The sequence below is a fragment of the Salmo salar genome, chromosome ssa10 (genome assembly GCF_905237065.1).
Source record: "Salmo salar chromosome ssa10, Ssal_v3.1, whole genome shotgun sequence".
Taxonomy (NCBI): Eukaryota; Metazoa; Chordata; class Actinopteri; order Salmoniformes; family Salmonidae; genus Salmo; species Salmo salar.
In genome coordinates, this window is record NC_059451.1 from 108,071,286 (window position 1) to 109,038,785 (window position 967,500).

The window sequence follows — 967,500 nt, forward strand, 5'->3', positions numbered from 1 at the left end:
GCGGGAACGTGTATACTCATCTTCTTTATTAAATTAAAAGAAGGAAAAACAAACAAATCACGTATACAAAACAACGAACGACACTAAACAGTCCTGTCAGGTGCACAGACACAAAACAGGAGACAACTACCCACAAATCCCATTACAAAAACACCCCTATACATAGGACCTTCAATCAGAGGCAACGAGGAACAGCTGCCTCCAATTGAAGGTCAATCCAATGAACTAAACATAGAAATAGATAGACTAGACTGAACATAGAAATACACTAACATAGAACAACAAAAAACCCGGAACACACAAAACAAACACCCCTCTTACATAAGTACATAGTCCAACAAACCCCGAACCACATAGAACAAACATGTCCTGACCAAACTACAATGACAAATAACCCCTTTACTGGTCAGGACGTGACAGATGCTCAGCAATTAGGGCTGTCAAACAAATTTAAAAAAACATAGTTTCTATGTTCTCGATAAAGTTATCACCAAGAAAGGTTAGTAGAAAAATGGGTGCCGGAGCTTTGCATTAGCTAAGCTGTAACGGGTATGGAGGATCACATATCACGTTACAATTCTGTATAAATCACAAGCTGCTACTGTTAGAATTGGGTTCGTTAGCTTCAATCTTTTGACCTTAGAACTACAACAAAAACAGTAACTAAATTAAATGGATGTCCTGTTGTGTTCTAGAGTTGAATCTAGAGGCATTCAGCCATTGCATTCTAAACATTCTCGTTTGGTTCGCTAGCTAGCATAACAAGCTAGCTACTTCTGTGCAAATTAAGTATTTGCTGTTATCTAAAGAAACGCGTTGGAATGTTTTTATGGATTAACTTTCTGTACGTTTTCCTTCAAATAATTGTTGCTCAAAGTTGCGCGCATAATGGTTGTTTTGGCACCACAGGGAGACAGACTGCTGCTACTTCCCAACTAACCTCATCCCCAGGCTATTGCACACACTGCATATAATCCTGGGGTATCAATGATTCAAAGTTTGCCTTAGTGGGAGTAACCATAGAATTCAATGGGGGTGACCTACTGAGTAAAGTATTAGTCATTTAATTTTAGCGAATCCCACAACTGTTGTGGGAGATGATTGGTTGGTATATTAAGGCAATGCCTATGTGCTGGGTGTTTCTCCTGTTCTTTCTGTATTGGCTAACAAAGTTAGACTTTTCAGTCTACCAGACTCTTTGCAAATTTGGGCTGAAGTTTCTGGGAACTAAATTACTTGCCGACCAACAGCAGAGCGCGTTGTTGCACTAATAGTGTCTGTATGGAAACCCTGATTTGTGGATGAAAAATGGATGTAATAAATGCGGTACTAAATTGACTCCATAATTATTTTTTTTTATAGTTAACTGTAATTAACGCATTAACTTTGACAGTCTTATCAGAAAAATACATAATTTACTACCACAGCTACTCCAGCCTCCGTCTACCCTACACAGACGGTTCAAAAAACGTTTTCAGAAGAATGTGTTGTTTTTATCTTCATATCAAATGCTCTCTGCTGAGAACTCATACTGATTTATAATACTGCCATCTAAAGATGCATTAAGTTTCCTATATTTTCAATTTGTGAACATTGGCTACCTACTGTGACAGAGCCAGTGCAAGGAATTGAGAATGATACATTGAAGAAGAAAAAAATCCCACCTTCTATTGTACCTTAAAATAAATAGCTATTTCATGAAAAACAGTGTGTAGACAGTATTGGTGCCTGTAACTTATGATTCTACTTTCAGACTAGCAGTAGATGGTACACAGTGTGACATTTCCAAGTTCATAAGCTCCCTGATTCCCGAATCGGAGCGCAGGTCACATAGGCCTCACATCCTTCAGTTTCTACTTAGGATAGCAAATCAATATTTGGGGTTGGCCTACTCAGGAGATTGAATGAGAGTGTTGTATGGAGAGGAGAGTTGGTTCGTTGCCAGAGGTAAAGTCCATCTCAGACCCTCTCCCCTGGGACCAAGGCAAGAGCACACTCCTGAGCACACTGGAGGAGCAAACACAGATCTTATGCACACAGAAAACGAATACCCGCTCATGTGGAGGAGTTGACATGTGCAAAAAGATGAGTGCAGGATAAACAGTCTGCAATAATTCATTCATATCGGAGTGAACAGATTAATTAGGAATCAAATTAAATTCATTATCTAAGGAATTTAGATTTAGGGCCTTCTGGTATTGGAGTTCAATAGTTAGTCTGGGCACAGCAGTCTGTAGCAGCATAAATTACTAGCTGCACTGCTGAGATGGAAATCAAATGTAATTTGTTTCAGACATAACAGCAATATGCAATCATTGAACTGTTTTGCATTTGTTAACCATTGTGAACCTGCCTTATGTTTTGCAGATGACAGCGTTATCATCAATGTAATATTTATAGAAACCCTTCTAATAACACATTGAAAAAATACAGTTAAAACATAAGTATACTATTAAAATGATCACAACAAAGCAATCTACTTTCAATGCTAAAATCTGCTTTATTTGGTATGCCAGTAAGGAACTTCAGCGGATCAGTCTTTTCTCAATCAAGTTGAAAGATAAAAATGAAACGCAACAGCCACAACATGGTGGGAACTCTGCTGTAAGGGATTACACCCAATCCCAATATATCCAATCCCCCCTCAACTTGGGCTAAAACCAACTTTCACCTGTGGGACCTCTGCCATGAGGTACACCTGAAAGACAATACAACCTTTTTATGAGATGCCTACAGTGACAACATGAGCCATGAAACGGACACCTGAATGATCTGCTCTCCATGTCTACGGCTCCTGGCTGTTTTGAGCCTGATGGCAGACAGCAGGTTGACACCATGACCAGTTTAGGGCTGGTGCTGGTCTGTAGCATGACCAGAGGCTGGTCCAGGGAGAAGTAGAGGAAATAAATCTTGCCCCTGACCAGCCAGAGACACACAGGGAACATGTTGTAGGAGCCAAGACATTTACAATTAATTGGGGTTGCTAAGAAAAAGTAGAGTCAATGTATCTTGCAGAATATTATGGACTTTACCTGGCCAGCGCTATCTCCTGAGGGTAGGTAAAAAATAGGGAAGGTGGGCAGGTACCCTTAGGAGTGGAAGCCAACGCACCCCTCTGCCCACACCAGATCCAGAGGCTTTTTTTAGCCAGATGGCTGGCTCCTCTCAGGATCGTGGAAGGCGATGAGCTGCCTGGTCTACCTCTATGTGTAGTGGAGTAATATTTATCATATAGCCTAATCATATATTATACTGTATATACCTCACATGTAACACATCATAAGACTATGTAATTTGTATGTTAAAGTCTATTGAACTGAATATCTGACTCCATATGATACTATAGTTAAATCATGTGCAATTATTATGCATTTAGCTGTGTAAGATCAAGGAATGGTCATGAGAAGCGAATATCAAAGTAGGCATTATTTAGTATCTTTGTAAAATGAATGGATTCACATAAATCAAATCAAATGTATTTGTCACATACACATGGTTAGCAGGTGTTAATGCAAGTGTAGTGAAATGCTTGTGCTTCTAGTTCCGACCATGCAGTAATATCTAACAAGTAATATAACCTAACAATTTCACGACAACTACCTTATACACACAAGTGTAAAGGAATGAATACGAATATGTACATAAAAATATATAAATGAGTGATGGCCGAACGGCATAGGCAAGATGCAGTAGATGGTATAGAGTACAGTATATACATATGAGATGAGTAATGTAGGGTATGAAAACATTATATAAAGTGGCATTGTTTAAAGTGGCTAGTGATACATTACATCAAGATGGCATAGAGTACAGTATATACATATGAGATGAGTAATGTAGGGTATGAAAACATAAAGTGGCATTGTTTAAAGTGGCTAGTGATGCATTTAATTACATCAAGATGGCAAGATGCAGTAGATGGTATAGCATACAGTATATACATATGAGATGAGTAATGTAGGGTAAGTAAACATTATATATATATATAAAGTGGCTAGTGATAAATTGATTACATCAAATTTTTCCATAGGCATAAAGCTTAAGTTACAAGACAATACTGACATTAACAAAGGATCTGTATGCTTAGATTGTGAATACTAAGGTTAACTTACAAGACAAAGCATGAACTAATCAGACCTACTCAGGCCATGGGCCTTACAACCTTATTCCATGGGCAGGATACAGGAGAAGAGAGAAGACTTTCATTCCATTTATACCAGATCTGATATGTTTGTATTCAAAATCAATTGTTGACCAATCCACAGACCAAACCAAAGGTAGCAAAAATAAGCATTGATGCACTTCAATCTCCTTGATGAGCTAATATTGTTCCCCTCTTCATTTCCGATGTCAATCTTCTTTGATTTTTAGCTTTTTGCCTTATGGCACTTGAAGAGCCCACAGAAGCCATGTTGACTGTTTGACTATTAAATCAACACTGCGCTCAGGAAGAGCAAGTTTAAAGTTTTGTCCAGTTCTGTGACATCATTGATGTCATTATGTGAAATATGGTGTAATAGGACTACCAACCAAGATGATGTGATACAGTAGTACAGATGGTGCAACCAACCTAGGACCAAAATTCAAAATCATGGACCAAGTAACAAACTAGCTAGATTTGCCATCTGAATAGCCACAGAATATGCAATATTAGATTCAAGACAACAGTAATAATGCAAAGTATCTTAAACATGATCCCTGATTTGAAAATGTAATTCCAATTGTTTTATGGTGTGTAAAAAGCAGTTTGACAGTGGCCTTATTTGATTCAATGTGATTCACCATTATGTACAGTGCCTTCAGAAAGTATTCATACCCCTTGACTTATTCCACATTTTGTTGTTACAGCCTGAATTCAAAATGGATAAAATATTTTTTTTCTCATTTATTTTTTTGCACATTTATTGATAATGAAATGCATAGATATCTCATTTACATGTTAGAATCACTTTGGCAGCAATTACAGCTGAGGGTTTTGGGGTAAGTCTCTAGGAGCTTTGCATAACCGGATTGTACAATATTTGCACATTATTCTTTAAAAAAATTCTTCAAGTTCATTGTTGATCATTGCAAGACAAGTCTTTCCATACATTTTGAAGATGATTTAAGTCAAAACTGTAACTAGGCCAATCAGGAACATTCAATGCGGTCTTGGTAAGCAACTCCAGTGTATATTTTGCCTCGTTTTATTTTATTTTCCTGCTGAAAAGTGAATTTGTCTCCCAGTGTCTGTTGGAAAGCAGACTGAACAAGGTTTTCCTCTAGGGTTTTCCTGCGCTAGCTCTATTCCATTTGTTTTTATCCTAAAAAACTCCCCTAGACTTTGCCGATGACAAGCATACCCATAGCGTGATGCAGCCACCACCATGCTTGAAAATATGAGGAGTGGTACTCGGGATATGTTGTGTTGGATTTGCCCCAAACACACGCTTTGTATTCATGACATAAAGTTCATTTCTTTGCCACATTCTTTGTAGTTTTACTTCTGTATTATTGCAAACAGGATGCATATTTTGGAATATTTTTATTCTGTACAGGCATCCTTTTCACTCTGTCATTTAGGTTAGTATTGTGGAGTAACTACAATGTTGTTGATCCATACTCAGTTTTCGCCTATCACAGCCATTAAACTTTGTAACTGTTTTAAAGTCCCCATTGGTCTCATGGTGAAATCCCTGAGCGATTTGCTTCCTCTCCGACAACTGAGTTAGGAAGGACGCTTGTATCTTTGTAGTGACTGGGTGTATAGATATACCATCCAAGTGTAATTAGTAACTTCACCATGCTCAAAAGGATATTCGATGTCTGTTTTTTTTCTCTCCCATCTACCAATTGGTGCCCTTTGTGAGGTATTGGAAAACCTCCCTGATCGTTGTGGTTGAATCTGTGTTTGACATTCACTGCTCGATTGAGGGACCTTACAATTATCTGTATGTGTGGGTTACAGAGATACGGTAGTCAGTCAAAAATCATGTTACACACTATTATTGCACACAGTCACTCACAGTCCATGCAATTTATTATGTGACTTGTTAAGCACATTTTTGGCTTGCCATTACAAAGGGGTTGAATACTTATTGACTCAAGACATTTCACCTTTTAATTTTGTATTCGTTTGTAAAAATGTTGACTAATTCCACTGACATTGTGTTATTGTATGTAGGCCAGTGACCAAAAATCCCAATTTAATCCCTTTTAAATTCAGGCTGTCAATGGGTGAGAATAATGTCTGAAGGCACTGTACCTCTTTTCTACCATAATAAAGATTGAAGGAATATTATTACTAGGGCTGTCAAAGTGAATTAACAAGTTACATTTAACTTTTGAACATTTTAACACAGTTAATTAGTTTGACGCCTTTAATAACATCTACATTTTTTCACCCAAAAGTCGGTGTTTCTGCACAGACCCTTTTAAGCACAACATACTCTCTGTGCTCTTGATGGCAGCTAGCATCAGCAGTAGAGTGGTCTGTCTCTCATGTGGTGCTAAAACATCCACTATGCCCGCTGTTTTGAGCAACAATTTTGATGGAAAACTTACAGAAAGTTCAACCATAAACACATTGCCAGGCCTTTCTTTAGATAACAGCAAAGACTTAATTTGCACAGACGTAGCTAGCTAGTTATGTTAAAGTTAGCTAGCTTGCTAACCAAATGAGAATGTTTAGAATGCCATGGCTGAATGCCTCTAGATTCAACTCTAAATTCCCACAATGAATTTAATCAGAATACGATGTCCATTCCACTTAGCTACTGTTTTTGTTGTAGTTCTCAGGTAAAAAGACTTAAGCAAATAATCCCAATTCTTGTAGCAGTTTGTGACTAGTTCATAATGAAGAACATGGGATAAGAAGTAGCCTACGTACCGTAAGTTTACTCCACAGCTAGTTTGAAATATTGCCGATGGAGCTATTGAATGAGATTTTTCATATCTCAAACGGTTTGTACTGTACGTTGTCAAGGAGGGCGGTTACATGTGTCTGCGAGCACAGGATCACTCATTCGAGCCCATTATGGGGACAGGGACAGTGGAGGAATCTATACTGTTAGCAACACACTGATGTCCGTTTCATTACTATACATCATGGTTAGGCTCGCTCACATTTGCTACTCTCATGACCTGCTTTTGCACAATCCCATCTTTCTCTCAGGCATTTACCTTGGAGGGGGCAGGACCAGGTACTAAGGATTTAAAGTTAATGTATTAACCTCTCTAGGGCCGGCGGGACGAAATCGTCCCACCTACGTAACAGCCAGTGGAATCCTGTGGCGCGTTATTCAAATACCTTAGAAATGCTATTACTTCAATTTCTCAAACATATGACTATTTTACAGCATTTTAAAGACAAGACTCTCATTAATCTAACCACACTGTCCGATTTCAAAAAGGCTTTACAACGAAAGCAAAACATTAGATTATGTCAGCAGAGTACCCAGCCAGAAATAATCAGACACCCATTTTTCAAGCTAGCATATAATGTCACAAAAACCCAGAAGACAGCTAAATGCAGCACTAACCTTTGATCTTCATCAGAAGACACACCTAGGACATTATGTTACACAATACATGCATGTTTTGTTCAATCAAGTTCATATTTATATCAAAAACCAGCTTTTTACATTAGCATGTGACGTTCAGAACTATCAAACTTCCGGTGAATTTACTAAAAATGTACTAAATTACTCAGGTTCACAAAATGCATAACAATTATTTTAAGAATTATAGATACAGAACTTCTCTATGCACTCGATATGTCCGATTTTAAAATAGCTTTTCGGTGAAAGCACATTTTGCAATATTCTCAGTAGATAGCCCGGCATCACAGGGCTAGCTATTTAGACACCCAGCAAGTTTAGCACTCACCAAAGTCAGATTTACTATAAGAAAAATGTTATTACCTTTGGTGTTCTTCGTCAGAATGCACTCCCAGGACTTCTACTTCAATAACAAATGTTGGTTTGGTCCCAAATAATCCATTGTTATATCCAAACAGCGGCGTTTTGTTTGTGCGTTCAAGACACTATCCGAAAGGGTAAAGAAGGGTGACGAGCACGGCGCATTTCGTGACAAAAATTCTAAATATTCCATTACCGTACTTCGAAGCATGTCAACCGCTGCTTAAAATCAATTTTTATGCCATTTTCCTCGTAAAAAAGCGATAATATTCCGACCGGGAATCTGCGTTTAGGTAAAAAGAGGAAAGAAAATAAAGCACGGGGGTCGACTCGTGCACGCACCTAAGCCCATTGTCCTCTGATCGGCCACTTGCCAAAAGCGTAAATGTGTTTCAGCCTGGGGCTGCCTCGATATCATTCAGCTTTTTCCCGGGCTCTGAGAGCCTATGGGAGCCGTAGGAAGTGTCACGTTACAGCAAAGATCCTCAGTCTTCAATAAAAAGAGCCAAGATGAACAACAATTTGTCAGACAGGCCACTTCCTGTACAGAATCTTCTCAGGTTTTTGCCTGCCATATGAGTTCTGTTATACTCACAGACACCATTCAAACAGTTTTAGAAACTTTAGGGTGTTTTCTATCCAAAGCCAATAATTATATGCATATTCTAGTTACTGGGCAGGAGTAGTAACCAGATTAAATCGGGTACGTTTTTTTATCCGGCCGTGTCAATACTGCCCCCTACCCCCAACAGGTTAAAGGTTTGTCTTCGTGATCTGAATGTATTCATGTAGATCTGAATGACATCTATATTGACAGCATTGCTTTCAAGTGAAACTCAAGGCAACAAAAAACTGCAGCGGTATTACACATACAGTACCATGGGAAAGTAGTTGACCCCTTTCAGATTTTCTCTTTTTGCATATTTTTTACACTGAATGTTATCAGATTTTCAACCAAAACCTAATAATTAAGGGAACCTGAGTGAAAAAATAACAAAGTTATGCATCACAATTTGGTTTCTTAAATAAATCAAATAAGTAACACCCAATGCCCCTGTGTGGAAAAAGGGATTGCCCCCTTTCACTCTAACTGGTTGTGCCACCTTTAGCTGCAATGACTGCAACCAAATGCTTCCTGTAGTTGTTGATCAGTCTTTCACATCGCTGTGGAGGAATTTCTGCCCACTCTTCCATGCAGATATGCTTTAACTCGGCGACATTTGTGGGTTTTCAAGCATCAACTACTCGTTTCAGGTTCCACATCTCATTCGGGTTTAGGTCTGACTAGGCCATTCCAAAACACATATTTTTTTGCTTTTCAACCATTCTATGTAGACTTGCTTGTGTGTTTTTGATCATTGTCTTGCTGCATGACCCAGGTACGCTTCAACTTCAGCTCACAGACAGTTGGCCTGACATTCTCCTTTTAGAATTCTCTCATTCATGGTTCCTTCAATGATGGCAAGATGTCTTGGTCCTGACTGAGGCAGCGAAGCATCCCCAAACCATGACACTACCACCACCATGCTTGACCGTTCTTTCTGCAGAAAGCTGTGTTTGGTTTTCGCCAGACATAACGGCACCCATGTTGTCCAAAAGGTTCCACTTTTGACTCATCTGTCCATAGAACATTCTTAAAATTAGATTTTGATTTGATTTGTCACATGCTTCGTAAACAACAGGTGTAGACTTAGTGACATGCTTACTTATGAGTCCTTTTCGAACAATGCAGAGTTAACATGAAATATAAATAGTGACCGAATAAATAAATACAGTGAATAACAATAACGAGTAAAAATAACATGGCTATATACAGGAAGCACCAGTAGCGAGTTGAGTCAGTGCAAGAGAGTTAGTGGGGGCTTCCTCTGACACAGCCTGGTATAGAGGTCCTGGATGGCACGGAGCTCGGCCCAATGATGTACTGGGCCTTACCACCCTCTGTAGCACCTTGCGGTTGGGTGCCTTGCAGTTGCCATACCAAGCGGTGATGCAGCCAGTCAAGATGCTCTCAATGGTGCAGCTGTAGAACCTTTGAGGATCTGAAGGGCCATGCCAAATCTTTTCAGCCTCTTTTGAGGGAAGGAGGCACTGTCGTGCCCTCTTCACATATGTGTGGACCATGTTAATTCCTTAGTGATGTGGACACTGAGGAACTTGAAGCTCTTGACCTGCTCCACTACAGCCCTGTGGATGAGGGCGAGCTCACCGTTCCATTTCCTGTAGTCCACGATCAGCTGATGCTGAGGGAGAGATTGTTTTCCTGGCACCACATTGCCAGGTCTCTGTCCTCCCTATAGGCTGCCTCACCGTTGTTGATCAGTCCTACTACCGTTGTGTCGTCAGCAAACTTGATGATGGTGTTGGAGTTGTGCACGGCCACAGTTGTCACAACGTGGCCCTTTTGGGGTGTATATCATGCCCCCCCCCTCACTCTCCCACCACAAGTTTTATGACTTTACGACAGGTCCTAAATTCCTGGCAGAGACTCTCTCCCCCAGGTCATGCAGAAAGAGAGGGGAAATAAACCTATGGAACAAAGAGCTCCTCTTTGTTCAACTCCTATTCCCCCAAATTGGAGGATTAAACAATATTTCTATTTTTGAGAATGTGGGAATGGTCTGTGGGTATTTTAAGAACAATCCTGTCTAAGTTTTATTTTGTGACGACAGGAAGGACGGTAGCACAGAATAATGGTCGTTTTGGAAGTGTACATTTCTGTTATTAGTTTTCTACCTGAATGTTGTGTAAAATATATTGTTGAATATGAAACTATTTGTGAGAAGATGTAATGTCATGTTGGCCTTCTAAATAAGATACTTGTTTTAGTTATAACATTTTAACTAGTCAGTGTCCACACCCCTATGAGCCCAGACATTACATCAGGGGTCATAGAACCGCCCTTTTCCACAGTGTGTTAAAACCCACTTCCTACAAAATATACATTAAGTCAGAGAATGCCGGGAAGGAGTCCCCACATTGGAATGGCTACAATTCTATAGGCCACGGAGACCATAAAGCTGTAGTTTTGGCTACATGGCTAGAAATGGTTAAACTCCGAGACTATCGATTCACTTCTGAAGGAGCAAATTCTAGACGACACAAATTACTAGTCTGCAACTAGAAATTACGTAAACCTAGAATGAGAATACCGACAACCACCGAAGCATCTATGAGAACATTTCCGAATGGTACTCTGAAGTAGCCATTCTAACAACCTACAATGACGAAAGACATTGTGACTTCTGGGAAAGTTAACCAGAGATTCTAATGAACTCTACAGGATAATCAAGTGTTTTCAACAGCGAGACAACAACGACATACAAGCATAAATATGCACATTGCAATTGCAATCTTTATGGTGGCCAGACAGTGGCCAGACAGAAGCCACTCCTCATTTAAAAGCCACATGACAGCCCACTTGGAGTTTGCTCAAAGGCACCTAAAGGACTCAGACCATTACAAACAAGATGCTCTGGTCTGATGAAACCAAGGTTGAACTCTTTGGCTTGAATGCCAAGCGTCACGTCTGGAGGAAACCTGGCACCATCCCTACAGTGAAGCATGATGGTGGCAGCATCATGCTGTGGGGATGTTTTTTTAGTGGCAGGGACTGGGAGACTATTCAGGATCGAGGCAAAGATGAAGTACAGATTGATCCTTGATGAAAACCTGCTCCAGGGCGCTCGGGACCACAGACTGGGACGAAGGTTTACCTTCCAACAGGACAATGACCCTAAGCACATACCCAAGACAACGCAGGAGTTGCTTCGGGATAAGTCTCTGAATGTCTTTGAGTGGCACAGCCAGAGCACGGACCTGAACCCGATTTGAACATCTCTGGAGAGACCTGAAAATGACTGTGCTGCAACGCTCCCCATTCAACCTAACAGAGCTTGAGAGGATCTGCCGAGAAGAATGGGAGAAACTCCCCAAATAAAGGCGTGCCAAGCTTGTAGCGTCATACCCAAGAAGACTCGAGGCTGTAATTATTGAGGTATCCGGTACTGAGTAAAGGGTCTGAATACTTATGTAAATGTGATATTTCTGTATTTTTATTTCTTATACATTTGCAAAATTTCTAAAAAGCTGTTTTTGCTTCGTCATTATGGGGTATTGTGTGTTGATTGCTGAGGGGAAAAAACGATTGAATCCATTTTATAATAATGCTGTAACGTAACAAAATGTTAAAGTCAAAGGGTCTCAATACTTTCCAAATGCACTGTATTCCTTTTGTCCAGGTGGGTGAGGGCAGTGTGTAGTGCAATATAGATTGCCTCATGTGGCTCTATTGGGGCGGTCCAGGGCGTCTGGGATGATGGTGTTGATGTGAGCCATGACCACCCTTTCAAAGCATTTCATGGCTATAGATGTGAGGGCTACGGGGTGATAGTCAGTTAGACAGGTTACTTTGTCATTATTGGGCACAGGGACTATGGTCATGTGCTTGAAACATGTAGGTTTTACAGACTGGGTCAGGGATGGGTTGAAGATGTCAGTGAAGACACTTGCCAGTTGGTCAGCGCATGCTCTGAGTACACGTCCTGGTATTCCGTCTGTGAATGTTAACCTGTTTAAATGTCTTACTCACACCGGCTACGGCGAGCGAGATCACACAGTTGTCTGGAACAGCTGGTGTTCATGGCTGTGTGGCTTGCTCGAAGCGAGCATAGAAAGCATTTAGCTCGTCTGGTAGGCTGACGTCACAGGGCAGCTCGCGGCTGGGTTTGCCTTTTGTAATCCGTTATAGTTTGCCAAGGCTTGCAATCTGTCTAGCATCAGAGCTGGCGTAGTAGGATTCAATCTTAGTCCTGTATTCACTCTTTGCCTGTTTGATGGTTTGTTGTAGGTCGTATCGGGAGTTCTTATAAGCATCCGGATTAGCTCCTGGAAAGCGGCCAGCCTTCAGCTCAGTGCGGGTGCTGCCTGTAATCCATGGCTTCTGGTTAGGGTATGTATGTACGGTCACTGTGGGGACGACGTCGTCAATGCACTTCTTAAAGATTCACTATGCAGAAATTGCTCCGCCAGTTCTTGGTGGCTAAAATTCTAATAGTTCGCCTAATTTCAGTTTGTGACAAAACAAGCAAGTATAGTGTGTTGATCCTTTATTTAATTAGACAAGTCCGTTAAGAACAAATTCTTATTTACAATGACGGCCTTCCCCAGCCAAACCCTCCCCTAACCCTAGAGAATCTTTGTACCATGTAAACTACTGTGAAATATATTTTCCACAACCAACAACATTGTATTTTCAGCTGTTTAAAGCTTATGTACTAAACTGAAAGTAAAACAAATCTTAAGAACAGAATGCATAGAAAGCGTACATAGAACCGATCTAGCGCTTTTCAGACTTGTTTTTAATGAGAATGACAGATCTATAACTCACATTTCTATGTGCTTTTTATCAGGTGTCCAAAAAAGTTATATATTGCAGCTTTAATGAAGCCGGTAACTGATGTAGTAAACTCCTCAACATTATCGGATGAACCCCGCAACATATTTAAGTCTGTGCTAGTGAAACAGTCCTGTAGCTTAGCATCCGCTTATGGTGTCAATATTTGATGTGTGTTCTTAATTAAAAACAATTGCAAAAATAGAAAAGGTCTTAACAGTAACGCAGTTGATAATGGCATGGATGTTTTGCTGTTGGATCCAGCCATGACGCACAGTGCTCATGGATCAAGAGATGTCCATTGTGCTGGAGAATCTCGTATTTAAAAACAAAATATTGGTTTCCCCCCCATTTTGTTTAATTTTATAAAAAACTAAGCATAGCCTACCCTCCCCTTAATCAAGGCTGGTTAGCAGATTTTTATCCATGCATAAGTGTGTTTTAAATGGTCTATTGAGAGTGCCTTGGAATGTTTGAGGTATTTATCCTCATGCTTTTTCAGGATTTACTATTCTCATACTTGCATACTTCATTTCGCTTGTTCAAATAGGCTATCCATCCCATTTTTAAAGCGTGTCCCACGTCTGATTACCAGATGCGCTCCTCTAAACTATTCAGTCCTCCTATAATGCCATATCAACAGTGGATTTCTTTGAGAATGAGCCTCATGCATCGGCAATGACGCAATTGACAGGATTATAGTATTTTGTATATATGCGTAAAGACATTTAGACCTACGTGTGCACACAATGCCATGGAACGAGAGATGGGAGTTGTGATATCATGCTTCTGACTCCATCATATTTAGAAATATTTTTTCTTTTAAAAACAGATTCCCTTTTTTTTCATTTGATTAACAAGCATAGCCTCCCCCTCCCCTCAATCAAGGTTGATTTTATTTATTTATTTATATCGGTCCTGCCCAATGCATTCGCCGAATAGCAGCCTATCAATAAAGGGTTTGGCTCGTGAGACTTTTAAATAAATATTAGTCACCAAAGCGTAAATAAAATATCAAGTTTGGGAGCAGCAAAACAGTGAGCGGGCATCCCCTTTTTCCCGTTATTATTTTGGATGTGCGTAAAAGCCTCCATAGTGTACCTTAATATTATCTGGGGAGCACAGGGAGCAATTATGGTGCCTGTAACTGTATTTAGACAGCCTATTTAAAACAAGTTGTTTTATTTTGATTAGAATATGATTTCAATTAATCACCCCTTTTTAAGCTTTAGCAATAGTCAGTTAGTCTTGCTTGTTGTCAATGTTTGGCATGTCCATGGCTCAGACATTTTGGTATTTTATTAGGATCCCCATTTAGCTACTCTTCCTAGGATCCACACAAAACGTAAAACATGACATAATACAGAACATTAATAAACAAGAACAGCTCAAGGACAGAATTACATACATTTAAAAACGGCACACAGCCTACATCTATCAGGCCTGGGCAATTATTTTCCATGGGGTCACATTAGAATATATTTTTGTCATCGCGGGCCAGAATCATATTACAGGATTTGGATTATACATCATATGTATGACTGTGTTGACAGATATATCGACTGTAAATCATGTCCAGATATGCTACTTATTTTACTTTTTTAACATGCACAGAAATAAACCACATCTATGTTCTCCTTTTGGTAGGTATTTTCATTATTAAACATGCAATTAATTACACGGAGGAAAAAGTGCTCTGTGCATTCAGCACCACGGACAGAACTCTTGTTAACGGGTACGCACAAAGACACGAGAGAGAGAGCTCAACATTACATTGAAACTACTCAGTGTGAGGAGTGAAGTCTCTGATGGGCATTGACTAGAGCAGTGAAGTCAGGTATAGTTTCTGACGCGTCGCTATGCGCAGGTTTGTTGGGAGGTGAGAGTCTGTAAGAGATGATCTGTGCCTTGACTTATATTTCATCACTGAACATGTCTGTTCACATACATAGGTTGACCCAAACAGTACAAACATCTTCTGAGCATGACTCCTAATCTTTGGAAAGTTTTGTTCATCGAGAGATGCATAGAAACTCATCAGTGACATTGTTTTGAATAGTTCTCCAATCCCTGCATCAGACTGAAGATCGATAAGCTCAAGTTGCAGGTCAGTGGGAGCGTTATCCACATTGAAGGTGAAAGGAGAGGAAACCAACAGCATGTCATTTTGCAACGCTTTGAAATCCTCAAAACAACGAGAGCTCACCGTTCAAAGCACGCAGCAGCGATGTATACTTCACCCGCTGGTCATCTGATAGAGAACAGACTAGTAGTGTTGGAAGGTGGGTGAGATTGTTGGCTTCTACTTGGTGGGTCAGGAGGAGTAATTTCCCTTAAAGGCTTTGACAAGGCTGTGCATCTGATGTGCAAAAAGGCCCTTCCCTTGTAGTTTGAAATACAGTTCATTCATGAGGGCCATGATGTCCACGGTGAAGGCAAAATCAGCCAACCATTCTTTCTTGCTGTTGAGGGAAATCTATATGTGAAAACTCAGCAATCTCCGACTTCAGGTCCCACACCCTTTTAAGCACCTCCCCCAAACTAATTAATCTCACGTTTGTGTGGTTGGGTAGATCTGCATGACCCGACTCTGTGTCTTCCAACAGTGAGACAAACTGCCTGTGGTTTTGCTCTTATTAAAGTGTACCACTTTTTAGTGACTGTATCCACAACATGGCTCATTTTCAGAACACATTTACAGAGCACCTCCTGATGAATAATGCAATACAGGAAAATCATTTTCTGATCTGGGTTCAGCTCAGCTACTTGATCTTGTATCCTTTTCAAAAGGCCAATGTTTTTTCCTGTCAAGTTTAGGCACCCATCAGTGGTCACACTATATAACTTTTCAAAACTCAGTCCCAGCTTTGCCACACACTTATTAACCTCCTCCAATAAATCTTTCCCTGTGGTTGTGCTCTTCATTGATTGCACTGAAGCCAGCTCCTCTTTAATTTCAAAGTCTGGGGTTATGCCTCATAAGAATATCAACAACTGCACCGTGTCACGTGCATCACTTCTCTCATCCAGGGCCAATGAGAAATAGTTGAAATCCTTTACCTTTCAACTGTTCCATATTCTCTGCGATGTCCTCAACACGCTGTGGTCTTGGCAGGAAAACATTTTCAAACTGCTCTTTCTCGTCAGGGCAAAGTATTGCTGCAGAGTCAATTAAACATTATTTAATGAATTCGCCCTCCGCGAATGGCTTGGGACAATATATGGCTAGCTCTTGCAATTCCATTGTTTGCTGAATGCAATTTTGTGAAAAGTCCTTGCTGCTTTTGCAATTGAGAAAGCAACTCTTTCTCACACTAAGCACACAGCTTTCCCTGATACCTCAATAAATAAATATTTCGATGTCCACTCTTGCTGGAACACCCTACATACATTGTCTACTTTCCTTTTCTTTGAAACCTTTGAAAAACTCATTTTTGCGCAATTTCTAGCTAGCTACTATTTGTAACTGTGACATGTGTCAGCCTATCAGTCACTGTCTGTTCTCGTGCAGTTATGTACATGCCTTCAAAATAAATGTCCCACAAGCGGTGGGAGTTAAATCATTACACAAATGCGAGTATTCATTGGGCTTATAATTTAAATAGCAAATCCGTTTTTCAAAACTTTACTATAGCAAATTCTTTGATCTGAGCATGATTCTGTGGAACGTATTGAATCAGGTCGTGGGCTGCATACGGCCTTTGCCCTGCTCTATATAATACTGTACGTTATCTTGAAATGTTTATGGATTTGGGGACTCTGAAAAGGCCCTTGGTGGCATGTCTGGTGGGGTAAGTGTGTGTGTGTCAGAGCTGTGTGTTTGTTGACTATGAAAACAATTTTGGAATTTTCAACACAATGTTTCTTTAAAAAAATAAGCAGTCAGTCTCTACTCAACTCTTAGCCAAGAGAGACTGGGATGCATAGTAGTTATTTATTAGCCCTCTAATTACAATGAAGAGCAAGACGTGCCGCCTGGTTCTGGACCAGCTGCAGCTTAACTAGGCCTTTCTTTGCAGCGCTTGACCACATGGTTGGACAGTAATCAAGATAATACAAAACTAGAGCTTGCAGGAATGTGGTGTCAAAAAGCAGAGCATCTCTTAATTATGGACAGACCTCTCCCCATCTATACAACCATTGAATCTATATGTTTTGACCATGACAGTTTACGATATAAGGTAACATCAAGTAATTTAGTCTCAACTTGTTCAACACCCTCATGGCAGACATAATGCAATTTACCGTAGGCCTAGCCCCTAAATCAGTGCAAATATCTAAAAATATTTTCCATAGCTAGCGAGCCAGCCAGCTAACATTAGCTAGCTAGGTAAACAATGAACCTAATCACAACTCATGATGTTACTACCCTGCATGAATATGCAGGTAACTTGGCTAACCGGTCAGATTCAATGTTAGCTAGCTAACATTAGGCTATAGCTAGCCAAGCAAATGGCTCTTGCTGTCAAAATTAGAAACATGTAATATCTAAAAGTGTAGCTAGCTAGACTATCTTACCCGTATACATCATTCATGGTTGGACGCGTCTCCTGTCAGATGCCATGGTCGCCCTTAGTTTGAAGATGTATTCCGGAGACAATTTCCTTAGCTATCATACTCGAAAAATAACTGAAAGAGGGCAAATACTTTTTCGGCACTGACCTTTCCTGAGCCCATGCCCTCCACTGACATTACGTTTGACATTTTAGTCATTTAGCAGACTCTCTTATCCAGAGCAACTTAAAGTTAGTGCCTTCATCTTAAGATGGCTTGGTGGGACAACCACATATCAGTCATAGGAAGTACATTTTTCCTCAATAAAGTAGCTATCAGCAGAGTCAGCTAGAAAGGGGGAAAAAGAGTCAAGTGCGAGTGTTAGTTCAAACATTTTTGGATGAATAGCAACACCAGCAGTGCTGCATCTCCCCTCATTCTGAAATGACACCTCTTCAGAAATGATATAGTCTACAATGCTCAGATTACCAATCGTTAAATAGGTAGCTAGGATATAAATTAGATAACAATTTAAAGTAACAGCAGTTCACTAATAAGTCAGTAAACACGATAATTGTTTTGACTAGCTTTAAATCTTAAATCTAAAGTAGAAATTGAAAATCGAGATAATAGATTAATATAATTAAGTTAAAAGGGTGAACTTCTATTTTGAAGGGACAATGACTTGTCAGGACACAAGTGAAGAGAAACTTGTTTGACAAGACGTTTAATAGCTCTGTCCTTCCGTAAACAGACGTTATCATCATTAGAAGAAAAACTTGCAAAACCTTTTTCTTATAATTTATTTATACAAATGTGCTAATTCATGTTGAATTCCTCTATGTTCCAGTACAAGATAGCATGACTAGCTGATGTCAGCATAGTTTTCCTTTTTGTGTATCTTTCTCTATGAAGGAAGGAAGGTCATGAAGGAAGGTCACTCACAACCATTATCAGACATGAGAAAATGGAACTCGCTGACTTCTAGTTTCAAAACCCCCAGATGTATAACAGGTCCTGCAGGAAGTATTGGAGACACTTGGAGATGAATTCACCTTTCAGCAAGACGATAACCTAAAACTCGCGAACAAATCTACACTGGAGTTGCTTACCAAGAAGATGGTGAATGTTCCTGAGTGGCCGAGTTACAGTTTTGATTTAAATCTACTTGATAATCTATGGCAAGATCTGAAAATGGTTGTCAACCAATTTGACAAATCTTGAAGATTTTTTTTAAAGAATGATGGTCAAATGTTACACAATCCAGGTGTGGAAAGCTCATTGAGACTTACCCAGAAAGACTGTACATTTACATTTACGTCATTTAGCAGACGCTCTTATCCAGAGCGACTTACAAATTGGTGCATTCACCTTATGATATCCAGTGGAACAACCACTTTACAATAGTACATCTATATTTTTTTGGGGGGGGGTTAGAAGGATTACTATATCCTATCCCAGGTAATCACTCCTAAGGTGTTTCTACAAAGTATTTCCTTTGTAGAAGTATGTTTTCTCCTTAACTAGATATATTGGTGTGCCGGCCCCCCCCCAAAAAAATGTAATATGCGTAGTGTCTTAACATTTTATTTTCCACCACCATGCTAGGGTGGCTAATGGTACTTCCGGATATTAAGCACAGCATTAAATATAGTTAAGGAGAAAACCAACACCTTTGCAGCCTAAATGGAGGATGTTTTATGTATGAGCTGGTGGCGGTGGGACACGAGTGGATAACCAGCTGGGCAGATCAAGCTTAAACATCAGAGGACAAACGACGTCAGGAATAATAGCGCCCTAGCGAATAATATCAAATTTCAAATTTATTTATAAAGCCCTTCTTACTGATATCTCAAAGTGCTATACAGAAACCCAGCCTAAAACCCCAAACAGCAAGCAATACAGGTGTAGAAGGACGGAGGCTAGGAAAAACTCCCTAGAAAGGCCAGAACCTAGGAAGAAACCTAGACAGGAAGGCTATGAGAGGTGGCCAGTCCTCTTCTGGCTGTGCCGGGTGGAGATTATAACAGAACATGGCCAAGATGTTCAAATGTTCATAGATGACCAGCAGGGTCAAATAATAATAGTGGTTGTCGAGGGTGCAACAGGTCAGCACCTCAGGAGTAAATGTCAGTTGGCTTTTCATAGCCGATCATTCAGAGTATCTCTACCGCTCCGGCTGTCTCTAGAGTGTTGAAAACAGCAGGTCTGGGACAGGTAGCACGTCCGGTGAACAGGTCAGGGTCGCTTGCGTCCCACCTACTCAACAGCCAGTGTAATCCCGTGGTGCGATATTCAAATACCTCAAAAATGCAAAAACGTCAATTTTTCAAACATATGACTATTTTACACCATTTTAAAGACAAGACTCTCGTTAATCTAACCACACTGTCCGATTTCAAAAAGGCTTTACAACGAAAGCAAAACATTAGATTATGTCAGCAGAGTACCCAGCCAGAAATAATCAGACACCCATTTTTCAAGCTAGCATATAATGTCACATAAACCCAAACCACAGCTAAATGCAGCACTAACCTTTGATGATCTTCATCAGATGACAACCCTAGGACATTATGTTATACAATACATGCATGTTTTGTTCAATCAAGTTCATATTTATATCAAAAACCAGCTTTTTACATTAGCATGTGACTAGCATGTGACTAGCATTCCGACCGAACACTGCCGGTGAATTTACTAAATTACTCACGATAAACGTTCACAAAAAACATAACAATTATTTTAAGAATTATAGATACAGAACTCCTCTATGCACTCGATATGTCCGATTTTAAAATAGCTTTTCGGTGAAAGCACATTTTGCAATATTCTAAGTAGATAGCCCGGCATCACGGGTTTCCACTAGGTAACACAGCCACAAAGTCTGTGAAGAGCAGGAGGTGTGGTCAGGGGTGACAGTAAGATGGTCCGGTACAGTGTCCTGGAAAAATAAATAGTGGGGTTACGCCATACCGGTAAAACATCACAATAATGTTTTTTAAATCAAGAACTGTAGGCTATTACACGATTATTTGTCATTAGCATATGTCAGAGGCATTAAAAATGAGCGAATGCACTTGAAAACAGGTAGGCCTATAGCCTACGCTCCAAAATGCAATGTGGTTCGAGAACACTAACATTTTGTAAAGGCAGAGATGAGTGGCCGTCACCGAGATGCACGTGGACAGAAATGAAAACATTAATTCTGGCCTAATGACAATCACCAAATGTCATTACACTTTTTTTTGCTGTTTTTTGTAACATGTCTCTTTCCATTCACCACTGTTTGGATTCTGGAAATAAGTTGCGAGTGGATGAATGTGATAATGTTGTCAGATCAGGGTTGACGTTTTTTAGCATCAGCATGGACGAGTTGATAGCTCAGTTCATCCGGGCCCAACAAGCATAACAGGCGGTTCAGGAACAAACGTTTGAGGAACAGTGGCTACAAAATGTCCGCCTCGTTGAGGAAATCGGAACGCTACAAGGAGGAGCGTCTACTGAATCGCATACAAACCAGTTTTTGATCAAGCTAACGGAAGACGACGACATCAAAACATACCTCTGCACGTTTTAACTGACGGTGCTACGGGAAGGATGGCTAAGGCCAAAGTGGGCAAGTCTGCTAGCCCTGTTCCTTTCCTGGGAACACCCAAAAGGCGTATTGGGACCATAATAACGAACAGGCAGCTAATTACAACGGTCTCAAACAGGAGATACTCAGCTGCTACGGGTACAGCCTGGACCATCGGGCCCAACTGTTCCACGACTGGAGGTTCGTAGCCGACACCTCCCCCAAGCCCAGATGAGCAAAATACTGCGCATCACCAGGGCATGGCTCCTATCCAACGTATCCACCCTCTATCCTAGACAAAGTGGTCTTGGATCGCTTCTTACGGGCGCTACCCCACGACATGAAGAGGGCAGTGAGTCTATGCGCCCCCCAGACCTTGAGGGCCTCCTGGGAGCAGTGGAGACGCATCAGAACACCGAGGCCCTGCTGAATGCGACCCAGGCTACGTCGGGGACCCATCCGAGGGGACGGAAGGACAGCCCCACCGCTGTATACCCCAAACCGACAGTTGGCAGGGTCAAAGGGACACCTGACCCGTGGAGAGACGGCTGGGAGAGAGTCGACCCGCCGACAATGACGCCAGGTAGATTGAGACCAAAGGAGGTGTTTTGAGCATCCGTGGGCACCTTGCCTGGAATTGCCCGACTCGAGAGGAGTTGATGCCATCAGCAAGCCCCGGAGGTGAGGTTGGCCATGCAGTGAACTACATCACCTCCTGTTGGGTGCACCACGAACCAACGGTACCCATGGTCTAGGTGAAGGTCGACGGACACGATGCGGGATCCCTATTAGACCCCGGGAGTGTGGTTACGCTCGTAGCCATGAGCCTGTTGGCCCAGGGGACCAAAAGTGGTAGGGAGATGTTTGTTTCCTGTGTCCACGGTGACACAAAGCGGTATGCAACCGTACAGGCCAATATCGTGACGCCACATGGGAGCTTCCAGATGATGGTGCATGCTGTACCGGAGTTGCCGGTACCCCTCCTCATAGGACGAGATTGTCCGCTGGAGGCACGACCTGTGGAAAAATGGTCCGAGACAGCGGAAGACGAGAGCGAGGACAACCTGTCGCCTGCATGGCCCGCAGGCATGCGGTTGACAAACCCGTAAATCCGATGTCAGAGTCCGAGGGGCCGTTGAAACCGAAACCCGCTGGTCCCCCTACCGATCATTGGGGTGCCCTTTGAATGCATCGCCATGGACATAGTGGGACCCCTGGTAAAAATGGTACGAGGACACCGGTACATGCTGGTAATAGTAGATTATGCCACCCGGTATCCCGAGGCCATTCCCCTATGGGCGGCGGTCTCCAAGGGAATCGCCCGGGAGCTGTTCCAACTCTTTAGCCGGGTGGGCATCCCAAACGAGATCCTCACAGACCAAGGTGGTGAGTTCATGTCCCGCCTAATAAAAGTGTGCTCTCCTGCAGATCAAGCAGATCCGGACCTCCGTCTTTCACCCGCAGTTCAATAAAACGCTCAAACAAATGCTACGGAAGGTCATCAAGCAGGACGGGAAGAACTGGGACCAGCTACTACCCCACCTAATGTTCTCGGTCTGAGAAGTGCCCCAGTCCTCTGCTGGGTTTTCCCCTTTCAAACTCATCTATGGGAGGAGGCCACGTGGCCTAATGGACCTCGTCAAGGTGTGGGAAGCCCAGCCGACCCCCTTACACAGCATGGTAGAACACGTGGAGACGATGAGGTTGCGGATGACAGCCATATGGCCAGTGGTAAGGGAACACATGGAGAAGGCCCAACACGCCCAGGTCTACAATCAGGGAACCCAGCCCCGAGATTTCCAGGTGGGAGACAAGGTGTTGGTCTTAATCCCCACAGCAGAAAGTAAGTTCCTGGCAACATGGCACGGGCCGTACGAGGTGATAGAGAAGCTGGGACCGGTCAATTACCGCGTACGACAGCCGGGGAGAAAACCCCAACAGATTTACCAGACGCCAACGGTTCCAGTGGTGGTCCTGAGCAGTGATGATCTCGACCCGGCCCAGAAGCAAGTGCTACGGGAGCTTGTCGATCAGAACACGGCGGTGTTCTCAGAGAAACCGGGCCGCACAACCCTCATTGAAAACCACGTCTGCACCCGGCCCGGGGAGACTGTACAAAAGAGGCCATATCGGATACCCGAGGCCCGAGGGAAGGCCGTGAAGCAGGAAGTGGAGGCTATGCTGAGGATGGGTGTCATCGAAGTGTCCCACAGCACATGGTGCAGCCCGAACGTGTTGGTGCCAAAACTGGATGGTAGCATGCAGCGGCCCATTTTTGGATGATATCATCATCATCCACAGCCAAGATTGGGAAGAGCACATGACTCACCTCCAGGCGGTGCTGGATGCGCTCAGGCAAGCTGGGTTGACAGCGATCCCCAAGAAATGCAAGCTAGGGTTCAAGGAGGTGGAGTACCTGGGGTATTTGATCAGACGGGGGAACGTCAAGCCCCAGGAGAGGAATGTCCATGCAGTACGTGACTGGCCCGTTCCACACACCAAGACACAGGTCAAGTCCTTCCTGGGACTGGCAGGATACTACAGCCGGTTTATCCCCAACTTTGCGGCTATAGCCTCCCCCTTACCAAGCTAACCAGGGCCCGCCTCCCGAAAACAGGGAAATGGACGGGCGAGATTCAGACGCCTGAAGGAAGCACTGTGCTCTCATCTGATTCTTGTAACGCCTGATTTCCAGGTACCGACGTTGGTCCAGACGGACGCATGGGACTAGGGGCCGTCCTGTCCCAGGGACACGATGGGGAGGAGCACCCCATCATGTACATAAGCAGAAAGCTGATACCTAGAGAAAAAAAGTACTCCATTGTCGAGAAAGAGTGCCTAGCGGTGAAGTGGGCGCTAGTCACTCAAGTATGATCTGTTGGGTACCCACTTCACCCTGGTCACAGACCATGCTCTCCTGGTCTGGATGGCCAGGGGAAGGGACACAAATGATTGGGTCACCAGGTGTTTCTTGCTTCTTTTTTTCTGTTGTGCACAGGTCAGGGGCGAAGCATGGGAACGCGGATGCCCTATCGAGAAGGGAGACATACGTCGCACTGACGACAGCCCCCTCCCCAACAGCCCTAAGGAGGGAGGGGGTTTGTGGCATACAGCAAGTTAGCCACCAGGGGGAGACCCGACGAGGCCTGGTTATCGACAGTCTACATCACGCCGCGATGTCTCCCTCTGCTGGACATGCCAGGTCTCGACGGGCTCTCTGGCTAGGACTAATTCGGACTGATTGTGGTCCCATAAAGCTGCCAGAAGGGCAGCACACGGGGTTGGGGACTGGGGGTAGAGAGGTTACTCCCGTATAGTCGTGCTCAGTTCCAGAAATAACGGAGGGAGCTCGGTTTTGTTCCCCACAGGATACAGCAAGACTCCAGAAGACGGTATCTCGGAGGAGGTCTCCTGGAGGAGACCCATTCTTTTCTCTTTGTTTGTGATTTAATAAACACCCTTGAAACCGAGCTAATACAATTGTGTCTGATCTGTGTAAACATCTTGACCAAATCCCATGGTCTTCCACAGCACACACAAGTCCCATACCGGGAAGAAATTAAATCTACTTTCACCCCTGGGTGTGGTTAACGTTAGCCAGCTTTAATAAAATAAATGTATAAGTTTGTAGTTAACTAGATCATGAATAAGTTACTAAGTCTTTGACTAAAGCGTGTTGTTACTTTGGAGAGTAAAAACTCATTCTTCCTACCCTTTTTAAATTGTGCAGTATTTAGCAATCATAGCAGCATTTGTGACGTGTATTTCTATGGGGGTCTGTATGGGTGTGTGCGTGAGTGCTAAGATGTGGCGAAACAGAGTAGGTGGGCAGTCCGGTTCAAGTGTTCAGCAGTCTGATGGCTTGTAGATAGAGCCTGTTGGTATCAGGCGCCGATACCGTCTGTCCGACTTTTAAGGGAGTGAACAGCTCTTGGCTGGGGTGTGTGGTCCTTGATGATGCTGTGGCCCTTCCTCAGGCACCGTTTCGAGTAGATGTCCTGGGTGGGTGGGAGTACGCTTCCAGTGATGTACTGGGCCGTCTCCACCATCCGCAAGAGGACCTTGCGGTCGTCGATGGACCAGTCAGTATGTGGATGGACCAGTCAGCTAGCTAACCAAACAACTGTAACAATGTATTTGAGAGACAAGTGCTCAATGTGCAAATGTATTTATTTTCAATAAACATTGGAGACTAATTATAGTTTACATGTTAAGTCCAAGGCAACCCTGTCTGTTTTGCCCCAGAGTTGCGCACAAGTCAGTTTTGTTGCTAAACAACCAACCTGTCTATAAATTGACATTATTAGAAGATCCATCATCTGCATTAATTTTACTGATATGTGATTACAGATGTACAACTAACTATCCTATGGATTTTAAATGGCCTCAATGGCCTGCCATTATGGTGGAAGTCGGAGCTCCCCGATGGACACAATGCATTTCAGCACAGTGAAATGACTGCATGACTCAACATTGTAATATGCTCTGTGTCCTATAGGGAGGCTCCATAGAGAACAGGAAGTCCAAGCATTGCCTGGAGCTAGTCGAGAGCAGTGAAACTGAGTTTGGCTACCAGCTGGCCATACAGAAGTGCTCTGGTCAGAAATGGACAATTACCAACCTACTGTCAACCTACACTCGCCAATGAGTAGATCCTGAGTCCTGCAGGGGAAAGAGCTGCCCATGGTGAACACTGGACCTGTGACTGACAGACATAGAAGCTTTGCTTCTTAAAAATATATATTTATTGAGGAAGGCAAGAATTGAATTATAAGTATGCAATCTCTTAGACTCTTAGACATAATAATTTGATCAATATTAAACAGTTCCTGGATTCATACAGTATGTGGGATTTAAGTGTCAGATTGTCTTTTGTTATGCTGAATTTAGGCTGGCATTGGCTCTAATATACATTATGTAATTTCTGCTACTGTGTAGCATGTGTTTGAAAAACCTTTCTTATTCTGGTTTCTTTTGTGTCTCAGGTTTGTTTGTAGACAGATTTTATTATAAGATCAAGTGGTTGGGTTCGAGGAACTGTCGCCAATATATTTTGAGCGAATATACACACTTTTTTATAAGTGTATATGCTGGATATTTATTAAAACCTTCAGTAAAAATGCTGATGAGAAAAATATATATTCTGTGGCTGATTTTCCATCCTGAGTCATTCCTTATGCTCTTGTGAAAGTCAATCAAGATGGTCCATCTCAGTTTTGTTTTTGTGAAGACACCTTAATAGTCTATTTGATACAATAATTATTTTTCACAACTCATAAAAATGTAGGCTTTTGCAAGGAATGCAATCATTATTTTCCCCATATCCTGAGAAATACAGGACTTGTTTACAGCAGCAGCTGGGTAATAATGGAGCATGATTGAAACGTCCAGTAATAATATCCTCTGTATGATAAAACAAATGTCCTCATATTATGTTATCTCTGTTATTACCAATATAAGGACACTAATTTCATTTACTTAATGTCCTGCGTATTTCACGTGGGAAATGAATGCTTTCATGTTGGTTTTCATATGTTGCTAATTAAAAGTACTTTGTAGAACTAACTCCCGTTTCACTACACTGCTTGCGTGTCCTACAGAGAAATATATTCTTAAATTATGACTTGGTTCCTGAAGAGGAGTGCAGGAGAGATGTTTTCGATTTAACATGTCAGTCCTCATTAGCTTCTAGAAATTGAGTTAAAGGTCATGAAAGATGCACGTGATGGCACTCAAAACGCATCACTCCGATCATGTTCATGCTTGTATCTGTCACATAGGCAATTTACACTAATTGTTGAAGCAGTGTAGGAAGCACAGCATCCACTTACACCACCGGAATTTCTGAAAACATCTGTGCTTCTATGGGACAGCACAGCCCTTTACACTCATACTTCACAGCACTGTATGGGTTTTGACTGACAGCCGTTCTGAACTTGAGCTAATGGGGCAACTTTTGCACGTTTTTTGTTTGAGTGCGGGAAATGCTGTAAAATAAGAGGACTTTATGTATTTTGAAAAATCCCTGGGAACACACTGGTTGAATCAATGTCTCAATAAAATTACATTGAACCAACGTTGAATTGACGTCTGCCCAGTGGGATGAGACGTTTAGGATTATAATAAATACCGCTTTGATGTCATCCAAACACCCGTGAGCCCAAATTTGCACTTCACATTTCCATAGCATAAAACTCATGTCATATACCGTGTTTATGATCAGTATATTTGATGTACAGTTACAAGATGACAATGCGTCACCCTGCGTTGTTCTGAACAGAATGAGTCTTGTCTATTGTAAGGAGAATTTACCGTGGCACACGCACCTGAATGTTTCAAGTTTTAATGTCGTATGCACAAGTACAGTGAAATGCCCTCATGATACCTTTCTATGCGCACCAAAATTATGATCGGTTTTGCTGAATTGCATTGTGAAAGCCTAACACTGTAATATTGTATTTTATAACTTAGCTAGTCATGTTTGCAATAAAACAATCTTTCAAATGATGCCCACCTGACCCCAATTGCATTTATAATGGACCGTTTTAGGATTGCATAAACAGTAATTGTGTGATGGGGTGGATGCAAGGTTGTTTTTCCAACCAAAACAACAAGTGTGCTTGCTCTAGTTCCTCAATGGCACAGCCAGGAAAGCTACAAAAAAGCACCATATAGTTGACTCTTCTTTGAGTCATATAAGTGCATTGAAATTACTTAGGAACTGTGCACATTTTGGAGAGGTGTATGCCTGGCCATTTGGAGACACTAGTTAGTCATCTCACACAAACCCTTGCAATTTTTGTTGGTCTTATGTTGCACCTACCCCACATTTTCCAGAAATATTCTTATGTTATCTTATGTTATCCAGAGTATTTTCAGATTTCATTTTCAACAAATGTGGTGAAAAGTACAGTAAATGTAAAATTCACATAAAATCAACAGTGTAATGTTTGGATTCAGTCTTGTCAGGTGAACTGTTGTGGCCACACCTTTGGTCTAATCATTTTTTCCATAATCTAACTATTCCTTTTCTATTGCTGGCATGGTTATGCATATGCTTTTCATATTTCTTCTGTAAGAAACATTTCAATTTTTCCTATCCATATAGGCCAATTTCCATGAGTGTAAAGGGTTAATGGAATGTAAACATCCAAAAAGTAATATTTTATTTCAGTCTTGTCAAACCACTCACATCACTCATAGAGATGCACTAACAGCACGGAGCGTTTTTTGAATTTCAGTTATTGCTGAAGTAATGAAGATGTGTTTGAATTGCCCTGGCAAAATATGCAGCTGTCACAGAAGATGGAGCTGAGTAACATAATTTGTGAGGGTGTAAACGGTGGGAGGACACCTTGGAAAGTGACAGCTCATTACTACTTGAAGCTCCAAAAGCTGGCACAAGTTGAATGTTTGGAATGGGAGAGAAGTTGTTTTTTTCAGTTTAGAAATGTATTTCCAACTATAACAACTAGTAGTATTAAGTATAAGACTTTCGAATTGAACAACTATCACTGTACTCACAAGACCCCTTATCCTTGACAGTGACTATTGAATAGTAATCCTTACTCCTTAGTCTAAACATCACTGGCGATCTGACTGTTACACAGGTCAGACCCTTTGAGCATGGCCCATTTTACAGTGTTAATGTACCGTGGTAATTGATGAACAATAACTATTTATTTACTAGTGATGATTAAAAGACTTAAAGGGAACAAGAGTCCTTGACTATGAAGACCTCACATGATGTAGTCTATTAGATTATTTCACTTCACACACCCTGCACTTGGTCCCTAACAGAAACCATTTTGGGTTCTACATGTTCCTGTTACTATGACTGCAACATTTATGATTTTATAAGCTTGGAAACCACACTCCATCTCCTTGGTCCCTTTTAAGATGGGTTGCACATCACTACACTTACTGAGCCACTGCAAACCATCCATAAAACATGTTCTTTGAAACTACAGTAACTCTTGTATTTCACTGATCCAGGTAAGCCTCTGAATGAAGTTAACAGAGGGGAGAGGAGCCGAGGGCAGATTTAATTAGTACAATTCACTTGACCCCTGAAATAAAGGAATTCATTAATGTATATAAATACATCTATTTCCCACTGCTAAATAATTCATTGCACAAACATTATTCTCCCCGTATCGACCCCAACTATAATTCCTCTCACTGACTCACTTTACCCCACTTACTTTAGAGCTGTGGCTGAGGACCTGTCACCAACAAGAATGTAGGGTGAAAAGGAACCCCTCCCTCCTTGCTGACCCTGGAGAGAGGTGGAAATTATATGCCTTTTAAGTCATGTAAGAGGAATTCCGGACATTAAAGCCATAATGCATAAAAACATATTCGGATGAGAAATCTATCTGAGGGCAGACTAATCTAGCTGCTCTGGGTTGGTGCCTCAGTAGGCTATAGTCAGGCAGATCCTTCAGTACAATACATACAGGCAAACAAAGTCAAATATACGTTTTCACGATCTGTGTTTTATAGACTGAAGCCTCTAAATGGCTGATCCAGTGGCGACCCATCATTCAGGGCAGGTGTTTTGAACCCCACGTTTTTAGCAAAAAATATCTAAAATCAAATGTTTTAGTTTCCTGTTTTGCACGTTATTTTGGCATTAATACGTGTCACATATCAGTTTGGAAACAATTAAAAAAAATATATAGAAATATATAGAAATTCATCGAGTTAATAAAGCCGCATAAAAACATGGTCTCTTTTTTGCTTTCTTGAGTAAGGAAGCTCCAGAATGCAGGTGTTTCAGTCTAGCTCAGTGGTTTCTGTGGTGGGCTAACCAGTGGAAAATACGGAGCGTAGAGGTTGGTAATGTTCTCTAGTTGCGCCGTGATTGGCTGTGTTCTGTTACTCATGGGGACACTAAGTCACCGCCAAATCTATGGGTAGAGCTCGAAAATGCAAGCCCCTTGGGTGCTGCCACAGAGTTACATTAGAAGTGCCCATCCAAGAAGGCTCAAGGTCATTGGCCACAGATACAATGACATCAAATCATGTTATATAAACAGTAGCTTTGATTGGACTGATTATGTCAACATCATACTTTCAAAATCTTAGCTAGCAGTCATCATCATGAATCAAGTCGACAATCTACTGGCAAATCCTTTTTAATCCTTGTCATAGGAAGAGAAATTATGGATAAAACGTATCGGTGCTCATCGGCTGTTGAACATAAACATTACACAAGTTGGAAATCGCAAATTCAACGAGTGGTTTGGAAAGAATCAGTGGCTAACTGCAAGCATTGCAAAGCAATCATTAGCCTGTTATTCAGTGGAGTGGCTGTGTGGTTCCAAGTCTGGGTTTAAGTGTCTCTTTTCCAAGCTTAAAATGATAAATATTCAACATTGGCCATGCTGTCAGTCCAGCATGATTTGTGCCGCACTCAAAACAACTGTTGACTCGGAACTGGGAAATCTGACTTCAGTGAGTTCAAGTCAACTGAGAACTCGGGGAAAAAACAAGTTCCGACTGGGAAAATACGTTTTGAACGGTCATCCAACTAAGTCGAGAACTCAGGCCTCTTTCTAGAGCTACGACCTGAATATCACTGACGTCATCATGATTCAACCTTGTTTTTTTATGAGTTCCCAGTTGTCTTGAAAGCACCATAAATCCAGAGAATGGCAGACTTTGATGACAAAGTTGGATGACAAAATTTTCCCACGAAGGACTGCCACGCCACCTTCCTTTTCAAGTGAGCACAGAAAACAAGGTGAGTCAAACAATGTCTTGTATGCTGCTGCATAAATGATGTAATATGCCAGGGAGATATGTATACTGTAGCTAAGAATGTAATACTAAGTGTATGTTGTGTAGCAAGCTGTTAGTTGCACATTTGCCTCAACCTAATATTTGGTCTATTTTCCCCTCTTAAATTCACCAACTGTTCTGACTTCATGGTGCACATGTAGTCTATAACCTGTTTTAGAGAAATGTAATAATTTCTGACTTGGTGTAGTCTAAGAAAGGGAAGATACCTAGTCAGTTGTACAACTGAATGCCTTCAACTGAAATGTGTCTTCCGCACATTCGGCGCCCAGGGAACAGTGGGTTAACTGCCTAGAATTAACTGTTTCGCTGCCAGACAAGGCTCCGTTGATAGCCAGGTGTAGCAGTGGTAAGGTGTTAGGACTGCTGTTGGAACTCTGCTGTTGGGACAGATTTATGTAGGCTCTAACAGTTTGTGGGCACCGTTTATCACCGTTATTGTGCAATTAATGTATTGTTTAGTGTTGTATTATGTAGTGGCTTTGCTGGCATGCATCCCCCCCCCAACAAAACAAAAAAATGTGTTTGCCCCACCAAGATTTACATACTAAAATCACCACTGGGCTGATCAAAGACAAGAAAGGTCAAACAAGTGTCTATAACCATAGCATCTCCTCCCATTAACACTGCTGCATTACAGCTCATCCAATTAACACTCAAAATGAATAAACACAACACAGTCACTGCTAAATACAGCCCAGTGATTTACATGGGCAATGAAGCACTTGGGGACATTGAAGGAACAGTAATGATGCAGAATGTGGGCCCTCTCACGCCTTGGTGCGTTTTGCTGCTGACTAACCATGAGATTTAATTTCAGGGTAAGCTTTGTTACTTCTGGGCATGGTCGTATATCAGGGGTATTAAGGCACTGCTGCAGTTCTCATTTTAATGTCTCATTGATGGGGAAGCTCAGGTGTTGGGGAGAGAAGAGGCCCATAGGGAGCTGATTATCAGACACAAAGTGTGCTGGGTTGGCAATACTTAAATAACGTGGAATTGGAAATGAAAACCCTGCTTGCAGAGAAAGACTCCTGTTTTAATCATCTCAACCCTATGCAAGGAATCACAATTGTGGTAACATTGTACCTGGGAACTAAATCTGTCTGAGAGTTGATGAGCTGTTCTCAAGCGTTTCAAACAATAATGAGGCTGTAATGCTGTCTAAATGAGAGCCCCTACATTTAATTCAAAGCTAAGAAAGTGAACCTCCTAATCCCATTTACTCTTGGTCATGCTCAGGAGCTGTGAAAGGTCATAAAGAGCTAATCTTTGATTTTTTAATTATCACAATGACGATATCGCTTTGGAAGTGTCTCATTCTGTCTTCTAAAAGCTGTTTTTTTATGTAAAACAATTTGGTAAACACTACCGGTAAAAAGTTTTAGAACACCTACTCATTCAAGGGTTTTTCTTTATTTTTACTATTTTCTACATTCTAGAATAATAGTGAAGACATCAAAACTATGAAGTAACACATATAGAATCATGAAGTAACCAAAAAAGTGTTAAACAAATCATATTCTTTATTTGAGATTCTTCAAAAATTCTTTGCATTGATGACAGCTTTGCACACTCTTGGCATTCTCTCAACCAGCTTCATGAGGAATAGTTTTCCAACAATCTTAAAGGAGTTCCCTCATATGCTGAGCACTTGTTGGCTGTTTTTCCTGCGGTCCAACTCATCCCAAACCATCTCAATTGGGTTGAGGTCAGGTGATTGTAGAGGCCAGGTCATCTGATGCAGCACTCCATCACTCTCCTTCTTGTTCATGTTCAAATAGCCCTTATACAGCCTGGAGACGTGTTGGGTCATTGTCCTGTTGAAAACCAGATGGGATGGTGTATCGCTACAGAATGCTGTGGTAGACATGCTGGTTAAGTGTGCCTTGAATTCTAAATAAATCACAGACAGTGTCACCAGCAAAGCACCCCTAAACCATCACACCTCCTCCTCCAAGCTTCATGGTGGGAACCACACATACGGAGATCATCCATTCACCTACTCTGCGTCTCACAAACACACGGCGGTTGGAACCAAAAATCTCACATTTGGACTCATCAGACCAAAGGACAGATTTCCACCGGTCTAATGTCCATTGCTTCTGTTTCTTGGCCCAAGCAAGTCTCTTCTTATTATTGATGTCCTTTAGTAGATGTTTCTTTTCAGCAATTCGACCATGAAGGCCTGATTCATGTAGTCTCCTCTGCAACAGATGATGTTGAGATGTGTCTGTTACTTATACTATGTGAAGCATTTATTTGGGCTGCAATTTCTGAGGCTGGTATCCCTAATGAACTTATCCTCTGCAGCAGAGGTAACTCTGGGTCTTCCTTTGTTGTGGCGGTCCTCATGAGAGACAGTTTCATCATAGTGCTTGATGTTTTTTGCAACTGGACATTTTCCAGATTGATTTACCTTCTTGTTGAGCTGTTCTTGCCATAATATGGACTTGGTCTTTTAACAAATAGGGCTATCTTCTGTATACCAGCCCTACCTTGTCACAACGCAACTGATTGGCTCAAATCAAATCAAATGTTATTTGTCACATACACATGGTTAGCAGATGTTAATGCGAGTGTAGCGAAATGCTTGTGCTTCTAGTTCCGATAGCGCCGTAATATCTAACAAGTAATCTAACAATACCCCAACAACTACCTAATACACACAAATCTAAAGTGGCGAATGAGAATATGTACATGTAAGTATATGGATGAGCGATGGCCGAGCGGCATAGTCAAGGTGCTATAGATGGTGTAAAATACAGTATATACATGTGATATGAGTAATGTAAGATATGTAAACATTATTAAAGTGGCATTATTTAGAGTGACATTGTATAAAGTGACTAGTGATCCATTTATTAAAGTGGCCAGTGATTGGGTCTCAATGTTGGCAGCAGCCTCTCCGAGTTAGTGATTGCTGTTTAGCAGTCTAATGGTCTTGAGATAAAAACTGTTTTTCAGTCTCTCAGTCCCAGCTTTGATGCACCTGTACTGACCTCGCCTTCTGGATGGTAGCGGTGTGAACAGGCAGTGGTTCGGGTGGTTGATGTCCTTGATGATCTTTTTGGCCTTCCTGTGACATCGGGTGCTGTAGGTGTCATGAAGGGCAGGTAGTTTTCCCCCAGTGATGCGTTGCGCAGACCGCACCACCCTCTGGAGAGCCTTGCGGTTGAGGGTGGTGCAGTTGCTGTATCAGGCTGTGATACAGCCCAACAGGATGCTCTAGATTGTGGATCTGTAAAAGTTTGGCAGGGTTTTGGGTGACAAGCCAAATTTCTTCAGCCTCCTGAGGTTGAAGAGGTGCTGTTGCGCCTTCTTCACCACACTGTCTGTGTGGGTGGACCATTTCAGTTTGTCTGTGATGTGTATGCCGAGGAACTTAAAACGTTCCACCTTCTCCACTGCTGTCCCTTCGATGTGGATGGGGGGGTGCTCCCTCTTCTGTTTTCTGAAGTCCACGGTCATCTCCTTTGGTTTGTTGACGTTGAGTGAGAGTTTGTTTTTCTGACACCACACTCTGAGTGCCCTCACTTCATCCCTGTAAGGCTGTCTCATTGTTGTTGGTAATCAAGCCCACTACTGTTGTGTCGTCTGCAAACTTGATGATTGAGTTGGAGGTGAGCATGGCCACGCAGTCATGGGTGAACAGGGAGTACAGGAGAGGGCTGAGCACGCACCCTTGTGGGGCGCCAGTGTTGAGGGTCAGCGAAGTGGAGATGTTGTTTCCTACCTTCCCCACCTGGGGGTGCCATTAGAAAGTCCAGGACCCAATTGCACAAGGAAAGGTTGAGACAGAGGACCTCCAGCTCGATGATGAGCTTCGAGGGTACTATGGTGTTGAATGCTGAACAGCATTCTTACATAGGTATTCCTTTTGTCCAGATGGGATAGGGCAGTGTGCAGTGTGATGACGATTGCGTCGTCTGTGGACCTGTTGGGGCGGTATGCAAATTGAAGTGGATCTAGGCTGACTGGTAAGGTGGAGGTGATATGATCCTTGACTAGTCTCTCAAAGCACTTCATGATGACAGAAGTGAGTGCTACAGGGCGGTAGTCATTTAGTTCAGTTATCTTTGCCTTCTTGGGTACAGGAGCAATGGTAGCCATCTTGAAGCATGTGGGGACAACAGACTGGGATAGGGAGCATTTGAATATGTCCATAAACACAGCAGCCAGCTGGTCTGCGCATGCTCTGAGGATGTGGCTAGGGATGCCGTCTGGGCCAGCAGCCTTGCGAGGGTTAACACATTTAAATGTTTTACTCTCATCAGCCACAGAGAAAGAGAGGGTGGGGGCACGGTCCTTATTAGCGGGCTGCAACAGTGCCTCTCTATTATCCTCAATGCGGGCAAAGAAGGTGTTTAGTTTGTCTGGAAGCGTCACGTCGGTGTCCATGACGTGGCTGGTTTTCTTTTTGTAGTCTGTGATTTCCTGTAGACCCTGCCACATACGTCTCGTGTCTGAGCCGTTGAATGGTGACTCCACCTTGTCCCTGTACTGGCGTTTCGCTTGTTTGATTGCCTTGCAGAGGGAATAACTACACTGTTTATATTCAGTCATATTCCCAGACCTCTTTCCATAGTTAAATGCGGTGGATCGCGCTTTCAGTTTTGCGCGAATGCCGCCATCCATCCACAGTTTCTGGTTAGGATAGGTTTTAATAGTCACAGTGGGTACAACATCTCTAATGCACTTCTTTATGAACGCACTCATCGAGTCAGCGTATAGGTCGATGTTGTTCTCTGAGGCTGACCGGAACATATTCCAGTCTGCGTGATCAAAACGACCTTGAAGCATGGCTTCCGATTGGTTAAACCAGCGTTGAATGGTTCTCGTCACTGGTACATCCTGTTTGAGTTTCTGTCTATAACGCGGTAGGAAATCTGCTTTGTTAAAGTCCCCAGCTACAATAAATGCAGCCTCAGGATATATGGTTTCCACTTTGCATATAGTCCAGTGAAGTTCCTTGATGGCCGTCTTGGAGTCTGCTTGAGGGGGAATGTACACAGCTGTGACTATAATTGACGAGAATTCTCTTGGTAGGTAAAATGGCCAGCATTTGATTATAAGGAATTCTAGGTCGAGTGAGCAGAAGAACTTGAGTTCCTGTATGTTGTTATGATTTCACCATGAGTCGATAATCATGAAGCATAGACCCCCATGTAACGTCTTGTCTGTAGTGTGGCGGAAAGAAGCGCAGGAAGCAGCGAACACTGTGTGGTAATTTTAATGGAACCACCAGTACAAAAATAAAAGGTCTCCCAACAACAGGGAAAAATACAATAGACAAGCACAGTCGAACAAACGCAGTCGACACACAGAAAAACAATCCCGCACAATAGGGTGCGGGCCAGCTGAACTAAATAGCCCTCTTAATTGCCTAACTCAGGGCAGGTGAGAAAACATAAAAAAAGGGAAAAACAAAAAGGGAATCGGTGGTAGCTAATAGGCCGGTGACGACGACCGCCGAGCGCCACCCGAGCAGGAGGGGGCGCCGCCGTCGGTAGGAATCGTGACAGTACCCCCCCTCCTGACGCGCGGCCCCTGCAGCGCGCCGACACGGAGGACGAGGCGCAGGGCGATCCGGACGGAGGCGGTGGAACTCCTTCAACATGGATGGGTCCAAGACGTCCTCCGCCGGCACCCAGCACCTCTCCTCCGGACCGTACCCCTCCCAGTCCACAAGGTACTGCAGGCCCCCCGCCCGGCGTCTCGAGTCCAGAATGGCCCTTACGCTGTACGCCGGGGACCCCCGATGTCCAAGGGGGGTGGAGGGACCTCCGGCACCTCATCTTCTTGTAGGGGACCAGCCACCACCGGCCTGAGGAGAGACACATGAAACGAGGGGTTAATACGGTAATAGGAAGGGAGTTGCAACCGATAACACACCTCGTTTATCCTCCTCATGACTTTGAAGGGCCCCACACACTGCGGCCCCAGCTTCCGGCAGGGCACGCGGAGAGACAGGTTCCGGGTCGAGAGCCAGACCCTGTCACCCGGTGCGAACACCGGCGCCTCACTGCGGTGGCGGTCAGCACTCCTTTTCTGCCTAGCACTGGCCTCCTTCAGTGAGTCCTGTACTGCTTTCCAGGTCTCCTTGGAGTGCTGAACCCAGTCCTCCACCGCAGGAGCCTTGGTCTGGCTCTGGTGCCATGGGGCCAGGACCGGCTGGTACCCTAGCACACACTGGAAGGGTGACATGTTAGTAGAGGAGTGGCGAAGTGAGTTCTGGGCTAACTCTGCCCAAGGAATATACCTCGCCCACTCCCCTGGCCGGTCCCGGCAATACGACCTCAGGAACCTGCCCACCTCCTGGTTCACCCTCTCCGCCTGCCCATTGCTCTCGGGGTGATAACCGGAGGTTAAACTGACCGAGACCCCCAGCCGCTCCATAAACGCCTTCCAGACCCTGGATGTGAACTGGGAACCCCGATCAGAGACAATATCCTCCGGCACCCCGTAGTGCCGGAAGACGTGGGTAAATAGGGCCTCCGCAGTCTGCAGGGCCGTAGGGAGACCGGGCAAGGGGAGGAGACGGCAGGACATAGAAAACCGATCCACAACCACCAGAATCGCAGTGTTCCCCTGAGAGGGGGGAAGATCTGTCAGGAAGTCGATAGACAGGTGCGACCATGGCCGTTGCGGAATAGGGAGGGGCTGTAACTTCCCTCTCGGTAAATGCCTAGGAGCCTTACTCTGGGCACACACCGAACAGGAAGAGACATATGACCTCACGTCCTTAGCCAAGGTGGGCCACCAATACTTCCCCCTTAGACTCCGCACTGTCCTCTCTACACCAGGATGACCCGCCGCAGGTAGCGTGTGCGCCCACCGAATCAACCGATCGCGAACATCGAGCGGCACATACATGCGCCCCACGGGCACCTGCGCAGGCGCAGGATCCAACACCAGTGCCCGCTCGATGTCCGCGTCCACCTCCCACACCACTGGTGCCACCAGCCTAGACGCTGGAATGATGGGAGTTGGATCGATGGGGCGGTCATCCGTGTCATACAGACGGGACAGCGCGTCGGCTTTAGTATTAAGGGAACCCGGTCTATATGAGATGGTAAACCTAAACCGGGCGAAGAACATGGCCCACCTTGCCTGACGTGGATTCAGTCTCCTCGCTGCCCGGATGTACTCCAGGTTTCGGTGGTCGGTCTAGATGAGAAAGGGGTGCTTAGCCCCCTCAAGCCAGTGTCGCCACACCCTCAAGGCTTTGACTACCGCTAGCAACTCCCTGTCCCCCACATCGTAGTTACGCTCCGCCGAACTGAGCTTCCCTGAGAAGAAAGCGCAGGGGCGGAGTTTCGGTGGCGCACCCGAGCGCTGTGATAGCACGGCACCCACCCCAGCCTCGGATGCGTCCACCTCTACTACGAACGCTAAAGACGGGTCCGGGTGCGCCAACACGGGCGCGTCGGTGAACAGGGTCTTCAACTTCTTGAAGGCTCCGTCCGCCTCCGTCGACCATCTCAAACGCGCCGGCCCCCCCTTCAGCAGTGAGGTAATGGGAGCCGCTACCTGGCCAAACCCCGGATAAACCTCCGGTAGTAGTTGGCAAAGCCCAAGAACCGCTGCACTTCCTTCACCGTGGTTGGAGTCGGCCAATTACGCACGGCCTTAACGCGGTCACACTCCATCACCACCCCCGTGGTGGAAATGCGATAACCCAGAAAGGAGACGGCTCGTTTGAAAAACTCACACTTCTCAGCCTTAACGTATAGGTCATGCTCCAGCAGTCTACCAAGCACCTTGCGCACCAGGGACACATGCGCGGAGCGGGTGGCGGAATATATCAGAATGTCATCGATATAGACAATCACGCCCTGCCCGTGCAGGTCCCTGAGAATCTCGTCAACAAAGGATTGAAAGACGGCTGGAGCATTTTTCAACCCATACGGCATGACGAGGTACTCATAATGGCCTGATGTGGTACTAAAGGCGGTTTTCCACTCATCTCCCTTCTTGATACGCACCAGGTTATACGTGCTCCTGAGATCCAATTTTGTGAAGAACTGTGCTCCGTGAAATGATTCCACCGCCGTAGCGATAAGAGGTAGTGGGTAACTAAACCCCACCGTGATCGCGTTTAGACCTCTATAATCAATGCACGGACGCAGACCTCCCTCCTTTTTCTTCACAAAAAAGAAACTCGAGGAAGCGGGTGAGATGGAGGGCCGAATGTACCCGTCCCAAGGATTCCGTGACGTATGTCTCCATAGCCGCCGTCTCCTCTTGTGACAAGGGGTACACGTGACTCCTGGGAAGCGCAGCGTTAACCTGGAGATCTATCGCACAATCCCCTTGTCGATGAGGTGGTAATTTAGTCGCTCTCTTTTTACAAAAAGCGATCGCCAAATCGGCGTATTCAGGGGGAATGCGCACGGTGGACACCTGGTCTGGACTCTCCACCGACGTGGCACCTATGGAAACTCCTAGACACCTCCCTGAACACTCCTCCGACCACCCCTGGAGAACCCCCTGTTTCCATGAAATGAGGGGATTGTGACCAGCCAGCCAGGGGACCCCCAGCACCACTGGAAACGCAGGTGAATCAATAAGGAAAAAGTTAATGCTTTCCTTATGATTCCCCAGCGTTACCATGTCCAGCGGCACCGTAGACTCCCTGACTAGCCCTGACCCTAATGGTCGGCTATCTAAGGAGTGCACGGGGAAGGGGGAATCTATCGGCACCCGTGGAATGCCCAGCTTAATGGCAAGTCCACGGTCCATAAAGTTCCCAGCTGCGCCTGAATCGACTAGCGCCCTATGCTGGGAAGAGGGAAAAAATTTAGAAAATGAAACAGGCAAAAACACATGACCAACAGGGGGTTCTGGGCGAATCTGGTGCTGACTCACCTGAGGTGACCGAGAAGTGTTCTGCCTGCCTTCTCGACTCCCAGACTGGCTCCTCCAGCACCGGTCGGCCGTGTGTCCTCTCCGACCACAGCTGGTGCAGGAGGAGCCACCTCCTCCGGTGCCCCTTGGCACGGCCCCCCCTACCTCAATAGGGGTAGGGGCGGGGGTGCACGGGGGTGGAACGGGCAGGACCCTCTCCGAACACCCGCGGGCAGCCAGCAAATTGTCCAACCGTATGGACATGTCAATGAGTTCGTCCAGGGATAGATTGGTGTCCCTACAGGCCAGCTCCCTGCGGACGTCCGCCCGGAGACTACACCGGTAGTGGTCTATGAGGGCCCTGTCATTCCACCCCGCTCCAGCAGCCAAGGTCCTAAACTCCAGCGCGAAGTCTTGAGCGCTCCTCGTCTCCTGTAGGAGCAGGTCTGACGGTGGCCAGGTACAACTCTAGCTGGAGAAGAAACCCCTTGCACCCAGCCGCCGTCCCATCGTACTCCTCGGGAGTGCCAGGCGAAGCGCGCCAGAGCCAGACGTCGTAGGAGGAGGAGATGGTTGTATCGGGGGTGTAGGTGGAGAGAGGATACCACTCCTCTCCCATCGGTCCATCCTCTCCATCATCTGGTCCATGGCGGATCCGATGCGATGCAGGACCGATGTATTGTGCTGGACACGTTCCTCCATTGAGGGTAGTGGAGTGCCCGCTGCTCCCGCTGATTCCATGCTCCTTCTGGTGGTGCGGGATTCTGTAACGTCTTGTCTGTAGTGTGGCGGAAAGAAGCGCAGGAAGCAGCGAACACTGTGTGGTAATTTTAATGGAACCACCAGTACAAAAATAAAAGGTCTCCCAACAACAGGGAAAAATACAATAGACAAGCACAGTCGAACAAACGCAGTCGACACACAGAAAAACAATCCCGCACAATAGGGTGCGGGCCAGCTGAACTAAATAGCCCTCTTAATTGCCTAACTCAGGGCAGGTGAGAAAACATAAAAAAAGGGAAAAACAAAAAGGGAATCGGTGGTAGCTAATAGGCCGGTGACGACGACCGCCGAGCGCCACCCGAGCAGGAGGGGGCGCCGCCGTCGGTAGGAATCGTGACAGTACCCCCCTCCTGACGCGCGGCCCCTGCAGCGCGCCGACACGGAGGACGAGGCGCAGGGCGATCCGGACGGAGGCGGTGGAACTCCTTCAACATGGATGGGTCCAAGACGTCCTCCGCCGGCACCCAGCACCTCTCCTCCGGACCGTACCCCTCCCAGTCCACAAGGTACTGCAGGCCCCCCGCCCGGCGTCTCGAGTCCAGAATGGCCCTTACGCTGTACGCCGGGGACCCCCCGATGTCCAAGGGGGGTGGAGGGACCTCCGGCACCTCATCTTCTTGTAGGGGACCAGCCACCACCGGCCTGAGGAGAGACACATGAAACGAGGGGTTAATACGGTAATAGGAAGGGAGTTGCAACCGATAACACACCTCGTTTATCCTCCTCATGACTTTGAAGGGCCCCACACACTGCGGCCCCAGCTTCCGGCAGGGCACGCGGAGAGACAGGTTCCGGGTCGAGAGCCAGACCCTGTCACCCGGTGCGAACACCGGCGCCTCACTGCGGTGGCGGTCAGCACTCCTTTTCTGCCTAGCACTGGCCTCCTTCAGTGAGTCCTGTACTGCTTTCCAGGTCTCCTTGGAGTGCTGAACCCAGTCCTCCACCGCAGGAGCCTTGGTCTGGCTCTGGTGCCATGGGGCCAGGACCGGCTGGTACCCTAGCACACACTGGAAGGGTGACATGTTAGTAGAGGAGTGGCGAAGTGAGTTCTGGGCTAACTCTGCCCAAGGAATATACCTCGCCCACTCCCCTGGCCGGTCCCGGCAATACGACCTCAGGAACCTGCCCACCTCCTGGTTCACCCTCTCCGCCTGCCCATTGCTCTCGGGGTGATAACCGGAGGTTAAACTGACCGAGACCCCCAGCCGCTCCATAAACGCCTTCCAGACCCTGGATGTGAACTGGGAACCCCGATCAGAGACAATATCCTCCGGCACCCCGTAGTGCCGGAAGACGTGGGTAAATAGGGCCTCCGCAGTCTGCAGGGCCGTAGGGAGACCGGGCAAGGGGAGGAGACGGCAGGACATAGAAAACCGATCCACAACCACCAGAATCGCAGTGTTCCCCTGAGAGGGGGAAGATCTGTCAGGAAGTCGATAGACAGGTGCGACCATGGCCGTTGCGGAATAGGGGAGGGGCTGTAACTTCCCTCTCGGTAAATGCCTAGGAGCCTTACTCTGGGCACACACCGAACAGGAAGAGACATATGACCTCACGTCCTTAGCCAAGGTGGGCCACCAATACTTCCCCCTTAGACTCCGCACTGTCCTCTCTACACCAGGATGACCCGCCGCAGGTAGCGTGTGCGCCCACCGAATCAACCGATCGCGAACATCGAGCGGCACATACATGCGCCCCACGGGCACCTGCGCAGGCGCAGGATCCAACACCAGTGCCCGCTCGATGTCCGCGTCCACCTCCCACACCACTGGTGCCACCAGCCTAGACGCTGGAATGATGGGAGTTGGATCGATGGGGCGGTCATCCGTGTCATACAGACGGGACAGCGCGTCGGCTTTAGTATTAAGGGAACCCGGTCTATATGAGATGGTAAACCTAAACCGGGCGAAGAACATGGCCCACCTTGCCTGACGTGGATTCAGTCTCCTCGCTGCCCGGATGTACTCCAGGTTTCGGTGGTCGGTCTAGATGAGAAAGGGGTGCTTAGCCCCCTCAAGCCAGTGTCGCCACACCCTCAAGGCTTTGACTACCGCTAGCAACTCCCTGTCCCCCACATCGTAGTTACGCTCCGCCGAACTGAGCTTCCCTGAGAAGAAAGCGCAGGGGCGGAGTTTCGGTGGCGCACCCGAGCGCTGTGATAGCACGGCACCCACCCCAGCCTCGGATGCGTCCACCTCTACTACGAACGCTAAAGACGGGTCCGGGTGCGCCAACACGGGCGCGTCGGTGAACAGGGTCTTCAACTTCTTGAAGGCTCCGTCCGCCTCCGTCGACCATCTCAAACGCGCCGGCCCCCCCTTCAGCAGTGAGGTAATGGGAGCCGCTACCTGGCCAAACCCCCGGATAAACCTCCGGTAGTAGTTGGCAAAGCCCAAGAACCGCTGCACTTCCTTCACCGTGGTTGGAGTCGGCCAATTACGCACGGCCTTAACGCGGTCACACTCCATCACCACCCCCGTGGTGGAAATGCGATAACCCAGAAAGGAGACGGCTCGTTTGAAAAACTCACACTTCTCAGCCTTAACGTATAGGTCATGCTCCAGCAGTCTACCAAGCACCTTGCGCACCAGGGACACATGCGCGGAGCGGGTGGCGGAATATATCAGAATGTCATCGATATAGACAATCACGCCCTGCCCGTGCAGGTCCCTGAGAATCTCGTCAACAAAGGATTGAAAGACGGCTGGAGCATTTTTCAACCCATACGGCATGACGAGGTACTCATAATGGCCTGATGTGGTACTAAAGGCGGTTTTCCACTCATCTCCCTTCTTGATACGCACCAGGTTATACGTGCTCCTGAGATCCAATTTTGTGAAGAACTGTGCTCCGTGAAATGATTCCACCGCCGTAGCGATAAGAGGTAGTGGGTAACTAAACCCCACCGTGATCGCGTTTAGACCTCTATAATCAATGCACGGACGCAGACCTCCCTCCTTTTTCTTCACAAAAAAGAAACTCGAGGAAGCGGGTGAGATGGAGGGCCGAATGTACCCGTCCCAAGGATTCCGTGACGTATGTCTCCATAGCCGCCGTCTCCTCTTGTGACAAGGGGTACACGTGACTCCTGGGAAGCGCAGCGTTAACCCGGAGATCTATCGCACAATCCCCTTGTCGATGAGGTGGTAATTTAGTCGCTCTCTTTTTACAAAAAGCGATCGCCAAATCGGCGTATTCAGGGGGAATGCGCACGGTGGACACCTGGTCTGGACTCTCCACCGACGTGGCACCTATGGAAACTCCTAGACACCTCCCTGAACACTCCTCCGACCACCCCTGGAGAACCCCCTGTTTCCATGAAATGAGGGGATTGTGACCAGCCAGCCAGGGGACCCCCAGCACCACTGGAAACGCAGGTGAATCAATAAGGAAAAAGTTAATGCTTTCCTTATGATTCCCCAGCGTTACCATGTCCAGCGGCACCGTAGACTCCCTGACTAGCCCTGACCCTAATGGTCGGCTATCTAAGGAGTGCACGGGGAAGGGGGAATCTATCGGCACCCGTGGAATGCCCAGCTTAATGGCAAGTCCACGGTCCATAAAGTTCCCAGCTGCGCCTGAATCGACTAGCGCCCTATGCTGGGAAGAGGGAAAAAATTTAGAAAATGAAACAGGCAAAAACACATGACCAACAGGGGGTTCTGGGCGAATCTGGTGCTGACTCACCTGAGGTGACCGAGAAGTGTTCTGCCTGCCTTCTCGACTCCCAGACTGGCTCCTCCAGCACCGGTCGGCCGTGTGTCCTCTCCGACCACAGCTGGTGCAGGAGGAGCCACCTCCTCCGGTGCCCCTTGGCACGGCCCCCCTACCTCAATAGGGGTAGGGGCGGGGGTGCACGGGGGTGGAACGGGCAGGACCCTCTCCGAACACCCGCGGGCAGCCAGCAAATTGTCCAACCGTATGGACATGTCAATGAGTTCGTCCAGGGATAGATTGGTGTCCCTACAGGCCAGCTCCCTGCGGACGTCCGCCCGGAGACTACACCGGTAGTGGTCTATGAGGGCCCTGTCATTCCACCCCGCTCCAGCAGCCAAGGTCCTAAACTCCAGCGCGAAGTCTTGAGCGCTCCTCGTCTCCTGTAGGAGCAGGTCTGACGGTGGCCAGGTACAACTCTAGCTGGAGAAGAAACCCCTTGCACCCAGCCGCCGTCCCATCGTACTCCCTCGGGAGTGCCAGGCGAAGCGCGCCAGAGCCAGACGTCGTAGGAGGAGGAGATGGTTGTATCGGGGGGGGTGTAGGTGGAGAGAGGATACCACTCCTCTCCCATCGGTCCATCCTCTCCATCATCTGGTCCATGGCGGATCCGATGCGATGCAGGACCGATGTATTGTGCTGGACACGTTCCTCCATTGAGGGTAGTGGAGTGCCCGCTGCTCCCGCTGATTCCATGCTCCTTCTGGTGGTGCGGGATTCTGTAACGTCTTGTCTGTAGTGTGGCGGAAAGAAGCGCAGGAAGCAGCGAACACTGTGTGGTAATTTTAATGGAACCACCAGTACAAAAATAAAAGGTCTCCCAACAACAGGGAAAAATACAATAGACAAGCACAGTCGAACAAACGCAGTCGACACACAGAAAAACAATCCCGCACAATAGGGTGCGGGCCAGCTGAACTAAATAGCCCTCTTAATTGCCTAACTCAGGGCAGGTGAGAAAACATAAAAAAAGGGAAAAACAAAAAGGGAATCGGTGGTAGCTAATAGGCCGGTGACGACGACCGCCGAGCGCCACCCGAGCAGGAGGGGGCGCCACCGTCGGTAGGAATCGTGACACCCCACCCTTTCTCTTTTCAGAGAAGTGTTTAGCTCTGTCGGCGCGATGCATGGAGAAGCCTGGTGGCTGAACCGATTCCGACAACATATCCCAAGAGAGCCATGTTTCCGTGAAACAGAGAATGTTACAATCTCTGATGTCTCTCTGGAAGGCAACCCTTGCTCGAATTTCACAAATTGACTTTTAACAAGGCACACCTGTTAATAGAAAGGCTCCAGGCTGTATAAGGGCTATTTGACCAAGAAGGAGAGTGATGGAGTGCTGCATCTAATGACCTGGCCTCTACAATCCCCCAACAATCACCCAATTGAGATGCAGCCAACAAGTGCTCAGCATATGTGGGAACTTCTTCAAGACTGTTGGAAAAGCATTCCTCATGAAGCTGGGTGTGTCCAAACTTTTGACTGGTACTGTATATTTATAATTTCCTCCTCTACCCTTTGAGGCATGTACTTCTCAGTACAGCTGAATGAATCATGTCACTCATGAGCTTTAAGGGTCACATGAAGAGACAATGTTTGTGTTTCTCTGCCCAGATGTTCCATCCATCAACCAATGGTTGCATGTCACATCATCGACTGTGTCATTGACAGACTGCTATAGCATATGATGTGGTTAGCTGATACGTAAAACACCTATCCAGGCATTGTAAGAGCTGGCAGGCATCAGCAAAGCCTGGGCAGGAGAAACGTGCCTGGATGAAAGAATGTCAGTTAGAAAGATAGAAGTGAGAGGCAAAGTGAACTTTATTGTAAAAAACAATTGCACTATCTGTTGTTTTTTTGTGAACATGCTTTTAAAGAGCTGTGGCCCTGGGCAGGTAGCGTAACCTTGCGTAACCTTGAAGTTTGTGATAGATATCAAATCGTTCTGAGAGATGGATTATTTTCTTCAGTATCTGCACACAGTGAACTGTAGTCTACGGTATAAATCAGAAATAGGATATCAGACTCCACTGGGTAGCAAAGTTTGATATTTCTTTATGGAATGTAATCAGAGAGGAGCCTCAGCCTCATCAAGTTATGTGTTCCTGCTTGAAGCGGAAGCTTGTCCTCAGGGTCTGTAATGATGGTAACGGTGAACTGGATACTCACAGGCTTCAATCTAATTACACTGCTGCAGTTTAGAGCCTGGAGGCATTCTATTATGTTAGCAGTGCGCTCACAGAACCTAAAACACTTGGATGCCTTACACTAAAAACTCTCAGAGCAATATCCGCAACTCTACCATAATACATCACTTTCTTCTTCCAAGTTTTTTAACCATCTCAATGTAATATTTGGCCTTTACTTTTTCTGTAGGCCTATGTGACTTTCATTAAAGCTGCATTTGAACAATAAAGGCTGTAATGACTTTATGTGCATAAAACATTATCTCTACTTGACTCATTTCCATATCATGTGTAAGGATATATCATGGGATAAATGCCCTAACTGTATGTCACTCTCTGGATAAGAGCGTCTGCTAATGACTAAAATGAAAAAAAAATCTAGCACAATGACCACTCAAAACCCGGCCACAAGGCTTAAAAAATAGCAACAAGAGTTGGCACATGAGGGAGAAGTATGTAGCCATCTCGTGCTGTCAGTTTGTTTATCTCACATCAATTGCCATGCCCCCAGTTGTCCGGGAAAAAATGGCTACTTTGAAAACGATGTCTTGGTTGAATATGTATTGGTCGCGGATTGCGGGTTTTTGGGCTACTTCTAAATTGGACCAAGCCGCCATGACATTTCTCTGAGAAAAGAAAATCGATTAATTTCACCTTTACCTGCTGCTGCTGACTATCAGGCAGTGGGGCAGGCTGTTACTGAGTGAACGAGCAAGTGGTGGGGAGGGCCGGAGGTGTGTGTGTTGAGAGAGCGCTGCAGGCAGCAGGGAGCTTAGTGAGTGAGAGGACAGCATCGCTGCTCTGCTCTCTATCACTCAGCTGTCAACACACACATGCACACACACACCCTTCCGCTCAGTACTCCCCCTCCCTCCCCACTAATCACTCTCTCACACAGCAACAGCCTGATTAACTTTCTGATAGTCAACAGCAGGTAATAGTACACAAATACAAATTGAAAGAGAAATGCCATGGCGGCCGCGGTGCAATTTAAAAGTTGGACAAAAACCCGTTATCCGCGACCAATAACTCTAATGAAACAGCAGGGAGCAGGCCTCGAACCCTCGACCTTCTTACCCGAAGTCCAGTGCGCTATCGACTGTGCCGCAAAAACATGCTCATGCGGCAGAGTCGATTTCCGCGCTTATAAACCCAGGGTCGTTACAATACATTTTCACCCACGACATTGTTTTCAAAGTAGACCAATTTTCGGAAAACTGAGGACATGGCAACGCTGATGTAAATAACCACACACTTTGGGCTTGAACGACATTGCCGCCGACAGTGCAGGCGATTTACCAATGACAGATTACGGTTTTGATCCTCTCGAACACGGCCATTATATTTGAGTAAAATACCTGTGTGAGTGTGTGCTACCATCTCGTGGTCAGGCATGTAAAATACTTGTCAAATCTGCACACTCATGTTTTATATTAGCCTGTATCAGTCGTCTGTAATATTCATATAGCTGCCAATTTAACACCGGCTCTGATTTTTTAAGTGCTTTTTAATATTTTCACTATTTGCTGTTGAAAATCTCAAATGTGCAGTTGAATTTCTAGAGGACGGAACTAGTTAATCAGGTACTGGGGACTGCATTTGTGATGCACCAGTACAATTTCGTGTGTTCTTCCTGCTTAGCTAGAGCTGTTGTTCATTGTGGGACACAACAACACCCTAAAAGGCACATCTGCTGGCTACTTCGGTCATGTTTCAGAATTCTTTAAGAAGATGAGTTAATGAAACTCGGAGTATTCAAAGGTTTGTCAAATATGTGATTGTTTTACGGGGCGTAGGACCTCTGCCTGTATCTGTAAGGCATTTGAGTTGTGAAGGACTTCGACACTTCCTTGCTCGAATTTGTTTTTTGGCCACTATCCCAAAAGCAATTGAGGTGAGTCATGTTATTATACATTACCAGATTTATACTAGTTTACCTAATCCAACGACGATCTTGTTTTGCTATGGCATAGCTGAGACAGAAACACCACTTTTTGTCTCAGCTGTATAGGTAGCATCAGCTAACATTTAGCTAGCTAGCCTAATTGTTGTACTTTCGTCTTATCACGCAGGTACGAGGTAAATACCAATGAACTCATCAACGAGGAGCTTGGCATCGCATACCCAATATGATGGGATTCCCAACATGGTTCCCAATATGCAAGATTGATTAAAAAAGAACCTGAAACACCAGTGAAACCAGCACAGCAGGCATAAAACACAAACAGTAAAGACTCAAGAAGATCTTGACCCAGAACAGTGTTTAAATTAGTTGTTGGCTAGAAGTCAAGATGTTATCTCTCTCTACCCTCACAGTACTGGTTCCTATAGTCTCCCTATTTGGACTTTTCTATTCTGCAACTGTGGATGATAATTTCCCTCAGGGATGTACAAGCACTAGCAGTGTGTGTTTCTACAGTCTTCTGTTACCAGTCACCATCCCAGTCTATGTGTTTTTCCATCTATGGAAGTGGATTGGAATCAAGCTATTCAGACACAATTAGTGTACGCTTTACATGAATAGTGTTTCAGTTGAATGATGTCACTAATAATAAAGGTTTTCAATTAGTGATGTGTACTGTGGTGATGGCGTTGCACATGAAGCTGCTATTGCTACCACAGCTAATGATCCACTAAATGATTATGTAAGAAGAAAATTACAATAAATTAAGAAACTTTATGTGATGAGTGACATGCAATTTCTTCCAGAAAATGTGCATTAATAAAAACATTTATTGAATGTGTTTTTAATTCAACTTGAAAAACATATAAACCTATAAAATGAACCTATTTTGGAAACCTGGGACAAAGAACACCACAAAGCAAATGTATCCTTGTGAATGACTATCACTAATAAAATTGTATTTTTTAATTTTTTTAACCTTTAGTTCTTGAGTGGAAGTTTGGGTTTGAACTTCACTTGTTACTTTTTTGTTTTCTTCCCACCACAGGCCTGTGTAAGTTTCATCAAGGGAGATTGTGGTCTTGGGGACTGTCCATCGCCCTTCATCTTAAAGAAAAAAGATTCATTCAGTCTCATCTGAACTGCCTTAACTTGACTCTTGCACCGCCAGAATGGGTCATTCTCCTCACTTGACGTTGTGTCTGACTTCTGGCCAAGTGGGAGGCTGGTTTCTTCTTCATTGGCCTTTCTTTGAGATGATGGGGGATGTATGCCCATCTCTGCCCTCATCCTGTTAGGGAAACTCAGGTCAGTAGGCTGCTCTGAGCACTCGGCAGCTCCACATGACTGGTGAAACCTGAGGAATGTGGAGATCTCTGAGGTAAAGAAGTTCTCTGTTTGAGTGGCTGTCTCATATGTTGACTTCCAGAGCAGTGGCTCCTCTTTTGGCTCTATGAGTGACTTGGTATGCCTGGCCAATTTTGTGGTGTTGGCTTCACCAGTGCCTCCACTGCTGGAGTGATCTGAAGATGTTAGTACTCTGAATCTCTTCTGAGTTATGAACAGGTCCTCACTGTTGGCATCTTCAGCAGTACTTTGAGAGTTGGTTTGTCCCTTTCCATACTCTGTCCCATTTTCTTGCCCCTCTCCCCACTGATAAGTCCCAGAAAAGTTGATCTCATTGTCACTCTTGGGGCTTTCCCAGGGAAAAGTGTCTTTGGTTGTTGAGGTGCAACACTTGACTACTTCTGGGTGTTTTGCTCGTATGTAATCAGGGAATAAATCAAATGCAACTTTCTTTTTTCTCTGGGCCTTCTTCTTGGGTACCTTCACTGAGTCACTAACCACTGGCACAGGTTCCTGTTTCTGAATGTAATGTTTTACAGCAAATTTTACAGTGGACTTTCCCCTAGACTTAATTGGCTTTATTGGAGAGTTTGGTGCACTGTTTCCCTTAAAAAGAAAATAGCTATCTTGTAATCCCAGGACTACTTTTCCCTTCTTTTTCTTCATCCTATTACCTTTGGCCTTTTTGGTTTTCTTTTTCTCTTCAATACCAGCCTCTTTCAACTCTGTCCTGTGGGTTTTGTCCTTTTTTAGACATTTGTCTTTCTTTGATTTTTTGATTTTTTTTCCTCTCTTGGGTGAATCCCAAAATGTGTCAGATTCTGTGTACTCCGTCTCTGCTCTTTCAGCCATCTCCATCTAGAAAAGAGAATGTGTGGAAATTATTATATATAATTATTCATAATCGGGCCTCTTGACATCAAAATAGAAATATGAAATAATTTACATTACATAGGCCTAATTTACACGTATGCAGTCTAGGGGCTGCCCCTCACAATGGATTTTTAAAATATGCTTTAAGGCTGTTTATCAAATGAGAATTCTCTCGGACTATAGCAATACTATAATTGATTGTCTTACCAGATATTCAAGACGCCTTCTGTTCCTCCAATGTTGGGGAACTGTTAACGTTACTTGTATCCTCTCTTGAAACCATGTAACCCAACAGCTGTATTAAACACATAGAAGAGCCTCATGCCGTACATCTTGATACATTGCACATCATCTCGACATGTAACATTTTGTATTAATGATGGAACTTGTTACAGTAGCCTGACTAGGCTAAATTTAGAAAATATCGGCGATTGCAGGCTGTGGTCTTCCAATACAAAGTAAGAAATATAAATGTCAACGACATTAAATTGAGCTAACTACAGGCCTTGGTCCTTAGCCTACCGACCGCAACAAAAAAAGGTTAGCATACACCAAATACTCTGGAATTATGTCAGATGTGGAACACTGAAATAACATTTTTAAAAATCTACATTGGTACCAAATAAAGTTTTAAGAAACGATATTAATCATATAGCGATGAATTACCTTCTCAAGTCATTCTCCGGCCCTGACACTTGACAGATTCCCGCCACCCACCTCTTCAACTTCAGAGAGAGCACATCTTTCTAGCGCGCATGCCCTTTCATTTGACAAGGCTACTGGCTGATCTCGTGACACACCTACTGTATGCGAATCTTGCCACCACTCACCTGCATCAACAAATAATGTTGGTCTACCAGGTAATTAACCTAAATGAGGATATTAAGATGCAAAAATAATATTGCCTAATGTAAAGTGTCAAACTGTTTAATTTTAAGGGGGTCTGTCTATAAATGTGTTTGGGACTGTTAGGACTACCATCAGCAATCTCAATTGGACCTTGCAAGATGTTGACATGGTATGAAGGTAAAGATAATATTCTTTGTCCAAAGATTAATATAGATCTCAATTCCAATTTCAGAATAAGTGAATACAACATCAAAATCCTAAATCACCAAAAAATGTACATGGTCAGTGTTTACTGTATAGGCAATCAACAGATTTTCCAGTTTTCCTTCACAGCGTTTTTCAGGGTGGTGAGTACAGAAGTAACCTTTTTACACCCATTCAGTCCTTTATGAGTCACCACCCATTGGGCACAGACGTCATTTCAAGGTACATTTGATGTACATTTGTCAACTAACTTGAATTCAAAGTGAAATCAACAAAACATTTCACTATATCATTGGATTTAGGTTAAAAAAAAATCCAATCAGTTTTCCACATTGATTCAACATCATCACATTGATTTATTGTTGTTGAAATGACGTGGAAACAACATTGATTCAACCAGTTTTTACAGTCTCAGATCAGGTGCAATAACATATACTTGAATTACAATATTTTGTTTTGCATCATAAATCTACTAATGTTTTATTAAACCATACATTTAAAATACATTTTATATTATAACACAACAAAGTACAGCAGACATTTAAGGTTCTTGAGTTTGCGTGACATTTTTGTTTAAAAGAAGATGCAAGAGATCTTTTGCAAGTTCAGTGGAGCAGAAATTCTTAAACTTTTGCCAAATATCCTGCTTTCCCATTTCTGTGATAGGACACTCGCCACCTATATGGTAAACCAAATTAGAACACTGACAATACTTTAGCCTACGCTGTGACTTTCTACCAGCTGGTCACAATGGTCACACATAGGAACATCCCCGCAACATAACATGGAAGGAAAGTATTTATATCTGAAACTAATGTAGTTGTTGAAGTGTTTATTGGAGTGTGTAGATTAGCTAATAGGCAGCGAAGGCTCCAGTTTTACGCTAGAATGGGCGGCTGACACTATGAGGTCCTGTTTGGATAAAAGTGTCTGCTAAATGACATGTATTATTTTAGTCAACAGCATTCATTTTCTGACATTGAGGCCATTACAACTTTGTTATTCACATTTACAGTGGCTGCGGCTCTGGTGAACAGGATGTATTGAACATGCAGTATTTAGACACTGCACATATGTATGGATGACTTCCAGATCGAGACTCTCATCTGTTTGCCAATCTTGATGCTCCATTTGTCCAAGCGCTTCATTACTTCTGCCTGTGAATGTTCTACACACCCAAGGGATTCGCTTTATCTGTGAAGGTATAATGAAGAATGTGTCAAAACCATGGGCTTTGCTTATTTTTGGAAGCAAACATCACCCCTTAAGTGTTAAAATACAAAGCACATAGCTACAGACCTTTCACTACCTCAGCAGAGGTTGCGAATATGGAAAGACATAATTCAATATATCGGTGACTCCAAACAAGCGAGCCCCTGCTATTAAAAGAAAGTGCTAATCTGCTAGCTTGTTAATGCTATAGCACATGATAATGTGAGTATACTCTTTGTCTTACTTGCTTAGTACTTAGTAATAACCAGTCAATTTATTGTGGTGGTCATGAGCCATTTCCGAGGTGGCATCGAAATATGCAGCGGAAGCTACAGCTCTACCTAGATCCCTGAATTACAGGGAAGGTCAGGGGTGCATTATTGTCAGATGCCTTCCATCATTTCAGTTGTTACACCCGCCCACGCTGTCTGGGTCTATGGGTCAGTCGACTTTCCGATGATCACTAAGGTATGGGACATTACATACATAATTATCCATGGTATACAGTAAGCCTTCCTGATGCTTCATGTGTCTCTGTGTAAAAATAAATCGAACTCGCACTACAACAGGCTCACACTGTGGAAAGACAAGATTGATGAAACACACAAGAAATGTTTGAGATCATTCATTGAGTCTAATGAATTCAAATAAAATAGTAACTTTCTATTATGCGATTCATGTGCTCATGTTTTTAGTTTTTATCTAGACTGCCTTGGCTTGTTCTGCGAACACATCTGGGGATACTGTTGTGTTGACATGGTAAATCTGTGGGTACAAAGGAAGCGTCGTATAACTTTTTGGAGCTTATATCAGGTGTGAAGGTACTGACTGCTGAGGAGGTGCTTGTAATGATGCGGCCACTACCTTTTCTCTTTGTAACATTTTACATGAAAGCCCTCAGCCGGTGACTGGATGCCAACAGAACCATGAGCCACACATGCTTCCCTGGGATAGCCTTTCAAAAGGCACACGCTTCTGTTGTCGTACAAGTATCAATCATTTAGACGTGAGAATAAAGTGGGTGGCAAACAGCTTCACAGTTGTGATTAATCGGTATGAAGCCATTGATAAATGGCATCACAGAGGCTGAGACGTTCTCGATAGTTCCAGTACACAATAGTGTATATCATACCAGAATGCCATCATTCCCTCCTAGATGTGCGGATCAGCCCAGAAGATTTCTTCAGGGTTATGCACTGACATTCTAAATTAACAAATTCCGTCTTCCACTCAGTTGTTGAACCCAAACCCTAGTCTGAGTCAAAGGAAGTGGAAGAGTTCAATGTCTAATGTTGTGCTTAGAATAACGTGAATCCTGCTGAAGCACAGCAAGTCTCTGCCGTCATTCAGATATCTACACAGCATGCTGCTGTTTTCATTTTGGATGGCTTTCGTAGATAAGGTCTTGGATATTAACGTTTTTCTTTCTAGTATGATTGATTTATTGGTCACATCCAACTGACACATTGTCGATGAGTCAGGCATACAAGATTTGTTTAGTGGCTCTGAAATAACTTGGACACTTGTTATCTCATCTTGCTTTATTATTGTAATCAAGTTGCATCAACATAGCTGGTGGGAAAGGTCTGGTCAAAAGAGCATTGATGAGAAAACACATGCCTGAGAATTCTCCTTACAGTGAAAATCCAGATGTATATGTTAATCATAAGCCATCATTTATATGTCTGTGTGTGATATGACACCTTTCCCCCAACCAGAAGCTAATGCCACGAAGATGAGATACCTCAAGCATACTCCAATCTGTAAGGTAATCGACATGCTTCTGTACACAACAAAATACCCATGGGGCTGCTTTACATGATTCAAAGCGTGTGCCGACTAGAGAGCACTGGATCCGAGATGGTGAGGAAATGCAGACCATCAACCAAAGTCAAAGCTGGCTTGCCATGAGTTAGAGTCCAGCCCATCATGGTGCTTTGCTCCAGGAGGATAGAAAGCCAATGGGACACTTCTGGGGGAAAAGTGCAGCCTTAACTAGAGCAAAAGTAATTTGGTGTCTGTAGTGTCAGATATAAGTGACTGTGCTTACGTCGAAAGGTTCTACTTGTTATACTTTTGCCTTGCGCTGCAAATCCTGAAGGTAGGCTATACTAATAAACATACAATACATGAATTACCATTTCGCTTTTTGAGTCATACAAATGCGTTCCATGTATACATTCTCCTATAGTTACCAGGGAGTAACTGCTTTTGGTTGTTTTTCAGGAATTTCCTCTTTCTGGTGACAACTTGGTGTGCCTGTGACGGAGTTAGAGAGAAAATCAGGTGCAATAACACATACTTCCATTACACTTATTTTGTTTGTAATCTTAAATCTAATGATGTTTTATTAAACCATATATTTAAAATACAGTTTATATTATAATACAACAAAATTCAACAGACATTTAAGGTTCTTGAGTTTGCTCCACATTTTTGTTTAAAAAAAGAACCAGAAGATATTTTTCAAATTCAGTGGATGTTAAAGGTGTGCGGAGTCAGGTGCAGGAGAGTAGAGAGTTGTGAACAGGCGCACACTTTATTTAGGCAGGAGAAACCAACAGACGGATGCAGGGCGATGGAACTCCCGCAGCAGTTCAGGGTCCAACACATCCGCCACCGGAACCCAGCACCTCTCCTCTGGACCGTACCCTCCCGCACCTCAGACTCCTGGAGCGGACCAACCACCACCGGCCTGAGGAGAGACACATGGAACAAGGGGTTAATATGGTAATCGGGGGGAAGCTGTAACCTGTAACATACCTTGTTCACTCTCCTCAGAACTTTAAATGGCCCCACAAACCACGGGCCCATCTTCCGGCAGTGCAGACGGAGGGGCAGGTTTCGGGTCGAGAGCCAGACCCGGGTTTGCACCGGGGCCTCACTGCGGTGACGGTCCGCGCTGGTCTTTTGTCGCAGCGCGGCCTGCTGGGGGTGACCATGGGTGGCTTTCCATGTCTCCTCTGCGCGCCTGAACCAATCGTCCACCGCAGGAGCTGCGGTCTGACTCTGATGCCACGGTGCCAGAACCGGCTCGTACCCCAATACACACTAAAAGGGGGAGAGGTTAGTGGAGGAGTGGCGGAGCGAGTTCTGCGCCATCTCTGCCCAGGGCACGAACGCCGCCCACTCCCCCGGCCGGTCCTGGCAATAGGACCGCAGAATCCTGCCCACATCCTGGTTCACTCTTTCCACCTGCCCATTACTCTCGGGGTGGAAAACTGAGGTGAGGCTGATCGAGACCCCCAGACGTTCCATGAACGCCCTCCAGACTCTCAAAGTGAACTGGGGACCTCGATCAGACACTATATCCTCAGGCACCCTGTAGTGCCGGAAGACGTGTGTAAACAGGGCCTCCGCAGTTTGTAGGGCCGTAGGGAAACCGGGCAGAGGGAGGAGACGACAGGACTTAGAGAAACAATCCACAACAACCAGGATCATGGTGTTTCCATGTGAGGGAGGAAGATCTGTCAGAAAATCCACCGACAGGTGTGACCAAGGCCGTTGTGGAACGGGTAAGGGATGTAGCTTACATTTACATTTACATTTAAGTCATTTAGCAGACGCTCTTATCCAGAGCGACTTACCTCTGGGAAGGTGTCTAGAAGCCTTACACTGGGCGCACACCGAGCAGGAGGAAACATAAACCCTCACGTCCTAAGCCAAGATGGGCCACCAGTACTTCCCAGTCAGACAGCGCACCGTCCGACCGATCCCCAGATGACCAGAGGAGGGTGATGTGTGGGGCCCAATAGATCAACTGGTCACGGACAGCAGACGGAACGTACTGACGCCCGACGGAACACTTTAGTGGAGCGGGCTCTGTACGCAACGCCTGCTCAATGTCCGGGTCCAGCTCCCACACGACCGGCGCTACAAGGCAGGAGGCCGGGAGAATGGGAGTCTGATCCATGGGCCGCTCCTCTGTGTCATACAGCTGGGACAGTGCATCTGCCTTCACATTCTGGGAACCTGGTCTGTAGGACAGGGTAAACACAAAACGGGTAAAGAACATGGCCCACCTTGCCTGACGAGGATTCAGTCTCCTCGCTGCCCGGATGTGCTCCAGGTTGCGGTGGTCAGTCCAGATGAGGAAAGGGTTTTTAGCCCCCTCAAGCCAATGTCTCCACCCCTTCAAAGCCTTAACCACAGCCAATAGCTCCCGGTCCCCCACATCATAGTTCCGCTCCGCCGGGCTGAGCTTCTTCGAGAAGAAAGCACAGGGGCGGAGCTTCGGTGGCGTGCCCAAGCGCTGAGAGAGCATGGCTCCTCTCCCAGCCTCGGACGCGTCCACCTCCACTATGAACGCCAAAGAGGGATCCGGATGCGCCAGCACAGGAGCCGAGGTAAACAGAGCTCTTAGGTGCCCAAAAGCCCTGTCCGCCTCAACCGACCACTGCAGACGTACAGGACCCCCCTTCAACAGTGAGGTAATGGGAGCAGCCACCTGGCCAAAACCCCGGAAAAATCTCCGGTAGTAATTGACAAACCCTAAAAATCGCTGCACCTCCTTAACGTGGTGGGAGTCGACCAATTACGCACGGCTGCAATGCGGTCACTCTCCATCTCCACCCCTGATGTGGAAATGCGATACCCTAGGAAGGAGACGGCCTGCTGAAAGAACAGGCATTTCTCAGCCTTGACGTACAGGTCATGCTCCAACAGTCGTCCAAGTACCTTGCACACCAAGCAAGGACACATGCTCGGCGCGTGTAGCGGAGTATATCAGAATGTCATCGATATACACCACTACACCCTGCCTGTGCAGGTCCCTGAAAATCTCGTCTACAAAGGATTGGAAAGACTGAGGGAGCATTCATCAACCCGTACGGCATGACGAGGTACTCATAATGCCCTGAGGTGGTACTAAACGCCGTCTTCCACTCGTCTCCCTCCCGGATACACACCAGGTTGTACACACTCCTGAGATCCAGTTTAGTGAAGAAGCGCGCCCCGTGCATTGACTAAATCGCCGTGGCAATAATAGGTAGTGGGTAACTGTACCTCACCGTGATTTGATTGAGACCTCAATAGTCAATGCACGGGCGCAGACCTCCATCCTTCTTCACAAAAAAGAAACTCGAGGAGGTGGGTGAAGTGGAGGACCGAATGTACCCCTGACGCAGGGATTCGGAGACATATGTCTCCATTGCCGCTGTCTTCGCTTGCGATAGGGGACACACATGACTCCTGGGAAGTGCAGCGTCTACCAGGAGATTTATTGCACAATCCCCCCGTCGATAGGGTGGTAATTGAGTCGCCTTCTTTTTACAGAAGGCAAGAGCCAAATCAGCATATTCTGGGGGGATGCGCACGGTGGATACCTGGTCTGGACTTTCCACCGTGGTAGCACCAACGGAAACCCCTACACACCTTCCCGAGCACTCTCGCGACCACCCCGTGGGAGCCCTCTGTTGCCAGGAAATAGTGGGGTTATGACGAGCCAACCAGGGAAGGACTAGTACCACGGGAAACACAGGAAAGTCAATGAGGAAGAGACTGATTCTCTCCTCGTGACCCCCCTGCGTCTCCATGGCCAGGGAGATGGTGACTTCCCTGATTAGCCCGGACCCTAATGGTCGACTATCCAGAGCGTGTACCGGGAAAGGTCTAACCACAGGAACAATGGGGATCCCTAAACTAAGGGCGAACGCTCTGTCGATAAAGTTCCCAGCTGCGCCTGAATCGACGAGCGCCTTATGCTGGGAATGCGGGGAAAACTCAGGAAAACAAACAGGTAAAAACAGGTGGACAACAGAGGACTCTGGATGAGAGTGGTGCAGACTCACCTGGGGTGATGCCAGAGTGCCCTGCCTGCTGCCTCGACTCCCAGAGGGACCAACCCGGCACCGACCGGCAGTGTGCCCTCTGCGGCCACAGATGGTGCACGTGAAGGCCCCTCCTCCAGCCTCCCTACGCGCAGCCCCTCCCAGCTCCATGGGCACCAGAGTGGGGGTGCTGGAAGATGGAACCGACAGAGCCCCCTCTGGACGTCCGCGGGTGACCAGCAGGTTATCCAACCGGATGGACAGATCCATCAGTTGGTCAAAGGTGATGGTGGCGTCCCTGCAGGCCAACTCCCGTCAGATGCGCAGGCTGCATCGGTAGTGGTCGATGAGGGCCCTGTCGTTCCATTCTGCTCCAGCGGCCAAGGTCCGGAATTCCAGTGCGAACTCCTCGTCCCCTGCCTCAAATGGAAGAGCCGTTCCCCCGCCGCTCTTCCTCCGGGTGGATGGTCGAAGACGGGTGAACTCCTCGAAGTGGTCCGACGCCCTGTCTCCTTCTCCCCATACGGCGTTTGCCCACTCCAGAGCTCTCCCCGAGAGGCACGAGACGAGGGCGGACACTCTCTCCCTTCCCAAGGGAGCTGGGTGAACGGTGGCCAGGTATAGGTCCAGTTGTAAGAGGAACCCCTTGCACTGTGCTGCCGTCCCATCATACTCCCTGGGAAGGGAGAAACGCATCCCACTGGAACTGCATCTGGACGGGACGGGTAGAGGTAACCCCGGTTGCACTGGTCGAGGCACTGGAGAGACTTACTGTCTCTCCCAGCGGTCCATGGTCTGGACAACGCAATCCATCATGGCACCGAGATGATGCAGCTTGGCTGAGTGTTCCTGGATGCGCTCCTCGACTCCTCTGACCGGGGTACCTGCTCCTGCTGACTCCATGGTAGGTGTGAGATTCTGTCAATGGTGTGCGTACTGGGAGCGGAGTCAGGTGCAGGAGAGCAGAGAGTTGTGAACAGGCGCACACATTATTTAGGCAGGAGAAACCAACAGACGGACGCCACTGCGTCGAAACCTCCAGCCAATTTGCCAAAGTGCAAAATGCACAAACAGTCACAATAATTATGTACAAATAAACATACCACGTGAAATAAAACACGGAATAAACATACACTAGAATAGCGCGTCAAAAATGACACGTAACATGAAACAATCTCACACAAAGACATGAGGGGGAACAGAGGAATAAATACATGCAGTGTGATTGGGGAATGAAAACCAGGTGTGCAGGGAACAAGACAAAACAAATGGATAAATTAAAAATGGAGCGCCATTGGCTAGAAAGCCGGCGAGGTCGACTGCCGAACGCAGCCCGAACAAGGAGAGGAGCCGACTTCGGCGGAAGTGTTGACAGTGGAGCAGATATTCTGAAACTTTTGCTTCATATCCTGCTTGCCCATTTCTGCAATGGGACACTAGCCACCTATATGGTAGCCAAAATTAGAACACTGACAATACTCTAGCCTACACTGTGACTTTCTACCACCTAGTCACACGTAGAAACATCCCCGCGATATGTGGCAATACATGTTATTGTGTGATCCATTGTGTGATCCATAAACCCCTACTTGATTTACAGTACCAGTCAAAAGTTTGGACACACCTACTCATTCAAGGGTTTTTCTTTATTTTTACTATTTTCTACATTCTAGAATAATAGTGAAGACATCACAACTATGAAATAGCACATATGGAATCATGTAGTAAGCAAAAAAGTGTTAAACAAATCCAAATATATTTGCCTTGATGACAGCTTTGCACACTCTTGGCATTTTCTCAACCAGCTTCACCTGGAATGCTTTTCCAACCGTCTTGAAGGAGTTCCCACATATGCTGAGCACTTGTTGGCTGCTTTTCCTTCACTCTGCAGTCCAACTCATCCCAAACAATCTCAATTGGGTTGAGGTCGGGTGATTGTAGAGGCCAGGTCATCTGATGCAGCACTCCATCACTCTCCTTCTTGGTCAAATAGCCCTTACACAGCCTGGATGTGTGTTGGGTCATTGTCCTGTTGAAAATAAATGATAGTCCCACTAAGCGCAAACCAGATGGGATGGCGTATCGCTGCAGAATACTGTGGTATTCTACAATGCAGAAATAGTAAGAATAAAGAAAAACCCTTGAATGAGTAGGCGTGTCCAAACTTTTGACTGGTTCTGTAGGTATTGCAATCCCAAATGAATCAGACTTTTGTCATTAGTTAGGATGTCAATACATACGGTTAAGTACTGTATGAATGGGTTGGACTCATATGATGGAGAAATTCCAAAACATACAACTATAGATCCTTTAAATTGAAAACTATCTAAATAATGTAGTGCATTTTAAACTAATCCATAATGTACTATTTTGATGAATTATGAGGAGTATTTCTGCTATGTTATGCATTAAGTCTGGCTCTAGCTTTTTTTTAATAGTCTATAAAACCAAAAAGAAACCCAAGAATAGTACTGTTATGCTACTTATTGATATTATTCACTGTATTGACTGAATTATTAATAAGTACGGGTCTGCTAGACTTTTGCGCACCTGATTGTCATTGTTGTAAGGGTAGATGTCATTAGCAATACCTTCTCTTTAATCCTGCGAGAATTCCCATCCACCCCAATACTGTCACATTGGACTACCACATGGCTTACATTGAGCCAGCATGAGGTAATGAGAACTACATGGTTTAGGATCTCATGCTAAGTTCAAATGTCATTTTGTTTGGTGGGTGTCATCTAAACAGGACATGCCCACTGTGGTCCATAATAGTATCACACGAAACCAGTAAAAGGGCAAACATCTTTAACATGCAGGTCAGCTTGGCCATAAATCCTGTTAAACTGGTATGTAAACAACTTTAATTGCCCACCACCTGTGAAGTTTGTTTTACAGGATGTAGTAAATCAAAAACAGGTGCAATGTGCAAATTCAGTTTCAGTCTCGGAGCATCATTATCAATATAAGCAGTTCAGGACATTGATTTGGTGATAGTTCATCCAACCAATAAGTCACTCACTAAAATGGATATGCCAAGCTAATAAAATGATTTACATTTTCTTAATAGGAAGAGTGCTTTGAAATTGCTTGAAACGTGCAGCTATGCATGAACAAAAGTGCATCAAGGTGCACCTTCAAACATATTCCAGAACTTTCCAATACCCAAAGTTGCATTGTTTCTCCACCATAGTGAATAGAAAATCTTATGTTCTTTGCCCAGAAGCACCTGAAAGTTGCCTATGTCCTCACATAACATCATGGACTGCCTACTCTCTGTCGTCATGTTCTTTTTGGAGGCATGCATGCCTGCAGCCCTGACAGAAACCCTAACCAGTCCACGAGGGAAGATCTATAGGTCGGACCTGTTTGGTTCCTCTCTGGGATGTATTCTCTGTGTCATGACATAGCCATTCCTCTTCCACATTTAGAAAGATTCCCGCACGGTTACCTAATGTGTCATTGCACGCCCTGTGCCCATAAAAGTAGGACGGGGTGGCTCACTTCCCATGGATCATCCTACACACCTGTGACCACAGCAGGAGATCTCAACTCCGGGGCATCAGGAAGAAAGAGATTTTACTTATGGCTATAATGACTTGTGGCTATTATATGGCAAAGCATGTGTCAATAGAGCTGATGTGTGGCATATCAGTTGGATAGATGAAGACCAATGGGGTTTCTTATGTCCATATATCTGGAAGGAGAGGGCCTATAGTTGATACTAGTTAGGGAGTTGACAGTCCACATCAATTACGGGATAGAGAGGGTGGGTGTGGGGGTTCTTCTTAAAATGTTTCTGTGGGTTTGTAATTCATATGATAGACTAGCCTTTGAAGGTTATTTTTCAATCACTTTTATGCATTTCTAGTACCCTATTATTTTATCATGGCTTACAGAAAATGTGACATATAAGACAATGCTTTTGAATCAATGAGGTGTGTGAGCCTACATTTGAGTGAACTTGCATTACAAGATAGGAAATTAATATATAACATTAGGCTAATCAATTTATTAGGCATTATGGTTTATTTTTTCATCCGAGCAATATTTGAATCCATAACAGTGCAACTATATCTCTGAGTTTGTCATGAATTACCCGATGTTCCACGGTGAATTTTTTCTGCTTCAGACAGCAACTGCACATTTTAAACTTGACAAAACATTAGGCCTACACTATGTGGATGATCAAACAAGTGCGTCGGTATTTTCCCGGCAAACTTTACTTACTACCGTTGAGCCCACTGGACATTAGTTACTGTGACGTCATTGTAAGTGGATAGTTGTTGGTATCCCAGGGAAACTTGATAATACCCTAAAGCCTAAGCTGTGGTCATAAATGTGTCTAAAGGCCTATTGCTAATTTCTCATTTGAATATTGATAGAAAAAAAAAACACGAAATGCCCCCAAATCATCCATCTATTTAGACTCATAAGGACTGGAAAAAATCCTATAGGCCTACAATAAATATACAATATATTTACAATATAAATATATACTTTATACGCTATTACTATACACAATTTGACAAAGCCTACCAAACCAATTTAATATAAAAAGGTACTGTATTAAAGGCTTCCACCCCAAAGTTGCAATATGTCAGTAATGTAAACATTCACTGAAAGGCTGATCCTAGTAGTCGATTATAAATATTTGCTATTGAAAATAGCGCAGTATCAGAAGCAGGGCAATTAGTTATCCCCGGGCAAAGGTGCTGAAAGCTCGAAATTGCGGAGGTGTTTTCATGCGAATGCCTATCCCCGTCAAGGCAAGTGACATCAACACCAATAATGAAGGTGGCTCATCAATGGGCAGAGGGCTATAAAAGGAACTTTGGGAGACGTACCCTAATCATAACTGATAGGCTGATCTACAATTCGGGGTTTAAACCCCTGCACTCCACATCACAACTTTCCAGAGAAGCCTGTCACACAAGAGGCAAGTTGAACTTCAGCAACTTTGCCATTATTTTGTCTGCATGACATGCCATGTCTTTTCTAAGTAAAATTGTGTAGCCTATTGAACTTTATTTGTAGTACAAATGGTTGCTTATCAAACATAGAAATTAAGTCTTATTTTACTTTATTTGGATTGAAAAATTGTGGTTTAGGAAACACAGAAATGTATTCCAAATATGAGTTTATGGTCTAAACTTTTGTTTATTTTTCTTTGACAGGTTATCAAAATGTTTCCCATCAGAGGTTTGGACATAAAAGTGGTACTCGTATCACTCTGCATTTTATACTATTCAACGCTATCAGAAGGACGACCATTGAGGTAGGTTTGAACTCTATATGCAGTGTTTGGAAATAACCTAATAGAATACCTTTATATTATGGGCTATATTATATTGTATTGTAGCATGATTGGATATGACAGGATACAAGTAGGCCTATAGCCTTGTTGTAAATTATAAAGTCCTGTTTTAAATCAGACACATCTAACTTACTATGTATTGTTTCCCACAGAAAGAGATCTGTTAGTGAAGTACAACTAATGCACAACCTTGGAGAACACAAGCACGTGCAGTTCAGGCAAGATTGGCTTCAGATGAAACTGAGGGACATCCATACAGCCTCGCTCCGAAATGCAGAGAGAGTGGAGAAAGTGAGAACCAGAAGCCTTCTTTCCGAGGATCTTCCGGATTTGGAGGAGTTAACGCCAAACGAAGTTAAATACATTTTGGAGAAACTCCACAACGCTCATTGAAATTGGATTGCTGCAGTTTGAGCGTCCAGCGTTGCGGACTGTAGGTCACCACGTTTGACATTTCATTCTATTTCATTATTTTTATAGTTTTTATTTTATATTTAAAAAACTCGTATTTATTTATAGGGCATGTGATTTAGAACATTTATTGGAGAAATAAAGTTGTGAGGAGGCTAAGCTTCCATGGTTTTAGCTTAAAGCACGTTTATTGTTTATTAAGTAGTTCAAGCTATTTCTTTATCCTAACCACATCAAATTAATGGCAAAAACTGTTTAGGACCAACACATTGTTTTTATTATTCGAAAAAGTAAGTGTTATACAATTGTTGATTTTACTTGATTATTAATTTGATGATATGTGCTGTCTATAAAGAAAATGTATATCTATATTTTCGTGTTCTTAATTAAAGTGCCATGCTATTTTTTATATGTGGTGGGCTGTGTTTGTATGTAGCAATTACTAGTAAAAATGAGTCATTGGGAATAGGGATCGTTACAGTTGAGCTATAACTGAGGAAAAATGTATGCACTTTAACTGTAGAATGTAACCACTTATATTTTTTACATCAACTAACTCCAGAAGTGCCAAAATTAATATATGATATGCCTGCATGTTTATATTGCTAATTAATGTATCAATCCTAATGTTTCCGAAGTTGGAAGCTTATTGTATAATTTTCACCTCAGACCAGGGCTGCGTTCAGAAATGGTGCTGTACTGACCAACCAGTTGAAAAAAGAGCAGGGGTTGGGTTGTGGGTTCAGAATGCACCGCTGCCCTTTAACTACGTCACTCATTGCTTCAAGCCACACCCCCGACCGGAGTTATTATTTTGGACGCAGTATTTGCAACATACTGCAGTTAGACTGCACTTGAACTGAGGTTATGCTGCATTGTACAGTCATGTACAAAAGTTTTGAGAATGACCAAATATTCTTTTTCACAAAGTCTGCTGCTTCAGTGTCTTTAGATATTTTTGTCAGATGTTACTGTGGAATACTGAAGTATAATTACAAGCATTTCATATGTGTCAAAGGCTTTTATTGACAATTACATGAAGTTGATGCAAAGAGTCAATATTTGCAGTGTTGACCCTTCTTTTTCAAGACCTCTGCAATCTGCCCTGGCATGCTGTCAATTAACTTCTGGGCCACATCCTGACTGATGGCAGCCCATTCTTGCATAATCAATGCTTGGAGTTTGTCAGAATTTGTGGGGTTTTGTTTGTCCACCCGTCTCTTGAGGATTGACCACAAGTTCTCAATGGGATTAAGGTCTGGGGAGTTTCCTGGCCATAGACCCAAAATATCGATGTTTTGTTCCCCGAGCCACTTAGTTATCACTTTTGCCTCATGGCAAGGTGCTCCATAATGCTGGAAAAGGCATTGTTCGTCACCAAACTGTTCCTGGATGGTTGGGAGAAGTTGCTCTCGGAGGATGTGTTGGTACCATTCTTTATTCATGGCTGTGTTCTTAGACAAAATTGTGAGTGAGCCACTCCCTTGGCTGAGAAGCAACCCCACACATGAATGGTCTCAGGATGCTTTACTGTTGGCATGACACAGGACTGATGGTAGCGCTCACCTTGTCTTCTCCGGACAAGCTTTTTTCCAGATGCTCCAAACAATCGGAAAGGGGATTCATCAGAGAAAATGACTTTACCCCAGTCCTCAGCAGTCCAATCCCTGTACCTTTTGCAGAATATCAGTCTGTCCCTGATGTTTTTCCTGCAGAGAAGTGGCTTCTTTGCTGCCCTTCTTGACACCAGGCCATCCTACAAAAGTCTTCGCCTCACTGTGCGTGCAGATGCACTCACACCTGCCTGCTGCCATTCCTGAGCAAGCTCTGTACTGGTGGTGCCCCGATTCCGCAGCTGAATCAACTTTAGGAGACAGTCCTGGCGCTTGCTGGACTTTCTTGGGCGCCCTGAAGCCTTCCAACAATTGAACCGCTCTCCTTGATGTTCTTGATGAGCCGATAAATGGTTGATTTAGGTGCAATCTTACTGGCAGCAATATCCTTGCCTGTGAAGCCCTTTTTGTGCAAAGCAATGATGACGGCACGTGTTTCCTTGCAGGTAAGCATGGTTGACAGGAAGAACAATGATTCCAAGCACCACCCTCCTTTTGAAGCTTCCAGTCTGTTATTCGAACTCAATCAGCATGACAGAGTGATCTCCAGCCTTGTCCCCGTCAACACTCACACCTGTGTTAATGAGAGAATCACTGACATGTCAGCTGGTCTTTTTGTGGCAGGGCTGAAATGCAGTGGAAATGGTTTTTGGGGATTCAGTTAATTTGCATGGCAAAGAGGGACTTTGCAATTAATTGCAATTCATCTGATCACTCTTCATAACATTCTGGAGTATATGCAAATTGCCATCATACAAACTGAGGCAGCAGACTTTGTGAAAATTAATATTTGTGTCACTCAAAACTTTGGCCATGACTGTACTGTAGTTATACTGCTCTCTGACTGCAATCTTTTTTTGTATGGGAAAGTCTGTTCAAGAATGTACAAGAAGGTTTTGGGAAAACGTATAAACCATTCCGCAACATAGCAAACGTTCAAGCGAACTGAACTCATCCCAGTATCTTTATGCCTCAGATGGGAGGTGATTGGTTGCTGAGGTTAGCTCCTCAGTGGTTGTCAATGTAGGCTACACACTGGGTGCCTAGTCTCTAATCATAGTGAGTAGCCTAGTGCCTATATGAAAATAGAACTTGATATAGCCAGCAGCATACCACCCTGCATCCCACTGCTGGCTTTACTCTGAAGCTAGTCAGGGTTGGTCCTGGTCAGTCCCTGGATGGGAGACCAGATACTTCTAGAAGTGGTGATGGAGGGACAGTAGGAGGCATTTTTCCTCTAGTCAAAAAAAATATATCCCGGGACAGTGACATTGCGCTGTGTAGGGTGCCGTCTTTCAGATGGGATGTTAAATGGGTGGTCACCAAAGATCCCATAGCATTTATTATAAGAGTAGGGATGTTAACCCTGGTGTCCTGGCTAAATTCCCATCTGGCCCTCGTACCATCATGGCCACCTAATCATCCTCAGCTTCCAATTGGCTCATTCATCCCCCCTCTCCCCTGTAACTATTCTCCAGGTTGTTGCTGTAAATGAGAATGTGTTGTCAGTCAACTTACCTTTTAAAATAAGGGTTGATAAATAAATAAAATTGTTATATACACATATATCAATTAATACAAATATTTAATTTCCTAAATGTTTGCGTGCTTGCTTGATGTGGTTTTTGGACTGCAGATTGCGCAGCCAGCAGCATCTATAACCTTCGTGAATAAGCCGGTTATATAGTCTCGTAATATGTCCTGTTCGTTGCTCAGCAGCATTTAAAACTGTCAAAACAAAGGATTACAGTTGCTTCCTTGTTGTAACTATCTGTGGGAAATGTCTGTCACTATTATTGTAATCAGTCGGTCACCAATCTAGCAATATTTATTAAGATTTTGTTTACTTTAACTTTTGAATAAAACTTAGACAACAATGAATCCAAAGAGGAGCGTCATTGTATAGCTAACTACTTCAGCAAGCTAACGTTAACGAGATTTAACGTTAGCTAAAGTTATCTTTTACATACAAAATGGGTTAGGTAGTCACCAGTACGTTTGATTTGCTGGTTAGAACTTTGTTTGATAGCTAGCTTTATCCGTTTTTTATTTTGGCTAAACCCTCTCAACACAGTCTTCATTGATTGCTAGCATGAGTCATAATGTTGATTGCTAGCATGAGTCATAACGTCATCATTTGCTAAGCAAATGTGACCACTGATTGTTGGCGGCAGGTAACCTGTTGTTATATTGTTGGGCCAGCAACCGAAAGGTTGTTAGATCAAATCCCCAAGCTGACAAGGTACAAATCTGTCATTCTGCCCCTGAACAAGGCAGTTAACCCACTGGTCCTAGGCTGTCATTGTAAATACGAATTTGTTTTTAACTGACTTGCCTAGTTAAATAAAGGTAAAATAAATGAAAAACATTTTAGCCAGCTGCAGTAGTTAGCCTAGCAAACTTCTAGCTAACTAGCCTACCACTAATGTTACCTAACAGTCTAACCAACGATACTTGGTTTCCACTAGATAACACAGACACAATGTCAAAATTCTTGAAAACAATGTGCTTTTTGGTCTTAATTTAAGGTTATGTTAGGCATACGGTTAGCTGACTAACCTCCATGGTGATGGTAGTTTTTGATAAAACCGATGTAAAATCAGTTTTAGCTAGCTAATGTACATTGTAGAAATAGGCGGGGTTTATGACTGGCTGTGTTAACTAGTGTTTTCACATTGTAACGTTTATAGTTAACGTTAGCAACTACTAGCTAACAGTTAGATAACGCTAATAGTTGCTAACTTTAACACTTAGCTAGCTAGTTACAATGTATCTAGCTAGCTACCTATATGCTACAATCAAGATGTCACATGTCTAGCTTGGTGGTAGCGTTAGTAGTAGCCTCGAACGATCTTCTTCTTCTATGAGGTTTAACGGCGGTTGGCATCCAATTTGTTGCATTACCGCCACCTACTAGACTGGAGTACAACTCCCTTATACTTTACTTGAAAAAGAAAAATGTACTAAATAAATACCCTGCCATCTAACACTATACAGTACTCACTCATTTCAAAATTATATAAAATAAAATGAACACCCCCCTACTCCACTAATTAAATGTATTTATTCCTACCTCATGCCATCACCCTGAAAGAATGGGACATCACCACTTAACACATCCTATAACTCTTTTGCTGTCAAGTCTCGCACATCCAAATACCTCTCTGCAGTTGCCACCACAACCTCAATTTTCTGAGACTTCCGATCCATCCCTGCAGTACAATTAATAACCATTGCTATAAATGCTAAAAATCCAATCTTATTGAAACTTATTTCACTTTTTGGCCGATCCCTCTGTACTGGTACATCTCTACTACTCTCACCACTCCTCCCCCTTAACCCATCTTCCTCTACTTTCTTCACTGCCTCAGCATATGACAACTTCTGCTTTACTCTAACCCTGGAAAACTCAACCTGCCTCTCTAGCACGGGACATTTCTGATCCCCAGCTCCATGGGCACCCCTACAATTAACACATTCCACTACTTTCTCCAGTACAACACATTCCTTTGTCTCATGCCCTTCTGCACATTTCTCACACCTTAGACCCCCCCTCCTACACACTGCTGCCACATGCCCATAAACTTGACACCTGTAACATCTTAATGTATTTGGCACATACACTCGTACAGGATAACTTATATACCCTAACTTCACTTTGTCAGGCAAAGACTCAGACTCATGACTTCTGTTTCCCCACACTCGCCACCCTGTCTGCGTCGCTTCAAACGACGAGCATCACATACACCGGGAATCTTTGCCCTCAGCTGGTCAACGTTTATATCTACTGCTACCCCAGTTATCACTCATTTCATTGGTGCCCTTTTCTTGAGAACGAAACAATTCACTTTTCTTGTTCCCATTCGTTTTACTCCGAGCACGTTCTTCCTCTGCCCAACAGAAACACAAACAATTATCACTAGACCACTTCTAGTTACCCTCACTTTTTTCACCCACATGAAACCACAAATGGATCAGCCAAAAGGCAAGAGCCCACTTTTTCCATAAACTTCACTACTACTGTCACAGCCTCTTCTTCATCCTGATCCTCGATGCATACCTCGGTCGCCGATAACTTTACCGCACCTACCACCTCCGATACTTCACCCACATTCACTTCCATTTCTCCTCTTGTCTTCAGCTCCCTCTGCTTACACTTTCTACCATTCTTCTTTAACAACCATCTCCCTTTTTCCCACCATTTTTATCCGACTCAAACTCACCCTCTTCTCCCTCTTTTTTTCACTCAATTCCTTCTCCGTTTTCCAAGTACACGTCTCCTTATGATAATAGTGCCGCTCCATCCTTGACACCAATCTTGTACTTGCTTTCTCTAGGGACTCCATTTTCCACTTCCGGAGTTCTGCTCATGTCCCCCTCTAGCCTCGAACCAGACTTCCCTGGGAAGTTTCATGGCAAAAATTCGCTAGAGTGGTTTGAACCAATGATGTGTATAAATCTTGCATGACTGACTGGGGGCGCTGTATTGAAGCCACTGCGCAGCCATTTTGTAGCCATTTTCTTATGTCTACATTTGTTTTTGACACGTTTATTCTATTAGACACGTTAATATAATTTAAAAAGTATGCATTATGTGAGCTAAACATAAAAAAAATTGTATCTATACACTACCGGTCAACATTTTTAGAACACCTACTCATTCAAGGGTTTTTCTTTATTTTACTATTTTCTACATTGTAGAATAATAGTTTAGACATCAAAATGATGAAATAACACATTTGGAATCATGTAGTAACCAAAAAAAGTGTTAAACAAATCAAAATAGACTTTATATTTGAAATTCTTCAAATAGCCACCCTTTGCCTTGATGACAGCTTTGCACACTCTTTGCATTCTCTCAACCAGCTTCACCTGGAATGCTTTTCCAACAGTCTTGGAGGAGTTCCCACATATGCTGAGCACTTGTTGGCTGCTTTTCCTTAAGGATCAGGCCCTTCTTTTCAATTTTCGTTGAAAATGACATACCCAAATCTAACTGCCTGTAGCTCAGGCCTGGAAGCAAGGATATGCATGTTCTTGATATCATTTGAAAGGAAACTAATTCATGTAGGAAATTAATGTAGGAGAACATAACACAACAGATCTGGTAAAAGATAAAACAAACAAGAAAACATATGTTTTCTATTTTTATTGCATCATCTTTGACATGAACAAGAAAAGCCACACATTCAGATAGGATGCTGGAGGTAATTTTAGATGGTGTCCACAAGAGGGCAACAGTATAAGTGCAAAGTTTCAGACTGATAACGCCAAGAATGAGTGATCTAAATGACATTAAGTATGACGTCACCCAGGTGTCCCACACGAGTTGCCCAAATGTGGCCAGATTGGTAAATTGATACATTTTCAAGAAAATAAACTATATAGAACATACAAAAATGCTATGCTAATAAAAAAAGACAAGTTTACACACTCCCAGGAATATCATAAATGATGGATCATTAGCTTCCCTGCATAAAAGGTACTAACGGGAGATGTGACAAGAATGCTGATCCATTGTCTCCAAACACAGAAGTGAAATATTTAAAATAAGGGCCAAGTTAGCAGCCCACAGTGATCTAATATCAGTGTTGTGAACACACCACTAACCACAAACAAAATAAAGATTTAATAATAAAAAATAAAAAATGTACACACTTTAGAATTACAGTACTTGGAAGACCCTCAGTCCTCTACACAATAGCGTGCTGCTGATGCCAAGTCCTATAGCACTCTCTCTGCTGTAAAGCAGAGGGTAACAGAACAAGTAGTGCAGGTGATGGGAGATTTATTGTGACACAGAGCACAACGACGCCTCCCTGCTGTGCCCTTTTGGCCCTGAGGCACATTCCTGTCTGCAGTTATGAATGTGAACACCACTGGTGGCAGGAGTAGAAGGAGTAGAATGGAACAGCACCAAACAGACCATGTGCTTGATACCATTTAACTCACCCCACCCCGGCCACCACTATGAGCCGTTCTCCCCTGACCAGCCTTAATTACCATTGTGTAACGCCCTGGCCATAGAGGGGTTTTTGTTCTTTATTTTGGTTAGGCCAGGGTGTTACATTGGGTGGGCGTTTTATGTTCCTTTTTCTATGTTTTTGTATTTCTTTGTTTTGGGCCGTGTGTGGCTCCCAATCAGGCACAGCTGAAGTTCGTTGTTGCTGATTGGGAGTCACACATAAGGAACATGTTTTTCCTTTGGGTTTTGTGGGTAATTGTTTCTGTTCAGTGTGTTTCCTGACAGGACTGTTTCTGGTCGTTTTTGTTTCGTTTTTTGTAAAGTGTTCTCTTTTTTTAATTAAAATTCTAATGATGAACACATCCTCTGCTGCGCCTTGGTCTAATTCTGACGACGGCCGTTACACATTGGTAAACACACACTTCACCATAGTGATTGTGTTCCCCCTAATCATTATAATATATATATATATATATATATAAATAAATATACCCACAATGTATAGCCAATATGTATTTTATTTAGACTTTTATAGTGCCTTGTTCGTTATTCATAAACATTTCATTAGTGATTTTATAGTAGCAATCAAAGGAAAAAAAATCTAAAAAATATCTCAAATGAATAATATTTTATATTTATTTCAAACAACGGCATTAGCATGAGAAGAACAAACGTATTTCACTCACCTGTCTAAAGTTATGTCCTCTCCAAATAAAAACATACCCTCAATTTTTTTATCAAAGCTATGTTCGCTCAATGACTCGTCCTGTACTGTATAACTTTCCCGGTCGATTTCTTCTATAATCTCGTTTAAATCTGTATACCTGGACTTTGATTTAGCTTTTCCAGTTTTAGTAGACATATTTTACTCTCTAGAATTGCAGAAAAAGTTGTTTACGAAATATAGCCGTGAGTAAAGCGCGGCGCTACTAACTCTGTCTGACTTTCAATGGAGAATGAATGGCTTTCACGTGTGTTTACTACTAAGGCTGGTCTTCTAACAGATAACCATTACATATGCCCATTAACCCCAGGTCATTGGCGATCTAGCTAGCTAGATTTCAAAACGATAGATGGTCATTGGGCCAAGATACAGTCAATCAAGTGAACACCGCTCGTCTCATTGGTGTCATAAAAACGTATTTTTTTCAGTCAATACGTACTGGATAAACATAGGTTTAGCGTGTCTTATTACTTTGAATGTTTTGTTGAAAGTTGAATGAGATGGAATTCACGACACAAGCGGTTTACAAAATGTTTTGTGTTAGGCTATAAAATCGGTTTTATCAAACAAAACAACACTACATTTTATCACTGGGACCCTCAGGATGACAAATCAGAGCAACATTACAGCATGTAAGTACATTATTTACCTTAAGATATGAATGTATCAAACCTGTCACTGTGCTAAAAGTGTTTTGTTGTTGTGAACTCTCCTCAAACAATAGCATGGTATTTTTTCTCTGTAATACCTACTGTAAATTGGACAATGCAGTTAGATTAACAAGAATTTAAGATTTCTGCCCATATAAGACACTTACTTGTACCAACATTTTTTTTTCTCGTTAAAAAGACGTTGTCACATTATGCTAATTGAGTAACAACTGTCCCGTAGACGGGACACCGATCCATAACAAGTTTTAAAGGAGTTCCCACATACAGTGCCTTGCAAATGTATTCAACCCCCTTAGCGGTTTTCCTTTTTTGTTGCATTACAACCTGGAATTTAAATTGATTTTTATTTGGATTGACATACACAAAATAGTCCAAATTAGTGAAGGGAAATGAAAATAATTATATGTTTCAAAAAATGTAAAACGGAAAAGTGATGCGTGCATATTTATTCACCCTCTGCTATGATGCCACTAAATAAGATCCGGTGCAACCAATTACCTTCAGAAGTCACAGAATTAGTTAGATTGCTCACAGGTGGACTTTATTTAAGTGTAACATGATCTCAATTAGAGGTCGACCGATTCATCGGAATGGCTGATTAATTACGGCCAATATCAAGTTTTCATAACAATCGGTAATCGGTATTTTAGGCCACCGATTTGCCGATTTAAAAAAAATACATAAATTAATTAAAAAAACATGTTTTCATTTTTTTTTACACCTTTATTTAACTAGCCAAGTCAGATTAACAACACGTTCTTATTTTCAATGACGGCCTAGGAACGGGGGTTAACTGCCTTGTTCAGGGGGGATTCGGGGATTCGTTTTTTGCAACCTTCTTGTTACTAGTCCAACGCTCTAACCACCTGCCTTACATTGCACTGCATGGCAGGCTGAAAACCTGTTACGTGAGGCCAGCAAGGAGTCAAGGTAAGTGGCTAGCTAGCATTAAACTTATTTTATAAAAAACTTTCAATCTTAACATAATCACTAGTTAACTACACATGGTTGATGATATTACTAGTTTATTTAACGTGTCCTGCGTTGCATATAATCGATGCGGTGCCTGTTAATTTCTCATCGAATCACAGCCTACTTCGATAAACGGATGATGATTTAACAAGCGCATTTGCGAAAAAAGCACTCTCATTGCACCAATGTACCTAACCATAAACATCAATGCCTTTCTTTAAAATCAATACACAAGTATATATTTTTAAACCTGCATATTTAGTTAATATTGTCTGCTAACATGAAATTGTGTCACTTCTCTTGCGTTCATTGCACACAGAGTCAGGGTATATGCAACAGTTTGGGCCGCCTGGCTCGTTGCGAACTAATTTGCCAGAATTTTACGTAATGATGACATAACATTGAAGGTTGTGCAATGTAACAGGAATATTTAAACTTAGAGATGCCACCCGTTAGATAAAACACGGAACGGTTCCGTATTTCACTGAAAGAAAAAACGTTTTGTTTTCGAGATGATTGTTTCCGGATTCTACCATATTAATGACGTAAGGCTCGTATTTCTGTGTGTTTATTATATTATAATTAAGTCTATGATTTGATAGAGCAGTCTGACTGAGCGGTGGTAGGCACCAGCAGGCTCGTAAGCATTCATTCAAACAGCACTTTCGTGCGTTTTGCCAGCAGCTCTTCGCAATGCTTGAAGCATTGCGATGTTTATGACTTCAAGCCTATCAACTCCCAAGATTAGGCTGGTGTAACCGATGTGAAATGGCTAGCTAGTTAGCCGGGTGCGCGCTAATAGTGTTTAAAACATCACTCGCTCTGAGACTTGGAGTAGTTTTCCCCTTGCTCTGCATGGTTAACGCTGCTTCGAGGGTGGCAGTTGTCGATGTGTTCCTGGTTCGAGCCCAGCGAGGAGAGGGACGGAAGCTATACTGTTACACTGGCAATACTAAAGTGCCTGTAAGAACATCCAAGAGTCAAAGATATATGAAATACAAATCATATAGAGAAAAATAGTCCTATCATTCCTATAATAACTACAACCTAAAACTTCTTACCTGGGAATATTGAAGACTCATGTTAAAAGGAACCACCAGCTTTCATATGTTCCCATGTTCTGAGCAAGGCACTTAAACGTCAGCTTTCTTACATGGCACATATTACACTTTTACTTTCTTCTCCAACACTTTGTTTTTGCATTATTTAAACCAAACTGAACATGTTTCATTATTTATTTGAGGCTAAATTGATTTTATTGATGTATTATATTAAGTTAAAATAAGTGTTCATTCAGTATTTTTGTAATTGTCATTATTACAAATAAATAAATAAAAACGGCTGATTAATCGGTACCAGGGGTTTTTGGCCCCCCAATAATCGGCATCGGTATTTGCGTTGAAAAATCATAATCGGTCGACCTCAAATCTCAATATATACTGCTCAAAAAAATAAAGGGAACACTTAAACAACACATCTTAGATCTGAATGAAAGAAATAATCTTATTAAATACTTTTTTCTTTACATAGTTGAATGTGCTGACAACAAAATCACACAAAAATAATCAATGGAAATCCAATTTATCAACCCATGGAGGTCTGGATTTGGAGTCACACTCAAAATTAAAGTGGAAAATCACACTACAGGCTGATCCAACTTTGATGTAATGTCCTTAAAACAAGTCAAAATGAGGCTCAGTAGAGTGTGTGGCCTCCACGTGCCTGTATGACCTCCCTACAACGCCTGGGCATGCTCCTGATGAGGTGGCGGATGGTCTCCTGAGGGATCTCCTCCCAGACCTGGACTAAAGCATCCGCCAACTTTCTGGACAGTCTGTGGTGCAACGTGGCGTTGGTGGATGGAGCGAGACATGATGTCCCAGATGTGCTCAATTGGATTCAGGTCTGGGGAACGGGCGGGCCAGTCCATAGCATCAATGCCTTCCTCTTGCAGGAACTGCTGACACACTCCAGCCACATGAGGTCTAGCATTGTCTTGCATTAGGAGGAACCCAGGGCCAACCGCACCAGCATATGGTCTCACAAGGGGTCTGAGGATCTCATCTCGGTACCTAATGGCAGTCAGGCTACCTCTGGCGAGCACATGGAGGGCTGTGCGGCCCCCCCAAAGAAATGCCATCCCACACCATGACTGACCCACTGTCAAACCGGTCATGCTGGAGGATGTTGCAGGCAGCAGAACGTTCTCCACGGCGTCTCCAGACTCTGTCACGTCTGTCACATGTGCTCAGTGTGAACCGGCTTTCATCTGTGAAGAGCACAGGGCGCCAGTGACGAATTTGCCAATCTTGGTGTTCTCTGGCAAATGCCAAAAGTCCTGCACGGTGTTGGGCTGTAAGCACAACCCCCACCTGTGGACGTCGGGCCCTCATACCACCCTCATGGAGTCTGTTCCTGACCGTTTGAGCAGACACATGCACATTTGTGGCCTGCTGGAGGTCATTTTGCAGAGCTCTGGCAGTGCTCCTCCTGCTCCTCCTTGCACAAAGGCGGAGGTAGCGGTCCTGCTGCTAGGTTGTTGCCCTCCTACGGCCTCCTCCACGTCTCTTGATGTACTGGCCTGTCTCCTGGTAGCGCCTCCATGCTCTGGACACTACACTGACAGACACAGGAAACCTTCTTGCCACAGCTCGCATTGATGTGCCATCCTGGATGAGCTGCACTACCTGAACCACTTGTGTGGGTTGTAGACTCCGTCTCATGCTACCACTAGAGTGAAAGCACCGCCAGCATTCAAAAGTGACCAAAACATCAGCCAGGAAGCATAGGAACTGAGAAGTGGTCTGTGGTCCCCACCTGCAGAACCACTCCTTTATTGGGGGTGTCTTGCTAATTGCCTATAATTTCCACCTGTTGTCTATTCCATTTGCACAACAGCATGTGAAATGTATTGTCAATCAGTGTTGCTTCCTAAGTGGACAGTTTGATTTCACAGAAGTGTGATTGACTTGGAGTTACATTGTGTTGTTTAAGTGTTCCCTTTATTTTTCTGAGCAATGTATATATATACACCTGTTCTGAAAGGTCCCAGAGTCTGCAACACCATTAAGCAAGGGGACCCACCAAGCAAGCGGCACCATGAAGACCAAGGAGCTCTCCAAGCAGGTCAGGGACAAAGTTGTGGAGAAGTACAGATCAGGGTTGCGTTATAAAAAAATTACCTAAACTTTGAACATCCCACGAAGCACCATTAAATCCATTATTAAAAAATGGAAAGAACATGACAGCACAACAAACCTGGAGGGCAGTAATCAGAGAGGCAACAAAGAGACCAAAGATAACCCTGAAGGAGTTGCAAAGCTCCACAGCGGAGATTGGAGTATCTGTCCATAGGACCACTTTAAGCCGTACACTCCACAGAGCTGGGCGTAAACAGAAGAGTGGCCAGAAAAAAAGCCATTGCTTAAAGAAATAAGCAAACCCAACACCTCTCATCACCCAGAGAACACCATCCCCACAGTGAAGCATGGTGGTGGCAACATCATGTTGTAGGGATATTTTTCATCGGCAGGGACTGGGAAACTGGTCAGAATTGAAGAAATGATGGATGGCTCTAAATACAGGGGAATCCTTGAGGGAAAACTGTTTCAGTCTTCCAGAGATTTGAGACTGGGACAGAGGTTCAACTTCCAGCAGGACAATGACCTTAAGCATACTGCTAAAGCAATACTCAAGTGGTTTAAGGGGAAACATTTAAATGTCTTGGAATGGCGTTGTCAAAGCCCAGACCTCAATCCAATTGAGGATCTGTGATACGACTTATAGATTGCTGTACACCAGTGGAACCCATCCAACTTGAAGGAGCTGGAGCAGTTTTCCCTTGAAGAATGGGCAAAAATCCCAGTGGCTAGATGTGCTAAGCTTATAGAGACATACCCCAAGAGACTTGCAGCTGTAATTGCTGGGAAAGGTGGCTCTACAAAGTATTTATTTTGGGGTGGTGAATAGTTATGCACGCTCAAGTTTTCAGTTTTTTTGTCTTATTTCTTGTTTGTTTCACAAGAAAAAATATTTAGCTTCTTCAAAATGGTAGGCATGTTGTGTAAATCAAATTATACAAACCCCCCAAAAATCTATTTTTATTCCAGGTTGTAAGGCAACAAAATAGGAAAAATTCCAAGTGGGGTGAATACTTTCGCAAGCCACTGTTTGCTGAGCACTTGTTGGCTGATTTTCCTTCACTCTGCGGTCCGACTCATCCCAAACCATATCAATTTGGTTGAAGTCAGGAGATTGTGGAGGCCAGGTCATCTGATGCCGCACTCCATCACTCTCCTTCTTGGTAAAATAGCCCTTACACAACCTGGAGGTGTGTTGGGTCATTGTCCTGTTGAAAAACAAATGATAGACCCTCTAAGCCTAAACCAGATGGGTTATAGTATCTCTGCAGAATGCTGTGGTAGCCATGCTGGTTAAAACCTGTTGTGGATAGGGAGCAGTATTTTCACGGCCGGGTGAAAAAAACGTACCCGATTTAATCTGGTTACTATCCTTGCCCAGAAACTAGAATATGCATATAATTAGTAGATTTGGATAGAAAACACTGTTTGAATGGTGTCTGTGAGTATAACAGAACACATATGGCAGGCAAAAACCTGAGAAGATTCCAAGCAGGAAGTGGCCTGTCTGAGAATTTGTAGTCCTTCTGTTGCATCTCTATCGAAATTACAGTATCCGAGCTGTCACGTGACACTTTCTAAGGCTTCCATTGGCTCTCTAAAGCCTTCAGAAACCGGATCAACGTGTCTCCTGTCTCTGGGCAGAGTACAGGAGCACAGTTTGTCAGTGCTGCCTGGTGACAGAGAGATTGGAGATGCGCGTTCACGAGACCTCGCCATTTTTTCTTTTCCTCTTTGAATGAATACAACATTGTCCGGTTGGAATATTATCGCTATTTTACGAGGAAAAATAGCATAAAAATTTATTTTAAACAGCGTTTGACATGCTTCTAAGTATGGTAATGGAACATTTTGAAATGTTTTGTCTCGAAATGCGCTCGCGCGTTACCCTTTGGATAGTGACCTGAACGCACGAACAAAACGGGGATATTTGGACATAACTATGGATTATTTGGAACAAAAACAACATTTGTTGTTGAAGTAGAAGTCCTGGGAGTGCATTCTGACGAAGAACCGCAAAGGTAATACCATTTTTCTAATAGTAATTCTGAGTTTAGTGAGCCCCGAAGTTGGCGGGTGTCTGAATAGCTAGCCTGTGATGGCTGAGCTATGTAGTCAGAATATTGCAAAATGTGCTTTCGCCGAAAAGCTATTTTAAAATCTGACATAGCGATTGCATAAAGGAGTTCTGTATCTATAATTCTTAAAATAATTTATATATTTTGTCAACGTTTATGATGAGTAATTTAGTAAATTCACCGGAAGTTTTGGGTGGGAATGCTAGTTCTGAACATCACATGCTAATGTAAAAAGCTGTTTTTTTTATATTAATATGAACTTGATTGAACAAAACATGCATGTATTGTATAACATAATGTCCTAGGAGTGTCATCTGATGAAGATCATCAAAGGTTAGTGCTGCATTTAGCTGTGGTTTGGGTTATTGTGACATATATGCTTGCTTTGAAAATGGCTGTGTGATTATTTTTGGCTGGGTACTCTCCTAACATAATCTAATGTTTTGCTTTCGCTGTAAAGCCTTTTTGAAATCGGACAATGTGGTTGGATTAACGAGAGTCTTATCTTTGAAATGGTGTAAAATAGTCATATGTTTTGAGAAATTGAAGTTATAGCATTTTTAAGGTTTTTTGTATTTCACGCCACGCTCTACCATTGGATATTGGTGAGGCGTTCCGCTAGCGGAACGTCTGTCCTCAACAGGTTTTAAGCGTGCCTTGAATTCTAAATAAATCACAGTGTCACCAGCAAAGCACCCCCACACCATAACACCACCTCCTCCATGCTTTACGGTGGAAAATACACATGCAGAGATCATCCGTTCACCCACACCGCGTCTCTCAAAGACACGGCGGTTGGAACCAAAAATCTCACATTTCCACCGGTCTAATGTCCATTGCTCGTGTTTCTTGGCCCAAACAAGTCTCTTCTTCTTATTGGTCTCCTTTAGTAGTGGTTTCTTTGCAGCAATTCGACCATGAAGGCCTGATTTCAAGCAGTCTCCTCTGAACAGTTGATGTTTAGATGTGTCTGTTACTTGAACTTTATGAAGCATTTATTTGGGCAGCAATTTCTGAGGCTGGTAACTCTAATGATCTTATCTTCTGCAGCAGAGGTAATTCTGGGTCTTCCCTTGCTGTGGCGGTACTCATGAGAGCCAGTTTCATCATAGCACTTGATGTTTTTTGCGTCTGCACTTGAAGAAACTTTCAAAGTTCTTGAAATGTTCCGTTTTGACTGACCTTCATGTCTTAAAGTAATGATGGATTGTTGTTTCGCTCTGCTTATTTGAGCTGTTCTTGCCATGGACTTGGTCTTTTACCAAATAGGGCTATCTTATGTATACCCCCCCCCCCCCCTCGTGGCTACTTTGAATAATCCAAAAATATATTTAGATTAGTTTAACACTTATTATTTTAGATTATTCTTAAAAAATATATATATATTACTTCATGATTCAATATGTGGTATTTCTTAGTTTTAATGTCTTCACTATTATTCTACAATGTAGTAAATACTACAAATAAAGAAAAACCTAATTGTCAGCCAATATAACATGCAAGGTAACTTATTTGAAAAGTCATTACTTTATTACATTGAGTAGCAAGCTACCGCGAGGACGCGCTCTATCGACTCTGCGGCGTGAGCATGCTTTTGGTGCACAGTCGATAGCGCGTGCAAGAAGGTTGAGGGTTCGAAACCTGCTCCCTGCTTGTTTCATTTGAAGTCGTGCACAATTATCAGTTTATTATTTGGTTTATATTGCCATTTAGAGAGTAGTGCATTGGGACCAAAAAGCGTAATTAGTGCTTGGTCGTTAGGGCAAATCTAGTCTGTGATAGTACGGGAGTTTTTCACACCTAGCTCGGCTATTAGACTATTCTTTAGTAAAGGTTGAATAGTCTATTGTTCAGCTATTAGCCCCCCTCCCCAACTTGCAACAAATGGATGTCTTTTTGTCGAGACAAAACTTTTCAATTTTAAATCAACAACAAAAAAATTCTCAAAGCAACTATTTTATTTTCAATCAAAAATAATTGTTCTGAAAGCAAAAACGAGGCTTCAAAGTAAAAAAAAAGTTGGCAATCAAATATTTTGTAATAGAGAGCAAAACTTTATGCATTTTATTCCCCACAAAAATTTAGAGAACAAAAAATGTCTTTGAAAACAAAACTCCAATTTAATTTCGCTATCAACCACCCTCCATTTTGGCCATTTTTTGAGTGTCAGTTTGGCTACAACCAATACTGTTAAGCCTTTCTTTCCGACACAAAGGAAGTCATAGTGAACACCTAACATGCTGACCAGACCGGACACGTCGCGTGCGCGAGCGTCGCAAAATACATTTAGAAATCCATGTTATTCAATTATTGCACCCACACTGCTCGTGCATGCCAACAAGCGTCTGCGTTGCCAAGGGCTGAAATAGAAGTGTAGTCAGGGTATTAGGGTGTCTTTGCAGCGTGTAGATGGTGCAGGTATCATTGCCAGAATGATCCAGCTCCTTTGCATTGCTCGGCAAAAATACTCTGTTCCTTCTCCCCTGTCTCTCGTCCACATTGATACAAATCATAAATTGATAAGGTACTAAGATGTATAACGTCTCCATCAAATCTAAGAAGTTATTTTAACTTTTCTATTCTTACTTATTCGTCGACAAACTTTCAATGATGTATGAAATTGGAGTTGTTCTTCATCAACTGGTAATACATAGATAATGAAGCAGGTTAATAGGTGAAACATTTAAGTATGTTATTTTGTATACATACTGCATATTTCCCATCACCTAATGAACAACCACAATACCAGTCTGGTGTTAAGCTTTCTGTGCTGTATTAACATATCCTGAAAATGACATCTGCTGCTTTAGATTGAATGGTCATATCTCAGTTATTGTTTTCATATCTACAAAAAATGATCTATTTTCTTTACTTTTAGAGTGCGAGCTGATCAAGGGGTCGAAAATGTAGATATTGCCAGATGTTCACTGTCTGAGGAACAGGCCGTGGAAGCTTTATTGCTGTCAAGTGTCCATAACCAGAGGTAATTAAACTGTTCTGTGTTATTTTTCTCGCTTCTTCTCTGCCTGTCTTGTTGTACATGGAACCTGTCTCACATGCACAGTTTGGAGGAAGAAGGATACCTTGACCTGTCGAATTCTATCCTCCTCTTCTGTGTGGGATATGTGTTCCTACCTCGTCTGCAGGCAGATCTGCAGCATTTCACAGAGAGTTGGAATAATCACCCTTTAATTAAGTACAGAGGCGAACCTGATACCTCACCAGCTGTGGCATATCGGAATGCTCCAAACACCTGTGCACATTTTTGTTTTTGCCTTAGCACTACACAGCTGATTCAAATGATCAAGTCATCATCAAGCTTCCAGTGGTATTTATGGCTAATAATGACATTATCTTCTATTGTTTGTCCTCATGTGTCTGTTTTTCAGCATAAAGTACTCTGTAGCCACTTAGTGTGGACAGCAGGTGAGACCACACACACACACAATAACAGTCTCTCTCCTTCACTTCATCCCTCTCCCCCTTCTCCCTAAATCCTCTAGGTTATATCAGCTGTGTTGGTGAACCCCTCCCGCATCTGAACTGGCTGACACAGAGGGCACAGCATGATCATAGGTGAGAGGTCACTTGGTCGGGTCAACAGGAAGTATTATTAAAGAGATGCTTTACATTTAAATACAGATAGAGATGTAGTAGTCCCAGAGTTAATGATCCAAGTTCAGTTTTGCATTTCACCTCCTGATTATGGTGACTCACCATGTTAGAATACAAAAAACAAGGCTTAATCATGCTCTATCTCTATCCATTTACTTAAATCATGTTTCTAGTCTATTGCATAGTTACAATTTATAATCATTGACGTCCCAGGTGCAGGAGTGGTAAACACTGTTGAAGTGTAATTGTAATAAACCCAGCAAAAAAAGAAACGTCCTCCCACTGTCAACTGTGTTTATTTTCAGCAAACTTAACATGTGTAAATATTTATATGAACATAATAAGATTCAACAACTGAGACATAAACTGAACAAATTCCACAGACATGTGACTAACATAAATTGAATAATGTGTCCCTGAAGAAAGGGGGGGGGTCAAAATCAAAAGTATCTTGTGGGACCACCAGCTGCGTTAAGTACTGCAGTGCATCTCCTCCACATGGACTGCACCAGATTTGCCAATTCTTGCTGTGAGATGTTACCACACTCTTCCACCAAGGCACCTGCAAGTTCCCAGACATTTCTGGGGGGAATGTCCCTAGCCCTCACCCTCCGATCCAACAGGTTCCAGACGTGCTCAATGGGATTGGAATCCAGGCTCTTCGCCGGCCATGGCAGAACACTGACATTCTTGTCTTGCAGGAAATCACACACAGAACGAGCAGTATGGCTGGTGGCATTGTCATGTTGGAGGGTCATATCAGGATGAGCCTGCAGGAAGGGTACCACATGAGGGAGGAGGATGTCTTCCCTGTAACGGACAGTGTTGAGATTGCCTGCAATGACAACAAGCTCAGTCCGATGATGCTGTGACACACCGCCCCAGACCATGACGGACCCTCCACCTCCAAATCGATCACCCTCCAGAGTACAGGCCTCGGTGTAACGCTCATTCCTTCGACGATAAACGCAAATCCGACCATCACCCTTGGTGAGACAAAACCGCGACTCGTCAGTGAAGAGCACTTTTTGCCAGTCCTGTCTGGTCCGGCGACGGTAGGTTTGTGCCCATAGGCGACGTTGTTGCTGGTGATGTCTGGTGAGGACCTGCCTTACAACAGGCCTACAAAGCCCTCAGTCCAAAGCCCTCTGCCCTCAGTCTCTCAGCCTGACAGTCTGAGCACTGATGGAGGGATTGTGCGTTCCTGGGGTAACTCGGGCAGTTGTTGTTGCCATCCTGTACCTGTCCTGCAGGTGTGATGTTCGGATGTACCGATCCTGTGCAGGTGTTGTTGCACGTGGTCTGCCACTGCGAGGATGATCAGCTGTCTGTCCTGTCTCCCTGTAGCGCTGGCCACATCTGCAGTCATCATGCCTCCTTGCAGCATGCCTAAGGCACGTTCACGCAGATGAGCAGGGACCCTGGGCATCCTTTTTTTTGTGTTTTTCAGTCAGTAGTGTTTTTCAGTCTTTAGTGTCCTAAGTTTTCATAACTGTGACCTTAATTGCCTACCGTCTGTAAGTTGTTAGTGTCTTAACGACCGTTCCACAGGTGCATGTTCATTAATTATTTATGGTTCATTGAACAATCATGGGAAACAGTGTTGAAACCCTTTACAATGAAGATCTGTGAAGTTATTTGGATTTTTACGAATTATCTTTGAAAGACAGGTTCCTGAAAAAGGGACGTTTCTTTTTTTGCTGAGTTTACAAACATGCAGACACAGCATCATTCAAATAATGGAGTTTGATACACCTGGTATTGGATATGACTGAAAAAGAATGTCTCACAGAGATTCATACCTGAACCACACCTTTATTTACCAAGGAAGAGTACATGATCTGTAACGGCCGTCGAAGGAAGTAGACCAAGGCGCAGCGTGTTGAGTGCTCATCATGCACTTTGAGATATCAGCTGATATAAGAAGGGCTATATAAATACATTTAATTTGATTATTTATTATACTGAGAACACATAAACAAAGAAACAATAACGACAGCCAAACAGTTCTGTCAGGTAAACAACACTAAACAGAAATTAACCACCCACAAAACCCAAAGGAAAACAGGCTGCCTAAGTATGGCTCCCAATCAGAGACAACGATATACAGCTGTCCCTGATTGAGAACCATACCTGGCCAAAACAAAGAAATACAAAACATAGAAAAAAGGACATAGAATGCCCACCCTAGTCACACCCAATATATTCAATGTACAGGCTACAATGTGGGGATCTCATGCGTGGTAATAACTACAGTACATGTATATAGGACTTGCATTACATTTTACATTTTAGTCATTTAGCAGACGCTCTTATCCAGAGCGACTTACAGTAGTGAATGCATACATTTCATTTTTTCTGTGCTGGCCCCCCGTGGGAATCGAACCCACAACCCTGGCGTTGCAAACACCATGCTCTACCAACTGAGCTACAGGGAAGGCATCCTTGACACAATAAAGTTATAATATTCTACTCAATCCATAGGCTTCATTAATGCCATTGAGACTTGAAGTTGATACAACAACTATGATAGCTGAGGTTCATAGATAGGTTCTGAACTAATATTCATACCAAACGTTTTTTAGGGTCCATACACAGATCGGCTACATACTGTAGCTAGCTACACATCCATAGGCATAGTTATTTCTATCCTCCACTACACAATAAGCAAGTAAATAGTTAGCTAGCTATGCTACTTTAGCTGCATTGCACGGCAAAGCAAGCTTACACAATTGTACATTTAATTTGCAGTAAATGCTTTAGCTAGCTAGATTCTTTACATCCACTATTTCCCAAGACGACTGCCTGGTTTGCTGGTTTTCTCAGGAGTCCCTAAACATTAAACAACACTAATTACAATGTCATACTCATGTCATTAGACCAGCTAACTAGCTGGCTAATGTTAGCTAGTCAGCTAACTTGCTAAATAGCAATTTTCGTAAATTAACTTTATGACAAAAAAATTGTTTGACTCATTAAGACGTTATAACTACTTAAATTTGCTTCCCTTGTAATGTTTTGTCAGCCATCTTTGCTGAAGAACGTTACCAGGGACGGGTGGCTCGCGTCAAATGTGTCATTGGAACCACTCGATATGATTGGTCATTTAAAAACCTTGGGACCCAAATGCATAATGAGTGCTCTAACTCCCCCTTGGTGGTGGTCTGGAGCAATGAAGCCGTGACGCTGGGTACCTCTAAGTCCCGCGGTGTAAGCTCGCAACTTTTAAAGGAGGAACCACTGTATATATGATTTTCCTTAAAGTATTTTTGTGTTGTTGCACTAATGTACTGTCCCCACTACAACAAAACAATACTTAAATAAATGTTATTTTGTCCTTGAAACATTTACTTGAAATATCGTAGAATTCCATTCATTCCTATGGAGGACTGCTCCTACTAGGGAGTTCCAATATGTCCGACTGGTGCCTATAAAGCCTCTTAATGGCCGATACATAGCGTCAGCAATCCACTGTCATTGGTCGGAACCGGTGTAAATCAGTGATGCCTCACGACACCTCAAACCAATCAAATGCCTTGCTTGGGCAGAACTACAAAGATGCTCACCAGATTAGTGCTATAGGAGCAACAGTGCATGAGGACTAAAAATATAATCAAAAAATATTTTAAAATGTTTGCAGCACGCTGGTTTTCACAGCATTCCTCTGTTATTTTGAGATTAGCTAAAGCTGCAGCAAGAGGGGGGAAATGTATCTACAAATATTTTAAATGTTGATGTTTCTGAACTGATATTTGGCTGTAAAGGCTACCATGAGGGAAAAGAAATAGCTAGCCACAAGGTTAGTTTTGAGAAGTCAGCTAACCTTGTAACCTAGGTATAACTAACTAGCTAGCTACTAGCTAGTTAAATCCCTCTCATGATTATAAAGCCAAGAAAATTGTAATAAAAACAGCTTATTATTGACTTAAAAAGTTAGCTGTGTTAGCCCAGTCGCTAGCTTATCCAGGGTCATTGATACATAGACTACATGGTTGCGCTATCGAGCACACAGCCATGCAATCTCCGTAGACAAACATTGGCAGTAGAATGGCCCGTACTGAAGAGTTCATTGACATTCAACGTGACACCGTCATAGGATGCCACCTTTCCAACAAGTCAGTCTGTAAAATCTCTGCCCTGCTAGCTCTGCCACGGTCAACTGTGAGGTTTATATGAAGTGGAAACATTTAGGAGCAACAACGGCTCAACTGCGAAGTGGTAGGCCACACAAGCTCACAGAACGGGGGGACTGCCAAGTGCTGAAGTGCTGTCCTCTGTTGCCACACTCACTACCGAGTTACAAACTGTCTCTGGAAGCAACGTCAGCACAAGAAGTGTTCATCGGGAGCTTCATTAAATGGGTTTCCATGGCCGAGCAGACGCACACAAGCCTAAGATCACCATGTGCAATGCCAAGCGTCGGCTGGAGTGGTGTAAAGCTTGCCGCCATTGGACTCCGGAAATGCATTCTCTGGAGTGATGAATCACACTTCACCATCTGGTAGTCTGACAGATGCCAGGAGAACACTACCTGCCCGACAGCAAAGTGCCAACTGTAAAGTTTGGTGGAGAAGGAATAATGGTCTGGGGCTGTTTTTCATGGTTCAGGCTAGGCCCCTTAGTTCCAGTGAAGGGAAATCTTGACACTACAGTATACAATGACATTCTAGACAATTCCAACAGTTTGGGGAAGGGCCTTTCCTGTTTCAGCATGACAATACCTCTGTGCACAAAGCAAGGTCCATACAGAACTGGTTTGTTGAGATCGATGTGGAAGAATTGTTTTTTAAATTGTATTTTTGTCATTTAGCAGACACTCTTATCCAGAGCAACTTACAGTAGTGAGTGCACACCATCTTCTTGTACTTTTTGTTGTTGTTGTACTGGTACCCCGTGGGAATCAAACCCACGACCCTGGCATTGCAAGAACCATGCTCTACCAACTGAGCCACATGGGACCTTGACTGGCCAGGACATGGCCCTGACCTCAATCCCATCAAACACCGTTGGGATGAATTGGAACGCCAACTGCGAGCCTAATCGCCCAACACCAGTGGCAGACCTCACTAATGCTCTTGTGGCTGAATGGAAACAAGTCCCCACAGCAATGTTCCAACATCTAGTGGAAAGCCTTTCCAGAAGAGTAGAGGCTGTTATAGCAGCTAAGGGGAGACCAACTCCATATTAATGCTAATGATTTTGGAATGAGATGTTCGACAAGCAGGTGTCCACATACATTTGGTTATGTAGTGTACATTGTCTACTGGCCTCATTTTAAATTGAGAACATATAGCTCAACATTTAAACAATGTGTGAGTTTAGCTATTTTCTGCTTCATGACAGATGCCCATAAGGCCAGTAATGCCATCATACTGTAGGCCTATGGCTGCTAATATGTGATTAATCAACATTGACACTAGTTCATTTTAAATAATAGTTTAACAATGAAAAATAAAAACGTAACTTCAAAGAATCAAAACTTTATCACTTCAAAATGTACAAATAAGATTACCTTGTATGTAAAGATTAGACATCTTAGTCTAAACAACAATAGATAATTGTAGGCTATTATTACTAAAGCATAATTTCAGGGGAACAAAAACAACTCCATACTAGCAGTGGCCAACCTTGCTCCAGTGATCCCTGATCTACTGGGTGAGCAGACTTCTATTCCAGCCCAACAAGAGCACACTTGATTATCAATTCATTAGATTTGATCAGTTTAATCAGGTGTGTTATTGCTGGGCTGAAACAGAACCCTTCAGACTTCCAGCAAAGTTGGCCTGCTCCAATTGTACTAGGTTTATATATTGTGTGTGATGTTTATTGATATTTTTGTATACAACATTTACTAACATACAGTACCAATCAAGTTTGGACACACTGACTCATTCAAGGGTTTTTCTTTAGATGTACTATTTTCTACATTCTAGAATAATAGTGAAGACATCAAAACTATGAAATAACACATGGAATCATGGGGTAACCAAAAAAGTATTTGTCACGTCCTGACCAACAGAGGGAGCAATTGTATTAGTTTTGGTCAGGACGTGGCAGGTTTTTGTGTGTTAAGTGTTGTGTTGGTGATTAGGACTCCCAATTGAAGGCAGGTGTGTTGAGTTGCCTTTGATTGGGAGTCCTATATAGTAGTGTGTGCTTTTCTTTGGGGTTGTGGGTAGCTGTTCTTGCATTGTGTTTTGTGTGCCTGCAAGACTGTTCCTGTCGTCGTGAGTATTGTTTTGCCTGTGGATGCTTTACTTATGTTTATTAAAAAACTATGAGTATCCACATTCCCGCTGCGCCTTGGTTCGTTTCTGAAGACGGCTGTTACAGAACTACCCACCATAAAAGGACCAAGCAACGGAAGAGGAGGGAGCCACAGGAGAACAGCGTGGATGGATGGACTTGGCAGGATGAGCAAAGATTCTGGGAGGACAAGTTAAGGGAGCTAAGGGAACCCGAGAGGCAGCCCCAATAAAAATGTTTTGGGGGGGCACAAGGGCTGTTTGGCGGGGCGAGATTGGAGCCCCAGGCCAGCTCCCCGTACCCTTGTAGGGCAGAGACAGACTGGACAGGTCCCGTGCTTTGGGGTTGGGGCTGTGGTGAGGCCTGGGATTTTCAGGCCGGTAGGCACAGTACCAGCGCCCCGCATGTGCCAGGGCGAGGTGAGCATCGAGCCGGAAGGGGTGATGCCAACCCTGCGCTCAAGACCGCCAGTGCGCCTCTACGGTCTGGTGTTTCCCGCTATACGCACTAGCATGGAGGTGCGTGTCTCCAGGCTGGCACGTCCAGTACCAGCCCCACGCATCAGGCGTCTAGTGCGTCAGCCCAGCCTCGCCAGTCAGGAGTCGCCAGAGCCGCCCGCCAGTCAAGAGTCGCCAGGGCCGCCCGCCAGTCAGGAGTCGCCAGAGCCGCCCGCCAGTCAGGAGTCGCCAGAGCCGCCCGCCAGTCAGGAGTCGCCAGAGCCGCCCGCCAGTCAGGAGTCGCCAGAGCCGCCCGCCAGTCAGGAGTCGTTTATTAAAAAACTATGAGTATCCACGTTCCCGCTGCGCCTTGGTTCGTTTCTGAAGACGGCTGTTACAGTATTACACCAATCAAAAGATATTTTAGATTCTTAAAAGTATGCCCCCTTTGCCTTGATGACAGCTTTGCACAGTCTTGGCATTCTCTCAACCAGCTTCACAAGGAAGGCTTTTCCAACAGTCTTGAAGGAGTTCCCACATATGCTGAGCACTTGTTGGCTGCTTTTCCTTCACTCCGCGGTCCAACTCATCCCAAACCATCTCAAATGGGTTGAGGTCTGGTAATTGTGTAGGCCAGCTCATCTGATGCATCACTCTCCTTGGTCAAATATCCCTTACACAGCCTGGAGGTGTGTTTGGCTTATTGTCCTGTTGAAAACCAAATGATAGTCCCACTAAGTAGTGTAAAGTGGTGGAGTGGTGCATCTCAGTGCAAGAGGCGTCACTAGTCCCTGGTTTGAATCCAGGCTACATCCGGCTGTGATTGGGAGTCCCATAGGGCTGTGCACAATTTGCCCAGCGTCTCCGGGGTAGGCCGTCATTGTAAATAAGAATTTGTTCTTAATTGACTTGCCTAGTTAAATAATGGTTAAATAAAAATGTAAAAAAATAAAAGTACAAACCAGATGGGATGGTGTATTGCTGCAGAATGCTGTGGTAGCCATGCTGGTTAAGTGTGCCTTGAATTCTAAATAAATCACAGACAGTGTCACCAGCATAGCACCATCACAAAGACACGGTGGTTTGAACCAAAAATCTCAGATTTGGACTCATCAGACCAAAGGACAGATTTCCACCGGTCTAATGTCCGTTGCTCGTATTTCTTGGCCCAAACAAGTCTCTTCTTATTATTGGTGTCCTTTAGTAGTGGTTTCTTTGCAGCAATTCGACCATGAGAGCCTGATTCACGGTCTCCTCTGAACAGTTGATGTTGAGATGTTTGTAAATTGAACTCTGTGATGCATTTATTTGGGCTGCAATCTGAGGCTGGTACAGTGAGGGGAAAAAAGTATTTGATCCCCTGCTGATTTTGTACGTTTGCCCACTGACAAAGAAATGATCAGTCTATAATTTTAATGGTAGGTTTATTTGAACAGTGAGAGACAGAATAACAACCAAAAAAATCCAGAAAAACACATGTCAAAAATGTTATAAAATGATTTGCATTTTAATGAGGGAAATAAGTATTTGACCCCTCTGCAAAACATGACTTAGTACTTGGTGGCAAAACCCTTGTTGGCAATCACAGAGGTCAGACGTTTCTTGTAGTTGGCCACCAGGTTTGCACACATCTCAGGAGGGATTTTGTCCCACTCCTCTTTGCAGATCTTCTCCAAGTCATTAAGGTTTCGAGGCTGACGTTTGGCAACTCGAACCTTCAGCTCCCTCCACAGATTTTCTATGGGATTAAGGTCTGGAGACTGGCTAGGCCACTCCAGGACCTTAATGTGCTTCTTCTTGAGCCACTCTTTGTTGCCTTGGCCGTGTGTTTTGGGTCATTGTCATACTGGAATACCCATCCACGACCCATTTTCAATGCCCTGGCTGAGGGAAGGAGGTTCTCACCCAAGATTTGATGGTACATGGCCCCGTCCATCGTCCCTTTGATGCGGTGAAGTTGTCCTGTCCCCTTAGCAGAAAAACACCCCCAAAGCATAATGTTTCCACCTCCATGTTTGACAGAGGGGATGGTGTTCTTGGGGTCATAGGCAGCATTCCTCCTCCTCCAAACACGGCGAGTTGAGTTGATGCCAAAGAGCTCCATTTTTGGTCTCATCTGACCACCACACTTTCACCCAGTTGTCCTCTGAATCATTCAGATGTTCATTGGCAAACTTCAGACGGGCATGTATATGTGCTTTCTTGAACAGGGGGACCTTGCGGGCACTGCCGGATTTCAGTCCTTTACGGCGTAGTGTGTTACCAATTGTTTTCTTGGCGACTATGGTCCCAGCTGCCTTGAGATCATTGACAAGATCCTCCCGTGTAGTTCTGGGCTGATTCCTCACCGTTCTCATGATCATTGCAACTCCACGAGGTGAGATCTTGCATGGAGTCCCAGGCCGAGGGAGATTGACAGTTCTTTTGTGTTTCTTCCATTTGCGAATAATCGCACCAACTGTTGTCACCTTCTCACCAAGCTGCTTGGCGATGGTCTTGTAGCCCATTCCAGCCTTGTGTAGGTCTACAATCTTGTCCCTGACACCCTTGGAGAGCTCTTTGGTCTTGGCCATGATGGAGAGTTTGGAATCTGATTGATTGATTGATTCTGTGGACAGGTGTCTTTTATACAGGTAACAAACTGAGATTAGGAGCACTCCCTTTAAGAGTGTGCTTCTAATCTCAGCTCGTTACCTGTATAAAAGACAACTGGGAGCCAGAAATCTTTCTGATTGAGAGGGGGTCAAATACTTATTTCCCTCATTAAAATGCAAATCAATTTATAACATTTTTAACGTGCGTTTTTCTGGATTTTTTGTTGTTATTCTGTCTCGCACTGTTCAAATAAACCTACCATTAAAATTATAGACGGATAATTTCTTTGTCAGTGGGCAAACATACAAAATCAGCAGGGGATCAAATACTTTTTTCCCTCAGTGTAACTCTGATGAACTTATCATCTGTAGCAGAGGTAACTCTGTGTCTTCCTTTCCTGTGGCGGTCCTCATGAGAGACAGTTTCTGTGACTGCACTTGAAGAAACTTTCAAAGTCCTTGAAATTTTCCAGATTGACTGACCTTCATGTCTTAAAGTAATGATGGACTGTTGTTTCTTTGCTTATTTGAGCTGTTCTTGCCATTTAATATGGACTTGGGTCTTTTACCAAATAGGGCTATCTTCTGTATACCACCCCTACCTTGTCACAACACAACTGATTGGCTCAACCGCATTAAGAAGGAAAGAAATTCCACAAATTAACTTTGAACAAGGCACACCTGTTAATTGAAATGCATTCCAGGTGACTACCTCATGAAGCTGATTGAGAGAATGCCACGTATGCAAAGCTGTCATCAAGGCAAATAGTGGCTACTTTAAAGAATCTCAAATATAAAATATATTTTGTTTTTGTTTAACAAGTTTTTTGTTAGTCTCATGATTCCAAATGTGATATTTGATAGTTTTGATCTCACTATTATTCCACAATGTAGAAAATATTAAAAATAAAGAAAAACCCTTGAATGAGTAGGTGTCCAAACTTTGGACCGGTACTGTAGGTAGGCCCACACATATAACACATGGCATATAGGATATACCTTTAGTCTCTTGGGACATTCATTGGGACCTCTCTCTTCATCTGAAACTGGCTTTCACAGCTTTTCAGATTTGAGGGCAGAACACATCACAACAAAACAGACTTCATTATAGTCAAATTAGACAGCACGGAATATTATGTTGCTATTATTTCTGTCCTAAAAGTTGTACCCTCTAGGGACTGGAAATTGATATTTCTTTTCCTTATGTCTTCCCACAAAATGATCTGCCCTATCCAGTATAGTAGTCTACACTCTCCCTTTACTGACAGCTGAAGCTGCAATTTCATCCTCTTCTATGGCTGTTATCTACAAATGCATGGAGACTGTTTTTAATTTACAATGATTACATCAAGATAGCTTGCTAATGACATTTAATTAACTTAGCTAAACAGTGTGTAAAGTTGGCTAGCTAGCAGCTCAGTTGACTTCGCCTACAAAGTGGCCTACTGTAGCTGGCTAATTAAATATTTTGCAACATAAAAAAATGTATTTACTTGAATAGGTTTACCCCCTGCCTCTGTTTTTTGGTTCCTTACAAAAACAAAATAATGGCTAATCGTCACAATTTTTTGTGGTTGCAAAGCGCAGCAAGCATTAATGTGGACGAATGGATACAAGGAATAAAGTGTGTTTGTCACCAAAGCGGTTTAGAACGTGTTGTAATGTTTGACTTTACCAGCGTAATCCAATTTCAATAAATATAAATCGCAGATTGTCGGCCACGCTTGAAAACGAACTACCCGGACCGGAAACAGTGACGCACATAACACACAGCACCACTTCCACCGGCGTGTGGGGGAGGGTTCTTGAAATGAAACATCCAATTAAAATCTACCCGCTGGGATCCGTTGGACCTTTCAAACCGTTTTTGCAATACAACATTCTCCAGAACTCTAAGGGAGGCATGACAACGATGTGATTTTGGAGGTATGGTAACGCAAGACTACATTATTTTTGTTGTATAGGAATTCTAACTCGCTAACGTTAGGTAGAGAATAAGTTACCTTTGCCAATGGAAGGCTCTGGTTGTTGTAATAATATATAGCATGTAATTTACGTTTCTTCAACTAATGTAGCATTTCCCAAACTCTTTCCTCGGGACCCCAAGGAGTGCATGTGTTGGTTTTTCAAATTTTCAAAGCTTGATAATTATTTGATTTATTTGAATCAAATGTGTAGTATTAGAGCAATAAAACAAAACGTGCACCCCTTGGGGTCCCGAGGACCGGGTTTGGGGAAATCCTGAACTAATGTGAAGCGAACAATAAACATGTAGGCCTATGTTTTCTATTAACAGGATGTCATAAGTGCTGGTGGTGGCTGATTCTTCATTGATTACCTACCTACCTACCTACCTACCTACCTACCTGTGATGGCTGATTGTCTGCATTTAGAGGACAACTCAAGCGACACTGAGAACTGGGAAAGTAGTCTTCACAGACACTCAAGGTGATAAAACTAGGATTTATTACTGAAGAGTACTGTATTGTTACTTACAGAAATAATTGTATAACAAGGACAGCACAGTAGGACTCATGAAAATGCTTGATTGTTCAGCATTCAAGACAGCTGCCCAATACCATTTTTACATATGAATAAGATTGTTTAGTTTCAGGAATTACCTCGCATTCTGAAGTGGCCATTATTTAAGTTGACAATGTTTTTTCACTTACATTCAGAAATATGACAGGCAGTTATGGCAATTCCAAGGTAATGGAATTATGATGAGACTCAGATTTGTCACTTTAAAATTTAGCCTATACCAAACAAAAAACATAGAATTCTATGGTTTGTTAAACTTTGAAATCAATGCACAAGAACTACTTTTAACAATTTCCACTGACAATTTTACAATAACACATTTACAGGAAAAACTGTGCAGATGCAGTCTGGTAACGAAATTACTGTAAAATCTCCCTTAGTGTTATTCTAATTCTGTTACCAAACTGCATCTGCACAGTTTTGAGAATTTTTGTTTTTATTTACTGTGTAAATTGTTCAAAGTAGACATTGTGCGTAGAGTTGCATGGTTTGTTAAACTTTGAAATCAAAAGGTTTTAGTTTGGCATACATTTAAAAGTGAAAAATCAGAGTCTCTGCATAATTCCGTTACCGTGGAATTGCCCTGACCTAGAAATGTAACAATGTGTTTGTTTCTTTATTGAATATTGACAGTAACAAACAAACAGTTAAATAATTTGTGCTGGTTCAATTCCATGTTCTTCCCGAGTTTAGGCCAAAAGGTTGATGATTGGTTGAGAGAGATCCATGACTCACATACCGTGTGCTGATAGCTTAGGGCCTCATTTTCAAAAGGTGTTTGGACTTTCTCCTGCATTGTGTGTTCTTATAAAACCAGGCATAAAGAAAGGATGGGTGTGCACAGGTTTGACATTTGCAGCGGGTATATTTTCTGCACTAGAGAACAGTATTTTCAATACGATGGCAATTACAGTTGTAGAACAATATTGTGGAGTAGGGTTTTAGTGTATCAGTGGTTTATTTGACAAAATCATACAGAAGCGTACCTGTAGACTTTCAGTCATTACGCTAACGCTTATTACTATTGGCTGGCGAAACAACTGCTAACTTCTTTCATACTGTATTAGGAGACATTAAAATGATTTCCACAAGTTCCTCTCACTCTGGGTAAGTTGCCAGAATCTCGCAGTATCCCTTTTAAGTGGAAGGTGTGATAACTGAGGTGTTTGTGGGGCACTGGGCAGAGACCGGAAGAGGAGCAGCTGACTGATACTGAATTTATAAGGGCACAAGGCGAGACCCAGACACAGGAGGCATGGTTAGAGTCCAAGATGTTTATTAACAATCCGAAAGGGGTAGGCAAAGAGTGGTCGTGGACAGGCAAAAGGTCAAAACCAGTTCAGAGTTCCAGAGGTACAGAATGGCAGGCAGGCTCGAGGTCAGGGCAGGCAGAATGGTCAGGCAGGCGGGAATGGAGTCCAGAAAAACAGGCAAAGGTCAAAACCGGGAGGAATAGTAAGAGAGAATAAAAAAGCAGGCGCACCGGAAAAATACGCTGGTTGACTTGAACATAAAAGACGAACTGGCACAGAGAGACAGGAATCACAGGGATGAAAACACCAGGGAAAATAAGCAACACCTGGAGGGGGTGGAGACAATCACAAGGACAGGTGAAACAGATCAGGGCGTGACAGAATTAGCCTATTATTACATTTTTACATTTAAGTCATTTAGCAGACGCTCTTATCCAGAGCGACTTACAAATTGGTGCATTCACCTTATAATATCCAGTGGAACAACCACTTTACAATAGTGCATCTAAGTCTTTTAAGGGGGGGTTAGAAGGATTACTTTATCCTATCCCAGGTATTCCTTAAAGAGGTGGGGTTTCAGGTGTCTCCGGAAGGTGGTGATTGACTCCGCTGTCCCGGCGTTGTGAGGGAGCTTCTTCCACCATTGGGGTGCCAGAGCAGCGAACAGTTTTGACTGGGCTGAGCGGGAACTGTGCTTCCTCAGAGGTAGGGAGGCGAGCAGGCCAGAGGTGGATGAACGCAGTGCCCTTGTTTGGGTGTAGGGCCTGATCAGAGCCTGAAGGTACGGAGGTGCCGTTCCCCTCACAGCTCCGTAGGCAAGCACCATGGTCTTGTAGCGGATGCGAGCTTCGACTGGAAGCCAGTGGAGAGAGCGGAGGAGCGGGGTGACGTGAGAGAACTTGGGAAGGTTGAACACCAGACGGGCTGCGGCGTTCTGGATGAGTTGTAGGGGTTTAATGGCACAGGCAGGGAGCCCAGCCAACAACGAGTTGCAGTAATCCAGACGGGAGATGACAAGTGCCTGGATTAGGACCTGCGCCGCTTCCTGTGTGAGGCAGGGTCGTACTCTGCGAATGTTGTAGAGCATGAACCTACAGGATCGGGTCACCGCCTTGATGTTAGTGGAGAACGACAGGGTGTTGTCCAGGGTCACGCCGAGGCTCTTAGCACTCTGGGAGGAGGACACAAGGGAGTTGTCAACCGTGATGGCGAGATCATGGAACGGGCAGTCCTTCCCCGGGAGGAAGAGCAGCTCCGTCTTGCCAAGGTTCAGCTTGAGGTGGTGATCCATCATCCACACTGATATGTCTGCCAGACATGCAGAGATGCGATTCGCCACCTGGTTGTCAGAAGGGGGAAAGGAGAAGATTAATTGTGTGTCATCTGCATAGCAATGATATGAGAGACCATGTGAGGATATGACAGAGCCAAGTGACTTGGTGTATAGCGAGAATAGGAGAGGGCCTAGAACAGAGCCCTGGGGGACACCAGTGGTGAGAGCACGTGGTGCGGAGACAGATTCTCGCCACGCCACCTGGTAGGAGCGACCTGTCAGGTAGGACGCAATCCAAGCGTGGGCCGCGCCGGAGATGCCCAGCTCGGAGAGGGTGGAGAGGAGGATCTGATGGTTCACAGTATCAAAGGCAGCAGATAGGTCTAGAGGGATGAGAGCAGAGGAGAGAGAGTTAGCTTTAGCAGTGCTGAGAGCCTCCGTGACACAGAGAAGAGCAGTCTCAGTTGAATGCCCAGTCTTGAAACCTGACTGATTAGGATCAAGAAGGTCATTCTGAGAGAGATAGCAAGAGAGCTGGCCAAGGACGGCACGTTCAAGAGTTTTGGAGAGAAAAGAAAGAAGGGATACTGGTCTGTAGTTGTTGACATCGGAGGGATCGAGTGTAGGTTTTTTCAGAAGGGGTGCAACTCTGCATCTGCTTACTTGCTCTTTCAACTACTGTGTTGTGTGTGTGCTTGATGAATAGCATTGCACATCTCACAGAAAGCAATGCATGTTCATTAAATTTTGTCATGTTATCCAAAAGAAGACAGCACCATTTTGATTTTTAACTTTCATTTGGTCATTATTACACTAATATCTTCATATTTGAACACTATGCTAAATACAATTTGCTGATCAAGTATTTGCAGTTATTGGTTTGTCCTTTGGATATCCGGAGACCTCTGATTTGGCCTTTAGGCCTACAAAAAAAAAGAACATTTGTTATACTTTTTTTGGTGGTGGTTCATGGTTATTGTCCCTAATTGTCGATTTTATAGGATTTATTGTGCCAGCCCTAGACGACGACAACAACAACCTAAAAATGTGTCTACGGCAGGCGTCAGCAACAGACGGGCCAAAACCGTCCCGGGAATCAGTTTTAAGCCCCCACATTTTTAGTTAAGAAATACACAAATCACCCGGAATGTAGCAAAAAATGGGTTACAAAGTGGGATTGAAATAGATTTAAATGTCATTTTTGGTCATTGATCTACACAATACAATGAAATATTATTTTTTTATACATTGAATTAGTAAGACATAGTCATTGCTTAAGTATTCTCCGCCTTTGTTTAGGCAAGCCTAAATTATACTGAACAAAAATATAAACGCAACATGCAACAATTTCAAATATTTTACTGAATTAGAGTTCATAGAAGGAAATCAGTCACAGGCCCTAATCTATGGATTTCACATGACTGGGCAGGGGCGTAGTCATGGCTGGGCCTGTGAGGGCATAGGCCTACCCACTGGGGAGCCAGGCCCAGTCAATCAGAATGAGTTTTTCCTCACAAAAGGGCTTTATTACAGAAATAAATACTACTCCATAAGCTTTTTGTGCGTATGGAAAATTTCTGGGATCTTTTATTTCAGCTCATGAAAAATGGGACTGACTCTTTACAGGTTGCGTTTATATTTTTGTTCTGTATAGTTCAGATGTAAGATTTGGCTTAGCATATATGGCATATATTGGCATACATGTTACAGTGCATTCAGAAAGTATTCAGACTCTTGACTTTTTCCAGATTTTATTACATTACAACCTTATTCTAAAATTGATTAACTTAAATGTTTTCTTCAAATCTACGCACAACACCCCATAATTACAAACAAAAACAGGTTTTTAGAAATGTTTGCTGGCCTGTATGCCAAGCGTCACATCTGGAGGAAACTAGCATCTTGCTGTGGGGATGTTTTTCAGCCGCAGGGACTGGGAGACTAGTTTGGATTGAGGGAGAAATGAACGGCAAAAAGTACAGATAGATCTTTGATGAAAACCTGCTCCAGAGCGCTCAGGATCTCAGACTGGGGCAGAGGTTCACCTTCCAACAGTACAACGACCCTAAGCTCACAGCCAAGACAACACAGGAGTGGCTTCGGGACAAGTCTGTGAATGTCCTTGAGTAGCCCAGCCAGAGCCTGGACTTGAACCCGATCGAACATCTCTGGAGAGACCTGAAAATAGCTGTGCAGCGACGCTCCCCCATCCAACTTGAGAGAGCTTGAGAGGATATGCAGAGAAGAATGGGAGACACTCCCCAAATACAGGTGTGCCAAGCTTGTAGCACATACCCAAGAAGACTCGAGGCTGTAATTGCTGCCAAAGGTGCTTCAACAAAGTACTGAGTAAAGGGTCTGAATATTTATGTAAATGTGTATTTAAAAAATGTTTGTCATTATGGAGTATTGTGTGTAGTTTGGGGGGAGGGGGGGGCGACAATAAACAATATTAGAATAAGGCTGTAATGTAACAAAATGTGGAAAAAGTCAAGGGGTCTGAATACTTTCCAAATGACTGTCTATGACCTCAGTCTGTGTGAAATATAAGGGGTTGACATGATTTTTTTTAATGACTACCCCTTCCTCTGTGCCCATACATAAATCTGTAAGTATTACATTTCAAGCACAAATTCAACTACAAAGACCAGGGAACAGTGATTGGTAGATGGGTAACAATAACAATCAGACATTGAATATATCTTTCAGCATGGTCCATTTACTTATTATTCTGTGGATGATGTATTAAACCACCCAGACATATCAAAGATGCAGTCGTCCTTCTGAACTGAGCTGCAGGAGCGGAAGGAAACTGCTTAGGGATGTCACCATGAGGCCGTTGGTGGTTATTTTTATTTATTTTTTAATAGCTACAGTGGCTGTGAGTTCAGTGGCTGTGATGGGTGAAAACTGAGTCTGGCTCAACACTGTAGTGACTCCAAAATGATTGAAATGACAATGAAAAGAAGAATGCAAATATACAGAATAAACATGAATATGTATGTTACAAAGCCCTAAAGTAATATTGCCCCAAAAAACACGGCAAAGGGATACACTTTTTTGCCTACATGAAAAGCCTTGTAAATTGAGATGGCGCTGGAGGAGATGGCTGCTGTTGTACTACGGGCTTCTAACAATTGTGCTATTGTGTGTGTGTGTTTTCGCATTATTTGTAAATTATTTTGTACATAATGTTTCTGTCACTGTCTCTTATGACTGAAAAGAGCTTCTGGATATCAGGTCAGCGATTACTCACCTCGTGCTGGGCAAAGATTCTTTCTTTAACGAGTCAGATGTGAAGGATTTACTTCAGACACCTGACAACGCCCAAATCCCTGTCATTCGCAGGAAGAAGAGACAGATATTGGGGATGTAGGTTGGGGTTCCTTGTAAGGATCTGACGACAAGTGGGTACTCCACCTCTACCATCAGTCCAATTAGCCAACGTGCAAATCATTGGATAATAAAATGGATGAGCTCCGATCAAGACTATCCTACCAACGGGACATTAACTGTAATATCTTATTTTTCACAGAGTCGTGGCTGAACGACAACATGGATAACATACAGCTGGCTGGGTTTTCGGTGCATCGGCAAGATAGAACAGCTGTCTCCGGTAAGACAAAGGGTGGTGGTCTGTGTATTTGTAAATATCTGCTGGTGCACAAAATGTAATATTATTAAGGAAGTCTCTAGGTTTTGCTCGCCTGAGGTAGAGTATCTCATGGTAAGCTGTAGACCACACTATTTACCAAGAGAGTTTTCATCTATATTTTTCGTAGCTGTCTATTTACCACCGTAAACCGATGCTGGCACTAAGACCGCACTCAATGAGCTGTATAAGGCCATAAGCAAACAAGAAAATGCTCATCCAGAGGCAGTGCTCCTAGTGGCCGGGGACTTTAATGCAGGGAAACTTAAATACTTTTTACCTAATTTCTACCAGCATGTTTCATGTGCAACCAGAGGGGAAAAAACTCTAGACCATCTTTACTCCACACACAGAGATGTGTACAAAGCTCTCCCTCGCCCTCCATTTGGCAAATATGACCATAATTCCATCCTCCTGATTCCTGCAAAAACTAAAGCAGGAAGTACCAGTGACTTGCTCAATACGGAAGTGATCAGGTGATGCAGATGCGAAGCTACAGGACTGTTTTGCTAGCACAGACTGTAATACGTTTCGGGATTCTTCCGATGGCATTGAGGAGTACACCACATCAGTCACTGGCTTCATCAATAAGTGCATCGATGACGTTGTCCCCACAGTGACCGTACGTACATAACCCAATCAGAAGCCATGGATTACAGGCAACATCCGCACTGAGCTAAAGGGTAGAGCTGCCCTTTTCAAGGAGCCAGACTTTAACCCGGACGCTTATAAGAAATCCCGCTATGTCCTCCGACGAACCATCAAACAGGCAAGGCGTCAATACAGGACTAAGATTGAATCATACGACACCGGCTCTGACGCTCGTCGGATGTAGCAGGGCTTGCAAACTATTACGGACTACAAAGGGAAGCATAGCCGCGAGCTGACCAGTGACACGAGCCTTCCGGATGAGCTAAATGACTTCTATGCTCGCTTCGAGGCAAGCAACACTGAAGCATGCATGAGAGCATCAGCTGTTCCTGACGACTGTGTGATCACGCTCTCCGTAGCCAATGTGAGTAAGATCTTCAAACAGGTCAAAATTCACAAGGCTGCTGGGCCAGACAGATTACCAGGACATGTACTCTGACAATGCGCTGACCAACTGGCAAGTGTCTTCACTGACATTTTCAACCTGTCCCTGACCGAGTTTGGAATACCAACATGTTTCAAGCAGACCACCATACTGACCCGTAGCACTCACGTCTATAACCATGAGGTGCTTTGAAAGGCAGTTCATGGCTCACATCAACACCATTAACCCAGAAACCCTAGACCCACTCCAATTTGCATACCACCCCAACAGATACACAGATGATGCAATCTCTATTGCACTCAACACTGCCCTTTCCCACCGGGACAAAAGAAACACCTACGTGAGAATGCTGTTCATTGACTACTCATCACTAAGCTAAGTACCCTGGGACTAAATACCTCCCTCTGCACCTGAATCCTGGACTTCCTGACGGGCCGCCCCCAGGTGGTAAGGATAGGTAACAACACATCTGCCAGGCTGACCCTCAACACGGGGGCCTCTCAGGGGTGCCCGCTCAGTTCCCTCCTGTACTCCCTTGTTCACCCATGACTACATGGCCAAGCACAACTCCAACACCATCAAGTTTGCCAACAACACAGCAGTGGCAGGCCTGATCACCGACAATGATGAGACAGCCTATAGGGAGGAAGTCAGAGACCTGGCAGTGTGGTGCCAGGATAACATAACCTCAATGTGATGAAGACAAAGGACTACAGGAAAGGGAGTCCAAGCACACCCTCATTCTCATCAACAGGGCTGTAGTGGTGCAGGCTGAGCGCTTCAAGATCCATGGTGTCCACATCACACAACAACAACAACCTATCATTTTTTTAAATTTACCTTTATTTAACAAGGCAAGTCAGTTAAGAACAAATTCTTATTTTCAATGACGGCCTAGGAACAGTGGGTTAACTGCCTTGTCCAGGGGCAGAACGACAAATTTGTACCTTATCAGCTCAGGGATTTGAACTTGCAACCTTTCAGTTACTAACCCAACACTCTAACCACTAGGCTACCCTGCCGCCCCAAGTAGTCCAAACACACCAAGACAGTTGTGAAGAGGGCACGACAACACCTTTTCCCCCTCAGGAGATTGAAAAGATTTGGCATGGGTTCTCAGATCCTCAAGAGGTTATACAGCTGCACCATCGAGAGCATCCTGATGGGTTGCATCACCGCCTGGTATGGCAACTGCTCGGCTTCCGACCGCAAGGCACTACAGAGTGTAGTGCATATGGCCCAGTACATCACTGAGGCCAAGCTTCCTGCCATCCAGGGCCTCTATACCAGGCGGTGTCAGAGGAAGGCCCTAAAAATGGCCACCCTAGCCATAGACTGTTCTCTCTGCTACTGCAATGCAAGCGATACCGGAGCACGAGGTATAGGTCCAAAAGGCTTCTTAATAACAGCTTCTACCCCAAGCCATATGTTTCCTGAACAGCTAATCAAATGGCTTCCCAGATTTTTGCATTGTCCCCCCCAGACCCATAGTCGCTGCCAAAGATGATTCTAACATGTATTGACTCTAATCAATGTATATTTAAGCAATAAGGCCCGAGGAGATGTGGAATATGGCCAATATACCATGGCTAAGGGCTGTTCTTAGGACACAGCCCTTAGCCGTGGTATATTAAAATCAAATTTTATTGGTCACATACACATGGTTAGCAGATGTTATTGCGAGTGTAGCGAAATGCTTATGCTTCTAGATCCGACAGTGCAGCAGTATCTAACAGGTAATATCTAACAATTCCACAACAAAACCTAATACACACAATCTAGTAAAGGAATGGGATGAGAATATATACAGTGAGCACCATAATTCATTGGACAGTGACCATTGTTTTGTTATTTTGGTTCTGTACTCTAGCACTTTGAGTTTGAAAGGATACAGTGACAATGAGGGTGAAGTGCAGACTGTCAGCTTTAATTTGAGGGTATTTTCATACATATCGGATGAACCGTTTAGAAATGACAGCACCTTTTGTACATGGTCCCACCATTTTAAGGTACTACAAGTATTTGTTGAATTGGCTTCACAGATGTGTGTCGTTAGGCAGGTGTATTCATTTGTGTCGTTAGTGAATGCAGGAGAGCTGTTCATGAATAGTATTGATTCTAGACTTTGCTATTGTCTTTGGAGGTTGTTGTTGGGGTGTGACAACATGAGGAAGACAGCAGTGTGGATGCAAATGAAGATGGCCGTCATAAGGCTCAGAAATGAAAATCAATCAATCAGGAACATTGCAAAAACCCTGGGCATGCCCAAGTCAACAGTTTGGGTCATCATTAACAAGAAAAAAACAACCGGTGAACTCAATTATGTCAAAAGACCCGGTAGACTGAGGAAGACCACTGTAGTGGATGACCGGAGAATACTCTCTATGTTGAAGAAAACCCCCCTGACAACAGCCCAACAGATCAAAAACACTCTCCTGGATGCAGGTATAGATGTGTCAAAGTATACCATACGTAGAACACTACACCAGCAGGACTACGGAGGGTACACTACAAGATGCAAACCACTGATAAGCCTGAAGAACATAAAGGCGAGATTACAGTTTGCTGAAAAGCACCTAAAAGAGCCCCAAGAGTTCTGGAAAAAAGTATTGTGGACAGATGAGACAAAGATTAACATGTACCAGAGTGATGGAAAGAGGAAAGTGTGGAGGAAAAAAAAGACATGCCCATGATCCAAAGCATACCACTTCATCCGTGAAACATGGTGGAGGGGGTGTTATGGCTTGGGCCTGTATGGCTGCCAGTGAAACAGGGAACTTGTCTTCATCGATGATGTGACTGCAGACAGAAGTAGAACAATGAATTCTGAAGTCTACAGAAATATTCTATCTGCTCAGATAAAACCAAATGCCTCCAAACTCATTGGACGGCACTTCATCATGCAACAAGACAATGACCCTAAACATACTGATAGAGCAACGAAGGGAATTTTGATGGCCAAAAAGTGGAAAATTCTTGACTGGCCGAGTCATTCACCGGATCTGAATCCAATTGAACATGCATTTTACATGGTGAAGAGGAGACTGAAGGCAATAAGTCCCCGAAACAAGCAGGAACTGAAGATGGCTGCAGTACACGCCTGGCAGAGCAGCACCAGGGAAGATACCCAGCGTCTGGTGATGTCGATGCATCGCAGACTTCAAGCAGTCATTGCATGCAAAGGATATGCGACCAAATATTAACAATGATTACTTTATTCTACATTATGTTAAACTGTCCAATGTTTTTTGATGCCCGAAAATGGGGGGGACTATGTACAAAAGCTTCTATAATTTCTAAATGGTTCATCCGATATGTATGTTTGTTTTGCTGACATTGAGTGAGGGGTTATTTTCCTGATACCACACTCCAAGGGCCCTCACCTCCTCCCTGTAGGCAGTCTCGTCGATGTTGGTAATCAAGCCTACCACTGTAGTGTCGTCTGCAAACTTGATGGTTGAGTTGGAGGCGTGCATGGCCACACAGTCGTGGGTGAACAGGGAGTACAGGAGAGGGCTGTAAACACACCCTTGTGGGGCCCCAGTGTTGAGGATCAGCGGAGTGGAGGTATTGTTTCCTACCTTCAACACCTGGGGTGGCCCGTCAGGAAGTCCAGGACCCAGTTGCACAGGGCAGGGTCGAGACCCAGGGTCTCAAGCTTAATGATGAGCTTGGAGAGTACTATGGTGTTGAATGCTGAGCTGTAGTCAATGAACAGCATTCTTACATAGGTATTCCTCTTGTCCAGATGGGATAGGGCTGTGTGCAGTGTGCAGTGTGATGGCGATTGCATCGTCTGTAGACCTATTGGGGCGGTAAGCAAATTGGAGTGGGTCTAGGGTAACAGGTAGGGTGGAGTTGATATGATCCTTGACTAGTCTCTCAAAGCACTTCATGCTTTCAGAAGTGAGTGCTGCGGGGCGATAGTCATTTAGTTCAGTTACCTTAGCTTTCTTCGGAACAGGAATAATGGTGGCCATCTTGAAGCATGTGGGGACAGCAAACTGGGATAGGGATTGATTGAATATGTCCGTAAACACACCAGCCAGCTGGTCTGCACATGCTCTGAGGACGCGGCTAGGGATGCTGTCTGGGCCGGCAGCCTTGCGAGGGTTAACACGTTTTAAATGTTTTACTCACGTCGACCACGGAGAAGGAGAGCCCACAGTCTTTGGTAGCGGGCTGTGTCGGTGGCACTGTATTGTCCTCAAAGCGCGAAAGAAAGTTGTTTAATTTGTCTGGGAGTAAGACGTCGATGTCCGACACGGCTGGTTTTCTTTTTGTAGTCCGTGATTGTCTGACCCTGCCACATATGTCTCCTGTTTGAGCCGTTGAATTGCAACTCCACTTTGTCTCTATACTGACGCTTTGCTAGTTTGATTGCCTTACAGAGGAAATAAGTACACTGTTTGTATTCTGTCATGTTTCCAGTTGCCTTGCCATGATTAAATGCGGTGGTACGTGCTTTCAGTTTTGCGTGAATGCTGCCATCAATCCACGGTTTCTGGTTACGGAAGGTTTTAATGGTCACAGTGGGTACAACATCTCCTATACACTTCCTAACCGAGTCAGCGTATACGTCAATGTTATTGTCTGAGGCTACCCGGAACATATCTCAGTCCACGTGATCGAAACGATCTTGAAGTGTGGAATCCGACTGGTCAGACTACTGTTGGATAGACCTAAGCACGGGCGCTTCCTGTTTCAGTTTCTGCCTTTTGAAGGGGAGCAAAAAGATGGATTCATGGTCAGATTTGCCAAAAGGAGGGCGGGGAGGGCCTTGTATGCATTGTCGAAGTAAGAGCAGCAGTTGTCGAGTGTGCTACTCGCTCGTCTACTGCAATCGATATGCTGATAGAATTTAGGTAGCCTTGTTCTCAGATTAGCTTTGTTAAAATCCCCAGCTACAATAAATGCAGCCTCAGGATGTATGGTTTCCAGTTTGCATAAAGTCCAGTGAAGTTCCTTGATGGCCGTCTTGGTATCCGCTTGCAGGGGGATATACACAGCAGTGACGATAACCGAGGAGAGTTCTCTTGGGAGAGAATACGGTCGGCATTTGATTGTGAGGAATTCTAGGTCAGGTGAACAAAAGGACTTGAGTTCTTGTATGTTGTTACAATTACACCATGAGTTATTAATCATGAAATGTACAAACCCGCCCTTCTTCTTACCAGAGAGATGTTTGTTCCTGTCGGTGCGATGCACTGAAAATCTTGTTTGCTCTACGGACTCTGACAGCATGTCCCCAGCTAGCCATGTCTCTGTGAAACGGAGTATATTACAATCCTGAATATCTCTTTGGAAAACAACTCTTGCCCTAATTTCGGCGACTTTGATAACTAGGAACGGGACATTAGCGAGCAATATACTCGGAAGCAGTGGGTGGTGTGTGCGCATCCGAAGCTTCAGTAGAAGACCGCTCCGGCACCCTCTCCTCCGACGGTGTTGTTTTGGGTCGGCCTCTGGAATCAGTTCAAATGCCCTGGGAGGTGCAGACAAAGGATCCGCTTTGGGGAAGTTGTATTCCTGGTCGTAGTGCTGGTAAGTTGACGTCTCTCTAATATCCAATAGTTCTTCCCTGCTGTATGTAATAACACTTAAGGTTTTCTGGGCTAACAATGTAAGAAATAATACATAAAAAAACGAATTACTGCACCGTTTCCTAAGGACTTGAAGCGAAGCTGCCATCTCTATCAGCGCCATCAGTATTGGCCATATATCACAAACCCCTGAGGTGCCTTATTGCTATTATAAACTAGTTACCAACGTAATTAGAGCCGTAAAAATAAATGTTTTGTCATACCGGTGGTATACGGTCTGATATACCATGGCTGTCAGCCAATCAGCATTCAGGGCTTGACCCACCCAGTTTATAATAGTGTTTATTTCATACACTTGGGCTCCCGAGTGGCGCAGTGGTCTAAGGCACTGAATCTCAGTGCAAGAGTCATCATTACAGTCCCTGGTTTGATTCCAGGCTGTATCATATCATGCCGTGATTGGGAGTCCCATAGGGCGGTACACAATTGGCCCAGCGTCGTCCGGGTTTGGCCCCCTGACGAGCCACTCTGACAAAAATTGGCCTGCTGCTGAATTTAGTTGTCTACCCCTGGTCTACGGCTATGGCTATTCCCTCATGTGGAAGAGATGCACAAAGGTCCACCAGTTAAGCCCAATGACGACAACCATATTGATGTTTCTTCTTCCACCTAAACACTCACTGAAAATCGAGCTTACACTTGCATTGCAAATTGCAATAATTGTAAACATGTACAGATTCAATCAATAATTTGACATCTGCATGCATTAACAGGCTTTTTGATAATGGAATAAGAAGCTGCTAAGTATATTTGGATACATTATTTTAATTCAGACAATGAAAAGTAGCCTATAGATTAAATACAAATATCAAAATAGTGTTATGAAGTGTTTATTAAGCAAGAGAATGACATGATTAATAGTCCACAATATGCACCATGTGTCAAAGCGTTGGGTATCATTTGATACATCTATTGTTGTAGCCCTACCTCTCTGGATAGACTACTCAAAAAATCCCCACACACCTCTGTCAATCATAGCCCTTATCTGTGGAGTCAATCATTATAAGAACATCTCTAGCTCAAATTACATCATTTAACATCAACTAACAGAACACATTTTAAGCACATATTGGCATATTCGTTGACAGCCAAGTCAAGTCCAGAGGTCAAATGGTGCTCTGTCATGTCCTTCATAAGCCAGCTATTTTATTTAATCAGCCAAGCCATGCTGCTTGATGCTGCTAAGTAGAATCGTGTCAACTCGGGCAGTATCAGGACCACTGAGGTATGATCAGGAGAGTAGACAGGGAGGTCGGGCTACGCCTACGTCAGGAGGGTTGCTCTGTGTGTGGCTCACTCGATTTCGTGGGAAAAAAAGCGCACAGCCATTCATATCTACGGGTCTCCCTGTCTGAATTGAATGACTGGTCCTCCTGTCTCAATTTTTTTGTTTGTTATTGGTGCGATCGAGTCTTTTTGAAAGAGAATTTTCAGGCTGTGCTCTCACAGCTAGAAAGTTGAATCGGAGTCTACGAAATAATGCTGAAGTTCGAAAGTAATGCCCAACTATGCTAAACCGGCTGGCAAGCCTGCATTGTTCGGAGGAGCCCAAGTCCTTTGTGCTTTCATCCCTCAGCTCATCCCGTGCTGCTTTGTCTTTAATTTGCCGTGCGATACAGACGGGTAGGTATGCTCATCATCCCATTCATTCTGTTTCTTATGGCATATGTTGATTTCCTATATTTTGTCAATATTAATTCGATGTGTTTGTTTTTTATGCGGCTTTTCCACGCATTCTAATGAATAGCAATGTGGAAAGGGGAAAATAAAGCAAGACTGAGTGTGTCTTTAAAAGGGAAGTGTCTAATTTCTTGGTTTGCCGATCAGAACGCATAGGGTTTATTTATATACCTTTTTGTAAAGGGTTAAACCCTCGACACTAGCGTGCATTCTTCTCTGTTTAACATCAAAGTAGCAGTGTCAGCACTCAGTGCTCTAAATTATTGATGGGACCTTTTTCTTTAAGTAACGGGACTCAATGCTGCAGACGCCTATAACACAAGTGCATCTGTGGATTTTTTTCTCTTATCACAGTCATATAATATTCAACCATGCAATTTGCATCCCAAGTTATTTCGTGGAAAAAAATGCTATTTTCAAGATTCTATGTGAGGTAATCGCGGGAGCCATTGATATGTGGATGGATATAGCTTTGTATTGCTGCATGAAAGATGAGATGAACGATATCGCTCTCACTGATCCATTGTTTGCAGATCGTGCTAGACTTGCCTGCTTCTTGCACTGGAAGAAGATTTGTTTTATACATTAAACAATCTGGTCAAAAATCCTTCCTGTTGGACATTCTACCCTATATTAAAAATTCTAATTATGCCAAACTATTGTAGATAATAGGTCGAGTAGATAGCCTAAAGGGGTTGATGCTGCTGTGTTTGCTGACCTGAATTTCTGCTGAGTGCAATAGGGGCACCATTCCATAACCAGCCTGTTATGGAATCCTACATTCACGGACATCTCCAATGCTGTCCAATGCTTTTAATCACATTCCCCAACCTAATGATTAAAAAAATTATTATTCAGATTTCTCAAAAGGATAAAGTCCACACACCATCTGGGGAAAGTCTACTCATTGTTTTTTGGTTCAGTTTTTGTTTACATGGCAGTGTTCTTTACTGGTGCAGTAATGAGGACAAGCTGCTCAAAGTGCAGGGGACTCGCATACTGTAGAGCAGGCCTGCCTGGCTCTGACCTGCATACTGCATGATGGGAGCTAGCATCCTGGACCACTGTTTAGCATCCATTCAGCCACTGCCAAAATATAGACAGCAATTATTTGGACACAAAATTGAATAACATGACATTCTGCCTTATTTTGCCGCATGAAGTAAGTTGGTTGTTCTCCACATGTAGTGAAATGACTGATTTCTGCTGCTCTGAGTCAGCCAGTCAGTCCCCCAGGTCTGTGATTTTTCTCATTCTCTGGGACTCCATCAGTGGAGGAGGCAGCGAACTCAGATGTCAGACCCTGTTACGGTTGACTGGACACAGTTTTCTATGGGGAACTAGAAGGTGGACGGACGTCATCCATTAGAGGGACTATAAAGCAGTTTCTTTAAAGCTCTCCTGTCTTTGAGGGTTCCTCAATGTGCTGCTCTCTCTAGTCCATTCTCTCCAAGGGCATTCACTTCAGCCTCATCATATTTCATAATCACGTCCCTGGGGCAGGAGCCGCTCTTTATTAGGGAGACCTTCTGTATGGCATGCTGGCCAGACTAGACAAACCAGACGGTGTGAGAGTGGTTTCAGAGGTAAAGAGGCTGCTGCAGATAACAGAACAATGCTTCCTGCTTCTGTCTCTGCTTGTCTCAATGGGATGACCAGTTTCTCAATTTCCCTGTAGAAAGGCTCTTCTGCAACAGACAGAGTTTAACGTTTAAATACTTCAATGGGAAATAAATATTATTTTTGAAGGTGTTTGGTTTGATTTATTTTTTATTTTATTTAACCTTCATTTAACTAGGCAAGTCAGTTAAGAACAAATTATTATTGGTACTTCAGGCATTGTGGGTAGTCTGTTTCATCAGTGTAATATTTCAGATTTTACAAAGGCCACTCAAGAGGAGTAATAGTCCAATTTATGTGTTGTCCCCACAGTTAAGTGGGGAGTTCAATGGGATTGTTTCACATGGATTCATTCCCTAATGTGTTTCTCAGAGTATAGGGCTCGAGCTGCAGGCAGCAAGCAGTAGTGTTGTATTGGCAATCTTTCTGCAGCGGTCAGCACTACAAAAAAAACATTCAACCTCTCACACAGAGGATTCACATGAGTTTACTGCAGGCTTTTACCCACTTTTCTCTGCAGAGAAGCATGCAAAATGTTCACTTTTCCCTCAGTGCTCATGTGTGTATCTCTGACTGGGTGTGTGTGATCTTCTCCTCTCTCAGTGCCCAGCCCCGCCTCCCAGCAGTCCCACAACTGGAGGCCGACCTAGTCGACATGAACCTGCATGGCGCCAGCGGAGGCCTCGACCGCTGCAGGGACAGTGACCGCCGGCGCTCCAGCGACCGCTCCCGAGACTCCTCCCACGAGAGGAGCGAGGGTCAGCTGACCCCTTGCATCAGGAATATCACCTCGCCCACCCGACAGCACAACAGTGGTGAGTAGCTTCCCAGTGTTTCATCTCCATCACTGGAACAACACCCTGGCTGTACCCGTTGCTCATTCTGTAATCCAGTACTGCTATGCGACAGAACCACACAGTGTAATGATGAGACACTGACGTAACAAGGCTGTCTCAGATGCCTCAGGTCCAGCTGTTAGATTGAGGCCCTTTCTAACTACACAAAATCAGTGTCTGAAGTAGTTTCATCACGTAGAAATCTTCTTAAAGCCTCACCCAGAGGCGGAGCCATGGTAGTCATATGACTGCTACTCAGTCTAGACCCACTCTGGGAATTAAGCCAATGGCCGAACTGAATGATGTTTAAATTACTACAGTAACAGTTGAATAATCAAGCCTTGAAAGGAAAGCATTTTGGCTCTTGCGAAAGCTTTCAATGCCTTTTTTCATCCTTATGGCAACCAGCAACAGTGTGATGAGACCGCAATGTTAGAGCCTTACCTACGGTACTCTGTCTGTTTGTCTCTTCCAGATCGTGAGCGGGGCGAGGGTGGTTCTTCCTCCAGGTCGTCAAGCCCTCGGCCGCCTAGGGCCATGATGTTGGTGGGGCCCAGTTGCATCGCAGTGAGCAGCAGCAGGAGCAGCCTGTTCAGCAAAGAGGCCCACTGTAAGGGCCTGGGCCACGGACACGTCCACAGCCCCTGTGACCTCATCTACGTCTATGAGAACGCCAAGGAGGGGGCGCGCACGTTACGGACGGCCGAGAGGGTCACTCTGATCGTGGACAACACCCGCTTCGTGGTGGACCCGGCTATCTTCACTGCTCAGCCCAACACCATGCTGGGAAGGTACAGCAAAATATTTTATCAAAGGGATATTACAGAAAATTAAAGGGATAGTTAATTTCAAACCAAATGTTTTCCTCTCTCGTAGAATGTTTGGATCCGGAAGGGAATACAATTTTACCAGGCCCAATGACAAAGGGGAATTTGAGGTGGCAGATGGAATCAGCTCAACTGTTTTCAGAGCCATCCTGGTAAGACTCATTGTGGTTTGATAATGTCATACAGTTTCACCTAATGTCCCCAGAGATGGGTTGGTATTGACGAAGTGAAGGATTACGCTGCTGCGTCATTAATGACTGGAATGGAAAATACGTTCTCTCATAGATCCTTCTATCCCCATCCCCTATATATTTTATTAAGAAGAAGAATAGGCATTCAGTGTTCTGACCTTTCTAAAACAAGCACCTTTTATTATTCAATTACCAGAGATTGGGAAGTGGCCAAATGTATAGGGGTCAATACATATTTTATTTGCATATGGTTGCAGCATAATTTCCATATTGTTCAAGGGCTTATAGTGCATTTGTATGCAATTACTTTCTAGTAATACCTTGACAAATAAGATTGTTCACAAACAATCTCTGAGGTTGTCCGTCTGATATATTGTGTATTTTGCGGAAGTGTGGAAATGCAGGGCAGATAATCAGTGTTACATAAGGCACATTGACCGGGATCAGAGATACTAATGCTGTACAACATGCTAGTGCTTTCATTTTTGTGTTTGTTCGCCCCGCTGTTCCACTTAACTCTCCAGAGACACAGGGGAGGAGAACAACCAGGTAATGGCATCTGTTTGTGTGCGTATCATAGGGTTTCTGGATGTTATTTCAGGCTCAAGAGCAGCTTTCTGTGTGACTCACAGGCTGTACGTTGTTCTCGCATGTCAGCATAGCAATTTCGCATCTCTATGCCTATTTGTATGGGGGGGAGAGGCTAATGTGGATAGTCGGGACTCAAGAACATGGTGAATGCACTTCTTTGTTTGATTTCAAGGCTTATCTTGGATTGTCAGTATTGAACAGTCTCGTTGTACAGATCTGTGCTCGGCATGTGAAGAGCTCTACCGCCAAAGGCGACCCGACTAAAACAGCAGGGAGAGAGGAAAAATATGGCTGGCAGCATTAGCATTCAGGGCACAGAGTAAGCTAACAGCCGTTTCAGGCACTATCTTGTGAATAGCCCAGCGTTGCTGCTGCAGCCTCCATCCATTTTCTTTTCAGTGTTATACTTGAATGATCTCCATGTTTCTCTGGCTGTAAATGGGTCTGTGGGGGTGGTAGGAAGGCAGTGACGTCACTGCCGTTTGCTGTTGTCTGAAGGCTCTGTTCTGTGTGTGCGCAGAGCAGCCTCCGTGATGGCTGCCTGTTGGTTTTTCCTGTGTGATTTTTAAATGGCAGGATTACTACAAATCTGGGATAATCCGCTGTCCTGATGGTATCTCCATTCCCGAGCTGAGAGAAGCATGTGACTACCTCTGCATCTCCTTCGACTACAGCACCATCAAGTGTAGAGACCTCAGTGAGTGTATATAGCTATATGCCATCAGACCCTCTTTTTCTCATTATAATGCCAAGATAAAAGACATGTAATATTTCATTCCATATCATTGTTCTGTATTCGATGCTAGGTTTATTTAGCCTGCTGTGTGTTTGGTGTTGTGGAGGTGTTGACATGTTGTGGGTGAGCAGGTGTCACAGCTCTGAAACTAAGTCAGTATTAGCTTACAGGTTTGATGCATGTCAGGTGATTGCAGAGTTTCCACAATGTGGGCTATTGATTGACATTGTTTTAAATGTGTATGTGTCTAGTTTTCCGTGTGTGTGTGTGTGTGTGTGTGTGTGTGTGTGTGTGTGTGTGTGTGTGTGTGTGTGTGTGTGTGTGTGTGTGCGCGCGCGCGCGCATGCTTGAGTGTAGTTCTCACCCTGAAATATAAGCTAAGTTTTGTTGTCTCACTCTACCTGCTCCTATTTTCCAGGTGCACTCATGCACGAGCTGTCCAATGATGGGGCGAGGCGTCAGTTTGAGTTTTACTTAGAGGAGATGGTGCTGCCTCTGATGGTGGCCAGCGCCCAGAACGGAGAGAGGGAGTGTCACGTAGTGGTCCTGACAGACGACGACGTGGTGGACTGGGATGAGGAGTACCCTCCGCAGATGGGAGAGGAGTATTCTCAGAGTGAGTCAGGTCATTCACGTCACTGGCTCTGTTGATATAGTAGTTTACAAGCAAGCCATTTCATCAAGTCACGCATGAGTGGTTTGTATCGCTGTGAAAAGAATTGCCCGAGATTATAATTGACTGGGATGACATGTTAAAGGGCCAGTGCATTAGTTCTGGGTAACAAGTTACTTACTGTGATGGTTTTTCATTAAAGTGGTAAAAAATAAACAAGTGTTTCATCAGCTGTTGTACAAATATGATACAAAACACAGGAAATAGACTGAGTGCACTGGTTCACCAGCTTTATCTGTATTGCTGAATGCCTGTGTTATTTTACATAGAATATGTATGACATTTAATTATATAAACTATAATACTTTTTCATTTTTCTTTACAGTTATATACAGCACAAAACTGTACAGATTCTTCAAGTACATAGAGAATCGTGACGTTGCCAAATCAGTATTAAAAGAAAGAGGACTTAAGAAAATCAGACTAGGAATTGAAGGTATGGTGGATCATCACTAAACTGCCTTATTCCTTGTTGCACATAATGTCAATCAAGAAGTTTTACTTTCATGTCTATACAATTTCTGATAACACTTAAGAGTAACACTAGTTACACTAGTTACTCTTAAGCCTGCATAGTAATCCTGTAATTACCAGAATCACTCATCCATTATTAGTATGTAATACTAACAGGCCCTATTACTATGTTACAGCATGTGACAATGTTGTTACTAGTACAGTAATAAACGTGTTATTGCAGGTGTAAGAGCAACTCAATATAGCCTAAAGGGTTACCCCAACTGGGTAAAAAATATTGAAGACCACACTTTTTGTATAAATATACTTCTAATACAACATCATGCATTTAATACAATTGTTTTATTAACCAATCCATTTTTTTTTTTATAAGATGAGAAGTATTTGAACAGAAAACGTTAATGTCACTAACTCCTAAACCAAAATGTCTGTTTTTATCCTCCCAGGTTACCCCACCTACAAGGAGAAGGTGAAGAAGCGTCCCGGCAGCCGGCCAGAGGTAATCTACAACTACGTCCAGAGGCCCTTCATCCGCATGTCCTGGGAGAAGGAGGAGGGCAAGAGTCGCCATGTTGACTTCCAGTGTGTGAAGAGCAAGTCCATCACCAACCTGGCAGCCGCCGCTGCAGACATTCCCCAGGACCAGCTGGTCAACATGCACCCTGGTCCTCAGGTGGACGAACTGGACATCCAGCCTCAGCCAAGCTACCACTACGAGCCAGACCCAGACGCCCCCTCACCGGCTGTCTGAGACTGGGCCCCCGTCCCCCTCCACTCCACCCTCTTCTCCCTCCACAGAGCACTGTAGTGACAAGGAAGTTGGGCAGCAGAAACCACATTGCCTTTACAAGCCTCAAAAGATAACTGGTATATACTGTCAATAGCCAAGGAAGGAGAAGCAAAGCACACAGTAAACGATTGCCTCATTGCACTGTCTGCACTGTTTTTTTTAACTAACCAAAGGAGATTTATTTTTATCAAGAATATTTGACGTATTCTTTTCATTTTGAAGGGGGAAAAAAGCAGATTGTATCACAATAAACTTGTCTGTGGGTCCTCATGTGATGAGCTGTGTGTGTAGTGCTGCTGTGTACAGTTACAGTACTGTAGTTCCTAAAGGGTTCCCTGCCCCTGGTCATGTGGTATGGCGGTGCGGATTTAGAATCTTACTATAGGTAGTCCACCACCAGGGAAGCCTCGCTGTGATGCTTTGGTCTCAGAATAAATACATTTGTATTCATCTCACATTCATCATTCATGACTCCATCAGTTCGATTGAGAATCGTATCCCAATTTGTCAATGCGTATAATATATTATTTAATTGTCAATTTGTTTTTCTTATCACATTGCTATACATTTGCAATGTCTGCTTGTGCTGTAGAGGACCTAAGCTAAGCTGACACGTTGTTCATTAGCCACTCCTACTTAGTCAATGGAGCGTAAAGATCCAATATGGTCCAACACTTGAAACTGGAGAGCAAGCCTAACATAGTCGCACCTTATCAGCTGGCTCAGTCATCAATAGCTTGTATACTGAACTTAAAAGGTCCAATGTAGCTGTTTTTATCTCAATATCAAATTATTTGTGGATAACTAAGTACCTTATTGTGATTGTTTTCAATTAAAGAAACAGCTTCTTAGCAAAAAGCTATTTCTCAACAATAAGTTTTGCTGGAAGTGGTCTGTGTTGGGAGGGAAAAACTGAAAACTGTTCTTGGCAGAGGTTTGGAACTCTTATTGGTCTAACTAATTTGCCACCTGGTGATGACACCAGGCAGGCCAAAACGCCATCCCAACAAAAACAGGCCGAAATGTCAGGCGGTCTTTCTTAACAGCTCTTACACTAAAAGGGTATTATAATTTTCACAATTTCACAGTATTATTCCAACCTATATAAAACACAGAAGTCACATTTGACTGCACGGGGCCTTTAAGTAGTCAACAGCTACTGTGTTGATGGTCAGCAGCTGCTGGATGTCAAGGTATCTAGCAGTGGTGACTGGTATTGCTTACACGTTGCATGAGTATCAAGCAGAACATACCTTTATTGAATGCAAGGTTCTCTAAAAATTCTCAATGTAGGAAAATGTGTCCTGTCCTCCAAAGCCAGATTCCTTAATCTTAAGGCTGTAACATATTCCTCATTCATTCAAATGATTTAAAACCAGTAACTGTTATATTGCTCTTTTAATATTCACATTTTCAAATATGATCTACAATCCTTGTGTGCGGATGAAATTAACTGGCTTCCATCAGCTCAGTTTGTCTTTCCAGGCGTTTCTCCTCACCACCACATTAGCAATGCAGTCCTGTTATCTCTGACTGACTGAATTTCTGCCACTGGATGGCAACATGATAAAAATATCCCAGCGTTGCACCAATATGCTCAATGGAGGAAATCTGTGAAATAAATTAATTGAATTGCTTCCGTTACATGCAATTCCCTGAATGATTCACTCACCCACCCTCGGATTCATGTTCAGAATGCTTCTGATAGTATGAGAGTGACATTTGAACATTGTTAACATCGGCCTGCTAACTGAATCGCCGTGTCCCCAGTCAGCCCAACCACTCACTGGACCCATATGTTCACTTGGCTACGCATGCCTCTCTCTAATATCAATATGCCTCGTCCATTACTGTCCTGGTTAGTGATGACTGTCTTATTTCACTGTAGAGCCTCTAGCCCTGCTCAATATGCCTCTCATTTGTTGACTTCTGTAACCTTAAAAGCCTTGGTTTCATGCATGTTAACATTAGAAGCCTACTCCCTAAATTTGTTTTACTCACTGCTTTAGCACACTCTGCCAACCCGGATGTCTTAGCCGTGTCTTAATCCTGGTTTAGGAAAACCACCAAAAACCCTGAAATCTCCATCTCTAACTATAATATTTTCCGCCAAGATAGAACTGTCAAAGTGTTGCAATATCATATGTGAATGAATTACCCCCCATCTGTCTTCTGAGCTCGTGCTACTAGGTGACCTAAACTGGGACATGCTTAACACCCTGGCCATCCTACAATCTAAACTTGATGCCCTCAATCTCACACAAACTATCAATGAACCTACCAGGTACAACCCCAAATCCGTAAACACGGGCACCCTCATAGATGTCATCCTAACTAACTCGCCCTCCAAATACACCTCTGCTGTTTTCAATCAAGATCTCAGCGATCACTGCCTCATTGCATGCATCCTTAATGGGTCTGCGACCAAACGACCACCCCTCATCACTGTCAAACGCTCCCTAAAACACTTCTGCGAGTAGGCCTTTCTAATCGACCTGGCCGGGGTATCCTGGAATGACATTGACCTCATCCCGTCAGTAGATGATGCCTGGCTATTCTTTAAAAGTGCCTTCCTCACCATCTTAAATAAGGATGCCCCACTCAAAAAATGTAGAACCAGGAATAGATATAGTCCTTGGTTCACTCCAGACCTGTCTGCCCTTGACCAGCACAAAAACATCCTCTGGTGTTCTGCATTAGCATCGAATAGCCCCTGTGATATGCAACTTTTCAGGGAAGTTAGGATCCAATATACACAAGCAGTTAGAAAAGCTAAGGCTAGCTTTTTCAAACAGAAATTTGCATCCTGTAGTACTAACTCAAAAAAGTTCTGGGACACTAAACTCCATGGAGAATAAGAGCACCTCCTCCCAGCTGCCCACTGCTCTGAGGCTAGGAAACACTGTTACCACCGATAAATCCACTATAATTGAACATTTCAATAAGCGTTTCTCTACGGCTGGCCATGCTTTCCAACTGCCCGGCACCCTCCACAGCAACCCGCCAAAGCCCCCACCATTTCTCCTTCACCCAAATCCAGATAGCTGATGTTCTGAAAGAGCTGCAAAATCTGGACCCATACAAAAATCAGCCGGGCTAGACAATCTGGACCCTCTCTTTCTCAAATTATCTGCCGAAATTGTTGCAACCCTTATTACTAGCCTGTTCAACCTCACGTATCATCTGAGATTCCCAAAGATTGGAAAGCTGCCGCAGTCATCCCCCTCTTCAAAGGGGGTGACACTCTAGACCCAAACTGCTACAGACCTATATCTATCCTACCCTGTCTTTCTAAGGTCTTCGAAAGCCAAGTTAACAGATTACCGACCATTTTGAATCCCACCGTACCTGCTCCGCTATGCAATCTGGTTTCAGAGCTGGTCATGGGTGCACCTCAGCCACGCTCAAGGTCCTAAACGACATCATAACCGCCATCGATAAGAGACATTACTGTGCAGCTGTATTCATCGACCTGGCCAAGGCTTTCGACTCTGTCAATCACCACATTCTTATTGGCAGACTCGACAGCCTTGGTTTCTCAAATGATTGCCTCGCCTGGTTTACCAACTACTTCTCTGATAGAGTTCAGTGTGTCAAATCAGAGGGCCTGTTGTCCGGACATCTGGCAGTCTCTATGGGGGTGCCACAGGGTTCAATTCTCGAGCCGACTCTCTTCTCTGTATACATCAGTGATGTTGCTCTTGCTGCTGGTGATTCTCTGATCCACCTCTACGCAGACAACACCATTCTGTATACTTCTGGCCCTTCTTTGGACACTGTGTTAACTAACCTCCAGACGAGCTTCAATGCCATACAACTCGAATTCCGTGGCCTCCAACTGCTCTTAAACGCAAGTAAAACTAAATGTATGCTATTCAATCGATCACTGCCCGCACCGCACCTGCCCGCCCGTCCAGCATCACTACTCTGGACGGCTCTGACTTAGAATACGTGGACAACTACAAATACCTGGGTGTCTGGTTAGACTGTAAACTCTCCTTCCAGACTCACATTAAGCATCTCCAATCCAAAATTAAATCTAGAATCGGTTTCCTATATCGCAACAAAGCATCCTTCACTCATGCTGCCAAACATACCCTCGTAAATCTGACCATCCTACCGATCCTCGACTTCGGTGATGTCATCTATAAAATAGCCTCCAACACTCTACTCAACAAACTGGATGCAGTCTATCACAATGCCATCTGTTTTGTCACCAAAGCACCATACACTACCCACCATTGCAACCTGTACGCTGTCGTTGGTTGGCCCTCGCTTCATACTCGTCGCCAAACCCACTGGCTACAGGTTATCTACAAGTCTCTGCTAGGTAAAGCTCCGCCTTATCTCAGCTCACTGGTCACCATAGTAGCACCCACTCGTAGCATGCGCTCCAGCAGGTATATCTCACTGGTCACCCCCAAAGCCAATTCCTCCTTTGGTTGTCTTTCCTTCCAGTTCTCTGCTGCCAATGACTGGAACGAACTGCAAAAATCTCTGAAGCTGGAGACTCATATCTCCCTCACTAGCTTTAAGCACCAGCTGTCAGAGCAGCTCACAGATCACTGCACCTGTACATAGCCCATCTGTAAACAGCCCATCTATCTACCTACCTCATCCCCATACTGTATTTATTTATCTTGCTCCTTTGCACCCCAGTATCTCTACTTGCACATTCATCTTCTGCACATCTACCATTCCAGTGTTTAATTTCTATATTGTAATTACTTCGCCACCATGGCCTATTTATTGCCTTAACTTACCTCATTTGCACTCACCGTATATAGACTTTTTGTTTTCTTTTGTTCTACTGTATGTTTTGTTTATTCCATGTGTAACTCTGTTGTTGTATGTGTCGATGCTATGCTTTATCTTGGCCAGGTCGCAGTTGCAAATGAGAACTTGTTCTCAACTAGCCTACCTGGTTAAATAAAGGTGAAATAAAATAAAATAAAAATTGTAAATATGGATACAATTTATTCATTAGCATCAATAACATACTGCATCAAATTCTGTTTATAGCTCAAAGTCTTCTGGAAAGAGATACAAAACAAACTTTTAATAAAAATATTTCACTGCTGATACAATACACACACCATATATTTTGCATAAAGTATTTTTTACATCATACTATTTAAAGATTTGATACAATTTTCAAATGGGGTTATCCAACAAGGGAAACCAATGTGTACTGTAGTGTAAAATCATCCAAACACTAAAACAGGTTTTCAATAGAAATCCCTGGTAGCATAATGCAGGAAAATAGCCATTGAAAAATGATGAATTATCCTGTGGTGAAGGTCAATGGAAGAATGTCCAGCAGCAAGTTAGGGAGGGCATATACAGGTATACTTTGAAATGACCTGTCCCAGTCCCAACATGGAGGTCTCGGCTCCAATAAGTCCCACAGTGCCATGGTTCCTGATGATGCCACTGCATCATCAATTCAGGGTTTTGACATAGTTCTGTGGACCTTAGCCCAAGAGCTCCAACAGCCCTGCTATGCCTCGTTCCTCTTGGGCCGTCATCACAAGGGCCAGGGTAAGTCACTAAAGTCCACAGGGCCCCCAAGGCCTGCGTCAGCCTCCAGGAGACTCATGATCACAGCCATGGCTGCCTCATCGTTACTGGGGCTACTGGAGCCTGGCTCGTCCATGATGTCAATGCTGAGATGAGAGTTGTCACCTACAGGGGTGGTGAGGGAAAACGCTGTAGTCAGTTACATGACTGGTTTTTGATACTGTACAGTCTATATTTTTCCCTGCACAAATACTACACATCTACTTGAATGGGGAGGATTCAGTGTTTGTAATATTAGTGTTTGGAACATTTGTTGAAAATGGTGGGCATGGTTACTTACTCATAATGGACTGGTTGGAGTATGGGTATCCAATGGAGTCGGATCCTCCTGGTAGCGTTCCTGCCGACAGAAGGTCTGGTGTTCCACCATTTTGAATCTGCAAGAAGAAATAGGTCAGTGGTGGTCTAGATAGAAGACCAGCTTTCAGCCACAGGACAGATGCCTGACTTCAAGTACCCAACAGACAATACTGGATCAGCACAACATCCAATCAGCGATGCGAGAAAAGTATCAATTTCTTGTACCAGACAGTTCTATTGGAGGTTCTTATTGTGAGTCTCCCTTAGACTTACCCTCTTGCCCCCTGGAGAGCAGTCTGGAGGGGGGGTGCTGATGTTCTGGGGGCTGGAGCCACAGCTAGAGGGTGTTGAGCCTCTGGTCCTGGTAGAGAGAAGAACAGACAATACCATTACACCAGGGTTCTGTGAGATAATAATCTAAAACACCTTCAGCTCCAGGTAATTCATCACAGCTGACATAGCCTAACTGAACAGATTCATTTGCAAGCCTGTACATTTTTGATGAAGGGTGTATCGATACCTGAGAGCAGGGGGACGAGTAGAGAAAAGTTATAATGGATCTGCAACTATTAATAAGGCGTCATCCATTTTCTGCCTAAACTCTTTCCATCGCTCACCTCTGAATCTCCATCACCTCCTCTGCGATCATACGGCCGATCTTGCCGGCACCTGCCCGTGTTCCGCCAGGGATGCCTGGCACCGTCTGAATAGCCCGTCTCCCTCCACCTGCAATCACACACATGACAATCACATTGCCTGCTCCTGGACTGACTGAGAACATTGCATTTTCACATTTGGTCCAATGCTCCTATACCGAGTCTTGTTGTGAGATCTCGACAGATGCTTTAGAATTTTGAAACACAGATTCACTACATTATCAAAAAGAAAGCTATTCATTATAGTTGTATGTTGGTGTACAGAGAGAATCAGCTGACAGCTCACATCTTGTTCCAAGGACGTAAAGAAATCCCTGCTTCATATGTAGAAAAGCATGCTTTCTTTCACAACATTCAATGTCACCTTCTGACGTCAGCACACTGTCCATAGAGGCTGTGGGGGAAGCAGCAGACTGATGATAGGGGTCTGCACCGTCTAGCATACTGCATCTAGAGAAGCATTCAGATAGCAACATCAGGACCAGGACCAGTGTTTCAAGTACTAAAACAGTACAGCCACTGAATAAACACTACCAGTTAGCTCTACAACAATCAATGAAGCACCACTTCAAATATGTACAGTATTCCTTCCCATGTAAACTTCATAGCTAGGATAGAGAGAGAAGGGCGACTTACGAGACCACTGTGTTTGTGGAGACAATGTACTCCACCTCTTTGGTCCAGGGATTCATGAAACTAAACCAGCAGCTTCTCAGCATGATGAAGGAGCCATCTTTAATCTTGAACTTGTAACAGTTTGTGCTGATCTTTTCTCTCATCTGCAGCACTGTGAAACAAGATACCCAGGTTCAGAAAACAAAATGTGGTGACTAAATATAGTAAGATGTAAATCACAAAGAAATGTGTCGTGCCGGACAGTTAATCCCATACCTTGTCTGTGACATTCTGCCAGGTGGCCAATATCATCCTGATGAAAATACTCATAGAAGGAGGTGCCTAGAAGCTCCTGGGGTAAGTACGCAAGAATGGCTGTGGCCCTGAATAGAGAAGATAAGAAACTATCTGTGCTTTTCTAATTGTTTTTGACAAGTCTTTAAAAATGGCACCGGAGCGTTTTCTATGAACATGAATCAGTTCACTGACATTTTTATGAAAGTTTGATTACCCTTCATCATGAGTAATAATGGCCTGTGAGGTGTCAAGCTGTTAGCAGGAGATTAATTCATCAAATATAGTGAGGCTGAACCTCACTTGACAAGCCCATGTAGGTAGGCTGGTGTAGATGGGCTATTTTGGGTGAAGGGTGGTTGAAGATGAGAATTTACATATGATTTGTTGCCTCTTCAAGTATTAGTTTAAACCATACTTCTAAAATGTGTGTTTCATTGGCCAACTTGATGAATGACTAGCACACATGTAATCATAAACCAAAAATGTCATAGTAAAATGAAGGCATACGCTCCATCAGCGTACCTCTGGTCGACAAAGACAAACTTCCCGTCGATGGCGTGGCGGGAGACGTATTCGGTAGGTTTGACGCGGATGTCCTCATGGGAGGGCTGGGGGATGATATGGGGGTGCAGCCGGCCGATGGCAACCAGGCAGCTGAGGTTACAGCCCTCGTTGTCGGGCTCGTTGTCATCGTCCAGGCCCATCTTAGTGGGCGGCCAGCTCTTCAAGTAGCCAGTACTGTGGATCGTGCAGAAGCTCTTACGGTCGGCTGAAGGTAAAAAACAACCATTATAAAAACATTTCCTCCCACACAATGGTAAGTTATCCATCGGTTTACATCGGTGGGCCATGACTTAAGGTCAAGTGTTAAATGACTGATTTAATGAGAAAACCACAAGTTAAGCAAACAAGTAATACTAGCCTGTATCTGAATCAAGGGTCAATCAAAGAGAGAATGTTTTCCTAGATAAAATATTAAATTAGCACTAGAATATTCAGCGAGAGCTCAACTGGAGATTTGCATGACCTACCCAGCTTTTCCTACTCAATGGTTTTAAATCGCAGCACATCAATATTTCTTGGCTGCACAACGGCCTTTTTTTCCTTCCCATTGTGTTATTGACTATGTTTGTTTATTTCATGTGTAACTCTGTGTTGTTTGTGTCACACTGCTTTGCTTTATCTTGGCCAGGTCACAGTTGTAATTGAGAACTTGTTCTCAACTAGCCTACCTGGTTGAATAAAGGTGAAATAAAAAATAATATTAAGTTCAACAATAAGCATATTGTTTATTAGCCATTTGGTACACAGTAGCATATATCCTGTGCTCTCATTGTAATGCTAGCATGATGCTAATGATCTGTGATGCCAGGTTTCTGAGTAAACAAAGTAAAGATAGCAGGGAAGGAGGCCTAGATCTTGAAATAGGAACCTTTCTTTTTTGAGCAGGTGGAGGGGAAGTCCTTGTCCTCTGTTTTGACGTAGGGCCGGTTACATTTCATCCGGCAGAAGAAAGAACGTCTGGCTCCGGAGCACAGTCTAGACGGCCCAGGGGTAATGTCAGTCTTCACTGGTAGGCCAGCTGAGGGAGAACAATCATATCGTATAAGACCACTGCTGAACATTGTGTGCTAATCATCCACAATAGCTTTAGAAATAACTTGCATACAATGTTAAAAGCATTCTACTCTTATAAAGGTACTCGTACATGGCCTATACATTTACGGTGCACAATAAATCATGCTGTTTACACACATAATATAGCAGGTAAACTGCCAGTATTTTGGCAACTGGCATCAAATCAAATCACATTGTATTGGTCACATACACATATTTAGAAGATGTTATTGCGGGTGTAGCGAAATGCTTGTGTTCCTAGCGCCAACAGTGCAGTAGTATGTGACAGTGCAGTAGTATCTAAAAACAATTCACAATATTATTTACATAAGGCATAAACCAGTATTTACATTCAGTATCTACTAAGACAGGAGGGAGTTTACTTTTGGCGTCGATGAGTCGCTCCCGGGGTGCTGTATCCGATGACGACAGTTGCTCCTTGACTTTGGCGATGTCTTTAGGATGCAGGTAATCAAACAGACTCTGGCCAATTAGGTCGTTCTGGGGAGAGAGGGATTGACTGGAAATTAACATTTGTGAGCTCAGATATGGTCTGACATAGTACAACAGCAAATATAGTATAACTGTAGGACATTGGACAGGAATGGAGACGTACCTGGCTATAGTTGAGGATCTTGTAAACAGACTCAGAGACGAAGAGGATCTTCCCACGATCGCATCCGACGACAAACAGAAAGCCATCAGCAGCCTAAAATAATTAGGTTTGTGTCATCAGGCTTACCCAGAGAGCAACTTAGCAGAGAGGAGTTAGAGGAGGGCTTGTACCTACCCTCAATATTAAGTGCTTCAATTCATCATCGGACAGGAAAGACGGCTTGTAGTTCGCCTCTGTGTATGGGTTCGCTGCGCCTGTACAGAAACAGAAAAAGTAGTATTTGAATTATTTAATGATCAAGTTACAACTTCTCTGATGTCCAATGATAATTTGCCTGCCGTGTCTTTGTCTGCATCTCACCTCGTAATGTCTTCATATGCTGGACAGCCATGCGTAGGACTGTGAGTTTGTCCAGCTTGCGGGACATAGCGTTGCAAGTAGGCACTAGCGCTGCCAGCTCGTCTATAAAGCTGTTCATCTTGTCTCTGCGCCTCTTCTCAATCTGACTGTGTGCCTCCCTATTGGCAGAGTAGCAGAAAACAAACGGTTAGAACACCTCCCAGTCCTTCTGTTACACAGTGCAATCTATAGACTATATAAAGTGCTTTTTCATCGATGGGACACGAGGCTTTCTCTGTCTATAATTAAAAAGGAGCATTTAATTCACCCTGGAAAGAGAGATTAGAATCTATTTTATCCTGGAGTTTAACCACGTGCCAGGTCAGTGGAAACACTATGCATATTCATTGCCAACAGAGACTTTTAAGTGAAACATTAGGAATCGGGATTGAGTCTGGATACCTGGCATTTTTGATCCGCCCCTGATGATCACCACAATCCCTGGAAGAAGGAAAAAAAGGAGAGACGTTTTAGGAGAAAATGTATCCCTTCGCCACTGTTCCACACAGGTTATGTAATGGTATATACACTGAGTGGAGTGTACAAAACATTAGGAACACCTGCTTTTTCCATGACATAATGACCAGGTGAAAGCTATGATCCCTTATTGATGTCACAGGTTAAATCCAGTTCAAATCAGTGTAGATGAAGGGGAGGAGACAGGTAAAAAAAATGATTTTTAAGCCTTGAGACAATTGACACATGGATTGTGTCTGTGTGCCATTCAAAAGGGGAATGGGCCAGACAAAAGATTTAAGTGCCTTTGAACAGTGTACAGTATGGTAGTAGGTACAAAGTGCACCGGTTTGAGTGTGTCAAGAACTGCAAAGCTGCTGGGTTTTTCATGCTCAGCAGTTTCCTGTGTGTATCAAGAATGGTCCACCACCCAAAGGACATCCAGCCAACGACAACTGTGGGAAGCATTGGAGTGAATATGGGCCAGCATCCCTGTGGAACACTTGACACCTATCCGAGTGGCGCAGCTGTCTAAGGCACTGCATCTCAGTGCTAGAGGCTTCACAACAGACCCTGGTTCGATCACAGGCTGTATCACAACCGGTCGTGATTGGGAGACCCATAGGGTGGCGCACAATTGGCCCAGCATCATCCGGGTTAGGGGAGGGTTAGACCGGGGTAAAATAAGTATTTGTTCTTAACTGACTTGCCTAGTTAAATAAATAACTTGTAGAGTCCATGACCCGACAAACTGAGGCTGTTCTGAGAGTAAAAGGGGGTGCAACTCAATATTAGGAAGGTGTTTCTAATGTTTTGTACACAGTGTATATAGCCCTCCACAATGTTACCATTGTCTCACCATGCAAATCCTATGAAAAAAGATTAACACCTACTCAATCTTGCAGTGAAACCACTATCTTAACCCAACATCTGTCTCCCCTGTACAATTTATAACCAATAACATGGCAAAACTAAGCTTTTCTTTATACTGTAATTCACGCTTTTTGCTGCCGAAACTCTTACCTAAGCTTATCCTTGTCTGTATCCATACTGCTCTCGCTGTGGAAGATAAGCAGATGCCATTAGTTTTACTGAACCACGTTAGATTACGAATAATGTTTAACAGTTTCCTACTATCCATTTGCACTACACTATTCAGTGTGTCCCCCATCAAAAAAAGAAGGTAAGCCTAACAGACAAAGCGTAAAAAATTAGAAACCGTTTCATACTTACTCGAAAGAAAATCCATCAATTCTATAAAGGAATAAAATAACGCATGAATCATTCTGTTGTCAGATGACTGTGGATCAGTAACAGATGGCAGGAAAATTACTGTGTAGACTTACAAATGAGTCAATATAGCACAACACCATTTTTTGAAAGGGTATTGCAGGATGTGTCCATAACTATGGCTAGCAAAGTCGGAGCGTTAATTACTACATCTTAACTGTAGAACTCAGTGAACCCATCATCTTCAGCACTGACTGGTGGGAGGCTGGGGGGAGACTAAGGTGACTGAGTGCAAGGCCACAATGATTTGACGATGATTACGGTAGGTGCTTACTGGTAGTCGGAGGTGCTGCCCTTCCTCTTGCGGGTGTAGTCCATGCCTTGGGTGTTGATGGAGCTGCTGATCAGCTCGGTGGAGCTGGGGGACATGAACTCATTCATCGTAGAGGTAATGTCCATTCTTTGGTCTGCCATTAGATAATCTGAAACATGAATTAGAGCTAGACTGTAAATCTCAAGCTGTACAGTTTACTTTGTACTTTGACCTATTTGGAGAAAGGATCATTCAAATGTATTCAGGAAAAATTCCTGACAAAGCAAGGCACAAAATGAGTCTCGCTCACCACAAATGTTCATTACAGCTTCTGGAATTTCCTTCCATCCATTTGCAATTGCTCCGCTCTGGAGGGGAAAATGTATTACGTTCATTCAAAATCAGAACACTGAATCTTTGGACATTTAATTTCTTCACAAAAACACAACTAAGTCAAGTTTGTTCTCCTTGTGAGAATAAAGACCGAGTGGGAATTTCACACTGTGCACTTGCCCCACCCACATGATTGTGGGGTCTGCTACAGACTAGACTGGTTGCCAGGATACCTCAGGGAAAACATGCCATTTAGGACATGTCTGGATTACTAATTGATCTTGGAGGAATAGGAATGGACAGGAAGGACAATTGTCTCACTGCATCAAAAAAAATGCAGTGTCGCCTCATTATCTAACAGGGGTCTTAAAAATGGGTCATACTGCGTCAAATGCACATCATACCATACCTCGCCCAACTGGCATTTTTCAATACATCAGTAGCACTTACGCAACTCTACCATCAAAGTGCTGAGTCAGTAAAGAGCAGACAGAAGCACAGCGACAGACCAGGGTTATCGATGGGTTTGCTGACAACGTCACAAAAATGATGCGCACGCATCAATGGGCCAGAAGTCGATGAGTTGTGATTCTGGATGGCCAGGTAGCTACCAACAATGACAAGAAACCTCTATGCGGGGTATCGCAAGTGACTCGATTCAGCTAATTTCATCTTGTTCTTGATACCATGTCTTGTTTTGAGGTGTTTTGACTGATTTCATGTCAATGCTAATATGGCAAAAATTCACTAGCTTCACTAACAAACAACTAATGACATATTTGAGAGCCAACAAATGCTCATTATGTAAACATATTTATGTTTTCAATCAACATTGGATATTAAATATAGTTTACATGTCAAAAACGTAAGCCAATCCTGTCTGTTTTGCCACAGTTGCGCACGCATCGGTTTTGTTGCCAAAACAACCAACCCGTCTATTAGCCTACCTACATACATACTAGGCTGCCTCATCTCAAGTTCAAATGTATCTTAAGGACAGTGTGCTTGTGTGTAATCTTCTCATCCCTGTCAGTCAGGTTATCTAAGTAAGAATGAGTCTTGTTAGGCAGTGAGTTCCAAGCCTCTCTTATAGTGAGTAGGGTGTCCAATCAAAAACACATCTTTTGACCAATGGGTAAAATAATGTTAAATGTGTAGATAGCTAATCCTCAAAGAAAACCAATGGTCCAAACTTCATGTCTATCATAATCCTTTCAAAAGTAACTGGAATTTATACCCTTGTAGGATGGCCAAAATTAGGGTGACTAAATCAATGGAGTCCAGAGGAAAAGAGTGGTAAAACATAAGGAAAAATGCACAGCATCGTGTTAGCTAAGCTGGATGCTGTGCGAGAATGAAGGCTACCCGACAACCCGTCTATTAGCCTACCTACATACATACTAGGCTGCCTCATGTCAAGTTCAAATGTATCTCAAGGACATCATGGCACTGAAAACAATGGATACACTCTATAAGAGAGCCAAGGAAATGGTTAGGTATGTGAAGGGTCATCAAGTTATAGCAGCAATCTACCTCACCAAGCAAAGTGAGAAGAATAAGAGCACCACATTGAAGCTGCCCAGCAACACTCGTTGGGGTGGTGTTGTCATCATGTTTGACAGTCTCCTGGAGGGGAAGGAGTCTCTCCAAAAAATGGCCATATCACAGTCTGCTGACATGGACTGCCCCATCAAGAGGATCCTCCAGGATGATGTATTTTGGGAGAGAGTGGTAAGCAGCCTGAAAATCCAGAAACCTATAGCAGTAGCCATTGCACGGATTGAGGGAGACAATGCCATCCTGTCTGATGTTCAGACTCTGCTTGCTGATGTAAGAGAAGAAATCCGTACTGCCCTTCCCACTTCACTTTTGCTCCAAGCAGAGGAAACTGCAGTTCTGAAATACATCAAAAAGCGCAAAGACTTCTGCCTGAAGCCCATACATGCCGCAGCGTACGTTGGACCTCAAGTATGCTGGCAAGAGCATCCTGTCTGGTGCAGAGATCAACAAGGCCTATGGTGTCGTCACTACAGAGTCCTGCCACCTTGGCCTGGATGACGGCAAGGTTCTTGGCAGTCTGGCGAAGTACACTTCCAAGCAAGGGCTTTGGGATGGAGATGCAATATGGCAGTCGTGCCAACATATCTCATCAGCCACCTGGTGGAAGGGACATTGTGGATCTGAGGCTCTTTCCCCTGTTGCCTCCATCATCCTCCATATCCCACCAACATCAGCCGCCTCAGAGTGCAACTGGTCCTTGTTAGGGAACACATACCAAAGCACACAACAGGCTGACCAATATAAGGGTTGAAAAATTGGTGGCCATCTGGGCAAATGTAAGGCTTTTTTAGCCCGACAACGAGCCATCCTCAACAAGGTTGGAAAGTGACAGTGAAGATGAGGCCTCAGAGTCTGATGTTCAAGAGGTGGACATTGAGGAGGTCCAGGGAGAAGACATGGAAGCCTGAGAGGAAGACAACCAAAGCTTTAGTTTCTGGACTATCATTTCATAGATGTATGTTGAAAACGTTTTTGGGAGATGCGATGCATCATTGGAGATCATTCAATATTCTCTTTCTTTCTTTTGTTGTTCAGTGAAATCCTCCCATGTGAAGAGTCAACTCATTTAATTAAAGTTCAATTCGTAACTAAATTGTTTAAAAAAAATTATATTGGAAGGATTTAATCATTTACAATTATGTCTACTTATGATATGGTAAAAGGTTCGTTTGTCTCCATATGATATTGTAAATATACTGCTCAAAAAAATAAAGGGAACACTTAAACAACACAATGTAACTCCAAGTCAATCACACTTCTGTGAAATCAAACTGTCCACTTAGGAAGCAACACTGATTGACAAATTTCACATGCTGTTGTGCAAATGGAATAGACAACAGGTGGAAATTATAGGCAATTAGCAAGACACGCCCAATAAAGGAGTGGTTCTGCAGGTGGGGACCACAGACCACTTCTCAGTTCCTATGCTTCCTGGCTGATGTTTTGGTCACTTTTGAATGCTGGCGGTGCTTTCACTCTAGTGGTAGCATGAGACGGAGTCTACATCCCACACAAGTGGCTCAGGTAGTGCAGATCATCCAGGATGGTACATCAATGTGAGCTGTGGCAAGAAGGTTTGCTGTGTTTGTCAGCGTAGTGTCCAGAGCATGGAGGCGCTACCAGGAGACAGGCCAGTACATCAGGAGACGTGGAGGAGGCCAGCAGCAGGACCGCTACCTCCGCCTTTGTGCAAGGAGGAGCAGGAGGAGCACTGCCAGAGCCCTGCAAAATGACCTCCAGCAGGCCACAAACGTGCATGTGTCTGCTCAAACGGTCAGAAACAGACTCCATGAGGGTGGTATGAGGGCCCGACATCCACAGGTGGGGGTTGTGCTTACAGCCCAACACCATGCAGGACGTTTGGCATTTGCCAGAGAACACCAAGATTGGCAAATTCGCCACTGGCGCCCTGTGCTCTTCACAGATGAAAGCAGGTTCACACTGAGCACATGTGACAGACGTGACAGAGTCTGGAGACGCCGTGGAGAACGTTCTGCTGCCTGCAACATCCTCCAGCATGACCAGTTTGGCGGTGAGTCAGTCATGGTGTGGGGTGGCATTTCTTTGGGGGGCCGCACAGCCCTCCATGTGCTCGCCAGAGGTAGCCTGACTGCCATTAGGTACCGAGATGAGATCCTCAGACCCCTTGTGAGACCATATGCTGGTGCGGTTGGCCCTGGGTTCCTCCTAATGCAAGACAATGCTAGACCTCATGTGGCTGGAGTGTGTCAGCAGTTCCTGCAAGAGGAAGGCATTGATGCTATGGACTGGCCCGCCCGTTCCCCAGACCTGAATCCAATTGAGCACATCTGGGACATCATGTCTCGCTCCATCCACCAACGCCACGTTGCACCACAGACTGTCCAGGAGTTGGCGGATGCTTTAGTCCAGGTCTGGGAGGAGATCCCTCAGGAGACCATCCGCCACCTCATCAGGAGCATGCCCAGGCGTTGTAGGGAGGTCATACAGGCACGTGGAGGCCACACACACTACTGAGCCTCATTTTGGCTTGTTTTAAGGACATTACATCAAAGTTGGATCAGCCTGTAGTGTGGTTTTCCACTTTAATTTTGAGTGTGACTCCAAATCCAGACCTCCATGGGTTGATAAATTGGATTTCCATTGATTATTTTTGTGTGATTTTGTTGTCAGCACATTCAACTATGTAAAGAAAAAAGTATTTAATAATATTATTTCATTCATTCAGATCAAGGATGTGTTATTTTAGTGTTCCCTTTATTTTTTTGAGCAGTGTATATCCAATGCAAAAACATCTACATTTAAATGGTATTAATATTACATTTGCATATATTTCAGATAATTCCCATGGAAAGTTTCCACCTCTGAATATTCCCCAAAATGTGCAACCCTAGTTGTGCATTGTTCTTACACAATATAATCATATACAATTTCAGTAGCATGTCTAAGACTGATGGACTGTGCCATCCCCACAGCCTCCACAATGGATCAGTCCACTCAGCGTGAATCAGACAGGTGTATTGTACTTTTCTTTGCTACTCGACCAACAGCCTATAAACCAAAAAAATCAACTAAATGGGGTCAGCCCCAGTAAACACATTCATTTCCCATTCTAAATTAAAACCTGCTGCTGATGGAGCTCATGAGCTGGGCCTCTCTGAGCTGGATCGGTCTGAATTGACTTCTGCGTGCGTGTGTGTGTGTGTGTGTGTGTGTGTGTGTGTGTGTGTGTGTGTGTAAAAAGTATGTCCAATGCATTGAAGGTCCCCAAGAACACAGTGGCCTCCATCACGCTTAAATGGATGAAGTTCGGAACCACCAAGACCCTTCCTAGAGCTGGCCGCCAAACTGAGCAATCGGGGAAGAAGGGCCATGGTCAGGGAGGTGACCAAGAACCCGATGGTCACTCTGACAGAGCTCTAGCATTCCTCTGTGGAGATGGGAGAACCTTCCAGGAGGACAACCATTACTACAGCACTCTACCACAAAGGCCTGATTGGTGGAGTGGCCAGACAGAAGCCACTCCTCAATAAAAGGCACAGGGTAGCCCACTTGGAGTTTGCCAAAAGGTACCTAATGACTCTCAGACCAGGGAAAACAAAATTCTCTGGTCTGATGAAGATTGAACTCTTTGGCCTGAATGCCAAGTGTCACGTCTGGAGGAAACCTGGCACCATCCTTACGGTGAAGCATGGTGGTGGCAGCAACATGCTGTGGAGATGTTTTTCAGCGGCAGAGACTAGTCAGGGTCGAGGCAAAGATGAACAGAACAAAGTACAGAGAGATCCTGGATGAAAACCTGCTCTGGAGCGCTCAGGACCTCTGGGGCGAAGGTTCACCTTCCAACAGGAGAACGACCCTAAGCACACAGCCAAGACAACTCATGAGTGGCTTCAGGACAAGTCTTTGAATGTCCTTGAGTGGCCCAGCCACTTGAACCCGATCGAACATCTCTGGAGACACCTGAAAATGGCTGTGCAGCAACGCTCCCCAGTCAACCTGACAGAGCTTGAGAGGATCTGCAGAGAATGGGAGAAACTCCCCAAATACAGGTGTGCCAAGCTTGTAGAGTCATACCCAAGAAGACTTGAGGCTGTAATTGCTCCCAAAGGTGCTTCAACAAAAGTACTCAGTAAAGGGTCTGAATACGGATGTAAATGTGATATTACAGTGTTTTATTTTTAATTAAATTGTTACACTCCTACTTTTCATATTAATGCAAAATGTTAAAACAAGCCTCTCTCTGAAATGTCAACGGAGCACTTTACATTTAATTCAGCTTGTGTCATACGAATTTAGCTTTTTGCGAACCTCGGAAACAACTTTGAAGACGACCATCACAACAAACCCTAAAAGGTTGCGGCGAGAAAGCTGCACCGCTCTGTCAATGGGCCTCGATGCTTATTATCAGATGTATTAGGTAGAGGTCAACCGATTAAATCGGAATGGCCGATTAATTAGGGCCGATTTCAAGTTTTCATAACAATCGGTATTTTTGGCCACCGATGTGCCGATTTTTAAAATTTATTTAAAAAAACTTTTCTTTCTCTTCTTTTTTTTTTTACACCTTTATTTAACTAGGAAAGTCAGATTAAGAACACATTTTTATTTTCAATGACGGCCTAGGAACAGGGGTTAACTGCCTTGTTCAGGGGGGATTCATTTTTGCAACCTTCCGGTTACTAGTCCAACGCTCTAACCACCTGCCTTACATTGCACTCCACGAGGAGCCTGCATGGTAGGCTGACTACCTGTTACGCGAGGGCAGCAAGAAGCCAAGGTAAGTTCCTAGCTAGCATTAAACTTATCTTATAAAAAACTATCAATCTTAACATAATCACTAGTTAAACTAGTAATATCATCAACCATGTGTAGTTATCTAACGTGTCCTGCGTTGCATATAATTGATGCGGTGCCTGTTAATTTCTCATTGAATCATAGCCTACTTCAAGCGCATTTGCGAAAAAAGCACTGTCGTTGCACCAATGTACCTAACCATTAACATCAATGCCTTTCTTTAAAATTAATAAACAAGTATACATTTTTAAACCTGCATATTTAGTTAATATTGCCTGCTAACATGAAATTGTGTCACATCTCTAGCGTTCATTACACGCAGAGTCAGGGTATATGCAACAGTTTGGGCCGCCTGGCTCGTTGCAAATGAATTGCCAGAATTTTACGTAATTATGACATAACATTGAAGGTTGGGCAATGTAACACGAATATTTACACTTAGGGATGCCACCCGTTAGATAAAATACGGAACGGTTCCGTATTTCACTGACAGGAAAAACGTTTTGTTTTCAAGATGATAGTTTCCGGATTCAACCATATTAATGACCTAAGGCTCGTATTTCTGTGTGTTATTATGTTATAATTAAGTCTATGATTTGATAGAGCAGTCTGACTGAGCGATGGTAGGCAGCAGCAGGCTCGTAAGCATTTATTCAAAACAGCACTTTTGTGCGTTTTGCCAGCAGCCCTTCGCAATGCATTGCGCTGTTTATGACTTCAAGCCTATCAACTCCCAAGATGAGGCTGGTGTAACCGATGTGAAATGGCTAGCTAGTTAGCCGGGTGCGCGCGAATAGCGTTTCAAACGTCACTCGCTCTGAGACTTGGAGTGGTTGTTCCCCTTGCTCTGCATGGGTAACGCTGCTTCGAGGGTGGCTGTTGTCGATGTGTTCCTGGTTCAAGCCCAGGTAGGAGCGAGGAGAGGGACGGAAGCTATACTGTTACACTGGCAATACTAAAGTGCCTATAAGAACATCCAATAGTCATAGGTATATGAAATACAAATCGTATAGAGAGAAATAGTCCTATAATTCCTATAACAACTACAACCTAAAACTTCTTACCTGGGAATATTGAAGACTCATGTTAAAAGGAACCACCAGCTTTCATATGTTCTCATGTTCTGAGCAAGGAAATTAAACATGGCACATATTGCACTTTTACTTTCTTCTCCAACACTTTGTTTTTGCATTATTTAAACCAAATTGAAGATGTTACATTATCTATTTGAGGCTAAATGTATTTTAATGATGTATTATATTAAGTTAAAATAAGTGTTCATTCAGTATTGTTGTAATTGTCATTATTACAAATAAATAAAAATAGACTGATTAAAATCGGTATAGGTTTTTTGGTCCTCCAATAATTGGCATCGAAAAATCATAATCGGCCGACCTCTAGTATTAGGTCACAAAAATCTGGATATAATGTACTGTTAATGAAATGTTAAGAGAGACTGCACTGAATGATTCAGAACATGAATAATCATATTTGTCTTGGTCCTCCAGGACACCTACAGCACCCGATGTCACAGGAAGGCCAAAAAGATCATCAAGGACAACAACCAACCGAGCCACTGCCTGTTCACCCCGCTATCATCCAGAAGGAGAGGTCAGTACAGGTGCATCAAAGCTGGGACCCAAAGACTGAAAAACAGCTTCTACCTCAAGGCCATCAGACTGATAAAACAGCCATCACTAACAGAGTGGCTGCTGCCAACATACAGACTCAAATCTCTGGCTACTTTAATACATTTAATAAAAGGTATCTTCATTAAATTGGCACTTTAATAATGTCTACATAACTCATCTCATATATACAGTCGTGGCCAAAATTATTGAGAATGACACAAATGTTAATTTTCTAAGTTTGCTGCCTCAGTTTGTATGATGGCAATTTGCATATACTCCAGAATGTTATTAAGAGTGATCAGATGAGTTGCAAATGAACTGAATCCCCCCAAAAACATTTCCACTGCATTTCAGCCCTGCAACAAAAGGACCAGCTGACATGTCAGTGATTCTCTCGTTAACACAGGTGTGAGTGTTGATGAGGAAAAGGCTGGAGATCACTCTGTCATGCTGATTGAGTTCGAATACAGACTGGAAGCTTCAAAAGGAGGGTGGTGCTTGGAATCATTGTTCTTCCTCTGTCAACCATGGTTACCTGCAAGGAAACACGTGCCGTCATCATTGCTTTGCACAAAAAGGGCTTCACAGGCAAAGATATTGCTGCCAGTAAGATTGCACCTAAATCAACCATTTATCAGATCATCAAGAACTTCAAGGAGAGCGGTTCAATTGTTGTGAAGAAGGCTTCAGGGCACACAAGAAAGTCCAGCAAGTGCCAGGACCGTCTCCTAAAGTTGATTCAGCTGCGGGATCGGGGCACCACCAGAACAGAGGTTGCTCAAGAATGGCAGCAGGCAGGTGAGTGCATCTGCACACACAGTGAGGCGAAGACTTTTGGAGGATGGCCTGGTGTCAAGAAGGGCAGCAAAGAAGCCACTTCTGTCCAGGTAAAACATCAGGGATAGACTGATATTCTGCAAAAGGTACAGGGATTGGACTGCTGAGGACTGGGGTAAAGTCATTTTCTCTGATGAATCCCCTTTCCGATTGTTTGGAGCATCCGGAAAAAAATCTTGTCCTGAGAAGACAAGGTGAGCGATACCATCAGTCCTGTGTCACGCCAACAGTAAAGCATCCTGAGACCATTCATGTGTGGGGTTGCTTCTCAGCCAAGGGAGTGGGCTCACTCCGCACGACCATCCTTCATCCACATATTATATGTACATATTCATCCCTTTACATTTGCGTGTATATGGTAGTCGTTGTGAATTTGTTAGATATTACTGCACTGTCGGAACTAGAAGCATTTCGCTACACTCACATTAACATCTGCTAACCGTGTGTATGTGACCAAAAGAATTTGAAAATGTATTTTATAAAACACAAGGAAGTGAAATTTCATCACCAAAGTGCATTTTCACCCACTCTGGGCAGAGTTGGTAGACACCCCATAGTGAATGATACCATACCTTGATTTGAGATGAAGAGAGAGAAACGCCTCCTGGTTGGTTGCCCTGGCTGCTATTCCTCCTCTGAGACACTGGGATAGGTACTCTACCTGTACAGAGAAGAGGACTGTCAGACGTCACAGAAACTCAAGCAGTAGGCTACTATGTTGGAAGGTCAAGGATCAGTGTTTTTCACTAGCGCCAGCTATTCAGCCGCTTACACTTATTTTCAGCAGGGTACTTTTTCCCAGTTAAATGAACTACTTTAAAAAAAATGTAGTACAATTAGCAAGTCAGAAGAAAAAGAAAAGTCAGCTGAGCCCGCTCCCACTAGAATGAACGATATGAATTAGGCTTGGGCGTTATACCGTGGTGTGGTTTTCCCAATACCGTTGAAACTATTTATTTTAAGTTGAATAAAATATCTGTAGCTACTTAAGTAAATACCTGCAGTCAACTTGTGCAATACGTTAGAAGATAAAGATCATTTTCTTCATTTCACCGGTCACAATCTTTCATTATGAAGCTTACCAGTAGTCCCCAGCCATGTGGTGGTTATTTACAAGCACACAATGACGAGAGAACAGAGCCTTGTGAGTCACTAACTGTACTGCAGCAAGTGCCAGGTGACCTAGTTACAGTATGGAATGTGCTAAAAGTTCTACAGTTGTGCATTTGGTTTGCTAATTTAGTAGCTAGTTAGCTACCTAGCTAATTAACCTGCCTGGGGTGTGTGGGACGCTAGCGTCCCACCGGCGGGACACACTGCCAACAGCCAGTGAAATAGCAGGGCGACAAATTCAAAACAACAAAAATCTCATAATTCAAATTTCTCAAACAGACAACTATTTTACACCATTTTAAAAAGATGAACTTCTCGTTAATCCAACCACATTGTCCGATTTCAAAAAGGCTTTACGGCGAAAGCATAGCATTAGATTATGTTAGGACAGCACCTAGACAAGAAAAATTGGCGTGTAATGTTCAGAAATGTTTTGCCTCCCAAAACTTCCGGTGAATGAGCACATCAATTGACAGAAATACTCATCATAAACGTTGATAAAATATTAAACTGTTATTCAAAGAATTATTGATACACTTCTCCTTAATGCAACCGCTGTGTCAGATTTCAAAAAAGCTTTACAGCGAAAGCACACTTTGCAATAATCTGAGTACAGCGTTCAGACACGAAACCAAACCCGCCATTTTGTGGAGTCAACAAAACTCAGAAAAAATATTATAAATATTCACTTACCTTTGATGATCTTCGTCGAAATGCACTCCCAGGAATCCCAGTTCCCCAATAAATGTTCATTTGTTTCGATAAAGTCCATATATATGTCCAAATACCTCCTTTTTGTTCACGCGTTCGGTAGAGTACTCCAAATGCGCTGTGCTCGCGCATTAACTTCTATGGGCTACGTGGGACGCTAGCGTCCCACCTGCGGGACACAGCCAGTGAAATATCAGGGCAGCAAGTACAAAAACAACAAAATGTCATAATTCAACTTTCTCAAACATACACTTCTCCTTGATGTAACCACATTGTCCGATTTCAAAAAGGCTTTACAGCGAAAGCAAAATATTAGATTATGTTAGGAGAGTACATAGACAAAAATAATCACACAGCCATTTTCCAAGCAAGGACATGTGTCAATAAAACCCAAAACACAGCTAAATGAAGCACTAACCTTTGACGATCTTCTCCAGATGACACTCCTAGGACATTATGTTACACAATACATGTATGTTTTGTTCGATAAAGTTCATATTTGTATCCAAAAACAGCATTTTACATTGGCGCGTGATGTTCAGAAAATGTATTCCCACCCAAGCTTCCGGTGAATGTGCACATCAATTTACAAAAATACTCATCATAAACGTTGACAAAATATATAACAATTATTTCACCTCTCTAGGGTCGGCGGGATGAAATCGTCCCACCTACGTAACAGCCAGTGGAATCCTGTGGCGCGTTATTCAAATACCTTAGAAATGCTATTACTTCAATTTCTCAAACATATGACTATTTTACACCATTTTAAAGACAAGACTCTCGTTAATCTAACCACACTGTCCGATTTCAAAAAGGTTTTACAAGGAAAGCAAAACATTAGATTATGTCAGCAGAGTACCCAGCCAGAAATAATCAGACACCCATTTTCCAAGCTAGCTTATAATGTCACATAAACCCAAACCACAGCTAAATGCAGCACTAACCTTTGATGATCTTCATCAGATGACACACCTAGGACATTATGTTATACAATACATGCATGTTTTGTTCAATCAAGTTCATATTTATATCAAAAAACAGCTTTTTACATTAGCATGTGACGTTCAGAACTAGCATACTCCGCAAACTTCCGGTGAATTTACTAAACATTTACTAAATTACTCACGATAAACGTTCACAAAAAGCATAACAATTATTTTAAGAAGTATAGATACAGAACTCCTCTATGCACTCGGTATGTCCGATTTTAAAATAGCTTTTCGGTGAAAGCACATTTTGCAATATTCTAAGTAGATAGCCCGGCATCACAGGGCTAGCTATTTAGACACCCAGCAAGTTTAGCACTCACCAAAGTCAGATTTACTATAAGAAAAATGTTATTACCTTTGGTGTTCTTCATCAGAATGCACTCCCAGGACTTCTACTTCAATAACAAATGTTGGTTTGGTCCCAAATAATCCATAGTTATATCCAAATAGCGGCATTTGTTCGTGCGTTCAAGACACCATCCGAAAGGGTAAATAAGGGTTACGCGCACGACGCATTTCGTGACAAAAAAAATCTAAATATTCCATTACCGTACTTCGAAGCATGTCAACCGCTGTTTAAAATCTATTTTTATGCCATTTTTCTCGTAAAAAAAGCGATAATATTCCGACCGGGAATCTGTGTTTAGGTTCAGAGACGAACAAAAATAAAAACATGGGGTCGACTCGCGCACGCACCTAAGCCCATTGTCCTCTGATAGAGCATTTGCCAAAAGCGCTAATGTGTTTCAGCCTGGGGCTGGAATTACATCATTCAGCTTTTTCCCGCCTTCTGAGAGCCTATGGGAGCCGTAGGAAGTGTCACGTTACAGCAAAGATCCTCAGTCTTCAATAAACAGAGTCAAGAAGCTCAAGGAATGGTCAGACAGGCCACTTCCTGTAAGGAATCTTCTCAGGTTTTTGCCTGCCATATGAGTTCTGTTATACTCACAGACACCATTCAAACAGTTTTAGAAAATTTAGGGTGTTTTCGATCCAAAGCCAATAATTATATGCATATTCTAGTTACTGGGCAGGAGTAGTAACCAGATTAAAATCGGGTACGTTTTTTATCTGGCCGTGCAAATACTGCCCCCTATCCCCAACAGGTTAAAGAATCATAGATGGACTACTCCTGGATGCAACTGCTTTGTCAGATTTTAAAAAAGCTTTACGGAGAAAGCACATTTTTCAATATTCTGAGCACATAGCTCAGCCATCACGGCGAGCTATTCAGACACCCGCCAAGTTCGGGGCAACCTAAATATTCTCTTACCTTTGCTGATCTTCGTCAGAATGCACTCCCAGGGCTGCTACTTCCACAAGAAATGTTGTTTTTGTTCGAAATAATCCATATTTATGTACAAATACCTCCGTTTTGTTCGTGCGTACAGATCACTTACCCAAAGGCATTACGCGCAAGCGCGGAACCAGAGACGAAAAGTCAAAATGTTCCATTACCGTACTTAGAAGCATGTCAAACGCTGTTTAAAATCAATCTTTATGGTATTTTTAATGTAAAATTGCGATAATATTCCAACCGGACAATAGCATATTCATTCAAAAAGAAAAAGAAGGAGGGGCGCGCTCACGGGACCGAGCATATCCAATCCCTTTGTTGCCAGGCAGTCCACTCAGAAACTGAGCTCCTATTATCTGCCCAGTGACAGGAGAATGCTCAAACCACTTTCTGAAGGCTGTTGACAGCCAATGGAAGCCTTAGGAAGTGCAACGTCCCCCACAGACACTGTAGCTTCGATAGAGAATCAAAAGAAGAACTACAAATCTCAGACTTTCCACTTCCTGCTTGGGATTTTCTCAGGTTTTTGCCTGCCATATGAGTTCTGTTATACTCACAGACACCATTCAAACAGTTTTAGAAACTTCAGAGTGTTTTCTAACCAGATCTACTAATAATATGCATGTTGTCATTTGAAAAAAGTGCCCATCACACAATTTGTTTGATTAAAATTAAAATTGACCTTTACATTTATTTTATATTTTCTGTTTAAATAAAATATGTAATTTGAAGAAAACACATAATTGTGGCAATTCATATCTTGCAGTAAAATACTTGAATCTCAAGAGAAGACAAGTTAAATGTTCTGCTACATAGAAAATAGTCCTGATGCAATAGGCCTAGACAATATCCCCCAAAATAACAATACACTTAATTCATACATTTTCAGTAACTTAGGATGGAAAAACAATAGCACACCAAAAAAATCCAATCTGGGAGGTAAACTCAATAAATTATTCAATATTTGAATACAGTGTGGCTCAGTTGGTAAAGCATGAAGCTTGCAATGCCAGGGTTGTGGGTTCGATTCTCAAAGGGGACCATTATGGTAAAAAAAATTATGAAAATGGATGTACTTGCTTCTGGATAAGAGCGTCTACTAAAATGTAAAATCATTTTGCTGTGTATTTCAGTTGTAATCAAGGCATTTGAATGTACCAGAGGCTACCAAAATAGAGTTTGTTCAGCAAAACAATTCTTAACCTGGAGGAGCAAGCCACCCCAGACCCACATGGCCTGGGGGATCCTGGCTGGCTACTCCATGTGCTTGTGGAAAAGACTGAAGGATGTGAGCATAAAAGCAATTTCACATTAAAGTGGTCTTGAACTGAACATGAAATAATGGTCACATAATATACTGTAGGTTATTATTAAATCAGGAGGGTTAGCGTCTTGATTGAATGGCTCATACATGCAAAATACTATTCCATTCATCTTATTCCATTGAGCCAACCATTAATTCATGGCTATTTTAGGCCTTTCGAGGTCACTCTCGACAGTAGTTTAAAAGGCTTGTGAAAGTAATTTCTTCCTGGCCTGAAAAAGAAAAGCACTTGTTGTTAGTGTTTTCTGAGGGAGTGGGACAAAGCACTGGGAAAACCACTGTGTCATGATCAACACAACGCGAAGCAGAAAACTGGGTCAGCCTCGCCGGCTCAATTTCTCTCCTTTATTGCATGCAGCTGCCTACTTACAGCATTGGCAATGGATAGCCTAGTTTGATTAAAGCATGGTCTCTGAAGATATAAATCACAGAATGGCTCCCAGGCGCTGCTGAGGACATAGTGTAGTTCCATTCCATAGAAAGCTTATTCCTTGGCCCATGGATTTTACAACCAACAGTCATGACAGAAGTCTTAGAAATGATCCATCATGCCAGGAACACTTCAAGGAACTTGTGAGGACATTCAATAAGCAAAAAGGCAGTTTGGAGCGTTACATGTGAGTGTAACATGTTACCAAATAAAGCAACGGTATTTGGACACAATGTTGGACCCTGCCAAAGTACAACTCACTGGCAATGAACAGACTTTAGGGAGTCAAAAACCTGTCAGCCAAAGTTGTCACAAAGCAGCATTGTTGGGTTAGGTACAGTACACTAGCAGTCATAGTCCACATTTGTTTTATTTCATCTTTATTCAACCAGGTAAGCTAGTTGAGAACAAGTTCTCATTTACAACTGCGACCTGGCCAAGATAAAGCAAAGCAGTGCGACACAACAACAACACAGAGTTAAACATGGAATAAAAAAAGCGTACAGTCGACAACACAAGAGAAAAAAAAGAAAGTCAATATAGAGAGTGTGTGTAAATGGCGTGAGGAGGTACGGCAATAAATAGGCCATAGTAGTGAAGTACTTACAGTTTAGCAAATTAACACCGGAGCGATAAATAGCAGATGATGTGCAAGTAGAAATACTGGTGCGCAAAAGAGCAGAAAAGTAAACAAAAACAATATGGCGATGAGGAAGGTAGATTGGGTGGGCTATTTACAGATGGGCTATGTACAGCTGCAGCGACCGGTTAGCTGCTCAGATAGCTGATGTTTAAAGCTAGTGAGGGAAATATAAATCTCCAGCTTCAGCGATTTTTGCAATTCGTTCCAGTCATTGGCAGCAGAGAACTGGAAGGAAAGGCGGCCAAAGGAGGTGTCGGCTTTGGGGATGACCAGTGAGATATACCTGCTGGAGCACGTGCTACGGGCGGGTGTTGTTATCGTGACAAGTGAGCTGAGATAAGGCAGAGCTTTACCTAGCATAGACTGATAGATGACCTGGAGCCAGTGGGTCTGGCGACGAATATTGAGAGGGCCAAACGACTAGAGCATACAGGTCGCAGTTGTGGGTGGTATAAGGGGCTTTGGTGACAAAAACGGATGGCACTGTGATAGACTGCATCCAGTTTGCTGAGTAGAGAATTGGAAGCTATTTTGTAAATGACATCGCCGAAGTCGAGGATCGGTAGGATAGTCAGTTTTACGAGGGTATGTTTGGTTGCGTGAGTGAAGGAGGCTTTGTTGCGAAAACAGGAAGCCGATTCTAGATTTCATTTTGGATTGGAGATGTTTAACACAGTGTCCATAGAAGGGCCAGATGTACAGTGAGAGAAACAAGTATTTGATCCCCTGCTGATTTTGTACGTTTGCCCACTGACAAAGAAATGATCAGTCTATAATTTTAATGGTAGGTTTATTTGAACAGTGAGAGACAGAATAACAAAAAAATCCAGAATCCAGATTGTAGGATTGCCGGGGTGTTAACCTGTTGGGTCTAGGGGGCAGCATTTGCACGTCTGGATAAAAAAAATGTAACCCGATTTAATCTGGTTACTAATCCTACCCAGTAACTAGAATATGCATATACTTATTATATATGGATAGAAAACACTCTAAAGTTTCCAAAACTGTTTGAATGGTGTCTGTGAGTATAACAGAACTCATTTGGCAGGCAAAACCCTGAGACATTTTCTGACAGGAAGTGGATACCTGATGTGTTGTATTGACTTTAAACCTATCCCATTGAAAAACACAGGGGTTTAGGAATATTTTGGCACTTCCTATTGCTTCCACTAGATGTCACCAGCCTTTACAAAGTGTTTTGAGTCTTCTGGAGGGAGATCTGACCGAACAAGAGCCATGGAACGATGATGGCCCATTAGACACCTTGCGCGCGAGTTCATGTTGGGTACCCTCGTTCCAATACGTTATAAAAGAGTATGCATTCGTCCACCTTGAATATTATTCATGTTCTGGTTAAAAAGGCCCTAATGATTTATGCTATACAACGTTTGACATGTTTGAACGAACGGAAATATATTTTTCCCCTCGTTCATGACGAGAAGTCCGGCTGGCTTACATCATGTGCTAACGAGACGGAGATTTTTGGACATAAATGATGAGCTTTTTTGAACAAAACTACATTCGTTATGGACCTGTGATACCTGGAAGTGACATCTGATGAAGAGAATCAAAGGTAATGGATTATTTACATAGTATTTTCGATTTTAGATCTCCCCAACATGACGTCTAGTCTGTATCGCAACGCGTATTTTTCTGGGCGCAGTGCTCAGATTATTGCAAAGTGTGATTTCCCAGTAAGGTTATTTTTAAATCTGGCAAGTTGATTGCGTTCAAGAGATGTGAATCTATAATTCTTTAAATGACAATATAATATTTTACCAATGTTTTCTAATTTTAATTATTTAATTTGTTACGCTGACTTGACTGCCGGTTATTGGAGGGAAACGATTTCCTCAACATCAATGCCATAGTAAAACGCTGTTTTTGGATATAAATATGAACTTGATAGAACTAAAAATGCATGCATTGTCTAACATAATGTCCTAGGAGTGTCATCTGATGGAGATTGTAAAAGGTTAGTGCATCATTTTAGCTGGTTTTATGGTTTTGGTGACCCTGTCTTTGACTTGACAAAACATTACACACAACTCTTGTAAATGTACTGTCCTAACATACTCTAAATTTATGCTTTCGCCGTAAAACCTTTTTGAAATCGTAAAACGTGGTTAGATTAAGGAGATGTTTATCTTTCAAATGGTGTAACATAGTTGTATTTTTGAAAAATTTGAATTTTGACATTTATTTGGATTCAAATTTGCCGCTCTTGAAATGCACCTGCTGTTGATGGAGTGCACCACGGGTGGCACGCTAGCGTCCCACCTAGCCCCAAGAGGTTAAGCATATCCAAGTTTAGGTCACCTAACAGAACGAACTCTGAAGATAGATGGGGGCAATCAATTCACATACAACTATTTTACACCATTTTAAAGATACACTTCTCCTTAATGTAACCACATTGTCCGATTTCAAAAAGGCTTTACAGCGAAAGCAAAACATTAGATTATGTTAAGAGAGTACATAGACAAAAATAATCACACAGCCATTTTCCAAGCAAGGATATATGTCACAAAAACCCAAAACACAGCTAAATGAAGCACTAACCTTTGACGATCTTCATCAGATGACACTCCTAGGACATCATGTTACACAATACATGTATGTTTTGTTCGATAAAGTTCATATTTATATCCAAAAACAGCATTTTACATTGGCGCGTGATGTTCAGAAAATGTATTCCCACCAAAACCCCCGGTGAATGTGCACATCAATTTCCAAAAATGCTCATCATAAACGTTGACAAAATATATAGGAAAACTCGCCTCCTGCGGACCTGGCATCCTTTCACTCCCTCCTCTCTACATTTTCCTCTTCTGTTTCTGCTGCTAAAGCCACTTTCTACCACTCTAAATTCCAAGCATCTGCCTCTAACCCTAGGAAGCTCTTTGCCACCTTCTCCTCCCTCCTGAATCCTCCTCCCCCCCCTCTGTGGATGACTTCGTCAACCATTTTGAAAAGAAGGTTGACGACATCCGCTCCTCGTTTGTTAACCTCTATGGGACCGGCGGGACGAATTCGTCCCACCTACGTAACAGCCACTGCCAGCCTGTGGCGCGATTTTCAAAATCTTAAAAATCCTATTACTTCAATTTCTCAAACATATGACTATTTTACAGCCATTTAAAGATAAGACTCTCGTTAATCTAACCACACTGTCCGATTTCAAAAAGGCTTTACAACGAAAGCAAAACATTAGATTATGTCAGCAGAGTACCAAGCCAGAAATAATCAGACACCCATTTTTCAAGCCAGCATATAATGTCACCAAAACCCAGAAGACAGCTAAATGCAGCACTCACCTTTGATGATCTTCATCAGATGACAACCCTAGGACATTATGTTATACAATACATGCATGTTTTGTTCAATCAAGTTCATATTTATATCAAAAACCAGCTTTTTACATTAGCATGTGACGTTCAGAACTAGCATACCCCCGCAAACTTCCGGGAATTCGCTAACATTTTACTAAATTACTCACGATAAACGTTCACAAAAAGCATAACAATTATTTTAAGAATTATAGATACAGACCTCCTCTATGCACTCGATATGTCCGATTTTAAAATAGCTTTTTGGTGAAAGCACATTTTGCAATATTCTAAGTACATAGCCCAGGCATCACGGGCTCGCTATTTAGACACCCGGCAAGTTTAGCACTCACCATAATCATATTTACTATTATAAAAATGTCATTACCTTTTGTTGTCTTCGTCAGAATGCACACCCAGGACAGCTACTTCAATAACAAATGTTGGTTTGGTCCAAAATAATCCATCGTTATATCCGAATAGCGGCGTTTTGTTCGATGCGTTCCAGACACTATCCGAAATAGTAAAGAAGTGTCACGCGCTTAGCGCAATTCCTGACAATAAAATTCAAAGTATTCCATTGCCGTACGTCGAAGCATGTCAACCGCTGTTTAAAATCAATTTTTACGTCATTTTTCTCGTAGAAAGCGATAATATTCCGACAGGGAATCTCCTTTTCGGCAAACAGAGGAAAAAATCCCAAAGGCGGGGGCGGTCGGGGTCACGCGCATAAGCTAGTGTCTCTTGATGGGCCACTTGAGAAAGGCGATAATGTGTTTCAGCCTGGGGCTGGAATGACGACATTCTGTTTTTTCCCGGGCTCTGAGAGCCTATGGAAGACGTGGGAAGTGTCACGTTAGAGCAGAGATCCTTAGTAAATGATAGAGATGGCAAAGAAGTTCCAGAAATGGTCAGACAGGCCACTTCCTGTAAAGGAATCTCTCAGGTTTTGACCTGCCATTTGAGTTCTGTTATACTCACAGACACCATTCAAACAGTTTTAGAAAATTTAGGGTGTTTTCTATCCATATGTAATAAGTATATGCATATTCTAGTTACTGAGTAGGAGTGGTAACCAGATTAAATCGGGTATGTTTTTTATCCAGCCGTGTCAATGCTGCCCCCTAGCCCTAACAGGTTAAGTCAAACGACACCGCTGGTCCACTTTCTACCACTGGTCCTGCTCACATTGCCCTACCCTATGCTTTGACCTCTTTCTCCCCTCTCTCTCCAGATGAAATCTTGCGACTTATGGCGGCCGGCCGCCCAACAACCTGCCCGCTTGACCCTATCCCCTCCTCTCTCCTCAAGACCATTTCCGGAGACCTTCTCCCTTATCTCACCTCGTTCATCAACTCATCCTTGACCACTGGATACGTCCCTTCCGTCCTCAAGAGAGCGAGAGTTGCACCCCTTCTCAAAAAACCTACACTCGATCCCTCCGATGTCAACAACTACAGACCAGTTTCCCTTCTTTCTTTTCTCTCCAAAACTCTTGAGCGTGCCATCCTTGGCCAGCTCTCTTCCTATCTCTCTCAGAATGACCTTCTCGATCCAAATCAGTCAGGCTTCAAGACTGGTCATTCAACTGAGACTGCTCTTCTCTGTGTCACAGAGGCTCTCCGCACTGCTAAAGCTAACTCTCTCTCCTCTGCTCTCATCCTTTTAGACCCATCTGCTGCCTTTGATACTGTGAACCACCAGATTCTCCTCTCCACCCTCTCCGAGTTGGGCATCTCCGGCACGGCCCATGCTTGGATTGCGTCCTACCTGACAGGTCGCTCCTACCAGGTGGCGTGGCGAGAATCTGTCTCCGCACCACGTGCTCTCACCACTGGTGTCCCCCAGGGCTCTGTTCTAGGCCCTCTCCTATTCTCGCTATACACCATGTCACTTGGCTCTGTCATATCCTCACATGGTCTCTCCTATCATTGCTATGCAGACGACATACAATTAATCTTCTCCTTTCCCCCCTTCTGATAACCAGGTGGCGAATCGCATCTCTGCATGTCTGGCAGACATATCAGTGTGGATGACGGATCACCACCTCAAGCTGAACCTCGGCAAGACGGAGCTGCTTTTCCTCCCGGGGAAGGACTGCCGTTCCATGATCTTGCCATCACGGTTGACAACTCCCTTGTGTCCTCCTCCCAGAGTGCTAAGAACCTTGGCGTGACCCTGGACAACACCCTGTCGTTCTCCACTAACATCAAGGCGGTGACCCGATCCTGTAGGTTCATGCTCTACAACATTCGCAGAGTACGCCACTGCCTCACACAGGAAGCGGCGCAGGTCCTAATCCAGGCACTTGTCATCTCCCGTCTGGATTACTGCAACTCGCTGTTGGCTGGGCTCCCTGCCTGTGCCATTAAACCCCTACAACTCATCCAGAACGCCGCAGCCCGTCTGGTGTTCAACCTTCCCAAGTTCTCTCACGTCACCCCGCTCCTCCGCTCTCTCCACTGGCTTCCTGTTGAAGCTCGCATCCGCTACAAGACCATGGTGCTTGCCTACGGAGCTGTGAGGGGAACGGCACCTCCGTACATTCAGGCTCTGATCAGTCCCTACACCCAAACGAGGGCACTGCGTTCATCCACCTCTGGCCTGCTGGCCCCCCTACCTCTGAGGAAGCACAGTTCCCGCTCAGCCCAGTCAAAACTGTTCGCTGCTCTGGCACCCCTATGGTGGAACAAGCTCCGTCACGACGCCAGGACAGCGGAGTCAATCACCACCTTCCGGAGACACCTGAAACCCCACCTCTTTAAGGAATACCTGGGATAGGATAAAGTAATCCTTCTACCCCCCCCCCTAAAAGATTTAGATGCACTATTGTAAAGTGGTTGTTCCACTGGATATCATAAGGTGAATGCACCAATTTGTAAGTCGCTCTGGATAAGAGCGTCTGCTAAATGACTTAAATGTAATGTAAATGTAAGCATTGAAAATGCACTTTTGGGTTGAATTATAAACTATATTACTTTCTTTAGGAGGAAAAGTTGTAAAAAATATAAAATAGTAAAAGTACAGATACCCAAAAAAACTATTTACGTAAAAATACTTTAACCTGTCTGGGCTAGGGGGCAGTATTTTCACGGACGGATAAAAAATGTACCCGATTTAAACTGGGTACTACTCTTGCCCAGAAACGAGAATATGTATATTATTACGTATATTATTATGTATATTATTGGAAAACACTCTGAAGTTTCTAAAACTGTTTGAATGGTGTCTGTGAGTATAACAGAACTCGTATGGCAGGCAAAAACCTGAGAAAATTCCAAGCAGGAAGTGGACTGTCTGAGAATTTGTAGTTCTTCTTTAAATTCTCTATCGAAACTACAGTATCTATGGGGTTACGTAGCACTTTCTAAGGCTTCCATTGGCTCTCTAAAGCCTTCAGAAAGCGGATTGAGGCGTCTCCTGTCTCTGGGCAGAGTATAGTAGCTCAGTTTGTCAGTGGTCTGCCTGGTGACAAAGAGATTGGATATGCTCGTTCACGAGACCACGCTGTTTTTTTCTTTTCCTCTTTGAATGAATACACCATTGTCCGGTTGGAATATTATCGCTATTTTACGAGAAAAATACCATAAACATAGATTTTAAACAGCGTTTGACATGCTTCTAAGTATGGTAATGGAATATTTTGCATTTTTTTGTCTCGAAATGCGCTCACGCGTTACCCTTTGGATTGTGACCTGAACGCACGAACAAAACGGAGGTATTTGGACTTAACTATGGATTATTTGGAACAAAAACAACATTTCTTGTGGAAGTAGCAGTCCTGGGAGTGCATTCTGACGAAGATCAGCAAAGGTAATACAATTTTTCTAACACTAATTCTGAATTTAGTGTGCCCCGAAGTTGGCGGGTGTCAAAATAGCTAGCCGTGATGGCTGAGCTATGTAGTCAGAATATTGCAAAATGTGCTTTCGCCGAAAAGCTATTTTAAAATCTGACATAGCGATTGCATAAAGGAGTTCTGTATCTATAATTCTTAAAAGAATTGTTATGCATTTTGTCGTTTATGATGAGTAATTTAGTAAATTCCCCGGAAGTTTTCGGTGGGGATACATTTTCTGAACATCAAACGCCAATGTAAAAAGCTGTTTTTTTTATATAAAAATGAACTCGATTGAACAAAACATGCATGTATTGTATAACAATGTCCTAGGAGTGTCATCTGATGAAGATCATCAAAGGTTAGTGCTTCATTTAGCTGTGTTTTGGGTTTCTGTGACATATATGCTTGCTTGGAAAATGGCTGTGTGATTATTTTGGGCTATGTACTCTCCTAACATAATCTAATGTTTTGCTTTCGCTGTAATGCCTTTTTGAAATCGGACAATGTGGTTAGATTAACGAGAGTCTTATCTTTCAAATGGTGTAAAATAGTTGTATGTTTGAAAAATTGAAATTATTGCATTTTTGAGGTTTTTGTATTTTGTGCCACGCTGTTCTACTGGCTGTTGAATAGAGTGGGACGGTGACGTCCCACTAGCCCAGAAAGGTTAAAGTACTACTTAAGTACTTTACACCACTGATTTTTGTGTCATTAGAAAATGTAGACCTGTAGCTTCAAACCTTGTTTTAAAAAAAAGTTGCAAATAATGCTCTCTAAGCAGGTAGCTAACCCCATTCCTTGAGCATTTAGTTAGTATGAACGATACTGATATAAAGTCGTTATAGATGTCATGGAATGCATCAGGTTCTATTTGCATGTGGGAATGTCATGAATGCATTCCTTGGAATATTGCCCCATTAGCTATTTTACTTTTATTTTTATTATTAGTTACTGGACCACCTCGTGTGTCACTTTCAGATAGCCAAGCTGGGTTTCCACTAGCTCACTCAAACTATTGGGGGCACTCTGCCTTCTCATTACCGTTTTCAGCCATTGGCTTTGCCCTTGACTGGCTCATGTGAACTACAATCCCGACGCTGTTTTAACGTCTAGAAATATCAATAATGATTGCTTGAGATATGACTTTCTAAACATATTGCCCTCATCTTTCATCCTTAAAATAAATAAAAAATACACTTACTGTTGCAGTTTTGCACAGATCTATACAGCTATGGTTGCCTCCAATGCCCACATGCAGGAACGCCCCGAATGGCAGGAACGCCCCGAATGGCAGGAACGCTCACATGCAGGAACGCCACGAATTACGGGCTGCAGTTCCACACTATTATTAACGAGCCCAGCTAGATCCAACTAATGACGTTCCCAACTGACGTCAGGATGCTACCCCCGTCCAGCAAAAAAAAAAAAAGCTAGACCCTAACTAACGTTAAAATTACTAGGCATGGATATTTTAGTCCACAACTAAAATACACTTTCATCTAAGACACTTCTAGCTACAGCGAAACGTTAAGTTTACATTGTCCTAACTTGGCTAGCCCTAAATCCATCTTGTTATCTAAGGTAACGTTAGTTAGCTTAACGTTAGCCAACTAGCAACGCGATATATAGCTAGCTATGCAACTAGCCATTGGTCATCACGACACATGCTGAAAATATTATGCAGCTACTTACATGAGATGAACTAGCTAGGACATCTCCATCTAATGGACCCCTCTATCTAATGTTACGTGAACTGTGATATAAAACGGTTACGTTACTCAGTCTGTGACCTACTTTCTCCCTCCGTCATGACCAGTGCTGCACCACTAACCTAGTTTCTCTAAACCAATTGCACAGGAGGACTACACTACGTATTTTCTCTCACCAACCAGACAACGATTGAGAACAGGAAAAGATGACGGACATACTGCCTTCCAATTACAGAGTGCCAATATTTTCCGAGGTGGGACCGGGCCGATGGCAATGGGCGGATTCGATTATGCTGAGCCGCGGGGAACCGGGCAAGGACCAGTTACGTCATCGGCGAAAGCGGGAAGGGAGCAGCGGTCTGGTCATTTTTTCAACAAGGCAGCATGGTGCATTGTCCAGAAACATACTTTTCCATAAAATACTGTTCTACGTCTCTTTTCCATTAAATACATGTTAGAATTGTCTAACTGGTTTTCATTGGGAAGGCAGATAAATCACTTTTGCATGTGAAAACACATAATTCTACTCATTACTTCACGTGCTCCTACTTCACGTGCTCCTTGAGCCGACATCGCTGTGAACTATGAATGGGGCACATGTCTCACACCCGGGAGGTAGCCCGGTTCCAAAACGAATGCAATTAACTTTCCCCCTTGCAAAACACCTACAACGGGCGCCAGGGTGATATTAATCGAACCCCCTCAGTGGAACGTCTTCACTGGCCTGGGCTGATCCTCGATGGTCTGGAAGGGCTCCCTCCCCTATATTCTCCTTCTTCCCATCTGCACATAACAGTTGAAAGCAAATACCTGGTAGTAGGCATCATTCACTTAAAGGGCATATTGCCACTTTTCAACCTCAAAGCATCCTTAGCCCATCCAACTACCTCATCCCCATACTGCATTTATTTACTTATCTTGCTCCTTTGCACCCCAGTATCTCTACTTGCACATTCATCTTCTACACATCAATCACTCCAGTGTTTAATTGGTATATTGTAATTACTTCGCCACCATGGCCTATTTATTGTCTTACCTCCCTTATCTTACCTCATTTGCACACACTGTATATAGACTTTTTCTACTGTATTATTGACAGTATGTTTGTTTATTCCATGTGTAACTCTGTGTTGTTGTATGTGTCGAACTGCTTTGCTTTATTCTTGGCCAGGTCGCAGTTGTAAATGAGAACTTGTTCTCAACTAGCCTACCTGGTTAAATATCAGTGAAATAAATAAATAATATTCATTATTTCTGGCAACATCCCAGTGTCTACAGTCATGGCCAAAAGTTTTGAGAATGACACAAATATTAATTTTTACAAAGTCTGCTGCCTCAGTTTGTATGATGGCAATTTGCATATACTCCAGAATGTTATGAAGAGTGATCAGATGAATTGCAAATAATTGCAAAGTCCCTCTTTGCCATGCAAATGAACTGAATCCCCCCAAAAACATTTCCACTGCATTTCAGCCCTGCCACAAAAGGACCAGCTGACATCATGTCAGTGATTCTCTCGTTAACACAGGTGTGAGTGTAGACGAGGACAAGGCTGGAGATCACTCTGTCATGCTGATTGAGTTTGAATAACAGACTGGAAGCTTCAAAAGGAGGGTGGTGCTTGGAATCATCGTTCTTCCACTGTCAACCATGGCTACCTGCAAGGAAACACGTGCCGTCATCATTGCTTTGCACAAAAAGGGCTTCACAGGCAAGGATATTGCTGCCAGTAAGATTGCACCTAAATTAACCATTTATCGGATCATCAAGAGTTTCAAGGAGAGCGGTTCAATTGTTGTGAAGAAGGCTTCAGGGCACCCAAGAAAGTCCAGCAAGCGCCAGGACCGTCTCCTAAAGTTGATTCAGCTGCGGGATCGGGGCACCACCAGTACAGAGCTTGCTCAGGAATGGCAGCAGGCAGGTGTGAGTGCATCTGCACGCACAGTGAGGCGAAGACTTTTGTAGGATGGCCTGGTGTCAGGAAGGGCAGCAAAGATGCCACTTCTCTCCAGGAAAAACATCAAGGACAGACTGATATTCTGCAAAAGGTACAGGGATTGGACTGCTGAGGACTGGGGTAAAGTCATTTTCTCTGATGAATCCCCTTTCTGATTGTTTGGGGCATCCGGAAAAAAGCTTGTCCTGAGAAGACAAGGTGAGCAATACCATCAGTCCTGTGTCACGCCATCCTGAGACCATTCATGTGTGGGGTTGCTTCTCAGCCAAGGGAGTGGGCTCACTCACAATTTTGCCTAAGAACACACCCATGAATAAAGAATGGTACCAACACATCCTCCGAGAGCAACTTCTCCCAACCATCCAGGAACAGTTTGGTGACGAACAATGCCTTTTCCAGCATGATGGAGCACCTTGCCATAAGGCAAAAGTGATAACTAAGTGGCTCGGGGAACAAAACATCGATATTTTGGGTCCATGGCCAGGAAACTCCCCAGACCTTAATCCCATTGAGAACTTGTGGTCAATCCTCAAGCGGCAGGTGGACAAACAAAAACCCACAAATTCTGACAAACTCCAAGCATTGATTATGCAAGAATGGGCTGCCATCAGTCAGGATGTGGCCCAGAAGTTAATTGACAGCATGCCAGGGCAGATTGCATATGTAACTTTTTGGGCGACCCAACCAAATTCATATAGAAATGTCAGTTATAAATCTGTCATTATCATCGAAAGCAAGTTTAAGAAGTGGTAGATCTGTTCTATATGCGCTATTTCTATGCTTCCCATTCTTAAATGTGTTTTTTTTTTGTCTTTTACATTCAGTTTTGTACACCAGCTTCAAGCAACTGAAAATACAATATTTTTGGTTATTGAAAAGATAATTCACAGTGGTTTAGATGGTACAATATTATCTACATTCTCTATGCTTGTTTTGTCACATAAGCTGAAATTAGGCGAACAATTAGAATTTTAGCAACCAGGGTATGGCGGAGAGATTACTGCATAGTCCACCTTTAAAATAAAAAAAGAATGCCACATTCAAAACAACCAGGAACTCGGAACTCAGAACTTGGATCTGACTTCAGTGCATTCAAGACAAATGGGAACTAAAAAAAAAACTAGCTCCAACTAGAAAAAATCATTTTAAATGGTCATCCAACTAGAGATTCCAATTCGGAAACCTGAGCATCATTCTAGAGCTTTGACTTGAAGATCACTGATGTCATGATTTGACCAAAAGTATGTGGACACCCCTTCAAATTAGTGGATTTGGTTATTTCAGCCACACCCGATGCTAACAGATGTATGAAATCGAGCACACATCCATGCAATCTCCGTAGACACACATTGGCAGTAGAATGGCCCGTACTGAAGAGCTCAGTGACTTTCAATGTGACACCGTCATAGGATGCCACCTTTCCAACAAGTCAGTTTGCCCTGCTAGAGTTTCCCTGGTCAACTGTAAAAGTGCTGTTATTGTGAAATGGGAACGTCTAGGAGCAACAACCTAGACATACGGCTCAGCCATGAAGTGGTAGGCCACACAAGCTCACAGAACAGGACCGCTGAGTGCTGAAGCGCATAGCACGTAAAAATTGTCTGTCTTCGGTTGCAACACTCACTATCAAGTTCCAAAGTGCTTCTGGAAGCTACATCAGCGGAAGAACTGTTCGTCGGGAGCTTCATGAAATAGGTTTCCATGGCCGAGCAGCCACACACAAGCCCAAGATTACCATGCACAATGCCAAGCATCGGCTGGAGTGTTGTAAAGTTTGCCACCATTGAACTCTGGGGCAGTGGAACACGTATGTTTGGTGGAAGAGGGATAATGGTCTGGGGTTGTTTTTCATCGTTCGGGTTGGGCCTCTTAGTTCCAGTGAAAGAAAATCTTAATGGTACAGCATACAATGACATTCTAGACGATGCTGTGCTTCTAACTTTGTGGCAACAGTTTGGGGAAGGCCCTTTCCTGTTTCAGCATGACAATGCCCCCATGCACAAAGCAAGGTCCATACAGAAATGGTTTGTCGAGTTCGGTGTGGAAGAACTTGACTGGCCTGCACAGAGCCCTGACCTCAACCCCATCGAACAACTTTGGGATGAATTGGAACAGCGACTGCGAGCCATGGCAAATCGCCCAACATCAGTGCCCGACCTCACTAACGCTCGTGGTTGAATGGAAGCAAGTCCCTGGAGCAATGTTCCAACATCTTGTGAAAAGCCTTCCCAGAAAAGTGGCTGTTTTAGCAGCAAAGGGGGGACTGACTCCACATTAATTCCCATGATTTTGGGATGAGATGTTCGACTAGCAGGTGTTCACATAATTTTGTATTTGGACAAAAGTGTGTGGACAAAAATATTGTATTGTGCTGGACATAATGAAAATGAGTTTGAAAGGTGGTGGAATTTCCCATTAATCTAGCCTGGGTTTCCAGATGAGTGCATCAGGAGAGGAGATGGAGAGAAATACACTTTTGACAATTGGGATGTAGAAAGGCTATAGCTAAATGGCTAGGTATTGGGCCACAACATGTGCTTGCGATCCGAGTTGCCCAGATGGACAGCCCTCTGAATTCGCTGCACTGGTGTGAGAAATGGGCTGGCATCACATTTACTGTATATCTTAAAAGTGTGTTTACAGGGTCAAAAATGTATGGGTTGGCGAGTGAACTGTGTTCAAACCCAGCAAGTGTAACATGGGGGATTTGAATTAGTATTTGAATACAATGTAGCCTTATTATGCCAACTTTTTTTATTATGAAGAGAGATCCCATGTCAGAGCTAAAGTAATAAAAGCACAGAGAGGAAGGACAAATCAGAGAACTACATCAGCAATGCTGCAATAATTTATTTCAAGTCTTGGTTTACAAATGCTAAAACAGATCTTCCATATTAAAAACCCATCAATATGTCAAATATGTACAAGACAATAGTTCCATGCGTTAACTGATGAAGCAATTGATTTAACTCACTCACAAACAAACAAAAACAATGTTTTGCAACACTCATGGGAATAGGTGGCCAGGAACAAGGAGAGAAGGTTTCTGTGGACTATACTTATGGGGAATCCCAAACCACCCCCTCACCCTTACCAACTCATTCAGAGGACCCTCTGTTATCAAGTGTGGCTGACGAAATGCTGACTTCCATCGAATGGCGAGGGGATCGATAAACCCATTAACTTCGGGACACACTCATAACTTGAATGATGCAATTCATATTCCACATTTCAATAAAATATGCATTAAATTCAAATTAACAATTTCCTGCTGTCATTTTGCAATGTGTCAATTTTAAACTGTCATTTTTGTTTTATGTCAAGCCTTGTAATCAGACACAAACAACCGTACATGTCATATAATTAGTCACTCCTCTCAATACTTTTGAATGAAATTGAGCAAACTCCAAACATATCACAGTGCATGTTGATGTTGGGATAGAACTTCACTTTGGAGCCTGCAGTCTTGCTGGCTAGGTCAAAATGGCTATCGGAGGATTTAATTAGCACCTATATCCTTAAAAAAAAAAAATATATATATATATATATATATATTATTATTATAATAATAATAATAATCATAATCATAATAATAATAATAATAATAATAATAATAATAATAATAATTCCTCAGCTTTGAGCCATGCATTACTACACATGCCAGGAAGATGGTCACATCTTCCCTAAACGAAAGGAAAAGTCTGGCTTTTATACTGCTGGAAATTTTCCCACCCTTGATTACAATTCACAACACCTTGGACTGTCAAAGGCCATAAGGGGGCATTCAAGAACGCCACCTTTTACACAAGGGTCATTGCACCGCCACTGTTTGCTACAAGATACAAAGGCTCAATTTATTTGATGGTATAGATACAATGTTTTAATTCTAACAAATCATCAAAATTCATCAGATATTGGCTTAATTCGGAGAAAACGTTGCTCAGTAGGCCACATATCAGAACTTTTGAAGCAGTTGTGGATCTTGAATACACCCCACTTTCATTTGTCAGTAGTGAATGACGTAAACCGAAATAACGGGCGCGGTGTTTGAACGTTGACAGTGTTCCAGAGAAACAAAGTAGCGAACCGCATAACATTTCATGCACAGTCCTTGAAACAGTTTCAAAGTAACTAATTTAGAATGGGTAGAAGAAGAAGCAGCACATTCCCAATTAAAAGACGCGCTACTGAGAGTTTGGGGTTTGACGAATTCGGGTTTGCCCAAACTAAAAGAAAGGACCAAAAACGTCAACACCGATGTCACGATTACAGGTAGGATTATTTACATTCAGTTGCATTTCATTAATGACAATCAAGGTTTAAGATTGGATGTAGGTTTATCAACAATGTTTTCTAGCCTGTTTTTGTTGGACAAGACTGGATGTTGCCCTTGATCACGACCCTCAGTTCCATTGTTCCATTGTTCAAAGGCGTATTCTGTAAGGGGAGTTTTAAGATCTCCGATGCTCGTTCTGAACATTGACTTGCATCACTTGCAGTATGGTTTAGGAAACATAAGAACCTTATCTTTCATATCAGCGAGAAATAATTTAAAAAAAGTTTATTAATACACACCTTGATAGGGTAAATCAAATCACATTTATTTATGAAGCCCTTTTCACATCAGCTGATGTCACAAAGTCCTATACAGAAACCCAGCCTAAAACCACAAACAGCAACCAATGCAGAAGCATGTTGGATAGGGAAAAACGCTCTTGAAAGGTAGGAACCTAGGAAGAAACCTAGAGAGGAACCAGGCTCTGAGGGGTGGCCAGTCCTCTTCTGGCTGTGCCGGGTTGAGATTATAACAGTACATGGCCAAGATGTTCATAGATGACCAGCAGGGTCAAATAATAATAATAATCATCACAGTGGTTGTAGAGGGTGCAACAGGTCAGCACCTCGGGAGGAAATGTCAGTTTGCTTTTCATAGCCGATCATTCAGAGTTCGAGACAGCAGGTGCGGTAGAGAGAGAGAGTCGAAAACAGCAGGTCCCGGACAAGGTAGCACGGCCGGTGAACAGGTCAGGGTTCCATAGCTGCAGGCAAAAAAGTTGAAACTGGACCAGCAGCACGACCAGGTGGACTGGGGACAGCAAGGAGACGTCAGGCCAGGTAGTCCTGAGGCAAGGTCCCAGGGCTCAGGTTTCTCCGAGAGGGGAGGCAGAGAATCCCGGGGGAGAGAGGGGAACCGGCCAGGCAGAGACAGCAAGGATGGTTCGTCGCTCCGGTGCCTTCCCGTTCACCCTCACGCCCCTGGGCCAGAATACACTCAATCATAGGACCTACTGAAGAGATGAGTCTTTAATAAAGACTTAAAGGTCAAGACCGAGTCTGCGTCTCTCACATGGATAGGCAGACCATTCCATAAAAATGGAGCTCTATAGGAGAAAGCCCTGCCTCCAGCTGTTTGCTTAGAAATTCTAGGGACAATAAGGAGGCCTGGGTCTTGGGACCGTAGTGTACGTGTAGGTATGTATTGTAGGACCAAATCGGCGAGATCGGTAGGAGCAAGTCCATGTAATGCTTTGTAGGTTAGCAGTAAAACCTTAATCTGCCCTAACCTTAACAGGAAGCCAGTGTAGAGGCTAGCACTGGAGTAATATGTAATACAAGTAATACAAGCGGTTCTGTGAAAATTGAATTTAATCAGAAGCCACTGACAGATTTCTGGATTGGACTGCGCTCAGAGTATCCTGCCTTGGCAAATCGCGCTGTTAGGACGCTAATGCCCTTTGCAACCACGTACCTATGTGAAAGTGGATTCTCGGCCCTCACTAGCATGAAAACTAAATACAGGCACAGACTGTGTGGAAAATTATTTAAGCTTGAGACTCTCTCCAATACAACCCAACATTGCAGAGTTATGTGCATCCTTTCAAGCACACCCTTCTCATTAACCTGTGGTGAGGTATTCACAATTGGATGAACAAATACAGTTTTATATTTAAGATGGTTAAATAAAGAGCAAAATTGATTATTATTTGTGCCCTGGTCTCTAAGAGCTCTTTGTCACTTCCCACGAGCCGGGTTGTAACAAACACTCATTCTTATGTTTAATAATTGTATTGCGTGTGTGTGGCAGGCAATGATGGCAAAAAACAACATTTGAGAGTGCTCTACCCCTGGTGCTAAAGGGAGTATGCAGCTGGAGGTTGAATGTTTGAAGGGGTACGGGACTATAAAGAGTTTGGGAACCACTGATCTTGGGTATTACACAAGGTTCAATTTAGTTCCTTAGTTAGGTGGTTAACCGGTTTTTGTCCTCTGACGTCCTTGGGTAGGTGGAGGGAGTCTGGAAGGGAATCTAGGAATCTTTGGGTTGTCTGAGAATTTATAGCATGGCTTTTGATGATCCTTGGTTCGCGTCTAAACAGATTATTTGTTGCGATTGCAAACGTAATAAAATGGTGGTCCAATAGTCCAGGATTATGAGGAAAAACATTAAGATCCACAATGTTTATTCCTCTGGACAAAACAAGGTCCAGAGTATGACTGTTGCAGTGAGGTAGGTCCGGAGACATGTTGGACAAAACCCAGAGTCGATGATGGCTCCGAAAGCCTTTTGGAGTGGGTCTGTGGACTTTTCCATGTGAATATTAAAGTCACCAAAAATTAGAATATTATCTGCCATGACTACAAGGTCCGATAAGAATTCAAGGAACTCAGTGAGGAACGCTGTATATGGCCCAGGAGGCCTGTAAGCAGTAGCTATAAAAAGTGATTGAGTAAGCTGCATAGATTTCGTGACTAGAAGCTCAAAATACGAAAACAGTCATTTTTATTTTTTTGTAAATTGAAATTTGCTATCGTAAGTGTAAGCAACTCCTCCGCCTTTGCAGGATTATCACATCAAAATTGTGATTAGTTCATTGACTATAACTGCCTTGGAAGTGAGGGATCTAACATTAAGTAGCTCTATTTTGAGATGAGATATCACAATCTATATCAATAATGACAGGAATGGAGGTCTTTATTCCAGTGAGATTGAGAGGTCCTGTATCAACAAACTCACTTCCTTGACAAATTCCTTCACAACAGCTCTGCGCTTCTGGCGCAAGAAGTATAAATCCCTGACTTCTACAGAGGTCACGTCAGAATGACCATGTAAAGCCTTTAGGTGTATTTTAATTTACGGGCTATGTGCTTCGAAAGACGCATCGAAAGCGGTTTTTATTGACGTTTCTAAAAGTTAAAACACAGCATCGGGATTGTAGTTTGTGGGCAAAGTTAATGGCTGAGAACTGTAGGGAGAAGGCAGACTCCGCCTAGAATTTTCAATAGCTAGACTGGATTGGACATGCGCATTCAAAGAAGAGAAGAATTGTTTCTTTTAACTGACTGTTTCTCCCCCAGTTACCCCCAACTCAACACCCGTAGGGTGAAGGAATTGTGTGAGCTTCTTAGTTACTGGAATGGATCCAGTTTCATCTGCAGAAGCCAGGTATGTTGTCCTACTGAATGTGTTATAGAACACCATATGCAACATATTAAATTAATAGGCTATGTTTAGATTAGACCTTCCTTAGGCAGTTGTTTGCCAAACAGCCTATGCATTATTTTCTTGTTTTAAATTGTGCACCTTCAAGTGGTCACATGACACAGTGAAAGTTTATCTTACAACAGACCTGGAACATTTCAGTTAATCACACTATTTTTAAACATATTTTGTAGGACATTGGCCACATTTCTTTCCCTTTTCAGATTGAACGGTTTATGAGAATGGGAATCCCTCCAGCTTTAAGAGGGCGAGTGTGGAAGTGCCTTCTCAACATCGACAAACTAAGAGAATCCAGTGCTTTTAACTATCAGGTGCAGTCCCATAACCACTGTACATATCATTTTCAAAAGTATACTCTAGACTGGCTCTTGCATTATTGAAAAGCAAAACAATTTTCCTCCTCCATAGCCTACTTCTACAGTGACACATTTAATAGACATTGGCCAATTGTTTTATTTAGTTGTGTATTCACTCAATGACAGAAATGTTTGGATGAGATCCGAGGGCCCCTGGTTGACCTGGGAGTTAGTGAATACGGCATCATCTCAGCCATAGCTACTTTGAATGACACAGAGAATGACCTGGGGTCCAACCAACTTCCCTCCCGCTGTCCCCCGGACTCGGCCTACTCCAGTGCAGATGTCACCATCTTTCGTCAGATCGCTCTGGATCTGCGTGAGTTATGGGATATTCTGTAGACCCCCTTTTCTCTGTACTGACAGTATGTTTTCTTTGCACATCTGGGATATGAATGGCTGATTGCATTTGACTCTTATCTTATCTTTGTACAGAGAGATCCTTCCCAACCCATCGCACCCTGATGGGCGAGAGTCCTGAGGCAATAGAAGGCCAAGCCAAGCTCTTCCGAGTCCTCATCGCCTACGCAAAGTACAACCCTAAGATTGGGTATAGCCAAGGTACAGTAAGGGGAGCTGACTGTTTGCAATCATGTATGCACGTAAGCACCAATTTGGAACGATGTTGTTTAAATATTGCTGGGGCTGTTTGATGGAGGCACAGATATATGTATGCAATAACTGTAGTTTTGTCATTAAACAAATCCATTTGAATTAGTTTCCAAGGACAATATTCCTTGTTAATGTTCTTTCATGACATCCAAAAACAATTCACCTACCATGCAGTTGGTAGTAACATTTTAAGTTCCATACTTCAGCCACTTGGGGGCAGAAGAGTCTAAGTAGACATTGAGCTGGTACAGCACCATGCTGCCAAGCTAATCACACAAACATTTCCAATAATTTACATTTTACATTTTAGTCATTTAGCAGACGCTCTTATCCAGAGCGACTTACAAATTGGTGCATTCACCTATAATATCCAGTGGAACAACCACTTTACAATAGTGCATCTAAATAATAATACAGAATGTGTTTAAAAATTATCTGCATGGTTGACATTGGTGTGTGTGTGTCCCCTTATTTTATCCATATTAGTAGCGCCTTATTATTGACTGTTCATATCTTTATCAGGAATGTCATACATCGCTGCAGTGCTTCTTATGCACCTAAGTGAAGAGGAGGCCTTCTGGGCCTTGGGAGTTCTTCTAGAGAAGCCTAAATATCTGTCAGAGCTGTTTGACCTCTCCGGGGAGAAGTGAGAATGTCCTTTCAATGCGTGTCACATTATGATTATTTTATTAATGACATGAAGCAGCATACTTGCTGAAGTACTGTATTTAACTGGTCTTTGCTTTCTAATGTTAGGATCCAGCATCAAGCGATGGTGTTTCACCAGTTCTTCAAGCACAGGAAACCTCAGCTCTCCAAGCACATAGTAAGTGTGAGGACCCAGCTCTCTGCGTACAACTTGTAGTAGCTCTTAGGCACAAATCTCATACTGAGAGGACTTAAAAAAAAACTGTTATCCAGGGATATCTGGAGGGGAATCTGCTTGGTCACTGAACATGCCTCAAATGTAGGGCTCTTCTCATCACTCTTCCACTGTGCATTCCTCTCTAAAATCCCATGGCTTTCCCACAGAGACCATCATCATCACTGCAGCACATTATCCTCAGGGACTGGGTTTTACCACTAGATTCGCAGCTGCTTCCCAGTAACAGTCTGAGCTCATGTACGGAAAGAGGGTTGGCCATGTTGGTGTCACACAGCTTTATCCTGGAAATGACAGCAGTAAAAGCTCTTTGCTTACAGATGCCTCCTGCTTTGTCAGAAGGGGGAAGCTGTGTGGCTATGATGTCTCTGAAAGCAGCTACCCCTCAGCACAGTTTTAGCTAAGTAATGAAATCTTGGTCTGTGAGTGAAATATGGAAGTTCCTTCACCAGCTTGGCCCATCTCATTGCTCTCAGCTCTCTTAAGTCCCACCACCCTCTCTCTTTACCTGCAGCCTTAGGCCCCTTTTAAATGAGAGAATAAACCTCTCTGCTGCTTGACTGTCTCTTGAGAGATTTTCTATTTCTCGGTGATGACTCAGCACGTCTCAGAGAAAAGCTGCCCATTCAGTGCCGGCGGCCTGCGCACCACAGCGGCTTAAATGCACTCGAGTGAATGTTTCTGATGCCTTATTTGAAGTACCAAGACCAGCATTTTACCACTGACTCTTGATAGAGCTCTGCTTAAAAGTTTATTTTATTATGGAACTCAGTCAATTTTCCATATGCAACTTTCTGTTCCTAAATTCTCTTCTTTCTTTTCTTTTAGGAGGATGTAAGGGTTTCGTCCATCCATTTTGTTATGCCTTGGTTCCTAACCCTGTTCACCTCCCTGCCCTGCTGGGACTCTGTGCTGGCTGTATGGGACCTCATCATGTTGCATGGTAATACTAACAGGGCGGTACAGACTTTTGGATTCTGTAAACACTTTGTCATTATGTACATTATTGTTATCATTTTTCACCCTACCTTTTCGCCTCTGCCTCACACTTCAGATTCAGGAGAATGGCTATGAGCTGTTCTGGCTTGCACAAGCTTAGAGCAAGGCCACCCACCTACATAATATAATATTTTATACAGTGCAAATTGCAATACAGCATATATAAAAATGGATGTGTCTCTTCACAGTCCCTGTTGTGCTGTAAGGTGTTCTTTTTATCTGGTTTTTGAATCTGGTTTTATTGCTAGCTTGAGTTACCTGGGGTGGCAGAGTTCCATGTAGTCATGGCTCTTTTTAATACTGTGCGTTTCCCAGCTTCTGGTCTGGACCTGGGGACTGTGAACAGAACTCTGCTTGCATGTCTTGTGTTGTACCAATGAGTATCTGAACTGTGTGCCAACTGCTTGAACAGACCGTTCGGTACCATCAACACCTCGCACAAAGACCAATAGCAATCAATCTTTCGTCAACTTTGAGCCAGGAGAGATTGACATGAATGTTACTAACATTTGCCCTCCGTGTACATCTAAGTGCTGCTCTATTCTGGACCAACTACAATTGACCTATGTCCCCCTTTATCGCACATGACCTACACAACTGGGCTATAGTCCAGGTGTGACAAAATTAGGACCTGTCTGGTCCACTGAGCTGTCAAGAAAGCAGAGCGACGCCTTATCATGAACAGACCTTTTCCATTTGAACAACCGTTAGGTGTATATGTTTTGTCCATGACAGCTTGCTATCTAGGGTTACACCCAGCAGTTTAGTCTCCTCAACTTGCTCAATTGCCACATTATTCAATAATAGATTTTAATGAGATTTTTGTGTTGAGCGCATGATTTGTCCCAATAACGATGCTATTCGTTTTTGTGATTATTTAGCACCAGACTATTGCTTGTTACCGTTCTAAAACTGACTGGAGCTCTGTTAGTGTCATTTATTTTACATTCGTAGCCAACGTGTATACTGTTGAGTCGTCAGCATACATAGACACACAGGCTTTAGTCAAGGTCAGTGGAAGATCATTAGTAAAAACAGAACAATAATGGCCCAAGCCGGCTGCCCTGCGGTACACCACACTCAACCGAATTTGCATTTGAGATGCGTCCATTAAAGAAAACCCTCTGTTCTATTAGATGGGTAACTCTCAACCCTTAAGGCAGAGGATGTAAATCCATAATGCCTAACTTTTCAGCAACAGGTTATGATCAATGACATCAAAAGCTGCACTGAAGTCTTACTAAACAGCTCCCTCAATCTTTTTACTATCAATTTCTTTCAGCAAATCATCAGTCATCAGTGCCAAGCATGTTCAGTCCCCTTCCCCATAAGCATGCTGAAGGTCTGTTAATTTGTTTTCTGTAAAATAACTTTTATTTGGTCAAGTTTGCTAAGCACTGGTAACAGGGTGTTTGAACCTTTTTTAAAGGGTTCTCTGCTACTCTTGGGCAGCGGTATTACCTTTGCCTCGCTCAAGGCCTGAGGGCGCACACCATCTTCTAGGCTTAAATTGAAGATGTAAGTCGCTCTGGGTAAGAGCGTCTGCTAAATGACTTAAATGTAAAAAAAAATGTAAAAAAGATGTGGCAAACCAGATTCGCAATGTATTCCGCTACCGTCTTCAGCAATTTACCATCCAGGTTGTTGATACAAGGTGGCTTGTCCAAAAATGTTTTCAACTCTTCCACATTCCCTTTGCGGAACTCAAAACTACAGCGACTCTTTCATTATTTTGTCTGTTATACATGAATATGACGGCTCAGTGTTTTGTTTTTTGCTAATCTTGTCAACAAAAAGTTAAAGGTTTGATTTATCTCACTATCTAGAGTTTTTATTATACTGACGGTCATTGACTAAATGGTCCCAGATCTGTTTGTGCTGTTTTGCCAGCTGTATTTCTGGTTCATGTTACTTTGTGTCCAGGCCTCTCTGCTGTGTTCCGTACTGGTCTCACCATCATTCAGCTGCTGGAGTCTCGGCTAATGAACCTGACTGACGAGGCTGCCGTGCTACCCCTGCTGCTAAGGGTACCTGTGGATGTGTGAGTGCTACGTCATCCTTATTCAAAAACAGAGACTTGGGCCCACACAGTAGTTTAAATCATCATAGGAACCATTATATACATTTTATTTTAGTGGACAGCCATTTTAGTTCCTATTTTCAATACAAGCATCTCTTAAATAGACTTGTCTCATACAAATCAGTCAATATAGCGTCAGTAGTTCAACATATTTTGTTGACGTCTAGCGGTCCCTATGGAAACATGGCAAGGGCACTGGTTTTGTGTGTATATAACAGTGGCTGGCCAGTTCATGATGTGAAGCAGTTATCGTATTTGTTTTAATATCTTAACCAAATCCTTTTAATCATTCTCTTGCCTGCCTCTCTTTTGAAGAAATATTTCTCTCTACAATGTTTACTTTGGCCAAAGAACTGTGGATTAGCCTCTTGTTACTGTGGGATGAACAGCATTGAGTCCCTTGAGCATGTTAATCAATGGAGTTTAAGAGCTCTTTGATTTCCAGGCTTTGTTTTATTGGGTTGGGGAGTCGTTATAGCAACGGTGCCTTGCTAATGTTTTGTTGGTGTCCTTGTAGGATTTAGATGGCATTTTAGGGACCTATTGGATGTTTTATTGATTTTGCCCAACTTGGGATTGTTGTAGGACTCGACTAGTATATTTAACTTGCCTTTCTATTAGAAGCATTACTTTACAAAGCAATATACAATTTGGATATTATTTGAGATTAGTTATGAAATAACTTCAGTTTCTTTGAGGATGTTCCCTGCAAAACAAGTCATTCATTTGTGGTGTTCACATTTGAATATTTTGCCTTTGTGACGGCAGGCACCGAGCCACATGCCACATTGAAGGGCTCTTGTTTCTAGATTGGCATCTGTGTGCCAGCCCAGTGAGGTCATGGCTAAGTGGTTTCTCTGTCTCGAACCAGGATCCTCTTACGAAAGGAAGAAACAAGCTCCCTGAAACCACAGCCTTTCTGGTCCGTGAGAGTGGGGGGAGGGGAAGCAGAAAAGTATAGGGTCAGAGAGTCATCTATACAGAGGAATTAGGCTATGAGCAGTCAGCCGGTTAGGATACAGCATAAAAACATCCTCTATCACCCCATTGAGAATATAATATTTTCAGGAGACCTGATTTAACCCTGGCTTTAACTCAAAATCCTTGGCCATGGTCAGGCTCTCCTATCTGTTTTAATACAGAGTGGAGTAGGTGGACAAGTGAAACGCCAATAGACAATCATCTGATTAATGAAGGACTTTCTTTCATCCATTTAATCTATTGGTTTCTGTCCATCACTGCCCACCCCTTCCCCCCTTATCTCCATTCAGGCCTATTGACACGTCCCTCTGCCTGAGGAGTTGACAGCTCATTTGTTTGCTACCTTTCACTGACAAGCCCACATCAATGTGGCCACTTTTTCACGGTGCTTTATGTAAGAGCCAGCGTGATGTGAAGCATAGGGACAAGCTGTGTCCCAGCTCCAAGGGCTTTTTAACTGGATGCTTTTGTAACCATGATATACAGTGCATTCGGAAAGTATTCCGACCCTTTCCCTTTTTCCACATTTTGTTATGTTACAGCCTTTTTCTAAAATGGATTGAATAAATGTTTTTCCTGATCAATCTACCCACAATTCCCCATAATGACAAAGCGAAAACAGATGTTTGCAAATTTATTTATTTTTAAAAACGGATACCTTATACACGTAAGTGTTCAGACCCTTTGCTATGAGACTCGAAATTGAGCACAGGTGCAACCTGTTTCCATTGATCATCCTTAAGATGTTTCTACAACTTGATTGGAGTCCACCTGTGGTAAATTCAATTGATTGGACAAGATTTGGAAAGGAACACACCTGTTTATATAAGCTCCCACAGTTGACAGTGCATGTCAGAGCAAAAACAAAGCCATGAGGTCGAAGGAATTGTCCGTAGAGCTCGAAGACAGGATTCTGTCGAGGCACAGATCTGGGGAAGGGTACCAAAAAATGTCTGCATCATTGAAGGTCCACAATAATACAATGGCCTCCATTCTTAACTGGAAGAAGTTTGGAACCATCAAGACTCTTCCTAGAGCTGGCCGCCTGGCCAAACTCAGCAATCGGGGGAGTAGGGCCAAGGTCAGGGAGGTGACCATGAACCCGATGGTCACTGTGACAGAGCGCTAGAGTTCCTCTGTGGAGATGGGATAACCTTCCAGAAGGACAACCTTCTCTGCAGCACTCCACCAATCAGGCCTGTATGGTAGAGTGGCCAGACAGAAACCACTCCTCAGTTAAAGGCACATGACAGCCCACTTGGAGTTTGCCAAAAGGCACCTTAAGGACTCTGACCATGAGAAACAAGATTCTCTGGTCTGAAGAAATCAAGATTGAACTCTTTTTGGCCTGAATGCCAAATGTCACGTCTGGAAGAAACCTGGCACCATCCCTACTGTGGAGCATGGTGGTGGCAGCATCATGCTGTGGGGATGTTTTTCAGTGGAAAGGACTGGGACACTAGTCAGGTTCGAGGGAAAGATGAACGGAGCAAAGTACAGAGAGATCCTTGATGAAAACCTGCTCCAGAGCACTCAGGACCTCAGACTGGGGTGAAGGTTCACAGGACAATGACCCAACAGGACAATGACCCTACGCACACAGCCAAGACACGCAGGAGTGGCTTCGGGACAAGCCTTTGAATGTCCTTGAGTGGCCCAGCCAGAGCCTGGACTTGAACCTGATCAAACATCTCTGGAGAGACCTGAAAATAGCTGTGCAGTGATACTCCCCAGCCAACCTGACAGAGCTTGAGGATCTACAGAAAAGAATAGGAGAAGCTCCCCAAATACAGGTGTGCCAAGCTTGTGACTTACCCAAGAAGACTCACGGCTGTAATCGCTGTCAAAAGTACTGAGTAAATGGTCTCAATACTTTTTAAAAATAAATTTGGAAACATTTCTTAAACTTTGTTTTTGCTTTGTCATTATGGGGTATTGTGTGTAGATTGTTGAGAAAAAAAACCGATTCATTTTAGAGTAAGGCTGGAACATAATAAAATGTGAGCGAAATCAAGGGTCTGAATACTTTCCGAATGCGCTGTATCAAAGGTTTGACTATTGCCATTGAGTCTTAAGGGCAATTCAATTTCGCATGTTTTTCTTCTTCTCCCACCTATAAAGCCAACTGTCATGTATTGCTTCAAACTGATGTGATGGCTGATCAAAGTTGAATGAGGAGGAGATGATTTAAGAACCTTTTCTGTACTAATGTAAGGCCCTTTCTGTCCCCTCCAGTGCTCAGCACTGTGTCCTGCTCCCAGCCCTGTGGAGCACAGAGGTACAGGAGTGGGAGATCAAGTGCATGAACAGCCTGGTGTTGGAGGAGACTGAGGGACACCACCCAGGTAACACACACACACACACACACACACACACACTCAAATCAAATAACATTTTATTTGTCACATGCGCCGAATACAACAGGTGTAGAAATGCTCACATGCCCTTAACCAACACACATTGTTGTAGTGGTACAATTAAATTACTCTACCGGACTTCCTCCTGCGTTATGTGTTTGACCAATGACAGGCCCTGACGCTGTAACGGGAAAAGTGGGTGGGAAACTAAAGGTTAAGTGGGAATGTCTGACAGAGTAACCTGAGATGGTCTTTCACTCTGCACAGTCCTCAGTGTCCAGGCCTTATCTGGTGGTCCATGATAGTCATGGATTTGGTTGGGTGAGTCTGTAAGACATTTGTTCATCCTGACTAAATGTCAGAGCTGTTTTACTTGGACCCTGGGGATGATTCACAAACCTCAATGTAATGTGTGCGCTTTGTTGCTAATTTTGTCAAGACCGATGATAAAAGTTGAAACGGACGATTCTCTGTCGTTGTCCTTTCTACCCTCTGTTTTTGTCCTTTTTGCTGTGTAGAAAATTGGTTGATACACCATTAAATCATCTGCTCACTCTTTGGAGTTCTTATTTTTTGTTTTCAGTGATGACTTAAAGCATTTTCACAGGAACTTTGGCATGACGACTCACTGCCTTGCCGCTCAGCCCTGTGGGTGGTGCTTTAACCCATGTTACTAATGGATGACAGTGATTTTAGCATTCAGAGATGAACTGGGTTAGGCCAGACCCTTTGTGTGTGTGAGAGATCATCATTCCCTCCCCTTCAGCTGCGATGACTAATGCCATCATCCTGGCATAGTCTCAGGCACAGTAAGTATAATCATTTCTCTGAGAGTGAAAGGGCTCCCTGATTAGCTGCTATGCGCTCTGTGCTGATCTGATTCCAGGTCTTACATTACCGTTGTCGCCAGCATGAGCAATACTTTAGAGAGCCTCCCCTCAGATCTTGGTGTCTGAGTCGCGTCACCGTGTTTGTGTCCACTCTCTTGGCAGACAAAAGGGGAACATATTTTGAGTTATTCAGTACCCGGCTCGACATGCCCCCTCCCTATGGTAGTTTTATCTTCACACCAGACGTGCTGGAATGCCATCTGACACGTGAGCACTGTCAGCTCTGAGTCACCGCCTGGCTCTGACTGGGAGAGACTCCTGGAGGCCCTGTCAGTGAGTCACATTATGGCTGCAAAATGGCTGCCGCAGGCCCTGTTGTCAGTGTGGATCAGTCTGGACCAGGGGCCCCACTGTAAAGCTAATTGAAAGGCTCAGCACAGCAGCAGATTTTACTATGTGAATCTCTCATCAGGCTGTTGTGTGAGTCTGGATGAGTCATCCACACTGCCTGCTGTTTAGCTAGCTGCCTCTCTTGCCCCAGGTGGAGAGGAGCTAAATCAAAACCCCCTCAGTAACCAGGCCTTCAGAGCCAGCCTCCTCCAGTCTGTAGTCCTTTTTGACAACCTACACTATAGATACTATGACACACTGAGGCCCAGTGAATTCCAAAAAGGATGGAACTGTTTTGGGTACACAAGAGTCTAGATTTTTCAGAACCAGTTACATTTGTTTTTTTTACTGGAAGTGTTAATTAAGGTTTGTTTTAATGATTAACAGCACTTGACAGGTCTGTCCATTCTAGAGTATGAGTATAGATGGATGGTGTTTCTCTGACGTGAGTTTTCAGCTGATGACGAGTACAGCGCTCTTGCTTTCTGTCCTCAATGAAGCAGTCATCTCTCTACCGCTATGAATTAATTACAACATTCACTTTGTCTCCTATCCTCACCAACTGTGCCAACACCTTTTATCGCCACTGATATCGTAGACATGAGATTCACCTCAAAAACAGCTTGTTTTGAAATATGCATTAAATGGCAGACATCAATATAGACTTAAAGATAAATCATTTAGGTAGTAGTGTGTTTTGGAGCTATGAGTTCTAGCTGCTACTTCCTGTGTTGGAGCAGGATTGTATTCTGCCTGTGTGAGCTAGCTTGCTCGCTGCTCTGGCCCTCTGGTCTGGTGCTAGACCTTTAGTCAGCACAACAGTGAGAGCAGGTGTCTCTTTTTCTCGTCCTCTCCCTCTCTCAGCATGTTGTTCCTCTGCTCGTGCAATGACTCAGCTGCTTTCTGAGGCTTTAATAAAAGTGTTGCTAGGGCCACCTTCACCCGTAGGACTGATCTGCACTCCGTTCACCTTCACCCGTAGGACTGATCTGCACTCCGTTCACCTTCACCCGTAGGACTGATCTGGACTTTGTTCTGTCTAAGCAAAGAACAGTTTTCCTGGGATATAATATTTGAGTCTGCATTATTGAGGTGTATTTGGTAACCACAATGAACATATTTAGCTGCAGAATTGTGATATTTTTCTATACGACTTCAAGAGGTCAGAATGTGTTTTCCCTGTGTTACCTGTGCATATATAAAGATTAGGCTTTTTTCGTAAGGTGACATCCATGTAGGGTTGTACAGGTGAATGAATGACCTCTGAGGACATTTCAGAGCTTCTGCATGACTGAGCTGAATGTTTGTCACCTTGGATAAAGTGATATGAGGGATATTTTTTTATCTGGTGAGGTTTGCGCTACACATGAAAAATGAGCTGGTTACAAAAACCTCTGTTTGCATTGTACTGTTCTGTCCCTGAGCTAGCAGTGGTATGTTTCTCTGTAACCGAGGAGGTTTGCTGGTTTCAGATCACAGGCCCCGACTCAAGTCAATGCAGTTATTTAGAACATTTCTCCAAAATTACGATATCTCAACTGCCCACTCAGCTAATCCATTGCCCCCTCCTCCCCTGGCCCTGCCCTGGCGCAGCATGGTTGTGATCGACCCCTGTTCAGCTGTGTCCTCATCAAAGTGGTGAGAAGTTGACCTGACGAGCAGTGGCCCAGTGAGGGACCTTTAGGCTGAAGCTCAATCAGGTTAGAAAGGTGACGTTCCTCCCTGCCTCCAGACAATGCAAGAGTGTTTCATGCTTTCCTACAGCCACATTAAAGCCACTAATGACCCATAGATTTAATTGCCTGAACACTCCTGATGGTCCAAGGATTGATGAAAATTACTCAAATGTTCTCTGGCTTTGTTTTAAGTACAACCTCTACCTCAACTGTCTGAAGGGACAGAACAGTGATCTGTGTCCCCATGGCTGGCTCATCTGCTTCATCTCAAACTCTAAGTGTCCTGGGAGTAACTGTCCTTTGTGTGTACTGTAGCCTTGTATTAGAACATCCTGAGCAGAGTACAGTTTTCTGAAGTTAAATTGGCGCAACGGTGCCATCTTTTAGTCCCCCCTCCCCAAGTACTCCTACCTTCAGTTCCTTGCAAAAAATATTCACCCCCTTGGCGTTTTTTCCTATTTTGTTGCATTACAACCTGTAATTTAAATAGATTTTTATTTGGATTTCATGTAACGGACATATACAAAATAGTCCAAATTGGTGAAGTGAAATGAAAAAAAAAATACTTGTCAAACTGCTATGAAGCCCCTAAATAAGATCTGGTGCAACCAATTACCTTCAGAAGTCACATAATTAGTTAGATTGCAGACAGATGGATTTTATTTAAGTGTCACATGATCTCAGTGTGTGTATATATCTAAATCTGTTCTGAAAGGCCCCAGAGTCTGCAACACCACTAAGCAAGGGGCACCATCAAGCAAACGGCACCATGAAGACCAAGGAACTCTCCAAACGGGTCAGGGACAAAGTTGTGGAGAAGTACACATCAGGGTTGGGTTATAAAGAAATATACCAAACTTTGAACATCCCATGGAGCACCATTAAATCCATTATTCCAAAATGGAAAGAATATGGCACCACAACAAACCTGCCAAAACAGGGCCGCCCACCAAAACTCACAGACCTGGCAATTAGGGCATTAATCAGAGAGGAAAAGAATCTGTCCATAGGACCACTTTAAGCCATACACTCCACAGAGCTGGACTTTACTGAAGAGTGGCCAGAAACAAGACATTGCTTAAAGAAAAAAATAAGCAAACACGTTTGGTGTTCGCCAAAAGGCATGTGGGAGACTCCCCAAACATATGGAAGAAGGTACTCTGGTCAGGTGAGACTAAAATTGAGCTTTTTGGCCATCAAGGAAAACGCTATGTCTGGCGCAAACCCAACACCTTATCACCCTGAGAACTTCATCCCCACAGTGAAGTGTGGTGGCAGCATCATGCTGTGGGGATGTTTTTTATCGGCGGGGACTGGGAAACTGGTCAGAATTGAAGGAATGATGGATTGCGCTGAAGACAGGGAAATTCTTCAGGGAAACCTGTTTCAGTCTTCCAGAGATTTGAGACTAGGACGGAGGTTCACCTTCCAGCAGGACAATGACCCTAAGCATACTGCTAAAGCAACACTCGAGTCGTTTAAGGGAAAACATTTAAATGTCTTGGAATGGCGTAGTCAAAGCCTAGACCTCAATCCGATTGAGAATCTGTGGTATGACTTGAAGATTGCTGTACACCAGCGGAACCCATTCAACTTGAAGGAGCTGGAGCAGTTTTGCCTTGAAGAATGGGTAAAAGTCCCAGTGGCTAGATGTGTCAAGCTTATAGCGACATACCCCAAGAGACTTGTAGCTGTAATTGCTGAGAAAGGTGGCTATACAAAGTATTGACGTTGGGGGGGGGGGGGTCAATAGATATGCACGCTCAAATGTTCTTTGTTTTTGTCTTTCTTGTTTGTTTCACAATAAAAAATATTTTGCATCTTGAAAGTGGTAGGCATGTTATGTAAATCAAATGATACAACCCCCCCCCCAAAAAAAATTCTATTTTTATTCCAGGTTGTAAGGCAACAAAATAGGGAAATTTCCAAGGGGGGTGAATACTTTCACAAGCCACTGTACATGTACAAATTACCTCAACTTTTTATTTTAACCGACTGCCTATCTGGGTGATGTTTTTTCCTCGCCTGACTGATCTGAATCTAGGATTACAGGGACTCTCTGCAACTATATTCAATGTGCAGGACAAAATTGAGGCTATGATTAAAAAGTTGGAGCTCTTTTCTGTCTGCATTAACAAGGACAACACACAGGTCTTTCCATCATTGTATGAGTTATTTATTTTTTGTGTACAAATTAATTCAAGTTTACGGACAATGTCAAATGTGATATAGCAAAGCACCGGAGTGAACAAGAGAGCCTCATCGAAATTGCAAGAAGCGATTCTGTGAATTTCATTTAATCAGAAGTCACTGCCAGATTTCTGGATAGGGCTACACTCAGAGTTTCTTACCTTGGCAAATCGCGCTGTTAAAAGACTGATGCCCTTTGCAACCGCGTACCTGTGTGAGCGTGGATTCTCGGCCCTCACTAGCATGAAAATAAATACAGGCACAGACTGGAAAATGATTTAAGACTGAGACTCTCTCCAATACAACCCAACATTGCGGAGTTATGTGTATTCTTTCAAGCACGCTGCTCATGAACCTGTGGTGAGTAATTCACAATTTTTGAACAAATAAGGGTTTATATGTAAGATGGCTAAATAAAGAGCAAAATTATTGATTATTATATTTGTGCCCTGGTCCTATAAGAGCTCTTTGTCACAACCCAGCTCGTGGGAAGTGACAAACTCACACTCATTCTTATGTTTTTAATAAATGTATCGTTTAGTGTGTGTGTGTGGGGGTCAGGCTTTCAAATGTTTTTTGCCATCATTGTGAGTGTGCTGACCCTGGTGCTAGAGGGGGTACGCAGCTGGAGGTTGAATGACAAAGTTTGGGAACTGCTGTCGTAGAGCGGTTAAGAGCTTGAAAGTAAGCATTTCATGGTAAGGTCTATACCTGTTTTATTCGGTGCATGTGACAAATAAAATTTGATTTTTATCTCCAGTCACTCATGTGGTTACCCCGGGGAGGACTGTCACAACAGGTTTACCAGAATGGGAGATCTTCTGAATTGGTGCACATGCAGGGGAACCAGCCTCAGCAGGAGGCCTCAATTATTAATATTTCCTTGATAATGTTTACTTATTGAGGGGTTAAGATGTGCTTGCAGTCCACCGTTTATGGAGCCAAAGTGCGAACTTGCGATAATGATCAGTCGTGTATGCTGGGCTCAGTACTGTATTTCTGTCTCCTTCAGAAAGTGGGACTTTATACAATGCAAAGGGCAGAGATTTGATGCAGTGGGTATTCATGTGACTGTCAGCCATCTGGAGAAGATAACCTGTTATTTTCAAGGCAGGGCCTGATCTTCTTGGAGCTGCGTTGCCTCATCAGGTCCTCGGAGGGGATGAAGCTGCCTCATATGTCTGCCCCCAAGTCAAAAACAATGCACTCACACACGACAATGTGCTGTGCAGTCTTATCAGTCTCCGAGTGAGAGGATAAGACCTGTGTATGTCACAGCCTGTCATTTCTTTCTGAGCTGGTGGTTGGAGACTGCTTCTGTCAGCGTGTTGCTATCATAAATGAAAAAGCTGGTAAAGAGGTTGAGTTATTGTCCGGGTCCTTTTTAAAGTGGCTTTTTAGAATGGAGAGAATGGATGTAAAGCAGCTCCCCTCCTTGGTCTCCACTAATACTTCTTGCCCCCCCCAGTCTGACCCTTGACTTTGCAGCAGACTTAGAGTCCTATTAAAACAGAGAGCAATGTTGGTTTATACTTGAGTGTTCTTATTTCTGTGTGGAGGAGTTGTTGGGAGTTGTTTAGCACCCTTGCGAAGTGGGCAGTTTTGGTAGCTTACATCTGACACGTCTGCTCGTGCCACTTTAATATTTGCTCAACAAACAGGCTGCCAGGAACATTAATGTGCAGAAAACAAATACATGATGGGTAATCTACCCTTGGATAATGACGTCTTTGCCTCATAACAAACGTCAGTCTATTATATGAAAGATATCATAGGTTTTGTGTTTAGATACTGTAACATCGGGAAACAGTAGCAGCTCTCCTCAGACACTTTTGAGAGCTTGGTGTAACAAGTATCAACAATAATTGATTGTGTGAGAATGCAATTTTCAAGGCCCTAGGTGTTTGTTAGGGCTCCAGACAGTTGACAATAAATCTGAGGAATGAGTGAATACATGCGTTGGAGAAAGGTGATCGAGACAATCTATTTGTCCCCCTCACTCAAGGTGATGGGCATCTATTAGACTACCTTCCTGACACTGGCCCATGTGTGATCTGTTCACAGGTTTCTGTTGTAACATATTGAGAAGCAGGGGGGATCGTCCTCCAATGCAATTTAGGACCAGGTTTTGCAATTGCCAGTTTATGCCTGGGTAAAGGGACTGTAATCATTTTATTTGAGTTTGGTCTAAGATTGGTGTTCACACAGGTGCTCACGGAGTGTGTGACATATCTGTGAAATGGCAGCCTATGTGGGCTTACGCAGAACTGCATTGGTGGGTCATCTCCTATGCTATAACAGCATATCAGTTGTAGTAGTGCAACTATCGTTGAATTGTTAAGTCTCACAATGTGCAACCTGACTCACATTCCTGAGAATATTTGGAAAAGGATTCCTATGAAAAGCTTACAGTCCTGCTGTCCAAAAGGAGGAAGCAGCCTGTTTGTATGCGTTTCAGTTATAACACTGTTTAGGTCTTGGCATGTAGGAAATTAAATTCCCTTTTGGTTTTCCCTGGTTTTTATGGAATTGATCCAGAAAGGCTATTATACAGATGGAAGGACGAGTTGACTATTCAATCCCTAATTTCTTAATCAGTCACTGAAGCAGTTGAGATCTCTCCAAGTGGTGTGCGTTACGAAAACGAATAAGAGAAATTTGAACATGCTGTAAGATGTTGACATAACTGACACCTTTTCTATTGTAGGCCTACTATAACTTGGGAGTAACTGGATTGCAAAGCAGTACAGCGAAACGTAGCTAGATAATCTTCATATAATCACTATACACCTCACTTATTCTGTGATGTCTTTTCAGTGGTAAAAACTGACCATGCATTGATACTAATGTTGCCTGGTCTTGTCTACTTTAGTTGTATTGTTTTTTTTTTATATAAGTTGACTCAGTTTATGAAAACAATCTTATTAAAAAAGGCATTTTTGTTACGAAGGTAACTACTTATTTGGTATTGTTCTGCTGTGTTCCTTGGCTCCGTCCCTGGCTGTTTTGTAGCCGTTGTCCTGTTTTTGAGCTCCTTTTACCCTTTATCAGGTTTCCTGCTGCTTTGGACCTCTGCCCTCTCTTCCACACCGCCACTTCACCTATTCCCGCTAGGAGATTTCAACAGCCTGTTTGTACTCTTCACTATCCAACCTTTAAAGTGATTTGAAGTTTCCCTAAGCTCTGCAAGGTGTTAACGTCTCATGTTTTGGTGAACTTAAGTGGTGTGCACTTCTCTAAACAACCTGATAACCGGAAGTTTTACTGGCTCACCTCTTTATCTATTAGCCTGCCAGCTGTCAGGCAACCTGTAGAAATGACTGAGTAATATGACATGAACAAGCTGCTGTATCTGTTCATTCAGGGGGTTTACCCTTGAATGTGGGCTTATTCTCCTCAAATATCTCCCTGACTCCGTTTCCCCACAGGCCAAAGCAGTAGTCTCTCTGTTCTCCTCTGTGAAGGTGGGCTTATTCTCCTCAAATATCTCCCTGACTCCGTTTCCCCACAGGCCAAAGCAGTAGTCTCTCTGTTCTCCTCTGTGAAGGTGGGCAGATTCTTTTGAATGAGGAATCTTTGATGTTAAGGAGATGAGCTAGACTGATACGATGTCTGCAAGTCCACACAGCTCCTGTAAGTTTGTCGTTAACCCTGACTGTGACCCAGGGCATAAATACAGGCTGTGTTCCCTCGTAATTCCACATCTTCAACTAGACGCCCATCTTTAAATGTTTTGCTTGTGGTCTTTGGTCTTTCTAGTGGTCATTTGGAATATAATTGACTGAACTTGCTCTAGTCTCTTAAAGTGATCTAAATGTTATAGCTCACTTGGCATTATACACACAGTAATGACTTCATGTGCATTGACATTTGTGTACACTGTCAAGTTCGCCAGCTTGTAGTCCTAAAAAAACGGAAATGAGTTCTCTGGTTAGTTCAGCCACTCTTATGGGGCTTTGGGATAATTGCCGAAAATAAAGTCTGAGGTTAACACCAGTTTAGATCTTATACATTTTGTTCTATGAGATATTAGTCCGTTGACATGGCCTTTTATGAAGCCTTTATGTGCTTGATGTGATTATAAATGCTTCAAAATTCAGAAAAGTGAAGTTAGCTGATTCTCATAGAACAAAGCGTATAAGGTCTCCTAAGCCTGTTTACTACAGACCTTATTTTTGTTATTTATCAAAAAAACATGCATTTCCTCATAGGCTTTCGCCAACAAGCCATGGCCCAGTCTCTTGCCTACAAAAATACGCCATTACTATTACTCTCTATATGGAATATAATGAATCCAAATCTCTTCTCTTACCTGTGGCTACAAATGTCTGTGTCTTTTCATGCAGTGGGCACCCTGTGGAATTCATATTTGTCTTTCCGTTTTGTGGCAGGTGAAGCTGAGGAAGGATATCCTCCCTGTCAAATGTGGTGCTACATGGTTATCGTGGGATCGTATGTGTTGATGAATGTTAGCTCTACCCCTTAGGCTGCGCTATATTGGTGATGTAAAGACCGACGGCACCAGCAAGTTCAGTTTAGTGAACTGCTTTGGCCTTGGGGCACTCCAGTTTTAGACAACACAACAACACCATGCTAATCATAGGACTAGAACACTAGGCTGTCTTAATGCTAATGCTGCAGCATGTGCCCTATTGGCTTGACTTTTACAGTAGATTATTTTGCATAATGTAAATTCACAATGTTGGTTAGGGCAACACCAGGCTTTGCTATGACTGTACAATGGCATGTTTCCTAATCCACACCAATGTTGCAGTTAATTGTGAGGTGTAAAGGCCCTTAAAGGTCGGTTGCCATCCGAACCTTAAGTAGCTACTTCGAGTAGTCGACTGTTAGTGCATGTGGAGTTGCTGGACATGCATCAACACAGACGGGCCTCGGGTTTAATCTGTCCGTAGGTGCCGTGGCAACAGGTTGCAGGGCCAACATTATGTTTCTCTGTGCATCAGAGAGGAAGTGGTTGCTATCAGTTTCAGGGCAGAAATGTGTTTTCACTGCTTATCTGTGGTGATGACCTAGCAGCTTTCGCATGAATTACTTTTGTCAGCCATTGTTATTATAGAACTAACTCTAGTTTCCTTGTAGTATCTCAGAAATGTAGGCCTATAGGTTTGATGCTTCGACATCTCTATTGGCTCTGATCTGTGATGTACCTGGGATGCACAGATACACTATTGGGAATCCTACAGAGGTTCTAAATCTTTTCCCCTGATTATACTAATCCACCACCAACATTCTGCCCTAAGATGAATACACTGATACAGTCATGTATTGTATGAAGGCAATAAAGCCACCATTAGGCCAGTAACCACACACACTGTACAGTACTTATAGAGTTATGTGCTAGATGAATTGGGATCATTAGGTTTGGGGATGAAAGTAGTCCTGTGTGCCTTGGAAGGCTGGAGTCCTGTAATGTCTTGGCACAAGTTCAGTTCATCACTGCTCTCCCAGAATGATGAAGAGGAGTTTTATCAATGTGTTCCTATTGATAAATGCATACTCTCATTTTAGTCTGTTTATAGTTGGTGTTTTGAAGTTGATCAGCAGGAAAAAGTCCCGTTGAGCAATATCAGACGAATCTGTTGAGGACTGCTGATTGTCTGCTATGATCCTGAGGGCAGCAGTTCTATAAAAAGAAAAACACAACCTTAAACTGTATGTCATCGCTAATTCCAGGGCAATTACGAATCGGCTTACTCACAGAGGATGTCATTTGAAACTGAAAGCAGTCATTCTTATAGCTTCTTATTAGGTCCAGAGTCAGACTCTGCTTGTCAAAGTCATTGGGGGTGAGCTCATTGACTGTGTGTGTGTGATTACTGCCTTGAGTCAGCAAAGGACCTGAGGGCAGATGAGGTCATTCTTAAAATCACAGGGTTAAGCCAAACAACCTTATATTATCCAGGCTCTGCCCCAGCTCCCTCCTCTGTGAAACTGCAAACATGGACTACATGTCCAGCAGACAAAGCCAAGCTGTACTGGGACATATACCTACATCTGGGAAACAAGTATAACGTACTGTACCATTATTTATAGCACACACTCTTCTTCCCCACAGTTCAAACACTCTAGTCCACTCTAAAGAGACCAGGTGTCCAGGGTCAATAGGAAGTGACAATCTTAGGCTGGAACTTCCTGGTCTTGTGAACTGAGCAGTCACTCTGGCTCCCACTCTTCCTGTGGAGAGTGGTGGAAGAAAGCCTTCCTCTGAAATGGCACAGAAAATCTTTAGTGGATTACCCAGCCTGCCTCTCATTATAGCATTAGTCTGCAGGGCTAAACCTTTATTTTTGCATCATCTGCTAATCTGTTTGGCTCATGCTCTTTGAAGCGGATGCCATCTTGCTGTGGTGTTCTGCTCTATTAACATCAACCGCTCTCCAAATACTGTATATGGACTTCCCTCAGCCTGGCCTATTTAGCTGATCAGCTCCTAGAGAAAATCCACAACATTTTACTTGGACCGCAAAGTCAACAATGGGAAATGGGCCGATTAGCTTTCTTTTGGAGTCCTGTCTTCCTTTTTTTAATGTTCCAGAGGATGTGAACATGCATGTCAATTCTTGTTATTGTTTGAATTTCACTGCAGAAGATAACTTAGAATCCACCTCTGGCACTGACTGATGTATTGAGGGCCAACATCTATGGATGTAAGGGTTGGTCAGGGGTAATAGAGATTTAAAATCAGATGACTCAATGGAAGGCCAAAACCTCAAATATGGCTTTATAGAGTAGACCTACAGTACATGTTATCACATAGCTGAGGTCTGACTTGATGACATGTACAGTACCTTCTTGCTCTTAGTAAATCAATCAAAGTGGTCTTGTTGGTAAGCTGCAGATGGCTAGCCTGTTTCATGCCTTGCTGGTTAAAGCCCCATCAATATAAAACGACTACAAAATATTTAGTGCCAATGTTACCAAGCACAAAAATTGTTTTGTCATTTTCTTCATATTAAGTGTGTATTCCTCTCATTGCAGGACAATTTGAGAAACCTATTCCACCACCACTGCCCACTAAGGTGAAGGAGCAGGAGAAGAGTGTGGATGGACCTACATTGGAAGCCAAGAACCCAGTAAGGAAGGGTGAGGCAGTTCATTATACCAGGGTGCTTATGGACCAGCTATAACCAGGCTAAATCCCAGGTACTATCCAGTACAACGGGTGAAGACTCCCTAGTCTCTCTACATTACTGGCACAGGGCACACATCTTATATGGCCTCATAAAAGTGAGATGGATGTACTGTCATAACTAATTCCCACATAAACCCTAGGCCACATTAAATCAAATATGCGAGTTGGTATTGTCAAGATGTGCCAAGGCTGCAAGTCGGCAGAAAACATTACTGCATGGGAGTTTTAGATTAATACAGTGATTAACCTGTTTGTGTTCTGGCAAAAAGCTGAGAAATGAAAGTTACCAATGCTAAGCCTGTGAAGTTGTGGTGTATATAACGCAGTTAGATATATTGTTTAATGAACAATACTTTGACGAGCAGTGAAATGGAAATCTCCCCAACGCGGCAGCTGTGTAAATTCTGATCTGTGAAAGGCGATCACAACCCCATAGGCTCTTGTCCTGTTGTTGAGATAGCCGATAGATTATCAGACTCTGCCATCTAGATTCCAGGTGTTCATACGTGTGGTTGGCATAGGGACATCTCCCCTGTGTGTTTGCCTAGCTCACAGCAGATAGACTATACCACCGGAGTCAATGCGACAGGCTGCTTGCTGATAACATTCATTTGCAGTACATGGGGGACCACATACAAACACACTGTAGGGGTATGACCATGAAAAATGCATGTTCATTTTGTAGTTCAAAGACACATTTTTGTCTCCAGTACTGTGTATGTTTGAGATTGTTACAACACATTAAACATACTTACACCATGTCATGGACTTTTCCTCATGTCCTGAATTAACCCATTGTGTCCCAATAGATTCATCGGTGTCTGGTGTTAAGAACGTGTTCACCCGGCTAGTGAGGATGGCCCAGCGCTACCTGCTGGATAAAGATTGTCAGAGTGGGGACAGTAAGCCTTCCCCATCCCGAGGCAGCTCTGCCAGGCGCCGCTCCTCCAAGGCCAGCAGGACGACGTCCTCAATCACACAGTCACAGGTCGGCTAGCCAGGGTCAAAACACAGGCTACGCCAACTCTCATTCACCTGTAGAGAAAGTACTGAAATGTGGGGAAGATCTCAATTGCAGATGCCTCGTGTCCTCTCTCTTCGTCTCTTTCTCAAAACTCGTTGGATGAGAGTGAGGTCCCTCCCCTCTGACCTACTCCTCCAATGGGTTTTGAGAAGGCGACGAGGACGCGAGGAGTCTGCAATTGAGCTCTTCCCTGGCTCTCACCCTTTTTCTAGCGAAACCATCACCTCTTCCTCCTCTCCTTATCTGTGTTTGTGGTTATTCTGCACAGTATTTGTACTTTGTAAAAATCAAGCTATTCTGCAGGGACCCTCAGTATTCGTCATCTGCAGATTTTCAGCATATTACTTTTCAACAGTGTTGAGTTTTCGTTAGCAATTATAGACTGTAACAAAGGGTTATGTGTTTATGACTGGCTGGATTTACACAGCCTCAAGACCCATTTGGACTCAGTCAGTGTGCCTTCCCAGAGGAACACAAAGCATGATGCCTGAAACGCTGTATGAGACTGGTCTGTGGCAGTTCTCCCAGGGCCTACAGTATTAGTTGGATCTTAGGCTTTAGTTTGACTTCTTGGGTTTCACACATGCATGCAGTTGCCATTCTCCGTTTAGAAAAAATGTCACATTACACAAGAGGAGGTATTTTACCCATTTACCTCTGAGAATTTGTAGAGGAAGCAGATTTTTCACACTGACCTTCTGGCTTACTGTAGGACTTTCATGAAGGGGCTCCGTCTGAATTAGAACCGGAACCTTCCCTTTCAACCAGATACTTGGAGGCCATTTATGACTCATTTATTAAAAGTATTTTCATAGGACTACGTTTTTGCTTCCTCTCAATTTTATATTCTGTCTATACTGTCTCAATTAGCTGAGACACTCAGTGGTTTTAGGTTATTGTTATGGTCTCTATCTCCCTCCAGATCAGAGCCAAGAGGAGTCAAAAGGGCGTGTCCCAGCAGGGAAGTGTGAGTCAGACCAGAGGAGGGACCCTTCCCGGTCCTACCCCAGACTCAGATGGGCCAGTCAAAGACAGGTTGGTCAGAAATCCCCTGTTAGACACATCTGTATTGTTCAACTGAGAAATGCACAGCAAGAGCAACATTTTCTCCATACTGCAATTCACAGCTTTGATTAATGATGGACCTTTTTTTATTTGGAATATTATCTGATTTGTGGTTACTTCATGTAGATGTTTTCACTAAGCAATACAATTTATGGCTCTGTCAATTTCTCTGAGAGGGCCCAAGAGAGTTGACTACTTTAATACGTTTATCGGTCAGCCAGAGGAGTTGGCTCACAGCCAGCAGAATGACTTTCCCACAGACTGCTGTTACATATGGGAACCTTTATGATCAACATGCATGTTCCTCATAGGGGCAAAGAACCTCAACAGGAAATTCAAGGTTGTAAAAGTTGCCACTTATCTAACTTGCATACCGTTTTTCCATTCATAGCATTAATTATGTGGTAGTCATGCATACAACACTGGTGGGTGGAGGTAGGCAATCCCACAGCCATGAGCTTCCTGTTTTTGCTTAAAATACTTCAAAACAAAAACAATTTTATGCGCTGTTAAATGTCATCGCAATTAGAACTTGAAGAACAGACTCTTGGAGGGCGGAAAAGATTGACATGAATTCTACTTTTTAATGGGCATAGGTTGAGGTTCCCGCCCCTCTACATCAACTCCATAAATCAATATTTTTGTGTTCTAATGACAAGCTGTTTTAATGGTCTGGGTGTAGCTGGTGCAGAGGAGTCAGGCACAGGACAGCAGAGATGAGTAATAAAAATAACTTTACTCAAAATCATCAAATACATGTAGATATACCAAGCCCCCACAAACGGACCGAAATACATAACAAACACGCACAAAAACCATGGGGAAAACAGAGGGTTAAATAAAGAACATGTAATTGGGGAATTGAAACCAGGTGTGTAAAACAAATGGAAAATGAAAAGTGGATCGGCGATGGCTAGAAGGCTGGTGACGTCGAACGCCGCCCAAACAAGGAGAGGGACCGACTTCGGCGGAAGTCGTGACACTGTTCCATGTCGTGTCTCCCTGGCAGGCAGGCCTCAGCCCGAGCCTCATTCTCATAACAAAAGCATATCACACATCTTTAAGCTGGGGCCAGTAGTCTGTGTGCATACCTGTCATTCCTCACAGATCCCGTATTAGTGTCAAGTGGCTGAAATCGCTGAAACGATGAGCGGGTCGCCCGGGGTCAATGAAGGGATTACGCTAATTTGACACAAGATTACAGAGAGGGCAGGGAGTGGATTTGACTCCTCTCAGCGAGTTGCTGAAAAGGTATGTCAGCTTTTCAACACTGACTGGGCCAGGCACCAAGGAGCTAAGGGCCAGTAGAGGCCAGGGGTTTTACAGCTGCTGTTGACTAGAGCACACTCTGGCTCATGTACAGAGTAAAGTGTCTGACTCTGAGCTCTGTTCCTCAGATCTTAGAGTAGAGGAGGTAGTCACAGCACACTGGATCTCCCACCAGTAGATTTCAGTCACTCATCAGCAGGAGATTGTAATATCGCTGTGTATTTAATATCTATATTCAAAGAATGTTGATTTCAGATTGTGTAATGTGAACTTTTTCCCCCTCCATAAGTTTAATTGTACTCATTTGTAGGATAGTAAATAGATCACATTTTTATTTTGAGCTACTGAAGAAATGTGGTGGTTATATTGTGTTGTTCCATAGAGTTTATGGGTTGGACCCCTGGCTGAGGTTGACCTGTATAGAAGGTCAGCCAGAGGTCATTCCACTAAATACAATGGTCACATGACACAATTACCAATTTCACCCAAGAATTTGGCCGATCAGGAATCTGAAAATGCTGAGCAAAAAGTTTGGTGGTTCCCCTTCCTCTGGAATTGTTGTGTGGGTTTTTAGAGCTCGTATGTTGAATCATTTAACATGCTTAAACAGGCTTAATATTATTATTTCATAGTTCTCAGGTATCTCAACCCAAATAGAAGATTTGTAATTTTTGTTCTATTCCTGTCTATACAGTACTAGGTTAGGGTGCAGTTTGCGCTCATCTAAAGCCATCTAGCCTCTATTGTCAGACTCCAGTCACCCAAGTCATAGACTGTTCTCTCTGCTACCCCATGGCAAGCGGTACTGGAGTGCTAAGTCTAGGTCCAAAATCCCCCCCCCCCTCCCCAAGCCATAAGACTACTGAACAATTAATCAAATGTTCACCTGGTCACTTTACCATACCTACATGTACAAATAACCTCGACTAACCTGTAACCCCGCATTGACTCGGTACCGGTACCCCCTGTATATAGCCTCATTATTGTTATTTTATTTTGTAAGTTTTTTTTACTTCAGTTAATTTTGTAAATATTTTCTGAACTGCATTGTTGGGCTTGTAAGTAAGCATTTCACGGTAAGGTCTACACCTGTTGTATTCGGCACATGTGACAAATGCAATTCAATTTGATTTTTTTGGTAGCTATGTTTGTAGTTACAGTATGTTTTGTGTCGGTAACTAAGCCCACATCCACACTTTATAGGTGTTAATCACCTGTTTGTTGGTGTAATGTGCAGAGGAAGGATGAGGGAATTCATGAAAAATGGCAGGTGTTTGGTGGGTGACTGGCTGGCTGGCTGCCACCCTTACACCCAACCCCGGTGCTGTTTTGTAAATGGTGTATGGCACAGGGAGGATATCTCTCACTCCCCCCCAGCCCTGCAGGTGCTTCCTCTGTTAATGCCCTACACCTGTGGATAAATCAAACCACTGACATTTATGGCATATTTATGAGCCAGAGAGGGGGAAGATGGGGGAGCGAGAGGGTCTACATACAGTACGTGTTTTTATGTAGCCCCTGTGTCAGTCAAGTTTCACACCAAGGTGTCACTGTAGAATGGTTATTAGACTTCTTGGTTATTGACCTGTGGCTCATGATGTCAGACTGAGCAGAGTACTTTTACTCCCCTTTCATTTTTTTGGAGCCTTTTCTATTATAAGATGTAGCTAGTCTAAATCAAAAGTTGTTAATGTGCATTCTGTGTAGTAATCTATAATGATCATGTCAACATTGGACTACATTAAACAGTTTTAAAGCGGAGCTGAATTAAACACTTGTGCATCACAGATTGGGGATAGCTGTGACATGAAAGTGAGTAACCGTTATTATGCTCCTGTTTCTCCAGCAGGCCAGAGCCAGCAGCGTTTAGGAGAATGGGTTCTGGTCTTGTAGGCAGGGTGGCCCGTAGACGCAGCAGTCTGCCCCCAAGAGTCGAGTCCCTCCGCCTGCTCCGGACCAGGACCCCCCAGTCCCCATCGCCCCCTCCCTCCAGCCCAGCCCAAACACTGACCCATCAGAGACGGAAAACAGCCCTATCCAGGTAAGCTGGAACCTACTGTCTACATTGTGTTATAGAAGACTGGATCAGGGTTGAATTCATTAGATTCCGTGGCAAAATACACTGCTCAAAAAAATAAAGGGAACACTTAAACAACACAATGTAACTCCAAGTCAATCACACTTCTGTGAAATCAAACTGTCCACTTAGGAAGCAACACTGATTGACAATAAATTTCACATGCTGTTGTGCAAATGGAATAGACAACAGGTGGAAATTATAGGCAATTAGCAAGACACCCCCAATAAAGGAGTGGTTCTGCAGGTGGGGACCACAGACCACTTCTCAGTTCCTTAGCTTCCTGGCTGATGTTTTGGTCACTTTTGAATGCTGGCTGTGCTTTCACCCTAGTGGTAGCATGAGACGGAGTCTACAACCCACACAAGTGGCTCAGGTAGTGCAGCTCATCCAGGATGGCACATCAATGCGAGCTATGGCAAGAAGGTTTGCTGTGTCTGTCAGCGTAGTGTCCAGAGCGTGGAGGCGCTACCAGGAGACAGGCCAGTACATCAGGAGACGTGGAGGAGGCCGTAGGAGGGCAACAACCCAGCAGCAGGACCGCTACCTCCGACTTTGTGCAAGGAGGAGCAGGAGAAGCACTGCCAGAGCCCTGCAAAATGACCTCCAGCAGGCCACAAATGTGCATGTGTCTGCTCAAACTGTCAGAAACAGACTCCATGAGGGTGGTATGAGGGCCCGACATCCACAGGTGGGGGTTGTGCTTACAGCCCAACACCGTGCAGGACGTTTGGCATTTGCCAGAGAACACCAAGATTGGCAAATTCGCCACTGGCGCCCTGTGCTCTTCACAGATGAAAGCAGGTTCACACTGAGCACGTGACAGACGTGACAGAGTCTGGAGACGCCGTGGAGAACGTTCTGCTGCCTGCAACATCCTCCAGCATGACCGGTTTGGCGATGGGTCAGTCATGGTGTGGGGTGGCATTTCTTTGGGGGGCCGCACAGCCCTCCATGTGCTCGCCAGAGGTAGCCTGACTGCCATTAGGTACCGAGATGAGATCCTCAGACCCCTTGTGAGACCATATGCTGGTGCGGTTGGCCCTGGGTTCCTCCTAATGCAAGACAATGCTAGACCTCATGTGGCTGGAGTGTGTCAGCAGTTCCTGCAAGAGGAAGGCATTGATGCTATGGACTGGCCCGCCCGTTCCCCAGACCTGAATCCAATTGAGCACATCTGGGACATCATGTCTCGCTCCATCCACCAACGCCACGTTGCACCACAGACTGTCCAGGAGTTGGCGGATGCTTTAGTCCAGGTCTGGGAGGAGATCCCTCAGGAGACCATCCGCCACCTCATCAGGAGCATGCCCAGGCGTTGTAGGGAGTTCATACAGGCACGTGGAGGCCACACACACTACTTAGCCTCATTTTGACTTGTTTTAAGGACATTACATCAAAGTTGGATCAGCCTGTAGTGTGGTTTTCCACTTTAATTTTGAGTGTGACTCCAAATCCAGACCTCCATGGGTTGATAAATTGGATATCTATTGATTATTTTTGTGTGATTTTGTCAGCACATTCAACTATGTAAAGAAAAAAGTATTTAATAAGATTATTTCTTTCATTCAGATCTAGGATGTGTTGTTTTAGTGTTCCCTTTATTTTCTTGAGCAGTATATTTTGTAATGCTTACACTAGGAACCAAATGGAAACAAGCGGAGAAAACGGGAAGGGCCTAAGTGAACTTGTCCAATAGAAACACTTGTTTTTGTTGCAAAACATTTTCAGTTTGGAGTAAACGGTTCCCGTTACAAAATGTTTTAGAACATACTAAACGTTTTGCTATGGAATCCGACAAATGAATACACCCTAGGAATTTAACTGATATGCAGACCATGTACTATATAATAGACTGGATCTGTTTTCTAGCTTGGGGCTTAGAGTCCCAGTAACTCATTCCAAAGAGTCTTCCTGACTTGAGTTTATCTGAAGGAGGTGAAATCAGATCCGTTCTCTATTTGCGTTGGGCTTGACAGATGTGATACCCGCTCACAGAAGTGTGGTTGTAGTGTTCTTTTTAATTAAAGGGATCACCACTCATATTGCGTAATCATGTTATAATGACATATTATTGTTCCTCCTGGAATATGAGGTATAGGGAAGTGTAACGATATAGTAATAATATACACCCCACATCAGAGATGAACCATGGAACAGTAATCTTCTCGTTGTGCAATCAGCTGTAACCACCTCCTGAACTGAGGACCCTCACAGCCCCACCCCACCATTTGAATGTGTTGTTCGCAGTAAATTATTTATTACCTTTTTAAACAGTTTTGCATTCCAAGCAGCCAGTCCCCTGCTGTATCTCATAATATGCTCCTGTCTGGCCCACCTATGCACAGTGCCTTGACCTGCCCTGAGAGACATTACGTTAGTGTTCTGTTTCCCTGTAGTGTAGGCAGGGCTGGGCCACAATGGTACCAAAATAAACCAGAGAGCTGCCTGCCTACTGCGTACTCTGTCCCTGGAAGTTCATTCAGTGTCTGCAGGCATCCTGGCAAAGCCAGAAGCTCTTAGGAGGAGTGGTGGAAAATGACAGTCAGAGTGCCTCTTTATCTACATGCAGGCCAGACCACTGCAGTGTCAGCTCCCTCCCTCCATAAACTCTGATCAGCACTACAGAGCAGATGTATTTATAATCGGGCACCTCTCTGGCAGCCCCCCAGAGCTCTCCCCTCTGACACACCAACCAACCTCACTTCCATTGGAAAGATCAGCCATGGTCAAAGACTGGAGCAGATGAGTCACACTGCAACTAGGAAAACGCTTGATTAGCCTTTTGGTTCAATCCTACAAAACTGTAGTAGTGAACAGATTGGAACTGCTCTATTTTGGTCTGGTATAGTGTTTATATTATAATGTCCACTCTGGACATGTGGCCCTGAACACTGTGACTGACTATAGAAATCCACATTGTGTTGTAACCTGATGGTGGATGCTGTTCCGTGGGATGATCTGAATAATTGGTGCTGTGATGCCTTGTTAGTCTTCATGTACTGTCCATGTGATCTAACTTGACAGATAAATGTGTCATCATTCCATCTGACATCTTGCCAGGGACAACCGAACTGCTAGTGAAGTGGAAAACTAGCTTGACAAGTGTTTTTCTCACCCGTACTTTGCCTACTGAGCAGACCGAAATAGAGAGGGGTGAGTTGGTGTTCTGTGTAATAGCTATTTACGTGACTGTTGGTTGTTTTCACTGAGCTATGTGGGGAAGTGTTTTATGCCAGACTGCGTGTGTTACAGAGTTCACAACCATGTGTTTCACGACTGAACAAGTTGTGCTTCCGGATCATTCACATTTGTTTTGTGACTTAACGGGTGTATGTAAATAAGACAAGTAAACCATCCCTCTCCAACAAAAGCAATTGAATTACGTAAATACAGTTGACATATTTAAGACTAACTTTATTCATGAAATGACAAGCAAAATATGTGCGGCAGCTATAACTGTCTGTTTAAATTGACATCTAACAAAGACACAAGCGCCATAGACTGGCACACTTGTTTGCCTCACTGACTAGTTAGTCAGCCCCACCCACATCACTGTATGTACAGTTGAAGTCGGAAGTTTACATTCACCTTAACCAAATACATTTAAACGCAGTTTTTCACAATTCCTGACATTTAATCCTAGTAAAAATTCACTGTCTCAGGCCAGTTACCACTTTATTTTAAGAATGTGAAATGTCAGAATAATAGTAGAGTGATTTATTCCATATTTTATTTCTTTCATCACATTCCCAGTGGGTCAGAAGTTTACAGACACACTAAATTAGTATTTAGTAGCATTGCATTTAAATTGTTTAACTTGGGTCAAATGTTTCGGGTAGCCTTCTACAAGCTTCCCGCAATAAGTTGGGTGCATTTTAGCCCATTCCTCCTGACAGAGCTGGTGTGAGTGAGTCAGGTTTGTAGGCCTCCTTGCTCACACATGCTTTTTCAGTTCTGCCCACAAATTTTCTATAGGGTTGAGGTCGGGGCTTTGTGATGGCCACTCAAATACCTTGACTGTGTTGTCCTTAAGCCATTTTGCCACAACTTTGGAAGTATGCTTGGGGTCATTGTCCATTTGGAAAACCCATTTGCGACCAAGCTTTAACTTCCTGACTGATGTCTTGAGATGTTGCTTCAATACAGTGAGGGGAAAAAAGTATTTGATCCCCTGCTGAGTTTGTATGTTTGCCTACTGACAAAGAAATGATGAGTCTATAATTTTAATTGTAGGTTTATTTGAACAGTGAGAGACAGAATAACAACAAAAAAATCCAGAAAAAACGCATGTCAAAAATGTTATAAATTGATTTGCATTTTAATGAGGGAAATAAGTATTCGACCCCCTCTCAATCAGAAAGATTTCTGGCTCCCAGGTGTCTTTTATACAGGTAACGAGCTGAGATTAGGAGCACACTCTTAAAGGGAGTGCTCATAATCTCAGTTTGTTACCTGTATAAAAGACACCTGTCCACAGAAGCAATCAATCAATCAGATTCCAAACTCTCCACCATGGCCAAGACCAAAGAGCTCTCCAATGATGTCAGGGACAAGATTGTAGACCTACACAAGGCTGGAATGGGCTACAAGACCATCGCCAAGCAGCTTGGTGAGAAGGTGACAACAGTTGGTGCGATTATTCGCAAATGGAAGAAACACAAAAGAACTGTCAATATCCCTCGGCCTGGGGCTCCATGCAAGATCTCACCGCATGGAGTTGCAATGATCATGAGAACGGTGAGGAATCAGCCCAGAACTACACGGGAGGATCTTGTCAATGATCTCAAGGCAGCTGGGACCATAGTCACCAAGAAAACAATTGGTAACACACTACGCCGTGAAGGACTGAAATCCTGCAGCGCCCGCAAGGTCCCCCTGCTCAAGAAAGCACATGTACATGCCCGTCTGAAGTTTACCAATGAACATCTGAATGATTCAGAGGACAACTGGGTGAAAGTGTTGTGGTCAGATGAGACCAAAAATGGAGCTCTTTCGCATCAACTCAACTCGCCATGTTTGGAGGAGGAGGAATGCTGCCTATGACCCCAAGAACACCATCCCCACCGTCAAACATGGAGGTGGAAACATTATGCTTTGGCGGTGTTTTTCTGCTAAGGGGACAGGACAATTTCACCACATCAAAGGGATAATGGACGGGGCCATGTACCGTCAAATCTTGGGTGAGAACCTCCTTCCCTCAGCCAGGGCATTGAAAACGGGTCTTGGATGGGTATTCCAGCATGACAATGACCCAAAACACACGGCCAAGGCAACAAAGGAGTGGCTCAAGAAGAAGCACATTAAGGTCCTGGAGTGGCCTAGCCAGGGGTCAAATACTTATTTCCCTCATTAAAATGCAAATCATTTTATAACATTTTTGACATGGGTTTTTCTGGATTTTTTTGTTATACTGTCTCTCACTGTTCAAATAAACCTACCATTAAAATTATAGACTGATCATTTCTTTGTCAGTGGGCAAACGTACAAAATCAGCAGGGGATCAAATACTTTTTTCCCTCACTGTATATCCATACCATTTTCTTGCCTCATGATGCCATCTATTTTGTGAAGTGCACCAGTCCCTCCTGCAGCAAAGCACCCCCACAACATGATGCTGCCATCCCAGTGCTTCACGGTTTGGATGGTGTTCTTCGGCTTGCAAGCCTCCCCTTTTTTCCTCCAAACATAACGATGGTCATTATGGCCAAACAGTTCTATTTTTGTTTCGTCAGACCAGAGGACATTTCTCCAAAGTACAATATTTGTCCCCATGTGCAGTTGCAAACCGTAGTCTGGCCTTTTTACCGGGGGTTTTGGAGCGGTGGCTTCTTCCTTGCTGAGCGGCCTCGATATTGGACTCGTTTGACTGTGGATATAGATACTTTTGTACCCGTTTCCTCCAGCATCTTCACAAGGTCCTTTGCAGTTGTTCTGGGATTAATTTGGACTTTTCGCACCAAAGTACGTTAATCTCTAGGAGACACCTTCCTGAGTGGTATGACGGCTGCGTGGTCCCATGGTGTTTATACTTGCATACTATTGTTTGTACAGATGAACGTGGTACCTTCAGACGTTTGGCAATTGCTCCCAAGGATGAACCAGACTTGGGGAGGTCTATTTAATTGGAGTTTTAATGACTCCAACCTAAGTGTAGGTAAACTTCCAACTTCAACTGTATGTCTGTGTGGGACTTGGAGGGGGTTTGTGAAACATTCTGTAGGATATCCCTTTAGAGAGGCACAGTGTTGATGCATGGGAAGAGCAGGGTATGTGTGTCATGATATGGCCAGTGGTGATTTTAGCATGTAAATCTTGGTGGGGCAAAATAAAAATGTGAGATGCATGCCACTACAGAACACAAAACAATACATGAATTGCACTATAACGGTGAGAAATGGTGCCCACAAACTGTTAGAGCCAACATAAAGCTGTCCCAACACTTTACCACTGCTATACTTCGCTATCAGCGTAACCTTGTCTGGCAGAGAAACAGTTCGTTCAGCCTCATTTATTGCCTTTTAAAAAAACGTCGCTGAAAAGGCTGGCTGACTTAAACAAATGTTGTTTATACTGACAATTCAGGTGGTTAAACTATGGCATAAGGGGACAACAAGCAGATAAGCGTAATTTTGATTAAGACATTAATGAGCGAGCTAGGACAGAGTCAATATAACTATTTTTTGCAATGATGAAATTTACAGCGACAGAATTCAGAACATGCACAGTTTTTTACGGTGTTCTCCCTGTACACCAAGTCAGAACCGTAGGATAAATAAAGGGGCATATTTAAAAAAAAAATTTTAACTAGGCAAGTCCGTTAACAAATTCTGATTTTCAATGACGGTCTAGGAACAGTGGGTTAACTGCATTGTTCAGGGGCAGAACGACAGATTTTATACCTTGTCAGCTCAGGGATTCGATCTTGCAAACTTTTGGTTACTAGTCCAACGCTCTAACCGCTAGGCTACCTGCTGCCCCATATAAGCAGACAATGAAAGCTTGATGATTAAATTTCTCCAAAAAACAGTTATAGGCTACATGTGCACCACCAAGTCAGAACATGAGGTGGAAATAGACCAAATTATTAGGGTGAGGCACACTTAGTATTACTTTCTTAGATACGGAATACATATCTACCTGGCATATTACATAATTTATGCAACAGCATACAAGACACTTTTTGGACTCACCTTGTTGTGCTGTGCTCACGTGAACAGGAAGGTAGCGTGGCGGTCCTTCGTGGGCAAATTGTCATCAAACTTTAATCAAAATCTGCCATTCTCTGAATTTATGGTGCTTTCAAGACAACTTTTTTTATATATATATATATATATATATACATACATACACAAAAGGTTGAATCATGATGACGTCAGTGATCTTCAGGTCGTAGCTCAAAGACAGTGTTTCCCAAATTTTTTATAGTACCATACCCCTTCAAACATTCAACCTCCAGCTGCATACCCCCTCTAGCACCCCTCTGTCACTTCCCACATCCCGGCTCGTGGGAAGTGACAGAGCTCTTATAGGACCAGGGTACAAATAATAATATAATCAAATAATTTTGCTCTCTAACCATCTTACATTTAAAACCTTTATTTGTTCATCAGAAATTGTGAATTACTCACCACAGGTTAATGAGAAGGGTGTGCTTGAAAGGATGCACATAACTCTGCAATGTTGGGTTGTATTGGAGAGAGTCTCAGTCTTAAATAACTTTTCACACAGTCTGTGCCTGTATTTAGTTTTCATGCTAGTGAGGGCCGAGAATCCACTCTCACATAGGTACGTGGTTGCAAAGGGCATTAGCGTCCTAACAGCGCGATTTGCCAAGGCAGGATACTCTGAGCGCAGCCCAATCCAGAAATCTGTCAGTGGCTTCTGATTTAAATAAAATTTTCACAGAACCACTTGTTGCAATTTCGATGAGGCTCTCTTGTTCAGATATCGGTAAGTGGACTGGAGGCAGGGCATGAAAGGGATAACGAATCCAGTTGTTTGTGTCATCCGTTTCGGGAAAGTACCTGCGCAATTGCTCACCCAAAGCACTCCGGTCCTTCGCTACATCACATTTGACATTGTCTGTAAGCTTGAGTTCATTTGGGGCGGCAGGTAGCCTAGTGGTTAGAGCGTTGGACCTAGGCCATCATTGAAATTAAGAATTAGTTCTTAACTGACTTGCCTAGTTAAGAAATTGCACACAAAACATCATAATGATGGAAAGACCTGTGTGTTGTCCTTGTTAATGCAGACAGAGGAGAGCTCCAACTTTTTAATCATAGCCTCAATTTTGTCCCGAACATTGAATATAGTTGTGGAGAGTCCCTGTAATCCTAGATTCAGATCATTCAGGTGAGGAAAAACAACACCCAGATGGGCAGTCGTGTGAGAAACTCGTCATCATGCAAGCGGTCAGACTAGTGAAAAATATGGTCAGTGAAACTTTCAGCTAGTCTCTCAATTAAAAAAAAAAGCGTGTCAATACTTTGCCTCTTGATAACCAACACATGTAAAAGCGTTACATGGTCGCTGCCCATATCATTGCATAGTGCAGAAAATACACAAGAGTTCAGGCACGTTGCTTTAACAAAGTCAACCATTTTCACTGTAGTGTCCAAAACGTCTTTCAAGCTGTCAGGCATTCCCTTGGCAGCAAGAGCCTCTCAGTGGATGCTGCAGTGTACCAAAGTGGCATCGGGAAAAACTGCTTGCACGCACATTACCATTCCACTATGTCTCCCTGTCATGGCTTTTGCGCCATCAGTACAGATACCAACACATCTTGACCACCAAAGTCCATTTGATGTCACAAGCTGTCCAGTACTTTAAAAATAGTTTCTCCTGTATCCTGGTTTCCAGTGCTTTGCAGTAGAGGATGTCTTCCTTAATTGACCCCCCCCATAAACGTAATGAACATATACCAGGAGCTGTAACGCATAGAATTTACTGGCTTGTATGCGAAGCAGTAATTGTTTCAAAATATTTCCTGCCATGTCACGGATGCGTTGTGAAACAGAGTTGTTTGATGAAGGCATTGTCTGTATAGTTTTTGGGGCCTTTTCCCCCAGCATTGTCCCAGCCATATCTGCAGCAGCAAGAAGAATTAGGTCCTCCACAATAGTATGGGGCTTGCCTGTCCTAGACACTCGGTAGCTCCCTATATAAAAAATGCTTCTAGCCCCTTCTTATTAATAGTATATGTTGCCCTCATACACATCTTACTACTCGAAAGTCGTCTTAATTCTCACTCAAACTCCTGTGGCTTATTTTCCAAATTGGCATGTTTTGTTTCTAAATGTCTGTGCAAGAGTGAAGGTTTCATTGTGTTGTGAGATTAGTACTTTTGCACATGTAACACACTGGCTGAGGAAAGGCAATACTCCCAATTTAACAATATCCAACCCCAAATCAATGTAGTTATCAGAAACTCGGGGAAAAAAGACATGCCCCTTTTTCAGGACACTGTATTTAAAAGCTAATTCGTAAAAATCCCAAACTTCACAGATCTTCATTGTAAAGGGTTTAAACACTGTTTCCCATGCTTGTTCAATGAACCATAAACAATTAATGAACACGCACCTGTGGAACGGTCGTTAGGAAATTAAGGTCACAGTTATGAAAACTTAGGACACTAAAGAGGCCTTTCTACTGACTCTGAAAAACACCAAAGGAAATATGTCCAGGGTCCCTGCTCATCTGTGTGAACGTGCCTTAGGCATGCTGCAAGGAGGCATGAGGACTGCCGATGTGGCCAGGGCACTATATTGCAGTGTCCATACTGTGAGACGCCTAAGACAGTGCTACAGGGAGACAGGGCGGACAGCTGATCGCCCTCGCATTGGCAGACCACGTGTAACACCTGCACAGGATCTATACATCCGAACATCACACCTGCGGGACAGGTACAGGATGGCAACAACAACTGCCGGAGTTACACCAGGAATGCACAATCACTCCATCAGTGCTCAGACTGTCTGCAATAGGCTGAGAGAGGCTGGACTGAGGGCTTGTAGGCCTATTGTAAGGCAGGTCCTCACCAGGTATCACCAGCAAAAATGTCGCCTATGGGCACAAACCCACCGTCACTGGACCAGACAGGACTGGCAAAAAGTGCTCTTCACTGACGAGTAAGGGTTTTGTCTCACCGGGGGTGATGGTCGGATTCGCGTTTATCATCGAAGGAATGTTTCACAGAAACATGGCTCACTCGGGATACGTTATCAGAGTCGCTACAGCCACCTGGTTTCTTCATGCATCACACCGACAGAAACAAACATGTCTCTGGTAAGAAGGTCGGAGGTGTATGCCTTATGATTAATGAGTTGTGGTGTGATCATAACAACATACAGGAACTCAAGTCCTTTTGTTCACCTGACCTAGAATTCCTTACAATCAAAATGCTGACCGCATTATCTACCAAGAGAACTCTCTTCGATTATAATCACAGTCGTGTACACAAAACTGAAAGCGCGAACCACTGCTTTTAATCAGGGCAAGGCGACAGGAAACATGACCGAATACAAACAGTGTAGCTATTCCCTCCGCAAGGCAATCAAACAAGCTAAGCGTCAGTATATAGGCAAAGTAAAGTCGCAATTCAACGGGTCAGGCACGAGAGGAATGTGGCAGGGTCTACAATCAATCACGGACTACCAAAACAAAACCAGCCCCATCACGCACCCCGATGTCTTGCTCCCAGACAAACTAAACAACTTCTTCGCTCGCTTTGAGGACAATACAGTGCCACTGACACGGCCCGCTACCAAAACCTGCGGTCTCTCCTTCACCGCAGCCAACATTTAAATGTGTTAACCCTCGCAAGGCTTCCGGCCCAGATGGCATCCCTAGCTGCGTCCTCAGAGCATGCGCAGACCAGCTGGCTGTTGTGTTTACGGACATATTCAATCAATCCCTATCCCAGTCTGCTGTTCCCCACATGCTTCAAGAGGGCCACCATTGTTCCTGTTCCCAAGAAAGCTAAGGTAATTGAGCTAAACGACTATCGCCTCGTAGCACTCACTTCCGTCATCATGAAGTGCTTTGAGAGACCTCCACCCTACCTGATACCCTAGACCCACTCCAATTTTCTTACCCCCCCCAATAGGTCCACAGACGCAATCGCAATCACACTGCACACTGCCCTAACCCATCTGGACAAGAGGAATACCTATGTAAGAATGCTGTTCATCGACTACAGCTGAGCATTTAACGCGATAGTGCCCTCCAAACTAGTCATTAAGCTCGAGACCCTGGGTCTCGACCCCACCCTGTACAACTGGGTCCTGGACTTTCTGACGGGCCACCCCCAGGTGGTGAGGGTAGGAAACAACATCCCCACAAGGGTGCATTCTCAGCCCTCTCCTTTACTCAGTGTTCACCCATGACTGCGTGGCCATGCACGCCTCCAACTCAATCATGAAGTTTGCAGACTACACTACAGTGGTAGGCTTGATTACCAACAACAACGAGACGTCCTACAGGGAGGAGGTGAGGGCCCTCGGAGTGTGGTGTCAGGAAAACAACCTCACACTCAACGTCAACAAAACAAAGGGATGATCGTGGACTTCAGGAAAAAGCAGAGGGAGCAGCCCCCTATCCACATCGACGGGACAGTAGTGGAGAAGGTGGAAAGTTAAGTTCCTTGGCGTTCACATCACGGACAAACTGAAATGGTCCACCCACACATACAGCATGGTGAAGAAGGTGCAACAGCGCCTCTTCAACCTCAGGAGGCTGAAGAAATTCGGCTTGTCACCAAAAACACTCACAAACTTTTACGGATGCACAATCGAGAGCATCCTGTCGGGCTGTATCACCGGCTGGTACGGCAACTGCTCCGCCCACAACCGCAAGGCTCTCCAGAGGGTAGTGAGGTCTGCACAACGCATCACCGGGGGCAAACTACCTGCCCTCCAAGACACCTACACCACCCGATGTCACAGGAAGGCCAAAAAGATCATCAAGGACAACGACCACTGCCTGTTCACTCCTCTATCATCCAGAAGGCGAGGTCAGTACAGGTGCATCAAAGCTGGGACCGAGAGACTGAAAAACAGCTTCTATCTCAAGGCCATCAGACTGTTAAACAGCCACCACTAACATTGAGGGGCTGCTGCCAACATACTGACTCAAATCTCTAGCCACTTTAATAATAAAAAATTGGATGTAATAAATGTATCACTTTAAACAATGCCACTTTATAGAATGTTTACATACCCTACATTACTTATCTCATATGTATATACTGTACTCTATACCATCTACTGCATCCTGCCTATGCCGTTCGGCCATCGCTCATCCATATATTCATATGTACATATTCTTATTCATTCCTTTACACTTGTGTGTGTGTGTATAAGGTAGTTGTTAAATTGTTAGATTACTTGTTAGATATTACTGCATGGTCGGAACTAGAAGCACAAGCATTTCGCTACACTCGCATTGACATCTGCTAACCATGTGTATGTGACCAATAAGATTTGATTTGAATGAGCTTTACACTAGGCCTGTACTCTGGAGCGGGATCGATTTGGAGATGGAGGGTCCGTCATGGTCTGGGGCGGTGTGTCAGCATCATCGGACTGAGCTTGTTGTCATTGCAGGCAATCTCAGCGCTGTGCGTTACAGGGAAGACATCCTCCTCCCTCATGTGGTACCCTTCCTGCAGGCTCATCCTGACATGACCCTCCAGCATGACAATGCCACCAGCCATACTGCTCGTTCTGTGCGTGGTTTCCTGTAAGACAGGAATGTCTCTGTTCTGCCATGGCCAGCGAAGAGCCCGGATCTCAATCCCTTAGAATTACTGATGCTAGCATTGGATGTGCTCGTGGAAGCAGAACAACTTGTCGTTGACAGGTGCAGGTGTAGTACTGCTGGTAGTAGCAGTACTACCAGTAGAGCTGGTATGTGTGTCTATGGACGCGGGCCTTACTTTTCTTTAACCATTTGTCAATTTTCGAGCAAATGGAATGAGCAGCAGCTACGTTTGGCTAGATAGGGACCGTTAGTGGAATTCCCGCGAGAGCGTAACGGTTCATGTGATTGGATGTTCATTATTTGACTAGGCTACCTGTATTTGACATTGTTATTTCACTGAACACTAGATGGTTGAATTTTATTTTTGGCAATGAAACAAGGCTACTCAGGCGGGGGGGGTTAAATGTCAATCACATTTTTATTTGGCGTACCCCTGACGGCACATTTTGTGCCGACTGCACAGTTCCAGTTTGGGAATACCTGCTCTAGAAAGAGGCCAGAGTTCCGAATTTACAATTCTGAGTTGGGTGAAATTTCAAAATGTATTTGTTTTCCCCCTGCGTTTCCAGTTGTCTTGAACTCACTCAGATTTGCAGTTCCGAATTAAGTTGTTTTGAGCGCGGCACAAATCATGCTTCATTGACAGCATGGCCAGCATGGTGAACTAGGAAAAGAGACCCTTAATCTACGACTTGATTCATGATGATAACTGCTAGCTATGACTTTGAAAGTATGATGTTGACATGATCAGTCCAATCAAAGCTACTTTAGATATGTGATTTGATGTAATTTTATCTGTGGCCAATGACCTTCTTGGATGGGCACCTCTAATGTAACTATATGGCAGCACCCAAGTGGCTTGAATTTTCTAGCTCTACCCGTCGGCTTGGCGCTGACGTAATGTCCTCCATAAGTGACTGAACACTGAGCCAATCATGGCGCAATGCTCTGTATTTTCTGCTGGCTGCCCCACCACCACAGAAAGCACTGAGCTAGGCTGAAACACCTGCATTTTGGAGCTGCCTTACTCAAGAAAACAACAGAGAGACCATGTTTGTATGCGGCTTTATTAACTCAATTATATATATTTTTTTACATTGTTTGCAAACTCATATGTGACACATTAATGCCAAAATAAGAGGCAAAACAGGAAAGCCTGTATTTATTTTTTTTTAAATCAAAAAATGTGGGGCTCAAAACTGCCCTGAATGATGGGTCGCAACTGGATATGGCCATATGCTGCTGTTCAGAGAGGTGGGTGCCCGTCTCCTCCCTCCCCTCTGAGCACTGAGGGAGGAGAGACAGTACAGGTCTACTGGGACCAGATTAGGACATGGCTGGCAGGGTGACTCAGTAGTGATATGCTGCTGAACATGCTTTAACTCTGGAACCTGATCACTCACTGTGTGTGGTGCAGTAGCACTCTGTAGTTATTTGTTCAGGTGTAAGGCTTATGTAACCAACAACAAAGGGAAATGGGGCATGGGATCTGTGATCAGAGCGCCAGCTATTTTATATATATTTCAGTGGAGCTCAATGGGAATATTTGTTTTGAGACGATGCAAACTGTGCAGGACTACCAGAGCTGTTTGTCAAGAGTTAAAGCAATGATTAAACAAACTGATAGCATTTTATGGATATGTATACTCTTAGCCTCCACCGCCATGCTCCTATAACACTGTATACAACAGTTGCCTTTCATTTTTCATGACATCACTCCTGATTTTCCAGCATTGGCCTGCTGTTCAGACGGGCTAGTGTTTCCGTGGAGACTAGGAACAGAGGGAAATCCAGACAGTGCACATGCTTGGGAAACATGATTCCATTTGAAGCTTGCAATGCGGATGTCACAGATGGATAAGTAATCCAATAAGTTGTCTACTATAGGTTTATATTCCTAGTATAACAGACAAGAAGAGAAGAAACATTTATTAAATTGACTCCTCAATAACTTCTTACCAATGCTTTGTAAGACTACAATGGAAGAGCATGTTGAGTATCACACCCACTTGTCTGTCTAGAACCCTCAACTGAACTCTGGACCTCAGTCAGTTTCACTGTTTTTTTCCCATTGGTTCCCTCTAACCAGGGACTGATTTAAACCTGGGACACCAGGTAGGTGCAATTAATTATCAGGTAGACCAGAAAACCATCAGGCTCTGGACCTCGTAGGGTAAGAGTTAAATATCCCTTGTCAAGAACATGATCAAAGTGTCAATGACCTACAGGTTAGTTAGAGCAGCAGTTAAGGTAGAGACCCTCTCAAAGGTCCTCAGACCTACCAATACCTTTGTCCCAGGCAGCACACCTGTATTCTCACTGGCCAACATTGTTTCAAGAGGATGAGAGAATTAGTCATTTAGCAGACACTCTTATCCAGAGCGACTTACAGTAGTGAGTGCATTATTTATTTTTATAGACCAACCTCTGTCCATAGGTGTCTTACTTGCTGTATTATGAGAACTCATTCCAACCGAAACAGACCCCCCCCCCCTCCAAAGGGACAATAATTATTATCAAATATGTGTGCTTGTGTAAGTGTTCAGTTTATATATACTGCTCAAAAAAATAAAGGGAACACTTAAACAACACATCCTAGATCTGAATGAAAGAAATATTCTTATTAAATACTTTTTTCTTTACATAGTTGAATGTGCTGACAACAAAATCACACAAAAATAATCAATGGAAATCCAATTTATCAACCCATGGAGGTCTGGATTTGGAGTCACACTCAAAATTAAAGTGGAAAACCACACTACAGGCTGATGCAACTTTGATGTAATGTCCTTAAAACAAGTCAAAATGAGGCTCATTAGTGTGTGTGTGGCCTCCACGTGCCTGTATGACCTCCCTACAACGCCTGGGCATGCTCCTGATGAGGTGCGGATGGTCTCCTGAGGGATCTCCTCCCAGACCTGGACTAAAGCATCCGCCAACTCCTGGACAGTCTGTGGTGCAACATGGCGTTGGTGGATGGAGCGAGACATGATGTCCCAGACGTGCTCAATTGGATTCAGGTCTGGGGAACGGGCGGGCCAGTCCATAGCATCAATGCCTTCCTCTTGCAGGAACTGCTGACACACTCCAGCCACATGAGGTCTAGCATTGTCTTGCATTAGGAGGAACCCAGGGCCAACCGCACCAGCATATGGTCTCACAAGGGGTCTGAGGATCTCATCTCGGTACCTAATGGCAGTCAGGCTACCTCTGGCGAGCACATGGAAGGCTGTGCGGCCCCCCCCAAAGAAATGCCACCCCACACCATGACTGACCCACCGCCAAACCGGTCATGCTGGAGGATGTTGCAGGCAGCAGAACGTTCTCCACGGCGTCTCCAGACTCTGTCACATCTGTCACGTGCTCAGTGTGAACCTGCTTTCATCTGTGAAGAGCACTGGGCGCCAGTGGCGAATTTGCCATTCTCGGTGTTCTCTGGCAAATGCCAAACGTCCTGCACGGTGTTGGGCTGTAAGCACAACCCCCACCTGTGGACGTCGGGCCCTCATACCACCCTCATGGAGTCTGTTTCTGACAGTTTGAGCAGACACATGCACATTTGTGGCCTGCTGGAGGTCATTTTGCAGGGCTTTGGCAGTGCTCCTCCTGCTTCTCCTTGCACAAAGGCGGAGGTAGCGCTCCTGCTGCTGGGTTGTTTCCCTCCTACGACCTCCTCCACGTCTCCTGATGTACTGGCCTGTCTCCTGGTAGCGCCTCCATGCTCTGGACACTACGCTGACAGACACAGCAAACCTTCTTGCCACAGCTCGCATTGATGTGCCATCCTGGATGAGCTGCGCTACCTGAGCCACTTGTGTGGGTTGTAGACTCCGTCTCATGCTACCACTAGAGTGAAAGCACCGCCAGCATTCAAAAGTGACCAAAACATCAGCCAGGAAGCATAGGAACTGAGAAGTGGTCTGTGGTCCCCACCTGCAGAACCATTCCTTTATTGGGGGTGTCTTGCTAATTGCCTATAATTTCCACCTGTTGTCTATTCCATTTGCACAACAGCATGTGAAATGTATTGTCAATCAGTGTTGCTTCCTAAGTGGACAGTTTGATTTCACAAGTGTGATTGACTTGGAGTTACATTGTGTTGTTTAAGTGTTCCCTTTATTTTTTTGAGCAGTGTGTGTTTATTCAGCTATTGTGGGAAAGTCCTACTGCTGAGTCATTCATTGACCAGGAAAAGATTTTGTAAAAGTCCCCTCCCTTTTGTGGTTTCTGCTGCAGTGAAATTGAATTTAAATTATGCATGCTGGGTGTCTGCTTGAGCAGAAAGACAAAAATTGCCTCCTTTGTCCAAAGTGGTGCCGCTCTCCTCGTGGCTGTAGGAGAACTGTAGAAACCACCATTCTGCTACTACATGACAGCTAGCCTAAATGTTTCAGTAGAGCAAGTAGCCACAGTCAGCCATTGTTAATGGAGTTTGTGAATGTCAATCACATTATATGTATTTAAAATGTATATTCTTGGCAAAGGAATTTCTTAGTGTTGTAGCTAACCCGGATCCTGTTGTAATGTTGATCTCAGTATATCAACTTAGCATACTGATCTAGAGTAGTAGACTTTCACATGCAGCATAGATTCTGCTCTGATAATCCTTCATAGAGGTCCCAGGAGCTGAAAGTTAATATGGGAGTGAAGGATTGCATCTGATTGCCACAGGTCTGTTTCACCTGTAGTCCTGCCCTGCCATCAGCACCTGTGATCGCTCTACTGCACTCTCACCCAGCCATTCACAGGCTTTCACGTCCGGGTCCCACACGGCCAGTGTTGCACTAGAAAAGGCCTCTTGGTATCACTGACAAAAGTGGCTTTGTTCACAGCAAGATGCAATATTTGCTCCTCATTGTGGCAGACTCTTGTTCTTTTGACGCATGTAGGACTTTGTGTGTGCCGTAGCAACCCCTGACATTACAAGGTTATGCTGAACTCCGATAAGATATCTTCTGGAGTTATATTTTATTATCTCTGTCTTGATGTATAATGGCAACTCTAATAGTGGTAGTACTGCCCATAGCCTCCATTGCCCTAGCCCAGTTAAAGATGGTGCTCAGTGTGTTTATTCTCACAAAGTTTTGTATGAACAGAGCGTTTCCCCATTCACACGTCAGAGGAGGACACATCCCAGAGGAGGACACATCCCTCCTCACTATCATTAGGCTACAGAAATAGCCTAACAATAGTTTTGTTTCGGGATGTCAATGTGTGTTTTGTCCACATCTACATTTATACTCTGAACATTTTAGAAAAATACGTTTTCAGAATAACTTGTTTGCTCAACAATCCAGATCTCCAGTCTCTTTCAGTATCTAGACTTAGAAAAATGTTTAGTGGCTAGCTTCAGTTGAATGCCGTTTGAAAGAACAGGGGTGCAGCGCCACGACACCCAGTCCTGTCAGCGCCACGACACCCAGTCCTGTCAGCGCCACGACACCCAGTCCTGTCAGCGCCACGACACCCAGTCCTGTCAGCGCCACGACACCCAGTCCTGTCAGCGCCATCCTTAATCTTCTTTCACTGGTTGATAATGTATTTTTTTTACTGATCACCCGCTCTCCACTTGTGTCATAGGGAACTGTCATCAAGATGTCACTGCCTGAATAAGACTTCCAACCCCTTAAGGAACACTCAGGAGTCCCAACTCATCTGAGGAAAGGAGAACCTGCACTTGATGGTACTCTTGTTTATCACAATGCCCTCAAAACCCAACACGGAGGACTACAGAGTAATGTCCCCATGAAAACCTTTTAAACATCACATGCAAGATCCAACCTTCCTGGATGTCTTAGATTAATCACTGCTCATAGTTGTGAATATCATTGTCCTAGGAAGGGCCTTCTGATATGGGGCATTGCTCCATATCCCCTTTCCAATGTTTGTCCTACCACTGCTACCCAGAGATTCAGCACTCGCTGGGTAGTAAGAACAGTGACTTTTCACTCGGCCCTCTGGTGCGACGACTAGGCTAAAGGTGGGATTTGCTGTGTATCATATTTTAGCACTGCATATTTAGTTGCGAATTCTACCTCTGGATTTCTGTGACGTCGCTCCAGTGGAGTTGTTTGTTGTTTTCATGTATCTTGTACTCATAGACATCAATGTTTTTATTGTACAGCTGTTTTGAAATAATAAAATATTAACCCTTCTAATGGTCAGTCATTTATTCACTAGAATGTTTCTGAGTGTGGTAACGTGGAGTCACCGCCTGCTCTTTGGTTTGCATTTTTTATGAGAAGCTCAACTCAATACAACTATACAAGAGATTAGAAACTTAACATCTCTACATAAAGAGGTAACGTTTTGTATTCTATGATGAACAGTGGTGATAGTGCCACTATTGTTGGATTTGACAGATTCCGTAATGAGTTAAATAGTTTTGTTGACTAGATAAATGGCAGCCAGTCTGAGCTAGTCTTTAGGCAGCTAGTGCACCATCCATTTACATCTAGACCCTATATGTTTGACCAGAGGCTCTCGTTCTTCTGTTTTTCTCCAAGTTGGTTACAAACATTTCACTGCACAAGCATTGTGGGTGATCATGTGTGTTTTGGGAGGCTATCTGCCTCTTTCACAACATTTAATGACAACCAGCCCCTGTAATTACCTGAGGTGTATGTAGGCAGCACTACACAACCACACAATTGTTCACTCTAATGGAACAGCTGCGTGACGTTTTTGTGGAATAGGCGGATTCTACTTTCCCCTACTTATGTAACTGTCAGAAAAGCACTGTAGTGGAGAAAGACTGGCAGACGAACAATACAGATTTAACCTGGTTTTGTTATTGTGATTTAGTGCTCTTAAATCTGTCAGCTCACAAGGAAAACTAAGTCAACTGGAAAAGCTGTGGAATGAGGGGAGTGTGCTTTAGGTCTTTTTTGATCCCACACACCGATACTTGGCTGGCTGAAGAAAGCGCTGTTTTATTTTAATGCGTTTTTGTTTTTTCTCTTTTCCCCTCCAGTAGGTGGATTTAACTAGCGTTGTTCTGTGATGATGCATGTTATCTCATTCTGCTTCTTTCCTGTTTTTTCTCTTGCTATTTCACTCTCACTCTAAGTTAAGGTAGTGACCTATTAAAAGCTCAGGAATGCTCAGTGGACCCTCTGACCTTGTAAGGCTGCGTTTAGACAGGAAGCCTGATTCTATTTATTTTCCACTAATTGGTCTTTTTACCAATCACACATCTTTTTCAGAGCTCATCTGCTTGGTCAAAAGATCAATTTGTGAAAATAAAATAACAGATTCTGTCTTGTCTAAACGCAGCCTAATGGCTCTGACCCGGTAGTTCAGGGTCAAAGGCAGTCCTCAGAACCTGGCCAGGACAGGGGAGGAAGGAGGGATGGATGGATGGATGGAGGGCTCAGGGGCACAAGTGCTCCCCATACCTGAAGCAAGAGTGGGAGTTTGGCGGTCAGCGACCTTTGTTTACATCCCCCAATGTCTCCCGTCTCACCTGCTTCCAAACAGGACATGGGTTAATGTTAGTGCATTTTCTCATCTACTGTAACAGTATGAGGCCGTGTGTGGCATATTAGATGATACATTTAAACTTTATCCAGTTTCACAAAACATATTTCCAAAGGTTAACACATACAAAACAAATAAAAATTCCAAAGTTTTCTCATAAAGTAGACAAACACAACAATTGTAGTAAAACATTTACATTCAAACTAGTTATTTTGGTCTCGTTTCCCAGAAGTCTACTGCATTCTCCTAATCCAGTCTTGTATGCTGTGTTTTTGTTTCAACCATACTTATATCCTTATGTGTCCACTCAACCTCATGGATAGAGCAGATACCTTTTAGGCAGGTACGTCCACCCACAGGATGCAATTTGTCTTCCAGTTGTTCTGGGAGATAAGCTCTGTCAGCTCTTGTTAAAGACACATTAACATCTGCATGAGGAGGAGGAGGCACACAGAGTTGAATTATTGACAGCACACTTTCTCTCACCTCTATTCCAGGTTCACTACAATCCTTTTAGCAGTTTCAAAATTCTTTGTGCTCTTTGATGTGCCCATGATTTAATCTTTATACATTCATGAAAACAGATTTTGATAGTACCTAATCTTACACGGGAGAGCACACAAATGACCTAGTTACACAGAGGTGAGAGAGCTTCAGTTTTTACTCATGTCAAAATGTTGCCCGCGCACACACACCCCTAACCCTAGTGTAATGGGAAGTGAGCAGGAAAGGGAAAGGTGCCGTCTGCTTCCTGGCATTCATCTGTTGGGATGAGTGGGACTAGAGTCAAAATGAACATCCGCCACTTCTGAACTGAACAGACCTGACAAACAGGTTATACTCATCTAGAAAAACACAATTTAAAAAAAAAACGTTAACGTTTATCTCTAAACAAGAACAAGAATTGCGTACAAATCAACTACTAAATGTTCATGTTTTTCAGCTAATAACCATGTCACTATATGTGGAAACCCTGACAGATGCAAGATATGCACTTGCCATTAGTCATCTTCCTGCTCTTTCACCCTTCATAGAGAAGCTATACTCTTGTTGATTTCCAATTTAATAATCATTGTCATTAACCTATCCAATAATGAATTAAAAGGAGTTCAAGACACTATTCCTTCTGACCTGCCCTGTGTGTCCACACAGTAAGGATGACCTACAGTACTGTAGCCTTCTCATCCACATAACCACTAATGAAAACATTGACTGGACTTCCGTTATTCTAAGTTATTGTACTGTGAGGTTTTTATATACAGTTATAGGATCTTAATTTGACATCTTGTCACAGCAAAATAATCCTGCAGCAACAGGATTTGAACGTTTAGTCTATAATGTCGCATGATCGATGGTTAGGCTATTTGGCTGAAAGTAGGCTACTTGAGAAATGCAATACTGTTAATATAACCGTGGGTTTTCAGTGAATTTATGTAAATCACGAAGCTCATCTGCATGTCCTGAAGTGCAAGAAAATTCTCAGCACCAAAAGAGTGATCAAATTAAGATCATGCACCTGTACCACTAAATTTAAATGGTGATGATCGCGAATTGCAAAATTATAAACAAACAAATCGTCAACTGCTGGTTTTGATAATTAGCTCTTCTGGTCAAGAGCATTGTTATAAATCGTCATGGTGATGTCTTTGCACCATGCCTGTTAGGAGCTGTGTTGTTCAGAGGGTAACATTAGAGGGCCCTAATTTATGACTTGCATAATGGATGAGTGTTGTTGCGTAGCACTAACATAACTCCCTGTTCAGCGTAAGTGTCGTGACTGGCTCCTGTGAGAACCTGTTTAAATGCTGTGAACCTGTTCTTTACTTCACCCTTTCCTACTGACAGACAACATAAAATATGCCAGCTCCAACCTGTTCACACCGATAGCTCTGATTGCTGCATGGGAATATTGGAAGTAGTAGGACTCGAGCATATGACTGTTGGTAATATATCATAAAAGCAGGACCTAGCTAATGGCTGGCCCACCAAACATGACCTTGTTTTGCCATTGCATGGTTGCATTATTGCAATGTAACATGTTTGATTTTTTTCTAGTTCAGTGCACGAATATGTTATGCCAGTTTGAAGGGAAGTGTACACACGTGTACACACACACACACAGGTATGTAGAGGGACACCGTGTCCTGTGCTGTGTGAGCCATTAAAAGGGGTTGACACACACAGGCATGTTTCGTCTTTGACAGGCCCGTGGCGATTGAGATCAAGGAAGCCTGCTGAATGTATTTACTATGGTAAATGTTTAATCCAGCCAGCCTTTCCAACTAGCTGGACGCCTGTTTGCCTGCAGCTCTGTGTTTCCCAGTCCTATGCAGTCGAAATCACAGCACAGCACCGCCAAGGTTAGGTTACAGGGAGATGTTGGAGAATTTGTGTTCACAGACATTAGGAGAGGAATGGTTGTGGTTGCATTCTGTGCTGTGCTAAACCATGCAAGTCAGTGTGATCTACACTGAGTGTCCAAAGCTTCCCACAGTTGTCAAGTTGTCTGGATGGCCTTTGGGTGGTGGACCATTCTTGATACACACAGGAAACTGCTGAGCATTAAAACAACTGCAGCGTTGCAGTTCTTGACACAAACCGGTGCACCTGGCACCTACTACCATACCCCGTTCAAAGACACTTAAATCTTTGTCTTGCCGATTAACCCTCTGAATGGGACACGTACACAATCCATGTCTCAATTGTTTCAAGGCTTAACAATCCTTCTTTGAACTGTCTCATCCCCTTCATCTACACTGATTTAACAAGTGACGTCAATAAGGGACCATAGCTTTCACCTGGATTCACCTGGTAAGTCTGTCATGGAAAGAGCGTTTTGTACACTCAGTGTATTCCCATGTTTGTCGCCTAACTCTAACATGGCATTAATTGGTCCTATTGGGCCTGCGTGTTAGAACAACAACATTAAGCTGCTTTGGTTTCAAAACTAGGAGCAGGAGGAATGAACCCAACCATACCCCTTCCTATAAATCAATATGCTGAGTGGCTCCTCGGGTTGAGTGAGTTATGACAAGCACTGTGAGAGGACTGAGTCTGTGAGTTATGACGGGCCCTGTGAGGGGACTATGTCTGTGAGTAATTACTCTCTCTTACATGGCACCAAACAGCCAGGCTGAGTTGTTGTCATCAACGATTCATAAGGCCACACCCTAGTCTTCATGTTCCATGTTCATCCAGCTAGATTGACTGATGAACAGAACAGAGCAGACAGGCTCATCAAGTTTATTAGGCATTTAGCTACAGTAGGAGCTCTGATAGGACCTCTGTCTCTTTCTATCACTCTTTCAGCGCCACATTCAGTAGGAAAACATTGTTAAATGTTTCAGATAGAAATTACATGAGCAGAGCCAACATGATTCCTTATTCTACATGTTAGAGAGGCATGTTCTGCAAAATATATTTCTATCTGATGCTCCTCAATGTTGTGCCCTGCTGAACATGCCCCAGGTTTCAGTATGACTAGAGGGTCAGCCCCTCCATCTGACAGGCCACTTGTGTATCAATTAGCTCCAGTGTAGAATAATCCCATACTAGCCTGTCTGGTCCATGTATCCTCCTCTCCAATGGTCTGGATGGGGGTGAGAGTGGTTGTCAGTTGGCACCTTGAGGTGTGTTGTGTTATGTTCTGACTCACTCACTCGTGGTTTGGTTTTATTGCCCCCCACTCATCCAGATTGTTTCCATGTCAGTAGTATTTCCTAAAGACAGACATCAGATGAAGAGAGGGTTTATTAGATCCCATATGGATATTAACTGCTGGGCTCATTCCAGCAAACACATAATGAGCCTGCATCATCTCATGTGAGTGGTTTTGTACTATGCATGTGTAGCATGCATTTCAATATCACTAAAGTCTCTTAAATTTGATTATATAGAAATATTGATGATCTCTTTGGGGTGAATCCTAACCGACTAGCCAGATGTGCAGTAGATTTTCACTTAGTTATTCAGTGATGTCAATGGGAGACTAAATGAAAATTCTTCTTAAGTGGAAGTTACGATTGGCCCCTTAATGTTTTAGAGGGCCAGTCTTAATTCAGCTGGCGTAAGAATGATTCCGGTCTTACAGGTTGCTGCTCTGTAACTATTTATAGATTTGCAGTCTCCCGCGGATACAGTTCATTACCTGGGTTTATGAATGATGAGGTTGATGACCCATGAGAACATCGCCAGGGCAGGGTCCCAATCATTACTAAGGGGGCATTGCATAAGTGGAATGGCGGGGGGGGGTTGAAGGGTACAGGAGGTCTCTCGGAGAGGTCAGTCTTTTCACCTTACAGTTTGTCTGCATTGTGCAACTCCATTATGATAACACCAGCCTGATAGCGTTATCATACCAACGCAACAGAAATGGAACAGGAAATCCCTGGAACAGCTGGTTACGCCTACGTTTTATTTTTAAAGTTTATAGTTAAGTCATGCTATTTATGGTAAGGGTGTGGCCAAGTTGTTTTTAAAGTGAAGTGGGTATGGTACAGTGTATGGATACGTTTGAGGTAAAATGGCTGTTTGAGGACAATGCAACAAGGTTGTGTTTCAGTATCTGTGACTGTTGCCAGGGTGCTTAAACGGTTAAATCGCCTTATCTACCCAACACAGCTACAAAGCCTACACAGCATATACACAGTTTCAGAGAGAAGAAGTAGCTGTGCCATCCAAGACAGCAGCTGCCTGTGACCATCTGGTGTTTCTCTCTGTTGGCTTCTCCTCCACACACACACACCACACCACACACACCACACACACACACCACTGACCAGATGTTACTCTCTGGTGTCCAATCCAAACACACTGCCGCTCTATTTCATGTACACAGGAATTTATGTTCTTGTTTGTTTGTCTGTTTGAAACATTTCCATTCAACCTTGCTGAATAAAGCGTTATCTACCCCCATCCTCCCTCTCTGTCATCTGGTGGGATCAGAGCAGGTGCTGGTGTTTGAGAAAGACTGGGTACAACCTCACTACTGTACCACTGATCCGTCTGTCTGTCTGGCCACAAACTGTACACCTCTGTGTGATCAATTTCATACAAAAGGCCGAAATAATCTCAGTAGTATAGAAAATTAACACAGCGTTAGTCTGGCACTGAGCTGTTGGGGACTCGAATCCTCCGGATCTGAAACACACACATCCCTTCTCAAACAGTCCCAGTCCATCCCACACAGTAGCACATGAAGCCTGACTCAGCCTTCATCCCTGACTTATGTAAACACCACTGTTTCAGCAGAGGGAGCAGGGCTAGGCAGCTGCTCTCTGGCCCTGCCGCCCCGTGCCAAACACAGCCCAGTGAGCACACAGTGGGCACAACAACACAACAACGACACGACACCCAGACACAGAAGCAGACTGGGTTGTATAAACAGAAACTGATTCTGCATGTCATGTTTCTCTCTCCTCCTCAATTTATAGAACCACAGTCTGAGTTGGGCAGTGCATAACCACTGCATTGACTTTGGGATGTTGTATGTCTCAGCTTTCCCAGGATCCATATACACTATTACTTGTCCTGATAAACCGATTAGAGCTCTCAAATGGTTGTCCTGACATAAACCATGCTGAGAACAACCGATCCATGAGGTTGATTGGCACAGCAGATTGTACTGTAACTGAATAGGTCATTGCCCCCAATAGGGCATGACCATCATGTTGCCAAGAAACCGGAGAGAAAGTGAGGATCAACTACATGGATGAATTAAACAATCACTGGATCAGGTGACAGCTAGTCTGAATTTGCATCAGCAGACTGGCTTTAATTTTGTACTCTCTGAATATGAACGGTTAGTAATGCATCAACAACATTCTCAAGAGAGAGGTTTTGTTCATTGATAATGTCCTTTGATATTTCTAGCAGTTACCATCTGGGAAATGCTACATCTTGGCAGGTTTGAATCTGGCACTCAGAGGTCCATAGTGTCACAGTAACAAAAATCTATAGGCCTAAACCGTGCCAACAGATACTGCCTTCATATTGATCAAATGCAGTTGCAGTTGTAGGCTTCTAACGCACTGGCTTCTAACGCACTGGCTTATTTATATCCAACTTTTTGAACACCCACCTCAAAGTACAGTGAAAAGCTTGGCATGAAAATTGGTATCTAAGCAAATACAGGGAATTACAAACTTAATAGTAAAAATGTCTGGAATTTCCTCGCTTGGTTAATAGTGAACAGTTTGGTCTGCTTTGCTGCTATATTCTACCTGTAAAAGCTATGCATTTACAGTAATCATCTTTAATGCAGAAGTTGATGCTCTGCTGTTCCATAGACTCCAATGAAATCCAACCGACCATGACAAGCACACATCACACACTGCAAGACATGGCCCCTAAAGAATGCAAAACAACTTTTTACTTTCTCATGAGGTGGGCCTAATCCCCATGCAAATAACATTTGTGAGTGTCCTAGCCAACACTTAAATACTTTTTCCAACTCATGCAAGTACTAAATCAAACAGATCATAATATGTTGTAATAGTTTATTTCCACAGTAACTTGTATGTTTATAGCTGAATGGTCATAGTCATGTGGGTCTTTGCAGTTCAATGCAGTTGTTGTTTTCCCTTGTTCTAATACTTGTGACACACAGAAACAGCAGAGCAAGCTATATCAATTTTCCATAACTTTTGTTAGGATTTCAGCACAATTGCAATATGATATATTGCTTGTTTATACTATTTACATTTTAGTCATTTAGCAGACGCTGTTTTCCAGAGCAACTTACAAGTGCCTTGCTCAAGGGCACATAGACATATTTTTCACCTAGTCAGGTCAGGGATTCAAACCAGCAACCTTTAGGTTACTGGCCCAGATGCTCTTAACCGCTAGGCTACCTGACGCCTTATAGATTTTAGGTGTCCATGCTTATGCCTTTTGGAGGAAAAGGAGAAACATATTGTTTAGTGTGGAGAATTTCACTGTCCCTGAGTTTGCATTGCATATTTTCAACAGTTCAATAAAGAGTTACACTAGTGATTCACAAAAAGGTGTATTGTCAGAGTCCTGGCTATGCATGGAGCTCAGCCCCGTGTCTGAGTCCTCATCATTCGTGTTGCTGGTATTGGAGAGACCTTTGGCCTGCTCCACCCACCCACTGCTCTTCTCCAAGGAAGGCAACATTTCAGTCTCAGTGACACCAGAGGGTTCTTTGTAATCATCGGGTAACTTCTCGTTATTTAAATCCATAGAGTCCATTTTTGCGAGCAACTCCATTAGTTCTTTTTCTTTTGCGTCCCACAGCTCCTGGCTTAAGTCCAAATCACCCTTAATAGTCTTTAAATCCGTGTTCAAACGAAGACCAATATATAAACTAGTATCCAGCTGTATTTTGATTCTCTCCTCCTCTAAAACCAAGTCGTTCTCTGATAAACTGTCCACAGTTGTCTTCTGAGCAGCGACGCCTGCCTTTGGAGCCATTGCAGACACGGGGATGTCTACAGGCTCCCCAATACTGTCGGTGTCTTTGCCCGACAGCTCATCTTGCCGTCTTTTCATCCATCTTTGGTTCAGTTCCTCCTGAATCTCACCTGTGATGATGTCCATGAGAGCTTCACGTTCTGTCAATTCCTCCTGAAGTCGCAGGACCTCCTCGCAACAGAGCGCGTACTCCTCAAACTGTGCGATAGCCTCCGCTGAACAGGGCACGTTCTCTGTTGGATCAGCCTTCGCGCTCGACTCCACCATGTATGTGTCCTGCACATAATTGATACCATGTTTCTTAATTCTGTCAAAATGCACTTTTGCCTCATCCCTCTCTATATCCCTATCTAATTCTTTGATCCTTTTGATCTGCTGGCGGATGGTGTGATCTTGCGATATAACCAAGTGCACCAACGTTTCCATTTTCTCCACTGAAGATGTATCCTTAGGAACAGTCTCCTCTTTCTTTTTGTTAATTTTGTCCAACTTTCTAAAAGCTTTTCTAACAATCCTCCGCTGCTTTTCTTGCGAGAAAGCCATTGTGGTCTTAGCTGCTCCCTTGAATACGCACGGACTGTCTTTGCTCTGAACGACCCGCGCCTCGGCGCTCCTGGGTCCGTTGTTCGGTAACGATGCCTCATTCTTCACCAACACAAACCTCACGTTTTCCTGCTCATCTCCCCAGGCGCTCCAGAGACGCAGGATTTTGGTTTTATTGGGTAAAATCCTCTCAAAGCCTCTCCATTTCTCCACTATGCAGTAAGACTGGGGGGTCCCAGATAGCATCACCGCTGACGCACCTTGCTTCAAGTTTTGGTCCTCCAGTAGAACTTTGACAACATCGGAGCAGGTGGTGCGCTTGGACAGCCCGGAGACCAGTTTCTCCTCCCGGCAGACCCATACTGATACCTTGCATTCTTCCTGCTCCATACTGGAAAAACCTTTAACCCAATTGCTGATTAAAGTTTCTGCTCTCCTTTCGACTCCTCGGGTCCACTTTTCAGTTGTAGAGAGAAAAGTGACACACACCTTCATTTAGAGCTGTCCTTATTCTCATGTAAGCATGTCATCATCATGAAGTAATAAGCGCAGTACTTGCCTCCAGTAGGACTTTTCCCGTGGCAGACTGAGTGAGGCACGCTGTGAAGTTGTTCTGCAGGGGATCACATTATCAGACTTCCATTTGGAACACTGTGCGCAGAGGAGGAACGGGCGTCCTTCCTTTCCGTCGGTATGCACTACTGTGGATACATTTCTATGCAAACACTAAAGTATATGCCTCCGCTCGCAATGGGACTCTCTCCACTCTTCGTTGATCACAACACTACAACTCTACTCCAAACAGAAGTTTTTGAATGTAACATTACCCACCCACTTTGTGTGCATTTTACGCACCAGTTTGCCTACTGTACTTTGGTCAAAACTACCATCAATCTCATGTCAAAGATTAAAAAGTGGACACATTTTAAAGTGATTGTTATATATGTCATTAAATGAATTCAAGTGAAATTGTAAAGTTAAACTATATAAATATTCTGATGCCTCAAGCTTATTCATCTACAAGGCCTTTTATTAGTTTATGTTGATGCACATAAAGACAAGAGTTAGTCAGGTTCCTCCTTGTTTCACTCCATTATTTCACATCTTGAAGACTTCTGAACTTGTCTTCTGCAGAAACAACAAAACAAGCGAAATAAAATAAAAAATATGAATGGAGCTGCTCAGAAGATCATTTATCTCTGCCCTCTATAACACCCCAACCAAACCACTTCCTGCAAAGACATATGAACGAAAAACATATTTTCATAAAACAAGGATTTGTCTGTGGTTATTGCAGAGGTCTTTAATGGATGAGGATTGTTGTCTGGGTGTGTATATGTTAATTCCCTACAGCCCTGGCTAGAATCACAGCTCGTCATTGGTCCCGGTCGGTTTATCCTCCTGTGATCCTGACAGCTGATAACAGGCCAAGTTTGTTGATGAAACACTACATAAAACCCCAGGCTGGAGGTTATAATCATGTCAGGCAGGGGATTCTCCAACATCAACATAGCCAGGAGCTGTATTGAAAGAGTATTGCCATATCGAAGCTCAAGAAAACAAAGAGTTACTATTTATTCTCATGTGAGTGAATAGGTCAACATTATCACAGGTTGCCAAGCCCGATTCTTTTGGATAGAGCTCCCCCTGTTGTGCATTAGGAGCATTTCAGAGCCGTTAATTGACGTTTGTGAGAAATTATGATTCATCATCATTCAGAAACAGAATTGAATATTATTTTAATTGGATATAATATGCATACAACATTTCTAGAAAGCTATAAAATATCTAACATTTTAGCAATGAAGAAAAACTTACAAAGCAAAGACCAGACCCAGTCCCAGTACAGTAAAAACAGTATTTTTCCATATTCTCGTCTCTTTATACAAATCACCTTTAACAATTCTCTGCACACAATGTTCTGAGGGTGCCATCCAAACTTGAGAAAAATTAAAGCCAATTTTGAAAAATAGATAGACAAAAAGGTACCAGTACCTATAGCCAAATAACACATAACCCAGATCTTAGCTGCTGATGTTTGTGTAAAAAAAAAATACTCCTTGTGTCCATTTTAAAATAATATTTTCCAAAAACCTATCTTGTGAAATCTATATTCCTTGTTGACAGGACTGACATACTGGGAGCCCAACAGTGAAACCAATAAGCTTGGCTCTGGTTAAACTGGAGTCATCACAAAAGCATTGTAAGTAAGTATAGCCTACATAGAACACACATTCAAACAGAAACTACTGTAGTGGTGGTCTGTGTTGCTCACACCATAATCTAGTCCCAATTATTCATCAATTAGAACACAGGTCAAAGGTCTTCTAAACATGACATGAACCCTGTCTGATCCATTGTCTTCAGCAACACTAACATACAAGTATACTGCATTATGTTTTATGGACTGTAATGTTAGTGTGCATATGGTATGATAACAGTTGATTTACTGTGACAGTGATATCAAATAAACCTTCGCAGAGGGATCTTTTGACCCATAACTATTGAAAACACTGAACATGCATCTAAGGGTACTATCTTTTCCCAAATAGTGTAATTGTTGTGGTAATGAATACAGTTCTACAGAGAAAGATATTGATAAAGGCATTCTGGTGATCTCGTCCGCCATTTCTTTAACTTTTTGGTTTTGCTTCTTTTAAACCTTTTCTAAGATGTAAAGTCATGACCAAAGGCACTTTATAATAGTGCAGGTGCCAAATGCACATCTGACATGTCTCCAGATTTTTGGTTTTTGATAGACAAGGCAAAGTTATTACTGCTATTACACATGGAACTTGTTTATTGTAATAATCAATGTATAACTTAGCATCATTATTTTGTGAAATGTGTACATGTAAAACTGACAGTTGTGTATCTATAATGACCAACATGAAACATCACTAATGTTATGCATTTCCATCCAAGCAAACCAGGTGCCATTGGGGAAAAATTACTAAGGCACTGTACATGCAACACTGGGATGTATGAGAATAACAGGGCTGTCCTCCAGCTTAGGAAAGAGCTCACATTTCGTGGTAGAGTTACAGTATCTGTAAGGATGCCATTCCCTACCGCCAAGGTTAAAGATGCAATCCACAGTAGGGGAAACAGCGCCAGTGTCGTTATTGTTTTTGTTTTGCTGACAAAGTGGAGGTGAGGAACGTCACGCATCCTGCAAAACATTTCTTTACACTACATATTCTGCTGTTCTATCGCGTGTGCAATGATGATGTGGTGGTGGTGGGGGGGGGGGGGGGGCATAGTTGTTTGCAGTACCTTCTTTGTTGTTGTTATATCGCAGACAGACGTGGCAGTTCCACTAATAACGAGTCCAGCTTTATTGTAGGCCACAGATTGACGGGCAAAATAAGGCTGAATAGCATCCAGAACACCCAAAGATGAATGTGTGGGAGTGTTTTGACTACTGTGTTCCTCAGTCACTGAGAAGTAAAGTTTCACTCTATCCCACATAACCATACAGAGGAACTAAGTGCTTTGGGATGGGGAACTATGGTAGTACAGTGCTTTCATTTTCAATATGTGTATTCTTTGCTTCATTGTCATACGGGGTAACACCTTAGCAGCTTAGAGAAAAGATAACTTAGGAGGAATCTCTGGTCTCTGCCATGAATTGTCTTGCTTTAGTGTCATCAGTGCTTTTTCTCTTTAGTTGGGCAGAGGGGATATGATGCAAAGTGGTACCTGAATCTTATTTATACTCTCAATGTCCCTGGAATTGTAACTGTAACCTGTCTTCATCATATAGTAGTTTAGCATTTGCTATGTTACCCAAAATGTAAAACCGTTTTTCTTTGGAAAATGTTTGTGTGATAGTGATATTCATTCGGAAAGTATTCAGACCCCTTGACTTTTTCCAGATTTTGTTACATTTGACCCTTATTCTAAAATTGATTAAATAAAACATTTTCCTCAGCAATCTACACACAATACCTGATAATGAATAGGCAAAAACAGGTTTGGCATTTTTGCAAATTTATTTAAAACAGAAATACCTTATTTACATTGGTATTCAGACCCTTTGCTATGAGGCTTGAAATTGAGCTCAGATGCATCCTGTTTCCATTGATTATCCTTGAGATTATTTTTCAGTCCACCTGTGGTAAATTCAATTCATTGGACATGATTTGGAAAGGCACACACCTGTCTATATAAGATCCCACAGTTGACAGTGCGTGTCAGAGCAAAAACCAAGCAATGAGGTTGAAGGTATTGTCCGTAGAGCTCCAAGACAGGATTGTGTCGATGCACAGATATGGGGAAGGGTACCAAAAAATGTCTGCAGCATTGAAGATCCCCACGAACACAGTGGCCTCCATCATTCTTAAATGGAAGACTTTTGGAACCACCAAGACTCTTCCTAGAGCTGGCCGCCCAGCCAAACTGAGCAATCGGAGACGAAGGGCCTTGGTCAGGGAGGTGACCAAGAACCCGATGGTAACTCTGACAGAGCTACTCTGTAGAGATGGGAGAACATTCCAGAAGGGCAAACATCTCTGTAGCATTCCACCAATCAGGCCTTTATGGTAGAGTGGCCAGACGGCAGCCACTACTCAGTAAAAGGCACAAGACAGCCCGCTTGGAGTTTGCCAAAAGGCACCTAAAGACTCTCAGACCATGAGAAAGAAGTCTGGTCTGATGAAACCAAGCTTGAACACTTTGGCCTGAATGCCAAGCGTCACGTCTGGAGGAAACCTGGTGGTGAAGCATGGTGGTGGCAGCATCATGCTGTGGGGATGTTTTTCAGTGGAAGGGACTGGGAGACTAGTCAGGTTCGAGGGAAAGATGAACGGAGCAAAGTACAGAGAGATCCTTGATGAAAACCTGCTCCAGAGTGCTCAGGACCTCAGACTTGGGCAAAGGTTCACCTTCCAACAGGACAATGACCCTAAGCACACAGCCAAGACAACACAGGAGTGGCTTTGGGACAAGTCTCTGAATGTCATTGAGTGGCCCAGCCAGAGCACGGACTTGAACCTGATTGAACATCTCTGGAGACCTGAAAATATTTTTAGAAATTAGCAACAATTTCTAAAAACCTGTTTTTGCTTTGTCATTATGGGGTATTGTGTGTAGATTGATGATGATAAAAACAACACTTTAATCAATTTTAGAATAAGGCTGTAAAGTAGCAAAATGTGGAAAAAGTCAACGGGTCTGAATACTTTCCGAAGTCACTATGTAGTAACTGTATGATGTTTTATATTTATCTAATTAAGAAAGGCTAAGATCTGTAATTGGTTCATAATTGTGATGACTACAGTATAAAATGCGGAAAACAGATAGCTTCCAAATGTAATCCACAGTACATCTTCCTATGTTACACAATGCCCCTTCATATGTACACATATGACCTAGTCTGGAAAAATGACACCACACAACTGTACCACAAATTGACAGCTGCACTCATACAAATATACATACAAAATACAAATATAATGATATTATCAATTAGAAACTTCACCCTAATGTAACCCAAGGACATTGTGGGTGGGATTTGTGTAGAGGCACAGCCACTTTCCATAAGGTTGTCTTTCTGAAGATGTGTTTCAATGGGCGATTGCCTCATGTCACTCTCACAACCAACCAATCACAACAGCGATTTATCTCTGTCAATTACTAAGAATTTGTCCTTCAATGTCTTCCCTCCATTCTTCAGAAGCTGTCCTTCAGGTAGATTGGTGATAGTTTGTCCCAGCACGTTTCTACTGAATCAGTCTCTTATTCCTTGACTAGCCGGTATATGTGATGTTGAGCTCCGTGTTCGCTGTTCGACACCTCAAACACACACGCCATGCACAGCATCGTCTCCTGTGTTTCTCTGTTAGTTACCACCTGAAGCACAAGAAAAATGCAGTGTGAGACACACACACACACACACAAACACTAGTATACAAGCAGACTGACTGAACAGGCTATCCTTACCAATAGGATAGTGAAGTTCTCTAGGACACTATTCATCATGTACTTCTCAGGCAGGTGTTTGAGTTTGTGGATAAAGTTGATCATGTATTCACACATGGGGGAGCGGCTTATCCTGTAGACAAAGCGTCCATTCTCGAAGCAGGCATATTCCGTCTGGGGGGGGGAGAGAGAGAGATCACCGAGTACAGCTCTTCACAAGAAAACAAATAAGTGGAGGGAACAATGTCCACCATGATCAAATAGGAGGTAAAACACAGCAATTATGAGAAACACAAATATAAAAGTAGGTAAGGATGAGTCGTGTAGTTTTTAAGTTGTTCTCCACCAAGCACACAGTGGTGTGTGTGCGTGTTGGACTAAGAGCTGGATTCACTTCGTATCACAGAAGATACATGTTCAAATTGAAAGGTTATTTCCAATTGAGCTGACATATGCAGCGTTTACCCGCAAACGTGGAACGTACCCTTTACATTTCAATCAAGCTATAACGTGGATCTTCAGCGTGATTTAAATTTAAAGGCAATGTTCCCGCTTTAGTGGAGACTTTATTCAGGGTAAATGCTGCATGTGTCATCTCAATCAGAAGTTACCTTTACATTTCTATCACGTAAACTGTAATGCTTCAGCTTTACAGACTGAATAGAGCCCTAGGACTGACCTCGACCTTCTCGACCACCTGCTTGCCGAAGGAGCACACCTTGGTAGAGCACGTGATGGTCATGTTCTCAGAGCTCTCATACTGGCTGCTCACACCGTAGAAGGCCCCAGAGTCATCCTGGATGTTACAGTTCAGGTCAGCCTGCATCAGGACAACACATGTATTTGAAAAATGATTGAATCTTTATTTAACTAGGCAAGTCATGTAGAGGATAAACTACATAGTCAAACAAATGTTGACCAACACCAGCAAAGCAATTAGTTAAATGTTTACAACAAAACACAAAAATGTTTCAATGAAAATAGATTTTCTTTAAGTCTCAAGAGGACTAATATAACTTGGCTGTACAGCTGGGTTATCTAACTGACGGCCTGCTGGTGATTTTATTTGCCCCCCCCAAGTTCCGTGCAAAAAACAAAAAAACGACATTTAAAATCATAAGACTGTAAAAACAAATCTGTTCCAAAGTATTCCCACGCATAGAGAGAGATACTCAGTGGCCAGTTTATTAGGTACACGACCCCATTCAAGAAAATGTGATCGTGGCTTGCATATAAAGCAGGCAGAGGCATTCAGTTACTGTTTGATTGAATGTTAAAATGGGCAAAAACAAGTGACCTAAGGGACTTTGTGCGTGGTATGAGCATCGATGCCAGGCACGCCAGTTCCAGTATCTCAGAAACGTCCGGCCTCCTGGGCTTTTCACACATAACAGTGCCTAGAGTTTACCGAGAATGTTGTGACAAATAAAAACATCCAGTCAGCGGCAGTCCTGAGGGCAAAAACTTGATGAGAGGTCGAAGGAGAATGGCAAGAATTGTGCAAGCTAACAGGCGGGCCACAAACGGGTAAATAACAGCGCAGTACAACAATGGTGTGCAGAACAGCATCTCAGAACGCACAACTAGTCGGTCCTTGTCACAGATGGGATATTACAGCAGACGACCACACTGGGTTCCACTCCTATCAGCTAAAAACAAGAAGAACTGGTTCCAGTGGGCACGCCATCACCAACACTGGGTTCCACTCCTATCAGCTAAAAACAAGAAGAACTGGTTCCAGTGGGCACGCCATCACCAACACTGGACAATTGAGGAGTGGAAAAACACTGCCTGGTCCAACGAATCCCGGTTCCTGTTGCGTCATGTGATGGCAGAGTCAGGGTTTGACGTAAGCAGCATGAGTCCATGGCCCCTTCCTGCCTGGTGTCAATGGTACAGGCAGGTGGCGGTGCTGTAATGGTGTGGGGAATGTTTTCCTGGCACACTTTAGGTCCCTTGATACCAGTGGCGGTCGGTAACGTTTAAGATGAGGGAGGACAATAATTTATGAGCATTGCCTTATTTCTATTAAAGCATATTGGATGACGGTCATTCATATTCCATTCACTCAGCTTAATGTAACATCAATAGGTTTTAGATAATACATGATACTCACATTTTCCCTATACCCATCATGAGGTTGCCACAACCTAGTTTATGAATGAAAGTTTACAATGTGAGAGAAATATTAGACTAATCAAGGTGACAGACAGTGACACATTCAATACCAGCATGCACACTCTTGCCTGCATCTAGCTGATACAGGGTGTAATCATTAGTCCAACAGTTACAAACGAGAGTTTCTATTGGACAAATTCAGGTATGTTTATCTCACCGATTGTGTTGAAAAACGTTCCTTAAACGGAAGCAAACGAAACGGGAATGAATACATCCTCGATCACACGCAAACACAGTTCACTTTCAGAGCAGCCACATACAAACAGCATGATCCTTTTGCTCATTATATAATTCCTTCTCGCATCTACATGCTCTCTTCCTCTCACCTTTTTCCCTTCACTTATGGACTTCAGTGCACAACACATCAGATGTCTGTGACCATAACCTAGCTGTAGTTTATGCTTTCATTCTCTGATCCTTTGATTGGGTGGACAACATGTCAGTTCATGCTGCAAGAGCTCTGATAGGTTGGAGGACATCCTCTGGAAGTTGTAATAATTACTGTGTAAGTCTATGGAAGGGGCTGAGAACCATACGCCTCCTAGGTTTTGTATTGAAGTCCATGTACCCAAAGGAGGATGGAAACTAGCTGTCCTCTGGCTACACCAGGGTGCTACCCAGAGCACTGTTGAGGATACTGTAGACCTTCATTGCAAAACAGTGTTTTAATCAATTATTTGGTGACATGTGAATATATTTTGTATAGTTTTACCTAAAAAGGATAACTTTTTTAATGTTTCACTATATTTATTTTTTTGAAATTCACTGAGGAGGATGGTTCTCCCTGTCCTCCTCTAAGGAGCCTCCACTGATTGATATCAATTGAGAAACATTTCCATGTCCACAAAAATTCAGTGTGTTCTGGAGGCAAAGGGGGGTCTGACCTAGTACTAAATTGTTTCAAACCCTGCTTACATGTACACAATCACATAGACTAAATGGCCAGTTTATTAGGTACAGTCATCATGCTTTAGTCAAATATTATATCCGTTTGGGCTTCTTGTGGTCAATTTGCAGTCTACATGAGTGGACAGCCCCCTGACCATCCACTCAAGAAAAAGAAATTGGCCTGTGGCTGAATTTAGTATCTTTACATCATGGATCATCAACTAAGGCAGCGAGGCCCTCTAGTGACTCATGGCAATACTTGCAACCATATTATTTGGCATGTGTGTATCTTGAGAATGGGTGGAGTAGCCATCTACCAGTAAGCACTGCTGTCCAATAATCTTTTGAGACCAAAAGAGGCTTTAGGAATATCGAATGGCACGGGATGTACTGTATCTTTAGAAATAGCCTGATAAGAGTCTATGTAATAAGAGTCCTCTGAAGAGGAAGGCTTGTTTCAAGAAAAGATTAAACCATAATTTGTACAAAGGAATACATAGCTCCTTCATTAAGTCAGCGTGTTATTAAGGCCTGTAATGATGAGAGGAGGGCTATTGTTTAGAGTGTGGGTGTCCATGTTTGAAATTCAGATGCAGTGGCTCTTCACGAATGTCTGAAGAGAGACTCATCCTCTTGTTTGCGTTTTCCAATTGAATTTTATTAATGTGCACGTCAATTAATATGGTCCCGTTTGAAAACATATCAGTTGACTGTAGATTATGAAAATATGTTTGAGTATCTTAAATAGAGAACCAGCATGCATGTAGCAAACAGAAGGAAACAGAGGTAAGGATTCAATTATTTGTAGTTCTAACATGTTAATGTTGCTTCTGAAACCAAATACTTTGGCCAATAGACTCTATAGGATGTAATAGTAAGTAAAGCTGTGGAGAATGGCACCAGTTGATATTTGCGCTTAGAGAGAGAGACTCCATTGGTAGGGAGCTGCTGCAATCTCCTTAGTTTGCCACAATCTCTCACACCTGTCAGGAGGTAGACAGGTGTTCAAACAAAGCCTCAATGCTACCACATCAGCCCCTAGGGATGCATTGTTGGGAAGGGCCCGTAAGTAAGCATTTCACTGTTAGTCTACACCTGTTGATTACGAAGCATGTGACAAATAAAATTTGATTTGATATGACGTGCACGCACGCACGCACGCACACACACACACACACTTGGTTTCACTCATGATGCATATCAGAAATGATTCATACCCCTTGACTTATTTCACATTTTGTTGTGCTACAGCTTGAATACAAAATGAATTAAATAAAAAATGTCACCCATTCAAACAGAATACCCCATAATGACAAAGTGAAAACATGTTTTTAGAAATGTCTGCAAATTTATTTAAGCTGAAATCCATAAATATCTAATTTACGTAAGTATTCACACCCCTGAGGCAATAATTTGTTGAAGCACCTTTGGCAGCGATTACAGCTGTGAGTCTATCTGGGTAAGTCTCTAAGAGCTTTGCACACCTGGATTGTACAATATTTGCACATTATTCTATTTAAAGTTATTCAAACTCTGTCAAGTTGGTTGTTGATCATTGCTAGACAGACATTTTCAAGCAGATTTAAGTCAAAACTTTAACTTGGCCACTCAGGTAAATAATTCCAGTGTAGATGGACCAGTACGGGAAAAAAAATAATAATACAAAAATACAAAAAAGTATGAAATGTATGCATTCACTACTGTAAGTCGCTCTGGATAAGAGCGTCTGCTAAATGACTAAAATGTAAATGTAGATTTGGCCTTGTGTTTTAGATTATTGCCCTGCTGAAAGGTGAATTAATCTCCCAATGTCTGGTGGAAAGCAGACAAACAGGTTTTCCTCTCAAATTTTGCCTGTGCTTAGCTCCATTCTGTTTTAGTTTTTTTTAATCCTGAATAACAACCCAGTCCTTAACAATTACAAGCATACCCATAACATGATGCAGCCACCACTGTGCTTGAAAATATGGAGAGTGGTACTCACTAATGTGTTGTATTGGATTTGGCCCAAACAATTTGTATTCAGGACAAAAAGTTAATTGCTTTGCCAAATGTTTCGCAGTATTACTTTAGTGCCTTGTTGTAAACAGGATGCATGTTTTGGAATAAGCTTCCATCTTTTCACTCTGTCAATTAGGATAGCATTGTGGTGTAACTACAATGATGTTGATCCATCATCAGTTTTCTCCTATCACAGCCATTAAACTCTGCAACTGTTTTAAAGTCACCATAGGGATTTCACCACGAGGCCAGAGCGGTTTCCTTCGTCTCCGGCACCTGAGTTAGGAAGGACATCTGTATCTTTGTAGTGACTGGGTGTATTGATACACCATCCAAAGTGTAATTAATAACTTCACCATGCTCAGAGGGATATTCAGTGTCTGCTTTCTTTATACCCATATATCAATATGTGACCTTTGCGAGGCATTGGTAAACCTTCCTGGTATTTGTGGTTGAGGGACCCTACAGATAATTGTAAGTGTGGGGTACAGCGATGAGGTAGTCATAAAAAAATTATGTTAAACACTATTATCGCACACAGTCCATGAAAATGCATACTCCTGAACTTATTTAGGCTTGCCTTAACAAAGGGGTTGAATACCAATTTACTCAAAAGCTGAAATGTCTTATTTTTAATATATTTATACAAATTTCAAGAAACATTATTCCACTTTGATATTATGGGGTAATGACCAAAAACAATACAATAATTTTATCAATTTTAAATTGTAAAACAACATCCTTTGGAAAATGTCAAGGGGTGCGTATCTTTTCTGAAGGCACTGTACTTGTAAACTCAGCAAAAAAAGAAACGTCCCTTTTTCAGGACCCTGCCTTAATTCGTAAAAATCCAAATAACTTTACAGATCTTCATTGTAAAGGGTTTAAACACTGTTTCCCATGCTTGTTCAATGAACCATAAACAATTAATGAACATGCACCTGTGGAACGGTCGTTAAGACAGACGGTAGGCAATTAAGGTCACAGTTATGAAAACTTAGGACACTAAAGCGGCCTTTCTACTGACTCTGAAAAACACCAGAAGATGCCCAGGGTCCCTGCTCACCTGCTTGAACGTGCCTTAGGCATGCTGCAAGGAGGCATGAGGACTGCAAATGTGGCCAGGGCAATACATTGCAATGTCCATACTGTAAGACGCCTAAGACAGCGCTACAGGGAGACAGGACGGACAGCTGATCGTCCTCGCAGTGGCAGATCACGTGTAACAACACCTGCACAGGATTGGTACATCCGAACATCACACCTGTGGGACAGGTACAGGATGGCAACAACAACTGCCTGAGTTTCACCAGGAATGCACAATCTCTCCATCAGTGCTCAGACTGTCGGCAATAGGCTGAGAGAGGCTGGACGGAGGGCTTGTAGGCCTGTTGTAAGGCAGGTCCTCACCAGACGTCACCTATGGGCACAAACCTACCGTCGCTGGACCAGACAGGACTGGCAAAAAGTGCTCTTCACTGACGAGTCGCGGTTTTGTCTCACCAGCGGTGATGGTCGGATTCACGTTTATCGTCGAAGGAATGAGCATTACACCGAGGCCTGTACTCTGGAGCGGGATCGATTTGGAGATGGAGGGTCCGTCATGGTCTGGGGCGGTGTGTCACAGCATCATTGGACTGAGCTTGTTGTCTTTGCAGGCAATCTCAACACTGTGCGTTACAGGGAAGACATCCTCCTCCCTCATGTGGTACCCTTCCTGCAGGCTCATCCTGACATGACCCTCCAGCATGACAATTCCACCAGCCATACTGCTTGTTCTGTGCGGGATTTCCTGCAAGACAGGAGTGTCAGTGTTCTGCCATGGCCAGCGAAGAGCCCGGATCTCAATCCCATTGAGCACGTCTGGGACCTGTTGGATCGGAGGGTGAGGGCTAGGGCCATTCCCCACAGAAATGACCGGGAACTTGCAGGTGCCTTGGTGGAAGAGTGGGGTAACATCTCACAGCAAGAACTGGCACATCTTGTGCAGTCCATAAGGAGGAGATGCACTGCAGTACATTTTCTTTTTTAAATGTAACCTTTATTTAACTTGACAAAGTAGTTAAGAACAAATTCTTATTACAATGACGGACTTGGAACAGTGGGTTAACTGCCTTGTTCATGGGCAGAACGACAGATTTTTACCTTGTCAGCTCGCGTATTCGATCTAGCAACCTTTCGGTTATTGGCCCAACACTCTAACCACTAGGCTACCTGCAGCTGGTGGCCACACCAGATACTGACTGTTACTTTTGATTTTGACCCCCCCTTTGTTCAGGGACACATTATTCCATTTCTGTTAGTCATATGTCTGTGGAATTTGTTCAGTTCATGTCTCAGTTGTTGAATTTTGTTATGTTCATATAAATATTTACACATGTTAAGTTTGCTGAAAATAAACGCAGTTGACAGTGAGAGGACGTTTCTTTTTTTGCTGAGTTTATGTATCATTAATGTTGTTTGTTTAGATGTCAATCATGCGTGTATTGTGAAGCCAAATTGTGTGGACAATAACGGCCAGGATTTTATTCACGTTATAGAGCAGCGAACTGGACAATGCACCTTTTACAACCATTCACAGTTAATGACCTTGTGCCATGAGACTCACCCAGAACTTGACCAGGAAGAAAGAGTTGTGAGGGCCCTTTCCAAAGAGCTCCTTCAGTCCTCCCTTCTTCTCTGGGAACTTGTCGTAGATCTGACGGATGTCCACAGCCTCCAGTAGGGCATCGCTGTACGAGTAGTTGGTCTGTCCAATGCTCACAAACAGGTGTTTGTTGTACTGATGAGAGAGAAAACAGCCAGTTTAGATAGATTACTTCTATTAGCATTATTTTAGTACTTCTCCATTACCCTAAGAGTTGGTTCCCCAGACACAGATTGAGCCTGGTCCTGGACTAAAAATAGTTTTCTATAGATGATCTCCATTGAGAATGATTTTTAGTCCAGGACTAGAGTTAATCTACATCTGGGAAGCCGGCTCTAAAACATATATTTTTTTAAATCTAAAAAACACTAGTATTGTGTTGTCATAACAAATGTATTAATATATATATTGTTGATGTCACGTAGATTGATACGTTTTAATTTATAAAGCCCTTTTACAAAAAGTCCTAACATCATTACTAAAATGTAGACATTCGAGTTACCACGCCCAGTCTCAGGGATGGCTAACCCTGGAAATTCCTTTGGTTCGCATAGCCTATTACCGACTTTTGGTCGACCAAAAGTTGTCTGTTCTTTTGACCAATCGATTGCTCCATTTTTAAATGTGTATTTTTCTATAAATAGACACACCCTATGTGTTTTAATGAAATCAACTATGTGAATTGATGCTTCAAGCTTACGGTTTGATGCCTCAAGGGGGTGCCAGAGATCTAGATAACCAGAAGAAAAAACCTGAACCAATTATTCTCCTTCTGCTCCTGCTGGCTTTCGCAGATTCTGCCATTACTCTCCTGAAGTTGCCGGTAATAGGCTATACGAGGAGTCAGCAACCTTTCTCATGTGGAATGCCAATTTATCTTACCATTTATCTACCGATCTGCGTGCCAGTTTCGTGAAACAGTTTCTCAAAATCATTGTCATGTGGTTAATCAAAATTCTATCCAAATCTTCTTGCGCTTCACGGAGCAGTGCATAGCTGTTGTCAAGGAAGTGAGTTTGTGTTTATACAAGATGTACCGCCCCCACCTACCTTCAACCAATCATGTTAATGCGGAGCTATACAAAGCCCTCCGCATTGTTACAAAATTTGGAAGGTGCATGGCTATGTAGTACAGAGCTCAAAATTTGAGCATAAATTGGCTTTTACTCTAGGCCTCCACAATGGATTAGTTCACTATATATATTATATATATATATATATATATATATATATATATATATATATATATATATATATACACACACACTACCGTTCAAAAGTTTGGGGTCACTTAGAAATGTCTTTGTTTTTTAAATAAAAACATTTGTCCATTAAAATAACATCAAATTGATCAGAAATACAGTGTTGACGTTGTTGTAAATGACTATTGCAGCTGGAAACGGCTGATTATTTTTTTAATAAATTATCATTTAAAAAAAAGTATTTTCACCCTTTTTTCTCCCCAATTTTTAGTAGTAGTTACAGTCTTGTCTCATCGCTGCAACTCCCGTACGGACTCGGGAGAGGCAAAGGTCAAGAGCCATGCGTCCTCCGAAACACAACCCAACCAAGCCACACTGCTTCTTGACACAATACTCATCCAACCCGGAAGCCAGCCGCACCAATGTGTCGGAGGAAACACCGTACATCTGACGACTGACGCCCGCCACAGGAGTCGCTAGTGCGCGATGAGACAAGGATATCCCTGCCGGCCAAACCCTCCCCTAACCCGGACGACGCTGGGCCAATTGTGCACCACCCCATGGGTCTCCTGGTCGCAGCCGGTTGCAACAGAGCCTGGACTCGAACCCAGAATCTCTAGTGGCACAGCTAGCACTGCAATGCAGCGCCTTAGACCACTGCGCCACCCGGGAGGCCCCCAAGGAAATGGCAGATTTTTTTAATGGAATATCTACATAGGCGTAGAGAGGCCCATTATCAGCAACCATTACTCCTGTGTTCCAATGGCACGTTGTGTTAGCTAATCCAAGTTGATCATTTTCAGTCTATTCTTGTTCTGAGAAATTAAGGCTATTCCATGTGAGAAATTGCCAAGAAACTGAAGATCTTGTACAAAGCTGTGTACTACTCCCTTCACAGAACAGCGCAAACTGGCTCTAACCAGAATAGAAAGAGGAGTGGGAGGCCCGGTGTGTATATATATATATTTGTTACTGCTCAACTAAAACAATCTTGGTCGACCAACAGCCTAACGAACAAACAATCAACCAGTCGACTAATTGAGGTCAGCACTAAATCAGCTTAGTTTTTTTTGCAACTTATTTGTTGAACAATCTTTGATGTTTTGTTGCCTCTAGGCCAATACAGAATGATAACATTTTTACTGATGGTCTTTGTTTTTCTTTCTGCTTGCATTTTGTATTTTCATTTTGACGTGTGTATTTTCTGTAATTGATGTAATTCAGGGCTCATTTGTAAAAGAGACCTTGGTCTCAGTATGACTCCCTGATAAAATAAAGGTTCAATTCAAAAAATATATTGAAATGATTTTACTTCATTGTAACATTGCCCAGACATACAGTGTCTTCGGAAAGTATTCAGACCCCTTGACTTTTTCCACATTTTGTTACGTTACAGCCCCTTACGCTAAAATAGATTAAATCGTTTTCCCCCCCTCATCAATCTACACACACAATAACCCATGATGACAAAGCACATTTAACCTGTTGAGGGGCAGTATTTGCACGGCCGGAAAAAAAACGTACCCGATTTAATCTGGTTATCACTACTGCCCAGAAATATAATTATTGGCTTTGGATAGAAAACACTCTAAAGTTTCTAAAACTGTTTGAATGGTGTCTGTGAGTATAACAGAACTCATATGGCAGGCAAAAACCTGAGAAGATTCTGTACAGGAAGTGCCCTCTCTGACCATTCCTTGGGCTTCTTGACTCTTTTTATTGAAAACTTAGGATCTTTGCTGTAACGTGACACTTCCTACGGCTCCCATAGGCTCTCAGAACCCGGGAAAAAGCTGAATGACGTCTTTGCAGCCCCTGGCTGAAAAACATTAGCGCCTTTGGTAAGTGGTCTATCAGAGGACAATGAGACTGAGGCGCGTGCACGAGGCGACCCCATGTTTTTATTTTCTCTCTCTTTGTACTAAAACACGGTTTCCCGGTTGGAATATTATCGCTTTTTTACGCAAAAAATGGCATAAAAATTGATTTTAAACAGCAGTTGACATGCTTCGAAGTACGGTAATGGAATATTTAGACATTTTTTGTCACAAAATGCGCCGTGCTCGTCACCCTTCTTTACCCTTTCGGATAGTGTCTTGAACGCACGAACAAAACGCCGCTGTTTGGATATAACTATGTGTCTAAATAGCTAGCCCTGTGATGCCGGGCTATCTACTTAGAATATTGCAAAATGTGCTTTCACCGAAAAGCTATTTAAAAAAAAAATCTAAATATTCCATTACTGTACTTCGAAGCATGTCAACCGCTGTTTAAAATCAATATTATCGCAAAAAAGCGATAATATTCCGACCGGGGATCTGCGTTTAGGTAAAAAGACGAAAGAAAATAAAGCACGGGGTCAACTCGTGCACGCGCCTAAGCCCATTGTCCTCTGATCGGCCACTTGCCAAAAGCGCAAATGTGTTTCAGCCTGGGGCTGCCTCGATATCATTCAGCTTTTTCCCGGGCTCTGAGAGCCTATGGGAGCCGTAGGAAGTGTCACGTTACAGGAAAGATCCTCAGTCTTCAATAAACAGAGACAAGAAGAACAAGATCTTGTCAGAGAGGGCACTTCCTGTAAGGAATCTTCTCAGGTTTTTGCCTGCCATATGAGTTCTGTTATACTCACAGACACCATTCAAACAGTTTTAGAAACTTTAGGGTGTTTTCTATCCAAAGCCAATAATTATATGCATATTCTAGTTACTGGGCAGGAGTAGTAACCAGATTAAATCGGGTATGTTTTTTATCCGGCCGTGTCAATACTGCCCCCCTACCCCCAACAGGTTAAAGAAATTAAATGTAACATTACATAAGTATTCAGACCCTTTACTCAGTACTTTGTTTAAGCACCTTCGGCAGCAAGAACAGCAGAGTCTTCTTGGGTATGACTTTACACTTGTATTTGGGGAGTTTCTCCCATTCTTCTCTGCAGATCCTCTCAAGCTCTGTCAGGTTGGATGGTGTGCGTCTTTGCACAGCTATTGTCAGGTCTCTCCAGAGATGTTCAATTGGGTTCAAGTCCGTGCTCTGGCTGGGCCACTAAAGGACATTCAGAGACTTATCCCGAAGCCACTCCTGTGTTGTCTTGGCTGTGTGCTTAGGGTCATTGTCCTGTTGGAAGCTGAACCTTCACCCCAGTCTGAGGTCTGGAGCAGGTCTTCATCAAGAAACTCTGTACTTTGCTCCATTCATCTTTCCCTCGAACCTGACTAATCTCCCAGTCCCTGCCGCTGAAAAACATCCCCACAGCATGATGCTGCCACCACCATGCTTCACCGTAGGGATAGTGGCAGGTTTCCTCCAGACATGACGCTTGGAATTCAGGCCAAAGAGTTCAAGCTTGGTTTCATCAGACTAGAGAATCTTATTTCTCATGGTCTGAGAGTCTTTAGGTGCCTTTTGGCAAACTCCATACGGGCTGTCATGTGCCTTTTACTGAGGAGTGGCTTCCATCTGGCCACTCTACCATAAAGGCCTGATTGGTGGAGTGCTGCAGAGATGGTTGTCCTTCTGGAAGGTTCTCCCATCTCCACAGAGTAGCTCTGTCAGAGTGACCATCGGGTTCTTGGTTACCTCCCTGACCAAGATCCTTCTCCACTGATTCCTCAGTTTGGCTGGTCGGCCGGCTCTAGGAAGAGTCTTGGTGGTTCCAAACTTCTTCCATTTAAGAATGATGGAGGCCACTATGTTCTTGGGGACCTTCAATGCTGCAGAAATGTTTTGGTACCCTTCCCCAGATCTGTGCCTCGACACAATCCTGTCTCTGAGCTCTACGGACAATTCCTTGTTTTTGCTCTGATATGCACTGTCTACTGTGGGACCTTATATAGACAGGTGTGTGTCTTTCCAAATCATGTCCAATCAATTGAATTTACCACAGGTGGACTCCAATCAAGTTATGGAAACAGGATGCACCTGAGCTCAATTTCAAGTCTCATAGCAAAGGGTCTGAACACTTATGTAAATAAGGTATTTCTGTTTTTTATTTTAAATAAATTTGCAAAAATGTCTGAAAACCTGTTTTCGCTTCGTCATTATGGGGTATTGTTTATAGATTGCTTAGGATGTTTTTTTTAATCCATTTTAGAATAAGGTTGTAACGTAAAAAATGTGGAAAAGTCAAGGGGTCTGAATACTTTCCGAAGGCACTGTAGCAGTATAAACACTGGTCTAGGATAGCTCACTAACCCAAGATAATGTCAGCTGTTATAAAACACAAGTAAAAATGCAATAGCTAACAAATAGTGACAAAATGACAAACTGGATATACAGGTAACTGCCAAAATAAAGGAAACACGAGTAAATGAGGGATACAAAGTATATTGTAAGCAGCTGCTTCCATACAGGTGTGGATCCTGAGTTAATTAAGCATTTAACCTCTCTAGGGTAGGGGGCAGTATTTTCACGGCCGGATGAAAAACGTACCCAAATTAAATGGCCTACTACTCGGGCCCAGGAACTAGAATATGCATATTATATTTGGATAAAAAAACCCTCGGAAGTTTCTAAAACTGTTTGAATGATGTCTGTGAGTATAACAGAACTCATATGGCAGGCAAAAACCTGAGAAAAATCTAACCAGGAAGTGAGAATTCTGGTGCTTGTAGTCCTTTCAAGCCATTGCCTATCGAACACACAGTGACTTAGGGTTCATTTTGCACTTCCTAAGGCTTCCACTAGATGTCAACAGTCTTTAGAAAGTTGTTTGAGGCGTCTATGATGAACAGAGGAAGTTGGAAGTTGTTGACTCAGGAAGGTACTGGCGTTCATTGACGCGCGTTCACGTGAGAGTTAGCTGTGTTCCAAAACGTTTTTCAAGACATTGCAATCGTCCGGTTGGAATATTATTGAAGTTCTAAGTGATAAAGGACCTAAAGATTGATGCTATACAACATTTGACATGTTTGAACGAACGTAAATATAACTTTTTTTTACTTTTCGTCGTAACATTTTCCATGCACTTCCTACACTTGGAGTAGCTAACTGAACGCGCTAACAACAAGGAGCTATTTGGACATAAATTATGGACTTTATCGAACAAAGCAACATTTATTGTGGACCTGGGATTCCTGGAAGTGCCTTCTGATGAAGATCAAAGGTAAGTGAATATTTCTAATGATATTTATGATTTTAGATGACTCCAAAATGGCGGGTATCTGTATTGCCTAGTGTATTTTTCTGAGCGCAGTACTCAGATTATTGCAAAGTGTGCTTTCCTAGTGAAGGTTTTTGAAATCTGTCACAGTGTTTGCATAAAGGAGATGTTCATCTATAATTCTCTGAATAACAGTTTAATATTTTATCAACGTTTATGGTGAGTATTTTTGTAAATTGGTGTGCTGATTCACCGGAAGTATTGGAGGCAAAATATTTTCTGAACATCACGCGCCAATGTAAAATGGGGTTTATGGATATAAATATGAACTTTATAGAACAAAAAATGCATGTATTGTGTAACATGATGTCCTAGGAGTGTCATCTGATGAAGATCGTCAAAGGTTAGTGCATAATTTTAGCTGGTTTTCATGACGCCTGTCCTTGCTAGGAAAATGGCTGTGTGCTTTTTCTTGTGTTGGAACTGTCCTAACATAATCTAACTTTATGCTTTCGCCATAAAGCCTTTTTGAAATCGGACAATGTGGTTACATTAAGGAGACATGTACCTTTAAAATGGTGTAAAATAGTCCTTTGTTTGAGAACTTTGAATTATGACATTTTGTGGTTTTGAATTTGGCGCTCTGATATTTCACTGGCTGTTGAATAGTGTGAACCGTGGGTGTTAACATCATATCATGCTTAGGTTAGGGTCTTGTATAAAAATGCCCAGTTGCCCATCATTTTGGTTACCATTGCTAGAAGAGATCTGTTATTTTGAAAGAGGGGTCTCAAAGGAGCATAGGGGGTTTAAAAGTTGTGTGTGAACACTTATGGGAGATTCTGGTGCTGTGCCTGAGACAGCGTTTTCCACCACCATCAATGATGGAAATTCTTGTGGAAGAATGGTGTCGCATCCCTCCAAAAGTGTTCCAGACACTTGTAGACTCTATGCCAAGGCACAGTGAAGCTTTCTGGCTCGTGGTGGCCCAACACCCTATTAAGATACTTTATGTTGGTGTTTCCTTTATTTTGGCGCTTACCTGTATGTTCCAGAGTCACTTTGGTATTTGGAGGGATTCTGCTTTGCTTGTTTTACGTTTTTTGTCTGTGAGAGTGTTTGAAGACATACACCAGTTTGAGGAAGTACGGTTGACCTCAGGAAATGGCACTAGTTTGGCCTGCTTTGGTCTGGTTTGGGATGCTGTCTGAGAAACAAGTACTAGTTTACCCAGGTGTGTTTTACTGTGTGTGGGAAGGAAGACAGTAGGGCAGGTACTCACAGAGTCAGGGTCTCTCTGCTGCTCCAGGAAGGCAGAGAACTCCACCAGTCTGAGTTTGGTGGTCCCGATGGAGCGTCCCTGCCAGGCCGGGGCTGTAGCCGTGGGGGGCTCGTACGCTGGGGGATTACACACAACACTGTCACCTCACTATCCACCGTTTACTGACACTAGGCAATCCAAGATGGCGTAGCAGTGCAGACGTGTTTTGTCATTGTCCCATGTAAAAAAATGTATATATTCAATATAATAAATCTCTTTTTCCATTTTTAAATTAAATATAGCTTCCGGCAACCCGCCTCACCCAATGTGATACGGATCTGCTATTTTTAGACCTTATAGCTAGAACCTCCATCAGAAGCTAGCCATCAGATGCTAACCAGCTAATTAGACCAGCTAATTAGCTACTAGCTATTTAGTCATTGTTAGCCACTGCTAGCGGCCTTTACCTTTAGCTCAGACACTAGCCGCTTTTAGCCTGGATAATACCCACCAGTCTGCACAGCGCAATATAAACCCTGAGCATATCGGACTGCTTTTCTCCACTACATCACCAGATTCCTGCCATAATCTCTGGACCATTACTCCAGATCATCGCAGCTAGCGAGCTGCTACCAAGTGGCCCAGCCCCGAAGCTGCCGTAGTAATTCCGTCCGACGTGCCCTCAACCGGCCTTTGTCGGACATCGGTGAAGACACTTCTGCTAGCCCCGGCCTGCTAACTTTATGAACGCCGTGTCCCCCGCTTTCAAGCGTAGTAACAACTACCTAGCGGCTTCCCTGTTTCATCAATTGCTGTTCACTGGACCCTATGATCACCTGGCTACATAGCTGATGCCTGCTGGACTGTTCATTAATCACGGTACTCCATTTTTGTTTATTTTGTTTATCTGTCAGCCCCAGCCTCGAACTTAGGCCCTGTGTGTAGTTAACTAACCCTCTCTGCCCATTCATCGCCATTTTACCTGTTGTTGTTGTCTTAGCTAGCTCTCCCAATCAACACCTGTGATTGCTTTATGCATCGCTTTATGTCTCTCTCTAATGTCAATATGCCTTGTATACTGTTGTTTAGGGTAGTTATCATTGTTTTATTTTACTGCGGAGCCCCTAGCCCCACTCAATATGCCTCAGATACCTCTTTGTCCCACCTCGCACACATGCGGTGACCTCACCTAGCATAACTAGTGCCTCCAGAGATGCAGTCTCTCTTATCGTCAATCAGTGCCTAGGTTTACCTCCACTGTACCCACACCCTACCATACTCTTGTCTGTACATTAATCCCTGAATCTATTCTACCACGCCCAGAAATCTGCTCCTTTAATTCTCTGCCCCAACGCACCAGACGACCAGTTTTGATAGCCTTTAGCTGTACCCTCATCCTACTCCTCCTCTGTTCCTCGGGTGATGTAGAGGTTAACCCAAGCCCTGTGTGTCCCTAGGCACTCTCATTTGTTGACTTCTGTAACTGTAAAAGCCTTGGTTTCATGCATGTTAACATCATTTTGTTTTACTCACTGCTTTAGCACACTCCGCCAACCCTGATGTCCTTGCCGTGTCTGAATCCTGGTTTAGGAAGACCACCAAAAATTCTGAGATTTCCATCCCCAACTACAACTTTTCCGTCAAGATAGAACTCCCAAACGGGGAGGACTTGCAATCTACTGCAGAGATAGCCTGCAAAGTTCTGTCATACTTTCCAGGTCTATGCCCAAACAGTTCGAGCTTCTAATTTTAAAAATGAATCTCTCCAGAAATAAGTCTCTCACTGTTGCCGCCTGTTATAGACCCCCCCTCAGCTCCCAGCTGTGCCCTGGACACCATATGTGAATTGATTGCCCCACATCAATCTTCAGAGTTCGTTCTGTTAGGTGACCTAAACTGGGATATGCTTAACACCCCGGCCATCCTACAATCTAAGCTAGATGCCCTCAATCTCACACAAATTATCAAGGAACCCACCAGGTACAACCCTAAATCCGTAAACATGGGCACCCTCATAGATATTATCCTGACCAACTTGCCCTCCAAATACACCTCTACTGTTTTCAATCAGGATCTCAGCGATCACTGCCTCATTGCCTGCATCCGTAATGGGTCCGTGGTCAAACGACCACCCCTTCACTGTCAAACGCTCCCTAAAAACACTTCTGCAAGCAGGCCTTTCTAATCGACCTGGCCCGGGTATCCTGGAAGGATATTGACCTCGTCCCGTCAGTAGAAGATGCCTGGTTGTTCTTTAAAAGTAATTTCCTCCCCATCTTAAATAAGCATGCCCCTTTCAAAAAATGTAGAACTAAGAACAGATATAGCCCTTGGTTCACTCCAGACCTGACTGCCCTCGACCAGCACAAACACATCCTGTGCCGTACTGCACTAGCATCGAATACTCCCCGCGATATGCAACTTTTCAGGGAAGTCAGGAACCAATACACACAGTCTGTTAGGAAAGCAAAGGCTAGCTTTTTCAAACAGAAATTTCAATCCTGTAGCTCTAACTCCAAAAAGTTCTGGGACACTGTAAAGTCCATGGAGAATAAGAGCACCTCCTCCCAGCTGCCCACTGCACTGAGGCTAGGAAACACTGTCACCACTGATAAATCCACGATAATTGAGAATTTCAATAAGCATTTCTCTATGGCTGGCCATGCTTTCCTCCTGGCTACCCCAACCCAAGGCCAACAGCACCGCACCCCCCGCAGCTACTTGCCCAAGCCTCCCCAGCTTCTCCGTCACACAAATCCAGATAGCAGATGTTCTGAAAGAGCTGCAAAACTTGGACCCCTATAAATCAGCTGGGCTAGACAATCTGGATCCTCTCTTTCTAAAATTATCCGCAGCCATTGTTGCAAACCCTATTACTAGTCTGTTCAACCTCTCTTTCGTATCATCCGAGATTCCTAAAGATTGGAAAGCTGCCGTGGTCATCCCCCTCTTCAAAGGGGGGAGACACTCTAGACCCAAACTGTTACAGACCTATATCCATCCTGCCCTGCCTTTCTAAAGTCTTCGAAAGCCAAGTTAACAAACAGATCACTGACCATTTCGAATCCCACCGTACCTTCTCCGCTGTGCAATCCGGTTTCCGAGCTGGTCACGGGTGCACCTCAGCCACGCTGAAGGTACTAAACAATATCATAACCGCCATCGATAAAAGACAGTACTGTGCAGCCGTCTTCATCGACCTGGCCAAGGCTTCGGCGATGTCATTTACAAAATAGCCACCAACACTCTACTCAGAAAAATGGATGCAGTCTATCACAGTGCCATCCGTTTTGTCACCAAAGCCCTATATACCACCCACCACTGTGACCTGTATGCTCTCGTCGGCTGGCCCTCGCTACATATTCATTGCCAGAACCACTGGCTACAGGTCATCTATAAGTCTTTGCTAGGTAAAGCTCCGCCTTATCTCAGCTCACTGGTCGCCATAACAACACCCACCCATAGCACGTGCTACAGCAGATATTTTGCATAAATGACAAAAGTTTATCTTTCGACGCTCCTTACACTTTCAGGTAAGATTTTACCAATTTTATTGCACGAGCAGTGAAGCAACCTTATAAAAACATTTGCTTACACTTTTTCCCAGTTTTTTTCTTTATTTTTCTCAGTTCTGTCCCCATCTCTTTTCCACTGCTCATCCCCAAAGCCAACACCTCTTTGGCCGCCTTTTCTTCCAGTTCTCTGCTGCCAATGACTGGAACGAATTGCAAAAATTGCTGAAGTTGGAGACATATCTCCCTCACTAACTTTAAGCATCTGCTATCTGAGCAGCTTACCGATCGCTGTACACAGCCCATCTGTAAATAGCCCATCCAACTTCCTACCTTATCCCCATATTGTTTTTATTTACTTTTTTGCTCTTTTGCACACCAGTATTTATATTTGCACATCATCATCTGCACATCTATCACTCCAGTGTTAATTTGCTAAATTGTAATTACTTTTGTTTATCCCATGTGTAACTCTGTTGTTGTTTTTTGTCGCACTGCTTTGCTTTATCTTGGCCAGGTCACAGTTGTAAATGAGAACTTGTTCTCAATTGGCCTACCTGGTTAAATACACTCACTAACATGATACCCATTAGCTATATCACTAGTAGCATTAGCCATGTAACAGTATTAATGCCCTGGTAATAGGTGCCATTGGAGTTTTGTTTGAGCGTTGGCCTCAGATAAAGTGAAATGAGCTGATAGAAATAGGGTGGATAGAGTAAAAGGGCACCCTCACCTGAGATGGTGGTCGTTACAGCTGTCTGGCTGGGGTAGGCCTGCTGGGAAAATGGCTTGATGCTGAAGATAAAAAGAAAGAATCAGGAAGTTGACCTGGTTATTGTAATAATACAAAAAATTAACTAGGTAGATAAGTTATAAAATCGAGCTAACAAATTAGTTAAGTTATTACTTCATCTTATATTATCAATAACAAGACAGACACATTAGGACGACTTACTCTTGTGAGGATCCAGGCTGGCCAGTGGATATCATACCCTGCCAAAACTAAGGAAGAGTAAATAAACGGACAATCAGGACAGCACAATGCACATCAAGTCAATTGTTACGAATTGTGTGTGTTTAGTGAGGGGTGTCTTACCCCTGTCGCCCCAGGGAAGGTGGGTCTTGGGAGGCCCAGCTTGTTGTGGATGGCAGTGGCAGAGACGATCTGAGCCGAGGACATGGAGGCCATACTCTGCAGTGCCTTGTCTTTCACACTCTGGTCCTTCAGCAGAACACAACACAATGACTCGAAGTGGTGGGACAAAGAACAAGCAACAACAACCAAACAAACTCACACACCCACACACATATACAGTGAGGGAAAAAAGTATTTGATCCCCTGCGTTTGCCCACTGACAAAGAAATGATCAGTCTATAATTTTAATGGTAGGTTTATTTGAACAGTGAGAAACAGAATAACAACAAAACAATCCAGAAAAACGCATGTCAAAAATGGTATAAATTGATTTGCATTTTAATGAGGGAAGTAAGTATTTGACCCCCTCTCAATCAGAAAGATTTCTGGCTCCCAGGTGTCTTTTATACAGGTAACGAGCTGAGATTAGGAGCACACTCTTAAAGGGAATGCTCCTAATCTCAGCTTGTTACCTGTATAAAAGACACCTGTCCACAGAAGCAATCAATCAGATTCCAAACTCTCCACCATGGCCAAGACCAAAGAGCTCTCCAAGGATGTCAGGGACAAGATTGTTGACCTACACAAGGCTGGAATGGGCTACAAGACCATCGCCAAGCAGCTTGGTGAGAAGGTGACAACAGTTGGTGCGATTATTCGCAAATGGAAGAAACACAAAAGAACTGTCAATCTCCCTCGGCCTGGGGCTCCATGCAAGATCTCACCTCGTGGAGTTGCAATGATCATGAGAACGGTGAGGAATCAGCCCAGAACTACACGGGAGGATCTTGTCAATGATCTCAAGGCAGCTGGGACCATAGTCACCAAGAAAACAATTGTTAACACTACGCTGTGAAGGACTGAAATCCTGCAGCGCCCGCAAGGTCCCCCTGCTCAAGAAAGCACATATACATGCCCGTCTGAAGTTTGCCAATGAACATCTGAATGATTCAGAGGACAACTGGGTGAAAGTGTTGTGGTCAGATGAGACCAAAATGGAGCTCTTTGGCATCAACTCAACTCGCCGTGTTTGGAGGAGGAGGAATGCTGCCTATGACCCCAAGAACTTCATCCCCACCGTCAAACATGGAGGTGGAAACATTATGCTTTGGGGGTGTTTTTCTGCTAAGGGGACAGGACAACTTCACCGCATCAAAGGGACGATGGACGGGGCCATGTACCATCAAATCTTGGGTGAGAACCTCCTTTCCTCAGCCAGGGCATTGAAAATGGGTCGTGGATGGGTATTCCAGCATGACAATGACCCAAAACACACGGCCAAGGCAACAAAGGAGTGGCTCAAGAAGACGCACATTAAGATCCTGCAGTGGCCTAGCCAGTCTCCAGACCTTAATCCCATAGAAAATCTGTGGAGGGAGCTGAAAGTTCGAGTTGCCAAACGTCAGCTTCGAAACCTTAATGACTTGGAGAAGATCTGCAAAGAGAAGTGGGACAAAATCCCTCCTGAGATGTGTGCAAACCTGGTGGCCAACTACAAGAAACGTCTGACCTCTGTGATTGCCAACAAGTGTTTTGCCACCAAGTACTAAGTCATGTTTTGCAGAGGGGTCAAATACTTATTTCCCTCATTAAAATGCAAATCATTTTATAACATTTTTGACATGCGTTTTTCTGGATTTTTTTTTGTTATTCTGTCTCTCACTGTTCAAATAAACCTACCATTAAAATTATAGACTGATCATTTCTTTGTCAGTGGGCAAACGTACAAAATCAGCAGGGGATCAAATACTTTTTTCCCTCACTATAGACAATATCACACACACACACACATATAGAGAACATCACACACACACACAAGGCCGCCTACTTGCCTGAAAAACGTGCTTTTAAGGGTACAGAATTCTATTGCTCTTAATATTTCTCTGAGACTGGTGAATAAAAACACAGAACACCCATTGTGTTGTTACTGAGTTTTGAATTGAATACCTAACCATTTAAACGAGTTTTTCTTCTAAGGGCAGAGCTTGTCTTCTATGAAAAAACAGTACATTACCCAAACAGATTGTCACAAGTGGCGCAACTAAGGGCTGGATTTAATCCATATTGCGAAGATCCAAGTTAAAATTCAAAGGTAATTTCTGATTGAGCTGACATTGGCAGCGTTTACTGCAGTCTACAAGAACGTTGGAACATTGCCTTTAAATTTCAATCGAGCTATAACGCGGATACAGATTGAATCCAGCCCTAAGTGATTGAAAGATTCCCACAACCAATGGACATCAGGGCAAGATTCTAGTGTATGCTGAACATTGGAAAGAAAGCACTCCAGTGCTTGAGTTCTCTGTAGAGAAGTGGCATTTGTGGGCATTTTATAAGTTGGACATTTTAATCAAATTCATGAAAAACATACAGTACCAGTCAAAGGTTTGGACATACAGTTGAAGTCGCAAGTTTACATACACTTAGGTTGGAGTCATTACAACTTGTTTTTCAACCACTCCACAAATTTCTTGTTAACAAACTATAGTTTGGCAAGTCGGTTAGGACATCTACTTTGTGCATGACACAAGTCATTTTTCCAACAATTGTTTACAGACAGATTATTTCACTTATAATTCACAATATCACAATTCTAGTGGGTCAGAAGTTTACATACAATAAGTTGACTGTGCCTTTAAACAGCTTGGAAAAATTCCAATGATGTCATGGCTTTAGAAGCTTCTGATAGGTTCATTTACATCGTTTGAGTCAATTGGAGGTGTACCTGTGGATACATTTCAAGGCCTACCTTCAAGCTCAGTGCCTCTTTGCTTGACATCATGGGAAAATCTAAAGAAATCAGCCAAGACCTCAGAAAAAAATTGTAGACCTCCACAAGTCTGGTTCATCCTTGGGAGCAATTTCCTAATGCCTGAAGGTACCACGTTCATCTGTACAAACAATAGTACGCAAGTATAAACACCATGGGACCACGCAGCCGGCATACCGCTCAGGAAGGAGACGCGTTCTGTCTCCTAGAGATGAACGTACTTTGGTGTGAAAGGTGAAAATCAATCCCAGAACAACAGCAAAGGACCTTGTGAAGATGCTGGAGGAAACAGGTACAAAACTATCTATATCCACAGTAAAACGAGTCCTATATCGACATAACCTGAAAGGCTGCTCAGCAAGGAAGAAGCCACTGCTCCAAAACTGCCAATAAAAAGCCAGACTATGGTTTGCAACTGCACATGGAAACAAAGATCGTACTTTTTGGAGAAATGTCCTCTGGTCTGATGAAACAAAAATAGAACTGTTTGGCCATAATGACCATCGTTATGGTTGGAGGAAAAAGGGGGAGGCTTGCGAGCCGAAGAACAACATCCCAACTGTGAAGCATGGGGGTGGCAGCATCATGTTGTGGGGGTGCTTTGCTGCAGGAGGGACTGGTGAACTTCACAAAATAGATGGCATCATGAGGCAGGAAAATGATGAGTATATATTGAAGCAACATCTCAAGACATCAGTCAGGAAGTTAAAGCTTGGTCGCAAATGGGTCTTCCAAATGGACTATGACCCCAAGCATACTTCCAAAGTTGTGGCAAAATGGCTTAAGGACAACAAAGTCAAGGTATTGGAGTGGCCACCACAAAGTCCTGACCTCAATCCCATAGAACATTTGTGGGCAGAACTGAAAAAGCATGTGCGAGCAAGGAGGCTTACAAACCTGACTCAGTTACACCAGCTCTGTCAGGACGAATGGGCCAAAATTCACCCAACTTACTGTGGGAAGCTTGTGGAAGGCTACCCGAAACGTTTGATCCAAGTTAAACAATTTAAAGGCAATGCTACCAAAAATTCAAATTGAGTGTATGTAAACTTCTGACCCACTGGGAATGTGATGAAAGAAATAAAAGCTGAAATAAATCATTCACGCTACTATTATTCTGACATTTCACATTTTTTAAATAAAGTGGTGATCCTAACTGACCCAAGACAGGGAATCTTTACTAGGATTAAATGTCAGGAATTGTGAAAAACGGACTTCAAATGTATTTGGCTAAGGTGTATGTGAACTTCCGACATCAACTGTACCTACTCATTCAAGGGTTTTTCTTTATTTTTACTCTTTTCTACATTGTAGAATAATAGTGAAGACATAAAACCTATGAAATAACACATATGGAATCAGGTAGTAACCGAGAAATTGTTAAACAAATCAAAATAGATTTTAGATTCTTCAAACTAGCCACCCTTTGCTTTGATAACAGCTTTGCACACTCTTGGCATTCTCTCAACCAGCTTCATGAGGAATGCTTTTCCAACAATCTTGAAGGAGTTCCCACATATGCTGAGCACTTGATGGATGCTTTTCCTTCACTCTGTGGTCCTTTACTCTGAGGTCAGGTGATTGTGGAGGCCAGGTCATCTGATGCAGCACTCCATCACTCTCCTTGGCCAAATAGCCCTTAAACAGCCTGGAGGTGTGTTTACGGTCATTGTCCCGTTGAAAAAGTAATGAAAGTCCGACTAAGCGCAAACCAGATGGGATGGCGTATCGCTGCAGAATGTTGTGGTGGCCATGCTGATTAAGAGTGCCTTGAATTCTAAATAAATCACAAACAGTGTCAACAGCAAAGCACCCCCACACCATCATATCTCCTCCTCCATGCTTCACAGTGGGAACCAGACATACGGAGATCATCCTACTGTGCGTCTCACAAAGACATGGCAGTTGTAATAAAGAAATCTCAAATTTGGACTCATCAGACCAAAGGACAGATTTCCACCAATCTAATGTCCATTGCTCATGTTTCTTGGCCCAAGCAAGTGTCTTTTTATTATTTGAACTCTGAAGCATTTATTTGGCCTGCAATTTGAGGTGCAGTTAACTCTAATGTACTTATCCTCTGCAGCAGAGGTAACTCTGGGTCTTCCTTTCCTGTGGTGGTCCTCATGAGAGCCAGTTTCATCATAGTGCTTGATGGTTTTTGTGACTACGCTTGAAGAAACTTTCAAAGTTCTTGAAATGTTCCGTACTGACTGACCTTCATGTCTTAAAGTAATGATGGTCTGTCGTTTCTCTTTGCTTATTTGAGCTGTTTTTGCCATAATATGGACTTTTATATGGACTCTTTTACCAAATAGGCCTATCTTCTGTATATCACCCCTACCTTGTCACAACACAACTGATTAGCTCAAATGCATTATGCATTATTCTACAAATAAACTTTTAACCTCTATGGGACCCCTTCCCGTTCTCATCCCGTTAACGGGATTGAGTTTGACAACAGCCAGTGGAAAATCAGTGCGCCAAATTTAAAACAGCTAAAATCTCATAATTCCATTTTCTCATACAATCAACTATTTTACACCATTTTAAAGATAAACTTCTCGTTAATCTAACCACATTGTCTGATTTCAAAAAGGCTTTACGGCGAAAGCATAAAGTTAGATTATGTTAGGACAAACTTCACAAGAAACACCACACAGCCATTTCCAAGCAACTAGATGCATCACAAAAACCCAAAACACAGCTAAATGAAGCACTAACCTTTGACGATCTTCATCAGATGACACTCCTAGGACATTATGTTAGACAATACATGTATGTTTTGCTCGATAATGTTCATATTTATATCCAAAAACAGAATTTTACCTTGGCGTGTAATGTTGAGAAATGTTTTCTCTCCAAACCTCCCAGTGAATCAGCACAATGAGCACACAGTATGTAAATTCTCATCGTAAACATTGATTAATATAGAAGTGTTATGCACAGAATTATAGATACACTTCTCCGAAATGTAATCTCGTTGTCCAATTTCAAAAAAGGTTCACGGCGAAAGCACAATTTGCAATAATCTGAGTACAGCCCAGATGACACTAACAACTAGCAAACAGAAAACTGCCATCTTGGAGTCAATAAAACTAACAAATTACATTATAAATATTCACTTACCTTTGATTATCTTCATCAGAAGGTACTCCCAGGAATCCCAGCTCCACAATAAATGTTTGATAAAGTTCATTTCCAAATAAATACATTTTGTTCGCGCGTTAGGTTCGCGTGCTTACTTAGTCCAGACGAAAAGTCAAAAAAGTTATACTACAGTTTGTAGAAACATGTCAAACGATGTATAGAATCAATCTTTAGGTTGCTTTTATCATATATCTTGAATAAAATTCCAACCGGACCTATACATTCTCTTTAGCAGTGAATATGAACTCAGCTCGCTCCCAAGTCATTGCCCGTGACTGAACCCATGCCTTATAATGGGACACCAGTTTACCACAGCTGGTATTCCCTTCAAATTCACCATAGAATCTTCAAACACCATTCTAAAGACTGCTGACATCTAGTGGAAGCTTTAGGAAGTGCAAAATGAACCCTAACTCACTGTATACAGTCAAGGCAATCACTTGAAAGGACTACAAGCACCAGACTTCCCACTTCCTGCTTGGATTTCTCTCAGGTTTTTGCCTGCCATATGAGTTCTGTTATACTCACAGACACCATTCAAACAGTTTTAGAAACTTCAGAGTGTTTTCTATCCAAATCTACTAATACTATGCATATTCTAGTTTCTGGGACAGAGTAGTAACCTGTTTAAATTGGGTACGTTTTTCATCCGGCCGTGAAAATACTGCCCCCTAGCCCCAACAGGTTTTTAACAAGGCACACCTGTTAATTGAAATGTATTCCAGGTGAGTACCTCATGAAACTGGTTGAGAGAATGCCAAGAGTGTGCAAAGCAAGGGTGGCTACTTTGAAGAATCTTGTTTTACACTTTTTTGGTTACAACATGATTCTATATGTGTTATTTCATAGTTTTGATGTATTCACTATTATTCTACAATGTAGAAAATAGTCAAAACAAAGAAAAACCCTGGAATTAGTAAGTGTGTCCAAACTTTTGACTGGTACTGTATGTATTTGTGTAAGCGTGGGTTAATGGTTTGCCTCACTGCCATTTGAATGAAAGAAGCCTTGGGAGAGGATGAGCATGCTGGCAATGACGATGCACTGAGATGGAGCATACGCAGTAGCTGCTGGTGATAGATACACACAGGACATACATTACACAGTACATAGGCCTTCCGCAGCAGAACACAACACTATGGGTCTAAGAGCAGGGACATCTTCACATCAAGCTGTACAGACGGGCCTGAAGCACAGCCAACAGTACAGTATATTGAGGGTGGTACTTACCATACATATGACCTGAATGCAAAGAGATGAGAGTGGTTTTACTCTTACAGGCCACTTATCACCTGTATACTTCGCTATTTGGACAAGGCTAACTAGTGTCTGTATTACAACATAGGATGATGATAATGTTCAGATAGTTAGAGATGAAATGGGAGGTATTGACAGTGGTATGTAAAGCATGACCTTGCAAACATAGGCCATGCAAGCCGGCCTGCAAGCTGAACCTGAACGAACAGCTTCAATGCTAAGCGATAATAAGGTCATAACTTCTGGCTGACTGCTAGCTCATCTACTGTACAATCAACAGCGAACACGTCCTGGCAGTACGCTGCCTGAATTTGCTGTCAGTAGCTTGCTGTCCTAACGTCATGCACTGAGAACATTGTGAAATCTATTTTCGGGATCAAAATGTATATATCTAAAAAAAAGTTGCAAGTTGACGGAAGAGATTTGCATTGTACAACACTGTTTAATGAAATATTATGAAACTGAACATACAATTAAATCCTTGATCAGTGACAAAGAGTGAAGAACTATCACATTGCAAAGAGAGTTCAGTTTCGCTATTATTTTGTTAGTTACAGGAAGCAATAAGAAACAGAGCACAACACGGGGAAGTCTGGGACTAGCCCATCGAATGCTAAACAGGAATATCAGATGTGAGGAATCTTAGATGCATCCCACCTGTCACCACGGCAACAGAAACAGGAAGCTACACAAACAGTGCAGTAGGCAGTAGCTCTTACCTTTAGCTTGGTGTGAAACTCCCGAGATTTCCGTCTGGCAAGAACCTGAATGTGACTGGAGACCTGTTGGGAGGGAGACAAGGGAACAGACTGTTACTATGGAGATGAAAAGAAAGCGGGCCTAACCCCGCCACTGGGGGCACACACTCCTCCCTTGACAACTGCTGCCAGCGCCCTGTATCCCTCCACATTTCTCTCTGGCTAAGATTCAACAGTGAAAAAACACCTGTGGTCTTTTGACATCAAGTGCTATGCATCATGCAAAAACATTCTTCAATAGGAGACCTGTTTTGATTCTATGCATAGCCACACAGCTCAAAGTGTCTGAGTTCGGCCTGTGGTGTCAGATGACCTGCATTCCAGCACCCTCTAAGGGCTGCACAGAAAATGGCAATGTGTGTACATCAGGGATTGGACAGTGAGTGAGTATGTACATCAGGGATTGGACAGTGAGTGAGTACTTCAGGGATTGGACAGTGAGTGGTTCAGGTTTCATTACACAGTACACAGCATATCTGAGTCAGTGTTTCCCCTATATTCATTTAGCAGCGGTGTGCAGCCATTGCTAAATCGTTGCCGCCACGGCAGAAAATGTGATAAATGTTTTAAGTAATACTAATTATATATATAATGTCCTAGGAGTGTCATCTGATGAAGATCGTCAAAGGTTAGTGCTTCATTTAGCTGTGTTTTGGGTTTTTGTGATGCATCTAGTTGCTTGGAAATGGCTGTGTGGTGTTTCTTGTGAAGTTTGTCCTAACATAATCTAACTTTATGCTTTCGCCGTAAAGCCTTTTTGAAATCAGACAATGTGGTTAGATTAACGAGAAGTTTATCTTTAAAATGGTGTAAAATAGTTGAGAGAGAGAGAGAGAGCGATAGAGAGAGAGAGAGAGAGAAAGAAAGAAAGAAAAAATAGGGTGGGTAAAACATTTTCAGTGTAAACTGAAATGTGTAGAATTGCAGGAAATTTGTTTTAAAATGGCAACATTTTGTCTCTGTGGCCAAGTGGAGGGACTCTGATATTTTGAGTTCGGAGACCACGCCATTGGCCACGTCCATACCATTCCCCCCTTGCCACAAAAAAAAAGAGAAAACTCATATGGGAAAGGCAGTCCTCTTACCTGCTTTCTTGTCCTTGTCTTTCCCGTTCTTAGTTTGATGTATCTTGCTATCAATTCGTTGCGACCTGAGGGAAGAAGCAAAGCACTAAGACAGCAGTCTGGGTGTGTAGGTAGTGGCCCCCTGACTTTTGTGTCCACTCTAGACAGGTGGGTATATGTGGAGGGGGCTTGGTGGGGAAGACTAACCCTAACCCTCGTTCACTTGGAGGGGACCATTGTGTTAAGGCCACACGGACAACATGTGACCTCGGCCGAACAAACAGCATCTGGGGATATAGGGGTGTGACCCTACTCCCAGCAGGCTCGCACTGTAATCTCCCGCCGCCCATGCTGGGGCCTCCCTACTCTCAATCGTGTACACATAACATGACAATATGGGCATTCATGCAGACGCCCAATCCCCAGATCAAAGGCCGCAAAACGGCCAGCTGTAAGCATGCTTACTGCTGAATAATTCATTCTTTTCACCAGCTTGCAAACACGCTCAGCAGGACTTGGCAGGCGTGCTAAACAAGAGAGAGGGAGAGAGAGAGAGGGTGAAGGAAAGAGTGAGAGGGAGGGAGAGAGCGAGAGGGATGGAGGGAGGGAAGGAGAAAGAGAGAGAGAAGATTAAAGGCCCTCAACCTAACAGACCAAACCAAGAAAATCCCTCCCCCATGATACTCATAAGATAGCCCACTATGAGTTGAGTAAGCTAATCTTTATTTTCAGAGCTAGACAAAAAGATTGCACTGCCAGAAAAGAGCCAAGACAGAGAAGGTTCTGCACTGATGGACATTATTATAGTCAAACGTTTCAAAGAGGTAACACTGCTCTATTTCACTCAGCTTTTTTCTGAAACCTTGTTCAAAATCAGGTCCATCACAAATCCCTGCTGTGCTTGTTTTCTCTGTAAAACCAGCCAATTAATGTCATTACTGCATGTGAAACATACATTCAAATTAGTTCTCTCTGAAAACACTTAGAAATAAAAAAAAGACCATCTTATTCAAATGCTTTGCAAATCCTTCAAGCAAATATCAACTAGACAATATCTCCTTCCATAATCCCTCAAAAGCAGGAGAAATGGTGGGGAACATATTGGAGCCTATTACTAGCAGTGTTAGACCAGAATACAATGGACGTCTACAGGTACTACTGTAGAGGTGTGACGTTTAAACATCTAAACGAATTTGGGATCGTTAACATTTTGAAAAAATCCCTAACTGAAAACGTTTTATTAAATTAAAATCACAGTGCAGTCATCACCAGACTACCACTAACAGATTGGTCCCGATCATCATCATCATAAAGGCAAAACAATGTTTTTACCAAAAACAGTGATGGCGCTGATGGAGAAATTGTACAATGATTGCTCTTGCAAGTACAAAGTGCAAGCTCTCAAACACCATACGTGGCATTAACAACAGAATGTTGGACGTCGATGAACATGCTGTCATTCCTCACATTTGTACTAGGTTTTAATCTTCAATCAGAGGCACACAACAGAGAACCTAAAACGCCGTCTGGATGATATACGATTAAGACTATCCTACCAACAGGACATTAAAAACTGTAATATCTTATGTTTTACCGAGTCGTGGCTAAACGACGACACAGATAATATAGAGCTGACTGGCTTCTCTGTGCATCAGCAGGACAGAGCAGCTGTAAATAACTGCTGGTGCGCGAAGTCTAATATTAAAGAAGTCTCGAGGTATTGCTCGCCTGAGATAGAATACCTCATGATAAGCTGTAGGCCACACGAGCCGTCTATTTACCACCACAAACCGATGATTGGCACTAAGACCGCACTCAACGAGCTGTATAAGGCCATAAGCAAACAAGAAAATGCTCATCCAGAAGTAGCGCCCCTAGTGGCCTGGGACTTTAATGCAGGCAAACTTAAATCTGTTGTACCTCATTTCTACTAGCATGTCAAATGTGCAACCAGAGGAAAAAAAACTCGACCACCTTTACTCCACACACAGAGACACGTACAAAGCTCTCCTTCGCCCTCCATATGGCAAATCTGACCACAATATCCTCCTGATTCCTGCTTACAAGCAAAAACTAAAACAGGAAGTACCAGTGACTCGTTCAATACGGAAGTGGTCAGATGACGTGGATGTTACGCTACAGGGCTGTTTTGCTAACACAGACTGGAACATGTTCCGGGATTCATCCAATGGCATTGAGGAGTATACCACCTCAGTCACCGGCTTCATCAATAAGTGCATCGACGACGTCGCCCCCACAGTGACCGAGCTGCCGTTTTCAAGGAGCGGGACACTAATCCAGACGCTTACAAGAAATCCCGCTAAATCCTCAGGCAAACCATTAAACAGGCAAAGCGTCAATACAGGACTAAGACTGAATCCTACTACACCAGCTCTGACTCTTGTTGGATGTGGCAAGGCTTGAAAACTATTACGGACTACAAAAGGAAACCCAGCCGTGAGCTGCCCAGTGACGCAAGCCTGCCAGATGAGCTAAACGCCTTTTATGCTCGCTTCGAGGCAAGCAACACTGAATTATGCATGAGAGCACCAGCTGTTCCGGACAGCTGTGTGATCACACTCACCGTAGCCGATGTGAGCAATACCTTTAAACAGGTCAACATTCACAAAGCCACGGGGCCAGACAGATTACCAGGATGTGTGGTCAAAGCATGCATGGATCAACTTGCAAGTGTCTTCACTGATATTTTCAACCTCTCCCTGACTGAGTCTGTAATACCTACATGTTTCAAACAGAGCACCATAGTGCCCAAGAAAGCAAAAGTAACCTGCCTAAATGATTACCGCCCAGTAGCACTCACGTCGGTAGCCATGAAGTGCTTTGAAAGGATGGTCATGGCTCACATCAAAACCATCATGCTAGAAACCCTAGACCCACTCCAATTTGCATACCGCCCCACAGTCACATTCACACAGTCACACTCCACACTGCCCTTTCCCACCTGGGCAAAAGGAAAACCTATGTGAGTATGCTGTTCATTGACTACAGCTCAGCATTCAACACCATAGTACCCACATAACTCATCACTAAGCTAAGGACCCTGGGACTAAACACCTCCCTCTGCAACTGGATCCTGGACTTCCTGACGGCCTGCCCCCAGGTGGTAAGGTTAGGCAACAACACATCTGCCATGCTGATCCTCAACACTGGGGCCCCTAAGGGGTGTGCGCTTAGTCCCTTCCATAGACTGTTCTCTCTGCTACTCCCTGTTCACCCACCACAAGGTGGCCAAGCACGACTCTAACACCATCATTAAGTTTGCTGATGACACAACAGTGGTAGGCCTGATCACCGACAACAATGAGACAGCCTATAGGGAGGAGGTCAGAGACCTGGCAGTGTGGTGCCAGGACAACAACCTCTCTCTCAATGTGAGCAAGACAAAGGAGCTGATCGTGGACCATAGGAAAAGGAAGGCCAAACAGGAAATAGAAAAGGAAGGCCAATCACCAACGAACTATCATGGTCCAAACACACCAAGACAGTTGGGAAGAGGGCACGACGACACCTTTTCCCCCCTCAGGAGAAAATATTTGACATGGGTCCCCAGATCCTCAAGTTCGAGAGCATCCTGACTGGTTGCATCACCGACTGGTATGGCAACTGCTCGGCATCTGTCCGTAAAGCACTACAAAGGGTAGTGCGTACGGCCCAGTACATCACTGGGGCCAAGCTTCCTGACATCCAGGACCTGTATACTAGGTGGTGTCAGAGGAAGGCCCAAAACATTGTCAGAGACTCCAGTCACCCAAGTCATTGACTGTTCTCTCTGCTACCGCACGGCAAGTGGTACCGGAGCTCCAAGTCTAGGACCAAAAATCTTCTCAGACTGCTATAAGCCATAAGACTGCTGAACAATTAATCAAATGGCCACCTGGACTATTTACATTGACAACCCCCCCCCTTTGTTTTTTACACTGCTGCTACTCGCTGTTTATTACTTTCGTTTACTTAGTAAATAATTGCTTAACTCTATTTCTTGAACTGCATTGTTGGTTAAGGGCTTGTAAGTAAGCATTTCACGGTAAAGTCTACACCAGTTGTAGTCGGCGCACGTGGCAAATACAATTTCATTTGGTAGGTAGCCAGGACTGCAGTAGATTGAATCGCATTGCCCCTAGCGGTCATACTGTACTGTATGTGACCATATCTGAATTGTGAATTCGCTTAATTTTATGTTGCTTTTTAATATGTTTAAATGAGAGAAAACATGGCAGTTTAAAACGTTAAGACATGTTTTATATTTGTTGCAGCCCTATACTACAGTATAGATTGGAGTTAGGGTTAACAAGTTGGAGTTGTGGGTTCAGTGGGTCAACGAGTTAGGGTTGGTGTATGGGTTGGACATGTTTGACAATGTTAGGTTGGAGGTTAACCTGTTTAGGATAGGGGGCAGTATTTTCACGGACGGATAAAAAACGTACCCGATTTAATCTGGTTATTACTCCTGCCCAGAAACTAGAATATGCATCTAATTTGATTTGGATAGAAAACACCCTAAAGTTTCTAAAACTGTTGGAATGGTGTCTGTGAGTATAACAGAACTCATATGGCAGGCCAAAACCTGAGAAGATTCCATACAGGAAGTGCCCTCTCTGACCATTTCTTGTCCTTCTATAGCCTCTTTATGGAAAATAGAGGATCTCTGCTGTAACGTGACATTTTCTAAGGCTCCCATAGGCTCTCAGAAGGCGCCAGAACGGGGAATGATGACTGCAGTCCCTGGGCGAAAAACAGTAGGGGATTTGGAAAGTGGTCGATCTGAGAACAATGACACGGGTGCGCGCGTGCATGTGAAGACACCAGTTTCTTCTTTCAGTGTTTGAACGGATACAACGTCTCCCGGTCTGAATATTATCTCTATTTTACGAGAAAAATCACATAAAAATTGATTTTAAACAGCGTTTGACATGCTTCGAAGTACGGTAATGGAATATTTTGAAATATTTTGTCACGATACGCGCCGGCGCGTCACCCTTCAGATAGTGTCTTGACCGCAAGAACAAAACGCCGCTATTTGGATATAACTATGGATTATTTGGAAACAAAACAGCATTGGGTGTTGAAGTAGAAGTCCTGGGAGTGCATTCTGACGAAGAACAGCAAAGATAATCCAATTTTTCTTAAAGTAAATCTGAGTTTGGTGAGTGCCAAACTTGGTGGGTGTCAAAATAGCTAGCCATGACGGCCGGGCTATCTACTCAGAATATTTCAAAATGTGCTTTCACCGAAAAGCTATTTTAAAATCGGACACGGCGATTGCATAAAGGAGTTCTGTATCTATAATTCTTAAAATAATTGTTATGTTTTTTTGTGAACGTTTATCATGAGTAATTTAGTAAATTCACCGGAAGTTTTTGGTGGGTATGCTAGTTCTGAACGTCACATGCTAATGTAAAAAGCTGGTTTTTGATATAAATATGAACTTGATTGAACAAAGCATGCATGTATTGTATAACATAATGTCCTAGGAGTGTCATCTGATGAAGATCATCAAAGGTTAGTGCTGCATTTAGCCATGGTTTTGGTTTTTGTGACATTATATGCTAGCTTGAAAAATGGGTGTCTGATTATTTCTGGCTGGGTACTCTCCTGACATAATCTAATGTTTTGCTTTCGTTGTAAAGCCTTTTTGAAATCGGACAATGTGGTTAGATAAAGGAGAGTCTTGTCTTTAAAATGGTGTAAAATAGTCATATGTTTGAAAAATAGAAGTTTTGGGATTTTTGAGGAGTTTGTAATTCGCGCCACGCTCTATCATTGGATATTGGCGAGGCGTTCCGCTAGCGGAACATCTAGATGTAAGAGGTTAAAGCTCTCATTACTCTGGTTTGCCTGATCAGCAGACAGCTGCAATACCACTTGACAGTTGATAGTGTGTGTGGGCAGTTCTGTGTTCCACTGACCAGGCTGATGGATGGAGCAGGACCCTGACCCACACTGACTCACTTCAACCCGGCCTCAGCCCTACTGATTAAAGCCAGGGAGTAGAGGTCAGGGCAGAAACACAACACCACACACACACAACATAACCAGAGAAAGGTACTTTATCATGACCCACCACTGACAACTGGCACATTCCAGAGAGCTTGATGCCTGTAGCTGATATGCGTCAAAGTAATTTTTGTTGGTAACAGTATTAAAAAGTGCTTTTCTTGTTTACAGCACGTCTCTCAGCTGAGATCTTTTTAACACTCATTTCCTTTCCCACACTGACCACACTCCCACGAGGCTCTGCAGTAGAACACGGTGATGTCCGAGGACCCCAGAGAACACTCTGGCATTCTGACAACATGAGGATCACTCATACACTCATTCACTGCACCCTTCATGTGGTTTTTACCATTAAACCTTACTCCATACATTTCTACTGCCAGGTAATATGAGCTGTTTCCAGCATCATATCAATAGATTTAAAGGCATTTCTCAGAGATGTTTGTCATTGTGAATCACAGCCATCAGGAAAGACAACTGTGATTTGGCTTGTTCCTGACTTAAAAATGGCATGAAAACCAAATAATGTATCGCTTATACAATTAAATCTTGAACCAATTAAAGTAGCTGCCCTCAGTATTGTACTGTTCCATCCGTTTGCTGCATGTTGCTATCAAGGTAGGGAGGCTAGCAACTTCAAACGTATCAAAAGTATTGACTCCCAACATTACAAATTACAAAAATATGTCCATGTACAACAAAATGCCTTGTCTCTTGGTCCAGTGCTCTAACTTGTCACAGCCACGCACCCTCCTTCCATAGCTCTCTGATTAGCCCATATTTACATAGCGACCGGCGCCCTAATCCTTTCCTCTTTACTCCCCCTTCCCAGAATGCACTGGGCCCCAGGCAGGCCCCTGTCTCCCGGCTGCGCGGAGTGAGTGCAGGAGAGACCCAAATCCTCTGGACAATAGCCTAGCTGTCCCGCCGGCCATGATGGATGACTCAAGGGTCTCAGGCTGACATTAGCATCACAAAAGCCTAAAGCCAGCCTTTCAGTGGGAGGTCCCTGGCTGGCTAGGGAGAGATGGGGGAGACGGGAGAGAAGCGCTATAACTACTATGCACTTGAACACTACCATGGCTAAAGTTGCTGTATCTTTACTCCAGTCCAGCTCCATCCCCTGGGCGCTGTCTGGTCTGGTCTCCATATTTCCACACACAAACACAGAGGGCTACCTTGGGATGTGGTCTGGTATGGGAATAATACAACCACCCATGTGATAAGAGACCTTAAAGCTTCAGAAACCTATGAAACAGGTGACCAACAAATGGCAAGTATGTTAAGACCATAATACGTATTGGATATTTAAAAAATACAGTGTTTACACGATCTTGTAGGTTACCAATAAAATGGGTGGATGGTGAAGTAGACATACTTGGTATTCACATCGAAAAAAATATAAATTCGCTTACCACAATTAATTTCAATAGAAAGTTAGCAAAAATAGATTAGATTTTGCAACCATGGAGAGGTAAATACTTGTATATTTTTTGAAAAATTACATTGATTAACTCTTTGGTCCTATCACAGTTTACTTACTTACTAATGACATTGCCTACTCCAGATGATTCGTTTTTAAAATCATATGAGAAATATATTTCATTTTATTTGGAATGCTAAGCCAGACAAAATTAAACGTGCCTATTTATATAATGAATATGAGTTTTGGGGGCTAAAATTATTAAATATTAAAGCTTTAAACCTCTCACGAAAAGTTTCACTCATACATAACATATACTTAAACCCAAAATGGTTCTTCAGTAGATTATTATGAAAAGCTAGTCCTTTGTTAACTTCATACAGATTACAACTTCTCATTTCTGACTAATTGAAAATTACATTTTGTTTAAAGTATTGTCCTTTCTTAAACAAGCCATACAAAGCAGGTTACAAATTCAGTTTAATCCTCCAGAAAAGATAGAACAAATATTACAACAAAAGTTATGGTTAAACTCAAATATATTGATTTTTATTATATGTATTAATGATATTATGAATAGAAATGGAGGAGTTATGTCACATTTGCAGTTATTGAAAATATATGGGAATATCTGCTCAATCCAAATTTACAACCAACTGATTGCAGCACTACCACAAAAATGGAGGAGGCAAGTGGAAAAGGGAGAAGGTAGGGAACTTCTTTGCCTGCCATATATTAAAGATACAAAATTGGCTGAAAGGAACTGGCATAAATAGAAAAATATACCAGTTTCATCAGAGGACAAAAATGTTGACAGCTGCGAGATTTTTTCGTTGTACCAATTCCATGGCACAACTGGTACAAAAAACTACACTTGACTCAACACTTAAGAGTTTTTCAATTTAAATGATTATATAAAATTCTTGCCACCAACAGAATGCTACACACAGTTGAAGTCGGAAGATTACATATACCTTAGCCAAATACAGTTTTTCACAATTCCTGACATTTAATCCTAGTAAACATTCGCTGTTTTAGGTCAGTTAGGATCACCACTTTATTTGAAGAATGTGAAATGTCAGAATAATAGTAGAGAGAATGATTTATTTCAGCTTTTGTTTCTTTCATCACATTCCCAGTGGGTAAGACATTTACATACACTCAATTAGTATTTGGTAGCATTGCCTTTAAATTGTTTAACTTGGGTCAAATGTTTTGGGGAGCCTTCCACAAGCTTCCCACAATAAGTTGGGTGAATTTTGGCCCATTCCTCCTGACAGAGCTGGTGTAACTGAGTCAGGTTTGTAGACCTCCTTGCTCGCACACACTTTTTCAGTTCTGCCCACAAATGTTCTATGGGATTGAGGTCAGGACTTTGTGATGGCCACTCCAATACCTTGACTTTGTTGTCCTTAAGCCATTTTGCCACAACTTTGGAAGTATGCTTGGGGTCATTGTCTATTTGGAAGACCCATTTGCGACCAAGCTTTAACTTCCTGACTGATGTCTTGAGATGTTGTTTCAATATATCCACAAAATTGTCCTGCCTCATGATGCCATCTATTTTGTGAATTGCACCAGTCCCACCTGCAGCAAAGCACCCCCACAACATGATGCTGCCACCCCCGTGCTTCACGGATGGGATGGTTTTCTTCAGCTTGCAAGCCTCCCCTTTTTTCCTCCAAACATAACAATGGTCATTCTGGCCAAACAATTCTATTTTTGTTTCATCAGACCAGAGGACATTTCTCCAAAAAGTACAATCTTTGTCCCCATGTGCAGTTGCAAACCGTAGTCTGGCTTTTTTATGGCAGTTTTGGAGTAGTGGCTTCTTCCATGCTGAGCGGCCTTTCAGGTTATGTCGATATAGGACTCATTTTTACTGTGGATATAGATACTTTTGTACCTGTTTCCTCCAGCATCTTCACAAGGTTCTTTGCTGTTGTTCTGGGATTGATTTGCACTTTCGCATCAAAGTACGTTCATCTCTAGGAGACAGAACGCGTCTCGATGGCTGCGTGGTCCCATGGTGTTTATACTTGCGTACTATTGTTTGTACAGATGAACGTGGTACCTTCAGGCGTTTGAAAATTGCTCCCAAGGATGAACCAGACTTGTGGAGGTCTACCATTTTTTTCTTCTGAGGTCTTGGCTGATTTCTTTTGATTTTACCATGATGTCAAGCAAAGTGGCACTGAGTTTGAGGGTAGGCCTTGAAATCATTCACAGGTACACCTCCAATTGACTCAAATGATGTCAATTAGCCTATCAGGAGCTTCTAAAGCATGACATAATTTTCTGAAATTTTCCAAGCTGTTTAAAGGCACAGTCAACTTAGTGTATGTAAACTTCTGACCCACTGGAATTGTGATACAGTGAATTATAAGTGAAATAATCTGTCTGTAAAAAATTGTTGTAAAAATGATTTGTGTCATGCACACAAAGTAGATGTCCTAACCGACTTTCCAAAACGATAGTTTTTTAACAAGAAATTTGTGGAGTGGTTGAAAAACGAGTTTTAAGGACTCCAACCTAAGTGTATGTAAACTTCCGACGTCAACTGTATATGGGGCACACAACAATCTCAGCTCTGTAGATTTTGTTTACGAAGAGACAGAATCAATAGATCCCTTATTCTGGTATTGTCCCTATGTAGCTTATTTCTGGTCACAGGTTCAGGAATGGTTAAAAAATCACAACATACACTTACAATTAACCTTACGAAAAGCAGTGTTGGGCGATCTGGAAAGCCATAGCCAATCAATAAATAATATAATAATACTCGTAGGAAAGGTTTTCATCTTTAGCTCACAATCTGTGGATAATATACGATTAGAAAGATTAAAAAATTTTGTAAAACATCACAGCACAATTGAAAAATATATGGCACATGGAAACCAAACAAGGGCGGTCTATGGTGATAGGTGGGATGGGCTGAGAGTGGCTGAGGGTTGGGATTAAAGAGGTTGTTTGGTAATGGGGGGGTGGAGGGATTAAATGGGGCGGCAGGGTAGCCTAGTGGTTAGAGCGTTGGACTGGTAACCGTACAGGTTGCAAGATCGAATCCGCGAGATGACAAGGTAAAAATCTGTCGTTTTGAGGCAGTTAACAAGGCAGTTAACCCACTGTTCCTAGGCAGTCATTGAAAATAAGAATTTGTTCTTAACTGACTTGCCTAGTTAAATAAAGGTAAAAAAAAGGTTGTTAAGACATATTAGGTTTATGTATTGCATCGAAAGAGGCATGCAAACTGTAAGATAAAGAACGAAAGAAACAAAAAGTATATTACTTCTGGACCTGTTAACCCTGAAAGGAAATAGACCTAGAGTTGTGAACAAAAAGCTCTAGCCTTGGCACTGTGTACCTAAACCAGATGGTGCTGCTCTGACCAATCCCTTAGCTTGGAGATAGGGAGCTTCGTCTGATACCATCTATAGCTCCAATGTAGGTGTTTCCCTCAGAGCAGTCAATGGGTGCAGCCGTAACTCCCCCTGACAAATACACACACACACACACACACACACACACACACACACACACACACACACACACACACACACACACACACACACACACACACACACACACACACACACACACACACACACACACACACACACACACACACACACACACACACACACACACACACACACACACACAGTCCTGGCAGACTGACATCTGACTCCATCACGACCAGCTGCCCATTGTAGATCGCTTAACTCGGTACATTATGATCCCACAGCACCCCCCACTCCCATTTAGAGAATGGGCCAGAGAAAGACTTCAAGGCCAAAGTCAGATGGTCTGACACCATGACGATGGCTTCTCTCATTATCAACATAGCCCTCCAGCCCTCCCTATGGACGCCTCCACTCTCCACCAATCACAACGCACTTCCTTATACAAAAGGAGCCACTGGTCAGCCAAACACGCACATGAGAACAAATGAATCAAATCACATTTTATTTGTCGCATGCGCCAAATACAACAGGTATTACAACTTGCTTACAAGCCCTTAACTTTCCTCACGCAATCTGGGAATATCAAACATCTCTTGCTTCTCTAATTGCTAATTTGGGGAAACCTTAGCACAGTAATGCACACACACGTGTGAAATGAAAGGCAGAAACATTCCAAAATTGTGATTAAGGCACGCTGTTGTATGCATGCAGGGATTTTGAGGATTTGTTAATAGAACCATTTCCATTTCAGCGGTACTTCCAGACCACACGGTTTCAAAATCAGATTAATGCATGAACTTCTAGGAAGGCTGCTTTACAGCAGATGCCGGTAGCCTCCACTCAAAATAAAGTACTTCAGTGGTTTTAGAATGACTCCAAACTTCAGCCCAGTCTATGATGAACTTGGAGTATACGCTGGGGAGGCCACACACCACGTTCTGGTTTATCATTCATCGCAATTTTCAAAATTAAAAAGCCTGTGTGTGTGCGAATGCAAAGTATATATACAGCAGACAGGCGCTCTAGGAAAACCACATTCCCTCTCTCCCAAACTGTGGTCTACTACTTCAACTCATGGCCCATCAGCCAACAGGTAAGGAGTGAGAGTCAGTGTGAGTGAATGGTGCTGGTTTGTGCAGCCTTTGGTTGGTTTTAATGGGAGTAATTAGCCATGCTTCCTGTGTGTTGGGTCTTCTCTGTGTTCTGACAGAGGCTTGGATGGAAATATTACACCAGCATGCTGGAAATCACACATGGAAAAATAGAAACATCCTCAAGTGACCTCCCTGCAGGCCTTACGATGCCTGATGAATGTGTTTACCTTTCAAGGTTTACTTCAACCAAAAATAATGTACTGTATATCGTACATTGTCAGTCTAAACAAATACTGTACAGTGATGGAGAGAATGAAAGAGAGTTGTGACCTCTCGCATATTCTCCTCCCATCTCAATGATACTTTCTGTTACCATTAACTCATTACCTGTCTTTCTGTCTCTGTGTGGGCCTTCACACCAAGTATCTAGCAGGTCTTTCAAAGGTACAAATTGTCCCTGGAATAAGAAGAAAGTTTAACACAACGACCTACAGATGAACACCTAGTGCTCTTTTCTGAACAAAACACTCTAGACATACACATGCCTGTGAGGAGAGAGGCTCTGTTTGGAGCACGTTCTACCTCTGAAGGCCATGGAGTCATTGGTAACAAACAAAGATGTGCCAAGAGCCTCATTCACTCCATTTTACCTTGAAAGGAAGAGAGAGAGAGAGAAAGAGAGAGGTCATGATCAGATGAGCTCCTGCATTTTTCAGCATGTTCTTTAAAAAAGATAGATTTTGAGTTAGATAAACTTGGATTTTTGTCAGGAACATATACAGGATGCTACCCTCCACAACATAACCTTCACTAAAAATCAAAACCTACAACCTGATTTTGGACGGAATTACAGAATCACCTGGAAGGCTTACAACTACCAAAGATTGTTATTCCAACGCTATACAGCAAATGCTCTGGAAAACAACAGAAACCTGAAAACACCATCCAACCTGGAACTGAGTGAGTAATGTTTCGTATGTATTTTATTTCCCAAAGCCAAGAAGAAAAATGCATTAGATTACATTGGGGGGAGACACTCTAGACCCAAACTGTTACAGACCTATGTCCATCCTGCCCTGCCTTTCTCGTCTTCGAAAGCCAAGTGAACAAACAGATCACTGACCATTTCGAATCCCACCGTACCTTCTCCGCTGTGCAATCTGGTTTCCGAGCTGGTCACGGGTGCACCTTAGCCACGCTCAAGGTCCTAAACGATATCATCGATAAAAGACAGTACTGTGCAGCCGTATTCATCGACCTGGCCAAAGCTTTCGACTCTGTCAATCACCGTATTCTTATCGGCAGACTCAACAGCCTTGGTTTCTCTAATGACTCTAATGCCTCGCCTGGCTCACTAACTACTTCTCAGATAGAGTTCATTGTGTCAAATCGGAGGGCCTGTTGTCCGGACCCCTGGCAGTTTCTATGGGGGTGCCACAGGGTTCAATTCTCGGGCTGACTCATTTCTCTGTATATATCAATGATGTTGCTCTTGCTGCGGGTGATTCTTTGATCCACCTCTACGCAGACGACACCATTCTGTATACATCTGGCCCATCTTTGGACACTGTGTTAACAAACCTCCAAACGAGCTTCAACGCCATACAATATTAATTCCGTGGCCTCCAACAGCACTTAAATACTAGTAAAACAAAATGCATGCTCTTCAACCGATCACTGCCCGCACCCGCCCGCCCGCCTAGCATCACTACATTTGACATTTTAGTCATTTAGCAGACGCTCTTATCCAGAGCGACTTACAGTAGTGAATGCATACATTTCACATTTTTTTCCTGTGCTGGCCCCCCGTGGGAATCGAACCCACAACCCTGGCGTTGCAAACACCATGCTCTATCCTGACTCACCTTAAGCATCTCCAATCCAAAGTTAAATCTAGAATCGGCTTCCTTTTTCGCAACAAAGCCTCCTTCACTCATGCTGCCAAACATACCCTCTTAAAACTGACTATCCTACCGATTCTCAACTTCAGCAATGTCATTTACAAAATAGCCTCCAACACTCTACTCAGCAAATTGGATGCAGTCTATCACAGTGCCATCCGTTTTGTCACCAAAGCCCCATAAACCCGCCACTGCGACCTGTATGCTCTTGTTGGCTGGTCCTCGCTACATATTCGTCAACAAACCCACTGGCTCCAGGTCATCTACAAGTCTTTGCTACGTAAAGCTCCGCCTTATCTCAGCTCACTGGTCACCATAGCAGCACCCACCCGTAGCACGTGCTCCAGTAGGTAAATTTCACTGGTCATCCCCAAAGCCTACACCTCCTTTGGCCGCCTTTCCTTCCAGTTCTCTGCTGCCAATGACTGGAACGAATTGCAAAAATCACTGAAGTTGGAAACTTATATCTCCCTCACTAGCTTTAAGTGTCAGCTGTCAGAGCAGCTTACCGATCGCTGCAGCTGTACACAGTCCATCTATAAATAGCCCATCCAACCAACTACCTACCTCATCCCCATATTTGTTTTTCTGCTCTTTTACACACCAGTATTTCTACTTGCACATCCTCATCTGCACTTATATCACTCTAGTGTAAATGTCTAAATTGAAATTACTTCGCCACTATTGGCCTATTTATTGCCTTACCTCCTTACTTCATTTGCAAACACTATATACAGCTTTTTCTATTGTGTTATTGACTGTACGGTTGTTTATCCCATGTGTAACTGTGTTGTTTTTGTCGCACTGCTTTGCTTTACCTTGGCCAGGTCGCAGTTGTAAATGAGAACTTGTTCTCAACTGGCCTACCTGGTGAAATAAATAAATAAAATACAACTTTTTAAGGACTGAATGCTAAATTAAGGCTGCCAAGCTTGATACAACTTCAATTAGCACAGACGTGTCAAGTGAGAGGTGTTAAAGCCCTTTAGCCCAACAATGGCAGGAGAGTCGCACAGTCTACTCCAACCAAATGGAGAGGCCTTAGAAGTTGCATCCCGCTGTTCAGATGCAATTAAAATACAGTACTCTGTGTATGTAAAGAATGACAAGGCAAGAAAAGATCACAAAATGAAGCTCCTTATGGAAAATCAAGAGACACTTTTTGCTGACTATTATAAAAATGGGAACATCAGCAACCTCATCTTCCACACAAACCATCCCCTGGCATGGCACAGTGCTATACTAGTACACTACCCCTCTGTTAAAAGGAAACTCAGGATACTAGACAACGAGGACTCTGAGTCAACTAATATAAATCTCTATAAGTCTTGAACAGTATTGGTACAGGGCAACCCCAAACAGTTTCAGATGGACTTTCACCTAATCAAATAATTAGCCCAGCAGGAGAAGTTCTTCCTTGAGAAAGATACCCCCACCCCGAACGTGTCAGACCAGACCTCTTCATTATATAACCGCACAGACGAGCAACCCCCAGCGGAAAGTCAACCTCCCAGCACAGAGTACTACTCCCTCATTGAAATGAAGGATACATTTACCCAGCTGGAGGTAAGGCAGGTGGAGCTGGAACAGCAGGTGATTACACTCCAGTCAGCACAGACCCAGACAACAGTCCAGCACAACAACACCCCCTTAACCAGACCCAGAAAGCTTGAGGTGGAGAGAGACATATCTGCACTCTGGATGGTGGTGAGACAACTTCAACAATATAAAAAGCAAGAGCAGGAGAAGAACAGAGCACTAGAGGAGAGGTTCAGACTGCTGGAGGAGAGAGTGAGGGGGATGGCGTGTGACAAAGAACAACCCACTAGAGAGGTGACCACCCACGCAGAGAAGCCAGCAGAACAGCCCACCTCAGCTCCCGACAAAAGTTTTTACACCACAGCAGAACAGTCCACACCAGACCCTGAGCATAGCGTCGACATCACAGCAGAACAGACAATTAAAAAACCCCAATCCCAGGGAATCTCACCCACTCTGAGCACCCCCCCGTCAGTCACCCTGATAGCCCTCCTGACAACCCCCCCACACCCACTGAGGACATACACAATACACCGATTGTACTCCTTATGGACTCAAATGGGAAATTTATACAAGAAAAGAAAAACTTTTTCCCAAACACAGTGTGTCTAAACTCTGGTGTCCAAACACCCAGCGCGCCCTAGACCTCCTGTCTGAGGACCAACTAGGTTCACCTAGCCATGTAATAATACACACAGGCACAAATGACCTGAGGACACAGCAGGATAGGGTGGCCACAGCACTGAAGGGAGTAATTGAAAAAGCTTCTACTTTCCCCAATGCACAAGTGGTTATCTCCACCCTGCTACCACGAAAAGACTTCCACCCTGCTACCATACAGCGGGTAAACGCAAGTATTTCCCGTGACTGTGCCTCAAAACCAAATGTTTTCCTGGCCCACCACTCCACCCTGGACTTGAACAGCCTCTTTGACCAGGTCCACCTATACAAGGTAGCAGTGCCCAACTTCGCCCAGACTCTAAAGGACATCGCTCTGAAACGCAGCCCAAACACTTCACACAGGAGCAACAGATCAATAGACACCCAGTCCAGACATGCGAGACACTCCCCGAGACCTGCGGGACAAACACACCCCACAGAGCCCCAGGACAGCAACACAATTAGACACAACCAAATCATGAGTAAACAAAAAGATAATTACTTGACACATTGGAAAGAATTAACAAAAAAACAGAGCAAATTAGAATGCAATTTGGCCCTGAACAGAGAGTACACAGTGGCAGAATACCTGACCACTGTGACTGACCCAAACTTAAGGAAAGCTTTGACTATGTACAGACTCAGTGAGCATAGCCTTGCTATTGAGAAAGGTCGCCGTAGGCAGACCTGGCTCTCAAGAGAAGACAGGCTATGTGCACACTGCCCACAAAATTAGGTGGAAACTGAGTTGCACTTCCTAACCTCCTGCCCAATGTATGACCATATTAGAGACACATATTTCCCTCAGATTACACAGATCCACAAAGAATTCGAAAACAAACCAGATTTTGATAAACTCCCATATCTACTGGGTGAAATACCACAGTGTGCCATCACAGCAGCAAGATTTGTGACCTGTTGCCACAAGAAAAGGTCAACCAGTGAAGAACAAACACCATTGTAAATACAACCCATATTTATGTTTATTTATTTTCCCTTTTGTACTTTAACCATTTGTACATATACACATAATATGACATTTGTAGTGTCTTTATTCTTTTGGAACTTCTGTGAGTGTAATGTTTACTGTTCATTTTTATTGTTTATTTCAATTTTGTATATTATCTACTTCACTTGCTTTGGCAATGTTAACATAGATTTCCCATGCCCATAAAGCCCCTTGAATTGAATTGAATACCACAACCTTTTGGAACGCTGAATAACAATCTCTATGCATTTTGTTTAAATTATTATTGTCATGATGTGGCCCTTTCTGGGTATAGATCAAATCAAATTTATTTGTCACATACACATGGTTAGCAGGTGTTAATGCAAGTGTAGCGAAATGCTTGTGCTTCTAGTTCTGACCATGCAGTAACTTAACAATTTCACAACAACTACCTTATACACACAAATGTAAAGGAATGAATACGAATATGTACATAAAAATATATAAATGAGTGATGGCCGAACGGCATAGGCAAGATGCAGTAGATGGTAGAGTACAGTATATACATATGAGATGAGCAATGCAGGGTATGAAAACATTATATGAAGTGACCATGTTTAAAGTGGCTAGTGATACATTACATCAAGATGGCAAGATGCAGTAGATGGTATAGCGTACAGTATATACATATGAGATGAGCAATGTAGGGTATGAGAACATTATATAAAGTGGCATTGTTTAAAGTGGTTAGTGGTACATTTAATTACATCAGATGGCAAGATGCAGTAGATGGTATAGTGTACAGTATATACATAAGAGATGAGTAATGTAGGGTAAGTAAACATTATATAATATAAAGTGGCTAGTGATAAATTGATAACATACATTTTTCCATTATTAAAGTGGGTGGAGTTGAGTCAGTATGTTGGCAGCAGCTACTAAAATGTTAGTGATGGCTGTTTAACAGTCTGATGGCCTTGAGATAGAAGCTGTTTTTCAGTCTCTCGGTCCCCGCTTTGATGCACCTGTACTGACCTCGCCTTCTGGATGATAGCGGGGTGAACAGGCAGTGGCTCGGGTGGTTGTTGTCCTTGATGATCTTTTTGGCCTTCCTGTGACATCAGGTGGTGTAGGTGTCCTGGAGGGCAGGTAGTTTGCACCCGGTGATGCGTTGTGCAGACCTCACTACCCTCTGGAGAGCCTTCCGGTTATGGGCGGAGCAGCTTCCGTACCAGGCGGTGATACAGCCCGACAGGATGCTCTCGATTGTGCATCTGTAAAAGTTTGTGAGTGATTTTGGTGACAAGCCGAATTTCTTCAGCCTCCTGAGGTTGAAGAGGCGCTACAGCGCCTTCTTCACCACACTGTCTGTGTGGGTGGACCATTTCAGTTTGTCCGTGATGTGTACGCCGAGGAACTTAAAAATCTCCACCCTCTCCACTACTGTCCCGTCAATGTAGATAGGGGGCTGCTCCCTCTGCTGTTTCCTGAAGTCCACGATCATCTCCTTTGTTTTGTTGACATTGAGTGTGAGGTTATTTTCCTGACACCACACTTCGAGGGCCCTCACCTCCTCCCTGTAGGCCGTCTCGTCGTTGTTGGTAATCAAGCCTACCACTGTAGTGTCGTCTGCAAACTTGATGATTGAGTTGGAGACGTGCATGGCCACGCAGTCATGGGTGAACAGGAAGTACAGTAGAGGGCTGAGAACGCACCCTTGTGGGGACCCAGTGTTGAGGATCAGAGGGGTGGAGATGTTGTTACCTACCCTCACCACCTGGGGGCGGCCCGTCAGGAAGTCCAGGACCCAGTTGCACAGGGCAGGGTCGAGACCCAGGGTCTCGAGCTTAATGACGAGTTTGGAGGGTACTATGGTGTTAAATGCAGAGCTGTAATCGATGAACAGCATTCTTACATAGGTATTCCTCTTGTCCAGATGGGTTAGGGCAGTGTGCAGTCGATTGCGTCGTCTGTGGACCTATTGTGGCGGTAAGCAAATTGTAGTGGGTCTAGGGTGTCATGTAGGGTGGAGGTGATATGGTCCTTGAATAGTCTCTCAAAGCACTTCATGATGACGGATGTACGTGGATCCCCCCCCTCTCTCTCCTACACCCAGGTTCTGTTATCTCAGGTCGTAAATTCCTGGAGGAGACTCTCTCCCCCTGGCCATGCAGAAAGAGACACATAGAGAGAACAAAGGATTTCACATGGCAAACTCCTAAATCCCCAAAATGTCCACTTGTGAGAATGTGGGAATGGTCCATGGACACTTAAGGGATGGGTATGACGAGTGTGTTTCATTTGGTGACCTCAGACAGGACAGGATACACAACTATATCTCTGAATGTGTACACTTCTCAATTATGGGGTTTGCGTCAAATTCTTGTATGAAATGAATGAGTAAAGATGAAACTATTTGTGAAAATGTAAGGTGATGTTAAACCTTTAATGAAAGAGAATTGTATTCTCTTTAAAGGTTAACCAAGTCATTGGCCCGCCCCCGTGAGCACAGACATGATCTGGTGTCATGAAACAGCCCTTTTCTACTGTTATGAATAAAAATCCCTCCTGAGGAAATCCTCGTCAGACCACGCGTACCTCGATGGACACCGAGGGGGCACAGGTTGAGTTTAGACCACAAAAACCTCAGTGTCCGCTAAGGTTACAATGGTAGTTGAATTCCTAACCATACCATGTGGAGCATTGGCTACACGGGTGGAGATGGTTAACTTCTTATGGCTGGGTGGCAGTATTGAGTAGCTTTGATGAATAAGGTGCCCAGAGTAAACTGCCTGCTACTCAGGCCCAGAAGTTAAGATATGCATATTATTAGTAGATTTGGATAGAAAACACTCTGAAGTTTCTAAAACTGTTTGAATGATATCTGTGAGTATAACAGAACTCATATGGCAGGCAAAAACCAGAGAAAAAATCCAACCAGGAAGTGGGAAATCTGAGGTTTGTAGTTTTTCAAGTCTTGGCCTATCCAATATACAGTGTCTGTGGGGTCATATTACACTTCCTAAGGCTTCCACTAGACGTCAACAGTCTTTAGAACCTTGTTTGAGGCTTCTACTGTGAAGTGGAGGAGAATAAGAGCTGATTGAGTGAGAGGTCTGCCAGATGGGCATGAGCTTCAGCCATGTGCGCACCCGTGAGAGGTAGCTGAGTTCCATTGCATTTCTAAAGACAAAGGTATTCTCTGGTTGAAATCTTATTGAAGATTTAGGATAAAAACATCCTAAAGATTGATTCTATACATCGTTTGACATGTTTCTACGAACTTTGTGATTTGGACATAAAGGATGGACTTTATCAAACAAAACAAACATTTATTGTGGAACTGGGATTCCTGGAAGTGCATTCTGATGAAGATCAAAGGTAAGTGAATATTTATAATGCTATTTCTGACTTCTGTTGACTCCAACATGGCGGATATATGTATGGCTTGTTTTTGTGTCTGAGCGCCGTACTCAGATTATTGCATGGTGTGCTTTTTCGGTAAAGCTTTTTTGAAATCTGACATAGCGGTTGCATTAAGGAGAAGTTTATCTAAAGTTCCATGCATAACACATGTATTTTCATCAACATTTATGATCAGTATTTCTGTAAATTGATGTGGCTCTCTGCAAAATCAGCGGATGTTTTGAAAGCAAAACATTACTGAACATAACGCGCCAATGGAAACTGAGATTTTTGGATATAAATATGAACTTTATCGAACAAAACATACATGTATTGTGTAACATGAAGTCCTATGAGTGTCATCTGATGAAGATCATCAAAGGTTAGTGATGAATTTTATCTCTATTTCTGCTTTTTGTGACTCCTCTCTTTGGCTGGAAAAATGGCTGTGTTTTTCTGTGACTAGGCGCTGACCTAACATAATCATTTGGTGCGCTTTCACTGTAAAGCCTTTTTGAAATCGGACACTGTGGTGGGATTAACAACAAGTTTATCTTTAAAAGGGTGTAAAATACTTGTATGTTTGAGGAATTTTAATTATGAGATTTCTGTTGTTTGAATTTGGCGCCCTGCACTTTCACTGGCTGTTGTCATATCGATCCCGTTACCGGGATTCCAGCCATAAGAAGTTATTAAACTCTGAGACTACCAATCCCGACAGAATAAGAGCAAATCTTAGATGCTAATTACAAGTCTGCAGCTAGAAATTATGTCAACCTGGGATGCGAAGACCGACAACCGCTGAAACATCTATTCTATGAGAACATTTCTGAATGGTACTCTGAAGTATGCATTCTAACCACGAAAGACTATGATCTTCAGAACAGACGAATGATCCCAACAGAGATCACGACCACACACTGAGCGTAAATATATATTGATTGTAGTTATTCCCAAATGAGTGAGCGTTCATGAGCAAAGGATTACCATTTCAATTAATATAATTATCAACTGTGTAGTGATTCCATTTTTTGTCTTTCGTGCTGTTCTCAGTCCACCCCCACTTCCCTTTTTCCCTTTGTCCCCCAGTCCACCCCCACCTCTCCTATCATTTCCTCGTAACCATAACTGTTGTTTGTTTATGCATTTCTGTGATTATTTAGTTAGTAAATAAATGATTAAGACAATTGGTGTATGGATGATTCATAGTAAAGGCTGGGTTTTTGCAGATAACCAACAATTTATGACGTTTGGAATGAGACTAACTTGAGGTAAAGAATAATTCATTAATAAAAAGACTAATTGAACAGATATTAAAATATCTGAAGAGTTATATTAGGAAAATTATAACTTTGTAATCTGAAGATTTTCCTTGGTGCCCCGACTTCCTTGTTAATTACATTTACATGATTAGTTTAATCACGCAATAATAATTACAGAGAATTGATTTAATAAAATAACAGTCTACACTTTAATGATGCCAAAGACACAACATTATTGTATTAAGATCGGTTTCTAATTCTGTTACTGTAAAAATGGCAGGTCTTTGTATGTCATGATATTGATATTTCGGTTTCATCACCGTGTGTGTGTGTGTGTGTGTGTGTGTGTGTGTGTGTGTGTGTGTGTGTGTGTGTGTGTGTGTGTGTGTGACGGCAGGCACAGGCCTGCCCTGCATGGTCACAACTTACACCCCTCTGGAGGCACACAGGCTCGCATTACTGAAGCATTCTTCCAAGCATTCCTACCCTTGCACACCAATAATAAAAATTAAAAAAGAAACAGTGGAGGTCTTGATTATCTTTCTCTTCCAATAACAATGTATTTAATATGAAAGTACAGTCTTTGTTACAGTACAGCAGCAGGCATCTCCATCTCTTCTGTCAGTGTCCCTGATTCAGGGTTGGAAAGGTAAAGGTTTCAACCAACACCACAATACACCCAGACCATTATAATGCTTCTCTAGGGCACAACACAAACAGTTTTGTTGCCTTACAATTCTCCATACATTTCCAGAGCACTTGTAATTTTAATTTTACACGCCTTCAATAAAACTCCCTGACCTCCATTGTGCAAAGTCAGTAACCTGCCTTTCTAACAAGACAAAGTCATGTCGCACCACTAAGGTCGTAAAATAACTGATCACAGCTCGCCTACCTAAAATTACCCTTCCAAAACATTTAACACCAGAAAAGACAACTCCCCTCTACTCATAATGCAGAAAATACAGCTGAACTATTGACTTATTTTACACAAAGCCTGTGCATCCATTTAGATCAGAGTAGTAAAAAGACATTGATAAGTGCAACTTCAGTGTGTTTCCATCCTTTGTTGAAGATAACGTGTAGATCGCACTATTTTCTCTCTCTAAGCATTATCTTGGCTCTCTAAGAAGCAGGATAAATTGTATGGGAAGTATGTAAAGTTTACAGAGAGGAGAACTCTGTGGAGCTGTTCCTCAAGGTGAGCCTTTCCCACAATGCCATAAAGGTCCATGCCAGGGAGAATGAGTGGCTCAGTGTCAATACCAACTCTGCCCGCACCACAGAGCTACTGTACTGTAGAGAGCAAGCTGGCATGGGCATCGACTGACAGACAGGCAGACCACTAGCTGTTTGTAACACGACTTTAAACAATCTCTTTGAGACTCGAGGACATTACAGAAACGCAACTTAAGCTGCTAGCATTTATAGTTGTATTTTTACTAATACAGCACCAGGCCACAATTATAAATGCTAGAAGCAGAAGTTGAGGCGCTGTACTGTACCCATCATAGAGTGAAGCATACTGTAATGTTACAAGTTACTGTAGCTTCATGACGTTGTATGTACCATACTGGGAGGACAGCCTGAAGGAGACCCCAGAAAGACTCAGACCCAGGCCACCCCAGCATGTTTCACCATTACCCTGAGGGCACGAGGACTGTATGTCTTCTCATACTGGGCATGCTGGCAGCTTGGATGCACAGGATCTTATCCACAATAGCTAGAAGGTAGAGATGAGATATTCTCATGTAAACCAAATCAATGCTCACCAGTACACAGTTTCCAATCCCTCGTTTATAAACCGTTTTTTTTGTTTTAATCATTTTAATTGAGCTATTTGTTGGTGACAGTGTCAATGCACTGGATTTTACATTTTAAATATCTCAGAACTTAAAAAGGGCCAAATCCAGTCACTACCTGCACCTCAGTCACTACCTGTTCCAGAAGCAGAGGGGGTAAATGGCCATGTCACTAATGGTGCTAGCTACATACTCCAACCTGCCTCTGCTCTGATCTCTCCTCCAGCTAAACCATGCTGGGATTTTTGGCCTGGCCAACAGAGTGACAACAGATTGCTATGGTCTAATGGTGATGAGGCATCAAGACAGGCCTCTCCACCCTCAGGATAAATGGTGGCAGAAAGGACTCTGCTGTGGGTCCAATCTGCTCCTCATCTAACCCAGCAGGAGACTGTCAATACTATTTAAAAACACAGATTTCTCTCTGGAGTTAATCGCTCTGACAAAAGAAGTGCAATGTGGCCTCTGGTGATGATGTCAGGAAAATGTCCCATTCTTCTCTGAATTGGATTACACTGTGGTGTGGTCGATAACGTCACAGACAACATGCATTAATACAGCATGTGGAGGAGGTATATGTGTTGTGATCAGTCAGCCCCTAGCAGTCCTAGGGTTCCTCAGAGACTCCCCCTAGCCATTCCCCTCAGCCCCAGTAATCCCTTCCCCAGCCACCCCCCCAGCTCCAGTCACTCCCCCCAGCTCCAATCACCCCCCCAGCACTAGCCACTCTCCCCCAGCTACCCCCACCTAGCCTGTCACTCCCCCCAGCTCCAGTCACCCCCCTTCAGCTCCAGTCACCTCCCTAGCCCCAGTGACTCCCCCAGCCCGTCACTCTCCTCCCAGCCCCAGTCAACCCCCCCCACCTGCCACAGTCACCCCCCCCGCCCCCCAGCCCCAGTCAATAAACATTGTTTAGAGTAAAACGGCAGTTGCTATAGAGACAGTTACTAATTAACTGCATTGAGCGGAGGGAGCAGAGGGCTGAAGAGAGGCACTCAGGAGGACCGGAACCTCGCTCTGCCTCACTCCGCCTCCTCTAGTGAGCAATCTAGGTCGCTCTGCGTCATTCCTCCAGTCTCTCAATGATCAGATTCCAACGCCACCCAACACGGTACCGCAACGTACCTCATCAAACAATGTCTCATGTCATGAGAGCTCAATCACTGTCTGTTGTCTCATAAGGATGCGACCCGGCGGACAGCAAAAGGAAGTTATTGGATCCAGGCCATCTGTGTGGTTCCAGCACTAACTAATGCAAACCATTGAATTTCTATCAACCAACCCACTTAAATCAGCCTAGAGCACCTCTCTGTTTGGGGGATGAGAGGGAGGGCTCACAGCATAGTGATCGTCAACAGGATTTAAAGGCAATGATCCCGTGTTAACGGAGACTGGATTCACGGTAAACGCTGCATATGTCGGCTCAATTGGAAATTACCTTTAAATTTCTATTGTGCAATCTGTAACGCTTCAGCGATACAGATTGAATTAGAGCCCTAAAGTGCCCTTAAGTGTTTTAAATGTTTTTTGAGTAAAATCCCAGAGAGATCATTCTTATGTCTACAGATAGTAAACAAACAAGCAACTGAGTCTAGAATATATCCAATACTGAGGACCTCTGCCCTACCCTGTTCTGATCCCACGCAATAAATCACAACCCTGAAGCAGTTGTGCAAAATTCAATAAACAAAAACTCAAACACGAAGTAGATTACTGTATTTGACTCCATTGTGTCAAGAGCCTCAGAAACAACCTGAATACATTATACAGCACAGCATGCATCACTGTTGAATTATACACAACAACGAATAGAAGTATACACACTTATAACCAGCAGAAGTTCACAAAAATCTCCCAAAAGTGCCACAGTGCTGTTAATTCTGAAATTAAAAATGTTTCTGGTTTCTCCATATCTTACATAAGATGTCTGACTCAGTAAGAGGCCTGAGTTTGAAACAGACTGTGAGCTTGGGTAGTGAGGTCACATGAGACCAGTGGCAACGAACCATATAGATTCTTCAAAGTAGCCACCCTTTGCCTTGATGACAGCTTTGCACACTCTTGGCATTCTCTCAACCAGCTTTATGAGGAATGCTTTTCCAACAGTCTTGAAGGAGTTCCCATATATACTGATCACTTGTTGGCTGCTTTTCCTTTACTCCGAGGTCCAACTCATCCCAAACCATCTCAATTGGGTTGAGTGATTGTGGAGGCCAGGTCATCTGATGTAGTACGCCATCACTCTCCTTGGTCAAATAGACCTTACACAGCCTGGAGGTGTGTGTTGGGTCATTGTCCTGTTGAAAACCAAATAATAGTCCCACTAAGCGCAAACCAGATGGGATGGCGTATCACTGCAGAATGCTGTGGTAGCCATGCTGGTTTAGTGTGCCTTGAATTCGAAATAAATCACTGACAGTATCACCAGCAAAGCACCCCAAACCATCACACCTCCTCCTTCATGCTTCAGGGTGGGAACCACACATGCGGGGACCATCCATTCACCTATTCTTCGTCTCACAAAGACATGGCGGTTGGAACCAAAAATCTCAAATCTGGACTCAACAGACCAACGGACAGATTTCCACCGGTCTAATGTCCATTGCTCATGTTTCTTGGCCAAAGCAAGTCTCTTCTTATTATTGGTGTCCTTTAGTAGTGGTTTCTTTGCAGTAAGTCAACCATGAAGGCCTGATTCACGCAGTCTCCTCTGAACAGTTGATGTTGAGATGTGTCTGTTAATTGGGCTGCATTTATTTGGGCTGCAATTTCTGAGGTGCAGTTAACTCTAATGAACTTATCCTCTGCAGCAGAGGTAACTCTGGGTCTTCCTTTCCTGTGACGGTCCTCATGAGAGACAGTTTCATCATAGTGCTTGATGGTTTTTGCGACTGCAATTGAAGAAACTTTCAAAGTTCTTGCAATTTTTCAGATTGACTGACCTTCATGTCTTAAAGTAATGATGGACTGTCGTTTCTCTTTGCTTATTTGAGTTGATCTTGCCATAATATGGACTTGGTCTTTTACCAAATAGGGCTATCTTCTGAATACCACACCTACCTTGTCACAACACAACTGATTTGCTCAAATGCATTAAAAAGGAAAAAAATTCCACAAATTTACTTTTAACAAGGCACACCTGTTAATTGAAATGCATTCCAGGTGACTACCTCATGAAACTGGTTGAGAGAATACCAAGAGTGTGCAAAGCTGTCATCAAGGCAAAGGGTGGCTACTTTGAAGAATCTTAAATATAAAATATATAAAATAACACTTTTTTGGTTTCTACAGTCATGGCCAAAAGTTTTGAGAATGACACAAATATTAATTTTCACAAAGTTTGCTGCTTCAGTGTCTTTAGATATTTTTGTCAGATGTTACTATGGAATACTGAAGTATAATTACAAGCATTTCATAAGTGTCAAAGGCTTTTATTGACAATTACATGAAGTTGATGCAAAGAGACAATATTTGTAGGGTTGACCCTTCTTTTTCAAGACCTCTGCAATCCGCCCTGGCATGCTGTCAATTAACTTCTGGGCCACATCCTGACTGATGGCAGCCCATTCTTGCATAATCAATGCTTGGAGTTTGTCAGAATTTGAGGGTTTTTGTTTGTCCACCCGCCTCTTGAGGATTGACCACAAATTCTCAATGGGATTAAGGTCTGGGGAGTTTCCTGGCCATGGACCCAAAATATCGATGTTTTGTTCCCCGAGCCACTTAGTTATCACTTTTGCCTTATGGCAAGGTGCTCCATAATGCTGGAAAAGGCATTGTTTGTCAGCAAAGTGTTCCTGGATGGTTGGGAGAAGTTGCTCTCGGAGGAAGTGTTGGTACCATTCTTTATTCATGGCTGTATTCTTAGGCAAAATTGTGAGTGAGCCCACTCCCTTGGCTGAGAAGCAACCCCACACATGAATGGTCTCAGGATGCTTTACTGTTGGCATGACACAGGACTGATAGTAGCGCTCACCTTGTCTTCTCCGGACAAGCTTTTTTCCGGATGCCCCAAACAATCGGAAAATCGGATGCCCCAAACATCAGAGAAAATTACTTTACCCCAGTCATCAGCAGTCCAATCCCTGTATCTTTTGCAGAATATCAGTCTGGCCCTGATGTTTTTCCTGGAGAGAAGTGGCTTCTTTGCTGCCCTTCTTGACACCAGGCCACCCTCCAAAAGTCTTCACCTCACTGTGCGTGCAGATGCACTCACACCTGCCTGCTGTCATTCCTGAGCCAGCTCTGTACTGCTGGCGCTTGCTGGACTCTCTTTGGCACCCTGAAGCCTTCTTCACAACAATTGAACCACTCTTTTTGAAGTTCTTGATGATCCGATAAATGGTTGATTTAGGTGCAATTTTACTGGCAGCAATATCCTTGCCTGTGAAGCCCTTTTCGTGCAAAGCAATGATAACGGCATGTGTTTCCTTGCAGGTAACCATGCTTGACAGAGGAAGAACAATGATTCCAAGCACAACCCTCCTTTTGAAGCTTCCAGTCTGTTATTCAAACTCAATCAGCATGACAGAGTGATCTCCAGCCTTGTCCCCGTCAACACTCACACCTGTGTTAACGAGAGAGTCACTGACATGATGTCAGCTGGTCCTTTTGTGGCAGGGCTGAAATGCAGTGGAATTTTTTTGGGGGGGGGATTCAGTTCATTTGCATGGGAAAGAGGGACTTTGCAATTAATAGCAATTCATCTGATCACTCTTCATAACATTCTGGAGTATAAGCAAATTGCCATCATACAAACTGAGGCAGCAGACTTTGTGAAAATTAATATTTGTGTCATTCTCAAAACTTTTGGCCACGACTGTACATGATTATTTCATAGTGTTGATGTCTTCACTATTATTCTGAAATGTAGCAAATAGTAAAAATAAAGAAAAACCCTGGAATGAGTAGGTTACCAAACTTTTGACTGGTACTGTATATATATTCTTTGCCTGTTATGTTGGCATTAATACGTGTCACATATCAGTTTGCAAACAATGTAAAAAAAAATATATATATATATATATATATCTATCATTGAGTTAATAGAGTCGCATTTGCTTTCTTGAGTAAGCAGCTCCAAAACGCAGGTTTCAGCCTAGCTCAGTGCTTTCTGTGGTGGTGGGGCAGCCAGCGGAATATACAGAGCATAGGGGTTGGTAATGTTCTCTAGTTGCGCCATGATTGGCTCAGTGTTCTCTCAATAATGGGGACACTACATCACCTTAAAACCTACAGGTAGAGCTCGAAAATTCAAGCCCCTTGGCTGCTGCCATAGATTTACATTAGAAGTGCCCATCCAAGAAGGCTCAAGGTCATTGGCCACAGACAAAATGATGCAAAATCACGTTATATCTACCGTAACATTGATTGGACATCATACTTTCAAAATCTTAGCTAGCAAGCTAGACAAGCTGTCATTATCATGAATGAAGACGACAATCTTCTGGCAAATCCTTTTCAATCCTTGTCATATGAAGAGAAATTATGGATAAAACGTATCGGTGCTCATCGGCCATAAGCATTACACAACAAGTTGGAAATCATAAATTCAACAATGAGTGGTTTGGAAGGAATCAGTGACTAACTGCAAGCGTTGCAAAGCAATCACTAGCCTGCTATTCAGTGGAGAGGGTGTGTGATCCAAGTCTGGGTTTAACGGTCTCTTTTCCAAGCTTAAAAGGATAAACATTCACATGCAACACCATTGGCCAGAAAAGGTTGAATACATTGGCCATGCTGTCAATCCAGCATGACTTCTTCCGCGTTCAAAACAACTGGAAACTCGGAACTAGGAAATCTCATACTTCAGTGAGTTCAAGACAACTGGGAACTGAAAAAAACGAGTTTTTTGCAATCATTGTAAGCCTGCCAGACACACACTATATGATACATTTATTAAACATAAGAATGAGTGTGAGTTTTTGTCACAACCCGGCTCATGGGAAGTGACAAAGAGCTCTTATAGGACCAGGGCTCAAATAGCAATATATTAATAATCAATCATTTTGCTCTTTATTTAACCATCTACATATAAAAGCTTATTTGTTCATCGAAAATTGTGAATAACTCACCACAGGTTAATGAGAAGGGTGTGCTTGAAAGGATGCACATAACTCTGCAATGTTGGGTTGTATTGGATAGTCTCAGTCTTAAATCATTTTCCACACACGGTCTGTGCCTATATTTAGTTTTCATACTAGTGAGGGCCGGGAATCCACTCTCACATAGGTACGTGGTTGCAAAAGGTATCAGTGTCTTAACGGCACGAAATCTCATACTTCAGTTAGTTCAAGACAACTGGGAACTGAAAAAAATGAGCTCCAACTGGGAAAATACGTTTTGAACGGTCATCCAACTCGGAATACCAAGTCGGCAACTCTGGCCTCTTTCTAGAGCTCCAACCTGAAGATGACTGACATCATGACTCAACCTTGTTTTTTCCCCCCCAGAGTTCCCAGTTGTCTTGAAAGCAACATAAATTCAGAGAATGACAGACTTTGATGACAAAGTTTGATGACAAAAGTTGCCCACAAGAAGGACCGCCGTGCCACCTTCCTGTTCAAGTGAGAACAGCATAGCAAGGTGAGTCCAAAAATGTCTTGTATGCTACTGCATAAATTATGTAATATGCCAGGTAGATATGTATTCTGTAACTAAGAAATGAGTACTAAGTGTATGTTGTGTATTAAGCTGTTAGTAGCCCATCTGCCTCACCCTAATAAGTTCTGACTTGGTGGTGCACATGCCTGTTTTATCGAAATATCATCATCGAATACTGTAAGAGCTTTCATTGTCTGCTTATATGCCCCCTTTATTTATCCTACGGTTCTGACTTGGTGTACAGGGAGAACACTGTAAGAACAGCCCATGTTCTGAAATATGTCCCTGTACATTTCAAAAGTGCTTAGCAAATAGTTCTATTGACTACGTCCGTCCTAGCTCGGTCATTAATGTCTTAATCGAAATTGCAGATTTACGCTCATCGTTCCCTTATGCCATAGTTTGTACATCTCAACTGTCAGTAGAAACCACATTTGTTAAAGCAAGTCAGCCATATCAGCTATGTTTTTTTAAAAGGCTGTAAATTAGGCTGAATGAACTGTTTCGCTGCCAGACAAGGCTCTGCTGATAGCCAGGTGTAGCAGTGGTAAGGATTGACTCCATGGTGCTGAAAATAAAGCTCTGCTGTTGGGACAGCATTATGTAGGCCCTAACAGTTTGTGGGCACCGTCTGTCGTTGTTATAGTGCAATGGTTCCCAAACCTTTTATAGTCCCGTACCCCTTCAAACATTCAACCTCCAGCTGTGTACCCCCTCTAGCACCAGTGTCGGCACACTCTCAAATGTTGTTTTTTGCAATCATTGTAAGCCTGCCAGACACACACTATATGATACATTTATTAAACATAAGAATGAGTGTAAGTTTTTGTCACAACCCGGCTCATGGGAAGTGACAAAGAGCTCTTATAGGACCAGGGCTCAAATAGTAATATATTAATAATCAATCATTTTGCTCTTTATTTAACCATCTACATATAAAAGCTTATTTGTTCATCGAAAATTGTGAATAACTCACCACAGGTTAATGAGAAGGGTGTGCTTGAAAGGATGCACATAACTCTGCAATGTTGGGTTGTATTGGAGAGTCTCAGTCTTAAATCATTTTCCACACACGGTCTGTGCCTATATTTAGTTTTCATACTAGTGAGGGCCGAGAATCCACTCTCACATAGGTACGTGGTTGCAAAAGGTATCAGTGTCTTAACGGCACGATTTGCCAAGGCAGTGGCTTCTGATTAAATTCAATTTTCACAGAACCGCTTGTTGCAATTTCAATGAGGCTCTCTTGTTCAGATATCGGTAAGTGGACTGGAGGCAGGGCAGGAAAGGGATAATGAATCCAGTTGTTTGTGTCATCTGTGTTGGGAAAGTACCTGTGTATTTGCACACCAAACTCACTCAGGTGCTTCGCTATATCACATTTGACATTGTCTGTAAGCTTGAGTTCATTTTCACACAAAAAAATCATACAATGATGGAAAGACCTGTGTGTTGTCCTTGTTAATGCAGACAGAGAAGAGCCCCTGTAATCCTAGATTCAGATCATTCAGGCGAGAAAAAACATCACCCAGATAGGCCAGTCATGTGAGAAACTCGTCATCATGCAAGCGGTCAGACAAATGAAAATTATGGTCAGTAAAGAAATCTTTAAATTGAGAAACAAGCTTCAAGTTAAGTGTCAATACTTTGCTCCTTGATAACCAGCGCACTTCTGTATGTTGTAAAAGCATTACATGGTTTCTGCTCATATCATTGCATAGTGCAGAAAATACAGTGGGGGAAAAAAGTATTTGATCCCCTGCTGATTTTGTACGTTTGCCCACTTACAAAGAAATGATCAGTCTATAATTTAAATGGTAGGTTAATTTGAACAGTGAGAGACAGAATAACAACAAAAAAATCCATAAAAACGCATGTAAAAATGTCATTAAATGATTTGCATTTTAATTGAGGGAAATAAGTATTTGACCCCTCTGCAAAACATGACTTAGTACTTGGTGGCAAAACCCTTGTTGGCAATCGCAGAGGTCAGACGTTTCTTGTAGTTGGCCACCAGGTTTGCACACATCTCAGGATGGATTTTGTCCCACTCCTCTTTGCAGATCTTCTCCAAATCATTAAGGTTTCGAGGCTGACGTTTGGCAACTCGAACCTTCAGCTCCCTCCACAGATTTTCTATGGGATTAAGGTCTGGAGACTGGCTAGGCCACTCCAGGACCTTAATGTGCTTCTTCTTGAGCCACTCCTTTGTTGCCTTGGCCGTGTGTTTTGGGTCATTGTCATGCTGGAATACCCATCCACGACCCATTTTCAATGCCCTGGCTGAGGGAAGGAGGTTCTCACCCAAGATTTGACAGTACATGGCCCCGTCAAATGATGCGGTGAAGTTGTCCTGTCCCCTTAGCAGAAAAACACCCCCAAAGCATAATGTTTCCACCTCCATGTTTGACGGTGGAGATGGTGTTCTTGGGGTCATAGGCAGCATTCCTCCTCCTCCAAACACGGCGAGTTGAGTTGATGCCAAAGAGCTCCATTTTGGTCTCATCTGACCACAACACTTTCACCAGTTGTCCTCTGAATCATTCAGATGTTCATTGGCAAACTTTAGACGGGCATGTATATGTATTCTTGAGCAGGGGGACCTTGCGTGCGCTGCAGGGTTTCAGTCCTTCACGGCGTAGTGTGTTACCAATTGTTTTCTTGGTGACTATGGTCCCAGCTGCCTTGAGATCATTGACAAGATCCTCCCGTGTAGTTCTGGGCTGATTCCTCACCGTTCCCATGATCATTGCAACTCCACGAGGTGAGATCTTGCATGGAGCCCCAGGCCGAGGGATATTGACAGTTCTTTTGTGTTTCTTCCATTTGCGAATAATCGCACCAAATGTTGTCACCTTCTCACCAAGCTGCTTGGTGATGGTCTTGTAGCCCATTCCAGCCTTGTGTAGGTCTACAATCTTGTCCCTGACATCCTTGGAGAGCTCTTTGGTCTTGGCCATGGTGGAGAGTTTGGAATCTGATTTATTGATTGCTTCTGTGGACAGGTGTCTTTTTTACAGGTAACAAGCTGTGGTTAGGAGCACTCCCTTTAAGAGTGTTCTCCTAATCTCTGCTCGTTACCTGTATAAAAGACACCTGGGAGCCAGAAATCTTTCTGATTGAGAGGGGGTCAAATACTTATTTCCCTCATTAAAATGCAAATCAATTTATAACATTTTTCACATGCGTTTTTCTGGATATTTTTGTTGTTATTCTGTCTCTCACTGTTCAAATAAACCTACCATTAAAATTATAGACTGATCCTTTCTTTATCAGTGGGCAAACGTACAAAATCAGCAGGGGATCAAATACTTTTCCCCCCACTGTACATGAGAGTTCAGGGGCCTTGATTTAACAAAGTTTGCGATTTTCACTGTAGTGTCCAAAACATATTTCAAGGCGTCGGGAGTAACTGCTTGCAAGCGCGTTACCACTCCACTATGTCTCCCTGTCATGGCTTTTACACCATCAGTACAGATACCAACATGAGCAGCAGCTACGTTTGGCTACATACGGACCGTTAGTGGAATTCCCGTGAGAGAGTAACGGTTAATGTGATTGGATGTTAATTATTTGACATTGTAGTGTTATTTCGCTGAACACTAGATGGTTTAATTTTATTTTGGGGAGTGAAACGAGGCTACTCAGGCGAGAAAAAAACCTGGAAAATAGAAATGGACTGTTTGAAAATGTAATTATTTTTTTTTTGAAGAATAGTGAATCTCATATTTATATGGCGTACCCCGACGGCATTGCGCGTGCCCTGTACACAGTTTGGGAGTACCTGTTATAGTGCAATTCATGTATTGTTTAGTGTTGTGGCTTTGCTGGCATGCATCTAAAACATTATTTTATTTTTTGTCCCAACAAGATTTACATGCTAAAATCACCACAGCATGAGAGCTAATCTCATTCCCAGACACTTCTGCCCAAATGCTCGAAGAGTCTGGTGGACCTACTTGTCAAACTTGGCCTTCATTAGCCAATACAGAAAGAGCAAGAGAATCTCCCGGCGCATAGGCATTGGCTTAATCTACCAACCAATCATCTGCCGTAACACCTTCCCCCCTAACCCTCACCATACCTCACAGTCATGTGATTCACAGAAATGTAATTATGACAAATACTTCACTCAGTAGGTCACTCCCATAGAATTCTATGGTCCCTCCCACTAAGGCCTACTTTGAATCATTGATATCCGAGGCTTATGTGCGCTGTGCGAAATAGCCTGGGGACGAGGTTACATGAGAGCAGACAGAAGAGAGGGAGAGTGAGGGAGTGTGTGTGTGTGTGAGAAACAGGGGAAGGGGGAGGGGGGAGAGTGTACGGCGCAGCTGGTGGCAGACATACGACCATCTGCTCCCCACTAATGGTTCACACTAGCTTTAGTTCTAAACCCCTGCCTCCCTCCTGTAGCACTCAAGGCCTCCAGCAGAGACTGACTGGTCACATCTCTCACTAACTTCCAGAAACACTGTACAGTATATGTGTTCCTTCTAATAATTCTAACTAAATATAGCTCCCACATTCTCCACTTCTGTGAACAATAGCGCAGTTCTAACAGCCTTCGTTGGAGTTCTTCTCCTCCTCCTTTCTCGTAGCCTACTCACCATACATCTTTCCCTCGTCTGAGAGGATAATTTTCCTGCGCCCACAGGGGGGGTAGATGGCCAGCGCCTCCTGGAAGCTCTGTTCGATGTCGGGGCTCCACACCCCCTCGGGGTCCCCGTCCATGCCCTTGTCGGCCTCGTCGCTCATCCTCTCCATGTCGTCTGCAGGGCTCTCGCTTCCGCTCCAGCTGCTATGGTCCATGGTGGCGGTGCGCTCGTCCAAGCCCAGGCCCTGAGCACACTAGGGGGAGAACATGGAGAGGAGCAGTGGAACAGACAGAGACAGTCAGTCAGTCAGTTAGTTAAAGAGCAGAATGTAAACAAATGATTTATATATACACACTAGATGACTAATAGATGGTGCTGTGTTGAAGCCACCGTGCCTCCATCTTGGCACTCCCCCAACATTGTAATTTCTTTGGGGCAAACTATAGAAATGCATTTATTAAGGTCTACATTTGTTTTTGCCACACATATTATATTACAGATACCTTAATGCATACTTTTAAACGATATTATGTGAACTAAACATAAAAATAAAATAAAACATTTTATATTTTCCCATGTAACTGGTCGAATCTGTGTTTGAAATTCACTGCTCGACTAAGGAACCTTACAGATAATTGTATGGGTGGGGTACAGAGATGAGGTAGTCATTCAAAAGTCAATATTTAACACTATGATTGCACACAGAGTGAGTCCATGCAACTTATTATGTGACTTGTTAAGCAAATTTTTACTCCTGAAGGTATTTAGACTTGCCATAACAAAGGGGTTGAATACTTATTGACTCAAGACATTTCAGCTTTTCATTTTAATTTAAATTGTTAAAATTTCAAAAAACATAATTCCACTTTGACATTATGGGGTGTTGTGTGTAGGCCAGTGACAATCTAATCCATTTTAAATTCAGGCTGTAACACAACAAAACGTGGAAAAAGTCAAGGTGTGTGAATACTTTCTGAAGGCACTGCATATGTGAATGCAGCGGCTTGCGAAAGTATTCACCCCCTTGGCTAGACAATCTGGACCCTCTCTTTCTAAAATGATCTGCCGAAATTGTTGCAACCCCTATTACTAGCCTGTTCAACCTCTCTTTCGTATCGTCTGAGATTCCCAAAGATTGGAAAGCTGCTGAGAGCCTCTTCAAAGGGGGAGACACTCTAGACCCAAACTGCTACAGACCTATATCTATCCTACCCTGCATCTCTAAGGTCTTCGAAAGCCAAGTTAACAAACAGATTACCGACCATTTTGAATCACACCGTACCTTCTCCGGTATGCAATCTGGTTTCAGAGCCGGTCATGGGTGCACCTCAGCCACGCTCAAGGTCCTTAACGATATCATAACCGCCATCGATAAGAGACATTACTGTGCAGCTGTATTCATCGACCTGGCCAAGGCTTTCGACTCTGTCAATCACCACATTCTTATTGGCAGACTCAACAGCCTTGGTTTCTCAAATGATTGCCTCGCCTGGTTCACCAACTACTTCTCTGATAGAGTTCAGTGTGTCAAATCGGAGGGCCTGTTATCCGGACCTCTGGCAGTCTCTATGGGGGTACCACAGGGTTGAATTCTTGGGACGACTCTCTTCTCTGTATACATCAATGATGTCGCTCTTGCTGCTGGTGATTCTCTGATCCACCTCTACGCAGACGACACCATTCTGTATACTTCTGGCCCTTCTTTGGACACTGTGTTAACTAACCTCCAGACGAGCTTCAATGCCATACAACTCTCCTTCCGTGGCCTCCAACTGCTCTTAAACGCAAATAAAACTAAATGCATGCTATTCAACCGATCATTGTCCACACCTGCCCGCCCATCCAGCATCACTACTCTGGACGGCTCTGACTTAGAATACGTGGATAACAACAAATACCTGGGTGTCTGGCTAGATTGTAAACTCTCCTTCCAGACTCATATTAAGCATCTCCAATCCAAAATGAAATCTAGAATCGGCTTCCTATGTCGCAACAAAGCATCCATCACTCATGCTGCCAAACATACCATCGTAAATCTGACCATCCTACCGATCCTCGACTTTGGCGATGTCGTCTATAAAATAGCCTTCAACACTCTACTCAACAAACTGGATGCAGTCTATCACAGTGCCATCCGTTTTGTCACCAAAGCCCCATACACTACCCACCATTGCGACCTATACGCTCTCGTTGGCTGGCCCTCACTTCATACTCGTCGCCAAACCCACTGGCTACAGGTTATCTAGAAGTCTCTGCTAGGTAAAGCCCCGCCTTATCTCAGCTCGATGGTCACCATAGCAGCACCCACTCGTAGCACACGCTCCAGCAAGTATATCTCACTGGTCACCCCCAAAGCCAATTCCTCTTTTGGTCGCCTTTCCTTCCAGTTCTCTGCTGCCAATGACTGGAATGAACTGCAAAAATCTCTGAAGCTGGAGATTCCCATCTCCCTCACTAGCTTTAACCTGTTATGGCTAGGGGGCAGTATTTTCACGGCCGGATAAAAAACGTACCCGATTTAATCAGAATTATTACTCCTGCCCAGAAAGTAGAATATGCATATAATTATTGGCTTTGGATAGAAAACACCCTAAAGTTTCTAAAACTGTTTGAATGGTGTCTGTGAGTATAACAGAACTCATATGGCAGGCAAAAACCTGAAAAGATTCCATACAGAAAGTGACCTGTCTGACAAGTTCTTGTTCATCTTGGCTCTTTTTATTGAAGACTGAGGATCTTTGCTGTAACGTGACACTTCCTACGGCTCCCATAGGCTCTCAGAACCCGGGAAAAAGCTGAATGATATCGAGGCAGCCTCTGGCTGAAACACATTATCGCCTTTGGTAAGTGGCCGATCAGAGGACAATGGGCTTAGGCGCGTGCACGAGTCGACCCCATGCTTTATTTTCTTTCGTCTTTTTACCTAAATGCAGATTCCCGGTCTGAATATTATCGCTTTTTTACGAGAAAAATGGCATAAAAATTGATTTTAAACAGCGGTTGACATGCTTCGAAGTACGGTAATGGAATATTTAGAATTTTTTTGTAACGAAATGCGTCGTGCTCGTCACCCTTCTTTACCATTCGGATAGTGTCTTGAACGCACGAACAAAACGCTGCTATTTGGATATAACAATGGATTATTTGGGACCAAACCAACATTTGTTATTGAAGTAGAAGTCCTGGGAGTGCATTCTGACGAAGAACACCAAAGGTAATAACATTTTTCTTATAGTAAATCTGACTTTGGTGAGTGCTAAACTTGCTGGGTGTCTAAATAGCTAGCCCTGTGATGCCGGGCTATCTACTGAGAATATTGCAAAATGTGCTTTCACCGAAAAACTATTTTAAAATCGGACATAGCGAGTGCATAGAGGAGTTCTGTATCTATAATTCTTAAAATAATTGTTATGTTTTTTGTGAACGTTTATCGTGAGTAATTTAGTAAATTCACCGGAAGTATGCTAGTTCTGAACGTCACATGCTAATGTAAAAAGCTGTTTTTTGATATAAATATGAACTTGATTGAACAAAACATGCATGTATTGTATAACATAATGTCCTAGGGGTGTCATCTGATGAAGATCATCAAAGGTTAGTGCTGCATTTAGCTGTGGTTTGGATTTATGTAACATTATATGCTAGCTTGAAAAATGGGTGTCTGATTATTTCTGGCTGGGTACTCTGCTGACATAATCTAATGTTTTGCTTTCGTTGTAAAGCCTTTTTGAAATCGGACAGTGTGGTTAGATAAAGGAGAGTCTTGTCTTTAAAATGGTGTAAAATAGTCATATGTTTGAAAAATTGAAGTTTTTGTATTTTTGAGGAATTTGTCACCCATCATTGGCTATTGGAGCAGGTGTTCCGCTAGCGGAACGTCTAGATGTAAGAGGTTAACCTCTTGACGGTCGCCTAGGATAGGGGGCGCCACAGCGCATTTTGAAAATAAATTGTGCCCATTTTAAACGGCCTACTACTCAAACTCAGAAGCTAGGATATGCATATCATTAATACTTGTGGATAGAAAACACCCTAAAGTTTCTAAAACTGTTTGAATGGTGTCGTGAGTATAACAGAACTCATATGGCAGTCAAAACCCCGAGACAGATCGAAACAGGAAGTGGAATTCTGAATTGCGAACTCAACTTCATCACGTTGCCTATTAATCACACCGTGAGCTATGGTTCATTGAGCACTTCCTATTGCTTCCACTAGATGTCCCCAGTCTTTACAAAGTGATTTGAGTCTCCTACTGTGAAAACTGACAGAATGACACGCTGTGGAACGTGGTCACACGGAGAGGGCCATCACCATTATGACGCCGGCGCCTCTGGCTACCCTCCCCTTTCGAAACGTCTATAAAGACAATGCAATCGTCCCCCTTGAATCTTATTGGAGCTCTGGTTGAAAAAGGCCCTAAAGATTTATGTTATACAACGTTTGACATGTTTGAACGAACCTAAATAAGAAAAAAAAGCATTTTGTTGAAAGAGTAGCCCCGCGCACGTCGGAACTTTTGGTGCAGCCTTCAGAACGCGCTAACAACAACAAGCTAATGGAACATAAAGGATTAACTTTTTCTAACGAAAATACATTTGTTGTGGACCTGGGATTCCTGAAAGTGCCTAAGGATGAAGATAATCAAAGGTAAGGGATTATTGACAATAGTATACAAGACTAGATTTGATATGCGATTGTTCCAAGATGGCGCTGACCTGTATTGCTAGCCTATTGTTCTCAGTATCGCATCCCCTTTTATCGCAAAGTGTGATTACCCAGTAAAGTTATTTTTAAATCTGGCATTACAGGTGCTTTCAAGAGATATTCATCTATAAATCTTAGAATGACAATATTACATTTTAAAAATGTTTTCGAATAGTAATTTAGTAAATTGTAGAGCTGTTTCATCGGATGCATTTGAGGGAAAAGAGTTAGTCAACGTTACGCACCGATGTAAAATGCTGTTTTTATAAATATGAACTTTATCGAACAAAATAATGCATGTATTGTGTAACATGATGTCCTAGGTGTGTCATCTGATGAAGATTGTCAAAGGTTAGTGCTGCATTTAGCTGTTTTTTGGTTATTTGTGATGCATGTGGTTGGTCGGAAAATGGCTATGTGGCTACTTTTACGATATACTCCTCTAACATAATCTAATGTTTTGCTTTTGCTGTAAAGCCTTTTTGAAATTGGACAACGTGGTTCGATTCAGGAGAGGTGTATCTATAAAACGATATAATTTGAAAAAAAAATTGGAAAAAAAAGTATTACATTTTGTTATGCTAATGGCGATAGGATTTTTCGCTGGATGTCCCGCACAGGGGTTCATTCCCTTATTTTACCTAATTTGCACTCACTGTATATAGACTTTTTTCTACTGAATTATTGACTGTATGTTTTGTTCATTCCATGTGTAACTCTGTGTTGTATGTGTCTAACTGCTATGCTTTATCTTGGCCAGGTCACAGTTGCAAATGAGAACTTGTTCTCAACTAGCCTACCTGGTTAAATAAAGGTGAAAAAAATAAAATAATACACAACCTGGAATTAAAATAGATTTTTTGGGGGTTTGTATCATTTCATTTACACAACATGTCTATCACTTTGAAGATGCAAAATATTTTTTATTGTGAAACAAACAAGAAATAAGACAATAAAACAGAAAACTTGAGCGTGTATAACTATCCAAAATTCCTGACAGTCAACTTCTGACCCATTGGAATTGTGATACAGTGAATTATAAGTGAAATAATCTGTCTGTAAACAATTGTTGAAAATGACTTGTGTCATGCACAAAGTAGATGTCCTAACCAACTTGCCAAACTATAGTTTGTTAACAAGAAATTTGTGGAGTGGTTGAAAAACTAGTTTTAATGACTCCTACCTAAGTGTATGTAAACTTCCGACTTCAACAGTATCTACCCATCTTTCAGTCAGAGGACTGCATGACCAAAGCTTACAGACTTACAGATCAACCCAGCTCCTATCACAGAGAAAGAGAGGGAGGGAGAGTGAGAAAAACTGTCACCATTCAGTCATGGAAGCCAACAGTAAATACCCTGTTGAACATAGCCAATCAGAGATTATGATTCACAGCTAATTCACAAGGGACATGTGCCAGCATGGCACTGCCTGGTTGGCATTACTCACCCTGGCCCAGGAGTAGGCCATTGTGGCAACAGGGATCCATCAATCTAATATTATTTGTCACATGCTTCGTAAACAATAAGTGTAGATTAACAGAGAAATGCTTACTTATGGGTCCTTTTCCAAGATTGCAGAGTTCAGATAAAGGTAACAAACAAACAAAAGAAAATGTAAATAGTGACACAAGGAATAAATACACAGTGAATAACAAATAACGATAAGTCAAATTTACATGGCTATATATACAGGCATTACCCGTACCGAGTCAATGTGCAGGGGTACAAGGTAATGGAGGTACAGTTGAAGTTGGAAGTTTACATACACTTAGGATGGAGTCATTAAAACTAGTTTTCCAACCAGTCCACAAATTTCTTGATAACAAACTATAGTTTTGTCAAGTCGGTTAGGAATTCTACTTGTGCATGACACAAGTAATTTTTCCAACAATTGTTTACAGACAGATTATTTGACTTATAATTCACTGTATCACAATTCTAGTGGGTCAGAAGTTTACATACACTAAGTTGACTGTGCCTTTAAACAGCTTGCAAAATTCCAGAAAATTATGTCATTGCTGTGGAAGCTTCTGATAGGCTAATTGACACCATTTGAGTCAATTGGAGGTGCACCTGTGGATGTATTTCAAGGCCTACCTTCAAACTAAGTGCCCCTTTGCTTGACATCATGGGAAAATCCCCAAAAATCAGCCAAGACCTCAGAAAAAAATTGTGGACCTCCACAAGTCTGGTTCATCCTTGGGAGCAATTTCCAAATGCCTGAAGGTACCACGTTCATCTATACAAACAATAGCACGCAAGTATAAACACCATGGGACCACGCAGCCGGCATACCGCTCAGGAAGGAGACGCGTTCTGTCTCCTAGAGATTAACGTACTTTGATGCAAAAAGTGAAAATCAATCCCAGAACAGCAGCAAAGGACCTAGTGAAGATGCTAGAGGAAACAGGTACAAAAGTATCTATATCCACAGTAAAACGAGTCCTATATCGACATAACCTGAAAGGCCGCTCAGCAAGGAAGAAGCCACTGCTCCAAAACCACCATAAAAAAGTCAGACTACGAGTTTGCAACTGCACATGGAAACAAAGATAGTACTTTTTGGAGAAATGTCCTCTGGTCTAATGAAACAAAAATAGAACTGTTTGGCCATAATGACCATTGTTACGTTTGGAGGAAAAAGGGGGAGGCTTGCAAGCCGAAGAACACCATCCCAACCGTGAAGCACGGGGTGGCAGCATCATGTTGCGGGGGTGCTTTGCTGCAGGAGGGACTGGTGCACTTCACAAAATAGATGGCATCATGAGGCAGGAAAATTATGTGGATATATTGAAGCAACATCTCAAGCCATCAGTCAGGAAGTTAAAGCTTGGTCACGAATGGGTCTTCCAAATGCACAATGACCCCAAGCATATTTCCAAAGTTGTGGCAAAATGGCTTAAGGACAACAAAGTCAAGGTATTGGAGTGGTCATCACAAAGCCCTGATCTCAATCCCATAGAAGATTTGTGTGCAGAACTGAAAAAGCGTGTGTGAGCAAGGAGGCCTACAAACCTGACTCAGTTACACCAGCTCTGTCAGGAGGGCTGAAATTCACCCAACTTATTGTGGGCAGCTTGTGGAAGGCTTCCCGAAACGTTTGACCCAAGTTAAACAATTTAAAGGCAATGCTACCAAATACTAATTGAGTGTATCTAAACGTCTGACCCACTGGGAATGTGATGAAAGAAATAAAAGCTGAAATAAATCACTCTACTATTATTCTGACATTTCACATTCTTAAAATGAAGTGGTGATCCTAATTGACCTAAGACAGGGAATTTGTACTGGATTAAATGTCAGGAATTGTGGAAAACTGAGTTTAAATGTATTTGGCTATGGTGTATGTCAACTTCCGACTTCAACTGTATGTCTGAACTAGGAAAGACCTTGTACTCAGACACATCCATTACTTTTTATTGTATTTTGTCATTATTGACTCGAACGGTACTTTCAAAGGGTGGATGGAGGGGGGGTATTGGACACCATACATGATCTGCATTGGCTGTGAATGACAATAAAAGAGTAAACAATTGTAATATTTGCACATTGTTATTTTAGCAGAACACTGCTACAGTATTATATGAAGGGTGGTTTATTTTACATGGAACGGAAACACCTGAAAGTTATAACATTTTGTTTAGAAATATGTTTAAGTTCAGAAATTGCATTCTTCTCATATTACTCTGTAGGCTACTCAGTATGAGAAGAGTGCCATCCTCCTGCATCTCATATCTGTCTATAGTTATTGAACTCTGCCTGCTGGACCCAAGAGGCAAACTCTGTCATATCTAGGATGGAGTGTCATGACCTCCATCTAACCTGCCAGCTGATTGTACAGTCGTGGCAAAAAGTTTTGAGAATGACACAAATATTAATTTTCACAAAGTTTGCTGCTTCAGTGTCTTTAGATATTTTTGTCAGATGTTACTATGGAATACTGAAGTATAATTACAAGCATTTCATAAGTGTCAAAGGCTTTTGACAATTACATGAAGTTGATGCAAAGAGTCAATATTTGTAGGGTTGACCCTTCTTTTTCAAGACCTCTGCAATCCGCACTGGCATGCTGTCAATTAACTTCTGGGCCACATCCTGACTGATGGCAGCCCATTCTTGCATAATCAATGCTTGGAGTTTGTCAGAATTTGTGGGTTTTTGTTTGTCCACCCGCCTCTTGAGGATTGACCACAAGTTCTCAATGGGATTAAGGTCTGGGGAGTTTCCTGGCCATGGACCCAAAATATTGATGTTTTGTTTCCCGAGCCACTTAGTTATCACTTTTGCCTTATGACAGGGTGCTCCATAATGCTGGAAAAGGCATTGTTCATCACCAAACTGTTCCTGGATGGTTGGGAGAAGTTGCTCTCGGAGGAAGTGTTGGTACCATTCTTTATTCATGGCTGTAGTCTTAGGCAAAATTGTAAGTGAGCCCACTCCCTTGGCAGAGAAGCAACCCCACACGTGAATGGTCTCAGGATGCTTTACTGTTGGCATGACACAGGACTGATGGTAGCGCTCACCTTGTCTTCTCCGGACAAGCTTTCTTCCGGATGCTCCAAACAATCGGAAAGGGGATTCATCAGAGAAAATTACTTTACCCCAGTCCTCAGCAGTCCAATCCCTATACCTTTCGCAGAATGTCAGTCTGTCCCTGATGTTTTTCCTGGAGGTAATTGGCTTTTTTGCTGCCCTTCTTGACACCATGCCATCCTCCAAAAGTCTTCGCCTCACTGTGCGTGCAGATGCACTCACACCTGCCTGCTGCCATTCCTGAGCCAGCTCTGTACTGGTGGTGCCCCGATCCCGCAGCTGAATCAACTTTAGGAGACGGTCCTGGCGCTTGCTGGACTTTCTTGGGCGCCCTGAAGCCTTCTTCACAACAATTGAACCACTCTCCTTGAAGTTCTTGATGATCCGATAAATGGTTGATTTAGGTGCAATCTTACTGGCAAGCAATATCCTTGCTGTGAAGCCCTTTTTGTGCAAAGCAATGATGACGGCACGTGTTTCCTTGCAGGTAACCATGCTTGACAGAGGAAGAACGATGATTCCAAGCATCACCCTCCTTTTGAAGCTTCCAGTCTGTTATTCAAACTCAATCAGCATGACAGAGTGATCTCCAGCCTTGTCCTCGTCAACACTCACACCTGTGTTAATGACAGAATCACTGACATGTCAGTTGGTCCTTTTGTGGCAGGGCTGAAATGCAGTGGAAATGTTTTTTGGGGATTCAGTTCATTTGCATGGGAAAGAGGGACTTTGCAATTAATTGCAATTCATCTGATCACTCTTCATAACATTCTGGAGTATATGCAAATTGCCATCATACAAACTGAGGCAGCAAACTTTGTGAAAATTAATATTTGTGTCATTCTCAAAACTTTTGGCCACGAATGTACATGTCCATAACCTGTAAAATATTACATAGATGGAAGGGACTTCATCACCTACTGGAGACTTGAAGACAAAACCTCACCTAGAGAGCTGTGCATATCAATGTGTTAGAAAGCTAAATCCTTATATTTGGGCAAATAGACCATAGGAATATACATTCCATTCTAGTTCTGGTTAGACAGCTGAAGTTGTACTCTACACACAACTTATTTTGATTTGTTAGGTGACGTGAAGGCATACTGTCTTTATAAGCCCATCAATATGATGTTTAATGCAGAAAATGTGTTGTCTTTGTAATATAATTTAACAGATAAATATCAGCTAGATTGGATTGCCAGCTGCAGCTATCACCAAGCTATACTAGCTAGCTTCTGTCAGGTTGGCTAAACACAATGTCAGCGCAGGCATTAGCCTAGAAATAGAACTGAATTAGCTGACCATCTTGAGATGGCGAGTCAGTCAGTAGCGGAAAAGTCATCAACTTCAAAACTTTATTCTCTCTATAGCAAAGCTAGTTTAGCTAACCTCACTGTACTCACTATTGCACTTGTTTGTTGTGATTGAATGACAAAGACAAACCCAAGAAACACCCACATTAAACCACACCCCCAAGACAATGCTCGTTTGCCTTCAGTCATGTCCGCTAGTATTTCTCATTGATGAAAAAATTTGTGCAATTGCCATTTCATAAGCATGGGGATTATTCCAATCAACATTTCTCCTCATTACTGTGTATGGCTGGATGGATCGTTACTGCTGTATACACCTGGTGAGAGAATAATGGGATCTAATCCCAAAACAAACATGCGGATACAATAAAAAGGCTATAAAATAAAATGGTGGAAGGAAGGCACAAGCCGAGCTAATAGAAGAGAGACCTTGGGAAGCATTAATCCACACCATCTGCCATCAACTTGGAAACCACTATCGGAGTCAGTCACTACTCAAAGGCAGTCTGTCAGGGTTGTCAACCAAGCTCTTTAATCTTGCTGAGGTTAATCTGGCTGGGGTTCATATAGGGAGATCGCTGTACAAAGGCTTCATGGAGCTCCAGAAATACATGTTTATATGCGACTAGTTTCAGGAAACTAGGTGTTTGTTGCCCGTCACTACCTCACAGGAGTGCCATTTGAATGTAAACGTTTTTTTATTTATTTTTATAAAAGTGATTTTTTTTGGGGCAGAAATGCCTTCTGGATCATGTGAACTTTCATGTGCCTTAATAACAAAGTTGTGAGCCATCTGTAAATACGAATAAAATTGTTAAATTAGGAACCTAGTTGTTTAGCCATGGAAAAAGGCAGCAACCTTCCTGCTAGCCATGATTGGTAAATAATAAGTGGGCTGGACATGCCTGGTGTAACGGTCGTCGTATGGAGTAGACCAAGGCGCAGCGGGTTGAGTGCTCATATTTACTTTTATTGAGACACTTAATAACAAAACAAGAAAACAAATGAACGATAAACAGTATGGCACGGTAAACACAGCAGTGCAAAAACAACTTCCCACAAAAGACAGGTGAAAAAAGGGCTACCTAAGTATGACTCCCAATCAGCAACAACGATGTACAGCTGTTCCTGATTGAGAGCCATACCAGGCCAACAAAGAAATACACAACATAGAAAAACCATAGAAATACAAAACATAGAACAATACCCGAACCACATAAAACAAACACCCCCTGCCACGTCCTGACCAAACTACAATAACAAATAACCCCTTTACTGGTCAGGACGTGACACCTGGACATGAGTTTGGATTGGTCTGCCATGTAGCACACTTCTGTCTATAACATGAGCTGGTCAATGTGTAGATAATCCTTTCTAATATATTTTGAAATATATCACGTAGTAGGACTGCATAAGTGTTGCTCTCCACTTTCTGGAGGACCCAGTTTTGAAATCAGTGGAATTAGAGTATGATAGCTAAGGAGATGGAGAAAATTCTGGGATTTGATTGCAAATATGCAGACAGAGTTGAAAAGAGAACACACAGAAGGCTGTTGTATAAAACACGTCTCTGGATTACATCTTCAAACTAAGGGCAACCATGGCATCCGTGACAGAGGGAGAAGTGTCCATCCATGTATACGGGTAAGATATTACACGTTTCTAATTTTGTCAGAAAGTATTTTTCATTTCAAGTTAAAGTGTACTGTTAGCTAGCTGGCTAGCTAGCTAACATTAGCTGGCTGGCTAGCTAGCTAACGTTACGTGTATGATCTGTGTAGTAATATTATTTGTATCTCAGAGCCCTTTGCATTGCTAGTTATAGCCTCATGTTAGCCAGCTAACATTGAACCTGGTTGGTTTGCTACCTGCAGATTCATGCAGGGTAGTAATGTTATGGTTCATTGTTTAGCTAGCTAGCTACATGTCTAAAAAAAAGACTCCACTATGCAAGTAACTATTTCAATAGAATGTTTATGATGTCACTGCGATAACTGTCGATAGACGTGGCTGGTAAATTCGCTCTGGCTATCTACTCCGATTTCAGAGCACTCTCGTCTGAGTGTGCCAGAGTGCAGAATAACTGACGAATTTACGAATGCTCAACACCTGTTGAATATGGCCGGTGTCAGTAAATGTTGGCAAAAAAGTGTAATTAAATTGGTGCCAGCAGCACAGTTGCAGAGACCAACGCTCTGGATAACCAGTTCTGCTAGGGTGAGTAAAATGGTCAGTGAGCTGTTCTCTCATTTGTGTCTGGAAGTAGCTAGCCAACGTTAGCCAGTTAGTTTGGGTGCTTGACTGCTGCTGTTAGGTCAGAACACTTGGATCAACCCTACTCACTCCTCGGCCAGAGCGTTCAGTGTGCGCTCTAAATGCTCTGTGAGCGAAATGCTCTGAATTTACGAATGGACAATCTGACAACGCTCTGAGTTTAGGAACGCCCAGAGCACACTCCGGCACTCCATAGTAAATTTACAAACACACCCATAGTATAAACCAGCCTGTCTTGAAATATTTGGTTGTTTAGTACATAGCCTCACATGTGAATCCTTAAAGAGATGGGTGAGGCTAAAGCTTAAGAGGGTGTGAAAGATGCTGAATGGGTGTAGACAAAGAAGAGCTCTCCAGTAGGTACCAAAACATTGGGCCATTTTCTCAAAAGTGAGGTTACAAATGTATCATCTTTCAAAGCAGAATTACTTTCCCATTGTTCCTCAACTGCAGTGTATGATATACCATTTTCTAGCTTTGAGTATCTACTTTTATCCAAAGTAAAAAATACAAATTCTAATTTTGCTAAATAAAACCGAATTGAGCCAGTCGGTCACATATTCACAATGTCCTATTCAAAATGGCATCAATGTCACTTTCACGTCTGAATAGAGTTACTACCCCAATTCTCATTGACGGGACTGTAATAGAGCAGGTTGAGAGCTTCAAGTTCCTTGGTGTCCACATCATCAACAAACTAGAATGGTCCAAACTCACCAAGACAGTCGTGAAGAGGGCACGACAAAGCCTATTCCCCCTCAGGAAACTAAAAAGATTTGGCATTGGTCCTGAGATCCTCAAAAGGTTCTACAGCTGCAACATTGAACGCATCCTGACTGGTTGCATCACTGCCTGGTACAGCAATTGTTCGGCCTCCGACCGCAAGGCACTACAGAGGGTAGTGCGAACGACCCAGTACATCACTGAGGCCAAGCCTCCTGCCATTCAGGACCTCTATACCAGGCGGTGTCAGAGGAAGGCCATACAAATTGTCAAAGACTCCAGCAACCCTAGTCATAGACTGTTCTCTCTGCCACCGCACGGCAAGCAGTACCGGAGCGCCAAGTCTATTTCCAAGAGGCTTCTAAACAGCTTCTAACCCAAGCCATAAGACCTGAACATCTAGTCAAATGGCTACCCAGACTATTTGCCTTGCCCCCCCCTCCCTCTTTACACTACTGCTACTCTCTGTTGTCATCTATGCAAAGACACTTTAATAACTCTACCTACATGTACATACTACCTCTACTAACCGGTGCCCCCACACATTGACTCTGTACCGGTACCCCCCTGTATATAGTCTCGCTATTGTTATTTTACTGCTGCTCTTTAATTACTTGTTAGTTCTATCTCTTATTCTTATCCATATATTTTTTTTAACTGCATTGTTGGTTAGGGGCTCGTAAGTAAGCATTTCACTGTAACATGACCTGTTGTATTCGGCGCATGTGACTAATAAAATTTGATTTGATCTACACTGATTGAAGTGGCTTTCTGGAGATGGCCACACAGCTGCCCCCCTCCCCTCATTCTCATCCAGTTGCCGAGCAGCAGTTGCCTTCTCAAACAAGATCCTATTCATGTAGCACGCTTTGTGGTAAAGAGCAACTATAGCAGTAACATGTTTCCTCTAGAATGTCAGTACACTAGAGGATCTTGTGTGTGTGTGTGTGTGCATGCGTGTGTGTGCGTGGGTGTGTGTGATTGATAGGGGTGGGGGCTGCTGTTAAAGAATCTCCCACAGAGTAGGCGTAGCTTTGACTCAATTAGTTTGTGTGCCGAGTGCTGACACGGCACAACTAACTCCTGCTATTGGTGGGGATGGAAAACGTTCCATTCCAATCACTAAATGAGTGGTCTTTTATTTCTCTCCCCCTGACAGAATTATGAACGGAGTTAGTAAATCACTTACCGCAGATAAATAAGGGTTATCAGATGTTGAATTAATCATTTAAAAATACCTTCTCCTTTCGTTAGTTTGACATAGTAGCATGATTTGAGGAGTAAATGACAGAGATAGTGGGAGAGGATTCAATAAGGTAAACAAAGAATAATGTTAACTTAAAGGGACTCTTTTGGCATTTCAGAATCTGTCGGCAGATATATTTATGGAAAGGACAAGAGAGACACTCAGAAGCGTTTTGGAGATGCCTAGCTACAATACTCCTCACTGCCCAGCAGGATATCAGGTTTTCCTCCACACTCCCACAAGTGTCTTTCCCAGAACCCATCTCTCTAGGAAGTAGAAAGAGGCTTACCGCACCTAATGTGATAAAATATTAAGCTCTTTCCTGTGGCACAGCAACACGCATATGTGGTACATACTGTACTGTACATATGTGTGTGACAACCATAGACATACATATTCACAGCCAACCAAAGTTCAAAATATAGGCATTTAGGAACACACAACGATGACTGCCTATGTTGTTCATTCTAAACCATAAAAATAATTATTTGTTTTGTATAATATATGAGTAACATATGCATTTAGTACTCATTCTAAATGAGAATTAGTGTGTGACACAGGGATGTTTTCTGTAATAAGTAAATCCCTCCAGATCAGCATTGTGGTGTTGAATTGGCAAAGAACAGAATCCTATGAGACTAGTCACGTCACTGTAATGAAAACTGCATAATTAACTCATCTGTTGGGTTTAAATGTATCACTTCCTTAATCTGCATCCAGAGCCTTGATTATTTCCAGTTCGTGTGGGCCGGTGGGAAAGCCCCCCTCGCAGACAAATACATCCCCCCCACACCTCATTCCCATTTCTCAATGATTTAAACCTGATCCAAAATGAAAGAGGAATCTGGAACAATACTTAGGCCCTATTTCATCAAACTGGTAACCTGATTTCTAGCATAGACCAACTATGCTTTTTATGAGCAACAAGAGGGCAAGTTTTTATATATAAGTCTGATGATATGTTTCTCAATGTTAACATTTTTGCTGAGTTTTTAATATCATAGTAGAAGAGTGTATAAATGGTTGAGCTCTTCCTGTGAGAAAAAAAACTAAACAGTAAGAAGAGAATCTGGATTTACTCATTTGGGTCTGATGTTTGGACATGGTTGCTCTGTTATGTTGCGATGGTACACAATGTGGGGCAATGTCTCAGCTCAAACAGTCTTTCTGCTCCACTGATTCTGTACTAATGCAGGGGAGGAGGGAGGGAGGGGGCAAGGGGAGCCAGAATGTTGTGATTGGTACAAATTGGCCGTGCTAGATGCTGGAGTGGGACTGCTTGTCCGAGGCCCCAGTGGCAGATGGGAGAGGGAGATTATTCATGCAGCAATATACTGTGGTTATACTTACACTGGACTTCATCCTCCAGGCAGGGACAGGGACAGCCTTCCAAACAAACGCCATGACATGAATGCGATTCCACAGAAACAGGGCGCATACATCCACACCGGGCAGCCGTCTCGCTCTGTCATTCTCTCCCTTGTCTGCTCTAATTCCAGCTCTTCTGGGGCTACCTCGATGTATGTGCAGGGAAATAAGGAGGCCGCCAGACAGTGTGTTGTAATGAAATGTAATGATATGTATGAGTGTTTGCATCACCAGGGGGTTGTGGTGCTACAGGGTTGATCATGTTACCGCTGTAACAGTAAACAAACACAAGCAGCAGTGTGGTCCTGACTGAGATGTTCTCTCCCTTGGAAGCTGCATCCATCTAAAGTGAAGCCAAAACACAAAACACTGCCTCCATGGCATCCAATCTTCTGCAATTTCTGGGAAGCTGTTCCCCACAAGGGCAGTGTGAAAACACTTCAACACAACATTACTAAATGGACATGGCCATGCCTGAAATGATGTATAGAGGGATGTTTCTCTATTAATCTGCCCATTGAACAGGAGTTGGACTCCCGAAAGAAATAGGGCTTTAAAAAAAAAAAAGTATCCATATAAACACACAAAGATGGCAGTTACAAAGCCTGTACATATTTCTGTGAACACCACTGACAAGGTTATTCATAATACAATTTTGCATTTTGTAATTATGAAATGAGACGTACGTGCATAAATAAGTACAGATTTAATACAAAAGGGTTAATTATCTACAAGAGGCTACAAACAAAGGATGTTCTTAGATCTTTTCCAACATATTACAAGCAAGCGTTCAGAAAAAATGCTTTTATCCCATGCTATTCAGTCCATTTCTACTGATAACATGAATTACTTATGCACCGCTATTAGTTTATGCGTCTATCATAAGGCTGGAAATTCAATTAGGAATGACCTGACAATCCCTTCTTTCATGCTTTTCTCTGTCAGAGATATCTTTGCATTTCAATAGCATGATGCATCAGTGAAAGAGTGTGCCCATCTTGTTCAGTGTGCCATTACAGCACTGGGCTAAGTGAGACATGGCTCCTTTATCTCTCTGGGGAGGCCTCAGCACAATGCCATTATTTCAATATCCCTCCACCTGAACGGGTCTATTTACTACCCTACTATGCCATTACACTGTACACATCCTTTGTTGCCTTCATAATTGGAGAAATGGAGAGGAGAGGATGCAAAAGCCGGAATATTTCTGAAACGCTGACTTCTGCCTCCTCATCCAAGTCCTGTGGATTGCACTGCATTTGATGCAATTGGAGTTACACTACATTCATAACAAGATGTGGGACCTAATCCTATGAAAAAATTGTAATTTAATGTCTGACTGATAGGAGCGTGCCCTCCTTCTTCCAACACCTGACAGAGAGAGATGTCCTCATTGCCAGAAGAGACTGGTTCTCAGTGAGCACAGCTGGATGAAGCTCCAGTCCATTCACAGCTCCAAATGACATGACAAATGATAACACCATCCTTAGAGGTGCAGCTCTCGGCTTCTGCCGCAACACCACAAAGACCACTAACCAACCCCCCAGTCCTAACCAGGTTGCTCTGTCCTGTAAGACAGCAGTAACAAGGTCAGTGATGTGGCAGAGGACTGTTGCAACACTTCTTAATAAGACAGACACAGGCGGAGACCCAGGCTATTCACAGATGTTCTGAGGTTTCTACTGAATACAAAACACACTGGCTAATTATCACTGACTGTGAGAGGAAATCAAAATGTCAGCCCATTCAACAGTTACCTAAGTCTGAGCAGATTACTACATACCACAACCCCCCTGACTGCACACCATGGAAATGCTCTTACTGGTGATATAAAGAGAGGGAGACGTAGGAACATGCGCCTCCCAGGGATTAGAAAGGGCTGGAGTTATGACCCTGCATGTTATAACATAATACAAGGAGGCTGCACACCCTAATGCAGGTCACTCTAAAGACTAATCAATTTAAGTGAATTTGACTAATATTAAACGTAGTATGTAGCTTCTTTTTGGAGTCTGACATCAATCATTGTCTATCTAGAGCTAAACTGAATTCCACCACGATGAGTCATTCAGTTCAAGTTCAGTCAATACAGATTACTAGTGACACCTTCAGATACATTTATTGTATGCTGGAAAACTGGGAACAAGAACATTAAATAGAAACCTTGTCTTAATTTTGTGTTAAATATTCAATGTAAAGATTGATTTAAAATAAATCTGACTATCACACATTCCTGAACCATTTCATTCTAATAATTGAAACGGGTGTATATAGAAATATTATTATTTTCATTCATCATACAATATTATTTGAAATCTGTAATAGCAAACCACAAAGAACAATTTCAATGTTCTTACTTATTGCTCCACCATGATGCAAAACACTGTGCCGCTGCATTTCCTTCAAAAACAAACCTAACACACAAATGGGAAATCAATTTTGACTGCATTAAAGCAAAAACATGTCGCTGTTTCCAGGCAACACCTTAATTTATGAATGGTTCTTGAAAGAATTATGTAAAAACAGAACATTTTGTTGAGGGAAAATAATATTCCGTTATAAAAAGCAACAGCCATAGTTGATCCACTTGTGCTCACACGATCCATGTATGTGTCATGTCTATAGTTTGATCTACAGTTCTGAACAGTTGACAATGTCCAGCTATCGGGCTCTGAAGTGATCAGTAAACCCAAGCTAACCTGGCAGCATAGTAATTCTTTCAGGATTCAGGCCCAGTCAGACAGCTACAGTAACAGGCTAGTTCACTACATGAGGAGAGCGTGTTTGTCTCCCCTCCAGCAGTGTCATCTCATCCTACCCACGTGCTAATGACTTGGAGGTGAAACACAACCCTCTGGAAACTTTTGTTTGCTGTCCAACTGCCAGCCAGTGCAGATTTCCATTGGAGTGGTTCAAGTGAGGCTCGTCTCTGAACTATGGAGGAGTCAACAGCAATACTATAGTACTGTACACTGAGTGTACAAAACATTTGCTCTTTCTATGACATACATAGACTGACCAGGTGAATCCAGGTGAAAGATATGATCCCTTATTAAAATCAGTGTAGATGAAGGGGAGAAGACAGGTTAAAGGATTTTTAAGCCTTGAGACAATTGAGGCTGTTCTGATAGAAAAGGGGGTGCAATTAAATATTAGGAAGGTGTTCCTAATGTTATGTACACTGTGTATATTCTGAACAGTTAAGGTTCTGTCAGAGAAATCAAAACTATTTGGTGCAATGTCCAGCTATAAACGACATTTTGTTGCTTAAAAAATACATTTATGCCTGGACAAGTTGGAAGAGTTAAGTATCGTCACTTATGTGATTTGTTTAAATATATATTTTTAAATCGGATTAAATGACATTGAACCAACTTGGAATAGACATTGAAATGACAACTGTGCCTAGTGGAGAAGGCATTGGTTGAAATTCTCCCGGAGAATCTGATGGTCTAGTCAGTTTGATCTCCTATAACACTAGCAAATCACGAGCCAATCAGCACAGAGCGTGGCGGTGTTCCCAAAGCATAATGTTGGTCCCACGTGGAGAAAAGAGTGTGCATCTCAGTAGGCTATGGATGGAGCCCAGTGCACTGTGCATGTATCTGGTAACATTTTTCCTGTGACAGGTACATTTGCTACAGCATAGCCTATATTATTAAACACAACAAGACTGATGGAACAGATCAAGACATTTAGTTTAAAATGTTGCTAAACTATTATTTCTTCAAATTATAAATTAAGCAATTTGCACACAGCAATACGTGAGAATGTTCCAAAATGTAGGTAGCCGGAAAATACCATTCTAACGTACACCACGTGCCAGTGGTTTGTATGACAGAGATATAAATAAATATCTGTTAAGCATTTTGAAAGATGAGAGATCTAAAGATGCAACAACTAGGATGTTACGCAGAATGCTAATTAGGCTAATCATTCATTGATCATGCGAGACATTGATTAAGCTAAACTTTATTAAAAGATACTGACTGGTGTTCTGATCCACGCCCCAAGCTTCCATGAGATAGTTTGACAGATTGTGAAGGAATTCTTCAGTTGTGCAAACCCACAGTTTCATCAGCTGTCTGGGTGGCTGGTCTCAGACGATCGCGCAGGTGAAGAAGCCGGATGTGGAGGTCCTGGGCTGGCATGGTTACACGGGGTCTGTGGTTGTGAGGCTGGCTGGACGCACGGCCAAATTCTCTAAAATGACATTGGAGGCGGCTTATGGTAGAGAAATTAACATTACATTTTCTTGCAACAGCTCTGGTAGACATTCCTGCAGTCAGCATGCCAATTGTACGCTCCCTCAAAACTTGAGACATATGTGGTATTGTGTTGTGACAAAACTGCACATTTTAGAGTGGCGTTTTATTGTCTTCAGCCCAAGGTGCACCTGTGTAATGATCAATGTTCCCTCTAAGCTGCATTCGGGCACACAATAGCCCCGAGGCTGCCGTGCAGAAGAAATATCAGCCCATGGAGAGAAGGACAAGATTGATCTTTACTCAACTTTTATGTTTTCCCTGTTAGTTAACAATCTCTTTATAAAAAGACTCAATCATGGACACTCTTACTGACAGTTGTGGCTGCTTTGCATGATGTATTGTTGTCTCTACCTTCTTTCCCTTTGTGCCGTTGTCTGTGCCCAATAATGTTTGTGCCATGTTTTGTGCTGCTACCATGTGCTGCTACCATGTTGTTGTCATGTTGTGTTGCTATCATGCTGTGTTGTCATGTGTTGCTGCCTTGCTATGTTGTTGCCTTAGGTCTCTCTTTATGTAGTGTTGTCTCTGTTGTCGTGATGTGTGTTTTGTCCTATATTTATATTTTATTTATGTTTTTATTTTTAATCACGCCCCCTCAGGAGGCCTTTTGTCTTTTGGTAGGCCGTCATTGCAAATAAGAATTTGTTCTTAACTGACTTGCCTAATTAAAGGTTAAATAAAATTTAAATTTAAAAAAAATATACAACAAAAATCAGCTCCTCCCTCGGCTTTCCGGCCAACCACCTACGAGTCGAGAGCGCAGATGATGGGTCTTGGGGGAGCGCACAGACCAGTCGAAAGCACCAAATATGGTGGAGTGAGCTGAGAATGGGTCCAGCGAGCGCACATGCAGCGGGGGTGCGCAAATTGAACTTGAGTTTCAAGTGTGACTTTGAGTGAACAGAACATTACTGCCGCACGCAAAGTATTAATTTGAGAGCAGAGATGTTTATTTTTATGGAGATACAGCTGATGTCGGAACTTTACATAGACTTAGGTTGGAGTCATTAAAACTAGTTTTTCAACCACTTTTTCAACCACAAACTCTAGTTTTGGCAAGTCGGTTAGGACATCTACTTTGTGCATGACACAAGTAATTTTTCCAACAATTGTTTACAGACAGATTGTGTCACTTATAATTCACTGTATCACAATTCCAGTGGGTCAGAAGTTTACATACACTAAATTGACTGTGCCTTTAAACAGCTTGGAAAATTTCAGAAAATTATTTAATGGCTTTAGAAGCTTCTAAAAGCTTCTACCTTCAAACTCAGTGCCTCTTTGCTTGACATCATGGGAAAATCAAAAGAAATCAGCCAAGACCTCAGAAAAAAATTGTAGACCTCCACAAGTCTGGTTCATCATTGGGAGCAATTTCCAAATGCCTGAAGGTACCACGTTCATCTGTGAAACAATAGTATGCAAGTATAAACACCATGGGACCACGCAGCTGGCATACCGCTCAGGAAGGAGACGCGTTCTGTCTCCTAGAGATGAACGTACTGTGGTGCGAAAAGTGCAAATCAATCCCAGAACAACCGCGAAGGACCTTGTGAAGATGCTGGAGGAAACAGGTACAAAAGTATCTATATCCACAGTAAAACGAGTCCTACATCGACATAACCTGAAAGGCGGCTCAGCAAGGAAGAAGCCACTGCTCCAAAACTGCCATAAAAAAGCCAGACTACGGTTTGCAACTGCACATGGGGACAAAGATCGTACTTTTTGGAGAAATGTCCTCTGGTCTGAGGAAACAAAAACAGAACTGTTTGACCATAATGACCATCGTTATGTTTGGAGGAAAAAGGGGGTCAACATCATACTTTTACAGTCTTAGCAAGCAGTCATCATCATGAATCAAGTCGACAATCTACTGGCAAATCCTTTTTAATCCTTGTCATGTGAAGATAAATAATGAAGAGAAATTATAGATAAAACGTATCGGTGCTCATCGGCCATGAACATTACACAACAAGTCGGAAATCGCAAATTCAACAATGAGTGGTTTGGAAGGAATCAGTGGCTAACTGCAAGCATTGCAAAGCAATCACAAGCCTGCTATTCAGTGGAGTGGCTGTGTGGCCCCAAGTCTAAGATTAAGGGCCTCTTTTCCTAGTTTAAAATTATAAACATGGCCATGCTGTCAATGAAACATGATTTTTGCTGCGCTCAAAACAACTTAACTCGGAACTGCAAAATCTGACTTTAGTGATTTCAAGACAACTGGGAACTCGGGAAAAACAAGCTAGGACTGGGAAAAATGTTTAGAACTTTCATCCAACTCGGAATTGTAAATTCGGAACTCGGGCCTCTTTCTAGAGCTATGACCTGAAGATCACTGATGTCATCATGATTAAACTTTTTTCTTCTTTTTTTTTTATTGAGTTCCCAGTTGTCTTGAAAGAACCATAAATCCAGAGAATGCCAGACTTTGATGACAAAGTTTAATGACAAAAGTTACCCACGAAGGACCACCGCGCCACTTTCCTGTTTAAGTGAGCACAGCACAACAAGGTGAGTCCAAAAATGTCTTGTATGCTGCTGCATAAATTATGTAATATGCTGTAGCTAAGAAAGTAATACTAAGTGTATGTTGTGTAGTAAGCGGTTAGTAGCCCATGTGCCTCACCTTAGTAATTTGGTCTATTTTCACCTCTTCATTTCACCTACTGTTCTGACTTGGTAGTGCACATGTAGCCTACAGCCTGTTTTTGAGAAATGTAATCATTGAATATTGTAAGAGCTTTCATTGTCTGCTTATGTGCCCCCTTTATTTATCCTACGGTTCTGACTTGGTGAACAGGGAGAACACTAAGAACTGCGCATGTTATGAATTCTGTCACAGTACATTTCAAAAGTGCTGAACAAATAATTATATTGACTACGTCCGTCCTAGCTTGCACATTAATGTCTTAATTGCCTCTTATTCGCTTGTCGTCCCCTTATGCCAGTTTGTACATCTCAATTGTCAATAGAAGCCACATTTGCTTAAGCAAGTCAGCCATATCTGTAGGGACTGACGCTGGGAGACGAGAACCAAGTACAAGGAGTGATACTACAACAAACCATGTGTTTGTTGTATTTGATACCATTCCGCCTATTCCGCTCCAGCCATTACCAAGAATCCATCCTCCCCAATTAAAGGTGCCACAAACCTCCTGTGGTGGTGCTCACCAGACCAGTGTTTAGAGGCAGGGATGGACTGAGATTGCCCCTCTATTCTGCACTCAGTGATGTCCAGTCCCCATAAACACTCCTCGACACGGTTAGTTCCCATTCCCCCATAAACACTCATCGACACGGTTAGTTCCCATTCTCTCACACACAAACACAGTTAAACACCTAGTGTTGAGATTCCATACTAAATCTTATTCCATCTTCTGTATCTTTCTGTCCTCTATATAGATTGTGCTGATGCTACACTGTGAGAACCTGGAAATCATCAGTGGTTCTGAGGGAGGCGACGTAGCCGCCAACAGTGCCTGGGACACGTTCCAGCATTACCACTGTCTGGAGAACAGCCAGAGTGTGATCAAGAGCCCCTCCACAGACATCTGCCATAACTTATCTTTAGCGTGTCAGCTCTTCTGCACTAGGGAGGTAAAGGTATGGCACTGCACTCACAACAGTCTTGGTACATCTATCTCATCATGCCCATCTAGTGTGGAGGTTGACGGGAGAATAATAACAAAACCAGTTGATATTGCCAATAATTTTGCAGATTGTTTTACAAAGAAAATAAATTTACTGAGCAACAATGTAAACATACATTCTTCCAAACAAGCTATTGTCCAATGGGTTGATGATCATATTATGAGCAACAAGATCTGCTCTTTTAGTCTGCAAATGGTGACAGTGGAGGTGTTAAACCTATTGAAGTCATTACTTGATGGTAAATCTACAGGTTATGGTCTTATGGACAATTTTTTGCTTCGCTGTGCTGCTCCCCAGATTGCAGTTCCACTGAGATACATATTTAATTGGTCACTGGAAAAGGGGATGTTTGCAAATGTATGGAAGCATGCGAAACTGTGTCCTATTCCGAAAGACTGCAAAGAACCCATTACTCCTGCCAATAGTCGACCAATTAGTCTACTCCCTACACTCAGTAATATATTGGAGGGTATTGTGAGTAGACAAATATGGGAGTACATGGAAAAGAATGATCTGATTACAGCCAATCAGCATGCTTATCGCAAAAAACATTCCACTACCACTGCATTGGTTGACATGACTGACCAGTGGCTCAATGCTATGGATAATATACTGGGCATTCAACTGAGACTGCTCTTCTCTGTGTCACGGAGGCTCTCCGCACTGCTAAAGCTAACTCTCTCTCCTCTGCTCTCATCCTTCTAGACCTATCTGCTGCCTTTGATACTGTGAACCATCAGATCCTCCTCTCCACCCTCTCCGAGTTGGGCATCTCCGGCGCGGCCCACGCTTGGATTGCGTCCTACCTGACAGGTCGCTCCTACCAGGTGGCGTGGCGAGAATCTGTCTCCGCACCATGCGCTCTCACCACTGGTGTCCCCCAGGGCTCTGTTCTAGGCCCTCTCCTATTCTCGCTATACACCAAGTCACTTGGCTCTGTCATATCCTCACATGGTCTCTCCTATCATTGCTATGCAGACGACACACAATTAATCTTCTCCTTTCCCCCTTCTGATAACCAGGCGGCGAATCGCATCTCTGCATGTCTGTCAGACATATCAGTGTGGATGACGGATCACCAGCTCAAGCTGAACCTCGGCAAGACGGAGCTGCTCTTCCTCCCGGGGAAGGACTGCCCGTTCCATGATCTCGCCATCACGGTTGACAACTCCCTTGTGTCCTCCTCCCAGAGTGCTAAGAACCTTGGCGTGATCCTGGACAACACCCTGTCGTTCTCCACTAACATCAAGGCGGTGACCCGATCCTGTAGGTTCATGCTCTACAACATTCGCAGAGTACGACCCTGCCTCACACAGAAAGCGGCGCAGGTCCTAATCCAGGCACTTGTCATCTCCCGTCTGGATTACTGCAACTCGCTGTTGGCTGGGCTCCCTGCCTGTGCCATTAAATCCCTACAACTCATCCAGAACGCCGCAGCCCGTCTGGTGTTCAACCTTCCCAAGTTCTCTCACGTCACCCCGCTCCTCCGCTCTCTCCACTGGCTTCCAGTTGAAGCTCGCATCCGCTACAAGACCATGGTGATTGCCTACGGAGCTGTGAAGGGAACGGCACCTCCATACCTTCAGGCTCTGATCAGGCCCTACACCCAAACAAGGGCACTGCGTTCATCCACCACTGGCCTGCTGGCCCCCCTACCTCTGAGGAAGCACAGTTCCCGCTCAGCCCAGTCAAAACTGTTCGCTGCTCTGGCACCCCAATGGTGGAACAAGCTCCCTCACGACGCCAGGACAGCGGAGTCAATCACCACCTTCCGGAGACACCTGAAACCCCACCTCTTTAAGGAATACCTAGGATAGGATAAAGTAATCCTTCTAACCCCCCCCCTTAAAAGATTTAGATGCACTATTGTAAAGTGGTTGTTCCACTGGATATCATAAGGTGAATGCACCATTTTGTAAGTCGCTCTGGATAAGAGCGTCTGCTAAATGACTTAAATGTAAATGTAAATGTAATAATAGCAAGTTTGTGGGTGTACTATTTTTAGATTTCAGTGCAGCATTTGATTTAGTGGATCATGAAATAATTTTGACAAAATTAATGCATTATGGTTTTAAGGAGGTAGCATTGAATTGGGTACAGTCATATCTAACTGACAGGAAACAGTCCAACAATATCAATGGTTCATTTTCTTCCCCTCATGTGTTAAACTGTGGAATACCGCAGGGCAGCTGCCTTGGGCCACTTCTTTATTTAATATATACCAACGACCTTCCCTATGCCTTAGCTGAAACTCAAGCTACTATATTTGCAGATGATACTACAATTTATGCAGCAAGACAATCGGTTCAACAGGTACAGCAAGCTTCACAAGGAGATTTTGAGAATATCAGGGAGTGGGTTTGCCAAAACAAACTTGTTTTAAACACCAAGAAAACCAAAGTTATGTTGGTCTGTTCCACTAGGAAGAGGCCAAAACAGCATGGGATACAATTAAGTATGGGAGGAGTACAAATTGAAGAAGTGGCAGAAACCAAACTATTGGGAGTGCAGCTAGACAACTACTTATCATGGTCGTCTCAAATAACAAATATATGTAAAAAAAAAAAACAGCATGCATAATCAGAAAGACAGCTAAATATTTCCAAGGAAAAATTATTCAGCAAATAACCCAAGCATTAATTGAGAGTCAGGTGAACTACTGTTCTGTGGTCTGGGGAAATGCATCATCAAGTGAAGTTAGGAGGCTGCAGATTGCACAGAACAAAGCAGCAAGGATTGTGTTAAGGTGGAGATATGGTTCTTCTGTTGCAGTCATGCGCAATGTTCTTGGTTGGTCATCAATCGACAAGATAATTGAAAAAAAACATGCTTATTTTATTTCATAATATATATCATTTAAAACAGCCAAGTTCTATTCACAACGGTATTCAGTTGGTAAGAGACAGACATTCCGTAAATACTAGGAATAGATTGTCCACCATCTATGCGTTATCCAGACAGAAAAGAGAAATAGGCAAAAGAACATTTCGATTTAGAGCAATAAAGAAATGGAATAAATGAACTGAGCAAACCAGAAACCTTTCAATATATAAATGTAAACATTATTTTAAAACGATTTAAATATAATACATAGAAATGTTGTGGGACTATAGTAGATAAAGAAAATAATATTTTTTAGATTGAGTATTTATTGGGTAATTATGTTAGTATATTATGTATGTTTGTAATAGTGTGTTATATGTGAAAATGTGTTTGTATTATAAATTGGATTTTAATGTTTAAGGACTCTTGGAAGATTAGTCCAAATGGGGACTAAAAGAGATCCAAATAAAATCAACAGTCATGTATGACTGCTTAAATATCCTTAAACGTACTTATGCTAATTTATGCGTTTCTTAATTAAAGGTCTAAGGAAGGTATCTTATGGCTCAATAATACTGATGAATGGCGTAGATTGTACACCTCTGCCCAGTCCCATATTGGGGCAAACATGCAACAGCTCTGTGCCATTTTATCTGTTCTCGATTTCTTGCATTCTTTTTCCGTGCCTCCTAAAACCCCATCGGAGGAGAGGACCCAAGGTTCCTCACCTCAGACCTCCAAAGGGGTTTGAAAAGGATGTGAGTAGCGAGGACGTGAGGAGCTGAGCTGAGATTAATTGGGACAGAGCTAACGTGATTGTTTTAGGTGGACTTATGTTGAATGATACATTTGTTATCTGTTTGCACATATATCTTTGTTCTACTTGTGCTCTTTCCACAAATAGCTCTGGCTTGCTGATAACATCTGATCTGATCAAACTCCTTATGCGATTTGACTCCTGTGTTACTGCCTGTACTCAATAAAACTTCCAATGCCAAATTGAAATAATTTGACCATGTAATTTGATAGACAATGGTAGCTTCCAATCAGACAATTACTACAAAACAAATCTGTTTTCCTTAGTTAAATGTTTGGTAAATGCAGGGCATTGCTTTGTCCTCTGTCCTCCTTTGAATACTGTGTGTACCATGAGTTTAGCTGGTTAAATTCTAGTTTACATTCTATTTGTTGGAACTGGTTAAGTATTGTTAATGTAGCAGGTTCTCCCCTTCGTGTCTCCATATAATTCAAAATCTCCATGTGCTGTGTATGTGTGTGCCATTGGGATAAAAAAATACCCTTAATATCGGATCTTTCATCTTTCATCAGGGTAGGTAGCATAAACGTAATCACATGCAAAACCATATGTTACATTAGTATACACATCAAAAGTCCCAATACAAAGTTACCTCACTTTTCTCTTTTTGGAGTTATTACATAAAACCGATCAGAATGCCGAAGTCATGTCAGAAAATGTTTTTCCAGGGTGTGATGTTATATGGAGGAACCGGCAAGCCAGCCTATTCCTTATTATGTAAACTCCAACAGAAATAACTTCAAAATGTATAACTTCAAATTAAACCAAATAGTTTGCACTCATGACTACTGGTTTCAATAACATTTTCAGCCTACTTACAAGCAAATATTTATGAATTTGTTACAAATCAACTTGTAAGGTTGCTAGCCAACTAGCCTGCTAACTTTAGCCCTACTTGCCTGCTAATGTTACGGTAGCACTGAATGAGTCAGCCAATTGCTATCCACACTAGCTTACAGCTATATTGAAGTAATCCAAAGTTTTGTAAATACATAACGCCATCTAACCAAATATCAAAGAATGTTAGCTATATGCCGTTAGCTAGCCAGCGTTAGCTATTTAGACAACTAGCTATTAGCCTAGCCAACCACCACGGTTATGGTCGTCAAAAGCAAAGAGGGAGCAGAAACAGATTGATGGCCGGGGCCATCCAATGGTAAAACTTTTAAGACTGCAGGCTGAGTTAGCTACCAAAGCGAGGGGGAGGTGGGTGCTTCACCAGGCCAAGGGAGTGTCAGGGAAATCAAATAGCTATATAGCGAGAAAAATCCAAAATAGATTGATTCTATTACAAAACTTCCGTAGACTACTTCAGAGAACATGCCGAAAAGTTGACAAAACAAAAAGGAGAACAGACGAAGTACTACACACTTAGGTACTACACACTTTATCCCACCGTACCTTCTCCGCTATGCAATCTGGTTTCAGAGCTGGTCATGGGTGCACCTCAGCCACGCTCAAGGTCCTAAACGATATCATAACCGCCATCGATAAGAGACATTACTGTGCAGCCGTATTCATCGACCTGGCCAAGATTTCGACTCGGACAATCACCACATTCTTATTGGCAGACTCGACAGCCTTGGTTTCTCAAATGATTGCCTCGCCTGGTTTACCAACTACTTCGCTGATAGTTCAGTGTGTCAAATCGGAGGGCCTGTTGTCCGAACCTCTGGCAGTCTCTATGGGGGTGCCACAGGGTTCAATTCTCGGGCCGACTCTCTTCTCTGTATACATCGATGATGTTGTTCTTGCTGCTGGTGATTCTCTGATCCACCTCTACGCAGATGACACCAATCTGTATACTTCTGGCCACTCTCTGGACACTGTGTTAACAAACCTCCAGACGAGCTTCAATGGCATACAACTCTCCTTCCGTGGCCTCCAACTGCTCTTAAATGCAAGTAAAACTAGATGCATGCTATTCAATCGATCACTGCCAGCACCTGCCCGCATCACTACTCTGGATGGCTCTGACTTAGAATACGTGGACAACTACAAATACCTAGGTGTCTGGTTAGACTGTAAACTCTCCTTCCAGACTCACATTAAGCATCTCCAATCCAAAATTAAATCTAGAATCAGCTTCCTATATCGCAACAAAACATCCTTCGCTCATGCTGCCAAACATACCCTCGTAAAACTGATCATCCTACCGATCCACGACTTTGGCGATGTCATCTATAAAATAGCCTCCAACACTCTACTCAACAAATTGGATGCAGTCTATCACAGTGCCATCCGTTTTGTCACCAAAGCCCCAAACACTACCCACCACTGCGACCTGTACACTCTCGTTGGTTGGCCCTCGCTTCATACTCGTCGCCAAACCCACTGGCTACAGGTTATCTACAAGTCTCTGCTAGGTAAAGCCCCGCCTTATCTCAGCTCACTGGTCAGCATAGCAGCACCCACTCGTAGCACACGCTCCAGCAGGTATATCTCACTGGTCACCCCCAAAGCCAATTCCTCTTTTGGTCGCCTTTCCTTCCAGTTCTCTGCTGCCAATGACTGGAACGAACTGCAAAAATCCCTGAAGCTGGAGACTCATATCTCACTCACTAGCTTTAAGCACCAGCTGTCAGAGCAGCTCACAGATCACTGCATCTGTAAACAGCCCATCTATCTACCTCATCCCCTTACTGTATTTATTTATTTATCTTGCTCCTTTGCACCCCAATATCTCTACTTGCACATTCATCTGCTGCACATCTACCATTCCAGTGTTTAATTGCTATATTGTAATTACTTTGCCACCATGGCCTATTTATTGCCTTACCTCCCTTATCTTACCTCATTTGCACTCACTGTATATAGACTTTGTTTTCTTTTTTCTACTGTATTATTGACTGTATGTTTTGTTTATTCCATGTGTAACTCTGTGTTGTTGTATGTGTCGAATTGCTATGCTTTATCTTGGCCAGGTCGCAGTTGTAAATGAGAACTTGTTCTCAACTGGCCTACCTGGTTAAATAAAGTTGAAATGAAATAAAATAAAAAAAAGAGCAACCAAGTTTGAAGGCACCAGAGCCTGCCATGCTAACGGGTTCCCACTAGATAACACAGCCACAAAGTCTGTGAAGAGCATGCGGTGTGGCTAACATTAGCCAGCTTGAGCTGGCGTATGAACTCGGTAGCAGACTAGATCCTACATATGACAATGAGCAACAGTGCATTGTGGGTAGTTTAGAAGATATCTGTAAATAAGTTAATAAATATGTAACAACCCAAAAACATAACTATGTTTGTACTTCTTGGTAACTGCCAGGTCGCAGTTGTAAATGAGAACTTGTTCTCTACTGGCCTACCTGGTTAAATAAAGGTGAAATAAAATAAAAATGATTGACTAAAACTTGGTTACTACGTTTTTGATCACACTGGTGAGTAAAAACTCATGCTTCCTACCCTTTAACTAGCCCACAAGTCCTTCCTTTCTTGCGACGTCGTGATCGTTATGCCATTATTATGTGTGTACCCACATGTTATTCTCAACAATGGAGTCATTATATTTAGCTGGCTTAAATTATGGCCAGGACCTAGTGTATGATGAATTCATTTCTTAGATCAGCCAAATTATGCCCATACTCCACCTATTCTTTAATACATTGGGATTAACGCCCTCATATCATGCAAACACATAAGACACTTGTGGAAAGGTGAAGAGAAACAAACTAGTGATGGACTATGGTGTTACTTAGCTAACAGACGAATGTTGCTGGCTAACAAATAATTAGCTAGCTAGCTAACTTTAGCAAGTAGATTCATCTCAAGGTATTGCATAGCCATTTAATTTATTTCCCAATGACTTTGTTTGTTTCAAGTTTCCCTAGTTGTTCGGTACTTACTGTTCAAGCTGGCTAGCAAACTAAACAGACGGCTCTGAAGTGCATCAGTTTGAGGTCATATGCACCCAAGACTCAACCAATCACACGACAACACTGGACTGGCCAAGGGCAAGCATTTGTTAGTTCGTCCATCACTCCAGTGAAAGTGACCAATGTAAGGTTTCTCGACATGCACCTGCTTCTAAGGCAGCCCCCCAAAAGCCTGAAATCCAATCGAGAAAACCACAGCCACAAAGCCCAAATAAAAATTCAAGAGAACAAAAATTTGCTTTATGGTCTTAATTTAAGGTTAGGCATAAGATTAGCAGTGAGGTTAGGTTTAAAATCACATTTTAACAAGATACATTGTAGAAATAGGTGGGGATTATGACTTTGTGGCAACTAGTGACGACCAGAAAAAGGATACATTGAAACCCAAAAGGTGCCAAGACTTGAGAGCGAGCAACTTGAGAAATTGAGAGTGTAAACTTGGCAAAGACAATTTGATGCTTTTTACACATTTTAACCATGGTTATTTGCTTAGGTTCATTTTTTTTTTTATTCAGACATTTTTCTTTTTGATCTGCAACAATGATGTTCAGCTCGCCCAAACTCACACTTGAACATCCTCTGCTCTCTCGACCAAATTTCTGCGCTCTTGACTGGTCTGTGTGCTCGCAGCACTCATCCTGGAATTTAGAGTCTGATTTGATGCGATATAGATTCTGCAGTTTCAAAGTTGCCGATCCTTGCCAAACATCTCTTAAAAATGACCCCTTGAGTGCTATTTCAAAATACACCTTTTACAGGATGAGAAAACCATATGCACTGGCGACACAAAGCACAAATATTTAAACTCAAAATGTGCCATTCTGTTATTTTAATTCATTAGAGTTACAGTGCCTTCAGAAAGTATTCGCAAACCTTGACTTTTTCCACATTTTGTTGTGTTACAGCTTGAATTTAATGATTTGTCACTGAAAAAAAATACAAAATTGAAGCAGACACTGAATATCCCTTTAAGCATGGTTATTAATTAATTACACTTTGGATGGTGTATCAATACACCCAGTCACTACAAAGATACAGGCGTCCTTCCTAACTCATTTGGGGGAGAGGAATGAAACCACTCAGGGATTTCACCATGAGGCCAATGGTGACTTTAAAACAGTTATAGAGTTTAATGGCTGTGATAGGTGAACTGAGGATGGATCAACAACATTGTAGTTACTCCACAATACTAACCTAATTGACAGAGTGAAAAAAAGGAAACCTGTACAGAAGAAAAAAACATTTTACAAAACATATATCCTTGTTTGCAACAAGGCACTAAAGCAATACTGCAAAAAAATTGGCAAAGCAATTCATTTTTGGTCCTGAATACAAAGTGTTATGTTTGGGGCAAATCCAATAAAACACATTAGCAGGTACCACTTCCCATATTTTCAAGCATAGTGGTGGCTGCATCATGTTATGGGTATGTGCTTGTAATTGTTAAGGACTGGGGATTTTTTCAGGATAAAAAATAAACAGAATGGAGCTAAGTACAGACAAAATCTGGTACAGTCTGCTTTCCACCAGACACTGGAAGATTAGTTTACCTTTCAGCAGGAATTTCACCTAAAACACAAGGCCAAATCTACACTGGAGTTACTTACCAAGAAGACATTGAATGTTCCTGCTTGAAAATCTTTGGCAAGACCTGAAAATGGTTGTCTAGCAACGATCAACAATCAATTTGACAGCTCAGTTGGTAGAGCATGGTGTTTGCAACGCATGGTGTTTGCAACGCCAGGGTTGTGGGTTCGATTCCCATGGGGGGGCCAGTATGAAAAAAAGGATTTTTTTTAATGAAAAATGAAATGTATGCATTCACTACTGTAAGTCACTCTGGATAAGAGCGTCTGCTAAATGACTAAAATGTAAATGAAGAGAATGATGGGCAAATGTTGCACAATCCAGGTATGGAAAGCTCTTATCAAATCAAGATATATTAGTGTTATATTTTCCATAAAAATTTTTTTTGCAAATGTCTTTCACTTTGACATGTGTATTTTGTATCGAGCATTAACAAAAATAACAATTACATCCATTTTAATCCCACTTTGTAACAATAAAATGTGGGCAAAGTCAAGTGGTGTGAATACTTTCTGATGGCACTGTAGATATGATGATTAAGTGCTAAGTACCCTCCTATATGCTGATGACATTATTTTGATGGCAGAAACTGAACAACAATTTTCAGGCCAATCAAAACTCTAATCCAGACATATTTAAAAGTCCTGCCACCCAGGCCCTGCCCCTTCTTTTCTGTGCGCTATCAGGATCACGACGGACTGCTCTAAATTGCTAGTTGGGTCATTGGGCGGGGGCATTCCGCTGAATTGGGTCTAGGGGTGTCTGGATCGAATCTGGTTGATTTAAATGGACCTTAAAGCAGACTCTGCTTCCCCCATGTATTGTCCATAGATATTTGGGCAGGTCTACTTCCTCCAGGTATTATGTTACTGCTGGGTTTCATATAAGCACAACACCTATTGTTCTTCAGGCAGCTATATCGTTGAGTCAAAGCCCTCTATTAGGTGTCATCTTCCTGGGGCGTCACTCGCCCTCCCTCAGCAATAGGGCTTTATAAATGTGATTGAATAGGCTCTACCAAGAAAGACAGGCCTGGAGGTTGGAGTAACATCAACATGCTCCAAGAAGTGTGAACTCCAGAGCAGCCTGCTGAGTGTTTGAGTAGGATCCTTCCTTGACACTCCGCAGGGTTAGGAGCACGTGGTTACAAAGAGGGCTGTGAACCCTGCGTGTCCCTGGGCTAAACACTGATACAACATCCGTTAGATAACAGTAACGGTGCTCAGGACGCAACAAATAGACTTTTTCAGCGCCGCATAATGAAATGTACAAAACCAATATATTCAAATAGTCAAAGACACCTTTTATTAACCGAAAGAAGTGCAACAGAGTGATGGGGGCTTCTTTTCTTTTAGACTACATCTGACCTCTTGTAAAGTAAATTTGTCAAAAGAGCTTAGATATCCACTGAAATAGTCTGATACCATATTCCTGTGTATCATAACTGTTAGTTCTGAACCAACGTTGCAGTACAGTAAAATAGTAGCATAGTGCCAATACCATTGCAGGAACCAAAAATTGTCCTCAATGTATCTGCTATAATAAGGTATTTTTCTTTACTTGTGGTATAAGCAGTGCATGCTGTCAATACTACTGTACTGTACTCAGTCCATGGAAAGGAAGTAGTTGAAGCCTGGATTTCCCATTTCAGAACAGGTCAAAAACTCTGATGTTTGTTTTAGCTTCATGCTCTGACTCACGCATTGACGGATGGTTAGCATATTGCTCTCATGACACATGGTTCGTGGGTCCCTACCATCTGTAGACTAAACAGCTAACAGGATCTATCACTCCCTCTCCACTGGGATTCTCTGCCTCTAACCCTATTACGGGGCTGAGTCACTGGCTTACTGGTGCTCTTCCATGCCGTCCCTAGGAGGGGTGCGTCACTTGAGTGGGTTGAGTCACTGACGTGATCTTCCTGTCCGGGTTGGCGCCCCCCTCGGGTTCGTGCCGTGGGGGAGATCTTCGTGGGCTATACTCGGCCTTGTCTAAGGGTAGTAGGTTGGGGGTTGAAGATATCCCTCTAATGGTGTGGGGGCTGTGCTTTGGCAAAGTGGGTGGGGTTATATCCTGCCTAGTTGGCCCTGTCCGGGGGTATCGTCGGACGGGACCACAGTGTCTCCCGACCCCTCCTGTCTCAGCCTCCAGTATTTATGCTGCAATAGTTTATGTTTCGGGGGGCTAGGGTCAGTCTGTTATATGTGGAGTATTCCTCCTGTCTTATCTGGTGTCCTGTGTGAATTTAAGTATGCTCCCTCTAATTATATATATATATATATATATATAATATATTAATTAGTGACTAATTATATATATCTCTTTCTCTATCTTCTCTCAGAGCACCTGAGCCCTAGGACCATACCTCAGGACTACCTGGCCTGATGACTCCTTGCTGTCCCCAGTCCACCTGGTCATGCTGCTGCTCCAGTTTCAACTGTTCTGCCTGCGGCTATGGAACCCTGACCTGTTCACTGGACGTGCTACCTTGTCCCAGACCTGCTGTTTTGTACTCTCTCTCTACCGCACCTGCTGTCTCTAACTCTGAATGATCGGCTATGAAAAGCCAACTGACATTTACTCCTGAGGTGCTGACCTGTTGCACCCTCTACAACCACTGTGATTATTATCTGACCCTGCTGGTCATCTATGAACGTTTGAACATCTTGGCCATGTTCTGTTATAATCTCCACCCGGCACAGCCAGAAGAGGACTGGCCACCCCTCAGAGCCTGGTTCCTGTCTAGGTTTCTTCCTAGGTTCCTGCCTTTCTAGGGAGTTTTTCCTACCCACTGTGCTTCTACATCTGCATTGCTTGCTGTTTGGAGTTTTACGCTGGTTTTCTGTACAGCACTTTGTGACATCGTCTGATGTAAAAAGTTCTTTATAAATTCATTTGATTGATTGATCAATCAGGATTTCTATTTTTGGAAAAGTAAGGGCCTTAGATTAAAGCTGTCAGATGCTTTAAATTACGCTGAGGCAGTGATTTGTGTCACTTAATTGTATATCAGTAAGAATTAAAGTGGTATCATTTTTTTAAAGCTTGTGGAGCAATATATATAATCCCATTGATTAAATACAGTGCATTCAGAAAGTATTCAGACCCCTTGACTTTTTCCACATTTTGTTACGTTACAGCCTTATTCTAAAATTGATTAAAATAACTTTTTTCCTCATCAATCTACACACAACACCCCATAATGACGACAGAGGTTTTTAGACATTTTTGCAAATGTATAAAAAAAAACAGAAATACCTTATTTACATAAGTATTCAGACACTTTGCTATGAGTCTCGAAGTTGAGCTTAGGTGCATCCTGTTTCCATTGATCCTCCTTGAAATGTTTCTACAAAAAAAAAGCCGCGAGGTGCCCAGTGACGTGAGCCTACCAGACGAGCTAAATGCCTTTTATGCTCGCTTTGAGGCAAGCAACACTGAAGCATGCATGGGAGCACCAGCTGTTCCAGACAAATGTGTGATCACGCTCTCCGTAGCCGATGTGAGCAAGACCTTTAAACAGGTCAACATTCACAAAGCCGCGGGCCAGACGGGCTACCAGGACGTGTACTCAAAGCATGCGCGGACCAACTGGCAAGTGTCTTCACTGACATTTTCAACCTCTCCCTGACTGAGCCTGTAATGAGCCTACCTGTTTCAAGCAGACCACCATAGTCCCTGGGCACAAGAAAGCGAAAGTAACCTGCCTAAGTGATTACCGCCCCATAGCACTCACATCGGTAGCCATGAAGTGTTTTGAAAGGCTGGTCATGGCTCACATCAACACCATCATGCCAGAAACCTTATACCTACTCCAATTCACATACCGCCCCAACAGATCCACAGATGATGCAATCTCTATTGCACTCCACACTGCCCTTTCCCAACTGGACAAAAGGAACACCAATGTGAGAATGCTGTTCATTGACTACAGCTTGGCGTTTAACCTGTTGGGGATAGGGGGCAGTATTTGCACGGCCGGATAAAAAACGTACCCGATTTAATCTGGTTACTACTCCTGCCCAGTAACTAGAATATGCATATAATTGTTTGATTTGGATGGAACACAACCTAAAGTATCTAAAACTGTTTGAATGGTGTCTGTGAGTATAACAGAACTCATTTGGCAGGCCAAAACCTGAGAAGATTCCAAACAGGAAGCGCTCTCTCTGACTATTTCTTGGCCTTCTTGATCATCTCTATCCAAAACAGGGGATCTCTGGCATAACGTGACATTTTCTAACGCTCCCATAGGCTCTCAGAAGGCGCCAGAACGTTGAATGGTGACTTTGCAGGCCATGGCTGAAAAACAGTAGCGCATTTGGTAAGTGGTCGATCTGAGAACAATGAGACTGGGGCGCGTGCACGAGCCGACACCATGTTTTTATTTTTTTGTCTTTGAACGAAAACATGGTTTCCCGGTGGGAATATTATCGCTTTTTTACGAGAAAAATCGCATAAAAATTGATTTTAAACAGCGTTTGACATGCTTCGAAGTACGGTAATGGAATATTTTGAATTTTTTTGTCACGAAACGCGCCGGGCGCGTCACCCTTCTTTACCCTTCGGATAGTGTATTGAACACACGAACAAAACGCCGCTATTTGGATATAACTATGGATTATTTGGAACCAAAACAACATTTGTTATTGAAGTAGAAGTCCTGGGAGTGCATTCTGATGAAGAACAGCAAAGGTAATCCAATTTCTCTAATAGTAGATCTGAGTTTGGTGAGTACCACACTTGGTGGGTGTCAAAATAGCTAGCCCGTGATGGCCGGGCTATCTACTCAGAATATTGCAAAATGCGCTTTCACCGAAAAGCAATTTTAAAATCGGACACCGCGATTGCATAAAGGAGTTCTGTATCTATAATTCTTAAAATAATTATGTTTTTTGTGAACGTTTATCGTGAGTAATTTAGTAAATTCACCGGAAGTGTTCGGTGGGAATGCTAGACACATGCTAGTCACATGCTAATGTAAAAAGCTGGTTTTTGATATAAATATGAACTTGATTGAACAAAACATGCATGTATTGCATAACATAATGTCCTAGGAGTGTCATCTGATGAAGATCATCAAAGGTTAGTGCTGCATTTAGCTGTGGTTTGGGTTTATGCGACATTATATGCTAGCTTGAAAAATGGGTGTCTGATTATTTCTGGCTGGGTACTCTGCTGACATAATCTAATGTTTTGCTTTCGTTGTAAAGCCTTTTTGAAATCGGACAGTGTGGTTAGATTAACGAGAGTCTTGTCTTTAACCTCTATAGGGTATGTGGGACGAAATCGTTCCACCTACTCAACAGCCAGTGTAATCCCGTGGCGCGTTATTCAAAAACCTCAAAAATGCAAAAACTTCAATTTTTCAAACATATGACTATTTTACACCATTTTAAAGATAAGACTCTCGTTAATCTAACCACACTGTCCGATTTCAAAAAGGCTTTACAACGAAAGCAAAACATTAGATTATGTCAGCAGAGTACCCAGCCAGAAATAATCAGACACCCATTTTTCAAGCTAGCATATAATGTCACATAAACCCAAACCACAGCTAAATGTAGCACTAACCTTTGATGATCTTCATCAGATGACAACCCTAGGACATTATGTTATACAATACATGCATGTTTTGTTCAATCAAGTTCATATTTATATCAAAAACCAGCTTTTTACATTAGCATGTGACTAGCATGTGACTAGCATTCCCACCGAACACTGCCGGTGAATTTACTAAATTACTCACGATAAACGTTCACAAAAAGCATAACAATTATTTTAAGAATTATAGATACAGAACTCCTCTATGCACTCGATATGTCCGATTTTAAAATAGCTTTTCGGTGAAAGCACATTTTGCAATATTCTCAGTAGATAGCCCGGCATCACAGGGCTAGCTATTTAGACACCCAGCAAGTTTAGCACTCACCAAAGTCAGATTTACTATAAGAAAAATGTTATTACCTTTGCTGTCTTCGTCAGAATGCACTCCCAGGACTTCTACTTCAATAAACAAATGTTGGTTTGGTTCAAAATAATCCATTGTTATATCCAAATAGCGGCGTTTTGTTTGTGCGTTCAAGACACTATCCGAAAGGGTAAATAAGGGTGACGAGCATGGCGCAATTCGTGACAAAAAATGTCTAAATATTCCATTACCGTACTTTGAAGCATGTCAACCGCTGTTTAAAATCAATTTTTATGCCATTTTTCTCATAAAAAAGCGATAATATTCCGACCGGGAATCTGCATTTAGATAAACAGACGAAAGAAAATAAAGCATGGGGTCGACTCGGGCACACGCCTAAGCCCATAGTACTCTTATCGGCCACTTGCCAAACACGATAAAGTGTTTCAGCCAGAGGCTGCCTCAATATCGTTCAGCTTTTTCCCGGGCTCTGAGAGCCTATGGGAGCCGTAGGAAGTGTCACGTTATAGCAAAGATCCTCAGTCTTCAATAAAAAGAGCCAAGATGAAACACAACTTGTCAGACAGGCCACTTCCTGCATGGAATCTTCTCAGGTTTTGGCCTGCCATATGAGTTCTGTTATACTCACAGACACCATTCAAACAGTTTTAGAAACTTTAGGGTGTTTTCTATCCAAAGCCAATAATTATATGCATATTCTAGTTACTGGGCAGGAGTAGTAACCAGATTAAATCGGGTACGTTTTTTATCCGGCCGTGTCAATACTGCCCCCTAGCCCTAACAGGTTAAAATGGTGTAAAATAGTCATATGTTTGAGAAATTGAAGTAATAGCATTTCTAAGGTATTTGAATATCGCGCCACGGGATTCCACTGGCTGTTGAGTAGGTGGGACGCAAGCGTCCCACTGGCCCAGAGAGGTTAACACCATAGTGCCCTCAAAGCTCATCACTAAGCTAAGGATCCTGGGACTAAACACCTCCCTCTGCAACTGGATCCTGGAATCCTGATGAGCCGCCCCCAGGTGGTAAGGGTAGGTAACAACACATCTGCCACGCTGATCCTCAACCCTCAGTGGTGCGTGCTTAGTACCCTCCTGTACTCCCTGTTCACCCACGACTGCGAGGCCAAGCACGACTCCAACACCATCATTAAGTTTGCTGACGACACAACAGTGGTAGGCCTGATCACCCACAACGATGAGACAGCCCATTTGGGAGGAGGTCAGAGACCTGGCAGTGAATGTGGTGCCAGGACAACAACTCTCCCTCAATGTGGGCAAGACAAAGGTCGTGGACTACAAAAAAAGGAGGGCCGAATAGGTTGAGAGTTTCAAGTTCCTTGGTGTTCACATCACCAATGAACTATCATGGTCCAAACACACCAAGACAGTTGTGAAGAGGGCACGACATCACCTTAATCCCCTCAGGAGACTGAGAAGATTTGGCACGGGTCCCGAGATCCTCAAAAAGTTCCACAGCTGCATCATCGAGAGCATCCTGACGGGTTGCATCACTGCCTGGTATGGCAACTGCTCGGCATCTGACCGTAAGGCGCTACAGAGGGTAGTGCGTACTGGGCCAAGCTTCCTGACATCCAGGACCTATATACTAGGTGGTGTCAGAGGAAGGCCCAAAACGTTGTCAAAGACTTGGTACCGGAGCGCCAAGCGGTACCGGAGCGCCAAGTTTAGGACCAAAAGGATCCTTAACAGCTTCTACCCCCAAGCCATAAGACTGCTGAACAATTCATCAAAGGGCCCTCCGGACTATTTATATTGACCCCCCCCTTTATTTTTACACTGCTGCTAATTGCTGTTTATTATCTATGCATAGTCACTTTACCCCTACCTACATGTACAAATTACCTCAACTAACCTGCACCCCCAAACATTGACTCGGTACTGGTACCCCCTGTATATAGCCTTGTTATTGTTATTTTATTGTGTTACTTTTTGTTGTGAGGGCTGTTGATACTGATGAGAAGGGATAATGAAAGCACCCTCGTCTGTCCTTACCCTTCTAACCCTGTGGTTTGGTGTGTCCAACCCTACAGTTACAGTGGTCTCAGTGTTGCTGTACAGGGCCAAAGTGCAGCCAGAAGAAGCTGGCAGGCAGAGGTTCCCTGCAGCTGCAGCTAGCGCTGGAGCAGATGCTCAGCTGTATGTTTTTAGGTGGCACCCACCATGTACCTTGTGGAGCTAAAAGTGCAGTGCATCAGACTGTGCTGAAACTCTCCCTTTGTGACACAGGGAATACCTCAGGGCACGGAGGGAGGCCCGGGGAACAGGCGGTTAGAGTGGCCGGCACTCCTGCAGCCAGGTCTCCGGAGGACGCCCATTGTACCCCTGCTCTCCAAACAAAGCATGGCCCCATGCCCCTGCACCAGCACTGCAACACACCAGCCCAGTGCACCACGCATTGTTGCTCTAACAAACCTGCTCCCAAATGTTTATTTCATATTAATTTTCTCTTTCTGTTGAATTGTCTCTCCCTCCCAAATTACAGCCTTCCTCTGTGGCCACCACACATTTGATTTCCTGCAACTATCACATAACACAGAATCTTATCAGGCCAGAGAAATGAGACCTCTCTCTCTCAGGCACTCTCTCAACATTCATTTTCACTACTCTGAGAATAACACGAGGAAAGGACAGAGGGACCGAATGACACATCGTTAACACTGACACCTAATTTAGTTTCCATGACTTCTAAAAATGTTTAAAATGGCCATTTAAGACTTTAGAACAGCAGAGGGATGCCCATTTTCAATCAGATGAAATTGTGAGAGATCTTGTTTCACACAGCAGTGCATCCTTCCCTCACTAAGAAGGTGAATCCCCTGTTCACCTGTTTCATAACACTGTGACGAAACCAATGGTTTTTAAAAGACATGGAAATAACATTTCGTTTTTGGGGATAAAGTCCAGGCATTTACATAGAATTAATTCTGACTCCTTAACATTTACTGTTGAAGAAAAAGCCCTTTATAATAAAGCCATAATAACATTTGCGATGTGGCATAGGCTAGAGTTGAGCAGAGGCGTTTTTAGGAACATTAGTTAGAAGGGTTCATAAAAAAAGTGCCCTTTAAAAAAAACACATTTCATGCAATTCTACGTTAAAAGAAAATCTTAAAAATGTTGTTTTTCAAAGTAGCTCATCTTGAGATAGGCTATTGCCAATAGGAGCGCATCGGCCATCACCGTGAGTATTAGCCTATGGCTTACAACATTAATAATGTCTATACTGTATTTCTGATCAAGTTGATGTTATTCTAATGGACAAAACAATGTGCTTTTCATTCAAAAACAAGGACATTTCTAAGTGACCCCAAACTTTTGAACGGTAGTGAATCTATTGGTTGTACAGACAGATTGGTCTTCTCTTTTCAGTAGGCAAAAACAATACGTTTTTCCCGCAATTGTATTTTGAAATTTGTAAATGGCAAACAGACAACCGGAACCAACCATATAAATATAATCCATAGATGGCAGTTCCCATTCAAGTCAGAACTGGCAGCCATTGCTAGTGTACCCATGAGTTTAATAGTCTAACTGCCAGGGTAAGAGGTTCTAAAACCCTTCTATGGATTATATGTCTATGACCACTACTGCAAAAAGCTGTACATTTGGCACAGATGGGCCTTCCCGACTGTAGGCAACCAACTGGTAACTGCCTAAATAAAAGGAAATATTTGAGTAAATGAGGGATACAAATAATATGTTATGGTGTGGGGTGCATTTTCCTGGCATGGTTTAGGTCCACTTGTAGAATCTATGCCAAGGTGCATTGAAGATGTTCTGGCAGGTCTTGGTGGCCAAAGACCCTTTTAAGATACTATGGTGGTGTGTCCTGTATTTTGGCAGTTACCTGTATGTGCTTGTGATCAAATTTAATCCACAGTTATTTTTTTAGAATCTATTGATCCTCTGTGGTAAAATAATGCTCTCTGGTGTATTTTGAACATTGAGAGTGGTGTCCTGTTGTTGGATAAGAAATTGGAATGTTTTACATTTCTTGCCCAGCCCTTGACTCACACAATATACCAGTCACATTTGATTTATTATGCAGTTTATTTTAATTTGTTTATTACTCAGTTATCCAATCAAGGCAGGGGCCCCCATTTATCGACGTGTACCCCCTACCACCTCTCCTCCCCCCATCTGACGAATAGCAGAAGCAGGCTGTTTATACCTCATTGAGAGCGGACTCCTGAATCCTCCTGTGGTTGGCAGTTGCATAACAAAAGGCATATATATATATATATATATATATATATATATATATATGCCTTTTATAAGAAATGTACATACACCATAGCCAAATACATTTAAATTCAGTTTTTCACAATTCCTGACATTTAATCCTAGTAAAGATTCCCTATCACCACTTTATTATAAGAAAGTTAAATGTCAGAATAATAGTAAAAGGGAATTATTTATTTCAGCTTTTATTTCTTTCATCACATTCCCAGTGGGTCAGAAGTTTACATACACTCAATTAGTATTTGGTAGCATTGCCTTTAAATTGTTTAACTTGGGTCAAACGTTTTGGGTAGCCTTCCACAATATTCCCACAATATGACGGATCACCAGCTCAAGCTGAACCTCGGCAAGACGGAGCTGCTCTTCCTCCCGGGGAAGGACTGCCCGTTCCATGATCTCGCCATCACGGTTGACAACTCCCTTGTGTCCTCCTCCCAGAGTGCTAAGAACCTTGGCGTGATCCTGGACAACACCCTGTCGTTCTCCACTAACATCAAGGCGGTGACCCGATCCTGTAGGTTCATGCTCTACAACATTCGCAGAGTACGACCCTGCCTCACACAGGAAGCGGCGCAGGTCCTAATCCAGGCACTTGTCATCTCCCGTCTGGATTACTGCAACTCGCTGTTGGCTGGGCTCCCTGCCTGTGCCATTAAACCCCTACAACTCATCCAGAACGCCGCAGCCCGTCTGGTGTTCAACCTTCCCAAGTTCTCTCACGTCACCCCGCTCCTCCGCTCTCTCCACTGGCTTCCAGTTGAAGCTCGCATCCGCTACAAGACCATGGTGATTGCCTACGGAGCTGTGAAGGGAACGGCACCTCCATACCTTCAGGCTCTGATCAGGCCCTACACCCAAACAAGGGCACTGCGTTCATCCACCACTGGCCTGCTGGCCCCCCTACCTCTGAGGAAGCACAGTTCCCGCTCAGCCCAGTCAAAACTGTTCGCTGCTCTGGCACCCCAATGGTGGAACAAGCTCCCTCACGACGCCAGGACAGCGGAGTCAATCACCACCTTCCGGAGACACCTGAAACCCCACCTCTTTAAGGAATACCTAGGATAGGATAAAGTAATCCTTCTAACCCCCCCCCTTAAAATATTTAGATGCACTATTGTAAAGTGGTTGTTCCACTGGATATCATAAGGTGAATGCACCATTTTGTAAGTCGCTCTGGATAAGAGCGTCTGCTAAATGACTTAAATGTAAATGTAAATGTAAATGTTGGGTGAATTTTGGCCAATTTCTCCTGACAGAGCTGGTGTAACTGAGTCAGATTTGTAGGCCTCCTTGCTCGCACACGCTTTTCCAGTTCTGCACACAAATTTTCTATCGGATTGAGGTCAGGGCTTTGTGATGGCCACTCCAATACCTTGACTTTGTTGTCCTTAAGTCATTTTGCCACAACTTTGGACATATGCTTGGGGTCATTGTCCAGTTGGAAGACCCATTTGCAACCAAGCTTTAACTTTAACTCCTGACTGATGTCTTGAGATGTTGCTTCAATATATCCACATAATTTTTCTGCCTCATGATGCCATCTATTTTGTGAAGTGCACCAGTCTCTCCTGCAGCAAAGTACCCCCGCAACATGATGCTGCCACCCCGGTGCTTCACGGTTGGGATGGTGTTCTTCGGCTTGCAAGCCTCCCCCTTTTTCCTCCAAACATGACGATGGTCATTATGGCCAAATAGTTCTACAGTGGATTTAAAAAGTCTACACACCCCTGTTAAAATGCCAGGTTTTTGTGATGTAAAATAATGAGACAAAGACAAATCATGTCAGAACTTTTTCCACCTTTAATGTGACCTATAACATGAACAATTCAATTGAAAAACAAACTGAAATCTTTGAGGGGGAAAAATAAAAAATAGAAAACTCACAATAACCTGGTTGCATAAGTGTGCACACCCTTAAACTAATACTTTGTTGAAGCACCTTTTGATTTTATTACAGCACTCAGTCTTTTTGGGTAGGAGTCTATTAGCATGGCATATCTTGATGTGGCAATATTTGCCCACTCTTCTTTGCAAAAGCGCTCCAAATCTGGCAGATTGCGAGGACATCTCCTGTGCACAGCCCTCTTCAGATCACCCCAGAGATGTTCAATTGGATTCAGGTCTGGACTCTGGCTGGACCATTCCAAAACGTTAATCTTCTTCTGGTGAAGCCATGCTTTCGTGGATTTGGATGTGTGCTTTGGGTCGTTGTCGTGCTGAAAGGTGAACTTCCTCTTCAGCTTTCTAACGGACGCCTGAAGGTTTTGTGCCAAAATTGCCTGGTAATTGGAACTGTTCATAATTCCCTCCACCCTGACTAAGGCCCTGGTTCCAGCTGAAGAAAAACAGCCCCAAAGCATGATGCTGCCACCACCATGCTTCACTGTGGGTATGGTGTTCTTTGGGTGATGTGCAGTGTTGTTTTTGCGCCAAACATACCTTTTGGAATTATGGCCAAAAAGTTCAACCTTGGTTTCATCAGACCATAACACATTTTCCCACGTGCCTTTGGGGGACTTGATGTTTGTTTTTGCAAACTTCAGCCGGGCTTGGATGTTTTTCATTGTAAGAAAAGGCTTCAGTCTTGCCACCCTACCCCATAGCCCATTCATATGAAGAATACGGGAGATTGGTGTCATATGTAGCGCACAGCCAGTACTTGCCAGAAATTCCTGCAGTTCCTTTAATGTTGCTGTAGGCCTCTTGGAAGCCTCCCTGACCAGTTTTCTTCTCGTCTTTTCATACATTTTGGAGGGACGTCCAGTTCTTGGTAATGTCTCTGTGGTGCCATATTTTCTCCACTTGATGATGACTGTCTTCACTGTGTTCCATGGTATATGTAATGCTTTGGAAATTCTTTTGTACCCTTCTCCTGACTGATATCTTTCAACAATGAGATCCCTCTGATGCTTTGGAAGCTCTCTGCGGATCATGGCTTTTGCTCTGAGATGCAACTAAGAAAATGTCAGGAAAATCCTACTAGAACAGCTGAACTTTATTTGTGATTAATCAGAGTCACTTTAAATGATGGCAGGTGTGTAATGACTTCTATTTAACATGAGTTTGAATGTGATTGGTTAATTCTGAACACAGCCACATCCCCAGTTATAAGAGGGTGTGCCCACTTATGCAACCAGGTTATTGTAAGGTTTTTATTTTTCATTTTTCCCCCTTGAAGATTTCAGTTTGTTTTTCAATTGTTCACATTATAGGTCACATTAACAGTAGGAAAGGTTCTGACATGATTTATCTTTGTCTCATTATTTTACATCACAAAAACCACAAAGACTTTGTATATCCACTGTATTTTGTTTCATCAGACCAGAGGAAATTTCTCCAAAAAGTATGATATTTGTCCCCATGTGCAGTTGCAAACCGTCGTCTGGCTTTTTTTATGGCGGTTTTGGAGCAGTGGCTTCTTCCTTGCTGAGCGGTCTTTCAGGTTATGTCGATGTAGGACTCGTTTTACTGTGGATATAGATACGTTTGTACCTGTTTCCTTCAGCATCTTCACAAGGTCCTTTGCTGTTGTTCTGGGATTGATTTGAACTTTTCGCACAAAAGTACCTTCATCTCTAGGAGACAGAATGCTTCTCCTTCCTGAGCGGTATGACGGCTGCGTGGTCCCATGGTGTTTATACTTGCATACTATTGTTTGTACAGATGAACGTGGTACCTTCAGGCATTTGGAAATTGCTCCCAAGGATGAACCAGACTTGTGGAGGTCTACAATTTATTTTCTGAGGTCTTGGCTGATTTATTTAGATTTTCCCATGATGTCAAGCAAAGAGGCACTGAGTTTGAAGGTAGGCCTTGAAATACATCCACAGGTACACCTCCAATTGACTCAAATGATGTCAATTAGCCTATCAGAAGCTTCAAAGCCATGACATAATTTTCTGGAATTTTCCAAGCTGTTTAAAGGCACAGTCAACTTAGTGTATGTAAACTTCTGACCCACTGGAATTGTGATACAGTGAGTTAGAAGTGAAATAATACTTCTTTAAACAATTGTTGTAAAAATGACTTGTGTCATGCACAAAGTAGATGTCCTAACTGACATGCCAAAACTACAGTTTGTTAACAAGAAATTTGTGGAGTGGTTGGAAAACGTGTGTATGTATGTAAACTTACGACTTCAACTGTATATACACACACACACACACACACACACACTACATATATAATATATACTGTATATATTTCATTAATGTATTTTTTGCTCCCTCTTAGGCCCCCCACTGGCCCAGGAGCTTCAGCCCCGGTAAGCCCCTGCATTAATCCAGCCCTGTTTCTAAGGCTGTGGAGACTGCTTTTCCCTGTACAAAGAAGCAAAAATAGCTGGCGACTCAAAAATCAACCATATTGTAATGCCATTGATAAGCTAAATGAACAGATAGCACTGACTAGGCACACAGGAGCCATATGGTGCTTCAACCACTAGCGCCTGTTTCTGGTATAACAATAGGCTGGCCTAGACAGTGAGGCAGCCAAACAAATGGTCGTTAGTCCCCATTTCCACTGCGCGGAGGGGTAAGCGCAAATGTCAGGATTTGCATTTTTCCCCCCTCTACAGGTGCATGAAGTACTGAAACCAGATGTCAACGGACTGGAGAATAGGACGGTTTGCCCATGGTGATTCAACAGCTCCATACACTCACAGCCTAAACACAACAAAGACAATAAAATACCCCCTTTCCATTCCTTCCTCCCCTTGTCCAATGTTCAACACAGTCCTCTACTCCCAGAAGTAACTAGTTTTGCACCTGCCACCATCCCTCTGATTTCAGAAGAGGTTTAATCTTCGACGTCCCTCTTGACTAGACAAAATATTTATTTCAAGCTTTATTTTAAATGTAACAACTAATAAAGTCTACTTTTAGGAAAGTGATAATCACATTAACTTTAGTGACATACCAATGGTCTGATTAAAAAACTGTTTCATAACACATCACGCAGGAAACAAATACGGACAAGTAAACCTGAATACTTGATGACATTAGATTCAAGTCAGTACTTCATTGAAGATATCGCTGAATTATCTAAATGAGATGAGATGTTTTACATTGTGCCAAAAAAAGTCTTAGAATTAAAATGAAACTTCAGAAAGCAGGTTATTAACATTTGATTAAGCATGATCAAAACCAACTTCTAATCCATGGGTTCATGGATTAATTGCTGGCATATTTTCTATGATGAGAGAATGGTGATTAATGCAGTATTTCATTGCATTTAATCACAGCACTGATAAACCAAATTACAAAAATATTTTCAGTTATAAGATGATGTTCAAGCGTCTAGTTTCTTGCCCAGATTCATGAAATCACATGAGGGTAAGGTGCAGTATTACACAAGTGAATCATTAACAAAGGCTACTCTGTATAAACTTTCTCATTCAAAACATAATACACCAGATAGTTAAAATATTTTTAAAAAATATGTTTATTTATATGGGAAATGTAAAACTAACTTTTAAGGAAAAGTCCTTCGGGGGTAAATATCATACCCAACAATAATTCCACACGCAACAAGTTACTGATAAGGATACAATATTTATATCAACGAAATTGTATATTGGAAGAATACAACGTATATTCTACTTACAGTTATCAAAGGGCCAAATGAAAACCCGAGGATGCAACAAGTCTTTCTGACTCGTATGCTTTGTTGCGCACAGAAAGCAAAATATCCCTGACGGCAACTCCCTGCCTGTACGGGGAAAAACACAAAGATAATAACTTAGACGCATGTAAAGTAAATCTATGTGTTCTACAGTACTTGGTGGATACACTGTTGCAATATCCAACATTTTCTTCAGGAAAAATGTAAAAAATGTCAAAGATGTTCATGCAATGTCGGACGACGTCTATGGACAAAGTGAAAGGCACAGCTCTCCGACGTAGGCTCCAGCCAGCCAATATGGCACGCTCGCATAGTTTCTACAATTTATTCACAAGTGTCTTAATTCTATTACATACATAAGATACATATTTGTGATATAGTAATCAACCTTCAATATTTATTTTCCAATTAAATCTGACCACTTTTGATTTTCCAGTAGTCTACTATACAAACGCACCACAATAACTTTTCGTAAAAAGTAGTAGCAAACTTACCTTAAACACCTCTATTATGGTTAATTGTAACAATTTTCGCTGTATTTCGGTTTTGCTGTAAGGGCTGAGATGATTTTTTTTTCTTCAGAACTGCCAAGGATTTTTGTTCTTCAGAGCAGCCGGCTGAAGTGTGTAAAATTCACTGTGCATCTACAGAGATGTGAAGTATGCCCGGAATGAGAGCAGGAATGAAATTAACGCAAAGATGGAGTTCGTGGGGCGGGGCGAGAGTGGCGTCATCATAAACTGTGATGCCACTGAGCCATACGGGTGGGAGGGACTGTACTTTTAACAAAACACTACTGCACCCAAACTCCATTCAAAGAAACGGAAAAGAAATCTGTGAGCATATTATAGTATATACTATCACTCTGTAATTTTTCTGTTTAGAAAAAAAATCACACGTAGATTCCAAGAATGATCCACCAACTAATAAGATTGTTGGTTGACAATATATTATCAATAAGATAAATGTCTTTCCAAACATATTTAGTAAAAGAAAACCTGGCTGTTGGAATTTATTATGTAGCCTAAGAGATAATGTTCCTGTCCAAGTTGATTTTCAAGTTGCCTAGCAATGCATCTGCATTGTTATTATCATGGCATGTTTGTTTGTGTCACTATAATCTTCCATCCTGCATCATCTCAAATCAAATCAAATATTATTTGTCAAATGCACGTGTTTAGCATTTGTTATTGCGGGTGTAGCGAAATGCTTGTCTTTAACTCCAACAGTGCAGTAATATCTAACAAGTAATATGTAACAATTTCACAACAAAACACCCAATACACACAAATCTAAAGTAAAGGAATGGAATTAAGAATATATAAATATTTGGGTGAGCAATGTCAGAGCAGCATAGACTAAGATACAGTAGAATAGGATAGAATACAGTATATACATATGAGATGAGTAATGCAAAATATGTAAACATTATTAAAGTGAGTAGTGTTCCATTATTAAAGTGGTGTATGTATGTGCTAGTGAACTGTACCTACAGCTGAGCCAACTTCTGACCTGCTCAACAAAGCATGGTTTTGACCATTGCAAAAGGCTGTAAGGTCATAAATGGACAGGGTGTGTTTTTACAACCACTTGTTTGCTTACATGTGTGAAAACAAACAACTCAATCAATCACAGGAAGACCAACCCACTCAAGTAGAGTATAGTGAAAAAAGCCTGTCACGATGTGATGCACCCCTCCTAGGGATGGCATGGGAGAGCACTAGCAAGCCAGTGACTCAGTAAGGGGGGTTTGTCACTCCTGTACCTTGCCGTTCACCTTCGCTCCCCTGGGCCAGGCTACACTCAATCATAGGACCTACTGAAGAGATGTCTTCAGTAAAGTCTTAAAGGTTGAGACCGATTCCGCGTCTCTTACATGGATCGGCAGACCATTCCATAAAAATAAAGCTCTATAGGAAAGCCCTGCCTCCAGGAACAGTAAGGAGGCCTGCGTCTTGTGACCATAACATATGTGTAGGTATGTACGGCAGGACCAAATGGTGAGATGGGTAGGACCAAGTCCATGTAATGCTTTGTAAGTTAGCAGTAAAACCTTGAAATCAGCCTTAGCTTTGGCAGGAAGCCAATGTAGCGGCCATTTCTTAAATCACTCACAGTGATACACACACATGCCTGTCACACACACACACACACAGGATAATGTGCTGCATTGCTAATATAACACACAAGCAGAAACATTTTTACAGAAGCAGAAACATTACAAAGTGTAATTTTCAAGCCCAGATACCCTTGCCTGTCCATAAGTGTGTAACCTGTTGATGGCTATTGTTTTTGCTGACTAAGGTTGACCCCCCTCACCCTGAGGTCAGGGGTTAAATGTGACCTCTACTAAGCCATGTTTTGTGAAGAACAGATAGATCATGGGAATTAAATACTTAATATAAAATCTGGATGGGGGAACTTGATATATGCTGTTGTATAATAAACATGTTATGGTGCTCTGCCTTAATTCCTTTTTCTCTGCCTTGGCCAGTGACAGTCCCATGGTTGCAGTATCAAAGTGTCTACTTGATTTGAACATCACTTGTCATTGAGAGAAGATCTGGAAAAGTAGATCTGTGTGTGAGCAGTCGCCCTCTTGTGGTCAGAGGAAAGCAGTGTTGATGGGGGTAAATAGAAAGACAGGAAGGGATGCGGCGATGCTTGAGCATCCAAATGCTTTCAGATCATTGACAATTGAGCCTCTGGGACAGTAAATTTCATTTGAGCCCTACGGTGATTGAGAATAATTTCATTTCTCATTTCTTCCAGGCAACATAAATTCACTTGCATTCATTATTACACTGTCGTTATACCAGGTCATCTGAGGAGACATAAATATGACAGTTATCAATGCAAGCAGGTTTAGGATTTTACGACATTTAAAGCTCATAGTGGACTAAGCAGGACTTCAGGTTAATTGTGTTAAAACGATCATATAACCCACTCTGTTTCTATAAGTTAGATGGAGTCGCATTCACTCTGCACATTCACGTATAACAAATGGTCTGATGAAAGAAGGGTATGTACATTCATTGGATGACTGTGGTTCTTCTCAGGGATTGTGTTACAGGATAACAGGTTAGCAGCAGGCCTTTTCAAACGGGACATTTGAAGAGGTTGATGTCACATTACACGTAAACACATGGATATGTTTGTGCACCAATCGTCTCTCTGATTCATAGTCCACAGGGCTGCCTGTAATGTTATGGATGAATGCCCCAGCCTTTGATGTTGGCCCTGGTTTCTTAAGAGCATGTGAAAATCCCAACAGAGTGAAGCCAGGTCACATGACCCATAACGAAAGCAGCCTAAAAGAGCAGACAGTGTGTCTATTTCGTTATCATGTTTAGCCTAGATGTGTTTAGCCATGTCCCAAAATAAATGATCAATCCTCACATGCAAATAAAAAGGGGGCCCAAGGTATCAAATTATTTTCTTTACATCTCTGCCAATGGTCCCTTAGCTCTCCTCTCCTGTGCTCTCTACATTATAATGCCTGCTGCTTGTTTCTAGAGGTGAGGTGTGAGAGGCAGATGCACAAACACTAGCTCTCTTGTGAGGACAGGTAATGAAGGAATAAAGGCAGAGGGGGATGTGGAGCGAGAGGGGTAATTGCCCTCTAACGGGGAAACCACTAGCATCCACGAGTCAAGACATCTTTACACGAGCAGTCAATTACTCTGGTGTTCTTTTCTGGTCGTTTCTCTCTATTGGGTGGTAGTGTACTCAAATATATTGCAAAAACTACAAAATAAATTACAGCTGTATTCTCTTCTTACAGTGACATCCAGATATCATATAGCTAAAAGGCACATGACCTAATACATTGGTACACCGGGTAACCTTCAAATGATAAAATACAGAAAGAACCTAGTTTTCCTGTTGTTTCCCAACCAGTGACCACCTGCTACCAACCTTTAATAGTATTGTAGAGGTCACTCAGCTCTATTTTAGAAACATATGACAGGACATTTTCCTGAAGGCTGAGACCTGCTACAAACACTGTTCTAATCAAACCCTCCAAAATATCATATACTGTTCTGAAGAGGGAGAAGTGAGTTCGAGACCTATGGTAACATGACAGTAATGGAATAACATTCAATCGGCACAATATCCACAGATTGATTGTTTTATTTCAGGATTAACAGAGAAGTAATACAAACTATGGATAAATTAACTCTATTAATGTACCTACAGTAATTCAAGTACAGTGCATATGGATTGTAGCGTATATAATTTCAAACACACATTGTTTGCACAACCCCAAGTCTGACAGATATTCACACCTTTAGACAGCTGCAAAAGGATAGCTTCAGTTTATAAAATTAGTGTTTTTACATTTAAACATTTAGGAATTTCATTTAGTTATAAAAAAATGTATCATATATGATACATGAAAAACATTTGAGACTAAGTAAAATAACTTATTAAAATCAGTCAGCATTTTAAGTGGTGTCTTCCTAGTAATGGCATACAGTATGTTTAAATGAAGGCACATCAAGGATTAAAAAGGGAAAGGGGGACACCTAGTCAGTTGTACAACTGAATGCATTCAACTGAAATGTGTCTTTCGCATTTAACCCAACCCCTCTGAATCAGAGAGGTGCAGGGGGGCTGTTTAATAGACAACCACGTCGTTGGCGCCCAGTGGAAACAAGTAATGAAAGTAGAAAAGGGTAAGTGAATGAAAACAAGTTCATCACTACATCAACCTTTTGAAAGATAACATTTTAAAGAATGAAAAAGGGCAATTCTCATCAATAAAAATAACAATAAAAAAACAATCATACAATGACTGTTTTACCTAGAGTTTTATGAACAAAATATACTGCTCAAAAAAATAAAGGGAACACTTAAACAACACAATGTAACTCCAAGTCAATCACACTTCTGTGAAATCAAACTGTCCACTTAGGAAGCAACAGTGATTGACAATAAATTTCACATGCTGTTGTGCAAATGGAATAGACAACAGGTGGAAATTATAGGCAATAAGCAAGACACCCCCAATAAAGGAGTGGTTTTGCAAGTGGAGACCACAGACCACTTCTCAGTTCCTATGCTTCCTGGCTGATGTTTGGGTCACTTTTGAATGCTGGCGGTGCTTTCACTCTAGTGGTAGCATGAGACGGAGTCTACAACCCACACAAGTGGCTCAGGTAGTGCAGCTCATCCAGGATGGCACATCAATGCGAGCTGTGGCTAGAAGGTTTGCTGTGTCTGTCAGCGTAGTGTCCAGAGCATGGAGGCGCTACCAGGAGACAGGCCAGTACATCAGGAGACGTGGAAGAGGCCGTACGAGGGCAACAACCCAGCAGCAGGACCGCTACCTCCGCCTTTGTGCAAGGAGGAGCAGGAGAAGCACTGCCAGAGCCCTGCAAAATGACCTCCAGCAGGCCACAAATGTGCGTGTCTGCTCAAACGGTCAGAAACAGACTCCATGAGGGTGGTATGAGGGCTCGACGTCCACAGGTGGGGGTTGTGCTTACAGCCCAACACCGTGCAGGACATTTGGCATTTGCCAGAGAACACCAAGATTGCCAAATTCGCCACTGGCGCCCTGTGCTCTTCAAAGATGAAAGCAGGTTCACACTGAGCACGTGACAGACGTGACAGAGTCTGGAGACGCCGTGGAGAACGTTCTTCTGCCTGCAACATCCTCCAGCATGACCGGTTTGGCGGTGGGTCAGTCATGGTGTGGGGTGGCATTTCTTTGGGGGGCTGCACAGTCAGCAGTTCCTGCAAGAGGAAGGCATTGATGCTATGGACTGGCCCGCCCGTTCCCCAGACCTGAATCCAATTGAGCACATCTGGGACATCATGTCTCGCTCCATCCACCAACGCCACGTTGCACCACAGACTGTCCAGGAGTTGGCGGATGCTTTAGTCTAGGTCTTGGAGGAGATCCCTCAGGAGACCATCCGCCACCTCATCAGGAGCATGCCCAGGCGTTGTAGGGAGTTCATACAGGCACGTGGAGGCCACACACACTACTGAGCCTCATTTTGACTTGTTTTAAGGACATTACATCAAAGTTGGATCAGCCTTTAGTGTGGTTTTCCACTTTAAATTTGAGTGTGACTCCAAATCCAGACCTCCATCGGTCGATAAATTGCATTTCCATTGATTATTTTTGTGTGATTTTGTTGTCAGCACATTCAACTATGTAAAGAAAAAAGTATTTAATAAGATTATTTATTTCATTCAGATCTAGGATGTGTTGTTTAAGTGTTCCCTTTATTTTTTTGAGCAGTGTATATACAGTACCAGTCAAAAGTTGACACCAACTCATTCAAGGGTTTTTCTTTATTTTTTACTATTTTCTACATTGTAGAATAATAGTGAAGACATCCAAACTATGAAAGAACACATATGGAATCATGTAGTAACCCCAAAACAAGTTTTAGATTCTTCAAAGTAGCCACCCTTTGCCTGGATGACAGCTTTGCACACTCTTAGCATTCTCTCAACCAGCTTCACCTGGAATGCTTTTCCAACAACCTTGAAGGAGTTCCCACATATGCTGAGCACTTGTTGCCTGCTTTTCCTTGACTCTGTGGTCCTTCCTCATCCCAAACCATCTGAATTGGGCTTAGGTCAGGTGATTGTGGATGCCTGGTTATCTGATGCAGCACTCCATCACTCTCCTTCTTGGTCAATTAGCCCTCACACAGCCTGGAGGTAGTCCCACTAAGCGCAAACCAGATGTGATGGCGTATCGCTGCAGAATGCTGTGGTAGCCATGCTGGTTAAGTGTGCCTTGAATTCTAAATAAATCACTATATTGTCACCAGCAAAGCACCCCCACACCATCACCCCTCCTCCATGCTTCACGGTGAGAACCACACATGTAGAGATCATCCGTTCACCTAATCTACATCTCACAAAGACACGGCAGTTCGAAACAAATATCTCAAATTTGGACTCATCAGACCAAAGGACAGATTTCCACCGGTCTAATATCCATTGCTCATGTTTCTTGGCCCAAGCGAGTCTCTTCTTATTGGTGTCCTTTAGTCGTGGTTTCTTTGCAGCAACTTGACCATGAAGGCCTGATTCACACAGTCTCATCTGAACAGCTGATGTTGAGAGGTGTTTGTTACTTGAACTCTGTGAAGCATTTATTTGGGCTGCAATCTGAGGTGCCGTTAACTCTAATTAACTTATCCCCTGCAGCAGAAGTAATTCTGGGTCTTCCTTTCCTGATAGCCAGTTTCATAATAGCGCTTGATGCTTTTTGCGACTGCACTTGAAGAAACTTTAAAAGTTCTTGACATTTTCCGGATTGACTGACCTGTCTTATAGTAATGATGGACTGTCGTTTCTCTTTGCTTATTTGAGCTGTTCTTGCCATAATATGGACTTGGTCTTTAACCAAATAGGACTATCTTCTGTATACCACCCCTACCTTGTCACAACACAACTGATTGGCTCAAATGCATTAAGGAAAGAAATTCCACAAATTAACTTTTAACAAGGCACACCTGTTAATTGAAATGCATTCCAGGTGACTACCACATGAAGCTGGTTGAGAGAATGCTAAGACCGCGCAAAGCTGTCATCAAGGCAAAGGGTGGCTACTTTGAAGAATCTCAAATATATTTTGATTTGTTGAACACTTATTTGGTTACTGCATGATTCCATATGTGTTATTTCATAGTTTTGATGTCTTCACTATTATTCTACAATGTAGAAAACAGTAAAAAACTAAGAAAAACCCTGGATTGCGTAGGTGTGTCCTAACTTTTGACTGGTACTGTATATTTAGTGTAGTTGCAGACAAATAAAAAATGACACATACAATTTATAGTTATTATTATGGCACATACAATATTTGGTACAATCTATTGCTAAATTGTTGTTTCATAATATAAATGCTTAATGTCTTGGATTGGTTCGTAGTGCTCTTGGCATAATTAAAATGCTTCCCTTGAAGCATGCAATTGTGAAAATTGCAATTGAATGTTTACCAGTAAAATGAGTGCCCACAACACCACATATTCAGTCCATATTTCTGTATCTGGTGAAGAGATTATACAGCACCCTCAGCATGGACTTGAGGTCACAGTTCAAAATATCTGGGAAATAAGAACATATGAATAAACACATACAGACAGCAGTCACTAAAAACATATTTTCGAATAGAAATCGAGGAGGATATGGCATAAAGGAAGTGTTTTGACCCTGAGAAAAGCATTCCGATTCAGAAATGACAAATCGTACTGCCAATGAAAAAGTACACTGAACATGAATGTGTGTTTCAACATGTAGTCATAGACACACTACTACATAATTCTAAGGACAAATTAAAAAACCCATTAATTACACACAGAACCCAAAAAGAAAACCTATTCACAAAGGGGCTTGGTGTGTGGTGCTTCTACTTCAACATAGTGTGACATTTGAGATTGACTGAATGGATTGGTAGAGTGAAAGAGCATAAAGACAAACTTCTTCCAGACTTGGTTGTATGTGAGAATACTGCTTTCAGGGCTTAGTGCCTGACAGAATTCTCATAAACAAATCATTTATTTAGAGACAGATACACTGACACATTGAATTATCAGGAGTTATATGTATTGCTCCATATGGCTTTGCACTAAATGTTCAGCCTCAGAATATATATAGAAAAAAAAAACATAATAATTGTCCATAGCAACTATATAATGACATCCTAAAAGAGAACTCCTACCTTCAGGCCTGGGTCTCTCCAGACCTCAATGACAGCAACATTACAAAACAGAAGAGCCCTGCAAAGGTAGGCTACAGTATGAGGAAACAGCTCTACAACGAACACACAATGCATACAATTCACACAAGTCATCACAGTTCCCCAGCCACATGTTCCTCGGTGTGGAAACATCAGCTCAATAAACCCATAACCCCTTTTCAGCTGAAAAAACCCCACTCATTCTGCACCAGCTAAAACATTAGATTAGAGGAAGGGGGAGGTGTTTCAGTCAGAATGTGGTTGTTGTTTGGTTGAGTTGGTTCATGTAAAAGTGTGGTACTGAGTGTCAGTGCAGCGCCTGGTAATTCTAAGAACAGATCAGCTAGGGGTTGAAGGAGATTTAGGAAATATGGAGGGCAATTAGTAGCCAAAGCTTGAGAGAGTGAGAGCAAGAGAGGGAGAGAAAGATCTCGAGACAGTGCTAGAGAGAGAGTGAGTGGGAGAGAGAGAGCAGGAGAGAGAAAGAGAGAGAGGGCGGTGTAGAAATCAAGCAAGATCAACCATTGGAGGATTCCTTCAGGCGCATAGAGGGCACTCCTTTATAGCGCCTGTCCCTGAAAGGACCCCTTGTCCCTGCTCCCCTCCCTCTCTCTGCATTAGTGCTAATCTCTTGGCCACTTATTGATTTCCTATGCAGGAGCAGATTACAGATGCTGCCTGCGGGTGGGTGCCCACTCTGCTTGGCACAGCACAGCCTGCAGGAGAGGACCCAAGCTCAGGTTTGACAGGGCGTCCCTTTAAAAAGCCTGCTAAGAATAGCTGTCAAGAGGCTTTGGGTTGCACATTGTCTGTCGGACAGTAAGGAATAATCTACATGATAAATACTAATATCAGCAAATCATTTTGAAGGATTATAACTCTTGAATTTAACAATGGTGCAAATGATTGAATTATGTTTTATTCCAATGGATTTTTCAACAATTAGGGCCATAAAATCATCATTTGCTGGAAATGTATGAAACTAGTGTGTTCACTGTAATTAAAGTGCACCACACATAGAACATATACAATTTAGCAAAATGGAGAGTAAATGTGAACATACCTTTTGGTCAAAGTTCTCAGGTGTCAGGAAGAAATTGTAGAGCGGAACAAAGTCGCCCTCCAGCAGTCCCAACAGCAGAACCAGGTAAACACCGTCAGCAAACTACAGATGAAAAAAACTAAAACATGGTTATTCTTATCAATATACAAGTTGAGGTATGATTCTCGTTAGATAATTCTAGTTCATATACTGTACCTGTGTGTCCAGTTCAGCCACCTCCAGATTGAGCTTGTTCAAGTGTTTGTTCACAAAGGTGATGAGAGTCTGTGGAAACAGCAGCCATTTACAGTGAGATCCTGAAGTATTCGGACTGTGACACATTTGTTGTTGTTTTGGCTCTGTTCTCCAGCACTTCGGATTTGAAAATGGTACAAGACTGCGATCTTAAATTGCAGACTGTCAGCTTTAAATTGAGGGTATTTTCAATTGGGAAATTAGAGCACTTTTTGGCCATAGTCCCCCAATTATAGAGAACCAAAAGTATTTGGACAAATTCAGTTATATATGTATTAAAGGCCCAGTGCAGTCACAAATGTGATTTTCCTTTGTTGTATATATATTTCCAGCCTAGGAGGTTGGAATAATACTGTGAAATTTGGAAAAGTATGATAATGCCTATTTAGTGTAAGAGCTGTTTGAAAAGACAGACATTTCAGCCTGTTTTGTTGGGATGGAGATTTGGTCTTCCATGGTGACATCACCATGCGGTAAATTAGTTAATAGACCAATAAGAGAGTTCCAAACCTCTCTGCCTATAACAGAACATTTTCAATTCCCCCTCCCCACTCAGACCACTTGCAGACAGTCCAAGCAAAATTATTGCTTGAGAAACTGCTCTTTGCTAAGAAGCTATTTTTATTTATTTTTGACTATTTTAATTGAAAACAATCACAGTAAGGAACTTAAATGTTATCCAGAAATTATTTGATATTGAGATTTAAAAAAAAGCGGCTGCATTGGACATTTAAATTATTCAAACAGTTTGTATTTGTTCCTATATTCCTAATGTGTGACTCTACAAACTTTTTGGATGCATTTGCAGTTGGTTTTGGTTGTGTTTCAGATTATTTTGTGCCCAATAGAAATGAATGGTAAATCATGTATTGTCATTTGAGTTGTTTACCATTAATTTATTTTGGACACTAAATAATCTAAAACTCAATCAAAACAAACTGAAAATGCATTAAAACAAGTTTGTAGTCACAAGTTAGGAATATGGGACCAAATACAACACTTTTGACTACTTTAATACACACAAAACTGTAAGTGAATTTGTCCAAATACTTTTGGTTCCCTAAATGGGGGGACTATGTACAAAATGTGCTGTAATTTCATAACTGTTCATCAGATATGGATGAAAATACCCTACAATCAAAGCTGACCGAATGCGCTTTAACCTCATTAATTGTATCATGTGGAGTAGAGCCAAAACAATAGCAACAGTACAATAAAACACTGCTGCAGTATTAACAATTAACACACAGTACCTATTTCATCCACATTGAGCTTGTCTGGAGCATGGTCAAACAGGGTGTGAAAACCATCTCGCTCTTAATGGACAGAGAGAACAGTCATACCGTTACTCAAAGAAACGATGCAAAAAATGTCACGGTAGTCAATGACAAGTACTGAAAACTGTGCCTTGAAGACCAAAAATGTCCATTTGCGACTCATGAGAAAATGCATCAGTAGAGAATAAACAGTGAATACGTACCATGTCTCCCAGACAAAGCCCTGAGGGAAACGAGAAGAAAACAAGTTCTAAACCTACATTTGGTCTGCAAGGACAGGTCACAAAGAACTGAATTCCATTTATATAACAGCATACTTCTATTCTACAAGTCCTATTGATACGTTTATGTCAAGCAGATAAACAGGATTGTTGGTGGTGAATACAGTAATGTTGATGGAGTACATAATAGGTTAACTTCGGTGAACATTTAACAAAATGGATGTCTCCATTGTGGTATTGTCAGAGCCAGGCATGTTGGGTCAAGGGGCTGCTGCAACATCCCAACAGCTATCACACAAAGGAGGCTAACAAGGGATGGCTTGGACAAACACACACACACACACACACACACACACACACACACACACACACACACACACACACACACAGCTCCTTCTCTTCATGGTGTAATCTCTAATGACAGTGGCAGCGCTGGGCAGCAGTCCAGGTCGTATGATAACAACCCTGTGACCATGACTATAATATGAGCGCACTGCCCGCCCACTTATCTCCCCAGCTGCTCTGGGCCTGCTGGACCGCTCCAACCTCAGCTGGGGCTGTGCTACACTGGCAAGGAACCACACATCCCTGTCCATACAATGGTCTACTGTGTTCATAGATGCTGGCGAAACAATTGTGCTTGAACACCTATAATAGAATGCAGTTATTTTAGAATATAGCCTTTCATAAAGGCTGCAGGAGGGATTGCATTTGAGAGTGGAAAATGTATAAGAACTAAATATTGGAAATAAGATGGCATTGTGTTTTTGGGAGGGGCAATGATATTATGTGGTGTACTAAGGTAAACCTCTCTATTTCTGACATAACAGACTGAGTGAGGAGTGCGAGTTCTATCAATGAGAAAAGAGGCAAGCTGAGAGCTGACATACCCTGTGTTGCCTGTGATCTCCTCCTGGATCTGGCGGGACTGAAGAATTCCCTCCCTTTTCTGAGAAAAAAGACAGACAAAATGCCAAATGAAACAGGAGAATCTGCCTTGCATTAAAGGGGCCTATAATTGTATCTAAAGAGTGGGAGTGTTACATTATTATTCATCACATTTATAAGCATGTATAGCAAAGTTATTTTCACATGTAACTAATATGCATAAGACTTCAGATACTTAGGCTATTTCAAATATCATCCATGTGTACTATATTTCAAGCCAAATAAGATGTACAGTACCTGAACCACCACTACTTGGATGGACACGTGGTCAGGAAGTCTGATTGGTGCTCTGAAGTGTTGAGACAGCGCCACCAACAGGTGAAGAATGGCCCCTATACTCTTAGCATGTACAGCTGGACAAGAGAGACAGAAAGGGGGATTTGCTTAAGCTTTGAATGGTTGAAAGAACAATCAATAAAGTAAACAAGGCTTTGATTTCTCCCTACTAAAATGCTAAATTAAAGGAGAGGTATCTAAAAGCCCTCTGATATCTGTTTGATCCTTTCAGGCTAAGTGGATCAGAACAGAGGAGTGTGTTACATCCCCCTTAAGTGTTTTTCCCCAGCTTAAAAGAATAGGTTGAAAGCAGGGAACAATTGCATTGATTCAGTTAGCACTTGGGTGACAAAAGTCTGCGGTAAATTTGATCAAAGACTCCTCCATCATGTCATACAATTGTTTCTCTTTTTGATGTAGTTATTTCATGCATTCATACTTCTTTCAAAACAAAACTCTTACCTTGAAGAATGTGTACAGTACCTTCAGAAAATATTCATACCCCTTGACTTACTCCACATTTTGTTGCGTTACAGCCTGAACTCTAAATGGATGAACATTTCTTTTTCTCCCTCACCCATCTACAGCTAGCCTAGCGGTTTAGCGCATTGGACCAGTGACCGAAAGGTGACCGAAATCCCAGATCCAGCAAGTTGTAAAAATCTGTCATTCTGCCCTTGAGCAAGGCAGTTAACCCCCAACAACAACTGCTCCCCCATGACGTCGTTTAAGGCAGCCCCTCACCTCTCTGATTCAGAGGGGTTTGGTTAAATGTGCAAGACACATTTCAGTTGAATGCATTCAGTATCTATCCCCTTTCCCGACACACAATACCTTGGACCGCCGAGTGCTGAAGCGCGTAGCACTGGCCCGGGTATCCAGGAAGGATATTGAACTAATCCCATCAGTAGAGGATGCCTGGTTGTTCTTTAAAAGTGCTTTCCTCACCATCTTAAATAAGCATGCCCCATTCAAAAGTAAACAACAGATATAGCCCTTAGTTCACTCCAGACTTGACTGCCCTTGACCAGCAGAAAAACATCCTGTGCCGTACTGCATTAGCATCAAATAGCCCCCGCGATATGCAACTTTTCAGGGAAGTCAGGAACTAATATACACAGTCAGTTAGGAAAGCTAAGGCTAGCTTTTTCAAGCAGAAATTTGCATCCTGTAGCACTAATTCCAAAAGTTTTTTTTGGACACTAAAGTCCATGGAGAATAAGAGTACCTCCTCCCAGCTGCCCACTGCACTGAGGCTAGGAAACACTGTCACCACTGACAAATATACTATAATCGAGAATTTCAATAAGCATTTTTCTACGGCTGGCCATGCTTTCGACCTGGCTACCCCTACCCCGGTCAACAGCTCTGCACCCCCCGCAGCAACTTGCTCAAGCCCCCCCCGCTTCTCCTTCACCCAAATCCAGATAGCTGATGTTCTGAAAGAGTTGCAAAATCTGGATCCCTACAAATCAGCTGGGCTAGACAATCTGGACCCTTTCTTTCTAAAATGATCCGCTGAAATTGTTCCAACCCCTATTACTAGGCTTTTCAACCTCTCTTTCATATCGTCTGAGATCCCTAAAGATTGGAAAGCTGCCGCGGTCATCCCACTCTTCAAAGGGGGAGACACTCGAAACCAAAACTGTTACAGACCTATATCCATCCTGCCCTGCCTGCCTTTCTAAAGTCTTTGAAAGCCAAGTTAACAAACAGATTACCGACCATTTCAAATCTCACCGTACCTGCTCCACTATGCAATCTGGTTTCAGAGCTGGTCATGGGTGCACCTCAGCCATGATCAAGTTCCAAAACGATATCACTGCCATCCGTATTCGTCGACCTGGCCAAGGCTTTCGACTCTGTCAATCACTGCATTCTTATCGGCAGACTCAACAACCTTGGTTTCTCAAAGACTGCCTCGCCTGGTTCACCAACTGCTTCTCAGACAGAGTTCATTCAGTGTGTCAAATCGGAGGGCCTGTTGTCCGGACCTCTGGAAGTCTCTATGGGGGTGCCACAGTGTTCAATTCTCGGCCTACTCTTTTCTATGTATATATCAATGATATCGCTCTTGCGGCTGGTGATTCTCTGATTCACCTCTACGCAGACGACACCATTCTGTATACTACATCTGGCCCTTCCTTGGACACTGTGTTAACAAACCTCCAAACGAGCTTCAGTGCCATACAACTCTCCTTCCATGGCCTCCAACTGCTCTTAAATGCTAGTAAAAGGTGCTGCCCGCCCGCCTAGCATCACTACTCTGGACTAGAGGTCGACCAATTGTGATTTTTCAACGCCGATACCGATTATTGAAGGACCAAAAAAAAGCCAATATCAATTAATCGGCCGATTTTTTTATTTATTTATTTGTAATAATGACAATTACAACAATACTGAATGAACACTTATTTTAACTTAATATAATACATAAATACTATCAATTTAGCCTCAAAAAAATAATGAAACATGTTCAATTTGGTTTAAATAATGCAAAAACAAAGTGTTGGAGAAGAAAGTAAAAGTGCAATATGTGCCATGTAAAAAAGCTAACGTTTAAGTTCCTTGCTCAGAACATGAGAACATATGAAAGCTGGTGGTTCCTTTTAACATGAGTCTTCAATATTCCCAGGTAAGAAGTTTTAGGTTGTAGTTATTATAGGAATTATAGGACTATTTCTCTCTATACGATTTGTATTTCATATACCTTTGACTATTGGATGTTCTTATAGGCACTTTAGTATTACAAGTGTAACAGTATAGCTTCCATCCCTCTCCTCACTCCTACCTGGGCTCGAACCAGGAACACATCGACAACAGCCACCCTCGAAGCAGCGTAACCCATGTAGAGCAAGGGGAACAACCACTCCCAAGTCTCAGAGCGAGTGACGTTTGAAACGCTATTAGCGCGCACCTGACTAACTAGCTAGCCATTTCACATCGGTTACACCAGCCTAATCTCGGGGGTTGATAGGCTTGAAGTCAAACAGCGCAATGCTTGAAGAATTGCGAAGAGCTGCTGGCAAACGCACGAAGGTGCTGTTTGAATGAATGCTTACGAGCCTGCTGCTGCCTACCATTGCTCAGTCAGACTGCTCTATCAAATATCAAATCATAGACTTAATTATAATAACACACAGAAATACGAGCCTTAGGTCATTAATATGGTCGAATCCGGAAACTATCATTTCGAAAACAAAACGTTTATTATTTCAGTGAAATACAGAACCGTTGTGTATTTTATCTAACGGGTGGCATCCCTAAGTCTAAATATTCCTGTTACATTGCACAACTTTCAATGTTATGTCATAATTATGTACAATTCTGACAAATTAATTACGGCCTTTGTTAGGAATAAATGGACTTCACAGTTCGCAATGAGCCAGGCGGCCCAAACTGCTGTATATACCCTAACTGCTTGCACGGAACGCAAGAGAAGTGACACAACTCCCCTAGTTATAAGAAATTCATGTCAGCAGGCAATATTAACTAAATATGCAGGTTTAAAAATATATACTTGTGTATTGATTTTAAAGAAAGGCATTGATGTTTATGGTTAGGTACATTGGTGCAATGACAGTGCTTTTTTCGCAAATGCGCTTGTTAATTCATCACCCGTTTGTCGAAGTAGGCTGTGATTCGATGAGAAATTAACAGGCACCGCATCGATTATATGCAACGCAAGACACGTTAGATAAACTAGTAATATCATCAACCATGTGTAGTTAACTAGTGATTATGTTAAGATTGATAGTTTTTTATGAGATAAGTTTAATGCTAGCTAGCAACTTACCTTGGCTTCTTGCTGCCCTCACGTAACAGGTAGTCAGCCTGCCACGCAGGCTCCTCGTGGAGTGCAATGTAAGGCAGGTGGTTAGAGCGTTGGACTAGTAACCGGAAGGTTGCAAAGTTCGAATCCCCGAGCTGACAAGGTAAAAATCTGTCGTTCTGCCCCTGAACAAGGCAGTTAACCCACAGTTCCTAGGCCGTCATTGAAAATAAGAAATTGTTCTTAACTGACTTGCCTAGTTAAATAAAGGTGAAATAAATAAAAAACTACACGGGAGGATCTTGTCAATGATCTCAAGGCAGCTGGGACCATAGTCACCAAGAAAACAATTGGTAACATACTACGCCGTGAAGGACTGAAATCCTGCAGCGCCTGCAAGGTCCCCCTGCTCAAGAAAGCACATATACATGCCCGTCTGAAGTTTGCCAATGAACATCTGAATGATTGAGAGGACAACTGGGTGAAAGTGTTGTGGTCAGATGAGACCAAATTGGAGCTCTTGGGCATCAACTCGCCATGTTTGGAGGAGGAGGAATGCTGCCTATGACCCCAAGAGCACCATCCCCACCGTCAAACATGGAGGTGGAAACATTATGCTTTGGGGGGGGGGGGGGGGGTGTAAATAAATAACAATATGGGTATGAGGCAGTTGGGTGTGCTATTTACAGATGGGCTGTACAAGCTGCTCTGGGCTGTACAAGCTGTACAAGCTGCTCTGAGAGCTGATGCTTAAAGTTAGTGAGGGAGATATAAGTCTCCAACTTCAGTGATTTTTGCAATTCGTTCCAGTCATTGGCAGCAGAGAACTGGAAGGAAAGGCGGCCAAAGGAGGAATTGCCTTTGGGGGTGACCAGTGAAATATACCTGCTGGAGCGCGTGCTACGGGTGGGTGCTGCTATGATGACCAGTGAGCTGACATAGGGCGGGTTTACCTAGCAAAGACTTATAGATGACCTGGAGCCAGTGGGTTTGGTGACAAATATGAAGCAAGGGCCAGCCAATGAGAGCATACAGGTCGTAGTGGTGGGTAGTATATGGGGCTTTGGTGACAATACAGATGGCACTGTGATAGACTGCATCCAATTTGCTCAGTAGAGTGTTGGAGGCTATTTTGTAAATAACATCTCCGAAGTCAAGGATCGGTAGGATAGTCAGTTTTACAAGGGTATGTTTGTCAGCATGAGCGAAGGATTCTTTGTTGAGAAATAGGAAGCTGATTCTAGATTTAATTTTGGATTGAAGATGCTTAATGTGAGTCTGGAAGGAGAGTTTACAGTCTAACCAGACACCTAGGTATTTGTAGTTGTCCACATATTCTAAGTCAGAACCATCCAGAGTAGTGATGCTAGACAGGCAGGCAGGTGCGGGCAGTGATCGGTTGAAGAGCATGCATTTAGTTTTACTTGCATTTAAGAGCAGTTGGAGGCCACGGAAGGAGAGTTGTATGGCATTGAAGCTCGCCTGGAGGTTTGTTAACACAGTGTCCAAAGAAGGGCCAGAAGTACACAGAATGGTGTCGTCTGCGTAGAGGTGGATCAGAGAATCACCAGCAGCAAGAGCGACATCATTGATGTATACAGAGAAAAGAGTCGTCCCAAGAATTGAACCCTGTGGCACCCCCATAGAGACTTCCAGAGGTCTGGACAACAGGCCCTCCGATTTGACACACTGAACTCTGAGAAGTAGTTGGTGAACCAGGCGAGGCAGTCATTTGAGAAACCAAGGCTGTTGAGTCTGCCGATAAGAATGCGGTGATTGACAGAGTCGAAAGCCTTGGCAAGATCGATGAATACGGCTGCACAGTACTGTCTTTTATCGATGGCGGTTATGATATCGTTTAGGACCTTGAGTGTTGCTGAGGTGCACCCATGACCAGCTCGGAAACCAGATTGCATAGCGGAGAAGGTACAGTGGGATTCAAAATGGTCAGTGATCTGTTTGTTAACTTGTCTTTCAAAGACCTCGGAAAGGCAGGGCAGGATAGATATTGGTCTGTAACAGTTTTGGTCTAGAGTGTCTCCCCCTTTGAAGAGGGGGATGACCGCGGCAGCTTTCCAATCTTTGGGGATCTCAGACGATACAAAAGAGAGATTGAACAGGGTAGTAATAGGGCTTGCAACAATTGCGGCGGATCATTTTAGAAAGAGAGGGTCCAGATTGTCTAGCCCAGCTGATTTGTAGGGGTCCAGATTTTGCAGCTCTTTCAGAACATCAGCTATCTGGATTTGGGTGAAGGAGAAATGGGGGAGGCTTGGGAAAGTTGCTGTGGGGGGTGCAGGGCTGTTGACCGGGGTAGGGGTAGCCAGGTGGAAACCATGGCCAGCCGTAGAAAAATGCTTATTGAAATTCTCGATTATAGTAGATTTGTCAGTGGTGACAGTGTTTCCTAGCCTCAGTGCAGTGGGCAGCTGGGAGGAGGTGCTCTTATTTTCCATGGACTTTACAGTGTCCCAAAAACTTTTTGGAGTTTGTGCTACAGGATGAACATTTGTTTGAAAAAGCTAGCCTTTGCTTTCCTAACTGCCTATAATCGCCGTCAAAGGTGCTTAGGGGTGTAAAGACTTATGTACATTTGATATTTCATTGTCAATAAAGTTGCAAACATTTCTAAAAACATGTTTTCACTGTCATTATGGGGTATTGTGTGTAGATGGGTGAGAGAAATATATTTAATACATTTTAAATTCAGGCTGTAAGACAACAAAATATGGAATAAGTCAAGGGGTATGAATACTTTCTGAAGGCACTGTATATTTCCTTGATTACTTCACTCCTCTCATTTTCTCATACAAACATGTTGCTAAAACAATTCCTAAGTGCTATTACCATCTTCTGGTTAAAAAGCTTTCAGAAAATAGGCAATAGGCAAAACTAAAGCGCTTCACTGAAATGTACAGACAGACATTCCTCTTCATTAGAGGGAAAACTCAATCGGAAGCAGAGAACTCAATGACCAGAGAAACAAGTATGAACTCTTTACTCGCTGAACATCGATCCAGTATCCCTGCAAATTGTAAATATGGTACTGGAACTGACCCTGTATATAGTATGCTTATTTACTGTATCGTGTTCTTCTTATTTGTATATCTTGTGTGTTTTTGTTCTACCTTGTTAATCTTAGTATTACATAGTTCTTGATTACTGCATTGTTGGGGTTAGGGAGAGGCATTTCACTGTAGTTGTCTATGTGATATTAAAACTTGAAAAATCACCCATGTGTTCTAGGGCTGTTATGATAACAGTATTGCGATACTCCTTAGTATCGTGGCAAAGAAACAAAACACGAAGCGGATGCAACTTCTTTTGGAAAACACCCATAATGTTGGAAACAAACATAATTATGTTGTCATCCAGAGTCACATTTATTTATTTTCCAAAATATAGCACACAATATTGTACATACAGCAGGTTTTTAAAGGACCAAAGAATTTGGTCTGCTTCGTGTTTTAATTTTTGCCTTGGAAAAAAAATTAAAATACTGTTATTGTCACAGCCCTATTAAAATCCTTTCATAAGATAGAGACGTCAAGGCAAAGCTAAAGTGCTTCACTAAAATATACAGACAGACATTCCTCTTCAGTAGAGAGAAAGCAAAGGGAAGCAGAGAAAACTCAATTACCAGTAAGCAAAGTATGGACTCTTAACTAGCTGAACATCACCCACGTACCCACGTAGTCTATCTGTTGGACCACTTAGTCTGTCTCTCCAGGGCTGCATTCATTAGAACCAAACAGAGGAAAACGGACTGAAACATGGAGGGACTAGCTGAACCTCCCACTCCTCTTTCTATTCTGGTTAGGGCCAGTTTGCGCTATTCTGTGAAGGGAGTAGTACACAGTATGTACAGTGGGGCAAAAAAGTATTTAGTCAGCCACCTATTGTGCAAGTTCTCCCACTTAAAAAGATGAGGGGCCTGTAATTTTCATCATAGGTACACTTCAACTATGACAGACAAAATGAGGAAAAAAAATCCAGAAAATCACATTGTAGGATTTTTAATGAATTTATTTGCAAATTATGGTGGAAAATAAGTATTTGGTCAATAACAAAAGTTTCTCAATACTTTGTTATATACCCTTTGTTGGCAATGACACAGGTCAAACGTTTTCTGTAAGTCTTCACAAGGTTTTCACACACTGTTGCTGGTATTTTGGCCCATTCCTCCATGCAGATCTCCTCTAGAGCAGTGATGTTTTGGGGCTGTCGCTGGGCAACACGGACTTTCAACTCCCTCCAAAGATTTTCTATGGGGTTGAGATCTGGAGACTGGCTAGGCCACTCCAGGACCTTGAAATGCTTCTTACGAAGCCACTCCTTCGTTGCCCGGGCGGTGTGTTTGGGATCATTGTCATGCTGAAAGACCCAGCCACGTTTCATCTTCAATGCCCTTGCTGATGGAAGGAGGTTTTCACTCAAAATCTCACGATACATGGCCCCATTCATTCTTTCCTTTACACGGATCAGTCGTCCTGGTCCCTTTGCAGAAAAACAGCCCCAAAGCATGATGTTTCCACCCCCATGCTTCACAGTAGGTATGGTGTTCTTTGGATGCAACTCAGCATTCTTTGTCCTCCAAACACGACGAGTTGAGTTTTTACCAAAAAGTTTTATTTTGGTTTCATCTGACCATATGACATTCTCCCAATCCTCTTCTGGATCATCCAAATGCTCTCTAGCAAACTTCAGACGGGCCTGGACATGTACTGGCTTAAACAGGGGGACACGTCTGGCACTGCAGGATTTGAGTCCCTGGCGGCGTAGTGTGTTACTGATGGTAGGCTTTGTTACTTTGGTCCCAGCTCTCTGCAGGTCATTCACTAGGTCCCCCCGTGTGGTTCTGGGATTTTTGCTCACCGTTCTTGTGATCATTTTGACCCCACGGGGTGAGATCTTGCGTGGAACCCCAGATCGAGGGAGATTATCAGTGGTCTTGTATGTCTTCCATTTCCTAATAATTGCTCCCACAGTTGATTTCTTCAAACCAAGCTGCTTACCTATTGCAGATTCAATCTTCCCAGCCTGGTGCAGGTCTACAATTTTGTTTCTGGTGTCCTTTGACAGCTCTTTGGTCTTGGCCATAGTGGAGTTTGGAGTGTGACTGTTTGAGGTTGTGGACAGGTGTCTTTTATACTGATAACAAGTTCAAACAGGTGCCATTAATACAGGTAACGAGTGGAGGACAGAGGAGCCTCTTAAAGAAGAAGTTACAGGTCTGTGAGAGCCAGAAATCTTGCTTGTTTGTAGTTGACCAAATACTTATTTTCCACCATAATTTGCAAATAAATTCATAAAAAATCCTACAATGTGAATTTCTGGATTTGTTTTCTTCTCATTTTGTCTGTCATAGTTGATGTGTACCTATGATGAAAATTACAGGCCTCTCTCATCTTTTTAAGGCTGAGAACTTGCACAATTGGTGGCTGACTAAATACTTTTTTGCCCCACTGTATGAGATCTTCAGTTTTTGGCAATATCTCACATAGAATAGCCTTCATTTCTCGAAACAATATAGACTAACGAGTTTCAGAAGAAAGTTGTTTGTTTCTGGGCATTTTGAGCCTGTAATCAAACCCACTAATGCTGATGCTCCAGATACACAACCAGTCTAAAGGCGGCCAGTTTTATTGCTAAAACGGACCATTTTTTTTGCTTTTCTTTCAAAAACAAGGACATTTCTAAACTTTTGAACGGTAGTGTATATCTCGACACAATCCTGTCTCGGAGATCTACAGACAATTCCTTCGACCTCATGACTTGGTTTTTGCTCTGACATGCACTGTCAACTGTGGGACCTTATATAGACAGGTGTGTGCCTTTCCAAATCATGTCCAATCAATTGAATTTACCACAGGTGGACTCCAATCAAGTTGTAGAAACATCTCAAGGATGATCAATGGAAACAGGACGCACCTGAACTCAATTTCGAGTCTCATAGCAAAGGGTCTGAATACTTGAAGGCATCTGTTTTTTATTTCTTATACATTTGCAAAGAAATTTAAAAAAAATGTTTTCGCTTCATCATTATAGGGTATTATGTGTAGATTGATGAGGAACATTTGAGATTTTATCCATTTTAGAATAAGGCTGTAACGTAAAAAAAAGAAGAAAAAAAAGTAAATGGGTCTGAATACTTTCCGAATGCACTGTATAACAGCCTCCACTCTTCTGGGAAGTCTTTCCACTAGATATTGGAACATTACTGCTTTGACTTGCTTCCATTCAGCCCCAAGAGCATTAGTGAGGTCGGCTACTGATGTTGGGCAATTCGGCCTGGCTCGCAGTCGGCATTCCAATTCATCCCAAGGGTGTTCGATGGGGTTGAGGTCAGGGCTCTGTGCAGGCCAGTCAAACTCTTCCACACCGAACTCAACAAACCATTTCTGTTTTTACCTGGCTTTGTGCATGGGGCCACTGGCATGCTGAAACAGGAAAGGGCCTTCCCCAAACTGTTGCTACAAATTTGGAAGGTGGAGGAGTGCAAGGTCTCTAACATCCACCAGCTCTGTGATGTCGTCATGGAGGAGTGGAAGAGGACTCCAGTGGCAACCTGTGAAGCTCTGGTGCCCAAGAGGGTTAAGGCAGTGCTGGAAAATGATGGTGGCCACACAAAATATTGACACTTTGGGCCCAATTTGGATATTTTCACTTAGGGGTGTACTCACTTTTGTTGCCAGCGGTTTAGACATTAATGGCTGTGTGTTGAGTTATTTTGAGGGGACAGCAAATTTACACTGTTATACAAGCTGTACACTCACTACGTTACATTGTAGCAAAGTGTCATTTCTTCAGTGTTGTCACATGAAAAGATATACTCAAATATTTACAAAAATGTGAGGGGTGTACTCACTTTTGTGAGATACTGTATATCTCCCTCACTAACTTTAAGCATTAGCTGTCAGAGCAGCTTACCGATCACTGTACCTGTACACAGCCCATCTGTAAATAGTGACATGGGGCTGTGTATTATCATGCTGAAACATGAGGTGATAGCGGGTGAATGGCACGACAATGGGCTTCAGGATCTCATCACAGTATCTCAGTGTATTGAAATTGCCATTGATAAAATGCAATTGTGTTTGATGTCCGTAGCTTATGCCTGCCCATACCCCCAGAATGAGGCACTCTGTTCACAACGTTGAACAGCAAACCGGAGGTCCTGGGCTGGCGTGGTTACACGTGGTCTGTGGTTGTGAGGCCGGTTGGACACACTGCCAAATTCTAAAACAAATGTTGTTGGAGGCGGCTTATGGTAAAGTTATGAACATTCAATTCTCTGTCAACAACTCTGGTGGACATTTCTGCAGTTAGCATGCCAATTGCACACTCCCTCAAAACTTGAGACATGTGGCATTGTGCTGTGACAAAATGTGCCAAAATTTTAAGTGCCCATTTTTTCTCCCCAGCACAAGGTGCACCGGTGTAATCATGCTGTTTAATCAGCTTCTTGATATGCCACACCTGTCAGGTGGATGGATTATCTTGGCAAAGGAGAAATGCTCACTAACAGGGATGTAAACAAATTTGTGCATACAATTTCAGAGAAATAAGCTTTTTGTGCGTATGGAACATTTCTGGGATCAACACTTTACATGCGGGGTGGCAGGTAGCCTAGAGGTTAGAGCATTGGGCCAGTCTTCACTGATTTGGGCCAGTCTTCACTGATTGGGCCAGCCCTCACTGATTTCTGAAAGGTTGCTGGATCGAATCCCCAAGCTGACATCTGTCGTTCTGCCCCTGATCAAGGCAGTTATCCCACTGTTCCCTGGTAGGCCATCATTGTAAATAAGAATTTGTTATTAACTGACTTGCCTAGTTAAATAAAAATATATTTCTGTTCAGTGTAGTTCTCAGCCTTTACTTACAGTCCACGTTCCATTTGATGCTCCTGGCGGAGATCTTGATGGAGTCGTTGATCCTCTCCAGAACCGTCTGTAGCTTCTGCTTCTGGGCGATCTCCGACTGGGTCACCTCAGCCACGTTCAGCTTCTCCCCCTCCAGCTTCTCTGAGACACGCATATAAAGACAACAGCATTCATTTGGTCAGTGGTCTTCTTTAGCATAAATAAAGACATTCCTGTCAAAGAGAGAAAGGCCAGATGGAGAAGGCGATTGGTAGTAGGGTGGAATTAGTGTTCCTTTAAGTTTGATGGAGAACCAATAGGGGATTTGAATTGTTCCTCATCAAAGAGTTTCTGCAGAACCTGCCCGTCGTATAGATCCTCAGCCAGGTCCTTCACGATGATCCTCTCTCCTACCAACACATCATTGATCCAGTCGATCAGCACCTTCTGGAGTTCCTGTAGTTTGCTGTCGTTCTTGGAGTTGGGGTCAACAATGGTGCGAAACTCATTCTCCTCTGCAGAAACAGAAAGAACGGTTGGGTTTAGCCAGTTTTAAGACCTTTCATAATTTATGACCAGGGCTCTCAGATTGGGATATATGCTGTACTTACCTAACACGGTGTCCTCTGGGTCCAGTTCATATTGGGTGGGGCTCAGGGGCAGGTTGATGGCGTTCATCCCTTCCTCCTGGAGCTCAGACACTGTAGGGAGGGAGAGATGGGAGAGTTCAGAGAGAGACCATACTACATCATTTACATTTTAGTCATTTAGCAGACGCTCTTATCCAGAGTGACTTACAGTAGTGAATGCATACATTTCATACCTTTTTGTCTCCGTACTGGTCCCCCGTGGGAATCGAACCCACAACCCTGGCGTTGCAAACACCATGCTCGACCAATTGAGCCACACATCATGTCACTCACAATGCATCCTCTCAACACTCCACCTTTCAGTGCAATAGCTATAAATTCACATAGCAAAGAGGCGGCACAAACAGTAAGCCACTTACAACTTGTGATGATTCTACGAATTAGGCTTTATACAATTTAGATGACTACTACTACATGTTTCTTTTTGCACTATTTTTAATGTCAGTGAGAATTCTGCAAGTATGAGCAATCCACCGGAAATAAGCGTAAAGGTCAGGGGGAAAATGAGAGGATGTTGTTAAGGCGGGGCACACGTGGGTTCCCAACTACTGGGATAAGGATCAAAATTGGCACCATCCTCTCTGAAGTGCTTCCAAACAGCACATGATAGCACTGCAATAGTGTTCCCACACCACTAATACACTAGCTAACTACTCCCACAGCCATTTGGTCCAAATAGCCTAGCATTAACAAAGGAGTAGAATTGGGTTTTGCTTGCTTTATCATGTCTAATATGGTATGTTATTGAGGAGTAGTGGTTCTTTCTGTAAGTGGTTTCCCTCACTGATTTCTCTGTCTTTCCTCAAGGAATATGGACTTTCCCCTCACCTACACATGGGAAAAACACAGCAATTTCATCTACTACTTAGTGGCCCTCCTCCGTCCACATATAGTCCTTCTCCCAATGCTATATCTCACAACACAGAGATGTTCTAAAGGGGATGACTCTTACTGTTCTTAAATCAATATTTAAAAAATCCTTAGCTCACTGCACCACCTCAGCTTTCAGTGTCACTGTTCCTAAATATACTTATCCGATCTGACACGGTTCTCAGTTAATCAAGACAATGTAATTTCCCCATCTGTTAGTTAGTCTCACATATCCCCGACCTTGGAGCAACGTAAGCCTATAGGCATTCAAAGATTGCGGAAGTAAGCCGTCTGGCTCGAGAGATCTGTTAGTAGTCTATTTGTCCCGCAGGTGTGATGTTCAGATGTACCGATCCTGTACAGGTGTTGTTACACGTGGAGTGCCACTGCGAGGACGATCAGCTGTCCGTCCTGTAGGCTGTCTTAGGCGTCTCACAGTACGGACATTGCAATTTTTTGCCCTGGCCACATCTGCAGTCCTCATGCCTCCTTGCAGTCCTCATGCCTCCTAACTTGGCAATATCTGTATGAACCTTGTATAGGCTACTTGCTCAGCCCGCAAATGAAAGATAAAATCAACTGCTATTGAAATTATACACGCATCATTAACTTTTGTCAGATCTTGACCCGGGCCAGTACGTTTTTCCATTTGGGTCAGTAGCTTTCAGTTTGCACTGGCAAGTTTACCTAAATGTCAAGCCTCGCTGTGTGCGGTGCGCATAGGGCCTATATGTGTAACACTTTGTGTAGCCATTAGCAGTGCTAATGATAGCCTAACTGTTTTTTGGTAGATGGAAAGGCAATTAAAAGGTAACTACAAAGTAGCCTATCATGATTATTTGAACCAATCCTGTGGCCATTTATTTTGAAATCTCCATCACAAGTGCGCTACACACAACGCCGCTGGCCAAACACAAAACTGGAGTAAATCAGTCCTTCACCCAACTTTGTGGTATCATTTTGGTATCAAGCATCGTTTTTTTTTTTTTTTAAATTGCAGAAAACATGGAAATTTGAAATCTGCAATAAATACATTTTGCACTTTATTTTAATATTATATTTTCTTTGCTGTTACAGTAAATCTATCCAAATCAATGTAACACAAGAGCATGCTAATGTAAAAGATAGCTAGTCATTATTATCCTGGTTCTGTATGGAATGCAGGCACATTATGGGACACAGGCCAGGTCATTATTAATAATAATACAAAAAGAGGCCTACAAGCCACAATGTCTCACACTTTGTTTGATGGTCACAAGCCATTAAACAAAGCCAAGCTGCTTGAATTGTTGCGCCGGGAGTGGCATAAAGTCACCCAAAATCAAATGTGAAAGACTGGTGGAGAGCATGCCAAGACGCATGAAAGCTGTGATTGAAAAACAGGGTTATTCTACCAAATATTGATTTCTGAAATCTTCTTAAGTTAAAACATTGGTATTGTGTTGTTTAAAAATGAATATGAACTTATTTTCTTTGCATTAGTCGAGGTCTGACAACACTGCATCTTTTCTGTTATTTTAACCAGTTGTCATTTTCCTGAAAATAAAATGGTCTAAATGACTAAATGTTTATTTGGAATTTGGAAGAAATGTTGTCAGTAGTTTATAGAATAAAACAAAAATGTTAATTTTACCCAAACACATACCTATAAATAGTTAAACCAGAGAAACTGATAATTTTGCAGTGGTCTCTTAATTTTTTCTAGAGCTGTATATACACTACCGGTCAAAAGTTTTAGAACACCTACTCATCGAAGGGTTTTTCTTTATTTTTACTATTTTCACATTGTAGAATAATATTGAAGACAACAAAACTATGAAATAACACATTTGGAATCATGTAGCAACCCCAAAAAAATTGTTAAACAAATATATTTTATATTTGAGACTCTTCAAATAGCCACAATCTTCCTTGATGACAGCTTTGCACACTCTTGGCATTCTCTCAACCAGCTTCATGAGGGAGTCACCTGGAAGGCCATCCCATCTGGTTTGCGCTTAGTGGGACTAGCATTTGTTTTTCAACAGGACAATGACCCAACACACTTCTAGGCTGTGTAAGGGCTATTTGACCAAGGAGAGTGATGGAGTGGTGCATCTGATGACCTGGCCTTCACAGTCACCCGACCTCAACCCAATTGAGATGGTTTGGGATGAGTGGGACCACAGAGTGAAGGAAAAGCAGCCAACAAGTGCTCAGCATATGTGGGAACACCTTCAAGACTGTTGGAAAAGCATTCTTCATGAAGCTGGTTAATTGAAATGCATTCCAGGTGACTCCCTCATGAAGCTGGTTGATAGAATACCAAGAGTGTGCAAAGCTGGCATCAAGGCAAAGGGTGGCTACTTTGAAGAAACTGAAATATAAAATACACTTTGATTTGTTTAAAAAAAAAGTTGGTTACTATATGATTTCATGTGTGTTATTCATAGTTTTGATGTCTTCACTATTATTCTACAATGTAGAAAGTAGTAAAAAATACATTAAAACCCTTGAATGAGTAGGTGTGTCCAAACTTTTGAGTGGTACTGTATTAAAAAACAATTGTGCGACCAAATCATGTGCTGGTGCTACCAATGGAGAAAAAAAGTTGGTGGTGGAAAAACTTAAGTGTAGAACCCTGCCCTAACCCAGCGAACTTTTGCCACAACAAATTGCAATTTGTAACATGTCATACGAATTGTAATTCATAACATACGAAATGGATGATGGACATCCACAAATTAATACATACCATACGTAACATATCATACTATTTTGAGCATCCCAGATATAGGTTTACTATGTTACATCTACCCCTAAATCCAGGTTGCAGCAGTAGTGTTCCCTATATGCCAATCGTAGCCTGCATCTATAGTAAATAACCCTACTGTAGTAAGTACTCTAGTAACTCTACTAGGCACTGCACTGTATTCATCCCCAGGCTGCCCTACTGGTCAAGAAAGTTTAAATAGAATACATTATTTGAGTGTAATAACTAGTTTACAGACAGGCAGTATTATGCATGTATCCTAGATAGGCCTCGAGGCTACTCCATTCTGATATCTTAAATGAATGTGCAGCGGGGAAAGCATGCAGGCGAATTCGTTATGGCTTTACCAGTAATAAATTGACAAAATCAGACGGAGTATACAATAGATTAGGTTGTGACTTCATTGCACAATGCATTTTCTGTAATAATTTGCCCCGCTCAGATTGAAAAATTGCTGTAGCTAGAGTTGAAATGGGCTACACTGTCGCTCCATAAAATACACGTTTTCTTCCTGTCCTTTTCTGTTGACAAACAACTGCTCGCAAATTAAGTTTAGACATGTTTTTTGACAGTATTGTTTTGATCTGAACTTTACCTTCTTTTGCTTTCTTTCTTCTTACTAAAGTTCCTCCAAATTTTCCCAGGAACGAGTCATCTTTTTTTCTGGAAGAGGGAGATTTCGGAGTAGTCGGCGATTTGGGAGAGGACGGCGAAGAAGCCATGATCACATTTAACCAAAACTCAAAGGTACAATCAAAAAGTAAAGTTACACGTTTAGTAGATCTCTGAATTAAATTGATATGTCACGTTCTGTTCGAATCAACGTTCACTATAACGGAAACGGAATTCCAAACATTCGTCCATCCCTCGAATCCTTTCCTTGTTCCCATATGTAGTTTCCTCCCCTAACTTGGGCTCCCGAGTGGCGCAGCGGTTTAAGGCACTGCATCTCATTGCTAGAGGCGTCACTACAGACACCCTGGTTCGAATCCAGGCTGTATCACAACCGGCCGTGATTGGGAGTCCCATAGGGCGGCGAACAATTGGCCCAACGTCGTCCGGGTTTGGCCGGTGTAGGCGTAATTTGAAATAAGAATTTGTTCTTTACGGACTTGTCTAGTTAAATAAAAAATAAAACATAATGGCTGAATACTTTGTAGCACATAGTTGGCGTCTGCATGCATTGACAAACACATTTTTTTTTAATTATCACTAAGGATGGATAGACATTAGACTTGATCTCTCTCAATATTATGTCATATCCATAAATCATGACCAAATACACTTCAATTCTCTATTAAATATCTTTATGAAATAAATCTAATTTTACAGAATAAAAATAAACAGCAACAGATCAGTCTGTCAGTTTAGGATTTAATAACTAAATTTATTGTGCTATGGAGACACCCCTAAACTCATATCAAACTAAATAAATTGAACCAACAGATCCAGTCATAATTTACATGAAAAAAGTTGGGCAAGGAGGACTCAAAAATGTGAATAAAATCCTGTTGGTTGTGGTCAGTACTGAGTAATAGGACAGACAACATGCAGGAATAATAGTAAAAAGTCCTGTGGAAAATGATCAACATTGACAACCATGACCACTGACACAGTCTCACCTTGGTGTATTGGTTGATTAAGTTACTTGGTATAGTGCAGATTAAGTTATACAACATACAGTAGTTTTTCCAGTGCTTCTCAACACAACAGCACATGAAAAGTAGAGACCTACAATAGAGACCTACACATACAAAATACATTTTGCTTTGAGAGGGAAAACATACTTGATAGGATGAATCTTTGGGTTTCTGTAGTGTTTTTAAGTGCTTTCCAGTGCAACTGACAAAGTAAAAAAAACTAAATAATATTTCATTTATTCCATTCATACGGCAGCATATGAGGTCTTCTTGGTTAGGCATACAGTAATCTCAGAAGGCTGTCAAGAGAGACTAGACATACAGACACTGGATGTACAACCCTCAGGTCTATAAGAGATGTGATCCTCAAGTAGGAATTGACAAGTACAACCTATATACATATTCAAAAGGTCATCATGCCACTTGAGGCCAAATCCAGTAGTGTAGTCACTTGTCGCCTCTACCCATAGAGCTGTATGGTACTGTTATCCTTTTCCCTGCCCCAGAGGGCTGCAACTCCTCAGGTCCAATGGAACTGGTAGCCCCTAGACAGCACCAGGCTCTCCAGGTCTCTGTCCTCAGCCCTCTCCTGCAGCCGCTGCTCCTCCAGCAGGCTGACCAGAGTGTCTCTCCTCTCCACCACCTTCATGATCTCGGTCAGCATCTGCTGCTCCTCCGCCAGCTCACTGGAGCTCTTCCTGGAGTCTGCAAAGGGCCATTGGAGAGGAGAGATAGTAAAATGGTAGAGGAGGAAAAGGAGGGGTGGAGACAGACAGATGGACAAAGTAGGACATGGTCATTTAGAACACATTCTCAAAAAGTTCCACAGATGAAGGACAAGTTCCACAGATAATGGGTCACGAATGTATTATAACTGGACCGCAAACGCATACTAGAATTACAGTGTGTGACCCGTACCGTCTACTGACATCCTGCGTCGTAGATCTGTCTGTAGTTGACTCTGTCTGTCCTCCAGCTCGAGTTCCTGAGCACTAACAGACAAAACAACCAATTTCAAACACACTTCACTCCATAAGATGGTCTGTGTCTGAGAATGCAGTGTGCCTCTCATCTTTTCCTACTTACAATATGACTAGCTCTTCCTCATAGCGTGCCAGTTTGTTCTTCTCCAGGACCAGCTTGAACCACATTTGGAGGAGCTCGTGCTCATCAGAGAGACCATCACCTTTGTCTGATAGAGGGAGAGAGCAAGATCAGCTACCCCAGATAATATAGAAGTTTGATCATCCCGTTTCTTCATTCCTCATTTCGTCCAAGGTCGACTAATAAGCTCCCTGTCACAAGGTTTTTCAGTAGATCTGGAATGACAACAGTATCACTTGTCTCCAGGGGTGTTTTGACTGTACTATGTGGGAGGTATTTGAGGACAGCAACTCTGATATTGATGAACTCACAGATGTTGTTTCAAACTATATAAACTTCTGTGGAGTCAGTTGTGCCTACTAAAACCTGTAAAATCTTCTCTAACAATAAGCCTTGGGTATCAAAAAATCTAAAATCACTACTTTATTAGGAAGAAGGCAGTTTATGCTGAGGTTGATAGACAGGCTTTAAGAGATGTACAACGTGAGATCAAAAGACAGATACTGGTGGACAAGGAGGTATGCAAGCAAAGGGTGGAGAGGAGCCTCTCCTCAGGTAACTCAAGGGTGGCCTGGCAAGGGATTAAATCCATGGCTAGTGCCCCCCCCACATAGGCAGGGGGAAAAACAATGCTGACCTTGGGAGACATGAGGGCCAGAACATGGCTAATGAACTGAATGTTTTCTTCTCAAGATTTGAATCAGACAATTTTGTGTCGGAGGTAAAACAAATGGAAGCATCATTACAAATGCTGATGATATGAAGTTGTTCAGGGGATGTAATGCACACAAAAGCCCAGGCCCAGACAAAATAAGTGGACGTGTTAAAGCACTGTGCTGAACAATTGGCTGGTGTTTACAGACATTTTACAATCCTCGCTCGACCAGCAACAAGTGCCAGTATTGTGGAAAAACTCAATAATTAGACCCATTCCTAAAGCATCTAATCCCTCTCTGCTGAATGACTACCGCCCTGTGGCCTTGACATCCTTAGTAATAAAATGCCTTGAGAAAATTGTGAAAAGTCATGTTCTCAGCACCACCCAGAAGCTCCTCACCCATTGCAGTTTGCATATCAGCCCAGCAGAGGAGTTGATTATGCCATTCTTACTCTCCTCAACATGGTCTATCGAGGGTGTACTCTCCTCAACAGGGTCTATAGAGGGTGTACTCTCCTCAACATGGTCTATAGAGGGTGTACTCTCCTCAACATGGTCTATAGAGGGTGTACTCTCCTCAACATGGTCTATCGAGGGTGTACTCTCCTCAACATGGTCTATAGAGGGTGTACTCTCCTCAACATGGTCTATAGAGGGTGTACTCTCCTCAACATGGTCTATAGAGGGTGTACTCTCCTCAACATGGTCTACAGAGGGTGTACTCTCCTCAACATGGTCTACAGAGGGTGTACTCTCCTCAACATGGTCTACAGAGGGTGTACTCTCCTCAACATGGTCTATAGAGGGTGTACTCTCCTCAACATGGTCTATAGAGGGTGTGCTCTCCTCAACATGGTCTACAGACATCTAGAGGGTGTGCTCTCCTCAACATGGTCTACAGACATCTAGAGGGTGTACTCTCCTCAACATGGTCTACAGACATCTAGAGGGTGTACTCTCCTCAACATGGTCTACAGACATCTAGAGGGTGTACTCTCCTCAACATGGTCTACAGACATCTAGAGGGTGTACTCTCCTCAACATGGTCTATAGACATCTAGAGGGTGTACTCTCCTCGACATGGTCTACAGACATCTAGAGGGTGTACTCTCCTCAACATGGTCTACAGACATCTAGAGGGTGTACTCTCCTCAACATGGTCTACAGACATCTAGAGGGTGTACTCTCCTCAACATGGTCTACAGACATCTAGAGGGTGTACTCTCCTCAACATGGTCTATAGACATCTAGAGGGTGTACTCTCCTCAACATGGTCTACAGACATCTAGAGGGTGTACTCTCCTCAACATGGTCTATAGACATCTAGAGGGTGCCACATCCCATGTCAGGGTTTTGTTTGTTGACTTTTCTTCTGCCTTCAACCCAATCCAGCCTTACATTCTTGCAGACTCATTCGGGACTTCTCCTTAGATGGGGAACTTGTCTTGTGGTTGTTGGACTTCCTGAGCCAGAGGTCACAGCGGGTCAATGTAGGTCCCCACGTGTCAGACATGTGCACCACATACACAGGCTCTCCTCAGGGATGTGTTTTGTCCCCACTCCTGTACATCTTGTACACTAATAGTTGTACTAGTTCCCATCCTGAAAGACACCTCGTTAAGTTTGCTGATGACATAGCCTTGATCAGCCTGTTGCATGATGACGAGGAACACCATGGCCCAGTCCTAAATGACTTTTTAGAGTGGTGTGACAAATCACACTTGGTCCTCAATACCAACAAGACCAAAGAGATGTGCATAGACTTCAGAAAGAGTACAACACCTAACTCTGCAACATCTATCAGAGGTCAGAAAATAGACATTGTAAAGGAATACAAATATCTGGGTGTCCTCTTGGACAATAAGCTTCAGTGGAGTAAATGTACAGATCTGACCTACAAAAACAGTCAGACTGTACTTTCTCAAAAAGCTGGGAACTTTTAATGTTGCCTGTACTATACTTATTCTGTTTTACAAATCTTTCATTGAGAGTATTTTAACTTTCTGTATTGTTTGTTGGTTTGGGAATGCCACTGTCAGCCAGAGAAATATGCTGAGAAGGATTATCACCACAGCAAGCAAGGTACTTGGAGTCAAACAGACAGGCCTGGATGAGAGCTTTAAGATCTTTAATCTCTGCAAGGCTCACAAAATCATTTTAGACCCAAGCCACCCCCTGTACCGGACTTCGAACTACTCCCCTCTGGGCGCAGGTATAGGGCACCCCTCGGCAGGAAAAAAGTTGTATTGTCAATTTGTTTTGCATTGTATTTAAACGCCACTTTAAATGTGTACATGACACTGCAACAAAATGTCCCCATGTAGACAATAAAGTCAGTAAAGTAAAAGTAGATGGCCATATACCTGCGCCCAGAAGGGAGTAGTTCGAAGTCCAGGTACAGGGGGTGGCTTGGGTCTAAAATGACAGGCCAGGGGTCCTGTAACCCCTGGCCTGTTGCAACAGAGTCTCTAACGTAAATACTGACTATAGACTTCATAAAACACTTTATAATAGAGATTCAAAAAGTTAACTTTGGAAAATGTAATAACATGACAGTGTAATGTGCGGACAACAGTCTAAAGGCATTTATTTAGACTGAATAAGTACATTCTCCCTGCTAGTGAGTTATTTAAACTATGGTAAAAAGAGGGCAGTCTAATTGCCTTCGTTAATGGGCGACTCTGGATCTGGAGCTAGCTTTGCATTTTATGTCACATATACTAACACTGAGCTTTACACTGACTACAGCTACATTATATGAAACAGACCCATTCGTAGAGTGTGTTTGATGGAAGGACAGCTCCTAATGCTTCTGATTCGTTGCTATATCTAAGCTTGATGCCCTCAATCTCACACAAATTATCAATGAACCTACCAGGTACAACCCCAAATCTGTAAACACGGGCACCCTCATAGATATCATCCTGACTAACCTGCCCTCTAAATACACCTCTGCTGTCTTCAATCAGGATCTCAGCAATCACTGCCTCATCGCCTGCGTCCGTAATGGGTCTGCGGTCAAACGACCACCCCTCATCACTGTCAAACGCTCCCTAAAACACTTCAGTGAGCAGGCCTTTCTAATCGACCTGGCCCGAGTATCCTGGAAGGATATTGACCTCATTCCATCAGTAGAGGATGCCTGGTTATTCATTAAGTGCTTTCCTCACCATCTTAAATAAGCATGCCCCATTCAAAACATTTTGAACCAGGAATAGATATACCCCTTGGTTCACTCCAGACCTGACCGCCCTTGACCAGCACAAAAACATCCTGTAGCGTTCTGCATTAGCATCGAATAGCCCCCGTGATGTGCAACTTTTCAGGGAAGTTAGGAAGCAATATACACAGGCAGTTAGGAAAGCAAACGCTAGCTTTTTCAAACAGAAATGTGCATCCTGTAGCACGAACTCCAAAACGTTCTGGGGCACTGTAAAGTCCATGGAGAATAAGAACACCTCCTCCCAGCTGCCCACTGCACTGAGGCTAGGAAACACTGTCACCACCAATAAATCCACGATAATTGAGAATTTCAATAAGCATTTTTCAATGGCTGGCCATGCTTTCCACCTGGCTACCCCTACCCCGGTCAACAGCCCTGCACCCCCCACAGCAACTTGCCCAAACCTCCCCCATTTCTCCTTCACCCAAATCCAGATAGCTGATGTTCTGAAAGAGTTGAAAAATCTGGACCCCTACAAATCAGCTGGGCTAGACAATCTGGACCCTCTTTCTAAAATGATCCGCCGCAATTGTTGCAACCCCTATTACTAGCCGCGGTCATCCCCCTCTTCAAAGGGGGAGACACCCGAGACCAAAACTGGTATAGACCTAAATCCATCCTGCCCTGCCTTTCTAAAGTCTTTGAAAGCCAAGTTAACAAACAGATCACCGACCATATCGAATCCCACCGTACCTTCTCCGCTATGCAATCTGGTTTCCGAGCTGGTCATGGGTGCACCTCAGCCACGCTCAAGGTCCTAAACGATATCACTGCCATCGATAAAAGACAATACTGTGCAGCCGTATTCATCCACCTTGCGAAGGCTTTCGACTCTGTCAATTACCGCATTCTTATCAGCAGACTCAACAGTCTTGGTTTCTCAATGACTGCCTCGCCTGGTTCACTAACTACTTTTCAGACAGTTCAGTGGGTCAAAGGGCCTGTTGTCCAGACCTCTGGCAGTCTCTATGGGGGTGCCACAGAGTTCAATTCTCGGGCCAACTCTTTTCTCTGTATACATCAATGATGTCACTCTTGCTGCTGGTGATTCTATGATCCACCTCTACGCAGACGACACCATTCTGTATACCTCTGGCCCTTCTTTGGACACTGTGTTAACTAACCTCCAGACAAGCTTCAATGCCATACAACACTCCTTCTGTGGTCTCCAACTGCTCTTAAATGCAAGTAAAACTAAATGTATGCTCTTCAACCGATCGCTGCCCGCACCTGCCCGCCCGTTCAGCATCACTACTCTGGACGGTTCTGACTTAGAATATGTGGACAATTACAAATACCTAGGTTTCTGGTTACTGTACACTCCCCCTCTCAGACTCAAATTAAGCATCTCCAATCCAAAATTAAATCTAGAAATCGGCTTCCTATTTCGTAACAAAGCATCCTTCACTCATGCTGCCAAACATATCCTCGTAAAACTGACTATCCTACCGATCCTTGACCTCAGCGATGTCATTTATAAAATAGCCTCCAACACTCTACTCAGCAAATTGGATGCAGTCTATCACAATGCCATCCGTTTTGTCACCAAAGCCCCATATACTACCCACCACTGCGACCTGTATGCTCTCGATGGCTGGCCTTCGCGTCATATTCGTCGCCAAACCCACTGGCTCCAGGTCATCTATAAGTTTTTGCTAGGTAAAGCCCCGCCTTATCTCAGCTCACTGGTCACCATAGCAGCACCCACCCGTAGCACGCGCTCCAGCAGGTATATTTCACTGGTCATCCCCAAAGCCAACACTTCCTTTGGCCACCTTTCCTTCCAGTTCTCTGCTGCCAATGACTGGAACAAATTGCAAAAATCACTAAAGCTGGAGACATATCTCCCTCACTAACTTTAAGCATCAGCTGTTAGAGCAGCTCACAGATCACTGCACCTGTACATAGCCCATCTGTAAATTACCCATCCAACTACCTCATCCCCATATTGTTATTATTTTTTTGCTCCTTTGCATCCCAATATCTCTAATTTCACATCATCATCTGCACATCTATCACTCCAGTGTTTAATTGCTAAATTATCTAATTTACACACACTGTATATAGATGTTTTCCTATTGTGTTATTGACTGTAAATTTGTTTATTCCATGTGTAACTGTGTTGTTGTGTCACACTGCTTTGCATTGTCTTGGACAGGTCGCAGTTGAAAATGAGAACTTGTTCTCAACTGGCCTACCTGTTTAAATAAAGTTTAAAAAAAATGTAAATGAACCATTATGCTCGGTCTTCATTGTCAGACAGTTGAGAGAAAACAGTTGAGGAAACCTTTTCTCTCCCATTGCCATATACTGTACAGCACTGTGACCCTGGCCTTCAAATACCCTTGCAAACATCCATAAATTGAATAAAGACAAATAAAGGGAGACTGACAAAAAAAATTCCTAAACTTTTTCATACTTAGAATCTTGCCAATCACATACACACAGGTCATTGTCTGACACCTACTCCTACCCTCTTGCTATCCAGTCGGAGTCTGTGAATAATATCAATGAACAAAGAGCCTATTGAGCCATGAGACCTTCGGCCTCTGCCTTAATTCAATTAACCAAACAAAGCCATGTAAACAGGCACAATGGTTGCCACTGCTGCTGCTGTCCTTCAGGCCTGCATCACAAGAGACACTCTCCCTGTAGTTTTTGAATCAGAATTTGCAAGGCCATTTACTGTACTCAATGGTACTTAGACCACAGACACTCAGTCTCTGAGGAGGCTTTTAACATTGCGCCTGACTATAGAACAAAACATGAATTCAAAAAGTTCTTTACACAGGAGATGTGCTTTCCATTTAACAATAGAAGGACACAAACTTGGATGAAACAACTGCATTACTCAGGGCTAAGTTTGTGTGTTTTTTATGCGCTGTAATTTAATTTAATGTAATTGTAATATATGTAACAGCTAATTATGGTTAAACTCTCAATCATTCTTTATCTGGAGAGTGCAGAAGCAACAAACACATTTCTAATTTACAATTCTGGCAAAACACAATTCACCTTTGAGGAATATGATTACCAGTATGAAAAGATTCAGTTTTAAAAGACTAGCAGGAATGACCATTTTTCATTATAAAGTAGCTGTCTTTGATGACTAACTTGTATATCACCATGTGCAAGGCTAATGAAACATGGGAAAGCTTTTCCCCCTCCTTCCTTTCTTCACAAGGCCAATTGCCACCGCAGTGATTTCTAAACAATTTCAACTTAAAATTGTTATTTTTGTTGAATGCAAATGACTATAATTTGGTTGTTTTTATTATGCATTTTCCTAGCAAAGGCATCAGAGTAGTTCTGACTGTAGACTTGGCCTACTCTAGATAAGGAAATTGAAATAATTATTAGAAAAGCATTGCCACTTGCAAACCTCACAGAAACAGGAAAACTATTCCTGAGCATAGGTCATTCTGAATCCAGTGTTTTCATGTCTCAACTATATGTACTTGGCTGACGTCAAACTAAGACAGTTCCATTACAAACAGTGCCTTTCTCCACTCTCTGTGCATAGCTCAGTCTTCATGTGCCATGTCACTGTGTGTTACCTTCAGAGATAAGGCCACTCTGATGTACATGACAAGACTCACTTACTGAACATTCTGATTTTAACCCCTCCATTCCTTTGTCATAATTTCATAAAATGCTCTGGCCCCAAGTCATAGAGCTACGTCAACCGAATGGATACACTTGTGTATTTACATCACTCATATGCGGTGCAGCTGTTGGAATCAATCCACACAGCATGAGATGACAAACGTGCATTCTGTTGGGACAGTGTGGCTCACCTGGGGCTTCGCCCCGAAGGACCTTCTCAATGGTCACCCCTCTCTCCTCCAGGTCTCTCTGCTTCTCCCCCACTTCCTCCAGCTGCCTCTGGATGATCTTCACACAACAAACACCAGGTCAGACTCAACCAAGGCAGCCTCACAATGGCTCAACACACAATATTTATATCCCATTCATCACCCCAACAAATCAAATACATTTGTGGAAGAGATCATTAGTGAGTCAAATGTTTGAGAGAAACCTTATAAACTGGGTGGTTTGAGCCCTGAATGCTGATTGGCTTACAGCTGTGGGGCAGTGTAGACCTTACCGTGAAATGCTTACTTACAAGCCCTTAACCAACAGTGCAGTTCAAGAAGAGTTAAGAAAATATTTACCAAATAAACTCAAGTAAAAAAAGAAATAACAAGTAACACAAAATAACAATAACAAGGCTATATACAGGGGGTACCGGTACCGAGTCAGTGTGCGGGGGTGCAGGTTAGTTGAGGTAATTTGTACATGTAGGTAGAGGTGAAGTGATTATGCATAGATAATAAACAGAAAGTAGCAGCAGTGTACAAAACAAATGGAGGGGGGGATGTCAATGTAAATAGTCCGGTGGCCATTTGATTAATTGTTCAGCAGTTATGGCTTGGGGGTAGAAGCTGTTAAGCAGCCTTTTGGTCCTAGACTTCGCGCTCCGGTACCGCTTGACGTGCAGTAGTAGAGAGAACAGTCTGACTTGGGTGACTGTGGTCTGACAATTTTATGGGCCTTCCTCTGACACCGCCTATTATATAGGTCCTGGATGGCAGGAAGCTTGGCCCCAGTGACGTACTCGGCCGTATGCACTACCCTCTGTAGTGCCTTACGGTCCGATGCCGAGCAGCAACCGGTCAGGATGCTCTCGATGGTGCAGCTGTAGAACTTGAGGATCTGGGGACCCATGCCAAATCTTTTCAGTCTCCTGAGGGGGAAAAGGTTTTGTCGTGCCCTCTTCATGACTGTCGTGGTGTGTTTGGACCATGATAGTTCGTTGGTGATGTGGACACCAAGGAACTTGAAACTCTTCGACCCGCTCCACTACAGCCCCGTCAATGTTAATGGGGTTTGTTCGGCCCGCCTTTTCCTGTAGTCCACGATCAGCTCCTTTGTCTTGCTCACATTGAGGAAGAGGTTGTTGTCCTGGCACCACACTGTTGGTAACCACTTTATAATAGCAATAAGGCACCTCGGGGGTTTGTGGTATATGGCCAATATACTGTACCTCGGCTAAGAGATGTATCCAGGCATTGCGCGTTGCGTCGTGCATAAGAACAGTCCTTAGCCGTGGTATATTGGCCATATACCACACCCCCACAGGCCTTATTACTTAAATATAAAACATGTAAATGAATGGCGAATGAAAACGGAAGGCCTCTGTGTGGTAGTGCTGTTCTGTTGTCTATGTGTTCTACAGTACCTGGGCTCTGTGGAGCCTCTTCAGCTGCTCTCTCTTGGCCTGTTGAATCACAGTCTTCTCCCGTCTCCTCCTCTGTCTCTCTGAGCTCCCATGGAACTAAACACAGACCGACAAGATAGTGTCACAGAACTGTTACCTCAGAGCAGAGTTAAACCCCTCTGATCGTAGTCCTAACTATTAGGGGTCTGGGCATATCAATCTGATACAGTATCCTATCAGTCATGCGCTTGACCTGCACTTGATCCTGGCGGAAGTAGCAGAGATGGTTCGAAAGTGGCAGTGGTAGTAATTCTGTTAAGTAAACAAGGCAGTTCCTAACAGAGCTGCAAACCGGTGCTCAAAATAAGAGGGTGGTATGTGTGTGGTGTGCTGTGAAGCCATGGCCAAGACCTATTACAACACCAGAGTGGGATTTCCTCCCCGTATGTAAAGTGATATGAGCAGGTCATGATGTGCTTCTTCAGCCTTCCCAGTAAAGCCTCTCTAATGGAGTATGGATTATCTGTTCTCGGGTCCTGACCCGTCTCTTCTGTATCCTCCGCCTTGAGGAGAGCTGCTTTTAAATCACTGATCTGACTTGACATGGATTGGTGTAAGTAAGCTTTCACCTGTCATTTATTTTTATTTATTATGTTTAGTTCGTTCTATCGGTTCTGTTGCTAGAGACGCGACCCAGTCGTTCAGTCTTTTTGTTCTGTATCTATGGACACGACCCAATCGTTCGTTCTAAATGTTCCATTGCCAAACTGGCTGGCAACATTCTTATCCCTTGCTTGTTAGCTAGCCAACTACGGCTAACTTAGTCACATCAAAGAATGCAGACATAATAACAGCAAAGTAGCTGCATTTGCATAAGGTGTTTTCTAGTGACATTTATTTGGATACATCCATAACAATGTGGTAATGAGGCGCGATTTCGCCTGGCATAGAAAATGTGCTCTTTCGTCAGTACATTGTTGTTCAGAGGAACTAGCCAACAACAGCTAACACAATCACTTCAAACTGGACTATATTTATATATATATATATATATATCCATAAAAATGATGCCAGCTGATTCATGATTTTGACTGGCTGAGAAACGCTGTTGCAAATATCGGAGAGACAGACGGCAAGGTTTATACAAATCTCCGCTGTTGAAAACTAAATGTTAATCAAAAAGAAATGTAAGATGATGTCTCAATGCTTTTAATAGTGCAGATCAAGTTTATAAATTGCCTGGCTGAGCTGATGAGACAGTGGATTACGCAGTTAGACGGAACAGCGTAAATAGGCATTTTAACGTCATAAATTTAGCCGGTGGTAACTTGTGGAATAGACACCGGCTGGAATGCGGTTTTAATCAATAAGCATTCAGGATTAGACGCATCCATTGTCAGTGATTATTTCAGAGTAAGGTAGGAAGGACTGATGCATGTAAGAGTTTTGGAACAGGGCCCTTACCTTCTGATTGGCTGGGACGTGCTCATCGTCACTTGAAGAGTCGGACTCATCTTTCTGCTGTTTGCTGGAGGCTGTGCATAGATGAGGGAACATGAGGACATTAGACTGAAGCAGCGGTCTTAAACTGTAGAAAGTAGTTGTACATGCACTTCAACTATGTTATTTACATTAAACACTAAGTATAGGCTACTATTGTAATCTTCTCATTTATAGCATGTACTGTATTAATAGCATTGTAGCATTTATTAGCTCCATGTGAAATTCAACGATGACAAGGGAGTAGAAGCATATAACATAACTCTCATCACATCCTCCCTTGAGTCCTGACCCCTGACCTTGGTTCCTGATGTTAGACAGGATGGTCCTGATGTCCTTCTCCTGACCCCCCTCTCCCATGCTCTCCGGTCCCCCCCTCTTCTTCAGCCTCAGGGAGGAGAAAAGGTTGAGCTTCCTGGGCGGCAGTGAAGCCATGTCGTCTGTGGTGAAGGATCCTACAGACTTGTTGCTGCCTAGGGAGACCTGTTCCAGTAGCGTGGGCAGGTCTGTGGGTCTGTCACCCATGGAGGCCTTGAGTGGGTGTGGGGATGGCTGGCTCTTCTGCCCCACTTCCACTGGTTGGGCCTCCTGGCTTTGGGCGGTATCCCCAAACAGGGAGCTAAAGCTGAAGGCTCCATCAGACAGAGGCCTAGGCTTGGTGGGACTGTTGTTTTTCCTCCTGGTGACAACCGTGTTGGAGTCTGTTGTTGTCCTTGATACTCCAAAAGACCTCCTGAAAGCATTGGCCCACACCTGGAATGCGGACGGTGCTGGCTGGGGCTGAGCTGGGACTGATTCTGCCTCTACCTGAGGCAATAGGTCCTTCGGGGGGATCTGGTCCCCAGGTTTGGGATGTGTTGAAGGATCTCCTCCTCCAGGGCCTCGGGCCTCCTCTGGAGTAGCCAGGTTCCAGTCCAGGAGTTTCTCTCTCTCAGACAGGGACAGGGTCAGCCTTTTCTTACGGCCGACTGCTTCCTCCAGCTGGGGAACTTTTGTGACAGGGCACTCTTCTTTACCCATCGATGAACTCTGATTCTGAGAATCTGCAGGTGGTTTAGGACCATCATGGGAGACCTGCTGAACAAATACAAAGTCCTGTTTTATTTCTCAGTTGCAATATGTTAAATGTTTATATACCACAGGAAATGGTTAAGTATCTGTTTGAATATTGTGCTTTACCGGTGGTTCAATCTCCTCAAAATCAGAGTTGGCCTCTTCAATGTTGGGCTCCTCTTTTTCTGCAGCTTTTTCACGTGAGAAGTGCCTCACCAGGATGAGAGGGAGAGCTGAAGGTGTAGAGTACAACAGACATGCTTGATCAGAGCTCATGCAGCTACTGTAGGTCAGACTTTAATATTGCAGACAGATTGTGGCTTCCATCAATGTAAATGTCTGCGTCATTGCCCGTTCCACCAAATTGTGTGTGTGTGTGTGTGTGTGTGTGTGTGTGTGTGTGTGTGTGTGTGTGTGTGTGTGTTAAATATATATACACACATACATACACATCTTTTTTAATTTGTATATATTTTCCTTTATTAGTTTCCCCTAATTGGAGTAAACTAATGGACAACAACATTTAGGCTTCAACTTCCAGCTTATACATACTTTTTAATACAGACACAGTATATCTTACACTGGTTATCTTTTGTTTGTTTTTAGTCCCATCCTTCAGCTACCCTCAACCCCTCCCATCTACTTCTGAAGACCATCCCATTTTCTATTTGCCATATATCTTTAACTGTGCTGTTTCACAAAAGTTCTGAACCTATATACATTTTACAGAAATAGTATATGTTACATTGGTACATCTTGTCCAACCCGTCAGGTCCACCATCTTTGAACCACATCCAGTTTTGGTGTTTATTTGCCATATATTTTTCAACTGTGCTGTTATGTTTCACAAAAGTTCTGAACCTTTTTATTCTCATAGTTTCTCAAGATTGCACATTTTGGGATGGTTGTATCCATATGTATGTATGCATGTATGCACACACAAAATTATTTTGGTTGCAAGAATTTTGTATAATCATTTGAAATTGAAAAAAGTTCTGAATCAGATGTTTTGGGAATCAGTTCATAAACCATGTGGCATGGAATTGGTACATTGAACATTTTATCCCAACTATTTTGCAATGACATAACGGTCATTTCTTTGGTCCTGAAATGAAACTGGTATATTTTTTCATTTATGACAATTCCTTTAACCAATTTTGATCTTTAATGCAGGGCCGTCAGACAAGTTCCTTCTCCCCCTTCCATTTTTTGCGGTAATGCTGCATTTAGTTGGTTGTAATTTTGGGTAGAGCAGACTTTTCCATGTATTTCGTTAGCTGCATGTGAGAGATACAGTGCATTCGGGAAGTATTCCAGACCCTTTCACTTTTTCCATATTTTGTTACGTTACAGCCTTATTCTGAAATAGATGAAATTGTTGTTTCTTTATCAATCTACACACAATACCCCATAATGACAAAGCAAAAACAGGTTTAGACAATTTAGAACATTTATAAAAAGTTAACAAGTATTCAGACACTTATGATAATCGAAATTGAGATCAGGTGCATCGTGTTTCCATTGATCATCCTTGAGATGTTTTTACAATTTGATTGATTGGACATGATTTGGAAAGGCACACACACCTGTCTATATAAGGTCCCACAGTTGACAGTGCATGTCAGAGCAAAAACTAAGCCATGAAGTTCAAGGAATTGTCCGTAGAGCTCAGAGACAGGATTGTGTCGAGGCACAGATCTAGGGAAGGCTACCAAAACATTTCTGCATCATTGAAGGTCCCCAAGAACACAGTGGCCTCCACCATTCTTACATGGAAGTTTGGAACCACCAAGACTCTTCCTAGAGCTGGCCGCCCGGCCAAATTAAGCAATCAGGGGAGAAGGGCCTTGGTCAGGGAGGTAACCAAGAACCCGATGGTCACTGTGACAGAGCTTCAGAGTTTCTCTGTGGAGATGGGAGAACCTTCCAGAAGGACAACCATCTTTGCAGCACTCCATCAAATCAGGCCTTTATGGTATAGAGGCCAGACGGAAGCCACTCCTCAGTAAAAGGCACGAAAGGCCACTTAGAGTTTGCCAAAAGGCACCTAAACAAGATTACATGGTCTGATGAAACCAAGACTGAACTCTTTGGCCTGAATACCTAGTGTCACGTCTGGAGGAAACCTGGCACCATCCCTACGGTGAAGCACGGTGGTGGCAGCATCATGCTGTGGGGATGTTTTTCAGCAGCAGCGACTGGGAGACTAGTCAGGATCGAGGGAAATATTAACAGAGCAAAGTACAGAGAGATTCTTGATGAAAACCTGCTACAGAGGGCTCAGGACCTCTGACTGGAGCTTTATGTATTTCACCTTTATTTAACCAGGTAGGCCTGTTGAGAACAAGTTCTCATTTACAACTGCGACCTGGCCAAGATAAGGCAAAGCAGTGCGACAAAAACAACAGAGTTACACAAACAAACGTACAGTAAAAAAATTAAAATAAAATGATGTATGAAATATATGAAATGTATGCATTCACTACTGTAAGTTGCTCTGGATAAGAGCGTCTGCTAAATGACTAAAATTAAAAATAAAAATAAAAAGTAAAAATGAGAGGATCTGCAGAGAAGAATGGGAGAACCTCCCCGAACACAGGTGTGCCAAGCTTGTAGCGTCATACCCAAGAAGACTCAAGGCTGTGATTGCTGTCGTAGGTGATTCAACAAAGTACTGAGTAAAGGGTCTGAATACTTATGTAAATGTGATTTGTTGTTTGCAAACAATTCTAAAAACGTGTTTTTGCTTTGTCATTATGGGCTAGTGTGTGTAGAATGATGAAGGGGGGAAAAATGATTTAATCAATTTTAGAATAAGGCTGTAACGTAACAAAATATGGAAAAAGTCAAAATGCACCAACTCCACCAGTCCTATTTACAAAAATTACAGTTAATTTTTTTATTCCTAAAATGTTTTTTTTTATCAATTAGTATATTTGAGTTTACCCATAATATTTGTTTTAATATTTGTTCTATCTTTTCTGGTTGATTAAACTGAAATTGGTAGATCAGACTTAACACGCTACTCAGATACATGCTCATTAACACACGCTACATACACATGCTACATACACAAACAACCTGTAACCAGAATCTTGTTTTATCAGCAAGAGAGCACAGTTATAATGCGGTCTATCCCGAAAAGTAACCTTGTCCAAACACGAATCTAATTCAATTGTAGTCCAGACCAAAACAAAAATGAAAAATATTTTCCCCCAGAGAACAGCAGCTCCCTCTAGTGTGTTATAGATTTCACTTCAGCTTTTAAATCTTTCATTTTACTCAGATTCTCATGCAATACTTCAACACCATCAGTCAGTGTACTGTCATTTTTTCTCATTGGGATTATTAATGAAGTACATTACCAGAGCACCACAGGCCCCAGCTGCAACAGCTCTCTATGCATTGCAGTGAAAATTCTAACACTTCTACAAAACACAAACAGAGCTAGTAACGCCACAGCAGGGAATAAGAAGGGGTGAAATGCCTGTAGGAGGATAAGGAGGTGATATAGATAGGACTGATATAAGGATCATGTTAGATTATCAACAGCAGAGGTGGCCTACTCACTAGCACGGATCTTCCTCTTCCATCTGCTGTTCCCAGATGGGAGGGATGACTTGGTACTGGAATGTTCTGCAGGGAGAGTGGGCATAACCCGTATCACAACACATACAGTATTGATCTGCGCCAACACTACTGTGGCAACACATTTGAACTGGATATCTGTCAAACAATGATAAACTATAGTTCTACATTTACAAGTTATGTAAGCGAATGAGAGGTCTCTATACAGTTTTAGGGTGCTAGGCAACTACCATTCAGCCATGGGGTGGCGTTGCACGCCTTTCAACTGAGCCCAGCAAATGTAGCGTGGAAAACAGAACAGCTGTGGCCTATTGACAGCCAGTACACAGCCCTATCTGTGCAGCCGGACAGAATGTTCAGGCCAGTCCCAGTGCTCAGCGCTCCCCATGCCAAGACAAATATTCCCTTAATGTGGAGAATGGCTTTGTCTGCCCCACCTAAATTTCAGAGACTTAACTGGAGGAGTGGGATCTCACACGGGGAAACAGAGGAAGGCGGGCTGCTCCTAAATCACTCACTCAGACCCTAATAAACTAAGTTTATATCCCACAGTACCAGGGCTATATCACTATATGGATGGAATCATATCCTAAAAGCTCTAGACATCCAGACTGACGCCTGTAATGATGCTGGGAGAGAAGTTAGGCTGCTACAAGGCCAAGGCTGTGGGCGGCGAGAACAGGGAAATAGCTACAGTTGAAGTCGGAAGTTTACTTACACTTTAGCCAAATACATTTAAACTCAGTTTTTCACAATTTCTGATATTTAATCCTAGTAAAAATTCCCTGTCTTAGGTCAGTTAGGATCACAACTTTTTTTTTTAAAAGGTGAAATGTCAGAATAATAGTAGAGCGAATTATTTATTTCAGCTTTAATTTCTTTTTCATCACATTCCCAGTGGGTCAGAAGTTTACATACTCAATTAGTATTTGGTAGCATTGCCTTTAAATTATTGACCTTGGGTGAAACGTTTCAGGTAGCCTTCCACAAGCGTCCCACAATAAGTTGGGTGAATTTTGGCCCATTCCTTCTGACAGAGCTGGTGTAACTGAGTCAGGTTTGTAGGCCCCTTGCTCGCACATGCTTTTTCAGTTCCGCCCACAAATGTTCTATAGGATTGAGGTCAGGGCTTTGTGATGGCCACTCCAATACCTTGACTTTGTTGTCCTTAAGCCATTTTGCCACAACTTTGGAAGTATGCTTGGGGTCATTGTCCATTTGGAAGACCCATTTGCGACCAAGCTTTAACTTCCTGACTGATGTCTTGAGATGTTGCTTCAATATATCCACATAATTTTCCTCCCTCATGATGCCATCCATTTTGTGAAGTACACCAGTCCCTCCTGCAGCAAAGCACCCTCACAACATGAGGCTGCCACCTCCGTGCTTCACGGTTGGGATGGTGTTCTTCGGCTTGCAAGCATTCCCCTTTTTCCTCCAAACATAAAAATGGTCATTATGGCAAACAGTTCTGTTTTTGTTTCATCAGACCAGAGGACATTTCTCCAAAAAGTACAATCTTTGTCCCCATGTGCAATTGCAAACCATAGTCTGGCTTTTTTATGGCAGTTATGGATTAGTGGCTTCTTCCTTGCCGAGTGGCCTTTCAGGTTATGTCGATGTAGGACTCGTTTTACTGTGGATATAGATACTTTTGTACCCGTTTCCTCCAGCATCTTCTCAAGGTCCTTTGCTGTTGTTCTGGGATTGATTTGCACTTTTCACACCAAAATACGTTCATCTCTAGGAGACAGAATGCGTCTCCTTCCTGAGCAGTATGACAGCTGCGTGGTCCCATGGTGTTTATACTTGCGTACTATTGTTTGTACAGATGAACGTGGTACCTTCAGGCGTGAAGTTAAATAATCTCTAAACACTTGTTGGAAAAATGACTTGTATCATGCACACAGTAGATGTCCTAACTGACTTGCCAAAACTATAGTTTGTTAACAAGAAATTTGTGGAGTGGTTGAAAAACGAGTTTTAATGACTCCAACCTAAGTGTATGTAAACTTCTGTCTTCAGCTGTATGGCTGAAACTAGGGGGAAATCATCAGGCTAATGTGTTTCTCATGTGGGTGAATGTCAGGGAGACTTCACACCTTTCTTCTCCTGTGCAGAATCTTGTGGTTTGAGAGATGTATCGGAGTTGGCCCGTTTCTTCGAGTCAGCACTGCAAAAAGACATGGACAACACACAAAAACAATGAGCAACGGCAAATATCCATATACGAATAAGGACACATTGAGGGTTATGCTGTGGTAGTGGACTCACGTCCTGTTGGAGTCAGGCATGTCCAGGTCCACTGTGTCCATGGCCACCTTAGGCACTGTGCGGGTGTACAGTCCATTCATCAGACCTGTGCATCTGTAGTGACGTCCTGAAAATGTAAATCTTATTAGGCCAAACTCACATACCACATTATTGCCATTTATGACACTAAGTGTACTCCAACAAACTAGGACAGCTAGGATGGCTACAAAGCTACTGCTCTTACTATGTGTCTGCCTCTTTAACTGGCTAGGTCACACTACCAGGCTGCATTACTGCTTTGGAAATAACAGTGCAAACATGTTACCTTACTTTATACATTTGCACCAGTCAGCATGCAATACAAGTCTCATCTATATATCGGTAGATCATCACAGGTATAAATTGAGACTTGGTAAAAGCATTGTGTTAAAGTATAAATCAACATTTAAGGAACACCAACCATGTGATATGAAACAAAAGTGAACATTCATGCTAGTGATTACTCACAGAACCAAACTGAAGCCATGTTGATAACAAGGTTTCCAAGTACATTTCATAATGAAAAACCTATACAAACATTATCTAGAAATCTATGTAAATGCATGGGGCATGCTCTGCATCTGAATCAGTAAGTGAATGGGTTGGTTAGGTTGTGTAGTATACTATGGTTAGGGATGTGGGTCTAATTGTCGAGGCAACACAGCTTCAACACAAACAATAGCCTACTTGAGGCGCTGAATCAGAATGAGTTTAGGGCAATTACCCAAATAATACTGTTGGATGTCACATTGTGTTTGGATTCCAATAAAAAATAACAAACAAAAAAAAACACTCTTTGACCCAGAGATGACCCAGAGATGGCCCAAACAGAAAGACGAGAAAGACCCAAAAAGAGAAACCCATAAAGTGAAAGGATGCATGTAATGGTCTATTAGTATTATTTGAATTCAGTTCATAGTGGAGACGCTTTTGCATTGGGTCTAATGTATGGTTTTTGTTGTGACAATAAGTGACCGTGCTATTTGGGGAAATAAAAGTAACTGCTCCCTAGAAGTGTCACTCAGTCCCCCTAAAAACACATGACCGACTGGGGAATGAACAGGGCTGAGCGTCACTGTCCAGGGAAATTCAAGTGTGGTTAAGTGCGTGGGAATGTGCCAATCAGCAAACAAGTTTTTTTGTAAACAGAGGTTATGCTTGTGACAGGGTTATTAATGTGAGGGTGCGGGTCAAAAAACTTTTACTTTTTTTGCAAAATCGAACATTTCAGTTGTTAATTCTGCTGTTAATTTGAAAAATCAATACAAGTTGGTAAATTTAGCTAATTTGTTAAAAATAATTAAGGGAGGAAGCAAGTAAGTTATGTAATCAAATACATTTATTTATACTTACAGCTTTAAATAGCATAAATTAGCATAAATTAATCAAAACAGTTTATTCACTGTGGAAAAATACAAGGTAGCAAACGAAATCTTATAAACAACTAAAATGTACAACAAAATATTTTGGCGCCAACTTGCAGAATTATGCCCCCAAAAAATTAGGATCTTGTCATGAGCAATGAGCTCAGCTTTGTGTTAGGAGGAACATGAGAGCCTTTGAGAAGGTTTCTGAGTGATAAGCGCCTTCTGCAACAGAGAATCACAGGGGGACATAGACTTGGAGATGGAGGTTACTATCAGATGGGGCAGACAAAAAGACGAAGAAACTGCATGCCAAAAACTCAGACCTTCAACACGTTGTACGTTAGAGCAGTCAGAAAGAACAGCACGTCTCAGTGGGTTAGCTTGGAAGAATGTTCAGAAAGAACAGCACGTCTCAGTGGGTTAGCTTGGAAGAATGTTCAGAAAGAACAGCACGTCTCAGTGGGTTAGCTTGGAAGAATGTTCAGAAAGAACAGCACGTCTCAGTGGGTTAGCTTGGAAGAATGTTCAGAAAGAACAGCACGTCTCAGTGGGTTAGCTTGGAAGAATGTTCAGAAAGAACAGCACGTCTCAGTGGGTTAGCTTGGAAGAATGTTCAGAAAGAACAGCACGTCTCAGTGGGTTAGCTTGGAAGAATGGAAGGCTTTTGAAACATACTAGTGACTCAATTAACGAACAAATGTGTGTCTAACGGAATGAACCCGTTGCCATACACAGGACCCATGCTGCGTTCTCAACATGAATTGTTAATGAGTGGTCACGAAAAGCTATGGAGGCAGCGAATGCAAAGCAACAATATTGATCATGTGACCCAAGTAGGCCATCACCTTCCACCCATAACGATTCAGCCCGTCACAATGATTGGTGTGTGTGTGTGTGCGCACCGTGGGATTTATTTAAGATACCAATCAGAGTTTGCAGCAATCAGCCATAGGTTGCAGTAATGGAATTTGAAACAGACTACATAAGAATGAAAGAATGGAGAAATGAAATGTGAGAAATATGGAAGGGAAAACATGACCTAAAAATATTAAGAATCACAAATAAAATAAAAGCTTTGTTGCAACACTTAGCAATCCTTTTGAAAAATAAGTCATAACTGTACTACCAGACCAAGCTATTGATTCAGAACACTTCAGCAAACATTCCTGGGATCATTTGCATATTAGAATATGTGCAAAAATGTGCATCAAATCCAAGTCTAATGATCCAAGCAGCACAAAAGCAAAGAACTATACCTATGTGTCCCATTAAACTGCACTAGAAAAATCTACCACATAAGTGTGAAAGATTAAAAAAAAATATATATATAGCAACAAAATAGCCTCCGGAATCATCTTAGAAAACAAGCTAGTGTGATGCAAAAAAATTAAAATAAATAAATAACTGTTTGGCATCTCCATTACAACATAGCAGTGCACCGTTCAACAGACTACACAAAACTAAAGCACACCAGGCACTACACCCAACCTTAGCAGTCCCGCCAAGTCAAGTGCTTTTAGTGCATCCTTTTTGGATTACAATTTTAAAAAATTATTTTACCCAAAAATAAGCTTGGGAATACTGAAATAAAAGATTAAGCAATTGAAAGGATGCATGACGTTTTGCAATGTTAAAGGGATACTTAAGGATTTTGGCCCTTTATCCACTTCCCCAGAGTCAGATGAACTCATGGATACCATTTTTATGTCTCTGTAGTTTGAAGGAAGTTGCTAACTAGCACAATGACTGGAAGTCTATGATAACTGCTAACATGATTTCAAGATTCCACAGACTTCCAGTCATTGCGCTAATGCTAGTGGAGCATTGGCTCGCGAAACTACCTCAAACTTCCTTCATATTGGAAGGAGACATAAAAACGGTATCCAATAGTTCATCTGACTCCGGGGAAGTGGATAAAGGACTTCATTGCCAAAATCCCAAAGTATCGCTTTAAGGACCATGCATCGCACTTGGTATAATACTTTCATGAACATGAAGTTTGTTTGTCATAAAATCAAATAAAGAATAGAAGACTTGAAATTGAACATCATTTTAGAATCTGCATAAAGCATTTTACACTGTGCAGACTGCTGTAGCTCAGGCACTTGCGTCACAGACAGTAAAGTACAGCATTAAGTCCATGAGGCACCAGGCACTGCACCTCTAGTTGGCCCTGAGTCCTAGACACTACTGGGCCCAGGGCAGTGGGCCTTGGGGCTGGGGCTCAGGCTGCTCAGCCTCCATGTAAATCTGGCCCAGGAGCTCGTGCAGCATGCTCAGTAGGGGCAGGCCCAGACTCAGCAGCTCGTACAGGAAGCCGTAGTCCTCTGAGCGATCCCTGAGGTGGAGCCCCGTCTGGCTGACTGCCCCATGAACCCAACAGGCCAGCCGGTGGGGCGTCCCACACACTGATTGGCCAGCGTGCAGCGGCCAGCGCAGGCTTCTCCTAAGGAAGGAACACAGAGTACCTGGCGGCTGGCTCTGCAGGCTGCCTGTGGTTGAGTTGGGGTCACTCCCGTCCGGCAAATAGGTCAGATGTCCCTGGTCCTCCTGTGTGATAACATTTAAAAATCAGACTGTGTTGTGCCTAAGTGGTGACTAAACGCATAAATAACATTTAGAAAATATCACAAATAACATCATACATCCCAAGTAAAAATGACTGACTGCTTGGCTGTTACTGAAAGCTGTTTACCATTCTCCTCTGGAACTTGCTTGAACTTTGAAGGTTGGGTTGGCGCTGAGAATAGTGAATCTTGCAATAAAACTTGCCTGTAAAACAAACCCATCAAATCACATAAACACATGCCTGTTGTCACTAAATATCAAATAAGTTGACAAACGGCTTCTGCCCCCGGGTAGAAAAGAGGTTGGTATATGGGTGTGTCAATGATCATACCCTGTTGGGAGTTGTAGGCATGTCCGCCCAGGCGTAGTGTGGAGCTGCAGACGTCACAGCGGAAACACTCCCTGTGGAAGAAGTGGCCCTCAGCGCTGAGACGCTCCATCACGTACACACGCTTGGAGCAGAAGTGACACATGTCACTGCCTCCCAGGTTCTGAGGAAACTCCTTCCTTCCAACACACTGTCAGGAGACAGCACAGACAACAGCAGCAGGTTAGGGATATGGAGAGAACAGAATAGGCAAGCTGTTAGCGTAGTTAGCGTAGTTGTCTACTGCTAAAAATTAGGGAGCTTTGTGGTTGAGAGCCATATAAAGTGAGCCATTGAACCCTTTTTGGTTCTATATAGCACCATTTCTTCTAGCAGTGTACAGTATTAGGTGGTGGTATGACCACTTAATAAGTTAACATCCACATTAGGGTTACATGTTAAGGCAGGCAGTGGGATAGGACTAGTGAGGATTTCATTTATTTATTTAACCTTTATTAAACTAAGCAAATCCATTAAGAACAAATTCTTATTTACAGTGACGGCCTACCAAACCTTAACCTGGATGACGCTGGGCAAATTGTGCGCTGCCCTATGGGACTCCAATCACGGCCGGTTGTGATTCAGCCTGGAATCTAACCAGGGTCTGTAGTGACACCTCTAGCACTGACCGCCTTAGACCGCTGCGCCACTCGGGAGCCCTCAGAGAACCATCCAGACTGAAGAGTAACACCAAGTACAATATAACCTAACCAGATTAGTAATAAGGCCATGAGGAATAAGTCATACCTTTCAATGGTCCCTGTTATTCTGAAGGCAAAAACTGAATAATATTTCATGAAATGGGAACTTAATTCTTGAGGTGTAATATTATTAAGGAATTTATCCAGCACAGTGAGAGACGATCATGATGATGAAATCAACAATTCACTGGACCATAGCAGAAAACTAGTCAAATACGGTAGCTTGGCAAGGCTCTGCACTTGCTTGCATTTTGCTTTTCCTGCATAGTGTGGCAAAGCAAAGTGCTGTTTACCGCTCGAGACTTGAAGACCTGAAGTGGGACAAAACCCTGTGTGAACATACACCCACATGAGTGCATGGAGTTCCCATCGCTGTGGCCTCTGGAGGCCTTTCCAGTCATGAGCCATGGTGTTTTGTGTAGAATTCACCACAAGATTCAGGTCAGAATGCTTGACAGTACACAGTCCCTCTTTTCTACTAGTAACAGATGTAGTATCCAGAAGCAGTAGGCATGACTTTGTTGTTGTGTAAATTGCTACCAACACTCCTGAAGTTGGTATTAGAGGCCATGGGCTGGTAATAGATATAGAGCCCTCTTTTGTTTGTGTGTCTTGTGATGTTTTTTCCCACTGGGCTGTGTTGGCACAAACACAATCGTTAGTCACACTGTGCTGACCGGCGAGGCATTAGGCCTGTGGTCAGTTGCATAGAGGATGGCTAGAGTTTCAGCCCTGGCACCTATGTGAGACGATACCTTCCCAACTGTCCGCTAACAGAGCCCAGTCAGAGGTCGAGGGAGGGAGCAGCATAGAGGCAGACAAAAGGAGGAAGAGAGGGGAAAGAAAGGATCAAGAAAGGATAGATCAAGGAAAATAGAGAAATGCATTTCTACTCAGACGTTCTACTCAGACAACAGAGATGCAGAAATCATGCAGACAGTGAAGTTATTACTGCTGCCTGTTTGGCAGGCTGAGAGGGCTCAGCTGGACAGCATTCAGATCCAACAATTGTTTTTTGAATCATTCTACTTGGTGCAGCACTCTCATTGCACTAAAACCAATAAGAACACGGTAAGATTGAGCTGATTTAATAGACTTACACTAAGAATCTTTTGTCTATTCTTACATTTCACATTTTTACTGATACCCGTTGGGCAGACTAAGGGTTCAGCTTGATAACCCTCAGGTCAAATTATTCTAGTCTCAGCATTCCCATTGCACTAAAAGCAAAATAAAACATGGTCAGTGTGAGCTGACAGTCTTCTATTCTTACATTTCAACTGCAGAGAGAACAAGTTTACTGATACCGGTTCGGTGGACTTCTAACGGGTCAGCTTCATAAGCTTCATTCTGGGGTGGCAGGTAGCCTAGTGGTTAGAGCGTTGGGCTAGTAACCGAAAAAAATGGGTTGTTCTGCCCCTGAACAAGAAGTTAACTCACTGTTCCCTGGTAGGCCGTCATTGTAAATAAGATTTTGTTCTTAACGGACTTGCCTACTTAAATTAAAAAAAGAACTCCGATTGATTGGCTTTTGAATGCATTTCATATTACTGCTACCTGTTCCAATGCATTTCATATTACTGCTACCTGTTCCAATGCATTTCATATTACTGCTACCTGTTCCAATGCATTTCATATTACTGCTACCTGTTCCAATGCATTTCATATTACTGCTACCTGTTCGGTAGAACTGTCAGGCTTGACGAGTTCAGCTTGACAACTCACAGAACGTTCGATTGGCTTTTTAATGATTCTACCTGATGCAGCACTTCCATTGCACTAAAACCAACAAACACGGTCATAGTGAGCTGATATTTTAAGTTTTACATGGTCACTGAGGAGCGCAACAAGGAGCTGTCTGAGGAGCGCAACAAGGAGCTGTCTGAGGAGCGCAACAAGGAGCTGTCTGAGGAGCGCAACAAGGAGCTGTCTGAGGAGCGCAACAAGGAGCTGTCTGAGGAGCGCAACAAGGAGCTGTCTGAGGAGCGCAACAAGGAGCTGTCTGAGGAGCGCAACAAGGAGCTGTCTGAGGAGCGCAACAAGGAGCTGTCTGAGGAGCGCAACAAGGAGCTGTCTGAGGAGCGCAACAAGGAGCTGTCTGAGGAGCGCAACAAGGAGCTGCTAGCAGTAGCCATCATTACCTTGTCATAGTGCACAGGAGATGTTGGGGTAAGAGAAGAGAAGTAGGAAAGAGCAGAGGGTTCAGGGACAGGGTGGATTGAAGTGAGACAGAGGGCTCCTGAGACAGATCCGTCTGTAGAAAAAAAACTAGAGAAATTTGAGAAATCTCCAAGACATCTAACCCTTCACATCCCACCTTGATACTAAATATTAGTTCAAGAAAAATTCAACAGCTCAACCTTTATCTTTTCTAGTGAAGATATGAACATTCACTCATTAGTATCTTCACAGAGCACGATCATCATGCAGAGGGAGGTCACCTGACCTGGAATTCTCAGAACTGCAACACCATGGAAACAAAACATTGTGCAAGAAAACAATCTCTGCCACTAAATGGACTTAAAATGGATTATCAAGCTGTTAGACTTCAACAACGTTCTCCACTCTCAGTATATGTGAGTAGGTTTGACTGGTGAGGCAGACAGGGTGAGGCAGGGTGAGGCAGTCAAACAGAACTCATGTCCAGGGACACAAACATTACTGTTCCTCATTTCCTTAGATGGGAAGACAAGCCGGAAGGCGAGGGGCAGCACAACACTTTCACCTTATACTCTTTCACTTGAGGAGTCTCGGACCCAGGGAACATAAATCACAGGAGCACACCTTTACCCTTTTGCCGTTCTTCAGAAAAAAGTGCCAACTGTAACGACTAGGGAGTTTAACAGAATAAAGGAGAGCCTTTATACTCTTTCTGTTAAACTCCCTAGTCGTTACAGTTTGCACTTTTTTCTGAAGAACGGCAAAAGGGTAAAGGAAAAAAAACAAGTGTGAAAGTCAATCTGCAGGAAATGGATAAGTAAAAACAAATACTGAACAGCAATTATAATCCACAGTTAAGTTGATGTGGGGTATAAAATACCATTTAGCAATGTTGTACCTTTCGAACATTGGTGTTTTTGTTTGCGTGTTGCGCAGTCTGCTAGACTTTTGTGGCTAAGGCAGAATTGGATTTACCATGTTGAATGGCCTTAAATCCATTACCCACACAAACTTTTTTTACTGAGTGTATGGCTGAATGGAGCTGACATGCTATGTCCAGACAGACAGACCATGGGCTCATGGTCACCTGGTTCATCCTGTCCTCCAGCTTCTCTAGTCTCATCCCTGTGGGGTCAGGAGAGGGGTGTTCTGGGTAATCTACATCGTCTGGGGTTTCGGTGCGTGGAATCCACACCCTCTGCTGCACGAACTCTGTGCGCGGAGAGGCCTGTGTTTGATCATCCTGTGGAGGACTCTAGGACCTTGTTGGAATGTGAAGGGCAGTGGGTTGCGCCACGGCTGCAGGCTCTTCTAAGAGTCGCATATAGATGGAGGGCTGAAAGCAGACGTACACACAAGGCAATGTGTAAATAAGAACTGACCTCCAGCCAGTAGAGGGCAAACCTCCATGGTCATCAATGTCTACAGTGAGTGGCGTAAAAGGGGTGTATTTTCAAAGACTTGTCCTAGACTATGGTGATTTTTAACCATTGATTATTTTGTTATTGTAGGCTATAGGTTAGGGGTTGGGGGATTTTTAAACTACATTATTGGGTTTATAACACAGTAGCTGACCCTTCCTGGGTCAGCTTGGGTGATTTGGCTGTACCTGCCACTTGGGGCGCAGGGGTGGAGGAGGGGGAGGGGGCTGTTCCTTGGGCTTAGTGAAGCGAGGGCTCTCCATCATATCCAGAGAAGGAGATGAAGGAAGGCTTGAATCAGAGTCCCAATCAGACTGACAGAGCAGCAGACAGAAAATGCAGGAAGGGAAAGAGGAGCAGGACAGAGCAGAAGGAATAGGAAAAACCAGAGAAAGCAGTACAGAATGATTGGTTTCTGTACTACCATTCAAAACCACACACTGCGGTCATCCATTACACTGCATGTGTTCCATGGCATTCAATGCCATAATCAGATATTTCAAGGCATTTAGTTAGAGTATTTGAACATATGTTCTGCTAACAGCCACTCACAGTCCTTTCCTGTGGCTTCACAGGCAAATCATACTGTATTCTCTTTTGTATCATGGTTTAAAATGCACAACCTCCTCCTAAATAAAAATACAATTTCATAAACATTTGAAAAGACTGCCGGCAAGCACTCGTACAGTGGTAAAGATTCTAAAACCAGATAGCCATCAGAAGAAACGTACGGACAACATGAACATTCACTCTTAATGGTAGTATGATGTTGGGCCAACATACAGAGTCTAGAACTGAATAGTCTTACAGTAACCATAAGCACTGAGCGCATTGAGTATAGTCAGTATGCAACCATACACGTTACCTGCATTACTGGGATATTTGTCACCGTCTCTACGCAGCACAGCGTACAGGGACCATACCATTGACCCTTCTGGTCAGAGAACAGTACAGCTGCTCACCTTATTGCGCAGGGCACCGCCAGGCGCTGCATTCTCCTCAATCTTGGCCAGCAGCTGGGTTGCCATGGAGCGCACCTTACTCTGCTCTCCGCCCTCACCTGCAGGAGGGGCACTCTGACAGGACAACTGGAGACATAACCAGCCATGGAGATAAAGTGCCAAATGAATGAGCAGTCCCTTTAACAACACAAAAATAGTTCCATCTAAAGCCATACTCGTGATCGAGATATACTTGTTGCTACTAAACACACCTCCTCTAAGTAGTTGCCCTTTCTTCGTCTTTTGCTCATTGGGTCATCTTCCTCCAGCCTCTTGTCATCCTGCGAGGAAAAGGCAGTACAAAATACACCAGTTTATTTTACCCTCATTCACGTCACAATCAAAGGTTATGGAGTCTGAGGGTTATCCATAAGAAAGTATGCCTTGTAAGATCTGGATTATCTCTCATTCACATACCTTATCTACTTTCCTATTGGCACAGAGGAATTGCTTTTATCTGCAAAGTTAACATGCACTTACATTGACAAACACTTGACGTAGGGAGCGAGAGAGAGCGCGAGAGAGCGCGAGAGAGCGCGAGAGAGCGCGAGAGAGCGCGAGAGAGAGCGAGAGAGAGCGAGAGAGCGCGAGAGAGAGCGAGAGAGAGCGAGCCAGAGGGAGAGAGAGCGAGCCAGAGGGAGAGAGAGCGAGCCAGAGGGAGAGAGAGCGAGCCAGAGGGAGAGAGAGCGAGCCAGAGGGAGAGAGAGAGCGAGCCAGAGGAGAGCGAGAGAGCCAGCGAGCGAGCCAGCGAGAGAGCGAGCCAGAGGGAGGGAGAGCGAGAGAGCCAGCGAGCGAGCCAGCGAGAGAGCGAGCCAGAGGGAGGGAGAGCGAGAGAGCGAGCGAGCGAGCCAGCGAGAGGAGGGAGAGCCAGAGAGCGAGCGGCGAGCGGCGAGCCAGAAGGAGGGAGAGCCAGAGAGCGGCGAGCGACGAGCGAGCCAGAGGGAGGGAGAGCCAGAGAAGCGGCGAGCGAGCCAGAGGGAGAGAGAGCCAGAGAGCGAGCGAGCGAGCCAGAGGGAGAGAGAGCCAGAGAGCGAGCGAGCGAGCCAGAGGGAGAGAGAGCCAGAGAGAGAGAAGCGAGCGAGCCAGAGGGAGAGAGAGCGGAGCCAGAGAGAGAGAGAGCGAGCGAGCCAGAGGGAGAGAGAGAGAGCGAGCCAGAGGGAGAGAGAGCAGAGCGAGCCAGAGGGAGAGAGAGCGAGCGAGCCAGAGGAGAGAGAGCGAGCGAGCGAGCCAGAGGAGAGAGAGCGAGCGAGCGAGCCAGAGGAGAGAGAGCGACGAGCGAGCCAGAGGGAGAGAGAGACAGCGGCGAAGCGAGCCAGAGGGAGAGAAAGCGAGCGAGCGAGCCAGAGGGAGAGAAAGCGAGCGAGCGAGCCAGAGGGAGAGAGAGCGAGCGAGCGAGCCAGAGGAGAGAGAGCGAAGCGAGCCAGAGGGAGAGAGAGCGAAGCGAGCCAGAGGGAGAGAGAGCGAAAGCGAGCCAGAGGAGAGAGAGGCGAGAGCGAGCCAGAGGGAGAGAGAGAGCGAGCGAGCCAGAGGAGAGAGAGCGAGCGAGCCAGAGGGGAGAGAGAGCGAGCGAGCCAGAGGGAGAGAGAGCGAGCGAGCCAGAGGAGAGAGAGCGAGCGAGCCAGAGGGAGAGAGCGAGCGAGCCAGAGGAGAGAGAGAGCGAGCGGCGAGCCAGAGGGGAGAGAGAGCGGCGAAAGCGAGCCAGAGGGAGAGAGAGCAGCGAGCGAGCCAGAGGAGAGAGAGCGGCGAAGCGAGCCAGAGGAGAGAGAGAGAGAGCGAGAGCCAGAGGGAGAGAGAGCGAGCGAGCCAGAGGAGAGAGAGAGAGCGAGCGAGCGAGCAGAGGAGAGCGAGAGAGCGGCGAGCCAGAGGAGAGAGAGAAGCGAGCGAGCGAGAGCCAGAGGGAGAGAGAGAGAGCGAGCGAAGCGAGCCAGAAGGAGAGAGAGAGGAAGCGAGCGACGAGCGAGCCAGAGGAGAGAGAGAGAGAGAGCGAGCGAGCGAGCCAGAGGGAGAGAGAGAGAGAGCGAAAGCGAGCCAGAGGAGAGAGAGAGAAGCGACGAGCGAGCCAGAGGGAGAGAGAGAGCGAGCGAGCGAGCCAGAGGGAGAGAGAGAGAGAGCGAGCGGCGAGCCAGAGGGAGAGAGAGAGAAGCGAGCGAGCGAGCCAGAGGGAGGGAGAGAGAGCGAGAGAGGCGAGCCAGAGGGAGAGAGAGAGAGCGAGACGAGCGAGCCAGCCAGGAGGAGAGAGAGAGCGAGAGAGCGAGCCAGAGGGAGGGAGAGAGAGCGAGAGAGCGAGCCAGAGGGAGGGAGAGAGAGCGAGAGAGCGAGCCAGAGGGAGGGAGAGCGAGAGAGCGAGCCAGAGGGAGGGAGAGCGAGAGAGCGAGCCAGAGGGAGGGAGAGCGAGAGAGCGAGCCAGAGGGAGGGAGGAGAGCGAGAGAGCGAGCCAGAGGGAGGAGAGCGAGAGAGCGAGCGAGCGAGCCAGAGGAGGGGAGAGCGAGAGAGCGAGCAGCGAGCCAGAGGGAGGGAGAGCGAGAGAGCGAGCGAAAGCGAGCCAGAGGGGGGGGAGAGCGAGAGAGCGAGGAGAGCGAGCCAGAGGGAGAGCGGCGAGCGAGCCAGAGGGAGAGCGGCGAAGCGAGCCAGAGGAGAGCGAGCCAGAGGGAGGGAGGGAGAAGCGAGCCAGAGGGAGAGCGAGCGAGCCAGAGGGAGAGCGAGCCAGAGGGAGGGAGAGCGAAGCGAGCCAGAGGGAGAGAGAGCGAGCGAGCCAGAGGGAGAGAGAGCGAAGCGAGCCAGAGGGGAGAGAGAGCGAAGCGAGCCAGAGGGAGAGAGAGCGAGCGAGCCAGAGGGAGAGAGAGCGAGCGAGCCAGAGGGAGAGAGAGCGAGCGAGCCAGAGGGAGAGAGAGCGAGCGAGCCAGAGGGAGAGAGAGCGAGCGAGCCAGAGGGAGAGAGAGCGAGCGAGCCAGAGGGAGAGAGAAGCGAGCGAGCCAGAGGGAGAGAGAGCGAGCGAGCCAGAGGGAGAGAGAGCGAGCGAGCCAGAGGGAGAGAGAGCGAGCGAGCCAGAGGGGAGAGAGAGCCGAGCGAGCCAGAGGGAGAGAGAAGCGAGCGAGCCAGAGGGAGAGAGGAGAGCGAGCCAGAGGGAGAGCGAGCGAGCGAGCCAGAGGGAGGGAGAGCCAGAGGGAGGGAGAGCGAGCGAGCCAGAGGGAGAGAGAGCGAGCGAGCCAGAGGGAGAGAGAGCGAGCGAGCCAGAGGGAGAGAGAGCGAGCGAGCCAGAGGGAGAGAGAGCGAGCGAGCCAGAGGGAGAGAGAGCGAGCGAGCCAGAGGGAGAGAGAGCGAGCGAGCCAGAGGGAGAGAGAGCGAGCGAGCCAGAGGGAGAGAGAGCGAGCGAGCCAGAGGGAGAGAGAGCGAGCGAGCCAGAGGGAGAGAGAGCGAGCTCATGTTACCTTTGGGATCCTCTTTCTTGGCTGTGTTTGGTTCATTAAGTTGTAAACTGAGTTTGCAGACTTGGATGAATAGTCCTCATTGTTCTCATCCATTTCCCTTGTACCTGTAACAAATCATAGCAGCGTGTTGTAATGAGCATTTTGATACGTGATATACTATAATACACATACCGTATTAAACCATTCAAACCAGGTCAAGCCAAATCTAGAGGGTAACCTGATAGAGAAATGTGAAAATAAAAGCAAACAAGACTACAGTATCCCCAGTTTGAAACGGGTTCAATATGATTAAGCAAGTGTCAGACTATTGTGAGGGCATTACCCATTAGTTCCCCCCATTAACCAATTATCTGGCTAAATCATTAGTATTTTTGTTGAATAGCATGCCATAACACCTTCTGTATTCTATAAAGGCAGCCATATAGCTCATAGAGGCATTATTATTACCACGAGCGTGAGGTGACCTGAACTGGGGCCTACATGTACAGTTGAAATCGTCAGTTTACATACACTTAGGTTGGAGTCATTAAACCTTGTTTTTTTAACCACTCCACAAATGTCTTGTTAACAAACTATAGTTTTGGCAAGTCAGTTAGGACATCTACTTTGTGCATGACAAGTAATTTTTCCAACAATTGTTTACAGACAGGTTATTTCACTTAATCACAATTCCAGTGGGTCATAAGTTTACATACACTAAGTTGACTGTGCCTTTAAACAGCTTGGAAAATTCCAGAAAATGTTTCAAGCTAAAAATAAAGCTTTAGAAGCTTCTGATAAACTAATTGACATCATTTGAGTCAATTGGAGGTGTACCTGTGGAAGTATTTCAAGGCCTACGTTCAAACTCAGTGCCTCTTTGCTTGACATCATGGGAAAATCAAATGAAATCAGCCAAGACCTCAGAAAGTAAATTGTGGGCCACAAGTCTGGTTCATCCTTGGGAGCACTTTCCAAACGCCTGAAGGTATTATGTTCATCTGTACAAACAATAGTACACAAGTATAAACAGGAAGGAGACGCGTTCTGTCTCCTAGAGATGAACGTACTGTGGCGCAAAAAGTGCAAATCGATCCCAGAACAGCAGCAAAGTGCCCTGTGAAGATGCTGGAGGAAACAGGTACAAAAGTATCTATATCCACAGTAAAACAAGTCCTATATCAACATAACCTGAAAGGCCGCTCAGCAAGGAAGAAGCCACCGCTCCAAAGCCACCATAAAAAAGCCAGACTACAGTTTGCAATTGCACCTGGGGACAAAGATTGTACTTTTAGGAGAAACGTCCTCTGGTCTGATGAAACAAAAATAGAACTGTTTGGCCATAATGACCATTGTTATGTTTGGAGGAAAAAGGGGGATGCTTGCAAGCCGAAGAACACCATCCCAACCGTGAAGCACGGGGGTGGCAGCATCATGTTGTGGGGGTGCTTTGCTGCAGGAGGGACTGGTGTACTTCACAAAATAGATGGCATCATGAGGCAGGTAAATTATGTGGATATATTGAAGCAACATCAAGACATCAGTCAGGAAGTTAAAGCTTGGTCGCAAATGGGTCTTCCAAATGGACAATGACCCCAAGCATACTTCCAAAGTTGTGGCAAAATGGCTTAAAGGACAACGAAGTCAAGGTATTGGAGTGGCCCTCAAAAAGCCCTGACCTCAAGCCTATAGAAAGTGTGTGGGCAGAACTGAAAATGTGTGTGCGAGCAAGGCCCACTGGGAATGTGATGAAAGAAATAAAAGCTGAAATCATTCTCTACTATTATTCTGACATTTCAAATTCTTAAAATAAAGTGTTAATCCTACCTGACCTAAAACAGGGAATTTTTACTAGGATTAAATGTCAGGAAATGTGAAAAACTGAGTTTAAATGTATTTGGCTAAGGTGTATGTAAACTTCCAACTTCAACTGTATGTGTAACATGCAATCCTATCCTACCATGACAGACGCAAAGTCATAACCGCTCAGTCACACACCATCCTCATTATGTATTGAAGCTTACCTCAATCTAACCTTCAGAATACTGCATGTAACTGAAATATAGCATACCTTAGAAGTAGTAAAACTCCACAGTTATGGAGTAATTTATGGAGAATAGTCGGCATTATAGCAACATTATTTTCCATATGTAGTATGGTAGGTAACATATCGGAATATCGGGTTCCATTATGTAACTGTTGTGCATGGAGTTTACATTTCTGGCGCTTCAGGAAGTAGACTCTCTTGAGCAGGGGCTGTGTGTGCAGTAGCTACTTCTGAAAGTGTGTTGTACTGTGGCATCAGATGAGGCATGAGAGAACGACCCAGAACAGCAGCCTACCAGTGATGGATGCAGGTGAGTTGTGGAACATCTCGTAAACCTTAGAGATGTACAGCACCATCATCAGCTTGTCTGGGTCCTGGTCCAGAGCCATCTCCTTCCCTGTGGTCACAGGCTGGATACCAAATTCACGCTCTGCTATGTCAAAGGCCAGCTGGTTGTTCTTGGCTGAGTCCTCCTCATTCAGGGCGTCAAAGTCGCTAGGATGGAGAGCGAGAAAGAGATGAGGCATCAGGTTTACATCCTATAAGATCTCAATAAAGTTCAGATTGTTGGTTTAATGATGCATTTTATAATCATTCTGCTTTCCACACCAGAGTGATGAAAGGGGAACTGAAAAGATGATATCTAAGGCCCTTCGCAACAGCCCATAGTAATGTTATGAACATGTTTCCTTTCAATAAAATGGTTTAATTCAGAATGAACTGTCCAATCACATGCACCGGTGACACAGAAAGGAAGGTGGGTGGGGGGGATTACCCAATCGGGAGCTAGAGCCAGAGGGATAAGGTCATCACGACTGTACCCCCAGCCCGCTCAGACTGCATCGACACAGCGTAAGGGATCAAACCCCATTTGACACAGCGTAAGGGATAAAACCCCCATTTGACACAGCGTAAGGGATAAAACCCCCATTTGACACAGCGTAAGGGATAAAACCCCATTTGACACAGCGTAAGGGATAAAACCCCATTTGACACAGCGTAAGGGATAAACCCCCATTTGACACAGCGTAAGGGATAAACCCCCATTTGACACAGCGTAAGGGATAAACCCCCATTTGACACAGCGTAAGGGATAAACCCCCATTTGACACAGCGTAAGGGATAAACCCCCATTTGACACAGCGTAAGGGATAAAACCCATTTGACATTTAGGTAAACCGGAAACATTTCAAGGCGTGGAGCTCCTCATAAGTGCCGTCAGTATCCAATACTGGAAGATCAAATGCTTTATAAAAATTTAGAGTGCAATATGATAACCAAATGCTCTTTCCTTTGTGTGGTTTAGGCCATTTATCTACTTAAGACAAATCTAGCTGTTTCCTACAAAGTTCAGGACATATTGGACAGTTTGTAACTCGAGTCCCACACCTTAAGTTTAACAGAAGTTTTGTCAACAGTATAATCAAGGCCACTGTTGACATTTTCAACAGCATAACATGTGACAGAACCAAAAGCAGTGCATGGTCACAGACAAGATGATAATCAGTGTGTGTTTTGATGATGGTGATAAGACAACGACTGTGTGTGTGTGTATACAATGTATATACATGTGTGTTCTCTCACATGAGGTCAGGCCGGATGAGGTGTATAAGAGCACAGAGCGCCAGGCCACTCTTCCAGGAGGTGGTGAGGTTGGTGACGTCCACGCCTCTATAACCCCGAGTCTGCTTCTGACACCAGGTGAGGAGGCGGCTTGGCCGGATGTCCGACTCTGGAAGAAGAGGGGTCAACCAATCAGTCAGCCAATCACTGACATCCTCACCAAATAACAAAAGCCACAGAGAAAGATAAACACACCAGGCTACTGTTCATAGACATCACAGTGGTGTAATAACACCTCAAAGTTAAGGGAGTAGTATGAGGGAAGGGGAGCGTTGGCCAGCACACGCTTTTGTTGGGCATGTTTGACCCTGTTTAATGTGCCAGCCTGTAACTGTGATAATAAAAGGAACAATGGCTTAACTGTCAGCTGAGGTAAGATTATTGGATAACCAGATAGAAGTCCTAATGACCGATCCTCACGGTCAGCTCCTGCCCCATAGAAATACAACTAGTCATTTAGCAGACACTCCTATCTAGAGCAATTAGTGTTTAGTGCCTTGCTCGAGGGCACATCAACAGATTGGTTCGAATCCCCTAGCAGACTTAACAGCGACCTTTCGGTTACTAGCCCAACGCTCTTAACCACTAGGCTACCTGTAGAACGGACGTTCCCATTCAAGTCAATGATCCATGATGGGTGGAAGTGCAGGCGTAATTGTATTTCTATGTCCTGGCTGTGTCTGAGCCTGTGATATGATTAGAGGATGATCCATCACACCTGGGTTAGTCAGAGATGACAGGCTGAGAAATGACAGGTCTCAGACTGTGGTCAGTCTGTTTTCGTGACGACTCACCTCGTCTGGAGAGACTGACAGATGTATGCGTGGGTCCACAGCGTTCCAGAGGATAGGAGTCCTGCTGCCCGTTTATGAACAGGTGACACACCTGAGAGAGAGTTCGCGTGATGAGTTTCTTTAACATGAAAATGTCAATACATGTCAAGCATGTTAATGTCAACTGTTGTAAATAAAACAACCTGTTTAAAGTGTGAGGTACTCTCCATCTCAGACAGACCTGATGTGGCTTGACACAGCTGGAGTTGAGGTTGGGGTACCGAGTTACCGGGTCAATGGTGTACTGCTCAAAGTTCTTTGAGATGTTCTCTGTCGTTGTTTGGGGTAATAGCCTGTAGAGACTCTCCCTACAAAACGTAACAGAAGATGATCATTCAGTTTCTGTTAACCTGTTAGGGCTAGGGGGCAGTATTGACACGGCCGGATAAAAAAACGTACCCGATTTAATCTGGTTACTACTCCTGCCCAGTAACTAGAATATGCATATAATTATTGGCTTTGGATAGAAAACACCCTAAAGTTTCTAAAACTGTTTGAATGGTGTCTGTGAGTATAACAGAACTCAAATGGCAGGCCAAAACCTGAGAAGATTCCATGCAGGAAGTGGCCTGTCTGACAAGTTGTGTTTCATCTTGGCTCTTTTTATTGAAGACTGAGGATCTTTGCTCTAACGTGACACTTCCTACGGCTCCCATAGGCTCTCAGAGCCCGGGAAAAAGCTGAACGATATCGAGGCAGCCTCTGGCTGAAACACATTATCGCTTTTGGCAAGTGGCCGATCAGAGTACTATGGGCTTAGGCGCGTGCCCGAGTCGACCGAATGCTTTATTTTCTTTCGTCTGTTTACCTAAACGCAGATTCCCGGTCGGAATATTATCGCTTTTTATGAGAAAAATGGCATAAAAATTGATTTTAAACAGCGGTTGACATGCTTCGAAGTACGGTAATGGAATATTTAGAATTTTTTTGTCACGAATTGCGCCATGCTCGTCACCCTTATTTACCCTTTCGGATAGTGTCTTGAACGCACGAACAAAACGCCGCTGTTTGGATATAACTATGGATTATTTTGAACCAAACCAACATTTGTTATTGAAGTAGAAGTCCTGGGAGTGCATTCTGACGAAGACAGCAAAGGTAATAACATTTTTCTTATAGTAAATCTGACTTTGGTGAGTGCTAAACTTGCTGGGTGTCTAAATAGCTAGCCCTGTGATGCCGGGCTATCTACTGAGAATATTGCAAAATGTGCTTTCACCGAAAAGCTATTTTAAAATCGGACATATCGAGTGCATAGAGGAGTTCTGTATCTATAATTCTTAAAATAATTGTTATGCTTTTTGTGAACGTTTATCGTGAGTAATTTAGTAAATTCACCGGCAGTGTTCGGTGGGAATGCTAGTCACATGCTAATGTAAAAAGCTGGTTTTTGATATAAATATGAACTTGATTGAACAAAACATGCATGTATTGTATAACATAATGTCCTAGGGTTGTCATCTGATGAAGATCAAAGGTTAGTGCTGCATTTAGCTGTGGTTTGGGTTTTTGTGACATTATATGCTATCTTGAAAAATGGGTGTCTGATTATTTCTGGCTGGGTACTCTGCTGACATAATCTAATGTTTTGCTTTCGTTGTAAAGCCTTTTTGAAATCGGACAGTGTGGTTAGATTAACGAGAGTCTTGTCTTTAAAATGGTGTAAAATAGTCATATGTTTGAGGTTTTTCAATAACGCGCCACGGGATTACACTGGCTGTTACGTAGGTGGGACGATTTGGTGCCACCTAGCCCAGAGAGGTTAAAAGCCAAACAGATGACCTGTTACACAGCGGAACAGTAAACACCACAAAAAAAGTTACAAATAAAAACAATTACCTTAACGTCCACTAATAGAATAACCAAACATTTACTAACATTTACTAACCTGTAACACTTGACAGCAATTTTTTCAGTTACTGAAACCAGTTTCTCATTATGGATGAAGTAGTAGAAGCTCATCCCATTAGGTCTATGTGTGGACGTACATATTACTTCAGTCACATCCGTCAGCCTACTGTAGTACCTTTCTGCCAGGATCTCCAGGGGGGTCTTGCCCTGCACCCAGCCCCTCACCATCCACACCGTGTCAAAGGCAGCCAGGAAGCCTCGAGCACAGCCAGTCCCCATGGGCCAGAAGGGCTAGAGAAAGAGAACATGTACAGGGTCAATACATTCAGGAGACACACTAGTAGTTGAGCGACATAAGCAAACTGGAAATGTTCAGAATCTGCCAATAGGGAATGTTTGGGGAAAACCATGCTCATCTGATCTACTGGAACCATCCCAAAGGAAAACAATCCCCAGAAAACCCTTCCCACATTTGTTTCTTCAAACAAGTTGAAACAGGATTTAATAGAACCTAGTTGTGCGTATACATTTCACCCATAACAGTACAACATCTAGTATGAAGTCAACCCCCCCTCACCTCCAGTAGACTGTCCCCCACCAGGGACACAAGAAGCTGGTGTCCGTACTTCTCCCTGACCAGAGCTGCGTTCTCCGAGGCGTACATGCAGGTGAAGTCGAACATGGCCACGTCGGGCTGGCTGCAGTGGTTGATGGCGTAGTCTAGAGAGGGCAACTGGTAGTTGGTGCCAAAGTCGGCCGCCTCACGGGCGTAGGACAGAAGAGCCTCCTGGTTCACGTTGTCTCGGCCCAGCAGCTTCTCTGTTTCAACGTGATCCTGCACGACAAGAAAAAGGGAGGGTTGATGGGAAATCAGTGGTATTGCTCCGAAAGGATCAGAGCTCTACCTTTACCAGGCCCATAGAGATGGTTGTAGACTATAACTGGGGCTTAAGATTATCCTGGTCAGGTCACATGGTCGGCAGAACATCAGGGCCCAACCTACTGTATCTAATCTCTCTTGATTCTGTGGAGATCAGACTGAGGAGGTGAACACAGGTCCCAAATACTTTACTGTTGCCCTAGACTTTTGTTCAACATTTCTGAACACATAAGCAGGATTGGAAACACTATACAGTAAAAGGCAGTTGATTTGAACCAGCTTCTGAAACATCAAAAGGAACAGGTCTCACCTCAGGGAGCAAGCAATTACAGGGGTTTCACTTCTACCCAAATATTCTTACAGATCACCATTATTTTATCAAAACGGATTTTCATTGTAGGGATAAAGATGCAATTCAAGAGCTTGCTGACAACTTATCAGTCAAGGCAGCAGTGCTATAATCAGAGTTAAGACTACATACAGAGGTCACACTCAGAGCAGGAGGGATGAGGAGTCGGTCTTCAAAAAGGGAGGATATGAAATGAAAACGAGCTTTCGGGAAACAAAATGGAAATGAAGCCAGGGAGGGCTGTGTCTGTTAATAGACTACGTCCTGATACAATGTGTACTGTTGTAAAATTAACACCACCCATCACCCTCATCCTCACAGAGGACTGCTTCCTGTAGAGAGAGAACACTCATCCTTATAACTCATGTAAACAAGGCCGTTGCCTACTGTCTGCGCCTCTCTCCCACGGTGTGATGTTGAGAAGCATGCTGGGTTTGAGACAGATGTGCCTCCCTGTGGATGCTAATGAAATGGGGCGGTAATCACTGGTGCCGACTGACACTGAAGTGTAGTTAAACACGTCTGGTTAAACGCGTGCGTCCACACACACACACACACACACGTCTAGATAAACGCGTGCGTCCACACACACACACACACGTCTAGATAAACGCGTGCGTCCACACACACACACACGTCTAGATAAACGCGTGCGTCCACACACACACACACACACTTCTAGATAAACGCGTGCGTCCACACACACACACTTCTAGATAAACGCGTGCGTCCACACACACTTCTAGATAAACGCGTGCGTCCACACACACTTCTAGATAAACGCGTGCGTCCACACACACTTCTAGATAAACGCGTGCGTCCACACACACTTCTAGATAAACGCGTGCGTCCACACACACACACTTCTAGATAAACGCGTGCGTCCACACACACACACACTTCTAGGTAAACGCGTGCGTCCACACACACACACACACACACGTCTAGATAACCGCGTAAGTCCACACACACACGTCTAGATAAACGCGTGCGTCCACACACACACACACGTCTAGATAAACGCGTGCGTCCACACACACACACACACGTCTAGATAAACGCGTGCGTCCACACACACACACACTTCTAGATAAACGCGTGCGTCCACACACACACACACTTCTAGATAAACGCGTGCGTCCACACACACACACACTTCTAGATAAACGCGTGCGTCCACACACACACACACACACACACACACACTTCTAGATAAACGCGTGCGTCCACACACACTTCTAGATAAACGCGTGCGTCCACACACACTTCTAGATAAACGCGTGCGTCCACACACACTTCTAGATAAACGCGTGCGTCCACACACACACACACACACGTCTAGATAACCGCGTAAGTCCACACAGACACGTCTAGATAAACGCGTGCGTCCACACACACACGTCTAGATAAAAGCGTGCGTCCACACACACACACACACACACACACACGTCTAGATAAACACGTGCGTACACACACACACGTCTAGATAAACGCGTGCGTCCACACACACTTCTAGATAAACGCGTGCGTCCACACACACACTTCTAGATAAACGCGTGCGTCCACACACACACACACGTCTAGATAACCGCGTAAGTCCACACACACACGTCTAGATAAACGCGTGCGTCCACACACACACACACACACACGTCTAGATAAACGCGTGCGTCCACACACACACACACACACACACGTCTAGATAAACGCGTGCGTCCACACACACACACACACTTCTAGATAAACGCGTGCGTCCACACACACACACACACACACACTTCTAGATAAACGCGTGCGTCCACACACACACACACACACTTCTAGATAAACGCGTGCGTCCACACACACTTCTAGATAAACGCGTGCGTCCACACACACTTCTAGATAAACGCGTGCGTCCCACACACACTTCTAGATAAACGCGTGCGTCAACACACACACACACACTTCTAGATAAACGCGTGCGTCCACACACACACTTCTAGAATAAACGCGTGCGCCACACACACACACACACACACACACACACACACGTCTAGATAACCGCGTAAGTCCAAACACACACGTCTAGATAAACGCGTGCGTCCACACACACACACACACACACACGTCTAGATAAACACGTGCGTACACACACACACGTCTAGATAAACGCGTGCGTCCACACACACACGTCTAGATAAACGCGTGCGTCCACACACACACACACACGTCTAGATAAACGCGTGCGTCCACACACACACGTCTAGATAAACGCGCGCGCCCACACACACACGTCTAGATAAACGCGTGCGTCCACACACACACTTCTAGATAAACGCGTGCGTCCACACACACACACACGTCTAGATAAACGCGTGCGTCACACACACACATCTAGATAAACGCGTGCGTCCACACACACACACGTCTAGATAAACGCGTGCGTCCACACACACACACACACGTCTAGATAAACGCGTGCGTCCACACACACACACACGTCTAGATAAACGCGTCGTCACACACACACACACACGTCTAGATAAACGCGTCGCACACACACACACACCTCTAGATAAACGCGTGCGTCCCACACACACACACACGTCTAGATAAACGCGTGCGTCCAACACACACACACACACACGTCTAGATAAACGCGTGCGTCCACACACACACACACACGTCTAGATAAACGCGTGCGTCCACACACACACACGTCTAGATAAACGCGTGCGTCACACACACACACACACGTCTAGATAAACGCGTGCGTCCACACACACACACACGTCTAGATAAACGCGGCGTCCACACACACGCGTCTAGATAAACGCGTCGTCACACACACACACACGTCTAGATAAACGCGTGCGTCACACACACACACACGTCTAGATAAACGCGTGCGTCCACACACACACACACACGTCTAGATAAACGCGTGCGTCCACACACACACACACGTCTAGATAAACGCGTGCGTCACACACACACACACGTCTAGATAAACGCGTGCGTCCACACACACACACGTCTAGATAAACGCGTGCGTCCACACACACACACGTCTAGATAAACGCGTGCGTCCACACACACACACGTCTAGATAAACGCGTGCGTCCACACACACACACGTCTAGATAAACGCGTGCGTCCACACACACGTCTAGATAAACGCGTGCGTCCACACACACACACACACACCACACACACACACACACACACGTCTAGATAAACGCGTGCGTCCACACACACACACGTCTAGATAAACGCGTGCGTCCACACACACACACACACGTCTAGATAAACGCGGCGCCACACACACACACACGTCTAGATAAACGCGTGCGTCCACACACACACACGTCTAGATAAACGCGTGCGTCACACACACACACACACGTCTAGATAAACGCGTGCGTCCACACACACACACACCGTCTAGATAAACGCGTGCGTCCACACACACACACGTCTAGATAAACGCGTGCGTCCACACACACACACGTCTAGATAAACGCGTGCGTCCACACACACACACACGTCTAGATAAACGCGTGCGTCCACACACACACACACACGTCTAGATAAACGCGTGCGACCACACACACACACGTCTAGATAAACGCGTGCGTCCACACACACACACGTCTAGATAAACGCGTGCGTCACACACACACACACACGTCTAGATAAACGCGTGCGTCCACACACACACACGTCTAGATAAACGCGTGCGTCCACACACACACACACGTCTAGATAAACGCGTGCGTCCACACACACACACGTCTAGATAAACGCGTGCGTCCACACACACACACACACGTCTAGATAAACGCGTGCGTCACACACACACACGTCTAGATAAACGCGTGCGTCCCACACACACACACGTCTAGATAAACGCGTGCGTCCACACACACACACGTCTAGATAAACGCGTGCGTCCACACACACACACACGTCTAGATAAACGCGTGCGTCCACACACACACGTCTAGATAAACGCGCGCACACACACACACACACGTCTAGATAAACGCGTGCGTCACACACACACACACACGTCTAGATAAACGCGTGCGTCCACACACACACACACGTCTAGATAAACGCGTGCGCCCACACACACACACACGTCTAGATAAACGCGTGCGTCCACACACACACGTCTAGATAAACGCGTGCCACACACACACACACGTCTAGATAAACGCGTGCGTCCACACACACACACACACACGTCTAGATAAACGCGTGCGTCCAACACACACACACGTCTAGATAAACGCGCGCGTCCACACACACCGTCTAGATAAACGCGTGCGTCCACACACACACACACACGTCTAGATAAACGCGTGCGTCCACACACACACACGTCTAGATAAACGCGTGCGTCCACACACAACACACACACGTCTAGATAAACGCGTGCGTCCACACACACAGCACACGTCTAGATAAACGCGTGCGTCCACACACACACACGTCTAGATAAACGCGTGCGTCACACACACACACACGTCTAGATAAACGCGTGCGTCCACACACACAGCCACACACACACGTCTAGATAAACGCGTGCGTCCACACAACACACACACGTCTAGATAAACGCGTGCGTCACACACACACACGTCTAGATAAACGCGGCGTCCACACACACGTCTAGATAAACGCGTGCGTCCACACACACGTCTAGATAAACGCGTGCGTCCACACACACACGTCTAGATAAACGCGCGTCCACACACACACACACGTCTAGATAAACGCGTGCGTCCACACACACACACGTCTAGATAAACGCGTGCGTCACACACACACACACGTCTAGATAAACGCGTGCGTCCACACACACACACACGTCTAGATAAACGCGTGCGTCACACACACACACGTCTAGATAAACGCGTGCGTCCACACACACACACACGTCTAGATAAACGCGTGCGTCACACACACACACACGTCTAGATAAACGCGTGCGTCCACACACACACACACACGTCTAGATAAACGCGTGCGTCCACACACACACACGCGTCTAGATAAACGCGTGCGTCCACACACACACACACGTCTAGATAAACGCGTGCGTCCACACACACACGTCTAGATAAACGCGTGCGTCCCCACACACACACGTCTAGATAAACGCGTGCGTCCACACACACACACACGTCTAGATAAACGCGTGCGTCCACACACACACACACACGTCTAGATAAACGCGTGCGTCCACACACACACACGTCTAGATAAACGCGTGCGTCCACACACACACACGTCTAGATAAACGCGTGCGTCCACACACACACACGTCTAGATAAACGCGTGCGTCCACACACACACGTCTAGATAAACGCGTGCGTCCACACACACACACACGCGTCTAGATAAACGCGTGCGCCACACACACACACACGTCTAGATAAACGCGTGCGTCCACACACACACACACGTCTAGATAAACGCGTGCGTCCACACACACACACGTCTAGATAAACGCGCGTCCGCACACACACACACACGTCTAGATAAACGCGTGCGTCCACACACACACACGTCTAGATAAACGCGTGCGTCCACACACACACACACACGTCTAGATAAACGCGTGCGTCACACACACACACACGTCTAGATAAACGCGTGCGTCCACACACACACACGTCTAGATAAACGCGTGCGTCACACACACACACACGTCTAGATAAACGCGTGCGTCCACACACACACACGTCTAGATAAACGCGTGCGTCCACACACACACACACGTCTAGATAAACGCGTGCGTCCACACACACACACACGTCTAGATAAACGCGTGCGTCACACACACACACGTCTAGATAAACGCGTGCGTCCACACACACACACACGTCTAGATAAACGCGTGCGTCCACACACACACACGTCTAGATAAACGCGTGCGTCACACACACACACGTCTAGATAAACGCGTGCGTCCACACACACACACACGTCTAGATAAACGCGTGCGTCCACACACACGCGTCTAGATAAACGCGTGCGTCCACACACGTCTAGATAAGCGCGCGCGCACACACACACACACGTCTAGATAAACGCGTGCGTCCCACACACACACACGTCTAGATAAACGCGTGCGTCACACACACACGCGTCTAGATAAACGCGTGCGTCCCACACACACACGTCTAGATAAACGCGTGCGTACACACACACACACGTCTAGATAAACGCGTGCGTCCCACACACACACACACACGTCTAGATAAACGCGTGCGCCCACACACACACACACACGTCTAGATAAACGCGTGCGTCCACACACACACACGTCTAGATAAACGCGTGCGTCCACACACACACGCGTCTAGATAAACGCGTGCGTCCACACACACACACGTCTAGATAAACGCGTGCGTCAACACACACACACACGTCTAGATAAACGCGTGCGTCCACACACACACGTTAGATAACGCGGCGCCACACACGTCTAGATAAACGCGTGCGTCCACAACACACACACGTCTAGATAAACGCGTGCGTCCACACACGTAGATAAGCGCGTGCACACACGTCTAGATAACGCGCGTCCACACACGTCTAGATAAACGGCGTGCGTCAACACACACCGTCTAGATAAACGCGTGCGTCACACACACGTCTAGATAAACGCGTGCGTCCACACACACACACGTCTAGATAAACGCGTGCGTCCACACACACACACACGTCTAGATAAACGCGTGCGTCCACACACACACACACGTCTAGATAAACGCGTGCGTCCACACACACACACGTCTAGATAAACGCGTGCGTCACACACACACACGTCTAGATAAACGCGCGTGCGTCCACACACACACACACGTCTAGATAAACGCGTGCGTCACACACACACACACGTCTAGATAAACGCGTGCGTCCACACACACACACACACGTCTAGATAAACGCGTGCGTCCACACACACGTCTAGATAACGCGGCGTCACACACACACACACGTCTAGATAAACGCGTGCGTCACACACACACACACACGTCTAGATAAACGCGTGCGTCACACACACACACACGTCTAGATAAACGCGTGCGTCCACACACACACGTCTAGATAAACGCGTGCGTCCACACACAACACACACACGTCTAGATAAACGCGTGCGTCACACACACACACGTCTAGATAAACGCGTGCGTCCACACACACACACGTCTAGATAAACGCGTGCGTCCACACACACACACGCGTCTAGATAAACGCGTGCGTCCACACACACACACACACGTCTAGATAAACCGCGCGTGCGTCCACACACACACACACGTCTAGATAAACGCGTGCGTCCACACACACACGTCTAGATAAACGCGTGCGTCCACACACACACACACGTCTAGATAAACGCGTGCGTCCACACACACACACGTCTAGATAAACGCGTGCGTCCACACACACACACGTCTAGATAAACGCGTGCGTCCACACACACGACACACACACGCGTCTAGATAAACGCGTGCGTCCACACACACACACACGTCTGGATAAACGCGTGCGTCCACACACACACACGTCTAGATAAACGCGTGCGTCCACACACACACACGTCTAGATAAACGCGTGCGTCCACACACACACCGTCTAGATAAACGCGTGCGTCCACACACACACGCGTCTAGATAAACGCGTGCGTCCACACACACACACGTCTAGATAAACGGCGTGCGTCCACACACACACGTCTAGATAAACGCGTGCGTCACACACACACGTCTAGATAAACGCGTGCGTCACACACACACACGTCTAGATAAACGCGTGCGTCCACACACAACACACACGCGTCTAGATAAACGCGCGTGCGTCCACACACACACGTCTAGATAAACGCGTGCGTCCACACACACACGTCTAGATAAACGGCGTGCGTCCCACACACACACGTCTAGATAAACGCGTGCGTCCACACACACACGTCTAGATAAACGGCGTGCGTCCACACACACGCGTCTAGATAAACGCGTGCGTCCACACACACGCGTCTAGATAAACGCGTGCGTCACACACACACACGTCTAGATAAACGCGTGCGTCCACACACACGTCTAGATAAACGCGTGCGTCACACACACACACGTCTAGATAAACGCGTGCGTCCACACACACACGTCTAGATAAACGCGTGCGTCCCACACACACGTCTAGATAAACGCGTGCGTCCACACACACACACGTCTAGATAAACGGCGTGCGTCCACACACACACGTCTAGATAAACGCGTGCGTCCACACACACGTCTAGATAAACGCGTGCGTCACACACACACACGTCTAGATAAACGCGTGCGTCCACACACACACACGTCTAGATAAACGCGTGCGTCCACACACACACACGCGTCTAGATAAACGCGTGCGTCCACACACACACACACGCGTCTAGATAAACGCGTGCGTCCACACACACACGCGTCTAGATAAACGCGTGCGTCCACACAACGTTAGATAGGGCGTCACACACACACGTCTAGATAAACGCGTGCGTCCACACACACACACACGTCTAGATAAACGCGTGCGTACACACACACACACGTCTAGATAAACGGCGTGCGTCCACACACACACACACACGTCTAGATAAACGCGTGCGTCACACACACACACACGTCTAGATAAACGCGTGCGTCCACACACACACACGTCTAGATAAACGCGTGCGTCCACACACACACGCGTCTAGATAAACGCGTGCGTCCACACAACACACACACGTCTAGATAAACGCGTGCGTCCACACACACACACGTCTAGATAAACGCGTGCGTCCACACACACACACGTCTAGATAAACGCGTGCGTCCACACACACACGTCTAGATAAACGCGTGCGTCCACACACACGTCTAGATAAACGCGTGCGTCCACACACACACACGTCTAGATAAACGGCGTGCGTCCACACACACACACGTCTAGATAAACGCGTGCGTCCACACACACACACACGTCTAGATAAACGCGTGCGTCCACACACACACACGTCTAGATAAACGCGTGCGTCCACACACACACGTCTAGATAAACGCGTCGTCACACACACACACACGCGTCTAGATAAACGCGTGCGTCCACACACACACACGTCTAGATAAACGCGTGCGTCCACACACACACACACGTCTAGATAAACGCGTGCGTCCACACACACACGTCTAGATAAACGCGTGCGTCCACACACACACGCGTCTAGATAAACGCGTGCGTCCACACACACGTCTAGATAAACGCGTGCGTCCACACACACACACGTCTAGATAAACGCGTGCGTCCACACACACACGTCTAGATAAACGCGTGCGTCCACACACACACACACGTCTAGATAAACGCGTGCGTCCACACACACACGTCTAGATAAACGCGTGCGTCCACACACACACACGTCTAGATAAACGCGTGCGTCCACACACACACGTCTAGATAAACGCGTGCGTCCACACACACGTCTAGATAAACGCGTGCGTCCACACACACACGTCTAGATAAACGCGTGCGTCCACACACACACACGTCTAGATAAACGGCGTGCGTCCACACACACACGTCTAGATAAACGCGTGCGTCCACACACACACGTCTAGATAAACGCGTGCGTCCACACACACGCGTCTAGATAACGGCGTGCGTCCACACACGCGTCTAGATAAACGCGTGCGTCACACACACACACGTCTAGATAAACGCGTGCGTCCACACACACACGCGTCTAGATAAACGCGTGCGTCCACACACACACGTCTAGATAAACGCGTGCGTCCCACACACACGTCTAGATAAACGCGTGCGTCCACACACACACGTCTAGATAAACGCGTGCGTCACACACACACACACGTCTAGATAAACGCGTGCGTCCACACACACACACGTCTAGATAAACGCGTGCGTCCACACACACACACGTCTAGATAAACGCGTCACACACACACAGCGTCTAGATAACGCGGCGTCACACACACGTCTAGATAACCGCGTGCGTCCACACACACACACACGTCTAGATAAACGCGTGCGTCCACACACACACACGTCTAGATAAACGCGTGCGTCCACACACACACACGTCTAGATAAACGCGTGCGTCCACACACACACACGTCTAGATAAACGCGTGCGTCCACACACACACACGTCTAGATAAACGCGTGCGTCCACACACACACGTCTAGATAAACGCGTGCGTCCACACACACACACGTCTAGATAAACGGCGTGCGTCCACACACACACACGTCTAGATAAACGCGTGCGTCCACACACACACGTCTAGATAAACGCGTGCGTCCACACACACACGTCTAGATAAACGCGTGCGTCCACACACACACGTCTAGATAAACGCGTGCGTCCACACACACACGTCTAGATAAAACGCGGCGTGCGTCCACACACGTCTAGATAAACGCGTGCGTCCACACACACACACGTCTAGATAAACGCGTGCGTCCACACGTCTAGATAAACGCGTGCGTCACACACACGTCTAGATAAACGGCGTGCGTCCACACACACGTCTAGATAAACGCGTGCGTCCACACACGTCTAGATAAACGCGTGCGTCCACACACACGCGTCTAGAATAAGCGCGTGCGTCCACACACGCGTCTAGATAAACGCGTGCGTCCACACACACACGTCTAGATAAACGGCGTGCGTCCACACACACACGTCTAGATAAACGCGTGCGTCCACACACACGCGTCTAGATAAACGCGTGCGTCACACACACACACGTCTAGATAAACGGCGTGCGTCCACACACACACGTCTAGATAAACGCGTGCGTCCCACACACACACGTCTAGATAAACGCGTGCGTCCACACACACACGTCTAGATAAACGCGTGCGTCCACACACACACGTCTAGATAAACGGCGTGCGTCCACACACACACGTCTAGATAAACGCGTGCGTCCACACACACACGTCTAGATAAACGCGTGCGTCCCACACACACACGTCTAGATAAACGCGTGCGTCCACACACACACACACACGTCTAGATAAACGCGTGCGTCCACACACACACACGTCTAGATAAACGCGTGCGTCCACACACACACACGTCTAGATAAACGCGTGCGTCCACACACACACACGTCTAGATAAACGCGTGCGTCCACACACACACGTCTAGATAAACGCGTGCGTCACACACACGTCTAGATAAACCGCGTGCGTCCACACACACACGTCTAGATAAACGCGTGCGTCCACACACACACACACGCGTCTAGATAAACGCGTGCGTCCACACACACACGCGTCTAGATAAACGCGTGCGTCCACACACACACACGTCTAGATAACCGCGTGCGTCCACACACACACGTCTAGATAAACGGCGTGCGTCCACACACACGTCTAGATAACCGCGTGCGTCCACACACGTCTAGATAAACGCGTGCGTCCACACACACGCGTCTAGATAAACGCGTGCGTCCACACACACGCGTCTAGATAAACGCGTGCGTCCACACACACACACGTCTAGATAAACGCGTGCGTCCACACACACACACGTCTAGATAAACGCGTGCGTCCACACACGTCTAGATAAACGCGTGCGTCCACACACGTCTAGATAAACGCGTGCGTCCACACACACACACGTCTAGATAAACGCGTGCGTCCACACACACACGCGTCTAGATAAACGGCGTGCGTCACACACACACGTCTAGATAAACGCGTGCGTCCACACACACACACGTCTAGATAAACGCGTGCGTCCACACACACGTCTAGATAAACGCGTGCGTCACACACACACACGTCTAGATAAACGCGTGCGTCCCACACACACACACGTCTAGATAAACGCGTGCGTCACACACACACACGTCTAGATAAACGCGTGCGTCCACACACACACACACGTCTAGATAAACGCGTGCGTCCACACACACACACACGTCTAGATAAACGCGCGCGTCCACACACACACACGTCTAGATAAACGCGTGCGTCCACACACACACACGTCTAGATAAACGCGTGCGTCCCACACACACACACGTCTAGATAAACGCGTGCGTCCACACACACACACGTCTAGATAAACGCGTGCGTCCACACACACACACGTCTAGATAAACGCGTGCGTCCACACACACACACGTCTAGATAAACGCGTGCGTCCACACACACACACGTCTAGATAAACGCGTGCGTCCACACACACACGTCTAGATAAACGCGTGCGTCCACACACACACGTCTAGATAAACGCGTGCGTCCACACACACACACGTCTAGATAAACGCGTGCGTCCACACACACACGCGTCTAGATAAACGCGTGCGTCCACACACACACGTCTAGATAAACGCGTGCGTCCACACACACACGTCTAGATAAACGCGTGCGTCCCACACACACACGTCTAGATAAACGCGTGCGTCCCACACACACGTCTAGATAAACGCGTGCGTCCACACACACACGTCTAGATAAACGGCGTGCGTCCACACACACACGCGTCTAGATAAACGCGTGCGTCCACACACACGTCTAGATAAACGCGTGCGTCCACACACACGTCTAGATAAACGCGTGCGTCCACACACGCGTCTAGATAAACGCGTGCGTCCACACACACGTCTAGATAAACGCGTGCGTCCCACACACACACGTCTAGATAAACGCGTGCGTCCACACACACACGTCTAGATAAACGCGTGCGTCCACACACACGTCTAGATAAACGCGTGCGTCCACACACACGTCTAGATAAACGCGTGCGTCCACACACACACACGTCTAGATAAACGCGTGCGTCCACACACACACACGTCTAGATAAACGCGTGCGTCCACACACGTCTAGATAAGCGCTGCGTCACACACACACACGTCTAGATAAACGCGTGCGTCCACACACACACACGTCTAGATAAACGCGTGCGTCCACACACACACACGTCTAGATAAACGCGTGCGTCCACACACGGCACACACGTCTAGATAAACGCGTGCGTCACACACACGCGTCTAGATAAACGGCGTGCGTCCACACACACACGTCTAGATAAACGCGTGCGTCCACACACACACGTCTAGATAAACGCGTGCGTCCACACACACACACACGTCTAGATAAACGCGTGCGTCCACACACACACACGTCTAGATAAACGCGTGCGTCCACACACACACACGTCTAGATAAACGCGTGCGTCCACACACACACACGTCTAGATAAACGCGTGCGTCCACACACACACACGTCTAGATAAACGCGTGCGTCACACACACACACGTCTAGATAAACGCGTGCGTCCACACACACGCGTCTAGATAAACGGCGTGCGTCACACACACACGTCTAGATAAACGCGTGCGTCCACACACACACACGTCTAGATAAACGCGTGCGTCCACACACACACACGTCTAGATAAACGCGTGCGTCCACACACACGTCTAGATAAACGCGTGCGTCCACACACACACGTCTAGATAAACGCGTGCGTCCACACACACACGTCTAGATAAACGCGTGCGTCCACACACACGCGTCTAGATAAACGCGTGCGTCCACACACACGTCTAGATAAACGCGTGCGTCCACACACACACGTCTAGATAAACGCGTGCGTCCACACACACGCGTCTAGATAAACGCGTGCGTCCACACACACACGTCTAGATAAACGCGTGCGTCCCACACACACACGTCTAGATAAACGCGTGCGTCCACACACACACGTCTAGATAAACGGCGTCCACACACGTCTAGATAAACGCGTGCGTCCCACACACACGTCTAGATAAACGGCGTGCGTCCACACACACGTCTAGATAAGCGCGTGCGTCCACACACGTCTAGATAACGCGTGCGTCACACACACGTCTAGATAAACGCGTGCGTCCACACACACACGTCTAGATAAACGGCGTGCGTCCACACACACGTCTAGATAAACGCGTGCGTCCACACACACACGTCTAGATAAACGGCGTGCGTCCACACACACACGTCTAGATAAACGCGTGCGTCCCACACACACACACGTCTAGATAAACGCGTGCGTCCACACACACACACGTCTAGATAAAACGCGTGCGCACACACACACGTCTAGATAAACGCGTGCGTCCACACACACACACACGTCTAGATAAACGCGTGCGTCCACACACACACACACACGTCTAGATAAACGCGTGCGTCCACACACACACACACGTCTAGATAAACGCGTGCGTCCACACACACACGTCTAGATAAACGCGTGCGTCCACACACACACACGTCTAGATAAACGCGTGCGTCCACACACACACGTCTAGATAAACGCGTGCGTCCCACCCCACACACACACGTCTAGATAAACGCGTGCGTCCACACACACACACGTCTAGATAAACGCGTGCGTCCACACACACACGTCTAGATAAACGCGTGCGTCCACACACACGCGTCTAGATAAACGCGTGCGTCACACACACACACGTCTAGATAAACGCGTGCGTCCCACACACACGTCTAGATAAACGCGTGCGTCCACACACACACACGTCTAGATAAACGCGTGCGTCCACACACACACGTCTAGATAAACGCGTGCGTCCACACACACACGTCTAGATAAACGCGTGCGTCCACACACACACACGTCTAGATAAACGCGTGCGTCCACACACACACGTCTAGATAAACGCGTGCGTCCACACACACACACACGTCTAGATAAACGCGTGCGTCCACACACACACGTCTAGATAAACGGCGTGCGTCCACACACACACGTCTAGATAAACGCGTGCGTCCACACACACACGTCTAGATAAGCGGCGTGCGTCCACACACACGCGTCTAGATAAACGCGTGCGTCCACACACACGTCTAGATAAAGCGCGTGCGTCCACACACACGTCTAGATAAACGCGTGCGTCCACACACGTCTAGATAAACGCGTGCGTCCACACACGTCTAGATAAACGCGTGCGTCCACACGCGTCTAGATAAACGCGTGCGTCCACACACGTCTAGATAAACGCGTGCGTCCACACACACACGTCTAGATAAACGGCGTGCGTCCACACACACACGTCTAGATAAACGCGTGCGTCCACACACACACGCGTCTAGATAAGCGCGTGCGTCCACACACACGCGTCTAGATAAACGGCGTGCGTCCACACACACGTCTAGATAAACGCGTGCGTCCACACACACGCGTCTAGATAAACGCGTGCGTCCACACACGTCTAGATAAACGGCGTGCGTCCAACACACACGTCTAGATAAACGCGTGCGTCCACACACACGTCTAGATAAACGCGTGCGTCCACACACACGTCTAGATAAACGCGTGCGTCACACACACGTCTAGATAAACGCGTGCGTCCACACACACGTCTAGATAAACGGCGTGCGTCACACACACACACGTCTAGATAAACGCGTGCGTCCACACACACACACGTCTAGATAAACGCGTGCGTCCACACACACACGTCTAGATAAACGCGTGCGTCCACACACACACACGTCTAGATAAACGCGTGCGTCCACACACACACACGTCTAGATAAACGCGTGCGTCCACACACACACACACCGCGTCTAGATAAACGCGTGCGTCCACACACACACACGTCTAGATAAACGCGTGCGTCCACACACACACACACACACGTCTAGATAAACGCGTGCGTCCACACACACCGCGTCTAGATAAACGCGTGCGTCCACACACACACGTCTAGATAAACGCGTGCGTCCACACACACACACGTCTAGATAAACGCGTGCGTCCACACACACACACGTCTAGATAAACGCGTGCGTCCACACACACACACGTCTAGATAAACGCGTGCGTCCACACACACACGTCTAGATAAACGCGTGCGTCCACACACACGTCTAGATAAACGCGTGCGTCCACACACACGTCTAGATAAACGCGTGCGTCCACACACACACGTCTAGATAAACGCGTGCGTCCACACACACACACGTCTAGATAAACGCGTGCGTCACACACACACACGTCTAGATAAACACGTGCGTCCACACACACGCGTCTAGATAAACGCGTGCGTCCACACACACACACGTCTAGATAAACGCGTGCGTCCACACACACACACGTCTAGATAAACGCGTGCGTCCACACACACGTCTAGATAAACGCGTGCGTCCACACACACGTCTAGATAAACGCGTGCGTCCACACACACGTCTAGATAAACGCGTGCGTCCACACACACGTCTAGATAAACGCGTGCGTCCACACACACACGTCTAGATAAACGCGTGCGTCCACACACACACACGTCTAGATAAACGCGTGCGTCCACACACACGCGTCTAGATAAACGGCGTGCGTCCACACACACACGTCTAGATAAACGCGTGCGTCCACACACACGTCTAGATAAACGCGTGCGTCCACACACACGTCTAGATAAACGCGTGCGTCCACACACACGTCTAGATAAACGCGTGCGTCCACACACACGTCTAGATAAACGCGTGCGTCCACACACACGTCTAGATAAACGCGTGCGTCCACACACACACACACGTCTAGATAAACGCGTGCGTCCACACACACACGTCTAGATAAACGCGTGCGTCCACACACACACGTCTAGATAAACGCGTGCGTCCACACACACACGTCTAGATAAACGCGTGCGTCCACACACACACGCGTCTAGATAAACGCGTGCGTCCACACACACACGTCTAGATAAACGCGTGCGTCCACACACACACGTCTAGATAAACGCGGCGTCGCACACACACACACACGTCTAGATAAACGCGTGCGTCCACACACACACACACACGTCTAGATAAACGCGTGCGTCACACACACACACGTCTAGATAAACGCGTGCGTCCACACACACACACACACGTCTAGATAAACGCGTGCGTCCACACACACACGTCTAGATAAACGCGTGCGTCCACACACACACACGTCTAGATAAACGGCGTGCGTCCACACACACGTCTAGATAAACGCGTGCGTCCACACACACAAACACACGTCTAGATAAACGCGTGCGTCCACACACACACACACGTCTAGATAAACGCGTGCGTCCACACACACACACACGTCTAGATAAACGCGTGCGTCCACACACACACACGTCTAGATAAACGCGTGCGTCCACACACACACACGTCTAGATAAACGGCGTGCGTCCACACACACACACACACGTCTAGATAAACGCGTGCGTCCACACACACACGCGTCTAGATAAACGCGTGCGTCCACACACACACACACACGCGTCTGAGATAAACGCGTGCGTCACACACACACACACGTCTAGATAAACGCGTGCGTCCACACACACACACACGCGTCTAGATAAACGCGTGCGTCCACACACACACACACGTCTAGATAAACGCGTGCGTCCACACACACACACGTCTAGATAAACGCGTGCGTCCACACACACACACGTCTAGATAAACGCGTGCGTCCACACACACACGTCTAGATAAACGCGTGCGTCCACACACACGCGTCTAGATAAACGCGTGCGTCCACACACACGTCTAGATAAACGGCGTGCGTCCACACACACGCGTCTAGATAAACGCGTGCGTCCACACACACACGTCTAGATAAACGCGTGCGTCCACACACACGTCTAGATAAACGCGTGCGTCCACACACACACGTCTAGATAAACGCGTGCGTCCACACACACACGTCTAGATAAACGCGTGCGTCCACACACACACACGTCTGATAAACGCGATAGCGTCCACACACACACACGCGTCTAGATAAACGGCGTGCGTCCACACACACCCGTCTAGATAAACGCGTGCGTCCACACACACGCGTCTAGATAAACGGCGTGCGTCCACACACGCGTCTAGATAAACGCGTGCGTCCACACACACGCGTCTAGATAAACGCGTGCGTCCACACACACACACGTCTAGATAAACGCGTGCGTCACACACACACGCGTCTAGATAAACGCGTGCGTCACACACACACACGTCTAGATAAACGCGTGCGTCCACACACACGTCTAGATAAACGCGTGCGTCCACACACACACGTCTAGATAAACGCGTGCGTCCACACACACGCGTCTAGATAAACGCGTGCGTCCACACACACACGTCTAGATAAACGCGTGCGTCCACACACACACACGTCTAGATAAACGCGTGCGTCACACACACACACACACGTCTAGATAAACGCGTGCGTCCACACACACACACACGTCTAGATAAACGCGTGCGTCCACACACACACGTCTAGATAAACGGCGTGCGTCCACACACACACGTCTAGATAAACGCGTGCGTCCACACACACACACGTCTAGATAAACGCGTGCGTCCACACACACGCGTCTAGATAAACGCGTGCGTCCACACACACACGCGTCTAGATAAACGCGTGCGTCCACACACACACGTCTAGATAAACGGCGTGCGTCCACACACACACGTCTAGATAAACGCGTGCGTCCACACACACGTCTAGATAAACGCGTGCGTCCACACACACGTCTAGATAAACGCGTGCGTCCACACACACGCGTCTAGATAAACGCGTGCGTCCACACACACGTCTAGATAAACGCGCGTGCGTCCACACACACGCGTCTAGATAAACGGCGTGCGTCCACACACACACGTCTAGATAAACGCGTGCGTCACACACACACACACGTCTAGATAAACGCGTGCGTCCACACACACACACACGTCTAGATAAACGCGTGCGTCCACACACACACACGTCTAGATAAACGCGTGCGTCCACACACACACACACGTCTAGATAAACGCGTGCGTCCACACACACACACAACAACGTCTAGATAAACGCGTGCGTCCACACACACACACACACGCGTCTAGATAAACGCGTGCGTCCACACACACACACACGTCTAGATAAACGCGTGCGTCCACACACACACACGTCTAGATAAACGCGTGCGTCCACACACACACACACGTCTAGATAAACGCGTGCGTCCACACACACACACACGTCTAGATAAACGCGTGCGTCCACACACACACACCGTCTAGATAAACGCGTGCGTCCACACACACACGTCTAGATAAACGGCGTGCGTCCACACACACACACGTCTAGATAAACGCGTGCGTCCACACACACACACGTCTAGATAAACGCGTGCGTCCACACACACACACGTCTAGATAAACGCGTGCGTCCACACACACACACACACGTCTAGATAAACGCGTGCGTCCACACACACACGCGTCTAGATAAACGCGTGCGTCACACACACACACGTCTAGATAAACGGCGTGCGTCACACACACACACGTCTAGATAAACGGCGTGCGTCCACACACACACGTCTAGATAAACGCGTGCGTCACACACACACACGTCTAGATAAACGCGTGCGTCCACACACACACACACGTCTAGATAAACGCGTGCGTCCACACACACACGCGTCTAGATAAACGCGTGCGTCACACACACACACACGTCTAGATAAACGCGTGCGTCCACACACACACACGTCTAGATAAACGCGTGCGTCCACACACACACACGTCTAGATAAACGCGTGCGTCCACACACACACACGTCTAGATAAACGCGTGCGTCCACACACACACGTCTAGATAAACGCGTGCGTCCACACACACACGTCTAGATAAACGCGTGCGTCCACACACACGCGTCTAGATAAACGCGTGCGTCCACACACACACACGTCTAGATAAACGCGTGCGTCCCACACACACACACGTCTAGATAAACGCGTGCGTCCACACACACACACGTCTAGATAAACGGCGTGCGTCCACACACACACACGTCTAGATAAACGGCGTGCGTCCACACACACACGCGTCTAGATAAACGCGTGCGTCACACACACACACGTCTAGATAAACGGCGTGCGTCCACACACACACGTCTAGATAAACGCGTGCGTCCACACACACACGTCTAGATAAACGGCGTGCGTCCACACACACACGTCTAGATAAACGCGTGCGTCCACACACACGTCTAGATAAACGCGTGCGTCCACACACACGTCTAGATAAACGGCGTGCGTCCACACACACACACGTCTGAGATAAACGCGTGCGTCCACACACGCGTCTAGATAAGCGGCGTGCGTCCACACACACGTCTAGATAAACGCGTGCGTCCCACACACACGTCTAGATAAACGCGTGCGTCCACACACACACCTCTAGATAAACGCGTGCGTCCACACACACACGTCTAGATAAACGCGTGCGTCCACACACACACGTCTAGATAAACGCGTGCGTCACACACACACACACGTCTAGATAAACGCGTGCGTCCACACACGTCTAGATAAACGCGTGCGTCCACACACACACGTCTAGATAAACGCGTGCGTCCACACACACACGCGTCTAGATAAACGCGTGCGTCCACACACACACACGTCTAGATAAACGCGTGCGTCCACACACACACGTCTAGATAAACGCGTGCGTCCACACACACACACGTCTAGATAAACGCGTGCGTCCACACACACACACACGTCTAGATAAACGCGTGCGTCACACACACACACGTCTAGATAAACGGCGTGCGTCCACACACACACACGTCTAGATAAACGCGTGCGTCCACACACACACACGTCTAGATAAACGGCGTGCGTCCACACACACACACACGTCTAGATAAACGCGTGCGTCCACACACACACGTCTAGATAAACGCGTGCGTCCACACACACACGTCTAGATAAACGCGTGCGTCCACACACACACACACGTCTAGATAAACGCGTGCGTCCACACACACACACACACACACGTCTAGATAAACGCGTGCGTCCACACACACACACGTCTAGATAAACGCGTGCGTCCACACACACACACGTCTAGATAAACGCGTGCGTCCACACACACACACGTCTAGATAAACGCGTGCGTCCACACACACACGTCTAGATAAACGCGTGCGTCCACACACACACGCGTCTAGATAAACGCGTGCGTCCACACACACACACGTCTAGATAAACGCGTGCGTCCACACACACACACACACACGTCTAGATAAACGCGTGCGTCCACACACACACGCGTCTAGATAAACGCGTGCGTCCACACACACACGTCTAGATAAACGCGTGCGTCCACACACACACACACGTCTAGATAAACGCGTGCGTCCACACACGTCTAGATAAACGCGTGCGTCCACACACACACACGTCTAGATAAACGCGTGCGTCCCACACACACACACGTCTAGATAAACGCGTGCGTCCACACACACACACGTCTAGATAAACGCGTGCGTCCACACACACACGTCTAGATAAACGCGTGCGTCCCACACACACACGTCTAGATAAACGCGTGCGTCCACACACACACACGTCTAGATAAACGCGTGCGTCCACACACACACACGTCTAGATAAACGCGTGCGTCACACACACACACACACGTCTAGATAAACGCGTGCGTCCACACACACACACACACGTCTAGATAAACGCGTGCGTCCACACACACACACACGTCTAGATAAACGCGTGCGTCCACACACACACACGTCTAGATAAACGCGTGCGTCCACACACACACCGTCTAGATAAACGCGTGCGTCCACACACACACACGTCTAGATAAACGCGTGCGTCACACACACACACGCGTCTAGATAAACGCGTGCGTCCACACACACACACGTCTAGATAAACGCGTGCGTCCACACACACACAACGTCTAGATAAACGGCGTGCGTCCACACACACACGTCTAGATAAACGGCGTGCGTCCACACACACACGTCTAGATAAACGCGTGCGTCCACACACACACGTCTAGATAAACGCGTGCGTCACACACACACACGTCTAGATAAACGCGTGCGTCCACACACACGTCTAGATAAACGCGTGCGTCCACACACACACACGTCTAGATAAACGCGTGCGTCCACACACACGCGTCTAGATAAACGCGTGCGCCCACACACACACACGTCTAGATAAACGCGTGCGTCCACACACACACACACGTCTAGATAAACGCGTGCGTCCACACACACACACGTCTAGATAAACGCGTGCGTCACACACACACACGTCTAGATAAACGCGTGCGTCCACACACACACACGTCTAGATAAACGCGTGCGTCCACACACACACGTCTAGATAAACGCGTGCGTCACACACACACACACACGTCTAGATAAACGCGTGCGTCCACACACACACACGTCTAGATAAACGCGTGCGTCCACACACACACACGTCTAGATAAACGCGTGCGTCCCACACACACACACGTCTAGATAAACGCGTGCGTCCACACACACACACACGTCTAGATAAACGCGTGCGTCCACACACACACACACACGTCTAGATAAACGCGTGCGTCCACACACACACACACGTCTAGATAAACGCGTGCGTCCACACACACACACACGTCTAGATAAACGCGTGCGTCCACACACACACACGTCTAGATAAACGCGTGCGTCCACACACACACACAACGTCTAGATAAACGCGTGCGTCCACACACACACACGTCTAGATAAACGCGTGCGTCACACACACACACACGTCTAGATAAACGCGTGCGTCCACACACACACACGTCTAGATAAACGCGTGCGTCCACACACACACACGTCTAGATAAACGCGTGCGTCCACACACACACGTCTAGATAAACGCGTGCGTCCACACACACGTCTAGATAAACGCGTGCGTCCACACACACCTCTAGATAAACGCGTGCGTCCACACACACACGCGTCTAGATAAACGCGTGCGTCCACACACACACACGTCTAGATAAACGCGTGCGTCCACACACACACGTCTAGATAAACGCGTGCGTCCACACACACACGTCTAGATAAACGCGTGCGTCCACACACGCGTCTAGATAAACGCGTGCGTCCCACACACACACGTCTAGATAAACGCGTGCGTCACACACACACACACGTCTAGATAAACGCGTGCGTCACACACACACACGTCTAGATAAACGCGTGCGTCACACACACACACACGTCTAGATAAACGCGTGCGTCACACACACACGTCTAGATAAACGCGTGCGTCCACACACACACACGTCTAGATAAACGCGTGCGTCCACACACACACGCGTCTAGATAAACGCGTGCGTCCACACACACACACACGTCTAGATAAACGCGTGCGTCCACACACACACACACGTCTAGATAAACGCGTGCGTCACACACACACACACACGTCTAGATAAACGCGTGCGTCCACACACACACACGTCTAGATAAACGCGTGCGTCCACACACACACACACACGTCTAGATAAACGCGTGCGTCCACACACACACACGTCTAGATAAACGCGGCGTCCACACACACACACACGTCTAGATAAACGCGTGCGTCCACACACACACACGCGTCTAGATAAACGCGTGCGTCCACACACACACACGTCTAGATAAACGCGTGCGTCCACACACACACACGTCTAGATAAACGCGTGCGTCCACACACACACACGTCTAGATAAACGCGTGCGTCCACACACACACGTCTAGATAAACGCGTGCGTCACACACACACACACGTCTAGATAAACGCGTGCGTCCACACACACGTCTAGATAAACGCGTGCGTCCACACACACGTCTAGATAAACGCGTGCGTCCACACACACACGTCTAGATAAACGCGTGCGTCCACACACACACACACACGTCTAGATAAACGCGTGCGTCCACACACACACACACACACACACGTCTAGATAAACGCGTGCGTCCACACACACACACACACGTCTAGATAAACGCGTGCGTCCACACACACACACACACGTCTAGATAAACGCGTGCGTCCCACACACACACACGTCTAGATAAACGCGTGCGTCCACACACACGTCTAGATAAACGCGTGCGTCCACACACACACACACGTCTAGATAAACGCGTGCGTCCACACACACACACACGTCTAGATAAACGCGTGCGTCCACACACACACACACGTCTAGATAAACGCGTGCGTCCACACACACACACACGTCTAGATAAACGCGTGCGTCCACACACACACACACGTCTAGATAAACGCGTGCGTCCACACACACACACACGTCTAGATAAACGCGTGCGTCCACACACACACACGTCTAGATAAACGCGTGCGTCCACACACACACACGTCTAGATAAACGCGTGCGTCCACACACACACACACGTCTAGATAACCGCGTGCGTCCCACACACACACACGTCTAGATAAACGCGTGCGTCCACACACACACACACACGTCTAGATAAACGCGTGCGTCCACACACACACACACGTCTAGATAAACGCGTGCGTCCACACACACACACACGTCTAGATAAACGCGTGCGTCCACACACACACACGTCTAGATAAACGCGTGCGTCACACACACACACACGTCTAGATAAACGCGTGCGTCCCACACACACACACGTCTAGATAAACGCGGCCACACACACACACACGTCTAGATAAACGCGTGCGTCCCACACACACACACACGTCTAGATAAACGCGTGCGTCCACACACACACACGTCTAGATAAACGCGTGCGTCCACACACACACACACACGTCTAGATAAACGCGTGCGTCCACACACACACACGTCTAGATAAACGCGTGCGTCCACACACACACGTCTAGATAAACGCGTGCGTCCACACACACACACGTCTAGATAAACGCGTGCGTCCACACACACACACACGTCTAGATAAACGCGTGCGTCCACACACACACACGTCTAGATAAACGCGTGCGTCCACACACACACACACGTCTAGATAAACGCGTGCGTCCACACACACACGTCTAGATAAACGCGTGCGTCCACACACACACCTCTAGATAAACGCGTGCGTCCACACACACACAGACGTCTAGATAAACGCGTCCCACACACACACACACACACACACGTCTAGATAAACGCGTGCGTCCACACACACACACACGTCTAGATAAACGCGTGCGTCCACACACACACACGTCTAGATAAACGCGTGCGTCACACACACACACACACGTCTAGATAAACGCGTGCGTCCACACACACACACGTCTAGATAAACGCGTGCGTCCACACACACACGTCTAGATAAACGCGTGCGTCCACACACACACACACGTCTAGATAAACGCGTGCGTCCACACACACACACACACGTCTAGATAAACGCGTGCGTCCACACACACACACACACGTCTAGATAAACGCGTGCGTCACACACACACACACGTCTAGATAAACGCGTGCGTCCACACACACACACACGGCTAGAGAAACGCGTGCGTCCACACACACACACGTCTAGATAAACGCGTGCGTCCACACACACACACGCGTCTAGATAAACGCGTGCGTCCACACACACACGCACGTCTAGATAAACGCGTGCGTCCACACACACACACGTCTAGATAAACGCGTGCGTCCACACACACACACACGTCTAGATAAACGCGTGCGTCCACACACACACACACACACGTCTAGATAAACGCGTGCGTCCACACACACACACGTCTAGATAAACGCGTGCGTCCACACACACACACACGTCTAGATAAACGCGTGCGTCCACACACACACACGTCTAGATAAACGCGTGCGTCCACACACACACACACGTCTAGATAAACGCGTGCGTCCACACACACACACACGTCTAGATAAACGCGTGCGTCCACACACACACACGTCTAGATAAACGCGTGCGTCCACACACACACACACGTCTAGATAAACGCGTGCGTCCCACACACACACACGTCTAGATAAACGCGTGCGTCCACACACACACGTCTAGATAAACGCGTGCGTCCACACACACACACGTCTAGATAAACGCGTGCGTCCACACACACGCGTCTAGATAAACGCGTGCGTCCACACACACACGCGTCTAGATAAACGCGTGCGTCCACACACACGTCTAGATAAACGCGTGCGTCCACACACACACGTCTAGATAAACGCGTGCGTCCACACACACACACGTCTAGATAAACGCGTGCGTCCACACACACACACGTCTAGATAAACGCGTGCGTCCACACACACACACACGTCTAGATAAACGCGTGCGTCCACACACACACGTCTAGATAAACGCGTGCGTCCACACACACACACACGTCTAGATAAACGCGTGCGTCACACACACACACACGTCTAGATAAACGCGTGCGTCCACACACACACACACGTCTAGATAAACGCGTGCGTCCCACACACACACACACGTCTAGATAAACGCGTGCGTCCACACACACACACACACGTCTAGATAAACGCGTGCGTCCACACACACACACGCGTCTAGATAAACGCGTGCGTCCACACACACACGCGTCTAGATAAACGCGTGCGTCCACACACACACGCGTCTAGATAAACGCGTGCGTCCACACACACACACCGCGTCTAGATAAACGCGTGCGTCCACACACACACACGTCTAGATAAACGCGTGCGTCCACACACACACGTCTAGATAAACGCGTGCGTCCACACACACACGCGTCTAGATAAACGCGTGCGTCCACACACACGCGTCTAGATAAACGGCGTGCGTCCACACACACACACGCGTCTAGATAAACGCGTGCGTCCACACACACGCGTCTAGATAAACGCGTGCGTCACACACACACGTCTAGATAAACGCGTGCGTCCACACACACGTCTAGATAAACGCGTGCGTCCACACACACACGCGTCTAGATAAACGCGTGCGTCCACACACACACGTCTAGATAAACGCGTGCGTCCACACACACACACGTCTAGATAAACGCGTGCGTCCACACACACGTCTAGATAAACGCGTGCGTCCACACACACACGCGTCTAGATAAACGCGTGCGTCCACACACACACGCGTCTAGATAAACGCGTGCGCCACCACACACACACACGTCTAGATAAACGCGTGCGTCCACACACACACACGTCTAGATAAACGCGTGCGTCCACCACACACACACGTCTAGATAAACGCGTGCGTCCACACACGCGTCTAGATAAACGCGTGCGTCCACACACACACGCGTCTAGATAAACGCGTGCGTCACACACACACACACACGTCTAGATAAACGCGTGCGTCCACACACACACACACACGTCTAGATAAACGCGTGCGTCCACACACACACACACGTCTAGATAAACGCGTGCGTCCACACACACACACACGTCTAGATAAACGCGTGCGTCCACACACACACACACGTCTAGATAAACGCGTGCGTCCACACACACACGTCTAGATAAACGCGTGCGTCCACACACACACACACGTCTAGATAAACGCGTGCGTCCACACACACACACACGTCTAGATAAACGCGTGCGTCCACACACACACACACGTCTAGATAAACGCGTGCGTCCACACACACACACGTCTAGATAAACGCGTGCGTCCACACACACACACACACGTCTAGATAAACGCGTGCGTCCACACACACACACGCGTCTAGATAAACGCGTGCGTCCACACACACACACGCGTCTAGATAAACGCGTGCGTCCACACACACACACGTCTAGATAAACGCGTGCGTCACACACACACGTCTAGATAAACGCGTGCGTCACACACACACACACGTCTAGATAAACGCGTGCGTCAACACACACACACGTCTAGATAAACGCGTGCGTCCACACACACACACGTCTAGATAAACGCGTGCGTCCACACACACGTCTAGATAAACGCGTGCGTCACACACACACGCGTCTAGATAAACGCGTGCGTCCACACACACAGCGTCTAGATAAACGCGTGCGTCACACACACACACGTCTAGATAAACGCGTGCGTCCACACACACACACACGTCTAGATAAACGCGTGCGTCCACACACACACACACGTCTAGATAAACGCGTGCGTCACACACACACGTCTAGATAAACGCGTGCGTCCACACACACACACACGTCTAGATAAACGCGTGCGTCACACACACACACGTCTAGATAAGCGCGTGCGTCCACACACACACGTCTAGATAAACGCGTGCGTCCACACACACACACACGTCTAGATAAACGCGTGCGTCCACACACACACACACGTCTAGATAAACGCGTGCGTCCACACACACACACACACCTAGATAAACGCGTGCGTCCACACACACACACACGTCTAGATAAACGCGTGCGTCCACACACACACACGTCTAGATAAACGCGTGCGTCCACACACACACGCGTCTAGATAAACGCGTGCGTCCACACACACACACACGTCTAGATAAACGCGTGCGTCCACACACACACACACACGTCTAGATAAACGCGTGCGTCCACACACACACACACGTCTAGATAAACGCGTGCGTCCACACACACACACACACACGTCTAGATAAACGCGTGCGTCCACACACACACACACACACACGTCTAGATAAACGCGTGCGTCACACACACACACACACGTCTAGATAAACGCGTGCGTCCCACACACACACACACGTCTATATAAACGCGTGCGTCCACACACACACACACACGTCTAGATAAACGCGTGCGTCCACACACACACACACGTCTAGATAAACGCGTGCGTCCACACACACACACGTCTAGATAAACGCGTGCGTCCACACACACACACGTCTAGATAAACGCGTGCGTCCCACACACACACACGTCTAGATAAACGCGTGCGTCCACACACACGACGCACACACACACACGTCTAGATAAACGCGTGCGTCCACACACACACACGTCTAGATAAACGCGTGCGTCCACACACACACACGTCTAGATAAACGCGTGCGTCCCACACACACACACACGTCTAGATAAACGCGTGCGTCCACACACACACGCGTCTAGATAAACGCGTGCGTCCACACACACGCGTCTAGATAAACGCGTGCGTCCACACACACACACACGTCTAGATAAACGCGTGCGTCCACACACACACACACACGTCTAGATAAACGCGTGCGTCCACACACACACACACGTCTAGATAAACGCGTGCGTCCACACACACACACACGTCTAGATAAACGCGTGCGTCCACACACACACACGTCTAGATAAACGCGTGCGTCCACACACACACGCGTCTAGATAAACGCGTGCGTCCACACACACACACACACGTCTAGATAAACGCGTGCGTCCCACACACACACACACGTCTAGATAAACGCGTGCGTCCACACACACACGCGTCTAGATAAACGCGTGCGTCCACACACACACACGTCTAGATAAACGCGTGCGTCCACACACACACACGTCTAGATAAACGCGTGCGTCCACACACACGCGTCTAGATAAACGCGTGCGTCCACACACACGCGTCTAGATAAACGCGTGCGTCCACACACACACGCGTCTAGATAAACGCGTGCGTCCCACACACGCGTCTAGATAAACGCGTGCGTCCACACACACACACGTCTAGATAAACGCGTGCGTCCACACACACGCGTCTAGATAAACGCGTGCGTCCACACACACGTCTGGATAAACGCGGCGCCACACACACACGCGTCTAGATAAACGCGTGCGTCCACACACACACACGTCTAGATAAACGCGTGCGTCCACACACACACACGTCTAGATAAACGCGTGCGTCCACACACACACAGCGTCTAGATAAACGCGTGCGTCCACACACACACACACGTCTAGATAAACGCGTGCGTCCACACACACACACGCGTCTAGATAAACGCGTGCGTCCACACACACACACACGTCTAGATAAACGCGTGCGTCCCACACACACACACACGTCTAGATAAACGCGTGCGTCCACACACACACACGTCTAGATAAACGCGTGCGTCCACACACACACACGTCTAGATAAACGCGTGCGTCCACACACACACACGTCTAGATAAACGCGTGCGTCCACACACACACGTCTAGATAAACGCGTGCGTCCACACACACACGTCTAGATAAACGCGTGCGTCCACACACACACACGTCTAGATAAACGCGTGCGTCCACACACACACACGTCTAGATAAACGCGTGCGTCCACACACACACGTCTAGATAAACGCGTGCGTCCACACACACACGCGTCTAGATAAACGCGTGCGTCCACACACACACGCGTCTAGATAAACGCGTGCGTCCACACACACACACACGTCTAGATAAACGCGTGCGTCCACACACACGCGTCTAGATAAACGCGTGCGTCCACACACACACGTCTAGATAAACGGCGTGCGTCAACACACACACACACGTCTAGATAAACGCGTGCGTCCACACACACGTCTAGATAAACGCGTGCGTCACACACACACACGTCTAGATAAACGCGTGCGTCCACACACACACACGTCTAGATAAACGCGTGCGTCCACACACACACGTCTAGATAAACGCGTGCGTCCACACACACACACGTCTAGATAAACGCGTGCGTCCACACACACACACGTCTAGATAAACGCGTGCGTCCACACACACACACGTCTAGATAAACGCGTGCGTCCACACACACACACGTCTAGATAAACGCGTGCGTCCACACACACACGTCTAGATAAACGCGTGCGTCCACACACACACGTCTAGATAAACGCGTGCGTCCACACACACACACGTCTAGATAAACGCGTGCGTCCACACACACACACGTCTAGATAAACGCGTGCGTCCACACACACACACACACACGTCTAGATAAACGCGTGCGTCCACACACACACACACACGTCTAGATAAACGCGTGCGTCCACACACACACACACACGTCTAGATAAACGCGTGCGTCCACACACACACACACGTCTAGATAAACGCGTGCGTCCACACACACACACACACGTCTAGATAAACGCGTGCGTCCACACACACACACGTCTAGATAAACGCGTGCGTCCACACACACACACACGTCTAGATAAACGCGTGCGTCCACACACACACACGTCTAGATAAACGCGTGCGTCCACACACACACACGTCTAGATAAACGCGTGCGTCCACACACACACGTCTAGATAAACGCGGCGCCACACACACACGTCTAGATAAACGCGTGCGTCACACACACACACGTCTAGATAAACGCGTGCGTCCACACACACACGTCTAGATAAACGCGTGCGTCCACACACACGTCTAGATAAACGCGTGCGTCCACACACACGCGTCTAGATAAACGCGTGCGTCCACACACACACGTCTAGATAAACGCGTGCGTCCACACACACACGTCTAGATAAACGCGTGCGTCCACACACACACACACACACGTCTAGATAAACGCGTGCGTCCACACACACACACACACGTCTAGATAAACGCGTGCGTCCACACACACACACGTCTAGATAAACGCGTGCGTCCACACACACACACGTCTAGATAAACGCGTGCGTCCCACACACACACACACGTCTAGATAAACGCGTGCGTCACACACACACACACACGTCTAGATAAACGCGTGCGTCCACACACACACACGTCTAGATAAACGCGTGCGTCCACACACACACACGTCTAGATAAACGCGTGCGTCCACACACACACACGTCTAGATAAACGCGTGCGTCCACACACACACGCGTCTAGATAAACGCGTGCGTCACACACACACACACGCGTCTAGATAAACGCGTGCGTCCACACACACACACACGTCTAGATAAACGCGTGCGTCCACACACACACGTCTGGATAAACGCGTGCGTCCACACACACGTCTAGATAAACGCGTGCGTCCACACACACGAACGCGCGCACACACACACACGTCTAGATAAACGCGTGCGTCCACACACACACACGTCTAGATAAGCGCGTGCGTCCACACACACACGCGTCTAGATAAACGCGTGCGTCACACACACACACACGTCTAGATAAACGCGTGCGTCCACACACACACACACACACGTCTAGATAAACGCGTGCGTCCACACACACACACACGTCTAGATAAACGCGTGCGTCCACACACACACACACGTCTAGATAAACGCGTGCGTCCACAACACACACACGTCTAGATAAACGCGTGCGTCCACACACACACACACACGTCTAGATAAACGCGTGCGTCACACACACACACACACGTCTAGATAAACGCGCGTGCGTCCACACACACACACACACGTCTAGATAAACGCGTGCGTCCACACACACACACACGCGTCTAGATAAACGCGTGCGTCCACACACACACACACACGCGTCTAGATAAACGCGTGCGTCCACACACACACACACGCGTCTAGATAAACGCGTGCGTCACACACACACACGTCTAGATAAACGCGTGCGTCCACACACACACACACACGTCTAGATAAACGCGTGCGTCCACACACACACACGTCTAGATAAACGCGTGCGCCACACACACACACGTCTAGATAAACGCGTGCGTCCACACACACACGTCTAGATAAACGCGTGCGTCCACACACACGTCTAGATAAACGCGTGCGTCCACACACACACACACACGTCTAGATAAACGCGTGCGTCCACACACACACACACACGTCTAGATAAACGCGTGCGTCCACACACACACACGTCTAGATAAACGCGTGCGTCCACACACACACACACACGTCTAGATAAACGCGTGCGTCCACACACACACACACGTCTAGATAAACGCGTGCGTCCACACACACACGCGTCTAGATAAACGCGTGCGTCACACACACACACACGTCTAGATAAACGCGTGCGTCCACACACACACGCACACGTCTAGATAAACGCGTGCGTCACACACACACACACACACGTCTAGATAAACGCGTGCGTCCACACACACACACACACGTCTAGATAAACGCGTGCGTCCACACACACACACACGTCTAGATAAACGCGTGCGTCCACACACACACACGTCTAGATAAACGCGTGCGTCCACACACACACACACACGTCTAGATAAACGCGTGCGTCCAACACACACGTCTAGATAAACGCGTGCGTCCAACACACACACACACACACACGTCTAGATAAACGCGTGCGTCACACACACACACACACGTCTAGATAAACGCGTGCGTCCACACACACACACACGTCTAGATAAACGCGTGCGTCCACACACACACACACACGTCTAGATAAACGCGTGCGTCCACACACACACACACGTCTAGATAAACGCGTGCGTCCACACACACACACACACGTCTAGATAAACGCGTGCGTCACACACACACACGTCTAGATAAACGCGTGCGCCACACACACGTCTAGATAAACGCGTGCGTCCACACACACACACGTCTAGATAAACGCGTGCGTCCACACACACACGTCTAGATAAACGCGTGCGTCCACACACACACACACGTCTAGATAAACGCGTGCGTCCACACACACACGCGTCTAGATAAACGCGTGCGTCCACACACACACACACGTCTAGATAAACGCGTGCGTCCACACACACACACGTCTAGATAAACGCGTGCGTCCACACACACACGTCTAGATAAACGCGTGCGTCCACACACACACACGTCTAGATAAACGCGTGCGTCCACACACACACACACACGTCTAGATAAACGCGTGCGTCCACACACACACACACACGTCTAGATAAACGCGTGCGTCCACACACACGCACACGTCTAGATAAACGCGTGCGTCCACACACACACGCACGTCTAGATAAACGCGTGCGTCCACACACACACACACGTCTAGATAAACGCGTGCGTCCACACACACGCACGTCTAGATAAACGCGTGCGTCCACACACACGTCTAGATAAACGCGTGCGTCCACACACACACACGCGTCTAGATAAACGCGTGCGTCCACACACACACGCGTCTAGATAAACGCGTGCGTCCACACACACACGCGTCTAGATAAACGCGTGCGTCCACACACACACGCGTCTAGATAAACGCGTGCGTCACACACACACGCACGTCTAGATAAACGCGTGCGTCCACACACACGCGTCTAGATAAGCGCGTGCGTCCACACACACGCGTCTAGATAAGCGCGTGCGTCCACACACACACACGTCTAGATAAACGCGTGCGTCCACACACACACGCACGTCTAGATAAACGCGTGCGTCCACACACACGCACGTCTAGATAAACGCGTGCGTCCACACACACACGCACGTCTAGATAAACGCGTGCGTCACACACACACGCACGTCTAGATAAACGCGTGCGTCCACACACACGTCTAGATAAACGCGTGCGTCCACACACACACACGTCTAGATAAACGCGTGCGTCCACACACACACACACGTCTAGATAAACGCGTGCGTCCACACACACACACACACGTCTAGATAAACGCGTGCGTCACACACACACACACACGTCTAGATAAACGCGTGCGTCACACACACACACACACGTCTAGATAAACGCGTGCGTCACACACACACACACACGTCTAGATAAACGCGTGCGTCCACACACACACACACACGTCTAGATAAACGCGTGCGTCCACACACACACACACGTCTAGATAAACGCGTGCGTCCACACACACACACACGTCTAGATAAACGCGTGCGTCCACACCCACACACGTCTAGATAAACGCGTGCGTCACACACACGTCTAGATAAACGCGTGCGTCCACACACACGCGTCGAGATAAACGCGTGCGTCCACACACACACACACACGTCTAGATAAACGCGTGCGTCACACACACACACACACGTCTAGATAAACGCGTGCGTCCACACACACACACACGTCTAGATAAACGCGTGCGTCCACACACACACACACGTCTAGATAAACGCGTGCGTCCACACACACACGTCTAGATAAACGCGTGCGTCCACACACACACACACACGTCTAGATAAACGCGTGCGTCCACACACACACACACACGTCTAGATAAACGCGTGCGTCACACACACACACACACGTCTAGATAAACGCGTGCGTCCACACACACACACACACGTCTAGATAAACGCGTGCGTCCACCACACACACACACACGTCTAGATAAACGCGTGCGTCCACACACACACACACACACACACGTCTAGATAAACGCGTGCGTCCACACACACACACGTCTAGATAAACGCGTGCGTCCACACACACACACACGTCTAGATAAACGCGTGCGTCCACACACACACACGCGTCTAGATAAACGCGTGCGTCCACACACACACACGTCTAGATAAACGCGTGCGTCCACACACACACGCACGTCTAGATAAACGCGTGCGTCCACACACACACGCGTCTAGATAAACGCGTGCGTCCACACACACACGCACGTCTAGATAAACGCGTGCGTCCACACACACACGCACGTCTAGATAAACGCGTGCGTCCACACACACACGCACGTCTAGATAAACGCGTGCGTCCACACACACACGCGTCTAGATAAACGCGTGCGTCCACACACACGCGTCTGGATAAGGCGTGCGTCCACACACGCGTCTAGATAAACGCGCGCGCCACACACGCGTCTAGATAAACGCGTGCGTCCACACACACACGCGTCTAGATAAACGCGTGCGTCCACACACACACACGCGTCTAGATAAACGCGTGCGTCCACACACACGTCTAGATAAACGCGTGCGTCCACACACACACGTCTAGATAAACGCGTGCGTCCACACACACACGCGTCTAGATAAACGCGTGCGTCCACACACACGCACGTCTAGATAAACGCGTGCGTCCACACACACACGCGTCTAGATAAACGCGTGCGTCCACACACACACACGCGTCTAGATAAACGCGTGCGTCCACACACACACACGTCTAGATAAACGCGTGCGTCCACACACACACGCGTCTAGATAAACGCGTGCGTCCACACACACACACGTCTAGATAAACGCGTGCGTCCACACACGTCTAGATAAACGCGTGCGTCCACACACACACACGTCTAGATAAACGCGTGCGTCCACACACACACACGTCTAGATAAACGCGTGCGTCCACACACACACACACACACACGTCTAGATAAACGCGTGCGTCCACACACACACACGTCTAGATAAACGCGTGCGTCCACACACACACACACACACGTCTAGATAAACGCGTGCGTCCACACACACACACGTCTAGATAAACGCGTGCGTCCACACACACACACACGTCTAGATAAACGCGTGCGTCCACACACACACACACGTCTAGATAAACGCGTGCGTCCACACACACACACGTCTAGATAAACGCGTGCGTCCACACACACACACACACACGTCTAGATAAACGCGTGCGTCCACACACACACACACACACGTCTAGATAAACGCGTGCGTCCACACACACGTCTAGATAAACGCGTGCGTCACACACACACACACACGTCTAGATAAACGCGTGCGTCCACACACACACACGTCTAGATAAACGCGTGCGTCCACACACACACACACACGTCTAGATAAACGCGTGCGTCCACACACACACACGTCTAGATAAACGCGTGCGTCCACACACACACACACGTCTAGATAAACGCGTGCGTCCACACACACACACGTCTAGATAAACGCGTGCGTCCACACACACGCGTCTAGATAAACGCGTGCGTCCACACACACACACACGTCTAGATAAACGCGTGCGTCCACACACACACACACACGTCTAGATAAACGCGTGCGTCCACACACACACACACGTCTAGATAAACGCGTGCGTCCACACACACACACACGTCTAGATAAACCGCGCGTCCCACACACACACGTCTAGATAAACGCGTGCGTCCACACACACACACACGTCTAGATAAACGCGTGCGCCCACACACACACACACACGTCTAGATAAACGCGTGCGTCCACACACACACACACACGTCTAGATAAACGCGTGCGTCCACACACACACACACACGTCTAGATAAACGCGTGCGTCCACACACACACACACACGTCTAGATAAACGCGTGCGTCCACACACACACACACACGTCTAGATAAACGCGTGCGCCCACACACACACACACACGTCTAGATAAACGCGCGGCGCCCACACACACACACGTCTAGATAAACGCGTGCGTCCACACACACACACGCGTCTAGATAAACGCGTGCGCCCACACACACACACACGTCTAGATAAACGCGTGCGTCCACACACACACACGTCTAGATAAACGCGCGCGTCCACACACACACACACGTCTAGATAAACGCGTGCGTCCACACACACACACGTCTAGATAAACGCGTGCGCCCACACACACACGTCTAGATAAACGCGTGCGTCCACACACACACACGCGTCTAGATAAACGCGTGCGCCCACACACACACACACGTCTAGATAAACGCGTGCGCCCACACACACACACGTCTAGATAAACGCGCGTGCGCCCACACACACACACGTCTAGATAAACGCGTGCGTCCACACACACACGCACGTCTAGATAAACGCGGCGCCCACACACACACACGTCTAGATAAACGCGTGCGCCCACACACACACACGTCTAGATAAACGCGCGCGTCCACACACACACGCACGTCTAGATAAACGCGTGCGCCACACACACACACGTCTAGATAAACGCGTGCGCCCACACACACACGCGCGTCTAGATAAACGCGCGCGTCCACACACACACACGTCTAGATAAACGCGTGCGCCCACACACACGCACGTCTAGATAAACGCGTGCGTCCACACACACACACGTCTAGATAAACGCGTGCGTCCACACACACGCACGTCTAGATAAACGCGTGCGTCCACACACACGCACGTCTAGATAAACGCGTGCGTCCACACACACGCACGTCTAGATAAACGCGCGCGCCCACACACACACGCACGTCTAGATAAACGCGTGCGTCCACACACACACGCGCGTCTAGATAAACGCGTGCGTCCACACACACACGCGTCTAGATAAACGCGCGCGTCCACACACACGCACGTCTAGATAAACGCGCGCGTCCACACACACACACGTCTAGATAAACGCGTGCGCCCACACACACACGCACGTCTAGATAAACGCGTGCGTCCACACACACACACGTCTAGATAAACGCGTGCGCCCACACACACACGCACGTCTAGATAAACGCGCGCGTCCACACACACACACGTCTAGATAAACGCGCGCGTCCACACACACACACACGTCTAGATAAACGCGTGCGCCACACACACACACACGTCAGATAAACGCGCGCACACACACACACACACGTCTAGATAAACGCGTGCGTCCACACACACACACGTCTAGATAAACGCGTGCGTCCACACACACACACACACACGTCTAGATAAACGCGTGCGCCCACACACACACACACGTCTAGATAAACGCGTGCGCCCACACACACACACACGTCTAGATAAACGCGTGCGCCCACACACACACACACGTCTAGATAAACGCGCGCGTCCACACACACACGTCTAGATAAACGCGTGCGCCCACACACACACACACGTCTAGATAAACGCGTGCGCCCACACACACACGTCTAGATAAACGCGCGCGTCCACACACACACGTCTAGATAAACGCGTGCGCCCCACACACACACACACGTCTAGATAAACGCGCGCGCCCACACACACACACACGTCTAGATAAACGCGTGCGTCCACACACACACACACGTCTAGATAAACGCGTGCGCCCACACACACACGTCTAGATAAACGCGTGCGTCCACACACACACACACACACACACACGTCTAGATAAACGCGTGCGTCCACACACACACACACACACACGTCTAGATAAACGCGTGCGTCCACACACACACACACGCCAGACAAACGCGCACACACACACACACACACACGTCTAGATAAACGCGTGCGCCCACACACACACGTCTAGATAAACGCGTGCGTCCACACACACACGCGTCTAGATAAACGCGCGGCGTCCACACACACACACACACACACGTCTAGATAAACGCGTGCGTCCACACACACACACACACACACGTCTAGATAAACGCGTGCGTCCACACACACACACACACACACGTCTAGATAAACGCGTGCGTCACACACACACACGTCTAGATAAACGCGTGCGCCCACACACACACGTCTAGATAAACGCGTGCGTCCACACACACACGTCTAGATAAACGCGCGCGCCCCACACACACACACGTCTAGATAAACGCGCGCGTCCACACACACACACGTCTAGATAAACGCGCGCGTCCACACACACACACGTCTAGATAAACGCGCGGCCCACACACACACACGTCTAGATAAACGCGTGCGCCACACACACACACGTCTAGATAAACGCGCAGGCCCACACACACACACACACGTCTAGATAAACGCGTGCGCCCACACACACACACACGTCTAGATAAACGCGTGCGCCCACACACACACACGTCTAGATAAACGCGTGCGTCCACACACACGCCTAGATAAACGCGTGCGTCACACACACACACGTCTAGATAAACGCGTGCGTCCACACACACACACGCTTTGTTAAACGCGTGCGTCCACACACACACACGCCTTAGTTAAACGCGTGCGTCCACACACACACACGCTTTGTTAAACGCGCGTGCGTCCACACACACACACGCCTTGTTAAACGCGTGCGCCCACACACACACACGCCTTGTTAAACGCGTGCGTCCACACACACACACGCCTTGTTAAACGCGTGCGTCCACACACACACACGCCTTGTTAAACGCGTGCGTCCACACACACACACGCCTTGTTAAACGCGTGCGTCCACACACACACACGCCTTGTTAAACGCGTGCGTCCACACACACACACACGCCTTGTTAAACGCGTGCGTCCACACACACACACGCCTTGTTAAACGCGTGCGTCCACACACACACACGCCTCATTAAACGCGTGCGTCCACACACACACACGCCTTGTTAAACGCGCGGCGTCCACACACACACACGCCTTGTTAAACGCGTGCGCCCACACACACACACGCCTTGTTAAACGCGTGCGCCCACACACACACACGCACTTGTTAAACGCGCGCGCCACACACACACGCCTTGTTAAACGCGCGCGTCCACACACACACACGTCTTGTTAAACGCGTGCGTCCACACACACACACACACACACACGTCTTGTTAAACGCGTGCGTCCACACACACACACACGCGCTTGTTAAACGCGTGGCCCACACACACACACGTCTTGTTAAACGCGTGCGTCCACACACACACACGTCTTGTTAAACGCGTGCGCCCACACACACACACGCCTTGTTAAACGCGCAAGGCCCACACACACACACACGTCTTGTTAAACGCGCGCGCCACACACACACGTCTTGTTAAACGCGTGCGTCCACACACACACACACGTCTTGTTAAACGCGTGCGTCCACACACACACACACGTCTTGTTAAACGCGTGCGGCCCACACACACACACGTCTTGTTAAACGCGTGCGTCCACACACACACACACACACACACACACACGTCTTGTTAAACGCGTGCGTCCACACACACACACACACGTCTTGTTAAACGCGTGCGCCCACACACACACACACGTCTTGTTAAACGCGTGCGTCCACACACACACACACACACACACACGTCTTGTTAAACGCGTGCGTCCACACACACGTCTTGTTAAACGCGTGCGTCCACACACACACACACACGTCTTGTTAAACGCGTGCGTCCACACACACACACACGTCTTGTTAAACGCGTGCGTCCACACACACACACACGTCTTGTTAAACGCGTGCGTCCACACACACACGTCTTGTTAAACGCGTGCGTCCACACACACACACACGTCTTGTTAAACGCGTGCGTCCACACACGTCTTGTTAAACGCGTGCGTCCACACACACACACACGTCTTGTTAAACGCGTGCGTCCACACACACACACACGTCTTGTTAAACGCGTGCGTCCACACACACACACGTCTTGTTAAACGCGTGCGTCCACACACACACACACGTCTTGTTAAACGCGTGCGTCCACACACACACACACACACACGTCTTGTTAAACGCGTGCGTCCACACACACACACACACACGTCTTGTTAAACGCGTGCGTCCACACACACACACACACGTCTTGTTAAACGCGTGCGTCCACACACACACACGTCTTGTTAAACGCGTGCGTCCACACACACACGTCTTGTTAAACGCGTGCGTCCACACACACACACACACACGTCTTGTTAAACGCGTGCGTCCACACACACACACACACACACGTCTTGTTAAACGCGTGCGTCCACACACACACACACGTCTTGTTAAACGCGTGCGTCCACACACACGTCTTGTTAAACGCGTGCGTCCACACACACACGTCTTGTTAAACGCGTGCCTCCACACACACACACACACACACACACACACACGTCTTGTTAAACGCGTGCGTCCACACACACACACACACGCGCCTTGTTAAACGCGTGCGTCCACACACACACACGTCTTGTTAAACGCGTGCGTCCACACACACACACACACACACACACGTCTTGTTACACGCGTGCGCCACACACACACACACACACACGTCTTGTTAAACGCGTGCGTCCACACACACACACACACGTCTTGTTAAACGCGTGCCTCCACACACACACACACGTCTTGTTAAACGCGTGCCTCCACACACACACACACACGTCTTGTTAAACGCGTGCGTCCACCACACACACACACACGTCTTGTTAAACGCGTGCCTCCACACACACACACACACACACGTCTTGTTAAACGCGTGCCTCACACACACACACACACACACGTCTTGTTAAACGCGTGCCTCCACACACACGTCTTGTTAAACGCGTGCCTCCACACACACGTCTTGTTAAACGCGTGCCTCCACACACACACACACACACACACGTCTTGTTAAACGCGTGCCTCCACACACACGTCTTGTTAAACGCGTGCCTCCACACACACACGTCTTGTTAAACGCGTGCCTCCACACACACACACGTCTTGTTAAACGCGTGCCTCCACGCACACACACGTCTTGTTAAACGCGTGCCTCCACGCACACACACGTCTTGTTAAACGCGTGCCTCCGCGCACACACACGTCTTGTTAAACGCGTGCCTCCGCACACACACGCGTCTTGTTAAACGCGTGCCTCCGCACACACACGCGTCTTGTTAAACGCGTGCCTCCGCACACACACACGCGTCTTGTTAAACGCGTGCCTCCGCACACACACACGTCTTGTTAAACGCGTGCCTCCACACGTCTTGTTAAACGCGTGCCTCCACACGTCTTGTTAAACGCGTGCCTCCACACGTCTTGTTAAACGCGTGCCTCCACACACACACACACGTCTTGTTAAACGCGTGCCTCCACACACACACACGTCTTGTTAAACGCGTGCCTCCACACACACACACACACACACACACACGTCTTGTTAAACGCGTGCCTCCACACACACACACACACACGTCTTGTTAAACGCGTGCCTCCACACACACACACACACACGTCTTGTTAAACGCGTGCCTCCACACACACACACGTCTTGTTAAACGCGTGCCTCCACACACACACACGTCTTGTTAAACGCGTGCCTCCACACACACACACACACACACACGTCTTGTTAAACGCGTGCCTCCACACACACACACACACACACACGTCTTGTTAAACGCGTGCCTCCACACACACACACACACACACACGTCTTGTTAAACGCGTGCCTCCACACACACACACACACACGTCTTGTTAAACGCGTGCCTCCACACACACACACACACACACACACGTCTTGTTAAACGCGTGCCTCCACACACACACACACACACACACACGTCTTGTTAAACGCGTGCCTCCACACACACACACACACACACACGTCTTGTTAAACGCGTGCCTCCACACACACACACACACACACGTCTTGTTAAACGCGTGCCTCCACACACACACACACACACACGTCTTGTTAAACGCGTGCCTCCACACACACACACACACACACGTCTTGTTAAACGCGTGCCTCCACACACACACACACACACACGTCTTGTTAAACGCGTGCCTCCACACACACACACACACACGTCTTGTTAAACGCGTGCCTCCACACACACACACACGTCTTGTTAAACGCGTGCCTCCACACACACACACGTCTTGTTAAACGCGTGCCTCCACACACACACACGTCTTGTTAAACGCGTGCCTCCACACACACACACGTCTTGTTAAACGCGTGCCTCCACACACACACACGTCTTGTTAAACGCGTGCCTCCACACACACACACGTCTTGTTAAACGCGTGCCTCCACACACACACACGTCTTGTTAAACGCGTGCCTCCACACACACACACGTCTTGTTAAACGCGCGTGCCTCCACACACACACACGTCTTGTTAAACGCGTGCCTCCACACACACACGTCTTGTTAAACGCGTGCCTCCACACACACACGTCTTGTTAAACGCGTGCCTCCACACACACACGTCTTGTTAAACGCGTGCCTCCACACACACACGTCTTGTTAAACGCGTGCCTCCACACACACACGTCTTGTTAAACGCGTGCCTCCACACACACACGTCTTGTTAAACGCGTGCCTCCACACACACACGTCTTGTTAAACGCGTGCCTCCACACACACACGTCTTGTTAAACGCGTGCCTCCACACACACACACACATCTAGTTAAGACCTCCCGACACATCCTTCTAACCCAGCAACACATTTTACCCCCTCAAATAGATCTAGTCTTGTTTTTATTCCCAGTTTAATGCCACAGCTGCGATTTGGCACCCTCTGGGAGATGGGGCACAACGGCACAGCTGTAAATATCTGGACTGTGGGGGAGTGGCATATTGAGCACAAAGTAGCAAAACAAAACTCACATGAATGATGACTCCCTTGTCCAGCAGACTCTGCTTCTTTGCGGTCATCACAAAGTAGTGCGTGTTGTCTCTGTAGTACACAATGTTCTCCAGATCAATCCCTGCAACAAGACAACACAAAGCTTCATAAACCACTGTGTCAGTCATGTTGACCATACAAGCAAATTGTTTGACCCGGTTAGTGGAAGGATCATGTTCCAAATGCAGTGTGTATCATGACCAATTTGAGTGATGGTACACGACCCTTTCATTAAGAGGGGATTTGAGCGGAGGAGATTCCAGCCTGTCTTCACACTGCTGAACCTCACAAAGCCAAGCAGGCTGCTAGAATCAGCAGCACTAGATCCTCGATGGTGTGTTAGCATGGGAAACATCTACTAGACAGAATGGTACTTCAGCAAAACACTCCCTTTATAGGAGACACTGGTTTCATGGATTAAAACATTTTATTGCAGTTCCCAATGGACTGATGTTATGACACCTAGGGTATCACCATTCCAGGTAAATTAGCCTGATCGCACATCAATGACCATAAGAGTTGGCAAGACTGCACAAACAGGTCTAAGGCTTGGCTAGAGGTCAATGCCCTGCAGAGGGGTACAGAACGTGTGTGTGGGGTCAGGTTTGTGAGATGGCCCACCGGTTTCCTCTTTGAGCTCCAGGAAGAACTTCTGGTTGAAGATGAAGGCCACGCCGCTGATCTCCTCCACCTTGGCCTCGGCTGTGGTATTCCTGTTAACGAAGTTGGCTGTGATGGCTATGGCCAGCTTGCCCCGGAACTCTTTCCTCCTGAAACCTACAGTATGACGCAAAGCATCTTTATTGTTCTGCTGACACGCAACATCTAGGAAGTTAATCATTTTATACCAGATTAAACTGAGTCAGACAGATTGTGATAAGTCAGAGCAATACTTTTTTATTACATAGTGTTAAGGAAATACAGGCTGATAAGGTTAAGATAATGATATAGAACAAAAAGCATTAGGGGCATTATATAATACTACCTTAAAACTTTGTCTGAGCAATACTCCTGTTTGGGTGACAACTAACCCATGCATTTTCTTTTTTAGATACAGACTACACTCAAGACTGATCCAAATACTGTAATAGACTTTCACCAGTCACATGACCAGGTTCCATCTGTATACAAGCTGTTCATCTTCTCCAGGAGACTTCTGGGTAATGTGCTCTGACACAGGTCAAAGATTACCTGCACTATCTAGAGTTAACTGCAGATGAAGACAAGTACTCTAAAATGATCGCGGCTTGATTTAAAAAATAATAATAATAATTTTAACATGATTTTATAGCTTTTAATAGAAATTCCAAACCCCAAAATAGTGAACATTCAATTGCCAAAACAATGAAAATGTTCCATTGTCTGTCATATCCACATACTGTAGACATCATAGTAACTTCCTATTGAAGTAATACAATATTTAAGTGTATATTACTTAGTTTTTATTTGATTACTATTATTTTTTATCCTTTAAAAACATCTTCACATCTCTGCTCAGGCAGTAGCAGCCACCCAACGTTATCTTTGTGCCGTCTTCAGTCATCCAATTTAGCTAGGCTAGCCTGCCAAAGTACGCTGCAGAGCTGTCTGACAAAATAGTTTTACTAGTTCCTCAAAGTAGATAAGGCATACTTTCACGAACTGTCTTGATCCCTCTCTCTCATCGTTGTGGTTATTTCTCTCTCATGGTCTGTGTGTAGCTAACCTAACGTAGCAGGCGTAAAAGTGTATCCATCTCTGGCTGACTTGGAAAAAAACAGGTGCAATGGATTATGGTCATTGTAGTTAATTACCAAGTTTGTGTTAAACTAGGTTGAATATTTGCTTAATGAAAACTACAACTCCCTTCAGCCCAGCGTCCCACATACTTCTTGATTTCTCTTATGAATGATTGGATTTCTCTAGAAAAATGGAGCGTTGGGCTCAAAAAAATACAAATTGAATGTCGGTCAATTAGTTGTTCAATTACCACTTTTTTTTTTTTTTTTTACAAAAATGTAGGTTAATAGCCCAGTACAACTTTTTCCCTCAGCCATGTTCTCTCACATCCTGGAACACCTTGTGTGCAGTTCTATTGGACTTTACCCCTTAAGACATGACTGAAATTGAAAGCATTTTATGACCATAAAGTGTTTATGACTGGCAAGCTAAGGGAGAAATTCTGTTGTTTTTGCCCCTTTAGTGGAACATGTTTCCAAGAACAGGCTTATATATTGTTCAGGTGTGCAACTTCAGCCTTGCCCAGGAGTCTTACAGACAACTTTAAATGTTTACACAGTCAAACATTGTGTGTAGAGCAAATAACATCTCCATCATGTGTTCTTCTCACCGTCTAGCGTGTTTCTGCGTCCATCTGCACCAATCACCACGTCAAAGTCAAAGTCAACGAGGGGGTGGTTTTCTGGTCTGATCTCAGCTCTCCATCCAGGCCCTGGGAAAAGGACAACATACAGTATACGGCAGTGGAAAGCCATAACAATACAGCAATATATAGTCAACATTTTCTATTACTGTGAAGGTTGCATTTGAGACATGTTTGTTATTGATTACAAGTCACTACATTGTGCTTTTTGATTATTGTGAAGGCACTGTTAAATACATAGCTAAGTTGTCTCCAACTATAAATTGCTGAAGTCTTGCTGAGGGTTTGTAATCTTTCACAACGCAGCGTGGTAAGTGGCAATGACGCAGAGAGAAAGAGACCCTCTCCATATCAGCTCAACACTTCTGCCACACAGTCTCACAGAAACACACCGTGCCCACGGCACATTCTCCTAAGGTACCCACTTAAGAGCATCATCACTGCTGCAGAAGACACATTGCAACACTAAATTTAGGCTCGTCTCCCATCTTTATCAGTCGAGTAACAACCACATGCTACAGTATAAAAACTAACTGGGGTAAAAGAGGGGGTTTGTTCAAATTCAATGTTTAAAATCAAGTGGGGAAGTTAGTGCAGCTGAGGGACTATGGAGTGCAGCTGAGGGACTATGGAATACAGCTTCGGGACTATGGAATACAGCTTCGGGACTATGGAATACAGCTTCGGGACTATGGAATACAGCTTCGGGACTATGGAATACAGCTTCGGAAATATACAGTACTAGTCATGAGTTGACACCGACTCATTCAAGGGTTTTTCTTATTTTTTTTACATTGTAGAATAATAGTTAAGATATAACTATGAAATCATGTTGTAACCAAGTGTTAAATCAAAATATATTTTATTTGAGATTCTTCAAAGTAGCCCCCCTTTGCCTTGATGACAGTTTTGCACACTCTGGGCACTCTCTCAACCAGCTTCACCTGGAATGCTTTACCAATCATGAAGAACTTCCCACATATGCTGAGCACTTGTTGGCTGCCATTACACAGCCTGGAGGTGTGTTCGGTCATCGTCCTGTTGAAAAACAAATGATATTCCATCTGGTTTGTGCTTAGTGGGACTGGCAAATTGATGCAGAATGCTGTGGTAGTCATGATGGTTAAGTGTACCTTAAATTTTAAATAATTCACCAAGTGTTACCAGCAAAGCATCCCCACACCCCCTCCTCCAAGCATCATGGTGAGAACCACACATGCAGAGATCAATTGTTCACATACTCTGCGTTTCACAAAGACACAGCGGTTGGAACCAAAAATCTCAAATTTGGACTAAGACGAAAGGACAGATTTCCACTGGTCTAATGTCCATTGCTCGTGTTTCTTGGCCCAAGCAAGTCTCTTCTTCTTATTGGTGTCCTTTAGTAGTGGTTTCTTTGCAGAAATTCAACCATGAAGGCCTAATTCACAGTCTCCTCTGAAAAGTTGATGTTGAGATGCGTCTGTTACTTGAACTCTGAAGCATTTATGTGGCCTACAATCTGAGGAGCAGTTAACTCTACTGAACTTACGGGTCTTCCTTTCCTGTGGTGGTCCTCATGAGAGCCAGTCTCTTCATAGCGCTTGGTCTTTGCGACTGCAATTGAAGAAACTTTCAAAGTGCTTGACATTATCCAGATTGACTGACCATGTCTTAAAGTAAAAATGGACTGTCATTTCTCTGCTCATTTGAGCTGTTCTTGGTCTATCTTCTGAATACCACCCCTACCTTGTCACAACAACTGATTAGCTCAAATGCATTAAGGAAAGAAATTACACAAATTAACTTTTAACAAGGCATTAATTGAAATGCATTCAAGGTGACTACCTCATGAAGCTGGTTGAGAGAATGCCAAGAGTGTACAAAGCTGTCAAGGCAAAAATGGTGGCTACTTTGAAGAATCTCAAATATATTTGGATTTGTTTAACACTTTTGGTTACTACATGATTCCATGTGTGTTATTTCATAGTTGATGTCTGCACTATTATTCTACAATGTAGAAAATAGTAAAAATAAATAAAAACCCTGGAATGAATAGGTGTCCAAACTTTTGACTTGTATGTCAACAAATCAAAGGAAATTATTGTGGACTTCAGGAAACAGCAGAGGGAGCACCCCCTATCCACATCAAAGGGACAGCAGTGGAGAACGTGGAACGTTTTAAGTTCCTCGGGGGTACATGTCACAGATAAACTGAAAATGGTCCACCCACACAGACAGTAGTGAAGGCACAACAGCACCTCTTCAACCTCAGGAGGCTGAAGAAATTTGGCTTGTCACCCAAAACCCTGACAAACTTTTACAGATGCACAATCGAGAGCATTCTGTCGGGCTGTATTGCAGCCTGGTACGTCAACTGCACCGCCCTCAACTGCAAGGCTCTCCAGAGGGTGGTGCGGGGTGCACAACACTTCACCAGGGGCAAACTACCTGCCCTCCATGACACATACAGCAAAAAGATCATCAAGGACATCAACCACCCGAGCCACTGCCTGATCACACCGATACCCATCCAGAACGCGAGGTCAGTACAGGTGCATCAAAGCTGGAACCGAGAGACTAAAAACAGCTTCCATTTCAAGGCCATCAGACTGCTAATAGCCATCACTAACAGAGGCTGCTGCCTACATTGAGACCCAATCACTGGCCACTTGAATAAATGGATCACTAGTCACTTTATACAATGCACTCTTAATAAATGTTTACATATCTTACATTACTGATATAATATGTACAGTTGAAATTGGAAGTTTACATACGCCTTAGCCAAATACATTTAAAGTCAGCTTTTCACAATTCCTGACATTTAATCCTAGTAAAAATTCCCTGTCTTAGGTCAGTTAGGATCACCACTATTTTAAAAATGTGAAATGTCAGAATAATAGTACAGAGAATGATTTCAGCTTTTATTTCTTTCATCACATTCCCAGTGGGTCAGAAGTTTACATGCTACCAACTACTAATTGAGTGTATTGCCTTTAAATTGTTTAACTTGGGTCAAACGTTTTAGGTAGCCTTCCACAAGCTTCCCACAATAAGTTGGATGAATTTTGGCCCATTCCTCCTGACAGAGCTGGTGTTTGAGTCAGGTTTGTAGGCATCCTTGCTCACACACACTTTTTCAGTTCTGCCCACAAATTTTCTATAGGATTGAAGTCAAGGCTTTGTGATGGCCACTCTAATACCTTGAATTCGTTGTCCTTAAGCCATTTTGCCACATCTTTGGAAGTATGCTTTGGGTTATTGTCCATTTGGAAGATCCATTTGCGACCAAGCTTCAACTTCCTGACTGATGTCTTGAGATGTTGCTTCAATATATCCACATCATTTTCCATCCTCATGATGCCATCTATTTTGTTTAGTGCACCAGTCCCTCCTGCATCAAAGCCCCACCCTGATGCTGCCACCCTCGTGCTTCACGGTTGGGATGGTGTTCTTCGGCTTGCAAGCATCCCCCTTTTCCTCCAAACATAACGATGGTTATTATGGCCAAACAGTTCTATTGTTGTTTCATCAGACCAGAAGACATTTCTCCAAAAAAGTATGAGTCCCCATGTGCAGTTGCAAACCGTAGTCTGGCTTTTTTATGGCGGCTTTGGAGCAGTGGCTTCTTCCTTGCTCAGCTGCCTTTCAGGTTATGTCGATATAGGACTCATTTTACTGTGGATATAGATACTTTGTACCCGTTTCCTCCAGCATCTTCACAAGGTCCTTTGCTGTTGTTCTGGGATTGATTTGCACTTTTCACACCAAAGTACGTTTATCTCTAGGAGGCAGAACGTGTCTCCTTCCTGAGCGGTATGACGGCTGTGTGGTCCCATGGTGTTTATACTTGCGTACTATTGTTTATACAGATGAACGTGGTACCTTCAGGCGTTTAGAAATTTCTCCCAAGGATGAACCAGACTTGTGGAGGTGTACAATTTTTTGGTCTTGGCTGATTTGTTTTCATTTTCCCATGATGTCAAGCAAAGAGGCACTGAGTTTGAAGGTAGGCCTTGAAATACATCCACAGGTACACCTCCAATTGATTCAAATGATGTCAATTAGCCTATCAGAAGCTTCTAAAGCCATGACATCATTTTCTGGAATTTTGCAAGCTGTTTAAAGGCACAGTCAATTTAGTGCATTTAAACTTCTGACCCACTAATTGTGATTCAGTGAATTATAAGTGAAATAATGTCTGTAAACAATTGTTGGAAAAATGACTTGTGTCATGCACAAAGTAGATGTCCTAACCGACTTGCCAAAACTATAGTTTGTTAACAAGACATTAGTGTGGTGGTTGAAAAACGAGTTAATGACTCCAACCTAAGTCTATGTAAACTTCAGACTTCAACTGTATATGCTGTATTTTATACCATCTGTTGCACCTTGCCTACGCCGCTCGGCCATCGCTCATCCATATACTTACATGTACATATTCTCATTCACCCCTTTAGATGTGTGCATTAGGTAGCTGTTGGGGACTTGTTAGATATTACTGCACTGACGGAAATAGAAGCACAAGCATTTCGCTAACTGCTAACCATGTGTATGTGACAAATAAAATTTGATTTTGCATCAAAAATTAAGCAAGCAAAACTGACCTACAAAGCATATGCGCTTCACTGCAGACCTAGAGGCAGCCTCTACTCGTAAATGGAATTATGCAAGCACGTGTTTCTAAATCAAAAACACAAGATTGAGAAGTAGCCAATCCATCTGTGGCGTGTGATGTCATTTTGATCAAGTACCAGGGCTTGAGGGAGAGAAAGACCTGGTGCAGCCAACCAATGAAAATCAGCAAGTGCTAACCATACAAACAACAGTGAACAGAAATGTAAAAAGCAGATTTCTAACAAACATTTAAGCATCAAACAAACAGTTGTAAACACAGCTGTCTAGTGCTGATTGCCAAGGTTATGTTAACATGGCATGGAGGTTTAAAATGCTGAACCATGCTTTAACAGAAGGTTGCTGGACCTGATACTGTGTTGGATTGAAATGTGTTTAACAGAAAGACGAAAAACATGACCAGTTCCTGTCCAGAGGTGGGAAACGCTGTATTTTCTGACTGAACCGAAAGAGTCACCTTCATTCTCCTGGTTCTCCGGTGGCTCCAACAGTTTGACAAACTCCACGTTGACATGGACCTCCACCCCCACGATGAGGGAGACCTTCAGTAGCATGAGCTGGAGCTGGCGAATACCTTCAGACACATACAAAGTATAATTAAGCAACAAGGCCAGAGGGGGTGTGGTATATAGCCAACATAGCACAGCTAAACCGTGGAATATTGGCCATATACCACAAGCCTGAGGTGCCTTATTGCTATTATAAATTGGTTACCAACGTATTTAGAGCAGTAAAAATAAACTTTTGCTCATATCCTTGGTATACGGTCTGATGTACCATGGCTGTTAGCCAATCAGCATTCAAGGCGAACCACAGTTTAGAATTGACAACACTTATCCAACTACACACAATTAGTCTAATAACCTGTGGCCTTGATAGGCTTCGAGATACACGTTAGTGAACTGCCACATGACTGATATTCCATTCTGAGGTGTAGCTAGCTAGCAGCTGGTAAGTCTGTTGTTTTCAACTTCACAAGTTAACCTGAGAAACGGTTTATATCAGCGAGTATTTAGGACTCTGTTACTAAAGCAGAGGGTCAGGAAAGGAAGCATCTCACACATGGGGATAGAATAAGCCTCATAGGAACAAGACGGACATCTCTACGAAAACTCTATGGAAATCTCCGTGGGGGAAAAATATATACACTGCTTAAAAAAATAAAGGGAACACTTAAACAACAATGTAACTCCAAGTCAATCACACTTCTGTGAAATCAAACTGTCCACTTAGGAAGCAACACTGATTGACAATAAATTTCACATGCTGTTGTGCAAATGGAATAGACAACAGGTGGAAATTATAGGCAATAAGCAAGACACCCCCAATAAAGGAGTGGTTCTGCAGGTGTTGACCACAGACCACTTCTCAATTCCTATGCATCCTGGCTGATGTTTTGGACACTTTTGAATGGTGGCGGTGCTTTCACTCTAGTGGTAGCATGAGACGGAGTCTACAACCCACACAAGTGGCTCAGGTAGTGCAGCTCATCCAGGATGGCACATCAATGCGAGCTGTGGCAAGAAGGTTTGCTGTGTCTGTCAGCGTAGTGTCCAGAGCATGGAGGCGCTACCAGGAGACAGGCCAGTACATCAGGAGACGTGGAGGAGGCCGTAGGAGGGCAACAACCCAGCAGCAGGACCGCTACCTCCGCCTTTGTGCAAGGAGGAGCACTGCCAGAGCCCTGCAAAATTACCTCCAGCAGGCCACAAATGTGCATGTGTCTGTTCAACAGACTCCATGAGGGTGGTATGAGGGCCCGACGTCCACAGGTGGGGGTTGTGCTTACAGCCCAACACCGTGCAGGACGTTTGGCATTTGCCAGAGAACACCAAGAATGGCAAATTCGCCACTGGCGCCCTGTGCTCTTCAGAGATGAAAGCAGGTTCACACTGAGCACATGTGACAGACGTGACAGAGTCTGGAGACGCTGTGGAGAATGTTCTGCTGCCTGCAACATCCTCCAGCATGACCGGTTTGGCGGTGGGTCAGTCATGGTGTGGGGTGGCATTTCTTTGGGGGGCCGCTCAGCCCTCCATGTGCTCGCCAGAGGTAGCCTGACTGCCATTAGGTACCGAGATGAGATCCTCAGACCCCTTGTGAGACCATATGCTGGTGCGGTTGGCCCTGGGTTCCTCCTAATGCAAGACAATGCTAGACCTCATGTGGCTGGAGTGCGTCAGCAGTTCCTGCAAGAGGAAGGCATTGATGCTATGGACTGGCCCGCCCGTTCCCCAGACCTGAATCCAATTGAGCACATCATGTCTCGCTCCATCCACCAACGCCACGTTGCACCACAGACTGTCCAGGAGTTGGCGGATGCTTTAGTCCAGGTCTGGGAGGAGATCCCTCAGGAGATCATCCGCCACCTCATCAGCAGCATGCCCAGGCGTTGTAGGGAGGTCATACAGGCACGTGGAGGCCACACACACTACTGAGCCTCATTTTGACTTGTTTTAAGGACATTACATCAAAGTTGGATCAGCCTGTAGTGTGGTTTTCCACTTTAAATTTGAGTGTGACTCCAAATCCAGACCTCCATCGGTCGATAAATTGCATTTCCATTGATTATTTTTGTGTGATTTTGTTGTCAGCACATTCAACTATGTAAAGAAAAAAGTATTTAATAAGATTATTTCTTTCATTCAGATCTAGGATGTGTTGTTTTAGTGTTCCCTTTATTTTTTTGAGCAGTGTATATAATTCACCCCGTTGCCAAATGTTCCAATAAATGACACCAGAAGGCCAGTCTGTCAGCAGTGGTTTTGAAACACATAGCATTTGCATTTATGGGCTCCTCCACTTTGCATGTTGTTATCTAAGGCACGGCAGTTGCAGGGAGATAACGCTCACACACGCACGTCAGATTTCTTAGCAGAGCAAGCCAGATATATTTTTTAAAAATCCAACTGAAGAACGTGGAGTGAGTGAGGAGGAAGAGATCATGTAACAATGTTACCATCTGATAAATCTTTCAGTCACATTCAACTTCCGTCAGTTTTCCCCAGCAGAACACCAAAACAAGGAAGAATAACATTACTTAACATCATTTCCTATGAGATGAAGAATGACATTAGCAGTACAATACTTACTGATGTGGTCTATGGCTCCAGCACAAAATTTGCCGTAGAACTTCTTGGCCCCGAGGCCCCTGAGGTCGTGGATGGTGTAGGGCCACAGATGCAGCACGTTGTTCCTGGAGAAGGTGTCCCTCTTCTCAATCACCACCACCTTGGCCCCCAGCAGAGCAAGCTCGATGGCCGTACGCAAACCACAGGGGCCCCCTCCGATGATCAGACACTTGAGAGAGAGACTTCGTCATCAGTGTACAATAGAAACTGTAATTAAAACAACATCTCACATGATTAACAAACTGTTGCAGGAGGTGAAATTAGGTGAGATTACAGAAAATGCTATTAGCTACATCAAAAGTTGATCACCTCTTCCACATTATCTCTATTGTATTGCAACCTCTGGTATTAAACATCAAAGATTAAAACAAGGCCTCATAAGGAGAACATATCAATACAGCATATAGGGCCCCATTATGAAATCAGGTTTCATATCCTACAATAAAACAAAACCACTTGAGTCATTTCACTGGTGTGATCCACTGACGGCATGACAGAGCATTGAGATGACCTTATCCTCTGACGTAGTTGTTGGCTTGTCATATGGGCAACTCCACGGTAACAGAATGACGCGGATACATTAAAGTGAAAAATCTGAGTACGCCAAACAAAAACCAATGATTGTAAAGTTAAATTGACCATATAAAACTATGCACAAGGACAACTTAACAACTTCCACTGGAGATCTTACAAAACACATTTACTTCAAGAACAGTGAAGATTCAAAGTTTGGTAACAGAATGACACCACAAACCACAATTCGTGTTTAGACAGAGTCAGATATTTGAAGGTTACTAGGCCAGTCCAGGCCTGAGTGTGGTGGGTTTGAATGAGCGGATATCACTCCACTGACCGCACTTGGACATGGATGTCTGCTATGCATTATGGGGGATTTGTCTCACCAGACAACCAGCGTTGCTGAAAGGGGTCAGCTGATTCCAGTCAAACTTAGTACTCAAGAGATACTTTGTGCCATTCATGAGGTTGTTATTACTAGAGACTTGACCTGTGGTATTTCAACTACACAGCTTGCAAAATCTCAGCATGCATAGTATTCAACAGAATTAAAGCCGAGTTAGACCAAACAAAAGTGACAATGAACTGTTGGAATGAAAGGAATTAATTGGCCCTAATGTGGCTCTGTACAAGGTGAATGATTGTCACTGGGATATGGAGGCGATAGTGTCATTTGGCTCTGTGTGGAGCTGTGGCTTTTGGGCTATTCTTAGAGAATGCTCGAGTCAGCGCTCACGTTGTTGTGTACCGTTTCCAGAGCTTGTCATGAACCCTACACAGATCGCACCATAAGAGGTCAACTAAGGGGAAAAAAAACGATTGTGTCACTTTTACTGGACACACCAATAAGGATGAGTTAAGTCCTGCAAGTCTGGCAGGGCCAATACTCAGGTGTTTACCCGCGTGTGACAGCAGTGTTTTTAAAGGTCTGGCAAAATACAAGTTTCCTTGTTTACTGAGAAGTCTCTTTTGTCTATACTGCAGCTGTGAGAAACGGGTGCTTCCATACAGAGGTGTATCCAGTGCCATTCAGGTTCAGACACGATGCCCAGATGAGGGATTTCACAAAAGACCAGGCCTAGTTTCATAATGAACATGTTTTGTTAACATCTGTACAATGTAAAACATTTGGTGATATTTCATCACTTTCAGACACAAAACCCAACCCTGATTGGTTCATGGGTGCCTGGGCACACATGAAATCCAAGATCCTTTAATACTGCTGCACTATTTAACAAATACAGTCCCAGTCAAAAGTTTGTACACACCTACTCATTCCAGGGTTTTTTTTATTTTGACTACATTGTAGAATAATAGTGAAGACAACAAAACTATGAAATAACATAAATAACATCATGTACTAACCAAAAAAATAAGTGTTAAACTAAAAAATATTTTACATTTGAGATTCTTCAAAAGGAGCCACCCATTGCATTCTCTCAGCCAGCTTCATGAGGTAGTCACCTGGAATGCATTTCAATTAAACAGGTGTGCTTTGTTAAGTCAATTTGTGGAATTTATTTTCTTAATGCGTTTGAGCCAATCAGTTGTGTTGTGACAAGGTAGGGGGTTATACAGAAGTTAGCCGTATTATGGCTAGAACAGCTCAAATAAGCAAAGAGAAAGAACTGTCCATTACTTTAAGACGTGAAGGTCAGTCAATACAGAAAATGTCAAGAACTTTGAAAGTGCAAAAACCATCAAGCGCTATGATGAAACTGGCTCTCATGAGGACCGCCACAGGAAAGAAGGTTTCCTCTGCTACAGAGGATAAGTTAATTAGATTTAACTGCACCTCAGATTGCATCCCAAACAAATGTGTCAGAGTTCAAGTAACAGACATCTCAACATCAGCTGTTTAGAGGAGACCATGAATCAGGCCTTCATGGTGGAATTGCTGCAAAGACACCACCACTAAAGGACACCAATAAGAAGAGACTTGCTGGAGCCAAGAAACACGAGCAATGGACAATAGACCGGTGGAAATGTGTTCTTTGGTCTGGTGATTCTAAATTTGAGATTTTTGGTTCCAACCGCTGAGTCTGTGAGACACAGAGTAGGTGAACGGATGATCTCTGCATGTGTGGTTCTCACCATGAAGCATTTTACATTTTTACATTTTAGTCATTTAGCAGACGCTCTTATCCAGAGCGACTTACATTAGTGAATGCATACATTTCATACATTTTTTTTCTTCTCCGTACTGGTCCCCCGTGGGAAATCGAACCTACAACCCTGGCGTTGCAAATACCATGCTCTACCAACTGAGCCAGACGGCATGGTGGTGTGATGGTGCTTTTCAAGGCACACTTAACCAGCATGGCTATCACAGCATTCTGCAGTGATATGCCGTCCCATCTGGTTTGCGCTTAGTGGGACTATCATTTGTTTTTCAACAGGACAATGACCCAACACACCTCTATGCTGTGTAAGGGGTATTTGACCAAGGAGAGTGATGGAGTAATCAGATGACCTGGCCTTCACAATCACCCAACTTCAACCCAATTAAGATGAGTGGGACCGCAGAGTGAAGGAAAAGCAGCAAACAAGTGCTCAGCATGTGGGAACTCCTTCAAGACGGTTGGAAAAGCATTCCTCATGAAGCTGGTTGGGAGAATGCCAAGAGTGTACAAAGCTGTCATCAAGGCAAAGGGTGGCTACTTTGATGAATCTCAAATATAAAACATATTGATTTGTTAACACTTTTTTGGGTACTACATGATTCCATATGTGTCATTTCATAGTTTTGATGTCTTCACTATTATTCTACCTTGTAGAAAATAAAGGAAATCCCTTGAATGAGTAGGTGTGTCCAAACTTGATTGGTACTGTATGTTGAATTTATGAAATATAGAAAAGTACTAACTCTCCAGGCGATGCTTTCCAAAGGGCTGGAGGGTCAACAATTCAATACAACGATTAATACAACTAACATACTCAAGTGAGTCACCCATATGGAATGCGAGTGTATATTACAATATCACTGTGTCCATTTTATTTATTTAACTAGGCAAGTCAGTTAAGAACAAATTCTTATTTACAATGACGGCCTACAGCAGGCCAAACCCGGACAACGCTGGGCCAATTGTGCGCCGCCCTATTGGACTCCCAATCACGGACGGTTGTGATACAGCCCGAATTTGAACCAGGGTGTCTGTAGTGACACCTCAAGCACTGAGATGCAGTGCCTTAGACCATTGCGCCACAAGGGCGTGAACCAATCTGAATGAATAGGATATGCAAATCTACATTTGTTACATAAACAAGCAAGCATAAGAACCAAAACTATTCCCGTCACTACAGCAACGTAAAACAAAAACCATAATCCCACTTTAAAATGGGAGGCAAGAAAATAGTTGGCCATGGAATTTGGCTAGTCTACAGTCGTGGCCAAAAGTTGAGAATTACACAAATATTAATTTCCACAAAGTTTGCTGATTCAGTGTCTTTAGATATTTTTGTCAGATGTTACTATAGAATACTGAAGTAGAATTACAAGCATTTCATAAGTGTCAAAGGCTTTTGACAATTACATGAAGTTGATGCAAAGAGTCAATATTTGCAGGGCTGAACCTTCTTTTTCAAGACCTCTGCAATCCGCCCTGGCATACTGTCAATTAACTTCTGGGCCACATCCTGACTGATGGCAGCCCATTCTTGCATAATCAATGCTTGGAGTTTGTCAGAATTTGTGGGGTTTTGTTTGTCCACCCGCCTCTTGAGGATTGACCACAAGTTCTCAATGGGATTAAGGTCTGGGGAGTGTCCTGGCCATGGACCCAAAATATCCATGTTTTGTTCCCCGAGCCACAAGGTGCTCCATCATGCTGGAAAAGGCATTGTTCGTCACCAACTGTTCCTGGATGGTTGGGAGAAGTTGCTCTCGGAGGAAGTGTTGGTACCATTCTTTATTCATAGCTGTGTTCTTAGGCAAAATTGTGAGTGAGCCCACTCCCTTGGCTGAGAAGCAACCCCACACATGAATGGTCTCAGGACGCTTTACTGTTGACATGACGTAGCGCTCACCTTGTCTTCTCCGGACAAGCTTTTTTCCAGATGCCCCAAACAATCGGAAAGGGGATTCATCAGAGAAAATGACTTTACCCCAGTCCTCAGCAGTCCAATCCCTGTACCTTTTGCAGAATATCAGTCTGTCCCTGATGTTTTTCCTGGAGAGAAGTGGCTTTTTTGCTGCCCTTCTTGACACCAGGCCATCCTCCAAAAGTCTTCGCCTCACTGTGTGTGCCGATGCACTCACACCTGCCTGCTGCCATTCCTGAGCAAGCTCTGTACTGGTGGTGCCCCGATCCCACAGCTGAATCAACTTTAGGAGACAGTCCTGGCGCTTGCTGGACTTTCTTGGGTGCCCTGAAGCCTTCTTCACAACAATTGAACCGCTCTCCTTGAAGTTCTTGATGATCCGATAAATGGTTGATTTAGGTGCAATCTTACTGGCAGCAATATCCTTGCCTGTGAAGCCATTTTTGTGCAAAGCAATGATGACGGCACGTGTTTCCTTGCAGGTAACCATGGTTGACAGAGGAAGAACAATGATTCCAAGCACCACCCTCCTTTTGAAGCTTCCAGTCTGTTATTCAAACTCAATCAGCATGACAGAGTGATCTCCAGCCTTGTCCTCGTCAACACTCACACCTGTGTTAACGACAGAATCACTGACATGTCAGTTGGTCCTTTTGTGGCATGAAATGCAGTGGAAATGTTTTTGGGGGACTAAGTTCATTTGCATGGCAAAGAGGGACTTTGCAATTAATTGCAATTCATCTGATCACTCTTCATAACATTCTGGAGTATATGCAAATTGCCATCATACAAACTGAGGCAGCAGACTTTGTGAAAATTAATATTTGTGTCATTCTCAAAACTTTTGGCCACGACTGTAGACTATCAGACAAGCACCACCCAGAGTCTCACTGTCATCTAGGCCTATCTATCCAACTCCAGCATCCTTCCCTTAGGACCCCTAATATTTTCCTCTGAGAATTAAGTCATTCAAACACTACGCTAAACATTCAAGAAAATGTACACCTAAAATGGGCAGAAATAATATTTTTAAAACAGCCTGCATTATCAAATCCATTGTGTTGTAATGGATTTGCTGATTTTGCACTGTCAAAAGAATTGGTTTCATATGTGAGGAGGTTAATCATGCTTTCCTTGTTTGACATGATGCTGTGCAGTGTAGCTGTTCTCCGTATTGCTCCCATAAGAAGCGGCTACCAGCTGGGTGTGTAGGGATATCATATCTCATAACAGTATAAGAGATACACAGCAACAGTCTGTCGTGCATCATAACATTACCATGAAAGAGAAGTCACATTATGAACCTACTGTACAACTAGTACTTTAACATACTGTAAATAGTACTTTAACCTCTTTTGTATAACTGCCTTAATCTTGCTGTACCCCAGGAAGAGTAGCTGCTGCCTTGGCAGGAAATAATAAGGAATCATTACAAATACACATTTTATAAGTAAGAACCCCTTTTCAAGTTGTAAACTATTAAGAGTTTTGAGTGAATGTGAATTGATGTCACAGGGCTTCGATTTAAAAAATAAATTAACTGTAGTCTGGCTCATAGTAGTAAAGAATTAGATAAAAGGTAGCCAGCTATGAATCATCATTCCTTATGCAGATATGGGATATTAGCATGGAGAATATCATGTATTCAATCCCAATGTGGAAGGTCTGCCCAAAGGCAAATATAGGGTTTATTCATTTTAGGCTTCTTCCTTATAATCGACAGGTAACTGCCAAAATAATGGAAACACTTGAGTAAATAAGGGATACAAAGTATATTGAAAGCTGCTGCTTCCACACAGCTGTGGTGCCGATGTTAATTACGCAATTAACATCATCACGCTCATGTATAAAATGCTGGGCAGGCCATTATTTTAGCTACCATGGCTATTCCATCATTTACATTGACCCACTTTATTATTTATTTAAATTGTTTTGCACTGACTCCCTTGCACACTCACTAGACTCTACCCCCACACACTACACTGACAATCCAACAAACAAATATTGACACCACACACATGCTGCTGCTACTGTTTATATTACAGTATATCCTGATTGCTTAGTCACTTTTACCCCTACCCACACTAACGGGAGATTCTGGAGCGGTGCCTGAGTCAGCGTTACTGTTACAGGTGGTGGTACCTTAATTTGGAAGGACGGGCTCATGGTAATGCCTGGAGCAGAATACCATTCCAGACATTATTAGGAGGCATCCTCCCCTCAGCAACATCCACTGTGTAAAAGCTTGGGTGATTTCTTACCCTAGTGCCCTCACAGGCCTGGGCTTTCTTGTACTCCTTGTGGCCGGCTCTCTTGTCCAGTTTGGTCCAGAGGGCCTTGGCCTTCCAGTTGGTGACCGTGGCTTTGAGGTTCCTGTAGAAGTTCCTGTAGTCAAGTGGGTCCAGATCCATCTGCCTGCATAAGATACAGAAGGCCTGCATAGTGCCCTTACACGTGGACGCCTGGACAAAGTTCTCAAAGAGCTGCCTGGCCTGAGCACTCCTCTCATCCTCTGTTTCACACATCTTCCGTTTTGGAGACTGTCTGGGCAGTCACTCGCTCCGGCCCCAGCCCTCACAGGCTTAGTTAGACTATGACAACTGCCATCTCAGCGGGTTCTGGAAAGGAAAATGGCATTTCATTTTATTACAGCGTCACTCCGCACTCAGACTAGACAAAAATCATCTAGACATTTGCTCTGTGATATGGTCTCCCAAGTAATAATGTTACATGGTAATTAATAGCACGCTTAATAAAACATGACAAAAATTACTTTTCTTAAAAAGTCCACAAGTATAAGTTGCACCCTACCCTGTAGCTTGATTGTGTTACTGGACTTTAAAAAAAATAATCAAAACAAGGAGATGTCACATTAAAATGTATGTAATATCTCTAGCGTGTTCTCAAGACACAATACAACCTGCACTCCTTCATATAAGATTCTCAGTGTGAACCCACATTTCCACTGAGGAGTCACAGCGAAATAGAAGTTGAAATAGTACATCCTGTTTAAGAGGATGCTGTTGCATAAAACATCATAAATATCCCTAATTTGCATAGCTGGAGATGTCATGACAGCTCAGAAACAAGGCCCATTAAACTGGTGCCTCAAGTCCTCAACAGGCAGCTTCATTAAATAGTACCCACAAAACACTAGCGTCTTTCTCAAACTAGACACTAATGTACTTGTCCTCTTGCTCAGTTGTGCACCAGGGCCTACCACTCTTTCTATTCTGGTTAGAGCCAGTTTGCGCTGTTCTGTGAAGGGAGTAGTACACAGCGTTGTACGCGATCTTCAGTTTCTTGGCAATTTCTCACATGGAATAGCCTTCATTTCTCAGAACAAAAACAGACGGACAAGTTTCAGAAGAAAGTACTTTGTTTCTGGCCATTTTGAGCCTGTAATCGAACCCGCTGATGCTCCGGATACTCAACTAGTCTAAAAAAAGGCCAGTTTTATTGCTTCTTTAATCAAAACAACAGTTTTCAGCCGTCTTAACATTATTGCAAAAGGGTTTTCTAATGATCAATTAGCCTTTAAAAATGATAAACTTGGATTAGCTAACACAACGTGCCATTGAAACACAGGATTGATGGTTGCTGATAGTGGGCCTCTGTATGCCTAATGTAGATATTCCATCAAAAATCTGCCCTTTCCAGCTACAAGTCACTTACAACATTAACAATGTCTACACTGCATTTCTGATCAATTTGAAGTGCTTTTCTTTCAAAACAAGGACATTTCTAAGTGACCCCAAACTTTTGAATGGTAGTGTAATAGTGTACACACATTTCACTGCCTCCATCTGCAGTCTCTCCCAGTACCTGCCCAAATAACAGAACAAGCTACGCCATTCAACTAGTCATCATTCAGTAATTCATCCTCTTCAAGTAAGCATACCACCAATTTCAAGCAGCATGTGCTCATGATGTATCCAAGGAAATCAAATCTGTTATTCGATTTATAATACATTCGCTCAATGACTCTGCCCGTCATGTCAATTGAAATGTAAACCTGGATGTGTTAAAGGAACCACCAAAGTTCTAAAGTAGGGGAGACTGCCATTTCCATGTGGCCTGAAACATGATGCCCTTTGATATTTGGATCATTTGAACAGCTATGTGCAGACAACAGGAGCGCGGAACGCAAACAAGTGAGAAGTCTGGCCTCATCTCCCCACTGCTTTTAGTGGACCAGAGGGGGTGTCATCTCTCATACCCAATCACGTTTGGCAGATTGCTAGATGAGATGTTGCTAAGGCTCTGGCACTAAAATTCAGATGCGCTCTGCTCCAAGCTACACTGCTCTTCTCTCTGTCCGGAGTGAACTACTCATGGGACGTTTCAGCTCAGTCAAGAGAGAAATAAAATGTAACTACATGACTTCTGATTGGGAATTCTCACACATTTCAACTTCGCTTCCTCTAGGGGGGTTGAAGACACACAGTAACCCACACAATTCCAGGGAGTCAGTGTGGTATGGGATAGTTCACGGCCTAATCTATATTTAACCGGTTGAAGCACTGTGGGAAATTGCACAGGGAGAGTCTGGAATTATATCGCACTCACAATCTGCCTCTATTTGTAGAAACTGTTTTAAGTAGAGTAGAAAACTAGAACAAGACACTTCTATTTCCACTGAAACCCCTGTATTTAGACACACTCATGGGGAATATAGGGTAGACTGGGACAATATGCAAAACACAACATACTTCTACAAACTCAAGAACATGGCAGGAGTTTGTTGGAAGAAAAAAAAAAACCAATTTTCCCATCACCTAGAATCAAAAGCCAACAGCTAGGTACACAACAACAACCATGTTAGCGGCTGTGTCCATGTACAGTACCTTCAGAAAGTACTCACACCTCTTCACTTTTTCCATATTTTGTTGGGTTACAGCCTAAATTTAAAATTGATTAAATTGAGATTGTGGTATTCTGTGTAGGCCAGTGACACAAAATAAGTTGCATGGACTCACTGTGTGTGCGCGCAGTAGTGCTTAACATGTTTTTTTTTTTAATAACTACCTCATCTCTGTTTCCCCACACATACGGATAATTGTAAGGTCCCTAAATCAAGCAGTGAATTTCAAAACAGATTCAACCACAAAGACCAGGTAGGTTTTCCAATGCCTTGCAAAGGGCACATATTGATATATGGGTGTAAAAAAAAGCACACTGAATATCCCTTTGAGCATGATGAAGTTATTAATTACACTTTGGATGATGTATCAATACAACCAGTCACTACAAAGATACAGGCGACCTTCTTAACCCAGTTGGGGTTAGAGGAAGGAAACCACGCAGGGATCTCACCATGAGGCCCATGGTGACTTCAAAAAAAAAGTTAGAGTTAACCTCAAGGATCCGATCATTTTCAAATTGTCACCTAAAAATGACATACCCAAATCTAACTGCCTGTAGCTCTGGACCTGAAGCAAGGATATGCATATTCTTGATAAAAATCTAATTTTCAAATCATATTAGTCACATGCGCCGAACACAACAGGTGAAGACTTCATGAGTACCTAACCAACAATGCAGTTTAAAAAAAAATACAGATAAGAAATAAAAGTAAAGTAATTAAAGAGCAGCAGTAAAATACCGGGTACCGGTACAGCATCAATGTGCGGGGGCACCAGTTAGCTGAGGTAATATGTATATGTAGGTAGAGTTATTAAAGTGACTATGCATAGATGATAACAGAGTTGCAGCGGTGTAAAAGAGAAAGGGGGAGGCAATGCAAATAGCCTAGGTAGCCATTTGATTAGGTGTTCCCGAGTCTTATGGATTGGGGGGGTAGAAGCTGTTTAGAAGCCTCTTGGACCTAGACTTGGCGCTCCGGGATTGCTTGCCATGTGGTAGCAGAGAGCACATCTATGACTAGGGTGGCTGGAATGTGACAATTTTTAGGGCCTTCCTCTGACACCGCCTGGTATAGGAGGTCCTAGATGGCAGGAAGCTTGGCCCGTAATGGGGCCGTACACACTACCCTCTGTAGTGCCTTGCGGTCAGAGGCCAAGCAGTTGCCATATCAGGCAGTGATGCAACCAGTCAGGATGCTCTCGATGGTGCAGCTGTAGAACCTTTTGAGGATCTAAGGATGCATGACAAATCTTTTCAGTCTCCTGAGGGGGAATAGGTTTCGTCGTGCCTGCTTCGCGACTGTCTTGGTGTTTGGACAATATTAGATTGTTGGTGATGTGGACACCAAGTATCTAGAAGCTCTCAACCTACTCCACTGCAGCCTTGTCGATAAGAATGGGGGCATGCTCTGTCCTCTTTTTCCTGTATTCCACAATCATCTCCTTTGTCTTGATCACGTTGAGGGAGAGGTTGTTGTCCTGGCACCACACGGCCAGGTCTCTGACCTGCTCCCTATAGGCTGTCTCGTCGTTGATCAGGCCTACCACAGTTGTGTCATCGGCAAACTTGATGATGGTGTTGTGCAGTCAAGACTGAACATGGACTACAGGAGTGGACTTAGCACACACCCCTGAAGCCCCCTGGTTGAGGATCAGCGTGGCAGATGTGTTGTTACCTACCCTTACCACCTGGGGGCAGCCCGTCAGGAAGTCCAGGATCCAGTTGCAGAGGGAGGTGTTTAGTCCCAGGATCCTTAGCTTAGTGATGAGCTTTGAGGGTACTATGGTGTTGAACGCTGAGCTGTAGTCAATGAATAGCATTCTCACGTAAGTGTTCCTTTGGTCCAGGTGAGAAAGGGCAGTATGGAGTGCAATAGAGATTGCATCATCTGTGGATCTGTTTGGGTGGTATGCAAATTGGAGTGGGTCTAGGGTTTCTGGGATAATGGTGTTGATGTGAGCCATTACCAACCTTTCAAAGCACTTCATGGCTACGGATGAGAGTGCTACGGGTCTGTAGTCATTTAGGCAGGTTACCTTAGTGTTCTTGGGCACAGGGACTATGGTGGTCTGCTTGAAACATGATGGTATCACAGACTCAATCAGGGACATGTTGAAAATGTCAGTGAAGTCACCTGCCAGTTGGTCAGCACATGCCCGGAGCACACCTCCTGGTAATCCATCTGGCACCGCAGCCTTGTGTATGTTGAACTGTTTAAAGGTCTTACTCACATCAGCTACGAAGAGTGTGATCACACAGTCGTCCGGAACTGCTGGTGCTCTCATGCATGTTTCAGTGTTATGTGCCTCGAAGCGAGCAAAGAAGTAGTTTAGCTCCTCTGGGAAGGCTCGTGTCACTGGGAAACTCTTGGCTGTGCTTCGTTTTGTAGTCTAATGGTTTGCAAGTCCTGCCACACATGATTTGATCTTAGTCCTGTATTGACGCTTCGCCCGTTTGATGGTTCGGAGTGCATAGCATCGGAGGAATCCCGGAACATATTCCTTCTGTGCTAGCAAAACAGTCCTGTAGCTTAGCATCTGCTTCATCTGACCACTATTTTTATCGATCAAGTCACTGGTGCTTCCTGCTTTCATTTTTGCTTGTAAGCAGGAATCGGGAGGATAGAATTATGGCCAGATTTGCCAAATGGAGGGCAAGCTTTGTATCCGTCTCTGTGTGTGAAGTAAAGGTGGTCCAGAGCTTTTTTCCCCTCTGGTTATACATTTAACATGCCGATAGAAATTTGGTAAAAACGGATTCAAGTTTCCCTGCATTAAAGTCCCTGGCTACTAGGAGCGCCGCCTCTGGATGAGCATTTTCCTGTTTGCTTATGGCGGAATACAGCTCATTCAATGCTGTCGTAGTGCCAGCCTCTGACTGTGGCGGTATGTAAAACAGCTACGAAAAATACAGATATAATTATCTAGGTAGGTAGTGTGGTCTACAGTTTCTCATGATACAATTGCGCGAGACTTCCTTAGATATCGTGCACCAGCTGTTATTTACAAAAATACATTGTGCCCCCTTATCTTACCAGACGTCGCTGTTCTATCCTGCCGATACAGTGTTGATAGTGTCGTCGTTCAGCCACGACTCCGTGAAGCATACGTTTTTACAGTTTTGAATATCCAGTTGGTTGGTTTATTTACTTATTTTTGTACATAATGTTTCCGCTACCGTCTCTTATGACCGAAAATAACTTCTGGACATCAGGACTGCGATTACTCACCCCAGACTGGCAGAATCCAGTCTGACGAGTCAGATATACTGCTTTCTCAGGAACAGGCCCAGATCCGTGATTTGCGTGAAGAGGCGGATTAAAAAGGGGCAGAGGGTGGGCTGACTTCTGACAATTCATAGGCGAACGCATAAACCCCCACTTCCTTCCATTCTGCTAGCAAATGTGCAATCTTTGAACAATAAAAATCGATGACCTACTTGGAAGAAACTACAAAAGAACACAATCGATTGGGGGCACATAAAACGTCTGCCTTCTCCGGCGCCATCTTAAGTTTGTGGAAATGTGAAATTAATGTAGGAGAATAAACACATTAGATCTGATAAAAGATAATACAAAGAAAACTTTTTTGTACCATCATCTTTGAAAACACAAAAGAGCCATAATGTATTGTTTTAGGCAAGGTGCAATTTTGGCCACTTCAAGTCAGCAGTGTATATGCAAAGTTTTAAACTGATCCAATAAACCATCGCATTTCTGTTAAAAATTTAGTATCAAGACTGCCCAAATGTGCCTAACTGGTTTACTGATAACTTTAAGTTCATAACTGTGCACTGTCCTCCAACAATAGCATGGTTTTATTTCACTGTAAATTGGACAGTGCAGTTAGCTTAAATTCTTGTTAATCTTTTGTTAATCTTTCTGCCAATATCAGATATGTCCATGTCCCGGGAAATGTTCTTGTTACTTACAACCTCATGCTAATCGCATTAGCCTACATTAGCGGTTTTAATGGCTGTGATAGGAGAAAACTGACGGACGGACCAACAACATTGTAGTTACTCCACAATACTAACCTAAATGACAGAATGAAAAAGAAAGCCTGTACAGAATACAAATATTCCAAAACATACAGCCGGTTGCAATAAGATAAAGTAAAACTGCAAAAAAAATCTGGCAAAGAAATGACCTGAATACAAAACGTGTTAGGTTTGGGCCAAATCCAATATGTTATAGATTTGCCTGTCATCGGCAAGGACGAGGGCATTAAGGATACAAATAAAAACAGAAGAGCAAAGCACAGGCAAGATCCTAGAGGAAAACCTGGTTCAGTCTACTTTCCAGACACTGGGAGACAAATTCACCTTTCAGCAGGACAATAACCTAAAATACAAGACCAAATATACACGAGTTCACAACATTGAATGTTCCTCAGTGGCCTAGTCACGTTTGAATTAAATCTGCTTGAAAACCTATGGCAAGACTTGAAAACGGCTGTCTATGATCAAGAACTAACATGAAATAAATAAATAAAAAAATAGACAAACATTGCACAATCCAGGGGTGGAAAGCTCTGAAGAGACTTACCCAGAAATACTCAGAATTACCATTGGCAGCAATTACAGCTAACATGTATTGAGTCAGGGGTGTGAATACTTATGTAAATTAGATCTGTATTTAATTCAAATGCAAAATTGTCTAAAAACATGTTTTTTTTTGTCATTATGTGGTGTTGTGTAGAAGGGTGACAATTGTTTTTATTCAGGCTATAACACAAAATGTGTTAAGTCAATGGGTATGAATACTTTCTGAAGGCACTGTAGGTTACCTGGACATAGCCTGAGGTAAGGAAAGAGTATACAGCAGTGGAGGCTGCTGAGGGGAGGACAGCTCATAATAATGACTGGAAGAGTCAATCGAGTCAAACGTGGTTGATACCATTCCATTGACTCCCTTCCAGCCATTACTATGAGCTGTCCTCCCCTCAGTAGCCTCCACTGGTATACAGGTAGAGCTAACCAAGAAGTATAATGTCTGTCAGAGCACAGACAAGACATCGGTATTGGTTACAACAGCTAGAAAGGGGTTGGTTTTGCAACAGACAGGCTATAACTTAACGTTAGACATAATGATCTAAAAATCCTGCTTTTCAAATCTGTTATCATCCTTTACCTCAGCTGAGAGTTGGAGTAGCCAGGGCAATTTGGAACAAGAAAAGTGTTCTGTTCATGAATCATCTATCAGCATATGATAAAAAGTAAGGCTGTGAATTTCAACATATGCTCTTGCTTAAGAGACCTTAAGGAAGTGTGCTTGATCACTGATAAAGGTTTATGTTATTCTGACTATGTAGGTCAACCCACACAAGCACATTTCATTTCACTACTTTTTTTCAAACTTAAAATTGGATGTTTAATACAAGGCCATTGACAATGCTAAATATTTCAGATAAAAATAAGTTTGAGCTTTTGCATACAGTTGTAGTGGAAAATGAGTTTAATGTAGAAGTAAGCTTCTTATTAGTTCAGACCAGCTGACTGAGTACTGTGGTAGTAGACTGGGAGTGCTGAAGCACATAGTGTAATGTTAAGAGAACAGTATGAGAGAAGGAAAGTTATGCCTTCCCAGTGAGACAGGAATCAAAATGAGGTGGGCCTATCTCCTCTGTAGCTCAGCTGCTAGAGCATGGTGCTCGCAAGGCAGGATAATGGGTTTGCTTCCCAGGACAAACCTAAAAATGTATCCGCGCATGACTAAAATGGCACACACACATTGAACAAAAATATATACTTTCTTTTTTTAAACATGTAAAGTGTTGGTCCCATATTTCATGAGCCGAAATGTTCCATACGCACAAAATGTGTTTACATCCCCGTTAGTGAGCATTTCTCCTTTGCAAGAGATAATCCATCCACCTGATAGGTGTGGCTTATCAAGAATCTGATTAAATAGCATGATCATTACACAGGTGCACCTTGTGCAGTGGACAAAAGGCCACTCAAATGTGTAGTTGTGTCACACAATGTCTCAAGTTGAGGGAGTGTTTATTTGATATGCTGACTGCAGGAATGTCCACCAGAGCTGTTGCCAGAATTTCTCTACCATACACCACTTCCAACGTCATTTTAGAGAATTTGGCAGTACATCAAACCGGCCTCACAACCACAGACCACGTATGGCGTCGTGTGGGCGACCGGTTTGCTGATGTCAATGTTGTGAACAGAGTGCCCCATGGCGACGGTGGGGTTATGGTATGGGCAGGCTTAACCTATGGACAAGAACACAATTGCATTTTAATTTGAATGCACAGAGATACCATGAGGAGATCCTGAGGCCCATTGTTGTGTCATTTATCCACCAGCATCACCTCATGTTTCCGCATAATGTATCTCTGACCAACAGATGCATATCTGTATCCCCAGTCATGTGAAATCCGTAGATTAGGGCCTAATGAATTTATTTCAAGTGACTGATTTCCTTATATGAACTGTAAAGCAGTAAAGTCTATGAAATTGTTGCGTTTTTTAATCTATCAAAGAAGAGCCGACAAGTGCCTGGCCAGACACTGAGCCAGGAACACCTCGAAAAACACATGGCTCACTGGCTCTGAGCACCAAGCAAAGAGACTTCTTCCTAGACCACCACAGTTTGTATAAACCGATCTCTTTACAGTACAGGCAATGGGAATTTCATAATACAGTCTAGAGCTCATAGGACATTCTTTTTCCATGGGGAAAATCCCAAAAGTCTCACACTAAGCATTTAGGGCGTGTCAGTGGTGGTGTGGTGAAAGGGAATTCAAAGTGGTTGGCTGGTGACATGCAGGTTTTAATATGATGCTAATTAACTCCAGAACACTCAGTTTCCGCCCAGACAGGAAACATCCCCTGGAGGAATGTTAGAGATGTGAAATATGGACCTGCTGCATGATAGACAGGACAATTTGTAATGGAGAAAGAACAAACAGAGAAGGCCCTTTATGAAATATAATTATATTAGTTAGGTCAGTTGTTCCTTTCCTCCAATCAGGAAAGGGACATAACCTAACTTGAAAAAGAACATTCCAGTCATATCTATGAAGTCAAATAACATTCAAACTTAGATTCAACATGGTCATACTCCTAGTTTATTAGCATTTACTACAGATTCCACGTCATATAAAAGGTCCTGCTTGACATGAACTCCAGTCCGTCTGCCCAATGGACGGTTTCATATGTTAGCCTTAATGACCGGGGATATGTAGGTCATGCCATTACCACACAGGCCGTAATGACATCTCTGGAGGACCATCGAGAGACCAAATCTATGCACATCAAACCAGATAACACCCACACCCATCCTTGGCAGGATAAGCTATAAACTAGCGATCCAGCAATCACATACTTGCAATTCCCTTGGCTTAAAGACGACATGGTCAATCCGACATCTGCAGTGGCCGTACAGCATTTACTGCGATACGGCCTCTGCAGAAGTCAGGGCATTTATACTTCACTGAGCTGTTATGAAGGAAGTGAGTTTATATAGGACCTTCCGCCCCCACCTACCGTCACCCAAACATGTCAATGCAGAGTTACACGTAGCCCTCCGCATTGTTACAAAGTTTGAGCGGTGCGGAGCTCAATTTGCCCTCTAAGGCTTTGCAATTGGGTCACACCTTCCATACAAAGCCTCCGACCACATTTTCGGCTCAAGCATAAAATGGACTTTTACTGTAATAGACACATTCATGTAATAAGGCAAGGCGTTAACAGGTGCTGAAGACCGCTACCAACCACTAGGGCGGTAAATGAAGTATATGCGAGGGGAGAAATAGTGTGAGGGCTGGTAGAGAAGGACCAATTATACTGGTAATTACTGCACAGTGCAAAGACATCCAGGAAGAAATTCTTGCTTTCAGATAATGGCAATTCCACAGTAACAATTAGGCTGAGACTCAGATTTTTCCCATTTAAAAAAAAATTGACATCAAAATTGAATAAACCATACAACTATGCACAATGACTACTTTGAACAATTTACACAGTAAATTAAATAAAAACCTTTACTGGGAAAACTGCAGATGCAAAGTTGGGTAACAGAATGACAGTAGAATATACCTCAGTGTTATTCTGTTACCAACTTTTGTATTTGCACAGTTCTTCATGGTATTTCCTCTTCTACTTGAACACATGCCAAAACTTTACCATCACTGTACCTTCAACACACCACAATATATAAATATTTCAACAAACATCAATTACCTCAATAGTAGATCTATTGCATTATTAAAACCGCATCAAAGAGCTCTGCAGTGTATTCATACATACCAATTGTAGACCAAAGTAACAGAAGTGTAAACTGACTGACAACCCCAGGAACCTGACAGACTGCAAGCCCAGGTGTCAATAAGCAGGTAGATAAGGGAATAGACTCAGGGTGGAAGCCAATCATATCTGGAGCTTGGAGGAAAATCCATGCAGGGACATTTACAACAAGTGGTCTTATCTAATTGACTGTGGTTTACTAATAAGAGAATAATGCAGTGCTTTGTAAAATACAATCCTACAAAAGTCACCCAATAAAAAAAAACAAGCAATCACAGTGATAATACTATAAAAGGAAAAGTTTGTCTCCCGCTCACATGCTTCTGTCTGTATGGATACTTCCGTCTCAGTCAAACTTCACAGAGAATGTATTGGCCTCAAATCATCTGACAGAAACCCATCTGGTTCGAGAGCGACACCCCTAGCTCCTGATGTATTTTTGTCCTGCCTCTGGGCTGATATGCAGGCCCAGCCCTTATAAATCTCTGACTTATTCTAGTACTGAAAGAGCTTGGGTAACTGTTATTTACATGGGCAACAAGGGCGAGATTATGAAAAGCTCACTTCAAAAGCTAAAAGATTAACATTACGACCATAACATTACGACCATAACAATGGGATTGAGGTCCTTATAGAAAAATGCTTTGGCCATTGAGAGGGTTTAGGATTAAAGTCACATTGACAGGAACGAAAGCCAGGGACTTGGTAAACATGGGGCATATTGGTGCAGCCAGAGCCAGGTTTCAAAAAACAGCAATGTTCCCAGGAAATCTTAACCCAAATGTGACAAACACATTCATATAATGTTTCAGATTTTCAATTCTAAGCCTCTGTAAAATGAATAAGTAGTGCAAAGATGTATCAACACACCTTTAAGTGTGTAATAGTCCAGGGAAAATAACTGTTTTGGTAGGGATTTGTCTAACAACCTTCCACTCACACTTAAAGCTGCAATATGCTACTTTTTGGGCAACCCACCAAATTCACATAGAAATGTGATTTAGAGATTTGTCATTCACATTGAAAGCAAGTCTAAGTGGTAGATATGTTTTATTTCTATGCTTTCTGTTCTTAAGCGTTGTTTTTGCATCTTACTTTTGTACACCAGCTTCAAACAGCTGAAAATACAATATTTTTGGTTAAAGAAAAGTTATTTCACTGCTTGTTTTGTCAAACTGAAATTAGGCAAACTAGCCTAATTTTAGCATCCGGGAAATGACAGCCCTTTCTGCATATTGCACCTTTAAGCTCCTTGTGCCAATTGTTTTTCTAGTGGTTGTTTACAGAACGCATGTTTTGAAAGGGGCTTTTCAGTTCTGACAAGACCAATATACAGATAATTGACAAAATAAAGATAACACTTGTGTAAATGAGGGTTACAAAGTATATTGAAAGCAAGTGCTTCCACACAGGTGTGGTTCCTGAGTTGATGAAGCGCTTAACATCCGATCAGGCTTATGGTCATGTACAAAAATGCTGGGCAGGCCATTATTTTGGCTACCATGTCTATGCCCCCATAGGATGCCAATGCCTCCATCCACAGTGCATGAGTGGTCACTGAATGGTTTGACGAGCATGATAAATGATGTAAACCATATGCCAAGGCCGTCTCAGTCACCAGATCTCAACCCAATTGAAAACATATGGGAGATTCAGGAGCGGCACCCGAGACAGCGTTTTCTGCCACCATAAAAAAAAACATCAAATTATGGAGTTTCGCTTGGAAGAAAGGTATCACATCCCTCCAATAGAGTTCCAGACACTTGTAGAATCTATGCCAAGGTGCATTGAAGCGGTTCTGGCTCGTGGTGGCCCAACGCCCTATTAAGACACTAAGTTGGTGTTTATTTGGGCAGTTACCTGTACATTGCTGAACTGAACCCTCACCCAAATTGAACACCCTTGCAAAATGTGCGTTCACATGAATGAACACAAACGGCTCATAATGACCTGAAAGGGACCAAGTCACTAACTTCTTTCTGACTGAGTTAAGCTGTAGTTCGTTAAATCCATCTGAATTCTATGACAGGTCACAGGACCCGAGGCACCTGCTCCACTCACCTCCGATCTGTTGACGGGAGGTAGGCCAATCCAGCCAACATTTCTATAAAGTCATATACTAGTATTTAAGTCAGACAGAGCCAGTCATCCCTCAAGACAGGCAGCCTTTGTTACAGCGTGAACAACTTGATAATTGCGTACATTAGTTACTACAGCCTGTTGAATACGTTTTTCAGAGCAAATTGATTACTAAAAGGCTTTTTGAATGGTTAAATTGTCTCAAATAATCTGATATGTACCATATAACACACTTGCCTTTCCAACAGTGCAGGGTTGTAAAATATGGAGCATGATGTTTTTCAACTTGGACGGTGTAACCAAATACTATTATACCGTATTCAGAACACGATAGCATCTCCTAAGAAACGTATAAATATTTTAGTGGCACACGTTGAACCAAAAATAATACGAGCTAAAATGGAATAGAATTATACAGGCAATTTGTTTAGTGTTAAAAGCTCACCAGAATACAACGGAATTTTAGATAACATTGTCAGTCACTTACAACTGTGTCAATTGAAACTAACTTTAAAATGACAGCTGTCCCAATAAAGACTCCTTGCTTTATCCAGAATACACTTTCCTACAGGCGTTACAAAGTTCCACCGAGCAATTAACGTCAAAGTATCCAACTTTTAGCTCAGTCTGTTGACTACCGAAATGTACTCACGTTGTAGCCTTCAAACGGGAGCTGTGGATAATGCCCAATGACTATTTGATAATGCCCAACAAATCTTTAAAAGGCGGTACTTCAGTGTAATAGCGTCAAATGGGAATCTGTACTTGGGGAAACGTGAGCGTAAATGAATGCGTCATTCGAAACCAAATGGGAAGGTGGTATTTACCAAATAAAAATAAAAAAACGTTTTTATTTAACTAGGCAAGTCAGTAAATAACAAATTATTATTTACAATGACAACGTGGACGACGCTGGGCCAATTGTGCGCCGCCTTATGGGACTCCCAATCACGCCCGGATGTGATACAGCCTGGACTAGACAAATGTCATCCGCTCGATTGCGCCCAATGTCTCGTTGTAGTTCACTGTTTGGTTGGAGCTGCCTTGGGCATCTGTTGGGGGTGTTCCCCTGCGCAGACGTTGCATGCATCAACCAATGGTTGCGTGCCACGTCATCTACTGTGCTATCATTTAGACACAAGTTAAATTTTTCGAAACGCAATTGTTAAAATTCTTCAAACTTAACTGTGCAAAAATAAAACAGATTGTGTCCCTTGGGAAGTCCCTTGGCAATTCTATAGTCTATATTGGAAAAGGTTACTGACAGTTGGTCCCAGGATTCGTCTGGCAATAATACTGCGTACCAAAACCAAGTGGGAAGGTGTTAATTACCAGTTGTGAAGTCGTAAATACCTGTTGGAGGCTTTCAGGCATTTGTTGAGAAACAAAGATTGGCTAATGGCCAACAAGCTGCATCAACGATAAACTAAACATACAGCTATCATGCTTGTAAACAAATTATAGTGTTTTAAAAAAAACATGTTAATACATTGCTTTTTATAAATAGTGTTTTGTTGTTACATTTAACTTCCGAAATGCTGTTATCGAGGTCATTTCAATAGTAGGTGACGTCAGAGGTCAGCATGTCAGAGAAGTCGTAGCTCAGTGATGATTGACGAGTTTCACACTAGTAATTATGAGTTGGAAGGGCGGTCAAGCAGATTTTTCCCAGTCGTATGTAGGCCGTCATTGTAAATAAGAATTTGTTCTTAACTGACTTGCCAAGTTAAATAAAGGTTCAATTTATAAATGTAAAAAAATGCCTATGCCTTTTAAAGTGTGTTGGATTATTTATTTTTTATCCAACTTGCGCCTACATGTCTGACTGCATGATGTTTAAAGAAATGATATGACCAAAGGTCATGAAGTTTTCACTGCAAGTTTCTGCAGTTGCTCTTCACCAACTTGATCCTGCCTGCCTCGTGGAAGGCTCTATTGTCAACCAATCATTAGGGTGTTTTTGTAGGGCCCACCCCATGAGAATGTGGCCAAAGACATTACTGAAACAGGAAGCAACTGCATGTAGGCCTATATACAAATGAATGCGATATTTGAGTCTCCCGCTCAGTAATTGATTGCAGAAGGAACACATATGATTTCAGTTTGTGAGTGTGTGATATGGGGGTTGGAACCATGTTTATTTTGGCATTGTAAAGATTTTTTTAAATAAATAATGGCAACACTGCCATGTTGAACATCTCATTCCAAGATCATGGGCATTAATAAGGAGTTGATCCCCTTTGCTGTTATAACAACCTCCACTCTTCTGGGAAGGCTTTGCAATAAATGTTGGAACATTTCTGCAGGAACTTGCTTCTATTCAGCCACAAGAACATTAGTGAGGTCGGACAATGATGTTGAGCGATTAGGCCTGGCTCGCAGTCGGCGGTCCAATTCATCCCAAAGGTGTTCGATGGGGTTGAGGTCAGGTCTCTGTGCAGGCCAGTCAAGTTCTTCCACACCAATCTCGACAAACCCTTTCTGTATGGACCTCGCTTTGTGCATGAGGGCATTGTCATGCTGAAACAGAAAAGGGCCTTCTCCAAACTGTTGCCACAAAGTTGGAAGCATAGAATCGTCCAGAATGTCATTGCACACTGTAGCGTTAAGATTTCCCTTCACTGGAACTAAGGTGCCTAGTACACCATGAAAAACATTCCCAGATCATTATTCCTTTTATACCAAACTTTATAGTTGGCACTATGCATCGGAGTAGGTAGCGCTCTGGTATCCGCCAAACCAAGATTCGTCCTTCGGACTGCCAGATGGTGAAGTGTGATTCATCACTCCAGAAAACACGTTTCCACTGCTCCAGAGTCCAATGGCGGCGAGCTTTACACCACTCCAGCCGACGCGTGGCATAAAGCATGGTGATCTTAGGCTTGTGTGTGTTTGCTCGGCTATGGAAACCCATTTCATGAAGCTCCAGACGAACAGTTTTTGTGCTGACATTGCATCCAGAGGCAGATTAGGACTCAGTAGTGAGGACAGATGATATTTATGCGCTACATACCTCAGCGGTTCTGTTCTGTGAGCTTGTGTGGCCTACCACTTAGCAGCTGAGCAGTTGTTGCTCCTAGATGTATCCATTTCGCAATAACAGGACTTACAGTTGACCGGAGCAGCTCTAGCATGGCAGAAATTTGACGAACTGACTTGTTGAAAGGTGGCATCCTATGACAGTGCCACACTGAATGTCACTGAGCTCCAAAAAACATTCTACTGCCAATGTTTGTCTATGGAGATTGCATGGCGGTATGCTCAATTTTGTACACCTGTCAGCAACGGTGTGGCTGAAATATCAGAATCTGTGGTCATAGGACACATTGCCATTGGGAATGGTCACATATTCTGGTGCTAATTGAAACTTCTACCCAATTTCAGTTTTCAGTATGATCAGGGCTGGAATATACAGTACCAGTCAAAAGTTTGGACACCTAGTCATTCAAGGGTTTTTCTTTCTTCTATTTTCTACATTGTAGAATAATAGTGAATACATCAAAACTATGAAATAACACATATGGAATTATGTAGTAACCAAAAAAGTGTAACCAAAAAACAAATCTAAATATATTTGAGATTCTTCAAAGTAGCCAACCTTTGCCTTGATGACAGCTTTGCACACTATAGGCATTCTCTCAACCAGCTTCATGAGGTAGTCACCTGGAATGCATTTCAAATAACAGGTGTGCCTTCTTAAAAGTTCATTTGTGGAATTTATTTTCTTCTTAATGCATTTGAGTCAATTGTGTTGTGACAAGGTTGGGATGGTATACAGAAGAGATCCCTATTTAGTAAAAGGCCAAGTCCATATTATGACAAGAACAGCTCAAATAAGCAAAGAGAAATGACAGTCCATCATTACTTTAAGACATGAAGGTCAGTCAATCCGGATAATTTCAAGAACTTTTAAAGTTTCTTCAAGTGCAGTCGCAAAAATCATCAAGCGCTATGATGAAACTGTCTCTCATGAGGACCATAACATGATGATCTCTGCATGTGTAGTTACCACAGGAGGTGAGATGGTGTGGGGGTGCTTTGCTGGTGACACTGTCTGTGATTTATTTAGAATTCAAGGCACCCTTAACAAGCATGGCTACCACAGCATTCTGCAGCGATACACCATCCCATCTGGTTTGCGCTTAGTTGGACGATCATTTGTTTTTCAACAGGACAATAAGCCAAAATACATATCTAGGCTGTGTAAGGGCTATTTCGCCAAGAAGGAGAGTGATGGAGTGCTGCATCAGATGACCTGGCCTCCACAATCACCTGACCTCAACCCAACTGAGATGGTTTGGGATGAGTTGGACCGCAGAGTGAAGGAAAAGCAGCCAACAAATGCTCAGCATATGTGGGAACTCCTTCATGACCGTTGGAAAAGCATTCCATGTGAAGCTGTTGTCATACACGTCGTAAGGGACAGTCCAAGGCGCAGCGGGTATAGTGCTCATCTTCTTTCTTTATTTAGAGTGAACACTCAAACAAAATAAACACATGACCAACCAGTTCCGTAAGGCACACGGGCTATACAGAAAACAACCACCCACAAACCCAAAGGAAAAAAGGGCTGCCTAAGTATGGCTTCCAATCAGAGACAACGAAAGACACCTGCCTCTGATTGGAAACCCTACTCGGCCACACATAGAAAACGAACATAGAAAATGAAAACTAGAACAAATCCCCTCTAAATAAACCAACCCCAAAACACACAAAAACAACACCCCCTGCCACGCCCTGACCATACTACAATGACAAATGATGCCTTTACTGATCAGGACGTGACAGCTGTTTAAGAGAATGCCAAGAGTGTGCAAAGGGTGGCTACTTTGAAGAATCTAAAATATAAAACATATTTTGATTTGTTTAACACTTTTTTGGTTACTACAGTACATGATTCCATATGTGTTATTTCATCATTTTGATGTCTTCACTATTATTCTACAATGTAGAAAATAGTAAAATAAAGAAAAACCCTTGTGTCCAAACTTTTGACTGGTACTGTAAATGTTTGAGGACCGGGTTTTGTTTTTTCTGGATTCCATTAGAATGACAATTGCAGAGAAAGGGACAGGGCAACAACTGTTACAATTCCAAATATTTAATCCTGCAAGTAATTAATTATAGAGTTTAACTACCTTTTTTTGTCAAAGCAAAGATGCATAATTTTTTTTAGCTTGTGTTATATACGTCTACAGTATATCGGTGTATATTGGTCCGCTAATACTAGAAAATGCCCAGTTGTGAAAAAATATTTTTTTACAAAAATAATATATATTTTATAAATATATTTTTTGAATTCAGATTTTTCATGGGGTGCTGCAGCACCCTCACCACCCCTTCTTCCCGCGGCTATGTATACACCTGTGAAATCATGATTTTTCCAAATAACCATGGACGAAAACCATGGCTGTCAGCCTTGGTATATCAAACCGTATACCACGGGTACGACAAAACATTTATTTTTACTGCTCTAATTACATTGGTAACCAGTTTATAATGGCAATAACGTACCTCAGGGGTTTGTGGTATATTGCACTCTGCGTTGGACACAGCCCTGTCGTGCATATGAACAGTCCTTAGCCGTGGTATATTGGCCATATACCACACCCGCTCCGGCCTTATTGCTTAATTCTACGGTACCATTTATGTTTACGTTGTCTGCCCATGAGAGATTAGGAAAGACATAACACAAACACACACTCAAGGAGGGCTGGGCACTCCTCCACATTGCATGGTGTTTTATTGCCCAGTGACAGCTGTCCACTTGGAGGGCTTGAGTTCCAGAGACATATCAACTTCTCCTTCTCACACAATACATTTTCTATTTATTTCATTTTACCTTTATTTAACCAAGTAGGCCAGTTGAGAACAAGTTCTCATTTACAACTGCCAAGATAAAGCCAAGCAGTGCGACAAAAACAACAGTTACACATAAACAAACGTACAGTCAATAACACAGAAGAAAATAAAAATGGAAAAATCTATGTACAGTGTGTGCAAACGTAGAAGAGTAGGGAGGTAGGCAATAAATAGGCCCTAGAGGCAAAAATAATTAAAATGTAGCATTACACTGGAGTGATAGATGTGCAGATGATGATGTGCAAGTAGAGATACTGGGGTGCAAAAGAGCAAGAGGGTAAACGGATGGCACTGTGATAGACTACGTCCAGTTTGCTGAGTAGTGTTTTAGGCTATTTTGTAAATGCCTTGATCACACCTACAGCATCATTGCACAAAATGGTACGCAGCACCATCTGGATATGTGTGCAACAAAAGTTTAACATTCACCTTCTGCTACCATTTCTGTCAAGCAGTCTAGGCATACAGTTTGATGCATACGTTCGATAAATACAACACATGCACCACATAGAACTCACTGCAACTGCCTCTGTAACGCAATGGTGCAAGGTAAATGCAGCGTTTCATTGGAAAAGAATGTACTTCTGGTGTACCAAAATGCAATGACACTGTCAGTGTGTTCGAGGAGTAACATATTAAAGCTTCTGTTTGACAAAGCAGCCACACAGCAAAGTGAATCTAGATATGATCAATGAGCTATGTATGATAAGCACATTTCAAGAGGGGGCCAATGGCCCTAGGGGCCTCTGTGAGTACCTACTAGTGAGTTATGGATCCCATACATTTGAAATATGGAAACATATTGTAAAAATAAATCATCAAATAACTATCAAAGAACATTTGATTGTGTAAAAAAGTGTTGTTTTCGTTGAATTTTCCCACGGAATCATAGACTGATCGTATGTTCCTTGACTACATGCGTCTGAAAAAAGGATTAGACCTACATCCCCATCTACAGGACAAACAGTGCTATTGCAAATCCACCATATATACGGTCTATATATGGTCACGCTTCCGGCACAGCATAGGCAACTCTGTCAACTTCGCGCTCTCTGCATTTCATGCTAAATAAAGAAAGTTTTTTAAAAATATGAGAAATGTGCTGCTTCCAAAATGTATATTTACTTAGCCAGTGATATGCTATTGCGTTTTAACCATATAAATCCATAATAGTAGTCCTAGGGCCAATAATGAATGTATGGTGATAGTGTGAACAAAATAATAGGTCAATTCTAGTGTTAAAAATGTAACATCCAAAGACAATATACTTAAGGTAAGAACATGTGCTGATTAAGGGACATTTTTTATTATCATCACCATCAATGGAAGCAGCAGCAACAATAGAATCAGAATCCTCATTTTCCAATAATCATTTAGATAATACAATACATTCTGGATCCCAATACTTTGGCTTTATACTTACCATAGATCCCGTTAAAAATACCATGATTCTTTTTCCGGTTTCTTTTTTCCCTTCTGAGTTTCCAAATAAAACAGCTGTGCTTTGTGTGCGTCAGCGTCCTTCTTGCATGCTGCTGGTACAAGTATGTCTGGTCCTACCACGAGGATGATGCAGGTTGCAGCGCTTACTTTTTGTTTGTGTTTAGTGAATGGAATCTCGAGCCCGAAGACCATCCCGGACACCTCGATAACTGGTGTTAGTTTCGAGGACCATTTGAATGGAGGTCATGCGACTCTAAACGAAATGTTCCGAGAGGTGGAGATGTTGATGGAGGACACGCAGCACGTACTGGAGGAGGCTGTGGATCAGGTAAATGTTCCATTCTGCTATATGTAATAATACACTATAATTCAATAGACTATTTACAACTATCCTTTAATTATTTTTAATAGCAGACTATTTACAATACGTTTTTAATTACAGGAAAACTTTTGACGTTGTGGCCATGGGTAGAGCCAGGCTGTGTGTTTTTATTATACCTGATTAATAGCCTGTAGCCTGCTTTCCTTGTAGTCTACCACACACACACACACACATCAGTTGTTGGTAAATATTAATGTTCTGTATGTCTGTCTTGTACTTTAAGTGCTATTTAATAAATGAAAGGATTTAAATTGTATGTTGCATATGCATGGTATATCATAGAACCAGATATATGAACTGTGTAACAAACAAGATGTGCTCACAATTGTAATGTTTATCACTTTTTCTCATAGATGGTCAATGAGAGTGCCAAATCATTGCTTAATATACTGGATTTGCTTCCAAACTACCACAATGAGACCAGTACATATAGGGACAACAGGAACCACACTGTTTACATAGCGGAGAGGATTGACAAGGTAGGTGCACTAACAAACAGGGTGAGGGAATGATGCAAGATCATGTGCGGATGCATGTCACAAGTCATCAACATGTACATTTTATCTGGATGTTTTATATTCTAGAGGGAGATCAGACACAATGGTTGGTTCTTTTGGCATTAAATGTTTAGGTTTTCTGACAAGGAAAGTATCCGGTTTCTCTTCTAGGAAATGGACAACAGAACAGGGGGGACTCACTTCCAGACCCATATCGAGATCAATGGCCAATGGAACGAAGTTGATCATGTGAGTTTGTATTAGATATATTTTTTGATTTGTTAGGTGCTGAAAAAAGGATCGCAGGGAGTTTAATGCAAACCAGTTTGAGGTAAGAGGTGTTTCAGTTTCCAAGTCTGAAAACAGCTGGGTACTGATCATCAGATCAATCCCATGACCGTTATTGTATTCAGACAAGGATGTTTGTATATGTTGAATAATAGCCAGATGGAATGAGGTGAGACCATAGCAGGGTGTGACAGTTGAAGAAACCGAATCAGTCACATGATGACTACACAGATGTGATCTCTCTGTCTCACACTCCATAACCTCGTCCCCACGCTAGAGGAAGTGTATGGTAATTAAAACCTTAGGTGTTTCAATATTTTCTCTGGGAATTTTTAGGTCAAAGTTATCTCCTGAATATGCTGGAATTGAAGTGCAATTGATCCCAAACCTGATGATATGTATTGTTTGGATACTATGTGATATAGCTAAGTAAGTTTATTGAGGTGGAGCATCAAGACAATAATTAAGTCAATTGCTATTCCTCTAAAACAAATGGAAAAGCCTGTTGAATAACTTAAACCTAGCTCTTCTACCATTGCCTATTTTCCTCTGCTCTTTTATTAACCTTTTCCTCATCTAACAGCTGATTATGCAAGGAAGGAGGGAACTGGGTACAGCCATTTTGTTTTGAGACTGAAACAATGTATCCTGTTGCCCCAGTTTCAAACCAGTGTTCTTTTCCAAGTCATTTCTGAGCTACTCCAGGAAAACTAAAAAGACAGAACGCTTTACAACGTTGTGAATAGATTGTCTGTCTTTTATAATTAATGAGATCATAGTGTATTTTAAAGAGGTGGCCATATACTTTACACTTTTTAAAAACATGAGAACACCAATATTAAGCCATTATTCCACAGGCTGTTGCAACATTGGAGATTTTATGGTAGTGTTTTGATCTTTTTCCTTTCCTGGCATCATTACAGAATGTGGTTGAATTAATAGACATGAAGAAAAATGCATGGAAACAGCCTGCTGGAAACCTCAAATGACTTGCACTTGAGTCATTTTACGTTTTAGAAACTTGTGTCTACTTAATTTTGCTGCTGTGTGGGCTGCTCCACAGAGATGCGTTTGGTTAAATATTTAGTGGGGGGGAAAATGTTCTGCTTTGGGAAAAATGAAGCGCAGCCCTATGCACAGTATGATGCCTCAACAGCTGTGATTTATCAACAGAATTACAGGGTATTAAGGTTGGTGAGCAGCATGTCTCCTCCAGTCCCCCAACACTGAGTTATCCCGTCTGGCCAACTGGGAAGCCTTTTTTGTACTGAAGCTTTTGCAGAGATATTCTTATGTTTTAATGTCACGAGCACAAGTACAGTGAAATGCCTTCATTGCAAACTCCAAACTCAACAATGCAGTAATCCATCACAAAAAAATTACAGAAGGTAGAACAAAAACACACAAGAAATAAGAACATAATAAAGCAAGAAGCTATATCCTAGATATGCATTGTTACTTCATGTGAGCTAAGGGGTTGGCTGAGATGGATTTGAGTGGTACGCAGTGAAGGAAATTCTTACTGTTGATGGTTGCCAGACTGCTGTTAGTGACACAACCCGCATCTGTCTAGACTAGTCCAGGCTGCCATGGAGATGGAAGGCGGGGATGTGTGTTTGATCCTGCCTGTTATTTGATACAGTACATGTCTTTGTGGTTCAATGGAGTGTAAAAGAGATTGAAACAAAAACGCATCATAATACACTGTGTATGCTCACATCTTGACTTCCCACAATGGAAGTAATTAGGTAATGATGAACACCACACACAGCCAATGTTATGAAATAATAAATGGTTCAGGTTTACTCATGGCAAGTGAATCGGATACTGTTTGTGTAGTGAAATGCTGTATTCTCATGTTGCTAGGTGTGGGAGAAGACCGTGTTAGGCATATCCACAGACCCGTCAGGTCTCCATTCTCAGTAGCCAAGTGCTCAAGGCTGACAGACTTTGGGAGCTCTCTGACAAAGTATGTTGTTTTTGTAAGCTGGCTGAGTTTCCCCGACTCCACATAGCATGAAGAGATAAAGTTAATCACGAGGTTTAGATGACTGATTTTGGCAGAAGCTGTTTCCTCAGGCTGATGGAGGGCCAGTGTTCAGGTCAGTTGTTCAGTCTAACAAGAATACCATTTTAACTGGAATTTCCTGATTTTTAGCCATCAATCGATCTGTACTCAATGTAAAGGTCTATGCACATCCCTTATGAGCAAAGCATTTGTGTGAAAACAAACATTGCAGAAATTGGACAGGCTAATAAAACAGGGAATATGGGTGTACCTCTGTGGGAGGGGGGTTGGATGGTGTGTTGTGTGGATGCTGGTTGGTCCTGTCTGAATGTGTTTTCTCTTACCAGGAATGTATGCTTGATGAAGATTGTGGTAAGAACAGTTACTGCCTATATGAGATAGTAAGCTCCAAGTGCCTCCCCTGCAAAGATGTTGATATGGTGAGTCTTTTTTTGGGATAAACATCTTATTTTCATCCCAATCCTGAGTCAAAATTCAGCCTTACATTGAGTTGAGAAATGGAAACAAAAGGGATGTAAACAAATGCCATGTACCCAAGTTGTGTACTTATGATGATACTCCAGATCTTGTGAAGTTCTAGATCAGGGATGGGCATCTTTGATGGGGGTGGGGGCCACAAAAAATCATAACTACTCATGAGGGTCCGCAGTGGCTTGTGGGTCTGCATACCCACATCAATACACTCCAATTGGTCTGCGGGCCGTCCCTGGTTTAGATTATGTCTCTGATTCCCAGCTTGTTCCAATCACAAAAAATGACTATTACTAATGTATATATATATTTTTTTTTTAGACCTGCACAAAGGATGAAGAGTGTTGTTCAGACCAGACCTGTGTGTGGGGACAGTGCACTAAGAATGCCACCAAGGGCAATGCAGGCAGCATCTGTCAGTACCAGAGTGACTGTAAGCCAAAACACTGCTGTGCCGTTCTCAAAGGTATATGGTCAAACGCACATACAGTGCCCAAAAACCTATCGATTGAATTAACTGTTCAAGGTATTGTTTGGTTTGTTAAAGTATTTTGTTACTTACTGGTCCTCTTTCTCTTTTTTTCTCTCCTGTACCCATGATTCTAAATGAACCTTTTCATTGGTATCACTGGTGCGCCCATCTTTAAAGTTAGTAGTCCAAACTCTATAGAACTACCAGAAAAAAAGGCCACAGTATATTAATTCTACCTTTTTTAAAAACATTTTAAAAAAGTCCAATGAACCTGTTTTTGGTTACTACATGATTCCATATTTGTTATTTCATAGTTTTTATGTCTTCACTATTATTCTACAATGTGTTATTTATATATAATGTAGTAAATCATGTTTTTGACTACACTTGGCCTTTTTAAAGGGGCAATCTGCAGTTCAAACGATAAACTGGCCACCTTGCCCTTGTTTTGGTACAAAGCTGACGGATGGGGCTGGGGAAAAGTAACCACTCAAATGTATAGACAGAGCTATGGATGCAAGGACTGACCATCCATGAGATAAATTATAGTTTTGTCCATGCTTTGAGGCTATACAGTGTTGTGTACAATGACATTGTTTACAAACAGTGGAGTACAAGAAGCTTGTATTTTGGGCTTTGATGGGGTAAGAAAGTATAAAGGCCCAATGCAGCTGTTTTTTTATCAAATCATTTATGGGTAACGGTTAACTACCTTACTGTAATATTTTTCCATTACAATGGCCAAAAATTGCTTTTTAGATAACTATTTCTCAAGCAAGAATTTTGCTAGGACTGTCGACGTGGTCTGAAGGGGAAAACTAGCTGTTATTGGCAGAGGTTTGGAACTCTTGTTATTGGTGTATTATCCAATTTACTGCCTGGTGATATCACCAATCAAGTCAACTCCTGCCCATGAAAACCTGCTTGATTACAAGGTCTTGTCTAGATTTTATTTTAAACCAGCAACTATCAGGAAATAACACAACACAGGAAAAACTGAATTCTGACTGCACTGGGCGTTTAACTAAATTCATGAGGCATTTCTAAGTTATATTCTTTAACGGTTATATATCGTTAATTTAAAAGGCCCAAAATGGATGTACCGTCAGAGGTAATCCTGAGGTAGCTATCCAGTCCCATTTCTTCCAGTGCCATTTTAAACCATACTGGTGGCGTTACCAGGTTGTTAGCAAGAAGGGTAACATGACTGGACAAGGTATTTTAAATATATATATATATATATATATATATATATATATATATATATATATTCAAACAAATGGCTAGCGGCCAATAGTCATTTAAACGGCCTGCAATATGGTTGATTTAAATTATCAAATGTGTACCGCGAATTCATGATGAAAAGAAAAAATGTAGTGTCTGCTTAAACACATGATCAGACACTCTCGTCTCCCCCTTAGCAATTGTGTGACAATTTTTTTCTTTTCTTGTGATGAGTTGTCCTGGCGGTGGAGAAAATACATTTTCCTGCAGTTCCACACCTTTTGCCATGACTTAATGCCATGTTCATATATCTGAGTGACTAACAAACTCAATGGGGGCCCCCTGCAGGTCAGAGCACCTACGCAAGTGCCCTGCCCTCACCCAGATTAATTAGCCCATGTTAGCTAACATTTTTAGATTGGTCTAGCCAGCTAGCAATCTAAAAATGTTAGCTGACATGGGCTAATTGAGTGACTGACACAACACAAGTAAAACTGCTGATGCACTACCATATTTTGAAACAAAATATATATATATATATGTTTTTTGGGGGGGGGTGGTGGGTCCCCTAGTGGCCTCTTATGTCGCTTATTTGTATCAGACAGACATGAAACACAAATGTAACAACTTTGCTTGCTCCCAACAACACATCATTTTGTCATTTAGTATATTATCTGGATGAATATTTTTCTAGGCTACCAAATCAGCATTCCAGGTGCACTGCACGGCACAGCTAAATATTTAGGAGCATATGTTACCAATACTGTTGTAAATTAGAGCCCAGCCTGTACCTACTTCATTCTTTCCTATAGGTTCATGCATTCCCCTTCCCTGTCTAATATGCTTTCTTCACCCCTTGTCCCCCTCTTACGATCCTCATCTCCTCTGCTTGGTTGCAGAGCTGCTCTTCCCAGTGTGCCAGCCCAGGCCGGATAAGGGTGAAGCGTGCAACAGCCACCCTAACTTGCTGATGGACATGTTGTCCTGGGACGTGGAGGGTCCGAGGGAATACTGCCTCTGTGCTGGCGGGCTCCACTGCCAACCCCATGGGTGAGAGCATCTCTAATCCTCATAAAACAACTGTGATTGTTGCATATGGGTCTGTCAGATGTTTCCCATACAAAAAATAAACTATTGCAATGTATTTTTACCGCTACACTATTTAGGATACATGTTATATATATTTAAAACATTTGAAATACATTCTAACATATGTAAAACATCACAAAATGTTAAATGTATTTTAATGCATTTTAAAATACTTTCAGAAATGCATTAAAGAATTGTCACATGTTATCGATATACAGTACCAGTCAAAAGTTTGGACACCTACTCATTCCAGGGGTTTTCTCTTATTTTTACTATTTTCTACATTGTAGAATAATAGTGAATACATCAACACTATGAAATAACACATATGGAATCATGTAGTAACCCAAAAAGTGTTAAACAAATCAAAATATATTTGAGATTCTTCAAGTAGCCACCCTTTGCTTTGACAGCTTTGCACACTCTAGGCATTCTCTCAACCAGCTTCATGAGGTAGTCACCTGGAATGCATTTCAATTAACAGGTGTACCTTGTACTTTAAGACATGAAGGTCAGTCAATGTGGAAAATTTCAAAGACTTTTGAAAGCAGTATGAAGAAACTGGCTCTCATGAGGACCACCACAGGAGAGTAAGACCCAGAGTTACCTCTGCTGCAGAGGATAAGTTCATTACAGTTAACTGCACCTCAGATTGCAGCCCAAATAAATGCTTCAGAGTTCAAGTAACACACATCTCAACATCAACTGTTCAGAGGAGACTGCGTAAATCAGGCCTTCCATGGTCAAATTGCTGCGAAGAAACCACTACTAAAGGACCAAAAAGAAGCGACTTGCTTGGGCCAAGAAACACAAGCAATGGACATTAAACCGGTGGAAATCCGGTTTAATGTCCAAATTTGAAATTTTTGGTTCCAACCGCTGTGTCTTTGTGAGACACTGAGTAGGTGAAAGCATGATCTCCGCATGTGTGGTTCCCACTGTGAAGCATGAAGGTGTGGGGGTGCTTTGCTGGTGACACTGTCAGTGATTTATTTAGAATTCAAGACACACTTAACCAGCATGGCTACCCCAGCATTCTGCAGCGACACGCCATCCCATCTGGTTTGCGCTAAGTCCCACTATCATTTGTTTTACAACCGGACAATGACCCAAGACACACCTCCAGGCTGTGTCAGGGCTATTTGACCAAGAAGGATGGAGTGCTGCATCAGATGACCTGGCCTCCACAATCCACAAGTTTGCAAAGCTGTCATCAAGGCAAAGGGTGGCTGCTTTGAAGAATCTCAAATATAAAACATATCGATTTGTTTAACACTTTTTTTCTTTCTTGTTACTACATGATTCCATATCTGTTATTTTAATGGTTTTGATATCTTCACTATTATTCTACAATGAAGAAAATAGTAAAAATAAAGAACCCTTGAATGAGTAGGTGTGTCCAAACTTTTGACTGGTACTGTATAGTTGTTTAAATAGATAGACCGCTGCACCACTCGGGAGGCCACTAAGGCAGTGCTAGAGGTGTTACTACAGACCCGGGTTCATTCCCGGTCTGTGCCACACAATTGGCCCAGCGTCGTCCGGGTTAGGGGAGAGTTTGGCCGGGGAGCTTAACTTGGCTCATCGCGCCCTAGCAACTCCTTGTGGCAGGCCGGGTGCCTGCAGGCTGACCTCGGTAGCCAGTTGAACAGTGTTTTCTCCAACACATTGGTGCGGCTGGCTACCTTGTTTAGGAGCGTGGTTAGGCAGGTCATGTTTAGGAGGACGCATGACTCCACTTTCGCCTCTCCCGAGCCCTTTAGGGATTTGCAGTGATGAGACAATCGAAAAAGGGGGGTAAAATACAAAAAGTAAAAAATATATAAATTAAAAACACCCTAGTGCCTGATCTCAGGCAATTTTTTTCATTATTTAATTAAGCTGGAGGCACTTACAGTGAGGGGAAAAAAGTATTTGATCCCCTGCTGATTTTGTACGTTTGCCCACTGACAAAGAAATGATCAGTCTATAATTTTAATGGTAGGTTTATTTGAACAGTGAGAGACAGAATAAAAACAAAAAAATCCAGAAAAACACATGTCAAATGTTAAAATGATTTGCATTTTAATGAGGGAAATAAGTATTTGACCCACTCTCAATTAGAAAGATTTCTGTCTCCCAGGTGTCTTTTATACAGGTAACGAGCTGAGATTAGGAGCACACTCTTAAAGGGAGTGCTCCTAATCTCAGCTTGTTATCTGTATAAAAGACACCTGTCCACAGAAGCAATCAATCAATCAGATTCCAAACTCTCCACCATGGCCAAGACCAAAGAGCTCTCCAAGGATGTTAGGGACAAGATTGTAGACCTACACAAGGCTGGAATGGGCTACAAGACCATCGCCAAGCAGCTTGGTGAGAAGGTGACAAGTTGGTGCGAATATTCGCAAATGGAAGAAACACAAAAGAACTGTCAATATCCCTCGGCCTGGGGCTCCATGCAAGATCTCACCTCGTGGAGTTGCAATGATCATGAGAACGGTGAGGAATCAGTCCAGAACTACACGGGAGGATCTTGTCAATGATCTCAAGGCAGCAGGGACCATAGTCTAGAGGTCGACCGATTAATCGGAATGGCCGATTAATTGGGGACGATTTCAAGTTTTCATAACAATCAGAAATCGGTATTTTTGGATGCCGACTTGTTTTTTGTTGTTTTTTTTAAGACCTTTATTTAACTAGGCAAGTCGGTTAAGAACACATTCTTATTTTCAATGACGGCCTAGGAACGGTGGGTTAACTGCCTTGTTCAGGGGCAGAACGACAGATTTTTACCTTGTCGGGGATTCAATCTTGCAACCTTACGGTTAACTAGTCCAACGTTCTAACCACCTGCTTTACATTGCACTCCACGAGGAGCCTGCCTGTTCTGCGAATGCAGTAAGAAGCCAAGGTAAGTTGCTAGCTAGCATTAAACTTATCTTATAAAAAACAATCAATCATAATCACTAGTTAACTACACATGGTTGATGTTACTAGTTTATCTAGCCTGTCCTGCGTTACATATAATCGCTAAGGTACACGTTCCTCCAACGTGTACCTAACCATAAACATCAATGCCTTTCTTAAAATCAATACACAAGTATAATTTTTAAACCTGCATATTTAGTTAATATTGCCTGCTAACATGAATTTCTTTTAACTAGGGAAAATGTGTCACTTCTCTTGCAACAGAGTCAGGATATATGCAGCAGTTTGGGCCACCTGGCTCGTTGCGAACTGTGAAGACTATTTCTTCCAAACAAAGACAGCCGACTTCGCCAAACGGGGGATGATTTAACAAAAGCGCATTTGCGAAAAAAGCACAATCATTGCATGACTGTACCTAACCATAAACCTCAATGCCTTTCTTAAAATCAATACACAGAAGTATATATTTTTAAACCTGCATATTTAGCTAAAAGAAATCCAGGTTAGCAGGCAATATTAACCAGGTGAAATTGTGTCACTTCTCTTGAGTTCATTGCACGCAGAGTCAGGGTATATGCAACAGTTTGGGCCGCCTGGCTCGTTGCGAACTAATTTGCCAGAATTTTACGTAATTATGACATAACATTGAAGGTTGTGCAATGTAACAGGAATATTTTGACTTATGGATGCCACCCGTTAGATAAAATACGGAACGGTTCCGTATTTCACTGAAAGAATAAACGTGATAGTTTCCGGATTCGACCATATTAATGACCTAAGGCTCGTATGTCTGTGTGTTTATAATTAAGTCTATGATTTGATAGAGCAGTCTGACTGAGCGATGGTAGGCACCAGCAGGCTCGTAAGCATTCATTCAAAAATCACTTTCGTGCGTTTTGCCAGCAGCTCTTCGCAATGCTTCAAGCATTGCGCTGTTTATGACTTCAAGCCTATCAACTCCCGAGATTAGGCTGGTGTAACCCATGTGAAATGGCTAGCTAGTTAGCGGGGTGCGCGCTAATAGCGTTTCAAACGTCACTTGCTCTGCATGGATAACGCTGCTTCAAGGGTGGCTGTTGTCGATGTGTTCCTGGTTCGAGCCCAGGTAGGAGCGAGGAGAGGGATGGAAGCGATACTGTTACACTGGCAATACTAAAGTGCCTATAAGAACATCCAATAGTCAAAGGTATATGAAATACAAATTGTATAGAGGGAAATAGTCCTATAATTCCTATAAATACAACCTAAAACTTCTTACCTGGGAATATTGAAGACTCATGTTAAAAGGAACCACCAGTTTTCATATGTTCTCATGTTCTGAGCAAGGAACTTAACCGTTAGCTTTCTTACATGGCACATATTACACTTTGTTTTCGCATTATTTAAACCAAATTGAACACGTTTCATTATTTGAGGCTAAATAGATTTTATTGATGTATTATATTAAGTTAAAATAAGTGTTCATTCAGTATTGTTGTAATTGTTATTTTAAATTTTTAAAAAAACTGCCGATTTTAATCGGTATCGGCTTTTTTGGGTCCTCCAATTATTGGTATCAGCGTTGAAAAATCATAATCGGTCGACCTTTACTATAGTCACCAAGAAAACAATTGGTAACACACTACGCCATGAAGGACTGAAATCCTGCAGCGCCCGCAAGGTCCCCCTGCTCAAGAAAGCACATATACATGCCCGTCTGAAGTTTGCCAATGAACATCTGAATGATTCAGAGGACAACTGGGTGGAAGTGTTGTGGTCAGATGAGACCAAAATGGAGCTCTTTGGCATCAACTCGCTGTGTTTGGAGGAGGAGGAATGCTGCCTATGACCCCAAGAACACCATCCCCACCGTCAAACATGGAGGTGGAAACATTATGCTTTGGGGGTGTTTTTCTGCTAAGGGGACAGGACAACTTCACCGCATCAAAGGGACGATGGACGGGGCCATGTACCGTCAAATCTTGGGTGAGAACCTCCTTCCCTTCTCCTTCCATTGAAAATGGGTCATGGATGGGTATTCCAGCATGACAATGACCCAAAACACACAGCCAAGGCAACAAAGGAGTGTCTCAAGAAGAAGCACATTAAGGTCCTGGAGTGGCCTAGCCAGTCTCCAGACCTTAATCCCATAGAAAATCTGTGGAAGGAGCTGAAGGTTTGAGTTGCCAAACGTCAGCCTCGAAACCTTAATGACTTGGAGAAGATCTGCAAAGAGGAGTGGGACAAAATCCCTCCTGAGATGTGTGCAAACCTGGTGGCCAACTACAAGAAACGTCTGACCTCTGATTGCCAACAAGGGTTTTGCCACCAAGTACTAAGTCATGTTTTGCATTAAAATCATTAAAATGCAAATCAATTCATAACAATTTTGACGTGTTTTCCTGGAGTTTTTGTTATTCTGTCTCTCACTGTTCAAATAAACCTACCATTAAAATTATAGACTGATAATTTCGTTGTCAGTGGGCAAACGTACAAAATCAGTAGGGGATCAAATACTTTTTTTCCCTCGCTGTCATATAGTTTTTGTTTTACAATTTGAGATGGGGAGGAAAAAATGTTGTATGAAGTTGAACATGTGCTGTTTTTGACAATAAAAAAAAAAAAAAAAAAATGTTTTATTCACTATGACTGATAAAATTATCACTGACTAAGTTTTGGCTTGGTGGCCCAAAAACATTTCTCCATTGATCAATATGTAAAGAGTAATTTCAGAAGCCAAATTAGGAACAACTTTGACTCATGTCATATCCATCCATTTTACAATTTAATATTGTAAGGCATTACATGAATTTCAGCAAATGTATTTACGTGACGTTATATCAAACTAGGCAAGTTGGGTTAAGAACAAATTCTTATTTACAATGACAGCCAAACCCAGACGACACTGGGCCAATTGTGCGCCGCCCTATGGGACTCCCAATCACGCCCGGATGTGATATAGCCTAGAATGGAACCAGGAACTGTAGTGATGCCTCTTGCACTGAGATGCAGTGCCTTAGACCGCTGTGCCACTCAGGAGCCATATTGAAATGTATAAAAAAAATGTATATGGGTTTTACTAACTTTAAAAACACTTTGTTTCAGACGCGGATCCCTGTGTGTGAACTAGGTGACCACCAGATACAGTGAAGAGGGACAAATGCCTCAAGATGAGACATGGTTGTGTGTCTTCTGAAAACTTCTGACTGGGCTCTAGTATCGGTCTGTCATTGTGTTAGACAATGGCCTAACCAGATGAAAATGGGGCCGACAGATGTGTTCTCAACCACATCAACTAACTAAGGAAAGCACTCATGATGTAATTGGAATAAATAAAATGTTTTCTTGTATTTACTTACCATCTATAACTACTGATATTACAGGCCAGTGATATATATATATATATATATATATATATATATATATATATATATATATATATCACACACTAGATGGCAGCATTATACACGCATCTGATGTCCTGTTTGATGTTGAATCCTCTCTGTTCTTTAGTTGTGACTCAGACAGTGATGCTTGAGGTAGAAAGGCAACATTCTGTTGACTCTGTATGTAGGTTAACCTAGTTTAACAGTTGCATTGCACACATGCGTGCACGTCATAGGACACATTGCAATTGGGACTGGTCACATTCTGGTGCTAATTGAAACTTCTACCCAATTTCAGTATGATCAGGGCTGGAATATACAGTACCAGTCAAAAGTTAGGACACCTACTCAGTCAAGGGTTTTTCCTTTCTTCTTACTATTTTCTACATTGTAGAATAAGAGTGAATACATCAAAACTATGACATAACACATGGACTCATGTAGCAACCAAAAGTGTTATACAAAATATGAGATTTTTCAAAGTAGGCACCCTTTGCCTTGATGACAGCTTTGTACCCTTTAGGCATTATCTTAACCAGCTTCATGATATAGTCACCTGGAATGCATTTCAATTAACAGGTGTGCCTTGTTAAGTTCATTTGTGGATTTTTTTTCCTTCTTAATGCGTTTGAGACAATGGTGTTGTGACAAAGTTGGGGTGGTGTACAGAAGAGAGCCCTATTTGGTAAAAGACCAAGTCCATATTATGGCAAGAACAGCTCAAATAAGCAAAGCGAAATCATTACCATAACACAGGAAGGACAGTCAAGTTTTTTTTACATCCCTGTTAGGGAGCGTTTCTCCTTTGCAATGCCTCAGGTTTTGAGGGAAGGTGCAATTGGCATGCTGACTGCAGGAATGTCCACCAGAGCTGTTGCCAGATAATTGGATGCTAATTTCTCTACCATAAGCAGCCTCCAATGTCGTTTTAGACAATTTAGCAGTACGTCCAACCTGCATCCCAACCGTAGACCATGTGTAACCACGCCAGCCCAGGACAACCTCATCCAGCTTATTCACCTGATGGATCGTCTGAGACCAGCCACCCAGACTGCTGATGAAACTGTGCTGCTGATGAAACGACCAAAGAATTTCTGCACAAACTGTCAGAAACCATCATCGTCCTCACCAGGGTCTTGACCTGACTGCAGTAAGGCATCGTAACCGACTACAGTGGCCAAATGCTCACCTTTGATTGCCACTGGCATGCTGAAGAATTGTGCTCTTCACGGATAAATCCCGGTTTTAATTGTACCGGGCAGGTGGCAGACAGTGTGGATGGCGTCTTGTGGGCGTCGTGAATGCACAGAGATACCGTGACGAGATCCTGAGGCCCATCGTCATGCCATTCACCCACTGCCATCATCTCATGTTTCAGCATGATAATGCACGGCCCCATGTCGCAAGGATCTGTACAGAATTCCTGGAATTGTGTAGTTCTATGGCCTGCACACTCACCAGACATGTCACCCATTGAACAGGTTTGGGATGCTCTGGATTGACGTGCATAACAGCGTGCTCCAGTTCCCACCACTATCCAGCAACTTCGCACAGCAATTTGAAGAGTGACAACATTCCAAAGGCCACAATCGACAGCCTGATCAACTATATGCAAAGGAGATGTCGCACTGCATGAGGCAAATGGGGGTCACACCAGATACTGACTGGTTTTCTGATCCACGCCCCTACTTTTTTTAAAGGTATCTGTGACTAACAGATGCATATCTGTATGCCCAATCGTGAAATCCATAGATTAGGGCCTAATAAATGTATTTCAATTGACTGATTTCTTTATATGAACTGCAACTCAGGTAGCTTAGTGGTTTAGCGTGTTGGGCAAGGAACCGCAAGGTTGCTGGTTTGAATCCTTGAGCCGACTAATTGAAAAACCCAAATTTCTCCTGTAAATCGAAATTTAAAAAAATATGTAAAATCTTTGAAAATGTTGTTTATATTTTTGTTCAGTGTAATTAAAAATAAAATAAAAACAGGCCTTCATATTTGTACAAACCTAAAACGAGTAATAGATCCTGTTTACCAATGTTATGTGACTAAGTATTTAAAAATCATCCCAAAAATGCTCTGCTACAGACTTTGCAGGTAGCCAAGTGGTTAGAGTGTTGGGCTAGTTATTGAAAGGTTGCTGGATTGAAACCCCATGCTGAGAAGGTAAAAATCTGTTGTTCTGAACAAGGCAGTTAACCGACTGTTCCCTGGTAGGTCATCATTGTGAAATAAGACTTTGCCTTGTAATGTTCTAGTGGGCAGCAGCCTGCAATTGAGGCTGGATATGTCAGTACTCCAGTGGGTTAGTGAGCCTAAAACCTGGGGTGGGTGAAGTCATGGCAAAACTTGGCTTTTTCACTGCATAACAGATTATAGACAGATTACACACAGCTGTGGGACATCAGGACAAATCAACCTTTTACCACATCAGGACAAACTGCATGTGGACCTAAAACCTAATGCAAATGGAACACTCCCAGATGGGATTAGAGGTAAAATCCCAGCCCATTCGGCGTGGCTCTCGACCTGGATTTTCAAAGGCTGTGTTTACACAGGCAGCTCAATTCTAATGGGTTTACTACAGAGCAGGATCATTGAGTTAGCCAGCTAACTTGCCTTAATATTTCCTGAAATAACTTCTTATTTTTTTAGAAGGATAAGCTTGAAATGGGCATGTTCTAATTGACTTAACAACCAAAAACATCAGTGCTCACCCACCAAACGGAGTAGACATACCTCACTCAGTCTGTTAGGTAACGTTTTTGGGAAACGTGTCGTTCAGTACTAACCGTTACGCAAAGTAGCAAACGTTCAATCAAACTGAACGCACCCCAGAATTGGGCTGCCTGTGTAGACATAGGCTAAGTGCTCAGTTAATTGCAACACTTATTACTGTCACGTCCATTCTATTACAGGCTTATGCTCTAATTTTGCGCTGCAATGTAAATGCTTTCTCTGTTGGTATCAAGTAAAATATGTTTGATTGAATTGACTGATATGGAATGAAACCTCAGACGTATTTTTTATCATGATAGGCCTATGATTAAAACAAATAAAATCATTAGAATTAAACTATACTTTATATTATGCTTTTTTATGTCAAAGAAAATGAATTTCCATAAAGCAGTTGCTAACAGTGAAATACAACAGTGTGGACTCGTTTGGTGGATGCTGACGTCACATCTCTGGCAACCAGCAACCCGTTATATTTCCTGGGGTCTATTCATTACGGCAATTCTGTTAAAACGTTTCTTAAACGGAAGCTAATGGAACGAAACGGGGAGGGATTTACCTGAATTTGTCCAATAGAAACTCTCGTTTTGCTCTGTTTGCGTCTTAAATCATAAACCGTTTCCCTAATGAATACGCCCGTTCTCCCAGCCCGCAAAAATTGAGCTGTTGCGGCACTTACAACCGGCAGATACTTCTGTTCTGATTTAACGCAGGAAAACTCAGCCTCGTCGAAATTTCAGGTATATCTGTATTTCACATGCTATGTTCTCTGATTTGGTTTTGTTGTGCACTAGAATCCGCTACATTAGCTAAATGTAACATTTTAAAATGTTCAAAGATCACTGCAAATGGCTAGCTTTTGCTAACTATAGTACGTGCGACAGACAGCATGCCACGGAAAAGACGCGCAGGAGGGAGGGGGGTAACGTTAGCTAGCAAAATTATTTCCAGAAAGTATTGTAGCTTTGTTAACACTCATGTCTATACTTTTCAGAAAGTTTGAACATTCTTCTTACTTTAGTTGTGCTGGTTTTGCTGCCAGCTATGAATTAGTGGGAATTTCTCACAACACCAGAGAAGTTGGAAGGCTAGCTAGTGGCTGGCTAGCAATCTAGCTTCGGCTCTTGTATGTGGGGTGGCACAGCCCCAAGTCGCTGTTCAATATTAAAACCCGTTATAATTCTGTACAACATTCATAGATTGCTTTGTTATCTAAGTTCATCTGGAATGACACACTTATTTGAGGTAAGCCATTTTAAAGCTTGTGTTCTGTAACTGGCAAATTGTCTGACTTTTTAATCAGGGTCACAAGATATCCAGCCTGGTCCTATGACTCACGGCAAGCCCTTTCCATTTGACATTTGTATGTAATTGCTGTGAGTAAGGCAACATTACTCACAGCTGCTGAGGTGGACTTGTCATCAGATTTCTCTAAACAACAAAGGTGGTCTTACTTACAGTAACGCATTGCTTTTGAGGTTTGTTGTCATTTCACACAACTATTACGGCCGTGATTGGGTGGCGCACACGTCCGGGTTTGGCCGGTGAAGGCACTCACTGTAAATGGAGCCGCAGCAGCCTGTCTCCATGGCTTTTGGGGAGTGTTTTCATTGAGTTCTAGACACTGTTCTCTCATACCCACCTGACGAGACAGCTTTCGTTCATTCCTTCCTCCATGAATGGGTATCCGTTTTTTCACGGTAGTGCTTTAGTGAATAGCCTACACATGTTGCTCACCAGTTACCAGGGATTTCTTGATGGCTTTTTATGTCCTTACTCTACAGTTGAAGTTTATCCTTGTGACACTTGTTTATCAAATGGTTTATAATAAGCACACACATACAGTAGGCCTATATATAATGTGAGGACAAGATGCCACTGCTTACCACAACTGCCTTGCAGCTTGGCTGGAGACAATGCTTCTGTTTGACAAGCTTGCAGCTGTCAGACTTGTCAGTGGTTTGATAGAGTAAATAATAGACTGTCTGTTGCTTTGTCCGTTGGGAACCAGTCCTGCACATTAAACAAATGTCATGGCACATCTGATCAGTGCTGTACAGTAACAGTAGACCTACAGTATATGCAAACCTGGTTTAACAGTGTGCAGATTAGCTCAAGGGCTGCATCTGGCACTATGCAGTAACAGTGTATGTTTCTGGGTTCCCAACTTCCCATTGTTCCATACCTGAGCTAAACGGCACTATAGGCCAGGCAGGGTTTCAGTTCTGAAAATTAGGTGCTGGACATTTGACCAGTAGCATTTTAATTTACCAGACATTTGAGAAAATTACTGGACCCACATGCATTGGGTAACTTGATTAGGGTTGATTAGAGCACCTATGGTGCTCAGAATGACAATCACATTTAGGTTATGGTAATGAATCTCAACTGAACATGCAAATTGAGGATGCAACGACGTGTGTCCTTACTGTGCACTTTGAACATGTTAGAATAACTGTCCACATTTACATTTTCCTCAGTCAACAAGACTAATAATGAACAGCAAAATCACTAGCTTATGCATAGGTGGCGCATGAGTGTAGTGTGGGGAGCAAATTTTCACCATTAAAAATGTACCTTTATAGTAAAGCATTCCATGCATCTTGGTTGACCGAAAGTGGTCTGTTCTTTCGACCAATTGATTGGTTGACATTTTTAAAGGTGTATTTTTCCATATAGAGATATGTTTTAATGAAATCTATATGCATTGAGCTTGAAGCGCACTGTTTTAATGAAATAAGACACATGACTCAAGAGGGAGCCAGTGAACAAGATAACCAGAAGGGGGGAAAAAACGTAACCTTACCCAACCTATCCTCCTCCCCCTCCTACTGGCTTTCTGCCATTACTCTCCTTAAGTTGCCAGTAATAGGCTACACGAGGAGTCGGCAACCTTTCTCATGTGGAATGCCAATTTATCTTACCATTTCTACCGGTCCGCGTGCCAGTTATGGTTTTCATATGCACACTTTCATTTCATTTATAATAATGTCTTCGTGTCTCAATCATTGTCATGTGGTTAATCAAAATTAACCTAAATGATACAAACCTAAACAGTAACTTCTATTGCCATTTGTCAACTATGTAAAAATAGCCTACATAAAAACATTGCAGCCTGCAGGTAGAAACTACCATGGCTATACATGGCCTGTCTGCAACAAACTTGAAACCTATTAACTTGGGTCTGACTGACGCTAGCATTAGCAAACTTGTAACATTGTATAAAATATTATGGGCCCTCAGAGTTTCCCGAATCAGGTACAGTGGTTCCACAATTAAAAGTTACGTCATACTGTGGCACACCTTGCGGGCTGCCGCAGCATTCGAAATGTGGCAATTCATTTAATTGTCGGCTATTTTTTCTGTTAATGCAAGTTAGTGCTAGTTTGACCACCAGAGGGCATCTTTGAGAAGCATTCGATAATCTTCCATATTGCAGGCACGCGGGAGACCGGGATTCAATTCCCCGACCGTGATGAAGGAGGAGGCTGTCCTTGTAAATAAGAATTTGTTCTTAACTGATTCCATATGTGTTATTTCATAGTTGTGATGTCTTCACTATTATTCTACAATGTAGAAAATAGTACAAATATAGAAAAGGCCTGGAATGAGTTGGTGTCCAAACTTTGGACTGGTACTTGCTTGATTAATATTATGGTGTTTCTATTCCATGAAAAACAATGATGGAACGGAAAATATGGCACTGTACAACCTGACGGTCGGCAGTACAGTACTTGGCTATTTAGCTAAAGAATCCCTGTGTTGTGCGGACCGGATGGGAGACCGGGGTTCAATTCAAATCAAATGTATTTATATTGCCCTTCTTACATCAGCTGATATCTCAAAGTGCTGTACAGAAACCCAGCCTAAAACCCCAAACAGCAAGCAATGCAGGTGTAGAAGCACAGTGGCTAGGAAAAACTCCCTAGAAAGGCCAAAACCTAGGAAGAAACCTAGAGAGGAACCAGGCTATGAGGGGTGGCCAGTCCTCTTCTGGCTGTGCTGGGTGGAGATTATAACAGCACATGGCCAAGATGTTCAAATGTTCATAAATGACCAGCATGGTCAAATAATAATAATCATAGTAGTTGTCGAGGGTGCAACAAGTCAGAAACTCGAGTAAGTGTCAGTTGGCTTTTTCATAGCCGATCTTTGAGAGTATCTCTACCGCTCCTGCTGTCTCTAGAGAGTTGAAAACAGCAGGTCTGGGACAGGTAGCACGTCCGGTGAACAGGTCAGGGTTCCATAGCCGCAGGCAGAACAGTTGAAACTGGAGCAGCAGCACGGCCAGGTGGACTGGGGACAGCAAGGAGTCATCATGCCAGGTAGCCCCGAGGCATGGCCCTAGGGCTCAGGTCCTCAGAGAGAGAGAGAAAGAAAGAGAGAATTAGAGAGAGCATATTTAAATTCACACAGGACACCGGATAAGACATGAGAAATACTCCAGATGTGACAGACTGACCCTAGCCCCCCGATGTAGAAGCATGGTGGCTAGGAAAAACTCCCTAGAAAGGCCAAAACCTAGGAAGAAACCTAGAGAGGAACCAAACTGATAAGGGGTGGCCAGTCCGCTTCTGGCTGTGCCGGGTGGAGATTATAACAGAACATGGACAATATGTTCCCTGACGGGGAGGAAGGAATAAGCTGTCTTTGTAAATAAGAATTTGTTCTTAACTGATTTCATAGTTGTGATGTCGTCACGATTATTCTACAATGTAGAAAATAGTAAAAAAAATATATAAAGAAAAGGCCTGGAATGAGTAGGTGTGTCCAAACTTTTGACTGGTACTTGCTTCATTTATTTGATTAATATTATGCTGTTTCTATTCTGTAAAAAATGAAAAACCCTCTGGGTAAATTCAGACCGTTTCGCTCTCGGAGCACACACTGGACGTTGGTGCTGAGGAGTAGGGTTGATTTGAGCGTTCTGGCCTTAGCTTGGGTGCTTAACTGCCGTTCTAACGTTGGCTAGCTTGCTAGCTACTTCTAGACACAAATGAGACCACTCTGACCATTTTACTCGCCCTAGCAGAGCTGGTTAGGCAGTTTTCGTGTTAACCAGAGCATTGGTGACTGTAACTGTGCTGCTGCGAACAATTTTAATTACGCATTTTTGCCTGACGTTTACTGACACAGACCATATTCAACGGTTGTTGAGCGCTTGTAAATTCATTCTGCGCTCTGGTACACTCAGACGAGAGTGCTCTGGAATCAGAGTAGATAACTTGAAAAGTCATTACTTTTATTACATTGAGTAGCAAGCCAACAAGAGGACGCGCTCTATCGACTCTGCGGCTTGAGCATGCTTTTGGTGCACAGTCGATAGCGCGCTGGACATCGGGCAAGAAGGTTGAGGGTTCGAAACCTGCTCCCTGCTTGTTTCATTTGAAGTCGTGCACAATTATCAGTTTATATTGCCCATTCATTGTCAGTTAGAGACATAGTAGTCCATTGGGACCCAAAATCATAATCAGTGCTCGAACTCCTAACCCCTTGCTCATTAGGGCAAATCTAGTCTGTGATGGGACGGGGGGGTTTTCACACCTAGCTCGGCTGTTAAACTATTCAGTCTTTACTGAAGAATAGTCTTGTTCAGCTATTAGCCCCCTCTTCAACTTGCAACAAATAGAAATCTTTTTGTCGAGAGCTAAAAAAAAAAAAAAAAATTCAATCAAAAACAATTGTTCTGAAAGCAAAAACGAGGCATCAAAGTAAAAAAAAAAGTGCAATCAAATATTTTGTAATAGAGCGCAAAACTGCATTTTGTTCCCCAAAAATATTTTGAGAACAAAAAATGTATTTGAAAACAACTCCAATTTAATTTAGCTGTCAACCACCCTCGATTTTTGTCCATGTTTTGAGTATCAGTTTGGCTACAACCAATACTGCTCAGCCTTTCTTTCCGACACGAAGGAAGTCATAGTGGACACCTACGAAGGACTGTGTGACGATGGCATCTCAGGTAAGCAGCACTGGGCGTTCTTCCGTCCAACTTCTAACGTTACATAGCTAGCAGTTAGCTCCTACGATTCAGTGTCGGTTCATAACATTCTACTATATTACATGCATACCGTAGAATGATAAATCATGCAATTATTATTCTCAAGCTAACCAAAAACATTTAGCTACGAACGCCTGTTTTTGCTATTTTCAGTTGAATTCATCTAACTTTATTTCATGGCATAAGCAGGCCATGTCCTATTTGTTTCATAGTCGATATATATATAATCATAACGGTTAGCTTTTTTACAGAAGGATGAAAGAACACTGTCTGTCAGGGAATGCTATTCTGATATGTTAGATGAAGAGTTAGACCAGAAAGTCAGGGCCATTAAGGCAAGGATGCCCCATGTGGGCTTTAGAATTCTCTAATACTTCCTTTGACCAATGGGCCATCGTGTACAATGGTGAAGAGTTAGGGAGTCTTTGCAGCGTGTAGATGGTGCAGGTATCATTGCCAGAATGATCCAGCTTCGTTGCGTTGCTCGGCAAAAATACTCTGGTCCTGCTCCCCTGTCTCTCGTCCACATTGATACAAATCATAAATTGATACGGTACTAAGATGTATAATGTCTCCATCAAATCTAATAAGTTATTTTAACTTTTTTATTCTTACTTATTCGTAGATACATTTTCAATTATGTATGAAATTGGAGTTCTTCATCAACTGGTAATACATAAATAATGATGCAGGTTAATAGGTTAAACATTTCACTTTTAATTCTAATGCTTTTTTTTCAAGATACAACATTGTCATCTTTGGCGGTATAGATGGATTTTCAAGGAAGGTAAGTATATTATTTTGTATGCATATTGCATATTTCCCATCACCTAATGAACAACCACAATACCAGTCTGGTGTTTTCTGTGCTGTATTGATGTATCCTGAAAATGACATCTGTTGCTTTAGATTGAACGGTCATATCTGTTATTTTCATATTTACAAAAATAAGCTATATTATTTACTTTGAGTGTGAGCTGATCAATGTGTCTAAAATGTAAATATTGCCAGATGTACAGTCGTGGCCAAAAGTTGAGAATGACACGAATATTAATTTTCACAAAGTCTGCTGCCTCAGTTTGTATGATGGCAATTTGCATATACTTCAGAATGTTATGAAGAGTGATCAGATGATTGCAATTAATTGCAAAGTCCCTCTTTGCCATGCAAATGACCTGACTCCCCCAAAAAACATTTCTACTGCATTTCAGCCCTGCCACAAAAGCACCAGCTGACATGTCAGTGATTTCTCTCGTTAACACAGGTGTGAGTGTTGACGGGGACAAGGCTGGAGATCACTCTGTCATGCTGATTGAGTTCGAATAACAGACTGGAAGCTTCAAAAGGAGGGTGGTGCTTGGAATCATTGTTCTTCCTCGGTCAACCATGGTTACCTGCAAGGAAACACGTGCCGTCATCATTGCTTTGCACAAAAAGGGCTTCACAGGCAAGGATATTGCTGCCAGTAAGATTGCACCTAAATCAAACATTTATCGGATCATCAAGAACTTCAAGGAGAGCGGTTAAATTGTTGTGAAGAAGGCTTCAGGACGCCCAAGGAAGTCCAGCAAGCGCCAGGACCGTCTCCTAAAGTTGATTCAGCTGCGGGATCGGGCACCCACCAGTACAGAGCTTGCTCAGGAATGGCAGCAGGCAGGTGTGAGTGCATCTGCACGCACAGTGAGGCGAAGACTTTTGGAGGATGGCATGGTGTCAAGAAGGGCAGCAAAAAAGCCACTTCTCTCCAGGAAAAACATCAGGGACAGACTGATATTCTGCAAAAGGTACAGGGATTGGACTGCTGAGGACTGGGATAAAGTAATTTTCTCTGATGAATCCCCTTTCCGATTGTTTGGGGCATCCGGAAAAAAGCTTGTCCGGAGAAGACAAGGTGAGCGCTACCATCAGTCCTGTGTCATGCCAACAGTAAAGCATCCTGAGACCATTCATGTGTGGGGTTGCTTCTCAGCCAAGGGAGTGGGCTCACTCACAATTTTTCCTAAGAACACAGCCATGAATAAAGAATGGTACCAACACATCCTCCGAGAGCAACTTCTCCCAACCATCCAGGAACAGTTTGGTGACGAACAATGCCTTTTCCAGCATTGTGGAGCACCTTGCCATAAGGCAAAAGTGATAACTAAGTGGCTTAGGGAACAAAACATCGATATTTTGGGTCCATGGCCAGGAAACTCCCCTGACCTTAATCCCATTTGAGAACTTGTGGTCAATCCTCAAGCGGCGGGTGGACAAACAAAACCCCACAAATTCTGACAAACTCCAAGCATTGATTATGCAAGAATGGGCTGCCATCAGTCAGGATGTGGCCCAGAAGTTAATTGACAGCATGCCAGGGCGGATGGCAGAGGTCTTGAAAAAGAAGGGTCAACCCTGCAAATATTGACTCTTTGCATCAACTTCATGTAATTGTCAATAAAAGCCTTTAACACTTATGAAATGCTTGTAATTATACTTCAGTATTCCATAGTAACATCTGACAAAAATATCTAAAGACACTGAAGCAGCAGACTGTGAAAATTAATATTTGTGTCATTCTCAACTTTTGGCCACGACTGTGTGTTCACTGTGCGAGGAACAGGCCGTGGAAGCTTTATTGCTGGCAAAAGTGTCCATAAGCAGAGGTAATTAAACTGTTCAGTTTTTTTTCTCTCTTCCTCTCTGCCTGTCTTGTTGTACATGGAACCTGTCTCACTTGCATTAATTAAAAAACCCTTAAGATGTCAGCTGCTTATTTTAAGATTTACACATAAACACAGATTGGTTCTTTTGTGCATTCCAGATTCAGCAGGTGGGGGACCTGCTTTATCAGGGGGATAATCTGGAAACACTGACAATGGGGTCATTGTTCCTGACATCCCACTGCCTACTGAGAATCTTGCTGTGCTGCAACGTCAAGTGAACTCCACCACTGACTCCTCATCTTTTGGTCAGCACATATGCATGCTCTTCGATTAGTAGTTAGTATAGCTACTAGTATAGTATTAGTAGTTAGTTAGATTATAGTTAGTCTCCAGCCTTTTTAGGTGCAGTCCTCCCACACTATGTAGGATAATGGCAAACATTTGTATTTTTGGAGGAGGGTGAAAGGATAGCAAGCCCAGCTGTCAGAAGTGAGAGAGTAGGCTATTCTGGCTAGAGCAGGTTTTTGCCTTAGCACTACACAGTTGATTCAAATGATCAAGTCATCACCAAGCTTCAAGTGGTATTCATTTGTGACGCTATCTTTTATGTCATCCTGCTATTGTCACATGCTACACATGTATCTATCCAATGCTATCATGATTTGTTATAAGGGATATTATACAGGAAGTATTATTAAAGCAATGCTTGACATTGAAATACAGATTGAGATCTAGTAGTCCCAGAGTTAATGATCCAAGGTCAGTTTTGCATTTCACCTCCTGATGATTATGATGACTGACCGTGTTAGCATGATTAAGCTGTTTTTTATTCTCTGTCCGTCTCATCTGCAGGTATGTTTTGATGTGAGAGAGGAAGCACTCCTGTTATTGCTACCTCACCCGCTTTTAAGATTATCTTCAGGCCGACTGGGAGCCCAAGGCTGGTTAGGAGACACCGCAAGAGACACTATATAATTGTGATGAACTAGGAGAATATTAGGGTAGCACTGTAATTCAATAATCATATGCTGTCTTCCCCCTCCTCTGTTTTACCTCTTTCCTTTTCTGTCTTCTACACATCTCTCCCCACCTCTTTCTGACACCATATGTGCATTGAAGTACAGATTGAACTTGTATTTATAATATTACAATTATACTATTTATAATGCATGTATTTATAACACCTGGATAGTGAACTTTCAATAAAGCGTTTCACATTCTCCACTGGTTGAAATTATCTCATTGGAATAATACACCTATCCTGTGTCCTCAGATTAATGCAGATGAAGGGAGTTGGATATGCATAGGTGTATATATGAATTACAAATCAGCCTTTACTTAAATCATGTTTCTAGTCTATTGCATAGTTACAATGTGTAATCATTGATGTCCAGGAGCAGGAGTGGTAAACACTGTTCAAGTGTATAATTGTAATACATTCAGCATCATTCAAAGAATAGTTTGATACACTTAGTATTGGACGTGACTGAAAAAGAACGTCTCAGATTCATACCTGAACCACACCTTTATTTACCAAGGAAGAGTACATGATCAGTGAATATATTCAATGTACAGGCTACAATGTGGGGATCTCATGCGTGGTAATAACTACAGTACATGTATATAGGACTTGCATCCTTGGCACAATAAAGTTATTATATTCTACTCAATCCATAGGCTTCATTAATGCCATACCGACTTGAAGTCGAATTCTGTCATACTGTTCAGGTCTGTGCCCAAACAATTTGAGCTTCTACTTTTAAAAATCCTCCTTTCCAGAAATAAGTCTCATCATTGCCGCTTGTTATAGACCCCCCCCTCAGCCCCCAGCTGTGCCCTGGACACCATATGTGAATTGATTGCCCCCCCCCCATCTATCTTCAGAGTTCGTACTGTTAGGTGACCTAAACTGGGATATGCTTAACACCCCGGCCGTCCTACAATCTAAGCCAGATGCCCTCAATCTCACACAAATGATCAAGGAACCTACCAGGTACAACCCTAAATCCATAACCATGGGCACCCTCATAGATATCCTGACCAACTTGTCCTCTAAATACACTACTGCTGTCTTCAACCAGGATCTCAGCGATCACTGCCTCATTACTTGCCTCCGTAATGGGTCCGCGGTCAAACGACCAAGCCTCATCACTGTCAAACGCTCCCTAAAACACTTCAGCGAGCAGGCCTTTCTAATCAACCTGGCCTGCTTTTTCAAACAGAAATTTGCATCTTGTAACACTAACTCCAAAAAGTTTTGGGACACTCTAAAGTCTATGGAGAATAAGAGCACCTCCTCCCAGCTGCCCACTGCACTAAGGCTAGGAAACACTGTCACCACCGATAAATCTACGATAATTGATCATTTCAATAAGCATTTTTCTACTGCTGGCCATGCTTTCCACCTGGCTACCCCTACCCCGGCCAACAGCTATGCACCCCCTGCAGCAACTTGCCCAAGCCCCCCCGGCTTCTCCTTCACCCAAATCCAGACAGCTGATGTTCTGAAAGAGCTGCAAAATCTGGATCCCTACAAATCATCTGGACTAGACAGTCTGGACCCACTCTTTCTAAAATTATCCGCCAAAATTGTTGCAACCCCTATTACTAGCCTGTTCAACCTCTCTTTCGTATTGTCTGAGATCCCCAAAGATTGGAAAGCTGCCGCGGTCATCCCCCTCTTCAAAGGGGGAGGCACTCTAGACCTAAACTGTTATAGACCTACAGTTGAAGTCGGAAGTTTACATACACTTAGGTTGGAGTCATTAAAACTTGTTTTCAACCACTCCACAAATTTCTTAACAAACTGTAGTTTGTTAGTTGGTTAGGACATCTACTTTGTGCATGACACAAGTCATTTTTCCAACAATTGTTTACAGACAGATTATTTCACTTATAATTCACTGTATCACAATTCCAGTGGGTCAGAAGTTTACATACACCAAGTTGACTGTGCCTTTTAAACAGCTTGGAAAATTCCAGAAAATTGTCATGGCTTTAGAAGCTTCTGATAGGCTAATTGACATCATTTGAATCAATTGGAGGTGTACCTGTGGATGTATTTCAAGGCCTACCTTCAAACGCAGTGCCTCTTCACTTGACATTATAGGAAAATCAAAAGAAATCAGCCAAGACCTCAGAAAAAAATTGTAGACCTCCACAAGTCTGGTTCATCCTTGGGAGCAATTTCCAAATGCCTGAAGGTACCACGTTCATCTGTACAAACAATAGTATGCAAGTATAAACACCATGGGACCACGCAGCTGTCATACCGCTCAGGAAGGAGACGCATTCTGTATCCTAGAGATGAACGTACTTTGGTGCGAAAAGTTCAAATCAATCCCAGAACAACAGCAAAGGACCTTGTGAAGATGCTGGAGGAAACAGGTACAAAAGTATCTATATCCACAGTAAAATGAGTCCTATATCGACATAACCTGAAAGGCCGCTCAGCAAGGAAGAAGCCACTGCTCCAAAGCCGCCATAAAAAAGCCAGACTACGGTTTGCAACTGCACATGGGGACAAAGATTGTACTTTTTGGAGAAATGTCCTCTGGTCTGATGAAACAAAAATAGAACTGTTTGGCCATAATGACCATCATTATGTTTGGAGGAAAAAGGGGGAGGCTTGCAAGCCGAAGAACACCATCCCAACCGTGAAGCACGGGGGTGGCAGCATCATGTTGTGGTGCACTTCACAAAATAGATGGCATCATGAGGGAGGAAAATTATGTGGAGATATTGAAGCAACATCTCAAGACATCGGTCAGGAAGTTAAAGCTTGGTCGCAAATGAGTCCTGCCCTCAATCCTATAGAAAATGTGTAGGCAGAACTGAAAAAGTGTGTGCGAGCAAGGAGGCCTACACACCTGACTCCATTACACCAGTTCTGTCAGGAGGAATGGGCCAAAATTCACCCAACTTACTGTGGGAAGCTTGTGGAAGGCTACCCGAAACGTTTGACCCAAGTTAAACAATTTAAAGGCAATGCTACCAACTACTAATTGAGTGTATGTAAACTTCTGACCCACTGGGAATGTGATGAAAGAAATTAAAGCTGAAATGGAATGATTTATCTACTATTACTCTGACATTTCACATTCATAAAATAAAGGTGTGATCCTAACTGACCTAAGACAGGGTATTTTTACGAGGATTTTTCAGGAATTGTGAAAAACTGAGTTTAAATGCATTTGGCTGAGGTGTATGTAAACTTCCGACTTCAACTGTATATCCATCCTGCCCTGCCTTTCTAAAGTCTTCAAAAGCCATGTTAACAAACAGATCACTGATCATTTCGAATCCCACTGTACCTTCTCCACTATGCAATCTGGTTTCCGAGCTGGTCATGTTTGCAGCTCAGCCACGCTCAAGGTCCTAAACGATATCATAATTGCCATTGATAAAAGACAGTATTGTGCAGCCGTCTTCATCGACCTGGCCAAGGCTTTCGACTCTGTCAATCACTGCGTTCTTATCGGCAGACTCAATAGCCTTGGTTTCTCAAATGACTGCCTTGCCTGGTTCACCAACTACTTCTCAGACAGAGTTTAGTGTGTCAAATTGGAGGGCCTGTTGTGCGGACCTCTGGCAGTCTTTATGGGGATGCCACAGGGTTCAATTCTCGAGCCGACTCTTTTCTCTGTATATATCAATGATGTTGCTCTTGCTGCTGGTGATTCTCTGATCCACCTCCACGCAGACGACACCATTCTGTATACATCTGGCCCTTCTTTGGACACTGTGTTAACAAACCTCCAAACGAGCTTCAATGCCATACAACACTCCTTCCGAGGCCTCAAACTGCTTTTAAATGCTAGTAAAACTAAATGCATGCTCTTCAACCGATTGCCGCCCGCACCTGCCCACCCGACTAGCATCACTACTTTGGATGGTTCTGACTTAGAATATGTGGACAACTACAAATACCTAGGTGTCTGGTTAGACTGTAAACTCTCCTTCCAGACTCACATTAAGCATCTCCAATCCAAAATTAAATCTAGAATCGGCTTCCTCTTCACTCATGCTGCCAAACATACCCTCATAAAACTGAATATCCTGTCGATCCTTGACTTCGGTGATGTCATTTACAAAATAGCCTCCAACACTCTACTCAGCAAATTGGATGCAGTCTATGACAGTGCCATCCGTTTTGTCACCAAAGCCCCATATACTATCCACCACTGCGACCTGTATGCTCTCGTTGGCTGGTCTTTGCTAGGTAAAGCCCCACCTTATCTAAGCTTACTGGTCACCATAGCAACACCCACCAACACACTCCAACAGGTATATTTCACTGGTGATCCCAACAGCCAACACCTCCTTTGGCTTCCTTTCCTTCCAGTTCTCTGCTGCCAATGACTGGAACAAATTGCAAAAATCTCTGAAGCTGGAGACGTATATCTCCCTCTCTAACTTTAAGCATCAGCTGTCAGAGCAGCTTACCAATCACTGCACCTGTACACAGCCCATCTGTAAATAGCACACCCAACTACCTCATCCCCATATTATTATTAGTTTTTGCTCTTTTTTCACCCCAGTATCTCTTCTTGCACATCATCATCTGCACATCTATCACTCCAGTGTTAAATGAAAAATGTTAATTATTTCGCCTCTATGGCCTATTTATTGCCTTACCTCCCTAATCTTACTGCATTTGCACACACTGTACATGTACTTTTTTTCTATTGTGTTATTGACTGTACGTTTGTTTATGTGTAACTCTGTGTTGTTGTTTTTGTCGCACTGCTTTGCTTTATCTTGGCCAGGTCTCAGTTGTAAATGCGAACTTGTTCTCAACTGGCCTACCTGGTAAATAATGGTAAAATAAATAATAAAAAAAACAACAACTATGATAGCTGAGTTTCATAGGTTCTGAACTAATTTTCATACCAAAAGTTTTAGGGTCCATACACAGATTGGCTACATACTGTAGCTAGCTACACATCCATAGGCATATAGTTATTTTTATCCTCCACTACACAATAAGCAAATAAATAGTTAGCTAGCTATGTTACTTCAGCTGTATTGCAGGACAAATATAAGCAAGGCAAGCTAACACAATTGTACATTCAATTTGCAGTAAATGCTTTAGCTAGCTAGATACTTTACATCCACTGTTTCACAAGACGACAGCCTGGTTTTCTGGTTTTCGCCAGAGTCCCTAAAACATTAAACAACACAAATGATATATTCATTCTCATGTCAAAACACTAGCTAGCTGGCTAATGTTAGACATTCAGCTAACTTGCTAAATAGCGATTTTTGTTAATTAACTTCATGACAAAATATGCACAAACATTTGTCTCTACATTTATTAACATTCCTCTCAATTGTACATTTTTTGCTTGACTTGTTATGATGTTATAACTACTTACATTTGCTTCCACCGTAATGTTTTGTCAGCCACCTTTGCTGAAGAATGTCACCAGGGACAGGTGGCTCGTGTCAAATTCATCATTGGAACCACTCGATATGATTGGTCATATAAATACCTTGGGACCCAAATGCATAATGAGTGCTCTAACTCCCCCTTGTGGTGGTCTGGAGGAACGAAGCCGTGCCGCTGGGTATCTCTAAGTCTCACGGTGTAAGCTCGCAACTTTTAAAGGAGGAACCACTGTAGGCCTATTTTATGAAAATGTTCCCTTTCAAGCTAAGCGGTTATCGAAAAGGAGAGAGCTGGAAAGATTTTTCAAATACATTGAGTTATTACCATTCTCAATTGATGTAAAAACTGAATTTGTTTGCTTGCAGTTTGAGGTGAAGAAAACATTACTTTGAGAAGCTCCACAGCTCATTAGTGGTTGTGTGTTAAGTCAATCCGAAATGTTACCGACCTGCTCGATTCGGTCTTATGTAACAAAAGGGTGTTTTTTAGCATTGGATAAAACTAGACTTGGAGTAAGACAATTGAATATTATACACTACAGTTGAAGAAAAATGGGAAAGTAATTCTGCTTTGAAAATTGATTAACTTGTAACCTCACTTTTGAGAAAATGGCACTTGAATGTTTTGATACACATACTGGAGAGCTCATTTGGCCCATTTGGCATTGTTCACACCCTGTTAAGCCTCAGCCCCACCTTTTTCTTTAAGGATTCACATGTGAGGCCATGTACTAAACTGTGAGTAAAACAACAGGCTGCATGACATCAGCAGCCTCCAATAAATCCATCCGTTAAAAATGAATTTTGTATATTTATTTCAATCTAGCAACTAAAAGCTACTTTCTAAACAATGTTTTGGTTCATTTCTAGCTTGTTAGCTAGCTACCTAATGTTAACTTAGCTGGCTAGCCAGTTAAAATAATCGCCATAACATAGATGACAACGTTGTCGTGACTTTACTTTCATTAATCTGAAGATTTATGTATCTAAACAGTCTATATATGTTTAATTGTTACCGATTTTAAATTCATCATGTAACAATTAACTCATTAGGATCTGGGACACCACGAGAGCGGTTCTTTAAAGAGTTACCATCTCCCAAATTAAACTCTAAAGGTCTACCTATTACATCCATAAACAGTCAACTTATTAATCATAACCTCGTATCATGTCATCATTCTGAACAGTTGTAAACCTCCTTGCATCTGCAAAAACCTGAGCCTCACTTGTGATTCAGTACTACACAAATTGGTTTAATTTATTTACTTGCTAACTAAATGGTTACACAGGATAAACATACACACTTAATACATAAGAATCAGGTCCCTAGCGGACTGACAACAATATGGCTGCTTGTTACGAAAGACATAGTGAGAGAGAGAGAGGGACAGAGACACTTAACGTTGGTACATTTAGAAACTACTCACTTATACTTTCCACACGAACCGCCGTCCACTTGGAGTCAGAAATCATGAATGCATTTATGTGAAAATGCCTTGGTTCGCTTTGTATCTCTCTGAGCGGGTCCTCCTTGGAATTGCCGTTTTTGCGGCACGCTTGTAAGGCTCTGATTGTCCAAAATGGTTCCTCTGTTGTTCTCCTCTGCAGTCTTCCGATATCCTGTGACTTGTCGTGTAGTTATAGTTTATTCAACTTCCATTCGCTCTGGAAGATGCTTCTGTGAAGATAGGCCAGCCCTGTCGATGGTTCCCAGTGGGGTGATGAGAGTAGCGGAATACAATGGTTTGAAAAGAGTAGTAGAATGGTCCCACTTAAATTCGCTTTTCTAGATACTTTACTTAAGACAGCTAATCAGCCGTACCAGTGATTGTCCGGGAGGTAACTTTATCGTCTCTACCTCATGTTGAGATTGAGTTCAAACCACTTTAAACGTAAGCTGCAGCTCTACGTCTCTCTGATCTGATATGTTAATTATTAACCCATTTTATACAGTTCGTTCAAAAGGGGCGGTTCTGTCAGGTTGACACGCTCTCTGACCTCACTCAAGGGGGGCGGTGACTACTTACTGTGCACAGTTATAGAAACAATTTCCTCTTACAGTTTCTAAAATCACATCCCTCTCTTAACAAAAACACTTTAATAATTTTTCATATAGCATGCACAACGCAGAGGATGGAAACTTCGTACATGTACGTATACTTGTCAAGTTACAGTATTTCCTTTAACATTTTTTAATGACATTACAAAATAACAACCAAAACGGCATTTGTGTTATTTTAGGTCACCTCTGACCATTCCCCACGCCAGGAAAAGTATTTTTAAAACAAAGCACATTCCTTGTGTGAATTTGGAGAGGGATGTCTGAATGTTCTGTCCTTGATTTACAACAGGGTGTGAGGTGTTAACCCGCACCAGTTCCTTCCCCCCTTCTGTGGGTGAGGGGGGGTCTGGTTGAAGTTATTTATTGCAAAGCTGATCTGACCTATTTGGATCCTCACAGGACAGTCATGACAACTTTAGCTAATTTTTATTAATTATTACACAAATTTCAGCTTTTAATTTTACATTTATTTGTAAATATTTCTTAAAACATAATTCTACTTTGACATTAGGGGGTATTGTGTGTAGGCTGTAACAACAAAATGCGGAAAAAGTCAAGGGGTGGGATTACTTTCTGAAGGCACTATCTGTCTGAGTAGTGTTCTGTATCAACAGCAGCGTATCATCCACCCGACGACTAGAGATAAGACTAGAGTTGTTAAAAAAAATATATATCACAGGCTTGTTTAAATTCTTGTGTTGTAACAAGGTAAACTGGGTATTAGTGATTTAAATGTGATGTTGTGTAGAGCAGTCTTCTTTCTACTACTCTAGGCTGTTTCAATTGTCTTTACTGGATCTTTGCAGAGTGCTCAACTCTGCTCTCTAGACCTCTTGTAGTAGATTGTGCCTATGAGAAACCCGTCTCAGCAAGGTTTAAGTAAAGCTTTTGAGCTCGGCAGCCATCTTAATGGCAGTGTGTGGATTAGAAAGGATAAAAGTTGCTTACAACATTGGAGTGGCTGAATTCCTAAGATGTGTTGGCTTCTGTAAGTGATAGCTATAGGCTTAGAAAGTGAACTGTTAAGATGGTAAGGGGAGTTTTTGCCTCTACAAACTGGGGTGGTTTTGACCGTGTAACTGCTAGTGACAATACGAGTATTGCGATACTCGTTAGTATCGTGGCAAGGAAACAAAGCGGATTTAACTTCTTTAGGAAACGAACATCATTATGTTGTCATCCAGAGTCACATTATTTATTTTCCAAGCTATAGACTACTATCTTACTTACAACAGGTTTTTAAAGGACTGAAGAGTTAGGTCTGCGTCGTGTTTTTATTTTTGATATGGTCACAGCCTTAGTAATTTCTGAAATTCAATCACGCTAGTAAGGATCTTCAGTGACTAGGCTAACGATGATGTAATCCTTCCACAGGTGGCATCGTTTAGGAAGGTTGGAGCACACAGACAAAATGGTGACCATTCCTGAGTACTATGAGGGGAAGAATGTGCTGATCACAGGGGCCACAGGCTTTATGGGAAAAGTCCTACTGGAGAAGCTGATGCGGTCCTGCCCTGGAGTCAAGGCTGTGTACGTCCTTGTCCGGCACAAAGCGGGCCACGGTCCCCTGGCCCGCATCGCAGACATGATCAACTGCAAGGTGAGAAGAGCTGGAGAAGGGGAAAGGTCTAATGGGGTAGCCAAAGAGGAATGTTCTAGGGGGGTAGCCAAAACTCTGTAGGCTGTGTGGGGTGATGCGTCATAAGTTCTTGACTGCTTGTTACGGAAACTTCGTAGTTCCACAGCCCACACTCCATACGGTCTTTACAATTGGGCCATGGAAGACCACAATGTAGGCAAGCCTAAGTCTTACTAATGGAATTGCTTTCTTGGAGTGCTTTCGAACCAAAACGCATCCCTCCACCTACAAATTGATTTCATAAAAGAAAAACCTTGAGAAGGCTCATTTTAGCTTATTGGCTGTGAAAGTGGCATGAAGGAGTATTACAACTCTAGTACAACTGTATTTGTTTTTCAGCTTTTTGACAGGTTACGAGATGAGCAGCCAGACTTTGCTAAGAAGATAGTGGCTGTGAACAGTGACCTCACCCTGCCAGAACTGGACCTGAGCAAAGTGGACCAGGAAACGCTTGCTGACTGCATCAACATAGTCTTCCACTGTGCTGCAACCATCCGATTCAATGAGCCTCTAAAGTGAGCCATTGTTTCTCTCCTGATACTGCTCCACAGAACGTTGTTTCACTTCTGCTCCCAGAACCTTGCTGGACAGTGCTGCAATTTCAGATTTATCTACAGTGATCTTGGCTCTTCACTCACACTTGCTTCTCCTGCAGGGAAATTACTCTCACATTTTTACTAACCCTCCGGACGTACCTACCTATTGCTTAGGCTTTAATAAATATAAATATATATATATACATAACACACACACACACACACACAGTTGAAGTCAGAAGTTTACATACACTTAGGTTGGAGTCATTCCATTTGAGTTCTGTTATACTCACAGACACCATTCAAACAGTTTTAGAAAATTTAGGGTGTTTTCTATCCATATGTAATAAGTATATGCATATTCTAGTTACTGGGTAGGAGTGGTAACCAGATTAAATCGGGTATGTTTTTTATCCAGCCGTGTCAATACTGCCCCCTAGCCCTAACAGGTTAAAACTTGTTTTTCAACCACTCCACAAATTTCTTGTTACCCTGTTAGGGCTAGGAGGCAGTCTTGACACGGCCGGATAAAAAACGTACCCGATTTAATCTGGTTACTACTCCTGCCCAGTAACTAGAATATGCATATAATTATTGGCTTTGGATAGAAAACACCCTAAAGTTTCTAAAACTGTTTGAATGGTGTCTGTGAGTATAACAGAACTCAAATGGAATGGCCAAAACCTGAGAAGATTCCATGCAGGAAGTGGCCTGTCTGAGAAGTTGTGTTTCATCTTGGCTCTTTTTATTGAAGACTGAGGATCTTTGCTCTAACGTGACACTTCCTACGGCTCCCATAGGCTCTCAGAGCCCGGGAAAAAGCTGAACGATATCGAGGCAGCCTCTGGCTGAAACACATTATCGCTTTTGGCAAGTGGCCGATCAGAGTACTATGGGCTTAGGCGCGTGCCCGAGTCGACCGAATGCTTTATTTTCTTTCGTCTGTTTACCTAAACGCAGATTCCCGGTCGGAATATTATCGCTTTTTTAATGAGAAAAATGGCATAAAAATTGATTTTAAACAGCGGTTGACATGCTTCGAAGTACGGTAATGGAATATTTAGAATTGTTTTGTCACGAATTGCGCCATACTCGTCACCCTTATTTACCCTTTCGGATAGTGTCTTGAACGCACGAACAAAACGCCGCTGTTTGGATATAACTATGGATTATTTTGAACCAAACCAACATTTGTTATTGAAGTAGAAGTCCTGGGAGTGCATTCTGACGAAGACAGCAAAGGTAATAACATTTTTCTTATAGTAAATCTGACTTTGGTGAGTGCTACATTTGCTGGGTGTCTAAATAGCTAGCCCTGTGATGCCGGGCTATCTACTGAGAATATTGCAAAATGTGCTTTCACCGAAAAGCTATTTTAAAATCGGACATATCGAGTGCATAGAGGAGTTCTGTATCTATAGTTCTTAAAATAATTGTTATGCTTTTTGTGAACGTTTATCGTGAGTAATTTAGTAAATTCACTGGCAGTGTTCGGTGGGAATGCTAGTCACATGCTAATGTAAAAAGCTGTTTTTTGATATAAATATGAACTTGATTGAACAAAACATGCATGTATTGTATAACATAATGTCCTAGGGTTGTCATCTGATGAAGATCATCAAAGGTTAGTGCTGCATTTAGCTGTGGTTTGGGTATATGTGACATTATATGCTAGCTTGAAAAATGGGTGTCTGATTATTTCTGGCTGGGTACTCTGCTGACATAATCTAATGTTTTGCTTTCGTTGTAAAGCCTTTTTGAAATCGGACAGTGTGGTTAGATTAACCTCTTACATCTAGACGTTCCGCTAGCGGAACACCTGCTCCATTATCCAATGATGGGCGTGGCGCGAAATACAAACTCCTCTAAAATACAAAAACTTCAATTTTTCAAACATATGACTATTTCACAGCATTTTAAAGATAAGACTCTCCTTTATCTAACCACACTGTCCGATTTCAAAAAGGCTTTACAACGAAAGCAAAACATTAGATTCAATCGGTCTTCCAAATGGTCAATAACCCCAAGCATACTTCTAAAGTTGTGGCAAAATGGCTTAAGGACAACAAAGTCAAGGTATTGGAGTGGTCATCACAAAGCCCTGACCTCAATCCTATAGAAAATTTGTGGGCAGAACTGAAAAAGCGTGTGCGAGCAAGGAAGCCTACAAACCTGACTCAGTTACACCAGCTCTGTCAGGAGGAATGGGCCAAAATTCACCCAACGTATTGTGGGAAGCTTGTGGAAGGCTACCCGAAACGTTGGACCCAAGTTAAACATTTTAAAGGCAATGCTACCAACTACTAATTGAGTGTATGTAAACTTCTGACCCACTGGGAATGTGATGAAAGAAATAAAAGCTGAAAAAAATAATTCTCTATACTATTATTCTGACTTTTCACATTCTTAAAATAAAATGGTGATCCTAACTGACCTAAGACAGGGACATTTTTACTAGGATTAAAAGTCAGGAATTGTGAAAAACTGAGTTTAAATATATTTGGCTAAGGTGTATGTAAACTTCTGACTTCTGCTGTATATACACACACACACAGTGCATTCAGAAAGTATTTACCCCTTGACTTGTTCCACATTTTGTTACTTTAGACTTGATTAACTAAAGTTGATTAAGTTCATTGTATTCCTCATCAATCTACACACAATACCACATAATTGCAAATTTATTAAAAAAAACTTTATTTACATAAGTATTCAGTCCTTTTGCTATGAGACTGGAAGTTGAGCTCAGGTGCATCCTGTTTCCATTGGTCATCCTTGCGATGTTTCTATAAATTGATTGGAGTCCACCTGTGGTAAATTCAATTGATTGGGCATGATTTGGAAAGGCACACACCTGTCTATATAAGCTCCCACGGTTGACAGTGCATGTCAGTGCAACAACCAAGCCATAAGGTCAAAGGAATTGTCCGCAGAGCTCCGAGACAGGATTGTCTCGAGGCACAGATCTGGGGAAGGCTACCAAAACATTTCTGCAGCATTGAAGGTCCCCAAGAACACAGTGGCCTCCATCATTCTTAAATGGAAGAAGTTTGGAACCACCAAAACTCTTCCTAGAGCTGGCCGCCTGGCCAAACTGAGCAACTGTGGGAGAAGGGCATTGGTCAGGGAGGTGACCAAGACCCCGATGGTCACTCTGACAGAGCTCCAGAGTTCCTCTGTGGAGATGGGAAAAGCTTCCAGAAGGACAGCCATCTCTGCAGCACTCCACCAATCAGGCCTTTATGGTAGAGTGGCCAGACGGAAGCCACTCCTCAGTAAAAGGCACATGACAGCCCATTTGGAGTTTGCCAAAAGGCACCAAAAGACTCTCAGACCAGGGAAAACAAGATTCTCTGGTCTGATGAAATGAACATTGAACTCTTTGGCCTGAATCCCAAGTGTCACATCTGGAGGAAACCTGTCACCATCCCTACGGTGCAGCATGGTGGTGGCAGCATCATGCTGTGGGGATATTTTTCAGCGACAGGGACTGGGAGACTTGTCAAGATCAAGGGACAGATGAACGGAGCAAAGTACAGAGATCCTTGATGAAAACCTGCTCCGGAGCACTCAGGACCTCAGACTGGGGTGAAGGTTTACCTTCCAACAGGACAACGACACTAAGCACACAGCCAAGACAACACAGGAGAGGCTTCGGGACAAGTCTCTGAATGTCCTTGAGTGGCCCAGCCAGAGCCCGGACTTCAAATCAAACTTTATTTGTCACATGCACCGAATACAGGAAGTGTAGACTTTACCGTGAAATGCTTACTTACAAGCCCTTAACCAACAGTGCAGTTCAAGAAGAGTTAAGAATATATTTACCAAGTAGACTAAAATAAAAACTAATAATAACAACACAATAAGAATAACGGGGCTATATACAGGGGGCACCGGTACAGAGTCAGTGTGCGGGGCCTTGAACCCAATCTAACATCTCTGGAGAGACCTGAAAAAAGCTGTGCAGCAACACTCCCCATCCAACCTGACAGAGCTTGAGAGGATCTACAGAGAAGAATGGGAGAAACTCCCCAAATACAGGTGTGCCAAGCTTGTAGCATCATACCCAAGAAGACTCAAGGCTGTAATCGCTGCCAAAGGTTCTTCAACAAAGTACTGAGTACATTTCTGTAATGATGTTTTGTGACATTTTCTTTCTTCTCCTTCTTTCAGAGATGCTATGCTGCTGAATGTTCTAGCCACCCAGAAGATGGTGGCTCTTGCCCACAAAATGAAGCACTTGGAGGTTTTCCTCCATGTGTCCACAGCCTACGCCAACTGTGACCGGACACTCATTGAGGAAGTGGTTTACCCACCTCCTGTTGACTACAAGAAGCTCATCGACAGCCTAGAGTGAGTAAAGTTCTTTGCCGATTGTTAGAAACGGAAGCCAAGAGATTATAGTAATTTACAGCTTGGCATGTTTGACTGAGATGAAATGGAAATCATAGATAAGTAGATTTTCATCCTGTGGATTAGTTTGTAGTGGCTAATGCATAAGCTTGGTAGCTATCCCTTGTGGGTCTCTCAATATCTCACTGCATGGACTGAAACTGTGCCAAAACAGGGACGGTCTCTGATTTAAACTTCATGGAGTTTGGTTACTGATTGAGTGGCACTCACTCATTTGTGTTAGGGCAATTGGAACTGTTAAAAGGACATTTGCTTTCCTCTAAATGTTAGGTGGGGCCTCTGACTGCTCTTGCAGGTGGTGCATGGTCACCAGTTGTGTGAAAGTCAGTGTTATGTTTATGTAGGAATTTTTCCATCCCTAAGTACTACAGTAGGCATTTGCTAATTTCTTCAGAGACATACAAGTATGTGTGTGGGGAAAGGGAATTTCAGAGACTTATTTGGTTTGTGGTCTTGGGAATATATATTTTGTATTTGAGCAATATGGCAGATAATGGACCTTTTTATTGTGGCTCTGTCTTCAATGTGTTTTCATGTTGGTTAGATGGATGGATGAGAAGCTGGTCTCAGCGATGACCCCAGGGCTGATTGGAAAAAGGCCCAACACGTACACCTACACCAAGGCCATGGCTGAGTACCTGGTCCAGCAGGAGTGTGGAAACCTCAACGTGGCAATAATCAGGCCTTCTATAGTTGGGGCCAGTTGGAAAGAGCCGTTCCCAGTGAGTCTTCCCATGTACTGAGCCGGCTGTCTTCTAAGCGGTAGCTATACTGTAGCTGACCGTGGTCAATTCTGTATACTGTTCATAACATGTTTTTTCACTCTTAGGGCTGGATTGATAATTTCAATGGACCTAGTGGAATATTCATTGCAGTAAGTACCTTAAAAAATATGTTCTCAGTATTTTTATATATTTTTTATTTCACCTGTATTTAACCGAGTAGGCTAGTTGAGAACAAGTTCTCATTTACAACTGCAACCTGGCCAAAATTAAGCAAAGCAGTTCGACACATACAACAACACAGTTACACATGGAATAAACACACATACAGTCAATAATACAGTAGAAAAAGTCTATATACAGTGTGTACAAATGAGGTAGGATAAGGGAAGTAAGGCAGTAAATAGGCCATGGTGGTGAAGTAATTACAATATAGCAATTAAACACTGAAATGGTAGATGTGCGGAAGATGAATGTGCAAGTAGAGATACTGGAGTGCAATATGTAAAATGCTCAGATCGCAATAATGCGATCATGACCATTTCAAAGGCTGCTGATTTATAACCTGAGAAACCACATTCCCATCACCTGGTAATGAACCTAGCACTTCTCTGCCCTGTATAGGCAGGAAAGGGGATCCTGCGCACCATGAGAGCGTCCAACAACGCGGTGGCTGACCTGGTACCTGTGGACGTGGTCATCAATACCACACTGGCTGCTGCCTGGTACTCAGGCTCCCAGAGACACACCAGGTCAGTCTCACACACACTGCAGCTGTCATCTGTAGAGCTGGATGAATAATGTGATTGTGAAATGCAAATATTATTTCAGGTTTCTATGGCAGGCATTCTATTTTGTTCCCCTTTATCCCCGCAGGCCTAAGAGCATATTGGTGTACAATTGCACGACAGGCAGCATCAACCCGTTCCACTGGGGTGAAGTTGGTATGAAACGCTCCTCATATCTTATCCAAATACACTCTGACTGGATTTGTTCTTGGATGCTCCCAACAAAGCAGAATGATAAATAATGATTATCAGTCATACTCTTGAGGACCCACTCTTATCACTGTAGTGAATGTGAGAAGGTTTTGGTTTACTAACACCCTCATTGGAGTGTTAGTCACCTCCCTGTAAATGACCTCTCCTGGATTTGTGTCCAGTGTACAGTTTAGTCATTTAGCACACGCTCTTATCCAGAGCGACTTACAGTAGTGAGTGCGTACATTTTCATACTTTCTTGTACTGGTCCCGCATAGTAATCAAACCCACAACCCTGGCGTTTCAAGCGCCATGTTCTACCAACTGAGCCACATGGGATCCTGTGTACATAGTCTCTGAATGCTAGCCATCTGAGAAAGATCAACAGCAGGCTTAAAGGCAATAGGTAAACTATATAACATGACTGGTATTCTTGAATAAAAATGGAAAACTGTTCCAGTCTTAGTACAATATTTGTTTAGTGCATTAAAGATGGATGACATTTTCATAGTGGCAGTTGTATAGTTCCCTTTAAGCTGTTAACCTGTTGGGTTTGTTGTAGTAAATGTCAATATATTTGTTACTCATTTACCATAGATTTTTTTATGCTTTTAAAATATTTCAGGTGAAATCACTTTGTTGTTAACATTGCATTTCTGCATTCATTAGGCTTACTTTGAAGTCTATATTTGCGCCGTTGTTTTGTAATACCCCTAGTCTCCTTCAATAACTTGTACGGTTAAAAATAATAATTGTTAAAAGCACTTCAAAGGTATTTTGTCTAAACCAAACATCTGTTGCCGCTTGTCGTACGCTTGCTGCTTAACTCTTTCTTTCCACTTTGGAGAAATTAGTGGTTGTGCCAACATTACCCCTGTTGAACCCCCTACCTTTTGTCTCTTAGAGTACCATGTTATATCCACTTTCAAGAGGAACCCCCTCGAGCAGGCCTTCAGACGGCCCAATGTAAATCTCACAACCAATCACCTTATCAATCAGTACTGGATCGCTGTAAGCCACAAGGCACCAGCCTTCCTTTATGATCTCTGCCTCAGGATGACGGGAAGAGAGCCCAGGTAAATGACACCCCACTCGGTCACACTCCATCTCCCTCCGCATTCTCGCTCAATGTAGCCCAATGTACTGAACCTGTTCCAGCGATGTCATGCTTCTGTCCAATGTCTTGGGGGGGGTAAGGGTGCATAAGCCACCCATATACCTTTTTAGAGCTGGGTTCTGCACTCTTAGCCCTCTGTGTTACCTCAACGTGTCCTGGCATTGAATTGCCTTCCTCCTGTGATGTCGTATTCTCTCTGCAGAGTACTGTATAAACATAACCTTCAAGACCAACCCCTTAGAGCAGGCTTTCAGGTGCCCAAATGTTAACCTGCGGTCCAACCTCTTTACCAATCAGTACTGGACCACAGTGAGTCACACTCTTCCCGCCCTGCTGTATGACGGGTATCTCAGGGCCACGGGTCAGAATCCCCGGTAAGGTCTACTACAGTGCCCTCTCAACCCCCTCTCCCCTCCACCACTGGGTGCTGGTTGTGTGGCGTGGTTGGTGGGGCGGAAGCAACGCCCGAACGTTTGCTCAACTTTGTCATCGGACTCGGCTGGCTGCTGACAGGCTACCGTGTCATCATGACAAGCATGGGTTCCTGTCTAAAGCATGCATCAGGAACGTTTTATTTTTGTAATTTATTTTTGTCACAGTTTTTGTTTGACCCTTTTTGCCTGGTACTGCATTTGTCATTTTTTAATGGCTCTGCTCAGATGTGGAATTTATCCAGTCGCTTTTGCTTTGTGGAATTAACCCCCCCCCCTTTTTTTTGTTGTGATCTTTTTGTTTTTCTGAGCTGTGCCATTAAGTCTTCTGAAGTAACCTGGGAGTGATCTGCTCATCCTCGTCCTCCTCCACTCTTCAAGCTTATCTTTAAAATTGAGAGGCACCAGGGAACTAGTTTTGATTAATACCAGGTACCAAACACCTGTCCTTTATTCATTGGCCCATCAACACTTCTATTCTTGGTAGCCCTATTCCTGGGCTTAATGAAGCACATTGTGGGACAAATGTAATGCGCTGGCAGTAATTTACGATCTCACAAGCCAATGGAAACACTAAATTTATCAGTGAGTCATTGGATAGACTTACTCACAATCCCCACCTGTTGTTTAATTTAGCACCAAGGCCATGGTTCAGTCTAACCAAGTGTTTGGTACCTGACGCATACAGTATTGCTCCCCACAAGTTGATCGTAAACCAGAAACATTTCAGCAATGATAAACATTTGGTAACACTTCTCAATTAGAAAATCATTTGACAATTTGTCTGTCTGAAATTCATTTGGTTTAGTATACAACACATTCTAAGGGTGATGTTACCTTACCGGAAAAGTTACCTTTTACTTTTTAAATGGTTCACCATGTATGTTGTCACCTTCCTCTTTGTTCACAATGTATCATGGAGGGACTGAGCTCTGACTACAAGCATGTTGGCTTTTGATGCAATTTGGCATGGCCATTAATCCTCTGAAGCAAGTTTGTTCATGGAACTTTAAACTTCGATTAGTAGATGCTTTCTTAATGACGACAATGTAATTAGTGCAATCAAGTTAAGCTTCTGTCAGTCAGACATGCTCAGATACCTTCCAGGATTGGACAAGCCCTCCATTCTTACTGTTCTGTGTTTAACATGTGTCAAGTCAATAATACTCATCCCAATTGAGACTGGTAGGCATTAGAAATTTCCCTATAATACTAGTATGCTTAGACTCTTATCAGTAATATATTATAGGTTGTGCTGGATTCATGCCGTTCTTTATTTAAAGATGCACTATGCAGAAATCGCTACCTGGTTGCTAACAATAGTTTGCCTAATTTCAGTTTGTGACAAAACAAGCAAGTATAGTGTAGAGAATCATTGTACCACTGTGAAATATATTTTCCATAACCAAAATATTGTATTTTCAGCTGGTTGAAGCTGGTGTACAAAACCGGAAGTAAGGTGCAAAAATTAAACTTAAGCACAGGAAGCATAGAAATAGTGCACATAGAACAGAACTAAATCTTCTTAGACTTGCTTTCAATGAAAATGACGGATCTATAACCCAAATTTCAATGTGAATTTGGTCAGATTGCCCAAAAAGATACACATTGCAGCTTTAAAGCTGTGAAAGTGTTCAGGGGTCAGATGTTTGAAAATCTGAAGCATTTTGACATACCCTTCAGTTTTATTCTGTTATCGATTTGTACAAATTGGTTCAAGGTCATATTTTCCTTGTACAAAAAGATCAATAAGTAATTTTTATCCCTTGTTCCATTTCGGCCATTGTCTGCTTAACAGTTAGCTGGAGTTAGTTTCAATTTCAGTCAAGGGGAGGATTTAGTATTTTTTTTATAATAATCTCATCCAGGGGAGGGTCATGTAAATTATGAAATTTCATTATTTCTCTGTTTTTTAGAATTAGAAGTTTGAGGCTATATCGATGTGTGCCTGATGCCACCCCTCATCTCTGATTCTCCACTGGGTGCGCATATCATTTGCGCCTATAGGCTATTTAGTGTTGCCTCAATCAACTGATCTATAGGTTACGAAATGCATGCTCGGAGAAGCACAGAGCAAAGTTATATTTCTAAGATAGCTGCTGGGAAGGTGTAAATCAAACTAGGCTGCATTACACACTGCAATGGATATTCCAACCCTGAGCCCCAGTCTGCTCTGCTCTTAATGATCAAAAACCTTTTTGTGTGCTGCTTAACCAATGGCTGTGCTGTGTAGGGCTACAGTGGCAGTTCAGGAGAGTCAAAAGTTACTTCCGAAAATCATTTTTGATTAGGCCTAGCCTAGTCAAACTACTCAGTTTGTGAAGGAGAGCGCGAAGGTGAGAAGGGGGACCGGAGGTCAAATTTGATAGCTTGCTACTACTATAATTGATTTGATGTAAAACTGTGTTTATTGCCCATTTATGTATTTATAAAGAGTTACTGAACTCATAATAAGACAGATTCAGGTAACTTACATTTTGGTGCTGAAAATTGAAGCAGCAGCCACGGACGGCACAGTCGATCTGAAATGGACAGCTCATGGTGCTGAAAGTAGTCAAATTCGAGTAGGCATAATTCATTTAAACAGTCTCCTTTTAGTTAGACTTTACTAACGAGGGCATTGTGTTAGAGCCTATTTCTTCCTATTTAAGAAATAAGGTGTAGGTCTACCTGTTTGACAGACGAAATTAGGCTATAGGCTGCTATATCCATAGATTTGTCGGTGAGTTCCTCCACCCACCATGCACTCTTTAAATAGCCTACCTCAGTGTCAGTGAAGGGCGGGTAAGGTAAAAACCAAGGTTTTAACTCGAATTGAGGTGGTTTGAGAGTATGCCATAGGCCTATCTTTTATTAAAGAAAATGGCAAAAAGCACACACCCTTGACGCTTAAGATTTTGAAGAAAATGAAACCGATCAAATTATTTAAAGTGATCTATAACAGCGCTTTGGTCGATGTTTTATGCTATAAACAAGCTTTAAAATACCTGGGAAAGATGTGACCCTCTGCATACAGGGATATCATTGTTTCCTTTGACATTCAGAGGCTGACTTTGCTTGGGAAGTAGTCTAATTCTGTCACTATCAATTGATTAAGCTATTCACTTTCTATACCATAGATGTTTAAAACCAGACAGCTTTTAGGGAAACACTTGTGAGCTCTCGTTGGGTTAAGCCATGGAAGAAGAGTCGCCAGCAGTTAAAGCTTACATTTTTCTGCGTCGGTAGACATACCCTGTCTGGGGTGGCAAGGTAGGCCTAACTTTTGAAAGTACCACGCTCAGATTCCTAATGACATCTCACATTTTATTATTTGCAAACAGGGACAGTTTCTTTGCAAACAAGACACACTGATTTGGCATTGTATAAATATGATAAGGTGAACACACAGGCCTCTTTCTGTCCATTCTTAGCATGTACAGTAATTTGTGTGCTATTAAAAAATATTCTGATATGTAGAATTATTTATAACTGCATGAAATGTTTATAAAATATAAGTATGATGATAGATTCATGCAATGCTTTTACTATAAAGGAGATATTTCCACCCCTACTCTCGGTCAAATATATTTTACTGAAGGGAGGGCCATCCATTTTCATTTGAGGGGTTCGATTTTATAAATAGTTATAAATAACGTTTACTCCCTTAGCAAAGAGCAATTTCTCAAGCAAGAATTTAGCTAGAACTGCTTGGGGGTGGTCAGAGTGGGGAGGAGAAAACTAGCTGTTATTGCAGAAAGGTTTGGAACTCTTTCTTATTGGTCTATTAACTAATTTACGTGTCACCAGGCAGGCCAAAACTCCATCCCACCAGAACGGGCAGACATTTCAGGCGGTCTTTTCAAAACTGCTCCTACACAAAATGGCCGTTATCATAATTTTTTACATTTCACAGTATTATTCCAATCTCATACAATGCCTTCAGAAAGTATTCACATCCCTTTACTTTTTCCACATTTTGTTGGTATAGCCTAAATTTTTAATTTATTACATTTCATTTTTTACAAATAACTGAAATGTCTTGAGTCAATAAGTATTCAACCCCTTAATGGCAAGCCTAAATACACTCCGGAGTAATAATTTGCTTAAGTTGCATGGACTCAATAATAGTGCAATAATAGTGGTTAACATTACAGTTTTTATGATTACTTAATCTCTGTACCCTACACACACAATTATCTGTAAGGTCCCTCAGTCGAGTAGTGCGTTTGAAACACAGATTCAACCACAAAGGCCAGCGAGGTTTTCCAATGCCTGGATAAGAAAGGCACCTATTGGTAGATGGGTAAAAAATAAAACAAATAAAATAAAAGCAGACACTGAATACCCCTTTGAGCAGGGTGAAGTTATTAATTGTGCTTTTGATGGTGTATCAACACACCCAGTCACTACAAAGATACAGGCATCCTTAACTCAGTTGCCGGAGAGAAAGGAAACTGCACACGGATTTTACCATGAGGCCCATGGCGACTTTAAAAACAGTTCGAGTTTAATGGCTGTGATAGGAGAACTGAGGATGGATCAACAACATTTTAGTTACTCCACAATAATAACCTAATTGACAGAGTGAAAAGAAGGAAGTCTGTGTAGAATTTAAAAAAATCCAAAACATGCATGCTGTTTGCAATAAGACACTAAAGTAATAATGAAAACATATGGCAAAGAAATTCACTTTTTGTCCTGAATTAGGTTTGGGGCAAACACAACACATCACTGAGTGCCAGTCTTCCTATTTTCTGGCATGGTGGTGACTGCATCATGTTATAGATATGCTCGTCATCGGCGAGGACTAGGGAGATTTTTTGGGGATAAAAATCAACTGAATAGTGCTAAGCACAGGCAAAATCCTAGAGAAAAACCTGCTTGTCTGCTTTCCAACAGACACTGGGAGACATTCTCCTTTCAGCGGGGACAATAACATAAAACACAAGGCCAAATATACAATGGAGTTGCTTACCAAGACGACATTGAATGTTCCTGAGTGTCCTAGTTACAGTTTTGACTTAAATCGGCTTAAAGATCTAGGGCAAGACCTGAAAATGCCTGTCTAGCAAAATACCATTTAAATCCCAATTTGTAACACAACAAAATGTGGGAAAAGTCAAGGGGTACTTTGTGTCCAGTACCAGTCAAAATGTTGGAGACACCTACTCATTCAAGGCTTTTTCTTTATAGTTACAATTTTCTACATTGTAGAATGATAGAAGACATCTAAACTATGAAATAACACATATGGAATCATGTCGTAACCAACCGTTTTGAAAGGAGTTCCCACATATGCTGAGCACTTGTTGGCTGCTTTTCCTTTACTCTGCAAACCAACTCATCCCAAACCATCTCAATTGGGCTGAGGTTGGGTGATTGTGGAGGCCAGGTCATCTGATGCAGCACTCCATCACTCTCCTTGGTCAAATAGCCCTTACATAGCCTGGAGGTGTGTGTTGGATCATTGTCCTGTTGAAAAACAAATGATAGTCCCACTAAGCGCAAACCAGATGGGATGGCGTATTGCTGCAGAATGCTGTGGTGGCCAAGCTGTTTAAATGTGCCAAGTCACTGACAGTATAACCAGCAAAGCACCATCACACCACCTCCTCCATGCTTCACGGTGGGAACCACACATGAGGAGATCATCTGTTCACCTACTCAGCGTCTCACAAAGGCACAGTGGTTGGAACCAAAAATTTCAAATTTGGACTCATCAGACGAAAGGACAGATTTCCACCAGTCTAATGTCCATTGCTTGTGTTTCTTGGCTCAAGCAAGGCTCTTCTTCTTATTGGTGTCCTTTAGTAGTGGTTTATTTTAATCAATTTGACCATGAAGGCCTGATTCACGCGGTCTCCTCTGAACAGTTGATGTTGTGATGTGTCTGTTACTTGAAATCTGTGAAACATTTATTTGAGCTGCAATTTCTAAGGCTGGTAACTCTAATGAACTTATCTTCTGCAGCAGAGGTAACTCTGGGTCTTCCTTTCCTGTGGCGGTCCTCATGAGCCAGTTTCATCATAGCTCTTGATGGCTTTTATGACTGAACTTGAAGAAACTTTCAAAGTTATTGAAATTTTCTGGATTGACTGACCATGTCTTAAAGTAATGACGGACTGTCATTTCTCTTTGCTTATTTGAGCTGTTCTTGCCATAAAATGGACTTGGTCTTTTACCAAATAGCGCTATCTTCTGTATAGCCCCGCACCTTGTCACAACACAACTGATTGGCTCAAAAGCATTAAGAAGGAAAGAAATTCCACAAATTAACTTTCAACAAGGCACACCTGTTAATTTAAATGCATTCCAAGTGACTATCTCATGAAGCTGGTTGAGAGAATGCCAAGATGTGCAAACCTGTCATCAAGGCAAAGGGTGGCCACTTTGAAGAATCTCAAATAGATTTGGATTTGTTTAACACTTTTTTTGGTTACTACATGATTCTATTTGTGTTATTTCATAGTTTAGATGTCTTCACTATTCTACAATGTATAAAATAGTACAAATAAAGAAAACCTCCTGAATTTGTAGGTGTGTCCAAACTTTTAACTGGTACTGTGTGTATATACAGTGAGGAAAAAAAGTATTTGATCCCCTGTTGATTTTGTACGTTTGCCCACTGACAAAGAAATGATCAGTCTATAATTTTAATGGTAGGTTTATTTGAACATTGAGAGAAAGAATAACAACAAAAAACAATCCAGAAAAACGCATGTCAAAAATGGTATAAATTGATCTGCATTTTAATGAGGGAAATAAGTATTTGACCCCCTCTCAATCAGAAAGATTTCTGGCTCCCAGGTGTCTTTTATACAGGTAACGAGCTGAGATTAGGAGCACACTCTTAAAGGGAGTGCTCCTAACCACAGCTTGTTACCTGTAAAAAAGACACCTGTCCACAGAAGCAATCAACCAATCAGATTCCAAACTCTCCACCATGGCCAAGACCAAAGAGCTCTCCAAGGATGTCAGGGACAAGATTGTAGACCTACACAAGGCTGGAATGGGCTACAAGACCATCGCCAAGCAGTTTGGTGTGAAGGTGACAACAGTTGGTGCGATTATTCGCAAATGGAAGAAACACAAAAGAACTGTCAATCTCCCTCGGCCTGGGGCTCCATGCAAGATCTCACCTCGTGGAGTTGCAATGATCATGAGAACGGTGAGGAATCAGCACAGAACTACACGGGAGGATCTTGTCAATGATCTCAAGGCAGCTGGGACAATAGTCACCAAGGAAACAATTGGTAACACACTACGCCGTGAAGGACTGAAATCCTGCAGCGCCCGCAAGGTCCCCCTGCTCAAGAAAGCACATATACATGCCTGTCTGAAGTTTTCCAATGAACATCTGGATGATTCAGAGGACAACTGGGTGAAAGTGTTGTGGTCAGATGAGACCAAATTGGAGCTCTTTGGCATCAATTCAACTCGCAGTGTTTGGAGGAGGAGGAATGCTGCCTATGACCCCAAGAACACCATCCCCACCATCAAACATGGAGGTGGAAACATTATGCTTTGGGGGTGTTTTTCTGCTAAGGGGACAGGACAACTTCACCGCATCAAAGGGACGATGGACAGGGCCATGTACGATCAAATCTTGGGTGAGAACCTCCTTCCTTCAGCCAGGGCATTGAAAATGGGTCGTGGATGGGTATTCCAGCATGACAATGACCCAAAACACACGGCCAAGGTAACGAAGGAGTGGCTCAAGAAGAAGCACATTAAGGTCCTGGAGTGGCCTAGCCAGTCTCCAGACCTTAATCCCATAGAAAATCTGTGGAGGGAGCTGAAGGTTCGAGTTGCCAAACGTCAGCCTTGAAACCTTAATGACTTGGAGAAGATTTGCAAAGAGGAGTGGGACAAAATCCCTCCTGAGATGTGTGCAAACCTGGTGGCCAACTACAAGAAACGTCTGACCTCTGATTGCCAACAAGGGTTTTGCCACCAAGTACTAAGTCATGTTTTGCAGAGGGGTCAAATACTTATTTCCCTCATTAACATGCAAATCATTTTCTAACATTTTTGACATGCGTTTTTCTGGATTTTTTAGTTGTTATTCTGTCTCTCACTGTTCAAATAAACCTACCATTAAAATTATAGACTGATCATTTCTTTGTCAGTGGGCAAACGTACAAAATCAGCAGGGGATCAAATACTTTTTTCCCTCACTGTATAAAACAAATGAAAACCACTCTTGAAAAGACGGCTCAGTGCCAGCTATACCTACCTAATACCTGCCTCTTCCCTGTTACCACGGCGACCACCACACCACGGCAGGATGATGAAGACCATTACGAGGCTGCACAGGGCCATGATGGTGCTGGAGTACTTCACGAGCCACTCGTGGGTGTGGAAAACTGACAACGTCACCATGCTCATGAACCAGATGGGTGCTGATGACAAGAGGGTATGCTTTATGCCCAACCACCAGTCACACACATTAACACACTTGTAGGACCCACAGATACACACACTTCTAGGACACACACACACACTTGTAGGACACAGACACATACTTGTGTAGGACACACACGCTGGTAGAGTGGCAGACAGACGAATGGAGTATGTTTGAGATTGTAGCCGAAGCACAATTGAATGATTCAGCTTGGTTTTGAATGGCATAATTGTGTTGGATAGTCGGGGCCTGGCTGAAATGCACAGTGAATATACATTGGTCCAGAAACCTAGTGATAATGTTTCATATTGTACTTTTGTAGACATTTTTCCTCTACTACATAGTTGCTCAATGCCTATCCTGTCAATATGAAATACTCTTGATGTTTTTTTTGGTCCAGACATTCAACTTTGACGTGCGACAGCTGAACTGGGCAGAGTACATGGAGAACTACTGCATGGGGACTAAGAAGTATGTACTGAACGAGGCTGAGTCCGGCCTGCCAGCTGCACGCAAACACCTCAACAAGTAAGAGAAATGTCTCTGTTTGCGCGTGTTAACTAGACTATGCCACCTTTTTTATACGCAAGGGGAGTTCCTCGGAACTAAACTAAACACAGGTCCTTTCAAATGAACGATGTACAACAGAATTAAACAGTGCCAATGTTTATTAACACAACCAACAATACATACAAATCATAACCCCAGATACACACCCTGGCTAGGACTAGGGCTTAGAGGACACGCACAATGAATTAGTAGCAGGGCAATAAATAATACTAAGTATCCAAGACTCAAGCCTTGCATGTAAAACACCTCTAGGAGAATCTCATGCAAACTTTAGATCATGTACACTGAGGCCATTTCATTAGGTACACCACCCCATTCACAATTTCTTTTCGCTCTTACAGACATGAGTCACGTGGCCATTGCTTGCTATATAAAGAAGGCATCGAGCCATTCAGTTACTGTTTGATTGAATGTTAGGATGGGCAAAAATTGTGACCTAAGCAACTTTGAGCGTGGTATGATAATCTGTGCCAGGTGCGCCGGTTCCGGTATCTCAAACTACCAGCCTCCTGGGCTTTTCACGCACGACAGTGTCTAGGGTTTATTGAGAATGGTGCGACAAACAAAAAATAGCACTCCTGGCAGGTAGCTAGCTAGCTACAGTTACCCATAGCTAGTTTTATAGTTTGATTATTTATTCCTAAAAATATGTTTTATGACGCTACGTTTTTATAAACTCCTCACTATGAGACTAAGCCAATTTGCCAATGCTAAAATCAATGTAATCTATAGTGTCATAGTTTTCTCTGACATGCCAAAAAATGCAGCCATGTTGATTCAATTTGACACTCGCATCCACTGGAGTATGACACGTGACTACAGTTTGCATTGAATTGTGGGTCATATTAACCCCACAAGTGATAAAAGTTCTTCACTTGCTCCCTCGTGCCAAAATCGAGGGCCAAGGGGGCAACGTTAGTGAATTGGACGTCCACTTAAGATGGCAATCAAACTGCATCCAGTTTCAACTGGGATTTCTCAGAGAAAGTGGCTAGCGCGAGGGCTGAGGAGGGTAAAAATAACGTTTGGCCTGCAACCCAATTGAGCAACATTTTCACTCCCCAAAGAATTCAGGCTGTTCTGGAGGCAAAGGGGGGGTCCAACCCGGTACTAGATGGGTGTACCTAATAAATTGGCCACTAGTGTATATTCACACACGTTGTAAGATGGTACACTCATGGTTGAACATGCTTTGTAAGATGGCTCACTCAAGATGAAACACGCTTTGAAAGATGGTAACACATTTGTGATAATTAGCATGCAAAAGTACACGTGAATTCATAATACTTGCCGCTGTTCTCTAATCAAAATAGCCCCCCCCAAAAGACAGCCAGCCCTGGAGGAATTGGGGAAGTGGTGCCAAAATAAGACAAATATACAAAGACTTTGTTCGCCTGCCAAGACAACCCTGAATCTCTTGCCTGAATACCAGCTCATTCGCTAAGGGCATACTAGACCAACAAAAAAAAACATTCTACCTACTTTGCCTAAACATCAGATTTTCAGTCTGACTGAAGTCGCCCTAAAAAAGACTCAATAGTCTCTCTACAAGTCAGAATGTTGAGTACAATATTTACACTTATTTTACTGGTTGTACATGCTGTGAGTCCTTTTGGCGGAAAGAGGTGAGATGGGGTATCCACAGGAAAGTGTCGTTTACCCAACTTTTTGCGGCTCCGGTAGGTTCTGCTGCTTGTATTTTCAATCTCTTGGCTCATTGCACATGATGCACAATATGTAAACAATAGCCAAATGTAACCAAATGTAGTCGACCGAAGCAAGTTTACTTGCAATCAGCTGAAAGTGTTTGCTGTTCTGTCTGTGGTTCGGTTAGGCTCGGCCATATTGTGCAAGTGTTTATCATATTGAAAATAAAAACCGGAAATATAAACCGATATACAGACCAGCTTACTGAAGGTCGAGTTGATAACACTTCCCTGTGGATATTTTCTATCAGATTACCTCCGACGTAGGGACGAAATCATTATCTTACATGGCATTCTGAGAGAAAGAAAGAAGTTAGCTTACCCCAAAATTTGACAAACACAGCCAACTGGGTGAACAGGGATGTGCACCGTTCCCTGTGCTCCGGGGAAGAACCAAAGCTGCCTTGAGGAAGGTTCCTCTTAGGTATTTGACATTACTCACCTCATACCAGCCACTTGGTGCCACTGGCTACAATAAAAACTATCCTCTTATTAAAAATGCCCAATTGATCTTGAATAATTAATTGTCATGGCTTTGAAATTGTATTTTTTTGTTCTATGATGCACATATTTCTTTCAGTTTTTTTGGGATCACCAGCAAATCCCAATGTTTCCCTGGTATCCTCTGCTTTAAGATTCATCTTTGCTCACAAAATTCAAAGGCTAAATCTCTATTACATGTGACATCAGGAAAAGTTCTATTTAAAGGGATACTTTGTGATTTTGGTATCCACGAGTTCATCTCTCTGGGGAAGTAGATAAAGGGCTTCATTGCCAAAATCCCAAAGTATCCATTTAAATGTCCTATTCCTGCTAAACTGTATTGCAGCAGATACATTTCCCTAGCTAGTTGATGTATTTACTAATCTCCTGAGAATGCAGGTGAATACATCTACATGCAAGCTACCAAAAACAATTCAATGTATTTCTTCATTTACCGCAAACTGATCTCCATGGCAACTAGGCTCTGGTCATAAAAAAAGTTTGTCATCCTCTTGTATGTTTCAGGTTGAGGAACATCCGCTACACGTTCAACACGGTCCTGGTCGTGTTCATCTGGCGAGTGTTCATCGCGCGGTCCCAGATGGCCAGGAACATCTGGTACTTTGTGGTCAGCCTCTGCTTTAAGTTCCTGTCCTATTTCCAAGCATCCAGCACCATGAAATACTGAGTCCACGTGGTGTACCCACCTTGACCCCATCCACCCTCCTCAACCCAGCAGCCCAGCCCAGTCCAGTCCGCCTTCTCTCCCTCCTGCCCAGCCCCCCTTCAGATAGCTATGTATCCGACAAGGCTCTGCAAATCCTAGAATATTTTGAGTTACTTAAGTGTCTGACATACCATTAATCTACCTTATGTGAAATGTCCCCTTCTCTTTGCAGTGTGATCCCTGATGTGGGGGGTAGAACTGCATTTGAATAAGCATGAATCCAATCAGACCCCAGGTCCTATGATGCTCACCTTGCACATTGATAGTCAGCCAAACAGAGTTATTGATGGATAGTTTGGTTGTCATGGAGATGGAGCATTGCTTTGCTGACAGCCCCCAGGGTGGTCAGGCGGTGGCTTTGATTAACAGTTTACATTTTCCTGCTTGAATAGGGGTGAAGGCACCCATATACTGTATGCTTGATGGTGGCAATGACTATTACCCAATGACATGATCAAGCACAAGGTAGATGGTAATAGATTGGCTTTTTACAGTGCCTAAAAGGTATGATTATTCTGCTTCAGCTGACCTTGCAGAGCTATGTATTTTTTTTAAACAATTTTCAAATCATTTCTGACTGGACTGTCCGCTTATGATTCTGGCCCAAATACCTCATAGCTCATGTAGCTCAGATCAGGCAACTGCTCAGAGGACTTGGTTTTGGAGAGTTTGGGCAGGTAGTCTAAGGGTTCTTTACACTGCTTTCACTGAGGACAGCTTTCAGAAATTCGCATCTATGTCCATTTTAAAATAATGAGTAACTGTCTTTCCTCATGTAGGTCATTTATTTAACTGTCTGGAATGGGAGCGTTGTGTTATGCATCTCACATGTTTTGCCTGTTGTCGAGTTTGGGATATTCCATGCATGGGAGAGGCCTCTTCTCTTCCGAACACCTTTATCTTTGTCTCATGCTATAACTTTCAAAGGTGGTCTTTATCCCATGTTTGCCTGGGTTGTTGGGCACTTGTGACATTTTTTACTTTTTGTACTTGTTCCTTTTCCATGTTGTCTTGTACATATTGTGTAAGATGTTGGACTTACTGTGCACTTTCCTGTGGTTGTACGCTGAATGACTTTCATTCGGAATGTCCAATTGTCATATAGTCACTTATACCTACAGTTGAAGTCGGAAGTTTACATACACCTTAACCAAAACATTTAAACTCAGTTGTTCACAATTCCTGACATTTAATCCTAGTACAAATTCCCTGTCTTAGGTCAGTTAGGATCACACCTTTGTTTTAAGAATGTGAAATGTCAGAATAATAGTAGAGAGAATGATTTATTTCAGCTTTTATTTCTTTCATCACATTCCTAGTGGGTCAGAAGTTTACATACACTCAATTAGTATTTGGTAGCATTGCCTTTAAATTGTTAAACTTGGGTCAACCATTTTGGGTAGCCTTCCACAAGCTTCCCACAGTAAGTTGGGTGAATTTTGGCCCATTCCTTCTGACAGAGCTGGTGTAACTGAGTCAGGTTTGTAGGCCTTCTTGCTCGCACACGCTTTTTCAGTTCTGCCTGCACATTTTCTATAGGATTGAGGTCAGGGCTTTGTGATGGCCACTCCAATACCTTGACTTTGTTGTTCTTAAGCCATTTTGCCACAACTTTGGAAGTATGCTTGTCCATTGTCCATTTGCGACCAAGCTTTAACTTCCTGACTGATGTCTTGAGATGTTGCTTCAATATATCCACATAATTTTCCTGCCTCGTGATGCCATCTATTTTGTGAAGTGCACCAGTCCCTCCTGCAGCAAAGCACCCCCACAACATGATGCTGCCACCCCCGTGCTTCACGGTTGGCATGGTGTTCTTCGGCTTGCAAGCCTCCCCCTTTTTCCTCCAAACATAACAATGGTCATTATGGCCAAACAGTTCTATTTTTGTTTCATCAGACCAGAGGATATTTCTCCAAAAAGTACGATCTTTGTTCCCATGTGCAGTTGCAAACCGTAGTCTGGGTTTTTTATGGTGGTTTTGGAGCAGTGACTTCTTCCTTGCTGAGCGGCCATTCCGGTTATATCAATATAGAACTCGTTTTACTGTGGATATAGATACTTTTGTACCTGTTTCCTCCAGCATCTTCTGTTCTGGGATTGATTTGCACTTTTCGCACTGAAGTACATTCATCTCTAGGAGACAGAACGCATCTCCTTCCTGAGCGATATGAAGGCTGCGTGGTCCCATGGTGTTTATACTTGCGTACTATTGTTTGTACAGATGAACGTGGTACCTTCAGGCGTTTGGAAATTGCTCCCAAGGATGAACCAGACTTGTGGAGGTCTACGATTTTTTTTTTCTGAGGTCTTGGCTGATTTCTTTTGTTTTTCCAATGATGTCAAGCAAAGAGGCACTGAGTTTGAAGGTAGGCCTTGAAATACATCCACAGGTACACCTCCAATTGATTCAAATGATGTCAATTAGCCTATCAGAAGCTTCTAAAGCCATGACATCATTTTCTGGAATTTTCCAAGCTGTTTAAATGCACAGTCAACTTAGTGTATGTAAACTTCTGACCCACTAGAATTGTGATACAATGAATTATAAGTGAAATAATCTGTCTGTAAACAATTGTTGGAAAAATTAATTGTGTCATGCACAAAGTAGATGTCCTAACCGACTTGCCAAAACTATAGTTTGTTAACAAGAAATGTGTGGAGTGGTTGAAAAACGACTCCAACATAAGTGTATGTAAACTTCCGACTTCAACTGTACCATGGATGTTTGGCCAGATTAAAAAATAGTCCTTTAATCTGTGCTCACATGATCCATTGGGAATAAGATTAATAAGTGAACCACTTTCTGGGAGGTTTGTGTGAATTGTGCCTGAACTTGTCTATGACAAAATATTAGATGTTCGTAATTAGTTACCACAGCCACAAAGTCATAAACCCAGTCTATTTCTACAATTTTGCCTCTTAAAGTAGGATGTTAAACCTAACCTTGAACACACTGCCAACCTTATGCCTAAACTTAAATGAAGACCAAAAAGCACATTTTTGTTTTGATAAACTTTTACGATATTGCCCATTTTGACTTTGTGGCTATACTATCTAGTTGAAACTTAAAATGAGCACTCCGATCTAAGTGTTCTAATCAGTTTGTGTACAACTCTAGGTAGACTTCAAGATCTGACTTCAAAAGTATTGTTATGCTATTCAAAAAAACTATTAATATTACATGGCTATTTATTTACTAAAGCGAAAAGCTTGAGGAAACAAATTCACCTGATACAACTTCAGCTGATGGTTACTATTTTACTTTACATGTGGGATTTACTGCATCGTGTTTAAACTGTTTTATCAATTCTATTGTCAGTTCTTTTAAGTGTACCATTTTTCACAAAATGAAATCGTTAACACAGCCTGAATTTTTGCACAGCTTACTAAAAAAACGACCTAGATTCCTGAAAGTTAAGGGAATACTGTTGTTGCTTCTATTTTAATATGAATTAACAACTTGACATGTCTGTTGTAATAACTGTTACGCACCACATTTTGAAAGGGATCCTTGCTTTCACTTTTGCTTTTTTTAATCCATTTTCTGTATTGGATTTGAAGATTTTAGTGTGTAATAGTGTTTTGTTTCTGGTATGTGGCTTGCTACAGTGGGGGGAAAAAAGTATTTGATCCCCTGCTGATTTTGTACGTTTGTCCACTTACAAAGAAATGATCAGTCTATAATTTGAATGGTAGTTTATTTGAACAGTGAGAGACAGAATAACAACAACAAAATCCAGAAAAACCCATGTCAAAAATGTTATAAAATGATTTGCATTTTAATGAGGGAAATAAGTATTGCTGCAAAACATGACTTAGTACTTGGTGGCAAAACTCTTGTTGGCAATCACAGAGGTCAGACGTTTCTTGTAGTTGGCCACCAGGTTTGCACACATCTCTGGAGGGATTTTGTCCCACTCCTCTTTGCAGATCTTTCTTTATCAGTGGGCAAACGTACAAAATCAGCAGGGGATCAAATACTTTTTCCCCTCACTGTATGTAGTATTGTTAAACGTGTCTTGCAATGGAACTGCCAATTCAGAGTTTCTTAGGAACTTGTCTTGCCAGTGATGTCGAAGTAAGGGAGTTGAGCAGACCCTTTCTACTTCTTCCTTTTGTGTTGCTAGGAATTCATATTACTGGATCATTCTAATGCTCGTCTATTCGAAGGGCATTGCACATCTAACTTTTACACTCTTTCTGGATTTACAGCATCATATTCCAATACCTGTCTGGACAGAAATGAGATTTAATGTAATATATTCCTCTTGCCTTTTGTCTGCTTGCAAATGTTTTGTTGTTGTCCTGTTTCCTCTTATAATTGTAGAATGTAGTCCCCTAGAATTAACTTTACCCTATAACCAATTTGTTGTCTTTACCATGACCCTCTGTTAATGTTCCCGAGTATGCGCTCTGCATATTTCATTGACAGTTTAAAAGCTCTTTCCACAGTCAAGGTAAATGTTTAAAACAATCAATGGGTGCCTTTTTATTTGTAAACCAAAAAGAAGGAATAAACTCTGTTAAATCCTGTTTGCTGGAAGTTTTCTTCTTGAAACTCAGTATTTTATGTTGTGTGGTTGAAAAATAACTCGCCATAGCTTTGGTCTTAAAAGCTTTTCCTTACTCCAGTGGTCACCCCATTGGTAGAGAGGAGCTGGTAATACTGCTTGATCATTCCAGTAATACTACTACTACTGCTACTTCTAATTTGGTGGGTACTTATTTGTCCCATTTCACAAGTGTGTATTTATATGTGTATGAATTGGAAATGTGTTTTTTGCATATCCCAACTCCCCCTGAGATGCCCTCGGAGACTGGGGTCAATGCCAGGGTCTGCCATTATCAACGGCAACCCTGGAGCAATTCATTAAACCCTGGAGCAACACATTGTTCACCTTCAAGGTCCAGAGTTGAGTTTGAGGGATCTAGAATGTCATTGTATGCTGTAGCGTTAAGATTTCCCTTCACTGGAACTAAGGGGCCTAGCCCAAACCATGAAAAACAGACCCAGACCATGATTCCTCCTCCACCAAACTTTACAGTTGGCACTATGCATTGGGGCAGGTAGCGTTTTACCTGGCATAAGCCAAACCCAGATTCATCCGTCGGACTGCCAGATGGTGATTGACTCCAGAGAACATGTTTCCACTGCTCCAATGGCGGCGAGCTTTACACCACTCCAGCCGACGCTTGGCATTGCGCATGGTGATCTTAGGCTTGTGTGTGGCTGCTCGGCCATGGAAACCCATTTCATGAAGCTCCCGACGAACAGTTATTGTGCTGACGTTGCTTCCAGAGGCAGTTTGGGACTCTGTAGTGAGTGTTGCAACCGAGGACTCCCATTCTGTGAGCTTGTGTGGCCTTCCTCTTAGCGGCTGAGCCGTTGTTGCTCCTAGACGTTTCCACTTCACAATAACAGCACTTACAGTTGACCAGGGAAGCTCTAGCAGGGCAGAAATTTGACGACTGACTTGTTGGAATGGTGGCATCCTATGACGGTGCCACGTTGAAATTCACTGAGCTCTTCAGTACGTGCCATTCGACTGCCAATTTTTGTCTATGGAGATTGCATGGCTGTGTGCTTAATTTTATACACCTGTCAGCAACGGGTGTGGCTGAAATAGCCGAATCAACTAATTTGAAGGGGTGTCCACATACTTGTGGTCGTGTAGTGTATGTCAAATTTCGATTTTCTTGATTAAACTAAATAGAGGTGTTGGTAATAGTATGAAATCGATTCGTGAGAATGATTTATGCATGTTTGAGCGTACTGTTTTGCTTCAGGATTATGTGCTCACCAGGCATTGAGGTTGTAATCTGAGTATATTCTGGAGAGCCTTGGTTGCATGTGGATTGTAGTTGGTCTTATTAGATTTGTCCCGCATGTCCAAAATGGCATTCATGTCTGTCCCAATAACCAGATGGAATTCAGTTAATTCTAACAGTATGCTGTTCAGAGAATCAAAAACATAGGTTGATATAAATTTAGAGCGTACACATTAAAGGCCAATTTCTTTCCATTATGGATACATTTAAGGAAAGTGATTCTTCCTTCTTGATCTTCTCCTTTACCCAATATGGTAATTTTGAGTGTCTTATACAGTACCAGTCAAAAGTTTTGACACACCTACTCATTCAAGGGTTTTACTTTATTTTTTACCTTTTTCTACATTGTAGAGTAATAGTGAAGACATCAAAATGATGAAATAACATAGTTTTGATGTAACCAAAAAAGTGTTAAACAAATTCTTCAAAGTAGCTACCCTTTGCCTTGATGACAGCTTTGCACACTCGTGACTTTCTCTCAACCAGTTCCCACATATGCTGAGCACTTGTTGGCTGCTTTTCCTTCACTCTGGGCTCCAACTCATCCCAAACCATCTCAATTAGGTTGAGGTCAGGTGATTGTGGAGGCCAGGTCATCTGATGCAGCACTCCATCACTCTCCTTCTTGGTCAAATAGCCCTTACACAGCCTAAGCAAATCAGATGGGATGGCGTATCGCTGCGGAATGTTGTGTTAGCAATGTTGGTTAAGTGTGCCTTGAATTCTAAATAAATCACCAACATTGTCACCAGCAAAGCACCATCCCACCTCTGTGTTTCACAGTGGGAACCACACATGTGGAGATCATCCGTTCATTTTTGGAACCAAAAATCTGAAATTTGAAAAAAGGACAGATTTCCATCGGTCTAATGTCCATTGCTCGTGTTTCTTGGACCATTCAAGTCTGTTCTTCTTATTGGTGCCCTTTAGTAGTGGTATCTTTGCAGCAGTTCGACCATGAAGGCCTGATTCATGCAGTCTCTTCTGAAAAGTTGATGTTAAGATGTGTCTTACTTTATATTTGGGCTGCAATTTCTGAGGTTGGTAACTCTAATGAACTCTGGGTCTTCCTTTCCTGTGGCGGACCTGATGAGAGCCAGTTTCATCATAGCGCTTGAGGGTTTTTGCGACCGCGCTTGAAGAAACTTTCAAAGTTCTTGAAATTTTCCGTATTGACTGACCTTCATGTCTTCCGTATTGACTGACATTCATGGTCTGTCGTTTCTCTTTGCTTATTTGAGCTGTTCTTGCCATAATATAGACTTGCTCTGTATACCACCGCTACCTTGTCACAACACAACTGATTGGCTCAAACGCAGTACGAAGGAAAGAACTTCCACAAATTAACAAGGCACACCTGTTCATTGAAATGCATTCTAGGTGACTACCTCATGAAGCTGGTTGAGAGAATTCCAAGAGTGTGCAAAGCTGTCATCAAGCTAAAGGGTGGCTATTTGTTTAACACTTTTTTGGTTACTACACGATTCCATATGTGTTATTTCATAGTTTTGATGTCTACAATGTAGAAAATAGTAAAAATAAAGAAAAACCCTTGAATTAGTTGGTGTTCTAAAACTTTTGACTAGTACTGTACATTTATAATGACATCTTTTTGTTTTGTTTGGGGCTGATGAAAAAGCAGCTAGTTTGTACAAATGGTTCTCTATTCTATGTGATTCCTTTTGGTGCAGCTTTATATAGACATCTGACCAGCCTCTTCTAATGTCCAACAGATCGCCCTCATCATTTAGCATACCAGCGATTGTGTCAAGTGTTTCTCTGATTCTGTTCAGATGCTCGATTACATTTTAATACTGCCAGCCAGGATGTGGCCCAATATTGAATGGACCATGTTTCAGCTTCATCAGGCCTTGTCACTAGAGATCCCCCATCACCTGGCTGTGTCAATTCCTTGGTTTACCATTGTTGCCAAGAAATTTGACCCTAAAGATTCCGCTAGGATATCATTGCACAAGGGAGGTTTTGTTTACCTGCACAGGCGTTGATACTGTACAGGACTAGAGATGAGTCACGAATGTACTGTTCTTTGATAGCTACAGTAGCTGACTGAACTAAATACTTGCCCTAGAACAATAAGGCTTCCAATGTCTTATGTGTTCATAGAATTTGATACCAGGGGATATGTTTAAAAGCAATATTGTGTTTGAACTTCAATTCTATTTCTTGAGGCAAATTGCCTATTTTTCAGTGTGATCATGGCATCAGAAAAAGTAGTGTTGTATGATTGACCATTTAGCCTTTCCTAACGTCGTCAGCTTCAACTAAACTTGTCTTTTTGTGGAGAAGACCCCTACTGTTTTGAACTGCATTTGGCCTTGACAATGAACTGTATGTAATAAAGTAAGAAAATAATGTGAACCTCTCCTAAATAATTAATGAGTCATAATACCATGCAGGTTGATGTTTATTGGGAGGAATGTTGTCCCGGAGGCAGAGCTGAGCGATTCCCAGTAGATGCGCCTGCTGCAAAGAAAAAATTGCCTATATATTGTACCATTTCATGAAAACAAAAATGTGCCTTTTGTCTTAATTTAATGTTAGGTTTATGCATAAGGTTAGCAGTGTTGTTAAAGTTAAGTTTAAAATCAGATTGTATGACTTTGTGGCTGTGACCTCGTACATGAGTCATCCCAATAAATGCCAATATGCTCTAAATCTCTTGGTTTAACCGAGAAAATGCTGACATGAATGTAGTGGTGTTGACTTCTAGACAAAAATGTAATAATGAATTTATTAAATAATTAATAATGAATGGATCCCTACTGTAAAATGATTTCAGTTAATCACTGGCCACCCATTCTCAAAACCCATGATGGTCAAAATGCTCCAGAATGCTCCTTTCAACTCTTTAATGAGAAACACCAGGCTCGTTGCCACCAAGTCAGATGGGAGATTTGTGACAATTGTGAGATTGAGTCCCTAACAGTGTAATGACCGTTTTGCATGAATACATGTTATTTTATTTCTATGAATCAAGATATATATCAGGTAGATGGGAAACCCTGTGCTGGAACAGCTGGCAGCTGCAGCCTGGGAACCATGGTCCGTGCTGAGGGCTGAGTCACTACTGAGCCTGCCCAGTGGGGGTAAGACCCCTCGGCAGGGTAAGCAGGATCCACAGGCTCAGGGACTTAAGACAGTTGCACAGTGGGATGCTTTCATACTTTGATGCAAGCAGAATGCTCGCACGCAGACACTCATTCACTCTATTCATAAAAAATAAAAAAAGAATTGCATTTAAAAACGTGGGCTTATTTACAAGATTATGTAATTTACACTAAACTACAGTTATCACAAATCATTTGAGAATAAAATAAGTATAAATAGTATGATACTGAAAAAATATGTAAAATATAAAGTAAGGTACATTTATCTCTGATAGCAGGAAAATAAGTAACTTCTCCTAACACGATAAAAGCAAATCCTTTAGGGAAAGTACAGAAGCATAATCTTGGGACAGTTGTCCATTATTAATACATAATTTCACTTACAGCTTTTAATAATTTGAATAATTAATAATAAATTAAAGCTCAATAACCTCATCCCAAAGAAATCAATATAATGTACAGTAAAAGCAAGAGCGTATGTGAGGTCTAGGTTTGCTTTGGTACCATGGGTCTCTGCCAAATGCCTTCAGTCCAGGCTCTGTGGTGGTTCTACTCTCAGGATGGTCTCATACAATGGGATGTTTTCATATACTGGGATTTGATCCTCTCTCTGAAGGTCTGTGTGTGTTACACCTTCCTGTTTGTCATTTTCAGGGGACTTGATGTTGATCAGAGCTGTGTACGTGTCACTGGTGGTGCCCCTTAAATCTTCATTTTCAGGGGACTGGATGTTGATCAGAGCTGTGTACGTGTCACTGTTAGGGTCAGGATGGACATGGACACTGTGTGTGTCCGTTATGGAATGATCACTTCCTCTGAATCTTCTCTTCAGCATGCAGTAGGTGAAGACAAGCGCCCCAGCAGCCAAAACAGCTCCCACCCCTACCCCCACTACAGGAGCCGAAATAAAAGCAACAGGACTATAAATAGGAATGAGACTGGAATTCTCTCCCCCTAAAATGTTCCGTGCCGCACAGTAGTATTCTCCACTGTCTTCAGAGCTGATTTTATTGATAGTATAACTCTGCCCTGAAGCTATTGGTGAAGTTATGCTTCTCTTTAACCAGGTGTAATTCTGCACTGGTGGGTTGGCATCACTGTTGCATGTTAGTGGGGGAGTCACTGAACTGCCCCCCACTATCTTACCAGAGGGACTGACTGACACTGAAGTGCTCTTTGGTTTGTATCTGACTGTGAGAGTCACTTCCGGAGAGTGGAGATCATCATGGCCATCTACAGCACAGGAGTAGCCGCCTGCATCGTCATTGCTGACTGGGTTTAGGCACAGGCTGTTGGAGTAGGGATAGTTGTTTGGTATAGGCTGTCCATTCTTATACCAAATAAAGGCTGTGTTTGGACCCAGTGTACATTTGGTTCTACATCTCAGTATGGCACTCTCCCCCTCTGACACAGATGTGGGACCCAACTCCAATAGGACATCTGTGACAGTCAGCAATACAGGAGTTCCAGCAAACTTCCCTCCTAAAATGTTTCTGAGAGTGAACCTGTACTCAGCTGAGTCACTCATTCTCAGACCTCTGAATCTCAGGGTACAGTCATTCTCCTTATTTCCAGGAATACGGTACTCCACACGACCCATATACTTTGGGTCCTGGCTCAGATCTTCAGGATCCCCTCTAGGCCCCCATTTATTAGACCAGAATGCTTTACTGATCTGGGGGTCGTTGGGATATGTGTAAGTGCAGGAAATGTCCACTGATGTCCCCTTTAAGGCACACATATTTCTATTGACAGTAGTGACACTCTGACAGTTGTGACCGTGAACACACACTGCAGGAGAGTGGAGATTCTCATGGCCTTTTACAGCACAGGAGTAGCTACCTGCATAATTACTGCTGACTAAGTATCGGTACCAGGGAAAGATGTCTTCTTGTAAATATTGTCCGTTCATGTACCACATATAGGTGGGGTTGTCACTCAGAGGGCAGGTGGTGCTACAAGTCAGTGTCAGTTTCTGACTTCCTGTCACCTTCACCTGCAGGCCTGTGATGGAAAGAGATGTTCCCGGTAAGCTATAACCCAACCCTGAAGTCTGTTTATGAAACGAGAAGCGATACTCAGCTGAGTCTTCCTCTCTCAGGTCTGTGATTCTCAGGGTGGAGTGACCACTTTCTGTTCCAGGGTACTTCACACGACCTGAATACCCTGGGTCTTCTGTTAGGTCCTCTGGGATCGAATTATCTCTCCACTTATCACTTTGTTTGGCACTAAACCAGAATGTTGATATGACTAAATTACCACTGGGATATGTGTAAAAGCAGGTTAGGTCCACCGATGAACGTTTCAAGATACAGATTTGCTTCCGGGTGTAAGACACACTCCATCCATTGTGGGCCAGTTTCACTGCAACACAATCACACATCATAAGGCCTATTTTCTTCATTTTTTAAGATAAGCTTGAAATAGGCATGGTCTAATTGACTCAACCAAAAACACATATCTAAGTTTAGCTTTCTTAATGAACCAGAAAATCCATCGTTATTTCTGGTTGTTTATCAGTTAGCTGCCTTGCTCATTGAACCTGTTTTGTAGTATACAGTACTCCTACGCACATACTATAAGCACAACAACATCCTAATTCTTCCAGTGTGATGTCAACACTACATTTTCTGTGATGCGTGTGGTTGGAAACAACAGATAAACATTACTCAGAGAAGAGTGAAGGACAACCTAAGTGACACTGGGCACACTAGAAGAACATTTAGAAGCATCTTATTCTGATTGTTTTATGATATTTGTCTGTAGGTCACACAACGATACTGATAAAAAGGAGAAATGTAGTGCTATTATTTATCATACCTCCCACAGAGAAGAGAAAAGCCATGAACACACTTCCTGCTTTTGTTACGGCCATGTTTCACATCCTGCAATCAGAGAAATTAAATCAAAATAGACAATAAAACACACTTTATAAGTGTTGAATAACCTGACACCTAAATTAAGGGGAGAACCATCATTATGTTCTTCTTTTTTTTAATACAGAAATCAATATAAACTAAATATGTGAAACCTCAGTCCATATATTGTACTGTAGGCCTATGTTCCAGCAACACAAATTCACTCATTTGAAAAAGTACAGAGTAGTACTCCCATGCCCAGAAGGATGACTAGAAACAAATAATTTACAAAATAAATATCAGAAAGTATACTGTACTTACAGCGTTGGGAGCGACGTCCAATCAGTTAGCTAGTGAGCTGTGGTTAAGGGGGCTACAGGTAATGCAGAGCTTATTTCCTGCCTATTTATGCCATTTCCTGCATAGCAACTTGTAATATGTCACTAAAGGGCTTAACAATGTGTGAACATTGCATATGGCTGTGTTTCTTCATATGTGGAGCACACTTACACAGGATGCAAAATCTGAAAATGTCCTTGTTGAAATCGCCCCAAAATATACACTTTCACCTTACCAGACTGATTTTGTTGTAGAACTTCTCAGCAATCTTCTGCCACACGCACTCTTTAATGAGAAACACCAGGCTAGTTGCCATCAAGTCAACTGTCAGGCTAGTTTCCATCAAGTCAATTGTGAGATTTGTGACAATTTTGAGATAAGAAGTGTAATGACTTTAATAAATCCATGTTATTCATTTATTTATCTGAATCCATATGCATATCAGGTAGATGGGAAATCCTGTGCTGGAACAGCCTGCAGCTGCAGCCTGGCAACCGTTCTCTGTGCTGAGGGCTGAGCCACTACTGAGTGTGCCCAGTGGGAGTCAGATCCAGTGAGAGTCAGAACCAGTGGGAGTCAGAACCAGTGGGAGTCAGATCCAGTGGGAGTCAGACTCGGGCACAGTGGGATGCCCTCATCATTTGCATCTGCTTTGAACTAGTATTGTAACATACTGTAGGCTACTCCTGCATGTTTCCTAGAATGAACAACATGGAAATGTTTCGGAAATCTATGCTGAAACACTCTCACACACACACTCTCACACACACACACACACACACACACACACACTTTCAGCATAGATTTTCCTGCTGTGCTTTCTAGGGGTAGCCTACAGTATGTTACAATATTAGTTCAGAGCAGATACACTTGTGCTGTTCAAATCAGGTTTGTATGAATATCGTCTGTATAAAGGACAGGACATTCTGTCACATTCCCAAAGGTTGCTTGTCCTATGACAGTCAACAGCTGACTTCACTTGTGTCCTGACTATCAACCAGACTACTCCAATGCTCCTGGTAAGTAAACCCCCATTTACATCACATCAGATTTAACTCTGTTTGTGGAATAGTGTGTCAGTCTTGATGTGTGTAAAAGGTACATGTTTTCAACAGAAAATTATGCTGATTTGAAATGTATTGTTTTGATGCCATGTTTCCTCAACTGTACCAGTTCCCTGCCGGCCAAGCAAGTCCCATGTGTTCTTAGTTTTGGTATGCTTGAAATGTTGTGGCTTAAAGGGCATTGAGAAAACTTAAGAGCTTCTAGATTCACATGATTCATAAGATCCACCATAAGACCTCTCTATCCCCTCAGCATCATAGAAGATTAATTTAGCATTCATCCAAAAAGACAGAAGAGTTCAAGAAGTCAAATGAATTGTTCCCATTTCCTGTGCCATGTCTCATAAACTCAGCTATAAAGGTCAAGTTGATCGTCATGAGAAGATGTCTTTGTCGATAGCCCAGCTTCCCTGTACCGCACACAGTACGTCAGCTGAATGCCCAGGCAGCAGTAAACTAGCCTGGAGCGCATTCAGCAAGGCACGACATTGTACAACGTACAGATAGAAATATGTTATGTAGAACAACATGCCTCTCTGACATGTAGAATAAAATATTGTCAGCTCTATTCGTTACATTTCTGTCTGCAATGTTCGATAAAGTCTGCCTACTGAATGTGGCCCTGTTCCTTTAACTGTTTCCATGGCCCATTGATTGATAAGATGAATATCAGCCTTTAAATCAAATCAAGTTTGGCAGGTGTTATAGCGGGTGCAGTGAAATGCTTATGTTACTAGCTCCTAACAATGCAGTTAAATGTCAAACAATTGAAATGTAAGGAAAAAAAGAAAAAGGACAAGAAATCAAGAATGGTGGGACAAATCTGATTAACAACCCACACAGCACCGTAGCAGTAATCAAATGATTTAATATCTTTGAATTCATTTTTGAGATATATTTACGTTGTTCTCTTTCTGTCTATTCCTTAAGCCACTCCTCTCATGTCTGCGGTTCCTTTAACAGTTTGGATCTCTGAGGATTCTCCGCATTGTCCAGGGTGGTTTATGGATGTCTTGGCCCTCTTCTTTGGTTGATTTTATGGGGTTGTTTTGTCACAGACAGCGTGGTGCCACTGGCTATATTATAGTGATCCTGCCCTAGGTTTAAGACACTGACAGAATAGTTGGAAACTATCAGATTACAATACCATGGATCAGTTTCAATGCTTGCTCCATTGTAAAAAAAAATGTCTGGCTGTGTTGGTCTTTCATCACAAATGACGTTTCACCAGAGATTGTTGTTATCAAGTTCTGAGGGGGAGTCACCCTGAGCACTGTTGTCTGAGGCAGTATGCGAGTCTAACGTGTTACTCTTCTGTCTTCCTCACTATGACTCTAGCCGAGCTCTGTTCTCTACAGACGGCTGCAGTCTGGTTAACAAGTAACCCTACCCACATAGTTAACCCCCCCACCATATAAACCCACTTGTCTTAGCCAGCAAGACCCCAGTCAGGAGTCAGAATGGGAGGTTCACGGGTGAAGACCACTGGGGTTCTACTCTGTCTGTGTTACTGTATCAACACTGGAATTTCAGATGATCTCTTTGGTAAGTTATCAAATGTATACCAGTAATACGTTAGCAGGGTACACAGAGTGAAAGATACATTGATTGAATTGTGTATATTTGAATGACCAATTGTACACTATATATACAAACGTATGTGGAGACCCCTTCAAATTAGTGGATTCGGCTATTTCAGACACACCCATTGCTGACAGGTGTATAAAATCGAGCACACAGCCATTCAATCTCCATAGACAAACATTGGCAGTAGAATGGCCTTAATGAAGAGCTCAGTGACCATTAACGTGGCACTGTCATAGGATACCAACAAATTTCTGCCCTGCTAGAGCTGACCCGGTCAACTGTAAGTGCTGTTATTGTGAAGTGGAAACGTCTAGGAGCAACAACGGCTCAGCCGTGAAGTGGTAGGCCACACAAGCTCACAGAACGGGACCGGCGAGTGCTGAAGCACGTAGCACGTAAAAATCGTCTGTCCTCGGTTGCAACACTTACTACCGAGTTCCAAACTGCCTCTGGAAGCAACATCAGCACAGTAACTGTTCGTCGGGAGCTTCATGAAATGGGTTTCCATGGCTGATCAGCCACACAGAAGCCTAAGATCACCATTTGCAATGCCAAGCGTCAACTTGAGGGGTGGAAAGCTCACCGCCATTGGACTCTGGAGCAGTGGAAACGTGTTCTCTGGAGTGATGAATCACGCTTCACCATCTGGCAGTCTTCACCATCTGGCAGATCTTGGTTTGGCGGATGCCAGGAGAACGCTATCTGCCCCAATGCGTAGTGCCAACTGTAAAGTTTGGTGGAGAAGGAATAATGGTCTGGGGATGTTTGTCATGGTTCGGGCTAGGCCCCTTAGTTCCAGTGAATGGAAATCTTAACCCTACAGCATACAATGACATTCTAGATGATTCTGTGCTTCCAACTGTGTGGCAAATGTTTTCGGGAAGGCCCTTTTCTGTTTCAGCATGCCAATGCCCCCGAGCACAAAGCAAGGTCCATACAGAAATGCTTTGTTGAGATTGGTGTAGAAGAACTTGACTGGCCTGCACAGAGCCCTGACCTCAACCCCATCGAACACCTTTGGGATGAATTGGAATGCCGACTGCGAGCCAGGCCTAATCACCCAACATCAGTGCCTAACTTCACTAATGGTCTTGTGGCTGAATGGAAGCAAGTCCCGCAGCGGTGTTCCAACATCTAGTGGAAAGCATTCCCAGAAGTGTGGAGGCTTTTATAGCAGCAAAGGGTGGACTAGCTCTATATTAATGCCCATGATTTTGGAATGAGATGTTCGACGAGCAGGTTTTCACATACTTTTGGTCATGTAGTGTATTTTGTTGAACAAGTCCTAGCTTTTTTTCACCTACAGGTCCAAAGTGCGGTCTTCCACAGATCAGGAACCTTCTTGACCGCTCTTTGAGAATCGTTGGAGGATTGGAGGCAAGATATGGATCCCACCCCTGGTTGGCAAGTGACTTCCTTTTACTGTACATGTGACACCCCCTTTTGAGAAATATGGCAATGAGGATAACACAAAGACAGGCTTTTTTTCTAGCTTTATTGAAGAGTTATCACAATATAAAAGATGGGGGAGGGTGAGTCAGAGGGCCCGATTCGAACCCATGCCGACTCTGGTCCAGCGGCTGTAACCGCTGGACCACACAGGCCACACAAATACAGGCTTAAAGACATCACAATGACATGGAATTTGGGATGATTTGAAGGTTTCACTGAGGTCCAGGGGTTCTCATTTCTGTGGAGGGGCTATCCTGACTGAGCGCTGGATCCTGACTGCTGCCCACTGCTTCTCCATCGTCTCTACGTAAGTTCCATCCCATCTCAAGTCCAGGTAGTTCCTCCCAGTTTCAGTCCGACTTCTTCCATTTGGTGCATAACGACAAGCCCCTAATGTCTCCTCCTTTTTTCTTCCATAGAAACTTTCTGAGGAACGTTAGTGTTGTGATTGGGGAGTACGACCAAAGGGTTCCTGATGAAGAAGAGCAGACCTTCACTGTGAACACCATCAAAATTCACGAGAAGTACCAGCACGCCTCTCCTATGAGCTATGACATAGCTCTGCTGGAAATCAATGGACATATCCGATTGGGCAGGTTTCCTCTCCGTTATAGTGACGGCGGTTGAGTTTGTTTTTACGGCCGTAATGTTCTGTAATGTAGATATAACCCACCCTATATGGACATTATGATGTCTACGTCATTGACTGAGTTTGGCCAGACATTATTCTTGTCACTGTAGGAAATATTTTCTAAAGTATCTGTGCTTACATCCTCTGCAGGTCCCGGTGTTCAGCCCATATGCCTGCCTCTGCCCAGTGAGAAATTCCCACCCAGAACCAGCTGCCTTGTGAGTGGATGGGGACGGACCAAAGAACGTAAGGCCCAGATTAACTTTACCTTCAGTTTGACATTAATTTCAAACTAGCACATCAACATGGACACTTTACTCTTCACTTTACTCTTCACTTGTATTTTTTGAATGTTTTGATGATGGAGACCTAGCCTGATCCCATATCTGTTTGTGCTGTCTTATGACCATGGTTTGACCATAAGGAATTGGCAAGACAGCACAAACAGATCTGGGATCAGGCTAATGGAACTGTATTCACATTCAGGCGGTCTTCTACCTGCAATTCTAAGAGAGGTGCAGCTGGAGTTGGTGGAGCCAGCTAAGTGCAAGTATGTTCTCCAGACCCTGAGACCCACACAGCAGGCCCTCACTGTGCTCTGTGCTGGACCAGAGAGAGGAGGAAAGGACGCCTGCCAGGTACAGTAGATAGACTACAACACAGTGCTGTCTGACTCTGCATGTTAAAATCTATAACACAGTGTTATTATGATTCAGTGATCTCTGTCCAGTTTCTGGTGGAGGTTCTCTGGACAAATGGGGTTAAATGGGGTTATATCTGTCCATAGACTTCTCATCATTCCTTTGACAGGTCCCTTATCAGATAATGTTGTGTTCTCCCATCTCCAGGGGGACTCTGGGGGTCCTCTGATCTGCCCCAGGGAGGACGGCCACTGGGTCGTGGTGGGGGTCACCTCCTGGGGGAAAGGTTGTGGCCGTAGCTGGATCAACAACAAGGCCAAGTCGTCGGCCAAGAGAGGATCCCCGGGGGTATTCACTGACGTTAAGATGCTCCTGCCCTGGATCAAGATGAAACTCAGAGAAGGTTATCTAACACTTTTTAATCAGGTTTGGATATGTATAACAGATTGTATAACAGATGGTCTAACAAATGATTTTGTTGTTGTGTTTTGTTCAACAGCAGATGCTAACCCAAACCAAAAGTCCAAGTCAAGTAAGTTGTATTTCTTCTTCTTGTATGTCAATTCCACAATGCATTTACTTGCATGTTTTGAAACTGCGACCATGTCCTCTTTGTCATCTAAATAGCTACTTAACTTTTTACACAATAGCTCATTTATGCAATTTGTACAGTTAACCTTTACGGTATGATGTTATCGTACTCTTTGGACAGTGTATTTGATGCTCTGTGTGTGTGTGTGTGTGTGTGTGTGTGTGTGTGTGTGTGTGTGTGTGTGTGTGTGTGTGTGTGTGTGTGTGTGTGTGTGTGTGTGTGTGTGTGTGTGTGTGTGTGTGTGTGTGTGTACTGTGCTGCAGGACTGTGCAGTGTGAGGGATGGGCTTGTGAACGGTAGTGAGGGTCTCATCAGAAACCCAAGCCTCTCAGGCCATCTCTACAACAACAATGAGTGGGTGTAATCCAGTGACAGTGCACAGGCCCGTTGCAGACGGGGAGTGAGGGAGAGCTGTGCTGAACTGAATGCACTCATTGAATGCCCTTGAATTAAGTATGCTTTTAGGACTATTTATTTTCAGACCAATTTGCCCTCACCACTCCCCGGCTGGCACAGAACGTTCTAACAACCATATGTTTCTTAGAGCTTGGTGGGAGGGGGTTGTCCTATGGTTATTTTGCAGACAACCTTCCCACAACTTTCTGGAAATGGTGAAGGATACTTTCTTGGCTTTGGAACATTCTCAGCACATTTTTAGGAACTTGACAAAAAACATTATTTTCCTGCTATTTAAAGGGATACTCAGGATTTTGGCAACAAGGCCCTTAATCTAATTCCCTAGAGTCAGGAACTTATGGATACCATTTTTATGTCTCTGCGTGCTGATTGAAGGAAGTTGCTAACTAGCACTAGTGCAATACAATTGCTAACTAGTGTTAGCGCAATGACTGGAAGTGTATGGTTATCTGCTAGCAACGCTAGTTAGCATTGGCTCACAAATCTACCTCTAACTTACTGGACACAGAGACTTAAAATTCATCTGACTTTGGGGAAGTAGATAAAGGGCATCATTGCCAAAATCCCGAAGTATCCCTTTAATTACCTTAACAGAATGCTTCCTAAAAGTTAAAACATGGTTACATTTAATGTACTTTTTTTGTAATGTTCTAGGAAAGTTCTCAGAATGGTTTGACATTGGGAATGTTCTCAAATAGTTCTGAGAACTTTAAGAAACAATGTTCTTCTGTGGGAATTTCAGTACTCCAACAAAACTTTTTCTGCAGGTTTCCTCATGGTTCTATTTAAAGTGATGTTCTCCAATTGTTCAGAGAATTTTAACTCATAAGAGTCTAAGCCCTGTCTAAACCAAGGCATTCCTTTGAAGTATCAACACATTTAATACAAAATTATTTGATGAAAAGGTATTTGGCCTTACACCATTCCCAAAACGGAGGCGCGCCCTCATCCGCGTGCGCCATCGTGCGCAAATTGATTTTGTCCCCCTACACCAAACACGATTACGATACACATGTTGAAATATCAAAACAAACTCTGTACCAATTATATTAATTTGTAGACAGGTCGAAAAGCCTTAAACATTTATGGCAATTTAGCTAGCTAGCTTGCAGTTGCTAGCTAGCTTGCAGTTGCTAGCTTATTTGTCCTATTTAGCTAGCTTGCTGTTGCTAGCTAATTTGTCCTGGGATATAAATGTTGAGTTGTTATTTTACCTGAAATGCACAAGGTCCTCTACTCCAACAATTAATCCACACATAAAGCAGTCAACTGAATCGTTTCTAGTCATCTCTCCTCCTTCCAGGCTTTTTCTTCTTTGGACTTTATATGGCAATTGGCATCTAACTTTCATAATAAGGTGTATTACCATAACTGACCGACTGACCTCAGTTCATCTTTCAATCACCCACGTGGGTATAACCAATGAGGAGATGACTAGTGGGTATATGCTTCTATAAACCAATGAGGAGATGGGAGAGTCAGAACTTGCACGGTGTTCAGAATCACAAATAGAACTGACTTCTATTTTAGCGCTTGGCAATGCAGACGCTCGTTGGTGCGTGCGAGCAGTGTGGGTGCAATGATTGAATAACATGTTGATATGAGAATTTTGTTCTCAATGTTCTTAAACTGAACTTCAATTAAACTACTCAGTCTGCAACCTAGAGTTTGTAAGATTCTGGTTGAATGAAACAGACAGAGTCCCAGCTTACAATAGTCAAAATGTTTATTCACGAGGGCTCTAAATATCATACAATGCACGTAGCCTTTTATACCTCACACGTTTGGTTATGACATACACTTTATAAATGCCCCTCCTCTCATCTATCTCTGTCACAATGTTCAACTTCGATAGCTCCTTCGGTCTAACCGAGTTCCTCTATCTACATGTTTGCAACTGACATGTCGAGCTCAAAACAGGAAGCCTCTGTGGTTTCCCAGTGCCTGACTTACTTCTCAGAACACAGTCAAGTCTATAAGGTCAGAGTAATAGACCAAATTGTTTCCTGCAAATCCTCACAGACATGTTCCATCCTAGAATTGTCAATATTTCTCTAACCTATTTTGAAAACACACACACACACACACACACACACACATGTTAAATGTCTCCTTCTATGATTTGGCATTAACTCAATAAATGAATAATACTATGTGCAAGTCTGCTCCAAATGGTCATTGCAAGTCTAAAGGTTTCTCCCCTCCCTGGGTTGGGAGACCTCCTTCCTGTTATCAGTTTCACAGTTGTCACAATACATTGAGTGGTTGTTTTAACTTTTAGCCCTTAACTTATATAATTTCTATATCACATGTATATGTACATTTATTTTGCAACTCTCACTCACACGACGCGAGCGGTGTGGTCAGCATGTTACTGCTATTAGCCCATACAAACGCATTGAATAACAGATTCACTACATGGAACAATAGGTAGTCCCCAAAAATAAATCTAAAGGAATTTTGTTCCGAAGTGTCTACCCTATATCTGAGAGATATAAGAAAGATCAGGAAACATTTATTGTTTTTGTTTTTTACATGTATTTAACCCCTTATTTTTGGAACTAAACAATCTACATATATACTTCCATAAATTTTTTGGACTGGTACCGTGGGACCTTCAGACGAGTCTTCTGAGGCCTGGGGGTATCTTAGCAAAACAACTGACATGTGCGTGTTGTAGAGAGTCTCCTTTACATCAGAGGGGTCACATTAGTGTGTATCCCAAACTGTTCTGATGCTACAGACAGAAGTTGACAGATTGGATAAACAAACTTCAGGGGGTCGTAGAGAAAAACTAACAAAACCATTGTGTTCATGAGAGTCTCATCCTTCCATAGGGGGCTAAAAATAGTTTGTAGGCCAAACCGTTCGGACGCCACAGACAATTTTGTGAGTAGACCAATTTTTGAAATGGCGTTTTTTACATTAGATTAAAGAATTGACTCAGAGCTATACCATGTTATATCATACACTGCAGTTGAGGAACAATGGGAAAGTAATTCTGCTTTGAAAGTTGATAAACTTATAACCCCACTTTTAAGAAAATGGCCCGTGAATATTTTGGCACATTTACTGGAGAGCCCTTCTTTGTCTACACCCATTCAGTATCGTTCACACCCTCTTAAGCCTTAGCCCCTCCCAGATCTTTAAGGATCCACAGTGTAGTAAACATCCAAAGCTTTCAAGACTAAAAGTGGTGAAAGTAGTAGCAAAAAGTAGTAGTAAAAATACACTTTATCTAGTCCTTGGCTTACAGTTGAATTCGGAAGTTTACATACACCTTAGCCAAATACATTTAAACTCAGCTTTTCACAATTCCTGAAATGTAATCTTGAGTAAAGATTCCCTGTCTTAGGTCAGTTAGGATCACCACTTTATTTTAAGAATGAGAAATGCCAGAATAATAGTAGAGAGAATGATTTTTTTTCAGGTTTGATTTCTTTCATCACATTCCCAGTGGGTCAGAAGTTTACATACACTCAATTAGTATTTGGTAGCATTGCCTTTAAATTGTTTAACTTGGGTCAAACATTTTGGGTAGCCTTCCACAAGCTTCCTACAGTAAGTTGGGTGAATCTTGGCCCATTCCTCCTGACAGAGCTGGTGAAACTGAGTCAGGTTTGTAGGCCTCCTTGCTCGCACACACTTTTTCAGTTCTGCCCACAAATTTTCTATAGGATTGAGGTCAGGGCTTTGTGATGGCCACTCCAATACCTTGACTTTGTTGTCCTTAAGCCATTTTGCCACAACTTTGGAAGTATGCTTGGGGTTAATGTCCATTTGGAAGACCCATTTGCGACCAACCTTTAACTTCCTGACTGATGTCTTGAGATGTTGCTTCAATATATCCACATCATTTTCTTGCCTCATGATGCCATCTATTTTGTGAAGTTCACCAGTCCCTCCTGCAGCAAAGTACCCCCACAACATGATACTGCCACCCCTGTGCATCACGGTTGGGATGGTATTCTTCGGCTTGCAAGCCTCCCCCTTTTTCCTCCAAACATAATGATGGTCATTATGGGCAAACAGTTATATTTTTGTTTCATCAGACCAGAGGATATTTCTCCAAAAAGTACAATCTTTGTTCCCATGTGCAGTTGCAAACCGTAGTCTGGCTTTTTTATGGTGGTTTTGGAGCAGTGGCTCCTTCCTTGCTGAGTGGCCTTTCAGGTTATGTCGATATAGAACTTATTTTACTGTGGATAGAGATACTTTTGTACCCGTTTTCTCCAGCATCTTCACAAGGTCCTTTGCTGTTGTTCTGGGATTGATTTGCACTTTTCACACCAAAGTACGTTCATCTCTAGGAGACAGAACGCATCTCTTTCCTGAGCGGTATGACGGCTGCGTGGTCCCATGGTGTTTATACTTGCGTACTATTATTTGTACAGATGAATGTGATACCTTCAGGTGTTTTGAAATTGCTCCCAAGGATAAACCAGGATTTGTGGAGGTCTACAATTTTTTTTCTGAGGTCTTGGCTGATTTCTTTTGATTTTCCCGTGATGTCAAGCAAAGAGGCACTGAGTTTGAAGGTAGGCTTTGAAATACATCCACAGGTACACCTCCAATTGACTCAAATTATGTCAATTAGCCTATCAGAAGCTTCTAAAGCCATTACATAATTCTCTTGAATTTTCCAAGCTGTTTAAAGGCACAGTCAACTTAGTGTATGTAAACTTCTGACCCACTGGAATTGTGATACAGTCAATTATAAGTGAAATAATCTGTTTGTAAATAATTGTTGGAAAAATGTATTGTGTCATGCACAAAGTAGATGTCCTAACCGACTTGCCAAAACTATAGTTTGTTAACAAGGCATTGGTGGAGTGGTTTAAAAACGAGTTTGAATGACTCCAATCTAAGTGTATGTAAACTTACGACTTCAACTATATATCCTCAGCTGACTTTGATGCAGGCCATTAAGGCTAGGCGTCCCGCTAGCGGGACAACTTCCGGTGAAACTGGAGGGCACGCACTTCAAATAAATAATCATAAAAATTATGGATTTTAAACATTTATGTACATACAAGTGTCTTATATCAGTTGAAAGCTTAAATTACATTACAGTAAACATCTTTCTCTCTCTCTCGTAGGATATGTTCCTGGTCCATCAGCATTCCTATAGGGAGGAGTATTCTGCTGGAATTCTTGGAATTTGACATGGAGAATGACACCCTCTGTCACAGTGACCAACTCACGGTATCGGTGGGTGCAGACTCAGGGAGGCCTATTGGTGAGAGATGAGGCTGTTGGACACACCTACTCATTCAAGGGTTTTTCTTTATTTTTACTATTTTCTACATTGTAGAGTAATAGTAACACATATGGAATCATGTAGTAACCAAAAAAGTGTTAAACAAATCGAAATATATTTTAGATTCTTCAAAGTAGCAACCCTTTGCCTTGATTACAGCTTTGCACACTCTTGGCATTCTCTCAACCAGCTTCACCTGGAATACTTTCCCAACAATCTTGAAGGAGTTCCCATATATGCTGAGCACTTGTTGGCTGCTTTTCCATCACTCTGCAGTCTAACTTATCCCAAACGATCTCAATTGGTTTGAGGTCGGGTGATTGTGGAGGTCACCAGGTTGTCTGATGCAGCACTCCATCACTCTCCTTGGTCAAATAGCCCTTACACAGCCTGGAGGTGTGTTGGGTCATTGTCCTATTGAAAAACAAATGATAGTCCCACTAATCGCAAACCAGTTGATGGCATATTGCTGCAGAATGCTGTGGTAGCCATCTTGGTTAAGTGTGCCTTGAATTCTAAATAAATCACCAGCAAAGCACCCCCACACCATCACACATCCTCCTCAATGCTTCACAGTGGGAACCACATATAAGAAGATCATCCGTTCACCTACTCTGATTTTCACAAAGACGGCGGTTGGAACCCAAAATATCACATTTGGACTCATCAGACCAAAGGACAGATTTCCACCAGTCTAATGTCCATTGCTTATGTTTCTTGGCCCAAGCAAGTCTCTTCTTCTTATTGGTGTCCTTTAGTAGTGATTTCTTTGCAGCAATTCAACCATGAAGGCCTGATTCACGCAGTCTCCTCTGAATAGTTGATGTTGAGATGTGTCTGTTACTTGAACTCTGTGAAGCATTTATTTGGGCTGCAATTTCTGTGGCTGGTAACTCTAATGAACTTATCCTCTGCAGCAGAGGTAACTCTGGGTCTTCCATTCCTGTGGCGGTCCAGTTTCATCATAGCGCTTGATGGTTTTTGCAACTGCACTTGATGAAATTTTCTAAGTTCTTGAAATATTCCATATTGACTGATCTTCATGTCTTAAAGTAATGATGGACTGTTATTTCTCTGCTTATTTGAGCTGTTCTTGCCATAATATGGACTTGGTCTTTTACCAAATAGGGTTATCTTCTCAATACCATCCCTACCTTGTCACAACACAACTGATTGGCTCAAACACATTATGAAGTCAAGAAATTCCACAAATTAACTTTTAACAAGGAACACCTGTTAGTTGAAATTCATTCCAGGTTACTACCTCATGAAACTGGTTGAGAGAATGCCAAGAGTGTGCAAAGCTGTCATCAAGGCAAAGGGTGGCTACTTCGAAGAATCTCAAATATAAAATACATTTTGATTTGTTTAATACTTTTTTGGTTATTTCATGATTCCATATGTGTTATTTCATAGAATTGATGTCTTCACTATTATATTACAATGTAGAAAATAGTAAAAATAAAGAATACCCTTGATTGAGTAGGTGTGTCCAAACTTTTGACTGGTACTGTATGTCTCCCTAGTGTTCTCCTTCCCACCAGTTGATGGGGGGTTTGACTTTGTGATCTCCCATTGGCTGTCTCTTAGGGAGGTTCTGTGGCAGCGCCCCCCCGCCCCCAGTGCTCATCGACTCCCACAGTGCTTCTCTCCAATTTGTGTCTGATGTCAGTGGAACAGGAAGCGGATTTGTTGTTAGATTCCGAGGTGTCGAGGGAAATTCTGTGCTTGGTGAGTAACCGTTACGTCAACCCACGCTTCCTTGGCTCACCAAGCCTAACCCCCCCAGCTCAGGAATAGAACAACTCAGAACTCAGGTTAAACCAGTTTAGGGAGTAGTATGGCATCATTACTGTGTGTGTATTGCCATTATAAAGACAGTCTGACACTAATGGATGGATCCTCATAGCATTTGTTTTTTGCTAAATAATTGTCATGTTCTCTGTCTGTACTACAAATAGCTGTGTATTGCATTTGTGACTTGATGATAGAATACGTTGTTTGGCAGGGGCCTTCAGGGCAGAGCTGCGTGCTGGGTCTGATGTTTCATCACCCTGCCTGCGGACAGGATGTGTCTAGTTGCTCTGAGTTCCTGACAAATTATATAGGCTCCCTACTCTCTCTTTCAATCCCAGTGGGGCCCTCCACCCTGTGAGCCACACACCCTCCAACTGCTGCTAGTCAGACATACACACGCAGACACACTTTCACTCGCACGCACGCACGCCCACACACACTCATGCACACACACGCGCTTTAACGCACACAAAAGCACACACACACACACACATTCATGCTTTTGGGGCTGACTCTCCCATAGTTACATAGCAGCCAGGAAGGCACACAGCGGTCCCATGACCTGGTAATGAGGTGCAGAGGTTCTGTGATGAAAACACACACTCCTGCACTGTAACTACACCACCACGTGGGTCAGCGATAGGAGCCAAGATGCCTGGCGGACAGTGTTTGTGTTGCACTGATGCACATGTATTGTCAAGGGTTAAGTGTGCGACAGTGTGATTATGGAGCCACAGAGAGGGCAGGGCTTGTGGTTGATAATGTGTCCTTTGTGTTTGTGCAGCGTCGGGATGTGGCACCGTGGCTCTGGTCCAGGATCAGAGGACCGTACACAGTCTCAACTACCCACAATCCTACAGCAACGACTCTGTCTGCCACTGGGTCATCTATGCCCCCAAGGGTCACGTTGTCAAGGTGACACATGTTGACCTGTACTTCTTATGCAGTAAGGGTTGTAATAGTTTGTGTACTGTCCTGTCCTGTCCTGTCCTGGGGCGGCAGGTAGCTTAGTGATTAGAGCGTTGGACTAGTAACCGAAAGGTTGCAACATCAAATCCCCGAGCTGACAAGGTAAAATTCTGGCCCTGAACAAGGCAGTTAACCCACTGTTCCTAGGCCGTCATTGAAAATAAGAATTTGTTCTTTACTGACTTGCCTAGTTAAATAAAGGTGAATATATATATATATATGAATGTATTCATGACTCCACTGGGAGAGATCAGTCTCTGGGGTATCCCTTTGGTCACAACGGCCTTGCTACATGAGAGGACACAAATATATATAATTGTGTCCTCTCATGTAGCAAGGCCGTTGTGACCAAAGGGATACCCCAGAGACTGATCTCTCCCAGTGGAGTCATGAATACATTCATGGTGGCACTCTGCCTACACAGTGATAGTTCGTTCAGTCTCTGGTGTGGATGGGATCAGTTTACATGTACTGGAAAGAATGTGATACTCACCTTGATTAAACAATAACAACAACAGACTGCAACACTGTAAATGCACTTGCCACATTTTTTGTTGAAATGAAGATGAGTGAATGATGCTGTTTTCTTCATTTTTTGCAACCTAATTTATTGTCTTTTGCCTTGGAGCTTGACTTTGATGACTTTGACCTGGAGCAATCGGATGACTGCGAGTATGATTCGTTGACTGTTCTTGGAGATGTGGATACAAAAGAGGAGATAGGTACAGAATCTGACCCTAAGCTCAATAGACCAACAAACCTATCAAATGGATTTGACTTTCATGGCACAAGCTGAAAGAGATATCTCTTTCACACGCATGCACACGCACACACGCACAAACATTTCAAGTAGGGTAATGTTTGTGTCCTTGTGTAAGCGGTGCTGTGTGGTAGGAATGTGCCTCCCCCCGTCCTGAGCTATGACAACGTGATGGTCCTCCAGTTCACCTCTGATAGCACGGTCACCTACCGAGGCTTCCACGCCACCGTGTCATTCATCAGTAAGATCGGTGAGTGTGACACCGACACACATAAACCACACATTCATATTACTCACCATAAGAAGCCCACAGATCAGGTTATCATGAAACTTTCCATAACAGATCATGCGTTTACAATATTTTACATTTCATAACTGTTGCATGATAAGATATATTTTATATAAATGTGGCTGTTCTGTCATGCTAGCTGATCACAGACAATCTGACTCTTTACTCAGACCTGCTGGACGGGGAGTCAGAGGAAGACACTGTTCCCTTTCGCCACTCACTGCCAGGTTGGTTATGCGTTGTCCTTACACCAGGCTTTCCTTCTGCACCTTTTTTTTCATACCTAAATTCTAAATCAAATAGCTAAATTATCCTTGGTATAACCATCTTAAAACAATTCCATATGTGAGCTTAGTAGAATTAACACTAAACGTTTGTTTATTAACTTTAAGCAGTGGGCAGTGCTGTTTAAGATTGGGAAGGTACAACATGTTGCGAAGTTGCAAAACGTACTAGATGATATGATTTTGCTAAACGTATTCTATGTTATAAATTCTAGCTAGCTGGCTAACGTTAGCTAGGCTAGGAGTTAGGGTTAGGGTTAAGTTTAGGAGTTAGGTTAAAGGGTTAAGGTTAGGATTAGGGTTAAGGGAAGGGTTATCTAAAAGGGTTAAGGTTAGCTAACATGCTAAGTAGCTGCAAAGTAGATAAAAATTTGTAAGTACTGTAGTTGAAAAGTTTCTAATTAGCTAAAATTGTCCATGATGAGAATCAAACTTGCAACCTTTGCGTTGCTAGACGTTTGCGTTAGACACCCACCTATCCACCCTGACCAATCACCCTACTTTAGTTTCTGCCTTATATAACACTCTGTCTTATGTAACCATACCAAAAGTAAGATATTATGCTAATTTGAGTGTCCCAGATTTATGTTTACTATGTTACATCAAGTCTATGAGACCAGGCCGCCATATTAGGTAACGGCATAGTCAACATAGCTAATGGAACTAATGCATTAGTGAACCCGCTACAATCACGCATTACAGTGTACAGCAAGTGGTTTAGCAGTTACACCAACGGGCACCGGTGGCAATTCATTATATAAATTACTTTGACTTGGAAGAGTTCCAGTGTTGGATAGCCTTAGCCAGCTAGCTAACATAAATAGCATTCCTCTCTGTTTAAGCCGAGTGTTTGAGTGGGCTAAATTAGCTAGCTGCAGAAGCTAGCTAAGTAAGTGAAAGTGAAAAGAAGAAAATGAAATATAGCCAGCTCTCTCTGCTGCTTCTCCTTAATTTTTAAAGAAATGAATTTGTACAACTATTGCCTTTCTCTTTCTTTGTGTCAACTACTCACCACATTTTATGCACCGCAGTGCTAGCTAGCTGTAGCTTATTCTTTCAGTACTATATTCATTCTCTAATCCTTTGATTGGGTGGAGAACATGTCAGTTCATGCAGAAAAAGCTCTGATAGGTTGGAGGACGTCCTCCGGAAGTCTTCAGAATTACTGTGTAAGTCTATGGAAGGGGGTGAGACCATGAGCCTCCTAGGTTTTGTATTGAGTCAATGTACCCAGAGGAGGACGGAAAATAGATGTCCTCCGGCTAAACCATGGTGCTACCCCAGAGACTGGTGTTGAGGCTACTGTATACCTTCATTAGTCTTATCTAAAAATGCTAACTTTTTTTATGTTTCACTTTTTTTTAACGGAATTCACTGAGTAGGATTGTCCTCCCCTTCCTCCTCTGATGAGCCTCAACTGACTTTAAGAAACCGATTAGTCCATTTGGAGTAACACCCTTGTTGGAATGCATGCACACCAGCTCCAGGCTGTAGGTTGGTCCGCTCCCAGTTTCTGGTTGGTCCAGGCTGTGAGAGTGTTTCCTCTGTTCACTTACTGCTTTTCAACTCAGCAGTGATAATAGACCAATGGGTGTTCATGCATGGTCTGCAAAGTACCTGTAACTACACTCCCCTCTGTATATACAGTGAAGCTAAAACGTTTAATTTGACTCTATACTCCAGCATGAATGGTAAATTATGTATTTTTTAAAGATTGTTTGTGTCATTTTGGAGTAACTTTTATTGTTAATAAGAATAGAATATTTTTCTGAACACGTCTACATTAATGTGGATGCTACAATGATTACAGATAATCATGAATGGTCTGTGAATAATGATGAGTGAGAAAGTTAGAGGCTAACCTCCCCTGTTATTGGTAATGGTGAGAGTATGTTTTGGGGGTAGGATCATTGTGCCTCTGTAACTTTGTCGCTCATCATTATTCACGATTATTCATGATTCATTCATACATTATTACCATGAATTTCTATTGGACACAATATAATCTGAAACACAACAAAAACGAACTGCAAATGCATTCAACAATTTGGTAGAGTCCTACGCTTGATGTAGGCATTGTGTGCTAGGATATGGGACCAAATACTAAACTTGACTACTCTGACTTCTAATACACTATAAGTGACACCTTTAAGTAGGGGGACATCTGTAGATACAGTACATAAAGTGCTTTCATTTCTAAACAGTAAAACAGATATGTATGAAAATACCCTCAAATAAAAGGGGACATTATGTACTGTCGCCTCAAATCAAAAATGCTGGAGTAAAGTTTTAACTTTACTGTTCAAATAAAAACAGAGTGGAGTGTAACTGTGTGCGTGTGTGCGTGTTCGACCTCTCAGACTCGTGTGGAATGCCTCATGTCCGTGCTGCCTCGACCTCCAGTGAGTCTCTGGAAGGAGAGGGGGCGTCGCGAAACGCCTGGCCCTGGGACGTTCGGCTCAGCATGGACACTAACAACATCTGCTATGGGGCCATCATCCAGCCTGCCTGGGTCCTCACTGCTGCACACTGCCTTCTAGGCCTGTGAGTGTCAAAAATATCCTACACTTTTTCATCAATGAAAGTTTTTATAAAAATAATAATAACAGTGCACATACACACTCATATCCTATAGTAATAAATATACATTTAGTGAAAAATAAATGGTGTATTTGAACAGTCTGAAAACTATTTGAAAGCACCTATGCTATACTTTTCCATAGATGAAGATGTTATTCATAAAAACAGATCATAATAACACCAGCCTCTATTTTTTTATTTGTTTCTTTTCAAACTAACACAGGGAGGACCAATCATTAAGGTCACTGTTGGTGATGACGGGAGGCCCGAAGAACCAGGTAGGATGAAGCATCCTCAGGCAGTCTACCCATCTCTCAGTGTGTCAGTGTCCTCTGTCTGTCTGTCTGTCTGTCTGTCTGTCTGTCTGTCTGTCTGTCTGTCTGTCTGTCTGTCTGTCTGTCTGTCTGTCTGTCTGTCTGTCTGTCTGTCTGTCTGTCTGTCTGTCTGTCTGTCTGTGTCTGTCTGCTGTCTGTCTGTCTGTCTGTCTGTCTGTCTGTCTGTCTGTCTGTCTGTCTGTCTGTCTGTCTGTCTGTCTGTCTGTCTGTCTGTCTGTCTGTCTGTCTGTCTGTCTGTCTGTCTGTCTGTCTCTCTCTCTCTCTCTCTCTGTCTCTCTCTCTGTCTCTCTCTCTGTCTCTCTCTCTGTCTCTCTCTCTCTCTCTCTCTCTCTCTCTCTCTCTGTCTCTGTCTCTGTCTCTGTCTCTCTCTCTCTCTCTCTCACACACCTCTATGTCTCTGTGTTATTGTCTATATGGGTCCTATAGAGGCGTGGTGTGAGGAGGCTAGTGCTGCACCCTCAGTATGACCCCTCCTCCCAGGACTATGATGTGGCCCTGCTACAGCTGGACTCCCCGCTGCTCATCACTGAGCATGCCTTGTCCGTCTGTCTGCCCTGCTCGGGACCGGAAGTCCCACCCTCCCAGGTCTGCATGTTTTCATCGTGGGAGAGTCAGACACGTATGTACAGTATCATGCCATACTGTGTTTAGGGCAAACTGAATTTTGCAGTCCTAACTATTTTTGACCCACAACAAGACACAATGATGACAAAGCTAAAAGATCACTGTATCACGATGAGTGTCATTGTAAAAAGTTTGTTTATGTGGGCACAGGGATTATGTCTATGTACAAACATGACATTACCTCATTCAAAGTGTGTGTGTCAGTCTTTCAGTGATTGTGTGTTTTTTTTGTGTGTGTGTGTGTGTGTGTGTGTGTGTGTGTGTCAGTCTTTCAGTGATTGTGCGTATTTGTGTGTATGGGTGGGTGTAGCATGTGTGTTAACAGTATGTGTGTAGTAGTTTTCTGAGTGTAGCCTAACACAGAGACTGTGGTGTATGTGGACTGTTAGGTGGACCATGGAACAGCACTGTTGATCCGCTAGAGGTGCCACTTGTGAGTCGTGCTGACTGTGAGCGTTATAACACTGGTAGACTGACCCCTAGGATGCTGTGTGCTGGGCCGCCACAGCATCGTGGACAGGACACGTGCACGGTGAGGAACACACAGGGTTCATAGCACCACTGTAAACACTGGAACACATCGGGATGGGTGGCTGGTGGCTATTACAGTATAACAACAGTGGACTCAAAGGATTTGTGTTATCATACATCCCCCTCTGGTGGCAATGTTTGGAACTATGGTTTAGAACCATATCAGAGAGCACATTACGAGGTCCTTTTCTTAAACTTTGAAATACTCAGTACCAGTCCAAGACGATAGAATACAGTCACCCAAACCATGTTACTGTATATGATACAGCAAAGGATAAAGTATAATATCATTGCGAGGAGTTTCATTTGACAGAAACATTAAGTTAAAGATCAAACGGTCTTCCTTCAGGGTCCAGGTGATTCTGGGGGAGCACTGGTGTGTCAGAGAGAGAACTCTGGTTACTTTGTCCTGGGAGTGAGCAGCCGAAAAGAAGGCTGTGGGAAGTTCCAGAGGCCAGGAGTCTACACCTCAGTCCCCATGATAACAGACTGGATCCACGAACAACTCCACGGTGAGGGAGGTTTGTCATGTGGATCTGTGGTGCTACTTCACAATCTCTACTGTCTTGAAAGCAATTCTTCATGCCTTTACATCATCTGGCTAATGGCACTCAAACTGTTCTGCCTTATATTGTCCTGAGATGGGAAACACTCAAAAACGCAACAATATCTGTGGGGTTATCTCAAGTACTGTGTGACTCCTTCATTTCTTTTCACATTCCTACAGTTTACTCAAGAGTAACATATTATGTATTTTCTTAAGTGTGGTTCTCTGTGTCTCCGGCTTTCTGTCCACAGAAGATTCAGCTGACTCCTCTAAAACCCTGCCATACCAGAAGCAGCAGGAGGAGCTGGCCTTCAGCATAGATTATGATGATAATAACTATGGAGCGGAGTCATCTGGAGAATCCTGTTAGCCTTGACCCACCTAGCTTGAGGCTGGAGGGCCATGTGGTATTCTAACGGAGTCAAGCTGCTTTTTGTTGCTTGCATATACCGCTCAGAAATGAAGCAGACACAGCGGTTCTAACAGAGACATGATTTGAAAAAGGGAACATCCAATCAGCACAAATTCCATGGATTTGTGGGAAGGGCTATGGAACAATTGTATCGTCATACTGTCTGTCTGTCTGTCTGTCACACGCACGCACGCACGCACGCACGCACGCACGCACGCACGCACGCACGCACGCACGCACGCACACACACACACACACACACACACACACACACACACACACACACACACACACACACACACACGTACACACACAAACCTTTTCTTTGTAAACCAGTGTTCAACCACTGAGTGATCTGACACTGGAGTGATAATATTAAATTATAGCATCATCAACATGCCTGGAGATATTTTAATTAATTAGACCATGTGCAGGAGCACACATGCACACACATACACAAACCTTTTCCAGTGCTAAACCGGTGCTCAACCCCTGAGTGATCTGACACTGAAGTGATTTTGGATCATTCACCTCCTCATCTGGATCACTCAGCTATGCTTTGTCATGGCTCCGTCAAAGTGAGTTCCTCTCTCCTATTGGTCCGTCAGCCCTCCATTAACTCCCCTTCCTCTAGGTAGCCTTGGTGCAAAGGCCTGACTCCAGGGCCTGGCTCCGTATGTTTGACACCCCTTGGTCCCGTACCTGAAAGGTCATTGGTTTGAATCCCTGAGACAAATAGGTGAAAATGTGCCCTGAACCCTAGTTGCTCAGGATAAGTGTTTCTGCTAAATTATGTAAATGTCTAGTGGAAGTATGCTTTGTCATTCGAAATACAGGTAACTTCCTGACACCAATAGTCAGATAAGTGGAAAGATGGCATGGAGAATATTACCTGATGAGACCAGCTTATGCAATTCAGCTTTTGAGGGTTGTTCACACACAGACAGATGATGCAATATCTACTTGACTGAAAGGACAAACACATTCAGACAGATGAAACCTGAGGGGTACACTATAAAGCAGGATCAAGGAGTTAGCCAGCTAATTTGCCCAAGTATTCTGATATAACTTTTATATTTTTTATAAAGATAAGCTTGAAATGGGCATGGTCGAATTGATTTAATATCAATGTTTCACTTTTTTTCATTAACCATAAAATCAATAGTTATTTCTGGTTACTTATCAAAGTTAGCTGGCTAACTGATGGATCATACCTTGCAGTATACCCCTCTGATCTCCACCCCAGACATAAAGTGCTTCCGCCTTACATCCAGGTTCATGTAGAGACCATGTCTAGTTGTTACTATATTAATAAAGGTTACAGGAAGTGTTGATTGCTGAAAGTACACAAACTCTATCAATGTACCAAAAACACATGGACGTATTGGACTGGACACAGCTGGCATGCAGGTCCTCAGGAGGAAATGAAAACTTCAGTCTTTTCCAGATAATATGTGGTACCACCTGCTGGTAGGAACAAGGTCACTGTCTGTTGGATTCAATGAAATCAATCTGCAGAGGGATAGTTTTATTGGGCCAAAAGTAATCTTCTAAAACTATAAACAAAGATGAAGAAATCTATTCAGAGCCTGTGCCTGTTCATGTAACGCCCTGGCCATAGAGAGGGTTTTCTGTTCTCTATTTTTGGTTTGGCCAGGGTGTGACATGGGTGGGCGTTCTAGGTTTCTTTTTCTATGTTGGTGGTTTTCTTTGTTTCGGCCGTGTATGGCTCTCAATCAGGAACAGGTGTAGATCGTTGTTGCTGATTGGGAGTCATACATAGGCAGCCTGTTTTTCCTTTGGGGTTTGTGGGTGAATGTTTTCTGTCTAGTATTTTGTTATTCCTGACAGAACTGTTTGGCTGTCATTTTCGTGTTTTCTTTTGCTAGTGTTCATTCGGTCATTAAAATCATTTAAGATGAACACATCCTCCGCTGCACCTTGGTCTCATTCTGACGACGGCCGTTACAGTTCAACAGTTGTCTGACCAATGCTTCAACTTCTAAACAATGAAACAACAATCAAAACCTACATTTTTTCTTAAATATACCGAACAAAAATATAAATGAAACATGTAAAGTGTTGGTCCCATGTTTCATGAGCAGAAATAAAAGATCCCATAAATATTCCATATGCACAAAAAGCTTATTTCTCTCAAATGTTGTATACACATGTATTTACATCCCTGTTAATGAGTATTTCTCCCTTGCCAAAGATAATTAATCCACTTGACAGGTGTGGCATATCAAGAAGCTGATTAAACAGCATGATCATTACACAGGTGCACCTTGTGCTGGGGACAATAAAAGGCCACTCTAAAATGTGCAGTTTTGCCACACAACACAATGCCACAGATGTCTCAAGTTTTTAAGGAGCTAGCAATTGGCATGATGACTGCAGGGATGTCTACCAGAGCTGTCGCCAGAGAATTGAATGTTAATTTCTCTACCATAAACCTCCTTCAATGTCGTTTTAGAGAATTTGGCAGTACGTCCAACCGGCCTCACAACCGCAGACCACGTGCAACCACGCCAGCCCTTCCACATCTGTCTTCTTCACCTGCGGGTTTGTCTGAGACCAGCCACCCAGACAGCTGATGAAACTGTGGGTTTGCATAACTAAAGAATATCTGCACAATCTGTCAGAAACCGTCTCAGGGATGCTCATCTGCATGCTTGTCATCCTCAATCAGGGTCTTGACCTGATTGTAGTTTGGCATTGTAACCGACTTCAGTGGGCAAATGCTCACCTTCAATGGCCTCTGACACGCTGGAGAAGTGTGTTCTTCTCGGATGAATCCTGGTTTCAACTGTACCACGCAGATGGAAGACAGCGTGTATGGCGTCGTGTGTGGACGAGCAATTTGCTGATGTCAACGTTGTGAACAGAGTGCCCCATGGTGGCTGTGGGGCTATGGTATGGGCAGGCATCAGCTTCAGACAATGAACACAAATGCATTGTATTGATGGCCATTTGAATGCACAGAGAGACAGTGATGTGCCATTCATCCGCTGCCATGTCACCCATTGAGCATGTTTGGGATGCTCTGGATTGACGTGTATGACAGCGTGTTCCAGTTCCCGACAATATCCAGCAACTTCGTACAGCAATTGAAGAGGAGTAGGGCAACATTCCACAGGCCACAATCAACAGCCTGATCAACTTTATGTGAAGGAGGTGTGTCGCACTACATGAAGCAAATGGTGGTCACACCAGATACTGACTGATTTTCTGATCCAGGCCCCTACCTTTTTTTAAGGTATATGTGACGATCAGATGCATATCTGTATTCCCAGACATGTGAAATCCATAGATTAGGGCCTAAATGAATTTATTTCAATTGACTGATATCATGATATGAACTGTAACTCAGTAAAATCTTTTAAATTGCTGCATGTTGCGTTTTATTTTTCTTCAGTGTAAAAACTTTATAAGCCATGCCATTCTAAAAAGGTTTATTCTTTAACTGTAAGATTTATGAGAAAATTTTTCCATTTAATTAGATCTGCTTTCATGTTGTTGAGTAATGGGATAACGTTATCTTTATTGTATATATTTTTGGTTTGTTGTCACCTTATTAAGCATCCTAAGTATTTTTTTATTTTTTTGTGGTCCACTTAAAGAATTGCAAAATACATGTGGAAAAAACTTAAACTAAAAACTAAAACTAAAATAATGGCAATAGGAAAAATATCCAGAGATTTTAGAGTATTCTGAAAATAGTTTTAACAAGGGGGGCATTGAGTTTTCAATATTTGCCAGGTACAGTACATCACGAGATTGTCGGCCAAATAAGTTTAGTTTATACTCATGTTTACCTTTACTGATACCTGTTATATTTGGGTCCTGTCTAATTCAGCAACTGGTTCAATTGCTAGTGCAAACACGAGGGGGGACAGAGGGCATCCCTGTCTTGTGCTCCTTTCTAAAGCAATTTATTCAGATAATGTATTATTTGTGTACATAATTGCTTTAGGATATTTATATAACATTATTATGACATGTATTATTTCAACTGGAAAGTTGAAGGCTTCCAAAGTCTTTAATAGAAAAGGTCATTCAAGACAGTAGAAAGCCTTTTCAGCATCCAATGCCAATATTGATAATTCTACATCTTGTATTTTAGCTTATTGTATCATATTGAAACATGTTCTTGTATTTTTTGTAAGTGTCTATTTTTAACTTCTATGGGCTAGGTGGGACGCACCTAGTCAACAGCCAGTGGAATCGCGTGGCGCGAAATACAAATACCTCAAAAATGCTATAACTTCAATTTCTCAAACATATGACTATTTTACACCATTGTAAAGACAAGACTCTCGTTAATCTAATCACATTGTCCAATTTCAAAAAGGCTTTACAGCGAAAACAAAACATTAGATTATGTCAGGAGAGTACCCTGCCAAAAATAATCACACAGCCATTTTCAAAGCAAGCATATATGTCACAAAAACCAAAACCACAGCTAAATGCAGCACTAACCTTTGATGATCTTCATCAGATGACACTCCTAGGACATTATGTTATACAATACATGCATGTTTTGTTCAATCAAGTTCATATTTATATCAAAAACCAGCTTTTTACATTAGCATGTGATGTTCAGAACTAGCATACCCACCGAAAACTTCCGGTGAATTTACTAAATTACTCATGATAAACGTTGACAAAATACATAACAATTATTTTAAGAATTATAGATACAGAACTCCTGTATGCCATCGCGGTGTCAGATTTTAAAATAGCTTTTCAGCGAAAGCACATTTTGCAATATTCTGAGTACATAGCTCGGCCATCACGGCTAGCTATTTTGACACCCACCAAGTTTGGGGCTCACTAAACTCAGAATTACTATTAGAAAAATTTGATTACCTTTGCTGTTCTTCATCAGAATGCGCTCCCAGGACTTCTACTTCAACAACAAATGTTGTTTTGGTTCCAAATAATCCATAGTTATATTCAAATAGCGGCGTTTTGTCCGTATGTTCAGGTCACTATCCAAAGGGAGCATTTCCTTACAAAAATAATTCAAAATATTCCATTACCGTACTTAGAAGCATGTCAAACGCTGTTTAAAATCATCGATTTTCCTCGTAAAATAGCGATAATATTCCAACCGGGCAACGTTGTATTCATTCAAAGACTGAAAGAAAAAAATGGAGTAGTCTCGTGAACGCGCATCTCAGTCTCACTGTCCCCAGGCTGACCACTCACAAACTCTGCTGCTGTTCTTTGCCCAGAGACAGCAGACACCCCATTCCACTTTTTGGCGGCTTTAGAGAGCCAATGGAAGCCTTAGAAAATGTCACTTTACAGCACAGATGCTGTATTTTCGATAGAGATGCAACAGAAGGACAACAAATTGTCAGACAGGGCACTTCCTGTATGGAATCTTCTCAGGTTTTGGCCTGCCATATGAGTTCTGCTATACTCACAGACACCATTCAAACAGTTATAGAAACGTTAGAGTGTTTTCTATCCAAATATACTAATTATATGCATATTCTTGTTTCTGGGCAGGAGTAGTAACCAGTTTAAATCGGGTACGTTTTTTATCCGGCCGTGCAAATACTGCCCCCTAGCCCCAACAGGTTTTAATAAACCCTGTTTGATTAATATGTATCAAGTCTGGCAAGTTTGGGGCTACATTTCTGCAAATGGAGTTGGGGATTTGGTCAGAATTAATGGTCTCCTCAATGCTGAGAAGTACAGGCAGATACTTATCCATCATGCAATACCATCAGGGAGGCACCTGATTGGCAACACATTTATTCTGCGGCATGACAACGACCCCAAACATACAGTGGAAGTCATTAAGAACTATATTCAGCATAAAGAAGAATAAGGTGTCCTGGAAGTGATGGTATGGCCCCCACAGAGCCCTGATCTCAACATCATCGAATCTGTTTGGGATTACATGAAGAGAGAGAAGCACCTGAGGCAGCCTAAATCCACAGAAGAACTGTGGTTAGTTCGCCAAGATGTTTGCTGAGTTCCTTCAAACTGTGTGCAAGTGTACCTAGAAGATTTGATGCTGTTTTGAAGGCAAAGGGTGGTCACACCAAATATGGATTTAATGTAGATTTTTTTCTTCTGTTCACTCACTTTTCTTTAATTGAAAAATTAAAACTATTAACATGTCTATTTTTGAAAGCATTCTTACTTTACAGTATTTTTCACACCTGCCTAAAACTTTTGCACAGTATTGTCTGTCTTATCATTTCAGTAATTAGAAGCGCTACTTTGTCCCAGAATGTTAATTCAAATTCTATGGGAAAGCTGTCCATACCTGATGCTTTTTTTCACGTGAAAGTTTTGTTATTATTAGTTTTCCTGATTGTTGCTTCAGTTTTTTTGAGTCTAAGGCTGTAAGATCAGTTCAACTGTTTAATTCGGATTTATATAGATTTTCATAAAAGCCTTTACATTTTTACATTTTAGTCATTTAGCGGACGCTCTTATCCAGAGCGACTTACAGTAGTGAATGCATACATTTCATACATTTTATTTTTTCCGTACTGGTCCCCCGTGGGAAATCGAACCCACAACCCTGGCGTTGCAAACTCCATGCTCTACGAACTGAGCCACAGTTGGTAGAGCATGGAAATTAATTAAATTAAAATGGAAATTAATAGCATTGTCTAATTGAAGCATTTGTATCCTTATCTTTTAAAACTATAACTGGTTTGACAGGTATTCATTTGTGAGGAATGCAAAGTGTTTACTGGGTTTATTTGCCAGTAAATAGTATGTTTAATTTTAGTTTAATCTGTAGTTGTTGGCTCTCTTCAATCTAAAATATCACATGCCTGCTTAAGTTCAGAAATGTTTTCCTCTTGAACTCAGATTTATCTTTTGCCAAGAATGAGATTATCATCCCCCTAATGTATGCCTTAACATCCCAAATTATGTCAGGGGAGGGCTTTACTCTGTCCTCATTTGTAATGGTAAAGGTTTTTATTTTTGTTGTTGATGTATTTAATACATTTCGGTTCTTGACGATGCGCTCTGTTCATTCTCCATATTCTGTCACTAAGTATATTTTATGTTGGTGTAATTAAGCATGATACAGGAGAATGATCCGATATCACTATGTCATGGATTTCTTTACCCAATAAATTGAGTGAATTTTGGGAAATATACTGTAAATGTAGTCAATTCTTGAGTAGATTTTCTTACTTTGAGAAAAAAGGAGTAGTCTTCTGTAGTTGAATAGTAATCTCCAGATGTCCTTTAGATTATTTGTAGAGATTACATTTTTTTCAGCCTCTTTGGAGGTTCCTTGAATATATCCTTTTTATTGTTGTCTAACTTGCTATATGTGTGATTTAGGTCGCCTGCTAAACCCACCCCCCGAGATTTTCCCCTGGGGGATATACAATTAAACCAATATGTATTTTTCACCATGTAAGGTACTGGGATATAAGGGAAAAAGGTGTATTCTTGTTTGTCAGGATGTCTACACCAAGTGAACTCTTTAAGAAATAGACTGCCTATGGTGATAGTATTCTAATAATGGCCTTTGAACATTCCTTTTATTTCTTTAGGGCATAAATTACATTCATTGCGTTTACTGTCAACTGTACATTCTGTTGTATTTGAATATCAGACTAAATACTGAATCTATACGTTGAATACTCATTGAATACAGTAGGTGGCAGTATAGGCCTCTCCAACCCAGCTCCCTTTTTAAATTATTACATTTCTCCTTTTTGAAATGTACCTCTTGCAGGAAAACCACATCTGCTGACAATCTCTTTAAATGTTCAAGAACCTTATGCTTTTTCTTTCCATTATGGAGTCCATGTACATTCCATGTAATAAATTGGATTTTGTTGGCCTTGTCTGTTCCGTCCATCATTGAAGAACCAGACAAAACATTTTAGCAGACTTGTCATAGGGCGGTGTACATCCCATGGATATGGGAGAGTCATAGTATGAATACATAGTTATTATATACATAGCATGTTTGAACATGTAGGCTGAGCAAACATTTAACAGAGAACACACAAAAAACATAAAGCAAAGTACTACATTGTACTTTGAGGCCCTGTGCCTTTTTAGGGCTTTAACGCTCCAACTCCTCTCCTAATGTACCAACAGTCTGTGGATTATGTCATAAATACACTGGAGAAAGACTGCCTTTTAAATACTGTGGTCAGTTTGTAATACCTTGTGAATTTAATTAAAGTATAGTAGCTAGTGGGTCTCTACTTGGGGAGAGTGGGTTCTCCGAAAGACCGAAGTGAGATGAGTGGAAGCCCCACACATGCTTCAGGGAAGTGTCTGATGCCCTCCCAGTCATCCCGTCTTGATCCCTCGGATAGAGCCCCTTTCCACTCTCACCGATAAACACCATTGGATCTTATTTATAATGACAAACAAAGAATAACAATGACTTGACATCCTCTCGTAATCTGGCCAGAACACATTCATTTTACAGCAGGTTTGCAAGTCACATAAATAAATAAAATGACATTGTAGTATAGATAAATCCTACCTTCCCTCTTTCCCATGTGTTTCTACTTGTTTTAGAGTTCATGGCCTGCAAAAAAATATTCTGATCATTCTGATTCTTCTGACATAAATTATAGGATTGTCACAAATGTAGGGCTTGATTCAATACGTATTGCGAGATTAAATTTCAATCTCAAAGGTAATTTCCGATTTAAATGACATGCAGCGTTTACATGAATGCAGTCTCCGCAAACAAATCAAATCAAGCTTTATTTATACAGCACATTTCAGACATGGAATGCAACACAATATGCTTTACAGGAAAAAACGAATAAAAAACAATGAAAATAAAAGCTGAAATATTTACTACACAACAAACATAAGATAAAAAAATTAAGTAATGACACAAACTGAACATCTAAAGAGCACCCTAAGGAAAAGTAAAACTGAAAATATGTTTTTTAAATATGTCTACAGTTTCGGCCCCCCCACAGGTTCTCTGGCAGGGGGGGGCGTAGTAACTAAAGGCTGCCTCTCCACATCTCTTGGTCCTAAGCTTTTGGACAGTTAAAAGGCCAGTGCCAGAGGACCTGAGGGACCTACTGTGTATAACTTAAAAGCATGTCTGACATGCATTGGGGTGCACAATCATGAATTGATCAAAAAAAAACAGAAGAATCTTAAAATGAATTCTAAAACTCACAGGCAGCCAATGCAGAAATCTTAAAACCAGTGTAATGTGCTCTCCGTCTGGTCTTGGCCAGTACTTGTGCTGCAGCATTCTGTATGTCAGCCTTCCCTGTGGCTCAGTTGGTCGAGCATGGTGTGTGCAACGCCAGGGTTGTGGGTTCGATTCCCACGGGGGGCCAGTACAAAAAGAAAAAATGCATGAAATGTATGTATTCACTACTGTAAGTCGCTCTGGATAAGAGCGTCTGCTAAATGACTAAAATGTAAATGTATGTTTTGCAGTTGACCAATGGCTTTTTTGGGTAGAACACAGACAGGAGAGCATTACTGTAGTCTAGCCTGCTTGTAATAAAAGCATGGATGAGTCTCTCTTTATCAGCCTGAGAGAGAAACGGCCGCACCTTGGCAATGTTCCTCAGGTGGTAAAAAGCTGGTCACATTCCTAATGTGTGATTCGAAATTTAGTTAAGAATCTAAAATAACACGTAGGTTTTTTACCTAGTATTTTGTCTTTATAGCCCATGAATTAAAATCTACAGCTAGATTTTCTCTCTGTGTTTTGAATCCAACAATAATTACCTCGGTCTTGACTTGATTTAGCTGGAGGAAGTTGTGAGCCATCCAAGTATTTAAATCACTAATACAGTCTAATCATTTATCTGTGGAGCTAAAATCCTCTGGTGATACAGACATGTACAGTTGTGTATCGTCTGTGTAGCAATGAAAATCAATGTTGTGCTTTCTGATAACATACCCCTGTATATAAACTGAACAGTACCGGACCCAAAATCGAACCTTGTGGAACGCCACATGTGACATGTATTTTCTCTGAGTTATGTTTATCAATGTTGAGAAAAAAACTCTTGACCGGTTAAATAGGTCCTAAACCAATTTAGAACTGGACCTGAGGGCAACACACCTCTCCAGTCTGTCCAGAAGGACATCATTGGAATTGTAATTTAACAAAAATACAGTTGGCATTTAAAAAATCATTTAGGTGTTTGAACACCAATTTCTCCAGAATTTTGCTCAAGAATGGAAAGTTGGAGATTGGACAAAAATTGCTAAATGCTGAAGATTCTAGATTACATTTCTTCAGAAGGGGTTTCACCATAGTAGTTTTTAGAGCAGGGGGGAAAGTGCATATGAACAGGGAGTGATTAACAATAGCTTGCAGCATGTCTGTGTCAACCAGGGAAAATAAATCCATAGTGCCTTTGCGTGGTAGGCTAGGACACATATCAAACTTCTCGTCAGGTCTTGTTTGACTGATACCCAGCCTAATCTTATCTCTGAAATACGCCGTAAACTCATCACATTTAGATGTGGAGGAAAGTTCACATCGGTTTGCGGGGGAAGGATTTATCAGGGAATCAATGTTCGAGAAGAGCACTCTCAAATTATTCTGATTAATAGTGATCAAGTTCGAATAATGTGCCTGTCTGGCATTTCTAATTGCCTTGTTATGTATGTCAAGTTGCTCTCTCAGGATATCATAATAGACCTGCAACTTTGGCTTTTTTCACTTCTGCTCTGCCTTTCTGCAGTTTCTCTTTCATTGATTAGTGTCCTCACTCATCCAAGGGGCTCTCTGTTTGGATGTGGCCTTTTTGAACTTTTCGCGGGGATAGGGCACATTGCCTTTACATTTCAATCACTCTATAGCGATATAGATTGAAACAAGCCCTTAGTATTTTAGTCATTGATTGATTTAAAATAATAGTTAAGGTTTCTAACTTCAAGCTGCTATTGAGTTGGTCTGCCGGTGAAATTAAAGTTACAGTATTCCAACTTTGCAGCTCTGTTTCTGCGCAGGATGTAAGCCATGATACAAAGCGGTTTCGCTTTGGACTTCCCTCTTCAACACACATCCTTGGACTGCCAGTAAGTACTGATGCTACACTAAACACTTATTTCATTCATCAGGCAATGCAACAGCACCAGTATCCTATCAGACCAGAGACCTACTTATCTGGGTATATCAAGGACTTATAAATACCACAAGGACTGCCTGAGAAGATGGTACTATCACTTTTCTGCCCCTTTCACCCCATGTACCCCTTTCCACCCACCCAGGACAGCATGTGCACCTGTCAGCTAAGGTCCATGGGAAACTACACTCCTGTCTCCAGGGATGAGGACCAGGGCTTTGTTGACCTGGTGGTCAAGGTACTCTTATTCATCAGCCCTCTCAAACACATCATTTGAGTTTGTTCAGACTTTTTACAATATAACAGCAAGGATCTGACACCATAAAGATGGATTTGGATGTTTGGAATTGAATTTCAATAATTTGAATTACTTGTAGGGGAAAGTTTATCATAACTTGTGCCTATGTTTTCCCAGGTGTACTACAAAAACATTCTCCCTAACTATCCTGACAGAGGTAAGATGTCCCAGTCCCTGGACGCCATGAGCATTGGAGACAAAATAGACTTCAGAGGACCTGGCCTGCTTGTATACACAAGAAATGATAAGTGTGTGTGTGTGTGTGTGTGTGTGTGTGTGTGTGTGTGTGTGTGTGTGTGTGTGTGTGTGTGTGTGTGTGTGTGTGTGTGTGTGTCTGTGTGTGTGTCTGTGTGTGTGTCTGTGTGTGTGTGATCTAGTCATTCTAATAAGGTGTGTACCATGCTGTGCTTCATCATGGCATTATCATTGTTTGACCAATAGAGGGCAATGTAATACAATGCATCAACCCTTTCTCAAACCTTATTGAAACCAATTTCTCCCAATTTTAAAGCAAATTTGCCATTCAACCTAATAAGAAGTCTGAGGCTAAGGTCCACAATTAAACATACTGTATGCGAATGATCGCTGGTGGAACAGGTAGGAACTGTATGTGTCAAGTATTTATTTAGAAATACGTGGGTAGCATAAATTCTTTGGGACGAGACATGTCTTCTTCCTCCTCAGGAAAACACAATTTGTGTAACTGTTTCTCTTAGCATAATTCATGTGCTCTGAGTTGAAAAACTGCAAATTGTCTTAAATGCTTTTCGGGGATTACCTCTATGCTGCAGCTGATTCACAGTATTACAGCAGACCCTGCAGATGCCACCAAGAGCTCCCTCATGTTTGCTAACCAGGTCAGTCTCACCGGCATACAGGGAAGAGTCACATCCCACACAGTATTAAACCATCACAGTGGATTATCAATGAAGTGGACACAGAGCTTGTTATGAATACAACTTCAATGACAATCATCAAATCAAAAATCAAATCAAATTTTATTAGTCACATGCGCCGAATACAACAGGTGTAGACCTGCTTACTTATTGACGATCTGATGATAGACAACCAAGATCAATGTCTCACCTTTAGTATGGTTTAACAAGACTCAATGACATACTATATCAGTTGAAGCACTAGCAATTGTAAACCTTCTTCTAATTATGGTCTCTTGCCCCCAGACTAAGGATATTCTACTGTGGGAGGAACTAGAGAAGGTGCTGAAGAGTCACTCTGAACAACTCAATTTGTGGTTCACTCTAGACAAGCCTCCACAGGGTAAGACCATAGTATTCCATGATAAAAAAGATTAAGGTACAGGGTTGTCATGGGCTAATACCATTGTATCATTCGTGTTAGACTGCAAAACATTTTTTTTACCATGCTGTGTTACCATATTATAACACCCTTTGTAGGGACTGACTGACTGACTGCTAGACAATAACCAAAAAATCCCCAAAGGTGCACCTGCAGCAACCCTTTTGAATTGGTTTGTTACTGATGTCAACTGAATGAATGGAAACTCGTCCCCCTCCAATCATGTCACAACATCGCTATGATCTAAACGTTCTATTTAGATTCTGTTTTGCCATGTGACCCGTCAGCTATACTGTAGCTTCCTCATATGGTACAGTATGCAAATGAGGCTCTGGCTAATTGTCTATCCTGGCACTCATCCATTAGTTCCACATAAATGAAACACATCTTCGCTAACAGGGTGTGATCATTTAATTGGCCTGCAGGGCTGATCCGTATCTGTTGATTAAAAACGGTTAAATTCAGCTCGTGTTTTCTTCTGATTACAGACTGGAAGTACAGCTCAGGGTTTGTGAACGCTGATATGATGAAAGAGCACCTTCCCCTGGCGTCCAACGATGTGCTCATTGTCATGTGTGGCCCACCCCCCATGACCCAGCATCCATGGCACCCCAACCTCTCCACTCTGGGCTACAAGACAGAGAACACATTCACATACTGATAACACCCAGGCCTCCAACTAGGCACAGATACATTAAAACACACCAGGACATTTAAGACAATATGTTCTATTGAATTCTGTGTGTAGAACACAATGTAACAGCCTACGTTTGAAGACCAACAGGATATTCTCAAGCGTTTTGAATAACAAATGTCATATTTGCATGTTGAACATTCAAAGAACTTTTTTTGTGTGATATACTGTGAAAGGTTAGTTGGGTTTTAGTATGTTTGAACTGTTTCAGTAATAATTGTTCTAATTATGTACTGTATCTAAAGCATTTGGATGTTTTGTTGAATCTCATTACTCATTAAATCCATCTCTAAACATAATCTGATGTCTTTGTGGTATTGGGGAGAAAGAGTAGTATTATTCTCGGCACCACACTGTGCATATATAACATGAGGCCTTAGCAAACCTGCATATTTAAACACAAATCCCTTCATTTACATTATGCTACTTACCACTGAGCATAATCCTCAACATAAATAATCCTCTTCTAAACAAGATAACTCAAGACATCCAGAAATATGTAATTAATTTATTTTTGAACTGTTGTTATATCCTGTTATTTCCTACTTTGACTCAACTTTAAGAGAACAATCCACCTTAATCAAATGAACTTAGAATTTGGTTTTGGGTGAAGCTATCACAATGTGTTCAGTCATTAAGTCCATCCTAGAAAATACAAAAATATTTTGTGGCAAATCAGTTTCCATGTCAACATAAGCTGTACAGAGGTTTTAATGTCAATGAGTAGTGATAGCAGATAGGTAGTTTGTGTGAATTTCCACATAAGTGCAATGCCAGTGAAGTGTTAAGTCCATTAAGGCCTAGATTCAATCAGATCATGCATTAACTGGCAATAGCCGACACCCACATAGCTGATGTTTTGGCTGTGTCGGAGGTGTAACTGCATTGGAGCTGTCAAATCGGTGAGCAGCTGCTCTTGATCATTGTCACAAAGCCACACCCGTCCCACTTTCGTTAGAAGTTCAGAAGGAGAAAGTGTAGGCTATATAGAAATAATGACGCTCAAACTGAAAATCATTCAACTAAATAATGAGGGTTTCTATCATCTTAATGGAGGTGTAGATTCCATCTTACATTCCAGTGTTCCAACTTGTAAACAAGGCTGCATGGTATTTCTCTTAATGTGACTCTGTGCAGCCAATAGCAATATCCGCTTTAGGCATAATGTCAGGAGCCGCTTTTGGATTTGACAGCTCTAACGCAGTTTCATCTCCGACACGCCAAAACAACCGCTATGCAGATGTCGGCTAAAGCGGGTCTGATTGAATAGAGCTCTAACAGAAATACTAACCACGGGGGTGTGAGCAGCTGTCAGCAGGCATGGGTCAGTAGTCCACAAACAACACATGGACACAGGCCAATTTCAGCACACTGGTTCCCCAAGTCCCAGGCAAGCATAAACCCACCAATCACAACAGTCCATCCTCCCATGTGAAACACTACAGTAAACAGAGTCATCTGAAAGGTCCCATATGGCTGCTCTGTCATCGGTCACACTGGTCAGGTAAACTTGATGAGCAAAGTTAAAGGGTCAGAATCTCTCTTGGTGACAATAGCCTGTAGCATTCCAGTGGGCGTGTGTAAGTACCTGGACCCTTTAAAGAAATTCTCAATGAGTGCACGGTTGATCTTAGTCTTCCCTATAGCAGCGTGAAAGTTGTTGCTCAGCACCCCGTAAATGTTGCCCGGGTCGCCCTTGCGGCCAAAGAGGAGAAAGAGGGCGTAGCAGTCATTACCGATGGAGGCACAGAAATCCACCATCCTCTCTGCCTTGTTCTTATGAGCTGACTCCATCTTGGCCATCTGCATGGATTCAGTGTACACCTCCGGGGGGATGTCCTCGGCTGGCCCTCCCCTCTCGGGCAGGTGCAGGATCTGCACGGCGATCTGGATGCGGGGGTTCTTGGTGGGCCTCTCCAGCACAGCCCACACCCAGTCAGCACCCAGGAGGATGCGCTGCTGCTTGGTCATGGTGGTGCAGTTGAAGGAGTCGGTCATGTGGAGGTGGCTGCTCTGGGTGATGTAGGTCATTAGGAAGATATCATTGAGGGCTGCCGGGCTAGGCTGGAACTTGTCCTCTGGGTCCAGGAACAGGAGGTACTCCTGGGTCCTAGCTGCAGCTATCCCCACACAGTCGTTGAATAGAGGGACAAAATCATTGGCGTTGTTGGGGGTTCTCCACAGAGTGGAGAATATACTGGGTATGTCTGGGTCTGGTAGCTTGCTCTCTCTCCTTCCCCACAGGGTTGGGAAGTTAAAGTTCATGTTTGGAATGGTCATGGTTGGAGCTGGTGGCTTCTTCTGTAGCCTCTCCCACCAGGTTGAGATTATCTTGGGAATGTCCGGGGCTGGTTGTTTGCTCTCTATCTTCCCCATGTCTACAGGACTAGGTTAGAGGGTGGTTTCCCTTATAACCTGAACATGTGATAACAACAGTATAGTTTATTGTTGTAGAAATGATCATTTACATAAAGGTTACAACATTCTACTTGTGTAATAACAGGGGTTGAAGGTACATAAGTGTTGATGGTACCCAACCCTAATGGAACCCAGACCTTAGAAACTACAAACATATTTGGATTGTACTGTGTTTGCTCCAAATTGGCAAAAAAGTCCTATTAAATGAAATGAAAACTCACCAGTATGGGTCTGCCTTTGATGTTTGGAACAGCTCCAGCCCCTCTCTCCTCTCTGGAACCCTAGTGAGATATTAGGATGTGCTGGATTGAAGCAGATGAACAACCAGCAGAAGGATCCTCATACAGGTTATGCCTGGCTTTGGACAGTACACTGGGTTACCGAACTCTTAGAGAGCAGGCTTCCCTTAGTGTTTGCTCTCTCACAGAAGGGATCCTCTGGTCTGGTGACTTGTTAAAGGGACTTACCACAAAGACTACGTCTGCCTATACAAATATATGCCAATTATGTGTGGAAACATGGAAAAACCTGTTTCTTATTGTTCCAATACAAATTAGCTGTATTAAGTGTTGGGTGTGTTTGTTTCCAGTATGACCTAGTGCCTTATTTTAATCAGGGATGTGTCCAGGTAACCTTGAAAACATATACTGAACAAAAATATAAACGCAACATGTAAAGTGTTGGTCCCATGTTCCATGAGCTGAAATAAAAGATCCCAGAAATGTTCCATATGCACAAAAAGCTTATTTCTCTCAAATGTTGTGCACAAATTTGTTTACATCCCTGTTAGTGAGCATTTCTCCTTTGCCATGATAATTCATCCACCTGACAGGTGTGACATATCAAGAAGCGGATTAAACAGATTGTGGGGTGGCAGCGTAGCCTAGTGGTTAGAGTGTTGGACTAGTAACCGAAAGGTTGCAAGATCGAATCCCTGAGCTGACAAGGTGGAATCTGTCGTTCTGCCCCTGAACAAGGCAGTTAACCCACTGTTCCTAGGCTGTCATTGAAAATAAGAATTTGTTATTAACTGACTTGCCTAGTTAAATAAAGGTACAATGAATTGCTTATTGTGCTGGGGACAATATATGCCACTTTTGTCGCACAACACAATTTCACAGATGTCTCAAGTTTTGAGGGAGCATGTAATTGGCATGCTGCCTGCAGGAATGTCCACCAGAGCTGTTGCCAGAGAATTGAATGTTCATTTTTCTACCATAAGCGGCCTCCAATGTTGTTTTAGAGAATTTGGCAGTACATCCAACCGACCTCACAACCGCAGGTCACGTGTGCTGATGTTATATGAAGTAAAATCTTTGAAATTGTTGCATGTTGTGTTTATATTTTTGTTCAGTATATGTAACAAACAAGTTGTAAAATATGATATGTACATATATTGTACAAAATAATACAGTTTGGCCGATATTACAGGGAAATAGATTACATAGGGAAAAGAGCACTTTAATACATGTTTAAGAGGCTTGCGGTAGGCCTATACTTTTCACCAAAAAGACAAAGTACATACTATTCACTATTTAGTTTGGAAGAGCTACACTCCAATGACACACGTAAGACAGAATGGCTTCAGCGTTCATTGTGTTTCTGTCACTAATACAGAACTAGTGTTCATTATAGTCCTGTATTATGATGAGATAAGGGATATGACCAGTTGAGGTTGCTGGTAAAGCCCCCTACGTTGAGTTTGGACCGCGCTTTCCCTTGGTTGATTGGCTGTGTTGGTTAGTGTGGCCAGCATGGCATCCTCTCAGACTAGTGCTGTTTGAGGGCGTCTCATCTCCTTCAGAACCTCATCTCGGCTAAGCAAATACTGAAAGCAAGAAGGGCCAGGGGCTGGGGTTAGCAGGGTGTGTTATGCTGCAATGTGTGTCAGTTAAAGGCTTAAGGCTAATGTCCCAACAAAGTAAATTCAAAATGTTTGTTCAGTTGCAACGCCTGCCGTCAGCAAATATAATAACAGCATAGTACCACAGCATTGAGGAGAAAAGTAAAACACAACAGCTTAAAAGGAAATACTTTGTTATCTGGTTATTTAATTAAACAGATATAAAAAGCTTGTTGAATGAGACTGACCGAGGAGCTACTTACCGTGAGTTGGTTGATTCCATCAGACAGAGCTTCTATCTGCAGCACGGGCCCCTCTGTCACCACCATCTGCAAAGTCAGGCCTTTCATCAAACACAACACCCAGGGGCTCCATTCAAACTGGATCGTTGAAGTTCATCTCCGATTGAGCTGACATATGCAGCATTTCTTGTGAATGCAGTAACGCTGAATGTCCGCAATATGGATTGAATAGAGCCCCTAGTCCTAGAGCTACTTGTACTACTGACAGGCCAGGTCATCAATGACATAATACACAGTGCTTTGTTTAGTCCCATGCATGATGGGTGGCAGGGTAGAAGGATCTAGCTGTTAAGCAAGCACCACTGATCAAGTCATAGGTCACATTCCATGCCAACTACATTGCAGTCGTTGCATTGCATAAACCAATGATTACGTGCCATGTCATCAACTGTGCAGTCGGGTATCAGACTGCAATATGATGTGATTAGCTGATATGTAATTTAGATACATATCCAGGTGTTGTGAGATCTGGCAGGTGTCTGCAGTGTAGTCAGCCTAGAACGTGGCCATTATGGATTTATGATAAAGATGTACCTGAAGATGGTTGAGTCCCCCCCAAGGTGCTCCAACATGCACTACTCCATCTTGCATATAATGGGTCAATCATGATGATCAGAAGAATTGATGAGCCAGTTAGTGAATGATAATGGTTAATTAATGATGCATGCTGATGTCTCTGCACTGCACAATGTATTTCATTACTAGTGTCTCTTTGATTCAAGTTTACTTAAAATGAGCATAATTTCATCGTAAAACGGAGACAAGACTACTGTCTCCTTCTCTAATGAGAAAAGCATACTTTGAATAAAGATTGAATAGAATTTATCAGGAAGAATAAAACACTTACGATTTTTATTGATGGATTTGGATAATGCTATTTACAATTAATGACAACGAGGGATTCTTTGATTGAAGCGTTATCTTTAACTATAAAAATATTATAACAGTCATATATGAAAATAACAGTGCGTAATCACAATCTGGAATCCATCAAAATGTGCACAGCTATAAAATCTCATTGCACTTCTTTCAATTTATTTACCAACATAAATATATGAAATGCATTCCTCCATATGCAAATATTGCACAAGTTCATCCATAACTGTCTGACGAATATATTTAAAAACAATGGATGAATACCATTATGTGAATCTCAAATACAGGTGTTAAAATGATCATTCAAATGATGCACAATATTGTTTACAATAGTAGTATTATCCTACTGCATTAAAGGGGTGAGGTGATAGATCACAGCTGAACACTAGGCTTATGAATCCACCGAGAACATAGGAGCGGTGAGCTATCCCACTCACCATCCACTCTTAAGTGTCCAGAGTGCAGCTCATGCCTGAGGCTGGGGTTGATTGTTAGATGATGGCACGTAAGGGGTGTGGAGGTGGGTGTACTGGGGTGGGTTGAATAGGTATGGCAGGAAGAGGTGGGGTTATTGGCTGCAAGCTGAGTAGTGATGGGTAGGTAGGTACAGTAGTTTGACATCATCAGCTGTTTGGCCCCACCTGCTCCCCTCTGTCTGGGTCTCTATCTAGGATGGGGCTGAGGCCCCTGAAGCCGGAGTAGGGCCGGTGGGCCCCGTTCAGCACCGCCTGGACCTGGGCCGCCTCCAGGGGGCAAATGTAGTCTGTTGACTCGTCACACCTCTTCTTCCTCAGGTGGCCGAAGTTTGAGAAGCCCAACTTCTTTGGCTGAACAGGAGATAGCACAGAGGGAACATGGTTTACGAACAGACTGAGATAAAGCTGTGTGTCACTTCTATTCTAGCCCTTTAACCAACATCAGTGAATAGATTTCTAAACACCATAGAAAATAGGCAGTGCTGCTATAAAAGGTTCCTTTAAGCCTAATTGTGCTGACTAAGTACATTATGCTATTGCAAAATTTTTCCTCAGCACATTTTCTGCTAGCCTTAACAAAGCAGTGAGTCTTAGACATGAGCTGGTGCTACAAAAGCCTGCTGCACGCAAAGCTGCTAGGTGGTCTTAGAGCTTTGCCAGGTCTGAGGTATCACACTGAGGATTAAGGTGTTGTCTGTCTCTCTAAAGAGATGAGGAAGGGGAGGAGGTTAGCGGGAAAGAGAGAGAAAGAGGTGAGAGAGAGAAAGAGGAGAGAGAGAGAGAGAGAGAGAAAAAGAGGAGAGAGTGGGGGGCAGAGAGAGGGAGGAGGGGGAGAGAGAGTGGGGGGGCAGAGAGAGAGAGTGGGGGGGCAGAGAGAGAGAGGAAGGGGAGAGAGAGAGTGGGAGAGAGAAAGAGGAGAGTGAGAGGAAGAATGAAAAAAAGAGGGCTCCTAACAGTGTGGTGGTTCAGCCCTGGGCCTACTACAGTACAGTACTGTCATCTCTTACCCTGACTTTGGCTGTGGTGCTGAGCGGAGCGTAGCCTGAAGACTCCATGAACTCCCTCTTCTCCTGCTGAGCCTGGGAGCCCACCAGCATGTTGAAGTTGGTGGCCAGGTGACGTCGCAGCAGGGTCTTCTGAGGGGGGATGTTCAGCAGCATGGCCAGGGTATCTGAGTTAAAACGAGGCTCCAGAATCTAGGGGTCATTAGAGAAGATTCAGAGGAAGATACATGCTACATACAGACAATTACACAGAAAACTGAGATGGAATGAATTGGTAAAATAGATTAATTCAAAATAAACTTGGCTTTAGGGAGTCTTGAACTGTATGTCTGACTGTATCCAAATGTACCTGAGCTGATATACAGTAGAAAGGTATAAGAAGGGGCTGATTCAGTCATGTGGTGTGTGTATTTACGATGAGGCCCCGGTGCACCCCGCTGCCCCTCAGGTTACTTACGATGAGGCCCCCGTGCACCCCGCTGCCCCTCAGGTTACTTACGATGAGGCCCCCGTGCACCCCACTGCCCCTCAGGTTACTTACGATGAGGACCCCGGTGCACCCCGCTGCCCCTCAGGTTACTTACGATGAGGCCCCCGTGCACCCCGCTGCCCCTCAGGTTACTTACAATGAGGCCCCCGTGCACCCCGCTGCCCCTCAGGTTACTTACGATGAGGCCCCCGTGCACCCCGCTGCCCCTCAGGTTACTTACGATGAGGCCCCCGGGAACCCCGCTGCCCCTCAGGTTACTTACAATGAGGCCCCCGTGCACCCCGCTGACCCTCAGGTTACTTACGATGAGGCCCCCGTGCACCCCACTGCCCCTCAGGTTGGGTGCGTATTCTGCCAGGTCCACTGAGCGAAGCCACTCCATCACTCTGTGGTTAGACCACTGAACCACCTCCGAGGGAGAAGTCTTGTTCTAGCAGGAAATATGAAACATGTATGAGAAAACACAACTACAAATGTAGGATCTTCATTTGACCTATATTGTCACAGCAAAACACAGCTACAGTTGAAGTTGGAAGTTTACATACACTTAGATTGGAGTCATTAAAACTCATTTTTCAACCACTCAACAAATTTCTTGTTAACCTGTTTGGGATAGGGGGCAGTATTTTCACGGCCGGATAAAAAACGTACCCGATTTAATCTGGTTATTACTCCTGCCCAGAAACTAGAATATGCATATAATTAGTAGATTTGGATAGAAAACACCCTAAAGTTTCTAAAACTGTTTGAATGGTGTCTGTGAGAATAACAGAACTCATATGGCAGGCCAAAACCTGAGAAGATTCTATATGGGAAGTGCCCCGTCTGACCATTTCTTGGCCTTCTGTAGCCTCTTTATCGAAAATACAGGATCTCTGCTGTAACGTGACATTTTCTAAGGGTTTCATTGGCTCTCAGAAGGCGCCAGAACGTTGAATGATAACTCTGCAGTCTCTGGGAGAAAAACAGTAGGGGTTTTGGAGAGTGGTACTTCTGAGAATAATGACACAGGTGCGCGCATGCATGTGATGACTCCATTTTCTTCTTTCAGTGTTTGAACGGATACAACGTCTCCCGGTTGGAATATCGCTATTTTACGAGAAAAATCGCATAAAAATTTATTTTAAACAGCGTTTGACATGCTTCGAAGTACGGTAATGGAATATTTTGAATTTTTTGTCACGAAACGCGCCGGCGCATCACCCTTCGGATAGTGACCTGAACGCACAAACAAAACGGAGCTATTTGGATATAACTATGGATTATTTGGAACCAAAACAACATTGGGTGTTGAAGTAGAAGTCCTGGGAGTGCCTTCTGACGAAGAACAGCAAAGGTAATCCAATTTTTCTTATCTGAGTTTGGTGAGTGCCAAACTTGGTGGGTGTCAAAATAGCTAGCCGTGATGGCCGGGCTGTCTACTCAGAATATTGCAAAATGTGCTTTCACCGAAAAGCTATTTTAAAATCGGACACCGCGATTGCATAAAGGAGTTCTGTATCTATAATTCTTAAAATAATTGTTATGTTTTTTGTCAATGTTTATCGTGAGTAATTTAGTAAATTCACCGGAAGTTTTCGGTGGGTATGCTAGTTCTGAACAAAACATGCTAATGTGAAAAGCTGTTTTTTGATATAAATATGAACTTGATTGAACAAAACATGCATGTATTGTATAACATAATGTCCTAGGAGTGTCATCTGATGAAGATCATCAAAGGTTAGTGCTGCATTTAGCTGTGGTTTTGGTTTTTGTGACATATATGCTAGCTTGAAAAATGGGTGTGTGATTATTTCTGGCTGGCTACTCTCCTGACATAATCTAATGTTTTGCTTTCGTTGTAAAGCCTTTTTGAAATTGGACAATGTGGTTAGATAAAGGAGAGTCTTGTCTTTAAAATGGTGTAAAATAGTCATATGTTTGAAAAATTGTAATTCGCGCCACTCTATACCATTGGATATTGGTGAGGTGTTCCGCTAGCGGAACATCTGTCCCTAACAGGTTAACAAACTATTGTTTTGGCAAGTCGGTTAGGACATCTACTTTGTGCATGACACAAGTCATTTTTCCAACAATTGTTTACAGACAGATTAGTTCACTTATGGCACTGTATCACAATTCCAGTGGGTCAGAAGTTTACACACACTAAGTTGACTGTGCCTTTAAACAGCTTGCAAAATTCCAGAAAATGATGTCATGGCTTTAGAAGCTCCTGATAGGCTAATTGACATCATTTGAGTCAATTGGAGGTGCACCTGTGGATGTATTTCAAGGTCTACCTTCAAACTCAGTGCCTCTTTGCTTGACATCATGGGAAAATGAAAAGAAATCAGCCAAGACCTCAGAAAAAAATTTAAGACCTACACAAGTCTGGTTCATCCTTGGGAGCAATTTCCAAACACCTGAAGGTACCACGTTCATCTGTACAAACAATAGTGCGCAAGTACAAACACCATGGCACCACGCAACCGTCATACCGCTCAGGAAGGAGACACGTTCTGTCTCCTAGTGATGAATGTACATTGGTGCGAAAAGTGCAAATCAATCCCAGAACAACAGCAAAGGACCTTGTGAAGATGCTGGAGGAAACAGGTACAAAGTATCTATATCCACAGTAAAATGTGTCCTATATCGACATAACCTGAAAGGCCACTCAGCAAGGAAGAAGCCACTGCTCCAAAACTGGCATAAAAAAAAGCCAGACTACGGTTTGCAACTGCAATTGGGGACAAAGATCGTACTTTTTTGAGAAATGTCCTCTGGTCTGATGAAACAAAAATAGAACTGTTTGGCAATAATGACCATCGTTATGTTTGAAAGAAAAAGGGGGATTCTTGCAAGCTGAAGAACACCATCCCAACCGTGAAGAACGGGGGAGGCAGCATCATGTTGTGGGGGTGCTTTGCTGCAGGAGGGACTGGTGCACTTCACAAAATAGATGACATCAACTCCACAAAATAGATGGCATCATGAGGCAGGAAAATTATAGGGATATATTGAAGCAACATCTCAAGACATCAGTCAGGAAGTTAAAGCTTGGTCGCAAATGGGTCTTCCAAATGAACAATGACCCCAAGCATTCTTCCAAAGTTGCGGAAAAATGGCTTAAGGACAACAAAGTCAAGGTATTGGAGTGGCCATCACAAAGACCTGACCTCAATCCTATAGACAATTTGTGGGCAGAACTGAAAAAGTGTGTGTGAGCAAGGAGGCTGACAAACCTGACTCAGTTACACCAGCTCTGTCAGGAGGAATGGGCCAAAATTCACCCAACTTATTGTGGGAAGCTGGTGGAAGGCTATCTGAAACGTTTGACCCAAGTTAAACAATTTAAAGGCAATACTACCAAATACTAATTGAGTGTATGTCATCTTCTGAATGTGATGAAAGAAATAAAACCTGAAATAAATAATTCTCTACTATTATTCTAACATTTCACATTCTTAAAATAAAGTGGTAACTGACCTAAAACAGGGTATTGTAACTAGGTTTAAATGTCAGGAATTGTGAAAAACTGAGTTTAAATGCATTTGGCTAAGGTGTATGTAAACTTCCGACTTCAACTGTATATATTGTGTAAACAGAAAACCTCCTATAAAATGTGCACACACACGTCTCACCTCATCTCCAGGTCTTCTCTTCAGGCAGTTGGGGTTGAACTTGTTGACGTGGAGGACGTGGATAGCACACTTCACACTGAGATGATGGAGCTGACTGGTCACTTTCAGGAACAAGAGGTCATTCTGAGGGAAACATCAAATAGAAGTCTTTCACGTTTTCTTAATTTGTATTTATTTATTTAAGCTGTATTTAAAAAGGAAGTCCCTTGAGACAGTGAGACAAAAACTAGTAAGCCTACAATGAAAACCAATGAATGTACTTACCACTGTCAAGTACTGAATCATTCTGCCGTCCACTCTTCCCTCGTGAAACTGACCCTTGTATTGAGGTAAACCAATGTCATCAAGCCAACCTTTGAGGATAAACAACATGACAACCAATTTTGCCGGATTGATTATACAGAATACAGCACCAAGTTTGCTGAATGTTGAGTGAATATGTTGATGACCTCTACTGTGTCCTGATACATACGTGTGACCCAGATGTGGTCCAGTTCAGAGGATTTCTCAGTCATTTTGGTGCTGAAGGACTTGAGGGCCAACTGCAACTTCTTCCTGTGCAGTGGATTCTTAATCCCCATTTCCTGATACCAAGATTAAGATTAAGATTAATCCAGGTTATGAACACAATCCCTTTCTACAAGATGAGTGCTGGAATTGACAGTTTTGGAAATGACTAGATTTGGAATCACTTTGCACACTATTTTACAATTGTGATTACGATCCAAACAAAATAGTTTGTCCTGCATACATTGGTATGACATTTGGTGCGGGAACCTGTAAAATAGAAACAATGAGTGAAGCTACATGTGAAATATAGCTCCAAACTTGCTAAAACCAACAAAGATAAAAGTCCAGCAACATGACGACGTGAAAGGAGGAACGAAATGGCTTCTTGAGAACTAGACAGATAGAACTAGATGGTGATGAGAATGATGCATCTAAACAACGACGTTCCCTTAAGGATCTCCTTTGTGTCCAAACAATGATGTTCCCTGGAGGATCTCCTTTACATCCAAACAACTACGTTCCCTGAAGGATCTAATTTGCATCCAAACAACGATGTTCCTTGAAGGATGTCCATTAATTCCAAACAATGATGTTCCCTGAAGGATCTCCTTTTCATCCAAACAACGATGTTCCCTGAAGGATCCCCTTTGCATCCAAACAACGATGTTCCCTGAAGGATCCCCTTTGCATCCAAACAACGACGTTCCCTGAAGGATCTCCTTTGTGTCCAAACAACGACGTTCCCTGAAGGATCTCCTTTGCGTCCAAACAACGACGTTCCCTGAAGGATCTCCTTTGCGTCCAAACAACGACGTTCCCTGAAGGATCTCCTTTGCGTCCAAACAATGATGTTCCCTGGAGGATCTCCTATGCGTCCAAACAATGATGTTCCCTGGAGGTTCTCCTTTGCATCCAAACAACGATGTTCCCTGGAGGATCTCCTTTGCGTCGAAACATCTACGTTCCCTGAAGGATCTAATCTGCCGCCAAACAACAACATTCCCTGAAGGATCTCATTTGAATCTAAACAACAATGTTCCCTGAAGGATCTCCTTTGCGTCCAAACAACTACGTTCCCTGAAGGATCTAATTTGCGTCCAAAGAATGACGTTCCCTAAAGGATCTCCTTTGCATCCAAACAACTACGTTCCCTAAAGGATCTCCTTTGCATCCAAACAACTACGTTCCCTGAAGGATCTCCTTTGCGTCCAAACAACGACGTTCCCTAAAGGATCACCTTTGCGTCCAAACAACTACGTTCCCTGAAGGATCTCCTTTGCGTCCAAACAATGATGTTCCCTGAAGGAGCTCCTTTGCGTCCAAACAATGATGTTCCCTGAAGGATCTCCTTTGCTTATTTGACAAATAACTTTCCAACAATGTTCTGTAAACCAAATATGTAAGCTGGGTAATTTTTTGGACTATACCTTCTCTAAGTCCTGTGGTGAGGCGGAGAGTAGGGTCTGCCCACTGTTGGCCCAATGTCGGGCCAGAATCACATACTGGTCCAGCCCACTCTCCTCTAGCCAGCAACAGACCTGCTCTGGAGTCCACTTGGAGAAGGGTGTCTTCAAATCCCTGCAGGAGAGGAGAGACAATTGGATCATCAAGACTGGAACATTTTTACTAACTGTAAGTCACTCTGGATAAGAGAGTCTGCCAAATGACTAAATGTAAATACTTTGGCTTTTTTGTATATTCTCTGTCACATGCACATGTTTAACATGTTTAGGATAGGGGGCAGTATTTTCACGTCCGGATAAAAAAACGTACCTGATTTAATCTGGTTATTACTCCTGCCCAGAAACTAGAATATGCATATAATTGTTTGATTTGGATAGAAAACACCCAAAAGTTTCTAAAACTGTTTGAATGGTGTCTGTGAGTATAACAGAACTCATATGGCAGGCCAAAACCTGAGAAGATTGCATACAGGAAGTGCCCTCTCTAACCATTTCTTGGCCTTCTATAGACTCTTTATGGAAAATAGAGGATCTCTGCTGTAACGTGACATTTTCTAAGGCTCCCATAGGCTCTCAGAAGGCGCCAGAACGTTGAATGATGACTCTGCAGTCCCTGGCTGAAAAACAGTAGCGCATTTGGATAGTGGTCGATCTGAGAACAATGAAACGGGTGCGCACGTGCACATGAAGAGTCCATTTTACATTTTCAGTCTTTGAACGAAAACAACGTCGCCCGGTCGGAATATTATCGCTATTTTACGAGAAAAATCGCATAAAAATGTATTTTAAACAGCGTTTGACATGCTTTGTGTCACAAAAAATGTCGTACTCGTCACGGAAAATGTCGTACTGGAGACAAGAGCACCAAGGCGCAGCGAGAATGTGAATACTCATGGTTTTAATTTAAAAAAAGGAGTAAAGTATTCACTGACAAAACAATAAAGATGACGACAGCAGCAGTTTTACAGGCTATACAAACGCAGTGCAAAAACAACTACCCACAACCCCAAAGAAAAACACACACACCTATATAGGACTTCCAATCAAAGGCAACTCAACACACCTGCCTTCAATTGGAAGTCCCAATCACCAACAAACATTCACACACAAAACTGCCACGTCCTGACCCCAAAACTAATACAATAGCTCCATCTGCTGGTCAGGACGTGACACTTTGAAGTACGGTAATGGAATATTTTGCATTTATTTGTCACGATACGCGCCGGCGTGTCACCCTTCGGATAGTGTCTTGAGCGCAAGAACAAACGCAGCTATTTGGATATAACTATGGATTATTTGGAACCAAACCAACATTTGTTGTTGAAGTAGAAGTCCTGGGAGTGCATTCTGACGAAGAACAGCAAAGGTAATCCAATTTTTCTTATAGTAAATCTGAGTTTGTTGAGTGCCAAACTTGGTGGGTGCCAAAATAGCTAGCCATGATGGCCGGGCTATCTACTCAGAATATTGCAAAATGTGCTTTCACCGAAAAGCTATTTTAAAATCGGACATAGCGATTGCATAAAGGAGTTCTGTATCTATAATTCTTAAAATAATTTTATGTTTTTTGTGAACGTTTATCCTGAGTAATTTAGTAAATTCACCGGAAGTTTCGGTGGGTATGCTAGTTCTGAACGTCACATGCTAATGTAAAAAGCTGGTTTTTGATATAAATATGAACTTGATTGAACAAAACATGCATGTATTGTATAACATAATGTCCTAGGTGTGTCATCTGATGAAGATCATCAAAGGTTAGTGCTGCATTTAGCTGTGGTTTTGGTGTTTGTGACATTATATGCTAGCTTGAAAAATGGGTGTCTGATTATTTCTGGCTGGGTACTCTCCTGACATAATCTAAAGTTTTGCTTTCGTTGTAAAGCCTTTTTGAATCGGACAATGTGGTTAGATAAAGGAGAGTCTTGTCTTTAAAATGGTGTAAAATAAAAATGGAAGTTTTTGGATTTTTGAGGAGTTTGTAAATCGCGCCACGCCCTATCATTGGATATTGGAGCGGTGTTCCGCTAGCGGAACATCTAGATGTAAGAGGTTTTAAGAGGATACACTGTATAAATGTATTTTGTGATACTGTCTGTCCCATACCACGCAGAGGTCAATGTCTCTCCTGTCCGGGCCAGACGAGGGCTGGCAGTGGCTCTCAGTCCCCCCCTCTTAAACTCTCCAGGCTCAAGGTCCTCTCTCTGCAGGGTGCCAGACTGGGTCCTGCGAATCCTAGGGTAGAGGAGATAGAATACATCATTAGCCATTCACTAAGAATTACACAGTACCTTTGCAAGGCCACCTCCTCTACCCAGGATGACTTGTATCAGATATCTCCCATTTATACCATTAGGCTCTGAATTAATATCTCTGAATAGATATTCAGCAGTGTGCCCTTCCTGTGTGTGTGTGTGTGTGTGTGTGTGTGTGTGTGTGTGTGTGTGTGTGTGTGTGTGTCTTCTGTACAGGTACTCACTTCCCCCAGAGTTTCTTGATGCCCAGGTGGTTCTTCTTGTTATCTGGGGAGACAGGAGACTGCTTTCCTGAGTCCACTCCAGACGACAGGGGGGACAGGTCCGACTGCGTGGACTCATCCAGTCTCTCTGACTTTCCTATGAGAGCAGGAGATTATGTTAAATAAGTACTGTACTACTATTTCAAACTGTTTCAATAATTTCCCTACTGTTCTCTTCATGAAAGTAAGTCATGCAAAGGTTAAGGGACACTGTATTTATTTCATTCTTTAGGGCCTACATTTAAGGTCTATGCAGGACACACACATTTCAAATAGATCATGCCAAAGGTTAGCCCAGTGTGAAGTGAAACAGGAAAGCATTAACATTGTTTGTGCGCTCCAACATTTTCAGTATTTATAAAGCCATTTTTACATCAGCAGATGTCACAAAGTGTTTATACAGAGTGCTTAATGCAATTTAAATGCTGTCTTAGCGGATGCCAATTAAAATCTTTGAAGACAAATTCCTCTTTTGCATATTCAATAAAAATATTTCACACAGGGAAATTAAATTACAGCCTGAGGCGAATGGGTTATCATGTTGCATCTATAGTTGTTTACAGTGGATGGTTATGCCAGTTCAGACAAGGTCTATCCCTGTGCAAGCAACCCTCGCCACACGTGACATCACCTAAGTAGCCCTGCTTTTGAGGGTAGTCAGCTTTGGGAGGGGTGCACTGCAACACCACTCATTTATTTGAGAAAAAAAAAGGGTCAGGCATAATCCGAGACGCCTCTCTCTGACTCACTGAGGGTCTTACACCCTCCAGCACAGGCTGGAGTTTAGTCACAACTTTAATCCATAGTGAAAACAGGGGCTTGGTGCTTTGACATGCATGGGGCTTCTGCCAGAGTACTAGCACGGTACCTAAAGCTGGAGCGCTGGCACTCCTGCAGCGGTCTTCAGCCATAACACAAACAGAAAGCCACGCAAAGCAAAAAAAGAGGACAGGAGAAACAGAACAGCAGCAAACCAAGTGAAAGATTAGTACAGAGTGAGAGAGAATGCGGAGAATAGCTGCCCCAATACAAACCCACCACAGTATGAGAGAATAGTGAAACAGTGCCATTGTTGTAACAAGCCATAGAAGTGTATTTAAGCAATAAGGCCCGAGGGGGTGTGCTATATGGCCAATATACTATGGCTAAGGGCTTTTCTTAGGCACAACGCTACACGGAGTGCCTGACACAGCCCTTAGCCGTGGTATAATGGCCATATATCACAAACCCCCCGAGGTGCCTTATTGCTATATAAACTGGTTACCAAAGTAACTAGAGCAGTCAAAATATATATTTTTTTATTGTCAGCCAATCAGCATTGAGGGCTTGAACCAACCAGTTTATAATTATTTAGGAAGATTTTGTTATTTGTTGTTTGAAACATTCTAGTAGGCTGTTTGATAAAAACAACAAGTAGCAGTGTTTTAAGATGTAACTTACTTAGGCTCAACTCACTGTCCTCGCTATCGTCAGGGGACAGCTGGACTGGTGTGGCTTGATCCCCATTCATGTCAGGTCGAGACAGCTTCCCTGGTAGGGTCTGATATTTGTTCATTTCCATGTGCCGATTCTGTAAGTGGGGGAACCATGGTTACAGGCAAGTCACGAGTCTACTCAAAATTCAATTAAATGGCATCTGTTGACATTTGATTTCAGTTGAACTGCGACTATTGTACATTACAGAACACTAGAATCAGATTGATATTTTTTCCTTTCATGACAATATCACTGTAAATTCAATTGGATTGCCATTGGAGTCACTAGTGTTCAAGAAACAACAGACAAAAGGCTAGTTTCATAAGCCTTAGAGGCATCGAGAGTATGATCGCTACTACATTTGACAGTTTCAGGTCAACCCTTGGCTCTGTTCAGGTCAGCTAGGATAAAGTCAGCTTGTGAGAGGTTAAGGGTTAAGGGTTAGCGGCTCTGGTGAGATCATTCAGTGGAAAATACCTCTGAAACCGCTTCAACTGGTTGACCCACTACATGCTACAGGAGGGGGGACCGTGCATGTAATGAAGAGAAGACACACACTGTTAGTAGACTGATGTATTGACAGTATCAACTAAACAACAAGAGTGTGAGAATGCACTGTGATTAGCACTTTTTGTTAGGTTAACAGTCATCAGAAGCGTATTGGTTATGTATTGCTGTTAGAGCACGCATAATGTTTCTAATGTGTTTGGTCAAATACAAATGAAGCACATGCTTTATGTCTAACATGGATATATTACAGTCTTAAAGTTCAATCAAAACACAACAAAATCATGAAACCTTTGGTAACAATCCGCTTTGTAACTCCTCCAGGCTGCTTGAAAGCATCTGTGGTTGGGACCTATCGAGAAAAACAACAACATTGAAACCCAACTTGCACTACAAGAGTAAAGTATTTTAACTTGAGTTACGGGTTCAGTAGAGTAGAATTAAGAGTTGGAAACTCTTAGTTGGTGCTCTTTGTGGTCTGTGGCACTACCTCCCAGAAGGGATTGTGGGTAATGTGATGTGACAGACTGGGCTCTACAGGAGAAGGGGTCTGAGAGGGCTGTTTGTGCCAGGCGGGGACATCACAGTGACAGGGTCACTCACAGCCACTTTAGCGGGCCCCTAATTAAAAGACAACCAAAACAAGGAGCAGCCTGGCTGTCACACCCATGCAGCCTCAGTTCTACTTGCCATTGTCCGTTGTGGAAGCAGCCAGCATCGCTCGGGGAGACCATCACCATGGACGTCTCCAGGGAGGTCTGGATACTGTGGCAGAGGGACAGGTCCAGTAGAACACAGTAAACTTGAGGGAGCACGGCTGGAGCAAAAGGTGTGTGTGTGTGTGTGTGTGTGTGTGTGTGTGTGTGTGTGTGTGTGTGTGTGTGTGTGGGGTTGTCCAGGGTTACATATGCCCTTCATGCACGTTTGGTCACCCTCTCCTAAGTACATGTCATTTCAACAACAGCAACAACAATACAAAGCTGTTGGTGAATTCTTCCTCCATGTGTGGAGTCAGTGTTTTTTGTTTGTTTGTTTACCTAGAGTTCAGCTCTTTCTGGAAGGACGAGGACGACCTTAACAGAGGAGAGGAGCACCTAGAAGACATCTGGATAGGGAGAGATCACACAGAGGACACACTTTAGACCAAGAGGTACTGGGTACGGTATGTGAGCGCAGAGGTATGGAGTGTAGTACTTCTCAGTGCTTTAGTTCTATTCTATGAAAATATGTAAGAGTAGGCAGGCACAAGCACTGAGTACTTGAGAAATGCAGGTTGTAGTAGTACTGTGTTTAGTGGTTCCCAGAGGAGGAGCACGTAGAGGTCTCTTACCTCTGAACGGATGATGTCGGAATGAGCTTTATGTGTGAGGGCTCTCATCTTCAGACTCCCGCTCAGTTCCTCCTCACTGCTGCCAACAAGGAGCTTCTCACTGGACACTAAACACATGCAGCGCGCACACACACACACACACACACACACATACATACATGCGCACACACACATACATACATGCGCACACACACATACATACATGCCACACACCACACACACACACACACACACACACACACACACACACGCGCACACACACACACACACACACACACACACACACACACACACACACACACACACACACACACACACACACACACACACACAAAGGGGTAATGCAGTGCTATGACCCTTAAGCATTATCATTCAATGCATACCAACTTCAACATTCTTTGAATTATTTACACACACACACACACACACACACACGCACACACAAAGGGGTAATGCAGTGCTATGACCCTTAAGCATTATCATTCAATGCATACCAACTTCAACATTCTTTGAATTATTTACAAAGCTTGTTTGAAAAATACTTGAATGTTTATTACCTCTGAGAGTGCGTGTGTATAAGCAGTGAGTGTGCCCAGTATAAAAGCAGTGAGTGTGCACAGTATAAAAGCAGTGAGTGTGTAGAAGCAGTAAGTGTGTATTACCTTGTGCGAGGGCCATCACCTCCTTCATCTTCCTGTACTGTCTCAGGAGAACAGTGAGCTCCTCTATGTGACGGTCCTGACACACATAGAGAGGATTTTAATAACATACCTTCACTTTGTACAACTTCAACAAATTACAATATGTTAATACAACGGTGGGTCTCATCCTAAATGCTGAATGCTGGTTAAAACCGCATTCCAGCCGGTGTCTATTCCACAAGTTACCACCGGCTAAATCTATGACGTTAAAATGCCTATTTACTCTGTTCCATCTGACTGCGCAATCCAGTGATTGTGTTAGCTGTGTTGTTAGCTGTGTTGTTGAACAACAGTGTCCTGATGAGAGAGCACATTTCTATGCCACACAAAATCGCGCCTCATTAGCTCATTGTTATGGATGTGTCCAAATCAATGTCACTACAAAACAGCTTAAACAAATGCAGCTACTGTTGTTATTCTTTTTGATGTTTGACATGACTGTAAGTTAGCTGTAGTTGGCTAGCTAGAAAGGGATAAGAACGTTGCCAGGCAGTATGGCACTGGAACATTTAGAACGAACAACTGGGTCGAGTCCATAGATACAGAATAAAAAGACTGAACGACTGGGTCGTGTCTCTGGCAACTGAACCAATAGAACGAACGACCAGCCGGCTTGGGTAGCAACCCTAGATTTGTGTTGGAACTATATATTGTGGAAGGATGAAATAGTATGAATAAATTAATCAAAACAACTGTTTTAATGAAAATATGTCAATCATTATTTGAATATGTTGGTAACCTGTATAAAAGTGATAAAGGCCTCGAAGCCGGTGTTTGGAGGATATATTGGCACGGTTTGCTGACCCTCAACAAACATATCCTCCAAACACCGGCTTATTGGGCATTATCAGTTAAATAACACAATATACACACTATTCAACAGAGTTTTTAAAACATACTTTCTCATCATTTGCCGCTAACAAAGACTCCATCCCCATTTTCAACCTTTGGAATTCTTGGTCTGAAAAATGAAAAAATAAATAAATATATTGTGAATTATGAGAGTAATAATCTATAAAAAAAGAGTTGGTGTAAGGGCTTTAAGGAAGAAAATGCCAGGGCCGATTTCTGGTCCCTGTCCACCCCTGAATCAAGTTGTAATCATGAGCTCATGAGGCATTTATAAGTTATATTTTTCAATGGGTATGTCATTAACTGAAATGACAATTGGCCAGCTTTATCCTGAATATTGCAGATTGCACCTTTAAATTCTGAAATAGAACAGGGCTCATATGTTTGGCCTAGAGACCTTAGCTTCATAGGTGACAAAACGAGAGCTAAATGAACAGCCCTATGGGAAAGAGGAGTGACTGTTCTCATGAGTGTGAGTATGAGGAGGATGTGTCAGAGCTTCCCTCCCCTCCTCACCCTTCTCCTCCTTTGTAGCTGCCAGGGCTGATGGAATGGGTGTGACAGACATGACAGCATGACAGCATGGATTAGACAGCAGAACAGAGAGGCAGTGACGGCGGAGCAGAATTGCACCAGGGCCACAATTACACAAGCTTAGTCAGACTAGAGCCTTACATTGGTCTGTCAGCAGTCTCCTAAAGACCTCCACTACAGCAGGGGGCAGCATAAAGTAAAGAGACAACAGTGGAGGGGGCAGAGAGAAGGCATTTGTTAGGTATTATTTGAATGAGGCACCATACCTGACATCACACATGCAGATGACTAGCTTAATGTCAAATTCAATCTCGAAACAACCATAATTTGGGTTCAATTGGTATCATTAGTTCGTATTATCAAATGTCAATGTTCAAAGTTTCCCCCTGCTCTGACAGTAGAATAAGCATTAGTAGATGATATTTAGTTTGAGGTGTACCAGCTGTATTAATGACACTATGCATTCAAGTAGTCAGTCCCCTGGTGTTTGTTACTGATGATGTATGATGTGTGTTTGACAGGTAAGGTTACCTCTCTCTGGATTCTCATTGGTCATTGGGCCTCTGGAGACCAGCTGGCTCTGAAGGCACTCGATCTCAGAGTCTTTGGAAGCCAGTATCTGCTGTAAGTCTGCTATCTCCACCTGTAAAGAGAGGGTCATGGTCAATGGAGTGATCCAAGTCAATACTGCATGTCTACAACCAAAGCCACCCGAGCCATGGCTTTGTTCACCACGCTACCATCTAGAAGATGGAGACTGACAGGTGCATCAAATCTGGGACCGAGACACTGATAAAAAGCTTCTATCTCCAGGCCATCAGACTGTTAAACAGTCAACACTGCTCTGAACTTTAGTCAGTGTTACTAGCCGGCTACCACTAGGTACTCTACCCTATGCTTTAGAGACTGCTGCCCTATGTACATAGAGTCATAGAACACTGGTCACTTTAATAAAAGGTTAAATACTATTTTACCCACTTTATATGTATATACTGTATTCTAGTCATGGCTCATCCCATAACTATTGCTGTACACACCTTTTCTATTCATATACTGTCCATACTGTCTATACACACCACTATGTGTATAGATGTTGCTCGTTCTGATATTCTTGAATTGTTTTTATTTCATTTTTATTACATGTGTTTTGTTTTTTATTGCTAGGTATTACTGCACTGTTGGAGCTAGAAACATAAGCATTTTGCTGCACATGCGATAACTGCAAATCTGTGTACGCAACCAATAAAGTTTGATTTGATAATGACATTACGGGCTCTATGCAGTCAGTAAAGCTGAAGCGTTACAGTTTACGTGATAGAAATGTAAAGGTAACTTCTGATTGAGATGACATATGCAGCGTTTACCCTGAATAAAGTCTCCACTAAAGCGGGAACATTGCCTTTAAATTTAAATCAAGCTGTAAAGCTGAACTTCCGCGATGCGGATTGAATAGAGCCCTTAGTCTCATACAGATATACAGTGGGGTCTGAAATTATTGACACCCTTGATAAAGATGAGCAATAATGACTGTATAAAATCAATCATTCAAATACTGAGTTATATTGTAGGCACATTTTTGGGGGAAAATTACACTGAGTGTACAAACATTACAGTGTACAAACATGTACAAACATCTGCTCGTTCCATGACAAACTCTGGAAAAAAAGAAACTGCCTTTTTTCAGGACCCTGTCTTTCAAAGATAATTCGTAAAAATCCAAATAACTTCACACAGATCTTCATTGTAAAGGGTTTAAACGCTGTTTCCCATGCTTGTTCAATGACCCATAAACAATTAATGAACATGCACCTGTGGAACAGTCGTTAAGACACTAACAGCTTACAGATGGTAGGCAATTAAGGCCACAGTTAACAGGGAGGTTAGTGGGTATGATATCTGACCCACTGTAACTTTGTAACTTTCTCACTCATCATTATTCACGATTCATTCAGGAGTATCCGTAATCATGGTAGCATCCACATTAATGTAGAAGTGTTTAAAAACATATTATATTCTTATTTACAATAAAAGGGCTTCTGAGTGGCGCAGAGGTCTAAGGCATGGCATCTCAATGCAAGAGGTATCACCACAGTCCCTCGTTCAAATCCAGGCTGTATCACATCTGGCTGTGATTGGGAGTCCCATAGGGCAGCACACAATTGACCTGGGTTTGGCTGTGGTAGGCCACCATTGTATATAAGAATTTGTTCTTACCTAACTTGCCTAGGTAAATAAATAAGAAAAGTTACACAATTAGACATTATTTACCATTCATTTCCATTTGGCACAGAATCATCTGAAACAAACTCAAAACAAACTGAAATGCATCCAACAAGTTTGTAAAGTCACAAGTTTGATGTACAGTAGTCATTGTGTGATAGGAATATGAGACCAAATACTAATCTTCTGAAAACTTTATATATATATGAATCTTTAGGCGTGTCAATAATTTTAACCCTAACTTCATGAGATGTTTTTTATTACCTGTTAAACAAAATCTCTTTCTCTGAGCAATTGTATTAGTACCCAGTAATATAATTTCCCCAATTTTTTTTGCATACAATATACACTAAATCTACATTAGTATGTGGACACCCCTTTAAATGAGTGGATTTGGCTATTTCAGCCACACCCGCTGCTGACAGGTGTATAAAATCGAGCACACAGCCATGCAATCTTCATAGACAATCATTGGCAGTAGAATGGCCTTACTAAAGAGCTCAGGAACTTTCAATATGGCACCGTCATAGGATAGCACCTTTCCAACAAGTCAGTTTATCACATTTCTGCCCTGCTAGAGCTGACCCGCTGAACTGTAAGTGCTGTTATTGTGAAGTAGAAACGTCTAGGAGCATCAACGGCTCAGCTGCGAAGTGGTAGGCCACACAAGCTCACAGAATGGGACTGCCGAGTGCTGAAGCGCGTAGCATGTAAAAATCGTCTGTCCTCAGTTGCAACACTCACTACCGAGTTCCAAATTGCCTCTGAAGCAACGTCAGCACAGGAACTGTTTATCGGGAGCTTCATGAAAAGGGTTTCCATGGTCGAGCAGCCGCACACAAGCCTAAGATCACCATGCGCACAGCCAAGCATCGGTTGGAGTGGTGTAAAGCTCGCCGATATTGGACTCTGGAGCAGTGGAAAAGCTTTCTCTGGAGTGATGAATCACGCGTCACCATCTGGCAACCCGACGGATGAATCTGGGTTCGGCGGTTGCCAGGAAAACGCTACCTGCCCCAATGCATAGTGCCAACTGTAAAGTTTGGTGGAGGAGGAATAATGGTCTGGGGCTGTTTTTTATAATTTAGGCTAGGCCCCTTAGTTCCAGTTTTTAGCGCTATAGCATACAATTACATTCTAGACGAGTTTGTGCTTCCAACTTTGTGGCAACAGTTTGGGGAAGGCTCTTTCCTGTTTCAGCATGACAATGCCCCCGTGCACAAAGCGAGGTGCATACAGAAATGGTTTGTTGAGATCGGTGTGGAAGAACTTGACTGGCCTGCACAGAGCTCTGACCCTAACCCCATCGAACACCTTTGGGATGAATTGGAATGCCGACTGCGAGCCAGGCCTAATCGCCCAACATCAGTCCCCAACCTCACTAATGCTCTTGTGGCTGAATGGAAGCAAGTCCCCCCAGAAATGTTTCAGCATCTAGTGGAAAGCCTTCCCAGAAGAGTGGAGGCTGTTATAGCAGCAAAGGGGGGACCAACTCTATATTAATGGCCATGATTTTGGAATGAGATGTTCGACGAGCAGGTGTCCACATACTTTTGGTCATGTAGTGTAGCTCAGAATTTGAATTATTTATTTATACAGTCATTATTGCTCATCTTTATCAAGGGTGCCAATAATTTTAGACCCCACTGTAGTTCCAAGGTGACAGGGCAATGATGTCTTCCTCAATTAGGAAAATCATGAGAGGGGTGTGGTGCATAATTCCTGATTAGGTCCTTAGTGTCATAGGGAGGACAAACATATACTGATCAATTCAGTTTGAAGTCAATAAAAAGCTCTGTATCTATTGTAGTCAAAAACTTTAAACACAAGATAACTATCCACACATAGACATGGGCAGCAATCCTTATCTGGTAACACAAAGGGTTAGGGTTGAGCAATGGGGCTTGGAATAAGGCGCAGTAGTAGACAGAAATAGAGAATGAGGCTGGATGAGAGCAGTACACTGCAGTACAAATCAGGGGTTGAAACTGAAATTATTTTACAATCGTTCAGAACAGAACCATTTTTTGTTCCATTTTACTGTTTTGACCAGCAAAATAAAAGTTTTGAACTTGTTCGAACCACCCAAAAACTACAGATTTATATTGTTCCTTTCTAAACCTCTGAAATACATATATATATTTTTTTACATTAGCTCAACATTAAATTACTTCACCAACTAGTGCGGATGGAGCAGCTTGCTATGGAGTGGGCATGCTATAGTTGTTTTAGCATAGGCAGCCCAGCTAGCACAGTGGATCTGGGCCGATTACGGATGAGAGTTGGGGCACTCGGATGAGAGTCAGACTCGGCCGACGTCATATGGCCCGAGTCTGGGCCGCCTTCGGCAGTATTACTTATGGCCAGGATGCGGGGATTAAGCTCGGGCCGATTCCGGTGTGAGTTATCTGGCACAAATGTATCACTTGGGGCTCGGGCTGATTCCGGTGAGAGTTATCTGGCCCTAATGTATTACTTGGGGCTCGGGCCGATTGGGGCTACTCTCTGGCAGATGATTACACCTGCTGCTTTATATAATTAACATTTCATTATTTATTTATTTTTTCCATATTTTCCTCATTGTTTCTGTGATAAAAAAAATACAATTAACATTTAAATGATATTCTTTAAGAGTCCTGTGTAGTATTTTGATACTTTGTGCAAGGCAATAAATAAGCATTAAAAACTTTGCAGATAGAACCTCCCAAGTGGTGCAGTGGTCTAAGACACTGCATCGCAGTGCAAACTGAGTTTCTACAGATGCTGGTTCAAGACCCATGCCGGCCACGACCGGGAGACCCATGAGGCGAGGCACAATTGGCCCAGCGTTGTCCGAGTTAGAGGAGGGTTTGACCGGCCGGGATGTCCTTGTCCTTTTGCGCTGTAGCGACTCCTGTGGCGGGCTAGGTGCATACACAGTCACCAGGTGTATGCTGTTTCCTCTGACACAAGATGTTTTTTTTTTTGTGGATGGGTATAATTTCTATGTATAAAATGTATAATAGTCATATTTCAAATGACTAAATCGTGGTAATTTTGTACACATTTATTTAAATATGCATCAGGATTCTGGAAAGATGTCGACGATTCTGGGCAGTCATTCATTTTGATTCCGGGCCGAGTCCGACACCCGATTCCGGGCCAATACAATCAGTTCCGGTCGCTTCTGGTCCGATTCCTAATTGCAAGCTGGGAGCCAAATTTTACAGGTGGGAGAGAGCGAGAGAGGGCTTGGCGCGCTGGGCATTGTTATGAAATACATGATCTGAATTAGGCCCACAGAATTATACCTACAGAGGTGAAGCTTCTATGGAGGAACTTTGAATGTCTTTGAACTTCCGAGCGCTGGCTTAAAGTTGGACCAGAGCTAGCTAACAGTGTGTGCAGAGTGGCACCAGAATTAAAAACACGTCTTACCTTTTTGTAGTTCATAAATCGAATGTGAAATATAATAAATATAGTACCCATAACTAGCATTGAAAAATGGAATCCATTCTTCTCAAATTAAAAATCTCTCCCTAATTTCTGAATCACGCTTAATGTCAGTAGGCTACAGTAGCCTAAGCTTCGGAAGAGGAGGGGCAGATTGCCAGTGTGTGTGCATGTGTAGGCAAAGATTTTCAGACACTGGAATAAGTTTCTGAGTGACAGAGTGAGTGCTTTGCATAGGCGCCTTGAGTTTGTGAGACTGAAGAAAATGCACGGAACATAAAATAACGTTATTATCCAGTTGCCATGTTTTTAAAACAGTTCTGTTCTGGAACAGTATAGATCACTTTCGTTCCCGGTTCTGATTCTGTTCCTCAAAAAAGTTTGTTATTTTCAGTTTTTCGGTTCTGTACCCTGAACCGGTTCCAACCCCTGGTACAAACCCAATAGACCACATGCACATTAAAAAGGGAACCTCACTAATCCAATAATAAAATATGGGGAAGCATGGAGGTCAGTACGGTGATTGTTTGCCTGCTTGCCTGCCTAGGACCATTCTGGCTTAACTGCCTGAAGCCTGTGGGTGGTAGTCAATGACCACAGAGACTCCTATAGAGGGTCATGCACTTGGTCAGTGAACTCAATGGTTGGAAGTCTCAGAGTCGATCATCTACCATTCACGCCCACACAAACAAACACTTGTGAGCCGTCTCCTCTGGATGAGCACAGAGTATAGATAGATCTTCTAAACATGGCAGTCTGTCTGCAGCCTGAGACATGTACGTATCGCCTCCCTCAACCCCCTTCAGCTCACTTCTGCAGAACCCGTACATTGAATAACAGATAGCAATTGGAGCATGCTATGTTCTGTATTATTAGTTCTTGGTCGGAGAGGACGGGGGAGTAAGATTGAGCTGTCAGTTTGAGTCAATGTCAAAAGCATTGTTCGCTTGGTCTCGCTCGTCCCTTTTCTCTATTTGTTTGTTTTTATATTTTTTTCCTTATTCTCCCCATAGATATAGAAAACAAATGTACATATCCTTATTTTGGAGGAATATTTTAAACAAAAATATAAACGCAACATGTCAAGTATTGGTCCCATGTTTCATGAGCTGAAATAAAAGATCCCAGAAATGTTCCATATGCACAAAAAGCTTATTTCTCCCAAATTTTGTGCTCAAATTTTCATCCCTTTTAGTAAGCATTTCTCCTTTGCTAAAATAATCCATTCCCCTGACAGGTGTGGCATATCAAGAACCTGATGAAACAGCATGATCCTTACACAGGTGGACCTTGCGCTGGGGAAAATAAAAGGCAATTCTAAAATGTGCAGTTTTGTCACACAACACAATGCCACAGATGTCTCAAGTTTTAAGGGAGTGTGCAATTGGCATGCTGACTGCAGGAATATCCACCAGAGCTGTTGCCAGAGAATTGAATGTTAATTTCTCTACCATAGGCCACCAGAATTTAGCAGTACATCAAACTGATCTCACAACTGCAGACCACGTGTAAACACGCCAGCCCAGGACCTCCACATCCGGCTTCTTCACCACATCGTCTGAGACCAGCCACCCGGACAGTTGATGAAACTGAGGAGTATTTCTGTCTGTAATAAAGCCCTTTTGTGGGGAAAAACTCATTCGGATTAGCTGGGCCTGCCCACCCAGTGGGTGGGCCTGGCTCTCAAGTGGGTGGGCCTATGCACTCCCAGGCCCACCCATGGCTGCGCCCCTGCCCAGTCATGTGAAATCCATAGATTAGGCCCTAATTTATTTAAATTGACTGATTTCCTTATATGAACTGTAACTCATAAAATCGTTGCAATTGTTGCATGTTGTGTTTATATTTTTGTTCAGTATAATTACCCATTATTTAACTAAAAATAGAAATGTGTATGGAACCCATATGAGGAACATTGTCAGAGGAATGACAGTGTTCCTCATATGGATTCCGTACAGTGTCTAGTCATACAGATGACAATACTCCAAGTAAACTCTACTCACAGGATCTCAGTAGAACCACCTGAAACTGTGAGGGATTGGGTGAATGAGATTCCACAACCATGGTGTTAACAAGAGGAGGGGAGGATGAGGAGGAGGAAGAGGGACAAGTGCAGAGTGAGGTGGAGGCAGAGAACATCAGGAGCAGAGGAGGAAGGAGAAGGAGTAGTCAGCATGAAAGAGGGATTAGGGTGAGGAAGACGAGGCACCTGAGCGGTCCGCCATTGCTCCTCCCAGTGCTGCTTCTCCACCTGAGTGTGCTCTACAGTGACCTTCAGGCTAGAGAGTTTGGTCATGAGCGACTGGTAACACACATGGAGAGAGTAAGAGATAGAGAGCTAGAGGGAGAGAAAGCCAGAATGGGTGGAAAGTAAGCTGGAAGATAGGAACAAAGTTTACCTCCAAAATTGGAGTTGCCAAGAGCAACAAAGTAAAATTGAGGCAATTATGTTTTCAAATGAAATAGGAATATCAATTTGCTATAAAACCAACTAAAGTGGGTCTCACCTTAAAGTGCCATGTGAATAAACTAAACTGACAGATAAAGAACTGTAAAACAAAACTGTGACAGAAAGCAAAAGTTATAACAAGATTTTTTCCTGATATTTTTTATTTTTTTACCTTCGTGGCCTTTAGTTTTCTCTCATACTGCGATTTCTCCCCCTCCAGCACATCCACTTTACTCTTGAGGAACCTGAGTTCTTGCAGTAAGCCCTGTCAATAACACAGAACATGTTGTAACGTTTTTAATTGAAAATAACTGTGTCCCTTTGATGCAAAATCTCCAGACCAAAAACACCATGCTCTTCACTGTGCCTTCTGCACGAAAACACCAACTTATCCAGTCAAAAACCAGTGTTGGATATAAACATTGTTCTCTTAGTTTATAAATGAACATGTTACACCAAAACGTAGAAGGGAAGTTTTCAAATGTTGACCCATGTAATTTGATCCCAGCCAGAACACTGTGCAGTTAATACATATAAAGCTCCACATCCCAGGAAAGGCAGCAGATGACCCTTTTAACATGTGACCAGTCAGTCAGCCCCTAAACCCGTCAAACTCAACTCTGGACCTCGAAGCCAGTTGCACTGATTTTTTTTTATTGTTCCCCTCTAATCAGGAACTGATTTAGACCTGGGACACCAGGTGGGTGATTCCCCTCTAATCAGGAACTGATTTAGACCTGGGACACCAGGTGGGCGCAATTAGTTATTAGATAGAACAGAAAACCAGCAGGCTCCGGACCTCGTAGGGTAAGAGTTGAATACCCCTGCACTATACTGTACTCAGTAGTGATGGCTCAGGCTCCTCAAAAGGAACAATGTTTATGGACATTACCAGTCAGTTTGCTTCAGCATCCATTAGGTCCCTTCAAAAAAGTTATGTCAAGGCTGAATATTGAAACAAACTGGCACAAGGATATAATGTTTCTTGGACAATTTCATCAAATCATAAAAAACTTGAACATTGAAAAAGTGACTAAAGTAGATAGATTTGAATTTATCTCATGTTTAGAGATAGGGTAGGAGCATAAGCCATCAACCAAGCCCAGTATTTGGACACAGTGACCAGTAAACCTTGATTGCATTAATAAGGTGAACCACGGTCATGCAAACGCACCACACCACTTACAATGAGTTTGAGACACTCGGATATTTTATATATACATTTACAAAAAAAAATGGGGGATTGGAAATGATGCAGACAATTACATTGATGGAAGCCACAATCTATCTGCAATATTAAAGCTGATCTACACCCCCCAAAAAAAACAAAAACACCCGGATATGGAGGAAAACAGTACACTTAAAAACCACAGGATTCACACACATTGTAGTAGTAGAGGTAGAGACTTCAGTCACTGTAAAGAGAAGCGTTAAGTACTAGACCCAGTAGAGGAATCTAGAGGGGTAGGGAGGACGGTAGTTAAGAGAGAGGGGGGGGGGGGGGGGGGTAGCGTGTCCATGGGTACTGCCTACATTCTGTCCTCCACAGCGACAGCAAAACTCCTCCACATCAGAACCACCCAAGCCCACGTCAGGGCTCTGGTCGTGGGCCTCGCGGGCACCACTCTCCCCCTGGGCCTCCATGGCCCGTTTTTCCATGATGCGGGTGTGGATCTCTTCCTGAAACCTACACATCTGCTCCTGGAGCTCGCTTATCAGATTTACCACACACTGAGAGAGGGAGAAGAAAATACAAAACAGAAAAAGGAATAATAATAATAATAAAAAGGTTCCAAATGATATGCACTGCTGTGGGTATTTTGTTTTTATATTCGTAAAACAAATACATTAAAATAAGAGGTACAGTATATACAGTACCAGTCAAAAGTTTGGACACACCTACTCATTCAAGGGTTTTTCTTTATTTTTACTATTTTCTACATCGTATAATAATAGCGAAGACATCGAAACTATGAAATAACACATATGGAATCATGTAGTAACCAAAAAAGTGTTAAACAAATGAAATGTATTTTATATTTGAGATTCTTCAAAGTAGCCACCCTTTGCCTTGATGACAGCTTTGCACACTCTTGGCATTCTCTCAACCAGCTTCACGAGATAGTCACCTGGAATGCATTTCAATTAACAGGTGTGCCTTGTTAAAAGTACATTTGTGGAATTTCTTTCCTTCTTAATGCATTTGAGCCAATCAGTTGTGTTGTGACAAGGTAGGCGTGGTATACAGAAGATAGCACTATTTGGTAAAAGACCAAGTCCATATTATGGCAAGAATAGCTCAAATAAGCAAAGAGAAACGATAGTCCATCATTACTTTAAGACATGAAGGTCAGTCAATACGGAAAATTTCAAGTTCTCAAAGTGCAAATGTAAAGACTGGCTTATCTGGCTGCTGGCCAGAAGATACCTTTACTTCCCTGAGGAATTGGAAGGCTTCGAAGATTAAGGACAGCAAGTAGATTCCTAACTATATTATTAACATTTTGGCCAACTAGAATTAAACTGAAGTGTATGTTTGATACCAACAAGTTAAAAGGCAACAAACTTTGATTTTATGGTTTGGAATCTTCCATTAGAGTAGAAAAAGTGGGCAATCCATTCCCTGAGAAGGGAGGGGGTGGGTTGGTGGTTTAATGTCCTAATCTTGGATACGCTGACAGAAATGCCTGGCTTGTGGACAGAGGAAGTTTCATATGAAAGTCCCAGTTGACGTTACACTGACAGTACAGCTGATGATACACATCCCCCTCTATGTATAGCTGTATGCTCTGAGCTTGGTAGTCGAGGGGAGGTCTCCGGGGTGAATGTGTTTGCCCTTGTTGGATGTTCCAAGTGAATTTCTGCCATTCCCCCATGGTGCATGAAGCCTAGCCTAGTGTTGTGGATGAAACAAATGCAGACTGGCTTCAGGTTACCATGACACCGCAACCGGCGTGGAGTCCCGCTCCGCCCGGATATCATGGATTTATGGGACGAGGTCAGAGACACATGACCCGACAGGCTGTGTACACTACATGGTAAACCCACAAGCTTCCCTCTCTGTCAATACACTTGATATTCTGCATAATGTCACTGTTACCAACAGTTACAGAAATGTGCTCATGTCATGGCCAGATTCTGAATCAGATAGCGATTTCATTTCACATCGATGTGCCCCTCACGTCCGATCTGCTGTGCAAATGTCTCCAGCGTATTTTTGCGCTCAGCAGTTGATTGCTCACCAGAATGTCTGGAACACAGCCTGCACGTCTGCACGCTGCCATTTCTCATCTGCCCCACTGTCTGTCAGCGGCTCTAGTTCAGGCCCCGCCGAGATTCTGTGTCTCTGGTAATTTCCAGCCCTGCTTATCAGACTCTAAATCACCTTTTGGGGCAGCGGACATCCACAACACTAAATCTTCCATTTCATTTAACACAAGGCCAGATCTTCTGGTGACAGACAGACTGGGGGTTGTTACAGGGCTGAGGCTGTGGTGACAGACAGACTGGGGGTTGTTACAGGGCTGAGGCTGTGGTGACAGACAGACTGGGGGTTGTTACAGGGCTGAGGCTGTGGTGACAGACAGACTGGGGGTTGTTACAGGGGTGAGGCTGTGGTGACAGACAGACTGGGGGGTTGTTACAGGGCTGAGGCTGTGGTGACAGACAGACTGGGGGGTTGTTACAGGGCTGAGGCTGTGGTGACAGACAGACTGGGGGGTTGTTACAGGGCGGAGGCTGTGGTGACAGACAGACTGGGGGTTGTTACAGGGGTGAGGCTGTGGTGACAGACAGACTGGGGGGTTGTTACAGGGCTGAGGCTGTGGTGACAGACAGACTGGGGGGTTGTTACAGGGCTGAGGCTGTGGTGACAGACAGACTGGGGGTTGTTACAGGGCTGAGGCTGTGGTGACAGACAGACTGGGGGTTGTTACAGGGCTGAGGCTGTGGTGACAGACAGACTGGGGGTTGTTACAGGGCTGAGGCTGTGGTGACAGACAGACTGGGGGTTGTTACAGGGGTGAGGCTGTGGTGACAGACAGACTGGGGGTTGTTACAGGGCTGAGGCTGTGGTGACAGACAGACTGGGGGTTGTTACAGGGCTGAGGCTGTGGTGACAGACAGACTGGGGGTTGTTACAGGGCGGAGGCTGTGGTGACAGACAGACTGGGGGTTGTTACAGGGGTGAGGCTGTGGTGACAGACAGACTGGGGGTTGTTACAGGGCTGAGGCTGTGGTGACAGACAGACTGGGGGTTGTTACAGGGCTGAGGCTGTGGTGACAGACAGACTGGGGGTTGTTACAGGGCTGAGGCTGTGGTGACAGACAGACTGGGGGTTGTTACAGGGCTGAGGCTCTGGTGACAGACAGACAGACAGACAGACAGACAGACAGACAGACAGACAGACAGACAGACAGACAGACAGACAGACAGACAGACAGACAGACAGACAGACAGACAGACAGACAGACAAAACACTGCCAACGTCACAGAAAAGTCAGACTCTCCTCCTCTCCTCCCCTCTTTTTCAAGGTCTTACATTGGCATGCTACAGTGCCATTTGAGAGCAGCTGGGTGTAATACACTGAACAAAGCAGCACAAAGGGCTCATTGAGGAGAGGCGAGGCGGAGGTGCTGTTGCTGGTGAACTGGACTGGGGTGTTTGGAGTAGTTGGTCAGGTTATTGGAGTTGAGCTGACTGCATGTGGTCATGCCTAACCCTTCTCCAGAGGGATGACGCAACACATAACATTAGGTGGAATCCAGCAAGCACATGGACGTGTCTGACTTAGCTCTGAATACAGTCAGAAGAACTAATATGATGAACTAATATCAACAATCAAACAGTTGTATAAGCTCTTATAATGGACATATGTCTTTCAGTTACTGTGAACAGTTACAATTGTACTTCTAATATTATTGTAACTGTTCACAGTAACTGGAAGACTTATGCCCATTATTAGCCCAACACACTAGAGCATAAATCCACTGAGAGCTGGTGGTCTGGTCATGGCAGTTCCTAATGAAGTTATAAAATGGTGACCAGTCAGTGGATGACCAGGGCTTTGACAGACCTACAGAGGAGGTGCTCCTGTGAGGGGAACTTTACAGCTTGTCTGGGGGGCCACCTGTCTGTCTGGGGGGAGTGTTTGATCTTCTTGGGGTGTCCCGTTGGGGTGTCCCGTTGGGGTGTCCCGTTGGGGTGTCCTAGGCTATGGAGATCCCCTGTTTCTCTTTACTGTAAACCTATAGGTTTGGAGTGGTCATATAAATGTGTCAAAGTGAACCTACAGACCTACATGTTTATGCCATTTTAACTTAAATCCTTCATTCACTACTCCTGTAGTCTTTTTTCTCCAGCCATGTGACTTCTAAGACTGAAAGTGAGGCTACTTGTGAATTGCTATTCTCAAGGTTATAGAGATATAATTCTCTTCATGCCAAGTCCATGTTTCTCCTGAAGTATCTGACAGCTCTACATAGGCCTGCTGACCCATTAGAGCACATTGTGGTCTGTGCAACATCAAATAAACATTCCACGTGTGGTTTCTACCCAGCCAGCCTCAAAGAGAACAACAGGTGGGTCATGAAGCTGGTAAAGGCACTGAAAGACCACACTGAGACCACACTCGCTACTGATGGAATGATGTTATTTTTCACTTGGCATTCCAGTACTGTTTGAACTAGAAAACATACTAAGTTGGCTCACTTCATAATGCTTTGTGGGACTCTTGCTAACAGCTGTGGCTTAATGGTGCCACCAAACAAAGGTCTGAGTGGAGTGCTTTTCAATTTCAGTTTAATTCTAGTTTAAGTTATGTTTTATGGTTAACCAGCCCAGTTAACCAGCCCACTACAGTACTGTACCTCAGCTTTGTTCTGCTGGTCCTTGCTGCTGTCGTTGTGGTTCTGTTCCTCGTCCATGCCGACCAGCTTCAGTTTCAGGTAGGAAACCTCATCCATCAGATCTAGTTTCTGGGTCTCCAACGAGTTCCGGCTCAGCAGCTCCTGTGCAGCACACAGCCACAGAGACACACACATTAACACTCCCCTACACACACACACACACAACGCATCCACTGACCAGAGCGCAGTACAAAGTCAGTTGCCGCTCCACTGGGCAAAAAGTTCCCCCAAACCAAAAGTTCAGCCAGGGAACCAGGGATGGAGAACGGAATGGAGAACAGTGCGGTGCAGTACGGTGCTGATTCAGTAAACCAAGCAGAAGGAAATTAGTGGTGAATCCACATGTGCCCAACAGGGATGACACAAACTGTTTTATGAATGGGTGCTTAACGCTTTGACGGAGAGATGTGTATGGTGTGTGTGTGTGTGTGTGTGTGTGTGTGTGTCTTTCGTTGATTGAGACACATAGAAAGAAGACACTGTTTGATACTGGCATCCCTCCCTGGCATCCCTCACAGGCATGTGGCTCTGAGTAAGTATAGGGCTGATGAGTCTATTGGTGAAATAATCTGCCCAACACACTCATCCATTAGCTTTTACTGGAACTGGCAGCAGATACTGAGAAGAATTCTCTTGAGACTCAGAATAGCCATCTCCATTCGAAGTTCAGAACAGCAGTGACAAAGATTCATCTATAAATTGACCAGGCCTAATCACACTACACACAATGAGTTTGGTTACATGCACACAATAATGTGATTATTGTGGACAATCAGATTAACACATCTGAAATCAGGATTCCTAATAGCACTCTGATAGATGCAGGAAATCACCAATCAAAATAAACATTCTTCCACAGCGACCATGTTATTTTTGGGAAGCATATTTGATTCAGAGTTCGGACATATAAAGTGTGTATGTGAAAACGACTTCTAAGACGCATACATACAGTTGTTCCAAACTCACTTCACTCGTGCTAAAGAGGGAGGCTCGCTCGGCTGGTGCAAGCACATGTGTAGATCAAATACACTGATGGAACGACGATGAAGGTGTTTACCTGTCCTAATAATGTGAAAGATTGATCAGAAAACCAGGTGTTTTAATCAGTGTATGCTTACTTCGATTTTGACCGTATGCTGATTTAGATACGCAGACTAATAATCTGCTTACTGTCATAATCAGTTCAATATCGAATTATTACTGTGCATGTAAACATGCTCATTGTTCAAACAGATCTCATCAAAACTCCAATGCGGCCAAACAATGTGAAGGTAGACAATGTCTGGTTAAAAATGCAGGTCTAACACTAGGGTCCAGCTGACAATTACCAGTCACACCACAGAGCACTGTAGACAGTAGACACCAGTGGCTTTGGTCTCTCCTATATAACCACATTAAGCATTTGTTTTTTGCATGACCTTGTGAGATAATGTAATAACAGGAAATGGTATTTCTCAGGTGGAAGAAAGATGTTCCCCTAGACCTGTGCCTATGTACAAAGGCAACAAAATGAAAGAAACACAATCTGCTTGGCATTTGAGGCCAATAAAAATGATAAAAAACAAATTCACTTTCGAGTTGAATCTTTGTTTATTACTGACATTTATGGGGAACTAAATGGCTGGATGAGACACAATCAAACAAGACAGAGGGCTTTTTGATCCTTAAATTGGGTAGCTTTGCGTTCCAGTGTTTGGAATGCACGTAACAGCCTGAGAAGAGGAGTAAGCAGATGTAGCTCAAGGGATCCTCACTCTCACACCCCCTCACTCCCATCTCTTAAAGTCAGAGTACAAACTGTAAAACCCTCACCCTGTCTCACTCCCATCTCTTAAAGTCAGAGTACAAACTGTAAAACCCTCACCCTGTCTCACTCCCATCTCTTAAAGTCAGAGTACAAACTGTAAAACCCTCACCCTGTCTCCCTCCCTACATTTCCACAACAAACATGGTGCACTGACTGACTTACTTTGCCTTCTTCATACCTACTGGTGCATAAGGCAGAGACAAGACCGCTCCACTTTTGATCCAAAGCCTGCTTAGCAGCCTGTCCTGGTACACACAGCTACATTTATTTTAGTATGGGTGCACCTAAACTGTGTGCATCGAGAGGACATTTTGAGAAAGTCTTCTTTTCCCTCCATTTTTATGTTGCTCTAGCTTCAGAAAGAATATGCTGTAATTATTGTAAGATTATGCAGTCTGCTCTTAGTGGAGGCCACTATCATAAATATTTCTGCTCTTATAATGCCATGGAGTCAGTCAGCTTGTAAGATCGAAAGATAGTGAACTTTGAAAGCTATCCCTCCATCTTCTGAGTGACAAACTTTGTGCAATCGAGGTGAGTCACTCAAAGGAAGCGTCAGTATCTTATGTTGGTAAGAATGTCATGAAACCACACCTCTTGTTACTAATTTACCACACACCTACTGCCCACGAAAGGAAACAGAAAAACAACAGCTTGTTGGTTCCATTTGTCACTAAGCAACAGCACATTGTAATCTTTAAACGTGCTATAAATCACACATTTACAAAATACAGTCAACTCAAATAATCTAAGACTAAAACAAGACTATGTTTATCTAGGAAACAAGTAGAGGTTGACAACATCAATATTTAGCTCTCCATGCTAATACACTGAGCACAGATAAAGTAGTGGTAGTGTCTCTCTCTTACCTGCTGTAGCATTTCCTCAGTGGAGTTGAGTTTGTGGTGGTGCTCCTCCAGAGAGCTCTCCAGGTCTCGGATCTTCTCTCCTTGGGCCTCCACCTGGTCTGTAAGCACGCTCACCTACAACCCACAGACAGGACACCTTACTCAGTCACTCACATTGACAAATAGCTCCTCTCGCCTGCTCTGGAACTACCTGTATGCTAATAGCACTAATTCCTCTGACAACACACAGGTAGTTTCACTTCATTCCTCAGCCGGAGTAGAACTCTATGTCAACAGCCAATGTGAAATGTCATGAAAGATAACCTAACCTACCCTTGACTTGACATGGTTCACTGAATTACAAAAACTGAGCTGAGTAAACTTTACCTCTTTCTTTGTCTTGGTGGGTCAGCCCACAACTCTGGCCAGCCCACTCTGGCCAGCCCACTCTGGCCAGCCCACTCTGGCCAGCCCACTCTGGCCAGCCCACAGGGAAGCAGGTAAAAAGGAAAGCGAAGCAGTAAAGCTAAAGCACCTTGGGGGAGGTAGCAGCCAATCATTTTATCAGTCAACCGGCACAGGCCCGTTGGCCAATCAGCAGCATTTGTCACAGGGGCTTGATGAATGTGCTGGCATGTGCAAAAGAAAGGGCTACAGTACTTTGGCACAAGGCTGAGATAAAGCTAGTTGTAAGCAGCACACGTTGAGGCAGACAAGACATGACAGAGCCCGAGGAGGAACTACTGTAGGAAGAGAGAAAATATGTCTAGCCTAGATTACAGATGTAGAAGCTACCAATTACACAGATGTAAAAAAGCATGGAGCATCGTGACAAATCACAGTACAGCCAAAGACAGAGGCATTGTCCAGACACGTTTGTTTGGGAAAAACAGGAAACTAGGGGCGTACTGTGTGACTGAGCTCCTGTGCTACACACAACAGCCTCCAGCCCCACTGCCTGCCCTGGACAGTCTCACATTTCTGTGATATACTTCTCTCTCTCTCTCTCTCTCTCTCTCTCTCTCTCTCTCTCTCTCTCTCTCTCTCTCTCTCTCTCTCTCTCTCTCTCTCTCTCTCTCTCTCTCTCTCTCTCTCTCTCTCTCTCTCTCTCTCTCTCTCTCTCTCTCTCTCTCTCTCTCTCTCTCTCTCTCTCTCTCTCTCTCTCTCTCTCTCTCTCTCTCTCTCTCTCTCTCTCTCTCTCTCTCTCTCTCTCTCTCTCTCTCTCTCTCTCTCTCTCTCTCTCTCTCTCTCTCTCTCTCTCTCTCTCTCTCTCTCTCTCTCTCTCTCTCTCTCTCTCTCTCTCTCTCTCTCTCTCTCTCTCTCATTCAATTCAATTGGCTATATTGGCATGGGACACATATGTTCACGATGCCAGAGCAAGTGAAATAGATAATAAACAAAAGTGAAGTAAACAATAAAAAAGGGGTCAGGTATTCTCGCTCTGATCCTGCAAGAGACACAGTAGGGCTGAGAGAAAACATGAGCACCTTACCTGGAGAACCAGAGACTCTTTGTCCCCCTCTAGCCGAACCAGACGCTCCTGATAGCTCTCATTGTTCACCGGGGAGCGAAGGTTAACCTGCAAAAACACACATTCAAAAGAGGAGTCAAGAATGGGCGTAGGGGAAGGAAGACTTACTGAACAGGCTAAACAACTTAACCAATCAACGATTCACCTGCACTGACCGCATAAAAGAGAAGAAAAAAGACAAGTCTTGTGTTTTGTAATATCTTTCCATATGGTCTAGTGCAGGGACCATCAACTAGATTCAGCAGCGGGCTGATTTTCTCTTTAGCGGATGGTCACGGTGACGAAACATATTTACAAATAGTTTGTAGACTACAATTGTATACGATCACATACATCTAGTATGCGTGGGAATACTTCGGAACAAATGTTCCCGATTAAAATCACTTTGAGCAGATTAGCTGGTGTTTTTACAGTCTTTTATGTCCAACAATAAAAAAATATATATACATATTTTTTTGTTCTCTTAGAATAAATAAAATCCCCCGCATGCCAAATTTGGCCCCCAAGCCACCAGTTGGGGAACCCTGGTCTAGCGGTTAGGATTCTTTGTTTACACCTAGGCGGCCCAGGTTTGACTCCTGGTATGGGAACACACTATTTCTACTGCACTGCACTGCTGTCTGAGCTTCATTCCGTGTCAGATACAGTATTACAGGCTGCAGCCAAAGCCCAGACAACTACCGGCTGGAAGACAGCTCCATTTCAAACATGGTTTCTAATATGAGGTAGCTGGTGGAATAGTAGTAGACATACAGTACCAGTCAAAAGTTTGGACGCCTACTTATTCAAGGGTTTTTATTTAGTTTTACTATTTTCTACATTGTAGAAAAATAGTGAAGACATCAAACTGGTTGAGAGAATGCCAAGAGTGTGCAAAGCTGTCATCAAGGCAAAGAGTGGCTACTTTAAAGAATCTGAAATATAAAATATATTTTGATTTGTGGAACACTTTTCTGGTTACTACATGATTCTATATGTGTTATTTCATAGTTTTGATGTCTTCACTATTATTCTACAATGTAGAAAATAGCAAAAATAAAGAAAAACCCTGGAATGAGTAGGTGTGTCCAAACTTATTGGTACTTTTTAAAATACTTTTTAAAGTACTGGTACTTTATGTTAACACCCAAATCTGAGCTCAGGTGAGAATCTTAACACGTTTAACATCACAACAATGTGACATGTTACCACGTGGCTCTGTTCACTAGAGACATGGCATTAACATACAAAAACAGACCCTTTGGCCCCCATCAGAAACAAGGACATAAGAGCGTTTTCACAGATTTGCATAAGAAAACACTTCATTATATATAGTGTGTTGTGTGAAACCTGTGACCTGTAAAATCCCCTCTACAGAGGAATGCAGTTTTTCCTCGCTCTCTGGGCTCAAGTCAGCTGACATGAATCATTAGGACGTCTCCTCAACCAACCAGTACATTCATGCAAACACCCTGTTGGATACCGCTCGTCTTACTCAGCCCCTGAGAACTCCTCCAGAGATGTCTTAACAACATGGTCTTGACTTAAGCCTTCGAGCTGTACGAATGCCCCATGTGATCGTCTTGGGGACTTGTCATAAGGGTCTGTCACAGTAGGAGAAAATACATACTGTGACTTGTCAGCAGCGCTGAGCTTGCGGGGGTTTGTCTCCCTGTACGGCTTCAGATAATCCTGTGTTTAATAGCGCTGCCTGGTCCTGGGGGCCACTGCCTCAGACTGTACTGGCAGCACACCTGTTTCTCTGAAGTAATTTGATAGGGCAGTCCACTCAGAAAGATGTTTCGCAACTGACTTTCTAGGAGGTAATGCATGTCCATACCCACTCACTGTCCATTACTGCTTGAACTCTCTGAAACTCCAATGTAGTGTGTCCTGCCCTTCTATGTGGTAGTAACCTAATGATCAGGTGTAAAAGAGCGGCGTTTCTTTCTTTCTGGTCCTGTAGAGAAAAAAAAACAGTCGGGGGAGTTTCTCTTCTGCGCTGTTCAACCAGTCCAGTAGATGTGAAGGAGGAGTTAAGATGGAGTGTCACCTTGTTAACATCTAAAATAGGAAGTTGAGTCACAGGCTCTCTTTCCATTTCCCCTGAGAACCGGGTGTTGAGAGGAGAGGTGTGAGGTGAGTGCATGTCAGTGTCATATTTCATCAAGTCTTAACTTAATACTTACTTTTCCCTTCTAGGTACCCCATGGTTGATGTTGAACATGGTTAAGTTAAACAATGCACCAAAGCTTTAATCTATAACAGGTTCCTGCTGTGCTGTTAGACGTCCAGAAGATGAAAGGGATTGGTTACAGCACTTCCTGAATCCTGCCAGAGTCCATATGGAGATTTCTAGCAGTGATTAGAGTCATTACACTGACTGTAAACAAAAGCCAAGGCAGAGGTGAGCCAGCCCTGTTCTCTGTCACACAGACAAATGACCACTTCCCTTCCTCTTAAGTGATGTTACACAGGCTACAGAGAACAGGGTCGTGTTCACTAGGCATCAAACGGACGAAAAGGGACTGAAACAGGGACTACCTAAACTATTCCAATAAGAAACACTCGTTGTGATTTTCCATTGCAGAGTGTTTTGCTACGGTGTGGATTAATGAATACAGCTCTCTTTAACGGGGCACCTAGAGCAGTAGTGTACTGTACACACATGGACAGAGAGCTCACTGCTTATCCTGGCAGTGGAGAGACTAGTGCTGTGGAGAGACTAGTGCTGTGGAGAGACTAGTGGCGTGGAGAGACTAGTGCCGTGGAAAGACTAGTGCTGTGGAGAGACTAGTGCTGTGGAGAGACTAGTGCTGTGGAAAGACTAGTGCTGTGGAGAGACTAGTGCTGTGGAGGGACTAGTGCTATGCTGTGGAGAGACTAGTGCTGTGGAGAGACTAGTGCTGTGGAGAGACTAGTGCTGTGGAGCGACTAGCGCTATGCTGTGGAGAGACTAGTGCTGTGGAAAGACTAGTGCTGTGGAGAGACTAGTGCTGTGGAAAGACTAGTGCTGTGGAGAGACTAGTGCCGTGGAGAGACTAGTGCTGTGGAGAGACTAGTGCTGTGGAGAGACTAGTGCTGTGGAGGGACTAGTGCTATGCTGTGGAGAGACTAGTGCTATGCTGTGGAGAGACTAGTGCTGTGGAGAGACTAGTGCTGTGGAGCGACTAGTGCTATGCTGTGGAGAGACTAGTGCTGTGGAGAGACTAGTGCTGTGGAGAGACTAGTGCTGTGGAGGGACTAGTGCTATGCTGTGGAGAGACTAGTGCTGTGGAGAGACTAGTGCTGTGGAGAGACTAGTGCTGTGGAGCGACTAGTGCTATGCTGTGGAGAGACTAGTGCTATGCTGTGGAGCGACTAGTGCTATGCTGTGGAGAGACTAGTGCTGTGGAGAGACTAGTGCTGTGGAGGCACTAGTGCTGTGGAGAGACTAGTGCTATGCTGTGGAGGGACTAGTGCTATGCTGTGGAGGGACTAGTGCTGTGGAGAGACTAGTGCTGTGGAGAGACTAGTGCTGTGGAGGGACTAGTGCTGTGGAGAGACTAGTGCTGTGGAGAGACTAGTGCTGTGGAGAGACTAGTGCTGTGGAGAGACTAGTGCTGTGGAGGGACTAGTGCTGTGGAGAGACTAGTGCTGTGGAGAGACTATTGCTGTGGAGAGACTAGTGCTATGCTGTGGAGAGACTGGTGCTGTGGAGGGACTAGTGCCTTGGAGGGACTAGCGCTGTGGAGGGACTAGCGCTGTGGAGGGACTAGCGCTGTGGAGGGACTAGCGCTGTGGAGAGACTAGCGCTGTGGAGAGACTAGTGCTGTGGAGGGACTTGTGCTGTGGAGAGACTAGTGCTGTGGAGAGACTAGTGCTGTGGAGAGACTAGTGCTATGCTGTGGAGAGACTGGTGCTGTGGAGGGACTAGCGCTGTGGAGGGACTAGCGCTGTGGAGGGACTAGCGCTGTGGAGTGACTAGCGCTGTGGAGGGACTAGCGCTGTGGAGAGACTAGCGCTGTGGAGAGACTAGCGCTGTGGTGCTGTGGAGGGACTTGTGCTGTGGAGAGACTAGTGCTGTGGAGAGACTAGTGCTGTGGAGAGACTAGTGCTGTGGAGTGATTAATGCTGTGGAGTGACTAGTGGTGTGGAGAGACTAGTGCTATGCTGTGGAGAGACTGGTGCTGTGGAGGGACTAGTGCTGTGGAGGGACTAGCGCTGTGGAGGGACTAGTGCTGTGGAGAGACTAGTGCTGTGGAGGGACTAGTGCTATGCTGTGGAGAGACTAGTGCTATGCTGTGGAGAGACTAGTGCTGTGGAGAGACTAGTGCTGTGGAGCGACTAGTGCTATGCTGTGGAGAGACTAGTGCTGTGGAGAGACTAGTGCTGTGGAGAGACTAGTGCTGTGGAGAGACTAGTGCTGTGGAGCGACTAGTGCTATGCTGTGGAGAGACTAGTGCTATGCTGTGGAGCGACTAGTGCTATGCTGTGGAGAGACTAGTGCTGTGGAGAGACTAGTGCTGTGGAGGCACTAGTGCTGTGGAGAGACTAGTGCTATGCTGTGGAGGGACTAGTGCTATGCTGTGGAGGGACTAGTGCTGTGGAGAGACTAATGCTGTGGAGAGACTAGTGCTGTGGAGGGACTAGTGCTGTGGAGAGACTAGTGCTGTGGAGAGACTAGTGCTGTGGAGGGACTAGTGCTGTGGAGAGACTAGTGCTGTGGAGAGACTAGTGCTGTGGAGGGACTAGTGCTGTGGAGAGACTAGTGCTGTGGAGAGACTAGTGCTGTGGAGAGACTAGTGCTATGCTGTGGAGAGACTGGTGCTGTGGAGGGACTAGTGCCTTGGAGGGACTAGCGCTGTGGAGGGACTAGCGCTGTGGAGAGACTAGTGCTGTGGAGGGACTTGTGCTGTGGAGAGACTAGTGCTGTGGAGGGACTTGTGCTGTGGAGAGACTAGTGCTGTGGAGAGACTAGTGCTGTGGAGAGACTAGTGCTATGCTGTGGAGAGACTGGTGCTGTGGAGGGACTAGCGCTGTGGAGGGACTAGCGCTGTGGAGAGACTAGCGCTGTGGAGAGACTAGCGCTGTGGTGCTGTGGAGGGACTTGTGCTGTGGAGAGACTAGTGCTGTGGAGAGACTAGTGCTGTGGAGAGACTAGTGCTGTGGAGTGATTAATGCTGTGGAGTGACTAGTGGTGTGGAGAGACTAGTGCTATGCTGTGGAGGGACTGGTGCTGTGGAGGGACTAGCGCTGTGGAGGGACTAGCGCTGTGGAGGGACTAGTGCTGTGGAGCGATTAATGCTGTAGAGTGACTAGTGGTGTGGAGAGACTAGTGCTGTGGAGAGACTAGTGCTATGCTGTGGAGAGACTGGTGCTGTGGAGGGACTAGTGCTGTGGAGGGACTAGCGCTGTGGAGGGACTAGCGCTGTGGAGGGACTAGCGCTGTGGAGGGACTAGCGCTGTGGAGGGACTTGTGCTGTGGAGGGACTAGTGCTGTGGAGGGACTTGTGCTGTGGAGAGACTAGTGCTGTGGAGAGACTAGTGCTGTGGAGAGACTAGTGCTGTGGAGGCACTAGTGCTGTGGAGAGACTAGTGCTATGCTGTGGAGGGACTAGTGCTATGCTGTGGAGGGACTAGTGCTGTGGAGAGACTAGTGCTGTGGTGAGACTAGTGCTGTGGAGAGACTAGTGCTGTGGAGAGACTAGTGCTGTGGAGAGACTAGTGCTGTGGATGGACTAGTGCTGTGGAGAGACTAGTGCTGTGGCGAGACTAGTGCTGTGGAGGGACTAGTGCTGTGGAGAGACTAGTGCTGTGGAGAGACTAGTGCTGTGGAGAGACTAGTGCTATGCTGTGGAGGGACTGGTGCTGTGGAGGGACTAGTGCCTTGGAGGGACTAGCGCTGTGGAGGGACTAGTGCTGTGGAGGGACTAGCGCTGTGGAGAGACTAGTGCTGTGGAGAGACTAGTGCTGTGGAGGGACTTGTGCTGTGGAGAGACTAGTGCTGTGGAGAGACTAGTGCTGTGGAGAGACTAGTGCTATGCTGTGGAGAGACTGGTGCTGTGGAGGGACTAGCGCTGTGGAGGGACTAGCGCTGTGGAGGGACTAGCGCTGTGGAGGGACTAGCGCTGTGGAGAGACTAGCGCTGTGGTGCTGTGGAGGGACTTGTGCTGTGGAGAGACTAGTGCTGTGGAGAGACTAGTGCTGTGGAGAGACTAGTGCTGTGGAGTGATTAATGCTGTGGAGTGACTAGTGGTGTGGAGAGACTAGTGCTATGCTGTGGAGAGACTGGTGCTGTGGAGGGACTAGTGCTGTGGAGGGACTAGCGCTGTGGAGGGACTAGCACTGTGGAGGGACTAGCGCTGTGGAGGGACTAGCGCTGTGGAGGGACTAGCGCTGTGGAGAGATTAGTGCTGTGGAGAGACTAGTGCTGTGGAGCGACTAGTGCTGTGGAGAGACTAGTGCTGTGGAGAGACTAGTGGTGTGGAGAGACTAGTGCTGTGGAGTGATTAATGCTGTAGAGTGACTAGTGGTGTGGAGAGACTAGTGCTGTGTAGAGACTAGTGCTATGCTGTGGAGAGACTGGTGCTGTGGAGGGACTAGTGCTGTGGAGGGACTAGCGCTGTGGAGGGACTAGCGCTGTGGAGGGACTAGCGCTGTGGAGGGACTAGCGCTGTGGAGGGACTAGTGCTGTGGAGGGACTTGTGCTGTGGAGAGACTAGTGCTGTGGAGAGACTAGTGCTGTGGAGGGACTAGTGCTGTGGAGGGACTAGTGCTGTGGAGAGACTAGTGCTGTGGAGAGACTAGTGCTGTGGAGAGACTAGTGGTGTGGAGAGACTAGTGCTGTGGAGTGACTAGTGCTGTGGAGAGACTAGTGCTGTGGAGGGACTAGTGCTGTGGAGGGACTTGTGCTGTGGAGAGACAGGTGCTGTGGAGTGATTAATGTTGTGGAGTGACTAGTGGTGTGGAGTGACTTGTGCTGTGGAGTGACTAGTGGTGTGGAGTGACTAGTGGTGTGGAGTGACTAGTGGTGTGGAGTGACTAGTGGTGTGGAGAGACTAGTGGTGTGGAGAGACTAGTGGTGTGGAGTGACGGGTGGTGTGGAGAGACTAGTGGTGTGGAGAGACTAGTGGTGTGGAGTGACTAGTGCTGTGGAGAGACTAGTGCTGTGGAGAGACTAGTGCTGTGGAGAGACTAGTGCTGTGGAGAGACTAGTGCTGTGGAGTGATTAATGCTGTGGAGTGACTAGTGGTGTGGAGAGACTTGTGCTGTGGAGTGACTATTGGTGTGGAGTGACTAGTGGTGTGGAGTGACTAGTGGTGTGGAGAGACTAGTGGTGTGGAGAGACTAGTGGTGTGGAGAGACTATTGGTGTGGAGTGACTAGTGGTGTGGAGAGACTAGTGCTGTGGAGAGACTAGTGGTGTGGAGAGACTAGTGGTGTGGAGAGACTAGTGCTGTGGAGCTCTGGAGAGATGCAGCCTGGAGAGGATAGGAGAGGCTCTAGCCGGCTTTGTGCTGCTCAGCGCTCAGCTGCGTTGTGATGTTTTTTTTTTTTACCCAGATCCCTGCCTCCCGAGTCAGTCACAGCTCCCCTCCTTACTCCCTCCCTGACGTGGAGAGCCAACTGTCCAAACCCCGCCACCGAGAGAGAGAGAGAGAGAGAGAGAGAGAGAGAGAGAGAGAGAGAGAGAGAGAGAGAGAGAGAGAGAGAGAGCGCAAGAAAGAGAGAAATATATGTCTGCTGCTGCAGCCCGGACCCCAGCATCTGCTGTGACTGAGAAAGAGCATCCAGCCAGCGCAAAGCATAGCAACAGGCTTTAATGTCAACAAGACACAGACCATGCCAACTCTCTCTTTTCCGTACTCTCTCTTTCCTCTATGGTTTCTCTTTTACTCTCTCTCTCCTCGATGGTCTCTCCTGAACAGTCTTTCCCACCCTCTCCTCTTATAAGCTTAGACACAAAATAAACCTGAACTTCAACAGATTATGGTTTAAGATGAGAGGAAGCACCATTTAAAGAAACATACACACATCTCTCTCTCACTCCCGCTTCTTTTTAATCTACCTCTTCTTGTGTCTTCAGACCAATGCAGCAACAGCCCTCCTACCATTAGCTTCAGACTGGAATTCATTTTCTGGATGTCCCATTTCCTGTTTATGGGACCTTTCTCTAAAAGTCACTCAGCCCCCTCCCCACTGCGCCATTTGGCTGCAGTGTACACACATCACAGAACACAGACAGAAACAGAAAAACACAGGGAGCGTGTGACATGTATGTAAGGCATGCTGCAACAGGCCTCTTCCATGCAGAGTGTAATGAATCATGGGTTACAGTGAGTGAGACTCAGACTCATACTGTGTGTAAACTCAACGTGAGACAGATGGTCCTCCTTGCAGAGCTTGACTGCAGTAAAGTGAATTAGACTCAGAACACAGTGTGACTGTGAGGCATGATGCCTTTAATACATTTCAGTGATCCTACGTCTTAACACCCTACAGCGTATGTTACCATGATCTCTCTCTCTCTCTCATTCTCCACCCTGGGCATTTCCTGCTTGACTCACAGGGGAGAAATTCAGCCACTTGGACATGCCGCGGGAGTGTGGGTGGCTGGGGTATCAGAGACCACCGCATATGACACATGACATGTCCTTTCCTTAACCGCAGAGCCCGCGCAGAGAGACAACAATGCATACATACTGTGCTGTATCATCAGTGATGCAAATAATGCAACCGTTGTCAGACGTAAAAAGAAAGCAGTTTGGTAATCCATCTTGTGTGGATGTGCTCTGATCATGTTCCCAGCCATGTTTTGAAACTGGAACAAGGAAGCAGAGTGCTACAGTGACTCCATCCTACAGAGCTACAGTCACTACTTGCATGGCTTGCATGGCTAACCCCCTCCCTCTCTCTATTAACACCCTCCCTCTCTCTATTAGCCCCCTCCCTCTCTCTATTAGCCCCCTCCCTCTCTCCATTAGCCCCCTCCCTCTCTCTATTAACCCCATCCCTCTCTCTATTAGCCCCCTCCCTCTCTCTACTAACCCCCTCCCTCTCTCTATTAACACCCTCCCTCTCTCTATTAGCCCCTCCCTCTCTCTATTAGCCCCCTCCCTCTCTCCATTAGCCCCCTCCCTCTCTCTATTAACCCCTCCCTCTCTCTATTAGCCCCCTCCCTCTCTCTATTAACCCCTCCCTCTCTCTATTAACCCCCTCCTTCTCTCTACTAACCCCCTCCCTCTCTCTATTAACCCCCTACATCTCTCTATTAGCCCCTCCCTTTTCTCTCTATTAACCCTCTCCCTCTCTCTATTAACCCCCCACATCTCTCTATTAACCCCCTACATCTCTCTATTAACCCCTCCCTCTCTCTATTAACCCCTCCCTCTCGCTATTAGCCCCTCCCCTCTCGCTATTAGCCCCTCCCTCTCTCCATTAGCCCCTCCCTCTCTGTATTGCCCCTCCCTCTCTCTATTAACCCCCTCCCTTTCTCTATTAGCCCCCTCCCTCTCTCTATTAACCCCCTCCCTTTCTCTATTAACCCCCCTCCCTCTCTCTATTTCCCCCCTCCCTCTCTCTATTAGCCCCTCCCTCTCTCTACTAACCCCCTCCCTCTCTCTATTGCCCCCTCCCTCTCTCTATTGCCCCCTCCCTCTCTCTATTTCCCCCTCCCCCCCTCCCTCTCTCTATTAACCCCTCCCTCTCTCAATTTCCCCCCTCCCTCTCTCTATTAACCCCTCCCTCTCTCTATTAACCCCTCCCTCTCTCAATTTCCCCCCTCCCTCTCTCTATTAACCCCTCCCTCTCTCTATTAACCCCCTCCCTCTCTCTATTAACCCCCTCCTTCTCTCTACTAACCCCCTCCCTCTCTCTATTAACACCCTCCCTCTCTCTATTAACACCCTCCCTCTCTCTATTACCCCCCTCCCTCTCTCTATTAACCCCCTCCCTCTCTCTATTAACCCCCTCCCTCTCTCTATTAACCCCCTCCTTCTCTCTACTAACCCCCTCCCTCTCTCTATTAACACCCTCCCTCTCTCTATTGCCTCCCTCCCTCTCTGTATCACCAGGATAACTCTTTCTCTCTTTTCCCCGCACGCTCGCTATTAATCCCCTCACGCTCTCTATTAACCCCCTCACTTGCTCTATTGCCCCCCTCTCTCTATTGCCCCCATCCTCTCTCTATTAGCCCCCTCCCTCTCTCCACTAACCCCCTCCCCTCTCTATTGCCTCCCTCCCTCTCTCTATTGCCTCCCTCCCTCTCTCTATTGCCTCCCTCCCTCTCTCCATTAACCCCCTCCCTCTCTCCATTAACCCCCTCCCTCTCTCCACTAACCCCCTCCCTCTCTCTACTAACCCCCTCCCTCTCTCTATTGCCCCCCCTCGCTCTCTCTATTTATGCCTCCCTCCCTCTTTCTTTCTCTCAAACAATCACTCCTTGTATAAGTCAAAGCAACAACTTTCCCTTTAAAACACAATCTTCCGCCTCGTGCTTAACGTCTGCGCCAGACCTGACCCCTCTCTTACGGTCTGACATTCTCTGATTGACAAACAATAGCTTCAGGTCAGCGATAACAAACATCACAGGGTCTCTCTCCTTCCTGCCAATAACGTATGGAGGGAGCTTTGTCACATTTCTTCTGTGAAGGGGCTCTGCTCCTCAGAGAACAGCATGTTGGGAGCAACTGAGGAGTATGTGTGTTTGATCTTGCTTCTGGCCAGTAGAGAGGAGAGAGGGAGGAGAGGAGGAGGGGAAGAGGGAGAGGGGCGATCGTGTGGCGTGTGAGACCCCTGCTGTACAGAGAGAGCAGGGCCTCTACGACTCAGACAGAGGGAAAAACAAGAGCCTTTCATTGGCCACTTAGCCCCGCCAACAGATTAGCTCCGCCAACAGATTGTTTACCGCAGCCTCAGCCAATGACGCGACTATAACAACGCACATCAACAATCATCTCTATGAACAGTGGCATTGACAGTATCATGTGGTTATCATTTCCTAAATATGATCCAAATATTTTAAGTGCCTACATACCCTCGTAAACCTTGTCATGAAAAATCTTCACAGACAGCCAACAAATAAAGAAAACAACTCAGAAACAAGTGTGACATTCATAAAAAAATCTATAGGCTAAGAGCTCGATGTACTGTAACAGCGGAACAGCCCACATCAAGAAATAATACAGTTTACTATAGAATACTACATTACTTACTATAGAATTCTGTAGTAAACTGTAGTATACTGTAGAATAGTATACTACACACTGTAGTATCCATCGATCATCAGGTTATAGAAAAGAGCAGAAGCTCTGAACTCTCCATTCAGAACCCAGTTCTACCTACCTACCTACCTACCTACCTACCTACCTACCTACCTACCTACCTACCTACCTACCTACCTACCTACCTACCTACCTACCTACCTACCTAATTACAGGTTATGGAAAAGGAGAAAGCCCCCTACTTCTATGTCAAAGATAAAAATACTACAGTAAATATTACAGTATACTACAGTCCGCAAAAACACAACTTTTTTTACTAAGTATTTATACTATAGTAAACTGTAAATACTACAGTAAATACTGTCATGTTTTTACAGTGAATACTACAGTAAAGTCAGCAAAAATACTACAGTGAATACTATAGTAATGCTACCATAGTATACACTATAGTATTTTTTCATGTGGGAGTGAACAGATGAAGAATTGATTCAGACTTACCCCCTAACACCCCAGAGTGCTTCAGGTGTGTTGAGGTGACCAGACAGACAGAACAGAGCAAACAGAGTGAGTGTAGTGAGTAGAGAGAGTAGAACCGTGAGTGTGGAAAGTAGGAGGAAAAGAAGAGAGGAGTGATTAGAAAGAGGGAGAGCGGGAGAGTGGGGAGAAGTTTTGAGTAAGGAGAAGAGAGGGAGTAGGGCAGGAAGTTGAGCTCAGTCCTATTAGGAGTCTCTGAGGAACACATTGAGTCTTTCAAACACGGCCAGCCTTAGTTCCCAGAGAGACCAGCCAGGGCCAAAATAAGACCTGTTCACAGTCCCAGTCCCAGTAAGACAGTCACACACAGTCACACACAGTCTTTCCCAGACACAGTCCCAGACACAGCCCTGCTAAGACCTAACAGCACCCAGGAATAGTTCTAGGTCTGTTCAACACTCCTACACAGCTGCTGCAATGAATCAACCCTCTCTCCTTCAATGTGTTACGAAGAGAGACAAAAAAGAACCCAATGGTGTATAATGGAAAGGCTTTTGACAGCAAACAGCTGGCTGACTTTTCTACAACTTTTTGGAAGTTTCTGCCACATCTGTGAATCCCAGAGATAACATGCCTCAAGTAGAAGTAAATCAGACCACATATTTACTGGCCTGCAAACAACCACGACACCACATATGAATTGTGCACTATCGACATCATGCCACGTCAATAAAAAATAGTGCACTGCTAATGAGTAGGACATTTTTGGATTCTGAGCAAATAATGAACTAATGATAATACATATTATCTGTTTATAGACTATATTGTTAGACACAGAAAGATGACTATGGTTGCTAGAGATTGTTGACAAAAGTTATGAAGAAATACAGTTTCCATAGACCCAGGTGTGCTCCTTGCTACTCACCGAGCCCCTGTCTGAGCCCCTGTCCATGTCCAGCCAGTCCATGAGCATGTGAGCAGTGCTGCTGGGGACCTGGGCCCGCAGGGTGTTCCTCTTCTCCTCTCTGGGCTGCAGCTCCAGGGCCAGCCTCAGGTCCTCAACCAGCTGTAGAACCTGCAGGGGCCCTGCGCTGCCTGGGGAGCCCAGTTCAAACAGGCCGTTGGTGTACTCGGCTGCAGCCTTGGAGCCTGCCGGGGACAGGGGACAAAGAGTCATTATAGTGGACAAGATAGTATATCAGCACATATAAATATCTATCGCAGAATCTGACCCAGTCAGCTCCCTCTATTTTATACTATACGTCCACGTGTCACCTGTATCGGCTCACTAAGCTAACGTCTGTTCCAGCTTCATCATCATCTGGGAGCTGGAGAGCAAGTTAAACTTCCTCCATAAACACTCAGACATCTGGAGCATGTTAGCGTATCATTACAGTATGCTGCAAGGAAACCATATGAACACGGATTCCATTGAAGACGTCCAAAATCAATAAACTGGAAAGAAACCTGCCTGCTACCATTGTAATTTGATCCATGTTGTGTTTTTTTACTCACTGGCTGTCCAACTCTGTTCCTGTAGGTTAGCAGGGCTCTCCAACCCTGTTCCTGTAGGTTAGCAGGGCTCTCCAACCCTGTTCCTGTAGGTTAGCAGGGCTCTCCAACCCTGTTCCGGTAGGTTAGCAGGGCTCTCCAACCATGTCCCGGTAGGTTAGCAGGGCTCTCCAACCCTGTCCCGGTAGGTTAGCAGGGCTCTCCAACCCTGTCCCGGTAGGTTAGCAGGGCTCTCCAACCCTGTCCCGGTAGGTTAGCAGGGCTCTCCAACCCTGTCCCAGTAGGTTAGCAGGGCTCTCTAACCCTGTTCCTGGAGAGCTACCATCCTGTAGGTTTAGGCTTCAACCCTAATCTTGTGCGCCTGATTCTAATAATTATCAGGTTAATTATTAGATTACCGTAATTTCCGGACTATAAGCCGCAACTTTTTTCCCACGCTTTGAACCTCGCAGCTTAAACAATGACGCGGCTAATATATGGATTTTTCCCGCTTTCAACATTTTTTTTCTCAAAAAAACACCTTCTGTGACGTGCTCAGTTTGACGAGAGCAACATTGAAAATGATCCAATATCGGATGAAGCAATTCTGAGGCTATTCAACTCCGACACCGAAGGAGATGACTTCAGTGGTTTCAGTGCACAGGAGGAGGAAGATAGTGACCAATGACTTTCTTGGTCGTGTTTTGTTAAAGCCTATTTATTTTTGTTACAAGCCGTGTTTCGTTAAAGCCTGTGTAAAGTTCATTTGTTTCAATGTACCGGTAGGCACCTGCGGCTTATAGACATGTGCGGCTTATTTATGTTCAAAATATATATTTTTTTAAATTCAGTGGGTGCGGCTTATATTCAGGTGCGCTCAATAGTCCGGAAATTACGGTAATCAGAAGTTAAAACTGGGGTTAGAGTGAAAACCTACAGGAGGGTAGTTCTCCAGGAACAGGGTTGGAAATAAAACCTACATGAGGGTAGCTCTCCAGAAACAGGGTTAGAGTTAAAACCTACAGGAGGGTAGCTCTCCAGGAACAGGGTTAGAGTTAAAACCTACAGGAGGGTAGCTCTCCAGGAACAGGGTTGGTGTCACACCCTGATCTGTTTCACCTGTCTTTGTGCTTGTCTCCACCCCCCTCAAGGTATCGCCCATCTTCCCCATTATCCCCAGTGTATTTATACCTGTGTTCTCTGTTTGTCTGTTGCCAGTTCTATTTTGTTTCGTGAAACCTACCAGCATTTGTCCCCTTGCTCCTGGCTGTTCTTGTTCCTGTATTCTAGTCTTTCCCGGTTTTGACCTTTCTGCCTGCCCTGAGCCTGCCTGCCATTCTATACCTTGCCACACCTCTCTGGATTATTGACCCCTGCCTGCCCTGAGACTGCCTGCCGTTCTGGACCTGTTGCACTCTTTCTGGATTACTGACCTCTGCCTGTCCTTGACCTGTTGTTCGCCTGCCCCTGTACTAGAAATAAGTACAGGGGCAGGCAAACTTCGACACTGTCTGCATCTGGGTCATACCCGAAACCTGATAGTTGGCGTTAAAACCTACAGGAGGGTAGCTCTCCAGGAACAGGGTTGGAGAGCCCTGGTTTAGAGCAACAAGTGGAAGGTGTGGAGCCTGAAAGAAGAGAGCTTACATTTGGCAGCTAATCCCAGATCATAGAGAGGATCAGAGCAGCAGTGTATTATCATGGCATCTTAATGATCCAATACACTTCACCCTCCCTTTTCCTATTAGCCTACTTTACACTAGCATCAGATTGAGGCAGAACAGGCCAATATATTTCCTTTGTTTTGTCATTATGTAACTAGAGATGATGTGACCTATAGGACAGTTCTGGAAAGAGGACATTGAAAAGACCATGGTAAAGTACCACATCTCGTTAAGACCAGGGAATGCTTATATGCCCTAGAAGACTGTGAGAGTGTATCTAAAATGATCTGAAAATGACCTCACCATTCCTATGATATTGGGGTGGGCCATGAGGTCACCTGGGCCTGTGGGCAGTGGTGTCACCTGTTTCTGTCCCCCGGCTAATACGTGTCAAACTCATTCCACGGAGGGCCGAGTGTCTGTGGGTTTTCACTCCTCCCTTGTACTTGATTGATGAACGAATGTCACTGAGTAGTAAAAAACTCCCCTCACCTTCTTGTCTAGGTCTTAATTGAAAGGAAAAAATGGTAGTCTTGGTAGGACTAGCCTGATCTCAGATCTGTGTGTGCCGTCTTGCCAACTCCTATGGCCAATGTCATGACATGCAGCACAAACAGATCTGGGACCAGTCCATATCCATGTATACAAAAAGCCTTCTTTTCACTAAATGAAAAACATACAAAGAAACTATGGTACATTGAGTGCATGCTTTGGTTGGCTTGACTTTGAGGAAAATTTAAGAAGAACACGATGTAGAAAAAAAAACTAGATTTTCCGTAAATATGCCTGTGCCTGCCTGAGGGCCAATGTGCATACGAACACAGAGAGGAACGGATTATTCACGCATGCTCAACTGCATCTCGCTAAAAATATCATAACTATGGGTATCTACAGCCAAATAGCCCTGTTTATTGTTCATCTAATATCTAGTATATAATCAGCTTTATTCAGATCACAAGCCTGATACAAAACATGTTTGTTCAATAAAATGCCTGAAACAAGTTACCAGGCCAGCTCAGTTCTACAGAAGTGTAGAACTTACTTCTCTCTGTGTGAGCATGGTTTGGAGTTGGTTGAGGTTTCCAACTACTATCCATATAACACATTTTTATTATCCTAAAATAAATTGACAATAAGTGAAAAACACAAAAAAAATATTATTCAACTCAAGATAATAATAATAGAGTATCTCTCATCTGATTCAGATGCTCCAGCAATAACCAGTAGGTGGCATATTTTCAAGTCCATCACTGCTTTAGCAACTCATTACCTGCATATTATATTATATGTCAAGTGCCTTTCAGAGATATTTCCAGCATATACTATTACGGAAAACGATGTCCTAATACTCAAATGTAATCAGACCAGTATCTCAAAATATGGCTGATGAATGGGACTAATGCCTTGTTGACGATTGGGATTCCTTGCAGTAATTACATTTTGATTATATTCTATTTGTAGTCCTTGAAAATCAAGGCCGCATATGAGATGTTTGGCAACAGTAAAGTAATTAACTTTAATTGTTATTGACCAGATCTTATTGTGGTAATAGCAGTGATTAACTTGCGAATATCCTGATTTAGACCTTGAGGCTAACTTGTTTTCACCTTGATCAGTCAAGGTGACTGTTGATCTCAATCTCTTGTCATGGTGAATTGACAAAAAGGGAAAGACCAATGGCATGAATCTCAGACAAGATGTACGTAGATTTACACAGTAAAACACTGCTGTGACTAGGATTGCAAAACTACCGGTAATTTACCAAAGTTACCAGAATCTTCAGTAATTTTGGTAATTAACAGAAAATCTATGGCAATCTATTGTAATTTTGGTAATTTATACTTAAATAACTTTTTTAATATATAGTATTCATTTATTATACCTGTGTCCATATTATCCATGTGTTTCTAGTAGTTAGACCATATGGTTCAAGATAAAATAGCCTAATTATTGAAAAAAGCATTTAATTAAGAATGGGATTATTTTCAATTACCTCTGCAACGCTTCTCAACTGCCAACAGTTTGATGCCAAAACATCGACAACAAATACATATTGACATAGTAAAATAAATAACAGTTTGTAAAAATAATGACTGATATTTCATGCAAAAACACTAATATAAAATACCAATGGTATTCACTAAATGTATGGTTTATAGTTACGATAACCTTGAAAGATACAAACATTCTGGTAGTTTAACGGTAAACTTTGAAAGTTTCCAGTAATATACCATCCCTTTGCAACCCTAGCTGTGACATTCCCCTACATACTGAATAGTGGTGCTCGGGTCAGCTGTTTGTACACTCGCACCCTGCCCGCAATTGTTAGTAACCCATCCGCAACCACCGGACTTTATGTGATAAAGTGAAAATATGAGGCCGGAGCTATAGGCAGGGGGTGCAGGATTTTTTTCTGCCTGATTTAGATATCTTTCTGCTTATAATTTCGAAAAAATGTTAAGCTGTTTATTACTAATTAGATACACACAGCTTCTCTTCTGTCATTAGGCTATATGTTGCCCTAGAACAGTGTTTTCCAACCCTGGTCCTCGAGTACACCCAACAGTACACATTTTTATTGTAACGCAGGACAAGCACACCTGATTCAACTTGTCAACTAATCATCAAGCCCGCAATGAATGAGATGTGTTTGTCCAGGGCAACAATGAAAATATGTACTGTTCGGGGTACTGGAGGACCAGGGTTGGGAAACAGTGCCCTAGAAGACTAAATAAACACTTGTTCACCAGAAAAATTTCACATATCGATATATTTTGTATTTTTTTATTTTTATTTCACTTTTATTTAACCAGGTAGGCTAGTTGAGAACAAGTTCTCATTTACAACTGCGACCTGGCCAAGATAAAGCAAAGCAGTGTGACACAAACAACACAGAGTTACACATGGAATAAACAAACATACGGTCAATAATACAATAGAAAAAGTCTATATACAGTGTGTGGAAATGAGGTAGGACAAGGGAGGTAAATACCTCATTTGCACACACTGTATATAGACTTTTTCTATTGTATTATTGACCGTATGTTTGTTTATTCCATGTGTAACTCTGTGTTGTTTGTGTCACACTAAATAGGCCATGGTGGCGAAATAATTACAATATAGCAATTAAACACTGGAGTGATCGATGTGCAGAAGATGAATGTGCAAGTAGAGATACTGGGATGCAAAGAAGCAAAATAAATAAATAACAGTATGGGGATGTGGTAGTTGGATGGGCTATTTACAGATGGGCTATGTACAGGTGCAGTGATCTGTGAGCTGCTCTGACAGTTGGTGCTTAAAGTTAGTGAGGGAGATATGAGTCTCCAGCTTCAGTGATTTTTGCAGTTCGTTTCATTGGCAGCAGAGAACTGGAAGGAAAGGTGGCCAAATGAGGAATTGCCTTTGGGGGTGACCAGTGAAATATACCTGTTGGAGCGCGTGCTACGGATGGGTGCTGCAATGGTGACCAGTAAGCTGAGATAATGCGGGGCTTTACCTAGCAAAGACTTATAGATGACCTGGAGCCAGTGGGTTTGAATATGAATATGAAGTGAGGGCCAGCCAATGAGAGCATACAGGTCGCAGTGGTGGGTAGTATATGGGGCTTTGGTGACAAAATGGATGGCACTGTGATAGACTGCATCCAATTTGCTGAGTAGAGTGTTGGAGGCTATTTTGTAATTGACATCGCCGAAGTCAAGGATCGGCAGGATAGTCAGTTTTACAGGGGTATGTTTGGCAGCATGAGTGAAGGATGGTTTGTTGCGAAATAGGAAGCCGATTCAAGATTTAATTTTGGATTGGAGATGCTTAATGTGTGTCTGGAAGGAGAGTTTACAGTCTAACCAGACACCAAGGTATTTGTAGTTGTCCACATATTCTAAGTCAGAACCGTCCAGAGTGGTGATGCTGGACGGGCGGGCAGGTGTGGGCAGCAATCGGTTGAAGAGCATGCATTGTTTTACTTGCATTTAAGAGCAGTTGGAGGCCACGGAAGGAGAGTTGTATGGCATTGAAGCTCGTCTGGAGGTTAGTTAACACAGTGTCCAAAGAAGGGCCAGAAGTATACAGAATGGTGTCGTCTGCGTAGAGGTGGATCAGAGAATCACCAGCAGCAAGAGCGACATCATTGATATATACAGAGAAGAGAGTCGGCCCGAGCATTGAACCCTGTGGCACCCCCATAGAGACTGCCAGGTGTCAGGAAAACAGGCCCTCCGATTTGACACACTGAACTCTGCCTGAGAAGTAGTTGGTGAACCAGGCGAGGCAGTCATTTGAGAAACCAAGGCTAATTAATTACTTAAAAATCATACAATGTGATTTTCTGGATTTTTGTTTTAGATGCCGTCTCTCACAGTTGAAGTGTACCTATGATAAAAATGACAGACCTCTACATGCTTTGTAAGTAGGAAAACCTGCAAAATCGGCAGTGTATCAAATACTTGTTCTCCCCACTGTATACAGTAGGCCTAAAGGCAGAGACAATAAGAAGACACAGTGGCAGAATAAATCAAATCAAAACTTTGTCACATGGGCCGAATACAACTGTAGACCTTACTGTGAAATGCTTTCGTTCAAGCCCTTAAACAACAGTGCAGTTCAAGAAGAGAAAATATTTACCAAATAAACGAAAGTAAAAAATTTAAATAACGCGGCTATATACAGGTGGTACCGGTACCGAGTCAGCGTGCGGGAGTACAGGTTAGTTGAGGTAATTTGTACATATAGGAAGGGGTATAGTGGCTATGCATAGATAATAAACAGCGAGTAGCAGCAGTGTACAAAACAAATCAGGGGGGGGGCAATGTAATAGTCCGGTGGCAATTTGATTAATTGTTCAGCAGTCTTATGGCTTGGGTAGAAGCTGTTAACCTGTTAGGGCTAGGGGGCAGTATTGACACGGCTGGATAAAAAAGGTACCCGATTTAATCTGGTTACTACTCCTGCCCAGTAACTAGAATATGCATATAATTATTGGCTTTGGATAGAAAACACCCTAAAGTTTCCAAAACTGTTTGAATGGTGTCGGTGAGTATAACAGAACTCATATGGCAGGCCAAAACCTGAGAAGATTCCATGCAGGAAGTGGCCTGTCTGACAAGTTGTGTTTCATCTTGGCTCTTTTTATTGAAGACTGAGGATCTTTGCTATAACGTGACACTTCCTACGGCTCCCATAGGCTCTCAGAGCCCGGGAAAAAGCTGAACGATAGAGGCAGCCTCTGGCTGAAACACTTTATCGCGTTTGGCAAGTGGCCGATCAGAGTACTATGGGCTTAGGCGACCCCATGCTTTATTTTCTTTCGTCTGTTTACCTAAACGCAGATTCCCGGTCGGAATATTATCGCTTTTTTATGAGAAAAATGGCATAAAAATTGATTTTAAACAGCGGTTGACATGCTTCGAAGTACGGTAATGGAATATTTCGAATTTTTTTGTCACGATATGCGCCGGCGCGTCACCCTTCGGATAGTGTCTTGAACGCACGAACAAAACGCCGCTATTTGGATATAACTATGGATTATTTTGTACCAAACCAACATTTGTTATTGAAGTAGAAGTCCTGGGAGTGTATTCTGACGAAGACAGCAAAGGTAATAACATTTTTCTTATAGTAAATCTGACTTTGGTGAGTGCTAAACTTGCTGGGTGTCTAAATAGCTAGCCCTGTGATGCCGGGCTATCTACTGAGAATATTGCAAAATGTGCTTTCACTGAAAAGCTATTTTAAAATCGGACATATCGAGTGCATAGAGGAGTTCTGTATCTATAATTCTTAAAATAATTGTTATGCTTTTTGTGAACGTTTATCGTGAGTAATTTAGTAAATTCACCGGCAGTGTTCGGTGGGAATGCTAGTCACATGCTAGTCACATGCTAATGTAAAAAGCTGGTTTTTGATATAAATATGAACTTGATTGAACAAAACATGCATGTATTGTATAACATAATATCCTAGGATTGTCATCTGATGAAGATCATCAAAGGTTAGTGCTGCATTTAGCTGTGGTTTTGGTTTTTGTGACATTATATGCTAGCTTGAAAAATGGGTGTCTGATTATTTCTGGCTGGGTACTCTGCTGACATAATCTAATGTTTTGCTTTTGTTGTAAAGCCTTTTTGAAATCGGACAGTGTGGTTAGATTAACGAGAGTCTTGTCTTTAAAATGGTGTAAAATAGTCATATGTTTGAAAAATTGAAGTTTTTGCATTTTTGAGGAATTTGAATAACGCGCCACGGGATTACACTGGCTGTTGAGTAGGTGGGACTAGCCCATAGAGGTTAAGGATCCTTTTGGTCCTAGACTTGGCGCTCCGGTACCGCTTGCCGTGCGTTAGCAGAAAAAAAGTCTATGACTTGGGTGACTGGAGTCGCTGACAATTTTATGGGCTTTCCTCCTACACCTCCTATTATATAGGTCCTGGATGGCAGGAAGCTTGGCCCCAGTGATGTACTGGGCCGTATGCACTACCCTCTGTAGCGCCTTACAGTCAGATGCCGAGCAGTTGCCATACCAGGCAGTGATGCAACTGGTCAGGATGCTTTCGATGGTGCAGCTGTATACATTTTTGAGGATCTGGGGACCCATGCCAAATATTTTCAGTCTCCTGAGGGGGAATAGGCGTTGTCATGCCCTCTTCACGATTGTCTTGGAGTATTTGGACCATGATAGTTCGTTGGTTATGTGGACACCCATGAACTTGAAACTCTCGACTCGCTCCACTACAGCCCCATTGATGTTAATAGGGGCCTGTTCGGACCACCTTTTTTGTAGTCCACGATCAGCTCCTTTGTCTTCCTCACATTGAGGGAGAAGTTGTTGTCCTCGCACCACACTGCCAGTTCTCTGACCTCCTCCATATAGGCTGTCTCATCGCTGTTGGTGATCTCCCTGTTGTGTCGTCAGCAAACTTAATGATGGTGTTGGAGTCGTGTTTTGCCACGCAGTCGTGGGTGAACAGGGAGTACAGGAGGAAACTAAGTACACACCCATGAGGGGCCCCAGTGTTGAGGATCAGAGTGGCAAACGTGTTGCTGCCTACCCTTACCACCTGGGGGTGGCCTGTCAGGAAGTCCAGGATCCAGTTGCAGAGGGAGGTGTTTAGTCCCTGGGTCTTTAGCTTAGTGAGCTTTGTGGGCACTATGGTGTTGAATGCTGAGCTGTAGTCAATGAACAGCATTCTCACATAGGTGTTCCTTTTGTCCAGGTGGGAAAGGGCAGTGTGGAGTGCGATTGAGATTGCGTCATCTGTGGATCTGTTGGGGCAGTGTGCGAATTGGAGTGGGTCTAGGGTATCCGGGTGGATGCTGTTGATGTGAGCCATGACCAGCCTTTCAAAGCACTTCATGCCTACGGACGTGGGTGCTATGGGGCGGTAATCATTTAGGCAGGTTACCTTCGCTTCCTTGGGCACAGGGACTATGGTGGTCTGCTTGAAACATGTAAGTATTACAGACTCAGTCAGGGAGAGGTTGAAAATTTTAGTGAAGACACTTACCGATTGGTCCGCGGATGCTCTGAGTATACGTCCTGGTAATCCATCTGGCCCTGCGGCTTTGCGAATGTTGACCTGTTTAAAGGTCTTGCTCACATTGGCTACCGAGCACGTTATCACACAGTCATCTAGAACAGCTGGTGCTCTAGTGCATGTTTCAGTGTTGATTGCCTCGAGCATAAAAGGCATTTAGCTCATCTGGTAGGCTCGCGTCACAGGGCAGCTCGCGTCTGGGTTTCCCTTTGTAGTTCATAATAGTTTTCAAGCCCTGCCATATATGACAAGCGTCAGAGCCGGTGCCGTAGGATTCAATCTTAATCCTGCATTGACGCTTTGTTTGTTTGATGGTTTGTCTGAGGGCATAGCGGGATTTCTTATAAGCGTACGGATTAGTGTCCCGCACTTTGAAAGCAGCAGCTCTAGCCTATAGCTCGATGCGGATGTTGCCTGTAATCCATGGCTTCTGGTTGGGATGTGTACATACGGTCACTGTGGAGATGATGTCATCGATGCACTTATTGATGAAGCCGATGACAAAGGTGGTATACTCCTCAATGCCACTGGATGAATCCTGGAACATATTCCAGTCTGTGCTAGCAAAACAGTCCTGTAGCGTAGCATCCGCATCATCTGACCACTTCCGTATTGAGTGACTCACTGGTGCTTCCTGCAGGAATCCGGAGGATAGAATTATGGTCAGATTTGCCAAATGGAGGGCGGAGGAGAGCTTTTTATGCATCTCTGTGTGTGGAGTAAAGGTGGTCTAGAGTTTTTCCTCTGGTTGCACATGTGACATGCTGGTAAAAATTTGGTAAAACTGAATAAATTCAACCACATCTTTGTTTCATCACAAAACCAGAGAGCAACCTCTGTCCGGTGAAGTCCACAAAGCATATTGCATGTAACAAACAGTAACATGACCTTCAGCATGGTCAAGCAAGTTAATGTTTCTGTCATTTTCGGACAGCTAAACAACTATTTATTTAGAACCATTGAGAGTTACCGCAAGTCGCAAAGAAAACAGGAGCTGCTTCCACTATTCCAGCACCATTTCAACTTCGACATTTCAACATCATCAAATCACCTATGCTTAGTCTAATACAGTGACAACTAAAAGATACCAAAAACAATAAGCTAAATATCATGTGGCTGTCCATTCTTCCAGTGGTGATTTTAGCATGTAAATCTTGGTGGGGCAAAAAAAGAAAAAAGTGGATTGCATGCCAGCAAAGCCACTACTCAACACAATACTAAACAATACATTAATTGCACTATAACGGTGACAAACGGTGCCCACAAACTGTTAGGGAATACATAAAGCTGTTACAACAGCAGTCCCAACATCTTACCACTGCTACACCTGGATATCAGCGGAGCCTTGTCTGGCAGTGAAACAGTTCATTCAGCCTCATTTAATGCCTTTAAAAAAACATAGCTGATATGGCTGACATGCTTAAACAAATGTGGTTTCTAATGTCAATAGAGATGTACAAACTATGGTATTGTCACGTCCTGACCAATATTTAGGTATTATTCGTATTATATTTTGGTCAGGACGTGGCAGGGGTATATTTGTTTTGTATTTTGGGGTTTTGTGTGTGGTGTAGTGGGGTGTTAGTGGTTGGTATAGGTTCTAGGTTTGTTTTTCTATGTATAGTTAATTGGGGTTGGACTCCCAATTGAAGGCAGGTGTGTTGAGTTGCCTTTGATTGGGAGTCCTATATAATAGGGTGTGTTTGTCTTTGTATTTTGTGGGTAGTTGTTTTTCGCACTGCTAGTATTAATTTAGCCTGTGAAACTGTCCTTCGTCGTTCTCTTGTTTTTTTGTGTGTATTGTAACGGTTTTGACTTGAGGTTATCATTTATAGGGGTGCCAGGTAGGTTGTGCCTACCAGAGAAAATATTGGTTTTTCCTTTTAGTTTGGGAGGGAATGAGTCCCATCTGGTCCGTCAAGTCTACACCAATACAAAGGACTCATGTAAAAGTCAGGATGGAAATACACTTTTCATAAACCCTTAAAACATTGGAAAGAACTTACAAAACAACTGTATTCTTTTGCGTGGTTGTATTACTAACAAATGATCACACACAAACACAACAATATAACAATAATGAGCTTTAAACAGCTCTAGTTCCTCCAGAAATATCCTGTACCTCGGGCCTAAAAAGAGTCCAGCCCGGTAAACAAGTTCAGGGAACTCAAGTGTCCTTAGTCACGCAATGTTTGTCCGTTCATAAACCCAGTGTCAATCATACAATCAAAATAACAAATATTTTACCACACAACTATAAAGCGTATCACATCTTAGTAAATCCTCAACTACAACTAACTACATAAATCATCACGGTATACATCACACCAAAACAAATGAAATACCGTATACAAAAGGTTGTAGTCAGTCGGTCAGTCAGACAAGCCAATCTGCCGACAGATCTCCAGCGGAGAAAGGCCACGAAAAACAACGGAGAGGTGTAGTCCTCGGATGCAAAGAGTGGATCCGATCCTGGGTAAAACTTGCTATTAGGCTACACAAAGCACACTTTTAAAGCAACACAACAAACAGAAGAGAGAAGCTTCAGAACTGAGGGTTGAACGCATCCTCATTCACGTTTCCATCACAACCCCACTTTTGCGCAGCTGATGCTGGCTATTTAATTGGGAATTAATGGGGAAGCGCCCTATTGGAAGGAGAAGCACTATTTAATTAAGAATTAAAGGGGAAGCGCTCTATTGGAAGGAGAAGCACTGAGACGGTTCAGGAAAATTCAGGGCCGTCACAGTATGCGTTATCCTAATTAATTAAAAGATGAGCATCCACATTCCGCCTGCGTATTGGTCCTCCCTTCAACACAACGACGGCTGTATTTGTGACAGAACTACCCACCATACCAGGACCAAGCAGCGGAGGAATTCTGGCGAGGACTGGGGAACACGGCGGGTAAGGGAGCCTGAGAGGCAGCCCCAATAATTGTTTTGGGGGGCACAAGGGCTGTTTGAGGGGGCGAGGTTGGAGACCCAGGCCAGCTCCCCATACCCTTTTTGGACAGAAACAGACTGGACAGGTCCCGTGCTTTGGGGTAGGTGCTGTAGTGAGGCCTGGTATTTTCAGGCCGGTACGCGCAGTACCAGCGCCCCGCATGTGCCAGGGGAGAGTGGGCATCCAGCCTGAAGGGGTGATGCCAACCCTGCGCTCGAGACCGCCAGTGCGCCTCTACGGTCCAGTGTTTCCCACTACATGCACTAGCCTTGAGGTGCGTGTCTCCAGGCTGGCACGTCCAGTACCAGCCCCACGCATCAGGCATCTAGTGCGTCAGCCCAGCCTCGCCAGTCAGGAGCTGCCAGAGTGGCCCGTCTGCCCGGATCAGCCAGAGTGGCCCGTCTGCCCGGATCAGCCAGAGTGGCCCGTCTGCTCGGATCAGCCAGAGTGGCCCGTCTGCCCGGATCTGCCAGAGTGGCCCGTCTGCCCGGATCAGCCAGAGTGGCCCGTCTGCCCGGATCAGCCAGAGTGGCCCGTCTGCCCGGATCAGCCAGAGTGGCCCGTCTGCCCGGATCAGCCAGAGTGGCCCGTCTGCCCGGATCAGCCAGAGTGGCCCGTCTGCCCGGATCAGCCAGAGTGGCCCGCCGCGCCGGATCAGCCAGAGTGGCCCGCCGCGCCGGATCTGCCAGAGTGGCCCGCCGCGCCGGATCTGCCAGAGTGGCCCGCCGCGCAGCCATCGCCGCCCGCCAGCCGGGCGCAGCAAGGGTCGCCCGCAGCCAGAGACACCCGCCAGCCGGTCGCGGCAAGAGTCGCCCGCCAGTCGGGCGAAGTCAGGGGCGTCCACTAGTCTTCCGGAGCGGCCAGGGGCGCCACATTTTACATTTACATTTTAGTCATTTAGCAGACGCTCTTATCCAGAGCGACTTACAGTAGTGAATGCATACATTTCATACATTTTTTTTCTGTGCTGTGGGCGACGCCGAGGGTGGAGCGGGGTCCACGTCCCGCACCTGAGCCGCCTCCAATATAGGTGGGTTGGGGAGGGGGGGTGTAGCACAGTGCCGTCGTTGACGGTAGCCACCCTCCCTTCCCTCCCTGTAGTTTAGGGGGATTTTTCGGTTTGTTTTGGGGTTTTCTGTGTTTTTCTTTTGAGGTGCATTCAGGGTATGCACCTTTAGGGGGGGTAATGTCACGTCCTGACCAATATTTAGGTATTATTTGTATTATATTTTGGTCAGGACGTGGCAGAGGTATATTTGTTTTGTATTTTGGGGTTTTGTGTGTGGTGTAGTGGGGTGTTAGTTGTTGGTATAGGTTCTAGGTTTGTTTTTCTATGTATAGTTAATTGGGGTTGGACTCCCAATTGAAGGCAGGTGTGTTGAGTTGCCTTTGATTGGGAGTCCTATATAATACGGTGTGTTTGTCTTTGTGTTTTGTGGGTAGTTGTATTTCGCACTGCTAGTATTCATTTAGCCTGTGAAACTGTCCTTCGTCGTTCTTGTTGTTTTCTTGTTTTTTTGTGTATGCGTTATCCTAATTAATTAAAAGATGAGCATCCACATTCCGCCTGCGTATTGGTCCTCCCTTCAACACAACGACGGCTGTATTTGTGACAGGTATAAGGGGACGACAATTGGATAAGAGGCAATCCGTAATTTCGATTAAGTCATTAATGAGCGAGCTAGGATGGAAGTAGTCAATATAACAATTTGTTCAGCACTTTTGAAATGTACAGCGACAGAATTCAGAACAGGGGCCGTTCTTACAGTGTTCTCCCTGTACACCTAGTCAGAACCGTAGGATAAATAATGGGGGCATATAAGCAGACAATGAAAGCTCTTACAATATTCGATGATTACATTTCTCTAAAACAGGTTATATGCTACATGTGCACCACCAAGTCAGAACAGTAAGCGAAATTAAGAGGGGTAAATAGACCAAATTATTAGGGTGAGGCACATGGGCTACTAACATCTTACTACACAACATACCCTTAGTATTAATTTCTTAGCTACAGTATACATATCTCCCTGGCATATTACATAATTTACACAGCAGTATTAGAATACATTTTTGGACTCACCTTGTCGTGCTGTACTCACTTAAACAGGAAGGTGGCGCGTCGGTCCTTCAAATTATTATGATGTCATTGATTTTCAGTCGTAGCTCTAGAAAGAGGCCGGATTTACAATTCCGAGTTGGATGTCCGTTCAAAATGTATTTTCCCAGTCGGAGCTCATTTATTCCCGAGTTCCCAGTTGTCTTGAACTCACTGAAGTCAAGTTAACAGTTGTTTTGAGCATGGCACAAATCATGCTTCACTGACAGCATGGGCAATGTTGGATGTTTATCATTTTAAACTTGGAAAAGAGCCCCTTAATCCCAGATTTGGGACCACACAGCCACTCATTCCTTCCAAACCACTCATTGTTGAATTTGTGATTTCCAACTTGCTGTGTAATGTTTATGTCCAATGGCCGATGAGCACCGATACTTTTATCTGTAATTTCTCTTTAATTCCTCATTATTTCTCTTCATATGACAAGGATTAAAAAGGATTTGCCAGTAGATTGTCGACTTGATTCATGATGACTGCTAGCTAAGATTTTGAAAGTATAATGTTGACATGTCCAATCAAAGCTACTGTACATATAACGTGATTTGACGTAATTTTATCTGTGGCCAATGACCTTGAGCGTTCTTGGATGGGCACTTCTAATGTAACTCTATGGAAACACCCAAAGGGCTATAATTTTCGAGGTCTACCTTTAGACTTGGCGGTGACGTAGTGTCCCCATGAGTGACAGAACACTGAGCCAATCACTGGCTTGCCCCATCACCACAGAAAGCACTGAAACACCTGCATTTTGGAGCTGCCTTACTCAATAAAACAAAAGAGACCATGTTTATAGGTGGCTTTATATATATATATATATATATATATATATATATATATATATATATATATATATATATATATATATATACACACACACACATATATATACACACACACACACACACACACACACACATATATATATGTGTATATAATTGAGTTAATAAAGCCACCTATAAACATATATATATAATTGTTTTACATTGTTTGCAAACTGATATGTGACACATATTAATGCCAAAATAACATGCAAAACAGGCAAGCCTATTTTTTGATAAAAATGTGGGGCTCAAAACAGGTGGGGCTCTGCCGCCACTGCATGGTTCTGATCTCTGTGTGCGCGGCGCGGCGTGTGTGTGTGTGTGTGTGTGTGTGTGTGTGTGTGTGTGTGTGTGTGTGTGTGTGTGTGTGTGTGTGTGTGTGTGTGTGTGTGTGTGTGTGTGTGTGTGTGTGTGTGTGTGTGTACATGCGTTCATGCAAGTAGAAGAAAACATGTTGACTCACCCTACTTGCGAGACGCAAATGCCATCCTCCTCTCTTTCATGTTGACGAAATTATCTATCACTGTCATACAGTACACACTTCTATGTATTATTGTTTCTGTCAACGTATGCTCTCAATGCGATTTGATACCAGTGATGCCAAATCCAATCTGGCTTCCCTTGACACATGTTTTTGATGTGCCAGGACCATTCACATTTATTTTATACTTTTTTTATATAGGGAGGCCAAATGCTTGCTGGCTTCCCTTGCATTCAATGCTATGGGTGGCAACAATGTCATACTCTTTTGGACCAGACAGCATCAGATAGATGTTCTAAACATAGAGACAGAGGGGCACTGTTTTGCTCGCTTGGATGCTTTCTCCGTTGAGATACAGTATATTCAGTCTCTTGCGAATATAAGGAAAATTATGAAATACAGAAAGACGAAAGATAACCGAATATAATTTTTCCTTAGTACATTTTTTGGGGAAGCCTGGCTTCTCTTGGCATCCATGAATACACGCCACTGCTGAACAGTAGGCTACAATTCCCTTGACTACAACACCTGTTCTGCCAGTCACATTCTGTTAAAGGTCCCCAAAGCACACACATCCCTGGGTCACTCCTCTTTTCAGTTCGCTGCAGCTAGCGACTGGAACGAGCTGCAACAAACACTCAAACTGGACAGTTTCATCTCAATCTCTTCATTCAAAGACTCAATCATGGACACTCTTACTGACAGTTGTGGCAGCTTGGTGTGAAGTATTGTTGTCTCTACCCTCTTGACCTTTGCGCTGTTGACTGTGCCCAATAATGTTTGTACCATGTTCTGTGCTGCTACCATGTTGTTGTTATGTTGTGTTGCCATGTGTTGCTGCCTTGCTTTTGTCACGACACCGACGGATGGTGGCGCCCCTCCATGACCGGGCGGCGCTCAGCGGTCGTCGTCGCCGGCCTACTAGCTGCCATCGATCCTCTGTTTCACTTTCTTGGTTAGGTCTAGGTAGGCACGCACCTGTTTTGGTTTAGTTATTAGTAGGGGGGGTTATTTAGTCTAGCGAGGTATGTCTGTGTTTGTGCGTTATTGTTCCTTGTCAGGTTTGGGGAAACTTGAGGAAACGTGTGTTTTTTTTCCCTCTGCCTGTGATTGTTTGTGTTTTTCATTGCAGAGGTATTTATGGGCTGCGTCCCTATTTTTGGACGTCTATAAGGGTTTGGAGCTTGGTATCTGTTTGGCATCCTACCCTGCCGTGTTGGGACTTTCCTTGTTTTGTGCATACGGATTAAAAGTGTGTTCAAGAATTTACTGTCTTCTGCGCTTGACTCTACCTCTCCTGCTTCCTTGAACTACACACTGACAGCTTTGTTGTTGTCTTATGTCTCTTCCTGTAGTGTTGTGTTGTCTCTCGTCGTGATGTGTGTTTTGTCCTATATTTATAATGTATTTATATATATTTTTTAATCCCAGGCCCCCGTCTCCGCAGGAGGCCTTTTGTCTTTTGGTAGGCCGTCATTGTAAATAAGAATTTGTTCTTAACTGGCTTGCAAAGTTAAATAAAGGTTAAATAGAATAAAACAAATAAAAACCGTGCCAAAGGCATATTTGAAGTCCCCATCCACATATAACATAGCTTCCATCATGCTCTTTTACCACTTCACCAAATCTTTCCCAAACATTACTTTTCTGGCCCTCCCTTCTCTTTATTTTCAACTCTCCTTTCATAGCTTTTCTCTTATTGAATTAAACTCCAACCGTTTAGGCTTACGCAGTAATGCCCGATAGCCTAAAATAATTAAATAAAACCCTCAATGTAGCCCATAGATAGAAATACATTTAATAGGCATTTTTTTCCTCTTTATTCAACCCGCTCGCCCTTCATCCACACAATATTTCATGATCATAAACCCACCCTAAACCCGCCCACCCCGTGAATATAACTGCGGGGACAGCGGGTTATGAGTCACCCCACGCATCACTAATACAGAAGGCTAAGTCAAACTCTGTGGTCAATTCCAACGGCTGTCAGAGTGCATGTCTTTCACCCTCCACAGAGGCTGATGTAGCATTGAGTTGTTCTGTTGATCCGTTTAGTCACAAACTGGCATGTTGAGCTTCATCCCCCACATTCTATTTAGTTGACCGGCTGCATTAAACATGAACCCTTTATTAGTTCAATCATGTTGGCAATAGCTGAGCTTGCTGCAGGGAACTCAGCCCAACCCCCTACAAAGTCTTGCCTCTAATTTAACAGCCACATACAAATGGATGTGGGCACATGCCCCCACACACACAGGCACACACCCACACACACATGCCCACTATCCATGTTTGACTGTGCCTTCCACCACACTAATACTGCATAGATCCCCTAAATAGGACGCATAGTGTACATGCAAGAAAGAGGAAAATGCCATTAAAATACACTCATATTTTGGGAGAACATCATAACAGAACAGACTGATCTAATTTCACCTGTAAATAAGCCAAAAACATGATTTTCCTTTTTTTTATGATATTTCCTAACTATGAGGTGGAAATAAAACTATGAAATTGTGAAAATTATGATAATGTCCTTTTTGGATAAAGCGTCTGCTAAATGGAATATATTATCACATTATCACAGTGTGTATCATGTTAATGTTTTATCTGACCGTGCGGCTTAGTCTTGTGGGTCTAGTATTCTGTTCATGGGGACCACAGAACGGAGGCTAATGTAGCCTACATGTTATAGAGATGATGTACTGTATGTATGGGAAAAATAACATTTTACTACTATTTACTAAATTGTTATACTAATTACAATATTTTCTAAAACAAGTAAATGTAATAATCTAATCTGATGTTTAGAATTTTACTTAAAAGGTAAGACTTCAAGAGATGGAGTTCAATGGAATTGGAAATGCATTCCATCTAACGTGTTACAAACCCATCTTAGTTCAAGTCTATGGAGTCTATAGTAAACAGTCTGAGGATGACAGGGGGAACTGTCCAGGCCCCCAGTGTCCAGTCTAGAGCGGAAAGTCACGAGCTCTGCTGGTCTATTACCACGTAGCAACCTAGCGGTGCCAAAAGCTCTGGTCTGCCGTTGAAAGCCTACGAAAATTATGATCGTCAGAACGACCCAAAAGTTTTGGGCTCTAAAATTAGTTTGTTATGATCAGTTTAATCCCCACTGTGAATTCTTTAAAAGTTTGCTACAAATCGAGATATTTAATTAAATAGTGATTCATTCTGACAACAACATTTGTCATCACACAGGACCACGTGCTGGTATAGACCAATCACCGGCCGGTAGGCTACAAGGGAGGAGGCTCTCTCAGGCAGGATGAAAACAACTACATCGACCATGATCCTTTGCTAGCTTTGGCCACTTTCACCATGATCCTTTTTTTTGTGCCATTTTTGTGTCATTCAGCCCCATTCAGCAATATGACCCATTTCAAATTCAATATGATCCACTTCATGCACCATCGGGAGTGTTCCATGGGAATACGTGGATGACGTCAGCGCTATGACTATCTACTGGTTTGAATGTCTATGGAATTGTTACAGCACAAGAGGTTTGTGGCACCTTAATTAGGAAGGATGGGCTCGTGGTAATGATGAAGTGGAATGGTATCAAATACATCAAACACATGGTTTCCATGTGTTTGATGCTATTCCATTTGCTCCATTCCAGACATTATTATGAGCTGTCCTCCCCTCAGCAGCCTCCTGTGTGTCACAGGCAGGGCTGATCTGATGTTTTATTCAGGAACTAATTTCTTCACAGGGTAGCCTTGCTTAGTCTGCTCTGTTTCTCAGCTTTTACCTGTCTGGCAGTGGCATGGTGTGTTTCAAGCACACACACGCCAGCAGTTAAACCTGTTTGATATACAGTATGTCACCTGAACCAATCACTGTGTACAAAGACGGTATAATGAGGCAAGGACCTTTCTTTCAAAAGAAGTGAACTAGTTTCTCAAGTTTGTTTTATATTCCAAATTGACATCAGAGCTGTGTGAAAATACACAGATCTTTTCAATGGTGAATCAAAAAACCATAATAAACTGTGGGAGAATGTATTAGATGTAGTAGGAAGAGACAATTCATCACTTTTACCTGCGATGATGTCATCCATTTGCTCCAAGGCAGCCTCCAACATGTGACTTGCATCTGAGGCCATGGCGACAGACTACTGCATCAGCCTCTATGTTTAGTGTCCTGGAGGGAAATATAAACACTGTTAAATTTTAAGAAAGAGGAATTCTAAATATAATTTAGCTTTGAAAACTTTGTACAGTAAACATCAGTTAGAAAATAAATGTCATATGGTACAAACTAGCCACGTATAAATAAATACCTGAACGCAGTACTGAGAATGAATTGTAATGCTGTGATATATTCTCTACTGAAATGGTTTCAGATACAGTATGTCCTTGTAACATGCTGGTTCCTAGGCATACATTGCAGTATGATCACATTGGCTAGGCCTGGTACAGAGACTACTGGTATTTTCTCTGGGTCATCCCTATCAGTAGGACAGAGCATGGCTTAGGGGCTGCCCCCCCCTCCCCCCCTCTGATGACTGTACAGTGGACCTCTGTTCTAATGAGGCTTCCAAACCACCCAGCAGGGCCTCCTCCCTCTGTCATCCTGCCTTACAACCATCAGCATCTACCCTCTTAGAGAGAACAGCCCGTCCCTTGCCTCACCCCCCAGGTTACGGGATCTGAACACACTGTGAATGTCTTCGTTCTTTCAGCTGTTGATAGAGCTGATGGTTGGTGGCGTTGGGGTATATCTCCATTCCACTCAACCATCACTGAGTTGGGAGACATTCACAAGGACCCAGGTCGGTTTTCATTACGGCTCAAAAGGGATCAGAGTGAAGCGTGACGGATAAATTGATTGCTGTGCCAAGAAATAAATCTGTCTCACACATCAACCTATGATGAGTTCCAAAGATCAAAGACAATACAAGCATCTTGAACTTTGACTGCTTAACTCTTTCATTCCCACCAACTAACTCTGTACTATCTATCATATGACATAATGGAAACATAGCTATTCAAGTAATCTTCTCTGGAAAAATAATTAGATGTGACCATTGACTGTGATGCGTTGAGGACATAGCGACAGGCCTCTGTGACAAAAGGCAACTGTAGATGCTGGAATGGCAGGCAGGGACAGGCAGGCAGTGCTTTGAAAGGAGCCAGGCGTCAACAGTGTTAATTATGTGGCTGTTCAGATTCAGCTGGACACGGCTGAGGGTGATGGCTCCATTCATTCAGAGCCTCTGTAGTACTGACAGCTCCTCTGTGTAACAGCATCACAGTGGGCAGCAGACACTGCTATTCTAATAACTGGCCTGATCATACAAACCCAATTAAAGCCTGCAGTTAAAGGCCATGAAGAGATCAGGGTACTGCAGTGCACTAATGGACATGCCAAAGAGAATAATACAGTCTACTGTCTGTTTCTGTACAATCTAATGTAGCTCGAAGACACGACCTTGGTAGAGCTATTGCCCTGCATTAGGATACTATTGTTGGAGTGTATCAAGTCCATTAGAACAAACTGTAACAAAAGAACAGTAAAGTGGCAAACAAATGAGAGCTTCATTATGATATTAGAACATAAGATATGCTATCTGTAATAAACCTATGACTTCCAGATATTCAAAATCATAGTGAAACTACCTACTACTTATTTATCATTATTATTCATAGTTTATGTAGAAATAGACACGCCTTATTCTCACAGTTTCCTAGTAAAAAAAAAAACTGCCAGCAAAACAAACTTGATCACCCTGTTATTGCAGGAAATGTCCTGCATAGCTGAAATGCAAACATGTAGTGTATTTGAGGTTTAATTAAAAAGGCTTCTAAAGTTTGTAATTTCCATTTTAACATTTCAGAATTGATTTCACCTAACAGAAAATATATCAACCCCTACAAAAATGCCCATTATATATAATACACACAATAATTCACATTCCATGTTGCTGAAGGACTATTTTCCTTCTGTGAGAAACTGGTCAAATTAAGATCCTGCATCTGTACACCCTGTCATGACAGCAGTTTGTTATAAGAACTACATTTTCTGCCCGGTCTTAATGCTTTGCACAGCAAGAAAGCATTGAGGTGGTACTTTGCAGACACAAATATGACTAAAATATAACCAAGCAAACAGACCCATCAATAACCTTACAGCACCTAAAGCCTTCTATTTAATTTGGGCCCAGTGTCACTAGTCAGCTATCACAGTCATTCTTACCACAGAAAAGAGGAGTAGGCTGAGCCTGTTTGAAGAGGATAACATTAGCTAGCAGTGCTCAGGATGTCCCTTTGTCTTCCCATTTCATCCTCTGCCCCTGACAGTGCAGTCTAGCAGTCTCTCACAATAATGTTCCATGGGTCAGCACCTTTCTCCGCCGCAAGGTGTATTTTCAATTCAAACACCTGGGCCTGCTCCTCGCTGGATAAGCCATCGACTCAACAGAGAGTGAAATCTAGCCCGGTGCTGTCAAAGCAAATTTCTGTCAAAAACTCAACATTTCAGCTATATCCAACTTTCACAATGCAGAAAACAGCAGGTTTAGAACAATGTGTTGCTGTCTGGAAAAGACATAAAGGACTTTTAAACTACTCCACAGACCACATAAAATGCTACATAACCTGGAGGTTCCGTGCTGAGTCAAATTGAGCCGCCGGGGCATTTATGTGGTGTGCCAAAAAACTCTGAAGGTTAAAACAACAAACCTCTCCTCTCCTGAAGCACAAACCCCATAAACAAACTGAATCCAAGCTGGTTTGGATAATAATATATTACCTTAACAAGTAACATCTGTAGCCTAAGTAGAATCATATCTGTGTTATGCTGTTGAAATTATTAAATCTAGGCAAAAAAAAGATTTACAAGAATACGATATAAAGATTGAATCATCCCTTGCCACTGTCTTTAGAAACGTGTGAACTGTAACTCTATAACTTCCTCAAATCTTAAGATGTTCTTGGTCTGTACAAATAAATATACAAATCCACTGCACCTGTGTATAGTCCGTACAGTGTCAAACCGCTGTGTCTGCTAGGTCATTGCAGCCTTATTCTCTCCTGCTGCTCGTTCAGTGACTTTCAGAAGTGCATTTCTGAGCCACCCACAGTTTGGAGAATCACCAAGCATCCGAGTGCTTCTGCTGCTATCAGTAAAATGATTAGTGACATCCGAAAACATCACATGCCGAACAGTGTCCTAAGTACATTACAGATATCCAGCTCTGTATCTGGTTTCTGCACATTATCCATTTGGAGAACTGTGATAAGCACTGCATGGGACCTGCTTAAAAAGGGAGAGACAGTAACTTGGGCCTCTAAGGGCCCAAATTATTCTAAACATTCCTACAAGGGAGAAGGTCTGAACCTCTAAACAGTGCTTTGCAATTTCCATGCCTTTACCTTATAATCCTGAAAAAGTTTATGACAGATTATTTACAATTGAGTTTCCCTCCAGTCCTATCAAAGGACTATAAGGACTATAAAAAGTAGATTTGCCAAGCTCCCAGCTTGATAAAAAGAAGCAGCGTGTAATACTGGTCAGATCCTCATGGCCCTCTATCTGTCCCCTGCCAGCGACTTTATGCTGTTGTAATTAGAGTGTGGACCTGAGGCATTCCTTCACGCTGGCCAGGAAATAGCTGATTCTGGCTGAGCACTTGGGACTGGAGGGATGCTCTATCTCAGCCAGCGCTATCACCACCATGTGTTGTCTAACATACTCCTGCCATTCAAAAGTCTCTGGGAGATTACAAGAACAACATATGATGCCTGTAAGATCATTAATAAGTGTATTAACACAGTGATAATGACGTTTGATCATTATCAGTATAAACATGTCAGGAGGGTTTTTAATTTATTAAAATGCTGTTCACCGGCTACATACAGTACAGATGTCAATGGAACACAGGCCTAATGATTAACAAGAAAGTTTCCACCTCAATACAAAGTCCAACTGAGAAAAGACAAATACTTGTATGAGCAAATGAGCTCAATGCCCACTCAAGACCATTGTCTGAGTCTTTGATATAAGTCTGCAGGATCCAAATGAATGTAATAAATATCATTTCTATGGAAATACATTTCTGGTCGAACAATCTTGTGTGTAGATGATAAATACTTGTTTTATCAGAAGGTATGATATCTGTGGTCCCTTGCAGTTAGGACATATAATAATGAATGGTGAGCTTTGTTTGAGCCAGACAGTAACAGTAGTAACACTGGGAGGAAGATCAAGTTCCTGTTTTTGTCCATGTTGTCCCGGCCTGCACTCCTCATGCTCTGCTGACGACAGACACATTGAGCGCTGCTGGGTAGAGTTACAGTACAGCCATCAGCGGTGTCCCATTCGTTCACAGGGACCAGAAAAGTCCCACATTCACCAGACCAAAGGATGGCTTGTGTGTAAGTCAAATGGCCACAAGATTCAAATGAAGGAAGTGCATTTGATTGCCATTTTAACATGATTCCTGATTGTTTGTTTAAGGAGGCCATCAAGGCCGTACAGTTTTGGGGGTGAAACTTTTCTGCTTAATTCATATACCTGAACATCTAGTGTTTATCACAAGTTACCAGAGGAAGACGTAAATTCCACTTTTATCTGTTGGAGTAACTCTCAGGTCTTCTGACACTAATGGCTGGGCCTAAGAAGTGGTCCTACTGCTTTCAACAATTAGTCTGGTGGGTAATGTGAACAGAAATGCCAGAGCATGTGAAGTGGGGTGAAGCACAGAGGGGTGTGAGTTTACTGTTTTCCCTCATTGACTCTGGCCTGTTTGGATAAGCAGAGCCAACTGCTGTTGAAGCCCAGAGAGAGAGTGAGAACGCTCTGGAGGCCTGGATGTCACAAACGCAAATAAGGGGTTGAGCAGGAAATACCCAAGAATTTCGACCACGAAGGCAGAAGAGATGAACAGAAGAAGTGCCGTGCTAGAGTGGGCATCCAGCCAGGGAGAAGTGTGCCGGCGCAGCACATCTGGCCACCAGTGCGTTTCCTAAGTCTAGCCTACCCTGCGCCTGCTCTACGCACGGCAACCCTCAATCTCCAGCACAGCCCAGTTCGCCCTGTGCCAGCGCTTCGCCCGTGCCGGGCTACAGTGACATCTCAGCCAGGACGGGTTGTGCAGGCCGTGCGCTCCAGACCTACAGTGGTGCCTGCTCCCAGAGCCAGGCCTCCTGCAAGTCTCCCCAGCCTGGTAAGCCCTGTGCCTGCACCCAGAGCCAGGCCTCCTGCAAGTCTCCCCAGCCTGGTGAGTCCTGTGCCTGCGCCCAGAGCCAGGCCTCCTGCAAGTTTCCCCAGCCTGGTGAGTCCTGTGCCTGCGCCCAGAGCCAGGCCTCCTGCATGTCTCCCCAGCCTGGTGCGTCCTGTGCCTGAGTCGCCCGCCTGTCCGGAGCTGCCAGAGTCGCCCGCCAGTCCGGAGCTGCCAGAGTCGCCCTCCAGTCCGGAGCTGCCAGAGTCACCCTCCAGTCCGGAGCTGCCAGAGTCGCCCGCCTGTCCGGGGCCCGCTGCGAGGGTCCCCAGTCCGGGGTCGGCGGCGAGGGTCCCCACTCCAGAGGCGCCACCTAAGGGCCAAGCCGAAGGTGGAGCGGGGTCCACGGCTCGCACCAGAGCTGCCGCCGTAAGGAAGGCCCACCCGGACCCTCCCCTTTAGAGTCAGGTTTTGCGGCCGGAGTCCGCACCTTTGGGGGGGGGGTACTGTCACGCCCTGCCATAGAGAGGTTTTTATTCTCGATTTTGGTTAGGCCAGGGTGTGACTAGGGTGGGCATTCTATGTCCTTTTTTCTATGTTTTCTATTTCTTTGTTTTGGCCGGGTATGGTTCTCAATCAGGGACAGCTGTATATCGTTGTCTCTGATTGGGAGCCATACTTAGGCAGCCTGTTTTCCTTTGGGTTTTGTGGGTGGTTAATTTCTGTTTAGTGTTGCTAACCTGACAGAACTGTTTGGCTGTCGGGTTTTGTTTCTTTGTTTATTGTGTTCTCAGTAAAAGAAATACATGATGAGCACTCAACACGCTGCGCCTTGGATTACTCCCTTCGACGGCCATTACAGACCTGCTATATGGGACTTTGCACATCAACAGAAACATGCATCCGCTTAATATACCTCAGCAGATTTATTCCAAGCCATGAGTATTTAACGATCAAATCTCTCTAATAGCATCCTACAGAAACTATTCTTATGGGAGACTGGCTGATGATTAAAAAAATCATCAGCCAATAACTAACCAACCAAATAACTAAGCCGTCAGTTGACGTGGGGAACCCTGCTGTAACCTTGGGTTTGGTTTGCTTTACTTAGTCAGCCCTATATTAAGCCCATCCACCTCCCCTCGCTGGTGAAGCTTCGTTAGCTCTCCAAAATGTCAATATCAGGCGGCCCGAGTGTAATCGCCCTGGCAGTGGATGTTATGTCATACTCATGTCAGCAATCAAGTGACTGAGAGCATGTCAAGCAAACATGAGATCGCAACGTCTCACAATTGCATTGCTCCTTTCAGTGGCGGATAAAGGGTTCCAACATCATTAAATAAAAGTCAAGAAAACACAGTAGTCATAAGCACTACCTCATTATTACCATACATGTAAGAGGCCCTGGGAGAGAATGTGTAGACTAGTGTAAACATGCACGTTTCAGTTTTTACGTTTGAGGTTTTACTAGCTCAGGGAAGCAGGAAAAAAAATGTAATCACAGGGTTTGCTTACAATTGCCTGCAGATAAAGTGGACATTTACTTTATGATCACACTACACATCCTATTTCTTCAACAACAACAAAAAAAACCATATTTTTCATGTGTTTGAAACTGAAGACAGTTTTTTGATCCAAATCTCTCTTACCAACATGAGGCTAGCTTGAGGCTAGTAAAGCCAAAGGGATGCACATCATTTTCCACACCATTATTTAGACATCTAGAACTGTACAGTAGTTAACCCTGAGGCAGTGAGACCAGCATGCACAAAGGCCAGTGTCAGCAGTAGTGGGCAGACCAATAGAACCAGCGTGTCAACACGGCTTAATATACAGTATAAGCATCAAAGCCATAGCCCCACTGACAGCTCTAACATCCTATCAGGGCCTCATTCTGCCACTTACATGTGTTCATGTGCTAGTCGACAAGATGACACATCGGAGGGGACGAGCTGCCTGCAGGCCTTTACTTCATACAGCCTTCCATTTCAGCTGGGCGCTTGAGAGGTAGCCATCTAAACAGAAGTGGACTCAACTCGTGTGGCACTGGGGACCTGCGTGAGAAAGGTGATCTGTTGCATAATAGACAAGGCTTCATTGTAACAGTGTTGGCAGGGGGCCTAACACATAGCATTGCCAGATGACGAGTTTGTGTGTGCTGTGCTTCTGCCTTGGAACTGTGTTGCTCATTCAAAATGGCTGGTAGACCAGACTCCTACACTATATGCAGTACATGACTCCTGATGCACAGAACATAGTAAGGTTACATGGTGTCAACATCTTAACCCACAAGCCAGCTCAACCAGAACAAACCCAGCTCAAATGGCAGGATAACATTATAGTCACACTATGCAAAGCATGTCTCATAACCTGTGGGCAACATGTGCTCAGACCACAGGACTGACAGATGAAATCAGCCCATCCAATGTGGGGCCATTGTTGGAGTGAGATACTTCGCTTTCAAACTAATTCTGTTGGTGCATGAATGCATAGTACTGTATAGTAGGTAAGGAATCAAACAAACTTCAACAGTCTACACTTGCATTGGTATGGAGGGTATTCCATGGAAGACAAGTACAAAGTATTCCATGGAAGACAAGTACAAAGTCATATCAGTAGCTGTCAGCTGTTATTACTCATCTTCACTGAGTCTTCCAGACCGGGGCTCTGGAGTGGGGTTAGGACAGGACAGATGACCCGGACCCGGTTGACTTTCTGCCAGCTCACCGGGCCTATCATCGCTCCGCTCACCTGGCAGCTGTGACGCAGGGGAGTGCAGGTTGCAGGAGCAGAGAAATGTCATCCACGAGCAGGTGCACTCTAATATGTCACAAACATCAGACAAAAGGCCAGGAAGAAACTCAACTCAACTCTGGAAAGTCCAGCCAATCAGGTGTCACCTCACTGTCTACAACATGACCTTCCCCTCGCTTGGCTCAGGGGCTTACCAAATCCATCATACCTTGTTCGTTCAAAAACAAATCTACCAATCCTTTTACCAGGTTCTCTAGGCCTATTTCTTACAACATGGTAGTGTCTGTCATCATCCTGTAACACTAAGCACATATCTAGTCATGAAATCTATGCAGCCTACTCACTCACTTTTTATAGCTACTGTTTATAGGCCTCCTGGGCCATATGCAGTGTTCCTCACTGAGTTCCCTGAATTCCTATCGGATCTTGTAGTCATAGCAGATAATATTCTAATTTTTGGTGACTTTGACATTCACATGGAAAAGTCCACAGACCCACTCCAAAAGGCTTTCGGAGCCATCATCGACATGTCTCTGGACCTACTCACTGCCACAGTCATACTCTGGACCTAGTTTTGTCCCATGGAATAAATGTTGTGGATCTAAATGTTTTTCCTCATAATCCTGGACTATCGGACCACCATTTTATTACGTTTGCAATTGCAACAAATAATCTGCTCAGACCCCAACCAAGGAGCATTAAAAGTCGTGCTATAAATTCTCAGACAACCCAAAGATTCCTTGATGCCCTTCCAGACTGCCTCTGCCTACCCAAGGACATCAGAGGACAAAAATCAGTTAACCACCTAACCGAGGAACTCAATTTAACCTTGCGCAATACCCTAGATGCAGTTGCACCCCTAAAAACTAAAAACATCTGTCATAAGAAACTAGCTCCCTGGTATACAGAAAATACACGAGCTCTGAAGCAAGCTTCCAGAAAATTGGAACGGAAATGGCGCCACACCAAACTGGAAGTCTTCCGACTAGCTTGGAAAGACAGTACCGTGCAGTATCGAAGAGCCCTTACTGCTGCTCGATCATCCTATTTTTCCAACTTAATTGAGGAAAATAAGAACAATCCGAAATTTCTTTTTGATACTGTCGCAAAGCTAACTAAAAAGCAGCCTTCGCAAATGGAGGATGGCTTTCACTTCAGCAGTAATACATTTATGAACTTCTTTGAGGAAAAGATCATGATCATTAGAAAGCAAATTACAGACTCCTCTTTAAATCTGGGTATTCCTCCAAAGCTCCATTGTCCTGAGTCTGCACAACTCTGCCAGGACCTAGGATCAAGGGAGATACTAAAGTGTTTTAGTACTATATCTCTTGACGCAATGATGAAAATAATCATGGCCTCCAAACCCTCAAGCTGCATACTGGACCCTATTCCAACTAAACTACTGAAAGAGCTGCTTCCTGTGCTTGGCCCTCCTATGTTGAACATAATAAACGGCTCTCTATCCACCGGATGTGTACCAAGCTCACTAAAAGTGGCAGTAATAAAGCCTCTCTTGAAAAAGCCGAATCTTGATCCAGAAATTATAAAAAACTATCGGCCTATATCGAATCTTCCATTCCTCTCAAAAATTTTAGAAAAAGCTGTTGCACAGCAACTCACTGCCTTCCTGAAGACAAACAATGTATACGAAACGCTTCAGTCTGGTTTTAGACCCCATCATAGCACTGAGACTGCACTTGTGAAGGTGGTAAATGACCTTTTAATGACGTCAGACCGAGGCTCTGCATCTGTCCTCGTGCTCCTAGATCTTAGTGCCGCTTTTGATACCATCGATCACCACATTCTTTTGGAGAGATTGGAAACCCAAATTGGTCTACATGGACAAGTTCTGGCCTGATTTAGATCTTATCTGTCGGAAAGATATCAGTTTGTCTCTGTGAATGGTTTGTCCTCTGACAAATCAATTGTAAATTTCGGTGTTCCTCAAGGTTCCGTTTTAGGACCACTATTGTTTTCACTATATATTTTACCTCTTGGGGATGTCATTCGAAAACATAATGTTAAATTTCACTGCTATGCGGACGACACACAGCTGTACATTTCAATGAAACATGGTGAAGCCCCAAAATTGCCCTCGCTAGAAGCCTGTGTTTCAGACATAAAGAAGTGGATGGCTGCAAACTTTCTACTTTTAAACTCGGACAAAACAGAGATTCTAGGTCCCAAGAAACAAAGAGATCTTCTGTTGAATCTGACAATTAATCTGGATGGTTGTACAGTCATCTCAAATAAAACTGTGAAGGACCTCGGCGTTACTCTGGACCCTGATCTCTCTTTTGAAGAACATATCAAGACTGTTTCAAGGACAGCTTTTTTCCATCTACGTAACATTGCAAAAATCTGAAATGTTCTGTCCAAAAATGACGCAGAAAAATTCATCCATGCTTTTGTTACTTCTAGGCTGGACTACTGCAATGCTCTACTTTCCGGCTACCCGGATAAAGCACTAAATAAACTTCAGTTAGTGCTAAATACGGCTGCTAGAATCCTGACTAGAACCAAAAAATTTGATCATATTACTCCAGTGCTAGCCTCCCTACACTGGCTTCCTGTTAAGGCAAGGGCTGATTTCAAGGTTTTACTGCTAACCTACAAAGCATTACATGGGCTTGCTCCTACCTATCTTTCCGATTTGGTCCTGCCATACATACCTACACGTACGCTACGGTCACAAGACGCAGGCCTCCTAATTGTCCCTAGAATTTCTAAGCAAACGGCTGGAGGTAGGGCTTTCTCCTATAGAGCTCAATTTTTATGGAATGGTCTGCCTACCAATGTGAGAGACGCAGACTCAGTCTCAACCTTTAAGTCTTTACTGAAGACTTATCTCTTCAGTAGGTCCTATGATTAAGTATAGTCTGGCCCAGGAGTGTGAAGGTGAACGGAAAGGCTGGAGCAACGAACCGCCCTTGCTGTCTCTGCCTTGCCGGTTCCCCTCTTTCCACTGGGATTCTCTGCCTCTAACCCTTTTACAGGGGCTGAGTCACTGGCCTACTGGTGTTCTTCCATGCCGTCCATGGTAGGGGTGCGTCACTTGAGTGGGTTGAGTCACTGACGTGGTCTTCCTGTCTGGGTTGGCGCCCCCCCTTGGGTTGTGCCATGGCGGAGATCGTTGTGGGCTATACTCGGCCTTGTCTTAGGACGGTAAGTTGGTGGTTGGAGACATCCCTCTAGTGGTGTGGGGGCTGTGCTTTGGCAAAGTGGGTGGGGTTATATCCTGCCTGTTTGGCCCTGTCCGGGGTATCATCGGATGGGGCCACAGTGTCTTCTGATCCCTCCTGTCTCAGCCTCCAGTATTTATGCTGCAGTAGTTTATGTGTCGGGGGGCTAGGGTCAGTCTGTTACATCTGGAGTATTTCTCTTGTCTTATCCGGTGTCCTGTGTGTATTTAAATATGCTCTCTCTAATTCTCTCTTTCTCTCTTTCTGTCTTTCTCTCGGAGGACCTGAGCCCTAGGACCATGCCTCAGGACTACCTGGTATGATGACTCCTTGCTGTCCCTAGTCCACCTGGCCGTGCTGCTGCTCCAGTTTCAACTGTTCTGCCTGCGGCTATGGAACCCTGACCTGTTCACCGGACGTGCTTGTTGCACCCTCGACAACTACTATGATTATTATTATTTGACCATGCTGGTCATTTATGAACATTTTAACATTTTAACATTTTGACCATGTTCTGTTATAATATCCACCCTGCACAGCCAGAAGAGGACTGGCCACCCCTCATAGCCTGGTTCCTGTCTAGGTTTCTTCCTAGGTTTTTGGCCTTTCTAGGGAGTTTTTCCTAGGGAGTTTTTCCTAGCCACCGTGCTTCTTTCACATGCTTTGCTTGCTGTTTGGGGTTTTAGGCTGGGTTTCTGTACAGCACTTTGAGAATATCAGCTGATGTACGAAGGGCTATATAAAAAAAATAAATAAAAATAAAAATAAATAAATAAATTTGATATCTCACCTCAGTTACCTTTACTGCAGCGGCCTAAATCAGGGTCACAGAATGTTTTTGGTAGTCTTAAACAAATCTACTTTGAAACAAAAGTATACAGCTCACACACATGGTTATGGGCTTTAAAAAAGAAGACACCTGTACCATGTCAGATATAGAGTTGAAATGTATTACATTTTGAGTTTGCAACCCAATATTACACTTCATATACATCACAGAAGACTGAAAAAAACAAAACCATTTGACATAGAAACACAGGATTTTCTGTGGGTTTAAATTTTTTTATTGGGGCCTCCTGAGTGGCGCAGTGGTCTAAGGCACTGCATCGCAGTGCTAGCTGTGCCACTAGAGATCCTGGTTCGAGTCCAGGCTCTGTCAAAGCCGGCTGGCACCGGGAGACCCATGGGGCGGTGCACAATTAGCTCAGCGTCGTCCGGGTTAGGGGAGGGTTTGGCCGGCAAGGATGTTCTTGTCCCATCGTGCACTAGCGACTCCTGTGGCAGGCTGGGCACAGTGCTAGCTGACACAAGTTGCCAGGTGTACAGTGTTTCCTCATACACATTGGTGCGGCTGGCTTCCGGGTTAAGCCGGCCTGGCTGGGTTGTGTTTCGGAGGACGCATGCCTCTCTGTACGGGAGTTGCCGCGATGGGACAAGACTGTAACTACCAATTGTATACCATGAAATTGGGGAGATTTTTTATTGATTATGATTACAAATATTAATAACATTCCACCCATCATCCTCTAATCTCTGTAGAAGAACCATCTAGTGAGATAGACTCTAAATTCTTGACATAGACAAATGGGCCAAGACAAACACAGAACTACGTCTTTGCTAGGTAAAGCCCCGCCTTATCTCAGCTCACTGGTAACCATAGCAGCACCCAACCGCAGCACGCGCTCCAGCAGGTATATTTCACTGGTCACCCCCAAAGCCAATTCCTGCTTTGGTCGCCTTTCCTTCCAGTTCTCTGCTGCCAATGACTGGAACGAACTGCAAAAATCTCTGAAGCTGGAGACTCTTATCTCCCTCACTATCTTCAAGCAACAGCTGTCAGAGCAGCTCACAGATCATTGCACCTGTACATAGCCCTTCTGTAAATAGCCCATCCAACTACCTCATCCCCATACTGTATTTATTTTGCTCCTTTGTACCACAGTATCTCTACTTGCACATTCGTCTTCTGCACATCTCACTCCAGTGTTTAATTGGTATATTGTAATTACCTCGCCACTATGGCCTATTTTATTGCCTTACCTCCCTTATCTTACCTTACTTGCACACACTGTATACATACTTTTTTTCTACTGTATTATTGACTGTATGTTTGTTTATGTGTAACTTTGTGTTGTTGTACGTGTTGAACTGCTTTGCTTTATCTTCGCCAGGTCGCAGTTGTAAATGAGAACTTGTTCTCAACTAGCCTACCTGGTTAAATAAAGGTTAAATAAAATAAGAAATAAAAAGTGCAGTGTTTTCAAATCCAAATGTTGTAAGAGCACATCGTTCAGGCAGAACCCCCATCTGAGCTGGGAGGGGAGCTAGTTGTTTTAGGGATCATATTCCTAGAGAACACAGGGATACCTGATTAGCTAAGGAACTCCAACTGTAACTGGAAAACAACCAACCTGCATGGAAAAACCGTCAAACTACGTCCCACATGATTTTTTTCCCTCCCGCAATCACTCACCACTCAACACTTCCCTGCTCTGCTGAAAGCTTTAGCTTGATTTGCCTTGACAGGCGATGGTCATATAACTTTGTCAGATTAAAACAATGTTCACTTCAACCTCTCTTTTTGGCTTCCGGCTAACTCTGGGCTGCCTGTTTACCATGGAGCTTTAAACCTTTTGTCAAGTAGGGAAAAAGTAAATGTCCTGGCCTGGTAGAGGTCGCTCACCTTTGTCTGATGAACTCTCATCACAGTTAGGGGGGAAGCACACAGGTTGAAGAATGTCACTGGTGGACCCCAGGATCAATAACTTAAGTAATATGTTTGTTATTAAAAAGATTAGACATTTCAGCATACGACTCAGGTTTACTTGTAACTAAAGCATGGATGTTCAATGGTTTCCATACAGAACATATCCAGGCAATGCATAGCAGTCCAAATGCCATGCAAACATAAAATCCTGCAGAAATAAAATAGCATTTACGGTCATCCTTAGGGGGAAGTTGCTAAACAATTGCAATATTTGTTTATGCATTTGGCCTGGGTCCTGGGAGGGTATATCATCTCAAAGACATACAATCGCATACTGTTTCACATGGGGCTGGGGAGAGGCATAAAACAGAGCTCAGGACAAATAATGGGCCTTATCCATTTGTCTGAGCACATGATCCTTAGAGCACAGCCCCGCTGACTGCCGCCCAGCTGTGGGACTACCAATGTGTTGTCTTGACTTTCTACACATACAGTATATTAAATTGGCAATCTGCAGTAGCTACATCCATTTTTGGACTTATAAATGAATGATATGTACGGATTTGATTCTTAAAAAATAACTCCCTCATGAGCTTAGTTCAACTGTCGTACCCCATCAGAATCCACAATATAAACTTGTTTTACTGTACTGTTAACAAAGTAAATGCAAACAAACATTGTATAGCCTCAAAACATGGTTAAACTATAATTGTGATGTCATGGATGATCAGTTCTTGCATACGTAGCTCTGTCTATGAATTTGAGTGGTTCCATTTCTTCAGCCCCATCCCTCAGCTTTGCAGCAAATCAGTGCTTTGTTATTGTTTCAACTGTTGATTGCCGCTTTAAGTGTGTTTTTTTTATATGTAATAACACAGCAGATCCCTTTCACTAGCTTGTCTGTTTCTTTATCTTCGCCACCTCAAAACAGAAGTGTCCAGCACCATACATAGGCTACCCAGAGGTCTGTCCACTAGTATCATTCATTGAGAGAACTCTGGTAGAACATTCCTTTGCTAGTAGGAAAATGATATAATAACTAGAGCCCGACTGATTTATCGGTTTCCCACTATTAATCGACCGATATTGGCCTTTTACCTCCATATTGGTCAATAACGCCACGATAACCGATATTTAATAAATAGAATGAAAAAAGGAAATCGCATGCTTATCTGAACACACCATTCTCATGATGTGTCATTATTGTCACAATGTATGAAATCAACATCTGAAGCATAGGTATTGTACAATCGCTCTTTTGGATGGCAATTTATGAGAACTCAATGTGGAAAAATGTTCCTGCTGTAAAACAGTTTATCGGCAGATACATTAGTATTGATACGTTTTGCCCCCCCAAAAAAAATCTGAATCGGTATCGGACCCCAAAAAAAAATATCGGTCGGGCTCTAAAATCAACACAAGAAATTCTCTTCCCTGTGATTTTTCAAGCCCTCCTGGGAGTAGTAAGCTTTCTCCGCTCTCTGACATCCAGTATCTGACTGAGGATTACCTCCTGTAGATGACTCACAATGCCATAGCCGTGTGAGTTGACAGAATAATTATTCAAACCTAGGACTGGAAGGATGACTACTCCTGTTGGTATTAAACACACTGTTTGATCCTCAGAGTATAATGCCCTGATCTGCTACTATGGTTATGTCTTTTCTTCCTCATTCTGTGACTTAGTGCAGGATATAAGCTTATACTTAAAATGCAAACTCTCCTTTGAATATTCTTTGTATGTAGGAAATAACTAGTATTTCCTCACATTAATTTAAACTCCAAATAGAAAAATAATAATTATAATAATAATAATAATTAAATGTACAATTGTAAGGCAACCAGCTGCAACAGGCTGGTGAGTTTGCTCAACATTTGGGCATATACTGTAGCTGAATCAACATACATTGTCAAGTTGAATTGTAAGTTCACTCAACTTTGAATTGATGGTTAAGTGAACATACAATTCAACTTGAGAATTTATACTTCCTTTAATTGCATATTTCTTACTGTAAAATGTATATATTTATGACAATACATAAATCATAAGGCCTTTCTTTGAGGGCCTAGTTACATCCTAACACAGTGGTCTGAAACTCCTGGCTTACAGGCCACATCAAGCCTGCAAGTCACATTATGCTGGCTTGCAAAGTGATGTGTAATTCTTATTGGAATCCAGCCAGAGTGAGGATATGCAACAATTGGAACTTTTAATCACCCACAACGTACATTGAGAAGGACTGTCAGGGTAGGGAACATTGAGACTACCTAAATCATATAAACTGGAATAGCTATCTCAGTAACAGGTGCAAAAAGTCCAACTACAACAAAATGGATTAGTTTAGAAAAATGTATGTTATTTATGTTTGTGTAGCATAAGATTCATAAACCAATCAATGTACAAGCAAGAACACAAGTATTTCAGCAAAAAATTCTGAAAATCATCCTGCAATAGAGCATGCTGGGAAATATGATAATGATGGGGGTTGTTTTGAGTGGTTTTGAGCAAACATTAATTTGTAATTTTACTTAACAAGCTTTTTCAAATTCAGCTCACTTCAAGCAGAGTTTGTTGAGTAAACAAACTTGAACACATTAGCTTAAATTCTTGTCCTTTTGAAGTCCATTCAACTCACAGAATAACACTGATTAAGCAATTGGTTAAGTTGGCTTTTTTTACAGTGCAATCAAATAAGTTCAATAGATTAAGAATGAGGGGCCTGCTGAGTGTCGCAGTGGTCTAGGGCACTGCATCACAGTGCTAGCTGTGCCACTAGAGAACCTGGTTTAAGTCCAGGCTCTGTCGTAGCAGGCTGCAACCAGGAGACCCATGGGGCGGCGCACAATTGGCCCAGCGTCGTCTGGGTTAGGGGAGGGTTTGGCCGGCAGGGATGTTCCTGTCCCATCACCCACTAGCGACTCCTGTGGCGGGCTGGGCGCAATGCACACTGACACGGTTGCCAGATGTACAGTGTTTCCTCCGACACATTGGTGTGGCTGGCGGGTGTTGCGGGTGTTGTGTCAAGAAGCAGTGTGGCTTGGGTAGGTTGTGTTTCAGAGGACGCACGGCTCTCGACCTTCACCTCTCCCAAGTCCGTTCGGAAGTTACAGCGATGGGACAGGACTGTAACTACCAATTGGGGAGAAAAAAATCTACACAATTAAAAATGTAAAAAATAATGCAACAAGCACCCTCTCTCTGTGATAACAACAGTATTGTGAATGATACTGAACAAAAATATAAAACGCAACATGTAAAGTGTTGGTCCCATGTTTCATGAGCTGAAATAAAAGATCCCTGAAATTTTCCATACGCACAAAAAGCTTATTTATCTTAAATTGTGTGCACAAATTCGTTTACATCCCTGTTAGTGAGCATTTCTCCTTTGCCAAGATAATCCATTCCCCTGACAGATGTGGCATATCAAGAAGCTGATTAAAGCTGATTAAACAGCATGCTAATTACGCAGGTTCACCTTGTGCTGGGGACAATAAAAGGCCATTCGAAAATGTGCAGTTTTGTCACACAACACAATGCCACAGATGCCTCAAGTTTTGAATGAGAATTTGCATGCTGACTCCACCAGAGCTTTAACAAGAGAACTGAATGATAACTTCTCTACCACAAGCCTCCTTCAATGTTGTTTTAGAGAATTTGGCAGGACGTCCAACCAGTCTCACAACCGCAGACCACGTGTATAGCGTTGTGTGGGCGAGTGGTTTACTGATGTCAACGTTGTGAACATAGTGCCCTATGGTGGCTGTGGGGTTATGGTATGGGCAGGCATAAGCTATGGACAATGAACACAATTTAATTTTATCATCAATTTGCATGTACAGAGATACTGTGACGAGATCCTGAAGCCAATTGTCGTACCATTAACCTGCCGCCATCACCTCATGTTTCAGCATGATAATGCACGGCCCCATGTCGCAAGGATATGTACACAATTCCTGGACGCTGAAAATGTTCCAGTTCTTCCATGGCCTAAATACTCACCAGACATGTCACCTATTGAGCATGTTTGGGATACTCTAGATTGACGTGTACACCAGCGTGTTCCAGTTCCCACCAATATCCAGCAACTTCGCACAGCCATTTCAGAGGAGTGGGACAACATTCCACAGGTCACAATCAACGGCCTGATCAACTTTATGCGACAGAGATGTGTCACACTGCATGAGGCAAATGGTGGTCACACAATGGCGCCAGAGGGGATGGCTGCCATTTTACGAGCTCCTAACCAACTTTGCTATCGCACCTCGAACTGGACGAAGATTTTTTCTTTAAGGAGACTGACCCGAAGGATATACTGCTTTCTCGTGGCCAGGCCCAAATCCCCAAATCAGAAAAAGGCGGCGGAGGTCGGGCTGCCTTCAGAGAATTCGTAGGAGAGTCAGTAAATCTACACTACCATCCTTACTATTGGCCAACGTGCAATCAATGGGAAATAGAATGGATACAATTAATACTATCCTACCAATGGGACATTAAAAACTGTAATATCTTATGTTTCATCGAGTCGTGGCTGAACGACGACATGGATGGCTGGGTTTTCCGTGCATTGGCAGGACAGAGAAGCTATGTCTGTTAAGACGAGGGGCAGGGTTGTGTGTCTATTTGTCAATAACAGCTGGTATGCGATGTCTAATATTAAAGAAGTCTCGAGGTATTGCTCGCCTGAGGTAGAGTACCTCATGATACGCTGTAGACCACACTATCTACCGAGAGTGTTCTCATCTGTATTATCCGTAGCCGTCTACTAACCAACACAAACCGATGCTGGCACTAAGATCGCACTCAACCAACTCTATAAGGCCATAAGCAAACAAGAAAATGCTCATCCAGAAGCAGCACTCCTAGTGGCCGGGGACTTTAATGCAGGCAAACTTAAATCAGTTTTACCTAATTTCTACCAGCATGTAACATGTGCAACCAGAGAACAAAAAAACTCTAGACCTCCTTTACTCTTCACACAGAGACACATAGAAATCTCTCCCTTACCCTCCATTTGGCAAATCTGACCATAATTCTATCCTCCTGATTCCTGCTTAGAAGCAAAAACTAAAACAGAAAGTACCAGTGACTCGCTCAATACGGAAATGGTCAGATGACGCGGATGCTACGCTACAGGTCTGTTTTGCTAGCACAGACTGGAATATGTTCTGGGATTCATCCAATGGCACTGAGGATTATACCACCTCAGTCACTGGCTTCATCAATAAGTGCATCGACAACGTCGTCCCCACAGTGACCGTGTGTACAGTTGAAGTCGGAAGTTTACATACACCTTAGCCAAATACGTCTAAACTCAGTTTTTCACAATTCCTGACATTTAATCCTAGTTACAATTCCCTGTCTTAGGTCACTTAGGATCACCACTTTATTTTAAGAACGTGAAATGTCAGAATAATAGTAGAGAGAATGATTTATTTCAGCTTTTATTTCTTTCATCACATTCCCAGTGGGTCAGAAGTTTACATACACTCAATTAGTATTTGGTAGCATTGCCATTATATTGTTTAACTTGGGTCAAACATTTCGGGTAGCCTTCCACAATAAGTTGGGTGAATTTTGGCCCAATCCTCCTGTCAGAGCTGGTGTAATTGAGTCATATTTATAGGCCTCCTTGCTTGCAAACACTTTGTCAGTTATGCCCACACATTTTCTATATGATTGAGGTCAGGGCTTTGTGATGGCCACTTCAATACCTTGACTTTGTTGTCCTTAAGCAATTTTGCCACAACTTTGGAAGTATGCTTGGGGTCCTTGTCCATTTGGAAGACCCATTTGCGACCAAGCTTTAACTTCCTGACTGATGTCTTGAGATGTTGCTTCAATATTGCCACATCATTTTCCTGCCTCAGTTGATTTGATTTGATTGGTTTTCTGATCCACGCCCCTACTTTTTTTTTTAAAGGTATCTGTGATCAACAGATGCATATCTGTACTCCCAGTCATGTGAAGTCCATAGATTAGGGCCTAATGAATTTTTTTCAATTGATTTATTTCCTTATATGAACTGTAACACAGTAAAATCTTTGAAATTGTTGCATGTTGCGCTTACATTTTTGTTCAGTATAATTTGGAGACCAATGAAACACTGGTGTTTAGGGGGAATTCTATTCAGATTAATGAGACCTGGGCCACTTGGGATGAGCATGGCAACAGAATACATTGTATCCTGTGTGCAAGTCCCCTCCAACTCTTCGTCCATATTCAAGACACTCAAGCATTTCTGGTCTATGAATCATCTTCGCTGTTTGATGGCAAGCACACACAGCTGGGTGCACTACAGTCTTGATACTTACAAATTACCATATCATACACAGCAATAAATATTTAGCTGCTTGTCATGCAGTCCATAATTGATAGTCTGCAATTAAACTTGGGTGAGTAGGCTGCAACATCATTTAACACAACATAGGCTACTATAGCCTACCATGAAAACAACAAAACTGCATTTCAACAACAGAAACCCATACAAACCATTAAAAAGCAGGGAATTGCTTTGTGTGCATTCAATGTAGCCCATTTTCTCCTCATAATTCTTACATAAATTGTGTACATATATAAACTGAAAACCATATAATTTTACTACTAAGTGTGAAAGCAACTGCAACAAAAACAAATTGAGAAAAACAACCACTACTACTTTATTTAAATAAAGCTACATGCCAAGTGCTTAGATACTTGTGGAATGCTGAGAAACTGTTGAAACCACATACTGTACACAACTGCAGTCATGTTCAGACAAGTTTTATTCTGTCACTTTCCCAGCGCTCATCCACCTGTTCCGTAAGCAAATCAGTATATTGAACATACTTGAATTTTTTTTTGTATAGAACAATTAAAATTGTGTTTATTCACAAAGCCGTCGTACATTCGGCTACAGATAGGATTTAATTCGTATGTACTTATATTATGAATACCTGCGAGTAGGATACAAACTTTACTAAGTAAACAGTAATAAGAAAACAAGTGTCTCGGCATTACCTATATTATCCTCGACTTCGGAGACTTGCTCTCCAGCGCGTATTCCTCCCCTTCAACTTGCAAAATACACTATTGACCACCTTGGATTTAAAAACGTCCTTAGTGGTGTCTTCAACGATGGGATGCTCCGCGCCTTGACCGACTGTGCCTTCGCGCTGCCAATGTGTTCATAAAGCCTCTCCACCTGTCATGTGATTCTAAGGGCGTGCCATCCCATCAAACTACACAGTCCATGTGCTCTAGCTACTCTTCCTCCTCAATACTCTAACAAGACTACATGTAAACTCACATCTGCAACAAATTATTGTAATTACGTGTAATAAATATATTACAACTCATCACATCTTGTGTATGCTATTTGTGTACACATAAATACACTTTTTTTGTGGGGGGGGGGTCCCATTTACCTGTGCAAATTTGTATCTCACTTGGTTGAGTCTGCCATGGCCCAGCACGTGCACAGTATTATATACCCTACGACTGTAGGACTAAAGCATATAGCCTATCATTTGGACGCTTGGCTCACTGGTGTTTGTGCTGACGTTCTTGACAACAGTGCCATCTGCTGATTATAAGTGAGACAAGCATAGTTATACAAAAAACTCAGCAAAAATATCTCAGGTTAGATTACCACAGTACGAGTCATAATACCCATAAAACCTAGCGGTCAAATAAGGAAATGGTTCCATCGTTTTCCACCATGCATTTTTTCCCATATGGGATTACCTGGCGTGACGTTTTGATAACCATGTAAATCTCTCTAGGACAAGGTGATTTATCAAAACTGTCTCCTGTATCTACCCCCAAAAATGAAATGCTAATTAGCTATCTTATGTGGTTATCGTAAAGAACTACAAATGCCATGATAATTTGGACGAGACTGCCGAATTGAGGCAAAGGTAAGAATCTCTGGATTAACATATAATGTTAGCTTAATTTAGTAATGAATTTAGTAATGAATAAATTACATTTCTTTAAACTGACATTTCTTTGAACTGTCATGTGCAAGTTTTAAATTGACACAATACCTGTTAGCAAAGGTGTCAGCTAGAGATGCCGTGCAGGAGTTTGCAGGGATTTGTAGTCTTCCATGATGTCTACTTTGATGCTAATTAGCATTTTTTCATCTGAGAGTAAATAGACCTGAATATATTGATACAAGGCACCTTGTGAGAGTGATTTACGTAGTTATCAAAACATCATAAGCCTACACGAAACACAGACATTATTTTAAGTGTTTCTAAAATTCCCTATGGGAATAATGAATGGTGTAAAAACGATTGGAACCATTTCCCTGTTTGACCACTAGGTTTTATGGGTATTATGACACCAACTGTGGGGCTCTATAACTAGCTACCTAATCTCATTTGACTACACATGGCCCATGCACAATTAGCCTGTCCACGTGGTTGCTATGCCATATACAGTGAGGGAAAAAAGTATTTGATCCCCTGCTGATTTTGTACATTTGCCCACTGACAAAGAAATTATCGGTCTATAATTTTAATGGTAGGTTTATTTGAACAGTGAGAGACAGAATAACAACAAAAAAATCCAGAAAAACGCATGTCAAAAATGTTTAAATTGATTTGCATTTTAATGAGGGAAATAAGTATTTGACCCCCTCTCAATCAGAAAGATTTCTGGCTCCCAGGTGTCTTTTATACAGATAACGAGCTGAGATTAGGAGCACACTCTTAAAGGGAGTGCTCCTAATCTCAGTTTGTTACCTGTATAAAAGACACCTGTCCACAGAAGCAATCAATCAATCAGATTCCAAACTCTCCACCATGGCCAAGACCAAAGAGCTCTCCAAGGATGTCAGGGACAAGATTGTAGACCTACACAAGGCTGGAATGGGCTACAAGACCATTGACAAGTAACTTGGTGAGAAGGTGACAACAGTTGGTGCGATTATTCGCAAATGGAAGAAACTCAAAAGAACTGTCAATCTCCCTCGGCCTGGGGCTCCATGCAAGATCTCACCTCGTGGAGTTGCAATGATCATGAGAATGGTGAGGAATCAGCCCAGAACTACACGGGAGGATCTTGTCAATGATCTCAAGGCAGCTGGGACCATAGTCACCAAGAAAACAATTGGTAACACACTACGCCGTGAAGGACTGAAATCCTGCAGCGCCCGCAAGGTCCCCCTGCTCAAGAAAGCACATATACATGCCCGTCTGAAGTTTGCCAATGAACATCTGAATGATTCAGAGGACAACTGGGTGAAAGTGTTGTGGTCAGATGAGACCAAAATGGAGCTCTTTGGCATCAACTCAACTCACCGTGTTTGGAGGAGGAGGAATGCTGCTTATGACCCCAAGAACACCATCCCCACCGTCAAACATGGAGGTGGAAACATTATGCTTTGGGGGTGTTTTTCTGCTAAGGGGACAGGACAACTTCACCGCATCAAAGGGACAATGGACGGGGCCATGTACCGTCAAATCTTGGGTGAGAACCTCCTTCCCTCAGCCAGGGCATTGAAAATGGGTCGTGGATGGGTATTCTAGCATGACAATGACCCAAAACACACGGCCAAGGCACCAAAGGAGTGGCTCAAGAAGAAGCACATTAAGGTTCTGGAGTGGCCTAGCCAGTCTCCAGACCTTAATCCCATTGAAAATCTGTGGTGGGAGCTGAAGGTTCGAGTTTCCAAACGTCAGCCTCAAAACCTTAATGACTTGGAGAAGATCTGCAAAGAGGAGTGGGACAAAATCCCTCCTGAGATGTGTGCAAACCTGGTGGCCAACTACAAGAAACGTCTGACCTCTGTGATTGCCAACAAGGGTTTTGCCACCAAGTACTAAGTCATGTTTTGCAGAGGGGTCAAATACTTATTTCCCTCATTAAAATGCAAATCATTTTATAACATTTTTGACATGTGTTTTTCTGGATTATTTTGTTGTTATTCTGTCTCGCACTGTTCAAATAAACCTACCATTAAAATTATAGACTGATCATTTCTTTTTCAGTGGGCAAACGTACAAAATCAGCAGGGGATCAAATACTTTTTTCCCTCACTGTACATACACCATAATAACATGTCATGTACTGCCTTTCAAAGTCACCACAAAGAACAAGAACAGAAGCTCATATCAAAATTATTATAGGAACAGGAATGGGAAAATATGGTTTCTCTGTTAATAGAATAGTGCCATCAGTTTGTGGAAATGTCAGATTTAGTTGTTTCCCATTAGTTTACAGGCACATCCAATCTTTAGAGCTCTGATGTGTTCAGCAGGGTCATAAAAGTTGCTCCATAAACATTTATGACTATGCAAAAAGCTACTGTTTTGGGAGAGCTCTCTTAGCTCATTCCGTTCAACAGTGCCATATTGGCAAAACGTATTTTCAGTCACTGTACCTCCAAGTAGCATCTGACTACATTGTACTAAGAACCATCTGACCACTACATTGCTCTCAGAAAGACAACTTTTTAAATGCAGTTTATTATAATCTTGTAGAAAGTCACGTGAAAATATGGGCCTCTAGTAAACTGTGTGTTGTGTTACCTCAACTTAAATTGATTATTGTTGGCTATACTTTTTATTATGATAAGAATATGGACATTGTTAATTAGTTATGTTTTGAATACGCCTGTGGTTCTATGACTGATAAGCGTTTAATGTAGACTCGTGTCAGACTTCAGCCTTGCTCTTGAGGTCCACTTTGTAGATGGTCTGGTAGCCGTCATCCCAGGTGTAACAGTACTCTTCTTGCGTTGTGTACAATCAATCATCGACACGAACTCCAACTTGTAACACCAGTCATGGAGCTTTATTCTGATAGGAACAGCACAAAATTGCACGTCATGCAATGCACGGCTCACCATCCAACTCTGCACTCACGCACTGTACAACATATACAACCCCCCCCACCAGACACAGTAAGTTGCTAGCGAGTATTAGCTGGAATTCTCTACAACAAAATGCACCACAAATATTCACCAAAAACCGCTGCATCTTATGTGTGATGTTCGAATAACATTTACAAACAAATGTATATAAATTGTACATTTAAATCATCACTTGGGAGTATAAAAATCACTCTTGACGTACAGTGCTTTGCAACCAACAACTTACCGCTGGTTTGGTGCTTGTTCACTGGGACGATTCTAACTGAAACATCCTCCCTCATAAGCAAGCTACGCAAACCAGCCAATAAGATGCCATGTTGAGTAGGTGAAGGCAAGACAAAAATAAAACCAAAAACCCATTGGCTTAACAATAAAGTGGCAAGGGGAATCACCAATATAACCCTGTTACACAGGCATACAGCTGCTTGTCCTTGGGGTGGTAATGCATACTGTAGTGGTTGGTGTAGCGCTTAGGAAAGAACAGCACAGGGCTCTCCTCACTGTGGATGGGGTCGTGGATATCGTACAGGCACTGAATGCTGGAGCGCCCTCCACAGCAGGAGTTATACACCACGTACAGCGTTCCACAGATCATCAATGCTGACTCTGCATCGCGGCTCGTACAGGTGGTGTCCCAGGTGTGCTCCACAGCCAGGCTGCTCTTGTCCAGCTTGGTGATCACCAGGTTGCCCCCAAACTCTGGGTCAGAGTAGATGACCCACAGGCCCAGTTCTTCCACAGCCAGGTCCAGGAAGGTGTGCGTGGTGAGGGCGTAGGTAGGCAGGCGGCCAACCCCGGCCAGCAGCATACTGTCGGCCACAGTGCGGTTGAGGAGATGGACCTTTAAGATCTGGTTGGGTGTGTCTGCCCTGTGATAGTACAGAAAACCATTGTAGACCACATGGCCTGTTCCCTGCCAGGGAAAGGGGAGCTGAATTGGATGAGCCTGGGCGTGCCTTCCCTCAGTGAAGGTCTTCAAGGATTTAAACTCCAGTACGGTGTTGTTCTTATTCCCGCTGAAGAAATAGATTTTGGCAGAGCCCTTAGTAGGGTCTTGCAGCCAGGATCCATAGACATCCCCTGCTTTCTTCACTATCATCAGAGACTTCACACCAGTGAGAGCTATGTTGCAGTCTATACATGAAAGGACAAGAGTAAGATTGAAAGTATCATCATTTATTTCTCAATATCATGTACAACACACACACACACACATATATTACATTGTTTTACAGTTAACATCAGTTTCCTAAGTACCTGTCCCCAGTGTGATCTTTACTTTTTTCTTCTGGGCGTCTTTCATCTGCTGTTCCATCAGGGCCTCCTCTACCTCGATGTGGGCCTGGTTAGGGGTCTTATTCTCCAGGTACTCCACGTCCCTCTCCACTCGCTCCACCCGCTTGGCTACATTATCCACCTGGGTCTTTACCTCTGTTCGGTGCACCTCCATGCTAGCCAGCTGGCCACGCACCTTTGTAGACAGGTAACCAATTTGTAAGTCGCTCTGGATAAGAGCGTCTGCTAAATGACGTAAATGTAAATAGATCTTCTGGTCCACCCGCTGGGTGTTCTGCTCACATTTGATCAGACGCTCCTGGGCAAGAGAGGTGAGCAAGCAGATGCTGTCTAAGAAGTGGCACAATGTGATTGTAAGATAGTGGACCCTAGGTGGTCTTGTCAGGGGGTGTAAAGTGTAAGGATTCAGACAAAATCAGGTGCAAAATGGAGGCATTTATTTATAGGTGCAGAAGGTGAAATGGAACCATGGATGTTTACAAGACATTGATGAACTCTGACACTTTCAAAATGACAATCATCTAAATAGCCAATAACTGAGGCAACAACTGGCTTCTAAGGCAGAGCGCCTATAACATCAGTAATTACTCATACTGCTGAGTAAAACAAAAAAAATGGGACCAAATGTCACTCTAGCCCAAGCTCTCCTGAAATGATCCAGAATAGTTTAGAAACGCTTGGCTGCCCTAATCAGCGCAAAATGGAGCCGGCGTGGGATATGGCTCAAAAACGTACCTCAATCCAGTGATAGAAGGTGACGCTGTACTCTAATTATCCCAACTGACAAATCGAGAAGATTGAAACGCTGCTAATTTATGAAACTGCCTTTTTCGTCTTGGGCCCCTTCAAATCAGTCCAACATTTTTTGTTGCGATGGTGAGTACAGGTCGATAAATCGAAACAATGTAACTTAAATTCTTAATAAACATTGTTAACAATTTCTACTTGCGTGTGATCGCTTGTATAAGAACTTTGGGACATGTTTAGCGGTACACGCTAACCACATAAACAAACAAAAACATTTGCAAACAGTGTTTGGTGGCAAATGAGAGTAGGTTGTATATGCATTGGAGTCCCTAGTTCACATCGTCACAGTGATTGAACAGTTTGTTTTGATATTTGCTGTTAACAGTGGTTTTAGTTTAGTGTTGCTGTAATGTTATCAATACAGACTAAACAATGAGGTAGAATAATCTGAAAATATGATATTATTTTTATTTGACCATAAGCCAATCCTTTCATACTCTGTGTGTAATGAAGAAAACATGTAGTTTGGAGTCTTTAGGCTTTTGTTTTTGTCTCTTACCTCAAGTTGGGCAATCCTCCTCTCAAAATACTGCATCATGAAGGCTTCCTGGGTGGACCTCTGAGCGTGCCCCAACCCCAGGCTCAGGACGAGCAGTGTCAACATCCAGGTATACATCAAACACACTTTTAGGACTTATTTCAACTACTCTCAAACACAACCACAAAAGTCTATTCCTTTAAGAGAATTTAGTTCTGAACTAACCTAAAAATATGTCTCCCTGGTGAGTTGTGTGGTTGAATTCCAGAGGCATCTGGCTGTATGTTTGTTGTTGGTTGACGTGAGAGACAGTTCTGGAAGGTTTTGAATCCTTCTTCTGAGAGACAGTTCCAGGAGTTTCTCTATCCTTTTTCTGAGAGAGAGTTCTGCTCAGGCTGCTGCGTCTTTAGAACTTCTAATATTATCCAGATGGGCCCTTGTCCCCAGTCCTGAAAAAAGACGAAACTATGCAGGATAAAAGTCAAAGGGGTTTTTATAATGCATGCATTGATCTATTATTTTCTAGATTGTTGTTTTTCTCCCATTGTATAAAGATTTCACAAAATGTTGATGCATACTGTCTTATTTTGGATATTGTAATCATATAATGTATTTATGAAAAATTGTAGGTTTTGGTTGTTATTTCAATATTTTAGAAGTTGGAGCATTGTTCAGTCAGCTGTTGAACAGGCACAGGCTCTGAATAGATTTCTTCATCTTTGTTTATAGTTTTAGAAGATTACTTTTGGCCCAATAAAACTATCCCTCTGCGGGTTGATTTCATTGAATCCAACAGACAGTGACCTTGTTCCTACCAGCAGGTGGTGCCACATTATCTGGAGAAACGAAGTTTTCATTTTCTCCTGAGGACCTGCATGCCAGCTGTGTCCAGTCCAGTACGTTTGTTTTTGGTACATTGAAAGAGTTTGTGTACTTTCAGCAATCGACACTTCCTGTAACCTTCCATTGCAAGTTTGTTTCGGAAATCAGACAGGTACACTAAAAAGTATAATCCATTAGTTAGCTAACTTTGATAAGTAACCAGAAATAACTATTGATTTTATGGTTCACAAAAAAACTAAACATAGATATTAAATAAATTAGACCATGCCCATTTCAATCTTATCTTTCTACAAAATATAAAAGTTATATCAGAATGTTTAGGCAAGTTAGCTGGCTAACCCCTTGATCCTGCTTTATAGTGTACCCCTCAGGTTTCATATGTCTGTATGCGTTTGTCCTTTCCGTCTGTTGTCAATGAGATATTGCATCATCAGTCTGTGTGTGAACAACCCTCAAAAGCTGAATTGCATAGAACTGGTCTCATCGGGTAATATTCTCCATGCCATCTTTCCACTTATCTGACTATCCTTTCAGTGTCAGGAAGTTACCTTATTTCAAATATCAAAGCATACTTCCACTAGACAGCAGACACTCTTATCCAGAGCGAATTACAGGAGCAACTAGGGAACATCAACAGATTTTTGAACTAATCGGCTCGGAGATTCAAACCAGTAATCTATCAGTTACTGGACCAACACTCTTATCTGCTAGGCTACGTGACAGCAGAAGTTTTCTTTCGGTTGACTTCAGCATTGTAGCCTTGAAAACAACTCCTGTTGTTCTGTAACCAAAGATGGTTTAGTTACAGGGGTGTCAAACATACTGTATGGATCCGGCCCTCGAGGGATCCAATCCAGCCCGTGTGGGAGACGTACTCAATATACTTTAAAATGACTAAACCCAAATCTAAACTGTGTAGAAATGATAAAGGACCTACATTCATACAGTTTCTTGACTGTGTCCAACTCACTAATAATCACTGAAATGAAATCTAGACAGTCAGGGAGTATCGAAAATTCCCAAAACAATGCATAAAGGACTATATTTGGCTAATTTTGACGGCTAGGAAATAACACATTGGCTCGAATCTAGGTTTTGCCTTTTGATTGCGAGAAATTCAAACAACTAAATAAAAACATTTCTTCTTTTATTGACTTCTCAAACCCCAAACTGGTCTGCCGAGTCTGCATCGCAAGCTTTCCCGGAAGTCTCACGATGTTGGGCCTCTGTGTTTGGAAACTCTGTGCTGTAACTGTTCATTGCCAATTGAAGGAACATGACCACTCAAATGGATGTCCAGATGTTATACTTAAGTGTCCACTTATGTTGAGATTTCAGCATGCAAAATAAGAATTACTAATGCCATGATCACAAATTGATATTAAATGTATCTGATATTATAAAATGCTAGCCCACACAACATACAGTGCCTTCAGAAAGTATTCACACCCCTTGACTTTTTCCAGATTTTGTGTTATAGCCTGCATTTAAAATTGATTAAATTGCAATGTTTGGTCACTGGCGTGTGGAATTATGTTTTTCTAAATTTCCTTTCTTTGCGAGGCATTGGAAAACCTCCCTGGTCTTTTGTGTTTGAATCGGTGTTTGAAATTCACTGCTCAACTGAGGGACCTTACAGATCATTGTATGTGTGGGGAACATAACAGTGCAATAATAGTGTTTAACATTCTTTTTGAATGACTACCTCATCTATGTACCTCACACATACAATGATCTGTAAGATCCCTAAGTTGAGCAGTGAATTTCAAACACTGATTCAACTACAAAGACCAGGGAGGTTTTCCAATGCCTCGCAAAGAAGGGCACTTATTGGTAGACGAGTAAAAAAATAAAAAAGCAGGCATTGAATATCCCTTTGAGTATGGTGAAGTTATTAATTACACTTTGGATGGTGTATCAATACACCCAGTCACTACAAAGATATAGACGTCCTTCCTAACTCAGTTTCTGGAGAGGAAGGAAACCGCTCAGGGATTTCACCAGTTAAATGGCTGTAATAAGAGGATGAATCAACGCTGTAGGTACCCCACAATACTAACCTAATTGAGAGTGAAAAGAAAGAAGGCTGTACGGAATACAAATTCCAAAACTTGCATCCTGTTTCCAGCAAGGCACTAAAGTAATACTGCAAAAAATGTGGCAAAGTAATTCACTTTTTGTCCTGAATATAAAGTGGTATGTTTGGGGCAAATCAAATACAACACATTATTGAGTACCAATCTCCATATTTTCAAGCATTTTGGTGGCTGCATCATGTTATGGGTATGGTTGTAATCGTTGGACTGGGGAGTTTTTTCAGGATACATTTTTTTTTTACAGAATGGCGCTAAGCACAGGCAAAATCGTAGAGGAAAAACCTGGTTGTCTGCTTTCCACCAGACGCTGGGAGATTAATTAACCTTTCAGCAGGACAATAACCTAAAAAACAAGGCCAAATGTATACAGGAGTTGCTTACCAAGAAGACAGTGACTGTTCCTGAGTGGCCGAGTTACAGTTTTACTTAAATCTGCTTGAAAATCTATGGCAAGACTTGAAAATGGTTTTATTTGACATACATTTTCAATAAATCTAAACATGTTTTCATTATGGGGTGTTGTGTTGGGTTTATTTAATACATTTTGAATTCAGGGTGTAACACAATCTGAAATAAGTCAAAGGGTATGAATACTTTTTGAAGACACTAAGAGCTGCTGTAGCATCTGCCATCTCTGATGCGCTTATACTCGCCTGAGTTGGGCAAATCAACAGACTAACATTTGCCACTTAAAATTATGCAGCAGAGTTTTTGTATAATTTCTGCCAGTAGTTTTTAGTAGTAGAGCTCATGAGCCAAAATGTTGCAAAATTGTGTACAACCAGTGGTGACGCGTCATTCAGGGCAGGTGGGGCATAGCATTTTCAGTTAATAAAGCCACACACAAACATGGTCTCTTTTTTGTTATCTTGAGTAAGGCAGCTCCAAAATGCAGGTGTTCCAGCCTAGCTCAGTGCTTTCTGTGGTGGTGGGGTAGCCAGCAGAAAATACGTAGCATAGGGGTTGGTAATGTTCTCCAGTTACGCCTTGATTGGCTCAGTGTTCTGTTACTCATAGGGACACTACGTCACCGCAAAATCTACGGGTAGAGCTTGAAAATTGAAGCCTCTTGGGTGCTGCCATAGACTTACAGTGAAAGTAAAACTTTGGAAAGTATTCAGACCCCTTGGCTTTTACGATATTTTGTTAGGTTACAGCCTTATTCTAAAATTGATTAAATTGATGAGGGGCAAAACAAAACAATCTACACACAATACCCCATAATGACAAAGTAAAAACTGTTTTCAGAAATGTTGGCTAATTTACATAAGTATTCAGACCCTTTACTCAGTACTTTGTTAAAGCACCTTTGGCAACGATTACAGACTCAAGCCTTCTTGGGTATGACACTACAAGCTTGGCACACCTGTATTTGGGGAGTTTCTCCCATTCTTCTCTGCAGATCCTCTCAAGCTTTTTCAAGTTGGATGGGGAGTATTGCTGCACAGCTATTTTCAGGTCTCTCCAGAGACGTTCGATGAGGTTTAAGTCCGGTCTCTGGCTGGGCCACTCAAGGACATTCAGAGACTTTTCCCGAAGCCACTCTTGCATTGTCTTGGCTGTGTGCTTAGGGTCGTTGTCCTGTTGGAAGGTGAACTTTAGCCCCAGTCTGAGGTCCTGAGGTTTTCATCAAGGATCTCTCTGTACTTTTCTCCGTTCATCTGTGCCTCGATCCGACTAGTCAGCCAGTTCATGCCTCTGATAAACATCCCCACCACAATGCTTCACCGTAGGGATGGTGCCAGGTTTCCTCCAGATGTGACGCTTGGCATTCAGGCTGAAGAGTTCAATCTTGGTTTCATCAGACCAGAGAATCTTGTTTTTCATGTTCTGAGAGTCTTTAGGTGCCTTTTGGCAAACTCCAAGCGGGCAGTCATGTGCCTTTTACTGAGGAGTGGCTTCCGTCTGGCCACTCTACCATAAAGGCCTGATGGGTGGAGTGCTGCAGAGATGGTTGTACTTCTGGAAGGTTCTCCCATCTCCACAGAGGAACTCTATAGCTCTGTCAGTGACCATCAGGTTCTTGGTCACCTCCCTGTCCAAGGCCCTTCTCCCCCAATTGCTCAGTTTGGCCCAGCTCTAGGAAGAATCTTGGTGATTCCAAACTTCTTCCATTTTTAAGAATAATGGAGGCCACTGAGTTCTTTGGGACCTTCAATGCTGCAGAAATGTTTTGATACCCTTCCCCAGATCTGCCCCTCGACACAATCCTGTCTCAGAGCTCTACGGACAATTCCTTCGACCTTATGGCTTGGTTTTTGCGCTGAAATGCACTGTCAACTGTGGGACCTTATATGGACAGGTGTGTGGCTTTCCAAATCATGCCCAATCAATTGTATTTGCCACAGGTGGACTCCAATCAAGTTGTAGAAACCTCTCAAGGATAATCAATGGAAACGGGATGCACCTGAGCTCATTTTAGAGTCTCATAGTAAAGGGTCTGAATACCTATGTAAATAAGGTATATCTTTTTTGTATGCATGTGTATACATTTCTAAAAAACTGTTTTCGCTTTGTCATTATGGGATAATGTATGTAGATTGCTGAGGATTTGTTTTTATTTAATCCATTTTAGAAAAAGGCTGTAATGTAACAAAATGTCGAAGAAGTCAAGGGGTCTGAATACTTTCCGAATGCACTTTATCCCATGCAAATAAAAACTTGCACTGGCATTCAGTCCACATGCAATCCAAAGTAAATTGTGAATGTTTCCAACATGAGTTTCTCTCTAGCTGATGTGTTCCCCACAGAGAGTAAAGAAAAATAAACATTTTTTAGTTTGATGCTTATTCTCCCTGTCAGTAATGATCGGGTCTATCTCTCTAAGGGCCCCAAGAGGTTGGTAATGGTTACAAAGTCAGTACACAGTCCTGAACCTTAATAAAAGACAGTGCTGCTTGGTAATGTTTGGCCTTGTATCATGCTTTCCCACATTGGATTTACTTTAGACATAGATCTTAGAAGCCTTACCAGGTCCTTGTTAAAGCTTGTTGTTACCTAATTAACCATGATGTATCCAGCTATAGATTGCACTGACCTGTCTGTTCCATTGTTATTTATAGATTCACTCTAGTGACTCTTTTGCTGTTGCACAGTTGATCTTGTGATCGTGTAGGTAGTTAAACAGCAGAGGGACATATTCCCCCTAAAGTATTGTGAAACTGCAACAGTGATAGCCAGCAAGCAACGTCTCCTTCAGCTACCAAATGAAGGCATTAGCAATTCCCCAATTCTTCTGAACCAGCACAACCCTCTTTCCCATTTCCATAATTCTCTCGCATCTTTCTTTTTCACGCTTCCACCATTATCTCACATCAGTGTGAATCAGAATACTAAATTATGACATTCTCTGGAACTTCAAAGGACATTATCCAAAATTCCGTATGGAGAGATGACCCTTTGCTCAGTGCTTTGTGAGACATACTTTGGGCGGGAGAGTCGATCTTGTAACAGTGTGGACAGTGAAAGGACACTGTGTGTGTGTGTGTGTGTGTGTGCATGTGTGTGCCTGTACATTCTCTTAACTGTACATCTTTATAGCGTATGTGAGAGTAACTTCCTCAACTAAGGAAATTCCACCATATGGTGCTGCTTGGTATGCATCCGTCAGTGAATAGCTAATGAGAAACAGAAATTACATGTACATATGCATCATATATTCTCTCATGTTTTTATCTGCACAATCTACACCATGAGTAGAACATGGCAACCCAATTTAGATCTCTGAAAATGTTATTACACTCATAGGAAAAAGGTGCTATCTAGAACCTAAAAGGGTTATTCAGCTTTCCCCATAGGAGAACCCTTTGAAGAACCCTTTTTGTCTCCAGGTCGAACTCTTTTGGTTCCAGGTAGAACCCTTTTGAGGTCCATGTAGAAACATTTACACATATGGTTCTACATGGAATCCAAAAAAGTTCTACCTGGAACCATGAAATGAAATGTATGTATTCACTACTGTAAGTCGCTCTGGATAAGAGCGTCTGCTAAATGACTAAAATGTTTGAAAAAATGGGTCTCCTATGGGACAGCCAAAGAACCCTTTTTCTAACCCTTTATTCTAAGAGTGTGCATTACATTAGAGAGAGTGTTATCCAATGTATTTTTGCATTCCTAAGTTATGTACATGTACTCTACGTACTAGATGTATGTACAGTTGAAGTCGGAAGTTTACATACACCTTAGCCAAATACATTTAAACTCAGTTTTTCACAATTCCTGATATTTAATCCTAGTAAAAATTCCCTGTCTTAGGTCAGTTAGGATCACCACTTTATTTTAAGAATGTGAAATGTCAGGATAGTAGTAGAGAGAATGATTTTCAGTTTTTATTTTTTCATCACATTCTCAGTGGGTCAGAAGTTTACACACAATCAATTAGTATTTGGTAGCATTGCCTTTAAATTGCTGAACTTGGGTCAAACGTTTCAGGTAGCCTTCCACAAGCTTCCCACAATAAGATGGGTGAATTTTGGCCCATTCCTCCTGACAGAGCTAGTGGAACTGAGTCAGGTTTGTAGGCCTCCTTGCTCGCACACGCTTTTTCAGTTCTACCCACAAATGTTCTATAAGATTGAGTCTGATGATCTGAATCTGATGATCCCTCAAAGCTTGTGATTCTGCTTTACTTTGTTTAAAGCATATTCTCCTCCATCAGATGCTGTCTGTTTAGTGGTGGGAATGTTGTTAAATATAACAGTCGGCCACAATCTCTTGATCCCCTGAAGATGTACCTCTGAAAGACAATTGGAAGAATAGGACAAATGCACTGCTGTGTGTCCGTTTCCAGGCCCAATGTCCCCAATAACATTAAGAGAGCCTTTTATGAGGGAAAATTGCCTTGACAGGAAAAACTATATTCTACTTGAATAAGTTGTCTCTTTGTTGGTATTGTTTTATGTTTCAAATCAAGTTTCTTCTGGTCGATATCTGGTGACTACAATGAAACTAAATAGAAGAGACTGAACAAGAGATCAACTGCAGGGAGTGATAAGTCGTTTTGTGATCCAAAATAAGGAGATGAGAGCCATGCTGTGAGCCGAGATTTTCGTGGATGTATCCCTTTAATGGAGATGGATGGAGTAAACGCTGGCAGACTGACTCTGAAGTGCTTTCTGTTTCTTATTGGGATGCTGCTGTCTGTTCCCTGGATGCCAGACCACACAGTCATCTTGGTCAAAGCACATGGCTGGATAATCCTATTGGTATCTGATTCCATAGTCTGTCTGGTCAACATCTGGGCTGTATGTGGATGATGCATTAAGACCAGCTTCAGAATCAGCTCTTGACTCTTATAGACTGTTTACTGTAGAGGAGACCATACTCAAGAGTATGTGTAGCTGGTTCTTATTAATAACAGATAAGATGTTCCAAACCCTGCTGAGAGTAAAACAAAATGGAACAAGTAAGACAGTCTTACAAGAAAGCTGATAAACACTGATAAAGTAATTGAAGGATCAATTATTTTATATTGGCAAACATTGTTCTTCCTCGGCAATCTAAGAACCAGTTGCAACTGGCCCCATAAACCTGTGTGCCCTGTGCAGCCCAGAGTGGTATTCATGGTACAGTACGTTAGCTAAGTGAACAGGGGTCCCAGGGGAGGTCCTGTAGCTGTTCTCCCCCACCGCACCGCAATGTGCTCTCCGTCAGTCCCTGGGCCCTGGATGAGCGCTGTTGCCCTCCCAGTTCCTCAATGAGGATCCATCCAGAGTTCTGAAACCTTGAATAATTCAACTACTTCCCCTCAACGTATTTACATGACCCATTTTAGTGGGAGCCCCATTTCAACACCTATTATGACTTTTCTTGTTGTTGAAAAAAGACACCCCCCTTTTGCTCTTTAGAGTGCTGAAATGCTTTGCCTAATTACAATTTCTTGGAGGGCAATCTATCTCGACCCACCAAGGTTTTTGTTATCGTCCTCAACTCCAAAAGATCACAAACAAGCGTATAGTTCAATGAGCAACGGTCAGACATTGTGATGTAGGCAGGGCAGTTATCTGCTAATAGTCAATGTGTGAATCCCTCGATGATACAGTTGTGTTTGCAGACTAAGTGACCTCATTTGCTGCTCTTTCAACTAAGTGCTGCTCGCTGGTGGAATAATCTCAATTTTGCCCCTGATCTAGGCTGGCTGTAAATCACAGCACTGTAGATAGCAGAAGCTCCATACGGCCGTTCCTCTGATTGCCGTCGATTTAGATGAGAGCATGAAAGTGGGCCACACTTCCTCTTCCTGCCATAATGAGCTGAGAGTCAGACTGGCTAATGAGGAACCATAAAGATCAGAGCACTCCATAGAGTAAAGCAGGCCTAATGGGGTGTGGTAGTGTATAGAGGTGAAACAGATGTCTGCGATTTAAGTAATAAACAAATTACTTAAATAATAAATTCATCTACGTTTACTTTGTTATGTATTATTCTTAAGTTATTCAAACAAATAGTGGCCAACTTATTTAGGGAAGGATCTGTAACACAATTCACCCTACCCAATCTGAAATGGGTTTCTCCCACAGTCCTGGTATGTGGAGCCGGTTGTTGTTAATAACTTGCAAATTGAATGAAGAGAGAGAAATCACAGAAAACAGTGTGATTCCTGGGGCTCTATTTGGATAACCCCTTGTCTACCAGTTTAATTTGAGTGCAGAAGAGGAGAAAAACTAAAGTACTTAATGAGGACACCCTGGGAGTCTAGACTAGTCCACCGTAACATTAAGAGAACACCCTGGGAGGCTAGACTAGTCCACCGTAACATTAAAAGAACACCCTGGGAGTCTAGACTAGTCCACCGTAACATTAAGAGAACACCCTGGGAGTCTAGACTAGTCCACCGTAACATTAAGAGAACACCCTGGGAGTCTAGACTAGTCCACCGTAACATTAAGAGAACACCCTGGGAGTCTAGACTAGTCCACCGTAACATTAAAAGAACACCCTGGGAGTCTAGACTAGTCCACCGTAACATTAAGAGAACACCCTGGGAGTCTAGACTAGTCCACCGTAACATTAAGAGAACACCCTGGGAGTCTAGACTAGTCCACCGTAACATTAAGAGAACACCCTGGGAGTCTAGACTAGTCCACCGTAACATTAAGAGAACACCCTGGGAGTCTAGACTAGTCCACCGTAACATTAAGAGAACACCCTGGGAGTCTAGACTAGTCCACCGTAACATTACGAGTCTGCGCTTTTTAGGGACCCCAGATCATTACATTTTAGTCCAGGGAAGGGTCTTGAGTTTGACAATCGAGACCATCATTCTTTTGAAGTTGAGCCTTTGTAGGCCAGTAGCTATCAATCAGTAACAGTTTTTCTATCAATCAGTAACTGTTTTTCTATCAATCAGTAACTGTTTTTCTATCAATCAGTAACTGTTTTTCTATCAATCAGTAACTGTTTTTCTATCAATCAGTAACAGTTTTTCTATCAATCAGTAACAGTTTGTCTGTAAAGACACATGTAGTGTAGTGTCTTATGCTAGCAGTTGGAGTATCACTGAGATATGAAGTTGGGAAGTAGTGGATGTTAAGGTGTTGCTTCTTGTTTGAATGGACCCAGCTAAGAAGCACAGATATGCACAGGGAATGTGGTCAAAGAGACTAGATGAAGTAGTTTGTAAGAGAGAGTTCATACTTAAAAGCCAAGCCTTTGGCAGTGTTGTGGATGGAAAATAGAACGTGGATTGCAATTTAAGTAGCCATTTAGGTCAGGCTTTACCAAGGGGACGGTGTGTGTGAAGCACATCAGAGGACCACATCAGAACATACAGTACGGTGGTCAGCTGCTCAGCTATGCAATGTGTGAGAGGTCTATTTGTGTATTTTTGCATGCGTGCGCAAATGTGTCATATATTTGTAAAGACAGGCTGGGATAGCAAGCCAGGTGTGAATCAAGAGGTCACATTAGTCATGAGCACAGTAAAAAAAAATTGTGTTGAAAAGGTAACATGCAAGCCACATAAGTCTGGCAGATGCTATCCAAGAGTTCAGAATAAAAAGGGCAAAAAGTATTTACACCGTTTCTGATTTTCTCTATTTTTGCATATTTTTGATACTGAATGTTATCAGATCTTTAACCAAAACATAATATTAGATAAAAGGATACTTAATTTAATAAATAAAATAACAAAGTTAGGAAACACCCAATTAGCCTGTGTGAAAAAGTAATTGCCCCCTTACACTCAATAACTGGTTGTGCCACGTTTAGCTGCAATGACTACAACCAAATGCTTCCTGTAGTTGTTCATCAGTCCTCACATCGCTGTGGAGGAATTGTGTCCCACTCTTCAAATCAAATTTGATTTCAAATTTTATTTGTCACTGCTCCAAATACAACGTGTGCCTAGGAGACTGGGAATCAGGCCTTCATGGCCTAAATTGCTGCAAGTTAACCACTACTAAAGGACACCAATAATAAGAAGAGACTTGCTTGGGCCAAGAGACACAAGCAATGGACATTAGAGCGGTGGAAATTTGTCCTTTGGTCTGGAGTCCTAACCACCGTGTCTTTGTGAGACGCGGTGTGGGTGAACAGATCATCTCCGCATGTGTATTTCCCACCGTAAAGCATGGAGGGGGAGGTGTTATGGTGTCGGGGTGCTTTGCTGGTGACACTGTCAGTGATTTATTTAGAAATTAAGGCACACTTAACCAGCATGGCTACCACAGCATTCTGCAGCAATACGCCATTCCATATGGTTTGGGCTTAGACAAATCAAATCAAATTGTATTTGTCACGTGATGAATACAACAGATGTAGACCTTACAGTGAAATGCTTACTTAAAAGCCCTTAACCAACAATGCAGTTTTAAGAAAATACCCCCAAAAAAGTAAGAGATAAGAAAAACAAATTATTAAGGAGCAATAGTAAATAACAATTGCGGGGCTTTATACAGGGAGTACCGGTTCAGTGTCAATGTGCGGGGGCACCGGTGTCGAGGTAATTGAGAAAATGATGTACATGCAGGTAGGGTTATTAAAGTGGCTATGCATAGATAATAACAGAGAGTAGCAGCAGTGTAAGGTGTGTGTGGGGGGGGGGTGTTTATCGGAGGGCATAGCGGGATTTCTTATAAGCTTCCGGGTTAGAGTCCCGCTCCTTGAAATTGGCAGCTCTGCCCTTTAGCTCGGTGAGAATGTTGCATGTAATCCATGGCTTCTGGTTGGGGAATGTACGTACGTACGGTCACTGTGTGGACGACGTCCTTAATGCACTTATTGATGAAGCCAGTGACTGATGTGGTGTACTACTCAATGCCGTCGGAAGAATCCCGGGACATATTCCAGTCTGTGCTAGCAAAACAGTCCTGTAGTTTAGCATCTACTTCATCTGACCACTTTTTTTTATAGTCCGAGTCTATAAAAAAGGCCGCTTTAGCAGGGCAGAAATTTGATGAACTGACTTGTTGGAAAGATGGCATCCTATGACGGTGCCACGTTGAAAGTCACTGAGCTCTTCAGTAAGGCCATTCTACTACCAATATTTGTCTATGGAGATTGCATGTCTGTGTGCTTGATTTTATACACCTGTCAGCAACGGATGTGGTTGGAATAGCCAAATCTACTAATTTGAAGGGGTGTCCACATGCTTTTATTATATATAGTGTATGTAATTGTTGTGTTATTTGTTCACTCAGGTTCCCTTTAAGATCTGATAACGTTCAGTATCAAAAATATGCAATAGTAGAGAACTAGATACTTTTTCACAGCACTGTACAGTTGTGTAGGAGGACAATCAGCTAATTTAAATACACTCCCACACACTGTACTGTTGCTGTTGACAATGTATCTTTAAAAATAAATCAAATCACTAAGGATACCACATTTTCTGCCTTCAGCTGAAAACATCTATTGCCTTAGAGAGGACATTGACTTGTCCAACAGTAACATATTTTTGGTGTGTTGAAAGTGGCCCAACTGAAAAGCAACTTTCTGCACCCATTGCATCATTGCAGTAAGGACTCATCTGTGAAATCCTTATCGTGGATGGCTTTTTATACATGCTTGTTTGTCTTCTGCACTTAAAGGACAGGTACATTTACTGAGGTCGAAAATAGGGGAGGGTTGTCTAACTAAATGTTTTTCTTTTGGGAGGGTTGTCTTTTTTTTATTGGGCACAGGGGAGGGTAGTGCGTTTGTCCCTGATTTACCGATCTGCAGGTTTTACTATATAATGTCTTCCATTTAGCCACATTTACTCATCTTCTTTCATGCGCCTTCCCTATCAAGGTGTTTTGGTACTTCTCTTATGCACTATGCTTTTTTGTGCGCTTACTATACCACAGGTCAATACAGTCTACCAGTCAACTGTCTATCCTGCCCTCTAGTCATAGTGACAATAGTGGTAGTTGGATCGTTCGTCCAGATCTGCAATAGGTTAACTAGCAATTATACCATACATAAAATCATTAATATCTGCACCAATGTTCAATATAAATCCACAAGATAGAGGAATGAGGCCAGGTGTGTCATTGCGCATGAATGAACAATGAAGACACGGAACTCTTGTTTAGGGACAAACAAATTATCCTACCGAGACTAGCCAACCACACCACACTCCAATGAATAATTGCACTATTGTTTTCAAGTGAGTACAATTCTACTCTAGGCTGTTAACTGTAGTGAAAATGTAATTTCAAGTATAATAATGGCGCAAAAGCCCGTTATTTGAATGTTTCATTCCATTTGGATCAGTTGTGGGTCTACTCTCAACAGATAAGAAGGCACAGTAGCAGGCCAGTCTGGAAGTAGTTTTATTTTGATACTGATGTGCTTTCTTTTGCCGATCATCATTCTCCCAAGTCGTCCTATATACTGTAATGTAGCCACAGAGGCCTATGCTCCCAGCAGGCCCAGTTATTCAGAAAAGCATAACACTGCGTTCTGCCTCCTTTCTGATCCAAGCAGCTATTTCCCGACTTAGAACCTAACGTTTCAATATACCCTAAATATTTGTCATTTAACTTTTAAAATACTGTATATTACCTTTTATGTGTGGCATAAGCCCAACTATTCACAATGTTTTAATCTGATTAGGCTACTTGAAAAGTCTCCTGTAGGCTACCTGCGCATGTTCATCCACTCCACTCTATTAGAATTCCAGCATCCAAACTATGCAACGGCCATTCGATTAATGGAAAGAGACATCTGTTACAAAACACCAAAAAGTTTCATGACATTAGGAGATTGTCAAACCAAGTCTTCAATACTGAGTAAGGAGGGATAGAGTAGGGAGGGATGTATTTTCTGTTTCTTGAGAATGACATACTATTCTTGATTGTGGTGTTGAAAACTCAAACCATGATGATAAGTGCTCGAAGTTGGGAATCTGTATATGTAGTTATGCGTTGCTTATTGGCTGCATTTGCAGCCAAGGGGCGTCTCAGGTCTCCCAACATATCACCTGGCTATGAGCAGACGGCATCCTGGGAGCACCTCAGGTCTCCCAACATATCACCCTGCTCTGAGCAGACATCATCCCGGGAGCGCCTCAGGTCTCCCAACATATCACCTGGCTCTGAGCAGACAGCATCCTGGGAGCACCTCAGGTCTCCCAACATATCACCTGGCTCTGAGCAGACAGCATCCCGGGAGCGCCTCAGGTCTCCCAACATATCACCTGGCTCTGAGCAGACATCATCCCGGGAGCGCCTCAGGTCTCCCAACATATCACCTGGCTCTGAGCAGACAGCATCCCGGGAGCGCCTCAGGTCTCCCAACATATCACCTGGCTATGAGCAGACAGCATCCTGGGAGCACCTCAGGTCTCCCAACATATCACCTGGCTATGAGCAGACAGCATCCTGGGAGCGCCTCAGGTCTCCCAACATATCACCTGGCTATGAGCAGACAGCATCCTGGGAGCACCTCAGGTCTCCCAACATATCACCTGGCTCTGAGCAGACAGCATCCTGGGAGCACCTCAGGTCTCCCAACATATCACCTGGCTCTGAACAGACTGCATCCTGGGAGCACCTCAGGTCTCCCAACATATCACCTGGCTCTGAGCAGACAGCATCCTGGGAGCACCTCAGGTCTCCCAACATATCACCTGGCTCTGAGCAGACATCATCCCGGGAGCGCCTCAGGTCTCCCAACATATCACCTGGCTCTGAACAGACTGCATCCTGGGAGCGCCTCAGGTCTCCCAACATATCACCTGGCTCTGAACAGACTGCATCCTGGGAGCGCCTCAGGTCTTCCAACATATCACCTGGCTCTTCCTGTCTGCTGGGGGATTGTCATCCACATTCTCTCTGTTGCTCTGACTCACCATTAGGCAAACCAAGACTGAAGACCAGGGGAGGGGAAAAGAGCTAGCTAGATTAAATTTTATTTTCATTAAAGTAAGATTAGACCGAAGGGTAAAGAGTGGGATGAAAAGACACGTTCATGCACGGATAAAATGCTTTGTCCGTACTCCCTCCTTGCCTCCATTTTCCTGTTCTAAAGAGCGGGTCCCCTCTGCTCTCTGGTGGTGGCTGTGCTGTTAAGAAGCAGTCACGAGAGCAAACCCATTTTGGCACTGCTTTGCACTTCAGAGCAATCCTGCTGTTTTAAACAATTAATTTTTCTAACTAATTACTGGAGCATAGGGGCTGGATGCTGTACGTGATTAGTAAGAATGCAGGCACACCACAGACGCCAACCCCTGTCAGTTCTTGCACGACTACATTCCAGCAAATGCCAGGTCTTACAATGCCTGGATAGGTATTAAATATATCATCTAACTACATCATGTGACATAACAATCTGATGCCTGACTGCACAGTCGATGACGTGGCATGCAACCATTGGTTGATGCAATACAACTCCTGCACATCTAGTTGTTTAGGAACTCGATCATTAATTGAGCTCTCCATCTGGCTGCTGGTGGGGTCCCATTCTCCTCATCAGAGTTCACCTGATGACTTCCTGCTGACTGCACAGTGCTGGGTGATTGATGTGATTTCCCTGAGGGAGGGGAGTGGTTCTAAATCTGGCTCCAGCACTGTAGATGGAACCGGCTCCGGTCCTGTGTCGTGTTCCCATCAGCAGCCCAGTGTGCAGCTCCAACACTATGATTGGAGCACTCCCCACTGGCCTTCAATCACACCAAACACATTGCGTAATTTTTCATCTTCCATCCCCCTGCCTCAACCTCATTACTGTTTATTTATTTAAAAAAATACATTTAGGGGGTAGATCAGCTTTAATATTGCAGATAGATTGTGGCTTCCATCAATGTAATTGTTTGCATCATTTCCAATCCCCCATATTTTCTTAAATGTTTTAAATATATTTTCCCCTAAACCTACTACCCCTACCCTAATTGGAGTAAAGTAATGGACAACAATACTTAGACTTCTACTTCCAACTTCTACTTATACATTTTACGGGCATGGTACATTTGACCTTTGTTATCCCTCTTTTCCTTTAGTCCAACCCTTCAGCTACCTTCAGCTACCCTCAACACCTATCTCTGAAAACTATCCAGTTCTGATTTTTACTTGCCATATGCAGTACCACTAAAAAGTTGACACACCTACTCATTAAAGGGTTTTTCTTTATTTTTATTATTTTCTGCATTGTAGAATAATAGTGAAGACATCACAACTATAAAATAGCTGATATGGAATAATTTAGTAACCAAAAAAGTGTCAAAATCAAAATATATTTGAGATTTTTCAAAGTAGCCACCCTTTGCCTTTGACAGCTTTGCACACTCCTGGTTCCCACATATGCTGAGCGCTTGTTTGCTGCTTTTCCTTCACTCTGCGGTCCAACTCATCCCAAACCATCTCAGTTGGGTTGAGGTCGGGTGATTGTGGAGGCCAGGTTACCTGATGCAGCACTCCATCACTCTCCTTCTTGGTCAAATAGCCCTTACACAGCCTGGAGGTGTGTTTTGGGTCATTCTTCTGTTGAAAAACAAATGATAGTCCCACTAAGTGCAAACCAGATGGGATGGCATATCGCTGTAGAATGCTGTGGTAGCCATACTGGTTAAGTGTGACTTGAATTCAAAAGAAATCACAGACAGTGTCACCAGAAAAGCACTCCCACACCATCACACCTCCTCCTCCATGCTTCACGGTGGGAACCACACATGCGGAGATCATCCGCTCACCCACTTTGCGTCTCACAAAGACACGACGGTTGGGACCAAAAATCTCAAATTTGGACTTATCAGATCAAAGGACAGATTTCCACCGGTCTAATGTCTATTGCTCGTGTTTCTTGGCCCAAGCAAGTCTCTTCTTCCTTTAGTAGGGATTTCTTTGCAGCAATTTGACCATGAAGGTCTGATTCACGCGGTCTCCTCTGAACAGTTGATGTTGTTATGTGTCTGTTACTTGAACTCTGTGAAGCATTTATTTGGGCTGCAATTTCTGAGGCTGGTAACTCTAATGAACTTATCCTCTGCAACAGAGGTAACTCTGGGTCTTCCTTTCCTGTGGAGGTCCTCATGAGAGCCAGTTTCATCATAGCACTTGGTTTTTGCGACTGTACTTGAAGAAACTTTAAAAGTTCCTGACATTTTCCGGATTGACTAACCTTCATGTCTTAAAGTAATGATGGACTGTCATTTCTCTTTGCTTATTTGAGCTGTTCTTGCCATAATATGGACTTGGTCTTTTACCAAATAGGGCTATATAGGGCTTCTGTATACAACACAACTGATTTGCTCAAACACATTAAGAAGTAAAGAAATTCCACAAATTAACTTTTCACAAAGTACACCTGTTAATTGAAATGCATTCCAGGTAACTACCTCATGAAGCTGGTTGAGAGAATGCCAAGAGTGTGCGAAGCTGTCATCACGGCAAAGGGTGGCTACTTTGAAGGATCTCAAATATAAAATATATTTTCATTTGTTTAACACTTTTTTGGGCTACTACATGATACCATACAATGAAATAACACCATATGTGTTATTTCATAGTTGTGATGTCTTCAATATTATTCTACAATGTAGAAAATAGTACAATTAAATGAAAACCCTTGAATGAGTACAGTGAGGAAAAAAAGTATTTGATCCCCTGCTGATTTTGTATGTTTGGCCACTGACAAAGAAATTATCAGTCTATAATTTTAATGGTAGGTTTATTTGAACAGTGAGAGACAGAATAACAGCCAAAAAATCCAGAAAAACGCATGTCAAAAATGTTATAAATTGATTTGCATTTTAATGAGGGAAATAAGTATTTGACCCCCTCTCAATCAGAAAGATTTCTGGCTCCCAGGTGTCTTTTATACAGGTAACAAGATGAGATTAGGAGCACACTCTTAAAGGGAGTGCTCCTAATCTCAGTTTGTTACCTGTATAAAAGACAACTGTCCACAGAAGCAATCAATCAATCAGATTCCAAACTCTCCACCATGGCCAAGACCAAAGAGCTCTCCAAGGATGTCAGGGACAAGATTGTAGACCTACACAAGGCTGGAATGGGCTACAAGACCATCGCCAAGCAGCTTGGTGAGAAGGTGACAACAGTTGGTGCGATTATTCGCAAATGGAAGAAACACAAAAGAACTGTCAATCTTCTCGGCCTGGGGCTCCATGCAAGATCTCACCTCGTGGAGTTGCAATGATCATGAGAACGGTGAGGAATCAGCCCAGAACTACACGGGAGGATCTTGTCAATGATCTCAATGTAGCTGGGACCATTGTCACCACGAAAACAATTGGTAACACTACGCCGTGAAGGACTGAAATCCTGCAGCGCCCGCAAGGTCCCCATTCGCAAGAAAGCACATATACATGCCCGTCTGAAGTTTGCCAATGAACATCTGAATGATTCAGAGGACAACTGGGTGAAAGTGTGGTGGTCAGATGAGACCAAAATGGAGCTCTTTGGCATCAACTCAACTCGCCGTGTTTGGAGGAGGAGGAATGCTGCCTATGACCCCAAGAACACCATCCCCACTGTCAACCACGGAGTTGGAAACATTATGCTTTGGGGGTGTTTTTCTTCTAAGGAGACAGGACAATTTCACCACATCAAAGGGATGATGGACGTAGCCATGTACCGTCAAATCTTGGGTGAGAACCTCCTTCCCTCAGCCAGGGCATTGAAAATGGGTCTTGGATGGGTATTCCAGCATGACAATGACCCAAAACACACGGCCAAGGCAACAAAGAAGTGGCTCAAGAAGAAGCACATTAAGGTCCTGGAGTGGCCTAGCCAGTCTCCAGACCTTAATCCCATAGAAAATCTGTGGAGGGAGCTGAAGGTTCGAGTTGCCAAACGTCAGCCTGGGTTTTGCCACCAAGTACTAAGTCATGTTTTGCAGAGGGGTCAAATACTTATTTCCCTCATTAAAATGCAAATCAATTTATAACATTTTTGATATGCATTTTTCTGGATTTTTTTGTTGTTATTCTGTCTCTCACTGTTCAAATAAACCTACCATTAAAATTATAGACTGATCATTTCTTTGTCAGTGGGCAAATGTACAAAATCAGCAGGGGATCAAATGCTTTTCCCCCTCACTGTAGGTGTGTCCAAACTCACTGGCTGTGAGGTTTCACAAAAGTTCTGAACCTTTCTATTCTCATAGTTCCTACAGATTCTAAATAAAAAAAATCTAGATTTTTACTAAGAGTATTATTGATCGATTGACTATGGCTTTTCAAATCACCCAGCAGTGCTATTTGCAGAGTTAGTTTTAAGTAAATGTTGAGATTTTTCAGCCATTCCTGAACCTGCAACCCAAAACAGGCTACATCATATGGGCAGTATCAAAACAAGTGAGCTAATAAGTCTCTCTTCGCAGCAAAATATGCAGAGCTGGGATGATTATATTCCCCATAAACACAACAAATATTTTGTATGATCATTTGAATAATAAAACTCTAAGTTTTGTATCAGGTGTTGTTTTGTGTATTTGTATTTATTAAGTATCCCCATTAGCTGCTTTGTATCAGTTCATAAACCATGGAATCAGCACATCAAAAAAAATCTCTTAGCAACTATTTAGCAACCTGTATGGCGCAGGCGTAAACCTGTTGGTCTTGAAATGGAACTGGTATACTTTTTTATTTATCACATTATTATTAAACATTTTGGTCTTTAATGTAGGGTCGACAGACAAGTTCCTTACCATCTCCCCCTTCGATTTACCTCCATTTTTGCGGTAATGCTGTAATCAGTTCATTGCAATTTTTGAGCAGACATTTCCATATATTTTTGTTAGCTCCATGTGTGACACAACTCCACCTCGTTACTGTTTGTTTGGCTGTCAACATACTCGGCATCCGTCATGTGTGGACTTATAACCCTCCCCCTGCCAACCCTCCAACCGCAGGTGTGAAGAGAGTGGGTTTGTGGGGAAAAGTGTTCAGGACAGGCTCTAAGGCCTGTGTCCATTTTCTCTTTTCTTCCTGACACAGCAATTCACTGTTGAGATCCAAAAATCACCTGTCTGTCTTTGTGTGTTAAACTTAATTAACATACCTTTTAGATGCTCTACAGACTATCACTAACATTTCAGTTAACTATCCACTGACCCTAGCCCTAACCTTTACCTGTATTCTAAACCTAACCCTCACAGTAGCCTTAGCAAACTGCTTATCAACAGATGGTTTGCGGATAGTATGACCATCTGTAGAGCATGTTGTGTCAAAGCTTCCTAGAAGTATGTGCATTCTTCAGTATGATCACTGGAACTACTATATAAATATTTATTTAGTAACATCTGAATGGACAATTTACATACTAGGTCTTAGTTTCATGGTACATTTTGTGTTTACAGTATGCTAGTATTTCACATGTAATCAACCAAAGAGCATTAGAAATGACAATATTACAGGAAAAAAGAAAGAACCCATGCACTGTACCCAAAGAACAAATATCAATTAATTGTAACAATGTGTGATAAACAAGACATAAACAAGACTATACAGTTACCTCCCAACTGAAACTGGATCACTTTTTGCATTTTAAACAAATAGTACTAATAAATGGCCACTGGACATGCAGTTTACTAAACATGGTCCCCCACGCAGCTTAATCTGTGTCAGGGAAACTGAGTGTAACAACTACCATCAGCTTAATGCTCTCTCCTACTCTTTTGATGCTGAGGCTCTCTGTTGATCCTCTTCACCACCCTGTGTTCTCCACATAATAATACAAATAATAATAATAATAATAATAATAATAATATCATGGTGAGGGAGGAGTCTTCAGAGAGTTGGTGGAACCGCCCTGACTTCCACCTGCAGTCCCCTGGCCCACCCACTAGAGAACACACAGATAGGAGACAGAAACACAGTCAGAGAGATGAACATAACAACCAGGCTACAGTATATGAGGTCTAGGAATACAATGGACAGCTGAATTGCACGAAGAGGAAAGATTCAGAAGTGAAATCTAATTTCAGCAAATGGAAAGTAGGAGGCTGAAGTCACATAATGCACTCTGAAGATTTCATTCGTTTTACCCAGAAATTGTCCTCTGTGTGTACGGCCCGGCCCCCCTTTGCGTTCTGTTGCGCCTCTGTCCACAAATCCATTGTCATGCACTGTGCCTCTGCAATGCCATGCTCCGTTTAATAAAAATCACTAATTCAATGTTTCTACTTTTAGAGGACCTCCAATTCAGATTGCAGTTCGTTTAACAACTAGCATGCATTTTCCAGCTGGCATTTAATAGCTTAAAAAGGATGGATGGATGGATGGATGGATGGATGGATGGATGGATGGATGGGGAGAGAGAGAGAGGTCAGGTTTGAGCACAGTTTAAATGGCTGTTTTAGAGAATATTAATAAAGAGGGTGTGGCCTGGGATGTGAATTATTGATGACAACTGTCTGTGGTCTTGAGGGTCAGCGAGTCTTGCACAAAGATTTCAAAACACCAAGGCATGAACAGCCGCGAGGGGAAAATAATGAAAAGTCAAGTGTGTGCATGTGGTTGATGGGTTAAGTAAGCTTCCGGTTCTGTTTCATTCTAGTGAATACACCCCAGGGCTGACTGTGCAGCTACAATGTTAGTAAATGACAGGCACTTAAGTTATTTCACTGTGTAGGCTACATGACTGTAAATGTTAATGTAGTCCAGGAACTGTTTCAGGTCAGTTAATGAGGGTGGAGGAGTAGTGTTTCTAAACAGCTTAGTGAATGAAGCCTCTTCCTCTTGCTTGTTGTCTACTTCCCCTTGAGATGTGTGGTCATAATGTCAAGGATAAAACAGTCTTTCTTCTTCCATCAGTATACACATTGAGTCACATAGAAAGACGGACGGACGGGCGGACATACAGTATTAATGGATTTACACACACACACACACACACACACAAACTGTACCTCTACTAGGGGGTGCCAGTGGGCGATGGGCTTGCGGGGGTACGATAGCATCTCGTTCCAGTGGCCTCGTCCCAGGCTCTCTGCCTCGTTGCCCACCCTACACACTCCAATGATCTCGTTGTGACCTACACTGTGGGATAAGGGGTCACAACAAACATACAATCTCATCAAAACCTTCTGTTTCCATACATGCACTCCCATTCATGTTTTTGTTTGAAATCATGTGGATTTGTGCTTGTCTACACATTTTCACTTAATAATAATAAAAATCATATCGTAGGTTTGGTATCCTGTCCAACAGCGTGTTCTTTGGTGTAATAATTATAGTGATGTTTGGCAGATTATATCAACTCCTCAAATATTTACTCTGAACAGCATCAGGAGGCAAGGAGTCTGTACTCTGTGTTCTCCAGGCGTGTTCGTCAACATTTTTTTTTTCTCTCGCTCTCTCTCTCTCTATTGAGCTGGGTTAACAGAATGCCAGCTGCTTTCCAAACCCATGAACAACTAAAATGTGTTACACTTAGGGAGGCTCAGCTATGTGTTTGGATATGGCTAATATACTGTTTTCTCCGTTTCTGTTCAGTGTATCGTAGTCACCACAAACTTGTCGGCTATTTGCAGAAAATAAAACAAACTGCTGCCATAACGGTAGGGGGGTTCAGTTCATAGAAGCTTTGCAAAATGTTTTAATGTATTTACCGATCGTAGTCCATCACTGCTATTAGGAGACTGATCTGATCAATGTTCTCAGGAGGTACATCAAATACTATGGCTTCGTTGTAGACTGGATTCAGAGTGTTTCGCTTGGTGGATGTTTTTCTCTTTTTTAATCTCCGTCCCTCACACATCAAAGACACCTTCACATAGGGATCTAGAGAGAGTTGGGACACAGGGAGGGAAAGGGTAAACCCAAGGAGTAACAGATGGGGTATGTCCGCATTAGGCCTCTGGTCAACAGTACTGTACTATACAGGGAATATGATGCCATTTTGGATGCAGACATGGCCTCCTCAACAGTCATGCTATGTTGATATGTTTTGTCATGCCTTCTGCTCATTGGCCAATGTCATTAAAAGACCGGGAGACAGAAATTACAATTCCATTTGAAATATTACCCTGTCATATTAGACTAGAGCCCCAGTCCCCACATGGTTGACCCTACCTGAGGCTCCAGTGATGTCCATGGCTTTGAGGTTCCTAGCCTTGATCATTGTGATGGTCAGCCTTCCAGCCGTTGGTAGGTAACACAAGGAGAACATGAGATCGCCCAAGTCCACATTGTCCTACAAAGCAATGAAAACATCAATGAAAAATGTTTAGTAACTGAATGTCTCACGATGTCACCATAAATTATAGCTCTGGCATCCCTGTTAGAGATTCTGCTGGTTCACAGTGAACCGTGTTTGAGTTAACAGGAAGAGCAGCAATCCAATTATCACCTTTGAAAATAGCTTTTCTGTGAGAGTGATGCGTTCGTCAGACACCAGCATCACTCACAAGGTTAGTTACTGGCAGGGAATATGGAGGCCACGAGTCTCACCTCCAGTTGAGGCATGCACCTCACAATGGTAGGTAACCCTGACAACCCTGTTAATCCTGTAGGTTTTAGAAGCTGGGAGCCCACTCTAAATAAGCAGCATCTTCAGGCTTGGCTAGCACTAGCCTGACATCTGAATTAAGCTTTGTGTGTGTCACAGGAGGTTGGTGGCAGCTTAGTTGGGGAGGACAGGCTCGTGGTAATGGCTGGAGCAGAATAGGTGGAAAGGTATCAAATGCATCAAACATGTGGTTTCCATGTGGTTGATACCATTCCATTCACTCCATTCCAGCCATTATTATGAGCCATCCTCCCCTCAGCAGCCTCCACTGCTGCGAGTGTGCTCCTTAACCCTTAGCTCTACAGGTGTGTTATAACAGAGCATTCCCCATGTGTGAAGGTTCCCGTCAGCAGGCCCCTGGGCTCAGTGGGAGGGAAGCCCCATTATTCTGCATCAGCAGGAAAGGTCAGTCCAGCTCTCCATAGAGAAGCGCTCATTATCAGGACTGGCCTGGTCACCTCCTGCCTGGTCAGTGGTCAGTCCCAGTATCACACACACACAGCCTCCCTGAGAAGCTAGCTAGCTCCCACTCTGCTGGAGCTCTGTTGCCAGGGTTATCTGGCGTCTCTGCCTGGCTGTCATGGCTCTGACAAGCCCATCGTCAATATTGGCAACTGGGTTTAGTTCCTCATATAGCACACTGTGTTCTCTATGGAAAGGGTTTTACTAAGGGAATATGTTCACTGATGAAGTAACGGAAGTTTGAATATACTGAAAGGCAAACACAGCTCCATTTATGCTCGTTGCTCACTCAATGATGACTGACCTGAATTGGAAAATTAATTTCTGTAGGAATAGTGTCCCAAACTGTGATTTCAAAGCTCAAAAGTTAAGCTAAAAGTTTAAGAATAACATGCTGTCTGATGCGCTACATTATTCTAATATGCTGTATATGAAAAATGCATGTTGTTATAAATGGGTCTCAACTCTGATAGTTAACTACTTTGATGTTCCATTTCAAAGCCTCTAAAACACCTTGCATCACATCCACCAGAGATCAATGGACATGGTTGCTAAGGACTTGCACTAATAATGTATGCTGTTTATTGTCTTATTCTTTGTGCATTGTAATTCATGTCCTGTCCTGCAAGGAATGTGAACGATTTTGGAGGTTGTTGTTGACTTTTCATTTTTTAGACAAGGACATTGATTGGGAGTTTGAAAAAGGTCAGGTGCCATGGTGGAAAATGTAAAATTGGCACATCAATAAGTGTTCTTTCTGGATGGTTGTAATGGCAGATCTAATGCAATCTACTGTATCCAAAACAACATTAGGGCGCACTAATACTGCTCTCTGGCCCGTGTCCAATATCACTATCAATTGAATCAAACAAAGGAGTTGATTTATCAAGTCTGTCAACATAGGGCAAGGAACCACAGTGATCTCTAACCTACATCATCATCAGTCCACACTTTGCAATGCTGACATGGTCACTCAGAACGCACAGCAGGAGGTTTCCATCGTAAAGTGGAACAAGTCACACACAGACATGCTCGGCCTCTGCACACACACACACACACACACACACACACACACACACACACACACACACACACACACACACACACACACACACACAGAGGAGAGATTAGGGGTGGAACTATATAACCCCTCCCTCTCAGGCTAAATAATCAAATGAACCACTTCCATCTGCAGACTATAGCATAACAGTCCCCTCTATTCGTTGAAGCACTTCAATCAAGTCAGTGGTGGAATTATGGTAACTTGTGCTCTTTCAATGAAATTACACTGGCGCTCTAAAGGCCCCCAATATGGCTGAGTGAGAATGCTGGCAGTCTATCTTCTGTAATTATCCATCACCCTGGGATCTCGCTCTCTCTCTTTTTAAAGGGCCTCTTAATAGACAGGGTGTGTTGCTACCATGTCAGTAGAGAGAAACAGAGTGAGATGGAGAGAGGAAATGGCTTTGCGATAGCCGGCGTGTGTAAGACCATGTCATCTTATTACAACATCAGACAGTAAGTCAGCAGTTGTGACCCACTGTGGAACGACATGATTCCCCACTTTAGCTGTGCTACCCTGGGCTGCTATCTGCTAAATGTACACTGACAGAATCAGAGTAAGCTAACACATTAGAACCACCTAAGGTAGTACTCATGTTTGACTATTTAACAATGACAGAGTTTGGGATGATTCTGTTGTCATCTTGTGAATAAAAGATTCTTAAAGGCCCAATGCAGCCGTTTTTATATCAATATCAAATAATTTCTGGGTAACAATTTAGTACCTTACTGTAATTGTGGGCAAAAATTATATTGAGCAAAAATGACTTAAAATGGGGAGGGGAAAACTGGAGGAAACTGAAAACTCTCTTTGTTATTGGTCTATTAACCAATTTACCACATGGTGACGCCACTATGGAAAGCCGAAACTTCCGCCCATGCAAACCTGCTGATTAGAAGGTCCTGTGTAGATTGTATTTTCAACCAGCAACTATCAGGAAATAACACTGATCCAATTTTTGGTAACACTTTATTAGTGAAGTCCATCTGTAGATGCTCTACATCAGTAACATTTCAACTATCTACCTACTAACCCTTATCCTAACCCTAAACTTAACCTTAACACTTACCCTTATTCTAAACCTAATCCTAACCATAACCTTAACGTATCAACGCTACATATTCGTTGCCAAACCCACTGGCTCCAGGTCTTCTATAAGTCTTTGCTAGGTAAAGCTCCACCTTATCTCAGCTCACTGGTCACCATAGCAACACCCACCCGTAGCACGCATTCCAGCAGGTATATTTCACTGTTCATCCCCAAAGCCAACACTTCCTTTGGCCGCCATTCCTTCCTGTTCTCTGCTGCCAATGACTGGAACGAATTGCAAAAATCACTGAAGTTGGAGACTTATATCTCCCTCACGAACTTTAAGCGTAAGCTGTTAGAGCAGCTTACCAATCGCTGCAGCTGTACACAGCCCATCTGTAAATAGCCCATCCAACCAACTACCTACCTCATCCCCATATTTGTTTTTGTTTTTCTGCTCTTTTGCACACCAGTATTTCAAGTTGCACATCCTCATCTGCACATCTATCACTCTAGTGTTAATTGCAAAATTGTAATTGCTTCGCCACTATTGGCCTATGTTGTTTGTTTAAAATCTGCGATGGTGACACAAGGCGCTGCACAACGGGACGCCTATCCCTAAGAATTAAATAAAGGTGAAATAAAAAATTAAGATAGTATGACCATCTGTGGAGCATCTACATAGACTATCCAGACTATCCAAATAAAGTGTGACCAAATGCTTTTATAGTGTTAGTTTCATCAGCTGTTGTACAATATGATATAAAACACAGAAACTGAATTTTGACTGCACTGGGCCTTTAATACTCAATGGACCTGGTGGGAATGTGAACAACATTTGGATGTGTAGCTTTTCAGTGGTGACAGGTCTTCTCTCAGCAGTTGGCCTAGTAAATCATCCTGATTGACCTTTTCCTCTTCCCTCTGTCATTCTCTCAACCTGATAAATGGATTGGCCTTTACGTACTTTACTCCTCAATATATTTATATTACTTATTTACTTACTTAATTCTCTTCATTCCTGGAGGAACATAGGGCCTGAATATATTTATAGATGACCTTAAAATAGTTAAAAAACCAAAATCTAGAGCTGCATCACTCATGGGCCTAGATAATGCCTTAAAGCTGGAATAAATAATAGTGAAACGGCCACGTCCGTTTGCGATATTGCAACAAAGTTACTGCAAACAACGAACACTGTTTTTTTTCTAGCTCGTTCCAGTCACTACCTGCAGCGAACTGAAAAGACGAGCGACCCAGGGATGTGTGTGCTTTGGGGACCTTTAACAGAATGTGACTGGCAGAACGGGTGTTGTATGTGGAGGATGAGGGCTGCAGTAGATATCTCAGATAGGGGGGAGTGAGGCCTAAGAGGGTTTTAAAAATAAGCAACAACCAGTGGGGCTTGCGACAGATATACAGAGATTACCAGTTTACAGAGGAGTATAGAGTGCACTGATGAGTCCTATAAGGAGTGGTGGCAAATCTGATGGCTGAATGGCTTCCAGTTGAAGCTCGCATCCGCTACAAGACCATGGTGCTTGCCTACGGAGCCGTGAGGGGAACGGCACCTCCGTACCTTCAGGCTCTGATCAGTCCCTACACCCAAACGAGGGCACTGCACTCATCCACCTCTGGCATGCTGGCCCCCCTACCTCTGAGGAAGCACAGTTCCCACTCAGCCCAGTCAAAACTGTTCGCTGCTCTGGCACCCCTATGGTGGAACAAGCTCCCTCACGACGCCAGGACAGCGGAGTCAATCACCACCTTCCGGAGACACCTGAAACCCCACCTCTTTAAGGAATACCTGGGATAGGATAAATGAATCCTTCTAACCCCCCCTAAAAGATTTAGATGCACTATTGTAAAGTGGTTGTTCCACTGGATATCATAAGGTGAATGCACCAATTTGTAAGTCGCTCTGGATAAGAGCGTCTGCTAAATGACTTAAATGTAAAATGTAAAAAACATCTAGCCGCTCGAGAGCACCCTTACCTGCCGATCTATAAATTATGTCTCCATAATCTAGCATGGGAAGGATCGTCATCTGAATCAGGGTTAGTTCATCAGCTGGGGTGAACGAGGAGCGATTACGATAGAGGAAACCAAGTCTAGATTTAACTTTAGCCTGCAGCTTTATGTGCTGAGAGAAGGACAGTGTACCGTCTAGCCATACTCTGAAGTACTTGTATGAGGTGACTACCCCAAGCTCTAAACCTTCAGAGGTAGTCTTCTTACCAAACCATATGACCTTTATTTTGGAGGTGTTCAGAACAAGGTTAAGGGCGGAGAAAGCTTGTTGGACACTAAGAAATGTTGTTGTAGTGCGTTTAACACAAAATCCAGGGAGGGGCCAGTTGAGTATAAGACAATCATCTGCATATAAATGGATGAGAGAGCTTCCTACTGCCTGAGCTATGTTGTTGATGTAAAAACTTCTTAGGGCTAGTGGTCCCGCTAGCGGGACAACTTCTAGTTAAATCCTGTTGAGGACAGACGTTCCGCTAGTGGAACGCCTCGCCTAATATCCAATGGTAGAGCGTGGCGCGAAATACAAAAACCTTAAAAATGCTATAACTTCAATTTCTCAAACATATGACTATTTTACACCATTTGAAAGATAAGACTCTTGTTAATCCAACCACATTGTCCGATTTCAAAAAGGCTTCACAGCAAAAGCAAAACATTAGATTATGTCAGGAGAGTACCCAGCCAAAAATAGTCATAGTCAAAGCAAGCATATATGTCACAAAAACCCAAACCACAGCTAAATGCAGCACTAACCTTTGATGATCTTCACCAGATGACACTCCTAGGACATTATGTTATACAATACATGCATGTTTTGTTCAATCAAGTTCATATTTATATCAAAAAACAGCTTTTTACATTAGCATGTGATGTTCAGAACTAGCATACCCACCGAAAACTTCTGGTGAATTTACTAAATTACTCATGATAAACGTTGACAAAATACATAACAATTATTTTAAGAATTATAGATACAGAACTTCTTTATGCAATCACTATGTCAGATTTTAAAATAGCTTTTAGGCGAAAGCACATTTTGCAATATTCTGAGTACATAGCTCAGCCATCACAGGCTAGCTATTCAGACACCCGCCAACGTCGGGGCTCACTAAACTCAGAATTACTATTAGAAAAATTGGATTACCTTTGCTGTTCTTCGTCAGAATGCACTCCCAGGACTTCTACTTCAACAACAAATGTTGTTTTGGTTCCAAATAATCCATAGTTATATCCAAATACCTCCGTTTTGTTCGTGCGTTCAGGTCACTATCCAAAGTGTAACGCGCGAGCGCATTTCGTGACAAAAAAATTCAAAATATTCCATTACCGTACTTAGAAGCATGTCAAATGCTGTTTAAAATCAATTTTTATGCTATTTTTCTCGTAAAATAGCGATAATACTCCAACAGGACAACGTTGTATTCATTCAAAGAGAGAAAGAAAAAAATGGTGAGGTCTCGTGATCTCCAGTCTCACTGTCCCCAGGCAGACCACTTACAAACTTTGCTGCTCTACTTTGCCCAGAGACAGGAGACGCGTCATTCCGCTTTCTGAAGGCTTTAGAGAGCCTTAGAAAGTGTCACGTAACAGCACAGATGCTGTAATTTCGATAGAGATGCAACAGAAGGACAACAAATTGTCAGCAGGGCACTTCCTGCATGGAATCTTCTCAGGTTTTTGCCTGCCATATGAGTTCTGTTATAATCACAGACACCATTCAAACAGTTTTAGAAACTTTAGAGTGTTTTCTATCCAAATCTACTAATTACATGCATATTCTAGTTTCTGGGCAAGAGTAGTAACCAGATTAAATCGGGTACGTTTTTTATCTGGCCTTGAAAATACTGCCCCCTATCCACAACAGGTTATTAAACTGGAGTGCGCGCAATTCAAATAAATAATCATAAATAATATGGATTTTAAACATCTTATATTGGCTGAAAGCTTAAAATCTTGTTAATCTAACTACACTGTCCAATATACAGTAGCTATTACAGCGAAAACATGCCATGCGATTGTTTGAGGACGGCACTCCACATAAAAATATTTTTCCACCGGCACAGGTTTCATACATTCACAAATAACGATTAAATATTCACTTACTTTTTGAAAATCTTCCTCTGATTTGTCATCCAAAGGGTCCCAGCTATAACATCTAGTGTTGTTTTGTTAGATAAAATCCTTCTTTATATCCCAAAAAGTATGTTTAGTTGGCGCCATTGATTTGAGTAATCCACTCGTTCAACTTGCAGAGAAAGGAATCGGAAAATCTACCCCTAAACTTTGTTTCAACAAGTCAAAATACATTTCTATTTACTCCTCAGATACCCTAAAATGTAATCAAACTATAATATTTCTTACAGAAAGAAGTATGTTCAATAGGAAACCGATTTTAGCTGGTGCATAATGTCTTCATAGCGCGCAAACACAACTTTCCAAGACTGTGTCCTTCTGCTAAAACTGATATATCTTATTTGTTTTTGAAGTTACAAGCCTAAAACCTTGAACATAGACTGCTGACACCCTGTGGAAGCCATAGGAATTGCTTCCAGGGAGCTAACTTTCAATATGACCTTTCTTTTGAATATCTAAGAAGATGGTCTCTCAAAATAAAAACTTCTTGTTGGTTTTTCTTTGGATTTTCTCCTACCATATCTATTGTGTTATATTCTACTATATTGTTTTAACATTTCTACACACTTCAAAGTGTTTTCTTTCCAATGGTACCAATTATATGCATATCCTGGCTTCCGGGCCTGAGCTACAGACATTTTTCTTTGGGCACTTCATTCAGACAGGAAGTGGAGAAAAAAGGAGCCTAGCCCTAAGAAGTTTAATTAAAAAGAGCATGGGGCCTAGGATCGAGCCTTGGGGTACACCTTTGGTAACAGGCAGTGGCTGAGACAGCAGATGTTCTGACTTTATACACAGCACTCTTGAGAGAGGTAGTTAGCAAACCAGGCCAAAGACCCCTCAGAGACACCAATACTCCTTAGCCAGCACACACACGGCCACACAGAGTTCAAGTAACAGACACATCTCAACATGTTCAGAGGAGACTGCGTGAATCAGGCCTTCATGGTCGAATTTCTGCAAAGAAACCACTACTAAAAGTAAACCATCTGCAATGGATCATGTCACACACAGTCATTCGATTAATCAAAAATCTTATCTAATTACAATATGTCCCAAGTTGGCTCAGATCAGTACTATTGAATGTTGTGTCAGGGACACAGATTACTGCGGTCTTTGTAATGTTTGTTATAACAACCCAACAATTAATGTGAACCTGAAGAGGCTATTGGTCTTCCTCTGAGTTCTAGAACAGATGAGTTAAGCTGTGTCTAATTAAAAGTGTTACCAATGTGGTAAACAGCAACAGGTCCCTCCATCCGTATAGATCCAGATCCTTCATCTTCCTGACAGGATAAACCGCCATTGATCCTGTTCTATTGTCTACCGGTTCAATTCAACACTCATAAAGGTGGCTGTCTGACCTAGAGGCTTATAGAGACCAAGTAAAAGGTTTGGAGCTGGTGCACTTGTATCTCTCTCTGGCCCTGGAAGGTGTGGGATATGGTAAAAAAAAAACATTTCAAACATTTAGCATTACTTGTAATTGATGTTATCAAAGAAGTAGGTGGTGTGTAACATTTTCAAACAGTGTTCTTGACCTCCTTACTCTTCATGCGATCCTACAGTTTTTATTTATGGAGATGTAGCACTTTAAGGCCAAATGTGATGCCAGTTTACAGCTTTTATGTTACATATGGGATGTTTGAAACCCAACTTCACCCTGAGGTATGATTTATGCATGGACTAGTGCTTGGACTTCTGATGTCCCATGCTCTGTTCCCAGGGGGGCTGGCCCAGTTGGCTGAGTGTGTGCGTGTGAATTTGTGTACATTATGTTTGTGTACATTATGTCTGTGTGTGTGTGGCCGTTTTGTGTGTATATGTGACTGTGTGTGTGTGTGTACTTGCTTACACATTAAAAGGAAACCGATGGCTCCCAAGTGAGCTCACCCGCATGACACAGAATGTAGTTTTTTTTTTTGATCTAGGAAGTCGCCAAGCTTGACATTCTCTGAGAGTCAACATGTGAAAGTCTGACCTCCTGAGGAAAGCTGTAAAAATATCTAAAAATATATTTAAAAAAAAGTATTTTAGCCTATATTTCCGACCTTATTTAAAGTGACTGGCTGTTAATGGATTGATAGCTTTTAGATCTGTCTTTAATTTGCCTTCAATCTTCCACTAACTCTTCTCCACGTCATACCTTTTAGCAATTCTAATCCAAATGCACAGAAATATGGACAGTTGAAGTTGGAAGTTTACATACACCTTAGCCAAATACATTTAAACTCAGTTTTTTTACAATTCCTGACATTTAATCCTAGTAAAAATTCCTTGTCTTAGGTCAGTTAAGATCACCACTTTATTATAAGAATGTGAAATGTCAGAATAATAGTGGAGAGAATGATTTATTTCAGCTTTTATATCTTTCATCACATTCCCAGTGGGTCAGAAATGTACATACACCCAATTAGTATTTGGTAGCATTGCCTTTAAATTGTTTAACTTGGGTCAAACGTTCCACAAGCTTTGCACAATAAGTTGGGTGAATTTTGGCCCGGTCCTCCTGACAGAGCTGGTGTAACTGAGTCAGGTTTGTAGGCCTCCTTGCTCGCACACGCCTTTTCCGTTCTGCCCACAAAGTTTCTATAGGATTGAGGTCTGACTTTGTTGTCCTTAAGCTATTTTGTCACAACTTTGGAAGTATGCTTGGGGTCATTGTCCATTTGGAAGACCCATTTTGCTACCAAGCTTTAACTTCCTGACTGATGTCTTGAGATGTTGCTTCAATATATCCACATAATTTTCCTACCACATGATGCCATCTATTTTGTGAAGTACACCAGTCCCTCCTGCAGCAAAGCACCCCACAACATGATGCTGCCACCCCCGTGCTTCACGGTTGGGATGGTGTTCTTCGGCTTGCAAGCCTCCCACTTTTTCCTCCAAACATAACAATGGTCATTATGGCCAAACAGTTCTATTTTTGTTTCATCAGACCAGAGGACATTTCTCCAAAAAGTACAATCTTTGTCCCCATGTGCAGTTGCAAACCGTAGTCTGGCTTTTTTATGGTGGTTTTGGAGCAGTGGCTTCTTCCTTGCTGAGCAGCCTTTCAGGTTATGTCGAAATAGGACTTGTTTTACTGTGGATATAGATACTTTTGTAACCGTTTCTTCCAGCATCTTCACAAGGTCCTTTGCTGTTGTTCTGGGATTGATTTGCACTTTTCGCACCAAAATACGTTCATCTCTAGGAGACAGAACGTGTCTCCTTCCTGAGCGGTATGACGGCTGCGTGGTCCCATGGGGTTTATACTTGCGTACTATTGTTTGTACAGATGAACGTGGTACCCTCAGGCATTTGGAAATTGCTCCCAAAGATGAACCAGACTTGTGGAGGTCTACAATTGGTTTTTCTGAGGTCTTGGCTGATTTCTTTTGATTTTCCCATGATGTCAAGCAAAGAGGCACTGAGTTTGAAGGTAGGCCTTGGAATACATCCACAGGTACATCTCCAATTGACTCAAATGATGTCAATTAGCCTATCAGAAGCTTCTAAAGCCATGACATAATTTTCTGGAATTTTACAAGCTGTTTAAAGGCACAGTCAACTTAGTGTATGTAAACTTCTGACCCATTGGAATTGTGATACAGTGAAATAATCTGTCTATAAACAATTGTTGGAAAAATTACTTGTGTCATGCACAAAGTAAATGTCCTAACCGACTTTCCAAAACTATAGTTAGTTAACAAGAAATTTGTAGAGTGGTTGAAAAACGAGCTTTAATACTCCAACCTAACTGTATGTAAACTTCCCACTTCAACTGTACTTGTACAGGTTGTTCATCTCCATGGGTACTAATTATAGATGTATATTAAAGTGCAACTTGCCCTGTGTAGAGCCAATGGTAGAAAGTACCTAGGCCTAGACTTAATTGTCCTCAAGGAGTTGTCTAAGCCTAATCATACTATTGATTAACTGAAATCCCAACACTGGTGGTAAATCATGGGATCCTGGTTTCCATGGGAAGTAAAAATTAACACGTAAAAAAAGAGCATGGCCCTACAGGCAGACAGTAGATAGATGTACAGCACTGGACTCACTGACATGTCAGAAAGGCTCTAGAGTCTCAATTGTCTGTCTCAATACAAGTCCACAGTCTCATTGGAGTCTCACTGAAGAAATAAGGACTATGGTATCATTGAAGGATTGTACGTAGTCTCAGTGATATACAGTGAGGGAAAAATGTATTTGATCCCCTGCTGATTTTGTACGTTTGCCCACTGACAAAGAAAGGATCAGTCTATAATTTTAACGGTAGGTTGATTTGAACAGTGAGAGACAGAATAACAACAAAAATATCCAGAAAAACGCATGTCAGAAATTTTATAAATTGATTTACATTTTAATGAGGGAAATAAGTATTTGACCCCCTCTCAATCAGAAAGATTTCTGACTCCCAGGTGTCTTTTATACAGGTAACAAGCTGAGATTAGGAGCACACTCTTAAAGGGAGTGCTCCTAATCTCAGCTTGTTACCTGTAAAAAAGACACCTGTCCACAGAAGCAATCAATCAATCAGATTCCAAACTCTCCACCATGGCCAAGACCAAAGAGCTCTCCAAGGATGTCAGGGACAAGATTGTAGACCTACACGAGGCTGGAATGGGCTACAAGACCATCGCCAACCAGCTTGGTGAGAAGGTGACAACAATTGGTGCGATTATTCGCAAATGGAAGAAACACAAAAGAACTGTCAATATCCCTCGGCCTGGGGCTCCATGCAAGATCTCACCTCGTGGAGTTGCAATGATCATGAGAACGGTGAGGAATCATCCCAGAACTACACGGGAGGATCTTGTCAATGATCAAGGCAGCTGGGACCATAGCCACCAAGAAAACAATTGGTAACACACTACGCCGTGAAGGACTGAAATCCTGCAGCGCCCGCAAGGTCCCCCTGCTCAAGAATACATATACATGTTCGTCTGAAGTTTGCCAGTGAACATCTGAATGACTCAGAGGTCAACTGGGTGAAAGTGTGGTGGTCAGATGAGACCAAAATGGAGCTCTTTGACATCAACTCAACTCACCATGTTTGGAGGAGGAAGAATGCTGCCTATGACCCCAAGAACACCATCTCCACCGTCAAAAATGGAGGTGGAAACATTATGCTTTGGGGGTGTTTTTCTGCTAAGGGGACAGGACAACTTCACCGCATCAAAGGGACGATGGATGGGGCCATGTACTGTCAAATCTTGGGTGAGAACCTCCTTCCCTCAGCCAGGGCATTGAAAATGGGTCGTGGATGGGTATTCCAGCATGACAATGACCCAAAACACATGGCCAAGGCAACAAAGGAGTGGCTAAAGAAGAAGCACATTAAGGTCCTGGAGTGGCCTAACCAGTCTCCAGACCTTAATCCCATAGAAAATCTGTGGGTTGAGCTGAAGGTTCAAATTGCCAAACGTCAGCCTCGAAACCTTAATGACTTGGAGAAGATCTGCAAAGAGGAGTGGGACAAAATCCCTCCTGAGATGTGTGCAAACCTGGTGGCCAACTACAAGAAACATCTGACCTCTGTGATTGCCAACAAGGGTTTTGCCACCAAGTACTAAGTCATGTTTTGCAGAGGGGTCAAATACTTATATCCCTCATTAAAATGCAAATCATTTTATAACATTTTTGACATGCGTTTCTCTGGATTTTTTTGTTGTTATTCTGTCTCTCACTGTTCAAATAAACCTACCATTAAAATTATAGACTGATTATTTCTTTGTCAGTGGGCAAACGTACAAAATCAGCAGGGGATCAAATACTTTTTCCCCCCACTGTACATATCTATATACAGTATCAGTCAAAAGTTTGGACACACCCACTCATGCAAAGGTTTTTCTTTATTTTTACTGTTTTCTACATTGAAGAATAATAGTGAAGACATAAACTATGAAATAACACATATGAAATCATGTAGTACCCAAAAAAGTGTTAAACAAATTAAAATATATTTGAGATTTGAGATTCTTCAAATAGACACCCTTTGCCTTGATGACAGCTTTGCACACCCTTGGCATTCACTCAACCAGCTTCATGAGGTAGTCTGGAATGCATTTAAAATAACAGGGGTACCTTGTTAATTTGTGGAACTTCTTTCCTTCTTAATGTGTTTGAGCCAATCAGTTGTGTTGTAACAAGGTAGGGATGGTGTACAGAAGATAGCCCGATTTGGTAAAAGACCAAGTCCATATTATGGCAAGAACAGCACAAATAAGCAAAGAGAAATGACAGTCCATCATTAATTTAAGACATGAAGGTCAGTCAATCCGGAACAAGTGCAGTCGCAAAAAACATCAAGCGCTGTTATGAAACTAGATCTCATGAGGACTGCCACAGGAAAAAAATGTACTTTTAAAAATGTACTTTTTAAATTAGCTTTTAACAAGGCACACCTGTTAATTGAAATGCATTCCAGGTGGAACTGGTTGAAAGAATGCCAAGAGTGTGCAAAGTTATCATCAAGGCAAAGGTTGTCTATTTGAAGAATCTCAAATATATTTTGATTTGTTTTTGCTTACTACATGATCCCATATGTATTATTTCATAGTTTTGATGTCTTCACTATTATTCTACAATGTAGAAAATACACTGCTCAAAAAAATAAAGGGAACACTTAAACAACACAATGTAACTCCAAGTCAATCACACTTCTGTGAAATCAAACTGTCCACTTAGGAAGCAACACTGATTGACAATACATTTCACATGCTGTTGTGCAAATGGAATAGACAACAGGTGGAAATTATAGGCAATAAGCAAGCAATAAAGGAGTGGTTCAGCAGGTGTTGACCACAGACCACTTCTCAGTTCCTATGCTTCCTGGCTGATGTTTTGGTCACTTTTGAATGCTGGCGGTGCTTTCACTCTAGTGGTAGCATGAGACTGAGTCTACAACCCACACAATTGGCTCAGGTAGTGCAGCTCATCCAGGATGGCACATCAATGCGAACTGTGGCAAGAAGGTTTGCTGTGTCTGTCAGCGTAGTGTCCAGAGCATGGAGGCGCTACCAGGAGACAGGCCAGTACATCAGGAGACGTGGAGGAGGCCGTAGGAGGTCAACAACCCAGCAGCAGGACCGCTACCTCCGCCTTTGTGCAAGGAGGAGCAGGAGTGGCACTGCCAGAGCCCTGCAAAATGACCTCCAGCAGGCCACAAATGTGCATGTGTCTGCTCAAACGGTCAGAAACAGACTCCATGAGGGTGGTATGAGGGCCCGACGTCCACAGGTGGGGGTTGTGCTTACAGCCCAACACCGTGCAGGACGTTTGGCATTTGCCAGAGAACACCAAGATTGGCAAATTCGCCACTGGCGCCCTGTGCTCTTCACAGATGAAAGCAGGTTCACACTGAGCACGTGACAGACGTGACAGAGTCTGCAGATGCCGTGGAGAACGTTCTGCTGCCTGCAACATCCTCCAGCATGACCGGTTTGGTGGTGGGTCAGTCATGGTGTGGGGTGGCATTTCTTTGGGGGGCCGCACAGCCCTCCATGTGCTCGCCAGAGGTAGCCTGACTGCCATTAGGTACCGAGATGAGATCCTCAGACCCCTTGTGAGACCATATGCTGGTACGGTTGGCCCTGGGTTCCTCCTAATGCAAGACAATGCTAGACCTCATGTGGCTGGAGTGTGTCAGCAGTTCCTGCAAGAGGAAGGCATTGATGCTATGGACTGGCCCGCCCATTCCCCAGACCTGAATCCAATTTAGCACATCTGGGACATCATGTCTCGCTTCATCCACCAACGCCACTTTGCACCACAGACTGTCCAGGAGTTGGCGGATGCTTTAGTCCAGGTCTGGGAGGAGATCCCTCAGGAGACCATCCGCCACCTCATCAGGAGCATGCCCAGGCATTGTAGGGAGGTCATACAGGCACGTGGAGGCCACACACACTACTGAGCCTCATTTTGACTTGTTTTATTAAGGACATTACATCAAAGTTGGATCAGCCTGTAGTGTGGTTTTCCACTTTAATTTTGAGTGTGACTCCAAATCCAGACCTCCATGGGTTGATAAATTGGATTTCCATTGATTATTTTTGTGTGATTTTGTTGTCAGCACATTCAACTATGTAAAGAAAAAAGTATTTAATAAGATTATTTCTTTCATTCAGATCTAGGATGTGTTGTTTAAGTGTTCTCTTTATTTTTTTGAGCAGTGTAGTAAAAATAAAGAAAGCCCTTGAATGAGTAGGTGTGTCCAAACTTTTGACTGGTACTGTATATATTTCACTGAGACTACAGTCCTTCCTTGAGACTGCAGACAACGTACAATCCTTCAATGACACCATAGTCCTTATTTCTTCAGTGAGACTCCAATGAGACTGTAGAAGCCTATTGAGACAGACAATTGAGACTCCAGAGCCTTTCTAACATGTCCAGTGAGATTCAATGGAACAGATGAAACCTACAGTATGTTACAACTCCCTATTGTGATCCATGTAGTCCATGTGAATAATCTAGACAATCTCCAGCTCTGTATCCTCTCATGTAAAAGCAGCCTCTTTACTGCCAACTGAAATGTAGGTCACTACCCCTTGTGTTTCCTGGTGTGATCATGTATTATTCACCCATCTAAGTATATTTTTATGTTAGCCTTCTTTTAACACCATGGGGTGGTTCTTGGGGAACAGTGACTCCCCACTAAACTCTTAGATAATGTCTCCTTATTCACTAATTCATTAAGTCACAATAGTGCATTTATTGTTGCTTGTCCATGTACCTAAGACAATATCAACTGTATTGAGAGACAAAGTGTATTGAAAGACATAAAGAGGTTAGCTTACCGAGGTGACGTACTGGATGTCCCTACAGAGTTTAGTCTCTCTGGGGAAGTCTGCTAGGTCCAGGAAGTTATCCACCACCACCTGGCCAATGATGTCGTGGCGGGAGAAGCGGTCAAAGTCGTAGACACTGAAATGCAGTTTGCGTGTGGGCAGCTCAGCGTAGGCCACAGGGAACAGGAAGACCTCATCGAAAACAGGGTTGAGGGTCTTGCGGTGAACCTTGGTCTGGTGCTTGGTCTTGCGGTCGGGGAGCAGGTAGATTTTTATATAAGGGTCAGAGGTTCCTGTGAAGTCCTTGGCCGGTAAGTCCTGGGCCTTGTGGATCTTGATGATGAGCTGCTCCAGGTCACAGTCGAACTTGAGAATGAAGTGTATCCGGCCGCAGCTGTCGGCCCTCCTGCCGTCGTCCGTGTCCACGGAGTGCTGCTTATAGAGCTCAGGTTTGATCCGGCCCAGAGTGGCCAGGGACTCCTGTCTCTGGAACTGGCCCATGTTGAAGTCTGGGTTGGATAGGTTCATCTGGCGGCGGAATGAGTTGTGCCTACAGAGGGTAGAGAAACCAGTTATCATTAGCTATCTATAGACCTAATGCAACAGGGTTAGTTGAATTGCCTTGTTATTGTTTCTGTGTTGTGGGGCTGACCGGACAGAAGAGGTGGGTTCAGTGATCTGGCGTTGCACGCGGGCAATGTGGCGGATGTGGTTCTCCTTGGGCTTGGACTGGACCTCCAGGGGGATGTCTGGGGACGTGTGGCTGATCTTCATGGCTGACTCTGGTGCTAAAAGGCCTGAGGGCTCCTTAACACAGTCCTCGCTGTACTCATTCTCCACCCCATCCATCTCCATCAGGACTGGCTGCTGGTCCCCTTGGCCATCCTTCAAGCCCTCGGGAAGGCCACGGTCGCACCGTGGCACCCAGCACAGCTTCCATGAAAAGAAGAGTGAGACCCCGAAAAGAGCCAGGCCACAGGTGGTCACCAACAGTGACAGCAGGCTCACCGAAACATCTGGACCGACAGAACCATTGTGAGAGATGGAATTAGGGCAAGTCAGGGGATAGTACAAAGATATTATTTGTATTGATATCAACATATTATTTATGCTATTAACTTTTCTTTATATGTCTCAATGTTTTCCTCATCTTGCTATTGCACAAAAATGTGTACTTTATCATGAACATCACTGTAAGGAAAGACGTAAGGACAATTTGATGGACATTGTCCTCTGCATTTTAAGACGAAGCCTGCAATTGTATCCATTAGCAAGGGATGAAAAACTCCGATGGGTTTTAGCAGGTTATAGAGTACTGCTCAGTCAACATTAACTCATCAGTAAGTCCTCCCATCTCAAATGGCCTCTCACAGACAGTGAAAGGGAACAGGCTTTTGTCTGAGATAGGCTTTTGTCTGGCGCTTCCAACGCCAGGGTTTGTGGGTTCGATTTCCATGGGGGACCAGTACGAGAAAATGTATGAACTCACTACTGTAAGTCGCTCTGGATAAGAGTGTCTACTAAAATGTTAATGTAATGTCTCCCCTCCCCAGTCATTGTGAATCAGGCTATACAGACACCGAGGGCTTTTGGTCCATAGTGAATAAGCCCCTGTCAGTGTCCTGCAACTGCCATAGCTTCCAATCAGATCTGTACGTGTACACTGTCTCTCGGCTGTACTTCCCTTTGATTATCTAGAGCAGTGGAGGGAAATGGAGCCTCATTTGGTGTTGAGTTATTCCTCCCACCACTCCATCCTGGTTGGGCTTTGCAGCTCTGCAGTAAACATTCACAGTGTGCAGCCAGGGATCCATGGGCTCATTGGGCTGGCCCACATACTGCACTGGAGACCAACTGGGACTTCTGCACTAAGCCACAGAGAGATGGCATGCCCAGACATTGTGGGACCAGATTTTGAGGATTCACTCATCTGGTTGTCTGCTATTTTGACAATCTTTGGTATATCTACATTTGGCTGTTCTAAAAAGAGAAGAAATCAAGGACACTTTATGAGGAGTTTGGAAGCAGAATGGCTCTTTCCCTTGCTAATTGAATGTATGAAAGTTGTTGTCCCACCAAACTCCCAGCCCTCCTGGGACAAATCTGGTCTTCCTATCCTAAAACTGACAAGGTGCAATCAATATAATGAGCTCTAAATACCACTGCCTCTAATTAAATCTGCAGCTCAATTCATTACAAACACGACTCGGGGTTAAAGTTAAAAACTTTCTCAAAGGAACATTGACTGACATGTTTAATTAGCACTGGCTTAATTATTTAAATTATTAATATTGTATTAATCAACCACCCAACACTAGCACTCCCACGCACATCGCACACAACACACACACACACACACACACACACACACACACACACACACACACACACACACCAAATGTGTAGACATGCTGATTTCACGTGTTTTTTATAATTGTATATCCAGTATGTATAGGACTATGTATATTCAATGTGCTGTGTAGGGGATATAATGTACTAATTAGGCAGCCCTGCTATGGTTGTGTTTGCTCATACTGTGGATTAGAGAACAAATCATGGTGGAACAACATGTGGTGACCTTGATAGGGTCTATCCATATAAATGAATTGAACTTCTCTGATATTTCACACTGTAAGCATAATATATCCTGTGTTCCATTTCAGACAGGCAGAAGCTCAGACAGGCTATGAGAGCAACGTGTGAAAACAGCTTTTAAAAAGAAGCCAAGGTTAAAATTACAAAGAACACTCCTACAATTCAAGCTCCACAGTCTGTCAAAGAATGTGTGAAAGATTATTTATTTACAGTATGTCTGCTAACCAACAAATTAGTGTCCGACAGTTTATGGAATCACACATTTTCTCACATATTTCAATACAGGTGTTGGAACCAAAATTATTTACCAATCGTTTTGTTCTGAACAGAACCATAATTTATTTTGTTCAGTTCCACCTTTCCAACCAGAAAAATAAAGTTCTGAACAGGTTCAAACCCCCAAAAAGTAAGTTTATATTGTTATTTTCTGTTAATTTTTAAACCTCTGAAATCATAGCTCGACATTAAATTACTTCACCAATGGATAGAGCAGGTTTCTATGGAGTGGGGCAGGCTATCTACATGCAGTGGACAGACAAGTGTAGTGTAGGATGAGAGATGCAACTGAAATTCGTGGGTGAGGAGAGCACTGTGCATGACGCACTGGGCATCTTGTTGTTATGACATGCATTATCTGGATTAGGTCCACAGAATTGTACCAACAGAGGAGTGCTTCTATGAAGGAACTTTGAATGTCTTTGAGTTGGCTTAACTAACATTGGACCAGAGCTAGCCCTTTATCATGACTCTCAGTTCCATTACATTACACATAATGCCACCTAGAGCTGACGAGAGCTAGACCAGAGCTAGCTAGCTAACTAACAAGCTTGTGTGTGCAGAGCGGCACCAGGGGCGTAGGCATGGGTGGGCCTGGTTCCCCATGCCCTCCCAATCAGATTAAGCAAAAACAAAAAGAATATACATTATTATTACAAAAATACCCCCCCCTCCCCCAGACTATGCTTCTGAGGAGGGTCAGGTAGCCTACACACACACTGGCAAAGATTTTCAGCTGTCAGGCATGAAGACACTGGAATAAGTTTCTGAGTGACAAAGTCAGGGCTTTGCATAGGCGCTTTGGGTTTTAATAAAAAAAATCCCTGGAATGTAAAATAACATTATTAACCAGTTCCCATGCTTTTTCTGTTCCGGAACAGTATCGATCACTTTTGTTCTTGGTTCAGGTTCAGGTTCTGTTCCTATTTTTATTTTTTATTTTATGGTTTCTGGTTCTGTTCCTTGAACCGATTCCAACCCCTGCTTATAAATGATGTGTGTAAAAACAATCAAATGTAAAGGCACCAACAGTCTTGAGAAATACTGTATTGGGGACTATAACAGAAGTATTGCATATCTTTTTTAAACAATGCAAAATGTTTAAATAGATGTTTCATCTTCGCTAAGAGACTTCACTCCCGGTGACCTGTGTTGACTGTGTCTAACTTTCTCTTTGATGATACAATTGTACGAAACACAACAAGCGAGAGGAGCTGTTGGCCAAGGTTGTCTGATGATCAAACAAATATTTCACACATGCATGATTGGTGTTGATCTTCATAAAGAGTTGCAGGATGGATTTAAACAGGGATTCTGGAGTTGCTACATGCATTTTTGGACTTATAAATGAATGTACTCACTGATTCTTGAAGAATATGACTTAAATGCATCATGTGCTTATTTCAACTGCTGTAACCAAAATATGAGTCTGTTTTACGCCAATGTTTTAACCCTTCCCTTATTTTGGGTTCGGGGTCAATTTGGCCCGTATAGTAGGTAAAGTAAGTACATAAAGATTATAAATACAGTAGAAATATATCCCAAAACATATTTTCCAGTAGCTGAGATTGTCTTCTTTCATATGCCTTTTTCCCTGAGTTGATAGTCCCAACTGTTAAAAACGTAGAGCCAAATGTTTGATTACTCTACCAAAGTCATAAATCAATCAAATTATGACATTTTATGACATTCATGACATTTTTTACTATTTATTTGCCAAACTTCAGGCCACTGTCCCCTCGGCCTCTGAACATCACAGGGAAACATACTTATATCCTTGTGATCATCATGGATAGATATTTATTGCACAGAAGATCATTTGTCTCTAGCATAAAGGTCAAAGGTTGAGGTCAAGGTCAAATTGACTTCAGATGAAGTGTTGCTCATCACAGAAAGCAGCTTGTTTCTAGACCAAGGTTATATACGGTAGAACAAGGCCAAGGTAAAATTGCGGGGGTCAAATTGCAGGGGTCAAATTTACTCAGAACATCATGTATGTCACTAATTTTGTATTCATTTATTTATTAATTGTTTTACCAGTTTGAGAAGGGTAGATGAAGGGTCATAGTGGAAAAAGTTATGTAAAATAGAATTTCTGTTCTGGGTCAATTTGACCTGGAACATAAAGGAAGGGTTAAACAACGTAAATGTAAACAAACATTGCACAGCCTCAAAACATAGTTAAAACTGTATTTTTTTACATCATGGAGGCTCAGTCCTTGCATCCATAGCTCTGTCTATGAATTTAAGAGTGGCTACATTTCTCCAGCCCTAGTCTTGCATTGCAATACCTCCAGGGAAGCTACTCCAGCCCCATCCCTCAGCCTTTTACCAAAACAGTGGCCTCCATGTGTATCTCCTGCTGTCAGGGACTAGGGAATACATGTTTACTGATTGATCAATTATTACTGATACTTTTGCACTTCACATGGATGCTGCATCAAACCCATTCAGTTATTGTATTCAGTGGGTGGTAAAGTAACAATCAAGCTGACAAACCTCTGATTTAATCCTGAGATTTTGATGAAGAAACATTACATGGGCTATAGCAAGAAAGATTAGATTGAGAACCACTGTGATGTGAAGTTTTATGCAGGACGAATGCGGAAGACGGAGACCAACTCAGTGGCCTTGTGGGCCCTGAGATTAGAAGGTTGGGAGTTCGATCCCGTGTCAAGACATACAAAGGACTGTAAAAATGGGACCAAGTGCCTCTCTGCTTGGCACTCAGCATTATGGAAATAGATTGAGGGTAAGGCCCTGTGATAGAAAAGCTTCCTGTCCAGGGGGTGTGCTTGTACATCAAGTTGCCTCACACTACAGAAACAGGAGACAGGCATGAACATAAACATGTTCCTAAGAAGCTTCTTGAAGTGACTCATTCTGTTGATAGTACACTCATGGAAAAAGGGGTTCCAAAAGGGTTCTGCGGCTGTCCCTATAGGAGAACGCTTTTTGGATACAGAAATAACTATTTTTGGTTCCATGTACAACCCTCTTTGGAAAGGGTTCTACCTGGAGCCAAATGGGTTCTACCTGGAACCAAAAGGGGTTCTTCAAAGTTTTCTCCTATGGGGACAGTCGAAGAACTCTTTTTGGTTCTAGATAGCACCTTTTTTTAAAAGAGTGTAGGGATTTCATCACTGAATGATCACATTAGTTCTATATAATGTTTGATAATATTCATTGTCCTCACAGATCCGTACACATCCACAACACTCAGTAGGTTTTGATCTACTAAAGTTGAGATTTTCATGAAGTTGAGATACTTTGGCGATAAATGGCCCTCTGAGGGTCCAAGCTGCCCCCTTGTGGTCTCATTATAGAAGACTCCTACACCATACAGGCCTGCAGGCAGTGGGTCATATTGGCTCTCCTATTAGACCCATTGTGTTGTTTATATTAGTCTGCTACTCATCCATAGAGAGGGGAAGTCCAGGTTGTGGCCTTTCATTAAACTGTTGTCTAGTTCCTCTAGGGAAGCACACTGACTGTCATGGTTCAATAAACCTACAGCAGCAGCACCACCAATATTATGTCAATAAGTCACAATTGCAAAGGTGAGAGGTCATTTTGATATGGGGGATTGAGAGACTAGAGAGAGAGGGACCTTTAGAACCGATTGATTGCTTTTCACCTAGAAGGGCTGCGGTAACAGACTGTTGGATCCACAGAAAGCTACTGGTTACTGACAATGCTATCCCACTGCCACAGAGAGAGGCTTTGTTTTGCACGAGAAGATTGTGTGAGAAACACGGAAAGAGAAGTTTCCTTAACCTCATCTCTGTCCTTGATGGATTTGGATGTAAATAAGCTTTTTATTGCATTACCAGAGGATATGATATGGACTTTTCTCATCTGTCCATTGCTCGTAGGCATTTCATACCAGCAGTTTATGTAGCTTTATGGCCACTTATTTTCCTACTAAAAATCCCATTTGTAACTGTCCAGACCAGATTAGACTGTCTCCTCAAGTGGGCCTGACCAAAACCAAAGCATCAAGTTTTATAGTGGTCCTCTATTATTCAGATATGGATGGCAACATGGGAGGTTCAAAACTAGTTCCCACCCTTTCCTGGGGGGTTTTAATAGTTTTACATCTATAAAACGTTGCTTATGTGGAGCAACCTGCAGTAAATAGGTCACAGAGTTAACCGGGAAAAGATCTGTTAGCAGAACTTCTGTAGGATCATGCATGTTTCATGGAATTTGTAACATGTTTAATAAACGCATCAGTCAAGCCCAGTAGCTAACCCACTGTAACAAGAGACCTCACATACCACTCTGGTCTGTGACTTGATAGTCCAACCACCACACACTGAGGTACAAACAACATTTCCATTTGATCAATCATTACTATTTGTCACTTAAAGGTAATTTAGTTGTCAAAGTCAATATACAGCTGAAATAAATAAACAGTCAAATTAACCTTTAGAATATAACACACTTAGAATAATTTAGAGTGCTGCTGCCACTGGATGGTTGTGTGAGCCAGTGAGCAAGAACTTCAAAGCATTATGTTATCTGGGCAATGGTAAATGGGTGGGGCTCCGATCCCCTCTTTCAAAACACACACAAATAAAACGTTCCTTTTGTGCTGCTGTAGACGCCTTGATGAACCTCTTGTAGGATATTATAATTATTTGGTATTATTTATTTAACCAGAGAAGTCACTTGCCTAAGTGTATGCCATTTGCCTAAGTAGTTTACATTGTTTAAAAGGGAATGCACTATAGACTGCTATCCAGTTCTGGATAATATTGATGTAGACTACTATGCAACATGTTTCTAGACCTCACTTTTCACTGGAAAAAGTGTCTTGTAAAATGTTTTAAAATCGCCGTATTTGCTATTATAACGCTCTTTTCAAAAGTGTGGATGACAAAAAATTCTGAGATTGAGTCATTTAAGAATATCACCATCCTGTACAAAATCTATCTTAAAATTGTTATAGCTAAATCAATATGTTGTATTTCACATTATTGCACAACATACCTGAGTCTGAGTATCTCGGTCTGGCAAGATCTCGAAAATAGTATATGAAATCCACACAATTGTCGTTTTGCACTTCGCCCCTAGAACATAGATCCGAGAGCAGTTCTAGAGCCTTTCGACAAATCTCGTCCTCTCTGTCTCCAGGCATTTCCCACCAGCATCCTTCTGAATGGAGGGGCTCTTCCGCAGCTCCACACCACTCCTAACGCCTATCTAGACCCCGATCCCCCGTGCCGGGAGCAGACAGTCATCCCAAAGAGCACTTTTTGCCTACACCAGCATCACGCAAGTGGAGAGTGGAGAAAAGCTTTATCCAACTAAGTTTTGCTCTGAAATATTACTTTAGTTTGAATATAAAGTGTGGAAATATTGTGCCACTGTTTGAATCCATCCACTGGCATTCGCTGTCCTTCGTTGTGCGCTGTTCACTAGACTGTGGTGCTGAATTACTGAGCTGCGCTCGTCAAGGTCTTGAATGAATGGCTTTGACGGCACTCAATTATTTCTCAATGCACACTCACAGGAATCTCCATTCTGCCTACCCACCCCCCACTATTGTCCTCGCATTACAGAGCGTCCTATCGTTTCCTGCAGAGCAAGTGATGGAACAAGCAATACAAACACAGACATTGTGGTCAATCAATCAATCATTCAAGGTTTGTTGTTATTAAATGCTCAGTGTGATGGATACTTTCAATGTTAAGTCTTCAAGTAGAGCTTTGATCACCTGACACTTTGTCTTTTTGTTACAGTCTACATCATTCTTATGTTCTTTATCCCTAAAGCTAAAACGTTTATATTTTGCTATGATTCATGCTTTCACCAATAGTTTATTCTTTAGAACCCAGTTTGTAATCTATGTAAAATGTTGGCAACTTATTGCTGTGTTTAAAGCCTCTTGACAAGGTCTTCAATTAAATGTTTTTGTTCTCAATGGACTTACATGGATAAAGAATGGTTAACAAATATTTTAAAAAACACAACTCTGTTCCCTCTCTGAGTTGCACAGTAATCCCAGCATTGATTTGTCACTTTGTAAAGCACCATGTCTGACCTTTAGTTGCTAAGCTAATTAGGGGAAAGGACTGTAAATGTCAGCTGGTTGTAAAATAAGTAAATGAGCAAATGAAGGCTTTTTTCATGTTCCCTAGCTATTCAACATGTAAGATAACAAAGAAATAACTTTTCTAAAGGTATTAACTTGAAAAATGTCATACATTTCTAGGAAAATATGCTTTTCATTCTCCAGCGTCTGCTATGAGTTTTTTGTTTTTTCCATGAACCTTACTTTCCTAAAGGTCTACATTCTACTTTATTGAGAAGCCTTGGTTATCAGTGCTTACAGCCTTGGTTATCAGTGCTTACAGCCTTGGTTATCAGTGCTAACTAGAGATTCTGGGTTCGAGTCCAGGCTCTGTCGCAGCTAGCCGCGAACGGGAGACCCATGGGGCGGCGCATAATTATCCCAGATTTGTTTGGGTTAGGGGAGGGTTTGGCCGGCAGGGATGTCCTTGTCCCATCGTTCACTAGTGACTCCTGTGGCGGGCCGGGCACAGTGCACGCAAACACGTTTGCCAGATGCACAGTGTTTCCTCACACATTGGTGCGGCTGGCTTCCGGGTTAAGTGGGCATCGTGTCAAGAAGCAGTGCGGCTTGGTAGGTTGTATTTCGGAGGACGCACGGTTCTCGACCTTCGCCTCTCCCGAGTCCGTATGGGAGTTGCAGCGATGAGACAAGACTGTAACTACCAATTGGATACCACGAAATTGGGGAGAAAACGGGGTTTAAAAAAACAACAGCCTTGGTTATCAGTGCTAACAGTCTTGGCGATCAGTGCTAACTTGTGGTGCTGATATCAGGGAGTCTCGGCCATGTACATAGGCTGACAGTACTGTACGTGGCCTTCAGATTGCATGCCTGCATAGGACAAAGCCAAAGGAGTTAGCGAGGTACTGCTCTGTCATGGGCAGCCTATCTGTCTGGAGAAGGTGCTTTCTGTATCCCTAAGTGTCAAGATACTGTATCTGTCATTTGAATTGTTTGAATCCTTCAACTCTAATGTGATTTGTGGATTCAAATAAAGTATTTAAAATATGTTTGTGTGTGTGTGTGTGCAGGTGCTGTAGAACCCATTTCCACAGAGGGTTCTATTGTGCCTTCCCTGTGGCTCAGTTGGTAGAGCATGGTGTGTGCAACGCCAGGGTTGTGGGTTCGATTCCCACGGGGGGCCAGTACAAAACAAAAAAACAAAAAAAATGAATGAAATGAAAATTAAATGTATAATATGTATGTATTCATTACTGTAAGTCACTCTGGATAAGAGCGTATGCTAAATGACTAAAATGTAAATGTACATGGCAGAGGTGGGACCAAGTCATTGTTTTACAAGTCACAAGTAAGTCTCAAGTCTTAGCACTCAAGTCCCAAGTCAAGACAGGCAAGTCCGAGTCAAGTCTCAAGTCCTAAACTTTGAGTTTTAAGTCCAAAACAAGTCAATGTGCACTTCACCAAATGTAATAAAATTTCATATTTTTAACATGAGTAATAGTTAGTATATTACATTTATGCAAAACATGAATGCTTTAAAAAATATCTATATATGTATTACTTTCCAAATAAATGTTATATTAACATGGAAATACATGGGTAGCCATGAGAACCCCCCCCCCCCATCCCCCCAATAGTGATCGACTATTGAGGATGGCTATGGGGCGCAATCAGGCGATGTAGGCTTGTACACAATCGCCCAACCTTAACACACACACACACACACTCTCTGTGTGTGGTTACAGAAGGCTAACGTATGTCAATGGTTTTAGGAACAGCAGTAACATCAGGCAGGATTTAGGCTACCAACTGCCTAGCCAGTTGTAGCTCAATCTTGGGTGCAATGATCACGTTCCCGCACTGACTGACTGTGTGGAGGCTCATTGATTTAACGTTACGTTAGCCTACATGATACACTAGTAAAGTAATAAAATATATAGCTGTTGTCTATATTAGCCACGACTTACCATTCTTTGTGCAGCTTCAAATGTCGAACAAAGTTGGAAATTGTTGCGCCTCCGTCTGTAATTTTCTTCCCGCATGTTTTGCAAGTTGCAATCCGTTTTTTGTTGATACAGCGTCCTCTTTATATCCGAAAATAATAATTTGGGGTATCATCTTTCCAAGGGCTCCATCTGAATTCACCCGGCGACGTTCCTCTGCACTGCCACACACAACTTTTTCTCAGCTGGCACAATTTGATTGGCTGCTGTCCGATTCAAACTGTAATCCGTTAAATGAAGAGTTGATGCACTGCACACTTTTTTTAATAGCATAATTTTTAATATTTGGGCTTTGGGAGGGTATCAAGTCAGGTCGAGTCATAAGGCTCAAGTCCAAGTCAAGTCACAAGTCATTGGTGTCAAAGTCGAGTTGCAAGTCATCATATTTCTGACTCGAGACCACACCTTTGGTACATGGAACCCAAAAGGGTTCTATCTGGAACCAAAAAGTGTTTTACTTGGAACCAAACGGGTTTTTCCTATGGGGACAGCTGAATAACCTTTTTGGAGCCCTTTTTTCTAAGTGTTCCTGCCATCGTCTAATGGCGCCGTGCTAACAGTAAATTCACTGATCATTATGATGTGATTAATCAGAGGTCCCTGGAGCCTTTGGCATGTGCGTTTGTTCATTAGGGAGGATTTTCTGAAGGCTTAGCTTCTCCCAGCTGCCTTACAGGAACAAAGGGGATCTGTTCCTCCTCACTGTGAAAATGTCAATCAGTCCATGCTGTGATAGAGAGGCTACTCTCAAAGTTTGGCCAAGTTCTTCAAGGTCTTCAGTCATTATGACAACAAACAGCACAAAACACTGATTCAGTGATTCAGTTGATAACAGATGTATACACTCTTACAAAAAAAGAGTTCCAAAAGGGTTCTTCGGCTGTCCCCATAGGATAACCCTTTGAAGAACCCTTTTTTTTGAGGTAGAACCTGGAACCAAAAGGGTTCTACCTCGGAAAAAAAGGGTTCTTCAAAGGGTTATCCTATGGGGACAGCCGAAAAAACCCTTTTAGGAGTGTAAGAAGTGGATAGGGTATTTGATGATCAGACCAAAGAGATGAGATGAGAGCTTAGTCCAAAACAAGGCAGCCTTTTAAACTCTTGGCATTTGGGTTCAGGAAGTGAGTGAAAGAAAAGACAAGCTTCATTGGTATGTAGAATATATACAGAGTAGTATCACTGGTGCCTTGTCCTTGGAATCTTCAGCTGTTTACTGATAGACTGCGATGGTAGTGGATACAAACACCTGTATCTCCATCAGGAAATAACTTGAGATTCTTTATATTGTATTTTTGATGAGCAATTTGGACTGTACATTTTGAAAGACTATTTAGATTTCTCTATACCCAGCTGTTTATTGTTCACTCCAATAGTACAGCGGCCAAGCACCAACAGTTGTGGCTTCATGCTGAGGGAAAAAAGTGGATAGCTTTTCCATTCCCCATATCTGAGTCTGCTTGCTTGTCGTCTATGGCAACTAACAGACTGAAGAAAAACGGCCTGTAGCTCTCGTCCAGTCTCCTTGTTGCTCTCACATAAACAGTGTACGTCTCTCAGAGGCAGTAGAAATCAGAGGGGGAATAAAGCATTAGACATACATGGGGATTGCTCCTCTCTCATCATGGAATGAAGACTAATGAGTGTAGTACAGCGGCCTCTCTATGTCTCTTCCCCCCACTGACGTGTATTTATGGATGCCAAGGGAAGCCAAGCTTCCCCAAAAAACGTACCAAAAAATATATACACAATTTATCTTCTCTGCGTTTCATAGTTTTCCTTCAATTCGCAAGAGGCTGAATATACTGTATCTCAACGGAGAAAGCATCCGAGTGAGCAAAACAGTGCCCCTCTGTCTCTATGTTTAGGCCATCTATCTGATGCTGTCTGGTCCAAAAGAGCATGACATTGTTGCAGCCCATAACATTGAATGCAAGGGAAGCCAGTGAGCATCTGGCCTCCCTTGATTTAAAAAAAGTATAAAATAATAGCCAATGAGCATTGAACTAAACTGAGTGAGCTCAACTGTGAATGGTCCTGGTGCACTGAAACAAAGTGTCAATGGAAGCCAGGTTGGATTTGGCATCACTCCTACCAAATCCAATCGAGAGTATACGCCATTGACAGAAACAACTTGAATTGTTGCATCTTTAGCTAGCTAAAATCGTCCCTTTCCTAAATTAGCAATGGGTGGAGATAGGGATTTGGACTTGTGGTTTTACTTAATTCTCCGTACTGGCCAATGATTATAATGGCAATTCTTATCCAACCCTTAGTTCATACATTGTGCCCCTGGCCTAAGAGGATGGAAGTTCAATATGTACAGTGCCTTGCAAAAGTATTCATCCTCCTTGGCGTTTTTCCGATTTTGTTGCATTACAACCTGTAATTTAAATAGATTTTTATTTGGAATGGACATACACAAAATAGTCCAAATTTGTGAAGTGAAAAAATACGTATTTCCAAAAATTATAAAAAAATAAAAAACCGTAAGTGGTGTGTGCATATGTATTCAACCCCTTTGCTATGAAGCCCCTAAATAAGATCTGGTGCAACCAATTACCTTCAGAAGTCACATAATTAGTTAGATTGCACACAGGTGGACTTTATGTAAGTGTCACATGATCTCAGTATATATACACCTCTTCTGAAAGGCCCCAGATTCTGCAACACCACTAAGCAATGGGGCACCACCAAGCAAGCGGCACCATGAAGACCAAGGAGCTCTCCAAACAGGTCAGGGACAAAGTTGTGGAGAAGTACAGATCAGGGTTGGGTTAAAAAAAATATCCAAAACTTTGAACATCCCACGGAGCACCGTTAAATACAGTATTAAAAAAATGGAAAAAATATGACACCACAACAAACCTGCCTGAGAGGGCCGCCCACCAAAAACTCATGGACCAGGCAAGGAGGGCATTAATCAGAGAGGCAACACAGAGACCAAAGATAATCCTGAAGGAGCTGCAAAGCTCCACAGCGGAGATTGGAGTATCTGTCCAAAGGACCACTTTAAGCCGTACACTCCACAGAGCTGGGCTTTACAGAAGAGTGGCCAGAAAAAAAGCCATTGCTTAAAGAAAAAAAGAAGCATACACGTTTGGTGTTCACCAAAAGGCATGTGGGAGACTCCCCAAACATATGGAATAAGGTACTCTGGTCAGATGAGACTAAAATTGAGCTTTTTGACCATGTCAAAAATGTCTGGCGCAAACCCAACACCTCTCATCACCCGGAGAACACCATCCATCATTCCTTCAATTCTGACCAGTTTCCCAGTCCCTGCCGATGAAAAATGGGATGTTTTTCATCGGCAGGGACTGGGAAACTGGTCAGAATTGAAGGAATGATGGATGGTGCTAAATACAGAGAAATTCTTGAGGGAAACCTGTTTGTCTTCCAGAGATTTGAGACTGGGACAGAGGTTCACCTTCCAGCAGGATAATAACCCTAAGCATACTGCTAAAGCAACACTTGAGTGGTTTAAGGGGAAACATTTAAATGTCTTGGAATGGCCTAGACACACCCAATGCCTAGATGTCAGCTATGGATTTTGATATGAGTAATCACATTGACACAATGTTGACATAAAGACTGCTGTACACCAGCGGAACCCATCCAACTTGAAGGAGGTGGAGCAGTTTTGCCTTGAAGAATGGGCAAAAGTCCCAGTGGCTAGATGTGCCATGCTTATAGAGACATACCCCAAGATACTTGTAGCTGTAATTGCTGCAAAAGGTGTCTCTACAAAGTATTGAATTGGGGGGGTGAATAGTTATGCATGTTGAAGTTTTCAGTTGTCTTATAAATCAAATGATACAACCCCCCCCCTAAAAATTGATTTTAATTCCAGGTTGTAAGGCAACAAAATAGGAAAAATGCGAAGGGGGTGAATACTTTCACAAGCCACTGTAGCTAGATGTATAAGGCTAATGTTAATTAGCTGACATTGACCATGAAAGGAAATTAGGCTAGCGAGCAAGCATTTTAGCCAGGTAGCCTAAGACAACAAAAACTAAGTGTGTACTGTATGACAGTCATAGACCGTTTTGTCAACATGAGAGGAGGATGGCATTGGCGTTTCTCTACAAGTTGGCTATATAATTCTACTTGCACTAACACGCACACACACACACTCTCACTCACTCACACAAATCAGAAACATGGACAGCCACATCATATTTAACTTACGTTGATTGGACTAAATAGTTTTTTTATATATTTTAGTTGTCACTGTATTAGACTAAGCATAGGTAATTTGATGATGCTGAAGCTCCTGTTTTCTTTACGACTTGCGGTAACTCTCTGTGGTTCTAAATCAATAGTTGTTTAGTTGTCCGAAAATGACGGAAACATTAACTTGCTTGACCATGCTGAAGGTCATGTTACTGTTTGTTACATGCAATATGCTTTGTGGACTTCACCGGACAGAGGATGCTCTCTGGTTTTGTGATGAAACAAAGGTGTGGTTGAATTTATTCTGCCACTGTTTCTTCTTATTGTCTCTGCCTTTAGTAACATGGTCTTTTCTTCTGGCTACCCCAGTGATTTTACCCACTCACTGCCACTGAGTCTCAATGTCACAGCATGGTGCCAACTAACTAGACCATATATAGGCAACCAGTCATACAGTATAGGAATGAGGCGCCCATCTTCTACAAAACCCATACATTTAAGGTGGTAATGTGCTATTTAAACAAAACCTAAGGGGTCACCCGGCCACTGATTTGTTACAAAGCTGAGGGATGGGGCTGAAGAAATGGAACCACTCTCAAATTCATAGACAGAGCTACGTATGCAAGAACTGATCATCCATGACATCACAATTATAGTTTAACCATGTTTTGAGGCTATAAAATAGTTGTTTACAATTACATACATTTCAAAGAATTGAGTATATTTTGGGTCCAACAGTTTTACCAAGCTTGTGAGACATCAAGAATCAAAGGGTATGTCATTTATTTAAAAGTCCAAAAATAGACACTCCGATTGCTCCTTTAACGGAAAGCGTATCAACTGCTTGTCAAAGTGCTAGTGCAGAGACTGCATGGGCTCAGATCAATCAAACCTGTATGTACTGTATACTGTAACTTATGGTAGTATACACAGTACTTATCATTGTCATGATAGGATGTGATTTCTGGCAGGCAGCAGTTGCACTGACTAAGATGCTGCATAAACATACATTAGCTATGGCAGGTTTGATTACATTTCACCCAGAGTCCTATTGTGAATATAATGGATCAGAGTTATGGCTGGTTTGTGTCTCTGTTGTACTGACATCGTAGAAGGAGGGAGGAATGAAGGATGGGCCGGTTTTTACAGGAATCCAGGGGAGGTTCCACATAACAACCCTTTGTGCATCTCTAGAAGATCAAGGAGTTCTGTTTACATGAAGTATAATGATGATTATACCTGCCAAAATGAATATAGGTTTATGGTGGTGTGTGTTCATCAAGTCAGTGTTATCATCATTGAGTAAAGTAAAGGGGGTTGGATGTTTGAGAAATAAAACACTGTCTGTAACTACATCAACTAAGAGTTAGGTATATCATACTGTAATGTTTCTCATAAGGCTGAGATGTGAGGAATGGCATTCATATAAAGGGGAGGAATAACATTCATATAGAGGGGCAGTGGTTTAATGAAAGTACACAGGGAGCTCTCGTTAGCCTCAGATAAAACATTTTGACAGTGTTCCCGTAAACACGTATTTCCTCTGTGACTAATAAGGATGCACACCCCTTCTGCAAGGGGAGGTAATCATAGTGCTTTGAGACAAGACCGGAGTGTCTGATACATCTATACTAGACTCGCTAACAGTAGCCCTTATCCAGTTAGCTAAACACTCATTCAAATAACTCTATTAGAAGCAGTGTGCCATTTTGGAAGTTTACTTGAATCACAGTGTGAAACTTAAAAAAAACAAAGTACGTTTTCAGTTACAGTAGCATAAAGCACAGAATGTCTTACACAATAACTGCACTAAATGTACGAAATAAGTAATGAGTACTCAATCTAGAATCAAATATAATATAAAGTTATTAGAATGCAACTGTATGCTTGATATTGCTAAGCTAGGTGTCCCTAGGGATAATAGCACTGAAGCTAATGCAAAATAGCTAACTAAATTCTTCATCTTTTACAGAAACATGAAAATGATATGTGATAAACATTTATGTTGTGTAAATAAACAAATGTACTTACAGACATTGCAATACTATCACACTTGCACATCTTACATATTGCGTCACTTCTGAAACTGCTTCCTGTCACATGACACAAACTGGTACACTGCTGCACTTAAACTGCCACAAGGGGGTGCTAAACAACTAACAGGTCCAGAACACGCCCGCCTGGGGTCTTTAACGATCCCAAATAAACCTAACTCTGACCACTGGGGTCTTCTGAATAAAGAAGGAGAACCACTATGGAGATAGGCAGAAAGAAGAACTTCATAGTTCCCTCCTTAGCAACTCTCACATTGACTTTCCTCAACATCCCGTCACGGCTGGGTTGGGTCTTCACAACGATGGCCATAGGCCCTTCCTGTCTTTTAGCCTGACTGTCCTTCATTAAGACCACATCCCTTTATTTAAGATCTGGCCTCTTGTCCTGCCACTTGCGTCGGCTCTGCAGTATGCAAAGATACTCCCGCTACCACTTGTTCCAAAAGGTGTCCGCTAGACTTTGTAGCTGCTTCCACTCTTGCTTGTAGAGTTGCATGGAGGAGCATGCAGTTGAGGACACGACGTGCAATGCCAATCATTCGCTCCCTTGCACCACCCATATGGGATGAGTGAGGTGGGTTGAACACCCAGATACATTTCTGTTCTTGGAGATACTGCTCCATGCTCTCTGAACTGGAGCTTGATCCATCCATCCTCAGGTCTCGGCAAGCACCAATAAAGTTTAGCGTGGGCCCTCAGCTCCTCAAAAAGTTATACGGCTGCACCATTGAGTGCATCTTAACTGGCTGCATCATCGCTTGGTAGGGCAGCTGCTTGGCATCCGACCGCAAGACACTATAGAGGGTAGTGCATATGGCCCAGTACATCACTGTGGCTGAACCCACTGCCATCCAGGACCTCTATACCAGGGGGTGTCAGAGGAAGGCCTTAAAAATTGTCAGATTCCAACCACCCAAGTCATAGACTGTTTTCTCTGCTACGGTAAGTGATACCAATGCACCAAGTCTGGAACTAACAGGACAATTAAAAGATTATACCCCCAAGCGATAAGACTGCTAAATAGTCCGGCTAGTTATTTGGTTAAATATTTAACTATCTGCATTGACCCTTTTTGTACTAACTTTTTTCACTCATCTCATACACTGCTGTTTATTATCTGTTGACTAGTCACTTTATTCCTAGTTATCTATCGACCTCAACTACCTCGTACCCCTGCACATGGACTCGGTACTTGTTCCTTGTGTATATAGCCAAGTTATCGCTACTCATTGTGCATTTATTATTGCTTTTCTATTATTTCTCTCTCTGTATTGTTGTGAAGGACCTATAAGGAAGCATTTCACTGTTAGTCTACACCTGTTGTTTACCAAGCATGTGACAAATACAATTTTATTCGATTGGTGCTTATATTTGTCCTATTTCACACATTCAAGTGTGTATTAATACGCATGTGTGAATTATATACATATTTTTTGCATATCTCAACTCCCCCTTAGACGTACTTGGAAACCAGAGTCACAGCCACTGTAAGTGCTTTGCTCAAGGGCACCACACAGGGATGTAGTACACTTAAGTGGGGGGATGAATAGCTGAGAGGTGGTGGTCATGAGGTAGGCTCTGTGTGATATGGAGGTCTAAGAGTCAACCTGAAGAGTTATGTTCTGCCTAAGTTTACTGTTCACAGAGGACTCTGTGGTCGTATCAGTTCAGAGTGGTCTCGGCAATCCCAGACCTAGGGCAGCAGCACTAGGTTTGGGAATCATGTCAGATTTTCTTGGCCAATTCGTGGAGGGTGCTCTTCAGACAGACAACTCTCCCAACATTGGTTGTAAACTTGAAACGATTACGTCATAGCGCTTGCAAACTACTCACTAGCCCATCTGTAAATAGCCCACCCAACTACCTCATCCCCATATTGTTATTTATTTTTGCTCTTTTGCACCCCAGTATCTCTACTTGCACATCATTATCTGCACATCTATTTATCCAGTGTTAATGCTAAATTGTAATTATTTCTCCACTATGGCCTATTTATTGTCTTACCTCCCTAATCTTACTACATTTGCACACACTGTATATAGATTTTTCTATTGTGTTATTGACTGTACGTTTGTTTATTCCATGTGTATCTCTTTGTTGTTTTTGTCACACTGCTTTGCTTTATCTTGGCCAGGTCACAGTTGTAAATGAGAACTTGTTCTCAACTGGCCTACCTGGTTAAGTAAAGGTGAAATGAAAACATTTAAAATAAAAAAACTAGCGAAATACACTAATTGAAAATATCCTCCACGAGTTCCATCTCGCTAGCTACCAGGAATGTTAACGGCAGGACATGAACGTATAGGGCTCTGCACGGATTTCTGGTGCGCATCCCAACTTTTCTGTAGGAGAAATAGGTTATTGACTGACAAAGACCTAATAAAGCAGTCAACATTTAAACCATATTGTTGTGTTCTGGTGTACTATCCAAGTTCATTACGAGAGACATACAGGTATTCTATCCTATCTACTGCATACAGAACCGAGTACAATTCATTACTAGAGACATACAGGTATTCTATCCGACCTACTGCATACAGAACGGAGTACAATTCATTACTAGAGACATACAGGTATTCTAGCCCTTTCCTCTCTGCCAAACTAATGATGGTTTTAGTACAGATGTGTACTGGAACACTGACAGAGGCATTTGTGTGAACAGTGACCTGGGGAAGGTTTTCTGTAGCGACTCCCTGATCCACCTCTACGCAGACGACACCATTCTGTATACTTCTGGCCCTTCCTTGGACACTGTGCTAAAAAACCTCCAAACGAGCTTCAATGCCATACAACACTCCTTCCGTGGCCTCCAATTGCTCTTAAACACTAGTAAAACCAAATGCATGCTTTTCAACCGTTCGCTGCCCGCACCCGCCCGTCCGACTAGCATCACCACCCTGGACGGTTCCTAGAATATGTGGACAACTATAAATACCTAGGTGTCTGGTTAGACTGTAAACTCTCCTTCCAGACTCATATTAAACATCTCCAATCCAAAATCAAATCTAGAATCGGCTTTCTATTTCGCAACAAAGCCGTGAGCTCCACTCACGCCGCCAAACCTACCCTAGTAAAACTGACTATCCTACCGATCCTCGACTTCGGCGATGTCATCTACAAAATAGCTTCCATTACTCTACTCAGCAAACTGGATGCAGTCTATCACAGTGCCATCCGTTTTGTTACCAAATCACCTTATACCACCCACCACTGCGACCTGTATGCTCTAGTCGGCTGGCATTCGCTACATATTCGTCGCCAGACCCACTCCAGGTCATCTATAAGTCTATGCTAGGTAAAGCTCTGCCTTATCTCAGTTCACTGGTCACGATAACAACACCCACCCGTAGCACACGTTCCAGCAGGTATATCTCACTGATCTTCCCCAAAGCCAACACCTCATTTGGCCGCCTTTCCTTCCAGTTCTCTGCTGCCAGTGACTGGAACGAATTGCAAAAATCGCTGAAGTTGGAGACTTTTATTTCCCTCACCAACTTTAAACATCAGCTACCTGAGCAGCTAACCGATCGCTGCAGCTGTACATAGTCCATCTGTAAATAGCCCACCCAATCTACCTACCTCATCCCCATACTGTTTTTATTTTATTTACTTTTCTGCTTTTTTGCACACCAGTATTTCTTCTTGCACATCATCATGTGCTCATTTATCACTCCAGTGTTAATCTGCTAAATTGTAATTATTCGCTTCTATGGCCTATTTATTGCCTACCTCCTCATGCCTTTTGCACACACTGTATATAGTGTGTGTTTTTTTTCTACTGTGCCATTGACTTGTTTATTGTGTTGTTTGTTTACTCCATGTGTAACTCTGTGTTGTTGTCTGTGTCACACTGCTTTGTTTTATCTTGGCCAGGTCGCAGTTGTAAATGAGAACTTGTTCTCAACTAGCCTACCTGGTTAAATAAAGGTGAAATAAAAATAAAAATAAATGTACGAGTTCTAAACTTCCTTAATAAGCACAATGTCTTGAGTAAAAGCCAAATTGAATTTGTTCCAAAACATCGCACGACCGATCATATTTACACACCCTGATAAACTTTTCCACCAAACTTCTTAGGGATCGGAGTCCTGTGTCACCATCACAGATTTTAGAGAAACATCAATTGTCAGTACATATAAGTGTCTTATATCGGCTGAAAGCTTAAATTCTTGTTTAATATAACTGCACTGTCCAATTTACAGTAGCTATTACTGCGAAAAAATGCCATGCTATTGTTTGAGGAGCGCTCCTAACAACAAAACACTTTTTTCACCACGATAGGTTTGATAAATTCACCTCTGAAGGTGAAATGTGTACTCACATTCTGAAATCTTTCTCTGATTTATCATCCAAAGGGTCCCAGAGATAACATGAAGTGTTGTTAGATAAAATCCTTCTTTATATCCACTCGTTCAATTTGCAAAGAAAGGAATATGTGAAAATCTCACCCTAAACGTTGTTTCAACCAGCCAAATCACATTCGTATGTATTCCTCTGAGATCCTAGAACGTAACAAGACTTCACTATATCATTAGGGGTGTAGTATATCCTATAGGACACCATATTTGGTCAGAGAGCGACGCCTTCATGGCACGCCGATGACGCGGGCGGTCTTCACTTGAATGACTCTAACTTTGTCAAATAAGCACCAATCGGGCTCCAGCAAAGCTAGCTAGATAGTCAATGAACTGGGCTTTACAGGAGTATCTGGAAACCATGTATCCGTCATAAAATGTAGCTACAGACCTTGTATGATAGCATGCCTTTTCATTTTGGACAAAAATTATAAGAATATGGAGAGTTATGAAAACTGATTGTTTTGCAAATGTTGAACTTATAATATGGCTACTAATACTTGGAAAGCTGAATCAAAGTCCAAGTATACAGATTTGACGATATTCTTGCAGAAAAATGTAATGTAAATGTCTCCACGATTTGCCCAACTGTACCTGGGGACTTCACACTAAAAGTCTTAGAGAGAGAGAGAGAAAAAAACAAACAAAAAAACAACCTCATCAGGAGGAATTGGCTATCCAAAATGGGGATATGTGGAGAAATCACTTTGCAATATAACAAAAAGATATACAAGAAACATTACAAATCCTTGAATCAGCAGTCAAAGACTATCAGAATCCTGTGGATACCCCAATTACAGAAGAAGAATTATTGGAAAAACTATGCACTCTCCAACCCAAAAAGGCCTGTGGGACTGATGGTATTTTAAATGAAATGATCAAATATACAGACCACAATTTCAAATTGGCTATACTCAAACTCTTCAACATTATCTACACTGCAGGTATTTTCCCCGATATTTGGTACCAGGGATTGATCACACCAATCTATAAAAATGGAGACAAATTTGACCCAAATAATTAGAGGAATTTGCGTTAACAGCAACTTGGGGAAAATTCTCTGTGGTATTATAAATAGCAGACTACATCATTTCCTTGACGAACACAACGTCCTGAGCAGAAGCCAGATTGGATTTTTTTAAAATGATCGTACAACAGACCACATTTACAACCTCCACACTCTAAGAAAGCATTTGATTCAATTTGGCACAAAGGTCTTTTTTATAAACTAATAGAAAGTGGCATTGGAGGGAAACATATGATGTTATTAAATCAATGTACACTAAAAACAAATGTGCGGTTAAAATTGGCAACAAGCAAACAGACTTTTTCTCTCAGGGACGGGGAGTGAAACAGGGCTGCCCAATAAGTCCAACACTATTTAACATCTACATGAATTGGCAAAAACATTAGAAGAATCGGCAGCACCTGGTATCACCCTTCACAACACTGAAATCAAGTGTCTGCTGTACGCAAATGACCTGGTGCTGCTGTCTCCCACTACAGAGGGGTTACAGCAGCACCTAGATCATCTTCACAGGTTCTGTCAGACCTGGGCTCTGACTGTTAACCTAAAAAAAACAAATATAATGATATTCCAAAAAAGGTCAGGAAATCAGGATGACAAATATAAATTCTATTTGGACACAGTTCTATTAGAACACACCAACAACTACACATATCTAGGACTAAATATCAGCAACACAGGTAGCTTTCACACGGCTGTGAATGAGCTGAGAGACAAAGCAAGGAGAGCATTATATGCCATTAAAAGGAACATCAAAATCGAAATTCCAATTAGAATCTGGCTCAAAAATGTCCAATCAGTTATAGAACCAATTGCTCTATATGGCAGTGAAGTATGGGGTCCACTCTCTAAAAATGAATTTACCAAATGGGACAAACATTCAATTGAAATACTGCACACAGAGTTTTGCAAGACTGTATTGCAAGTGCAAAGAAAAACGGCAAATAACACATGTAGAGCAGAATTGGGCCAATACCCCCTCATTCAAATAGAAAAAAGAGCCATCAAATTTTACAACCATCTAAAAACAAGTGACCCAAAAACATTCCATCACACAGCTCTACAATGTCAAGAGATGAAACAAGAGAAGAGTCCCCTCAGCCAGCTGGTCCTGAGGCTCAGTTCACTAACCCAAACCAACCCCATAGAGCCTCAGGACAGCACAGAAAATCTGGCCCAACCAAATCATCACAAAAGAAAAGAAAAATGTATCACCTATTGGAAAGACACCACAAAAATCAAAGTAAACTTCAATGCTATTTGTCTCTATAAAGACAGTACATAGTGGCAGACTATCTGACCACTGTGGCTGATAGAAAACGGAGGAAAACACTGACTAGGTACAGACTCAGTGAGCACAGTCTGGCTATAGAGACCGGTCGTCACAGACAAACCTGGCTGCCCAGAGAGGACAGCCTGTGCTCACTCTGCTCCATTGGAGAGGTAGAGACAGAGCTGCATTTCCTATTACACTGTGACAAATACTCAGACCTAAGAGAATATTTCTTCCCCAAAATTATAATTCAATACAAAGAATTTGAAACTATAAAATATGAAGAAAAAATCGAATATTTATTGGGTGAAAAGTGAAATATGTGTTCTCCTGCCACAACCTGAGGGACAGCCAGTGAAAAGTGCAAAGTAATGTCGATAATATTTCCCGTTTTGTTTTGTCTTTCATCCCATGTCATGTATCTTCTCAGTCATGTTGACACTGGTCTACTACCATTGCTTTAATGTATTGTTGTTCTCATTAATATTGTTGTTGTAGTTGTTGTTAATGGTAATCCCATGTCCACTACTACTATTATTGCTGTTGGTCCCACCATACAGTGGGGGAAAAAAGTATTTGATCCCCTGCTGATTTTGTACGTTTGCCCACTTATAAAGAAATTATCAGTCTATAATTTTAATGGTAGGTTTATTTGAACAGTGAGAGACAGAATAACAACAAAAAAATCCAGAAAAACGCATTGACCAGCTCACTGGTCACCATAGCAACACCCAACCGTGGCACGCGCTCCAGCAGGTATATTTCACTGGTCATCCCCAAAGCCAACACTTCCTTTGGCCGCCTTTCCTTCCAGTTCTCTGCTGCCAATGACTGGAACGAATTGCAAAAATCACTGAAGCTGGAGACTTAGATCTCCCTCACTAACTTTAAGAATCAGCTGTCAGAGCAGCTCACAGATTGCTGCAGCTGTACACAGCCCATCTGTAAATAGCCCATCCAACCAACTACTTACCTCATCCCCATATTTGTTTTTTGTTTTTTTCTGCTCCTTTGCACACCAGTATTTCTACTTGCACATTCTCATCTGCACATCTATCACTCCAGTGTTAATGCTAAATTGTAATTACTTTGCCACTATGGCCTATTTATTGCCTTACCTCCTTACTTCATTTGCACACACTGTATACAGATTTTCTATTGTGTTATTGACTATACATTTGTTTATCTCATGTGTATCTCTGTGTTGTTGTTTTTGTCGCACTGCTTTGCTTTATCTTGGCCAGGTCGCAGTTGTAAATGAGAACTTGTTCTCAACTGGCCTACCTGGTTAAATAAAGGTGAAATAAAAATAAAAAATAAAAACTGACTAGGTGTCCCCCTTTCCCTACTGCATTGTAGATTAATCCATTAATGGATTGAAACCAGTCCTTTGATCCACAATGACTATTTGTCCAAATAATGACTTTAACCAATCAATAAAACATTTGGGCAGAATCAGTACACCTAAATGAACAAAAATGTAGGAGAGAGGATCAGACTTGAATGCAACGCTAAACTAGTTGCCTTGAACGCAGCTCCCTACTAACTCAACAAGCACCAGCTGTTACTAACTTCCAATCAGCTCCATGCATGTTGTAACACTTTAACTAGATGCTGTGAAACGCAGCTTCTCAACAGCATCAGCTGCAACTCATTGCTAATCACCCTCCACCACTGCCACCCTACTTAAACTACCCCAGCCTGACGATGTCTACCTGAGACTCCAAGCCAAACTCAAGAGTCAACACCCCTGGATCCTTCATCTGCAGCCTACGGCTCTCATCTGGCCCATTCTCATTCCCCTCCTGAATCCTTCTCACATAATTTTCCTCAATAAATATTCTAAACCCATTTCGATGTCTGGTCTTTAAAACTCGTGAAGTAAGCCAAACTGTTCAGACGCTACAGACGTTTTTGCGAGAAGACCGATCTCCCGGATGTCTCATGGTCCGTCAAACACCTCTGTAGCTCGGCCACCTTCCACTGCAGATGCGGAACGCCGAAATAGGAGGTTGTAGTGGATTAAGATGCAGCCCATACCAAAAAAAAAACTGATCTCTAGCTTAAATTGACGGATTTTGATGGTTATTTTTTATGTTACTTAGATTGAGGCACTGGTATGTCAATCGACTCCAGGAGGTTTTAATGACTACTATGGTTGTCAACTGGTGCATTGAAATTTGAATTTAGGATCTGATTGCTACAAATTTCACTACACAATGGGTGAAATGGAGAAATGCAGCATAATTCTCTTATTAATTAAATCCATTCATTTGGTCATTGTATGGTATCAGAGCAGCACTCTACTGTGGTGTGATAGATTCACTGCGCTTTGGGAGTTTGTGTTTTCTCAGTTTCTATTTATAATGTGCACGTATACAACCAATGAATTAAGGCAGACTGCATAATGTGTCTTTAGCAACAGGACCTGTGTTTCTGAGACTGTAGGCTAATTATGGACATCGGATGACATCAGCATTTGAAAAAAGGAGAACATTTTGGGAACACTAACTATCTGGGAGATGTCATGTCAACGTAATCAGTTTTCATCCTTGTCAATAAAGGTGGTAATTGGGAGCATATTCAGTGTGCGGTTCTTTCTGTTCTTTTCAGATGTCTTGTCTGCACAAAACCTTCTGTATACGTCACATTTTGGTGACACAATAAATAGCATTAAAACAACGATTTGAATGCGTGTTTGTGTATGTTGACATAGCCATGGTGAATACTGGTGGAGAACGCAGTAATCCTCCCATGGGGATTGGCTCACCCACACAACCTTTTACACTGACTTTACATATCCATGGCAACTATTTTCCTCTCACAATGGGACCAGAGATGTCCATTGACTCCATGGAGGGAATCCCACACATCACAGGGAAAGGGTTTAACTATTGCAGTGGACTAAATCAGGGCCACACAGAGTGATTCTTGAGAGTCTTAAACAAATCTACTTTGAAACAAAAGTATACACCTCACACACATGGTTATGGGCTTAAAAAAGGAAGACACCTGTACCATGTCAGATATAGAGTTGAAATGTATTACATTTTGAGTTTGCACCCCAATATTACACTTTATATACCTCACAGAAGACTGAAATATAACAAAAACGTTTGACAGAAATACCGGATTTTCGTTTATTTTCAATTTTTATAATGTTTATTAATTATGAAATTCTGAACATTCCACCCTTGAGGCCATTAGAGGGCGATTTGGTCCCTTGACTGCAGGAAAGGGCTGCACTATGTCCAATACACTGTATGTCAATACACTGTATGTCAACACTCTTAGTCAGTAAATCAATTAGTATGGGTCCACACTACAGTATGTCCAATACACTGTATGTCAACACTCTTAGTCAGTAAATCAATTAGTATGGGTCCACACTACAGTATGTCCAATACACTGTATGTCAAGCGGCTATGTTCATCTCCATACTAGTTAACACTCTTAGTCAGTAAATTAATTAGTATGGGTGTTCTGTGATCTGAGAGAGTTAAGATATATGGATTTGTATAGAAATTGCATCTTACTCACTTATCGCTCAGATACAGTACGTATCTCTCAGTAACTCTTCTGACCAACCTATTTTCAGCACTGCCTCAGTGTGACAGCTATGGTGGTGGTGGCTGCTATAGTTTTTTTATGACATGGTGGGCTTCTGCCCTAGCTTATACTTAATTCAGCATGTCTTCAGAGATCTTCTGTTCAGAGGGTTTCTGAAATTAATGCCCTTGAGCGGATCTACTCTTCACTTATACTGCATGTTTTATGTCTCAACTGTGCATTTAGGCATGAAATGTATATTTGGAGAGTAGAAGTAAGGATTTGGTTCTCACAGGGAATGGAAGTATTTAGTGTTTTATTAGGATCCCCATTAACTGTTTCCAAGGCAGCTGCTACTCTTCCTGTGGTCCACACAGAAAACAAAATAACAAATTAAATACATAAAATACACAATATAATAACACCACATAATACAATGTATAATACAATACTTAATACAATACAAAATATATCAAAATGTTCTGTCTCTCTTCACAGTCCCTGTTGTGTCGTAAGATGTTCTTTCAAAGGAAAAGTAGTCCATTGAATATGGCTTTTAGCCCTGGTGAGGTTGGACCAGTTTGAGAGAAGTGTGTTTAATTTCTGTCCTTTTGAAAGTGCATCTCAACAAACAAGATATGTGTCTTTTTATTGAATGACAGTCATTAACAAGCATCCTCTGCTAGCTTTCCATCCAGCACACCTAAACCTCACATCACCGGGTTATTGTGCTTGCCATCATATATCCCTGTAGTTCAACCCATTAGATCCCATTTCAGTGCCTTTGCTGGCCATGGGCTGTGTGCTATCCATTCAGCACACTTTGCCAAGTCAACATACTAAAATATTAATGTGTTGGAGCCTGGGGGCCATAGGGCAGTGAGCTGCTATCTCTCTAGGTAACGAGGAGCTTCTGAGGGCCAGGCCCCTGGCCTCATCACCACCAATATATGGATTGAAAATTCATAAAGGGGAACAGTGAGCAATAACCCGGTCAATACATTAATATGCTCTTATTAGGGAGGAGAGGGAAAGGAGAGACTGTAGAGACCAGCTCACTGAGACACTGACAGGAAAAGCACAGTCAGATAGTTAGCCTCACACATGAGATAAAGGCACATTCTGCACAGATCAGAACAGAATGGAACATAACAGAATGGAACAGATTAGAAGAGAATGTAACATAACAGGACAGATCAGAATGGAACAGAACAGAATGGAACAGAGCAGAACAGAACAGCAGAACAGAATTGAACATAACGGAACAGAACAGACGCAGAGCAGGCTCATACACAATCTGTGTTGGATGAGTTTGCTTGGTTGAGACTGGGAGAGAGAACAGATCATTTAGAAACAGAATCTCCTACTCCTCTCTAACCTGCAGTAGAGTGCGATAGGATCCCACTGCAGAAGAGCACATGCCTATTATACCTTATCCTCTGACAAAACAACAACAACAACAACAATCCTATTCTAGAGAAGGAGCCTACTGTCTAGTTCCCTTCCTGTTGTTTACACAGTCATTCAAAGAACAGAAAACACAGTGGACTGAACCAAGCCACCAAAAAAAATCAACAATATCTGATTGGTCCAATATAATCATCATCAGGTGGGGTCCCAGAGGAAATTATGTGCACATAAATCGCTTTGGATAAAAGGGTATGTTAAAAGGCGTTTATTATTATTATTATTGTAATATTACTCCGTGGTATGGACTGTGAAATAATTGGGAGGACCATTAAAGGAGAATACCATGCAGAGAAATGAATAAATGCATCTAATGAATTCAATGTTCTAATGAATTCAATGTTCTAATGAATTCAATGTTCTAATGAATTAATTTGCTTTGAGCAAAGTGGCCCAGCTTTCGTTTCCTTTTTGTCAAAGAACAACTTAGTTTTGTATCTATTCTGCTGTGTTATTTTTCCTGTGTTAAAATATTGTTTTGAAGTAAACCTATGGACTGGTCATGACATTCCTCATCATTAGTAGCTTTCAGCATTTTTGTTTTAAAGGTAACAATTACTGGTCGTACTTGTTTCGGACACTTGTCATGTGGTTTTACAGAGGCATTACTATGAGGCATTTCCTGAGCTCCCTGTGTCCACAGGCAGTAGTCATGTCTAGCCATTTGCAGCATGGCCTTTCTATGTCTTGACTTGCTATTGATTTGCTACATTATGAAATTCACATATCTTATTAACCCTCCATCATGGCAGCAACAAAGCCCTGACCTATAGGCTCAACAAATTATAGCATGATACAGTAGGAAAGAAATTTGAAAGGGCGATTGGAAAATAAGTTCACATGTCATATTCATTACAAATTATATTTTGGTCTCCGGTCGATTCACTAAATAGATTTTTCTCAATATGTCAGATCAATGGTCAGCCTCCAGCTCCTGAAGTTGCATGGGAGAAGTGTATGTACTATGTTTTATAATGTCAACACTTACCCTTCCTCTTCCCCCCCTGCTGATAGGTTACTGCTGGAGACTGTGGTCTGTGCTTCACAACCTGTCTGGCCAGAGAAAGACCAGCTCCCTCAGTAGCAGCAGCATTTCCATTCCTTCTTCAAAGCGCTAGCTGCTGTGCTTCTGTTTACAATGAGGGTGAACACAGCTCTGTATGGGTTAGCGCCACACAATTATGCCCACCGGGATACGATAGTGCAGAAGCAATCACGGGATGGCAAGGTGAGAGGGAGAGACGGTTACATGGGGATGGAACACGCAGCAGAGACATGTCAGATGTTATGGTTGACTGAGTGAACCCATGGTAACCAGATTCAGACCTCTCAAACATGATCACTACCTACAGTTCCTACGCCAAACAGGACCAATTGTTCAAAACCCAATAGAAAAGTAGGCCTGTATATCATGTGTGTGGGGTGAAAAATAATGAACTTGTGAACATGCATCCCTGTGCCTGAAGAAATGAATGGTTGCTGGGGAATATTGCCTCATTGTGATAATGGTATAAATGAACCACAAAATGATCAAGGTTTTTCTCTTTCCTCTGCTGTATTATTAAACTATGAATGCTGATTAATTTGCATATTCAAGAAATTATTATCATCAGACATCATTCAACAGAAATACTTAAATATCTTTTAAACTGTGAGTACTCAGATCATAGGAAATGGCAGGCCTTTATCTTAGCGTATTGTTCTTGTAGTGAATCTCTGAAGAAAACAACCACCTACTTACTGTATGTCCTATTAAAAGTTCCAAAAAACAGGGGCTTTGGTCACTGAATGGGCTCTAATCAATCCGCATTGTGGAAATTCAGCTTTACAGCATGATTGACATTTTAAGGCAATGTTCCAGCTTTGGCGGAGACTGCATTCCCGGTAAACGCTGCTTATATCGGCTCAATTGGAAATTACTTGTACATTTCTATCGTGGAATCTGTAACGCTTCAGCTTTGACCTTTTGAAATGCACAAAGAAAATATAGAGCCACTTTATGAAGCCAGGTCTGAATGGAAACAGGAGCCACAACAAGGCCAGAGTCGAAGCTCATCTACATGTCCATGAGTTTTGGCAATGATGTGCAGCCTACCCATAATACAGCCATTATAGCTCTGAAGGCTGAGTGTTTGAAGATGACTGGAGAACAGCATGCACCGAGAGCAGTCTTTAATGACACATGACTCTACACAGGAAAGGCCAGGTGCAAGAGGCAGGCCATTCAGCTGGCTTTGGGAAGGGAAGGAGTGGGAACTATGGGGAGAATGCAGAAGTGATGAAAGACAGAGAGGTGTCATCTTCTAAAAGCCTTTACTCTTCAGCAAAGAATAACCTGCTAGAGTCAGCTGGTAGACAAGACTAGGCATAGCAATAAAGACTAACTCATAGCTGGGGTGTCAGTAGAAAATGGCCCTGGTGACATTTTCAGTGATCTCAGAGCTGTATCTCCAACACAAACTTTAAAGCAGGGGTGTCAAACATATGTGGTCTGTGCAACTAAATGACTAAAACCAAATCTAAACAGTGTAGAAATGATAAAGGACCGACTGTGTCCAGCTCACTGATAATCACTGAAATGAAATCTAGACAGTCAGGGAGTATCGAAAATTCCAAAAACGATGGATAGAAGACTATGTTTTGACGGCAAGGAAATATAACTCATTTTCAGTGCTGCCCTCCGGACCTGGTTGAAGACCGAATGCTCCCCCTGGAGCAAAATGAGTTTAACACCCCTGCTTAAAGGCTAGATCTGACAGGGAGATGAAGCCTTACCTTGGAGTGGTACCTGGCGGTACACCGTGGCATTTGCCTGTCACATAGAGGAAGAGAGGCAGAAAAGGTCAGGAGACAGAGAGCGGTTTAAACCCCACCGCCCCCCCCCCCCCCAGTCCCCTTCATCCACAGGGTGGTGTACCCTGCCATTTATCACTGTTTGTCTCGGCGGATGCCTTGCTCAGCCCCCCACCATGGATATTTAATGTCTGTATCGGCAAGTGTCTGTCCCACAATTCATAGTAAATCTTTCATGAGTGTGCAATGTAGGCCTCAGTGTTTGTTACCATGGCTACAGCGGCAGGATATAACGCCGGCATCATCACTACAGCTAAGACTCATTTATAAAGACATGCATTGTATGCTTACCTTATTGAAATACAAGTGTTCTTCTGCTTTTGAAATTTAAGAAAGGAATGCAACTCTTGTATTTTGACATTTAATTTACATTTGACGTTGAACCTTACTTTAACAAAGATATTTGTTCTCTTAAATTTATGACATCCCTGGTAAACCTGTGGCTGAACAGTAACTGAGGTACAGGGCTGATTTGACAGAGGCAGAGGAACATTTATAATCAAGGCTCTTGCTCCCCCTGTTGGCTGTTCTGATACAGTGCAGCTGGGATGTGACTCATCTCTAAACGGCAGCCTGGTCTCATAGACTAGACGTAACATAGTAAAAGTACATCCAGAACACCTAAATTAGTATGAGACAGTATGATAAGTTGGGTTGAGTTGGGTGGGTGGGTGGGTGGGTGGGTTGGTTGGTTGGGTGGGCATATAACGCGAACGTCTTACATCCCACAGGTTGCTTGTTCAAATCTCATCACAAACAACTTTTAAACTACTTTGCATGTTAGCTAACCCTTCTCCTAAACCTTTAACATAACTCCTAAACTTAACCCTAACCCCTAGCCTAGCTAATGTCATTTATTTTTTACCCCTTTTTCTCCCCAATTTCGTGGTATCCAATTGGTAGTTACAGTCTTGTCTCATCATTGCAACTCCCATACAGACTCAGGAGAGGCGAAGGTCGAGAGCCGTGCGTCCTCCGAAACACAACCCAACCAAGCTGCACTGCTTCTTGACACAATGCCCACTTAACCCGGAAGCCAGCCGCACCAATGTGTCGGAGGAAACACCGTACACCTGCCGATCGTGTCAGCGTGCACTACGCCATGCCCCCATAGGTGTCACTAGTGCGCAATGGGACAAGGATATCCCTGCCGGCCAAACCCTCCCCTAACCCGGATGACGCTGGGCCAATCGTGCACCACCCCATGGGTCTCCTGGTCACGGCCAGCTGCGACAGAGTCTGGACTTGAACCCAGAATCTTTAGTGGCACAGCTAGCACTGCGATGCAATGCCTTAGACCACTGCGCCATTCGGGAGGCCCTAGCCTAGCTAACATTAGCCAGCTAGCTAATGTTAGCCACCTAGCTAGAATTCTTAATATATCAAATATTTTGCATATTCGTAACATAATGTGCGTTTTGCAAATCCATTAAATATTGTACTTTTTGCAAATTTGTAACATTTAATACTAATTGGAATTTGGAACATATCATCGGAAATGGGTGAAAGACATCCACAAATGAATACATACTGTACGAAACGTTACACATAATAAATGAAGTGTCTCAGTTTTACAAGAATATTACAAAATGCTCTGAGACCAGGTTGAGCTGGGAGGTGGCTCATCTCTCTAAACCTGGAGCTGGGAGGTGGCTCATCGCTCTAAACCTGGGGCTGGGAGGTGGCTCATCGCTCTAAACCTGGAGCTGGGAGGTGGCTCATCTCTCTAAACCTGGAGCTGGGAGGTGGCTCATCTCTCTAAATCTGGAGCTGGGAGGTGGCTCATTTCTTTAAAGCTGAAGCTGGGTTGTCACTTTCATACTCAATGATTATTTTATTGAGAGCTATATGAAACAATGGCTTCTACAATCATCTAGAAGTGCTTTATGATTGAACTAGATCCTTTTATACAAGTGGGCAAATCATTGGACAGGACACAACAGTACATGTCTATAGAAACGGTGGGAGATGAGCAAAAAGACTTTCACAAAATTATTTATCACGTTTTCTTTTATGGTAAAGGTGATTTATTCCAAAATAGTAATATGGTGTAGAGGCAAAAGAAGAAAGAGAGAGGACTGATAAAATGATGGAGAGAACATCTACATATGACTTTGGAGAGTCTTGTCTGACATTCTTATCAAAATACAACGACAAAAGAAACCAAATATGTAATTATGCACACTCAGCGAGGCATGTTTAAGACTCTACATGTCTTACAATGGAATAAAGTCACAACAGATCCTTATCTTGAAAATAATAATCTATTGAGGCATACAAAAACCTGGAATGATTGTTCACCTGTGCTTTGTCTTGGAATATAATTGTCAAATTAACAAACTAAACACAGGATACAATATTTTCTATGAATTACTTGGTTGGTATTTTCATTCAATAACATTTCAATACAATCAACACTGATTTTCCAAAAAAGTCTTACTGTGTATACGGAGATACTTTGTACAACCTGTATGGAGTATTGTGGTTCAACCAGCAGGGTTACTATGCTCAAATCAACTGGACAGTGAAGTTTGGAGACCTGCCTTAATGATACATGAATGCTGGAGTGAAACTCAACTCTGATGCGGATAAAGAAATTGGGGGCAGGAAAAATGCCAAATGCTAATTCCTTTTGATACCCTAGACTGGAGGCCTGGACTGAAGTGGATCTTTCTAAGATCTGCAAGTGCCCTTTAAAACATGGTTATCATCATCATTTGGCCACATTTTGAAGTCTAGGGCCACTACCAGTGAAGTCTTCTGACTGAGAAACGTTAGACATGCAAGAGTGAAAGTGTTGTCAGTGTTAGCTAGTAAAGCCAATACAACTGTAGTATAAAGACAAAAATAACATTGTAAAAAAACGTGTTGTGTGTGATTGTGAAGTTGTGCTGTGTACTGTATAGTGTTGGTTACATAGTAATACATTGGCCTGCTAGGTGAGGAGGCTACTATAAGACTAATGACTGACGCTGGTCTCGTCCTCAGCCCAGTGATCCACAGTAATGGAGTCTCTGGAGAATCTCTCATCTCCCTCCAACACACAGGTGCTGTATCCATCACACTGACTGCCAACCCAGGCTAAATCAACACTGACAGTCTGCTTCTCCTTCCTCCCCCCAGCCCTAACAAAGATAAACACAGATAGACAGCAGAGCCCCCTAGCAGGGCTGGACATTACAGGCACGGATCTCCTTCCTGTCCTTGCAGCTGGTGACCTGTGCTGGGGCACTCTTGGCTCTCTTCTTCACAGCCATTAAGCGCTCCTGGATCCCCCCACCGCAGTGCTTGGTACAGTCCGTCCAACTGGACCAGGGCTTCATCTTACAACCTGTGGGAACAAGTCATTGAGACGAGAGAGGGGGGTTTCAAACCTGGTCTCAGAGCATTTTGTATTATTCTGTGTGTAAATCCGAGACACTCCATTTAGTTTTACATTTCGTTAGCTAGGCTAGGGGTTAGGGTTAAGATTAGGGTTAAGTTAAGGAGGGTTAGCTAACATGCTAAGTATTTGAAAAGTAGCTAAAAAGTAGTAAGTAGTTGAAAGGTATGCGAATTAGCTAAAATGCTAAACTTGTCCGTGATGCGATTGGAATTCGCAACCTTTGGGTTACTAGATGTCTGGGTTATACGCCTACACCTCTACCCTGACCAACCACCCTCCTTTTGTTTTTGCCTTAATTAACCATACCAAATGTAACCATACCAAATGTAACGTATCATACTAAATGGAGTGTCTCAGATTTACATACAGAATAATACAAAATGCTCTGAAACCAGGTTGGGGTTTCAGGTGGCTTTACTTAGTAAGCCAAATCAATCATCCACCAAATATCTTACTTGATTATGACAAATTAATTGAGCAAGCACAAGTGAGACATATCAAATATGCAATGTTCAAGCCTTAATTTCATGACCAATCATTCTTAGCCTTACATTAGACTGAACAATCATCCATGCTCCAGAGAGCATGGAGTCCCGGTCCGCTCCCTACCGCCCTTTATTAGTGATAATGAACTGGTGGGTGGTGTGGGTTGTGGTGGTGGAGGGGGAGGGGTATTCTTCCCAGCCCCAGCCAGATCTGTGGGGTATTTGTCACCATCACCAGCTCATTAGCCACGGGTTAAAGAAGCCTGTCTCTGTGGGGAGGCAACAGTCCAAAGCCCACCCTGACTGCTCTGCCTCTACCTGCTGGGAGCATCATGATGGCTATCTGTGAGCAAGCCCAGTCACTTTATCAACCTGACAGGGCTGATCAGCACTGAGTGTAGCCGCTCTAACACAGCCAGGCAGGGAGGGAGGGAGGAGGGGGCAGCATTGATCATCTCAGGACTTGGGCGGATGGATTAAGAGTGGGCTGAATGAGAAATTTGTCATGAGGAATGTCCGAACTGAGCTAAAAGGGTAGAGCTGCCGCTTTCAAGGAGCGGAACTCCAACCCGCTTATAAGATATTCCGCTATGCCCTCAGACAAACCATCACACAGGCAAAGCGTAAATACAGGACTAAGATTGAATCCTACTACACCGGCTCCGATGCTCGTCGTATGTGGCAGGGCTTGCAAACTATTACGGACTACAAAGGGAAGACCAGTGACACAAGCCTACCAGACGAGCTAAATAACTTTTATGCGTGCTTTGAGGCAAGCAACACTGAAGCATGAATGAGAGCACCAGCTTTGCCAGACGACTGTGTGATCACGATCGACATAGCCAATGTGGGTAAGACCTAACCTGTTAGGGCTAGGGGGCAGTATTTACACCGCCGGATAAAAAACGTACCCGATTTAATCTGGTTACCACTCCTACCCAGTAACTAGAATATGCATATACTTATTACATATGGATAGAAAACACCCTAAAGTTTCTAAAACTGTTTGAATGGTGTCTGTGAGTATAACAGAACTCATTTGGCAGGCAAAAAACTGAGAAGGTTTCATGCAGGAAGTGGCCTGTCTGACAAGGTGTCGTTCTTCTTGTCTCTGTTTATTGAAGAGTGAGGATCTTAGCTGTCCCGTGACACTTCCTACGGCTGCCATAGGGTCTCAGAAGGCGGTAAAAAGCTGAATCGTGGCTTTGCAGGCTCTGGCTGAAAAAAAAGTAGCGCGTTTGGGTAGTGGCTGGTTACAGTACTGTGAGACTCAGGCTCGTGCCCGCGTCGACCGAAAGCTTTGTTTACTTTCCTCTGTTTAGCTAAATGGACATTCCCGGTCGGAATATTATCGCTTTTTACGAGAAAAATGGCATAAAAATGGATTTTAAACAGCGGTTGACATGCTTCGAAGTACGGTAATGGAATATTTAGATTTTTTTGTCACGAATTGCGCCATGCGCACGACCCTGATTTACCATTTCAGATAGTGTCTGGGACGCACGAACAAAACGCCGCTATTCGGATATAACGATGGATTATTTTGGACCAAACCAACATTTGTTATTGAAGTAGCAGTCCTGGGAGTGCATTCTGACGAAGACAACAAAAGGTAATCAAACTTTTATAATAGTAAACCTGATATTGGTGAGTGCTAAACTTGCCGGGTGTCTAAATAGCTAGCCCGTGATGCCTGGGCTATGTACTTAGAATATTGCAAAATGTGCTTTCACCAAAAAGCTATTTTAAAATCTGACATATCGAGTGCATAGAGGAGTTCTGTATCTATAATTCTTAAAATAATTGTTATGCTTTTTGTGAACGTTTATCGTGAGTAATTTAGTAAATTCACCGGAGGTTTGCGGGGGTATGCTAGTTCTGAACGTCACATGCTAATGTAAAAAGCTGTTTTTTGATATAAATATGAACTTGATTGAACAAAACATGCATGTATTGTATAACATAATGTCCTAGGGTTGTCATCTGATGAAGATCATCAAAGGTTAGTGCTGCATTTAGCTGTCTTCTGGGTTTTTGTGACATTATATGCTAGCTTGAAAAATGGGTGTCTGATTATTTCTGGCTTGGTACTCTGCTGACATAATCTAATGTTTTGCTTTCGTTGTAAAGCCTTTTTGAAATCGGACAGTGTGGTTAGATTAACGAGAGTCTTGTCTTTAAATAGCTGTAAAATAGTCATATGTTTGAGAAATTGAAGTAATAGCATTTCAAACGTTTTTAAAATCGCGCCACAGGATTCAACTGGCTGTTACGTAGGTGGGACGAATTCGTCCCGCCTAGCCCTTAAACAGATCAGCATTCACAAGGCCACAGGGCCAGATGGATTACCAGGACACGTACTACGAGCATGCGCTGACCAACTGGCAAGTGTCTTCACTGACATTTTCAACCTGTCCCTGGCAGGTTGAGTCTGTAATACCTTCAGTGGCTCCCAAAAGTATTGACCCCCTTGGCATTTTTTCTATTTTGTTGCCTTACAACCTGGAATTAAAATCGATTTTTGGGGGGGTTTGTATCATTTGATTCATACAACATGCCTACCACTTTGAAGATGCAAAATATGTTTTATTGTGAAACAAACAAGAAATAAGACAAAACAAAAAAAAATGAAAACTTGCATATACCTATTCACCCCCCCCCCCCCCAAAAATCAATACTTTGTAATCAATACCTTTTGCAGCAATTACAGCGGCAAGTCTCTTGGGGTATGTCTCTATAAGCTTGGCACATCTAGCCACTGAGATTTTTGTCCATTCTTCAAGGCAAAACTGCTTCAGCTCCTTCAACTTGGATGGGTTCCGCTGGTGTACAGCAAGTCATACCACAGATTCTCAATTGGATTGAGGTCTGGGCTTTGACTAAGCCATTCCAAGACATTTAAATGTTTCCCCTTAAACCACTCAAGTGTTGCTTTAGCAGTATGCTTAGGGTCATTGTCCTGCTGGAAGGTGAACCTCTGTCCCAGTCTCAAATCTCTGGAAGACTGAAACAGGTTTCCCTCAATAATTTCCCTGTATTTAGCGCCATCCATCATTCCTTCAATTCTGACCAGTTTCCCAGTCCCTGCTGATGAAAAACATCCCCACAGCTTGATGCTGCCACCACCATGATTCACTGTGGGGATGGTGTTCTCCGGGTGATGAGAGGTGTTGGGTTTGCGCCAGACATAGCATGTTCCTTGATGGCCAAAAAGCTCAATTTTAGTCTCATCTGACCAGAGTACCTTCTTCCATATGTTTGGGGAGTCTCTCACATGCCTTTTGGCGAACACCAAACGTGTTTGCTTATTTTTTTCTTTAAGCAATGGCTTTTTTTCTGGCCACTCTTCTGTAAAGCCCAGCTCTGTGGAGTGTAAAGCTTAAAGTGGTCCTTTGGACAGATACTCCAATCTCTGCTGTGGAACTTTGCAGCTACTTAAGGATTATCTTTGGTCTCTTTGTTGTCTCTCTGATTAATGCCCTCCTTGCCTGGTCTGTGAGTTTTGGTGGGCGGCCCTCTCTTGGCAGGTTTGTTGTGGTTCCATATTCTTAAAAATGTTTAATAATGGATTTAATGGTGCTCCGTGGGATGTTCAAAGTTTTGGAATATTTTTTATAACTGTAATGGAAATTATATGATTAAAGGGGTGACTAAATGATTTCACTCAGAAACCCTATAACCTGTTGAAATGTATTCGAAATAAGGCTATAATAATGGGTTAAAAACTATATTCCAATACTGTTTGTGAATAAGACACTGTTAAAATGAGAAGGGCAGAGTTGATAAAACGACCTTGGGAAAGAAACAGAAGAGGCCTCTCTAAGTTAGGGAGAGTAACAACGGCCTGGGAACAGCTAGTGGGAAGGAGATTAGAAGACAGGTAGCAAGGTTGATAAGGAATGTATGTTGTGGCAAAGAAGGGGGTCGAGTGATAAATGGCAGATATGTGAGGGCAGAACTAATAAACGGGCTCTGCCCGATCACTAAAATGGCCACCCCGATCAGAACTACAGATCACAAAATGGCCGACTGCCAAAACTACAATTCCCAGAAGCAAGGGGAACCCTCAGAAGGTGGAGCCGACCCACAGATAAAGGGTCAAGAAAAACCAGGAAGAGAGAGAGAGGGCGGGAAGGATCTATGAACCATAGAGAAAGAGACAATCTACATTGGCTGGATTTACCGTGTACGAGCTGGACTGTTTTGGACTTACCTGTTGGCGTTTAGACCTGGACCTACCGAGAACCAGATTTGTGTACCGAACCCTGCTATCCTTGACCTTACCTGCGGCCTGGGTGGACCAGGACAGAGAAACAAACATACAGGTACTGTCATGTTCGAAATAACTTTAATTCTGGGCTGACTTTGGTGACAGTTTCCCACTTAATTTGTGACAAAGCTCCTAGCTTTGAAGAGGTTTGCCACAATGTGTACTGTGGAAAAATACAGCCGCCTAAAGCGGGGTGGAGTTCTCTCCTGGTGTGTGTGTATGTGTGTGTGTGTGTGTGTGTGTGTGTGTGTGTGTGTGTGTGTGTGTGTGTGTGTGTGTGTGTGTTAATATAAAAGGCTTTGTACATTGTAAGGATGGCAGAGCTCTCATAAATAAACGTTTTGACCATTGTGGGCTGGTTCTCCGTCTGCGTCATTTAACCAGAATCTTACACACTCTGGGGGGCAGACTGAGTAGTTTCATTGAAGTTCGGTTTAAGAACATTGATAATTTAATTCACGTAACAATAACCCAACCCTGATCTGTACATCTCCAAAACTTTGTCACTGATCTGTTTGGAGAGCTCCTTGGTCTTCATGGTGCCGCTTGCTTGGTGGTGCCCCTTGCTTAGTGGTGTTGCAGACTCTGGGGTCTTTCAGAACAGGTGTATATATACTGAGATCATGTGACAGATCATGTGACACTTAGATTGCACACAGGTGGACTTTAACTAATTATGTAACTTCTGAAGGTAATTGGTTGCACCAGATCTTATTTAGGGGCTTCATAGCAAAGTGGGTAAATGCATATGCACGCACCACTTTTCAGTTGATTTTTTTTTTTCGAACTGTTTGCAAGAAATACTTTTTTAAATTTCACTTCACCAATTTGGACTATTTTGTGTATGTCCATTACATGAAATCCAAATAAAAATCTATTTAAATTACAGGTTCTAATGCAACAAAATAGGAAAAACGCCAAGGGGGATGAATACTTTTGCAAGGCACTGTACATGTTTCAAGCAGACCATCATAGTCCCAGGGCTCAAGAACACCAAGGTAACCTGCCTAAATGACTACTGACCCATAGCACTCACGTCTGTAGCCATGAAGTGCTTTGAAAGGCAGGTCATGGCTCACATCAACACCATCATCCCAGAAACCTTAGACCCACTCCAATTTGCATACCGGCCCAACAGATCCACAGATGACGCAATCTCTATTGCACTCAACACTGCCCCTTCCCACCTGGACATAAGGAACACCTATGTGAGAATGCTGTTCATTGACTACTCATCACAAAGCTGACTAAACACCTCCCTCTGCAACTGGATCCTGAACTTCCTGACGGGCCGCCCCCCAGGTGGTAAGGGTAGACAACAACACATCTGCCACTCTGATTGTCAACATGGGGGGCCCCTCAGGGGTGTGTGCTTAGTCCCCTCCTGTACACCCTGTTCACCCATGACTGTGTGGCCAAGCATGACTCCAACACCATCATTATGTTTGTCAACTACACAACAGTGGTAGGCCTGATCACCGACAACGATGAGCCAGCGTATAGGGAGGAGGTCAGAGACCTGGAAGTGTGGTGCCAGGACAACGAACTCTCCCTCATCATGATCAAAACAAAGGAGATGAAAATGGACTACAGGAAAAGAAGGGCAGAGCACGCCCCCATTCTCATTGACAGGGCTGTAGTGGAGCAGGTTAAGAGCTTCAAGTTCCTTGGTGTCCACATCACCAACAAATTATCATGGTCCAAACACACCAAGACAGTCATGAAGCGGGCATGACAACACCTATTCCCCCTCAGGAGACTGAAAAGATTTGGCATGGGTCCTCAGATCCTCAAAGTTCTACAGCTGCACCATTGAGAGCATCCTGACTGGTTGCATCACGGCCTGGTATGGCAACTGCTCGGCCTCAGACGGCAAGGCGCTACAGAGGGTAGTGCGTACGGCCCAGTATATCACTGGGGCCAAGCTTCCTGCTATCCAGGACCTCTATACCAGGCGGTGTCAGAGGAAGACCCTAAAAATTGCCAAAGACTACAGCCACCCTAGTCATAGACTGTTCTCTTTGCTACCGCACGGTAAGTGGTACCAGAGTGGCAAGTCTAGGTCAAAAAGGCTTCTTAACAGCTTCTACCCCCAAGCTATAAGACTGCTGAACAGCTAATCAAATGGCAACCTGGACTATTTGCATTGACCCCCCCTTTTTATACGCTGCTGCTACTCGCTGTTTATTATCTATGCATAGTCACTTTACCCCTACCAACATGTACATATTACCTCAATTACCTTGACTAACCTGTACCCCACACATTGACTCTGTACCGGTACCACCTGTATATAGCCTCGTTATTGTTATTTTATTGTTGCTCTTTTATTTTTTTATTTTTGTTAATTTAGTAAATATTTTCATAACTCTTATTTTTTTCTTAAAACGGCATTGTTGGTTAAGGGCTTGTAAGTAAGTATTTCACGCTAAGATCTACACCTGTGGTATTCGGCACATGTGACAAATACAATTTGATTTGATTTACATTCTGAGATACAAACAATACCTCAGCAGGACTTCCAAATGAATAATGAGTGACTGGGAAATCATCGTCAGTGACAAGCCCGATTTATTTAACCCTATATTTGGGATATAAAGGATACATCGAGGTGGTGGATAAAGCATGTATCAATGATATGAATGAAAGAGGTGATAAAGATGAAGATAAAAAATGTGTATATACAGCATATATGCCACACAGGTGATGATGATGACTGACCTGGCTGTTCCTCCACTGCTGCGTCCCGTCCTTGCTGTTTGCCCCTTCTCTTCTCCTTCCCGCCGCCCACCTCTCCCCCCCGCCGTCTCTTCTTGTCCTCGCTGGCCCTGGAGCCCCGTTTGCACTTCCTGATCTTACACTTCTTCCTCTGGACCGTCTCATTGCAGGGCTCCCCTCCAAACTGGGGTTCCAGCTTCACCATGCGCGTCCTGATGGTGTGGCCTTTACCGCAGGACTTATTACACTCGGACCACTCCGTCCACTCTGACACCATGCAGTCCGTAGCTGGGGAGAGATTGGGGGGGGTGAAAGAGAGGTGAATGAAGTGTAAGTGACTGACTCTGTCCTTATTTGTTTATTTATTTGTTTATTTGGATCCCCATTAGCTTTTGCAGAAGTTTGCAGACGACACTACAGTGGTAGGCTTGATTACCAACAACGACGAGACGGCCTACAGGGAGGAGGTGAGGGCCCTCTGAGTGTGGTGTCAGGAAAATAACCTTGCACTCAATGTCAACAAAACAAAAGAGATGATCGTGGACTTCAGGAAACAGCAGAGGGAGCAGCCCCCTATCTACATTGACGGGACAGTAGTGGAGAGGGTGGAGAGTTTTAAGTTCCTCGGCGTACACATCACGGACAAACTGAAATGGTCCACCCACACAGACAGCATGGTGAAGAAGGCGCAGCAGCGCCTCTTCAACCTCAGGAGGCTGAAGAAATTCGGCTTGTCACCAAAAACACTCACAAACTTTTACAGATGCACAATCGAGAGCATCCTGTCGGGCTGTATCACAGCCTGGTACGGCAGCTGCTCCGCCCATAACCGGAAGGCTCTCCAGAGGGTAGTGAGGTCTGCACAACGCATCACCGGGTGCAAACTACCTGCCCTCCAGGACACCTACACCACCGGATGTCACAGAAAGGCCAAAAAGATCATCAAGGACAGCAACCACCCGAGCCACTGCCTGTTTACCCCGCTAACATCCAGAAGGCGAGGTCAGTACAGGTGCATCAAAGCTGGAACCGAGAGACTGAAAAAAAAGCTTATATCAAGGCCATCAGACTGTTAAACAGCCATCACTAACATTGAGTGGCTGCTGCCAACATACTGACTCAACTCAAAATGGGAAAATTGATGTAATCAATTTATCACTTGCCACTTTATATTATTTATATTAGATAATGTTTTCATAACCTACATTACTCATCTCATATGTATATACTGTACTCTATACCATCTACTGCATCTTGCCATCCTGCTGTAATGTATCACTAGCCACCTTAAACAATGCTGGTTTATATGTTTTCATACCCTACAATACTCATCTCATATGTATATACTGTACTCCATACCATCTATTACATCTTGCCTATGCCGTTCGGCCATCACTCATTTATATATTTTTATGTACATATTCGTATTCATTCCTTTACACTTGTGCGTACAAGGTAGTTGTTGTGGAATTGGTAGATTACTTGTTAGATATTACTGCATGGTCGGAACTAGAAGCACAAGCATTTAGTTACACATGGTTAGCAGATGTTAATGCAAGTGTATGTGACAAATACATTTGATTTGATTTTGAAGTAGCAGCTACTCTTCCTGGGGTCCAAAAAAACACAAAACATGATAAGTAGCAAAACACTGAGACAAGAACAGTCACACACATTTAAAATACAACGATATACAAACACTACAACAACAAAATACACTGCTCAAAAAAATAAAGGGAACACTTAAACAACACAATGTAACTCCAAGTCAATCACACTTTTGTGAAATCAAACTGTCCACTTAAGAAGCAACACGGATTGACAATACATTTCACATGCTGTTGTGCAAATGGAATAGACAACAGGTGGAAATTATAGGCCATTAGCAAGACACCCCCAATAAAGGAGTGGTTCTGCAGGTGGTAACCACAGACCACTTCTCAGTTCCTATGCTTCCTGGCTGATGTTTTGGTCACTTTTGAATGCTGGCGGTGCTTTCACTCTAGTGGTAGCATGAGACGGAGTCTACAACCCACACAAGTGGCTCAGGTAGTGCAGCTCATCCAGGATGGCACATCAATGCGAGCTGTGGCAAGAAGGTTTGCTGTGTCTGTCAGCGTAGTGTCCAGAGCATGGAGGCGCTACCAGGAGACAGGCCAGTACATCAGGAGACATGGAGGAGGCCGTAGGAGGGTAACAACCCAGCAGCAGGACCGCTACCTCCGCCTTTGTGCAAGGAGGAGCAGGAGAAGCACTGCCAGAGCCCTGCAAAATGACCTCCAGCAGGCCACAAATGTGCATGTGTCTGCTCAAACTGTCAGAAACAGACTCCATGAGGGTGGTATGAGGGCCCGATGTCCACAGGTGGGGGTTGTGCTTACAGCCCAACACCGTGCAGGACGTTTGGCATTTGCCAGAGAACACCAAGATTGGCAAATTCACCACTGGCACCCTGTGCTCTTCACAGATGAAAGCAGGTTCACACTGAGCACGTGACAGACGTGACAGAGTCTGAAGACGCCGTGGAGAACGTTCTGCTGCCTGCCACATTCTCCAGCATGACCGGTTTGGCGGTGGGTCAGTCATGGTGTGGGGTGGCATTTCTTTGGGGGGCCGCACAGCCCTCCATGTGCTCGCCAGAGGTAGCCTGACTGCCATTAGGTACTGAGATGAGATCTTCAGACCCCTTGTGAGACCATATGCTGGTGCGGTTGGCCCTGGGTTCCTCCTAATGCAAGACAATGCTAGACCTCATGTGGCTGGAGTGTGTCAGCAGTTCCTGCAAGAGGAAGGCATTGATGCTATGGACTGGCCCGCCCGTTCCTCAGACCTGAATCCAATTGAGCACATCTGGGACATCATGTCTCGCTCAATCCACCAACGCCACATTGCACCACAGAGTGTCCAGGAGTTGGCGGATGCTTTAGTCCAGGTCTGGGAGGAGATCCCTCAGGAGACCATCCGCCACCTCATCAGGAGCATACCCAGGCATTGTAGGGAGGTCATACAGGCACGTGGAAGCCACACACACTACTGAGCCTCATTTTGACTTGTTTTATTAAGGACATTACATCAAAGTTGGATCAGCCTGTAGTGTGGTTTTCCACTTTAATTTTGAGTGTGACTCCAAATCCAGACCTCCATGGGTTGATAAATTGGATTTCCATTGATTATTTTTGTGTGATTTTTGTTGTCAGCACATTCAACTATGTAAAGAAAAAAGTATTTAATAAGATTATTTCTTTCATTCAGATCTAGGATGTGTTGTTTAAGTGTTCCCTTTATTTTTTTGAGCAGTATATAATGTGTGTGTTAGTGTGTCTGTGTGTGCTTGTGTTTGTGTGTCCCCTCATAGTCCCCGCCGTTCCATGAGTTATTGTTTAATCTGTTTTTAAATGTAATTTTGCTGTTTGTTTGAGTAATTGGAGATGGGAGTTCCATGAGATCATGGTACTCTATAAAAGTGTGGGTTGCCGTGAATTCGTTTTAGAATTGGGGACTGTGAAGTGACCCCTGGTGGCATGTCTTGTGGGGTATGTATGGGTGTCTGAGCAGAATATTATTTGATTATGCAGAAAATCTGGAATTTTCATCACAGTAATATTTCAAATAAAAACTAGAATAGAATCAGTCAATCTCCCATCAACCAGGAAAGACTGGCATGCATGTTGTTGATGTTAGTTCTGTATGTGCAGTTAAGGGAAAGGCGTGCTGCTCTGTTTTGAGCAAGCTGCAGCTTTGCTAGGTCTTTCTTTGCTGCACTTAACCATATTACTGGACAGTAATCAAGATGGGACAAGACCAGGGCCTGTACAACTAGTACAGTTGATTTAGTTTTTATAACAGTCATACCCCTCCCCAACTTCACAACCACTTTGTCAATATGACTTGACCATGATAATGAGGTTTAGGTCTTAGAGAATGTTTTGAAACAAACACAATACTTTTAGTTTTAGATATATGTAAGACCAGTTTATTATTAATCACCCATTTTGATACTGACTGTAACTCCTTATTTATAATTTCAGTGAGCACACTGGCTTTGGGTGCTGACATGTAGAGTGTTAAATCATCAGCATACATAGTCATAGTGGCTAAATACAGGGGGTACCGCTTTGTGTAAGACCAGTGGCAAATCATTTGTAAAAATAGAGAAGAGTAACGGCCTAAGGCAACTGCCCTGAGGGACACCGCACTGTACATGTCTGATGTTATAGAAGCTTCCATTGAAGAACACTCTCTGGGTTCTATTGGATAAAAAACTATCCAACCATGTGATAGGAGGTCATGTAAAGCCATAGCAATTTAGTTTTTTCTATAACAATTTATGATCAATAACATCAAAGACTGCACTGAAATCTAACAATACAGCTCCAACTATCTTATTATTATCCATTTATTTTAACCAATCATCAGTTATCTGAGTCAGTGCAATACAAATTGAGTGCCCTTCTCTATATGCATGCTGAAAGTCAGTAGTTAACTTGTTCTTGGAAAAATAGCATTTTGTATTTGGTCAAACACAATCCTTTCCATCAGTTTACTAAGAACAGGCAGCAAACTGATTGGGCAGCTGTTAAGGCCAGCAAAGGGTGCTTTAGTATTTTTAGGCAGTGGAATTACTTTAGCTGCCTCCCACGCCTGTCAACACGCACACTCCTTTAGGCTTTGGTTAAAATATAGCAAATAGGGGTAACAATACAGTCTGCTACCATTCTCAATAGTTTCCCATCAAGGTTGTCTATACCTGATTGCTTGGCTTATCCCCTCTCCCACACTAACTTGACCAAATTTAAAACAGCAATCATTCTCTTTCATTATTAGATATTTTATACCAAAATATGATGGTTCACTGTTTAATGTTGTCATTTCACTTCTGAGTTTTTCCACTTTACTAGTGAAATAGTCATTGAAATGATTGGCAATATCTAAAGATTTTGTTATAAATAACTCATTAACTTCAATGAACGCTGGAGATTCATTGGGCTTTCTGCCCATTAAAACATTTAAGGTAATCCACAGTCTTTTCCCATTGTTTTGTATGTCATTTATCTTTGTTTGGTAATATTTCCTATTTTTGTTAAGTTTAGTCACATAATGTCTCAATTCACAGTATGTCAACCAATCAGCTGAGCAGCCTGACTTGTTTGCCACCTCTTTTTCATCATTTCTTTAAACCATACGATTGTGAGGGAACATTTTTATCAGTGTGTGTATCAGATTGTACACAGATCGTATGTTTAGCATACATGCTTCTTTTCTCATAACCAATTGGGTTCATGCAAGTGACTGACTGATGGTGCATGGAAAGAATCCTCACTATCAGTATAAGCAATTTTGCAGTACGCCCAGAACATTGCTCTGAGAACCGAAAGGGGTATCTCAGTGTCAAGGTCTCAGCTTGGAGAGAAGAAGCCTCGTGAGGTATTGGTCAGTCACGTGCAGGAACCAATGATAATGATGAATAATGAATCATGTAAATCATGCAAATATATAACTTGTATGGATGCAACGGTACAGTGGGCCCACGGTTTGGAATGTATCATGGTTTGTGGGGAATGGTAATGGTACGGTTTCGGTATATTTATATTTAAGAAAATAATTTAATCACATCACCCATTAAACAATGAACTCTTATTTTGTCTATAGACAAATAAAACTTTCCATTCTGAAAAATGGCAGCATGACTGACTAGGCCTGGTTTCTGTCTCTACTGTATGAAATCAAGGGGAGAAAAACATAAACATGAAAAGTGCTTCTTAGCTTTGACAACCTGTAGCTCTTCATCTCCCAATCCAGTACATAGTGAACCATCATAGTGAGGTAGCTTCCAGTACATAGTGAACCGTCACAGTGAGGTAGCTTCCAGTACATAGTGAACCGTCATAGTGAGGTAGCTTCCAGTACATAGTGAACCGTCACAGTGAGGTAGCTTCCAGTACATAGTGAACCGTCACAGTGAGGTAGCTTCCAGTACATAGTGAACCGTCACAGTGAGGTAGCTTCCAGTACATAGTGAACCGTCATAGTGAGGTAGCTTCCAGTACATAGTGAACCGTCATAGTGAGGTAGCTTCCAGTACATAGTGAACCGTCACAGTGAGGTAGCTTCCAGTACATAGTGAACCGTCACAGTGAGGTAGCTTCCAGTACATAGTGAACCGTCACAGTGAGGTAGCTTCCAGTACATAGTGAACCGTCACAGTGAGGTAGCTTCCAGTACATAGTGAACAGTCACAGTGAGGTAGCTTCCAGTACATAGTGAACCGTCACAGTGAGGTAGCTTCCAGTACATAGTGAACCGTCATAGTGAGGTAGCTTCCAGTACATAGTGAACCGTCATAGTGAGGTAGCTTCCAGTACATAGTGAACCGTCACAGTGAGGTAGCTTCCAGTACATAGTGAACCGTCACAGTGAGGTAGCTTCCAGTACATAGTGAACCGTCATAGTGAGGTAGCTTCCAGTACATAGTGAACCGTCACAGTGAGGTAGCTTTGAGTTGCTCTGGAGGTCCAACTATCAGTGGAGAGAGCTAGATAGTGTCTGTCAATTCACTTTCAATTTCTCTCCGTGATGTTTCAGAGTTTGGGAATTACTTTGCTGCTGAAATGTGTGCGGGAGGGGACATTGTAACGCGGTTACATTTTTTTCATCAGGTGACGAAATCCAGAGTCAATAATCACCGAATAGGGCTGCAAGTCTTTGGCTATGAATACTCCCACTGCTTTCATTATTTCTTTATGTTTTTCTGAATTTGTCGCAAATTGTTGTTGGAAGGCAGCGGCGAGAGATTGTTTTCGCTAACGAGTGGACTCTCCTTGCTCCAGCTCCACCTGCATGGGATACGGCCGGGTGATGGCGACGTAAATGACACATCATGTTAGAAGTGTTTCCACTCGAGTAGCCGATAGTGGCAATGCTTGTAGACTGTGCTTTGTTTGTTTATGGACTTCTTACCCTCGTCCTCGTATTGAACACTGAATCCAAAATGTTCCCACACAGCGGATTTAGTTTCCTCACTCTTCACGGGGCCCCTTTAGGGAGGGTTCCTACTGAGATGTCATTCCAAATCGTCCATTGTTTGTTTAAGGGGGAGGGGGTTGCGGTCACCACGTTTGAGACATTGCTGTGGAGTGAAGTTTGGCAGTCCTCAGGAGCCCCCTAACAACCACAAGCCACGCGTCTGGTTCTGTGGATCTGAATGTAAATACAACGTGCATGTAGTCTGCAGGGCAATAAACAAAGTTTTGGAAATTATAGGAAAATGACAGGCATACCGTAATTCCGCGGTTCACGTGTGCGTATTGAACCGTTGGGGGCGTACCAAACGGTTCGATAACATACTGTGTACCGTTGCATCCCTAATAACTTGTCTGTAAGCATGTATATAAGAGAACTGAAGGGACCGCCCTGGCAGAGCTCCCGATGACGTGTACTATGGTGCATTGAGTTTGTTGGAACGTCTCCAGTTTGATGGTAATAAAGAATGATTAATTTAAGTTTACAAAATGTTTCGATTCATCATCAATACATGGGGCTCAAACAGTTCTCACAGTTGATTTTTTTTAACAGGTGCATGCTTGTCAACAATTGGCATGAATAATTGTACAAATATTTACAGTGCTGCATGTGCATACACTTCCTCATACACATTTTATTTATTTTTATTTCACCTTTATTTAACCAGGTAGGCTAGTTGAGAACAAGTTCTCATTTGCAACTGCGACCTGGCCAAGATAATGCAAAGCAGTTCGACACATACAACAACACAGAGTTACACATGGAATAAACAAACATACAATCAATAATACAGTAGAAAAATCTATATACAGCATGTGCAAAGGAGGTAGGATAAGAGAGGTAAGGCAATAAATAGGCCATGGTGGCAAAGTAATTACAATATAGCAATTAAACACTGGAATGGTAGGATGTGCAGAAGATGAATGTGCAAGTTGAGAATACTGGGGTGCAAAGGAGCAAGATAAATAAATACAGTATGGGGATGAGGTAGATTGGATGGGCTATTTACAGATGAGCTATGTACAGGTGCAGTGATCTGTGAGCTGCTCTGACAGCTGGTGCTTAAAGCTAGTGAGGGAGGTAAGAGTCTCCAGCTTCAGAGATTTTTGCAGTTCGTTCCAGTTGAAATAGGAAGCGGATTCTAGATTTAATTTTGGATTGGAAATGTTTAATGTGAGTCTGGAAGGAGAGTTTACAATCTAACCAGACACCTAGGTATTTGTAGTTGTCCACATATTCTAAGTCAGAACCGTTCAGAGTAGTGATGCTGGACGGGCGGGCAGGTGCGGGCAGCGATCGGTTGAAGAGTATTCATTTAGATTTACTTGCATTTAAGAGCGGTTGGAGGCCACGGAAGGAGAGTTGTATGGCATTGAAGCTCATCTGGAGGTTAGTTAACACAGTGTCCAACGAAGGGCCAGAGGTATACAGAATGGTGTTGTCTGCGTAGAAGTGGATCAAAGAATCACCAGCAGCGAGAGCGACATCATTGATGTATACAGAGAAGAGAGTCGGCCCGAGAATTTAACCCTGTGGCACCCCCATAGAGACTGCCAGAGGTCCGGACAACAGGCCCTCCGATTTGACATACTGAACTCTATCGGAGAAGTAGTTGGTGAAACAAGCGAGGCAATCATTTGAGAAACCAAGGCTGTTGAGTCTGCCAATAAGAATGTTGTGATTGACAGAGTCGAAAGCCTTAGTCAGGTCAATGAATACGGCTGCACAGTAATGTCTCTTATCGATGGCGGTTATGATATCGTTTACGACCTTGAGCGTGGCTGAGGTGCAGCCATGACCAGCTCTGAAACCAGATTGCATAGCGGAGAAGGTACGGTGAGATTCGAAATGGTCGGTAATCTGTTTGTTAACTTGGCTTTCAAAGACCTTAGAAAGGCAGGGTAGAATAGATATAGGTCTGTAGCAGTTTGGGTCTAGAGTGTCTCCCCCTTTGAAGAGGGGGATGACCACGGCAGCTTTCCAATCTATGGGAATCTCAGACGATACAAAAGAGAGGTTGAACAGGCTAGTAATAGGGGTTGTAATAATTTCGGCAGATAATTTTAGAAAGAGAGGGTCCAGATTGTCTAGCCAGGCTGATTTGTAGGGGTCCAGATTTTGCAGCTCTTTCAGAACATCAGCTATCTGGATTTGGGTGAAGGAGAAGTTCGGGAGGTTTGGGCGAGTTGCTGTGGGAGGCGCAGGGCTGTTGACCGGGGTAGGGGTAGCCAGGTGGCCAGGCGTAGAAAAATGCTTATTGAAATTCTCAATTATAGTGGATTTATCGGTAGTGACAGTGTTTCCTAGCCTCAGTGCAGTGGGCAGCTGGGAGGAGGTGCTCCTATTCTCCATGGACTTTACAGTGTCCCAGAACTTTTTTGAGTTTGTACTACAGGATGCAAATTTCTGTTTGAAAACGCTAGCCTTAGCTTTCCTAACTGCCTGTGTATATTGGTTCCTAACTCCTAACTCCCCTAAAAAGTTGCATATCACGGGGGCTATTCGATGCTAATGCAGAACGCCACAGGATGTTTTTGTGCTGGTCAAGGGCAGACAGGTCTGGAGTGAACCAAGGGCTATATCTATTCCTAGTTCTAATTTTTTTGAATGGAGTATGCTTATTTAAGATGGTGAGGAAGGCACTTTTAAAGAATAACCAGGCATCCTCTACTGACGGGATGAGGTCAATGTCATTCCAGGATACCCCGGCCAGGTCAATTAGAAAGGCCTGTTCGCAGAACTGTTTTAGGGAGCGTTTCACAGTGATGAGGGGTGGTCGTTTGACCGCAGACCCATTTACGGATGCAGGTAATAAGGCAGTGATTGCTGAAATCTTGGTTGAAAACAGCAGAGGTGTATTTGGAGGGCGAGTTAGTTAGGATGATATCTATGCGGGTGCCCGTGTTTACGGACTTGGGGTTGTACCTGGTAGGTTCATTGATAATTTGTGTGAGATTGAGGGCATCAAGCTTAGGTTGTAGGATGGCTGGGAGGTTAAGCATGTCCCAGTTTAGGTCACCTAGCAGCACAAGCTCAGAAGATAGATGGGGAGCAATCAATTCACATATGCTGTCCAGGGTACAGCTGCGGGCAGAGGGTGGTCTATAGCAAGCGGCAACGGTGAGAGACTTGTTTCTGGAAAGGTGAATTTTTAGAAGTAGAAGCTCAAATTGTTTTGGTACAGACCTGGATAGTAAGATAGCCTGCAGAGTTCTATCTCTGCAGTAGATTGCAACACCACCGCCTTTGGCAGTTCTATCTTGGCGGAAAATGTTATAGTTAGGGATGGAAATTTCAGGGTTTTTGGTGGTTTTCCTAAGCCAGGATTCAGACACGGCTAAGACATCTGGGTTGGCAGAGTGTGCTAAAGCAGTGAGTAAAACAAACTTAGGGAGTAGGCTTCTAATGTTAACATGCATGAAACCAAGGCTTTTACGGTTACAGAAGTCAACAAATGAGAGAACCCGGGGAGTAGGAGTGGCGCTAGGCACTGCAGGTCCTGGATTAACCTCTACATCACCAGAGGAACAGAGGAGAAATAGGATAAGGGTACGGCTAAAGGCTATAAGAACTGGCCGACTAGCACGTTCGGAACAGAGAGTAAAGGGAGCAGGTTTCTGGGCATGATAGCATAGATTCAAGGCATAATGTACAGACAAAGGTATGGTAGGAAGAGAGTGCATTGGAGGTAAACCTAGGCATTGAGTAATGAAGAGAGAGATATAGTCTCTAGACGCAGATGAGCAGGGACATTGGGCATCTTTCTTTTGGGTGTTTTTCAGAGTCAGTAGAAAGGCCCCTTTAGTGTCCTACGTTTTCATAACTGTGACCTTAATTGCCTACTGTCTGTAAGCTGTTAACGACCGTTCCATGGTTGCATGTTCATTAATTGTTTATGGTTCATTGAACAAGCATGGAAAACAGTGTTTAAACCCTTTACAATGAAGATCTGTGAAGTTATTTGGATTTTTACGAATTATCTTTGAAAGACCGGGTCCTGAAAAAGGGACGTTTCTTTTCGTTGCTAACCAGACAATGTTCAGGTCACCAAGAAAATAGACCTCTCTGTTAACATCATCACGCATTACACAGATATTATCCAGATATTGACTGTTAGCACTAGGTGGCCTATAGCAGCACTCCAAAAGAAGAGGCTTTAGATGAGGCAGGTGAACTTGCAACCACAACACTTCAACAACATTTGACATGAGATCCTCTCTAAGTTTTACAGGAATATGTCTCTGAACATATACAGAAACACCTCCCCCATATGAATTCCTGTCTTCTTTGTAGATTTTAAATCCCTGCATTGCTACTGCTGTATCGTCAAATGAATTATCTAAGTGAGTCTCAGAATGAATGTCATCTGATGTTAGCAAGTTATTGATTTCATGAACCTTATTTCTAAGGCTACATATATTAATATGGGCTATTCTTAGCCCTTTCCTTGGTAGCCTATTGGAGATAGACATAATATTGAGAACAATAATAATAAATACGTGTGATGTTGGGCTGAAGCTACTGACCATGAGGCTCTCTCATTCCTCCCACACTTTTGAGAGGGAGCGTGGATAAGGAGCATGTTGTAGCGGATGTAAGCAATGTTCCCATGTTTTTTGGCAGCTTTCATAGCAAAGTTATTTCCACCTCTGGCGCAAAACTTCAGAGAAGTCCTCATTGAGGAAGATGTTGGTTCCTCTCAAGTTCTTCGCTCTCTCCAGAACAGCCATATTTTCCTTAAACCTCTGGAACTTGAACACTATCGGCCTGGGTCTGTCACCTGGGCTGGTTACATGTTCTCTAGACCTGCCGTCGCAATCCACCTAAATCTTCGTATAATCCATCTGCAACTTTTCAGTGATAATTTCTCTTACTTTCTCCTCAGACTCGGCCCAGTTCTCATATGTCATCCACAACAAAATTATTTTGGATTTTCCCTCTAGTCTGTTTCCCAGCCATTTTTAAAAATCTTTATTTAACTAGGCAAGTCAGTTAAGAACAAATTCTTATTTTCAATGATGGCCTAGGAACAGTGGGTTAACTGCCTTGTTCAGGGACAGAACAACATATTTTTACCTTGTCAGCTTGGGGATTTGATCTTGCAACCTTTCGGTTACTAGTCCAACACTCTAACCACTAGGCTACCTGCCGTCATTGTTAATAATTATTCACACAGGGCTGATATCATATCGAGAGGGCTTATAGTTTGTTGTCATCTTGCTACAAGTCTCTTTCAGGACATCCACCTCTCCCTGAGAGAACTGCAAACTGTTCTTAAGGTCCTGGACCTCTCTGGTCAGATCGTCCATTCGTTTGTTAGTTGGGTCCAGCAGTATTTGGACAACACTCTTGAAGTTATTTTTCTGTTATTGTAACAACTGCTCGTAGAACCCTTTTTGTTTGTTTAAAAGATCCTTCACCTAAAACACTGTCTTCTCCATTACTCCCACCATTGGCTTTGGATGCCATGGTAGCAACATAGGCTAATGCCAGTACTCCACGCAGTTCCAGACAGGGCAGGTCCCAGGATAGATTTAAACAGCACTCTGTAAGTGTTTTATTATTGCAAGTCAACCCTTGTTAAAATACCCCCAGGCACATTGTTCAGATGGGGACTGGTATTGTTTTTTTTTACAACCAGAGGAACACTACTTTCCAGTCATGTGATCAGGTGCCACAAAGAGGGACATCGGAAAATTACATTTGGCTCAGAACATGGCAGCACGGCTGGCCCTAAAATGTAGACAGAGAGCTAACATGACTAATATGCATGTCAATCTCTCATGGATCAAAGAGGAGAGATTGACTTCATCACTACTTGTTTTCTTAAGAAGCATTGATATGCTGAATGCACCGAGGTGTCCGTTTAAACTACTAGCACACAGCTCGGACATGGCAGGTAGCCTAGGTAGTGTTGGGCCAGTAACTGAAAGGTTGCTAGATTGAATCCCCGAGCTCACAAGGTAAAAATCTGTCATTCTGCCCCTGAACAAGGCAGTTAACCCACTGTTCCTAGGCCGCCATTGTAAATAATAATTTGTTCTTAAAGGATAGGCCCCTTTTTTTTCAATTTTCGCCTAAAATGACATGGCCAAATCTAACTGCCTGTAGCTCAGGCCAGGAAGCAAGGATATGCATATTCTCCGTACCATTTGAAAGGCAACACTTTGACGTTTGTGGAAATGTGAAAGGAATGTAGGAGAATATAACACATTAGATCTCATAAAAGATAATACAAAGAAAAAAACTATCGTTTTTTGTATTTTTTTGTACCATCATCTTTGAAATGCAAGAGAAAGGCCATAATGTATTATTCCAGCCCAGATGCAATTTATATTTTGGCCACTAGACGGCAGCAGTATATGTGCAAAGTTTTAGCCTGATCCAATGAACCATTGTATTTCTGTTCAAAATGTTGTATCAAGACTGCCCAAATGTGCCTAATTTGTTTATTAATAACTTTTCATGTTCAAAACTGTGCACTCTCCTCAAACAATAGCATAGTATTATTTCACTGTAATAGCTACTGTAAATTGGACAATGCAGTTAGATTAACAATAATTTAAGCTTTCTGCCAATATCAGATATGTCTATGTCCTGGGAAATGTTCTTGTTACTGACAACCTCGTGCTAATCGCATTAGCCTACGTTAGCGCAACCGTCCTGCAGGGGACCCAACAATCCCGAAGAAGTTCTTAGATACTCTATAGGCATTCAATTGAAAATACCCACATCAAAAAAATCCCACTTCCTGGATGGATTTTCCTCAGGTTTTCGCCTGCCATATCAGTTCTGTTATACTCACAGACATTATTTTAACAGTTTTGGAAACTTTAGAGTGTTTTCTATCCAAATCTAAATCTATTAAATGCATATCCTAGCTTCTGGGCCTGAGTAACAGGCAATTTACTTTGGGCATGCTTCTCATCCAGATGTCGAAATACTGCCCCCAAGCCATAAGAAGTTAAATAAATGTTAAATTAAAAAAAATATTAAAGAAATACCTCACAAGACATGCCACCAGAGGTCCCTTCACAGTCCCCAAGTCCAGAACAGACTATGAGAGGTGCCCAGTACACATTGAGCCATGACTACATGGAACACCTTATGGAACAGCAGGGACTTTGAAGAGACAAACACACACACAGGCATAGACACATGCACTTTACATATATGTACACATGGATGTATTATTGTAGATATGTGGTAGTGGAGTACTGGCTTGAGGGCCCACACTTAATGTGTTGTGAAATGTAATGTCATGTAATATTTTTAATTGTATACAACTGCCTTAATGTTGCTGGACCCCGGGAAGAGTAACTGCTGCCTTGGCAAAGGAAAGCTTTGTTTATTGATAAGGACTAAATTGTCATCTTTTCATATGCTATATCGGTCTGGCTGAAAACCAGAAAACTATTTCTCGTTTCAACAATCCTTTTCATAATCCATTTTCACATTTGACTGCATCCTTCAGGAAATAATACGATTGTCTATTTTTGCGGAACATTTGTTATTACTTTGCAAGGAACAATTGTATATTTTTGCAGAATATTTGTTTTTACTTTGCAAGGAACCCAATTAGAATATCAATCAGGGATCTCCGCTTCAAATGTCAAAGTACAAGTTCATAGTTTATGCAACAAAAAAAAGGAGACAGAAAAAGTCAAATCCTCTGTCCGTGATCCTATGATAAGCCTCAACACCTTTTGACAACTCACAGGCCAGAGTTTGGCAGAGTTGGGTTGTGTGGGATTCATTTATATAATTGTCAGTTTGTACTTGTGCGTTTACACTGTAGTAACAGCAGTCGACATACTGTATATATGTGACAGTGCTAGCCTGGTCCCAGGTCTGAATGTGCTGTATAGTCAGCTCCTGTGGTCATTGTTATGGTAAACAAACCATATGGGGCTCTATTTTAACAAACCTAACGTAATAGTAAATGTAAGTTTTGGTGGTAGCGCTATAGGTCCAGGGGTATGTGAAAAATATTTTTTGCTATTTTCACAGCCGTTATTATGAGCACAATAGCTGTTTGTGGCGCGAAATGGCTGGGTTTTGATGAATAAACCCCCAATGTCCTGTCTGGAGTATGAATCATGACATAGCAATGCCAAAAGCCATGGTCTGCCCTAGAAAGCCTATGAAAATTGCAGTCGCCAGAAAGGCCAAACAAAACAAATTTAGACGTCTGTTTTGGGCTCAAAATGTGTTTATTGTGATTAAGTTCGATCCCCACTGTGAAAACGTTTAAAGTTCGCTACAAAGTGATCTATTCTGATTACTACATTTGTCGTCACACAGGCCCATGTGCTGACACAGACCAATACCGGGCTGGCAGGCTACGAAGAGGCTCGGGCCCGGTTGGTTGACTCTCTCAGGCAGGACGAAAATGACTAAATCGACCATGATCCTTTGCTAGTTACGGCCACTTTCACCATGATCCTTAGCTATTTGTTGGTGCCATTCAGCCTACATTCAGCCCAATTCAGCAACGCGCTTCAAATTCAAATACTTCCGGCTTCATGTACCATTGGGAGTTTTCCATAGGATTACGTGAATGATGTCAGTGCTTTCGCTGCTGGTTTTAATTCCGCGCTCAAAACAACTGGGAACTCGGAACTGGGAACTCGGAAATCTATGACTTCCGACTTCAGTGCGTTCAAAACAACTGGGAACTTGGAAAAATACATTTTTCCCGCCTCTTTCTTGAGCTCCGACTTTCCAACCTGAATATCACTGACGTCATGATTTGACCTCGTATTTTTCTGAGTTCCCAGTTGTAATGAATGTCGCATAATGTCTATGGAATTAACAAATTCTAGGTGTGATGAGGACTTGCCCACTCACTGCACTGGCCAATCAAGGCGTTCCATGGCTTAATACTGCATGCTTGTGTCTCAAGTTCTGTTGCTTATTGACAGTCTTTGCATTTCCATCAACTCCAACTTGGCTAGGGGAACGGAATATTCTCCTCTTAGTCCATTGTGGATTGATCCTACAGTTTATTAAATAGCACAGGCTGCTACAGTAACGAGTGGTAGCAACAGTAAAAATAAATTGGGGAGTGTTGACAGTCAACATTGTTGTAATTGGCTTCATTGACTAGCCTCTAGGCCTTTACACATCGCTCTTCGCTTCAAATAAAAAATACTAGGCTCCCGTAAATTGTATTGTATGTGTGAGGCACGTTCTCAAAGCTATAGCCTAGGTCTACCGTTGATATGGCGTTATAGGACAGAACATTTTGAATAGCCTATGTCTGGAGGAGCGTGTCTTTGGTAACTGGACAAGAGGCTCTCTTTGGAAATGGGGATGGATACAAGCCGAATGGAGATAGGCCTTTGTGAATTGTGAATAATGGGAAAGCCTCACGAGTAGACCATTTAGAAAATAATTTATGATAGGCTAATTGTGCATGGCCACGATAAGAAAGACACCAGATGCATTGCTGTTGAACCAGCATTAATAGTAGGGGAAGGGGTTTTGAATCAAATAAAACGGAAAACAAGCAATTGTTAGAGGAAAATAACTTAAATGTTTCTAAATATGAGTGTCACCAGATTATTTCATCTCTCATTCCGTGATGGGCATATGCAGCTGAAGTCAGAAGTTTACATACACTTAGGTTGGAGTCATTAAAACTTGTTTTTCAACCACTCCACAAATGTCTTGTTAACAAACTATAGTTTTGGCAAGTCGGTTAGGACATCTACTTTGTGTATGACACAATTTTTCCAACAATTGTTTACAGACAGATTATTTTTTATATATTTTTTTTATTTCACCTTTATTTAACCAGGTAGGCAAATTGAGAACAAGTTCTCATTTACAATTGCGACCTGGCCAAGATAAAGCAAAGCAGTTTGACACATACAACAACACAGTTACACATGGAGTAAAACAAACATACAGTCAATAATACAGTAGAAAAATAAGTCTATATACAATGTGAGCAAATGAGGTGAAATAAGGGAGGTAAAGGCAAAAAAAAGGCCATGGTGGTAAAGCACATTCAATATAGCAAGTAAGACACTGGAATGGTAGATTTGCAGTGGAAGAAAGTGCAAAGTAGAAATATAAATAATGGGGTGCAAAGGAGCAAAATAAATAAAGAAATAAATACAGTAGGGGAAGAGGTAGTTGTTTGGGCTAAATTATAGATGGGCTATGTACAGGTGCAGTAATCTGTGAGCTGCTCTGACAGCTAGTGCTTAAAGCTAGTGAGGGAGATAAGTGTTTCCAGTTTCAGAGATTTTTGTAGTTCGTTCCAGTCATTGGCAGCAGAGAACTGGAAGGAGAGGCGGCCAATGGAGGAATTGGCTTTGGGGGTGACTAGTGAGATATACCTGCTGGAGCGCGTGCTACAGGTGGGTGCTGCTATGGTGACCAGCGAGCTGAGATAATGGGGGACTTTACCACGGCAGCTTTCCAATCTATGGGAATCTCAGATGATACGAAAGAGAGGTTGAACAGGCTAGTAATAGGGGTTGCAATAATTTCGGCAGATCATTTTAGAATTAAAGGGTCCAGATTGTCTAGCCCGGCTGATTTGTAGGGGTCCAGATTTTGCAGCTCTTTCAGAACATCAGCTGACTGGATTTGGGAGAAGGAGAAATGGGGAAGGCTTGGGCGAGTTGCTGTGGGGGGTGCAGTGCTGTTGACCGGGGTAGGGGTAGCCAGGTGGAAAGCATGACCAGCCGTAGAAAAATGCTTCTTGAAATTCTCAATTATAGTGGATTTGTCAGTGGTGACAGACTTTCCTATCCTCAGTGCAGTGGGCAGCTGGGAGGAGGTGCTCTTATTCATGGACTTTACAGTGTCCCAGAACTTTTTTGAGTTTGTGTTGCAGGAAGCAAATTTCTGCTTGAAAAAGCTAGCCATGGCTTTTCTAACTGCCTGTGTATATTGGTTTCTAACTTCCCTGAAAAGATGCATATCACGGGGGCTGTTCGATGCTAACGCAGAACGCCACAGGATGTTTTTGTGTTGGTTAAGGGCAGTCAGGTCTGGAGAGAACCAAGGGCTATATCTGTTCCTGGTTCTAAATTTGTTGAATGGGGCATGCGTATTTAAGATGGTGAGGAAGGCATTTAAAAAAAAATAACCAGGCATCCTCTACTGACGGGATGAGTTCAATATCCTTCCAGGATACCCCGGCCAGGTCGATTAGAAAGGCCTGCTCGCTGTAGTGTTTCAGGGAGCGTTTGACAGTGATGAGTGGAGGTTGTTTGACCGCTGACCCATTACGGATGCTGGCAATGAGGCAGTGATCGCTGAGGTCTTGGTTGAAAACAGTAGAGGTTTATTTAGAGGGCAAGTTGGTTAGGATGATATCTATGAGGGTGCCCGTGTTTATGGCTTTGGGGTGGTACCTGGTAGGTTCATGGATAATTTGTGTGAGATTGAGGGCTTAGATTGTAGGATGGCTGGGGTGTTAAGCATGTCCCAGTTTAGGTCACCTAGCAGCACGAGCTCTGAAGAGAGATGGGGGGCAATCAGTTCACATATGGTGTCTAGAGCACAGCTGGAGGCAGAGGGTGGTCTATAGCAGGCGGCAACGGTGAGAGACTTGTTTTTAGAGAGGTGGATTTTTAAAAGGAGAAGTTCAAATTGTTTGGGTACAGATCTGGATAATTCACTGTATCACAATTCCAATGGGTCAGAAGTTTACATACACTAATTTCACTGTGCATTTAAACAGCTTGTAAAATTCCAGAAAATTATGTCATGGCTTTAGAAGCTTCTGATAGGATAATTGACATAATTTGAGTCAATTGGAGGTGTACCTGTGGATGTATTTCAAGGCCTACCTTCAAACTCAGTGCCTCTTTGCTTGACATCATGGGAAAATCTAAAGAAATCAGCCAAGACCTCAGAAAAATTATTGTAGACCTCCACAAATCTGGTTCATCCTTGGGAGCAATTCCCAAATGCCTGAAGGTACCACGTTCATCTGTACAAACAATAGTATGCAAGTATAAACACCATGGGACCACGCAGCCATCATATCACTCAGGAAGGAGACGCGTTCTGTCTCCTAGAGATGAATGTACTTTGGTGCGAAAAGTGCAAATCAATCCCAGAACAACAGCAAAGGACCTTGTGAAGATGCTGGAAGAAACAGGTACAAAAGTATCTATATCCACAAAAGGCCGCTCAGCAAGGAAGAAGCCACTGCTCCAAAACCACCATTAAAAAAAGCCAGACTATGGTTTGCAACAGCACATGGGGACAAAGATACTTTTTGGAGAAATGTCCTCTGGTCTGATGAAACAAAAATAGAACTGTTTGCCCATAATGACCATTGTTATGTTTGGAGGAAAAAGGGGGATGCTTGCAAGCCGAAGAACACCATCCCAACCGTGAAGCACGGTGGTGGCAGCATCATGTTGTGGGGGTGCTTTGCTGCAGGAGGGACTGGTGCACTTCACAAAATAGATGGCATCATGAGGCAGGAAAATTAGGTGGCTATATTGAAGCAACATCTCAAGACATCAGTCAGGAAGTGAAGTTAAAGCTTGGTCGCAAATGGGTCTTCCAAATGGACAATGACCCCAAGCATACTTCCAAAGTTCTGGAAAAATGGCTTAAGGACAACAAAGTCAAGGTATTGGAGTGGCCATCACAAAGCCCTGACCTCAACCCTATAGAACATTTGTGGGCAGAACTGAAAAAGTGTGTGCGAGCAAGGAGGGCTACAAACCTGACTCAGTTACACCAGCTGTCAGGAGGAATGGGCCAAAATTCACCCAACTTATTGTGGGAAGCTTGTGGAAGGCTACCCGAAACGTTTGACCCAAGTTAAACAATTTAAAGGCAATGCTACCATACATTGAGTGTATGTAAACTTCTGACCCACTGGGAATGTGATGAAAGAAATAAAAGCTGAAATAAATAATTCTCTACTATTATTCTGACATTTCACATTCTTAGTGGTGATCCTAACTGACCTAAAACAGGGTATTTTTACTAGGATTAAATGTCAGGAATTGTGAAAAACTGAGTTTAAATGTATTTGACTAAGGTGCATGTAAACTTCCGACTTCAACTGTAGTCTACGTGGAGGGTTTTTTACGCACATCCACAATAATAACAGGAGCTGGCTAAAATAATGTAATAGTCTACATAGAGAAATAGGAGATGTCCGCTCACTGTTTTGCTGCTGCCAAACTTGATCTTTTAATAAAGCTGTGGTGATTTAAGATTTACTTCAAAGCGGTCTCATGAGCCAAACCCTGTATTGATAGTCTACTTTGTGAATGTATTGGGCATGACAAAAAATACTGCTGTCATTAAGAGGAGGGGTTTTAATCAAATTTAACGAAATGGGAAAAAACATTTGTTTGTTTTGTTTGTAAATACGAGGTTTACAGGCACAAAAAGCACATCTCTTTGGTTCCATGTGCATATGGGCACTGTGCGTCACAGTTGGATAGGCTGTGCTACCGTCGCGTTACAGCTAAGACTAGCTTTCGGTTGGTCTTAAAAATCCCCACCAGCACATACTGAAATTGGCATTTTGATGCAAGCACATTGTTAAGGACACACCTCAGATATTGCCACCCCTCCCACCTCAATGCATGCGAGCTCATTTAAGACAGGTAAATTACAAATTTATAAGATTTGACAATAGAAGAGCGTCGGCTTTATTTATTTATTTCAATTTTATTTCACCTTTATTTACCAGGTAGGCCAGTTGAGAATAAGTTCTCATTTACAACTGCGACCTGGCCAAGATAAAGAAAAGCAGTGCGACAAAAACAACAACACAGAGTTACACATAAACAAACGTACAGTCAAAAACATAATAGAAAAATCTAGGTACAGTGTGCGCAAATGTAGAAGATTAGGGAGGTAAGGCAATAAAAAGGCCATAGAGGCGGATAATTACAATTTAGCATTAACACTGGAGTGATAGATGTGCAGATGATGATGTGCAAGTAGAGATACTGGGGTGCAAAAGAGCAAAAAGATAAATAACAATATGGGGATGATGTGGTTGGGTGTGCTATTTACAGATTGGCTGTGTACAGGTACAGTGATCGTTAAGCTGCTCTGACAGCTGATGCTTAAAGTTAGAGAGGGAGATATAAGACTCCAGCTTCAGTGATTTTTGCAATTCGTTCCAAGTCATTAGCAGCAGAGAACTGGAAGGAAAGGCGGCCAAAGGAAGTATTGGCTTTGGGGATGACCAGTGAAATATACCTGCTGGAGCGCGAGCTACGGGTGGGTGTTGCTATGGTGACCAGTGAGCTGAGATAAGGTGGGGCTTTACCTAGCAAAGACTTGTAGATGACCTGGAGCCAGTGGGTTTGGCGATGAGGGTTAGGGTTTAACAGTTCGATATTGCAAACGAGTGTATGTTTGACAATTGCGCTGGCTTGACGCCAGCTGCAAATAGAGCCCTAGGAGTCAGCTATACAGCACAAACATATCTCGGACCAGCTATGACAGTGCTAAAAAAGCATATGAATTTAAAGTATTATGCATTTATCTGTCTGGGCTAGGGGGCAGTATTTGCACGGCTGGATAAAAAAATGTACCCGATTTAAATTGGTTACTACCATTGCCCAGACACGAGAATATGCATATAATTAGTAGATTTGGATAGAAAACACTCTAAAGTTTCTAAAACTGTTTGAATGGTGTCTGTGAGTATAACAGAACACATATGGCAGGCCAAAACCTGAGAAGATTCCATACAGGAAGAGCCCTGTCAGACAATTTGTTGTCCTTCTGTTGCATCTCTATCGAAAATACAGCATCTGTGCTGTAACGTGACATTTTCTAAGGCTTCCATTGGCTCTCTAAAGCCGCCAGAAAGTGGAATGGGGTGTCTGCTGTCTCTGGGCAAAGAACAGCAGGAGAGTTTGTAAGTGGTCAGCCTGGGGACAGTGAGACTGAGATGCGTGTTCACGAGAATACTCCATTTTTTTCTTTCAGCCTTTGAATGAATACAACGTTGCCCGGTTGGAATATTATCGCTATTTTACGAGAAAAATCGCATAAAAATAGATTTTAAACAGTGTTTGACATGCTTCTAAGTACGGTAATGGAATATTTAGAATTTTTTTTGTCACGAAATGCGCTCGCGCGTCACCCTTCGGATAGTGACCTGAACGCACGAACAAAACAGAGCTATTTGAATATAACTATGGATTATTTGGACCCAAAACAACATTTGTTGTTGAAGTAGAAGTCCTGGGAGTGCATTCTGACGAAGAACAGCAAAGGTAATCCAATTTTTCTAATAGTAATTCTGAGTTTAGTGAGCCCCAAACTTGGTGGGTGTCAAAATAGCTAGCCGTGATGGTCGAGCTATGTACTCAGAATATTGCAAAATGTGCTTTCGCCGAAAAGCTATTTTAAAATCTGACACCGCGATTGCATAAAGGAGTTCTGTATCTATAATTCTTAAAATAATTGTTATGTATTTTGTCAACGTTTATCATGAGTCATTTAGTAAATTCACCGGAAGTTTTCGGTGGGTATGCTAGTTCTGAACATCATGCTAATGTAAAAAGCTCGTTTTTGATATAAATATGAACTTGATTGAACAAAACATGCATGTATTGTCTAACATAATGTCCTAGGAGTGTCATCTGATGAAGCTCATCAAAGGTTAGTGCTGCATTTAGCTGTGGTTTTGGTTTTTGAGACATATATGCTTGCTTTGAAAATGGCTGTGTGATAATTTTTGGCAGGGTACTCTCCTGACATCATCTAATATTTTGCTTTCGCTATAACGCCTTTTTGAAATCGGACAGTGTGGTTAGATTAACGAGAGTCTTGTCTTTAAAATGGTGTAAAATAGTCATATGTTTGAGAAATTGAAGTTATAGCATTTTTGAGGTATTTGTATTTCGCGCCACGTGATTCCACTGGCTGTTGACTAGGGTGGGACGCTTGCCCAGACAGGTTAAGTTCCCAGTGACCAGACTGTGATTTAGTGTTGATGGTAGTGGTAAAGAGTACGACAACATCTGATGATGACACTTACGACACTCAGGCTGCATACACCGCTCCACCTGTTCCAGCACCTCTGTACACTCCCCTAGGTCCGGAGACTTGAGCATTCGCTGGCGTGCCCTCACGCCCTTCCCACACGTTACACTACAGACGCTCCAGTCCGACCACGGAGACAGCATACACAGGATGGTGTCTGCAGGGATATACCAAGCAGGCATAATACATGATACATAATAATGTCCCCTGCTGTTCAGAACAATACATACATGACAACATTCCCGCCATCTTCAGCTACTGTTTTTTCATTGCTGAAGGGACTTGAAATTATCTTATTGTTTGAATGTATTCTCATGCATGCGCTCCTCTGAGAGATCTGTCGATTTGAGTGTGTATCTAGCCGGTTGGATCTAGATAGGTACAAACTACAAGGCCCCTTGGCAGATGGCTGAACAAGGCTGCCTGTCACAGTGCTGAGGCAGTTGTTGAGTGGGTGTTGGAGGAATTACTCACTGCACTCAGGCATCATGCACTTCTCCACCTCTGCCACCTCCGCCTTGCACATGGAACCGTCTGAGGGGGGCATCTTCACCATGCGTTCACGCCGCTTCATACCCAGCCCACAGGTGGTGCTGCAGGGATCCCACTCGCCCCACTCCGTCACCACACAGCTACTGGGGGCTGATGGATTTACATGGACAGATATACACTCATCCACAGGGATGGGACTTTGTTATAGCAGCTTGCGATTACTGTTGTTAACATTTACTTGAGAAACCATGTTCCATTAACACACTGACTGAATATTAAGCCTGGTGGCATATAGCAGCTTTTCAACATAGGATTTGTACTGTTTAGATTATTTTAACTATATGTCATCATGCCATCATATTATAGAGAAAACATAATATTTTAGTCTTTAACACAAAAGGCCTGAACCCACAACATGATCCTGATGTCACAATTTGGGTCATCTCTATGTTTCACTGAGACTCACAGCAGTCGTCGTTGACCACACACTTTTCTGTCTCCTCAGTGTTCAGAGAGCAGATGGATCCATCCTCGGGGAACTGTTTGATGTAGCGCTGCCGATACCTCATCCCCATCCCACAGGACTCACTGCACGGAGACCAGCTGATCCACTCTGACATCATACAGGTAGACACTTCTGGGAACAACAAGAGGCAAGGGCATAGCCTGGTTAACCCAGACTGAACTCTGTGATCACCATTGTGTCATGGTGAGTGCAGGGTTCAGTCTGGTTTAACCAGGCTAGCAAAGACGAGCACGGTCATTGACAAGTCATACAAACATCACTACTAGCTGACACCTCTGAATTCCACCGCCCTTCATCTGGTAACAAGTAACACACCCAACATAAATGATTTACTCTGCTCTCTTCAATTATCTGGGAACAGAGTTTGTAAATAGATTTGTTTTCAGAGAGGATGGATGAACTTTCGGGAACTTTAACATGGATTTCTCTCTCGTCTGGTCCATCCCACTGCCTGGCTGCAGATTGGGAGCAGCGGTGAGTGTAGCTTAATAAAGCAGAACTAAGTGAATCATTAATAAGAGCTGTAAACAAATGTGGCCCCAATGAGGCCCCCAGGGGCCCTGGCCAGCATCAGGAATATCAATCAACTACGGGCTGTTGACGGAGCGATAAATTAAAACAAAGGAGTAACGTGCAGGAGGAAAAGCTTGCAATGCCAGTATTATTAATCAATAGTATGCAGTAGAGCGAAACGATAGCCTTGAACAATTCAAACCCACTCATCAAGCTCTGACAAAGCTGAGATTTGGGGCCCCGAGAGAGATTAATGGAGGTAGGAGAGAGAAAGATAGTAGGAAGAAGGGGCAAAGGAGAAAGAGAGAGAGAGACACCTCTGCATGACTGATCATGTGACATTAAGAAGAGTGGTCCTAATTGACAACTTTGATGAGAATTGGACAAAGGAGTCAGATACTTCCTGATAGAGAAAGTTAATGCCAATCTGACTGAATAGAACAGCTTTCAGACCTCCCTTGTTTACTGGAGGAAGAAGTGTTTGTTGAAAATCATATGTCTTTTGATCTCTACCCGGTTACGGCAGTTGATGAGACTCCAAAGTCCCAGCTTTGCTTCTTGTGTTTGAATGCCAAGGACAAAACAGTGTTAATTATGCATCTTCGGTAGCACGTAAACCGTGAAAGGGAAAACAATGCCAACACCATATAGGTCGTTATCAATAATACGGTGCAGAGCGTTCGATTTGACTGCTGGGGGGTTTGGAGACCCCCAGCTCCACTGAAACCATTGACAACTTCGTGCCGTTTTCAAGGGATTGTTAAATAAATGTTTTAACTATTTGGTTTCAATATCATAATATCTTGAAGAGCATAGTCATCATCAGAGTTATACAGCAAGTAACTGCATGCTTTTCATGATCAGTAAACATCAATTGATCATGTAATTTCAGATACGTGAGGGTAGCCTATCCATTTGGCATGTAGCTAGCTATGTGTCATTTAGCTTGCTTCATCAGAGATTAGGCTTTTGGAAAGAGCTTGACATTGGCAAGTCCTCATCCTGGTAAAGTTATCAGTTGGAATACTGTCATTACCACTAGATGGCAAGCAAATCAAACAATATTTGTATATAGCCATCTAGTTAATCCCCTGAAAGTTAGCTTGTTAACTAGCCATATTGACCTGATCTGTTATTAGCTAGTTAGTCAATTTGACGTGATCCATCAATCAATGTAACCATGTCTGTTAGCAGCAATCATGATTAAACACTCTTAAAAACAATGTTGAAAAGGGGATGTTAACTAACTTTTCTAGGTAGGCTTACATTGGTTGGAGAAAAAAGTACATTAGGTCAATTTACCACTAGCCTATATGTTTAGCCAACTGTTCTACCGGTAGCTTGCAATGTAAGCATTATCATCTAACAGTTCATCCGCAAATGTGTCCTCCATGCTGCTTGACAGGCTGAGCCCAGAAAGGATGGGAAATCAACCTAAACCACTCATTCTTGTCAGGTATAGTTCACTTTGATTTCATATCACTCAAATATCCAATTATTGGTGGCCAATATTTAGAGATATCGTGAGGCTAAAAATGACATGATCAACATATTTTTACTGATCATGAAAAGCATGCAGGTACCTGCTGTATAACTCTGCTAAATGTGCACAATTTGTTTGCATGGAATAATCTGACATTTGTAATTATGATCTATGCTCTTCAAGAGGTGATGATATTACAACCAAATAATTAACGTTTATTTAACAATCCCTTGAAAACGGCGCACACAGTTGTAAATAGTTTTAGCAGAGCAGGGGTCTCCTTGCCCACCAGCAGGCTAATTGAACACTCTGCACCTTATTTTGATGTTTTATTGATAAAGACCTATTTCCTTTTGCTTCGCTAAGAAGTTGGAGGAGGAGCACGACACCATCTCAACCCTAATTCCTGTTCTCATGAACACGGGACCTCTCCCATGTTAGGTCTTAGTTCAATCTGATTGCACATGGATATGTGAGGGTAAGAAACAATGTCACCACGGATAAAACTACGATAATAAACTACGATAATCAATCATTTCAATAAGCATTTTTCTACGGCTGGCCATGATTTCCACCTTGCTACCCCTACCCCGGCCAACATCTCAGCACCCCCTGCAGCAACTTGCCCAATACCTATGCTATCAAACCTCCAAACGAGGCCTCCAACTGCTTTTAAATGCAAGTAAAACTAAGTGCATGCTCTTCAACCGATTGCTGCCCGCACCCTCCCGCCCAACTAGCATCACTACTCTGGACGGTTCTGACTTAGAATATGTGGACAACTACAAATACCTAGGTGTCTGGTTAGACTGTACTTCTAACTTTAAGCATCAGCTGTCAGAGCAGCTTACCTGTACACAGCCAATCTGTAAATAGCACACCCAACTACCTCATCCGCATATTGTTACTTATCCTCTTTTGCACCCCAGTATCTCTATTCTCTACTTGCACATCATCATCTGCACATCTGGCTAAATTGTAATTATTTCACCTCCATGGCCTATTTATTGCCTTACCTCCCTACTCTTCTACATTTGCAGACACTCTACATAGGTTTTTCTATTGTGTTATTGACTATGTTTGTTTATGTGTAACTCTGTGTTGTTGTTTTGTCGCACTGCTTTGCTTTATCTTCGCCAGGTTGCAGTTGTAAATGAGAACTTGTTCTCAACTGGCCTACCTGGTTAAATAAAGGTGAAATAAAATAAATATGCTGATACAGTGAGGGGAAAAAGTATTTGATCCCCTGCTGATTTTGTACATTTGCCCACTGACAAAGAAATGATCAGTCTATAATTTTAATGGTAGGTTTATTTGAACAGTAAGAGACAAAATAACAACAAATAAATCCAGAAAAACGCATGTCAAAAATGTTATAAATTGATTTGCATTTTAATGAGGGAATTAAGTATTTGACCCCCTCTCAATCAGAAAGATTTCTGGCTCCCAGGTGTCTTTTATACAGGTAATGAGCTGAGATTAGGAGCACACTCTTAAAGGGAGTGCTCCTAATCTCAGTTTGTTACCTGTATAAAAGACACCTGTCCACAGAAGCAATCAATCAATCAGATTCCAAACTCTCCACCATAGCCAAGACCAAAGAGCTCTCCAAGGATGTCAGGGACAAGATTGTAGACCTACACAAGGCTGGAATGGGCTACAAGACCATCGCCAAGCAGCTTGGTGAGAAGGTGACAACAGTTTGTGCGATTATCCGCAAATGGAAGAAACACAAAAGAACTGTCAATATCCCTCGGCCTGGGGCTCCATGCAAGATCTCACCTCGTGGAGTTGCAATGATCATGAGAACGGTGAGGAATCAGCCCAGAACTACACGGGAGGATCTTGTCAATGATCTCAAGGCAGCTGGGACCATAGTCACCAAGAAAACAATTGGTAACACACTACGCCGTGAAGGACTGAAATCCTGCAGCGCCCGCAAGCTCCCCCTGCTCAAGAAAGCATATATACATGCCCGTCTGAAGTTTTCCAATGAACATCTGAATGATTCAGAGGACAACTGGGTGAAAGTGTTGTGGTCAGATGAGACCAAAATGGAGCTCTTTGGCATCAACTCAACTCGTCGTGTTTGGAGGAGGAGGAATGCTGCCTATGACCCCAAGAACACCATCCCCACAGTCAACCATGGAGGTGGAAACATTATGCTTTGGGGGTGTTTTTCTGCTAAGGGGACAGGACAACTTCACCGCATCAAAGGGACGATGGATGGGGCCATGTACCGTCAAATCTTGGGTGAGAACCTCCTTCCCTCTGCCAGGGCATTGAAAATGGGTCATGGATGGGTATTCCAGCATGACAATGACCCAAAACACACGGCCAAGGCAACAAAGGAGTGGCTCAAGAAGAAGCACTTTAAGGTCCTGGAGTGGCCTAGCCAGTCTCCAGACCTTAATCCCATAGAAAATCTGTGGAGGGAGCTGAATGTTCGAGTTGCCAAACGTCAGCCTCAAAACCTTAATGACTTAGAGAAGATCTGCAAAGAGGAGTGGGACAAAATCCCTCCTGAGATGTGTGCAAACCTGGTGGCCAACTACAAGAAACGTCTGACCTCTGATTGTCAACAGAGTGCTAAGAACCTTGGCGTGACCCTGGACAACACCCTGTCGTTCTCCACTAACATCAAGGCGGTGACCCGATCCTGTAGGTTCATGCTCTAGAACATTCGCAGAGTACGACCCTGCCTCACACAGGAAGCGGCGCAGGTCCTAATCCAGGCACTTGTCATCTCCCGTCTGGATTACTGCAACTCGTTGTTGGCTGGGCTCCCTGCCTGTGCCATTAAACCCCTACAACTCATCCAGAACACCGCAGCCCGTCTGGTGTTCAACCTTCCTAAGTTCTCTCACGTCACCTCCGTACCTTCAGGCTCTGATCAGGCCCTACACCCAAACAAGGGCACTGCGTTCATCCACCTCATTTCTTTGTCAGTGGGCAAACGTACAAAATCAGCAGGGGATCAAATACTTTTTTCCCTCACTGTGTGTCTTTTTTCAATATGACATGTACATGATTTCACAGGGATTACCAGCTCAGCCTGCAGAGCAGCAGATGAACACACAAGCCTTTAGCCACCAACCAATTTTTTATGCTTCTTTACTACTTGCTTTGTTTTAAACAGTAAACTGTTTACACCAGGGATGGGAAACATTGATTGGGGTGGGGGCCACAATAAATCTGAACTCGTCATGAGGGGCTGCAGCAGCTCGCAGGTTTGCGTACCCACATCCATACACACACAGGTCTGTAGAGCTCCGAGACAGGATTGTGTCGAAGCACAGATCTGGGGAATGGTACGAAAAAAATTCTGCAGAATTGAAGGTCCCCAAGAACACAGTGGCCTCCATCATTCTTAAATGGAAGAAGTTTGGAACCACCAAGACTCTTCCTAGAGCTGGCAGCCCGGCCAAACTGAGAAATCGGGGGAGAAGGGCCTTGGTCAGGGAGGTGACCAAAAACCTGATGGTCACTCTGACAGAGCTCTTGAGTTCCTCTGTGGAGATCCTTCCAGAAGAACAACAATCTCTGCAGCACTACACCAATCAGGCCTTTATGGTAGAGTGGCCAGACGGAAGCCACTCCTCAGTAAAAGGCACATGACAGCCTGCTTGGACTTTGCCAAAAGGTACTTAAAGACTATCAGACCATGAGAAACAAGATTCTCTGGTCTGATGAAACCAAGATTGAACTATTTCGCCTGAATGCCAAGAGTCACTTATGGAGGAAATCTGGCACCACCGCTACGGTGAAGCATGGTGAAGGCAGCATCAGGCTGTGGGGATGTTTTTCAGCGGCAGGGACTGGGAGACTAGTCAGGATCGAGGCAAAGATGAATGGAGCAAAGTACAGAGAGATCCTTGATTAAAACCCACTCCAGAGAGCTCAGGACCTCAAGTCTCTGAATGTCCTTGAGTGGCCCAGCCAGAGCCTGGACTTCAACCTGATCAAACATCTCTGGAGAGACCTGAAAATAACTGTGCCGCAATGCTCCCCATCCAACCTGACAGAGCTTGAGAGGATCTGCAGAGAAGAATGGGAGAAACTCCCCAAATACAGGTGTGCCAAGCTTGTTGCGTCATACCCAAGAAGACTCGAGGCTGTAATCGCTGCCAAAGGTGCTTCAACAAAGTACTGAGTAAAGGGTCTGAATACTTATGTAAAAAAAATCTACGAATATTTTTGCTTTGTCATTATGGGGTATTGTGTGTAGGCGTAGATAAAAAATATATTTCCTGCAATTCTACACATTTTGCCATGGGGCAGAGATTTTTTTTGCAGTTTTACAGCTAATTTCCTGCAATTATAACTATTTGCCATGTTAATATGATATGAGTGAGAGTGATGAACAAAATCAATGAGGGCCCCCTGGAGGCCAGGGCCCCAGGGAAGATGCCCTGCGTGCCCAGTCGGTATTTGGCCATGTTTACAACATTAGATGGCTGGCTAGACTAACTTACCAATCTAAAAGTTGTTAGCTGACATGGCTAATTGAGTGACTGTCAGTGACTCACATAACAACAGAAAAACTGCTGATGCACAACCAAATTTCTAAATTGCACCTTGTGTATTTTACTATACTAACTCTCAACAGTAGAGTTAGAGACCCCGACTGTGACACTGTCCTTAGTCCTCACCCTCCTCGCTGCAGCCAGGCCCCATGCAGGGCTTGAAGTCCTGGGTATGAGGGCAGGGCACACTGAGATCCAGCTGGGCCTTCAGCATCCTCTGTCTCATCCTCCGGCCCTTGTCACAGTTGGCTGAGCTGCAGGCTGACCACGGAGACCAGTTGGAGTAGATGCACGTCTCTGGAGTGTCGTCTGGACGGAGAAATTGGGTGACAATAACTGCATTGGTTAAATGTCACTATTTTGGCATATTCTAATGAGACCATGTTGGTGAGAAGGGGGGAATTCATATGGACGGTTCATGTATGTAACCCTATATTTTCACTGGTTTAGAATGTGTTGGTGCTGTATAGGTAAGCACTAATTGCCTATAAAAGTCAATGCAAGTTCATACAGTTCATCTCCTGCTCTAACCACAGTGTATAATTACTGTACAATACCCACAGTACGTGTATTGTAATGTACTGGAGACGGTCCTGTTCGGAAACAGACAGTGTCGTGCTCAACAGAATGAGGGTAGAGAGAACAAATAATTTGGTTGAGGTTCAAAGGTAGTGTTGGAATGTAATTGCAAGGTGTGGTTAGAAACATAAACCCCATCAGGTTCATTTCTGCTGCTTGGCCGTGTTCATGCTTTTCAGCAGACAGACATCTGGAGGTTTAAACAGGCTGCCAGGCAAAGCAGACTTAATTAAAGACTTCAGCAGATACAGTGTGTGGCTTTTAAATTGAACATCCCAAATTGGTTGAGATAAAGCGATTACTCACCTTCCTCCTTCTCCTCCTGGCCAATATCGGCCACGATATCATCCACCGTGTCCGGGACAATATTGCACTGCTCTCCCTGTGGGCAAGAAACATGATTCAACATCACAAACACTGATAAAATGTTACATTTACCATCTAATATCATATATTCTCATTGGAGACAAGGGTATTTATTTTCTGGGCAATCTTCAGTAAAATGGAGTTTAATATGACATCTGGTTTTTGGATTAAAAGAGATTTTTTTTTTTTTTTTCAGTTGTCAGGAGACAACCACACTGTCAATTTTATCTGTGTTTTTCAAAGACTTGCTATGATCACTATGGCAATATACTGTCTATTCAAAGAGCTATGTATCCAAAGCAACATTACATGTATAGCGACTGTGTGGAGAGTTATGTTGCATGAACATTCACATCTCTTCAGAGAGAGGGAGCAGACACAGACAGAGCGCTGAATGAATGAGGCATATGCTATAGTTACCTTTCGGGCTATCCTCTCCACCACTACCCGGGCCAAGGCTGTGATAGGGCCTCCCTCTGTGTCATAGAAGGGGCTCTGGGGGTGGTCCAGGCTGGTCAGGGACCGGATCCTCTCCTGAGGTATTGTGGGCTTGTTAGGAGACTGGAATGGTAAAGGTACAGGGTGGAGTATGAGTGATACAATATGGGCATAGGGCCAGGAGTAACTGTAACACAGGGTAATATAGGTCCATGGAAGGGAGTTAGTACAACAGTACTAACAGTAATACTAATAGGAGTTAATATGGGCACAGGGTTGACAGTAACTGAAACACAGGGTAGTATGGGAACAGGGCTGGTACAGTAATAACTAACACAGGGTAGTATGCGGACACCAGTGGAGGCTCCTCAGAGGAGTAAGGGGAGGACCATCCTCCTCAGTGAATTTCATAAAAATAAAATAGTGGAACATTAAAAAGTTATAATTTTTGATTAAACTATACAAAATATATTAATGTCACCAAATAATTTATTAAAACACACTGTTTTGCAATGAAGATAGCAGCACTCTGTAGGGTAGCACTATGGTGTAGCTGGAGGACAGCTAGCTTCTGTCCTCTGGGTAAATTGACTTCATTTCAAAACCTAGGAGGCTCATGGTTCTCACCCCCTTCGATAGACTTACACAGTAATTATGACGACTTCCGGAGGACATCCTCCAACCTATCAGAGCTCTTGCAGCATGAACTGACATGCTGTCTACCCAATCAAAGGATCAGAGAATTAATTTAGTACTGAAAGCATAAGTTACAGCTAGCTACCACTGCAGTGCATAAAATGTGGTGAGTAGTTGACACAAAGAAAGAGAAAGGCAATAGTTGAACAGTTTTTAACAAATTAATTTCTTCCAAAATTAAGGAGAAGTAAGAGCGAGAGAGAGAGAGAGCTAGCTATATTTCATAGTACCGGTATATATTTTTTTCACTTTCACTTACTAGTGTCAAATGCAGGCAGCCTACTCAAACAGAGAGGGATGCTATGTTAGCTAGCTGGCTATGGCTATCCAACACTAGAACTCTTCCAAGTCAAGGTAAGCTGTGGCTTTATTAATTTTTGCCAATGTAGCCAGCCGGTGTAACTGCTAAACTGATTGCTGCTGACTACACTGTTCTGCATGATTGTAAGAGGTTTACTAAGGCCTTAGTTCTAGTAGCTATGCCTATGTTGACTATGACGTGACAACGTTGTAGGCTGTGTGTAGCAGTTAGCAGTCATGATATGAAGGTTTGGATTTTTCGCCTGGTCACAAACCACTGATGTGTTCTGCACTGAAGTCCACAAGCGAAGGGAAAAGGTAAACACATAGATTGATGCGAGAAGGATTTATATATTAAACGAGCTGTTTGTACGTGTCTGCTATGAAAGTTAACTGTGTTTGCATGTGATCATGGGTGTATTCATTGCACTGATTCTGTTGAAAAACATTTCTTAAACGGAGGCAAACGGAACGAAACTGGAACAAATTTACCTGAATTTGTCGAATAGAAACTCTCATTTGCAACTGTTGGACTAACGATTACACCCTAGATCAGCTAGATGCAGGCAAGAGTGTGCGTCCCTGTCTGTCACCTTGATTACTCAAAATTCTCTCAACCTGTGCACCTACATTGTACATTTTCATTCATAGGCTCGATTGTAGCACCATCATGATGGGTACGGGGAAAATTTGAGTATCATCTATTATCTAAAACCTATTGATGTTACATTGAGTTGGGTGAATGAAATATGAATGACAGTCATCCAAAATGCTGTAATAGGAATAAGGCCATGCTCATTAATTTTATTTAATCATCCTCCCTCATCTTAATTGGCACAGATCGCCACTGGGGCACAGGGCTGGTAGTAACTGTAACGCAGGGTAGTGTGGGCACAGGGAGGGGCGCTAGTGAAACAGTGTGGGCACGGGGCTGAGGGAGAGCGAGCACCTCATCATGTTCAGCTGCCATCTGTTAGGGGACTCAGTGTTTGATCTCAATATGCATAATTGATCAACTGTGTAATATTTATTTTATGAGTGATTTATGTTTATGTTTCCTGCTTTGTAAATCACCTTTCATGATTCTGTTCCAAAACAGTTACTTCAGGGAAGAGAAAACTACAAAAGCCATTTCTACTTTAACTCCAGGGAATCTAGTTTTACTTTTTAGATGTATTCATTGGTACTGCAGCCAACAGTGGCCAAAAACTAAATTACTAAATCACATATGGAGTAGATTAATGTATTCGTCATCTGCTTTCTTTGCAAAGAAAACATTAAATGCTATTTACAGATTGTGGATTTACGTATGATATGCTATGTGTGGGTCTATATTGAAGTCTGGTTTTATCTTCAGTGTCTTTTCTGGCCTATAGATGGCAGTGTCTTTCCATTTCGTTCCCCAGTGTCTTAAAACCAGCATAAAATGTCATTATAAGTTCCAGGGCAGGATTTGTTGTTATTTACAGCGTAGAGACAACTAGTCTGTGAGGCAGCCTCTTGGGTAAATAGACACGCCTCAATAAAATGACTACAGAGTGAATGTGCTGCTTTATGTTAGCAGTAGGTTTTTTCGCTGAATCTGTTTCGTGCATTTTTCAGCCCAGGTTGGGTAATTTGTATATTCATGAGCCATAAACTAAAAAGAAAAAAGAAAAGCTCCTGCACTATTAATGAAAGTAGATCAAAAGCTTTCATTCCAGATTCATGGAAAAATAAAGGGGCCTGGTTTTGAAAGTCAGAAAGGCAGAGGTATTTTACTAGTTAACTGAACCAGACCAAGAAACCAGAGCCATTTATTAAATATTGACCCCTTGTCTGGGGGGCCCAGGACCCTCACTTCATAGGTGACTCCACTGTCAGTGCCTGCGTCCCAGGGGATGAGGTCTTGGTCCAGCCTCTGGATCCAGCCACACTCCTTGGTGCAGAGATCCTCCGCAGACAGCCCCACGTTCCAGTCAGGGCTGGGCCCCAGCATGCTCAGAAAGGACATGAGGTGACGGGTACGGTCCACTGAGAACTCAGCCGAGGGAGCTGCCCGCCTGGAAAGACAAACAGATATACAGACATGTACCGTATGCTCCCCAATGTGCAGATTGATCTTATTGATCAACATAGCTCCATGAGACAATGAGACAGCCAGCTCCATGAGACAGCCAGCTCCATGAGACATCCAGCTCCATAAGTGGCAAGCTCTACAAGTACAGTATGAGATAAATATGTATACATTAGTATTGATCGAGAGGGTTGACAATATTGGCAATGTTAACAACTGGTGAAGGCTAATACAATATACAATTGTGGTGTTTATGTAGATGCAGCGCATACCGCACCAATTATGTGCTTTAAGTGTTTCTCGGTACTGGTATTCCCTGTATATAGCCTTGTTATTGTTATGTCATTTTATTGTGTTACTTTTTATTGAAAAAATTACGTTAAATATTTTCTTAACTCTTACTTGAACAGCATTGTTGGTTAGGGGCTTGTAGGTAACTAATTCACAGTAAGATCTACACCTGTTGTATTCGGCGCATGTGACGAATGAAATTTGATTTGATTTTGATTTGAAATAAGCTTTGTACAGTGCCATGAAAAAGTATTTGCCCCCTTTCTGATTTTCTCTATTTTTGCATATTTTTGATACTGAATGTTATCAGATCTTCAACCAAAACCTAATATTAGATAAAGGGAACCTGAGTTTACAAATAACAAAAAAATATATACTTATTTTATTTAGAAAATTAACAAAGTTATGCCACACCCAATTGCCCTGTGTGAAAAAGTAATACTTTAACTGGTTGTGCAACCATTAGCTGTCGTGCAACCATTAGCTGCAACCAAATGCTTCCTGTAGTTGTTCATCAGTCTCTCACATCGCTGTGGAGGAATTTTGGCCCATTCGTCCAAAAAGTTGACTGAAGTTTGCCAAAAAGCACCTAGATGATCATCAAGACTCTCGGAAGAATGTTCTCTGGACAGATGAGTCAAAAGTATAACTTTTTGGACGACATGGGTCCCATTATGCCTGGTGAAAACCAAACACTGCATTCCACAGTAAGAACCTTATACCAACAGTCAAGCATGGTGGTGGTAGTGTGATGGTTTGGGGATGCTTCAAGACCTGGACAACTTGCCTTAATAGATGGAACCATGAATTCTGCTCCGTATCAGAGAATTCTACAGGAGAATGTCAGGCCTCCGTCTGTGAGCTGAAGCTGAAGCACAGCTGGGTCATGCAGCAAGACAATGATCCAAAACACACAATCATGTCTACATGAAAATGGCAACAACAAAAAAAAACAGGGGAATTGGGTGTTTGCATAACTTTGTTTATGAAATAAGTATATCATGTTTGTGTTATTTGTTCACTAAGATTCCCTTTATCTAAAATTAAGTTTTGCTTAAAGATCTGATAACATTCAGTATCAAAAATATGCAAAAATAGAGAAAATGAACAAGGGGGCAAATACTTTTTCAAAACGCTGTCTATTCATAAAGTTTAGTTCGATAAATATTCAAAATTAACACACACTATCTTAAGTCCAAACAAAGAAGTATAACACATTTCTGTCATAACCACTCAACATATTAATAAATAATAACTTGTTTATATTTAGAACTCATTAGAGGGAATAATGTTGTATCATAGACAGCAGAAGGCATTCGAGAAGTGTTAATGAGACAGATGTTATGTTGGAGATGTTGTTAAGGCTGGAGGATGTGTGTGGAGGCTAAAGAAAGATATTATGATTCCGTCCCAAATAGCACCCTATTCCCTATATAGTGCACTACTTTTCACCAGACCCTATAAGCCCAGGTCAAAGGTAGTGCACAAATTGGTAACAGGGTGCAATTTGGGACTCTATTTATGTGTTAATTGCCACTACACTAACACTAAGAGGAGAAGAACATCCAGTAACATCTCAATAGTTACTGAAAGAAGCGTGAAGAGATCAAAAAAATGAGAAGGAGAAATATTATATAATTAAGTGATTAACAACAAAACTCTTTACATGAGCTGAAAAGAAAAGTCCCAGATACGCACAAAAAGCTTTACATCCTTGTTAGTGAGCGTTTGTTCTTTGCCAAGATAATCTATCCAACTGACAGGTTTCGTATATATCAAAAATCTGATTACACAGGTGCACCTTGTGCTTGGGACAATAAAAGGCCACTCTTAAATGTGCAGTTTTTTCACACAACACAATGCCACAGATGTCTTAAGTTTTGAGGGAGTGTGCAATTGGCATGTTGACTGCAGGAATGTCCACCAGAGCTGTTTCCAGAGAATCTAATATTCATTTCTCTACCATAAGCCGCCTCCAACGTCTTCATAGAGAATTTGGCAGTACGTCCAATCGGCCTCACAACCGCAGATCACGTGTAACCAAATCTCCACATCTGGCGTCTTCACCTGCGGGATTATCGGAGACCCCCTGGACAGCTGAAGAAACTGTGGGTTTGCACAACCAAAGAATTTCTGCACAAACTGTCAGAAACCGTCTCACGGAAGCTCATCTGCATGCTTGTTCTTCCATGGCCTGCATACTCACCAGATATGTCACCCATTGAGCAAGTTTGGAATGCTGTGGATCAACGTGTACGACAGCGTTTTCCAGTTCCCGCCAATATCCAGCAACTTCACAAAGCCTTTGAAGGGGAGTGGGACAATGTTCCACAGGCCACAATCAACAGCCTGATCAATTCTATGTGAAGGAGATGTGTCGCGCTGCATGATGCACACAGTGGCCACACCATATACTGACTGGTTTTCTGATCCACGCCCCTACCTTTATTTAAGGTTTCTGTTACCAACAGATGCATATATGTATTCCCAGTCATATGAAATCCATAGATTAGGGCCTCATTTATTTATTTAAATTGACTGATTTCCTGATTTGAACTGTAACTCAGTAAAATCTTTGAAATAGTTGCATGCTGCGTTTATATTTTTGTTCAGTGTAGAATCTTCACATTCCACATGCACATCAATATTTTTATACGATCTCCTAAAATTTGAGACATGTTTTTCCAACCCCCTTTAACATCAACAATGAATATGTCTCCTCCAACAAAGCAAACATTGCCTGGCTTAATTGACAGGCTTATTTTAAAATAGGTCAATGAAGCATGTTGATATATTGGAGCAGGAGGGAGGCTATTAACCTTAATCACAGAAACACCCCGAGGGAACACATCTCTCATCAAAATAGGAGCCTTCTTTTCACAAACAAAAAAGCTCATGAAAAATGTACACAATCATTAATGAATTTAAGAAAACATCCGCAGGCCAAGCATGTAGCTGATGAATTAATTCTGGGTGGTTATCTCCTCCTTAGCCTGTTATCTGAGGAAGCTAAGTAGAATGAGATATTCTGTTTACACCTAAATTCTCAATTAATGGTTATCCAAAGGATCATCTCTACAAGTATATATTTTTTGAAATACAATTAACATTATAAACCTGTGAAAGGTGAGGGTACTCTGTACATCACTGTGTACTCACACGTTCAGGGGCTGCCATGCTGGCCACTGCGCCTTGGTTTTGATAACAGTCAGAACTTCATCACCCTGTGGAGAGAGATACATTATTTTCGTAAAATAAGAGAAAACAATGTGGAAAACACAGAAAGATACTCAACAGTGTTCATTCCTCTCTTTCTTTTGAAATGTAAAAACTTTCCAAAGTTGAGAGCTGTGAAAGTGGGCATCTTGGGACCAGAAGTGTCTGCTATTTTATAATGGCTGTTTTTCCACAAGAGGATAACTACTGTGAATCACACAATTCACAGTAGTTCAGCTGAGCTGGCCAGTCTGGGGGAGCAGTGTGTTACCATGGCAGCATTGTCACCTCCTGCTGAAAAATTAAAGGGCCAGTAGCAAACAGACCCCTTTGATGTAGAACTAAGTAGGAATTGTTGTAGCGTTATGAGACAGTTTGGTGTCTGACATGAAAAAAAGGAAAAACAGCATGGTAGAGATTTGTGTTATTCAGTTCTCACACATTTCAGAGCAGGCACACACAGATGCATGCACCTGCCCATGCACACACACACACACACACAGACACACACTATACTGTTTTGTAAACAGAAACTGGTTTAGATATGAGACACACTCACACTCTTTTACTTTGAAAAGATCTAACCACTTCTAACTCACTAGTGGAGTGTGCCCTTCTGGGACAGCAACACTGAGCCTCTTTTTGGGACGCGGCCCACAGGCTTGTAAAAAATGTTTTTTTTTTTATGGTTGACTGATGGTCCCACAATCGCCCTGAAAGTCTACTCTTTGGGGCTTACTATAGAAAACAAGCCTGCTGCCCATTTCTACTCAGAGCACCTCAGGGTTGACCAGCTTTTGCCCTCTGAATTACTTCTTCAAGCTCTCTAGTTTTGGGCCACACTCAAGAGACCCACAGCCTTCATTTAAAGCTCAAAGTATTTTTCCTCAATAAGTGAGTGTTGCGAGAATAGTCATGGTCTCATACCAGCAAAAAGCTCTAAGCAGATGCCTGTGATTTCTGTTTGTCACCGTCCTTCTCCACTACAGTCTGTCTGTCTATCATGGTGATGTGTACTGTATGTCTCTAGGTGGGGAGGATAATCACCTGTCCTGGCCTGATTTTCTGTTCTCGGGTGTCTCTACTTCACAGAACCACCTTGAAGAGGATTTTAGCACATCCTGAGGACTAAGGGAGTCCATCTACTGACATAAGTTGAACTGCATGTCTGCATGTGGAACCAACTCTAAACCGAAGCATTGTTATTCATGAGAATCACAGTAGGATAAACCATCTCATTCTCAATGGAGGTATGTGTGTTGTGAATAGTTAAATCCAAACACATTTGATGAATATTCAGAGACAGAGCCATACAGCATACAGCCCATATAGACCTTGTTGTGATCCAGTCCTCCCTACAGTCTTGTATGTACACTGAACAAAAATATAAACGCAACATGCAACAATTTCAAAGATTTTACTGAGTTACAGTTCATATAAGGAAATCAGTCAATTGAAATAAATTCATTAGGCCCTAATCTATGGATTTCACATGACTGAGAATACAGATCTGCATCTGTTGGTCACAGATACCTTTAAAAAAAAGGTAGGGGCATGGATCAGGAAACTAGTCAATATATGGTGTGTTCACCATTTGCCTCATGCAGCACGACACATCTCTTTCGCATAGAGTTGATCAGGCTGTTGAATGTGGGACATGTTCAGCTTCCAGGAATTGTGCACAGATCCTTGTGACATGGGGCGGTGCATTATCATACTGAAACATGAGGTGATGGCGGCAGATGAATGGCATGACAATGGGCCTCAGGATCTCGTCACGGTCTCTGTGCATTCAAATTACAATCGATAAAATGCAATTGTGTTTATTGTCCGTAGTTTATGGCTGCCCATACCATAACCCCACTGCCACCATGGGGCACTCTGTTCACAACGTTGACATCAGCAAACCGCTCTCCCACACAACGCCATACACGCATGCTATTTGCCATCTGCCCCGTACAGTTGAAACAGGGATTCATTAGTGAAGAGCACACTTCTCCAATGAATTTGGTTACAATGCCGAACTGCAGTCAGGTCAAGACTCTGATGAGGACGATGAGTATGCAGATGAGCTTTCCAGAGACTGTTTCTAACAGTTTGTGCAGATATTCTTCGGTTGTGCAAACCAACAGTTTCATCAGCTGTCCGGATGGCTGGTTTCAGACGATCCCGCAGGTGAAGAAGCAGAATGTGGAGGTCCTGGGCTGGCATGGTTACACGTGGTCTGCGGTTGTGAGGTCGGTTGGACGTACTGCCAAATTCTCTAAAACGACATTGGAGGCGGCTTATGGTAGAGAAAAGGCAACAGCTCTGGTGGACATTCCTGCAGTCAACATGCCAATTGTACTCTCCCTGAAAACATGAGACATCTGTGGCAAATCAAATCAAAATCACATTTTATTGGTCACATATTTAGCCGAAATGCTTGTTATTTTTATTTTGTTTTATACACAAACAAAATACTGCAAAGTTGCTTAGGAGCTAGAAGCAGAGCTGCTATGTCTGCCGGCACCATCTTGCCAATGACATTGTTTTTCTTTTTTAAAGAAATCACATTTTAGAGTGGCTTTTTATTGTCCCCAGCACAAGGTGCACCTGTGTAATGATCATGCTGTTTAATCAGCTTCTTGATATGCCACACCTGTCAGGTGGATGGATTATCTTGGCAAAGGAGAAATGTTCACTAACAGGGATGTAAACAAATTTGTGCTCAAAATTGGAGACAAATAAGCTTTTTGTGCGTATGGAAAATTTCTGTGATCTTTTATTTCAACTCATGAAACATGGGACCAACACTTTACATGTTACATTTCTATTTTTGTTGAGTATAATTGAAGTAAATTGTTGTAGTAAATTGTATTTATTGAAGGAGAGGGCGTGAGTGTTATTAAGGGAGGAGGGGGGAAGGGGATGAAAAGGCAGTGGGAGGCGGGAGGCAGCAGCTGCTGCACCGAAGGGGTGTTTTACACTTCACACATGCTGACCATGCTGACCCTCATGCTGACCCTGACCGCAGTGCGTACAGAGGGAGAGAGAGATGGAGAACAGGATGAAAAGAGGAGAAGAGGCTGTTGGTGACATCATTGCCCAGGGCACACGGTGCCACGGTCAGAGGCTGCAGAGGGAAATGTCCCTGGAAAGGTCCCACCACCTCTCCATATGCCACGGTTTCAAAGTACTGGAGTTTTGCTACACAAACCGAGAGACTCAGAGTTCATCTCTAACTTGTCTCAGCAAACATATTTACTTTTTAATCATTATTGCTGAATGAGAGCTAAAGTGTAGCTAGGTTTCTTTTTAACATTCTTTGTAGCCTCTCTTGACAGAGTTTCTCTGAGCAATAGCACTCTTAACAAAGAATATGTCTTAGTCTTTGTCTTCACTCTTACCTTTTTCCTCCCTGAAATCAAGCACTCTTATCTTTTCCCTTTACAAATTTTTTCTCTTTTATTGATTTGTCAAGTTTACCCTATAGGCTGACCCAATGTAATATCTTGTCCAGTGTCCAGCCTCCCAAGTCCCTAAACGGCCCTCTCTGTCTGTCTCCAGCTACAGAGGAGTCTGGGCCAAACTGTTGCTCAGTAATTGATTTGATTTTAGTGAGGTGTCAGTCACTCCCGCAGGCTGAGAGGAACTGAGTGGCAGGGCCATGAGCCCCCTCTAACCACACTGCTCGGCCCAATCACATCATTCTCGGAGGCAGGCGGGCAGGCAGCGGCGGGCGGGTGTTGGGTACTCAGAGTGCCAGCTAGGCACTCTTAGTACCCAATGTACCCAGCAGCATACTCCTGCCACCGCCGTCGCTGCGACCGTCTGGTGCCCGAGTACAATCAAAAGACATTGGCTTTGCCAAGGGATCCTTTGCACAGCAGCGGGATAAATATTGTCAAATGTTAATCATGTAAAATGAGCTGGGAGCCTCTGGGATAGTCTGTGTAGACCTAATAAAGAATAAACCCTCTGCATCCTCCTGACATTCTAATAAACTGCCCTTTCAATTTTCATTTCAATGCAAATCATTTTTAAAAACTTGCTGTTAATTATTATAACTTTAATCCTTAAATGAGACTGGCAAAAGGTCATTGTTCTTAATTAGACTTCCTGCCGATCCCCTGTGTCCTGCCTATTTCATTATTGCCAGATTACCAGTGTACTGTAACTTCCCCTAATTCTATGTGTGGGTTGATAGAGGTTGCTTGATTTCACACCAATTAAGAGGATACACGTATGTAACATTACAGTATATGAGCTGGTTGAAAAGCTTTACATATCATTGACTTTCCAAGTTAAGTATCGCCTGTCACGCGGCATATTTGAAGAACAAGGAACCGATTTGTAAATTGAATATTGCTTTGATATCAACAATGACATTCGTCTGTCTTTCTCATCTACAGTTCTTGACTCTCACATATACAGTGCATTCGGGAAGTATTCAGACCCCTTGACATTTTCCACATTTTGCTACGTTATAGCCTTATTCTAAAATGAATGCATTTTTCCCCCACATCAATCTACACACAATACCCCATAATGACAAAGCAGAAAAAAACAGTTTTTTAGATTTTTTGGCAAATGTATTAAAAATGTAAAACTGAAATATCACATTTACATAAGTATTCAGACCCTTTACTCAGTATTTTGTTGAAGCACCTTTGGGAGCGATTACAGCCTCAAGTCTCGGAGCTCTACAGACAATTCCTTTGACCTCCTGGCTTGGTTTTTTCTCTGACATGCACTGTTAACGGTGGGACCTTATATAGACAGGTGTGTGCCTTTTCAAATCATGTCCAATCAATAGAATTTACCGTAACAAAATGAAGAAAAAAATCAAGGGGTCTGAATACTTTCCGAATGCACTGTGTGAGAAATGTATGCCTTACGACTGCTGTACAGATTTAGGATCTTAATTTGAGCACCCTGTTGCAGGAGAATTTTCCTGCAATGCAGGAAATGTAAAACTTGTAGTGTAGTTGTCACTCCGGCTCCTGCTCTTCCCCCCTGGCGCTCGAGGGCGCTAGACTCCCCAGCATTACGCACTCCTGACACCATCATTACGCACACCTGCTTCCCTCGTCACGCGCATAAGCGATCATTTGGACTCACCTGGACTCAATCACCTGTGTTATTTCCTTCCCTATATCTGTCTGTCCTCCAGCTCTGTTCCCCACTTCCGCATTAACGTTCATATGTCGTTTTGTTACCCATGTGCTGACGCTGTTCATGTCTTGTTCCTTGTCTGTTCCTCATTAAATGTTTGACTCCCTAATACCTGCTTCTCTACTCGAGCATCGGTCCTTACAGTAGTTGACATTTAAAAAGGCTTCTGAAGTTTGTAATTTCCACTTCGAAATTTCAGACTTGATTTTCTCTTATGAAAAAAACCCTACAAAAATGTCCATTAATTATAATCCACATAATAACTGACATCTGTTGTTGCTGCAGGATTATTATCCTGCTGTAGCAAACTGGCTCAAATTAAGATCCTACATCTGTAAGTCAAATGAGGGAATATGAAATACATCAATACAGAATGGGAGCACTAAACCAGGGTTTAATGACACACACTGAATATGGTACAGCAAGTCTAGAGCCTTAGAAGGAAATATCTATATACTGAAGAAAAATATAAACGCAACATGTAAAGTGTTGGTCCCGTGTTTCATGAGCTGAAATAAAAGATCCCAGATGATATATATATTTTTTTATCCCAGAAATGTTCCGTACACACAGAAAGTGTATTTTTCTCCTTTGCCAAGATAATCCATCCACCTGACAGGTGTGGCATATCAAAAAGCTGATTAAAGAGCATGGTCATTACACAGGTGCACCTTGTGCTGGGGACAATAAAAGGTAATATAATCTGTCCTCTGTCTGACCTAGACCGCTATCTGTGACTACCTTTTCTCCCTTTAATTCATGTTTGATAATCAGCACATCCTATGCGGAATAGATGCCATGATCAAACTTTCTGTTGTCATTGAGTGACATCAGCGATTTGCTTCATCAATTAAGACGGCCTCTAATCATTTCGGAGGCTGGCATTTATACACATACAGCTCTGTGCTGTGGCTTGCACATTAATCAATGCCTAGCAACATGAGACAGGAGCTGACCAACAAGGCTTGTGTTAAAAAATACAGGGTGATTAAATATGGCCTTTCAATAACATAACTGCGACAACAGCAAAAGCATCAAGAGTAAGTTTACTCTGGCTTATCAGAAAAGGGTAATTTGTCATGTTTGGGTGCTGGAGGATGTTTTCATGGTGAGCCAAGTGATAAATCATCCATATGTCAGAATTGACATTACGTATTACTTGACAAGAGATTACATGAGTCAAACATACTGTAAATCACAGACCATTTAATCATGTCAGTGTATTGGCTCGGTTTTAAAAGCAGGGGATTAAATTAGTAAGAATAGATCTACAGGTAAAAGTATGTCTATGACAATTACCAGCAGACCCTCTGGACATCATGGTATAAAGTTGTCTGAGGCCTAGGGTTAAGAGCATTGGGCCAGTAACCGAAAGGTCGCTGGTTCGAATCCCCAAGCTGGCAAGTGGAAAAATCTGCCGTTCTGCCCTTGAGCAAGGCAACAACAACTGCTGATGACTTGGACGACAGTTAAGGCAGCCCCCCACACATCTCTGATTCAGAGGGGTTGGGTTAAATTCGGAAGACGCATTTCGGTTGAATGCATGCAGTTGTTCAACTGACTAGGTGTCCCCTTTCCCCATAGTATACAGTGTATTCGGAAAGTATTCAGACCCCTTGACTTTTTCCACATTTTGTTACGTTACAACCTTAATCTAAAATTGATTAAATCGTTTTTTTCCCCTCATCAATCTACACACATTACCCCATAATGACAAAGCAAAAACACCTGTATTTGGGGAGTTTCTCACATTCTTGTCTGCAGATCCTCACAAGCTCGGATGGGGAGCGTCGCTGCACAGCTATTTTCAGGTCTCTCCAGAGATGTTAAATCTGGTTCAAGTCCAGGCTCTGGCTGGGCCACTCAAGGACATTCAGAGACTTGTCCCAAAGCCACGCCTTTGTGGTCTTGGCTGTGTGCCTAGGGTCGTTGTCCTGTTGGAAGGTGAACCTTCGCCCAAGTCTGAGGTCCTGAGCGCTCTGGAGCAGGTTTTCATCAAGGACCTCTCTTTACTTTGCCACCCTTTATCTTTCCACCCTTTATCTTTCCCACGATCCTGACTAGTCTCGCAGTTCCTGCCTCTGAAAAACATCCCCACAGCATGATGCTTTTATTTAACTAGGCAAGTCAGTTAAGAATAACTTCTTATTTCCAATGACGGCTTACCTTGGCCAAACCCTAACCCAGACAACGCTGGGCCATAGTGCACTGCCCTATGGGACTCCCAATCACGACCTGATGTGATACAGCCTGGAATTGAACCAGGGTCCGTAGTGACGCCTCTAGCACTGAGATGCAGTGCCTTAGACCGCTGCACCACCCGGGAGCCATGCTTCACCTTATTGATGATGCCAGGTTCCCTCTGGACGTGACGCTTGGCATTCAGGCCAAAAAGTTCAATCTTTGTTTCATCAGACCAGAGAATCTTCTTTCTCATGGTCTGACAGTCCTTTAGGTGCCTTTTGGCAGCCAGCTCTAGGAAGAGTCTTGGTGGTTCCAAACTTCTTCTATTTAAGAAAAATGGAGGCCACTGTGTTCTTGGGGACCTTCAATGCTGCAGAAATGTTTTGGTACCCTTCCCCCGATCTGTGTCTCGACACAATCCTGTCTCGGAGCTCTACGGACAATTCATTTGACCTCATGGCTTTGTTTTTGCTCTGACATGTGCCTTTGCAAATCATGTCCAATCAATTGAATTAATCACAGGTGGACTCCAATCAAGTTGTAGAAACATCTCAAGGATGATCAATGGAAACAGGATGCACTTGAGACAAAATGTTGAGTCTCATAGAAAAGGGTCTGAATACTTATGTAAATAATGTATTTCGGTTTTTAATTTTTAATAACGTTGCTAAATAAAAAAACAGTTTTCGCTTTGTCATTATGGGGTATTGTGTATAGATGTTTTTGTTTAATGTATACCAGTGAAGCCTGAAGCTACCCAAAGTGATGTTCAAACACGATGAGATTTGCAGTGACGTAGGGAGCAAGAAAATATCCTCCCTCAGGCTAGAAAGTCATTGCAGGTTTTGGAAATCACGGATATTTTTACTTTTAATTATACCATGCGATGTCACAGAGAAGTGACATTTTTTATGAACTGTTTTCTTATATTTTTAACCACAGATCATTGAAAGACAATATTTTCACATAAACTCAGCAAAAAAAGATACGTCCCTTTTTCAGGATCTGTCTTTCAAAGATAATTCGTAAAAATCCAAATAACTTCACAGATCTTCATTGTAAAGGGTTTAAACACTGTTTCCCATGCTTAATGAACATGCACCTGTGGAACGGTCGTTAAGACACTAACAACTTACAGATGTTAGGCAATTAAGGTCACAGTTATGAAAACTTGGGACACTAAAGAGGCCTTTCTACTGACTCTGAAAAACACCAAAAGAAAGATGCCCAGAGTCCCCCTGCTCATCTGCGTGAACGTGCCTTAGACATGCTGCAAGGAGGCATGAGGACTGCAGATGTGGCCAGGGCAATAAATTGCAATGTCTGTACTGTGAGACGCCTAAGACAGCGCTACAGGGAAACAGGACAGACAGCTGATCGTCTTCGCAGTGGCAGACCACGTGTAACAACACCTGCACAGGATTGGTACATCCGAACATCACACCTGCGGGACAGGTACAGGATGGCAACAACAACTGCCCGAATTACACGAGGAACGCACAATCCCTCCATCAGTGCTCAGACTGTCCGCAATAGGCTGAGAGAGGCTGGACTGAGGGCTTGTAGGCCTGTTGAAAGGCAGGTCCTCAGCAGACATCACTGGCAACAACGTCGCCTATGGGCACAAACACACCGTCGCTGGACCAGACAGGACTGGCAAAAAGTGCTCTTCACTGACAAGTCGCGGTTTGGTCTCACCAGGGGTGATGGTCGGATTCGCATTTATCGTCGAAGGAATGAGCGTTATACCGAGGCCTGTACTCTGGAGCGGGATCTATTTGGAGGTGGAGGGTCCGTCATGGTCTGGGGCGGGGTGTCACAGCATCATCGGACTGAGCTTGTTGTCATTGCAGGCAATCTCAACGCTGTGTGTTACAGGGAAGACATCCTCATGTGGTACCCTTCCTGCAGGCTCATCCTGACATGACCTTCCAGCATGACAATGCCACCAGCCATACTGCTCGTTCTGTGCGTGATTTCCTGCAAGGCAGGAATGTCAGTGTTCTGCCATGACCAGCGAAGAGCCCGGATCTCAATCCCATTGAGCACGTCTGGGACCTGTTGGATTGGAGGGTGAGGGCTAGGGCCATTCCCCACAGAAATGTCAGGGAACTTGCAGGTGCCTTGGTGGAAGAGTGGGGTAACATCTCACAGCAAAAACTGGCAAATCTGGTGCAGTACATGAGTAGGATATGCACTGCAGTTCTTAATGCAGCCGGTGGACACACCAGATACTGACTGTTACTTTTTTGTTTAGGGACACATTATTCAATTTCTGTTAGTCATATGTCTGTGGAACTTGTTCAGAGTATGTCTCAGTTGTTGAATCTTGTTATGTTCATACAAATATTTACACATGTTAAGTTTGCTGAAAATAAACACAGTTGACAGTGAGAGGACGTTTCTTTTTTTGCGGAGTTTATGTAGACACTGGTTTATTTCTGTGACATTCTAAATTAGTTGGACTAATCTCTAATTAGCCGAGCACAAAGCGGCTATACAGCTGCTAATACCTCTGCAAACAAACTGTTCACTTTAGTTTAGAGGAGGAGACTAAGATCAGCTCCATGTCTGTCTGTCTGTCTGTCTGTCTGTCTGTCTGTCTGTCTGTCTGTCTGTCTGTCTGTCTGTCTGTCTGTCTGTCTGTCTGTCTGTCTGTCTGTCTGTCTGTCTGTCTGTCTGTCTGTCTGTCTGTCTGTCTGTCTGTCTGTCTGTCTGTCTGTCTGTCTGTCCTGCTTCATTACATGGTATTTCTCTAGACAGTCTAAACAGACAATGCAGTGATGTCTGTGATCTGTTGTCATCAGACCAGCATTCATGATCTGTTGTCATCAGACAAGCATTCATGATCTGTTGTCATCAGACAAGCATTCATGATCTGTTGTCATCAGACAAGCATTCATGATCTGTTGTCATCAGACAAGCATTCATGATCTGTTGTCATCAGACCAGCATTCATGATCTGTTGTCATCAGACCAGCATTTATTAGCTTGGCTTATGACTCCATTTAATTAGCCAAAATAAAAATAACATTGCAGATACGGTATCATAGTGCTGTGATGTTAGATATGACTGAAAACACATTTCTGCATAATGATGAGAAGAAAGTTTGCAGAAGACATATACTTTTAAGATGATGTTTGGTTCCTTAAAACTTCGACATATGTTTTCAACATACTTCAAACAATTTAACATGACCACGAATAGAAATACACATACTGTGTCCCCATATTTGTTTTTAAAGTTCTGAAAGTTTCAAAGTCAGTTTTCAAAGCATTTTTTGACCCAGCAATGGACATTTCAAACATGCATTCAGGTGCAATTTGACAATTCAAATACCCAGCTAGCAGGTTCCATCCATATTGTAATGGTCATACACCAGAACAGCCTCCCTCCCATTCCCCTGGAGGTTGGGGGACAGTTGAGGGGAACTGAGAGTCTGGTTATTTGCTTTGACCTTCAGTTGAGTTGACTTTACTCAGCCAGGCCATGCAGGCTGGCAGGGAATCATCTGACTGGGAGGGATGTTGACCCCAGTGACCGTCCGGGGTGAGGTGCTAGACACAGTGACTTGTCACACTCCACACACACTACATGTGCTTGAGCTGAAATATATGCATGCAGGTATAAGCCAAGCTTGGATCTGACTTTTATAAAAGTGTAGGAAGAGACGCAGTAAAGATTCTATCTGGTTTTGGTCATAGGCTTATCTGATTGACACTTTCTTTCACAGTTTTTTGTAGCACTTTCTTTTTTTTAAGAAATATGCTTTTATCTACAGAAACATGTAAAATACATGTAGCCTAACTGTAGAGACATGCTTTACATTTTTTTACCCCAGTGTATAACTGCTGGTGAAGGCATTACCATACCATCCACATACTGCACATTCAGGTCTCAGGTGCTGTAGCTACCTTAGGACAGTATTAACCACCTAAGCCACTCAATGGTAATGATCTCGTCTTCTCTAGATTGGATCACTGAACTACATGAATGAATGTGACGGTAGAGAACCTGAGCCTGAACCTGAGCAGAACCTTCCTTAGGGCTACAGTAACACGCACGTTGTTCGTTGATTGCTAATATGCTACAGCGCTCAGATCAAAATCCTTTGGTCGTTTGTTGTTGTGCTGTTCATTAGTATCTCTTCGACGTCAAGCATGAGGGTTTAGCTACCTGCTCTTTCATCTTCATAGAAAGTTCCTCAACCTGAACTGAATCAAATCCCTCTCCATCAAAACCTTAGGCCCTTCTTTCGATTACACAATAATACAAGAGAATAATTAGGACGGAACACAATCTATATCCACATTTTTTAAAATCGTTTTGTTTTGTTGAAATGCCCAACCATCCATCCCCCCTAAGTGGTTCAGATGTTCACACACTGATTCTTAAGCTAGTTCTAGTTACAGATGAAACTGACTGTGTTCTGTCTGGCTATTCATTCTAAGCCATGGTCACAGTCAAGAGAACAAACTCAAGGTGTTGTGTGCATCTTATCATTCAGCTGGCATTCAGGGAAGAGGTTATTATAATACATTCTTAACATACCAAAGCATTTTTATGAATTACCTTCTGGGCTGTGTGGTACATATTCAGAATGTTTATCTCATTGCAAAGACAATCCTTTAGGCTTATAATGACCGCCCAGTTTAGATGTCTAATCAAATCGCTGATCTGCTTCTCCATCATAGTTGTTCCTCATTGTCAGGCAAGATATTCATTTTAATCATTGGAGATCGGGGGCTTTTATGGCTAGTTGATAGGAGGACAGAGCTGCAGCTACTACCAAAAATAGTTTTGATATTGCAAGCTTCCTTAAGAATATATGTAACAAACGATGTGTGGAGTCCAATAATACCCTAATAAGAAAAGAGATAGAACGTCTTGTGTCCGTTACCATAATAACGAGAGCTTCCTCCTGCTCCGATCTTTACAAATGATTTTCTGACAGAGGATTTCAGCTTCACCTTCAGTGAGGCCAACAGACAGACACCCAATGCAGCAGCAACACTCTTTCATCAAAAAGTGAATTCCAAATTCAGGGAGCTTAAAGACTTTTGAATGGGATACATTTATTAGTTGTCTTCAATTCTAATGAATTCTAAATATGGATGATCAATAACATGACCTTCTCTTCCGACATCAAAATCAGGTGTTTACAAAAACAGAGAAATCAGGTTCTATTTAGCAGTTGAACAGTGCTTTATCAAAGAGAGAAGCTACACCTATAAATAATACACACTTGATTGGTGGCAAGTCCTGTTGATATTAGCAAATAATATCTGTAAGTCATCTATAGGCCGTCTTTTTAATTTATTTTTACTTTAAATATTTATATATATTTGTTTTCTTTAAAACAACAATACAATACATACAGTACAAATGGCCGCTCTAACTAAAAGCCAACTAAAAGAGAGGACAGATGTAGGATCTTAATTTGATCACCCTGTTGCAGAAAATGTAAAACTTGTAGTGTATTTGAGATTGAAAATAATTCAGAAGTTAGTTATTTCCACTTTGAAATGTCACACTTGATTGACCCTTACAAAAAAGTATCGACCCTCTACAAACATGTACATTAATTATAATCCAAATAATAATTCACATTTCCTGTTGCTGCAGGATTATTTACCTGCTGTAGCAAATGTGCTCAAATTAGGATCCTACATCTGTATTATGGGTGAAAGATTTGACCCTCCACTCACCACTACCATAACAAAGGAGTAAGGGATACATGGGCCATGGAGAGCCTGTCTGAGTCTCTAAGCATTGATGTCAGATTGAATCCCACTACAAAGTGTGCTATCAAAGGCATCAGACATCAGACGTGACAGAGAGGAGTGTGTTGAGAGATAGTCGTCCCTGCAAATATTGTAATTTCAGCATGAAGGTGTCCTGAACAGGAGGTGATATAGCTGGAGTCTTTAGGTAACAGTTTTAGACATTCTGAGAATGATGTTCAAGACTTGCAGCTAATGCAAGCCACCAAAATCCCCAACCGGTGTCAATTTAACCTCATTAAAATGCAAGACAAATGTTCTCTCATTTTGGAAACTCATCATTAGCTGTTAGTGAGATGGTAGCTTAGGGGTCCGTATGAAGGCCAGTGCTCTCTCTCCTCTCTCTCCTATCCCCACTCTATACATTACCCAGACAGCACTGACACATGTTTAAGAAGTTTCCCATGTCTCTAGTCAGTGATATCTTACTACAGTTCACTTCACCAGCGCTCTCTGAAACAAGTCTACTCAACCGTCAGCATATCCCTTTCACAATAACAGTCTGAGGTTGACCTAGGGACACAAACAGGCAGGCAAACACATAAAAAGAACAACACTGAAGTGAGAAGTATTCTTAAATTAGACTTGATAGTAAAGGTATGAAAATACACTTGGTCATTAGTCTAGGGGTTCACATACTTTTTCCTACACTGTGAATGTTTAAACGATGTATTCCAATATAGACAAGAAAAATACAATAATTTGTGTGTTATTAGTTTAAGCACACTATGTTTGTTTAATGTGTTGACCTAGATGAAGATCAGATCAAAATATATGACCAATTTATGCAGAAATCCAGGTATTTCCAAAGGGTTCACATACATTTTCTTGCCACTGTAGGCAATTCCTTCCACTATTATCTGATAAACAAAAAACAGAACCACATTATAATGTGTATGAACTGTATTATAGATTATGTTCACTCTCAACGTTATTGATACATTAAATAGGTGAGTATGAGAGTGAGGAACTGTGCACTTTCAGTGGAATGAAATGTTTGACAAGCCCACAGAGACTGTCCTGGAAATGCTTTTGTTAAGGACTCTCACATTCCTACTGTACCATGGGACAATAGCTGCCTTGGAGAGATTGTCTAGTGTTTAGGGGAGCTAGTCCAGGCTGTCACCCAGACCAGTGTGTGTGTGTGTGTGTGTTGACTGTCACCTTTCTTTGTGTGTGTTTGTGTGCGTGCCTGCATGTGTGTGTATGCTGTCAGGTATCTCTCTGCGGCACAGGAGGGAGGAACCCACAGAGCAAATTAGGGGCAGATTACTGTCAACACGGCCTTTGGATAACAGGAATAATTTACATAGGAAAAACATGGCCGCCAAGGGCTGTTATTGAAAACAGATTGATGAGAGGACCCTCATGAATTAAAGAAGCTCTGAGCATAATGTGGCTTTATTGTGTTAGGATATAGCCTGAATCTTAATATGGGAACAATTTTATCCTACTATTAGAGACAGAGACATTCAGAACATTCCCTCTGGGGAACAAGCCAAGAACCATGAATGTTTCGAAACAACAAAAACTCACAAAGTGAACCTTCATTGCCTTACAAAAGCCTAGGACACTGACTCTCAGCACACACTGTCAGCCACACAGTTCTTGCAAAAGTGTCCCGAGCTCCCTGGACATTAGCAGTATAGTGATGTCGTCACGAGGTGACAAAGCACAAACACTTGGGATTCCCTTTGAAGAGAGCTCTAAGCAGCAGTTCATTCTTTTAATGTGCTTTAGAAATGTCAAGATGTGAGCAGATTGTAAGAGATGCTGTCAAGCCCTGCCTGGACACTTCAGGTTTCCTCCTCTTCACTGGGATATGTATGGGAGGCAATAAAGGCTGAGTTTGGCTGTGGGAGAGGCCTGCAGCAATTTCTTCTGAATGAAAGTTAAGGACAGCTATGCAGGCTGGCATGCCCCCTGTCTTCATCCCTTCCTCCCAACCCTCCCCTGACAATCTCAGTGAAATTAAGCCTTCAGAAAAAAAGACAGATAGTCAAAAAGCCAGAGAGAAACGCTAAGGATGTGTTTATGAGACGGAGGAAAGACATTCCAGTCAAAAGGAAGGGAGGCTTAGGATGTGTTTATGAGACAGAGGAAAGACATTCCAGTCAAAAGGAAGGGAGTCTGTGAAGTGTCTGGAGAGGAAAAGATACAGATGCACTCTGACGATTTCCAGATTGACGATAACTGACGAGAAACTCTAAACTTTGTTTACAGCAAAATTGGTCTGAAATGTTTGTGCACTAATTTACAGGTTTCTGTCCAGGTAAAGACCCTATGAGTGCATATCTAGTGCATGTTGCCTATGACATTTGCATATAACCTCCAGAACCATACAGTGCTATATCGTATGACACTGTTAAAATACTGATCTACCACTAAAGGAAGTCTGCAAGTTCTGCAAAACTATACAACCAAAACAATCTACATTTCCATTCAATATTCACCTGAGTATTCTATCAGCTACAGTACTCTGTGCACACCTATGGGTGCTGTGAGGCATATCTCTCCTCCATGTCCAGGATTAGAGATTTGTTAGGAAATCTTGGGCTTTGTCCTCCATATTATCAGAGCTAATTCCCCGCTGGATGTTTGAGATTCCCCTGTAATCCCGGGCTTACTGGAGCCCATGAACTGTGTGCCTTTGGACCAGGCTTTCTCCCCTGGTGTATTGGTGTCCACCAGGCCTCAACAGAGTACACTGGCAGAGTGGACAGAGTCAAACATGGGTGCTTAGGCTGCATCCTAACAGTGGAGGGAAAGCCTCTCTCATCCCCTGCAAAAGCATTTAAAGTGGGTGGAGGGCACAAACAAACACGTTTGACCAGCTGAAATAGAATGTGTATAGCCACTATAGCCAGACTGTACACAGATGAGTTGGATCCACAGGCCTGTAGAAACCAGATAAAGTATTCATCAGCATAACTATGTATCTAAATTCCTTCATGTGGGTTTTTGACGATAGTTCCTCTTTCACAGTAGGGCAATAACAAAAAGCCTTTAATGTGCATTAATTACAAACTCGTATGAAATCTGTAAATATTAATACAAAATGTAAATTACGAGCCTAGTTTAGCCAAGGAGAAAGCACTGTATATAGAGAGAAAGACAGAATCCTTTCTGGCTACCCATGATTGGCTGAGATAATGGAGCGGTTGGAAATGCAGAGAGATGAGTTCTGATTGCTCTGTTATGTCATTCTGTCTGTAACATAATGTGGGCTTCTGAAGTCTATAACAGAATGTGGAATTCCCTGGTCTTTATACTGTATATTAAAGTTTTCTGTAGTGACAATGGTGAGTGAAGTCAAAAATCACTATAGTTTTATAGCACTATAGTTTTACATCACAGGAGGTTGGTGGCACCTTAACTGGGGAGGACAGGCTCGTGAAAAGGGCTGGGGCGGAATAAGTGGAATGGTATCAAATACATCAAACACATTGTTTCCATGTAATTGATGCCGTTCCATTTTCTTAGTTCCAGCCATTATTATGAGCCCTCCTCCCCTCAGCATCCACTGTTTTATATCTATTTTTTAAGCAACAATCATTGCTGGTTGAGGAAACTTTCATATAAAACAAAGTATAGAAATGTATACCTCAGTAAAAGGCAATTCAATTCAGTTTCATGCCATTGTCATTGTTTATCAGACTATGCCAGGTTTTATTGTACAGGGAAGTCTATTGTAAGATCAGCCTCACAAGCCAAGAGAGGGGATAGGCCTGTCTTTCAAATACTGATGTCTCTGTGAAAAATCGCAAAGCTGAGCTGACAGGCAACCAGAAACTGCCAGTTGGTTTAAATTAGACAATTGTTCCTCGATAAACTACTGGAACACCTTTCAAACAATGCAGCAGTCTACTCTGCGAAATCCTGCCCAAACGTGCCCAGCGAGCAGAAGATTCACACAGTGAAGAATCCTGTGGTGGCCATCCAAAACCCTGATAGCTTAAGACTGTCTGTAAAAAGCATTAGGCAATAGTGTGGCCTGTTAGGGCTAGCAGGCATGGTGGAAAGGCCGGGCCGACAGACAGAGCTCTCCAGAGATCGCATTTACTTTAAATTGCCCCAGCTCTAGATTGAGCTGACCCACCTCTTGAGGAGGATATAGAGGGGGATATAGAGGGAGATAGAGAAGGGGATATAGAGGGGGATACAGAGGGGGATATAGAGGGGAATGCAGAGAGGGATATCGAGGGGGATATAGAGGGGGATATAGAGGGGGATACAGAGGGGAATGCAGAGAGGGATATAGAGGAAGATATGGAGGGGGATAAAGAGGGGGATATATAGGAATATACAGAGAAGGATACAGAGTGGGGATACAGAGGGGGATACAGAGAGGGATATCGAGGGGGATATAGAGGAAGATATAGAGGGGGATATAGAGGAAGATATAGAGGAAGATATAGAGGGGGATATAGAGGGGGATATAGAGGAAGATATGGAAGGGGATACAGAGGGGGATATAGAGGAAGATATAGAGGGGGATATAGAGGGGGATATAGAGGAAGATATAGAGGGGGATATAGAGGGGATATAGAGGAAAATATAGAGGGGGATATAGAGGAAAATATAGAGGGGGATATAGAGGGAGATATAGAGGAAGATATAGAGGGGGATATAGAGGAAGATATAGAGGGGGATATAGAGGAGGATATAGAGGAAGATATAGAGGGGGATATAGAGGAAGATATAGAGGGGGATATAGAGGGGGATATAGAGGAAGATATAGAGGGGGATATAGAGGAAGATATAGAGGGGGGATATAGAGGAAAATATAGAGGGGGATATAGAGGAAGATATAGAGGGGGATATAGAGGGGGATATAGAGGAAGATATAGAGGGGGATATAGAGGAAGATATAGAGGGGGATATAGAGGAAGATATAGAGGGGGATATAGAGGGGATATAGAGGAAGATATAGAGGGGGATATAGAGGAAGATATAGAGGGGGATATAGAGGGGGATATAGAGGAAAATATAGAGGGGGATATAGAGGAAGATATAGAGGGGATATAGAGAAGATATAGAGGGGGATACAGAGGGGGATACAGAGGGGGATATAGAGGGGATATAGAGGGGGATATAGAGGGGGATATAAAGGGGGATATAGAGGAGGATATAGAGGGGGATATAGAGGGGGATATAGAGGAAGATATAAAGGGGGATATAGAGGGGGATATAGAGGGGGATATAGAGGAAGATATAGAGGGGGATATAGAGGGGGATACACTGTATGACAGTGATGTCCTGCCAAATGTTAATTAGAGTCTGATTCCGACCTTGCAAGCATTTTCTCACAACTTATAGCCTGGAAATGTGACATGTAAATTTGCATGTTTGCAATTTGCTGCGTTTGTGGGGGTCCTTACAATACGGACATTACATTAAATGTGTATCATGTGAGTCATTGATAATGCATGTAAATGTTGAATTACTCAGTGCGTGTTGCCCATGTCTAATCTCAATGTGTTAGCTGCTTTGTGATTCAACGCATGCACGCACACACGCACGCACGCACACACACACACAGACAGAGAGAGAGATTGTGTTGTTAAGCATTCCAAGGATGTCAATTGTATGCAAATGGAATGCACCATACTGTTAGAGGAAATGGAAAGTTCACAGCACTGTTACATCAGAGATCACTGAAGGCACTCACTACATCGCCTTGGTTAGTGGACAACATTACAGCATAAGCCATTTCATCAGAGTTCTCATTAACTTCATACTGTGAATTGGTAATAGCTAGCACAATACACATATTATCACGATGGGGATCATCATAAAACACCCAATAATAATGATATCTGGAATACAAATCTTTGGCAAGGAGAATACATCTGTACCAAGGTCCTACTGTACATTTTCTTAAGAACAGACTACTTAAAGGGGCAATCTTTTCAATAACTTCTTCACTGAAATGGTGTATTGCTTTCTACCTATGCTATGAGTATGGCCCCCCCACTTGAACCTCATCAATATGTAATCATCATGTTTCACACCCACACTCTCTTCAATTGTCCTCTCATCGGTTCCACAGCCCATTCTACACAAGATGACAGTTGGTTGAGTTCAAGGTCAACAATCTCCACAGTCCACAGCACTTCAACAAATGCCTGTATAAGTCATGGCTACCAGAGCCAGAACGGGACCATTAATAAACATTGAAAATAACTTCCAGAATAACAGTACACTCTTAGAAAAAAGGTGCTATCTAGAACCTAAAAGGGTTATTCGGCCATCCACCCTTTGAAGAACCCTTTTTGTTCCAGGGAAAACCCTTTGGTTCCAGGTAGAACCCTTTAGGGTTCCATGTAGAACCCATTACAAAGAGAATTCTACATGGAACCCACAAGAGTTCTACCTGGAACCAAAAAGGGTTCTACCTGGAAGGAACCAAAAAGGGTTCTCCTATGGGGACAGCCGAAGAACCCTTTTGGAACTCTTTTTTCTAAGTGTACAGAAGGCGATACAAATGATACAAATCAGAATTTGCTCATACAGTTCATTACTAAAAACAATGAATGATATTATGTTGAGAAATAATCTTCATTTATTATTTACACAAAAATGTACAGCATAACATTGAAGTGTTCAGAACCATTTATTTTGATTCTGTCTTTACTTAATGTAAATACCAGAGCATGGAGATGAACATTCAGAGTTTCTTCACCTCGAGCTCTTGTCCTATGGTGTCACGACACCGACGGATGGTGGCGCCACTCCTCGGCCGGGCGGAGCTCGGCGGTCGTCGTCGCCGGCCTACTAGCTGCCATCGATCCTTTTTTGTTTCACTTTCTGTTGGTTAGGTCTAGGTAGGCACGCACCTGTTTTGGGTTAGTCATTAGTAGGGGGGGTTATTTAGTTTAGCGTAGGATGTCTGTGTTTGTGCGTGATTGTGTTTCTTGTCCGGTTTATGTGCTTGAGGAACGTGTGCTGGTTTTCCTCTGCCTGTGGTTGGTTTCGTTGTGTTCACCACCGCAGAAGTATTTAAGGGCTGCGTCCCTATATTTTTGGCGACCACATCCATTTTCTTGAATAAAGAAGTGTGGTCAAGAATTCTCTGTCTCCTGCGCCTGACTCTACCTCTCCTGCTTTTTTGAGCCAGCCCGTGACAGAAATCACGCACCAAACTTGATGGAGTCAGCAGGAGCTTCAGCGCCAACCCTGTCCATGGAGGAAAGAGTTGACCAACACTCCACCCTGCTCCACCGTCTGGGGAACGCCATGGATCAGGTGTTGGCGCGCATGGAGAGCTGGGACCGAAGCGCTCTCGGCCCCCTGAACGCGGCAGGTCAACAGCCTGCGCCCCCACCAGCACCCACAGCACCCAGTACCAGTGGGGTGAAACTCGCTCCCCCCAGGGAGTACGATGGGACGGCCGCTGGGTGTAAGGGCTTCTTACTCCAGTTGGAGTTATACCTGGCGACTGTTCGTCCCTCTCCCTCGGGGGAGGAGAGGGTCAGCGTCCTCGTCTCCTGTCTCACGGGTAAGGCCCTGGAATGGGCAAACGCCGTGTGGGACAGTCCGGACTCAGCCAGGGACAACTACCCAGAGTTCACCCGCCGCTTTCGGGCAGTATTCGATCATCCCCGGAGGGGAGAGCGGCGGGTGAGCGGCTGTTTCACCTGAGGCAGGAGACGAGGAGCGCGCAGGATTTTGCTCTCGAGTTCCGGACCCTGGCCGCGGGAGCAGGGTGGAATGAGAGGGCCCTTATAGATCACTACCGTTGTAGTTTGAGGGAGGACGTCCGCCGGGAATTAGTCTGTCGGGACACGACCATCACCCTGGACCAACTGGTGGATCTGTCCATCCGACTGGACAATCTGCTGGCCGCCCGCGGACGTCCGACCCGGGCCCTGCTCATTCCACCCTCCAGCCCTCCTGCTCCCACGCCTATGGAGATAGGGGGGGCAGCAGCCAGGAAGACTGGAGGGGGAGTTCGCTCCTGCACCTCATGCGGTCGCAGAGGGCACACTGTGGACCGGTGCTGGAGAGACTCACCTGGGAGTCCAGAAGGCAGGCAGAGCGCTCCTTTGACACCTCAGGTGAGTCAGCACCAGCCTCACCCAGAGCCCCCTGTCCGTCACATGTATGTGTCAGTGTCTTTTCCTTGTTTCTTCCCTCACTCCCGGTTTAAGGCGCTAGTCGATTCAGGCGCGGCGGGGAGTTTTATGGACCGTGGGGTCGCGGCTAAGTTAGGGATTCCCCTGGTCCAGTTGGACCAACCCTTCCCCGTGCACGCCCTAGACAGTCGACCACTAGGGTCAGGGCTGGTCAGGGAGGTCACTGTGCCACTGGTCATGGTAATGCGGGGGGGTCATGAGGAGCGGATTAGTCTTTTCCTCATTGATTCCCCAGCGTTTCCAGTGGTTCTAGGGATTCCCTGGCTAGCCACTCACAACCCTAAGATTTCGTGGGGACAGAGGGCTCTTAAGGAGTGGTCAAATGAGTGCTCGGGCAGGTGCATAGGAGTTTCCATCGGTGCGACTACGGTGGAGAGTCCAGACCAAGTCTCCACCGTGCACATTCCCTCAGAGTATGCCGATTTGGCTATCGCCTTCAGTAAAACAAAGGCGACCCAATTACCACCTCATCGACGAGGAGACTGTGTGATAAACCTCCAGGTGGGCGCTGCAATTCCTCGTAGTCACGTTTATCCCCTGTCTCAGGAGGAAACAGCGGCTATGGAAACATACGTCACTGAGTCTTTGAGGCAGGGATACATTCGGCCATCTAACTCACCCGTCTCCTCGAGCTTCTTTTTTGTGAAGAAGAAGGAGGGAGGTCTGCGCCCGTGCATTGACTATAGAGGTCTAAATGCCATCACAGTGGGTTTCAGTTACCCACTACCTCTCATCGCCTCGGCGATAGAGTCATTTCACGGGGCGCGCTTCTTCACGAAATTGGATCTCAGGAGTGCATATAATCTGGTGCGTATCCGAGGAGGGGACGAGTGAAAAACTGCATTTAGTACCACATCTGGCCATTATGAGTACCTCGTCATGCCTTATGGGTTAAAGAATGCTCCCGCAGTCTTCCAATCCTTTGTGGACGAGATTCTCCGGGACCTGCTCGGTCAGGGTGTAGTGGTGTACATCGATGACATTCTGGTCTACTCCGCTACACGCGCCGAGCATGTGTCTCTGGTGCGTAAAGTGCTTGGGCGACTGGTGGAGCATGACCTATACGTCAAGGCTGAGAAATGTGAGTTTTCCAAACCAGCCGTCTCTTTCTTGGGGTATCGCATTTCCACATCAGGGGCAGTGATGGAATGTGACCGCATCTCAGCCGTGCGTAATTGGCCGACTCCCACCACGGTGAAGGAGGTGCAGCGGTTTTTGGGATTTGCCAATTACTACCGGAGGTTTATCCGGGGCTTTGGGCAGGTGGCGGCTCCCATTACCTCACTGATGAAGGGGGGCCCGGTGCGGTTGCGGTGGTCCGCGGAGGCGGACAGTGCCTTTAGTCGTCTGAAGGTTTTGTTCACCGACGCTCCGGTGCTGGCGCACCCGGACCCCTCTTTGCCCTTCATAGTGGAGGTGGACGCGTCTGAGGCTGGGGTAGGAGCCGTGCTGTCCCAGCGCTCGGGCGCCCCCCCCAAGCTCCGCCCCTGCGCCTTCTTCTCTAGGAAGTTGAGTCCGGCGGAGCGTAACTATGATGTGGGGGACAGGGAGTTGTTGGCTGTGGTCAGAGCCCTGAAGGTGTGGAGACATTGGCTTGAGGGGGCGCGTCACCCTTTTCTCATCTGGACTGACCACCGCAATCTGGAGTACATCCGGGCGGCGAGGAGACTGAACCCGCGTCAAGCCAGGTGGGCGATGTTCTTTACTAGATTTCTCGTATATCCCAGGTTCCCGGAACACTAAGGCCGACGCACTGTCTCGTCTCCATGACGCCGAGGAACGGTCCACCGATCCCACTCCCATACTTCCAGCCTCCTGCCTGGTGGCACCGGTGGTCTGGGAGGTGGACGCGGACATCGAGCGGGCGTTACGGACGGAGCCTACTCCTCCGCAGTGTCCAGTGGGTTGTAAGTACGTTCCGCTCGGTGTTCGCGATCGTCTGATTCGGTGGGCTCACACGCTTCCCTCCTCGGGTCACCCAGGGGTTGAGCGGACAGTGTGTGGTCTTAGTGGGAGATACTGGTGGCCCACCTTGGTGAGGGACGTGAGGCACTATGTCTCCTCCTGTTCGGTGTGCGCTCAGAGTAAGGCTCCCAGGCACCTGCCTAGAGGGAAATTACAGCCCCTCCCGGTTCCACAACGACCATGGTCCCACCTGGCGGTGGATTTCCTGACCGATCTCCCGCCGTCTCAGGGCAACACTACGATCCTGGTCGTTGTGGACCGGTTCTCTAAGTCCTGCCGTCTGCTTCCGTTACCCGGTCTTCCTACGGCCCTGCAGACCGCGGAAGCCTTATTCACCCACGTCTTCCGGCACTACGGGGTGCCCGAGGATATCGTCTCAGATCGAGGCCCCCAGTTCACGTCCCGAGTGTGGCGGGCGTTTATGGAGCGACTGGGGGTTTCGGTCAGTTTGACCTCGGGGTTTCACCCCGAAAGTAATGGGCAGGTAGAAAGGGTAAACCAGGAGGTGTGGGCAGGGGAGTGGGCAAGGTTCGTGCCATGGGCCGAAACGGCTCAGAACTCTTTGCGCCACTCCTCCACCAACATGTCACCATTCCAATGTGTGTTGGGTTATCAGCCGGTCCTGGGGCCATGGCATCAGAGCCAGACGGAGGCCCCTGCGGTGGAGGAATGGGTTCAGCGCTCAAGGGACACCTGGGACGCTGTGCAGGAATCCCTGGAACGAGCCAGGGAGCGACAAAAGGCAAGCGCTGACCGGCACCGCAGCGAGGCCCCAGTGTTCACCCCAGGGGAGAGAGTCTGGCTCTCGACCCGGAACCTGCCCCTCCGCCTGCCCTGCCGGAAGCTGGGTCCGCGGTTTGTGGGGCCATTTAAAGTCCTGAGGAGAATAAACGAGTTGTGTTACAGATTACAACTTCCTTCTTATTATCGTATTAACCCCTCGTTTCATGTGTCTCTCCTCAGGCCAGTGGTAGCTGGTCCGCTGCAGGAAAATGATGTACGGGAGGTCCCTCCACCCCCCCTGGACATCGGGGGGCCCCCGGCGTACACAGTCCGGTCCATCTTGGACTCCAGACGCCGGGCGAGGGGCCTGCAGTACCTTGTGGACTGGGAGGGGTACGGCCCGGAGGAGAGGTGCTGGGTACCGGTGGAGGACAAATTGGACCCAGCGCTCATCCGGGGAGTTCCACAGCCTCCATCCGGTTCGCCTGCGGCCCGCCCCCCGGGGCGTCCTCGAGGCCGGCGTCGGCGCGCTGCGGGAGCCGCGCGTCAGGGGGGGAGTACTGTCACGACACCGACGGATGGTGGCGCCCCTCCTCGGCCGGGCGGAGCTCGGCGGTCGTCGTCGCCGGCCTACTAGCTGCCATCGATCCCTTTTTGTTTCACTTTCTGTTGGTTAGGTCTAGGTAGGCACGCACCTGTTTTGGGTTAGTCATTAGTAGGGGGGGGGGTTATTTAGTTTAGCGTAGGATGTCTGTGTTTGTGCGTGATTGTGTTTCTTGTCCGGTTTATGTGCTTGAGGAACGTGTGCTGGTTTTCCTCTGCCTGTGGTTGGTTTCGTTGTGTTCACCACCGCAGAAGTATTTAAGGGCTGCGTCCCTATATTTTTGCCGACCACATCCATTTTCTTGAATAAAGAAGTGTGGTCAAGAATTCTCTGTCTCCTGCGCCTGACTCTACCTCTCCTGCTTTTTTGAGCCAGCCCGTGACATATGGTGTCTCTTAATTCAGATGAATCCATGTTTTCCCCTGCCTTATCTTGAGTCTACTGTTATGTACCAGTGTTTCAGTGTTCAGCAGAAACTATTTCCCTTCCCTGGCTAGAAATTGATTCTGAGCTCCTTCAGTAGCATTTCCCAAGGTCAGCAGCAGAATTAGAAAATGTAATCACCCCAAAACTGGACAATATTGCTTCCCGCGACATTGTCAAATGATGATCACTGAATGTTATAATCTACCCTTATCGTGTGAGAATGAAAGCGCATACGACAACACCCAATAGCCAGTGTCTCAATTCAACAGAATAGAAGGAATGGCTTAGTGTTGTGGCATTTACCCCTATACAGCATTAAGCATTCCTGGCTTCTTAAAGGGGCAATCCTCTATTGCTACTATAATTTTTTTTAACTGTAAGCATATTTTACTCCATTGTTTGTAAACAATGTAATTGTAGACAAACACTTCATAGTCTCAAAACATGGTTAAAAGTGTCATTTTTTTATCAAACATCAGGAAGTTGATCATTGATTGTGTGAGCTTTGACAAAGGAAGCATGTGTGTGCAGACACTTTCCTTTCTATTTTCTATTAGCAATGACTGTTAGCAATATCACAGGATACAAAATACTGATTACAAAAATAAAAATCTGCAGATGGAAAAGACTGACAATCTCTCTGACAAGAAAAAGCTACTCCAAAGCCCAGATAGCAGGAGTGACAGATAACCCAAAAACAGTCATGTTGTCAGAGAGACACTCACAGATGCCAAAATACTGCTGCCATATCTATGATTTCACTCTAAATATCTCCCTGTTATGTCCACATCTTTAGAGAGAAATGGACACTTCAACACAAGGTGAAGCCAGGTGTGCTATAGATAAGGATGTATAGGTAGATATTTGCAGTATGTAAGCAATTATATAAATGGCCTACGTAGATCACACAAAAAAAACAAGAACTCTGATGGCCACATTGATGTATGATATAGATTGGTCAGCTGACAACGTCACGGAAACGATGCGCACGAGTTGATTCTGGATGGCCAGATAGCTACCAACAATGACAATAAACTTCCATGTGGGGAATCGGAAGTGACTCGCTCCAGACAGTTTCCTCTTGTTCTTGATGCCATGTCTTGTTTTGAGGTGTTTTATTAACTGATTTCATGTCGATGCTAACACGGCTAAAATTCACTAGCTAGCTAACCAACAACTGTAACAACGTATTTGAGAGACAACATGTGTATTGATGTTTTTAAAAACATTGGAGACTAAATATAGTTTACATGTTGTCAACAATCTAAGCCAACCCCGCCTGTTTTGGCCCACAGTTGCGCAGGAGTCGGTTGTGTTGCTAAACAACCAACCCGTCTATAATACAGGAGATGGCATTCCAAAGCAAACAGATGACAGGTATGATGAATGGTGTAGACTGTGTGTTGACAGGCCAGTGCACTACAGTGGATGGATGACAGGAGGCTGTGAGAACACTGGTCACTGTCACATCCACAAACAGTCATAACACGACCACCAGACTGCTCTTTGAATTCTGGAAGCATCTGCATCCTATACAGTAAGGACCATTACTAATCTGGGTCCAATGTAATTCTATCACTATTTAGTTTCATAACCAATTTCAATCAGTAATATAACTTTTGCAAGAGTGTTTCGATTTCAAAGTATTATGCTCATTCCTATGGTTTGAATGATACTTTGATATCACACCCATTTTTCCTGAACGCACCGATTCTGCATATTTTCTTTCTGTTGCTCAATAAGAAGATTTTTTTTCAGGTTTCAGGGGGTGTGGTTCGATGTAGCAGTTACTGATGTTTGTCCCCCATGAGACACCATAGGAACAAAGCCAGCATCACTTCTTCAAAATATTCAGAATCTAAGATGACTCAAGGAATCTGTAGTACATTTGGATGTATTTGCCAAAGAGGTTTTAGTATTTCTCAAGTAAAGAAATGTGCCACATGTTGTCTGACGGTATGTAAACCAAGTCCAATCTGTTGTGCTGCTGGGCAGGTCTGTCTCACTGTCAGTGTGTTCTGCTGTACGACTGGAGAGCACAATCACCTCAGCTGTTTATCCTGTGTTAGTGGGCAAGTGGGCATTGTTGAATTCAAAACCCAACCCTCAAATACGTCATGACGAACTCTTTTACTCAAATCTCAAGAAACTCTGTTTTGCAAGATACTGACTTTACGACCAAAATTAACCTACTTGCACTTTTTTGTCAATTTTGGCACTGGAATAAATGCTTCAGACTTATATCAATGTCACATATGCCGTTTTCAATAAGAGGAGTTTGTTCTCGAGTTCAGTTCTTCTTTAAGATTATCTGTGATGTGGCCGTCCTCTCTCACTTCTCCCTCCATTAGCCATGCCCCCTCTCCTCCACAGCCATCCCATAATGCCCCTCAGCATCTCATCTGTCCCTGGGCTCAACACTCTATTGGTGCCATGTCACCCAATAGCAGGAAATTAACATTAAACAGCAGAGTGGTGCAGATCAGCCAATATACAGACTAATGTGTTTCATTAAGATGTCAAGGAGGGCCTTCCATTAACTGATCAACCTTTGACATGCTGTTTCAGAGGCGGAGACAGGTAGGAGATATGACTATGAAAGTCTGCACAGAAAAGACAGAGCTGAAAGAATAGAAATATCAAGACATCAGAGATTGGAGATAAAGCTGATCAGCGTACATGAACAGGTCTGAACCAGAGGAGGCTGGTGGGAGGAGCTATTAAAGGATGGGCTCATTGTAATGGAATAAATAGAATGGTATCAAACACATCAAACATGGAAACCACAGGTTTGACTCTGTTCCATCTATTCCATTCCAGCCATTATAATGAGACCGCTCTCCAATAGCTCCTCCCTCTGGCCTCCTCTAGCCTGAATCCATGATGTTTGGTTTTACCTCCTGACTGTACTGTCTGCATCTCTCTTTTATCATAGTCTCACTAAGAGGAGTCTAACCAAGCTCACCTTCTGTCTAATCTCTTCCTCCATCTTAACTGGAGACCCCAGCTCTGCCACCTGTTTCACCCCTTCACTGGCGAAGCCCCTGTACTCCCACAGGACATAGCTCCTGGAGTGGGATGCCCCGATGAGGGCTGACCAATGATTGGCACGTCCTGTATAGGGGGGAAACAAAGAGACAATTTGACAAAGAAATAAAGTGTGTGTGTGTGTGTGTGTGTGTGTGTGTGTGTGTGTGTGTGTGTGTGTGTGTGTGTGTGTGTGTGTGTGTGTGTGTGTGTGTGTGTGTGTGTGTGTGTGTGTGTGTGTGTGTGTGTCAGTGCGTCTGTGCATGCGTGGAAGCTGACAGATCGCTCCTGCCTTTGACTTTGCATGTGGCTGGAAGTTAGTTACAATGTGAGGCCTGCACTACCATTGCTGGAGCCCTCATCATTACTGAGAGAGTAGACCCTGTCACACCACACACATACCGTACATATATATAAATACTGTGTATATATATATATATATATATATATATATACAGTCAGGTCCAAAATTATTAGCACCCTTGATAAAGATCAGCAAAAAATACTGAATAAAATAAATAATACTGAGCTATATTGTATGCTCCACATTGAAAAACATGATTGTATTATTTTATACTAATACAATTGCTCAGAGAAAGACATTTTGTAAAAACAAGTAAAAACAAATAATTAAGATCCCTAAGACTAAGATCCCTCCCAATGTGTTCTTCAATCTCATAAAACATTTAATAAAAAGGCTCAGTGCCCTTCTCGTCGCAAGGTGAGATATTGAAAGGTATTGAAAACAGGGGTGGCAATAATTTTGACACAATCTTTTAGAAGAACAAAAATAGTTGTTAAACAAAAACTATTTTTTGAGCAATTGTATTAGTAGAACTTTTTTTTGCATAGCTCAGTATTTGTATTATTTTATACAGTCTTTTTGCTCATCTTTATTAAGGGTGCCAATAATTTTGGACGTGACTGTACGGTACTGTATATATAACTCTATCAAAAAACAATTGATGCTTGGAACTATGGTCCCTCAGCGCTCTCCTCAGAAACCCTTGAATGTAATTATGTTTTTCCATGATACGTTACTCTTTGTGAAAGATTCTATATACAGCTGGAGGGAAAGGCGAACTATACAGTTAATCTGTTTAAACCCATCAGGCCCATAGCGAATCCCTGTGACGTGCTATAATGTACCAAAACTTGTTTTCTTATTTCCTGCCAAAACAGCCTCTTCCTGTCTCAAATTATTTATGGAGATTCCTTTCGTAAGCTGTGACTACATAACGCTGACTGCAAGGAATACGTAGGGTCTGTGGTTCGGATCATCAGCTCCAAAGAAGTCACCGTGTCATAACAGCTATGATACTGTTTTACTGACCTACGTTGACTGAACATTCTTCGTTTAAATCCCAACAACACACAAAGAATTTGAGAGGAATCCTCTAAACCACAGTGTGCTGCTTTTTCCATGCAGTATGTCCTGTGTGGCTCAGTTGGTAGAGCATGTCGCATGCAACACCAGGGTTGTGGGTTTCATTTACCACGGGGGACCAGTATAAAAAATGTATGCACTCACTACTGTGAGTCGCTCTGGATAAGAGCATTTGCTAAAATATAAGCATGTTACTCTAGTTAACAGACAGTCTAAATATGTCCAGGGTAAAATGTCACCTTCTTGTGTTTCTTCTCCAACCACAATGTCTTGCTTCATTACTATAATGCAGATCCTTTCACACTCCATAGAAAACGGACAGAGGAGCAACAGGTGGGAAGTTGTACAATCATGTGGGGGTGTAGATATACTGTATGACCCCAGTGAGGGACTTACTGGGGTAGTCTTTAGGGTGAATCTTCTCCGACCAGTTCCCAAAGAAGGTGACTCTGTACTTGGCCGTCCCACAGGCACAGCATTCCAGAGGGGGCTTTTCTGTGGTCTCCCCAAACACAGCCTCTGAAAGGCACACACATACACATGCACACACACACGCACAAAGAATGGATAAGAATGGGGATGTTGCTTGATCTAACAGAATAGTTGAAGAATATGACTACATCCAGAATCTCCATTATAATCTACGGTAACAGATGATATAAAAGGGCTGTTCTGTGAGAAGTAACATTGGTATAGGACAGATATGCTGCACCTTTCTCACACAGTCTGACGGTGAGGGAGCCTTCATCCTGGAAGTAAATGATCCTCTTCTGCACAATGCTGGCCCTGCAGAGGAGGAAGAACGCCATTCCTTTTATTCACTGACAGCACAAAAACATACAGCACTCGTGTTAGCACACAACTTCTAGCGGCATACACACACACACACACACACACACACACACACACACACACACACACACACACACACACACACACACACACACACACACACACACACACACACACACACACACACGCACACACACACACACACACACACACACACACACACACACACACACACACACTGCCGAGAGCCATAAACTTGTACACGCAACAGAAACTGTGTGCCAATAGCAACACCCGGCCATTAGAATGCTCCTCTCTTTCTCTCTTGTAGTGCGTGAGGAGTGTCTGTTTCCTCTGAGGAGAGGTGGTAAAACCACCCCGTCAGAGAGCACGCCAGAGGCACTGCCAACCCTGCTCCCCATCAAGCTCTGCAGAATACCAACGTACAGAGAGCCAGGAGTCCAGATTGAGACTGATCCACAGGACAGCCCATCAACACTGTGACCATTATGACTGCACTCTCTCTCACACTCTCTAAAGCTCATCTCCCAGGGAAGAACATTGGTAACGTATCTGGGGGTTGAAGATAAAATATCAAATGGTGCTGGACTCATCAAACAGCCGGATCTAAGTGACCGGGAGCCAAACAGACAAGCTCCAGCCCAAACTGTTTTCCACAGTAGATGGCATCCCAACTGCAGCTGTGGATATATCCTCAGCCATACAGCTGTTCTGAGGCCCACAGTTACATTGTACGGAGCTCAACAGGGACTTTGTTATAAAGCAACTTGATAATACATTTCATTAATCATTTCACTTTAAAATATGATACAGTAATTGATTAATATTAGACACATCAAGTAATCAAGGTTCAGATGAGGACAAACTCTGTAAAAAGATCACTTTAGCCCAATGTCAATATCTTAACATTTGGTTGCAGCAATGGGATCCAGTCACAGTTGGGTAATATATCCCTGACTAACCCATGACTTCCATGGCTCTCTCCATGGTTATGTTCTTCACTCCAATGGTTTGGGCCAGGCTTCTGTCCAGACCATTAGTTCCAGTGGGAGTGTTTAGGATCCTTTAGTTGTGATCCCACACACAGGCCCATGGGCCCTGGCTTTGAGCTGGGGCTGCATGTATCCAGTGCTGCTGCCCGCCTGCAATCTCTGTGTCACTGGGGAGAGAGGATGGCTGTAGAGAGCAGGAGAGGATGTTTATAGAGAGCAGGAGAGGATGGCTGTAGAGAGCAGGAGAGGATATTTATAGAGAGCAGGAGAGGATGGCTGTAGAGAGCAGGAGAGGATGCTAATAGAGCGCAGGAGAGGATGGCTGTAGAAAGCAGGAGAGGATGCTTATAGAGAGCAGGAGAGGATGGCTGTAGAGAGCAGGAGAGGATGCTTATAGAGAGCAGGAGAGGATGGCTGTAGAGAGCAGGAGAGGATTTTTATAGAGAGCAGGAGAGGATGGCTGTAGAGAGCAGGAGAGGATGGCTGTAGAGAGCTGGAGAGGATGTTTATAGAGAGCAGGAGAGGATGGCTGTAGAGCGCAGGAGAGGATGTTTATAGAGAGCAGGAGAGGATGGCTGTAGAGAGCAGGAGAGGGTGGTTATAGAGAGCAGGAGAGGGTGGCTATAGAGAGCAGGAGAGGGTGGCTATAGAGAGCAGGAGAGGGTGGCTATAGAGAGCAAGAGAGGATGCTTATAGAGAGCAGGAGAGGATGCTTATAGAGAGCAGGAGAGGATGGCTGTAGAGAGCAGGAGAGGATGTTTATAGAGAGCAGGAGAGGATGGCTGTAGAGAGCAGGAGAGGGTGGCTATAGAGAGCAGGAGAGGGTGGCTGTAGAGAGCAGGAGAGGATGCTTATAGAGAGCAGGAGAGGATGGCTGTAGAGAGCAGGAGAGGATGTTTATAGAGAGCAGGAGAGGATGGCTGTAGAGAGCAGGAGAGGGTGGCTATAGAGAGCAGGAGAGGGTGGCTATAGAGAGCAGGAGAGGGTGGCTATAGAGAGCAGGAGAGGGTGGCTATAGAGAGCAGGAGAGGGTGGCTATAGAGAGCAGGAGAGGGTGGCTATAGAGAGCAGGAGAGGGTGGCTATAGAGAGCAGGAGAGGGTGGCTATAGAGAGCAGGAGAGGGTGGCTATAGAGAGCAGGAGAGGGTGGCTATAGAGAGCTGGAGCTCCATTTAGACCTTCTTCATCTCAAGGAGTCACTGCGTCTTTTTTGTTTGCGTACTCTGCTCTCTCCAGTTCTGCTATTCTGGTCAAACCTCCAAGAGCTCTATGTGCAGTGCCCTGTGACATAACAGCCTTTGACACTTTAGTATACAAGATAAAGTATCACTAATGACAAGACTCTGTAGTGTAGGAGGAGGCGCATCATTCTGGGATCTCTGCTGTGATATTCTTTATGAGATTCAGTGGGAGAATGAGTGGACCTCTCCTAGCAGTAATTGGAGTTTTATTTGATGTTCGGTAGACAGAGTTGGCAGCCGTTTTTTTTGGCCTTTGTCTGGCAGGCAGCCCAGCGCTCCAGTACGAGGTAGAGAGCTGTATCTTTACTTTGATAGGCAAAGACAAAGTGAAAGCAATACGGTAAGATTTGCATAGCAGATGTTTCTCAGCGCAACATTTATTAGAATAATACTTGGACCGCAATAAGCTATCTGTCGTATGGGACAGGAAGATAAATTAAAAGTAACTATTGTGGATATTTCTTCAAAGACTTAGGCAAAGAGGACTGAGTTACATCCAGCACTAAGTCAGTGAACGGCAGCACTATTTTCTGTGTAGGAGTGAGTTACATCCAGCACTAAGTCTGTGAACAGCAGCACTATTTTCTGTGTAGGAGTGAGTTACATCCAGCACTAAGTCTGTGAACAGCAGCACTATTTTCTGTGTAGGAGTGAGTTACATCCAGCACTAAGTCAGTGAACGGCAGCACTATTTTCTGTGTAGGAGTGAGTTACATCCAGCACTAAGTCTGTGAACAGCAGCACTATTTTCTGTGTAGGAGTGAGTTACATCCAGCACTAAGTCTGTGAACAGCAGCACTATTTTCTGTGAAGGAGTGAGTTACATCCAGCACTAAGTCTGTGAACAGCAGCACTATTTTCTGTGTAGGAGTGAGTTACATCCAACACTAAGTCAGTGAACGGCAGCACTATTTTCTGTGTAGGAGTGAGTTACATCCAGCACTAAGTCTGTGAACGGCAGCACTATTTTCTGTGAAGGAGTGAGTTACATTCAGCACTAAGTCTGTGAACGGCAGCACTATTTTCTGTGAAGGAGTGAGTTACATCCAGCACTAAATCTGTGAACAGCAGCACTATTTTCTGTTTAAATCCAGGCTAGAGGAAGGAGAGACAGGATGCGTTAGGGAAAAGGATCTCTTAAATATCTACGGCTCCTTCAGAAAGTATTCAGACCCCTTGACTTTTTCCACATGTTGTTACGTTACAGCTTTATTCAAAAATGTATTACATTTTAAAAAATCCTCAGAAATCTACACACAATACCCCATAATGACAAAGTGAAAACAGTTTTTTTTACATTTTTGCAAACGTATTACAAATAAAAAACATAAATACCTTATTTCCATAAGTATTCAGACCCTTTGATATGAGACTCAAAATTGAGCTCAGGTGCATCCTGTTTCCATTGATCATCCTTGAGATGTTTCTACAACTTGATTGGAGTCACCTGTGGTCAATTCAATTGATTGGACATGATTTGGAAAGGCACACACCTGTCTATATAAGGTCCCACAGCTGACAGTGCATGTCCGAACAAAAACCATTCCATTAGGTCGAAGGAATTAGAGCCTGTAGAGCTCCGAGACAGGATTCTTTCTATTGGGAAGGGTACCAAAACATTTCTGCACCATTGAAGGTCCCCAAGATCACAGAAGAAGTTTCGAACCACCAAGACTCTTCCTAGAGCTGTCCGCCCGGCCAAACTGAGCAATCGGGGGAGAAGGGCCTGATGGTCACTCTGACAGACGTCTAGAGTTCCTCTGTGGAGATGAGAGAAGCTTCCAGAAGGACAACCATCTCTGCAGCACTACACCAATCAGGCCTTTCTGGTAGAGTGGCCAGACGGAAGCCACTCCTCAGTAAAAGGCACATGACAGCCCGCTTGGAGTTTGTGAAAAGGCACCTAAAGACTCTCTGACCATGAGAAACAAGATTCTCTGGTCTGATGAAACCAAGGCTGAACACTTTGGCCTGAATGACAAGCATCACGTCTGGAGGAAACCTGGCACCATCCCTACGGTGAAGCACGGTGGTGGCAGCATCATGCTGTAGGAATATTTTTCAGAGGCAGGGACTGGGAGACTAGTCAGGATCGAGGGAAAGAGGAACGGAGCAAAGTACAGAGAGATCCTTGATGAAAACCTGCTCCAGAGGGCTCAGGACCTCAGACTGGGGTGAAGGTTCACCTTCCAAAAGGACAATGACCCTAATCACACAGCCAAGAAACGCAGGAGTTGCTTTGGGACAAGTCTCTGAATGTCTTTGAGTGGCCCAGCCAGAGCCCGGACTTTAACCCAAACATCTCTGGAGAGACCTGAAAATAGCTGTACAGCAACGCTCCCCATCCAACCTGACAGAGTTTGAGAGAATCTGCAGAGAAGAATGGGTGAAACTCCCCAAATACAGATGTGCCAAGCTTGTAGGGTCATACCCAAGAAGACTCGAGGCTGTAATCACTGCCAAAGGTGCTTCAACAAAGTACTAAGTAAAGTGTCTGAATACTTATGTAAATGTTATATTTCAGTTTTTTATTCTTAATAAATTAGCAAAAATTCCAAAAAATATGTTTTTGCTTTGTCATTATGGGGTATTTTGTGTAGATTTATGAGGGAAAAAAACTATTTTTATAAATATTAGAATAAGCCTGTAACCTAACAAAATGTGGAAAAAGTCAAAGGGTCTGAAAACTTTCCGAAGACACTGTATATAGCAGAACTTAATGAAGTAGATGTAGAAAGTAAACAGTATAGTGGTTCAATTTCCACAACAACTAAGAGCATTAAAGTGCAAGGCTAAACTTCTCCGCTGTTTTGGTGCCCTGGCTACCAAGTTGTAACAGAGTGAAGCTAACCCATACACATGCGTCGATACTGTGTGTGACTGTGTGAGAGCGAAGTCATCTCACTCATCTCACTGCATCTCACTCATCTCAATATCTAAGGTGCTGCTCGTGGCAACGTCATTTCGCTGAGTCTACCTTTAATTGTTCAATATTCATGGCCAAATTCGATCTCACCTCAATTTCACATTTCATAACATAAGAAATGACTTTCAGGTGACCAAGCAATATGCCATTGTAATAGTTATTTAACACCCAATTTCAACCCATTTTGAGAATTATTAGGGCCAGGCTGCCTATTCTCCGTTTATGCTAATCATGCAACTTTGTACAGGCGTGTATGCGCACTGACACACATTCACAGTATGTAATGTGTGTCGACCACATATTGTACATGTATTTTGTCACAACAACGAACAATTGTTTGTGTCTACCTGTGTTTGTTAATGTTTGTCAATTTTGTTTCATTCCAACACTTCTGGAAGTGCTACAATTCCTGTCAAAGAGCAGCTTTTGGAATTAACTTGGCTCACGCTTCATGACTGTCAAGGAATTACAGAGGCATATCAGGGCTCACTTCTTTGGGCAGCAATCAAATTCAAATAGGATTTGCCTTGGGACGAGTTTAACCCACACGTCGCTCTAACATAGCAAGACTACTCAACTTGATCGGTGACTATCAGTGCTTCAGGCCAGGAGTAAGAAACACGATGTTATTTACAATCCTGCCACTTTTTTGTGTCGTGAGACTTTACATAAAAGGTTATAAATTCTCCAAAACTTTTACACCAAGCTTATCATCATGAAAACCTTCCTCCCAATCTACTTACTGAACAATGTTATTACGTAAGACTAAACTCAGTATTATAACCACGGAGGGAGGGGCGTTGATCTGGGACATTATAGCGCTATGGTCTGTAGTCACACCTGCTTCTTCAGACCACTAATCAGCATGACCCTGCTCTCTGGCAACCCATAGGTAGTCAACTGCAAAGACATGGTGCCTAGAATAGCCACATAGCTTGCCTAACAACCAAATAGATTTGAATGTTGAATAAACCAGGAAATTTTTCTTTACTTTGAAGTGAAAAATCTCAATTTCAGTTTTGATAGTTTTTTCTTCTTGGTCCTGTGCGTTTGTGAATCAAACAAAATTACCACATGTGAACACCAAATGTTTTTTCAATTTCAGCTTATTTTAGAAGAAATAGTGAATAGTGCAAGGGTGCTAATATATTTAACCGCACCTGTATCAATAATGAGAAATGGTATTCCGAAACAAATCATTGTTAGCATTAACAGTTACAGTAACAGTGGTTATGACAGTGCAGCATCCTTTGATATAGACATAAAAAATAAAAAATAAAAATCACAAAATTATATTACTCCTGTATGAACTAGGGCTTTATTACTCCTGTATGAACTAGGGCTTTATTACTCCTGTATGAACTAGGGCTTTATTTCTCCTGTATGAACTAGGGCTTTATTATTCCTGTATGAACTAGGGCTTTATTACTCCTGTATGAACTAGGGCTTTATTACTCCTGTATGAACTAGGGCTTTATTACGCCTGTATGAACTAGGGCTTTATTACTCCTGTATGAACTAGGGCTTTATTACTCCTGTATGAACTAGGGCTTTATTACTCCTGTATGAACTAAGGCTTTATTACTCCTGTATGAACTAGGGCTTTATTACTCCTGTATGAACTAGGGCTTTATTACTCCTGTATGAACTAGGGCTTTATTATTCCTGTATGAACTAGGGCTTTATTACTCCTTGTCACGTCCTGACCAGCAGAGGGTGTTGTTGTGTAGTTTTGGTCAGGACGTGGCAGAGTATGTCTGTGTATGTGTGTTCTGGGTGTTGTATTTCTATGTGGGTCTGTGTGGCTCCCGATCAGGGACAGCTGGTGATCGTTGTTCCTGATTGGGAGTCATATCTTTAGGAGTATGTTTGTCACTTGGGTTTGTGGGTGGTTGTGCTAACATTGCTAGTCTTTTTGTTTGTAGTAAGCCTGTTAGCCTGTCGTGAGCTTCGTGTTTATTGTTTTCCTGTGTATACTTTGCTTTAATTTATTATTCTTTATATTAAAAGATGAGTATCCACATTCCGCCTGCAGTTTGGTCCATTCAACACGGCTTCAACAATTATGACAACTAGGGCTTTATTACTCCTGTATGAACTAGGGCTTTATTACTTCTGTATGAACTAGGGCTTTATTACTCCTGTATGTGTGGACAAAAATACTCCTCAGCACCCCCCCCCCAACCCAAAACATATTTCCGTAGCTATAGTAGTGGTAGTAGTAGCAGTAGTGTAGTAGCAGTATTAAAAGTACCCACTTGAGGATGACACAGCCGCTGCCAGAAGGGGGTGCTGTCCAGAACACTTGTATCCGGGTCCTCCTGCGGGGGGTGCTCTCTGTTACAGCCGAGGGACAGTTGGTCATGAACTGGGTATCTTCCTCATCTATGATCTAGAAAACACAGGAAACCAGTCAGTCACAACTACACAATTTCTCACCAACCTCACTTTTTGGCAAAAACAATTCCGTTTTTTTGTAAAACAAAAACGTTATAGCCGCAAGAAAGTAATTGAGTCAATTAACTTTTTGTTATTTTTATAGTTAAAAAATCATTTTGAGAAATTACTAACTTTCAACCGTGGTGCTTGCCAAAAAAGTTTCAACTTTTAATTATCACAACTCTGGCCTGACACTTATGATTCATTTTCATTGTTGATCAAGATGTTCTGCTATGCATGTTTGGTTGCATTTAATTGGTGCTATAATTCAGGGCTCCTGTAATAAACCGATGGTTTAGTGTCTGAGACAGGCTGGAATATGTATTTTGTAGCGACACACTCCCCAATACCAGGATCAATAGTGTATTTTAACGTCACATGTGGCTGAATGTTTTCAAATGGAATCCTTTTCAGATGCCAACACTGGCATTACACGTAGTATAACAGACAGTTCTGTCTAGTTTATGTGAACGTAATCCTCTCAAAACGGATAGAAACTCACAGATGTCTTAAGTTAAAAATATGACATTGTAGTTCTGTTTCACCTCATCTCTTTACAAATGTGACAGGTTGATTGAAAGTTGACTGTACAGTGCATAACGTTCCTTCACCTATCCTTGGCTCAATAAAGTGGGACAGTAGTAAAATAATACTCCAAGTTGTGCAATGAGACAGTGTAATAACAGTGTTGTGAGTCCATGGCGTGTCCAGCCCAGTCCCCCTCTATGTCATGGCTGTGAGAGAGGAATGAAAACCTGGCATGACGAGCAGCAGCCTCACACAGAGATGACCTCTGACCCCCTTGAATGTTCGCCAGCTGCTCTGACTCCACCATAACACTGACCTAACAGCCAGATGCTTCACACATGACAGAAAGTAAGAGGAAGAATTTTCTAGAGAGGTCTTTTAGAAAAATAAAAGACTGTTCATTGATGCTGATGATTGTCTAAGGCACCCTGGTGAGCCATGTCTTTCCTCACTGTAACTTGCCTCCGTCTCTAGCTTTCTCTCTTTTTCTCTCTACTTTCTCTCTCTGACTCATATGCTCCCTGCTCAACCACGGTTCCTCCATACTATTTCTTAGGCCTCATTATACTCATACTGAAATAATGTCTTTTTTTTGCCTCTTCACCATTGATATCCTGTCAGTCACAGACAGCTGCAAACAACTGACAGTGCACAGGAAAACAACCAATTGAAAGGAGGCTGAACTTGGAGTTTAGTTACTTCGGAAACTGTGCATTTCTTACAGTACACCCAGCGCATATCTATTTTATCACCCTGTGGGAGGGAGGGAGGGATGGAGGGAGGGAGGGACCATTGTCTTGTAAACCCACTATCCCCCCCTGGGAGGCCAGCACTGTAGTTTCCTCCCAAAACGGAATCTAAGTGGCTGTCAGATCGAGGTTGAACTGCAGCCAAGCAGCAGAGCCGTCAGGAGGAGAGGAGCTGGGAAAGTGGAGCGTTTGTTTTAATTGTGGCTCCTGGCTTGGCTTGGCTTGGCTCAGTGGCCCAGCTCTCCTCAGAGCTCCTCTGGGGCTGCCTAGGGAGGCAGGGTCTGGGTCTGGAGGAGCAGCTGAATACTTCTGTTTTCATAGTCATTCTCTCCCTGGTGACACAGCAAACACAGATGCTTTGCAGCGCCTGCTAAAGTAAATGTGTATTTTCAAGGAGACACAGATGGACAGTATATATTTTGGGCTGAGTAGAAGTTTGAAGCCCCCTTGGAAAATCAAGACATGAAATAGATGATAGTTTGGCAAGAGACTCGGGGCGGATGTAACTTTCTGACACGATGCAAATGTCACATCAACATATGATTTAAAAGTAACAGGTTTCTTCCCATCTCAATGGAAATCTCTGGACTCAAGAGCACTAACATTTGCCTTGAGCCTCCTACCAATCAAACAATTCTATTACTACAGAAACCCATATAAATCTCTGATATCAAATCTTATTATGGGATATATTTTTCAAACAGTGAAATTATCTGCACTCTTAGCACCTTTTGTTTCTGTCTAGAACCTAAAATTGTTATTCGGCTGTGCCTATAGGAGAACCCTTTGAAGGACCCTTTTTGGTTCCAGGTAGAACCCTTTTGGTTCCAGGTAGAACCCTTTTGGGTTCCATGTAGGACCCTTTCCACAGAGGGTTCTACGTAGAACCTAAAAGGGTTCGCCCTGGAACCAATAAGGTTACCTGTCGGGACAGCCAAAGAACCCTTTTGGAACCGTTTTTTCTAAGAGTATGCTATTCTTCCTCAGAGTATCAATATATGGATTTATACTGTCTATATTAATATGTACTGCATTAACAGATTGGCTTTACATTTTAAAAACTCAATGAACTATAATTCATTTCTATAGTTCATTAGTCTTATTTAACAAGCTATTTGTAACAGCCACTGCCATGTTTCTTCTTCATACATCACTTGGTCATTCTTGGCTTGACAGTATTTATAGTAAAGGTCCAAGGCTTCCTGGGCATTTCCTTTAGTCTGTAATGCTGCAGCGAGCTTCAGCCTGGAGAGATAGCTCAAGGATGCTACTAAATACTGTCGCGGGCAATCTCTGGCCCAAACAAAAACGCCAGTGATGAACGGTGCTCTTTACATACAGTATACAGGGGCTGAGATCCCAGAGGAAGTAATGGAAAACACTCCTGTTCCAATCCCTGAAAGCTTTTGGCGCAGGCTGGGTTAGTGAGAAAAGCTTTTACACAGGAGACATGTCTATCACTTGGATCGAAAAGACACTCTTAAGAGCAGCTGCCGTAAAATGAGTGAAGAACTAACATTACGACGCTGTAAAGAAGCCAGGCCAGATGTTTTGCCTTTTAAAAGGTGTGAAGTTGAGTTCTGCTTCTTAAATGTGAGAAAATGAGTGGTGCAAATTGTCTTTCCATACATCAGAATCAACACAGCAAGAACAGACTTAAAGCTGAAGCCACTGTCATGACGTCACTGAAATTTGGTAAAAGTTTCCATATATTTCCCCTGACCTGTTGACTACTTCCCCTCACCATGTCATATCCTGCTGTGATGTAATAGCTCTTCTCTAAGGAGTCGGCCTCTGTAGATCATCCACCACTAATTTGTATTTGCCCTGCTGTGTTTAATGTACTTGCAGCCACTGACCTAACGAGAAGGCATCTAACTGAGTCAGCTTGTCTCTCTATCCATGGCAACCCAGAAACAAAGTGATGCTTTAAATCTCTGTAAACACTAGATCCTATCTAATCTGGGCTCATCTTGTCTCTCCAAACAAACTTAGTTTGCTTCCCTGGGTAATAGCATGACTCTGGCCTAAATAAATAAGAATGAGGAGAGTTAGAAAATCTGTGGGGGTTTCTCTGAGGCCTAAGGCACAAATGGGGGTCTCATGGTAACGTGTGAAGAGAAAGAAAATGTCTTCTAAACATAAAAGCAGTATGACTCCTGGAGGTTGTACATTTTTATGTTTAGAAATGGGCGCCAGGCACATTCCAGGAGAGTAGCCAACAACAAGGATTATTTGCTGGAGGATATTGTGCATTGACCATGCTTAATTTTTATAGTAAACCTTTTCTTCAAATTTCCAACAACCTTTCACTTAATTTGGAAAAGTATTATGCAAACTTTATCAGCACATACACCACAGGTCAAACGTTTTAGAACATTACATTTTAGTCATTTAGCAGACGCTCTTATCCAGAGCGACTTACAGTAGTGAACGCATACATTTCATAATTTTTTTTCCCCCGTAGTGGTCCCCCGTGGGAATCGAACCCACAACCCTGGCGTTGCAAACACCATGCTCTACCAACTGAGCCACACGGGACCATCTACTCATTCAAGGGTTTTTCTTTATTTTTAATATTTTCTACATTGTAGAATAATAGTGAAGACAGCAAAACTATGAAATAACACATATGGAATCATGTAGTAATTTTAAAAAGTGTTAAACAAATCAAAATATACTTTAAATTTGAGATTCTTCAAATAGCCACCGTTTGCCTTGATGACAGCTTTGCACACTCTTAGCATTCTCTCAACTAGCGTCATGAGGTAGTCACCTGGAATGCATTTCAATTAACAGGTGTGCCTTCTTAAAAGTTCATTTGTGGAATTTCTTTCCTTCTTAATGTGTTTGAGCCAATCAGTTGTGTTGTGACAAGGTGGGTGGTATACAGAAGATAGCCCTATTTGGTAAATGACCAAGTCCATATTATGGCAAGAACAGCTCAAATAAGCAAAAATAAATGTCCATCATTACTTTAAGACATGAAGGTCAGTCAATACGGAAAATTTCAAGACTTTTGAAAGATTATTCACGCATCAAGCGCTATAATGAAACCGGCTCTCATGAGGACCGTCACAGAAATGGAAGACCCAGAGTTACCTCTGCTGCAGAGGATACGTTCATTAGAGTTACTAACCTCAGAAATTACAGCCCAAATAAATGCTTCACAGAGTTCAAATAACAGACACATCTCCACATCAACTGTTCAGAGGAGACTGTGTGAATCAGGCCTTCATGGTCAAATTGCTGAAAGGAAACCACTACTAAAGGACACCAACAATACGAAGAGACTTGCTTGGGCCAAGAAACACGAGCAATGGACATTAGACCGGTGGAAATGTGTCCTTTGGTCTGGAGTCCAAATTGGAGATTTTTGGTTCTAACCACCGTGTCTTTGTGAAATGCGGTGTGGATGAACGGATGATCTTCGCATATGTATTTCCCACCGTAAAGCATGGAGGAGGAGGTGTTATGGTGTGGAGGTGCTTTGCTGGTGACACTGTCAGTGATTTATTTAGAAATTAAGGCACACTTAACCAGCACGGATACCACAGTATTCTGCAGCGATACGCCATCCCATATGGTTTGGGCGTAATCAAATCAAATCAAATTGCATTTGTCACATGCGCATTTCATACAGTGAAATGCTTACTTACAAGCCCTTAACCAGCAATACAATTTTAAGAAAAATAAGTGTTAAGTAAAAAATAAAAAATAAAAAATAATTAAAGAGCAGCAGTCAAATAACAGTAGCAAGGCTATATACACGGGGTACTGGTACACAGTCAATGTGCGGGGCCACTGGTTAGTCGAGGTAATTGAAATAATATGTCCATGTAGGTAGAGTTAAAGTGACTATGCATAGATAATAAACAGAGAGTAGCAGCAGTGTAAAAGAGGGGTGGGGGGGACAATAAAAATAGTCTGGGTAGCCATTTGATTAGCTGTTCAGGAGTCTTATGGCTTGGGGGTAGAAGCTGTTAAGAAGCCTTTTGGACCTAGACTTGGCGCTCTGGTACCGCTTGCCGTGTCGTAGCAGAGAGAATAGTCTATGACTAGGGTGGCTGGAGTCTTTGAACATTTTTAGGGCCTTCCTTTGACACCAGCTAGAATAGAGGTCCTAGATGGCAGGAAGCTTGGCCGTACACTGGGCTGGGCCGTACACACTACCCTCTGTAGTGCCTTGCGGTCGGAGGCCGAGCAGCTGCCATACCAGGCAGTGATGCAGCCAGTCAGGATGCTCTTGAGGGTGTGGCTGTATAACTTTTTGAGGATCTGAGGACCCATACCTACCCTTACCACCTGGGGGTGCCCCGTCAGGAAGTCCAAGATACAGTTGCAGAGGGAGATGTTTAGTCCCAGGGTCCTTAGCATAGTGATGAGCTTTGAGGGCACTATGGTGTTGAACGCTGAGCTGTAGTCAATAAATAGCATTCTCACATAGGTGTTCCTTTTGTCCAGGTGGGAAAGGGCAGTGTGATAATGGTGTTGATGTGAGCCATGAACATACTTTCAAAGCACTTCATAGCTACAGACGTGAGTGCTACGGGTCAATAGTCATTTAGGCAAGTTACCTTAGTGTTCTTTGGCACAGGGACTATGATGGTCTGCTTGAAACATTACATTTTACATTACATTTAAGTCATTTAGCAGACGCTCTTATCCAGAGCGACTTACAAATTGGTGCATTCACCTTATGATATCCAGTGGAACAACCACTTTACAATAGTGCATCTAAATCTTTTAAGGGGGGGGGTTAGAAGGATTACTTTATCCTATCCTAGGTAATCCTTAAAGAGGTGGGGTTTCAGGTGTCTCCGGAAGGTGGTGATTGACTCCGCTGTCCTGGCGTCGTGAGAGAGCTTGTTCCACCATTGGGGTGCCAGAGCAGCGAACAGTTTTGACTGGGCTGAGCGGGAACTGTGCTTCCTCAGAGGTAGGGGGGCCAGCAGGCCAGAGGTGGATGAACGCAGTGCCCTTGTTTGGGTGTAGGGCCTGATCAGAGCCTGAAGGTATGGAGGTGCCGTTCCCTTCACAGCTCCGTAGGCAATCACCATGGTCTTGTAGCGAATGCGAGCTTCAACTGGAAGCCAGTGGAGAGAGCGGAGGAGCGGGGTGACGTGAGAGAACTTGGGAAGGTTGAACACCAGACGGGCTGCGGCGTTCTGGATGAGTTGTAGGGGTTTAATGGCACAGGCAGGGAGCCCAGCCAACAGCGAGTTGCAGTAATCCAGACGGGAGATGACAAGTGCCTGGATTAGGACCTGCGCCGCTTCCTGTGTGAGGCAGGGTCGTACTCTGAGAATGTTGTAGAGCATGAACCTACAGGATCGGGTCACCGCCTTAATGTTAGTGGAGAACGACAGGGTGTTGTCCAGGATCACGCCAAGGTTCTTAGCACTCTGGGAGGAGGACACAAGGGAGTTGTCAACCGTGATGGCGAGATCATGGAACGGGCAGTCCTTCCCCGGGAGGAAGAGCAGCTCCGTCTTGCCGAGGTTCAGCTTGAGCTGGTGATCCGTCATCCACACTGAAACATGTTGGTATTACTGACTCAGTCAGGGACAGGTTGAAAATGTCAGTGAAGACACTTACCAGTTGGTCAGCACATGCTCGGAGAACATGTCCAGGTAATCCGTCTGCCCCTGCGGCCTTGTGAATGTTGACCTGTTTAAAGGTCTTACTCACATCTGCTACGGAGAGCATGATCATACAGTCTGATGCTCTCATGCATGCTTCAGTGTTGCTTGCCTCAAAATGAGCATAGAAGTCATTTAGCTTGTCTGGTAGTCTCATGTCCCTGGGCAGCTCGCGGGTGTGCTTGCCTTTGTAGTCTGTAATAGTTTGCAAGCCCTGCCACATCCGACAAGCGTCGAAGCCGGTGTAGTATGATTCAATCTTAGTGTTGTATTGACATTTGCCTATTTGATGGTTCGTCGGAGGACATAGTGGGATTTCTTATAAGCTTCCGGGTTAGAGTCCCGCTCCTTGAAAGAAGCAGCTCTACCCTTCAGCTCAGTGCGGATGTTGGCTGTAATCCAGGGTTTCTGGTTGGGGTATGTACATACAGTCACTGTGGGGACGACGTTATTGATGCACTTATTGATGAAGCCATTGACTGATGTGGTGTACTCTTCAATGGCATCGGAAGAATCTCGGAACATATTCCAGTCTGCGTTAGCAAAACAGTCCTGTAGCTTAGCATATACGTCATCTGACCACTTCTTTATTGAACAAGTTACTGGTGCTTTCTGCCTCAGGTTTTGCTTGTATGCAGGAATCAGGAGGATAGAATTGTGGTCTGATTTGCCAAATGGAGGGCGAGGGAGAGCTTTGTTCACGTCTCTGTGTGTGGAGTAAAGGTGGTCTAGATTTTTTTTCCCTCTGATTGCACATTTAACATGCTGGTAGAAATTAGGTCAAACGGATTTAAGTTTCCCTACATTAAAGTCCCCGGCCACTAGGAGGGCCGCCTCTGGATGAGCGTTTTCCTGTGTGCTGATGGCCGTATACAGCTCATTGAGTGCAGTATTAGTGCCAGCATCAGTTTGTGGTGGTAAATAGACAGCTACGAAGAATATACAGTTGAAGTCGGAAGTTTACATACACCTTAGCCAAATACTCAGTTTTTCACAAATTCAAACACTTAATCCTAGTAAAAATTCCCTGTCTTTGGTCAGTTAGGATCACCACTTTATTTTAATAATGTGAAATGTCAGAATAATAGTAGAGAAAATGATCTATTTCAGCTTTTATTTCTTTCATCACATTCCCAGCGGGTCAGAAGTTTACATACACTCAATTAGTATTTGGCAGCATTGCCTTTAAATTGTTTAACTTGGGTCAAAAGTTTTGGGTAGCCTTCAACAAGCTTCCCACAATAAGTTGGGTGAATTTTGGCCCATTCCTCCTGACAGAGCTGGTGTTACTGAGTCAGGTTTGTAGGCCTCCTTGCACGCACATGCTTTTTCAGTTCTGTCCACACATTTTCTATAGGATTGAGGTCAGGGCTTGTGATGACCACTCAAATACCTTGACTTTGTTGTCCTTAAGCCATTTTGCCACAACTTTGAAAGTATGCTTGGGGTCATTGTCCATTTGTAAGACCCATTTGCGACCAAGCTTTAACTTCCTGTCACGTCCTGACCAGTATAAGGGTGATTTGTTATTGTAGTTTGGTCAGGACGTGGCAGAGGGTATTTGTTTTATGTAGTTCGGGATGGTGTTTTTGGAGAAGGTTATTTGATTTATTTATTCCGGGATTTTTGGGCACTGTTCCTTGTTTATGTATTTTATGTTTAGTCTAGTTGGTTGTATTTCTATGTTTAGGTTAATGGGGGGTTGGACTCTCAATTGGAGGCAGGTGCTTTGTCGTTGCCTCTGATTGAGAGTCCTATATATGGGTATGTGTTTGGTTTAGTGTTTGTGGGAGATTGTTTCTTGTTTTGCTGAGTGTGCCTGACAAGACTGTTTTGTTGTTCGTGAGTTCGTTTCGTTTTTTGTTTTGTTGTTTTTTGGTGTTCTTGTTATTTAAATAAATATACAAGATGAGCATCCACATTCCTGCTGCGTTTTGGTCCTCCATTCCAGACGACAACCGTGACACTTCCTGACTGATGTCTTGAGATGTTGCTTCAATATATCCACATAATTTTTCATCCTCATGATGCCATCTATTTTGTGAAGTGCACCAGTCCCTCCTGCAGCAAAGCACCCCCACAACATGATGCTGCCACCCCGTGCTTCACGGTTGGGATGGTGTTCTTCGGCTTGCAAGCCTCCCCCTTTTTCCTCCAAACATAACGTTGGTCATTATGGCCAAACAGTTCTATTTTTGTTTCATCAGACCAGAGGACATTTCTCCAAAAAGTACGATCTTTGTCCCCATGTGCAGTTGCAAACCATAGTCAGGCTTTTTTATGGCAGTTTTGGAGCAGTGGCTTCTTTCTTGCTGAGCGGCCTTTCAGGTTATGCCGAAATAGGACTCATTTTACTGTGGATATAGATACTTTTGTACCTGTTTTCTCTAGCATCTTCACAAGGTCATTTGCTGTTGTTCTGGGATTGATTTGTACTTTTCGCACCAAAGTACGTTCACCTCTAGGAGACAGAATGCGTCTCCTTCCTGAGCGGTATGACGGCTGTGTGGTCCCATGGTGTTTATACTTGCGTACTTATGTTTGTACAGATGAACGTGGTACGTTCATTTGTTTGGAAATTGCTCCCAAGGATGAACCAGACATGTGGAGGTCTACAATTTTTTTTCTGAGGTCTTGGCTGATTTCTTTTAATTTTCCCATGATGTCAAGCAAAGAGGCACTGAGTTTGAAGGTAGGCCTTGAAATACATCCACAGGTACACCTCCAATTGACTCAAATTATGTCAATTAGCCTATCAGAAGCTTCTAAAGCCATGACATCATTTTCTGGAATTGTCCAAGCTGTTTAAAGGCACAATCAACTTAGTGTATGTAAACTTCTGACCCACTGGAATTGTGATACAGTGAATTATAAGTGAAATAATCTGTCTGTAAACAATTGTTGGAAAAATTACTTGTGTCATGCACAAAGTAGATGTCCTAACCGACTTGCCAAAACTATAGTTTGTTAACAAGAAATTTGTGGAGTGGTTGAAAAACGAGTTTTAATGACTCCAACCTAAGTGTATGTAAACTTCCAACTTTAACTGTATGTGATCGTAGTTCATCTATTTTGTTATCCAATGATTGTACGTTGGCTAATAGGACTGATGGTAAAGGCAGATTACCCACTCGCCGTCGGATCCTTACAAGGCACCCCGACCTACGTCCCCGATATCTCCGTCTCTTTCTCTTTCTCTTAATTTAGCTGTATCATTCTGATCTCATTGAATAATTTGTCAATTATTTGTCCAATTAAGTGATGACAATCAGTCCCTCTTTACAATACAAAGACCTACAGTAGTAATGACATTGTAATATAACCATGTTCTTAACAACAGAACTATAATGCATATTGAATGTGTTTGATTATCTATTATGGGTGACATAATGGTAATTTGAAGAGGCCAAATGAAAACAGGATTAGAATCTTGAGACTAGAAAACGGTTACACACTCTGGGAAGTGAAGGATGCAGAGCGCGGAGTGTGGGCTGAGGCTGAGCAGAGCAGGTTGTGGGAGTGTTTATTCCTTTTTATGTTGTCAGGTAATTGTCAGGTAAGGAAGTTTGTTCTCACTGCTGTAGAGCACTCTCACTCAGTAGGTTGTGTATAATTATCGTGAGCTGAGCAAAGGAGACAACTCTTTCCTTACTTTTAGCTGCTCTTATGGAGACTTTAGGGAATACGCATTTAGTCTTGAGGAAAGTGATTTTGAAGACAATTACTGAAATATGGCCACAATATACATGCATAGTACATTACCTGGAATTTGCCAGCGTAGTGGTCATCTGTGGTTCCTTCCTTCCCCTCCTTCAGAGCGATAAGGGTAAAGCCTCTGAAATAGGAGGGACTGGAGGCGTGCAGAGTCACTGGAAACAGGACAGGAGGGGAGTGTAGGGAATATACAGATGTTAGATCTTAATTTGACCAGCATTGTCGCAGCAAAATAATCCTGCTGCAACAGGATTTGAATGTTAATGATCTGTCGTTAGGCTATTACCTGGCCAAAATTAGGCTACATGAAAAGTACAATACTGTTAATATACACTATATATACAAAAGTATGTGGACACCCCTTCAAATGAGTAGATTCGGCTATTTCAGCCACACCCATTTCTGACAGCCATGCAATCTCCATAGACAAATATTGGTAGTAGAATGGCCTAACTGAAGAGCTCAGTGACTTTCAACGTGGCTTCGTCATAGGATGCCACCTTCCTAACAAGTCAGTTCGTCAAATGTCTGCCCTGCTAGAGCTGCCCCGGTCAACTGTAAGTGGTAGGCCACACAAGCTCACAGAACGGCACCGCCTAGTGCTGAAGCACGTAAAAATCATCTGTCCTCGGTTGCAACACCAACTACCAAGTTCCAAACTGCCTCTGGAAGCAACGTCAGCACAAGAACTGTTTGTCGGGAGCATCATGAAGTGGGTTTCCATGGCAGAGCAGCCGCACTCAAGCCTAAGATCACCATGCACAATGCCAAGTGTAGGATGGAGTGGTGTAAAGCTCGCCGCCATTGGACTCTGGAGCAGTGGAAACGCATTCTGGCAATATGGCAGTCTCACGGACCATTTGGCAGTCCGACAGATGAATGCCAGAACAACGCTACCTGCCCCAATGCATAGTGCCAACTGTAAAGTTTGGTGGAGGAGGCATAATGGTCTGGGGATTTTTTCATGGTTCAGGCTAGCCCCTTAAATCTTAACGCTACAGCATACAATGACATTCTAGGCGATTCTGAGAATTTATTTAAATCGTGAAGCTCATCTGAATTTCCTGCGGTGGAAGAAAATTCTCAGCATCAAACGAGTGATCAAATTAAGATCCTATCAAAGATTAAAGATAATGTAATGTAGCCACATCCCAAGAGCAGACCCTCCCAGGCACTTTTGAGAGAGAAACAAACTCAGTTGGAGGAGCCTACTACAGAATGTGGGATAAAGGTATGCGCTCCTAGCAACTCATTAGTTGCCTGCTGTTTGACTGTTTTCCAGCCAGTGATTTCAACAGGGTCAAATGTAACGTGTGTTGCGGTGGTAAAAGATTTATCTTTGAAAAGTCAGCTTTACTAACAATATTAGCTTATGGTTTCCCTGAAAACTGACAACACACAATGCATCATCCTTGGGCTGTATCGGGTACATTATAAAAGATAAACATTGTACATGTATTTACACAATCGTTAGATAATAATGTAATTCACTTTTAAATGGCACAGTTATGCGTATATGAATATCATATCTGGTATGCAGATCTTTAGAAATGGTAGGATCAATTGTAGACTGGCACTCCACGTGAAAAAGGTTGCCGATCCCCTTCTATAGACTATATGAAGCCACCCTTGTGGAACGGTGCATACAGTTTACTATGACAGTATCATTGTCTCATGCTCTTCCCACCAACATTGTCTCGTGCGCTTCCCGCACATTTTTGCATTTGCCTGTCTGCATTATTCGCCAGGGAAGGGAAACATTCTGCGAATACTGAAGCATTGTATCAACAAAGTGGCTCTGATAACATTGAAACATTGCATCAACAAACGAGGAGGCTCAGAGAATAAACGACCTGGGGAATAGTTACGGGGAGATGCCAGATTGGGAATGTAGCCAGGACACCAGGGTTAACACCCCTGCTCTTACGATAAGTGCCATGGGACCATAGATAGTCAGGACACCCGTTTAACGTCCCATCTAAAAGACACCACCCTACGGCATAGGGATACTTTTTTAGACCGGAGGGAATGGTGCCTCTTACTATACACAACCCCCCTCAGCCCCCAGCTGTGCCCTGGGCTCCATATGTGAATTGATTGCCCCCCATCTATCTTCAGAGTTCGTACTGTTAGGTGACCTAAACTGGGATATGCTTATTAACACTCCGGCTGTCCTACAATCTAAGCTAGATGCCCTCAATCTCACACAAATTATCAAGGAACCTACCAGGTACAACCCTAAATCCGTAGCCATGGGCACCCTCTTAGATATCATCCTGACCACCTTTCCCTCTAAATACACCTCTGCTGTCTTCAACCAGGATCTCAGTGATCACTGCCTCATTGCCTGCGTCCGTAATGGGTCCGCGGTCAAACGACCACCCCTCATCACTGTCAAACGCTCCCTAAAACACTTCAGCGAGCAGGCCTTTCTAATCTACCTGGCCCAGGTATCCTGGAAGGATATTGGCCTTATCCCATCAGTAGTGGATTCTGGTTGCTCTTTAAAAGTACTTTCCTCACCAACTTAAATAAGCATGCCCCATTCAAAAAAATGTAGAACTAAGAACCCTTGGTTCACCACAGAATTGACTGCCCTTGACCAGCACATAAACATCCTGTGGCGTTCTGCATTAGCATCAAATAGCCCCCGTGATTCCAAAAAGTTTTTGGACACTGTAAAGTCCATGGAGAATAAGAGCACCTCCTCCCAGCTGCCCATTGCACTGAGGCTAGGAAACACTGTCACCACCGATAAATCTACGATAATCAATCATTTCAATAAACATTTTTCTACGGCTGGCCATGCTTTCCACCTGGCTACCCCTACCCCGACCAACAGCTCTGCACCCCCTGCAGCAACTTGCCCTGCCGCAGTCATCCCCCTCTACAAAGGTGGAGACACTCTAGACCCAAACTGTTATAGACCTATATCCATCCTGCCCTGCCTTTCTAAAATCTTTGAAAGCCAAGTTAACAAACAGATCACCGACCATTTCGAATTCCACCATACCTTCTCCACTACGCAATCTGGTTTCCCGAGCTGGTCATGGGTGCACCTCAGCCACGCTCAAGGTCCTAAACGATATCATAACCGCCATCGATAAAAGACAGTACTGTGCAGCCGTCTTCATCGACCTGGCCAAGGCTTTCGACTCTGTCAATCACCGCATTCTTATCAGCAGACTCAACGGCCTTGGTTTCTCAAATGACTGCCACGCCTGGTTCACCAACTACTTCTCAGATAGAGTTCAGTGTGTCAAATCGGAGGGCCTGTTGTGCGGACCTCTGGCAGTCTTTATGGGGATGCCACAGGGTTCAATTCTCGAGCCGACTCTTTTCTCTGTATATATCAATGATGTTGCTCTTGCTGCTGGTGATTCTCTGATCTACCTCTACGTAGACGACACCATTCTGTATACATCTGGCCCTTCTTTGAACACTGTGTTAACAAACCTCCAAAAGAGCTTCAATGCCATACAACAATCCTTCTGAGGCCTCCAACTGCTTTTAAATGCTAGTAAAACTAAATGCATGCTCTTCAACTGATTGCTGCCTGCACCCGTCCTCCCGACTAGCATCATTACTCTGGACGGTTCTGACTTAGAATATATGGACAACTACAAATACCTAGGTGTCTGTTTAGACTGTAAACTCTCCTTCCAGACTCACATTAAGCATCTCCAATCCAAAATTAAATCTAGAATCGGCTTCCTATTTCGCAACAAAGCCTCCTTCACTCATGCTGCCAAACATACCCTCGTAAAACTGACTATCCTACCAATCCTTGACTTTGGCGATATCATTTACAAAATATCCTCTAACACTCTACTCAGCAAGCTGGATGTAGTCTATCACTGTGCCATCCGTTTTGTTACCAAAGCCCCATATACTACCCACCACTGCGACCTGTATGATCTCGTTGGCTGGCCCTCGCAACATATTCGTCGCCTAACCCACTGGCTCCAGGTCATCTATAAGTCTTTGCTAGGTAAAGCCCCGCCTTATCTCAGCTCACTGGTCACCATAGCAACACCCACCCGTATCACGCGCTCCAGCAGGTATATTTCACTGGTCATCCCCAAAGCCAACACCCCCGTTGGTCGCCTTTCCTTCCAGTTCTCTGCTGCCAATGACTGGAACAAATTGCAAAAATCACTGAAGCTGGAGACTTAGATCTCCCTCTCTAACTTTAAGCATCAGCTGTCAGAGCAGCTTACTGGTCACTGTACCTGTACACAGCCAATCTGTAAATAGCACACCCAACTTCCTCATCCCCATGTTGTTATTTATCTTTTTGCTCTTTTGCACCCCAGTATCTCTACGTGCACATCATCATCTGCACATCTATCACTGCAGTGTTAATGCTAAATTGTAATTATTTCACCTCTATGGCCTATTTATTGCCTTGCCTCCCTAATCTTCTACATTTGCACACACTGTACATAGATTTTTCTATTGTGTTTTTGACTGTACATTTGATTATGTGTAACTCTGTGTTGTTGTTTTTGTCGCACTGCTTTGCTTTATCTTGGCCAGGTCGCAGTTGTAAATGAGAACTTGTTCTCAACTGGCCTACCTGGTTAAATAAAGGTGAAATAAAAAAATAAATAGCAAGTTGTTCAGTTGTGTTTATTTTCATACCAATACATGAAACAAAAAATGCGCTAGCCTACTGGGCGAATGAATGAAAATATAAATTAGGCATACAGCTATCACAACCTATATTTTAATAGCAATAAAACAGCTTTTGGTTTAGAATGGTCACCAAAAAAGCAGGCTCCCCTACTTCCCAATTCAATTAACCCCTGGTTATCAGATTACAACAAGGAAATCAAGGCCGAGTTCAAATGCCTACATCAAATTCAAAGCAATCCACTCACTGCCTAAACCGCTGACCATCAAAGCAAACTGGCACTGACTGCGCTCTGCTTTCTAAAATGAGACAAAAGGAACGCAGGTGGGCAGCTGCTCTCCGAGGGATGCTCCGCATGGTTCTAAAGCCATTCTCTCTGTATGCTAAACAGTTGTTGTATTTTAATCAGGATTGGAATTATTTAGTCCGTTTTTTTTTATTTTTATTTTTTTACCAGTGGTGTAAAGTACTTCAGTCAAAATATTTTAAAGTAGGCTACTACTTAAGTAGTTTTTGATGTTTCTGTACTTTACTATATTTTTGCCAACGTTTACTTTCACTTCACTACATTCCTAAATGAAATAATTTTACTCCATACATTTTCCCTGACACCCAAAAGTACTCCTTACATTTCGACAAGAAAGTGGTCCAATTGACAGACTTCTCAAGAGAACATCCCTGGTCATTCCTACTGCATCTGATCCGGCGGACTCACTAATCACAAATTCTTTGTTTATAAATTATGACTGAGTTTTGGAGTATGCCCTTAGCTATCTGTAAATGTAAAAAAAATAACAAGACAATTGCAAATCCACTTACTTTTAACACTTAAGTATATTTAAAACCAAATACTTTTAGACTTTCACTCAAGTAGTATTTTACTGGGTGACTTTCACTTTTACTTGAGTCATACTCAAGTATGACAATTGAGTACTTTTTCGACCACTTTTTTGACTACTTAAGCTGGGGTATGGCATACCTAGCCTCTTAGCGAAACAGGCTAACGGGAAGCCTGGGAAAGTTCCATGGCAGAAATCAACTAAATAGGAGTGGAACTTGACACATCAAACCAATCAAATGCCTTGCTTAAGCGGAGCTACAAAGATGCTCACCAGATTAGTGCTATAGGAGCAACAGTGCATGGGGACTAAAAATATCACCAAAACATGCACCGGTGACAAAACATTTGACAACGTTTGCAGCATGCTGGTTTTCACAGCATTTCTCTGTTATTTCGAGGTGAGCTAAAGCTGCAGAAATGGTCTACAATGCTGGCTATGTCAATATTTTTTATTTTGACGTTTCTGAACTGATATTTGTCTGTAAACGGCAACCATGTACTGTTTATCTATGGGGACAACTGCAGTCCTTTTGCAAGCAACGTTGCTAAAATGAATGAAAAAAAATCGAGTGAACCTCATAAAATGTTATCTGTAATGCCCCAACTCCTGTAGTCTAATTGTTACCTGTAATGCTCATCTCCTGTAGCCTAATTGTTACCTGTAATGCCCATCTCCTGTAGTCTAATTGTTACCTGTAATGCCCCAACTCCTGTAGTCTAATTGTTACCTGTAATGCTCATCTCCTGTAGCCTAATTGTTACCTGTAATGCTCATCTCCTGTAGCCTAATTGTTACCTGTAATGCTCATCTCCTGTAGCCTAATTGTCATCTACTTATTTTTATACTGTACCTAAATTACAAGGAGTGGATTTGCACTAAGCATTTTGTCAGCACTTAAAAGGCATGTACAAAATCTGGTATATGGTTTCCCTCATATACATTGTCTACTGGTATCATTTTAAATTGAGAACATATAGCTCAACATTTAAACAATGTCTGAGTTGAGCTATGCTCTGCTTCAGATGCCCATAAGGCCAGTAATGCCATCATACTGTAGGCCTATGACTGCATTGGCAATGCATGCCATATGATAAGCTGCAAAATGTATTCACATAGCTGATATACTGAGAGAGAGTGTCAATAAAATAAAACCGACTTGAGATCTTACAACTAGACAAAAATGCAATGTTCATTTGAGAATAGACAGAAACACAGAGACAGAACCCCTTCTCCTCTTTATTGCAGGATTGTGATATGATTAATCAACATTGATACTAGTTCATTTTGAATAGTTTAACAATTAACAAAAAGTTTAAAAACTTAACTTCAAAGAATCAACACTTTATCACTTCAAAATGTACAAATAAGATTACCTGTATGTAAAGATTAGACATCTTAGTCTAAACAACAATAGATAATTGTAGGCTATTATTACTAAAGCATAATTTCAGGGGAACAAAAACAACTCCATACTAGCAGTGGCCAACCTTGCTCCAGTGATCCCTGATCTACTGGGTGAGCAGACTTCTATTCCAGCCCAACTAGAGCACACTTGATTATCAACTCATTAGATTTGATCAGTTCAATGAAGTGTGTTATTTATTGCTGGGCTGAAACACAACCCTGCACACCCAGCAGACCTCCAGCAAGGTTGGCCTGCTCAAATTGTAATAGGTTTATACATTGTGTGTGATGTTTAACTGTATTTAACTGTATTATGTATTTGGCAACATAGGTAGGCCTACACATATGACCCATGGCATATAGGATATACCCTTAGTCTTATGTGACATTCATTGGGACCTCTTTTAATCTGCAAACAGGCTTTCACAGTTTTCGATATCTGAGGACAGAAAACATCACAAAGAAACAGACTTCATTATAATAAAATTAGACAGCACTGAATATTATGTTGCTATTATCTCTGGCCTTATGGTTTTTCCCTCTTGGGTCTGGAACTGGACAATATTTTCATAATGTCCTCCCACAAAATTACCTGCCCTATCCAGTAGCCTACAATCTCCCTTTACTGACAGCTAGAGCTTCAATTTCACCCTTTCCCATGGCCGTTATCTACAAATGTATTTGGAGACAGTTTTTAATTTAGAATGATTACACCAAGATATCTAGCTAATAGGAAATTAGCTAGCTGGTGCCATTTAATTCACTTAGCTAAACGGTGTGCAATGTTGGGCATTTGACTAGCAGCTCAGTTGAGTTAACCTACAAAGTGGCGAACTGTAGCCGCATAGCTAGCTAGCTAATAATACATAGTTTTTAAAAAACATTTAAACATGTATTTACTTACTTGAATAGGTTCTCCCACTGCCTCAGTTTTTTGGGTCCTTACAAAAATTAAATAAATGGGCAATCTTCACGATATTTTCGGTGTTTGCAAAGCACAGCCAGCAGCCATGTGGACGAATGGAAACAAGGAAAACAATGTTTGTCACCAATGTTTGTCTCTCTCTTTTAAAAAGGGTTCCAAAATAGTTATTCGCTGTCCCCATGAGCACCCTTTTGGTTCGATGTAGAACCCCTCTAGTTTCCATGTAGAACCCTCTGTGGAGATGATTCTAACCCCAAAAGGTTCTACCTGGAACTAAAAAGGTTCTTCAAAGGGGTATTCTCTGGGGACAGCCAAAGAACCCTTTCAGGCTCTAGATAGCACCTTTTTTCCCAAGAGTGCATGGCATATTGACATGTTCCCTGAGAGTGCCATAGCTGCAATTACAAAGGCATCATATGTGTTACTTTCACTAATATGTTTGTTTAGTACAGGTGCAATTGTTTTGATACAAGTATTGCACTTGTCTTCAGGCGTCATATTGAGGTGTGATTAGTAGCTCTGGTTAGCTACATTTGTCACAATTACGCAATGGAAGTGACTTGCGCACGGAATCTAAACTTGACTTAGTGTGTTAGACTACTGAAGTAGGCTATACTTTCTGAGAGTTGTCCTTTTCAAAGTCACTCCAATTTGGTGGATATAAGCAAAGCCAAGCAAGTAACGATACGTAAAATGTGCTCTTATTGTTGTATACCTCTGTATGTGCTTGCAGGTTGGTAATTTTCTGGGTCCCCCTCGACTCTTAGCCGAAACTCATTGTAGCCATCTCTCCGTGTACCCTGTGTCTGTGCCCGTAAAATCCTGCCGCAATACCCATCCGACTTCGCTTGCTTATCTGTTGGTTCCTCGACGAACGTGAGAGCATTGCACACACAATTGGAGACAAAATACTGCAAAAGCAGCAAATGCAAATATATTCCCATTATTGATGGTGTGGTGGGAAGTTCTTTATTCCACCTCTACAAAGGAAACAAAATAGAGGATATATTATCTCCCCACAGTCCCCAACTACGGAATTCCTGCAAACTATTAGCCCTGACACTTGGTAATAAATGGTGTGAGAAACCGCGGTGAATCCATCCCAGACAGAGCGGGTTTCGAAGTTCGATGGCACTGCTTCAGCATACAGTTACACTGATCTGAGAGGAAAGCGGTGATAGGTAGCTTGAGTGTTGAGTTAACGGAGTAATTCTCAGGGTCCGGGAAATAGCAAAGCGCAGCAGCACAGCTGTCCCCGGCAACGAGGGAATAACTAGATTGTAGCGATGAAGGCAGCAGAGTATAAACAAAACCCAGACATTCCTAATCACCCCTGTGACCGAGAGGTGCGTTTGACATTCTTGATGAGACGCAGGAAAGCTGTCAGCCAATGTTTACACAGCGGTGGATCTCACAAGTCAATTAGAATATAGCAAGGCGCTCATAACAATAATGCGTCTTTTCTTGTATTAATGATAATGGCAAGGCACATGTTTGGTGTGTGCTCAATTATTTACTTTTGACGATTATACAATTTTACCGTTAAGATAGTGCAAAATTCTTTGCGTGACGTTTTCTTCCCGATTAGCAATGAGTACTCGAGTGACCGGCGTCCCTCCAGAGTGGCGGAGTGTCGTGCAGGTAGCTTTTTTGCCCATCGGCCGCATTCACCGGACGCCCGCATTCACCGGACGCCCGCATTCACCGGACGCCCGCATTCACCGGACGCCCGTGACTGTCGTTCTCGCATGCCGTTTTCCTCACACAGCCCACCCGTCCTTCTCCTGACCTGTGACACTACAGCTGCCAATTGGAAGCAAGAATATTTTTTCAGCGTCAAGCCAGCGGCATGCCTACTCCCTGTCGCCACTTTATATATATATATATATATATATATATATATATTGATTTGTATTATTTAATATACATTGGATGGCATTGAAAAAGGTTTGTGGAAAAGTATTGTAAATTATTATGTGTGCAAAATATATCAGATAATGAGGGTCAGTCCTGTCAGTCTTCATGCCCATAGGGTGCACAGGGGCACTTGTCCCCTTAGATGTTTCCTGTTACATTTTATTTTACATTTTTTAAATGTAATTTTTGTAGTTGTTGTTGTTTCTCTGTAATATTACTAACCACCTAGCAATTTTACGAAGGTGACTTTAGCTAGCCCAGATAGGTTCCCAATCTGAACACCTTCTACCCCCAAGCCATAAGACCCCAGAACATCTAATCAAATGGCTGCCCAGACTATTTGCATATTTTGATTCAAATCAGCGAGAAATCCTTTTCAAAAAGCTAAATGTTAAATTGATAGGGTTAAGGTTAGTGTTCCCAGATGGCAATATCTCCATGCTACAGCGCTTGTTTACAGAAAACAGACGGAAGATGAGACAACCACCTGTGCTAATTAGCTATCTAGCATGCTCTGAACACCTGTGTGTAAGCGTAACTTAGGAAGTCTAGTGGAAATGTAGTTTCTTCGGATGGAGAAACAGATTTACGCCCAGAGTTTTCAAGAGCTACCAAGAAGCCATTTGAGACTATCAATCAAGTTTGAGTACCTAGCTTGTCTAACCATTTTAGCTGGCATGCCTGCTGGCAAGGTTAGTAGACTTTAGAAAAGCAAGCAATAACTAAATGTACTGTATAAGACTTGCATTGCTTTGAATCTTTTACCCAGATGTTAGCAGAGATGCAGAGAAGCATAATTTAATTCTTTAAAAAAAAGAACCACCAGTTATGGAGGATACAGACAGCTCTATAGGTATTAGATATGCAGAAAAATATACATATGTTTTAAGTAAATTAAGCAAATTGTATTGTCATGTACTTGCAGGCTTCTCACACAGTGCAATGGTGACAAAAGTGACAAATAAGTAACATAGGAAAGCAATCAAATAAGTTACATTGTAAATTTACAGTACAACATACTAATACAAATACTAAATAAACTAAATCAAGTACAATAGGCATGCAGATAAAATAAGATATAAATGAAAATAAGATTTTTAAACATAGCCTATAAGGATATAGTATGGACCTTATTTGCCCATGTGCATAGTGATTGGGATAAAGTGCAGAAGCAGCATATAATTATATGAAACATATACATTAGTAGTGGAGTAAGGTGACATAACTATTGCATTGGTAAGTCAAATCACATTAAAATCACAACAAATGTAAGGTATTTATAGAAACAGCAAAAACAGCTTGCAGCCTCTGGCTGGCTGTAGTTAGCTGGAAGGTGGCAAGCCGAATTTGAGATTAGAGAAATTCCTTGCTATTGTCTTTCAAATTAATTCATGTCTAGATGGCTTGCCTAGGGCTTATAGCTTTCCTCTGAGTGGAGCCTAAATGCTAGAGATACAAAAGTGGCCTGCCAAGGGTTTATAGGTTCCTATGAGTGGGGGCCACACCTGCCAGAGATGCAAATCACGTCTTGAACGGCAAACTCCACTCGACCGCTGGCAGTAGGAATGTATAGCCTTGGGTGTAGGGAAAGTGGAAAATAGCAAATGGGAGGATTTTTGGGGGATACTGGGTTGTAATTGAATTACATTCACCTCATGCATAAAAAGCACATGTGAGATAGGCTATCTGGAAGTGAATCAATGGAGGTAGCTGTAATAAATCATTTAGGCAGACTGTTCCATTTCATATCAATAAATATTTACTAATGGATATACAGTAGCATATAAAGTCTAAGGTCCATATCCAATCCATTAAAACACTGATGAAATTGTGTAATAAATTATTCTTAAATTATTTCAAACTATAGGAAATCTCACTTTTGATTGAGACAGCCTACTGTGATGTTTCACTGTGTCATCTTCTAACAGTTTTATTTGTTTTATGTAAATGTGCCTCAAGTATTTGCATAAACATATCTGAGACCAATTGGCATATCCTTTCATCATCTGAAGTGTCTCACTTATTCCAGCTTTTTTATGAGCCACTCAGAAGGATAGAATTTGAAACTCTTTCCACTACCACTCTCCATCCACTGTCTTCTATCTACGCAAATCCTTCTGTACTGTATGGACACTGTGCCCGCCAATGTGAGTTAGTAGTGGTCTGGTCTGTATTGAAGACAATAGGAGTGTATTAGCTCTCCTCACACACTGTAGCCTTAGTTATCATAGATGGCTGTGTGGATGTCTGCCATAATGCTTCCTAGCTGCCATTCACTAGAACCTCCATTGAAGCAAACCAATCTCTACGTTGCTATGAAAACATTTCCCATAGCAAGATCAAATAAACATCACTACTCATGCATTATTGAATAATGGTGGGTGTTTGATCTGAATGGCGGGGAAAGGTATGGTGGTGTGGACCTGGGAGTGAGACCCATGTGGCAGTGGTAACAACACATAGAGGAGAACAGTACCTGAGGCTGGAGGTGGTTACTCTGCATCCGCCATGACGTTGTCTGAGGAAGCCCATCTGACAGCCCACCTCTGTACTTCGGTCCCATGTGTATGTATGAGTGGTGGCTGTTTCCCATCTCGCGGCCTGCTTGGCTGTTTACTACTTGCAATACTATTTCCCAATGGTACATTTATATTTTACTGCTTCATAAACACACAGATGTGTACATGGACGTCTCAACCTTCCAACGTACCTGTTGTGCCGGACATAAACAACAATAAATGGTGGTTCACACTACTGAGCCTAGCCAAGCTAAACCAAGCTGTAGTGAGCTGGCCTGGATACCTATCCACCATAGTCGCTGGAACCGTGCTGAAAAGGCCCATTTGAAAATATATCTGAGCCTGCGCAGCTTGATTTGGGTCAGCACGATAGTGCGAAAAGGGTATAAGATAAGCATATTAATAATATCATATACCATGTTCTGTATAAATCTATTTATATAAATCTATTTATAACGTGTAATAGACTAGAAAGTGTTTTTCTCTCAGCAGGCATGTGTTGTGTCAGTCTGACCTGCTTCCCTGGAACTGCACCTTGATGGGAGTGGGAGGTAATCGGTTCAGATCGTCCATTTAAACACCCTGCTGAAATATCGTGAACGTTTGGAGGCCATCAGATGCAATTACAGCGAGTCAAGACAGACAACTCTGAATCGAAATGCTCTTCCCCAGGTAGTTGTGGTATTTCTCGATGACTGAGAGGATATCATACCCCAAATAACCTTTCAATTATACTCACTGTTGATGCAGTGCTGCTTAGCTGCTTTAATTTATTTTTTATTTTTTATTTAATCTTTATTTAACTGGCAAGTCAGTTAAGAACAAATTCTTATTTACAATGATGGCCCACCCCACTGGGCCAATTGTGCACCGCCCTATGGGACTCCCAATCACAGCCGGTTGTGATACAGCCTGGAATCGAACCAGGGTCTGTAGTGACGCCTCTAGAGCTGCGCCACTCGGGAGCCCAGTAGTGTAGTCTGTCATAGATAATGGTAAAAATGACTGTAGCTACCCATAGCTCCAGTAAATAAGATAGGAGAAATGTGTTGATTATTGATTTCTAAAAGCTTGTAACCATGTATGAATCACCCAATTCTGTTACATTCCTTGAACACTGTTTCATTTGTTATCTCTCTGTAGGTGAAATCCAACTATTGTGGTCATGTCTTTCCTGAGGACATCATTGTCAAACACAGGAGTCAACGGAAGTTATCTTATCAGGGAGTAGATAAGGGGAGCGGCATCTGACATGTGCCTATCAACACTTCACATCAAACATAATCAGAACACACTCCTAGGTGGGAGGAGGAAGTGTGTGTGTGTGTGTGAATGTGGAGTGGTGGGTGGTGGGTACAATTCTATCCTGATTGTGAGGACGTGCAAGCACTAACATAAGCTCTATAGCAAAGCATCATAGTCAGAGCTTTATGGATGGACTTGGGTGCACCATAGTGTTAATGTTTGTCAGTGACGAAGGTATTCAAATATGGACGATGTCTTGAAATTCTTCCTAATGGTTGTCTCGTATAGCAGGTATTCTGTCTCTAAGATTTGAGTGAGAGATAAAGTAGGGGAAGTAGGAGAGAGTGGGGTAAATTGAGCCAAAGGGTTAGTTGAGCAATCTTTTGTTTCTAAAAAATAATACACAAAATGAATCAATGTGACCAAATATTTAGGAAGAGGTCATCATTTCATGGAGTCTGGGAAGGAAGAAACCACATGGAAAAAGTGGTAAACAAGTTAGGTCCAGATTGTTTTATACACTGAACAAAAATATAAACGCAACATGTAAAGTGTTGGTCGCATGTTACATAAACTGAAATAAAAGATCCCCAAAATGTTCCATATGCTCAAAAAGCTTATTTCGGTCTAATTTTGTGCACAAATTTGTTTACATCCCTGTTAGCGAGCATTTTTCCTTTGGTAAGATAATCCATCCACCTGACAGGTGTGGCATATCAAGAAGCTGATTAAACAGCATGATCATTACACAGGTGCTGAGGACAATAAAAGGCCACTTTAAAATGTGCAGTTTTGTCACACAACACAATGCCACAGATGTATCAAGTTTTGAGGGAGCGTGCAATTAGCATGCTGACTGCAAGAATGTCCACCAGAGCTGTTGCCAGAGAATTGAATGTAATTTCTCTACCTCTCCAACATTCTTTTAGATAATTTGGCAGTATGACCAACCGGCCTCACAACCACAGACCATGTGTATGGTGTCATGTGGGCTTAGCGGTTTGCTGATGTCAATGTTGTTACCAGAGTGCCCCATGGGGACGGTGGGGTTATGGTATGGGCAGGTATAAGCTTTGAACAACGAACACAGTTGCCTTTTATCGATGGCAATTTGAATGAACAGAGATAACGTAATGAGATCCTGAGGCCCATTGTGCCATTCATCCACCGCCATCACCTCATATTTCAGCATGATAATGCACGGCCCCATGTCACAACGATTTGTACACAATTCCTGGAAGCTGAAAATGTCTCAGTTCTTGCATGGCGTGCATACTCACCAGACATGTCACCCATTGAGCATGTTTGGGATGCTCTGGATTGATGTGTACCACAGCTTGTTCCAGTTCCCAGTGGGATAACATTAGTGGGATAACATTACACTGGCCACAATCAACAGCCTGATCAACTCTATGTGAAGGAGATGTGTCACGCCCCTACCTTTTTTAAAGGTATCTGTGGCCAACAGATGCATATCTGTATTCCCATTCATGTGAAATCCATAAATTAGGGCCTGCTGAATTTATTTCAATAGACTGATTTCCTTATATGAATTGTAACTCAGTAAAATCTTAGAAATTGTTGCATGTTTGTCACGTCCTGACCAGCAGATGGAGCTGTTGTTGTAGTTTTGGGGTCAGGACGTGGCAGTCTTGTGTGTGTGATTGTTCTGTGTTGGTCTTGTGACTCCTGATCAGGAACAGCTGGGGATTGTTGTTCCTGATTGGGAGTCATATATGTAGGAGTATGTTTGTCACTTGGTTTTGTGGGTAGTTGTTTTTGCACTGCGTGTTGTGTGCCTGCAAAACTGTTCCTGTCATATATATTGTTTGAATTGTTAAGTGGATGCTCTACTCCTTTATTTTAATTAAAGATGAGTATTCACATACCTGCTGCGCCTTGGTCCATTTCTACAGAAGACAGCCGTTACAGAACTACCCACCACCAAAGGACCAAGCAGCGGAGAAGAGGACAGAGGCAAGTGAGGGAGGAATGTTGGAGGCAGCCCCAATAATTTTTTTGGGGGGGCACAAGGGCTATTTGGCGGGGCGAGATTACAGCCCCAGGCCAGCTCCCCGTACCCTTGTAGGGCAGACTGGACAGGTCCCGTGCTTTGGGGTTGGGGCTGTGGTGAGGCCTGGGATTTTCAGGCCGGTAGGCAAGGTACCAGCGCCCGCATGTGCCAGGGCGAAGTAGGCATCGAGCCGGAACGGGTGATGCCAACCCTGCGCTCAAGACCGCCAGTGCGCCCTTTCGGTCCGGTGTTTCCCGCCAGACGCACTAGCATGGAGGTGCGTGTCTCCAGGCTGGCACGTCCTATACCAGCCCCACGCATCAGGAGTCTAGTGTGTCAACCCAGCCTCGCCAGTCAACAGTCACCAGAGCTGCCCGCCAGTCAACAGTCGTCAGAGCTGCCCGCCAGTCAACAGTCGTCAAAGCTGCCCGCCAGTCAACAGTCGTCAGAGCTGCCCGCCAGTCAACAGTCGTCAGAGCTGCCCGCCAGTCAACAGTCGTCAGAGCTGCCCGCCAGTCAACAGTCGCCAGAGGGCGCTGCCCTGAACGCCGAGTCAACAGCCCTGTTCTGCCAGAGTGGCCGGACTGCCCTGAACTGCCGGAGTGGCCGGACTGCCCTGTTCTGCCAGAGTGGCCGGACTGCCCTGTTCTGCCAGAGTGGCCGGACTGCCCTGTTCTGCCAGAGTGGCCGGACTGCCCTGTTCTGCCAGAGTGGCCGGACTGCCCTGTTCTGCCAGAGTGGCCGGACTGCCCTGTTCTGCCAGAGTGGCCGGACTGCCCTGTTCTGCCAGAGTGGCCGGACTGCCCTGTTCTGCCAGAGTGGCCGGACTGCCCTGTTCTGCCAGAGTGGCCGGACTGCCCTGTTCTGCCAGAGTGGCCGGACTGCCCTGTTCTGCCAGAGTGGCCGGACTGCCCTGTTCTGCCAGAGTGGCCGGACTGCCCTGTTCTGCCAGAGTGGCCGGACTGCCCTGTTCTGCCAGAGTGGCCGGACTGCCCTGATCTGCCAGAGGTGCCCGCCTGCCCTGATCTGCCAGGGTGCCCGGCCTGTCCTTCGGGCCAGCCCGAGTGGTCCTCCTGCCCTTCGGCCCAGCCCGAGTGGCCCGCATGCCTTCCGGCCCAGCCCGAGTGGCCCGCATGCCTTCCGGCCCAGCCCGAGTGGCCCGCATGCCTTCCGGCCCAGCCCGAGTGGCCCTCCTGCTCTCCGGCCCAGCCCGAGGGGCCCTCCTGCTCTCCGGCCCAGCTCGAGGGGTCCGTCTGCCTGGCGCAGCTATCGGCTCCACCGAAGTGGGCGACGCCGAGGGTGGAGCAGGGTCCACGTCCTGCACCGGAGCCACCTCCAGGATAGGTGGGTTGGGGAGGGAGGGTGTAGCACAGTGCCGTCGTTGACGGCAGCCACCCTCCCTTCCCTCCCTTATTGTTTAGGGGTTATTGTTTATGGGTTTTGTTGGGGATTTTGTTTGTTGGTGTTTTTCGTTGTTAGGTGCATTCCGGGGTCTGCACCTTGAGGGGGGGGTACTGTCACGTCCTGACCAGCAGATGGAGCTGTTGTAGTTTTGGGGTCAGGACGTGGCAGTCTTGTGTGTGTGATTGTTCTGTGTTGGTCTTGTGACTCCTGATCAGGAACAGCTGGGGATCGTTGTTCCTGATTGGGAGTCATATATGTAGGAGTATGTTTGTCACTTGGTTTTGTGGGTAGTTGTTTTTGCACTGCGTGTTGTGTGCCTGCAAAACTGTTCCTGTCATATATATTGTTTGAATTGTTAAGTGGATGCTCTACTCCTTTATTTTAATTAAAGATGAGTATTCACATACCTGCTGCGCCTTGGTCCATTTCTACAGAAGACAGCCGTTACAATGTTGTCTTTTATATTTTTGTTCAGTATACATCAGTTTGGGTCTCTTTAAGCTACAATATGAGGTCCTAAACCTAGCATGAAAGTGCATCCTTGTAGCTGTGTGGGCTAATATAGTCAAAATGTTTGCCTACTGTAAGTTGAGCCAATGGCAACAATACCCCATACAAATGATGATTAGATTTTGTCAGTTTTATGCATAGTTTTTTTGCAATGTGTAATGCGTATGAACTCAAGATAGTGCATTTTTATTGTTACAGAGCAGACATAGAGTAGATCATCATGCACTGTGTATACAAACGTAAAACAAGAAGGGGTCTAGTCCCCCTTGAGGTTCTTGAGAGAGCAGCCAAGGAAGTGAGAGAAGGGAAAAAGTCCATTAAGCAGCAGCAAGAGATGAAGAAATGGACTGAATGACAAGAGGCTATGATACAGTAGCAGAGGCACACAAGGTCCTATCTGATGACATGGAGTCTGAGCTTTCTAAACATATACAGACTTTCTCCGACCAGTTTCATAGGCTTAGTAGCCTCAAATGCAGAGAACTTGGCTACGAATTGGTACATCGAAACAACATCCCTTTCCCAGACAACTGGCCAAGAAATGGAAGGGTAAGTGATATTGAACAGATACTGAAGATATACTGTATATCTGAATGTAGGCATCCATAACCCACTGTTACAGGACACCATCACTCACTTAAACCCAAAGTGGCTCAACTTACCCCATACCCGGGGTAAGTTAATCAAAATTTGATTATACTGCAACAGTACAGTAACATTTTGGACCCCATGATTTGCATTTTTGTGTCCTGGCTTTCAACTGAAAACCGAATGCCAAGTTACATAATTTTTGCAAAGTCATGACTTTGTATTGTACATTTCACAAGAATACAGCGCATCATAGGTTTAAGTGATTTTTAAATAATTGAACACCTTACTGTTACTGCGATTCTACAGTGCCTTGCAAAAGTATTCATCTCCCTTGGCGTTTGTCCTATTTCGTTGCATTACAACATGTAATTTAAATGAATCTTTATTAGGATTTCATGTAAAATAGTCCAAATTGGTGAAGTGAAATGAAAAAAAAAGAAACCCGAAAGTGGTGCGTGCCTAGGTATTCACCCCTTTTGCTATGAAGCCCCTAAATAAGATCTGGTGCAACCAATTACCTTCAGAAGTCACATAATTAGTTAGATTGCACACAGGTGGACTTTATTTAAGTGTCACATGACCTCAGTATATATACACCTGTTCCGAAAGGCCCCAGAGTCTGCAACACCACCAAGCAAGCGGCACCATGAAGACCAAGGAGCTCTCCAAACAGGTCAGGGACAAAGTTGTGGAAAAGTACAGATCAGGGTTGGGTTATAAAAAACATTCCAAAACTTTTAACAACCCACGGAGCACCATTAAATCCATTATTTAAAAAATTAAAGAATATGGCACCACAACAAACCTGCCAAGAGAGGGCCGCCCACCAACACTAATGGACCAGGCAAGGAGAGCATTAATCAGAGAGGCAACAAAGAGACCAAAGATAACCGTGAAGCAGCTGCAAAGCTCCACAGCGGAGATTGGAGTATCTGTCCATAGGACCACTTAAAGCAGCACACTCCAGAGAGCTGGGCTTTACGGAAGAGTGGCCAGAAAAAAAGCCATTGCTTAAAGAAAAAAATAAGCAAACACATTTTGTGTTCCCCAAAAGACATGTGGGAGACTCCCCAAACATATGGAAGAAGGTACTCTGGTCAGATGAGACTTGAGCTTTTTGGCCATCAAGGAAAAAGCTATGTCTGGTGCAAACCCAACACCTCACATCACCCCGAGAACACCATCCCCACAGTGAAGCATGGTGGTGGCAGCATCATGCTGTGGGGATGTTTTTCATTGGCAGGGACTGGGAAACTGGTCAGAATTGAAGGAATGATGGATGGTGCTAAATACAGGGAAATTCTTGAGGGAAACCTGTTTCAGTCTTCCAGAGATTTGAGACTGGGACAGAGGTTCACCTTCCAGCAGGACAATGACCCTAATTATATTGCTAAAGCAACACTTGAGTGGTTTAAGGGGAAACATTTAAATGTCTTGGAATGGCCTAGTCAAAACCCAGAACTCAATCCAATTGAGAATCTGTGGTATGACTTGAAGATTGCAGTACACCAGCGGAACCCATTCAACTTGAAGGAGCTGGAGCAGTTTTGCCTTGAAGAATGGGCAAAAATCTCAGTGGCTAGATGTGCCAAGCTTATAGAGATATACCCCAAGAGACTTGCAGCTGCAAATGCTGCAAAAGGTGGCTCTACAAAGTATTGACTTTGGGGCGGTGAATAGTTATGCACGCTCAAGTTTTCTGTTTTTTGTGTTAATTCTTGTTTGTTTCACAATAAAAAATATTTTGCATCTTCAAAGTAGTAGGCATGTTGTGTAAATCAAATGATTGTAACGCCCTGGCCATAGAGATGGGTTTTTGCTCTTTATTTTGGTTAGGCCAGGGTGTTACATTGGGTGGGCGTTCTATGTTCATTTTTCTATGTTTTTGTATTTCTTTGTTTTGGGCCGTGTGTGGCTCCCAATCAGGCACAGCTGTAGTTCGTTGTTGCTGATTGGGAGTCACACATAAGTAGCCTGGTTTTCCTTTGGGTTTTTGTGGGTGATTGTTTCTGTTTAGAGTATTTCCTAACAGGACTGTTTTGCTGTCGTCTTTTGTTCATTTGTGTAGTGTTCTCTTTTGTATTAAAATTCATTCAAAATGAACACATCCTCCGCTGCACCTTGGTCTTTCTCTAACGACGGCCGTTACAATGATACAAATCCCCCAAAAGTCCATTTTAATTCCAGGTTGTAAGGCAACAAAATAGGAAAAATGCCAAAGGGGGGGGGTGCTCTTAAATGCTAGTAAAACGAAGTGCATGCTCTTCAAACGATCGCTGCCCGCACCCGCCCACATGACTAGCATCACTACTCTGGACGGTTCTGACTTAGAATATGTGGACAACTATAAATACCTAGGTGTCTGGCTAGACTGTAATCTCTCCTTCCAGACTCATATTAAGCATCTCCAATCCAAAATTAAATCTAGAATCGGTTTCCTATTTCGCAACAAAGCATCCTTCACTTATGCTGCCAAACATACCTTCGTAAAACTGACTATCCTACCGATCCTTGACTTCGGCGATGTCATTTACAAAATAGCCTCCAACACTCTACTCAGCAAATTGGATGCAGTCTATCACAGTGCCATCTGTTTTATCACCAAAGCCCCATATACTACCCACCACTGCAACCTGTATGCTCTCGTTGCCTGGTCCTTGCTACATTTTCGTCGCCAAACCCACTGGCTCCAGGTTATCTATGAGTCTTTGCTAGGTAAAGCTCCACCTAATCTCAGCTCACTGGTCACCATAGCAACACCCACCCATAGCACGTGTTCCAGCAGGTACATTTCACTGGTCATCCCCAAAGCCAACACCTCATTTGGCCGCCTTTCCTTCCAGTTCTCTGCTGCCAATGACTGGAACGAATTGAAAAAAAAAATCACTGAAGTTGGAGACTTAAATATCAGCTATCTGAGCAGCTGCAGCTGTACATAGTCCATCTGTAAATAGCCCACCCAATCTACCTACCTCATCCCCATATTGTTTTTATTTACTTTGCTGCTCTTTTGCACACCAGTATCACTACTTACACACCATCATCTGCTCATCATCATCTGCTCATCTATCACTCCAGTGTTAATCTGCTAAATTGTAATTACTTTGCTACTGTGGCCTATTTATCGCCATACCTCCTCATGCCATTTGCACACACTGTATATAGACTTTTTTTTCTATTATGTTATTGACTGTGCGCTTGTTTATTCCATGTAACTCTGTGTTGTTGTTTCTGTCGCACTGCTTTGCTTTATCTTGGCCAGGTCGCAGTTGTAAATGAGAACTTGTTCTCAACTAGTTTACCTGGTTAAATAAAGGTGAAATAAAAAAATAAATCGCAGATGTAAATGAGAACTTGTTCTCAACTGGCCTACCTGGTTAAATAAAGGTGAATAAATAAATAAATAAATAGTTCACACACAGTGCCCTGGTATAGGTCTACAGTAGATACAAACACAAATCAGTACCTAAAAAGCACTTTAAGTCTAGGCTGCAGTGAAGACTTAAAGATGTGTTTTGGTTTTGTATAATTGCCAATATCCTGCCTGTTTGGCCCTGTCCGGGGGTATCATCGGATGGGGCCACAGTGTCTTCTGATCCCTCCTGTCTCAGCCTCCAGTATTTATGCTGCAGTAGTTTATGTGTCGGGGGGCTAGGGTCAGTCTGTTACATCTGGAGTATTTCTCTTGTCTTATCCGGTGTCCTGTGTGTATTTAAATATGCTCTCTCTAATTCTCTCTTTCTGTCTTTCTCTCGGAGGACCTGAGCCCTAGGACCATGCCTCAGGACTACCTGGTATGATGACTCCTTGCTGTCCCCAGTCCACCTGGCCGTGCTGCTGCTCCAGTTTCAACTGTTCTGCCTGCGGCTATGGAATCCTGACCTGTTCACCGGACGTGCTTGTTGCACCCTCGACAACTACTATGATTATTATTATTTGACCATGCTGGTCATTTATGAACATTTTAACATTTTAACATCTTGACCATGTTCTGTTATAATATCCACCCTGCACAGCCAGAAGAGGACTGGCCACCCCTCATAGCCTGGTTCCTCTCTAGGTTTCTTCCTAGGTTTTTGGCCTTTCTAGGGAGTTTTTCCTAGGGAGTTTTTCCTAGCCACCGTGCTTCTTTCACATGCTTTGCTTGCTGTTTGGGGTTTTAGGCTGGGTTTCTGTACAGCACTTTGAGAATATCAGCTGATGTACGAAGGGCTATATAAAAATAAATTTGATTTGATTTGATTTGATAATTGCAGCCAGAAGTTTTGAAAGTAGCGCCCACGAGCCAAAACAGGTCAGTGAAAATTGTGCGCAATGTTATCCATTTCGTATGGTATGTTACGTACTGCAAAAAATGTCAAATACATGTTCTTGCTATTCGCATATAGTTCATATTCGTACAGTATGTTACGCATTTGTAAGTGCTTAAGATCCTGTTCAATCTCTTTAAATGAACCAATCTCACAGTTGCTTTAGGATGTGTGTTACACAATCTCAGAGGCTGGCTCCCTCTTAGTTTGCTGACTATCAGCTGAATGGGCACTCTCCCTTCCCTTGGCTCTGTCTCTATTCCCAGTGTGTTTGGCTTCACGTTTTCCTACCTTTGGTACAGATAGTGTGCTCATCTGTTTCAGGTAGCCTTTTGGAGTACTGGGATGTATAGAACATGAGGGAACAGCTTTAGATCTGGCCATAAAATGATTTTGGTTAAAATCATGGTTACAATTATTTTACATAACGCAATGTATACCCAGTTTTTATCCAATTAAATGTCCTAACAGCTGAATGTTCACTCTGAGCAACACTTTTTGTTGCATTTATTTTCCTATTGTGAGTGATGATTGTGCAGTAATGGATCTCTGTCCCTAATACAATGAAGACAAACAGGAGGCACCACATCTAATTTCAGTAACCCATTACCATGGTCTCCCTTTACGAGTTTACTCTAACCCACTTTGAAATCACAGGTGGGAAAACGTTCTCATATATATGTTAATGTATTGTAGCATCAGCAGACTTCTCTGAACATGAAATCCGGGACCTTAGAGGACCCGAGGGCCCAAGAAGATTATTTAAGCTAAGTTTCTTACATGTCCATTTTTACAGACTTTTTATTTTCAGCTCAGCATTTGCAACAAAACACTGTCAGCTCCCTGTGTTGGCTGCTTAAGGCGGTGGATGTGAGTTGAAGCACACAGAGATGAGTGAATCCCCAACCTGACTGACATCTGACAGAGAAGGTAGGGACCTTTTTGCTGACCAAGCAAAGATTTTTCAGTTGAAAGCAGCGGGGGTAATTCCAGTTGAACTTCTTTTCACCATCACCATTCTCGCTCGATATGAACATAAAGGTATGTTTATGCCTCATGGCTCTTTTGGCAATAAAACAAGTCAACCGAAAAGTGGTATGCACCGTAAGGTTATGATGTGTGCCAGCTGATGACCTGCAAAGACCTGGACCTGATAGAGTTTCTTTGATCATCAATCTCACATTCTCTTGGAGGATTCACAATAAATTATGATTGCTGATAGCTGGGTCGGTCAAAGAAAGAGGATAGCATGTCTGTAAATCATTGGGCTGGACAGGAGATTACATGGACTCTAATGAGAACATGCCTTACGTCAGCTGAACTAGTAAGACAGAACCATATGCTGCTGTGGTAATTGGACAGTGATGTGAATTCTGTTAACCCCTAAGGCTAGCGTAAAACTAGCGTAGAATGTTAAATCAGAATGCCAGGGCGGCGTGATAGAGAGGGGGCATGAGGGGCACGGTGACTTCCTGTCCTAATCTGATGAACGTTAACATGGCTGGAAGCTAAGGTACTGTGCCAGGGATGTATTTCACTGTGGCTTTCATAGAGAGAGAGAGAGAGAGAGAGAGAGGGAGAGAAAAGAGAGAGAGAGAAACGAGAGAGAGAGAAAAAAGAGAGAGGGGAGAGAAACGAGAGAGAGAGAAAGAAAAGAGAGAGAGAGAGAAAAGAGAGAGGTAGATAGAGAGAAGCAGCTGAAGCAAATAGACTGAAGCTCCTCCTCTTCCCTATTATTTTCCTCATCTCACTCCTCCCCTTTTCCTTGAGTGAATCTAGATGGGACTCTACTCATTTTATTTATTTTTATTTAACCTTTATTTAACTAGGAAAATCAGTTAAGAGCAAATTCTTATTTACAATGACGGCCTATCATCGAGTTGACTCAAATGAGCACTTACAGAGAGAATAAGAACACCTAGCTTATACCAATATACCTCACCTAATGATTACATTTGTGGTCTATTTCATTAATTTTGCTAGTAATAGGCAGTGGAAATTAATTTTAGACTAAAATGCTCTGTCATCTATTCCACACTGCTCTGTCAGTTCACATTTCACAGACCTTTTGTGTTTACCAAGGTCATCTGTGTTTTTTACTTCTTATGTTTCAGATACCATCTATAACAATAAGTTAGCAGCAATTTTGGCAAGAGAATGAATTAGTCATTAAATGCAAGATGGCAGTTGTCAAAAACATATTGCATAAAGCATATTAGAGCAACAGAAGCTATGTCAATATTACTGTCACGACTCCCGCCGAAGCCGGCCCCTCTCCATGTTCGGGCGGCGTTCGGCGGTCGACGTCACCGGCTTACTAGTTGCCACCGATCGATGTTTCACTGTTCGTTTGGTTTTGTCTTTATTGTGTACACCTGTTTTTGATTTCCCTAATTATGTTTATTATTTAACCCTCTGCATTTCCTGTTTGTCTTGTCGGTGATTGTTTCCTGTTTTGTGTTCTTGGAGGGGTTGTTCCCCTATCCTGTATTTTGTGAAAGAAGAAGTTTATTCATGTATTTTAGTAAACACATATTTTGTTTACTCTCATCCATGTGTCCTGCGCCTGACTCCGACACTTCTTCTAACTAGAGCATTACAATTACTTCAAACGTTCACTGTCTTTCTTAAGTATTCAGATGGGGTGTGAATTAATGGACACTTCATTTCGACTTCAGATAGTCCAACCTCAACAGGATGTGTCTTACAGGCCTGCTGAGGAATGCCAAACATTGGGTTTCTCCCTCAGGGTCAGTTCCCTGAGGGAGCAGCAGAGGCTCTCTCTGACGAGCACCATCTCAACAGGAGAGATGTCAGAGAGAGATGGAAGCAGAATGATAAAAGCAAAGTAGTGCCATCCCGAGTCCTGATTAAAGACAACAACCAGAGATTTCAAAGTTAAAGTAAATAAATAATTATCAGAACCAATGATTAATAAATGACAATGGTAACATTGCCATGTAATATACAAGACACCCAACCCCACTTTACCTCACTTCACCCAGCCCCAAAGTCTATTAGAGACAGCAGATCGAAAAAAAGGAATAATACACTAATGGTAAGGTGACAAATTAGAGAATGATAAAGCAGGGGAAAGCTGCAGGTCCATGGGGTTTGTTCTGTACCTGATAATGCCCGGTGTGATTTGTCAAATTTGAATGGTTTTCTAATCGTTGCTGGATCCAAAGCCCTGCCAGAAAGACCTCTTCTGCCTCCACACGACAGCTCTGCCTCTGACAAGCGGTTGGTGTCACTCATTTATAATTTAAGGCTGGGGCCGTGGAAGGACTCTCGCAGTCTGCGATTGTGGATCCCAGGGGCCCGGGATGGAGGCCAGGGTGGGTTTCCAGGGGCCTGGGGTGGAGGGCTTGGAGGGAAGCCAACCAGCGTCCACCCTCCGGAGTACAACAGCTGTCCTATGGGAGATGCAGTTCCATGCAGGTAAAGCATGCATTAGGATGATAAATATGTACTATGACAACAAGTCATCATTCAAAGCATAAGTCACATTAGCTGCATTTAAGTTAAAATCCAGTAGCATACATTAAGTTGCATACATTAACTAGAAATGTCAGAGTTTCTAGAGAGGGCTGGGAAACTGTTCATTCATTGAGACCTGAAATGCTGTGCTGATGCATATCTTTTCTCCCGTTGAGCTAGATTCCATTTGTATAGAGCATGGGTGGGCAAACTATGGCCCAAGGGCTGGATCAGGCCGGCAATCCAATTCAATCAGGCCTATGGTATGTTTGAGTAAAATATTATTATTATTTTTGTTTAAATGGTTAAATTTGGGTTAGAAAACCCCTCCAGGCCACACTTTAACATGTAAATCTGATAGAAAGTATGTAGACATTATAATGGACCTTGAACATTTTCAAATAAGTGCCCTTTTTCTGGCCTGCAAATTGAATTTGACAAGCAAATTGGTAAAAAGAAAAAATCTGTGCAGCTCTCTGTTGAATTTTGAAATCCCGATGTGGCCCTAAAATGTTGCCCACCCCTGGTATAGAGGATCATCATTGACATTCTGAGTCTCTGAGAAAAACGAGAGCGAGAGAGAGAGCGAGAGAGAGATAGAGAAAGATAGAAAGAGCGAGATAAAGAGCAAGAGAAAGAGAGAGAGAGAGAGAGAGAGAGAGAGAGAGAGAGAGAGAAAGAAAGAAAGAGCAGTGGTGGAAAAAGTACCCAATAGTCATACTTGAGTAGAGGTAAAGATACTTTAAAAGAAAATGACTCAAGTAAAAGTGAAAGTCACCCAGTAAAATACTACTTGAGTAAAAGTATAAAAGTATTTGGTTTTAAATGTACTTAAGTATCAAAAGTAAATGTAATCACGAAAATATACTTAAGTATCAAAAGTAAAAGTAGAACTATAAATCGTTTCAAAATCCTTTAATTAAGCAAACCAGACGGCACAATTTTCTTGATTTTTAAATTTACGGATAGCCAGGGGCACACTTCAACACTCAGACATCCTTAACAAACGAAGCATTTGTGTTTAGTGAGTCTGCCAGATCAGAGGCAGTAGGGATGACCGAGGATGTTCTCTTGATAAGTGCATGAATTAGACAATTTTCCTGTTCTGCAAAGCATTCAAAATGTAGCTAGTACTTTTGGGTGTCAGGTCAAATGTAAGGAGTAAAAAGTACATTATTTTCTTTAGGAAAGTAGTGGAGCAAAAGTAAAAGTTGTAAAAAATATAAATAGTAAAGTCAAGTACAGATACCCCAAAAAACGACTTAAGTAGTACTTCAAAGTATTTTTACTTAAGTACTTTAGACCACTGAGAAAGAGAGAGTGAGAGAATGAGAGCGAGTGAGAGAAAGAGAGAGAGATGAATCTAGAGGGATAGAGGAGTCCCTTGTCCTTCTCCTGTAATAGCCTTTCTCTGCCTGACCTCCTCCAACACTTTTTAATCAGCCTCTCCTTCAAGTTTCTAGCCTCCTCCCTCCTCATCCTCCCATCCATCCCTCCATTCCTCATCCTCCCATCCATCCCTCCATTCCTCATCCTCCCATCCATCCCTCCATTCCTCATCCTCCCATCCATCCCTCCATTCCTCATCCTCCCATCCATCCCTCCATTCCTCATCCTCCCATCCATCCCTCCATTCCTCATCCTATCTCATCTCATCTCTGCCCTCTCTTATAAAGGTTGAGTGTGTGTGGCTAGTGAGAGGACATAACAATCACTATGTAATAATAACAGTTTTTCAATGTGGATGAGTCATACGTCTTACTCTTGCATTCTCTTTCTCATGGCGCAGTCCACTAATTGTACCCACTGGACACAGACGTCAGTTCAACATATAGTTTTGATTTATATTTTGTTGAGTTGTCAGCTATCGTGAATTTATTTTTTTTATTTTCTTTTATTTCACCTTTATTTAACCAGGTAGGCAAGTTGAGAACAAGTTCTCATTTACAATTGCGACCTGGCCAAGATAAAGCAAAGCAGTTCAACACGTACAACAACACAGAGTTACACATGGAGTAAAACAAACATACAGTCAATAATACAGTAGAAAAATAAGTCTATATATAATGTGAGCAAATAAGGCGAGATAAGGGAGGTAAAGGCAAAAAAGGCCATGGTGGCAAAATAAATACAAAATAGTAAGTAAAACACTGGAATGGTAGATTTGTAGTGGAAGAAAGTACAAAGTAGAAATAGAAATAATGGGGTGCAAAGGAGCAAAATAAATAAATAAATAAATAAATACAGCAGGGGAAGTGGTAGTTGTTTGGGCTAAGTTATAGATGGGCTATGTACAGGTGCAGTGATCTGTGAGCTGCTCTGACAGTTGGTGCTTAAAGCTAGTGAGGGAGATAAGTGTTTCCAGTTTCAGTGATTTTTGTAGGTCGTTCCAGTCATTGGCAGCAGAGAACTGGAAGGAGAGACGGCCAAAGGAGGAATTGGCTTTGGGGGTGACCAGAGAGATATACCTGCTGGAGCGCGTGCTACAGGTGGGTGCTGCTACGGTGACCAGTGAGCTGAGATAATGGGGACTTTACCTAGCAGGGTCTTGTAGATGACCTGGAGCCAGTGGGTTTGGCGACGAGTATGAAGCGAGGGCCAGCCAACGAGATCATACAGGTCACAGTGGTGGGTAGTATATGGGGCTTTGGTGACAAAACGGATGTCACTGTGATAGACTGCATCCAGTTTATTGAGTAGGGTATTGGAGGCTATTTTGTAAATGACATCGCCGAAGTCGAGGATCGGTAGGATGGTCAGTTTTACGAGGGTATGTTTGGCAGCATGAGTGAAGGATGCTTTGTTGCGACATAGGAAGCCAATTCTAGATCTAACTTTGGATTGGAGATGTTTGATGTGAGTCTGGAAGGAGAGCTTACAGTCTAACCAGACGCCTAAGTATTTGTAGTTGTCCACATATTCTAAGTAAGAACCGTCCAGAGTAGTGATGCTGGACGGGCGGGCAGGTGCGGGCAGCGATCGGTTGAAGAGCATGCATTTAGTTTTACTTGTATTTAAGAGCAGTTGGAGGCCAGGGAAGGAGAGTTGTATGGCATTGAAGCTCGTATGGAGGGTTGTTAACACAGTGTCCAAAGAAGGGCCGGAAGTATACAGAATGGTGCTGTTCTTCGCTCCGCGGGTAATATTACATTTCCTTACATTCCTTACATTACAACGGAACCATTTGATTAGTGTAATGTTAGCTAGTTAGCTACATAGTTGTCTTTGCATCAAGGATAAAGGTGTAGCTAAAGGTGTAGGTGTAGCTTTGAGAAACTAACTTTGAGAAACTAACAAGGTTAGCTAGCCAGCTAGCCAGCTGTATTCGTTCGCGCCGTTTTCCAAACGGCGTCAACATCACCACAGCCACTGCTAGCTAGCCAACTTTAACAACTAGCGGTACTGTAGAAACTAAATACATTACAACGGAACGATTTGATTAGTGTAACGTTAGCTAGCTACATAGTTGTCTTTGTATCAAAGATAAAGGTAAACGCAGCCACTGCTAGCTAGCCAACTCTACCAGCTACCAGCTAGCAGTACTGTATCATTTTTAGTCAATAAGATTTTTGCAACGTAAGCTTTCGAGTTGTGTAGTCCACTTGTGTAGCTAGCAGGACTGAGTTTGTGTTAGCTAGCCAACGTTTAATTACTTCTGCGTTATGAAAGGAACTAGACACGGGCACGAATGATCCATTGGTAGTTTGTTGTAACCAAGTATTGGTGCTAACCGTGTGTTATTGGATGCTAGCATGCTAGTAAGCTATGACGTCATAGGACACGGTGCACTGGGTGGGTTTCACGGAAGAATACTGTACCAAGTTATCTAGCTGAATAAACTAAGTTTGAGCCTATTCCTGGAAACATTGAACTACTGTACTTTACATCAATTATAATTTCTAAGTGGAAGTTGGAATAGTTATATTTGAGTGTTTCAGCGAATGGTTAGTGAGGGAGGCCCTGCTCTCTCGCTTCCCCAGTTGTTTAGTTAATTTTCTTTCCAATCTCCTTTGCATTAGCGTAGCCTCTCCTGTAGCCTGTCAACTATGTGTCTGTCTATCCCTGTTCTCTCCTCTCTGCACAGGCCACACAAACGCTTCACACCACATGGCCGCTGCCACTCTAACCTGGTGGTCCCAGCGCGCACGACCCACATGGAGTTCCATGTCTCCGGCAGCCTCTGGAACTGCCGGTCTGCGGCCAACAAGGCAGAGTTCATCTCAGCCTATGCTACCCTCCACTCCCTCGACTTCTTGACGCTGACGGAAACACTGCTACTCCTACTGCTCTCTCCTCATCTGACCACGTGTTCTCGCATACCCCTAGAGCATCTGGTCAGCGGAGTGGCGGGACTAGAATCCTCATCTCTCCCAAGTGGACATTCTCTCTTTCTCCCCTGACCCATCTGTCTATCTCCTCCTTTGAATTCCATGCTGTCACAATCACTAGCCCATTCAAGCTTAACATCCTTATCATTTATTGCCCTCCAGGTTCCCTTGGAGAGTTCATCAATGAGCTTGACGCCTTGATAAGTTCCTTTCCTGAGGATGGCTCACCCCTCACAATTCTGGGAGACTTTAACCTCCCTACGTCTACCTTTGACTCATTTCTCTCTGCCTCCTTCTTTCCACTCCTCTCCTCTTTTGGCCTCACCCTCTCACCGTCCCCTCCCCTACTCACAAGGCAGGCAATACGCTTGACCTCATCTTTACTAGATGCTGTTCTTCTACCAATCTCACTGCAACTCCCCTCCAAGTCTCCGACCACTACCTTGTATCCTTTTCCCTCTCGCTCTCCTCCAACACTACTCACTCTGCCCCTACTCAGATGGTATTGCGCCGTCGCAACCTTCGCTCTCTCTCTCCTGCTACTCTCTCCTCTTCCATCCTATCATCTCTTCCCTCTGCTCAATCCTTCTCCAACCAATCTCCCGATTCTGCCTCCTCAACCCTCCTCTCCTCCCTTTCTGCATCCTTTGACTCTCTATGTCCCCTATCCTCCCGGGCCGGCTCGGTCCTCCCCTCCTGCTCCGTGGCTTGATGACTGATTGCGAGCTCACAGAACAGGGCTCCGGGCAGCCGAGCGGAAATGGAGGAAAACCAGACTCCCTGCAGACCTGGCATCTTTTCACTCCCTCCTCTCCACATTTTCTTCCTCTGTTTCTGCTGCTAAAGCCACTTTCTACCACTCTAAATTCCAAGCATCTGCCTCTAACCCTAGGAAGCTCTTTGCCACCTTCTCCTCCCTCCTGAATCCTCCTCCCCCTCCCCCTCTTCTCCCTCTCTGCGGACGACTTTGTCAACCATTTTGAAAAGAAGGTTGACGACATCCGATCCTCGTTTGTTAAGTCAAACGACACCGCTGGTCCTGCTCACATTGCCCTACCCTATGCTTTGACCTCTTTCTCCCCTCTCTCCAGATGAAATCTTGCGACTTGTGACGGCCGGCCGCCCAACAACCTGCCCGCTTGACCCTATCCCCTCCTCTCTTCTCCAGACCATTTCCGGAGACCTTCTCCCTTACCTCACCTCGCTCATCAACTCATCCTTGACCGCTGGCTACGTCCCTTCCATCTTCAAGAGAGCGAGAGTTGCACCCATTCTCAAAAAACCTACACTCGATCCCTCCGATGTCAACAACTACAGACCAGTATCCCTTCTTTCTTTCCTCTCCAAAACTCTTGAGCGTGCCGTCCTTGGCCAGCTCTCTTGCTATCTCTCTCAGAATGACCTTCTTGATCCAAATCAGTCAGGTTTCAAGACTGGTCATTCAACTGAGACTGCTCTTCTCTGTGTCACGGAGGCTCTCCGGACTGCTAAAGCTAACTCTCTCTCCTCTGCTCTCATCCTTCTAGACCTATCTGCTGCCTTTGATACTGTGAACCATCAGATCCTCCTCTCCACCCTCTCCGAGTTGGGCATCTCTGGCGCGGCTCACTCTTGGATTGCGTCCTACCTGACAGGTCGCTCCTACCAGGTGGCATGGCGAGAATCCGTCTCCGCACCACGTGCTCTCACCACTGGTGTCCCCCAGGGCTCAGTTCTAGGCCCTCTCCTATTCTCGCTATACACCAAGTCACTTGGCTCTGTCATATCCTCACATGGTCTCTCCTATCATTGCTACGCAGACGATACACAATTAATCTTCTCCTTTCCCCCTTCTGATAACCAGGTGGTGAATCGCATCTCTGCATGTCTGGCAGACATATCAGTGTGGATGACGGATCACCACCTCAAGCTGAACCTCGGCAAGACGGAGCTGCTCTTCCTCCCAGGGAAGGACTGCCCTTTCCATGATCTCGCCATCACGGTTGACAACTCCATTGTGTCCTCCTCCCAGAGTGCTAAGAGCCTTGGCGTGACCCTGGACAACACCCTGTCGTTCTCCGCTAACATCAAGGCGGTGACCCGATCCTGTAGGTTCATGCTCTACAACATTCGCAGAGTACGACCCTGCCTTACACAGGAAGCGGCGCAGGTCCTAATCCAGGCACTTGTCATCTCCCGTCTGGATTACTGCAACTCGCTGTTGGCGGGGCTCCCTGCCTGTGCCATCAAACCCCTACAACTCATCCAGAACGCCGCAGCCCGTCTGGTGTTCAACCTTCCCATGTTCTCTCACGTCACCCCGCTCCTCCGAACACTCCACTGGCCTCCAGTTGAAGCTCGTATCTGCTACAAGACCATGGTGCTTGCCTACGGAGCTGTGAGGGGAACGGCACCTCCATACCTTCAGGCTCTGATCAGTCCCTACACCCAAAGAAGGGCACTGCGTTCATCCACCTCTGGCCTGCTCGCCTCCCTACCTCTGCGGAAGCACAGTTCCCGCTCAGCCCAGTCAAAACTGTTCGCTGCTCTGGCACCCCAATGGTGGAACAAGCTCCCTCACGACGCCAGGACAGCGGAGTCAATCACCACCTTCCGGAGACACCTGAAACCCCACCTCTTTAAGGAATACCTGGGATAGGATTAAGTAATCCTTCTTGTAAAGTGGTTGTTCCACTGGATATCATAAGGTGAATGCACCAATTTGTAAGTCGCTCTGGAGAAGAGTGTCTGCTAAATGACGTTAATGTAATGTAAATGAAAGCCTTGGCCAGGTCAATGAATACGGCAGCACAGTATTGTTTCTTATCGATGGCGGTTACGATATCGTTTAGGACCTTGAGCGTGGCTGAGGTGCACCCATGACCAGCTCTGAAACCAGATTGCATAGCGGAGAAGGTGCCGTGGGATTCGAAATGGTCGGTAATTTGTTTGTTGACTTGGCTTTCGAAGACCTTAGAAAGGCAGGGTAGGATAGATATAGGTCTGTAGCAGTTTGGGTCAAGAGTGTCCCCTCCTTTGAAGAGGGGGATGACAGCAGCTGCTTTCCAATCTTTTGGAATCTCAGACGACACGAAAGAGAGGTTGAACAGGCTAGTAATAGGGGTTGCAACAATTTCGGCAGATCATTTTAGAAAGAAAGGGTCCAGATTGTCTAGCCCAGCTGATTTGTAGGGGTCCAGATTTTGCAGCTCTTTCAGAACATCAGCTGACTGGATTTGGGAAAAGGAGAAATGGGGAATGCTTGGGCGAGTAGCTGTGGGGGGTGCAGTGCTGTTGACTGCGGTAGGGGTAGCCAGGTGGAAAGCATGACCAGCCGTAGAAAATTGCTTATTGAAATTCTCAATTATAGTGGATTTATCGGAGGTGACAGAGTTTCCTATCCTCAGTGCAGTTGGCAGCTGGGAGGAGGTGTTCTTATTCTCCATGGACTTTACAGTGTCCCAGAACATTTTTGAGTTTGTGTTGCAGGAAGCTAATTTCTGCTTGAAAAAGCTAGCCTTGGCTTTTCTAACTGCCTGTGTATATTGGTTTCTAACTTCCCTGAAAAGTTGCATATCACAGGGGCTGTTCGATTTTAATGCAGAACGCCACAGGATGTTTTTGTGTTGGTTAAGGGCAGTCAGGTCTGGAGAGAACCAAGGGCTATATCTGTTCCTGGTTCTAAATTTCTTGAATAGGTTATGCTTATTTAAGATGGTGAGGAAGGCATTTAAAAAAAATAACCAGGCACCTCTACTGACGGGACGAGGTCAATATTCCAGGATACCCGGGCCAGGTCGATTAGAAAGGCTTGCTCGTTGAAATATTTCAGGGAGCGTTTGACAGTGATGAGTGGAGGTCGTTTGACCGCTGACCCATTACGGATGCAGGCAATGAGGCAGTGATCGCTGAGATCTTGGTTGAAAACAGCAGAGGTGTATTTAGAGGGCAAGTTGGTTAGGAAGATATCTATGAGGGTGTCCGTGTTTACGGCTTTGGGGTGGTACCTGGTAGGTTCATTGATCATTTGTGTGAGATTGAGGGCATCAAGCTTAGATTGTAGGATGGCTGGGGTGTTAAGCATGTCCCAGTTTAGGTCACCTAGCAGCACGAGCTCTGAAGGTAGATGGGGGCAATCAGTTCACATATGGTGTCCAGAGCACAGCTGGGGGCAGAGGGGGGTCTATAGCAGGCGGCAACGGTGAGAGACTTGTTTTTAGAGTTAAAGTTAAAATTGTTTGGGTACAGACCTGGATAGTAGGACAGAACTCTGCAGGCTATTTCTGCAGTAGATTGCAACACCACCCCCTTTGGCCGTTCTATCTTGTCTGAAAATGTTGTAGTTAGGGATGAAGATTTCAGAGTTTTTGGTGGACTTCCTAAGCCAGGATTCAGACACAGCTAGGACATCCGGGTTGGCAGAGTGTGCTAAAGCAGTGAATAAAACAAACTTAGGGAGAAGGCTTCTAATGTTAACATGCATGAAACCAAGGCTATTACGGTTACAGAAGTCATCAAAAGAGAGCGCCTGGGGAATAGGAGTGGAGCTAGGCACTGTAGGGCCTGGATTCACCTCTACATCACAAGAGGAACAGAGGAGGAGTAGAATAAGGGTACGGCTAAAAGCTATGAGAATTGGTCCTCTATGACGTCCAGAATAGAGAGTAACAGGAGCAGGTTTCTGGTGGCGATAAAATAGCTTCAAGGTATAATGTACAGACAAAGGTATGGTAGGATGTGAATACAGTGGAGGTAAACCTAGGCATTGAGTGATGAGAGAGATATTGTCTCTAGAAACATCATTGAAACCAGAAGATGTCACAGCATGTGTGGGTGGTGGAACTGAAAGGTTGGGTAAGGTATAATGAGCAGGGCTAGAGGCTCTACAGTGAAATAAGACAATAAACACTAACCAGAACAGCAATGGACAAGGCATATTGACATTAAGAAGAGGCATGCTTAGCCGAGTGATCATAAGGGTCCCGTGAGATTCAGACAGCTAGCAGGGCCATAGGTAGCAAGCTGGCAGAAGATGGAGGGAGGTCTGTTTTTAGCCACCTCGTACGTTTCCGTCTGTAGATTAGTGGGGTTCCGTGTGGTAGGGGGGACCAGTCCAATTAGCAGAATAGTTATAGTTATAGTGGCTCAAGAAAATTGTCCGATAGACCTATTCAGATAGCAGCTGATAAGACAGCTAACGATTAGCAGGCCGCAGATGGGCGTTCAGTTTATGTCGCGACGGAGGGGCCAGTTGGATAACTCCCTCGGGCAGATAACGTCGGTAGTCCAGTCGTGAAGGGCCGATGGGGCTCCGCATCAGCAGTAAAACGGGTCCAGATAGGTGATTGTAGCCCATGAGTGGCTGATGGAACTCTTCAGCTGGCTAGTTCCGGAATAATTGATGTTAGCTCCGGGACCGACGTGGCCAATAGTCACTCGGGTAGCAGCTAGCTAGCTGCAAGATCCAGGTGTAAATGTCCAGAGCCTGCGGTAGAAATCCGGGGATATGGAGAGAAAATAGGTCCGGTATGCTCTGGTCTGAGTCGCGCTGTACAAAACTGGCCATAGCTTTTCGAGTTAAGGGATAGCTGATGACCGCCAACCGTGGCTAGCTGAACTCCAACATTAGCCAGTGAACTGGCCAACCTCTGGCTAACCTCTGGCTAGCTTCTGTTGAGGATTTCAGATTAAAGATTTGAGGTAAATAATACTTTTTTTTAAAAACTGGTGAGGCGGGTTGCAGGAGAGTGTTTTGAGGTTGAGTTTTTAGAAAAAAAATATATAAAAAGATATGCGAAGAAAATATGTAAATATATATATATACATGGGACATGACAAGACGAAGGACAAAGACATCTGACTGCTACGCCATCTTGGATTGGAGATTATCTCAATTCAATTCAAAGCAATATTTCACCATGTCATTGGATTTAGGTTAAAAGTTGGGGGAAAATAAAATAAATGTCCTTAAAGTGGCAATCTGCAGTAGAAACAATAACAAAGCGTCTTCCCCACCGCTGTTTCGGTATATAGCAAAGGGATGGGGCTGGAGAAATGTAAACACTCAAATTCATAGACAGAGCTATGGATGCAAGGACTGAACATCCATGATATCAAAATTATAGTTTTAACCATGTTTAATATGCAATACCTTTGTTTGTTTACATTTACTTCCTTTACAAACATTGGAGTAAAACAAGATTGTATTTTGAATTCTGATGGGGTACAACAGTTGAACTAAGCTTATGAGTCATTAATAAGTAATATTCTTCAAGAATCAATAGGTATATATCATTAATGTATAAGTCCGAAAATGGATGTAGCAACTGCTGTTTGCCCCTTTAAGTTGATTACTTTTTGCAATCCAATCAGTTTTCCAAGTTGATTTAACATCATCACATAGATTTTTTTGGTTGAAATGATGTGGAAACCTTGCAGAGACTGGCTCGTATCTGTACTTGTTGTTTGTTTGCGTCCAAAGAGACACTACAGCAGTGTATCTGGACAAATCCAGATATTGATCTCGAAACAGTTGAGTCAACTCTCCTATTCACACACACTGTCTGGGCAAGAATGAGCAGGTTAACAAGATGTTACAGACCTAAAACATGGTGTAGAGGTGTCTGTAGTGTTGTGTGATCATGATGATGTAGTAGGATGAGTAAAATATCTTCCACTCTACCTGCAGTGCCTGTTGAATCATTCAGGGTCCAGCTTCAGCAGAGATGAGATCTGACAAGCAAAGCAAACAAAACCATGTCGAACCTATTTCATAATTGGACATCGAAAACTCCTTCCAATGCTAGACTGTGCATGTGCTTAAGAAAGAATGCTCCACACAACAAAGGAATTTGCCCCTCTCTGTGACAGGAAATGACCTTTGAAAAACAGCTTGATTAATGATTGTTTATGAGCCATGAAAAACACTCAATAGAATATAATTATTTTGTGTGACCACACCCTTGCTGCATGTGTAGGTTCTTTCATGCGCATATGTTTTCGCTGGTGATTCATACAGCCCTGAAAAATACATCAAATTGGCTGTGGAGAATGATGACTGATTGTTTCTTTGTGTACCTCTCTGCGAGGGATGTCAAAGACAAACAGATCTAGACGAGCACTTCAGTCAATCAACAAGCCCAGTAGCCTGTTATAGTCTTCTGATTGATAAGTGAACATGGATGGTAGCAGGGACAAGGGACCATAATGAATGAATACCTACTTGTTATCCTCTGCCTACAGCTTGTAAAAAAAGGGCTAATTATTTCACATTCAACTGTATGAGAGGCCTCGACTAACGCTTTCTGACATGGAAACAGCGATATCATCATATATGTGTAATATCTTAATTTGATCACTCTTTTGTTGCTGAGAATTTTCCCGCACCGCAGGAAATGCAGATGAGCTTCGTGATTTACAAAAATTCACTGAAAACCCACACTAACCCACGGTTATATGAAGAGTATTGCACTTTTCATGAATCCTACTTTTGCCCAGCTAATAGCCTAACCACTGATCAAGCAACATTATGGACTAAACACTCAAATCCTGTTGCTGCAGGATTATTTTGCTGTGACAATAAAGGTCAAATTAAGATTCTACATCTGTAGGTGTCATCTCCTCTCACAGTTTGAGGTCACACCAGGCTTCCAAAATAGTTCTCCACTCAACTACGAGAGAGGGTGATGCATGCATTTGTCATTTTGGTTGTTTTTCTTAAGTGTCTGACAGGAATGTTTTAATGAATATAGCACTCAGCCAGTAAGTGAGTAGTGGTTTCTAGAGGTACAATGTGGGCGCTAGATAAGGTCATTCCAATTAGTTAAATAGCAAAGAGGAATGAGGTCCTCCACTGCCAAATGTTTCTCAAGTTGAAGACCTGACGTTAGAAGAGGTGCTGGAAAACCTCTTGTGCAATAAAGAGGGCAGTAAGAACTCTTGTGCAATTTAATTTGTGTTATTTAATTTAAATCAGTTATTAAATAGATCATGTTGTACAAGTTGTTATTTCTTGTTAACTTGTTTATGTAGGCCATAATATATGCAACATGTTATTTTTTACTGTTTATTGAGGGCACGTTGGGAACAGCTATCAACACATCTTCCAGCGATTAGCTCCAGATATGCTTGCAAGCATCCTTAATGTGTAGAAGGTCAAACTGTGTTATAGAAAGGAAACAGTGAAGTGAAAGAAAGAAAGACCATGCTTTGCTGAAACTATGACATCATCCTTCAGAAAAAATAAATAGAAAAACATATACAATGGGTAGCGCTATTACTGACATGTAAACGCTTCCACGAATAATGAAATCACATCTGCCTAATTAAGACATTCAATTAGCTGCTCCTATCAGGAAATAAAAACAGCACCAAATGTGACTTCCTGTCCAATGTTATTTTTGTTATTCTTTAATGATGCTTTTTACGGTACTGCAGATCACAATATACCAGCTGCAAGCAATTTGCAAGGCCCATAAATCCAATGTAATTATTCTAAATAGGGCCATATTTCCTAGCCTGCTTTGAGGGTGCCTGATGCTGATTGGACAGACAAACTGTTCAATGAGTTAACCCTGACCAAGTTCCCAGGTCAAACACATCACTGATTGAACACAGTGAGAGGATGAACACATCCACGCTAATAGAAGTCTAATGGGCCTTGTTCTTTATGGTTTGGGCCAGCCTCGACTCTTTAGTTCCCAGCTATGATGTACTCTGTCCAAAATAATGAGACTGCCATGGCTTTGATTTACACTGTAAATTAGTGCTGAAATAGCAGAAATTCCCATTATATTGAGGTGTGAGCCGCTCAATAAAAGGGATAGCGCCACAAATATTAATCCACAGAGTATTTGATCTATAATAAAATACTACCTCTTTGCTGTGTTTTGGGGAGGAAGATTACCAGGTTTGAAAGTGCTGACATGGTGAGAAATAGATATCTGGCCTGGGCCGTATCTGTGTGAGAGCTCAATCCAACCAACGACCCAACAAAAGAGACATGTATTATAGTGCTGCGTGGCATTGTGGGGTATGGAGGCCTGTGCTTTATGACGTCATCCATCGGCGAGGCAATCTCACAGTCCTGCTCATACAGGATCACAGTCCAGGGCTCTCTCTCTCTCGCCCCCTCTCTCTCTCTCACACACACCACAATGCTGATCTGTAATTTGTTTACATATATACACTGTCAAAGCCCTTTCATTGAAACAGTAATTATAGATGTGATTTTTAAAGGCTTATGCAATTATCCACAGAAGAATTTGACTAGCAATATAACATTTTGAACAGGCCCCTGAATCTGTTTCAGCTCTATTCAGGTTTGTAACAAAAGAGAAAGCGAATCCGTAACGATGACTAGCTGGTGATGTCTTTTCTAAATGGTTGGTCGGTAGTGTCAGAGTCCCTGGCAGACTCTCCATCACAGATGCCAGGGGTAAAGGGAAGTCAATGGGAGATTGTGACATGATGTGTGCAGGTCAGACCCAGTCCAGCCAAAACAGATTCTCTATAAGCTTGTAGCACCAAGGCACTGGCAGACACAGCATGTTGCAGATCTATGAGACATGACTCTGGTGTGTTTAGTGACTCCTATGTTTGTAGACCACCTGGATCTGGAGGTTAAATAACACATGGTGTAGACAGGCACACACTCACACACACAGCGAAGCAATACTGCAACGCGTTATATTTTCATGCGACCGTTGCAGAAGCGAACTCACCACTGCTCATGCAAACACATTGGCTACGGCTGGTGCCTCGTGGGGAACTCGTTTAAGCCTGTCTGAAGGCTAACACATCATCTAACTCAGGACGTATATAAAGGCTATATCTAGTAATACTGAACAAAAATATGAACGCAAAATGTAAAGGGTTAGTCCCATGTTTCATGAGCTGAAATATTTATATTTAAAGATATTTAAAGATCCCAGAAATGTTCCATACGCACAAAAAGCTTCTTTCCCTCATATTTTGTTCATAAATCGGCACCGGAAGAAATGGCAGCAGTTTTACGGGCGCCCAACCAATTGTTGTGCTATTATGTGTTTCTTTTCGCGTTATTTGTAACTTATTTTGTACATAATGTTTCTGCAACCGTATTTTACAGCAAAAAAGAGCTTCTGGATATCAGGACAGCAATCACTCACCTCAGATTAGACAAAGATTTTTTCTTCAACAAGCAAGACGCACAGGACATTCTCCAAACACCTGAAAGGACCAACATCCCCGTTATTTGCAAGACGAAGCGACGCAGGTATAGAGGACAAAGAGCCAGATGCCTGGTCAGGACCCGGAAAAGGCGAGTGGGAAAACTGCCGTTACCGTCAATACTACTCGTCATCGTGCAACCATTGGACAATAAACTAGATGAGGTACGATCACGAATATCCTACCAACGGGACATCAAAAACTGTAATATCTTATGTTTCACCGAATCGTGGCTGAAAGATGTCATGGATATTCAGCTAGCGGGATATACGCTGAACCGTCAAGATAGAACAGCAAACTCCGGTAAGACGAGGGGGGGCGGTCTGTGCATATTTGTAAACAACAGCTGGTGCATGAAATCTAAGGAAGTCTCTAGATTTTGCTCGCCTGAAGTAGAGTATATTGTGATAAATTGCAGGCCACACTACTTGCCTAGAGAGTTTTCAGCTATACTTTTCGTGGCTGTTTATTTACCACCACAGACAGATGCTGGCACTAAGACCGCACTCAGTCAGCTGAATAAGGAAATAAGCAAACAGGAAACCACTCACCCCGAGGCGGCGCTCCTAGTGGCTGGAGACTTTAATGCAGGGAAACTTAAATCAGTTCTAACAAATTTCTATCAACATGTTAAATGTTCAACCAGAGGGGAAAAAAATCTAGATCACCTGTACTCCACACAAAGAGACGTGTACAAAGCTCTCCCTCACCCTCCATTTGGTAAATCCGACCACAACTCTATCCTCCTGATTCCTGCTTACAAGCAAAAATTAAAGTAGGAAGCACCAGTGACTAGGTCTACAAAAAAGTGGTCAGATGAAGCAGATGCTAAACTACAGGACTGTTTTGTTATCACAGACTGGAAAATGTTCCGGGATTCTTCCGATGGCATTGAGAAGTACACCACATCAGTCACTGGCTTTATCAATAAGTGCATCGAGGACATCATCCCCACAGTGACTGTACGTACATACCACAAGCCATGGATTACAGGCAACATTCGCACTGAGCTAAAGGGTAGAGCTGCCACTTTCAAGGTGCGGGACTCTCACCCGGAAATCCTGCTATGCCCTGCGACGAACCATCAAACAGGAAAAGCGTCAATACAGGGTTAAGATTGAATCATAGTACACCGGCTCTGACGCTCATCTTGTGTGGCAGGGCTTGCAAACTATTACAGACTACAAAGGGAAGCACTGCCGCGAGCTGCCCAGTAACACGAGCCTACCAGACGACCTAAATCACTTCTATGCTCGCTTCGAGGCAAGCAACACTGAAGCATGCATGAGAGCATCAGCTGTTCCGGACGACTGTGTGATCACGCTCTCCGTAGCCGAGGTGAGTAAGACCTTTAAACAGGTCAACATACACAAGGCTGCGGGGCCAGACGGATTACCAGGACGTGTGCTCCAGGCATGTGCTGACCAACTGGCAGGTGTCTTCACTGACATTTTCAACATGTACCTGATTGAGTCTGTGATACCAACATGTTTCAAGCAGACCACCATAGTCCCTGTGCCAAAGAACACAAATGACTACAGACCCGTAGCACTCACGTCCGTAGCCATGAAGTGCTTTGAAAGGTTGGTAATGGCTCACATCAACACCATTATCCCAGAAACCCTAGACCCACTCCAATTTGCATACCGCCCAAACAGATCCACAGATGATGCAATCTCTATTGCACTCCACACTGCCCTTTCCCATCTGGACAAAAGGAACACTTATGTGAGAATGCTATTTAATGACTACAGCTCAGCATTCAACACCATTGTACACTCAAAGCTCATCACTAAGCTAAGGACCCTGGCACTAAACACCTCCCTCTGCAACTGGATCCTGGACTTTCTAACGGGCCGCCCCCAGGTGGTGAGGGTAGGTAACAACACATCTGCCACGCTGATCCTCAACACTGGAGCTCCACAGGGGTGCGTGCTCAGTCCCCTCCTGTACTCCCTGTTCACCCACGACTGCATGGCCAGGCACGACTCCAACACCATCATTAAGTTTGCAGACGACACAACAGTGGTAGGCCTGTTCACCGACAATGACGAGACAGCATATAGGGAGGAGGTCACAGACCTGGCCGGGTGGTGCCAGAATAACAACCTATCCCTCAACGTAACCAAGACTAAGGAGATGATCGTAGACTACAGGAAAAGGAGGACCGAGCACGCCCCCATTCTCATTGACGGGGCTGTAGTGGAGCAGGTTGAGAGCTTCAAGTTCCTTGGTGTCCACATCAACAGCAAACTAGAATGGTCCAAACACACCAAGACAGTCGTGAAGAGGCCTATTCACCCTCAGGAAACTAAAAAGATTTGGCATGGGTCCTGAGATCCTCAAAAGTTTCTACAGCTGCAACATCGAGAGCATCCTGACTGGTTGCATCACTGCCTGGTACGGCAATTGCTCGGCCTCTGACCGCAAGGCACTACAGAGTGTAGTGCGTATGGCCCAGTACATCACTGGGGCTAAGCTGCCTGCCATCCAGGACCTCTACACCAGGCGGTGTCAGAGGAAGGCCCTAAAAATTGTCAAAGACCCCAGCCACCCAAGTCATAGACTGTTCTCTCTACTACCGCATGGCAAGCGGTACCGGAGTGCCAAAGGCTTCTCAACAGTTTTTACCCCCAAACCATAAGACTTCTGAACAGGCCTCACAACCGTAGACCAGCCCAGGACTTCCTCATCCGGCTTCTTCACCTAATTGTCTGAGCAACCTGGACTTCTGATGAAATTGTGGGTTTGCACAACCGAAGAATTTCTGCACAAACTGTCAGAAATCGTCTTAGGAAAGCTCATCTGCGTACTCGTTGTCCTCACCAGGGTCTTGACCTGACTGCTGTTCTGCGTTGTAACTGACCTTAGTGGGCAAATGCTCACCTTCGATGGCCACTGGCACACTGGAGAAGTGTGCTCTTCACAGATGAATCCTGGTTGCATTTTATCAATGGCAATTTTAATACACAGAGTTACCATGACAAGATCCTGAGGCCATCGTCGTGCCATTCATCTGCCGCCATCACCTCATGATTCAGCATGATAATGCATGGCCCCCTGTCACAAGGATCTGTACACAATTCCTGGAAGCTGAACATTTGCCAGTTCTTCAATGGCCTGCATAATCACCAGACATGGCATGTTTGGGATGCTCTGGATCGATGTGTACGACAGTGTGTTCCAGTTCCCACCAATATCCAGCAACTTCGCACAGCCATTGAAGAGGAGTGGTACAACATTTCACAGGCCACAAACAACAGCCTGGTCAATTCCATTCGAAGGACATGTGTCGCGTTGCATGAGGCAAATGGCGGTCACACCAGATACTGACTGATTTTCTGATCCACACCCCAACCTTTTTATTAAGGTATCTGTGACCAAAAGATATATCTGTATTCCCAGTCATGTGAAATTCATACCTTAGGGTCTTTATGAACTGTAACTCAGTAAAATCTTTGAAATTGTTGCATGTTGCATTTATATTTTTGTTCAGTGTATATCCCATTCAAAACCCTATTTTCCCTAGCCCGTAACCCTTAACCTAACCCTAACCCCAAACCCCTAACTCTAAACCTAACCCCTAACCCTAATTCTAACACTAACCCTATTGCTAACCCTAAACCTAACCCCTAACATGCTGACAAAACCGGCTCCACGTGTGCGCATGTTGTCTATACACAGCACAAAGATTCAAATACCAAAACCAACTGTGAACCAACTATATTTATTTTGGGACAGGTCGAAACACACATTAAACATTCATGGACATTTACCTAGCTTGCTGTTGCTAGCTATTTTTTCCTGAGAGATTTGGTTGTATATTACCTAAAATGCATATGGTCCTTTTTTGGCTGGATCTTTGTCGAATTTTTTATCCATTTTGAGTCATACAAAATCGCGCGTTCACTACTCCGACAACTAATCCACAGAAAAAAAGAGGAAACCGAGTTAGTTTTTAGTTTTCTATGATTAATGTCTCCTCGTTCATCATTCTTCTTCGGTGGATTTTACATGGAGGGTGACAATCAACTTTAAGGTGCATTACCGCCACCAACTGGACTGGATTGTGGACCTTGTTCGTCTTTCAATCACCCACGTGGGTTAGTATGCTTGTAAAAACCAATTAGTAGATGGGAAAGGCGGGACTTGCACCGCGTCAAACATCACAAATAGAACCAAGTTCTATTCCAAGTTCTATAGAACCAAGTTCTATTCCAAGTTCTATTTTAACGCCTAGCTACGTAGACGCTCATTGTTCCGCAAGAGCAGTTTGGATAAAATGATTGATAACATGTATGTGTACATTTATTTTGCAACACTTTTGCACGCAAAGCAGACGGTTTAGTCAGCATGTAAGCCTAAAAAGCCTCTTTCCTTGTGGGGACCTGTTAAATGTCCCCACTTCCTTGTTTTACTATCCTTGCGAGGACTTATGGTCCCCACAAGGATAGTAAAACCAAAAACACACACACAGACAGTCACAGGAGGCTCTGTCAGTATGCCTACCTACCTGTGGGACAGTAGCCTGTAACTACAGTACAGTATGTGGAGACAGGGAAGAAAAAAAAAGAGAAATGTTATCATTATCATTCAGCATAATTAGGCCTTCTCAGCTGACAGCGTTAGCTGGCCTCTCATGGGAGATAATCTGGTCCCCTACGGGGTGGCTGTGTAACACATTAACAAGTAAAGGAAGACTCCTGCTATACACTGCAATATGGTTACAATTAGACTGATCATGCGATGGACGAATGGTGACAAATGAAAAGTAAAAGGTATATGTAACAGGGGGGATAATAACAGAGATTAAGTCAACAGCATCTTTCTGAATTAAGAAATGTCCTAAATTATTTGTACATCAAGAAAGACTGATATAAAGTGAAGAAGAGGCTTGTTATTTTCAAGACAGTTAACCTGTTTGGGATAGGGGGCAGTATTTTCACGGCCGGATAAAAAACGTACCCGATTTAATCTGGTTACTACTCCTGCCCAGAAACTAGAATATGCATATAATTAGTAGATTTAGATAGAAAACACTCTAAAGTTTCTAAAACTGTTTGAATGGTGTCTGTGAGTATAACAGAACTCATATGGCAGGCCAAAACCTGAGAAGATTCCATACAGGAAGTGCCCTGTCTGACAATTTGTTGTCCTTCTGTCGCATCTCTATCGAAAATACTGCATCTGTGCTGTAACGTGACATTTTCTAAGGCTTCCATTGGCTCTCAGAAGGCGCCAGAAAGTGTAATGGGGTGTCTGCTGTCTCTGGGCGAAGAACAGCAGGAGAATTTGTTAGTGGTCAGCCTGGGAACAGTGAGACTGAGAGGCGCGTTCACGAGAATTCTCAATTTTTTTCTTTCAGCCTTTGAATGAATACAATGTCGCCCAGTTGGAATATTATCGCTATTTTACGAGAAAAATAGCATAAAAATTGATTTTAAACAGTGTTTGACATGCTTTGAGGTACGGTAATGGAATATTTTGCATTTTTTTTGTCACGAAATGCGCATCACCCTTCGGATAGTGACCTGAACGCACGAACAAAACGGAGGTATTTGGATATAACTATGGATTATTTGGAACCAAAACAACATTTGCTGTTGAAGTTGAAGTCCTGGGAGTGCATTCTGACGAAGAACAGCAAAGGTAATTCCAATTTTTCTAATAGTAATTCTGAGTTTGGTGAGCCCCAAACTTGGTGGGTGTCAAATTAGCTAGTCTGTGATGGCCGGGTGTAACGAGTGTCGTGTGTGGATGACCAAGACGCAACAGGGAAGTGTATACTCATCTTCTTTTTTTAATATATAAGGAGAAACCAGTTTGCTGGTTTCCTGTTTCCGGTCACAACTTGCAGACTTGTTTACGCTGCTGTGCGTTTTTGTTGCCGATCTTACTTTGATACCTGACGGTTTTTTACTTTTTCATTACCGTATATTTTTACTTTTTCCCTCACTCAACTTTTTTCATTCAACTTTTTCACCCCGGAGGTTTTATCTGGACATGGTTCGTCAGGACTTCAAACAGCCGAAGCTAAGTAACATTAACATGATGCCTTCTAATTGCAGTCGTTGTACTCATAATATACAGGAGAACGATCGCCTTACGGCAAGGATAGCTGTGCTGCAAGCCCAGCTTCAGACGCGATCGTTAGGCAAGGGTAATTTCAGTGTAGGAAAGGATGAAACAGCGTCTGTGCCACCAGTAAGTACAGATAGTAACGTTAGTATAACCCCCCCCGCACGGTCCCCGCAGCCGGACATCTTTCTCATGGCTTCTGGAGGGAAACGCTGTAGGAATGCTCAACCGGTGTCGCTTATTCAGCCGACAGAAACTTTCAACCGGTTCTCCCCATTAAGCGAGTCGGAGTCGGAGGCCGAGACTTCTCTGGTCTCTACTCCTCCCGTTGTGGGGTCTGAGACGCCGACGGCTCCCACCATTAGCTCTGACAAATTGAAAACCCTAGTCATTGGCGACTCCATTACCCGCAGTATTAGACTTAAAACTAATCATCCAGCGATCATACACTGTTTACCAGGGGGCAGGGCTACCGACGTTAAGGCTAATCTAAAGACGGTGCTGGCTAAAGCTAAAACTGGCGGGTGTAGAGAGTATAGAGATATTGTTATCCACGTCGGCACCAACGATGTTAGGATGAAACAGTCAGAGGTCACCAAGCGCAACATAGCTTCAGCGTGTAAATCAGCTAGAAAGATGTGTCGGCATCGATTAATTGTCTCTGGCCCCCTCCCAGTTAGGGGGAGTGATGAGCTCTACAGCAGAGTCTCACAACTCAATCGCTGGTTGAAAACTGTTTTCTGCCCCTCCCAAAAGATAGAATTTGTAGATAATTGGCCCTCTTTCTGGGACTCACCCACAAACAGGACCAAGCCTGGCCTGTTGAGGAGTGACGGACTCCATCCTAGCTGGAGGGGTGCTCTCATCTTATCTACGAACATAGACAGGGCTCTAACTCCTCTAGCTCCACAATGAAATAGGGTGCAGGCCAGGCAGCAGGCTGTTAGCCAGCCTGCCAGCTTAGTGGAGTCTGCCACTAGCACAGTCAGCGTAGTCAGCTCAGCTTTCCCCATTGAGACCGTGTCTGTGCCTCGATCTAGGTTGGGCAAAATTAAAAATGGCGGTGTTCGCTTTAGCAATCTCACTAGTATAAAGACCTCCTCCATTCCTGCCATTATTGAAAGAGATTGTGATACCTCACATCTCAAAATTGGGTTACTTAATGTTAGATCCCTCACTTCCAAGGCAGTTATAGTCAATGAACTAATCACTGATAATAATCTTGATGTGATTGGCCTGACTGAAACATGGCTTAAGCCTGATGAATTTACTGTGTTAAATGAGGCCTCACCCTCTGGTTACATTAGTGACCATACCCCCGTGCATCCGGCAAAGGCGGAGGTGTTGCTAACATTTACGATAGCAAATTTCAATTTACAAAAAAAAAACAACAATGACGTTTTCGTCTTTTGAGCTTCTAGTCATGAAATCTATGCAGCCTACTCACTCACTTTTTATAGCTACTGTTTATAGGCCTCCTGGGCCATATGCAGTGTTCCTCACTGAGTTCCCTGAATTCCTATCGGATCTTGTAGTCATAGCAGATAATATTCTAATTTTTGGTGACTTTAACATTCACATGGAAAAGTCCACAGACCCACTCCAAAAGGCTTTCGGAGCCATCATCGACTCAGTGGGTTTTGTCCAACATGTCTCTGGACCTACTCACTGCCACAGTCATACTCTGGACCTAGTTTTGTCCCATGGAATAAATGTTGTGGATCTAAATGTTTTTCCTCATAATCCTGGACTATCGGACCACCATTTTATTACGTTTGCAATTGCAACAAATAATCTGCTCAGACCCCAACCAAGGAGCATTAAAAGTCGTGCTATAAATTCTCAGACAACCCAAAGATTCCTTGATGCCCTTCCAGACTGCCTCTGCCTACCCAAGGACGTCAGAGGACAAAAATCAGTTAACCACCTAACCGAGGAACTCAATTTAACCTTGCGCAATACCCTAGATGCAGTTGCACCCCTAAAAACTAAAAACATCTGTCATAAGAAACTAGCTCCCTGGTATACAGAAAATACACGAGCTCTGAAGCAAGCTTCCAGAAAATTGGAACGGAAATGGCGCCACACCAAACTGGAAGTCTTCCGACTAGCTTGGAAAGACAGTACCGTGCAGTATCGAAGAGCCCTTACTGCTGCTCGATCATCCTATTTTTCCAACTTAATTGAGGAAAATAAGAACAATCCGAAATTTCTTTTTGATACTGTCGCAAAGCTAACTAAAAAGCAGCCTTCGCAAATGGAGGATGGCTTTCACTTCAGCAGTAATACATTTATGAACTTCTTTGAGGAAAAGATCATGATCATTAGAAAGCAAATTACAGACTCCTCTTTAAATCTGGGTATTCCTCCAAAGCTCCATTGTCCTGAGTCTGCACAACTCTGCCAGGACCTAGGATCAAGGGAGATACTAAAGTGTTTTAGTACTATATCTCTTGACGCAATGATGAAAATAATCATGGCCTCCAAACCCTCAAGCTGCATACTGGACCCTATTCCAACTAAACTACTGAAAGAGCTGCTTCCTGTGCTTGGCCCTCCTATGTTGAACATAATAAACGGCTCTCTATCCACCGGATGTGTACCAAGCTCACTAAAAGTGGCAGTAATAAAGCCTCTCTTGAAAAAGCCGAATCTTGATCCAGAAATTATAAAAAACTATCGGCCTATATCGAATCTTCCATTCCTCTCCAAAATTTTTGAAAAAGCTGTTGCACAGCAACTGACTGCCTTCCTGAAGACAAACAATGTATACGAAACGCTTCAGTCTGGTTTTAGACCCCATCATAGCACTGAGACTGCACTTGTGAAGGTGGTAAATGACCTTTTAATGACGTCAGACCGAGGCTCTGCATCTGTCCTCGTGCTCCTAGATCTTAGTGCCGCTTTTGATACCATCGATCACCACATTCTTTTGGAGAGATTGGAAACCCAAATTGGTCTACATGGACAAGTTCTGGCCTGGTTTAGATCTTATCTGTCGGAAAGATATCAGTTTGTCTCTGTGAATGGTTTGTCCTCTGACAAATCAATTGTAAATTTCGGTATTCCTCAAGGTTCCGTTTTAGGACCACTATTGTTTTCACTATATATTTTACCTCTTGGGGATGTCATTCGAAAACATAATGTTAAATTTCACTGCTATGCGGACGACACACAGCTGTACATTTCAATGAAACATGGTGAAGCCCCAAAATTGCCCTCGCTAGAAGCCTGTGTTTCAGACATAAAGAAGTGGATGGCTGCAAACTTTCTACTTTTAAACTCGGACAAAACAGAGATGCTTGTTCTAGGTCCCAAGAAACAAAGAGATCTTCTGTTGAATCTGACAATTAATCTGGATGGTTGTACAGTCGTCTCAAATAAAACTGTGAAGGACCTCGGCGTTACTCTGGACCCTGATCTCTCTTTTGAAGAACATATCAAGACTGTTTCAAGGACAGCTTTTTTCCATCTACGTAACATTGCAAAAATCAGAAATTTTCTGTCCAAAAATGACGCAGAAAAATTAATCCATGCTTTTGTTACTTCTAGGCTGGACTACTGCAATGCTCTACTTTCCGGCTACCCGGATAAAGCACTAAATAAACTTCAGTTAGTGCTAAATACGGCTGCTAGAATCCTGACTAGAACCAAAAAATTTGATCATATTACTCCAGTGTTAGCCTCCCTACACTGGCTTCCTGTTAAGGCAAGGGCTGATTTCAAGGTTTTACTGCTAACCTACAAAGCATTACATGGGCTTGCTCCTACCTATCTTTCCGATTTGGTCCTGCCGTACATACCTACACGTACGCTACGGTCACAAGACGCAGGCCTCCTAATTGTCCCTAGAATTTCTAAGCAAACGGCTGGAGGTAGGGCTTTCTCCTATAGAGCTCCATTTTTATGGAATGGTCTGCCTACCAATGTGAGAGACGCAGACTCAGTCTCAACCTTTAAGTCTTTACTGAAGACTTATCTCTTCAGTAGGTCCTATGATTAAGTATAGTCTGGCCCAGGAGTGTGAAGGTGAACGGAAAGGCTGGAGCAACGAACCGCCCTTGCTGTCTCTGCCTTGCCGGTTCCCCTCTTTCCACTGGGATTCTCTGCCTCTAACCCTTTTACAGAGGCTGAGTCACTGGCCTACTGGTGTTCTTCCATGCCGTCCATGGGAGGGGTGCGTCACTTGAGTGGGTTGAGTCACTGACGTGGTCTTCCTGTCTGGGTTGGCGCCCCCCCCCCCCTTGGGTTGTGCCATGGCGGGGATCGTTGTGGGCTATACTCGGCCTTGTCTTAGGACGGTAAGTTGGTGGTTGGAGACATCCCTCTAGTGGTGTGGGGGCTGTGCTTTGGCAAAGTGGGTGGGGTTATATCCTGCCTGTTTGGCCCTGTCCGGGGGTATCATCGGATGGGGCCACAGTGTCTTCTGATCCCTCCTGTCTCAGCCTCCAGTATTTATGCTGCAGTAGTTTATGTGTCGGGGGGCTAGGGTCAGTCTGTTACATCTGGAGTATTTCTCTTGTCTTATCCGGTGTCCTGTGTGTATTTAAATATGCTCTCTCTAATTCTCTCTTTCTCTCTTTCTGTCTTTCTCTCGGAGGACCTGAGCCCTAGGACCATGCCTCAGGACTACCTGGTATGATGACTCCTTGCTGTCCCCAGTCCACCTGGCCGTGCTGCTGCTCCAGTTTCAACTGTTCTGCCTGCGGCTATGGAACCCTGACCTGTTCACCGGACGTGCTTGTTGCACAATCGACAACTACTATGATTATTATTATTTGACCATGCTGGTCATTTATGAACATTTTAACATTTTAACATTTTGACCATGTTCTGTTATAATATCCACCCTGCACAGCCAGAAGAGGACTGGCCACCCCTCATAGCCTGGTTCCTCTCTAGGTTTCTTCCTAGGTTTTTGGCCTTTCTAGGGAGTTTTTCCTAGGGAGTTTTTCCTAGCCACCGTGCTTCTTTCACATGCTTTGCTTGCTGTTTGGGGTTTTAGGCTGGGTTTCTGTACAGCACTTTGAGAATATCAGCTGATGTACGAAGGGCTATATAAAAATAAATTTGATTTGATTTGATTTTGATTTGAGAAACAAAATAAACACGTATACAATTAACAGAAACGACACTAACAGTTCTGTCAGGTGACAAGCACAAAACAGAATACAACTACCCACAATCCACAATACAAACACACCCCTAATTATAGGACCTTCAATCAGAGGCAACGATAGACAGCTGCCTCCAACTGAAGGCCCCAACACCAATTAACTAAACATAGAAATACAAATGACTAGACAGAACAACCCTGGACTAATAAATCAAATACCCCTCTACATACACAACCACCCTGAACCACATAAAACAAATACCCCCTGCCACGTCCTGACCAAACTAAACACTAACAAATAACACCTTTACAGGTCAGAACGTGACACCGGGCTATGTACTCAGAATATTGCAAAATGTGTTTTCGCCGAAAAGCTATTTTAAAATCTGACACCGCGATTGCATAAAGTATCTATAATTAATAATAATAATATCTGTATCTATAATTCTTAAAATAATTGTTATGTTTTTTGTGAACGTTTATCATGAGTAATTTAGTAAATTCACCGGAAGTATGCTAGTTCTGAACATCACATGCTAATGTAAAAAGCTGGTTTTTGATATAAATATGAACTTGATTGAACAAAACATGCATGTATTGTAAAATATAATGTCCTAGGAGTGTCATCTGATGAAGATCATCAAAGGTTAGTGCTGCATTTAGCTGTGGTTTTGGTTTTTGTGACATATATGCTTGCTTTGAAAATGGCTGTGTGATTATTTTTGGCAGGGTACTCTCCTGACATAATCTAATGTTTTGCTTTCGCTGTAAAGCCTTTTTGAAATCGGACTATGGGGTTAGATTAACGAGAGTCTTGTCTTTAAAATGGTGTAAAATAGTCATATGTTTGAGAAATTGAAGTTATAGCATTTTTTAGGTATTTGTATTTCGCGCCACGCTCTACCATTGGATATTGGTGAGGTGTTCAACTAGCGAAACGGCTGTCCTTAAGAAGTGGTATTCTCATATACAAGTACCCACTTTTTCTATACATCATTCAGGTGCCACAAAGGTTTCCCAGGTTAAAAAGCATCTCATTGCCAATTAAAGTCAGTTAAATCCCTAATCATAGCCAGTATACTGTTTGTTCACAAACTGTAAAAGGTGAAAGTGTTGCCACACTAAGCTATATCAATAAAAAATGAGGATTTTGGTCAGAGTCAGATGACATGTTAAAGTTATGGTTTTATATGCTCCTGACTACAGTAATATCATCATAATTATGGTCACAGTTCAATATGCGTTCACTGTGAACAGCAATTCAAGCAGTGTATTTGTTTTAAACAACTCTCATTGCTTTGAAGAATGTATGTGTGTCTGTTGTCAGAGCTGACAACAGGAACATAAAGGGCATCTGGAGACGTGACTTTGCATTTAATGAATTTTAGGGGAAATTAAAAAGAAACGGATCAATATACCTTAAAACCAAATGCCAGTAAGTGTTAGTTTGAAATAGGTATTTTACTTATTTGCCACAAGAGCCAGAATGACCTCAGCCTTTCCATTCAGTGGGAACAGTCACCCACTGGGACTCCAGAGAGTGGTGTGGAATAATGGAAATAAGAGAACACATCTCAAATAGGAAAAAGTACTTGAGTATTTGGAGACTTTGTCATTACTTCCCAGGCTTGCTGTTGTTGTCTATAAACACAAACAATACATTTCCATGTATAATGCAGGATATTTTGGGCTCAGGCTGTGAGTGGAATATCTTGGTAGAAAGAGTGGAATATCTGGGTAGAAAATACATTTTCTCCAAGACAGTGTGACCACTCATCTACTTCCCCAACATCTTTGCATGACAACAGCACTGCAATCTCCATCACTTGCACTGTGTCCACCCAGGAACTGAGGCTAAGACATAATGATCTTATATTGTCTGTCTGAAAGGTGGCTGTCGTTATTCCTCATCTTGCAACAGAATACAGACTGATTAGCTCCTCCATTATTCCACCAAGTCTCAATTTCACAATTATTATATCACTATCCAAAATGGGCTCATTTTCTACACTCGCAGCTGCAAGCCTATTTCACCAGCAAGAACATCAAGGCCACAATCAAGGCAATTTATGAAGTTAATATGGCACCTCCTCATCTCAAAGGGAGTTATAATGAAGATTGAGGGAACAGTTATTGATTGTAATAAACCATTTGTCTCATTCCTTTTTCTTTTTTTGGTGTGGGGGGGATTGTCTCATTTTGATATGATGGAGTCTACTGCTTAGAGTATGTAATGGTGGTGTAAATCAACAAAGTATTTTCAAAGTGTTTTTTTGGATCGTGAACTTTCATTAAAAATGAAAATTACAGGAAAGTATTCATACAGAAAAAACGTATTGTTACATTATCTTTACCAGGTAAACATTATCTCTGAAATGTTGATATATTATCTTTACCAGGTACACATTATCTCTGTAATGTTGATGCATTTTCTTTACCAGATACACATTATCTTTATAATGTTGATGCCTTACTGTTTTACCCACATCATATGCAGTGGTGTAAAGTACTTAAGTAAAAAATACTTTAAAGTGCTACTTAAGTAGTTTTTTGGGGGTATCTGTACTTTACTTTACTATTTATATTTTTGGCAACTTTTACTATTACTTCACTACATTCCTAAAGAAAATAATGTACTTTTTACTCCATACATTTTCCCTGAAACCCAAGAATACTTGTTATATTTTGACAGGAAAATGGAAAACACTTATAAAGAGAACGTCCCTGGTCATCCCTACTGCCTCTGATCTGGCGGACTCACTAAACACAAATGCTTCGTTTGTAAATTATGTCTGAGGGTTGGAGTGTGCCCCTGGCTATACATCAATAAAAAATAAAATAAAAAATTGTGTCGTCTGGTTTGCCTAAGGAACTTGAAAGGATTTATACTTTTACTTTGACTTTTGATACATTTTAGCAATCCATTTACTTTTGATACTTAAGTATATTCAAAACCAAATACTTTTATACTTTTACTCAAATAGTATTTTACTGGGTGACTTTCACTTTTACTTGAGTCATTTTCTATAAAGCTATCTTTACTTTTACTCAAGTATGACAATTGAGTACTTTTTCCACTACTGATCATATGTATATACTGTATTCTAGTCATGGCTCCTCCTATATAACTACTGCTGTACACACCTTTTCTATTCATATACTGTCCATACTGTCTATACACACCATCATATACACTTATATTTATTTTCCAGACTCTGACATTGCTCGTTCAAGTATTTGTTGATTTCTTTCTTTTACATTTTTGGGGGATTTCTGTGAATTATTTTTGCAATGTTCGGTATTACTGCAATGATGGAGCATAAAACATAAGCATTTCACTGCACCTGCGATAACATCTGCAAAATATGTATACATGATTAACGTGATCAATACAATTTTATTTTATTATCTTTAATCAAACATTATCTCTGTAATATGCACTTGATAAAATTCATTCCGAAGACAAAAGAAACAAAATGTTGTATCATTGATACATGTATAGAAGAAGACTCTCTCCTGGTTCTCTGACAATCCATCCCACTCTACTCCAGCAGCACATGTTCCCCAATGAGTCCCACACTAGCGTGTCTGAGGCTCTAAGCAAACACCCACCAGATGGAAGCTGACTGCACGCACTCCTCATAGGCAAGTATTTGTTTGCCCAGCCTCTTTACCAAAATGACAATCCTCTACAGAGAGTCTGTTAGACACAAGTTGGATGTAGGCGTGTGGAAGCACCCGTCTGCTATGTAATGATCCACCCAGTACATTAATTGTTCTAAACACAAACACAAGCTCTCATAGTCACACTGCAGAATTATAAGTTTTTGCACTTTTGTCCAAACGTCAAATTTCGAAGTCGCTCCAAATGTTAAATTTCGAAGTGCTTTTTACATCCTGGGTTGTTCCTGCTCCATTCACACACACACACACACACACACACACACACACACACACACACACACACACACACACACACACACACACACACACACACACACACACACACACACACACACACACACACATACACACACACACACACACACCCATTCCCTGTTACAAGGATTCATACAACATGACTCTGCTTACAGCTGATGCTTTCCAATTCACTTAGAGCATATCTAAACCAACCATCTGTGTATGTTTGTGAGAGAGTATTTATGTGTTGTGTGTGAGTTCTATACAGAGCAAGAGAGATGTCAGGGAGGGGAGGAAGGGGAGGAAGGGGAAGAGGGAGAGATGGAGAGAGTGCATTAGTAGGGCATTTCACCCTAATGCATTTGGTAATGATAACATTTGAAACTACTGCTCAATGCACTGTAGGAGCTAAAATTACAAAAACAACCACATGAAGAGGGCTTGCAGTGTTTATAAGAAAGAGGAGGAGAGAGAGAGAGAGAGAGAGAGAGAACTGGTTATTTAATTGAGAGTGGAAAAGTGTGGCAGTGATACAGAGCTTTGTTAGTCGATTGATAAAAGAGAGCGAACATATAACACAACAAGCTTAAGGGTTAAAGGAGAATTTTCCTATTTCTGAAGTAAATCAAAAAATACATATATGTAAATGTCTACAACATCTAAGACCTACATCACTATACTGAGACCTTGCCCTTCTTTAAAAGTACATATTTGGGTGTGTTTTTTAGCTTTTGTTCATTTCTTTTGAGTGCCCTGATACTGCACAATGAGCAATGAGGAATCGAATCGTGGCTGGTGTAAGTTTCTCAAAGCCAAGACAAATCACAAAGTGTCTGGACCATTCTAGACCGAGTGGCGCATCGGTCTAAGGCACTGCATCTCAGTGCTAGAGGCATCACTACAGACCCTGGTTCAATTCCAGGCTGTATTAAAGCCAGCCATGATTGGGAGTCCCATAGGGCGGCGCACAATTGGCCCAGCGTCATCCGGATTAGGGTTTGGCCGGGGTAGGCCGTCATTGTAAATAAGAATTTGTTCTTAACTGACTTGCCAAGTTAAATAAAGGTAAAAAAAACAAAACATTTACATCAAAAACAAATGATTTACTTCAGAAATAGGAAAATTCTGGTTTAAGGTTTTGGATAGTGTTAAACAATGTAGTTTAGGCATTCATGACGAATGGTTAAGGGTTAAAACAAAACAACTAGGCACTGCATCGCAGACCCGTGTTCGATCCCGGGCTGTATAACAACCGGCCATGATCGGGAGTCCCATAGGGAGGCGTGCAATTGGCCCAGCGTCGTCTGGATTAGGGGAGGGTTTCGCCAGGGGAGATTTACTTGGCTCATTGCGCTCTAGTGACTCTTTGTGGCGGGCTGGGCACCTGCAGGCTGACCTTGGTCGTCAACTTGTTTCCTCCAACACATTGGTGTGGATGGCTTCCGGGTTAAGCAGGCAGGTGTTAAAAAGCACACTTTGGTGTGTTATGTTTCGGAGGACGCATGACTTGACCTTCACCTACCGTGCCTGTTGCAGCGATGAGATAAGAACGATATTGGGGAGAAAAAAGGGGTAACATTTTTTTACAAATAAAAATAAACAAGTACATGCAACCTTCAGATCCGGAGTCCGGGATTCGGGGTGGGATTACATTTACAATTACATTTAAGTCATTTAGCAGACGCTCTTATCCAGAGCGACTTACAAATTGGTGCATTCACCTTATGATATCCAGTGGAACAACCACTTTACAATAGTGCATCTAAATCTTTTAAGGGGGGGGGGGGTTAGAAGGATTACTTTATCCTATCCTAGGTATTCCTTAAAGAGGTGGGGTTTCAGGTGTCTCCGGAAGGTGGTGATTGACTCCGCTGTCCTGGCATCGTGAGGGAGCTTGTTCCACCATTGGGGTGCCAGAGCAGCGAACAGTTTTGACTGGGCTGAGCGGGAACTGTGCTTCCTCAGAGGTAGGGGGGCCAGCAGGCCAGAGGTGGATGAACGCAGTGCCGTTGTTTGGGTGTAGGGCCTGATCAGAGCCTGAAGGTATGGAGGTGCCGTTCCCTTCACAGCTCCGTAGGCAATCACCATGGTCTTGTAGCGGATGCAAGCTTCAACTGGAAGCCAGTGGAGAGAGCGGAGGAGCGGGGTGACGTGAGAGAACTTGGGAAGGTTGAACACCAGACGGGCTGCGGCGTTCTGGATGAGTTGTAGGGGTTTAATGGCACAGGCAGGGAGCCCAGCCAACAGCGAGTTGCAGTAATCCAGACGGGAGATGACAAGTGCCTGGATTAGGACCTGCGCTGCTTCCTGTGTGAGGCAGGGTCGTACTCTGCGAATGTTGTAGAGCATGAACCTACAGGATCGGGTCACCGCCTTGATGTTAGTGGAGAACGACAGGGTGTTGTCCAGGATCACGCCAAGGTTCTTAGCACTCTGGGAGGAGGACACAAGGGAGTTGTCAACCGTGATGGCGAGATCATGGAACGGGCAGTCCTTCCCCGGGAGGAAGAGCAGCTCCGTCTTGCCGAGGTTCAGCTTGAGGTGGTGATCCGTCATCCACACTGATATGTCTGACAGACATGCAGAGATGCGATTCGCCGCCTGGTTATCAGAAGGGGGAAAGGAGAAGATTAATTGTGTGTCGTCTGCATAGCAATGATAGGACAGACCATGTGAGGATACATACATTACACCCATCCGCCACCCATGTCCACAACTCCCTAGCAAAACCCAAGCCTACTTGATGGTAAGAAGATGGCGATGGAGGGTAGGCCTGCCATCTTATTGGCTCTTAACCAAGCGTTCTATTTTGTTTGTTTTTTCACATTGTTCGTAACTTGTTTTGTACATAATGTTGCTGCTACTGTCTCCTATGACAGAAAAGAGCTTCTGGACATCAGAACTGGGATTACTCACTTCAAATTGGACGAGGAGCTCTTCTTCAATGAGTCGGATGTGAGGGATATACTACGGACACCCGACCAGGCCCAGATCCCCATGATTCGCTGGAAAAGGAAACGTAGGTTTCGCGGAAAGAGATCAGGATGCCTTGTGAGGATCAGGCGACAAGTGCCTAATCTGCCCTTGCCTTCCGAACTGCTAGCTAACGTTCACTCGCTGGACAATAAATGGGACGAACCGAAAGCACGTATATCCTACCAACGGAACATTAAAAACTGTAATATCTTATGTTTCACTGAGTCGTGGCTGAACAATGACATTAAGAACATACAGCTGGTGGGTTATACACCCTATCGGCAGGACAGAACAGCAGCCTCTGGTAAGACATGGGGCGGGGGCCTATGCATATTTGTAAACAATAGCTGGTGCACGATATCTAAGGAAGTCTCAGGGTTTTGCTCGCCTGACGTAGAGTATCTCATGATAAGCTGTAGACAACACTATCTACCTAGAGAGTTTTCATCTATATTTCTTGTAGCTGTCTACATACCACCACAGAACGAAGCTGGCAGTAAAATCACACTCAGTGAGCTGTATTCCACCATAATCAAACAGGAAAACGCTCATCAGAGGCGGCGCTCCTAGTGGCCGGGGACTTTAATGCAGGGAAACTTAACCTGTTGGGGCTAGGGGGCAGTATTTGCACGGCCGGATAAAAACGTACCCGATTTAATCTGGTTACTACTCCTGCCCAGTAACTAGAATATGCATATAATTATTGGCTTTGGATAGAAAACACCCTAAAGTTTCTAAAACTGTTTGAATGGTGTCTGTGAGTATAACAGAACTCATTTGGCAGGCCAAAACCTGAGAAGATTCCTTACAGGAAGTGGCCTGTCTGACCATTTCTTGCCCTCCTTGATCATCTCTAACAAATACAGGGGATCTCTGGCATGACGTGACACTTCCTACGGCTCCCATGGGCTCTCAGAAGGCGGGAAAAAGCTGAACGATGTAATTCCATCCCCAGGCTGAAACACATTAGCGCGTTTGGCAAGTGCTCTATCAGAGGGCCATTAGACTGACGCTCGTGCATGAGGGGATAGCATGCTTTTACTTTCACTCTCTTTGTAATAAAAAACGATTTCCCGGTCGGAATATTATCGCTTTTTTACGAGAAAAATGGCATAAAAATGGATTTTAAACAGCGGTTGACATGCTTCGAAGTACGGTAATGGAATATTTCGAACATTTTTGTCACGAAATGCGCCGTGCTCGTCACCCTTATTTACCCTTTCGGATAGTGTCTTGAACGCACGAACAAAACGCCACTATTTGGATATAACAATGGATTATTTGGGACCAAACCAACATTTGTTATTGAAGTAGAAGTCCTGGGAGTGCATTATGACGAAGAACAGCAAAGGTAATAACATTTTTCTTATAGTAAATCTGACTTTGGTGAGTGCTAAACTTGCTGGGTGTCTAAATAGCTAGCCCTGTGATGCCGGGCTATCTACTGAGAATATTGCAAAATGAGCTTTCACCGAAAAGCTATTTTAAAATCGGACATAGCGAGTGCATAGAGGAGTTCTGTATCTATAATTCTTAAAATAATTGTTATGTTTTTTGTGAACGTTTATCGTGAGTAATTTAGTAAATTCACTGGCAGTGTTCGGTGGGAATGCTAGTCACATGCTAGTCACATGCTAATGTAAAAAGCTGGTTTTTGATATAAATATGACTTGATTGAACAAAACATGCATGTATTGTATAACATAATGTCCTAGGGTTGTCATCTGATGAAGATCATCAAAGGTTAGTGCTGCATTTAGCTGTGGTTTGGGTTTATGTGACATTATGTGCTAGCTTGAAAAATGGGTGTCTGATTATTTCTGGCTGGGTACTCTGCTGACATAATCTAATGTTTTGCTTTGTATATAGCCCCACTATAGTTATTTACTGCTGCTCTTAGTTATTTGTTATTCTTATCTCTTACTTTTTTAGGGATTTTCTTAAAACTGCATTGTTGTTAAGGGCTTGTAAGGTTTCACTGTAAGGTCTACACCTGTTGTATTCGGCGCATGTAACAAATGACATTTGATTTGATTTAATTGTGCTAACTGTTGCCCCTAGTGGACAGTTTTAAATACATTTCCCGACGTCCTCAAGACATGGACAGACGTCCAATTTCGAAGTCAATCTTGAATGAACTGGCTGTATAAACAATGATAAGTAGCAGTAACCAGCCCTGAGTGCCTGATCACGCCACTGTGAACCAGTGGGGGTTGTTCTGGCCTGATAAGCCTAAGTCTCCTGCAGCTTGGGAGCACAGTCAGCACATTGATGGTTGTTGTAAGCAGCTGAACACGGTTCGTCTGAATGCGCCTCTCAGGTAGTGCCAACAGGCATTACTCATGTGATTGGTGATAACTCCACCTTGGCTGATGGCTGAGTGTCTTTGTAGCACCTGGTTGGGTAAATACTGTGCTCTGGCAGCTCAGGCCACCATGATCACAGTCTGAGGCTTCAGCCCGGCTGTGACAAGGTTAAATCAAAAACAATTTCCAAAGTAATAAGTATTACAATTTAAAGGACCTTTCCAAAAAAAGAACTTTGGGATACTTCCTATTTGTAAGGGGAAATTTCACTTTCCCTGGAGGAATTGTCATCACTTTTCAAAGAAGATCTTTCTGTAATTCTAGAGCCAGTGGGAGGTTTTCAGTGAAATTCCAAGTTGAGACAGATAGCATGCTTAGTGATTCAGCTGCGTTGTCTGTGTTTTTGTAGTGACGCTACATTTCAACACTGCTATGAGTATCTTCTCCTAATCCAGCAGGTTCCCAGCTTAGAAACCAATAGGGCAATTAAATTCTCTCTTTATCTTAAGAATTGCAGTAAGCTTCTATGGAAATCCCACAGGCTCACTTTGAAAATGTCTGGTATGGTTTAATCCTCTTTGCAGTGTGTGTGTTTGTGTGTGTGTGTGTGTGTGTGTGTGTGTGTGTGTGTGTGTGTGTGTGTGTGTGTGTGTGTGTGTGTGTGTGTGTGTGTGTGTTGGACAGACGACTGTTGTACAAGTACGGTCACACACATACACACACACACACATGCAAACGCACGCACACACACACACACACACACACACACACACACACACACACACACACACACACACACACACACACACACACACACACACACACATCCCGAAATGAATAAATACTTTTGAAGTTGACACTGAACATCCTTATACTTTGATGAAGTTTGCTGGAAGACTTGTAGAAAGGTTGGATGAAAGGAGGTGCAGTTCACGGACTCATGTTAATTAATCAACCTCATCGTATTTCCCTTTTTTTATTACTGAAGAGACAGACATTGAATGTGGGATTGATCCCTCTCTCTGGCAATGGGCCACCCTGGCAGGAGATGCTGAGCAGTAAGTCAACGTCTGCATTGGCGCCACCTTTCCCTCTCTGGGATGGCATAGCGCTCCTTTAGTGGAGAGAAGAAGAGACAGTGTGCTTTTTTCATTGTATGTCATCACCACCACTTCTATCTTCAACAACACCTTTAGTATCCTCACTAGTGTAGTCCTCGATAAACTGTGGGAATTGGAAAAGAGCTGTTGGACATATTCCTCACTTAAACTCCATGACCATGATGTATCCATTTGTATGCATTAGGAGGACTGCTTATTAATGAACGTTAATGCTTCATGCTGGGAGAGCTCAGTTTATATGGACTCATAGTCATAAAATACTTACAGGCTAGAGTACCACACATAACAGGAATACAAAGAGGCCTCAATATCTATTAGAAAACAGAGTACAGACAAAGAGCTTAGCAAACGAGAGGGGAACATATAGTATATGTTGCCAAGATTAAAATGACCTGTCTTATTTTCCATCAATGATTAAAGATCTTATCACGACATTACAGGCACATTGTCTCAATGATGAGAGGCCATGACCTTGTGAAGTAAATTAACATGATAGGCTACTGAGGACTAGGTACACTGTATATACAAAGTATGTGGACTCCCCGTCAAATAAGGGGATTCGGCTATTTCAGCCACACCCGATGCTGACAGGTGTTTAAAATCGTGCGCACCGCCATGCAATCTCCATAGACAAACATTGTCAGTAGAATGGCCTTACTGAAGAGCTCAGTGACTTTCAACGTGGCACCGTCATAGGATGCCACCTTTCCTACAAGTCAGTTCGTCAAATTTTTGCCCTGCTAGAGCTTCCCTGGTCAACTGTAAGTGCTGTTATTGTGAAGTGGAAACGTCTAGGAGCAACAACGACTCAGCTGCGAAGTCGTAGGCCACACAAGCTCACAGAACGGGAATGCCAAGTGCTGAAACGCGTAGCTGAAGTGGTTGCAACACTTACTACCAAGTTCCAAACTGTCTCTGGAAGCAACGTCCGCACAATAACTGTTTGTTGGGAGATACATGAAATGAGGGGTTTCCATGGCCGAGCAGCCGCACCCAAGCCTAAGATCACCATGCGCAATGCCAAGCATCGGCTGGAGTGGTGTAAAGCTCGCCGCCATTGGACTCAAGCTTGTGCAAAGCTGTCATCAAGGCAAAGGGTGGCTATTTGAAGAATCTCAAATATAAATATATTTTGATTTGATTAACACTTTTTTGGTTACTACATGATTTCATATGTGTTATTTCATAGTGTTGCTGTCTTCAGTATTATTCTACAATGTAGAAAATAGTAAAAATAAAGAAAAACCCTGGACTCAGTAGGTGTTCTAAAACCCTTGACCGGTACCGTACGTGTCAGCAACCACAGCTAATCAAGTCACTGAAACCCTTAACAATGAGTTGTGGTCAGTTTTGGAATGGGTGGCCACTAATAAACGGGTCCTGAACATCTCTAAAAACATAGAGCATTGCCTTTGGCACACATAATTCCCTAAGCTCTAGACCTCACCTGAATCTGGTTATGGTGTGGCTGTTGAACAAGATCAGGAGACTAAATTACTTGTTGCCTTAGATCGTAAACTGTCATGGTCAAAACATATAGATGCAATGGTTGTAAAGATCAGGAGAGGTCTGTCCATAATAAAGAGATGCTCTGCTTTTTTGACACCACACTCCACAAAGCAAGTCCTGCAGGCTGTAGTTTTGTCCTGTCTTCATTACTGTCCAGTCATGTGGTCAAGTGTTGCAAGCAAGACCTAGTTAAGCTGCAGCTGGCCCAGAACAGATTGGCACGTCTTGCTCTTCCTTGTAATCAGAGGGCTGATATAAATACTATGCATGCCAGTCTCTCTTGACTAAGAGTTGTGGAGAGAGACTGCACCACTTCTTCTTTTAATGAGAAACATTAATGTGTTTAAAATTCCAAGTTGTTTGCATAATCAACTTACACACAGCTCTGACACACACTTACCCCACCAGACATGCCACCAGGGGTCTTTTCACAGTCCCCAAATCCAGAACAAATTCAAGAAAGCGTACAGTATTACATAGAGCCATTATTGCATGGAACTCCCTTCCATGTCATATTGCTCAAATGAACAGCAAGCCTGGTTTAAAAAAACAGATAAAGCAACACCTCACTGCACAACGCCTCTCCCCTATTTGACCTAGATATTTTATGTGTATTGATATGTAGGCTATGTGTGCAGTTTTTACATTCATGTAGTTCTACCCTTAAGCTGTTCTTGTCTATTAATGTTCTGTATTATGTCATGTTTCATGTTTTGAGTGGACCACAGGAAGAGAAGCTTTCACATCAAACATTGAATACCGAAGTGAGGCCGTGATACCTTGTTGCTCATTTCAGCTCCATTCCCACTGCCTGAGACTAAGAGACAGAGTACAGAGACACACAGAACCAGCTGGGTGAACAGTTACCTCACAGAGCCAGCTGGGTGAACAGTTACCTCACAGAGCCAGCTGGGTGAACAGTTACCTAACAGAGCCAGCTGGGTGAACAGTTACCTAACAGAGCCAGCTGGGTGAACAGTTACCTCACAGAGCCAGCTGGGTGAACAGTTACCTCACAGAGCCAGCTGGGTGAACAGTTACCTAACAGAGCCAGCTGGGTGAACAGTTACCTAACAGAGCCAGCTGGGTGAACAGTTACCTAACAGAGCCAGCTGGGTGAACAGTTACCTAACAGAGCCAGCTGGGTGAACAGTTACCTAACAGAGCCAGCTGGGTGAACAGTTACCTAACAGAGCCAGCTGGGTGAACAGTTACCTAACAGAGCCAGCTGGGTGAACAGTACCTCACAGAGGGGCTACAGGCCGGGAATCAATAACATCAATACAGCCTTTGAACCTGCTCACAGTTCCCTTAGCGATGGAAGCTACTTTGGAAAAGCAATTTGAGTGAAGCATAAGCCTATTGCAGCGATACAAATTATAGAGTGGTTGCATCTAATAGTTTTTTTTAATGACCTAATTAAATTGGTATGGTATAGGTTACAGGAAACAGCCACAGAATTTTTTCTTTCCTGCGCAGCCCTCTGACATCAGTTTTAATCTTGGAGCCACTGGGCGTGTCGCGCCAAGCCTCCAACATCTTTTATTACAGGATGTATTAAACACACCATTTTGATTTATAATCCTTGTGATGAATCCGCCATAGTTCGCTGCTCTAATTATTGCCACTTCACCATCTTGAACATTGCCAAGGTCGATTGGGTATAATAATTCCAATCAGTAATTAATGTATTTCTCCATGCTTTCTAATCCATCTGCCCCCCTAAACCCCATCCTCCCGAACCTCCCATTCCTAAAGCACCCACTACTTGAATAGGGAGAATCCCAATTGAAGTGATTAAATTTAAGATCAGAAAAACATTACTGGCTTCCTTTGTGTGAGTGAGAGTACGCCATAAGGAATAGGGATGGAGGATACACAGTCCAGAACGTCTACTGTTATCTGCCAGTCTACCACGCTCTTTGGCACCTAATACAATTGAGAAACTGTCCATTAGGACTCTAATTAATAAGAGAAGTGATAAGCAAAGTTGCAGCAGGCACAGTCTGCAAGCAAATGTCTAACAGCTCTCCTGCCCAAGCCAACCCTCTGTTTCAAATCAAATCACATTTAATTTGTCACATGCGCAGAATAAATGCTTACTTACAAGCCCCTAACCAACAATGCAGAAGTTTTTTGAAAGTAAAAAACAATTTGCCAAAAAATACTACTAATAAAATAAACTAAAGTAAGTAAAAAATGTACACAATAAAATATTAATAATGAGGCTATATACAGGGGTTACCAGTACAGAGTCAATGTACGGGGGTACAGGTTAGTCAAGGTAACTGAGGTAATATGTACATATACTGTAGGTAGGGGTAAAGTGACTATGCATAGATGTTTCTATCTGTAGGAACAATCAACAACACAAGTCAGCACCACGTGAGCCTGCCAAACAAACAAACAAACAAACAACATCTACTTTGAGCATTGAAAGGGATCTTTATCTGTTGATGACCAGAAAAAAAATGAAAATGTAGACAATATTGGTTTGCATATGGGTGAAATCCGAATGTAGGATTAAGTCTGTAGTTTAACACGATGTGGAGTAGCATGAGTAGACAACGATATGACGAATAGAAAGAACCATCTTTGTACCTGAGTGCAATTAAAATAATAAAAAATATTTTAGGCTTTTTTATAACACTTTTACCTTCAAACACTCGTGTCTGCTTTGACAAATAGTGATGAACTCTGTTAATTTTCCAGATATCACAGCAATATTCTCACTTTTAGCAGTGCTTTGAAATATTCTATGTTGATCTTCAAAGTGCAGTAAATTACCATATAGCCACAGAGCGCTCTAAATGAATAGAAAATCAATTGTAACCTGACAGTTTTTTCGCAGAGAATCTCTGACATTTGTTAACCTGTCACGTTTTCATCCTATTCATCGTAGTCAGGTGCTCCTCTGGCTTCAAAAAACTAATGATATCAGGCAACAGAAGAGCCAGTAAATTGGAAACTATAAAAGCTGAGGGCAATAAATTATTAATCTCACTTGGAACTTGTTGAAGATATTTTCATAGATTGTACATTTTGTTCCTAAAAATGAATGCTTATGAATTCAGAACTGAGCTGTCATAACAGTCATGCAAATATAGTGTTGAGAAAAAAAGTGCTGATATGCTGAATGGAATAAGTCTATATGTAATAAGTAATGAGGACAAAGAGGACTTAAAGAGAGGACTTAAAGAGATCCTAATGAAAAATGAGGATTAAAATAGATGCTAATGAAAAAATGAGGACTACAAGAGATCCTAATGAAATCACAATCAAGTAGCCTAAAAGTAATGAGTATCACAGAGTTCCCTATGCTCTTTGGTGAAGCCTACAGTAGGGTTGTGTGGTCATAGAAGTCATTCTATTTCCGTTTATATGGATGTAGTATCTACCCCATTACATACAGAAGCACAAAAAGACCTTCAGTAGCCATCCCCGATGAATGATCAGAAGCCATGGATTACAGGCAACATCCGCACTTAGCTAAAGGATAGAGCTGCCACTTTCAAGGAGCGGGACTCTAACCCGGACGCTTATAAGAAATCCCGCTATGCCCTGCGACAAACCATAAAAAAGGCAAAGAGTCAATACAGGACTAAGATTGAATCCTACAACACCGGCTCCGATGCTTGTCAGATGTGGCAGGGCTGCAAACAATTATGGACTACAAAGGGAAGCACAGCCGCGAGTTGCCCAGTTACACGAGCCTACCAGATGAGCTAAATGACTTCTATGTGCGCTTCGAGGCAAGCAACACTGAAGCATGCCTGAGAGCACCAGCTGTTCCGGATGACTGTGTGTGATCACACTCTCCGTAGCCGATGTGAGTAAAACTTTTAAACAGATCAACAATCACAAGGCCGCAGGGCCATATGAATTACCAGCACGTGTACTCCAAGCATTCGCTGACCAACTGGCAAGTGTCTTCACTGACATTTTCAACCTATCCCTGACAGAGTCTGTAATAGCTATGCCCAAACAGATCCACAGATGACACAATCTCTATTGCACTCCACACGGCCTTTCCCACCTGGACAAAAGGAACACCTACGTGAGAATGCTATTCATTGACTACAGCTCAGTGTTCAACACCATAGTGCCCTCAAAGCTCATCACTAAGCTAAGGACTCTTGGACTAAACACCTCCCTCTGCAACTGGATCCTGGACTTCCTGACGGGCCACTCCTAGGTGATAAGGGTAGGCAACAACACATCTGCCACGCTGATCCTCAACACGTGGGCCCCTCAGGGCTGTGTGTTCAGCCCCCTCCTGTACCTCATGTTCACACATGACTGCGTGGCCAAGCTCGACTCCAACACCATCATTAAGTTTTCCGACGACACAATGGTGGTAGGCCTGATCACCGACAACGATGTGACAGCCTATAGAGAGGAGGTCAAAGACCTGGCAGTGTGGTGCCAGGCCCACAACCTCTCCCTCAACGTGATTAAGACAAAGTAGATGATTGTGGACTGCTGGAAAAGGAGGGCTGAGCACACCCCCATTCTCATCGACAGGGCTGTAGTGGAGCAGGTTAAGAGCTTCAAGTTCCTTGGTGTCCACATCACCAACAAACTATCATGGTCCAAACACACCAAGAGAGTCGTGAGAGGGCATGACAACGTCTATTCCCCCTCAGTAGACTGAAAAGATTTGCCATGGGCCCTCAGATTCTGAAAAAGTTTGACAGCTGCACCATCGACAGCATCCTGACTGGTTGCATCACCACCTGTATGGCAACTGTTCAGCCTCTGACCGCAAGGCGCTACAGAGGGTAGTGCGTACGGCCCAGTACGTCACTGCTAAGCTTCCTGCCATCCAGGACCTCTATACCAGGCGGTGTCAGAGGAAGGCCCTAAACATTACCAAAGACTCCAGCCACCCTAGTCATAGACTGTTCTTTCTGCTACATCACGTCAAGCGGTACCGGTACTTTCAAACAGCTTCCTTTCCTTGTCTCCATTCCTTTATGACCACTCAGGAGAGGGGACTAGCTAGATACTGAATGCATGCAATAGTGAATGTAATAGATAATTGGACTTTCCGACATATCTCTTCCATATCTCCAAGGAGCCATTTACTAAGAGCATTTTGGAACCTATAGCCCACAGTCAGCTCTTCTCAGGAGCCATCCCAGAGGAAAGGTCAGCTATACTGAGAAGGAACCAGGGAATCTTGAGCTGCATCCAATTGGTATTAGTCTGTCACAGCCATCAGCTCAGACAGATCCAGACAGATAGGAGATTTGAGGTAGTGTCAGAAGGTGAGTGTAGCTGGTGCATGAAGTCAGGTGCAGGAGAGCAAAATGAGTGAGCAACGTACTTTACTCAAAAATTAAGGCACAAGGTAAACAAATACCCTTGACCGATGACCAAAGGTAAACATTATGCACGGGTGACCACAGCACCCATGGAAAAACTAGCCATCATGAACCGAACTGAACATAGAAACAATCATGCACAACAAACATGGGGGAAACAGAGGGTTAAATACATGAACATGGAATTCTAATAATGAAAACCAGTTGTGTAGAAAATAAAGACAAAACCAATGGAAAATGAAAGATGGATCAGCGATGGAAAACCATCCTAAACAGGAGATCATAAAGGAGGGTCCCTAAAGTCATCCAGTATCCAAACACTTTTTTTGTCCAATAAAAGAACCATTTTGGGTTCACTGTGAAGCATCATTATGGGCAGTGGTGGAAAAAGTACTCAATTGTCATACTTGAGTAAAAGTAAAGATACCTTAATAGAAAATGACTCAAGTATAAGTGAAACTCACCCAGTAAAATAATACTTGAGTAAAAGTCTAAAAGTATTTGGTTTTAAATATACTTAAGTCTCAAAAGTAAAAGTATAAATCCTTTCAAGTTACTTCAGCAAACCAAACGATAATTTATAAGCTTTTTTTTATTGACAGATTGTCACGTCCTGACCATAGAGAGCTTGTATTTTTCTATGGTAGAGTAGGTCAGGGCGTGACTGGAGGGTTTTGTCTAGTTTATTTATTTCTATGTTGGGGTTTTTGTCTAGTTTAAATTTTCTATGTTGTGTTCTAGGTTCTTTTTCCTATGTTGGGGCTTTTGTCTAGTTTACATTTTCTATGTTGTGTTCTAGGTTATTTTTTCTAGGTTGGGGTTTTCGTATGATTCCCAATTAGAGGCACCTGGTCATCGTTGTCTCTAATTGGGGGTCATATTTAAGTTATTATTTTTCCCACTAGTGTTTGTGGGAGATTATTTTGAGTTTATTCATGTAGCAGCTCTTCATCACGGTTTGTTGTTTTTGTTTATAGTTTATTGTCTGTCTTGCATAGTTTCACATAGAAATAAAGATGTGGAACGATACGCACGCTGCGCCTTGGTCTCTTTCATACGACAACCGTGACACAGATAGCCAAGGGCACACTCCAACACTCAGACATAATTTACAAATGAAGAATTTGTGTTTAGTGAGTCTGCCAGATCAGAGGCAGATGACCAGGGATGTTCACTTGATAAGTGTGTGAATTGGACCATTTTCCTGTCAAAATGTAACAAGTACTTTTGGGTGTCAGGGAAAATGTATGGAGTAAAAAGTACATTATTTTCTTTAGGAATGTATTGAAGTAAAAGTCAAAAATATAAAAAGTACAGATACCCCAAAAAACTACTTAAGTAGTACCTTACACCACTGATTACGGGAAATTTAAATGTCATGATGTGTTGAGGTTATCCCAAAACCCCTCAGATACACCTGGAAACCTTAGTTTTTTTTTACTTTCAGGGAAATTGCTGGGTGTGCGCTGGTTTATCTAAATTACATAATTAAAGCCTGACAAGTTCAAAATGAATGTAAAAGATCACAGCAAGTAAAGGCACATTGCCATATTCAATCAAACCTGTCATAGCTATGTTTATGCAGCCTATCATTGTTTTAGGTGAACTTCCTTCTCCATTGAAAAAGATTGGCTAACTCACAACAATGCTATACTTCACATGTGAAACTCACTGATAATATCACCATATCTGATATTTGCATAGGTGAAAAGATTTGCTATCTTTTTGTAAGGGATGGTATTGATAGAATTAAATCAAACCTGTGTTATCATTTGTTTCTCCTGGCCTGTGCGGCTGATATCATATCCTGTTCCTTCTCCATGCTGTGGCCTGTATGTTGATAGCCTGAGGAGAAGACAGCATCAAGGAGAGAACACAACTGACTCTTCTGATGAGTCGTTTGAATGCACACACACTAGAGGACTTGGCCTGTTTATCTATCAGATGCGTACATAGCCAACTCATCACATCTATTTTTCACTTCCAAAGTTCCAAAGAAAGGACTCCCGAGTGGCACAGCGGCCTAAGGCACTGCATCACAGTGCTAGAGGTGTCACTACAGACCCGGGTTCGATCTCGGGCCAGTTGTGATACAGACATGATCGGGAGTCCCGTAGGGCGGCGCACATTCGTCGTCTGGGTTAGGGGAGGGTTTCGCTGGGGGGGCTTTACAAGTAGGCCGTCATTGTAAATAAGAATTTGTTCTAACTGACTTGCCTCGTTAAATACACTACCGGTCAAAAGTTTTAGAACACCTACTCATTCAAGGGTTTTTCTTTATTTTGACAATTTTCTACATTGTCGAATAATAGTGAAGACATCAAAACTATGAAATAACACATACGGAATCATGTAGTAAGCAAAAATATATATATTTTAAATTTGAGATTCCTCAAATAGCTACCCTTTGCCTTGATGACAGCTTTGCACACTCTTGGCATTCTCTCATTCAGCTTCATGAGGTAGAAACCTGGAATGCATTTCAATTAACAGTTGTGCCTTCTTAAAAGTTAATTTGTGGAATATTTGAGCCAATCAGTTGTGTTGTGAAATGGTAGGGGTGGTATACAGAAGATAGCCCTATTTGGTAAAAGACCAAGTCCATATTATGGCAAAACAGCTCAAATAAGCAATGAGAAATGACAGTCCATCATTACTTTATGACATGAAGGTCAGTCAATCTGGAACATTTCAAGAACTTTGAAAGTTTATCCAAGTGCAGTCTCAAAAACCATCACGCGCTATGGGTCTGAAGAGGATAAGTTCATTAGTTACCAGCCTCAGAAATTGCAGCCCAAATGAATGCTTCACAGAGTTCAAGTAACAGACACATCTCAACATCAACTGTTCAGAGATTGTGCGAATTAGGCCTTCATGGTCAAATTGCTGCAAAGAAACCACTACTAAAGGTCAACAACAAGAAGAGACTTGCTTGAGCCAAGAAACACAAGCAATAGACCGGTCTGGAGTCCAAATTGGACATTTTTGGTTCCAACCGCTGTGTCTTTGTGAGACGCGGTGTGGGTGAACGGATGATCTCAGCATGTGTGGTTCCCACTGTAAAGCATGGAGGATGAGGTGTGATGGTGTGGGGGTGCTTTGCTGGTGAGACTGTCTGTGATTTATTTAGAATTCAAGGCACACTTAACCAGCATGGCTACCACAGCATTCTGCAGCGATACGCCATCCCATCTGGTTTGGGCTTAGTGGGACTATAATTTGTCTTTTCAACAGTACAATGACCCAACATACCTCCAGGCTGTGTAAGGGCTATTTGACTAAGAAGGAGAGTGATGGAGTGCTGCATCAGATGACCTGGCCTCCACAATCCCCCGACCTCAACCAAATTAAGATGGTTTGGAATGAGTCGGACCGCAGATTGAAGGAAAAGCAGCCAACAAGTGCTCAGCATATGTGGGAACTCCTTCAAGACTGTTGGAAAAGCATTCCAGGTAAAGCTGGTTGAGAGAATGCCAAGTGTGTGCTAAGCTGTTATCAAGGCAAAGGGTGGCTATTTGAAGAATCTCAAATATAAAATATATTTTGATTTGTTTAACACTTTTTTGGTTACTACACGATTCCGTATGTGTTATTTCATAGTTTTGATGTATTCACTATTATTCTACAATGTAGAAAATAGTCAAATTAAAGAAAACCCTTGAACGAGTAGGTGTTCTAAAACTTTTGACCGGTAGTGTACAAATAAAAAAATAAAAAGCATAGATATTAAATTGTAGGTAGCTAGTGCCTTCTGTACAGTACTGTCACATAAAGCATAAAAGTTCAATGTGTGCCTGTGAATTAATGTGCTATTAACCTTTTACTGCAGTGGGCTAAATCAGGTCACACTAAGCGTTTCTTGGTAGTCTTAAACAAATCTACTTTAACATAGAAACACTGGATTTTCGGCAGGTTTTTTGAAATTGTGTTTATTAATTATGAAATTATGAAAAATATTAATAACATTCCACCCATGAGGCCACTAGAGGGCAATTTGGTCATTTGACTGCAGGGAAGGGTTTTAATTAATATTATATTGTTGTCACGTCCTGACCAGTATAGAGGATATTTTGTTATTGTAGTTTGGTCAGGACGTGGCAGAGGGTAGTTGATTTATGTATTACGGGGTTTTTTGGTCACTTGTGGGTAGTTGTTTGAGAGCACTGCTTTTGTTGAGCCTGCTTCTCTGTTCCTGTCGTTAGTTTGTTTATTGTTTTTCCGTGGTGTTCTCATTGTTATAATAAATATGTTGAGCACGCAAACCGCTGCGCCTTGGTCCCATTCTCTCTTCCACGACAGCTGTGACAGAACTACCCACCACAACAGGACCAAGCAGCGGAGGAAATCTGGCGAGGACCGGGGAACACGGCTGGTAAGGGAGCCCGAGAGGCAGCCCCAATAATTTTTTTGGGGGGGGGCACAAGGGCAGTTTGGCGGGGCGAGGATGGAGCCCCAGGCCAGCTCCCCGTACCCTTTTTGGGCAGAGACATACTGGACAGGTCCCTGCTTTGGGGTGATGGGTGCTGTGGCTAGGCGGGGAATTTTCAGGCCGGTACGTGCAGTACCAGCGCCCCGCATGTGCCAGGGAAAAGTGGGCCTCCAGCCAGTAGAGGTGATGCCAGCCCTGCGCTCGAGACCGCCAGTGCGCCTCTACGGTCCAGTGTTTCCCGCTACACGCACTAGCCTTGAGGTGCGTGTCTCCAGGCTGGCACGTCCAGTACCAGCCCCACGCATCAGGCTTCTAGTGCGTCAGCCCAGCCTAGCCAGTCTGGAGCCGCCAGAGCCGCCAGCCAGTCTGGAGCCGCCAGAGCCGCCAGCCAGTCTGGAGCCGCCAGAGCCGCCAGCCAGTCTAGAGCCGCCAGCCAGTCTGGAACCGCCAGAGCCGCCAGCCAGTCTGGAGCCGCCAGAGCCGCCAGCCAGTCTGGAGCCGCCAGCCAGTCTGGAGCCGCCAGGGTCATCAGCCAGGCGAGCGCAGCAAGAGTCGCCCGCCAGCCGGGCGCAGCCAGGATCGCCCGCCAGCCGGGCGCAGTCAGGGTCGCCCACCGGTCCTCCGACGTGGCCAGGGGCACCACCTAAGTGGGCGACGCCGAGGGTGGAGCGGGGTCCACGTCCCGCACCTGAGCCGCCTCCGATATAGGTGGATTGGGGAGGGGGTTGTAGCACAGTGCCGTCGTTGACGGCAGCCACCCTCCCTTCCCTCCCTTTAGTTTAGGGGGATTTTTCTGTTTGTTTTGGGGATTTCTGTGTTTTGTGTAGGTGCATCCGGGGGGGGGTACTGTCACGTCCTGACCAGTATAGAGGATATTTTGTTATTGTAGTTTGGTCAGGACGTGGCAGAGGGTAGTTGATTTATGTATTACGGGGTTTTTTGGTCACTTGTGGGTAGTTGTTTGAGAGCACTGCTTTTGTTGAGCCTGCTTCTCTGTTCCTGTCGTTAGTTTGTTTATTGTTTTTCCGTGGTGTTCTCATTGTTATAATAAATATGTTGAGCACGCAACCCGCTGCGCCTTGGTCCCATTCTCTCTTCCACGACAGCTGTGACAATTGTGAATTAATATGCTTTTGAGAAAATCCACAGACTAAATCCACAGACTCCCTCTCAAATCTACACCATGCTCAATGCTCAGTACTATGAAATTGAGTGTCCACATCATGTATTCACTACAGCTATGTCCTGAGCCAAACCAAATCTAAAAGTTAATTCACTTAAAACCTGCCTGCCTTTGATTACTTTGACATCTCGCTATGAGAGAGTGGCTCTGACATTTGATTGAATTCCAGTCCCTGATAAAATCACCATTGTTAAAAAAATTCATAGGAGGAGTAGAGAGCAAATATAATCAAAGGAAAGTAGTTATCTTTGAGAAAGTTTACAGATCCATGTCAACTCCCAGGTATATGACGAGATCAATACTTTATGAGGTCAATAATCTAGCAATGCATTGACCCAGGCAGAGTGTACGGTGTCCATATTAGGACAGCCTCAGTCACAGCAGTAATTGTTTGTCAGCCTGACCTTTCAACTACTTTTTTAAAACTCACTTCACATGGAGCACTGCCACTAGTGACTATTGATATATGCTTTATATACATGTTGAAACAGGGACATTCCACAGTAATACTGTATTGTAATTGTACTATTGTCAGTGGCGTACCGCAGTTTCGCGCCCACCCGCAAGGTCTGAGCAAGGGCCCCTTTCTAACTTCCTACAATTGTACACATTTTACCATGGGGCAAAGAGAAAAATTAGCAGTTTCATAGCTGATCTCATGGTATTCTACACATTTTGCAATGAAGCGCAGAGAATTTTGCATTTTTAAAGGTAATTTCCTGCTATTCTACACATTTTGCCATGAGACAGAGAAAAATGTGCAGCTTTATAGCTAATCTGTGGAGGGGGGGGGACTCAATAATTGCTTGGTCTGGAAAATAAGGCAATGCAAATATGACTGATGTGACATACACAATTTGATTTGATTTGAAATCTGCTATCTAAGCAGATCAACACTGCATCATAATAGAGAATGGTTTATAAAATGGCAAAATCATGCTTTTTAATGAGAAAGGAATTGAGGTAGCTCCACACCAGGATTGTGTAAACCATTTGTCAAAGGAAGGTGACATTTGTTGGTATATTGTATGTAGTTTCCAATCCACTATTTCTAAAAGCTGTTGACAAATTCCCTTCCAACAGTAGGCAAAGGTACACAGAGGCTCTTAGCTTTCCATCAGTAAATACAATCATTTTGTTGTTTTGTAGAAATAATAGAAATAGTATTTTTTAAACGTAGTTTTCATTTTTATCACTATCTTAATCGCTGTGTTCCATGGGGTCTGACCGAATGACTATCTCCGTCTGAAAGTTCCTGCGGATGAGTCATGATAGGGACAGAAGATGAGTATCAGCAGTTCCCTGCCACTGCCACACTGCCACACTGCCACAAAACACACATAACAATCACCTCGCTACTCTAATACATTAGTATGTGAATAGAGGAAAATGGTCCAGTAGCACTTCTAATGCAATGTAAATAGTCCGGGTAGCCATTTGATTACCTGTTCAGAAGTCTTATGGCTTGGGGTTAAAAGCTGTTGAGAACCCTTTTGGACCTAGACTTGGCGCTCCGGTACCACTTGCCATGCGGTAGCAGAGAGAACAGTCTATGACTGGGGTGGCTGGGGTCTTTGACAATTTTTAGGGCCTTCCTCTGACACCGCCTGGAGTAGAGGTCCTGGATGGTAGACAGCTTAGCCCCAGTGACGTACTGGGCCATACGCACTACCCTCTGTAGTGCCTTTCGGTTGTAGCAGTTGCCATACCAGGCAGTGATGCAACCAGTCAGGATGTTGTCGATGGTGCAGCCGTAGAACCTTTTGAGGATCTGAGGACCCATGTCAAATCTTTTTCAGTCTCCTGAGGGGGAATAGGTTTTGTCATGCCCTCTTCATGACTGTCTTGGTGTGTTTGGACCATTCTAGTTTGTTGGTGATGTGGTCACCAAGGAACTTGAAGCTCTCAACCTGCTCTACTACAGCCCTGTTGATGAGAATGGGGGCGTGTTCGGTCCTCCTTTCCTGTAGTCCACAATCATCTCCTTTGTCATCATTACATTGAGGGATAGATAGGTTGTTATTCTGGCACCACCCGGCCAGGTCTCTGACCTCCTCCCTATAGGTTGTCTCGTCGTTGTCGGTGATCAAGCCTACCACTGTCGTGCCTGGCCATGCAGTCGTGGGTGAACAGGGAGTACAGGAGGGGATTGAGCATGCACCCATGAGGGGCTCCACTGTTGAGGATCAGCATGGCAGATGTGTTGCTACCTACCCTCACCACCTGGGGGCGGCCTGTCAGGAAGTCCAGTATCCAGTTGCAGAGGGAGCTTTTATGGCGCTATGGTGTTGAACGTTGAGCTGTAGTCAATTAATAGCATTCTCACGTAGGTGTTCCTATTGTCCAGGTGGGAAAGGGCAGTGTGTAGTGCAATAGAGATTGCATCATTTGTGCATCTGTTTAAGCAGTGTGCAAATTGGAGTGGGTCTAGGTTTTCTGCGATAATGGTGTTAATGTGAGCCATTGCCAGCCTTTCAAAGCACTTAATGGCTACAGACATGAGTGCTATGGGTCTGTAGTCCTTTAGGCAGGTTACCTTAGTGCTCTTGGGCACAGGGACTATGGTGGTCTGCTTGAAGCATGTTGTTATTACAGACTCAATCAGGGACATGTTGAAAATGTCAGTGAAGACACCTGCCAGTTGGTCAGCACATGCCCGGAGCACACGTCCTGGTAATCCGGCTGGCCCAGCGGCCTTGTGAATGTTGATCTGTTTAAAGGTATTACTCGTGTCGGCTACGGAAAGTGTGATCACACAGTCATCCGGAATAGCTGATGCTCTCATGCATTCCTCAGTGTTGCTTGCCTCGAAGCAAGCATATTGTCACGTCCTGACCAGTAAAGGGGTTATTTGTTATTGTAGTGTGGTCAGGACGTGGCAGGGGGGTGTTTGTTTTATGTGGTTCAGGGTTTGTTGGAATATGTGTTTATGTAGAGGGGTGTTTGTTTAGAGTATTCCGGGGTTTTTGGTTATGTTCTATGTTTGTATTTCTATGCTCTATCTATGTTGTGTATTTCTTTCTGTTGGCCTGGTATGGCTCTCAATCAGGAACAGCTGTACATCGTTGTTGCTGATTGGGAGTCATACTTAGGTAGCCCTGTTTTCACCTGTCCTTTGTGGGAAGTTGTTTTTGCATTGCTGTGTTTAGCCTGTAATACTGTGTGTTTGTTCGTTTTCTTGTTTTGTTTCATTAAGTGTTCTAATAAAAGTTAATATGAGCACTCAACCCGCTGCGCCTTGGTCCACTATATACGACGAACGTTACACATATAAGTGATTTAGCTCGTCTGGTAGGCTTGTGTCACTGGGCAGCTCACGGCTGTGCTTCCCTTTGTAGTCTGTAATAGTTTGCAGGCCCGGCCACATCCGACGAGCGTCGGAGCCGGTGTAGTACGATTCAATCTTAGTCGTGTATTGTATATAATAAGCCCTTTTACATCAGCAGATGTCACAAAGTGCTTTACAGAAACCCATCCTAAACCTTCAAATGGCAAGCAATGCAGATGTAGAAGCAGTGTGGCTAGGAAGAAACCTAGAGAGGAACCAGGGGTGACCAGTCCTCTTCTGGCTGTGCTGGTTAGAGAGGAACTAGGCTCTGAGCGGTGGCCAGTCTTCTTCTGGCTGTGCTGGGTAGAGAGGAACCAGGCTCTGAGGGGTGACCAGTCCTATTCTGGCTGTGCTGGGTAGAGAGGAACCAGGCTCTGAGGGGTGGCCAGTCCTCTTCTGGCTGTGCTGGGTGGAGATTATAAGAGTACATTGCAATTTAAGGCCAGATTGTTCTTCAAGATGTTCAAACGTTCATAGATGACCAGCAGGGTCAAATAATAATCAGTGGTTGTAGAGGGTGCAATAGGTCAGTACCTCAGGGTTAAATGTCTGTTGGCTTTTCATAGTTGAGGTCGAAACAGCAGGTGCGGGACAAGGCAGCGCATCTGGTGCTGGTCCGGGTTCCCTAGCGGCAGGCAGAACAGTTGAAACTGGAGTAGCAGTATGACCAGGTGGACTGGGGACAGCCAGGAGTCACCAGGCCAGGTAGTCCTGAGGCATGATCCTAGGGCTCAGGTCCTCCGGGAGGGGAGGAAGAGAGGCAGAGAGAGAGAATAAGAGGGAGCATACTTCAATTCACACAGGACAGCAGAGAAGACAGGAGAATTACACCAAAAATAACAGACTGACACTATCCCCCCAGCACATGGAATATTGCAGCATAGATACTGAAGACTGAGACAGGGGTAGGTCCGGGGACACTGTGGCCCCGTCCGATGATACCTCTAGACAGGGCCAACCAGGCAGGATATAACCACACCCACTTTGCCAAAGCACAGCCCCCACACCACTAGAGTGATATCAATAGACCACCAACTTACTACCCTGAGACAAGGCTGAGTATAATAGGTATAATAGGCTAAGAGTATAATAGGGTTTATATAAGAGTATAATAGAGTCAGAGGCAGAGAATCCCAGTGGTGAGAAGGGAGCCGGCCAGGCCGTTCACCTTCGCACACCTGGGCCAGACTACAGTACACTCAATCATTGGACCTACTGAAGAGATGAGTTTTTAGTAACAACTTAAAGGTCGAGACCAAGTCTGCATCTCTCACATAGGTAGGCAGGCCATTCCACAAAAATGGTTTGCTTAGAAATTCTAGAGACAATAAGGAGGCCTGCGTCTTGTGACCGTAGCGTAAGTGTAGGTATGTACGACAGGACCCAATCGGAGAGATAGGTATGCGCAAGCCCATGTAATGCTTTGTAGGTTAGCATTAAAACATTGAAATCAGCACTAGCCTTAACAGGAAGCCAATGTCGAGAGGCTAGCACTGGAGTAATATGATCACATTTTTGGGTTCTAGTCAGGATACTAGCAGCCGTGTTTAGCACTTTAGCACTAACTGAAGTTAGTTTTATTTGAGACGACTGTACAACCATCAAGATCAATTGTCAGATCCAACAGCAGATCTCTTTGTTTCTTGGGACATAGAACTAGCATCTCTGTTTTGTCCGAGTTTAAAAGTAAAACATTTGCCGCCATTCCACTTCCTTATGTCTGAAACACAGGCTTCCAGTGTAGGCAATTTTGGGGCTTCACCATGCTTCATCAAAATGTACAGCTGTGTGTCATCTGCATAGCTGTAAAAGTTGTTAGAGGTAGAATATATAGTGAAAAGAATAGTGTTAAGTAAAATGGAACATTGAGGAACGCCAAAACTTACAACTGATTTTTCAGAGGATAAACCATCCACAGAGACTAACTTATATCTTGCTAACAGGTAAGATCTAAACCAGGCACGAGCTTGTCAGTGTAGACCAATTAGGGATTCTAATCTCTCCAAACGTACATGGTGATCGATGGTGTCAAAAGCAGCACTAAGGTCTAGGAGCATGAGGACAGATGCAGAGCCTTGGTCTGACGCCATAAAAAGGTCCTTTACCACCTTCACAATGTAGGCTCAGTGCTATGATGGGGTCTAAAACCAGACTAAAGCATTTCGTATACATTATTTTGTCTTCAGGAAGGCAGTGAGTTGCTATGCAACGGCTTTTTCAGAAATTGTTGAAAGGAATGGGAGATTAGAATTTTAGACCAAGGATTATGAGGAATAACATTTAGATCCACAATATTTATTCCATGGGACAAAACTAGATCCAGGGTATGACTGTGGCAATGAGTAGGTCCCCATTGAGTCGATGATGGCTCCGAAAGCGTTTTGGAGTGGGTCTGTGGACTTTTCCATGTGAATATTAAAGTCACCAAAAATAATGACAGGAATGGAAGAGGTTTTCATTCCCGTGAGATTGCTAAGGCTAACACCGCCATGTTTTGTTTTGCTCAACCTATATCGAAGCTCAGTCATGGTCGATATGGGGATAGCTGAGCTGACTACACTGACTGTGCTAGTGGCAGACTCCACTAAGCTGGCAGGCTGGCTAACAGCCTTGAGAAAACTGTCCGGCTGCAGGGACTGTGTGGGGGGATTTATACTACTATCTGTACTTACTGATGGGACAGACGCTGTTTCATCCTTTCCTACACTTAAATTACCCTTGCCTAACGATTGCTTCTGAAGGTGTGCTTGCAACACGGCTATCCTCACCATAAGGCGATAGTTCTTCTGTAAAGTGACTGCAATTAGATAGTGTCGTGTCTTTGGGTTACCATTAAACAGAAGATATGTTTATCAATTAGCTCCCTGTAATTATTATCACGCGATTAAACTGATTAATCGTTTAATTGTAATTAACTAGGAGATCGGGGCACCAAGGAGAATATTCAGATTACAAAGCTATAATTTTCCTAATATAACTTTCCTGTACTATAATATTCTATTCTATTATAGTATAGGCCGATTATCTTCTAGTTTCAATGGTGTATTTTACCTCTAGTCCAGTCTCATTCCAAACGTCGTAAATTGTTGTATCTGCACGAACCCAGTCTTTACTAAAATCATCCATACATCAATTGTCTTAAAATCATTTATTTACTACACTAAGTAATTAACAGAAAAACATACAAACAGTAATTATCGTCACAAAGGATTGGTATAGGAATGTGCCCTTGTGGGCTAAACAGGCAGGTCGGCCTGTTGAACAATGGATCATAAAAGGTCAGCTGTGGCAGTTACACAGAGTTCATTAATATTAACAATTGACAATTGAAGGCTCACTCATTCGGGAACAATTGCAATCAATATATATTTACGCTCATGTGTGTTGTGATCCTTGTTCGAGAGTTCTGTTCTGTTGGGGAGTTTTGTCCGGTTCTTCTCTCTCTCTCTCTCTCTCTCGGTTAGAATGGATCTTTCAGAGCGACATTCATTAATGTCGTCATTGAATGGTTGTTTCGTTGGTCTTCGCGTTCAATGATATAATTTACTTAGCTGCAGACTAATAATTAATATCAAAGACTTGTTCTTATTCTGTCAGTATCAATAGTCTAAAAGTTAACCACGTGGTATGGTTCACTTTCAGTAGAGGAATTGGAAGGTAAAACCTATTAGCCAACGGAGTGTAGGCCTGGTCTGAAGAAATGTAAATCCGGGGGTGTTTTATAGTGCCCATAGAACAGGCTTGTCAAATGACGCCTGGTCCTGTATGGGTCCCTGGGGGCATGCCTATGACTGAGTTAGATTTGGTTACAGAAATACAATTCTATCACATTACATCAGTACATAGCATCTCAATGTCTTACAAAAGCTTTATCCTTATTAATACATTCTATACAACCATTATGATGCTATTATATAAACAGTTTTATGGTAATATGGCTATATTGTCTCTTCTGAGTATCACAAAATTGTACCAAGCGGATCAGTTCGTAGCTGGATTCTTCACCAATCTTCCATACCTTCTCCAGAACACAAAATGTCGCTTGGCTCTCCAATTCTATGAGTTGGAAGAATTTCCTGTGTCTCTCTATGGGCCATGTGGCCAGAGACTCTCCTGGAATTTTAGAGTTTTTACGACCCTTTACACACAGGGTGGATTGGGTGCAAAAGGGAGGGGTCAACTGTCCTCCCTGTACCAAAAGAGGCCAACGTCATGACATACCCCCCCTGGTGGTTTGGATCTTGTTTATCCTGCAAGTTACAAATCAACATAAAATCATGACCACGTGATGTCCCATTGGTAGATCATCGTTGCAGTCCTCTCTGGTGGTTGAACTTGGTAGGCTCTCTGAAAGCGGAGCCGTCCACCACAAGGATGGGCAGTTGATGTCCGGTTGGTGATCGCCGTTGCGGTCTCCTCAATTGGTGTACCTTAGTAGGTTCCCTGGAAGATGTAAAGTACCTCAGGAAGGGCCAGGGGATGTCCTGGTTGGTGATCGCCGTTGCAGTCCCCCCCTCTGGTGGTTTACCTTGGTAGTCTCTCTGACAGCGGGCATGCCGCCACAAGGATAGGCTGTGGGTGTCCGGATTTGGGGTCGCCGTTCCGGACCCTTCGTCCAGACTGGAAGATCTGGGCAGTAACTTAGGCAGATGTTAACAACGCACACACACTCATGAAATATATATAATTACATTCATTCCCCAATGAGCGGCGTTGTGGCACTAAGTGATGGTTGTATGGGGACTTTGTTTATGGCTCTATCACTTCCTAAGTGTCAAAGGAACTGAACCGAAAAGGAATGAAAGCATAAACAAAACAAAAATATACAAAATATAGTTCACACAAAAAAAATCATCTAATTGGACTGTATTCTATATACGTCCAATGTTCTGGCAAAATGATTATCATGGCATTGTCTCTAATGCCATATCTAGGGTTTTCCTACTTGGTGTGTTGCTTAGGCGCTATCCTAAGTCGATAACTATATGATACGTCTACAGCTGTAATGCACTAGTTTTGGGCAGTCTACAGGTATGACCTACGGACTTCTGGGAAGAAAACTGGTGAGTGCTGTAGAGTCAAAGGCCTAGAAGTAAATGTTCAACTTTACTAAGGCTGGTATATTGCTTGGGCCCTTAACCTGTTAGGGCTAGGGGGCAGCATTTGCACGTCTGGATAAAAAAAATGTACCCGATTTAATCTGGTTACTAATCCTACCCAGTAACTAGAATATGCATATACTTATTATATATGGATAGAAAACACTCCAAAGTTTCTAAAACTGTTTGAATGGTGTCTGTGAGTATAACAGAACTCATTTGGCAGGCAAAACCCTGAGACATTTTCTGACAGGAAGTGGATACCTGATGTGTTGTATTGACTTTAAACCTATCCCATTGAAAAACACAGGGGTTTAGGAATATTTTGGCACTTCCTATTGCTTCCACTAGATGTCACCAGCCTTTACAAAGTGTTTTGAGTCTTCTGGAGGGAGATCTGACCGAACAAGAGCCATGGAACGATGATGTCCCATTAGACACCTGGCGCGAGTTCATGTTGGGTACCCTCGTTCCAATACGTTATAAAAGAGTATGCATTCGTCCACCTTGAATATTATTCATGTTCTGGTTAAAAAGGCCCTAATGATTTATGCTATACAACGTTTGACATGTTTGAACGAACGGAAATATATTTTTCCCCTCGTTCATGACGAGAAGTCCGGCTGGCTTAGATCATGTGCGAACAAGACGGAGATTTTTGGACATAAATGATGAGCTTTTTTGAACAAAACTACATTCGTTATGGACCTGTGATACCTGGAAGTGACATCTGATGAAGAGAATCAAAGGTAATGGATTATTTACATAGTATTTTCGATTTTAGATCTCCCCAACATGACGTCTAGTCTGTATCGCAACGCGTATTTTTCTGGGCGCAGTGCTCAGATTATTGCAAAGTGTGATTTCCCAGTAAGGTTATTTTTAAATCTGGCAAGTTGATTGCGTTCAAGAGATGTAAATCTATAATTCTTTAAATGACAATATAATATTTTACCAATGTTTTCTAATTTTAATTATTTAATTTGTGACGCTGACTTGACTGCCGGTTATTGGAGGGAAACGATTTCCTCAACATCAATGCCATAGTAAAACGCTGTTTTTGGATATAAATATGAACTTGATAGAACTAAAAATGCATGCATTGTCTAACATAATGTCCTAGGAGTGTCATCTGATGGAGATTGTAAAAGGTTAGTGCATCATTTTAGCTGGTTTTATGGTTTTGGTGACCCTGTCTTTGACTTGACAAAACATTACACACAACTCTTGTAAATGTACTGTCCTAACATACTCTAAATTTATGCTTTCGCCGTAAAACCTTTTTGAAATCGTAAAACGTGGTTAGATTAAGGAGATGTTTATCTTTCAAATGGTGTAAAATAGTTGTATTTTTGAAAAATTTGAATTTTGACATTTATTTGGATTCAAATTTGCCGCTCTTGAAATGCACCTGCTGTTGATGGAGTGCACCACGGGTGGCACGCTAGCGTCCCACCTAGCCCATAGAGGTTAAGTGGTCCTAGCATAAATCCTAATTGGATGTTCCATTGTGCATGTGCGTTTATGCTTACACAAGCGCGCATGTCAAGGGAAGAAAACCAAATATCCGGGCAGATTACAACTTGTTCAGAATGAGTCTGACGTAGTCAGGTAATTTTCAGGTCAATGCCTGGAGGTCAGTCAGAATTGGTGTCAAGGGAGTCTGTAGTAGTTTTTCTACAAGTCACTGTCTTCCACTATTGTAGTGGCGATAGGTATGAAGTCTATTTCATAGCTATGTTATCCACGGAGGAGCTAACCTCACGACGGAAGTACTCTTTAAGTATTGGACCAGTCTTTTGTGGTGTGATCATGGTTCATGACTTCTAATAATTTTACTCCTGAATGGAGGGTCCTATTTATTAGTGACATGTGTGTTAACCATTGGAAGAGTGCACTGGAGATTCCCCTCCACGTGTTGCACTCTGAGTGACTCCTATGTCGCTGTTGTCAATGGTAATTTGATTGGTTAAGTCTCTAACCTTCTTACTGATTGTAGCTGGACTGACTGTTGCTAGTATTGGTACTGGTACTCAAGGGGACCAGTTATCCTACCGATTTATTCTGAAATATTATCTACCTGAACACATGATTGGAGCATTTTACTAGTTGTATTGTAGTTGAACCTACGCATGGCAAAGAATGATTATTGATGCCATTAGTTTTGGAGGTGGACAAGTCCACTGGACTTCCTTTACGACCAGTGTGGTACACCTCAGTACTATCTTAGATGTCTTCTAAGATAATCCCCGTCTAGGGGTCTGCTCCTCACTGTTCTCATAGGAGAGTTTACAACTAGATTTGATTTATGCTCTGGCGGCCTCGTACGGTGTTGTCCGTAGTCTTGACCCCCCCCACCGGCCTCGATGAGGCTCATCATGGGTCTGGGCTACTATTCCCCCCCTTTGTGCCTCGGGACCCCCCCACCAGCGGGTGGTGTTGGTGTCCGATGCGCAAATGAAAAGGTCGGACCCTATGTACGAGTTGTCAGCGGCCGCGTTTTTATGAGAGTGGCTGTAACCTTTCAACCAAATCTCCTGGTGTTTGTGCTTCAAAACGCTCAGTGGCTGTCGAGGCATGTCAGTCACCACCGCGTCCGCGTGTGGCAACCTCTTCATTACCTGCGAACTGAGATGAGGATATCGGTCTGTGATATCGCAAAGTGTTTCACAAGTGGGAGTCATCGGGTCAGTTGCTGGACTGACGCCATTTGTGTAATTGTAAGGGGTGACAGTCCCCAACAAAGCGGAAGGTGTATCATCGGAAGCAGAGTATACTCTGCGCATCAATGTTTTTCTTGCTGGGACGGCCGCAGTGCTTGCGGAAGTGTGCAAAGGGAAAGAAAAGTTCATCTCAACTACCGTATTACATGACTGCAAGGAGGAGGGAAGTTGCTTATTCACAGAGACAGCTGGCTCAAAATCATGAAAAGAATGGTCAATCAGGTTGGCTGATGGAATGTGTCGAGATATCGTACTATCTCCGTGGATCGGATTTTGTACCAAGAGGTTTCTAAACGTCTTTTTCTCAAGGGGTGCTTTCGACAGATACCCCTCGTGAAGGACTGCGTTGCAGCTAGCGTTAGGGGGAGACGGTGTGGTCAGTGGAGAAGGCACTGTGGCCTGTGACCATACCTGGTTGGTTTTCCAATCCATCAATGGGAGTAACCGATCCATCAAGTCTGCTCCAAGTAGCAGGGTTACAGTTTCGAGGCTGGTAACATACACAGGGTGAACGAGCGATACGTCCTGGAAGTGTAGTTTCAGCATGACTCTCAACGTGAGAGGCGAGGTAGTCTGAGTGACCCCTCGAAGTTTAGTGTCGCATCGTTCCACTTTTAACCAACGTTTAGTTGGCTTCAAAGCCCTTTTGAGCTCATCAAACAATGTTTGAGAGATGAGTGATATTGTCGCACCCGAATCAATTAGCGCATGACAAGCTAAGCAGTCCTCCTTGTCTGCATTGGTCATTGGTTTCCCGGTTCTCTCCACCTGTCCCTTTATGTCTACCGTTACCTGCTCGTGCTTCAGCTGTGCACTTGTCATAAAATAAGTTGTACTCATCCTTGAAAATGTCGTACTGGAGAGAAGAGGACCAAGGCGCAGCGAGACTGTGAATACTCATACTTTAATAGACTCCAGTAAGGCATCCACAGGAAAACAATAACACGACAATAACAGTCTGACTAGGCACACGGCTAAGCACAGAACAATTCCCCACAACCCCAAAGACAAACACACACACCTATATAGGACTTCCAATCAAAGGCAACTATACACACCTGTCTTCAATTGGAAGTCCCAATCATCCACCCAACATTTAACCTGTTAGGGCTAGGGGGCAGTATTGACACGGCTGGATAAAAAAACATACCCGATTTAATCTGGTTACCACTCCTACCCAGTAACTAGAATATGCATATACTAATTACATGTGGATAGAAAACACCCTAAATTTTCTAAAACTGTTTGAATGGTGTCTGTGAGTATAACAGAACTCATTTGGCAGGCAAAACCCTGAGACATTTTCTGACAGGAAGTGGATACCTGATGTGTTGTATTGCCTTTAAACCTATCCCATTGAAAAACACAGGGGCTGAGGAATATTTTGGCACTTCCTATTGCTTCCACTAGATGTCACCAGCCTTTACAAAGTGTTTTGAGTCTTCTGGAGGGAGATCTGACCGAACAAGAGCCATGGAACTATGATGTCCCATTAGACACCTGGCGCGCGAGTTCATGTTGGGTACCCTCGTTCCAATACGTTATAAAAGAGTATGCATTCGTCCACCTTGAATATTATTCATGTTCTGGTTAAAAAGGCCCTAATGATTTATGCTATACAACGTTTGACATGTTTGAACGAACGTAAATATATTTTTTCCCCTCGTTCATGACGAGAAGTCCGGCTGGCTTAGATCATGTGCTAACAAGACGGAGATTTTTGGACATAAATGATGAGCATTTTTGAACAAAACTACATTCGTTATGGACCTGTGATACCTGGAAGTGACATCTGATGAAGAGAATCAAAGGTAATGGATTATTTACATAGTATTTTCGATTTTAGATCTCCCCAACATGACGTCTAGTCTGTATCGCAACGCGTATTTTTCTGGGCGCAGTGCTCAGATTATTGCAAAGTGTGATTTCCCAGTAAGGTTATTTTTAAATCTGGCAAGTTGATTGCGTTCAAGAGATGTAAATCTATAATTCTTTAAATGACAATATAATATTTTACCAATGTTTTCTAATTTTAATTATTTAATTTGTGACGCTGACTTGACTGCCGGTTATTGGAGGGAAACGATTTCCTCAACATCAATGCCATAGTAAAACGCTGTTTTTGGATATAAATATGAACTTGATAGAACTAAAAATGCATGCATTGTCTAACATAATGTCCTAGGAGTGTCATCTGATGGAGATTGTAAAAGGTTAGTGCATCATTTTAGCTGGTTTTATGGTTTTGGTGACCCAGTCTTTGAATTGACAAAACATTACACACAACTCTTGTAAATGTACTGTCCTAACATACTCTAAATTTATGCTTTCGCCGTAAAACCTTTTTGAAATCGTAAAACGTGGTTAGATTAAGGAGATGTTTATCTTTCAAAGGGTGTAAAATAGTTGTATGTTTGAAAAATTTGAATTTTGACATTTATTTGGATTCAAATTTGCCGCTCTTGAAATGCACCTGCTGTTGATGGAGTGCACCACGGGTGGCACGCTAGCGTCCCACCTAGCCCATAGAGGTTAACCAACACAAACATGCCACGTCCTGACCCCAAAACTAAAACACTAGCTCCATCTGCTGGTCAGGACGTGACAGTACCCCCCCCTCAAGGTGCAGACCCCGGAATGCACCTACCAACAAAAACCCCGAACACAAAACCCATAAACAATAACCCTAAAACAATAAGGGAGGGAAGGGAGGGTGGCTGCCGTCACCGACGGCACTGTGCTACACCCTCCCTCCCCAACCCACCTATCCTGGAGGTGGCTCAGGTGCAGGGCGTGGACCTTGCTCCACCGTCGGCGTAGCCCACTTCGGTGGCGCTGCTAGCTGCGCCGGGCAGATGGGCCACTTGGGCTGACCCTGGCAGACGGACCACTCGTGCTGGGCCGGAGGACAGGAGGGCCCCTCGGGCTGGGCCGGGGGACAGGAGGGCCCCTCGGGCTGGGCCGGGGGACAGGAGGGCCCCTCGGGCTGGGCCGGGGGACAGGAGGGCCCCTCGGGCTGGGCCGGGGGACAGGAGGGCCCCTCGGGCTGGGCCGGGGGACAGGAGGGCCCCTCGGGCTGGGCCGGGGGACAGGCTGGCCACTCGGGACGGTCAGGGCAGTCTGGCCACTCCGGCAGGTCAGGGCAGTCTGGCCACTCCGGCAGGTCAGGGCAGTCTGGCCACTCCGGCAGGTCAGGGCAGTCTGGCCACTCCGGCAGGTCAGGGCAGTCTGGCCACTCCGGCAGTTCAGGGCAGTCTGGCCACTCCGGCAGTTCAGGGCAGTCTGGCCACTCCGGCAGTTCAGGGCAGTCTGGCCACTCCGGCAGTTCAGGGCAGTCTGGCCACTCCGGCAGTTCAGGGCAGTCTGGCCACTCCGGCAGTTCAGGGCAGTCTGGCCACTCCGGCAGTTCAGCGCAGTCTGGCCAATCCGGCAGTTCAGCGCAGTCTGACCTCTCTGGCGACTGTTGACTGGCGGGCAGCTCTGACTACTGTTGACTGGCGGGCAGCTCTGACGACTGTTGACTGGCGGGCAGCTCTGACGACTGTTGACTGGCGGGCAGCTCTGACGACTGTTGACTGGCGGGCAGCTCTGGTGACGACTGTTGACTGGCGGGCAGCTCTGGTGACGACTGTTGACTGGCGGGCAGCTCTGGTGACGACTGTTGACTGGCGGGCAGCTCTGGTGACGACTGTTGACTGGCGGGCAGCTCTGGTGACGACTGTTGACTGGCGGGCAGCTCTGGCGACTGTTGACTGGCGGGCAGCTCTTGCCCCGTCAAACAGCCCTTGTGCCCCCCCCTAAAAAATTATTGGGGGTGCCTCTCGGTCTCCCTTACCTCGCCAACCTTCTTCCGCTGCTTGGTCCTTTGTTGGTGGGGAATTCTGTCATAAAATAAGTTGTACTCATCCTTGAAAATGTCGTACTGGAGAGAAGAGGACCAAGGCGCAGCGAGACTGTGAATACTCATACTTTAATAGACTCCAGTAAGGCATCCACAGGAAAACAATAACACGACAATAACAGTCTGACTAGGCACATGGCTAAGCACAGAACAATTCCCCACAACCCCAAAGACAAACACACACACCTATATAGGACTTCCAATCAAAGGCAACTATACACACCTGCCTTCAATTGGAAGTCCCAATCATCCACCCAACATTTAACCAACACAAACATGCCACGTCCTGACCCCAAAACTAAAACACTAGCTCCATCTGCTGGTCAGGATGTGACAGCACTGCAGTATTGGACAGATGGCAATCTCGGATGGCAAGACATCAGAGCTAGACTGGAGAGAACCTTTACGAGGCCTGCGCCCGATGGTTGATTTTGGAAAACATTGTTGTCTGCTTTTCCACTAATGGCATAATTAGGGTTGTTATCGCTGCTGAGGTCAGAGATCAATCCATTTACGGGTGGAGGTTCACTAATTAGCCAGCGAGTGGGGACCACCCCCTCTGATAGCCTGCACATTATTAGAACATTTGAAAGGAAAAAATGTTTTTTTCCTAATTTTCCAAAATTTTGGAATGTGGAAATCTGCAAAGACGATTTTAATCTATTTATAGACGTTAATGAACCATCAGTACTGTACAGTACTGTGGAAGTTGGACGTGAATGAATTTGCCAAAGCAAATTGAATTAATCAATGCCAATGATTAGTCCTACCTGGGTAGGCTATCTGGGTATTAAACTTGAATTACCTGAGAGGTTGCTTCATCCCGGTTAATATGCAAAGTTTAAGTTGTCTCATTTAATTGGAAGAACCTAGAAAGGTATGTTCGACAATTTAACTAAATAAATTGAATGAGACGATAATCCATACAATCTCCATTGATTGGATATCATAAGTGTAAACCGTAGTTCAAATGTTGGGACCCTTCACCACTAGGGTACGCTCCTCCCTGGGGCTGAGCGTCCGTAAAGGGGTTTTACTGACTGTGCCTTGCTAAAGCAGATTTTACTGATTAATCTATTTATGATATATCAAACCTGTATAGGCTATCTGGGAATTAACTTTCAATTAACCTGAGAGCATTGCTTCATCTAAGTTAAGTTTGGAAAAAGTTAATCATGTCTCATTGTAGACGCCCAATCAATTTTGGATATTATTTGAAAGATCCACTTGAAAAGGTAAATCTGGCAATTTCACTTGTTAGTTAAATTGAATGAGATGTCATATCCAGTCAATTGTGATTGTCTGGATATGTTACCGTGCTCCACGTTTGAATTTCCCCTAGAGATGTACTGGCAATTCTTCACCACCAGGGTGCAGAATGCTGAAATTAAACGGAAGTACAAAGGGCGGACTTCCGTCGCGCTAGCGGAGAAATTTTAAACGTGTTACGGTGGAGGGTAAAATGTTCCCTCTCTGTTAGCTTACCCGTAATGCTAAGCTATTGCTACTTGGTTCAGGAGTATCCTTCCAAGCACCCAAATAGGATCCTTTCACTTATGGAAAGGGTGGGTTTTCTAGTGACGTCTCACCTTAACCCCATTCAGCATATTCTGCTGGCGTTTATGTTGACCGGAGCGACACGGTACTTAACTACAAATACGCATACGGTCTGCCCACACTGTCTTAGTGCGGTAGGCAAATTATTCGGCTCGGTTTACCGGACAGTTAACTTCTAATTTCTAACCTTACTCTAGAAGTTAATATTGACCGACAGAAATAGTACCGTTTGGCCTAACGGACTAAATCTGGAATTTAATCCTCACTGCTTTCGACATAAGACCGGAGCTACTCTAAATAGCTTCTCTCAATGGAAAATGCACAATCACTTTGTTTACATAGCAGGCTGTTTGTACAATTCTGTTTGCACAATTAATATATAGAATTTCACAGCAAAGTCCAATTCTATCTTAGATTCCTCGCACGGGGGCTCCAAATGTCGTGTCTTTGGGTTACCATTAAACGGAAGATATGTTTATCAATTAGCTCCCTGTAATTATTATCACGCGATTAAACTGATTAATCGTTTAATTGTAATTAACTAGGAGATCGGGGCACCAAGGAGAATATTCAGATTACAAAGCTATAATTTTCCTAATATAACTTTCCTGTACTATAATATTCTATTCTATTATAGTATAGGCCGATTATCTTCTAGTTTCAATGGTGTATTTTACCTCTAGTCCAGTCTCATTCCAAACGTCGTAAATTGTTGTATCTGCACGAACCCAGTCTTTACTAAAATCATCCATACATCAATTGTCTTAAAATCATTTATTTACTACACTAAGTAATTAACAGAAAAACATACAAACAGTAATTATCGTCACAAAGGATTGGTATAGGAATGTGCCCTTGTGGGCTAAACAGGCAGGTCGGCCTGTTGAACAATGGATCATAAAAGGTCAGCTGTGGCAGTTACACAGAGTTCATTAATATTAACAATTGACAATTGAAGGCTCACTCATTCGGGAACAATTGCAATCAATATATATTTACGCTCATGTGTGTTGTGATCCTTGTTCGAGAGTTCTGTTCTGTTGGGGAGTTTTGTCCGCGTTCTCTCTCTCTCTCTCTCTCTCTCGGTTAGAATGGATCTTTCAGAGCGACATTCATTAATGTCGTCATTGAATGGTTGTTTCGTTGGTCTTCGCGTTCAATGATATAATTTACTTAGCTGCAGACTAATAATTAATATCAAAGACTTGTTCTTATTCTGTCAGTATCAATAGTCTAAAAGTTAACCACGTGGTATGGTTCACTTTCAGTAGAGGAATTGGAAGGTAAAACCTATTAGCCAACGGAGTGTAGGCCTGGTCTGAAGAAATGTAAATCTGGGGGTGTTTTATAGTGCCCATAGAACAGGCTTGTCAAATGACGCCTGGCATGCCTATGACTGAGTTAGATTTGGTTACAGAAATACAATTCTATCACATTACATCAGTACATAGCATCTCAATGTCTTACAAAAGCTTTATCCTTATTAATACATTCTATACAACCATTATGATGCTATTATATAAACAGTTTTATGGTAATATGGCTATATTGTCTCTTCTGAGTATCACAAAATTGTACCAAGCGGATCAGTTCGTAGCTGGATTCTTCACCAATCTTCCATACCTTCTCCAGAACACAAAATGTCGCTTGGCTCTCCAATTCTATGAGTTGGAAGAATTTCCTGTGTCTCTCTATGGGCCATGTGGCCAGAGACTCTCCTGGAATTTTAGAGTTTTTACAACCCTTTACACACAGGGTGGATTGGGTGCAAAAGGGAGGGGTCAACTGTCCTCCCTGTACCAAAAGAGGCCAACGTCATGACAATAGCATAGTGTAAATGTTACTACTTAGCTTTTTTAGCTGGTGGAGGTCCTGTAGAACCATGTCCAGAAAAGCATCTGGGGTGAAAAAGTTAAATGAAAAAAGTCTAGTGAGGAAACAACTAAGACGTTGGTAAATGTATTAAAAGTAAAAAAAGAAAATGTTGGCAACAAACAGCACAACAGCATGGGGACAATTCCGGAAGTTGAAGGCGGCGCAATGAGGACAGAACAAATGAAGCTGTCACTGAAACAAGACATTGGCTTTATAGTCTTGAAACTTTGCGGTGCAGTTAGCCCAGCCTGGGGGATATATAACACACCTACTCATGGTCATTGGAGGTGTGTACAGTAGGCCTTAAACGCTTCTCTAAACAGTAATATATTAAAATGCTTTTAACACATAATTCAGAACAAAATGTTTAATCGCTTTATACAATGGAGATTACAATGTTGGCCTACCATCTTTTATTTTGTTTAACAATGTGAGGGGTGCACTCATGTGGACTCTATGTAAACTGGAAACCACATATCCTGAGGCTGCATTCATTGTAGCTGGGGATTTTAACAAGGCAAATCTGAAAACAAGCCTCTCTAAATTTTATGAGCATATCGAATGCGCTACCAGGGCAGAAAAAGTCCTGGACCATTGTTACTCTAACTTCCGCGATGCATACAAAGCCCTGCCCCGCCCTCCTTTCGGAAAATCTGACCACGACTCCATTTTGTTGCTCCCAGCCTATAGATAGAAAATAGAACAGGAAATGCCCGTGCTCAAGTCTGTTCAACGCTGGTCTGCCCAATCTGATTCCACGCTTCAAGATTGCTTCGATCACGTGGACTGGGATATGTTCCGCATAGCGTCGGACAATAACATTGATGAATACGCTGATTCGGTGAGCGAGTTTATTAGCAAGTGCATCGGTGATGTTGTACCCACAGCAACAATTAAAACCTTCCCCAACCAGAAACCGTGGATTGATGGCAGCATTTGTGCAAAACTGAAAGCGCGAACCACTGCTTTTAATCAGGGCAAGGCGACCGGAAACATGACCGAATACATACAGTGTAGGTATTCCCTCCGCAAGGCAATCAAATAAGCTAAGGGTCAGTATAGAGACAAAGTAGAGTCGCAATTCAGCGGCTCAGACACGAGAGGTATGTGGCAGGGTCTACAGTCAATCATGGACTGCAAAAAGAAAACCAGCCCCGTCACGGACCACGATGTCCTGCTCCCAGACAAGCTAAACAACTTCTTTGCTCGCTTTGAGGCCAACGACACGGCCCGCTACCAAAACCTGCGGGCTCTCTTTCACCGCAGCCAACGTGAGTAAAGCATTTAAACGTGTTAACCCTCGTAAGGCTGCCAGCCCAGACGGCATCCCTAGCCACGTCCTCAGAGCATACGCAGACCAGCTAGCTGGTGTGTTTACGGACATATTCAATCTATCCTTAACCCAGTCTGCTGTTCCCACATGCTTCAAGAGGGCCACCATTGTTCCAGTTCCCAAGAAAGCTAAGGTAAATGAGCTAAATGACTATCGCCCTGTAGCACTCACCTCCGTCATCATGAAGTGCTTTGAGAGACTAGTCAAGGATCATATCACCTCCACCCTACCTGACACCCTAGACCCACTCCAATTTGCTTACCGCCCCAATAGGTCCACAGACAACGCAATCGCAATCACACTGCACACTGCCCTAACCCATCTGGACAAGAGGAATACTTATGTAAGAATGCTGTTCATCGACTACAGCTCAGCATTTAACACCATAGTACCCTCCAAACTCGTCATTAAGCTCGAGACCCTGGGTCTCAACCCCGCCCTGTGCAACTGGGTCCTGGACTTCCTGACGGGCCACCCCCAGGTGGTGTGGGTAGGAAACAACATCTCCACCCCGCTGATCCTCAACACTGGGGCCCCACAGGGGTGCGTTCTCAGCCCTCTCCTGTACTCCCTGTTCACCCATGACTGTGTGGCCATGCACGCCTCCAACTCAATCATCAAGTTTGCAGACGACACTACAGTGGTAAGCTTGATTACCAACAACGACGAGACGGCCTATGGGGAGGAGGTGAGGGCCCTCGGAGTGTGGTGTCAGGAAAATAACTTCACACTCAACGTCAACAAAACAAAGGAGATGATCGTGGACTTCAGGAAACGGCAGAGGGAACACCCCCCTATTCACATCGACGGGACAGTAGTGGAGAAGGTGGAAAGTTTTAAGTTCCTCAGCATACACATCACGGACAAACTGAAATGGTCCACCCACACAGACAGCGTGGTGAAGAAGGCGCAACAGCACCTCTTCAACCTTAGGAGGCTGAAGAAATTCGGATAACCAAAATCACTCACAAACTTTTACAGATGCACAATCGAGAGCATCCTGTCGGGCTGTATCACCGCCTGGTACAGCAACTGCTCCGCCCACAACCGCAAGGCTCTCCAGAGGGTAGTGAGGTCTGCACAATGCATCACCGGGGGCAAACGACCTGCTCTCCAGGACACCTACACCACCTGATGTCACAGGAAGGCCAAAAAGATCATCAAGGACAACAACCACCCGAGCCACTGCCTGCTCACCCCGCTATCATCCAGAAGGCGAGGTCAGTACAGGTGCATCAAAGCTGGGACCGAGAGACTGAAAAACAGCTTCTATCTCAAGGGCATCAGACTGTTAAACAGCCATCACTAACATTGAGTGGCTGCTGCCAACATACTGACTCAATCTCTTGCCACTTTAATAATTAAAAATTGGATTTAATAAATGTATCACTAGTCACTTTAAACTATACCACTTTATATAATGTTTACATACCCTACACTACTCATCTCATATGTATATACTGTACTCTATACCATCTACTGCATCTTGCCTATGCCGTTCGGCCATCGCTCATCCATATATTTATATGTACATATTCTTATTCATTCCTTTAGACTTGTGTGTATAAGGTAGTTGTTGTGAAATTGTTAGATTACTTGTTAGATATTACTGCATGGTCGGAACTAAGACTAGGGTTAATGACTGCTCTGATAAGACTAGGGTTAATGACTGCTCTGATAAGACTAGGGTTAATGACTGCTCTGATAAGACTATGGGTTAATGACTGCTCTGATAAGACTAGGGTCAATGACTGCTCTGATAAGACTATCACCACTACTTTTAATTTTTATTTCTTTAACTAGGCAAGTCAGTTAACCTCTCTAGGGGGTGTGGGATCCTACCGTCCCACCTGGCCAACATCCAGTGAAATTGCAGAGCGCCAAATTCAAAAACCGAAATGCTCCTTATAAAAATTCATAAAACATATAACAAGTGTTATACATCGGTTTAAAGATGAACTTCTAGTTAATCCAACCACAGTGTCAGATTTCAAAAAGGCTTCACGGCGAAAGCAAACCATGCTATTATCTGAGAACAGCGCCCAGCAGACAAATCATTACAAACAGTAACCAGCCAAGTAGACGAGCAACAAAAGTCAGAAATAGCGATAAAATTAATCACTTACCTTTGATGATCTTCATATGGTTACACTCACACGTCTCCCAGTTACCCAATAAATGTTAGTTTTCTTCGATCAAGTCCCTCTTTATATCCAAAATTCTCCATTTTGTTAGTGCGTTTTGTTCAATAATCCACTGTCTCAAACAACATCCGGTGAAATTGCAGAGCGTGAAACTCAACAAAACAGAAATTCTCATAATAAACATACATAAAAGATACAAATGTTATACACCAGCTTAAAGATGAACTTCTAGTTAATCCAACCACAGTGTCAGATTTCAAAAAGGTTTTACGGCGAAAGCATACCATGCGATTATCTGAGAACAGCGCCCAGCAGACAAATCATTACAAACAGTTAGCAGCCAAGAAGAGGAGTAACAAAAGTCAGAAATAGCGATAAAATGTATCACTTACCTTTGATCTTTCTATGGAAGCACTCCCAAGAATCTATGTTACACAATAAATGTTTGTTTTGTTCGATAATGTCCCTCTTTATATTCAAAAACCTCTGTTTTGTTTGCGCGTTTTGTTCAGTAATCCATTGGAACAAAGCGCGGTCACAGCATGCAGATGAAAAATCTAAAAAGTACCATAAAAGTTCGTAGAAACATGTCAAACGATGTTTATAATCAATCCTCAGGTTGTTTTTGTCATAAATAGTCGATCATATTTCAACCGGACAATAGCTTCGTCAATAGAAAAGGAGAAACAAGAAAGGCACGCTCCTGGTCACACGCTGGAGCCAGATTTCTGGATTTTTGTTTTAGATTCCGACTCTCACAGTTGAAGTGTACCCACGGGGGACCAGTACGGAAAATAAATGTTTATGAAATGTATGCATTCACTACTGTAAGTCGCTCTGGATAAGAGCGTCTGCTAAATGACTAAAATGTAAAATGTAAATGTAACTAGAAGCACAAGCATTTCGCTACACTCGCATTAACATCTGCTAACCATGCGTTTGTGACAAATACAATTGATTTGATTTGATTTGAATGAAGTGAGCTCTATCACCTGGAAATATCTGGACTCTCACTTCACTGTCTGAAAACGGAGACAGGCAGGTTTACCCAGAGGCCAAGTTGTTGAATCCCTCGCTTCTTATTTAGCACAGATGTGTGTGTTTAATTTCCATGGCAACAATTACGGCCCCTTCTAGCTCAAACGGGTGCAGGGCTATTTTCACAGTACACAGCTGTAATAACACAGTGTCTCGGAAACAAATGACAACCGTCAATCAGAGCCTGTTAGGGGGCGGAAAGGCATTTGGTCACTTATGAGGCTTCATGAGACTGGCTCAGGCAACCACAACACAAGTATGTATAATTCACCTACTTTTACACTCACCCTCCTCTTTGCTTTGCTCTATCAAGGAAACAGGATTTTGTGGAACAAACTGTAGAGCTTCAGGACTATCAAACTGTAGCGCTTCAGGACTATCAAACTGTAGCGCTTCAGGACTATCAAACTGTAGTGCTTCAGGACTATCAAACTGTAGCGCTTCAGGACTATCAAACTGTAGCGCTTCAGGACTATCAAACCGTAGCGCTTCAGGACTATCAAACTGTAGCGCTTCAGGACTATCAAACTGTAGTGCTTCAGGACTATCAAACTGTAGCACTTCAGGACTATCAAACTGTGAAGCCAGTGACCTGGATCCTTTCACATGGATCTCTCAGACTCTCTCTCTCTCTCTCTCCCGGTTTGAAAACAGAAACCTGCAAAGTGAGACTGGCTGCTAAACAGCGCTCGAAATGTATGGTTCATGCCTGTCAATCAAGTGAAAATATTACATGACATTGAAAATAACTAAATAAGAAAAACAAAATGTAATAAATTGTAATTCGAATTCCCTTCACCATGTCAGTTTCAAATGAGCATGTTACTACTCATTATCAGGCTAAATTGCAGCCTTCTGTCACGTCCTGACCATAGAAAGCTGTTATTTTCTATGGTAGAGTAGGTCAGGGCATGACAGGTTTTTTTTCTAGTTTAGATTTTCTATGTTGTTATGTTCTAGTTTTTGTATTTCTATGTTGGGTTTTTTGGGATGATCTCCAATTAGAGGCAGCTGGTCATCGTTGTCTCTAATTGGAGATCATACTTAAGTAGTTGTTTTTCCCACCTGGGTTTGTGGGAGATTGTTTTTGAGTAGTGTATGTTGTAACGCTTCGTCATGGTTTGTTGTTTTGCTATTTCAGTTTATTTGTAGGTATTACATAGTTTCACAGTTTAATAAAGAAAATGTGGAACGATACACACGCTGCGCTTTGGTCCGCTCCTTCATCCTACGACATCCGTGACACCTTCTAAAAACGTACACCATTACCTGGCTGGCAGGGACTTAAGTGAGAGAGTGAAACAGTTTATCAGATTTATGCCCACAATTCCAAAAAGGGGTGAGCGCCAGAGCCTTCAGCCTACTCCACCTCACCCTCATAGGCTGTTTTCTACCTATTGACAGGCTATCACACTCGGCAACAACCTGACCCTGCAAGGTGACACCATACTAGAGAGATGCATCAAGTCCATGAGCTGAGACTAAATGACAGTAATGAGGGCATCGTTTCACACTCACCTCACCAGTTGACATACAGTGATACACACTATGCCCTGTTCACACACTACCTCCATAGCAAACCATGCTTGCTGTACACAGCACTTCTCCAGACTGCTACACTCAGGACAAACATCATTCTCAGATCGCTTAGCCCACGCATGGGTAATCTGTGGAAATTATAATAAAAACTAAGAAGGAAATAAAATAAACAGATTTGTTTTGCTTCAGTCTGAAAACAAAGAAAAACAAGTTTGATGAATCATCCCTTCCTTGTTGTATTCCTTATCTAAACTACAACCCACTCTGAAATGACTGACTGTGTGCAGTATAAGGATCATGAGATTGGCTTGAAAGAAAGAGGAAATACAATGATGGAGACTGAAGAGAGAGATACATTTCTGGCCCACACATGCACAGAAAAAAGAAATCGACACAGCCAGTCTTGCGTAGAATTGCTCTAAAACTAAGAAGGATTAGGCCTACTCACAGGTTGTTCAGTGAGGCACACAAGACAAAACGATCAGTTAAGTAAAGGCAGGAACTAAGAACTTTGCAACATTATGCAATCTGATTGTGATGGCTAAACTTCAGTGAGTTAAATTGCCTCACAATGTTCATCTGCATATAATCAGTTCTACAGTATGTCTGGTTTATGCAACCACAACACAATCTCTCCCTCTCTCTCTCTCTCTCTCAGGAGTGATGCGAACCAAAAATAAAAACACATGCAACGTGTTCTTTTGAGTTCAGGGAGACTGAGAAGAGAGAAAGAACATAAATGAAACCTGTCTGTTATTCAGAATAACAGAACAAAAAACAGTGTAAAACTTTCCTAAAGTTGGCATTGGATTGGATTTTGAGGGGGGAAATATTTTCGAAGTCCTTTGAGAGGCAGAAAAGCTGGTAGCATGATGAGTCAGGCAGAGATCTACAGAATGTACAGTGAGGTCTGAAGTTATTGGCACATGAGCAAAAAATACTATAAAATGAATAATACAATACTGAGCTATATTGTATGCTCAGAAAAATTTGAAACTACATTATTTTATACTAATACAATTGTTTCTGAGAAATAGATTTTGTTTAAGTAATATGTTTTTCTCTCAAAAAGATTAGGGTCAGAATATTGTCACTGTTATCAATACCTTTCAATTTCTCACCTTGCAACGATAATGACACTGAGAAAAATAGCCCCATAGCATCAAAGATCCACCACCATTTTTTACAGTAGGTAAAGGGTTATTTTCACGCTTATGCGTCCTTATTTCGATGCCAAGCCCACCACTGGTGTCCGTGGCCAAAGAGGTGTCTCATGTCATCCAACAAATCTAAATGTCTGGAGTTTGTTTAACGGCACTGGCACTTGGATTGGAACTCATAAAATGGTCAGATGACATGAAAATATATATTGAAAACAGGGGTGACAAAAATCTTTTTCTCTGAGCAATCGTATTAATATAAAATTATATAATTTTCCGCCAAAAATGTGCTTACAGTATAGCTCAGTATTTGTATGATTTATTTTCTACTCATTTTTGATCATCTTCATCAGGGGTGCCAATCTTTTCAGACCCCAATGTATCTATATACACCTGTGTGTGGGCGAGAGAAAAAATGGGAACCAAAGTTTGCAGATAGGTAATTGTGGTGGGGATTTTATCCATGTAGCCACTATAATAGGTCTACAAAATAATCTTCCTCTGAAGGCCACACTGTCAAGTCTGTTTAACTTATGAAGGATTTGTTGGTGACTAATAGAAAACTATCACGGAAAACTGTAACGAGTTCCAATAATACGCAGAGATTACAAGAATCTCATTTTGATTAAACGCTGCCAGTCCATCTGGATGATGGTTTTCTTGGCAAAGAATATGACATCATTATTCCCTGACTTCTGGAACGGAGACAGTGCCCTGCATAAATCTGTATTACCTGGGATTTTACTTTAAAGTACTTGAGGGTTCAACTGCTTAAATTAATATTACATTCACATTTAGTTTCTCGTAACAAGCATTTTCGTAAGAGTGATGAATTACTGACATTGTTTAAATGTCACTCGGAGAACAGAGGCAGTGTTAACTTTGCTGCAACATTTCGTGCTGGATTTGTGTACAATTAAACAATGGTTATGACTCAATTCGGTTATATAATTCATGTACAATCATAGAGTAAATTCAATGGAACTGATTGTGTTTGATTTCATAGAATATACTGCAATATCTCTGAATCATCCTAAAATCAAAACACTATTGTGATGAATGTCATATTACAAATGATGCCAGATGTTGATACAGGACCATACATCATACAGGCCCATAGACTAATCACAACATCTTTCAGACCTTCTGCCCACAGCTCTATGGCTTAGACTGGGCTAGCTGATGCTTCTCAAAGAGACTCTCAGGAGGTATTGGCCAAATCTCAAATATGCTGTAATCAGTGTCTGCCACTCTTCACCTGTGACCACATGGTTTATGTTTCATCCCGCTTCTAAATGTTATCTGTTAGAGGGTGTAAATCGATTGTTTTATTTTAGATTGAAGCGTTGACCTTTCCAAACCTTAAGCGATAGTGATTTCAGATAAGTCGTGCAAGGTATAAGAATGTTATCGCTAACTGCAGACCCATATTGGATGTTTTAGTCCTCGTCTACAGCCTTGTGCAAATGCAACCCTGGCAAGACATTCAGGGGACTTACAATGAAAGTTATTTTATTCTCTGTTAGTGTTGGAGAAAGGACAGGCCAGCTCCAGTATTAGTCTTTACAGACAGTACAAATAAAACAGACCAGCTCCAGCTTTAGATTGGCAGACAGTACAAATAAAACAGACCAGCTCCAGCATTAGATTGGCAGACAGGACAAATCAAACTGGCCAGCTCCAGCATTAGTCTTGGCAGACAGGACAAATCAAGCAGACCAGCTCCAGCATTAGTCTTGGCAGACAGGACAACTCAAACTGGCTAGCTCCAGCATTAGTCTTGGCAGATAGGACAACTGAAACTGGCTAGCTCCAGCATTAGTCTTGGCAGACAGGTCAACTCAAACTGGCTAGGTCCAGCATTAGTCTTGGCAGACAGGACAAATGAAACTGGCTAGCTCCAGCATTAGTCTTGGCAGACATGACAAATCAAAATGGCTAGCTCCAGCATTAGTCTTGGCAGACAGGACAAATTAAACTGGCTAGCTCCAGCATTAGTCTTGGCAGACATGACAAATCAAAATGGCCAGCTCCAGCATTAGTTTTGGAAGACAGGACAAATCAAACTGTCCAGCTCCAGCATTAGTCTTGGCAGACAGGTGAAATCAAACTGGCTAGCTCCAAAATGAGTCTTGGCAGACAGGACAAGCACAACTAACAGAAGCTAAGTCCTGGGCGGCATGTAGCCTAGCGGTTAAGAGTGTTAGGCCAGTCACCGAAAGGTTGCTGGTTCAAATCCCTGAGCTGACTAAGTGAAAAATCTCTCAATGTGCCTTTGAGCAAGGCACTCCTGTTAGTTGCGCTGGATAAGAGTGTCTGCTAAATTACTAAAATGTGATATAACATCTTATAGTGCATATTAAATAAGCTACTTTTACAGCTGCAGTTGCACTTTATTTTGACAGTCTCCCATTGATATATATATATCAATGGGAGACTGTCAAAATAAAGTGCAACTGCAGCTGTAAAAGTAGCTAGACCTAAAGTACAGCTCTAAAGTCTCCAAACTGGAGAACTGGAAACAAACCTAAGAATGGAAGCCCAGTCATCTCCCAATTAGCCTATGATGGACACCAGGCCGGCATCGGACAGCCCCAGCAGAAATGGCTTTGTACACACAACGTTCGATGTGAAATTAAGGAGCAGTGAATCATATCAGCTCTTATCCCTGCAGCCCGACCTCCTTGTGTAGCCTGTCAGGTGCATTAAAGCTCATTGGTCAACTTTGCCCCGGGGGGGGGGGTCTCTCCACACTCTATTACACATGGAAGATGCATGTCACCTTCAGGCCCATAGTTATAAATTATCACAGGTCGAGGTCTATTCAGTTACACAGGCTTTCCATTTCTCCCCATTAATTGTAGAGCAAAGCATTTGTTAAATGCTAGTCTTTCACTTTTGGCAATTTATCATTCTTGATAATGACTAACGATTATAAACCCACAATTGGTCATTGTGTGGCTATGTCATTTTGTTAAGTTGTTGTGTGCTTGCATTATAGGCGATTCAAACATCACACAATACTGGCAAGACTCGATAACAGCCTAATAGACCATCAACATCCCGGCTTTGCTATGCCTTTCTCCTACCGTTATTGCTTTAAACCACTATTCCTTTAACAACATATAAATTGTATGATCTTGTTATCTGGAGAGTAGGTGGCAGGCTGATCCACAACATAACCTTTTGCTAAAGCCGAAATGAAAACACAAAATTAATCTTTGTCGAACCGCACCACTGAGATGCTTAGAGCACAGTAGCCTTCTCTCCTGATTTCTGAGGTTTCTCAACTCCAAAAGAAAAGTAATGGGTAAACACATCACCAACAGCCCTGAAGCACAGTAAAACTCTTTACTGCCCAGTCCTCGGAATTCTCTTTGGAGGACGGATTCCATTTAAACAGCTCTAAATGTCAAAGGAGCAACAAAGCAATACGTCACTCTTCAGTGTGGCAAATGTTCCACCAACGATCTGTATGTCAACTCAAATGCATGCATCTTCTATATTTTGTATCATTCTTTCACAGCCGCTAGACAAATCTGTTTTATTGTTGTAGCGCATAAGCTTTCAGCCAACTATGCCACAACTGACAATTAATCTAATCATTAGAATTGCCCAATTGACATTAAAATAGAAAATAGACATTGTGTTGCACCTTTCCCAAGAAGTCATCTGACATAGCTTCCTCTCTTGTCATGGTTATAATAACATTTTGACTGGTCAAAGAGGCCCATCTAGATTGTTTTTCTCCACCAGCAGACACTGTATCTATTTCCTTCCTCCGCTACATCTCCAGAATAGCTGTGACAGCAGCAGGCCTCTCTGTGGTAGCTAGACCTCCCAGATGAACGAGAAGAGAGGGATAAAAGGAGGAAAGGTATAGCTGTCAGATTAATGAATGGGCGATGCGTCTTGTGTCATTTGATGCGATGCATTGCAAAGTACCAAATCAGTCATGTATCCACTGGCTGAAACTTTTTGACTTTGTTAGCTCATTTTGACAGGGCGTTTTAACTTTTCTTCCCCCTGACACATATTGAATATAGTTCTTCGGGTTGTGCGGAGATGTCAAGTCGTATTCCAAATGGTATTTTAAAAGGCGTAGCCGACATACAGTACCAGTCAAAAGTTTGGACACACCTACTCTTTCAAGGGTTTATCTTTATTTTTACTATTTTCTACATTAAATAATAATAGTGAAGACATCAATACTATGAAATAAAACATATGGAATCATGTAGTAACCAAAAAAGTGTTAACCAAATCAAAATGTATTTTACATTTGAGATTCTTCAAAGTAGCCACCCTTTGCCTTGATGACAGCTTTGCACACTCTTGGCATTTGAACATAAACATTTATTGTTTATCAAATTGCGTTTTTTGGCAGAAATGCCTTCTGGAACATGTGAATATTCATGTGCCTTAATAACAAACGTGTATGCCATCTGTAAATATGAATACAATTGTTAAATTACGAGCTTAAATGGTTTAGACACGGAAAAAGAGAGAAACACACCCGCTAGCCATGATTGGCTGAGATAATGAATAGGCTGGACATGCTGATAGATGAGTTTAGATTGGTCTGTCATGTAGCACGCTTCTGTCTATAACATGAGCTGCTCAGTAAGTGTAGGTAATCTTTTCTAACCCTGCTTTTTTTAAAGATATCACAAAGAACTACAAAAGTATTGCTAATGCTCTCCACTTTCTGGAGGACTTAGTTTTGAAATCAGTGAAATGTGCAGTGGAAGCAGAGTATGATAGCTAAGGAGATGAAGAAAATTCTGGTGTTTGATTGCGAATATGGGGAAGGAGTCAAAAAGACTCCACTATGCAAGTAACCATTTCACTGTACCGTTTACACCTTCTGTATCCTGTGCATGTGACAAATAAACTTTGATTTGATTTGATATAGTGTGTGTTTACCAGAGACAACAGAACAACATGACCTTCACCAAAGTCGAATTAGGATATAACGTTAAGCCAATGAGACAGTGTCCAAGTTCTACAATTCTACGGTATAATGCCCTGTTTCTACTTAGTCACATTCACAACCGTAAGCTATTTTCTGTAATTAGCTTTCCATTAACTTATAAATAAAGATCTTGTCGTGAGTTCATTTTCCTGTGATAATGAATACAAATTAGCTAAAGTTTGGATGTTGTCAGCTATATGATATGGTCATTATTTAAACTGGCCAGTCAGCTGACTTAAAGTTAGCTAGCTAGCTAACAAGCCAGAAACTAACCAAAACATTGTTTAGAAAGTTGATTTTAATTGCCTGGTTTGCTAGATAGACATATACTGAATTCATTTTTAAACGGATGGGTTTATTGGTGTTAAAATACACCAGTTATGATATTTTGGACCACCAGGCTGCTGTTGTAATGCAGCCTGTAATTTTTGTGTTTATACTTTTTCATAACGACAAGTTTGATGTGCTATGTGCTTACAGCCCTCCTGATAGAGCCAGGCTTAATTAAATGCGATTAAACAGTGGGTTATATCGATCTGAGTCGGCTTTATTCAGATGAGCCCTGACCAGTGGTATCTGGGGTATCTGCACTTTACTTTACTATTTATATTTTTGACTACTTTTACTTTTACTTCACTACATTCCTAAAGAAAATAATATACTTTTTACTCCATACATTTTACCTGACACCTAAAAGTACTCGTTACATTTTGAATGCTTATCAGGACAGGAAAAATGGTCCAATTCACGCACTTATCAAGACAGCACATCTTCATCCCTTCTGCCTCTGATCTGGCGGACTCACTAAACACAAATGCATCTTTTGTAAATTATGTCTGAGTGTTGGAGTGTGTCCCTGGCTATCTATACATTTTTTAAACAATAAAATTGTGCCGCCTGCTTTGCTTAATAGAAGGAATTTGAAACGATTTATACTTTTAGTTTAGATAATTAAGTATATTTTAGCGATTACATTTACTTTTGATACTGAAGTATATTTAGAACCAAATACTTTTAGACTTTTACTCAAGTGGTATTTTACTGGATGACTCACTTTCACTTGAGTAACTTTCTATTAAGGTCTCTATACTTTTACTCAAGTATGACAATTTGGTACTTTTTCTACCACTGGCCCTGACATACACTGTAAGGAGAGAATGCTGAGACTGCTGACTGAAGCCACAATTTAGGACTGCAGAATGACTTAGATTCCTCTACTGTGTGTGTGTGTGTGTGTGTGTGTGTGTGTGTGTGTGTGTGTGTGTGTGTGTGTGTGTGTGTGTGTGTGTGTGTGTGTGTGTGTGTGTGTGTGTGTGTGTGTGTGTGTGTGTGTGTGTGTGTGTGTGTGTGTGTGTGTCAGTGCGTCTGTGCATGCGTGGAAGCTGACAGATCGCTCCTGCCTTTGACTGTGCATGTGGCTGGAAGGTCATTGTTAGTTACAATGTGAGGCCTGCACTACCATTGCTGGAGCCCTCATCATTACTGAGAGAGTAGACCCTGTCACGCCACACACATACTGTACATATATATACAGTTGAAGTCGGAAGTTTACATACACCATAGCCAAATACATTTAAACTCAGTTTATCACAATTCCTGACATTTAATCCTAGTAAAAATTCCCTGTTTTAGGTCAGTTAGGATCACCACTTTATTTAAAGAATGTGAAATGTCAGAATAATAGTAGAGAGAATGATTTATTTCAGCTTTTATTTATTTCATTACATTCCCAGTGGGTCATAAGTTTACATACACTCAACTAGAATTTGGTAGCATTGACTTCAAATTGTTTAACTTTTCGGGTAGCCTTCCACAAGCTTCCCACAATAAGTTGGGTGAATTTTGGCCCATTCCTCCTGACAGAGCTGGTGTAACTAAGTCAGGTTTGTAGGCCTCCTTGCTCGCACACGCTTTTTCAGTTCTGCCAACAAATTTTCTATAGAATTGAGGTCAGGGCTTTGTGATGGCCACTCCAATACCTTGACTTTGTTGTCCTTAAGCCATTATGCCACAACTTTGAAAGTATGCTTTGGGTCATTGTCCATTTGGAAGACCCATTTGCGACAAAGCTTTCACTTCCTGACTGATGTCTTGAGATGTTGCTTCAATATATCCACATAAATTTTCATCCTCATGATGCCATCTATTTTGTGAAGTGTACCAGTCCCTCCTGCAGCAAAGCACCCCCACAACATGATGCTGCCACCCCGTGCTTCACGGTTGGGATGGTGTTTTTCGGCTTGCAAGCCTCCCCCTTTTTCCTCCAAACATAACAATGGTCATTATGGCCAAACAGTTCTATTTTTGTTTCATCAGACCAGAGGACATTTCTCCAAAAAGTATGATCTTTGTCCCCATGTGCAGTTGTAAACCGTTGTCTGGCTTTTTTACGGTGGTTTTGGAGCAGTAGCTACTTCCTTGCTGAGCGGCCAAAGTAGATGTCCTAACCGACTTGCCAAAACTATCATTTGTTAACAAGAAATTTGTGGAGTGGTTGAAAAACGAGTTTTAATGACTCCAACCTAAGTGTATGTAAACTTTCGACTTCAACTGTATGTATACAGTCAGGTCCAGAATGATGAGAAAAAAGACTGTATGAAATAAAAATATAGGTCTTTTAGTTTTTATTTCACCTTTATTTAACCAGATAGGTCAGTTGAGAACAAGTTCTCATTTACAACAGCGACCTGACCAAGATAAAGAAAAGCAGTGTCACAAAAACAACAACACAGAGTTACACATGGGATAAACAAACGTACAGTCAATAACACAATAGAAAAATGTGTTTACAGTGTGTGCAAATGAAGTAAGGAGGTAAGGCAATAAATAGGCCATTACAATTTAGCAATTAACACTGGAGTGATAGATGTGCAGATGGGGATGTGCAAGTAGAAATACTGGTGTGCAAAAGAGCAGAAAAACGAAAACAAATATGGGGATGAGGTAGGTAGTTGGTTGGATGGACTATTTACAGGTGGGCTGTGTACAGCTGCAACGATCGGTAAGCTGCTCTGACAGCTGGTGCTTAAAGTTAGAGAGGGAGATATAAATCTCCAACTTCAGAGATTTTTGCAATTCATTCCAGTCATTGGCAGCAGAGAACTGGAAGGAAATGGCGACCAAAGAGGTGTTGGCTTTGGGGATGAACAGTGAAATATACCTGCTGGAGTGCGTGCTACGGGTGGGTGTTGCTATGGTGACCAGTGAGCTGAGATAAGGTGGAGCTTTACCTAGCAAAGACTTATAGATGACCTGTAGCCAGTGGGTTTTGCAATGAATATATAGCGAGGACCAGCCAACGAGAGCATGTAGGTCGCAGTGGTGTGTAGTATATGGGGCATTGGTGACAAAACGGATGGCACTGTGACAGACTGCATCCAATTTGCTGAGTAGAGTGTTGGAGGCTATTTTGTAAATTACATCGCCCGAAGTCAAGGATCAATAGGATAGTCAGTTTTACAAGGGTATGTCATTGATATATATAGAGAAAAGAGTCAGCCCGAGAATTGAACCCTTTGACACACCTTAGAGACTGCCAGAGGTCCGAACAACAGGCCCTCCTCAGTTGCTGCAGGAGGTGCAGAGCTGTTGACCGGGGTAGGGGTAGCCAGGTGGAAAGCATGGCCAGCCATAGAGAAATGCTTATTGAAATTCTCAATTATCGTGGATTTATCGGTGTTAACGTTGTTTCCTAGCCTCAGTGCAGTGGGCAGCTGGGAGGAGGTGGTCTTATTTTCCATGGACTTTACAGTGTCCCAAAGCTTTTTGGAATTAGTGCTGCAGGAGGCAAATTTCTGTTTGATAAAGCTAGCCTTTGCTTTCCTAACTGACTGTGTATATTGGTTCCTGACTTCCCTGAAAAGTTGCATATCGCGGGGTCTATTCGAAGCTAGTGCAGTACGCCACAGGATGTTTTTGTGCTGGTCAAGGGCAGTCAAGTATGGAGTGAACCAAGGGCTTAGTTCAACATTTTTTGAAAGGGGCATGCTTATTTAAGATGGTGAGGAAAGCACTTTTAAAGAACAACCAGGCATCCTCTACTGATGGGATGAGGTCAATATCCTTCCAGGATACCCAGGCCAAGTCGATTAGAAAGGCCTGCTCGCAGAAGTGTTTTAGGGAGCGTTTGACTGCGGACCCATAATGGACGCAGGCAATGAGGCAGTGATCGCTGAGATCCTGGTTGAAGACTGCAGAGGTGTATTTAGAGGGAAAGTTGGTCAGGATGATATCTATGAGGGTGCCCATATTTACGGGTTTGGGGTTGTACCTGGTAGGTTCCTTGATAATTTGTGTGATGTAGGGCATCTTGCTTAGATTGTAGGACGGCCGTGGTGTTAAGCATATGCCAGTTTGGGTCACCTAATAGTACGAACTCTGACGATAGATGGGGGGCAATCAATTCACATATGGTGTCCAGGGTACAGCTGGGAGCTGAGGGGGGTCTATAGCAAGTGGCAACAGTGAGGGACTTATTTCTGGAGAGATGGATTTTTAAAAGTAGAAGCTCAAATTGTTTGGGCATAGACCTCGATCGTATGACAGAACTCTGCAGGCTCTCTACAGTAGATTGCAACTCCGCCCCCTTTAGCAGTTCTATCTTGACGGAAAGTGTGTAATTGGGGATGGAATTTTCAGAATTTTTGGTGGCCTTCCTAAGCCAGGATTCAGACACGGCTAGGACATCAGGGTTGGTGGAGTGTGTTAAAGCAGTGAATAAAACAAACTTAGGGAGGAGGCTTCTGATGTTAATATACATGAAACCAAGGCTTTTACGGTTACAGAAGTGAACAAATTATAGCGCCTGGGGAATAGGAGTGGAACTAGGGGCTACAGGGCCTGGGTTAACCTCTACGTCACCAGAGGAACAGAGGAGGAGTAGGATAAGGGTATGACTAAAGGATATAAGAACTGGACGTCTAGCGCGTTGGGAACAGAGAAAAAAAGGAGCCGATTTCTGGGCGTGGTAGGATAGATTCAGGGCATAATACAGACAAGGGTATGGTAGGGTGCGAGTAGAGTGGAGGTAAACCTAGGCATTGAGTGACGATGAGAGAGGTTGCATCTCTGGAGGCACCAGTTAAGCTAGGTGCGGTCTCCGCATGTGTGGGGGGTGGTACAAAGGAGCTATCTGAGGCATGTTGAGCAGGACTAGGGGCTCCGCAGTAAAATGAAATGATGAGAGCTACCCTAAACAACAGTATACAATGCATATTGACATTAGAGGTATAAAGCAATCACAGGTGTTGATTGGGAGAGCTAAGACAACAACGAGTAAACAGCTAAGACAACAACAACGGGTAAATGGCGATAAATGGGCAGAGAGGGTCAGTTAGCTACACACAAGGCTTGAGTTCGGCCGACAGATAAACGAAATGAAGTACCATGTTGATGAACAGTCAAGCAGGCATCAGCTGTGTAGCCGAGTGATCATAGGGTCCAATGAGCAGCAATAGATGAAACAGGGAGCAGTTCGGTAGTCGTTACTACGCTAGGCGAGCAGGAGACACGGCGTTCAGGAAGCTAGCCAGCCAGGGCTAGCAGAAGGGTCTTCACCGACATCTACGATGCAGAGGCCGGTTGAGAGCACATCGGCCGAATTACGCCAGCAGACCAGTCGTGATGGAGCGGCGGGGCTCCGCGTTGACAAAGGGTCCAACTGGCAAGAAAGGTATTGTAGTTGGTGTACTTCATTTGCTAGCAGGGAGATGGGCCTAGCTTGAGGCTAGCTCGAGGCTAACTGGTGCTTGCTTCTGGACAAGGGCGTTAGCCACAATAGCCACTCGGTAGCAGCTAGCTAACTGCAATGATCTGATGTAATGGTCCAGGGCTTGCGGCAGGAATCTGGTGATGTAGTGGTAAAAAAGCAGTCCGATATGCTCAGGGCTGATATCGCGCTGTGCAGACTGACAAGTATTATCCGTGCTAAAGCGGCTGGTGTCTGTTAGCAGTGGCTAATAATGACTAAATAGCTAGTAGCTAATTAGCTGGCTAGCTTCTGATGGCTAGCTGCTGATGGAGGTTCCAGTTATAAGGTCTAAAAGAAATAGCAGATTGTACCACATTGAGTGAGGCGGGTTGCAGGAAGGTATATTTAATTTGAAAATGGAATGAAGAGATTTCAATATATTGAAATGTATACAAAAAAAATGAAAACAAACCCGGAATATTTACACGGGACAAAAACAAACACGTCTTACTGCTACGCCATCTTGGAACAATGATAATACATTACTGAGCTATATTGTATGCTCAACATTTTTTTTCATATGTATTCTTTTATAATAATACAATTGCTCAGAGAAAGACATTTTGTTCAACAAGTAAAAACTAAAAATTCTCTGAAAGATAGGGGTCAGAATTATTGGCACCCATGTTTTCAATATCTTTCAATGCCTCACCTTGCAAGGATAACGGCACTGAGCCTTTTTATGAAATGTTTTATGAGTTTGGGGAACCCACTGGGAGGGATCTTAGACCATTCCTCCATACAAAATATTTTCAGGTCCTTGATATCCTTTGTCTGCGCTTATGGACTGCCCTCTTCAATTCATACCACAGGTTTTCAGTGGGTTTCAAGTCTGGAGACTGAGATGGCCATTGAACATTTAAAATGTTGTGGTCAATTAACTATTTCTTTGTGGATTTTGATGTGTTTTTGGGGTTATTGTCTTGTTGGAATGTCAACTTCCGTCCAAGTTTTAGCCTCCTGGCAGAGACAACTAGGTTGGTACTGGTACTGAGTAAAGGTCATGATGCCGTTAACCTTAACAAAGGGCACCAGGACCAGTGGAAGCAAAATAAACCCATAACATCAAAGATCCACCACCATGTCTTACAGTAGGTAAGTGTGTGTGTGTGTCTGTGTGTGTGTGTGCGCATTTACATTTGCATGCAGTTGTTTGTGTGTGTGTGTGCGTGTGTTTGCGTGGGTGTGCGTGCATTCAGGGTTTTGAGAGGCAGTCCTGTCTCCCCTCTGGGTCTGGCTGGTCTTGAGAGCAGAACACTCCACACAGGAGGCCACTTTGCCTGCTTGACATCTCTAACCTGCCACATACTTGGCATCCCTAAGCCTGGTTCTGCTACTGAGAGTCTTAATGAGGCTAGTGAGGCTTAGGGAGGAAGTTGACTTCGATCAAAAATATATCAGTACAGCCCAATAGAGATGTTAGAGTTCCTCATAGGGTTCTATGGTACATGATTGTGACCACAAGATCAGTTATGCTCATTTGTGACATTACACAACTTGACTATTAAATAAGCACATTGTCAACTTCAATCTGCTATGCCTACATGACATGTAGGGTGAAGCAGAAAGGCATGGCTTTGTGAAAGGCTAAATGGCAGCAGCTGGCATGTTTTAGATGACAGACCTTCTCCAAATAGGTCAAGGACCCTGATCTGCAGTGATTCTCAACTGTAAAAATCCACAAAATCTACAGAATGAAGTACTGTTCAATAAACAACCATTGTTTACAAAATCTCTGGAGAGCAAATTACAGGCTTTCATCCCTGTCTAGTAATCAATCACTATGCTTCACAATGGACGGATCCCCAACTGGTTTTGTCCTATTGGTCTATCGGAACAGATAGCACTAAGACTATAATCCTATATTATGTTTAGAATTTTGAATGAAGTGCTAGAAATATGCTAGAAATGTGTTTATCATTAGATATTTAAAAAATATATATCCTCAAGAAAGCCTGAGATCCATTTTCTTTTCACATACTGAACTTTTCATTCAGATTCTTGTCAGAGGTAAGGTTAAATTATTGTCTGAGATAAGGCTCCATTCTTGTCAGAGGTAAGGTCCCACTCTGAAGTGCTTCTGGATCACAAGACTTGGCAGAGACAAGAGTACTGTATTGGTGCTACTGTATATCTAAACTGTGCGTCTAAATAGGGATGTCAATGAGGCAATGGACACAAGATGAATGGTCTAGAGTCTCTTCTCTGTGATTCTGAGTCAGAGTGTGTCTGTGTGAGTTCTGAGGTAAGAAATATGAGAATAGAGGTGTAAGAAGAGATCCATCGGGGGCAAAGGAAATAGCAATCAACAGACACGCACTGCAACAGTGTCAAGTGATTTAAGCGTTCAATAAC

At 43.4% G+C, this 967,500-nt stretch overlaps 20 protein-coding genes across 61 annotated transcripts in view; 8 read left to right on the plus strand and 12 right to left on the minus strand.

Moving 5' to 3' along the window:
- Positions 1 to 26,926, plus strand: part of LOC106561452 (polypeptide N-acetylgalactosaminyltransferase 18) — a 114,042-nt gene extending 87,116 nt beyond the window's left edge. The window contains exon 11 of the mRNA XM_014125425.2: positions 25,860 to 26,926. Coding sequence (XP_013980900.1) covers positions 25,860 to 26,009 — 150 coding nt within the window. The 3' untranslated portion in view covers positions 26,010 to 26,926. The remainder of the gene's footprint in view (positions 1 to 25,859) is intronic.
- Positions 26,927 to 48,395: 21,469 nt separating this feature from the next.
- Positions 48,396 to 49,580, plus strand: zgc:162634 (phosphatidylinositol glycan anchor biosynthesis class Y). The gene is given in 2 exon segments (NM_001141193.2): positions 48,396 to 48,595; positions 48,774 to 49,580. A coding segment is annotated over 1 exon segment (213 nt). The 5' UTR covers positions 48,396 to 48,595; positions 48,774 to 48,992; the 3' UTR covers positions 49,206 to 49,580.
- Positions 49,415 to 51,582, minus strand: LOC106561453 (uncharacterized). 2 transcript variants are annotated; one of them, XM_014125426.2, is made up of 3 exons: positions 51,491 to 51,582; positions 51,032 to 51,119; positions 49,415 to 50,809 (listed from the first exon to the last, which is right to left on the minus strand). In XM_014125426.2, the coding sequence occupies exon 3, from the start codon at positions 50,807 to 50,809 to the stop codon at positions 49,625 to 49,627; it is 1,185 nt and encodes a 394-aa protein (XP_013980901.1). In that variant the 5' UTR covers positions 51,032 to 51,119; positions 51,491 to 51,582; the 3' UTR covers positions 49,415 to 49,624. The 2 variants fall into 2 exon arrangements, with proteins under 2 accessions (XP_013980901.1, XP_013980902.1); XM_014125427.2 differs by having other exon boundaries at positions 51,032 to 51,096; positions 51,491 to 51,571.
- A 42,837-nt stretch (positions 51,583 to 94,419) lies between these two features.
- LOC106561456 (BTB/POZ domain-containing protein 10-like) lies at positions 94,420 to 116,874 on the plus strand. 5 transcript variants are annotated; one of them, XM_045688367.1, is made up of 10 exons: positions 94,454 to 94,569; positions 94,940 to 95,091; positions 101,246 to 101,326; positions 111,905 to 112,116; positions 112,613 to 112,928; positions 113,014 to 113,116; positions 114,323 to 114,443; positions 114,901 to 115,098; positions 115,481 to 115,591; positions 116,076 to 116,874. In XM_045688367.1, exons 4-10 carry the CDS (start codon positions 111,957 to 111,959, stop codon positions 116,378 to 116,380), a joined length of 1,314 nt encoding a protein of 437 aa, XP_045544323.1. In that variant the 5' UTR covers positions 94,454 to 94,569; positions 94,940 to 95,091; positions 101,246 to 101,326; positions 111,905 to 111,956; the 3' UTR covers positions 116,381 to 116,874. The 5 variants fall into 5 exon arrangements, with proteins under 5 accessions (XP_013980913.1, XP_045544323.1, XP_013980915.1 ...); XM_014125438.2 differs by lacking the exon at positions 101,246 to 101,326 and having other exon boundaries at positions 94,420 to 94,569; XM_014125440.2 differs by lacking the exons at positions 94,454 to 94,569; positions 94,940 to 95,091; positions 101,246 to 101,326 and adding an exon at positions 107,487 to 107,942.
- A 4,502-nt stretch (positions 116,875 to 121,376) lies between these two features.
- On the minus strand, positions 121,377 to 153,267 carry arntl1a (aryl hydrocarbon receptor nuclear translocator-like 1a). Of its 10 annotated transcripts, none has more exons than XM_045688366.1 (20): positions 153,244 to 153,267; positions 138,208 to 138,296; positions 128,809 to 128,866; positions 128,520 to 128,667; positions 128,189 to 128,209; positions 127,979 to 128,014; positions 126,902 to 126,940; positions 126,461 to 126,618; positions 126,275 to 126,354; positions 126,101 to 126,193; positions 125,835 to 125,985; positions 125,300 to 125,449; positions 124,390 to 124,636; positions 123,847 to 123,953; positions 123,592 to 123,742; positions 123,242 to 123,405; positions 122,917 to 123,025; positions 122,573 to 122,660; positions 122,280 to 122,376; positions 121,377 to 122,104 (listed from the first exon to the last, which is right to left on the minus strand). In XM_045688366.1, the coding sequence occupies exons 3-20, from the start codon at positions 128,819 to 128,821 to the stop codon at positions 121,947 to 121,949; spliced, it is 2,010 nt and encodes a 669-aa protein (XP_045544322.1). In that variant the 5' UTR covers positions 128,822 to 128,866; positions 138,208 to 138,296; positions 153,244 to 153,267; the 3' UTR covers positions 121,377 to 121,946. The 10 variants fall into 10 exon arrangements, with proteins under 10 accessions (XP_045544322.1, XP_013980905.1, XP_013980903.1 ...); XM_014125430.2 differs by lacking the exon at positions 153,244 to 153,267 and adding an exon at positions 153,110 to 153,178 and having other exon boundaries at positions 123,320 to 123,405; positions 125,868 to 125,985; XM_014125428.2 differs by lacking the exon at positions 153,244 to 153,267 and adding an exon at positions 153,110 to 153,178 and having other exon boundaries at positions 125,868 to 125,985.
- A 5,500-nt stretch (positions 153,268 to 158,767) lies between these two features.
- Positions 158,768 to 207,343, plus strand: si:ch211-266k8.4 (carabin). Of its 3 annotated transcripts, XM_045688368.1 has the most exons (16): positions 158,772 to 159,253; positions 162,338 to 162,425; positions 162,686 to 162,793; positions 162,965 to 163,157; positions 163,274 to 163,399; positions 163,973 to 164,096; positions 164,207 to 164,276; positions 165,162 to 165,276; positions 166,615 to 166,674; positions 167,256 to 167,373; positions 170,629 to 170,738; positions 182,839 to 182,943; positions 183,802 to 183,980; positions 184,939 to 185,051; positions 188,197 to 188,391; positions 206,770 to 207,343. In XM_045688368.1, the coding sequence occupies exons 1-16, from the start codon at positions 159,123 to 159,125 to the stop codon at positions 206,846 to 206,848; spliced, it is 1,914 nt and encodes a 637-aa protein (XP_045544324.1). In that variant the 5' UTR covers positions 158,772 to 159,122; the 3' UTR covers positions 206,849 to 207,343. The 3 variants fall into 3 exon arrangements, with proteins under 3 accessions (XP_045544325.1, XP_045544324.1, XP_013980916.2); XM_045688369.1 differs by lacking the exon at positions 182,839 to 182,943 and having other exon boundaries at positions 158,768 to 159,253; XM_014125441.2 differs by lacking the exon at positions 166,615 to 166,674.
- A 7,808-nt stretch (positions 207,344 to 215,151) lies between these two features.
- LOC106561459 (ras association domain-containing protein 10) lies at positions 215,152 to 217,426 on the minus strand. Its single transcript, XM_014125442.2, has one exon. The coding sequence runs from the start codon at positions 217,138 to 217,140 to the stop codon at positions 215,650 to 215,652; it is 1,491 nt and encodes a 496-aa protein (XP_013980917.1). The 5' UTR covers positions 217,141 to 217,426; the 3' UTR covers positions 215,152 to 215,649.
- Positions 217,427 to 221,870: 4,444 nt separating this feature from the next.
- Positions 221,871 to 345,082, minus strand: LOC106561460 (transcriptional enhancer factor TEF-1). 5 transcript variants are annotated; one of them, XM_045688370.1, is made up of 15 exons: positions 335,707 to 335,942; positions 335,195 to 335,299; positions 306,360 to 306,572; positions 286,219 to 286,459; positions 251,513 to 251,577; positions 250,389 to 250,451; positions 249,643 to 249,654; positions 242,454 to 242,579; positions 242,313 to 242,359; positions 242,091 to 242,152; positions 237,864 to 237,979; positions 230,243 to 230,416; positions 223,247 to 223,387; positions 222,589 to 222,741; positions 221,871 to 222,498 (listed from the first exon to the last, which is right to left on the minus strand). In XM_045688370.1, exons 4-15 carry the CDS (start codon positions 286,418 to 286,420, stop codon positions 222,385 to 222,387), a joined length of 1,275 nt encoding a protein of 424 aa, XP_045544326.1. In that variant the 5' UTR covers positions 286,421 to 286,459; positions 306,360 to 306,572; positions 335,195 to 335,299; positions 335,707 to 335,942; the 3' UTR covers positions 221,871 to 222,384. The 5 variants fall into 5 exon arrangements, with proteins under 5 accessions (XP_045544326.1, XP_013980918.1, XP_013980920.1 ...); XM_014125443.2 differs by lacking the exon at positions 306,360 to 306,572; XM_014125445.1 differs by lacking the exons at positions 306,360 to 306,572; positions 335,195 to 335,299; positions 335,707 to 335,942 and adding an exon at positions 344,989 to 345,082.
- On the minus strand, positions 344,807 to 364,765 carry parvaa (parvin, alpha a). The gene is made up of 10 exons (XM_045688371.1): positions 364,446 to 364,765; positions 360,190 to 360,279; positions 359,893 to 360,093; positions 359,600 to 359,740; positions 347,906 to 348,021; positions 347,611 to 347,669; positions 346,703 to 346,722; positions 346,476 to 346,538; positions 345,184 to 345,252; positions 344,807 to 345,090 (listed from the first exon to the last, which is right to left on the minus strand). The coding sequence occupies exons 1-9, from the start codon at positions 364,570 to 364,572 to the stop codon at positions 345,197 to 345,199; spliced, it is 873 nt and encodes a 290-aa protein (XP_045544327.1). The 5' UTR covers positions 364,573 to 364,765; the 3' UTR covers positions 344,807 to 345,090; positions 345,184 to 345,196.
- A 447-nt stretch (positions 364,766 to 365,212) lies between these two features.
- On the minus strand, positions 365,213 to 479,648 carry LOC106561462 (protein-methionine sulfoxide oxidase mical2b). Of its 5 annotated transcripts, none has more exons than XM_045688374.1 (30): positions 479,305 to 479,645; positions 465,707 to 466,063; positions 458,850 to 459,057; positions 456,215 to 456,331; positions 451,108 to 451,209; positions 449,400 to 449,555; positions 448,760 to 448,860; positions 404,053 to 404,310; positions 403,651 to 403,766; positions 401,806 to 401,932; positions 401,586 to 401,676; positions 400,753 to 400,900; positions 399,464 to 399,663; positions 397,143 to 397,246; positions 393,927 to 393,995; positions 393,676 to 393,801; positions 388,396 to 388,582; positions 388,192 to 388,268; positions 387,965 to 388,046; positions 384,112 to 384,217; positions 383,940 to 384,010; positions 381,820 to 381,885; positions 378,376 to 378,482; positions 377,496 to 378,270; positions 377,161 to 377,231; positions 375,718 to 375,813; positions 374,273 to 374,369; positions 366,577 to 366,682; positions 366,409 to 366,482; positions 365,213 to 366,195 (listed from the first exon to the last, which is right to left on the minus strand). In XM_045688374.1, exons 2-30 carry the CDS (start codon positions 465,968 to 465,970, stop codon positions 366,011 to 366,013), a joined length of 4,287 nt encoding a protein of 1,428 aa, XP_045544330.1. In that variant the 5' UTR covers positions 465,971 to 466,063; positions 479,305 to 479,645; the 3' UTR covers positions 365,213 to 366,010. The 5 variants fall into 5 exon arrangements, with proteins under 5 accessions (XP_045544330.1, XP_013980927.2, XP_045544328.1 ...); XM_014125452.2 differs by having other exon boundaries at positions 377,496 to 378,273; positions 479,305 to 479,644; XM_045688372.1 differs by lacking the exon at positions 479,305 to 479,645 and adding an exon at positions 476,891 to 476,988 and having other exon boundaries at positions 377,496 to 378,273.
- A 6,348-nt stretch (positions 479,649 to 485,996) lies between these two features.
- Positions 485,997 to 498,648, plus strand: dkk3b (dickkopf WNT signaling pathway inhibitor 3b). The gene is made up of 7 exons (XM_014125475.2): positions 485,997 to 486,285; positions 486,693 to 486,818; positions 487,008 to 487,085; positions 489,480 to 489,572; positions 489,946 to 490,090; positions 492,220 to 492,370; positions 498,404 to 498,648. The coding sequence occupies exons 1-7, from the start codon at positions 486,061 to 486,063 to the stop codon at positions 498,426 to 498,428; spliced, it is 843 nt and encodes a 280-aa protein (XP_013980950.1). The 5' UTR covers positions 485,997 to 486,060; the 3' UTR covers positions 498,429 to 498,648.
- Positions 498,649 to 501,939: 3,291 nt separating this feature from the next.
- On the plus strand, positions 501,940 to 541,589 carry LOC106561480 (fatty acyl-CoA reductase 1). 2 transcript variants are annotated; one of them, XM_014125476.2, is made up of 12 exons: positions 501,940 to 502,163; positions 519,893 to 520,118; positions 520,497 to 520,672; positions 524,867 to 525,046; positions 525,651 to 525,828; positions 525,936 to 525,980; positions 526,453 to 526,580; positions 526,705 to 526,772; positions 527,713 to 527,884; positions 536,625 to 536,754; positions 537,143 to 537,270; positions 540,027 to 541,588. In XM_014125476.2, exons 2-12 carry the CDS (start codon positions 519,930 to 519,932, stop codon positions 540,187 to 540,189), a joined length of 1,557 nt encoding a protein of 518 aa, XP_013980951.1. In that variant the 5' UTR covers positions 501,940 to 502,163; positions 519,893 to 519,929; the 3' UTR covers positions 540,190 to 541,588. The 2 variants fall into 2 exon arrangements, with proteins under 2 accessions (XP_013980951.1, XP_045544332.1); XM_045688376.1 differs by lacking the exon at positions 501,940 to 502,163 and adding an exon at positions 502,230 to 502,668 and having other exon boundaries at positions 540,027 to 541,589.
- A 6,884-nt stretch (positions 541,590 to 548,473) lies between these two features.
- Positions 548,474 to 552,492, minus strand: LOC106561584 (B-cell receptor CD22-like). The gene is made up of 3 exons (XM_014125688.2): positions 552,368 to 552,492; positions 552,009 to 552,073; positions 548,474 to 551,552 (listed from the first exon to the last, which is right to left on the minus strand). The coding sequence occupies exons 2-3, from the start codon at positions 552,061 to 552,063 to the stop codon at positions 549,715 to 549,717; spliced, it is 1,893 nt and encodes a 630-aa protein (XP_013981163.2). The 5' UTR covers positions 552,064 to 552,073; positions 552,368 to 552,492; the 3' UTR covers positions 548,474 to 549,714.
- A 4,066-nt stretch (positions 552,493 to 556,558) lies between these two features.
- On the plus strand, positions 556,559 to 557,989 carry LOC123723968 (ovochymase-2). The gene is made up of 4 exons (XM_045688753.1): positions 556,559 to 556,618; positions 556,698 to 556,795; positions 556,908 to 557,084; positions 557,968 to 557,989. Exons 1-4 carry the CDS (start codon positions 556,559 to 556,561, stop codon positions 557,987 to 557,989), a joined length of 357 nt encoding a protein of 118 aa, XP_045544709.1.
- On the plus strand, positions 557,149 to 573,391 carry LOC106561585 (ovochymase-2). Its single transcript, XM_014125689.2, has 17 exons — positions 557,149 to 557,365; positions 557,606 to 557,757; positions 557,968 to 558,163; positions 558,260 to 558,292; positions 558,616 to 558,706; positions 563,869 to 564,008; positions 565,620 to 565,760; positions 566,611 to 566,741; positions 567,424 to 567,517; positions 567,674 to 567,805; positions 568,015 to 568,071; positions 570,489 to 570,672; positions 570,932 to 570,986; positions 571,470 to 571,662; positions 572,057 to 572,199; positions 572,548 to 572,710; positions 572,997 to 573,391. Exons 3-17 carry the CDS (start codon positions 558,127 to 558,129, stop codon positions 573,113 to 573,115), a joined length of 1,713 nt encoding a protein of 570 aa, XP_013981164.2. The 5' UTR covers positions 557,149 to 557,365; positions 557,606 to 557,757; positions 557,968 to 558,126; the 3' UTR covers positions 573,116 to 573,391.
- A 12,116-nt stretch (positions 573,392 to 585,507) lies between these two features.
- Positions 585,508 to 591,677, minus strand: rep15 (RAB15 effector protein). 3 transcript variants are annotated; one of them, XR_006757078.1, is made up of 4 exons: positions 590,658 to 590,780; positions 589,184 to 589,243; positions 587,836 to 588,959; positions 585,508 to 586,480 (listed from the first exon to the last, which is right to left on the minus strand). XR_006757078.1 is itself a non-coding variant. In XM_045688393.1 (3 exons), the coding sequence occupies exon 3, from the start codon at positions 588,918 to 588,920 to the stop codon at positions 588,045 to 588,047; it is 876 nt and encodes a 291-aa protein (XP_045544349.1). In that variant the 5' UTR covers positions 588,921 to 588,959; positions 589,184 to 589,243; positions 591,069 to 591,677; the 3' UTR covers positions 585,508 to 588,044. The 3 variants fall into 3 exon arrangements, 2 of the variants coding, with proteins under 2 accessions (XP_045544349.1, XP_045544348.1); XM_045688393.1 differs by lacking the exon at positions 590,658 to 590,780 and adding an exon at positions 591,069 to 591,677 and having other exon boundaries at positions 585,508 to 588,959; XM_045688392.1 differs by having other exon boundaries at positions 585,508 to 588,959.
- Positions 591,678 to 591,928: 251 nt separating this feature from the next.
- Positions 591,929 to 679,382, minus strand: ppfibp2b (PPFIA binding protein 2b). Of its 15 annotated transcripts, none has more exons than XM_045688381.1 (27): positions 679,200 to 679,382; positions 658,435 to 658,536; positions 638,238 to 638,461; positions 625,618 to 625,704; positions 624,147 to 624,260; positions 621,432 to 621,572; positions 617,096 to 617,293; positions 615,735 to 615,827; positions 607,993 to 608,104; positions 607,603 to 607,635; positions 606,975 to 607,036; positions 606,037 to 606,112; positions 605,375 to 605,481; positions 605,082 to 605,149; positions 604,735 to 604,809; positions 604,336 to 604,396; positions 604,015 to 604,050; positions 603,502 to 603,631; positions 602,023 to 602,158; positions 601,650 to 601,778; positions 599,511 to 599,661; positions 598,046 to 598,157; positions 597,838 to 597,926; positions 597,574 to 597,696; positions 594,258 to 594,383; positions 593,467 to 593,655; positions 591,929 to 592,810 (listed from the first exon to the last, which is right to left on the minus strand). In XM_045688381.1, exons 2-27 carry the CDS (start codon positions 658,496 to 658,498, stop codon positions 592,607 to 592,609), a joined length of 2,940 nt encoding a protein of 979 aa, XP_045544337.1. In that variant the 5' UTR covers positions 658,499 to 658,536; positions 679,200 to 679,382; the 3' UTR covers positions 591,929 to 592,606. The 15 variants fall into 15 exon arrangements, with proteins under 15 accessions (XP_045544337.1, XP_045544340.1, XP_045544338.1 ...); XM_045688384.1 differs by lacking the exon at positions 679,200 to 679,382 and adding an exon at positions 665,462 to 665,607; XM_045688382.1 differs by lacking the exon at positions 679,200 to 679,382 and adding an exon at positions 661,364 to 661,480.
- Positions 679,383 to 683,449: 4,067 nt separating this feature from the next.
- Positions 683,450 to 684,511, minus strand: olfml1 (olfactomedin-like 1). The gene is made up of 2 exons (XM_014125482.2): positions 684,319 to 684,511; positions 683,450 to 684,195 (listed from the first exon to the last, which is right to left on the minus strand). The coding sequence occupies exons 1-2, from the start codon at positions 684,509 to 684,511 to the stop codon at positions 683,450 to 683,452; spliced, it is 939 nt and encodes a 312-aa protein (XP_013980957.2).
- A 21,724-nt stretch (positions 684,512 to 706,235) lies between these two features.
- On the minus strand, positions 706,236 to 733,469 carry syt9b (synaptotagmin IXb). Its single transcript, XM_014125481.2, has 7 exons — positions 732,837 to 733,469; positions 725,623 to 725,986; positions 724,980 to 725,520; positions 709,037 to 709,157; positions 708,574 to 708,745; positions 707,872 to 708,001; positions 706,236 to 706,805 (listed from the first exon to the last, which is right to left on the minus strand). The coding sequence occupies exons 1-7, from the start codon at positions 732,982 to 732,984 to the stop codon at positions 706,731 to 706,733; spliced, it is 1,551 nt and encodes a 516-aa protein (XP_013980956.1). The 5' UTR covers positions 732,985 to 733,469; the 3' UTR covers positions 706,236 to 706,730.
- Positions 733,470 to 758,630: 25,161 nt separating this feature from the next.
- Positions 758,631 to 863,993, minus strand: LOC106561484 (spondin-1). Its single transcript, XM_014125483.2, has 16 exons — positions 862,968 to 863,993; positions 854,494 to 854,600; positions 843,632 to 843,765; positions 836,114 to 836,187; positions 835,798 to 835,920; positions 833,953 to 834,101; positions 805,950 to 806,014; positions 802,284 to 802,485; positions 799,430 to 799,570; positions 798,950 to 799,025; positions 798,191 to 798,373; positions 791,483 to 791,653; positions 790,999 to 791,166; positions 790,520 to 790,681; positions 767,500 to 767,784; positions 758,631 to 759,969 (listed from the first exon to the last, which is right to left on the minus strand). The coding sequence occupies exons 1-16, from the start codon at positions 863,194 to 863,196 to the stop codon at positions 759,800 to 759,802; spliced, it is 2,439 nt and encodes an 812-aa protein (XP_013980958.2). The 5' UTR covers positions 863,197 to 863,993; the 3' UTR covers positions 758,631 to 759,799.
- Between the last annotated feature and the right edge of the window lie 103,507 nt (positions 863,994 to 967,500).

Excerpts from the sequence above, each read along its gene's own strand:
- LOC106561453 (XM_014125426.2), bottom strand. The coding sequence starts at position 50,809 with ATGGAGATGGCTGAAAGAGCAGAGACGGAGTACACAGAATCTGACACA.
- LOC106561456 (XM_014125436.2), top strand. The coding sequence starts at position 109,500 with ATGCCCAACTATGCTAAACCGGCTGGCAAGCCTGCATTGTTCGGAGGA. Across the intron at positions 113,117-114,322 it reads CTGTTTTCAGAGCCATCCTG|GATTACTACAAATCTGGGAT; the intron begins GTAAGACTCATT and ends TTTAAATGGCAG. Across the intron at positions 115,099-115,480 it reads GGGAGAGGAGTATTCTCAGA|TTATATACAGCACAAAACTG; the intron begins GTGAGTCAGGTC and ends TTTTCTTTACAG.
- arntl1a (XM_045688360.1), bottom strand. Across the intron at positions 126,941-127,978 it reads ACAGACAAGGATAAGCTTAG|GGATTGTGGTGATCATCAGG; the intron begins GTAAGAGTTTCG and ends TCCTTCTTCCAG. Across the intron at positions 126,619-126,901 it reads GGGCGGATCAAAAATGCCAG|GGAGGCACACAGTCAGATTG; the intron begins GTATCCAGACTC and ends CTCTGCCAATAG.
- si:ch211-266k8.4 (XM_045688368.1), top strand. The coding sequence starts at position 159,123 with ATGGGTAGAAGAAGAAGCAGCACATTCCCAATTAAAAGACGCGCTACT. Across the intron at positions 163,400-163,972 it reads TAAGATTGGGTATAGCCAAG|GAATGTCATACATCGCTGCA; the intron begins GTACAGTAAGGG and ends TATCTTTATCAG. Across the intron at positions 185,052-188,196 it reads GATGGGCCAGTCAAAGACAG|CAGGCCAGAGCCAGCAGCGT; the intron begins GTTGGTCAGAAA and ends CTGTTTCTCCAG.
- LOC106561459 (XM_014125442.2), bottom strand. The coding sequence starts at position 217,140 with ATGAAGGTGTGTGTCACTTTTCTCTCTACAACTGAAAAGTGGACCCGA.
- LOC106561460 (XM_014125445.1), bottom strand. The coding sequence starts at position 286,420 with ATGGACCATAGCAGCTGGAGCGGAAGCGAGAGCCCTGCAGACGACATG. Across the intron at positions 223,388-230,242 it reads TCTTCCTGGTCAAGTTCTGG|GCTGACCTGAACTGTAACAT; the intron begins GTGAGTCTCATG and ends GTCCTGATGCAG. Across the intron at positions 222,742-223,246 it reads AGGTGGTCGAGAAGGTCGAG|ACGGAATATGCCTGCTTCGA; the intron begins GTCAGTCCTAGG and ends TCCCCCCCCCAG.
- parvaa (XM_045688371.1), bottom strand. The coding sequence starts at position 364,572 with ATGGCTTCTTCGCCGTCCTCTCCCAAATCGCCGACTACTCCGAAATCT. Across the intron at positions 360,094-360,189 it reads CCCAGAGGACACCGTGTTAG|AGGAGAATGAGTTTCGCACC; the intron begins GTAAGTACAGCA and ends CTGTTTCTGCAG. Across the intron at positions 359,741-359,892 it reads ACAATTCAAATCCCCTATTG|AGAAGCTGGAGGGGGAGAAG; the intron begins GTTCTCCATCAA and ends TGCGTGTCTCAG.
- LOC106561462 (XM_014125452.2), bottom strand. The coding sequence starts at position 465,970 with ATGTGTGAAACAGAGGATGAGAGGAGTGCTCAGGCCAGGCAGCTCTTT. Across the intron at positions 388,583-393,675 it reads GCGGTGCCCTGCGCAATAAG|TGTGTTGGAAGGAAGGAGTT; the intron begins GTGAGCAGCTGT and ends GTCTCCTGACAG. Across the intron at positions 377,232-377,495 it reads GTCTAACATCAGGAACCAAG|CCTCCAGCAAACAGCAGAAA; the intron begins GTCAGGGGTCAG and ends ATCTATGCACAG.
- dkk3b (XM_014125475.2), top strand. The coding sequence starts at position 486,061 with ATGTCTGGTCCTACCACGAGGATGATGCAGGTTGCAGCGCTTACTTTT. Across the intron at positions 489,573-489,945 it reads CCTGCAAAGATGTTGATATG|ACCTGCACAAAGGATGAAGA; the intron begins GTGAGTCTTTTT and ends TTTTTTTTTTAG. Across the intron at positions 490,091-492,219 it reads CTGCTGTGCCGTTCTCAAAG|AGCTGCTCTTCCCAGTGTGC; the intron begins GTATATGGTCAA and ends GCTTGGTTGCAG.
- LOC106561480 (XM_014125476.2), top strand. The coding sequence starts at position 519,930 with ATGGTGACCATTCCTGAGTACTATGAGGGGAAGAATGTGCTGATCACA. Across the intron at positions 520,119-520,496 it reads CAGACATGATCAACTGCAAG|CTTTTTGACAGGTTACGAGA; the intron begins GTGAGAAGAGCT and ends TTTGTTTTTCAG. Across the intron at positions 520,673-524,866 it reads CGATTCAATGAGCCTCTAAA|AGATGCTATGCTGCTGAATG; the intron begins GTGAGCCATTGT and ends TCCTTCTTTCAG.
- LOC106561584 (XM_014125688.2), bottom strand. The coding sequence starts at position 552,063 with ATGGCCGTAACAAAAGCAGGAAGTGTGTTCATGGCTTTTCTCTTCTCT. Across the intron at positions 551,553-552,008 it reads TTTTCTCTTCTCTGTGGGAG|TGAAACTGGCCCACAATGGA; the intron begins GTATGATAAATA and ends ATTGTGTTGCAG.
- LOC123723968 (XM_045688753.1), top strand. The coding sequence starts at position 556,559 with ATGGGGGAGGGTGAGTCAGAGGGCCCGATTCGAACCCATGCCGACTCT. Across the intron at positions 556,796-556,907 it reads TGCTTCTCCATCGTCTCTAC|AAACTTTCTGAGGAACGTTA; the intron begins GTAAGTTCCATC and ends TTTCTTCCATAG. Across the intron at positions 557,085-557,967 it reads GGACATATCCGATTGGGCAG|GGGGACTCTGGGGGTCCTCT; the intron begins GTTTCCTCTCCG and ends TCCCATCTCCAG.
- LOC106561585 (XM_014125689.2), top strand. The coding sequence starts at position 558,127 with ATGCTCCTGCCCTGGATCAAGATGAAACTCAGAGAAG. Across the intron at positions 558,293-558,615 it reads AAACCAAAAGTCCAAGTCAA|GACTGTGCAGTGTGAGGGAT; the intron begins GTAAGTTGTATT and ends ACTGTGCTGCAG. Across the intron at positions 570,987-571,469 it reads CGGGAGGCCCGAAGAACCAG|AGGCGTGGTGTGAGGAGGCT; the intron begins GTAGGATGAAGC and ends TGGGTCCTATAG.
- rep15 (XM_045688393.1), bottom strand. The coding sequence starts at position 588,920 with ATGGGGAAGATAGAGAGCAAACAACCAGCCCCGGACATTCCCAAGATA.
- ppfibp2b (XM_045688381.1), bottom strand. The coding sequence starts at position 658,498 with ATGGCCTCAGATGCAAGTCACATGTTGGAGGCTGCCTTGGAGCAAATG. Across the intron at positions 621,573-624,146 it reads CTGAGGAAATGCTACAGCAG|GAGCTGCTGAGCCGGAACTC; the intron begins GTAAGAGAGAGA and ends TGTGCTGCACAG. Across the intron at positions 615,828-617,095 it reads GTCGCTGTGGAGGACAGAAT|GGCTTACTGCAAGAACTCAG; the intron begins GTAGGCAGTACC and ends TGTTATTGACAG.
- olfml1 (XM_014125482.2), bottom strand. The coding sequence starts at position 684,511 with ATGGAGGTGCACCGAACAGAGGTAAAGACCCAGGTGGATAATGTAGCC. Across the intron at positions 684,196-684,318 it reads AAAGATCACACTGGGGACAG|ACTGCAACATAGCTCTCACT; the intron begins GTACTTAGGAAA and ends TTTCATGTATAG.
- syt9b (XM_014125481.2), bottom strand. The coding sequence starts at position 732,984 with ATGCCTGGAGACAGAGAGGACGAGATTTGTCGAAAGGCTCTAGAACTG. Across the intron at positions 709,158-724,979 it reads ACATCCAGTACGTCACCTCG|GACAATGTGGACTTGGGCGA; the intron begins GTAAGCTAACCT and ends ATTGCTTTGTAG. Across the intron at positions 708,002-708,573 it reads GCAGTGATGGACTACGATCG|TGTAGGTCACAACGAGATCA; the intron begins GTAAATACATTA and ends CTTATCCCACAG.
- LOC106561484 (XM_014125483.2), bottom strand. The coding sequence starts at position 863,196 with ATGGGAATATATTTGCATTTGCTGCTTTTGCAGTATTTTGTCTCCAAT. Across the intron at positions 843,766-854,493 it reads ACTACGCTGGCAAATTCCAG|ATCATAGATGAGGAAGATAC; the intron begins GTAATGTACTAT and ends TGTGTTTTCTAG. Across the intron at positions 759,970-767,499 it reads AGCAGTGGAGGAACAGCCAG|GTTGTAAGATGAAGCCCTGG; the intron begins GTCAGTCATCAT and ends TTGTTCCCACAG.